Raw genomic sequence first — 924,447 nt, 5'->3', positions numbered from 1 at the left:
ATATTTTCTCAAAGGGAATTACTTATGTAGCTAGCTACGGATTCTACAACGCTTAATGTAGAGTCTTTAAGACTATCCCCTAACCGAGTTTTTTGATAGCCGTTTTTATAAGCTGGGTTTGGCCAAAAGCCCTACCGTTCTGGGTTTCCACCAAAGTATCCCGTACCGCAGTAACAATTATTCGCTGCGGGCAGTATAATGTTCATTTTGTTCATTATCGGCTTATCGCTGCGCGTGGGGCAAATAGGCTAAGCCGGATTTGGGCTAGTCAAGATGCGGCGACTCACAGCATCCTTTTGGCAAGGATGAATCGCATACCGACAACTGCACACGAAATTCTAAGAGTCAAATATCAACCGTCAGTCATTCTTGCGCTGCGCTTCATTTCGCTGAGAAACTCCACCGCTATTCGACTCGGCAGCGTCACGCACTAAGTCACGTTACCGAAGGCACGGTTCGATCTCGACAACGGAATAATAAGGACCTAGGAGACGGAATTTTCGAGGAGGGGTTGCCCAAGAAGAAAAAATAATTACTGCCCCGCGATACCATCCATCATGGCGGCCAACGGTGACAAGTTCGGCAACGACATCGAGTCTGACTCCGACTCGGGCAATGAGTCTCCTGTCGATCTCCACGAGTCAGATAACGAGGCCGCTGAGAAGCCCCTCAAGTCCTCGTTGAGAAAGGCGCCGGCTGCCCCAGTCGTGCGACCGTTTCTCCCGCCCCAAACAGAGCCCAAAGATCTCGACGTCAAGAGCTTGACACCTTTGACACCCGAGATTATTGCCCGGCAAGCAACCATCAACATTGGCACCATCGGTCATGTCGCCCACGGAAAGTCGACAGTCGTGAAGGCTATCTCTGGCGTGCAGACTGTCAGATTCAAGAACGAGCTGATCCGCAACATCACAATCAAGCTTGGATATGCCAACGCCAAGATCTACAAGTGCGACAGCCCAGCTTGCCCGCGGCCAACATGCTATCGGAGCTACAAGAGCGATAAGGAAGTCGATCCTCCCTGTGAGCGGGAAGGCTGCGAGGGAACCTACCGGTTGCTACGCCATGTCTCGTAAGGCTCTCCATCCCCTCCCCTCTCAACATCCCCCCAAGCCCTAGGTTCAACCTCAGGGCAACTGACCGAGGGAAAGTTAGGGGAGGAATCGCAATTAAGGATGACATAGCTAACCGGCAGCAGATTTGTGGATTGCCCTGGTCACGATATTCTCATGAGCACCATGTTGTCAGGAGCTGCGGTCATGGACGCCGCCTTACTTCTTATTGCCGGAAATGAATCTTGCCCCCAGCCCCAAACCTCGGAACATTTGGCTGCTATCGAGATTATGAAGTTGGACAAGATCATCATCCTCCAAAACAAGGTCGATCTCATGCGAGAGGAGGCCGCCAAGCAGCACTACGAGTCTATCTTGAAGTTTATCCGGGGCACGGTAGCCGGCAAGTCGCCCATCATCCCCATATCCGCGCAGCTCAAGTTCAATATCGATGCTATCAATGACGCTATTGTCAACACTATCCCCATCCCGCCCCGAGATTTCTCCCAGGACCCACACATGATCGTTATCCGGTCTTTTGATGTGAACAAGCCCGGTGCAGAAATTGAGGAGCTCAAGGGCGGTGTTGCCGGCGGCAGTATCCTCCACGGACTTCTCAAGCTCGGTGACGAAATCGAGATCCGCCCCGGTATTGTGACGCGCGACGACAAGGGCGACCTTAAGTGCACCCCTATCTTCAGCAGAATCGTCACGCTCAACTCTGAAGCAAATGATCTCAAGTATGCCGTTCCCGGCGGCCTGATTGGTGTGGGCACTCGCATCGATCCGACTCTATGCAGAGCCGATCGTCTTGTTGGCTTTGTGCTCGGCCTCAAGGGACGTCTGCCCGAGATTTACAGCGAGATTGAGGTCAATTTCTACCTCTTGCGCCGCCTCCTCGGTGTCCGGACGGCCGACGGTAAGCAGGCTAAGGTCAGCAAACTTGCTGTCAACGAAGTCATCATGGTGAACATTGGATCGACGTCGACTGGTGCTAAGATCTCTGCCATCAAGAAGGATGCTGCAAAGTTGATCTTGACAAGTCCCGCCTGCACAAACATTGGCGAAAAGGTTGCTCTGAGTAGACGTATCGAGAAGCATTGGCGTTTGATCGGCTGGGCTACGATAGCAGCGTGAGTTTCCACCAGTTTCGGCTCATACTTTGCACAAATAGCGATCATTATTTACTGACATGATGAAAAATAGTGGTGTCACATTGGAGCCGAGTAGCTCTTAAACGAACGCGGGGATGATGAGGCATGAAGAAGTTTGCTGCTAGCACGGACTGGTGTGTAACCAATGAAAGAATGGTTCCTGTCTCTGGAAACCTGATTTTTTTTCTCAATGGAAACATGACATAGGCGGGTTAACAAGGCAACAAATCATGGGATTGTTTGGGACGGACAATTGAGAACACTTCTCTTCAATGTCAATTTCTCCCACAGGATGATGGTAGACCAAAAATTCAGGGTTGTTAGATATTTCTAGCGTTTTAAGCATGCCACTGCCCGCTGTCCCTTCAGCAGCAGTAGCAAACAGACGTGCGCGGTGTCTGTGTATGCCTGCCAGTCTACTTTCTTACTTTCCGCGCGTGCTTGACTAGGTTTTCTATAACGCCCTCAAACGCCTCCTTGTCACCAATTTTCTCGTCTGTCCGCTTCTGCCAGTACTCTAGTACTTCCTTCGCCGTCACTTCCAGAGCCTGCAGTCTCGCCAAGTGCTCGTGCAGCTCCTTCTCTGTCATGCCGTGTAGTGCAGCGTCTGTCGTTGTGCACAACTGTCGTGCCGTCATGAGGTCAAAAGTAGGGTCCGGCGAGGGTAGGCCTCTCCTTTTGCCCAAAGACGACGATGGCCCGGCAGGGGACCCAGTGGCGCTGCGAACACCCCCGGCACCACCGGCACCGCTGGGCTTGAGGTTCCCCTGAGAGTTGACCGACGTGGTGGACGCGTTGGTGTTGCGTACGCGCGACAGGGAGCGCGAGTCGGTCGACGCGCGGCGCAGGGATCCGGACGACGAGACGCGGTGCAGCGACGGCAGGACCAGCTTCTTCTGCTTGGAGGCGGGCAGAATCTCGTCCAGGTCCACGGGCACTCCCAAGGACACCAGGAACAACCGCCTGATCCGCGATCTTATCCAGTCGGGAGGCTGTAGCGGTGGAGGGGCAACCAACTGTGACCACAGCGACGCGCTACGGGGCGTCAAGAAGATGGGGTTTTCCTTGCTGGAGAGGGATGGTAGCAACTTCGGTGCGCCGTCACTTGATGGGAAGAGAGCCTCTAGGTAAGGTTCTGTGGCGGCGAATATCTCGCCCGCATCGAGGTCTTCAAAGTCGAGTATCGGCTAGAGGTAAGAAACGTGGTTAGAGAGACGGTACAACTTACGTCTGGTTTACAGGGGCTTTGTAAAAACTATCGGGTAGGTTTTAACCTACAAGGGGCATGAAAGAGGAGGGCGCCCGTGGAGGTGGCAGAGAAGTCGAAGGGATTTGATCTGGCGCCGCAACTGGAGCTGATGAATTTTCCGTATCGACATGCTGAAAGTCGTTGTCGAAGTCGTCGAAGTCGCCTTCTTCGTCTCCCTCTTCGAAATCATCGAAATCATCCCCAAAGCCGTCCTCTTCATCGTCATTATTATTATTACCACTGTAGTCAACGTTCTCACTGCCACTGCCGAAGCCAGATGCAGAATTGTGAGGCGCAAGAGAAGTTGGTGATAAAGGAAGCTTTTGGAGAGCAAGAGATGATTTCCTCTTCCTTACTGATCGAGGTGAGGCGGGAGGTTTTAAAGAAGGTGATATTGGAGTATCTACGCCAAAGAAAGAAAAGTCAATACAAGTATTGAAGCGACCTAGGCCCCAAGACCGAGAAGCGGGAAAATGGAACGGCAGAGAGAGGCTACGCATCCGTACCAGGAACAACCCCGTCATCTCCCACCCTCTCGCCGTCGGCCTTGAGGACCAAGTCCGGAGGCGGATCCGCCTTGTGCTTCTCCTCAACCTCGGGGTGTGTCACGGCATGCGTATCATCGGGCGTCTCCTCCACCACCGTTTTCGGAATGGGGTGGCCGCCGGGAGTCAGGGGCCGCGCCTCCTGGTTCTCCGACTCCTCGACTTTTGTGTCACTGCTGTCCGGGTCGGGGATGATGGCGATTTCGTCTGGCGCGGCATCTCCCTCCCTCAAACGATAGGCGCTGGTACCAGGGACTTCCCCGTACGCTGGCTTGTCGTCGACTTTCTCGACTCTTGTCCTTGGGATTGGCGACGTTGGAGAACCAGATTGCGACGACTGAGCATCAGAGAAGTGCTCCTCGGAATCAGAAGCTAGATTGCAAGATACACGATCAGTCTCGCAATCAGAACGCTTTTAAACGAGGCCAACGGGGGGGGGATCTAGCAAACCGGTACCTACCTAAGTCATGAGCGCCTGGATCCTCGGTCTCCCTCTTTGTAGGTGTAGGCGGTGACAGGCTATTTCGCCTCTCCGATAATGCTCTTTCTGACATTTCGATCTGTAATGGTGGGCTTTGATCAAGCCACAGAGAGCGACTGTGGGGAAGTTGGACAAGGCAGGACTGGAGCCTGTCTGCCTCGAATGATGTGGTTAGAGTCAGGCTGGTCCCGGAGCTTGGCGAGCTACGACGGGGACTGGGCAGTAGTAGAGGGCCGAAGCAGGGCAGATACAAGCCAGCAATTGCAGGCTGAGGTTAGGCCGACTTCAAACCAGTGCGGAGGGCGGCATGTGGCTCGTCAACCTTAATTTTATTGCCTGTGTCCGCAAAAGTAAAACAGGTTTATCTAACCAAACTAAGCGCATTATTTCCTGCAAAAGACGGGAATAAGCGATTATAAAGCCTCAAAAATCATTCCTTTTCCTTTGGAATTGTCAAGAGAATACTTGAGAAGCTATTGTTGATATCCTTCGCCCGTGGGTTACTTGCCTCATTTGGCTTAAATACAGTTAATTTAGTCACAATCCTAGTCTTGCTTTTCTGAGTCGCGTATGCTCAGACAACGGGACAACCTGATTACGTACAGAGCTAGTGGGTTCAAGCCACAGCTGAGAGCTTGCACGTCCGTGCGTCTTTACCTTTTCGTGCTGGATCCGCCACGCTGAGGGGTGAGGCTGACCTTCAGTATTCGTACTTGGCCCAAGCTTTTTCTTTCCAGGCGCGGTTTGGCGAAAGCCATTCACGGATCGCCTCGATTTTTCTAGTACGTAAACACAGGACTTCACCGTGCCAGAATCCAAAAAGAGAAAGGCAAAGAGAAGGTAGCCTTTCGATCGCATTCCCTCCAACCTAAACAAAACTCGCCTGATTGGAGAATTTGGACGACGCCCTTGACGATCAAGACCTTTGGAGTGCAAGCGACGTCAAATAGCAGTCGCGCGTCTATAAGCTCACTGCGCGCTCCGTGGACGTACCTTCCATTACGATCGGCTTGGAAACGGCGGCAGATGGCATGCTGCTATTAACCTCTCTGCCAGAACCCACATTGCGCCTCATTCCACGCTTCTAACCGTCATTCGCATCAATTTACGGCTTGCGGCAGGGTTACCCAACACCCATAAATACAAACATGTCTTTTTCATTCTCAGGCACCCCGGGCTCCAGCGCTGCTCCCGGCGCATCAAATACAACCACCTCGGCCCCAGGTACAGGCGGCCTTTTTGGCGGTGGAGGAGCAACTACCTCCGGGTCCCCATTCTCGTTTGGCCCCTCAGCGACGGGCGTTGCAGGCGCAAGCCAGCCGGGTGGTGGCGGTGGTCTGTTTGGCAACACAGCATCAACGGGCAACCAACAGCCTGGTGGTCTTTTCAGCAATACTGGAACAAGCACACCCACAACCTCAGGCCCGTCATTCGGCCAAGGCGGAGGAGGCATGTTTGGTAATCCCGCTCAGGGCAAATCTCTGTTTGGCAACACGTCGTCGACGCCGGCATCCGGAGCCGCTGCCCCAGCAACTTCAGCACCAAGTTTATTCGGAGCTACCCCGGCCGCCTTAACTCCTAGTACAACACAGTCAATGGGTGGGGCTGGGGCTTTGTTTGGATCTGGGACAAGCACCACCCAGTCGGCCGGTGGGCTTTTCGGCGGAAATTCTTTGTTTCCAGCCGGTGGCAACTCCTCCGCCCCGGGCTCCCAAGCAACCCCTGCAAAGCCAGTGTTTGGCGCCGGATTTGGGTCAACTACTCCAGCAGGCGCTCCTCCTGCCGATAACTCCAAGCCTGCCTCTAATACCTTTAGTTCAGCGTTGACCTTTGGTACGACACCTACAGCACCTGGCCAAAGCAGCGGCGGAGGAAATCTATTTGGTCAGTCCTCGACACCCGGAACCTCAACGGCCCCAGCACAGTCTACGGCCACTTCGAGCCTTTTTGGCAACAAACAAGCCCAGCCTCCTGCTTCCGGGACCACGCTTTCAATGTTCAGCAACCAGTCTGCGGCATCTTCAGCTGGGCCTAGCGCCCCTGGGAGCACAGCTTCCTCTGGCTCCAATCTCTTCAGCAACACAGCAGCAGCAGTAGCCCCAGCCGGTTCAACAATATCAGGTACCAAGTCTCTTTTCGCGAATACTGCTACGACCACAGCACCTGCAGCGGCATCAACGTCCACTCCCAGCTTGTTCGGACCTACTTCTGCCGCAGCACCTGCAGCGGCATCAACGTCCACTCCCAGCTTGTTCGGACCTACTTCTGCCGCAGCACCTGCAGCGGCATCAACGTCCACTCCCAACTTGTTCGCATCTACTCCTGCAGCAGCACCTGCTTCGACAAGTACAACTGCAGGCGTGTTCGGTCCAGCAACAACTTCCGCATCGTCAGCCACACCAGGCCAAACTTCAAATTTGTTCCAGCAGAAGCCAACGTCCACTTTAGCGCCGGCAGCTGCCACGACGACGACAGCCCCTGCGTCAAGTGGCGCTAGCCTTGGTACGTCTATCTTGAGCTCCGGCTTGAGGCCTGCCAGTACTACAACAGCCACCACCGCCCCAGCAGCCCAGGATGGCAAAAACGCTGCAGCAGCCGCTCTTACAGCCTCCACCATTGGTCCATCGTCTCAGCTAGCACGTCTCAAGAACAAGACCATGGATGAGATTATCACCCGCTGGGCAACTGATCTATCCAAATATCAAAAGGAGTTCAAGGACCAGGCGGCAAAGGTGGCCGATTGGGACCGCATGCTCGTGGAGAACGGCGAGAGGATTCAGAAACTCTATCTCAATACATATGAAGCTGAAAAGATCAGCCACGAGATTGAGCGCCAGCTTTCCAACGTCGAAAGCCAACAGGATGAACTCACCGCCTGGCTAGAACGCTACGAGCAGGACTTGACCGAGCTTTCCACGAAGCAAATGGGCTCGAATGAGCAGGTTTCCGGACCGGACCAGGAGCGCGAACGCACCTACAAGCTTGCTGAAAAGCTCACGGACCGGCTCGATGATATGGGCAAAGACCTGACCAAGATGATCAAGGAAATCAACGATATGTCCAGTACAGTGAGCAAAGGCAACAAGCCTGATGATGCAGTAAGTTTCTCCGGCCATATTCTATTTTGCCAAGTATTGCAATAGCTAATCCAATCTACGTTCCAGCTGGGCCAAATTGTCCGCGTTCTAAACGGACACCTTACCCAGCTTCAGTGGATTGACTCCAATGCCTCGGCTCTACAGATCAAGGTGGCCGCTGCTCAAAAGGCAAGCGGCAACATGGGCGCCAGTGTTGGTGGACGCGAGACAGACGCGGTAGAGGGCTTCTATCGATCGTATAGAGGCGGTGGTTACAAGTAAATTGGATGGCCAAAAACATGAACCATCTTCGAGAAGTTGGATTGCATAGAGCTATGGTGAGAGAGACAAAAATGCATGTATGTACTTGTACAAGTAATGTAGTTCCGCGAGAAGAGGGAGCAAAATGGGTAGTGACAAGTTTGAGGAAAAGGCCTTGAGTGTCTCCCCTTCACCCCCTTTTGTATCTCTGGTATGTAGCGAGTGGTAGATTCCTGCCTATTCACTCAAACAGCGTCTCCTCCGATTATAGATCCTTCCTATACATTATCTGTTCATACCGCACCAGTTGTGGTGTCGCTTTAGTTGTGGTGTGGCCGCTTTAGTTGTGTTCGCCGCCCTGGTTCTTCGTAATCTCGTCGCTATTTGGATTGAAATATATCTTGTTAGTATGTTTCCTCTCGCCATGCCATGTCTCCACTGCTTGCCCCGTTGTTGGAGACTTATGAGGAGCTATGACCATGGTAGATCAAAGAGGGCTCTCCTTACATGTGGTCAGACAACTGCTGGAGGTGGGCCTTTTGCTCCTCGAGCTTCTTCTTGAGCTGCATAAGCTTCTCCTTCTCACGCTGCTTGATGGCATAGTCCTCGTTGGCCTTCTCTCGCCGTTGGAAGGCGTCACTGTATCATGTTTAGTTATGTCAGTAACATGTCAGTAATGTGTTTCCTTTTTTTTTTTCTTTTTTTCCTCGTCCTAGCAGCGCTCCGGCTCTGGGTTGGCTCGGCTCAGCTGTCACCTCCTCCGCTCCCCCGCATTCCGGACGCTGCATGCTGCCCTTGCCAGCTAAGAAGGAAGAGAAAGAAACCTCGAGAAAGGCTGGAGAAGAACCAAAGGAGGAGGAGCGAGAATGACGCACCCTTGGCCGCCCAGCTTTGGGGGTGCCCCGGTATCACCCGCACCCATAGCGCGAGCCGTCGTCGCAAAGCCGGCCCGGCGCGTGCTCGAGAGAGCGACTGTGTTGAGAGCTCTGCGGAGCATCTTGAATGATGTGGTTATTGATTTGCTTAGAGAAGCGTTGAGGGGGTGGGGTGGGAAATGTGAATGGCGGTTGTTGATGCAATTGGGGTTATTTCAGATGGCCTGATCATGAGAGAGAGAGCTTTTGCTAAACGTCAAGCTTCCGTTGTTGCGGGACAAATCGAAAGCTCCGGCGTGACCCGCCCTGGAAGAAGGCAATCCCACACCCTACCCTGCAATACCAATTGCTGCAGTGAGCAGTTGAGGCCTGAGGCACAAACTGTCCAGGTGGTATATTACTCCTCAGGCTGCCGAGACGGGGTCTGTTCGCCTTACCCCGCTAAACAACTGGATGAAGTCGCCCTGGGGAAAAATAGCAGTAAGCCTTCCCTTGTTCCACCCCAGATATATCAACATGGAGAAAAGACATACGATTAGCACTTTCTAGGATAATCCTCACCAGTGAGCTGTTCCGTAAATGACACACAAGCAATACAAAAGGCTAGGAAAGCAAAGAAAAGATTCCTCAAATCTGCACATCCTAGTCCTTGTTTATTTACTTTCGTAAGAATTCCGTATCCCTGGCTACATAACAGTCATTGAAGTTTTGATTCTATAAACTGACCACTGTTCCGGGGCTGCGTACACTCGCGCTGCTATTGCTGTAATGCGCCCGGAATACAGACAGGTACAAGGCGTGCCGCTGCCTTGCAACTGTAGGGTCTCGCTTGGCCGCCATGGTTTGTCCCAGTTTACTCACGGAACATGCGGACTGTGAGCTGAATCTGTGAGAAGATATACTTCTGGATGGGTTGGTTATAGGAATAAGATAGAGATCCGAAAGAGACGCCCTTATCTCTCACAGGGCCCAATCCTGCCCTGACTTGATGTTTCAAGTGAGACAGTGTCAAGTTCCGCCTTGTGGTTTACTGGAAGAGAATCGACCAGTACAAAACATAAAGTTGAAAGCAGACCCAGTCAGACGCGGAAAGCTGTTGGACTGTTGCCGGCGTTTGTTCGCTGTCGGATTTGTCTCAGGCGAACGACAAACCCTTGTCTTGATCCTTTTTGTGTGGGTGTTCATGTGAGATACCTCAGTAGGTCAAATTATGTACCGCTCCAGTGGGCAGTACATGTACCTCCGGTACTCGAAGATACAATCCAAGCCCTGAATGTTTGTTGGCGTGGTACCTAGAAACTTACAAATGTAACGATCACAGTAAATATAATGGCCAGGAAAAGCCTTTTATAGGTATTTCTAGGATGAAGAAAGGCCTCCAAGGTTCTAAAATAGGGATTCTAATCGCTTTTACCTCTGTCAGTAGAAATTTCTTCAGGGTGAGCCGTAAGTTATTCTGGTCTTTCAAATCTTGGAGAGTCCCCCACTAACAAACATTCAGGGATTGGAGTGTAAATGCACCGGCCACTGCCGAGTACCTGAGTTGCTCAACGATCGATTTTTGAGGGAGCCGCATGGCTGAAACGTCGCTGGGCCGTGCAACTTGCCCTATGAATACTGGCAGATCGTTCACTATAACGGAGTACATGCCAAACTTGGCTGGTCTCAAGTACATACAGAAAAGCACCAAGCGGGGGCCTACGTGAAGAAGGTTGTCGTGATGCTTCCGGAGTATTTGAAAGAACCTGACAAATAATCCAGAAATAAGTAGAGAGGCAAATCAGTCTTTTGCGAAATAAAAAGGATCAAAAATGATGGACTGCTACCTTTTTCGTTTCTTAGTCGAGCTTTGGGAGAGTGACGTACTTTGTACAGCGCGTCACGTGCTTTTCATGTACCTTGGACGTAGGTCCTAAACAGGGAGTGCGGCCGTGCAGCCCAAATTTCGCTGCACCCACGTTAACGCACGGCATCCCGCCGCCCTGTGTTGTCGTTGCACTTTCCTTGCCTTGCTACCCCCTTCCCTCATTTCCAACTTTGCATCCAAACCTAAACCAGTGCTTCCTCCCCGTTTTCTCCCCTCCTTTCAGCATCGAGCCGAAAACAATCAAAAGTCAACACCCACCAAGTCCCAGACTACTACGACATTTCTTGAGAACAATATCTTGTTGTCGCCCCGCTTTGCACAGGTACCCCTAGAACAGGTGAGTCGACATTGTCTTCCCGCCCCGGCCAATACATCATATGCCCGCATCGTACCTCGCCCTCTGTCGTCATCGCCGATGCGACAACACACTGCCCTCGCCCGCCGGAGCTGCCCTCGCCATGGCCTCGTCGTCCAGGGTTGCCGGCTCAATTGCCTCGCAAGCCGAGCCAAATCCAACGTGTCTTGCCCGACGCGGCGCTGGAAGGCTGGACAGGGCTGCGCATACCCCACCGTGAGCGGGGAGCCTTCTTTGCTTGTCATGAAGTCAGCACGGCGCATTCGCCTCAGCATCACCAGTCCTCTGGGAGCAGTGATGCTTCACGCGCCGGCATCGGCTCCCTTGGTTTTTGAATCGCACACTCTGGTTTACCACCACGGCCGCCTCACCGACACTCCCCACACGGAGCCTCTTCCTGCCCAGCGCTAACTAGTGTCTCTTCAGATATCAATTCGAGCAAAATGGGTCACGAAGATGCCGTCTATTTGGCCAAGCTGGCCGAGCAGGCTGAGCGTTACGAGGGTAAGTTGATACTATTTCCCGGGTGTTCTTGTGTCTTCGAATTAAGCTGACTCCCTGTTTGCCCCTGCCCGCAGAGATGGTCGAGAACATGAAGATTGTCGCTTCTGAAGACCGTGACCTCACCGTTGAGGAGCGAAATCTCCTGTCTGTCGCCTACAAGAACGTCATTGGGGCTCGTCGTGCGTCGTGGAGAATCGTCACGTCGATTGAGCAGAAGGAGGAGTCCAAGGGCAACTCCACCCAGGTTGACCTCATCAAGTCCTACCGCGTCAAGATCGAGAGCGAGCTTGCCAAGATTTGCGAAGACATTCTCTCCGTCCTGGATAAGCACCTTATCCCCTCCGCTAAGACCGGCGAGTCCAAGGTCTTCTATCACAAGATGTTCGTTTTATTGCCAATATTTCTGTGTTCCCATGGTGTCTAACTCCGTATCTAGGAAGGGCGATTATCACCGCTACCTAGCCGAGTTTGCCGTTGGCGACAAACGCAAAGACTCGTCGGACAAGTCTCTTGAGGCCTACAAGGCGGCCACCGAGGTTGCGCAGACTGAACTCCCACCTACTCACCCTATCCGCCTCGGCCTTGCCCTCAATTTCTCCGTCTTCTACTATGAGATCTTGAATGCTCCCGACCAGGCTTGCCACCTCGCCAAGCAAGCGTTTGACGATGCCATTGCCGGTAAGTGAACAGTGCATATTGTTGACGTTTGGACCTCTTTCTAACTACTGTGGTTTCTAGAGCTTGACACATTGAGCGAGGAGAGCTACAAGGATTCGACCTTGATCATGCAGCTTCTGCGCGACAACTTGGTACGTATTAATTTTGGCCGTCCCGTAGAGAACCTTGGCTTACCACTTTCATCATAGACTCTTTGGACCTCGTCTGAGGGCGAGCCTGCCGCTACCGCCGCTCACCCGGAGGCAGCTGCTGAGGCCGAGCCGAAGGCGGAGGCGGATGCGCCTGCGGCAGAGGAGCCCAAGGCTGCTGAGTGAACTGGAGTATACATTTTCGAGGTATCGTCATCGTGATAACCCCTGGCTGATCTTGGCACCCTGGTGGGAATGGTGTTGTTGGAGCGCGGACTGGAGACCCCCCCGAGTATCTTTGCATGCTTTACGCAAATACACAGACTTAAGAATTGTAGGCGAATCTCACAACGGCTGAGGGGCTAGAGAGCAGAGCATATTTGGAGGGTTTCGTTTTCAGATTGCTTGCCTTTAGACTCTTGATGCACCGGAAGATCGTCTGGACAGTAAAATCCAAACCCCCTTTTCTCAAGTGACGAGTGTTTCTTAGTTGGCCCTGGTTCAGGTTCTGGCTGTTTTAGGTTGCGCGGATTGCTTTTAGACACAATTCACCCCCAATACCAGCCCAGTTCTTGGGGTCTGCTGTTAAATTCCATGAGCCGTGATCTCTGTTGTGACGACCTATCGATACATCGTCGTTCTATATAATTTTAAAGACGGGTATCATGTCGACAAACGCACGTGGTAGTAATTTTAGCGGGTGGCTAGACGTTATCTCGGCCCAGTGCCCAATAAATTGAACGGCGTTACATTGGCGATCACTCGTACGTGCTCTCACATGAAGTGTCACCACCGCCGTCAATATCAAGATCACCGCGAAACCTGTCTTGGTCATCATTGGCTGCCCTAATTCCTCTCAGTCCCACCATCGTCCCTGTCATCTTCATCTACAACAGCAAAGTGAACTCTCAGCCAGAGGCTGCAATCCGCGCAGCCAACCATCATTTCGCCCAAATCAACGGCCTCTTCCAGATCAGCCTCACCAAAGAGATAGCCACGCGCATTGCCACACCGGCACCCTCGGTACCACTCCTGCTCCCCGTCTCCGCGCTGGTCAGAGTCAAGATCGTCGAGGTCGACGTTCTCAATCCCTGTCTGGAAGTTGGGCTGGAATGCGGTGGTACCAGCGCCTGATGAAGACGGGGAGGTGGTTGATAGCAATCTCAGTGCTTGGTCGTACTCGGCCCGCTGTGGTGGGCTCGAGAGCACGGCGTACGCGGCTGAGATTTGGTCTACGCTGAAGACGGCTTGATGCTGTTGTAGATCGTGAGAGCGTTGGTTTATGAATGGTAATGCAAGTTGCTGCTGCTTCTTCTTTTTGTCAGGGTGGTGGCGGAGAAGCGCCCGCCGGTAGGCACGCTTGATAAAAGACCTGGCATCATCCCCATGTTCGGGGAGGGAGGCGGGGGAGATCCCGAGGACTTCATAGTATGAGGCGGAAGAGGGAGAAATGTGGGTTGACATGGCGTGGGTCTCCTTGGGATTATTGGAGACGAGAAATCCTTGGCAGGTGGTGATTGCTGGTGATGGTGAGGGACACTGAACATGTTTATGAAAAATAAGAACAAAAATCTTAGCACTCTCCCCAAGATTGATCACGTGCGTTTGAACAAGCGAAAAGAGAGCGCCGCTTGTGGAATGGACAAGATAGAAAAACATCAAAAGACTTCCCTGCGCCATGTCAGAGAAGACGCGAAAAGCGAATTGGAGGTCCGCACCGAGCAAGTAACCAAAGCTTCGTTAAGTCGAACTCAGTCAGGAAAGATATCAAGTGAACCAGCAAAGCTCGGTCAGCGCGAGCTTAGAGGAGAGCAGACAAGGAAAACAAGGCGGTTGTTAAGACCAGACAATACTCGAGTCCAAGAATATTCGACATTGATTGCAAGAGAGCTAAGGTATATACGGGAATCAAGACTTGTGGGAAATTATGTTGTACATTGGTAACCGTACAGTCTATACATGTAGTCGCTTTGGCGCGGCCAGCATTTTGCAGCCTCTGGCAGCTTATTTCGGCCACCTGGTCCAGTTCCGTTTCCCAACCTGCCAAGGTGAGTCGTGTATTAGTTTCCAGGTCAAGAAAATAGTGTGTAGGAGTTAAAGGAGGTTTGGGGGGGTGGCATGGCGTACCTTCTTCCATTCTCTGATGAGATCGGGCATGTCCAACATGGCCATTCTCCGCTTCTCCATCCTGTCGACCAACCCAGGTTAGCAAAGCCGTTGCAATTCGCAGAGTCTAGTAGGGGACGTACTTTGCGACGAGGTGCCTCTCGTGCTTGTGACCCTTTACCTTCTCGCCCACGCCTGTGCCCTTGACCCGCAACCCCAGCCCAACTCTCTTCCTTATCCTCTCCTCGGTGCCCTTGGTCGTGAAGGGTAGTAGCTCCTCAACGCCGTGTGTGCGCGCCAGTTTCACCAGCTCGGCCTGGCGCCGCAGCGAGTACTTCGGGTCGTGCCATCTCCCTGTCACGGGGTGCTTGGTTGAGAGGAACGGGTTGGGCGCCTCCTCTTGATAGGGCGTCTTGGCTAGCTCGGGCGCGGTGCCCTCGGGCAAGATGGTCGCAGCGGGATACCGCGCGAAGAAGGTACGAAGTCGCGGCGGAAGCGACAACGCCAGTTGGATGTGCTTCTTCGAAATAGACGCCATGGCGAGACTATTCGAATTGGGGTTGTCGTCTAGTTGCTCGTCGCTCCCCCCCGGACAGCCGTCTAAGAAAAAGGTTTCCCAGATATCAATTGGTCGGTTCGATGAAGTCTTAACAACCCTAACCCTCGGTTCCGTCTAAACGAGTACTGATGGAGAAACCCCACCAAAAAGTTGGCGTAGTGCATGCTAGTTGCTGCTCCACGCCAAACCAACCTCGAAGTTATCCACTGCTGCGAGCTCTTGTGCACAACGAAGTCTACACGTAGTCCACACCTCTAGCGCAGCCCAAGTTTTTTCGAGCGTCAAAAGACTTCAATATCGGCGACCTTAACAGCTTCGTAGCTGTCAAAATGAGCGACAAAATCACGACGAGACGCGAGCCTCCAGACCTGGCTGCGCTCCTGCGCAAGCGGAAGGCTGAAGAAGAGCTTGCTGCAAAGCCGCGTTTCATATCAAAGAAGGAGCGAGAGCGGCTGGAGGCAGAGAAACAAGCCAAGGAGGAGGAAGATCGCAAGCTCAAGGAAGAGTCGCGGCCAAGGGACAACCAGGCCAACGGCAACCAAACTGTAGATGGCATGCACAGATCCCGACAGCTTTCCCGACAAAGCATACCAACGGGGCCAAAAGCGATGCGCAACGGAGCGAATAACGAAGATGTGCTAAAATCCTCGAACGGCGGTGGGAACCGCCAAAACGGAAGACGCGGCCCAAGCAACAACGAAGACGATGAGCGCAAAAGCAAGATGGAGAGAAACGACGAGGCAGAACTTCGCGCTCGATATATGGGCCCAGTAGTGAACCAGTCCACATTCTCGGCAAAGAAGAAGCGGAGGAGAACAGCAGCAAACAAGTTCAACTTCGAGTGGGATGCCGACGACGATACGAGCCGACCGTTTGACCCCATTTACGCCGAGCGGGTCGAACCGCTTATCCGGCTCGGAGGCTACGAGATGACAGATGAGCTAGCCAGGCGGAAGGCCGATGCCATTCGGCGCGGCGACCCGGTGACGGGAGAGCAGCGCGCCAGAGAGTACATGGACCAGCACGAGCGGGCTAAGAAGCAAGGGGAGCGCAAGAACTTGGGCAAGCACTGGTCCGAAAAGAGTTTGGACGACATGAAGGAGCGCGATTGGCGCATCTTCAAGGAAAACTTTGGCATCTCTACTAAGGGCGGCTCTATCCCCAACCCCATGCGGAGCTGGGAAGAGTCCAAGATATCGCAACGTCTTCTCCGAGTTGTCGCCGATGTTGGCTACGAAGAGCCATCGCCTATTCAGAGGGCTGCTATCCCGATTGCTCTCCAGGCGCGAGACCTAATCGGTGTCGCCGTTACTGGTTCCGGAAAAACGGCCGCCTTTCTGTTGCCTCTGCTTGAATATATCACTGAACTGCCCGCCCTTTCCGAATACAACAAGAACGATGGGCCTTACGCCCTCATACTTGCCCCTACTCGAGAACTGGTGCAGCAGATCGAATCCGAGGCGCGAAAGTTTGCCACCCCTCTGGGGTTCACCGTTGTCAGCATCGTCGGTGGGCACTCGCTAGAAGAGCAGGCCTTTGCCCTGAGGAACGGAGCGGAGATTATCGTTGCGACACCTGGTCGTCTTGTGGATTGTCTTGAGCGTCGACTGCTTGTCTTTACCCAGTGCTGCTACGTTATTATGGATGAAGCAGATCGCATGATTGACCAGGGCTTTGAGGAGCCTCTCACCAAGATCCTCGACGCCCTTCCGGTAACCAACGAGAAGCCGGATACGGATGACGCAGAGAACCCACAACTTATGAGCCGGTACCTGGGTGGGAAGGATCGCTACCGGCAGACGATGATGTATACCGCCACTATGCCGCCTCTGGTAGAGAGAATTGCCAAGAAGTATCTGCGACGCCCGGCGATTGTTACCATCGGTAATGCGGGAGAGGCGGTGGATACCGTTGAGCAGCGGGTTGAGTTTGTCACGGGAGAAGACAAGCGGAAGAAGAGGCTCAACGAGATTCTCCACTCAGGCCAGTTCAAACCGCCCATCATTGTTTTTGTCAACATCAAGCGAAACTGCGACATGATTGCCCGCGACATCAAGGGCATGGGATTTTCGGCCGTCACCCTACACGGAAGCAAGACACAGGAGCAGCGTGAGGCGGCGCTGTTGTCGCTGCGAAACGGCCAGATTGACATCCTAGTCGCCACCGATCTCGCTGGACGTGGTATTGATGTTCCGGACGTGTCCCTGGTCGTGAATTTCAACATGGCCATGAGCATCGAGTCTTATACACATCGTATTGGACGTACAGGTCGTGCAGGCAAGAGCGGTGTTGCCATCACGTTCCTGGGCCCTGAAGACAATGACGTGCTGTACGACTTGCGGCAGATCATTTCGAAGTCTTCGATATCTAAGGTGCCAGAAGAGCTGCGCCGACACGAGGCTGCGCAGTCAAAACCACAGCGCGGGCAGAAGAAGCTTGAGGACAGCGGAGGTTTTGGCGGGAAAGGCGGAAACTGGCAATGAGCATGTACTTGTCATGATGTGCGTTGATATTAAATATGCTTTATGCTACTATGAATCAACCTGGAATATACCAAAATTTAGGCCTCAAGCCCAAGTCTTGATTCTTTGGGAATACTTGAGAGAGATGGATGTAATTCAGTGTTCAATTGTGAAACTTGGGTGTCCTCAAGAGCTTTTGTCGGTGGTAATTACGGATACCTTACCTACCTGTGGTATCCAGGATACCCCCGTGCCACAGCATATAAAGGGAACAAAGGATAAACAGTGTAATATACAGAAAGGGAGAATAGTAAAATCCTCATGCTGCCTTATTTGAACTTCAATACGTGACTTGGATTCTTCCCACCCTCCATCTCGAGAAGGCCCTCAAGGTGCACACATGCTGCAAGCTGAAGCGGCCTCTCCACTATACCCCACCAACGTTTCAATGCTGCAAGGATTGTAACGGCGCGAGAACAAGCCAAATTTTTCGTCAGAACGCCACCCAGCGAATACTGGGTCTCAACTCTCTTCATTCCAGACCGACATGATATCTCTCTCTGACTCTTCCTGCTTTTCTGACGAGGAGGGTGCTCCAGCCCGCGTGGTGTCAGGTCTTTGACCTCATGCGGGTTGCTGCTCTCGAGGGTTCCATGCTCGGGTCGGTTGACGACAAACAGGTTCCAAGAATTCAAGCTCGCCAGACTGCCCCGCTCCGCTCATCGGAAACCTCCCGTGGGCCCCCTCGAAGCGTATTGAGCGGTGGCCAAGATCGCGGAGCATGTGAGTGCTTGTATGTTTGGCGGCAATTAAACAAGCAAACAATTACATTCGCCTTTTCATCCCATCAACGTCGACACCAAATCAGCCTCGAAAGTGGTTTGCTTCTGGCTTTTGTTTTCGGGCGTTCCTCGCGCAGCATCACGAGTCGAGAGGCCAGCCACTAATCGCACTGTTACTTGCTCTCTCATTCGCCCAACTGGTTCGCGTTTCGATATTACCTGGACTTACCTACGACACTCGCGCGGGAGTTATTCGCAAATTGCCATTGTCTAGCTTGGCTTAGTCTTTTCAGAGCACAATCACAAACCGGGTGGGGGTCTTCTCAAAGCCTTCCTCTTCCCCATCCCTCTCACTTCGGTCGAGCCCAGCCATAATGGAGCCAGCCGCGCAGGCCCACCTTACCTCCAAGCCTGAAGTCCCCATCTCCGCGACTGCATCTTCACCAGTAACCATGGAACTCAAGCCGAGGAAGGCAGTGATGGAGGCTATAGAGGATATAGCATACGGCTCAGTAAGTTACTTGGCTCACTCGGCCTCTCTGTCGAGGAAGCTGCTCCTCCATGACAAGTCACAGTATACTACTAGTACTAATCTGTCTTAAAGGTCGCTGGCGTCGTGGGCAAATATATTGAATACCCGTTTGACACAGTCAAGGTCCGCCTACAGTCACAGCTAGATCACCTGCCGCTCCGGTATCGAGGGCCGTTGGACTGCTTCCGCCAGTCCATTCGAGCAGATGGCTTTCTCGGCCTCTATCGTGGTATAAGCGCCCCTCTCGTGGGGGCCGCACTGGAGACGAGCAGCTTGTTTTTTTTCGAGGGTATTGGACGGGAAACCATCTACATCTCGGGATTTGCCCCACGCGGCCAAGATCTTCCCTTGTCGGCCATGTGGCTTACGGGCGCCTTCGCTGGCGTCTTCACTTCGTTCATCCTGACGCCCATCGAACTAGTCAAGTGCAAGATTCAGGTCCCCGAGACGCAGTCTGGCGGTGTGGCTAAGGCATCCCTGAAGCCCCTCCAGGTCATCAAGGACGTCTTCCGCCACCAGGGCCTGCGCGGGTTCTGGCATGGACAGCTGGGGACTCTAATCAGAGAGGCTGGCGGGTGCGCCGCCTGGTTTGGCTCGAAGGAGACTGCAACCAAGCTGCTCCGCGATACGAACGAGAAGTCGGCGAGGTCAGAGGCGGAGCTCGAGCGAATGCGTGCAACACCGCTACCGCTTTGGCAACAGGCCGTTGCCGGTGCCTCGGCCGGCATGGCATGTAACTTCCTCTTTTTCCCTGCAGACACCATCAAGTCCCGGATGCAGACCACGCCAATCGGTGACCCCGCCCAGAACCGGTCGTTCGCAAAGGAGGGGGCGGCCCTGTGGAAGCAGGCTGGGTTGCGGGGCTTTTACAGAGGCTGCGGAGTTACGGTCCTGCGATCTGCCCCGAGTTCTGCCTTCATCTTCATGGTCTACGATGGACTCAAAAAGTACCTTCCGATGCAATAAGCAGACGTTTGGGGAAATATTGCTTCTGGGGTGTCTTTTTGTTTGGTAGTTTTCTTGCATCAGAGTTGGCGAAGAAAGCAAGCGTGCATGCATAGACAGGTGGGATAGCATATACGTCGATTCCATATATTGGGACGGCGCTCAGCATGGGATGGCGTTTTGGTTATTCGGAATTATTTGGCCACGTATGACTTGGCGGCGGGGATTTGAAGGGGCGGAGATAGTGTCGGTTACCCTTGCCGCAGTTTAAAAGAGCATACAAGCTGGATATGGAATGCACTTCCATTTTTCTATCTTTTTATACATAGAACCCGAGAGAACGTAGACACATACATACATAGCGTATAAGTATATACTAAAATGACGGCATGGAAGACTGCAATCTTCGCCAGCTTTTCGTGACATGGTGCATTGTTCATCCGGTTGCTGTTGATTCCTTTCATTGAGCCTTTTTGGTGTCATCGAGTGTCAAATCCCAATTGTTCAGATAGCCAGTTCCCGCAGAGAGGTAGGTAGCAAAGCCCAGCCAAGCAACGTATGGCACCAGAAGCCAGCCAGCAGTGCTATCGACGGAGGATCCCCAGAGGTAGGCAAGATAGCCGTTGATTCCTAGCAGCGCCAGCACGTCGATGGTGGCCTCCACGGGCCTCCTCAGTCCAAAGAAGAGCGGCATCCACGCCAGGTTCAGCTCCAGCTGGATGCTGTACAGCGTGGCGCCATGTCTGGCCGCTGCTATGGTGGCCTAGGTGAGGTGGGCTCTGTCAGTGGTCTTAAACGATTCCGACAGGGTGTGGGGGGTGGGGGATGGAAATCCCTTTCCCGTGTCAATGGAACTAGATGAAATGTTGGAATATATCCAAGGGAAAAACATACTGCAGAGTTGAGAGGCGATGTGCCGAAATGCACGGCACGATGGGCGGCGTATCCCATGAGCCCATACAAAATCGTCCACGCCGGGCCAAACACCCACGGGGGCGGCCGGAGCGGCGGCTGCTTCCACGAGAGATAGGCGCGCTCTGTGTCCTTGGCTATGACGGCGTTAATCTTTTTTTTATTCTTCTACATGTAAAGGCTGAAGGTGCAAGACTTACGCCGCATGCTGTACCCTACCAAAGTGCCCAGAGCAACAGGCAGCAGGACGGAGACGGGCAAGTTGTTGAAGACGGCATCGGGAAGCGTGAGCTTCGGGAGGTACGTCGTCATGGTCGAGGTGGTGAGTCCCTTGTTGATTACTCGGATATATCGCGGTCTTGGAGGGGGAAGCTGCGTTGAGAAGGGGATTAAGACGGCTGGGAATCAAATGTTGTCTGCACCAGAGTAAGGACGTGAAAAAGTGAAGTGCGCACAGCTTGGATGTGTAGGTAAGTAAGGTAGGGAGTGATGATGATGACGACATGCTCTCCTTCCAAGGCTCGGGCCGATGATCCCATGCAGGGACAGGTGTTTTTAGAAAGGCATGTTTCTTACCTCGCCGTTACAGGCTCAGCAGTTTCTGGGAACTGGTGTGATAAAACAAACAACATAGATGATATTGAGGCAACCTCTGAAGGCTCAAGTCTAAATCTTGAGTAGCTCTTCGGGAGTCATTCCCCAATCAATTCAGTGCTCAACACAAACAAGACAAATATTGTCCCAGGGCCATATCACGCAACCAAACAGGCTACTCTCCCGACTACCAAGGAGCCGGAGCACGATTTCATCCCAAGAACTCGATGCTCCGCGAGGCCCCCTCACTCCCAGATCGGGGCACTTGCAAGCCTCGGTTTCCGCCCGAAGCGGGGGATCAAACCCGCTGGCGAAGGTACGAAGAGCACCGCTCCGAACATCTCGACTCTGAATTATCGCCCCATCTTTCTAAAGAGAAAACTATCTAGTATTTCCGGTGACTCCACCGCATTGAATTTGAAAGCTGGACTCGGCGGCTGCCACGCCTTTTTCCCTGAATCAGACCATTGAACCAAGTACGTAAGTTCAGTCCAATTCCCGAATATTTGTTAGTGGGGACTTTCCGAGATCCAGATGGCTTCAATGCCGTACTGCTCGCCCTAAATGATTTTCGCCGAGGGCGGTGATAGCTACTGGAATGCCCTTGAGGTCCATCTTTGCCCTTCAAATACCTACCAAATACTTTCCATGACGGCCTATTTTGCTATAATACTGATTCTCCCCAAGTACCACACCAACAACCCATTCAGGGACTGGGCAGAGTGCGGAGGTGCACGCTCCCCACGTTAATCCTAAAACAGCAAGGCGTGGCACCGTGCAGAGTGGATCCCTTGCGTGCAGCGAAATCCCCACAGCTCCCTCCCGAGAACGTACGGTCCCAGCCACCTCCAAACCAAACGCAACAAAGCATCTCAGAGCTTCGGCATTCACGTGATTGAGAAAGGTGGCCCGACCCCCGAGAACGATTGAGAACTCGCATCCATCCATCTTGAACCTGGCGCAGCCGCGATTTCACGAGGTCAACCTCGACGCGCGCATGCTTGAGGAGTCGCACAGCTCGCACTCCATGTAATTGTTCGTTCAGTCTTTTCTTTCTCTTATTCTTCTTTTTTTTTCTTCAGAGGGGTTTCTTCTCTATCTTGTCTTGAGTACCTGCACCTTGTCCGTCACGGGATTACACTTGACCCAGCTGCTGGACGTTAGTCCCTACTTTCTTGTCATCGTCGTCAGTCGTCGTCCGACTCGCCATACTCCTCCACCTCGTCTTTGCCTCTGCCTCTCCATTAATTGTCGCTGTCAGCGCAGCCCCATCTTCATCTGCCTTTGTTGGCTTTGGTTCTCCCTCCCCAGTGCGCCCGGCGGCTTCATGCGCCCAGCTGTCTGTCCCGGTCGCCTCTGCCCCATTGTCGATATCAACCTGTCTCCTCTTATGCCCATCTTTGCTTCATCTCAGCCAGCCGCCAGAATTATCTTTCTAACCGCAATCATGTCGCCAAATAGTGGACACCATCTACAAGCAAGCATCCGTCCAATTTCCGGCATCACTTAACAAGCAGCAAACACGGCCCCGCGCCTGGGCGCAACCGGATTTCAGCAGTCTCATACCCATTCCGCCGCCGCCGTGCTGACGACACGCGCTGCTCTCGTCCCCCGTTGTCTTCGCGCAATCCCTCTTTTCCGATCCGCCACTACTAAAAAGGTCTCGGACTCAGCCGGCGCCATTTTTACGACCCGAGGTTAATGCTAACCACGGCACGCTATCAGTGCTTCAACTGTCATGGATTCATTCAATTATCGGGACGCGCCTGCCCGCTCGCCTGGCGACCGAGGCTGGAGTGCCCGCGACGATCCCAGGATCAAGGAGGAGAGAGGATCTGACAGTTTCTACCGTGGCGGTAGGTCTCCTGGTGCGTAATATACACCCTTCTCGAGTCCCTGCACCACTTTAGGGCCGCATGGGACGCTTGTGTTTTTGTATTGTCGATTCTCTTGTCGCCTGATGTTTCCTTCCTCTCCTGCCTACACGTGCTTACCTGTCTCTTTAGGTCCCGATCGTAGCCGCCGGCGGTCGCGCTCTCCGCTTGCTGTCGATAGGTATGAGCCGAGAGCGCGAGCCCGAGACGAATATGCCGGCACTCGGGATAGAGAAGACCGCCCTCGCCGCATTGGCTCACCGCCTGCCAATATCGATCGTTATGTGCCAGGCCAGGAAAGTGCACCTGCACAGCCTCTGACTAACCCCATCCCGGACCCAATCAGGCTTTCTTATCAGGTTGGATTCTCCTACTTCGGCGAGTGGTGGCGTGCCAATGAGAAAATCAAGGAGGAGAAGGAACGCCAGCGAACAGGCCGTCGCCGTGAGCCTGACCGTGTCCGCGGTCAGCGTGAGATTCTAGAGGAGCGGGACAAGGAAAAGGCTCGAATCCAAGCCGCGTACGATTCGTACAAGGAAGATCTCCAAGGAAAAATGGCCCAAACATTCGTTAAACAACACAAGGAGGAACAGTGGTTCAGAGAGCGCTATGTCCCTGAGATCAGGGATGGATTTAAAGCGAAGCTGAACGAATTTCGTCGTGGCGCCTACACTCAGTGGGAACAAGACCTGGAGTCGGGGACATTTGACGAGTTTTCCCTGGAAGGTATCCCGAAAAGCGAGAGCAACGGCGCTGGCGGCATTGTCGAAAAGGAGGAGGGCGAAGCGACTGCCGCAAACGAGGTTCTTGGAGTTGGCGACCTGGTTCCTACCAACAATGCCGACATCAGAGACGAGAATCTATTTCAACCAACCCTCCTCATCAAGACTATTGCGCCTTCCGTCAGCCGTCATAACTTGGAGGCCTTTTGCAAGGAGCATATTGGTGAGGAAGAGGGTGGCTTTAAGTGGCTGTCTCTCAGTGACCCGAACCCAAGCAAGCGATTTCACCGAATCGGCTGGATCATGCTGCATCCAGCTGCAGAGGCGCCTGCTACTGGAGGTCTAGAGAGTGTCACTGAGGAGCAGGAAGAAGGGTTTATCCCAACAACCCCTGCCCCCGTCTCAACTGCCGACAAGGCTCTTGAGGCAATAAATGGCAAGACTGTCAAGGATGAGCAACGAGGAGATTTCACTTGCCATGTGGGTGTTCACAACCCCCCAACAAATCCTAGAAAAAAGGCATTGTGGGATCTCTTCTCGGCGCCAGAGCGCATCCTAAAAGATCTCGATCTTGTCAAGCGCCTTGTCAACAAATTTGAAGAGGATTTTGGATCCGACTTCAACGCTACTCTTAAAATTGTTGAGCGCGTTGAAGATCTCAAAAACGCCGGACATCTGCAACCTGTTTTGTCGAGCCCAACCGTCAAGAAGCCCAAAAAGAACCTTGCAGTTGGTATGGATGAGGCTGTCGAGGACGGAGAAGAGCTTGCTGATATGGAAGTCGACGACGAAGAAGAGGAGGGTGCCGTTGACGATGAGGTTGACGATGAAGACCTCCTTGTCAAGAAGAAGGAACTGGATCTTATGATCGAGTATCTCCGGCGTGTCTTCAACTTCTGCTTTTTCTGCGTCTTTGAGAGCGACTCGATCCACGAGTTGACCCGCAAGTGCCCCGGCGGGCATCTCCGTCGGCCGCGGAGCACTCTGTCGTCGACGGCTAAAGCTGTTGCCCGAGCCAGCGCGCTTGGCGAACCTTTTCCATCCAAAAAGCGCAAAGAAGCTGAGGATCTCGAGGAGGGCGAGGCCCCTGAGGCGGACCGCAAGTTTCGCACTTCGTCCAAAACAGAGCAACAGCTTCAACGGGCGTATAACTGGGTCAAAACATTTGAGGACAAGATCATGCAAATTCTCGATCCTGAATTAGTTGACATTCGAAAACTCGGTGGAAAGCCGATCGAAGACGCGCTCAATGAAGAGTTTGTCAAGCACGTCAAGCAAGAAGATGAACATAAATGGCGGTGCAAAGTCCCAGACTGCACAAAGCTATTCAAGGAGGAACATTTCTGGAGAAAGCATGTGGAAAAACGCCATGCTGAGTGGCTAGACAAGCTTAAGGAAGAGGTAAGACAGCCGCCACAATGTTCGATGGTCTTCGATGCCGACTAACTTTGATACAGTTTGAGTTGGTCAATGCTTATATCATTGATCCTGCACACATTGCCCCGTCCCGCACCGACGCAAACTCGAACGGACACTTCCCCCCTACAAACGGGCAGACGCCAACAGGCACGCCGCGTGGCTTCAACCTCTCCAACTATGCCATAAACAACATGATTGGTTTTCCTAATTTTGCCGCAATGTCCATGTTCACACCAAACTTGCTGGGCGTCCCCCCTCTGGGAGCGGCCCCTGGTTGGCACGCCCCTGGTGGTGATGATCGTGGGGTCGGTCCCGTCCGCCGCGGCGGACCGATGGGAGGACCGGGAGGCCGTTTCCAGAACCGTACGGGTCCTTATGAACGCCGACCAAACCCGCGCTATGCGCCAGACATTGGTGTAGCTGGCGCAATGGGCGGACGAGGCCGACCGGGCCCAGCCAACCGATGGGGTGACGGTGCCGGCGGTGCTGCCATGGGACCACGCGAGGCAGTACAGGGGCGAACCATTAAAAGCTACGAAGATCTTGATCAGGTTTCAAGCGGTGGCGGTGGGGAGCTCAACTACTAGAATTCGTAGTTTGCTTCTCCAGTTTAGGAAAGCCCCGACTTGGTGAATGGCCCCCGAATGTCTTGCGGGTTGGAGTACTTTTCTGAGATGGGAATAGTTAAGGGGCGTGGCTCAGAATATTTCATGATCATGGTGCGGTGATAGGCGTTTAAGGCGTTGCATACACTCAGTTCGTCTTGCCTTTCTCCTTTTGCTGCTAAGGACCCTTGTGTTCAAGGGCCACGATGAGAGCAGGCGAGAGGGAGACGAGAGGAAGGCGAGGGTATCGCGAATTTGAAACGCAGAAGGAAATTGCCGCCGGACGCTCTGGTACACAGTTGCGGCGGGCTTGGTTTTCTTTTTATTTTTTTATTTTTTTTTTTCACTTTTTCTCATTTTGTTTTCTATGTAATTCTCTAGTCTCTGAGGGGGTTAACTTCTCAGGCTTTGAGTTAATTCGAGCATCCGTAGGTAGGTAGGTAGGTAGATTAGGAGGAGTGATTGCCGTCATGTATTATTACAAAAAATATATTCTAGAGAAAACTATTCTCATACCAAAGCATGTTTTAAAAAAAGAAGGAAAGATAAGGAAAAAGGAAAGAAACTCTGGAAAACCAATAGCACTCCCAACTGCGAATTTTCAAAAAGGGATGCGTCAGCCGCGAATCGAACGCGGGGCCCATCGAATCTGTATATAGATGGCAACGATGGATTTTACCACTAAACCACTGACGCTGCTTTGTTTTGGGTGCTATTGAGATGGGGAAGCTCTATCGTGGGCCTTGACTGGGATGTGGGAGGGAGGTTCTTTGTGACTTAGTCCAGCGCGAGGTTTGAAGTTTGGTTCATCAGCTAATACCCGCTTCGAAGGTGCTTTCGGCTGGCTCCTCACATGGCTGGCTGTAAAGTACACAAATGGTGATTAACGAGTTAGGCGCTTTGGTTAACGTAATTGCATAGCGAGCGCGCATGTATAGCGAGCGCGCACTTTTCCCACCCCAATTGAACTATCGCAAAACATCGTAAATTTCTCCACGATAAAACATGCCCGCCGTACGAAATGAAGCACAAATACAGCTTGCCCTTCAAGCTATGCAACGCGATAAGAATCTTCGCCTTGCAACTGCTGCAGCCCGATATTCCGTACCCCGAAGAACACTTGAGCGGCGTTCGAACGGAATCCTCCCTCGAGCAGAAATTATTGCCAATTCGCGGAATCTTGACCCCCTTGAAGAGCAGGTTATCATACGAAGGGCTCTCGACCTATACGAGCAAGGATTTTCGCCAGGATACGGTATAATAGAAGATATGGCCAATTTGCTACGCGCGACGCGTAACGCGTCACGCGTCGGACCACGCTGGGCTGCAAACTTCGTACGACGACAACCAGAGCTCAAGATGCGTTGGACGCGTCCGTACGACTACCAAAGAGCTAAATGCGAAGATCCAAAGATAATTGGCGCGTGGTTTGACCGTGTTCGTGATACAATTGCGAAATATGGGATTCTCGAGTCGGATATCTGGAACTTTGACGAGACTGGGTTTACGATGGGCCAGATCTCGTCAACACTTGTTGTTACCTCGTCCGACGGCCGTGCGAAGGTGAAGAAGATCCAGCCTAGTAATCGGGAATGGGCTACCGTGATTCAGGCCGTACGGTCGGGTGGTGATACTATCCCTCCGTATATAGTGGTTGCGGGCAAAGTCCACCTCGAGAGTTGGTATCGCGATAGCCCTTTCCCATCCGACTGGGTAGTGGATCTCTCAGAAACTGGTTGGACGAATAACCAGATTGGTCTTGATTGGATTAAACACTTTGACCAACACTCTTGCCGCCGTACGATAGGTGGAAAGCGACTCCTAATCCTTGATGGGCATGAGAGCCACCATTCGGCCGAATTTGAGGACTATTGCAAAGAAAATAACATCATTACGCTTTGTATGCCTCCGCACTCATCACATCTACTTCAGCCTCTTGATATCGGGTGTTTTAGTGTATTGAAGCGGTCGTACGGCAAGGAAATTGAGAAGTTGATGCGCAACCATATTCACCACATCACTAAGCCCGACTTCTTTCTCGCCTTCTTCAACGCATTCCACGCGACATTTAAACCCGAAAACGTACAAGGAGGTTTTCGAGGGGCAGGCCTTATTCCATTCGACCCAGAGAAGGTCATTTCCGGGCTAGATATCAAGCTTCGTACGCCAACACCTACTGGGCCCCCCGAGGCCTCGTACGATAGTTGGGTCTCTCAAACGCCACAAAATGCTACCGAAGCCTCTCTACAGTCAATACACATCAAGGATCGTATTGCTAGACATCAAGGCAGTTCACCCACCCCGATTATTGAGGCCCTTGATCAGATTGTAAAGGGTACGACGAAGGTTATGCACGGGATGGTGTTGAAGGCGCGCGTACGAGAGCTTGAGGAAGCAAATGCAGCATTGAGCAAATGCAGCATTGAGCAAACGCCGGAGAGCTAAAAAAAAAAAAAAAAAAAAAAAAGTCGTATCCGGGCAGGAGGACCATTAACTATGGAAGAAGCGAGTGATATTTTGGCCCAAAGGGATGCGCATGCATTGGTAGAGAAGGAAAAGCGATCGAGGGGTGGTCGTACGAGCAACGCAACAGGTTTACGACACTGTAGTAATTGCGGCAAAATAGGACACAACTCTCGTACATGCAAGGAGGACGCGAAAATGGATGAGTAATTAGATTCTGAGTAGTTTCTATTAATTTTTTTCCTTTGTGGTGTTGGTATTTCGTATAATAGTTCAATTGGGGTAGGAAAAGTGCGCGCTCGCTATACATGCGCGCTCGCTATATAATCACGTTACACATATTGTGATTTTGCTAGAATCCCAATGATTGGGATATGGCTTGGGTTACGTTAATCATGCAACCCTCGCTATCTACCTATTTATGGGAAAGTAGACCTGCTAGCGCGCTATCTGCCCCAATTATGGCACCCTATGTTGTAACTCCCTTCTCCTTAATTTATGACATTCTTTACCTGCTCAAGGCAATATCATCAATACGCAGAATCATCTTGACAGTCTCGGCTGCCAGCTCAATAGCGCTGGTGCTGACAAGCAGCGGCTGTAGCACATTCTCCTTGACAATATTCGAGTTGACACCGCCGCTCTTGATGCTGACGCCGGCATTCTTCTCACCGAGCTCGTGGCGATAACGCAGGTCCGTCACGACCTTGATGCTGTTAAGCCCGGCGTTCTCGGCCAGCGTGGTCGGGATCACCTCCATGGCATCAGCAAAGGCCTTCCAGCAAATGGCCTCGGTGCCGCTGAGGGCGCGCGACTGCTTGCTGATCTGGGCGGCAATCTCAATCTCGGCAGCGCCACCGCCGGCAATGAGGGCCTTCTTCTTCACTAGGCACCGCACCACACACAGGGCATCGTGTAGCGACCGCTCGGCCTCGTCAAGAATCAGATTGTTGGCGCCGCGCACCACCACCGACACAGTCTTGCCGGCCGACTTGGTGCCCAGGACCTTGACCATGCGACTGCCGGAGCTGTGCACCTCCTCCACTAGGTCCGCCGATCCCAGCTTATCCTCGGTAAAGCTGTCGATGTCGGCGATGGGCTTACACCCGGTTGACTTGCAGATGAACTCGACCTCGTCGCGCTCAATGTCCTTGACGGCCAAGATTCCCAGGCGCTGCAAAAAGTGCAGCGACAGGTCGTTGACAGCGTCGCGGAGGATCGACTTTTGGATCAAGATAACATTGCACTTGGCCTTTTTGATCTTCTTGACCATGTTCAACAGGTACATGCGCTCCTCCTTGACGATTCTGTCCATCTGGCGGTAGTCGTTTACCGAGATGGAGTTCTCCATGTCGGGCTTGGGGGGGCTCAGCTGGAACTGAATTAGGCCAATCCGGGCCTTTTCCATCCTCGCGGGCCCGCCGGCGCTCTTAATCACGGACTGTGTAAGAACAAGCCCGTCAACCAGCTCGCTGTCCTCTATTGTGCCGCCGACCTTCTTGATGATACGAATGTTCTTGAGGTCAACGTTGGTGGCCGTCTTCATGTCTATAGTCTTGGTTACGGCGTTGACAGCCATTGGGCCCAGGAGGTTCGAGTATTGGGAGACAATCTTGGACGAGAGGGACGTGTTGGCAGCCTGCAGGAGGGCGGCGGTATCTGTGAGCGAGATGGGGTGCGACATATGGTGTAGAACCTCGACCGCGGCGGCTGCTGCCCTCTGGAAGGCCTCTGAGATCACCGAGGGATGGATGCCCTTGGACAATAACCTGTCAGCGGCGCCTAGAAGGCTGCCGCAGATGACTACAACTGAGGTTGTACCATCACCAGCCTCAACGTCCTGGGCGTTGGAGAGTTGAACCAGCATCTTGGCGGTAGGGTGCAACACCGACATGCTCTTGAGCATGGTGCTACCGTCGTTGGTAATTATGGTCTCGCCTCTGCCACTCCTAATCATCTTGTCCATACCCCTGGGGCCTAGCGATGTCCTGATGGCATCGGCAACGGCTGTAAGGTGGGGTAGGGTGCCAAGTCGTCAGTACATATCACAATAGAGTAGCGCAACGAAAATGGTAAGACAGTGCAGCGCATACCTCTAGCAGCGACGATGTTTGCAGACCGTACGGCCAACGGCTTCTCCTTGTCCTGTTGTTTGAGCGGTTAGCGAGAGAGCTCCTTGCGACGAGAGTGCACCGTACCGCACCGTATGGAACCAAACTTACACGGAACGTCGCATTTCCTCCTGCGCTGGCGGCTGCTGTCGCCATATTTTAAATCTTTAGGTAGTCAAATGCCAGGCAAAGTGATCAAGAGCAGGGCGTGTCGAGTGGTCGCGACGGCTGGGTCCTGAGGGTTGTGCTGTTGTGTTGACCGCTGTAGGCAGCTCCTTTGATATCTACGCGTGCGTATTAATTATGTACTCATCAAGGCGGGACCGAATTTTTTGTCGGCCAGAGTTCTTCCCCCCCGTTAGAGCTACCAAAGTAGCACCGGCTAGCCGCTTTGGGCTAGTCGGCTTTCAGCCTCGCAGCAAAGCTTTGGCCTGGTCTGGCGCGCTTCAAGGCAGGCAGCATGGATTACGGAACAGCTTCCTCTACATTCGGCCCCCCATCCATACCGTTGCTCCGCTTAACCACTCTACTCAACCACCTCTCTTACATCCACCCAACCGCGCCCAAACAATCCGACACATTAGCACAGCAGCTCAATCATATTTACCTTGCTGCCGATTGTGCAGCGAACTCGGTTGGTGCCGGATTAGCGACTCACCGATTTCCGCCTGTTGTCATCATGGTACGTCCTGTGTGCCCTTTCCATCGAAATCCAGGTCGCCGTCTGGCGCACGCTGTCTGCCGTCTTCTACATCCACTGACAGGTCTTTTTTAGCCTTCCGCTACGGGAAAAAACTGGGAGAAGTACAAGAAGGAATTCGCCGACGACGAAATCGAGGAGAAGAAGATCACCCCTCTCTCAGATGAGTTCGTCACTTCTCCGGCCCAACCACGCTCTGCCTGCCCGCCATATAGCTAACGTTGAGAAGGGATATTCAAGTACTCAAGACGTATGGGGCTGCGCCATATGGAGCAGCTATCAAGAAACTAGAGCAGCAAATAAAGGAGAAGCAGCAGAGTGTGGATGAGAAGATTGGAGTCAAGGTACGAGGCTGCTTGATCCGCGACCGGTCTCCCTGCAGTAGCAAACACCAACAGGATATCTAGTATGGTCAACTAACACGCCATTCTACTACTCTAGGAATCAGACACTGGCCTCGCGCCCCCTCACCTTTGGGATATGGCCGCCGATCGCCAGAGAATGTCAGACGAGCAGCCGCTTCAAGTAGCTCGCTGCACCAAGATTATCGCCGACGAGAAGGACGAATCGAATAGCAAATACGTCATCAATGTTAAGCAAATTGCCAAGTTTGTGGTGCAGCTTGGAGAACGCGTCAGTCCTACAGACATCGAGGAAGGGATGCGTGTCGGCGTCGACCGCAACAGGTATCAGATCCTCTTACCGTTGCCGCCTAAAATCGACGCTAGTGTCACCATGATGACAGTCGAGGAGAAGCCCGATGTCACATACGGCGACGTTGGCGGTTGCAAAGAGCAGGTTGAGAAGCTGCGTGAGGTAGTTGAGATGCCGCTGCTGTCACCCGAGCGGTTCGGCGCACTGGGCATCGACCCTCCCAAGGGTGCGCTCTTGTACGGCCCCCCCGGTACTGGCAAGACCCTTTGCGCACGAGCTGTGGCCAACCGGACCGATGCGACTTTCATCCGTGTCATTGGCAGCGAGCTGGTGCAAAAGTACGTGGGGGAGGGCGCCAGGATGGTTCGTGAACTCTTCGAGATGGCCCGGACAAAGAAAGCTTGCATCATCTTCTTTGACGAGATCGACGCGGTTGGCGGTGCACGATTTGACGATGGCGCCGGAGGTGATAATGAGGTGCAGAGAACCATGTTGGAACTCATCACACAGTTGGACGGCTTCGATGCTCGAGGAAACATCAAGGTGATGTTCGCCACTAACCGACCGTCTACTTTGGATCCTGCCCTGATGCGACCTGGCCGTATCGACCGAAAGATCGAGTTCTCCCTTCCCGACCTTGAGGGCCGCGCCAACATTTTGAGGATCCACGCCAAGAGTATGTCTGTTGAACGGGACATCCGGTGGGAGCTCATCTCACGGTTGTGCCCGAATGCCACTGGCGCCGAGCTGCGCAGTGTGTGCACTGAGGCGGGCATGTTTGCCATCCGCGCCAGGAGGAAGGTGGCCACAGAGAAAGACTTTCTAAGCGCCGTCGATAAGGTCATCAAGGGCAACTTGAAATTTAACTCGACTGCCGCGTATGCACAATACAATTAGACTTGTGTGAGAGCGGTGTTTAGCGTTCGTCACGGAGGAGAGTTGGTTTCTGTAGCAGAATGTATGATAGATATAAATGCTTGTCTGCTAGCCGCCGGTTCGTTAGAACCCACAGCCGGCCACATCATATGAGCCTAGCTTTGATATTCATGTTCCCGTATCACCTCGCAGCTAAAGTAAGTCTCCTTTGTCTGATTTATCTGTAAGACCTTCTATTGTACACGTGACAACGCCCGACTACAATGAGTTCTTCGGTAGTCTGTATTCCAATGTTTACTATATAATACAAGGGTGTAGATATCACGAAGTCAAATGGGGCCACCGCCAATCTATCCAACATCGACACAATGGGATTTTCTTAAATCCTACATACTGTTGGGCCGATAGCCAGTACTGGGGGTGATATCTACTGATGCAAAGCTGCAAGATGTGACTGAATGTGTACATGTGTGTTTTGTGTTATGCCTCGATGAGAAATACTTATGCAAGTACATTCTGATCAGTGGGTCGACCATCTTGGCCCCTCTCCAACGCATCGGGTTGCCCAATGTCCGCAGAGTCATTCCATAAGTGTTTCGCTGTTGTAATCTCGCTCTCGGTAACAACTGCTGTTTGTAGAATTCCAGGCAGGCGGGAGCTGTGCCATTCTTTCTTTTTCTTTTTCTTCTTTGCCGCTGTCGTCGTATCGACGCATATGTGTAGCCCATGCTGGTTCAATCATTATCATTGATCGTCGATCCATATCTCGGCGAGATCGATCCATTGTTCTGTCCAGAGTGTGATTTTTTTGGGGCGAGGTAATAGGGCCCAGGTAAGCTGGTGATTCGAGCGAGCGCTTGGTTTATGCTGGCGAGTATCCCGCAGTTTGCTGTGTTCCCCTTCCCATCTCGCTGCCTTCGGGCGTCCAAAGATCCATCTAGAAACCCGCTTGACGTTCCCTCCTGGTAGTCGGCCATATCCAAGGGTAGTGATAGTAGCCTGGTTGGTTGGTTGGTTGATGTGGCTGCGATATGAGGGCGGCTTCAACCTTCAATAAATGGCAGACATCCCAGGCAAACAACATCCCCGTCCTCTCCTCTCTCTACACAGCATCGGCTGCAGACCATCTGGCGATGGCCGCCCCACCAACCCTCTGGCTCTTGTTGCCTACGAGGTGTTGAGTTGTCTGACGAGAGCTCCTGTGATATATAAGGGCGGTGGTGGCCGTGGTGCACTTCTCTGCCGCTATTGCCCCTCCCCATGTCTACTGCACATTCGAAGTCGGCGTCCGGCATCATAAACGATTCCGTAGGGGTTTCCGATATGGTCTCCCCCCCCAGCATACCTTCCGCTAAGGGATGTGGTGGGCTCCATCCCGAGCACTCCCGAATACACACATAGCACGTCCGTTGACCGCAGCCTTGGCAGTCAGCAAACGAGTCGAGGTCCAGTTTCTTGCTAGGTTTCCGGAAACAGATGTGGCAGCGGCCCATCAGGTTCGTGGAGCTGGTACGGCTCAAAACAGTTGCCTCTGACCGAGTGGTCTCGTCCGGAAGGTCCTCCTGCAAAGTCGATGCAGTTCCTGCTGCTGTTGGAGGCGACGGCTTCCTCGGGTCGTGTCTCTCATCCGCGGGTGATGGGGTAGATGTTGACCTCGCTGCTTCCTCTTCTCTATCGCTGATCGTGCGCTGTTTCTTAGAGGAGGGGATTGGTATTATCTTTCGCACAAAAGGCGAGTGTTGAGCAAGAATGGCGCCGCCATGTTCAGAGGCCTTATCAGCAAGAACGCCGCGAGGACTGCGGATGCTGCTGTTGTAATAACTGCTATGGCTATCGTTGCAAGCTGAGGTTGGGCGGGAGCTACAGGCTAGTAATTCCGCAGCGAATGTCGTCGGTTTTGGTAGAAAGCTGGGATGTAATGGGCGCTGGACGATGTTGTTGTTGCTGCTGCTGTTGTCATGGTTATCGCGGTCGGCGTCTTCTCGCCTCCGTTTCTTCGACGACTGTACAGTTGGTGCTTCTTGGGCCACCGACGGCATGGCTCCCGTAAATATAACGCAATGCAAAAAGGATGGGGAATGGTGGGAGTAAAGGACAATTAAATTGCAGTTTCACGGATGCAAGACAGAATCCGGTCAGATTCCCATGGTGAAAGGAAGAGAGGAGTCGAGGTTGCTGTAGGTGCAGCATCAAAGTGGAGACAGGCTGCCTAGCTTGCCAGGGCCATTGGATTGTGAATGGATGCTTACATTGCGGTACGTGTGCCAAGTCCGAGCCGCGTAAAGTGCAGATGAAAATGAACTACCTTACTGCGGACGGAGTAATAAAAGCGGCGTAAAGGGGCCCAGCTAGCGATTGGGTGCATTGGCATCACGTGGCCAGGCTAGACACGAAGAAAGGCGCCCCACTTTCCCAACCCCAGACGCTTCCTACTTTGAACTTTCTCCTCACCCTCCGTGTCAACCCGCCTCGTAGGAGCCTCAACGCCTCGAGCATTCCAACTGCGAATCCCCCCACCTTTTTGACGATTATCCATCGAGAGCCAGTGCTGAACGTACCCGATATCGACATCGAGATATGAGTCGCGCCAACAAACTTGGCCCGGAGGTAAATCGGTACGTTGCCTGCACCTGTCATTCCGACTCCACCTTTTCCGGCCCCGGTCTTCCCTCCCACGCGACCTTCCAGCTGCCCCCCCAAGGGTACACATCTTCAAAGTATCTTGGCTAACCACTCTGCGATTGACAACAGAGCTTTGTTCGTCAAGAATCTAAGGTAAGACTGTTCTAAATATTGACCCCTCGGCCGCGCGTGTTGCCATCTAGACCCAACTTCTGACACGCCCACAGCTACAACGTCACTCCCGAGGAGTTGTTCGACCTGTTCGGCAAGTACGGACCTATCCGGTATGTTGCCTCATGACATCCGCCCATTTTGCGCTTTCAACTTTCCCTCTTCTTCATGCTAACCCCCCAACTAGTCAAGTTCGACAGGGTATCGCGAACAACACCAAGGGCACAGCCTTCGTCGTCTATGAAGACGTGATGGATGCGAAGTCGGCGTGCGACAAGTTGAATGGTTACAACTTTCAGAACCGTTATCTTGTCGGTATGTTTACCCCTTTCGCTTCTTCAGCCGACCTGAGGCTGACCACTGACCACCCTAATGCAGTACTCTATCACCAGCCAGACAAGATGGCCAAGTCAAAAGAGGACCTCGAGGCCCGCAAGGAGAATCTCGAACGCATCAAGAGACAGCACGGTATCGATTGACAGTTAGACGGGCCTGCGGACAGCTTTCAGAATCGATCTCGACAGTCTGGAGGCCCGTCTTATCCGACTTCTCTCTCCTCTAAGGTAGAGGCGGCGCCGGCCAAAGCGCCGAAACCGATCCTTAAGAGGGTCAGGCCAGATACCGGCGTGCACGTACGAAGCTCCCTCCCTCACTTCGTGCGGAAGCTGCTTCCTACAGTGCCAGAGTGCGCTTGATGAATTCATTGCTACCTAGCGCCCCCGGGTGTTCACCAACGGCTGGATTGACGCACACGGGGCTAGCGGGTTTGGTTCTAGCTGAACCTGCCTCTCCACTCACGAAACTACCACATTTTACTCGTTCTCTCTGGGGTTATTTGACTTCCCTCCGGTCGGAATAGGAGGGATGGGTTTGCCGATGCGATGGTCTTTTTACTTTTTTTTTCTGGGCGTGAGCTGGACGGTGGGCGCAAATATGGCAATTCAATGCTTCCTTTATATGTTGCCGATTGGCATCGTGGGTGGGTTGAGAGCGATGAGAGTTTGCTATAGCAACACACCATGGGAGAATTGCAGCGACGATTTGCAAACTGTGATGCTGAGGTCTTTTTAATCGACATGTTACTACTAAACTGCTCACCATTCTAGTTTTGATGTCCGTCCCCGTCCGTCCCGGTTCTTTCGCAGGATGCCGAATTGTGGACACGTATTATTGCAGCAATCGCTTGGCAAGGCGAGATGGTTGCCAGATACAATACCCATGCACATCCCCTCATCCCCTAAAGTGCTAGATATTAAGGCCCTGGTGTCTCTAAACATTCAATTTGGCAACCTTGAATTGTGCCTCTCGTTTTGTGGCACAGAGGACCCCATACTCCCAGGTTGGCAAAATTCGTCGAAACGTCCGTCGGGCGGCAACTGTCTTTGGTCCCTTTGCCCGGCGGCCATCCAGAAGCCCTCCCGTTCCGTATGTGCAGTACAGTATATATGAAGTACGGGTAGACCAAAAGGTTAAGCGCAGGCTCTAGAACCACACTGGTGATCTGTCCGTCCTTGCCTGGCTTGCGGCAGTCGAAGCCACTTCAGGGCGGGGCGAGAGGTGGGACTCCTCGGTGGAGCACTTAAGCCTTCCATGCATGCAGGGCCAACGGTCGCCAACCAATAGGGCTCATTAACATTCCAGGCTGAAGTCTGCCGCAGCCTGCAGGCAATGATGAATGACTTCGTTGCATCGCCTCTGCACCTACCTCCCCCTTCCTGCCAGAGCCTCTAGCTCTCAGCAGGTAGCAGATGAGGCTCCCCCGACACCACATTCTAGACAAAGCTGCCACGGTTGCCTCGTTTTATCCTCTTTTGTCTTATTTGTCTTCTGATTCTTTCCTTGCCAACGTTCGTCTTTGCATTCAATCACAGCCGGCACCAGGTGCAGGCATCTGCACTTAGGCGCTTCCGGTTTATTATACCCGACGTCATTACTTTGGCTTGCTCGCTCGAACCCCCAACCAATTCAAGCCAAGTTTCGACCAACTGAAACCAGGAGCCAAAAACCCACCTCGGTTTCTCGACGTACCCCGTGACATCGATACCTATCGCCTACTCGATCAGGGCTACCATATCTTTGGCTTTTTTACTGAGCCGACTGTAAATGTTGTCGCCGCCCAATATCGCCCCGCCTGTTCTCGCCCTCGCCTTCGCCAGAGATGTCGCAGTCGCTTCGTTCGTGCCGGTAGTTACAACTCTACCATCCCACCGCCGCCCGCCTTTCATCGTAGGCGTTGATAGTCCAGTATATGACGCCGCGCCCGTTGCCGACGCTGTTGTAGTCACCATGGAGGCGCCGTCCCCAACATCGCTCCCCGCCGACCCAGTCTCGCCTGCCGAGAACTCTACCGAGTGTCGCCTGCTGGGATCTTTCGCCATTCTCGTACAGCTGGCTCTGGGCGGTCTCGCGCTCCTAGCCCTCGTATACAAGCGCTGGAAGGAGCGCCCCCAGCGGCCTGTCAAGATCTGGTTCTTCGATGTCTCGAAGCAGGTCTTTGGCAGCGTGCTTGTGCACATGGCCAATGTGTTCATGTCGCTACTTACAAGCGGCCGCTTCAGCATCAAAGTCAGTCCTGCGACAGTTGGTCAGGCGACGAGGAGGGCCGTCATGGTGTTGGCACGGAGGGGCGGCGAATATGTACCCAACCCGTGCTCCTTCTATCTCCTCAACTTGGCTATCGACGTAGGTGTTCCCACTCCACGTGTCTCTCTTCCAACCCCTCTTCCCCAGAAATTGTCACACGTGTGTGTATGACGATAGAATTGTCTTGTCTAACACGAAGCCCGGTGCAGACTACTCTCGGTATTCCTATCCTGATCATTATCGTGCGCGTAACAACTCGCCTCGTGTCATTCACTCCCCTGGGAAAGCCCGCGGAGTCCATCCAGAGTGGCAACTATGGCAACCCGCCAAATGCTTGGTGGTGGCTCAAGCAGAGCGTCATCTACTTCTGCGGACTAATGGGCATGAAGTTTTGCGTTCTAGTCCTCTTCATGACGCTGCCGTGGATTTCACACATTGGCGACTGGGCACTTGGCTGGACCGAGGGTAACGAAAGACTTCAGATTGTCTTCGTCATGATGTTGTTCCCCCTCATCATGAATGCCATGCAGTACTACATTATAGACTCGTACATCAAGAAGCAGGAGAGTCTGGACGACGTCGACGAGCTGGACGAGGGAGACGTTACAGAACCAGTCATATACGACGAGATTTCTGTGTCGGGGAGCGACGGGAGCGACGACAGCGAAGACGAGGATGCCAAAGGCAGACGCGTTCGTATGGATAGGCGCGATACGCCTAAGGATCTTGAATACGATCCGTCCATCGACGGCGAGTCTCAGACGGTGATGGGGAGCAGCTCGAGCCGTACCTCCGACAGACGTGCGTTGCTGCCCAAGGAGCTGATACCTCCTGAGTAGCCGGCGAGGCTTTCTTTGGCACGGGATAATGTCGACTAGGTGTCTTTGCTTATCAGCATTTTGCTTTGGGGTTTGGTTTGGGAAGGACAAGTATATCATTGTCTGGCGCACTACATTCGGTTGTGTCTTGTTTTTTTTTCCTTTGTCTTTTCTCCCTTTTTACTCGTGGACATATCAGGGTTGGATTCCCTAGGAACCTGCGTACATGGCTGTATCAGTTCCGGTGTTGGGGTTACTTCGGGGACAGCGATTTCTGAAAAGTGTCCATATAGACGTTTGGGCGCCTCTCCGCCCTCGTACCGCAACGGTGCGGTCTCGATCTTCCTTTCGTCGTGCCAGTAAAAAAATAAAATGAAAAACCAGGCACGCATTACCAAGCGTAAAGGCTGGAGTTGTCTGTGTTTGATCAAGTCTGTGTCGTCCTCTTGTGTTTTATTATCGATTTTCACAGCCCCATGCTAAATTTCATGTTCTATCAAGTACCCTAGGATGCTAGATTTCCTCTGTTCTGGTAATCACAAATGCCTTTGGGACTGAGCATGATATATGTCTGCTCGTTTGGTTGATTTGGCACGAGTCCATGCCCTGTATAACTTCTTACCCCTTGCCTTTTACGTAGGTAGGTATTGCCAGATCATCTGATAAGTGGTTCTTTTAGCTGGCATTAGATAGGTAAGAAGATCTCTGTCGTATCCTATGGCGCCAACTTTGCATGATGATGGGCTGTGGATTTCACATATTCGTTTCTTTAAAACAAGGGGCAGTTGTATACCTAGGGTTAGGAGAATTCTGATGGAGTAGAGGGTTAAGCAAAAGGAAATTAAAAACGAAAAGAGTTAAGGGGGAAAGGGGTAAAAGGAAGCGAGACAACTCAATTTATGGTTTAAAGGCTAGGTATAGCACGATAGCTACTATTCTTCTTTGCAACAGTATCAATATTCGAATTGAATAAAAAATGCCGGTTAAGCATACTAGATCAAGAGAAAGAGGAGACTAGCATATATTGGACACGGACATCCATCACAACTAGATGAACCAAACGATGACGGAGCGAATGACGAAGAGATTAGCGTTGAGTATAGAGCGAAGGCATCTTGGGAAGAACGTGCAAATGAAGCGAATTAAACCACGTATACTACATACATTACAATTATCCACTGCCAGTTCTCCGCAAAAAGGCCTATGAGCATGCCATCTTCAAGAACACACAGAAAAAGAAGAAAGAAAAAGCGTGGAAACCCGATAAAATAGCGCGAAACGCAGTGAGTGGTAGAGTCATGGGCAAGCAAGGCGAACCACCCAAAATTCAACAACTGGCCAGGGCTCTTGAGAGCCAGCAGCTACCAACGCCGCCCGCATCAGGTCAAAAAAACTGGCGACATTTAATGCAAGATCAGCAAACCAAGCAAGCAAAGCAGAAATATTAGTCCAAGTCGAAATGTTCCACTGCTTGTCCCCAAAGTGGGAGTTCATCTTCCGAGGATGGCGCTCGAACGACAGCACTGATGATATGAATGTGCAGTCCCCCAACCTCGGAGACGTCTAAGATCTTGCCGCTGATGGAAAGAAGGCGCCTCTGGAGGTTAAGGGTAAGATATGGCTCCACATCATAAGGCTCGAGGCTCGAGAGCTCGCCGCGGACCACTTTGTCGACCAAGCATGTAGTCAGAGGGACCGTCCCTGATACCTCGAGCTGGCCCAATGGCATGCCATTGGTTTGGTCTGCCGCAAATACCCCCATTGTTCCGATGTGGCTTGGTGCCATTGCCCATTCTTGAGGGTCATCTGGCACGCTCCCAAGAAAGAAGTGGACGGAAAAGGGGCCCGCGGAAGATTGTTTCTTGACACGGATGTTGGCAATCCACTCGCGGTATTTGTCTCGAACAAATACAACCCCGTTATAGCCTTTCAGGGTATTGGCCTCTGGATTTTCTAAACGGCTCGTACGTCTTTTCTTGGATGTGACCTGTCCCTCGTCTAATTCGCCTTGCTTTGTTACATGTTGACGGCGCTCACGTTGTCTGCCCCTGGCCCTCATTTCTTTGATGAACAGATTAGCTGGGCTCGATGTTCCATAGAGTCGATTGATCGCTTTTCTGATCTGAGACCGAGTATTTCTGCTTGTGTTTGGCCCCGATGTCGAGCTCCCGGCCAGTTCTGCATACGTGTATCCAAACTGAGTATGGTCACGGACCGTATCCGATGTCCAGAAAGTGCCGTCAGTACTGGCGTAGAATGGGGTCAAAGCCGTCCTCGAGTCTTGAACTTGCCCTTTCGATGTCGTATACGACGGTAAAGCCGCCGCTGTTGGAACGACCCAGGTTCCGGGATACAAAGCCTGCCATATGGAGAAGATGCGGTCGACCATAGTGTGATGCAAGAAGAAGATGGGGTCAAAGGCGGAGTATGGGATATATGACATATGCCCGCCCTGGACATTGGGTTGCCCGAGCCCACCACCTCCCGCAAGATTATGCACTGTATCGTGCAGAGACTCGATAGAGTCGTAAGATGCGTTGCTTGTCAGCGGTATCCAGGCGTTGTTACTTATCAGGCTATAGTTGGCATAGTTTGAGAATAAGATGTAGAGGCGTTGGCTGAGTGAAGCCACGTTCTGGTCGAAATTAAGTGCCACCAATGAGTTATTGGACTGTGCCTCCGTGCTGTTATCGGTTGGACTCCTCAGAGTTACAGTCCAGTAGTCCCACTGCATATTTCATTATGTCAGTTGATATTATACGCCCGGAATGGAAATCACTCACTGGGTCCTGTATGAATGCAGTTGAGTTCAGCGGCTTGAATGAATAACTGAACAAGGGGTTTGCGATTCGCTGGATCCCGCTCGGGCCGTTGACGTCAACATATGGGCTTCCCCCGACGCTCTGAGGGAGCACGCTCTGTCCAGACGATGGGTTGGCCGCCCAGTCCCAGTACGGAATCCGGAACCTGAGGGAAGCTTGTTGGTACCTGTTCCTGGCCTCCCCTTCCGGCCACCACGTCGCAAGCGATTGTATTAGACTGTACATGACTTGCTACTCACGAAATCAGCTCAACCCAGAAAGAAACTTGCTGGCTCATAAAGGCAACCTAGGTACCCTAGGTAGCAAGAAAATGTGGTTATATCGTACCTCATAGAGAACGAGATAAGGCCGATGCCATGTCGGGAACAGGATAGACGAATGGGTGCAATAACCCGAAGCCTCGTTCCCGGGAGTAGGTCCCACACCGCCCCAGGTCTTGTGTGGTATTCCGTGAATTCCTGGGGGGTAGTCAGCAACGGGACATGTCTCCGGGTCAAGGGAAACACTGAAGGTGCTGGGGATGAGGGAGACTGTTCCCTGGGTGACGCCAACCTGTTATGCCGTACCACGAAGTGGGTGAGGACTGGTCGGTAAACTGCAGCAGGCTGAGGCCCAGGATATAGAGCGTCCACAAGTCTTGGTCCTGCTCCATTTCTCGCACCTCCTGTCTGAATCGAAGATCTCCCTCGCCGCCTCCCCTCACCACCAGAGGCTGGGTAACATCGCGTTTGACTCGGGCGCCGACATCGAATCCGTAGTTGTAGGCTGTGTACTGGCCCAGGACCAAGGGAACCAAAGGGAGCCAGGTGAGCAGAGCGAGTGAAATAAGCGCCATTCCCATTGGCTCTGGTCCAGGTGCTGGATAGTGTCCCGACGAGATGTGTGACGGAAGTAACGCGGACGACGATGGCCAAGGCGCTCCCAGAGAAACCTGACAGTGTGACGCGAGCTCGATGGGAGTGGAATCGCGAAGACTAGATGTAACAGGACCGTGAGAGGGGAGAAAGAAGGTAACAAGAAAAGATTGGGAAACGTCGGGCCAAGGAGAGTAGTCGAGCGTAGTTGGGGGAGGACCAGAATAGAGAGACTGAGGAACCCAAAAAGGATGGGAATACTAGAAGAACCCGTACCGTAGCGGGCTAGAGGAAGGACTTCCAAGAGGATGAGCTTAACGGGGAAATTAAGTTGGTAAAACGCCCAGGGCAAGACCTGAGAAGTCTGTAGACTAGGCGCCTACCTATCAGGCTCTTGGGGAAGGAACGAAGGTGGCACGTATGCCTGCCCACTGATGATAAGTAAGGTACCTACCAAGTACAGATCGCACCTTCCACGGCGAGAAGCCACATTCAAGTTGCTTGTAAACTGACACCCGTCTTCAGAAGACGCGTCTGTGACGTTTGCTGCTTCGTCCAGGATAGGCGCCTACATCACTAGAGGACAGAGTTGGGCGCCGTGCTGGATGAGATGAATGTTGCCGGCTCGACGGCCGGAGGACGGCAAACTGCATGATATACTAGGGGCCCACAGCAGTTTGCCGTCGGTACCGCACCGTAGTGTTTGTGTGTTGCGTTTCCTCTGGATCTGTGCATTGATCAATCATTCATTTCCCCCGTGCTCCGCCAGTTCGGGCCTCCTCGTGAACGCGAGTATGAGCCCGGGCCCAAGGTACTACTGATATCTATCTGGGACGTCAGGGCTTGGCTTGGTGCCGGTCTGAGACATTTCAAGGCGAGACTCACATAACAATGAACAGCTGAATGAGTTACATTGGTATTTATCCTACAGTACAAACCACTTTTTAGATCAGAACATTTACCAACCTCTATCACGCCGTGGCCACCCAATTTTAGAGCGGCTTGAACATTGTTGGCTTCAGGGGGCCTCTCCGGGTGATGTCCTTCTTGTCCACCTTGTACTTCATTTTCACACCCATCGCCGCAAGCTCTACGTCAAGGAACTTCAACGCTCCTGGCACAACTACCAAGGTGGTGTTCTCGCCCCCTATCCACTGGACACCTTGCCCATCTTCCCAAATCTCTCCATCCGTCTTCATGAGATCTAAGCCCTCAATATCGTCAAGACGTTTGGCGCAATTTCGGCACCGGACAGTGCTGACAGCCTTCTTCTTCCCGATAAACGGAGACACCGTCGGTTGTACTGACAGGAAAGACCCGCAAGTCCGGCAGATCCAGGACTTGGTGTAGTCGGAGCAGTTCAGCAATCGATCTTGGAGGAGGAACGCGGTTCCGTGTGCGATCAGAGCATCCCGCTCCATTTCTCCCACGCGAACACCGCCACCCTTCTTTCGGCCCTTGATAGGTTGACCAGTTGTCGGGACAACGGGCCCCGTAGTTCGAACCTGGTATTTATCGTTTACCATGTGTCGGAGTCTCTGGTAGTATACTACACCGATGTAAATGTCTACGGCGAACTCCTCGCCCGTGATGCCCGAGTACATGGGCTCGTTGCCGTGGTAGTTGTAGCCCGCCTCCTTCAGCTGCTGGCCGAAGTAGTCGGCAGCTGTGTGGTTCTCGTCAAATTTAAATGGCGTAGAGTCCTGAGCGAGGCCGTGCAAAGCACCGGCTTTTCCAGCTAGTGACTCGACGAACATGCCGATCGTCATTCGAGATGGGAAAGCGTGGGGATTGATGATGACATCCGGCTGCATACCAGACTCGGAGAATGGCATATCAATGGCAGGCCATTTCTGAGAGCACACTCCCTTCTGGCCGTGGCGAGATGAGAACTTATCGCCGATGACGGGAGCCCGCGGAATTCGCAGCTTGATAGAGACGGTCTGGAGGGGTTCATTGCCAGTCTCGCTGCCAATCACTCGGACCTCCTCAACAAACGCATCTTCCGCGTCCTTATATCTCTCGTAGTGGGTTACGCCATCCCGGTTGATTAGCTGCCCATTGTAGTCGGCCGATACTGTGTGCCACGCGCAAAGGACATCGCCCTCTGTCACCAGGCGTCCCACGTGTGGCAGTCCATCAGAGTCAAGCATTTCCAGCGTAGACGCCTTAATCGCACTATTAGGAGCAAATCCAAATAATTTGGCGACCGTCTTGGCGCTGCGCATCCTTGAATCATCCTTAAGGCTCATCTTTTTGGTCTTGTAGACGGTGCCATGGCCGAACCCACGCTCATGTGCCGACTTGTTGATAATCATGGCGTCGTCCATATCGTAGCCCGTATATGAAATAACGGCGACAACGGCGTTGGTGCCGTTGGGAAAGTTGTCGAAGCCATATGTGTTATGCAGCGGTGTTCGAACAATCGGAGTCTGGCCTGTCTGGATACGATACAGCTTATTGTCCGTCCGGTGCCGGAGCGCTGTCGCTGGTGTTCCCATGGTTTGCTTACCCATCTGACATTGATACATGTTACGGGGAGATTGGTTGAAGTCGGAAAAGGGCGTCATATTTGCCAATATGGATAGCATGTTGGTGGGATCGAACTCCACGTGGGTGGACTTGCTAGGGACGATCTCGTTTTCCACGCAGGCGATTGACATATACGGCTGCTCGTGTGGACCCACGAAGTCTTCCTTGCCCAGCGCCAGATACTTGACGGGTCGCACCATTCTCGCCGGTGTTGAGGACATGTAAATGCCAGGATAGGTTCCGCCCTTGGAAAGGGGCACAAACCCAATCTCCAGCTGCTGTGGTATCCCATGGCGGCCATCTGTCTTCCAATACCGAAGGGTGTCCGCCATCATTTGGGACCTCTGCGGGCTACACCAGCCGACAATCTTTCCATCGAGCATTACAACGACGCTTTCGCTGGTCGCCGCCGACGAAAAGTCGACCGCTCCAAGCTCGAAGGCGATCCGAGGAATCGCGGAGACGTCTACCGCATCAGTCATAATCTTGCATTTGTGCGCCAAATGACTCAATAGGCCACAAGGAGAACCATCAGGGGTGTGCACGGGGCAAAGAAAACCCCATGATTCGGGCAGAAGCTTCCGAACTGTTGTTGTCTTTAGCTGGGCAAAGAAACTTCCTCGGTGGATCATGCGGAAATGGCTGATGAAGCGCAAAAAGTTCAACTTCTCGGCCACAACAGTGAAGCCCGACGTTTGCTGCAGATCCAGACCAGAAGGGCTCTGTAGATTTCCCGTTGACATGAAATATTCAAGGGCGTTGCCGAGATTTTCGTTTGTTTTGCGGAAGATTGCAATAGGGAAGTCCTTGGTAAAAGTAGCTGATGTGAAGGAGACTATAGGGTTCCTCCTCAGGTAATCGCGCAAGGAGAGTCGGAGTGAAACGGTTAGGAGCTCTTCTAGTCTCTCTTTGAGAATCATACCGTAGAGAAAGCCGCCAAGCAGAATCTCTTGATTCTGCACAGCATCCGGGTTGTCCACGGTACAATCTCCGGCAACCAGAGCATACAGCTTGCGGCACATGAAGAGCAGCATCTTGAACTTGTCGGTATCCTGCTGGTCGGTGACATCGACACAGCCGAGGTGGACAAGAACGACCTTTCGCAGGAACTCTGTTCCGACTTCATAGTCGGACATGCTGTCTGGCACACCAAGCACAACCCGGAATTTTTCACCCAGGTAGGCCCGGGTTTGTACCTTGGAGTAGAGGCGGTAAGTCTTGTAGGTGCGAAGGAGGAGCTCTACCCGGTCGGTTAGGAAGGTATTTTCGGCCCCCTTGGACCCGGGGGATCCCACCAAGCCTTCAAAGATAGCGCGATCGTTTGTTTCCACAAGCGCCTTGAGGATCATCATGACTGGCACGAGATACTCGTTCTTCCTCCACGAGAACCTGAATGTCACGTTCCCGTCGTCGAGGTAGTGGAGTACATTTGTCTGTGACGTCTCATCTGGTCGTACCGATCGTACTATAATGCCGTATGGGGTGTATGCCGGACCTCGATTCGTGAAACTCGGGCGGATGATTGCCAACGGGAAGTTCCGGCGATTAACCAACAACATCCGAACGATCTTTTCGATACCATTGACAATAAAATACCCCCCTAGCTCATCCGACTCTTCTTTCCTCTCAACGAGAAGTGCGGGCGGATTGTTTTCGAGGTGGCATTTGTTGGACTGGAGATCAAAACCTTAGACATGTTCTAGACAGCACAGACGTGGGCACGCAAACCTTGATCATGATTGGCATCTGTCCAATCTCTCGCACAATCTCGTGAGGCTCACCCCCGTTGATCCGGTACTCGAGAACCGCAGTGAGTTTGCCACGGTACGACACATGGCGCTCTCTGCACTCGGCGGGGAAGATCTCCCGCCTTTTGGCAGACTTGTTGGAGGGCGGTACCTGGGCCCGCTGGAGGATGACACTCTTGTACCGGACCGTCAGCTTGTTCTTACCATCAGGCGCTGCCCGTTCGTCGCCATCCAGGAAAGTTTTCGTGCCGATCTCGGCAATGCCATGGTCGATGAGACCCGGCTTCCCATCGCTTCGGAAGAGAGCGTTGAACGACTCGATGTGGGGATTGACCGCCTCCTGCAAAGCTGGGTATGCCGATCGGTCGTTTGGCGGGTGGCGGAAGAGGTTCTCTCGGCGAACCACGTTGAATTCGTGATCCCACGACGTATTAGTACGCTCGATTGCCATTTTTTCAGGATCGCAGAATGCTAAGTTCGCGATCAGCTTTTTGCGGCGCCGGGGCGCAAATCGCGAGAGGGAGTCGCTCGGTCGAAATGGATTTTAATTTTGGCGGGCGCCCTCCTTCTCGTAGCGGGGGGGGGAGCTTCAATGACCATCCGCCGGTGGAGGTTTTAAGCTATGCGGTCGGTGAGGAAATTGGCTCCAAGAAACGATATTCTTTTTTTCATGCCTGGCTTGTCTTGGAGTCTCAAATCGCCTTGATACCTTGAAAATTTTTGCTGCTTGAGCTTCCCGTCGCCTTTTTTTTTTTCTTTGGCTGCTCTTATCACTTATCGGGGTCTTTTGACTGGGCAGCGGGTGGTAAGGCGGTTGCGTCAAGGAAGGTGGGGTTTAGAGTTTAGGCTTGCATTCACCAAGATGAACATGCTTCTTATTCTGCAGTCCAATCCCTGAATGTTTATTGGCGGGTGACTTTCCAAGTGTGATGGTGTTTGATCTGGGTTGAACAGCTTCGATCGATCAATACCATTGGCCGCATAAAGATCGTCACGCCCACTGGAGGTATGTGTACTAGCATCATGGCACATACTAATACATAGTACATGGATTGTGCTTGCCTTTGCTCATCACTTTAATGCTACTAGTAAAAAGGCGTCACTTTACAATTGTGCATTACAGTTGGTCACAGATACTAGTACTCGACGGTACAGTACCAAGGCTGATCCTCCACCATGTTGCACTGCAGGAGTATCCCGGCCCCAACGGTTTGGTTGGCTGTTCTCGTATGAGATGAAGTCAGCGGCCTAATGGCTAGAGGACGGAACTGTTTCTCGGGGTGGTGAGGTCGGGAGAAACAAGGCCGGCTGCGTCTCGTTGGCAACTCGACGGCCTCAGAACCGGGTGCACCCAGTGGATGCTGTGTTTCCACAAAGGCATGAGTCTCCTTTAGACGGGGCCCACTTTCAGGCGGGTTTGGATGCTAGGAACCTGGATGCCCGTCCTGCACCTCCATTTGACTAGGTGTATGTACCTAGGGCAATCGGCGCCCTTCTTTTCCTAACAGCCCCCCAAGGCAGGCAGGCCAGTTGCGGCGGCCGAGTGCTCGTTTTGGGTGTGCTCGTTGCTGTCCAGTAAAATCACTCGTCAAAAACGACAGCTAAACCCCCAAAGCGGCCACTGACAACGGCCGACCCAATGAGGTTGAGTAAAGCTACCCCGAAAAACGACACATGCAATGGACGGTCATAGTTGAAGCCCAACCTGCCGAGTCCCAGCTTTGGCAGCCTGTCGTCTGCGTGTCCTGCCTATTATGTACCTTAGGTATCTACATGGTACATTCCCTACCTTGGCATATGTGAGCTTGTTGCTCGGCCCGGCGAACTTCCTCACGATACAGACCGTATATATGTCTGTCTTTGTATGCACAGTATTCCGTACCTCTGGGAGGTTCCACAGGCAAGACAAGCCACCGCCGCATCATCTCCACTACCTTACCTAGGCTTTTAGTTCCGTTCAATGCCTAGGACGTACCTACCGTACCTACCCTTAAGGTACCTTAGTTACAAATAAGAAAAAGCCGGCTCGCCCCTCGTGCGCCTTTGATTTGATTATCGCCATATTCACTGAGGGCTCTTCGATGCTGTGTCGCTCCCAGATTACCCCCGCTGACCGTTTCCAGTCCACCCTTCTACCGCCATTGGCTTCTCTCGGCGTGGGGAACCCTTGGAAGGCTGATCGCCCAATCGTTTTCTGGGCTAGCGACCAAGCTTGCGACCCCGCTGCTGGTGCCTCTACAACCTACGAACAGCTCTTGGTTTCCGAGCAGCTCTGGCCCGGCGGGATCAACGTCAACGAAGCGTTTGTGGTCGGTTGACGAGATAAATAGGTAAGTTCCATACATCCAGTCAACCAAGCAGCGCAGGCAGTGCGGGCTGTGTGAGTGACGGCCCGGGATTGAGAAGCAGCGAGCAGCGCCGCGCGCGCGACGAGGACAGCTGGGAAGCTCTTCATATCGATCCAGACTTTGCTTGCCCCCTACCTACCTACTACCCATCTAGGCAAATCGGCCTACCTGGCAGGCCGGCGGCCGGGCGGGCTGAAACATCCCATCGTGGGAAACAACGGGCACCTTGGACACGATCACCGCTGCAAAAGACGTCGAGACCGTCTTGAGCAGTGGCACAAAAGCGGCGGTCCCTGCAGCATCGCAGCATCCCACCAGCGGCAACTTCGCGCATTACACCTAACCTGCCTGCCTTACCTACTACCTACCTGCCTTGCCTTACCTACCTACCATAGGCATCTAAGCTGCTTTCATCTGCGCTCCCCAAAGCCACCATCTGCGCTCCGGGTCTGCCATCTTCCATCTGCTACCCACCTTAGGGTATTGGATGCACAGTACCTACCAACCCAAGGTAAGGACGGTATCTGCCATCCGCCCTCCCACCACCGCACCCGCCTTGCCTTGCCTTTATGCGCTACGCAATACGACGTCGCCCGACAGTGACGACTGCGGTCTGTTCCCTGCCTTTCCCCTGCCTTTCCGTCGTCTATCTCCTCTCCCGCGCAACTGCATCCGCAGCCGTTGCCGCCGCTTTTCCTCAACCCCAGCTGGAAAGCTCCAGGGCTCCAGGCTGCCGCTGCCGCTGCCGCTGCCGCTGCCCCCAGGGCTCCGCACTGACTTTTTTGCCAACCCACCAGTCGAGAGACGTCGAGCCTTTGCCCCGGCCCTTGCTCGCCCGCTGGACTTGAACCGTCGATTCCGCTCCACGATCACATCACAGATGATCGTCTTGTCTTGTCGACATCCAACAGCCCGCCGTCCTCTGCTCGCCGTCCAGTTGCTCCACCCCCCCGGGCTCGCAAACGAATGAGAACCCTGGTCCTAACCGCTGTCTTGTGTTCAAAATCGTCGCTTTCACAAAGGCACGGGCCACACACACTGACTTATTACTTGCACAGCAGCTAGATTGTGTTCCCTTTTGGTGGCATCTTGCTCTTGGTGGGCCTGGTCGCTCACCCACGCTGCCCCGCGTCTGCTCTCACCGATCACCAAAAGATTTGACTCTGATTTTTCTGTCTACTCGCTCGCGAAATTGCAGACAGCCTTCGGCTTTGCGTCATACGAGACATTTTATTCCTAATTTTGTGCCGGGACCCAAGAGCCTGAGCGCAAAATATTTAAACTCTTCGACCAAGACCACCTCGATCTCCCCTTCACTGCTTGACTGCGTGTCCGTTTCTCCATCCTGCCTATTTGTGTTCCTTTTCGCCAAACCTCCCTCACAAGGGCTTTGTTGCGCGACTTTCCCTTCCGCCAGTCGCGCTGACGAGCGCTCTCCCACCGCGCTCTCCCTCACCTCTGCCTCCCACCACCCCCGCCGTCCAACGGCCCACTTCGCAAAAATGGCAGGGCTGTTCAGGAAAGTGTACGACTGGCTGCTGAGGACTTTCTGGTGAGTAGACAGCCGTAAGTCCCGATGTTCATCGGACTGCGAGCGAGCGGGGCGACCCGGCTTGCATCCCCATTGAACGGCGCCTAGGCCGGAAGCTAATGTGCCCATGCAGGGCCACGGAAATGGACGTGACGATGATCGGGCTTCAAAACGCGGGCAAAACGTCCCTTCTTCGGGTGCTCTCGGTGAGTCAAGAGAGAGGAGTACCGAAAAAAAAAGGTGTGGTGTGCCCTGGGGGAACATTTCGCTGACCAAGTCACTCGTTCGCTAGGGCGCAGAGTTCACGATCGAGTAAGCTCCGACCCCCATCCTTCCCACCCCTTTTTTTGGCCCCTTCATTCATGCCGCTGTGCTGAGCGTGGGCAATTTGGACACCTTCCCCATTCTCTTTCCCGGCTGACCCTTTTTTCTCCTCTTCCTGTCGCAGCTCTATACCGACAGTGGGCTTTAACATGAAGCGAGTGCAACGAGGGCATGTGACACTCAAGTGCTGGGACTTGGGTGGCCAACCCCGCTTCCGCCCAATGTGGGAGAGATATTGCCGTGGTGTCAACGCCATCGTCTTTATCGTCGACATTGCCGATATGGATCTCCTTCCCATGGCCCGGGAAGAGCTCCATGCACTGATGTGCAACCCAACGCTTGAAGGCATCCCTCTTCTGGTGCTCGGAAATAAGTCGGACCTTCCCGATAAGCTCAGTGTTGACGAGTTGATTGATGCGATGGATCTGAAGAACATTGCACACCGGGAGGTGTCATGCTATGGTATATCGGCGAAGGAGGAGACAAACCTGGATGCCGTTATCCAATGGCTGATGAAATTCGCTCACAAGTGAAGGGCCCGTTGCCAAGAAGTTTGCTGCCCCCATGGTTTTGCGTATACCCCAACTAGAGAGCGGGTCTCGGTTGGCTCTCTCCCCGTCCCACGACGATTGCCCGGATTGACTTGAAGACATTGCGATCTGGGTGGATTGGTCTGCCCCCTTCATATTTCCGTGTTCCTCCTGTGTTGCTATTATTGCTGTTATCGGTGGTGTTGGGGGTGATGGCGGCTGCCATAATCCGATGGGGAAAAAAGACATTCGACTCTCGGCCGGCGACGACCATATTTAATTTTTCCAGCGCAGAGGATAAGGGCTGGGGATTCTGCGACGCTGTCAGATTTCTGGAACTCACGTTTTTCTTTTGTTTAAGCCCAATCTGAGGCTTCTCAGCATATCACGATATCCGTTTTTTTTTGCCGCAGCGACCTTGCGCAAAGTATTTGGGACAAATACTTGGCCTCCTGTGGATGGGTAAAGGGGCCTTATTGTTAGGTCGGATTTCATTTGCGAGATCATAACGGCACTGGCCAACCGCCCACTGCACTACACCTTCGGAAGGCATGTCCTTGAGAAATGGGGCTTGGAAATAGCGTTTTGATGGGAGGAGCATTGAAGTTTTTTTTTTTTTTTTTTTTTTTTGAATAACTTGTATGTTGACGAAATTGCGACAGAAAGAGAGCGAGACATCAGCTTAATCTCGTCATAGCATAGTGCAGCTGACGAAGCCTTGTGAAAATGAAGAGACAGCGGGTCTAGCCCGACCGTGGCCGCGTTAGATCGTGACAGAAGCAGAAATGGGAGAGAGAAATGGTCTGCTAAAAGAACAAACGGCGGGCCATCGACCCGGGGCGGGGGATGGTGTAGCAGCGACCTCCGCCCGTTAGTGAAGCTCCTTAGGCTCGGGCATGATGACACTACCAAAGGCTGACGAGACCATTCGTAGTAGTCAAAGAAAGCGTCATGTGGGATTCGGCTTGGTTATTTTTTGAAGCGTAACCGCCAAACGTGAGGAGGATGAAAACATGCCGATTTCGATTCTCGACTTCAGGGGAAGAAAAATGTAAGTGGGCAGATTGATGGCGCAAAAGAAAATGGCAGGTGAGATCCTGCATCTCTACTTTTTCGAAAAAAGAGAGAGAGAGGAGAGAGAGGACGCCATGTTTTCGAGAAAAGGGCGAAACAATCGATACTTCAACTACACACAGACCATTTTTTTTCATCATTGACGTGTGAGGGCCTGATTGGCTAGGCGGGTTTCGAAAAAAAAAAGATTCCCTCATCAAAAAAAATTGGAATTCAAGAAACAGAAAAATCTAGCCAGCAGAAGCACAGCAAACGGGCGGAACACAATGCTACAGTTGCCGCCGCCGCTACCGCCGCGTCTCTTGTTCCCTCTCCCTCTTTGTCGCGTTTTCTAGGATAAACTTGGAACACCACTCGGCGGCCTGCCTTCCAATCAATGGCGGGCTTGTTGGTGTTGAGATTGAGCCTACTGTTTCGGGCGTGTCGAGATTTTTCGGTCACTGACGTGTTCGCGCATGCGTTAGTCCCGCTCTCGAAGTCTCCAAAGAGGGGGTGAGGGTGGGCGGACGCGCGCAGACGCGGGTAAGTTTAGCGGGAAAGCGGGAGGTCCCTCGAATGTTTGGACAGGGATTGGCGAGTACAGCCAGTAGCAGCCTCAGGTGGTAACCTGAGTGAGTTACTTGACGCGAGATGCAACTGATGCAGGCAGGATGCCACAAGATTCCGGGTCTGGCAATGCGTACAATATAGCTCGTGCTCGTTTAGTTCACTGCCTCCCATAAGCCCATTGCATTCGATTCTCTTATTCCGTACTGTATTCGTATACTCATCTCCGTCCGCATATCAGACGTGCTGCCAAGGGGGCTCATACGCGTACATGCTCATGAAGCTGCCACAACTTTTCGTGCAACAAACCGTGTTAGTGAGTTGGTTGTGACGGACAGCCACGCCGGGCTGGCCACTCCATGAGCATTGTTTGACAGAAATTCTTAAGAATGAGAACATTAGAAAGGACCGTGAGTCTTGGTATACTTCGCAGGTAGTACCGTGGACACGGGGCGAGCGACTGTAAGTAAATAGAGTAAAATCAAGGATCTCCTTCAGCTAGACGCTAACAACACATTCTATTCACAATCACCGGAGTAAATTCCAAAGTTGGTCAGTGAAGCTCTGGCGTTCAGAGCTATGTTTCTTTCTCTTATGCCCTTAAACTTGGGTTGTAAGACATGCATTCAGGCCATGGGCTTGAAGTCTGGCTGTTACGTCGTTGGTGTCTTTGCTATTCCAGCAACCCTATCCCCGTTCTGTTGATTGGTAAGTGAGAATGCCAGCGACAATCATACAAAGGTCAAGGTTGGCTCTTGGGAGCCGACTATTGAACCCCCGATTAAGCGACTTCCTTGTTCCTGCTCGAACGCAACCGCGAAAGTGTTGGTGAGCTCCGGCTTCGGTCTTGGATATAGTCTTTAGATGCTTTTAATATCACCACGCCTGCAGAATTAGTATAAGACGTGGACGACGATGTGACACATTCGCTATCACACTAAGCGTGATCAGTCCCAGAGCAGCGGCCTAGTTGGAGAGAAGTTCACAGCCTGTTTCAGTCGTAGCAGGGCACGGGAATAAATATTGGCATGCCAACACCGCCTATTAGTTAGCACCCAAGTATCCGGGCCACTGCATCTCTTCCATATAGGCTTACTTCAATACCGTAGAAAGCAGGAAGCCATGGGCGCGCGAAAATACGCAAGTCATGTTTCGGTAGAAGAAGCCAATGAACCTTTCTAGGACTGACATCGGTGTCACATTGCGGGTGTCTCAAAAAACAGAGGCGAACTGGACTAAGAGGATATTAGGCGCCAGGGCTGAGTAAGTCGCACGAATGAATTGTAAACTCATTACAGCCGTCGGGAAATCCGATCCTCCCTCGTCGCGAGACTTTTGTCGCTTCACAGATGATGCGCCATAACCACAAATCCGCGGGGAGTTTCGTTTGGGACCAAATAAACTCGAGTCTTATTCCTATCTCGACCAGAGAGCCAACTAGCACCTGAACGGGGCATCGTCGGGGGCTGGTATCGATTTGTCTTAGACCAATGCAATGCCGAACGCCATCCGTGTCCACGCAAGCCCTCCACTCCCAAGCGTGTCCATAAACCGATCAACGATAAGACTTCTGGAATCTGGAACGGGCACCCTTTCCGCCAAACTTCTTGGGCTCGCAGCGCCGGGGATCGGCAACTAGCAAGCTGCGGTCGAACTGAATAAGGGCGGTCTTAAGGAGGTTCTTGGAGTGCTCATCGACGTATTTGGCGTAGTAGGCAATCTAAACAGTAACTCGAGTGTCAGTGTCTCAATTTCTGGGAAAGCGCAACGGGTGCAGTTCGGCCACTAACGATCGCCTTGGATATCTGTTTTGAATATTACAAGTTAGCGTTTGCTCTATGCGAACCTGGGGGCTGTAGATTTTTTGTGCGCGCGTTTGGGAAACATACCGCTTGGCGCACCGCATAGATCTGCGAGACGTGGCCACCACCGGTCACTCTAACGCGAATATCGACATTCGTGAACTTGTCGACTCCGAGGAGGAGGACGGGCTCGTAGAGCTTCGCCCGGAGGATCTCAGTGCCGAAAAGCTTGAGAGGGACACCGTTGACCTTGATCAGGCCATGGCCCTGCACAGCGCGGGCGACCGCTGGAAAAACGTTAGATTCCTTTCCTGCTTCTTTTGAGGACAACGATAGTATTTACCCGTGGCATTCTTCTTCTTGCCAAAAACTTGCACTGCTTGGGTCGCCATTTTGACTTGATGGCAAGAGACCTTCCTGATTGTTAGTTCCAGCTGGAATTTTTGAGCTTCAAAATTTGTGTGTGGAGGGGAAACTTGACGGGGCTAGCGCCGTCACGTGGAACTTGGTCGCTGGGCACGGATCATAAAGCCACACTTAAAGCTATTCTGGCCTGAGGCGCCATGCTTCAGAGTTGTGGGTCGGCATTCCCCAATCTCAGAATGAAATGAATTTGCGTATTGCGTAGTAAGCAGCTTTGATCCAGTCACCCTCCACTCACTGCGCGATACCCCACCTGCCTGTCGTTGCCTGTTTCCCAAGTCGTCACTGGCGTGGAGCCACTCTACAACTTCACGTTATACTTAAATCCGTATGCCATACATGCCAAATGAAAAACACCAGACGGGCATGCGTTTAGCAACAACACACAAATATGACCTGTTTGGAATAACGATGACTCAGTACAACAGGTTAGCAGGTTCCAGGTTGTAAGAGACCAAGCTCTCATGAGAAACGGACTACGCTTCACAAGCTGTCGTTGGCCCGTTGCCAAGCTGCTTCTTGGCTGGTATATGTGTAGGGAGTGCGTATAAGGGTGCCAATCCACGAAGTATGTGCGTATTGTTGGTCTCGAAACTGCGCCCTGGTATGAAAAGAGCGTATCGGTGTGGGGAGTGCGTCTCTTTCACAGGAAACAATGCAGATGTGGCTGAGTGAAGAAGCAAAGTGCGTCCGAATTCCAGATTCCAAATATCAATTCCAGATTGGAATCCCCATTGCCTTCTCAGCCGCCACAGTAGAGCCACTACCAGGTAACCTTTTTGAGAGAAAAATGCGTGACCATCTGCTTATTTGAGGCTGAGGCAGGCTCGGCATGTGGTTCTGTGTAGACGATGGAACATCTAAATGCTCTGCCAAATCTTGGGAGCCCTTGGCGGGCGCCCTCTTAACCTAATTGAGGACCGGGGCCGTAGCAGCGGCTTAAAGATGACTGCTAAGCCACGATGGACCACGTTATCGACTATCAGGTGCCTATTACGGTATACGGACAGTGCCAATGCCCGCTATAGTCAAATTTCCCACAGTGCCAGTGCCACCCAATTCGCCCACGGAATCATCACTTCCCGCCCGAGCCTGCCTGGGTGCCGCGTCTCCGTGTTAACTAAGAAACCTATGCCCCCACCAGTGCTGAAACCTTAAGAAGGACGTCACCCAGACTGCTTGCTTTGTCGCCGGGTCTTCTCATCATCATCATCAGCCATTTCCGCCATCCTCCTAACCACTATTTTTCGACCTCGCTCATCAATACGCATTTCGTCAAATCGCATACCTCATTGTCTCCCGTCACAGATGGCGCCCACTGAACAGCTGGCCAGTTTGGCCGCCCGATACTACACCAAGTGAGTTAGTTTAGCCAACGATTGCGCAGACGTAGATTCTGACTCTTATCTCTCTTTAGTTGCGGATACGGCTACTCTTCCGATAGCGATGGTAGATGCTACCGTGATTCGGCGTGGTTTTGGTGGGGTAGATGGGTCTTCGCGGGCATCGCGATAGTCCTGGTCTTTGCTGTTCTTCTGCTCGTTGGGTACGTCTCACTATAGTACCATCTCCAGCTTCTTTTGGGCATATTGTGCTAACTCCGCACAGCCGTAGAAACTCGCGCCGACGCCGCCAGCAAGGCCTGCAGCCTTTGCCTGGAACTGCATGGATGGCTGGCCCAGCTCCTCCCTATTATCCTCCGCCGCCACAATACACGGCCCAGCCGCCCGCCGGTGCACAAACACCCGTGGGCTCCCAGGGAACTGGCCACAAGTTCAACCAGAACGATGGATACTACGCAAACCAGGAGGGTGTGCAGTTACAGGAACCATCGAACACTTACCAGCGAGGCGGCGACTACGTCTATGCGCCTCCCGAGGGACCGCCACCCGTTGCCGGCAATGGTTCCTATTCGCCGCCCGCCGGCCCACCGCCGGGGAAAAATAACTAGGTGTGGAAAGGGGGTTGAGATGACGAGGCGTTCTTTCAAGTCAAGTTGCGGTTGGTAGGGCGTTCATGGGTCTCACAAATTTGGATCTGCTTAATGGGGTTGGATGCGGTCTTTGCTAGGGTCTGTGAATAGAGGCGGATATCTCTCTCTTTGTAATGGCCGCCGGCCATGGTTTATTGTTGAGGACATAAAATTGCGTACCTAATTCCGTTCCCAGATCACACGGGGGTATTCTACGGTAGGCTGTTGAGTTTGCATGTGCAGAGCGAGAGCCTAAGGGCATAAGTGTCCACCTCTGAAGGTACTCGAAAATAGTTCAAATTATGGCTCGATTGACGTCGCCTCAAAGTTTTGCCAGACCCGCATATGTGCAGTACTGTAGGCATCATCCATACCCAATATATATGCCGAAACGGGCCCTGCATCAGTATGGAATCGCGATGGAAGCTACCAGTCATCCAAGTCATCTGGCCCCGATAAGTCTTTACCATCTTGCCACCATCGATCTCACCGGTTTTGGGGGTATGACACTCAGGTACGCACTTGATCACGGCATTTCGTGTTTCATCTATACCAGGTTGATAAGGTACGTGGAACATGGAAGTCTAGGTTACTAACACAGTTACACTTGCCGCGGAGCAGGCAAGTGACCAATCACTTAGCTCGTGCTTTCCTTTGTGCCACATGCTGCAAAACTGCTGTCGATTCCTCGTATCAAGGAAGTTAGGATTCGGAATCTTACGAGAGCACGGCGGCGGAGAGAAAATATGCCGCATATTCGAAACGAACGGAGTAACTAGGTAACAAAATGAAGACACATTGTGATTCTGCATTGGATGTGTCAGCAAACACTTGCGACTTCAGCCACTCTGGCACTTCGGCGACGACACCCAAAAAAACTCAAAACAGCAAGCAAAGCTCTGAAACTAAACTCCGGACAATCCGCTTCAAGACACAGGTCATCTTCCATGCTGCCACGGCGTTCCTTTCCCAACAAGTCAAATATAGCTACAGACTCGAGCAAATACGAACCGGGCTCTGGAGTCTGGACCCTATCATGTTTCGCATGCATTATCACACCCAATGGCTCTGGAGTCGTCATAACCAATCCCAACACACCACGCCCCAAACTTTTTGCAAGAAAACGTGTCTACCCATAATTAACCGAACCGCTGATACCCAACTCAGCATGATACAACAAAAAAAAGGTACCCGGCCAGATTTTATGAACCGAAAACGCCACCTGCCATCATTTCTCATCACGTCGTCATCCTCCTTGACTTAAGACTTATGTGTTTGTTACTTTCGTGCTGAAACTTTCTCGCTCCCCAGGCCTTTTTTCTCCCTCTTGATGAGGAGGTCGGCGAGAAGCTCCTCTGTAGGCGAGACCTGCGTGTCTGTTCCAACAAGAGTTAGCCATCCTGTTTCCGCGAACAATAATGACCTCGGTTGACCAGCCACTCACAAAAGTCAGAGCGAGTTCTCCAGGCTTCCGTGAAGATTGCATGCAGGTCTCTGTCGTTTCCAAATACCTCTTGGCCTGCGTCTCTGATAGCCTTGAGCGTTTTGGCCGAACGAAAAATCTCTGAATATATGACGACGACACTGTCAAAGAGCTGGTTCGTTGTGTCTCGGAAGATTTCTCTCTTATGGGCCGTGGAGTTGTGAGTTGTTTCTTGGCAAGTCAGCAGCTGTCTACCCCAACCAGAGACGGAGAAGTGAACTGACCGTCAGACCCTAGTGTTTGTTGCCGAGGCGACATTGAGCCCAGCGACTCCCGGTAGATCAAGATGATCTGCCATAGTGACACCCACATGGCAACCTGGAGTACGGAACTGAGAGAAGTGTCCTCCTTTCCAGATTCGGTCGAAGACAAGTACCCGTCGATATCACCGAGGATGTGGCGCTCGAGCGACGACATGGCTTGTTCAGCGTGCCGGCGAAGATGATTCTGGATAGATTGGAAGCCCATGCTGGTTGGTTTTCCGTTCCCGTTGTCGAGGACTTGTCGAATAACGAAGGGCCCCGAGCTCCAGATCTTCCACATCTGCATCATGTGCAGCAGGTTAAGCATCAGCCTCTTCAAGATCTTGTGTTTCTTATGCTCCAGGAAGTTCCCGGCAGCCTTGTCTAGGGTATTATTGCGCTCATAGCCCTGGAGAAGCCCCTCGACGCAAGCCTGGAAGTCTTTCTCGGACTCTGTGAGTACTTGGCTCGCTGCCCAGGCGTACATCTTTTCTTCAGAAAGCCCTTCGATCGGCAATATCACTACAGAAACTGGGTCGCCGCCACCATAATGCGTTTTGAAAGCTCTGGCGTCGACTTCCAGCTCGCACTTCCCGGGCTTGCTGGGGAAGGAGACGAGGAGCTTGATTGGGACTCGGCTTTCGATAAACTGCTCCAGCGACGGCCTGAAGCATTGGCTTTCCCAATTCCAGCGATCTTGACAAATACGAGTCAGGTAATGCATGGCCAATATTCATTGATGGGGAAACAAACTTTGCGCTGTCCCAAGGGTCTGGCTTAACGTCTTTCGGATGCATATCTTGTGAGCCAATGGGCCGCCAAGCTTCTCACACATATTAATGCACTTGACGCAAACAGCGTCATCGTCGCACTAGAGAAAAGTCAGCATCTTCATGACTAGGACGGCGACGGAACGGGGTTTTACTGACAGCCACCCGACCAATTCTGCAATGGAAGCATGCCCCTTTATCCCGCACCTTCTTCGTCTGCTCGGGCTTCTTTACGGTACGGCCCCGGGTACTAGGAGGCGGAGATGGCGAGTCTTGGATGTGGCTGATGGGAGACGGCGCAAACTGCCCGGTGTTTGGTGTGGGTGGTGGTGATGGGCCTTGGGTCTCGCCAGATGGCATGATGAAAATATGGATCTCCTGTTCGCGCGGCAGCTGGGCGTCGGAGACCTTTGGCCAAACAATGGGGAGTTCTGGTGCCTGAGGCGCGACATCAGTCATCACGCAGTCATCATCGTTGTCATTGTCACGTAACGCGGTGACGGAGGATCCGGTGGTTAAAGCCGGGGGGCTGGCCTGGGAATCTCCATCCATGAGTGAGGACTGTGTGACTACGTCTTCCATGTCCCTCTCATACCGAGGCCAGTCAAAGAATTCGTCGGCACAGTCCTCGGGGCCCGCAGAGAGGTTGGGAGTTCCCTTACCATTGCCGGTGGCGCTGAAGGATGGAGGGAGGGGCCCGAAATCTGCACTGCCGTTGGAAAGGGTAATGCGGCCAGTTCCTTTTTCCATGGTTGGTTCGCACTTCTCTCGAAAGCCTCGGATGGGGCGCCCGGCGGATATCTGGTATAATACGGGATGAGACAGGACAGCAACAGCAGCAGCAGCAGGGAGTCCACTTCGAACAAGACAGGCAGGCACAACAAGGCGACCAGGAAGGCAGGCGACAGGAGCAGCAAGTCGGAAGCACTATGGTGCAGAAGGCGTTACGGGGGGGAGAAGTGAAGATCGGGGCGGCTAGATGTGGGTTTCATGGCCATTTTTCTGTGCCTTGCCGGTACCCATGGTGAGCCTCACTCCCTTCCTCTTACACCCTCAATGAGGTATCATGGAGGCTTGGCCGTTGGCCTGTGTAACCTTGCCATTTTCGGTCAGACCAGCCCGCTTGATTGGTCAATGGGATTTCGGTGAGACAGGGGGGGTCCAATTGACAACTGGGCCGAGGGTGGAGACGCCAACCGCAGCAAGACCTCATTTTTGATCCGGGGCGCCACCAACTTCCCGTGAATCAAAAAAATTGCGCAAAGTTCAAGACGGCAGTAGAACGCTGTCGGTATCCTCTTGACACCTTTTACTCGACCAGGAATCGTTTTGATCGCCCGAATTTCGTCAATCGCCTGCGACGACGAGCTAGACGAAATGTCAATTGTGGAGACTGCATTCTCCCCCTGACTGATTGGCTTAAAGTCTGAGACCCCAAGTGCAATGGAAGTGTGTGCAGATCACATACAAAAGCGGCAGAAATACAGATGTAGGGAAAAGAGGGCCGGCATCCAGCAACGGCGGTACACAGACAGCCCCTTTTTGCGCTGTCTTGGACAAATAAGGCGCCAACCTGTCTTGTTCGCGAGCTTCTCAACCCAACCTAGAAGATTAGTTGCAGCAACCAACCCACGACATGCATTCGGTCCAACTAAGGGAAAGCCGACGAGCAGACCGGTCTCCGGCCACCTTCCGGGGCAATGGAGACGAGTAAGCCGAGCTCACCGGGTAGGAAAAATACGTTGTCCACCTCAATCACTGTACAATATAGCCTCTCTTCTTCATCCTACTACATTTGGGCAGAAGGCAAGTGAAGTGGGACTATCCACCTTACATCCTAGCCAGGTAAGTAAGGTACGTATTCACTTCCGGATGCGTCAGGAATGCGTGTCCTGGTTATTGCATACATATATGCATGTATGCATGCAACCCGACACCCGACCCGACAGGCCTCGCTGAGGACGGCCACGCCTGGAGGTTCTGGCCTTGGGGACTGCCTTGGCTCTGTTGTCAGGCCATTTCCTCGCTGTCTGTTTCGGCGGCGCCCTTGAGCAACCAACAACGCTACGACCGTCAAGGTGCGCAGATGCGCGCGCGCAAAGTTGCGGATTACGCCAACATAGTCCCTGCGGTACCTTTTATCGAGGCAAGAATGTCGAACATTGGGCTTCGCACGCCAAAACACCCTTGTTTGGTATCTCCTCGCTGTTAGCTAGGTAAGGCACTTTGGCTCTACATCCACAGCATAGAGCTGGGTGGCTAGGGCAAAAGTGTGCGCGCCGTCTGTGCTCGTGCGCGCGCGCAATATCACATCGGACCGTCCGTCCCCCAACGCGCAACATGCCCGCCCCTTCCGACCTTCACCCCATTCCGCTAGACGGATACACGTATGTAAGAATGTATGCCTGACTGATAGATATCTTGCCATGTAGCAGTTCTTTAGTGTCCGCAACACAGCAAACCAAGGTACGTAATCTTTGGGCGGTGTGGCAATGCTATGCCTGTAGCTTGTTTTTGTCGAGGCCTAGCTGGGTACGGAGGATAAGAAGTAAGGTAACTTACCTGGAGGTCTTTGAGTATATGCATGGCCAACGCGTCAAACTGGATTTTTCACAGAAACAATAAAGGAAAAAAATAAAATCAAATTACCCATGTATCTAAGGACCGGAATCTGCTCCTGGTTTCCATTGTGAGGATGCAGTCTCTGTGGCACACATTACAATTAATTGACAACGAGAATTGCGACGTAGATACTGAATACAGAATGGAAAGTTTGCCCAATTTCCATATCCCTCTTCTGCCCTCTAATGCGCTCAGCGATTTAGGTACTTACAAGAGTGATTTGATGTTTCGTCTGGTTTATCACATCACGTCACATCACATACATGATATGAGTGCAGGGAGGTGTATTCATAGGGGTCTCTTCACCAGCCCCGCACTAAATATTTCGTAATGTTTGGTGAATACCTAGGCAGTGAACCCCATAGAGCATTTGTAAATTCCCTTCCTGTTTGCTGTTACATGTGTGGACATCGCAGTTTTCCATTTCTCATCATCCAACCAACCGACGGATATGAAATTCAATGGCCACATCTCTCTGGGTACCCAACACAACAGACACATTTTCATATTCCGTAGTTTGCGTTATAATCCCTGTAGCACTTATACAGGTGGGGGTTTCCCCCCTATTTTCCCGGATCTTGCCCCTCCCTTCCAAAGTGGAGCTCCACCTAGTTTTCCCCAGCCAGCGTGACGAAAATACAAACGTGAAAATACAAATAACAAGTAAACCTATCCCTAATATCATGCAATGGCCGCCAGCTCGCCCGCTATGCATGCAGACGCACACAAATTCGCGACCCGGGAACAGATAATTCTAGAAAAAAGACTGAAGATTAACGCGCGCGAACAAACCAAGCCACCGACACAGCTCGCCAATGACACCTAAATACAAGACACGTATATAGTCCTATATCCGAGTGCTAAGTGGCATACAGAGTCTTGGGCAGATACATGGCTGACATGTCCATGCCTTGGCCGACGGCCGCATGCCAAAAAAATAGCCCGGTTCAATCGAACAAAGGGTATTCTCTATCTTCAGACAGAAGAGGAAATGGAAAATATCATCTCATGCAACATCAATGTCTGCCGGGCAAGGCAGGCAGGGCCGCTAAAAGAACGACTTCTTCTTCTTGTCTTTGCCACTATCCATGCCCCTGAGAATATCCTCGAAGGTGCTGCCGCCGACGGAGCCGGTGCTGGTATGTGTCAAGCCTTGGTGGCTGTCCCTGTGCGGCCCAGCTTGTTCGTTGAACGTCGCCGGTCGGATACTGAGGTCCAGTGCCGAGTTGCTACCCTGCTGGCCCTGTTGATACAAGGGCCCGGCTGAGTCTCCTCGGCCGTGGGTGCCATCATCAAAGGAAGACCCATCCGAGAACGGGCCGGGCAGGGGTTCAAGCCCAATAGCAATACTCGAGCGATAGGCATGGCCAGCACGAATACCCGACGGCGAAGCATTGCGGGAGGCGCGGAGGCGAGGCGAGCCCGCGGCCGAGCCCGGTGCACTTGGGGGCCCGCCCGCAACCGGGTTCGATACTGGGTCCATGTCCTGGAATACGGGCCGTGGGGGTTCAAGAGGTGACGCGCCACTAGCCTGTGGCGGCGGCATTACCCCCCCACCAGAGTCACCCCAAGCCTTAGCAGCCAGCCAACAATGACTCCGCATATAGACACCTTCGGCGCTGAACAAAATGACGTCTGTCGAGAGCTCGACAATGCCCTGGTCCGTCTTGTACCACATCTTGCGAACCTCGCCCGCGTCTTCCACCCAGGGCGGGTTGCCCTGGGGTGCCTCACACAAGAAGTACTCAACACCCTCGGTCCAGTTAAGGCCGGGTGCGTCAACGACAAGCATGGGCAGCGACTGGATGACGACGTAAAGGAACAACCAGTAGCCAATGCGTTGGTCTGCGAGGTCATGAGCATGAGCGCTCTTTGCCTCTTTGAGCTCAAACTCTTTGAACGCGTTGAGGAAAGGTATGCGCAGGGAGTCGGTGTCAATATTGCGGGATTTGATAAGAAGCAGCAGGAGCTCGTTATACTTGAGAGACTTGTCGAACTTGGCCTGTGTCTTGCCAGAGAGGTCATTGTAGTTCTCGTGGATGGTTTTCATGGACGGAATTTTGGGCACATCGAACGGAATCGGAGGTAGGACTGGGGGTGAAGAATGGTCGAACTCGCTCAATATCTTACGCAGCGCAGAGATATTTGGGTCGACGGCATTTGCCTGTGTGTCCTCGAACACCTTGTCGATGGCGCGCGGTGTTACCGACTCCCTGTCGACTAGCAGGTCGTATAGAGCGGCCAGATCCGAGTACAACATCTTGAGGCACTGCCGGTTGAGCCCAGGCTGGGAGAAATGGTTCTTCTTGCTCCTCGCCTTTGGAGGCCAGTTGCCAAACAAGTCCTTGTAGTAGCCGAGGACGAAGCTTCTCATTTTGACAAACGAGTTTCGCCACTCCTTGAACTTGACGTTCTTGTATTCGTCTGTCGAGGTCGAACTCGCGATGCCGGCAAAAAGCGACGGAAACTCGAACGACTCGAGCCGAATATCAATGTTGGCCTGGCGGTTGACGAGATTCAGGTGGGCGCGCTCCAGGCGGTTTCGCGTGCTGACGCTGATGCTGTTGAATAGCGGTGACCTCAGTTCAAGAAGAGAGTCATACTTGCCCACGGCGTGAGCGAAGGCCTCGTTATAGAGAGTCCATGATTTCATATGCTCGCTCATGACGAGGGCCTCTAGGGTTTTTTCACGGCTGTGTCGGACATCAGCTGTGCCGAATTGATCCAGAAAAATGTCGAATGTGGCATCAACCGAGTCGCCAAATGAAGAGCCGTTGTAATTACTGAAGCCATACTTCCGGAGGAGGCCGGATATGTGGGAAAACGCGGTGAATATAGTCGGGTTGGCGCCGGTTCCGACCAAGGGTTGGTTCGTCAGGAAGGCAAAGAGGTTCCGTGCTGCAACCAGACTATCGAGGTCCTGCTTTTCGAGGGGCAGATATATATCGCCTTCTCCGGGCCTTCTCGTCGAGATTGGCTGCGAGTGTGTGCGCCTCGCAGCGTCGTCAACCCCGAGGTAGGTGTTCCCACTCGAGTTGGCCGCTATTGTTCCTGACTCTAGAATCTCGTTCAGGACTTTAGATGAGTTAAAGACTTGGTCTTGAACCTTGAATGACGGTCCTCGGCTGCTTCCTTTGGGATTCAGGTATATATAAACATTGCCGGCCTCATTCCACAACTCGGGGATCTGCAAAATATTAGTTTATTTCGAATAAGGCCAAATGAAAGCAATGGTGCATATGTGCGCACCTTTTCTCCATTCATCAAAGCGGCGACGTTGTAGTCGGACAGGGTGTCGGGGGACATGATCCAGGCCCTCATCCCCTTATCCTTTCCCAGGTCGGCTGAATTCGACCTCGACCGGCCGCCGGTCAGCCAGCCCTTCCTCGACTTGCGTTTGTCGCCATCGCCGGAGTTGTTCGACTGGGATCTCAGATCGACTGGTCCCGAGACGACACGGAGTGCCTCTGCCGAGGTATTGTGATCTGTCGGAGGCTGGGCGGAGCTGCTGCGACCGCGGGGGGCGGGAGTGGGCGAGGGATGGCGGGGTTGTAGACGGTGCGGGTGAGGGGCGGTGTTGTTCGGCGCCGGAGCTCCGGAGAAACTTCTCGCTCTATCCCGAGCCATTCCCTCCGAAGGCGCCGGGGCTTGAATCGCGGTAATGGCCGGCGGCATGAGGGGTAATGGCGTCTTTTGCGTCTTCTTCAACATTGTCGGGGGCATGGACGTGGCTTTGGAAGGTATTGGAGGAGCCGGTTCGACAGGCGCAGGAGGTGCGGCGTTTATACCGCCGCCTGGGGCAGAAGCAGCGCTGGCAGGGTCGCCGTCAGCTGGGCGAGGATAGGCGTTTGGGTTTGCGACGGGCTTCCGTTGGGTAAGCCGGGCAGGATTTGGAGGGTGCAATGGATCTGTTGAATGGGTGAGCAAGGGGAGAAACGAAGTGAGCACTCCGAACCGAGACCTCCTCCGCTCGGCCTTGGCATCTTTCTCGTCCACTGCTGGCACCGCTGGAACTGGGGAGGGCTCCCCCGTGTCTCCCCAGCTGCTGCAGCTACCTGCCTCGACGCTGCCGAAGCTCGATACCGAGCTAGGAGTGTCTGGGCCCACTGCCACTGCCTTTGGCGCCCCAGCCCCCTTCTGCCCGTTATCTTTCTTCTCGGTCTCCCAGTAGAATGAAGGAGGTCGTAACGTGAAGAGTCTCATGCCAGGCCTTGAAGAAGACTTACTCGACGCCATGTCGGGCAGCAAGCAAGCAGGCAGCAGAGCAGTGGTGCAGGACAACTTCAGCGAGAGAGAAGAGAGGGCACGCCGAAGTTGAAATGAACCGAGCCTCCACTGATATTTGCACTGCCTGCACCCCGACTTCTTTGACCAAACCCAAACTAACCTCCACTCCCGGTCACTTCTCGAATAATCCTTAACGGATCCGGCGGGGACCAGAGTGGGGAGGGACGCCTGTCGTGGAACGCGTGGCCCTGACTGATCGAAACTGGGTGGAGAGCGCCAGTCGGGTGGGCTCCTTGAACTTGGAGCAACCTCGGGCAGTGGGCACTGCTAGCAATAGAGTTTTGGCTATTGACGCGGCGAGATACATACGAAGTTCAGAAGTTGAGATCTGCTTGCTTACGACCCACGACACCATCGGGTTCTCGCAGGAAATAAAAGGTGGCAGAAAGTTCCTCGACGCACGTTGGTAAAAACCACAGAGAAATCCGGGGTTCATGCAGAATGATGACGGGACATGTGTTCAAGAAGGTGCACCGGGAAAAGTTTGCTGATCCGGTACGGAGTAAAACTATGTAGGGTCGCCAAAATGTCGGGTACCCTAGTCTATACCTTGCCTGAAGGGGTATCAATGCAGAAGGGCCAACAATAACTGGTACTGTACGGTCTATACGTGTATGTATAGCAACTAATCATCCGAATTCCGACAGGCCCCTTCCAAAGGTCGCTCTTGAGCCCAAGTGGCGGGGCCCAACCCAACTGTTGCTACTGTGATCTACCTGGTTCCCTGTTCGAGGCCCAATTGACCGGGAATGGGTCCAATGGATGGATTCCCAGTCGCGCTAGCCACGGCTCCTTCTGCGCGGCCGAGGAAGCTGGCGGTGCCCTCAAGGCCAGAGCAGGTGAGTTTGCTGCCAATCGCCTCTCTTGCGCGGACTTTGATCTGCATGACACGCTTGGGCTCCCCGACATGGGATGCTCAATGAGGGAAGATAAACCACTGCATGTATAATAACTAGACCCGAATTTCTACATACCGCCATGCCTTCATACAATTGGAATGTTTGCTTTGGGTTTTTCTAATTCGAATTTGGTTTCGCCCTCTACAACCAACCCCTCACAAAACTGTCGGGTGAATCAAGGAAAGGAAAAAGCGGAAGCCAAGACCTTCAACAAATAACGTCATAGCCAGTATAACCCCTGCATGACTTTCTTAGCGGCTGCTCCAAAGACTTCTAAATCCACCTCGCCCCCCGTTCTTTCCTTAGCCTCTCCGCTCGCATTCGCGTTCAAGGCATAGGTAATCGTTAGTAAAAAAACAACCGAGCTCGGTCTTTGAAACTTTGCCGCACTACTTAGTAATACCGAATGTTACCTTCAAGTCATACGCTCCCGCAAGTCGAGGTGTCTTGCAGTCTCGCAAATGCACGTGCTTACCTAATTGGCCATCCCATCCCAAGCCCGCCGAGAAGATCTTTGCATGGAGGCGTTTTTCCCTTTTCCATGTTTCCCCACACTAATTCCATACTTCAACGGCCAGCCTCCGAGTCGTTTCATCATTCAGCCCTGTCTCGCGCGACGAGCACGTCAAGCGCAATCCGACGGAAATATCTCAACTCCATGCTATGATGCTCGGCCTCACCGAGTCTCTTCACTATTTGGTTTGTCGCCCCGGGTGCGTATAGCCGCCGCCGTGGCAAACAGGTGCCGTGTTGAACGAGGCTCAACGAGCTGAGTGGCCAAAACCAAAGGCCGGATTTATTTCAACGTACATCCCCGGGAGGACGGACAATGCCACACTTGGTGGCCCGTTAGGCGGCCCAGTGCCAGTGGCCCGGAGCCGCAGCAAACAGAAACCCGCGGGTTTGCATCCCGCGTGCGTGCCAACTCATTTCAAAAGGATTCCTCGCAACTGCCATACTGGTGGTAATGTTCTTATTATTACTGCGTGCATGCACCAGCTGGGTGGGAAAAAGGAACGCACGTGCAGCCATCTGTGTTGTACATACCTACCTAGGTACATACCCAGAGCGATGTTGTGTTTTTTCGCATGTCTCTACGTCCATACAACACTTTAATCCACCTTCAAGTGTCAATCCGGGGTACAGTAAAGTGGAGAGTCTACGCCGCTTCCTGCATTGCACATACGCCTGCCTAGGTAGAACGGGTAACCCGTCCGCAGGAAGAGCAATCTTGTCCCAACTTCCTAAGTAGGGGTAGCCCGGAGCCTCGGACTGAGCAAGACCAAAAAAAAAAAAGAATACAACACTTTGCCTGCCTCTTCAAACAGGCAGGTACGGGTCACTTGCTATAGATCACTTGCTCTGGTACATTTCTGCTCAGTCAATACCTTAGTATCCGTAAACTGGGCGGTGACGTGTCTCGCAGAGAGCTCGGACGGAGCAACACAGGCACATCCTACGACCCATCCCGGCGCGTGGCTCAGAGAGCGAGTTGGTTGTGTCAAGTTGCTGTGATGTGAACCAACGCAAGCCGGCCGTGTGCGCACACACGCCTGTTACGAGTCTCGGTGCCGACTTCCCGACGGCCCCACTTTGCGAAGTCTAGGTCTCTTTGCAGGCCGACTAGGCAACAAGAGAGTCAGCAAAAAGAGGCAGACATCTAGAGCGGCGGCAAGGATGAGTAAATTGGTTGGATTCTTTTCACAGCCTTGTCGTAATGACCCAGGCGCTTCTCCTCTTAGGCCGAGTCGTAAACAGCATGTAAACCAAGCTACCTACAGTAGCACACAGCCGAGGATCAAAACAAACGGCAGCAGAGTAATTAATTACATCTGTAAATCCTCCTGAGACGACGTTCCCGTGAGCCTAGGTGTAACTAGGTCTAAATAGATAAACATGTGGTAATGTTTTTAGTGAAACAGCCAGAACCCATGTACGCCGCACCTGCGTCCAAGTCCCGCTGAGACATGCAAGCCAGCAAGTGCTCCATCTCTCGCAACCCAAGACTGAAACCACCGAGAGACGGGACGAGACGGAAAGAGAACAAGCGAATAATGAAAACAATATGTGGACATGTCTTTAAAAACGCGCTGTACATATCTTTTAAAATGACACCCACAACATCTAGATACTGCAGAAGAAGTAAAAAACCTAAAGCCAAAAAAAGAGACGTTAAAGAGGCCGGCATGATACGCTCCTGGCACTAAACTGATACTCCGCACCCCAAAAGAGAGAAAAAAAGAAAACATATGGATATCACACAACATCATGCGAGAAACAGAAAAAGTCCTTGGGCCAAATTTCATCCACGTCGCGTCAACTAACGTGTAAAAACAACAGTCCAAGCCAAGCCAAGGCCTTCAAAATTAAGCCATAATGAGAGGCGAAAACCATCTATATGAGTGTAAAACAAATGCGCCCTCTTATCTGCCCTTTTTTCTATGCGAGCACTTCATTGTGCCCTGCCCCAGCTGCTGTTTTGCTGTTGCCGTTGGGAAGGGGGCTGGTACGGCTGGTAACCTTGGTAGCTTGACGCGGCGGCACCCTGCGGTTGCAATTGGATCGGGCTGGGCTGGCGGTATCCGCCGGCGTTTGCGTTTGCTGCCGGACCCGGGGTTGGACGGGAATAAGCCGTTGGGTCGAAATCAAAGCTACCGGTTTCGTTGGCCGGCATCTCATGGGCGTACTGTTGGGGCTGCAGTTGTTGCTGGCGCTGAGAGGAGGTAGAAGACGGCGCTTGGAGCGGGCGGGTCGAGTCGGACGAATACTGTCGCCCAGTCGCTGGGCGGGAGTCGTAGCTGTTATACGCATCGTCCAGGGCCGAGTAGTCAGCCTGGTGATAGTTTGACTGTGAATGGTAGTCTCCCTGAGCACCATAGTCGGCCCGCGCGGCGGGGGGTGGCTGGATAAGGTCCTGAGGGTATGGGGTGCTCTGCTGAGCATCATACGGGGATTGCGGAGACCGACGAGCCGCCCCGACCCCGTAGCCTTGACTTCCTTGAGATTGAGACCCGTAATTGTCGTACGGCTCTTGTCGGGTGTCGTAGCTGCCTTGCCGAGCCGGCGGGCCATAGCCCCGGCCCTGCCCATAGACTCCGTTGTTGTAACCGGCGTCGTTGTAGGCACGCGGTGACCTCCTTCCAGGGCCCATGACCGCCGCTCCGGCCACTCCATATCCTTGGTCTACGGGAATCGAGGCTTGGCTGTAGGCCGCTCCAGGTTGCTGGTACCCGTCCATGTGCCCAGTATGCTGGGAATACGCATCGACCTCAACCGGCGCTGGAGGGAAGTATCCATTGGAGCCCGGGATACCGGTCGGCGGCCCGTACGGGCTTCGTACGACGGGAGAGGGAGCAGGACTCGAAGGCCCTGCTATCGCTCCAGCAGCGGCGGTTCCTGCGAGTGCTGCGTTCTGGACACTGGCCTCGGGTTTCTTTAGTGTGTCCATTTCGACAGCATCTTCTTCGAGAAGAACCTTTTTGCTCCCTGCGCCTTCCCAACTGGGCATTTCGGGTAACGCATCCTCGTTGACGGGCGCCGCGGTCTTCTTGCTGACATCGAACTCGGCATATTGCGGCGGCTCTGGTACTGCCGCAGCCCGCGCTGGCGGTGGGATCGCTGCGGCTCGAGCAAAGCCCGGGTCCATGGGCGGCTGGGATTTGTATTGGTTGTTGGGAGGGACGTACGGCTCGTCGAGGTACTTTGCGCGACTGCCCTTTGGAGGATCACAGCATCCGCAGCAGTTGCCGCAGCACTTCAGACACTGGCAACATTCGCAGCAACACGAGAGGCCGCAGCAGAGGCACCGAGCTACGCACCAAATGATGGAAATGAGGAATAATCCGCCGACTATGATAACCGCGATGACGGGCCACCTAAGACTCCTGTAAGCATCCGCGTAGAGCAAACTGTTATCGCAAAGAGAGAAGAGGCGTCATTTCGCCAACGTACTTGCAGTAAGTTGCCTTCATGCAATTATCCCAGCTGGAAAAAGCCGTCTTGACATCGTTGACCTGGCCCTGTATGTCTCTTTTTTGTATTGCCGGTCGCAGACTCGCCACCAGTAATTGCACAAACCCCTCCCTCAAGCTCCTCTCCATAGCCACATTGACGGCGGGCATCTTGCCGAGCAGGACGGGCTACCGTCGTTTACGGCGTCGAGGCGGACCAGTGCGGAAGTATCGGGAAACACAGACTCGGCCACGCGGCCAATGGCTAGCGACTAGCTCGCACTGGTGTCAAACGGGGTCGGCCACGAATGACTAAAAATGTTGGAACGGCGGCAGAAGCAGCAACAGCGAATACTACAGCTCCATGTTTGGGAGGTGTATTGTCGCGCGTGTTATGATCGGCCAGGGCGATAAACCGGGAGGGAAATGCGCTCGCTGTACGGATAGACCAGGCTAAAACAAGGGCGTCTCTTCGTTGTTGGGGAAGGGTGGCTCTGGCCAGGGAGAACCAGGTAATGGCGGAGTAGGATCACCAAGGGCGCGATCGGCAATAGGTCGAGTAAATATTCTTTAACAAGGCAAGCCCCCTAAATTTCAAAGAACATGAACAGCTGAATGTAATGTGGGCTGAAGGCTGGGTCGTCAAATTGGTTGATAGTCACCAAAAAAAGGAGTGGGCGGGGAAAAAAGAGGCGCTATGGCTCAAAGAATGGGAGGGGTGGCTTAAGCGTAGGTAGCGATTGATGAAAGAGAGGATTCCTGGAAAAGGCGCCCAGGTGAGTGTGACAAAAGCAAGACTGAACAAACACGATTGGTGTCAGGAAAAGAGAGGAACGAATCCCAATCGTCAACCGCCAAGGAACGTCTCACACCCAAGTTCGTATGAAACTGGGCGCAGCTTTTCGCTGTAGAAGGGGGGGGGAGGAAGGACCTAGGAGAAAGGCTTCCCTCCCAAATTCATCATCGGACGGAGAACTCCAAGCCAAGCCCAGGGCATCCGACGGGAGGCTAACAATGCCTGCACTGACCTGCTCACTCCTCGTTCGTGCTTGCGGGCGCTAGCCCCCAATCTGCAAGGCACACAACGGCGGCCCTAGTGGGTCCTCCGCCATGGTTAACTGGTGGTATCGCATGAAGCGGTACTCCGTAATTGTAAATTACCACTTTACAACGTGCAAGGACAGCGGTTTGGAGTGGAAAAGTCGCACTCGCACCAGGCTGACAATAAACAATGAACAAGAAAACATGGTATTTTGTTTCAAAGTTTTTGAGCTCTCCATCGAAGACACACATGATCCACCCTATGTCCACCCTATGGATGAAAGTTCCTGTCCTACCGCTCTGTCAAAATTCCAAATATATTTAAAAGAGAGGCTAGGGTAAGCCGCCGCTGGCTGGCAGGCTGATCGATGGGGGAAACCCGCCGTAGTTTACGGAGTATTCCGAGCCACTATACTGGACGGAGGACAGACGGGATTCAGCTTCTCGCAATTTCCTTCGATTGGCTGCCCAGGCCTTGGCTCACAAAGCACCGACATTGGTGGGTGGCCCCATTTCTCTTTCTCTTTCGCTTTCGCTTTCGCCTAGAACTGTGGGGGCTCAGGCTCCCCGGGCGGCATTCACTTTCGGCTTCGCTTCAGGTCTCTGAGGTGCTGACGATACCGGGCTTTCCGAGCCGCCGGGACCACACGCCCCAACGGTTCCTTACCAGTCTTCGGATCTGCTCCGGTCTAATCACGGAATTGACCTCGGCCCCAAATAGGTACCATCACCACGGCGGTAACCTAACCCTAACATACAGTGTAAATTACCGTCGGAGGACAGAGCGGTGCCCATGCAGGGGCTAGGTAAGGCAGGTTGGACAATTGACCGCCGAGGGGCACAGAACGCCTTGAAGCTGTGCCACAGACTTGAGACGATACATGGCGCCTCCACTTGTGCTACCGCTCTTGGTTCGGTCTTCAAAACTCATTCCCGTCGATCGAAATCGGAGGGAGCACTTGCATGACTGCCATGGGGAGCGTTGCTGTTTGCCTCGTAGATACTATGTCTTGGGAAACAGTCCGCGTTGCAGACAGCTCCTTCAAGATTTTTTTCTTTCACACATCACAAACGGGCCTAAACCAAAGGTTCACGAATCTCATATCATGGATCCTAAAACATATTTCAGCCATCCGTGATATCCCCTGCGTGGACGAGCCGAACATACCACTGTGATTGTATACCTAGATATCAGTCCCCTCTGAGAGGAGTTCGTGCTTGATTCAAGTCGCCACTGTTCTGCTAAGATCTTCCGCTTTTCAACCCAGCTGGCTGACAGTGACAACGACCTTTATATCCGCCCTATTTTTGGCCACGTTCTTGAAGAGGTCCACCAGATCCTGGGGATCGAGCCCCCTTGCCGCCGTCTTGCTGATGGAAATGTCCAGCAGGATCTTTAGCTTCTTGCCGCTCTCGCTGGTGCATCGGAACCTGTAGACCAAGGCCATGCATTAGTGCTGATGGGTGCATTAGGGTTTAGAGTTTAGACAGTCAGAAAGAGACAGAAAGGGAGAGAGAAAGTCTCACCTGATGCTGTTGTCAATGGCCTGCCTGCTCTTCGGCCATGCCGGGACCACCCTCGCAAGCGCCGCCGTCGCGGCGCCTAGATAGTCGGCCCACAGCAGCGCGTCCGGGTCCGCAGCGCCGACCAGTGCCCGTAGGCCGCGGTACAGGTCCCTGTCTATGGGGCTCACGCCCGCGCCCCATCGCGCGCACAGGGTCAGCCCGAGGATGGCGCGGGCAACGTGCGTCAGCCCGGGACAGCCGGGGTTGCCGGCGACGGCGTCGTGCAGCGCGGCCGACGCGTTGGCGTCGGCATCCTCGCCGGCGCGCGCCCAGGCCTGCCGGATGTAGATGGGGCCGAAGTGCAAGCTGAAGGCGCTTGCCGACGTGAGCGGATTCAAAGCTCCGGCGGTAGTAGGCGGAAAGGCAGACAGTAGGGTGTCGAGTATGTCGGCAGGCAATGCAGCGGTGGCTAGCGGCGGCATCGGGGTTGAATAAGGCGGAGCATCGACCAGGTCCAAAGGGTTGCTCTCCCTTACCTCGCGCGGCAGCATCGTGGCGAGCGCGCCCTCGCGGTTCCCGCCGGCGCAAAAGGTCACGGACCGGATGCGCGGGACAGCCGCGATGAGGGCCTTGACGACGGCTACGATGGCGGGGAACTGCGTGCGGCGCCGCTTGGACATGCCGAATATCTTGCCGTCGAACTCGGCGTTGACCTTAAGCAGGTGGTTGGCCCTGCCGAACTCGTCGCCCGACACGACATACGACCCGATGGCCGGGATCGGGTACGGCTGGACGCTGCTGTTGTGCATTAGCATGCTGCCGTAGCCGCGGAAGCCGCCGCCGCAGAGATAGATGTCGATGCCCGGCCCGTCGCGCTCGCGGGCCTCGGCGACGGTGGCGGCCAGGGTTGGGAACTGGGCGCGCAGCGTCTCGAATGCCTCGCCCATGCCGCTGTGCAGTTTCTGCGTCTCGGCGGCTTGGACGTCGGCACCGGCGTCTTGCAGCACTCTGATCAGCCGCGCGGCGCCAAACGGCAGACTCTCGCCAGCCAGGGCTGCGGCGATCTCGTAGCCGCCCTCCGTGCTCTCCTCTTTGTCTCCTTCGTGGCCGCCGCGAGCCTTGGCGGCATACGTGTCCATGTACGTCATCTGGACACTGCCGCCCCCGAGGTCAAGGAAGAGCCCCTTCACGTCGACGAACCCCGACCTGGCTCCCACGGACCCAAAGAGCGTCTCGACTTGCGGCGCTAGCACGTAGACGACCAGGTCCGGGACTTCAGCGTTGATGGCCGTGAGCATAGCCACGGCGTTCTGGGCCCGGCGCATGGCCTCGGTGGCGAAGACGGTCACCTGGCTGGGAGGGACGCCATAGTCGTCGACGGCGATGGCTCTGAAACGGGCCAGAGTCTGCGCGACCAGCTTGATGGTTTCTGGCGGGAAGACCATGGGGGCGGTACCGCCCTGCTGGTTGGGCGACGTCGGCGGCTTGTTCAGGGCGTCGAACAGTGAGATGGCGGCCCGCTCGCGGTATATACACGGGAGCAGCCGAGCCCGCGGCGGCGAGAGATCCGATATAGAGAAGCGGATACCATTGCTTTTGGGTGGAATAAGGACGGTGTTAGAGACCAGGCACGATTTACAGATCTAGATGGCCGATATCATGCATGGATAGCCCGACTCGGAAAATAGGGGCAAAACTTCAAAGGGGGTAAAACTCACCTGCCCATGTCAACCAGGGCGAAGAGATGGTTCGCGCTGTTTAGGTCCCAGCGAGGCATTTTGTGCTGAAAGTTATCGAGCGTGATGATGTCAATAAAGGAACTCATTTTCGGCTAGAGATAAGTAATTAAGCCGGCTAAAACTATGAGGATGAGGATGGACTTGTGGTGGTAAGACCAACAGAAAGACATGCGGATGGCGCTCTGAGATATGGAATCTAGACTCGTCCAAGTTTGCCGCAAACTTGCCTGTGGTGCTAACTGGCGGCGCGTGACCCTCTGCTAGCCGACCGTCCGATAGCGGCCACAGAGCGACTTGAGGACCGAGATGGATAAAAAAGAGCAACGCATTGGGTGCGTAACAATTCGAGGCAAGGAAACTTAACCTAACACCCCTAGGTGGGACGACGGCAATCGAATATCGCGAATGCAGAAAATGATTAGGGAGGCAGACTGGGTTTCGTCGTCCCAGCCTCTTCTCGGCGAAACCAGCTACTGGTCTTACTATGGAGGCAGATACCTCCCTGCTCTATCCATAATGCCTATCTCGCAATTAAGTGGTTGCTCTTTTGCTAATGGTGCCTCGAAGGACTTCGGGTAGGTAGTCAATTAACTATATTCCGACTAGGTATGGCTTGCTCCCTCCTGGCTGTGCGCCTCGAAGCATGTGGATGATCACACTACACACAACAGCCCAATTAATACCACCCGAGAAAAACATGGTCAGGACTCAGGGCCATATTGTCTGCATAAAAACAGAGCCTCTCTCCGAGCGACCGAATATGGTAGAAAGGCGATCGTGGTATTGAACTCGGGCACTGCTGACGGGAAAAGCCGAGCTGTTGTTGGGTGCACCGCCGGAGATGGCTCTCCGCCTCAGCGCGAGGTTCCAAGCATATCCCGATTCCGAGGGCCCCGCCATGAGCCCGGCCCGGAGCATGATCTCGTAGTCCACCAGGGCGCGCTGGTCCCAGCTGAGCCTGTCGAGGAGGGCGAGGTCGTCGCCGTGGAGGATGTCCTTCTTCAGGACGACCGTCACGTTGAAGTCCCTGGCCCTCGCCACGAAGGCCGTCGTCTGCTCCTCGGTCGCGCCCGTCGCTAGAAACACAACCCGCACCCGCGAGTTCACGATGAAGTCTAGGAGGTAGGCCGCCTGGCTCTCGTAGTCGGGAACCAGGCTGTCGACGTCCGTTTCCGTCCGTAAGTGCGCGCCGACAAATGTGCTCTCCTTGATCCCTTTCCTGGGGTCGAGGTTGAAACCAAAGCCCTTGCTCAGGTTGTACAGGGCTGCGGCAGCCAGCCGCCTGGCGTCCTCGTGAGCGCGCAGGAGACGGCCGAAGCTCCCAGCAAACGCAGGGCCGTCGTAGGCCGTCTGGAAGGCCCACTTGGTGACGGCCAGGTTGAACCGGATAGGGTACACCCGGTTGTCCGTCGGCGCGACCTCGTCTATGTATTTCTTGATCTGCTGGCCCAGACTTGGCATGTCGTCGATGACGCTGCCGTTGGCGAGGGATGCGTGTATGTCGTACAGGCTGATGGGGTGTCCCTTCATGACCTGGGGAACATTGTACAGGTCATCCATGGACCTATACACCTTCATCTGTGGGCAACATGCTGCTAGCGTCTGGTTGAGGTGCTCAAACTTAAACAGGTAGTCGATAGGGTGCCCTCTCTGTGGACCGCCAACATTCGGCATCAGCACCGCAATGTCCTTTTCGTCGCGCTTGACGATGCGCGGCACGACGAGTTCGGCTACAATTGATCGGAAGGAAGAAAACAAATACTATTAGCGCCTCCTTTCTTGTGGAAGCAGCTGTCTGGCCAGGGACATATTGAACAAGCAGACAGGCCGGGACCGGGGCCGGGGCCGGAGCCGGAGCCGGGGGCCGAACTCACCTCCCATTTCCATGGCAAAGCGTATGCAGGTTAAATGCGCGTTCCTGACCTGGCCGATGCCTCCGGGCGTCGGATCGCAGGACAGAATCAGGCCCGGGGTCCATTGCTTGCTTGCGCACAGGGCCGAGATGGCGCGGCCGTCGAAGTCGCCGTCGATCTCTTGGGCGAGGAAGTCGGAGACGAAGAGATGCTTCCCGTCCTTGAAGGTGCGGACAAGGCCATTGTACGTCGACTCGTACGAGACAAACGAGCCGAGACACCACACGACAATCAGCAGCAGCGCCGCGAATTTGACGAGCCTCAAGACGCCCGAAGAGCCCAGCATGGCGAACAGGTGCTGTCAGGTATGCATTGGGGAAAAGGTAGAGAAAACCCGCTAGAGCAAGAGGGCTCTTGATGTCGGGGGCTACCTAGGGGGGAGGGACGGGAAAGGGGAGGGAGAGACAAAGCCGCATCGTAAAGTTTGGCAAGGTGGCCGGCGCACCCAATCAGGTTTGGGTAGTTTGGGAATCCCCGAGCATGAGCTGAGCTGCTGGGCTGAAGCCACGGCGTGATGAGAAATTGTGCCTCATCAGCTGTGGACGGCATTCCGACTTTGACTGCACCTCTTGCCCTCCCTACGTCTCTCCCTGACTGGAATAGCGCGAGACAATTGTCTGCTCACATTGATGGATGACATGCTCAATTCCAGAGAGCCACCCCCAAGGCACTTAGCTCGTCGGAATTTGATGGCACCCCGCCGACGGGGCTCTCCTACTAATACGGGATGTACGGGATGCTACCCCTCGGGGTGGATGTCAGGAACCTCGCTTACTTGTGGATACGGATAACTGAGACAGCAACTGAGATATCCGTATAAGTTCCATCATCATTAGTTCGGCCGAGTTCGCATCATAGAAGTATGAAGTTATAATAGAAGGCAGTGCGGATGACACTGTACTTACAAACATTGAAAGGTACAGTGGTGCGGTCTGGCCTCCAGGGCGGTTCTGTGGCGGCGCCGTTGCAAACCCGCCCGCTAAAAAAAGAAGCTTTGCAAAAGTGCCGGGACCTAAACCTGGGGCTGTACGGATAATGCTCCGTAGGTACGGTTCGTGCAACAAACCGTGTGAGTGAGTTGGCTGTGACGGACAGAACAAACCGATCTAGGATGCCGCTTGCTCAAAAGTAAATCAGTTTTCTACCCCCGAGTATTCTAGCTTTCCATATTGTTACGTATACCCGCCTCTTCTAGACTAGCCTTCATTCACCCTCGGCCGTGCATTACGTCGAGAACGCGATTAGGGGGACTACGAGCCCATATAATATATACGGTATATACGTAGGTTTGTTTAAGCTGGCTTCCGGTGGTGGACGACAAGAGCAACAACGGCCGCCGATCGCTGGACGATCGCTGCTTCACCTGATGGGGTCCTCCAATTAACATTTGAAGTTCGCCGTCAGGCCGAGCGAGACATCTCAAAGGTGTGGGTGCGCAAAGCTGAACAGCTGCGCACGCGACAGAGCTCAAGTATCCGTTCCTCGGGTTTCTGTAGCCAGGGCATTGCCAACCCCCGCCTCTCCAAGAGTTCAAACGGGCCCACAACTCGGTGCTTCCGGAGGATTTGCCCACCAAGTTGCTTCGAGAAGATGCAACACGGCAGCCCAGCCCAATTTATACCTGGTTGACCGAAGAACATGCTGTCGGGTTGGATCTCCAGTATGGTAGGTATGTATGTACATTACCTGGAGCCGTGAAAGCGCACAGACGGCTGTGTCCAGTGCTGCCGGGACCTTCAATTGCGGCAGTTCGGAGTAGTATCCGTTAGGTATAGATTCGAACCTGGTGTGGTGACCATATGTAACGGACAGATTGGGGTTGGGATGCAGGCGTGAAGGGGTGAACCGACCCGTTGGCGCACTGCTATTTTATGTCACTCCATTGCCTTTCTTGTCATCGAGCGCAGGTATCCGTACGTCAAGGCCAACTTCAGCAAGAGTTGGACCGCGTAAACGAAACTTAAGGCAATATCTTGGAGCTTGACTGTCATTTCCGTCATCCAAAGTATGACGGCCTGAGTCCCTGCGTCACATTATTATGCGTTCTCAAAAAGGTATGACTTACTATGTAAGTACGGAAGACTGCCGTGATACGAAATACTTCCAAGTTGTCAGTTAAGGCAGGGGTGGTTGAAAAGCGAATGAAAATGGGCCATGATAAGGGACCCACTTTAACTCGTCCGCCTAGCGCGTTTTTCCACGACGCGAAAAAACACGTCCTCGCTCGCTAATCTAGAGCTCCCGAAAAGTGACTTCACAAAGGGGACTCGTCTTCGGAATTACAGCCCGCCAGATACTGCTCCTCGTCCAACTCTCTCTTGCTGACGAGCACCACGCAAGGCTCTTGATATCGCCGGCTACAGAGCAAGAACCGGATCAAATACTTCTTGGAGGAAAATATCTCAACATCCATCCACCTGCGGGGTCCTGTCTTCGGCTCGCTCTGGAGTGGGGTCTGTCAATCAAGTTCCATTTACAAAGCCCCTCGCCGTTAGGTCGCCTGCAGCTCTGCAGCTGCACCTCACTCACAGATCGCCAAAATTGACGGACTACCAGCCTCTCGATTTTCCTCGCCTCAATACACGTCGACAAGCGACAGCCATTCATTCACAGGCGCACGGGCATACGTTCTTTCTTCCATTCTTGCGCAACGCGTGCTTCGAGCAGCCAGCAGCAAAAAGGGCATTTGCAAATCGCAAGCTGCCTGTCTTACCCATTTGCGCCGCTAGCCCCGCCTGCCGCCGTCGACTAAGCTTTCCATTTGGCAGCTCGCAAGCTACCCGCCACCACCTCCCGAATTTTCTATTTTCGCGGGGTCCATTTGGCCGCCAGAAACGACCCTTTGCTGCCCAGGGCGCCCAGGACGATCTAGGTACGCGTTTACGGAGTAGCGTCTGGTTGTCTGCAAGCCTGCATTCGAGCACCGTTGCGCACGTCTCTTGTCGACACCTCAGAGGTTCGAGAGGGAAGCAACGGCAAGGGGGCCCCTCCTTGCTCCCCCTTCGTCTGGCACCTCTTAGGCTCCTTGGAACGCGCCCGCTACTTGGACGGACCAACCCGAGCCTAGTCAGTCGCGCTCCTGGTCAGTTCTCGACGCGTTGCTGCCAATCGCCAGTGCCCGCCAGTAGTCGTCGGCAAGGCTTCTAGGCCGCTAGCATTGCTGCTTGCTCTCTCCGGGCTCCACGAATCCTCGAGATCCTGCAGCAGTTCTCCATCCCCGCAATTGCCCGTCAAAAAAGTACCTACCCTGGTAAAGAGGGCACCGCGCGACAACTCCACAGCGACTATATCAAGACTTGTTTGTGCCTGTGTGGTGTGCGTGTCTGTGTGAACGAGACCCTGGAATTCAACAAAATCCAAAATCGTGCAGGTCGTCGACCAGACTCGGGTCCCCTGCTCGCGTCGTCTCCACCCTGGTCGAAGAAGCTTGAGGTCGTTTCTGTGGCTTCTCGTCACTGGCTACTCCGTGCAGCTTGCGGTGGGGGTTTGCGTTTGTGAGCCACTGCAACTCGGGCCAAGACCCCCAGCAAATCCATCGCTTGCGCTCGCTCGACCACCGCTGTCCCATCTCCACTCGGCTTGCTCTCCCAGGCCATCACCCACATTGTCTTTTACAGCTCCTAGCCCTTCGCCCCTTACATATTTCCATCGCCCCGTCGAGATAATTCTTTTATTCTTTTCCCTCGCCGCCTTTGCTTCCTGCGCAGTCACTCCTTTGCGACCCAGTTATCGGCCGGTCGCCCTTGGCGCAGGGTTCCGGGTGCCTCACGAACAATATAATTCATCACGTTGCGGCTTGGTTATATACAGCTTCACATCACACTCTCAACGCCTACGCTTTCCCCTTGAACACCCACCTAAACAACCTCGGTTCTCTTTTCTGGTGTAGACACCCAGCCACGTTTTGTTATCGCCCCCTTTTTGTCGACTCCAACTCGATTGAGCAGCAGGAGCAGCAGTGGGCGTCGCGGATCTCAGCCACCCAGCTCTTGTGCTATCTTTGTTTTTATCTCGACTCTATCCCGTTGGCCATCCGACTTTGATAGGTAGTCGATACCAGCAGCACTCCGCCGGACTCGCTTAAGGGACGTTACGACCGCCACGTCGAAAAAGCTATAACAAGCTTTAGCTTCCCATCAGGCGGTTGACACGGCATCGCCTACTCGGCTATAACAGCTGCCTAAGTTGGCGCCGCTGCCAGTCCACCTGTCGCGATCCCAACCCTAAGCGGCCCTCCAGCTCGGAAGAGACGAGGGCCTCGCTGGATCTGTCGAGTTTTTATCTGATCCGCCATCCCTTCATTCGCCCTCGTTTCCCCCATGAAGTCACTCCATTCCAGTCCATAGACAAAATGAACCAGCATTCCGGTTCTGCGACCCTCCCGCGGGGTTTCCGGTATTCTGCCTATGATGCGCCGAAGACACCAGAACCCTTTCCTCAACATGACGGGGCTCTGCTTCCGTCGCCCCCAAGACCGCGCTTGAAGCTGAAGCGACGTGTTGTTTCCCATTTCGCGCCGTCGCATCAATTTCTAGCCTCTGTGGCTGCCGCCGATGTCGCGATACCGAGTATCGAGGCGCCAGAGGCGGATTCCCAGGACCTCGACATGATCAGTATTGATGCGTTTCCAGAGCAGCGCTATGACGGAGATGGGGACCTGGTTCTCCTTCGACCCCGCGGAAGGACGTACTCCCCGCCTAAGACCCCGGCACCTGGCTTTGTCCCCTCGTTGTCTCCAAGGCGGTATCCCAACTGGACAATCGACTCGGCAATCAGCAGCGTGGAGTCAACCCCCGAATACGAGTCAAGCAGGCCCTCAACCTCGAGGTCTACACAAACCAGCGGATCCCTGTTTAGCCGCTTCTCGCATGCATCTGACGACGAGCGTTGCGTGAGCTCCGGAGGGGATAGAAAGGATAGCGACCTTCTCGCGCCCGGCTTGGATGAATTTCTCGATCTGTCTAGCACGAAAGGCAAGTCGAGGAAAGCGCCGTGGACCAAAGCTATGAGCGACCATTTGTGGGCGACGTTTCTCCTCTATCTTCAGGACCCCAAGGTCACTCCCTTCCGCATGGGAAAGAGCTGCATTCCACCTCATGGTGTTTGTCTTCGCGTTGCGCGGGAGTCAAAACGAAGCTGGAAGGGCACCAAGGCCTTAGCAAAGGCAGCCAACCCTGGAGAAGGCAAGAAGAGCGGGAGCAGCACCCCGACTGCCGAGAGCTCAGGAGTCTTTATGCAATGGCCGCATACTTGCGCGGCAACTAGAGCCCATCTACGCGAGCTGTGCAAGCTTAAAGCTGCTTCCGGCGCCAAGAACCATCGCTTCATGTCCCGGAGCCCGACTCCTTTCAGTCAAGCCGCTGCCCGCCACTGGAATCGACGATCAACTCCGGGGCGTGCGCCATCCGCTTTCACAACACAAGACATGTCCATGTCGCTTGCTCTCAGTACGTCAGACAGCATGCAGCCGAATGGTCCTCTGGCCCAGCTCACTAGCTCAATCACGGAACCCGCGGATCAGGGCATTTCACCCTTTCCCACGACCTTAGCTCCCGGTATTTTTGATGGCGAGCCTTCGTTTGCTGAGAGGCGACGTTTAGGCTCACCATTCGGAGCGAGGAGTTATGGACCCAGCTCTTCAGGGTCTCTTGCTGCAGCACTCGGATTAAGCACCCCTATGCCGCGCCGACTAACGCATACTGTTGGGCCTCGCCGCACCCTCCAGTCGCCTGTCCGTCTCAGCCGCCCGGGTACACAAAAGCGCCGAAACACGCAAAGTAGCGAGCCTCGCAAGAGACCTACTATTGGCGCTGATTTGTGGTGTGATCCTAATGTCCGCGCCCGTGCTCCATTCGAGGTTGCCCCTGCTCCGGAATTTCGGTCCACAGGCTCGAACCAGCACGACGACCTCTTTATACCAAGGACAGCGGCGGAGCCTCTATTGGCGTCTTTAGCAACCGTGGTAGACGCTAGGTTACAGGCCGCAGCGCCGGGTTTGGCTCCTCCCCGGCTTGGCTCGCCCTTTTCAGCCTCGGTCTCAACTTCGAGCTTCAGCTTTCCGAACCGGCTTCATCGAATGCATCAAGCCGGCAGCGTCGATCTGGGGATGCTCGGTCGACCATTTGCAACAGTTCAGCAGACTACAGGGCCAAGCGCACCCCAGACGCGTCCCAGCCTGGCTGGTCGTCTAGCTTACATCGACCAACGCCTCAAGGAGCTCCGCAACCGCGAGGCCCGTCCCCGCTCTGAGTCCCCCTTGTAACAACACTATTCAGCATCAGCATCTTAATTTGGTTATTTTCGAGTGGTGCCTATTTCCCCTATTTCTCTTCTGCTATACATAATTCTAGCATTTTATGCTTGCTTTCACCTTTGTTTTCCTTTATTTCCTCCTTATTCTAGCATTTGGAGTTTTGGGACCTTCACGACCTCACGTGGATCAAGCGTGACGGAAGGCATGAGCTTGATCTTGATGAAAGTAGCAAGGAAATACCCCGCTGATGGACTGAACATAGAGAGTTTGATTGCTGTTCATATCTCGGTGGGCAGGGGTTAATTTTGTCATCGCTTTTGAGGCTGCTTTGTAGGAGATTTTGTCAGTTTCTCTTGGACCTCAGGTTTCGCATAGTACGGCCGGATTCTTAACGAAAAGTTTTACGATGATACGACGGGACGGACTGGATCGGCTTGGATCGATTGACTATTTTGGTCATCGAAGTCGTGGCCCCCGATAAGCAACGTACAGATTGGCTTTTGGGCTCTGGATAGATTGGAGGTTGTTGGCCACTTAAGACAAAGGCCCGCACTTATATTTGATGACAATCATGATGGTGGATGCTACGACGCATCTGGGGATATGGGGTAGTTAATATAACTTTAAATTTAGATGGGACGAAAACCATAATGTTCTGTCTTTGCTTTTCTTCCATTGCTCTGGTTTTCTTGCCTTGGGTAAGAGGATTACGGATATTTCACGCGAATCTAAGATAACCCTGATTATTCTGTCGGTATCCGTATACAGAACACAACCAAAAGCTACGCAAGGTAAGGTACTTAGTATGCACCCTTGGGAACCTAAAGCATGTGCAATTGGCAAGGCACACAAGCATTAGACAGTTGCTAGTGGCTTGCGGCATCTTACCGCTCGACCGTTGAAATCCCCAGATTTCCAGAGAAGCACGGGAGCCTGGAGGTGCGGGAGTGGGGCCGAAGCGGGGGTCGATGGGGCACAACGGAGCGCTGCTGCACAGTGTAGTCATTAGACTGGCGAAGATCTCCACTCAACGACCTGCGTTTTTGTTTGTAGACTTTTGACTTCCCAAACCCCTCCGGACCCGCCGCCCTTCTTCTCGTCTACCTTACCAATGCTGTCGCCATGTTGATAGTTTCTTGGGGGAGGAGGCGAGCGTACGCGCCACACGCGACCCTTGGGCCGCTGGTGGTGCTGGTGCTCTGCTGTCTCTTGTTCAGTAACCCCGTGGCTGCTTCAGCCGGCGACCACCTTCCCAAGTTCCGCCAGTGCGTCGAGGTTCGTTCCTGTGCTGTGCTACCCACAAAAGACGCTAGCCTGTCCGTCTGGTGTTGATGACAGGTACGGGAAGTGAACACAATCTCTGACGTTTTGCTCCTGGGTCTCGCCGCCGCAGATATGTGAACGCGAGAACTGCGGTCCCGATGCCGAGCACCACACTCCCATCCGTATGTTTACAACTCCTCTCTTCCCAGCCGATCGCACAACGAACGTTTTAGCGCTCAGAGTTAACGTCGCTTTTAACCCGCAGCCCTCCTCCACCGACTGCTCTTCTGGACCTGCCCGGCCGAATGCGACTACACATGCCAGCACATCGTGACGGCGCGGCGCCAGGCCGCCGACCCGCCGCTGCCCGTGGTACAGTTCCACGGCAAGTGGCCCTTCCACCGATGGCTGGGCATGCAGGAGCCGTTCAGCGTCATCTTCTCGGCGGGCAACTTTGCCGCGCACTACAACGGGCTGCACAGCAAGGTGCTCGCGAAAATCCCCGCGACGTACCCGATGCGGCGCTTCTACGTGGCGCTCGCCTGGATCGGCATGGTGACGTGGTTTTTTAGCATGGTTTTTCACACGCGCGACTTTGCCGTCACGGAGCAGCTCGACTACTTCGCCGCCGGAGCCTCGGTGCTCTACGGTCTGTACTACGCGCCTGTGCGCCTTTTCCACCTCGACCGTCCGGCGCAACGGCCGGTGCTACGTGTCTGGACGGCCCTCTGCACTGGTCTCTATCTCGCCCACGTCGCCTACTTGCGCCTCTGGAGGTGGGACTACACGTACAACATGGCGGCCAACGTGGCCTGCGGCGTCATACAAAACGCACTGTGGAGCTGGTTTAGCTACAATCGCTACCGCCGGAACCACCTAGCCTGGGCCACCTGGCCCGGCATCGTCGTCGCCTGGATCCTCATTGCTATGAGCCTCGAGCTGCTCGACTTTCCACCCCTCTGGGGAGCCATCGACGCCCACAGTCTGTGGCATCTGGGTACTATCGCGCCGACGGTGCTGTGGTATAAGTGCGTCCCCCGATTGTTTACCTCTCAGTTCAGAGGCGGCATGAGAACGTCTTCATGCTTTACGACAGGATTTAGCTGACACTATTCGCACTTGTAGCTTTCTAGTCAGGGATGCACATGATGAATTATCTAGCGCTGAAAGACTCAAGGACTGAAGGCATAAATAGATTTTATGATTAGTTGAGCAGATTTCACTCTGCTCTATTCTACGCTCTATTCTCATGCCGACGTTTACTTTGTTGTCTGATCATCATGTATACGAGTGGCGAGGCTCTAATTATACGGTTCCTTGAATGCAGTGAGTCACTCTTTAGAAACCACCCGCTGTTGAGAAGGTTGCAGAAAGGGCTTTGGGGAATGGTACTGTTCTACGCTTGTCTTATATATGGTATTACCACTTCTAATTAAACGCCATTTTGGACAGTCTCATTGTTAACACGAAAATATCCAATGTGTTACTGTGACCCCAGAACCTCTTCCCTCAGTATACCAAAAAGGCGAATATCAAACGGCTTGCCGTTCTTGAACCCGGCCTTACGTCGGCTGCCCTCGAGCACATAGCCCGCTTTCGTGAGCACGCGCGCGCTAGCGTCGTTGTCCCCGAACACGCATGCCTCTATCCGCTGCACCGGCCCTCCAGCAGCAGCAGGGTCCACGACGTGCTCGAACGCCCACCGGGTAAACGCAGCCAGCGCCTCGGTAGCGATGCCCCGGCCCCAGACGTCCCGCCCGAGCCAGTAGCCCACCTCGAGCGTGCGGCTCTCGACGTCCGCCAGCCGCTTAAGGCCGATGCCTCCACACACTATCGTCGTCCCGGCGTGATCCGGAGGCGTGCAGATGGCAAAGTTCAGCAGCGGGTCCTCAGCCGAAGTGATCCTGATCTACCGCTCCGCGTTCGCTAGCTTGTACGGCGCTAGGCACGCGTTGCGCATCTGCCGCGCGATCGCCGGGTCGTCAGCTGCTGCTTGCAGCGCGGCCGCGTCCGACGCGGCGAACGGCCGGATCACGCAGCGCGAGAGTGTCAGGATTGGATGTCCGGGCTGCTGCGGGGCGGGGTTTGCCATGATGTAGGCTTTTATTCCTTGGTTTTTTTCTTGTCCTGCGTGTATTTAGACGAGGACTGTTATGTGCTACAATTCTTTTTCCTATCCGAGTAGTAAGTGGGTGGGTAGATGGGGGCTGCTGTCTGCGTCAGAGCAAAGATATGAAAGTTTTCTTGCCTAATATATAGAGCTGGCCATCTACGGTGAATAATTGATTGAGTAACTCACAGCGCACTCGAGTATTTTCGGATGGAAAGGCCTCCCCGTTGAGGTGTGACAGGCACAGCGGGGTAAACCAATGAAGTGGTTTGGGAAGCCCTTTTACCAGAAATATGAAATGCAATATTTCATGTCAAGAATTAGGGAGAAGACCGTTGTAGAAGAGAGCGTAACCCTCCACTGTTGAATTATCGCCATGCACTGTAGGTACATAGGCGCCAAGGCGTTACAGCTCACCGGCTATGAAAATACCACTTTTTACAGCCACATTCGCTGGCTGCACCGCTCTAAACGCTGGCAACGTAATTGTACCGTAATTGCACCTCGCCGCCATCGCCAACGTCAACACACTTCCGAATGCGATAATTGAAGCTCAGGGCCGTAGAATTGCTTAAATCGTTCAAATCTATAATAAAAATCGAAGCTGGCTTCGTTGACTTCGCTTACATAATATGGCTGGGGATGTAATAAAAAACTACGGCCTATCACAACTACTTATAACTACTAATCCATGCCTTCTAATGCCCGGGCACTCGGTCGCGGAAGCCTTCCACTTCGTATAGGCCTTAAAACACGACCTTCAGCTACTGTAGAGGTTATATGGCCACATTAGAGGCTGTAGGGCCACGTGAAGCTCGTGATGTTGTGCCGCCCCGGCTAACAGGCTGCGTGACTTGGTGTTGAGCACTGCTTATTGCCCCGCTAGCCCGGCTACCCGCGCCTCGGGTGCTTATTGCCCGGCCACCCCGGGGAGTGCTTGTTACCCGATTGATTGACGGCGCCGATGATGTTTTTTAGTAGTTGTGGAAGGTCGGTTAAAGTGGAAAGGTAAGGTTCGGTTGCGTTGTGGTAAAAAGTGGTAAATCACTACACGGCAGAATCTTGGATGTACTGGAGAGCGGGGTGGGTGGCCAGGGCTAGGGTTATATATAGTGAATCACAGTTCATAGCGACGATTTAACACTGGAGGGTTACGTTCTCAAAAAGAAAAGGAATTACATGTGAAGAGAGGTCTTGGAGTCATGAAATAATTGAGCAGCTCTGTATGGCTTGTCAGAAATTCTTCTCCTGGGGTAGTTTTTCGTACATATATATAACGGTTTCATTTAGCTGAAGTTGCTCAGTCTAGCTTGTGAACCTGCTGCCATGTGCTAAGAGGCTCTGTCGGGATTTCCCCAAGTTCGCTCGGGATACGAAATTCCAGACATTCAATGGAATAAGGCTGAAGTTGAGACCTTGGTGTGGGTCAGTAGAAGCATATGGTCAGTGCACCAAGCCAGTAGCTCCGGAGGACCAATCGCAGGGGCGTATAGCGGACATTTTTCGCCAACAGTGCATTGTGAGATCTGCGTGGGTCGTGTTAGGTGGCCTTAACTTTTTGAAGCTGATGCATCCGTGTCGAAGGTTCAAGCTGTCGTGGGCCGGCACTGAGGTTCGTTGAAAGTGGCACACCTTGCTTTTTGATCAATTGATGCCGCTCATTACACAATTCTAACCCTAGTTGCAATTGCACACCAGAATCCCCCGCCGCATATTTTGCACCACACAACAAAGGGTGATCCGCCCCTTGCTTAACGGGGCCCCGCGGCGTGGAACCGTGACAACCGAACCAACCCTCGGAATCCAGCGTTCCTGGGCTGCGACAGCAAGATGCCTCCAAAATCGAGATTCACGAGGCTCGACGCCTTTACGAAAACCGTCGAAGACGCGAGAGTCCGAACCACCTCTGGCGGCGTCGTCACCATAGTCTCGCTGATTGTGGTCTTGTTCCTTTCCTGGGGAGAATGGGCCGACTACAGGAGGGTGGTCATACATCCAGAGTTGATCGTGGACAAAGGAAGAGGTACGCGCGCGTGCAAGCTCGATGCGCTTCTCGAAGCTGACAACGCGACTTGCGACAGGCGAGAGAATGGAGATCCACCTCAACATTAGCTTTCCTCGAGTCCCCTGTGAGCTGCTCACCCTGGATGTCATGGACGTCTCCGGAGAGCAGCAGCATGGAGTCCAACACGGCGTCAAGAAGACTAGGCTGCGGCCCCAAAGCGAAGGGGGCGGTGTCATTGAGTCGAAAGACCTGAGTCTGTACGTTGGAAATACAAAGCAAGTCCTTGTTGGAAGATCTTGTCAGACTAACGTACAGTGCAGACATGCCGCCGACGAGGCAGCGGCTCATCTCGACCCAACGTATTGCGGACCCTGCTACGGAGCGATAGCACCGTCTCATGCGGCCAAGGCCGGGTGCTGCAATACTTGTGAAGAGGTCAGGGAGGCATATGCTCAGGCGTCGTGGGCCTTCGGTAAGGGCGAGGGCGTCGAGCAGTGCGAGCGCGAGCACTACGCTGAGCGGCTGGACGAGCAGAGGCAGGAGGGCTGCCGCATCGAAGGCGGCCTGCGCGTGAACAAAGTCATCGGAAACTTCCACATCGCCCCGGGCAGGAGCTTCAGCAACGGCAACATGCACGTGCACGACCTGAAGAACTACCGCGAGACCACCACACAGCATTCATTTACCCACGAAATCCACAGTCTGCGCTTCGGCCCGCAGCTTCCTGCAGACTTTGGGAAGAAGCTGGGAAACAAGAACATGCCTTGGACGGACCACCACTCGAACCCGCTCGACGGCATGAAGCAGGAAACGGACGCCGCCGAGTTCAACTTTATGTACTTTATCAAGATCGTGCCGACTTCGTATCTCCCTCTCGGATGGGAAAAGAAGTACTCGGCTTACCGAGAGAACCACGCCGCCGAACTCGGCGAATTCGGCCAGTCGCCAGACGGGACTCTTGAAACGCACCAATATTCCGTCACAAGCCATAAGCGAAGCCTTTTAGGCGGCGACGACGCTGCCGAGGGTCACCAGGAGCGCGAGCACGCCCATGGCGGCATTCCGGGCGTTTTCTTCTCCTATGTAAGTGAAAACTACATCGCTCGCAGACTAGATTTCTGCACTCTTTGTTCGCATAAGTACCGAGTTAACCTTGAAACCTTAGGATATCTCACCCATGAAAGTCGTTAACCGAGAAGAGCGGCCCAAGTCATTCTTGGGCTTTGTGGCCGGCCTCTGCGCCATTGTCGGCGGCACCCTGACCGTAGCTGCGGCGGTCGATCGTGGGTTGTTTGAGGGAACCACTCGTTTGAAGAAAATGAGGTCGAAGGATCTCTAAAATATATCTCGCTGTACCATATACGCTCGCTTATTTTTTTGGTCTCCTTTCTTCGTATTTTTGTGGTTTGGTTGCTCAGGCTGGCGGTCTTGGGCGCCTTTGCCTAAGTTAAACGTAGATGCATCGGCAGAGGAGTTACGGCTTATTTAGGAAACGAGGAAAAACAGGGTGTGATACCTTCAACTCTGACTTGGTTCTCTCTCTCAGCTTGCTGATTCGCGTGTGTATAGCGTTGTAGATATAAAGGCTATATATGCTATGCCCGCTACCAAGTGCTGCAGCTTGTGGCGCCGTGGTGAAGATGCAGCCCAATTTGGACTCCTTCATTTCCCAGAATACCTATTCCGTAAATTGGCACACAACGAAAATAACAATAATAAAAACAACTAGGCGCGACTCCATGAACATGTGGCTGCGGTTATTGCACATGTACGTAATAAAAACTACGGAGCATATACCTAAGGTAGGTAAGGTTTTCACGTTTAGCGATATGCGTGCACTAGCTTAGGAACGGAAGGTGCTTGGGAGTCGCATGCCTACCTAGATACCTTACATAGTATGTAACTGAGAGTTGGAAAACGGGGTGTTAAAGCCGAAGTCATAAGGTTTTATATACCACAACAGTCATTAACGATGGCCATTACGTACCTACTTGATAGATGTAAGTGGATGGAGTGTCTTGGATGTTGTCCGTTTCTTCTTTCAAGCTTTCTCACGGACGGAGGCGGTCCGCGACATGATCCTTTGGGTTGGGGCATTGGTTCGAGCGCAGCAGCAGGACCCTTTGAAAAGAGATTGACCTGCAAAGCACGGTAGCACATGCAGGTCCCCCATGATCCACCCGCAACAGCCCAACTATCGTGGAGAACCCCTGCTGGGGCCGGCTGCTTGTCTTGTTCCAAAATTGCGCAACATCCGCTTGGGCTGTGGAGAGGCTACTCATTGGTCTAGCGTCGAACACAATTCGAGAGGCGCCAGCTTGCACGACATGACCTGAACGCGACGTAATTGCCCGAACTGTTCACGTGTGCCCTGAGAGAGAGACAAGGCGTTTACCGGGCTGCTGAAAAAGTTAGAGTGGGTGACGCATCTGGATGATCAAGAGGCGATCCGCTATCATCATTGGTCAAATTCTGATTGAAATAATTTCTAAAAAGAAAAAAAGGCTGAGCTCTGTGTGAGGCGAAAAAGGCGCCGAGTCACCTCAGCTAGGTAGGTAATGAAACGACATGTCCGCTGACAACCTCTAGCAAAACATGCCGATGGAAGGCTTCCCCTCTCTCTTTTGCTGAAACCGTACGTAACAGACACAGTAGCATGCGGATGAAGCCGATTCTTAATCCTGGAAAAGCCGGATTCCAGCCGAAGGAGCCTCTCCCACGGTCTTTGCCAGGCTTCATCTTTTTCGGATACAAGACCTCGTATCTACTGCCTAAAAGGACAGCTGATAATTCTTGGCCTACGTGCAGGCGGCAATGTTTTGAGGCACGGGAGTGTCCAGCTTAGCCTTGGTTTGCATCCTGAGCTCGAAAACCTCGACGAGTTGGTGGTAAGCCGGGGGCACGCGTGTGGCACGGAGGCGGCGATGAGTAAGGCCAGGCTTCCGATTACAAGGAATGGGAGGCACCTTGGCTGCCGCAGTCAGGCCCAGGCTGCGGCGCATCCGCCTAGTCAGACGTGTTTGTAAGTACCGCTCCTCGTTAGTGAATAGTTGTTGTTAATGAGGTTGCAATTGCTTCTCGGCTTCATAACAAGGTCTCATTAGGTATAGCCCTAATGAGCAGAACACCATCTCAGGTAGGTATTAAGGTAGGTTAGGCGTCAATTGATACCGACTGATTTGAAAGTTGATAACATGCTCCGTTTTTGCTGGACAGATCGGGGCTTTTGGGTTCATGGTTCTAGGTCATAGGTCAGAAAGCATTTGAATCCTGATGGAAGACGGAGTTTACCTACTTCATGTTGGTGGGTTGTTGGCGAGTTGGTCGCGGCAAGGAAGCCAAGCGATGGATTGGCTGCGGCGGGATGGACCTGGGGGGCCCGGGCGGGCCCTTTTCGACGATCCATCCACGAGATGGGAGAGTTCTGGAAAAGGGGAAAAGGCGAGCGGGTGCCCCTGGCTTCTTGGGCCTGGGCCTGCAGGGAAACCGCAGCACCGTTTACGCCGTCCGTCTGCGCACAGACCAGCCTGGACACCCCTTAGCGTAATTCGTCTTTGGGAGCTCCACAGTGGACCGTTCTCTTTGGGCGCTGGCAATTCAAGAGACCCACTGGTTGGCAAAACCGTCGCCCGATGTGCCTGCACTCACCCCTGTTGCAGAGACCCCAAGGCCCGCTTGATGACGGGCACTCCCCTGTTTCCCCCCTTCCTCGGCCAAACGCGCGACGCTTCCCCAGTTTCTTAATCCGTTTTCTTGTGTTTTGTGAAGGTGGCATGGCCATTCTAGCTCGCCTGGCATTAATTCAACCCGACTCTCGTTGGCCTTCATTTCTCAAATCATATTCCCAAGACGCCAATTCGCTCGTCCGATTACCCATTCGCTGTGCGCCGTCCATGTGTCCAGACTGGAGTGGCTTGCTTGCTGTCGTGCACTTGCCTCCCAACACAAAAAAACTGGCTCTGTGCCCCCGACGTTGATGCGCGGCGCTTCTTCGCGGCAAAACCTGCTTTGACGTTGAAACAGACAACCCTCGCCTACGACGCCTTAGCAAAATCGCCAGAGTTTCGAGCGGAATCAGGATATCGATCACCGTGGGCAATTTATCCGCGCCTTTCAGTCCTCGATCCTGGCGCGGGCGGCATTCCTTCACGCTCGATCACGCATGCTTTCTTCGTCGCACTCCACCATTCTTTCTCGCTCGACTCCCGTCCTGTCTGTCATCGTTTGACTTGACCTCATACTTTATGCGCTCCCGATAAGCTCGACTCGCATCCCGGCTGTTGTAGTCGCCCTACCGCCGTTGCCATTTTCGCCTCGCTGATCGCGCTGTACCCTCAACGCGAAGGTTCGCCGCCGACCCTCGCATTCCACGGAGCGAAGATTTTGTCGCCCCGACTCGAAATCCACCAGCGTTCGACATCGCATCACCAACTATAGCGCATGGGAAGTCTGAGGTAGCGTTCGGGAGCATATCCGTCACAATGTTGACTCCACGGCCGGATTATATCGACCTCAGGTCAAAATCACAAGCGTCTGTCTCGCGCCCGCTCAAATCGCCCCGTCTCCATATTGCTGGGGAGGCGCCCCCAGAATTATCACCACTGGATGCCTTCGCGATGCAAAGCCGGCTGCTGGCCATGCAGTTAAAAGAGAGTGAAAAGCAGGGTCGACGAATGAGCCGGCTACCGCCGTTGACGACCGAAAGCCCGTTGATTATGCAGGGCCGATCCGACTACTTTCGCTCCATGTCACACGATTCCGGTTCTGATGACGGCGATCAAGGAAACGAGGTAATGGGCCTCGGATTCAGGACTGAGGTGGACGACGATGCTGCGCAGCGGCCTGTCTCGGTACACCCACAGATGAGCCATATCCTGCCCGCGCCAGATGATTCGATTCCTCTGCCAGAGCGTGCGACTGCGGAAATATCAAGATGGGAGCAGTTGAACGATATCAACGAACACCAGACCTTTCTTGGAATTGGAGCACGCAGGGAGCTGTCTCCTACCCCCATAGACCGCAATCAACTCCCTGAGAGACAATCAGAATCGAGATCAGCAATTTATGACAGCGTCACGCAGCAATCGCCAACATCAAGCTACCTTACCTGCAACTCACCCGAGAAGATCGCCAAGAAATCCTCGTTCGAGTCAGGGGGGCTTGTTCCTCCGCGTCCTTTATTCTCCAAGCGGTCATCGAGCATCATGTCATCCCCACTTGAATCAACAGACGAGGACGGCGTCAGCTCCCTGAGCACCTCTGTTCACTCACAAGGCACTCGCAAGTTTTCATCTAGCAGTGGCAGCGTTCTTTCCCCTGGGTTTGCCCCGTCTCGACGGTCACCGTCTGTTAGCTCCGATGCTTCGGGGCTTCCTCGCCCATCCTTCAACTTCTCCAGGCCCTTGAGCAGAGCTGGCACGCCGAGTTTTGACTCGCCCGCCCGGCAAGCATCATCAGACAGCCAGGCTTCATTTATTCTTGCAGACGACACCGCTGGAACCCCTGTCAGCATGAATGGGGAAGGGTTTCCCGACTCGAACGTTGACAATGGGGTAACACCTGCCCCATCGTATATCTATTCGAAATTCTCTCTTCCTCGTGGCAAGGTTCTTCAGAGACTATCAGCCATGCTGCTTGAGAGCCAACCAACGCCAGCGAAGTTTTCCTGGGAACAACCCGCTGTTGCACTACCGAGCAACGTCAGGGCGTATCCGGTGGCTGGGCAGCCTCCTCCTTCCCCGCCAACTAGGCCATCTAGTGCTGCAGGAAGCCGTCTGTTTGAAGAGCACCTCCCACGTCCATCGCTAGAGGGCAGTAAGCTTAGCGTCGAAATAGCCAGGCGCCTCGAGCAGCCTTCCCCCGACCCAAGCCGTCCGTCCACAGACAATGCTCGTCCCTCCGAAGACATGGCAAGGGGACGGCCGCTGACCTCCCCTCTGCATGACTCTCCACGAGGGAAAACGCCCATGTCAACCACGGCTAGCGACTCTGCCAGCACTATTAAAGCTGCCCGTTCACAATATTCATACACACCGACGATGACAGACTTGTCGGGAGAAGAACACGTGAGCAAAGCTGTCGAACTACACGAAAAGGGTTCTCTCCAAGAGTCGACTTGGCATCTGCGCCACGCGGCGAGGCAAGGTAATCCTACAGGTATGCTTCTATACGCTCTCGCCTGTCGCCACGGGTGGGGAATGCGTGCAAACCAAAAAGAGGGCGTAGAGTGGCTTCGGAAAGCTGCCGAGTCTGCCAGCTTGGAAATTGCGGATGAGGAAGGCCTGGCCAAGGAAGGGAACGCACTTGATGTGGTCGAGCGTAAGACGCGAAAAGCTCAGTTTGCTTTGAGTATTTACGAACTGGGTGTAAGCCACATGAACGGCTGGGGCATCGAGCAGGACAAGGCTCTTGCTTTGCGGTGCTTCGAGATTGCCGGATGTGAGTCTGATACCCCTCTGCTCTCTACTCTCGACATTTTGCTGATAAACTATCTAGCGTGGGGTGACGTCGATGCTTTGGCCGAGGCAGGCTTCTGCTATGCTAAGGGGATCGGCTGCAAGAAAAATCTCATGAAAAGCGCCAAGTTCTACCGCGAGGCAGAGGCAAAGGGCATGAGCATGGTTGGCAACAGCTGGTGAGTTTTCTTGCTGCCTTTATTATTGATTTATAAGCTTACAATCTTTCAGGATTCACAAGCCGAAGTATAATGAAGACACGACCGACTCTTCCAAGCCCCGATCGAAATCGAGGTCGAGAAAAGGGTTCTTCAGCAGGAAGACGCATACATGAGAGCACGCCACACGCTCACTTTTGCTCTCCCTTCGGTGCTCTCAATACTTGACGATAATGACAAGCCATTAAAGCGATCTCATCATACCCATCCATTTTCTCGGAGTTTTTCTATTTTTATTTTTAGGATCCGTTTTGCTTATGCGTAGCATACGGCGCCTTCTTTCGTCCGAGATTCAAGAGATCACGATCTTCGTTATTCTTCTATCTGTTTTTTCTCTTTTGTTCATCTTGGGTTAGATCTTACCCTTATTTCTCCCTTTCCGCTTTGGTCTCGGGCTTAAAAAACTGCTGGCCTATTCTACATATCAGCTTTTCACAGGCTAAGAAAGGAGGGCAACATTTTTATCACATCTAATTCTATGTATTCTGGAGATTTGAGGAGCCCCCGGGGTGGGTTACCTATGCTGTACAGAGAGACGTGTATAAGGGAGCGCGTCGTCACCTTTTTGCTAGGGTTTAAATGTTCGATCTGTATATATTGAGATATGGATGGGCCTTTTGATCAGGAGGCCCAGGATCACAAATACAGGAATTACAGAGCCAGATAGAAGTAAATTATTGCCCCTGGTGGCCATGAAAATTGGCCCGAAGTTCTCAGGCGCAATCCAACAACTATGGTCGAAGTATGCTAGATGGTGCTTTTAGAAAGCTGTCAAGACATCGGTGGAGATTGTACGAAAATGCGGCGTGTGACAAAAGAGACGAGGCACGGGAGTCGAGTCTTCAGGCTATCAGCCCGTTTCTTCGTGATTTGACATATTGTACAAGAGCGCCGTCTAACTCGCCTGAAGTCTGCGCGGCCAGGTACTAAGCCCTCTTCACTGGTCGGGAGAGTGGTACTACCTAGTTATCCTAAGCATCTACCTCCATCTTGTCTCCGGTCTCCTCCACCGCAAGCTCGTGCACGCTAACAAAGTTGCCGAGATCTTCTTTCCGAATAATCTTCTCGTTCAAGACGGCTGTGGTGCCCCGCTTGAAGATGTAGCTCTTGAGCTTCGGGACACGCTCGTTGGGCTTGATGTAGTTGCGCTTGAGCGTCGTCTTCTTATCGGTGATGATCGCCACGTCGACGTTGCTGCCTGAGCCCAAGTCATTGAAGATACCCGACTGAATGGCCTCGCTGCACAGGGCCACGGCTTCATCCTGGGTGAGCTGGGGCTTCCACTGTGTCTCGAAGACGGACATGGCGGCCAGCGAACCCGAGCCCATGGTCACGTAGGGCAGCTTGTCCGTGGACCCGTGGGCGTGCACCGTGAACAGGTGCGTTCCCGTGGGGTCGACGCCCGCCACCACCAGGTAGGCTCCAATGTGGCCTTGGTACCGGAACAGGTGCTGCTTCAGCATCGTCATGCATGTCACGACGCGCGGCTTGCGGCCCGTCGACAGCGAGTGCAGCTCCAGCTGCGAGCTGATCAGCGCCGTCGTGAACTCGGTGTCGGCCGCCGTGCCCGCTCCCGCGCACCAGATGTTGGGCGAGATGTAATGCAGCTTCTCGCAGTTCTTGTCCGCCACGATGGGCCCCGATGTCGCTCGCGTGTCGGCCGCGATCTGTCACCAGTGGTCAGCAACGCGCACGAAGCTTTGGGAGACGGGCTAGGGACCCGTCGGTCCCAGTAAGAGGACAGAGAGAGACTCACGACTACACCACCCTCGAATATGCACCCCACAATGGTTGTTCCTGTGCTCGTCGCCTTGGGCAGGGGAACGCCCCGGGCGTGTAGCGCGGCATTGCGGTTGTAGTTTGAGAAGTCAAAGCCCGGCATTGTTGCGCCTGTCTATCGTTTCCCGAGCGGGCGCCCGATAGAATCGATGAAATGGCTTCTGGGACTTGCTGTAATTGGTTTATTCCTGGCTGCGATGGATGTCGCCTTTGCTGGTGAAATGTGTCTGCGTCGTCGGTTTCGTCGCCGTTGGTTCTTCTGATCTGGATAGCTTAGCTGATGACGAGGCTAAAAGCTGCCTTCTGGGGCTCTCACAGCGCAAACGAGGCTCAGGCAGCCAGTCCCGCTGAGCTGGCTTGGCTGCGGTTGGACGCGCTTACAAGGCCCCAGCGCCCGGCTGTCACTAAAAAAGATGGCCCAAGCTCTCTAGCACGTGATGTGGTAAGGCCGAAGCTGCCACCACTTTGTTACTGTGTGCAGGGGGGTGTGGCTGGCTTGGGTTGGCATGGCAGGCACGTCCTCAGGTACGGCGGGCAAAAAAATTGGGGATCGCGTCTGCTGCCTGTAGCTTTGACTTGACTCTTGAAGAGTCGACTCTTTCTTTCTGCAATTCTTTGAAAAAGCGGCCTAACACGCAACATCTCTACGGCTTCTGAGTCTAGCAATTAATTGCACCCACTAACACTTATACTGTTGCACTTCATTTTGCTTGCCGGACGTGGCCTCCCGCGACCGGTCTGTTTAGGCTTTGCGCTTCCCAAAGCTTAATTCGCAGCTCCCCAAGCACGCGCGCGCGAGCATCCACAAATGCTGAGAAGCAATCTGTGAACCTCGAGTCCTCTGTCCAAAGGCGGCTATATTGCAACGGTCATGGCCTTCAGCTTTGGAAACAATGCCGCGGCGGGCGGGGCCGCCGGAGGGACAGGAGGACTGACGCAGGGCAGCGATCTGGAAGTGATCGTGACCGAGGTGAGTCCTGCTTCTTGGATGCCACTTTTTTGCTTCGATTTCCTGCGCCACAAGTACTAACTGCTAATTGCTAGGGTCTCGGCTTTCTCGCACTCGCTAGTGATGCAAAGGTCCAACTGACCTCGCGATGGTCTCCCCCCCCAGCCCCAACCGCATCTCTCCTGAGCATTTCCCCCCGCAAAGGCCTAGTCGCCGCTGCGGGGCCCGATGCTGTTCACATTGCAACTACGGATTCCGTACGGAAGGCATTCGAAGCTGAACGGAGCGGCGATAGTGAAGTGCGGCCGTTTAATCCTGAGGCTAAGGTGCCCCTCCCCTTCCGCATTTCGCAGCTTGCCTTCACGGCCGACGAGCAGTTCCTCCTCTTGTCTGCCGAGAGTGGCGGCGGTCTTGCGGCATACGATGTCCAGACCCTCGTCCAGGGCGGTACGCAGTCAGCCTTTGAGCTGAATACCAATGGCGAGTCAATCCGGGCTCTTGTGCCCAACCCTATGCCTGAGCTGGCTAGCTTTTGCGCTATCGTCACCAACAATGGCAACCTATTCATGGCCAACCTCGCCGAGTGCAAACTCAATGCCGGACCCAACGGGCCGACGTTACGCTCGCAGGTTAGCTGCGCGGCATGGAGCACCAAAGGCAAGCAACTGGTTGCTGGTATGGCGGATGGCACTATTTATCAGATGACACCGGATGGCACGGAAAAGGGGCACATTCCGAAGCCTCCAAGTCTCGGTGATTATCACGGTAAGTTTTGATGAGTTATTCGTGTATTTTATGACCCCTGAAACTGACATATTCTCTAGTATCCTCCGTGACGTGGTTGGAGAACAACGTGTTTCTTGTTATTCACAACCCAACGAATGGACAAGATCCATCGGTATATCATATAATCACTCGACAAGCACCACCTGGAGGCACCCTGACTTTCACCTTTCAGAAACTTACAGATCCCGTGGAACCTTTTGGATCTGACAAGGTTCCGCATCATTCTGTCCTCAGACTCAAGGACTTTCCACCCAACCTCCAGGATCTCCTCCTGGTTTCATCTACTGCTACAGAGACTATAGGCATTTTGTCACGGTCTAAAACTCCACTGTCTAGTGGTAAGCCAGCCGAGGCAATCACAAATGTCTTTACAACGACGGAGCTGGCAGACGATTCAAGACGTGCTCAGCTGCCAATGAGCGAGGATTTGGCCGAGACCTTCCCAGTTGGAACCGCGCTTGACTTATCTGGAAAGGATAAGGTGTACAAGCCCATTCCAACTGACGAGATGGAGCAATCGCCAGGGCCGCTCCCAGGGTTGTGGATTTTGAATAACGAAGGTGTCTTGGCAGTGTGGTGGACTGTCTACAATGAGTCGGTTCGGTCAGGCACGACTTACCCTGGGCTTGTTGCCGCAGATGCCGGCGTATCAGCTCAGCCTGCAACTGTCAAGAGTTCTCTCCCCTCAGCTTTTGCATCCCATGCCAGTGCGCCCGCGTTTGGCGCCCCTTCCAGCGCCGCCCCTGCTTTTGGCACACCCTCCAGCGCCGCCCCTGCTTTTGGCACACCTTCCAGCGCCGCCCCTGCTTTTGGCGACGCATCAGCTATCGGAGCCAATTCATCTCCTTGGTCGACAGGCCCAGTGGCATCTGTAACCCCCTCCTTCGGATCAAGCACCTTTGGGAGCGCGCCCGCAGCGGCAGCACCTGCTTTTGGAGCCCCTAGCTTTGGGACTAAACCGGCTGGGCCAGCTTTTGGCCAGTCTTCAACGATAGGAATGGGGCTAGGCACCAAAGTATCACCTTGGGCGACAGGATCTCCCTCTACCGCAACCCCGGCATTTGGCCAATCTGGCTTTTCTAGCGCCGAGGGAACTCCCAAGGTATTTGGCAGTGCCGCTGCTGCTACGCCAACTTCTGGAGGTTTTGCTGGCTTTGCTACCAAGAGCGGATTCGGGGGCCTGACAGGCAGTCCAAGTGGCCCTAGCCTCTTCGGGTCCAAGCCCTCCGGGGCTTTTGCTTCGACCACGCCAGAAGTGTCGATGGATTCTGATACGGCGTTCCCCCCTTCGCGAGCGAAAGAAAACTCCTCTAACTTTGGATCCTCGCCTTTTGTGCTTGGTACTACATTTAAAGCCGATCCCAAGGCCTCTGACGATAATGAGAAGCCGAAGCCAGGCGCAGGCAGTTCGTTGTTTGGAAGCAACTTTGGCTTATCACTGACCGATGCGGCCAAACAGCCTGTTGTCTCTGAGGTAAAGGTTGAAGATATGGATAGCACTGCCCAGACCCCGGCCCCTAACCAGGAAAAGGAAAAGGCCAAGACCTTGTTCGGTCTCGAATCCACGACACCGACAACCACACCGGCTCCCCCGAAGTTTACTGCTTTCCAGCCCACCTCGGGGCCTTCGACCGGATCGAGCATATTCGGACAGAAACCTTCAACCTCCTCTAGGACTTCTAACATATTCGGGACATCAAAGTTGGCGGCAGCAGAGGGATCGAAGCCCAGCCCCGTCTCGTCAATCTTTGGAACTCCAAAACCAGCTTCAGCTACTCCAATTTCATCATTGTTTGGAACCCCAAAAATCAAGAAGGACGAAGATAAAGAGAACTTAGCAGATATTCCGGAGGCCCCTCTCCCACCCGATGCCACTAGTAAGGCAGTTTTCCACCTCAGTGATTCTTCATCGTATTCAGGATCATCATACTCACCAAAAGCAGCCTCACAAAAGTCGATAAAAGCCGGAGACGCTCCACTACCGCCGGATTTTCTAGGGAAGCCCGTGCCCACCAATACAAAAGAAGCCTCGCCATCGCAAAAGCCCGTACCTAAAGAAGCACCATTGCCGCCCGATTTCATTCCTGACAAGTCAGATTCTATATTAAATCCATTTATTGAAGATGACGCACCATTGCCACCCGATTTCGTCGTCAAGCCGGCATCTCTGCCTCTCCCAGAAGCCCCGGCTGTTCCTAGTAGCCCCGAGCAAGACGAACTTTCTGAGGAAGGGGAGCTTTCAGAGGACGATCAAGAAGATAACGAAGAAGTGGAAGACGGTACAGATGCTGCTAGTGAGGGCAGCGGTATTGATGTTGCTAAGGATCTTAGTCCAACCGCTGGGTTTGGCAACCGTACTCCAGGGTTTACGCCACAAAGCTCATTTGGAGGAATGGGGGGAAGCACCTTTTCAACCATCTCGCGCTCAGAAGCTGAGCAGCCTCGAACGTTGTTTGGCGAAATCAGCAGAAATGCCCCCCCCTTGTTTGCGCAGCCAGTACCCCAAAGCCCTCGATCGCCCAGCCCAGTGCGTGGAGCATCGCGAGCCAGTGTGCTAAGAACCAACGAAACACCCCGCTCTGTCAGTGCTCCGGGAATGGCATCACAGATTTTAGGTCGGAGGCCGCCAACTTCACAGGGGAATCTTGCTTTCAGCACTACAGCGCGATCCTCCCCCCCTATCGACCCAAATGTGCAAGCGCAACGTAAACACGCAGCCAAAAAGGAAGCAGAAGTGCAAGTGCTTGTTGATCCAGAGGATGATGGCATCCAACAGATTCTACGTTCCGAAGTACATCCAACTCTTAATATGAACGAGTTTCTCGCTGTCGACACAAAACTCGAGATAATCGATGCATCTACGAATGGTAGAGAGGTTCCGGTTGCCTGCGAAACCTTGTGGAGAGACATCAACCGCATGGTTGATAGAGTGGGCCTCAACTCAAGGTCTCTGCAATCCTTTGTACTCGGTCACACGACCAAGTTCAAGGAAAGCAGCCGCGATAAAGAAGACCTCGAGAATCCCGATGACTGGGTTCTTGTGGAGGTAGAAGGCCTAAGCATTGTGGAAAACGAATTGGCGAAAGAGCTGCAAGAAGGCCGCCTCAGGGATGTCGAAGAGACAGGGGCTTCGATCCAGGATCTGACACGCGACCTTGCAAAGCTTCGCGTAAAGGAGGAAGACATGCGCAAGGTAATCATGTCGCACATCGATCCTGAACAACTCGCAGCGGCGAGATCTCTTCCACTCAGTGCAGAGCAAGCGACGCAGCAAAACGAACTACGAAGAACCTATGCGACGTTCTCCAAGCTCTTGGCCGAAACCGAAGAGGCCCTGACGATGCTCAAAGCCAAGATCTCGTCGGCAGGCGGAGCATCAGGCAAAGCCCAAGTACCCACTGTTGAAGCGATCATACGTACCATCAACAAGATGACGGGCATGGCAGAGAAGCGTAGTGGCGACATTGATATTCTCGAGAACCAGATGCGTCGACTGCGCCTGGGTTCTATGGGACTCAACGATAGTCCTGGACCTCGCAGCCGAGAAGATTCGCCGTATAAGACACCGCAGAAGAGGTCGATTCTCTCTCCAGAACGCATGCGCGACTCCATGACATCATCTATCGCGTCGTACGGCATGCGAGGAACCCCACCCCGCAAGAAGATGAGCATGTATAGCGAGGAGGAGAAGCAAGCTGTACGTCAGAAGTCGGCCAAGAGACAGGGCACTCTCGAGCGACTGCGCTCGAGTCTGGAACGTTCTGGCCCAAATATTTCTCGTCTTAAAGATGATGACTAAATTGCATCAAGAATTTGGGGAGGGAAGGCAGGTTAGCCCTTGGGGGGTGTTATGAAACGACCATACACGTCGTTAATGGGTTAGTTGGCTGTCGGGAGCCCAATATTGGTTACAAACAGGATGTATACTCTGGCAAATGGCTTTTTTCATAATCAGAAGGAACCGAAACCTACGAGCCAAGAAACACGTATGAAGCCTTGGATTAGGTTGTAAGGAAATAAAGGGATTAGCATCGCCTCGGTCGTTTAGGTAGTCTCAGAGATAGTTTACTCTTAGCACAACTCTGCCCTCCCCAACGAGGGTATCTGCTATTATTATCATACGATGCCTTAGGGATAAGGACCTTGGGGTTCCCCTTGGCCGTCCAGTATTAAGACGGACTAGAGTTAATAACCCACGTCTAGATGGTTGTTGTCCTGGCAGGTTTTAAGCTCTGTCTACCTCCTTTCCGTAGTTAGGTACCTTACCTTACACTTTATTGGTGTTTCATCATCTTACTACTTTGGCCAACAAGAGATATTTATCCTGTCAGGGGTTAGCCGCCCCCAAGCAGTTAATTCCATAGACGCCGGGTGATGAAGTGATTTGAAGCTCTACCAGCGGCAAAGATAAGTATCTTCTGTTCGTCCAATATAGATACATAACTTATATAAAATTTGCGTCGTCCGCAGCATGGTCGACAGTACCTAAGGACTCAGGCCCGTGGCAATATTGACCCCGTCGTTCGCTGTTATCCCCCTTGACCGCCCCCCCCCCCACCAACACACCCTTTTCACGATAATCTGAAAGCGAGCAATTACTCCACAGTATTTGGATACAAAGTGTTCTTGTTTTTTGTTGTAAAAAATGGCATTCAAGCAGCTCTCTCGTCGCCACACGCCAGAAGGGATGAAAGCACCCACCGAAACAACCCGTGCTGTGTGCTACCCAAAAAAAAAGCAAGATAGGAAAGGAGAAAAAGGGGACTCATTAAGGAGCGTTACTTCTGTGCTGATTTGATCAATCCTTCCATTCGTCTCCGTTCCGGATCCCGGTGGGCGCACCGAGAGGGTCGGTATGTTTTGATGCTTGGGGCAGGGGCGCGTCATCCTCATCCTCGTCGAGGGCCATGGCGAGCTCGTCGGGGTCGCGCATCCTAGCGTCGGGATCGACAACGCCTTCGGTGACACCGTGCTCCTCGTCGTCGTCTAGCGATGGTTCGTGCTCGAGGAGGCCTTCGTCGGCGCTGACCGAGATGCCGCGCGAGCCCCACTTGGGTCTCACATTCCGACTGTTATTGGTGGTAGAAGAGGGGTGATGGTTGAAGGCGCCGCCAGCGGGGCCTCTCTCCTCGTCGTCGTCGTCGCCGTCTATTTCGCGGGCAATGTGCTTGTTGCCGAAGATGCGGCCAAGCAGCCAGCCGCGGCGCATGTCGTCGGCGTCGACAACCCCGCCGTTGCGCAGCTTGACGCGCTGGCGCGTCCAGTATACCCAGGCAAAATCGGCGTAAAAGGCCGTCTGGATGATGCCGAAGATGACAGAGATTGGCTCGGGCTGCCGGCCGTTGATGTCGAACGCGCGAACGATCCAGCTAATCAGATACAGGCCGCGATACGATCCCAAGAACACAATGTAGAGGGACGTGATGACTGTCGGCACTGTCGTCTGGCGCAGCAGCAGGAGCTGCGGTAGCACGGCAAACGCTTCGAGGATTTGCGAGAAGACCCAGAGCCACTTGAGTTCGAGACAAGTCAGCGCGCAATCATTGTAAGAGGTGGGGTGGGAGATTTAGCCGGCCAAAACAGAGAAGGTTAGTGAGCGGTGGGATATCAGTTACCTCTTTGAAGCTCTGCGCGTTGGAGAATATCAACATGGCGAAGGGCGACAGTATGAGACAACCGGCGAGTATGCCGGCACTCAGCTTCCAGGCCACCTCACGCTCCCGTGTGCGGGGGTAGACGAAGCGCATGATTCCCAAGGTGTAAAAGGACGAGAGGATGTAGAAGACCTTGAAGAAGTGGTTCCATTTCGACGTCTGGAGGCCCTGGAACAAGTCGACATAGCGCGTGAGGAAGACCAGGGTGTAGAAGACCTGCATTATGAGGGATACACCTGCGGGCAAGAGCAACAAGGTCAGTCAGCCTTTAGGTCTAGGGTGCGGCAAAGGTGAGTGGCAGAAATTCCAGGGTGACGTGTGCATCCGTACCTTCAGCGCTCCTATTTCGGTGGATGGAATATATCAGGATACATTTCGCCGTGATGTGCGAAAGATCCGCAAGCTCCCTGAATATCTGTACGTTGGACATAGCCGTTAGCCAGCTGCGCTATTCAATTTTGCTCTGCTGCCATGTCCTCAGAGGGCCACCCGATGCTTTGTTTGTTTCCTCGCCCAAGAAAGACTTGCATTCATCTTGTGCTATGCGGGTTTCGAGTTGTTTGCACCCTAGCTGTTTGACGTAGTCGTTGGAGACAGGCAGTTATCGAGGAAATCCGAGCCTGGGTAGGGGGTTGCCGGCGCGGAGGGCTCGGTGATCTATTGCATCACTTGGGTCGAACGGTTATCGGTCGGGTGGGATTGCCGGCTTGCGTGGCCTGCTTGGCTTGACGAGCGCGACAAAGCTCTGGGGCGCCGAGAAGTTGAAGTTGGGGAGAAAACAGTACGGAAAATTAGCGCTCAGAGGCAGTTTAGCCAGCGACGAAGCTGGACGTTGCTGGAGAAGCTTGGGCGTTGAACCATGGGTGCCGCTCGGGAAATGGTGACGATGAGGGCGTGGAGACAATGACCAGGCAGCTTATTCACTGTTGGTAGACATGTTGAGCCAGAAGCTCTCCCGAGGCACCCCCACACCTGTCTCAGCCTCATCAGCTGCAAGGATCCGGTTGTCCAGCTGCCTTTCAGCCGGCAGATAAGGGTTAGGGTTGGCATTCTTGGATGAAAAGGGGTCGCTCTCTTAGCTTCGGACCAAAGTCAACAACATGTGCCACACAAAGGCCTCCTCGACAATCCCTTCGAATGAAATCCTTTCAATCCCAACTCACTTCTTTTCCTTATCTATTTCGTCATTTAATGGCGTGTTTTTTTTGTTTCGTTTGTTACCTTAAGAGATTGTGGCCTTAGTTTGTCCTTTCTTTGCGTGTTGCCCCTGGAGATTTAGGATGTGTAGACACCATCAAGTCCGGCCGGCTCTTTCTCAACGCACTCATCCCATAGCCAAAATATAACGACTGCGAAATCTGTAAAGCCGAAGAGAGCTGGCTTCCAACACGTCGTATCTATTACTTATTCGCTGGAACTCAGCATGTCCGCGATATTACACTCGACCAAACCAGGAGCCTGAGCTTCTGCGACCAGATGGAAAGGCAAAGCTGGGCCCATTTACTTACTAGTTACCATGTACAGTAGATAGTTACATGTATCAAAATAGAAATAGATGCGGTCCGGTTTGTGTCAAAGGTTGGTCTCGGGGGTTTAGCGTCGACACACAGCGTCCAACTCACCCGCTCGACTAATACAGCCTTCTCATGTTCCTGAGTAGCTCACTTTTCTCTCACTTTTTACTCGCCTCACTTGTTGTTCGCTTTGCTTCTACTCTTTCCTCGCTGCTATCTCTTACCCCGCCAAGAACAAACTGGGAGTCCCGTATAATTTTGAGATAGATCTGTGAGGGCCGGGTGCCTTACCTTTCACTCTTCTGCTCCCACACCACACCTACCTGCTAAAACCTCCAGCACACAACTTTGCAAGGGTTCAAAACGGCACCAGCTCATCACACAGGCCAGCCTGGAAAAGAGGGTCGCCTTGACCGGAACATCATCTCACCCCTCAACTCCAGCTGTCCTTCCCCAAACACTGCATCGAGCGCGCGATCGGTCGCTAGTCGGCATTTGCACACTTGCTCTTTGCCACTCTCGTGTTTTCCTACTCAAATTTTTGTAGAGGAAGTCCTCCTTCCCAAGCCGCAATCAAGGCAGCATCGAGTATTGAGAGCTCGACGCGGTAGTCGAGAAACAGCCCCCGTGTATTCTCTTTGCCCAAAGTAAAGATGTATTGCACCTCGTCATCCAGCCCGGTTCCCCAAATTTTACACGTCGGAGCGCCTGCTAATAACAATTACCCCGCGCAAGTGCAAATCTTGCACGAAAATATTGGGAGAAAGGAGCCATGTGTCGAGTCGACCAGTCTATCTGTGTCGTGTGCGACTACCAGGCTCGATACCGCTTCCGTGCCTGCAACACCTGGGCACGCACCCAGTTTGACCGCCACCCCAGTAACGATAAGTTCGCCCCTCAGGAGCGTTATGATGTCGATCGCGAGTTCAAGCCGGGAACTTGCTTCAACTGCGAATGGTTCGTGCGGTACAACGTCAACAAGCCGTATGTCTGCGACCACTGCATCTACGAGGCGAGCGTGATCCGCCACGCTCGCAACGTTAAGGCGTACAGCGATCTCCTGCTCCACATTGCGGGCAGACGCGAGGAGCGCCGACTGAACCGGGAGTGGTACAAGCACGAGTCCATCCGGTCAGCCATCACCAAGGCCTTGCTAGAAGAAGACGGCGACCTCCAGCTCGAGCTCGTGAACAACATCCCCCAGGACATCATCGAGGCCGCTGAGCAGAACAACCAGGCGGGCTCCCCGGCGCTCGAATTCCTGGGAAAGTATCTCGCGCACTTCTGGGAGACCGAGGACGCCGGCTTCTTCGAGATGCGGGCCGCGGACACCGACATCTCGTGGGTCACGGTGCGGCAGCCGCAGTGCCCGCTGTGCAGCGACATGCGCCCGGACATCATCGGCCACCGGCCCGAGTTCAAGTTCGAGCCTAACGCGGCGGCCTGGCGCCTCTTGCAGCAGGACCGCAAGCGCGCGTCCGAGTGCGAGATGTCGTGCCGAGTGCACCTCGGAACCTTCCCTGAGCCCTGCGCCCGCTGCGCCGAACGCGAGCAGCTGCTCCGCTACGAGATCGAGGACGAGATTAAGCGTACGACTAGCTTTGGTTGGATCCCTAAGCTCTTCGATTGGATCAAGAAGCGGTCGCGCAACTCGTATCTCGAGGATACCGCCGCCAACGGCCCCTGGAAGCGCGGCTCGATGGTCCCGCCGGCGACGGCGGACGATGCGCTGCTGCTGAGTCCCATTGCACGCAACAATGCCGTGGTCGAGGCCCACAATATGATGGCGGAAAAGTGGAAGCAGGAAACCAGTTCCTTCTGGAGAGATACCGCCGTCCAGTCGAGATCCGTCCAGCTGATTAGGGCAAGCGAAGACAACGACGTTGAGATGGCTAGCAGTGGCGGCGGCGGCGGCGGCGTCGCCTACAGTATCATTAGCGCCAGCGCTTATAGCGACGACACGAGTATCCGTAGCGGCGGTAGGTATAGTGTCACCAGTGGCAGCGTTAGCTACAGTGTCGCCAGTGGCAGTGCCAATGACACTATTGCCCACTATCGTCGACGACGGTAGCGGAAAACCATGGTGGCGGTTGCGTGGTGGACACGGAGTTTGGTTATGGGATTGTTTCGGTCTCGGCAGCATTGGTATCGGTAACTGTGTTGGCGTTTTTCTGTCTCCTTTTCGGGGATGGGGGAGGAAAGGCGTTTGGAAGGCGTTTAGGCATCAAGCGAGGCTGTTCAGCTCACACCACTTGGGAACCTAATGTCGAGCCCCAGCTCCTCTTGTTGGATCACGGGCGCTCTGCATTTGTACGTGTGTATGTACTGGATAGTTAACTGTTCAGCTAATCTTTCTCGGCAAGCAAATCAGGAGCAGTGAGGACAATAATGCAAAAAAATTAATAAGTGACATCAGGGGTTTCTTGTTGCGATGGAACGCATTCACGGCCTTGGTTAATCTGGCATGGGTTTATTTGCCAGGAGTTCCAACGTGCTTGAGATGATATAATCCAATCCCTAAATATTTGTTAGCGGCGGACTTTCCAACATTTGAAAGACCTAAATAACTTACAGCTCGCCCTGAAGTTTTTTGCGCAAGAGCTTGTAGAACCCCTTTTATAGAATCTCAGAGGCCTTCTTACTCCTAGAAATACCTATATATATTCAAAGCTTCCACTAGCCGGCGCGTTTGCTCTTTATTCTTCTTAAAGAATCTACCTATATGCTACACTTATAAATAGTTCGGGATTGAACCAAGGTACATACTCTTCTAAGGCTGCCCCTTCAATTGTAGTCAAGGCCGAGGGGAACGCTGTGAATCTTTACCTATTCCCCAAGGCTGCTACGTAAGCCTTCTATATCCGTAGGTATCAGAAAAGCATGATGTGCTAAAAATGTGGGTGCGAGACGACAAACAGACCGGGACTCGAGAAGTACATAAGGTAGTCCATGCTATGTGTGGTGGACGGACACAATTGCTGGTTTCGGTGGATGCTGACGCGGCAGGTAGCAGTGACGTGGCTTGAACAAGCTTGAATAAACCTGGTTACCGGGCGCCTCCTAGTAATTCCTAGGCTAGGACTCTTCATCCACTAGCAGACGTGAGTTTTATCGTCCGTGTTAGGGAATGGGGAACCATAATCCAAAGGTCAGGAAAATCCGCAAAAGGGGTTCGGGCCTTGGCATTCACTTTGTTTAGGTTGAACTACGGATACTACCTCCCCCCTCATTCCGTGGTCATATGGTCACAAAAAGAAAAATCAAGCTTTCTTTTGCCCGTTGCGTTTCCCCGCCGCACAGGGATGCATGCATGCGTTTCAGGGAAGGTGCAACGGCTTGCTTATCACACCTCCCTTAGCGTTGTGCTCGACACGCGGCCGAGCAGGGGACCGTGAATGTGCCGAATGCAACCCGTTGTCCATGTATGTAGCATCATCGCAACCAACCCTACAAACTCACCTGAGAACAAGATAAACGTCGGACTCCGTTCCTTCGCTTTTTTGTAGTATGATGCTTCTCTCCCCGGACTCATGCGGACGCCCAGGGCCGACGGGCGGGCGGGATTGGGAGACTGAGAGAAACCCCCAAATCCGAGACATCGAATCCTGGGCTGGGAGTGCGAAGTGCGACTTCCTAGGTATATCGCTACTAGAACCAAGGCAGACGCTCTTTCCTTTCAGGCTCTTAGCCCTCTTTCTTTCCTCTCCTGGCTGTCTAGTTTCTAACGTCCGTAACCCTCGCTCAATTTGAACTGGTTTGCATGCCGTTCACACCCCGCCGCGGCAGGGTCACCTAATTCCTGCTTCTTTCATCAATCCTAACCAGGATAATTGATGTCGATTCTGGCCAAACCCCACCAAACCATCTATCCCTAGCTCTCATCTACCCATCCATCTGTCTCTGGTCACGCCAAGCCTGTTGACTCGGGCAATGATCTCGACCTCTGTTACCCTCGTCGATAAGTTCTGTATTTCTGAAGCCTTGCCTGCGCAATTTGCCTATTTCTTGTTGTGCCATCTGCCTTCCTGAACTCTCCAACCCTCCCACCCCGGTCTTCTCGGGTGACTGGCTCTGCTGAAAATGCATATTTGCCATCTTTTGCTTTCTGCTGTCGTCTTTTCGGCAGTCGCGGCGACGACACCAGTACAGAAGCGAGATGCCGACTTCTTATCGGTACGGACAAAGAATACCAAGGATATGAGTGGGCGGGGAGGGGACCCGCCCGAGAAATACTTTCGTATGTGAGCACTTGTACAGACTGTCAATCACTGTCCATATCCTGTTTGCAGCGTTTGGTTTGATGTTCTTGAGCTTGAGCTGATAACGGACGAGCAGATGAGTCGATGTAAGAGACAATGCTCCAGTGGAAAACAAAAGGCTGATTTGGCACAGCTTCCACCCACACTACGATGGCCGGTATTGTTCAAGTTGCCCAGGTGTATTCTGCTAATACGTTTTCTGATACTGCCCTGCAGTTTTGCCGAGAGCACACTCAACTACACGGAACAGAAAAAGGCCTTGAGGGGCCTGGTACAGGCATTTCTCGTCACATTCAATGACCTAAGTATTGAGACGTGGCTCATGCACGGCACTCTTCTCGGATGGTGGTGGAATAAGCAGGTAAGAGTAATTGCTCTCCCATACATACGAACTACCTGGATTAACTCATATCCTTCAAGATACTTCCGTGGGATTCCGACATTGACGTCCAGGTTTCTGAGACAAGCATGTTCTTCCTGGCAGCGTACTACAACATGTCTGTATTCTACCATCGTATGCCGGGGAAGCCAAAAGGACGGGAATATCTGCTGGAGGTGAACCCCCACTATCAGAACCGGGGGCAAACCGACAAACTGAATGTCATCGATGCGAGATGGATCGACATGGAGAGCGGGCTTTTCATTGATATCACAACTGTCCGATACAATATGACTCATCCTGCCGGGGAAGGAATGATGAGTTGCAAGGACGGTCACGAATTCAGGGTAACAAAGATACCTCTCCTAAGATAGAGCAGCAGAAACTAACATATTCTAGGATACCTATTTGTTCCCGTTACGAAGCGCGTTGTTTGAGGGCGTTCGCACAAAAATCCCATACCGCTACCGCGAACTCCTGGTCGGGGAATACGGGGAAAAGGCGTTATCACTAACCGAGTTTAAGAAGTAAGACTAATCTAGAACTCAAAGGGGATGGGTTTCAAAGATACTAACACGCTTCGTAGCCACCGGTTTGACGACGACCAGATGGAATGGATCCCAGTGACAGAGGAGATGAAATCTCGGGCGGATCTCTAGATTATGTAAGAGCACAAGGGAGGGGATCGCGTGAATGTGGGAGACAGAAAAGTTCACAAGATGGTGTCTCAAAATACGGCAAACATGGAAGCAGCTGGTGTGAGCAAAGAAAATACCAAGATTTGGACGAAGGATGGGCGGGTGACCTCGAATTGAGATAGCTTTGTTTTCAAGATCACCCTGGAAGCAGTTGTCAGAAATATGTTGTTAAAGCAACATTGAGTGATGAATTTAAGAAACAGTCAAGCAAGCCAGTTATCTAGTGCACTACACATAAATAAATACCAAACCTGGAAGTAACCCAAGTTACGTAGGTGGACGTTTCAATACTTGGCATCTGAGCCTCATCGGCATCCGTTTCAAACCATAGTCTTGGCAGCGCCATGAACCCCGCTAGTGTTTGCCAAGCTCGCCATTCTGGGGAGGGACCCTGCACTAACCCATAATCCCCCCGCTAGTCCTCCCGGTCGCCCAAAGTCGCGTCTCGTTACATTCGCAGTCGCGTTCCTCAAAATAACCCCGCCGTCATCCTAGGCCAGGCGACATTTGGACAACCTTGGAAGACAATGTAGCGGCCTCACGTGCGAATCGACATTTCTAGGCTGAGGGGGCAACCAGAAACAGCCATGGCTACCAGTATGTTTCTAACGCGCTGTACCTTTTCAATTGATTTGATCGCAAACTGACAACGAGACATCGCAACTCAGGTCGACAGGAGCGCATGCAAGAGCGCATGCGCGGCGCTGGGTAAGCCGTTTGATTTTGCTTTGTTATTACTTCCCCCAATCGAGCATGTCCTAACATTGTGGAAGACGTCACCAGGTCGAAGACGTGTCGTTCAATTTTGTCATCCCAGTTGCCCCAGTGGCATTACCTGGAGAGCACCAGCCGACCCCCGAAGTCGATGCCCAAGAAATAGCCCCAGCAGCTCTCGGGCCATCGCCCACGCCCGCGCCTAATCTAACCCTGGCTTCTTTATCGCGGCCGATTTCTAATACGTCGGCCAAGAGAAAGCATCTAGCCCGGAATGCGGCGCGTTCGAGCCCGCCGTTGCCGGCGGCTGCAGCAGTCAGCCGGCGTCCATCATCGCCAGCTCATGTGTCACAGCCAGAAATCTATGACATCCCTGATGCCAGCAGCCCCGAGGAGGCACCAGTTCAGGTCAATGGACGCCTCAGGAAAAGATCATCACCGGCCCAGCGGCAGGTGGCGCCTGCTGAGCATGGTCAGCAGCAGGTAATCGAACAGGACCACGGGGACCCAACGGCTGTGGGGGCTGTTAGTCCAGCGCAGCCGCCGGTGTTATCGTCCTCGTCCTCACGGCAATTGTCTAGGCGCGTGGCCCGTACCGCCTCACCAGTTGCGACTGGCGAAATTCTGGCCGAGGAGGTGACCGAGAGCCCTGTAAGCGCACCGGGGAGCGGGCGTCGGCGGCGTGTACGCATTAGCGAGGGCGCGTTTGTCGTAGGGTCAAGTACACTGCTCCAACGGGTTCTTGAAGATCTTAACGAGACTACAACAACTAATGTGGGCGATGTACCGTCGTCTTCGCCGCTGGAGCGCATGGCGGCCGCGAGAAAGAGCCTTGGACAGCGGCGCTCTGTACCTTCCAGGGCAACAGTGACAGGGCCGCCCGAACCAGAAGCATTAGTACTATCGCCCGCAGCCACCCGTCGGGAAAGAGGGCGGCCATCTGGAAGCAGTCTCGCAAATCCCGGTGACGACGGCGTTGAAGGCAGTGCTCGAATATCATCACCCGATATGGGACCTCCCAGCGAGACTGATATATCTACCGACGTGGCCAATGACGAGGTAGAGAATGAAGGTGAGGATGAGGATGAGGATGAGGATGGGGCAGCGGAAGAGATCAGCGACAGAGAAGCCGCTCGGAAGTTGGGGAGAACCCGTACGAGACGGAGTCTGCGCGCTCCTTCGCCCGACCTGGGATCTCAGCCTATCGAGCAGCACGAGGAAGAGGAGCAAGAAGAAGAAACCATTGCCCCCAAGCGACGTCGGAGGAAGGAGCCAGAGATCGAGGGCGAACCAGTTGCCAAACGCCGCCAGAGGAATAGCACACAAGCAAGTCAACAATCTAAACCGCGGAGGGCTAAGCCCGTGCCTACGCCCATGCCTGAACCTGTGCCGACGTCCCGCCCCATGCCCAAATCCAAGGTTGGACCGATAAAACAGGCAAAAGGGCGGAAGGAGGGAAATCATTCCAACGGCGCCGACGGACAAGAAGAATCTCGAACGGATGCTGAGCCTGTTCCTGTCACTGTAACTGTCCAGCGCTTCACTAGGAAGGGAGCGGCACATTTCGGTGGCGACGAGGACGAGACCGACACAGAGTTTCTCAACGCCGAGATACCGTTCGCGAACCGCGCGGGCGTGAACGCCGTCGATGTCCTGTCCAAACTGTGCGAAGAACTTATCGAGAACTTCCTGGGCAAACTGCAGGAGCGGGCCTGGGAGGCCGGGAATCTAGCCGCCAAGAGAGAGCAGAAGACCATGCACCGCACGCTTGAGGCCTTTCAGGAGGAGCTGAGAACTCGGCTTCTTGAGCATGTGAGTTCTCTTGATACATTCTAAACTTGCCGCTCTTCATTCAGTTATCTCAGGAGAAGAACTAACAGGACGAACCCAGACAATCGCACTGGACACACTGCACGCCCTGCGGAAGCGGGTGCGCGTGACCCAAAAAGAGAGGCTCTCTCTGCGCGAGGAAATCTTGCGCATCCGCGCCGAGCGCGAACAGGTCGCTCTGCGAATGGACGCCATCCGCATCAAGCACGAAGCGGAGAGCAAGGAGGCTTTGGTAAGCCATCTCCTTTTCATGTTTCCTATTACCATTTTCAGCCCTCGCCGAAACCCAAACAACCCGGCCCCTGTCAAAACTTCCCCTACTACCTACCTTACATCTGAGACGGCAGGTTCGGCTGCTGACTACTGGTGTTGATTCTAGCGGCACATCTTCCTCTCCTCGGCCATGCACGACATCGACCTGGCAGTGGAAAAGGGCCACGCGGCCCCGGAGCTGTCGGCGGCGGAGCGGAAGCAGGTAGACCTGGCCAACCTCGAGCTGCTCATCAGCAGGGTGTCGGACCAGGCGTGTGCTGCGAGCGACGGGGGAGGGGCTTTGAAGCAGATCAAGGAGTTCAATGCCTTTTTAGAGCGGGCGGCCACTGCTTTGGAGAGCAGATGAGAAGATGAGATGTCCTGACGAAGCATCGAACGAATGTAAATGACACACACCAGTTGAAGTGGAGGTGCGGAATACGTCGAAACACCAGTATGGCTGCCGTATGGATAATTGGTTAGGAGCCTCGGTTTGGGCGTGCTGATGGTGATTAACAAGTTTGTTATATATTTGTATACAGTAATGAATATATAAGTGGAGGAAGTAAATAAGTCCCCCTCAACGGATAATAAGTATTCTATTTCGGCCCGATCCAGTTCCGGAGCTTGTCGCCGATCGACTCGCCCCCGCTGTCCTTTCTGGCTTCCCTCTCCTTGGCCTGCTCCTGCCACAGAGCCTGCACCTGCGACGCCATCTCGGCCTTGGCCCTGTGCTCGGCCCGCAGCGCCGCCTCTTCAGCCGCCCGGTCATGGTCGGGCAGCTTCTCTAGCTTGGCTCTCCATGCAGCCAGAGTGGCCGCATTGGGCTCCTCCCCGGCGTCGGCGGCCGCGCCACCACCTGCGCCGGCCGCCTCCCTGACGGCAGATGCCGTGCCGGACGCAGCTGCGGCACCTGCAGCCCGCGCCGTCTGCGCGGCTGGCGACCTATCGAGCAGCGGCGGGAATTTGGGCACGGGCAGCCCCTCCGCCTTGGCCTTCTCGATGGCCGTCTCCTGCTCCAGCATCCGCTGGTACAGCGCGTCGGCGTGCATCTGGATGTCCTCGTCGACCTCGCGCGGGCGGTCATATGTGGACAGATAGCCGAGGGCCTTGAGGAGTCTCTATATATATTTTCTTTCATCAGTAAATGAAGATGAGGAGGCAAGGTCGGGACTGGAAGAGAAGAACGTACAGACTGCACCATGTAGCACCGCTCAAAGCGCTGCACCTCGGTGTGACACATGGTCATCTTCTGCGCCCAGTCGCCGTTCTTCATGCAGTCGCTCCACGCCAGCTGCTCGTCGGAGCAGTTCTCCAGCGCCGCCCCGCCGATCGCCAGCTTGCGTTCCTTGAACCCTTCCAGCACATCCATCAGCTTCTCGTGGTCGCTCTTGGTCGACGCCTCCACCGAACTCTGCGACTGGTACGTCTTCCACAGGTCCGCGTACCGCCCGTCCTGGAACTGGCTCTCGCGCGGCACCGCTGGAACATCGCTGGCGGCTTCTGGCTGTTGGGGGTTTTGCGCCGACGCTGGTGTTAGGGGCGCCTTTTGTTTCTGCTGCTGCTGCTGCTGCTGCTGTAGTTGTGTTTGTTGCTCACCGGCGCTCGCAGGTGTGTATTTAATGGGCGATTCCTTCTTGAGGAACTCGCGGAGCTTGGGGTCGAGCTTCCGGAGAGGGTCGTTCTCGCTGTTGTCGCCTCCCCTTCCTCCCGCTCCGAACCACCCGTCGAGCCACCCCATAGCTGCTTTCCTGCTTGCCCGCGCCGGCGAAAAAACCCCCCCCCCAATTCAAGGCAGCCGAATTCTGCAATATCGAGGTATGGTATTGTCGCGCTGGATCACCTAGTAGTTGCACTGTATATATAGCATTACCGTCGTCACCGCCAATGGGTCAAGACGAAGCAAGCTCCGTTCTCCATTATCTCAGCTTAGAGCTCCTTCACAATTTGGGCGGAAAGTGGCGGCAGAAAACACCCCAGCAAGCAACCCAAACCCTTTCTACCCCATGGTTAGGGTTTCAGAACAACAAACGCCCCTTTTTGATTCATAACCTGAACTCCTCAACGCCGCCAAGAATACATCAACCTCCAGCAAAAATCGAACAATCTCTTTTAAATACCGTAGTCAGCCTCCCAAGTCATTTAAAAGAAATATACACAAGATTTTGGCTCTACAATAACTATCATGCATGTAAAGCCTCCGTCATGGACAACCACAAAGTAAGTATACATACCTAGGGAGAGGCATTTGTTGCCGTCGCCCGAAACCCTCTACGTTTCGGATCCGCGGAGCGACACAGCCCCCCGGATCTTGCGAGGCCGTCCGCACACCAAGTTTTCCACCTAATCAAACGACGCCTCTCTTTCCAATTTTTGCAAACCCTAACAAAGCCAGAGCCCGTCTGCCGTTGTAGTGTGATTCTACGGATACTCACTTGTTCTATCGTTGCCGCCCATCAAGCCACTGATCTGCTACAGCATGACTAACAAAACAACGAGGAAAAAACAGCTGACATCCATATGTTCTGTACTTTTATTTTGGTTATAGTCGATACACTAGTATATACAGTAAGAAAAAGGTTTGCATACAACGCCAGTGTGCTTCTAATATCAAGTCGGCGTAGGGGGCCCGCAACAGAAAACGCCAGCCTCTTGGTATAATTATAAGCATCCTCCCATATCCAATCGTTCTCCGACAAGATGTCCCACCCGCGAATTGCTCAGCCCGGATCATGTGTCCACAAGGCTGCCTCGCCCGGAGGCAAGTCTCGATGAACCGGGGGCGGTGTTAAAGGACCAAAATCACAAAACTGACCCTAACTTCATAATCGGGGTTTCAGACCTCGTTTTAGTGACGCCATCACGGATGGCAAGAATAGAACAGAAAGCCGGCAACCAACGCCCACGGTATTTGCTGTCTCCTCACAACAGCATCATGGCAAAGACACCGGCGGCGCCTACGACAACGGCCATCATTGAGCCCATTGTTCGTTCGGCCCCGGCGGTGGGCAAGATGGCGGTAGTAGAGTTTAGAGAATTCAGTTGCGAGGCTCCTGTTGGGACGGACACAGCTGTTATGACAGTAGAAGTCAAGCCATTTGCGATGGTTGTGACAGTCGTGAGGCTGAGAGACGAGGAGACTGCCACTGGGACCGCACCAAAAGAGTCTAGGCCGTCTGTCGGGAGAGCGGCAGGAGCCGTCGTGATGGAATCAGGCAGCCCGGTCGGGACGGCAATAGTGCCCGGAAGGGTTTGCAGCGATTCAAGCGACACAGTCGTCTCCGAGCCCAAGCCCGGCAGGGGTCTAAGAGTCCCCTCAGAGGCGCCTGATTCGGTGGCTGCCAAAGTCGCCGCTGTCTGCACTCCTCCGAGAGGGACGAGGGGAGTGAGAGGCGAGGCTGCTGCCACTGCCGACGTCTGCGCTCCTGGGAGAGGGACGAGTGCCGCCGCTGCTGCTGTTGTCTGTACTGCAGCTACGGCAACCGAGGCGGTCGCAGCAATTGGAGTGAATGAGCCAACTACACCCGCAGCAGCTCGTGTCGCCGCTGCAATTGGAGTAAGAGGCGCAGCTGCAGCCACGCTGGCCGACGTATCAGCAGCGGCAATAGGAGTAAACGACGCAACAACGGCTGCAGCCGCGGATGTTGCAGCAGCAATTGGTGTGAGAGACCCGGCCACGGCTACAGCAGACGTGGCAGCAACAATGGGCGTAAACCCAGCAACAACAGCAGATGAGCTAGCAACCACGGCGGCAGACGGCGGGCTTGCGGCGGCGGCAGGCGGTGGATTGACAACAGCAGCAGGCTGAAATGGAAGTTAGCACTATTCGGATTGCCAGCCAGACTAGGAAAAACAACATACCGCCGAAGCAAGACCCGGAAGAGGTCTCAAAGACTGCGGCGCTGCTGTGTTGAGGCCTGGTAAGGGTCTCAGGGACTGCTGTGCTGCAGCTGGGGCTGCAACTGCAGGTTTCACCACCGCTGGGCTAACAACCGTGGCAGCTGGTGCTGCTACTGCCGCTGCTGGTGGCGTTGCCGCCGCTGGTGGTGCTGCTGCTGCTGCTGGCGGCGCTGCCACTGCGTTCGCCGTGCCGGCCGAGGCAAGCCCGGGAAGTGGCCTCAGCGGGCCGGCGGCCACGTTGGTCTGCAAGCCAGGCAGAGGTCTCAGTCCCGTCGCCTGTCCTGCAGCATTTGCGTTCACCACGTTGGGGACAGTCTGCACGGCAAACGTTCCATTTTCCGCGCTGGCACCTGCACCGTTCCGGTTGTTCTGAGGGACGGCGCCGGCATCCTGAGCGGCGGCCGCCAGGAGAGCAGCAACAAAGGTACTCGTTGAAAGGCGCATCTTGACCGTCGAGAGCTGCACTGTCGAGTCTAGCTAGGCTGTGATATCGAAGGGATCGGCTGGCCAGGCCAAAGCTGGCGTGTTTGCTGAAAGGAGTGTCGAGAAACGAAACTGTGCTGACTTGCAGTTACGAAAGGAACGGCGAAGATAATACTAGAGATTACAAAAAAAAATAGAAAAAAGGAGAGAAACAGCAAGACAAAAGAGGCCTGCTCCTGGAGAGTAATAACACGGACGAGAGAGGCGGGAGGGCGTGTAGGAGAGAGGGAAGAGAAGAATCGAGAAAGAAACGGGTAAAGAGGAATGGATATGGGATCTCTCACGACATGGCCAGTCCCCACAGGAGATTTGCGACACTGTGAGTCTGAGGCATCACATCACTGCTGTACGATTCTGAGTGGGATGGGGGTATCGCCTGACACTGGCCAGCGATGCCATGTATGTACCGGTGCCTACTGCAGACGCCGGGACGAGACATGTCAGGGGGGCTTGGGCTTGGGTTTGGCTTGGTTGGGAGACAGATTTGCCGCCAGCCAAGCACTTTTGTCGGGCCCGTCTTGGTGATGGGCAGTAGAGCGCTCGGCACATAGTGTGTGGGCGACATGAGGATGATCGACGCGGTGGTGCGAGCACGCATCAACACCCTGAAGCAGTCGCATTCATCCGTCCATGTTCCGGCTTGGGAGAAGCGGGAGCGCAGGTCCAAGCTGAGGCTCTGACACGAGAGCCCTGCAGCGATGAAACCCACCCGTCCACAGCGCGGGTGTTAGTGACGGCCGCCTAGCTGCGCTGTGTTGCCTAACCGAACGGCGAATGCTATGCGCGATCCGGGAGAATCCCATCTGGGAAGCAAGTGTCTTGGCACGCCTATCGAAACAGCATCTTGTTCTCGTTCAAAAGTCTACAGTTCGCCTACGCCTACCTCGCGGTAGGCAAATTCAAGATTGAGGAAAGATGGGAATTGGAGAACTGAAGGTGGTGATTTGGGGTCGCAGTGCAGCCACAGGACACAGACCACATTGGTGCCCCCTGGCTGCGCTAAGTCTTTCCTCGACGTCTATTCCTAAAAGCTAGACGTTCCGCTCTCTCCTCAATCAATGACTATCTTTGAGCCTTTGGTATTGAGGAAAGGACGATGTGAAACTGCCCTCTAGCGGAAATTTTGCTGTTGTTATGGCAATTTTAGAATGCACGCCATTTCGGACGTTAGCGGCAAGGGTGATTGAGGGTGTGTACAGGGCTTACTGCACTTGAACCTCATTGTTCAAAATCGGCTTCGAATTGAGAATTATCTCCGATATTAGCGATCCCTACTTCAACGCAAGATGATACCCAGCCGAGAAAAAGACAAGAAAAGAAGCCGGGGCTGAGTTTTTAAGAGCTGCATCCATGAGTGCCAAGTCTTGTCTTAGACAACATACGGCGGCAACCAACCTCACGGGCCCCTCATTCCATCCTTCCTTCCAGAGCATGAACAAATCTAGATTATTAAACATTCTGTAGTAGTATTCACTTTCAAGCATTTCGATTTCGTCTCTTTTTTCAACAAATGGCAACAAAAAAAACGATCGCGGATATCAACTGTCGTATATACCTATATGAGATAAGAAAACCAAAAGAGTCCATCCTCCTGAAAAGCAAGAGCCCGTTACAAACATGCAGATGCCGAGAACGTAGGAAATAAAACCCAAAACCCACAGGGCGGGCGAGTAGCTAGCCCTTTCCCTCTGAGTCTTGCAGATGCGGGGCGTGGAAAACGAAAAGAGATCATGCTGGGAGAACGGGGTGCACCTAGTGACACGGAGTAGTAACGCTTGCTGAAATCGTATAAACTCCCCCCTCTCGGATTGTTCTTTCGTTGCAATCTTCTTTTCGCGATGCAGGTAGAGTCGATCGATCGACCGCAACCAGCTTCGTCGTAAAAGCTCCTGGAAGCAAAAAGGTAGTAAGCACCATCTTCGTTTCGTTCCCCGCCTCGCAATACATGTAGGTTTATCAATCAAAATGTTTAAAAGAGAAGAATAAGAGAGAGAAACAAGAAACCTGCAAATGCAATAATAGCAAAAAAACAAAAAGCCATCGTCCCTCGTCAGAGGAAAAATATGTACGAAGAAAAAAGGCCCCCCTGAGCACAGCCCTGGGTTTGTGGGTGAATGTAAAAAAGCAGAAACAAACCAAACTACGCCGTCTCCCATCTTCAGGAACTATGCATAGTCGCCCACAGTGGCTCAAGCGCCCGGCATGCCGGCGCGGATGTTGTCGTACTGGCTGGCCGGGTAGACGAGCAAGTTCGGCGAGGGGTCAAGGGCGGCCATCTGCTGGGCGAGGGTGGCGACGAGGCTGCTAGCGCCCGACTTGTCGCCGCTGGCCTCCCAGAAGACGGCGCCGCCGAGGCCGCGCTTGACGAGGTATTGGGCTTTCGTCACGGCGCTGGTGACCGTGTCGTACGTGATGAGCTCCTTGTTGCCCTGGTCGTAGCTGTAGCTGGCCTTGGCTACGTCGTCGAACATCTCTTGCGCGCCTGCGCGCGGTAGGTCGCGGTACAGCCAGACGCCCGACTGGATCGAACCCGCGCCGATGCCGTTGTACGGCTGGCCGAGCCCGGGCGTCGCCTCGAACGATCGCCCATACAGCGGGAGTCCCATCACAATCTTATTCGCCGGGATGCCGCGCACTAGGTAGTCGCGGACCGCCTGTTCCGTGCTGAACTTTGTGCTCTGCGGGTTGTTGCCATTGGCGAAGATGTTGGACTGGTGGCCCGACGTCAAATCCCACGAGCCCGCGTAGTCGTACGCCATCAGATGCCACGCGTCTATCCACGGGTCCATGCCCGGCAGGTCCATGATGTTATAGTGCTGCGCCCCTGCGGGCGCCGCGATGGTGATCAGGAAGTGATAGCCCGGAGCGTGTTGCGCCGCGTAGCCGTCGAGCGCTTGTCGGCACGTCTGAAGGAGCAAGACAAAGTTCTGTGCCTCGGCCGCATTTGCCGGGTACTCCCAGTCAATATCCATGCCGTCGAGCCCCCAGTCTAGACTCAGTGTCAGCAATTATAGCTTCAAGACTGCACTTTCCCACCATAGAGGGAAAATGGGAATCTTGGCAACGGGTTGGGCTGACCTTGAATCAACTTGACTGTCGACGAGCAGAAACGCTGCCGCCCGGACTCGGTGGCCGCAACCGGAGGAAACTTGGGCGAGTACGTCCACCCGCCAATGGAGAGCAGGACCTTCATGTTCCGGTTCTTCTTCTTAAGGATATATAGCTGCTTGACGCACCCGTACGCGTTGTTGCCCTGGTCGTTCCACGAGTCGGTGGGGTAGTGCTTCTGCAGATCTGCATACGAGTCCGAGGTTTTCCTGGCCGGTTGTTAGTCTAGAACATGCCATCAATCGATCCGCTTATCCAGACTTACACCTCGCCATCTGAGGCAATGTCTGCAAAAGCATATAGAACGTGGGTGATCTGCGAAGCGGGAAGCTGCTGGGGCTGATAATTCGCGCCGTAAATACCCCTGATTTGCAGAAGTCAGTATTTGAGGAACTAGAGGAGTCCAACAGATCTGCAGGAAAGCGCACCAGTTGGTGAAATAGAGTGCATTGCGATAGGATGACGGTGGTGCAGCATCAGCTGTAGCATTAAAAGCCGCTTCAGCGGGAGCCGCAGACTGTGGAGAGAGCGAGGGCTGAGCCTTTCCGGCGGCATCTGGCTGGTTGGAAGGAGCGTTCGCGACAGGGGCGGGGGCTTGGCTTGGATGAGAGGCCTGGCTGGCCATCGAGAAGGCGCCTAGGGACGCGGCCGGATAGTGCTGCTCGCTGGCCGCCGTCGGAGGAGCCGCCGGACTCCCTGTTTTCTCCTGGAAGCCAGAGCCGGCCGGGCCCGGAGCCTGCGTTGCCCAGATGGTCTTGGTAGCCGTTACCGTGACGGCCGCCGCGCATTGGATTTCCACGTCATCTTCGGGGCTGAGCTTGATGAGCTTCGGAGCGGCCGACACGGACGCCCCCAGCAGTAAAGGACAGACGAGAAGGAATATAGACGACAGCATCGTGGCTTGTACGACGGAGCTAGTTAGAGTTAGGGGCGTGGTAAGGACCGAACCTGGAGTAGAAGGACACGAAGGAGCAAGCGTCTAGCTAGAAGGACTTATAGGAGCTCTCTCTCTCGTCACGACTTGCCCCGCTAAGACGCCAGCGTAAAGAATGTGAATAGAGGCTCTTTTTTTGGCGGCGGGCCCAGCTCACCGACCTCAGACACTATCGCAGAGCTCTTGGAATGAGAGGCTGACTTGACGCCACGGGTAGCATGGCAAGTAGGGGCGGGCCCCTCTAAAATACCGAGACAGGCGGGTGCCATGGTTTCTTCCAGACTTGTTCAGGCGTTGGAGAGGCAGAGGAATGGAGTCAATATCGCGAAAGCCCCAGCCATCTTTAGCCTGAGCGGCGCAAGGCACTGGCCTCGGCCCGGAGCAGCGAAGCAGAGAAGAGGGCACGATCGTTAGGTAGAGAGAAGCGCGTGGAGTAAGGGAGGATCTCGACGATCTGTCCTTGCAAGACCGAGAAAGCGCTCGCGAAGGACACGGAATACCGAGGGGTGTAGACGGGGGAGCCGTATAGCAGCCTCGTGATATAGACGGGAGAGGCACGGGAGAAGAGCGCGGGTGAAGTCGATTACACTCAAGCTAGCATCCGGATATGCGAGCAACAATATCAGCATGCAAGGACAAACGATTCCGCCTTGTGCCTGCATCTCCGCGATAAAGTCGGCATTTATTCTGCGCCCACAAGTTAGGTCAGGTTAGAGCAGGCCAGGGCAGCGAGACTCGTAAACTCGGGTCAGGAAGCCGCCCCCTTTCCCCCGAGATGATTGCATCCAGGCCCCGGGGCAGGTCAGGGCAGGGATGCGGACATGGAATCCGGTTTAGAAGACCCGAGAAACCCCAAATCAATGCCGCCCTGAGCTGACTGACTCTAGAGAACGCGAGGTAGGTAGAGAAGAAGCCGATGCCCTGTTTCTGATCGCCATCGTGGTGTTCGGCAGATTTGCATACGAGTGTCATGCGCCAAGGCGTGGAACCCAGGAGCCTGGCGGGAATGCTGAGGTGGAATTTGAGCGACGGATCAACGGCCATTGCCATAAGTTGCCCGCGTTCCAAGCTGAGGCGCGCCCTGTCCACGAATGACTTGAGCGCCAGTCCAGGCTGTCGGGAGCAAGTTACAGTGGTTGCATATGTTAGCGCGTCCGCTAAGGCCCGTTGACTGCAATGGAACGCTGCCAAGTATGTACTGGCCACCTCATATACCATAGCCAAGGTACTCCGTGCTCAAGCACGCACCACCTTAGTCTCTTGAACAACCCTAATTGTCCCATACCAACAGGTAGAAGAAAATCGACTTGCTCCAAATATCTGTATTATTCAAGTAAAAAAAGTGCGTAGGTATTCATAGTGAAAAAAATTGACAAAAATAAAGATTTACGTTAGGCGCGTACCTAATCAACTCGTCCCCCTTCTATTATTGTAAGGCCCCTTTCTTGTAAACGCACCACATACTTTCATATCCCGAACAACAAACAAGTCGTGGGTTTCCTTGTTGGGGTGTACGTAGGTATAACCAACATAATAATAGTCTATGGTGGTTTGGCTTGGCCAACAATGTATAAAGTTGGCGCTCTTAAGAACATGTTGCCTCCCGGTAGGCGACCAACCCAGGAGATTCGTGCGTCCAAAAATTGTCGGACATGACTTTCTGTTTTGGCTGCTCTCCCAGATCTCACGGCTAGATGTTTTTGAATATCCAGAGAGGGAGAGGACATAGTGACAACCGCGCCGTTTCTAGCACATCGTATTCCGAGTCGGATCCCACATCGCAGGCCGCGCAACCGCAGCCTGCCAAACCCCCAAATTGTCATCAGCCCACCCTCTGCCTCTCCCTCTGCTTCTTCAGCTCGTTGTAGTCAGGCAGATACCAGCATACGACGGCGAAGAGCACAGCCATGAGGGTCATGAGCACCCAGATGGCATAGCCCCATAGCCACTGGGTACGGGCACCGATGGCGAAGAGGGTGGTGAAGAGGGCCGGGCAAAAAGCGCGCACGCCGCTGACCACGGACAGGGCGAGGGCGTTGAGCGTGCCGAGGACGACGGGGCTGGGTGACACGTCGTTGAGGGCTAGCTGCACCCCCGTAAAAGCCATACTTACCCCAGCACCAATTATCAAGACTAAAGGGGCGACGGCCCAGAATGTGGCGGTGCCCGCAGGGTTTGCGCTGCGCAGGAGCATGCTGCAGAAGGGCATGGCGGCGAACTCGACGGGCCAGGCGATGGCGCACGCTAGTATCACGCGGTTGGTTCCGAAGCGGTGCTGCAGCGGTGGAAAGATGAGCACCAGCCATATGGCCTGGGCTAGGCCCGTGAGTGCCAGGAAGAGGGAGATCTGCAGGTACGAGAAGCCGAAGCCGCCGAGGTTTGTAGGCGTGAACCAGAACAAGGGCACGACAGCCGTGTACGAGAATCCGAGAAGCATGACATGACCATAGGCGAAGATCACAATGGGCACGCCGGGCGACTTGAGCACCTCCCATGTCGAGAGCCTGGGGGGTTTGACAATGGCGGATTCGCCGGCGCCGGCGCTTCCCGGAAGGGGGTCCCTAACCAGGGTCTCGTCGACGAAGAGGACCGTGACGACGACGGCGCTCAGACCGAGGACGGCGACCACTAGGGTCGGGAGAACATAAGGGTAGTCGACCAAAAACTGGACGTTTACAAAGAGGGAGGGATACTGCTCGACGGGATTGGCGAGCAGGCCGCCGATTAGGGGCCCGACGAGGATGCCCAAGTTGCCGGCGAAGGCGAACCAGCTGAAGGCGCGGGCCTGGGTCTTGGAGGTGCTGTGCTCGGAGATCATGGCGCGGATGGTGACAATGGTGCCGGCGAAGACGCCGGCCAGGCAGCGGAACAGAATCATCTGCCAGATGGTCTTGGCCAGGCCGAACAGGGCCGTGGCAAAGGTGACGCCGACGAGGGAGGAGACGAGGACGGGCTTGCGGCCAAAGCGATCTGCGGCCTTACCCCACCAAATCATGACGACCATCTGGGTCAAGGAGAACAGCGACTCGATGAGGCCGCTGTAGAAGCCGACGTCGGCGTAGGCTAGGTTTCCGTTCTCCTTGCACATCTGGGGCATATAGGGGAAGATGCAGAAGAAGGCCACGGGCTCAACCCAGCGTGCGTAGCACAGCACGATGATCTGCCGTACCGGCAGCGGCTTGTCGTCGTCGCCGTCGCCGGTATGGCTGCCGTGGCTGTTGCCGGGCTGCTGCTCGTTGAGCGTGACCTCGGAGATACCGGGATCCGTGATGGACAAGTCATGGTCATCTCCCGCGGCCAGGAGCGGGGTGGTCTCGTACGCATGACCGCCATCGGCCGGCTGGGTTGACCGTGTCATTCTGGTGCAGGGTCTGGCTTTGTTGATGGTGTTCCCTTGAATACTATCGTGGTTGCGAAGTTGGTTGACTTGCTGACATTTGGTTTTGTTTCCCCCCCCCCATCGACAGTCAGTGACCACTCGTTAGGTGTTTGATATAGGAACTGAAGATGCAACCGAGTCTTGATGCCCAGTAAAAGGCGGCTAGACGGTGAATTGATTAATTCGTCATTCTACTCCATATATCGATGCGATTTCAATGGGGTTGGTTGCAAGACTATCCCCGAGGTGGGAATTCAGAAAAGCTCAGGGAAAGAGAGGGAGGGAAAAAAGAAGAGTCTTCGGGGCGCCTTTTGTCTTGTTTCTCTATCCGTGCTCTCGTTACATAGAAGAAGACTGCCGATCACCAAGCGACCTTCAAGGATGGCGAGAAAGCGAGAAAGCACGCTTCAGAGGCAGTAGAGTTGCATCTCGTTCCTTCCCAGTCCAAATAAGGCAGGCCCTAAATTTATTTCACCAACTTCTTGACCCTGGTCGCGTCTTTGTTAGGGAGTCGCCAGTCACAGCAGCATCGTTTTCTTCACCAGATTGCCCTCTTGGGTCGGAAACCCAAGTCGCACGGCGCCACTGATTGGCCGGATCGCGACCAAGATCTCATTCTCAACTTCACAGCGACATCATACTCCGTCCTCCTCCGTAGATCGGGACGGAATGCTGAATCCCGGCCGATACCTACTGTCAGCATTAGCGGCAGCCGCTGGTCAGTGTTGTGCGGCGTTAGCCGGAGTTTAGACTGGGGGGATAACGCGGCTGCCAAGGTTTCCCAAACCAAAAGTTTGCCTCCCACCCCCCCCTAAAAGGCTCAAACATCGTCGAGTTCCGCTTAGAGTGCTAGCGATGCAGTCTCACAGCTTATCACATTCCTACATGGAAGGGCTTTCTGTGTAAGCTAAGCTTGGGCTACGGGGCGTTTTATCTGAATCCCACATGTATTACCTCATCCGGACCGTTTTTCATGGACAAGCCGGTGTTGTTCGCTTTTTATTTCCGACATTTCCATGTGCGTGGTTGTGGGGATGTATGAAGTAGATCTTGACCAACCTACTAGGAGCAAAGCAGGCGCATAAGGACACCAGAGAAGCGACAGCAAATGTTTTGAAACCTTCAAATATATATATATAAAAATGATATTCGGTCGCCCGTCTACTACCACACTAGAACTCCATGAACTCAAAGCCAAAGACCAAAATGGGTTAGATATATAACTCGCTGGTAAAAAAAAAAAAGAAAGTAAAGCAAAACACGTAAAAGTCGTAAAATCAGAACACAAACGTCCAATCATCAGACATAGCCGCCCCTTGTGTATCGCCAAAGGAGACTCGCTCCCTTCAACGCAGGGACTGGCATCTTCTTTTGTTGCGACGACCCTCTCGGGGCCTCTCGGGCTCCTCCGCCTGCTCCTCCTCCTCCCGTCCCAACGTCGCGGTAGCCGTAGTAGTCCCCGGGGCAGGCGCTGCTTGCGTCCCAGCCTTTCTGGCCGCCGCCACGCGGGCCCGCGGGCTCTGCTTCTTCGCCACCCCCCACGTTCATCTCCAGCGACATGTTGATGGCGCGCTGGAAGCGTTTGCGGAACCTGCGCCAGTCGTCGTTGGTGGGCCACGGGTCGCACCACTCGCTCTCCTCTTCCGGGACGTCGTTCAGGTCCCAGTCGTCCTTGTCCTCGTCAATGTCTAGCGGGTAGTACAGCAGCTCGTTGAGGTGCGGGCGCCGCGGCGTGTGGTTGATGTTGGCCTCGATGTCGAACTTGAACCGGTACGCCTGGTGCACAAGCTGCGGCCGCGGCGCCGGCGGAGAAATCGATGGCGCTCCCCCGCCAGACAGGGTACTGCTGCCGTTAACCGTCGGAGGGAACCCAGTCGGTCGAAGCGGGGGCGCCAGAGATGACAGAGGTGATAATATCGCCCTCGCCTGCAAGCCGCCGTTGCCGCTACCCGGGTAAGAAACTCCTAGACTAGTGCCGTGCTGAGGGCCGAGGCTCGGCGGCACGGAGACCGAGATGGAAGGCGGCAGGGGGTTCCTCGGGATGGGGGTCATTGTGCCGGGAAAGCGGAAGTCGAACTCGAACTGAAACTCTTGGTGCACAATAAAGACGAGCATCTTCAGCTTGGGAAATTTGGCCAGGCTGGACAGCAGCTTTGCCATGTTCGTCTTGGAAACCTTCCAGCTCAGCACGGGGTGGCAGATGCCCGTGTAGATTCCGTACGACGTGCCGAGCGCGAGACGGTTAATGTTGTCCCGCATCAGGGGTATCTGGCTCATGAAGTGGAGGGTGCGGTGAAGGCGCTTGACGAGAAGGTAGGGCTCGAGCAGCAGGATGTCCCGGGACAGATCGACATATTTAGTCGTTGCGCCCAATGTCAACGGCTTGTAGTTGTGGAGGACAAAGTACCGGCTCTCGCGGCACACAGCCGCCAGCGCCGGCGGAGGCTCCGGGTGTACATTGGCAAACATCAGACCCTGCTGAGCCGGCGTCTTTTGCTTCGCATTGGGGGCATCGAGGACCTCGTATACGCGCGCTTCCGGCAGCGAGTATTCCCAGATCATGTTCCGGATCTCAGCCGGAAGCCGCTGGAAGTTGCTGAACCGGTCCGGCGTTGCTGCCGCGGGGCAGCACCGGTGGAAGTGGTGGTCATAATGCATTGCGGTTGTGCTTTGAGACGATGTCTTGACCGATTTCGAGCTTCCTGTTCCAGTGAGGTTCGTAGACGAGAGATATAACAACTCGGACGCCGTTGCGGCGGTGGCCGGTCTCGCCACACTGACCGGCTTCTCTCCTCGTGTAATTGCGTTGAGCTGCATGGGATATACCCGGTCCAGCCTCTCGGTGCCGAGAGCCACGTCAAAGGACCTCCACACCGATAATTTGAGCCGCCCTCTTGACGACTAGCCACTGGAAATAGTTGGGCGTGGTATAAGACGGCGAGCAGCCGGGTTGAATAACGCCCAACCTATTATTACAAGTCGTTTGCTGGGTTGAACACGTCTCCTGGGTGTTGGTTGGCCTCTTGTTGGGGCGCAAGTATGGTGAAAAGGAGGCTAAGAGGCAGTGTCCTGCAGACGGGTTGGTTTAAGAGCCGGAGGTTGGGATAATAAGTCGGCCGCGCACCAGTTCGGGTTGGCAGGCGGCGTTGGGATTATAAGAGGCTGAGCACAATAATATAGGTGAAGAAATTACAAGTCGCAGCACGGGGGTCCAATATCACGTCATCTGCTCTCGCAGGTAGGTCAAGTGGACAGGAAGGAAGAGGAAGTTGGAAAGAAAATCGAAAGTGCGAGAGGTCAGGGCAGGATCAAGGTTTTGGGGCTGTCTGTGGCTTCAGCTCCCGCTCCCATGACTTAACGAGGCACGCGGGAGGGCGAACCAGAGCTTAAGCTTGGGCTAATCAAGAGAAGCTAAGCTTAGCAAAGAGCACAAGCACCAAACAAGGAGCATGTCGGGAACCGTCGGAAACGAGTTTAGGGGGGTGTGAGAGACCAAAACTCTAAAACCTGCCATGCGTGCTACTACTGCTTGACATGGGAGGCGTATCCTTGACAGGAGGAGCAGAGAGATGAGATGAAAAAGGCCAAACCTTCCGCAAGAGGCAATCTCTCGCACAGGACTGGTCGGCACAGCAGCAGGGTCAGAGCGGGAAGTAGGGAAATAGGAGACGCGGTTCATCCAGCAACGGCCAATTGTTGGACAATGGCGGGCTTGGTCATGTTCATGTCAGAACGCTTCGTCACTCGGGCATGGCCGGCAGCCGTGGACGCAGGAGTGGCTTGAAGAGGCAGCTACTGGCTAGCAGGCCGGGAAGCCAAACCAACGTCAAGGCCGTTCAGTCAGTGTCAGTGTCAGTGTCATGGAGTGTCAGTCGGCTAGTCAGTCAGCGAATTTGCGAGGGCCAGGACCGCCGTCAGCTGCGGCCCCGATTTCTTGGGAGCGGGATGAGTGGGACCGGGGGTCCTTCGGCAGCGTAGCAGCGGAAGCGTCAGTCAGGGAGACGACCGTGAAGCGTGAAGCGTGCACCACTGGCGGCAGGGCAGGGCAGGGGACATGGCAGTGAGGTCAGCGGAAGGGAGTGGTGGGCTACGCAGTACAGGCGGATGGTACGTGGCCAGGGAAGGGAAGGGGATGAGCTATTCTTAGCATATAGAGCCCACGCTTTATTCCTGCAGTCTTCCAATTCATTAGTTTCCAGGCTTACCGATCTTGGGAACCCACGGTAACGTGCCGTCGAAACAGAGTTGCAGTTGTTGTGCGCCGGCTTTGGTGATCGAGGGGAGCCCATGGGGGACGGGCATGGCATGGGGCAAAGCATGGGACAGGCATGGACTAGCGGTAGGGGGCTGGCCCGGATGGGTCATGGCCGATTGACGAGCTAGCGGGAGCGCGGGGAGAGCCTGTTTTGGGGTTGGGAGCTGCTTGAGCCGAGCACGAGATGCACGGAAGTCAGCCCCGCGGGCGGCGTCATTGTGGTTGTCTTCCATTTGTGGGTGGTGATGGCGGCGGCGGTAATGGGTGTGGTGTCTAGGGGTATGGTATTGACTACGCATGCACATCCGTAGGGGGGAAGGTACTCTATGGATACCTGCCCGAGGTCTATCTGTACAAGTCAAGCTAGTTTAAGCAGTGTAGGTGCAAGTACCTTGAATAGGGGGGGCAGAAGTTAAGTTGGTACAGACATGGTCCTGCAAGACCCAACCGGAAGAATAATGGAAGAGGTGAGAGGCTGGGCTGGGCTGGAACTGAACAAAGAGTGTGGGTGTGTATCCGTATCTGCATGTGCGTGTTTTCAATGCGTGCAGGCGATCTGTTCCATGGTCCAGAGGGTGTGGAGGCGAGGCGAGGCGAGGCTAGGCGGGCAGGGCAGGGCGAGATAGACCTGGGGAAACTCTGAGAGAAGCACGTCTGCAAAGCCAAGACCTAGCTTGAGCTGGTATTCACCCACTGCTGATCCAGTAATCAGAACCGTTTTCTCCTCGGTCGAGAGTCTATCTGGTCGAGGACGCTTGGACGCGACAGAAACGTGGGATAATGGAGACTGTTCCCCGTGCACGTAGGAGATCGCACACTGCCACTACCTCAATATAGATACAAGGTAGTACAGAACTACGGCGCGAGGGGAATTGTGAGACTCTACAAACCCCAGAAGCTGCAACACGCACGCGGCGCCGGGGGTCAGCGGGCAGCGGGCAAACCCTCGTTTTCCGCAGAGACGAAACCAAACAGCGGTGGATCGCTCTGATCGTTATTTTTGTTTTGATCGTTTCGGCTTGCGAGCCGACGACGACACGAAGACATGAACGACACCAACGACTAGCGGACAGACCGCCGATGATGCGAGGCGATGCGATGCTGAACGGCGCGAGACGCAACCCAAGTGTTTCCTCTCCTGTCCTGGACGAAACCCTGTTTATTAACTAGGCACGCTCTGGCTCCCCCGCCAAGGGCTCAACAACGCGGGAGAGCGCCCAGAGCGTCCGGGCGGTTGGCCTCTTCTCGGCAGAGGCAGTGGCTTAGCTCTCGCCCAAGACAGACTGAGAGAGGTTCCGTATCGAATGAATAAAGTACTCGCACAAAAGCCACTGCAGCGAGCAAGCAGCACCTCAGTCGACGTGGCTTGGGGATTTGTGCCCCAAAAGGGGGCGTAGGGGCGGCCTACCAGCCCTGCTCAAGCGAGGGTTGCGTGACATATATTGAAATGGGCTCCTTTTTAATCAATCTGGTCGCGCGCCGCATCCGTTTCTGCGTCTCTGTGTGGCCGGCGTGATCAAATACATGCGCCGCCAGGAAGAAGTCCGCGAATCGAATGCGGAAGGCACTCCGATGGAGGGGGTCCCATCCAAGACGGAGACTCCAGAGACTAGACACCAGGAGACACTAAAGCTCCGGTAAAAGAGAAAGAGTGGGGGAGGCTGGAAATCCCGTCGTGAATAACACGGAACTTGCCCTGCCTGACAAACCCGCAACAAGCCCCCGTAACATGCAAGAGAGAGCAAATAAGCTAGCTAGCCAGCGGCCGAGGTAATTCCACCAGGTGGGCAAGGTTGGATTCTACTGACAATAGAAGACGAAAAATGGCGGGGCCGGCGCAGCGCAATTCTTCCGGAATGCTAGCTTGGCCGCTAGAGCTTCGGAAGCGGTTTGATTGGAGAATCCACAAGCACTGGAGAAAATGCAGCGAGACGAAAGAAAGAAAAGAGAAAATTTTCCATGACTAAGCCAGCCCCACCCATTTTCCATTCCCATATCAAGGCGCCCAAAATTTTGCTCTCGCTTTTTTTCTTCTCTTTTTTTTTCCTCGTGCGGCTGCCATGACTCTAAAAACATTACCCGTGTTGCTTGGGTTCTTATCTCTCCCTTCGGGGGGGATCTCCATGAACTTTTTTGCGTCAGTCGTGGCCCAGAGGAATCAATTGCAGGCCGGCCTCCATTTCTACCAGTCAGTCCACCGAGAATCAACCCTACAGGGCTCGGTGGTGGTTGGAGGCTGGACATAACCCCCCATATCATACCCATAATTATCATATCCCTTCGGTTACTATTGTTGGCTCGTCGTTTTCATGCCAACGTGTGTTACGGCTAAAGTTGATGAGCTGGGGTTTGAGGCTCTTTAGACCCTTTCGAGGTTACCGGGGATCGACTGAGTGGGCATAGGTTGGTGATGATGTGGTTATTCTCGACGGGAGTGTTTTACCTGGCGTCGCTGCCGCATAACGTTCAAACAATCTCGCCTATCAATGCCAGCCTCCACTTCTTCGCCAAACCAGGAAGATAGACAGCTTTTCGTTTCGTGTCAGGATTAAATGTCCGGGGGCGTTTAATCTCCGCGAATTCCCGCGGGAGAGGTTGGAACACGACCTCCTTTTTCATGGGAGGCGGCGTACAATCTACCTGGATCTCAATACCCGACAACGCACGTTGGATATTAGGGGGGCTCGTAATCAAGTCTGATGCGCAACCATTCAGCCCTCACCTCCCAAAATAGGTGAAAGAATGTTTCCAGTCCAATGACTGCCTATGATTGGAAGCCCGACTGTCAGCTGGCATTGTTAATCAAGCCTCGCACACCACACGCGTCCTTCCAGCCTCGCCCACGCCCGTCTAGGACCCTAATAACCCGTTTCATCTATCCCTCAATGCTTGCTAGATGACCACAGTGTTCGCCGCCCTCGCCTCCTATCATGAGCCCTGTCGCAGAGGCGTAGGTAACTTGGTAGCTCCCTACTCACCAGGCTCATCCCCAATCTTCTCCAATTTACCCATTTCTCGCTTCTCGCCAGCCTCTCCGATTAGTCGAACCCGGTCCAGCCTCACCTTTTCACTGCCATTTTCAGCATCCACCACAAACAGCACCAAGCTGGTGATGTTCTGGAACTTGACGTATCGCAGGCCAACGTTTGCAGTGCCTTCGGCGTTCCAGTCCTTCTCCGATAGCTCAATAACCTGGGTAGCGGACATGTCTTCGGCCTCATCAAACCCGAGATTGTGGGGCTTGTTGCTGAATAGCTTGATTGTTCGCGGCCTAGTGGGCGCATCTTCATCGTCGTTGTCGCTGGGCGGTATAGATGTGATCTAGACACCATGTGTTAGGGGGCGTATACTGTATTCGAGATGCTCTCTCCATTATAGATGATATGAGACCCGTACCTGGAGAGTGTGTAGCTTCACCATGGACTGGAACGGCAGAAAGAGCATCAACTGCTCGTCCGTGTCGCTTTCAACCCAATCCTTGGACGTGCCCTTGCCGCCGATAAGCGCGCTGGGCTTTGTGCCGTCGAACAGCACCCGCACGCCGCCCGTCGTTGTGTCCACGTTGAGGAGCTCGCATCTCTGTAGCTCGATCTGGTCCGTGATGTCGCCGTAGCCGCGGGGAAGGTCTGCGCCTCGCCATTTACCACCGCCGTCAACGCCGCTGCCGCTGCCGCTGCCGCTCGCCTCGGCGTCGGTGCCCATGTTTTCAATCTCATCGCTCAGCTTCTTGACGATGGCCTGGAGATTGAGGGGGTTCGCCCCCTGGACCTTGTCAACCGTCTTGCCATTGCGGAAGACGATGAAGGTCGGGAGACTTGTGATGGCATAAGCTTGGGCAACTTCCTTCTGTGCCTCCGTGTCGACCTTGACAAACGTCACAAGGTCCGGGCGCGAGAGGGCGGCCGAGAGTTGTTCGTAAATGGGAGCGACCTGGTGGCAAGGCCCGCACCAGTCGGCGTAGACTACGTTGGTGAAGGAAAATTAGTAAGCACCACAAAGACACACGGAACGCAAGAGGTCATCGGCAAACGGCAGCAACGGCGGCACGGGCTGAGAATGAAGCAGCCAAGGCCTCGCCCGGCATAGACGGTGGCCGGCGTGAGCAGGCGTAAAAGAAACCTAGGACAAGCGGCCGGTGCTCCCTGTGCTAGGAGACCGACCGCAACTTCTTGCATCATGGTGGGGTAATGACAGCGACGGAGAACCTTTGGGGGGCGCGCAGAAGCACTTACAGTCTGCCACTACAATCTTGGAAGACTGCAGGAGCTCACTGAACTGGGCAGGTGACGATATATGGACTGTTTTCGACATCGTGACGGGTCCGGGTGGGTCGAGTCTGTGGTGGTGGTTCCAAATAGGTGAACGAGAAAGAGCCTAGGCACGCACCGCGATGACAACAGGCTTAAAGCGTCGCGCTGGGCGAGCCTCAACGCACCCCAACCCTAACCCTTGTAGCGGCCACCTAGCGTGGGTCCTTGCCATTTCAGGAATTCGGACTGAAAGAACTTTAGCGTCTTGGAAACCCCAGGGTTAGGTATCTTACCTTCCCCTTAGAACTCTAACCCATAGGTACCTTACCTTTTGTTTACCGTTTTTGGTCTACCCACGGGAGCCGTGGCCTAGGCTATCTCGAAATATGTATGTTATGGAAGAGGGGGACGGCAGTTGTTTGGAGAGTGGTCATAAGCGAATTCCGTGCGGCCAGACATTTGATGCGCTTTATATGCCCTGCGCCAAAATTTTGATCTCATACGGTGGTAGTAAAGACTCGTACGTCGGCCGGTATGACTCTATCTTGCTGTTCAATTGTGGAAGATTTGGGCTTGACTCTACTTAGGCTCAGTGTCTTCCTTCCTCGGCCCAGGTCTGCACACGCGAGATTCCATGAGCTACATCCTAAGATAAAGAAGCAAGCACATCTTATAGAGGCCAATTCCGCATCCAGTGACACTATTTCCATGAGAGATGGTTGTTTTAGCATTACCAGCCACTCTCTAGAGTTGCCTAGTTGACGAGTTGCCCTGGTCCTTCAAGTCTGACTGGCTTTGCCGAACTGCGCAACATTTTACCGACTCGGAAATTCTGGAAACTCGGAAGGGGCCTCTATCGCCAAACGAACCACCCTCTCCATTAGCGTCGAATAGTTTCTAGGTTGCCTAGGACTGTCCAAGCAGACGTGTTCCCGGAGGAAGTTAAGCACTAGGGGACACAGCAGCTCCTATCATTTCGCTTGCCCGCAGATGTCCTGTGTGTTTATTATCCTGTTACAGCTACTCCATTATAGACTAAAGTTGCTTGCTGCCCACCGCGGCCGTTAGAGGGCAACATGTATCTTTGTAGGCTTTGAATACCATCTTGACAGTTGGTAGTACTATTTCCAGAAACAATACGCTATTTTCCTGTAACCGTTGTGGCATCCTTCCCACCAAACAAGCAGATTCCTGAAAATGCCGCATAAATACAGTTGCGCCGGCCGCTAATGACCATTCCCAATACTCAATACAAAACTATACCGTACTTTTTATTGGAATATAAGCGGTGAGCGTGATATCCTGACAGCGTGACGCAAAACCCCCCCGGGATAACAGATTTGGTCTCACCTCCGCTGATGTCGACACCTCGTGGTTCTCAATGTTAATGAGCCGAGATTATTTGCTTAGAAACAATCCATCTTGACAGGCGTCACGGGATATGCAACTCCTTGGTCAGGGTCAACATGGAGAAGACCCCCCACTTCTTCGCGAGGCCCCAAACTCGGCGTTTCAACCACAATCCTTTGCCGTGCTATGGTTCACGTATGTAGGCGACGTGGCCACAAACCTGGGGTGCTGTCGTCAGGCCGTTCGCTCCGTTGTCAGCTAACATAATCAGAGAGAAGGTTTTCTTGATATGGTACATAACCGTATAAAACATCTCCCTCTGTTGGCCGGGTGGGGCAACGATTTGCGAAGACGAGATTGGTTGAAGGACAAGGTTATCTGCCGTCCAAACTGGCGCCGGACTTTGGATCGGACCTCGGGGAACGAAGAGGTGAAGCATTTTGATGGACGGGAAGAGACTCCAGAGGCGAATTGCGGCATTTCGTCTTGGGTATTCGCCCATATACTGCAAGTCCACGGCGACATTCTGAATCATTGATCGTTTGTCCCGTGACAAGGATAGCTGTTGCAAGCCCATCTGCGCATCTCTGCGCCGAGTAATGTACGGGAAGTGTTGTTGTTGCGGGGTTGGCGGGGTGCGATCGACGTGGAGATAGAAGATGTCTTCTCTAGGGTTGACCCAGAAGGGGATTCTAGCCGTGTCGAAGCACATGGATTTACCTTTCGTGTATATCTCGCGGGAGAGTCTGCAGACATGGGCGAGGACCTTCTGGTTCGGGTCCATGAAAATCAGGCCGTCATCATCGGCCTCGACGAAGAAGACCTGATGACCAGAAGCGACCTCGAAGATCATTGATTGAATCTCAAAGGGCAGCCTGGCAAGACTGGGCCTGGCGTGGTCATGCTGCAAGGTGCCCAGTGCCCGCTCATCAGAGTCGGTTGTGATTGTCGGAAGGGAGTCAGGGTCAGGTCGGGGACCTGGTCTGGAACTGTCCAACATCAGAGCCCTGATGAAATATCAGCAACATGCCGGCGAACGGATCTGTGAGATGATAATTCAATGTACCTTGGGCACAGGGCAGCTGGGAAGGGAACAGGGAATGTTTCAGAAGGAGGCAAGGTATAGATAGGTATTATAGGCCGCAGTGCATGTAGCAGATGGGGAATTGCATAGGCTGTATGGTCGTGGAATGAATCAATCCAACTGGGCAGCGCATTTTATTGCCTGGAACCGGAAAGAACGTAAGAAGAAAGCATCAGACCCATTTGGGACAAACAGGAATTGAAGGGAGAGGCCGGCGGAGCAAGACTTCTTTCCTGAGTCGGCTCAGCTGACAGAATAAGGAGCGAGTATGTCAAATGAATCCAGGGCTTGGTCGGTACTCTCATGTCCAGAAATACGGGATTGACTGACAGCCTGATGACTCCGAGGTTGTCAACTCAGTCAGTTCTTGTCAATGTCAATGTCGAGCCAGTGGTATTTCATTGCCCCACAGACTGTTACACGGGCGCTGCCGGCTTAGGCTTATCGATAAACTCTGAGCCCTAGAGCACTCCAGCAGCTTTGGGTAAGGTGACCTAGGTAGCGTCTGGCAGACGAAGCTGGGATACAGCGGACAAAGCTCATATGTATGTACCAGGCTTAAGGCGATAGCGCCTAACGTTCTCGCATTCACCGATAAACAAATGAGCTGACCCAGGAACACGTTACACGTGAACTTGGGATTGCCGTAAATTAAGACAGACCAAAATAGCTGTTTGTAGTGCACGGTAAGTCCACAAACGACATTAAAGTGTGCTACTACCGATCCGTTAAACAAGATTTGCCAATAGGGGATTGATCTTGGGCCAAGGGGGTGGGGGAAGGGTCCAGGTCCTTCTTTCCCGATGGTACGGTACGGTTGCAGGGTGGAGAAATTATGGCACGGACCATGGGTTAATGCTTGGCTTCCAACTCAATATCCACTTTCCCCATACGTCATCGGGAGTCGACATCCCCGCTGCTGCGCTACTCTCCCGACTCCCAGGATGCACCGTCGAGACAGCCTACGGGTTTGACAAAGTTGGCAGCAGGCTGAACTCGAGTCAGGCTCCGGTTTTTTTATACAGTCCTACTTACTACCTGGGTAGATAATACCCAGACCCCTCCCTATTCCTGTTGACCAGAATCGCAAGGAAGACAAGATCTTCATTCAACGTCCCTCTTCCCTCTTCTAGTGTTGACAACAAGGAACCTTGGCGCTGTCGAGTCGCTATTGTTACCCGACACATTACCCACAACCTCAGCAATAACAGCAGCACACATTCGTCTGATATATTGCCTACCCTACCAGTAAGTGCCCATCTACGCTTAGCTACTAGCTTCGCGGTCGCACTCCTTGCCGATCAAATACTCACACCCGCGCAGTGTACCACCAAGACACGTACCGGAACCATAAGAAGAGGCTCTACCTCGAACCTCCGGCGCACGGGATTTCTGAAGTTCGGACGAGAATCACCACCATTGTCCCAGCCCCGCCCCCGCCTCCACCCGTCGTGATCGAGAAGCCGGAGCCCCCACCGCCCCCACCCGTGGTAGTCCTGCCGCCGCCACCGCCGCCCAAGCCCGTCGAGGAACCCGACTTTATCGACGTGATCGCCGTCGACATAGACCCCTCGGAGAAGAAGAAGAAAAAGAAGAAGCACCGGAGCCGCAGCCACAGCCACAGCCGCTACAGCCGCGACGTCATCATCGAGCGCGAAGTGCTTGTACCTATGCCCGTGCGCGTGCCCGTCCCCGTCCCTGTCCGTCAGGAGCTCGAGACCTACCGCTACGTCGAAGGCCCCCGCCCCCAGCCAAGGCGCTGGAGGAGCCCGAGCCCGAGCCCGAGCCCGCCCCGCAGGCGCAGCCCCTCGCCGCCGCTGCGCCGCCGCCCGAGCAGCGTCGATCGCGAGAGAATCAACATCACCATCGAGGACCGCCATTGCGACAGGGAGTACGACTATTACCGGAGATGAGTCATGTGTAATGCAGTACCACGTCGACTCGTTCAGGGGTATTCACCTGGGAGTTATGATTTGATAGGTGGCTTATGTTTAATCCTTCTTTTTTCTTTTTCTTTTGTGTTCAGTTAGGTATATTATGAAATTTTAGTTATCAGGCTATATATCGGACTTTAGAAATCTGCAGGGTGTAGGTGTTTAGGAAGGCAATGCGAGGATCAGACCAGCGTATGCTTGTTTGTTTATCTATTGTCTTTTAGTTTTATGTCATGCTGAGTAACTATTTACAGCAATTTACTTAATACATGATCAACGTTCTCTCAGCAACCGGTTCTGTACAGCATCAGCTGGGACTTTAGATGTCTGCTTGGTCAGGAGGCCCCCTGGTTATGTGAATTCACAATGGTTAAAAGTGTCAGTTCAATATTTGCTGTGGATCATGACGAAATCATGTCGACTTCAAAACTAGCATATGGATGGCCGGCTCTCTCCACCACTTCAGATACTGGCAATTCTATGCTTGAAATGGGATATGGTGGACAAAACAACGTTCCCGTACATCGGCCATCATACTCACTTTCGGAATTGCGCGTAGGGATCTAGACAGTCTAAAATCCAGACTTCACTATCTGTCGTCGTCTCCCCGTGTACCTGGCCTTTGGTTTTCAGTGAGCGCGGGTTGAGGTCTACAATATCACCTGCTTGCGAGACGATGGCGGTTCTCATATGTAGGTACACGGTCCTGTCCACCTGCCGGTATTTCACAGACGGAGAGAAGGAGAAATACTGCCTCAACCCGAGAACCATACCAGATTCGTGTCTGTGTTAGTTCACGGTTATCATAATTAGGTTGGCGACTTGTCAACAATAGAACTCCATTAAAGATGCGGGGCCACTGCTAATTCGCTTTTCCATTGCGTGATCCATAGTGACGAGCGGATTTCAGTTACTGTGGGCCTGTCAGGTAGCTTCACGAGTAGGGGATGGCTCGGAGTATCTAGAGAGGATGCCAAGAAAGTATCTCAATGCTGATCTCGAGCAGTGTCCGGTTCAGTTGCTTCATTTGCCTCACCCTTGATCGCGGGATTATAGTGGCCATCCGGAGAATGTCCTATCCTCTGTTTAGTCTACCATGAAGGACCCCTGGACTTGAAATCTTGGGATTAAATAAATTCACCTCGGAGACACTCGCGAAAAAGAATATCGCACGACGGCACTTCTCTAGTTTTCATTTTCACTTTGCTATTTTGGGAGGATGTCCGTAGGTAAACTGGTTGTCGATATAGCAAGATATATTCTGGGTTGGTGTGACGGCCGGGTGTGGGCAACAAAGCTCAGGCTCACGAATGCCTTCCAGCTCTAGATTTCTAGTATCAGACAGCGATAGCGGCCTCTGCCTCGTATTCACCAACAAACGACTTGTGCGGATTTTAAAAAGCAACTGGCTCTGTTTATGCCAAAGCCCCTCCCACCTTTCCCCAAAAGAAAACGAGAGGCAAGGGAGTTGCAAGCCCATGACTAAATGTGTATTTCCAGTTGGTCATGATATGGTAGCTGCTGGTCTGTTCGGTAACATATGTTTAAAAGCAATGTCACCTGCATGATGTGTTTGCTAGGTCTCTTCACAGTTTTAAACATCGCCATCAAAGAACTTGACAAGTTCTGTGAGAGTCTCGAAGCCTTCTGGGAAGGACATTTTGACTAGGAATACCAACACTCTACTTTTGGGCAATATATAGTTGTTGCTTAAGCTGCCGACTCTATCTCTGCCCAGGTATGTATTGGATCCAGCGACACCTCATGTTTGAATTCAAGGTTCTTTGCAAAAACACGAGTCAGGTTAGCAAGCGGCAGGCAGTTTTAGTAGTGTGTAGCAGGCAACCTAAAAACATTCACTGTACGAAGACAGTCAATATTATCCAGTACATTCCCCCCGGACCCCTTTCACCATACAGAATGAGAGAGAAGACGACGGACTCCATTCAGGGGGACAAAGAAGGACTCCATACTCGTGGTTTTTGGTCTTCTAAGAGTCTCCTTCCTGGAAACACAGCTACAATCAAGTGCACGATGCTGAATAAAACGCGTGCTATTTTCAAATTTTTTTAGAAAAAAACTTCGTTATGGCCCATCTATAACTCGTGATCCTATCATTGCGCTGGCCACGCTTCTGCCAGCGTCGGTCTCGGGGCCGGCCCCACCAGATCTATAATGGCGAAGGTCAGGCCGCGGGACGGACTTGCGCGGGCCCGCATGTTGGCACCCGAGCGACCTCGACAATCTCGACAACGATGTGATACCTATAATACGTCTCCTACAGACTGGTCGACTAATTCACCCCTTCTACGTCAAACTATTTATTTTCCTGTAATAATCAGTCTCCCCGGGAATTTTGTAAACAACCGTGACAGCTGTGCTCGCGCAGAAAAAAAGGGGCACTGCGATCTAGGCGGCAAAGGAACGAAACGGAACACTTGGTCATCACGAATCCACGTGATGTATTGCACAATACATAGCCAAGAGGAAGGGAACAAACTGAACAAGAGTTGTTGATCACCAAAAGGACCGTCGTCGCACCGGCCATGGGATGGTCTAGGCCCCGGGATCCTGAAACCCGGCCTGAGACTTGGCATTGGTCGCCACCATCGGCCAGTGTTTCAGGCCTCCCAACCCACGGGGGGTAGACTCCGAACACGGTGATAGAAACGAAGTCATTGCTGGATGGGGAGGAATTGCAAATTCTCGGTCTGCACTTGCTGTTGATTGAGACGTGCATTGCATGTGTCCCATGTTGTTGTTGTTGTTGTTTGGGGGAGGGGTGCGGGGTTGGTTCATGACAAAGTCTGGGGTAACAGAGTCTAGAACTCTCTGCTCAACGAAGAATCAGGTCATCCGTCCCATCTGCAGGAGAAATCTCGCATTCTCACCAGGATATGAAGCAGTCAAGCCTGTTTGAGAAGGTTTAAGGCCAGGGTCGTGTTGGGTGAATAAGCCTGAAAGGAATCGACTCCCTGACCAGGAAAGCGAGGCCTGAATGTGACAGATGACAGCCAAAGAAGAATAGTGACGTCTAGAATCGGACTCTGCTACGTTTTGCCCGAGAAAGCATGAGTCCTTGGGGCGGGAGTTATCGCTGTGCCTCGCAAGCATCGCATGGCAAACATGACGGCATGCACGGCGAGGGCTGTGATAACCAAGGCTAGGGGCAACAGATCTCATTCTGTCAGATCGATTGCGGGGAACACACTTCTTGCCAGCATTGGCAAGCCAAGGGACTCTGCAGAAAGGATCGCCGCCCGGACAGCCCCCGTTCCTTGCCTCATGTGTCAAGAGCGCCAACTCATGCCTAAGATAGTGACAGGTCGGGAGCGAGACTCTCGAATATGCTGAACGGGCAAGTCCGGGCCGCCGACTAGGAACACTTTGAATGCAGGGCGCTGCGTTGGCTGGTTTCTTGTCCCCAGCTTGCCTTCTGCTCGTCCAGCTTTGGTTACTTGGTGTCCCTGGATTTCGAGTCTTGACAACAACCGACAAAGGACAGTTGTTTCAGGTACCGTACCTTTGTTGCCGAGAGAGACGAGAAAGGGAGTAGCAATTCTCCGTGCATACTCCGTTATACCCGAATACTCCATGGTGGCATTGCAGCTATCCGTCCGTGCCTTGCCACTGCTTTCGCGATCAACTCATATCGGGAGAGGTAGGAAGGGAAGGGCCCAGGCGTCTTCGGAGGCGAAGCGGTTGCTTACGCCCCGGTGTAGCATGGACGGGTGTGGTGTTGAGATGCGACTGTCCAGAGATTCTGGGACCCTTGTCCCCGAGCGCAAGCCGATCATAGACATGCTGTCCGTGTTCGTGTGTCAAAACGGGCAGGTAGGTATGTACCGAAAAAGGCACTCCTTTCATTAACTTGTGTGTTTCCCGAGGAATTACCTACCTCGTTCCAACCTCCCGTCCCTAGCGGAGGTTGAGAAAAGTTTAGACGACGGCGGGGCTGAAATGGCCGTGCAACCAATTTAGAACAAACCGCTGATCAGAGCGGGTCAAGAGGCTGGAACACACCCGTGGGCCTGATCTTCAGCACTCTCCAGCACCCCGTATGGGCGACAGTCAGCCAACCTGGGAAGAAATTCATGGGCGTGGCGTTCCAGAAGACTCGGCCGAGGGTGAGAATACTTGTAAAAAGCAACATCAGCAACACCAGCAACACCAGCCGTGGCCTTGAAACATGATGACATTTCGTATCCTGAAAATCACGACGCCCTCTGTCTCCAGGGTTTTGGCCCGAGGAAGCGAGCTTCGTTTCTTGCACCTGCCTCTTTCCCGTCGCTTTGTCATGTCATTGGGAATCCGTTTCTAGACGGAAGAATGTATTCAAGTTCGGTCAATTGAAGGTTGGCCGCCTGGAGCGAATGAGTAGAGGAGCCTCCTTCCTCGCTTCCATTAGGCTTGGGCCTGCCGGCAAACGCACGGGCCCTGGTTCCTACCAAGTGGCGTGCTTCAATTGTTTTCAGGGTCTCAAGGCCCCACGTTCTCGCCAACAACCTAAAAAGTCTCAACTCACCTAACAACCTAACATAAGCAATGTTTCGGATGATGTAACCGAGGGCGTCTCTCTAGACAAGAACGGGGCGTGCGTACTGCTATCGAGATGCACCACACCTGTCAGCGCAGTTGAATATCCGATCGTGATTGCTTCTCAGCGAGGTAGCCAGTCACAGCCTTCCACGAACATGGAAGACGGGCAGCCCAGAGAAGGGCCTCGCCAACCTGACGGGAGTCCTGAACGCTGGATGGCTGGATGGCTGGATGGCTGGATGGGACCAAGCCCGCTGTTGACCCAGAGGACGGCCCGCGGCGGCGGAATGTTTCTTGCACTAATTTTCAAGTCAGGGGCGAGCTAATAGCGACCAGAACACCAATGGGCGGCTTCCAAGACCCTTCCATCGTCCAACCCCACGCGAGGAAATTCAGGAAACCGACCAAGAAGCGGCACATGGGCCACCATCAAACCATCAAACCATCAAACCATCAATCACATTGGACACACTTTTCACATCTCAAGGAAAAAGTGGAGCATTCCATCTCAATGACTTGCATACAACTGTCGACTCGTGAACGGGAGCGTGCCTGCCCACTCATCTGGCTTGGGACCTACTTTGGAGATATCTTACGTAGCCAATTCGACTCTGCCACATCACGAAGCGAAGCCCGACGTAACCCCATCCTTCTGTTCCTCCCACGTTGGGCGCTGCTTGTCCCAAGCCAATCCCCGACGAGGAAACGAGCATCTTGAATCTTTCGTCTCGGCCTGCTGGCTGGTGGTCTCATTCAAAGGGGGGCACAATCTGCGAGGGGATAGGATGGGAATGCCGAGGTCAAACCAAGGTGAGCCTGCCAAACCCATCACACCGCCCATTTACTGTATTACTACGGTACATTCAGTACGTACATACATACATACCGTACCATCAAAAGTTAGGCCTGCTGCCCTGTTATTAGCTTGTCCCAAAGCCCGAGCAGGTGGTTGTCCATAGCTTCTCTGATTGGCCGGCTGTGCACGGAGGCTCAAGAAGGGCCAGCCGTGGGTTGATGAAATGTGAATGAAGGGCCTGAAGGGATAACAACACATCAAGCCTTCCCGAGTCAAAGGGCAGAAAAGAAATAGGTGGTTGGAGCGTCTTGCTGGTCTGACTTGATTCCCCTTTACCCCTTTCGTTGTGGCCGTCATTTTATAATCTGTGGCCCAGCACGCTCGCATTCTCGTATTGCTTGCTGTCATTCTGGCTGACGGTGTGCTTCAAGACAAACTCTGACACTAACAGTACCTGGCAACCGCTTTTGTAGTTGAAAATAAGGCTTGTAAGGGTGTGAGACAGGAGCTTACGAAACAAGGCAGTTACATCAGCCAGCGTATCACGAAATTTGCGACTCAAGAAGTCTGTTACTCAGAGGCAAAGCGCCGCCAGGGCATGTCCGAAATGTGTCTTTGACCACTGGACAGTTTCTCGTAAGCGCGTGGCGGCAGAGAGGGGCCCTTTAATGTCAGCAGACAGCCCGAGCTGGTTCAACATACCCAAGAAACAACACAATCGAGCCCGAGCGAGTTGTTGTGCGGAAAGACAGCTTAGAAGAAGCCACATTTACTTGCCGAGTCGACAGGAACTGAACCACTCAGAACTTCCCAGCCGCCGTGGCTTGCCTGCCCCCCATACACCCCCTGCCTCTGGCTTGCACGGGCACAGGACCCCCCAGATTGTGGCTTATTTTTGTCTGACCCGAGAGATGCAAACTTTGGCTCTCTAGGGCGCCACAGAGCATTCAAGGGGCGCGAGCTGCATTGGGTCCTTCCAGATCAGTCTGCATGCGTCTGCTTGTGTCCGCCTGCAAGCACGAGGCCTTTCCTGCCATGCATTGAGTATTCGAGTAATAAGGAGTCTTGCAGACAACAGGATCATTACAGACTTCAGATGCTGATATTACGGAGAACGGATTAATGTTGGACTTTGGCACGTTGCCGACCTCCTCCGTTCAGCCCACTGTAAACGGCAATAAGGTCACTTTGCCTCTTACCTATCTGGTCGATAATCCCCGGTTCCTGTATGTTCCTTGCAGAAGTCAAAAACCTCCTGCATGATACATCACCGCTAGAGGTAGTGCCGTTGTGGGGGGCTAGCGGCGCGCGCTTGAGGGGCAAAGATAAAAAAGAGGCATGGGCATCCGAACCCCGAGCTGTTCTTTGACTGCTCGATCGAGGCGGTAGTCCTGTAGACAGATAAGAGCCAGGTCGTTGATTTGGAAGAGAAGGAGAGACATAAGCAATACCCGTTAGAAACGCCGTCCGTTAATTATCAATAAAACAGTTGGTTGACCAACATGAAAGAGATCGTCAAACATGAGATGGCGAACTACAAGGCCCACTGATGGGGCACTGACCTGACGGCAGGCACATGTGGCGCCGGCCAGAACTGCAACCCTGGTCCCTGAATTATCACACGTTGGGGCACAAGACAGGACAAGGGGGCATGGGCCTGCCCAGGAGTCGACCGTGAGGTTGTTCCGCGCTAACTGCCAGCATCTGGGACATTCAAGGAACTAAGCCGACAAGAATGAACACGGGCAAACGACCACAATGACGACCCAGAGAGTCAGAAGGAAACGACCGACTTGGGTAGCCATATCGAGTCCCGCTCGGGAAAGTGAGCAAGGGGCCGGATGGACCGGGAATTCTGCTCATCATTCATTTACGCTGAGCCCGTCCCGCATGTCGGAGCTGTCACCAACAGCCAGCGAGCGGGCCCACTGATGGACGGGATGGTGGTGATGGTGTACATGCTGGACGCTGACCCCTTTACCAACGATCTGCGAATTCATCAAAGAGAAAAAAGAGACACGTTATCAAGGCAAAGGCATCGCAAGGCCCCACCAACACCAACGCCTAAGAACCTAAACTTGGTCTTTGTTTTTTGAAAGCCCAAAGATGACCCAACACAAGCCGTTCGGCCTGGCGTCACTCGTCGTTGGCCCGGTTTCGAGTATCGAAGGGCAAAAGTCGCGGCCCGGCTAAGTGTGCGAGCAAAGGAACCCGCGAGGGCAGTGTTTCAGAGTCTCGACGTTTTATCTCGGGTGGAAAGTGATGGGCGTAGTTAGTGAGGGATCCCCAAAATTGCCGCCTCCCTGTAAATTCGATTTATTTCAAAGGCGCAGAAAGGCCAGAGTCGAAAGAGCAGAAGACAAGAAAAAAGCGTTCCCGCGCGAAAGAGATAAGGGACGCCAGTGCAGCCTAGCTCCCTCCGTTTTCTTGCTTTGACGAACCGAGCCCTGGCCCCCTGGCGGTACCCCAGATGCGGATGCATGCATGCTCCTCCACAGATGGAGACGAGATAATTTACTGTGCGCTACAAGATACTCAAAATTGTTATGGTGCTCTATAATTCATGTCTAGAAAAAGCAGGTAGCCATCTTTCTGCACAGCTATATACAGAGGTCAAAGAGATAGCCCGGTGGTTTGCCGGAGATTAAAAATGTCTGGCCGTGATCTTATCAAACAGCCTAGGGCAATGGACAAACAGTAAATAATAGAAGCGCTAAGGGAAAGGTATGCAACGACCTAACTCACTCTGGATCGGGGCTTTACGCTAGGGAGAGGGGAAGTGGCTTGAAGCACACCCGAAGGCACGGCGGTATTTGGAAGGCGCTATCCATGTGGATGAGAGGCAGAGCCATGAGCTGCAGCTGCCCTATTTTCTTTTTTATATTCTAATTCCCGTTCGACAACAGTTTCCAAAATTGAACATCCATTTTGCACGTCCTTGTGCCTCTTCATTAGCGCCGGCTTAGGGCGTCTGGACGGTTGGCAATCTCGGCCCGTCTCGGTTTTCAGATCTCGCGTACGGTGACGGACGGGAAAGCTGGGTCACATCACGACTCGCTGCAGCTGGAGACAGAGCCGGTGGGTTTGCCGGTCTCAGAGACAGCAGGGCAATCCACAGCCGCAGTTACAGGCGGCCCACTGCCCACTGCCTGTGCCTTTGCCCAGTCTGCGCATCCACACCCGCCCAGGCGGGATCTCGGCGGGAACCCTGCGGCACCGACATCGCGACGAGGAGAGCAGCAATAGACGAACGTTTGATAACAGATGTAGCTCCCGTCCTGTCTCTAGCTACCTCTACCCCGACTTACTGCGACTGTGTCACCCTGCGCACAACACGCTTTCTGCAGTCCTACCTACCTAGTAGGTTGCCCTGCTGGGTAACGTTAGGCCGCTCTGGCAGAGGCAGACAGACAGAGAGACGAGAGAGAGACGAGAGAGAGAGAAAGAGCGGGCGAAAGAGACTGACTGACAAGCCCGAGTTAATAATATATGCGACGTCAATCAGGGTCACCCAGGCAGCTCGAAACCTCGGCGAGCTGTCCTGCGTTAAGCTCTGACCCCCCCAGACTCTCGCACACCAATTGGCCCAGGCCCAGGACCCAGCCTGCCGCATAGTGGACCATGTCGCAGCTTGCGCTCCAGAGCGACCAAGGCCTGCTGACCCAACTTCACCACGGGCAGCGTCTTGCGCACTCAAGTCCGACTGCTATGGACTCATACCAGGACAGTCCTACTATCGGGAGGACGCAGGTTCTCTCCCTAAGCCGCCCCCAAGGCTACACAACCAATAGCTCGTTGCCAACAGCCTCTTCATCCACGGGAAGCTCCAGGTACGACTGCTCCGTCTGCCCCCCCGTCCCCCCGTCCCCTCGTCCGTCATTGCCCGCTTGGTCCCCACTTTCTTTGTTCTTGACCGTGACTTGCCCTGTCTCTTCTGCCTCTCTCTCGCCTAACTCCTGGGGCTCGGCTTGGGCGTCGTTGGGATACGCTGTTTCTTGCCTCTTTCGATCGAGTTCTGTCTGCTGCGTCAGGCACGCTGCGTCTTGGCCATCCATAGGCTTGGACAGACTCTACGTTGGGAACCAAGACTCTCGCGCTGCCCTGCGCTGCCCGCGCTAGAATAAGCACTGCAAATCGGCTTGTCGCCAGCGCCTGCTTGGTTATTCGACTCTGCTGTGCGACTTGTGCCAGGCACCTCGCTGCAGTGTCTACAAATACTGATCTAATCCCTTCGCCTGTCACAGGTCCATGCGGAATCCCGCGCCGAGCTCGTCATATACAAGTGACAGCACCGCCTCACCTCCGACGAGTCCCGGCACAACGCGATCCGTCTTCCCCTCTCCCCCGCAAGACTCTCGCACAACCGCTGCTGCCGTTCCTCGAATAGTCACTACTTCGGCCTCCGAGGAGCATCCTTCGCAACCATCTGGGAAGACCTACTACAACAGTGACTCCTCGGGTGCCGCTACACCTGAGCAAAGAAGCCCTGGGTGCGTTGCCGTGATGGAAGCCCTTCGCCCTGCCCTACCCCCACGGCGGCGGGGGTTGTTGCCGCAGACAGGTGTTGAACACCGTGCTGACCATCTTCGTGCCAGACCGGTTCCGTCTCCCCTCTCTCAGAGGTTCCCGAATGAGGCTCGCAGCGTCTCCGACTCAGTGGTAGCTCCAAGGTCTCTAGGAGGGTTCTCGGTAGGCCAGTCCTCGATCATGGCTGGCCCGTCAAGCGTTCGAGCAGATCTCGGCAAGGGTGCACCGAGGAATTCGTCCATGGACTCGGCCATATCAGCCATATCCTCAAGGTCGAATCCTAACAAGGCATCCCAAGAGAACGGCCCGGGCACGACGGACATTGCACATCTAATAAAGACAGCCGGCAGCGCCGAGGCGGTCATCCAATATTTGCTAAAGGAGAAGCAGTCGCAGTCGCAGCAAAACGCACAGCTATGGCGGTTGGTCGACAAGCAGAGGGCCATGATTTTGGGCCTCAATAAGGACCTCGAAAGGGCCTTGAAGGACAAGGAGAAATACAGGAAGAAACTGAAGGAGGTGATGAGCGACGTTGAGGTGCCACCCGTCCCGCCAGTGCCAGTACCAAGAGCAAACGGAGCAATCAATAATGGCCCTGGCGCGGCTAGTTCACTACCAAAGGAACAAGTTGTGGAAGTTCCAGCGTCGCCAGGGCTGGACCTGGACAGCCAGAAACAGTCGCCAGTCGACGTGGAAATGGCCCCATATCCAATAACGCCTCCAGCAGACCAACCGACCTCCAATAGCAACAATAGCGACTCGTTTGCTGCCGTTGGGGAGCTCCTGGATCCTTCTCACTCGATGCCAAAGGCGAGCGAGCACGCTTTCGATCAATTCGACCCAGATCAGCAAGAACGGGAGGCTGAGGCCGTCCAGAAGAGGGATGACGAGGCCAAAGACCTCCACCATGTCAATGTTGCCCTCCCGCCCTCTCGCGCCGCACCTCGCGAGCCGCCAAAGATGCCTCCCCCACGACTGCCTGCAGCCCCCCTAGAGCGATCGCCCAAGCTCGATGAGGGAATCGCCCATTTCCCTCCACCTCCAGCGCCGCCACCGCGAAAGCCGCCTCCGGCACCTTTGCACCTGAAAAATGTTCAACAGAGTCCCACCATACCGCTTGACGAAGACCTGGATTCTGACACCGACTACGACGATATTCTCGAAGTTGATGAGATTGGTCGCGACGATAGAAGGGGTCGCAGGAGAACAAGAGAGGAGGACGAGCGAGAGCGCGAAATTGTGGTTCAAAAAGAGGCAGAAATACGCAGCCTATCGAAAAAGAGCAAGAGCAGTAGTCGGAAGGGCATACCGAAGGAGGATGTGCAGCCAACGATTAATGATCCGATACCAGCCAGCCCTCGGCTGGTTAAGACAACAATGTCCCTCCCGCACCGAGAACACGTTTCGTCGCTCGCGGGAGTCTTGAGCGGCGCTCCACAAGATCGATCCATCGGCATGGGATTGCTGAGTCCAGGCCTCCCATCCAGCCCGAGGCCGATGAACCTGAAGTCGCCTGTGTCCTCTCCGCCTCTCTCGCCTCTCGGCATGGCAAATTTTCCGGGCGCACCCCTGTCTCCAAGACCGCCACGGGGTCCTATTCCCCTTCCTCCTAACACTCCTCTTCAAACACCTTATCTAGCGCCGGATGCTGCTCCCTTGTCATTGAAGTCCCCTAAGCCTCTGAATATTGTCAAGAAGGGACAGGAGAGTGCTAGCCCGTCGAGCCCGGTAAAGAGCTCTCCCGACCTTCGGGCAGACAGGAGGAGGATATACAAGGGTCTTGTGACGGAGGAATATCCGGATCTCTTGCTTCCTCCGAATGCTCTCCCGTCCATTGACATCAAGGTTGCATCGTCTCGTATGAAACCGTCGCGAGCCAGTTTAATATCCTTAACGCAGCTGGAAGAGGATCCCGTATTCACCCTGGCTATCTTCTCAAGAGCCGACGGCGGAGAGTTGTGGCGTGTCGAGAAAGATTCGCCGTCGTTGGCTAAACTCGACCAAAGGCTGAAGCAGTGCCCGGCTTTCACCGCGAAAACTCCGGACCGATCCCTTTTCAGCGGACACGCACCCGCAAAACTCGATGCTCGCCGCGTCGCGCTCAACTATTATCTGGATGAGCTGCTCAACACGCCGTTGGATACTGCAACAGCTCTCGACCTCTGCAGATATTTGTCCACGAATACGCTGCCACCCAATGCTGACGAAACTGGGGGTTCCACTGCTGATATCCCAGAAGAATCGGCTCAAAAAACTGGACCGGGTGGGCGACCCTTCCGTACCGGCTACCTAACGAAGCGTGGAAAGAATTTTGGGGGTTGGAAAGCAAGGTTTTTTGTCCTTGACGGCCCCCAGCTGAAGTACTACGAGACTCCTGGTGGCGCTCATTTGGGAACTATAAAGTTGCCAAAAGCACAGATTGGCAAGCAGTCTCAGCACAACAACGATGGCTCCCCAGCACGTGGCTCTGGGCCGGACGAAACTGATAACCAGTATCGCCACGCCTTTTTGATTCTGGAGCCGAAGAAAAAAGACCCGAACAGTCTGACCAAGCATGTCTTATGCGCCGAAAGCGATAGGGAGCGCGACCAATGGGTTGACACTCTGCTGCGCTGGATTGACTATAGGGACCCGGAAGAAGAGGAGCGCTACAGGAAGGAGCAGACGCATGATCGCAATGGGTCCGCTGCGTCCGAGAGAGTTAACGGCGCAAATTTGAAGAAACAACCGGGCCAGGGCAAGCAGCAGCCAGTTGGCGGCGAAGAAAACCTGATTAGTGTCAACTACGAAGCCACGAGGCAGGGCGACATTCCTCAGGGCGCGCCGCCAAAGGGGAGGCAGCAGAATCACGACACACTCCAGGGGCACACGATGTCGTCTCAGCCGATATATACTATCTCGGCTCCTCGCGACCCCCAGGTCATTACCAACTCGGAACCCGCTGGAAGTAAACTGGGAATGGCTCTTTCGCCGCCGAACCAGGAAGAGAAGAAGGCGAGAAAACGCAGCTTCTTCGGTTTTGGCCCCAAGACGAGATCGCCGAGCGACGGCCAGGACTCGCTTTACGGGGATAATAACTCTAGTATGAATGGGCAAACTAGCATGTATGGCGGTCCTGTTCGGCAGGTATTCGGAGCAACTCTCGCTGAGGCGGTTCGATACAACTCTCCGGTAGACGTGAGGGTGCCACTGCCTGCCGTGGTCTACCGGTGCATTCAGTTCCTGGACGCCAAGAACGCCTTTTACGAGGAAGGCATTTTTCGTCTGAGCGGATCAAACTTGGTCATCAAGCAGCTTAAGGAGCGCTTTAACGTCGAGGGCGATATCAACCTGCTTACAGATGAGCAGTACCACGATATTCACGCTGTCGCTTCCCTGCTCAAAGCCTACTTCCGGGAGCTGCCCACGACTATTCTGACTAGCGATCTGCGTATGGAGTTTATCGCGGTCACGGAGATGTCAAACCAAAAGGAGAAACTCGCAGCGCTTTCCCAACTCGTGCAGCGGCTTCCGCAAGCCAACGCCACCATCTTGAAGTATCTGATTGCGTTTTTGATCAAGATAATCAGCCACTCGGATGTGAACAAGATGACGGTGCGCAACGTTGGCATTGTTTTCTCGCCGACTCTTAATATCCCCGCCCCCGTCTTTGCTTTGTTCCTCCAGAATTTCCAAGCTGTCTGGAACGTTGATCCAGCCGAGTACGAGCCGCCAATCTTGGATGCGGATGGAAACGAACGGTCGTCGATGTCAACAGATCGACCATCGTTTCAGCAAGAAAGGCGCCCCTCCGACGGGCGTCCGTCCACCTCGCACAGCGATTCGCCTCACAGACAGCGTATGATGGAGGCGGTCCTTGAGGGACATTCGAACCGAAACACGCCAACCCCACCGCCGATATTGAGCATGCAACAGGTTGCGCAAATGAACGCAGCAACATTGCAGTCGAGGAGCTCGCCGACTCCTCCACCACAACGTCCCACCTACGAACCGCAATATGCCGGCCAGCAGAGACCGGCATATGAGACGAGCTTTGTGCAACCGAGCCATGATAGCTCGCACCTTCAGGCCCCCACAGGGGCCAACAGCACTGGGCTTTCGCCCGCTCCCTATGACCAGCCATACAAGAGCCGCCGTGAAAGCTCCATGTTTATGGGCAACCTCTCACACCAAGGTTCCAAAAGCCGCCTGAGAGAGGAGAGCCAATTCTAATTCGTTTTGCGTTTCTGCTTCATCAGAGGTGGATGGGGGTCCGAAATTGGTCGGAGTTTTTGCCTTCTTGGAGTTTGGCCCAAGGCTTGCTCGTTTCAATCTGTTCCTTTCTGCAAAAGATACCATTTCATCCTTGAAATCTTTTCCATATTTTTTTGTTCTTTCTCTTTTTGTATTCCTTTGGTTTGGTGTGCGGCCCATATTTTCTTAGTCTATCTCTCTCATAGCTCCATGATCCGTACACGACTTGACTTGACCGAGGGTGGGGAAGATGGGGCCACGCTCTGATATAATCACGGCTATTTACCAGGGGCCCACGGTAACATGAAGACGCTCTGCGACTGACGTCTGGCGTCGAATCTCGGCGTCACATCATGGGACTCGGGTGTGCTTGTAATGATGATTGGCTTGGGATTTAGCGCTGCGAAGGAGATACCAAGGTTGGATAGGGGGCTCCTGTGGTATAATCTGTAAAATTAGGAGTGTGGCATGGCGTTTTGTTCTATTCAAGGACCTCGACAGAACTTCACCCATATGCCTATTTCCCGTACAAGCCGATTTTGGCATGTGAATCTTTTATCATAAAAATAAATACTTTTATTGAATTTGAGTTGGGGTACATGCCTTTCGTCCTCACCTCGATAAACTTCCGTATCGAGATGGTGGGCCACTGCGAACTGCGTATCTGTAATCCCGTATGTGTGCGTACCAAGCGTGTATAAAGGTGGGCCTAGTAGATGTGCACAGGCCATGTCGGAGGTTGCACTCCGTCTCTTGGCGAGCCTTTGTTCGTGGCTGCTTATCAGACCGCAGGGCCAAGGGACGACAGGCACACAGAATATGAGATGGCGGCAATTGAAGGACAGGTGGGCTGGTTTGATTATTCTGTAGCAATCACCCCATCACGTCTTCACGGCGCTCGGAAGTCTCGGGTGCGTAACCCCGACTTCGTTTTGCGTGCTCTGGCCTAAGGAAGTTTATCGGCGAGTCGGGTGTACCAAGCCCGTTATCAACAGACGGCGTCCGTCGTCAGAAAAATGGCCGCTGCTATGGACTCGGCGTCGCTAGATCCACGACTCCGCGACGGCCCACTCACTGGAGAAGCTGCAGTCACAAAATCGAGAGGAACCCCGACGACGATCGTGACAGCGTCAGCCCCTGGAGCTAGACCCGGAGCTGGACCCGGAACTGGGTCGGGAGGAGGAGGAGGAGCAGCACGAGGAGGACATCGAGCATCGCAAACAATAGACGCACAAGCACAGGTACAAGCACAGAGCCAAGGCCAGGCACAAGCCCAGATACATGCACGCACGCACTCGCACTCGCACTCACACGCACACGCACACCCGCATGCGCACACACTCGGGCACGCCGACGGACAAGGTCCTGGATCAGCGTCGTCGTCCCTCTTCCCCCAGACCCCCAACGCCTCGACGTCAACGCCGCCGACCGCCGATGATTACCACTCTCCCTCGCCCGGCGCCGATGGCACGCCCGGAGACCCGAAGGGCGATGCCAAGAAACCACGCTCCTGCGAGAGCTGCCGCGGTCTGAAGGTGCGCTGCGAGCCAGACCCCGCCAACCTCGACGGGCCCTGCAAACGCTGCGCCAAAGCCAACCGCGCCTGTGTCGTCACCCAGCCCACACGCAAGCGACAGAAGAAGACGGATAGCCGTGTTGCCGAGCTGGAGAAGAAGATCGATGCCCTTACGGCCAGCTTGCAGGCCACAAGAGGCGGCACCGCCAACAGCATTCAGGCAACACCCCCCCAGCCTACTCCCGCCGGTTCGGGAAGTGTTGTGCCGGCCAGCGGGAGCGTATCGCGTACCGGCTCTAGAGTAGGCGCTACATTGCTAGGCAGGGACGAGAGCGTTCCCGCTTCCGGCGCGTCCCGCGGCACTGGGTTTCATTCCCCGTCAACTGTAACGGTAAGAGAATGGCCGTCTCAACCCCGGGAGCAGTCCTCGTCTTCGCACCAGTTGTCGGCGCCCTCGCGGCCGCCAGCTACTGCTGCTCCGCCGGCCGTGGCAGGTCAGAAGAGGAAGCTGGCCGACACCAGGGATGTGGCGGCCGCCGAGAGTGCGCGGGAAGCCCCGCCAGCTACGCCACAGCCACGCCCTGAGGAGGTCCCAGACATTATCGACCAGGGCATCATCACTCTGGCAGAGGCGGGTGAGTTTTTGGAGCGGTATACCGATCGCATGTCTCCACACATGCCAGGGATTGTCTTCCCGGCAGGCACAACTGTCGACGATCTAAGGGCAGCGCGGCCGGTCCTGTTTCTTGCCATCATGACGGCCGCCTCCAACGAGAGGCCAAACCTGCAGCGAGTTCTCACCAAGCAGCTTATGCAAGTGCTCGCCGACAAGATAGTCGTTGTAGGGGAGAAGAGACTCGAGCTTGTCCAGGCGCTTCAAGTGTCGGTGATATGGTACTGGCCGCCAGAACGATTCGAGGAGCTCAAGTTCTACCAGCTCGTACACATGGCTGCCGTCATGGCCATGGACATTGGTCTCGGCCGGAAGAAGCAGGCCAAGGCCGGGTTTCGCAAGCACATTCTTCAGAGCTGGCGAGATCATCCGTTCCGCAAACTAACCCCTCCCGATCCCACCACCATCGAGGCGAGGCGGGCCTGGCTGACTTGCTTCTTCTTGTCCGCGAGCACGTCCATGGCACTGCACCGTCCAAATCTCATCCGCTGGTCTCCTTTCATGACCGAGTGTGTGGATGTCCTCGAGTCCTCCCCTTTAGCGGCGCCAACAGACAAATACCTGTGCCAGTTGGTGTGGACCCACAGGCTTGCCGAGGAGGTCGGGATACACTTTTCCATGGACGATCCCATGACAACGCCCAATATTGCCGACTCGAGGACGCAGTACGCACTGAGGGGCTTCGAACGTGAGCTGGATAAGTTCCGCACCTCGACACCCCAGGAGCTACGACAACGTAAGTGGAGAGATTCCCGTGATATGATGCTCGGCGCAGTGTAGATTTGACTAACCGTCAACAGCTTCGCTCAAACTTTCGTTCCATGTGGTGAGCCTGTATATGCATGAGCTGGCCACTCAGAATGAATTTGGCGATGAAGGCAAAATGATTCCAACCAACGAAAACCAAGATGCCCTCGACATCCCTCTGACGCCCGCCCACATCAGCGCCCTCTCGGCGTGTCTCACCGCCATTGACGGCATCTTCGAGATATTTTTGTCGCTCGAGGTCGAAGCCATACGCTGTTTGCCCATCTTCTACCTTGTGCGCGTCGCGTATGCCACAGTAGTCCTGATCAAGATATACTTTGCCGCTTCGTCCCCCAAGAGCGAGCTCGGAAAGGTTATTGACAAGGACAACATGAAGGTGGAGCAGCATCTTGACAACTTGCGCGAGAAGTTCCGTGCGGCGGCAACCGACGAGAAGAGCCGCCCTGCTTCCAAGTTTCTCATTGTCCTCGTCATGCTCCGTTCCTGGTTCCAATCGCAGAAGCAAAGCCAGAACCAGAATCCGGGCGCGCCGCTGACTGGGCCTCCACCCTGTTTGAAAGAGACGGGACAGCGGTACGCCGACTCTGCTGTCTCGGCATCGTACACTTCACGCAGAAGCAGCACAGATAGGGAGGGACCCCAGCAACCTGACTACTCGACGACGGCCAACACGCCGCTGCAGCTGCTGTCCGAGGTCGCGACCGGCCAGAACTCAGCTAACGTTAATGCTGCTGCTGCTGCCAACTCGATGCTGCGGCCCAATGGCACCAACGTCTTGGATATGCTCTCTTCGGTACCCAACACAACTGGTGCCGGTGGCACCAGCGGTAACTCGTCGGCTTCGTGGTACGGCAACGCCCGGCCGCCGCCATACATGCCATACGGCTCCACGCCAGCCTCGGACAGCACTGCGGGAGATACGTCAGGTGGTGGTGGAGGCGCCGGCGGTAACTCGGGCACAAACGTGTTCAACGGCCAGTTCCCGGCGCCGTGGCTAAACAACGCCTTCTCGGCAGATTTTGACTACTCGATGCTCGGCGACGGCTTCGCCCACGCCATGGACCTCACCCTCGGCGGCTTTGGCGACGGCAGCAGTGCTATGGAGGAGAGCGTCCTCTACGTCATGCAGGAGCCGCCGTGGTTCATGCCGCCGGCTGCCGCCAGCAGCGCTGCTGCTGGGACTGGCGTGAATGGCTCGGTCGGGAACGTGATTGCTAGCGGGTTTGACTTTTGAAGAGGATTATGTGCGATGATTGTCCAAAAAATGCGATGGGGAATTAGCGCTGCTTGTTGTTGGGGATCTAATTTTGGACATTATACCTTCTCTAGGGTTTGATCTTTTCTTTGGAGTTACCGGGGGGAAAGCGCTTTTTTTTTCTGCCGAGGAATCACGGTACTCTATATTTTAGGTTTCCGGTTTTAAACATTTGCTTTATTTCTGTCTCGAAAGATCTTTGTCGTCGTCGATTTTTACGACACTGGGGCGATATTTCGGGAAAACAATAGGGGTGTTTATCTTGGGTGTAGTCTGGTAGGTATTCTCTATAATGTCTACTTTTCTTCGCTGCTTTTCTCTTGGGCGCTTTGTCTCTCGCTGTTGAGGCATTTTCTCGTCTCCGGGTTGAGTTGGAATGGGGGCTAATATTAGGGTGGGAGGTTTTCTTTTCCTCTTCCAAGCCCTTACTTTCAGTTAGGCGGCACATGGAATGGAATGGTATGGGTAGTTAGGGGACAAAGAGGATATGGGTTACAGTGTACATCTACGTCTCTACTCTCTCCCTGTCTTATATTTCTAGGAGTGAGGGCAATTATGGTGTGGATATAAAAAACGGAGGAAAGGAGACGGTGAAGTGGTCGTTAAGCAAGATGTTATATAAAACCCTACTCAAATTCTAGCATTGCTACTACTGTTATCATAGAGCTGAAACTATACACATGCATGACATATCGTTGCTGAGCGATGTGACCCTTTTCAAGGAAAATCAAGGAAATTAGTTTGGTAGGGAGGGGAAAGGGGGTTGGTTCTTTTCTGTAATGCTCTCTCTCCTAGCCTCCCCACATCCATCGCCCACCCTTCACTTACCGTCCCCTTTTCCTCAAGACCAGCATCCCAGAAAGAGAGAGAGACTGCAACCGAAACTCGAGACAAAAACCAAAGCGGCAGGGTTCTCGCACAGCTTCTTTGTCCGCCAGGCGGGTGGGTGTATTCAAACCCACGCAGCGGACCCAGCAGCTTGGGAGCGACACCTTCTCTAGCTAGGCTAGGTAGCTAGCTACCCTTTCCCGTGTCTCTTCTCAGCTCTCTCAATAGGGTAGGTAAGGTAGGTAATTACCTAGGGAGGTAGTTGCCGAAGTTAATCCTAGGCTTTGTGCTCTCTTTTATGCTCTCTCTCCCACCTCCCCCTCACTGCCAAGCGGGAGGAGGAGGAGCTTCGGCCGTTGCCTTTTTCCATTTTCTCCCTTTCCCCCTTCCCCCTTCCCCCTCCTTCCTCGCGCTTCCACAAAAGGGGATGAACGAGACGAGACGGAAGGAGATGGACTAGGGGCGTGAGAGAGCGACAGAGAGAGATAAGGCGTCATTGGAGGGGGAGGGAGGGGTTTGACGGAGGCGGAGAGATGGGCAAAGCGTTAGCATGAGAGCATAAGCAGAAGCCTGAGCACAAACAGTTCAAGTTAGGACGGAAAGCCTACTTGACAGACAGTCTACCTAGGGAAGGTAAGTAAGTAGGTACCGAACTCTCTACCAGGGCTTCTTCTTGAGAATACACACATAAGATTTAACTACTCTGACACGGTACGTGTGCACACAACTGCTATGAACCTACAAATCCACAAAACAATGAACAGCCTCTCACTGAATTCTCTCTTTCCCTTCTACATCGTCAAAACAGTAAATCCCCAGCCATCGTCATCCTGTCCATGTCGAGCAGAGCTGCAAGCAACGTGGGACAAGCCGCGAGTCCATTCTATCAGGCCAGCCGACCTACGTCAGTAAATAAGCTGGTGGTTCTTCGTCTGGCCAATGGCTGGGTGGGTGGTCTGAAGATCGCACGTCACGCAAGGGATCTCCTAATGGAACTGGAGCACAATGAAGTCAGTCAGGTGTCACGGGGCGGCTAATTTAATACTCTGGCCACTGTCGACACTCGCCTCTTACCGTCTCTCCCTTTATGGAGAGATCAGACGATTGATTGACATTGTCCAAGACGGATCGGAGACGAAAATGATTGGCTTCACAACTGAGCTCTCGGGTCCATGGCGGCCATATAAGTCCTTAGGTTTACTGTTTCCGATTGAGACAGCTAGTGTAGGAACGGTCTTTGAAGCCTATCTGTGCGGCTTGTGACCTTCTCCAATCTGAATGCGCCCCCCAAAGCTGATAATCATACACTTTGTCCATAACTCGTAGTCATATGCCGTGGGTTGAATCGATCATTGCCCACTGCAGTCTTCTGCCACAGCTATCACCGCAGCCGTAGCCATAACCACTCCGCCCGGCCGCTTGCCTGATATGCCGCCGGCCGCCCACCGGCGTTCCTATAACTCCCAGTGCTTGCTTGTTTTGTTTGCCCAGACGCCCATGGAACAGCCCGTTTTTCAAGGCCTCCGGTTCAGTTGCAAAGACAAAATAAAACACTGCCCAACCGAAATTTCGGGAGAGAAAACACGTGAAAGAAGACATAAAACGCCACCTGAAGCTCCATAGTAGCTTGATTCGGTAAAGCGAAGCCCGGACCCAATCCAGGCCGAGCAAGGCCCAAACAATAAACTAGACAATCGTATAATATATGCTTAATCAGACGGAACAGGCGGGGTGGGGCAGCCGTTGATCGACCATGAGATTCCCCGAGTGTCAGTGTCAACGCCCATGCGTCGATGTTGACTTTCTCAGTCCATGTAGAAATCACCCTTCAGGATGCGCTCCTGGAAGTGGTCTGGCTTTTGAGGCGTGCGCGATTTTGGCGCCTGAGCCGGGGGCACAGGCATGTCGGAAACGGATCTTGCTCGGTCATGACGGGGACCCGTCGTCGAAGGAGGTCCGCCGCCGCCGACGCCGTTACCGCGGGGCGGGGATGCGCTCAGACCCGAGGAAAAGAAGGGAACACGAGAGCCTGCAACAGTGCTCTCGGCACGGGACCTAAGCTGATCGGACCAGTTGAAGCCTTGGTCTGATCGAGCGGGAGGGGACATGTCAGAAGCTGGTCTGAAATGGGTTGCACTGCTTGCCTGAGATGTCCTGCTACCCCACGTGTAGTTCCCGGAGCCTAGCGCCGAGGCCAGCGGTGGGGTAGGGGGGCTACCGCGTGCAGCGCTACTTCTCCGGACGGGCAGGGAAGGCCTACCATTGCCAGGGCTGGTGCCTCCACGCACCCCACGCACGGCTTGGTTGGCGCCGAAGCTCATGCGGCGGGTGAAGGGAGTAGTGGGAGCGGTGCGGGCAACGTCGTCGTCCTCGACGGCGTTCTCGTCAATCGAGTCCGAGTTGGTTGACAGACTGGCGCGGCGCATGAGAGAGGCCGTGGTGGTGGGAGAGGTGCCCGACAGGCCCAGCGTCGTGATGGAGAGTCTCCGGCGCTGGTCGCCCAGGGTGGCAGATGTCAGAGGGGTGGGAAACGAGGTGGCCTGGGCTTGCGAGATGGAATTGCTTCTGAAGAGGTTGGTGAAGGCGGCAGAAGTGACCGAGCCTCGTCTCTGTTGGCGCGCCATGTCGTTGGAGTTGTGCGAGTTGTCGGAAGACATGGTAGCGGGAGGGATCGAAATGACTGAAAGGCGGTCGTGCTTCTTATATCAAGGGGACGGGGCCGAAGCCTGGGAGAAGGATAGCTCCGAAGACGGACCGCTTTACGTGTGGGCTGTGCAAGTGTTCCCTGTCGATAGGGGCCGAGTGGCTTCGGGAGAATAGCGGTGCAGGGCGGGAGAAGAACGGCGTCGTATGTTTTGTAGATGGGAATGGTTCGAGTCGTGGACGCCGGGCGGGTTGGATGCGGTGCAAGTGAAACGCTCTTTAAAGACACTGGACGGGCAGCGCAGGCTATACCTAGCGCTGCGTGTGATTTGTGTTGCGTGCGCCGGCCGAGTGGGGGTGGGAGGGGAGGCTTGAGCGACGAGGGGGTGCAACTCAGGGATTAGATGGCTCGAGATTGCCTTTTCTTTGTAGCGGCGGTTTGGAGCACGCAAGGTGATCGGCAGCGCCTCGTTCGATGGCAGGTCCGACGGCAGGTCCGACGGCTCCTTTTTGCCAGACGAGTCGAGCTTCAACTTGCCAGGTACAAGGCCGTTTGTGGTGTTTGCTCCTTCCCTTTGTCGTTTTGGCTTCCTAGTCGGCTCTAGTAGTGCTGGGGGTAATCCTGGCTCTGAATGCGGGGGTTACACGTGCAATGACTCAATGGGACGTCGCAGAGATGATACGTAGGGGACTGAAAAGAAAAAAAAAAGAGACAAGATGGAAAAGACAGACGGCAAGGAGCATCTTATGGAAGATGCCCAGACTTTAGGCCTCAGGCACGAGGCCCAGCAGTCAATCTCCCCAGTCGCCGCCCATTCCGGTCACAGCTGGACGCGGCGGTGATCTGCTTGCTCCAACAGCGCCGCGCAAAATGCCACTATCAGCATCCTTGGAACCCCGGTCGGCCGCCCTTATTGGCTACCATGCGGCAGAGCGGGGCACCCATCTTTATTCCGGCCAATGGCACGTGCAGAATGTGCCTTGTGAGTCTGGGGGGAGGGCCATCACCACCTAGGGGCACAATCAGCACACTAGGGAATTTAGGGCGAAGCCAAGCTCTTCCATTTCGACGTCACGGACCCACAGCAAGGCCCACCGAATGGAGTGATTTGCGGGGTAAACGCATCGAGTGCCGTTTTCCCCTTAGCTCGCAGGAAGTGACATCTCACCCTCATCCGTCCATCTTGGGTTTCTCGGACTTCCCTTCTAAGGAGCAAAGAGAAGATGGAGCGCAAATTGGGCAGAAACGCAGGGTCTTGTGCCATCGCACATGGTTTCGCCACTGGAGCTCACCATCAGACGGCCCACACCGGGATGTTATTGTGTCCATGTTGAATGTTAATTATATTGCACTGCACGTTCGCTGCAGCTCACATACTACGTACGTGCTGCGAGCGCTCGGTCGGTGCTTAACCAGATTAGGCACCACTGCTAAAATAGTGTCCTAAGGGCCTTCTTTCTATACTTCGTACTTTCATATCATTCTTACTCTCTCTGCACTCAGTACATACCAGGTAGTTGTCTTGCGGATCGCCCCAATGGGTTTGATCCGAGTGAGGCGGTCGCTGTTGAACCACCTAACCTTCTCTATATTTTGGGTCTTTTACTATTTAAGAATGATCTTCCAACAATGAGAAATTGGAAAATTCCCCTCTCAACTTTGGGTAATGATCCTGTCGGTAGATGCGAAACATTGACAGAACAAGCCAAGGATATACCTGTGTAAGTGCGGTCTATCTCGGGCGCGAAGATCTTGTACCACCATGGACCCCTCCTCGGCCGCGTTTCGAGAGGCTTCTTCGAGATGAAAGGGCAGGAAGGCAGACAGACAGACAGACCCGTGGCGTGTATACTAGACTCTGTGTGTTGTTTGCGCCCAGCCACTCACCGGTGCGGGAGCGATGCGAGCCTGCTGCAGGCGCTGACTGGGCGTCTGGCTCGATGCAAATGCATCGTTCTGCGTCAGCCCATCCAGCCTGTATGTCCTTCCATGCAGCATCTGTCCGTTTGAGAAAGGAAGCCGGATAGAGATGGGACTGGCTGGCTTGCCAACCTTCGCTTCAGAGGCTCGCGTCGTCGACACGGAGACTTGCTCCGCTGCCGCGGTCTTGGCTTTGCTTGGTCGACCGCGTGAAGGAGGGCACGGCGTAATAGGAGGGCCTACATCACTGATGCTTGCTTGCCCTTTTATCTCCAACCGAGTGACGGGCTGGTATGTGGTCTTGGACGAAGTACCCTTTGGCTCCTAGTAGTAGGTAGGTGTCTATCTGATCCTCCCACAGGTGACTTTGTCGTCGTGCAGTAGCCTGCCAAGCCTGCATGTGGCGCGCAGCCAAAGCAAACCAATTCCTGGCCGGAGAGAGATGGAGGAACAAACATCAAGACAGCACCACTACTAGCAGCAATGGGGGCTTGGTGTAGAAGCAACTTCTCAACACCCATCCTGGGGACAACACCGACATGATGTGGGAGCTACGCAGCACACTACTGCAGCTTAGGCGACAACTAGCTAATGCGTGGCCGGCAACATATTGGGGTGGCAGATCTGGTGCCCCTCTTATGTATGTATGCACCATGTTCCAAGGCTCCGCAGCCCACTCGGGACATCTAAACTGTACAGATTGGCGAGCGAGCCTATCTGTCGTATGTACATATCAGCAACGGCCTCCACCTGTGGCATCCGCTTCTTAGCCAAGCGCAGCTTTTTGGAATTTCTAGCCCTCCCTCCATGCAGTCGTCTTCGCCAAGCCTGGGCGCGGCGACGGGAGTCGGGGGAAAACCCTTGCGACTCCCAAGCATAGATAGGCCCGAGGGCTTTCACCTAACTCGGTCTCGATGCCTGTTGCTGCTCGCTCGGTTGGTGTGACGATAGACTCTTTTTTGCAGGCTGGACCTCATCGGACGGACCCCGAAAAAGCAAAACCCGACACCCGACACCCGACACCCAACACCCGACACGGGACTCGGGACCGCGGCATAGGGATAGGGCTGCCCGGGCGGCCACGGCCACCCTTGTCACACTGGACATGCCCTGTTGGCTCTGATGGCGATGGCCCAACCACATTACCACACCCGCCTCACTCGTGATCTGGAATCTTCCCCCAAGCCCAGCAAACACCAGGCGTTATCCCATGTGTCTCGTCGCAGCACAATTCCACAACTTTGGGAACATCCGTGGCTGGTCCGACCAAAACCCCGCGAGTTGGCTCTCTGCCCGCCCACATTAGCATTGGGGGAGCACAGGCACGAAACCCGAGGGACCATGCATGTCACGGCTAACTCTCTTTTCCTTTTCGGCCCAAAGTGCCTACGCCCTCATTATGGCCATTCATGTATTTGCTGAACGGCGGCTGCTATCCCAGGCAAAGGGGGCAAAGACCCACGCGCCGCTGATGTCGTCTGTCTACAACACTATAAAAGCCGATAAACTCACACAGACATCGGCCCAATTCCCCGCAAGTGTAGCGTCCATTGGGCGAGCACATGCAATTTAATATGTAAATGCTGGTGGTTGCTGGCGGGCTGCCACACCAGACTTGGCACGTTAGGTAGGTAGGTACTTACAGGTGAGTTTGAACCTTCTTTTTCTGCTCGAGCGGCTTTTGGGTCCCTCTGCGTCTGAAACCTAGGCGAGGGGTCCTTTGTGGAACCGAAGTTGTGGTTCCATCCATATTAATTCAGTTGAAGCTACCGAACCTTATTCCCGTCAACTACTTGCGGGTAGAGTTATTAGAGTTCTTGATTTCCAAGCGAGCCCCAAGTCCAACAACCTACCCAAGCGTCCCCGCAAGGGGCGTCCATGTCGATGAATTGTGGTGGGGGGGTCCTTCACGAAAAAGCAAGCGCTGCAGCGGTCCGTCTCCATCCCAAGCATGTCGTCAGAAATGAAAAGTACCTACCTTAGGTGTCTGCGTGGGCCGCCGGTTTTGACTCTTGACGGCTCGTTGCATTGTGCCGGCCGGCGAAAAGCAAACGTTATCCCAAGACCTGGGTGTCATCGGCTTCGGTTTCGTCGTTCGCTCGCTCGCTGTCTGTCTGTCTGTCTGTCTGTCTGTCTGTCCGTCCGTCCGTCTGTCTGTCTGTCCACATTCATCGGTCGCAGTTGCAAAGTGGTTGGCCACGCGTCATCCAACTCGCTCACCTAGGTTTGGCTCTCTCTTTCTCTCTCTGCGCTCTTGACATGTGTCAAGGCTGCATCCATAGAGCAGTTCTGTATGCAAGCGAGATGGGCAACAGGTCTGGAGTGGCAGCCCGGTTCATACTTTGTGCACATGCGGTACGCCGAATGCCGAGATCCGGCGAGGTGCAGGCTGCTCCACAGCCAGTCGACTTGGCCGCGTCGGTGGCGGTCTCTGCCTCTGCCCAGCAACGTTGGGCAGCCGACCCCGCTCCGGGACTTGGCGCTCCGTCAGCCCGGTACCAAGGCAGTGTGATTGATTGATCTCTTACCCATAGGCCGGGGCCGTTGGGTCACAGGGTCTTGGCGTTCGAACGCCGGGCACGTAGTTGTCTCGCAGCGTCGGTGGGAATAGACACGTGGAGGCCGAGCACAAAACGTGGGCGACCTGTTTCGGGATGTCTGGGAACCTAGTTAACAAGGTCCCCTTGCTACAGGAAGTTTCACTGGACCATGAAAAATAGGCGGAATATGCAATAGATCATCGATGTAAACTCTCGCGTTTGTCCTTAAAAAAAGGTTGCCATGAAATCTGTTGCTCATTAATATACTGTACCGGGCAACCATCTCGAGACAGAAGAGAGAGGTCAAGATAATCCCTTATCTCTCTCGACCCGTGACAGCTGCGAGACTAGGCAGATAGATACAACCAGGGCGCCATGAATCGACCGGTGAGCAACTCGTCTACTATATGAACTACCGCGATGATGCTTGCAATGCCACCTCCCATCCGTATTTCCGGACCCGAAGAGGTATGCGATGCCAAGAAAAGAAAAAAAAAAGATCCTCCACTGCAATAAGAAAACACCAAATAAACAACGATCAACAATCAAGCTGGCGTGGCGTCTCACAGTTCGCCAGGCCGGGGTATCTCTTTCTAGGGGTATATCTATCATGCATTTTTATGAAATTCACGAAATCCGTGAAATGAAAATCCGTGAAAATGTGTGTTCCGTTCCCAACTTCCGACGATAATGATGCATCAACATCAACCAGCCCCGTTGAATTCCATCTCTCATAGGAGAGATGTGCCTGCCTCTTTACGCTAGACCAGAAAAGCCGAGAGAGAGAGAGAAAAAAAAAAGCCAATAGCCAAAACGCCGTCCGGGTTTTTCTGTACAGAGAAAAAAAGGAAATGACTCTGAGAGGGTGTGCGTGGAGACAAAAGAGAATACCAACCATAGAGAGGAATAACAAAAGAAAGAAAACAATAAAGCATTCGCCGCTCTCTTACTAGGTATTCAACAACGGGGTCGGGGCACATTCATAACCCTCAATGCTGGTTCTGTTTTGCTTTATTTTTTGTGTCGTTTTGCAATTCGGTATGATTTACTAATGGTCTTGCCGAAGTTGAAGCCAAAGCCAAAATCGTAGCCGTAGCCGAAACCGAAGCCGTAGCCGAACAACAAGCCGAAATTGTGGTCCCGGCAATGATGTTTCTCCTGGCTAGGCGAGCAAGGTTGGTCGGGTATGAATAAGGTTGGTGTGAGGTGAGGTAGCGCGAAGTAAGCTGTTCGTAGCTACCTAGGTAAGGTGGGAGAAACAGAGTTGGGCAGTTTCCTCGAGAGCTATGACACATTGCCGAATGATATTCTCAGGATATTCAGCTCCATATATGCATGTATGGATGTACGGCGCCCCTCTGGCCTCTTAAAGAAACCGGGGGCTGAGGTGGGTAAGCGGGATGTCGGGCGCAGCGTTGTTGCTGCCGCTGCTGCCGCGAGGAATCGCAATGCCGGTGACGGTGGCCGAGGAGGCAGGGGAAGCGGGCGAAACGGAACCGGCCGTGGCGCGAGGCGAAGAAGAATTCCGGCGATGAGTGAGAGGAGCAGGAGCAGGAGCGGTGTTTTCCTTTCCCTGGGGCGGGCAGCCCCGGGGAGCCACCTCGAAAAGGTCGCGCGGGTCCTCCCAGGCTGGTCCTCCCGAGGCGGCGCGGCCCTGTTCCTGGAGGTCGAGGCGCAGCGCCCTCTCCTCTGCCGTCTCGCCCGGGTGGGCCAGCACGTCTAGCAGACCCAAGGCGCCGAAGCGGATGTTGTCGGCCTTGAGCTTGTCGTACAGGGAGGGGAACCAGCGGGTCGTGAAGGTGAAGTAGAAGCCGTGGTTGCGCACCAGCCACATAAGAGACACGTCGACGAGGCGCGCCATGGCCGAGCGGAGGGGTTGCATGAGGGCGCCGTCGCCCTGGTCGTACATCGTGATCAGGGCGACCTCGAGCGGCTGGTACAGGCGCGACAGGTCGAAGTCGACGTGGCCCGGCAGGAACTGGGCGAGCACCATGGTGGCGCCGTCGATGGCGGCCACGGCGTGGTTAATCATGCTGGGGCAGCCGACCGACACGCCGCAGATGTAGTGGAACACGTTGACCCGCAGCACCTCGCCGTCGTGCGGGTAGTACGGGTCGAGGACGACGCGCTCCCACCGCTTGGTGTACATGAACTGGAGCGCCGTGGCGATCTCCAGCGCCCACGACGTGTAAGGGCAGTTGTAGATGACGTATCCCCCGTGCTGAGCAACAAGGTGGTGTGAGTATGCAGTTTCTTCTGAGCAACAACGGGGGTTATGAAGGTGGTGCATTCTCACGCTGTCCTTGGGCGGGATGGCCTCGGCGAGCCACATCGACTCGCGGCTGACAATGTCGTGGTGGACTCTCCAGCTCAGGCCGCCACAGACGATCAAGAGATCCCACTCGTACTGTGTGTCCCAGAGCCTGTGGTTGGGAGACGAAGGTGTCAGTCTGCCATGCTCGTTTGGAAAGGAAAGAAAACGAAAAAAAGAAAGAAAAGAAAGAAAAGGAAGAAATAAACTTACTGGATTTCACCCTGGTCATGGGCGGCAATCACTTCGCTGGTACGAGCCGCTCTCTCCTCCATTTTGCGGATTCTGTCTTCTTCCATGCGGAGGGCTTCTTCAATGATAGAGTCGATAAAGTCTAAAGACGGAGGTGGGCGGTCGTTGGAAGAGTAACGGCGAGAGTGGTAGTCCTTTGGACTGGCGGGCGTGCTGTCTTTAAGTAGAGACAGCAGGTTACCTTTGTCGGCTTCTCCATGTGGAGCTTGTGCCGTTGCCTTGGATGAAGCAACATCAAACTTTTCTTGGCCGGTTGAGAAACTCTCATGCTCGCCTTCGGTAACCTTACGGGGCTGCTTTTCAGCAGCGCCAGCGGCAGACGCCAGCAGCGCAGCCTGTGGCAGAGCCACGGTTGGCGACGCCGTCTTGGTTATGCTGCCACGGCCGTTGCGAACCTTGTCGGCGCCCACGGTAAGCTTCTCAACGGCAAGATTATCAACGGAAAGCCTCTCAACGGCCTCAACGGCTAGGCGCGTCTCCATCGTGGCTTTTGGAGAGTTTGGCACGCCCTTGCCCTTCAAGGCTTCCGCATACGACAGTTGTGCCTTTTTCGCCCTCTTCTTTGCCTTTTTGGGTCTGGGCGGAGACGGCTGCTGCAAGGAGCCGGATGTGACTTCGGCAACTGTGTCCGGGACTGGACCTGTTGCGGGTTTTGGCTTCGGAGCTTCAACAGGCTTGGTGCTGGTCTTCTTCTCCTCGGCTTTTCGCTTGGTGGGGGTGGGCTTGAACCCTCTCACGGCATCCGCGTATGAAGTTATTCGCAGCGGTGCGGGAGTCTTTGGCGGGTCCATGACCGGTTGGCTGTATGCAAGTCGGGTCAGTAAAAATACAAGCAGATGCAGGCGGGTAGCCGGTGGGATTAAGGTAACGGTACCTCAACTCGCGGAATGGGTATTACCAAGTGACGTGTTGTGTGAAGAGGAAGAACGTGGAGGATGGGGGGAAAATATGGCGGGTGCTTGTTAGGGCAGTGGTCGCGCGTTCTGTGCAGAGGGTATGCGAAAGGCTGACCAGCGGGCTACTTACCTGGAAGTAAGCAGAGCACGGCGATGTGTTGCCAAAGTAAACTTGAGGCGCGTCTCGTGTTTGGTTTGTTGAAGGGACTTCAGCTTTGAGTCGCGTCTTTGGCGACCTGGAAGTCCTTCCTTCTCGGAAACGGTTCTGCTGCATCAAGGTCGTTCAAATGCCGAGTACTGTTCATTTGTCTTTCTCACAAGTATCTGACGTGGAATCTGAAGAAATTGTGAAAAGTTTTTGAGTTTGATCTCAGGTTGATATCACACTATGAAATATTCAATGAGCTGGATCTCGGCTCTAGCACTCATCTCGCCCTCACAATGAGCTAAGGTGTTGGTTGTGAAGATATATGCTGGTGCTGTAGTAACGAGTTGAACAGACTAAAGATGGCCCCTATTCGGAGACCTCACGGCAAGGGGACGGACCTGCGGACCGCGGATCGACTCTTGGCGAGGTATTCATGGTTAAAAAAGAAGTAAATTAGGAAGGCATGACGGAAGGCACAACTAGTGTCGGGGCGAGGGTAGAGGTAAGGCTGGCATGTCAATTCCTCTACCTTCATTCTACAGTTCCTTGACTATAGAATCAACTTTGCAGCTTGATACAAAAGCAGACAGGTACATTTTCTTCGATTGTTCCATGTACGGCAATCAATATTCCATATCGAAAGTTTGAAAAGCGAACAGTACACCACACAGAACTGGTAGACTTCAGCTCAGGGCATACATGAATTTTGGACCATCTGGTGACAATCACTATCGAATCGAAACGGTACGAGAAATGTAGGTGTCAATTGCCGCCTACTAAGTCTGTTAGTTTCGGTCACATCTTTATGATACAGGGCTGGTCCGCAAATGGATGATTTGTGCAAAGAGACCTGAGAACCAAGGCGAAATTCAACCCCGAAAGAACATCTTTGGCGACCTCTCGCTCAAGCGAATGATTGCGGCTCCCAAACTTACTGTTAACATTTGTTGAGTGAGTTACACGGCTGGAGCTCGCTGACCGTAGAAAGCCGTAGGAAGAGGAAGAATAAGGGGGTATCAAAAGCCTCGAGGGGCTCGCATGCATGATTTTCTACGATTTTATCATGAAAATCTGGTAAATATTAGCCCAAGGTCTCGTGGCCGAAAGCCAAGTAGCTGGCAAAGCAAGGATCTCACCTCTTTAAGTGCGGCCGGGTCGGCAAACGCCATTCTCTTTTGGGCAATGAACCTCTGCCTCGACAAATAGCGAACCGAGGTAGACACTGCCGTTGAGGAACCGCTCTCAGCCGGCGTCGAGACACCGCTGTCAAGAGGGGTAGGGGCAGGAGAGTCCCCAGCTTTATCAGCTTTCCTCCGCTTCCTTTCCCGTGATATGCTGTCTCCCGCCTCGGATGCTGACCGAGAGACCGCTTTCTCCAGTCGCCTCTTCGCCCTCTTCTCTTTTCGGTCTTTCTTGTCCTTCTTCCTTTGCTTTTTCTCTTGGCGCTTCTTGCTCTCCGAGGTAGACAAGTCAGAATCTCCCAGAAGGACTGAAGAAGCCGATACCGCGTCTTTCTGCTGCTTCCTACTGGCTGTCGACGGAGCGTCGTCGACGTCGACGTCTGTCTTCGACCTCTTCGACCTCTTCTCTTTTATCTTCACCTGAGGAGTTTGGCTGTCCGTATCTGCCTCGGTTTCTGTTTTTTGCCGCTTTAACTTCTTCTCCTTGTTGCTCGCCTTTTTCTCCGCGACTGCGTTCTCGCTATCGCTGCCCGGCTCGGCCTTTCTTTTCTTGGACTTCTTTTTAGAAGGCTCAGATTCCTCAGAGGACTCTTCCACCGGCGGTTCCGTTAATATCTCTTCATCCGATTTGATAGAGGCGTCCGGGGCGTCTTTAGGCAAATCCTTGGCGTCTTCGAGCACGTCCTTGTGCTCGTTGCCAACGAGAAAGCCGCCCCGTACGAAGCGAATCGTACCGATCTTCTTCTGCAGGTAGAGACTGAGCTTCATGTCGTCGCGCGCCTTCTGCTCCGACTCCAAGACGTCTTCGGCCTTGCCGTTGAGCCGCCCGAGCAGGTGCTGGAAAGCATCTAGGCCGGTGCACTGGTCGCCGTTGTTCTGCTTCGCGCCAAGGCCGAGGTTGTCGTCCTTGAGCACGACGCGGATGTGCCCCGAATTGGCCTCGGTGTGCCACTCGGCGTGCGCCGCATCCTTGGCCCCGAGGTACTGGCCGGGCTCCCACCCGTGAGCTCTCAGCAACTTCTGGCCAAATGACTCCGTGTTGCGGGACCATTTGGTGTTGTTCGGATCAAGCCCGAGCTTCCGCTTGCTGTAGTCGCAGTGTCAGCAATCAGTAAGAATATGCGAAATACGATGCACTCACTTCTTAGCAGCGGCGAGCCCCATGTTTGATCGCGAAGTTGCTCAACAAGGTGAGCTCTTAATGATCAGAAATCGAGCCTTCCACGGTTGTTTTCAGCGTCCACTTGCGCCGAACCTTTAATTTTTTTTTAGCGGGGCAGCCCAGCCATGTTTGTTCTGCCAACTCACACCGCTGTTGCTGCCCCACATGCTCAAGCTTTGCAAGGATGAACTTGCAGGGGTGGCCCTGTCTGTCTGCACCTTCCCGCTTTCAGGGGTTCTGTGCCTGCCAGGAGGGAGCTTTCGTTCCTGTAAGTCGAGACGAGGAGGACTGCAAGTTGAGTTTATATTGTATTTACCAACCTCACCTCCCTCAGACTTTACTCTCAAAATTCCTACTACCCAACAGCTGATTATACTTCAAGCTACAATTGTACTATTCCACGTGCGTTGCAGTGTTATATCTTGAATGGCGCCCGCGGCGAACTCAACCAAGCCGCGGAGGGCTCGTGGATCCGCCACCGCCCACCACAACTCGGATTCAGACGAATATGAAAGAAACCTCCAGGTAGCCACTGCTGCCCGGACACGCATTTTCAAGGCACGTAGCTTAACCGTAAAGTTCAACTGACATGTTCAGCCTCTTATCGCGGACTTTTTTCTTCACAGCAATTCCAAGAGGAAAGAGACAATGACGACTAACAATCTCGTCGCAGGCAAGAGCGGAACGGGACGAGAAGCGTGAAGCTTTGGCTGCAGCTCACCTGGCTTGCCTCGGTGCTCTCCAGGAGCGCATGCAGAAGTCGATCACCAAGTACTGGGATCTGCAGTAAGTATTCCACCGCGCATCATTTCCGCCCATTTCATCCATCAGTCCGGACACACAGGCATCTTCATTCCCATGTCTCGCAATTGGCGGCTGACTCACCGCAAAACCAGCTCGTTGATCCAGATCAGACGAGTCGTGAGGCTCAAGCAAGCCGTGGACGCGCGCGACGAGAAGCTCAACCAGATCGCGGCCAGGCTGGCCGACTTCCAGCGGGTCGTGCTGAACCACGGCGTGCAGCTGCAGGCGCTGTACGAGGGCCGCCGCGAGGACGTGGCCGCGCTGCTGCTGCTGCCCGAGCCCGGCACGAAGCCGAGTGCTGACATTATCAAAACCGAGAAAGAAGCCAACTCCCTGCCGCGTGGGAACCTGAAGCGCCAGCGCGGCCTCCCTCAAGATCGCGAGCCCCGCAACCGTCTGCGCGTCGACTAGGCTCTCGTCAACCGGATCTGCTCCGACAAGGCGGTTGGCAAGGAGAATCCTACGGCTTGAGTGTGTCCTCTGGGGCGTAGCTTTCCTATTGTCTGATGAGCTATGAAATTGATTATGTCTGCGGAACGATACCCATATAGGCGCCTTGCTTTTCGCTGACCACTGTAGACTAGGACTGTAGACTAGGGTGGGCTAGTGTGAAGGAGTCCACGGCACAAATTGTACAGTAGGTTGTTGATATGTCGTTGAGATGGTAACCACCAGGAGTGCAGCTCCATGTCTGTCAAAGGAACCCGGGTAGGTAGAGTGAGAGAGGATTGTTGTTGCAATTCTAATTAAAAAGAAACCGGATCTAGCAGACCCCCGACCCCGTCTTCCGTAGAGTGAACGCCGCCCTCCATGGTATGTATAATTATACACGTCGTGTGTGTGTTGGTTTTCCCCAGTGATGTGTGGTTTTACATCGTCCCCCACGGCCCGGAAGTTCGGACCCCGCGCACGAAGAGGAGACCTTCCACGCCCCCTTCTGCCCCTCCAGGGCCTCTCAGACCTTGAAGCCAAACCCGGCCATGCAAGTCCGGTACAGATCCACCGTCGACTGGCAGTCTTTCTGGGCGTCGGACGCGTTCGAGAAGAGCATGCACTCGTCGCGCTTGGCCTTCTCGTCTTTGCACACGCAACAGGGCTGTGTGTTTCGCATCATCCCGACAGCGGGTGGTCCTGGTCAGCCACTGTCGCCTGCAAAATTTTTTTCTCTTTTCTCTCTGATCTCCTTCCTTCTTTCAGTTTGTCAAGTGGGGTTCTGGATAGTCGATCCTCTGCGCACCTTGGGTTTGGAAGCTGCTGCTGCGTCAACGCTCGGCGAAGTCTGCGCGGGCGCGCGGGAGCTCGCTGTTAGGGAAGCTATTTCCGTTGCGGCGCGCAAGGCCCATGTTAGTCAATTTGCTTGTGGAGGGGCAATCGGCGAGGAATGCGTGAGCTTTTGGATAATGAGTTTGTCTTACACATTGGTGCGGCTTGGGACGTCATTGCGACCTCTGTCTCCTTGTGTGTCTGGTATGCGCAAAATAGAAAAGGGTTGAAGATCGGATGTTCGGGTTTTCGCGATTTGCCTTTTCATGGGAACTTCTACCTTCCAGAAGAGCAAGTTGATTTGTCAATGCGACAGGTAAGCTTCCATGTCACTTCGGGAGCTTGTGCAGCGCCAAGACAGATGGCGTCAGCGGTCTCCGGGTCACCTGATACCTCTGAACTCGCACAGGCACTGAGCACTCTAGATCAACACAACTATTGATGAAAGCCGAGCCAAACAACGCTAGACACTGGTATCATGAACCGCTTATTTACAAACAAGAAAACATATGCTCCTTCCGTCTCTAATCAATTTTCTGTTCATATTTTTCTCCACATATTTTTTGGCATTTTTCGCCGGAGCTTCTCCTCGTCGGTTCCGTGTGAGACGGTGATGGGCTTCTTTTTGGTGCATGGCACCTAGTGCAGTTAATAAAGCAGGCTACGGAGTATTTTTTCCCAATTTCTAGGCGACAAGCCACCCCTCCAACCTTCAGGTAAACCCAATCAAATCCCCCGCTATGAGCAGCTGGTACCTGTCAATCCCCCCCTCAGCCTGACCAGCACGCCCGCGGCGAGCATCTTGACTTGCTCCTCCTCTCCGGCGCCGTCGCCGGCATCGCCGCCCCTGACCCCAGTGAACACGCCGGCGACCCACTCCTGCGTCTCGACGACCTCGCTGCCGAGCTCCTGGCAGACGTCGCGCATGCGGTTCTCGTTGACGTCGAGTAGCGCGAGCAGGCCGAACAGCACGGCGTGTGTGAGGGCGAGGTCGCCGACGGCGTGGGCGCGGACGCTCGTGCTCAGCAGCAGGCGCCACAGCTCGGCCGTCATCTGCGGCAGCGCGAGCGTGCTGGGGCCGGCCGCGTGCAGCAGCAGCGCGAGCGTCTTGAGGTAGAGCGCGAGCAAGTACGGGTGGAAGACGATGCCGCGGGTCCGCGACGACGGCGCGTGCAGCGCGGCCTGGAAGCGCGCCGCCAGCGGCGAGAAGAAGGACGTCGAGATGAGCTGGGCCGTGGTGTTGGGGATGGCGCGGACACGGGGCCGGGTGCGCGACTTGATTTTGATTTTAGGGTTCTTGTCGCTGCTGTTCTCTAGCTGTGACGTGAATGTGGACAGTTTGAGCACGTCCGGGCCGGTGGCCGCGTCGGCGGCGGTTGCGGCCATCGGTGCCAGAAATTGTGAGATAAGCGATTTCGCGACCTTCTCTACGGCGTTGGCCGGAAGAGGCTTTAGAGTGGATGAGCTAGATGGACTTGTGTAGCTATTTGATGGCCCCCCGCTGATGAAGAGCCTCTCGACTCGTTCGGGCAGTGTCTTGGATGGGAAGGATACTGCGGCAGTGTACTCGGACGCCTCGAAGCCCGCCAGCTCGCGGGCGCCCAGGCCCAGGACAGCAAGAATCGAGGCCCTCTGGGATATGGAGTAGTCGCCATCGAAGAACGTCTTTGAGAACCACTGTCCCATGAGCTCAGGCCGAGCAACGACTAGGGCCATCATCCCCTGAACCCTGAGACCGTCAAAGTTGTCGATCTCAAACTTGTCCTGTAATCCCACTAGCAACGATGCAAGTTCTTCGGCGTGCTCTGCAACCTCGGTTCCGAAGTTTGCCTTGCGCCGGATCAGTGTCGGGGCTGTCATCAGAGCCAACTTTTGGTGGTCGTAACTCTCCGTATCTCGGAAATATGAGATCAGATTCCTGATGTAGACGGGTGCTTTTGGTTTGTCACGTCTAACCAATGTTGCGTCATCGTCTGAGTCTTCGGCGTCCGAGTCTGGTTTTGCATATGCAACGACGTCTTCGTCCATCTCCTCGTCACCGAGCTCTTCGATGATAAAACCTTGCTGTGGAGGCTTTGCCGCCGCCCTTGGAGTTGCTGTGGTTGTAGTTTTAGTTGTAGGTTTTTTTTGGATACTTTTTTTGGGGACCACGGATGTCTCTTGCGTCACAAGCAGAGGATCCATATTGCCGATCTGGTCCGAGATATTGACAAGCTCTTTGTACCATTTACCTTCAGCTTGACCAGTCTCCTCCACATGGAAATCAAGCCTCTTATCGCCCTTGTCCACAAGACCAGATATAGCTTCGCCAACCACCATGCCCAGAAACCGAGCTCTTTGGTGAGATGTTGCTAGCCTGTTGGAGATGGCGTTCAGCCATACACCGGATCGCACCATGATAGCGAGCTTGATGGGCGACTTTCTGTGAACGTAGCCGGCGCTTAAGAGCAGTACTTGTACGTGAGCTGGTGAGGCCGTTAGTTATTGACCCCCTGAGAACTTCGTTGGCACTGACCTTCTTGCTGAAGTATCGGGGAGTGCTTGATATACAGCTGGTCCCCAAACTGGTTGATGCTTTTCTCTAACACATCCACGATACTATCTTTGTCCTGAGAAATAACTGCCAGGACAGCACGGCGGATAGCGATGCCCTCACCGAGGCCGGCCCCGGAAGAGCTTGTTAGCCACTCTACCAGGTGGCTTCTCCCGTTACTGTCCGGGGCTACGATTGAACTGAGGGCTCCAGTCACAGCAGATATCACTGCTGCACTATTATCTGATTCACAGCGTCCTAGGCGGTTCGCGTACGAGTTAGAGAAGACCTTGAGGACCGAGGACATGACCTTGCGCTGCTCCATCTGTGGTAAGTCTGCCAGTAAAAGACCGAACCGGCCATGGTTGACTCCTTTTGTCAGAAGCAAGTTTGACAAGACATATTTGACAAGCACATCTACTTCTTGTCAGCTATATAATTTCAGAAAAAAGGGACTCAGTTCTTACCGAAGTGACCTAGCCGCAGCGCTTTGGCAAACAGGTCTGAACAGAATTTTGACTCATCTTGGCTCGGTCCAGATTGTTGCCATGCCACGATGTTTTGGCCTAGCCACTTTGTGTATTTTACCGCATCCGCAGGCCAAACATCATCATCGCCCGAGCCTTGAACTTTGGCCGTGTCGACAAAAGTTGTAGCTTCAGCGGTAAGGCCGACGATTCGCCCACCACCGAATATTGAGAGCAACTCCTGCGACAGCGGCCTGGCTCTCGCGCGAGGGTCTAAGCCCGATGTTGTAGCCTGCCAGATCTCGCGCACACGGTTGTCGCCCTGGAGGACATGGCAGAGAAGGCTGAGGAGGATGCCCAGGTTCACCGAGAGGTCGGGCCGCTTCGCCTTGCTGCCAACTTCGGACTTGGCTTCCTGTGTCAGAGCCCTGAGACGGACGAGAATGGCATTAATGCCGGTGATGCTACGGAGACAGGCCAGCAACAGCTCTGTGCCAGAGCCTCGGCTTCCATTGAAATCTTGTTGCAACAGAGTCCAGTAGTTGGGCACGATCTCAGACACCAGTACCTGGACTAGTTGGGCGCTCAGGGGGCCAGGCATCTTGATGCCGAAGAGGGCTGGATCCTGGGGCGGGCCGTGGGCTAAGAAGCGCAGAGTTGAGATGAGCGACTCGTAGTCGGGCTCATTCCGAAGAGTCTCGAGGGCATCTTCAGGCGAGTTAGGTGGGTGTTTATGGGATTTTGGTTTGGGCTTCGTCTCACTCTCATGCTGATGGCGAGAGCTCGATTCCTGTAGCACCTGAAGCCCAGTCCCTTTGACCTTTTCGTTTGTGTGAAGCGTGGCCACAGGAGTTAATAGGCCGTCCATGCTGTGGATTGAATTCAGATTGGCCAAGAGAGGAATTCGTAACACCCCACGCTAGAAGCCTCATATCAGTCAAAGTTCATTTCATGGAGGTTTAAGCGAAGCGAAAGGCCAATGGAACATTGCACCGCGGGCATTCGATTCCCACCTTGATCCAACTAAGCTTGTAACGATGCAGAGTTTGGGAGCCGATAAAGCGGTATAATTAGGTATATCGCAATACGGTTCACAGGGTGTAAACCACACTTTGCGGCTCTTTGACTTGAAGACGCGGGTTTTCGAATGGAAGTTGGGAGCTGCCTGCCTTCCCGGTTGCTCACTCCTCTTTAGGTTGTCCAAGACTCAAGACGCAACGGGATGACTAAACACAAGCCTGATATTATCATCACAAGAGGTCATCTGAAAGGTAAAATTCCGAAATAATTACTATTATTTGACTTCCTTGCTCCGTGGTCTGATTGTTCCCAGGTGCCTTGTGAGACGTATGAACACCTCAGTGCAGTATCCGTATTTTGTAGGTAGTGCAACGAGACACAGAACCCTTGTCATTGACATGTTCATTTTGGTCCGTTACAGCACCTACAGTATCTCCACTACGGGTTAGTCCCCAGCCCTGCGGTTCGGGCTAGTGACATTTAGCCTAACCGGGATGGCGGGGTAGGCGTTTCGACACGGCGTGTGCGGCGGGGTGCGCACCGCCAGGCATCGGGATGGAAGCTGGGGAACCAACACCCAAACCTTGAATCCGCAAGGCCGCCAGTGAACATTTCAACATCTCCCCGAGCTTTCCGAGACTCCAACTTTACCTTCACTGCATCGCTACCTAGTTCTGTCCGAAGGCTTGTAGACGCAAGGAAGCCGCCCAGGCCGTCGAGGAATCATGGCTTCGGCGGATGTCTATCTAGCCTCGGAGCCGGCGAGATGGTTCGTTACGCTACGCAACTTCTAACTGTGTATGCCAGAACACAAGGCTGACGCGGACTGGTTTGGCAGGAAGTACCTCGACAATGTTCGGACACGCTCCGGTCCCCATACAAATCCCGATATTTTCGATGGCAAGTTGGTAGCCGAGGCTATGGAGAACATGAAGGTCTTGTGAGTCTGCGCCGCAGCTGTCGCCGCCGGGATCTGGAACGAGGCTAACGACGTTGCACACAGAGTAATGTCAGTTTGCGTGCGACGCCCCCAGGTGAAGCGGATCTGTTCTGACGGACACGGCATGTAGTGGTGCTGGAGGTCTAGGTTGTGAGATCCTGAAGAACCTCGCTCTATCCGGCTTCAAGAACATTCACGTCATCGATATGGGTGAGCTGCAATGGAGTTTCTCCAACCACTAGTGTTGGTGGCTGACGGGGCAACCGGCAGACACGATCGATATCTCCAACCTGAATCGGCAATTCCTCTTCCGGCAAGCGGACGTCGGGAGTTTCAAGGCCGAGGTGGCGGCCCGGTTCGTCCAGAGACGAGTAAAGGGGGTCAAGATCACGCCGCACAACTGCAAGATTCAGGACTTTGATGAGGACTTCTACATGCAGTTCCAGCTCCTTGTTTGCGGGCTCGACAGCATCGAGGCGCGTCGTTGGATCAACGCCACTCTCGTCAATATGGTGGACGAGGATGCCGAGGATAGCTACAAGCCGCTGATAGATGGCGGCACCGAAGGTACGGGAAACGCCTGCCCCTGGCGTTCCCTATTCCTAAACGAAAACAAGAACCCGGACTAACAGGCGGAAAACAGGGTTTAAGGGACAGGCGAGGGTGATTATTCCCACCGTGACCTCGTGCATCGAGTGCCAACTCGACATGCACGCGCCGCGGGCGGCCGTGCCGCTCTGTACCCTTGCGAGCATACCGAGGCAGCCAGAGCACTGCATCGAGTGGGCTCATGTCATCGCGTGGGACAAGGAGAAGCCGTTCCCGAGCCTGGATAAGGACGACCCGGAGCACATTACCTGGCTGTACCAAAAGGCGCTGATCCGGGCGCACGAGTTCAAGATCCCGGGCATCACGTACGCGCTGACGCAGGGGGTCGTGAAGAACATCATCCCGGCCATCGCGGCGACTAACTCGGTTATCGCCGCGGCGTGCTGCAATGAGGCACTCAAGATCGCGGCCAACTGCGCGCCCTGCCTAGGCTTCCCTGACGAGAACAACTACATGATGTACTCTGGTAACGACAGCATCTACACGTACACATTCCGCCACGAGAAGAAGGACGACTGCCCCGTGTGCGGCAACCTGGCGCGCGAGTTGATCGTCGATCTAGACTGGACGCTGCGCGAGCTCGTCGAGTCGTTCGCCGTGCGGCCCGAGTCCCAACTCAAGAAGCCCTCGATCCGCTCCGACCACAAGACGCTCTACATGCAGTCACCGGCCAGCCTGGAAGCGAAGTCGCGCCCCAACCTGGACAAGACGCTGGCGGAGCTCGGCCTGTCCAGCGGCGACGAGATCGGCGTGACGGACCCGGCGTTTGCGACGGTCTCGTTCAAGTACAAACTTAAGTTACAGAAGTAAACCCGTAATAAACACGGACCGACTGGTATTTACGAGCGAAGGCAGCACATTCTCAACAGACTTGATTTTCCTTCTAGATAGGCAAGAAAAAAGATTCCCTTTCCTTCTTCCATTTTTCTGCAGCATTTTGCAAGGCGCTATAGGGAGAAATTGCAGAAAATAAGGGCTAGGCAGAGACTAGTAGGTAGGATAGACTTTCATATAGCTTAGGGGTGTTTGCTTCACCAAGGTGCTCACTAGGTAGATGCGGCAACGAGGAGGAGAGCTTATAAGAAATCAAGAACTCCTAGAGAGATACGTATGAATGGTACGCATGTCTTTTTTACCAGCCAAATCCCGTGTTCGGTCAGAACCCCCCAAGACAAGAGCGGTTCATATCCATATAGAATGAACCAAAAAAGAAAAGAAAAAAAACAACAAAAAAAAGAAAGCCGTGGCCAACCATTCTTCAGCACTACCGTGACGCCATCCCGATGTCTTTTTTTCTAGATGCAAACAGGCAGAGAAAGGGTATTCGGAAGATCCACGCTTCGCTCCCCCTTCTTCGGCCCCCCAATTTAACCCCCCCTCCCTCTATCTTACCATGTTGATAACTTGCTTCTCAAACGCCTTGCACTTCGCCTTTAAGTGAGCGACCGACTCGAGGAAGATGGCGTCGCTTTCCCACTGGCCCGTGCTCTCGACCGAGAAGATGAAGTGGTCTATCTTCCGGCCTAGCTTCACCTTTTTGTTGAATTCGTCATGGCGCAGGCACTCGCGGCTCACGGTGTCCTTCATAGGGTCCTCGACCACGGCCTTGAGCTCGCCCTCGTGGCCCTCGTAGCCGCTGCCTTGCTTGGCCGCCTCCTGGCGCGTCACCTTGCGGAGCCTGATGACACCCTTCGGGAAGCACTTGGCAAACTTCTCGGCGTCAGCTCCCAGGATCGGCTCCACAATCTTGATGGTCGGCAGCAGGCGGTACGAGGCGGTGGCGACGGGCGAGAACTTTGCGTGGTCAGACCCGACCCCCTTGTACATGTGCATCGACAGGTCGATCTCCTGCTCGGGGCGCATCTTGGCGATCAGGATGTCTGGGTTCACGGGGACGATGGCGTCGGCGCCAGAAAAGTAGCGCGCCTGGCGGCCGACGGGCACGAACTCGATGTCGCGCGCGTACACGTGGGCGTGGTGGTACAGCTTGCGGGGGTCGCGCTCGCCCTCGGCGGCGTCCTCGTTGTGCGTGCACTTGACCTGCAGCCGCAGCAGCACCGTGTTGTAATCAAAGTGATCGCCACTGACACCCAGGTTGTCCGTGGCCGTGTTGGGCTTCTTCTTGTACCACTTAAGGAACGAGTGCAGGCCCTCGCGGCCGCCCTTGAAGGGGATCAGGCCCAGGCGGTGCGACAGCACCTCGTCCTGGATCACCGACGTGTTGTTCTCGATGAAGACGGTCTCAATGGCCAGCGTGGGGATGTCGGCGATCATGATGCGCCGGAAGGCGTTGGCCACGGCCGCGTGAATGCCGATCAGAGAGAAGGACGCCTCCAGGGGGCCGTTCTTGTGGAACTGAACGCGGAAGCCATCGCGGAATTTGTCAATGTTCCACGAGTTGTCCTCGCCCGGGTAGTGGCGGGGGAAGTCGGTCGCCTGGACATTGGATATGTACTCGGCCTGGATGCCGACAGTCTGGAGGCTAAGGGTCAGTCAAACTCGTCTTTCGTCTTGGCTTGATGAGGACGGCCGAAGGGCGCTGTTCTTTTGATACGGCAAGAGGGGGTGGGGGCACTCACATTCCGCCTTTCCAACTCCTCCTCACTTGGTATTACTACACGGCGTCGAGACATGATTACAGCCTCTTATTTGGCGGGGTTGGGTCTTAGTGTCATAAGTTGAAATAGTTTCCGTTGAGAGCTCTTTGGCAGTCCCGCAGCCACGACCGAGCGGCAGAATATTTTCCTTGGAGGGGGAAACTTTTTGACCGCCTTCAAAGATGGCGTTTCTATTGGCCATTGTCATTGCCGGAGCCTAACGGGTGACAGCCACCATCAGAAGGTTCAGGGGTCACAAGCTTATCGTAATTCAGGTGCCTTGCAGTACGCCATCAGCGCTTCTAGACCAACGGAGATCTGTTCCGCACCGAGTATGCTACAGATATTGAGGAATGGGTTGGAAGCCAAAAGTACCATATCGCTTGCCTAAACTTGAACAAGTATTTTATGTTCCATGTAAATGATATACCATCCATCTTTTCATCTATCGAGTATGTACTCAGATACCTTCGATTTATTAAAGAAAAGTACTCCGTTTTGGGTAAGCTTTTCGGTTATTAATTGCACCGCACTAGCTTGAAGGGGACATATGACTTGAGAATATTCGTCCAATGAAACGAGCGCCATTTTACCTTATTCTCTGGGCGGCGGATAAACACCGGCTAGCAAAAAGCAAGCGAAGCACACTGGGGGAAGCTCGGACAGTGGGCACAGCTGGTGCTATCATTGACGACTTCGATAATTGGAGACTCTTCAAGCTCAGTGCGAGCCATTGACGCCAGAGAAAGAGGCCGCACCCCGGGACAACGCATCTCGCCGCCCGCCCCGTCTCGCCTCGCCTCTATTCTCTGCCGCATAGACACCAATGGCGTCACTGTACAGGCTCGCTGGCCGGAGCGCCAAGCGGCTCTGTGTGCGGGCCCCTAGCCCTCCGACCGCCGCAAGCACTGTTTTCTTTTCCATCGCCGCTCGCGCCTTCTCTGCCTCGGCCCTCCGACGATATGCTGAGCCCGCTGCCCATGAGCGCACGCGCCTGGTTCCCACCGATGAGAGCTTCCAACCCTCGCAGGATCCCTACGGCATCCCCGTGGACGGTCCCCCCCCGCCTCCGCCAGTCCACGATGAGGAGAACTCGGTGGTCAACCGCAAGGTCCGCCACTATACCGTCAACTTCGGCCCCCAGCATCCCGCCGCTCACGGTGTGCTGCGGCTCATCCTCGAGCTCAATGGCGAGGAGATCATCCGCGCCGATCCCCACATCGGCCTGCTGCACCGCGGCACCGAGAAGCTGTGCGAGTACAAGACGTACCTGCAGGCCCTGCCCTACTTCGACCGCCTCGACTACGTCTCCATGATGACCAACGAGCAGTGCTTCTCTCTCGCCGTCGAGAAGCTACTCAACATTGATATCCCCGAGCGCGCAAAGTGGATCCGCACGTTATTCGGCGAGATCACTCGCGTCTTGAACCATCTCATGTCGGTCCTCTCACACGCCATGGACGTCGGCGCTCTCACGCCCTTCCTGTGGGGCTTCGAGGAACGAGAGAAGTTGATGGTGAGTTTCTGTTACTTTGCATTGCATGTGGATGGCGGAAAGGGTCACAAGACTTGGCACAACGTATGGAGAGAAAAGGATAACTCTACGGAAATATTTCCCTAGTTTCTTTCACTACGAAAAGACGCCATTTCCGGGAAATAGAAACCAGAAGGGCTAATTCGCGCGTGAAGGAATTCTACGAGCGAGTCTCTGGTGCCCGTCTCCACGCCGCCTACGTACGTCCCGGAGGTGTCCACCAAGATATTCCAGTCGGCCTCCTCGACGACATCTACCAGTGGGCCACGCAGTTCGGCGACCGGATCGACGAGACGGAGGAAATGCTCACAGACAACCGTATCTGGATTCACCGCCTCCAGAATGTCGGAACTCTCTCGGCAGCTGATGCGCTGAACCTAGGCTTCACAGGCGTCATGCTTCGTGGATCCGGCGTCCCTTGGGACATCCGCAAGAGCAGCCCATACGACGCCTACGACCAGGTCGAGTTCGACGTGCCCGTCGGTGTCAATGGCGATTGCTACGACCGATACCTCTGCCGTATGGAGGAGTTCCGCCAGTCCCTGCGCATCATTCACCAATGTCTGAACAAGATGCCCGCCGGTCCCGTCCGGGTCGAGGACTACAAAGTCTCGCCGCCGCCCCGCGCCGCCATGAAGGAGAACATGGAGGCCCTCATCCACCACTTCCTCCTCTACACCAAGGGCTACGCCGTGCCCCCAGGTGACACGTATTCGGTCATTGAGGCGCCCAAGGGAGAGATGGGTGTCTATGTCGTTAGTGACGGTAGCGAGAGGCCGTACCGCGTCCACATCAGAGCACCGGGCTTTGCCCATCTGGGTGGCTTTGACCATGTTTGCAAGGGCCATCTTTTGGCTGATGCCGTGGCTGTTATCGGCACGATGGACTTGGTGTTTGGTAAGTTTTTTACCGTATTTTCATCCCTGTTCCCTAAGCAAGACCCCCGTCCAGAGGATCTTGATAGAGCTGACTTTTTGGATCCAGGCGAGGTTGATCGGTAATTTTGAAATCAAGACAAGAAAAAAGTGGATGTGGCTTTGTTTTTCGTTGACGTTGTAAAAAGCAAGTTAGGGAATTTAGAAATCTCCCCAAAGCGCAATGAATAGAAAGAGGAGAGATATTGGCCGCAACCAGTTTTGGTGGGAAGTATGGTGGGTGTGTGAACGGGGTGAATCATGGAGCGAATGCCGCTCTGTCTTTCTTTCTTTTTGTTGTGCTGGCTGTCGTGTTCCCGCCCTTTTTAAGGCGCTGGAGCAACAATCAGGCGTGTGTGTGTGAAATGTATCATAAGGCCAGACGAGGGCGCGGGGGGTCTGGCTACTTTAGATATACAGAAAGATCATCAGCAAGTAGCCCGGAAAGAGAGAGAGAGAGAGAGAGAGAGAGAGAGAGAGAGAGAGAGAGAGAGAGAGAGAGAGAGAGAGATAGAAAGGGAGCTGGGCGGTGGCCCCCTTCCCCCCTGCCCCCTCGTCGCATATGTACGTACGTTCGTGTATGGAATGTATATATCCATCCCCCTTTTTCGCATATATTCGCGTATGAAATTTCAAGAATAAGGCTATGCGATGCTATCCTATGTTAGGCGATGTGAAGCAATGTGAAGCAGTGTAGTGCAGTGTAATGAAGCATAGTGCAGAGCGATGTCGATCGTGGTAGTTTGTGACGTTTTGCTTGCTGGTGAGCGAGCGGAATTTAAGGTGCGATATTCGCTGTCCTTCGTTCTATCTACTTCGGTGTTAGCTTTTGTGTAATCTTTCATGTGTAGAATTATGCCTCTTGGTTCGCACGACGTCATGGGAGAGGATCGAACTCACCACGGACTGGTTATGAGAATTGGGTGTTGATTGGTTTTGGTAGGTAGGTAAGGTAGGTATGTTGGTAGCGAGTGAGTGGGCGAGTGAGACGGGTGCCGTTCCTTTATCCTCTCCTTAGTATCTGTCAAGACTGACAGACAAGAGTCCCCCTCTACATGTCAAACGACCGTCGTCGGCGAGGCGTCGCCCGCCCCAGCCGGCAGCCCTCCCAGTCCGGCATGTGCGACCGCCCCTCGGGGCCCGCGCCGACCGGCATCCCGCAGATGGGATACACGGTGCCTGGCGCTGACGTTGCCGCTGCCCCCGGCGCCGGCGACTGCGCTAGCATGAGTCGCTGCATGGTTGTGCCCACGGCGAACGGCCCCGGCCCATAGGTCAGCCAGGGCGCGCCGGGCACCGACTGGGATTGCGAGTTCCATGACAGGGAATTGAGGACAGCGGAAGGAGAAAGTGGGGCTGGAAGACCAGTGCCAGCTTGTTCCGCTGTTGTTGGGTCGCCAGGGTTTGCCTCAGAGGCTGGTTGCTGCTGCAGTGGGTGCTGCTGATTCTGGCCGCTTGTTATACCTAGTCCTGGCTGGCTTGCCATCTCCGGTTGCAAAGTCTGTGTTGTTGTCACCTGTGACTGCTGCAAGCACGCAGTATATTCCGCCACGGCACGCAGCGAGGCGGCAGCTGCAAGCGGAATAGGCGAGACTTCCTCGGCCAGTGGTCCAGTTTCTGCCGGGGTCGTGGAAGAAAGGGGCGGGTGGTGCGTGGCCGAGACAGCAAAAAAGGGGCCGAATATGTCCCCAATCTGCGCGACGCGCTGGGCGATGTCGTCACGGTCAATGCACAGGTTCTTGGGCTGTTCCATGTTGCGGCAGCCGCGCAGCAGCTCGCGCTCTTGCGTCGTCATGTCGGCCTCGTCGACGGCCGGGCGGAAGTGGCGAAAGTCGGCTGGACACTGGCACCGGCCTGTCCGGTGAAGCTCTCGATGGTCGCTCACCCATTCTGCCGCGTAGAGACCCGGCAGCCGGATTGTGACTCGCGTCTTTGTTTTCGCGGACTTCTTGTTGTTGTTGTTGTTGTTGTTGTTGTCGTCATCGCTGGCGACCACGTTCTCTGTGAATAGAGCCGGGACTGCGGTGGGTGCCGCTCTCTTGCCTCTTGATTCCCAACTGCGCCCGCTGGTTCTGTTGCTGTTATTGTCACCACCGGCGCTGGAGCCAGCGGGATTCTTGTTGCTCGAGGCGGTTCCCTCCTCTCTAGGCTCACCGCTCTGTCCCGTGTTGGTGGCTGAGCTCCCCCCGATCACCCGTGGCTGGTACAGTAGGCCCGGGAATATTACGTCACAACCGCAAGCTCCTCGCTCGTGAAGCCAGCGATGTTCCCATTCTTGTATCAGTACCCATCTAGAATGCAAAATCCTCTCGCATGCTGCGCACATGGTCATGGCATGATACTGTCTTCCTAGTTGGTTTGTGCAGACAGGAAAGTTGTGACCAGCTGTGGTAATGGGGCAGGGCCGGAGCACACCGAGCGACCGGTGGCCGCACTGGTATGAAATGTACTCCTCGAAACACATCGTTCCTTCCTGTTTTGCAGTGCCTATCTCAGTGTCTCTCCTTGGTAAATTGGTCTTGTCCAGTCGTTGAGATCTCATAAGTATTGTCTTGGTGGTAGAGGGCAGGCGCGAGAGTATCGGACAAGCAAGGTACTTGCAGTACAGCCAGCGAGTTCTTGCGAGTCTGAAAGACGTACGAACTGTGACTCAGAACGATACCCGATGAGGAATCTAGCGTGATATGCAAAGTAAGTTTGGCGCTGTGGTAGTAGGTAGGTGAGCATTCACAGATGATGAGGTGAATGGATTGTTATGGAAAAAGTTGGTTGAGAAAGAGCCTGTACAACTGGCCCAGGAACGATCTACGTGCGCGATATTTGGGAACCACACCACGAAGATGTACCGGAATAAGGAAGTGAGACGGATTAAAAGAAGTAAGGAGGAAATGTTGTAGTGGGTGGTCTGAGTTGGCCCCCTCGCCAAAAGATGGCCTGAGAAAGAGATGTCACCAGGACGTGGACGTACGAGTGATTCCGACTGATGTCAAGCTTGCAGTAGACGATGTTCTATCGAAACTTCTCGGCTGCGTTGTGACATTTACTCGCGACGGAGATTTGCAGTGTTGAGGAAGGACAAGGAACATGTGGGAAGTGTTGAGAAGCGTCGATGGTGGTGATATGGTGATATGGGTTCAGATCAAATCTTGACTAGCAAACAATGCATTTTACCACGAATGTCCTACGGTGTGGTTGTATAACTAAGCCGGATAGTTCATTGTATTGACTCGGTAGTAGGATGGCCATAGTATACGAAATGGAAATATATATTGTTGTGGCCTGTCGGTCGAGACCAAGCGAGTATCAAGACACGTACCGAGTATTCCTACATTTGTACAAGCACATTTGGCATCTATGGTACCACTGAAGGTGCCATGAACGCAGAAAGAAAAACCAAATATGGCATTAGAAGACCTTGGTGCCATGCCCAGCAGCCTGGTTCATGAGGAACGTCTTCAGGGGTCCGAAGGAGTTCATGGCGTTCAAGCCAAAAGACCTCAGGGACACCAAGGGGCCACTCTCTACCGAGTATAGCTTATGGAGCTTGTCGCAAACACCCATCAGCACATGGTTCGCCAAGTATCGCTCCGAGACATACGGCTCCAATGACATGCGAACGCCAATGTCCTGGCCGTGGCTGACTGCGTATTCAATGGTGCTGGCAAGGCTCTGGACATCGCCTTGCCCTTGGTTCAGCCCTTGGCCTGCTAGTGGATGGATTGTATGGGCAGCATCGCCGACCAGCGCGACGCGTTCACCGACATATGTATCGGCATGGCGCATCTTTAGAGGGAATGAGGCAATCGTGCCTTCCTGTACGACGGCGACAGTCTGGGGCACTGCCCGAGAATTAAATGGGGTATGTTCTAGCCTCCACGAGTATTCTAGATCCTGGCCTGAGCTCTGGCTATGCATGAATGCCAGATCTGTGGGGCCGAGGCGGAATGCAGCGTTTACCATGGCAATGAAATCTCGAGGTGACAGGCTCTTGAGGAGAGAGGCGTTTGCGGGCGTCGTGGACCAGACGAGGGTGGAGAGGTTCCCCGGGAGAGGAAGAATGGCAACGGGTCCGGTTGGGAGAAACCTCTGGTACGCGACCTTGGTCTGGTCTCCGCCCCAGCCTTCCCCTTCCAGCTGCAACGAAGCGACCACGCCGTGGCGGCCGTAATCCCATCCTCGAGCCTCGATGCCAGCAAACGAACGCACAGGACTGTTTGCTCCGTCTGCACCCACGAGGAGCCGGGCAGAGAGTTGATTGCCTCCAGTAAGGTGAACAACAGGCCACTCGCGCAGGTCAAGCTCCTCGGTCTCTTCGCCGAATGATATGTCCTCGACCTTGGCATTGTCGAATACCGAGACGCCTCCCAGCTCGTCCAAACGCCTTAGCAGGCCGGATGTCAGGTTCAGATTCTCCACCATGTATGCAATTGTGGTTCCGGCAGGTGGGGGCGTGCCAGAAGCCCAGTCAAACTCGATTCGGGCGCCGGTAACGCCGTCCCAAACCTGCATCTCCTGATATGGCTGCACCCTGCTTCGCTCGAGGTGGCCCCAGGCGCCAATCTTGTCGAGAAACAGGGCAGACGAGGGAGTCAAGGAGCTGCATCGGTTCGAGAATCGATCCAGTGGTAGCTTCCACGAGCGGAGCTTGGAGAGGTCCTGCGCCTCAACGAGGGCGGTTCGGAGGTGGGCCGTGGCAGGATTTGCACCTTTACAACTCGACCATCAACATTTGCAGTAGCTAACGCCAACCCAGGACACACTCACGTAGAGCTGTAAGAAGACTCAGGCCAGCTGGGCCGCCGCCAACACACACAACGTCGTATATGTCAGGCCCAGGAGGGGCGCTTGAGTAGCTGCGTCGCAGTCGCAGTCGCGGTTGCAGCTGCAATTGCTTTTGAGATCGACGAGTGCAGCTTCGGCACACAAAGGCCGCAGCCCGCCTTTTTACCACCACATCCATCGCGTAGACAGGCTCTCAGGCTTCGAGCGCGTCGTCTTCTCGTGCTCTCTAGTGCTTTTTGTACTGATGGGGTCCGCGAAGGACTTGGCCGGGATGTGTTCAAGTTTGTATGTAATTGTTGAACTTGACTGTCGAAAGGTTCGGGGAAGCTTTTAGGTGGCCCAAGCTCCGGTATACCTGTACTGTACGATATCCGTACTCCGTAACCGTAACCCGTGTACCTCCATGATTACAACGGATAACTAAGGTAGGTCGGAGTTACACGACCAAATTCTTTATACCTCTAGATACATTTCTACGTAAGGACTATGGACATAAGGGGGGAATTTTGATGCAATAATGCGTCCCGAACACGGGGGTGCGGCGAAGATGCTGCGGACTGCCCGGTATAGTCAACCCCGGCTTTGTTCCAGTTGTCATCCCCCTTATCTGTACCAGGGGCACTTACCGAGTACCGAATGTGCCAGTTTGAAGCACCTCCTGGCCCGCGCCGCTCAAGCACAGCTTAGGTTCTTTGGCGGGTTGATCCAATCCTAAATCCCGTCTCAATCTCTCTTTATTACCGTAGACTAGTAGGTGTTTCGATTCACATTCAAGCCCAAGCTCCTACGAGATAAGTAGGGGTGTCTACCGTGTCCTTTGACCGTGTCGTGACACTTTAAGTGTGTCAACCCTCCCAGGCTCACTCCCGACTAACTTATATCTTTCAATGCCTCTTTTTATTTCCAATTCTACCGAGACTTCTTAAACCACACTGTAATCCGTAAACCTCCAATATTACTTACGCCCAATTTACCAAGAAACAACAAGCAGTACCTAAAGCACTCAAAGCAAGACAGTTCGCGATGCCTTGTCAGTTCTAACCGCTGCCGTCTAAACTGCACCCATGCTAATGCTCTGGATCGCAGTCTTTTCCGGTTCGGCGACGCTCACGCACAGGTCCAAGGTCCCGGCCAAAGCCACGCGGGAGCAGAGCATCGCAATGCTGCACGACCACAACTTCTACTTGCACTGCAACCCCCACATGTCCAAGATTGAGACTCTAACCACAGCCGTACCGGAGCCTGCGGTTCCAGATGGCCTCAAGAGCCAGGTGGTCAAAGAGACGGCAGTGTACCAGGTCACGGACATCTTCCAGGCTCTCCCCAACGGCTTATGGGACAGCAACGTCGTCAGCACGTACGAGTTTACAAACATCGCGAACGGTGTCTTTGCGCGAATCAAGAGCCCGTTGTCGGTAGCCCTGGATTCCCTGTGGGAGATCAAGGGCGAGGCCGGCGAGCTGGAGATCGTCGAAACCTGCACCATCACTTGCCCGAGGCTCCTCGTCGGGTTCGTCAAGACCGAGTGCGAGGGAAATTGGCCCAACATACATGGGAAGATGATCGAGAGGCTTGAGAGGGAAGTTCAAACCTAATTTCATGTTGCCACATGGAGTAAAGGGGCAGAAAGGAATGGCAATCTTTGCTAGACCATAGGTATTCATAGACTGGAGGTTACCTCGTCTTGCGGAGAGGGAGATATAACGAACTGACGAGTGATGGATTTATTGGAGAATGTCATATTCCGTACTACATTTTTGTCCGACCCCTCTTGACGAACCAACATTGAAGCTATTCGCAGCTGAAAGTCGTTGCCGGCTCTGGTTTGCCGCGAATTGCCCCACCTGAAGGGCTGCAAGCCTGCATCAGATCTCGTCCAAAGTGCAGTGGACCCCAACGGTGCGGTTGACTCCGTGCCGCTGGGACGTGAAAAAATCGTCATCTCATTGGCTGGATGCCCTACAATTCCGAACTTTAGCGCGGTTTTGGATGTCTCCGTTTCCGCGTGGCGCCCGTCTCCCACAGTCACACCAGGGCGAGGCCCCCCTGGTTCAGGCGCTGACAGTACCGGGCGGCTTCCATCCTCAAGCGGCCAGCGTCGTCACTTGCTCGGTCCGCAACGTCTTCTACCACAACGGCCGCGATCTGGCACATTCGCACTAATCGCTTCGGATCTTCGCTTCAGCTGCAACAGGCGTTGCATTGTTTTTCCCCCCCCCCCTCTCGTTCTTTTTGCCATCTATTCAATTGCAGGCTTTGATTCTTTTGTATCGGCGCTTCACGTATTGGGCGTGTTTAGACAACAGCCCAGGCAGGGATACACCGTACCTCCCGCACGAAGCATCTCGCACAGGCCTAGGCGGCTACCTTTACCTGGATGCCCAGCAACCTTCATTTCTCAACTGCCGGCTCGCTTTGAGAAAGGACACAATCTGAACACCCTGGCTAGAGTGTAATTTTTTTTTTAAGTAAGCTACACTATTATTTGCTTTTCGATACCCAGCGCCTCATTTTTCACCTTCGGCGGCCTAACATTCGTGAGACCCTCCTTCGTAATCCGCCCAGGCTCCTAGCATCACCCCGCCCAAACTTCCCAAAGTCAGGCGTGTGTGAAAGAGATCAAGGGCTTACTTAGATATAGTATCGGATACGCTCTGCTCTCATATCGGAGCGACCCACCTCCTGTGAGTGATGAGTGATGCAAGACCCATCTGTCCATCGGCCAAGTCGGCGGTTCTCGGCAAGATATACGGGTTGCAGGATTCTATTCTATTTATTTTCATACCTGTCTTATATCAAGGATGCCCTCTTTTTTTTTGAACTGCCTTTCACTATAGTGAAAGCCCTAATCACCATGGACATCTTGAACTTACTGAACATAACAGACCTTTCTTGGCTCTGGAGACGCTTTACAGGGGGCATTTCAAGATTGTTGCACAGATCTGGAATACATTCACCTAGTAGTGCCCTTCATACTTGCTAGACTACGCAAGGAAGGGCTAGTTTTACTTCTTCGCAGCCGGACTGCACGTTTTGGGATTCTTGCAGCAGTCTCGCCTCCACACAAACAGCTGCTCGAGAGATCTCCCTCCCTCAATCATCCATAAAAGCCAGCTCGCGGGCTTTTGATCTCTGGGGAGTCTTCTCAAGACCATCCAGTCACAATGGCGACCCTCCAGGTCCGGAATCCGGACCTCACCAGGACGAAGTTGAAGGCGATGGAAGATGCAAGAAAAATGCAGGCCCTGGTCCAGGACGAATGCAAGAAGGCTGAGAAGGACGCTCCTCCATACTTATTGCAGGAGCTGATTGGAAAAGGGAGCTTTGGTCGCGTTTACAAGGCAACTGACCTAGGCTCAAAGTCGGTCGTGGCGGTCAAGATCATCGACATTGAAGAGAGTGACACACTCAACCCCAAGCTGGCGGACACGTACAGCGAGTTTATGAAGGAGATAACCGCCCTCAAGTTGCTCAGCGACAGCGGCGCAAAGAATATCAATCACATCCTCGGCGTCCTCCCGGTCGGGCAGGCCATGTGGATGGTCACCGAATACTGCGCAGGAGGAAGTGTGGCTACCCTCATGAAGCCGACAGCACCGGGTGGCCTACAGGAGAAATGGATCATCCCAATTCTGCGAGAGGTTGCAGAGGCCATATTCTGGGTGCACAAGGAAGGCATCATCCACCGCGACATCAAGTGCGCCAACGTGCTTGTGACCGAGTCAGGGGGGGTGCAGCTCTGCGACTTTGGCGTCGCAGGTGTCATCGAGACTAAACTCGACAAACGTTCAACCTTCATCGGGACGCCTCACTGGATGGCGCCGGAGCTCTTCGACTCGGTGCCGTCGTACAGCACACCGGTTGACATCTGGGCGCTTGGGTCTCTTGTCTACGAGGTCGCCTCAGGTCTTCCTCCCAACGTCATGTCGGGGTTTAATATCCCCCAGCTTGGCAACTATATCAAGAGCCATGCGCCCCGCCTAGAGGGAGACTCGTACTCGCCAGAAATTAAGGATCTCGTGGCCTTCTGTCTGGTCGAGGACCCAGCGAAGCGGCCGACAATCGAGCAAGTACAGCGCCATCCCTACATCTTCAACACGAGCGCTAAATACCCGACGTCGATGCTTGCCAATCTTGTTAAGGGCTACCGATTGTGGGAAGCACAGGGCGGAATCCGAAAGTCCCTATTTGCTCCCGTTGGTGCTCAGGGCCCTTCCGACTACTCGTCCACTGCCATGGCAAATGACGAGTGGAACTTCAGTTCAACAGTTGATTTCGACCGGGTGGTGATGAATACCGACGCACAGGCCGTCTATGATGTCTATGGATCAAACGTCGACTTTGACTTTGCGGAGCAACTCCCTCGACCAGCGAAGCCAAAGTCAAGGCGGCGGCAACCCCCTCAACTGCAGGCCGTAAAGGCTCCTCTTGAGAAGCTCTTTGACCCTAATACAATTTCCAACTACGATGAAAACTCGCGCGCATACTACGGCAAACCAGCAGCCCCGCCAACCTCTGATCTTCCATTGAGGGACGATTCCCTCCACTCCACCCTCCGAGAGTCGCTGATCGACCTGGACGCGTCTCTCCATGGCAGTGGCAAACTTTCTCAGTTCGTCGACATGGACACCATCAAGGCGGGCTTGCGAGCTCCGAACGACTCGGCGTCGGAAGAGGTTATTGATTTCAACAAGCCGCCGTTGAGCGACCCGGCGGACCATAACATCAACCGCCGCACCCAGGACTGGAAATTCCCAGCCATGGCCCCTCCCGCTTCAGCCAACCCTGAGATGTCGCGCTTCCCGTTTCACGAGGAGCGCCCTAGCATAACCCCTAGCTCAGCTGGCCGACCTGCTCTGATTCACCACCCTACCGATCCCCTCGGCTTTCACTCACAGGGTTATGACCTTATGCCGCCTAAGCCTCGGGATAATCGCGTTTCTGTAGGCAGCTTGATCGACCTTGACGAGGGTCTGCCGATGCCAGAGCTCACCCGGCCATCCACAGCGAACTCGGATGCGGCCTCGGTCAGCGGGTCGGATATTGGAGGAGCGAACCCCTTTGACCTTGAGCGTCATGCGTCGTTCTACCAACCCATGCAATCAACAGGCGGCCGTGAACCATCTATCTACATCTCGGACGATAGCGACTTTGCTCGCCTGGTCAAGGCGTCAGAGGAGCGACCCGTGATGCCCGACTTCCCAGCCGTCGATAGCAGCCGGTCGCATGAACGTGCAGATAGCTATGACGACAGATACACAGCAAGCGAGTACCTTGACACGGAATACATGACCATGGGCGGACGCCGGTCCCGTTCGCAACCCCGGACGCAGCAACCGGGGCTGCAGCAGCAACAGGATGTGCAGCAGCGGCAGCGGCCACGGCAGTCGCCCCCTAGAGGCGGCATGGATGGCATCGGGCTGCCAGCCCTTCCAGAGCCCCCTTCAGCGAGGGTGATGGAGGGGATGGCAAGTCGTGAGGAAGTGCGTGACGATTTCATGCGCCTCCTCTCCAGCTTTTCCGATCACCTCAACTTTGTGAGCAAACACGTAGCTTCGCTCTCGGTGGTGCAGCAGACAGGCCGGCGAGAAAGCGACCCGCCACCCCCTTATTCGTCTCGGTAGGGGATATACAGCCGGCTTACGACTTAGAGGGGGGAGACGATGATGACACGGTAATGAGTAACTATTATGCATGGTGTTTGTTCTCGGGGGTACTTTTATACAGTTTCCATCGGTTTATGGTTGGCCGGGGAGCCGTTGGCGTTTTAGGGGCGGGAACAGCGGGAAAGGTGGGGCAGGGACTTGGAGGATATCATGGACAGCGATAAGTGCCAAGCAGCATACTGCTTTGATAGATTACTAGGTTTGTAGGTACTTATACCTTTGTTTATCTGTCTAATTTTGATGTTAAAGTTGTTTTGTTCGAGGTTCCCTTTCCCATGAAGATGGCAGCAAAAAAAAACATATGACAAACTATTGCAAGTTTGGGCTTGCTTTATGCTACATTTGCGTTGTGTGCCTACTAACGACAGCAGTTGGCGGACCTCGATTAAATTTCTGTCGATGACTCAACTCAGCCCCTTCCAGACGGACTGCCAACAGATTTGAATGAGACACCTGGACACACACACACACCTGGAACTTTGATCGAGCTGATTTATATTTTATTTTGCATGATTGGGATGAGCAACCAAGGCCGTTGCTTTTTTTGCTGAAGTTCCCCTGCACTTTTCGTCAACTAATTCGTGCCCAGTGTGGCGGGTCTCGCCAAAGTATTTCGGGTTGCGACTTTGGCTGCAATTGACCTCGCCCATAAGCGCTGCCTGAGTGCAAGCAGCTACATGGCGTCTCCTGGACGTGCGGCAGCAGCCATGAAGACAAGAATCATCAAAGTCCAGCGGCGGCAGGACGACGACGAAGCGTTCGGCCGCTGGGCTCCCACTGGCGCTGCTAGTCCGTCTTCATATGCCGGCGATGGCGCCGCTGGCAGCAATACCAAAAATCTGAAGAAGAGAAGGCACCTCGATCGCTGGGAGGTGTCCTATACGTCTCTGGACCAGGATCAGGACAAGGCAGCAGCAGCAGCAGAGGATGGCGGGGCACTGCTGGCGCCGCTGATCGAGGCCGGCGTAAACCTGCGCACCAGCGACGTGCCCGTCGCCTTCCCGACCGAGACCGTGTACGGGCTCGGCGCCGACGCCACGCGCAGCACCGCCGTCAGGGGCATCTACGCGGCCAAAGGCCGGCCCAGCGACAACCCGCTGATCGTGCACGTGTGCGACCTAAACATGCTGCGGAGATATCTAGAACCTGCTTCTACTACTACTCCTGAACAACAAGAAGAAGAAAAAGAAGAAACTATCCCGGCCATCTACCTGCCACTGATCGAGCGCTTCTGGCCCGGCCCGCTGACGATCCTGCTCCCGAACCCGCAGCCGTCGCAGCTAGCGGCCGAGGTAACAGCAGGACTAGCAACGTTTGGGTGCCGGATGCCAGCGTCGGCGCTGGCGCGCACGCTAATCCAGCTCGCAGGAGCACCGCTGGCGGCACCGAGCGCCAACGCCAGCACGCGGCCGAGCCCGACAGCGGCGGCGCACGTGCGCGACGACCTGGCCGGGCGCATCGAGCTGATCCTCGACGGCGGGCCGTGCGCCATCGGCGTCGAGAGCACCGTCGTCGACGGCCTGTGCAACCCGCCCGCGGTCCTGCGGCCGGGAGGCGTCAGCATTGATGCCCTGCGCGCCTGCCCCGGCTGGCACCGCGTCGAGAAGGCCTACAAGGACCACGCCGAGATGGGCGCCGGGAACGGGAACGCCGACAGTGGCAAGGGGACAGCTACTGCTGCTGCCGCACAGACGGCCCCGCGCGCCCCCGGCATGAAGTACAAGCACTACAGTCCCAAGGCGCGGGTGGTGCTGTACGAAGCCGCGGCGGGCGGCCCAGGAGCCGGAGCCGCTGTCCCAAGCGCGGAGGACCTGGAGCGGGCGCTCAGGAGGCCAGACGAGGCCGGGGAGAGGCAGCGGACTATCGCGGTGATCAGGACTAGGCACTGGCCTGTCGCGGCGGGGCTGCCGATCGGCGCAGCACTACAACAGACCAACGGCAGCGGCGACGAGGACAGAGAGGGGACTGTTCTTGCCGTGAGTGAGGGCACACTACTAGGCAGCGGCGCGGACAACACGGAGGTACTGGCGAGGCTGCTGGACGTTGATCTGGGCGGGGACGTGCGAGGGGTGGCCCACGGGCTATTTGCCGCGCTGAGGGAGCTGGACCGGCGCGAGGCAGATGTCATCTTTGTCGAGGGGGTGAGTGACGGCGAGGATATCGCGGCCGCTGTCATGAACCGGCTCCGCAAGGCAGCCTCGGACATTAGACCTGTTAGATAAGACAGACGTTTATAGACCGGACGACGCTCTCAAGAGCTGGGTTGTCAAGAGACAAGATAAAAAGAGTTTCTTGCTTTTTTCTTGCTACCAGCCAACTAACCCGACGCGTTTTAAGACATATTTAAAGACAGATGTCGGTCATCTTTCCACGTAAAACCCAGCCATCGAGACATCTCCACAGCTACAAAACCACGAACCAACACGCTACAAGCCTTGCCGCAGCCAGTCGGTCAGCTTCGCCCTGCCTAGCTGGGCGAGGTTGTTGACGCCCTGCTCGCTAAAGGGGTCGATGCGGCTGAGGTTGACGTCCTGCGACGGCGCCTTGCTGCACCGTTGGACCACAATGGTCGGGTCCGTCTCTAGCGGGATGCCCTCGTCAACAATCTCGTCGATGGCGAGCGAGACCAGGTCGTAGTTTTCGATTGTTGTTCGCTTGTCGACGGATTGCCTGCCAGGTTGGGTAGGCTAGAGTTAGCTATTATCGTTTCTCGGCCCTTCTTTTGTTTCAATGGTTCTCTCCTCTCTGGACGGCACTCACTTGAAGAGGAGGTGCAAGCTGTCCCGCAGCGCCAGCAAGACGTTGTAGAGCATGATCTCGTTGTCGTCGACGCTGCCGACCACGTACAGGGCCACGTCGGACTCGCACTTGTAGAGCACGACGCGGTTGTCGTACAGGAGGATGTCGCCCTGCTGCTTGGCCGTCTTGGCCAGCAGGCCCTTCTCGAACCGCACCTGCGACGCCTTGTCGGGGTATGGGTTCTGCGAGCTGGTCACCGTCGGCGCTATCACGTTTTCCTCTGTCAGCTTGTGTGTATATAACCCCGGCGCGGAGGGACTAGATGCAACAACAACGAGATGGCCGTACCAGCTCCGGCGGGCCCCGGCGCGGCGTGATGCGGCGGCGTGTAGTACTTGGCGAATATCCGCGACCCATCGTCACTAGATAGGATAACTAGAGAGCGGCAGGTTAGTGAGATGAGATGACCTAGACCCAAGTGCGTTGTGGTGCAGTGCAGTGCAGTGTAGTTGCGGTGCGGTATAGGGTGGGCGTATGGGCACCGATGGTGGCTTGCGACGGGGCGGGAAGGGGAGCAAAGTGTACCAATAGCGTTGATGCTATACAGCGACATTCCCGGCGACATCTTGGCTGATATTTTCACGACTCTTCTGGAATTGGCTGGACAGTGGGCGCGATCGGTCGGGGCCGGGCTCTTGTTTCGAGGGTCGCCGGGAAATGCGTATCGGCGGTATTGTCGACAGCGCTGGATGCTGGTATGAAGCGGTCGCTCGCTGCGATGTGGCAGTTGAACCTCTGCCCCACTCAAGGTTTAAGTGCGCCAAGGGACGTACCTCGGGGCACCAGGGGCGGGTGGGTCCATGCGCTAGAGTGTTACCCCTGTCGACGCGGTCGTGTAAAGTGGTTTTGGACCGGGCACGCGAAACGACGCGTCTCCCTCCTTTTCTCTCATTTCAAGCCACTCTCGCCCGCTCGCTCGCCCAAGCGCCGACCGAAAGAGTCTTTCCGAGCCATCCCCATCCACCATCCCCAACTCGCAACTTTTCTCGTGCTGCTATCCTGCTGCCGCCACCCTTGAACAATTGCGAGAAAGGTGTTGTGCAGCACAGCGCAAAAATACAATAAATCCACAAGAAGATGTCTTCGCCGTCAAAACGCCTTTCGCGCGGCTCGCGCAGCTCACGCAACTCGCAGCCCCGAAGCAGCCCCGCTCCAGCTGGTCCATCGGGTTCGGATCCGGCAGAGGGGTTGAATGCGACTCCCCGCCAGACCCGCGGTTCGGCGCTGGCTTCGAGTCCGCTATTCTTCCAGTCGTCGCCCGCCAACAATCCAAATGCAGTCTCGTCTCCTCTCCGCCAGATGAGCAACTCGCAGAGCACCGCGTCTCGCCTCAACAACGCCCCCAGCTCTCCCTTGCGCCAGCAGACAGACACGCAGAGCACTGGCGACCGCACTCCTCGCGCGAGTGGCACTGGCTTCCTTGGAGGTGAGCTTTGCCACCTATCACTTAGCCTCCTCAAAACTGACATGTGCAAATAGAATCCTCCCCGATCCGCTACGAGGCCAGCTCCAGCCCCGGGCGCAATCTTACCCAGCAGTCAGACCTGCGAAGCGAGAGCAGTGCCCTGTTCGTGGGCTCAGAGAGGTCGGCCACTGCCCGGTCGCGGCGAGGAGATATCAACCCAGATGTTCACCGCACCCCCCAGGTCCCGCGCCGCATCATTCTCGACGACTCAGGCCGCGTAATCCGTGATGGCTCCACCCTTGGGTCGGATGCTGCCTCTTTCACAAATAACAACCCCAATACATCCGAGGCCAATGCCCTCAGCGGCTCCAGTCAGGGACTGATCTGGGGTACTACCATCTCTATTGATGATTCGTTTGTCGCCTTTAAGGACTTCCTTAAGAACTTCACCAAGAAGTACCGCCTGTGGGCGGATGGCGCAACCGAGCACGAGACGGACGGCATGCCCGAGGCCAGCTCCAAGCCCTACTGGGAGACGCTGGAGAACATGTTGCTGCTTGGCACAAACAAGCTCTACCTTGATCTTCGCGACCTGAAAGCCTATCCGCGGACCCTGAAGCTCTGGCACCAGGTACAGTCGTATCCAAGCGAAATCGTGCCTGTCATGGATCAGTGCGTTCACGACTGCATGATCGAGCTTGCGCGCTCTGAGATGGCCACCCAGAGGGCTTCGCAGAGCACTTCGGGGCCCGCTCCACACGCCTCGCAGAGCTCGGAGCCTACCTTCCCTAGTTCGGATCGGCCAGAAGAACCGTCTACCCCGCGTCCTTCGCAAGGGCCGCAACAACCGACCCTCGAGGACCAGGTCACGGAGATGGCCTACGTTGTCCGGCCATGGGGGCTCAATGCTAATACAAATCTCCGTGATCTGAACCCGTCTGGTATGTTTTCTTGCGTTCTTTTCAAGGTGTGCCTCTAAACCATGGACTAACAAACGCGGTTAGATATGGACAAGCTTGTTTGCATTAAAGGACTCGTCATCAGAACCACGCCTGTCATTCCCGACATGAAGGATGCCTTCTTCAAGTGCAGCGTTTGCGGCCACTCCGTCACCGTCAGCCTCGATAGAGGAAAGATCCGCGAGCCTACAGAGTGCCCCCGGATTCGCTGCAAGTCCAAGAACTCTATGCAGATTATCCACAATCGATGCATGTTCGAAGACAAGCAGATCATCAAGCTGCAGGAAACTCCCGATGCCGTTCCTCCAGGACAGACTCCGCACTCGGTGTCTGTCTGTGTTTACAACGAGCTCGTTGACTTCTGCAAAGCCGGTGACCGCGTCGAGCTGACAGGCATCTTCAAGGTCACACCTGTCCGTGTCAACCCGCGCCAGAGAACGGTCAAGAGTGTGCACAAGACATACATCGATGTCGTCCACGTTCAAAAGGTTGACAAAAAGCGGGTGGGCGCTGACACGTCGACCCTCGACCTCGCAGAGGAAGAGGAGGCCCATGTCAACGGTCAGAGCCTGGACGAAGTTAAGAAGGTCACACCCGAGGAAGAGGAGAAGGTCAGGGCAACCGCCGCTCGTCCGGACATCTATGAACTTCTTTCACGCTCCCTGGCCCCCTCGATCTACGAGATGGAAGACGTGAAGAAGGGAATCTTGCTTCAGCTCTTCGGAGGCACGAACAAGACCTTTGAAAAGGGCGCAAGCCCCAGATATCGTGGCGATATCAACGTTCTCCTCTGCGGCGATCCATCTACCGCCAAGTCACAGATCCTGTCGTACGTGCACAGGATCGCCCCTCGCGGTGTTTATACTAGTGGAAAGGGATCCTCGGCGGTTGGTCTCACCGCCTACGTGACCCGAGACCCAGAATCGCGACAGCTCGTCCTCGAGTCTGGTGCGCTTGTGCTGTCAGATGGAGGCGTCTGCTGCATCGACGAGTTCGACAAGATGAACGAGTCGACACGCTCAGTGTTGCACGAAGTCATGGAACAACAGACAGTGTCGGTGGCCAAGGCGGGCATCATTACGACCCTCAATGCCCGGTCTAGTATTCTCGCATCTGCCAATCCCATTGGTAGTCGCTATAACCCGGATGTGTCTGTCCCCCAGAATATCGACCTGCCGCCCACGCTGCTGTCCCGTTTCGACTTAGTCTACCTAATCCTCGACCGCGTCGACGAGAAGACGGATCAACGCATGGCCCGCCATTTGCTGTCGATGTACCTCGAGGACAAGCCCGAGTCGGCGCATTCGGATGACGATGTTCTGGTAAGTCTCTGCAGTAACTCAACTTGTCATGTGACGTATCTCATACTAACATGAAACCTAGCCGGTCGAGTTCCTGACGTCGTACATCTCGTACGCGCGAGCCAAGGTCCACCCAAAGATCTCGCCAGAGGCAGGGCGGGAGCTGGTCGACGCGTACGTGGAAATGCGCAAACTGGGCCAGGACGTGCGGGCGGCCGAGAAGCGCATCACGGCCACGACGCGACAGCTCGAGAGCATGATCCGGCTGTCCGAGGCGCACGCCAAAATGCGGCTCGCCGAGACGGTGACGCGCGACGACGTCAAGGAGGCGGTGCGCCTTATCAAGGTCGCGCTCAAGACGGCCGCCACCGACTCACAGGGCCGCATCGACATGAGCCTCTTGACCGAGGGCACCAGCTCGGCCGAGCGCCAGCGCCGCGCCGATATGAAGACGGCCGTGCTAGTCCTGCTCGACGAACTTACGGCCGGCGGCCAGACGGTCCGCTTCAGCGACGTTGCCCGCAAGCTCAGCGAGTCGGCTGGCGTTCCAGTCGAGAACTCCGAGTTCGCTGACGTTATGCGCACCCTTGAGATGGAGGGCTCCGTCATGATAACTGGAGAAGGCGCGCGGAAGAGCGTTAGGAGAGTTACGGCCAGTGTTTAAATGCTTGTGTTTTGCGCGCATGTGCTATGCGTGCCGACGAAGAAGAGATGGCAAAGTCACGAGTGGATGGATGTAGACATGATTTTCAACCTGTGTGTGGTACCGGCCAATAGTTTTTCTTTCCCCTTGTCTGTTTGTTTACACGATGGGAGTTTTGTTCGTTTTGCATCTCTCTCTCTCTCTCTCGTAATTGTATTTCCCATGTTTCGTAGAGGGCAGGGCAAGCCACGGTCGGCTGTGCTTGGTAAATAGGTACTTGAACTGGGTTTTCTCCTGTATTTTCCGTGTCCCTATTCCTGCGAGTGGAAAACAACACGGCCTTGCTACAAAGTACACAAACTCGCAACCGCAAGAGAGGGGGACAAGTCAGGCAGCGAGCACCAGGCCACCCGAGGTATAATGATTGTCAGAAAATAACAATAACGAAATACCGTAAAGCGAAATAGGGAAGATGGGGAAAATATAACGCAGTTTGCGTGAGCCAAAGCGAAATGCAGAGAATGGCAAACAAGGTCAAAAAGCTAACGGTATCAGAAACCTAATCCCAACAAAAATAAAAGAAACCCCTTTCTTCCCATCTGTCCCCCTTCCATCTCCATGGCTTTAAACTCCCACTTCAGCCGGGGTAGGCGCCATCCCCTGAATAGCTGCCCCCTTGGCATTATGAGCAGCAGCAGTCCCTCCCGCGCCATTTCTCTCTAGAGTACTGCTGCGCGTGCGCGTCTCGACAACAGTCTGCGCCGGTGAAGACGGAGCCGTGCTTTCTCCCTGAGGATTTTTGTTAGTCCCGCCGGCAATCTGGTCCTGTTGGTCGCGAGGGAACGATGCCAGGGCGCTCTCGAGGCGCCAGTCGCGCAGGTCGTCCTCGGCGTCGTTGAGGATCTGGCGGGCCTGGGCGGCGTCGGCGAACGGCGCGCGCGCGTCGCCCGGCACCACGGGCGTGTCGTCGAGCAGCTGCAACAGGCGCAGCCCGTGCCGCGCCAGGATAGTCTGCTTCTCGGCGCGCTCGATGGTGGCGAGGAACTCGGCTTGGTAGGCTTCCTTGAGCTTCTGGCGGGTCTTTTATTTGTGTTAGTCGTGGTTTCTTGTTACGAAGGGGTCAAAGAGACAAAGACATACGATATTCGTCAGTTGGGCCTCGGCCACCAGGTTCTCGGCCTCGGCGCGCACGAGCTCCTGCTCGAGCACGACGAGCTTGGCCGTCTCGGGCTCTTTTGCCTTGAGGCGGGCGATCTCGTCGGCGATCTTGGCCTTGCCGTCGCGGCTCGGCTGCACGCTCTTCTCCGTGTTGCGGATGGCCTTGAGGACGCCGCGCGACTCGTCGAGGGCGTGGGCGTAGTTGTCCTCCTGCTCACCCAGCTCCGACAGGATGACGCCGACCTTGTCGCTGACGTCGCTGATGGAGTCGTCGCCCGTCTGTTCGCCCCACTCGGACAGCTGCGTCGCGATCAACACACGCTCCTTGCCCGCCGCCTCGTGCGCCCCGATCAGGCTGTTCTCCGACTTGATCAGCCGCGCCAGCCGCCGCGACAGCTCCGGCTGGTGGTGGTTCCGTAGCGACAGCGACGCCAGGCTGAACCCACGCCGCCCGCTGCTGCCTGTCGTTGACCCCGAGCCCAGCGTCGACGTGCCGCCAGTGCCGCCAGTGCCGCGGTGCGACCGGATGGATAGCGATCGATTCCTGGGAGAGGGAGGGGATGGTTAGCTCACGCACGTGCTAATGTCGGCTTAGTGCGCTCGGAGAAACAGAGAGGAAGCGGCATGAAGGGTCCCAAGGCTTGCGGTGGTTCTGGCTATTACCACTGAGTAAAGGTAGAAAACCTCCCGTCGCCACTCTTGCGAGACATGATGAAAGGGGCAAAGCGGAAATATCCAGCAAACACTGATGCTGTGGAGGTGTGGTCTGCGTCGACCATATGTTTATACGGGAGCACGAACTTACATGGTGTTTGTTTCCTTCTTGGTTGCGCCAACCTCGAATATCGAGAGGTTAGGAGCGTCCGGGATGTTGGGATGTTGGGAATAGGGGCAAGTACGTGCTCGATTCCTTGGCTCTTTCCGGGGATTGATATCCGCAGATTTTGGGGCAAGGCTATATTAACGCAGTTTAAAATGAAGTGACAGGCACTGTACTCAAGAATGTAGGCGAGGTAGGATAAAGATTCCGAGGAGACGGTAGGTATGTTAGTACTAAGTAGATGGGTAATATGATACGGCTTTGCAGGTGATTCCTAGTTAACCGCCTGTCCAGGTGACGATACTCGGTAGTCTATTCTCAAACTAGGGTGCAAGCATCTCCGTAACACTAGCTAGCGGGAGTCTTGGACCTAACGCATTGGTCGATAAGCAGTTGGGACGCGGGTTGGGACGAGAGTCAGTCGGTCGCTGCTGCTACTAGCTTCCACCCGTACAAGTAAAGTCGGCGAATGGCACTACGAGTGGAAAGCCATTAACGCATTATGCATGTCGAGTCGACACTGTTGGGTCTAAGCAGAGCGTTCCCGACGTCACCGAGGCCCAGGCCGTTTTTGATTTACTTATTTGCTGTAGCGTCCATATAGTTTCTGTCTTGCAATGTACGACGCCGCGCTGGCTGGCTCGCTGTCTTGAGCGCCTGCCATATGAAAGGATATTCCCAAATATCTGCGATCTTCTTAGGTTCCCTTGTCCCGCAACATGAGACATTTTACTGAAAGTACCTCGAATTACCGAAAAGATCCAATCCCTGCGGTCCCGGGCTGCCCTTTCCCCCAAGACAGAGAAACCGAAACCGATATTGTCGTCATAGGCTGACACCAAGTTGCGAGGCACATGTGACGTCATACCCCACCACCCGCAAAGAAGAGACCCTGGATCATCCACTCACCCCACCTCCTCGCTTTGTCTTGGCGATCTTCACACCGCCCAGATGCCGTCCGTTCCAACCCAGAAGCTATCTGATTATTCTGGTAATGGAAATCCAGTGGGATATTTCCAGTGTAACACGCGACCAGTCTAGAGAAGATTTGGCAGTAGCTAAATAAATAAGAAAGATTCTCCCCAAACGTCCCAATCTCGAATTGCAAAACAACAAAATGCTGTGTAACTGTCACTGTATTACTACGTACTACTTTACCTACTATCGTAACATGCCCAACAAGTAAGGTACGGTAGATAGGTAACTTTGTGATTAACTATGAGAATTATACATTATCCCGTCCGCATCCCTCCGCCCTCTCCGTTTTGCCCAGCCCTCGCAAGCGAGCCCATTCACTAGCAGATAGGTATATAATAACATCTACGTCCCCACTGTCCATATATAATTCCCATACATCTCTGGTATAGTGATAACAAGAACAACAGCAACAAGACATGCACCCCGGCTACTTAATACTAATATTCTAGGCAAAGTGCTTCTTGCTCGTCCGCTCGTAGACGACGGGCCCGGTGGCCCTGTAGCTGGTGACGCTGGCGCGCGGGCTGGCCGCTATCTGGTGCACGACGCGGTGGCTCTGGTAGCTAGAGCGAGGCGGCGAGAGCGAGTGTGAGTGCAAGTATGAGTGGTACGACGACGATGAGTGGCGGTGGTTGTGATTGTGGTGCGGTTGGTGCTGGTGGCGTCGCACGGGGATGATTTCTTCGTGGTAGTAGTACTTCTCGCCGCCCTTGGCCTTGCTGGAGCTTCCAAAACACATGTTCGGCAACTGACTGACTGGCTGGCTGGCTGCAGGGTTTCGTCGGGTATCACGGTATGTTTTGTATTCCACTCTGGCGGCGCTGTAAGAAACCGTCTCTGAAGGTATGAGCTGAAGTATGGCTTCGTCTTTGGTTGCTGTACTGGTTGACAGTAAACAGCGGGAGCTGGCGAGGTATGAAATATATTGGCTGTCACACGATAGTCCTTGGGAATCGGTAGAAGGGGTTCAAAAATGGGAAGAGCAGGTAGAAGATGGAGCTGAAAAAGCAAAACCATTTGCCCATCACGCTCATATATACCAGGACAGCCAAGCTCGCACACCGTCGACTCTTCTCTAGAGTACCACCTTCTCGAGCCAGCATCGCCGATTCACGTTTTCGATTTCGTTGGACCCCTGAAAGGAACCCCGAAGACCCTGAAATTCGGCATATTCCTTGCTATGCAAGCATGTTGGGAGCCGGTGGAGGTGGGCCATCTATAACAGCCGCCGTTATTGACTCTATCATCTGCGACCTTTGAAGTTGGCACCCCTGACGACGGCGGCAAGCAGGAAACATCCCGGTAGGCCGATGACGACTGCCAGCAAGCCTGACAAAGTTATTCAATTTTGAAAAAGCCCGTAGGTGTGCGCAGTTAGCATGGAACGCGCTTGCGAAGGTGCAGTTGTGAAGAATACGAGGATCTACACGCAAATCAGCCGATGATCACGAAAACTCGAGCCGGGAATGGCACTGCATCAATAACTTCCGCATCATCTTGAAAGCCCCTGTAGCGGGGTTGTGTTCGGGGTGTCCGAGTGCCGTGTCTACCCCATGGAATCACTCCTAGATATACGCGCGAGTATCATTCGAAAGCCAGCATCTCCATTTGCTTTTGCAGATTCCCTCGGGAGCGATGATGATACAAAGATACATTTCAAGATAAAAAGTAGATATAGATCCTGTCCCAACCCTTTTTACAATCGCATTTTCTCGCTTCTCTACCTCGCTCAAGTTATTTGGAAGAAAATCGGAAATCGAGCGAACCCAAAATGTAAGTGGTTACAAACAGCGCGACTGCGCTGCCGAAAATGATCAAGGGCTTGCGCAAGCTGGCCAAGAGAGGAACCTCGTAGGATACGACCAACTCCCGCTCCCGGAAGTCGTCAACCAGATTGCGCGCCTTGATCACAAGAGCCGTCCGGCCAATCGTGTCTAGAAAAGTCTTGTGGGTCACTACATCGGCGTCCGTGATCGACGAAACCGGAATGGTTGTAGAATATTTCACGTTCCTATGCAGTATTTATCAGCACAATTTCGACACATGGGAGAAGAGGATTTCGGGGTAAACGTACTCGGCGCCTTCAGGCAAGATTACCCGAACCTCGACCTGCTCGTACTCGACTCCCTCGGGTTGCTTCGGGCCTTCAAGGAAGGGGACGTTCAAGATGTACGCATTGCCAGAGTGTGTCCGAAGGAAGTTCTTCGCATCCGAATTCCAGCCAATGGTAAATGGGTACTTCCAGCCGCCAAAAAGAGGATACCGGGGCTTGATCTCGAGCAGAGCCTCCCTCTTGTTGCTGCGGAATCGCGACGTGGAAACGTTGCCAATCACGTCCGTGTAGTAAGGATCGGCGCTTCCAATGCGAAGCGGGAACTTGATCTCCTTGAGCGCATGCGTAGCGGGCTGGTAGTATTGCGATTGCGCCCACTTCACACGGTTGAAGAGGGAAGATAGGTTCGCTCCGCGATGGAATATGGTGTAGCGCTCCTCAAACGCAACGTTCCCACCCCAGTGGCTGACTTCGACGTCACGCTCAAGGCGGGCGACGTGGGTCACGGGCTTGTTGAACTCGAACCGAACCTGGACGGGCTCGAGAGCGCCGGCCGGCTTCTCGTCAAAGGGGCCATAGGTAAGCTTCGATCCCTGCTTCTGCGGGAACTCCTTGACCTCTCCGCTGCCGGGTAGCTTGGTGAAGTCGGGGACGGTAGCTGACGGGAACTTGACTTCGGTCTTCTGCTTCGACGTGGTGTATGCCGACGGGCAGTAGGCGGAGAAGGAATACGAGAGGAACTGCGTATCCTCTTGTTTGATAGACGCGGGCAGAGGGTTGTAAGCCTTCAAAAAATGGAAGGTGATGCCGATGGTTTGCTGAGCACTGGGTTTCAGGGGAGTGGGAAGCCGGATACGAAGATACTGGAGGTCACTGTCGCGTGTTAGTCGGGGGACGATATTGAACGTCATTCGCTCAGGCGCGTCCTATCCATTTCCCCTTCGCCAACATACCTCTTCGAGTCAACTACGACAACCTCGGCACCAAACGGACCAACGCTGGCATCCTTGCGATCCTTAACCTCGACACCACCTAGCCGCGATATCTGGTCGGCCGTGAAAGGTTGGAAGTAGTCTTGTTGCGGCGCCTTGTCGATGTTTTCTATTACTACGTTGATGTTCTCCTTGACATAGTTCTTCTCGAGGGATATAACGTGGACAAGATTGGCGTTCTTGAATACCTGGGGCGGCGTGAATGTCGAGGGGAGGTCGGTGTGCGAGCTGCTCGCTGCTGAGCTCGTCGAAGCGAATGTCACGAAGGAGAGGACGGCCGAGAAGACCGCCGACGTCTTCATCTTGGAAACAAGGTGACGGACGAGCTCATGAACCGTCCGTGTCCAATTGCAATTGCAAGTCAGAAAATCGAGGGATGGACGACGAGTGGAGCTGGATTTCGGCCGTCAAGCATCCTCGTCAAGCATCACCGTGGCCTCTAGTACAATTGGGTGTCTCCAGAAAGCTTACGTTGCTGTTAGACCCCTGTCAGCCCGTCGTGCGCTGATAGCTCGGAGTAATCCGCTGCCGATGTTCCGAGACAGGGGCCCGTTCCACAGTTACACAAACCCCCAAGACCCCGCCACTTGCTTTTGCTTGACGCGGGTTGACCTTTTCCCCGCCTACCACACCAAGGAATCCATCTCTCTCACTGAAGGTTTTGCCTAGAACAGATGTTTGTCAATCAGACAATGTGAGATATACACTATTCCAAAAAGACAATCAGCGGACTATTGAGGCTTCCAACACGCTCACAGGATGATATCCTGCTAGGTCTTTCAGACGTCTCAGTGAGCGTTCCAGGGGCCCATTAAACTCATATTGCTTCTCCAATTCGCGCTAGATGAAATCATTCACCCTAATGTACCAATGGGAGCTTAGGCTTTAGGAGACTCGGGTAAACCTGGCGGTGATATCTTCTATCTGTTTGGAGGACTATTCTGTACCTGGAACTCCTTCCCGAGTCGCTTGACAGTGACGTAACCTCGGAGTGAGCTCTTGGAGTTATGGTGGGGAATTGCTGCAAGCTTCTTTGCTGCCCGTAGATAGGAAGAGGCGGTCACCTGTAGCCCCGAGACAGGTCAACCAAATTGCTTTACCTTGGTAGGTGCTTAAAGGTGGTAGACACCATAGCTTCAGCTAAGATTTATAGGGGAGATGAGGTAAGAAGCGTCGCGCAACTCAACAAGGGTGGGACCTTCTTGGCTAGATTAAAGCGCTCAAATTTGGGAGGTGTGGGCTGCCTAGATGATGCTCCCTCAATATCGATGTCTTGTTCTAAAGACAATCGGTATGAAATATTTCACATACTGTAGACATACTCCAACAACCTAGCATCTGACACTCGGCTGTCTAGGTAGGTAACGGCGGATAGCAGACGGGTAGCTAATATTCGTCTCAATTCCTAGAGGCACACAACGTTCGGAATAGAGTGAGGCATATCCTGCGATTACGTAGTCTTATATCCAAAAAATAAAATCGAGAGATGGAAGCAGCAAAGTTCTTACACGATCTAGTGACTAATGGGCCGAGACATGAATAGGTGCCTACCTTACCTTAGGTGGGGAGGACACTACCGCCCAGCACTCCGCACTGCCCGGGGTTAAATACTACGTACTAAGCAGGCGCGGTGTTTTGCTCAGCACCCACGCCGTTCCGTGGGATGTGTAGCACAACTTACCTTGCTTGCTCTCCCGACCAACCCCATCATACCCGTCCGCTCTGAATGCCGGCTTTGCACTTAAATGCCAACTTGAAGCCCTTGGCACCGACGTCTTAAGCTTCTATTGCCAGATTCTGTCCGCAAACAGTGCTTCGGTCCGTCGACGAAATCGCTAAAAAGGAAGTTGTAAAGGCTGTCTCAAAAGGACATAGATAAAAAGACCAGTCTCGGTCTCTGGGCAAGGCGACTCGACGGTTGCAATTGCTCGCCATGGTTGGTCTAGGACCTAAGAAGCCCCCGTCCAGGAAGGGCACACATGGTACGTATGTTATGTTTTCTCGCCCCCGTTTTACGCACATGGACAGCCGATCGCTCGGGTGTTGCCTCTCAACTGCCTCGGACTTTCAAGGCTTTCCAATTTCAGATGGCGGTAGGGCGCCAGCAATGCATCATTCAAGTTTGGAGAAAGACAGACAGCGCCTGCCCTCTGATCTGCCGTTTAGGTGGATCGTCCTTGGCCAACCGACCGAGTGGTCCTTCCTATCGGATACTACATAGTATCTCTCTTGCCCGCCCCGGTCCTGCTGTCTGTCGCCAGTTACGGATGTGTCGCGTGACCATCCCATCACAGTATGGAAGGTGAGAGCACGACACTGCACTTGACTTCCATCTACCCGTGCGACTGAATTGCCTGCCTCTGGTTGCCATGCAGCTCGCAGGTATAATATCGAGCTCTAAAGTGGTATCCCACTCGCAACTCGCACCTACACCTACACCTACACCTAATTACACCCGCACTCCTTAGGTTGCTGTCTATCCTACCTCCATCACCTACAAACCTACAGACCTGCTACCCTACTCATCCATTTCGTTTCGCTTTTTTCTTCGTCTTGTATTCTACTGTAACAATTTCCCATACATGCTTTACTATCCCCTGAGCTGTCCTTAGACTGTTCGTAAAACCTAAATCTTGCACCATGGCATCGGCACTGGGAAAGCTGCGCACGTTGTTCTATGCGGAACCACACCCGCACCCACCGCCTCTCACAAAGAGCCGCGCCTTTCACCACCACCACCAAGGCGACCAGTCAAGCCGAGAGGGCAAGGCGTCTTCGCTACAATTTTCAACCCGTACTGACATGCCTGGTAGGATCGTTTGCCGACGTTCCCCAGGATCTCCTCAAGGAGATCCAGGAGCTCGAGTGCCTGTTCACTATTGATACGGCCAAGCTGAAGCAGATTACCAACCGTTTCCAAGCCGAGCTTGATAAAGGTTAGCACCGTTCGAGGATTGGTATTCGGACGGGAACCTCTGACTAACATGACATAGGCCTAAGCGTCGAGGGAGGAAGCATAGTGAGCCAACCTGCCTCGCCGCAGACCCCTCCGCCGTGTGCTGACCTCGATAGCCTATGAACCCAACATGGGTCATGTCGTTTCCGACTGGCTACGAGACGGGCACGTATCTGGCTCTGGACATGGGAGGCACTAACTTGCGTGTCTGCCAAATCACCCTGACGGAGCAAAAGTCCGAGTTTGATATCATTCAGTCAAAGTACCGAATGCCCGAGGAGCTCAAGACTGGCGAGGCTGACGAGCTCTGGGAGTACATCGCGGATTGTCTCATGCAGTTCCTTGAGACCCACCACGGTGACACGTCAAAACTGGAAAAGCTGCCTCTTGGCTTCACCTTCTCGTACCCTGCCACGCAAAACTACGTCGACGCGGGAATCCTGCAGCGATGGACCAAGGGCTTCGACATTGCCGGCGTCGAGGGCCACAACGTTGTGCCCATGTTCGAAGCTGCCCTCGCGGCGAGGGTGAGATGCCGCGCCTTGTGGCCCCAAGACGCTAGTGCTGAGACGTGTTCCAGGGTGTTCCTATCAAGCTAGCTGCCTTGATCAACGACACGACTGGCACCCTAATTGCCTCTGCCTACACCGACACCAAGATGAAGATTGGATGCATCTTTGGTACAGGATGCAATGCTGCTTATATGGAGGACTGCGGGTCGATCCCCAAGCTTGCTCACCTCAACCTCCCACCCGATACGCCCATGGCAATCAACTGCGAGTGGGGCGCGTTCGACAACGAGCACCAAGTCCTACCACGGACTCCCTACGACATCACTATCGACAAGGACTCTCCTCGCCCGGGACAGCAAGCGTTTGAGAAGATGATCGCCGGTCTATATCTCGGCGAAATCTTCCGCCTGGTCATGGTCGACTTGCATGACAACCACGAAACGCACATCTTTGCTAACCAGGATATTTCCAAGCTCCGGAAGGCGTATTCGCTGGACTCGTCTTTCTTATCTGCCATTGAAGAGTGGGTCAAGCCGTACCCGAGGAGGATGCGTGTAGGTTGCTAACAGCTCTGCCGCAGGGATCCGTACGAGAATCTGTCGGAGACTTTTGAGCTCTTCCAGAACAAGCTTGATATCACCCCGAGCCTCCCGGAGCTCGAGCTCATTCGGCGCACGGCTGAGCTCATTGGAACTCGTGCCGCTCGTCTCTCGGCCTGTGGCGTTGCCGCCATTAGCAGGAAGAAGAGCTATAACACTTGCCATGTGGGCGCCGACGGTTCGGTATTCAACAAATACCCGAACTTCAAGGCTCGCGGGGCGCTGGCCCTCCGCGAAATTCTTGATTGGCCGGAAAAGAATGACCCCAAAGAAGACGACCCAATTGAGATCTTAGCTGCTGAGGATGGCAGTGGCGTTGGTGCTGCTCTTATTGCCGCGCTGACGCTGCAGCGGGTAAAGAACGGCAACATGCACGGCATCTTGCATCCTGAGAATTACCAGTGATTGGAACCCGGATATACTTGTTGGGCTTGATCGGATTGTTCTTTGGCCCTCAATGACTCTTCAGGTGCTCCATGAGGGCTTGCTAGTTTTCACTGTTTTGACCGGATGGCAGTAGTGATGAGGAGATTTGAATGAGCGTGACAAGATAGAGCTGATCAGATGTGGACCTTTATCCTAGGCAGGAGCTGTTTTGGAGACGGAAAATTATTTCTTAGAACGCTCATGTCTTTTGCGTCTTTATCGATGTGATTGCCCCCTTGTGCTAAAAGCTGGAAGTATGGGACAGTCAAACCAAGCCAGGTGAGAAGGAACGGGAAGGAAGGCTTGAAGCAGAAATGCAAAAGTAACGGGCTGGCTCTTTGATTTAAAGGCAATTTGGATATCATCTTCTCCCAGCATCATCATCCTCCGCCACTCACCCTTCATCGTCATAATACAGGCTCCTCCTGCGCCGCTTCTGCGGCAGTCTGCCTCCTCAGCTCCTCCTCGGCACAGGCCAGCGCCGCCTTGAACGTATCCAGCAGCTCCTCCTCGCTCTCGAGCCCGACGCTCACGCGCACCTGCTCCGGCCGCAGCCCGTACGCCACGTGGTAGGCAAACGACGGGTCCGGGTCCCCGCCGCCGCCCCAGATGGCGTCGTTGAACGGGAACGCCAGCGTGTGGTGTGCGCCTAGGTGCGGTCCGTGGTAGACGGCCAGGTTATCGTAGAAGGCGCGCGCGCAGGCTTTGTTGACGAAGTCGATGCTAAAGAGGCAGCCGAAGCCGGGCTCGAACGGCTCGAATTCATTGTTGCCGGTGCCAGTGGTGGCTAAGGTTGTTGTGGTTGTTGCAGGCCGCATCAGCGACGTGTAGTTGGCCGCCGTGTCGGTAAAGGGCGGGTACAGCACGGCTGTTACTGGTGATGGTGTTGGCTCTGTTAGGCATGTCGCGAGGAACCGTGTTAGTAGTAGCGCGTTGCCGTTTAGTATTGTGCTGCGTGCCAAATAGTCGTCGCTGCACTGCAGCAGATGCGCCGCGTCGCCAGAGAAGTACTCGTTGTGGAAGGTTTTGGTTAGTGTGTCTTGTACTGCTCTGTAGTGTGCCGATGCTGGGTTGAGCACGATGGAGCCGCCCATGACCTGGTTTTGTTTTGTCCCAAAGGAGGTGAGTGGTGGTTAGTGGGAGGGAGGGTTGGAGTTATGTGTTCAAGTTGGGTGGGGAGGGGGATAGGGGATAGGGAAGGGGGTCTTACATTTGCGTAACCGCTGAACGACTTGGTCAGGGACGTAACCACGACGTCGGCCACGGGGAGAACATCGATGTTGCAAAACGAGCCGACCGTTTCGTCGACCACCACCGCGAAGCCATACTTGTCAGCCTGTAGAGGCGAACACGTTGATTAGCACAACATATCACACCGTTTTTTCCCCAGCGCCCCTTTTCTTCAAGGTGGTTCGAAAAGGGGTAGAAAACTTACTAGCTCACGCAGCCGCCAGAGATCGACGCTGACCAGGATAGGATTGCTCGGGAACTCTGCAAACACGTAGCTGACGGCGCGCCCGGCGGCCGCCTCGGCCTCGAGGTACGCCTCCAGCTGCTCCATGACGCGGCCCTCGGCGTCGCAGCGCCCAAAGTGCTTGAAGCCGGCCGGCTCCTCGCTGAACAGCTGCCACGTCGAATGGAACACGGCGCCCAGGGCGACGACGGGCCCGCGCCGCGCCGCCAGCGCGGCTCCGTGCAGGCGGTAGATGGCCGCCATCCCCGTAGGGCATAGGTAGACGTCGCCAGACGAGACGGCCGCCACCGCCACAGTCTTCTTCACAGGGGCGCGCTTCAGCAGCGCCATAATGCGCTGCCGCAGCTTCTCGTGCCCTTCGCCTTCCTCGGGCAGGTAGGTCGGCGGGGGCAGGGCGCCGTTTCTTACTAACGACGGCATGTCTCCGTCCCCCGACGACGCCTCAAATGGAAGCACGGCCAGCGTGTCGATGTGCGCGAGCAGCATCTCGGCCAGCCGTGAGCTCACGCCCACGCCGGGATTCTGCCAGATGCCGATGATGCCGGGCGCCTTGGCAGCCGGGAATACCACAAGGTACAGCCGCACGTCGGCGATGTCGACGACGCGGAACAGCAGCTCGCCCTGCAGCAGCTTGGTGTGGTCGTCCTTGCGGTGGCGCGAGGCGGCGTAGGCGGCCGCCACGGCGAACGCGTCCGGGCTCACGAACGGGAGGCAGCTGTAGGTTGGGCCTTGTTCACCTGCGGGAAGTGCTGGGAGGGCCAGCCGGGAGAGGATTGCGGCTGCCAGCTATGTGTCGGGAGGGCATATTTGTTTAGTTGGGAGATCCGTGATGGAGCAGAGACTAACAGTAACGCTCAGGTTCAATCAGGGCTCATGGAAGAAGTACTAACCTGTCTGACCTTGTTAAAGGGGCCGAACCGCGGGTACATGGACTTGAGAGCCGCAAAGATAGTTTTGTCGCCCTTGCGAAAGGCACAGGCCGTCTCCCAGCCCGGGAGGTGGACCGTGACGGTATGGAGGCCCTCGGGCGGCATGGACTGGCCCAGCCCGGCTGCTATCACCTTGACGGGCATGTCTGCGTGGTACGTGGTATATCCCTAGGAAGGTAGACAGCTATGTATCTGTGTCCTTGTGCTGGCTTTGGGGCCTGAGTCCTGTACGACCGACTTTACAACGCTCTCCAAGTTCAGAGCATGCAATACCTGGCAACCTAATACGTTGTGTTAGAATAACAAAACAGAGTTGCCGAAACAATTATGACTAGGTAGGCAAGGTACAATATATACTTACCTATTCTTCCCTTAGCTCTCGAGAGATATTAGCAGACACAAACAGAAGCAATACCCCCAGGACACAAGAGCCGTAAGACAAGGATGACGATTTTTTTGGAAAAAAAAAAAAAAAAAAGAGAAAAGAAGAGAAGAAATCGGCCCAGCCGGCTGACACAAATCACAAGAACGCCCTCCTTATAAGGAAGCCGTGGGCGAACGAGAGCACAGTCCGACCTTGCCTCACCTCGTTTACTCCTACGCCCTTATTGACCTTGTACGCCGCAATCTGACCCGCGAATGTCCTGTTATCGTTGCTGGGCTCGTACTACTCGGAGTTTGCATGCCAAAAAAAAAACGAGGGGTCGGGGGACGGGGGCTAGTTTGTCTTAAAGTCGGACAAAGAAAAAAAACGCTTGAGTTGAGGGGTTGTTTTCGGTGGGACACGGGACGAATACTAAAAAATGTCGCCATCCCCACCCGGGGGCCGGCCTGTCTTGGCTTAGCCACCACGTACAGTACAGTATGTATGTACATGTACAATACATACAGACCTTACTTGCCTACATCTAGACAAAGTTTTTGCCTCAGCCCTCCTAGCGCGCACCCTCGCTTCTTGACATGACCTCGCTGCAGTGAGTGGCGGGAGACGACCAAGAAAAAGCCTTAGCTGACGGGATTAACTGAACTGAAAAATTGGCTGTCCTAAACAGTGATCAAGAAAATGAAATATCCAAATAATATTGGTATCGGCGTGGCGCTGCTGCATTAATGCTGTCTCAAGCTAACTACGTAATACCTAATGTAAAAAGAATATAAAATATCCCATCTGTGTTGGGCGGCTTCCCGCCCACCCATACTCGCAAGTGCAAACTTATATGCAAATATACCTAGATATATACAGCTCCAGCAGTGTCCAAAAAGAAAAGAGAGAACGAGCGTCAGTAGATGCTCAGCAAAGAGAGCGAGGCAATTTGTGGTACATTTCCCCCCAAAACGTTGGCGTTACTCGTACAAGGACTGCCACCACTACCAAAACTCGCGACTCCTGCCTTCAAAGGCAAAGTTGAGCGCCACTGCAACCAGCATGCTACCGCAGAGCATGCTGGGACCCCACTTGTCGTAGTATCGAGCTGCCCTGCGTGTGCGGATGGCCTGGCTCCTGTAAAGGTAGATGCCCAGCGCGTAGCACAGAGATATGATGGCCACGAGCGTAAACGCACTGGCTGCCACGAAAGAAGCCCGGTTCCCTCTCGCATTGCCAAAATTCAACAGCGTCACCGCCACGGTGCCGATATAGATCGAGTATTCAAGCTACAGCGAGTAAAAAGGTCCGGTTAGTTTCCAGTTGCTATATGTGATACCAATACCACAAGAAAGAGGGAAAATAAATTACCCAGCTGAGAAATGTCCTCTCAGCTGCAAAGTAGACCTTTGGCTCTACCCGCACCGGGACATAAATCTTCTTTCCCTTGGGCGCCTTGAACCTCTTCGCCTGGATCTCGCCGGCGCCGAGGAGGGCCTCAAGCCTCGCGTTGCGAGGCACCTCGGTCGCCCGAGGACGCGGCACGAGGGCCTTGAGAATGGTCCACGAGCCTGAAGCGACAGCGTTTGCCGTGGTCGAGGCGAGCGTCCGGTAGTATATCCACCCACCAACCCTCCTTGCCTCCTCCAGCCGGTCTTCATCATCTTCGTCATCGGAATCGTATAGATATGTGATGTCTCCAGCCGTTCGCTCCGCCGTCTGTTCCTCCAGATCTGCAGCCAGTGTATGGCGGTGCCGCCCATTCCCAAGGGCTCCATGTGCAGTAGCTTGCGCACTCGTCTCTCCATTGCGACGCGGCGGGGTAGAATTCTCTTCATCTGAATCGTCTTCCTCGTCGTCGTCGTCTGATGTGGTCGCCGTCGCCGAGTGTCCCGGCCTCTGGATACCAAAATCGTGGGTTACCGGCTTGCGAATGTCGACATCCATTTGCGGCATCCAGTAGGGAATCAGATGGATGCGGTCCGGGAACATGGAGGCAACGCCGTGGATGAACTTTGAGAACTTGGGGACAGCCTCGACTAGGTGACTCGAAATCAACTGCCGGACCCACTCTGGCGGCTCCTGGCCAAGCTGAGTCTGAAGCTTGACCTCTAGAACGGCGTAGGGGAACCTAACGATATCTCCGGGAGGAAGTTGCGAGAATGGCCAGTCGACGCCGATGTCCATGCGCCTCCAGTTGTACCCCGATCTCGTGACACCGTCCAAGTTGTCCTCACGGACCATGGTGAGTTCGGTATCCAGCGAGATTCGGACACGTGCATCGGCGGGGAGCTGGAACGCCGTGCGGTGATAAAAGGAGCGGCAGACGGGCTTGTAGCCTTTCTTGAGGACCGACCATTGGACCTCGGCCGCTAGTCTCTCATCTTCGGCAATGGCCTTCTCCGATTTCTTGCCCTCTTTCCGCGCCTTTTCAAAGATGGCGGCTGGTAGGAGTTCGCCGCGCAGGTACGAGTTCACGTTCTTCTCCTTTAGTGAGAACCGAGCCTTCACCGACTTCTCCCCTGTCCAGTCCTCGCGATGTGTCTTGCGCTCGACGAAGATGGTCTCGCTCTGCATTCCACCGTACCACCGTAACCGAATGGCCTCGGCACCTTCTGTCTTTTTTAGCCGCCCTTGGTATAGGTCCCACGTCTCGGGATTGTCGTAGTAAATGGACGTGATGGCCGTATCCTGCGCCTCAAACTCCTTGCTCGCATTGAAGACTAACACAGGCAAATGCTTGAGAATGATGAGCTTGAGCTCCGTCACATTGTCTGGATGCACCCAGTATTTCGTTGTATGTCGGACAAAGCTAGCTTGGCTGCCCCCGGCAGCGCTGTCGCCTTTGACCGGATTTCCTCTCGTTCGAACCAGATCGTAGAGCTTGGACAGCTTCACGACGGAGGCGTCGTAGTTTTCCTTGTAGAACGGCTTCGCTTTCAGGCGCGTGTCGAAGACGGGTTTCAGGTGCCAGTCCGTCATCTTGTCGTGCTTCTTGATGATCTTGAAGAAGCCTGTGTAGTTGAGCTGCACAAACTTCGCAAGGTCGTGCACGTCGGCAATGATGTCGCTCAGGTCCTCCTCGAGCAGCATAAACTCCTCCTCGCTGGGGCCTTGATCGCCTAGGCCTCGCTCGTTGAGGCGATTGACGACTTCGCGGACCTCGCGCTCGCTGACGGCGATCCTCCTCGAAATTTCCATGGCCTTGACTTGCTGCTTAGTGTGCACCTTATCCAGCTCACCCTCGAGCTTGCTGACGAAGCGGCTCTCGTCGTCCTCTGTCCATTCTCGCCGCGATAGCCTGCTCGATCTCGTGCTGTCTTCGGCAGGCGCGGACACAGACCCGCTGGGCCGCTTGATGTCGGCCTTAAGCCCGTCATAGTCAATGTAGTACCATTGGTATTCGCGGATGACGCTCGAGCGCAGCTGCTCGCCAAATTTCATGACGATGAGGCCGGGCCTAATCTTTCTATTGGGACGTGGATTGCGGGTAGACTGCCAGGTTCTTTTTCGCGTCTTGAGGTCTTCGACAATTAGCATAGGATTCGGGTTCCAAGCAGCATAAAAATTCGCGGCGCCGTGGCAAAGCTAAGCGGAGACAGAGCCGGGAATGCCCAGTGTCGCATCTAAGCTCTTTCGCCGATCGTGCGATTCCACCCCACTCGCGCTGGCCGTCAAGAACGGCGCTAGAGAGGCGGCTGCGTGTTGTTCTTCCTGCCAAGGTCGCTGCGGCAGATATTTATCAAAAAGCAAGCAATGCGAGGGGAGGAAGGGGAGAAATAAAAACCAAAAGATATAAACTAACAGGCTTGCGCAGCACGGAACAGCAAATGCGGTCAAAGATGCAACTAACCAACGAGCTAAGCAAGCTAGAGAAACCGATGAAAGCGTTGGGCGCCGCTGGTATTTATTGCGTCGGTCTGCCGTCACCCCGTCAGCGAAACAGCTGAGGCAGAAACGTGCTGAAAGCTGATGATGCCATTGGCGAATCACAGCGGCCAGGGTGCTGCACATCATATTGCTTGAAGCTCTGGGGTGGGGTTAGATTTCTGATAGCTCACTCCAGAAACAAGCTAGCGGGTAACCGTCCGATAAAAGAGTTCGACCTCGGAAACAGAATGATGCCAGTACAGTATAGCTGTAAGTTAGGCTTTGGTAGGCTTCCGTCTTATATGTTTTTATTTTAGTGCAGTGTCTAGGCTGATATTTAGAGGACAACAAGTTGTACAAGTATAGCAGTGTTCTCCTGCAAATGACTCCGGAGGATTTGAAGGTTCCAGGCGGACCAGCTGCCCGCCTCCCACGTGCGCCCTGTCCAACCACCTAGAAGCTAAAAACGTGCACAGTACCACCCGCAGGGAAGCCTGGGATGGAAACAAATTGCCGCTGTGAACACTCTGCACTGCAATACGACGCACTGTGGGTTACCTTACCTTACCGGGTTCAGAGCTCAGAGTGGACCGAGGGCAGCAGGTACGGATGCTTCTTTGTGTATCCGTCCTCAATCTTATCTTATCGGGGGATAAAGGTGAGGGGCAGCCCACAAAAAAGTTCGTGGGGCAAGTCCAAGTACCTCGGAGTAAGTAATAAGAGGGGAAGCGGCCATCGAATTAATTCATTATAATATTTGGGAGCAAGAATAAAACAAGTAAATCCAAATACGAATCCGGGAAAAAGCTTCAAAGACATGGCCGACCAAGACTCGATATCCACTCGCATCTCGCCCGATTGCCTACCCGAGACACAACGAGTCCTGACAGCAGCCTGGTCGCACGATATCGAGGCCATCAAGAAATTCCTCGACGTCCCAGGCAAGGCCAGCTGTCAGGACCCCCAAACCGGCGAGACGCCCTTGCACGCGGCCATTCGATCTTGCGGGGCCCCTTCCGAGGACGACACGCCCGAGGACCTCGAGGCTGCTAAGAAAACCGTCTACGAGCTTCTGCTATGGGGCGGCATCTGGAACGATCTCGATGACCACAACGAGACGCCCGGCTGCGTCGCGCGCCGTCTCGGCCGCACAGAATTGTACATTCTTTGCGTCGAGGCTGGCGTGAGGGCAGAGATGCTGTTTGGGTTGCTAGACGGGTACGAGGAGCTCTCGAGTGGCGACGCTGAGGACGACGACAATGACGAGGGCATGGGAGATGCGAATGGCCAAGTGGAAGATGGCGACGAGGCACCCGAGCTCGTTGACGTGGACGGCCAGGAGACAGATGGGGCCCCGGAAGTGGCGGAAACGCCTACCTTCCAAAGGCTTGCTCTTGAGTCGCAGCAGGACGTCAAGAGTGAGGAGTACCTGCGGTCCAAGTTGACATACTCGGACGGCAAGCTGGTAGACGATGCGGGCAACGGTGTAATGATGGCCTGGGAGTCCGACATCATGCGCCAGAGCGTCGATGCGCTCCTCCCTGGCAAGGAGCCGGGCAAGAGGATACTGAACATAGGGTTCGGTATGGGCATTATTGATACCATGTTTGCCGAGACAAAGCCCGCGCGCCATCATATTATCGAGGCGCACCCAGAGGTCTTGGAACATATTTCGGCCCCAGACTCAAAATTTGGATCGTCGTGGGAAGCAAGTGCCCAAGAGCCGGGCGCTTTCAAGGTTCACAAGGGCAAGTGGCAAGAAATTTGCCAGCAGCTCCTAGAAGAGGACCAAGTATACGACGTCATCTACTTCGATACCTTTGGTGAAGACTACGCGCAGCTGCGACTGTTTTTCACTGATTTTATACCCGGTCTGTTGGATTCCCAGGGGTGCTTTGGTTTCTTTAACGGCCTTGGCGGGGATCGCAAGATCTGCTACGACGTCTACACTAAAGTCGCTGAGATGCACTTGTTGGATGCCGGCCTCGATGTCGATTGGAAAGTGATAGAAGTCAACATGGAGGAGCTGGCTGAGGCCGGCAAAGGCGAATGGGAGGGAGTCAAGAGGAGGTATTGGACATTAGACGGCAAGTTAATTGGCTCTGTTCACCATTTGCTCTCACTAACAGCCTCGCAGAATATCGCCTCCCGACTTGCACGTTCTTGGGATGAGAGCTCGGCAAAAGCGGATCTCCGGATCGACGATAACCAGTATTTGTTTTGCAGAGCCGTAGCCCAGTTGTGATGGTAGTAACAGGCTTTCAAACTACCCGAGTTATAGGCTACTTACTGTAGGCCTCACACACGAAGCTTGCAGGAAAGGCGTCTTTGTCCCCAGCCCAACAAATAGGAGCACTCTGCACTCCCGGCCAGCTGCAGGTCGCAAACACGACCCTCCCCACTATATTCGTGAGCCATACAACAAAAAAGTGCCGACTCGGTGGGGATTATATGGGACACCATATGCCCTCGCACCAGCACCTAGAGAACAATGATTTCTTCAACTGTATCTACCGTGGTTCAACGGCCTAGAAATGTCAGCAGAACCGCAACCCAATATCCTCCTAGACTTTGCCGAGAATGTTGCTCTCTTGTCTCTTCTTAAACAGCTGCGAAGCCCTCCCAAAGTCAACAAGCCTGCATCTGCAATAGCAAGGCTAGATTCACGCCGGACTCTATCGTTCGCCCGCGAGTCTAGCTTAGCGGGGGTACTTGCATTGATCTCTGGGATCTCCAACAACCCGGATCATGTTGTAGCAACTTGTATTGAAGAGCGCCCAGATGGGGGAGGAATGCGAGTACTTCTCGCCGTCAACAAGAGATCACCAATGTCCGGGGATGATGTGCTAGCTCGAATCAAGAATGGCCTTGAAACTATATTCGGTTTACTTTCTCGGGTCAATAGTGGTGAGTTCGTGAACAAGATAACTCGGTTGACGTTGAACTTATTGTGCTCTCTATAGAGGACAATGCTACCCTCGAAGGCGAGGTGCTCAACGCCATATTCGACATGTGCCACGAACGTATCTTGTACCGTATTGGATCACGAAGAGGCAGGAACTCGTTCTCTGGAAAATCGAAAGCCTACCTGGGCGATACGTTGAAGACCATTCGTGTTGCTGTCCAGAAACGGCGGGCCGATATACCCAGGGATCAATTCGCTCTATTTGTGTGCCACACCAAAGACCTCGAAAACAAGCTAGACAAGCTTGAAGTCTGTCACGAGAAGGATGTGATCTCCAGCCTCAAGGGCGTGGCTATAACAGCCTATCGACTCTCTAGCGCCGTTAACTGCTCGACAATCACGGCAGATATCACATCTATGGGGATAAACCCAAATCTCAAAATGTCATTTCTCAATCGGCTGGAAAGACTTGCCAATTACCGGGAGAGCTCTCTGTATCTATTAAAAACGGCTAGGAAGCCGGGCCTATTTCAACACACAGAGGTCATAGCTGTTTCTCTTGATGCTCAATATTTCGGCCCCGACCTGGTATTCCCCTCGGAGCGAAACCTTTCCAGCTCAATCTCTCGCTGCCTCACAAGCACGGGGGCCAAGTTTACTGCGGAGAGCGTCTTCGAACGACTTCAATCGAACGAGGCAACTAACGATTCCTCTTTTGTCGCGACTCTCAACAAGACCATAGAGAAGCCAAAGATTCACGCCGAGGTGCAAATAGCCGCTTATTATGAGCTCTATCCAGTCGCCAACAGACCCCGGGTTATTTGCTCTAGCAAAGACGCGTGCTATCTGTGCAATCTCTTCATCAAACACCAAGGGGTATTCCATATTTCGAAGTCCCACGGCAAACTGTACCCAATGTGGTGTCTCCCCGTTATCAGCTCAACCAGTTCACTCTATTCGCAACTCAATGCCTCCATGGAAATCCTGATAATGCACGCCATAAGAAATGTGATGAATGGTGTCAGGCCTGGGCCGAAGTTTCCGACCAACGAAAGCACAGCCGTTCTCTTCTCAAACTCCATGTCGACCCTGGCAAGTTTTGTCCAACCAGAAGATAATCCTTCTAGGAGGGTGATTACGGAGATGGTTGAAAAGATTGTCGTTGAGCCGATTACTGTAGGAGACGAGCAAGGCCAGGCTGGAGGGAACGAGAAGTTGGAAGAGAAGGAACAGAACGCGGGGGAAGTCGAAGAACTCCCGGCGGATGTAGAGCCCGTCCCCAACGGAGCTGGAAAGGCTGTATCTAGGCCACTGAGCACTGAAAATCTTCGTCAGGGCTATAATGAACTTGCTGAAGGGCCTCGTGAGCTGCGAGATTCCTTCGATGACAGTGCTGCTGTTCCCCACGAGCCCGGCAACAGGAGCACTGAGCCGGTAACACGAGAACCAACCCTTGAGCCACTAACCGACATCCCTGTGACTCCTGATTCTGCAGAGACGGAGGACACGCCACTTGACGACATTTCCAGATCGCAGACCTCATTCACAGGTGACAGCCCTGTCCCCACAATATCCCAAGACGAGAAAATCGAGCCACTGCCACAACCAGCTGCGACCGCATCCCCCGGTTTGAGTCTAAGACCTCGCCGTGAGCTAAGCCGCGATCGGCTTCTCGACGACATCCCGGAAGAGCCGCCGGCGTCGTCATCGCCGACCGACTCAGCCTCTGAGCAGGAGCAACAGGAGCCACATCTGCCTAAGCAAGAGCAAGAGCAAGAGCAAGAGCAACGTCAAGAGCAACGTCAAGAGCAGCCCGCGAGCAATTCACGTGGCGCCCGAATACTCGCACAAGGTCAACCCATAACGCTTCATCTAGACAGCAGCAGCCGACACGTGCCTCTGCCGTGGTTTTCCACGGGCACCTTGGATATATATCCGGACATGGAAATGAGACCGGCCGAGCTGAGGCTGCACTGGCTGCCGGACGAGCAGGCCCGGTCTCGCGACGTCGAGAGTCACCCCAGCTTTATCCGAACGCAGTCGCTCAAGACATCTACAGACACTGACAGCGGGAGCGGCAGTGGGAGAAGCGGCGGCCTGTATTACCTATCAAATGACATGGACGTGGTCGCGATCGAGTGTATATTCTCGGGTGCAGGAACGGAGAGGGACTAGAAGACGCTGTGATGTGGTTCGGTTACAATGGATGTCGACTTATTGTTAGTAGGGCGGTGGGAATAAGGTCATGGAGTGACTGGAATGATATATATACATTACTGAGGAAGTGTGTGCTTACCGGGCGGCAATGAATAAAAAGGATTGGGAGAGTCGACTGAGAAACGAATCGGGACCGTCGATTAGTAAAGGAATCAGGTCAGTCGATTACCATTAGGAGAGTTGAATACTATCGGGATAGTCGATTGCTATCGGGATAGTCGATTGCTATCGGGAGAGTCGATTACTATCAGGGCAGTCGATTGCTATCGGGAGAGTCGATTACTATCAGGGCAGTTGATTACTATCGGGAGAGTCGATTACTATCAGGGCAGTCGATTACTATTAGGGCAGTCGATTACTATCGGGAAGTCGATTGATATCCAATACTAGTTAGCATTTCTTTCGTCCGTCCGAACTTGACTCCTACATTAGACACGCTTAGCAGACAAACTCAATGATTTGATATGAATTAATTCTAGACTTGAATATATATAAATATACACATTGATAGGTACCGGACACAGAACCGCCAGTGTGTCGACACATCTCCCGAAGCGGGTGGCGGCAAGGCAATTGTTGTATTGTTGTGTTGCTCACATCAAGCTGCTCCGCCCGCCGACCTCCATGCTTCCCTGACCGTCCCTCATCTCGCCGCTGCGCCCGACGACGAACTCGCGGTAGATCTTCTCCAGGCGGCGCCGCTCGTCGACGCTGATGCTGGCACGCGTGTCCCCGAGCGCATTGATCAGGTGCTTCCAGCCGAGCACGACCTCGCTGCTGCCGGCGGCGGCGCCCTTCTCGTCGCCCGCAGCGCCTGATAGGCCCAGGGCGTTGCTGGAGACGGTCCCGGCCTTGGTGAGCTGCTTGGCGCGCTTACGGGCGAGCTTCATACTTTCGAGTTTTGCCGAGATGGCGGCCTGCTCAGCGAGCTCAGATGACCTACTCCAGGGGGTGGCAGCATCTGTGGCGCCGCCATCCGGAGTGGTGCTGTCGGAGCCGTATCGAAACTGCACAAAGTTGCGGACTGGCGCTGCAGCGGTCTTTTTGACGGCACTGCGACGGCTGTGGCTGCCCCCGCTGCCACCGCCAGCAGCGAGTGAGCTGGGTTGCTCGCGGTCATTCAAGACGTCGTGAATCGCTTCGAGCTGCGCATTCGAGACGAGCGCTTGGAGATCTGCACCCGTGAAGCCTTCGGTACGGCGGCCGAGCTCGAGCAGGTCGTCCTCCGAGTTCCAGACGTTGTCTTCAACTTTGACCTTCTGGGCAAGTGCCTTGATGATGTCGAGACGGTCCTCGAGATTCGGGAAGTCACACAACAGTGACTTGTCGAGACGGCCTGGCCGTAGGAGTGCCGGGTCTATTAAATCGGGGCGCGAGGTGGCCGCGAGCACATAGACGCCTGACAGTCCTTCGGCGCCGTCCATCTGAGTGAGAAGCTGGTTGACAACTCTGTCCGTGACACCAGTAGAGTCGTGACCACGCTTTGGCGCGATGGAGTCAAACTCGTCGAAGAACAGCACACAGGGCCTTGCCGCCTGGGCTCGCTCAAAGAGATCTCGGACGCTCTTCTCGGACGCACCGATGTACTTGTTCAAGATCTCAGGCCCTTTGACGCTGATGAAGTTGAGACCGCACTCGCCCGCTACGGCACTGGCCAGCAGTGTCTTGCCGCAGCCGGGGTAGCCATAGAGCAAGAGGCCAGACCGCAAGCGAAGCGGGCACTGGGCGAAGATAGGAGCGTACTTGGTTGGGTACTGTAGTGTTTCGAGCAGGATCCGTCGCGTCTCTTGCAGTCCACCAATAGAGGCAAACGTAGTAGTCGAACTCTGGAGTGTGACATTCCGCAAGGACGCCGGAGTAAACCCCTTGAGAGCCTTGTCAAAATCCGTCCGGCTGAGACGGATTGTGGGGGCATCAAAAGTTGTCGATTCCCCGACGCTCCGGCTCAGCGCTTCATTCCGAGCTCGGGCGATGAGAAGAATCAGATCGCCAGGCATGTAACCATCGATTTGGCCGGCAATGTCAAGAAAGTCGAGGTCAGAGTCGAGGATGAACCCGCTCGGTCTCTCCAAAGCGTTTCTTTGCCTCGGTTGGATCTCGCCGTCCATCCAGCCGTCTTCCTCATCGCCGGCAGCGCTTCCATCTCTAGTGGTTGGGCGACTGGCATGCTCGTAGTCATCGACGAACCCATCTTCTTGAAAAGCGACCGAGCCCTGAGCGGCAAGAGCTTCTAATATGCGCCTCCTTGTCTCCTTATCTGGGGCTAATAGGTCGACAATCTCGCGGACGACGTGGCCGCCCACGAGAACATTGTGCAACGAATCCTTCCCTTGACAGGTGGCCAGCAAGACCACATTGCTGTCTCGGCCGCAATATTGCCTGACGATGGAACATATCGCCTCACTGATCTGCCGACTCCGTCCATTCTCGTTGCCAACCTGCAGCTCGGTCTCAGCTGGACAAAGCCGGTCAATGTCGTCGAGAATGACCACAGCCTTGCCATCAAGTCTGGCACCCCAACTGGCGGCCATAAAAAGACGAGTGAGTGTTTCCTTGACAGTAGATATCTTGCTCTCGTCGTTGACAAGTTTTGTGCAAGAGAAGTATGTTGTGTGGAATAGTTGTCCTGATCGCAGGCTACGAGCAACTGACTGTGCCACGGACGTCTTGCCCGAGCCTTGGCCGCCAGTCAACAGGACAGACGACATGTGAGAGAGATGGGATCGAAGCTTCTCGAGGAGTGTGTCAATGCCGACGAGTAAGGAGGAAGGCGCATCGCCAGCCGATTCGGCATCGACGTCGGATAGCCACGATGGCTTGGGGATTGCGGGCTGAACCGCAATGGGAAGCTTCCATTCGGAGCCCAGGATCCAGCTGAGAGGCTTCTTTGTAGAGCCCTGAGACGGCGCAGAAGACGGTTCGAATCTTACGATGCCTCCTTCCCAGCTCCGTGGGAGTTTCAAGCCATCGTGCAACCCAAGAACCTGTCCGTCGGTAAGGGGTCCTGCCAGAAAATCGACGCCGTATATGTGCTTGACCTGGTTCGCAGCCTCCTCCCGCTCGGCCTTGGACTGCCCACCGAATTTGAGGCCTGACGATGTAACAGCCTTTGGCGACTGGAAGGGGTATATTTTCAACTTTTGAACTGTCTCATGTACCAGACCGTCTTTATCCGGGACGCTCTTCCGGGATAGCTGGGTCGGAGCAGGCTCAACCTTGACAACTCCGCCCACCATGCCTAGACATCCGAGAGCAGCGCACAACGATGACGAGAGCGCGGTTGTCTGGCCATCCGGGGGCTCATCCCAAGCTCGGAGACGTGAGACGACTTTAACGGCTGCTTTTGCGGCAGCCTCTCTGTCTTGCGCTGGGTGTTGGGGGTCAATAGCTGCGGGTTGAAGACCGGCGGGCCGTACGACCGTGACAGACACCCACCTCACTCCCTTCAAGTCCTTGGCGGAGAGTAGATCACGGTCAAGCCATATGCTGACATCCTCAGTCGGCTGTTGCTCGTCGAACCAGTCCTGGCAGTGTTTGCGATCAATGCCGCGGAAGAAGAAGACGGGTTTCTTCTCCTCCCGGGCGCTCTTCCTCCGGACGGTGCTTGCGGAGCTCCTGCCGCTCTTCCTCGAGGCGCCGCCCACGCTCTTATTGTCCTTATTGCTCCGCAGCTTGGGACGAGTCTTTGGCGCGACAATAACCTCGGCGTCGGGGGCAATCTTGGCGAAGACAGCATCGGCGGGCAACGGGGGGTCGAGCGACAGGACCTTGACGTTGGCAGTCGAGGTCGGCGACAGGTGCAGCGTGAGCGAGTGAGCACCGGCAACAACTCCGCCTGGAGCGTAGGCGGGGTTGGGCACAGCGCGGATCTGGAACAGCAGGTTGTCTTCTAAGAAAGTGCCGTGCAGCTCAATCATCTCCCAGTCCTCGGGCGTCAGGGGCTCGATGTTGACAGTGTGCGCCAATGGCGGGTCCAGGTGTATGATTGCCATGACCCTCTGACCGTCCTGCAGGCCGACGGTGGCGGCGAGCGTAGCGTCTAGCTCGACGAGGGGCACTTCCTGGTCGCGCGCCGAAGCGCCGCGGCCCCCATTGATGCCATCTCTGCTGACGATGGGGGTGATTCGCCTCTTGCTGGGCATGCCCGTCCACCCCACGTAGATGGACTTCGGGGCCGACGGGGAGGCGGCGGCGCCAGCAGCTGCTGGAAGGGCGGGCGCGCGGTAGCTGAGCTCGACGATGACATTCTGGGCGGGCTAGAAGGGAAGCTCTTGTCAGTCCAGTTCATTGGCACACATCGCAGCAAGCGCTGGTAGGACGGCAGAAAGGCACGGCTTCGGTAGCACGGCAGCTCACTTACAGTGTTGACATTGGCGAGCAGCGAGGCCAGGGATGCGGGCAGGTTCACAAGGCAGTTCTGCAGATGAACCAGCGACACCTCGGCGGCAGTCGACTGGGACGTCTTTCTCGGCGCCATTGTCGCCTTGGATCCAATGTTCGTCCCCGGTTGGACACTTCTGTGTATCAATCGATCACACTACCACTCACTAGCAGCAGCGTGCGGGGGAAAATAAGGTTAAAAGATCTCTGTGCTATTTGTACATGGAGCATCTCGAGAAGTCTGAATTACGGTACAATCATCTCGAGTAGTAGGGAGCTTGGCTGGTCTGCTGGGTCTGCTGGGTCTGCTGGATCTGCTGGATCTGCTGGGGAGCTTCGTTTCTGTCGGTCATTTTAGAGCATGTGCCGAGGTACGGTACGGATGCATGCCGTTTGCGCTTCGCCGGCTTTCTTGGCGCCGTCACACTGCCAGCTGGCACCGGATGGTCGAATTTTGGCACTGCGAGCTCCAAGCTCGGACCCTTTTTCGTTAAGTGGATACAGGGACTGAAAGTGCCCCTGGCATGCGGGACGACGCGAAAAAGTCGCGTTCAGCGTGTTAGATCGCGTTCCCCCGCTGCACCCCCCAGCCTCCAGCTTCCAAGCGCCCTAGCCGTCATCAGCAGTCCTGAGCGTCGTCGCATCCTGCAAGCAATTTGATTTCGCAACACCCCTCACTTTTGATCCGTATCCGCACCACCGAACCCGCCCACCAACGATCGATCAATTGCACTACGGTCAACATGGCGCTTTTACAATACCGAGCGCCTGTCGATTACGCCGCGCACCAGGGTAAGCGACGCGCCCATTTTCTTTGAGGTTCTCGTCGCTAATCAAATCTCTGAATAACTAGTTGCCTTTGAGCAATTCCTGACGGGGTTCAAGACCTCCCCAGAGCAGACCATCACACATGCTCTTGGTAATATCAACATTGACGAGGATGATCTCAGCGATGAGTATGACTTTATGGACGAGGACGACGATGCTCAGCAACGCCGTCTCCGGGACAAGGCGCGGAAACGAGCGCCCCAGCACAAATACAAGGAGATGCTCCAGCAGCTTGCCGATAGGAAACTTGACCAAGTCGTAATTGACTTGGACGACCTGCAGTCGGTGCGTTGCCAGTCGCGCCCGCCCCTTGGCCCCAGACCCATCACTTGCTAACGGACCGCATGCAGTTCGAGGAAGACGCCGACGAGGGCCTCAAGCTTGTCGAGTCGGTCGAAAAGAACACAAAGCACTACGTCGAAGTCCTGTCCAGGGCCATCGATAAGCTCATGCCTCAGCCGAGCGTCGACATCACATTCAAAGACGACGTACTCGATGTCTTGATGGCGAACAGGCAGCAGCGCAACCGCGACTTGGAAGAGGTGGCCGATCGCCTTATGGACCCCACCGTCATCAACGAGCAGTACCCGGTCATGCTCACGCGCCGCTATACCCTCGTCTTCAAGTCAAGGACGTCGACACCCCGGAATCCGGTCAAGGCACTCTCTGTCCGCCAGGTTCGTGGCGACCACATTGGCCATCTCATCACCATCCGCGGCATCGCCACCAGAGTCTTCGACGTCAAGCCCGTCGTCCAAGTCAGCGCTTACACCTGCGACCGCTGCGGATGCGAAATCTTCCAGCCCGTCACCGATAAGCAGTACGGGCCTCTTACCTTGTGCCCGTCCCAGGACTGCAAGGACAACCAGGCAAGGGGCCAGCTCTACCCATCCTCAAGGGCATCCAAGTTCCTGCCCTTCCAGGAGGTCAAGATCCAGGAACTTGCCGAGCAAGTCCCCATCGGCCAGATTCCGAGGACATTGACAGTCCTGTGCTACGGTAGCCTTGTCAGGCAAATCAACCCCGGCGATGTGGTCGATATTGGCGGCATTTTCCTCCCTACCCCTTACACCGGGTTCAAGGCTATGCGCGCTGGTCTTCTAACTGATACCTACCTCGAGGCGCACCACGTCCTCCAGCACAAGAAGGCGTATGAAGAGATGGAAATCGATCCCCTCATCATGCGGAGGATCTCGCAGTTCACCCGGTCGGGCAACCAGTACGAGTATCTCGCAAAGTCGATCGCACCAGAAATTTTCGGCCATCTCGATGTCAAGAAGGCGCTCCTCCTTCTCCTGGTCGGCGGTGTTACCAAGGAGGTTGGCGATGGCATGAGAATCCGTGGTGACATCAATATCTGCTTGATGGGTGATCCTGGTGTGGCTAAGTCGCAGCTGCTCAAGTACATCTCCAAGGTTGCTCCCCGCGGCGTCTACACGACGGGCCGGGGAAGCAGTGGCGTCGGTCTGACAGCCGCTGTGATGCGGGACCCCGTCACGGACGAGATGGTTCTTGAGGGTGGCGCGCTCGTTCTCGCAGACAACGGCGTTTGCTGCATCGATGAATTCGACAAGATGGACGACAACGACCGCACAGCCATTCACGAAGTCATGGAGCAGCAGACCATTAGCATCTCCAAGGCTGGCATCAGCACAACACTGAACGCGCGGACCTCCATTCTGGCCGCCGCCAATCCCATCTATGGCCGCTACAACACGCGCTTGTCTGCCGTCGAGAACATCAACTTGCCTGCGGCCCTGCTGTCCCGTTTTGACGTCATGTTCCTCCTGCTGGACACGCCTACGCGCGAGACTGACGCTCAGCTTGCGAAGCACGTCGCCTACGTCCACATGCATAGCAAGCATCCAGACCTGGGTACGGCCGATGGCGTTGTCTTCAGCCCGCAGGAAGTGCGTGCCTACGTCGCGCAAGCACGCACCTTCCGTCCCGTCGTGCCCACTGCCGTGTCCGAGTACATGGTCAAGACGTACGTGCGGCTGCGCAGCCAGCAAAAGCGCAACGAAAAGATCAAATCGCAGAACTTTGGCCACACGACACCGCGTACACTCCTTGGCGTTGTACGTCTAGCGCAGGCCCTCGCACGCCTGCGGTTCAGCAACACCGTCACGCAGGACGACGTCGACGAGGCCCTTCGCCTCATAGAGTCGAGCAAAGACAGCCTTGCCGCCGAGAGCAGCGGCAACTCGAGCCGCCGCGCCCTCAACGCCAGCAGCAAGATCTACAACCTTGTCAAGAGCCTCGCCGACTCGGGCGCCTGCAGGGCGGAGGACGATGTTGAGGAGGACGAGGAAGATCAGTTTGGCATCGAGCTCAACCTCCGCAAAGTCAAGGAGCGCGTCATTGCCAAGGGTTTTACAGAGAACCAGTGGCTGACGGCCCTGGAAGAGTATACCGAGCTTGACGTAAGCTATTTTCTTTCTCTCTTTTGGGTCTCTTGGGAATGCTTAAACCAGGATAATGAAATGGTGGCTGACTTGATTACCCGCACAGGTTTGGCAAACTGCCGGTAATGGCACGCGCCTCGTCTTTATCACATCCAACAACGCGGAAAGAGATGGTAGCCCGGAACTCTAAATAATGCGCTGTATATGTTATGATTTTGTCTGTGAGGGCTTAGAGGATGGCTCCCTTTTCGATAAATATGGTCGGTCTTGTTATCCGCTTTCTGCAGGTCCAATGTACTTTTCTCCTTTTTTGGTCTTTTATTTCCGGGCTTGTTATATTGGCGTTCTTTATGATAGGTAAGTTTGGAAGGGTGTGTTTCTATTTTTATTGCTTGGAGGTGCCGAGTTAATTAACTATTTGAACACTATTCATGATTGTTGTCGCGCTTTACGATCTTGAATGCAATATATATACCTACCTAATTAGCGTGCCTCGTCAGCCCTTACCGAACACAATTACCCCCCCCCCCCCCCCCCCCCCCCCAACTTTTGTATAGGTGATAGCTATGAAATTATTAGGGAAGTAACTAAAATTGGCTTGGACACACCGGATGGGCAGTATTATGAGTGCCTGGAGCTTATTAGATTCGAAGACTAAAATTACCTTTCGCGAGACGAGTGCTTGTACTCCCAAAGCCGGGACCGCTAAAGATTACTAAGGTAAGCACTTGATAGCCATCGCTACTCTTACCAAAGCTTCGCCGCTTTTCAATTCACCAGCAACATAATTAACTTTATATATTAGTCTATATATCATCATGACATGGCCGTGTGAGGCCAAATAATGACACTGATGACTGTGTCAGAGATGAAGCCAACAAGTTTTCAATTGAAAGTTTGCTCGGTTCTTATCAAAGTATTCCGTACTTTGAGCGAGCAATTCAAAATATCTTATCATGTGAGGCTTCGCGAGCCACAATAACATACTTGTAGTTTCTTGATGATGCCCCTTTGCGGGATGTTCTAGTGTGTAAGACAGTCACAGATGGGGGAGTTGTGAAAGACCACCCCAGTTTATCTGCAGTCCATCACAGGACAAAGTTGTCTGAAGACGTATCCAAAAGGTTGCAACAGTTCACTGCAGTTCGACTCGCGGGTCAGTAAATTATTTGAATCTGCATAACTACTGCTTAACTGACCTAACCACACCGGACTAAATAAGTAAATACCATTCTCTCTGTGGCTACTGTACGACTAATTATCAAGCCGCAGCCGACGGCTCAATATCACTCAACGCACTGCTCACCAAAGCCCATACCATTACCGCAGCAGCCTTCTCAAGGAGCCTGAGGAGCAGCCCGGGGCGGCGGGAGGTTGGTGAGCGTGACCACCTTGGCCAGATCATCTATCCACGCGGCCTTGGCCGCAACGGCTCCGCGGCGCGCGGTGCTCTTGACGAGGCCCTCGACAACGGTCTGCGCCAGCAGCGCCGTGACGCTCCAGTCCTTGAGCGCGGCGACAGCCTGGGCGGCGTCGGGGTTCGGGGCGCCGACGCCAGCGAACACGGCCGGCATCTCGGCCGGGTCGGCCACCGCCTTCTCGCCCGTCTCGACGTCGTACGGCGCGCGGTTGTACACTAGCCACACGGCGTGGCTGGTGCCGGCCACGTCGACCACCACGCCGTAGTTGGTCTCCTCGTACGGAGTGTCCGCGGTCGGGTTTAGCGCGCGCGTCTTGAGCACGCCCAACGCGTACGCGAACCGCGGCAGCGCTAGTGTGCCGCCCGTCGCAGACGTCTGCACTAGGTCGTACACGTACGGGTGCACGCTGACCTTGCTTCCCGGCGGCGGCGCCGTGGTAGCCGTGATGCTTTCTCCGGCGACGCTCAGGACGGGCCGCGTGGTCACGACGACGTATTCGCGGTCCGCCGTCTTGAAGAGCGGGATGGGCTCGCCGCCGTCGATGGCGTCGGCCAGCGTGACAACGGCGGCGAAGTCGGCGAAGTTGGTCGCCTTGAGCTTGGTCAACGCGTCGGCGGCCGAGCACGGCGACCGCCGGGCTGGGGTGTTGGTGTCGAGCCACTTAATGAAGCCGTCGACGTCGGTGGTCTTACCCTTGACGACGGAGGCGAGGTCGGTGGGGAATTTACCTGTATGATTGGTATTAGCATCGCATCCGTGGAGGGAGCTCAGGGGTGGGGTGGCCACCAACTTACCAGTGCGGAAGGCATCTTTGAGGGCGGTTTGCGCGGCCTTGAAGCTTGCTTCTCCGGTGGTCGACATGGCTTCTGTGGGAAGAGAAGACAACCGTGGATGTTGAAAGTGTCTGAGGTTGAAGGTGTCTGGGGTTGAAGGTGTCTGAGGTTGAAGGTGTCTGAGGTTGAAGGTGTCTGAAGTTGAAGGGGTCTGGAATGATGTCTTGTGTCGTGTCGGCGGGTCAGAGCCTCTTTTGTACCCAAGAGTTAGGGATTGTGGTAGTTGGGGTGTTATTAGTTAGCTCGGGTCGGTGGCGGCTCGTCGATGGCCACGTAATGAGATTGGGAACGGAGGGGTAGTCTCACGGTCCCACCTCCTGTCCAACTGTGCAACTTGCACAGTACAGTACAGCACAATCGGGTAGATTGTTGAGTTGGCCTTCGAAGGCATTGCTCTCATGTCATTGTCTGGTGGCTAGCTGAACTTCTGAAGGCGAACCTGGACTAAACGTGCGTCGTGGTACCTTGGCGGGCGGCATTGGCCGGCATGCGGCATTGTCGCCGAATCAGGGCAGAATCCGGGCGGGGCCCCGACTCACGTCAGCCCGTACTGCAGCTACCCGCTTCCGGAAAGCTTCAGCCCTCCTTAGCTTCGCGCCTTCTAAGGCTGGCCTGCACGCCAACGCCATATACAGGCATCAGGGGTCGTATCTCAGCTTCAAGAGTAAGACTCAAGCTCCTTTTCCATCCTGACTTGCATTTTCCCCGCAAATTCAGTCAGCCACTTTCAACCGAGCAGCGTTTGCTGCCATCAACGCCATGCCGAATGCATCTCGTATTCACATCTACCATTCAAAGGTTCACTTCAATCATACAATCTAGACGTCCATGTTTGGATAATGACTGCTTTAGACCGCAAACCCAGCCAGCCACATGGAATCTAGTAACGACACCTATACAGCTTTTTCAAAACCAGCTGCCAATGTGACCTGAATTCGCATAAGCTGCTTCTGCTTTCGGACCAAACCATGGCCATCACGGCAAGCACTGCGAGTCATATCTCAGCTGAAGAAGACAACCCTGTTGCGGCCAGGAACTTTCTGTTTCCCAGTTAGCCCATCTCTCTCGGATCATGGATGAAAGATAAGGCATCTTAAGATATATTTATTTACACACGAAGTTCCCCCTCGTGCTCTCTGATTATCTTGGACACTGCACACCATACCATCATCAGTCAATCAACTTTGCCTAACTCTGCTTCATCTGCTATTGGCCTCTATCCATTATTCTTGTCTAACATAATCATCATTATCATCATGGTTGTATTCAACGAAGCCGCTCGACTCTACGGGGCCTTGCCCTCGAGGCACCGTCTCGAAGTTGACGCCGCGAACCAACTCCACGACCTTGCGAATGGCAACCATGTTCCCTGGGGTGACACTTGGGACTGCGCCAAAGACGCAGCCTTGAACCTGCGTCGCCTCTACTTGGACCTTTCCAACGAGCTCAATGCCCGCTGGCCCAATGCTCACCTGATGCCACCCGCCATTACGGCAGATGCCCGGGATCTTGTCAAGCTCGGCTACTGGGCTTTGTACTCGGTCCTTGGACCCTTGATCAACGCGCGCCAGGCAGTGCGCGGTGGATATCCTCCCATCCAGGCCGACACCGACTTTGAGAACGACCTCATGAACATCCTGGCGCGTGTTTGGGCAAGCCACGCCCATCTCGAGGGCGTCACCGTCGTCCAGCTGCTCAGCGGCGCCAACGCCAGCATGAATGCCATTGTCAACGAGATTACCCTTTGGGGCAATGTGGGCCAAATGCTGGCCCCCAATATCTCTATCCTGGGCTTCGTGGAACTTCTCGCTCGTGTCATTGCCCAGCAATCCAACGACTTGGGTATGTTAGCTTGATCGTACCTATTGCATAATTAAGGTAATTAGCTAACTGACGTCGATTCAGCAACACTACGAACCCGTCTCAACGCCACGAGCACGCGAGGACCGCCGAACCTGCAATATTTCCATCGGGCCACCCCACAGTGTCTCTTCGTCTGCGCCGGCCAGAACAACGGCGGCCGCACCATCGTGGTCACGTCCACCGTCGACAACTGGCAGGGCTACGGGAGGGTCAACGACGAGATGCAGAACTTCCGACAAACCGTCCGCCCCACCAGCGCTCCCGTTGCCGGGCCGGCCGCGTTCCCCGTGAATGTCCGGTCGCAGGGCATCCGACACGAGTTCGACCTCGTGCATAACAACGCAAACGCCCCGGGAACCAACGCGGATGCAATCCGCCTGGGCGTCATCACGGCGTGGCAGCTGGTGGCAGCCAACTTCACCAACCACGCCAACGAGCAGTGCCTGCCGCTCAGAGTCCCGAGCTTCTCGGTCAAGCCGCGCTGCCTCCGCTGCCAGGGCCTGTTCCGCTACAACATCGCCCACAACAACCAGCTGCAGAACGAGGAGACTGCGTTCCGCGCAAGAAAGGGCCAGGCGCTCAACACCATGTGCTTCCGTAACTTCGGCTGCGCTGAGACCATTGGCCATTTCTACTGTGCTGCCGCTGCTGCCGCTGCCAACCACTAGAACTATGTTGAACGAGAATGGGCGTGACGAGTCTTATGGAGCTTAGGATGGGGTGATGGGGAGCGGGCAGGAAGTTTCGGGGTTGAAGAAGCGCCTGAGTTGAGGTGTGTGTTACAGGATCTCTTGGTGACATGGACTGCGAGTACATGAACTTAGTGCTTGTGCAATGAAAATTCACTGTCCGGGCAAGCAAGTTCATTACCTACTATTAGGTCGTTTTTATAATCTTCATGGGTAGGTAATTACGTGTTGAGGTCGGTGTGAATGCCACACGTGACACGTTCCCGTCTTACTAGCGTAACCGATGTTTGCCGAATAATTAGGGTCTTTGCCGTATAATAAGTGGTCAATGCAAGAGGTTGTGTCAACTGGGCTGAACTCAGTCCAGGAATGAATTGGATCTAATTAGGTAGATAAGCCACGGTCACCGAGCTCTAGGAGTCGTACTCGGTGTGCTGGGATATCATTATTCTTATCGGGGATCTGGATGTTCTGGAGTTTTGATTTTTACGCCTCCTGTTTCTGGTTTCTCTGCTAATTTAATAAATATTCCGCTAGACGGAAGATGCGCTGGGCGCTAGAGTGTAAGGGTAAGGGTGGCTTGCTTGAAATGTCGAATAGCTAATCAAAGCTTTGTGTGTGCTATTAGATCTAAGATAAGGCCTTAACTAGCTCTCATCTCAATTGACTAGGCGATATTCAATCACCTCCGTTGATCTGCTCGTGCCCCGCCAAATCCGGAGCTTAATTAGCATTTTCATATATTATCCGCCATTTCTCAGAAGTTGATGTCAGTGGTGAATAATACCGGCTGCTCTTGAATGATAACTGCCTCATCTGCCTTTCAGCCTACGCAATGGAATTGATTGATCCTACCTTCACCTTACTATAAGTCAGGTGGGGGACTTTTGGAACACCCCTGCCTATGGAACAGCCCCTGAATCGGACCCCGCACAACACCACAAACTTCAATTGCCAACAACTTTGTCAATTAATTAGCTACAATGATGAAGTCTTCAGTATCGGATTCTCCTGATTCTTCTCTTTCAGAATAACCAAGGTCCTCTCTGCCAGCCTCTCTCTGTGAGGCACGAACCTCCTCAATTCCAGCGAACTGCGTATTAGGGTCGACTTGGACCTTCCTTCTCTTTCGGCCTCTTGTGCGTTCTAGGCTTTTTTCTGCAGCCTCCAATTGATGCGCCGTATTGGCTAGTTGGAAAACCACGTAATCGAAGGCTTTTGCGGCCTTGCGTATGAAAAGTCGGTCGTTGGCAGTTCGTTTCTGGCCGGCTAGAAAAACCTGCCCCTGAATACGGAAATCCTTCGGCTTTTTAGGGGTAAACCATATAGGCGGGCCCTCCGAATTCTTATTTAGAATGGGGTTATGGACCTCTTGAAGGTCTATAGAAACCGTAGAGGTCAGTTGACCAACGTCGCCGTTAGAATTCTTAATAACAAGGCCGTTGCTTAGGGGCTTCCTGAGGCTGACCGGCCAGAGGCCTGTAGCTTTCCAGCCGGCTTTGATATTAGATTCAGTCATTCCATAGACCCTGGCTTGCCGGTAGCATTCTAGGAAGGCCCTCTTTTCAGCAACAGTGCCTTCGTCGAAGCCGGAAACAACCTCGTTATGCTTGGCTCTGTACCGGGCTTTTAGAGGGCCGAAAACCGATAAATCCAGGGGCTGGAGAACGTGGGAGGTGTGGGCTGGTAGAAATAACAATTGTACGTTATTAGAAAAGGCTAGCCACATGAATTCTTTGGTGGTATGACTACCGTGGCCATCTAAAATAAGGAGGCGCTTCTCCGAGGGGGTAGCTGGCCGAGTCTCTGGAAGAAAGATATTGCGGAGCCATGCGACGGCAGTATCATCGTCAGACCAGCCGTTTTCAGTGGGTTTCCACTTCCAGCCCTTAAATGGCTGTAAATCGCGTGGATACCATTGTTGTTGAAGGCTTCCACCTTTGAAAATGACGACTGGGTTCAAATACCGGCCGTCAGCGGAAATACATTCGATAATCGAGGTCCAAATTCGGTCTCCTTTCTTCTTTTTCTGGAATTTCTTTCTTTCCTTAGATCCAACAACTAGGCCGTTATCTCCAATGCCAGAAGCAATGCCAGTTTCATCCATATTATACCTATGCTTGGCTGGAATAGCCTCCACGCCTGGAGGCTTCAAATAGTCAAACCAAGGCCGGATAACGGCCTCACAGGCTCGATCAGCACCAGCGTAGCTACTAAGTCAAGTATATCAAGCAAGTAACAAGTAACAAGTCAAGTAAGCAAGTCAAGTTTGAGGGCCCGAATACTTGTTCCACTTGATAAGTAACAAGTATTTGAGGCTGTTCAGACCCCGGAAAAATAAGTTAATCCGGTTCCGTTGGTGGTTTGGTTGACCCTGGCTCGTGTCCACAGCCCCGGCCACCAACCTTGACAACAACCCTATTTAGGGTTAGTGTCGGCGCGCATGGCAGTTACTGTAGGAAAACAAGCCCGCAAGCCCACGCGTCTTGACTGTGGATCCGATGCATGCTGCCGTGCGATCCAGAGCATCAACCGGCCGACCAAGCTACTCGACGCCCTCCTCCCCGAGCCCCCGATATAATCCTCGACAATGCCCTCAACCCAAGACCGTTCCCGACGCTCAACATCTTCGGCTTTTAGTGCCCTCTCCGGCCGACGTAAAAGCCTCGCTACACAAGTCGAAGAAGCCCTCGCGAGTGCCTCCCCAAACGATGACGATGTTAAGGATCTCTACAAGATTTCCTGGGACAACCGCCGATTTGTCCTTGAATCTTTAATCTACAAAAAGACATCGCGAGGTCGAAGGAGCTGGATTAAACATCATGGATGGTTTCTGGTCGAGCTAGGCCCACGAGATACCCCCAAGCCAGCCGTTGTCTGGGCATGCAGCCGTTGCGATGCATTCAGAAAGGGTCGGTTCTTCCTGGTCTAAGCCACCACATCAGTCACCGACCATTTGGTGAAGATTCATAATCTCGAGCCGAGTCAGGATGACCAGGAAGAACCGGCTTCGGTCATGGATCTTCAGGTTGCTGCTGCCAGCAAACGGAAGGCATCTGATCCAATCCCTGCCGCCAGGATCAACAAGATACGCCAACTGGCGGTTGGTTTCATGGTCAACGCCGATCTTCCTTTTACCATCTTTACCGACCCGTTCTTCCAAGCGATACTGGCAAATCTGAATGCTCCTGTAGCTGCAGATGTGCCGTGGAGCAAGGGCACGATGGTCCACGACCTCAAGGACATCTTTGGCCTCAAGAAGGGCATCATCACGAAAGAGATCCGGGCTGCTAGATCCTCCATCAACTTCAGTTTTGACCTCTGGACCTCTCCAAACAACCTAGCATTCATTGCCATCTTCGTTCACTTTCTGAACCTCCAGCATCAACGCTGCCATCGGCTGGTTGCGTTCAGGCATCACTCTGGCCGGCACAGCGGCAAGGCTCTTGCCATGACCATCGAGGAGGTTATACGGGACTGGGGCTTTCAAGAGCAAATTGGGATGGCAATCTGTGACAATGCATCAAATAACGATGCTTGTTTGCAAGCCCTCTATCCGAAGCTCTTGGGCCCACGATCTGAGAATGCCATCAAGGCCCGAAGGATGCGATGCTGGGGACATATCTTGAATCTGACAGCCAATGCTTTCTTATTCGGGACTGAGGCTGATGCCTTTGAGCTGCAGTCGGAAAGGTTCCATCTGCTGGGGCAACAAGAGGAAGATTTACAACATTGGCGACGCAAGGGCCCTGTTGGCAAGCTTCACAATATCGTGAAATTTATCCGGGCATCGCCACAACGCATAGAGGCATTCAGCAAGATACTGAATGGTCGTCCGGCTGAGGAGAGTGATCTTGACGATCTGGAGATCTTCACATCGCCGGAGGCCTCATCCAAGGACCTGAAGCTCGTCCAGAACAACGCCACACGTTGGAATTCGACCCATCTAATGATCCGACGGGCTTGGAGACTCCATGGGCAGATCCAGGCCTATCTAACAGCAGTCGACATCCATCCAGAGGCTCACGGAAATGCGAGGCTTTCAGCAGAGGATCGATTGACCCCTGACGATTGGCGTTTGCTCGGGGAGCTTCAGCAAGTGCTTGAGCCGATCCATTGCTTCACATTACAGGCCGAGGGTAACAACGGAGCCCTCTGGATGGTATTGATGCAAATGGAATGGCTCCTGGATCATTTCGAAATGCTGAAGACTCGGTATGACACAGTCACTGCCGAGATAGTACGGGATTCAGCCGATGCCGGTCACAATATCCCTCTTGACCCAGCTCTGTTCCCAGCTGCCGATTCTCTTGAGCCGAGATATGCCCAACGGCATCGCGATCGGTTAAACCGACGCCGCACCAGGGCTGCTGTTGCTGCCGAAACCGCTGCTGCTGCCGTCCCAACAAGCCGATTCGACGAACATGCTTTGCCCGGGCATGTGAGGGATGACTACATTACCCTCTCTGACCAAGATGCTCGGGTCATGGGCGTTAATCACCAAGCTTACATGCGCATCTCCATCAACAGCGCATGGGTCAAGCTCAACGAGTACTATACGGTTATCGGAGAGTCACCTCTTTTTGCAGCAGCTGTGATATTGAACCCTAGATACGGGCTCAAGTGGCTGCAACGAAAATGGACCCTTGCTGAGCAGCTATTGTGGTTGAGTGATGCCACGGAAGGGCTCACATCGTTCTTGGATCGCGACTATCCAGGCCACGGACACGATGATTTCCGGGCTTCTCCCATGAGGGCATCACAGCGGCATCAGCAACCAAATTCAGATCTGTATCGGGACTGGGCAGATGCAGATGATGATCCCTGTACAGAAACAGCAAACGAGCTTGGGCAGTATCTTGAGATACAGCCTGACAAGAACATCAAGGATCCAATAGATTGGTGGGTGGCTAGGAAACAGAGCTTTCCACGGCTTAGCCGGTTGGCCTTGGATCTTCTAGCTATGCCAGCCATGGCAGATCACTGCGAGCGGCAGTTCAGTCAAGCCAAATTGTCAGTATCTACACAGCGGTGCCGTCTCCAGCCTCAAACGCTTGAGATATTGCAGCTGCTACGAAATTGGGTCAAGCAGGGTGGCATCACGCTAGGAGGCGTTGAATTAGGGAAATCGTGAATTGAGCAGATCTGGGCTTGTTTGGGGAATGAGGGATTGAGGGGCTAGATTGAGGTTGTGTAGGTTTTGATGTAGGGCCAGTATAGCATTTTGCGGGTTTTTGTAGTGTATGGGTAAAAATGAGGCTGTTCACAACACCAAAAAATTGCGTCGTGATAATTTTTGGGTGGGGTGCCAAGCCTCAGCCACCGATGCCAAGCACTTGATAACCACTTGCAAGTAAGTCAAGTATGGGATGGGTCCTATCAAGCAAGTCAAGTATGGCCCTTCACTTGACTTGCTTGACTTATTAGCTTCGCTGATCAGCACGGTTTGCATGGATTCTCCGAGGCCTAATTGTAGAAATAGATGGATTTCTAGCCAAAAACCGGCTAGTCCAGCGTTTTCCGAGGGTCTCGTTATCTTCGAGCATTCTTCTAGCTAGTTTCCGAATTTGGGCGTGGGTTGGAGGGTGACCGAGCGACCCTTGGAATAGAATCCATTCGGTTAAGCGTTCTTCCATAGCCGGAGAAAGCTTTTGATTAAGAATTTGGGCCTTGGAGGCTGGCTCGGAACCACGAACCCGATTAAAGAGAGTAGTAGGGGGGATGCCGTGATTTTCAGCAGAGCTACGGAGTAAGCCGGTTTCTGCATATTCTGCCAGCGCATTCTGCAAATCCAACTGAGTATATCGCTTCATCTTTCATTTCTCAATTGAATGGAGAAAAGAAGATAAGTATTGAAGCAGAATTGGTCGAGTTGCAAGCGATTGAAATAGGTGAGTTGGGTGGCGAGCGGCAAGTCCTTGATGACAAACCTTGTTCCAAATCCAGGGGTGTTCCATAAGCAGACCACCTGACTTATCTATATGGAGGGAAGGAGTATAATTAGGTACGAACTGCCAAATATGTTCTAGTGGTGGTTTGGTTTTATTTGCGAAGTATTACAGGGGTTAAAGTTTCATGCTCAGTCTTACTTACGGGCTCATGATTTCTCCTCTCGCATGAAACTCTATTCTGAGGGCTGTATAATTGAATGTGGCATGACTAGGCCATCACTTGACTGCTCAGACGGTTTGACGGTCTGAGCACCTGTCGACCCTCCCAAAAGGAATTGTGTTTTGAATTCACTCAAGTTTCTGTTACTCACTCTTTGGGCAATGTCGTCTGGAATTGGCCCACTTTTCATGGAATTGGACAGGCCCTGGTCGACATGCTTCTGAGCTTCCTTCATTCTTTGTTATTTCCTTCATTCTTGACTCGGAATGTCTTCATTTCATTCGGAATGCCCTCTTTCGGGCTGATTACAACGCCTCCCTTGCCTTCTCTCCACGAGTATAAGGAAGCGTTCTTTTCTGTACTTTTAGACCCATTCAGCAGACAATTCAATGCGCTGTCAACTTCGATCGCGTGCAACAGGCAACTATTCGATAAAAAGCCCGGAATATCGCCTGGCTTTAGTAGTGGCTATAGCCTGTAGCAAAGACTCAAATATCCCTACATCTATCCTATGGCAAGTGACTGCTGGGTCTCGACTAATTATTAACCTTGCTGCAAGTAACCAATCTCGAAGTGGCAGCCATTGGCAAACAAGACAAGAAACAAATGGTTTACCTTTTGGTCCGGGTCCGATATGGAAGTGCATAAATACAGGGTTATATGGTGTCTCTACGCGCACCTCTATCTACTCTCATATAATACAGCAAAACAACTGCTACAGTCATGACAACACGTCGACGCCCTCGAAATTTTTTAGAACCGCATTGTCAGGAGCGACGCGCGCTCCATCTCGCCGACAACGCCGCTGCCGCCTAGGGCCCACTTCTCGGTGACGCTCTTCTCGTCGACTGTTATCCTCAAGACGCCGCTGGCGGCCCAGTACTCCATCAGGGCGCGGGCCTCGAGCTTGCTCAGGCCCTGCAGTTTGATGACCTGCACATTGCGCAGCACGGCCTCGACGCGCTCGTCGTAGCCCTTGAGGTAGGGTTGGGGCTGAGGCACATCCTTGCCACCGCCGAGCTGCTCGGCCTCGCGCTGGGCCAGCGCGAGCTCCATGCTAGGGTTGCGGGGCGCGTTGTTCCGGTTCGTGGCCGCAATCACGGCGCCGCCATTGGGTAGCGACGTGGCCCCGCTGAGATGGTCGGTGAAGAGGCGCACAAGCGCAAGGTCGTGCGAGTGGATCGGGTTAAAAGCCGGCGTGCGGTAGTCCGAGATCCTCATGATGTGGGTGAGGCCGTCGAGCGAGAGAAGCATAGGCGGCCGCCCGTGGCCCTGGGCCGTCATCTCCTGCCACATGGCCTGAAACACAGCCCAGGCGCCCTCGGCTTCCTTGGCGCTGTTGGCCAACTGCATCAGCGGCGACTTGATGGGTATGTTCTGCGGCAGGCCCGCGTGCGAGAACACAGTCGTCAGCTTCAACAGGAGCTTCTCGTTGCTCTTCTTGATGGCCTGAATCAGCTTGAGCACGTAGTTTTGCTGCATATACTGTATGGGCTCCGTGTCGAGAATGGGAGCATATTCGGTGCACGCCGTGGTCAGTTCCTGGGCTGTGAAGACAGTTAGCCTTCATCAATTTGTGGGACAAGGCAAAAAGGCTGACCGTCGGGAATGTTAACGACAAGCCAATCGTTGAGATGGGCCTGGGTTATGGCTTGGAGGAGCATCAAGCTCTTCCCCGTCACGCGGTCACCTGTCAGAACCAGCCGTAGAGTTTTGTTGGTCTTGGCCGCGGCGTGCATGCGGGTGATCAAGTCCACCGTCTCGGTACGTATGAGTATCGACGGTTTCCTGAACATGCTCCAGCACTGTGTCGTCTTGAAGGCCTCGTCGGCACGCAGCTGGTCGACCACGTCGTCGGGGAGAGACAAGACTTTGCACACGTTGCTCGGGTCCAGCATGCTCTCGGCGCCCAGGTCTGTCAGACCCGGCACGGGTAGGGCATTGGTATTGCTGAGCAAGATGCGCTTGCGGAAAGCCTTGCGCTCACCCGGGAGCGGGGATTTGACACGAGCGCCACTGTCGTTCTTCTTCTTCTTTTTGATTGTAAACAGCTTGCCCTGCCGGATGCTGGGAGGAGCATTCCTCTCCGCCGCCTTGGTTCCTGGCTTTGGCTTTTGATTGGCGCCGCGGTTCGCTGTTGTCGAGAAGCTTGCCGCTGCCGCCGCGGCGAGAGGCATGCCCTGCCTTAGCCGTGCTGTTGCCGCTGCTGATGCCTTCGCCGTAGCGGCCGTGGCTCCTGCTCGTCCGACCACCGAGGGCCGCAAGAGGCAGCACCTCAGGCAATTGGACGCCGACATGGCGATTTCTGCTTCTTCCTGTCAGCTGTTGGTTGGCCTTACCGCATGGCCGTTCGGTTGTCGGTTGCGTTGCGGTTCGGGTGGGCTGCCAATTGCCGTCGGCCTGTTGATAGTTCGTCTTCGTGATCAATTTCCGGTTGCAAAATCAGAACGCGAAAGCTCCCCTTGGCCCTTGCTGTGTCTAGCATAGCGCCCCTGCACGTGCACGGACCATGAAAATCTGCATAAAGCCGTTCATAACTCTTTGCACTGCCTGAAAAGCTAATCAGCGCCATCCCTCCCGCTTCGAATCTGCCCATGGCCACCGCCTAAATTTTGGTGGAAAGAGGCTGGTTTGCATTGATTGGCATTGGCATCGAGATCAGGATCCTGTCTTGACTTAGATTCCTTTTCATTATTCGCAAAAAGTCTTCCTCTCCAACTCGATTCCTCACCTAACACAAACAATTACAGCAATCAAAATGTCTACACCCGCCGGAACAACCGCCGCCGCGTCGGCTAAGACGCCCAAGCTCCCGCTAACGGTCGACAAGCCGACGCCGTACTACTTCGACCTGGGCCTGCTGCTGGCTAACGACCCGAACCCGCTGGCGCTGGACCGGGCCAACATGGAGGACAGCCTCGCAGCAGTAGCGCGGGACGGGGCGCAGGTGCTGATCAACCAGCTGCTGACAGCATGCCCCATCTCGGCGACGTCGGATGGGGTGCTGCTGTCGCTGCCGCCGCCGTCGACGGCGCTGCCGCGCGAGAAACCGGTGCCGGCGGCCAAGGCCGAGACCAAGTGGGCGGCGTTCGCCAAGCGCCGGGGCATTGCGCCCAAGTCGCGCGAGCAGCGGCGCAACCTGCAGTTCGACCAGGAGACGGGCGAGTGGGGCCGTAAGTGGGGTTACAAGGGCGCCAACAAGGCCGGCCAGGACGACGCCATCATCGAGGTCAAGTTCAACTCCAAGAAGGAGGCCGAGCGGCCCGAGGGCACTACCGTGCGCGGCGACAAGCGCCGCGAGATCCGCGAGCGCGTCAAGCGCAACGACCGCCGCATGCGCAAGAACCAGCGGAACACGGAAGGGAGGAAGTGAGGAGGACGACGACAACGGCGATGATGATGAGAGTGAGGCGCAAGCCTATCCATGCGTCAAGGCAGAGGATGATAGCCTTGGTTACGACATGGCGATGGCAGCAGCTGTGGAGGCATGGATGGTTTTATTTACCTGCACAGCAACCGTCGTTTCTCCATCTCTATCAAAGGTCGGGATGGCGACTTCAGGGCATCATTGCATTACGGTGTTTTCCGGGTTTGGGATTTCCTCGTGGTTGGCGTTATGGGATAAAACGAGGGACAGGCAAATTAGAAAAGTTTGCGGGACTCGCAAGTAATGCTCATCGAATATTCGTTTGTGCTCTTGAACCCGCCCATGTTTCCCGTTCTTTCAAGCATTCTTCCATCTCGAGACCGAGCACAGATTTCAGCCAGTCGACCCTTTAAATAGACTGATTCGAGTATGTGAGGGACTGAATGAATCTGTTTTGCCGCCGGGATTTCCATCTCATTATCGTCCTGCTTCCAAAGCGTCTATATCGTACAAACGTATGGAAATCCTCTCCATTCATGCTTTTATGCTCCATAGCCCAAGCATACCTTAGATGCTGTCCGTGTGATGGTCCAGATCACGAGTACTTGGTAATCAGCCACCCCCTGGGCTCTTTCCAGAGTTGCTGATTACTGCTGCTCACTCCTTCCGATCTCAAATCTTATGAAGAAAAAAAATTCACCGGCCAACTCAAAACCCAGCAAGAATGACTAGCTACCCAAGCGGACATCCAGTTTTTCGTCACCAAAGCAAGGGCGCCCAATACCAGGGAATGGCCAAGGAGGCCAAAAAAGAAAAATCAGGCATCCGCATCCGTCCTCAAGGACAAGCTCCAATATCAGTAAGCTAGGGGTATTCCAAATGAAAAAGCAGCTGCGTGTTAAACTCGAAGACGAGAGGAGATATGTGATAAAATGAAGGGAAAATTAATGAACAAAAGCGCGGCACACCCTCCCCATCGTATATTGGAGCTGACGGCGAAACCAATCGGTAGGAATTGAACGGTGAGAGAGCATTGGGGGTGTCGGGGTTCTATCGGCAAGCACGAATGGGGATCGTCAACAGCGTTAGGTCGTCAGGACAGTGATGCCTCCATGTACATACGACGCGCGCCTCGGTATTATTTTAAAATATAAGAAAGACCCTAAAGTGGGAAAGCGATAACGGGGTTGTCTGCCCCGTTAGAAGCCCAACGGGGATAGCGGTTTAATCGGCGAAAGGGGGCGCATCTCCCCAGACCTCCTCGGGGGTGTTGTTTCCCGATCGCTATTGATGGTGAGATTTGTCGACATCGTCGAGCTTGTCTCGGTGCTTTCCGTCTCTGGCACGGGCTTCTTTCTCAGCCTCCCCTTCTGCTCATTTGCACCGCGGTTTGAACTTTTGCTACTATCGGAGGACGAAACATTGCGTTCCTCATGTGTCTCCTTCTCTCTTGGTGTACTCGAGTTGCCGTTGCTGTTGGTCCTGTGCGCCTCGTCCACGGTCCTGGGTGGCGGTTGGTCGAAGCGCGCATATTCCTCCTCGATGAATTTCGCCTCATTTTTGCACCCTTTCCAGCAGTCCCGCCAATCGCATACAAGAAACTTGAAGCAAAAGGCGTCAATTTTCATGCACGGCTGGAAACATATGCAGAGGTTCCGAAAGTCCATCTTGTTTTTGTCCGAATGTGCAAGCAGTAGGCTCAGATGGCATGTGATGGCAAATAAAAGGTAGTAGTTGAAAGGCGACAGGTTCGAAAGTTCGTCGATAAGCATCTGCGGGACCGTCTCGGCGCCGGCGCATTCTCTGGCTATCCTGTCCTGGGCTTCTTTGGGAAACAGTTCATCGGGCAATTCACGCAGCCAAGCCTTGAGCATGGAGCCGATAATGTTTATGTCGTAGAGGCTTGGCTGGTTGAAAAGATCTACATCTAGCTCTGTAGTGGTTGTCAGTATCGCAGCCAAGTAGCAGGGTAAAGCGTGCCGGCATACCTTCATCAAACTTGCGCTGCCACTTCTTGATCTGTGGACCGCTCCCGGGGATCCGATATAATCCCTCGACTTCACTCCCTTTGTAGTTGAGATAATCGATAGCTCGCCAAGGGAAAGCCGGCATCCAGAATTCCGTCTTGTCTCGTGACTCCTCTAATCTCTTCGATATGCGAGTTAGGCGCGTTTGTTGGACGAGCGGAAGGTTGATAACCTTGAGCACGTAGTCTCTATCTTCGTCTGTTCCCGGGTCGCGGAATAGTTGGGGGTCGTTCCTCTGCCCTCCGCCAAAGAACCCTTTGCTGAGGCCAGCTGCCATACTATTCTTCAGGCCGCTGAAGAAGGCCGACCCGGTGTTCTCTTTATATGACGAAGACTGCATCCTATTGTAGCTTTCTTGTTCCCTCCCTCGACCAACCGAGATGTCTCTGGGGCCAGTCCGCTCGGCGGAGTGGTTTCGGACGGCCGACGACATCATTTCACGGAACGATCGGTCGTGTGAGTGGACTGGTGCAGTTCTCAATGGCGCCGGAGGATGGGCGTTCTCGGGTTCTGCGTGTCTGGTCGGGGCGGGAGCAGGGTCGTTGGGGCTCGGGCTGTCCCTGCTCTCCCTGTCCTTGTCTTTTATTGACCTGTTGCGACTCAAAAGCGTAAACGGCTTGGGCTTGTTCTTCTTGGGATGGCCGACGCCGTCGTAGTCGGCTGAAGAGGCCAGCGACAGATCCGACTTGGAAGGCAGCGTCTGGAATGGCTTGTGAGCCAAATGGTCTTGAGACGAAGAGTCTGCATGCGTTACAGGCAAGAGGTGTTAGCGGGAGACCCATGAAACCAACTCCAACAGCGCAAGGCAAGCACGCATGGCCTCTTTGGGCGGCCGGAGAGGCGGGTAGTGGGGGTGCCTGTTCTACGTACCTGAAAGCTTGGTACTTTGTTTGGAGAGGGCTGGTTGGCCGGAATCCCTCGACATAGTTTCAGAGCGCGAATCCAATGACTGCTGCGTGTTGACCCGATCTAACGATTTGGTCGGTTGTTTTCCAAAGTTAAAGAGAAAGCCCGACTTTGTCGATGCTCTGTCGTCGTCCTGGCCGTAGATCCTCCGGCTATCACTATTGTATGGGTAAGCTGGCGAGTGCCCTTGAGGGCTGAATTGCGGCTGTTGCAGCGGCGAGGTCAGGGGCGGAGGATAGTGTGAGGAACGGTCGCGAGGATGGTTATCCTGCTGCTGCTGCTGCTGCTGCTGCTGCTGGATCTGGATCTGAGGCTGTTGCTGTTGCGGCGGCGGCGGCTGCTGCAAAACGTCGGCAACCTGCAGGACCTGGGTTCTGCTGGCGCTTTCAGACTTTTTCTGGCCGAACCGAAAGGGCGAGCGTGGGGATCGGGGCGACGCTGTGTCTAGCCGCGCAGACTTAGAGACAGTTTCACTAACACGAGGCTCCTCGCCGTGGCGCATAGAGTCGCCCAGCGCCAGCGGCTGTGGGACAGGTTTACGACCCATCTCCGGGGCGGCTGCCAGTGCCAGGTGGTGGCCAAGCGCAGAGCCTGCTATGGCGGCCCTGGGGTATAACAAGCGGCGTCCTGATTCGCGCTTTGCCGCACAGCTGTCTCGTGCGCAGCAAGGAACAGAATCACAGTGTCGGGGCTTACAGTGCAAATGGAAATAGGCAGATTGCGGTCTGTGACAAATGAGCGACGGCACCAGAGGGGCACCGAGGGGAGATGAGAGCCGAGCCAGGCCAGGGAACCAGCTCCGCAGGGGGCAGGCAGAGATGGAAGCAGAGCAGGGATGGGGGTTGCAAGGAAAGGCGCCGCTGACCACGTTCACGCTAGACAGCCAGACAGACTCCGCTGCTGTGGTTGCGCGCCGCAGCGCACGCTCGCTCTGTTCTGTTGCGACTGCGATTCGATTGCGAGCTCACTCACAGCTTCGGCTTCGAGCCGTCCCTGTTTCGAGCGCTGTAATTTGGATTTCGGAACTCCGGTTTTCAGGGGCAGATCGTCCGGGAGGCGACCAACTGACAGTGGACGGCAACCCAGACCTAGACGGTGCGCTGGAAGGCAGGAAGAGGGCGCCTTGGCGACCCGTTTGGATTCTCGTTCCTGCAGGTTTTGAAGTCGAGGTATGTATTATTCCGACCGTGTCCGGCCTTGGAGAACTTTGATGCACGATGGAGCCTTCGGTCCCCGATATCCGCTTCTCACTTCTTTGACCTGAATGTGGATGGATGGGGCTGTGTGCGTGAGCGCGCGCGTTCAAGGTGCCCCAGTTGGAAATCCCTGCGGCCCTGTTCCCAGGATCTGCTAGCAGTCCAGCGGCCCAGCGGCTTAAGTTTTGACTGCGAGGTTCCTAAAGTTCCAGAAGGGTTTTTCTGAAACGAGGTCTGAAGACATTGCATGCGTGCAGGAGGAATGTGTCATCTAGGAGTGCGTCCGCTTTGTCTTTGTGTAAGGTGGTAGACGCCGGGACAATTAAGCACCCAAGCAGCGGGGAGGAGGGGGGGATGCGCATATGTGAGGTGAGGTGGGCGGGGGTGACGCTTTTGCGGTTCGGAACTCTTGCGTTTGGCTCAACCAAGGGGCGTGAATGCCACGCCGACCTACGATTGGGTGGGCTGCTGTTAGCAATTGCCCTGTAGCGTAGTGGCGACTCTGGGTGGTATTTTGGTATAAATTTGAGGATGGATTGTGATGTGGGTTGCGACACAATGAGACGCTGCCTGCCCTCGAACAGCCCACCAAAAACACTTCCGGTAGCCATCCAAACAAAGCTCGACAACCAGCACCAGCAAGCGGCCGATCATTCCGCGCTTCGTGGTTGATGCAGCATCCTACCGTCTTTGCTCACCCACCTGGAATGAGGACCACCACAGACGAGCCCCGTGGTCGTCGAGTAGGAGCGGGGCAATGCTCAGAATCCGAGCGACCCCTTTGCTTATAATCAGCATTATTTAGAGTTGTCAACCTCCACATTGTGAGGGAGGCCGCCGTGCCACCTCCGCAAACCTGTCGTAAATTCATGTCATCCGAGCTTACGAAACAGTGAAACTACGGAAGACTCGTATCGGAGTGTTTTTTTTCTCTTTCGTGTAGTCTCACCACCCTCCAGCAACCGAGGCGCCCCGTGCAAGTCGGCCAAGTCGAAAGTTCCAGCGGCTACATGCAGGGCGGAGGAGACCCGGCAGGACTTAATCTCCAAAAATTCAATTCGGTTTGAAGATAAGCTATTGTAGACTAAGGTAACTAAGCAAACTTCCAGCAGGACTAGTCTAATTCTTTGACTCTAGAAGCAGTCCCGCAAATGTCACCGGCGCCGGCCCTGCTCGCTCAGTGAGCCGGCTGATGGAGGGAACGCCACGCTAAGCCACAATAGGCATAGCCCAGGAACACAACCTACTTTACTCTGAAACTCGGCACTGTGTCTTGGCCAGACTCTGGCCCTCCAAGTTGAAGTCATGGGATGCTTATCATAACGATGGGACCTATGTGGTACCGGGAGCGCCACCGAGGAGTCAAGCACGCCTAGGCCCGTCAGGTAGGTCGTGTGTGCATCGAAGGTTTCTCTGGAGAGACCATACCCATTACAAGTTAACTTGCACGTGTAACGCGACGTCCAGTTCTGGGAGAAGTTCAAGATAGGTTCCAAAGTTCTCCCCTGCTCAGAGGGCTGCTCTCCCTGGGTCGATCTTCCCAGGGCAAAGCATGCGATTTACTGACACCTGTTTCAACATGAAGGGGCGTCGAAAGGCATCGTACCCTTGATTTTGCTCTTTCTCTCATAGCCGAGCAATGGATGTCAGCCAATAGCGGTCGAATTCAACTCAGATAGCGCCAGGCTCTTAAGGATTTGAGGCTGTCTCCTCTCGCTTGCATGCATAGCGGTACGACAGGAATCAAAACGAACGGCACGCGAGAGACCTGAGGCGCAAATTATAAGGTAATCAATGAAGCGAATTACCTGGGCTTTGTTTTCGAGCTGAGTGTTCCTGACCTCGCGAGTTCGGAATGGATGCCTGATGTAGCATCAAAAGTTGGTTGAGTGCAAGAGTGGTAACAGAGCGCTAAATCGAGGGGTAGCGCCGTCATTATTGAGCTTGAGAATGTTTACGGCGTCGATGGCTGGATACAGCAGGTGCTAGCAAATTACCCTACATACAGTGAATTACTTACTGGGGCGTATAGTCATGATTCCATTCCTCAGTAATGAATACAACCTGGGAGGTATATGGTGTTATTATCCATAGGGTCGCTGGCATGAAGCCGCAGTGGATTGCAACTCGTTGGCACTTGGCAGGCAGATGCTCCTGGTTCGACCTCGCTAAACCCGCACCCAGCCGAAGACCCGAGCTTTTCGGGCGGCTGCCTTGAATGATTACGTAAAGCAGCCATTCAACGTCTCCCCAAATTCAACGTCATCTCCACCAATCCTCGGGGGAGACCAATGCCCGACCTGAGCCTGGACTTGACCACTGGCGCGAACATGGCTGAAACATTTTCAACCCTTCCCGAGGAGCTCCAGCTCGCCACTTCAGCCCACGTCAAGTACATCCAGAGCCTGGACACGCGCAAGAACCAATATGAATATTGGCTGACGGAACACCTGCGGCTCAACGGCCTCTACTGGGGCCTCACGGCTCTCCACTTGTTGGGCCATCCGGAAGCCCTACCCCGCGCCGAGACCATCGACTTTGTGCTTTCGTGCCAGCACGAGTGCGGTGGCTTTGGCGCTGCTCCTGGCCACGATGCGCACATGCTGTCCACCGTCAGTGCGGTGCAGATTCTTGCCCTGATCGATGCCTTTGACGAGCTCGAGACGCGCGGCCGAGGCAAGGCGCAGGTTGGAACATGTGCGTCTTCAACATGCTGGTCCGGGCGAAAGACGTATATTCTCTCGACACTGACTGCTCGACTAGACATTTCCAATCTCCAGAACCGCCAGACTGGAACGTTCGCCGGCGACGAGTGGGGGGAGGAAGACACGCGCTTTCTTTACGGCGCATTCAACGCGCTGTCCCTGCTCGGACTCCTCCATCTTGTCGAGGTGGACAAGGCAGTTGACCACATCGTGGCCTGTGCTAACTTTGACGGCGGATACGGTGTCATGCCCGGGGCCGAATCCCACGCAGGCCAGATCTTTACCTGCGTTGCTGCCCTGACCATCGCCGGTAGAAAAGATCTTGTGGATGTGGAGCGGTCGGGTAGATGGCTGAGCGAGAGACAGGTCGTCGGGGGTGGTCTAAACGGTCGGCCAGAGAAGAAGGAGGACGTATGCTACAGCTGGTGGGTTCTCAGCAGCCTGGAGATGATTGGCAAGACGCACTGGATCGACAGAGACCAGCTCATAGCATTTATCCTGGGCTGCCAAGACACTGAGCGAGGCGGCATTTCGGATAGGCCGGGCGACACGGTCGATGTCTGGCATACCGTGTTCGGTCTCGCGGGACTGAGTTTGCTGGAGTACCCTGGCCTGCAGCCTGTCGACGAAGTCTACTGCTTGCCCAAGTCAACCATCGAGCGGGTACTCCGTCGATGAGAAATATACTTCCCTTTCTTTGGGCGACGAAGAACAATGCAGCTTCTCTATGATTCGGGATTCAGACCTTGGGCCTCTTGCAATCTAATAACCTCCCAATTTTGCTCCCATCTTGGGTAGGATACAAGACAAGAGAAATCAACCCATCGCCACCCTTCCGTAGTTGCTTTGCTTGATAAATGCAGACCAACAGGAAATGGTATGGGCATTTTGTTATTCTCCCATCTTACTAGGTGCACACCACCTTTTCTCCCAGTCGGATTCACAGTTTACACTTGGACATCTACTTGGTCGTGTGTTAGTACCATTTTATTATGCAGACGCAAGAAATAATATCGCCAGTCACTCCAAATTTTAGATCTGTAATTAGAGCATTGTTCTTTTTGCTATTTTCCTTGCCTTATTTTTGCCCAACTTGAGCACACTGAACGGGTGTCTCTCGTTTCCTAAAATCTGTCCCTGTTCGAGTTTGTTTTTGGGTCGACCCATTTTTTGGTTAACATGAATGACCACTGGTAGTGCAGTCAAACTTCCGCCTGTGGATCGTGGGTAGAATTTGGCGTATCATCCAAGGTTTTTGGCATCCAAATCTAATTACCTAAGTAATTACTAGTCTATGGACATCGAGTGCAGAGGCCGTATAATGAGCAATCCTGCAGTTTTGATATACCATGTCTGAGATGAAGGCAAGGCGCCCGTCTTTCCCAAATTCCTTGGGTTCCTCCATCATGTGTCGGCGAATTATGGCCCCTTCGAAGCCACGCAAGCTTCCATACATAGACAGAAAGTAGTACGCCCAGGGCCGTTGGATTTTCTTATGATATTTAATGCATGGCGTGGGCATTATTTCATTTGTGTGCAATGCTCTACCGGGTGGCCGTCGTCGATGGCGATTCCAATCTCAACTTCGTAATCAAACTGCTTCTTAATTGATAGTAATCACTACTGGTACTGCGTCCACCTACTATAATCAGCTCATGGGATCAACTACCGGGGAAGTTGCTTGGCTGGCAATGACTCCGTTCGGCACACGGGATTTTTGTATCGAGTCTTATCTAGGATTTCCCCGTACCGATTTGTTTTCATTTTCCTTTGATGGGAGCTCGCAGGTTCCCTTGAAACACCCCACTAGTTACTGAAGTTTTTTGAAATCGGCATCTATCCTCGATAGCCCATCAGATAATGATATCTTTGGATTCTGCGCTTGGAGAAATTCGAGGCTTCATGTTTGGGATGTCTATCTCGGACGCTCGACTGCCGCCATCTTTTTTTATCATGAGAGGTCTGCCGCGAGTACAGAATCTTCAATGTGGTGACTAGTCGCTCATCGATGGCCAATAAATGAATGAATAAATATAATCTCAATATTTTGCTGCTCTTCATGGCGTATCTTCGATCAACTCAGATTACCCTCACCTGCTGATTGAATTTTCGAGGTATTACCGCTACCTACATATCTTGGCCGCTCGCTCCTGCCGTTTTTATTGCATCGCCCTAGGAGTACGCACGTCATTTTCAGGCGCCAGGTCCTGCCTCAACCATCACTCCGAACCACAAATGGCAGGAACGGTGCACCTCCAAGCAAATTGAATTGGTAACCACGCCATCCGCCTGTCCCTCCCATTTCTTCTCACTTTTTTAAGTTTCCCGAAAATCTGTCTTCCATTCATCCATCCATTCGTCCCTGCTTCCACATTTGTACGATTTTCCCATGCCAATCAATCCACCTCTTTCTGTGTTTCCCTGCCGAGTTGCGATTTGAAAAAAAAAACACTCCCTGTGGTTCCCCGGGACCCTTGCCTCGGTGGACAGTCCCGATCCTCTTCTCGTTACTGTCTACCCACCTACCCTGGTTGATTCCTCTACCAAGCTGTTTTCCTACGTCGTTAGACAGAGCAAGAACCTCAACCCGCTACTACCGCATTCACATTGGAGGTTTCCCCAGTACCCCATCAGCCGCAATCTCATTCCTGGAGCCTTGGTCTCGCCTACCTCATGACAGGTTGAAGCGCGTTTTCGAGGCCGCCGGCCAGCTACCAGGGTCGACTCGGCTTTCCACGGATTGATTGATCCTGCAGTTCAACCGGCCAAATTTCTACACTTCTTCGACCTGTGAGTTTCCTCCTGGGCGGGTCTGACGCAAACACTTGTGTTTACTGGCAATTCCATCCCTCATACTGACACCCACCTGCTAGACAATGGCCGCCATTGCACCAATGGACCTGGTTATGAAGGCCGGCCCTGCTTCCATTCCGCTAAAATGCACACTTTGCCCTAAGAAACCAAACTTTTCAGACCTTTCGCATCTTCTCACCCACATCTCCTCAAAGAGCCATCTGTCTCACCGCTTCAAGATAGAACTCAGAGCACAGTCGGAGAGAGATGCGCGAGAAGCAATTCGGAAGTATGAGGAGTGGTATGCGGGCCATGGAATCATGAACCTTCTCGCAGAGCGCATGACCGCAAAGGAGCAAAAGAAACCCTCCAAAAGAGGGCGGCCCTCAAACGCCAATGTGAGTCGCCTCTGATTGTTTACAGCTTACATTCGACTTTGGAAGATCTGAGAACTGAGAGGAAACTGAAATTTAGATCAAGGCTCGGATCACCACAAGCCGCGAAGAATCTGTCAAGAGGGAGCCTAGAGAGTACACTGAGCCTGCACCTATCCAAGTGTCAGCTCAATGGCCTATTTCTACTCTGCACGGATCTGCTCCACAACCTTCACGCCAGTTTCCCGGCACCCGCCAAGGATATTTCGATAGCGCAGGCTTCCAGACCCCGGTGATGAAGCGCTCTCAACCCGAATACTCCACCCCGAACACCCCCGACAACACGTTGGCCGTGATGAGAGCAAAATACAGGCGGTGGCCTTCTGAAACTGAGACAGAGACAACAGCAAGCGTGCTGCCTTCTGACGAGCAAGATGACAATGGTGATTTTGGAGACGAGGAAAATGATTCCAGCAAGTTGAAGGGAATCAGATACCCTGGTATGGGCCTCTTCGATTCCGCCAGCGATTTGCAGAAGAGGAAGCGAAATCAACGAAAGGACGAGTCTGTTCTGAAGAAGATGGAGCAGTCATCGTCCGGCATTGAGCCGACTGAGTTCGTCTGGACAGAGGGAGGTGTATTCCAACGAACTCGCGACATCTATGCCAGTCCCTCGATTGAGGGGAGCCCGGTTTGTCGAGCCCTGCACATGCTTTCCAAAGACTTTACATAACATTAGCTCTAACCTCTTCGTTTGAACAGGAGCGGAATTTAGGCGGGACCGACAATCACAAGAAAAAAAGAACCCGTCGCACGGCCACATCGGCGGCCGTCGCAACCAGGCCACGCCAGACACGAGCATCGGCCAGAATCGCCCAAAGCAAGGCGACCTCCATGAACAAGAGCGCCCTCCGCGAGGACTCGCCACTTGGTCAAGACGAGCACGAAAACAGCCAGATCTCCAGCCATAGCCATGGGTCCGTCGAGAGTTTTGACGTGTTCCGCGACCCCCCGCAACCGAGCCCCAGCATGCCACGGTTTGGACGCCAGGCACTTGACTTTTCTAACCCCCAAGCAGATCGCACTGAGAGTCCTGTGGAGCAAGCAGGGTTAGTTTCCCCCTAACGCCCGCTTCGAATGCAGATAATTATCTGATCACCTGTCTCCAGTTTCGATCTCCGTCGACGCCCAGCTCTACAGTCCCTGAGCTCTAACATGTCGCTTGTCTCGCCAGCGTCGAAACCCGCGAAGGCGCTTACATTCTTTCCAGCTAGAGACAATGGGCCTCCTTCATTTCCGGCTCAACCTCATGTATCAAGCAATCCGTACTTCCAACACCAGCATAGTATGGGTGGCGGGACCTTCAACCCCCTTTGTGTTCAGTCGAGGAACGGATACTTCCATCCGTACTACCAGGGTTACGGGGCTGATCCCAAGCCACCCAACGCCGGATTTCAGCCTGTCAACACGCTGAATCAGAATCTGGGCAGCATGGCCTTCAACTCCTTTACCACGCCATACTCGTCCGATTCCCCCCATGAACGCGGTCATGACTTTGACATGTAATTTTGGTTCGAACTCTCCCGTGCCATGAGCATCTCGTTCTATGGTGCCCCTTAGTTGCGACGGACAGTAATCCATTGGCTTGAACAACATCAACTTATGGAGTGTCTTAAAATCCCCCGGGACACCTATTGTTCACTTGATTATTCCGCGTCAAGTTCAACAAAATATAACGCTCTTAGCGGCACTCAACTAGGAAAGGGCGGGGGCCTGCGAAAAACATTTGAGTCACGCTCTCGCCGTCCTGCCCGTTGTTGAGATTGGCGACATATCGGTATCGGTGGTCTTGCATGAGAATAAAGTTCACTTTGATTTAGCTCACTCAATTTGCCCAGCTGCATCCCTTTGGTGGATATTTGATTGTCTCATGGCAAGCGGGAATGGGCGTGTTTCTCACGAAAAGTCTCTGAAGGGCACACTGGCTGGGTCACGGAAGAGCGGGAAGCATGTCTGCAATCATGGGCTACAACCTGCGCGACTGTATGATCTTCTTTAGTTTTTCACCTTCCCTGATCTTCTAAATATCCCATGGTGTTATGGGTCACAGGGGAGACAAGCGTCACGGCATCTTAATTTAGACGACGATAATAGCTCGCTATAGAGATGAACGAAATAGTTTTTCATTTCACATTTTACCTGAGGACATGGCAGGTAACGACTGATTCATGCTACTAAATGCGCATTGAGTGACAACGCTTGAAGCATCATGGAGTCTCTCATCACGATTAACAATGCGGTTGACAATCGAGTGACGAAGCGCACTTGTAAGAGCACGAAGAGATAAGACAGAAGAGCACGTAATTGAGATAGGCTTCAAATCGGAAAAAAAAATCTTTCATCAGAACCAATTACTTTCCACGAATCAGACAATTAATTAACCTAAAACTAACACCCCTTCCTTTTTGCCTTTCAGCCGCCCAAATCTAACCTAAAACTACAAGTAACACAAAAACAGACAGACAGCAGACAGTCAGGCATATCTAAACCAATACTCTCTTTTTGTATAGCGGCAAGCACAGGATTCTGCCGTCAGGTACACAACACGATGTGCTACTCATTCATTGTTTAGAGTTGCTCCAAGCTCGAGATCAGATGGTCGAGCTGGTCAGGCCCATCACGCAGCACGTCTTCGAGCAGCTTGGCCGCGCCGCGCAGGCGGCGGGCTCTCATCTCGTCCTCGAGCTGGCACGACTTGAGCGCGGCGACGGCCAGGACCTTGCGCGGGATGCGGGCGAGGCGCGCCACATTCAGCCCGTAGGAGCGGTGGGCGACGCCCTCGGCGACTTCATAGAGGAAGGTGATTTCGTCGTCGTCATTATCGTCGCCGCTGTCCATATCCCCTGTCTTGCTGTCGGCGATGGGCTTCTTGGTATTCTTCTCGTCGGCACTGCCACGGCGCTGCGCCGTGAAGCTCATGTGGACGCACTTAATACGGCCGTCGCCGAGGCCATCGGCCACGCGGGCGAGGTTCTGGTAGTGCGTGATGAAGAGGGTCAGGCACTTGGTCTCGCGGACTACGTGCTCGAGCACGGCGTGGGCGATGGCGGCGCCGTCGTGGGTACTCGTGCCGCGGCCGAGCTCGTCGAGGACGACGAGGGAGCGTGGCGTCGCGGAGCGCAAGATGGCGGCTGTCTCAGACACCTCGACCATGAAGGTGCTCTCGCCGGCGAACAGGTTGTCGCGCGCGCCCATACGGGTGTGAATGGCGTCGGCGAGCGTTAGCGTCATGGCGGCTGCGGGCACGAAGGAGCCGACCTGGGCGAGAAGCACGAGCAGCGCAACGGCGCGGACGTAGCTCGACTTGCCGCCCATGTTGGGTCCCGTGATGAGGTGCGCGAGCGGTGCAGGCGCCGTGAGCGATGTCGTGAACGGAATGTAGCCATTGGGCAGGGTGTGCTCGGCAATCGGGTGGCGGCCCTGGGCGATTGTGATGGTCGGCGGCGCTGAGTCTGGAAGGAAGGTGGGCTTGCTGTAGCCTGGCAACGCGGCAACCTGGGCAAATGAGAGCAGGCAGTCGAGTGTGGCGAGCGAAGCAATAGCGTCACGGAAGGGTTGGTATTCGGCCGCGATGGACTGGAGCAAGTCCTTGAACGCGGCATCACAGGCAGCGGCAAGGGCCTCCCGGTGCTGGTCGCGCTCGCTGATCCAGCTCATGACTTGCGGCGTGTGGAAGCGCGACACCTTTTTGGTGCCGCTAATTTTGGCCCACGAGGCAGGGACGCGCTTGAGATCGGAATTTAAGACTTCGATCAAGTACTCGATGCCAGCGACCGTAACATAAGTGATTGGCGTCTTCCTCGACAGCTTTGCGGCCGCGTCTTTGAGGTGAGCATCGAGGTCCTGTTCAACAGCTGCGATGCCGAGCTTGTGGTTTGTGATGTCGTCAGTCTCTTCTTCGTCCCTGAAGAATGTGTACTTGTCGTCCTTCTTCGCGGCTTCAGGATTGATTTTGTCGAGGTATGACGTTAGAATATCACCGATTGCAGGAAGCGAGCAGATTGCCTCGCTAATCAGCGGCGACCTAAAGCCCGTATCTGCTGGGGACTTGACCCGGGCAAATTCCATAGAAACCTTCTGTAATGTCTTGAGTGTCGACAGAAGCTCGGGCCGAGTGCACTTCCCGTAATATATGCGGATGAGACTGCGCTCGAGATCCGCTTTGATTGACTTGAGCATACCAATCAGCTTATCCACCTTGGAGGTGGACTGGCTCTCAAGAAGCTCTTCGACGGCGGCCACGCGCTCTTCAACTCGTTTCTGGTCAAGCAAGGGCCGGCCAATCCATTTCCTCAGCTGTCTCTGGCCAAAGCGGGTTTGAGTTTTGTCGAGCGCCCACAGGAGGCTCCCCTTTTCCGAGTGGTCGGTTGCGTTTCTGTACACTTCGAGGCTTTCTAGCGTTGTCCCGTTGATCAACATGTGCTGCCGCGTGCTGAAGGACTGGAAATACTTTGTAAGGTCAAAAATATGTTCTAGGCCGTACTCGGTCAGGTGCTTGATCATGGCTGATAGACATATCGTGACAGCCTCTGGCAGTTTCAGAACCTTGTCTAGGAGGGCAGCCGTGCGTTCATCATTGTTCTTCATCTTGCCGGCGTAGAATTGCGTGACATGCGAGGACGCCTCTGTCGCCATAGTTTTGCTCTTGGGAATGCGTTCCACGCGGCTCCTGTCACCAAAGACATTGGTTCTACTGCCGGAGAGGTGCTGCACGAGCTTGTCGGTGGCCTTGGTGAGCTCGCCGACAATGAGAAACTCGCATGGGGAGATGTGGAGCAGCCGTGTCTCAATGTCACGCCTCATGAAACCGTCTTCAAAGTTATCGTAAATGATGTCGCCCGTTGCAGGCTGCACAGCAACGATTCCGACGTCAACCTTCTCATCAGTTCCCGAACCTTTAGCGGGCGACTCGGTGAGACAGAGCAAATAGCCCCCCGATGGAGCCCCTGTATTCTCGCTAGTCTGATCAAGCTCGCCGGTCTCATCAACATAGGTGCCCTTGGTGTAAACGCTCGTGAGCTTTCGAACAAAAGGAGCATTGCGGTTGTCTCCAGCCTTCTTTAGGGCTGCCGTCTCGATCTGCCGGACGACGCCAACTTTATGACCAGCGGCGACAAGACGCTTTGCATGGACGGACAAACGATGGACAGGTATGCTTGCAGAAGCAAAGCGATCAATGTGAGCTTCGGAAGGATCTTCTGCGGGGTTAGCCAAGATACTGATATATATGCTTTGGGGTGCAGATCAAAGAGGCCAGCTAGTCCCACTCACGTTCGTCATATCTAAACTTGCCGGGGATGCACATTATGCTCAATTCCTTTGCGGCTATGCGAGCATCTTCGCCAAAGAACCTGAATTTGTAGCCGACTTCGACAATCAAGAGCGTGTCCATGTGCTTCCTCTTGATCTCGAGGAACTGCATCTCCATTGGCGTCAGCTTGCCCGTCTTGGCCCCCTTTTTCTTGGTTTTGGACGGCGGTGCCGGTTCTTCCTCGTCGGCATCGTCGTCAGCTTCGCCGTCTTCGCCCTGCACGGCAGCCGTGTCGGCATCGGCTTGGAAGTTGCGCCTCCTGATCATGGCCATGCTGTCGGGGTGGCCGAGCTTCTTGACGAACTTCTTGTGCAGTGCCTCTTTCTCGCGTCGTGTCGCCGCATTTTGATCACCGTCTTCATCACTCTCGTGCCTGACTCCGCTTGAGCGAGCGGTAGCCGCAGCGGCAGCATCGTAGATATATCGCTCCGTTCTGCCGCTCGGGTTTGGGAGCTCGGCGGTGGAGGCGCAAGCGGTTGTAGACGCCTTGGCTGCTGGCTTCGAGGGCGTGTCGTCTCCAGCCCTGATGACGCCAGCTGCAGACCCCGCCTTGGTACGCTTCTTGGCACGATCAGGAGTCTCGTTTCCTTTATCGGTATTCTCTTGAAGGGGCCGTTTTCGGCTAGATTCTGGCACGGGCGACGTTTTGGCAGCGGGAACTAGATCGGAGTCCTGGGGTTTGGGGCGGGCCGGGGAGCTCTGCAGCCTCTGGGTGAGGCCATTGACGGTTTTGGGTGTGAAAAAGCTGGTGAGAGAAGCCTGTCTCTTCTCTGGAGGTTTGGAGGAGCCCGCCATGTCGAGAGTCGATGGAATTGGTTGTAATATCGGGGTTTGGTGATGTCACAACGCGTGCCGCCGGCCCCATTAACGCGCTTGGATCCAGCAAAGATTGGGAGACGCGGAGTCCCAGCGGTTGGTGCCCAGTAGCGAAGTGCGAACTCACCTGATCAGGGGGCCCGTGCTTTCGACTTCACGCCCGTCATTGGTTCCAGGCTGTCTTGGTAGAACCATCCACAGACTGAAACTGAAGTGTACCTACGGTTAGCTGTACAACTTTACACACTCACAACCCCTTAGTAACTCCCAACGACTCGGAAGTAGTCCCAACTGATCCTTTCTGTACTACATCACGGCCATCTCCATTGATCTCTGTCAAAACATTTTTGAAGATTTCCGCAGCTCAAAGTAGCGAGCCATTCGTGCCTAGTGCATAAGGAAGTTCCTAGATGCCGAGGTCACATCGCAGTGCTCCGTAGCTACTCGGAGATTCCATCGAGAGATGGACGCAACCATGTCCCAAGAGGAGCGAAGAAACCCCCCTGATTGCCCGAGGCAATGCACGGCGGTGTTCCTGGGCCGCATTGATTAAGTTGATAATCGCCTGGAGCGCCTTCGACCCCGTTCAGGTTCCCGGGACAGTTGGAGGGTCGCCTATAATATCGGCGATCTAGGAACTTAACGGATGCTATCTCGCTTTTCTACCTTTATATTTCAGCTTCTCCCTCGGGGATAATAGCGGGTGGAACATAGCTAAGGTATATTATGTACATTCGCACTTTAGGTCCAAACTTCTTGCCATTCACGGAATGGGTGTAAGTGAGTCTCTGTGGCTGGGTGTGACATGCTATACTTACCAATGCACGCCGATCTTTCGATGCTTTATTCCTTGCACAAAGCACCACCCAGAGTTGCCATGCCGTTGCCCTTTGGTCTATTGGTACCAGAAGGCCCCGCGCTGCGCTTGCCGCCGGGGACGGAGGGTTTCTTTTTTTTCTTTTTCTTTTTGAGTTTTCGAGACCTCAATATTGTTGCAGCAAGCCAACCTTGCCACCGTCCCATGTACTGATGGCACCACGGATACGGCGCCGGCCTTGTGCCCCGAGCCGGGCCCTTCAGGCTAAAGTCATTGGCCAAGACGGGTAATACGGGGCTCTAACATGGCTTTTCCACTTGACATCAATCTAGAACTACAGTACGTGGTACCTCAGCTTGCTACGCGGCCTTCTATTTTCCGCAAGCGCCGCCGCCGTGACCTAGGTCGTGGCGCCATACCGTACCAAGGCCGAGGACCGAAGGCAAGTCATGGGTTTGGCCCCGGGTTTGCGGGAGCGTTCCTCCTTTGGAATTGGACCACCCCCGATCAATTCCATGCCCAAACACCATCCCATCCAATCACCAACCGACTGCAGCACATAGAGTACCTGCCTACAGTACCTACAGTACCTACAGTACCTACATATATCCCTGCACGCACCTTCCATTGTTGAAGATGTGGCATGTCATGTATTGTACCACTCTATCGTGGGATGCTCTTTCCCTTAAGGTGTGGGCTGCTGCGGGGCTGTTGCCGTAGATCACACCTGCTCCAAATCTCTTGCTCCAGACTCTGTCTCCGCGGACCTCATCATGATAACCTGGAAGGTACCAAGGCACCTTTGTTGCTAATAACTTGAAGCCTTTGCCTGGTTCCACGGCTTTGGCAGCTTGACACTCGGCACACTAGAAGCTTCTTTGTGTGTGCCAGGCTGGACGATCAATGATTCCAAGCTGTCGGCGCCCAGTCCATGCACTGTACTTGGCAAATACATATGAGCAAAACGAAACAAGACGCGTCTGAGCCGTAGTTTCGGTCTGCGTCTTTTCTTTACGCGGTGCGGCGAGCTTGGGTCCCAATATTGGCTCTACATGGCATAATAATGCGACTGCTGTGCATTCATCTTCATCTAGCTGGCACGGCACAATCAATCCCATGGACCCAGCAAGCGACAGACCACAGAAGACCACACCCACGTCGGAGAACCCATTAGGGAGCCACCCCAAGCTGGCTATATTGCCTAATTGAGGCGGGCACCACCTTTCCCTTCGCAAGGCCTCCGAGACTACAGCCGTCAGTGGCGACCCTGAGCATGTATTGCTAGGCACGCACGCAAGAGAGGCAAGTGAGGACAGGTGTGGACTGACTGGTCGAACTGGTCATGGAGGCAGACAATCGACTCCCATCATGTCCGGATACGGCCAAGACTCGTGAGCATGCGCGCCACCAAACATGGCAGCCATGCAATAGAAGCGCGCCTATGCAAGATCTGCTCGTCGGACCGCTTCTGCCGGCGCCACACGATTGGCACAATGTGGCGGTACAGCACGGGGGACCGTCATCGGATGGAATAGACGCACTCCCAGTGCGTCTGATCGCCCCTATCCTCCCAAACGCCAACTGCATGGGACCTGGTCCAGCTTGATAGCCGCCAGTCTCTCGCGTTTGTCCTCTGTCTACTGTCTACTGTCTACTGTCTGCTGTCTGCTGTCTGCTGTCTGCTGTCTGCTGTCTGCTGTCTGCTGTCTGCTGTCTGCTGTCTGCTGTTCATGTTCATGTTCATGTTAGTTCCTTCATTCTCTGCCCAGCTACAGCAGCAGCAAGGAAGTGCTTCCATGACATGATATTAGCCTCATTAACAAGCCATCTGCGTCTTACCAGCCCGGCGAGACTGGCGGGATCTAGCGGGAGCTCAGATTGACAATCTGCTGCCGCGCCAAGCTGTTGCAACTTGTGCCTCTCTGCTCCCGGCGTGGGTCCAATGTCCTATTTACAGCATAATTGGACGCTCACCGTGGAATCATGGACTGGAACCGGGACTGCACCGGTTGGCTAAGCTTCTATGCAGCGAACTAGCCCACACGGCCTCCATTGAGCTTGCAACTCTCTCCATAGCTCCCGGCGCATCTCTTCGGTCCGCTTGTCCGTCGAGGTCCCTTTCCGTACCTTTGTAGACCTTACCAAGTGTGGGACGTTCTCTTCTGTGTCTTTAAAACCCCATTAAACCTCTCGAGCTGGACTCACCTTCTTAGTCGCCCTCCTTTCCCTTCCCCCATCAGCCTCTTCTTTCCCGGGTCCAAGGAGACGGGTCGGACCACTCAGGAGCCACCCAACAAGTGCAGCCGCTCTTCTTTGCCCAACCACCACACCCAGCCTGACCGGCAAACAGTCAACATGGGAATTCTCGACAAGAAGCCTCAGGCCGAGGCGTACGAAGCTGCCACGGCCGAGGCGCCTCAGTTTGAGCATGTTGAGTGGAGGAAAGACCCTGGCCTCCGCAAGCTGTACTTCTATTGTGTTATTCTCTGCGTCGCCTCTGCCACCACCGGATACGATGGGTAAGTGGCTGGTCAAGCTTGTAATTGCTTCTATTGTCGGGGCTCTGCTAACCCGCCTCTTCTCTTTCTTTCCCTCGTGACAGCATGTTCTTCAACAGTGTGCAGAACTTTGAAGTGTGGAAAGACTTCTTCGGACATCCAGAGGGATCGACGCTGGGTCTCCTCGGTGCCCTTTACCAGATTGGTAGCTTGGTTTCTATCCCGTTGGTGTAAGTGCCAAATTGAATCTGACAGAGACATGTCTCGAGGCTCACGCGTGACTGCTATAGTCCACTCTTCACCGACAACGTTGGCCGCAAGATCCCCATCGCCATTGGCTGCGTTATCATGATTATCGGCTCGATCCTACAAGGAAGTTGCCAGAACATTGGCAGTACGTTTACATTGGTATTGCGGCCTGTGTGCTCAGAGGTCCTGGTTGGCTGATGATTCTTTGTTCGCAGCGTTTATGGGTGGCCGTGTCCTTCTAGGCTTCGGAAACAGTCTGGCTCAGATTGCGTCTCCCATGCTTCTTACCGAACTGTGCCACCCCCAGCACCGTGGACGTCTCACCACGGTCTACAACTGCCTGTGGAATGTCGGCGCCCTGTGTAAGTTGTTCTTGACTCCCATAGCATAGGAACAGCGGATGGTGTGACAGTTTGTGGCTAACGAGGAACAGTGGTTGCTTGGATCTCGTTTGGTACCGCCTATACCAAGAACGAGTGGTCGTGGCGTATTCCGGCTCTGCTGCAGGCCCTTCCCTCGGTGATCCAGCTCGTCTTCATCTACTGGGTACCCGAGTCACCCAGATACCTAATGGCCAAGGACAAGCACGACAAGGCGTTGGAGATCCTCGCCAAGTACCACGCCAACGGGAACAAAAACCACCCCACTGTGCTTTTTGAGTACCGCGAGATCAAGGAAACGATCCGTTTGGAAATGGAAGTCAAGACAAACAGCAGCTACGCCGACTTCTTCCGGACCAAAGGCAACCGTTACCGCTTCGTGGTCCTCTTGTCTCTCGGCATCTTCAGCCAGTGGTCTGGCAATGCCATCATCTCCAACTATTCCAATCTGCTGTACACGACGGCCGGAGTCACGGACGAGACGGCCAAGCTTGGTCTCTCTGCTGGTCAGACCGGGCTATCCCTCATTGTCTCGCTCACCATGGCTCTGCTGGTTGACAAGGTCGGGCGTCGGCCCATGTTCCTCGCCGCCACGGGTGGCATGTTCGTGACATTCGTGCTTTGGACGCTGACTTCGGGCCTGCACGACGAGTACAACTCGCCCGGCGCCGGCCAGGCCATGATCTTCTTCATCTGGGTTTTCCAAATCTGCTACTCGCTCGCGTGGTCCGGTCTTCTTGTCGGCTATGCCATCGAGATCTTGCCGTACAAGCTGCGCGCTAAGGGTCTCATGATTATGAACGTCTCGGTGCAGTCGGCGCTCACGCTGAACACGTACGCAAACCCGCTCGCGTTCCAGTACTTTGATGGACACAGCTGGAAGTTCTACCTCATCTATACGGTGAGTATTTCATCCTCAAATCGTGTGACGTTACGCATGGTTGCTGAATTTTATCTCTACAGTGCTGGATCTTCCTCGAACTCGTCTTTGTCTACTTCATGTACGTCGAGACAAAGGGCCCTACGCTCGAAGAGCTTGCCAAAGTCATCGACGGCGACGAGGCCGAGGTTGCCCACGTGGATATCCACCAGGTCGAGAAGGAGGCGCAGATCAACGAGGAGAGGGTTGCCTAGGCCAAGGCCAACAAACAACCCGCGTGTTTTCCTGTCAAGCAGGCTCGTGTTCTGTGCTACTCTCATTTCGCGTGCAGTGTCTGTTAGACCAGGCTGGCAGTTGGATTTTAGTTTTTGCTAGGCGAGGCGACCAGTCCGGTGTTTGTTTGGGACAGCTAGTATGGAGGGCTAGCAACAGCCGCCCAAGTTTCTAGCGTACCCGGCCGCCGGGAACTGGTGAATGGACCTCCATCCCGTGCCCGCGGGTCTCGAACCTCGCTCCACTCCCGCGGGAGAGGTATATTTGCCTCGGTAAACGTTATGAAGATGAAAACTTGGCTGCTGCGGAACTTGCTAAGCGGGACGCATATAGCACTCGCGCTATGGACTATTATAATATATCTAATAATTAAAAGAAATAAATACCCCTGGAAATTCTCATAGCTTGGGATCCCGTTACGTCTTGCTTGTGTTAACGTCGCTAAGCTTAAATTTAGCCAGAGTAGTGGTGTGGTGTGTTGATATATGTTTCCCGTCTACTCGCTTCCACGTTCATCCAAAGTCCTGGGCCAGTGTACCGTCGTCTTCTAACCGAGTTTATTCTTCTTCTCTCCCCTCGTTACCGTTGCCGGCTGCCGGCGCGCACACCGGCCGGACGCCCCCACCCCTAAACTGCACACACATGCCACCTACTAGATACGCATCCCGCCGCATGGGCTGATTCATTACGTCTTATCTTGTCTTGCTTAACTCGGTGATTGACGCGTTTAGGTATGGCGCGTCCCAAGATATCTAGACCTAGCAGACGGTGACAATAGAGACTAGCGAGAGAATGCACACTTACATGCGTGTGTAGTCTGTGGTGTGCACGGCAATATCGAAAAAAAAACGCACCTACTTAGGTACCTGAGCTATTGGCCTTGCTCAAGTGGCGAATCCAGCTTCGGTCTTGTTCTGCGAGGATGGGCAGATCATAACTACCTACATATACGTACATATATTAAAGTGTTCTGGACTGAGTCCGCTATAACGCTCTCTGGGTGGATCTTAGGTAGTTCGGCCGCGGTCTAAGTATACTGGAATATTGTAGTACATATGAGCAGATCTCTGAACGCAGCGGCTCAACTGGGTGTCATGCACAGGTTTGGTGGAACTGTGTACGAGGAAACAACTCGCTGTTTGACATTTGGTTGGCCAAACTTTGGGTTTGAAGAGACTATTCATGAAGATATTGTAGTAGAGACTGTCTAGCCAATGTAAGGCTGACAGAGAGGTAGAAAACACCACATAACGCTTATACTGGCTTCAACTGAGAACCGAGGAGTCTTAGTCTTGGGACAGGAAATAAGGAGGAAAGGAAGATTATCTACCACAACTACCGCAAAGCTGCATGCAAGTCAATCGAGACGACCTTGGCAGGCAGGTACCACAAGCACCAGCCATGCCACGAACTCTTGGCACATACCTGCTCCCGCCCCCTTCGTCCCACTCATGTATGTACAGTCTATATCGGCCTGTCTCTCGGCTGTTGTTCCGAGGAAACATAAAACCCCCGAACAGGAAGAGATGAATGAGACTGTTTTACGGGAGAAGAGGGGAATAGAGAAAAAAGTCCTCAAAGCGAGACTCTCATGCCCCCCTCCTACATACAGAAGCAGATACACAACCCACAAATACAAACAATCACATGTTTTGGACATGCACAGGTAGACAGGTGCTTAAGCATATACAATCCCACATCTAACCCACCCGAAACGGACAGGCAGGCGGGCGGGCGGGCGGCACAACGGAGAGAAAAGGACTCACGCGCGGCCTGCCACCTTAGTTTCTCTTGGCTGCCTTTGCTTGCTCTTGGCACACCGCGCCGCGCCGCGCCGTGGTTTCTACGGTACGGTACAGCACGAGTGGATTCCGGTTTAGGGGGGGAAAGCCCGTCCACGGGCCGACTTCATATCACATCATGTCATGTCATGTCATGCCGTCCGCACGGTACAGGAAGTTACGGCACGGCAGCGCTGGCGATCGATCGATGGGTAGGAAAGGAAGAATATCATACAGTATATCGACATCAGGAAGTCCTCCGTACATCGGAGAGAGCTTTGCACCGGGCAAGCCGCATGCATACTTGTGAGAGCAACGACCCCCTTTTTCTCGCCACATATACTGAAATCGCAGAGAGGAGAAGAGCATATGAAAGAAAAGAGCGAGTGAAAAGCATGCCCGACTACGGTGTCGTTAGACTTCGTAACCGCTAGAGAAGGCTTCTCGTCTTCTCGCCCGCGGCACGTTGCCGCGGTCTACCCGGGGTTATAAAAACACATTTACCTAAAGCTACACCTGGAGCCCTAGAAATCCTTTTCGTGAGCGTTTCTCTCGTCGGCAGTGCTGCCTGCTTCGAAGTCGAACCGACTCGCGGCATTCGGTTCGGTCTCCGAGAAAGAAAACTAGCGTCGTGTCATTTGGGGGCTGCCTCGTAAACTCTCTCTCCCTGTGCTCTAGATACGGAATCTCGCTATGTATTAACGCCGGGACTGTCTCTAAGCATCACAGCGACCTTGGCAGGGGTTGCGTGAGCTACAACAGCCGCGGAACATGTAAATACATACAGCACAGGATGCCTCGAGGAGGTGTGGTGACGAGGCCGTCGCGGATGTTATGATGAATAAACCAAACTCCTATTTTATAGAGCGAATGCCGAGAGCTGATTAGGACTTGGCCTCCGACGTAGGTTGTTTGGTGGGCGGGCGGGACGGCGCGGCATCCTTCGCGCCCTCGGCTTGCAGCATTGGCGTTCGACACGGCGTTAGGGTCCGGGATTAAGACCACCTAGTGCCACACGGCATCCCCATGGCTGGGCTGCCATCCCTGTGAACTCCGGGCTTCTGGCCGCGAATAGCTTCATCGAGGTCTTAATGAGTTAATCTTGTCCAGACTAGGGGGGGGGTCTTTATGGGAGGTAGATAAAAAGGAAGCGCTTGGTTCCTGAACAGGTGACGATACTGGACACGAGTTTGAAGTAGGTGCTTCCCCTGTTGTTTGTCTCTACTGAAGGAAAAAGGGAAAAAAAGGAAAAAAAAAGGAAAAAGGGAAACGCGCATACTGGCACAAAATGGCAGCCTCATCGTACAGTGTCCAGCAGTACCTGCTCGACAGGGCCAACATCCACGACATCGTCACCAAACTCGTGCGTAGACACACACACACATACACCCTCTCTCGAGTACAGCAACAGCTAACCAACCCCCTTTAGTTCGTTCTCCTCTAGGGCTTCTACTAAGACCTCTAGAACTTCGCCAGGCTCGCTAGCGAAGTGTACGCGGCCGAGGCGCTGATCGACTGCACGTCGGTGCTGGGCGGCGAGCCCGAGACGGTGTCGACGGCGGAGTGGATCGCCGCCGTGCTTGCGCTGACGTTTGACGCGTACGCGTCGACGCAATATCTGCAGACGTGAGTTTTATTGTCTTTTCAGTCCTTTACCTAGGAACCTCTTTGCTGATAGGTCCCCCTCCCCCCTTCCCCCTTTTTTTTTACAGGGCCCTGCTCATCAACCTCGCGAAGCCCGGTCCGGGGCGCCCGGCACCGCGATTATTGACGGCCAGGCGGTTGGGACGCTGGTGACAAAAGCCAGCGACGCGTCGCCATCGTCAATCACGAAGAATGCCGTGAGTATCATCTGTCACCTGCCCAAGACACCCGGGTCCCTTTTCCATAATACCCCCTGGTTCCCCCTTTGTCTCCCCCACCCACCACCCCCTTTTCCATCATGTTTCCCTCTCCCCCTTTTCCATCTCTGCGCACACTCTCACACACACTCACTCACTCGCTCTGATTTGCCACCGAAACAGGGGCTCCTCCAAGTCAAACTCGGCCGCGACGTGGGGCTCGAGGAGAAGGGCGACAACCCCTGGCGCATCACCAAGGTCAAGCTCGTCAAGAGGTGGGGACAGACCGAGCTGCACGCCAATTAAGGACTCGGACGAGAACAGGACATCTGGTAGGGCTATTCTTTATTTACGTGGAATAGTCGCCAGTAGATCGCGTATATTCACGTCATCATGTCGGTCAGTCGGTGCGCTATATACATACGCCTTGCATGGAGAAAGCCACAAAAGAAGCCAGTTATCACCTCTATACATACCAAGTATGAGCAAATGTGAAGGGTGATACGTTGTTGTGAGAGACGCATGATGTAAAACAAAACAATAGATAAAACACTTGGTAGGGGTCCTTGTGTAAAGGAAACAAGATCGTGAAAAGGAGCCATTCACCCGTTCCATTTTGCCCGATATACTAGCAATGATGCAACCCCTTACCAGCCACGACACCCAGGACTTTCCAGACACTGTATTAAAAAACAGTCACATTCTTCTCTCCTACTTAAATGACGACTGTCCTTCTTCCTCCCCAGCTGTGCCTCCCGATCTCCCGCTCACCCGTAGACTCTCCTCGAGTGCGCGCTTGAAATCTTCATCGTCGTCTTCTCCGCTCTCCACTTCCTGGACAGCGTCAACGCCCTTACCCTTTCCGTGGTCCTTATCTCTCGACTTCAGCTTGTACTCTTCTTCCGCAAGACTTTGCCGCTTCACGTAGTCGAGCACGGTCCGCTCTTCGTCTAGCTGGCGAGCGCGCAGCGCGTGCTCCTTTTCTGACTCTTCTAGGGCACGGCGCAATTGCTCGGTTTCGTCGTCGCCGCTGTTCTCGTGGCTACCTCTAATAGAGGGGGTAGAGATTTGTGCAGGCGATGCCAGTTTTGACGCATCCATGGCCTTTCGCAACTCTATATCCTCTCCATCTCCATGTCCTTCTACCCCCTTTCCGTTCCCTTCACTGAAAGACTCTGTATGGCGGCCATGCTGCTGTTGCTGCAAGAGGCTCTGGCGCACCGCTTCTTCCACTAGGGCCTGATATTCCTCGTCCGAAATACCATCGACTGCCAGTTCTTGATCATATGCTGGCAGAGCCCCCTTCTCAGAAGGGAATATCCCCTCGCCTGGAGTGCTCGTTTGCTCTGCCATGTGACGCATTTCATTGACACTGGCGCGGATGGCAGCCTCAATCTGCGCATCTTCGTCCTGGTCTCCGCAGGACGTCTGCTGCACCGAGGCACGGATGGCGTGCTCAAACTCTTCGTCTTCTTCAGGAGTGTGGCTGGTATTTCCAGTAGCGTTGGCTGCCGCGGCCGTTGTGGGACCAAACGGCTGGTCCGTCACTGACGCTTCTGTCCCGCCCTGAAACCTCTTAAAAGAGTCTTTATGGGCTTGTAGCTTCTTCCAACCATCAAATGACGAAAGACGGGGAGGGTTTATGGTGCTGCTTGCGCCACCTTCCTGCCGCTGCTTGGCGGCTGCGTTTTCTTTTTGCTTGAGCTGCTCAAGGCCATGAAGGTCGTCCTTGTGTGTCTGCCACCGAAGGATTATGTCTCTCTGTTCCTCAGCAGTGGAGGCCACGAGGCTGTCCTTACCCTGCAGCACGCGGGAAGTGATAATGTAGTTGGCATTACTCTTGATGAACATGCTGCGGACCTCGGCGTGGACGCCCTGCATGGTGTAGGCGGGGATTGACCAGACGGCTGCCGCGGGCTTGAATACCAATCCACCGATACCCTTTCCAAAGCCCTTGAGGAAGCCCCTAGCGCCGTCTTTCTCTGCACCCTTGAGCGGCTGGGTCACAAGCCCAGACACGCCATCGAAGAAGCCGAGCCCGAATTCTTTGCCAGCAACCTTGAGCCCGCTCGCAAAGTCTGTGACTTTTTCTGTCGGGCGGATCGTCTCATCGCCGTATAACCGGGGCGCGTTGCGAAAGCCACGAGCCAGGCCCATGCATAGATTCATTGGCATCTTCATGCTCGTGTCGACTATGCGGCCGACGCCTTTTCCTGCATCAATGGCGCTGTCCATATTGAAAGGTTTTGCAGATGGGCTTGGGGTAGATTGGGGGCCGGGGCGATTATTTTGGTTACCGGACGAACTTCGAGCCGCGTTTCTGAAAGGGTTGTTAGATGATGTCGACGTCTGACTAGCGGCCGTCGATGAACGAGACAGATCTTCTGAGGAAAGTGAGGATTGCCCTTTTTTTGCTCCAGGGGCTGTCACCGACAGCTCATCTCCGGTTAGTGCCACTCCCTCACCCGCTTTACCAAGAGGCGTAACGACTTCTAGAGCGCCTGCCTTGGCCTTGTCCTTTTTCCCGTCAGAGCCTTTGAATATCTCGCGGGGGAAATCCGTCACAGCCATGGTTAACGAACCGAGGTCACCCACTAGAGCCGATGTGACAGCTGAGATGGGATCCCAAGGTTGGTCTTCCGTGTTGTGTTCCTTGGAGCGGTACCTAATACGTTCGTTAACATCGAGTCTCGAACTCTGCCAACAGGACCTGGAACTTGACTCACAGCTTTAGGTCTGAGTATTTCAGATATCCCTTCTTTACTAGCACCTCGCCCGCTAATGTGCTTAGCTTGAGCTGCGTTCTCCTCACCCGCCAAGCGGCGGCGCGGCTGGGAGCCAGGGTGCACCTCAAGTTATCTGTGTCCAGAAACTCGTGGAAGCTCTTGCCACCTACGTCGGCGCCCTTTTCCTCGCAGATTTTGGCGCCCAGCTCGCGAGCTAGCGCTTGTGTCTCTGGTTTTAAAGCCTCCGAGATGGCGGCGGCCAGGTTCTCAGCCGTCAGTTTCTTGTATGGAATAGGGTCTGGACCAGCACCGGCCTTTGCTATCATGGAGCCCCAAAACGGCTGGTCTCCAAAGAAGGGCACCACAACCGTGGGCTTTCCCATCTTAATTCCTGCAGCGCTTGTTCCAGCACCACCGTGGTGAACAACAGCCGAGACATGCTGAAAGAGCCAATCGTGAGGACAGTTACCAAGCATGAACACGCCTTCGGGCATGCCGACTGCATCGGTACCTAGCCCGCCCCAGCCCTTGGACACCAACGCTCTTACGCCCGTCTTAGCAACGGCGCCAAATATGGTCCGGGTGAGAGTATTGGGGTCGTCTACGACGATTGACCCAAATCCGATGTAGACAGGAGGCGGCCCTGCCGCGAGAAACATGGCGAGATCTGGCTCTGGTATGTATGAGGATGCTAGGTTGAGAAAGTAAAAGCCTGAAATGGTAATCTCTGAGGCCCAGTCCGCCGGCTTCGGTATCAGAGCAGGAGACCAGCAGTACGTCGTTGGTACCCGCAACCGATTCAGCAGTCCCGGCGCCCAGATCATCGACAGGGGGTCGAGGCCGAGAACGCGAGATCTGAAGCGATTTATCACGTCCCCGAGGCCTTGCCAAGTCATCATATCTACGAGGGTGTAAGAGAGGTAGTTAGCCATAATAGTGTCCGTATTCGTAGATTCGATGTTAGCGAGGGGGTGTGGAAACGATCTTGTAGGTGACCAAGGCATCCTAGAAAATCGTGTCAGCCTAGTCCAAGACCGATGGTTTGTTTACCCCGGAGAAATAAACTTGGGCTCTGGGGCGAGAGAAAAGAACATACGTAAAGGTCATATGCAAAGGAATACCCAGCTTCTCAGCGACGTGAATATGGGCGAAGCTCGGAGGGTTAGCTATGATAGCGTCTGCCACAAAGGGCTTATCGCACGGGTTTCCCGGCAGGATGTAGCGGTCGTCGACGGGCTCGTTCGAGCGATGCTGTGGCGGCGGGGGTCCCAAGCCGTTGCCAGCTTCGATACAGGAGCGCCAGCAGCCCATGAGGATCTGCTCAATGCCTTCGCGGCGCTTCTTGATCTCACCACCCTTGAAGGCATCAATCCCCGGCATCAGGCCGGGGTTCTTGACCATGAAGGCCATGAGCTCGGCCGGGTCTCCGCCGATGCTGAAGAACTCGAGCCCGTTCTCCTCGACAAACTTCTGGAAGGTCGGGTGCGTGGCCAGGCGGACGCGGTGGCCATATGTGTCGCGCAGGACCTGGCCTAGTGCCACGAACGGCTGTACGTCGCCGCGGGAGCCAACGATCTGGATGACAACATTAAGGGGAGGCGGGGGCACTTGGCCTGGCTCCCCGCCGAGACTGGCGGGTATATACGGAGGCGGTAGAGGCCCCGACGGGAGCGACGGTGCCGTCTGCAAGTCCAGCACCTGTTTCCGCAGGGCGGGCGCAAGCAGCTCCGACAGGCGGCGGTTCTTTTGGTTGATGTTGATATTAACACGGCCATCGTCTTTGGAGAAGATTGCACGTTTCACCGATCAGCAAACGTCCATGAGCAGAACGGGCAGTCCTGCCAGGCCAGACCAGGCCAAGCCACCTCTGCCCCAAACAAACAAGAAGGGATTCATTTTAGCCCACCCGTAACAGCAGCGCCGGCCTCAAAGCCAGCCTGAGAGAGCTGGATCTGGTCGAAATGGTCGCCGTACGGCGGGGGCGGCTCGTCTTGATCGGCCATGGGCGTTAGTGTTGTTGTTTGAGAGGGACCTCCCTTCCCCATATATGTTCCTGAGCTAGCCATGGCGGTATGCAGTCTCAAGTTTGTGAATGCAAAGGGCGAAAGCAGATGCGGTAGCCGCAAAAGCAGCAAGCCGTGTCTTGTGAGGGAGCCCTCGAAGCGTTGTGGAGCAGGTACTGTACTGTACCAGGTTTGCAAGGAAGATCAGGCTTGAGCTGGGAAGGAGCTTTCCCCTCTTTCTACACGCGCTCTCAATTGCTAGAGAGGACGGGAAGATATTTGAAGGCAGTATGTAGGAAGGTGCGTGGTGGGGAGCACCGTAGTTGCAGGCAGGCGCAGTCAACGAACGACAGGAGTGACGTCGACACCGAATGGAGGGGTCAACTGAAGCTTCACTCCGTTACACAACAAATGCCCCGAATTCTTGAAACAATTCAACAAATATTCGGATCGGATTTGAGTGCGAGAAAAGAATAGGAGAAAAGATGCGAACTATTTACAGGACACCAAATCATAGGTTGGCTCTCTATATATCATGACAGTCGAGTCGAGGCGACGATGGATACTGGGATGTTGTCTCCACCATCAGAGTTTCTCTTGGCGACCCCACGAGCGATGACGCAGCATGGAGGCGCGGTCCTCCCCCTAGATTAATGCCAACATTATTTTCATGCAGGCCCATCAGCTACTGTACCCCCGTTCACACACAAGCAGCCCGAACTTGTTCGCTTCGGGTCGTGCCGAATAGCGTTAGAGGTCTAGTATATAAAATCCGTGAGAAGCTCGAGGCTAATTGGCACCCAAAGGCAACACCCGTTACCGATCGTATGACAACCTACCAAAAGTTCCCTTAATCCTCTCCCATTACCAACCCCAAAGCAAAAAGGTATAACAACAATGAACAAAATGCACGGTATTTTAGGGAAGAAAGCGTTGCGCTCATCACACGTCGCGTCTTATCAGTCATCCAACCACCCACTCATCACTTCTTCTCGACCGGTCCACTGCCGCCCGTCGTGGGCAAGCCCAAGAAGATCTTGAAGTAGTCCTGCGGCGGTTTGTCAGTCGCCCTTCAGCCAACAACACCAGAATGCCAAGCAATCGGAAAAGAAAACCCACATAAATCATCCACTGCATGCCCGTCAAGGAACCAATCATGACGATACGGACTGGCAGCCCGTTCCAGAGGCCCCGGAAGCCAATCTCGCTGTATATCCTCGAGAGGACAGCGCCAAAGGCCTCGCCGGCCTTGCGGTTCGCGTTGAGCTTGCTGACCATGACGTCGGCGGGGTGCGACACGATGGCGCAGAGGATGCCGGCCATGTAGCCGCCGGCGAACGAGACGCCCGTCTGCGCCGCCTTGCTGTAGTCGTTCTTGCTTCCCGGGAGCCGCGCGTAGATCATCTCAACGATGGTCTCAAACGACGCAAACTTCATCATGGTGTACGGGATCTGCCGCGCCCACAGCGGGTAGAGGCCCTTGTACAGGCCCGCCAGCCCTTCCTTGGCCGTGATCTGGCTGATGCCGTCCATAGTGCCCTTGTACGGCGACGGGATCGCGCCCTGCATGCGCACCTTGACCGCCTCGAACGGGCAGAGCGCGAGATCGGCGAGGAACTCGGCCGACGCCGACGCCCCGAGGTACAGCGCCGTCCGGTGCTTGTGCGCCGCCTCGGGCCCAGCCAGGTCCGCGTACGTCTTCTTGAAGTATTCATACCATCCGTACTTGAATGCGCCCTGGAATGAATAGCCAACAAAGGTCGGCCCCCAGCCAGTGAAGATGCCCCGGACACCCTCGGTCCGGTAGATGTGGCCCCAGGCCTGGAAGTTGCCCGAATAGAGCTTCGAGTCGATCTGGCGCCGGGTCTTGACGAGATCCAGCGGTGTCATTGACGTGTGTGTTGGGCCCTGGGGCCAGTCAGTTTTTGCTTCAAGGGTTGCTCGCTCAGGACAAGATACTTACACAGGCCAACAGGCCACCCAGTGTGCAGGCAGCATAGTACTTTCCCGAATAGAGCTCGATATTTCCAGTCTTGGACTGCGCTTTTTGGCTGGCCAGCTCGAACTCCTTGGCGGCTTCGGCACTGAGCTTCTTAGCCTTGCCCTTAGTGTCGTCAACGACCGAGTAAGCGAGGTAGAGATCCGGGCGAGCTTGGCGCGGCGTTGGCCAATTGGTCTTGGGATTGCTCGTTTGCGGCCGGCCCAGCGAGTACGGACTAACAAAGCCCTGCTGCATGGCGCATAATGTTGGGTAGAGGGCCGACATGGTCGATGTGAGTGCCTGGAAATACGGCTCAGCAAAGGAATCTACACAGAAGCTATGTGAGTGAGAGCTCGCATTTGACAGTCTCTCTTATCCCAGCCCGGAAGGGTGGACAGCAGTAGCGGGGACCGCCCGAAGAAAAAATAGAGAAGAAAAAAGCCGTCGAATGACGTCGTTTGAATGAGTTGAGACTTAGTCTGAAGCCATAGCTTCATCGCGGCCCGCCTGCAACTCGCGAACTAAGGTAGGTGGACCCATTACAGCAGGCAAGCTTACCTTGTTTTTGGATTATATCTCTTTTCTATTAGGTTGTCACTTGTCAAATGTCAATTGACAATGGGAGGATATTTGCTTTCTTGTTGATACAATGTCAGAGCAGTGAATACGAAAAAGGTCAGGAAACGGAGGTATGGATTAGGTGGGATGTAGAATGAGGGAAGGGATCCCGAGCCTAGATAACTGCTGCCAAGGGAAACCCGAAAGGCCGAACAACCACTCGTCGTGCCTTAGTAAGGGCAAGGTCGCACGTTCAGCAACAACTGCATGCGCATATGTAACGCAGGTGGTGCGCCAGGTTTGGCCAGTCAGAGGATTTGGACGGGTCTGTACGAGTAGGTTTGCATGGAACTTGGAACCGACAGCCCCGGGAGACGTGGACCGGTGACGTCGGTTGGGGGGTCTCACAACGGCGTCTCTCTCTACCTTACCTGTCCGTAAAGATCGGCCTTTTCGCTCGCGTGCTCACAGGCAGCTTGTAGCTTTTTTGACAGCACAGAGTAGTAGCGCCTCGTAGACTTGCCCAGAGCTCTTTTGCTATTCAAGATCTTCCCAACTGATTCTGCGGCAGAAGGTATTCTCTAGTTCTTGAACCGAGTTGGTTCTGCGGGGATAGCAACATCCCGTTTGTTTCCTAGATTGCATGCAAGTGTTTCAGTGGAGACAACTCTACCCACCGCCCCTGTTACCTTAACCCCCACCTAACGACACGGCACCATGTGATTGGCCGTAGCCGGGTGAGCTCAGCAGGTTCTGTAATTGAGGTGAGGCGTGGTCAAGCCAACACCGAAGTAAATAACCTCAACTGCTTCCGGCAGCGACCAAACCATATCACCAACGGGAATCACCAAGAGCCCACGTCCAAAGATGGCAGACATAATGGCGCAGCCACCAGCACAGCTCCAGAACGGCGTACCACCGTCAGGGCAGCCATTCGTATCGAAATGGGCGTCGAGATATCGCGGGGTATGTTAAAAACCGCCGATCACCGGAAATAATGACTATCATTATCAGCTCCTCCAGCCAGCCTCGCACCACTATTCCGTTTAACCAGCCTAACTAACCCCATTTTTCTCCCAACCAGGCCACGGTAGAAGACCTCGACCCGCCGCCGGCGCTTTCGCTGACGCCGTCGGACTCGGTGTCGGTAGCGCTCATGTCGGCGTTTGAGCGCGACTACACACACCTCACCGTCGTCGACGGCGCGACGCGGGCACTGCTGGGGTACATTGCGATCCCGCAGCTGCAGGCGCAGCTCGAGGCGGGGCGGGTGCGGCCCGACGACGAGGTCGGGACGGCCATGCTGCGGTTCCGCCGCACGCGCGCCAACAAGTACCGCGTCATCACCATGGACACGCCGCTCGAGGAGCTCGAAGCCTTCTTCGCCGGCACCGCCACCGACGGCCAGCGGCAGGACTTTGCCGTCATCACTGACGACCGCCGCCGCTTCGTCCTCGGCGTTGCCACCGCCGCCGACCTCGAGGAGTTTGTCAAGCGTCGCCCTGCTTAGGGCCCGTGCCTATCTGGCTCTCTCTGCCCCAGGTGGAAATTCCAGACTCTCTATATTCTTGGTTGGTTGTTATGGACGCTAGGGGCGGGGTGCGTGAAGGGGCATGCTATTTTTGCGTATTATTCTTTATTATTTTGCGGTTTATGGTTTGTGGTGGGGGCTTTTCTAAATTTCACGGCTCCAGCGTATATCCTCATAACTCGGCGTTCAATATCTACTTTTGGGGGTTTTCCTCCCATGTTTCTGTTCTTTATTCCCCTCGACAGGCGGGTTGCGGTTTATCAAATTGGTTCAAGAGGGGGCATTCAACATGAAAAAAGGAGAGATACCATTGCACGGGACACTTCTAGGTCGGAATATTCAAGATGGTGGTGTCTCAAGACCTAAAGGGGTGTTCAAGAGAGCCGCGAAAGACACAGGTATGCCTAGATAGGTACCTAACAAATTAACAATAATTCGCGCAAGAAAATGCTGATCTGGATATATCCATGCAAATGCAACACACCGTGGCAACATCCGAGTTACGACTAATACATTCGTTCTCCTGTATGAGCTTGAAACGCCCTAAAATGGCTCGCTCACAGCCCCAATCCCAATTCCTCGCCAACCCTCACCCATTATGCGGGATCTACTCAAAGTAGTCGTAGACGAGCTTGAGCTCGGCGCGCTCGGTGCCCTTGGCAACAACAATGTTGCGGGCGTATTTCCGGACGCCCTCGACGAGCTTAAAACCCCAAATCTGGGTGGCGGTCCAGCCGTTGTCGACACTCTCGACGTGGCTGAGCACGTGCGACTCACCGCCGGGGCCCGTCTTCTCCTCATCACCCTCGAGCCAGCCCTCGGCGAGGAAGGCGTCGTCGATGTTGGGTAAGGCGATCCACTTGGACTGCCCGCGCACGGTGCCGAACAGCCAGTCCGTATGCTCGCGGAACGTGAAGTCGAGGCACCGCTTTTCCGTCGAGCCCTTGAGCCCCGCCGTGCCCGTCTGCTCGATCTCGATGTGCGTCACCGCGGCCTCGGTCGGCTCCGCTGGCGGCGACGGAGGGCCTGTGTACTGGTTCACCGATAGCGTGATGGTCGACGCCGCCACTATCTTGCGCGTCACCCACCCGATGTTTTGCAGAATGAGGCCCGGCTCGACAGAGGTAGACTCGGACTTGTTCTATTTTGGATTTAATGCTTGTCAGTTTTGAGTTTTTCTCTCTTTTTGAGGGGTTGAGTTGTTGTCTCTCTTAGAGTTGTGTCTGTGTCCGTGAAAAAAAGGACAAGAGCCATAATTCCGAGTCGCTTTGAACACAAGCATATACAGAAAACACCAACGTAATGTCCCGGCCCAGCCTCCGCCAGCAAAAAAACAACTAAAAAAAGTGCTCACCATGACCCATTTGCCGTTGAAGTCGCCAATCGTCTTGGACAGTGGGGCAGCCATGGCGGGCAACGAGCTAGAGGTGGCTTTTTTAGCGGGGTAAATTAAGGTAACGGCGTGGGTGGCGGGACGAAGGAGCGAGCCGTCGAGCAGTTTAGTTTGGTTGCTCTGTAAGGTTCAGGTTACAGTTGTTTTTGTTTGAAGGGAAATGAGTATGTACAAAAGTTTATTTTGCGGATGTTGAAAAGAGAATGCTAATGGGAAAGGGGGACGCAGGTCCTTCTTTATGTGCACATACCCCCCTCTCCCCTCCCCAAAGACAGATAGGTTGCATCCCAGTAAATGCGATGAGTGTTGCACCTCAATCCGACGCGCAGTGGCGCGCAGGCAGGGCAGGGCAAGCATGGTAGGCTGTGTGGGCGTATGGGCGGGCTGTCACTGTCACAAGAAGGGGGTGCTCGCGGTGCGTACCGAGGCAACTTCTGGCGGATCCAATTGCCTTACCTTGCTCTACCTTGGCGAGTAAAAGCAAGCCCGGTCGGTAGTCTTGGTACCGGAGTCTTGGGACCCGTATAGCTCCTCCAGTTGGGTAACGAGCGAAACCAGGATGGCGTCGAGTCCCGCCCGTTTGTATGCAGATCTAGTCTCCGAACCGGGGAAAGCTTCCTCTTCGGTTTCCCCCACACTCTCTCTTCAAACTTGGCCATCTATCACTATACCTTTGCGTCCAATACCTGCCTTGAATTTTCCAGCATGATGACTATAAAAATGGTAGACAATTAACTAAATCCTTCAATATGGCAATCGGCACGAATGCCGGCTCTATCGTGTAGCTAAAGCAAGTGGCCTGTCGGTTGCGTGATGATAGCTCCTTGAGCTGGCTTAACCTGGCCTGGAATCTAGTTCCGCGAGACAAGACGTGAATGTCGTCAATCCAACCCCACAACCTGGAAATTGCTGACAGGTACGAAGAACTCGCTGGATAAGGGGCCAGGTGATCGATGCGGGGTTCCATTCAACATTGGAAAGGCGCGTGCAAACGGCTGTTGCTCCGAGGCTTCGGCTTCCACGTGTAAGACGCCAGTTCCAGACTTTATACCAGGTTGAGCGGGTTCCCCAAACAAAACCCGCCACCTGATCTTTGCAAAGATCCCTTGGCAAACCCTTCAAGATCCGCCTGGCAAAGGGGTTGTTTCGTTTATTTGCTTCATAAATTCCCGGCTTGATATCCGTACACACATTACTGCCATCTGCGACCGACCTCTATGCTATGAAACCCGTGAACGCTAAAGCAGCATCTCAAAGCGGATATCCTAATTGTACAATACTTTCTCTTGTTTTCTCCTCCTTTCTCTCCCCTAAGGTGCTAAGGGTTCCGGGGTCAGCCTTCACCTTGACAAGGCTATTTGTCATTGGGTTCCGTACGTCTCTTTTCTCCGATTTTTGGCCGTAGCGGGTCAGCCATGTTCTAGGCCTGAGTTTCATGGCCACCAGTTCATCTTCCTGTAGCTTTCGATGACATCTTCAACCAGTTCTTTCGAGATCTTGGGTTTCTCATACTTGAAACCCACCACCTTCTCCAGCCTTGATCCATCCATGCTGAGATCTGTGTCCTTGAGCAGCTCCTTCTCCATGAACGGCGTCAGGGGCCCTGGTCTTGTGATGCCGGCCTCTGACAAAAGATCCGCCCACGGTCCTAGCAATTCGTCATTGACGTCATCCACGACGCTCTCCAGGTTCAGCTTCGCGAACACGCTGATCAGCTGACCTTGGAAACTGGTCTCGATGCCAAACACCTGGCCGATAATGTCGGCCATGGTTCCCTGGGTCGTTACACCCTTGTCAACGACGTTGAACGTCGGTACCTTGCCCATGGCCTTGTCGTCCCAGTTTGACTTCCCGGCCGTGTACCAGTCCGTAATGGCCCACAGCGCGCGTGTGACATCGTGGATGTGGACCGTGTTCGTACGGAGATCCTTGGTCCATAACCATTTCATTTCTGAATCGATCGCCTTGTACACCCTGGCCATGCAGAGCGCAGTGGCAACCCATTGTGATGCATACGGCCCGTAAACGTGTGCCAGCCGGACGATGACAAGATTCAGCCTAGAACGTGGAAACCCGCATGGGTCAGGATGTTAGATAACCACCTTCTTCGTCTTCTCTCTCGTTTCTACCCCCCAAACTCCTCAAAGCAGACTCTCATTTAGGCTTGGGTCTTGGTTCCACTTACCCCTCGATCTTAGCCAGCTCCTCTTCGGCTTGCAGCTTGAACACGCCAATCTTGCTCCAGGGCTTCAGTTTGTCCTGCTCTTTGCTCGGCGACGAGTCTGCCTTGTAGACCATGCCCGTGCTCAGCTCGACAAAGCACTTGACGCCACGCTTCGCCGCCTCCTTGCCTATGGACAAGGACAGGCCGAGGGAGCGCAGCCGGTAGACCTCATCTTCTTGCGAGTAGCGCGTCTCGCCGCCGCAGTTGAAGACGTAGTCCCACTGCTTGCCGTCGGGTCGGTCGAATATCCGTGCAAGGGCCTCTATGCGCGGGAAGATGCGTTAGCCAAGAGATGACAAGTCGGCACCGCAACTTCAACCTCTGGCGCGGAAGCCAGTCTGCCTCCCAGTGTCATGGAGCCAGCCAAGGTGGCTGGGAAGGACTCAGATGCCAAGGAAAAGGGGAAGGGAGGGGCTTGCGTACGTTCTCTGCTAGCATCCGCCTGCACGAACTTGTTTCCCGCACATGCTTCGTCGAACTCGGGCGCCAGCCATGCAAGCTGCGGCAGGGCCTTGTCAACGATGCGCACGTCGGACGCAAGACCGTTTTGATGGATGTGAAGCGCCAGGAACCGACCGATGTACCCGAGACCGCCGATGATCAACACCGACGGTTTCTCTGCCATGGTCCCTGTCTGTTTTAGATTTTTGGTCCTGGGTTTTGTTCTGCAAAGTGCGTGGTTCAGAACCTAAGCTTGTGTCTCTGCGAATGGAAACCTAAAGAGCTCGAGGGATGGGCAACGAAGGGCGGGGGCGCGGGGTTGAACGCTGGGCGACTGGGTTTAGCGCCAGGAGGTGGAGGAAGTGGGATGGGAATCCAAGAATAATAAATTTCCCAGGGTGTCCAGAGGATAGATATATTTGCAAGACGAAGGCAAGAAGAGCGGGCGTCCGGAACTCTTCAATGGGCAGGTAAGACACACCTAGATAGGTACGTAGGTCGGCCGTCAATATTATAATTAAGGTAGAGTAGAGCTTGCGGCGCAACAGTGTTGGGGATGCCGCGAGGTGTGGTCAAGACGTCGAACGGGCAAACAGGGGGTTCCTGGACGGTCAGGCACAACCACTGACTAAAGCTGTCCCACTGAGCTGAAGAAGGGTAACCTGTGGAGCCAAGGTATGTACCTTAGGGTAGGGGGGTATTACCCAGATCCGAACCGACCACAGAACCTGGAACCTGGCCACAAAAACCAGAGCTTGTGCAGCACGTTTGAAACAAGATTTCAACTCAATGTGGGTTGCTGGGCCCAGAACGGCGGTCTGGTCTAGTGGTTCCCGTCCCCACGCTTCACCTGCCAAGGGCGACAAACCGACAGATACGTGTATGTGGTGAGGAAGCGATAGGCCGAGATGCTGTAGGGCATGTAAGACCAAGATGACCTAGATGTCAGGTAACGCTGCCCTGAGCAGGGGACACCTAAGGTCCTAGGGCAGGAAGAAGGAGCGGAAACGATTCGACCAAACCACCTATAGGGCATAGAGCATGCAGGCCGGGGCGGGTGTAAGTGGAGTTTCTATGTGAGTCCCGTCAGAATCATGATAATCATAATACTTTGGATTATAGGTGTGGCGGGCAGGGAAGGTGGTGAATCTAGCTCGGGCTGTCCATCCCATGCCCGGGTCGAGAGGGTGTGTTTTATTCCCATACCACCTATCGTCTTCTGAGCTGAGGTACGGATATGGATGTATATTTACAGTACCAGCACTTTGAGGCAAGGGAGTCCGATCCCATGTCTGGAGTGAGGTCGGGCAGATACCAGTGGAGGGCAGCGAGGTGGGAAGGAAAAAGAGGCTGCTCGGCCTGATCTTCAGCTGCAGCAGCAGCCAACCTCCTCCGCATGTTGACACCAAGAAGGTTGAAGGCTCTCCACAAATCCAGTTCACATGTTCGGCGTGGTCGTGGCGCCCGGGCAGTTCCCTGTCTTTCCTCTCGGCCGCACGGCGGCTGATGCACTCCATGCTCTGCCTCGCCTCCACCTCCCCCCCCTCTGCAGTGCATTTCCTTCGTGGATCCTGAAGGGACGGTGCTGCAGAGCCTGAGGTATACTGGCCACTGGACGGGCACAAGTGGAGCAAGTGCTCAGACTTACGGAGTAGCGCTGTCAAAAGCCGCAGGGGCCACCCCTCTCATCCGCTCCTCCCCAATGTGGTAGACGAAGGGCGTCCATATCGGACAGTCAACTCACACTGAAGGCAAGAGGGCAGGAGGACAGGGTCGAGGTGCCTCCACTGCCAGGTTGACGGCGCACAAAAAACACTCTGCCTTATGTCATTGAGGGCGGACAGCATTGCCGATGAGGCCACGGCGTACCAAACAGCCCAGCCCGAAACACTCACCAATGTCTCAACCAAAGTTGCACAGCCGGACGTCAAGACCTTTTTGCCCCGCCTGCCCTGCCTGACGAAATGGTCCCAAGTCCCAAGGAGCCGAATTCGTTTGTGATGTGATGAGTGTGGTGCGTGCGACGGGACCCGCAGCCCAGCGTTCCTGAAGGGGCATGCATGCACGGAATATGTACCTTCAATGTACGTACGTGCAGGTGCTGCACCTGCATGTTTGGTATTCGGCGTTTGCACGGATATGATATGCCTATGGATACGTCTTGACACAAGGCGATCTAAAGGAAGGGATGGGAGGGAAATGCACATGTACGGATACCTATTCTTGGACGGGTCCTTGGCCCTGTTCCAGAATAACCCAACATTTCTCCCCAGGGCCAAGGCCCAGGCGCCGGGCCGTCATCCACGATTTGCAACCTACATACCTAGCCCAGGGGGCAGGCCGCGGGTTGGCTGTGAAATTTAGGTATGTACCTTATGATGTACGAGGATGGAATCATGCTCGGTTCACTCCCGCATTCCAGCTTCGTACACTACAGGAGCTTGGTATGGATTAAGGCAGCTGATGCCCCGTGGAGCCGTGGGCAAGCCAGCCAGCCGCCCGTGAGCCGCTTCCCGCTTGTGCCTTGTCCGTCCGGGGGGCGGTTCCTTCCCCCCCTTCCCAAACCCAACCCGCCATTTACATGGACCCATTTGGGTTGGGTGGATGGGACGAGTCGCCACAGAACTTCTGGAAGAATTCCTCAGGCTTGTGTGCGGCGCGTCACAGCTGAACTCGGACGAGAAATTTGGTTGGGTCGGCGGCCCACGTCCATCATTATCCATACACCCATATCCGGAGGAGGAGGAGGCGCTTTCAGCCCTTTCGGATTCCAGGTCGGGATCTCATGAAGCTGATGACACCTTCTCCCAATATCTCTTGCCAAGCAAGGTATCATTAATTCCTTCTCCAACTCCCACAAAATTCCGCCCCTCTCGGTGGGGTGAGTTTCGCGGCAACCTGACCTAACCTGACGCCGTCGTCCTGGGACTGGGACTGGAATGCATGTCTCACGGCGGCTGGTTGGTTCCATTGGGCATTGAACACCCTTGGAGCATTGGGATCGACCATCTCAGCTCTTGGTCGAGGTCAGTGGGCACTGGCAACAGATCGATCGCGAGCGATCCCCCATGAACAAGACTATCCCCAAAAGGAAACTAACGACTCGAGTCGCCGAACAGAGGGTTGCCGAGCCCGAATACCGCGCAGTTGGCAACGGATGGACGGAGCATGTTGGGCCCAGACCCCCCCTCGTCAGTGCGCAACACGCAGAGATCCCGTCCCCGTTTACCGTCAACGACGAAATAAGACGGGCTTCGACGACTAAACAGGGCAAAATAAACGAATAAAAAGAAACCATGGCCCTCGGAGCACGCACACCATGAATACGCACTCAAAAGGACGGACGGAGATGATCACTGCATGCTGCATTATCCCCGATCGACATGCCGGACAGACCATTATCATGAGATATCACACCTGGTTTGTCCGGCATCTACTCTCCAGGGGTCAGGGCCTGATATTATTGCAAGCCCCCCATTTCGTTTTCCAGCCCGCATACCGGCTTCCGGGTGGGAGGGAGCTTTCTCACGATGGCCCGGGGACGCCACCGCTGCCGCCACCGCGAGGATGCTAGCGTGACTCGGCAGATGGACGGGACACGACACGATGGTGTCACGATCTGCGGGGTTTATTTTTATGATTCCATGAACCTCGCCGTCATTTATTATCGGCCCCTTAGTCCGCAGCCTCACTTGGAGAAAAAAAGCAATATCGCCGGATCTACGCACCCAAATAGGCATAGGGAAAGACAGGAGAAAGAAAAAAAGAAAAAAAAAAAAACACTCGAGATCATGGAAACCGCCCCCCGGTCCCCTTTACTCTACGTCACGGAGTACGTCGGCATTTTGTACTTGAGAAACAGCTCGGACCGCCCGCCACGCCACCGATCACCACTGACGCCGACAGATTTCGGGACTGCCCGAATGTCCCCACTGTGCATCAACTTCAAACAAACATTATTGTTTCTACCACGTCAAATCTGTCGAATACGGAGAAAACCAACTGTAGGTTGTATACAGCTAGTGACACGAACTCAGAATCGCAAGCCCCGGCTGGCTGGCTCCCCGTGAGAGCTCCACCATGCGATGCGGTCCAAACAAACAAACAATCAATGAGCAGCTGCAGTTTCAGCTGCAGCCTCGGTGGGATAGTAGCCAAGGTAGGCAAGTCCTGCCCTGTCCTAGTCAGTTTACGTGAGAGCCCAGCCAGACGTCAACAACCACCACCACTGCATCCGCATGTCCATGTAGTGCAAGGTAGTGAGCGAGTGCATGTATGTACATTCACCAGAAGCGGGTTTAGAAACGCCAAGGCGGGCGGGCTACAGCTAGGTACATATCACCTGGCACCGTAAACACACCACTAGCCCGCCCGTCGTTGTGTTATATTCCGGATGTTCCGTGTGTGCCTGGGTGGGTGGGTAGGTACGGTAGGTACCTGTAGGTAGGGAGGGAGTGATTCGTGCCAGAGTTACCCAAGATCGAGCCGGCGAAAAAAAGAAAACGTGGCAGGTGGGTCATGCCGAGTTTGTTTGCCTCGAAACGGCAAATTCATTCATCATACGCGTGGTGGTTGCTGTAGCTGTTGCGTTGTGGTGGCTTCACTGCATACCTACCTATGTGGGATATATGTGCTCGCGCGGCGTGGAGAAAGTCGCGCTGCCGCCACAGTCCGGCTCCCCGTAAATACGTAAGTACATACATTCCGCTGCTACACAGCTTGGAAAGACGTAAAGTTAACTTGACTCGCATGTCCTCCGAATAGGTGCAGCCAACCCAGCTCTTGATGTTGTTCACAAGGGGGTGATGGCAGACAAGCGAGCTGGCCGAGGAAGTTGACGCACAAGACGCACCCACACAGACAGTCAGACAGACAGACAGTCAGTCCGGGGTTGGAGCATCAGTATCCAGTCATTGTGCCACCCAGGAGATCAAATATATAAAAACACATTTAATACAAAAATAAATTCGCCGATTTTGGGGATACAATTACGCGAAGCGTCTAAGAGGCGGCGGCGGCGGCGAGGAAGGGCGCGGGGATGGGGCGGGGGGGGGGGGGGGGGCAGGCCACGGGCAGGCCGGTGGGTGATACATACTTGCTAGATGCAGGTCATTTTTTTTTGGGGGGGGGGGGGGGGGTAGCTACAGGTTCTGTGGATGGATGGATGGAGGGATATATTACGGGACGTATGGTCCGTGAACCGCGGTCCTAGGATTCCCATGTACCCGTTCGAGTGCCGTCTTTGGTGAGTGAAACCTGCCTGCATCGGCATTGCTGGTTGGCTGGCTGGCTGGCTGGCTGGCTAGCTTGCGTGAGGCGGGATGAGATGAGATGCTGCCCTCGTCGGCGCTGAACAGCTTGATACCCCTTTTCCTTCGGTAAGGAGCAGGCTTACCTCCCCATGTGCATACGAGCTTGACAATCATGAGAGGATTTCAAGATTCGCCTCATCCCTTGTGGTTGATCATCTAGCGGATTAGCCAAAAAGGGACGAGAAGAGAGATAGTGGCACCATCGTCAGGCCGCCTCCAGCTTCTCCGTGTCACCACTTGCTATATCACGTACGCATCCGAGACAGAAACAAGATGCTGTGTCCCTATCGCTGGGCCTCGGAGACCCACGTCATAGTCTTCATTACCTGGATAGAGAAAACCAAAGCCAAAGGCTGGGGGTGGCTTGAAGTGGGAAAGACAACGCAAGTCTTACGAGGAAAAAATATCGCTAATCAACAATATAACTCCCGAGTCCAACAAAAACAACCGAAATCATAAAGGTAAAACATCACAAGATGCTCTTGGCCAGCCGCTCTGCCTCCTTTTTCGCCTCTGGGGCCCCGCCTCAAATGGCAAGTATCTTTCAACATAGAGAGACGAATAATAACAAAAACAGCGACGACGACGACGACGACGGGGATCTCATCTCCGCATGCTGCCAATGATTTCGCGCTGCGCCTCCCTGTCGCGCTGGCCGTCGCTGAGGCTGCCGATGCTGCGCAGGTCACCGACGACGTCCTTGGCCTTGCCAAAGTAGACCTCCTGCAGCAGGTTGCGCATCTTGAGCTCCATGTCCTCGACGAGGCGGCCAATGTTGGCAATGTGGTTCTCGTCGCTGTCGACGGGCAGGTCCTGCTCGACCTGGCGCGTCATGTTGCCGCTGAGGTCGACGTCGCCTAGCGTGGCGCCCTTGGTCGCCAAGCTCAGGATCACCGTCGACGTCAGCCGGTAGTTGGACGTGCGCCCGCGCTCGCTGGCCTCGAACACGTGTATCGAGTCCCACACGCCCTGGCTGCTGCCGCCGCTGCCGCTCTGGGGCGAGGCTGTGATTTTGTTAGGAAAACGTCAAGCGGGAAACTGTGGCACCGGGGAATGCGAGCCATGTAGGCAGGGGGGGAAATAGCAGGGATGGGACCGAAGGAAAGGGGACGAAGGAAAGGGGACGAATGAAAGGGGCCGCATCGTACACTTCTTGAGCAGCACTACCCCGGCGAAGCCGTCGTCGAGGTTCCAAAAGTAGACAGACGACACGCCGCCCTCGTAGTACAGGTCGCGGTAGACGTCAAAGGCCTCGTTGGCCTTGACCTCCATTTTGCGGACGCGCTCACCGGGGACGGCACCCTCGCCGGCGCCCTCGTTGCTGCCGCCCGACCCGACACCGCCGGCGCCGCCCTCATCGGCCAGCGGCGGGTCGAACTGGTTGCTCCAGGGCGAGCGGTAGCTGTCGCCGTCGCGGTTGTAGTCGCACAGCAGGTAGTCGCGCCCCGTCTGCTTGCACCGCCGCACCGTCAGCGGCTGGTCGACCGACGACAGCAGGTCCTCGGTCAGGTCCGGCGCTAGAGAGATGAGGTTGTTGAGATGCTCGGCCGTGTGCTTGGGGTTGAGCCGCCGGAGGAGGTCCCTGGCGGCGGCATCATGGTTAGCAATGGAAATGAAGCTGCCTCGGTCGACAAGGGGCGGAAGACAGGGCAGAGTCGCAAGTCCAAAACTTACAGCGCCGAATCAAAGGGGTCGGCAGCCATTTTTGTGCGTGTTTACTTTGTATTGTGTGTTCGTCGACGGTGGCTGCCCAGCTGTTTCTTGACCAGAAGAGATGTGAAGTCGCCGTCGGCCCGTGGGGTTCCAGAGCTCTGGAAATGTGTCGCACCTTAATGCCCGACTGGACAGTTGTAACGAGCTGGGCGGGGTCCTTACGGCACATTTGGCGGGGTAACGGTTGACTTTCCAGGGGCTTGTGTGAAGTTGGGTATCCCGTCCAGGGCATCCCTTTTTCGTCGCTTATTAGCCCAGGCCGCTAAGGTGTTCTCCCTGGCGCCATTTCCAGATCAACCTAGCCTCGTCTAGGCCGGTCGGTAATTTATCAAGGTTCCCAAGGAACAACCTCAACGGCTCGGAGCAATTCTGAGGTCCCATTTCGGGGGACTTGGTGGGTTTGGCATTGGGTTGACACAACAGTCCCCAAGGTAGGTACAGCAATTGCAACAGAGATCCAAGACTCTCATCAGAGGCTAAAAACAGAGCACGATGAAGCTCATTGGTGAGTGAGAGCATCCATCCCAAGCAACTCCAACATCACACGATCAAATAGCCGGCCTTGGTAGCAGAGTAACTAACAGCCACACAGACGTTGCCCTCTCGCTTGTGGTGCCGGGGCTGGTTCTGGTGCATCTCGCCGTGGCCCCCTTCACCAAGGTCGAGGAGTCGTTCAACATCCAAGCCGCCCACGATGTCATGGTCTACGGGACGCCCACGGCCGATGTCTACCAGCGGCTCTCGGGCACCTATGACCACTTCACCTTCCCGGGTGCCGTCCCGCGGACCTTCATCGGCCCCGTGCTGCTGGCCGGCATCGCCCAGCCCGTCGTCGCCCTCGTCGGCTTCGACCACGCCCAGTTTGTCGTCCGCGCCATCCTCGGCCTCTTCAATGCCGCCTGCCTGCTCGTCTTTGCCCAGAGCCTCAGACGCGCGTATAGTGACGCTGCGGCGAGGTGGTACTTGCTGCTCCAGGCGAGCCAGTTCCACGTCATGTATTACGCCTCCAGGACACTGCCCAACATGTTCGCCTTTGGCCTGAGTGAGTCTACCATATCGCTTGCTACCTAAGGCACTCTAAACACGAAACAAAACGCTGCTAACTAACCACGCAACCCCCAAACAGCAACCCTGGCCTTCTCCTTCCTGCTGCCCCAGCCCGGCAGGAGAAAGTCTATCCTACCGCGCCAAAGACTAGCCATCACCATGTTCGTCTTCGCCGCAGTCATGTTCCGGTCTGAAGTCGCCCTGCTGCTCGGCACCAGCGTGCTCTACCTGCTCTTGGTGCCCGAGACGTCCGTCGAGCTGATCATGCTGCCCTTTGCCGTGGCCTTTGCCATGGCCCTCTTCATCTCGGTGCCCGTCGACAGCTACTTCTGGCAGACGCCCGTGTGGCCCGAGCTTTGGGGCTTCTACTACAACGCCATCCTGGGCTCCTCGTCCGCCTGGGGCGTCTCGCCGTGGCACTACTACTTCACGTCTGCCCTGCCACGCCTGCTCGTCAACCCGCTGGCCTGGGCTGTGCTCCTCCCGCTCGCCCTCGGCCACCCCGCCGTCGGGACCGCCGCTCGCCGCCTCGCCGTGCCCTCCCTGCTCTTCGTCGCCATCTACTCTCTCCAGCCTCACAAGGAGGCCCGCTTCATCTTCTACGTCGTGCCCCCGCTGACAGCCGCCGCCGCCCTCGGCGCCAATCTCGTCTTCAACCGCCGCGCCAAGACCGTCGGTGCCAGCCTCTTGGCTCTCGCGCTCGTCGCCTCCGTGGCTCTATCGTTTGTCGCGAGCACTGCCATGCTGTTAATTTCCTCCCTCAACTACCCCGGCGGCGAGGCCCTCGCCTTTCTCCGCCACGTCGTGGAGCTCGAGGGAGCCGGGGCCCCCGCCGTAGTGTCGGCCCACGCCGACGTGCTTGCCTGCATGACGGGCGTCACCCTGTTCGGCTCCGCGACCGGCTCCGCCATGCCCGACGCCGGCGCCGGCGGCTCCACGGCCCCTGCTGGTCAAAGCAGCGCAAACATAGTCGGCGGGCGAGCCGGCGCCGTCACCCTCACGCTGGACAAGACGGAAGACGCCGCGGTGCTCGCGCAGGACGATTTTTGGCGGCGCTTCGACTACGTGCTGGTGGAGGACCCGGCCAAGGTCAATGGTGGCGACTGGGAGGCGATTGGCGTCGTGCAGGGGTACGGCGGAGTCGAGTTCGTCGGCGGCGTCGACGCGAAATCGGAAACCGCGGCATCTCCAGGCAGCAGCAGCAGCAGCAAAGGTCCCGCCGCCGTCGGCACAGGAGCCACTGTGGCGCAGTGGAAGCGGCGCGTCACGGCGCTGACCGGCGGCCGCTGGCTCGGCCCCCGCATGGTGCCCAGGATCTACATCCTCAGGAGGCTTAAAGATGCGAGACGGTCGCGAAGGATTGTCGACGCGTGATGTGATGACTAACATGCAGTGTGATGTAGGTGGAGGTGTAGGTCTTGTTTTTTGTTGTTTTGTTTAGAAAAGTCATGGAGAGAAAAAAGCCTGACATAGCGGGTTGGTGTACTGTACTTATTTCAGGGACTAGTCGGAGTTATTACTTTAGTAATCTAGCGTGTATTATTCCAAGAGACATTCAGTGAATTTGTTCTTTTGAACCCATTACTGATCTACTGGTTCCTTACTTTCTTCCCGTCACCTGGTTTTTGTTTTGCGCAAAGTAACAACAAGGTAGGAACTAATAGTAATATACCAATGTCGGGACTATCCGAGAGAAAAATCACGAAAGCTTTGCAACGAGGGGGGTGAGAAGTGGAGAAGACAGATGGAAAAAAACAAAAAGTTAAAGCCGTTTTTAGAGATAATACAACAGACGGCAAGTTTCAAGACGAAAAGGATATTTGAGATAATTCAACAGACGACAAGTTTTAAAATGAAAAAAAAGATAATACCAGTCACTCATCCACTCACCCATATTTCATCCGGGTTTTCTTTCGTTTTTTTCGAGTACTCCTATATCCTTGCTGGTTGACTGGACTTATCTGACTTGACTTTACTGGCTAACTGCCTACCCACCTGCTTTACATAAAACCCACGGCTCCAAAACAACAAACTTTAAAGAGAAAGCCCAAAAATAATCCTCCGCCGCATGCGTCCATCAGTGAACCAGAGCCAGAGTTAGATTTATGGGGGTGGGGAGGTTGCGACCGAGTCTTGGAAAACCTCTCTTTCATTGATCCATCATCTCTGTTGGAAAAAAAACAGCTTGGCCGTCAAGTGACGAGTGACAAGTGACGAGAGAGAAGAGAACAAAAGGGGGTGGGATTGGTGGATACCTAGAGAGACACTTAAGATTTTGTTTCGTATCGAGATAAAAACCAGAACCAAGTAAAAACAACAGCAACAAGAACAACAAGAGCTAGCAACGATAACAAAACAAAGGGAGAGGGAGAGCAGAAAAACAATAATAAAAAACCCCCATCGAGATAAAGCTCAAATAGAAAAAAAGGATATCAACCATACGTCGATGTCCTTCCACCCGCCCGCTCGTCAACCACCCTCTAAAATAAACCGAGGGCCGCGTTCAACCTTCATTCCTTACATTGAACAGGTGGGGTAGGGGATCCTTGTTGCTGCTCCTTCGGTTCCTCCTCTGTTTTCATCCCGTCCATGATGATAGTGTTGATGACGATAATAGTAATGTTCCCACCCACTTCCGAACATAGAGACGTCCGCATTAACCCCTTTCAATCCCGATAAATCCAGATCACACCGTCCAAACCGCCACGACACTATCCCTAGATGGGATTAAAGACAACTCAGTCGTAAGGTGCCCGGCTCGACCATCTTACACCTACAAACCAGCTGGGCTCTTTGTTTGCTCCACGCCTTGATAAACAAAAGAAACTTCTTTAGTCTCCTTGTCTATTGAAGCGCCGAGGAGCAATTTGCACCCTTTAGAGCGATTTCGACCCATGGAACCACATTCTAACCTACCCAGTCTTCAGTTGACCTGGGAGCGGCACACTAGACATCTGACAGGCTCGGTCCATATTTTTTCGCCTCCGACGATGCCCTCGCGGAGATCCTTGAACTCTAGAAGGGGAGGACCAGCATCCACTGTCTTGAGCGCGACTTCAAAGAGTCCCTCCCAAGGCTTGGAGCTATCACCGTTTGCTTCCGATGCCCTCTTCCGTGGCCTGCCAGGCTTCTTGTTGCCAACTATTGGCAGCAGCTTGCTAGACATTTTGATGGGCGTGTCTTGGTCATCCTTCTCGCTTGTTGCCCGCGCTCCTGCAGATGCTGCCGCGAGCGAGTCCTCTCGCGCTGCTGCCGCATCTTCATCCTCCGACTGCTTGACATCGACGTTGTCGTTTCCGACGTGGACCGCATCAGAGCCGTCATGGGCCTTGACGTCGATCGAGTGCTGCGCCGAAACACCTGCGCCCGTCTCCGTTGGGCTAAGAGGTCGCTTCGCTTCATCTCCGTCCTTCTCGTCCTTTACTGATTCGGGGGGTAGGTGGGGCTTGTCGGTGCCAAGTCGTTGATATGTGTCTCTGAGTGCCTGTTCCTTAATACAATCCTCATGCATCCACTTCTTGCACAACTCTGAGGTACAGCCGACTAGGAGCTTATCAGGGTGCGCTGGTGTGTTGCAGCTGCAAACAAGCTCGACCGTCTGAAGGTGGGGTATTAGTACGGGGAATTTTGAACTTGGGTCTATCGACTGCCGGAACGCGTACCGAGAGTTCATAAGTCCGGACGTCGAAGGCCTGGCGCCAGTAGAGCGCATTCTGGATTTCATCATCATTCTCCTCATACCACTGCTTGACCACGGCCGGCGACGTGACGCTGACCACGTTGATGATATCCACTGGGAAGTGTTAGATTAGATGGCCCAGCAGCTAATATGCAGGGCCGGATGGCACGATGTACGCGATGCTGCTTACTGTGATTGGAGGCAATCAGCTCGTTTATGCCATGGTAAGGCTGACGACCTGAGACGGACTTTTTGACGTCGTGGGTTCCCTGGGGGAGCTCGTCCGGCCAGTACATCCAATAGACGCGGGCGTATACGTGGTGCTCGTCGCTTGCGCGGATCTCGAGGATGCGCGCAACCCAGTCGTCGTCGGACTTCTTCCGGGGATGAATAGGCTCGTGGGACGACTTCTGCCGCTCGATGCTCGAGTCGTTTGCGACGTAGATAAAGCCCTCGCTGAAATATTTGACGCCGTTGACTGTGTGAGGGAATTGGTCAGCATTGGCAATGGTGGCCATGGATCCGCTGAGCGCGCGACGGATCGAGACACGCGTGACAGCAGCAATACTTACGAACGAAGCTGTTGTATCTTGTCATGTCTGTCCACTTCTTGGCGGGCTCGACCTGGTAGTGAAGATCCATAGTTTCATAAGTCTTCAGCTTGCCCGACGGCGAGAACGGCGACATCTGCAGATTGATGCGCTGGCTCGTATCGTCATCGTCGCCGGCACCCTCGAAGCGCCGGCGCTTCGCCTTTTTCTTCTGCTCCTTGTCTTTAGGATCAACAAGTTTGATGACGAAAGGACACTCGGCCCGGTTGTCTTCGGTCTCGGCCCTAGGCCTCTTGCGCGCGGACGCCATGGCGGGATGCGAAAGGGCGCGACGGGGAGGTTGGGTTGATAGATGCGGTGGCGTCAGGATGACAGGGGGGGATAAGAGCAAAGCAAGAGACGGCGTTTGGCACAAGTCGGCGTTGGATTGGGGGGTTGATAGTAGCGATGGGCAGTTAGAGAGGGCCGATGTGGGGCCGTAAGGGGTGATTGTTGGCGCGAATAGGTTGTCGGAGATGATGATGGGAATGTGTGAGCTCGGGGGGGCTTGATGGAGTCGAGGGCGAGATGGCGAGAAAACGGGATTCGGCAGCGGATGCGGATGCGGTGGCTGGGAGGGAGACCACCTCTGAGGGGATGGGGATGGATGCGAGGGAGAAAGATGCGCGACCGGTTCGATCGGCGACTCAGTCGCCAGCTAGGCGTGCAACGGATGATGGTGGCTTACTAGTGAATGCCCCGAGCCGTTATTGCTCAGATGAGCGATGCTCGGGTCGCCAATGGACGATGCGAGGGGATGCTGTCGCAAAGAAGTTGACAGCGTTCGAAATTTCGGAAATCGCGTCCGCCACCGAGCTACCAGAAAAAAACATGGCTCCAGCCACGTGATTTCTTCAGCACACACACAGCCCAGGGCTGTTTATGTAGGTAAGCTCGGGGGGCGGCCAAGGATGGGGAGAGGGGACGGGGGGGTGCGTGAGGAGAAATGCGGTCTGGTGTGGCTGGTAATCTGCCGATTTCGTACGAGTCGGAGAGAGAGCGAGAGGCAACAAGTGGGCCCAATTCCTTCTGCGCCCCTCCCCCCCCCCAAGGATTCGCCCATCTCTGTCAGTGTCCAGTCTGGAGCCACGGACCGTACCTGGTTCCTGATGACACTTTTTTGGACTGGCCTGAGGCTATTATTAGCCATTAACTCGACCTGAAGCCGACGGTGGCTCTACTTTGCGTACAGAATACCTAGGTACTGAAATGGGTTTAATGGATTTACAAAGACCCTTAAAAGAGGTTAAACTTGAAGTCACTCGGCCAACTCGCAACTCAGAACTTTGAAACTATCCGTGCTTTGAAGTTTTAAATTGCCTTCTGTGAATTCACAATTGCCTTTTGGGCAACAACACGGATTGAATTGCCGGTATTATGCGAGGGTTAAGGTAATGGACCGCCAGAGGCACTTCAACTCGAAAAGAGGCACTGTGCCACTTCCATGTTGGTATACTCACCGAGTGTTGGTTGCAAACAACTACGGGTTATTCCCGGCGCGGATTCTGGTAACACAGGAACTCGGCCGAGTTGAGGACAAGTCGACGAAGGTGGTAGGAACACATCCACAACAAAGACTCATGTTAGACACTTCCATGATGTTAAAATCGGATGGAAACAAACTACCTAGATCCAAACACCATCGCTATGAGCAAAAATAAAGAAGTAATCGACCAACTCCATTGTTAAGCCAGTTACAAACCAAGTAATTCCAGGCGGTCGCTTACGTATGCTACCGCCTACGACGATCATCACCATCATCGTCTTCCTCGTCGTCGTCATAGGCGGCGGCGGCCGCAAGGATACCCGGGCTGTCGCTCTCGCTGTCTCGTCGCGCCGCCTCAACAATAGGCGATGCGCCGCCTTGGCTGAGCTTGAAGCCTTCGATGATCTCGGCCAGTTTCTCGCCCTCTCTCTTGCCGCGATCCACGTCGATGAACCAGATGAACGATGCTGGGAGCCCCACGAGCGCTGCCAGAAACCAAAAGGCGGGCCGGATTTCGCCCGACGCGTCGATGATGGCGCCGACAATGGCCGGTCCGAAGACGCTTGAGCCCTTGTCCGTGATAGCATAGAGAGCGTAGAAGGCCGCTTCCGATCCCGGTGGGATCAGTTCGCCGTAGAGGGACCGGCAGTACCCACTAAGTCCGCCGAGGACAAACCCATAGACGCCGGCCAACGGATACATCTCCCAAGGCTGCTGAAGTCCCATTACACCCCAGTTTCGAACAAACGGGAGGTAGCCCATCAGGCCGTATAATGGTATAATTTCGAAGAGGGCAATGCAGGCAAGAATGGTTTGGTGGGCCTTGAGCTTGAATTTCCGCGAGATAAAAGACCAAGAGAAGGCGCCGACAATGCCCATCATCGTAGCTATCACGTTGATCAGGCCCAGTGCCCAAGTTTCCATATGGAGCTGGGTCTTGGCAAAGAGTATGGCAGTTGACGAAGTCGTTGCAATGGCGTCTGACAGCAGAAACCAGCCACCAAGGAAGAGCACAATGTCTACAAGCCGCCGTGCCAGCTGTATGGTGCGGAAAAGCGACTTCCATGCGAAGATAGTATATGATATCCAAGCACGAAACCCAGTGTGGCTTGACGACGAAGGTAACGGCGGGCCAGGCCGGGGCCGGAGCCACATGGCTGCTGGTACGGTGAAAATAGCCCACCAGGCGCCGATAGTGAAGAGAACTACCCGCTGAGACCAGGTTGAGTTCTTCATCTGGATGAGGATAAAGACGGCAACACATTGCACAAACAGACCAGCAATGTATCCAATGCCGATTCCCTTGGCGGATATCTGCGTCGACAGATTCAGCTCGATGGACGTCAGGTCTTCGTGGCTGCGGACCCGGGAGATGCGGTGCCGCCTTCGGCGCGTGATAGCGCTTGGAAGCAATGCTGCTGTCGAGTCTGCCATGCCGCTTTCTGTATCTGCGTCGAGAAGGGTCGAGTCCTCCAGGAGTTGAGACTCGTTGCCTGCCGCGGCGAGGTCAGGGGTCGGGGCATTGGCCGAGTTCCGCACCGACGAGTGATTCCGTACGAGGAGCGGTAAGAATGAGTTGAGGAGCACAAAAGAAGCGCCAAACGACGTGTTCGAGATGATGGCCAGCAGCGCACCGAGGAGGTATATTCGCTCGGACACGAAGATATACAACATAACAGAGAAGCTTCCGATCCAGGCGAAGGCAAGCAGTAGCTTCTTTCGGTAGTTTCCGTGGTCGGCCGCACAGCTTATGCTAACGACAAGAAGCGCTTGTAGCAGGACGCTTATGCTAAACGTGTACATAGCAAAGCTTGCCGTATTGATCTCCAAGCCGAGTACGTAGATGACACACTGCCCATCGTCGTCTGCATCCTTGTCCGTGCTCGAGCCGCAGGGCGATACGTGGTCGGAGAGAAGGACACCATTCTCCCTAGCAAGACTCTCGAGGAGTATTGGGATGAAAGACCCTGTCGGTTTGTTAGTTATAGGTGCAAAGGCTCGAAATGCTTATGGCCGCAACGATGCCACAGAAGAGGTGCCGAGATAGGAAACAGAAGTCTTGGAAACGTACCGATACCTGCAGCAGCAAAACCAGTTAGTTAAAGTACTGCAGCAGTAAAACGAGACGGTGATGTAAACCGATAAAGCACATGGATGTACTGACCACAGATAACATAGACTTCGGCAGCGAATGCATATGCGTACCAGCCAGCAAGCTCTTTGGAGCTGGTGGGGCGCGTGTCTTCACCAGGATAGCGGGCCAACGGCGGAGAAGCTCCATTTCCGTTGATCGGGCGGCTGTTGCTGCTACTACTGCTTCTGTGGCGGCTGCTGCTTCTGCTTCTGCTCCGTCTGGGACTCATCCTGCCAGAAATTCCGGCCGAGGCCGATGCCGTGTCTGATCGTTCGTCGTCGGCCTCAAAGGAAGAGGAGTGAGATCGGAACGAATGCTTGGACGCGTGCGACAACCGGGATAATTGACGCGGAGCCAGTGGTGGCGGACGAGCATCTGGCGGGCGAGCATCTGGCGGGTTCCGGGGCGCCATGGCAATTCTTCCCACGCCAACGGGGGACCTCAGCACTAACCCGAAGCCAGTGGTGAAAGTGGGAAAGGTGGGCACCGGGGCAGGCTGCACTGCGGCAAAGCACCCACTAAGATCGAGCCGTTCCTAGCAGCAATGGAAAAAGCAAATCCTGATCCAGTCGGATGTCAAGCAGCCCAGCTTTATTCCGTATCCCTCCTGGTGGCGCTGAATCGCGGGTATCGCCCATAAAACGCAGCTGGCGTGCGGCCACTTGAAAAGGAAAGGGCGATCAGTTGAAGCGTTGACCCTGGGCCGCTGTTTTGACAGTTTGGATTCGAGGTTGGACAAAGTAGGGGTCCTTAGTGTACACTTGTAGTAGACAGCACCTTTGCATGTACTGTAATTGCATGCAGGCGGGAAGCCAGCCTGTGGCCGAATAATACGGATAGACTCGACGTGGTAGCAGTGGAAGCGGTAGCAGCTCGATGAGGAGTGTCTTCGTAGAGAGGAGGGTGATGGCGAGGCTGGTCGGGATAAACCAAGAGGACCGCGAAATGGCATCTGGATGAACCGAACTCAACGTCGGGTCGATTACCTACCACTAAGTCAAGGCCATCTCCAGCAATGCCGTCCTCTTCTAGGCCACAGGACACAGGTCCGGTGTTCGCCGGCCTCTTGTGTAAGATGGTTGGTTGACGCAGAAGCGAGGATACAGGAAGCCTTGGAAACGCCGACCTTTATCAGACTTCGCATACCTACCTCCTTACCTTGCCAACGCTAGGCATGTATGCAGCTACGTTGGGGTACGGGTTGGAAGCGGGCAACCCCTACCGGGTGAATACCTGGGTTGCCTTGGAGGAATCTGGGGAGCATGAAAGAAGTGGGTGGTCCGCAAACACCTCCATCCGGTGGGCAGGCGAGAGAGAGAGAAAGGGGCCTGAGGGGGGTGCGGAAGTGGGAGTGGAGGGGATTCTCAAGTTCTCGCCATAAAGAGCTATCTTGTCAGGCCAAGCTCTGCGTCTCGAGAGAAGAAGACAAATCTGCTTTCTTGAACCATTTGAGAGCTGTCTTCCCCTTTCAGCTCCTGCGAGCGAACACGTATGGATTGGCTGTGCGTGGATTATGTCTAATTCTCCGAGCCATCAACAGAGAGTCAGCTCATGAGTTGCTGCGGAGTTGCATGGATGGAAGCCATCGGCGCGTGGGACGCTTGGATCTGCACTGCAGGTGGTCAGGCGGCTGAGCCAGCTTCTGGCCGCATAAAACTCGACCCCCTTTTCGCATATATACCCAATGAAAACCAAGCTCAGCGCACGGCATCTCAAGAGTTGACCTTAGCTCTTCACCTTCCCATAGTGTACGTTTCCGACTCCCATCATTGAAAGTCTTGGTGAGGGATCGAAAGAGCTGGGCCCCGATGGCTGCCAAGCCGGCCACCTTCCAGTGGGTTAAGGAGGGGTCGTGCATTCCGCAACGAGGATGGTGCAATCGGGGGCGGGCCTTGGAGATCAGCGGCCCTGTCACATCGCGGAACTGGGGTGTTCCTGGCTCCCCAAACCCATTGCAAGCTGAGAAACCGGGGACGACCATTCTCAAAGCATCTGCCAATGAGAGTATGCGAGTCGGCTGTGACTTGAAGAACGGCAGACCCGCGGCTCAGGTGAAATCGAGTCCAGACAAGCCCCGAATCAGGCAAAAGCCCAATCCAAGCGCTGTGGGTCTAGGACTCCATTCGGTAGCACCTTCCTCTGGCTACAAGTCTCCCTGTTATCCGTATTGTCGTGGTGAAAGTAATCCAATCCCTGGATGTTTGTTAGAGGGCACTTTCAAGATTTGCAAGGTCTTAATAACTTACGGCTCGCCCTAAAGGTCTTTCGCTTGGGAGGTAAAAGCTATTAGAATCCCTATTTCAGAATCTTGGAGGCTTTTCTCTATCTTAGAAATACCTATGAAAGCCTTTTCCTAGCCGTTATATTTACTGTGATCTTCACTACTTGTAAGTATCTACGTAGGTACTACGCTAACAAACATTCAGGGATTAGAGTCCCTGAGTGTTTGTTTGCGGGGGACTTTCCAAGATTTGAAAGGCCCCAATAACTTACGGCCCACCCTAAAGGTTTTTCGCCGAGGTAGGTAAAAAAACCATCGAAGCCCATTCTAGAGGCCTATCTCTTCTCCAAAAATACGTATGTTAAAAATCCATTAGCGCGAACCGTAAGGAAGTAAGGCCTCTTCAATCTTGGAAAGTCCCCCGCGAACAGACATTCAAGGATTGGATTGTATGCACAGATTGGCTTCGTGTCAACGAGAGAGACGGGATCAGACCCGGTATGAAAGCCAAGGTTCCTTGAAAATGAGAAAAGAAATGGATGTGATGCAAGTATAAGAAAGAGGCAGGAGGCAAACATCTCCAGACGTTTATCCCTAGCACTTGGATTGCGCACAAGCTAGGCAAGGATTGAGCTGTCTTCACAAACAGCCATGACCTCCCTCTGAATTATATATAGCAGCGATCCCGAGACTGCAAAAGAAAAGCCGCAATGGCGTGGTATCGATGGAGAAGCAAAAATGAAAAAGCAAAGCAACATTCTCCTCCCATTTCCCGACGTGTTTTTTTGTTGAGAACCACCGACTGGGTTAGCTGAACTAAGCCCGTAACTATCAACCGAGGTAACTACGGAGGGGGCGCGCTTCGATGCTTCTATTTCTTGAAGATGGATCCTAGAAGCTTGTACTTGAGCTTGTCGGCCAGGCCGACAGGCGCCACGGCCACAGCCTCTCCATCCACAACCGTTGCTCCGTCCTTGATGGACTCTCGGGGCGTAGCTAGGCGCTCGTTACCCGCACCACCGCGGCCGGTGTGATGGTCCACATTGTCTGAGCTGGCCCGGACCGCAGATTCGGGAACGATGTCTTTGTCGAGCCGAGACGTCGTCGTGGCGCCGGCATCGCCAATGTTGGCAGCACCTGTGTGTCCAGCAAGTCAGAAAAAAATGGTCTCCTTCTTTCTAGCTCTCCCTCTTTCACGCCTGCTTCACGATTGGCATGTTTGCACGGCCACGGGCGACCTTTAAATCCTCGAGCTAGCGATTTCCTTATCGGCGCTCGGGCCTTGGCGTGCAAGGTGGAGACATGTGTATCCCTCTCGTTTGTAGCGATAAGGCGGCTAGCAATGACTCCAGCTTTGGACTTCAAAGTGCAGCTGCCAAGAAAGCACAAAGGCCAAAGACTTCCGGCCTCTGGCGAGTTCTCGAGGCGACCACGGCGGTAAATGCTCTTGGGAGTTATGGGAGAGAGTGCGCCATACCTCCGCGACCAGTGCTGAAAGCTCCGTCCCCGTGACTGCCCACTTCGCCAGCACGAACGACCTCTCCATCAACATAGGGCGTGTCGTCAGGGCGAATGTTACCAGCGCCGCCTCGGCCGTGCGAGACATCGGGGCCTTCGGTGGCGGTGGCGGTGGCGGTGACGGTGGCCATTGCTGAGATTTGCTATGACGGACTGGTATAGGACTTTGATGACGTGGTTATAGAGGGCTGAAGGGCTGCGTAGTAAATGAGAAGCAAATGTTGAATGGAAGATTGAAGAAGGGGGCTGCGGCAGTGGGTTATGGTCTTATAAACAGCCCCTCCCCACAGGCACACCAGTCAGGCAGATAGGCGCACTATTGGCAGGCTCAAGTCATGTCATGAGACGCCATTTTCGCCCTTTGGGCTTGGGAGCCAGCCTGATGCCCATTGCCCAGAATGCGGGAGATAACGCAGGCCGTGCCAAGACTTAAGGGCTGGGACGGAAGCAAGTCGGTTTGCTGGGGGATTTGCGAAGAGTATGCTGTTCCGTTCGCAAACGGGATAGGCACAAGTAATTTGGTGGACACACACCTAGGTTGCTGGGCGCTGCCCGCTTTGAGCTGGAGCCTGTGACGTCTTTGTGAGATTGCGCGATATCGCAATGAGCCTTGCACGCACTAAATGAGGCACAAACCCCCACGCTACACGCTTTCAGAAGTTGAGCAGTGGCTGGGTATTCACGGCGTTCACTGTGGCTCGGAGCTCTCTCGCTGTTTGTGCCCTGGACTGCCCATGCCCAGGCCGCTTCGAAGCTTTCAGTGCCCGTGATCCGCCTAATAGGTAATACAACTCACAGTGAGCACTTTCGGCAAATTTTTCATGTCATTTGTTGTTAGACTTTTCTAAACAAGGAACGAGTCCTCTCTCCGAAGATCGGCGAGCAACAAAACCCTACCTACCTCACTTTTATTATATCGTATTCTTGAGAGAAATTTTGCGCCAGGTCTGTCATGGCATCCAGCTTCGTACTTTCATACGAAAGTCACCTGGAAGAAAACTGACCAATGTCTGCGGTTCGAGATTCCATCAATAACGGGGCTATTGAATTCTGTTTTAAGTAACATCTAGCCTAACCTGACCGTTTAGCAGCCTACCCGAGGGGCTTGACGATGACATTCCTGCTTCGATAACGCTTGCAAGTGAGTTTGCTTGTTTATGCGATTATGCGCTTAGAAGCGTCGAGAGCGCTAAAATCGGCCTCACTGTGCGCCGCATGCCTGCCTGTGGAGAAAGCCGTCCAGACTCAAGAGCCACTCAGCTCAGTCCAAACGCGCCCAACAACACGAAACAGCATTACGTATCGGTTTTCTGCAGGGGTGCGCTGACCACGCAAATACTTGATATGGGCTGCCGCATCTCCGGACGGTGGTTGAGGACGCGGACGCGGGAAGCTAATGCGCGAGCCTGAACAAGCAAATTTCAACCATTCCGCTATTCCGCTTTGGAATCGAGTGTGGCAAGGCAGGCGGGGGTGCGCTTCAGCTCGGGTGCGGTTCTGAGCAACGGCCTCTGCTTTGGTACTTCAACTTGGTCTTCAAGAGAAGATTTATTTGCTTCGGGAGCCAGGCAGCGAAAAGCTTTATAGTCCCAGAGTTCTACGATAGAAGAACCAAGAGATCTTTCAACACCTTACTGTCTTTCCATATTTCATTCCTTTGCTCTGAAGCTGCGCGACTCAAACGAGGGGACTTACACTGATAAGATAAGAGCTCGCGTTATTGAGGGGGTGGATATTATTGGCCGAAAGTTTGATGGTCTGATCTTACTCCACATCGAATTAATGCTCAACAGGGGATCACAAAGAGTTCGGCCAAGCATCTCTTCAGTTCGAAATCGGCTCCAATGTTAGAGCCGAACGAATGCGTATCATAGAGATTACCTACCACAAGCCAGAAGCTTCGGAATACTAATCTGCCAGAAGCTTCGGAATACTAATCTGCCAGTCTCTATATTTTATTGACATTGTGTTGGTATAATGCTATGCTATGTATGCTATGGAGCACATTCCGGGAATTATATGCCCAAAAATGACCAAAATGGAACCTGACTCAACTCAATTAAGACCGACCCAGGACATGAAAGAAAAAAGCAACAGCCAAGCCCGGCGATGCTCAACACTCGACAAACCATCTCTCGTCGGACAGGCCGTTTTGCTTTTCCAGCTCCTCCGTCGCCCGCGGGTTCTCGTAATCGTACTCGCCCAGGTCCAAGTCAAGCTCGCTTCCTTTGCCGAGGAGAGCCTCTCCACCAGTCTCCCTCTCGACCACCTCCATCTCGGCCAGCAGCCGCTCGCGCTCGGCAACGACGAGGTCGTACCACTTGCGCTCGGCCATGTGCCTGCGGATGAGCTCCGTCTCGCGGGCCGCCAGCTTCTCGGCCTGCCGCTCGCTCGCCGCGTCCATGAGCTCCTCGCGCACCGCCAGCTCGTCCTCGGCCACGTACCGGAACCGCTCCAGCTCGTCCGACTTCCATCTGCGCCACGCGTCCATGCGCCCGTCGTTCTTGCGCATGTAGTCTCGCATCGCCTGCTCCAGCCGCACGTGCCCGCCGACCTTGTCTGCCCAGAATGTCCGCAGTGCTGCTGCGTACTCTTGCTCGAGCTGCTTCTCCCAAGCCGCACGCACGCGGTAGTCTTTCTCCCACTCGAGCTCGCGGCTCCGGATATCGGCCGCCGCCGCCGCCCGCAGCTCCGCCCGCTCGGCCTCGTGCTTCTGTGTTTGCGCGGCGCGCTCCTCGGCCGCGCCCGCAGTGCACGCTACTAGCTCGCTGTCCTGGGCCGAGAACAGCGAGATGCGCTGGAAGAGCTCAAGCTCGGCCAGGCTGATGCGCAGCCCTTTGTACTTAGGCTCGAGCGCCGCCAGCCTAACCTCCTCGCGGTGCAGGCGCTCCGCTTCCTCGGCGGCTCTAGCCTCGGCGGCCTTGCGGCGCTCCTCGCGCTCGAGGTTCGCGATCAGCTCCAGCGCCTTAGCCAGCCACGCGTCTTCGGCCGCCTGTGCCTCCTCGCGCACCTGCCTCCGCTGCGCTGCGCGCTGCTTGATCTCGTTCAACATGGCGATGTTGCAGGCACATGTACACCAGGCTGCACCGCAGACGTAGCAAAACTCTGCTCCGCACCTGCACGTCATGTGCTGGCAGGCTTCGCGGTGCTCGACTAGCACGCTGCATCGTATGCAGCGCCTCCACCCCTCCTCTTCCGCCAGCTGGTCCGTAAGTAGCCGGTCGCGGTCCTGCGGGCATGCCTCGGCCGTGTCGTGAGGCGCGCCCCGGCATAGTAGGCACATGGTGTGTCCCTTGGAGCACCGCGCCGTTTTGCGGGCCTGGTCGACTTTGCGCACCCACTCTCCGCAGTCCGGCTCGCTGCAGTAGATGCGGTTCTCTACCGGCACCTTGTACTCCTCGTCTTTGTCCTTGTATTGCTGCAGGAGCTCGTCACCGACATGCCGTGCGATGGTCCGGAAGGGTATTGGGTTCAGGCAGCACTTTGGCGGCCACTGCGCCTCGCTCGTGAGCGTGACCTCGATGAGCCGCTCAAAGCACTCGGCGCAGTAGTAGTGACATACCGTTTTGACTCCGTCCTTGGGGGTGATGTCCTCGAGGCACGACACGCACTCTACTGTCTCGGCTGCTGCGGCCGCTTCCGCCTCTGCCGTCGTAGACTTGATGTTGTTGTAGATGAGCTGCGTGATGGGCCCGGGACCAGCGAAAGTTGCTGCCGCTGCCGCCACCACCGGCACTGCTGCAGGGGAATAGCCCTTCGACCACCCCAGACGAACGGCGCGGGCCTGTGACTGCCGCTCGTGGTAGAGGTCGTAATATGCCTGTTTCGCTACTGCTTTCGCGCCCGTCGTGCTACTCTCCCCCCTCGTCTCGCCGCCCTTGTCGATTCCGAATATCCGCCGGAACCCGAAGCGGTGCCGCTTGGCGGGCCGGCCTGCCTCTTCGTCCCTCTGATGCTGCCGTATTGTCGTAGACGCACTGGCTTCTCCATTTATCTCAATGCGGGGTATGCTGTCGCTGCTGTTTTTGCTATGCTGGATGACTTGGTCGTCGGGGTATTCTGCCCGGCCTTTGCCCTTCCCCTGCTGTGCTGCGGCTTCTTCCTCGGCCCGCCGGGCGGCCTCTGCTTCTTCGGCGGCGGCGGCAGCAGCAGCCGCCGCTTCGTCCGCCCGCTGCTTCTCGGCCTCGACCTGTTGCTGGATGTTTTCTATCGATGACTGCACCACTAGAATGATGGCCTCTTCGGCTTCCTCGGGCAGCCTGGTCAGAGCCTCTGGCGGCGCGTACCGCGACAGGTCCAGCTCTTCTGGTTCGTCTCTCTCCTCGTCCTCCTCGTCCTCCTTTTCCTCTTCCTCTACTTCGCCTTGCTCGTCCCCGTCGACCCCCTTCAGTTTCTCACCCTCCAACTCATCTTTCCACTCAGCCTCTGCTTCCGAGTCTAGCCTAGAGAACTGGGCTTCAGCCGTCTCTTGGATCTCAGCTTCGAGGTCGCCTAGCTGTGCTTCGTACACCAACACCGATGCCACCTTTGCTGCTCTGAACATCGCCCGCCGCGGTCGTTGCCTGCCCCAGCAACTTGCAGTGTTGCTATAGCCGTGGTTATTTTGCTGTGAATGTGGATTTTTTTTTTCCTTTTTAGAAACCCCCTCACGGCTCTTGGGGTTGCTTAGTCCCACGGGACAAGGCTAAGCTTAGTAGTCTTGTCTCACAGACAAGGTGAGGCGAGTAGGTTGATGGTGATAAATGTGAAAGCCAGGACAGAATTCTGATTGGCCGACTCCGTCCTGTTGTGTACTGTCGTCTTTAATTCCCTCTGTGTTTTTGATCGCATGCAGGAGATAAAAGGCAGTTGTGGCGCGACTTGGTGTTGTTTCGCAACTTGAACACTTCGGCGTCCTGTGTAGTCGACGTTCTGCGTAATCGACACAGCGAGAATAAGTGGGGGTGTGGGAATAGTAAGAAAACAAGATAAAACAAGAAGCAAGATTGAAGAGTGAAGCAATAAACCCGAGTCTCTAACAGTATTATCCCCTGTCTGAAGAGGCGTTTATTTTCCAGTTTCACGTGCTAGAGTTTCTGAATGATTGGGCAGGAGAGAGGCGAAACCGTCAGTCGAGAATGCCAGCGGCGGAGTTGAGAGTGAAGCCTCAATGTTAGGCTCTCTTCCTTTTTTTCTTTTTTTTTGTTGGGGGGGGGGGGAGGGAATTGGTGGTCTTCTCTCTCACTGGCTCTCGCTCGCGCGCTGCGGGAGTGAAGGAGGTCCTATCAGATTTTGTTTGCCAACAAGCCAGCCATTCGTTCGTACCTAGCGATGTACACTACGGGATTCAATAGACTGGGAGACACACGTTCTGCCTCTTCTCAGCCGCCGACTCTGCCTGGATGCGTTACCGAGGAGGCGGTGTTTTGGCCCTCCATGCCCCCTCTAGGTTCCTTTTAGGAAGCTCTCCTCTGCTGGCGGCGGCCCCATAGCTCGGTCGAGAAATCAAACCACCCACAGCCTTGCCTTGTACATGTATGAGAAACTAGGAACCGATTCTTTCAGAGACAGTAGGCCATGGTTGCCGACGATAAACGAATTGCGGGGTTGGTTTGCCCAATCATGAGATTCGTGCTCGACGTTTTATTGATGTATTTTTCAGTCAATTGAGTTGAGACAGTCGACAACCTTTACCACCCCTCTTCATCGCTACGGAACACAGCAACATATTTCTTCCGAGGGCATAGCTCAAGATCCCGATGGGGACAACAGCAGCCTACCTTATTTGCTTACTAGGCCGACTCATTTCCCGTAGACACTTTCATCTTATCCAGTTCAACTTGGCCACGATGGCAAGGTAGGCCGGGCTGTGAGGCCGATGGAAATGACCCAAACGGGTGCGGAGCCTAGGGAGGTGGAAGCCTTGGTGGCAGTGCTAACGGAACGGGCTTCAGAAGCGGTGGTGTGGGGTAGGTTGTTCCGCCAGCTTGTTGTCACCTGGGGCGGGACGGGCGTTGTGATAGCGCCTCTTTCTGGGAATAGGGGCTGAGCATCTCATCTAGGTATTCTCAACCCCGAGAACCGTAGGTCGGGTTAGGCCAAAAGTTTATTGACCCAAGGTATCCATCCGTAATAAGGCGTTGGGATCGTTGTCGACAAGCTCCATTCCATCCCCGCGACCGAAATCCGATTGCCGCAACATGGGTAAGGTAGGTAAGGTAAGCTTAGGGAACACACGTTGCCGGTCCGGCACCAGTATCGCCGCTCGGTGACCTATTCCGTGTTTATTGCAACTTCGATCTTACGAGCCGTCGGTGTAATTGTTGTCAAGCAGCTCAGCAGCAAGCGCTGGCCCGCTGTTCATGAGATAAGTACGGAGTACCTATGGCAACCCTGGATGCCGGCTGAAAGCTAGCATTGGTGCGATAAGCCACGGTAAATCGGTTGCTGTGAATTGTGCGTCACGATAGACTAGCAAAAGGGAAAGTGTAAATAGTAAATACTCAGTTGAGATGCGAAGTGAGGCGTGCCGTCGATTAACATGTCCACGGAAACGTGTCTCTTGGTAGGTATTTGGGTAACGGTGGAGTATTACGGAGTTCGGAGTGCTCAAAACTTTACGCCTACTGGCCCAAGTGGGAACGTTAACCCCTGTATCCGTAATGTGCTCTTGAACGTCACGTCGTCGTTCAACCCATCATTTTCACCCGCGTCATGCTTCCCAGCCAACTGCATGTGGACAGAAAAATGAACCAAGGTCAAAGAAGCGAGGCAAAAAAGATAAGACAGGTCAAAGTAGCATAGAGCCGGCCAGTCATTCGTCCATCCACAAGCAGATTGCCCGCAATGCGTCTGTCGGGGCTGCAGAAGGAGGTCGTCGGTCTCTACCGTCGATGTCTCCGCGAGTGCAGGAAGAAGCCCCTTGCCACAAGACCGCATTTTCAGGAGTTTGCTCGGTAGGGACCCTCTGCGATGCTTTGCTATTTTTACCTACCCTGCCCTAGTTCTGTTCTCACCGACGGCCTAGTCACGAGTTCGACAAGAACGTCAAGATCGACAAAAGAGACTTCGCAGCTATCGAGTTCTTCCTGCGTAAAGGCCGCCGCCAGCTGGACATGTACGCCTCCCCTGGCGTCAAGGATATCAAGTAAAGCAAGCTGCAGGTGGTCTACCACCTTCCCAAGGTACCGTACTCTGGATCCAGAGGTGCCAAATATCTCTTAACTTTTATCGTTCTCGATAGTATAGGAGCCACTAGAGTCTGAAGTGGTTATGAACACGGACTTCACATGCCGTAGTGGCCTGAGTAGCGCCTTTTGAATCCAAAACCTGGGCGATGGCGATGGGATGGCGGTGGAGAAAGGGGCTGGGACCGGGTCATGGCGATTATGTAGGATGAGGATGGCTCCTACCCTTTCCTGTCCAGTTGCCCTCCCAGGCGCATGCAGCGGGAGAACTTCCTGCCTCCGACTGTCTGCTCAGCTGCACCCTACCACCCAGCCTTAATTTCTAGACCTACCTTACCCTAGGTCTAGTATGTCCATCTATTTACTACCGTGCCGCTTTACCCCCTCCATATTCGCAGCCATAGCATCGGAACCTACCAGGTTTTGGGCTCGACCTTTTTTTTTTGGAATTATCCAACTTGATTTTTTGGGATAAAATGGACGATGCCTGCATTCAACTTAGCTTAGAAGACAAGTCCGCACCGTCGGCCCAAACCCAGAATCTTGCCTCCAGCTCCAACAAATCCTGCCAGACAAGCACAAGTCGTCGCCGGTCTAGATGCTGCCAGCCCCGCCGGCTCGAGCCTGCCGCATCGCGCCGCCGAGGACGTTTTGTTCAAGCCCCTTAGCGAGTCTTTACAAAAGCTGCGTCGTGCTCAGCGTGCCTTCTTGCGACGGAAGCGTCGGAGCAAGGTCCGCGTTTCCTTTAGCCATTCAACTTGCAGCCGAAACTCGGGCCCCAAGCACGCAGCCGAGAAGAGAGCCTCGCGCCAGCTGGCCCCGAAAGCTACCGCCGCCCCACAGACACATGTGGAAACATGGAGCGAGGCTGGTGTTAGGGAGAGCATTAAGCCCCGGAAAGACAACGGGCCTTATCCCCTATTTAGTCGGTGCGATGCGAATTCCTCCCAAGAGAATGGCCGCTGTTTTGGCAGCCCTTCCAGGCCACATCGAGCACCACCCAAGGTAGCCTTTGAGGAGGTCGCCCGCAACTCCGTGATGCAAGTTGCGCAGGTCCGTCCGTACTGGGGCACTCTCCCAAGCTCTCCGGTCAAGTCCCCGCCGACACAGGGAGCTAGGGATACACAGGAGAGACCCGAAGAGAGCCAAAACATACCCGCGAGACAGCAGAGCATCAAAAGACGGCCCGAGCCAATTGTCCCCGGAAGTGCTCGTTACTTAGTCTTTCCCAGACCGCCCTCCGTGGATAGCCAACTCATGCCGGCAGGCCTTGTGCATTCCGAGTCGGCTAGGAGGAGTCTGTCCCAACAAAGACGACTGTCGTCTCTCGTTCCCTCCGAAGCCAAGCCCATAGCTCATGAGCCGAGTACAGCTGAGCAGGAACGTTGTAGCTCGCCCCTTGTCCCAACGTCTGGAGAAGACCCGCCCCATCAGACCGGAGTAACCCCTTGCCCCAGCGCTCCAGGGCTGCGGACAACGACGCTCAGTAAATTTACTCGGGAGCTTGAGGAATTCGCAAAGAGCGCTGGTGTAAGCGGCAAGCTTCCTAACCCCACCCCGCCAGTCGCGGAAGCGCATGCCTCAGTGCGTACAGTCCAGGAGTTGCTGCCCTACCGGCAGCAGTTCCAGGAAGCCGGACTGGCCGTCACATCAACTGACCAGCGACCACCGAAAGCTGGTGGGTTTGGGTCGCATAGCGGTGCGTCTGGGGACGAGCGTCTCAGATTTGACGGGAGCGCATCTGCTACTAAGGGGTTATCCGCGAGCAGCAACGAATCCAGTAACGAGACTGTAATTCATCATCGCCAAAACGGACCCATGTCCTTGGTCCTGACTGGACAGCTACGCCAGGATAAACTTGGGCAGAAATCAGACAAGCAGTGTGACGAGAAAGATCTGCCACCAAAGGCTTTGGAACAAAAATTGCAGTCTTTTGTAGCTCCTGAAGAACCAGAGAGCAGTGCTGCAGCTGAAAAAAGGGGCGCCAAGCCTCGCCCTTCTGCAATGCTCTTGGTAAACAAGCCACTACCCGATAAACCCAGCCCGTCCACGCCCGTGGGCTCCAAGAAATCCCCTACTGGATATCCACGCCCATCCCAGATCTCGCAAGGCCTGGGGTTGCGTGAAGGACAGATCAAGAATGCCCAAAAGTCTTTGAAGCAAGTCGTGAGGACTGCGAGCCCGCCTGAGATTGCAGCACCAACTGTTTCGACGTCAGCGCAGACTCAGCAAATGTTTCAACAGGACATAATTGACAAGTCTCTTCCGTCGCTTCCACTATCGCGTGTTCCGTTGCAACTGCATCACTTGGTAGCCCCCTCCGGCAAGACAGGCTGGGCACCTAGCGTCCGGGAGTTGCCTACAACAATTGTTGAAGAAAAAGAACCATCTCCAGAGAAACAGATGACGCCGATACGCCGACCTCTGCCTTCTGGAAATAAACATAGTCTTAACAAGGAAACACAACATAAAGAAAATAGGAGTAATTGGATCACTGCCAACGGCTCGAAGCTGAGTTTCGGCAGCAAACCAGAACTACCAGAAACGTGGAAGCATGCCATTAGCACGCCATCATCGTTTGAAAAGGCTCTCGATGACGTCGTCCGCAAATTGGAAGCCATGGAGGAGAAGAAGCCTTCGGCTGAGTCTGAGAAAGTGCATCGACGCAGCAAGAGGACGTCGTCCAAGCCCCCTTCTCCGTCTCAGAGGCTGCAGCGTGCTGCCGCCATGCGGCGACAGCGTCTGGCGGAAAACACATCTCAGAATATTTTCGAGCCAGGCGACAAGAAGAAGCCCCCAGCCGTCGCCTCGACACCCGTAGTACCGCCCCGGAGACCATCGGCAAGGTTGGTGGTGCTGGAGTCGAGTAGCCAGAGAACGTCGTCAAAGTTCACAAGCGGAGAAGGGAGTATGGCTCCTGCCCAAGACGACAGAGACATTGCCGACAAGGACATTCTTAAGGGCTTGAAGATCATCTGCGCTGCATCAGCAGATCCGGACCTCGATAACTGGATCCGCTGTAAGACGGGTCTGCGGCTGCGTCGGTTCCTGGCCGATCTCAAGACATTCGACACGCTGAGTGAAGAGGGCAAATCTGCGGTAGATGAGCAGCGGGCGAGGCGGCGGCGTGCAGAGCGGCGACGTCTGCAGGCCGAGAGGGGCGCTGCCCGTGAGGTGGTGGCGCAGAGGTCTATGAGGATCCAGGCACCGCCGCCGCCAGGGCCGGCTGGCTAGCTGGAAAATTCGCTGAACTGGTGGAATACATCATTGTTTATAAACGGCGAGGACGAGAGCAGACCCGATACGCAAGTAGATAGTTGAGACAATCATTATACGGGGTACAACCGCATGATGTCCCAATGTGCAGCGCCCTGACCTGAACTGGCGATATCCCGCATATGCGAAATGACTAGTATCGTATGAGTCCAGGCTGGCCTTTTTGTCTGTTGGTATGTCTGTAACCCGATAGCGTATATCTCCCTGCCGCGGAACTTCTGGCTAGGAATCCCAAACGGTTCGAGTGAAAGGGGAGGAAGCCCCACAAACAAACATCACAGACTGTCCCGAGCGTTCTCTCATGATGACCTCACACTGCCGTTGAGTAAAAGCTAATTTTTCCAGAGCGCCATCCCCCGCATCCCCCGACAGCTTGCTGCGGCTGTCTCATAAATACGGTGTTCAAAATAGCGATTATACGTCAGACAATGGGAAAGTTCTCCATATCCACATCTAGATCAGAGAAAGAGACAGCACGAAAATGGACAATCGTGATGCCAAACCGCCCATCCTCGTCATCGGGGGCACCGGCACCGTCGGTAGTCGTCTTGTGCAGCACCTCTCGAGCCGGTGCTACCCGGTGATCGCGGCGTCTCGGAGCCGCAGCCAGACCGACGGCCACGACCACGGCATCGTCTTCGACTGGCACGACCATAGCACGTGGTCCAACCCGTTCAGAGCCGCCGCCGGGCCCCTCCGCGCCGTTTACATAGTAGCGTCGCCCGTCGTGGACTCGGCCCCCATCATGATGGAGTTCATCGACTTTGCGCGCGACAAAGGCGTCCGTCGCTTCGTGCTGCAGAGCTCGTCGGCGACCGAGTCGGGCGGCCCGGCCGTGGGCAAGGTGCATGCGTACCTCCGCGAGCTTGGCCAGCGAGGCGAGGTTGACTGGGCTGTGTTACGGCCGACCTGGTTCCAGCGTGGGCCTCCCTCACCAAATCTAGTTCTACTATTGCCGCCCTCCTCTTCCTTTTTTTTCTCGTTTTGCTTACCATAGCGATCTGATATCACGCGCAGAAAACTTTGGGGAGCAGCCGTTCTACATAAAATCTATCAAGGACGAGAGCAGGCTGTACTCGGCCACGAGTGACGCAAAGATCCCGTGGGTGTCTGCCGACGATATTGCGGCTGTTGCGGCAAAGTGTCTGACGAGCCCGGATCCGCCCAACACAGAATACCTGGTGCTCGGGCCCGAGCTGCTGTCCTACAGCGATGTGAGTGTTTCTTATCCCATATGGGAATCGAGACGGAGTCCCTGTACTTCTCTAACCGTCTGCGCTTATCTAGATCGCCGACATCCTGACTAAGGTGCTCGGGAGGAAGATCGTGCACGTGGACCTGTCGCGGCGGGATCTCGAGAAGCGCCACCAGTCCTTCGGCATGCCCGAGGAGTCGTTCAAGATGATGGGCGCGCTACAGACGTCCATCAAGTTTGGGTCTGAGAACCGCACCAACGACGCCATCCTGACCCTCACCGGCGCGGCCCCCAAGATGTTTGCCGAGTACGCCGAGTCGGCCAAGGCCATCTGGGAACCGGGCGATCCTAGGAAACACATTGACGTCTACGCCTAGAACTGGAGGGCGGCAGCAGCAACCATTTCAGACCAATATTTCAGAACATGCCACGGTTTACCGAGCTGTACGCAAAGATGTGAATACCGAAGGCAGCAACTTGCAAGGAGAAGAATGAAATGGAAGCACGAGCATTGGCGGGAGCATGCGGACTGGCGGATGTGGGAGACTGCTTTGGACAGGAAACTAACTGAACTGGAGATGGGGAGATGGACTAAAAATTAACAAGAATGGGAGAAGTGGCGGAGAAATCCCCATGTGCCTTGAAAAGTTAAGACTCGGCATCGTACGACACCCCTTTTGCCTCGCTGCCCTGACCGCAGAGTTTGTGAAGTCTGGATGGAATCCGTTGATAGATGGATGCATCTGTTATCTAGGCAGTACCTAGCTGAAGAGGTGACGGCGCGACGTAGAAAAAGAAAAGCTCTAATTTCTTGGGCGTGCCACGTATAATCACCACATCTTCAAAATCTCACTATTAATCGTGCCCATCCCTAACTACACTCCAATCCCCGAGCGTTTATTGGCGTGGTACTTGGGAAGGAAAAGTTAAATAACAAATAAACCAGTTAGTGAAGGTCTTTAATAGGTATTTCTAGAGAAGAGATAGGCCTCTAGGATTCTGAAATGGGGGTTCAAGTAACTATTACCTCCCTCAGCGAAAAGCCTTTACGGTGAGTCGTAAGATACCAAGGCCATTCGGATCTTGGAAAGGACTAGGCACGCCAACAAAAATTCAGGGATTAGACCGTAGTAGAATAGAAGGGAGCGGTGATTGGTATCGCGTAGTTCCTTCCCGACATGGTGGTGGTGGGAACGGAAACCCCTTATGACATCATCAGCCTGGCGGGGATTGGTTCCCGATGCCTTGCTGGCTTGCTGGCCTGTCAATGAGGCACGCCCACGTACGAACGTGAAAATATGGAAGTGAAATCCCGGTTGGTGCTGTACTCCTGCAGCTTTTCTGGTCAATAAGGTACAGTGCCTGCCCTAGATGGTGGCTGCCTCGTCTTGAATCTACTAGTAGCTTCTCGGGGCGTTTGCTTCTTGCTGCATCTAAGAAGGCAGTCGCGACAAACAGTAAAACGACTTTTCGGCATGACTGAGCTTGGCGCTGCTTCCCACTCATTTGGCCATCTGCTGGCTTTTTTCTTTTTTTCTTTTTTCTCCCTCTTTTTTAATACTTTTTGATGCTCCCGCGCGTCTCATTCCCATAAGGAGCGGATATTTAGGGCGTCGCCAGCTTCACGGTGTTGTCTTTTCTTTCCAGACCGACTCACAGCGTCGTACTGTCTGCATTTACAGTTGGACTGTGTATTGATGTTATCAATCCCCATTTTTGTTGGCTTCTCGGGCCTTTGCCTCTTTGCAAGATGCATACTAAAATCGAGCTGGGCCTGGAACCGGAGCCGGAGCCGGAGACCAAACCCGCCCGGCCTCCGCCAGCTCCGCGCCCACGCAAGACATTACGAGAACGTTTTCTTCACTCCTTGCCCCCTTACACGGGTCCTTACCCTGTGGGATACATGGAGGTAGAGCTGCCGGCACGGGAGCCGCGGCCATTCTCCCACATCAAGCGAAACGACGAATACGCCCTCAAGCTTGATACTGTTCTCTTCTCAGTCTTCTATCCCTGCGAACTCGGGCTGTTCCCCCAGGAGAATAAAAGCGGGAATCGGACCCGGAGGTGGACGGGAAACGAGCAGCCGCGGGTTCTATGGCTTCCCAAGCCAAGAGGTTCGACTTGTCGAGGATATGCCAAATTCTTCAGCATTCCCCATCTCCCCGTCCAGACCTACATCGCCCTCACTACTATGTTTACGAAGCTGCCCGCGTACCACAATGCAAACCTTTCGGCCCGTTGGCCCACTGCTGCGGGAGGAGGTTCGAGCAAGTCGACTCTGGATCACGACGCAGCGCAAAAGACGGGCGAAAATGATCGTAATGTGAAGCCAAAATTTTCCGTCATCATATTCAGTCACGGCCTTGGCGGCTCGAGGACACTTTGTAGCTCTGTATGTGGAGAACTGGCAAGCTTCGGATTAATCGTCGTCGCCATGGAGCACCGTGACGGGAGCGGCGCAAGGACGTACGTCAACAAAACCGGCCGTTCTCCCGACTTGGAAGACCAAGACCTGGACCGGACAACGGCCCGCGAGCCAAGAACCGGCAAGATAAAATTGCCAAGACGACGACAAAAGACATCGGAAATCAAACCAAACTACATGGTCGATTACCTCTTCCCCAAGGACAATGCCTTCGACACGTATCCACACAATGATCGCGGAATCGACACGGAACTTCGTGCGGCCCAGATCGAAATGAGAATCGCCGAGACTGAGGAAGCATATTACGCGCTCGGGCTGATCAATAGCGGGAGGGGGGACCAGCTGGATGCTCAAAATCTCCGAAAAAAGGGCAACGTCGGCTCCAGCTCCAAGGGCCTTGCGGGAATCGATTGGCGTGAATGGACAGGGAGACTGTACCTGGAAAACGTGACAATGATGGGCCATTCGTTTGGAGGAGCCACCACGATCCAGGCGCTCAGGCTTGAGAAACTCACGTGGATCTCTCAGGGGATTCTGCTCGACCCTTGGGGGCTCGGCGCCCCAGATAGTACGGACAGATCCCGGATCCGGAAGCCGATATTGTCCGTCGGAAGCGAAGCCTTCATGTTCTGGAAGGAAAACTTTGATTGCGTCGCGCAAATATGCCGTGAGGCTCGGGATGCGGGAGCATTGAGCTGGATGACGACGATCCGTGGATCTACTCACCTGTCCATGACGGATTTTGCGGTCCTTTATCCAAAGTGGATGTCGCTTCTCATCAAGACAATTGTGAATCCTAAGCGCGCCAACCATCTCACAACCCGTTCGGCACTTGAATTCCTCAAAATCACGCTGCCGCTGCAACAGACCAGGTTCAGGCTCCCTGAGTTGTGGGCCGAAAAGCGACTACTGAAAATCCCAAGCTCCGAAACCAAGGTTCTGTTTGATCACCAACCTGACGACAAGTGGACGGCTGTCCGGCTAAAAATCCCCAACGAGTTTTCTTTGCGGCTCAGGTGGTACTGGAGGTGGAGAGGCAAAGACGCTGATGTTCCGAAAGACGCAGCGGGCAAACCTCTGAGAGGTCTCTTGAACTGGGGTGCAGGAAAGGAGATGTGGGTGCACTTGAGCCCAGACCAGGCTGACGTGGAGCGGTATATTGAAGAGAACGGATAGAGCTGTGGGCTGTCAGGGGCCATGGCCATCATGGGAACGGTACCTGGATTCCCCGGCGATCATGATCTGCCGGTGTCCAGTGAGAGAGGTCCCCGGTCCAGGGTCTGCGGCAACGGGGCGGTCGGCGCCGAGCTTTCTGACCACATCGGACCCAGGAGGGCTCAACGTGCCCCTGATGTCGTATTCCGACTGGGCGTGTTGTCAGCAAAGTCGTACAGACGAGCGAGCAGGTGGAGAGGGGAAAATGAGGCGCACCACTAAGCACGCCATAGATGCTTGGCCGGCACACCATGGAGATGCTTGGCTGGGTGTACCCCACACAATGTAAACAAGTAAGGCCAACTCCAAGAGGCCGGCGAGGGACAGCATGGCAAAACAGGCAGTAAAGTTGCCGATTGCCGGTGTACCGCAGAGATTAAGTTGCGCATATAAGCCATAAATAGCATCAGATTTTATTTCCCCACGGGGCCGACGCATGCAGAGGGGCCAATGACGGCCGAGAAAGATTGCCTCATGCTCAGACGAGCGGCTGGGGCAGGCAAGAAACGGCCAACCGAGCACAGTCTCCGGGGCGGGAAGAGAGTGTGTCGCAGAGAGGAACGCGTAATGGCCAATCTATCAGTATTTTCCTTGCAGCGGGCGGGCTCGCCATTCCGGGGGCCAGGACACCGGTCATGGCGGGGAATTTACCCTCGCTTGCTGGGAAAAGACGGTGGATATTATCATCGGCCTGCTTCAACCAGGAAAGCCAAGCGAGGGCGCGCCGTCCCCAAGCCGGCGGCAGAAGCGAGTTCGAAGCCTCCTGTGGCATTGGGCACGGCACAACCACGCAACACTACTCCTCTGTAGCGTAGTCTGATGTGATGTAGTTGGTTGGTGGGAGACTTGGCTTCCCAACTATGGGCAATGAGCCTCAACCCCAAGACTCTTGGGGTTGAACCAGCAGCGCCTTGCCCAGGGGTATGGAGTATGATTCGCATAGTCAAGAGAAGATAAGCTCAGCCAAGCCCACCATGAGGCACTTTGGGCCTCGGCGAGGCAACGTCGATATTCCGGGGTATCGTCGGGGCTTCTTTGCCCCTTTTCTCTCCTTCGTCGCCACCTTTTTGTTTTGGGTCTTCACTCGCATGTCGTGCGCAGTGTTGCTCGGGAAACGTACCCAAGACCTTTTTAATCTAGCTTTAGTTATGTCGTGCCTCAGTATGTAGCCGGCCTTGGTGGTTGGTGGAGTAATGCATGTATGTTCACTGAAATAAAAACCGCTGGCTCATGTCCACGCGTCGTCCCATCTAGGTTTTGAAAACATCCGCTTTTTCATAAGGTTAGGTAGTTTGTCTCAATGCGGAGGAGCTAGGAGCTGCAAGGCGCGCAGTCGTTCAAGCTAAGGCAGGGCAGGGCAGGGGAAGACGACATGTACATACTCACTAACGACATACATACAATACCTGGCTGAACTTATCCACAGCAAACCTCTATCTCGCATGGTAGTCTTGTTCTTCCGCGGTCGCACGCGGGGCGCATGCTATCTAGAAGGACGCAAGATGAAGGGTCTAGCCTCTCCGCTCTGCAAGTGAGGTGCATCTCTCAATCTCGTGCAACTGCAAGGAAGTTGTCAGGAACCAGACTTTTCTGAGCCGCCATATTAGTCTGGAGTCTCGTTGCCAATGGGCCACAAATTGCAATGGAGCCAGGACGACGACAGCAGCGAGGAGGACGGCGACGACGACAGATGAGGACAAATGACGACAAGACGACGGTGCAACCGCGGACGGACGCCCGTGTCCAAGAGGGAAAACGGGCCCGGCGGCTTTGCTCTTCCTAATTTGCGAATAAGTGGACAACGGTGCAATGGAAAAAAACCCGTCAAGCACGACGCACGAAAAATATCGGCTGGCGAGAGTCTGGAAGCCCTTTTGGTGTTTCTTTGATATTGCTAGGGTGTGGCTGCAGAGGGCCAGGCCGTCGATGCCCGGGATTAGGCCCTCCTCTGATGCTACCAGAACGAATGCGACGGCGCCCTTGCCCTAGATCTTCTAGAAATGGGTTTCCACATACCCATCGACGTCGTGACCCTTGGATCGGAGGCGCTGCCCCCCGGTGCTGATGCATGGAGATGGAAGTAAAAGGGGAAGTGTAAACCTGGAAGAGAGAGTTGAGAAGGAAGGGCGCCCACTGCATCTTCTGTGATGCCCGGGCTGCTCCTGCCCCCGGACAGCCCCTGGGGCAACACTAGTCGCCCTGCCCTCCCTCTTGCGCGACCTAACGGGGATTTACAGGCCCCTAACCCAGATCCCACCACTCTAGAACTGCCCCAGACTAAACCTATTCGGTAGGCCAATTGGATGTAAACTGCCAGGACGGGAAGGCGTTACCTGACTGACAACCGAAGCTCGTTACTCGCTTTCAATTCTCACTTTTCACACCTTTTCTTTTCGCCGAGATGCTATCCGTGTTTTCTCTCCCGGAACTTGGGGAGGCGAGATCCCGCCCGCGGCTCTTCCCAACCCATGTTTATTTCTTACCCCTTCAAGTCCCCTTCAAGTCCCCTTCAAGTCCCCTTCAAGTCTGTCTCCAGGTCTTGCCAGTAGACATTACAGACCCGCTGTGCTGTTACAATGCTCGCAACAGGCCGTCTTGTGACACCCAACTCCCGCCGAGGCGATCAAAAGACGAAACCGGACAAAAGCGAACCAGCAGAAAGCATCCAGATAGCTTGACAGCCACCGGGATAGCACAGCCAAGGGAACAAGCAGACGCGGTCCACGAGAGTGAGACGCTGCTGCAGGTCCCCGTGTCCGTCCATCCGAAAAATGACCGTTCGGCGTTCAGAACTATGGCGGTGTGAAGCTAAACAATGTCCGCCACGGCCTTCTCTCCTGCGTGATGTTCAAGTGAGCAGAGAGAGAAAGTGTGTGGGTGTGTGTGCGCGCGCGTGGGTGTGATTCGTGCCGTGGGTGTTCTTGGCTGAATCAATCTTTCTCCGCGAGTCCCTCATCACTCTATTCCTTTCCCCCAGAGTCCGGGGTCATCCAACCAAAGCCAGGTTGCGTGTACTGTGCACTGTTATGGCAATCGTAACGATAGCTGAGAACTGACAGGTTGATCAAAGGCAAACTGCAGACATGTCCGCCATGTTAGAACAAAATGGTGTGCTCCAAGCTTGCCTGCAACTTGGTACATACAGCACGCCGTCGACAGGGTGCGGATACGGGGCGGCGATGCAAGCAGGTGCGATTAATTGCGTCGACCCGAACCTCACCTCATCTCATCTCATCTCGTCGTCTGATTCAGCCCACCTACCTCTGCCTGCCCGCGGGTAGTTTAATGTAATAGCCGTTCCCTCTGGATGCCCACCTTGCATGGGCCAAGGGCCAAAGGCTGGCGTGCGACGGGCAAGTGCGCCGTCGCCACCGGGTGAAGAGAGACTGGAGGAGACAAGGCACTTTACCCGTCGCCCCAGACATCTTGCATTCACCCAGCAGCTGCGGCTGCGCGCGCCGGATTTTTTCATTGGGAAACAATTCCTCTCTACTTTGGAAAGGTCACGGCCGTGACCTTAATGTCCCCACTAGCCCGTACAGGATTCTTGCGTGCCCAGCGACCAACAGACTGACTTGCCTGTCTTGATTACGTCGTGCCGACGACGGAAGCACGGCCAGCTTCCAGTCGTCAACCCGCGAGCGAACATATCTAGTAAAGAAAGCACTTCTTCTTGCTTGGAGACGTGTTCGCATACCTACATAGGCGGCCGAGCCTCGCTCCTCTTGTCCCGGCAAACTCATTTGTCGACGGCTTCTTTGTGCAAGTCTGCCCTTGCTCCTCCCCCGTCCCTCCCGTCGCCGTCGCCCTCGCCGTCGCCATGGATATCCTCTTTACCCCCCGTGGCCTTGGGGCTCGGCCTTCGTCAGCTATGGGCGATATTGAAAGGAGGACCGCTAGCTTTCAGCGCATGCTAGAGCTGGAAAAAACGCAAAAGGTACTGTACCGGCATGCCCGTGACACCTTTGCCCCTTTTTTTTCTGCGCTTCCTGCCCTGTCCCCTGTCTTTGGCTGCGTGATGTCTTACAACGCACCATGTCTAACGTTGCCTCACCCTCACCCCCCAACAGACGGAGCGATTGCAAAGCACCAGAACTTCTCCCCCGGCATCCCCCCCGCCGCCTGAGCTCCAGGACCATCCCTCTCTTCAGCTTCGTCGTGCCGATCTGTCCCAGCAGCAAAACAACCTAATGCTCAAGGCGGTACGTCGCAGCATCGTCCTCCCTGCGCTCTCCATCACCATCCCACAACTAGCGGGTCACGGTAGGGAAGATCTGCCGGAGGGGTCCGAGACCGAGACGGAAAGGGGGAGTGAAAGGGACGGCGAAGTCGAAACACCAACAGCCGTTGAGCCCTTGCATAAGCAAGTCAAGTTCCTCGCGCCTGACGACGAAGACGACGACATGTCAGATCAATCTTCAATATGCCAGTCGCCAAGCTGGGAGGGCTACGGGCAGAGGAAGAAAGAAAAGAAGAAAGAGGCGGAGCGACGGAGAAAAGAGAAGGAGCAAGCAGACAAAGAGGCCAAGGTAGCGAAGAAACGGTTTTCTTCGAGACTGAGCAAGTCGCCGCCGCCGTCGACAATTAGTCGCAATGCTGGTGTTGGGGCCTTGTCGAATGCGGAACGTTCAATGTCGGATCCGTTGCTAATCAGCCACAATTTGCTGCTGGGAAGCCAAGTCCATCCCCGACCGCCCCAAGACGTCGTGAGGGCCGCTTCAGCCGATGATTTGCAGCAAACATGGCGCCACAGGCCCGGCGTAGCTGAGGTGCTATCTGACTCTGAGACTAACTCCCGGCGCTCAAATGGTAACCCCAAGACAGCTTGGGGGACTCGAGAAACTCGAGAGGATCAACACTCCCCTACCATCCCTAAACATTTGTTGCCCGGTGATGATGGTGCAAATTCGCAAAGGACACTACGCGAGTCTTACTATACTAGTGTTGGGCCCGCTGGCGACCAAGTGGCCCCAACAGCAACGACAAAGCCGGAGCCTCGGTCTCCACGGGAGGCATTTCCGCCTTCTGCTTCGAGGACCCCTTTGCTGCGGCACATGTCAATTTCTGGTCACAGCCGGAGCAACAGCCTTCTGCAAGGCGCGAGCAGGATTTTCAGAGGACGTGATGGGAAGAGCCATGGAGACGCAGAGTCATCCTCGACCTCGAGCCACTCGCAAGATTCACAACAGGTCAGTCGTGATGGTGCGGACAGAGGCCGCAAGAAGGAGGATAGTTATGTTCGTCGTCAAAGAGAGCAAAGCAGGGAGCGTGCTATAGCTGGACTTGCAGACGACTATTTGATTGGCAACATCAGCACCCACTCTTCGTCAACCAGAAGCAGCTCTCGCCATACCCAGCATACGAGAAGATCCTCCTTGACCCAAGACGCAAAGGCGGTGGCAATGAAGCTCGCAGGCTTCAGGTCAACGCCGGCAAAGGAAGAGCTCGTCGGAACCAATGGCTCCGGCGGCCAGAACGATTATTTTAACTTTATGGAGCGGTCATATTCATCTTCTAATTCCCGCCTTGAGGACCACCTTGGAACTTTGGCGACTACGCCCGGCAGTCCTCAGCAAGATACCCGCCACGTCGTTGTCGAAGACCGGGTCTCCTCCTACGAGGCAGAGTTTCCCCAGGGTGGCTTCCCAGTACAGGAACGACCTGCAACCTCTCATAGCTCTGTCAGCTCCAAGGGACCTTCAATCGCCAGGTCAATCCCCGGCAACCATGGCAAGAAGGGCCGGAGTCTTAAAGATGCGGCGAGGGCGGCTCTAAACATGTCCAAAGGGGCGCTGCCTGCAGCAAACGCTTCTCGGCAGTCCGGATCCGTTCCCCCCTATCCCACACTCCGAACTCGCATGCAGTCTCAGCCCAATGTTTCTACCGTGAGCGATATACCTCTGGCTTCACAAGAACCTGGCTCAATCGCCGCGCCCGCACTTCCCCCCAAGGCGGCGAGAGTTTTAGGAGAGTACAATGCCGAGACGATGCGGAGTAGCTCGATACTACCACCGTCTTCCAACATGGTTAAGTCCACAGAGGTAGACGCCCAAACCGGAAGCCGCATATCTGAGGGCTCATCTTCGTCATCTGCTTACGAGGATGGATCCCCTCTTCCGTCACCAGTAACAACCCCAGATACTTCAAGGCCACAGTCGGCGAGAGGCATCCCCTTGGCAACGGACGATGCTTCAAAGGGCAATACTGTATCTATAACGGCACAGGATGACGAGAGAACACTTCGCCAGTCTTACGAGGCTTCCGAAGGCTCTGATATGTCAATCACACCTCGTCTCCTCGACAACTCAGGGTCGCGGGAGAGCATGGAGATGGCAGACGAAGATCGCTGGAGCAGGACTGCTCTACCGCTTGAAATTGACTGCGACGATGCACAGTCGTTCACGACTTCGGTCACCCATATTGACAGGGCTGAATATGCCAACACAGAACTCTCAGAGGCACCAGCGGTGTCGCAGCAAAGAGCATCGAAGACGGAACGATCAGAAACAACGGAAAAGGAAGATACCCACGCTGAATTTTGGCGCGCCACCGCAAGGCTCGTAAAGTCCTTGTCTAATCCTGACTTCCGCGGCGGATATTCCGTAGGAAATTTCACGCGTTCCGGGGGTTTACCTCCCATCGAGCACCCTATCTCGATCCCCCCACGTTCAAAGAAGCGGGAACAAGCTGCTGCTGATCGATTGAAGCGGTTTGTGAGCGAGCAGCGTCAGGAGTCAAAAGAGAGGTCCGAGGCACAGTACGAAAATCGGCGAGATTCGATGAAAAAGCCAAATGAGTTGCTGGGGCAAGAGGTGGAGGCGAGAAACACGGATGAGCGGCAGCAGACTAGCGTAGTAGAGGTTTCACAGAATATTAACCCGGGCCATCTGGCAGAAGATGCAGGAGGCGGGGAGGAGAAACGGGAGAAGCCCAAAAAGGGACATCAAAAGGAGAGGAGGACAGAGGCTCCAGAAAAGGCCCCAGAGCAAGAGCCGACCAAAGACGGAAAGGAGGGCCAACTGGCTGAGCCTCATCGGACCCTTGCCGAACTCCTCCCTCCGGCCTCGCTAACCCGCGCGTCGACGTCTATCTCAGCAGTCTCGAATAGCTCTACCCTCTTGTCTGCCAAGTTTATGCCGCCAGTCGGTGGGTTCGTTCCATCTACAGGATCTGCCAGCAATCCAAGTTTTGTGGACTTCCAGGAGCCTGCCAGGATCACAACAAGTTCAATTTTTGGCGCACCGTCTGCCCTCCAGAATGCCGTTCCGTATTCGGCAGTCCCTACGGCCGCCTCGAGGCCCCCGCTCCAGTCTCGGACTCAGTCAGTTCCAGCAGCACCTTTGGCAACGGTCTCGACAATATCACCGCCGACTGGTTCCTCAGCAATCCGGCCTGTGGTAGCCACTCCCGTTTCAATCCTCAAACAACCCACCCGCTCAACATCGGACCCGACCGCGCCACCCTCAGCTGCTCGGCCCCACGTTCTCTCGGCGCTCCCCAAGCACATGCAGTTACAGGCAGGCATCTCGCCACTTGCTCGGCCGCCCCCGGCTACGACTGCCGATCGGACCATTGGCAAAATGTTTGTTGAGTGCTGCAGCTGCAAGTTCTACCACGACATGCCGTCTAAACTCTACGAGTGCATGGCCAAGCCGGACAAGGTAGTCAAGGACCGTGCTCTAGGTATTTCCGGGGCCATCACTACCATGGTCAAGTGCCCGTGGTGCCAGCACAATATGAGCACGAGCTGCTGCGCGGGATATATGGCAGTGGTGGTTTTGAAAGAGAGGCTACATTGAGGACGGCTGGCGAACTGAGAGGGGGCATTTACACTGGGCAGTTCCGCCTGGACCAAAGAAGAAACTTTATTTTCCTTTGTCGAGCAGAGGTTCGGTGTCTTCGTTTGGCTTTCACTCTCATTTTGGCGGATTTCACAATTTCGGTGTGGCAGGTCCGCGTGCCGTTTACTTTCCTTTTCGTATCAAGGGGGAGCAATGTCTCATCAAAGGTAACACGCACACGCGCACGCATATTTGCATGTTCTCTTCAGTGCGTTTTCTTGGCTAGAATATCTAACCTGCAAATAACCGGCATTTATTTTGTGTCTGTCGTTTTCTTCTTGTTTCCTATTTATTTCCTTTGTGGCAGCATAAAAATGGGGAACCGGGCCTGGAAAAGTTTAATATTCTTTCTTCCCTCTTCATTTCCTATCTTCTACCGTTCTCCCGAACCTACTGAGAGACTATTTCTCTGTGCCGTGTACCATTATACTACAGCACATCATCATTTTGCTGTTTACAAGCGAACCTGGCGGCTCACGAGAGAGGGGGAGTGGAGATGTTGTAGAGACCCGAGACAGACAGGGAGACAAACGGACTGACGGATAGCAATAGGTCAGCACGAGTGCGAACTACCAACCATGCAGACTTCTTTCCCAAACCAGAAAAAATAAGAAAGCCGAAGCCGAAGGAGAGAGAGTCATTGCAACTAGGTACGGAATAGCTAGAGAGGATCTAATACACATACAACAACATGACCACATGCATCATACATTGACTAAGTCGCTGAGAGCGTTTCCATCTCTCCGGGAAAATGGTAACAAATATCCCTCTCAGGCCGGGCAGCCTCGTCACGCCAAGGACGCAGCAACTACCGCCAAGGGTTCTATATGAAATGCTGCGCTCGGTTGCTCGGAAGTCGGCAAGCTTCTCCCAAGGACGGCCGGCTAGCCGCCCTTCCCCCCTCTTCTTCGTTTCTCTCTATTCCGCATCGCACCACGCATCGCAGCGCAGTGCATCACATCGGCGAGCGAGCTGCAAGGCACCCCCTTGCCTGTCTGCCCGCTTGCCCGAGAAGAGAGACTGGGAAAATAAATCACACTTTTTTGTCTTGGGGAAAATAAAAGAATAATAAGAATAATAAATTACCCGCTTCTTCGAGAACACCCTCCCGTCCCGTCCCCTCCCTTGCATCTGCCCCCTTCTCTTTTATGTACTGTATTGCGTGAATATATAGGGCTTACGTCGTCACAATTGCGGGGGAGCCGTGTCTCTCGAATATCGGCTTACCTTACGGACGGATATTGCTATTCAGGAGAACACGCGGGCTGCATATGACTAGAAAGTTGGGTGCGTTATGTATGTACAAGCTCTGCAGTGAAGCAGGCAGCATGGCTAATTTGCTGTCTCCTATTGCGTGTTATAGTACCTACCGAAGGTATCCATGGACCTCAACTACCGAGTATGGTGTTGGTTCTAGAAGATGGTGGATTTAAGCCAAGACCAAAGGAAGGAAGAAGAGCCGTCCCCCCCCCAGGATTTGGTTATTCGATGAGGGGAGGAGGGAGGGAGGGATTATTCCAGGGTGGTATACAGACAGAGTCTTGATTGAGAATGAAATTGACAATAAGATGGGCACATATTGGGTTTGGGTATAATTACTGTACATGCAAAAAGATAGCTGTGTGCGCAGGTTGGACAGAGAGAAAGAAATGTATAAATGAGCCGCCGGCAGTTGGGACAAGGGATAATGAATCAATCAGTGATAGCTTTCTCGTCATACTTTATTTGTTGGCTTGTCAGTCAGTCAAACCTGCACCCCCATTACCGAGGTCACCTCATTGACTCAGTTCACTACTAGTGTATGAATATGACCTTTCTCCGTGCCCCTGCCCTTTTACTTCCTGGCGCCGTGATTGCCGCCATGTACATACATACATACAGACCTAGGTATATACAAAGCATCTGTACTGCCCTGGTTTACCATGCCGTCTCGACATGCACTGCAAAGCGTAAAGAGGAAGCGGGGTTATGTGAGTGGTGTGTATTGTTTTTGACTTGGTGCGGATGGGGGTACCTGTTCCAGCAAAATTGGAAATAGGTGTATGTAGGTTAATGTATGTATCATTTTGGATTCAATGTTTAGGCCCCAGTTTGCAGCGTACAGAATACCTACACCGTGGTGTAGCCTGCGGAACTTGAATAAGTGGGGCGGAGCTGAGTGCAGGTATCAGGCTAGGCTTTAGAGTTGCTATCACGTGACCGTGCACGTTCTGCCGCTAGTGGCTTGATGGACGCAGGACTGGAAATGCGCCCTCGAAAGGTGGAGAGAGAGCTTACAGTACCTACTAGCAAGTCTAACGTGGTCGTGACTTCCATTTTGAAGTCCAACTCTGCAGACTGCGGTCGTAAGTATTGGGGCGGGTTCTTTTCTTTTTTTGGCCCCAATCGTATCCTCAATCATTTGCTGTGTTTTTTTGTATTTGTGGCGTGTCGACAAACCGAAAGCCGCCGCGCTGGCGCGAATCTGGTCGGTTGAGTTTCGCCTCACGCTTTCTCCATTTACCACCGACGGGACCTTTGGATCTTTCGCTCTCCTCCACCGACCTCAGCGTCACCCAGCTGCCCTTTCTCTTCCGACCGCGCCCCACCGAATCGATCTCGATCTCGCTATTTTACAGCGCCTGTCGACCGCCTTCCGCGAACAGGAGCAGTCGACGACTATCGACTCATCGACCATCGAACCGACCGACGGCGTTGACGCTTCTGTTGCGACGCTTTTCAACGCGCCGCGCCACTTGCCATGAGCCAGTGAAGCTCCATCGACCTGTCGGAGCCTCGCCAGGTCGAGCCGAGCCGAACCGCCTCTCTCTCCCCCTTTGCTCGCGACTTAACCCACCACCCTCGTTTCGCGGCTTCTCAAATTCACCCTTGCGCCTGCGCGCTGACATCCTCCGACACGTCGAGCCTCCAAAAATGCCCTCCGCTGCCGACGCCCAGGCTGCTCTGGAGTCGGCGCCCGCGCCCGAGCTGCCGGCAGGATGCGAGCCTTATATTGTCTTTAGGCAAGAAGTCGAGCTTGAGGTCGACTTCCGGAACCGCAGCGTCAGCGGCGTCTCTACGATTCATCTGTTCCTTCCAGATAAAGAGCTCGAGGAGATCTCGTTTGACGCGCGACAATGCGACATCGATCTGGACAAGGTGACGGTGGATGGGAGGAAAGTGAAGGCATCTTTCTCCGATCCCTATGATCTCATGGGGATTCCGCAACACTGGCAACTTGGTGTTCACCAAAATCATGTCATGATGAATCGCATGCGGCCGCTAAGGCCCCACAAGCGACCCGAGGTGCCCATTCTCCAGAAGGAAGACTTGATATGCAGCATCCCTGCCGACAGGTCACTGAAGGTAGCTCTACGGCCCGATGACCTCATTGAGGACGAGGCTCGGCGTATGGTAAAGATCAAGTCCATCAAGGGCAACAAGAATGGAGCAGCCGACAACTCGGAGCCCGACGGCGACAAGAACGGGGTCAAGATTTGCATACCATTCCGCTCCAAGCACATTCGGGACGGGCTGCACTTTGTGGGCGTTAGCGAGGGGGACACAAGGTACCCGCACGTGTACACGCGCCATTCTCTCGAGCCTGGAACGGCATCCTGCATATTCCCTTGCGTCGACGATCCGGGATCCAGGAACCCCTGGAAGATTTCCATAAAGTGCCCCAGGACCCTCGGTGACGTCTTCAACCAGCCTCTCGCCACACAGCCCGCGGCGGCGCCTCTTTCTTTGAACGAGAGCCGGAAGAGGAAGGCCGGAGATGCCTATCCGTCTTCACCACCCCGTCCTTCGCTTGAAGAAGAGGACAAGCTTAGAGAGATGACGGTCGTCTGCTCCGGCAATCTCGCCGGCGAACAGATAGACCCGCAAAACGACAGAAAGAAGATTATGACCTTTGAATGCCAACCTGCGGCCGCCCAGCACATCGGCTTTGCCGTGGGTCCCTTTGAGCATGTTGATCTCTGGGCCGACTGCCGGACGGAGGAAGCGGACGAGAGACTTGGGGCCAATGCGGCTAAAATCCATGCGTACTGTCTTCCGGGCCGTGACGAGGAGGTTCGGTACACCTGCGCCCCCATCGTGGCCGCCGCCGATTCGTTCGCGCCCGAGTTCGGAAAGTACCCCTTTGAAAGCTACAAGGTGTGCTTTGTGGAAGACATGGTCTCAGACACGGCGGCAGCTGCGTCATTGTCGCTTTGCAGCACTAGGCTGCTCTATCCCGATGACATAATCGATCACGAAATCGAGGTCACGAGAAACCTTGTCCACGCCTTGGCCAGCCAGTACTTTGGCGTCCATATCGTGCCAAATCAGCGGTCTGATACCTGGCTCATCGTTGGAATCCAGTGGTTCATGACAGATCTCTTCATGAAGAGTCTGTGCGGCAACAACTGGTACAGGTTCCACCTGAAGACCATGGCGGACAAGCTTATTGCGGCTGATGTCAACCGGCCTTCGCTCCACGACCTTGGCCAGTATCTTCACATTGGGGAGTTTGAACTGGACTTTATGGCACTCAAGGCGCCGTTGGTGCTTTACATCCTCGACCAGCGGCTATCCAAAATTCCCGGCTCGACGGGCGTCCTTCGCATCATATCCAGCATCGTCTCCTCATCCAACATCTCCAACTTCGACTTCAAGAAGACTTGCCTCTCTGTCGAAGCCTTCCGCCAGTCCTGTGAGAAGAAGAGCCAGTACAACCCAGATGAGCTCTGGGACCAGTGGGTGTTTGGCGCTGGCTGTCCGAAACTTATGGTGAAGCAGAGATTCAACAAGAAGAATCTCAATGTCGACATCACCATAACCCAAGCTCAAGAGTCAAACGAGCCGAAACCCCTCACCAGGGACGAGTTTTGGAGAGAGCTGCAGGAGAAGATTCACGACGTCCGACCAGGAGAGACCCCCAAGCTCTTCACAGGCCCCTTCACTATCAGGATTCATGAAGCAGACGGTACACCTTATGAGCATTACCTCTCTATCACTGAACGAGATAGAAACGGGACCACTCTGTCGATTGCGTACAATACGAAGTACAAACGACTAAAGCGGACCAAGAAGGCTCAAGCTGCTGCCGTCAACACCACGGACAAGCATGATGTGCAAGAGGACGACGTCATCTACTTCAACATGCTGGGCGACGTGTTGACATCGGACAAGGACGTTCAGAACTGGGGCCTCCAAGACTGGGCGGACGGGGTCCAGACGCAAATGGACCAGGAATCCTACGAGTGGATTCGGTTCGACTGCAACTTTGAGTGGATTTGTGAGACAATGACCGACATGCCCGGCTACATGTACCTGGCTCAGTTGCAACAAGATCGGGATGTGGTGGCTCACCAAGATGCGTTGCTGTTTTTTAAGAGAGGCAAGCGACATGGAGTGGCCGCGACCATCGAGACAAGGGCTGTCTACGACCGACGGTATTATCATGGCATCCGCACCATGGCCGTCGACGATCTCACCAAGCAAGCCGACCCCGACCTCAACTATATCGGGCTTGCACAGCTCATTTTAGTCTTCCGGCATTTTTTCTGCGATAAGATCGTCGGAAAAGCCGGGAGTGTTAGCTTCCCTCCCTCGCCCAACGACTTCCGCGACAAGGCGCAATATGCGGTTCAATCTGCGATCCCTGGCGCAATCGCGCGGACTAAAGAGAAGGGCCGATGCTCCAAGGACGGGCGTAGCTTTCTCTTGGATCTGCTCCTCTTCAACGATAACTCGCAGAATGCCTTCTCGGACCAGTTCTATATTGCCAAGCTTCTCGACGCTCTCACGACGTCTCTTATCCCAGAGAAGATGGTAACGGAGGGGAACCTGCTCGCCAATCTTAACATGGATGACGAGGATGATGTTGAATTCAAAAGTTTCATCGAGAATACGATTGAGGAGATCGACAAGTATCGTCGCATGGACGAGTGGACCTCTACCCACCAGAACATTTGGACAACGACAGCCCTGAACTGCAAAATGAGGCTGATGAAGGCTCGCGTCATTCCTACCGCGCCTATTGAATTCGTGCAGTATCTGCAGGATGACAACATCGACCTAGTTCGTCTCAAGGCTTTTGAGTGCCTGGTCGAGCTGGGGATGCTTGCCAAGGCGCCCATCTTAAGGTTGCTTCTTTCTTGTCTGGGCACCGACACGTCCCCATTCGTTCGGGACCGCCTATTCAAGATATTCTGCAAAGGGGTTGCCGATATAGCTTTTGGCGAGGCCAAAATCGCCCCCGAACCCCAGAAGGAGGTCGAAGATGACGAGAGCGGGCTAATCATCGAACGAGATGAGGGCGAGGCTCAGCAGAAACAGCTTGGTGCTGACAGGAGAGACGACATCACTCAGGCCCTTCGTGCGCTCAAGCACGAACTCGGTAACGACGAGCTGGCAAGGATTCCAGAGCTGACCATTGCCATGTGGCGGGCCGTGGAGTCCTCGACCATTGGCGTCAGGGAGAAGTGCCAGCTTCTGGATCTCTGCTCGGCCATGTTTGAACCCGAGGATTCCCTCCTCATCACTCTGAAATACCCCAAGTACTGGAAGTGTGCACGGGAGCCCATCGTTCACAAGCCGGCAGTGGTTGGCGTCGCCGAGCCACGGCCAAACAAGAAGCGCCTGCTGGTTCGCTTCACGCCACAGTACCGCACGGAGCCGCGGGTCAAGGCGGTCATAGGGCTACCTCCTCCCGAGTTGCCGGCACCTGAGATCAAGCCGCCTGAGCCAAAGAAGATTAAGTTGAGCACCAAACTCTCTTTCAGCGGTTCTTCAGCCGGTGGCCCGCCTACCCCGTCTCTTCTCGGGCGGAAGGATTCAATCTCGGTCACGATGCCACGGCCTGGCGCATCTGATGTATCTGGCCTCGCAGCTGTGGCAATCCCCAAGTCATCGTTGGATTCTATCGCTGTGCAGCCGGTGACGCGACTATCGACACCTCTGGCCATGTCGCCACCTCCAATCCCCGGCCCTTCTAGCGGCTTTTCCAGAGACCTTTCCAGCGGCCCGCCTAGTCAGTCGCTGAACCCGCCCGTAAATGGCCCCGCAAAGCCGGTAGAAAAACGGCCGAAGCCACCCAAGCGAAAGAGCGAGGACAGCGAGAACATCCATCGGCCGAAGAAGATTATCAAGACGGAAAACGGTCTGGCACACATCCGACCAAGAAAAATCGTCACTCTTCGGTTTTCGTCGTGGGACAAGCTTCCCCGCAAGATTCGCGACAACATGGCGCAGGAGCGCCGGGGTCCAACGGGATCGGGGACCATTGTGGCGACCCCTACGGCTAGGCGCCTTGCAGCGCCTAACCGCTCAGCTTCGCCTAGTGTTTTGGGATCTCCAATCTTGGGGTCGTTTGCCTCAAACTCTCGGCCCACATCGGGACCCAAGGAGAAATCTTCGTCTAGCAAACAACGCAAGCCGTTGCCCTCGTCCGCGCCTCACTTATCTTCCCCGGCACAGGGAGCAACCTCGAATGCTGCGACCTCGAACGGGACCTCTACCCCTGCACCTGCCGCAGCCACACCAGCCCCTCCGAAGAAGTCCATTATCAAGCTTAAGCTGATAGCGCCCTCACGAGCCTCGCCCTCTTAGTAGTAAGGAGGGTCACTCTTTGTGAGGGATTAGGCTTCAGAGGGTGTGGTGGGTACGGCTGTTACCAGCGAGTTGGCAGGAAGTCTGTAGACTAGTTCTATCTATATCCCTAGGTAGGACTACGAACACATATACTCGCCATCGCTACGTGGAGCTAGGATGCGTATTTAGTGTTCACCTGGAGGGGTGATGTCCACTGTGTGTTTCATCATTTTTTCGTTTTTTTCTTCGGTCTCCGGTCTGGTATTCCCCCGGGGTTCCAAAATCTTCGTAAAACATGCGGGCCGAGGTCCAGGCAGCAAGCAACACAAGAGGACGGACGGACGGACCGGAAAAGTCTGGGCGGGCGAGCGGGCGGGCGAGCGGGTTTCAATGCATTATACCGTATGGTCTACGTATCATTTTTGTTTTGTTATATCCAGCATGGCGTTTAGGGTCTCTTTTTTTCAAAAAGAAAAATTATTCTTTTATATATATATTAAGCCTTTTCAACCATCAGCTTGTGTGTTTTTTCCTCTTTCTGTATTCTTGTATGATTAGCTGCGTTTAGAATTTGGATCCGGTCAGCCGGTCAGCCGGTTGGTGGTGGCTCGGGACGTCGAGGATAAGGAGGTGGTGGTGGTGATGGCGCCTGGCTCACATACAGATTGTGCTTTTTTCCTTCCCCCACCACTCTGGCTTTTTCTTTGGGGGGTTTTTTGGTATTCATTCGGGATTGTGGAAAACGGACAAAGGGGAAAGTCAACAAAACATACGGAGTACATGCGTGCATACATGCCTATTGAGTGTTGATAGGAAGCGAAGAGACAACCCCCTAGCGCGTTCAAGTCGGGGGGGGGGGGGGATGGATGTGTATTAATCAATTACGGATACAGTAGTCAGGTAGCTGTTCTCGTTCTCGAGGAATTTTCCGGTAACCGCCACCAGGGTTCTCCCTCGCCTCAGGTTCATGTGATTCGTTTGTGGTATCTTCTTACATTATTATTTTATTTATCTCATTGAGGGGGGGGAGGGGGGGGGGGGGGCCGTAATAGGAATCAACAAGACTCATGTCTCTCTGTGTATCCTCCCCGTGATCCTGTAGTCAATCATTCATTCATCTGTCTATGAGATATCAAGACCACACCAGCCCCGAGATCAAGGAGGTATACGTAGAGCCGCCCCTCAGCTGGCCGTTCACGCTCCATATTCAACCCAGAACCGACAGCTAAACGGAAAGGAAGATAGACTAGGCTAGATGTATGTGCTTCGGTAGTCCCCATTATGTGCAAACAGATAACGGTCCAGGTCCCTATGGCAGTGGTAGCCTGCAAAAGCAATGCAATCGCAGAGATGTGTCGTTACCGACGCGTAGCCAAGGTATACACTTACTCACTCTCCTGCAAAGAGAGAAAGACATATATATGGACACATGCCATGACCTGCCCAGCCTAGGCCTGCGGTGGACGGCGCCGCGGCGCCGCGAGGCCGATGCGCTCGTCGCGAGAGCGCTGCTGGGTGGTGCGGGCCTCGGGCGTCACGGCGGGCAGGTTGCGCGCGGCGGCGGACGCGTTGTTGAGCACGCGCGCCGAAGACGCTGTGCCCAAGCCGGCCGCCGCTCCTCCTCCTCCTCCCGCGCCTGCACCTGGTGCTGCTCGGCGGAACCGCTGCTGGCCCTGCTGCTGCAGCTGCTCGCGGGCGTCTTGCTCGTCGACGCGCCGCTGCTGCGCGGCCGTCAGCGGGATGTTCTGTGCGTGCCGCGCCGCGTCGCGCGCCAGGGGCGTCGTATGCTGCTGCTGCTGCTGCTGCGCCGTCTGGATCTGCCCCATGGGCGTCACGATGCGGTTGCGCGCGGTGGCAGGCGCTGGTGCTGCTGTGGTGCGTGTGGGCGCGGCAGGAGTCGTCCGGTGGTGGTTGGACCGCGACGGCCCTGAAGATGCGGCTGCTGCTGCTGTGGAATGCGCTGGCGGAATCCCCTCGTCGACGTCCATGCCGTCGCCGTCGTCCTCTTCAGACTGGTCTTCCTCCTCCTCCTCTTCTTCTTCTTCCTCCTCTTCTTTTTCTTCCTCCTCTTCGTCAGAGTCCGAGGCCCCGTACAGCCCGGCTTCGGGCGGAGAGCTCGCGGCGCCTTCGCCTCCCGCTCCCGCAGCAGCCTGGGCAGCAAGGTAGTAGGCGGACGCGTCCATGTCGTCCGAGGAGGAGACGGTGGCAGCGGGGTGGTTGTGCTCGAGGACGCGGCGGCGCTGGATGCTGCCGAATGCGCTGCTTCCGGCGGGAGTATTGAGGGCGGCGGCGCGGGACTGGGCCATGGCCTCACGACGCGCGCGCGCTTGGGCAGACTGCAGCGTGGCGAGATTGCGCATTCGGTCCCTCTCGGCGGCGCGGTCTTCGTAGTCGGCGATGTCCTCGGCCGTGATGGAGAGGACGGTAAGCGGTTGGCGCAGCATGCTGGGCTGCTGCTTCACTGTCCCGCCTCGTGGATGTGATAGGGAGGAGGGGTTGTTATTTTTTCAGGTCGAGCGAAACAATTCTTGTCTGTTGGTGTGTTGATATGCCCGAGGAAGTGTAAAACAAAGTGTGGTGTTTTTGCGACATTGTTTACCTTACCTCGCCGTCACAGGGAATAATTATGCGCGCGCTGTGGTGGTTGTGTGGGGTAGATCTACAGAGCGAATAGCCCCTCCATTCCGATGTATTTCTTTCTGCCTTGTAATGCTGTCATTGGGGGCGCCCAAGCACCTTCCGATTGCTTATCGGACGCGTTGCGTTCCTTATCTGCGCGAACCTACCATGTAAGTCTCGCGTAAAGTGCCCTCTCTCTCCTTTTTGCTTCCCTTTACCTAATCTTGGCCCCTATTTCTCTCCCCTTGTTGTCGTTCTCGGTTCATGCCTCGAGTGCAAGCAACGAGACGTCCGGATATCGGAGGTCTGCATTGTCTTCAAGGAACGACATCCATCGCGTAAGGAACTTACTGCCTCTGCAAATCAAGACCCAAGCGGGCACAAGTCAGACAAGTCCAGAAACAAGATATGCTACTTATTCACAGGGCGAGGGAAGAAGAAAAGAAAGAAAAAAAAACACTTACTTCTTGACCGTCTCCGAGTCGCCAATGACGGTCAAAGAGCGTTTCGGCCGCGTCATTGCAACTGCTCTTAATTAACCACGCTGCTCTCTCGTGACTCAACCATCATGGATAATGGGGGCCAAGGTTAATATCAAGACGAGTACCAGGAACGGAACTCACCGTTCAAGCGCCGCTTCTCACCCAGGAACCCGACCTCGCCCTCGGGGTTGCTGCGGACGAGGCTGACGATGACGGCCTCCTTCTCACGGCCCTGGAAGCCATCGACACTTCCTAGCTCAATGCCAGGAAACGCATCCTTAAGCGGGGCGAGGATCGCAAGCTACAGTATTTTGTTGTCAGCCTCAAAGTCAATGCTAGCCCATTTGAACACCACAATATGTGCAATGATTGAACGTGATCAGACATGTGTAATAACAGTATACGTTACGCACCTGAGCATTGTAGGGCGTCACCACGGCGATGTCTTCGGGCCGGACGCCCGACTCGACAAGTCTCCGCACGTGCTGCCGCACCAGCGCCGCCTCCATCTCGTTGCTCTTGCTGTCGCCGATGAGGCGGCTCTTGCTCGTCTTCTTGGCTGCGCCTGCCGCGCTGGCTGTCTCGTCGTCGTCCTCGTTCTTCTCGGGAAAGTCGCCGCCCTGCGTGTCGATGAAGATGAGCGGCTCCGTGGTGTCATCGTTGGGTTCGACCGGGTATGTGAGGTCCCGGAGCAGCCGCGCCTTGACTGCCTCGGCCGCCACGAGCTTGGACTCGTAGAGCTCGTCCGACGGGAACTGCATGATCTTCTCGTGCATCCGGTACTGTGTTGTGAGCATCCTCTTGATGGACGGCCCGTGCAGCGCCAGCAACCGGTCGAACAGCGTCGTCTCTAGAGACACTCGCCCCGCTCCTCCTGCTGCTGCCTCCTTTTGTTTTGCCGCATCTCCCTCCCCTTTTGCGTCGTCTGCCGTGGAGCTGTTGGAAGACTTCTTCTTTGAGGCAGACGACGAAGAGGAGCTGTTGAGCGACTTGATGGTCGGCGGTAGCTGCAGGTGGTCGCCCGCGCAGACGGCCTTCTTCGCCGACAGCAGCGGCACCCAGCACTGCGCCTCGAGCGCCTGTGAGGCCTCGTCGATGATGACAACATCGAACTCCTCGCCGCGCAGCTGGAACCCGCCCGAGCCGTGGCACGTCGCCAGCACCACCTTGCTAGCGGCCACCAGGCTGCTGACGCACCGCCGCTCGCGCTCGCGGTACTCCTTGCGCAATATCTTCAGCTCGGCGTATATGGCGCGGCGCTCCTTGCTGTTCCGCGCCTTGCGCAGCGACGCCTGCTTGGTGTCCATGTCGGCCCGCACGTCCTTGACGATGGCGCCCGCCTCGGACGTCCGCGTCAGCACGTCGAGCGAGTGGTTGAGCACCGACGGGAGCAACCGCGCCGGATGGCCCAGCCGGACCATGGGCACCTGGTGTGGCGCGAGCCGCTCCACGATGTTGTCGACTGAGATGTTGGAGGGCCCGCACACGAGGACGCGCAGGTTTTGCTTGACCAGCTGCAGGATCAGCTCGATCAAGGTGTGCGTCTTGCCCGTCTGCCCGTTGTTAGTCACTGGGAGATTTAAGTCTCGACATATACCTTTGAGCAACGTGTAGACAGAAACAAAAGATAGGCAGACTAAAAAGGGTAGAGACAAAAGGGGGGACTTGCCCCAGGGGGTCCGTGGATCAGGGCAATCTCCCTAGAAGCCAGCGCGAAGCGGATGGCGTCCTTTTGGGAGTCGTTGAGCGTGGGGTCGAACCAGTCGACAGCGCCGGCGTCAGCTTCCGCCGCGACCGGCGTCGGTATCGTCTGCCCAAACAGCACGCGGATGAAGATGGAGTGCTCGGCCTCGCTCATCTTCTGCAGCTTCTGCATGGTGCCGTTCATTCTGGTGCGGCGGCACGTAGACCCTGAATCAGCTTTCTCCCATCTCCGTCTTGTCCCATTTCTCCCCGTGTGCCATGGTCGTGACCGAGACCGTGACATGCCAGCAAGAAAATCCCTACAAAAACAACACAGCCCCCCCCCCCCCTTTTCCGCATAGCTTCACCGCCTCACCCGTAGCATATCCAAGCAGGAAACAAAAAAATAGACAGACTGACCTCTTGTACGTGACATCGTCGGCCAGCTTGACAAGCCACACGCGGCCGGCCCCAACCCCAGCAGCCAGACCGCCACTCTCACCACCACCACCATCCTCACCCTCATCATCCAGCGCAACAGCAATAAACCTACGCGCCACACGCGTCACGACCCCGCGTGCGCCCTTGCGCTCAAGCTCACGCACCTCGCGCTTCTTGGCACTGCCCGCTGGCTGCTCCGCGACAACGAGAATATCACCTGTGCGAATCCCATGCTCTGGCAGCTCCGCCACCCCTGACCTAGAAGTCGCAGCGTCGGGCTCGAGCTCGAGCAGCGTCTTGCCGCCAAAGCCAGTGCGCGTGCCAGCGACGACGAGGTTCGTGACGGCCAGGCCGGCGCGCTGTAGCGCGGCGGGGCTGTGGCCGGCCACGAGCGCCGCCGTCTCGGCCAGCTCGGCTTCGAGTTCCGCGAGGAGGAGGGTTTGCTGCGCGGCTGCGAATGAGGGGACGTCGACGGGCGCCATCACTCTTCCTGTTTTTTTTTTTTTTTTTTTTTTTTTGGGGGGGGGGGGGGGGGGTCCTTTTGATGAATGGAGATCAGTGCCAGATCAAGCGAGTGATGGAAACCGTGGTTATTGACCTACGGCGTGGTGGTTTGGTTTGGGGCACAGTGTTGTGTTGTGTTGTGTTGAATGAAGCGGCCGGTTTGGCGAAGATGACGAACGGACGGGCAAAGTTTTGAAAGGTGTGCACGCCGCAGCAGGTTTGAAATCATGAGAGTGCCAGTTGTGAATTGAACGACATTGAAGAACCCCCGAAACAACATGTTAAAGGTTAATTCATAATTTTCTTCATGTTGCTCTGTCTACCTATTCTCCCTATCTTCTTTGACTTCATGTTCTTATTTCCCCTTTCGTTGTATTTCACGCTCTATTTCCTCGACCTCTATTTGCCTCATGTGTGCTCTGCACGCCACTTCATCTTCCCGACAACAACCGCGTAAATGCAGCACAAGGCCTCGCAAAACCGCACAGAATGCAAGAGGCACGCTTATTCAGTGAAATGGAACGAGTTTGGTGTTATGTCTTGTCAAGAGGTGCAATAGCTACATGCACGGGGTATCTGAAGCTAACTCACGGCACGAACAGACAAGCAGTTAATCTAATTTTCAAGCCCGGCATCCAAACCATCCACAGCCATTCGTTCACTGGCTCTGCACCAGGAGAACAACAGCCAAGGACGCTACCGTGACCGCAAATGCTATAAAGGACACAAACATGATGGCGCCGCGGCTGGCAGGGAACTTCCCCTTGATGACCCAGTGCTGGGCCGTGAGGTAGCGCTGGTAGCCCAGGAACAGGATCAGGATGCTGACTCCCAGGAACGTGGCCCCCAGCGGCTTACCCAGCTGCCGCAGTGTGTCGGCGTGCTTGCCATCCCCAGCTAGTGACGTGTTAAGCCGGAAGAGCTGCGTAATAGCAATGCCGATGGACGCAAAAGCCAGCGACGTGCGCAGCCATGCTAGAAATGTCCGCTCTGCAGCCGTCAAAGTTAGCATAACCTCAGGGCTTCCGTCCCATACCAATCCAAGAGAGACTTCTTCCGCCTGCTCACCTAGGGCCAAATGGTCGCGAGCCACACTCCCCTTGTTCTCAAGCTCGATGCTCTGGAAATACCGTAATCGTTTCCTCCAAGCCGACTCCTTGTTCTCGCCGTCCGACCTTGTTGTGCCGTCGTCCACATCGTGGCCGTCTAGGTCGTCTGGACGCTGCCGCCGGCGTGGGGAGTGCGCGTGGGCTGACGAAGTCCTGCTCTGAGCGGATCCAACCGTCCTCCTCCGCGGCGACAGGCTCGTGTGCGTTGTGGTCTGGTAGTTGAGCGTGCGATGGCGTTCGGGCTGTCTCGTCACAACGTCACCATGGCCACCGGCGTGGTCGTCGTCATTGATGGCTCCTTCTTCGGCAATAGCGGCCGCGCCACCCCGCGGTGAGCTGGAGAGCGAGTATATTCCCCCCCGCGGCGAGCCGGCGAGCAACGGCTGCTGTGCCCGCGGACTACTGCTACCCGACTGTTGACCATCAGCTCGCTCGCGGGCGCCCTGTTCGTCGCAACCACATGTTAGCTGGCCATCTAGCCAAGACGGGGTCGGAACCCCCAGATACGTAAGGTATAGCCCGGTGGAGTTGGACCGGCGCCGTGGGGTCGCCGAGCAGTTGGCCTCTCGACGCGGGGATTGGGGCGCAGGGACATGGCATGGAAAGGCAAGGCGGTACGAACAATCATGCGGTCAAATAGGTCATTCGCCGAGGGGCCGAAGATGGAATCAGCAACACGGGCCATTGTTTCTGTTTCTAGAGGTTCCAAATTCGAGAGATTCGATTGCGGCGGAGCAGAATCGGCGCCGCGATAACACGGCAGGCAAAAGGGCCAAAATGATGGGTGGGGCGTCCCAAGCAATTGTGATCTCCGATTCTGGAGCCGCTGGGCCATCTACCGATGTCCGACCCTGGATGCGTGCCCATACCGGCCGATGAAACGTTGAATAGCAAACCCACTGACCTCGAGAATGTCATTGATTCGTTCCTGGGCCGATCTCCGCCGTACCAGCTGCAGCGTCAAGGAGCCCCGTCGCTCTTGGAGATATGGCTGTGGCTGAAGGCTCGGCTCGGTTGCGGTGGTAGGAGGTGGTGCATCTGGCGGCGTCGACATGTGAGTTTCAATCGCCTCTGAGGGCGCGCCGTTTTCGGCCATCGGCGGCCACCTCTCTTTAAATAAGATTTGCAAGGCAATGCAGCGGCGGGAGATGTTCTAGGGGATGGCGTCAAAGAGAGTTCAGATTGCAACCCCTCTACGCGATGCCGAGGTGCGCAAGGAATGCAACCTAAGCATATTGTTTGGGGAAGTAAGGGTTCTTGCAGATGCTTTTGCCGCTCGGATTCGAGAATTAAGAAGCCCGCTGGTTCCAGACTCGTTTTCTCCCAATCGGACAACCTGTTCACGTCATCTTGCATTTCAAGAGGAAAGCTCAGCCTTTGTGTGCGGACGTGCATGGGTCCTTGGCGCCATTCATTGGTCAATGGCGCCATGCAGGTGAGAGATGGGTTAGGGTTGCAGCTTGTGTTCTGTTGAGTTTAAACTCGGAGTTTTCTTGCCTTTTGCACCCAATCAAATATCGTCGTCGCCGTCATTGTCGTCTTTGTCGTCGATAAATGACGCCCAGGACTGAATTATGTACACACTAATGATTATAATAGGCCGTCCGGGTCCTCCTTGACTCGGTCTATGCCTATTCTCGCAGCCCCCGAAACATCGACTGCCATCCACGTGCCCGTCTCGTGTATGCCCTACGTGGTGATGTTCCGGAACGGCACCGTCGAGAGCATGATGGGCAAGAACTTGGACAGCACCGCCGCCAGCGCGATGGCGCCCGACATCCCCTGTCTGCCTGCGATGGACCGCGCAAGCCCCGAGAAGGCCGTCGTCGCCGGCGCGAACAGCATACCTCTACTCGAGAGACGTGAGCGGCTGTACGGCGTGAACGTGGACGTCCCTGGTAGGTTGTAGTAACAATTAATAAGTGACTAGGGTGAGATCGAGAGAGACAGGGAGACCTTCCGGAGAAAGTAGTATTCCCAAAAGGTGCTGATAAGCACCCCCAGCGCCGTGAAAAGCAGGCGGACGCCGTATCGAGCGGTGTGCTTTCGTAGTAGAGGATGAGAATCAACAGGCCCGACACAAACAGCAAGAAGAGCAGCCGGATGTCCCCTTCCCGAGCCTCGGGGGACATGTCCACAAAGCGCCGCCACCACGCTCCCTGTTGCCGCTTGGCTCTCAACGGCGGCGTTGGCCTGCCAGAGGAGCTGCCAGAGTCTCGTGTCCCGCTCCGACGGCCTTCGAGCATGACAATTCCGTAGTTGTCGCCGCCGCCGCCGCTCCCCGGGTGGCCGGAGTAATACCGCAGGGCAAACCGCGTGTTGTTAAACTTGTCGACGAGCTCCCTGTCGGATATCTGGCTCGAGCCGTCCCCCGAGGGTGTCGGGATCGACAGCAGCGCCTCCCTGAGCCTGGTGTTGCCGTGTATCGGCAAGATGGTCGCTAGCGCCGCCACGCTCTAGGGGTTGTGCAGAATCTGCACCAGGATCGACAGGACTATGGCCAGCAGCACTGGCACGACCGACGCCAGCACTAGTCGCCCTCGCTCATGGCGCGGAACGCCCCCTGCAGCTCGGGGGGGGATGGGGCCATGCTGTGGCGGCCGAGGTCGTGGCGGTTGGGCTGGTTCGGAATCGGTTGGTCGTGCAGGTTTTCTTTGGACCGATGTGGTTGTGATGTTGCTGAAAGCAGTGCGGGAGGAGTCTGGCATGTCAGCTGCCGTCGGCTGACTTCCTCCTGAAACTACATTCCGAGTAGTTGAGGTAGAAGAGTGGAAGGACAGGCCCTCTATTGTCTCCGACAGGTCGTCTGTGCTTTGGGTGCCGCCGCATGGTGATGGCCAACCGTCGAGCTCGATGTCCCCGTCGCTGTGGTGTTGGCGAACCCGTGCCGGCTTTAACGACTCTCGCGAGCCGAGAAAGGCTGCCTTTGGAAGAGTTGCGTCCATACTGGCCAGACCAGCACATCATAGAACTTAGCATGACGCAAGGGAAGAGAAGAAAAGAAAATAGAATGATAAATATTTTCTCTATATATAAGAGAGCATCCCCGCATCTCTACCTGGCCTTTCCCGGCTCACTCATTCCATGGAACACCACTCACCGGTTTGGAATCTGTTATCGGTATTCATATTAATTAAATCCAGGCTCTAGGCCATAATAGAGACAAGCACTCGACGTTAGTTCCGCCAGCGGCTAAATCCCAGCTTTGCGGCACAGCACAGGCTGGCAAGGCTGAACAATAGGTTGACCAGAGACGTGAGCCATGTTACAGGATGCGGGTTGCGGGTTTCCGTCGGCACCTCTATTAGAACACTAGGTAGTAGAGCCATGCGCCTTTGCTTGTCTGGTCGGTCCCAGAGGGAGAGTTGTAGTCGCAAGACAACAAAGACCCCTGAGTGGCCCGTGAATTTGCCCGCTATCTCCGGCGCGACGCTAAGTCCAGCCGGATATGCTGGAGTCGAGCAAAGAAGCGCACTTCGAAGGGCGCTCGTCGGGGCTACTAGATTGGCCACCTGGCTATGGTGCAAGCACTTCAAACTGTGGTTCTGCTACAAATCGCTGGATGCTTTGGAGGGAAAATCCGAGCCTCAGATGCTGCCAAGCCCTGAAGAGCGACGCCAACCGTCATTCAGGGGTTGGGTCGCATAGCTGTAGCTGTTAGTAAGCTCGACAGAACGGCACCGCCATGGAGTCATGCAAGTCGGTCCTCAACCACTCGGCCGTAACCTTAATGCCGTTGGTGGCTTTCCAGGCCCCCCTCGTTTTGATCGTGAAATATTCAGCAAAGGACTGGTAAATACCTTGTAACCCTCGTCTAAGTTGATACTGAAAGAAGTCATAAACGGGGTAATTTACCGGGTTTCGCAAGTAGTACGGTAGGTATACTAGGTAGATATTTATCGTGGAAGGGCGTAGACAGCAAGAGGCCGTGCCTGGGCACTGCCTTGTACACACACCTACGTGCCGTTCCCAGGAGAATCTGCGATTAACGACCTTGTGTTTGTTAGCTCTGCATCGCGTCAAGCAGTCATATTTCCGAGTGCCGAACTGATGTCCGAAAGACGGGTCTTGTCGAGAGTAAACGCCATTTCCGTCATGTATATATCAGGGGAGCCTCAGATCGAACCGTGGCAGCTGAGTTAGTCCTGTCAACACCACACATACTCGGTCAACAACATCTAGCCACATCTCCCTCGCCGACATTCACATTCTCGCAGCCAATATCACCTGTCCAAACCTGATCGCACCGACACCATGGGCCTCACTATCCACGGCAAGACGGTCGGCAACATTGGCCTGGGCATGATGAGTAACGCCCCCTCCCGCTTTCCCCGTCAGGGACCTATCGCGCCACGATAATAGGCTAACCGCTTGGATAGATCTGACCCTGCGGCCGACTAGAATCCCCGATGAGCAAATCTTCGCCACGATCAAAGCTGCTCTCGAGACCGGCAGCAACTACCTGAACGCGTCCGAATTCTACGGAGCTCCGGACCACAACTCGTTGACCGTGCTCAACAAGTACTTTGACAAGTACCCCGAGGACGAAGGCAAGTTCGTCATCAACGCTAAGGGCTGCCTGCCCAATTTCGCGCCCGACAACTCGCCCGCGAGCGTCAAGACGAGCATCGGGAACTCGGTCCGGCTCATCGGCGGCAAGGGCCGGATCGACCAGTTCGAGCCGGCCCGCAACGATGCCGCCGTCGACGTCGAGGTAGCGCTCAAGGCCATCGGCGAGCACGTCGAGACCGGCGACATCAAGGGCATCACGCTGAGCGAGGTCAACGCCGAGACGATTCGCCGCGCGGCAAAGATTGCCAATATCGAAGCCGTTGAGGTCGAGCTGTCGCTCTGGGAGCTGGCGCCGCTCGAGAACGGCGTGGCCAAGGTCTGCGCCGAGCTCGGCATCCCGCTTCTCGCATACTGTAAGACACCATGACACTGGCCAAAGACATGTCAACTCTAGCTAACCTACCATTTCGTGTCACACCACAGCGCCGCTCGGCCACGGCGTACTGACGGGCAAGGTCAACAAACCCTCTGACATTCCCGAGGGCGACTTCCGGCGGACGATCCCGCGGTTCCAGGGCGAGCACTTCAAGGCCAACATCCGGCTGGTGCGGGAGGTCGAGAAGCTGGCAGCGAAGAAGGGCACCACGCCGGCGCAGATCGCCATCAACTGGCTGCTGGCGCTCGCGCGCAGGCCCGGCATGCCGACCGTCGTGCCCATCCCCGGCGCGTCGTCGCCCGCGCAGGTCCGCGAGAACACGGTCGAGATCGACCTGACCGACGCCGACATGGTCGAGATCGACCTGATCCTCGAGGCCCTCCCCGTCGCCGGCGACCCCTACGGCGCCCACCAGATGGGCTTTCTCTCGCGCTGAGCCGGCCGAGTACTTTGCAGCGCGCTCGCTTTTTTGTAGTCTGAAATCTTGACAGGTCTTTGACTTTTAGTTGATGGGAGGTTACGGTGGCTTTGTATGCAGCAACCACACTCACACATGAAACCCCTTGACAATGGTTAGGATAAAAGATAGTTGGTGCAAATAAACAATACTCGCTGACACATGTTTTGTCGTCCATTGAATGCCTCAACTTTTATATAATCAAACTGCATCGAATCGGGCAGTTGTGTTACCGAGTAGGCGTATTCCTCTCACTTGAGTGGGGAAGAAACGCTAAAGCACTCCCGGTTTTAGGTAATAGGGTTAATTAACGGCGAATCCGTAGGTAGTCACAAGCCTAGACCCTAGCTGGGTAAGGCCAGCTCGGCGCTACATAGCTCTGTCGCCATTGATGATAACGCGGCCCGCTAATTAAGGTAGGGTGGTGCGCCCCACCCGTGTTTCCGTTCTTGGGGTCTTTGGGTCGGGCCCCTCGCCATCCATCACCACTTGCTCGGGCAGCCCACTTACCTATGTAATTGCTCGATAGGTCCCTATACAGAAAACCAGGCAAACAAGAGGCAGCAACAGCAACTTCCCTTCTCCAACGAACAAGCGAAAGAGAGAGACCTAGCCTTCCGACCATCCCGGCCCGACCCCTCTCTACACACGCGCCGCCGCCGCCGCCGCCGACGCACGTTCGCGCCGTGGGATAAAGAAAAGAAAAAGCCCGAGAAAGCTTTTGCGCATGTCTCTTTTCGTCGCGCAAACACTGCCCCGACGAAACACGACGAAGCGCCGTCTTCACCACCCCAGTTCCGCCGCGCAGAGAACCCGACCTGCTTCTGCTTCATCCCCAAACTCGCCCGAAATGGCAGACCAGTGGGTTGACTGGAACAAGACCACCCGGTCCAAGGACTACCGGGGCTCTGCGTCGTTTGCGACGTTTCTGATCATTGGACGTACGCAATCTTCCTCCCCTCTCCCCCCCGCTTCCTCTTAACCTCCCACCCCGCCTCCTTTCTCCCCTCACAACACCCCATCAATCAAAACAAAGACAAAACAAAGAATTGTCCAAAAAGTGAAAAGACGTAAGTAAAAATAACCCCTTCAACACTAACAAAACAAAAACAGCCGTCTGCTTCTTCCTCGGGATCCTGTTCGCCTCCTTCCCCTACGACTTCCCGCTGCTCTGGACCTCGGACCCCGTGCCCGCCGCCTACCTCGACCAGCTCGAGACGCACCTACGGTTCATGCACCAGTCGCCCCCTCTCATCGCGCGGCTGCTCAACATCATCGTGTCGGCCGGTTTTCTAGGGTTCTTCATCAAGCTGTTCAAGCCGTCCGAGGCGAACGTGCTGTTCGACGGCGCGTCGCTCGTGCTGTACGTGATCGGCGCCGGCGTGTACATTGCCAACATCGTCAAGGGAATGCGCACGGTGAGCGCGGGCGCGTGGGACGACGAGGGCAACAGCGGGATTCCCTTTGACGGCCCGCTGACGGGCGAGATTATCCTCGGCCGCGAGGACAGCCTCAAGGTGCTCAGCGCCAGCAACACCATCTTGGCGCTTGTTCTCGTCGGCGTCCTGGTCCTGCAGGTCGGCCAGTGGTATGCCGAGCGCAAGGAGGCCGACGACATTAAGAAGAACGCTGCCGCCGACGCTGCTGCCGCTGCTGTCGCTGGCAGTGCTGGGGGCGACGCCGGGCAAGGGAAGAAAAGGCAGTAGACGGAGGCATGGAAATCGGAAAAGAAAACCCAACCCAACCAAAAAAAAAGTGCCTAGGTTAAGGGTACAATTTCTTTTTTTTTCTTCTTTTTTTTTATTTTTTTTTACAGATATACCTACCTGGTATATGTATTGGAGAAACAAACGATTAATGCCCAATTAAGAGAAAGAAATGTATCTATCTAGTTCTCTTATGTTTTTGCGTGTGCACAAGGTTACGTTTACGTATGGGCATAAAATGCATTAATGTCCCTTGGAGGACGGACGGGTGTACTTTCTCCCATTTTAAAAGATTTACGGAATACAAATTCCACATCTCTCGCGAGCAACACTGTGAACAAGAACATTGTTTTAATTACGGAATCTGCAAAAAAAAAAAGTAAAATAAAAATAGTTACAAGAGAAAGTGTCCTTTCCTATTCCCCCGCCCCCAGAAAGCAAAGGGTACGGAAGTAGGATGGTAATGCAATAAAGAATTAGAGGGGTGTGACCGACTACGGTCTCAACCCCGGGTCCCCCCCTTTTTTTACCTTTCTTCCCCTTTCATATGTATTCATTCCTTCTAGCTTCGAGGTTGGTCAACAGCAGTCGGTCCCCCCGACGACCCGCTGCCCCGTGGAAACAGACATGATAGAAATACCGATGGCGGCGCATAGAGAGCGAGCAAATAAAAGCAAGCAGCCGGCCGGCCGACTGCCGTTTACCCATGACATGAAGAGAGGGAGGAAAAAAAACGAGTAGAAAGCCGACCAAAAGAAAAAACTCCTCGCTGAACATATGTAGCCACGGTATCTCTCTATGAGGGGTATGCAAAATATAAAAACGCTCCAGACCCGTGGGGGAAAAAGAAAGATGGAGAAAGGTGGTGCCGGGGCGGCCTCAGACCAGACTTAGATGATGCTAGGTCCTGTGACTAGGTCCTCAACCCCCCGGGTTGCTAGGTTTTTTCCGTATTGGGCTGACTACTTGGCTGGGGCTGACTACTCGGCTGGCTGGACTGGTTGCTTGGCTGGCTGATCGGCTGGCTGCTTGAGTGTAGCCGCTGTCAGGGCGGTACGGCACGAAGCCCTGGCCCTGCGCAACAGCGCCTAAGCCGGCGCCCTCCATCATCTGGGTAAATGTTGTCAGGTGGCTGTAGCGCCGCCGGTCTGGTCCCTCAGGCGAACCCTCGGGTGTTATCGTGCTTGGGTCGGCAAACACGTTGATGCTCACGGAGCTCGGTTCACGGTATGGTCGTGGGGTTTCGGGCATTAGCGCGTCGTCCTCGTTTGCCACGAACGGGGACCGGGCACCACCGCCGGACTGGGGCGGGGGCGTAGCGATCCCGACTGCTATGCTACTATGGCGCGCGGCGTTAGGGGGCTTCATCACCGCTCCGCCCGTGCTTGTCGAGTCTATTGAGTTGCGAAGAAGGTCTCCTGTAACGGACCCTTCTTGATCATCGGGAATGCGCGGAGGCGGATACCGGCCAAAGTCGGTTCGCAGTGTCGTGCCTTCGGGCGCGATCGGGTTGCTGATGAAGTTTCCAAAGGACGAGGTTGACCGGGACAGCTTAAGCCTATCCAACTGCTCCGCCGGCTTCTTCCCGCGCCTGAGGAGAACGCAAGTAATAAGGACGCCGATAATAGCGGCCATGGTAGCTCCTGCCGACGCCCCTACTATGACGCCGATGGGGGGTCCCTTGTTAGCCTCGGCGACCTCGGTGGCTGTTGGGACCGTGGTCTCTGACACCCTGGAAGCACTGGCACTGGTGGACGTGCTGCTCTCGACACTCGTCGTGTTGTTGGCGCCAATGGGACTGCTCGTGATGAAGCTGGTAGTGGCACTTGTGGTTGCGCTTGTAGTTGCGCTTGTAGTTGCGCTTGTGGTTGCGCTTGTGGTTATGGCGGTGCCTGTCGTTGACGTTGTTGCCAGTGTTTGGAAAGGAGCGGCGTTTTGGTTTGCATTCATCTGACACTCGGCACCATTGGGGGTACATGAGTAGCCAAAGGGGCAGCAGGTGTTGCTACCGCAAGTCTGCAGAGTGCCTCGCAGAGCGGTTGTCTTAACCACGGCATCTGGGTGCTTCTCGCCATCTTGCTGGTTGATATCACAAGCGATGGGCAATATCCTCGCGCAGTTGGCACCCGCAGGGCAGCATAGCAGAGTCGTGGCGCCCGCGAGGGTAATGCAGGCCTGGTTGTTTGGACAGCAAAAGTAGCTTGGAAAATTAGACTGTTTGCATTGGGAGAAATTTGCCGCGCAAGTAGTCTGGCGCTCGAACAGATTGTTTGCTGATGGGAGCGCCGAGGCGGACGCGCAGATGGCAACCAAGGAAGCTACGCGCAACGATGACCAGAGACCGGGCATCCTCAAAACACGCCTCTCGCCCCGAGGGCCGTCGGTTCGGGAGACTCTTCACTGGCAAGTCTGGCGCTGAAAGGAGCAGGGAGGTCCGGGTCTTAGTCGGCGGCGATGTTGAGGACGGGATTGCTCGTCCGCGCTAACAACGACTTTGTTGCGCGCAACGAGTCAACGGCGGATGCCATACAAGAACGAGGTGAGGCACGAACAAAGGACGAGCTTGTTCGTGCGTGCGTGGCGGTAGAGAGGTGAGGTAGGTAAAGGCCGGGGCGGAGGGGAAAAGGGAAAAGATCCATTAGGTCCGCCGCCATGGGAGGGGGGGAAAGGGAAAGAAATCTCGCGGTTAGGTATATGGGGCCGGGTCCGGCACTGGCCGGCGCATCGTGTTAAGATTGGGATGACATGACATAGATGACGACGATGGGAGGGCACCCATTGTCAGGAAACAAAAAGTGGTAGGGCCCAAGGAGCCGGTCGAACGAAGCCGTCTTGTCCAACCGACTCCCACGTCCAACTGGCTACCAAGTGGATAGCGACGACCATGTGGGCGGCGGCACCAGGCGATGCAACGGGCAGAACAAATCTATGGTGGCCCAGGGGCTGCGGACCGCATGCGGAAAAGAGTCCATGACGGAGCCAGAGCTGTTTGAACTTTGAGGCAGGGGACTCACTGGGCGCGGAGGCTTGCCATCATTGCCATCCATGGCTTTGCATTGCGATGACTCGATGCATACTTTGTGCAAGAAACGCGCTTGGGGGCCAGTAACTCGGATGACTCTGGGCTCTGGACGGACGGACTCTGGAGGTTCTCACCTCACCTCTCAGGCAGCTTCGCCAGCCGAAGGCCTGGGCACCTACGAGACCGCGCATTGAGGCAGTGTCCGGTTTGAGAGTGTTTTGCGTTGGGTAAACGACAGGTCGCCCGAAGCGCCGACGACCCAGCACCGACCGGGCCACGTCCGGCAACCACGACTGGCAGGCGATTTGGAGGGTTCAGGTTCTTTTGCTGTCTATGGTGGCAGCGGCTGGCTAGGAAGGCACGACACCCTTCGTTGGAGAAGAGCCGCGCTTGGCCGCGGCCGCGCCCCTGATTGGCCAACGGCGCCCCTGGCTTCTATTTTAAACCTCCTAATCGATCACTCGAACAGGCCTAAGTCACTGTGAGGTGTGGCGGCTGCTGGGCTGCTGTCGCTGGCCTGACAGGCAAAAGCCCACGACTACTTGCCTTCTAAGCCACACCAAAGCCAGGGTTGCCCGCATTGAACTTCTTCGCGTTTTGTAATTCCCGGGGAGAATTCGTCCCGTGATCCTCCTCAACCGGGCGTCGCGCTTCGGGAGAGGCCTCATATGATCGCTGCCCTATGATCACTGCCCTATGATCGCTGACCTGTGATCGCCAGTCGATCGCCCGTCCAGGCCTTTGGGGGGGCCCTCCGGGAGACCGCAAATCTCGCCGGATTTATGCAGCCAGCGCAGTCTTCGAGGTGCAAGATCCTTTCTATATACGTATGATTTGTTTCATGGGGCTCATTTCGGGCCACCTCTGCCTTTTCTTGACCTGTCCATTTGAAGCCAGCGAGGGGCTTTGACTTCGCGACGTGTTTGAGCCGAACCCCCCAAAAAATGTCTTTCAGCTTTCTCCTTCCTACGCCGATCAGCACAGCCGATCACGGAACTCGCTCCTTTCAGAACAAACAGCGAGTTAAAGATGGGTTAGAAACGCAACGCAACCCCCGAGCAGAGAAACTAATGAGACCGGGCCAACAAACAAACAATCAGCCCGGTCGGCCAGGCCCCACCTGCCCATCCCATCAGGGCCCGATCTGTCCCCCTTTTTGGGGGGGCAGCTGTGTTTCGCATCGCTTCCCCCACCCGGCCCGAAACAACAAGCCCTCCACATCGGGTCTCAGCCGCTGCTGCTTCGCCGTGCATCCCTGCTTCTCACCATCCATATGTTCATTTCGTCTTATTTTTTTTTTTTAAAAAAAAAAATCCCCCTCCTTCTATATAACTACCTAGGACCTGTCTCTCTTTCTCTGTGGTCTGCGGTCTGCGGAGTATTTGCCGTAGACATAATCACGTAATTATCTAGGCTCCTCCACGGCGTCATCTCCACTCCTTGTCTTACACAGAAGCAAGCAAACAAGCCGGATTCAAGGGCCCGCCCGCCCGAACCAAAAATCCGCCGGGCTTATTACTCCGTGTTAGTAAACGGGCACCCCCAACCCTGAGGCGACCAGTCCGAAACACCCCAAAAAGAGGGCACCTAGACATGCGAGACTGAAAAAGAGGTGTGTCATGTCACCGTCCAAACTTGCAGCATTGCTCCGTGAGGTCCTCTGGAAGAATGACATATGGCCGACAACTCACCATTGCAGGGGTAAAAAAGTCCAAGGCCGGGATTTAATTATTTACGTATATATTATCGCTAGATTTCAAATCCCAAATGACAGTTCGTGCGTGACATGTCTTGACGTGATGACAAAAAGAAAACTAGAATATGGGCTCTGTGCCCCCAACGGCTGAGACTTTTTGCATGAACACGCAAATGAATTATGCAAGCCCTTCTCGCCGAGGAAAGCTTTCGTTCCTCGGTCCCGTGTCTGCGCCGCTCGTTTTTTCCTGGGGGCATTTTCCAACTGTCTCACAAGCAAGCAAGTCAATCAAGCACAAGGGACGGCTCTTTTTGTTATTATTCAATGTTTTTGATTTGAATTTGTTTGGGAACCTTCAGGGTATAATCTGCTACCTAATTTTCCCCCAAATCTCTCCATGGTCGTTTTATCGACTCCCAGTAGTTGAGCGCATCATATTTTGATAGCGCCCCGAGCTCGCGTTTCCAATTCAACGCGGCCACAATTTGTGACAATAAAAAGAGAAAAAAGTCATAATCCCGTGGTATCCCGTTCAAGCGCCATCCAAAATCCCCTAAAAAGAGCAATGCTTCTTCCAAACTCCTTTTTCCATGCAGGCTGTGTATATATACGATGATGAGAGGAGATAAAATTAGTAAGGAAAAGAAGATGAAAGGAAATGTGAGGGAGGATGTGTCTTTGCAGCTCCAGTCCGAGCTGCAAAGGGCTCCGTCCCTCTAGTGTTTGTCCGTCGCATCCAGTACTATCCAGGGAAAACAAGACGTCTTCCGATGCCTCGCGGCCAAATTCTAAAGCCGAGCTCAACTCTTGAAAAAATGTGTTGCTGAGTGGTGAAAGTAGATTAAAAGCTAGGAAGGAGGCCATTCCTGCCACACATCACGCAGACGAATGCCTCTTCAAGGACCAGCTGAAGAAAGATCATTTTCAGGGTTGTCGAATGAGAAAAAGTCGCGCTCTAGATGAGCAAATAGTCCCAACCCTTCATCTGCATGACATCCCGCCAGTGGATGTATTGTTGTGGAGCCTCCGAAGTCGCGCTGATGGGCGACGTTGCTTGCTGGTCGGCCTGGAGCCAAACCTCGTGTAGCAGGCTGGATGCGCGGCCGAAGCTGCCGAGGCTGGCCAGTTCGCCGAGCTGGGCGACCCGATCCTCGAAGAAGGCGCGGAACGACGAGCCAGCGATGCTGACCGAGCCGCCCACCAGATACACCCAGGAAAGCGACCGGTCGAAACCAGTCGGGCCCGAGGGGATCTGTTGGAGCACTGTTGTGAGCTTCTCGACCAAGCCGACGCAGCTGGCTTGGGTCGGGTAGAAGCCAGGCACCAAGCTGCACAGGTAGATGCGCGCAGCGAGGCGGAAGGCTGCCGTCATGTTCTTGCTGAGTTGCTTGGGGCTGAGGGAGCCGTTGGAATTGAATGGCAGGATCGGCGTGCCCTCGCCGAGTTCCGTGAGCCCGATCTGGTCTCCCAGAACGTGGACGTGCTGGCAGAGAGTGATGTCATCCATGCCATCCTTCTTCAGGGCCTCGAGGCAGGCAATCTCCGAGATCAGGTACATGACGCGATCCTCGCAGCCCATCAGCTCGCGCAATCCAAGCGATGGGTTGGTCGGCGAAAGATGCTTCTCGCGGTAGGTGTGCGCAAAAGTCGGCGCCCGGCCTTGCATTGTCGCTCCGAGGATGTCGATCCATGCGGTGAGAGTCATGTTGAAGGGCGCCTGAGCCAGCGGCTCATTGGGGTCCGAGACAATTCGGGGAAGATCCAGCTTCTGAACAAGCGAGATGGCTGCTTGGAAGTGCTGGTGCCACGGGATGTCGGGAAGCGAGTCGTCAAAGCGGCCTACGCAGCTCTGGAAGAAGATCAAGCCAAGCGCGGCCTCGAGAATCTGCTGGTGGTTCTCGTCCCGGTTGAGCGCATCGCAAAGCGATGAGATCGTCGCATACCGATGGCGCATGATGTCGCTGTCAATCTCCTCGCCCTGGAGGCCCATGGCAGACTTGATGTGCTGGGCAGCGATGCTCAGGCAGCAGTGCAGGTAACCCTTGTTGTTCTGCAGAGCTGGGAGGATGAGATCCGAGCTGACTGATCCGTGCTGGTTCGATTCGAGAATCGGGAAGATCGTCGGGAGCACGAATTGAATGAAGTGATCGAGGAGTCGCTGGTCACCATCGTCGAGTTCGATTGCCACTTGCCTCTGGCTCATTGTCGGGCCGTGAGAGAAGTCGAAGAAGTTCACGTTGAGAGTCTCCTCCGTCAGCGACTCCCTCCGCTCCGAGTACACCTGTTCTGTCCATTCACCTTCCAGAGGGAACGACGGAAGGATAGTTCCCGGAGGCGGAGGGGTGTGGAAAGTGCTGAAGGTCGAAGTGGTCGACTCTCTCAGGGTTGGAATGTCGTTGACAAACATCTGCCTCTCAGTCTTGACATCAATCTCATAAGGCGAGAAGGGAGAGAACATGAAGTCAGTAGGCATCTGCGGCGTTGTGAAAGGTGTGAACTCGTGTGCGCTCTGGGGGCTATTGAAGCTGAAGGCGAAGTGCGAGTCGATTGAGGCCGATCGCGTGCGGTCAAGCGGGTCCGAGAATGTTGCCGAAGTTGGCAGCGAATGCGAAAGGCCCGGGGGAGAGTTGACCGATGTTTGGATCGAATGCGACGACTTCTCCGACAGCTTCTTGCGCTTGATGATCATCTTGATGTCGTCCTTGTGCTTTCTCCGCGCATCGTTGTTGCTCCACCACATTGGTCGCTTATACTCGCACACGAGGCCGAGGTGCTTGCAAGCGGTGCACATGGGAGAGCCCTCATCACACTTCTTCCGCCTCAGTCTGCAGGTGTAGCAACCTTTATGGCTGTTAGCTTCCTCCGGGGAGCCGAAGGTGAGTCGGGAAGGGGGGACAAACCTGTTCTTGAGCGGCGGTGCATCTGACTCTTCTGCTTTGGGGTGGGGTTGGTGCCGGCCTTGGAGGCCGACTTGGTCTTTGTTGCAGTTGCTGAAGCCATGTTGACTGATGATGCTTTCATGAAGTCTCCTTGGTGGTTGGGGGACAGTGTTGACATTTGTACCTGCGTGGACTTGGAAGCACCAGGGGGGTGGGGTGGGGTGAATTGGGGTTGAGGTGGCCGGGGGGAGGGGGGGTGTGAGCCTTGGCTGGGCCGTGCAAAAGCGGTAGTGGGAGACGGCCGGGGCCCTCGCTCCTTGTCAGGTCCAGAAGCTCAGGGGGTTGCTTGGAGAGCGGCGATCACGACGAATTCAAATCGTCGAGGGAAATATTAGATTATTGTACTGTTGCTGTCGTGAATGATTGACTGGATCCGAGCAAGTCCGGCTTGCGTGACTGGAATCTGGAAGGTGGATAGGCTTGATATGAGATTGAGTTTGGTTGGGCGGCGTGAGAGGAAGTAATTAAAGAGAGAGGAGGAGTTTTGTTGACTGGACTGGACTGGACTGGAGACTGGACTGGACGACGACACCTGGAATATCGAATCCCTTGGTTCTTTGGTTTGGTCGAGGAATCGAAACGGCCAGAGAGAAGAGAAGTGGGCAAATTCTTATATCCTGGCCGACTTGGGGGGCCAGCACTCAGAAGCTCGCAAATTTGCCCGTGTTCTATTTTTGAACATTGTGGGCAAAATGACCGCTTTCCTTTTTTTGTCCCCCTTGGCAGTCTACCTTGCATCGTCTGCACCCTTCGAGATGCTGGCTGCGTGTGCTCACACTTCTACTAAGAGGGGACAGGGGTGCAGGGACTGCGCTTATTGGTGCACGCCCAAGTGACGGCTGTTCGGGAGGTCTCACTCCTCGGAAGTGGGAGAGGCCAAGGACGGACCCCACCTGCAAAGACGTAGCTCTGAGAGGTGCGAGGTAGCATTTGGGGTCCGGAAGCGGGAGGTCGTGGATGGTACCCTCTCTACGTCGGCCGACACACACGGAAAAGGTAGCTGCAGGGGAGGGGAGCTGTCCAGCGACTAAACAGGCAGCTCATGCATGTCGACGGCGACCTTGACCGGCTGTTCATTGGAACGGGGGAGACCCTGTCTGCAGCGGCCTGCAGCATGGAGAACTCGAGAAGCCAACAATTGATATGCCTAACCTACTCTGGATAACCTGGCCGTCAGCTATTGCGAGCGAACATGCCTTCGGACTGGTGATCGACAGACAGCTTTGGTCTGAGTCTGATGGAACTCCGGCAAGAGGCGGATACCGTCCCTAATCACCGCAGTCCGATCTTATCGAGCCGAGGGGTCTTCACACGATACCGCTCCATTGTACGCTGCTTGCAGGATTCTCTTCTTTGGGTCTCGGCGAGACGGAGAGACATTGTACTAGACTAGCTTTCAAGAGTCCGCCAGAGAAGATAATGCGGCCCAAGGGACCGAGGGCAAAGTGTTGAGGCCGAGCTGTTGGGTTCTTGACCAATAGGCCCGAGTTTCTCCCTACACCCTCTTTCGCAGACCTCCCCTGCAAGCTTGCCTCGCAGACATGGAAATGGTGCATATGCAAACATCCCTTTCGCATTCACCCAAGGGCAATAGCAGCTATCCGCCCGCGAAGACGCAGACCCGTCAGGCAAAGAAGGATTGCTCGGGAGCGGGGCATGACGCCCATTTGCATTCCTCGCGTTCTGTGTATGCGTGCAGATGGAGACTAGATGACAAAAACCTGTGCATAGAGTGCAATTAGTTGCTTACTATGTGGCATTTCATCCATCCGGAATCACGCAGACAAGCCTGCTGGGGCGCTGAAAACATCGCCTGGCTCGATCCGAGGTGCTCTGGGCCGTGAGAATCTTGTAATATGCCATCAGACGAGACGTAAAGCAGCCGAAAGTTCCATCCCAAAGTGTGCAAAGTTGGGACGCCCCAGGCCTGGCTCTGGTCTGGTGGTCTGGCCTGGTTTGGCCTGTAGTGGCCACGGGATGTGCGTACATGGGTGTCCAGTTTGTATTGTCAAATCTGAACAGCTCGCAAATCAGCGGGCTGGTTGCCGTGGTCGAGCTCGGGATTGGCCGCCTCAAAGGTCATAACGAGCCAGTCACCGTCATGGTCCTCGCTGGCTGGCCGCTGCTGCTAATACTGCTGCTGCTTGACTTGGGCTGGTCGGGTCTGTTGGAAGCACATCCGCACGCTGCAGATGGGAAGTGTTCATTGGCAATGGAAGTGGGGACGGTTGGTGGACGAAAGTGAATGGAAAGTATTCGCTCGTGCCCGCGTGTTACCGTTGCTACTTTGCTTCTCAAAATTTCCGCGCATTTTCAGGCGGGTGTTGCGGGGTTTCTGTGCGAACGAAGAGGTAGAGACGTAGCGTGGCAGCAGCCGAGGGGACACGGAGGGGTGGGTGTGCGAGCTGGTGGTCTTGGTCAATATCGCAGAAAAAAGGCTGGTTCGTGTCGTTGATTCGACAAAGTGCGGTCGGCAGTGTGACGACTTATCGCTCGTGCATATCACCTCACGGCCCGCATGGCGGCAATCAGTTCAGATTGGCCCACGCATCAAGATCGGACAAGGAACATGGCAGGGATAAAAGACTAGTGGACTGAGCTTTGGCCAGTTATGCGGGACAGAGCAGGGGGATGTTGGGGTGGGTTGTCTTCGGTCGCGGGGATCCTTGTCGTAATGGAGCCAGGCCCCCCTTAGCGTACCCTCAGTAAGGCGACGCCAGCCTTCCACTTGCAGCCTTGTTCACAACAAGCAAGGGCGAATATTGCCCAAATTCTTTCCCACTTACACAGTTTACACGGGATTCATTGCTGGTAGGTACCTCGTATCAGGGCAAGGTGAAGAAAGCATTGGATGTCCCTTCGATTTCTTTACTCGGTACAGAATAAACCCTTCGACCACAGGAGCTCACATCATGAACGCGACGTCACTTAGGACCCAAATCTAACGACTTTTTCACGACGGTTATTAGTCCTGTCGTTTACTCCACGATCCAGGTTAGGTCGCTGAGAGTGTGGGTTGGGCTGTCAATGATCGCCAGCATTTGATATGCAGGCCCACAAACGGCTGGGTGGTCCGAAAACCGCCTCCTGAATGCATGTGGGAGAGTCGGTGGTCCAGCCCGGGACTTCACTGAATGTGGATCGGCTGACATGGCCGTGCCCAAATCTCGCGAATAGATGGCGAGCGATCCTCTCTGCTGGTGATCATATGAGGGAGAAGATAATGGGCAAATTTAGGCGCCTCTCTTCCGCTTTAGGACAAAATTAGCCCACTTTGCCCATCAGTCACCGCGATCCTCCGCTGATATGACCGATATTTGCCCGTATTACATTCGTGGGCTAATTTAAGATCCCTGTCACCCGCTCCCTATCGCCCGCTGGATGACATGTTAACACCGCTCCTATTTTTATTTTGCCCAGCTGCACGACTTAACCCAGCAGTCACAATTTACCCAATATCACATTAGCCTACTCGCAGTCCCACCTGCTGGCTGGTCCACGGCTTTGCAAGCAAAGTGGGCTAATTTTGTCCTTTTCGGAAGTTGATCCACACTTAGCTTCCATTATTGCTGACAGGAGCGAACTTAAACTGAGCCGTCCGGCCCCACACTTGAGTGAGGGAGAAATGTTAATTCTCCGACTATTTTGCCTCAGTCCATCGAGAGGCACAGACAACTAAGTGCGATCTGTGCTTTTTTCGGACGGGTCAAAATCACTATCGATTTCCAAGCTTCCTTCCATTTCGCTGGCACGAAAACCGAGAAACTTGACTCCCGAGGGACCTTGGAAACGCACAGCAAAGAGTCGCGAATTCCGACCATCTCCACGTTATATCCCACCGCCGAACATCTTTTGACAACGTTGCGAAAGCCAAGAGGCTTTAAAACACTACACAGTACAGTTTTCGTGGCTTCTCGGTGGCATCCGTGGACGGACTGTCGCTGGGGAGGCATTGAAGCATCGCAGGTCCGCGCCCCCAACGTGCAAAGCCATGGAGTGATTGTGACAAATTCACTCGAGGCAATATGGTGTTTTATTTTTCAAATTCGCCGCGCCTGCCGTGCGGCACCTTGGGTGGTGGCATCATGCTTTCCATGCTCAGCTTCATTAATTTTGCCCAACAAGACAGCCTCACAAATTTGGAACCCGGAATGGACAATCTCTCCGACTTTTGATGGCTGAAAAGGGCTCCATGGGCCATGGGGGGGCACCTTTCTCTGGCCCGCCTGAGATGGGGGTGTGGGTGTGAGCCTAGAAACAACGTTGCTTCTTTGGCTATCTAATCTCGTGGCGTTCAATGCTTTGCGCGGCGGCTTTCCCCAGAGGCACGACGGCTCTGAACCGAGCCAGGGCTGTGCCTCCCGCGAGGAGCCCACGCCAAATCGCCTGCTTTGCCCTGGCCATGCAGATCTTCATGACAACCCCAGCTTCCGCCTGGCTAGCTGTGCCCTTGACTCTGCAACCACGGCCCGCAAGCTAAACGCCTCGCGATGACCGCCGCCCTAACCCCGACCACAGACAAGCCGTGCCCAAACGGGCCTCCCCAAATCCGGGCCACAGTCATGTGTGCACCAGCCAAATTGTCTAGAGCTGAACGGAGTATTCCGTATCGACGAGCTGACAGATGACTAACTGACTGACCTGCTTCTAGCCCTTAGATATCCATGTCAGGGATAACTAGCCAGGCAAAAACACGCGACAAATTATGTCCCGCCATCTATGTTTTTTGGAAGTGAGCTCTCAGCTATGCAACACAAACCCCTCACTTGGTGGCCTGCCTTGACACTCCGCGTCCTCTGGTACGCAGGACTGGGACAGTATCTTAAGCCGTGCTGGGAACACAATAACGTTGGATCCGTACTCGGACCATCTGAAGATCCAAGCCCACAGCCCCGACCCGCAAAAATACGAAGCAATGCATGCCGTCGCTCATCAAATCGCAAAAGCCACCGTGACAATGACAGATTAGCATTGCGGAGATCCCCAGGGGCCCTGCCAGCCCAGTCACTAGATCAAATCAATTGATGCTGTGATAACGACAGGATTGGGGAATAAGAAACGAGAAACAACAGGGCCTCAGTAAAATCCCCATGGATGATGGCGCAATTGGTGCATCGACGCAACCGAGGCATAAATTGCCTGCACTTACGGCGCGCGTCCTCGGCAGAGAAAACAAGCTCATTCGAGTCCCTCAACACCAGGGGTGCACCGACAGTGCAACCCTCTAGAAAAAGTCGCCTCTCATGGCCAACCATTCACGCTCTCAGGACCGTCACCAAGAAATATTGTTGTTGATGGCCGGCCATCCACACCAACCTCTGCTCGCATCGGCCATCTGTCATGTGAGCTGGAGAAAGCTCAACGGCGACTTGGTATTCGTTCAGCGCAGTACAGTGTAGTGGCCGGTTTATTGCGGATGCGGAGCGAGAGACCGATGTTCGGAGGCTATCGTCGGCCCAGCGCCAGTCAATCACAAGAGAGAAGGGACGCTTGACGGTCCGAACAATTAATGACCAGGAATCCCGCCTCTTCTCCCTCCGAATCATGCTGCTTCAACTGCTGCATCTCGGTGCCTGGCTATCTCGACCCGCCTCAACTCTTCCGCTGTGCCGTGGAACAGAGCATTGTACGAAGTACGTATCCTGGTTCTGGCCCCGCTACTTTAAGTGTCACGCAAAGACATGCAGCTTTGGACGACTCGGGGAAAGGATTGTCCAGGGACATAACGTGGAATGGAAGCTCCAGGGAATACTGTGGTCTGCCGCGAATCCTGAAGGCGAGCATTGCTATCCAAGGCGGAATGGTTCGTTTTCCATGTGCCGTCGTCACGTTTGTACGATGGGAGCCAAGCACAAACGAGACATGGCGGAATATGGAAGACGGTACCAGCCATCTCGGGATCGGATACCTCTATTGTCATCTCAATAACCTGCAACTTCACATGGGCTGTAGGAGGTGCACAAGAAGTCGGTGTGTTTGTTGTCACACAGCAACACCCCGCCCAGATCCCAAGATGGCGGTGATGACTTCATTGCTCAAGAACAATTTCAAGACTCCAAACCCAAAGTCCCCAGACCTGCAGTGCAGCGCAGGGGAGGGAGAGGCATCGATATGAACGAGATCGACCCTCCAATCGAGGACGGCTCGCCGATGTTAGGCATGCAGCTAGCAGATCTTTGGACAAGGATAGAGTCATATAAAACTCTTCAAGTCGCCTTGAGGGATTTCGTCTTGTGCTAGGGAACGTGAGATGTGGGATCTCTAACCTAGAGAGTCCCAGCTCCGTTGTAGAATGGTGCACTACCAACTGCCAGGGCTTAGTCTCAAGCTCCAAATCTAGTAGGCATCTCACATTGGGTTTGGACGCGCAGTCTTCGACGTTAGTTTTCTTTCAGTGTTTGCGGTGAGCCCGCTTGTGATACCTTAACCACCTGATCTTTTTCTTGTCGATATTCTGGATACGGATCGGGTATTTTTTCCCCGGCAGAACTTCACCGCTGTGATGTCAAACCATCCGGACCTGGCCGGGACATATTTGGCAGGGATCGGAAGCCGGATATCCATTAATGGCGAGGTGCTCACCGCGCATTGAGCATGTGCCCAACGCCTATCGCAAGCGAGCGATTCGGGCCCGAATGTGCCGGAAGAGAAAGCTCAGAGGACGGAAGCTGAAATCTTGTTCTATTGAACGCTTCCTAGCTGAGAAATCCCCCCCGCTTTCGCCATCCGGGCCTTGGTTTGGGCCGCGTACACGGAAGAGCACTTGAGCATGGCTTGGGAAAGCTCTGGGTCATGTGCCCTCGTGGAAGTCACGTTCTCGAATGCGTCTCTCCTGGTGATTGGGTACATGTACGTGCCTCCCAATGGGGCGGGGTAAACAACTTTGCCCCCGACCCCTGAAGCATCCCTCTTTTCAGATAAGGCGAAAAGGCCAGGCAAACCTGCTTCCAAAAGCTGAAAAAATAAAGCGACAGCCGCCCCACCCCACATGACAGCTCTGTTGAAGGAACTTTTAACGTTTATGATCTCCGCTCTCCACTCCTTCCTTGTACATAAACCGGACCGTTCCACGGTGGACTAGCACGGGAAGCCTAACGGTGCTAGTGTAGTGTGCGTGCGTGCGTGCGTGCGTGCGTGGTGTGGTGGCATGAGGAGTAGCTGCTGATCACATATCGCCTAAATCCGCCTGCAATTGGCTGTCACTGAGCTAGGTTTTGATGTGATTCAACACAAGAGAAAAAAAGGAGGCAAGGGGGAAAGAGTAAAAAACGGCCAAGCCGGTATGAGACTTTGTCCAATTTCTATCCGGATGTGCGACTCTTTAGTGGGAAGGGAACATCCGGTGTCACACCGAGCTAACCCCTGCCCAGATCGGGTTCTCGATGCTGTGTGTGCTGGGCTCTTGTGAGAGCTTCGAGCGTTGCTCATGTAAAACAAGGCCAAAGTATAGAGACTATTACAATGCGAAACCATGAAGTTGTATTCAATCCCAAGTTATACGACTCACGCCCAAGACGGGAAAAAATACATGGCAGTTATGAGTCCGTTGGCCTGTATTTTAAGGTTCTTGGCAAGGTTAGGTTCCTTCAGAAGAACTCCAAGTCACCAGGTAAATCGGAGTTGCGAGAATATTAGACAATGCCTATTCAGAACACGTATAAAGCACAGAGGCATAGTAATATGGCTAGAGGTGACCTTATTGGTCCCGCTTGTGACGTTACACTGAGTCCCTTGACAGATGTTTGAGAGACTGCAATTGTCATGATGTGTTCGAAATCCCAACTGGGTTCTCTTTTGATCGAGATGTATCCTCTCTTTTAATTTGGTAAATCGTGAATTAGCAGTATCTCTACTATAATCTCTGACAACTTCCACTCAGTCTTCAATGTTGATAGGTAGGAGAATAAATTTAATGCTCGAGATTTTAGTGTGAGAATGTAAATTATCGTATTTGCTAATTTGCCAAAGACTTATACCCAACACCTTCATAAAAAGAACAGTTAGAGAGAAACATCTCTCCGTCTTCCAATGAGGGACATACCTAATTACGCAGTAACGGAGACGAAATGTCCCAACAGCGAACAACTATCTAGAGTCGAACGCGAAGTCTCAGGTGGCTCCCTATAGTAACCAGGTTCAGAGCCAAATGTTAAGCTAAAAGAACAACAAAGCAGTGCAAATACACCTTGTATGTTGAACCTGCTCCTCAATAGAGTCAACGAACAGATAAATAAAAGACAAGCGCAAACATGACTTGCTATACTCTAATGTTCGAGTTCAATTACAAGAAATAAAACATGTCCAATTTCCGAGATTAGTTAAGAGATAACCGGGCGATTTATACATGATCGGCAATTGCTTCAGCTCTCGACTCAAGCTTGTCTATGTCCTTCTAGAGAATCTCTACGATGCCCATGTTGCTTTGGGTTACGCATGGTAAAGTTCTACTAACTCTAAGTAGAACATGAAGCAGAAGAAAGACCGGCAACCTGAAGTCAAGTAATGGAGGCACCAGAGCTGTCTCTGGAGCTCTTCCCTCAACAGAATAACATGATGCTGTTAATTGAAGGCACCAAAGGGGCCCTAGGCTTCGTGGAACGAATGACTACTATATCAAGCTGCATTTTCCACGGCTTGAAAGCAACGATCATCCTTGAGACACCGCAACAAGGCGGGATGCTCTCGCGATTAGCGGTCTGCAAAAAACGTAGGCTCGCGGTCTATCGGGCACAGGCCTGTGACTCAGGCAGGAAAAAGATATTGTACACATGTATGCTGCTCTGGCCAGCGAGCAGGGGCCTCAGCCGAGACAAGCGATGGAGGTGGCAAGAAGCTCCAGCGAGTGAAACAAATAGAATTAGCACACTGTACAATACGTCGTATGCACGAGATTAGATGTATGTATCCCCCCCCCCAAAAAAAACACGACGAGCACGGCTGTCACAGAGGATCCGGTCTCACCGCCCGCGGACTCGAAGCGCCGGCAGCAATACAGGCAACGAAGTGATTCGAGATAGCGGTTGGAAACGTCGAGGATGGCCTTAGGAGTTGTGATATGTCTTCTTTTTCCCCCCCTTTGCTTCAAAGTTGACTCGAGTCTGGGCGGCTGGCGGCACACGGCAGCTCGGTACAACTATGACAGTCCCATGTACCACCTCAGCGCGGCACTCGTTTGCGGTGCTCGACGCCACGCAAGCTGCAAGATAGACGATTGACGCCGCTGCAGGCGTCGAGGCTCCATTGGGTACATACCTACCTCAAGCACCTCATGGAAGAACAAGAACGGAACAAGCTGAGAAGGCAGGTAAACTTTGCAAGGCTCTCGGCTCCCTCCGACGCTTCAACATTGAACATTGAAAAGAGCTTCCAATGGGGGCCGTGGTGTCGTGGGTGGCTAGACTACGGTAATCGGTATTGCCCTAGCTCGCCCTAGGCCTCTCCATCTGTGGCCGCCCGACGACTTGCAGGTCTCTTCATGCACTAGATGACGTTGGATGGCAAAAAGAGCGAAATGGCGCGAGCGAGGTCGGCTTGGTCGGGAAGCAGGGCCGCTGGGGTGCTTCTGGACTTTGGCCTTTGCAGCTGCACCCGCTGCAGACTCGAGGCGGAGAGAGACGAGGGAGAGGGGAGCTCGACTCTAGAATTGGAACCTAGGATCCCTGCCCTGAGGTGGGGATCTGCTGGCTCCATCTTTCCCTTCCCGCCGGCACAGTGGGGCTCGTGGAGGGATCGAATCAGGAATAGCGCCGGGGCCGCGGGCGCTTAGGACGAATAAACCGAATGGCGCCAATGGTGCAATTCGCCAATCAGCGGCCAGCCACGCACCATAAAATGGCCAGAACTGCGTGAGCACGACAGATGTCGGGCCAATGGCAGGTGCAGACGACCCTCTATCTCACCGTCTCGGCGGCATGCTGGTTGCAAGTCCAGACCGGAGCACCAATGTGCAGTGCAGCAGCAGTGTGGCCATCCCGCTTCTGCCCAACCAGCCCTCGCTCTTTTCTTCGCGGGGTGCTGTGAGCTTCTTGGAGCTGGTGTGCCGGTGCTGCTGGTGAGTTGACAGGCATGTTAGCACGCACCATGGACACACCACCGCCTCTGTCTGGCCCTTTTTGCACTGCTCCCACCCCCTACCAAACCAACTACCGATACGCACCAACAACTGCTATTATTATACCGAAAAGGACGTCTAACGATGCGATGGAGGCCACGCTACTGTGTCTTCGGTGCTATCGGGGGCCGATGGCGCTCCCCAGTAGGTGTTCTGTGCCTCTACTAGATTCGAGCAGAAGAGTGGCGTGGAACGGCCCAACGGTCCCCCCTCCCCCCTTTCTCGCCCATCTCACTGCAGACGTGCTATGTATGTGCCATGCAGAGCAACTCCCGGCCTAACTACCTTACCTAGGTGCTCGCTCTTCCATGCCCTTGCCCGCACCCCAATATCACCATAATTGACCCTCAACCCCACGGTGACACCTCACAGGGGACCCCACCGAGTTGATCCCACTTTATCCTCCTCTCAACGGCTGCTGCTTGTGCTGTCCTTGTCCTGCTTGTGCTTTCTGCTGCTCCTCCTGTCCAGATCATCACACTGCGGGTTTCTCTTCACTGTCACTCACCAATTTGCAACGGCCAAGCGCTTGCGCATGTTCTAGCTCGGTGCTGTGATTCCGGACGTCCCACAGCTTACCTACTTGCTCTTACATACCTCTATTCCCCCCTCCCTGGTACATAACCTTCTGTAGGCGCCCGCCCGGTGTTGCACTAGTTCTCTCTTCCTTTTCCCCTGGTTTGGCTTTGCTCTCTAGCAGTCAGTCGGTCAGTCAGTCACATCAAGTTGCGGGCATGCGAAGCGGGTCTCGCCTGTCTGCAATTCCTACCGGTGGCAGCGCCTTTATCGGGTCCGTTTCGGTTTCGTCTTAAGAGCTGGGTCTCTCTCCGTGGCGGCATAGTCGACTTGTGCCGAACGCCATTGCCGAGTCACCCCGTCTTCGGTGGCACGGATTTTGATATTGCGGGAAAAACACCAGATTCAAAAATGGTAGGCCCAAGAAACCCAGTGCTAGTCGTCCGTCACGAGAAAAAGGAATGGTTCTAATATGGATAACAGGAGGCCGTACAATATTCCTCACGCGAGCGGTGGTCGCAGTCGGAGATGTGCGAAAAGTCAAGGGCGCGCGAGACTTACTTCTCGGCCCGCACTTCAAAGAGACCGAACTCGGTGCACACCGAGTTCATGGAGTCGGACTGGGAGCAAGAGGACGAGGAAGAGGTCTACAGCGAGATTGAAGACCTGGACCCCGTCGACGATGGCGAGATCTCGCCCCGCATCAGCATAGGCTCAGTACGCTTCCCTCCCGTCTTCTTAGACTCTTAACAAGCCGCCGCCATTTATTTGGGTTGCTAACTAGTGCGCGCAGTCCGGCCAACCAAGCATAACAACACTCTCGTCATATGACGAAATCCAAACCCCAAGGTCCTTGCACCAGCGTGCGCCGTTCCCGTTTGAGCCATTCGAGCTCGAGTCGAAGCAAGTAGAGGGGCCGCGAGGGCCTCACCTGTTTAGAAGCTCCATGTCGTCGGCGCACTCAATTGAGTTCCAGCATGCGCTGTCGCTTTCGCCGCTCACTCCAAAAGAGCCTCGGCATCTGGACAGCCAGCTACATCATTCTGTTCACCTCACTCCTCTTCCGCAGAGAAAGAAGCGTGACACAGGGCCGTTTCGATACACGGATGAGGAACTTGACACGACGACGCTGGCCAGCTGGACTCCGGAAATGGTGGCCCAGTGGATGCTCAATGCCAACATTGAGATTATTGCCACCGACCGGTTTGTGGAGAATGACATCAACGGGGCCATCCTGATTACGCTCAAGTTCGAAGACCTGAAGGAGCTTGGCATCAGCTCTTTTGGCGTGCGAACCAAGGTCTGGGAGGAGATCCATGCCATGAGGAACATCAGAAAGCCGGACCCTGAGCCCGAGACGCCAATCGAGGATGAGCCTGATAGGGAGGTCAGACGGGAGCTGCGGAGGCAGGATAGCTCGGCTGACAGGCCGAAACGGCGGCCGAGCAAAGCGCCGCGCCCAAAGATCAACGACATCATCTCGCCCCTCGAGTCAGTATCCATTGTGGGAATTGAGCAGATGATGCCCAAACCCCATCACTGCTCAAAGGGCGAGAACTGCGCCAAATGGAAGCGAAACCAGCGCATGATCGAGGCCTTCAAACAGGACCACCCCTTTGTCAACATCGAGAGCGGTCTTATCATGGTTGCTGGAGACCCCGGGAACCCGGAGACGGCTGAGGCGATCAACACGACGGATGATTTTTTCCGTCCCGTTTCAGACGCCATCCCGTCTGTAGTGGCATCGTCTGATGTTATGGGTCCAGGCAGCCTGCCGCCTCTTCAGTATCTCCAGGAAGCAACGCTTCGGAGCATACAGTCAAGAGATCCCCAGGACAACGTGCGACAATTCCTGAACTTCCAACACCAAGACTGCAACTCGGCCGATGTCCCTCCCACACCACCATTCGAGATCTTCCCTCATGGACCCCAGAACGTCGGGGCTGCCCAAGAGCAACAGGCTCCAGGGCCTCAAGCTCGCCTCCGAGCTCTTCCCAAGCTCGCCATACCCTCCCAAGCGCCAGCTTTGGGCACGCAAGAGTCGAACCTGCCATCTGCACAGTCAAGGTCGGCCCATCCAATGTCGGCCCAGCCGATGTCTGCTCATCCATACTCAGCCCGTCCCGGATCTGCTCTGATCCCTTCTTTCCGCGAGATGAGCCCGACGACCTCGGAAGAGGCAACCCCTACGGCGCCCTACCGTTTTGGAACTCCGTTTTCCGAAATGGATGTGCCCGTAACAATGACATCGATTCCTATCATCTCCCGAGACATCTCGCAGTCGGTGCCGCCCGACATGAACTACCGCCACAACCCTGCCCCTGTCCGCTCTATGTCGAGGGCCACCACCCGCCGGCCCTCGTTCCCGGTTCTGCCCGCTCTTGATGAGAACTCCATTGTTACCCCCATCACATACAAGCCGTCGAGATCGTTTTCTGTACGGGCCGCCGCCGCCCAGCGGCCGCTACAAGCGCCGCCACGCGTACAATATCCCTGGAGCCAGTCAGATCGTACCATATTTGAGCGCGCGATTCCTCCCATGCCTGGGTCGGCAGCTAATGGCAGGTCAAACCTCAACGGTGGGCGTCTGTCACCCGGTGCCGCACCCAAGGAGGACATGACTGGTGGTGCCGCGCTATCTTACCAAGGTCTCATGAAGAAGCGCAAGACGAAGATGCTGCGTCACGAGTGGCACGAACACTACTTCACGCTGCGCGGCACCCGCCTAGCTGTGCACAAGGACGCCGCGACGGCCACCAACAAGACACTGGAGTACATTGACATTGACGACTACGCCATCGCCTGCAGCAACATGGCAAGCTCCAAGCTCAATGCGGCCTTCAAGGCCATGCACATCCGCCGCGGGAGTGGCGATGGCGCTTCCAAGGAAGACGTGGCCGCCTTCAGTTTTCAGCTCATCCCCCAGGACGCAAAGGGCGGCGCGCGCTTGCGCAAACGTGAGAGCGCCCTTCCGAGCATCTTGGGTGGTGGCAGTAGCAGCGCCAACGCCTCGTCAACCAGCTTGCCTGGACCCGAGGGCGCAGCAAACGGCACTGGCAAGACGCACCACTTCGCCGTCAAGAACCGCGATGAGCGCATTGACTGGATGCGCGAGCTCATGCTCGCCAAGGCTCTGAAGCAGAAGGGTGAAGGCTTTGAGGTCAGCGTGAACGGAAACATGATCTGAACGTGTGCGCTGTCTCACATCATCATCCTATTTTAAACTTGAATATAATACATCGCATCTATTTATCCCTTTGTTGTCATTTTCCTTTCCTTCGATGATACCTTGGGCACCAATTGTCCTCCTTTTTCTTCCCTCTCACTCCTCCTCACTTTACCCCCACTCTTCCCGCGGCGATATCAATCAAGCCTGGCATTGGCGGTGGCGTCTTTTTGTTTCTTTTCTTGGCGAGGTTGGTATCAGGGTGTGATACGACTTGGTGAATTTTTTTTTTGGAATTTACCTCTTTTTTCCTTTTTGGGGGACTATGGGACTGGCTGTTAGATGCAAGACAAGGTCGAGACATATGGCAACGTATATTACATTCCTTCCTCAGGATGCTTCGCAAGATGGCAGGCGCCTGGTATACTTGGTTTGGCGGTTCAGTACGGTTATTAAGTAGAGAAGCCCGTTATTGGGGAGGGTGGCGGCTGGCTAAGGTAGTTTTACTCTATAATGAATAAGTACATTGAACTATAGTGGGTTGTGTTCGCTCAGTGTCCTTGTCTCGTTATGTGTGATGTGGTTGATATCTACGTGGGTCGTGGTTGAGATTTACGTGAGTCATAGGGCGAGTTGGAGTTGGCCAAGTTCATCACTTCTCATCGGTTCTTCTAGATCTGCGGAATATGTTGAGTCACAGCCAGCGTCCCTCGAGGCGTATTGTGTAGCTGCATATTTGTATCTGATTAATCTTCATAGCGGCTCCATATCGCCTCATAGGTCCAAGATTACACTGCTGTTTGTTGACACTGAGACGATACTGTCTCATCTCAAATTAATGTCACAAGCCAATCACCTTACAACCAAGCCGTAGCACATTTACCTAGACTGAGGAGAACGATGATATTCAACTTTCCTTCGGCACCTTGTCAAAGTATTCCTATGCCATTTCAAACCTGAATGTCTTTCGAGTTTCTCATGTTCAACAGAGTGGATAGCTCGGCGCGGAATGAAAACGAAAACCACGCTGATTAATTACCTTGGATAACATCTGCTTTCTCGTATTCTTCTCTTTGGATGATTAATAGGAGTTGCCATGAGCGAGCTCATTGCCCTGCCTTGCGTAAGGTAGGTAGGTGGTTAGATTCATTTCTGCCCGGTGATGGCATCTCGTTATAATTAGTTGAACTATTAGACGGCGAGATCACTCACAACTATTTGTCTTGGGTGGTATTTTTTTGTGGCTTCTTCAGTTCTCGTCTTTCTGGTCTTCTCATCTTGAATCTTCTTTGATCCCAATAGTGCGCGGATTGTATGCCCGGTCGACATCTCATATAAGTTGGGTAACTGCTATTCTCACAGTCCTACAGTTAGGACGCACGAACCCAGCTCGTTGCCACTAAATCTCATCGTATCCCCATTCTACATTAGCTTTAAGTTATAAAGCTATTGCGAATTAGAAGAACTGCTCGGTTTTTCTTGCTTAAACTAGTTATGGCTCATGTGGGATGGAACTACAGAGATAGGACGAGATGAATAACGAAAGAAATATCCTAGCAATGATGACTTTCCTAGCCCCTTTCAGAGATGATTAATGCCCTGTGTCATAGAGTTTCATTGTAGACTCTACCTGGGTAACAGGGTCGAGCAGAGAAGGCGCGCCTCTACTAACAGCCTGGAGACCCTCTCAGACAAAGAGTGAACTGAAGGCCAAGTAAGGCAACCACTTGGGCGGAGGAGTGAATTGTTTCAATTATTTTTTGCTCGAGTATGCTATACACATAAGTACCTTTTTTACATGGTATCCACCTCCTCTAGACCTCGCAATGTAGCATTTCTTGCTCCATTCTATCCTACAACTCCAAGATTTTGCCGGGGCAGACTCTAGCGAAACAACCCGAGTCAAGACTCTAAATCTCAACCTTGACTACACGCCCTTCATGCCTAGCCTTGAGATGTCGGCCACGTCCTCTACCTTTTGCCAGTCGATCTTGTTCCACCAACGCTCGTAAAAGGCTAGCTTGCCCTTGTCGGGCGAGCCGTTACCGCCGAAGCCGTAGTCTGGCAGCCACACGTGTTCCCACGTGTTCAAGCAGAGGATGGGGATCACGTTGATGCCGCCCGGGGATAACATGACCTTCTTCGAGGCCTCTGACGCCCGGTTGCCAATACCAAATGCAGTGTTTTGCAGGAACTTGCGCCCCGCGAGGAGACCCTGCTCTGACTGGCCCACGGCCGTGTTCATGTCCATGTCCTGGCGGCGCCAGTGGGCATTGGGGTAGGGCGAGCCGGCCAGGTAGGTTGTGAGCACCTGGAAGGCGGTGGGCATGCCCTGGAGCGGGACCTTGACGAGCCAGACGAAGCCCGGGCCGAACATGGCATCGGCCGTGTATATCATCTCGCGCCTGAGCGTCTCGATGGACATGAAGGTCTTCTCGAGGTTCGTCTTCAGGAGTTCGCTCATTTCGGTGGGCTCGGGCGACAGCTGCTTGAAGAAGAAGTGGTTGTTGTGGGCCATGCTGGCATGGTTGAAGACGACGGCGTTTTCGGGCTCGCGCGACGACTCCATCACGACAGACTTTATGTCTTGGTTTGCCCAGTTCGTCTCTGGAGAACTTGTCAGCCAGCCCAATCGTTTCCGTCTGTGGTTCGACGGGGCGAGAGAAGCAATCAAGACGTACCGCTGGTGGCCTGGTTCAGCTTCTCGAGAATGACAGTCTGGTACTCTGTCCACGCGATCTTCATAGCGGCGGGGGAGAGGAGGCCCGGGAGGCCTGGGAGGTGGTTGTAGTCGAGCTTGGGTACCCTGTGCATCGACCTCCGAAACGTCAGGGACAGAGACGCCGTCGACAGCACCGGCGCCTGGCCGAGCTGCGGTATCCGCGGTATTCTTAACCTGGGGCGTATCATCTTGTCCGGCCGGCGAAGGATGTGGGAGAGCGAGTCTCTGTTGCGTCGTTCAATGCGTCGGTCAAGCAATGCGACGCGCGACCTCAACTTTTTTTACGAGGCTAAAGCCGAAAGCTTTAGGAGGAAGATTCGAGCCTAACAATCGAGGCAGCAAAACACGCTCCCAATAACTTCATAGCTAAAGATCTCCGTACCTATGACCCTAACCCTGGTTATCCAAGCAGGCCCTTACCTTCACTTCCAGATTGCTGCTGTTCTAACTTCTGGGTGCCCGTAGCTAGGAAGTGAAGCTGAATTTCAAAGAGAAACTTGTTTGGTGAGTACTTTGACAGCACTGGCTTCCGCCTTTCTTTGACATTTTTGTTTTATTTTCTGAAGTGTAAGAGAGCAGTTTGGTTTGTTGGCAATTTGTCTGTGCCGTTTACGACTTACGTCAATTCGGACTTGGTAGGTACAGAAGGTAAGGTACAGTAGTGACAAGCGCGCAGCCAAGCAAAGGCGAAGCTCCAACTTCCAACCCATACTACTTGCCCTTAAACCACGCAAGAGCTTCTGCGTCGAGTCTCGAGCACACTGAGCGCGCGCGCCCAACTAGGTTGAGCTTTTGCATCATGTCGCTCGACCCGCCGACATACCTCGCATCGCTGCAAAGCAACATCCGCCAACGGCCCATCCCGTGGGACGGTGCAGTGCGCGCGGGAACCCTGACCGAGGACCAACTCGCCCGCATCCGCGCCGTCGACAAGGTCAAGAAGGACGCCCGCAAACAGACGGTCGAGGCCGACCTCGATGGCTACCGCCTTCTGTTCGTCGGCGGTCCGGGCACCAAGAGCGTGCTCGAGCTGGCTGCCAAGCACCAGAACGTGGTGCAGTATATCCTCGTCCTCCTGACGGACCTGCTCGACAGTACGTCCACGGCGCCTTCCTGATTCCATCACCCCCTTCGGTTCTGCCTGCCCGCCATTCTTCGCTGTCTTGCGGTCTGCTGACATCTGTGCGCTCTCCCGTTGCAGCCATCCCCGCCCTCTCCAAAGCGCTCCTCAAATCTGGCGACCCCTATCGGCACTTCCTGCCTCTTCTCGCCCACTCCTCAAACACCGACGACCCAATCCCGCTTTTAACCTCGACTGTCCTCGTTAGCCTCATGGCCGGCTCTAGAGACGAGTCTGCCGCCACGGTGGACAAGGCGCAGCCCCTAGTCTTCAGCTACCTCGCCTCCCTGACCAAGAACTCGGATGCCGGACTACAGGATATCGGCGTGCAAGAATACTCGGCCTTGCTCTACGCTCGCTCAACCCGGAAGCAGTTCTGGAGTCAAAGAAGTGAGACTGTTGCCCCCCTGATCGACATCCTGCGAGCCGCCGCTGGCGTTCGGGAGAACGATGCCTCGGCCAGTTTGTGGAGCGGCACCATGAGCAACGCCAGGAGCGGCTTCGAGGGCTCGCTGGGCGGCGGCGTGGGGCTCCAGCTGCTCTACCATGTGCTGCTAGTCATGTGGCAGCTCAGCTTCGAGGCTGCCGACGTAGGCGACGAGCTGAATAGGTACGTCACCCCCTCGGGTTTGCATATGCAGCCACGGTCCGCAGTAAGGAGTGCTAAGACGTTGCAGTGAATACGATATTGTCCTGCTCTACACACAGCTCCTCCGGCTTTCGCCTAAGGAAAAGACTACGCGCCTCCTCATCTCAACGCTGTACAACCTCCTGGTAGCCAATCAGAACACACTCCTCCCCACAGCAGTGCTCGCCCGCCTTCCCTCGCTCCTCCAGAACATAGGCGGCAGGCAACTCGCCGATCCTGACCTGCAAGAAGACCTGGCCAAGCTGCGCGAGCTTCTCGAAGAGTACACCAAGACCAAGACGACGTTTGACGAATACGTGGGCGAGGTGAACTCGGGTCACCTGCGGTGGTCGCCTCCCCACCGCAACGCATTGTTCTGGGCCGAGAACGCCCGCAAGATCCTTGACCACGACAACGGCGACCTTGTGCGCAAGCTGGCGCAAATCATGGACAAGCCGTGGGACAACGACAAGGCGGTGCTGGCGATTGCGTGCAACGACATTGGCTGCCTCGTACGCGAAGTGCCCGAGAGGAGGACCCAGCTGGAGAAGATTGGGCTCAAGAAGAGGGTCATGGAGCTCATGGGCGAGGGCGACGAGAACGTGCGATGGGAGAGTCTTCGGGCGCTTGGCGGCTGGCTGCAGTATAGCTTTGATAAGTGAATGCTGCCCGGGCAGTAAGTCAGGTAGCTTTGGCGGCTAGGAAGCGTGGTGTTTGTTAAGCTTTGGGTCCCCTTACCGGAGAATGTTTTCATGTTTGCGAAGCTTGGGTTTTTGAAGGCTCGTGCGGCCGGCTGTAGTCATAGCTTGGAGAGAAGGGAAAGGCTTTTTAGATTGGCTTAATGGTTCCCGTCGATGCACACTTTCGGTGGGTGCTGGGTAGTATACAAGCATAAATGTCCTTTATTTTTGTTGGCCTGGTAGGCACTGCTTACATATGATATGAGCCTTGAACGGTTTCCTCCAGCGGCTTGCATCTATGTTCTTGCTGTTCTATGTATTGTATCGCGGAGAGAAAGTCACAAAGATACCTGCATACCTCCAGCTTCCCCCACGTATGCTCTCTTATCTTGTCCTTATCGGGGCTTCCCCCGCCATTATGTACCAAGTCCCCCCGTTGACATCACATCCATCATCGCCCAAAGCATCATCCTTGGAAATCAACCACAAGCTGCTATCGCCTGCTGCTGAAGGTCGTCTGTCTTACCCGCTTGATTCTCTTTGGGAACCGGCTGCGGCACCGGACCAATTGGCCATCTCGTGTTATAAACAAGGACAAAGAACGGAAAGAGGCGCTGTAGCGGCAATGGTTCAGCGAGTGAGTTACAGTACCATACCTTACGTTGCTTTAAGCCTACGAACATACCAGCTTCATTCCTAGCTCGGCTTTTTGAAGCGTGCTTGGCTGACCATCTGTCCGGCTTGCTTCCTCTGCTCATAAAGGTGTATTTTCTTGCCCATGGCGGCAGGGTTCAAGGTTCGCTGTCCGCCTCTCTTAATTGTATACACCGTCAATGTCAATGTCAAGGCTGGTGTTGGTGTTTTGCTGCAATTCAATTTCGGCTTGTCCCCGTTCGGCTAATAATCCATGGTGTTGACTTGCACTAACAGGGGTTGGTTTCCGGTACGTATATCTTGAGAAGTCTACGCATGGTTGCTTACTGAAAAGCCCCCCTTTCCACCCGCTTGCAACTTATCCTCGTAATGTGGTAACCCCGAAGCGAAGCCCGGGTTGAAAGTACTTGGGAAATATCTTCTTCGGTTTGGGCGTACATACATACATATATATGACTCGCCGTGGCCAGTCACATCTATGTTTACACATAGTTACCCTCCCGCAATACTTACTCGTTCTCTCAAATGGCTTGCGCTGACACGATGCCCTCCGCTCAACAGATACTTCACCAGAAAGCGAGCCATGGAGTACGACCTCACCGGCTGGGTGCGCAACACTGATAACAACAAGGTATTGTACATTACATACAAAAACCATAACCTAACTTTTCACTCTGAATCTATCCCCACTGCATACCCCTAGGTCCCCATCTTGGGCAGACAAATTTGCGTAGCCTAGGCAACAATATAGGACAGGACAGGACCATCGCTGACCGTATGGGTAAAAAAACACCCCGAGCTTACAGGTCGAGGGCGAGGCCCAGGGCACAGAGGAAGCCATCAGCAACTTCCTCAAGAACGTCGACAACGGGCCCAACCATGCTCACGTCGTGAGGCTGGACAGAGAGGAGCGCGACGTGGTCGAGGACGAGGCGGGTTTCGAGGTGCGCCGCTGAGTGCGAGCTAGATACAGTGCCGATGGTGGTTAAGCTGTTGGGCTCAGAGCAAGGCTGCCATTCTTTTTTTTCTTGTTTTTGGAAGGGAGTGGTCGCCCTGTGGTGAAAGGGGGGCGTTGCTAAAAGCAATGAATGCCACTCCTCCCGCTGTGTGGGGTACGTAGAGTGAGAGTGACTCGCGACGACTTGCAGAATCAGACAAAAGAGAAAGACGAAAAAACATATGCATAAACAATGCTGCCCGGTAAAGGCTCGGAACGGCTGGTACAAAAGAAAGCGAACCACAGGTCATGTTGTCGGTGGTTTGACCCCTTTTATTCCCCTATCTTGTGAGTCAACACCACGGGCACCTAAGACGAATGTACAGGACGCCAACACACGACGTAGACAACCCCGACAGATACTAAGCAAGCAAGCACATCCAGACCTGTAGTAGATTATTCGAGAATACCTGATTCAATCGCCAAACAACAGAGTAGAAAACAAAAGGTTAGCTGTTTGTGTAGATATGTGACATGTAAGTATGTATGTAAGTGAGAAGCACGCTAGCCAATGCAACTAGCCCCCCTCTCCACTAGTCTACCTCGGGAAGGTACTTTACCCCCTCCGTTTCCCTCATCTAACCAAGAGAAGAAAAATAAAACAAAACTCTCCATATCCGATGACTTGAAACCATGATCCTAAAAAAATAAAAGAATAAAAATAAAACTTGCCTCCCAATCATCAAAAAGGGGAGAAGGGAAATGGACAACTCAGTTAGCACTAAATACAAAAAAAACAACATTAAACCCCTTCCACCTTGAACGACTAAGACGGTTATTAATACATTTTCCCTTTTATCCATGTTGGCATTTTTGGGGTTTCCTACAAAACAGTTGCAGGAGAAAAACAAAGGGGAGGGGAATGACGGCAATCTATCAGCACCCCTACGCAAAGCCTTAAACGTCCCAAGGTAGATAGGCAGGTAGGTAGTTGAGCTGCATCGTCGTGCTCTAGCGTGATTAAAATACCTACAGGCACAATACGACACGACACGACACGCCATTCCATGCAATTAAAAACATCCAACCCCCTTTCCTCCCCCAAAAAGCAGCGCCCCCCCACCCCCGTTGTCGTCCGACTTCATTCCTTCAAGCAAACGTCATGGAGATTTCCTTTTCCTTGCCAAAGTCCTCGTCCTCATCTGCCCAGGGGTCCGCAAGCGTGATGTTTGGCACCGTCTGGGCCGACTTGATCTCGGGTCTTGCCGTTCCAGCCGCGGACTTGGACGTCGAGAACTGGCGGTTGTGGCCGTAGCCGCGGAGGGCAGCCGACGTGGAAAACGACGACTTGGCGTCGTCGTCTGGCAGCGTGTAGAGCGGGGCCGGCACCGCGGACGGCACCGACGACGACGACGCCTTGTCGTGGCCGCTGTCGTCGAATGCCGTGTCGAACGTCATCTGCACTTCTTCGTCGTGGGTGTAGTCGCCGTGCAGCGCCATGCCGTTGTTGCTGCTGCCGGCGCTCCCGAACCCGCTGCCGAACTGGTGGTAGTAGTCGCTGCCGGGCTTGGCAGCGGGGAACGTGGGCGTGCGCTCCAGGGATAGACGCTGCTCGTTTGCGAGGCGGCTGCTCGACGGCTGGCGTTCATGGTGAGGTTGTGGTTTATATTCCGTCGACGACCGGAGCGGCGGCACGACTTCGGCGCTCCTCGTCTCTCGTATACTGCTCCTAGGCGACCGCGTCGGTGGCGGTGGGCCGGGTTTAGGAGACAGGTCGAGCTTCATGGGGGGGAGGGTACTCTTGATCTCCCTAACCTGGAGCATCTCCTCTCCTAGATTCCCGTCCTTTTCATGCTCCTGCTGCTCCTTTGCGAGCTCGGCGCGAATGGCGTCCACGTCAAACAGCACGCCATGGTTGGGCCCCTCTAGGTCCTCGGTCTTGGCGTTGGCGTTGGCGTTGGCGCCGGACTTATTGGACTCTTCGTATAGCTCCCACTCATGCTTCTGCAATGCCTTCTTCTTCCTCCAGAAGCTGAATGAGGTCTTGCCCCTCTTTCCCTCTTTCTCTAGCTCCTTCCTCGCCTCTTCAATTTCGTTGATCAACTCGCGCTGCCTCTCTTTGTGGTCTTCTGGATCTGGCTCTATCTCGCTAAACTCATCGCTCTCCACCAGCCAGCCGCTCTCGCGTAGAAGTCGAGGCATTGCTGTCCGGTAGTCCATGTGGCCCACTACAAACTCTGAAACGTCCATATTCTCGAGGTCGGGAATGTCGTCAATTGCAGCGAGGCCGGCAACACGTCTGATGCCGCCGTTGGTGAGGCGGAAAAGATAGCCCAAGATCCAGTCGTTGCGGTTGTACCCGTTAACAAAGCGTCCAGACACCACGGTGCGCGCGCGAATGTATTCGTCATGCTTGACAACCATGGGGCTACCAAATAGAAATACGTTTTGTACCAGACCGTACGCGCCCTTCTTGGCAAGCTCTTGGAGACAAGAGAAGATGACGCGGCTGCCGAGGGAGTAGCCAACGAGAGTAATTGGACGCGTGCCCAAGTTGCGGTCAATGATCGAGTCCGCCAGAATGAGACCCGCCATGGTGGCGCGATCTAGGGAGACTGCCCACGGGTTGTCGATCAGGTAAGAAAGCTTGGTGAGCACCACAGGCAGTTGGAGCGCAGCCATGAGAGAGACAAGGACGGTGCTACCAAGGAGCTGCTGGAGTCCCTGTGTGAGAGCCTGTAACGGAGCTGGTTAGCCACGCAACCCGAATTCGCACGGTACAAAATTCTGGCAATAGCCTACCTCTGTTGCAAGGATGTTGATGGTATCACCCATGCTGGTCAACATCTCGGGCTCCCACAGAACAGAGTATATGTCGCCCATGACGGGGTCGACCGTGCTGAACGGCAACCGGACGTCATCGATCTTGCCTGTCATCCACCCGGACACAGTGACAATCAGATTTACCCGCTTATTGTTATGCAGCGGCCGGTATTCGAACGTTTTAACTGCGCCGGTCCTCCGGCCGGCTGCCCTGCCGCCGATAATGCCGCCCGACGCTGCGGCTCCGGATGTGATGACGGCAGCGCCCCCCGCGCCTGCGAGAAACCCGGTCGTGCCGGTGACTCCGATAGTGGTGAAACCTGCGGCCAGGCCAGCGCCGATCACGGGAGCGAGCAGGCCCGCCGACAAGCCAATGACCAGACCGCCGCCGACGGTAGCGAGGCCCATCATCACGTAGCGCCTCTTGAGAGCCAGCTTGCGGCGCGCCTCCATGTGCTCATCCTCGTTCCAGTTTTCCTTTTCAGCGTTTTGCTGTATCTCCAGCGCGTCTGTAACCTTCTTCTCGAACCTGCAGATATCGATCCACGGTATTTCAAGGTCCTTGCTCACCCTCTCGAGCAGCACTCTGGACCTTGCGTCGTAGACGGAATCGGCGATAAGCACGAGAAACAAGTCGCAGAGCACGGTCCACCGCAGATCAATATCGATCTTCTGGGTGGTGGGCATCTGCGACGGCGTCCTGACGGGCTCGGTTAGCTCCGAGTCGGGGTTGGCCGAGTAGGGCGGAGGCGGCTCGGCAGCCTGCTCTGCCTCGGGGGTTACTATTGAGGCCGGCCGTGGGGACGAATGGCCCGACAACGAGGGCGACTTCTTGTCCTGGTCCGCAGCCATGGGGTTCTTCACACGGGCGTTTGCCATCAGCAGGGATGTCAGGTCTGCGGGCAAGACCCCGTGGGAGCTGAGCTGCTCGATCATGATCTGCTCGGCTGGGCTGATATCCATGTGGGTATACAGCCGGATCATCATCTTCTGGCTCCACATCTTCATGCTCTCGGCAGCTATGGCCAGCTGCTTCTTGGTTCTGCTAGAGTGTTTCAGGGTCTCGGCCTCCGTTAGCATGGCGGACAGCTCCAGGCGCGTCAGGCCCACGTAGGCAATCCTCTGGCCCTCGGTAAGGAGGTCCTTAGTGGCTTGCAGCTGGCTCACAGCGTCACGCTGGCTCTCTTCGTCCTCTGCGGCTATGCTAGTCGTACCTCCCTGGTCTTTGAAGAGGTACTGCGTGTTCTCGTCCATGCTAGTGGCAGACTCGGCGTCGTCATCCAGCAGAACCCTCGTGTACCCCTTGCCAGCCCCGCCCAGCCCGGCATAGCCGTACGTTTCGTCCTTGACCTCGGACTCGTCGTACTCTTTGGCGATCAGCTTATTGTCATCGTTATACAGGTCGAACGGCGCGTAGGCGGGCATGGTCTGCCATTCGTCACCATCCTTGCTTTCGCCGTCTTCGGGCTTGTGTGTGGTGAGTTGCTGGTGCGAGAACTCGGAAATGCCCATACCCAAGCCCACGCCGCTGGGCGCGCCGCCGGTGCTTAAATCGCTCCTGTTGCGGCTGCGGCCCGATGGCCCCGTCTGATCTTTCTTGGACTCGGAAATGGCCTGGTCCGGCTGGTTTGCAGGCTTTTCCTCTACCGGCTTCTCGGTGCTTGACGCCGGAGCCGATAGTTCGGTCCCGTGCTTGGTCTGTGGTTTGGTGTCTTCGGACTCGGCGCCTGGGGGCTGCTCATTGTCCTGTGACGGCTCGACTGGGGGTTTTGTTGTAGGTGTCGCTATGTTTGTGCTCGTGCTGGCTTTTCTTGCCTGGGGCATGGGCGTCCGAGGCCCGTTGAGATCCTCGACGCTCTCGCTCCGAGACACGGCATCGCTAAAGTGTTCGTCGCTGCCTGATTCGGTGCCGTCGCCATTTTCGGGCACGACGTCCTTTGCCTTGCTCTTATCCTTTTCCTTGTCTTCGGCAGTTTTCAACGCTTGACTGCTACCATGAGACGTTGTATGCGCATCGACAGCAGCATCTTGGGTTGCCTCTGTCTCAACAGGGGCCTTTGGGCTTGTTGGGCTTTTCGGTCTTTTCTGGGTGGGTTTTTCTTTCGTCTTCCCCTTTGACCGTTCCGCGTGGTTGTATTTCCTCACGGGTAGGCCGAAGTCGTCGAGTTCGGGGAGCTCGGGAGGCTCGACTGCCATGTTGCTGGCGGCCGGTGCAGTGCTGGCGGCCGGTGCAGTGTCTAGTGTTGGGTTTTCTGGCATGTTCGGAATGGGCGGGTCGCCATATTTGGTAGCAGAAGGCGGCGGCGGAGGCGCAGCTGCAGTCGCAGTCGCAGATGCTGGTTCTGGTTCTGGTTCTGGTGCTGGCGCTGGCGCTGGCGCTGCAGGTGCAGCAGGAGCTGTCGTGGACGTGCCCCCAGCGTCAGCATCAACGTCAACGTCAGCAGCGCCGCTTCCCCTGTCGCTACCGCTACCACCGCTACCAGCCGAGCTCGCGTCGGGTCCCGGCATGGCTGAGGTGCTAGATCACCCGGAATCCTAGGAACCTAACGCGGGAAGAGTTTGGATCGCAAAATGTGAGCAAAACGCTAGTGCAGTGCAGGCACAGGCGCACGCGCAAACGCAGACCGACCCGGCGCTCGTCACGTCACGGCCAGCCGCCCAACTCGTCTGAATGCGGTTATTACGGTTTGTGCGCGGGACGATCAGGGGTCGCCCAAAAGGTGTTTCAAAGAACGGGATTCGACTTGAATAAGAGCCCCCTAATATGGATACCCCCTAAAGGTCACCTCATCAAAAGGATGCATTCCCTACGACCTGACAGGGATCACAGCGGCCAAGCCACGGTCTACTACGTATACTTGCGCATGCATGGACAGGCAGCAAATCAGTAGTAAATACACCACTCTGTGATGCACTATGTGCTAATAAAGGCACCGACTCGGGCAGTGAGCTTTTCATGAACGAACTAGATTAGGGCAGGCGGGTGGCCCAGTGTTTCGTGACAGAATCGTGTTGTAGGTACCGAAAGTTCCTGGGCTACGTGATGAGTCCGAGGGATTGTGGCACAGTCGCTAACTCCTTAGCGTCAATCTAGAAGGAAGCACGGGCGCCAGCGCTAAACTTGCCTCAACAGTCTACATTAGAGTCAAGGTAGGACATTTAACTGACTCCGAGCCTCTCAGAATATGGAAGCTAACGCCCTGTGCCGCTGTGAAGCCGCACGCAGTCCGAGTCTTTGGTACGGCAAATGCGAAAAATTCTAGGTAGACATGCAAGGTCAACAACAAATAGCCCACCGGCTTAGAAGAGCGATGTGTTTCTTGGCAACAGCCACTGGCATGGCAAACCGCCACGATATGCAGGCTATCAGGACTTCAGATGGTGGCGCTGGCATTGTATAGGTTGCATTTCAGCGTGTCTTGACTTGCAAGACATTACGACTCAAATCTCCTAAACTTGTGAATTTGGCACTCCAGTGAGTTACCCTTCAGCCGCAGCCACAGCCGCAGCCACCGCCACCGCCGCTTCAACCGCCTTGTCTCCCGACTCGTCGTCGCCGGCGTTTTCTGCAGTCTTGGCTTTCTTCCGCCGCCTTCGCTTGGCCCTTGTCTCGGTCGACGGCTCGGCCTCGCCCTCAGGCCCCGCGGCTAGTTTTCTCGTCTTTTGATCGCCTGCCGCTCTCTCTTCCGTTTTGGCTTTCTTTACCGATAAGGGGTTGGGTCCCTTGGCATAACTTCGCTTTTTCTTCTTCGGCTTCGGCTCATCCTTGGAAGCGTCTTTCTCTTTGCCGTCCCCGTCCTCGCTCCCAGAACTGCCGCTCTCGTCGCTGCAATCTCCATCCTCCTCTCTCCTCCTCTTCTGAGGCCGTCTGATGATGCCCTCAGCGAACCTACAGTGGTGTATTAGCACCCCCAAAACCGGGTTATGTCTAGTTTCACCAAAAAATGACTTACTTAACACGCTCTTCGCGCTCTCTGACCTTGACTGACTCAGAAGACATGGGCTCAAGGATCTGCAACTCCAGATTAGCCCATCTACTCAGCCTTTGCAAGTAGACACAGAGATACAGGGAAACATACCAAAACACTCCGACGCACATACATCAGCGGCGTCGGCGCCACGGATCGTAATCTCGCTCTCTGATGTGAGAAGATCAGCACTAGTTTATTACGCTTCAAGAGAAGGGAGCAGGGCAAAATAAGGGGACATACCAGTTCCTCGTCCAGGGTAGCCACGATGTAGCGGAACTTGTTCTGGCCGTTGCCCTTGGGGTCGACGACAGACATTACGCATTCCTGCTCGGGCAGAGCGTCCTCGTCCATGAGGTGGCCACACCGGCGCCTCTCAAATGTCTTTGCCCTCTCGATTGCGCCGACGACAGCCGGGTCCCTGTTGGGGCCCCTGTTGCGGTCGTAGAGCGCCCGCTTGAACAAGAAGGCGTGTTAGCATAAATACTCACAAGGACATTTAGGATAGAATATGACATACAATACAGCATTGTGTGATCATGGGCTTCAGATTTTTGGTCGACAACGTCTTCTCAAACAAGCTGATGAGGTCGACCTTGACTGTGTCGAGGAGGATGTCGCTGGTGAGCAGCAGCTGGTACGGCTGGCGGAACCCGAGGTGCTCATACGCGCGCATGAGCTTCTTGTACTGCTTGACGCGCTTGCCCATGGCGGATAGATCTAGTGCCCGTCCGGGCCGGGGGAAGGGGTGGCGGGTGAGTGCGACGTCGATGAAAAAGGCAGTTGAGTTGGTGAGAAAAGGGGAACGGCTTCACCAAGCAAATCCGTTAACTTAAGAGGCGATGGGAAACCCTCAATTTGCAGCTAGAGCCGCAGCTAGAGAGAGAGTTCCAGAGCAAGAAAGAACTGAATACTTGGGTAGCCAGCTCAGCAGTCGAGCGTCTGTCTGGTCGAATACCAGGCCACCAATGTGTTTGGCGCCCGTGCTCAGCGAAAAAAATTCCAGGCGAGGTTAGGTAATGTCAAACGATGCCCCACCTTCAGCGACCAGCAAGCCCTCAGCCGTAGGCTAAGCGTTTGCCTGGTTTTTGATCCGGAGTCTTCAGCCGCAGCCCCGCCAAAAAAACTCTCGACCCGCTTGTCACATGCAGGGTCACTGGCTCCTGCAGAGCTTAGCCCTTACCCACGACTAGGGCTACCCCTCATTCCGGCCGCCTTCGAACCGGCACGGACGGCCTAGAGCGTATCTGACATGTGAAGCCATACGTGCTTTTATGCACACACCTTGGTATCATGATCATATCTGCATCTATTGTGTACCCCCATAGACTAAACCATACCGCCCAATAACACCCCATGAAAAAGAAGATGAAAAATGGAAATGAAAAGCGGCAACTGCTTCGTCCCTAAACTAACCCGCCTGCCTCCCGTATTTTCCCCCATTTCCAAGAACGAGTCGTTCGGAGGAAAGAACAGATTAAAGGGCATCAAATCCCGCTCCAATAAACCTGCGACTCACCAGCCAATCTCCATTCCAGAGAGTAGTAGCCAAACTCATGAAAAATACACGTTAGTAGTACCATAGACTTGAAACCCCTTCGTTGTGTTAGTGCACATGAATATCGTATGCTACACACCTAGACATCGGCCAGGACTCAACCAGGCCGGTCCTTCAATGGTCATTCTTCCTGCATAGCGCAGCGACAACACTAATGTCGTCCAGCTTCCCTAAAAGTGCAACATGTCAGTAATGGGGGGAAAACCTCGGCAACGCGGGAGATGTGTAGAGAGCAAGATGGAGAGGGAGGTCAACGCACCACCCTCGCTCGCCAGGCCCTCTTCGATACCGCGCTCCATAAACGGGCTCTCGGCGAAGGGGTCCAAGGCAATGACTTTGGCGGCCTCCATCAGCTCCTCAGCCACGTATTGCATGGCGTTTTCGTCGACGCCACCGCGGCCCTTGACCTGTCCGGTCTGCCACTGCTCTAAGCTCTCGCTGACCTTGTCAACGATCTCGTGGGACCATAGGTTGTCGATGACGCCGTCCGACATGGCCAGCACAATGTCGCCCTCGCGGATCGGCACCTCGTCTAAGACAGCCGTCTTCAACGGCGTGTCCGGACTGTTGGTGCCTAGCTGCCGCGGGCAGTCGAACCAGTGCCACTGTTCCGTCGACTTGAAAACGAGCTCGCGAGTCGACGGGCGGACCACCATGACTTGGGAGTCGCCCAGGTTGGTTACGTACAGCAGTGGCTCGACCACCTCGCCGTCGCTGCTGCCAACACCATCGTCAATCCTATAGTTGCTAGTAGTACTTTGCTGCTGTTGCTCCTTGCCAGGCACTTCAGCTTGAATACCACGTCGCTGGCGGTAGTGCAGCTGCGCGCCGGCCACGGTCGTCGTGCCGAGCCAGTCGTTGGGGGCGCTAGTTGCCTCGATCGTCTGGTCGTACGCGCGCTGCAGGTAACCGACCGGGTCCGGTTGATACGTGTCGTACTGGCGCGCCGCGTCCTCGAAGATGACCGTGACCCAGAAATGCAGGATAAGTCGCGACCATAAGCTGTTGACGCCACATGCGGCGTCGCGTTAGAAAACCAATAGACAAGGCAAAAACTGTAGAGGGAAAGGCAGCAGAATAGAGCCTACCCAGCATGCCCCCTCGGCCGTGTGCTCCACGCGCCGACGCCGTCGTTGGCGCAGATAAAGTAGTCGCTCGCAAAGACGGCGTCGTCCCCGTTGGTGAAGCCCTGGATCAGCTTGCCGTCCACGTAGGCAGCGCGGCGGTCGCGGCTGCGGTTGTGGGTGCTGAGGGGGTCGCTGAAGGAGCCCGACGGCGGCGAGAGGAAGGGCGGCGGGAACGGGCGCGGGGTGCGCTTGGCGAAAAGGCCGATGCCCGTGTCGAAGCGGAATGGGAGCTTGGGGAAGACCGACGGGTCAAATGCGCCGCTGCTGCCGTCGCCACTAGTGCTGCTGTTGTCGTTCTCGTCGGTTGGCGGCGACGAAGACGACGAAGACGCCCTGTTTTGGCTGTCACGTGTTGTCGGAGGGGCAGGAGAGGACGATCGGCGGGATTTCAAACCGTTGGTGACATGCCGCGATGGTGGGAACTGGAGTGGGAGGGGGATGTGGAAGTGGTGCGGCAATGAGGATTGACGGAGCCATGGCCCTGCTGTTGCTGCTTGTCGTCGCAAGACCGACGACGACCGCGATCTTGGGTCGAGTGTTGAGGCTAGCAATCCTGGAGGTAGTCTCCTCATCCCAAAGCGGCGCACACGCGCGGATTTGTGAGTTGAGGGATGCTAGCAGACGGCATTCGAAGAGAAAGTCAGCGTAGTTGGAGTAGTTGGAGTAGAGTAGATAAGTTGAAGCTGCTAGGCTCCAAGTACTGTTGATACCAAGGTTGGTCTTCCAAGGTTGCAGGGTTCCCTCGGCACGACGCGTATGTGTATGTATAAAAGTGTACGGGTTGTATGCACCTAATTGAGGTGGCTCCGATGAACCCACTCTCTGGCCTCCGCAGCAGCGCTAGGCTGGTCTGGTATTCCGCAGACCTGGTCTTCGTCCTCCTTCTCCGTACCTTACGCAGTCTAGTGAAACAAACGCGCGACAAGCCCGTCAAATACTTTTACTCTTTAAACCGAGAAAGCGGTGTTCTGGCCGAATTCGGGTGGCGTATGGTGCCATTTTCGGCGATTCTATACTAAGCGTACATACAAGTCCCTTATAAGCACCGTGTGGGTACCTGTATTATAGCAGCCTTAGCGCTCAGCATATATCTAACCGATATATGGCCAAGAAGGGATCTCAACCGCGCAAGCGGTTGACAAAAGAAGGCGAACACATTACTTCGCAGTACTTCTCTTCAGGCCAAATCTATATACAAATATAGGTACCGTCATATACTGCAACCTTACCACCCAGTCATAAGACCCTCGCCCTCTAACACATCTTGTATCCACCTTACCATGGAATCCACGTACCCATTGATTTTCGCTTGGCTTAGTCGCCTCCATCTTTCAACCGCCAGGTCCATGACATTCGCTCTAATTCGAAGATTGGCACGGATATACTACTTCACAGCCCTCTAACAATTCTCAATTGGCGATAAATCCGAGGAGCTAGGCGTATTAAAATAGTGCTTAAGTCCATGGGCTTGTGTTACGGATCCCTAAGGAAATACACGGTAGTGGGGCACGCCCAGTTTGGGACCAGCCAATCAGGAGTGGCCCAGGGTCCCGACAGTGTTGAGTACGGGACGCCGGGACAGAGGGGAATAGCTGATTGATCTCCTTTACATAGATATATACAACGACCTTAGCCGCGGTTCTAGATAGCTCTTGCTTGATTCTTCAAGCAAGCAATACACATTCACTGCGCTCATACGCTTTGAGTGGCATACCGATTTGACTGTATTACCCGTGCGATAGGAGCTTGCCCTTTGTTCTATCTTTATAATTACCAACCCCCAGCAATCTGTGGAGCCCCTGCTCCCTTACAGACAGACGACCCTAACAGTCGAGTAGTTTGTAATAACTTGCTTCTACTCCTCGACGATATTCTTACGCCGGAATTTCCGCCTCCATGCTCTGAATCGCTATCTTCTTCCAATACGAAGGTATTACTACGGAGAAGCTAAAGACTAATAACTTTTTCTAGAATTTCGTCGCGATAGATCTATAGACTTATCTTTCTACTGTTGTTTGTTAGAACTTCGTAGAAATATATTTCGGGCTTAAAATTCTATCTAACAGCCGCCCAAACGTAGTATCTTCGGATTTCGGTCCCTTTCGGTGGCTCCTTAGAATGATGAATATAATCTGGGTAATGTCGCTCGCTTGGTTTCCGAATATGGACTTTCCCTTCGGAAAAAAAACTCTAAAATGGCATTCGTCTAACTAGCGAAAATCATGCCAATCTTCCGGGCGAGGGCGTAACAGGAGGGCAATCTTGGCTTGTTCAAGGCGATACATTTCCGGTATCCTTAAGTCCCCATGATGCTCTGGAGAAGGAATCTGGGTTTACTGAAGGTCGATCAGTATTTATTTTGGCACTTCTGACGAAGGAGAGATGGATTATATACTACATAGCAGGTTTGAAAACCGGAGCTGGCTATCCTGGATGATGAAGACAATACGGCTGACAACTAAGGAAGATGTACAGAAACGTGTGGAAACAACAGGCTTTGTTATTCTCTCCACATGGGGAGAAACTCTGGCCGTCAGTCACAAATCTCACCTGGTTATTTTACAATCTGAAAAGGGGTTTCCTTTATAGACCTGAGGGTGTCTCATAGGAGTAGGGTTAGGGTTAGACTTTACTGGGGACTTCGAGCTCGGTCAGGAGAAAGTATGGACGTTTTTGTCTTGAAACCACTTGTCAAAATGGGAAGTACCTGAGAGATATGCTAGTCTAGTTATTTCAGTTGGTAATAGGCAACATCTTCGTGTGGTTTCTCTTTTTTCTTTAAAAAATAAAGAGTAAGTGTGCAAAGCGCGCGTGAATCTAGCGCACCGCGGATGTATCGTGAACGTCAGCGATATAACTAGTCTAGTTTTGCAGTACGAGGTGCCGACAGCGAGCTTAGTAGATGATTTGTTTGGCAGGCTGAAGGGCGCCACCAAAGGGTATGCTACGCTGGATTATGAGGGTGCTGGGTGGCGCGAGAGCGGCGCGAGCGAGCGTTGCGCTTGTAGCGTGCGATGAGAAGGCATCCTGTGTTGAATAGTTTCAGGCGATGAGAAGATAGCTGACGACGAGGAAAATAGATAGGAAGAAGGACGGAGACCTTCCCCTTCCTGCATGCAGGGGGGGCGGCCACGGCGCTGCGCTGGCCATAGGAGGAAACGGCGGCCCAGTCTGCGGCGTCTACTGCGTCCGCGCCCACGCCCACGGCGATAAGTAAGAGAGCAAGAGATGGAGCCGCCAACAAGCGGCAAAACAAAACGGTTTATGGAAGGGCGATCAGGTGGCATTAAGTGAAGGCGGTGAGAGCAGACGGACTAGGTGTAATTGGTCATGAGCGATGCTTCGGACCATTTTGCAAGCACTGGCATCTACATGCCAGTGCATAAACACTAGGAAGAGCCTCCGCATTATCCAACGCCAGTGAAGGAAGGCACGGCTTCTCGGGAACCTCTGCATACCTCGAAAACTACTATATTGCCCATTTCAAAGCGGACCTTTTCTGGGAGTTCGGTGTCCAAAGTAACACAGGGCTGGGGTATCCTCCGTAAAGGCCATGACGGGAGGCGTCTCGAGGTCGAAATACGGGGGCGGAAGCCTCTTATCTCGGCTGAAGAGCTGCACAAGATGGAGAAAATCACCTGGCAATACGGCTTTCAAAACCTGGCAGGATCTTACCATTGAGGTCGGAATTCATACCTCCGCCCGGACGATTCAACGAGCGATGGGGCTGTGAGTCGATCTCAAGGTCCTTCCATACTGGCATGGTAGCGTGAGAACACGGAGAGTCCGGATCAGGCACTTGGGATCTTAGTTTTGTTTCCAAGAGACTTCAATATTAACAACAATAAACAGTAAACCCCTTCTTCTCGCGCTCACACCTCCACTTTCCGGTTCTCCGAGATCCCAGAAACTAGCTACTACATCTGGTGCTTTCCCTATAAAGGCCGCAAAGTGACAGAAAATAGGGGCTGTTATTCCAAGTACTTTTCCTTCATTCCAGCATTCCATTTCGGCATCCACAGCCTAGGACTGCATCGAAAAACTGGGTAGGTAGGTAGCTTTCAAGGGTTTCTAATGTACTCAAAAACAAGCAATAAAGAGTGCGAACCGACTCGAGCCCCAACCAAAGAAGATAAGAGTGCCTTCAGTTACCACCAATAGGCTACAGAGTCACAGCGCAGGATGACCTAGAAATCAACACCGCGGTTTGGAGAAGAAACCTACATGGTCTATGTTCCAGGACTAGTTCGTAAAAATACCCCCGTTTCTACGATTGAAGATATGAAAAGAAGAGTGCTAGATGCTAAGCTCATCACAGCCAACTTGGACCCCCTTCTTCCTTATCTAGTACGGGAGATACCAGAGACAGCTCGGGGACTTAACAAGAATGGGATATATACTTAAGCTCCCCCACCCCCAAAAAAAATTAAAAAAATAACGCGCACTGCAAACCAACCACACCACCATTTCAACTATCCACAACTCTACCAAATTGCGCCCAAAATAGCTAAAACCAATTGCAATTTAATGCCCTGTCATTGCTCCTTCTAATTCTATGCAGTCTTTAAAGATTTGAGGTATCTGGTCGATCCAGGCGTTGATTGTTTGTTGTTTGAGGTTTTTCCAACCTTCTTCGGCCAGCTCTTTAGTAATATTATCCTCCCAACAAGGCCTTTTCTTGACATACTCCTCCGGCGCCTGCCACGCCTTCTCTATCAGTGAAAAATTAGGTGACTGACTACAATTAAAGAAGCTTATTAACCCGGCCTTTGTTTTCCACTCTTTGACGATGTTGGCCTTTCCTGTGCCATGCTTAGAGTTATTATCTTCCTCAAGCACAAAGGAATGCCCTGCTCGAAGCCACGAGCCAACAACAGGTTCCAGAATGGTATCTCGGTATACCTTCATTGTCATCTTCCCATTCGTATTGGTAGGAACATCATACCAAACTAATGGGCTCTTGAAATCGTAGCCAACCGCTCCCCAACAATGAAGCCTCTTTTGATCCTGTTCGGCTGGCTCCTCCTTTTCAAGTAAACAATCTGGGCAACAACGTTCCCAAGGACGACGTATAACATGAACCTTTCCTTGAGATCCCCAACCAAAGTGCGTTTCGTCAGAGAATCTAATGTGGTACCAGTCTTTTGGATCGGGGTACCGTTCGAGCATTGTGCGGGCGTAATTCAGCCTTCTTTCTTTGAGTCGGGGTGATGTGTACTTTTTCTCGCAAGCAATACACATCCGAAGATTCAAATCCTTGACGGCCTGCCTGACTGTCTCTCCACAAATGTCGATATCGAGACCTGCTGCGGCAGGGAGAGCTGCCCAAGAGATGGTAAGTCCGTCAAAGCCGTTGTTGTCGATAAAGCTCTCAATCGTAGCCAAATGCTCGGCAGAAAGCTTCTTTTTCCGGCCCCGGGTATCTGGATAGGTAGAATAAAAGGTCCGAGCATCGTGTTCTCCGGGCTCCCTTAGATATTTCCACCCAGCGGATTTGCCAATGCGGTGAAAGCGAAAGACGTCCATATGGCTGTATTTGATGCCTTTTCGGTCGAGAAAATCGCAGTCGCCTTGAACTCTGGCCTCCTTTGGCGTCATGGTATGTGGAGGAGCCATCGCGCCGTTGTAAAGCTTCAATTTGCAATAGAATTCGAGCTAGAATGGCGATGCAAAGTTAGAATGTGTGGTGTTGAGATACTAGGAAATGGGGGTTTATTTTGGTGTGGGTGGGGCAGATTAGGATTGCAGTGCGCGTTATTTTTTTTTGGGGGGGTGGGGGGGGGGGGGAGCTAAGGTAGGTACCAAGCATTGGGGGTCTAGACAACGAACCCCTCAAAAAAACAAAAACACCGAAAGTTATCTATCGCCGCCAAGCTGTTGGGAAGAAATGCCATATACCGTACTAGCACCGTTTCGAAAGAAGTGACAAGTACGGAATACCGAATAGAGCAACACCACACCAGAGTACGGTAAACTGTCAAGACACAGCTTGACTATCGCATGATAAGCGTCATTCACGAACTTTGCAAACCCCCAGGCAAACCCGGTAGCGAGCAGGAACGCATAGATACATAGGTAGGGACAAAAATGCTCACCTTCTAAAACTAGAAAGCACAATTTCGCCGCCCAAAGTGCTGCAACCCATTGTGATAAAAATATCAGCTTTCGCGCTATGCAAGACAATCCTCGAGGAGGAAAACAATGGAGAACCCATACAAAGATCAAAGGTCGCGCCCGATCCAGCCAATGATTTTCCATGCAAAAAGAATAAGACGAGAAGTGAAAAACAAAACAGACAGAAAAATCCAACGTAATGGTCACGTTCCCCACTCTCGTCCACCACTGAATCTCTCTATCCAGCCAATAGTCCAAAACAAAAGTTTCCATGCCGTTCATCCGTGCTCATTTATGCTCATTTATCGCCTCATCTACCCCGTATTTATGTCCTAAACTCATCCCATGACCGACATCGCATCGGCTTGACCTCCCGGAGTAAGCCACTTACTATCCACGCTTGTGTTCAGCTCAAACTTCTTCGTCAAGTCCCTGACCCTGATCTTCTTCTAGAAAGCCTGGCCTTGGAATTGCACACGACCTGGCGTCCCTGGCGTCCCTGGCGTCCCTGGTCTCCCGGTGGGTGTGAACTGCCCCTGTGGTGGAGGTTGAAATCCTACCGCCTGCGGCTGCCCATTCATGTTCATACTCGGCGAACCCATAATCGGTGGAGATGCCAATGGCGGGGGCCGGGATTGCTGCACATAGGGCTTGCTCCATCCTCCAGCTTGTGCGACTGGAGGGGTATTGCTGTATGGCCCTTGCGGACTCATCATCTGCGGGCGCTGCTGTGGAGAGCCATAACCGGGTCCTGGCTGAAAAGCCGGCCGCGCTGGGCTCATGCCGCCGTTCATCATCACAGAGCCCGGACCCGTGGCATGTGGGCTCATACTGCTCATCGCGTATACCGAAGGAGCTCCGCCGCTCATCATGCCCATAGGTATCGGCATCTGCGGGCCGGCATAGCCTTGCTGCGCAACATATTGGGCTTGCTGGGCATATGCTACCTGCGCGGCTCGCTGCGCTTGTTGGTTTTGCTCCCGTTGCCTCTGGTCAATAGCCTGCGCCACTGCTTGGCCGCCAATACCTTGCCTCATCTGGGCTTTCTCGCGCTCCCTGGCTTCAATCGCACCAACAAGACCTGCTTGCGGTTGTCCGGGACCCTTGTTCCCGCTGAAAGCAATCAGCGGGCTTCCCGTGACGCGCGCAACATGCTCTTGTTCACGAGCAGACAAATAAGACGATGCTTCCCCGCTAGACAGAGCAGCCATTGTACCTTGGCTGCTGGGACGCCCAGACTGGAGTAGGTCGGCAGAGTTGTGTCGAGAATGCGACTGACTTCCAGGTCGTTTTGGAGGCGAGCTCGGAGTTCCGGACCTGAAGTCGGTCAATGTGTTGGCCGACGGGGTGCGCTGATGTGAAAACAAGGGAGCTGTGGCAGCGGCTGCGCGTTGCTGCACAAATTGTTCAGGTGAAACAACGTTATCGGTCGATGCCGAGCCGATGGTGGCGCCAGGCTGCCATGGGACAGTGCGACGGATGGTATCATCCGACTCCTGGCGATAATGGGAATATGCAGGTCCAGGTCCGGGAGACTTCCGCCCTGGCGATAAAACGCCGGGCTGCTGTGACTGAGCAACGTTAGCAGTGGCATTTGTTAGGCCAGGAACCTTGTTCGCGGGTATATTTGCGGCACCATAGTTAATGGTACGTCCGAAATTGATGTCTGGAATATTGTAGTCGGATTTGGAGTCATCCGATGGCCCGGAATCGTCTCCCACCGTCTTCAAGACGCCAGCGCGGGGGCGGTCCACAGATTCTTGGGTGTCGGTAGACCGACGTGTGCTTGCGTAGTCAGGACTCGCCGTAGAAGAAGCGTCGTCGTAATTGCTGCTGGCCGCGCTTCTCTCACTGTTTTGACGAGTAGGGTGGCGGGGTGGGATTGGTGGTAAAGCAGCGTTCTCAGACGGGCGAAACCGAGCCTGTTCGTTGCCAGCAAAACCCTGCTGCGGAAAGCCCCCGATGCCGCTGACAGGCTGTGGAAAGATCGGGGACACTGGGTTGTCTGTGGGGCGTTGCAAACTTGTCGTTCTCTGAGGAAGGGGCTTTCTGTGGACGGGCGAGACCGGCCCCTGCATATGAGGCGGCGGGCGCGCCATGCCTTGGTTAGGGGGAGGTGTGCGGCGAGGACCGGGTGGTCCTCTCTGCTGATACGGGGAATAACCGTCCGGCGGGCCTGGAGGGGGTGGAGGGCCCATACGTGGATCCCTCGGCTGTCCCGGGGGGAAACCACGACCATAAGGAGGCGGTCCACGAGGGCTCATCATCGGTGGGGTGCCACGGCCAACAGGGAGGCCGGAATGAGGGCCTGGGCGGAATGAAGGAGAAGGACCACCGCTTGGACCTGATGGATGGCCTACAAGCGGGGAGTTGGACCGTTGTTGGGCGGGCATCATATGCGGCGGAGGAAGGACCGGTGAGTTGAGGGGGGGGAACGTGTTGGTCGGCGGCGTCAGAGCTTCACGAGATCCATTGAAATTAGCATTCATTCCAACGGGGTCGGCGCTGGCTTGTGGCTGTACCGCTGGACCGCGCGGGTCTGATTGCTCTGGTGGTGATGACGCCAGACCTTGACGCGGCGTGTCAGGACTGACGTTCGTTCCTTCGAGGCTGGCGTTCGTTTGCGACTCTGCTGCTGGATTGCGGGGGTCCATTGGACCTGCGCCATCTTCAGGCTCGTCTGAGAACATGTCCGAGGTCAGGCCGCCAGCTTTGGCCAGTTGAGACAATGTTGTGCTCGACAGGCGACTGTTTGCTCTGCGCATCTCAGGAGAGTGGTATGGCTTCTGCTGCGGTTGGGCCCCTGCGCTGTGCGCAAATGCAGGGGGCGGATTGACAGGTTCTGGCGTTTGCATGCGCTGCACCTCAAGGTTATCGACAACTGCCATGCATCGTACCGGCCTCTCATCTTCGGAGCTGACCCGCTCAGGCGTCGATGCCAAGTCGCTGGCAAATGTCTTGGCACGGTCGGAGCCCCGCGGTGCGGACGGCTGGGCTTCTGGAGGGCCTTCCAAGCCGTGGGAGATCAATACTTCGGCAAGCTGGCTGTCAGAGATGTTGCGCGAGTGGCGAGAGTGACCCTCCATTGTAGACAGTTCTCGGCTGGGGTCGGGAGGGGCCGAATCGGTTCGGGGACCTGGCTTGGACAAAGACAAGGACCGGGAGGATCTGACAGAGCCGCCGTCCTCTGCAAAGCCAACACGCGGCTTTCCAACCGCCGAAGCTGGGGTCCCAAAGCTCAGCCGTTTGCTATTGCGGCTTGCGCTCCGGCTCTGACTCCGTGATCCCTCCTCCATCGCTGTCATGCGGCGCCCTGTCAACTCTTTCAGTTTTTTTCTCCACTCTTGCTCTGACCATGATGCGCTCCCCTCGGTCAAAATCAAACCGCTCACGTCCAAAAGCTCAAGATAACCATATCTCTTGTGCTTTGGCATGCCGAACATCAAGGAGCGAGGGTCAAGGACGCTGGCAACTAGACGGCCGGGGCGGCCATACAGACCAAACGTATCCCAGGTAGGGAACATAAACCGAAGGAGCATCTCAAATCCAGACACCATTGGATGAGTCTCCGGCATAATAAACACGAAGCCCTCCGTAGCCGAAGGTGGGTCCGAGTGTATCGTAATGCTGCCTTCGATTTTCAGCAGCGTCGAGCTATCAATGAGGGCCTTCGACTGCGGGTAAATGGCATATGCCGAGTACGAGTCGGTGATGGACGCGATCGGACGCGAGTGCTTCTTCTTCTTTTCGGCATCTTTCCTCGTGTCGTAGAATTTGATTTGGCCCTTTAATATAGGGGCGTGAGAGCGGTCATAAGGTGACCGCTTCTTGAAGTCCTTCTGGGCCTTCTGATACTCTTTCTCGCTTGGGGGCTCGATGACACACCAGCATCTTCTCCAGGGCACACCGGCTCCGAACCTTACGCGGACCCATTCCTGGACCGGGATTCTGGCGCGCTCCATGATGACATTGATGCTATTGAGGGTTTTGCCCTTTCCTGCAATCAGAGCGCCTGTGTATGCTTCCTGAAGTGTCAGGTGCTCGAACATAGCCAGTCGTATTCCCGCTGTCCACTGTATTAACGAGTGGTGCGAGTTAAAATGGAGCAGGTACCGATTACGCCCAGCCGTGCTGATACTGAGGATATGCTGCAGAGGCTGCTCATCGTTTGTCCGCGTCGGAAGCGATTCAATCTGCGGCCAGGTTAGAAGATCACAGGTGCATCGACAAGGGGAGATGCTGATGTTACCATTTTAATCGATGCATCTGTAAGGTTGATAAACTTGGGCAGCACTTCTCCGTCTTCTCCAGCGGCGTCCAGCTCAGCGGCGTCCCAAAGGGAGAGAACGGTGCCGACTAGCTGCGCGAAGCACTCGGTCCATGTTCGATCCGGGTTCGGCTTCCCCTCTACACACAGAACGGTCGCGTTAGCAAGCCAAAGGGTAAGACAAACGGCGCAGAGATAGCGGGGCGGCGTACTGATATCTTGGTCGTCCAACTTCAGGAAATAACCTTCCTGGTACAGCTTGTTGGTATGGCTGTTTAGGAAGGTGAAGATTGGTTGCAGCTCTGGCAGAGTGTCCTCGTTGACGTCCATCATGTGCGGCTGGTACGTTTGCACCATCGACAAGGGGCGCGAATTGCTTCTTTGCCTGCCCGTAGGACTGCTCGACACGGGCGAGTTGCTTATTGAGGGCGGCCTAGCGGCATGCTCGGCTTCTGTGGGCGATGCGGAAGTTGGGGTGGCCGACAATGGCTGGCGCAAGTCGGCGAGTTGAGGCGGCGTGGTAGTTTGCGAGGCGGGCTGGAGATCGGGTTGCGGCGGCTTGGACCGAGAGTTGGTGGAGGGAACAGGTTGGTCGTTCGTGGGCGATGATGTGGGTGTCGGGGACCTCGAGCCTCGCTGGGGTGCCGAGAACTGGGATATAAACGAACGGACTAGTTGTAATGACGCGACACCAATCAGCATAATATTAATTGGAAACACCAGATTGCAGAGCTGGCCAAGAGTTTTGGGTCGTTATTGGCGCGGGGAGGGGCCAACGGGCGAAAATCGGCCAGGGCGGCGTGATCATCCTGGGAGGCAAGCCCGGGCCTGGGCCGGCCTATGGAGGGGAAGAACCCAACATCCATAGGACCTAACATCGATAATAAACTGGAAGGGCTCGCGGGGTGCCCAGGTACGGGGCTGGCTTGCCCGACTTCGAGAACATAACCAACCTAACCTAGGACCCGGAAGGCGCGGGAGGAGGTCGCCTGTGGGATGGACGTAATGCGCTGTTGCGACTGTGCGCTCCGCTGAACAAGACGAAATTTGGGGTGCACACATACCTCGATTCCGAGCCATTTTGCCGCTTGCACTGCTGCTGAGTGCTCCTGAACAACAAAACACAAGGTCCGGTTTCCAAGAAATTACCAAGTGATGAAGGACAAGCGTTCCTACGTCAACACGCAACCTGGAACTGGGGAAGGGGTCTAATAAGGTAAGACACAATGCCCCTGGCAGGTCAGCAGTGGCTGGACGGGAACCTGATTTTGGTACAAATTAATGGTCCACGCTTATTTTTCAAGTCATAACTTCTTGTTTGTCGGTGCAGGCTCCATTGATGAAAAAGGCCGTCTTAGTTAGGCAGTCGGCCAGGTGGAGGCCGCTACGGTTGGACAAAGGAGGTGCTCCCGTCGTCAAGGCGGAATGGAACGTTGGGGTTCTATAAGGTCCAGGTGCAGGGCGGCGGGGTGCCCAGGTTTTGACGAGAGCTGAAATGGTTCCGAAAGTAATCCGAACAGCTGCCTTACAACTCTAACCGAGTTCCTTCGCCTGCATCGATGGCACTGAGGTGATTAAATCGCATGGACGTCCGTTCCGACGGAACTACAATACTGGTGAGATTTCTCAGGTTGGCAATAGTACCTAACAAGGTCAGGTAGGCAGGGTGTTTGACGGGGGAACCTAGAACGAGGTTGAGAATCGCTGCACCGCAGGACCGGCTTGGCCGAGGCTGCAAAACTCGAGTTTCCCTGACGAGCGAGAAAAGATAGCGCCTGCCCACTTGGCGTACTGGCGACCTGGCGATGGATCGATCACGTTGACATTTGCTAGCTCTCGGAGCTTAGGTCGTGACTCGAATTCTTAGCAACTGGTGCAGCGCATGTCCGATTTCCGTCTGGGGGGCTCGTGTGATTCCAGATGGTTCCCGGCAGTGTTGCCCTCCTGGTTTTTGGGATTCCTGTCAGGTTCGACTTTTCTTCCACCTCGGTGATATTTACTAGGAGGCCAGGCCGTCCTGGCTTCCGTTTCTGGTTGCTGGGTCGCCTCAGCGAACGCACCGAAACCACTGTGGGTCTGGAGGGCCTAGAACTAGAGCCTGGGGGTCGGTGTCCAATCGGCTGCTTGGTGGTGTCCGGAGTGGAAGGCTGGCAGCGGGATGAATTGCAAGAACAAGACTAAAGTCTAAATTCAGGTCGAGGTCGGGAGGAGAGGAAGAAGACTCAGACTTCCAATGTACAAAGTGCCCAGAGGAATGAGCAACATAAAACTACGCCGCAGGCAGTCCAAGTGAAAGAGAGGCGTTGACTCGTGTTTAACACTTCTTGAGGTCTCAGGCCGGGATATGATTTGACCCGAGCTCTCCGAGTCGTCAAGAAGCCAAGCTCCGGAGAGATCGGAAGGACAAGCGCTGGCAGGGCAGCCTTCCTTGTTCGGGGAAGGATTACATACAGTACGTGCTGTATTGCATGTATATACAGTACTATGGACGGAAGTTTCGCACATTGATAGGTAAGGTATTTGCATTGTATGTACACCAGTCGAGGTATGAAGGCACCTCATTCTAGGTTCGTTGCGGTTTCTTAGGTAGCGTGGTTTCCGCCTGCGAGCGCCATGCGGCTTTTCTTTGATTTCAAAAGGCGTCGACGTGGCTTTTGATCGTTCGAATAGGAAGTCCTCGTTAAGACAGCATGCAGTACGCGCGTTAGGTTAGTACTGTGATAGGTTGGTAAAAGGGTCTGCTATGTAACGAGCAGGCATCTATGTCTCTACGATCCTGTCCCTGGATGTTTGCTAGCGGGGGACTTTCTCAGGTCTGAATACTTTACACCTAAACCTCAATTGTTCTTCGCCGAGGGAGGTAATAGGTATAAGAATCCCCATTTTAGAACCTAGAGGCATATCTATTCTCTAAAAAAAATACCTATGAAAGGTCTTTTGTAGCCGGGTTATTTGCGATAATCTTTTCCTTCTTGCCAAGTACTACGCAAGCAAACATTTAGGGATTGGAGAGTATGGACGAGATCAGCAAGATCATCAAGCAGCTTACCATCCGCCCCCCTGGCCAGAGATGCAGCCGTGGCGGCTTGACACCCACAAGACATCATCGTTGTTTGCATGCCACCCATGGATGGATTCAATTCCGTCCTATCAGCAGTGCACGCAGTCAAGCGCTTTCAGTAGCAGGCGCAGTCGGTTTCGGAGGCCGCAAGTGGAGGGCCGCAACAAAGCAAGGAGAACCTACCTGAAAGAGGAGGCCATCAACGAAGAACTGGGGAGGGCGGGAGGCTAGCCCTGCCACACAGCTTCGTCATTGCGCTGAACTAGTGATTGGCCAGGAAGGATTACAGCTCCCTGTACTCGGATGGCGGAACACGGAATCTGCACCTGGAGTTCGCCAATCGCCCAAAAAGCCGCCGCCGCCAACCAACAGGAATTTCAACACCCGCCTTAAATCGGGGCTGGAATGCTGGAAACCGTGCTTTATCCAGCACCACAGACACGGCAGCACTTGCCAGAACATGAAACCTCGAGAAAACAGGGCTTGCTTACGGGTGCTAGACACCGAAATCATGAGCAGGCCGCTAAGCACCAAAGTGTCTACGCAGTACGTGGTCAAGAGGCGATACGAGCTCTGGTCCGTCTCAAGAGACCATGAGACAAGGGCTTTCTTTGCGGCGGCTGGGACTTCCACAAATTTACTGTCTTCGAGGCGGTTACAGTATAACGTGATACGGATACTCCATAGGTACCCGTTCGTATCCGGGTGAACAGCTCCAAAATTAAGTTACCTTACGCGTCCTCTCTTGGCCTTATTGCTGCGCCCATCTTGGATGATACTCAGATATGTAAGCACCCAGTTGCCAAAGCCGAAAAATTATAAGACAGCTCGCTACAGAGCCCAAGGTACATGGTAGCATCCACCCGGCTGGGGAGGCCAAGCTAGGAATACTTGTTTCTCTTGTGCTCGTACGATTAAGGGCATGCCGGATCAGGGCAGGGGTGGAATGCAGAAGTTCATTGACTTCGGGAGAGTTGATAAGTACCTACCTATGAACGGGAATGCGGCGTGCAACTTCACATTGGGTCAAGCAAGAAAAGTCTTGGCGATCTCTGCTAGTTTTAGTTCTGGAGTCAAGTCGGAGCTTGGCTTCCATTGCGTTACGTCATCGCCTGTCAAGCAAGCAGCGCCAGTGATGGAAATCCTGTCTGCAGCAGAGAACCACAGCGCACCGCACCGGCGCAAGACAGGTACATATATGACACTAGTGGCTACGGGAACTCCGTTTTGGAATACCGCTTGTGGAGATGCACTTCTTTTCTTCCTTATTCAAGCGTGACTAGCATTCTGGCTCACATGGCTCGCCGGCGAGACAGCTAGACGGCGTTTCTACTTGTGGGCGGTCGGGCAATGACTTTGTTTTGTCCCATGACACACATTTGACTAGGTCCATACTCGGTCGGTCTACACGTGTGGACGTAAATTACCTTCCCGTACCCACGTTTCCCAAGGTAAGTATAAAAATGTGATAGAAACACATTTTCCTTTCTAGAAAGAGCATGTCCCTAGTCCTTGATGTACGGCCGTACCAAGGCATTCCCCAGCAGCCCTATACCGACCCACAAACACTTGTGGCCACACATTCAGCTCTGATGTGCAGGAGTGCCTGTTGAACCCGCCTAGCAGGCGCAGCGACGGACGTCATCCCTGGGCTGAGGACGACAGAGTGAGAGACGGGAAAGAGACAGTTCTTTTCCTTGGAGATGGTTAGACTCAAGAGCTCGGCTTTCCTCGTTCGGAACAACATCAACATTTGCTGCAGATGATGTTTGCCTGTGATTGGGGTACGAAATTCTCAGTGTATTTTCCCACTAGGCAGGTTCATCTATCTACTTGGGCACTAAACTGTACGTACGACCAGACCTGCCTCCGAGGGCCTACCAGGTTCAATACTGCTAAGGCATCCATGGATCGATCATTCGTCAATCCACATCCGAGAATGTATTGTGTATTTCTTCAGTGGGCAAATACCTATGAAATAGAGAATCTGATGTAACGGGGCGTGAGAGCCTACCAATGCAAAGTACCTTTGCACATGCCTCCAAAAGGACTATCACCAATAAATCCCGAACCAGTACTGAATAGGGAGTACGGAACACACGTGTTAGTAGGTGTGAGGGCTGAGGAAAGTAACGTAACTGAATAATCCGTCAGATGAAAAGAGCCCACGCCAGCAGCAAGAGTTCCTGAATCCCGGCGCGAGTTTGTTGTCTTCGGTTTCTTGAGTCGCCTTAAGCCTATCTGCATTTTCGGAATTCTCAGCTAGCATCTCCCACTGCCACGCCTATCCGCGCAGACAGAAAAAAGACACTATCAAGCGGGCTCGCTCAATACCGGCCAGAATAACCACCCTCATCACCAATCCTCCCCCCACTATTTTTTTCTTTTTCCTCTCAAACTCCTGGTTTTGGGGGAAGCCCATGTTTGAAGTAACCAACGACGTGTCTTGTCACAGCAATCGTTCCGTCATCACTCGCCGAAGCCTGTCCCAAAATGGAAAAGCTCTTCTTCGTCTCGGGTCTCCCTACACACAGCTTGAAGAAGGAGAAGCAGGTCGCGCGAATACAGCCTGGGGCTTGCAGCGAGTCTTCAACGTCGCGGATACCCATACATACCTTCCTCGGATATGGAAACCATGAAACAGAGCTGGTCGAACCGGGATTGAGCAAGTGTGGGAAGGCTGGGGGTGGGGAGCGCGGCGTCAGGTGCAACCATCCAAGTCCCCAGCCCCTAGGCAGGTAGACCCGTCAGCCTGGGACTCACGACCCTGAGGAATGATTAGCGCCAGTGGGAATAACAGCCGAACCGAGGGAAGAGCAGCCACTCAAGCCTGCCAGTATCCATTTGTCAGGGCTCCAGAACAACGGCACTCCTCGTGGCGCGTCCCTGCGGCCCCAGCGCGTGCTTAGTACCTGCCGGCCTCGCAATTTTGGGCGACTCGGTCGAGTCTCTATGTGATGCCCCTCTACAGCATCAAAGTCTCAAGTGCACTCCTCGCACTTGCGCTTTGCACCTACCGCTCCTGAACGCTGCCTACGGGTATGAGTATTTCGCACGCGACGAAAGGGGCTGCGGGACTGAAATTCTTTCATCTGAAAGTTGGGCGTGCATTGGATTTTTCGCCTTCGCCTTGCATGGGTCAACGCGCTTGAGACGGTCGTCGACCGTTGCCGGGAAGGCTTCCGTTTCGCTGTTCGCGGACCACTATAGCAGCCGCCCCCTCCACCTCACTCAACAGGGCAGCACTTTCCGATCGACTCCGCCTCGCTTCACCTCCTGTTGTTTCTCTACAACGACGAAAAAGGAGACAACTGCATCGCTGGCAATCCGCTCCATTTTGCCCCCGCTCTCATGAAAATCGGCCACCGCCGCCGCTTTGCCCACGCTTGTTCCCCACCACGCCACGCCGCCGCCATTCACGGTGGCCGAGCTTGAACAATTGACTACATTCGTCGCTTTGGAGGTCCACTTCCGGGGCCTAGAGGCGCAAGCCCACCCCTTCAATCCTCCCAATGGATTCATACGACGATTCCCAGCCTACACAGGGTATGCCCGTTTCTTTGCTTCAGGTCTGGCCGAATTTCTAGCGGAGCCTCAAATCGCTGACCTTGTTGTGCTGCAGCGACGCAGAACGTGCTAGACCCCCGACGATTAGGCGAGCAAAATTCCGGATTCTCGGACGAGGAAATATCCGATATAATCTGCCTTCTCGTGCCTTACTCGACGGCTGCAAGGCGCGAAGTGAAAAAGAACGCTGTCGGGAACTCGCCTCATATAATAGGACGGAACGACGCTGCTCAGATCGACGTGAATTACGAGCTCGAAGACGACGCCAGCAACTTCAGCCTCGCGCCCCAGGATGTTGGGGAGTACCATATTGCGCTGAGGTTTTCGTCCCAAGTCAAGAGCCCCTTGCAGGGCTTCACATTCGGACGAAATCCGGGTCGTTGCGATATCTGCTTGACAGATGACCCCTTACGTCGACTAAGCAACATCCACTTCCGGATATACTTTAATGAATTTTCCGTCTTGATGTTGGAGGACCAGTCTACGAATGGAACCATAGTCGACGATAATCTCCTCAAGGCGAAGACGGCCATTTCCCACGAAGCGAAGCGTACACTTGTCAGCGGCTCCAAGATCAAAGTCCTCATGCACGACAGCAGCAACGACCTCGTGTTCCTTGTACGAGTCCCACTCCTCGAGGGCAAGGTCCGCGAGGACTACAAGCGAAATCTTCAAAACTATATGAACCGACGAGCGTCCCTGGTGCGTGATGTGAACGCTACTATCGTTCCAGGCCCCGGGGGACACGTAAGTTCCCAAACCGCAGGACAAGCCAAGGCGCGGATTTTTGCTGACGGATTGAGCAGGTCGACATCTTCAGGCCTCTTCCGCAGAGGGGCGCGGCAACGCCGTGGGCCGAAGGTGTCAACCACCAAGTTAACATTAAAGCGACGCCAGGCCCCAGCCACTTGGATGGGCTCCAAAAAGCGTGGGCTGGGTCTGACAAGTACAATCGTGTAGGTGAGATCGGCAAGGGCGCTTTTGCTACCGTATACAAGGTCACATCAAAGTTCAATGGGAACCCGTACGCAGCCAAGGAGCTCGACAAGCGCAATTTCATGAAAAACGGCGTCCTTGACCAGAAGGTTGAAAACGAGATGAAAATCATGCAGAAAGTTGAGCATGTAAGCCACCATACCCTTCTTAACGTCGGTCTTTTTAGTCATCTTACTCACATACTCCGTAGCCACACATTGTGAAATACGTTGAGCACCTCGACTGGGACGATAGGCTCTTCATCATAATTATGGAGTTCATCGCAGGAGGAGATCTGGGAAAGCTGATATCCGATAACGGGCCGCTATCCGAGATCGAAACCCAGTCCATGGCTAAGCAGCTGCTCGATTCTCTCGACTACCTGCATAAAATGAATATTACTCATCGTGATGTAAAGCCAGACAATATTCTTGTCAGCTCTCGATACCCCTTGGTCGTCAAGCTCACCGATTTCGGGCTATCAAAAATGATTGATAACGAGGAGACGTTCCTGAGGACGTTTTGCGGTACCCTGCTCTATTGCGCTCCCGAGGTGTACTCCGAGTTTGCCGATTACGATGAATATGGCCATCGGCAACCCCGGAACCGACATCATCGCCCGCCTGTGCGTCAAAGGTATGACCAGGCTGTTGACATCTGGTCTTTGGGCGGCGTCCTCTTTTATGTTCTGACCAAGAAGCCGCCTTTTCCGGCTAAAAATGGCGCCGGCCACTCGGAGCTCCTTCACCAAATCATGACCAAGCCTCTGGATGTGTCGCCTCTCATCCAGGCCAATGTCTCTGCTGATGGCATCGACTTTTTGTCTCGGATGCTTGACCGGAGACCGGAGACGCGAGCTACAGTAGAGTCTCTCCAAGCCCATCGCTGGGTTGGCGGTTCTGGCGCTGGTCCTCAGCTCAATGCCTCGCAGTCATACGATGAGATTTCTGACGAGGAACTACATATTGAGGCCTCCCAGTTGAGCTTAGCGGAAAGGCAAGACGATGGCCACGGTGTCGGGCTTGCTCCGGGCAGCGACGACGAAATTGTTGACGACGATGAAACTGTCAATGACGAGAACCAATTCAGCGGCTACGAGTCTGAAAAGGAAAACTATACCTTTGGGCCCGGGAACCAGCCGCAGCGGCTTTTTGGCGAAGTCAATGTCTCAGCCCTTGGAAGCTCGGGTGTGATTCCCGTCGATCGATTAAACCTCCCGCTCCCGATGACGAGTTTTGCCTCGACTGAGATACTGGGTAGCCAGCTTGAGATACGTGACAGCTTTGAGTCGGAGGACAGCTCGACGCCTCGGCAGAAATCTCAGACCTCACAGCCGCACCCAGGAAATCCACGAGCATCGATATCTTTAGGCGAAAGCAGGTCGGTTAACGCACTGAACAACATGACGTTTGATGTGGCGTCGCAGAGCTTGGGCGGGACCGAGTCGATTCTCGAGCATCTCAATATGAAATCTCGTGGAGGCTCACTTCTCCGCTCCCATACTAGTGATATGAATACGAGCAAGCGGAAGCCGTCCTTCGACGCTACGGACGAGGCTGAAGCGCTTACGTTGCGAGACCGGCGTGTTCTCAAGAGGCTTCGGTCTGAGGGCTCAGTCGATGTTGTTTCTAGCAACACCGCCGACGAGAGTGACTATGAGCTGCTTGCCTTGGTCCCTCCGGTTGCTCGGGCTCTGTCTGGCCGCCAGATCGACAGCCCTGTTCACAAATCCACGTACTGGTTAGCAGCAGACAAGAGTACATGGCATCTGATGTACCCAGAAATGACGCAGCTCCAGCTCGACGCGTTCAAAGCAGCGGCGGTAAGCCGGGGTGAAGAGTTTGGACCTGGAAAGAGTCCCTTCTGGGACTTGGCAGTGAAGTACTTCCCAGCGACCCACTGTGAGGGTGTCACGAGCGGAGGCCGAGCGTCAGGTGATGGTGGCACGGTACCGTCCACCGCCAGTGGCGAATTGGCGTCGCAAGACATTCCCGACACACAAGACCAAGGAGCATGTTTTGCGATGCCGTTACAGCCAGATACTCGGGGGAAGCCTGCCGTCGCCTGTCTGCAATCTTCTTCAGCATCGGCTGTTGCCGACATATCTATCTTGATCACCGAGTCAATGGTTTCGTGGGGCAGGGCATCCGACAATGTTCAACCATACCCACTCAAGAACGAGGCCAAAGTACCCAAGTATGCTTTCAAGATTTTGCTTTGGAGGCCGGACTACGAACCATCAAAGAATATCCGCCCCTGGAATCACAACCGCGACACAAGTGAGGAGCCGTTTCACTTCTACATATCAACAAAGGCAACCAAGGGCATCTACGTCAATGGGGTGCATTTGCCCTCGGATAACTGCAAATACGCGGCTGGGCCTTGTACCTACTGGTTCCGGCTTCACGACCAAGACCGGGTAGTTGTTTGGCAAACCATCGACGCATCGTATAGGACAGAGCTCACTTTCCGGTGTGATTGGGGAGCGAGTGCGGATAGGCGGCCCTCGCAAGGCGATTCATCCAGACCGATCCTGGTCCCACAAGCCATTGCCAAGAAGCTCGACGAAATGTGCATAAGGGCGGAGAAGAAGATACGTAACCGGACCGAGCACGATCTCAAGTTAGACGAAGCCAACCATGATGTTGATGAGCGGGAGCTCAATATCGAGCGCGAGAGGGAGCGTTCGAGCATTTTTGAACGGATGAGGCAGGAGGCGTGCCGAGCTCTGGTCTCGAAGACTCGAAGAAATAGTCCAGCCGGCGGTCCAAGCGACCAGTCAACTACCCATGACGCCTGGACGTCATATTTGACTGGTGGTCGCACTGTGGCAACCTTCCGACACGCCTCTCCGAGCACCATCGATTTGTTGAGGGGCGCCAGACGAGGCTGACCCAGTATCTTATTGATCATCTATCGTACCTGGATCTATAGTCCCAGCCCCTTTTCTTTTCGATTTTCGTCGTATTGTGTCTCCTGAGAAGTTTCAATCTGGTATCCTTTTTGTTTCTTGATGTGTTCTGTCTCTACCGGTGAGGTTGCGTCTAATACAACACACCCTAGCGACGAATAAGAGCCTCTGGTTGGCTGTCCTTTGATGTTTCACGGATTTATCTTTTGATGTTTGGCTTTGGTCTCTCCTCGTCCCTTTTTAATTTTCCTACCTCGGGTGTAATGGCGTGGTTTAATGCGCAACGGAGGAAGTGAAACAATATATCCCTATTCATTGGCTTGGGGTTTATGGCGTTTGCGGTACAGCTCTGGGGTTGGTTTTGGCCTTGAATATCTGAACAATATAAAGCAGAAGTCAAAAGAGAAACGGGGTTCTGGTGATTTCCCTTGGACGGGACGAATCATCCACGGGGAGGGGAAGAAAGATCACAAACCACCCCCTTTACGATTCTCTGCTAGGAGGTTGATCGGGCTGCCTGCCGGATAGGCGACATATATAACATGGGAGCTCGGCTGGGTCGTAAATAATCAAGTGTCAGACTCTACTAGACAAACAATATTAAAAACCTATATATCGTATACCGTTTGAAGATTGGTGGTCGCCTACCTAGGTATAATATTCATTTAGACGAATAGGAGGTTGCTCTCTGTCATAATGTACTACCGCGAATGGAGAGTCCAACACAATATTTCATTGGCAAAGAATAATTTATACCAGACAGCCAAGATATTAGTTTTCTTGTTTCCGACTGAAAAGGACCTAAAAACTCAGAAGTGGTAATTCCATGCTCTCGTATTTTCACAACTATTAATCCTGCCTCAAAGTCTCAGCGTCTGTTGTTCCAATACCTTGACTCCAAATATATTATTTATTTTTCTACATGACTCGTATACCTCACCGTGCGACACTTTACATCTCGTCCCTCGCCTTGATACCCACCTACCTGGCCCACTGAGTCATTTCTCCCGTCACCTTACCTCACCGTACCCTACCTTCTATGGTTCTATGACTCACTGACTCTCAACGTCGTCGAGACAAACGCCACAATCAAAGAAGGTAGAACCTAGAAGTTCCACAAAAGAAATTCCCTTATTGTATCCTTTGGCTTTATCTACCCGCTTTCGTCTTCTCCAGGCAAGCAACCTTGTTTGTGAGAACAGCACAATCACAGCTGCGTGGCGCAGCGGAAGCGCGCCGGGCTCATAACCCGGAGGTCACTCGATCGAAACGAGTCGCTGCTAATTATTAATTTCTTTTTTTAATCATCTACCATTCCTTTTTATTTCTTCGTGTTATTCCAACTATAACTGTCCTCTGGTTTCATTTCCTTCAAGCATCCCTCCCCTTCTGTACTTCAACTTCTCGAGGCTTGTAAATATCTGGCTCTGCTGTGCCTTTATCCGTATAGGGAAAAACATTTACAGTCTAACTGGTTTCTTCAAAAAAGGCCCAGATGTGAAGTTTCCTTGTTGCTTCCCAATAACCGAAAAACAACAAATCGAGGACAGTGCCACTTCAGAGCCAATAAATTAGAACCCACGCTATTTTTTGTATACAGACCCAACCCAGCATAGATTTCCCATCAACTCACTGTACGAAGAAATAACAGGCAAAGCTCTCTAACTCTTTTTACAGAATCCCTCTTCCCTCTAATCCACCCGGAGGACTCTAGGACCTCGCTTCTTGGTGGCCTTCTTCTTCTTGATGCCCCGATCAAATGCCGATGCTGAAGCGTGGTCACGGCCAACATTGTCAAGGTCCTTGACCTTGTAGATTCTAATAATCCAGTTCTCGCTTGTAAAGGCCTCGTCCAGTACATCAAGGGTCGGGCCAACCTCGGGTAAACGAGCTCCACGGACGCGGTCCTGAGCCTGTCCAGGAGGGAAGAGGGTGTTGTAGTTGTAGTACGACATCTTGTACCTGGGAAAGGGTCAGCATACCAAATAGCTGGATAGCTGCAGACAAATAGCACTGGCACTTACATCAAGCTGTTCTTCATGGTATCTGAGGCCTCGTCGTCGACGCGGTACTCGCCACGAGGGGTGAAGAAAGCGCGCTCGCTGACCTCTTCGGGCCAAATGCCCTCGGCAATACGGACCATCCAGAGGAACTTGTTGATGTCGTCACCAGAGTAACCGAGCAGGCCTCCGAATACGACGAGCACATAATCAACCTCGTGCTGGCGCATGATTGGGTAGCTGACCTCTTCCCTCGAGCTCATGGCCTTGCCAACAGTGGCGATGTGCGTGTTATTCCATGTGTTGTTGTCAACCAGCGTCGGGCGATCAGCCATGCCACCGATCTGGTATCCGTAATCCCACCAGGACATGATCTTGGCATCATCGCGCGTGTTCTGGCGCAGCCACTGGTACGCTTCACGGTAATCATCAATGATGTGCTGGCTGCCGTCGGCCAATCTGCTCGCCAAAACGACCGATGGCGACGAATATGCGTTGGAGGTCACCCATGTGCAGTGCAAGACGAACAGCAACAGATAGATAGTCATGGCGCCGACGACGGCACCCTTGGAGAAAATCGAGTAGACACCAACGAAAGGCTTGCTCGTCGACTTGAGACCGCCCTTAGGTGCCTTCTTCACCGCCGCATCAGTAGCCTCGTCAGACAGACGGTCCTCAGGCTTTGGCGACTTGGCACTGAGGTAAGTATCGAGGACGTTGGAGACGGCGATGGCAGCCGCGACACAAACAACCGGGGTGAGCGTCAGCATCAAACGGACCATGACACCAGCAAAGTAGCTGCCGAAAAGGGCGTATACGACAATGAAGACATGCTCATCGGCAAGCTGCTGGAAGCAGAGGTAGACGCCCGCAGGAAGAAGCCAAATGAGCATGTTGAGGTCAAAGAAGAAGGCCGGCCACGCTGTCGGCTGATGTTCTGACACCGAAGCAATGATGGGGATGTGAATCTTGGCATAGCTGGTATCCCAGAGCGAGTAAAAGCGACCGCCCCAGGGAGCAATGATACCAGCGCTGGTAGCAACAACTAGAGCGGCGAGACCTATGCCAAAAGTTCCTCCGGCAAACAGCCATAAGAAGGTCTGATACTGACCCTTGGGGATGGCCGACCGGACGTAGTTAAGGAATGCAAGCAGCTGCAAGAAGCCAAAAATGCCTGCGCAGAGTTAGCAGACCGTTACTCTAGGTACAGCATCAAAGGTGGTCAGGACGCACCCAGTGCAGGCATATGCTCGCTAGTCTTGACGGGCAGGAAACCAACGAAGGGAATCTGCATGCTGGCCAATGTCCCGAGAGCGTACCAGGTGGTGTATGCGACGTAGAGCCTGGTGCTGTAGCGGCCCATGCATATGAGAACGAAGGCGTGGAGCGGGAGGAGGCAGGTGATGAAAGCATAGCCACCCCAAGAGGCGACCATGTAGCCATAGAACAGGGCACAGAGAGCGCCCCACAGCATGGAGCCCTGCTTCAGCGCCTTGATCCAGAGATAGAAGGTAAATACAAGCAAGAAAATGGCGATGGCTTCGTTGTCGTAGCTGCCAGCAACTGAACGAGAAATGTAGCCAGGCGCGATGCCCATGAAGACGGCGGCAAGGAGGCCGGCCGACGACGACGGGGTCATTTCATTGGTAAGGAGATAGGCGGCGAAGGCGGTAAGGCCCGAGAAGGCCGGCGCGAGAAGGACACAGATATTTCGGATGTCGACGGGGATAGTCAGGGTGCGTAGGGCGTGGTAGATGATACCACTTGTCACCATGAGGCCGGGGTAGAGTGTTCCTCCCGTAACTCGGCCGAGGGGATGCCATGTTCGGTCGTCAAACCAGTCCCAGAAATTGTAGAAGCCATTCGCCACGAGGTACTTGGTCGCTCGGAAGTTGAACCACGGATCGACTGCTTGGGGTCAGCATGTGTCCTCTTTATGGAAGGCGCCGAACAATGGGGATAGTTAACGGGAACTGCTGACATTCATGGATAATACTCTCGAAACCTGACAAAACAACGCGTTAGCAAGTTATACTCCATATAATGGCAGGCGCAAACATATCAAATTGCCTGCAGAGGCACGGCGCCGCGATAAGTTCCAAGGCGCGAAAGCCGTTGCGAGCGAGTGAAGGGACAGCGAGTTGACTTACGAATCACAGAAAACAGCCGGCTCGCAATTGCGGCGCCAGCGATGAGAAAGAGAATGACAACTCGCAGCGTAGTGCGAGTGCTCTCCCCCTTGCCTACGTTGGCAAGAGTTTGAAGCGAATCGACCGACATTGTGGCCGTTATTGTGTATCGTGTTGCCTCTGGCCTGTCGAAGATGGAGGCGACGACAAGTTCGTCGCTGGCGCTTTTGGAGAGGACAGCTTGGAGCTTCCGCATCGCAGTCTAGCCCTGTCTTGGCGTCCGTTGATTGGGGGACGGCAGGTGTGTTCCTAGCGCAGCCTGAAATCCCTGCTGAGCCTGAACCATCGCCCCACTCAACGTGAAAGTGTTATCCTGTGAGTGAACCTAAAGTTGGGTGCTGTAGACGAAGATCATCACTCAAACGATACAAGCCTAACGAGGAAGCGACATGTCAGTGAACAGGTGTACGGTTGCTTATCGCGAGCTAACTAGCTCTATTACTTACTATATGGCCGTTGGACGTCAATCTGAGAAGATATACACAGCATCTATTCGGAACTCTGAGTAGGAATGAGATTGGGGGTTGGCCCCGTCTGTACTTTGGAGACATTAAGTAACATGTGCTTTATTTCTCGCAGTCTTGATGCGTAGAAAAACCTGACCATGGTAAAGATTTGGCTATGATAACTGAGACGAACTACCGCGTTGGTACCTCTTCAATGCACCTGTTGGTGCCAGTCAGATCTGCTTGAAACAAAGACAACATAGTAGACAACGGTTCTCATCAGCGGTCACGTAGGTAACTCTGTATTGGATAACTGCCCAAACGAGTTGGCCTCGTGTAGAAAGGAAATCCCAAACCTAACAAGTTTGATGTCAGTCAGAACCGCGGTTCTGTGAACTTTCCCGATCCAAATATTATCAAGGGGACTCCGTTTTGTTGTTCAGTTCGCACATCTCATTCGGCAGCGATATAGCTACCTAACCAGACTGAGATTTCATTTGGCCTCGTGGATAACACCCCAAACCCGAAAGCAAGATTCCCTGGGATGATGCAATGTATTGAGAGTGCGAAATCTTTTAATAACCGCGCCGCCGGTCCCCGAGATAACATTCATTCCTTAACTTCACCACCCATTACGCCTTTATGCAGCCTGCGCAGTCCGTTAGCGCTGCTTGGGTCTCAAGTCGCCAGAGCGAACGGTGTAGACCGGCCCATTTCCAATGGATCCGAGTGTCCCTCATACCTTGACGGCGAATTTGCGCTGAGGGAAGTGGGTTTCGCGCTTCTTGGTCTTGAGTAACTGCCTCGAGGCATCCTCCTTCGACAGGCGGCGACGGATGGCGCGGGTCTGCTTGGATCTGAGGTCGAGAGGAAGGTACTTCTTGTTCTTGTAGAACAGGCGGAGCTGCGCCCGTTGCTTCGCGTTGATGACAGTGAGGACGCGGGCAATCGACTTCCGGAGATCGTGGCTGTAAAGATGTGTGTCAATTACTATGTCCCTTCCCAAACCAGCCTGTCTCCAAGTTTATCGTGGCTCGGCCGGGAACGATTCGACGTACATCTTGGTGAGCTTGGTGCCCGAGGACACGATCTTCTGGATGCGGAGCTGGCCCAGCTCAGTCTTCAGCACACCGAGCTGCTTGACGAGATCCTCCTTGTTCTTGGTCCATAATTGGGCCGCCTTAACCTTGCTGGAAGACTGTGACATGATGGTAAGCAGTGCATCATTAAATTTTGGAGTGCAGTTGTGATCGGATTGGCGTTGGCGGGGGGCCAGGAAAACATGACCAAATAAAACCGGCATGACTGGAAGAGTAAAAAGGGCGGCATTTCACTTACCATCGTGAAGTATGTGTCGTTGAGTCGAGTGGCGATGGGAAACGACTACTGACTGCGACGAGTGTTACTATCGAGAAAGTAACGACGTGCTTGCTGTACTGCCAGCACAGTCCAGCAAATTTCTGAGAGGTGTGGATGCTCAAAATCGCCGAGCAGGGCGGAAAACCCTACCAGTCCAACTGGGCCTGTGCGCCACTTTCTGCCTGAGGCCCCAACACCCCCAAAATCCAAAAGCGGCTAGCTTGGGGTTTGGTTCTTTTGCACTTGCGCACAACTGGGGCTGCCCACCACATTTCAAAATCTGAGCAGCAGCAGTCAGGAAGTTGACGACCGACCACGATTTTGCACTAACCTCACCACACAGCCAACGATCTCAAGATGTCGTCCACGGCTCCCACGACAAAGACCTTTGGCAAGTCGAGCCGGACGGTTCCTCACCACTCCGAGAAGGCCCAGAAGTGGTACCCTGCCGAGGATGAGTCCAAGCCGCGCCAGGTATGTGGATGCAACTCTCCTCTGAAGCTGCCATTCGCGTCTCTGCGAGTCTTGCACAATTGGGGGGCGGAATTGGTGGAAGCTGAGGATGATCGATCGCCGTCGGCGGGGCGGTCGATGCGAGTTGCTCCGGAGTGCAAGGCAAAGCGAGGCCCAAGCATTGACGCGAGAGCATCATTTTGGGCGGGACTCGACGAGACTGCAAGCGGCAATTTGCAGAAGACGGCGGACACTCCATGTGGCTATTCCCAGTGCTAACAGTCGTCTCCAGATCCGCAAGGCTATCCGCTCGTGGTCTCCTCGTGGCTCGCTCCAGCCCGGCACTGTCCTGATCCTGCTCGCCGGTCGCTTCCGCGGCAAGCGCGTCGTTCTCCTCAAGAGCCTGGACCAGGGCGTTCTCCTCGTCACTGGCCCCTTCAAGATCAACGGCGTACCCCTTCGTCGCGTCAACTCGAGATACGTCATCGCCACATCACTCAAGATCGACCTGTCGGGCCTTGACTCGGAGACGATCACCAAGGTTTCGCAGCCGAAGTACTTCACCGCCGAGAAGGCCAAGGACAAGGCCGGCGAGGAGGCTTTCTTCAAGCAGGGAGAGAAGCCCCAGGTACGAGCGCCTGAGCTGGGTGAAATGCAAGACCAAGGGACTGACAATGATGTACAGAAGAAGCAGATCGCTAGCAGCCGGGTCGCGGACCAGAAGGCCATTGACAAGGCTCTGTTGGCCAACATCAAGAAGGTCGAGCTGCTCCCAAGCTACCTCGCCTCTACTTTCAGCCTCCGCAAGGGCGACAAGCCCCATGAGATGGTGTGGTAAATTTGGCTGTCGAGGTTGGGGGTGTGTGACGGGGGGTTTCGGTTTTACGGTATGGCTTGGCCAATTGCATTTGGACGTTTGACGGTTTCTCGGTCCATTACGGCGTCTGTAATCAGGGTTTACAGTCAACAAGATTATAAAATCGGGCTTTAGGCTTTGCAAAGGACGAGAGAGAGACCTGAACGACAACCGGAATAGACCAAACGGGATGCCCCGAGAGTGGACGTGGAGCGTGTGAAAGGCACTGGGCTCGTGGGAATGCAGCTAGACGCGGTTTCCCGATCGCAGTAGCTAGGCAAGCCCACGTCGGAGTGTGACATGAACAAAAAGTCCAATGACATGCTCAGTCGATACCCAATAGCCGGCTACATTGCTGAGAACTCTGCAAAACTTGTGTAAAATTGCAAAGCCTCTATCTAAGTTAGCTTCAAGGACAGTGAAATTGTGCACCCTGATGTCCCTTGCAGCCGAACCCGTCTACTGGGAGCCGACCAGCTGGCAGCCGGCTCCACATTTTAGAAGGGTTGGACAAGGATCTAAGTCCCGTCGCCTTTGTCCCGTGTCTGCACTGGGCTGGACCTAGACTGGACTATTGCCGCAACGTCAAAGAAACGCATCCTATTGACGAACTCGGTCTTCTTCGAGAACGGGAAAAAGAGTCTAACAAATGACTAAAACGTATCTACTGCGAATATAATTCGATCGTTCTATTTCCTTTTTGAATGCGGGTTGGCTAGAGCTACGACTGTTGCGGGTCAACGTAGCAGAATACCCAACCAGCTACCTGACTGACTGGTGGTGGGTTGAAGACGAGCGGGCCAGCTATCGCTGTTAGCCTTACCGGCCTGGACTGCTGGCTGTGGCGCTTCTTACGACGACGAAGCCACAACCTCAACCCAACTAAGTTCACAACCCAAACCATTCCCGACCCATTGCACCAAGGGTATTCGAATGCTGCCCGCTGGCCGGCTATCCGCCTTGATTTCCTCACTTCCACACGACCGGACATGGCGACAACGACGGCCCAGGGCTGGGCTCAGCTGCGCCAGCAAGCCCGGTCCCTCGAGACACAGGTACATTGACCGCCCCGAGATGCCGCAAGGGAAAGACACACCCGGCACGGAGATGGAAAGCGATGGCATGCGCAAGCGCAGAAGCCGTCTGCCCAGGACTGGCGTGCTAACACCGGCTGCTACAGACAGAGACACTCTTCCACACATACTCGCAGTTCTCGACGCAACCCAACATCCCACCCAAGCCGACAGAAGAGGAGCGGGCAACAGAAGCCAAGTTACAAGAGCTTCTAGAAAAGGTAAACCGCACACGAGCTAGAATCCTGTACTGGAAAGCTATTTGAGACCACTCAGCTAACCCGTGCCCCCGACGCACCCGGAACGTAGCGCGAGAGCGTCATCGCACAGCTGGGGCGGCTGCTAGACTCGGAGGCTGCGCTGACGTCGTCGGCGCTGAAGCAGAGCAACCTGTCGCTGCTGCGCGACAAGCTGGCGGACCACCGGCGGGACCTGGGGCGGCTGCGGAGCGGGCTGGGCGAGGCGCGCAACCGGGCGAACCTGCTGGGCAGCGTGCGGGACGACATCTCGGCGTACCGGGCGGCGAACCCCGAGGCGGCCGAGGCCGACTACATGCTGGAGGAGCGGGGGCGGCTGGACCGCAGCCACGACATGGCCGACAGCGTGCTGAGCCAGGCGTACGCGGTGCACGACAACTTTGCGCTGCAGCGCGAGAGCCTCGCCAGCATCAACCGCCGCATCACGCTGGCCGCTAGCCACGTGCCCGGCATCAACACCCTCATCGGCCGCATCTCGGCTAAGAAGCGCCGAGACGGTATCATCATGGGCTCCTTTATCGCCTTTTGCTTCCTCATGTTCTGGTACTTTCTCTGATTTGATCTGCCGTCCACGTCACCTACCCCCCCAAGAAAATATTTCGTAATAATGCACGCACAAAAAACAACTCTGAAAGGAGGGAGAGGATAATAAAACCAGCCGAGTAGACAAGGCTACCTGACCATAATAGAAGCCAGGAGGAGCCTCACAAGCGGAAAAAAGGGAGTGCGAGGAAAGAACGACAAAGGACAAGAGAACTGCCGGGGAGGAGAGAGAAGAGAGGAGAGAGGGCCCTGTAAAAGAAAACCGTTGTATATTTTGTCTTTCTCTTTTCTTCACGCTTTGCCGGGATAATAGCAGCATCGAATAGCGGAAACGGCGTTCATCAGTGTCTCGCGGGATTCTGCCTGTTTTTTCTTGGATTCATGTGGAGAAGGGGATACACATTGATGTCTTTATCGAAACCTCATCACATCACGAAAGTACCCTAGAGGCGCAAGGCGTGTTTGATGTTCCCATCTGGGGTTCATTTGCCTAGGTAGTTAACTACTTTGGGCACTTTGGATATTGACGAGATGTTATGTACTTGTACTTAAATACATTGCAAGAACGAGATTATTATTCTAGTGTACCTTTCTCTAATACTCATGATTCAACGACCAAGATACTCGCGTGGTAAAGCCAACGCCATGATGATAATCGGAGTGGATGATAGATATGGTGTATTCTATGGACAGGAACTAGGGGTATCGCGCCACTCACATTAATACACACAAGGTAGGTAGGTATACACACATTTGTACACGGCAACAACAAGGAAACGGCCGTCCATGAAAGCCTTAGGCGGCCCCCGCAACCCCCCTCTTCGCAGCAACAGCGGCGGCGGCGGCAGCGACCACGGGTTTGCGTACATAGTTGGCGCCGATGCCCTCTTTGGCCATCTCGTCGAGCAGCCTGTAGAGGCTCTTGACGAGGCCCTCGCGCTCGCCGGGCTCGGCGTTACCGCTACCGGCCCAGCGGATGCGGCACTCGTGGTCGACGAGGTACGTGTAGCCAACCTTGCTGTTGAGGACGCCGATGGACTCGCGGATCTCGTTGGAGATGCCGCGGCTGACGAGGAAGTAGCGGCCCCAGTCCTCGGGGGCTGTCTTGCGGCGCATCGACCCCATGAACAGGCGCACTAGCCAGGCCTTGAAGACGTCCTCCTCGACGTTGACGCGCACTAGCTGGGCGCGGCCGCCGGCAGAGGCCAGCGCGGCGTGCAGTGCCGGGTTCGCCTCGGGCGACGTGAAGGTGCGCGCCTGGTTCTCGGCCCAGAGGCTGCTGAAGACCGTCACGACCGAGGCGCGGCCCTCGAGCACGGGCGTGGTGTTAGCCGCGTCCGCCCCGGGTGCTTTGGAGAGCGTCCGCCCGTGCAGGTTGGGAAAGTACAGCGACAGGTCGGCCTTGAACGGCCGCGGCGGCGCCAGGAACGTCTTGCCCTTGTGGAACTGCATGTTGCTCCAGTCGCGGAAGTACGGCCGTGCCAGCTTAGATTTACTATACCACGATAGGATAGAATCAGCAACTACAAACCGGGTCAAGAGGGAGAGGAAGAAAGAGTTCCCCTAGGAGGGAGGTGGGATCGCGTCTTACAGCTGTTCTCGCTTGGCGAGGTGCTTCTTGTAGTCAACAAAGTCGTCGCGGCGCTGCTTCAGACTGCGGGGGTCGATGCCCGTGTTCTCGCCGGCGCTCGGGGTCGAGGGCATGCCGATGGGGCGCGTCAAGGCCGTCGGCGTGAACTCCTTGACGGAAGGGCCATAGGCGCGGGGCGCAAATGCGAGCGGCCCGGTATCCTTGGGGGCATCTTCAGCAGCCTGGCTTGCCACCTTTGCTGCTGGTGTGGCGGCAGGCGACGAGGCCGTGTTTGGTGGAGCGGCGACTGGCGCAGCTGCTGGTCGCGGCTTTGGTGTTTTGTCGGCGAGCCGGCGATACGATACTGAAAAGGACCGCGATTGGCACAAGAGGCAGGTCGCTGTTCTGCTCGGGACTGTCCGGAGGATCATGGCGAGACTGTTTCTGTAGATATGGATCAGGTAGCTATCCCATGTACTGTACTACCTTATGTACGTACGTGCTGTCGCGCCTTTGAAGCTGGGCTCAATTCGTCTCAAACTCGAGCCCCAAGAAGTTTCGATGCGAAAATAGCGTTTACCCCATCGGTCAAATCCCCACAGTCCCACCAGCCGCCGCACGGGACCCCTGTCAGACTGATCTGGGTCAGGGGTTGCGTTCTCGTCGGCAAGCTGCCAGTCCAGTCGGCTATTCGCGGGGACCTTGTTCTTCCCAACGTCATCCAGAAACAGCCTCCCTTAAGCCGCGGGCAGCCAGCGGCGCCGCGCACCGCCGCCCATTCCCATGCCAGAGGACCAGGGAAGATGATCTTTCAACTCGAGTCACTTCTTAGGAATCAGGTCACCTGAGCTTGGCGATGTGAATTTGCTGGAGTCCTGGAGTCGGCCATTGATTCTTTCTACCACAAAGTCTAGTTGTTTATATACTGCAGCATGTTTTGGCACCAGAGTGCGCGCGCGGTGCGCCATCAGCATCAGCAATGGCACCTCCACGGCGCTGTCCTGGCCCGGCGACTCGTTGCACCAACAACAACACGCCGCCCGTCCCCGGCCGCCAGGGCATTCCATGCGGCGAGAATCCTTATGGCTGTGAAACCAGTCCTGCTTGCCGACATTGGAGAAGGCATGCTTCTTTCCATGTTTCCACTTTCCATGTTCCCGCGTCTCCACGCCTAATTCGCGCCACATTGGGCGTGCGACGAGGCACTGCCGTGGGCATCAAGCTAATAATTTTGGCTTCGGATGCTTAGGAATCGTCGAGTGCGAGATTATACAATGGTTCGTCGAGCCTGGGGCCCGCGTCGACGAATTTTCTCCGCTCTGCGAAGTGCAGAGCGACAAAGCCTCGGTCGAGATCACTAGTCGCTTCGCCGGCATCGTGAAGAAGCTGCACTACGACGCTGGCGAGATGGCCAAGGTCGGCAAGCCGTTCGTCGATATAGACATCGAGGGCGGTGATGCGGAAAAGGACGCCCTGGAAGCCCTAACGCCGCCCGAACCTGGTCCGCCGACTAAGTCGTCCAGCCCCGGTGCCACTTCCGTACCGGCGCCGACGACATCTGCCCCTGAATTCAGGCCGGCAGCCCAAGGGAGTGCGCACCCAGGCGGCGCATCACAGGCCCTGGCTAGGCAAAGAGGAAAGCACGCCACGCTCGCAACCCCGGCGGTCAGGCACCTCACGCAGGAGCTGGGAGTGGAACTAGCGCAGATAGACGGGACGGGCAGGGACGGGAGGGTGTTGAAAGAGGACATCTACAAGTTTGTAGAGCAGAGAGGCTCGGTAGCCACACCGGCGGCGCCGCTAGAGGCGACTCCTAGAACAGCCAGCCCCGCGAGCCCGTTCTTGTCACCCGACGTATCGGCCGTGGGACCACAGAAAGAGACGCCTCTCGTCATGACGAGGACGCGGGAGATGATGTTCAAGACCATGACGCGCTCTCTTAGTATACCGCACTTCCTCTACGCTGACGAAGTCGATTTCACCTCGCTCGTCGAACTACGGCAGCGCCTCAACCGGGTCCTTGCCAAGTCCGGCGTGGACGACAGCCACGTTAGCAAGCTTTCTTACCTCCCTTTCATCGTCAAAGCCGTCTCGATGGCGCTATACAAATACCCCATCCTCAACGCGCGGGTCGATGTCGACGGGCCGAACGCGAATGGAAGTGGGAAGCCGATGCTCGTTCTGCGCAGCCAGCACAACATCGGAGTAGCAATGGACACGCCGTCGGGGCTGCTGGTCCCCGTCATCAAGAACGTCGGGAGTCTGAACGTCCTGGGAATAGCAGCGGAGCTCGGCCGGCTCCAGTCGCTCGCGGCGGCCGGGAAGCTCTCGCCGCAGGACATGGCGGGCGGCACCATAACCGTCAGCAACATCGGCAGCATCGGCGGCACGTACCTGTCGCCCGTGGTCGTGGAGCGCGAGGTGGCCATCCTGGGCATCGGGCGCATGCGCACCGTGCCGGCCTTCTCGTCGGCGCTGGGCGACGAGGACAGGGTCGTGCGGCGCCAGGTCTGCAACTTCAGCTGGAGCGCCGACCACCGCGTGGTCGACGGCGCGACCATGGCGAGAGCGGCCGACGTGGTGCGCAGCATCGTCGAAGAGCCCGACGTCATGGTTATGCACTTGCGCTAGAACGGGGTTGCGTTCCCGCTTTTGCTTCCGTTCCGTCATTTTACATATCGCCTCGGGGCCAAACAATAAACCTACCTTAGGTAGGTGGTCTGCTCGTAAAATGGGAGTATCTGGGTGACGCCATATCTCACTAGACTTGTTTAGGTATTTAGAGAGAGGAGAGGAAATCTAAATGGTGACGTCCCTCACTTTTCATGCCCGTCTTAGCTTTTACAGTGTTCCGTGATTACCACTTAAAGTAACTAGCCAAGTTGAGCGGTATTTTTCTTCTTCTTTTCTTTATCAGACATTTATGATTGGGCCTCTCTCTTTCTGTGAAGTCTGCGTTTTCCTCGGCGATGTGTTATGCATGTATGTGATGGTGGAGGTAATAGCTTCCGGCCTCCCGCAGCTAACCTCGATCTCCTAATAGACTTGAGATGGCCATCAATTGCCGAGCCTCCTAGGGATGGGATGGGTTTTGGGGCGTGGGGAGGACGGCGGGAGACTTTTTCTTTCGCCATTCCTTCCTTCCTTGCCTGGGCCGCGGACGTGCAGCAAGCAGGGCGGACGGAGCAAAGTCACCCGCCTAGTCTCGAGCCTCCGAGGTTTTGACGGCATATATACCTAAGGTATGTACTTGTACTACGTATCGGTCAAGCTAAGCGAGCGATGGATACATGTACATACATACATACATACATACATGCGAAACCCCTGTCAAGGCATCCAGGTGCGCGGGAAACGTGTCAGTGCCAGCAGCCGCTCGTTGGGGGAACGCCAAGCATCTGTGTGTCCGTCTTGCAGAACTCGTCCATGCATGGTGCGTGGCGCCCGGCCTGCTACCCTCGAGGCGAATGAACGGAGAAGCCAAAGGCAAGTAGGTAGGCAAGTGTCTGAAAAATCTCTACGACGATTACTCGACCCCCCGCCCCCCTATTGTTCCTCGGCAGGTGCTCGGCGTCGGAGTTGCCCATGGGAGAGGTATGGACTAGTGGCTTTGAAAGTGTGTGCCTGCTTGTCCCATTTGTGGAATTTCTTTCTTGGTTTGTTCGCCTCGGCCGTCCTGTCCCGCATGTCAATGATGCTTCCCATCCTTGGCCGCGGCCTATATCTGGCGATCGCTGAAAGCGTGTACTACCGGATGTTATGGATGGATCGGGAACAAGTTTGCCGAACTAAAGTCCTTATTTACCTCAATGATAGGTACCTCATCACAAACAGTGCAGGCAGTCAAAGCCTGGCGAGCTACATTTGACCGGCGCCGTCGTTCAAGTTGTCCTCACTTCATGAGATAAGATGGCTTTGAGGCGGGAGCGGTCCTTTCACTGTCCTGCTAAAAGTAAGAGATCTGTTGAATGATGCTCAGATTCTGTTACACAAAAAGATGGATACTGGGAAGATTACATAGCACTACCTGTGATTCTGCAAAATAGATTCGGCAGGACAGGAGCGGGGGTAACCTGGTGCCAGCGATCAACACAAAACATTGGTAATATGTAGTACCTGTCATCATAACTGGCCTGAGCTGGGCGAATCTTTTCGCTGGCTTGGTCTTATATGGTGGTTGAGCAAGTCCTAGAGGCGGGCCAGTGCTATCGAGTTGGTTACATTCCTAGACGACAACAACGGTTCGGAATGCGTTGTTACGATACTCAGCCAGTGGTGTAACAGAGGAAGCTATTCTTGGGATTCCAGCCGCCCTACGGGGATCGAGAGCGGCAGTGTCATGGCCGCGGTCCGTCCCGTGCTCTTTGTTATCAGCCCTACGACGGTGGGTTTGGGTTATCCGTAAATCCCGTTTTATCGAAGGCGGTCAAAAGGGAAGCGAAGCTTGGCGGTGCGGGTTTCGCCGTAATAGTTACTAGGCAGTGTCGAGACGATTGAAAAGAATATGCATCAGGTAAGGGTGTTCTCTCATTACGTATTGTGATTGAATGGCGGAAATAAAGAAACTCGTGAAAAGGCGAGGCTCGGCAGGACAAGATAATCGAGTTGCATGGTCGGGCGCTGATAGAAAAAGAAAAGGAACGACAGACTTGGCAGACGATCGGCGGAGATTGGAGGATAAGAAGCAGCCCAGGGCCCAAGGCGACCGAGGGTCTCGCTCCGAGTCAAAAAGAACACAGGCTCGCTCCTTCCCAGTAGAGAAACTGCGATCAGCTTGAAAACTCCAAGGTGGCGCCGGGCTCTTTCAGTTCTTTCTCTTTCCCTCATCACACCATCCATTTCATCACTGGTCTTTGCTCACTGTGAACGCGACTTTCTTCCCTGTTGTGGGAAGTGGAAGACGTCTCTCATCGCCACCTCACCGCCCTGAATATCTATGCACAGCCCAGTGCCATGCCATGCCATTTTTTAACGCCCACGGCTAGGACACGGAGCTACCCATGTAGCCCGGCCTGCCTCGATGCAAGTGCAAGTGCAAGCAAGAGATTATAACCCAAAGCTATCATCAGCGTCTCCAATTTTTCCCCCATCCATTGCCCATTACCCACATAGTGCGCCCAAAGAGAAGAATCGAAACTTCGAAGAAAGAAGAGATAGGGGGAACAAAACATGGAAGCCAAGACAAGAGCTGAAAGTCCCTGCCAAGTGTCAAGGGATTGACAGTTGTGTTGTACTCTGTATGCCGATGCGATCCGGTGGTGGGGGCGCACAAGGCGAGCCGCCCCTCCGGAATATTAGCGCCATGCCGGTTGTGTGGGTTTCGTCCAAGTCAACGGTTTTCTCTGCCCCCCTTTATTTATATGCACGTCATTTTTGGGCACTGGCCCCCTGGACCTGGTCCATGGTCTTCAAGACATTGTCGAGTGCTTCGGCCATGACAACGTCGGCTGGGCGGCTCACGTCAACCCTGATTACGTCGACCTCGGCCTTGGTGGGCGGTTCTAATATGTCGAACTGGCTGTGTACCATGTTCGCGCCCATATAGTGGTTCTGGCGGGCAAGGACCCGCTGGAGGAGGACCTCTTCCGAGGCGTCGAGGTAGATGAAATGCAAGTGGAGGTTGGGTGTGAAATATGGTGCAACCCGTATGACATCGCGGTATTTGCGCTTCAGCGCGGAGCACGTCAACACCACGCCGTCGTGGCCCTGTTCAAGCTCGTGAATCGACGCCTCGCGAAGGGCTGTGAGCCAGTCCCACCGGTCGGCATCGGTCAGTGGGATGCCAGCGCTCATCTTGTCGATGTTCGCTTGTGGGTGGTACTAAGAGTTTATGAGTATTGGATCCCCCTCCCCACCACCGACTAAGGTGGTCACCAACACAGCCGAGACTGAAACGCACCTCATCGCCCTCGATATAAGGTATATGGAGGCAGGTAGCAAGATACTTTGCTACTGTACTTTTACCACACCCAGCAGGTCCCGTCACCAACCAGATGTGGTGTTGCTTTGCCAGCGAGGCATTGGTGGACGAGGCGGCACCGTTTGTGAGACTCCCGTTGGAAAGGGCCGGCGCCGGCAGTCGCACGGTTTTCGGCGTGGACGCCATGTTTTGGCGAGTGGCGGACATGATTGTTGATGCAGCGGAGCTCTGACCGTTCACCGAGACAGGAGAATCATACGATAGCATGGTCAAGGGAAAGCAGTTCTGGAGGCCTCGTTGGCGCGGTGCGGTTAGGCGGTGGGTTCAGGGGCGGTAGTACAGTGAGAGACGCAAGCGTGACGCTATTGCATATTGATCCCGTGGTAATGTGACGGGGTGTTGTGTGGTTGTTCCTGGAGGAGTGGTGGCAGGGTGGTGGGTGTGATGGCGAAGTTAAAAAAGCCAACTGCGAATAGAGGCAGGCACTACTTGGCTCAACGATACGACGATTCATTCACAGCGACGACGAAATGCCATGAGCCTAGGGCGAAGAAGAAGGGAACCCGGAAACCAGCACTGCCAATCTCATCCAAACAAAAACAGAAGGGTGTGTCAGAAAAGGAGTGTGGCCGATGGCGGTGCGGTGGGTGTTATATAGCTGAGCATAGCAACAGGTCATACCTGCAGCGATGACCTGAAAAAACCTGCCCGGAAGGCCCAAATGACAGGCTGGGGTCTGCCTGGGGGAGCTAGAAAGCAGGCGGGTTTCCAGTGATGGAGATCCGCTGAGTGACGGGCACATCAGGTTCCAGGTTGGGGGGCGAGCGGGCAACCTTACGGATCAGATCGAACAAGAGTTTGCTAGCGGGGCCCCAAACCGTGCTGAAGAGACTGAATACTGTACGGTCTCTACGACGGGGGGGCTTGTACCTGTAAGATGGAAGGTACTGCGGTACCTGAGCCCTCGAGACCGCTGGGCCGGCGTGGGCTTGCAACTGAAAGAAAACTTGGCGCCCAAAAAGTTCACTAATGGAATCATCCTATTGGCGGACCGACCTGGAGAGAGCCGTCATGGGCCCAGAGCCATGACAGGGCCAACCCCACCGAAGCAGGGAGGGTGTGTCGGGAACGTGTAGCGACAAGTATGGGCGAAGTATCCCCCATGAAGGCGAAGTACCCGCGAACCTCGTCCCACTGGGATTCTCGGGGGAGGCTTTTTCCTGGAGAAAGCGCGGGATGAATGTGTTTTTGTGGGGAAGGGTGCGGTGTGGCTGACTCGCAGCGCGGGAAGGCTGTTGGGACTCCCGAGGGCGAAAGTTGGCTGACGATTTGCCATCACAGCAATTGCCAGTTCCGTTGTCCATTTGCGAGGAAGTGAACCAGAACAGAGCGCAAGCTCGCAAATTTGATGCACCACCAGTGGCAGTCCTCGGTAGTCAGCTGCCCCTTCACCGTGGTAAGCTGAATTGAAGTTTCAGGCCCTTCACGTAACCCAAGGGCCAGGATCGAAACCTAAAAGTTAAAAGAAAACATGTATGAAAAATGCTCGGCACTGTGCCTTGTGGCGGGGCTCTCCCGGTGCTCTGGGAGCTCAAGCTCGGGGCAATGCCAAAATGGACACGAACACCACCACCTGGATCGGACAGAAAGCAAACCTCTCGAGTCCCTATGTCCTACGCGCGTACTTCGTACCTTGACTCGGTATACATGTCGCTGAAGATTGAAGATTGAAGATTGAAGATTGAAAATGGCCTCAGAGATACACGGAGTGCATTGTTAATACCACTCTATGTGCAGGACCAAATAATCAACACATGGAATCGTACGGCGAATGCCACCCACGACGAGCAACATTTTTATAGCCCGGGCGAGACCGATCGCCTGGGGGCGCTTACCGGCCAGCACGACGCAGGGCAGGCAGAGCAAAATACAGCTTACTGCAGGTATTGCATCCTTTTCTTCGCTGTGCAGCCGTGCAGACCGGAAAGGAGGTAAGGGCTTCATCATCAGTCAGGAACTTCTTCTGGCGCCGATACCTTACTATAGTGAACTCGGACGCGCTAGCAGGCCCGAAGGACGATTGCCGTTGATCGTGTCAATGCGAACCTATGAGCCTGGAGGTGGCACTGACGCATCACCACGCAACAGATCCCACAGTACATGGTGACAGCCCGCGGTCTCCGGTGCGCACGTTAAGCTGAAATGGGTTGCGCGAAAAATTTCATCTGGAAGAAATTGCGGCTTTCTAGTTCTGGGGCTTAGAGGCAAGGAAAGTGGGACAGCGGCAAAAGAGGGCGGGAGCGAGCGCGCGCCAGCGCAGGTGTAAGTCGAGAAGTCTAGAGTGACCGACGAGGTACTCGCCCAAGTACTCGGCCGGCCCTGGGGCCAAACCGCTTGAGCTTCGGCGATGGCGTGGGGGCCGCTCTTCCGGCCTGAGCGAGTTGGGGGGTGAAGCTGGCCGAGGGGGCGCCGGCCGAAGGCCAGGGGGTGTACGTGGAAGCATCCCGGAAGACCCAGAAGAACTACCTTACTATGTACCTTGATTTCCTACCTTGTTAACCAGAAGAGGAGAAATAGCGACACCTGGAAGCTATACTAGTACTGTTTCTATCCCGAGTAATTCAAGCTATATTCGTACCTTCAGGTTGTAATTAATTGAAAACGGGAGGAACGACCTGAGATGGAGCGTCGCCCGTGTGCTCCCTCCGCAACATCTCTTTGCCTACGAGACATCGCCTACTGTGTAGGGGTATGTAGGTGCATGCTGTAAAGACACACAGCACAGTGCCAGTGCCTACCTTGGCCGTCTACGATGCCCTGAACAGTCTATCGAGGGGTCACTGGAGATGACCTTGATGAGATCGATGTGTCTAGGTATCGCCCAAAATGGAAAGGGGGAGGGGGGTCTTGGACTCTGTAACGAGTCAATTACAGTGGACGTTATACCGCAATACACACCAGGATTTACACCTTTGCCGCTGCCCGCACGAACCAATTACATCCACACACCTTACCTTAGGTTCCCTTCTACCTTCTACCTTCCACCTCAGATTCTTCTGTTCCATCGGGCAACGTCTGGGACGAGGAGGCATGGTGCCATGAAGCTGCAAGGCGGAATACCGACACATTAGAGTAAGTAACCTCGCATAACAGCACCTCAACGGGCTCAACTATACTGCCGGGCTGTCTTGGCGGTTGGCTCAAACAACCATGAACCACAATTGGAAAGTGAGGTGTCGCTAGACTTCAGCGGGCTGGAAGAGACTTCCAGGTTCAGCACGAGGCTCGACCGCCCGCGCCAAAGCCCAAGCCCATCCATCTGCACCCACCGCATCGCATGGGGCAGGCATCTTTTCTCACACCTCACTTCCCACCTGGCCTCGTGACGTGCCCAAGTTTTCGCCGCGCCTCTGCTAGCTTCCCGTCTTCGCTCCAGCTCCACTGTCCGCTGCCGCCAGAGCCCAGCGAAATTGAACACAGTGGGACTGCCCCGGGGGTCATATCCGTGCGGCCCAGTCTCCAGGAGCCGCCAGGGGAGCCAGGCACGTCCCGAATCTCAGTCATGGAAACATCGCGTCAACAAGCTGGAGCTCTTCCCCTCTGTCTGCCACCCGAACTGAGGAGGGGTTGGCGGCTTGTGCCCCCCAAACCCCAAATAACTACCGTCTGGTTCATCCTTTGGGGGGCTTTTGACCGTGTCCACTTTCCGAGTATGCTGGCTCCATCCTGCAATGCAAGGGCGTGCATCCGCCGAGTGGGTTTCGCGACATTGTTCCAATGCTCCCTAACTACCTAGGGGGGGTCCGACTACCACCCCACACCTAGACCTGAGCGACGGGTCGTGGGAATAGCTTCGACTCGCTCGCACTAGGGGGTTTGGGGGAGTTCTGCACTCCCTGCTCCGGTCACTGGTACCTCTCCGCCCGCGACATGAAGTTGTCAGACACGTCTCTGGCTTCACCGCTCAATGGTGGCTTCGCAAAACCTGGGAAATAGCGGCTGCCGACCCTATCGTGGACCACTTACGTCCTTCTCCGCGTTGTTAAGAGGGGAGCGAAACGAATTAGGCGCACCTTTTCTGCATGTCGTCCAATGCGTCTTTGACATACGTACAGTACTGTACCACGACAACCTAGGAGCATCGGGGAACAGCAGCCACACGCTGAGGAGACGCCACAGCAGTGACCACTGACCTGAAGACACCCAGGGCAGGCAACGGGAAGAAAGGCACAGCCAATGGCCCCGATCAATGGCCGCTCGCCCTGGTATCCGTACCCGTCACGGGGAGTCAAACTCGGCCGACCTCGAGGCGGGCAAGAGTGAGGAAGAGACGGTGTTTCAGACTTATGCCTTCTTACTACTTCCTGGCCGCAAGAGGTGGTCGGATCGGCTGGGGCATCAGCGCAGCCAGGGTTCCTGGCAATGAACTGTTCACTTTCCTTTCCCTATCACAGCTCGCCAGAGGTGCATGGCGTAGGCTGGTCTTGCAGATTCAATTCCGGAGCATTGGCCATGCAGGAGCTCAGACGCAATCACCAGCTCTACAAATACTCAGTACGTACCTTATAGTATAGTACATGAGTCCTCAGGTCTCTTCAGTCTTCACACCTACCCGGCCAGGTTACGCAAAGGGTAAACCCGCTTTGGCCTGGGGATAGCGTCATGTACAGAATAATGGACCGCACCAAGCCAAGTACCTATGTCGGTCTTGGGTCTGCACGGTATGAAGCTACCTACTCAGTACCTTTCGTGCCTACCTAGCCACACAACTCTATCAGTCGGCAACGGGCCAATCCCCAGAGGCATTAGCGAGCTCATGTAACCATCCCGCGATCCGAAAAGGCCCAGAAACCTTTACTTACCTTTTGACCTTATTGTGGATCGAGGCGAAGCTCACCGGGGTGGGCATTTATCCTCTTCGCCTGAACTAGCGGTGGCGGGGCTACCTTACTGTATTGAACCTCGAATGCATTCAAGAACGGATACGGACCACGAAATGGAATCTACCCAGGACAATTACGAGATCTGGACATGCCCAACCGGGTGGGCATCTCGATGTCGGGATGGATCCCTTACACACCACGGACCCTTTCCCTCGCCTGTCAGCTTATTAGCTGGCAAAGCTTGAGAGCTAGAATTCCTAGGTTCTCCCCCTTTTCCCACCTCGGTGACACCAACTTCTAGTTCTACAGACAGGCATATACCAAAGGTATGTATAGTGCAGTACGAATACCTACATACCCGTAAAAAGCAGCAACAAGCACCTAATGTAGGGGCATTGCGGGAGATGACGTCTCACCGAGCCTGATGGATCCAGACGCGCAGGTGACCTCCCTCGGCACGGAACAGAGCGAGACTGATGAAAGACAGGACCACGACTTTTCGTTGCAAACTGCCTAAAGACAAACAGGGTGTGACTGGATTTTCCGTGTTCCAAACCAGGAGAGGTACTAGTACTAACACTACATTCTTTCCATCCATTGCATACAGTACCTTGACTGCCTTGTACTTGGCTTTTCTATTTTTGCCGGCGCCTCTCACTCGCCTATTCGATTCGTCCTCAACAACGGACCTAGCTCCAACATGGAAGCTCGTCATCCTTTCATTAACAGACCTGGGCCTTGGACGTGGCTGCGATGTCGGTTCAAGCTACAGCATTGCGAAAGCTGGCATCGGAAATCGCCCCCTCTCCTGCCGACGTGCTGATGGATGATCCACACATCTATGCCATATCTATCGCCTGTATGTGCGGATACCAAGGACCTAATTAACAGCCCGCCGCAACGAAGGCGCATGGAAGCCTTTCCGGGTACCCCATTGACGACGTAGATACCGTAGACAACCCGCATTGGTGTTTCAGTACGAGCTTAGAAAGCTTCATATTCGCGGCCTTTAATCGCCGACATCGCAGCCCGCACGATGAATCCATTGGCTCGTCGTCGTCCTTATCGTGTGGCACTGTCGCTGATATCCGGACGGTCTCTAGTGAACAAGACGCCTTGTGCCAACATGTCAACTCCAAGTATACACGGGACGTCTCTTCCTAGTATCGTTTGTTTGCTTGCATGTCCCCTTGCCGTTTGTCTTTCCTTCCAACGTTGCAGTCCAGCCGCTATTTTACTCTGACTTCCATGTTCCTTAGATCCCTAGGTTACGGATACGGCGTGTACTGACCTAAAGCCCAAGGTATTCGCCATGCCCCGCTCTAAGCTGCTTCCTGTTTTGGGTAGGTGCTGCCCCTCTCTGCCCGGACAACGGAGTCTCCTCCTGAACTGCCCCTCCTCAGCGCTCGTGATCCCTGTCAGCAGGGCAGCGGGGGGGTTGCTTGAGCGGGCGAATCACCAAACTAGCGCCCTCGCCCGAAATCTATCCCGTGGGGGAAAAGGAGATCGATCTCGAGATCGGTCGAGGAGCATCGAGGTCGTGAAACAGCCATTGTCATCTACTCCCCATCTCTCACTGCCGGGCCGGACCAGGCTATGTCTGTGTCCCAGAGACGCGATGTAGTGCAACGAGAGCTGAGGTAGAAAGGATTTCTGTCTATGTTTCGGAGCACTATTGTCGTTCGTCCTCTCTCTTTCAGGATGATGAGGGGGTGTGGCTCAGCTGCTGAACCGTGGCTGAAAGGTTTCCCCGCCTCCGCCTTCTTTGACGGGTCTTGGCAACACGTGGAGAGGTGTGTTTCGAAGGTGCATCGGCCATTTTGATTTGCTGGATTTGCTCGGCGGTTTTTTTTTTTTTTGACTTTTTGGGTGCGCAGGAGAACCACTGCTGCGTGTATACCTGAGGTAGCTAAAGCTGAGGGAGGGGTTCATTCTGAATGATGTTTAGTTTGGGTTCAATGCGTGTTCCCTTTCCCCTCAGATATCGCAGCAGCCTGCGATTGCCCTTGACCTGTTTAGCGAGACAGCAAGCTGCACCTCCGACGCAGCAGCAGCACCACTACCAATACCAATATTCACAGATACGGATCCCGAAGCAGCAGCGATTGCAGTTTAGCTCCTCGTGCTGTCAGCTCGCTACCATGAACGCCCAGGAGCTCAAGCAGTACCTGGCTGATGCCCCGCCTGCCGTCGTTAGACTCGAGATCGCGAAGCACTTCGAGGCCCTGACAGACAAACAGAAGCGCTATGCCCACTTCATCAGCCAGTAAGCCGTCCCGTGTGATACTAGACTCCGTACTTTGGCCGCCGTGCTGCCGTGCTTGTTGCCCCTCCAAGTACACGCCTAGGGTAGATACCTACCCAGGTAGGTAGGTAGATAGCTAGGTAGGTAGGTATACACGAACACCATAGTAAACTCGTTGTCCCTACCGTCACGTCACATAGCTGCCTTGCCTATGCTTCCTCTCATAATGTCTATCTGAACTCGCTGACCGGTACCCCCAGGGCTTCGTTTGCCGGTAATCGGATCGTGCTTCGCCAAGTCTCGCCCGAGTCGGAGCATGTCTACGACTTTATCATTGCTCTCCACAAGGCCTCGGCCGGGAACTGGAAGGCTCTCGCCGAAAAGGCTGGTGTTGCCCAAGATGGTCTCGTAGCCTTCCTTCAGTATGCCGCACAGTTTCTGGGCAACAGCGGCAACTACAAGAGCTTTGGCGACTCCAAGTTCATCCCTCGGTGCCCCGAGTCTGTCTTCGCCGCCCTCGCCTCGACTTCGCCCGACGCCGAGAAACACTACACAGCCACCAAGGGCGCCATATTCTCCTCCGACAAGCCTGGCCTCCTTCACCTAGGCTTCCCTGACGACGGCCACCTGACCACGTACTATCCCGACTGCCCCGACATCACCAAAGACGAGATCGAAGCCGTCTCTAAGTGGATGCAGGCGAAGGGCCTGCTTCCCGAAAACACCAGGCTTCGCAAGACCCAGGGACGCGTCTACGAGCTGCTGATCGCGTCCGGGAAAACCAATATCCCCAGCGAAGGGGGCGATATTGGGGGCGAGACCGAGTACCAGGTCAGCGAGGGCCCGCTTGACGGTAAGACCATCAAGTTGGTATACGGCGACCACGCGCCTGAAATGGAAGCCATTGCCGGGTTCATCAAAAAGGCGGCCGACAACGCCGAGAACGAAACGCAGGAGAAGATGCATCTTGCATACGCCAAGTCTTTTGATGACGGCTCTCTTTTAGCCTTTAAGGACAGCCAGCGGTTCTGGATCCGCGACCAAGGCCCCATGGTCGAGTGCAACATTGGCTTTATTGAGACGTACCGCGACCCAGCAGGGGTCCGTGGCGAGTGGGAGGGCTTTGCTGCAGGTGGGTCAGAACCTCCCGGCGCATGAAGCTCGTCCGTCTGGTCTCGGAAGAAGAGCCCCCTGCTGACTTTCTTCACGTAACAGTCGTTAACCGTAGGTTCCCTCGCTCTCGCCAGAGCTGGCCAGGGCCGACAGACCAGCTCACAGTTATTTCTACGTAGTCGAGAGGACAAGGGCCTTTGGCGAACTCGTCCGGTCGGCACCGGCTCTGATCCCCCTGCTGCCGTGGTCCAACGAGTTTGAGAAGGACAAGTTCCTCTCTCCTGATTTCACCTCGCTTGAGGTGCTTACATTCTGCGGTACGCCCATTGCTTCTTGGCGGTCTCCCCTTTTAATACGCCGGGTTGTGATCTGACTTGATTTGACAGGCTCGGGCATTCCTGCCGGTATCAACATGTATGTCTGACGGTGAAATTCTCGTCACTTGATTTGATGCTGACTTTGTTACACTAGTCCGAACTACGATGACATTAGACAGCAAGAAGGGTTCAAGAACGTGAGCTTAGGTGTGTTGTCTATTTTTCTACCGCGGAGTCATGCAGAACCCCTCTCTGACGATCTGGGGAACAGGAAATGTCCTGAGCGCCAAAGCGCCCGACGAGAAGATTCCATTCATTCTCGATAGCGACCTAGAGCTGTATCAAAAGTACCGCGATGCGGCCTTTGAGGTCCAGGTTGGGCTTCATGAGCTTACAGGTATGGCGATCGCGACACTCTAGGTATACCAGCAACACTGACTTTCTCTACAGGCCATGGATGCGGCAAGCTTCTCCAAGAGACGTCGCCCGAGGTGTACAACTTTGATCACGAGAACCCCCCTATCAGTCCCATCAGCAACAAGCCCGTGACAACCTGGTACAAGCCCGGCCAGACATGGGGCTCGGTATTTGGTGGAATGGCTGGCGCATACGAGGTTCGCGCTTCTCGCCGATTCTCTTGGGATGTTGACTAACAGCGTGCTAGGAATGCCGTGCTGAGCTGGTGGCCATGTTTTTGAGGTATGCCTTTGAACTCCATCCGACATTTTCCATCGGATTCGAGTCTAACATTTGCACAGCTGCGAATTTGCTGCCCTGAAGATCTTTGGCTTTGGTGATGGCTCCGTAGACATTGATGGCGAGGCCGGCGACGTTCTCTACTCGTCATATCTCAGCATGGCAAGAGCTGGTCTTGTATCCATCGAATTTTGGGACCCTAGGTCTCAAAAATGGGGACAACCTCACTGTCAAGCTCGGTTTGCCATTCTCAAGGTATGATATTTGCTGCTCTGGGAACTTGGACCTACTAACAGTCTATAGGCTTTCCTAGAGGCAGATGACGGGTTCTGCAGGTTGGAGTACGAGAAGGAGGATCTGTCAGACCTGACTATTCATCTCGACCGGTCCAAGATCCTGACCAGTGGCAGAAAAGGTACGTTTTATGTAATAAAGAAACAACCTATCCAACATTACTGACGCTGCGACTATAGCTGTGGGAGACATGCTGCAGAAGATCCACATTTACAAATCGACGGCCGATGTCGAAGCGGGGACCAAATACTTTAGCGACATGTCCAATGTCGGCCTGGAGTACTGGGGTACAAAAGTCCGCGATGTTGTGCTCCAGAACAAGCAGCCACGAAAGGTGTTTGTGCAGGCTAACACGTATCTCGACGAGGCTACTGGCAAGGTCTCGATCAAGCAGTACGAGCCTACTATCGAGGGCGTCGTCCAGAGCTGGGCCGAGAGAGGGCTGTGACTATCCAACGGCGGCTCCGCCAGCGGAGGGCATCGGGTTGTTCTCCGCTCTGCCTTGTGACGAGGCAAAGAGGGTACCCAGACCGCGGTGATGGCTTGTGAGCTCCTTGCATGCCTAGGCAAACTAAAACAAAATTTACCTCCGAGCATCTTGATAGGTGTAGGCGTGATGTATTCGCAGTGTGATTGTGTATTTGTTAGGCCCCCAATGGCTTCAGTCGCCCTTTTATTATTTTTGAGTGCGGGGTTTGGTTGCTCTCCCATACACCAATTGCTTTGCGCATTTCCCCCGGCGCCAATTTCTGAGGGAATCAGCTAGGCACTGGCTACGGCACACACTATTTCCGAATGTGAGTACCGGTTCACTTAGTCAATAGCATCGAAACGTTGGTGTGTAAACAATTATGGAAGAACCCCTTTTAGCGGCCGCGGCTTGTTTGCGGGCAAGCACACCACCAACTGCTGAGGTGCAAAAAGCACGACACTTAAAAACGGCGATCTTGTTCAGAGGGAATCTGCTGCCCCATCTCCATCCCCAAGCTGACGAGCGTGACTCTCATACAAAATGGCAGGAAAGGCAATCGTTGATATATTTATCACTATCTTGCTGGACCAGCTAACTTTGGTAGGTATTCAAGTGTGGGGATGGGATGCTTTGGTATCTTTGCGTCTTCTCTCATACTCTTTCTCTCTATCTCTCCCCATCGTTCTAGATCAAGCAGCCGCTAGGCAGAGACCGAAGCGGGAGCCGGAGCCGGGTCTGCCGTTGGCAGCGGCAGCGGCAGCGGCGGAAGCTCTGGCTCGGGTGCTGCTGACTGAGACGATGCCGTAGCCGGCGGCTCCGACGTCGCTGCCTCTCCATTCTTCTTCGCCGCGCGCTCCTGGGCGATCCACACGAGGAACTTGAACACGTCCTTGGCGATCTGCCCCGGCACGGCCTTGGCTTGCATCCATTTTGGGAGCACACCCCGTGCGTCCGAGGCCGTCGCCATTATCCTGGTAGGTTTGGTTTTATGTTAGGTTCGTTCGTTGGTGTGTGTGTGTGTGTGTGTGTGGTGTTGGGGGACCGGGGGAAAGGCGGGCCTGAGGAATCGTACAGACGCGGGAACAGAGAGGACATACCATTCAATCTCGCCAGTGGCCGGCAGCTTCCGGATCCGCTCGACGCTCACGTACGCGGCCACCACGGAGCCCTTGGTCCCGCCGCCGTCGTCGGCAGCCGATTCAAGGAAGTCGTCGACGGTGATGCTCACGACCAGGAACTCGGGCTTCTCGCGGTGGCTGACGGCGGCCGCGTCGTCTGTCGCCGCATCCTTGTCCATGGCGGCGCACGTCATCTGCAGCACCGGAAAGGTACGGTCCTTGAGGACTGGCCGCCCGATGCGGTGGCGCATCTCGGCCATGCTCAGCGTGAAGTGCCCCCACGTCTCGCCGGCTTCCTCGGCCTCCTGTTGTGCGGTTAGTATGTTGGGGATACAAGTCTTATAGGGGTTTTCAAGGGTAACAGATCAATGCAGACAAGTAGAGAAGAGGACGGGGATTGATGCCCCCTAAACACAAGCCTTGGGTAGTACCATGCTCAGGCATCACGGGTATAAAGGGGGCGTAAACAAACACTCGTGGAGCCACAGCACAAAAGAAGGCTGGCAAAACAAAAAAGACTCACAACGCTCCCGCAGTCCCACACGGCCGCCTGCCGCGCTCCCACCACGCTTGGTGTGAAGGCATCCTCGGTCTCGACGTGGCGGTCCTTGAAGCAGTCTCGGAACTCGTGCCAGCTGGCGGTTCCCTTGGCGGCGGCATCCTGGTGGAGGGATCGGCGGCAGCTCCTAAGCAGGTCCAATGCAGCATGAGTACAGTACGAAACCGCTGTTCTGTCTTGTAGTTTGTGAAAGGCGAGAATGAAGAAGGGAAAAAACAAAACGAAACAGAGAAATGCCAAGTCCGCCCCTCGCCACCCCCTATTTCGTTTTCACTGCCAAGTCCCATTTCTCCCTCCCTCCCAGCCAGTTTACCGACCTACCAACAAACAGACAGACAGCAGACAGACAGACATGCAAGGGGGAAAAAGGAGTCAAAACATACCAAACCTCAGCCGCCTCGACTTTCTTCCCGGCCTGGCCACTCCGCGCAGCAATGCGCTCGAGCTCAGCAACATCAACCCTACGCTCAAACAGAGCGACGGGCGCGGCGCAGTCGGCTGCAGAAAACGTCTTGGCGCTGCTGCCTTTGGGCTTCCACCACCTGCTGTCAGTAGAGTTCTTAGGCGCGACGGTATCGATGAACGGGACAGCCTCCTGCAGGATCGAGATTAGTAGTGGCGCTACGCCGTCGGGCGTCTCGCCGGCTGCTGGTAGCTGGCTCGCGCGCAGCCCCCAGAGTCGGACTAGAGGGCCGAGGGTCGGGTCGTCGCCTGCCGGTTGTGGTGTTGATGATGGCGATGCCATCGCTTTGGTTGACGTGTATCTGAGCCTGGTGGTTCAAAGCTTTCTGTTTGTCTTCTTATTTTTCTTTCAGCTGTGGACGTGTATGTAAGCGTGAGCGTGAGCGGCGTTGTTAGTTAATGTGTAGATATATGCAATGTGCGCCGGATGCGGACTAAACCCGCTGAAACGGCCTGTCGTCGTGAGGGGGCCGAACGTGAAAAGCCCAAAAGCTACAATAATGATAATAATGATAAAGTCAATGAAAAGAAGAAAAAGAACTGCGTGTGTATTTCTGTGTTTTTGATTCGGCTGTCTGATGCGCGAGCGAGCGAGTGCAACACGCGTCCGTTCCAGTTACGTAGGTAAGGTAGTTGGCTTACCTACGAATACCGGTTCGGATATCTCGGGAGTTGGCGATTGACTGACGACCAGTCTTGTCTCACCGGTTCCGCGCCGGCAGCGGACACGTCCTGTGGTGTGGTGTGTGGCGTGCAGTTGGGTGTACAGTTCCCTATTCCAAAGTAAGATTGACGACGTGTAAAAGGACTTCTTCTCTCCCTAGGAATATCCGCAGCTAGAACAAACGCACTTAAAATCTTGTGATTCGGGGGAGGCGGGGTGCGATGGCTGGAAAGGGGAAACAAGCCGAAAGTCAAAAAGGACCAAACTAAACAGCCCACTCGCAAGAGTTGTGGCAGCAAAACGTGAAAGCAGAGGAAGTAGCAAGGTGGGTGGAAAAGGGGATCGAGGATATATAATAAATCCCATCCACCGATCAAGAAACGGCGAGCACGGTATGTACATACATAGCCGACAATATGTAAACGCATGAATGAAACATAAGGTATATAAATACGCAACCCCATTGTTTCTTTTCAGTTACCCCATCAAAAGGGACCCTGCTGGAAATTCGGCCACGGCGTCCGGCAGAGCTTGGACTGGACGACTGGATTTCGTTTCACAGGTGCCTCATCCATGCGTTGCGTCTCAACGCTTCCAAATCTTCCACACAGCTACTGTGGAGAGTCGTGAGAGCGTTGCTGCCTTGGCGAGGATTGCTAAGTAGAAAGGAACATTGCATGTATAGATTTAGTCCGGGGCTAATAGATCCATGAAAACAACACCGGCTTAGCAGTATACGCCTGCAGAGTTTCGTTACACAGCTAGACTTTTGGTTCTTCATAGGGTGTTTCTGGCCCCTTCTCCAAAATCCCGTACCTGGTAAACTACCGTATTCCCTAAACAGAACCCATGTCTCAGACCTGGTCGACCTTTCGCCATTTGCGCCGTTGCCATGATGCCCCCAAACCTGCCCAGTTATGCTCCCGCTTAGTCTTAAATCGTTGTTGCTACTTCGAACTCGAGGTACCGGACTTCTAGTCTCATGCCATTGATACCCATCTTTTTGAGCCCCTGGTCAACCATTTCTTCCCCGTCACCATTGGTGACATTGGATCAAAGGGCTTAAGTCCAAAAACGGACGAGCTCAGCACTGCAGCTGGTCATCAAAGACAGCCTCGAGCTTGGCGCTCAGCAGGTCTATTTTCTTGCTGTTGCCTTCCCGCTTGTGTGTCTTCATATGGCGGCGAAGCTGGTCCTGGCGGTGAAAATTGCGGTCACAGCCAGAGAACTCGCAGGTGAACCGGCCCTTGACCTCATGGGTGCGTTTGTGTTTTGACAGGTTAGACGACTCGCTGAAACTTTTGCCACATATAGGACATTTTAGTGGCTTGTCGCCCGTGTGAACACGCTGATGCATTGCTGCGCAAGAGACAGCTCGTTAGCATAATACCCATAACAAACCCTGCCTCCGCCACGGAATGTGCCTTGCAAGTAACGTGGTCTACCGGACTTGAACTTACTGAGAGCACTGGGATATCTGAACGCCTTGTGGCAAATCTCACACTCCAGTGGCTTCTGGTTGGTGTGAATAAACATGTGCTGGTTCAGAGCCTGCTTTGCTGAGAAGCCTTTGTGACACGTTGGGCAGACATGAGGTTTGTCTAGATAAAGTAAGCGAATGTCACTCTAAAGCGTAAGGGCTATGTCTCAACGTACGGCCAATATGGGTTTGCATATGTCGCTCGATCTTGCTTCTCTGGGGGAAGCCTGTGGCGTCGGGACCGCTGCGTGGACAGTCATCCCAGCCGCAGCGGAACCCTTCGGACCCCTTTTTTGCATACTTGATGTGATCGTTGGCCGTGTGGGTGAAGAGGTCGCCAGGATCCTCGAATACTTGGCCACAGATTTCAGAGCTGCTTTCCTCTCGCCAGAGACACCTGTGTTCATCGTCTGGGCCCGCTATGAAGGGCGTGGCCTCTGACGAAACAACCGAGTGGCTCCGGGACTGGGATTGCTTCATGTCCGAGATATCCATATTGTTGGAGAGCGGGGTGAAAGGCGAGGGCGTACTTGTCGAGGCTCCAGAGTCGGTGGTATCCAAAGGGGTAATAGGCGACGAAGACATGGCCTCGTTGGATGGCAAAACAACTTGACCATGTAGTGTGTTGGCCAACTCGGGTGCATTGGAAGTGAAAAAAGGCCTATGGCGGGCGTTGAAGTGGGCAAGAAAGGCTTCGGGGTCGGGTATCTCGGCTCCGCACACGGGGTGATCCTGATTCAGCTGCAGGTCCGAGCCGACTGAGCCATACTGGTCAAACGGGGACGGGTTGTCGTACACCATTGGCACGTGGCAGTTGGAATAGTTGCGGGGGTCGTCCAGTGGGCAGGGCCGCGTGCAGTTGGACTGAGTCTTGGCGGGATGGGCTACCAAGATATGGCTTGTGATATTACCCCCTGAATTGTTGCTGGGTAGCCAGCTGGAATCGAGCATGAAGTGGTTCTGGGAGGAGCCGTGGAGGCCAAATCCTAGTCCGTCCATGACTACAGGATACATGGAGGTTTAAGCAAGGCGGACACGCGGCACTAACATATGCGAGCCGGACTGGGACTTACCAGATGGTGGCAGGCCAAAGTTGTGGTGTTGCTGTTCTGGAGCGTGGTTGATGGAGATGAGAGCGGCTGCCCCGTCGACGATCTCTGCTGGCACATTGGCGGGAATTCCAGGGCAGCTCTGGTCTGTACAGGCATCCTCTTTGTTGGCACAGGCAATATTGGTACACTTGCCTGTCATGGTGCACTGGCTGTCGCAACAGCTCAAGTCGCCCATGGATTGGCAGTCATCGTCGCTCCCTTGAAAGGGGCGCTGCTGGAGCTGCTGGCCGAACCACGGCTGGTAGGGGTTCGGCTGGGAGGCAGCTATGCCGGGGCGGAAGGACATTGAGAAATCCTCAAGATCTAGGGGGTAGTGGTTGTAGAAAGGCGGTTGGAGATTCCGGGCGGGTGTAACATGGCCGGACCACCTCGGAAGCAGTGCAGCAGCAGCAGCGGCGGCGGCGGCGGCGGCAGTAGTGGGAGCGCCCCGGTGGTTGAAATAGTTTGAGCCGTTGTAGAGACCGACGCCCATGCATTGATCCACACACAGGTCGTCGTGGGACCCGTAGGTGGCGCCGTTGGGCATGCGTGCAATATCGCCGTCAGCCGATTGGTAGAAACCTAGGGACAGGTGGGCGCTGCTGCTCTGGGAATGCCTGTGGAAGGCATCGCCGTCCCCATTCCCATTCGTGGTCCCATTCCCATGCCAATTTCTGTTTCCATTTCCATTTCCATTTCCATTTCCATTTCCATTTCCATTTCCATTGCCATTGCCATTGCCCTCGCCATTTCCGTGGAGGCGGCTGGGGTGGCCGAAGGAGCCGTTCATCGCGATGTAATGCCGTAGTTCGGTCGGGCCTCAGAGGCTAGATTCGGTGATAGATTCGGTGATGGATTCGGGTGTCTCCCTTTGGCGAAGCGAGGACGGGAGGTGAGGCGAGGTGAGGCCAAACGGCGGCTCCAACAATCCTTTCCAATCAGGACAGCGACCCGGCGGCCAAGAAGCAAGCATACAGCACCGCACCACACCGGTCCTGGTCTCTGCCGATGGCTGCACTAGTGACAGTAATAGCGAGAGCGAGAGCGACTGCGACAGTCCCACGACGGGCGCACTGGGCGAGAGGCGGCTCAGTTCGGAGCATCCGCGTTGTTTAATTGAGGGAGGGACAAGCTATTATCTGCTGACGCTGGGGTCCTGCAAGTACTTGGCTGAGGACCTTGATGGCCTGGCCACTAACAGGCCTGGGAGGTACAGTGCTGTGCAGCGCGGCAGCGGCAGCGGCAGCGGCAGCAGGCAGCTGGGCGCATGTGCCAAGTTGCCCGCCCTGACAAATAAAACAGAGACAAAAAAAGGGCTCAATTGCAATGAACTACCTTATGTATTATTACACCGCTTCATCTGCACTGCATCTTGAGCCTGAGACGCCATCCTTCGGTCTGATTATATCCATCTCCTCGACCGTTTATTTTTGACCGATTCCCGCCCAAGCGTGAGGTCCTTGACATGGATTGGAAGTCAAGGCTCAACAAGCCAATGGCCTGTCACCGACGTGCGGTGGGGTAATTGGATTTGGGTCCGAGGAGCTTGGGCTCGGACCAACTCGATCGGGAATAGAGATGGGGAACAACCAACTGACAGAAGTTGTGGCTGAAACCCTTTAGCACTTGACGCCTTTGGCCGGCATTTTGAGTGATTGGCTGTGATGGGATGGATATTCAACTATCTAGGCACTAAACTTATACTAAATAATGTTTGAAATGCGTTTGTTACATTCCGAGGCCACCTATCTGTTGTGTCTTCGAAATAGGCCATGTACCTACCTGACAATACAATACGACGATTATCCAAACAGGGCAGCACGCTGTGTGTCAATACAAAAAGGCCACTTCAACCACGGGTTTGGGTCATGAAGTGCATCGGGCCCGGGGCGTGGGGTCGATACTACGAAATACCGTTGAACGAACCTCCCATCCAAAGAACCCCGCGCGTTTGGGCATGGCATGGCATGGCGGAGATACCACGCCACCCACCTAAGGGACCTTAGCTGCTAGCCAGCTTGTTCTACGCCTACTAGTAGGACGCTACTAGTAGAATACGTATGTACAGTACCTTATACATACATGCCGAGGAGGGCAGACGCGCACACAGAGAGGCTCGGCAAGCAGGCATCAGCCACCATCCCACAGTTCTTAACGACCGACCGGCGACCGGGAACTGAAATATATCCTCCATCTTTCATTCTCATCTCTTAGATTGATGGACTACTTTTGAGACGGAAATTTCTACTTACATTTTACATGTCAGGAACAAACAACTTCCCCCTTCCCCTCCTGACTGTCACAGCCTTAGTTGGTTTCGATCACTTGCTTCTTGCCAGGAACTAGGACCTATTCCATCCAGCCTCTCTGTTTCCGTCCCGCCTTGGCACACTTGACTCCAGCTAGACTGGCAACTGAGCCTTTTAGTCTCGACTTTGACCCTTGTGCCTTGTCCTCCCTCTTGTGACTTCAGAGCGGCACACACATTATTTCCCCGTTAATTCTTTCTCGTCACGCCCTGTCCGTTCGCCAACAAAACAACGACTAGAAACAAAAACCCAGCAACACCCGCCAACTCTGACAGATAATGGGAAACATATGCGGCAAGCAGAAAGCCGACCCGTTCGCGCAGCCGGGGCGCCGCCTCGACTCGGCGCCGGCCCAGAACACGTCTGCCGCTGTGCCGGCCTCGGTGACGGTGGGCTCGCCGGGGTCACCGAGCAGCCCCGGGCCCGTGTCGCCGTACCGCACACAGTCGTCGCCGACCAAGGTGGGCGGGCCACCGCGGACGCTTGGAGGCGGCGGTGCCAGCGCCGGCGGGGCGAGCCCGAGCGCCAGCGGTTCGGCCGCGCCTGACAGTCCTAGCGACGCGCGGAGGAAAGCCGCTGCCGCTGCCGAGGTAATTATGACAAACAAAAACTATAACTCTTTACCTATTCCACATGCACATGCATACGCAAAGAAGAGGAAAAAGAAATATGCTAACACCATCCGACCAGGCACGCGCAGCCCTCGAAGCGCAAAAGAAGAAAGGCACCGGCAAGATCAACAAGGCGTCGTCGCAGAGGCGCGACACGCTTACGGAGCAGCAGTTCAGGGAGGTGGACGAGAACGACCGCAACCTGCGGTACGACTAAGTCTACACTACCAACACTAACCTAAACGGCAATTCGTTTCCCAACGGGCCCCAGCTAGTCGGCCAGCCAGCGCAGCGCAGCGCAACGCAGCGAGCCCGACTACGTAGTTACAGCGGGTAGTTAGTCGGCAATTGTCTTGTCGGGAGAGAGCTGTTTCCCATCCATCCATCTTTTTTAATGATCTCGAAACGAAAACTTCCGTGGCGACGGGGCAGGCTTTCTTTCTCCTTCACACTTACATGCGCACACACGCGCAAACCCCTTAATCAATCGGCTGTGAAGATATCGAGGCGGCAAGGCGGCCTTTATCTTAGAGTGAGTGGCATCGGAGCGAGTTAAGGGAAAAGGCGGGGGTTTGGTCAAAGAAGAGCCTATAGTGAAAAGGGACATCTAGAAATGGCAGGTGAACGAGAAGGAGGAAGGGAAAGGCGAGACGAAGCACAACCACGATATGGAGCAACGTCCTTGTTGATATTGCCGCTCCATAAACTGCATGATCAACGATTCATGATTTATGATTCATGAACCAAACGTACACCTCACCTACCTCGACACACTGCCATTAATCTTGTTGCAGACCTCGTCCTTGGCGCTTGCCCGAGATGAAGGTTCGTCACTTTTACGACTTTTATTATTTAGAGACGGCTTACTGCACGTCTTCATCAGTACTCATGGATAAAAGACGCCGCCCTTCTGCCTGCTAGTGCAGGTCTAGTGTACAATGCGTCAGTCAGCAATCCAAAGTTTGAAACGAGCGAATACCTAAAGACAAAACTAACGCCAGACCAACACACTTGCGCCAATCCTCAGTAGAGATATAACTAGCTTCTTGAGTATACCGGTCGCTAGGTAACCAGGTCCCTGAAATGAAATGCCGGTAAAAATGAAGGCCCGCTCAATGGCTATTATGTGATCGTATATCTGCCGCTGGCTGGTGCGCGGTTCTCGGCGTCGGCAGCAGCGATGGTGCCTTCCTTGAGGAGTCGCGTGAGTTCCGCTAATGCGTTGCTGACCACGAGTTCCGTGTCTCCTTCGATGAGGATGTACAGCTTAGCCTCGCCACCAGGAGGCGGCTCCTTTCCAGGAGGATAGAAAGTGCCCTTGGTCGTAATCGAAGTACCGGTGGCTTCGAGAATCTTGGCCACGTTGGTGCGGTTAGTGACAGCCCAGCGAGCCTTCTGGGGGAAATCATTGATCTCGAGCGTCGCATGGAAGGCGCCGGCATCGGGACCTTTATTGTCGATCGGCTGGCCGGGGCGCAGCTGGCCGGCACGGGCAAGACGAGCGTTGATCTCGCTGATGGCCGACGCTGCCTTATCCAGGGCACCACCCTTGGCTACACTCGGGGCAGCGGCGCCGATCTTGGCAGTCGAGATCTTGATACCCGAGCTTTTGATAACTGGGCCCTTGGCGGGATCGGCATCAGCAGAGGATGTCGCCTTGGCCTCGGCTTCTTGTTTGGCCGCATCACGTGAGATAATGGCCGAAGCGGCCGACAGGGCGGCCGTCGTAGCCTTCTCCTTCTTCTTGTCCTCTTCCGCTTCGTCTTCCTTAAAGTCGTCCTCTTCGCCCTCTGCCTTGTGCGATTTGCGCTCGCGCAAGCGTGCAGCTTCTCGCTCCTTGTCGAGTCTCTCCAAGCCCTTGCCGCCAAAACCGCTGGCATCCTTGGCATTTCCGGACTTCACCTTCTCCCTCCAAGCCTTGCGCATTTCGTTGAGCCGCTCGGGAACAGGCTGGCCACTTTGTTCAAGCGCTTTGGCAATGCCGGGGGCGCAGTTCTCCTGATCCTCCGTTATGAAGGTGATTGCCGTGCCCATGTTTCCGGCACGCCCGGTGCGCCCGGCACGATGCACATAATCTTCAAGATGGTTAGGAGCGTCGTAGTTGATAACTAGTTTTAGTTGCCTGACGTCGAGGCCTCGAGCTGCAACTGACGTCGCAATTAGGATGGGGCAGACGCCTTTTTTGAAGTCCGAAATGGTCGAGTTCCGGTCTTCCTGGTCCTTTCCACCGTGGAGGGACATGCATCCATAGCCTCGCCGCAAAAGCTCGCGAAGAACGTCGTCGGCCTTCTCTTGCCTCTCGACAAAGACCAGCGAGCGTACGTCATCATCATTGGCGTACAGTTCGCCAAGAAGCTCAAGGAGGCGGACAAATTTGTCTTTTTCGTCCACAATCTCAACAGACTGCGTAATCTCAGGCGCTACGACACTGCGGCCGCCCACGGTAACTTCCACAGCGTCGTGAAGAACCTTTTTGGTCAAGGCATCAATGATCCTTGGCATCGTAGCCGAAAACAGAATTGTTTGGCGACCAGGCCGAACGCTGTTGCAGATCTTCATGACCTGAGGCTCAAAGCCCATGTCGAACATACGGTCCGCCTCGTCGAGAACAAGGTAAGAGACGCGCTTGAGGTTGGTGACGCGGCCCGCATTAGCTGCGAGGAGATCAATCAATCGCCCAGGAGTGGCCACGATGATTTCGGCGCCTCGCTTGAGCTCGGCAATTTGGTCTTTGATGGCATTACCACCATAAGCAGCAATCGCGCGAAGCTTCAACGCCTTCATAAACGGCTGCAGATCCGAGTGGATCTGGGTGCAAAGTTCTCGGGTGGGCGCCATTATCAGAGCAATGGGGCCATCATCGTTAGCTAACGGGTCTTGGTCCTTGATATGACGGAGCATAGGAAGGGCAAACGCCATCGTCTTGCCAGATCCAGTCTTTGCAACACCGATTACATCGCGACCTGACATGATGACAGGCAAGGCCTGCATCTGAATCGGCGTCGGCCTTTCGAAGCCGAGTCCCTCGATGGTATCCAGGATTGGTTGCGTAAGGCCGCATTGGGACCATTTCTGGACAGGCTTGGGGATATCCTTGCCCGAGACTTTGATGCCGTCCAACTCGAGTCTGAGCTCCGATGCCTCCTCTTCGGTCATCTGGGCCAGCTCGTAAGGCTCAACCCAGAAATTCTTTCGTATGGGGTTGAGGTTTATCTTGGAGTAGTCATGAAGGGGTATGTCCCGCTTCTTCTTTTTAGCCGCCAAGGCAAGAATGGAGGATGCGTCGGCGACTTCGCCCTTGTAGGTGAAATCTTCGTCGTCGCTGAAGTAGGCCTCGGGTGTAGGAACCTGTTTCTGGCCCGCTCGCTTGAGTGACTTGGAATTGAGGCCACCAACAGGCCCTGGCTGCTCTAGACCGGCCATGAAGGCATCAAGCGGGTCTACCTCTCCGTCGACGTCCATTTTGTCATCCTCTACGATATCTTCCTCTTCTATGTGCTTTTCTCCGTCCACATCCATCGCCATGCTGTCCTTTTGAATTTGCTCCTCCCGTCGCTCGTGGAGGATGCGGTAAGCTTCTGCTGCATCGGCTTCGTTCTGAGCCAGCAGAACGTCAAGGTCCTCATCCGCGTCTTCTTCGACACCGGTATACGGGGTGTCGTCGGTATTCTCCAGGGCAAAGTTAGGAAGCTTGACGAGTTTGCGCTTGATAATCTGCTCGTCGTTCATGTCAAGCTTGCGCTTGGCCGGCTTCTGGGTTTCAGCAGTCGTCTTCTGGAACCCGAAAGTACTAATCGCTCTATTTGCTGGAAGCAGCCCAGCGGGCTTCTCCGGGCCACGATAACCACTTCTAATGCCGACGGTAGTCGCCCCGGCCGTAACAAATTTCACATCGCCCAACTTTGCTGGGGGCGGAGATCGAGCGGCTTTGTGCCTAGCGAGTGCCTTGGGGTCAAACTTCCCGACGTAAGGAGCCGAGGTTGCTGGAGCTGGCGACACTGCAGCCGGGCTCGAGGGGGCGGGTGACGGCTTAGCGGAGGGACTAGTTGTGCCGGTGGCTCTCTGGTCCATCTCAGCTAGAAGCCGCCGGGTGGCTCCAGGAGTAACATCAGCCTCTTTGGCTTCCTTCAGAGCATGCTTTTCCTTCATGGCCTGCAGCTTGCGAAGCCGCTCGGCCTTTTTATCCGCCTCTGACTGAGGTTGGGTCGGTGTGGACTTAGCTGGCTGTGGGGGCTGGAGAGTGTCAGCGAGATTCTTATATGACTAATGCATGGTGACTTGGGCGTGGAGCCTCGATAGAAGGCTTGAGCTGCAGGGATTCGACATACCTCTAGATCTTTTGGAGTTGCGGCATCCGGTTTCCGCTGGGCACGCAGGCGGCCATCGTCGCCACGGCGGGAGCCTGAATCAGCCGTACCCTCACGACGACTGGGAGGGCGCTCGCGGGAATCATCTCGCCTGCTCCGGTAGTCTCTACCGTCTCGGTCTCGGCTTCGGTCTCTCCGTCGATCGGTGGAGCGAGCTCTGTCCTGAACCCTGTCGCGTGATCGAGACCGACGACGGTCGCGATTGTTGCCTACATCCCGGCGTGGGCCACGGTAGTAATCATCGTCTCGACGGTCTGTGGAGCGATCTCTTCGGCGATATGAGTCGTGATCTCGGCCACCGCCGCCACGGCCACGGTCGCGGTCCCGTTGGTCACGATAGCGACGCTGCGGGGTAGAAATAATGTTAACAGACGGCACCAAGGGTGTGCGAGGATATGGATTGCTGCCATTACTTACGTCTACCGGGCTGCGAGAGCGCCGTCTGTAGTCGCGAGGAGGAGGGGGTCCATCGCGGCGGTCGCGATCGCGACGCTCGTCATCTTTCCGTTTTCGCGCAGTGTGACTTCCTGCAGGAGATGGTGAGCGCGAGTCCTTGAGCCGAGCCATACTGCGTATGGTGACGGTGGCTCGGAAATGTGACTGGTGATGAGAGTACTTTCTGCGAGATTCCAGGTTTTGTCACTAGTTTGGTTAGCGGGCCAGTTTTATCTCTCTCATGCTGTCGCGATCGTTTCGTTGAGAAAAGGCAGAACGCGATGTAAAAGTTTGACGAAGAGAAGGCAGGCCAAGGCGTGAGTGTGACTGCTGGTTCTGGGGCGACAAAGTGGGCCCAGGTGGTAGCAGTGTGGGTACGATGTGATTTTCGGTAGTTGCACTGTGCAGCAATGTCCTAGGTTTTACGGAGTAGCCACCTAAGCCACACCACACAGTAAGAATTGATATCAACCAATGGCGAGCCATTTTCTAAACTACCTACTAATAAACGGGCTCGATCGTCTTCACACTGCCAGTCCGGAATGCATATTGCAAGGTACCTTAGGTACCGGGCCACCTACGGATAGATACCTGAAGATCTCAAGCAGTGCAGGCGACGATCGTACTACACGGCGGTGTACACTAGGAGCCGCAGGACCGGATCTTTCCCAAGCTCCAATGACTGGGCAGTTGACTGTCTGATCAGGTTGGCAGTCGCAAAAGTTAGGTGGGCACCTAAGGTACCTTAGGTAAGTAGGCCTATTAGCTTTCCTTGGAACCGTTTGAAGTAACCGACTTGTATAAAAGGTAAATCCAGGCCGATATCATCTCGGCGTCTCCTTAACCCGTGTAAGGATTCGTTACCAAGAACGAAGAGTAGGCTGTAAGCTTTCCAGGGCTAAGATACCTATGGCTGCCATCTCCACCTTTCGCATTTTCGAGTCGGCGATAGGCATCCTTCAGGTAGACCCGGAAAATGGACTCTAGCGGCGTAAAACATAAGGTAGACACAATTCTCAGCCACGACGGCGACGTGGTACAGCCATGATGAATGTACCCTTTTCCGTACGGATACTTCAGCGGTGATCTCAGAAATGCTACTACAGTACGGTGTACCTCTCGCAAATTCGCCTGTGCGCACTGGCTGGCTGGCAGAAAGGTTGGTGGTGCAGCTCAGCTCAGGAAAAAAAAACAGGGGTGGTTGGAGTTGGAGGTCTGAAGCAGGAGCTTGGGCGCATGTCTATGCATAATAAATAATAACACCCCCGGTAATCTCCTCACACATTTCAACCTCGCATCGACCCCGGAAGACCAAAAAAGAAGCACTAGAAGCAGGAGAAGCAGCGCTCAGCAGCAATAGCCTCTCAATTCAAACATCAACATCCCGACGATCCCGCTGAGCCGGAGCCGGAGCCGCCATGTTGACTGCAATCGGGCTCGCGGCCGTCCGGCACCTTCGCGCCAACGTTGGCTCGTCGCTCCACAGGAGCGCAAATGGCGTCGTCACCTCGCGGGCTGCCCTCCGATCCTTCGCCTCGACTGCCCTCCGCTTCGAACCTGTCAAAGCACCCGTGCAACCGAAGGCTGCCGCTCCTGCTGCTGGAAAAACGAAGGCGGCCTCGCCAGCGACCGGGGAGAAGACAGCTGGAGCAAAGGCGACAAAGGTTACGCCAGTGACGCGCAAAAAGCGGGTGCCGACAGACGCGCAGAAAAAGAGACTCGCGGAGAAGAAGGTGAAGGAGAAGGCTAACCTAGAGGCGAAGAGACAGAAACTCGCAGAGAGAAAGGCGAAGGAGAAGGCGAGACTAGAGGCGAAGAAGCAGAGACTCGCAGAGACAAAGGCGAAGGTGAAAGCAAAGCTAGAGGCACAGAAAAAGCTTCTCGCGGAGAAGAAGCTGAAGCCGCCTGCAAAGCGTGAGCTGGTCGCAAAGTCGCTCGTGAAAGTCGAACCAAAACCTCGCATCGTCAGTCCATGGACAGTGTACATTGCCCAGCAAACAAAGGGAGATACATCGGAGCATGTACTTGGCCGGGCGGCTGAACTGGCCCCCAAGTACAAAGCCTTGCCGGCAGCGGATCGGAAAGTGAGTCTTCAGTTGATTTTCTGCGTTGGGTGAAAAAGAACACCCCAGGCCCCCCCCCGGCAATACCGCTGCCTCCCCTCTTACTAATCGTCCATATTTTTCCTGCCCCAGGCTCTTGAAGATGAAGCGGGACAGACCAGAGTTGCTTCCGTGGCCAATTACAAGGCCTGGGTCGAGTCGCACACCATCGGCGAGATCAAAGAAGCCAACGCCGCCCGCAGGAAACTGAACAAACTATATAAAAACTCGGACGATGAAACGGACGCCATCAGTCTCATCCATGACACCCGTGTTCCCAAACGGCCCAAGAACGCCTATCTTCTCTTCACACAATCGCGCAGGGAGGAATTACTCGGCCAGGGGGTCTCTGGGACAGATGCTGTTGCTCAACTGGCTCGCGACTGGAACGCACTAAACCAGTCGGGACGGCAGGTATGTTTATATTCATCGTTGCTTCAAGAATCAGAATCCCCCCCTTGGGGACGGCTTTCCCTCGCTCCAAGGTCTTGACAGCCGTCAAACTGACTTATGTGTTTCCATTAGCCCTACGATGCTCTAGCCAAACTCGATTTGGAGAGGTACCACGTAGAGATGAAAGCTCTCGGGCTCAGGGTTAGAGAAACCTCGCCTTGAAACGTTGGTGGACTTGCCCGCGGTTGACTGTTACGCCATCGGGCGTGAAATTTTGTAACATTGCTTAACCGAGTCTCACGACATCTGTCTTATTTGTCTCCCCTTCCCTTCCTAGGGGAGGGAGGTTCGGCGGTCCTGCTGCTTACAGTTGGACACACGGCTCTCCGGAACGGTATTTGTACTGTACAAAACTCGTGTACTTCCAAGCTGGTTGTGTTTTTCAGTGGTTTTCTTTTTTTTTTGGCCGTGTCGCAGTCTTTGTCCGTTCCGCCCTTCCCGCCCGCCCGAAGTTTTGTACCTACATGGAACAGTTTCCTCTCGAGTGTGTAACTATATTCCCTCCCTGTGCCGGGTTGATTGGGTTTCGCGATTACGTGTGTCTGTCCGGCGTCCCAAGATATCACTGTTCTGTCCTGTACCGCAAGGAAGCCTAAGCTCCCTCGCATGTTGAGCATGCGGCTAGTTCCTTCATTTATCGGTTCTACTGCGGTGTACTCCTAAGAGGCACTAAGGGACTTTTAAGGATGAGGGGGTTTTCTTAGATAGAAATTATGAAGACTCAGACTCGCAGTACCGAATGAGGAACCATACTTCTCCGAATTGTGACTGTTGCTCTGTCTGCTTGGGTCAGTGTTGAACTCAATCAAAGCAATCGTGATTGTGATGACTACATAACTAATCCGACGTCGTTATGAGAACGGAAGAACTCGAGAGAGTTCCCAACTACCGCCTTGGTCTCGAGGTTTTGCAGCGCTGAGGACAGATGATATTGATTGTAATCTCCATTAATCCATTTATAATCAAGAGTGATGGGTAAGGATGGCCCATTATTATTTAGTCAAGGAGACTCACGCGGCATGGGCATCTCACACAAGGGAGTGGGCAACATTGTTATTTTGGTTATTTTGTAATATCTGCGTCATGTTTTCGCCCAACCCAACCAGGCCCCCTCCCCTCCCCAAATTCCCGGCTCACGATGCTATGGATAAAGGGGATCAAAAAAGACCTGTGCCTCCCTTTCCCGATCGCTTGCATCATGCCATGCTGAGACTACGCGCCATGGCATGCTCAATACACCAGAAACGCCTATAAAAAACCCCCCGAGTTGATGACGATGAAAAAGGAAGAGGAAGAAGACCTGCAAAGGGCCTTGATAAAAGGGGCGAGTTCCGTAAATCAAGAACCCCTCCCCAATAGTTAACGCTCTGCCTGGGCCCGAGCACCCATCACAATGACAGGCTTGCCGTCTGCGGCGATCCATTTTGCCCCCGTGTAGACGATCTTGCGCTGACTCATGATGTATAGCAGCAAATACATGTGGCCGGCTACGCAGCCCCAGCAGTACAGCCGAATCCAGGAAAAGGCGGGATCGCGTCGACATACGGCGCCCCACCCGGCACAGCCCTCGCCCAAGTAGTTGATCATGAATTTCCATGAGGCGTGCTTCAGGGAGAGATCCCATGTAGTGCAGTCAAGCAGCCAGTAGCCCCTCTCGAAAGGGCGCAGGTCCCGGGTCTGCGATGCTGGCTTGAACCGCCTCTCAAGGTTCAGATCGCGCGCCATCTTGGCGAGTATCTCGGTCACCATGTTTGCCGGGTCCAGTTCTTTGATTGAGGCGGGCGGGGCCGGAGATATGATCTCGAGGCCTAACTTGTCTAGGCTTTCCTGCGTGGTTGCCACCCTCTGCTGCCGCTGCCGCTGTTGCCGTTGCTGCAGCTGCGCCGATGTCTTTGCCCGCGGGCCAATGTCGCTGGAGCTGCGGGCCAGGGGCTTACCGGAGTCCGGGTCAGGCGACGAGCGTCGAAGGCGTTTGGACGGAGGCGGCTCTGATCTAGCTCGAGATGATGACTGACACTCACCAGTTTGTGTGTCGTGTTGTTGGGACGGGTATGAAGACTCGATACGAGTTTCATCGACGCGGGACGTGGGTGTGGGCGCGGCAGGAAGACGGCGTTTGATATCGGTAATAATGGGAGACAGTGGAATAATGGCGAAACGGCGTTCTTCGTCAGTGTTTGGTACACAACTATCGCCTGCAGTTGACGGCAGCGATGATGATATCGGAGGTGTTTGTGCCAGCCTTTGTTGCGAGGTTGGGGATGTAGGTAACTCCTCAGTAGTATCTGTAGCTCCTTTTCGTGGTATGTCTTGGCCCCTCGTTGTCACGAGCGATGACATAATAATAGTTGGTGGCAAGCATTTCGGCTGATTGTTGTTATCATCCTGGCTTGTGGGATGATGCTGGCTTACGGGATAGCGCTGGCTAGCAGGAAAGGCGGCGCTGGAGGGCTGGGAGGTTTCCGGGCCATCGCTACCAAGGGACCATGAAGCAAGCGGGTGCTGCTGTGCCTGCGCGAGCAGAGAGTGGTCGGACTGGGTACTGTTGAGCCTATGAAGAAAGTGCTCGAGAATCCTCGTTGGCGAGCAGTACTGAGAAATTGCCAGATTGTTCTCGGGGAGGGAATCGGGCACGACACTCGGGGGAGTGTGCCACGATGGCTCTATTTGGGAGGATTTGGTATCCATATTTCCATTTCCAGGCAGCCGTCGTAGGGTTGGTGAGGAGATATTGTCCAACACGCTCCGGAATGACAACTGCGGTGAGTCCATCACCGCCGGCCCTGTCGCCGTGAGTGCAGACACATCGTTGTTTTGGGTCGAGGGCACCTCGTTGTTGCCGGCGCCGACCCTGGTTGACAAGCCGGAGCCGAGAAAAATCGATGTCCGAGCTCTGGGCTGAAAGTTCAAGTATGCGCCAGCCAACACTCGGTATCGCGCATCATCAGCAGCTCTTGCTGGCGCGGCGATGTGAACTAGAATCTCTGTCTCGGGCCTTCTAGTACTCATTACCCCTAGCAATGCGCCAGTCCGCCAGTCCCAAGCTAGAGCCAGGGCCAGAGCCAGGGCCAGGGCCAGCCAGGGCCAGCCAGGGCCATTTGAAGATGAGGGAAATGAAAAAGAAGCAGAAGAACGTTCCTTCCGCTTCTAGCTCAACGGATTAAGTGTTCTCGGGATAAGATATGTAAGTTAGAGATGCTGTAGTGAAAGATCCCGAGAACTCAAAACATAAAAATGTAGAGTGCGCTGGCGCAATGCGTAGGAAAGAAATCACAATCCAACATGAAGAGTAGTGGGAATCAACGAAGATGCCCGTAAGCGGCAGTTACGCATAGGCCAAGCTATGGTGCCTACCGTCCGTCCCGTGATCGACTCAAAGCCAGGACCTGAGGTATAAAGGGTAAGGTAGCCACGTTCCTTGGGCGACAGCCGACGGAGACGCGGTTTGCGATGCGACAGGCGATCGTTGAAGAATCGCGGGGACCAAATAAGGCTCCCCCACTAAAACAGTCACATTGTTCCAAAAGTCGGCCGCTGCCCGACCCCCCGCAACGGCTGGGGCCATGGGGGACCTCGACAGGGTGCGAAAAATAATTAAATTGCCTGCATCTCCGTACACCGATGGATTTTTTGCTCTACAGACCCCGGTCCCGGTTAAACTCGCGTATCCTCCCAATGGAGGTGAGTGAGCTGAAGCTACAGAGAACGGACCTGACGACTCATGAGTGACATCGCAAACCTGAGCTGAGCACAACCAGTCCTCAACATTATCCACACTGTTGATAGCAATTGACGTCCCAATCGCAACTAAACCAGACTCGCTCAGCCTTGCAAGCACAAACAGACCCACGATCCCGACAATGAGCTCCGAAAAGAAACCGAATCTCGGGTCCGTGGCCGTGATTGGCGGGTGCGGGTTCCTGGGCCACCACGTCGTCCGCCTGCTGCTGCGCGACTACACGTGCTCCGTGTCCGTTGTTGACCTGCGCTGCACGCGCAACCGGCGGCCAGACTCGGACGGCGTGACGTACTTCGAGGCCGACATCACCGACGCCGCTAAGCTCGTATCGATTTTCGACAAGGCCCGCCCAAAGGTGGTCATCCACACCGCATCGCCCGCCGCACAGTCCAACGACAAGGTCTCGCACGCCCTGTTCAAGAAGGTCAACGTCGACGGCACTGCCGCCGTCATCGAGGCGTGTCGCAAGACAGGCGTCACGGCCCTGGTCTACACAAGTTCTGCCAGCATCCTGAGCGACAACAAGAGCGATCTGATCAATGCCGACGAGCGATGGCCCGTTGTTCGCGGTGAAGACCAGAGCGAGTACTACTCAGAGACTAAGGTAAGAAACGAAGGATCTACCGCGCCCAGCCTTGGCCCGGGAAGCGAAGCGAAAACCCAACTAACCACTGTTCTTTTTGCATCTGTAGGCTGCCGCCGAAGAGCTCGTCCTGGCCGCTAATCGGTCGCCCGAGTCGCCCAGGCTACTGACCTGCTCCATCCGGCCCTCGGGGATCATGGGCGAGGGGGACACCATGACGTTGTACCACCTCCTCAACATCTACAAGCAGGGGCGGACGAACGTGCAGGTAGGCGGCAATGACAATATGTTCGACTTCACCTACGTCGAGAACGTAGCGCACGGGCACCTGCTTGCTGCGCGCGCCCTCCTGGCCACGGCCGCGAGCAGCACGGTGCCGCTGGACCACGAGCGCGTCGATGGCGAGGCGTTCCTGATCACCAACGACACGCCTGTCTACTTCTGGGACTTTTGCCGTGCCGTCTGGGCCGCCGCCGGCTCGCTCCTCGGCACTGACCACGTCTGGGTCCTCCCGCGCGGCGTCGGCATGGCGCTGGGCTACATGAGCGAGGTCTTCTTTTCTATCATCCGCAAGCCGCCCACCTTCAGCCGCCAGCGCATCGTCTACAGCTGCATGACACGCTACTACGACATAACCAAGGCCAAGAAGCGGTTGGGATACCGTCCGTTGGTGAGCTTGGACGACGGTATAAAACGTTCCGTCAAGTGGACGTTGGAAATGCAGGCGAAGGAGGCAAAGGAGAAGAAGTGAGGGCGCGGTGTGCAACTGGCGGGTTTTTTCTGGTACTGTGGCGCCGAATTCGGGGCGTTTACGTTTCAATCACCGGTTTTCTTTTGCAAAAAAAAAAAGATTTATTCCTCATGCCAGCAGCCGGGCCTTGATACCTATTAAGTCTAGATGCAAACGAACACGTTGGGCTTGTACTTTACCTTTTGACATAATAATAATGAGGGCCGGGAAGTTTGTTCATGGGCAGGGAGTACGTATATCTATGGCGGAGCAGGTCCATCTTCAATTTCCGACTCTCGATTTCTTCTCCCTGGGCTGTATGTATGTATCACTTCGCGAAGAGGAGAGTAGGTAGGTAGGTAAATCCTTTTGTATTCGATCTCTCTCTCTCAAAGTCCGGTCCCTACCCGGCTGCTATCCAACTTATTCCTTTTTTCCCTTCCCATCCCTTCCCATCCCGTCTTCTCCCCTGCCTTCTACCTTTCTTAGCATGCTGTACTCAACGAGCCTCACCCACTACGACCACGACCATCACCATCACCATCACCAACACCATCACGAACAAGTCATCATTAAAGAACATAAGTCCCTCCCGAAAAAAAGATAAATATAGAACCAAATTGATATCCGGTATTTTGTTATCGAGGAAAAAGAAAAAAAAAGAAAAAAGTGAGATACAATACGCAAACCGTTTCATGAGAAGAGAAACTCACAAACGTAAGGCAAAAGCCACAGGACAGGTAACTCCACAGCAAGCCAACAAAAGAAGAAGAAAATAGCTCTTCTTCCCACTTTCCGGTTATCTCCTCATCCCTCCCCTATTCCTCGCTTCCGACCCCTTGGTCCCCCCATCGGTCATCCCCCTTTTTGCTTCCTCCAAGCATGGTGAGACAATACCAATTCAGCCCACCAACCCAGAGAGGGCGAGGAAAGGCTCGGATTCATAGCATTCCATCCTCCTCCTTTTCTCGTCCTAATTTCCTTTCCTTTCTCACACTATCGACACCACCCATTCATTCCTCGACAAAAAAAGGGGAGCTAGTAACCAACGGGGATAAACAAGTCCAATAAAGCGAGAGGAGCGGAGAAAGTCGGCCGTAGCGTACGAAGAGAAGGGGGGGGAAAGGTGATAGGTTCAGAGCCTCCTCTTATGGAAAAGAAAAGAAAAATAATAGAGCGCTCAAAAAGAAACAATAATAAAAAGGAGACAACGCCGTTTGCCATTTCATGCTTGCATTATACCCTCCACGCCCAAAACCAGGCTCCCCAGAATATTCCCATGGTGAGTTGCGGTAGGAAGAGACCCGGGAGTGGAAGTTATGAATTCAGTCAGTCGGATAGACGAAACAGAGCCCAAACTTCAAAAGAAACCTTCATCGCCATGGGTGAGTGACCGGGGAAACAGAAAAAAAGGAAGAAACAAAAATCAAGATAGTGTGACCCAGCACGTAAGGGGTATCTCCATGAACTTCCAAAAAGCACAATGGGCTAGATGCTTCCAGTCGTCAGCCCGCCACTATTCTGCCTGCCCCACGCTCCCGAGTTACGCCATTCTTTGCGGGGTTGGTTGTTGTTCCGCTCGCCGTTCTCCGGTGTCCCGGTCCGTTCGAACTGGCCATAGGGGGAGTGGTGTGGCGGGGGTGCTCCGCCGCTGCCGTCGTACGGACCTCCTCGCCTCGACTGCGGTGGCGTCCCCTGCGGAGTGTTGGAATAAGGGGCTGGTGGTTGATCCTGGACTGGTCGGACGCTGCTCTCCTGCTGCCATGCCGACGGGTCTGTTTCTACCCTTCTAGGCATCGGCCGGCTCATGTTATCATGGCGCCCCGAGCCCTCGGTAACCTCGACAAATTGTCGCGGACCCCGGCCGTTTGCGGCGCGGTCAGAAAATATTTTCATGATCTCCTTTGTTGTTATGTCCTCCGCTTTGGTATTATTTGACACAACGTTGGGGTCGTTCAAAACATCGGCCAAATCATCAGGGACCTGTAGGGTAGATGTAAGTAAAACGTAGCACTTTGGGTCGGAACACGACCTAAAAACCTACAATGCACATCTCCTGGATGTTGGTAATGAGTATGTCCACGGCCTCGATGGCATACATTGGGTCGCTGTCGAGGCTTGACATCTTTACCCGATCATAGAGAACGTTGGGGGCGATTACGGTGGCAAGATTCCTGATGTCCATCTTGGACCCCACCTCCTCATCAACCTGGTGGAACGAGCCAGCCCACTTTAGAAACACGAACAGAATCTCCAGGCAATCGCGGTGTGTCTTGGGAAGAAGACAACATGCCAGGTGAAGACAATGACGCTGCTTTTCCTCGTCCTGTATCTTCGCCGCCGATAGCCAAAGCCGATAGAGTTTATGCGTCAACAGCGGGTCGGGTAGTTCCCGGAGGTATCGCTTCAGGAGGGCAGCCACCTGGAGGACATGGATGCCGCTGAGGTCCACATTGCCCTCCTTGTCGATCTTTTCGCAAAGCTCGCCAAGCTTCCTGATGTTACCGTTTTTGCGGAAGACACCTTCGACAGAGAGATCCATCTGCCTCATAGTCGCCACAATGTCGTCGACAATAGCGGGGATTCGAAGGGTGCCGGGGCCCACACCGTCCGTAGACTCGGCTCCATCTCTCTCGACAATAACATCCAAGGGCACCCCGAAGACGCCCTTCTTTTTGACGGCTTTCTTCGTATCAGCCTTGAAGGCTTTGCCGATGTTTTTCCAGAAGGTTTGTGGTTTCTTGGTCTCGATCAAGGCAAGCAAGTCTTCCAGTGAGAAATCTGCCTCAACCATAGGATGCATGGTAAGGACGGCAAGGTGCCTAACGATGAAATATTCAAGGCCCGACAGCTCCGAGAAGTATTTCCGGCGCTGCGGCGATGGCTCTCTCGCGCCTCGTGGGTCTAGGCCGCGGCTGTCTGAGTAACTCCGCTGGTGGCCGAAGCTCGCGCCTCCGGCTCCAAAAGCGGGCTCGGTTGCTGGAGACCGGAATAGTTCTTGCCGGGCCGGCGGGTATGGCCTCTGCTGCTCTCTCGCTTGCTCGGCAGCAACGATTCGGGGTATGTCATCTAGGGTCAACGCCTCTTGGTGACGGAGCATCATATCCCCGGCGCCCTCGTCGCCAGAACCCCGCTCCTCCACAATCTGGAAGCCTCTGCTGACGCCTCCGTCCTCAGCACCGGGACCAGCGCCTGCAGAACCTGGCCTAGCGCTGCTGCTCTCAGGCCCATCCATAATCCGAGAAGTCCGGGCTTTCCTAAAGCTCGACGAAAGGTGCTTATCCATGCGGGTGCTCTTCAACCGGCGCACATCATTGAGAGCGCTCTCATAGGACGACTCCCGGTGGTGCTGCGGATACTCACCACCATATGACTTGGATCGACGGTCCCCTACAGGTTGGCCGTCAACAGAGTTGTAGCCGTTAGAACTCGGGTCGTCGTCGTTGGAGGGGATGGAGCCATTGCTGCGAAGTATCTCCAAAAGCCTCGCTAGCGCTACTTGTAGCAGGTAAATGTATTGCTGCAGCTTGGAAACCCGCTCAAATGGTGGCAGACTCCCAGAGGCGTGAGACTCGCACTCGTTGCAAAATATCTTGGAATCGTAGAGGTTTAGGCGCGCATCTTGGAGATTCCGCCCGAGTTCCTTGCTGCAGCGGGAGCAATTTGTGCAAACTACATGCCACCGTTTGTCGCCATTCTTGACGCATTCGTCCTCGATGGGTTTCAGACACAACGCGCAATGATCAGAGTCGTTGGCCGAGAGCCGCGACATGCCACTTGACAACTGTAGGGTTGTGGTTGAGTTATCCTCGGTCTTCAGGGCCTCGAGATCGCTGAGGTCCTCCAGAAATTGGTAGAGGCCCTCGGGTGTCTGACGCTCTTTCTCTATACGCAGAGCACCCTGGAGGCAAATGCGGATGAGGAGCTTAAGGTAGTGGGCGAGGCCGGTGACTAGAGTCAGCAGCTCTTGAGTGACGCCAATCTTACCCCCGCTGGGGTCCTGGGCTTTTGATAGCAGCGAAAAAAAAGCCACAATCTTCTTGCAAAGAAGCTTAGCTTCGCGGCCATAAGACAGGCCTGGATTGTGTTAGCACAAGCTACAATCCTCATCAAGTTCATAGGGCTCGCCCCCAAAAGGTTATTCTCACCTCTCATATCCAGCCGGGTGATGGTTGAATCGAGTCTGTCAGCCGACTGGAACAGGATATCAACATGCCAGATGAATTTCTTAGCAACCATGACACCGTCGACATAAGCCCCATTGCTCACATGCAGGAGCATGTCTGATATACAGGCAGCCGAAGACTCTTCAAACGTGGAGAGCACGCTCCAGATGCGGTACACCTTCTCTTCCATGCGCTCCTCTTCCTCCCGGACATGGTCGCGCCCGGCATGGTCGTCCTTAACCGGGTCGAGCGAGTCAGGCGGGGGATTGAGCCGCACATTCCAGAATTTGTGAATCATGTAGCATTCTGGATGCCAGTGTTGATTTTGACCATTGCGGAATATCTCGACAAACTGCTTGAGAATGGAAGTCCGGCAACCGCTGCATCGCTGAGCAAACTGGGTCGAGTAGTGATAGTGGCAATACACCTGGCCTTCATGCTCGTAGTAGCTGTCCTGGGCTCCAAAAATTGTCGGGCATAGAGAACATGTGAAGTGGTCGACGTGGTATTTACGGTCGAGGGCCGTGATGTAAGACCCGCGAAGCGCTCCGCCGCACTGGTGGCACAGCAAGCCGAGCCGGCGAAAGTAGTCGGTCTCGCAGAGCGGGTACTGGCCTCCGCCGTTCTCGTCGTCCGCTGGGAAGAATTTGGAGGCTACGATTTGCCCACAGTCCTGATCAGAGGGTCAGCATGTGTGCCACAAGGCCCGGGGGGGTACAGTGACTTTTGCGAGTCGGTAAACTTACGCGGCACTTGAAGCAATCCAAGTGGAAGGTTCCGTCCAGCGCGCGCACAAACTGGCCCGTCAACGGCTCTCCGCATTTCTTGCACGTCCGTACCTGACCGCTAGCTGTTCTAGAGCCGCGGATCCTTGGCCGGTTCTGTTCGCCGCTACGTCTCGACTCTGGATCCGTATCCCCGGCACTGAGGGCGGGGGAGGCGGGCGGGCCCCTTCCAGGCTGGCCGCCGCCGTGCGCTACATTATGGCGGGATGATGTTGGAGTAAGGTTGTTATGATCGTGGTCGTAGTGAAATGACGATGCATCGCCGCCTTGCTGGTTGCCGCGCCCCCAGTCGCCGCCCGGGTCGCCGCCGTAGTCGGACCCTGGCCCTGCCATGGTGGGGACTGTTGTTTTGATCCCTAGCGACCAATCTCTATTCATGGACCGCAATCATGGAATCTCTCTGGTCGACGTTGCGCCTCGGGTCGCAGATGAGACAAGTCGTTGCTGGCGCGCGAGTCGAGGGCGGGGATGCTGTGCGAAGGAGCGGGAGCGAGAGCGAGGTCTCGACATCAAGTGGTCGAAGCACAATAAAGGAAAGGACGAGAGATTGGAAGGAAACTAAACCCCGAAACGGTCGCGGTAGCGGGGAGAAGTAGTGCCCGAGGTCGTGGCCGTGATCGTTGGGTAAATGAGGGAAGATTTATTGTACTGTATTGAGGACGGCGACAGTAACGAAAACAATTGTCGTGGTGTGGTGGATGGGGCCGATGGACAATGACGGGAGATGGGGGCGGGCGGTCGGTCGGTATTCTCGAGTCGACCCTCTGCAGCCGACCACTTCAGCCGGGGTTCGTGCGGGACAGCTGACGAGCGGCGGGCAAGTACAGTCGCGCGAAACCGAAAGTGTAGCGTTCCGGCGACTTGGTCGGGCTAGTCTAGACGGTGGGCTGGATTGACGGGCAAGAACCGGAGGTCACTCAGGACGAAGGTTTTAGTGAAGGTTGGGTGTGCTTAATGGGGTGGGCGGCTGTCCAAGTCTGATATGGTTGACAGCGCTGAAGCGATCGGCAAGCCCGCGCCATTAGCGGAGACGGTAATTTCCAGCTTTCTGGCGTCCAAGTTGGGCCTGGCACGCCAGTGAGCCTAAGGACCTGCTAGTGTTACCGTCTTGGTGTAAATACCAAACAGTGGCGCGCCGGTTCGACCTACGTTGCCCAAACCAGGGAAAGGCGCAGGCTGGTATTGTACGATAAGTGGAAACACTAATAAATCAGAGCAATGTGCAGCAGGACCGGTCGGCGTGCAGTGGGATTGGATATCGACAGGAATGTCGGGCAATCTGAGGTCGGGAGCGAAGCATTCAAACAACAACTAAGGTTAGGTATATACTACTGCACAATACACAATACATTCCCTTCGATACCTTCCATACCTGTTTCACCTTAAGTTACCAACATCCCTTCAGACTCTATGGATAATCATATCTGGAGGTCCTATTATCTCTGTATGATCGGGTACGGATATGTATCTTGCCTGAGTAGAGCATTCAAGGCCTACCGAAGAGACGCGGGCTAGGAGCTGGGAATGGATGAATCAATAATCATGCAGCGAGCCCCGAGAATGCCAAAGGGGTCTCCATCGTTCCGACGCCAAGTTTTCCTTCTGCAACTTGCCTGCCCGCTTCTTCCATTGGGTATCAATGGGATACACGAGCACTTGTTTAGTTGCTAGTTCGGTTCTAGCGACGGTGTCCCGGCCCAAATACGAGAACTTGACAATCTCGAAGCTAGAAGAGCAACTTTTGGATAGATTAGGGAAAGGAAGTTATTATCAAAAAGGTTTCCCCCAGCACCTACATGTTCCATGTTTCAGGGCAACCTATCGATATTTCGTGGAGATACTCCGTACAACCTGCGGAAATGCGGTATCGCGCTAACAATTAGGTTATAAAGCAGCCCAGGGCTGGAGTGTAGATGCAGCGACGTGATGCACAATGATTTCAGCCCTTCCACCTCGCCGTTCTTCAGTCCAAAAGCTGAACGAAACTGCATGCTCGAGTCTCGAAAGTCCCCTACTTGGGTAAGGTACGGATACCTGGTATTCGTAGTTCCTTCCTTGAAGGGATGGTATATCACTTTGGGCCCTGCTTCCCTCGCTTCTGATATCGTTGGTAATTGATTCTCAGTTTGTTTGGATTTCGTCACTCATTCTGACACACTCATACACTACTGACCAAGGTTGATGGGAGCATCAAGCTGCAGGTGGGATGGGCCCCCAGCATGCAGTCTTGTCCTCCCGCCTAGCCTTAATCAAGACGTGAAACACAGCCTCTCTCTGACCGCTTATAGGTCTTACTGTGCACTTCATTTGCTAACAGTACATGCGGCCTAGATTTTGCGTGCTATGAGATGGAAGAGGTTGCGATCTCACGCAGAACCTCAAAAGGGTGTGTCAGAATCACTGCCTTACTTAAGGGGCACATTCACAGAGTGTGCCTCAAACGAAAAAGGTGTATACATGTACCTTACATACGGATACAGTGCAGCACCTTCCCACCGGCCTACTTTCCCTCCCTGGATTCGTTCAGTTACGACTTCCAGGTATCCGTAATCAGGGTCCAAAACCATATCCAGTGTGTACATCAAGACACCCAACAGCTGTTTGTCTTCTGTAATGACCTAACAACAACATAAACATACTCAGAACATCTCGACGGGTCTTATTTTAGCTACAAACTCTGAGCACATGTGCGCACCAAATTCACTTCCGAGTCGCAAATGCAACCTAACATGCCTTACCTTACATACATACACACAAATGACTGCAGACAAGATCAAACTCGAAACTCATTATTCAGCCCATCCATCCCAACGGCCCACCTCACAATTCAGCCTTGATTCGTCCAATCACCTCTACCTACCTTACCTCCATGCCTTTCGCCAACTTTAAAACCGCCAGACCCGGCAGCCGTCCGTAGTTTATGCCGGCTGAGCCAAGTTTTGTCCGCTTTCAGCTCGTAAAACACGCCGACAGGCCCCCACCCATCACAAAAGCCCTTCTCAGCTCGCTGCCTGAGAGGCAGGCATGGTATGGGTATGGTAACATCGGGGAGCAACTATCGTGCCTTGACGAGCTTCTTCAGCCTCTTCTCAATCAGCTCTCTGCCCTTGAAGGTCTGCCAGGCCTCGTGGGGCGCCTCGTCTACAATGTCCCAGTCTTCCAGGTTTGAAGTGAGGTGGGTGAGATCTCGTTGCTGTTCCAGGGGGTGAGGGCGTTTATAGTCAGCATATCTCTGGATCATGGGGCGACATTTGTACACACCTTGGCCTCCCACTCGCTGTCCCTGCGGATCTGCTGGCCCGAGCTGATGACTACGACAGGCGTCTTCTGGTTCTGGATCGTGCGGCTCGCCGTTACGTCGCGCTTGGTAAAGGAGTCGGCGACCAGGCTCTCCTGGAGCTTGGCGAAGATGGAGCTGCCCGACTGGTACGCCGCCCGGCCCCACGTCCGGTCCGCCGCGCTGCGGCCCCTGAACACGGCCCCCGTGAGCCGGTCTAGCCCGACGGGCGAGATGACGCCGCGTAGCCACAACAGGAAGCCGCGACCCGGCGCGCCCACGCGTCCAAGCAGGTCCTCGTGCAGCGGGTCGATCATCAGGATGCCGCGCACCTCCTCGCCATGCCGTGAGCTGAAGACGCGCGAGTACAGCGACCCAATCCCGGCGCTGGCGAGCACCCAACTAGACGAAGCCGCTGCCGTTAGCACAACAAACTAAGAGCTCAGAACCCGAGGGGAGATACTCACGGTCCCGTCTCTCCAGCACGTGACAGCGCCTCTCCGAGAGCGTCGGAAGCCATGCTGGCCGACAGCGGCGACGGAGCCGTGTCGCTCCATGCCACACCGGGGCGGTCGGCAAAGCAGTACCTACCGATGGAGCCGTTCTTGAGAGCGTTGTCGGCCAACTGCCATAAGGTGTGCTCGACGGGGTCCTCGCCACCCTCGAGGAGCACCGTCGTGACGCGGCGGCCCTCGGTGTCTGTCTGGTTACCGTGGCAGTACAGGTGGATTTGATACTTGTCCCCGTCGACCCAGTACCGCTCACCAGGCGGCGCCAGGCGGGCGTCGAGAGCCCGCATCGCTAGGTTGGCCGTCATCAGCAGCACCACGGCGGCGACGGCCGTCAGCACGACGCTCGACAGCAGCACCTCGACCCACTCCAGCAGCGTGCGCCGCGTCTCGGGCCGGCCCGTGAGCCGTTCTTCTTCTTCCGTCTTGCCCCACTAGGTTTGGTCCTGTGAGTAACAAGCACAACGGTGATGTATAATATGCCGAGGTTAAGGAGAACGGAGAAGGAAAACATACCTGAACGACGCGGTCAGCCCCGACGACCCAGACGGTCACCAGGGTGGCCCAGACGGCGCTCGCCACGCCGATCCACAGCTCCTCGTGCCTCATCTTCTCGACGGCCGCGATGATGATGGTGCCGACGAGCAGCAGCCCGGCCGCGACGATGCTCAGCAGCCGCGACGACTTGCTGGGCACCGCGAAGAAGAGCAGCGTCACCAGCAGCGTCAGCAGCGAGATGGTGGCGTAGCTGAAGGCGAACCACGGCGACCCGCGCGCGTGCAGGCCAGGCGGCGTGATAAAGGCTGACACGAACATCAGCACCCACCTATTCGGGGTCTGTCAGCTTCTCTCCTCTGCTCAAGTAACTCAAGCGCATTTATGTATTCGTGTTTGTGTGTGCGAGAGAGAGAGAGAGAGAGAGAGAGAGAAAGAGAGAGAGAGAAAGTGACAAGCCTGGGCGTCGCCAGTCTGCATCTCCAAACTCTTCTTCTTCACAACTTAACCACCACGGAACAGGCCCGGGTAGGTGAGTGAAAATTACATACCAGACAAAGGTGATGCACGTAAGTACCACGGTGGCGTACCGCACCAAACGGACAGTCCACAGGTTGTAGGGCGACACGGCGGGGTCGTCGGGCGACAGGTACGGCGTGCTGTCGACGCGGTTCGGGAGCAGCCGCGTATGCTCGTCCGGGTAGTGCTCCGCGGACGACGGTGGCGAGTCCGGGTTCCGGCCGGCGGGCGCCTCGTCCCGCTGGGACCCGAGGTGCTTGTTCATTGCTTGCCCCTTTTTTGTCTCTTGGCCTTTGTGTGTGAGATGATGAAGTTGGTGGGTGGCAAGCTAAGGTAACGTCGGATTGTCTGCCCTTTTGTGTGGATATTATTCTACTATTCAGTCTGCTGAGGATGGAGATGGCGGTGTTGGTGGAGAGAACTGTGAGACCTTTGCCCCGCGGTGTGGTGTGATGTGATGTAAGCGGGGGTAGAGATATGGAAGATGTAGTGCGGGTAGTCAAGGTAGTTAGGAGTGCATGCAGCTTGCCCGGCTGCCTGGATAGACCTGGGAAGGCCAAGATGGGATGCCTGTATGTAGGTAGGCTATCTTCAGACCTGTTTTATCCCGGGGTGTGTTTAGGTGCTATAGGTAAGGTAGAAAGGTCAAAAGTTGCTGATGGATATTTCATCGAATCCTCTGCGGAAACCAGGCACCTCACTTTCTATTTCCCGTCCTTTTCCTCCAGCGCACACATGCACATAATCTCGGGCAGTATACTCGATATCTACACAGTGTCGTACCTATACAAAATCGTGTAGGTACGCCCAAAATAATTGCACTACAATAGTAGCACGACAGGCGACATATTTTCTAAACAGAAACAGGCCCCGACTTACACTACGCCCCCCAACAAACCCATCGACGACGTCATGGCCCCTCCTATTCGAGATCGCGTGCCGGCCCCCCTATTGGCTGCTGGGCCGTAAGTTAGCCCAGACACTGCAGCAACCCGCCGCTAGCAAGGGCGCGCTAACCAAGCACATCACATGGCTGGGCTCGGCCTCCCTACCAACAATGGGACCAGCGTCAAGGTAAAATAACCAAAAAAAAGGGAAGAAAAAAGGGAGAGAGAGAAACAAAATAGTTTTGCCTGATATGCTAGGTATTGGGGTGTTCTAGTTGACTTCGTCCGCTCGAACTGGATAATAAGAGACAGTAAAATCCACAGTGGGCGTGTTTTGTTTAGATACTTGGGTATCTGCCCTCGGAACGCCTCGCACTTCAGAAACTTTAATTTTACGCCCTAGGCTAGGCTAGCATTGGAAGCACCATATTTCTTAACCCTCCTGCTTCCTTCCTCGTTGACTTTCATTTTTTGTTATTTTTTTTCCTTTTTTTCCTTATGTCATTCAGTTATCCCCAGAATAAGATCGAAGCAGTACCACCTATTGGAATAGCGGCATTCGTGAATGTACTTCAGGTGAAGGGAGGGCGTGAGCCACGTGCATACTCACGTGCCCGCTTGACGGGCCACGTGGTCGTACGGGCCTCGCGCACACATCCCCAAAAACGGAGTCGCACGACCATTCCCTTTCTAGTATAGATAACACAGAACAGAACCAATCCATACCCACCCATTGTAGTACTACTACACTCCTTCCTAGGCAAGCCATCAGTGGTATGACCTCAATACCACGAACACCACCAGCTCTTTTGAATCACGATTCAACCAGAACCCCCTCTCCACAACGAGTTACATCACACGACCGGCCCCCTAAACCACATCGCCTTCCCGGTCAGTGTCCCCAGCCATCAAACGGCAGGTCGTATCCGGCGACAGAGACCGAGTCCTGCCCGCCAGGGAGCGAGCAGAAGTCCGAGGAAGACTGAGACGACGCCAGAGACGGCTGGGGGCCTCGATTGCCACTGCTAGAGTGGCTCTGCTTGCGCCGCTCGGTGGCCCTCTTCCTGGCAATGTCCTCGGGGCTCGGGCCCGAGGTTAGCCTGGCGGCGTCAGCCGGGATTTCGCCCATAGGCGCGCGGAGCTTGGCGTTGGCCTCGCCATCCTTCACCTTGACCCCGGCCTTCTTGTACTCCCTCTTTTTGTGCTGTTTCAGTGCCTGCGCCGAAGGCTCGCTTGTCGTCAGCCAGTCGGCCAACTTGTGGATCTTGCTCAGCAGCCGAGGCTTGTTGTTGCTGTTGTTGTTGTTGCTGCTGCTGCTGCCGCCTTTTCCTTGCGACGTGGTGCTGGATTGGCTGGTGCTCTGGTATTTCAGGTCTCCGCCCGCCCACGATGGCTCGTAGTGGGATCTGTCTTGAGAGCTGGTCCCGGACACCGTCTGTCTGAGAGGGATATTCATGTTGTTGGACATCTCTAGGCTGGACACCGACAGGTATATGTCTAGTTCCGTAATGTTCTGCCTTAGAGTGCAGCTCTTGAGGTGAGTGCTACTGAGTAGCAGGATGGGATGAGCGCTGGCTTTAGCCCGTACGCAAAGGACGTTTATAATCTCATGGGCTGAGACGCACGATTCTCCGAGTGAACAGCTTCTAGTCCCGAGAGGAACTGCCTGGCTCTTCTTTATCCGAATCCTCGCGGGTGTGTGGCTCAGATATGAGACAGCCGGAAAGGGGTCAAGAACTCTGGTGTCACGGAGCCCAGCTTACGACACTGACAAGACCCGATCCGTGGGACAGGGCCGGGCTACTGGTTCCAGTCTAGAGAGTCAAGCACGCGTGCTTTCCGTCGCGGATAAGTATCAAGCCCGCCCCGAGTGGATGGCTGGGCGGCGAGAGAGGTTTCACAGAGGGAAACACCAGCTCTTCTCCCGCTTGGCTTCAGTAGGCGCTTTCCGACTGACAAGATCCGTCGCTGACGAGGCCCCTTCCCCCGAGCTCCTAATCGTACGAGGGACAACAGACACGGAAGTGAATGTCACGCAACACGAAAAGTCCGAGGCGTGGTTTCTGAAACCCTCCGATATGGGGCGTCAGCCTTGTCCATAGGCTGGTTAGGTGAATCAGGATAGATGGGGAAGTCTTACGGCCGATTCTTACTCCACGATGATATCGCACTAGACTGCCGGGTGGAAAGACGGGGTGGAGATAGGTCTTAGCTAGTCTAGCGTAGGCACGTGGCGCATGAGTTTGACGGCGTGGTGTGTTCCCGGAAGTCGGGCCCTGAGATGGCCGGAGGTTGTAGAGTTTGCGTGCTTAAGTCAGAAAGAACAAAAGGAAAAAACTCGGTGGTTCCCGATGCCATTCGGATCAAGACTTGCACAGTTCATAGCTCGATGCCTGGCCGAGAATGAGAGTGGTATTGTCCGGAACCTTCAAATCCTCCTTGAGGGGTATCAAGTTTAGAATCTCACAGGCCTTGCGGGATATAAGGCATCGATAGGAGCAAGGGGACGGGCCACTTTCAATAGGGGTTGATGTAGTTAGTTGGAGGTTTTGAAGAAATCAGGAATGGTTCGAGGGAAGAGAAACTGAAAACATGGTTCTGGCCATTTTCTGTTCTCCGGGTAGGCTGCTCGCCTTATGGAGCAGTGTCGATGAAGGGGACCGTCGACAATACGCCAATTCCTGAATAGTCTTGCCTTGCGCAAGGGCATGTTGAATCCCGTCCTCTTACTGGATGACATGCGGCCCGTGGGAAGGGCCCTGGTGCACAGGTGCCAGCTTGTCTTGGCACACATGGCGAACTCGTGCAGTAGTTTGACTTGCGCAGCCACTCATACCATTGCCATGTGCCTACCCGTCCCCAGTAGAGACCACCCACAGTGAGCCTTAGAGTATATCCATCCAAAATGAGTACTGGTAATTGATGTGGGCCGTCTCACAAGCAGCGAGGGGTTATAACGAAGCAGATGAGTACCGTTTTCAGTTGACTCAGGTTACACATCTTTCAAATTTCTACCCAGGTGTTGCCAAGGAGGATGCTGCCCCCAATGCAAAATCTCAAGCATTCTTCTCCGTGCGAGCTGAACTGTCTTTTAGAAAGCGACCCTACATATAACGGCGAGACTATAACAAATTAGCAGGGTGGGCTAGAGCCATGCATGGAACCAGTCAGTTGTCATTTCCATCCAATCCCGGAGGAGGGTATAAAGCCCGTTCATTTCTACGCTGAGGCTCTGGCCTACCTAGGCTCCCTATTATTACGCGTGCGTTTTTTAGACTCAAACACCCGCACCGGGAGAGAGAGTGGTCCAGGCGAACGATGGCGGCAACACCTTAGTAGTACCTATCTAATGTCTGCAGGGACGAAACAAAAAGGCCTAGAACGTTCTGCCTGTGATTAGGTCAAGCCAGGTACCTTAGGCACAGGAAGGTGCCGCCGACAGGTTTGTACTGTGCACCAGAACTGGTAGTGTAATGCAGCAAGCTGCCTTAGTGTCTTCGTATCAACGCCCAAACTGACCTGTCGACCCGCACCGGGCGAAGCAATCCCATGCAAGACCCACTTAAATCTGCAAGCTCCCCCACTATTTGCTGGGTTGACCCTCTAAAGAGTTGCCTGGAGGTGCCTCTCCCTCCACTGACGGATGCCTTGTGACTTCGGATGCGATCCAGTGCCGCTTTCTGAAGTTTAACAGAAAACCTCTGTGACTTAACAACCGCGCGTCGTGGAGCCCCTCGCCCGCCGAGTTCGGGCTCGAGTTTGCTCTTATCAGAGAAGAAGTCGGGTTCGCCGCCCGCACGCCCTGGACAGGACCTCGTTAGCTTGGTCGCGACTATGCCTGGTCTTACTATCGCTACCGGGATCCCCGCTGGAGCTGCCGCCGGAGCTGCCGCCGCCACGCAACACAGCACGAGCTCTGACCTCCACCAGAAGAGCCCTCGAGATCCGTCGCCGTCGCGACCGCCTGTCAGCCCTATCACGCCGACGCTAGCGCCAGCGCAGTTGCCGGCCACTGCCGCTACCAGTACTTCGTCTGGCTGTCCAAAGACCGACGGGGCTTCAAACTCGTCGCCGTCGAAGCCGCCAGACCCTCGCGATTTCGCGCTAGGCCGCCCTGCATTTGCGCACTCGCAGCCTGACCAGGTCGGCATCCTACCGCCGCCTGTCGTCCCTATAGCCTTCGACGACAACCCGGACGTGCTGGCCCTCAAGAGCGCCATCTCCATCCTGCAGCTGCAGCGCGCGCGCGCAACTGCCGACATGCAGACTCTCAGTCGGGCCAAGGCAGCCGCACTGGCGGACCCCGGCGCGTTCGTCGCCGACTTGGTTTTGGGGCGGGTGGGCATGGAGGGCGATCCGCTGATGTTCTCGGGGGCGCGCGGGGGTGCCGGCCACGGCCAGGGTTACAATCGCTATAGTGGCAGGGCCGAGGATGGCATGGTCGACCATGACTCCTCTTCCTCTTCGTCCGATGACGACGAGGATGACGACACGGACGGGGACGAGCAAGAGGAAGACGAGGAAGCACAACACATAAAAACCGAAACAGCGTCTAGCCCCGATATCAGATTTCCGGCAGCCCAGGAGAACGCCGAGGACGGGAATGCAGACGGCAACGTCGCCATGGCCGGGACCAGCGCCGCCGGCACGGAATCACAGGCGACACCAAGTAGTGCTGACAAAATAAAGAAAAAGAAAAACAAGAAGCGGCGTAAAGCCGAAAAAGATGTCGCCGCCGCGGCAGCGGCCTGGCGCAAGCTTCCCAAGCCACAGAACGTCGTGCGCTGCCCGCCCGTCAACTGGGCACAGTACGCTGTAGTAGGCGAGTCGCTAGACAAGCTGCACGCCGAGCAGGTAGCGGCGCCGTCGCTGGGGGCACCGGCGGTGCTGGGGCCGGGGGGCGCGTACGAGTTCAAGGCTGGTGCTCAGAAAGCGCCTGCGAACGAACCGCCTCCGCGGCGTCTCGTGGGAATTGCCGCGCCGTACACGCCGGGGAGGGACAAGCTGGAGAAGAAAGCGAAGGGGGGCAAGCGCTGAACACGATTTACACGCCTTTCCTCTCCTCTCCTCTCCTCTCCTCTCTCACCAACACACACCCAAACAAGTTGGCCCCGTCTGGGACGAGGCCATCCCAGCCTCCTTTTTCTCGAGAAGCGTCTGGGAACATTATGAAATCATGATTCCCTAACACACAACGTTACGAAGACACAACCGGTGCATAGCCTGGAGTTTTTATTAATTTGTTCATTTGAGCGATATTCGTGTTTTCTTTTTCGCAGGAGCTCAGTCTTGGGATCGCTAAATAAAAAACATGGAAATTATTCAACCAGAAGCTGGACGAGGTGCACACCTACCTTGACTAACTGTCTAGCTAGTTTTACACACATATGATGGAGGGACGTCCTCAAACTCTCTGTGTTGGGTTTGTAGTTTTAGCTTCAGTGGAATATATCCTTGGGGTTGAACCTCGTTTCTATTTGATGCTCATAGCTGTAGCGGCTAGCAGAGCCTTTCGGCATTGGCATGTTGAAGATGCTCCAGGTCCTAGGCGGTTCGAGTAGGTCTCGGGACATTTTCGTGACTCGCCCTTCGTTTGGCTAATTTACAATGAGTAGTAAACAGATTGCCAGCGTATTATGGGACTCGCCTCCAACGACAGACTGCATGAGGTATCAGTAGTACAAAACTTCGGTTCAGACTCCACATATGGCACAAAATCATACCATGGTATCTAGTCAAGTGTGCCTAAGTCCTAAAAGGCAATGAAAAACAAGCAAACGCCAATTTGGCACCCAGTAATCGAGGATCTGGATGCTAGAATTATCGTGATACGCACGCCTAGAAACCTCAAACTCCAGCCCCATCCGAGGTAATATCCTTCGCCCTTGTGTGCGATACCCACCCCGTCACCGAACCCAAAGACATGTCCGAACGCCGAACCGCTTCGTCGAGGAGAAACTCACAAGTGGAAAATGAGGCACTGTTGAGCCGCTGCCATGCATAAAGAAACAATGTAATGGAAACAGAGACGACACCATGTCAGGGGCGGCTTCAAAGATCCCTGGAGATATTGTTAGCAAGAAATGTGAAGGCCGCCATCGCTAGGTATTTTCATGTGTGATCTTACTCCATCGACTGCTGAACTGACCGACGCAGACGCCGATTGTACATTCTGCGATCATCGGGGGACCCCCAAAATAGCTTGAATGCCTCGAGGTGAACAAGCGTTCTTGGGTCGTACGGGGGCTGCTCCTCTTCCAGTGCCTCAATGACAGCCTCAATGTGAGTTTTGGCATCCTCCCGCCGGTTCGTGGCTGGGAAGTAGCACGGGGTACCATCAAGGGAAATGCGATGGTGAAACATGCGAGTCTCGAATTTGATCCGAGGCTGCTCCTCTGGAAAGCGAGGGCTGAAGCTGAATTTCACTCTGAACAAGCCTCCGTCGAGATTCGTCATGGGTTTTCCAAAATACGTCAGCAGCCAGACAAAGGGGTTGTTGTCCAACAGCTCGAGGTTGTGTGGAGTATCGGATCTCTTGAACGACTCGACGACTTGCTCGTATTGTCTCGTGAGGTTCACGGATACCGTGGTGTCGTTGGCCTTTGCCTCCAGGCCCTGCGTAGCCCAACTCTCGGTTTCAGCATCGAGGGCCTTTTTGATGTTGCGAAGCCGTCTCTCGAGTTCGGTGTAGTTGAACTTGCCCTCCATCGTGTTGCTTGAGCCCTCGAATGGCATTCTAACAAACGGCTGTCCATCCTTAACTTCCTCCTTTCCCTTCTGAACTGTAGCCAAATATGAGTCGTAATACCACAAAAATCTGCGCTTGCACAGATCCTTGAATGGCTCAAAAGGAACAGTCGATTCATCTTCCAAGACATCCATATCGAGATCATAGTTGTCTTTGGCGGTTATCGGTGTTGTGACTTGACCGTCAACTCCGATTCCGAGGTATTCCTCTAATCGCTGGATGACGGAGACCCGCAAGGTCTCGTGACGAATCTAGGCCAAAGTTAGCCCGCGACCATCAGACCAGTGACATGCCTATTAAACCTTTTGCACGTATTCTTTCTGATTCTTCTTGTCCGACGGCTCATTAGCATCCTCGAATCCGGGCTCGTTTTCGTACGGGTTCGACGACATCAGGCTCTGTATCGAAAGCAGAATCGACTCGAGGCCCTGCGCGGCCGACCACTCTTCACCCCTCTCCCCACGCCAAGTGCTAGGGGGATGTTAGTCTTATAAACGCCATACAACATCGTCGAAGTTGAGGGAGGCTTACCCGAGGATGGACCTAGAGCTTAATTAGCAGGTCCACGATTATTAGCGGGGACAAGCCGTATAGGACATACAAGCAAACACGGCCATTGGCATATATGTTGGGGTTAAATCGGCAACGGCCCCCGTTCGTGGTGGTGGCAGTGACTTGAGGCGACTTGCGCGGGTACTCTAGTTACAGAACTTGGTAAGTAAAGCGGCTCGCCGCAATCCGTACACTCTTGACGGCACGCACCTTTGCCGAACTTGAAGGCAAACTACAGGTTTGTTAGCCAAGACTGTACACGAGGTAGAAGTTAAGCTTATCATTACCTCAAAGAAGCCGAACTCGTATGGTGTCTCGTGTGGCCCGATGATTAGCGCCTTAACGTTGCGGACATCGATGTCGCGACAAGCAACAGCGAGAGCTACCAGCATCGTCAGCAAGAGAGCGCCGCAAGACGCTATACTTCACCGGAGAATCTAGAATACTGAACAACGTACACAGATCCGAGTTTTTCTGGAGCTCGCTCAACTCCTGGTGTCGGGGACGAGGTCGGTCGTGGTCAGCCTTGCAACCCCACCGCAGCCTTGGGAGGGGAAGCGACATACTTTGGTGATTCGGAAGACGGATTGATCCATGGCTGCGCTCACCGAGAAGCCTGGCTTTGCAGCTTCATAGAACAAATGGAAGCGCCGGGAAATGGTTCCACGAAGTGAATGCTGGTTCTGACTTCGGGGAGGTAGAGTCGAGGCTTTGGAGAGGTTACCGCCCAACGTTGGAGAGCTTTCAACCTGGAGGCCCGTTCCAATGCGGGAGGAGCAGGGGGGAGGGGTGGGGAGGGGAGGGGTGGGGAGGGGAGGGGAGCCTGCCTTGTGATTTAAGGGCCACGGCAGCCTGGGTTTGGACTAAATGGGGCTGACTTAGGTGACTTTCGACTCACTGGCGGTACCTCGGTTTAGGTACCTCAGGCAGCAGAGTCAACCAAAACGAACCTCAACCTACGCCGCAACAGCCACAGCGTCGGGTTTTCAAGCCTAGTTAGCCAGTTTCTTTGGCCCGGAACGGTCGAAGCAGTTAAGATACCTTACCTACCAAATACTCCAATCCTATAATGCCTTTTGGTAAGTTCTACCTTGGGTACTTGGCCTCTCTGTCTCTTTCAAGACCTAAGGTACCTACCCGAGTAAGAACTGGCGATGACGACAAGATACTGCAGGCTCTAGCAAAGGGACAACAGGAAGTCTTCTTTGGCCAGTGCAGGCAGCAGCTGAGATAGGTATTTCTTTTTTGGGACCCTTGGACAGGCCAGCTTGGATGTATCGGATAGCAACACCGCACGTACCGGCACACGACATCACTTGGAACATTGGAACAAGGACGTGTGCGTGCTGGCCATCGACATATAAAACGAGCGGAGTTGACTGACGAGTTGCATAAGCTAGGGTACCTGGGACGGTAAGAACTTGAACATTCAAGTTGGGCAGCTGGTTTTGCTAATCATGATAACCTCGGTACAATCCATCACAGCCCAAACCGGAGGGACGGAAAAGACGATAAAAAGGCCTACCGGCATCGATTTGCAGGCCATAGCGGAAGACCCAAGCTCTTGGGATTCTCTGCTGAGCATTAGTCTAGGTTGCACCTCGGAGTGACAAGATACCCATCTACCGGATGGATCTCGCCTCTTGCACAGCCCTGTGTGTTGCTTGAAAAACATGTTGCCACATCTGGTAGTAAATGACATAGTGATAAATTCCTTTTCTCGATATTACCACTTCTACGTATCAGCGGGGGGATTTTGCTTGCTCTTATTGACAGATTCGTACGTACCAGGCAGTACCGATGTACATCCTCTATACTGTAGGTGCCTCAATTCGGGAAAAGGTGTCCGGGTGGGGCGCGTGCTGAGGGCAGGGATTCGACGCGATCTCAGCGCGGTTTGCTGCCTCGACGCGTAAAGTGCATGCTTGCTGGAATCTCTAAACCACCAAACAGCCATCCGAAACACAAATTCGAGAACATTGCGGCTGCCGGACGTGGAAAGAAATCGCCCTAGTATTTCGTAAAGCATTTTGCCGCCATGGCAAGCTTTTTTGATCTCAAGGCCCGGAAGGCCGCCGCGGCGAATGGCGCATCATCGGGCAACACCGAGAAGCAGACAAGCGAAAATCCCAGAGCTCAGCCGTGGGTTGAGAAATAGTACGAGAATAATTCAGATTCTGTGCAGGATACAAACATCTACCGGCGAATAGAAAGAAGCTAATGGACTACCTGCCAGCCGTCCGAAAACCCTGAGCGATGTGACTGCCCAAGACCACACCATCACCGTCCTGCAACGGACACTCCAGGCATCAAATGTTGGTGGCATACGCTCTCCCCTTCCCTCCCCCACCCAGTAGTCCTGGCGATGATAGCGGCGGCTAATAGCCTGGATTTTCCACGCAGCTCCCGCATATGCTCTTCTACGGCCCCCCAGGCACCGGCAAGACGTCGACGATCCTAGCCTTGGCCAAGGAGCTGTACGGGCCCGAGCTGATTAAGTCGCGGGTGCTGGAGCTCAACGCGTCCGACGAACGCGGCATCTCGATTGTGCGGGAGAAGGTCAAGGACTTTGCGCGCATGCAGCTCACGAACCCGCCGGCGGGCTACAAGTCGCAGTACCCGTGCCCGCCGTTCAAGATCATCATCCTCGACGAGGCCGACAGCATGACGCAGGACGCGCAGAGCGCGCTGCGCCGCACCATGGAGACGTACAGCAAGATCACGCGCTTCTGCCTCATCTGCAACTACGTCACGCGCATCATCGACCCCCTGGCCAGCCGCTGCAGCAAGTTCCGCTTCAAGAGCCTCGACCAGGGCAACGCCCGCCGCCGCCTCGAGGAGATTGCGGCGCTCGAGGGCGTGCCGCTCGAGGACGGCGCCGTCGACGCTCTCATCCGCTCTAGCGACGGCGACCTGCGAAAGGCCATCACATACCTGCAGAGCGCCGCGAGGTTAGTGGGCGCGTCGACTGCGACAGCCGAGGCAGCAGCGTCTGCGGAGGACGGAGGGGACGGGATGGACGTGGACAAGAAGCCGGTGACGGTCAAGATCGTCGAAGACATTGCCGGTGTCATCCCCGACAACATGATTGACAGGCTGGTCAAGGCGATGCGGCCGCGGGCTGCGGGGGACACGTACCAGGCGGTTGCAAAGGTGGTGGAGGAGATGGTGGCAGACGGCTGGAGCGCGGGACAGACCATGACGCAGCTCTACCAGGCCGTCGTCTACGACGAGATGATCCCGGACACGCAGAAGAACAAGATCGTCATGGTGTTTTCCGAGATGGACAAGAGGCTGGTAGACGGCGCCGACGAGCACCTTTCAATACTTGACCTCGCGTTACGCATCTCCGGGATCATGGCTGGGAAGTAGCAGAATGGCAATCAATGGCGAATGAAAAGGGGTAATGGGTACAATGGGATTTTGGTGGAAATTTTAAATCGTTCACCAAGGGAACAGATGGGCTGGCTACATTATCCAGAGCACGTATCGGCAGATAATTGACGGTGCGTTCAGGCGAGGGGAAAGAGGCCTGGCAAGCTCTTTAGATTTCATTTTGTACCATTAGCGCCTCGTTACGGCGGATCACCGTCAGATCGCAGAAGCCCCAGAGTCCCATCCAATGTATCCCACACGTCCCCAGACGAGCGGCGCTTAGCTGCCGCTACCGCCGTCGCCGTCGCTTCCTTTCGGCTGACATGCTTTCTCGACGCCCCGGCCGACATTCCAGATGGCCGGCTCTCAGCGAGCCAGATGTCATCCTCAGCAGCGACGGCGTCCTCGCTCTCTTGGCCAGTTTGCCTGACCGGGTGCCGTCCTAGCAGCTGGTCGATCTCGCCAATGGTGTGTATCGAGTCCTCGAGCGCGAGCTGGCCCTCCTCGATCTTCTCGGCCACGGCCTCGAGCGTCGCGATCTTGGCGGACTCGGCCGCGAACACCCACGGCTTGACGCTGCCGGACAGGCTGAGCGCCTGCGAGGCGGCGGCAGCGGCAGCGCCCAGGGCGTCGCCGAATGTCTGCTTGCGGCGGGGCGCGCCCACGCCGCCCACGCTCGCGCCGGGAAGCGGATGACTGGGGATCAGCTGGCTTTCCTCGGCTAGCCGATCGAGCGCCTGGCAACTCTCCACGAGCTGTCGGGCGACGGTGGAGTTGAGGTGTGATTTCTGCGCGATGAGCCCCTTTTGCTCTTGGGCAACCGAGACTAGTTGCTCGAGGTACGGAGAAAGCAGGTGTGCGTAGGGAGGCGGCGTGGACGTGGAAGCTGCTGCCGGCGCTGTGCTTGGTTCGGCCCGGGGCTTGATGACCGGTCTGGGCTGCTGGCTGACGAGTTGGAGGAGGGCCTTCCGAGCTCCCAGGTATTGCGAGTACTTCTGCTGGATGATGGCGAGATTCTCTTCGATGCTGGCGGCGGCGTCTGCGCCGTCTCCAGATGCCTTGAAGGGTTCAGCGAAATCGTCAGTGGCGTCTCCGTCTTCACCCGCGCCGTCACCCGCCTTCCCGAGCTCGGCTTCTATCCAGTTGATGAGATGAGCCCGGGTCGTGTTTAGCGCCCCGAACTTTGCGCTTGTGCTGATGTTCTCGGGCCTCACTGTAGACCGCGACTTGACTTGGTCCAGGAGCTGCTCCTCGCGCTTCAGGAGCAGCTTTGCCCGAAGGACGTGCTTCTCTAGTTGGTCAGCCAGATCCTTCAAGCGCGAGCTGGTGGCTGTTTTGTCAAGCGTCAGCGCGCTTAGGAGCTCCTTTGGCACGTCTGGAAGAGGCCGGCAGTTGCTGAATATTTGCTCAGGGGCCAGGTAGTCGGCCGATGCCACAGGCTTTTGCCGTATCAGATTCAAGTGCTTCTCGATAGCCTGCAGCTTCTCTTGCTTTTTCTGGAGGCCGATAGTGGCCAAATGGTCGTGCAGGCGGTCAGATTTTTGTTGTTGTTGTTGTTGCTGTTCCACGGCCGTGGAGGCTTCTGCCTGGGGACGGCTGATTTCTAGGCAGCATGCCTTATGCTCACTGCGAGCTTTGATGTTGGCCGACAATGCTTCGAGATACTCTCTCCGAAGCCCCCGAACGGTCGGCGAGGACTTGGGTTTGCTCGCGTCGACGAGAGCCAGAGGCGAAGTTGCCGATCCATTCTCAAGACAGGAATCTAGCTGCAGAGCCAAGATTCGTCGGATCTGAGCCACCTCTTCCCGTGGCCGGATATAGGGATGCAGCACCTTCTGGATGCGTTGCAGGACTTCTTCAGGCGAACTCATTGTGATGAACGCCGTTTGCTGAACCGTACGGCGTCGACGGACAGACTTTGTTTACATGAATGAAAGTCCGGTGACGCGTGTAATGCACAGCTAACAGACGAGTTCGAAATTATTCTGTGCTTTGCCAGTTCCATGGACTGAGGGGCCTCATTCTCCTTTGACCAGCAAGTTTATCATAGCTAAATAGAAAGAAAGGAAGGCTGTCTCTTCTCTTTTAGTCTCGCGGGGTTTTAGGACTGGAGAAGCGGTCGATACCGACAAGCTGTTTGCCAATGACCTAGGGCAGTGGAGTGAGGTACCAGCTGGTAAATGGAGGCCTGAGGTCGAGTTTAGCTCCCTGGGCCTTACAGCCAATCAAAAGCTGTCGCGCAAGTCCGGAGGCTGCTCAAAAAATTCCGGCTGCCACTTGGACCTGCCAAGAAAGTGGACGACTTCACTGCAGCGCCCACCTCGCGATTGCCAGTTAATATCATCAAAACCCCATCTTCCAGTCACTTTTCTCCCACACTGCGCATAGGTCTTTCGATGCGTGGGTTGACTCATCTTCAGTCTGCCAGAGAGACAATAGTTTGGTTCGGGGCGGGGTCAGGCTAATTATTGCCACAGACCGAGCGCAGGCAGCCGTCGCGATACACTCTTTCCTTCCATTTCTCTTCACCAATAAAACCCAGAGCCGTGGTATTTCACCGTTGCTCCCTCTCAACTGCCCATCTTCGCGTCCTCGTTTTCCTCCACAACAACCGCCAACATGACGGACCACCATCGCGATGTCTCGCAGTACAAATACTCGGCTATGTCTAACCTGGTCCTCCAGGCCGACCGTCGGTTTGTCACAAGACGAACTGACGAGGCCACGGGGGACCCGGAGTCGCTGGCTGGCCGCCTGTCAATCAAGGATATGGGATCGCGCGTAGCCCGCGACTCGGCCCCAAAACCAAAAAAGTCTAGCACTATGCCGGATGTGGAGCGAGGCAGCATGCGGGAAGGTGCTAATATTCTACAGCACATCAAGGGCAAAGGCGACTCTGCCTCGCGTGGCGGCGGCATCCTGTCCGGCGCCGAAGCTACGATCGAAGGCTTACGGTATCGGCCACGGACGCAGCCTACACGCGACGCGTTCAATTTGATCTTGACCATCGTGGCTGAACACCTCGGCGACGTTTCCCACGAGATCGTCCGCAGTGCTGCCGACGCGGCTCTCGAGTACCTCAAAGATGACGACCTCAAAGACTTCGACAAGAAGAAGGAGATTGATGACATACTTGGCGAGTTAACGAGCCCCAAGCAGTTCAACGAGCTGGTGAATCTCGGCAAGAAAATTACGGATTACGACATGCAAGATGAAGAAGAAGAGACGGGAGACGCCGACCAGGATGGCGAGGACGAGATCGATGGCCGCCAGGGTGTCGCTGTAAATTTTGAGAATGACGAAGACGACGACGGCATGGTTGGTGTTGTTCGTGAGGAGTCTTCAGAGGACGAGGACGAGGCAGACCAGGAAGATCGTGACGACGAAGCTGCCGAGGTCGGCGAAGCAGGCCAGGATCGGGACGAAGAGGAAGCGGGTTTGGCGGACGAAGAGGACATGGTCATCGATTCGGCCCCTGACGCAAAGCAAGGCAACCTTCAGGAGAACACCATTCCCTCCCGTGACATCGATGCATACTGGCTGCAGCGTCAAATAGGCAAGGTCTATCCCGATGCCCACACTCAACACGACAAGACATTGTCAGCGCTACAAATACTGTCTGGGGAGCCAGACGAGCCAGGCGGTGAGGGAAGACAGCTTCGGGAGGTTGAAAACGATCTGATGGAGCTCTTCGACTACGAGCACCACAAGATTGTGCAAAAGCTCACCGAGAACCGCGAGAAAGTCGTCTGGCTTACGCGGCTGGCCAACGCCGACACCGAGGAAGCGCGTGAAGCCATCGAGCACCAGATGGCTTCGGAAGGCCTACGCTGGATCCTGGATGAACTTCATGGGAAGACCAGGGATGACGCGAAAAAGCCCAGGATCGAGATCAAGGTGGACATCGACTCGGCTGCATTTAAGGGCGAGCCCCAGAAACCAGAGCGCCCCGACGGGCATCTTGTCGGCGGCCTCCAACCGCGCAAGCTCATTAACTTGGAGAATATGATCTTCGACCAGGGCAATCACCTGATGACGAACCCAAGGATAACCCTTCCCAAGGACTCAACTAAGCGGACCTTTAAGGGATACGAGGAGTATCACGTCCCGCCTCCAAAGAAACGGAACGACCCAAGTGATGTCAACATTCCCATCTCGGAAATGCCTGAATGGTCTCGGATACCCTTCAGCTCGGCGAAATCCCTAAACAAAATTCAGTCAAAGTGCTATCCTACAGCCTTCGAGGATGACGGCAATATGCTCGTCTGCGCGCCAACAGGCAGTGGCAAGACCAATGTTGCCATGCTTACCATCTTACGAGAGATTGGGAAGAACAGGAATGCAAAGGGGGAGATCGACCTAGATGCGTTCAAGATTGTCTACATCGCCCCTCTCAAGGCTCTTGTCCAAGAACAGGTTGGCAACTTTGGGAAACGCCTGGAGCCGTTCGGCATCAAAGTCTCGGAATTGACGGGTGACCGTCAACTTACCAAACAACAAATATCCGAGACCCAGATCATCGTCACGACACCTGAGAAGTGGGACGTCATTACCAGAAAGGCGACAGACATCTCGTACACCAACCTGGTTCGTCTCATCATCATTGATGAAATTCACTTGCTTCATGACGACCGTGGGCCGGTCCTTGAAAGCATCGTCGCCAGGACAATCCGCCGAACTGAACAGACTGGCGAGCCGGTCCGTATCGTCGGTCTCTCTGCGACCTTGCCCAACTATCGGGATGTGGCTAGTTTTCTCCGAGTTGATACCGCCAAGGGCCTCTTCCACTTTGACGGCTCATTCCGCCCTTGTCCGTTACGCCAGGAGTTTATCGGTGTGACCGACAAGAAGGCCATCAAGCAGCTCAAGATGATGAATGACATTACGTATAATAAGGTCATTGAGCACGTCGGAACCAATCGCAACCAGATGCTTATCTTCGTCCACTCTCGAAAGGAGACGGCAAAGACGGCAAAGTACGTCCGTGACAAGGCTCTTGAGATGGACACAATTAGTCAGATTCTCAAGCATGATGCCGGTACTCGCGAAGTGCTGAGCGAGGCTGCTAACGCCGTCAACAATACGGACCTTAAGGATATTCTGCCATATGGTTTCGGTATCCATCACGCCGGTATGAGCCGAGCTGACCGTACCGACGTTGAGGATCTTTTTGCGAGCGGCCATATTCAAGTCCTCGTGTGCACGGCCACCCTCGCCTGGGGTGTCAACCTTCCCGCTCACACGGTCATCATCAAAGGCACGCAAGTCTACTCGCCAGAGAAGGGCAGCTGGGTTGAGCTGAGCCCCCAGGATGTGCTGCAAATGCTTGGTCGCGCCGGTCGGCCACAGTTTGATACCTACGGTGAAGGTATTATCATCACAACTCAGGCAGAGGTCTCTTACTATCTCTCCCTGCTCAACCAGCAGCTCCCAATTGAAAGTCAGTTTGCAAGCAAATTGATTGACAACCTCAATGCTGAGATTGTGCTTGGTAATGTCAGGGGCCGCGATGAAGGTGTTGAGTGGCTCGGCTATACCTACCTCTTCGTCCGAATGCTCCGTTCTCCCGGACTCTACAGCGTGGGGACAGAATACGAGGACGACGAGGCTCTGGAGCAGAAACGGGTCGACCTGATACATTCGGCGGCAACTGTCCTGAAAAAATCGAACCTAATCAAATACGACGAGAAGACCGGCAAGCTCCAGTCCACTGAGCTTGGGCGTGTCGCGTCACACTACTACATCACGCACGGGTCCATGGACACGTACAACAAGCTCATTCAGCCGTCTATCAACGACGTTGAGCTATTCCGCATTTTCTCCCAGAGCGCCGAGTTCAAGTACATTCCTGTCCGTCAAGAGGAGAAGCTCGAGCTTGCAAAGCTGCTCGCCAAGGTGCCAATTCCAGTCAAGGAAAGCATAGAGGAGCCAACTGCCAAGATCAACGTCCTTCTCCAAGCCTACATCTCGCGCCTGCGGCTGGACGGTCTTGCCCTTATGGCAGACATGGTTTACGTCACACAGTCGGCTGGACGTATTCTTCGCGCCATCTTTGAGATCACCATGAAGAAAGGGTGGGCTTCTGTTGCCAAGCTGGCGCTCAATCTGTGCAAGATGGCCGAAAAGCGCATGTGGCCAACCATGTCGCCTCTCAGGCAATTTCCCAGCTGCCCTCTCGAGATCGTGAGGAAGGCGGAGAGGATAGAGGTGCCTTTTAGCAGCTACCTCGACCTAGACCCTCCTCGCATGGGCGAGATGCTTGGCATGCCGAAAGCTGGCAAGACGGTGTGCTCACTTGTGGCCAAGTTCCCCCGTGTCGAGGTCCAAGCCCACGTACAGCCCATGACTAGATCAATGCTCCGTGCTGAGTTGACAATCACCCCAAACTTTGAGTGGGACGACGAAATCCACGGACTGGCGGAAACCTTTTGGATAGTTGTTGAAGATTGCGACGGCGAAGACATCCTCTTCCACGACCAGTTCATCCTGCGCAAGGACTACGCAGGATCCGATGCCAACGAACATGCTGTGGAGTTTACGGTCCCGATTACAGAGCCAATGCCCCCTAACTACTTCATCTCGGTCATATCCGACCGTTGGATGCATTCAGAGACTCGCCTCGCCGTCTCTTTCAACAAATTAATTCTGCCAGAGAGGTTCCAGCCGCACACGGAATTGCTTGACCTGCAGCCCCTTCCCGTCGCTGCCCTAAAGGCCAAGGACTTTGCAGCACTTTACCCGGGTTGGCAACAATTCAACAAGATCCAAACCCAGTCGTTCAACTCACTCTACAACACCGATAGCAATGTCCTCGTGGCCGCATCGACTGGGAGCGGAAAGACAGTCTGCGCCGAGTTCGCTTTGCTTCGTCATTGGGCAAAGCCAGATTCTGGCCGAGCGGTGTATATCGCTCCGTTCCAGGAGCTGGTGGACATTCAATTTCAGGACTGGCAGAAACGGCTAGCTAACCTCCGTGGAGGCAAGGACATCGTCAAGTTGACTGGTGAAACCACCAGCGATCTCAAGCTTCTTGAACAGGGCGATCTCATTTTGGCCACGCCGACTCAATGGGATGTCTTGTCGCGCCAATGGAAGAGGAGAAAGAACGTCCAAACTGTAGAGCTCTTTATCGGGGATGAGCTGCACATGCTTGGTGGTCAGATGGGGTACATCTACGAAATTATCGTGTCGCGCATGCATTACATCCGCACACAAACGGAGCAGCCGATGCGGATTGTCGGTCTGAGTGTGTCGCTCGCAAACGCCCGTGATGTAGGCGAGTGGATTGACGCCAAAAAGCACCACATTTACAACTTCAGCCCCCATGTTCGGCCAGTGCCATTGGAATTGCACATTCAATCATACACGATTCCACACTTCCCATCCTTGATGCTGGCGATGGCAAAGCCGACATACCTTGCTGTCACGCAGATGTCGTCGGACCAGCCCGCCCTCATCTTTGTGCCCAGCCGGAAACAGACCAGAGCCACGGCTAGGGATATTCTGACTGCCTGTCTAGCCGATGACGACGAGGACCGCTTCTTGCATGTCGAGATCGACCAAATCCAGAAACTCCTAGAGCGCGTCCAAGAAGAAGCTCTTGCCGAAGCCCTCGCACATGGTGTTGGCTACTACCATGAAGCTCTCAGCCAAAGCGACAAGCGGATTGTGAAGCATCTCTACAACAATGGCGCGATCCAAGTGCTCATTGCCTCCCGCGATGTCTGTTGGGAGCTTGATGTGACGGCGCACCTGGTGATTGTGATGGGTACACAGTACTTCGAGGGCAGAGAACATCGCTACGTCGACTACCCGCTCAGCGATGTTCTCCAGATGTTTGGGAAGGCTGCAAAACCCTCGAAGGACGGACGCGGCCGTGGAGTGCTCATGCTTCCGGCTGTAAAGAGGGAATACTACAAGAAGTTCCTCAATGAGGCTCTCCCGGTCGAGTCGCATCTGCACAGTTTCCTTCACGACGCGTTTGTGACGGAAATCAGCACTAAAATGATTGAATCGGGCGAGGATGCAATCAACTGGGTCACGTTCACGTACTTTTACCGACGGCTACTCGTCAACCCGAGCTACTACAGCTTGACCGATCCCACGCACGTGGGTCTCAGCCAGTACCTGTCGGACATGGTCGAGACGACTCTGAAAGATCTCACCGAGTCCAAGATCATCGACTTCGACGACGAGGACGGGACTGTCGCGCCTCAGAATGCTGCCATGATTGCAGCATACTACAACATCTCGTACATCACGATGCAGACTTTCCTGCTGTCTCTGACAAAGAAGACCAAGCTGAAGGGAATCCTGGAGATTGTGATGTCCTCCACCGAATTCGAGTCGATACAAATCAGACGACACGAGGAGGTCATTCTACGACGGATATACGACAGCATTCCTGTCAAGATGGCCGAGCCCGTCTTTGACTCGCCGCATTTCAAAGCATTTGTTCTGCTCCAGGCGCATTTCTCGCGCATGAATTTGCCCATCGACCTTGCCAAGGACCAAGAGGTCATTCTGACCAAAGTTTTGAGTCTCCTGAGCGCAACAGTTGATATCCTGTCATCGGACGGCTATTTGAATGCCATGAACGCCATGGAGATGTCGCAGATGGTGGTACAGGCCATGTGGGATCGGGACAGTCCATTGAAACAGATCCCCAACTTTACGCCCGAGGTTGTGAAGGTCGCCGAAAGGTTCGGCATCAAAGACGTGTTTGATTTCATGGAGAAGATGAACCCGGAGGAGAATCCAGACTACGGAAAGCTCGTAAAGGCGCTGGGCCTCTCGCAAGCTCAGCTCTCCCAGGCTGCCAATTTCACGAACAACAAGTATCCAGATATCTCGCTGGAATTTGAAGTCGAGGACGAGGAGAACCTCCGGTCTAGCGAGCCGTCGTATCTCAAGATCAAAATCGAACGAGAAGTGGACGAAGACGAAGAGTTTGATGCCACGGTCCATGCGCCATTCTACCCTGGAAAGAAGACGGAGAACTGGTGGCTGGTGGTTGGCGAAGAGAGCACCAAAACGCTGCTCGCGATCAAGCGAGTGACAGTCGGGCGAAGCCTCGAGCTCAGATTGGAGTTCACCGTTCCCACGCCTGGCGACCACAACCTGAAGCTATTCCTGATGAGCGATAGCTACGTCGGCGTTGACCAGGAGCCGACCTTCTCGGTGAAGTTGGCGGAGGGAATGGATGTCGACGACGAAGATGATGACGAGGACGAGGACGACGAGTGATATCCTAGTTACCGGAGGCGGCGAGGTGCTCGGTCTCCTGCTAATTATGCTTCGGAAATTGTACGATATTTGATCAACTGCTAACAATTTTTATCTTTTCTTTTGAACTACGCCAGAGTTCACATGTTAACTGGATTTGGATAGGCACTCAAAATTGATGTTTTTGTGCTCGAGTTATTATCGTGACTCTCCAACGACCACGTCGCCCTATCCGACGTCGCTGGGTGATCCTCAGGCTGAAGTCGGGAGTTGAGTGGGGTTGTTTCTCGGCTTGTTGTGATCAGGCTCAAGGGGGCGGATGGAGGGCTCAGCTGGGCACGCGGTCCCGCTCCAGAAGCAACGGCAACACCTGGCAAAGGCGGTATGGACCCGGCGAGCTACGGCGAGCCTGGCGATGGAGGAGTGCGACGGGGTTGTGGTTGTTGTTTTCATGAGCTGAGCTGGTTGCGCGGGCTGTGTGAGGGCGCGCTTGGGCACCTGGACCTAGATGCCCGGGGCTCGACGTGTATAGGGTATAAGCACAGGCGGGCATGTAGGCCTGTACCTAGACTTTAGTGTAGATAGACGTGTGGGCGGCCGACGTTGGCGTCGTGGATCTGACGCAGGCCTTAGGCGGGCCAGGGAGGGTACATACAGGTACTGTGCCTTAGCTGTGAGCTTGGGAGTCTGTCTCGGTCTCTCACATGGCCTGCCTAGCCGCCCCCCCTCCCCAGAACCAGAACCAGGGCAGCTCAGGACTAGGAGAGAGCTCCTACGCCGGGCGCTCGGACCACGCTTCTCGGTGCATTGCACCCAAATAATTTCTCTTTTTCGCGAATGCTCTGAAAACTTCCATTAAAGCCAACCTTGATTGTCTGGCGGCTGTGCATTGTAACCCGTATACCATCCGCGCAACTCATCGTGCTTCATCGCAACAAAAAGCCGGTCACGCGCACCCTGGGTTTTAGTCCTCCCTACACGCGAAGAACGCGTTAAGTTCTGCTTTCTGCAGCAACAACATCATCAAGCGCGCGCAACTCGAGACACACCTTCTTTTTCCTTGCCTTCGGTTGACAACTCCACACGACAAACCGCCACACCGGCTCTCACTCGACCTTCCCTATCGACATGTCTAGCGACGCCAGCCCAAAGGCGCCTGCCGCCGACGCCGCGTCAAAGGACGTCTCGCCTGCTGCTGCCGAGTCTAGCGATCAAGCCACTGCCCCCGTTGCGTCAAAGGTGGCCGACGCTGAGGCCGCGCCCGCGCCCGCGCCTGCCAAGGCTCCCGCGTCAGACGAATCTGAGAAAGCCGTTAAAGGTACTTTTCCTCTGTCCGCCGCATTACATGCATATAGATCGCGTTCTCGATACAATTAGCTAACCGTCGCATTCGCGAAAACCCAGCCGCCGACAAAACTGCCGAAAACCCTGTCGACAAGCCCAACGTCGAAATGGCAGACGACGCCGCGCCGGCTGCGGTCGAAACAGAGTCAGGTTCCGCCGAGCAAGATGCTGCCACCGCTCCTGCGGACGCGTCGGCTGCGACTCCGACGCCCAGCAAGAAGAGGGTAGCCCCGCGCAGATCAGTAGGAAGCTCTGAGTCAAAGGGCAAAAAGCTCAACAAGAAGGCTTCCAAGGCCAGGATCACGCACCTGGACGCGCAGCCGGGCGACCACTTCTTCGTGAAGCTCAAGGGGTTCCCCCAATGGCCTGTCATCATCTGCGATGAAGACATGCTGCCCTTCTCCCTCCTCAAGTCTCGACCAGTCACCGCCAAACGCCCCGACGGTACCTACCGCGAGGATGTCGCCGACGGTGGCAAAAAGGCCGCCGACCGCACATTCCCGGTCATGTATCTCCATACCAACGAATTGTAGGTTTTGGATCTACGATTTCTCTCCTGCCCTGCCGAGGGCATGTTGTTGCCACCATGCCCCCTATATTGTCCAAAGGCTAATCTTGTTTGCACTCAGTGGCTGGGTCCCGAACACGGACCTAATTGACCTAGATCCTGCGACCGTCAAGGACATGAAGACTGATCTCAAGAGGAAAGATCTGCAGGCTGCGCACGAATTGGCATCGCAAAACAACGGCCTAACCTTCTACAAGGACCTGCTGCACCAGTATCAAGAGGAGTTGCTCCAGCAAGAAGAGGCAGAAGAAAAGGCCAAGGCCGCGAAAGCCGCCACACCTAACAAAAAGAAAATCAAGGTCGTTTCTTCTGCCGACGACGAGGATATCGAGATGCCTGATGCAGCCGATGAGGAGACTACCCCGGTCAAGGAGAAGAAGACCAAGAAGCGCAAGGCTGAAGAAATCGTCGAGGTGAATAACAGGAGCCTCGTGCAGCCAGTATAGCCCTTGTCAGCTAACCTGTTCTGAACAGACACCACAGCGCACCGACTCTGTGAAGAAGCCCAAGATAAAGTTGACGACGAGCTCGACACCAAAGGCGCCCAACGGAACAGCTTCTGCATCAAAGCAAGCTAAGAGCGCAAGCGAGAAGAAGCCTGCAAAGTCCAAGGCCGCTAAGCCCAAGGAAGCTGAAGAGAAGAAGGTGGAGAAGGAAGTGGTGACGCCGAAGGAGCCCGAGGTGTCCCCTGAAGAGAAGCACGCGCGGAAAGAGGTAAGAGGCCAGAACTCTCTACCAGGGGCTGAACACGAAGCAGCTGCTAATCTAGTCCCCTTACAGAAAGAAGTTCTGTTCCTCCGTCACAAGCTGCAAAAGGGCCTCCTTACGCGGGATCAAGAGCCCAAGGAAGAGGAGATGGAGATCATGTCAGAATACGTGCTCAAGCTGGAGGGATTGCCGGACCTTGAAGTTAGCATCATTAAGGCCACAAAGATAAACAAGGTGCTGAAGGCGATCCTGAAGCTAGACAACATCCCGAAGGAGGAAGAATTCAAGTTCAAGCCGCGCTCGCAGGCGCTCTTGGACAAGTGGAACAAGCTCCTCGCTGCTGACGGCGCGCCAAGCGCACCTGCTGCGTCCGAGGGGACCAATGGAGTCAACGGCACATCTAAGGAAACCAAGACCAACGGCGTCAAGGCTTCCGAACCTGAAAAGACTAAGGAGGATTCAGCTCCTGCGGCGAAGAGCGACGAGAAACCGGCTGGCAAGCCTGCTGCCGAAGATGTATGACAACCACTCCCCTCACACCATGTATATGGTGTCCCATGATTGAGAACCAAGCAACTAACCCTGAATCTAGACTAAGGCCCCAGCAGCAGTTGAGGCGTCGGCTTAGCTGCCTCGATCAAGTCGCCCGCGGCACTATTTACTTGCCTGTGGAGGGATAAAATGAGGTCTTTTGACCCAGCAGAATTACAGCTGCTCATGACTTGAATGCGGGTTTGGCCGATTTGCTCGGCTCAAGCAACGAGAGGGGGCGTCACTCGCCCACCACGTCCCAGCCCGGCTCGAATGTCCTGATTCGCAGCAGCAGCAGCACATGGAGGCAATACCTCTGGGCGTGGTTCCCAGACACACAAGATCGTCTTTTTTTCCTATATTTCTGTAAAACTAGGCGGTTTTTCTTTGCTCTTGCTTGCACATGACCATTTTTTTTCTCGGAGGTGTCTGGTAGGCGGGTAAAGGGGGGAGGTGTTCTGGTTCGAAATACAGGCAATTATTCTATTTTTTTAACCCCCAGCTTTCCCTCTTTTACAAACCTCTCCCCGGTTTCCTCTTTTTCCTTGTTTAGTGTCTTTCTCTCGCTTTTGAGCACAGCCTTGGATGTTAGGAAAAGAAAGGCGAGCGAGGAAGGAAAATGGGGACCACGTGTATAAAGAGAGGGTGGCTGGGCTGTGCCAGCTCCGTGGACTCTTTAGCCAGTCTGTCTTGTTGGGGGAGAGGGGCTTGGTAGGGCAGCAAGGGGGGCATGAAGCCCGCCATCTTTCCTTAGCTGTCGCCGGGGAACCGGTTAGGTTCCCTTCTGCTCTCCGCCTACTAGCCAGTCAGATGTTTTTTTTTCCTAGCAAGAACGGTGACGGCGGAGCAGGTTTGGGAGAGAGAGAGACAGAGAGAGGGCAAGGGCAGATCTCTTTTTTTCGATTTCACGATTTTCCTTTTTTTTCCATCTTTTTTTCCCTTTTCTTTTTATCTTTCTATCTTTCTTTAGTTACTGACTTCGGTCAAACCTCAAACGAACAAAGCAAAGCAAAGCGAGCAGGCGGGCGGGCGGGTGGGCAAATTCGAACGATGAAGCAGGAGGGAGAGGGCAAGGAAAAATTATTGAAATTGATGTGATGTTGCTTTGTAGACCGGGGGGAGATAGCGCGAAATGCAGGCAATTTTTTGAGACGTTTTTAAGTCGTCGTTGGTCAGCGAAATGGAGTGCCTTATTTTTTTCTCTTTTCTTTACTTAGTTCTTCTCTTTTTCTGCTCGTTTGCGTCTGGTTCTTCATTCCATGGCTATGGCTATGGCTATGGATATGGACATGGCTATGGATATGGACATGGCTACGTAAGTACTACATATGGGTTGCTTCCTTTGAAAATGAATGAGGGGTTGTTTGCCTTGGCTATTGCTATAAGCCCGGACAGAGGACAGAGCCAGACAGACAAGCACGCAGACGGACAGATCTTTAAAAGAAATATAAATATCCATCTATCTTCTACTTTGTCTTCGTGCCTATATGCACGTAAGCGACTAATCGCTGCTGTAATCTAAGATGGTGGGAAGAACATGGCAAGTGGAAGTGAGAAAGTGACGGAGCAATGTGGAAGGGATTACGCATAACAGGAGGTACCTACCTACATGACTTGGGGCAGAGCCATCCTGGTCTCTCCCTGGTCTAGCAAGCAAAATAAAATAATGGGACTCATTGTCAATTTTATAGGAGTATAGGTCAAGGTTAAATTGCTATCAACATTTATCTAGATTTGTTCCTTCTACTCTCCTCATTCGTATTGTCTATTTCATTGCATTGTCTGTTTGTTGCGTCCCTAGGTCCGGTTTCGTTACGGTGTGAAAGGGACCAAACAAGCTTTGTGGCGCGCTGTGGCTGGGCACTAACAAGACGAACGCTGGGACCACGACAAACGCGTGGACGCGCCACTTTCTTCAACGACCGCGACGACGTTGCGCGACGACGACGCTTGCATGCCATATCAGGACTGCTATCGAACAGCAAACGACTAATTATGGCGGAATTAGAAGATAACACGGTATTCCAACAGGACGACCACCGGGTAATTAGCTCCATGCCGTTGCATTCCCCCATAAAAATGAGATGTGCTTTTTTAAGAAATGAAATGAAGAGAGAGAGAGAGATGATGTGTTAATATCATGACCAGGCCGCCTACATCTTCAGCGCGCCGTCTTCCGAGGACCAGCACCACCACGATGCATCTTCTTCTGCTGCTCGCCCGACGAAACGAAGGAGGGTCTCGTCCAAGAAAGACGGCTCCAAATCCCGGCAGCAGACAGCCGCAGCAGCTGAGGAAACCGCTGCCACCAGGTCGGCCTTCACGCCGCTCTTCAACAGCGAGAGCCCCGAAGCCGTGCGTCTCCGCGCCGAGTCGTTTGAGACGGCTTGGCCCGTTCTCGATGCCCGCATCCAAGTTCGTTGTGTTTTTTTTTGTTTTTTTTTCTCGTCTCGTTTTCTTTGCTTGGAAGGAAACTCTGGTATACAAAGAAAGCACTGGCTAGTACTGATACTACCGAACCGTTGCAGCATGTCCTGAGGGAAGCCAACCGCAACACCCTCGACGAGGTCACTTCGTTTATACGCAATGCCGAGGCCGAAACGTACGTGATTCCCCTCCTGTCCTTTTCTCGTCATTCTTTTCGTTGCTGCATGGAGGTGGGCTTGGGCTGTGGCTGACATCTCACAGCACCCAAATCCCCGCCGGCATCATCATTACAGGCCCCAACATTGCCTCGCAGGACCTGCTGTTTGAGCAGCTCGCCGACACGCTCTGCAAGGCTACGCAGGCCAGATTCGTGCGCCTACGCTCAGCCGAGGCCCCGAACCTCAAGGCTGCCCTGAAGAAGATCATCAAGGACGCCAGGGCCAGCGGCCGTGATGATGACGATGACACTGACGATGACGACGAGACTGGGCTCTCTGTGTGTAAAAATGTATGCTCCCCTATTTGCTCTTGTCTTGTTTTCTTCTTCTTTTCGGCTTGGATGCCGAGTAGCTGACACGTGGCATTGCCCAGGGCCGAAAATACCTTAACTACGACCTTGAAACCCTCCACGTCGCTCTCGACGTGAACGAATCGCCGCGCGTCATTGTGGCTTTTCAGGACAGTGAGGCATTTGATAGCGGACTCTTGACCGACCTAATTGCTCTTTTCCAGTATGTTGCTCGTGTTTCTGCGCAATTATCTGCCTACCTGCTTTATTTGTCTAATGCTTTCGTCACTCAGCTCTTGGCATGACCGCATACGCTTCTCTGTGCTGTTTGGCATTGCCACCTCGGTGCAGCTGTTCCAGGCGAGGTTGCTCAAGTCCACGGCCCGCTATCTCTACGGTGCCCAGTTTGACGTGGTCCAAGCCGGCTCTGTGCTGGAAAGCGTCTTCAAGAGCGCCGTGGCTGGGAGCCAGGCTCTGGTACGCCTAGGGCCGTCATTGCTGCGGAACCTTGTCGAGCGCCAGCAAGACCAGGTTGCCGGGATTCAGGTCTTTATCAGTTCCTTGAAGGTAAGTGCCGCCGCCATCGCTTCGTCTGTGCACGTGCTAACAGCCTCTAGTATGCGTATATGTGTCACTTCTATGCGAACCCCTTGAGCATGTTCCTTACTGCGGACGGCCACGTTGATCGTCAGCTACTGCAGTCTGAGCATATTCAGGCGGTCCGGACTCTTGGGTCCTTTAAGGCCCATGTCGAGGCAGCTGTCGAAGCACGGCAGTTGAACCACGCCCAGTCGTTACTTAACGACGACAGCTATCTTGTTGACCAGATCCTGAAGCAAGGGCAACGGAGGCAAGACCATGTAATGCGTCTCCTCCGTTCCCTGCATCTTATTACCGCCATGGGCATTCTTTCCACCCCCTTTACCGACCTTTATATATCAGCACTCGCTGAGGGTATTAGTTTATCCTCGGACATGTTTGCCGTCGTGGACCCCATCAAGCGACTGGGCCCGGATGGGATCATATCATTGATTCGCCGCCTCGTGAGCGCTATAGAGGCCGGCAGCCCGGAACTCGACTTACCGGGGTGGGAGTCTAAAGCTGACGAGTTGATAGCGTCTCTGGGCGAGATTCGCAACGAGGTAGAGTCGCTGGTAGAGCGTACAAAGGATAATCGTAACCCCTTGAAAAGCAAATACGGTGCCCATAGCAAGGTCCTGCGGACAACCGTCGTGGCTCAGAAGGTCCAGCTCAGCCGAGATACGGCAACGCTGACGGACGAGGACAACGCCTTCACCAAGGCGATTAACAGCCTCATGGATATTTTGTCCCAGCACATCCATTGCGACCCCGCCGAGAGCCTCTTCCTCCACGAGGCGTGGCTCTATGACTCTAAGTCGCCCTACCGGGACGTCTTTATTCCTCGACTAGCAACAACGTTTGGGAGAGCGCTGACTCGGCCGCATGACTATCTTGGATGCGCCTGTTGCGGCAACGCGGGTGGCGCAGTCGCGTCTACGCTGCCTACCACGGCTATCTTGTATCACCTATACCTAGAAGCAGGTGCGCTCATCAATGTGGCGGATCTGTGGTCGGCGTACTACGCATCGGTTGGCGATGAATCCGAACTAGGGCTTGACGAACGGACAGCCCTCGTGCACTTTTACGAGGGGTTGGCCGAGCTCAGGATGATGGGTTTTGTTCGCCAGAGCAAGAAGAAAGCTGATCACGTTGCCAAGTTGAAATGGCTGTAGCCGGGAGCGGGGGCGGGAGACTCGATTGTCTTTGGCATTTGGATGAATGCATTGTTATCGCCCTTGTTCACACTCGGAATCGGGGCTCCCGTTGGAATGTCGCCGCCCAGACAATGTCTTAGATTGTCAGACAAAGGGAAAACGGAACAAGAGACGGATGTTTCGACTCGTCGCCCAAGATAGTAGCACGAAGACAAAGAACAGGATGATCCGCTAATATACCACAAGCCGCCGTCAAAGAATATGGCTTCCCTTTTGTGAGCTGTCGTTACCCTCAAATACGCCCGCTCTTTCCCTCTCTATAGAATCGCCTTTCCCGAATCTTGCTCTCCGAGAAACCCAAGCATTGATTGTTGTCCGAAGACAACTAGAAGACTATCGCCGGAACTACTATTTTCTCTGCCTTGCTGCTGGCAGCCCACTTTCTACAAACAGCGACCGAAACCTGAGTATCACCTCTTTTTTCCCCCTCAACTTCTTCTAATTTCTTCATCCTTCTTCTTTCCCTACAGTCGAGTCATAATACTCCTTGGTTCATAATAGTCGCGACGAACCGCTCTATTTAAGACTTTCCTTTATCTTTGCTGTCTCTTACTCTCTTGTCTGTCGCTTGCTAAGACCAAGAACCACCACACGCCTGCCTTCTTGCCGTCCTCCTATACACCTCCCTACCAAGGTGCCCCCGACTGCAAGGTTTTAGACGGGCCCGTACGGCCTTCTTTATTTTTACAGAGTCAACTACGCCGACACTTGCAAAGAAGAACCCATAGACTTCGAGTTCTAGAGAGAGACCACATAAAAATGGAGATCCCCGACCACCCCCAGAAAAACAACAACGGCAACAACAACTCCTCAAAGGGGGCTGCCTTCGGCTCGCGCCGCTCAGCCAAGAACCCAGCCTTCGAGACCAAGCTGCAGCAGATGGCACTCCCACTCGCACCGCTTGTACAGATGACGACGGGCGCCGTGCACCCGGCGTTCCCGCCAACGCTGCTGTCCTTCTGGCTGCTGACCGACGACCAGCTGGACGCCCTGGCCAGCTTCTACCACCAGCGCACACCCTGCCAGTGGACCGCCCACTACCCGTGCCCCGTCACCTGGCCGCAGGGCTTGTCGCTCGAGGAGAAGCGCCGCAAGCTCGGCAAGTTCATCGGCCTGCGCGGCTGCGACACGCCGCTTCTCCAACAGACGCTGCCGGTTGGCAGCGGTAGCAACAAGCGGAAGCGCGCGGGGCCCAAGACGGAGGAGGAAATTGAGGACGAGGCACGCCGCGCTAGGGGCGCGAGCGACGACGAGATGTTCAGGAGGAAGATGTGGTAGGAGAAACAGGCAAAGGCAAAAGGCAAAGTGTTGGGCCATTTACTAATATTTTTTGTTGTTTGGTTTGCTTTGCTTGGTTGCATCATCATTTTCTGGCATATCATGGCACGCATAGCATGGCATTGCGTTGCATTGCGTCTTTTTTGGGGGGGCTGCATATATACATGCATTCTTTCACTCATTAGTCGTCGTAATAATGAATACAGAAGTATTGTCGACATTGATCTGACTCTTTCTTTAACCAGGGCCGTACCAGTCTCTCTTGCTTACCTACCTCCTGTCTACCGCGGTGATCTGGCACGTTATCAAAGTTGCGCAATAAGAAATTATATATTCACGACCTGTTGAAGCCACCCAGCGTGGAACCAGAGCAAACAAGATCTTTTTTTCATTGCCTGTGCCAACCTGTAACGCCAATAGTAATGCAGCCAACAACAACCCCCAGGAACCCCGACTCTCGTCACTATGTACTATACAGAACTAAAGAGAGGCAAGGAAGGAGAGAGAAAACGCAACTCGCCCCCGGGCACGTCTATTTCCGGCCCTTCTTCTTCTTGGACCCGCCGCCGCTCACAGGCGTCGCCGAGGGCGTGTTGGTGTCGACCAGCACGGGCTCGTCTTCACTACCGACTTTGCCCTGCGTCTTCTCCGACTCGTCCTCGAGCTTCTTCAGGGACTCGGTCTTGATGGTGGACCGCCGCTTCTCCCACCACTCCTTCTCGCGCTCCGTCTGCGCCTGGATCTCGTCGAGCCGCTGCTTGAGCACCGTGTTGGCGGCGATCTCGTTGGCTGACTGGAAGATGATTTGGCCCCAGTTCGGCGCGAGCGCATTGGCCTGTCAAGATCGCTGGGTAAGCCACTTGCTTTGCAAAATTCCGCTGCGGCTCATCCCGCAGCACTCCACGAACATACCTCCATAACCACATCCCGTAACTCTTCCTCCATCTCCTTCTCGGCGCGCTGGAACCGCTGCCACAGGTCGTCGCCGACGCTGCCCCGCTGCAGGAGCGAGCTGCAGGCGGCCTTGGCAGTGCGGATCTGGATAATGCGGTGGATGTCCTCGACGGCGCGCCGCAGCAGCGCCGCACGTATGACGCTCTCGGGGACCTTGGGCGTCTTGGCCGCCGCCGCCTTCTCGGACCCGTTGGCCTCGGGCTCCATGTGCAGGAGCGACAGGTAGATGTTGCGCTGGAGATGGGGGCCGAACCACGGCGCCAGGTTCGCGCTTTGCGCTGTGAGGAACAGAGTCAGCAAACACATCTCCCCAAGACCAGAGAGAGAGAGAGAGAAGGAAAGAAAGAAAGCAACATACTGGCTTTCCTCTTCCGGTAGATGGTGGAAAATGTCATGAATGTCCCGCTCAGCACCACCAGGTACGCAAAGGGCACAATCAGGCCCCACCAGTCGATGTCGACCATCTTCGCGAAGTCTTTGCTGGCAGCACGGTAGGATGCGATGGGGGTGACAGTCGCGGACGGAACCTGGTAATTAGAAGAGAGGAGGGAAAAAGAAGAGGGAGACAACAACCAAAAAGGTGGCTCTTCGGAAACACAAACTCTTAGCCAGTCACTAAGTAGGGTTTGTATTAACGGACGTGGTGTGTGTTCTGCTGTGGCTAGCTCGTTCGTTGCGTTGCTCCCAAGTGTCCGAATTCACCCCGAAAGAACAGCTTGACATCAAAATTCTAGGTGACCTTTCGTTTGATCTGGCTGGCCCGCCGCTTGCAGGGGTGGCTTGCCTTTACGTTGCCGGGGCTATTCAGGTTCAGGCACGCGGGCGGCTGGCAAGCGGGCACCATCTCACTGTGGCCAGGTTTCATTCCAGTATGGGTTATGTAAGCCACCCATACAGGTACGTACCCTGTCCGGAGCGAGTTTCTCCGGACTTTGGCGTTGGAGGTAACGCGGGGCAGAGCTGCTAGAACCACGCCACCACCCTGCCAATAGGCACGACTTTATGACGACAGCCAGCTTGCCAGCCTAACCCAGCCTACCAAAGCTTCAACAAGTGGGGTGAAGGTTGCAACTGCCAAACCAAACTCCAACTCCAACCACCAAGTTCCCGAGATAACGTTTCTCTGCCAAACCTCACTTCTTCTCATCATAAGATCTTTGTGCATCAGCCCGTTGCGTAAAGTTCGCGTTTCTTCTTCTGCTTGCAAGCATCACAAGCGAGAACAACTTGACACACGATCGAAGTTCAGTCCAGCTGTCACCATGCTTCTAAGGCTTCGTGCGCCGGATGGCATGTTCCGCCTGACGGTGGAGAAGGACAACACATTCGACGATCTTGGCCGCAAAGTATGACTGCTTCCATATTTCCGACCCCATTTCTAAGCTCGACCCAAGTAAGGCCCAAGTTAACAAGCTCCTGCACAGCTCCTCCCGCAGCTCCCGAAAACAGTAAATCCCAAGACCATAACCCTCTCAAACCACCCAAGTGGCGGCGACGCGAAGAAGATCGAGGAAATTGCCAAATTCAAAATCGGCCAGATAGGATTAAGGTAAGCCAGTGGTCTGTGATTCAGCCCGTCCCGTTTGGTAGCCCCCGCTCCGCCTTGCATGAACGGAGCTAACTGCCGAGCGCAACAGCCACGGTGACCTGATATTTATTAGCTATCAACACCAGGATGCTGAATCTAACGGCCACGCAAACGGCCACGCTCCGAAGTCAGCAGCGTTGTCGTCAACCAACCGCCTCAACGGGAAGCCGATCCTCCCGACAGAACACTTCCCCATCGACCCTCTGCCGGTGTCGTCCACTGCAGAAAAGATCAAAAACCCTTGGGAGACGGTTAGGCAGTCTGCTCTGGACGACCGGTTGGACAAAAAAGATGGCAAGATTCCGCGAAAGTTCGACGTAAAGATGTGTCGCCACGGGCCCAAGGGCATGTGCGATTACTGCATGCCTCTGGATCCCTTCAACGCCAAGTACCTCGACGAGAAGAAGATTAAATACATGTCTGTGCACTCATATCTGCGCAAGGTCAACTCGGCGACGAACAAGCCGGAGCTCGGCAGCTCCTTCATACCTCCGCTCGTCGAACCCTACTATCGGGTGAAGCGCGACTGCCCGGCGGGGCATCCCCAGTGGCCTGAAGGCATTTGCACAAAGTGCCAGCCCAGCGCCATTACGCTGCAACCTCAAACTTTCAGGACTGTGGACCATGTCGAGTTTGCGTCGCCGCAAATTATTGATAACTTCCTTGACGCGTGGCGGAGGACTGGAGCGCAGCGTTTTGGGTTTCTTTATGGCAAGTACGTCGAGTACGACGTAGTGCCCCTCGGCATCAAGGCCGTGGTGGAGGCAATCTACGAGCCTCCGCAGGTTGACGAGGCTGACGGCATATCGCTCAACCCTTGGGAAAATGAACAGGATATCAACCAGGTAGCCCAGCTCTGCGGCCTTGAGCAAGTGGGAATCATCTGGACCGACCTCCTGGACTCTGGCGAGGGAGACGGAACCGCCATCTGCAAACGGCACGCGGACTCACACTTTCTTGCATCTCAGGAGATCTACTTCGCCGCGCGCCTCCAGGCTCAGCACCCGAAAGTCACGAAATGGAGCGATACTGGCAGGTTTGGATCCAACTTTGTCACCTGCGTCATATCTGGCAACGAGAAGGGCGAGATCTCAATATCAGCCTATCAAATGTCGAACGATGCAGTAGAAATGGTCCGGGCGGACATAATCGAGCCATCAGCCGACCCCACCGTGATGCTCGTTCGCGAGGAAGAGGAAGACGACGGCTCGGTGAGCAGAACGCGGTATATACCAGAGGTGTTTTACCGCAAGATCAACGAATACGGGGCCAACGTGCAGGAAAACGCGAAGCCGGATTTCCCAGTCGAATATCTCTTTGTCACACTCACACACGGCTTTCCCGAAGCACCGAAGCCAATCTTCATAAATGATAGCTTCCCGATTGAGAACAGGGAGAGTCTAGGGGAAGCACAGGAGCTTTCTGCAGTCGCTAAGGCGCTTAAGGTGAACCAAAAGGACGACCGTCTAGACGTTTCTAGCTTTCATCTTTTATCCTTCATCCACCAAATGGGTGTCTTGTCAAAGGTAAGAAAGGACCACCTCATATTAAAACCCAGCTTGTTATCCTGAACATGACGCTGACCTGGAATCTCTTTGCTTTAGGAGGAAGAAGCGCTACTTTGCCGGGTGGCCACACAACACGACTTGGCCGAGTTTTTCCAACTGCGGTCGACCACAGGATGGCAAACACTGCACGCCATCCTTCAATCCACTGGTGAGAGAATTCCTAAGCGCTCCAGATCTAATGACAGCGGAGGACGTAAACTAGAGTCTTTAGCTTCGTCCTCTCGTAAAACCGCTGCAGCTGCTACTTCGGCGGCTGCGGCGGCCCTGTCTCCCTCTGGATCCTCTTTCAGATACGACGACGAGGAACCCCTTGCTAAGCGCTTTGCGGCTGTCAGGCTGAACGAGGACCGCCATGCATTATTAAGAAAGGCACCGCCGGGAACAGGTCCACCAGGTGATACGCCGAGGAAGTAGGTACAGGGTCTGGAAGGGGGCAGGGACAGGGGCAAGCCCCCTTCAGAATCGATGCCCCTTCTGAAGGCAGGCCGTTGGATCTTACACACATTGAATGGGCTCACGGGCACAATGGGAAGGGGGTACTTGACTGGCTGTAAATACAGACGTGGCCAGTGTCGCCAAGGCGATGAGGGAACATGACGCGGTGGGGTTGAGGAGAATGAATAGTAGGCGGCGTCCATATTTCAGTGAACAGCGTCTCGTACCAGCACAAGGGGTTATTTTATATATAAATAGACCACAGACGGAGATTGGCGGGGCAATTGGCAGCGGCTTGTTTTCGCTTTTTGCTTTCGGAAAATGCACAGCACGACTAGTAGCAGAATGGGAGACAAAAATGAAAATTTACACCGACAGTGTCTGAACTGTATGTAAATTGTGGCCACGGACGTAACACTTTGTCACGTTTTCACTCTCGTTATTTATTTGATAAATAGCCTGGGTTACGTTCCTACAAAGTGAATCAAATTCTATACTTATCTTCGGCGCTATGGGGTAAGAAGATAGGTACCCTAGCTGTTTCGACAATAGCGACCTTCGGTGGAGCTGTACGTCAGTCGTCGGTAATGATCTCATATCAGCGAGCAATTTTTAAAACAGCTGCTTTGCCTATAAATAGTGTGTGCCTACGACTTTCTAACTTAAGAATTACAAACCGTTCTTGATCACTATTTTTATAGTAGATGCACCGCGGAAGGTTTCTATCTCAACCAGAGCCGCGCGCCATTTCAGAGGCATTCTTTCCGTCAGGGATTCTTTTCGGGAAAACCATCAAATCGTTTTCTTCCTCTTCAGGCATTAGAATCAGTCCTTACACCGCAAGTTCGCATCACCACCTCGCGCCCGACCGAGACGGCTCCGGAGAGGTATCAGCAGTTTGAACACCACCACTGGAAGGTACATCATCAGAAAGAGCCGGAGACATCAGAGAGACGGTGGCAAAGACTAGAAGGTAGTCCCTTCATCTCTAGTACTGTCTGTGGCTGGTCCCGTCCGCTGCTGTGAACATTTGGCTGGGGGCCTGCCCGGGATGTGGTAACCGTGGTGCAACTTCACGTATAGCTCATCGCCTGGGAAGCATAGCAGCAGTGGAGAGTTAGACTTCTAGAAATAATAAACCAAAGCCTTAAGAGCTCTAATTAACGCCTTTTTTATTTCCAGTTCAAGTATCGCAATTTCGTAATAGAGGTCAAATTTTATATCGTCATTTCGTAATAAGCAGATCGTCAGAAACGATAGTTCCTCGAGAATACTTTTCAACGTCTTTTTATTTATAGACTATGAAAAGACAAGGCCCGGAAAATTTTTGAACGCCTTTTTATTTATGGAATATCCGTCGTTATTTCATGAAGAGGGAAAATTCACGAGGCAGATTGGTGATATCATATTTACAATGGCTTGCCACCAATAAACTCGGACCACCGACGGACCTCGGCGGGGATGCCCTCTGGGCGAGGCAGCTTCTCGCTCATGCACTGGGCAAAAAGCACAGCGGTCTGCGTAAAGGAATATCGGGTTAGTCTCGATGCGCACATGACACAATGATGGTATTTAGAGGGAGGAAGCAAAACTCACCTGCGGCTCCATGAATAATGGGACACCAAAGTCCACCGCGTTACGGCGCATGACGTAGTCAACGTCCATGACCGTCTTACCGCGAGCTTTGGCAAGATTGAACACTCCGCGGATGTCGTACTTCTTGAACACCTCACGGAGGGCACGCTTGTCTTCCTTGGGGAACTCGATAACCTCAATATTAACCTTGCCCTTGGTCGTCGATTCGAGGAACTGCTTGACCTCCTTGTCGGCAGCATACAGCTTGTAGCCAAGCGGGGACAGATAGTCGACCACCTTAGTCAACCAGTTCTTGTTCAGCTGACCGCCGAACAAGAGACCCTCGCCGGGCTCGGGCGTGCGGAAGTTCATGGCCGACTGCACCGAGGTCCAGTAAGCCTCGACCAAGTCTTTACCGAAGCAGGCCATTTCGCCCGTCGATGCCATCTCGACGCCGAGGAAGGGATCAGCACCGGGTAGACGGGTCCACGAGAACTGCGGTACCTTGGTGGCGACATAATCCCGCTTTACCGCCATAAAATCGGTCGGCTCGGGAACATTCTTGCCCACAAGCGCCTTGGTGGCAACATCAATGAAGTTGACGCCAAGCACCTTGCTCACGAAGGGGAACGAACGCGAGGCGCGGAGATTGCACTCGATGACCTTGAGTGCCGGGAGACCGCCCTCGGGATCGTCGGCCTTGATGATCTGCATGTTGAAAGGTCCGGTAATTCTCCAGGCCTTGGCAACCTTCTGGGCAATCTCCTTCACTCGTTCCATCGTCGTCTCGTCCAGGTTCACAGGGGGGAGGACCAGGGTAGCATCGCCGGAATGAACACCAGCCTGCTCAACGTGCTCGCTGACGGCGTGGAGAATTAGCTTACCGTCAGAGGCAACACCGTCCACGTCGATCTCTTGCGCGCCTTCGATGAACTTGCTGATAACCACGGGATGGTCGGGCGAGACATTGCTGGCGGCTTCCAGCTTGTCCTTCAGGTCGTCCTTGCTGTGTATGACGGTCATGGCAGCCCCGGAGAGAACATAACTGGGACGGACGAGAACAGGATACCCCACATCGTCGGCAAACTTCTCAGCAGCCCGGACGGACGTTAGCTCCTTCCACGCCGGTTGGTCGACTCCGATGCTGTCGAGAATCTCCGAGAACTTTTGCCTATCCTCGGCCTTGTCGATGTCACGGGGATCGGTCCCTAGAACCCTGGCACCGCCAGTCTCCTGGAGTCGCAGGGCTATGTTCTGAGGCAGCTGGCCTCCAACAGAAACCACCACACCTCCGGCATTCTCGAGTTCGTAAATATCCATCACTCGCTCGTAACTTAACTCTTCGAAATAGAGTCTGTCGGCAGTGTCGAAATCGGTGGAATAAGTCTCGGGATTATACGATTGGGGTGTTAGCTGAGTGTTTAAGGCCCAGGAAAGATAGTTGAAGGGGTAGGATAGAAAGTTGAAGGGGTAGGATAGAAAGTTGAAGGGGTAGGATAGAAAGTTGAAGGGGTAGGATAGAAAGTTGAAGGGGTAGGATAGAAAGTTGAAGGCCCAGGATAGAGATTTGAAGGTCTGTTGACAGAAACTTCAAGGCCTGGTGATAGAGAGTTCAAGGCCTGTTGGCAGAAACTCCAAGGCCTTTGACAGAAAGTTCAAGGCTTATTGTCGTTGTCCATGTACTTACGTTGATCATAATTGTCCTCTCGCCCATTTCCTTCAAGGCCAGTGTAGCGCTGACAGCACACCAATCGAACTCGACGGAACTGCCAATGCGATATACACCGCTCCCAAGAATGACAGTCCCCTTCTCCTCGAATGTGACATCATGGGTGGAGGCGTTATAGGTCGTGTAGAGGTAGTTGGTGTCGGCGGGAAACTCGGCAGCCAGCGTGTCGATCCTCTTGACCCACGGCCTGATGCCAAACTCGCGTCTGAGGGCACGAACCTCATCCTCGGTACCGCCAACAGTCGCGCCAATCTGCTTATCAGAGAAGCCCATCTTCTTGGCCTTGAAGACATGCTCCTTTTTGAGACCCTTCAGACTCCCAACCTGCTGAAGCTCTCGAGTGCAGTTAACAATGTTCTCTAGCTTATAGAGAAACCACTTGTCAATCTTGGTGAGCTCATGCACTCGGTCAACGGTGTAATTCTCGTGGAGCATGGCCTGGCCGACTGCCAACCACCGGCGATCAGTTGGGTTCTGGAGCTCAAAGTCGATATCTTCAAACTTGGCGCCCTGGAAGCCGACAAAGTTGGGATCCACCTGTCTAATGGCCTTTTGGAAAGACTCCTCAAAGGTGCGGCCAATAGCCATGACCTCTCCTACAGACTTCATGGCACTCCCAATGTCCCGCTTCACATGCTGGAACTTGGCCAAATCCCACTTGGGGATTTTTGTGACGATATAATCGAGCGACGGCTCGAAGTTGGCCGTGGTCGTCTTGGTGACGGCGTTCGGAAGTTCGGGCAAGCTATGGCCCAGGCCAATCTTGGCAGCTGTGTAAGCTAGAGGGTAGCCAGTGGCCTTGGAAGCCAGGGCCGACGACCGGGAGAGCCGGGCGTTGACCTCGATAACCCTATAGTCTAAACCATCGGGCTGCAGGGCGTACTGAACATTGCACTCGCCTACGACGCCCAAGTGGCGGACAATCTTGATAGCGGCAGTCCGGAGCATATGATACTCCTCGTCGCTCAGGGTTTGACTTGGCGCAACGACAATCGAGTCGCCGGTGTGGATACCCAAGGGGTCGAAATTCTCCATGTTGCACACCGTGATGCAGTTGTTATCTGCGTCACGGACGACCTCGTACTCAACCTCCTTCCAGCCCTTGAGAGACTTCTCAACCAGAATCTGCGGGGAGAGGGTGAGCGAGCGGGCGGCCATGTTTCTAAGCTCTTCCTCGTTGTTCGCGAATCCGGAACCGAGACCGCCTAGCGCATAAGCGGCTCGGACGATGATGGGATAGCCAATCTGGGTGGCCGCCTCGAGGGCCTCGTCGACCGTGTTGACGGCAACCGACTTTGCGATGGGAATGTTGATCTCCTCAAGCGCCTTGGCGAACAAGTCTCTGTCCTCGCTGAGCTCCAGCGTCCTCACGCTTGTGCCGAGGACCTTGACGCCGTACTTTTCGAACAGCCCCAGTGCCTGCATCTGGACACCGAGATTGAGGGCCGTCTGGCCACCGAAGGATAGGAAGATGCCATCAGGCTTCTCGCGCTGAATCACATACTCGACGTACTCGACGGTGACCGGCAGGTAGTAGATCTCGTCAGCGAGGACGTGGTTGGTCTGGATGGTGGCGATATTGGGGTTGATGAGGACGGAAGCTACGCCAGCTTCTTTGAGGGCCTTAAGTGCTTGTGAGCCTATGCGCAGTGAATTGATGTCAGTCGTTATACTTTCTCTTTCCGCCTTTAATTTGACTTGTATGGCTCATAACGTCTCTGCTGTCCCACACGGGGGAAAGCCGAGCTTGGTGACGGTGGACGGGACATACCAGAGTAGTCGAACTCTCCAGCCTGACCAATGGCAAGGCCACCACTACCAATGACAAGGACCTTCTTGACATCGACATGCTCTCTCGGCTTTATGACTCCGCTCTCGAGGTAGGCCTTGGGGTTGGGAGCGGACTGTGCGGCGACCGAGCTTGCGCATGCGGTCGAGGCAGAGAGCAGGCGCTTCTGCACGAGGCGCACGACCTTCGGCGGCGCCTGCTGGGTACGGAAAAGGCTGTTCTGCGCAGCAGAGGTGAAGGTCTTTAGCTGGGGCGTTGAGACAGCAACGCGGCGACCATGGCGGAGAAGGGCGGGGGCTCGGCCGGCCTTTTGCACGGTTGACAGCATTGTCTAAGTCGTCGTCGCGAACAGAAAGTGCAGAAAAAAGAAAGGCAAGTCGCGAAACCCGCTAAGAGTCTCTCGAGCAGCTCTCTGATTGTCCTTCGGTCTTGCCAATTGGGCAGTGCCTCAGGTCGCCAGTCCTTTCGTTTGGTCTTTTTGGCGGTGGGGAGCAGAATAAAAGCAGCAAGTCTTCGAGTCGGTCAGGAAAGAAGACCCAATACAAAAGACCGGCCTCTGTGGGGAGCGATAAGAGATAAGCTCTTGGAGGGTGACTCTTTTCCTGCTCCCGTTCTGGTGAAAATTTTTGATCCACCGCGTGCCCGCTCTGCACTTCCGACAGCGGAAGACCGAAGCATTGATTGTCTATAGTCGTACACTATACAATTGCAATCCCTGAAAGATTGTTAGTGAGAGACTTTCTAAATGCGAAAGGCGTAACTGCTTTGCAAGTTGTCTTCCAGGTTTATCTCTAGGCAGGTGGTAGCTATTAGAGCAACAAATGTATAATCGCGAAGGCAGGTACGAATACGGATAACCCTACACCAAATGCACTGGCATGGAAGCCTTGCAACGTCTTTTCTGGCCTAATTATTCGATAAACCCTACCGGTTTCTGTCTAAGTACCGTGCTAACAGTCATCTGGGGATCGGATTGTATGCACAGCAGTACCAAGAGAACGGCGCAGATGGTGAAATATCATCGCCATCTTAGCTTTTCCATCCACAACCGCTGTACCAGCCATTGGATTTTTGCAGACGCCGAAGAGCAACACAGTGCCTGTAAACCCTCTACCACTGCCAGTTTGTTTATTCACAGCTTCTTGCAAGGACACAGCTGCCCCCAACAGTCCAATATGAAATATCACGCGATATTCTCGTCGCTTTTAGTCTACCATACCGGCCGAGGTACCTTGATATCGGGACTTGGATGGAGGCGGTGGCAAACGATGTTCCCGCGATCTGCAACTCTTGCCAGCTACCCCGCCATGCCCCTCGAAACCTGACATGAAAAAAGTTTATATTCCGGGGCGTTTATTGGCCAATGCCAACGCCGTGTGCCTCGTGCGGGCAATGTTTTCGTCCTGCCATCGTGACCCCTCACGACCTTCAGTCGCACCCAGACAGACGTTGGTTGAACCGGTGCAGAGGCCTTCCCTGTCATGATAGAATATCGAGACTAGTTGAAATGTCATCATTTGATGATTAACTCGAACTAAACGGGCATACTTATGCGATAGATAAAACTCACATATATACTTAATGTACAGTACCTAGTCCCTTTGAGCTATTCCCGCCTTCACAACGTTGCCTACCGCTGCGACGTCGTCTACTGCCGCTGAATATCCCGCGACATCTTGGGTTATAAATGACTCCATTCTTGCTGCCAGCTAGTATCATATAGGCTGCAGGGGCAAGCTCCAAGTCGTCTGTGGTAATAGAATGGCGCAATCTCGTAATGTCGAGCGAGCAAGGTGTCCGTCCGATCAAGATAAACAGGAGAGCAGTGTTCACGAATTTTGAACTAAAACTTTCTAAGCACCCCTATGACTTGTTTCCTTCATGCTCATCTTCCAGTCCTGCTCCTGAAGGCTTCCAGAAAGAACTAGGATGCAAGATTAAATCTTATGCAGTCCCAATATCCTCAAGAAATATTACAGCGTGGAGGGATATAGATACCATTTTATGGGGGTGAACATTCATTCCCAGCCTTACTCCGTTGAAGTGTTACATTTTCAGGACTTGCCAAGACGCTCACAGTAATATTTTGATATTTCTTTCTTTCTTCAGATTCAAGGAGACATTAGACACGGTGCCCGAGAACAACAAGTATCCTTTAATTCTTCTTGTTTTTCTATACCATAGCACTCATGAAGTACAGACATGACGTCGTCGACGAGGTATCAACTAGCGCATAGGGGCTCCCCACTTAACTCTTATCTAACCGCACCGCTGGGTTTCTTTGAATGAAGTTCAGGTCCACCTTGTGACCAAGAAGCTCGCGAATATTCGAGATGCCGTACTTGATCATAGTTGGTCTCTCTAGAGAAAGTCCCCAGCCAAAGACGTTCATGCCCTTTGGCAGCCCCATCGACTCGAGCATTTCTGGACGGAACATACCACTGTTGCCAATCTCAACCAGCTTGTCAAGACCCTGGTGGTAGCTGAAGATCTCCATACTCGGCTCGGTATAAGGATTATACGCAGGCTTGTAGCGGAGGTCTGTAATGCCCATCTTACCAAAGAAGATATCCATGAACTCCATCAGGCCTCCCAGAGTCAGATTGTAGTCCGCAATGACGCCTTCGACTTGATGAAACTCAGCCAGATGGGTCGCGTCGACCGTCTCATTACGGAAGACACGATCGATCGAGAAGTACCGCGCCGGTGGTGGGAGGCCATCGAGCCCCTTCTTCGCGGCAAGCTTATGCAACATTGCTGTGGAAATCGACGTGGTGTGAGTGCGGAGAACCAGGCGAAGCGACTCGTCGGGGGACCAGGGGTACCGGTACCCGATCGATCCGAACTTTCCGTTCTCGTGTACCTGCCGCACATTCTCCCAGTATTGCTCGTAGTCCTGTTTGTCGTTAGGAGAGATTGGGCCAGGCTTCCCTGCTGTCTTGGGGTCTGAAATATAGAAAGTGTCTTGGAGATCGCGGGCCGGGTGTTGCTGGGGTACGAAGAGAGCATCGAAGTTCCAGAAACCTGATTCAACGAATTTGTTGGTCGGCATCTCCTCGAAGCCCATCTCGAAGAAGATCTGCCTGAACTCGGCTCTGACCTTGTTCAGGGGGTGCAGAGCGCCTGCATTCTGGTCGGCACCCAGCGCCTTGAAGTTGTATGGCTTGAACGTCGCCGTCTTCCATGCACCGGAAACCAGCATGTCTGCAGTCAGGTCTGTCTCTTCCTTTGCGATCTCGAGGGCAAACTTGGGCCCTTTGTGGATCCTGAAGCTAATGACCTTCTGCATCTTGACAAGCTTGCGCTTCTTCAACTCGGCCAACACTTTCACGTCGGGATAAGTCCGCGTTGTCTTTATAGTTTGCACCTGCTCCCGAGTCACGTCTTTTATAGCGTCCGCCTGCAATGCCGTGCCCCGTCAGTTTGGACGAACTTAGACACCTCATGATTGAGAATACGAACCGTAGTCTTGAATTTGCCCTCCTTCGTCCTGGAGATCCACTTCTCTTTGAAGGCCTTGCTCTGGCCGAGCTTTGCGATAGACTTGTCGCCGATGGCCTTCTCAATCTCCTGCACCGTCAAGCCGTCCATGGCCTGTCGCAGCGCCTCAAAGACGCGCGCTTCGTGGCTGCCATTGGCGGCAATCTGCTCGCCTTCTGGTTCAAGTGTGTATTCTTCCCTCTCCAGCGTGTCATATTTGGTCATCTCCCGGGAAGCGAGGCGGTCGAGGGCAGCCTTGATCTCGGTGAAGGTCGACTTGGGGAAGGTCTTGGCGGACAGAATCGGGGACGACTCGGACAAAGCTGCCAAGATCTCGAGGGCAAGATCCCTCGGGACACCATCGGTAGCGGCCATGGCGGCGAGACACTTGGTGTGAATGTGTTTAGTGGTGTTGTTGCTGGGGCGGACGGTGCAAAGTCAAATTCGTTGGGGTCGTCTTTAATGGTCGCAGCTGTCACCTTCTGAGTCACTGCCAGGCCACTGGTTGGATCTGTCCCGCACCCAAAAATCTCCCCCGCCAAACGTTCGAGGTTGCTCAACTGCAGGGGTCTGTGCCCCACGTTGAATTCGATGTATCGGCGACAACTTTTCCCGGCCTCCGCTTGCCGTAGAACCCGGTCCGATAAGGATTTTCCTGGACCCCGATAAGTCTTTTTGCATCCCTGAGCGTCAGTCAGGGGAGCTTGATGAGCCAAGCACGCGCCGTCCCATCATGAGGTGGGTAGGCCTTTCCTGCAAAGCATCGTCGACTGCACCACGCAGCCCCGGTTTTCTTCTCCTGTGACCCAGTTCATGCTGGGCTCGCATCTTGGCCTGCCCGATGAAAAGATTTACTAGCCGCTAACGCGCCACTCCGATCTGTACATAGAACAACCGGCTATGTGAGACAACAAACGCCCTCCCATTTCGAACCGCCTTTTGATGCGCCCACACCCCCCTTGATCCGAATTGCGGCGAGCTATGAACAATGACTCGGCCCCGGGCTCGAGCTCCGCGGCCCGCGAGCCCCTACAACCCGGCGACGGCTGGCAACAGAATAGCGGCGAGGACGGAGGCCGGGGGGAGCCGTCAGCGGAGAGCGGCGAGGGTCGGTCCTCTGCGCTGCCTTCCTTCGAGCCAACGCGGAAGCAGAAACGGCGAGAGGGACTATCTAAGAAGCTGCAGTTCATAACCCTTTTGCAAAAGAGCTTGGACACGGTCGTCTTTTCCTACCTCTGTATATTGTATTACATGGAGTTAGTCCTGCCCTGGATTTTCTCCTCAGGAGGAGCTTCAACAAGTAACTTACTGACCTTTCTAGGTGCTCCTTTCCGCGTCTTCTCCTGCGCCTCATCCCGCACTACATTCTCCTGACACCCAAAGAGGCGGTGGTCTCGCTGCCGGCTAAGCGGCCGCACGTCTTCGGCATATTTGTGCCAAACATTCTATGCATGCTCTTCCACGCCATGCTATCGCTGCCACGTGCCAGCGAGTCGGCGCGCGGATACCTGAACGGGGGCATTATTATTGACTTTATCGGGCAGAAGCCAGCGACATCGAAACTAGGCCTTTTGCTCTTTGACATAGTGATCCTCGCCGTGCAGTGCCTAATGCTGGCGGTCCATCACGACCGGGAGAGACTACGAAAGGTTCTCGACCCTTCATTACCGACCGCCCGTGCCAGTCTGGCAGAGGCGTCTTCGCCGACCCCCCCGGATCCGACCCAGGACCTCGACGCGGAAGAGCGTGGGATAATAAGAGACGAAGCGAATATTGGAGAAGACTCCGGCGGAATCGAGCTGCAAAGCATAGCTTCGAGAGCGAATAGCGCTCAACAGGATGACGTTAGGGATCCAGAGGACTCCGGACGAATGGGGCCCACCTACTACTCGTCTGCCACAAGCATTGATCTGGTAGATATCATGAGATCGGGCAGCGCAATCCTGGGCAATTTTCATATTGTTCACGCAATTAGAACTATCGGGAACGACTACCAGGCTGCGGCAGCTTACTCGCTTCAGTCTTTGGGTTATAATGCAACCCTTGCCGCCCTAGCCGCCGAAAGAAGAGCTAGGGTACAGCAGCAACAACAATAGATATTGATTGCAATGGTAGTTCACCAGCGGGTTAAACAAATGCCAAAGTATCCCACGTTTCTCTTCGTTCACGAAGTATTAGATTCGTCACGCTACTTTGCGCCCAACATTGCCCACTCCTGTGCCCTTCACCGAAACTATTACATCACCAGTGTCATCGTCGTCGATATCGCGTACTCCCCAACTGCTTGCGCCGAATGTCTTGAGGTCTCTTGCAAGGGCTATTGTCTCGTCTCTACCCACAACGTTCCGTCCAAGCCTCAGCCGGCCTACATCCTCGGACCCCATCGCCATTAGTGTCAGTACCGTGGATGATGCGGTAGAGGTTACGCAACCGCCTTGTGAGATAAGCTCGAGCAGCTGGTAAGCACACCGTGCGCCGACGTCCTCGGGCACCACGCCTCCCTCAGGGGGCGCCACCTCGTCGGCTGCGTACAGCACGCCCTGGGCGCTCGACTCGGCGACCAGACTGAGCCCGAAGCCAATGCCGAGCTTCCTCTTCTTGCCCGGGGCGTTCTTGTCGGTGGCGACGAGCGGGGACGGGTCGTACTGGGCGGCGACATGTATGTCAGACACGAGGGCGTTGAGCACGGCGCGCGCAGCGTGGATCATGCGGTTGTTGTGGCTGGCAGACACGCCGGTGCAGTAGGCGACGCCGCGGATGCGCCGTATGCGGCCCGGGCGGCGGTTGACGTGAAGCGTCTTGGGCAGGCGCACCTGGCTGGCAAAGCGCAGCTCGACAACGCCACCACCACCACGGCCACCAGGCCCTGCGCAGGAGCGCGCCAGCACGCGCAGCTCGATGCGCGTGGGTGGGATCCCGAACAGGGCGTACAACGGCAGCACGGCGGTTCGGAAAGTGTCGACCGACACGTCCCCAGTGACGTGGGTCGCGGCGGTGATGACGCCCGGCCCGGAGAACCGCACGTTGACGTGAGCCTTGGAGAAGGGGGCTAGGAGGGCCAGCGGCATCAGGAAGTAGGTGACGCCGCGGTTGCAGTTGGCGGGCAGCGAGTGCTCGACTATGTCACCGACGGAGGCACCGGCGCCGGCTACGGTGCCGGTGATTAGGCCCGGCTGGTAGACGACGGTGGTACCACTGTACGACACGTCGATGGCGCTGCCGTTGGTGACGGCCTCAATCAGGCGCAGCAGCGAGATTTCGTGTGGGGCCAGCCCCGGATGCGTCGCCGACGTACTGCGGATCTTGGAGATGTGCACCGGCCGACCCGACAGCGTCGACAGCACCAGCCGCTGCGCAAAATGCCGGTGGCCTGTGAAGCGTAGGAATTCGGGCTTCTGCTCCGCCATAGCTGCGGTTTGGTGTGGTGTGTATGGCCGTTCGCTTCTGGCTGTGATATGTTGCGGTGGGGAAATTCGTCGCATAACCACTTGCCGACCAAAAGTCAAAGTAAATTTTAAGGGTCCCGCCGATTCTGCCGGGCGGTGTAGCTCTTTAGTTTCTTATCGGCAAGGAAGGCGCGCTGATAAGCGGCTTAGTAGCAAAAAAATTACAGCGGAACAGGGGGGTTCGTCTGTGAGTCTGGGGGCTTGAGAGTGGTCTCCATGTCCAGCATCGTCTTGCATCAGACTGAGGACCAATATTTGCTCAATTTTCTTTGGCCTTTCCTTCGCTAGCGCTTTCTTTTTACATATACGGCGACGGCAGTAGCCTTGCGCCCTCTACCTCTCCCCCTCCCTGATGCCTCCCCGAACCTTTTCGTTGGACCTGAGCCGCAGCAGCTACGTCTGCAAGTCTTGCCTCACAAATCTGCGCATCTCAAATCAGCCAAAGTGGCTGGCAAGACACGGCTCAAGCGTCGCCCAGAAGGCGCAACAACCCCAATATCCTACCGGACAGAAAAGGCCCAAGCCGAAGGCTACAACTGAGACCATCTCGCTCGAAGACCTCCAGAAAGCCTTCACACAGCTGAAGACAGAAGCCCGGGAGCAGGAGCAGGCGCAGGCGCCGCCCATCAAGACCGACGACGATATATCCCCAATCGCGAGGCCAACTCAACCACTCTCTGTGCGCTATTACAACGAGATACAGCCAGGCACTTACAAGCGCATGCCCGACAAGGATGGCTTTACCACCTCGGCCAAGCTCGACACCAAGATCGAGGCAGCCATCAACGAGCTCGAGCAGCAAATGGCGAGCACGGTCGAGATGCTCCAGCAGATGGAGGAAGGTGGAATGCAGGATAAAGCCGACGACCTGAGGAAACAATTTAAAAAAACGCTCCGCGACCAGTACAAGGGCAAGACCGGCCCCGAGGCCGAAGAGCATCGGTGGCTCCGTATACTTGGCTTCAGCGGGGCCCGCCATCGAGCCGTAGCCAACCTGAACCGGTTCCTGGCCCGCGAAAACGTTGTCAAGGGCGGCGTTCCCAAGCCGAAGGATCTGTTGGAGTGCTGGAAGTCCTACTCGGCCGCCCGCAAGTCTCTCTCGACAGCCTGGGAGAATGTGCCTCGCGGTGTTTGGGATTTCCTGTGGACGACCCTGTCGTGGGAGGAAGGAGTCGACAACCCCAACCGGATGTCGCACATCTACGTCCTGGCTAAGGACATGAGTGCTGCCGGCGTGGTGTTGAGGGATTCCCAGCAGCTGCTGGCCATCGAGGCCATGTTTATCGAGGGGTGGCAGGCTGAGGCCATCGAGGCCTGGAAGAAGGCTGTTACCCTGGGATCGAAGCCCGAAACCTTCAAGGAGTACTGGGAGCTAGGCGTCCGCATGTGCTGCATCTATGGAGACACGGAACGCGCCCAGAGAGCCGCCGATATGCTCCTGAACTCGGCACATGACATGGACCCCAGGATCATCATCCCCATCGTCCGCGCTTTGGCGGCCAAGGAACCGACGCGTGAGCAGGCGTGGACCTTGTTCCGGGATATGCGGGATCTCCTCGGAACGAGCATGACGGTCGAGGACTACGACATTGTGATTGGCTCGTTTCTGGCGTGCAACTGTGTCGAATTTGCCTTGCAGGCCTTTGTCGACATGATGTTCGCCGGCGCTATTGATGTCCGTGGCAAGACCAGGCTTCCCACGGCAGTTGGCAATCATTTCTTCCTTGGGAAGTGGTTGAAACGGCTCATAGGGGCCGGTCAACTGGATGAGGCTTATCAGGTGGCAGTATTCCTCCAAACAAAGGGGGTGGTCGCCTCGCCCATTCAACTCAACGGTCTAATTGGGGCTTGGATAAGGTCAGGGTCTGCCGAAGACCTAGACAAGGCGGAAAGACTAGCTTGGGACATGATTCACACACGCCTGGAATATGTTTACCTGCGTCACCGGGCGGCATCGATGGACCAGCCCACCCGGTTCTATGCCCCATACGTTCCGCCCACGATTGGTGGAGATGGCAGCGGGTTCAAGTGCAAAGCGAGAGCCACTGCCGAGACCATATCTCTACTAGCTGAGAACTACTGCTCCCGGGGGCTTCACGATCGCCTGAAGGAGCTGTGGGAGGGTTCCCAGCGCGCCGAGATCACGACAACTGCCTTCTTCATGAACCAGCTGATCCGGTCGCACAGCCACAACATGAAAGCGGACGATGCTGTAGCGTTGTACCGATCCATGACTAAGGAACAGAACATCAGACCGGATGGACACACATTCCTCACCCTGTTCAGCACCCTCTCTGTCAATCGACTTATCCAACGTGACGAAGTTCTCTCGGCCAGGGACGTGGTCAGCGGAAGGCAGTTCTTTAGCGACATGGTTGAGGCAGACTGGGTGTTTGATTCGCCCGAGCTCTTTGGCATCCTGCCGAGGACGATCCTGTTCTCGATGCTCAAAGCACACGACTATACCGGCATGCTTGTTGCGGCGCGAGCGATGAAGGAGATATTTGCCTACACGCCGCCGGAACCGCTTCTCATCGAGCTGGCCACGGGCTCGACGATGTTGAAGGCGCCGACGAAGCGGAACTTGGAGCGCCTCATGAGCGGCACTATGACCGTCGAGGGACTGATGAAGCACCACAGAGCGGCAGTAGCACCCGGCCAGCGGCTCGACCCGGACAACATGACTGTGGACCAGAGGGCTGCCGAGCTGCATGCCGTGCTCGAGCAGCTCATCCTGCTCAAGGCCGGCTTGCAGGACGTGGACCCGAACGCCAACCTCCGGCCGGCGCTCGAGGCTGCGGCGCGCGACATGGGCGTGTACGATATCGTGATTGCCCCGGACCCGAAGAAGATTTCCAAGCACAGGAAGCTGGACAAGAAGGCTCTTCAAGAGATGTAGCGAGGCAACTGCCATGTAATATTGTATGATATACTCTAACTCTTTTTTGTATATAATCAACCTCTCGTTTCTTGCCTGCTGTTCAAGCAAACACTACTTCCCGCCCGCTGTCTCGTTTCCGCCGCACGTCTTGCTGAATGTAGAATGTAGTGTTGAGCAACCATTCGACTCAATCCGGCGTCAGGGGGTAGCAGTTGGATGGACAAATGCCCATGTCGAGCGCGAAGCCGTCAGGAATGCTGCTGAGTGCTTCTATCCAGTGCCCCTCCTGACTAGCATGGGGAAGGCAGCAATCAGGCATTGCACTGGAGGAGACAGCAGTTGTGGTACACAGCAGTCAGTCCAGTGCAGTTGGAGGAATTGGCATCAGGGGTAAGCAGCTCGATGGATTATGGATTGCGTGCTATACAGGCAGGTTAAGCGCCAGCCAGCCAGCCAGTGCCAGACTTCTGCGTCAGTCTAGTGAATCTTCGAGCAGCAGGGGGAGAAGCCCATGTAAACGAATCAGTAAATAAACAAGAAGATAGAAGGAGTACGTAGTAGGATGTAGGCTTGTTGTGCAGAGGACGGGGGAGTGTGTGCTATACATAGCAGCAGCCATGACGTCGGCCGTTGAAGAAAATTTGCTTGTGTGTGTGTGTGTGTGTGTGTGAAAAACATCGGTACATTTTTGGGTTTATATATAGCGATGCCGTGGCCAGCCATACCCCGGGAATGGGAATGGGGAGGATGGAGGATGAAGAGGCACAGGACCCGAGTGCCGATAGTCTGGATCCGCGACTGCATATCGGGCATTTTGTTTTGGGCGGCGGCGCTTGGAGAGCCCCACCCCTGGCATGTGAATTATTGATTTTTTGAGCCTCTTCGTTGCATCAGACTCGGCGCTTGTTTTTTTCTTGTCTTTGCTGGGTTTGTGGTTTTGAAGGAGGGAGGGACAATGTATCTTTGCAACTTTGGTACTTGTGCATTTGAGAGCTGTTTGTTTTCGTCTGTGTCGCTGTGTCACTCACTATATCACTCTGTATCACTCACTGTAGGTAGGTGGCTTCAGGGTTGTGTGAGTGCTTGGTTTGGAAGGAAGGTGAGTTACGGATACTCGGTGAGTCTCGACCGTTTTGGGGGATTGTTTGTTTGGCTTGTTTTGTAAAACGGTGGTTTTCTAGTTGAATGGAGTGGTGCTTAACTGAAGGGATTGATCAAGCTTCAACTGCTCAAGGTGAGTACACCCAGAAAGTGAGGTGACTGCTGTTTTTGAAAGATCGAGGCGGAATGAAATCTAGGCACCAACCGAGTCACCCCTCCAAATTAAGGTTTCAACAACACCTCAACCTTACCTGACGTGCCGTGCACCTTGCCTGCCTCAATCACTTCCGTCTTCCCGTAAGACCTCGCACGCTCGTAAAGAGCGATAATTAAATAAGACGAGGCTCGCTCATTCGCACATATTATCTGTTTTCTCGGCCAAGGCAGGAGGTAGGTGCCGTACCTTGGGCTGTCGGCTTTGTGTCGCGAATCCATCTCTCACCCTCCTTTCGTCTCTCGTAACACAAGAAGGAACACAGGAGGGCAGTCGGAAGCCAGGCCATATCTCATTCCAAATGTGCTCATCCGCCAGAAATGGCGGCCGGCCGGCTCCCCCGGCAGCAGTGTCGCCGGAAGATAACGGCGAGGACGATTACATGACCATGACCTTCGGCGACACTCCCGCACTCGCCCAGCCCGAGACGTCGCTGCAGCGGCGCGAGAGATTGCGGCGCGAGGCCGAGAAGCGCAGCCGCCCCAAGTCCAAGGCGGAACTAGCCACCGAGGAAGAGGCCCGCCGCGAGGCCGCCCTGTCGCGCTCGCTGCTGGAGCCCCTGCACGACGGCAGCTTGCGGAAGAGCAAGGGCCTTGCCATGATGGCCAAGATGGGCTTCAAGGCAGGCAGCGCCCTGGGCAAGCAGGTCAGCCCAGATGCTGCCGACACCACCGGCGGCGGCCTAAGCGGCAGCACCGCCATCGTCGAGCCCATCCGCGTCGTCATCAAAGGCGGCCGCGAGGGCATCGGCCTCGAGAACAAGCGCAAGCGCCAGCTCCGCGAGGCTGCCGAGGCTGCCGAGGCCGCCGGTGAGGGCCCCGAGGCAAAGCGCCCCAAAGTCATCGACCCTGCCGAATATCGTGCCGCGCGGAGCCGCGAGATCGAGGAAGCACGCCTCGGCAGGCTTGTCTACGCTGCGCAGAAGGTCGCCGAGAGCATGGACGAAGATAGTTGGGGTAAGGAGCAAGACGGTAATCTCACGGCAACATCAACAAAGACGACAGCCGAATCTACAGCAGGACGTGGTCCCGATGATATGTCTGGAACTGATGACGAAGCAGCAACAACAGCCATAGCGGCACCTACGAGCAAGGAGCAGAACAGGAGTAAGAAATGGACGCGGGCGAACGTGGGCCGCACCGTTTCATCGCGCCCACTGAACTCCATCCCCGTCGTCTGGCGGGGCCTGGTCAAGGGACGAGAGCAGGCCGAGCAGACCCGCCGGGTGCGGCACGACCTCGAGCAGAGCAGTTTGTCGCGTCTCCCGACGTACGACGACGCCGACGAAGACGAGGACGACCGTCGCGCGCTGGGCAAGGCGCAGACGGCCTACGTCGCGGCCGAAGACCTCGACGACGAAGACCCAGAGCTGGACGAGTTCAACGCGCTGCCCCCCGACGAGAGACTGCGCCGCCTCGTCGAGTACCTGCGTCACGAGCACTACTACTGCTTCTGGTGCAAGTTCAAGTACCCCGACGCCCAGATGGAGGATTGTCCTGGCCTGACCGAAGAGGACCACTAGCAAGCTGCCACTCGATGAGGAGTGCTTGGGAGACAATGGTCCATGTATTGTAGTTGCGTGTATAAAAGCGCGTCGACCGACCCACTGGTCCAGCTCGGTAGCAGGATGGCGGTCACGTCGGCGTATAGAGCTTCATATCGATGGCCCTACAGTGGGTTGTAAAAGTCAGGGGTATATACCCATTCAGTCTGGCCTCGCCAAGTCAGTTCCCGTGAACCAGTTGTCCACCACAAGTATGGATACTCTCAAAGTAAACGATGTCAGGCACCGACGCTCTGTCTCGAGTGTCATGGCGCTCTTTGACTCGTAAATATTGAGTTGATCCTTTTCTTGGGTTAAGAGATAGATACAAAAGAGCCTCTGGGTCCTCTCGTGCCATTCTATCCTCTTACAATAGTAGGTCATTTGCCCCTGGTTTACTCTTTCTCTTTCTCTTCCTCTTCCTCTTCGTAGCTTCCAACACAGTTATTGTCACGAGCAGCAAAGGTACTGATGAGGTTGCTAACCGTGTAGCGAGGTTCTACTAGAGTCCCTTGGCCAACCCAAATACTGGCGTTGGTTAATCAAACCGTTACACACTAGAGGGTCATGAGAATCAAGTTCGAGGAAAGGAATTATGGTTTCAACAAAGGCTGAAGAGACGCATATGGAATGGACCGAAAGTTGAATCACGCTTGGTCCGTCTAACTGAACTCCCTAAAACGCAACTCCGATGGAGATATGAAGCATTCTTGGTGTTCGTTTTAGTATGTGCGTGGTGATAGGTATGAGCCATTTCTCCTTTTTGATAGATCTAACTGTAGAAGTTCCTCCTTGAGCAGACGAAATACAACATGAAGCATTCTTAATGTTTTAACTACAACCGCCAATGCCAGCATCACTGTCCGCAGCGCTGAGGTCTTCTTCCTTTTTATTTCCACGATAACCAATCAACTATGGAGTAACTAGGTACACTTGTTGACTTGGTTGCCTGTAAATAGGCCACCTAGCAACAGCCACCTGTTGGCACAACGACAACAAGAAAAGATCTGACTGATCAACCAAGCATGGGGAGAGAAAGATCTGCAACCAAACCCCCTTTCAGTTCCGGACACCGAACCACAACCGTGTCTCAAAGTGTCGAAAACTCACCGAACCGTGAGCCGCGAGCCTCAAAACCTCGTCCACACATAGACGCCTCACTCGGCAGTCACTAGACACATGCGTCCGCGTCAAAGCCGGCAAGAAAAGGCGATGAAACACGGTCAACACACACCAAGATGACACTCACCGCTGCTTCTGCGCGACACAGTGTGCCTCTATTCTCTCCGTGCTCTGAAGTGACTTGTCCCCCCTCCTCGAGTTGACAGCTGTCTACTGAGCCCCATGGGGGAGCGCTCTCAGACTAGAAGCAGCCTCGCCACAGCTCTCTAGATGGGGGCGGGTTACGTGCTTATGGAAGAGACAGCAAGGCGTCGAAGTGGATGTCTGCATCGACATCGGCATCGGCATCGGCATCGGCATCGGCATCGGCACATGTATCGAGGGGGGAAGAGAAAAGAGGCGCAGATCAGATACAATCGTGAAGCCGGCGCCGACGTACATAGAGGGCAAATAGCCCGACAGACGCAAAACAGCACCGCGGCCCCTTTTTAGTCATGGCTCCCTACACCGGCCGGCACCCACTCACATGAGACACGGCCACCGACGGAGGCAAACACTGAGTGGGAGATAGATTCTTTGCCCCGTTTTGGTCGAAGGAGCTAACAATAGTTATCAGCAGAGCAAAGTAAGACGAGACAAGGCAAGACACCTACCTACTTACCTACTTTGCCTCCGCAATGGTCAGAATGTCAGACGGCATGTTGCGCTGAAAGGCGAGCTTGTAAGTATGCATCGTGCGCTTACTCACCTCTTCGTGGCTCCATTCTGTCTTGTTTTCTGGATACTGTGCCACGGTAAGATTTCTTCTCTCAGCCCTAGGGTAGCCAGCCTTGGGTCCGGAAGCTGTCGTTGCCTACAGCTTCTGGTATCAGCACCGGTGCCAAAAAGAAATAGTAAACCACAACTCTTGGTTCTATCTGGCCCCATCTATGTTTCGCCTTTTACCCTCCCCATCACCTTTGGGCGCCATCAGGGGCAGGCTGAGAATTAATTAGGGGGTCGAAGCCGACATCAACAGCGACATGACACGACAGACATCAAGGACAAAAAAAGTCTTTGGCCCCCATACCATACATTCTGCGAGAAGATAATCGAGGCTTTCCAATAAGCAGAGCCGATTGTCGACCTCGGAACCGAAAGACCTGGACAATCGTCATGACGACTGACGCCCAGCCGGCACAGCACTCAGGTGCAGCGTGAACCTATGAAGATGGGCGAAGGGGCGCGGTAAGCCCACGGCACATGCTACGCTGTCTGTCTCTCTCTCTGACAAACGCACCCACACAAGGCCAATCGCCAAAGGGTTGACAGAGAAAAGCCCGGGAGAAGACAAATCACTAACAGAAAAAAAAGGCAAACTCTCCGAGACCGAGCGGCACGGCTACCGGCCGCGCAACCTGTTTGTCTGTTTCTCTCTCTCTCTCTCTCTCTCTCACACACTCTCAGCCCAACCCCAACAGCCCTCCACCTCCTTCCTGCCTGTATTGTACCACGTGCGACATGTTGGGAGGCGGCGGCGTGTTGAACCCCCCCTCCCGAAAAAGCGAAAGATGGGGATTGGGAAAAAAACCAAGTCCGCGATGCATTCGCACGCGCCCTTTGTCTTTGTGTAAGGGAAAAAACCGACAGAAAAGGAAGCGGCGAGGTATAATCTTATTTCCCCGCCAAGCCGCCCGCTGTCCAGCAAAGTAACCCCCCTCTTCTCTCTGGGACGCCGAACCAGCCAGCCACGATCACAGGTGAAAGAAGAAATAAAATAAATCAAGAAAAAAAAGACGCCACAAATTAAAATCCCAATGGGATTTGTATGCGCCGCGGGTCACACTGTCACGATAAAAAATTCACTCGATTTACGTGGCTCACCCGCTCTGAGCATCAGTCTGAACCGCGCGTGGAGTTGCCACTTTGCGCCGCCGCCGCTGCTGCGGCGTCTCCTCCCGCTCCTCGCAGGTTGACAGGGCAAGCAAGTAGGCGCCGGGCGCCGGAGTCCCGGCAGTTGACACCCGTCAGTCAGTCTTTTTTACGTTGCAACGACATATGCCGGGGCACCGAAGAGACAGAAAAAGAAAAAAGGGCCGTACAACTAAGTGGTCTGTCTTGATTTGACTTTGCCTTTGACTTTTACCTTGACTTGAATGGAAAAATATTGCCGGGCCACTTACCGGACTTGGGCTGGCGAACAGGCCTCCTCGACCCGCAGGTCTGGGGCGGGCAAAGACTCTCTGAAAGGATTACGGCTCTTTGGTGGGCAGCGGGGGAGAGGGCCGAGCGCCATGCAGGACCCCGACCCCGTCGGCGACGTGAGGCATATAGCGGACGAGAACACATTCCACTATAACCTTAGGCAAGACGACTACTGCACAGGCAGTTCTTTTGGGTGTGTGTGCTGCAGGCCCGAGAGCCTCTCGGACCTGCTAACATACATACATACTGCGCAGGATGGTGGGCCTGCAGATACCTAACTGCTGGACTGCGCGACAACATACATACAATAGTACTACCCACAGGTTGGCTTTTCTCTGAACGAGATATGGGAAGCCGACGATGGGCCCTCCGCCGGCGAACTGCAACGCCCGGGCCCTCACTCACGGCCCACCTACCTACCCTACCTACGTACCCCCTCTTTGCCGGTCTTGTCTGTCCATCATGTAGGTACCTGTGTCCACATCCAGTACATACCTTACACGTTGCGCGAGCCTCGGGATGGAGCCATCGCCGAGATCTGACAACCGAAAGACAGACAGTCAGTCTGCCTTTTGGACGTCAGCACGATTTGCGGGGTAACAGTATCCGTACAGACCTAAGACACCGGAACAAGTGAGAAAAGAAGAACAAGCGAATGCGAGGAAGGAAGGAAGGAATCTCCACCCCACCTCCTCCTCCTTCTCCTCCTCTGTGTCCCTTCACATGCCCGCCATTGCGGCAAAGCAACCAGAGATGCGGGCAGGGCAGGGCAGGGCAGGATAGGGAAGCTCGTCCAAGCGTAGGGGACAGACAAAACAAGCTCCTCTCTACGACGGCACAGCACAGCACAGCACCGGCGAGGCAGGTAGGCAGACGGACAGGTAGGTAAGCAGGCGAGAAAACGGGCCAAAACGGAGTCCATACCTACCTACCTAGTGCGTAGCTTCCTTTGTTTGGTAGTTAGTAGACGGGAGGTGCCTAGTAGCCAGCTATCCCATGCCGCATGTGTAAGTAAGGTAGGTAAGGCAGGTAGGTTGCCTACACATGGACATAGGCATGATTACAGCGAGCGCACGCACGTCGTTGCCTGAAAAGGCTGGATACCTAGTAATAATATAGCCGGCGAGTAGAAAGAGAACGGAAACACCGAGAAATAGGTAGGTAATCGAGGGCCAAAACAGGCGAGAGAGAAAACCGGCCGCGGGAAAGCAGGCAGACAGGGAAAGCCAACCTGACTCTGCCCCGGCTGCAGATCGTTGTCCGCACCGTACAGCTGGGCCCGAGGCTTGGGCCGGCCGGAGAAGTCGGCGACGGAGGGTGGGTGGGTGGTCAAGATTGGCCCGCGCTTCAACGGTTACCACGTATCACTCTGCCATCCCCTGGTGGCTTGCATCGCGCCCATGTATCAACTGTGGCTGTTGCTTGACGGACGAGACATGGACAGAACCAGCCAAAAGACTTCCCTGGCTGGCTGGCTGGCTGGCTGGGGCCCAGCATGTTCTTGTCGACCATGGCGCAGAGAGCAGCGGTGATGGTGGTAATTAAATCTCTTTTGTGCGTTTTGCGGCGCGGACGGAAACAACACGCGCACACACAAAAGCGTGCGTGCGTGCGTGCGTGCGTTTGTGTGCGTGTGTGTGCGTGTGTGTGAATGTATGTGTGTGTATGTGTGTGACTGCCAAAGTCATTGGCCGGTCCTCCATGGTCAGGAGTCCGGTTGACCTTGCCGTGCAGCGAAGATAGTAGACACGCAAGAGGAGGGCAAGGGCGCAGCCACAAGGGAGAGAGAGAGACGTCTCTCTGTCTCCCCAGAAGCCATAGGTACGTATAGACACGAAACCCACCGCCGGCTGGTGACGACCACATAACCTATGTGTGGTGCGGGACTAGCCGCGAGCCTCCTACACAGGCCGGTAGGAAAGAAGAATGAAAAACCTCAGCAGGCGCGGAAAGGCTGATGAGGCTGCCGGCCCCTGATACTCATCAGTGTGCCTGTGGCGCCACAGCGTTGGGACGAAAACGACATGATGAGAGTCGAAAACCACCTCCTTCAGGCTTGGCAGACGTTCGAATATGTCGGCACCGCAGGACGCATGCGTTCAGGAAATGTAATATATTCCATCCCATCCCATCCTCTGCAGTGGGCGTGGACTGTGCGAGTCTGCAGCATTGTCAGTCATATCAGGAAATTTCCTCATGTTGCCAGTAGTAGAGACAGAGATAGAGATAGAGATACTGATACAGAGTGAGGGCTGATGAGATGAGAGGTTTCCTCGGAGACATCCCGCGATGCTAACTTCACCTTGCTGTTGTCTTCCCCCCTCCCCCCCCACGCATGCACTGCATTTCACTGCGACGAGACAAATTGGATCAAAGAGGAAAGGCTAGGGAAGGAAGAAAGAGATTCTAGCGCGAAGCCAGATCCAATCCAAAACCTCCTCAGTTTAGCCCGGCAGCAGGAACATCACACACATCAATAGTACACCTGCAAGGGGCAATGGTCTGGTCCGGCTTGTCTGACGCAGTCTAGCCCCCACCAAACCTGCCGACTTATCACCTCCAGCAGCAAGCACGCCCTCTTCGAGTGCGCTGATGAGACTGGTGGTGATGGTGGAAGCACGTTGACGGGACTTACATATGTAAGGTTGCAAGTAGCGTATTCCTACCTGCTGCAAAGTGCAACAGCATTCCGGCAGAGTTAAAAAAAACCATTTGGTCTCTTTTCTTTCTCCTGCATGCTGTGGGCTGGCCGGGTTTACAAGATGACTGCAGTTGTCATCTCGGAGGAGCGCAGCGGGATCTGAATGCGTCTGACTCTGAACGGAAAGAGCGAGCTAGTCTAGCCTCTTCTTTCCGAGCTGACGAGAAAAAAAAGAAGGAACGAAAGAAAGTAAAAAGAAAAAGTAAGAAAAAGTAGGGACGTGCCCCGGCGTTATCGCCGCCAACGAAGAAGAAAGCGTGAATACTTCTTATTGGGTACCTTCTTATTATTGGAAGCCGTATCGTTTGTCGAAGTTTGTTGGCATGCAACTAACGTCGGTCGGCTGCGGCCTTATACTGGTAATTGCTGTCTCAGAGCTTGGGACTGTTCTATTGACACGGAACGAGCAAGAAAGGAGAGGCAAAAAGAGAGTACGCAGTAGTGTTTCGTTTGCCGCAGGCCACAGAACTACTCATCTCTCAGAACGCCAAGAGCTACAAGTTTTTGGGGGTTTGAAGTGTAAAAACGCTTCCGATAATGATATCATGCATATCGATTCTTGTTTGACCCGTCACCCCCACGTGAACCGGCTGAGCCGTTTCTTTTCCCATACCATACTCACTGGAGAGTGCAAGGACAGAAGAAAAGACTTGGCGGACCGTTGGGTGTGTGTTGGAACGTCTTTCGCGGGACGAACGGTAACATTCCAGAAGGTCCGCAAGAACACTGCAACCCTCCCGTCATCCCCCTCCCCAATGGTTAGATAGACTGACACTGGCATTGGCATTGGCATTGGCAAAGGCTATCGTCGTCGTCTTATCTCAACCTACTGTTAGACCTACTGTAGACCCCGAGCGAGACCCCACAAACACGGCCGGCCGGCTGGCTGGCTATCCTGGCAGCCATGCCATGCCATGCCATATGGACTGCTGTTAACTCGAGATGGCGTGCCCCCCCCCCGCCGCCCGCCCCATCCGGAAGCCTACCAACCGACAAAAGTTGGGGTGGTCTTCTCACCACCCCCCAACCTAGAGCCTAGGCAGATAGCGATTTCTCTCTCCGTCGTCGCCTCCGATCGCGGGGATGCCGACACGGCCCATCATCGTTCGGTGTCGCTCTTGGTTGCTCGCTCCATCCTTGGGGTAACTCTCGATTCTGACAAACTAGTGTGCGAATAGTGCATTGACTACCTACCTTGGGGCTTGGCGAGCTTGCGATTAGATTGCCTAGTGTCGTTCGTTGGCCCGATTCGGGTTTGCTCCGGCTGGCCTGCCTCATGTACACTGATCCTGATGCGTACTACGTATGAGATGGAGCTAGGGAGAGCATGCAAACTGAAGGCCGTAGCCTCTGGACCGTGAGGTCCCCCCGACTCCCCAAGACTTGCCCAGTATTTACGTAGTGTCCCTAGGGGAATTTGGCACTCGACATGTTGGAGAGTTGTTGCCCCACGCGCGAGCGTGCTGCTTCCACGTCCCCTGGGTAGACGGCCATGGGGCGGCAGCTGCCGCTTAGGTTGCTCGCCGCCGCCGCGTCGCAGGTGATGGAGGTGACGGCCGTCCATCGCCTGCCCACGCCGCGCGGGAGGCGGATTAGCTGCCGAAACTCTGTTGACTATCTATCAGTCTGGCCCTTTGTTGGCCAATGTGTTCATGAACCGACCCTGGGCTCGCTGCTGGGAGGGGGCGGGGAGTCACAAGGTCCTTGGGGGAGGGAATGCCAAGATGCTACTAGCGGAGAGGAAACAAGTTGATGGTTCAGGAACGGAAGCGGAAAATTGGCGAGAGGCAAGTCGAACCTGCATGCAGCAGCATCCATTCCATCTCAAAAGGCAAGAAGAAAAGAAAAAAAAAAACCGGGTCTTCTGCTTCTGCACCAACTACAATCCAATCCCTGAATGTTTGTTGGCGTTCCAAATGAACCGGCTAGGAAAGGTCTTTGATAGGTTTTCCTAGAGAAGGAATAGACCTCTAGGATTCCAAAATAGGAATTCAAACAGCTACACCTCCCCCAGCGAAAAACCTTTACGGCGAGTCGTAAGACGCTAAGGCCATTTGGATCTTGGAAAGTACCACGCCAACGAACATTCAGGGATTGGATTGTATGAAACCTTCCAGAAGGCCATCGGCATGGGCCGCGGAAACCGCCCATTGGTGCACCCAAGAACTGGAACTGAAAAGGGGCCCTGCCTGCGCCATCGCCATCGCCAAACCGTCCAGTCTCTTGGGAACGAAGCGAAGCGAAGTGCTGCAGGCAACCTCCTGCAACGCAACCCTCAATGTGCTGATTTCCATTGCTCTGCTGCTGCTGCTGCTCGCAATATGTGTTTTCTGCAACACTCTCTGCCCAAAACGAAACTGAGGGAAACCACCCCGGCACCCGCCCCAAAACGAACAAAAAAAAGAAAGGAAGCGACCAGTCGCAGAAACAGAAAATGCGGAGCAGTTAGCTAACTGACAAGAGCACATGCAGCAGCGGCTTGAGTACTGGACTGGCGATTTTGCTCTGGCAGGGTTGCTTGATACAGAGTATCAGAGAGAGAGAGTGAGAGTGCTCGCCAAGTTGCCCAACACGGCTGTTCCTGCCTGCTGCTCTCCGTCGTCGATCACGAACCTCGGGCCATCCGGCGGTCCTTGTTTCTATGACCTTCAGACAGGCCGGGAGTGCCTTGCCTGAGTCCGGGACGGATTGCACGATTGAATCAACCCAAACTTCGGATCCTACCTAGGCAAGTCAGGCAGTCCCAGTGTTACGTAGCAAACCTGCCGAGAGTTGCCTGTTGCGTTGCGCGACGGCCAGACAGCTGGTTCAACGAAGAGAAAGAGACTCTCCAAGAGGCCCGGATGCGAATCCGTGGGGGGCCACTCATCAACATATGGTACAGTACGGTACCACTGTATATAGTGCGCCTTGTCCAATCTGGGCTTGTCCACCGTCCCGTCGCTGTCGGTCAAGCCACAAAGGCCCGAATGTTTGACATGTTGCCCCAAGAAAATGGGGAACCGAACAGAGAAGAAGACACGCCGGGACCTCGGCCAAAACCCCAGCGACCCAAGAATGGGAATCGAGTGGTCGGGAATTGACCGTGGGGTGGCCAAAAACGAGAGGGCGTGCCGGTTACGGATAAATAGGCGGGCGATGGAACGGGGGTTGTTCCTGACTCCTCGTAACTTAATTAACCCTGGAGTGGCCGGCGGCCAAGCATAAAACCACCCCAAACCTGTCTAGCCCCGTCCCGTAAATCCGGGGCAGCACACTGACACGGCTGATTTTCCTGACCGAGGGCCCATCCTCCGAGGGCCCTGCCCGGTTTATCAGGACGGCTACCTATCCGCGGCCCGCCTGGCTAACGGTCCGTCTAACTGAACTAGGGTTGGCCGTGTGGTGTGCACTTGTACTAGAGACAGGGTCGTGGAGAAGCGGAAAATTTCCCTTGTCGAAACCTGGGCTTACCAGGTTATTAGCGAAGATCAGACCGCCAACTCCATTGAAGGAGAAAACAAGCCCCGCATCCCTAGCGGGATCTGCCAAACCGTGACCAGTCGAGATGGTGCAAATCCTGGGCAAATATTCCGTATGGGCAAAAGCAAAAGAGGAGTCTCAAACTCCGCTCGTTACACATCGATACCCATCAAGTGGACAGCAATGAGGAGATCGACTTTTGTAGCCCACTTGTCGAATATTGTGGCTTTATTCACCGCCCGGGATGGCTGTTCCCTAGCGGCTGATCAAGGCTTCCTGTGATCTCATTCCCGCCCTCCGACGTCCAGGGCCGCCCGTGAGAGATTGCCATAACGTTTTGCTAGCTTGTCGATATCTCACGCTCTTGACCGCGTGGCAACAACAACACAACGTGCTGACCCCGGGCCGGATGGCTGGCGGTCGGGATGTGGTGGCTTCTATTGGTACGCACATGCTTCTTTTGGGATTAAAAACGTTCTAGCGAGCCAGTGTCCAGTTGGCCACTGTCCATTTCACCCCAATTGAGTCTTCAGAGTCTACACTAGAACTAGCCGGACCCAAGTCCGGGTGGCGAAAGATAGCGACACCACCCCACCGATTCGGTTCTGTCAAGGGTTTCAGAGCAGGGAAGGAGGAAAAGCACTCACGATACCCTGTCTGCGTTCGAGAAAGAGACCCACAGCGTCGTGACAACCATCGTAAATTCTGGAGGCGTTTTCTCCGCTTCCGCGGCCTGACGGAGCCCTGTCCACACTAGTACGTGTAGCGCAGCCCACATCTGCGAAGGCAGTGACCACAGTGCATTTGCTGCCGACCTCATTGGCCAAGCAAGTGATAGTTACATTTTTTGCCCACGAAACAGGGTGCCGGTTAAGTGCCTCGTCCCCAAGAAGATGGCGGGTTGTCAGACCCACGGTGCGCAAATAACGTCCACTGAGTCGGAGAGGTGACGAGGTTGGTATGAGTTTCCTCAGGTTCGCAAAGATATGAGCAAGAAGGCGGGCAGGTTCCTTGTAATATACGGAGTACGAAGGACTTTAGGTGTGCTTTTTCGTCTCAACCTCGACTCTCCGATGGCGGCGGTGATAGTTTCTCAGTACTAGGTAATGTGATGAGGCTCACGGAGATTTTCAGCAGAGGCCAGAACAGGCAAAGGATTTGACGTACCTGCATGGTGCATCTGGCCGACTGCAGTAGTCTCCAGGTCCAGTGGAAACGGGCATGCAAGGTACCAGAAACCGACATTCACCGCAAGCTGAGAGGGGCAATGTACTCGGGCTGGTCGGGTACATTCATACCGACAAGCACTGCAGCTGCAGCTTTTGGCCGCACTGTCTGGAGACAATGCGCGAGACCCGAATGGGACAAATCACAAGGGTGGGACCAATTCCAGCAGTCTGGCTCTCTGCGTAGCTGCTTTTCAACTCTCTTGTGTTCTACTGGTGCTCAGTTGCCTCATCGGGGAATGAAGGCCGGCCACTCGATGCATGCATCCTCCTGAGGGTGCAGTTTTTGTGAGTGAAAACGTAACCGAGCTTCATGCAACGCGAGTCTTGCCTCGTGTTTGACGGCAGCGGAGGAACAACGACAGTCGAAGAAGATACTAGAGCACTGTATACGTTCGGGACGGTAATAGGATACGCGGAATTCCAGGGGAGAAAATAGCAAGCCACTCGGGACCTGAGCCCGGCGTATCAGCAGTGCCATCTCGGAAGACTTTCTGGGCGGAAGGATGGGGATTGGGGGTGCGAGCAAGCAATCAGTGATCGCAATGACACCTTGCAAAGACACAGCCATAAATAAGTCGCACTAACCCTGGTGAATAATTTTATGCACGGCCGACCACCGCTGGCGAGATGCTGTTGGTACCGGTGCCAAGGCCTCGCCTGTTCTTGGTTGCACGTGCACTCCGGTGCAAGTGGAATCTGAACTTTTGGAGGGGGGGTTCTGATTCCATGGAGACGATTTCAGTTCGATGGAATCATCAATGGATGTGGCCCACCGTTCTGTGACTGGATAGGAAAAGATGAAACGAAGGTGTGAAAGTTAAACCCCACCGATTCCTCCGACTGAACTGGCTCCTCTGGAACGCTCTATACCTCCCGAGCCGGCCGCCGGCGTTTTTGCGGTCCTGTCGCGGAAGTCCAAGTGCCCGTCCAGAGAGGATTTCTCTGTCATGCCGCGGATGAGAGAAGGAGGTGTGGGTAGTTGACGATACAAGACCGTCGAATTTCAGTTGACCTGGCTGCTACCTGATGCAGGCACCTGCCCGAGTCTTTCCAAAGGAATTACCTTGGCTACTAAGAAGTGCTCATGAAGAAGGTGCCTGGTGGATAGGTAACCTACCTTAGGTAGGTGCGATGGATGCAGGCGGTGGATGGTGTCCGGTATCAGGGAAGGAAAGTCCCGCGTCTCGGGCGCTCTGAAGGCATCGCCATAGTCCCGGAAGGTGCGAGGCGATAACAGAGCATCAATTGTAGTGCTGCTTGCAGTACGAACCTGCCGTAAGTGGTAGGAACCTTCGGAACGGGCTGTGTTGCAAAGGTCCCACCCACCACCGACCACCTAAGGTACCTTACTTCCTACGGAATACCTCCACAAACCTATGCTCTTGAAGCCCCCGATTGATTGCATTCTGTTCTCGAGGTGTATATTGAACAGATGGGCGTTGCTATGTTCGATTGTTTCGGAGCAAGTGTGCAGTGGCTGCAATGAATGTCGCAGTCTCAAACACATTCTCCGCACCTCACCGGCGGCCGCATATCTACACCGCCGACGATAAGGTAGCCGGGAATTGCTGCTAACAAGTTCCAGGTTGAAGTTAACGAATACAACCCCGCACACTCACCAACGAGAGGCCCTCGGCTCATCAGCTCTTCAGCCGGGAATAGTGCTGTCCAACGTCTTCCCTGTCCCCAACGTCATCAAGCTGAAGGAATTGCCCAATTAGACTGGCTAAATGTTTCTCTTGGGCCGTTGCCCTTTGTGTGGCAATAGCATTGGCCCCGGACGTTCCGCTAACATGCAGGCCTTGCCAAGGTGGAAGCTGAGGACAAAAGAGAAGAAAGGTGTTTTTGTGACGACACTGAGCTAACTAACGTTCTGGAGGTGTTGCGGCGCTCCAGTGGCCCAAAGCGCGCGGGCGGCCTTGGGCTCACCATCACTGTCACCATATCTGCGCGGCGGCGCCTCGTTACTGGTACATACGCTGACAGTGACAGGGTTCTTTAAGTGGTTGCAGCTTGGAGGGGTTCTCTGACTGGCTTATCCGACTGGCCGGCATTTTTCCCACCGATCTCACCAGAATGCCGCTTTCAGTCGGACAGGCAGCGCGAGCGGTAGGTAGGCTCTCTCTGTTTGGCTAGGTTTCGTCGCCATCGACTGCCGTGAGCTGCCTTTCGGGTGTTTCATGTTTCTCTGATCAATTGCTGAGCAGCTGCATTGCCCGCAAAAGAGGGGCTTCCGTCCGTGTTCTTCACTGCCGGGCCCTCCCGTTGGCTGTTGACCACCCGCGGGCAGAAATATTTGGTTGGCGCCTCTGGGAATAGGAACCTGCATCATCACATTCGCTGAGGGCGACACGCGGTCACGGCTGACCTGCGGGGCCACGACTCGCACCCGCCCTCTCGAGGCAGACTGAGCTGTTCATGGGTGTTCGGCTCTTTTTGTTTTTGTGGACAAAAAAAATGTTCGGCCGAGACGAAAACACTAAGGTAGGTAAGAAATCTGATTCTTCCTGACAGCCGGTAATCATTGTAGTGGCTGTCCGCGAAAGGGGCAGTCGCAACTGTATAGTTTGCTTCTTGCCAATCTAGAAGGTGCATTCATCTCTGCGCGATGCTTAGTACTATATATCATCATCTCACGACGGCGATGAGATGGCCCGAGCGGTGTAGTGACTGACATCGACCTCAAGATCAATCGCATCGGTATCTAAGGTATGTAATGTACCGAGACTGGGCAGGTACACGATCCACTGTACCTGCTTTCTCTGTGCTGCAATCAAACCGAGCCTTCTAATATCAGGCACCGCGAGAAATGTAGTGGAGGGGTGCACGACATCTATTGCCAACGGAGCACACAAGAGTGCCGCATGCTCTGCTGCACTCCTGCTGCACTCTGTGCGAGGCGCCTTTCAATCGCATAATATCGAGAGCGGATTCGCGGTTGAGGGCGGCTCGCGCCACACGAGAAAAAGCGTAACATTTTGAGCGCCAATCTATCCCGAAGAAATCCAGAGCGTCCCCCCTCACAACGATTTGCACCTCGGAGCAACCAAAGCGGGAAATTCTGGGATGATTGAATGATGGATCGGACCTGAGTACGTATCGTATTCCTGGGATTTTCATCTGACACCTCAAGACTTAGCTTATCGATACCTACGGTAATAATAGCACGTATAGTGAGACTTTCGATTCCTGGTTTCCGCCTCTCCGCCTCTCTCGGTAAGGCATGAAGGGACAATGGGCGGACTATCCCGGGCTTCGAATTCAATGCGATAGCGCGGCCGCTGGCGGTCATGATTCGCCGCGTGTTTCGCTCGCCCTCCCACTGCACTGCCAACCGGCTCGTTTTGCAGTCGGACTTGTTTCGGCGCAGAGAACAGAGAGCACAGAGCATGAAGGATGACGAGGCAGCACATTTGCATCCCGCGTCTCGCTACCTGATGATCGATGGTGATGGCCCGCACCCGTAGGCGTCTGCCTGCAAGTCGGCTTTTTTTTTATTTTATTTTATCTACACCACTCCTATAACATGTGTGCCGTTTTTTGGAGCATTTTTTGGTGGCCTTTTTTTGTGGTTGCCAGCGGCCCAGGCCACCTCAGAGTTCTTCTGGACGGCGGTTGCAGGCGGTATCTAGGTTGGGCCACCCGGCGGTCCACATAGCATCACGGGGGGGACGAGGGTCGGGCGCGACGCCGTTTTCTCGCCATGCCGCTCCCATCTGTCGCCGCTGTACTGAGTACCTTAGGTAGGTCTACGTACTGTATGTACTAGTAGGGACGTTGAGGTGGCCTCTCGGATTGCGAGTTCGTACCTTGCATCGAGGCCATCAACAAACTGCGGTTGCTACTGGCTGGCCTTGGGCGGGCCTAGGCGTGCGACCTGGCAGTGTGCAGCGAATGGCGGTGCCTGGCTTGCCGTCGGCCATCGCGCTTGACGGCGACACATCTGACGGAGGCCTTTTGTGCACGACTTGTGGAGGGTTGGCCGTCAAGGCCACGGGCCTATCAGCAGCGCCGAGCGCGCAATGGCCGGCTTTATGCATGCGCTTGACCTCTCCTGTTGGTTGGCCGTGTGGGCGTGTGCAAGTCCACTCCGAGGGCACTTGCTTGTGCGTGCCACCCACCCTGTTGCCTCATCGGGCTTGGGCTGGCTGCAAAACTATCTCTGCACACGGATTACGAACCACTTGTACGTACGGGCGACACGCGAACCCGACTGGCGATGGAGCCAGTGGGCAACCCAGAGGTTCCATGCCTGTGCTGTGGACAGACCAGAGCAGACCAGACTGACCTGACCTGGGCGGGCGAGGCGAGTATCGCCGACGCTCGTATCCACACGGCTTTTCTTTTCTCGCTGCGCTGATCCAGCCTCGGCAGCATCGCATCCAGACCGTCAGTCAGTCGGAAGGCTCTGCACTATTCCGTAGTAGGTTACGAGACCTCCTGTACCACTACGCTACGGCAGATCAGGCTGATCGATGCGCCGGACTGACGGGCGTCCTCTCTGCTGTTCGCCCACCCAGGGCAGTCAGTCAGTGGTCTGTCTGCGAGCGGGCAGGGCAAGGCAAGGCAGGACAGTGGATGACGGAAAGAGCGATGGCCTTCTGCAACCACAGGCCAGGCAGGCCAGGCAGGCCGACCGACCCAGGGCATCCCGCATTTTGACGGGGCTGGACTGGACGACTAAAGCCTGCCTCTCAGTCTGCTCGACCTCGGTGCTGGGTCAAAACGCTGCAGCGCAGCGAACCACGACTCAGCACCGGCGCAGGGTCGTCTGGCGTGTGCAGCAGGCACCACAGCCCATCTGCTAGTGCCTTGTTGACGGCGGGCCGGACTGACTGGACTTGGTCACTGGAGACCCTGGGAGGAGGAGGGGCCATCTTGCCTTGGGTCTCGAAGGAGGTACCCCCCGTTCTACGGTACCTCCGGGTAGCGCAGGTACCTCGCTCCATGTCCCTCGTCCAGACCAGACCAGTCCGGATTTAGAATTCGCAGGCACACATGCAGCACCACACACCCACCACACTGCGCCATCCTCCGTCCAGAGTCTTCCACCCCATCTGATGTTTCCGCCCACTTGCCCCAGACATGCAGACAGGGGAGGCTTGTCCTGCCGGGCTGGCCTGTGGGTAGGTTCCTGGTCTATCCTCCCCTGGGCCCTTGTCAATTCAAGCGAAGCGCATGTGGGTGGGGAGGGCCCCAGGGTGGCCCATACCAAGCGCGCCCACTCGAGCCACCGCCTATCGGTGCCTCTTATCCAGCCCAGCAACTTCTTGATCTTGCCCATTGATCTTGGGTGGGTTTACATATGGCCCAGGGCTCCCCTTCTTGACCTTCTTTTCCCTCCCACATCGGCAGATCTGTCGACCTGGACTACGTGATCTCTTTCTTCTTCTTTTGCATATCGGTTCTTGTTTCTTTCGGGACTTGAGGCTTTGGAATTCATTCCTTCCCATTCTTTTGCAACCAACAACTTCTGTCTCGATCCGGCTGAGTCCTTATCGACCATCCCACTCACAAGTCTTGTCTACTCCTCCTCTCATGCTGCCGTAGCGAGAAGAACAGCCAAGACGACCTTGACCGACTTCATGTACAGCAACGGACCTCGAGACTTATAACACCCCCCGGCTAGTCCATGATCTATAGTAGATCGTGACTGCCAGTCATTCCTTACCATCGGAACCGAACCACGCCATCATTAGGCCACTGCCGAGAACACCCTACGACGTTCACACAGAACAAGTCTGTATAACTACGACAATTATATACGAACAACCTTAATTCTTAAACGACTGGGAGAGAACCCCGACACCCGAATATCCTACCTGGTAGGTAGCAGCAGCCAAGCAGCATTCGAAGATCTCGTCGGCTGATAGAGGCAGTAGCAGAAACTGCATCACCGCAAGGATGATGGAAGGCATGATGGCGCCCCAGGCGATAGCTCCGTCTTACTTCTTTTACAACCCCGAGCCGCATCACGATAGCCGGCAACAAGGTCACTTCATTGCGCACCAGCACCCCCACTCGCACCCGGCTCTCAGGCAACACATGACGGTCTTCCCGGTCGTGCCCACGGTGCCGTCAACGCCCATGTACTCGCGGCCTAGCTCGTCGTGCTCGCAACCTCAGGCGCAGGCGCAGTTGCACGCCAAAGTCTTCACCAGCATGCCCTCGACGCTCACTCCGGCGGCATCGCCGCAACCAACCTCGCACCGACCGACGATTGTGCTGGACACTGAGTTGAGTGAGACCGACGGGCACTACTATCCGTCGACGCCTCCGCTCTCGTCTTCAGGGAGCGCCATGAGCAGCCCTGGCAGCTGCGACATGCTCCAGACCCCGCTGAATCCCATGTTCTCGGGGCTGGATGGCATCGAGGGCAAGGAATTGCGCGACGTCGAATGCAAGATCGAGAGCTTCCCTGGTCTGGACTGGTCTAGCTGCGCCTCGCCCCCCATGACGCCTAGTAAGTTCTCGGCCCTTTGCCTATTTGATTCCCTTTGTTTCATAGTAGAAGCCGGGATTGGAGTTGCTGCCTGGCGTGCAGTGTGTCTTTTTTGTTGCTTATAGAAAGAAATTGTGTGTGGTGGTGGTGGTTGTGGCGTGGTGCCAGAGCGTTTTCGTGTGGTCCCTGCCATTTTGGCGGTTGCGGGGGGCTTTTGGCTACGCGTTTTGTACAACCCCCCCTAAAAAAATTGGGGGCTGGACTGACCCGATTTCCTTTTCATAGTGTACCTTCAATCCCAGACACCAGTACCTCAGCTCGTGTCGCTTCACCACAACACGGGCGACGGCTCTTCGACAGCGTCTTGCCCGTCGCTTTCCCCTTCACCTTCGCCCTATGCACCGTCTGTATCTTCTGAGGATTTCGATTTCTGTGACCCCCGCCATCTGACTGTCGGGACCGTCAACTCGACGCTCGCCCCCGAGTTTTCGGCCCTCCCTACCCTGTGTGCAGGCGACGACGAGGACCACAAGTTCATGCTCAGGACCGAGGCGTCTGTGAAGTCTACCACCCCTACATCCCTTCCCGCTACGTCCTTTGAGTTCAACCCCGAGCTTCCCCACAGCCTTCCCTCGTTTGACGACCTCTCTGACATCGAGTCTGAGGACGACTTCGTAAACGGCCTTGTCAATCTTGGCGAGACGGCTGCGCCAATCCAGACTACCCGATCGCGCGCTAGCTCCGACGCCCTATCCCTCGGCAACTCGAGCTACGTCGGTGACGAAGACCTCGAGGATTTCGAAGACTGCGACAGCTTTGACGCCGACCGCCTGCACAGCCCTGCCACCTCGTGCGACGAAGACCCCGACGAGCACCAAGATAAGCGTCAAAGGAAGGCCCGGCAGCATTCTCACGAGCCCACAATGAACTCAGCTTCTGATTCCCAGTCCGGGAACAATCATCATCAGATGCCCTCCGGCGGCCAGGACAACAATGGGTCCGAGACTAAGCACTCGTCCGAGTCTAACTCGGCCTCGGGCGATGTCGGCGCCAACAACATGTCTGCGCCAACCAACCGCCGTGGACGTAAGCAGTCCTTGACCGAAGATCCATCCAAGACATTTGTTTGCGAGCTGTGCAACCGTCGTTTTCGCCGCCAGGAGCACCTCAAGCGCCACTACCGCTCTCTTCATACTCAGGACAAGCCGTTCGAGTGCAACGAGTGTGGTAAGAAGTTTTCCCGCTCCGACAATCTCTCTCAGCATGCCCGTACCCACGGCTCGGGCGCCATCGTCATGAACTTGATTGACGACCCCGATGCCATGGTCGGTGTTGGCGGCCTCCACCCTGGGTTCACTCATCACCCCATGATGGGTGGTCCCTCTATGGGCGGTGAGGACTTCCAGGCTCTCGGCCGGGTTCTATTCCAAGTTGCCGCCGAGATTCCCGGCAGCGCCAGTGAGCTCTCGTCTGACGAGGGAAGCGAGCTTGGCAAGAAGAAGAGGAAGCGGGCCGAGTAAACTTGTTTTACTGGCCTTGCCAATCCACATACAACCTTTTCACTTCTTCCCACACTCTTCACAATGGCGATGGCTCTCGCACTGGAACGTGCCGTCGCCATTGATGCCCGACACGATATGATGATGATCTCACCCGCTGTTGTTTACGCGGGTCGGCCATTTGGGACACCATACAGGGGAAACCACTCGGCGAAGCTATGGCGAACCGGGGAAAACTTTGCTTACGCATGGCGCAGCTTGCTTGTACGGGGGTTTTGGCAATTAAAAAGCGATGGGATTTTCGTTTGGGCATCTTGCAATCTGCCTTGTTTGTACTATCAACTTTTCATTAACGTTGGTTGAGTGGATTGTTCTTTTTTCTCGTTTTTGCGTTTGCCAAGGCAGCTTCATGACCCGGCACATGGTTCTTTCTACATTGTCACAATGAAGCAACGCTCGGTATACGCAGGGCAGGTTCGGGTTTTATGAGGTACCGCCACATGACGGAAAGGACCATGATTCACTGGGCCGGGAGGACGGCAGTTGGGGCACCTTTTTCTTCCTTTCAACCGTTTTCCGCAAACCTTGTTTGTGGCTTCTTCAGGGGAGGGGCCCTGGGGCCGACTGAAGCAGTTCTCCAGGGCCCTGGCGGGGTGGTTTGTATGTCTATATCCTGTTCGATTCTGCGTGTGGATGTTTTTCGCTTCTTGTCTCTGTTTTTCTACTTCGATTCTCAGCTGTCGTTTCGGCCAACCATTTACCATCACACTTTGCGGGATTGCTATCGGGATATCCATGGAGCAGGGAGTTGGTTCCGTGCTGGTCACAAATCAGCGGGAGTGCGGTTCCCTCGCGCAACGGCTCTTGCGTGTCGGAATAGCCTCATGTACATCTATCTAGCTTAGCATCCTCGACTACCTCCTTTCGACGACCAATGAACAACCAACCGTTCTACCCGCCGATAGCAGAAGCAAGATTGCGTGTCTCTTGTATATGGGTGCCGTTTGCCGTGTGCCTCGTCAGTTTTTGTTGACTGTGCTTTGCAGAACTTGCCGTGTCTCACTCTTGGCGGTTCTCGTGTCTATCGGATGTATTCCGAAAATATTCTGAGCGATAGCCTCTGGCAGCTACGGTAGACACAGGGTACTAATTTGCTCACTTTCTACGGGACGGGACCTTGGTCTAGACGCCCCAGACTGTTTAAATCCAGCGCTAGGCGCGGTTGGTTGCAGAATGGGCTTTCTGGCAGAACGTCACTCAAAGTTCCTGCAGACTGACAGGTTGCGGACCATGGAACTTACGGATACCTCATACGAAGTACGGGACAATACTCCAACAGCCCAACGAATCAGGCGACGGCAACCATGGAAAGAAAAAGAGGGTTCATTTCGATCGACCATCATATTATAACGGACACTGGACACACCTTGATGGATATGGGAAGAGTGACAAGATGAGCCGGTAATTTAGAACTGGAGCACTGCAGAGTGCAGAAGGGCGTAAGGCTTTCCGGTTCCCCAGTGTAGCTCGTTTTCTGTGGCTAAGGTTGTGGTGCGAGCGTCACTGTCCAGCGCGGTCGGGCGTGTGGAGTGGAGTGTGGGGGCAAATCACTGGCTGGGGTAGGTTAGGCAGGTGGGTCTCCTAGCAGGATAGAACCCTTGCGATGACCAGGCTGCTGTTGACGAGTTGACAATCCCGCCTTTCCTTTTCAACCTACCCGGGTCAACCGCGGATCTCTTTCCATCACATCAATCACACTTGTTGACACCTTCTCGCCTCAGCACCATAGGCATACGAGGTTTTCTTTTTTCTTTTTTCTTTTTTTTCTCTTTTTGCTTGAATTTTTTGACATGTCTCGAGCGGTGCACTTACCTTGCTCTTCTTGACTTGTCACTTTGGAGGGAATCATCAATATTAGTCTCCACCCCGAGTGGACTGTTTGTACTGTGCAAATGGTAGAAGGCGTGCCTAACCAGAAACGGGCGGGCGAAGCCATTCTCAAGTCAAGTCTCAACTTCAAGTTCGTTCCCAAGCCGAGCATCAATCACACCAAACACTCGGCTCCGCTCGCCGAGCTACCGAGCGCACGAGCTAGTGTTGCTACAGTACACCACTCGCTAGCGAGCGGATATTGAAAACAGACGGTGCAAGAGAGACAAGAACAGAAAAGGAAATAAAAGAAGAAATTCTCATCGAACCACAAGTGCCGGCTTGCATGAGGCACCATTCGGTTTCCGGAACCCATCTTATCTCTTGTGTGTGGAATCCCGGGCAGCTCAAGAACAAGAACGGCAAATCCAACCCGGCCGGAATTTGTGACAGCTGAGGCCGTGACAAGTTGAGTCTAGGTGACTGGTCAATGACTCGCCGAAATATTGACAGGCCTTCTTTTTCGCCTGACTGGCCGACTGCCGTTGCTGCCGAAACCAGCTTGCCAAATTCGCAAGCGGACAAGTTTGCAGCCGTTTTGAGAGTTGATTTATTTTATCACACGCTTGACCGGGGCTTGGGACGGCTTTCACTTGACCGCTGTTCTGCGTCCTAAAGGGAACAGACAAAAAAAAGCAATATTCGTATCCTGCCAGGGCCCGGAGACGAGCCGGGGCTCTTGGACCCTCCCCCGGCCTGCCCCCAGGCCCATCATACACGGACGACTGCGAAAGAAGTCTGATCCTCCTCCGCAGTGTCTTGCCCAAAAATGACTGATCCTGCTGCTGTCCACGCCCATGCCCAGGCTCAGGCCCAGGCCCAGGCCCAGACCCAGACCCAGGCGCCGTCGAGCCACCAAGGCCTGAACGTGATTGCGCTGATCTCGGGCGGAAAGGACAGCCTTTTCTCTCTCCTCCACTGCCGTGCAAATGGCCACCATGTCGTGGCTCTGGCTAACCTGCATCCGGCAATGCCGCTGTCGCTCAACCCCCCAGCAATCTCATCTTCGCTCCCGGCCGCCGCTATTACGATTGCCCCAGTGGGTAGCGCCGCTGTCTCGGCCCCATCTCCAGCCCCAGCTCGGGCTCGGGCTCAGGCTCAGGCTCAAGCTCTCGCGGGAAATGTCGCAATCCCAGGTAGCCGCCTGGCTCCCGCGAGCTCAGACTTGGGTCTGGAACAGTGCCCGGGCCAGGCTCAGGCTCCTGCCCTCGGCCTCCACGGGCGCCATCAGACCAGCCGAGCTGAAGCCGAGAACGAGGGCCCTGCTCCCGCCCCCCCCAGTCCATCCGGTGGAGCCCTTGGAAATGAGGCCCTGGGCGGCGCCGACGACGCTGACCAGGAGCAAGACCTCAACAGCTTCATGTACCAGACAGTGGGCCACCAGGTCATCCCCCTCTATGCCGAGGCCACCGGGATCCCGCTGTATCGCCGGGCCATTGCGGGTGGCGCCGCCCAGCACGGCAAGGACTACTCGTACCGCGGGCACGGACGGACCACCGAGCCGGGGTCCACGCGGGCTCCCTGTCCAACTGGGGAAACGGGTACGGGAGGTGCGGGTGGCGTCGATGAGACTGACGAGCCCGATGAGACAGAGTCGATGATCCCGCTTCTCCGTGCCATCAAGGCCGCGCACCCAGAAGCTAATGCCATCTGCGCCGGAGCCATAATGAGCACCTACCAGCGCACGCGTATCGAGTCGGTGGCCACGTGGCTGGGGCTAGTGCCCCTGGCATACCTGTGGAAGTTCCCCGTCCTCCCAGCCCCGGAGTCGTCAGACCCTGCCAATGTGGCCGATGCCCAGCTCCTCGTCGACATGGCTGCCGTGGGCCTCGAGGCCCGCTTGGTCAAGGTCGCTAGTGGCGGCCTCGACGACTCGTTCCTCTGGACCAACGTCGCAAGCGCCCCGGGCAGAGACAAGATTTCCCGCGCAATGCGGCGCTTTGGGACCGCCGAGAAGGGCGCCGTCATCGGCGAGGGCGGCGAGTTCGAGACTCTTGTGCTCGACGGGCCGCCCAGCCTGTTCCGCAAGCGCATCGTGGTTGACGAAGCAAACCGGCATCTTGTCAGGGAGGGCGGCGGAAGCGCCTGGCTGAAGCTCACCAGCGCCAAGTTAGAGGACAAGGAGACAGTGGCTTCCCAAGGCGAGAGGGAAAACAAGGTCAGAATTCCTGACCTGCTCGACGCTAGGTTTGCTAGCGTGTTAGACACTCTGTCGGCCACGAAAGGGGCTGTGAAAGTCGAGGTGGGCCCCTTGATAGGAGTTTACGAGACAGAGGATGTGGTGTCTAGCTTGGCAGAGTCCCAAGGTCGTGACGCCGAGAAGTTGCAGCAATGGTGCTTCGTTGGCGGTGCTGCCACGTCTCTCGGTTCTGTCGAGGCCGAGACGAGGTCACTGGTTGAGCAGATTCGGAACCGCCTGCGGCTAGCTGCCCTGTCTCCGTCTGCCATCGTCAGCGCGACCCTCCTGCTCCGCCGTATGGCCGACTTCCCTGTCGTGAATGCTGTCTATGGCCAGCTGTTTGATGCCCCGAACCCCCCTTCTAGAGTCACAGTGTCATGTGGCAGCCTGCTCTCTCCAAACACCAACATTGCCGTGTACCTGGCCGTGCATAGCGGCCTTGAGCCTGGCCAAAAACAGGGCTTGCATGTGCAATCTCGCTCGTATTGGGCACCCGCCAACATAGGCCCCTATAGCCAGGCAGTCTCTATTCCATTGGCGAGCCTCGCGGCCGATATGGCACCGGGCGCGGAGGGCCCGAGGCTGGTCAGCATTGCGGGGCAGATCCCGCTGGTGCCAGCGACCATGGCCCTGCCGGATGGTGCCGGCGGCGATGACGAAGCGTTGAGACTCCAAGTGGCTCTCTCGCTCCAACATCTCTGGCGCATCGGCCTCGACACGGGCGTCCAGTGGTGGACCAGCGCCATGGCCTACTTCCCCAGCGGCGCGTCGAGCTATCCAGGGCTAACGATGGCCCTAAAGGTGGAACTGGCTGCAAAGGCGTGGGACGCGGCGCACCTCTGGTCTGCCGATCGCGAAGGAGAAGACGGAGATGAAGATGAAGGCGAAGACGCCGGCCCGGATCTGTGGGATCAGAGATTCGACCCGCGCTACATTTCGCTCGCGGGCGAGCCGGGCGCTCTGCCGCTGGCGACTCTGCCAGACTGGTCTGCGGTTGGCTTGTCCGCCGGTTCTGCGGCCAAGAGCAAGACCAGGGCCGCCTCGGCCCCCCCGCTCTTCGTGGCAGAAGTGACCGAGCTCCCCCGCGCCGCTGACGTCGAGTGGCACGCCCACATGGGCGTCGCCGGCGCCTCGGCCGCGAGCATTGTCGTTGCTCGTAGCAGCAGCCCGGTGCTGGTTCCTGGTACGAACAGTCCCCAGCGGGCTGCGCTGTGCGTGTGGCGGACTCTTGTCCGCTCCCCTGAGGATGATAGCAAGGACAGAGACGACGACGGCAGCGGCAGCGGCAGCAGCAGCAGCATCACGCTCATCCAGACAGTCGTAGCTGAAACGCTTGCGTCGTCGACTGCCGCATCAACAGCTCCAGGGCAGGCAGATGGGCCTTCCTGCGCGTTTGCCAACCATGACCGCATTGCTAGCCTGTCGCCTTCACGGATGGGAGGCGGAACCGGCGCCGGTGGTTCTCCCTCGCTGCTCGTCAGGTATGTGGACGTCGAGCGGTATCCGGCGGCGTTTGGGTCTGCCGGGCCCGTCGTTTCCTGTGCCTCGCTGTGGGCGGCGGACGGCGAGAGGCTAGCTTCCGTGGGCGTGTACCAGGAGGTGTTTTAACGGGATACCGGTAGGCAGGTAGAATCACATGTGGTTTATAGAAGTAAGAAGAGAGGCGATGATGTCTTTAACCCCTTTCACCTCGATTACCTGGACTTGACTGGAAACACAACGCTTGCTTGCTTCCTTACTTAAGTATCTTCTCAGGGGTATCTCTCTCCTCCCAGTACAAACACATACGCAGGTACGGTACTGTACCTAGATTCGTAAAATAAAACGCCGCATTTGGCGGGCATGGCATACAAACCGCCAAATCTGTCATCATATCCATCCATGTTCACGCCCGCCAGCTCATAATTCATCAGAACGACAATTCCCATCCACAACAAGACGCCGCCACTCAATCCACCACACCATATCACCTCTTCTTCTTCTGCTCCAGCGTATCCCCGAGCCTGAGCCAAAACGCACACCGGTCCAGCTCGTCCGTAGGAACAACCTCCATGCTCGCCCGCCCGCCAGTCTCGAGCAGCAGCCTGCTCCGCGTTTCACCATCACCACCAGAGGTAGTCCAGGGCCCCCACGCGGGACTCCCCGGCAGGCGGTGCGGCGACGGGTCGAGCGCGCGCACGAAACTGAGCCAGTACGCCATCAGCAGCGGCACGACCGCGGCGTTGTACGTGCGGTAGCTGGCGCGCGCGGCGCCGGGGGGGCCGATGTTGTCCGGACCGAACACGGCCGCCGCCTCGAAGATGTGCGGCACGCCGAGCCCAGCGGCCACGTTCTCGTCGTCGAGCACGTCGTAGCGGTACGAGAACAGCAGTCCCGGAGTTGTGGTTATAGTATGGTGGAGGAGCGTGTCCAGCACGTTGACGCTGGGGCAGACGAACGTCGCCTCGCCGTACGCGCGGCTGGCCGTCGGGAACCACGGGCGGTGCCGCGGCAGGGCGGGTAGCTGCTGCGGCGGGTAGCGCGCGAGCACGGCCGCCGTGTCGTTGGGTGTGAGCCGCGGGTAGTTGTTGGCGAGGAAGCGCGCCACGTCCGCCGGGCTGCTGGCGTCGGTGGCGAACACGGTGCCCTCGTCTGTCGTCGTGCCTGAGAGGAATGGTATGCCGCGCACGAAGCGGCCCGCACGGAAGAGTCGGTACGGCAGGTCGTAGAGGAACGAGCCGTCGATGCACGGCGTGAAGTAGAATAGCGGTGATGGCGGCTCGGAGCGCCCTGGGAACGGCTGTGCGTGGTTCGCGGCTTGTAGCACGGCTGCGTCTTGGCCACGGAGGCAGGATATTTGCTCTGTGGTGGTGCTGCAGCCTGTCTGGTCGGCCACGCGGTCGAACTGGTATTCTAGTTCTGCTACGAACGGCTGCGCGGGGAAGAAGAGCGACTCGGCCATGGCGCCGACGAACAGCCCGTCATTGCGCCCGCCGTAGGCCACCATGTGCAGCGCCACCGAGCCAGCTCCTGCCGAGGCGCCGTGGATCACGACGTGGTCGGGGTCACCGCCAAACTGTGTCCTGTCAGAGAACGGGATCCGACTGCTTGCGGATATAAGAGAGACACGGCAGGCTTACCGAGGCGATATGGGTCTTGACCCACGTCATCAGCATGCGCTGGTCGAGCAGGCCGGTGTTGAGGTCGCCGTCGGCCCGCACGCGCTCGCTGGCCAGGAACCCCCACAGGCCGACGCGGTAGTTGAAGTTGACAAAGACGATGCTGTGGCCCGACTTCTCGACCACCTCGGCGCCATTCCAGTTGGCATTAGTGAGCGAGACGTAGCCTAGGAGTGCCCAAAACTCTCAGCTAGGGTAGATGGATACCCAAGGGAGTACAGACTCGACTTACCACCGCCGGGGATAAAGACCCAGACTGGAAGCTTGGAGTGCCGGCCGGCGTCGGTCGGCGCCCAGACATTGGCAAACAGGCAGTCCTCGTCGTGGCCGGGGTCGGGGTAGGCCGTGCCGATGCCGAGACAGACGGGTTGGAACTGCTTAGCCTGCTGCAGCTGCTGCGTCCTCGGGGGCTCGGCCGGCGCTCGCCATCTGAGTTGGCCGAGGGGCGGGGCGGCATAGCGCAAGCCCAGGAAGGCGTTGACGCCATTGGGCAGGCGCAGGCCCTCGTAGGCCGAGTAGTTGAGGTCGACGACGGGGCCGATGCGGTTGATAGGCGGCGGCGGGAGGGGGGCCGGGGGCTGCTGGTTTTCCGAGCAACAGGCTGCTATCAGCACGGCAAGACAGGAGAGGGGGGAGGACAGAAACAACAGGGAGACGTGAAAGGCGAACGAAAACAAGCCTCGCGGCTTGATCCGCGCCATGGCCTCACACGGCACAGCCTCGGGCACACGGGCACCAGTTTTATCACGATACAGAGGACACGGCCGACTGGCAGTAGACGAGACGGGGAGGCAGGCAAGTCGGCCGGCATCAGGAGGGGTGGATCCAAGAACAAAGTTTAGGGCTGCGCCTGAGCCGAGAGAAAGAAGGGGGCAGGAAAGGGTAGAGGGAAGAGAGCATGTCGGGGGGTACGGTAACTAGCACCCACCTTTTGGTTCCGGTGACGCAGCACGAGGAGCCAAACAGTGACGAGGGCGGCCAGGATGGTAGCGTAATGTTTGGGCAACCACGTCTTCCTTTCCGGGCGGGCGGGCGTCGGCGTCTGCACATGCAGCCGCCCGGGGGCCTTGCCGGGGAAATCGAGCACGATCACGGTGTCGGTCTGGGCCTCGGGGGGCGTGTCTCTGGCCACGGGCCCGTCGTCATGTGTCGGGCCGTCGGGTGCCGTTGGAGCAGCCGCCATCTTGGGCTCTTCTCTTTCACTACCGACTATCCGTACCTACAGTACAGGCAAGGTCAAGAAAGCACATGCAAGCATGCACGCCCGACAGACACCTTACCCTGCCGCACCATATGGCACGGAGGACTGGCGGGGCTGTGGCACGGCGGTCAGCCCATTTCCACTGCATCTATCCAGAGAGAGGAGACCGTATGTAGGATACATGTATGATAGGGTACAGGTCATCCATTGCCTTGTCCTGCCGGGCAGTGGCAAACGCGACCTCGGCCCCGCGAAGGGCGTGACTGGGGGGAAGTTGAAATAAGGTACGCCGTCCAAGTGCTGCCACTTATGGGATGGGAATAGGGGTGAGATATTCCGTATTGGTATCGAGGTAGAACAAAACATCGTCTCGCAATCAATGGCAAGGAAATGTTGAAGGTAGAAAGTGGAGAGGAGAGGAGAATGCAACTGACCTCGCTGGCTGTTTTTGCTTTGGCGAGCAAGAAAGATAACCCAGGTAGGAAGGTGCTGAGGTGAGCTAGCTAGCTTGCTTGCTTGCTTGATGAAGCCGACCGCCAATTACACCTCCCGTCCCTTTCCTAAGCAAATGCCTCACCCCAATCCCCAAAGACGGTAATGTATTTCAATGTACGCAAAGAACAAACAGCTCTCTCCCTTGACTTGAATGTCGAATGTCAAAGCCAAGTCAGAGCAGTAGAAAAGCGACAAGCCACCGGAAGAAGCAAACACCACCGCTGGCTTGCTTATGACATTAGGGAGACGAGGCAAGACAAGAAAAGGAAACATCACGCGACCGTTTCAGACGCCGCAACCCATTCCCAATCTATCCATCCATCCATCCATCCATCCCACCGTCTCGGTTTTCTTTCCAAAGTGGCTGGCGGGCCTCCCGTCCCGTCCCATTACACAAGCACCAGCACGAGCACACAAACACACAAGCACAAACACACAAGCACAAACACACAAGCACAAACCCGCCGTCCACCCATCCATCCATCCATCACAATCAGTCAAAGAGCGGCCATCGGGATACTATTGATACATATCATAGCCACAGAGCACATGCACCGCCCAATTGAACAAGTATAATGAGACTCACTACCAGTAGTAGTAGTAGTAGTAGTAGTAGTAGTAGTAGTAGTAGTAGTAGTAGTAGTAGTAAGCCCACTGGTTCCAAAAAAGAAGACGGTTAAACCCCCTCCCCGCAACAAAAAGTCAAGATCTATATCGCTGCCTTATATATATCCCTACCAATAAACTCCTTTTCAACCCTTTCTCTGAGACAGGCCAGGCCAGCAGAGAAGAACACAGTAGACAGAAAGACAGACAGGAGCTAGTATAGTCTCGGCATTGAAACCGACCACCACCCTCCCCTCCCCCGTGTCCGACCCGCTGATACCGTCCATACGCTGCACAAGTGACTCTATACCGACACACAGAAACCCTCCCCTTAGTCCCGTAGAGAATAACCCTCCAAAAAGACACTGCCTCCCTTTTCACCCAACCAATAAATAGATAAAAAAGCCAACAGCATGACAATGCCAAGAAAGGAATTCCCATAAAAACACGCCTCACTTGAAAATGGTCATCTCCTCCTGCCGGCCCCGGGCAAACACGTCCTTGTAGGCGTGCCACATCTTCTCGAGCTCCGTCACGTACAGCTCGTGCAGCCTGTCGATCTCGGCCGGGTCGACGCTATTGGCGTCGGCAGCCTGGGCGACCATGATGGGGGCGCCCACGACGACGTTGAGCGGGCGGCGGTACGGCATCAGGCCGACGTCGTAGTTGAAGATGCCGCGGCCGTGCAGGAACGGTAGCGTGAACTTGAGCGTGCGCAGCACGAACATCTGCAGCCGGTGCAGCTTGGGGTGCGACTTTGGGCTGACCTGGTCGTACAGGTCGTTCTCGCCGAACGCGAGCACCGGCACCAGGTCCGCCCCCGTGCGGATCGCCATCTTGACGAAGCCCTTGCGCTCCGCCAGCACCAGCCGCAGCGTGCCCGGCTGCGCCTCGAGCGACTCGCGCGCCCCGCCCACCACGATAGTTACCGCCCGCCCCATGCCCTCGTTGTTGGCCCCCCCGCGCGTCAGGATGTTGGTGATGGACTCCTTGGACACGGACTGGATCCCCAGGTTGAGGATGTAGTCGCGGTACAGCGGGATCCGGAAGTTGGAGTCGAGCGTCAGCAGGCTGTTGGTGATGCCCGGGAACTTGTCCGCGAACCCGAGCGCCTCCGTCGCGAACGCCGCGAACGCCCCGTGCGAGATGATGCCGTGCGGGTGGTACCCGAAGATGTACTTGCGCGTCGCCGGCAGCTCGTGCGTCTTGTGCAGCTTCGCCGGGTAGTAGTCCCCAAAGAAGCGCCACACCGGCAGCCGCCGGAACCGCTCCGACCGCGACCGCAGCCGCCCGTCCGTCGCCGCCTTGGACGTGAGCATGCGCACTAGGTACGGGATCAGGAGCGGCCAGATGAGCGGGATGGCACAGAGGAAAAAGAAAATTGATACCGTCAGGGCGATGCTGAGCGAGTGGATTAGCACCGCTAGCGTCTGCAGCCGCCGTCTGTACGGTATGTTCCAGGGCGCAAACCTAATCCCCCGGGCAGTGTATGCGTTGGCTCGTTCCCGCTCCCGCCTCTCGCAGTCGTTGAGCGCACTATCAAAGGGCAGCGGCGGATAGTCATCATGCTTCGGAGTCTTGGGCTCTTTCCCGCCATGCCCATCCGTATCTGCCTTAGCCTCCTTCGCGTGGCTTTTCGACAACGTTTTGCCATTAACCTTGGGCTTGTCGCCGCTGTCGCTTTGCTTCTCTTTGTGACCATTGACGCCGACATCCTGGGCTCTGTCAATCTTGGGCGTCTCACCTCCTTCGTTGTTTTCTTGCTTCTCTGTCGCCATCGAACTCTTTTTTTCCGTGTCTGGCGCTGTGGTCTTGTTGGGCTGAGTAGAGGGAGGGGGTGGCTGCTCAGAGCTTGTGGGCTCAGGTTTAACCGTCTTGGGGGTAGACGCTGCCGTCTTCTCTGGTGTCGCTTTAGTCTTGGGTTCCGGCCCACTGTCCTTCAAGCCGCCATTGACTTTCTTCGACGGCGTAGATCGAGCGGCAACAGGCGACTTTGGGGTATCTTTGGTAGTCTTGCGACCTGCCGTTAGCGACCTGCGGCTGCTTCCAGGGGAACTCTGTCTCCGGCCAGGGACGCATCACTCACCGGCGTGCCGTCAGCTCCCTGTTCCGATCCGGCGCTGTCTGGGGCGGCAGGCCGGTCCCGGTCTGTGGCGCTCGTGGATGCCCGGCCGGCCCCGTTGGCGTCGTGTGAGACTGCATTCCCGTCAATGATCCGCAGTACCGAAGCTTGGCCGCGCTGTGCTTTCTGGGCCGACTTCTTCGCCTGGCCCTTCTTGCCTCCGCCTTTCTTCTTGGACGAAGAGGCTGCCGGGGTGGCAGAGCGGCCTACGTTCTCTTGATCCGTGTTCTCCATCTCGACTGGGGGCGCAGGTACGAATAGTGTAACGGAGAGGGAGGGAGTAGCAAAGCGAAGTCACGGTGGCAGCTCACCTAATAGGGGCCCCTCCATGGCAGCAAAGATGGTAATATTTAGCGCGACGCCGTCGGACTGGAATGGGCGGAGTGGGTGCTTCTCCAGGCCGTCAAAGTCAAAATCAAGGGATGTTTCGACGGCGCGCACTAGTTACCTAGCAAGTCTAATACGCTCGATGCACGGCGGCGCTCTGGCTCTGCTTCGCGGTTCCTGAAGACAAGGTTCGGCCGGCTGGCGCTGGCATCATCTTCTCTGCCAGTTCCTGTATGTGCCGCCACCAGCGAAGGCAAGTATGGCTCGGTGGAGTGCGCGGGCGGACGGCAGTATCGCCAAGGTAGTGCAGTTGCAGTGCGGTGTGTGTGGATGGCGAGCGGCGCAAGGTTTCTATGGTGCCGCTGGCAGCCGAGCTTTCCTCTAGCGACTGTTGGTTGCTTGTGATGACGTTGCGGCGGGGTCGGCTCCCTATCAGAGGCCAATCAAGCACCAATACAGAATACTCCTGAATGTCAAGAACCTACACTGTTCTTCAGAAATAGACGACAACAGGGGAGAAGCTTATTTAGATAAATATCTCCTTCATATAACAACATTTCAATATTGCCAAACCAGTCTCTTCCTACCCTCGGACAAGGAACCTACGATGTGGACGTTTTGCAGCTAAGTGTTTTTTTGTGAAGAGTCTGGCAGTTGAAAATCGAATCGGCAGCGACCCTTGGTCAGTTCTGCAAAGACAAGCGGATAGCGTGGCGTCCATGTACTGGTCCAGGTACTCTATCGTATCCATCTTCACATGTCTGTCTGTGCGATGCAGCATTCGGGTCAGGGCCGACGCGGCAGCATGCACCGCCCATATTGCACCTCCCGTCGCAGTGGATATCTCATTACGGGACCTAGAAAGGAATACGGCAGGGACTTATATGTATTGTACATACATGATACGATGCGGAAGCGCTTTCCATCCATGTCTGCGGCATTGGCTGCCCTCGGTGATAGCAAACATGAATTCAGCTCCGTGTTCACTATCAGGTAGGTAAATATTCGTATCTAGATATAGACACGGGTTTTAGGATGCTTTGGCTGCCCGTTAGACCTCTCTCTTGTCCCTTGTCCCAGGCGCAGTGCCCTTGCCCGAATTGCAAACGATAGGTAGTTAAGAAAAACACCCCGAAGCCTGTCTAGTTTGCTCCAACGAGACAGTTTAATCCGACCTGATATCAGATGAAAAATATGCTTGGTATATTATGGTATAGTACACAGCAACCCGTCTTGCAAGAGAGACAACAGAGGTGCGCTCCCAACCGCACCCACGCCACGCCACCCGCCCACCCACCACACACATGCACCAAGACTCTCGTCCTCGCACTTTTTCTAGGTCGTTGTCAAACCCGCGGTTGAAACCGCCGAGAGCGCCATGGAGGTGGCACGGCGTTGCCTGCCAACATCGAAGAGGCAACACTAGTCCATCCCTAGCCTTCTCTCTCTCGCCCCTATGCGTACATGAAAAGGGAACCGGCATCAACATCGCGCAAAACAAACAAGGGGAAAAAAGATAGATGTAACAATACCCTCCATCGACCAAGACAGAAAGAGAGGGATAAAAAAACTGCAAAGATAATTCGGGAAATAAGACATTGAAGGAAACCCGACCTAATCCAGCCTAGCCCCCCCGCCCCCCCCCCCCCCCCCCTCCCCCGCCGAGGTATTACCCATGACAAAGAAAGAAAGGGGGGAAGATGGATAAGGAGGCGAAACAGAAACCACCGCACATTTCCTTGTCTCTCTCTCTATCCCTCCCCCCCTTTATTTTAAACTTCCACAACACAGACGTTTGAAGCCGTGTTTGCCCTGAAACCAGCGCTAAGCAGACCCTGTGCTTTCTGTTCTTCGCGTGAATGGACCGACAAGAGTGTTTCTTTTAAAAATATGTTTCTCTTGCCTTCTGCTTGAATACCTCAATTCAGTCCAGCCTCTTTGCCCTGTCTTCTCTGTATTCGTTGGACACACGAGGCCGGACAAAGTGAATGAGGCGATACAAGCTCCAGAAGCGCCTCCCTCAACAGATGAGGATGTCGACATAGTTGTGTGCAGTGAGCTTTTGTAAGTCGAACATCATCTCATCGTTTCAGCCATACCTCGTCCGACTTTCATGTACCGTGGTCTCCGTATCCCTACTGCTGAGCCACAGACTCGTCGCGAGGCCCGGCAGATTGCTGTTGCATCGCCGTAACTTGTTCCGTGAGGGAGGCGATGAGCTGTTCGTGCACGCTGATTTTGTCCATCAACGCAGCCTTACTGCTGACTATTGACTCCAGTTGCCGGACTCTTTCTTCTAGTTGCTGGAAATATATCCATATGTTATCATCGGCGGTCGAAAAGAGATTGCCGCCGTTCTCAGCAGCACCGGCACCGTTACTGCCCTGGGCTGTGGCTCCGCTCGAGGTACGACCGCGGCCACGGCCAGGCGTTTGCTGCTGCTGCTGCTGCTGCTGCTGCTGCTGTTGTTGTTGTTGTTGTTGTTGCTGCTGCTGCTGCTGCTGCTGCTGCTTCCCGGCAGTCGACGCAGCGACTGCGTTGCCTTTAGGTGGGGTTCGGTCAGCAGGGGGGTATTGGGAGAGCCAGGCCTGCCTGGCGGCTGGTGACATACCATGCGTGGGTAGAGATAGGCTCGCACGATGGCGGGCGAGTGCAGCAGCATCGCGGCTGGCGTGGCTTACTGGTGCTCCGGAGGGGCTCAGCGGCTTGGGGCTCTCTGTCATGCCGCTCTGCGAAAACATGGACGAGCTGCCCGCACTCAGGGGCATTGAAGAGATGCTGGTGTTGGGTGTGTGGCTGTTTGGCAGGCTTGGGGATGTCGTCGTGCTTGCCGACCCGCGATCGACGTTTGGTGGAAACAAACCGCCCGCAGGTCGTTGCCCGGCGGGAGGATACGTATTTGAATGATTGTTATAGCCGTCGGGGCCTTGTCCTGGGACGTGTTGGGCTTTGATACTCGGCATACTTAAACGTCGCGTCTCTTCCTCATTCATGTCGCCACTGGCGCCTCCGTCGTAAAGAACGCCTGACATGGCAGAGTCGTCGGCGCCGGCGCTACCGGGGCCGTCATAGTCGTCGTCACCACCAAAGCTGCCCATGCTCGGTCTCCTGCCGGCACACCCGCCCGCGCCCTTGCTATGCCTGGCCAGAGCGTCGCCACGGGCAAATTTCCGGTCGCATTTAGGACAAATGTGCGGTTTCTCGCCCGTGTGCAGCTTACTATGGCGCTTGAGGTCGTGGAGGCGGCGGAATCGCAGCTGACAAGTCTGGCATACATAGGGCTTCTCGTGGCTGTGCGTGAGCAGGTGGCTCTTGAGATTGTGATGGCGCGTAAACTCGGTGTCACAGTACGGGCACTTATGTTTCTTAGACATAGATGAAGGCGACCGAGGTGTGAGGTCTGGGTTCTGCGAGCTCGACATGGGCAGGCTCATTCCGCGCGGGGGGGTGTCTGGCGCCTGCATTGATGAGCCGGGCGGCAGGATACCGGGGTATGATAAAGAAGACACGGCCTTGTCCTCCATCTGTGCTTCGGGCTGCGGCGCGTACATGCGCCCGTCGTCGCGGGCATCGAGGTCCATGGGCCCAGGGCTGTGCACCACCTGGCCACCGCTCTCGGCGAGACTCGCGCCGCTCGTGCCACTCTCGGGACTGGCCTCTTGTGTATCAGCAGCAGCAGAGGTAGCAGTGTTATTTTGTGGGATGGTAACGGCGCTGAGGGCTCTGGCGGCGGCAATGGCAGCAGCCTCGACAGAGGAAGAAATGTGGGAGGCAGGCGCTGCCGCGGGGGCGTCTTCGGGACGGCTCATGGCGGCAACGCTGGACATCAGCTCGGACAGTGCGTGCTGGGATGGGTTGTCGCTGGCACCCGGAGGGCCTGCTCGCTGTTCTTCCTCGCGTCGGCGCCTGATGTCCTCGAGAGCGGCTGCGCCGGTCAAGGGTGCCGGCGTGTGCGACTGGCGGGTGAAGTCGGCGAGGCGGGCGAACTTTGAAGGCGACAGATCGCCGCCAGCGGCAGCGTCGTCGTCCAGAGCTAAAGAAGACTCTTCGCGCGACCTTTTCTTGTGCGCCACGAATGTCTGTGTCTGTGAGGCCGTCTCGGAGGCCGTGTGGGAAGGCTGCGAGGGCAGCGCGAGTCCGGCGGGCGTCGCGCGCGGAGGAGCTCTCGAGGCCATAGGCCCGTCACCAGTGAGCGTTTGCTGCTCTCTTAAAACAGTCTATTACGCGCACCCGATCACCTCACCGTCGGTCGCGACGCATCGCCAGCGGGCGGGATGGAGATGCTGTTGATGTTAGGAGGCGTCAAAAGCGTGTGGCTGGAGATCGTGGCGAGAGCTTGGAGAGTGACCAGGCAGGCAGGCCAGCCAGGTGGGCGGGCGGATAGGTAGGTATGCCAACGCAGAGGCCGCGGGGCGCAGAAAACAAAAACAGTGGAAACCAGGTTCTAAAAAGAAGTAAAGCGCCTTACGCAATTTTATTGCAGTTTATCCGGGAACGCGGCCAGCTGTCTTTCTGAAGAGAATAAGTTTTTCGTCTAATTGCTGACCCTGTATTCATGCGTGCAGGAGGGTGAGCTGCTCTCACGGCTGGAAATCTGGTGTGGCCTCGAAGAGAGAGAGAAAGAGGCTCACGCAGGCAAGGGTGTGGAAGACGGGGAGGCTGTGACTGGGGGGAGGATCCTTGCCACTGCTAGTGGCGGGCGCGCTGTTCAAGAGGGAAATGGGCTGTGCGTGGGCTGGCTCGCAGCTGCCAGATCGCCGACGACGGTTGAACAAAGCCCGACAGCCAGTAAAAAGCGGCGGTGACTTTTGGCCTCTCACGGGTCCCCACTGTCCTCCAGCCTCTCTTGTCCTGCATCCGCCCCTCTCCAGCACCCAAGTAGCGAAAGACCCAAGCCACTCGGCCTGTGAAAGGCTGACTCTAGTTTGACCCACGCACACTCCATCATCAACCACTCTCGAGATTCCGCCGCAACTTAACCCTCGGTTCAAGTTGTGACGCGATTGATTCGGACAGCAATGCTTGGAAATAAAACAAGCCCGTGTGCGTATCAAACCGCCATCCAATCCGATTTCATCGCAGCCATGTCGCTGGACTTCGCCTTGTACAGGATGAGCTGAACGTGGGTTGGGTGCTTTTTTGTTCTTCGATTTCAGAGGAGAGCTCTCTGTTCGGGTTAGCCTCGTTTGCTTGGTCCGCGCATCTGCGACTTCGCTCCGCAATCACTGTTCGAGCTGGCTTACGATACATTGTGTGAGGCGCAGATGCACAATCATTCAATGCGCCGCCGGACCATTTTCTGACCCTTCTTCGATACACGTACTTCATACACTTACACTTGCGATGGCAACCTGCGCCATCAGCTTGGATTGCTCAATCTGCCGACAAACTGCGCTGTTTCTTCTGCATCGTTTCCTGCCTGGCCTTGCTTGTAAGTAGTATATTTCAAGGAAATCATAAATTGAACCAAACAGCCCGTGTTCAGGCTCAAATATCTGGCATGCTGGTGGTCGGCGTGTAAGGCGTGTCCACCTGCTGAAGAAGCAAGCGCGCGGCCCGGACAATGACGAGCTTGGGCGACCAGGGGAAATTCCCTAAACGGCTTTATTAAAGTGGCTGTGCCCGGCTTCATCCTCTCTGGCACTCTGTGTACTTGGTACTCGTGGACACTTATGGATTAGCTGCTGTTATCAACCACTGGCTACTATCAGAATCTAGCGGGGAACCTTGCCTTCTTCAGCCCGCCCACGTCAGCTTTAGACCATGGGATGGTAGGCTGAAGAAGTCTGTTATTAACGGATGTCTGTTTTTAACGGATGTCTTCGTTCCTCGACAGTCGACGGCACAACACGACCTCGGGAAGTGGCGCTTTGCTTCAGCCGCACCACACTTGCAGCTAATAAGAGGAACAGGTGAGGACTGAACAGCGTCATGCCAAGAGCCCTGATGATCGTCGAGAACGAATAACGACCCCTTACAACAGTCCATTCTCTTGAGGTTTTCAGTACGGAACTTTCGTAAGATACGAAAGGCCTCCCATGTCTCATTCTTTGCGGTTTATCCCACCGGTTTTTCGGGAGGCGGTAGCTCTTGCTGCCTCTCGTATAAAACCCCAGAGGCCTCTCTCTCTCCTCGAAATGCCTGGAAGGCTTTTGGCCGATTTCATTGCCGTGGTCTTTATTCTCTCCAGATACCGCGCCAATGACGATCTAAGTATGGACTGTACGTATAAGATGTTCAGAGTACCGGTAGCCAGAGGTGCGCTTCAGCCCAAAGACGCCTTCAGCCCATGAGCAGCTTAGGTACGTAAGTGCCTGCTTGAGCTTGGAGAGCCTCTCTCATGCGCTAAACCTCGCATAATGAAGATCTTCGTCGTCCGAAGCATTGAGACGGACCGCCGAAGACCCATGTGCCGGGACAGCTGGCTTACGGAATAACATGCGTCACTGAAAATGCATGGACCTGGTTTTCCTACTAGTTATTCCACTGGTATTGCTCACGCCCGTTGGACTGCTGCACATCCGAGCGTTGGAACCCCTGTGGAAATCATTACTTGTCATGATGGCGCTCAGTCCTCTCGAGTCTCCTCTCCACTCACACATACCGGGCCATCCGATTCGCTCCAACGGTTTGTACCTCTCCCAAATCTGAACATGAGACAAGCAAACGGTTTCTTTAGCTCGTGAAATGTGATGGACCGGTCGCCTGTTCCCCGTAACTTTCCCAATTGGACCATAGCCAAAGTTAGAGGGTTACACTTTACACACGAATTGGAAAACGGGGTTTCCTATAACAAAATGACTTCCCATAACTCTGTTTGATGGTCAAACTTTTGTGACGCTTCGTGATTCTGATGGCCTAAGATCATGTTTTCTTTTTATTACACAAGCTTAATCCAGGTTAACCGTGGCAGTGCTGTGACCAGGACAGTCTTGTACAATCTCTTGTCCAAATATTACAGAACAACCAATAATTATGTTGAGGCTTGACATGTTTAAACCTAGAAGAGAGGCCAACAAGAAGCATTTGACTCCAAAAATTTGACAAAATAACCAAAGCTAACAGGTGCTAATAGGTAGGTAGGTAACGAACGCAACTTTCTCGAAAGCCAAAGGTTGAATTGGATCATTGTAATGGAGAAAAAAGCTCCAGCAACTAATATCAGTCGAAAATACCACAGTGACGGAGGCCACAGAGAGAAGTTAAAGTTAGTGTGTTTTTCTTCCGTATTAGTTGTAAAGCTGTTTCTATCCACTATCATGGCCTCAGCCTTTGACTCTGAGGTATGATTCAGCAGATAGAATCGGACCCGGAAGAGGGGAGGTCAAGCTGAAACCCCTAATTTCGACGTTAGAGATACCAGTGGCATTGAACAACTTACCGTGGAATGGTGGTGGCATACTTACCTATGGCGGTGGTACTCTATGGCTTCGTAGAATTTCCGAAGTTGCCCTGCCTTTCACCGATTTGAAGAAGACGGCAGGAGCTTGTTAGATATCTTACCCCGTCAGGTCATATACCGAGATTGTCTGTTTGCCTTCAGTTCTGCAAGAGGGTGTGTTGTTGCCACAAGCAGGCGATGTCTTATTTCATGCTGAGCTATATTTTGTTTTGTCTGCTCAAGGAGTGACTTCTATAGGTAGATTTGTCACAAAAATGAAATGGCCTATACCCGTCACCACGCACACACTGAAGGTGAACACAAATGAGAATTTGCCGCAGTGCAACAAAAGTCAAACAATTGAACAGCAACGACAGAGTCGGTTTGCTCAACTGTGTTTCCATTGTCCAGATACACGCAGGACCACAATGGCAAACAGAGAAAGACGAAGTTGGCGCAGATTTAAGGCCATGTCCAGGGCCAGATCGAGTACCAATGGTTCCGGTAACTTGGACTTATCTTCTCTAGCTATACTGTAGTCTCAAAATTCACCATCGACAAACTAGAAGTCGATTATTATGGCTTACAAAACGTAACTCGAGAGCAAGGCAAGAAGCGACTGTTACAGCAAGGCGAGGTCTATGGAACAAGTGGAAAAGGTAGCTGGATGACTAGAAGTATCATGCAGCAACACACAGTCATGTTAGGATCTAATCTGTGGTTGGCTCTGAGGGTCATGGTATGTGACGCTCCTGGGAGGTAAATACTGGGGATTTGTGTTCAGGGGCAACTTTTGTCAGAAACAGCTTGCTTTGGGGCTCGTCCAAGTAAACAGCATCGAGCAAAAGACATGCTGGGGCCTCTCTTAATACCACAGCCGCCCCTAGTCACACTGTATTGTGTTACTTAAACTATCGTCCTTCTAAACCCGCTCGAGTTACTGAGCGTTCTAGAGTGGCCGAGGAATTGCGCGGTCCGCTGAGGTTCAAACCCAGCTGGGGCCTGAGGCAGTTGCTGAATTATGCAATTCTCAAGCTATAACTATTTTCTTCGATGCGTGACCCTTCCCAGCCTGAACCCTGAAGGACGCCGACAAGGCATTCCTAGAAGCCGACGGTGTTGTACAGTATCGAACTATAGATGTCGATCCACCGAAAATCTGTCGATCGGACCCGCATGGCACAACAGAGTTTTCTCCGTACCCAACACCAATCGCTTGGCGATATTCCTCAGCCTGCACAGGCGCGAGGCTTTGCACCACGTCGGACCGAGCCATGTGGCACTCGGGCAGCGCTGCACTTGGCGAGAACTCGACGAACATGGCCAGCTGCCGTCGGCCGGCAGTGGAGGACACAACGCACAGTACTGGCTGAGAGCAGGCCTGCCGAGCATGGAGTTTGCCACACAAGGACGGCTTTCAAGCAGGCCGAGCTACGTACGACTATCGAGCCAACACGGCACCGCTTGCCGTAGCCTGCCATCCTACGTCAGGAAAAAAGCGGCGAAGGCCATATATTGTCCTGCGCGGGCCCCTGCAGATCTGTTGGGCGAGTCTTACTTGCCGTGACGCGTGGAGAACAGGTCTACACAAGAACTCAATGGTATTGCTACACGAAGCCAGCGAATTAGTTCTTATTCCTTTGTTCCAGGGCTTTCGGTCAAGGCTGTGGGGCATACAGCATACCCAAGGTACCTTAGCCGCTTGAGTCAAGAAATAGGAGGGTTGTTGCCATGTCTAGACACCGTAAGCGGTGTCGCCGACAAAGTGGCATATGTTCCCTTAAGGCCCAACCTCGACTAGTCCCATGCTGCGGACATTTGCTAGTGGTTTGAGCTATTACTGCTGAGCGGAGGCTCTGTGCTGGTAACGAAACATGATATGGTCTCAAGGTAGGCAAGGTAATTAGGAGACCGACTCTTTTCGTCACTGTCCTAAGTGCTGGTGGTGCTTCCAGGAATACAGGCCGAGATGGATGTTGATCGATAGCAAGCAGGCGTGTACCTACCCTGTAACCATGGTATCCTCCTAGGTATGGTATCTTCTCACTGCCAAATAGATAATAAACACCGCTAGCAGGTAAGGCACGGTAGCTAGGCGAATAACAATTACCGGCGAGATATCTTGCGTTCAGACGTCTTGACAAGGCCTGCCCAAGCAGCACCTATCCAAACACTGTAGTAATACCGTGTCTTGTGTTTTATGGAGGGAATATATAGGGATGGAACTTAAGCAGAACGCTGAAAAAAACAGGCGTGATATTCGGCCTCATCTTGGATCAATTGGCCATCATCTATCCAAGATCTGAGCCACACCATAGGGCCAGCGCTTCGCCGAGCTCTACAGCTCATTGGTCTGGTGCCATGGCGGCGTGTTGCAAATCTCCCGTCGCACACTTCAGGCAGAATGCTGTTGTTTCGTTTTCCAGAGTCTCAGCATCTGCACAGAAGCATTCCAAGCGAAGGCGGAGAGGAAGTGGGTAGTGAGAGCAGATCGACAGACGGGCGGGCCACGACCGAAGTCAAGAGAAATGTTTACGCATGCATCACGCAGGAACAAACCCATGTGCCGGAGATGATCCTTGAGCTAGCAGTGACTTGTCGGAGGGGGCCACGCCATCAATTGGAGACACCGCTGAGCGCGTCGTCATAGTAAGCTCCATGTTCCCAACGCTCCTGCGCCGCCAGAACGTCACGCCGCTGTCCGTTTACCGTTCAACGTTCGCCAGATGGCTAGCTACTCGGGCAAAAAAAGGGCCGGACCCAAGAGTTGTTTTAACGTTAAAACCTTCTGTGCGCTCGACGCCTTCGGCTCGAGGATTTCTGCTTCGCCACAGGAAGAACACTACCAAATCCAAAGGGGGCGCGTGCGAGATACATAGATAGGCTCGCAAATACCAAGCAGCGATCAAAGCTCGAGAAACAGAAACTGTCTCGCAGTGGGCTAGTCTACAAACGGTTTAGTCAGGTACCGACCTCAGATTGCAGGATGGAAAGAGGCAAGAATCTTTTGTACGCGCACTTTCTCTTCGTCACGGAGCGGGGTGTAATTACGGGAATATCCCCAAGCGCTGTCGAGCGAACCATTGCAACCACCACGGTCCAATCCAATGGTACCCAGGACTACACAGGACTACACAGGACTCTGAGTCTGGGGAAGCAAGAGGAGTGCCAAGCCCTTATGAAGTACTGGTAGAATTGTTGTAGCTTGTCCAATGTCTTCAATTTCGTCGTCATTTCCAACTGAGCATTCATTGTAGTTGGTGACAGACGATCACAGTGCCAGAGCTCACTTGCTACGCAATTTGGGTGGCGCATGTATTCGTGCTCCGTGGGATACAGGCAACCGATGAAACTTGCCAGCAGCAGATTGGCAGCCAAGCCTAGGCGCTGGGCGCCCAGGACGCTGAAGAGTCCAGCCCGTGGATCATTCGTATCGTGAGTCTTGTTGCTAAGGTTTTGCCATAGGACTCCTCAATACCGGAACTTCGGTGTCAAGAGCTCACTGAGTCGCTTAATTACCATCGCAACTCAAACACTCTCAAGTGTGAGACAGTCGATGTGCGTTCAGTAATGTGGCGATAGGTGAGTGCGCACGATTGTGACGAGACGAGTCGTTTCCTTTCTCAAAGGGGACGCGCTTCAGTACCGTGGCGTGCTCACCCCTGTCAGCGATGGACGAGCGACAGCGGTACCTGCAGGAGCAGTGGCGCCTTCCCACAATTTGCAGGTTTTTAACCCCTTCCCGCGCTGAGTGTAATCTCGCCAAGAAAGGGGATCCCACCTTGGCCCAGACTCCACGGCCCCTTGGGCTGGCTGTGGGCTAGCACCGCTTGGGCTGGGGCTCATTTCGATTACTTTCCTCCGGATTTGTTTTGTCGCGCCGCCGCTGCCTCTGGCCCGACACTCGTTCGTCAACGCAAACCTCTCAACCTCTGGGAGACTTGCGACACCTTCAGTTCATCAATCATTTTGAACTGTTGACCGCTCGTTTTCCATCTCTTGCCGGCTCACTCCTTTGCAACGGCATTTCCATCCAACAGAGAGTCGCTGGCTCTCTACCACATTCCTTTGGAACAGAACACGGCGAACAACAGTCCTTATCTCGACCGACCACACTCACCAGACCCGAAAGCGATCAGTCCTGGAACCCACCTATTTTCATCCATCAAGAGGTCAGTTCCCACTCGAACCTCTGCACCGCCTTGGCATGTAGAGAGCTGCTTGCTTGACTGCGTGCACCTTTTTGAGATTGAAGCTTTCGCCCCGAGGCTTCGCTAGCTCCCGTGCGGGATTTACTCTTGTCGATTTACCGTGCGTAGAGACTGACAGATATCTGCTAACTAGTTAACGATCATCGTCGTCGATACCATACGCAACTGTATTACTCCCCATCGTCTCGAGGCCGTCCGCATCCCGCATAGAATCAACTCGAGTGTACGCTGCTGTCAAGAAAAATGAAGGGAATTGTCCGTACAGCTGTGGCGGCAGTCGTTGCCGTTGCTACCGTCGCTCAAGCGCACGGTCACGGCCACCGTCATCGTCATGTCAAGCATGGCGTTTCGGGCGTTGAGAAACGTGATGGAACTGTAGTAGTGACAGAAGTTGTGCCGGCTGTGGAAACCAAGTACGTCCTGGAGGGACAAGAGGTCGATGCTGAGGAGGCGAAGAAGGGCATCGAGGATGGCTTCTATCTTGTCATGGGCACGTCGACGCCTTCTTTCAGTGCTCCCCCCCCGGCCGTGTCGACTGTGTCGGCCAGCACCGCCAAGGGAGCTCAGTTCTTCGAGCAAAAGACCAGCTCCTCGACGAGCGCTGAGCCCACCACGTCGTCTGCACCGCCGACACCACCAACCACCTCATCATCATCAGCTGCTGCAACCCCGAGCCCCGCTGCTCCCCCCGCCGGCATTGATGTGGATTTCCCGAGCGGCGAACTTAGCTGTGATTTCGAGTCTGTAGCCGCGTATGGTGCCATCCCGGTCGACTGGGAAGGAACAGACGGGTGGACAACACTTGCCCAGTTTGGCGACCTGATCCCTGGCGTCAAGGTGAACAACATCCATTCGCCCACCTCGGGCGGATGCGGGGAGAAGACGCTGTGCTCGTACGCATGCCCCCCGGGCTACCAGAAGTCGCAATGGCCCGAGACCTCGCAAGGCGTTACTGGCCAGTCCGTCGGTGGTGTTTGGTGCAACGAAAAGGGGAAGCTGGAGTTGACCAGGCCCGAACACCCGAAGATTTGCGAGCCGGGCGCTGGCGGCGTATATGTCCAAAATAAGTTGTCTGGTGTTTCGTGTGTTTGCCGCACCGACTACCCTGGCAACGAGGGAATGGCGATTCCCCTCGTCACTCAGCCCGGTGGAAAGTATCCCCTTACGAACCCTAATTCGTTGACGTACTATCAATGGGACGGCAAGTACACAACAGCTCAGTACTATGTCAACAACCTGAACGTCGCGGTTGAGCAAGCCTGCACATGGACAAGCTCGCAGTTCCCCACAAGTGCTGGAAATTGGGCGCCCACCAATATTGGTGTCGGCCAAAATGCCGAAGGGATCACATTTATCTCGCTATTCCCGAACAAGCCGACTACCACGGCCCTTCTCGACTTCAACATTGAGATAACTGGTGATATTTCGGGCAAGTGCGCTTTGAAGGGCGGGCAGTACTATGGCGAGAATGGGGTCATGCCTGATGGTTGCACGGTATGTTAGACCTTCGATTTTGGTAACAGATGCAGTGGCTAACAGACGCAATAGGTCGGTCTCCAGTCGGGCAAGACAGCCATCATTGTCTTTAGCGATGCGTAAAGCGTAAGCTGGAGAAAGGATGCGCTCGAAGGGCTTTTTGAAGTGACGTTTTTGGAGTGCCCGCTGTCTCGTCAGAATCTCTCAATTCCTGTGGCAGTAGGAGAGATGAAATTTGAATCGTATTTTAATGTTGAATGTGCATAGCTGCTATTTTGCTTGGGGAGAGGGGGGTACTGGTGCTTTATCCGCCCTTCAAGCGGCTCGGACCCAGTAGGGTGCGAGGGTGGCCGCTTTTGACTTCGCATTAGGTTGCTCGCTCCAAAGCTTCGGCGGCCCAGTCCGAGGAAGGACTTTGAGCTGGCGGCACAGTCTCGTCTGCATCTTTTTGTTGGTTATCAACTCTGGAGGGGATTTCACTTTTTTATATATACATATCTTCATTTCCCTTTCTGTGTGTGACAATGATCGCAAGCCGGCTGGTAATCCCCAGGTCCCTATTCACTGTTTCGTAAGGTTCTGTTTTTGAGGTATGTATGTACTCTGCCCTGATCGCTGCATATCTGGCCTTCGAGAAGAGAACCTTTGCCGAGCGGTTGTTTAGCCGGGGCAATTGTGTCAGAGTTTGATTCTCGAAATGCGTATTCATTTAACAAGACGACGGAATCAGACAGTAGCCTCTTACTACGTATGTGTACAGCCCATAAAAACATCATCAGTGCAGCGGTGTTTCCATCTTAGTTCTGGGCGCGCTGCTACGGCGTAGGTAGCGGGACGTAAAGTTTGCCCGGTTAGCATCCTTAAAAAGGTGCTGTTTCTGTGGCGTTGATCTAATTGCTCGCCTACAGTATCCTGTAGATAGGTACTATATCTCTTAGTAAAGGTTTATAATACGCTCCTTTCAGGCACGCTTCAAGTTCTTTTGGATACTTGTTTAGGGGTTCCGACGGACACTGGAAGGGAGATGTGGCGCATTACAGCCCGGCAAGGCTCAGCCACCTCTTGAGTGCAGCAGATAGGTAGTAGCCAGCCTGCTGCCTATTGGCGGGCTGGTGCGTCAGCATTGCGCAGCGCCGATTCAAGGAGACGAAGAAGACAACTTACGGCTTATTATCTTATTATCTATCTTGCAAGTCAAGTCAGCCATCATCGATTGACGTGCCATTTTCCTGTTTCCGACTTCGATTCACGCTTTCTTGGACCCCATCGAACATCCCTACAGTTGAGAAGATCATTACGGTACGAATACACCAAGAAAAGAGGCGCCAACGACAAACGTTGCAGCTTGCCTTAGCCTTGCGCATTAACGAGCATCGACAACCGTCGTACCAGCCGAAACAACACACCCACCAGGAGGCCTGCTTCGACACGACCTCGTCCCGAACACCCTTCTCCAATCTCTCACGAACGCTTCTTAATGACGGCTAGGTTGCCGTCCCGCCAACCATGAGGTTAAGGGGTGCTATCCAGGCGGCGGCCTTGCTTGCCATTGCCCTTGTCGCGACGCCCCTCGCGGCCAAGAAAGACCGTCCCACGTTCGAGGTGAGGGCCTTCGACAGCCAGCCACGGAACCTCAACTATCTGCCCGGCTCCAATGTCGTGCTGTTCCGCGATTCCAGGGCCAAGAACATCTATATATCGATAAATGCCGGCGGGACCTGGAAGCGCGTCGATGCTGTCCCCGACGGCGAGGCCCGGAAGCTCTACACACACCCATACGACCCGGCCCGCGCTTACATTATCACCGATGGCAACGTGCACTGGCGCACCCACGACCGTGGCAAAACATGGACAAAGTTCAATTCATTGGCGTACTTTCCGCTGTGGCCCTCTGCCGACCTCCTGCAGTTCCATGCTTCCGACCCCGATCGTATCATCTTCAACGGCGAGATCTGCAACGGCTTCGACTGCTTCGATGCCTCATCCTACACCACAGATGACTTCAAGACGACAGCCAAGCCCCTGCGCCCGGATACCTCGGGCTGTTGGTGGGCTAAGTCGTCGGACCTGTTCTCTACGGGCGATGCCGACCTCGACCGCGACCGCATCCTGTGCATCGCGCGTGATCCATTTGCCCACTACACAGACCAACGACTAGTCGTGTCCGACGACTTCTTCAAGAGCGACAGCCGCACCAAAGAAACTCAAGAGTTCGAGCCTAACCTGGACATGGACAAAGCGGTTCGCGGCATCGTCAACGTCGCCGCCATCAAAAAGTACCTGCTGGTGGCCACGGCATCAAAGAACACGGACGAAATGGCCCTCTTCGTCTCGGACGACACCAAGAAATGGCACCGCGCCATGTTCCCTGCCCCTTACGATAGCCACGATCACAGGCTTCTCCAGGAGGCATACACGGTGCTCGAGAGCACCAACTACAGCCTGCAGATCGATGTCATGACCACTCCCCCGCCAAACTCGATGGGCGTTATCTTTACCAGTAATTCAAACGGAACTTTCTTCACCGAAAACGTCGAGCACACCAACCGCAACCACATGGGTAATGTCGACTTTGAGAAGATAGCCGACATCCAGGGCATCTTCATGGTCAACAAGGTTGACAATTGGAAAAATGTCGAGAAACAGGCGAGCCTTGGGAAAAAGGTCATCTCCGAGATAACGTTTGATGATGGCAGGACCTTTGAGTCTGTCAAAGACGACAAGGGCAAACGAATCCATCTCCACTCGTACACGGAACTTGAAAACGTGGGCCGCGTCTTCTCCAGCCCGGCACCTGGCTTGGTCATGGGCGTCGGAAACACGGGTGAATATCTGAAAGACTACTGGAAAGATGGCAGGCTCTACGTTTCCGACGATGCCGGCAAGACCTGGATCGAAGCCAGGGACAAGCCGCACAAATATGAGTTCGGCGATCAAGGGTCTATTTTAGTTGCTGTGCAGGACTCGGAGGAAACTGCCACTGTCGGCGAAATTAGCTACTCCCTCGACCATGGCGTCATCTGGGAGCACGAGCCTTTGCCGAATGACATGAAGATTCTTCCATACATTCTCACAACCACCCAAGACTCGTCCAGCCTCAAGTTCCTACTCATTGGCGAGTCCCCTGACTCGCGTTGGCAGGTTATCTCCATCGACTTTGATGGTCTCCACGAGGCTACCTGCAAGGAGGATGACTTGGAAGAGTGGCATGCGAGGGTTGATGATGATGGGAAACCGACCTGTCTCATGGGCCATACACAAAGCTTCCGTCGGCGCAAGAAGAAGGCCGAGTGCTTCCTAAAGCAAGAGTTCAAACACGCCTTTATGGAGATGAAGAACTGCGACTGCACTGAACTGGACTATGAATGTGACTACAACTTTGTGAGGGACGAAGACGGGAAATGCACCCCCAGGGGTCCCATAGTCGCCCCAGACGGAGCTTGCCCCTCAGACAAACCGGACGCCACCTTTAAGGGCACCTCGGGATACCGGAAGATACCCGGGAACACGTGCAATCCCACAAAGGATACGGACGAGAAATTCAAGGAGGTGGAGAGGAAGTGCTCCGACGCGATCGGTGCGCCGTCTACCCCTCCGGCTACCGATAAAGTTACACAGCACGAAGAAAAGTTCGAGGGATGGATTTTCTTCGAGAAGCACTACATCGATCAAGGCGAAACTAGCCAGAATAAGAAAGAGACTGTGATTATGCGGCCAAGGAGCGAGACTAAACCGGGACCGGTTTATGTTTCCCAAGACCATGGCAAATCATGGGAAAAGCCCAAATCACTCGACGGCGAAAACATCTGGAGAATTGTGCCTCATCCATACTACAAGGACATGGTGTTTTTCTTGACAAAGACGAAGAAATCCCTTTATACCGCCAACGGAGGAGCCACCTTTCACGAGTTCAATGTGCCAGTTGTGCCAGACGACCAGTCGCGTCAACCTCAACTTTCTTTTCACCCAGACCACAAAGATTGGTTGATATGGATGGGAAAAGAGTGCGACAAAGATGAATGTTATCGAGCTGCATATATCTCCGACGATCGTGGACACGAATGGAAGCTGGTTGCTGAGTATGTCAGACGCTGCGAATTCACAGGGTCAAGTTCCTACCGATACAAGGGCCGCGACCCCAAGCAGATCATCTGCCAGAAACTCGAGAAGGAAGTGGTGAAAGCCAAGGACAACCCGTGGATTCTCGTGACCAGCACCTGGAGAGAGGAAGAAGAAACGGTTGCCACGAACATCAAGGATTTTGCGACGACGGCCGAATTCATCGTCGTGGCCAGAGAGGAGCCGGGCAAGGGTACGATGCAGGCCCTCGCCAGTCTGAACGGAAAAGACTTTGCAGAGGCCCGTTTCCCCCTGGGATTTGACGTGCCCCACCAACACGCATATACGGTCCTGGATAGCTCAACCCACGCTGTCAATCTGTTCGTCGCAACCGAGACCGCCGAAGGTCGCAGGCTTGGTACCATCCTCAAGAGCAATTCCAACGGAACGTCATATGTGCTGAGCATAAAGAATGTCAACTGCAACGACTATTACTATGTCGATTTTGAAAAGATGCAAGGGCTGGAAGGCGTTTCGGTGGTGAACGTGGTGGTAAACCCGGACGAGAAGAGCGCCTCCAAGAAGCTGCAAACCAAGATCACACACAATGATGGATCCCAGTGGTCGTTTCTGCCTCCTCCCAAGGACGACGAGTTTGGCAGCTTCTCGTGCGAGTCTAACGAGGGTGACGAGAAATGTGCACTGCACCTCCACGGGTATTCAGATCGCACGTCTCGCAGCCAAGCCTTCTCATCCGAGGGTGCTGTGGGGATCATGTTTGCATGGGGAACCGTTGGCGATTTTTTGGGCTCCAGCAAAGACATGGACACCTTCCTGACCGTGGACGCCGGCATATCGTGGAAGCGAGTGAAGAAAGGACGGTGGCTCTGGGCTTTGGGCGACCACGGCTCCGTCATTGTCCTAGCAGCGGCTAACAAGCCGATTGACACGGTCTACTTTTCGTTGGACCAGGGTGCTACTTGGCAACCACATAAATTTACGGATAAAAAGATCGCGACCCACGACGTCACGACTCTGCGGACTGGCAACTCGCGCAACTTCCTCCTATGGGGCAGTGAAGGCGACAAGCTTGTTGCTCTGAATCTGAACTTTGAAGGCTTTACCGACCGAGTCTGCAAGCATGACCAAGACGACGACGGCAAGTCTGACTATAACCTCTGGTGGCCTGAGCACCCCAACACAAAGAATGGGTGCTTGTTTGGTCACAAATCCATCTATCTCCGCAAGAAGCCCGGGAGGAAGTGCTTCAACGACTTCACGTTGCAGCAGCTCTATGCCAACGAGACCTGCAAGTGCGTCAGAGAGGACTATGAATGGTTGGTTAACCCTGTTTTATCTCCGCTTATCATTGCGTCATCCGCTTTTATGATATCTTGAGAATAAATTCCTGATCTGACAACCATGGGCTTACAGCGACTACAACTATGAACTCCACCCCTCTGGTCAATGCAAACTTGTCGATGGACTCACGCCCCAAGACCCCCAGATCTGGTGCAGCGAGCACCCGGACGAGATCGAGTATCACGAGCCGACGGGCTTCCGGAGGATCCCGCTGACGACTTGCACGGCGGGCGACAAGGCTTTGGACACGTGGTCACCGTCACACGCGTGCAAGAACCACGAAGACGAGTTCGAGCGCAAGCACGCGACGTCGGGCCTGGTGATTTTCCTGGCCGTTATCATCCCCGTCGGTATCGCGGCGGCGGCCGGCTGGTATGTTTGGCGCAACTGGAGCGGCAATTTTGGCCAGATTCGTCTCGGCGAGCACGGCGCGGCTGCCTTCGACTCTGACAAGCCTTGGGTCCGCTACCCCGTCATCGCCATCAGCGCCGTCGTTGCCGTTATCGCCGCCCTGCCGATTGTCGCCGCCAGCGTCTGGCGCGCACTTCACGCCGGCGCCGAGAAGGCCGGCTTGGCCAAGCCCGGTCGCGGCACCTGGTCGCGCCTCGGTGGAGGCGGCGGCACCCGCACGTTTACCACGCGGGATAGCTTCGCTAGGGGCCAAGGGGACTACGACATTGTGGACGAGGACGAGGGCGAACTGCTTGGAGAGGATAGTGATGAGGAGGTATGATCTTATGGATTATGACTTCTTTCGTTTGCCTTATTTTTTCTTGGTTTTTTCTTTTTTCTTTTTCGGTTTGGGTGCGCACATGCGCGCGTTTGTGTGGAAGGAGATTTAGTTGGATCCTTTTTGTAAAAAAAAAAAAAAAAAAAAAAAGCCACAGGCGGGATGAAAGGGAGCAAAATATAATTATCCACACAATACAGTTACAAGCGAAACCGGGAGGGAACTCTTTCTTGTTTGGCGAATTATATAGGCCTTGGATTCTTTCTTTTGTGCATATGAGAAGGTGAAGGAAGGAATCAAGGCGGCGCGATAAACTTGTGTTATTCTTGTTATTATCGTTGATGGGGAGAGAGAGAGAGAGAGAGAGCTTTGAGTTGTCCCGACTTTGTCGCGTTATGTACTATGAGTACGAAGTACCTACATTGCGATTGCTGCGTTGCTGCTTGGCTTTCAACCTGGTACATACGTTTTACTGCACAGCTTCATGCATGGCGTTGCTTACAAAAGGCAATAAAAGACGGAAACTGTACTGGTTGGGTTTTTCTGTGTCAGTTGCTTGCTTTTTGGCTTCCGCTCGTTGACTGTGAGTTTACAAAAGCTAGAGTATTCGTGCATTACAATCATGGCCTATTTCTTGGTGGAGGCCAGACTGTCTCTATCGGCAATGGAAGGAAAAAGAATTTTGTTTATATGTTACATCTAGATACCATACCTGTTGTATCACTACACAAATAGTAAACCGGCATAGATGCTACCTATCCTTTGGTGCTGAAGAGCATTGGTGTAGAAAGTTAGTCACCTTCCACCCAATTGACATTATTTGATGTGGAGTGGTGTGGTGCCAAGAGACGGATGACGAGCATGGGCTAGCACAACCCCCAAATCCAAATGCCAGTGCCAGCTCCAGCAGCGCAGCGAGCAGGCGGGCTTGTTTCAGCATCACCTCCAATTTCCGGCTCACAGCAAAGCTTCGCGAGTACCATTTTTGTGGGCTGCAGACAAGAGCGCATCCGAGCTTAGACGCCGCACGAACAGCTAGCAGATTGCGACAGAGCTCGATTGCCTCGCGTCGACCCATCGCAGAGCTCGGGAATGGACGTCACATTGTCGTAAGCCGCCCACCTCGAGACTCGACTGATTGTACGCCAGAACAGCACAGAGTCGCCTCTGGTTTGCGCTCGCAAGCCCAAAGCTCTCTCACAATGCTCCCACCACAGCTGTCGGCCCTGCTCCTCCTTGCGCTGCCGTCGGCTGTGCGCGCCGTCTTCAAAGATGAGGTCGGCCACATAGACTACCACTACGAGCTCCTCGGCGTCCCCCAACAAGAGACCACCTTCTTCCACAGGCCCCGACGCGACGAAAAGGCCAGCCTCCTCTATACCCTCAGTGATGTCGGCGTCCTCGGCGCCGTCAATCCCAGCAGTGGCGCCGTACTGTGGCGGCAGCTGCTCAATGGCACCATTACCGAGGGCGGCGGCTTTGCGCGCGCCGGCGAGGGCGAGGGCTGGGTCGCCAGTGCGCTCGGCCAGTCGGTCCACGCCTGGGACGCCATCACCGGGAGGAACAGGTTCTGGACCGACTTTGGCGGCGAGGTCAAGGACTTGGAGGTCATGGAGATGACCGAGAACGAGCGCAAGGACGTCCTGGCCCTGTTCGACGAGGACGGCAGGTCCACCGTGCTGCGGAGGCTCAACGCAAACGACGGCAGCGTCGTGTGGGAGTTTGGAGAGACCTCCAAGGACATCCCCCTGCAGGTTAGCAACAACGTAGGCAAGGTGTTTGTCATCAGCTTGCGGGGCACCCCGGACGCGTACAACCTCAAGGTCACCGTTCTCGATACCCTAACGGGCAAGCGCTTGGACGAGCTCGTCATCGGCACCAAGGGCGATGTCCATAGCAAGGACGATGTCATGTTTGTCGGCGCCAACTCGGCAGCCCCCATCGTCGCCTGGACCGACGCCTCGCACCGCCAGTTGCACGTCAACGTCCTGGGGACTAAGAACCGCCAGGACTTTGCCCTGGCTGACGGCACCGTGTCTGTCGAGATTCACGCGCCCCATCTGGTCCAGTCTCAGCCCCACTTTTTGGTCCACAGCAAGACTGCCACTGGGAATCGCGCCGCTGTCTACCATGTTGATCTCAAGACCAACGTCATAACCAAGGCATACGAGCTCCCCCTGTTGCCCGGGCCCGGCGCGTTCTCGACGAGCTCGAGCGGCGCGAATGTCTACTTTACGCGCGTCACAGGGCGCGAGCTCATCCTGTTCTCGTCAGCCTCGCACGGCGTCCTTAGACGCTGGACTCTGGAGACCAAAGACTCCAAGGCCAGTGCCGTTCATGCTGTCTCCGAGGTCGTCAAGAAGGCTGGCACTGAAGGCGGTTTTGCGATTAGGTCGGCAACCATTACAACCAATGATGATTGGGTCTTGATTCGCAATGGCGCTCTAGCCTGGACCCGTCCTGAAGGAATGACGGGGGCCGTGGCTGCAACATTTACAGAGATCCCTGAAAATGAGGAGCTCGCCAAGTCCCTCGAGCAGGAGGCGCACAGCAACCCCCTAGCGGCTTACATCCATCGAGTCAAGCGCCACATCGCCGACCTGGAGTATCTCCTTGCCTACCTCAACAGCATCCCCACGCGGCTCATAAGCAGTGTCCTTGGCACTGACGTCCCCTCGGCCGACGGCAAGCTAGCTCGGGACAGCTTCGGCTTTCACAAGCTTGCAATCCTCGCCACGAGGCGCGGGATGCTGTATGGGCTTGATATTGGCAACAGCGGCAGAATTATCTGGAGTGAGAGGGCCTTTGAGATTTCCAAGGGCGCGAAATGGAACGTTACAGGAATCCAAGTCCAAGAAGATGCCGGCCGCATTGTCGTTCTCGGCTCAAACAGCGACCACGTGGTCCTGAAAACTGAGACTGGCGAGATCATCGATTCAAAACCACCTGGCCCCGAGCTCGCTGCGCAGAGCGCGGCTCTCGTCGAGACGTCTTCAGGCCCACGGCTTATCACAGTGGGATTAGACGGCACCGTCCGAGATCTTCCATCTAACGAGACCCCCAAGCAGACTATCGTCACGCGGGGTCTTGGGGGGGAGATAAAGGGTGTTGTGTTTGTGGCCAACGGAACAAGCGCGTATGGGTCTACTGCCTGGGAGTTCTCGCTGCCCAGTGGCAAGCGCGCTGTTAGCGTCGCGACACGTCCATCTCACGATGTTGTTGCCTCGATTGGCCGCGTTTTGGGCGACCGCACCGTTCGTTATAAGTACCTCAACCCCAACACTGTTGTGGTCGCTGCGGCGGATGACAGCGCCTCGACCCTGACTGTGTATCTACTCGACACTGTTTCGGGCCAGATCCTGTTCTCATCAAAGCACGAGGGAGTCGACACCGGGAAGCACATTGAGTGCGCCTTGGCCGAGAACTGGCTGGTGTGTTCCTTCTTCGGCCAATACACCTTCAAGGACGGCTCGGCGCAGTCCTACAAGGGGTATCAGGTTGTGGTGTCTGATCTCTACGAGAGCGACGAGGCGAACGACCGCGGCCCGCTGGGCGACGCGGCCTACTCGTCGTCGCTGGGGCCTATCGACACACCCACTGGCGTTGTTCTCCCGTCTGCCGTCTCCCAGTCGTTCATCCTCGGCGGCCCCATCTCGGCGCTGCAGGTCACGCAGACCAGGCAGGGAATCAGCTCGCGCCAGGTCCTGGCCTACCTGCCCGAGACACACGGCATCATCGGCATCCCTCGCATGATCCTCGAGCCCCGCCGGCCCGTCGGCCGCGATCCCACCCCCGCCGAGGCCGAGGAGGGCCTGATCAGGTACACACCCGTCATCGAGTTCGACCCCAAAATCGTCATCTCGCACGAGCGCGACGTGCTGGGCGTCCAGAACATCATCACGTCGCCCGCCACCGTCGAGAGCACCAGCCTGGTGCTAGCCTACGGGCTAGATGTGTTTGGCACGCGCGTCGCGCCCAGCTTCCTCTTTGACATTCTTGGCAACGGCTTCAACAAGGGCTCGCTGATCGGAACCGTCCTCGCCATCACGGCCGGCGTCACCGTCTTGGGGCCAATGGTAAGTGACCTAACCTAACATCTAGACATTGATATGTTGAGAGAGATTTGTTTGGCTAACGAGTTTTGTCTTCTGCAGGTCCGGAAAAAGCAAATCAATATGAGGTGGAAGGCGCCAATGTAATCGATTATTTTTATATCATTATTAAAAGAAAGTCATTTCTACGATATGGAGGTCTCTAAGCAGTTGCAGAGGGAACACGGAGAAGAAGAAGGGGTTTTTGTATAGAACGGCGTGGGTGGTTTTGTAGGTATGGGAAGGGTTTGCCTGGGAATAAGAGATCCTAGGAAGACAATTTTGTTTTTTTTCTTGCTTGCCTCTTGCTAGTTGTGAATATGAAATGAATTTTGCGAATACTAATTACTATCCTATGTTTGAGGGATGTGTGCTGTGTCGTCGTGATTGCTTATAAAGTATGTTGTATGGGGTATGTCTATCTACGGGACAGGCGTGAGTCGACTGGGTTGACTTGATATTGGACGGCTTCGGTTTGAGGGTAACTCAGAGTAGTAGGTAGGTATGTTGTTATATGATGGCATGATCGTGATCTTGGTGATTTTCGTGCTCGGGTGAGGGGCTGGGGGATCTAATTACCCCTTGAGATGGATGGGTGGGTAGGTGTCTTCCTTGGAAAGCGTCTGATATCCGGACCTAGCGGGCTATGTTTTCTCTTTGCCTCTGCCTCTTTGTCTTTCTAGTTCTCTGCTCTCACACCCCCGCCTGTTTCCCTATCTTATCTATTGTTATTGTTCTCTTCATATTCTTGTCCGTGGCTGCTCTGGACTGTTACGTGCTGTGATCTTGTCGTCGGGGGACTATGCCTGGCGTAAGTGAGATTCTCCTAGTGTGTGTATGGTCATGGGCTTCTGCCATTTCACTGGTTTAATATATTTCACACTGTGGAAGTACCTCCTGAACGGAGATAAGTAATAAATAAATGAACATGCACGGTGTGAGGTGAGAATAGGAATCCTGGGCTTGGCCGCGTTGCAACGACTTCCATGACATTGCTAGACTATGTATGTAATACGGCGGCACTGTACTGAAAGTCAAGAGATGTTCTTCTTCTTTTGAGAACAATCCTGCACCTGGTTCGATGTTAATACCCTCGACTTACTGCATCCATTGTGTCTAATCTCAGTCCCATTGTAACAACCCTTCACAAATTGGAAGCGACCGTCTCCAGAATCCAAAGAGTTATGTCGAGGCTGCGGAAGAAACGAGTAATCTCAACACTGAAATCTGCGTAAATTCCGCGTAGACAGCAAACTCTGGTTCGCCCAGAACCAGAACAGAAAACTGTCAGACGTGGGAAACAAGGCAAGGTGTGTGTTGCGCGTGTGTATATACAAAGTGACACGAACTAAACCAACATGCCTAATTTTCTTCTTCATTCGTCCCCATTTCTTACCGTTCACCGACCACCGTGATAAAAGCACCATGTATCTCTACTTGTGATCTACTTTTGCCCGAAAATGGAAGGAAAGGGAGGAAAGGAAGGAAGGTAGAGAAAAGACGCAAGTAGCCCCACGCACCACGGTCGTGGTATGATACACACTCCTGGGGCAATAGTTTCTCTAGTTCTGGGGCAAGAAAAAAAAGACTTAGCGACGTACGAGGAGGATGAAAACACGCCACAATTCCCTTTTGCCTTTCCACAAGAAGAGAGAAATCTCTTCGCGGGAATATGGCCTTCGCAAGCAAAGGCAGCTGGGACAGGCAGGCAGGTGGCTAACCAGCCGGTCCGTCTAGTGAGACACACGGGGAGGTATTTCTTTCTTCGTTTCCCCATCACGACGTAATGGTGATGGAAGGATGACGGTCTTGGAAATCCTGATGGTGGGGACGCGCGGAGAAAAGAAGAAAACCGAGTTCTGGGGCTTTATCTGTTGACCCATTTTCTCGCGGGTTTTTATCGTCTTCGGACGACGAAATGGGCTCGATACATGATCAGGGGGGCACGAAAAAAAACGAGAAGATAGGTCACCAAGTGAAACAGACACAGGGATGATTACACTACAGAAGAAGAAAAAAAAAGGTAAAGGCCCTTTGTATCTAGACGGGGGCGTGTGACAAGATAGATCGCATCGCCAATCGGGTCTCACTTACTGGGTGTTGGCCGGAGAAGGCTCTCTTGGTAAATTGGTGAGACCTGACACGGGGCCACATGGCGTCCCGAGAATTTCGGCCCCGTCGTGCCATGGTTTCCTGGAATGAGGGTGTGATTGCTCCCTCCTGCCGTGCCAACTCTGTGTACCTACTCTGGCATCCGACCTTGCGTATTATTACCTATGCGTGGGTCGAATGTGGCGCGCGCACGCGCAACATATCATATCACACCAATTGTAGGTGTGACGATGTGAGGCGACTCGTAGACCACCAACCTTGGAGATAACATTGCACGACAAAAAAGTCAGCCCATTCCGAGAGAGAATGGCCTGAGAATAGTAGATACCCAAAGCCTCATGGGAGGGCATCGTCACAGCTGTATTACCGCCCCTCTGGTTGAGTTGTCATCACTACTCTTTTCGGCTGGCCGGAGGGCGGGGCGTCATGGCACACACAGATCGACTCGCCCAGGCACATATAAATAGCTCGCTCTATCTGACCTGGGGTGGGGTGGGAGAGAAGGCGGAGCGTTATACTCGCACACACAACCGACATTGATCGTTGGGGGGGGGATGGCATGATAGAAAACCGGGAAGGTAATCGTACACGTTCTAGACGGCGGAACTGCTCCCGGGCGAATTTGCAGCCTTTCCCTTCCCTTTCCACAATTTTCTTTTGCCTTGAGCAAGAACGACAGTGAACTAATCAAGAAACGAGGCGACGAAACGAATACTACACAGTGTAGCGTCATGGTTGTCGTGCAAAGATGTACATGGATACATGGCATCCATTACCTTATTCGAGGCGAGACTTTCGGTGCCTCTTTCCTTTTGCGCCTTCGTATCCCAGAAATATCTCCCACCACCCACCAGTCAACAGCCCTCGATTTTAATTGTTATACTTCGCTAAATAAAAAGCCAGGCAGCCAGGTAACGATCGGTTCCCCTAATCGATCGTGAGGCATGCCTGCGACCACTAGCCTGCAGGCTGCGAACGCAGGCTGCGTTGTTTCTGTTCGAGATCTGTTCGCCGGGCGTTGACACAGCAGAGTTTTTTGGTCCCCTCGGGGCCATGTTTTGTGTAGCACAAGCTTTTTTATTTCCACCTCCTCGGGGTCGGAGGCCGAAGCAGCAGCAGCAGCAGCAGCAGCAGCAGCAGGCTGGCTAGCCGGTGATCCGGACATAGAAGGGATGCGAGCTGCTGCTAGGCTACATATCTTTACATCTACAAGCATGAAAAAGGCGACCAATTACTTGCTTCTGCGTGTTTACACCGCATGCACACGGGCAAGCTGCTGTGGCACGGGGCGGACGAGAAAAGAAACGGGCACGCCTTCGTCACTTCTCAGACGACAGCAGAGCCAACTCGGTAAACTGAGCCGACGCATCACAGCATCGGCGGACGCCCGGGGAGTTATTCTCAGATTAAGGGGCTACTGGCATCGGGGTAAGGGGGTTTGGTTGACTAGGAGACGCTAGCGCTTGTTGACTTTGGCAATAAGACCTTCGAGCATTCATGCCTCCTCCTTTGCTACCACTGCCGAGTTGTTCTAGAAAAAGCCCCCATGCAGCCGAGTTAGACTGCTTGGAGTATGAACAGCGGGAGATGTGTTTGTTCGGGGAGGTCTCCCGGCGAATACCGGGCGCAGCGCGTCGAGCGTCTTGTTGCGTGTTGCTGGCTGGGTGACGGGTCCGGGAGGCCTCCCTTTTGTTTACAAATACTAGGAGGCCATGTGCGTACGCCATCACTTGGGCTGAGGTCTAGAGTAGATGGCATATCGGAATTGTACCCGCACCTTCACTACACGACTTGGCCTGAGCTGCATTGCATGATGGCATGCACTCGAGGTTGAGAGAGGGAGGGTCTCGTCATCGCGGTCGTCTCAGACCCTGACCGGCTGAGAAAAAAAAATAACTAGGAAATAACCTTAAGACAGGATAAAATGCGGTCGTTGGCGTGGGCCGTTGCTGCCGGGCGTAGATCTTGCCCCTGCCTTTGGACTGGAGGTGGGCTGTGGTGGTTGGTAGTGGGTTGTCGTCGTCATCAACCAGAGCTGAGGGTTGGAGGGGTCCCGAACGAGCCGGGCCACCAAACAAGACGATGCATTACCGCGTCTCCACTATTTATTTTAATCCATACCGTGACCCACTAGGGAGATCGCCGCCCCCAACCCTAAAGTTCCGAATGAACAACCCTGGGCAACATCGTTCCTCCCCCACACCCGCAACCCCGCATCTTGAAACCGCCACAAGCGTTGTCATGTCCTTGAACTTTCCACTTCTTTTGAGGACCAACAAACAAGACGAGGTCTGCGCAGGCGGCCTGCCTGTTAATTGATTTCGCGGCGCTGCCTGTATACTTGTTTATTATGATTTGCTTATCATCTGCTCTGACGGGAATCCATTGCGCATAGCTGCCCATTGCATACCCGTCTAGCAAAGCTAGGGTAAGTAGTACGCGTGCCCGTGCTCGGATGGGTCGCCTCGGCCGCGGCCGCGGCCGCCATAAACGGCCTTCCGGGCTTCCTTCCCGCTCTCACATCCTTCGCTCACCGGGATCCCGTGTTTGGCATTACGGATGCAGACGCAGACGCAGACGAGGCAAGGTAGGCATGTAGGTACGGAGTGAACGGGGTCGGTGACAGTGCAGTCAGTTCGTACTGTGCTCTCTGTACCCCAGACAGACCTGCACCGCTACGCTCCCTTCCATGGGATGAATCTCACGCAACCTATCCGTGCCCTACCCGGAACACCGCCCCCTCCCTCCTGTCCACCCACTCGCCGCCTTCAACCACAGCCATAGAAGCAAAGCCGGCTGCAACGGAATTTAAACGGGAAACGGACTGACCGACGGCGGAAGCACCGCCGCCTTGTTCTGCCCCCTTGGCTTGGTTTCATGGAACAGGGAAATCGACAGCGCCGGCAGCCATCAAACCCTCGATCGGACCGTCGGTCAGCCGCTTGCTCGGCTGAGAGGGGGCTGCTCGCCAGAACCCTAGATTGGCGTGCGCCCTATGGTTGTTTGGGGAAGCCGCTATTCCGAAACGGAAGGAGGGCTGGACGAGCTGATGCGATTGGTTTTTGGGGGCGTCCAGCTCTGGCCGCCAGGCTGCCACAGGGTTCGGTTTGCCTAGGCCCTGTGGGCTGCTCGGTGACTCGACAAGGCAGCTGCCCACACTTTCAGGGGCAACGGCGCCATCTCTCCCACGCGTCACCAACGACCTACCTAAAACTACAACGACGCCCGCCCCCTTCCACCGAAGAAATGCCCATTGGACAACTCTAAGTCATGCGACAATAGGAATAACAAACAAAATAGAGCTGTCTGATTTGCGCAGGAACGAAAATGCGAAAAAGAGATAAATTAACACGCCTCTGCAAGCTAGGTCCTAGGTCAGGTAGGCTAGGCCGACACACACACTCTCTCTCACTCTCTCATGCAGGCAGCAGGCAGCAGGGCTTGTTAACACGCGCCCACGTCTTGCGCAACCGCTAGCTCGTTACAGCCGTAAAACGGGACAATACGTTCCTTAGCAGGTAAACAGTACGCGGGAACAGCTGAAGGAGCGTGCCCAGAAAATGAATGAACTGCCTCACGCCCAGCTCAGCTCAGCTCAGCTTACACCTATGTGCATCTCGTCCCATTCATTCGATGGACTGCATGCTGCATGTAATTACTAGTGGGATCCAATCCGCGGGAGCGTCTGCTGCAAAGCAGTCCGGAGATATAATACGGGCTACTCCGTAAGGACACCTTGCCTTGCCTGGCAGTGAGTAGAAGTATAGAGTAATAAGATGACGGCTGAGAAATCGCTAAAAGGCAAATAAACACGTGAGTGAGACAGACAGACAGCCGAGCCGGCCCAGTCAGAACCCACACACCGAAAGAAGAGGACAATGGGGTGTGTGCCATTGCCCCTGAGCAAAGACATGTGACGCTCTTGGTATGCATGACACCCTAATATACACACATCTGATCGACATTCTCGAGGGTTGACACCTACCTCCTCGACAATGACACCGAGGAGAGAAACACGCAACGGCGAGGAAGGAAGTAAGAGCTAAAAGAAGGCGACCAAGACATGACATAACAAGACATAAAAAAAGCTAAGAGAAACCATTTTTGGCTGCACCTGCTGACGGGAGGGAGTACTGACTCCCCAACGTATTCTGTCCCTAAGCCACGCGACACAGCCAGCCATGACTGACTGGCCGGGGATTATCCACGGAGGGAGGGATGGGGGTTGTTTCTGACGACGCATACGCTTCGGTTGTATTCAGGGGCGGGAACTTTGTAAATAATCTCTCTCGAGTGTTCTCACCTTTTAATCCAGGCAGGCAGGCAGGCAGGCACCGTCTCCATCTGCTCTATAGACAGCTGAGGTCTGCCTATCTTGCCGACTAGGTAGTCTCTACCTGCTCTATGGCCGGTTGGGTGGGTGTGGTCTTTCTGCTGTCTCGGCGAGCGCCGGACACGCGAGCATCATCCCTGGAATGACTTAATCCTTACTAGACCGCAGAACAGCAGTTTCACACATCAACTAGAAGCTGCTTACACGTGCTACGGCTTGTGAGAGGGCCTAGAGATTTCACTACTTCGAGGTCGCAGAGTTGGTGATGCCGAGACAAAGTGGAATGCATGAGGGAGCTGAGAGATGGGGAAAGCCAATGTGTCTCTATATCCACCTCTTAAAGACAAGAAATCCGCCAGCTAAATTTGGGCATTTGGCTTAGAAATACAAGCCGATTCTCGCAGAATCGGCGTACTTGAGCTGCTCGAGGCTGAAATAAAGAGAAGGAAAAAGAAGACGCGGCCAGAACCCCCAGGTGGCATGTCATGCCGTGCGAGGCAATCCCATCCCCGTTGCCGGATTCGGGGCTCCGGGGGAAGACCGGAAAGGAGGCTCGTTTGACTACACCTAACCCTTGGGTAGCCCAAGGCATACTGCCGTCTGTCATGCATACATACTATGTTCCACAAAAAGAAAAAGAGGCTTTTCGGACGTTGGACGGTGACGTGCTTTTTCTTCTTTTGACCGACCCGTATGTAGACTCTCCAGCCCCCTATTCCAGCAGTTCTGAGAGCGTTTTTAAAAGGCGTTTCTCTGTGAAAGTCAAAACGAGAGAGGCAAGGCTGTCGTCTCCTTGGGATTACGCCCATTGCAGAGTTCCAGACCTACGAACAAGCCCGAGACGGAGGCCCAAGCGGTATGCCCAAGACGCAAGGCCTCCGCAGTTCTGAAGGGCAGGGCAACGCCATCTGTCTCGGTTGCCTTTCCCCGCCCAGGCAAAGACAAAGCACCACCCCAGAAGATGCACGGGAGCAGGAGTTACTTACTGTGCAAAAACTTACGCCCACTCGGCAGTAGGGCCTTACATTCCCGACGGCAAGAACCGCCTATGTGCGAGGCGGGCACTTCGGAGCCCGCAGTTGCCCCAATCAAGACGTTGCTGGAGAGTGAGCAGCCGAATTTGGAGGCGTCAAGGTTAGCTGTTGGTTCCACGTCAGACGAGACGGCCGCCTCGTGTGTCGGGCACCGCGACGCCTTGGGCCGGGGAAGCGACTGACAGCCGTATCTGGAAGATCGGTGTGCATCTCTGCTGCTACCCGAGGCGCGGGATTCTGCGCAACAGACCAAGGGCCTGCGGAGTGGGACGGCTCACAATTCTCCGCTCTTGAGAGCCTTGCCTACGCAGAACCGCAAACGGGTTAGACAGACTCATTCAAGCAGGCAAGTGGGCTTGAGGTGGACGGCAGTGATAATAGGGCACCGCTGCATATGCGGATGCAAGTTTCATTCCTCTTTCCCCCTACCGTGTGTTGTGCAGGTCGGGTCTTGAAGCCCCAAGAGGGGAAAAGAGCAACGGGAGCAACAGAGGAGATGCGATCTTCTTCTCGGGCTGCCCCTTTTGTCGTGTTATCACTTGATATATCGACTGGGCCTTCTCTGCATGCCATGTTCCCCAATAACATGTCTTATATCCTGCCGTGAAATGTCCAGAATGAACGGAAGAGATACCTTATGTCTTGCCCGAGTATCCGGGTTCCGATTGCGGGGCTTCAGCAAGACACGGCCTTACCGAGTTCGGTATCCGGAGAGCACGTCGCAGAGTCTGAGGCCGATGTAGGAACTTGGTAGGGCTACAAGGAGCGGTGAGCCTTCATGCGGGAGCTACTCTGCTTCTCCACACCTTGGCGAGTGCCACAGGGATTAGGAGCCATTTGCACCTAGCGGACGTGTTAGTTTGTTGCTTGGGACTAGAGTAACGAACAGGAAGGGCATGTGTTGCTGGTGTCAATTGTCCCATGCCCGGCCTGTGTGATGCATGTACGTCGTTCACCGAGCGGCCCGTCTCGTCGTCCCCGGCTGTGCTAGCGCATTGAAGTTAGGACAGTCCATGCTCCGTAGATTGTCAAGCAGGTTAGCCCTGGCCCGTGTGCAAAAGCTTGAATGAAGAAAGGGCCAAAAAGAGGCAGGACAAGAACATAGAAGAAGAAATATCATGACAAGTCTATTGGAAAACTAGCAAGGGAGGTTCGAAGCTAGATAAGAAACGACTTGTTTCGCTGGATACACCGAATACCCCTATAGTAGTAGTAAGACAGTGCAATGGCGCAGCCTCGTTTTAGGAGCAGGTGAGAGTAACTAATAAGGGATGGTGGGGAGAGGGGGCACAAAATCCCTCCTGGCTGGTTTCTAAGGCATCAACAAGAAAATAGCGCCTGGATTCTATAACTTGCTCAATCGCCGAGCAAGAGAAATGAAATGAAAAGTGTCGCCTTGGAGCATCAAGTCTCCTCACCTCCAAGAATGAGTAACCTCTCGATGTGATAGATGCAAAGTTGGCTTGTGCATGCTGCACACACCAGTCTGGCAAGGGTTCACCGAGTCTCCACGCTGCCGCCAGGTCAGTGCGCGACATCTGTTGAGGCATCAAACATCGCTTGTCCGTATGCAGGAGGGTGGGCGGTGGCGGCAAGCTCAAGCGCTGCGAATCGAGAAACTGCATTGCACAACGACCAAGGCGCCAAATGCCAGAAGCTTGTTGGTGAGAGCCGTTCCGCGTAGCTGGAGCCGAGGAAATCCAACCCAGTACCACCGCCCCGGTACGGCCCCGTAAGAGCCGCCTATACTGACAGCCAACACCAAGCCACCATACGCTTGATGCCTCGCATTTCAGAAGTCAGGCGATTGGTTGCTGTCGTTGGATGGGCCAAACAAGCTGCTATTTAGCCCCTTTTGTTGTCCAAGCTGCGTGCCATGGCCTCTGTTTAGGAGACAATGTATGTGTTGCGTGAGGCGCTGGGAAACCATTGCCATGTCACGATGCAGCTGTCCTGTGTAGTTTGGCTCGTATCCAATCCGGAATCGCGTTCCTCTCGAGGCTGGGGATCATGGAAGGAACACCCCGGTATGAGTATATCGACAGGGCATCCTGTCGTCGGTTACTTCCCAGGAGCAAGACGCCTCTCTCCAATATTTGATGCCACATTTCTCTGCTGTACCGGTTGCAGAAATTGCTTCATGGATAGACGGAGGAGGGGGTGTCAGCTGCACACACCAAGGGTATTCCTCTAGGCTCGTGATGGAAAATAGTGGCTACCTAGTGGTGGCGACGGGGTCGACCTTCCGTCTGATAGGCGTGCTGCTCAGTGACGAGACCAATCTGGTGAAGAGATTCGCCAGAGAAGAGTCACACCTGCAGATTTGGACTCAAGATATGGCATGGCCCGGGCCACACCATCTCCAGGGCCGTTGCCAGCCATCAGGCCCCTAACTCTCCAGCCTTTGTGATCTCAAGATGCCAGCTGCCAGCCATAGGTAGCCGACACGGAAACCCGATGCCCAAGTGCGGTGATTGACAACATGAGACCGACGCCTAAAGTTGCACATTAGGTACCTTTGCTTCCACAATGTGTGAAACGCCCGAGTCAAACGCCACGGCTACAGATGCTGGCCGTGATAGTCCTGGAGAGACGGCAAGAACTGTGTCCCTTGTCCTGTCTGAACGACGCCTGCTTCCCGCCGTCGCCCCCGTCCTCCATTGCCACTCGCTGCTCCTCACATTCGCCCACAGCGTCCGCCTTGTCGTGTCTGTACCACGAGGCACAAAGAACGCAGCACTCGGAGAAGACAAATGTCGGTGAGACGGTCTAACTTGTCGCAGTTTCGATCTTGAGAAGCCGTGATACCTAGAGTCATCAAAGACCTAGAAGAAGGCCTAGAAGTCCCAGCAGAACCCACTGTGACCCAAGGCCGCAATATGACAACTCATTTCCAGCCCGGAGGGTAGGCTGGAGGGAAGCAACCTGCCACACGCTCGTCCTACTCGCTGGTGGCTCTCGGGTGGACCGTCGCCTATCGCCCATCGCCTTGTGCGAATCAGATGCCTCGGAGAGCATTTGCCAGGGCCGCTACACCATAGCGAGCCAAGTTAATTGTTTCTTTTCCTCGCCAAAATCTCGGCAGCGGTTGTAGACGACGCCTTTCGACGGTGAATGGAGGGAATGCGAGAACAAGGAAGACGGAGGCAATGTTCCAAGACATTTGGCCCGCAGGGCAGGGTGACCCAGTCCCAAGAGGCATAGCTTGACTCTTTATTCTGCGCGAGGAGAGCTGAAACAAGTTGAGAGCAGTTAGTGTACGTAGAGCGCATCTCGTGATGACAACCGAGAGCCCATGGGCCACGCCAGCTCGCCTCGTCCCGTCCTGGCAGATGATGGTCGCCCGAGGTTGTTGGTTGGCAGACGGTAAAGCACTAGCCCCACTGTGGTTCGTCACAAAATTCCTAGCTCGCGCCACTCACTCGCCACCACTCGGGTCGCCATTTGCCATTGGCTAAGCCACACGCCCACGGGATGTCGTTTATTTGCTGCATCGGATGCCTCCTGTTGATATGGCGACGACAGCGGGAGACGTTGACGGAAGATGGAAGATGTAGTTCAAGGCCCAAGTGCAAGCAACACCTAGCAGACTCATCTAGAATGCTGACCCATACCCGTGTTGTCTTGAAGTCCGATTTGTTTTGTTTTTTTTGTGCACTTACACTCGAGGAACGTGGCGTTCTGCTGGCCAATTTCCAATTCCCCATTTGGGATTCGTATTCGAGGATGAGGTATGTCGGCTGGCTGGCCATGTCAAAAACTGCCACCGCGACCGCGACCACGACCACGACCACGACCACGACCATTGCCGCCACCGCTGGCACTATTGTTGTTGAAGCGGCTTGTTTTTGTTGTGGTCTTTCAAGAGGGACACATCAGAAGCATGGTGTAAGGTAGGTTGGCCGGAAAATGTCGGCCATTGGGGCGGTTGAGCTGTCCAGGCAGATAGACCACTTAGACGCGCCCAGGCTCAGCTCAGCGATAATAGCCCCGGCTCCCGCTGCGAGGTTGGTGTTAAGTAAGGCCTGCCAATAAGTGAAGTGAAGCGGCGGCGAAAAAGAAGGCGAAGGACACGTGAGACAGAGAACTGGGCAGTTCGCGTGGCAGGGCGACACATTGAGGGCCATCCATATTCTACCCGTCTGTTCCGAGTAACAAGAAGAAACTGGAAATATGGATTGGATGCCAAACAAAAATTCAAGGCTAAGGTAAGGTAATGTAAGGCCGGCAGTAGGCAAGGCAAGCACCAATGAGACAGGGCAATTTCTAACTAGTACCCGCAACATTCGGACCCCAAAATTTCCAGATGGGAGGCCTTATTAGTACCACATATTGGGGGTTCCCGCTTTTCGCTGCGCTGCCCAAAGAGGCGGCCCAGAACCTGCCTTGTGTTGGTAGGGCACGTGGAAAACGGCTCTCCCTCCGTCGGCAAGCCGCGCCGCCAAGGCATGGGCTCTTGCCTTCCGAAGCATGATTGCTGAAAGGCTCCCGTCTCGTGCGACAGCCGGGAGGTCTAATCCGCTAAGAGAGACGAGCCTAGCTTGGACATAAAAGTGCCTGCCTATACCCACGGCAACGCTTCGCGCACACCGGGAGGCTCCCAGCCCGCATGCGTCAGCTGCAATCGGCGGAGCAAACAACACAATTAAAGTGAGCCTCCCCTGCCATACAGGCGAGAATGTTGTGCTGTCGCGGCAAGGCAGAGAGAGCCCCTTGGGGAAAGCACTGTTCAACATATACCTTGGTAGCCTGGGGAGAAGCACTTCTGAGCCAAAGCCTCGTATGAATTCACGTCTCCAGCCTCAAGTGTTGTAATTGTAGGAAGAGGACAACGCAGACAATGCGTCATGGGGGCCTCGCATGTTGGGGAGGATGCAGAGCCTCACTCTCATTCAATGGAGGCTCTTTGGAGAGTTCGTCCGCAAATGCGAACCATTGAAGGCAACCAAGCAGGGGGCCTGAGGGCACATTAACGCCCCACCGCAAATACATCATCAGGGTGTTGTACACAGTGATGCGCACTGTTTCGATACATCAAGCCCCTGCACGAAGTACATGCTTTACAATGCTAGCCGTTTTTAGAGACACCTCACGTAGGCAAGGCACCCACCAACCTATGTGTTCCGCGCACCATTTCAGACCTACAAGACCATCCCAACGTGCCCATCCGTCGAGATCTATCGGGCTTGGGTTCTCAAACGAGCCGCATTCCTTTTATCACTTCGCTGCTTTATGCTCGCTGGCTGGCTTGCGCGCTTGGTTCTGCCGCTGGTCGAATTGCCGTCGCTGCGTCGCGGACCCCGCATTTTATTTCTAGGCTCCCGGAAAAAATCCCTCGCGACAGATTCTCAGAAGACGTTTTGGATGATGCGAGCTGCGTGTTCCTGACCTCTCCATCATCCTTCTCGGAACAGAGACCCACCGGCCGCCCGCTCTTTCAGAACCCGAAAGCCAAGAAATGGACATCGATAAGTCCTGGAACAACTGGCTTCGGCGAGCATCCCGGCCGTCTGCTCGCCTCCAAAAGGCTGTCTGTCCTCTGTGCAACCTAGAGCTGCAACCAGCCGCTGAGCTGGCAGTCTTCGAGAAGCATGTCGCAACCGACCACGTGCAATTACTCCAAGAAAAGGCCTCGGACGAGGATAAAGCCGCTTGGATCCAATCTCTGTGGAAGGCTGCACAGCTAGCAGGCGAAATGTGAGCTCGTTCTCGCACGCGGCTCTTCTCTTTTTGGATTTTCAAACCTTGTCGCTAATTTGGAATGCTAATTGTAGCACATCCGGAAATGTGAGTCTAGAGGCCGGTCCGAGAACCGTGAGGGCGGCGCTGGCTCGTGAGGGCGGCCAGGTGTCTTCCGCCCGGCCGCTGCAGCGGAGGCAGGTGGCAGATCCACCCCCAGGAGCTGGAGCTGCGCCAGCCACCGAGACACGCGTATCGCATCAGGAGCCTGATGCAGACTCTGCGAAACGAAGCCCGGCTTCAAGCCTCAAGAGGGAGGGGTCTAGGAGCCGCTCTCCCCCAAGACGGCCAAAGGCAAGGCCCACGTCGACCCCCAAGGCGGACGATGGTTTTGCAGACTTCAAGAGAGGACCTCCGCCCAAGGGCAGGCTGTGGTCCCCCGACGATGACGCACAAACAACCCGGCCCCCGTCCTACGACAAGTCAAATGTGGCCACTAACCACCGCCTCCGCGTTTCTTCTATCCCCGGCCCTCGGTCTCAGCGCTCGACTCACCAATCTCAGGCCTCGAGTCTCCGAACTCCGGCTAACGTCGAAGAGGACTCGACCGAGCTCATAAAACAGCCAGAGACAAGACCCATTTCGCAAGAGCAGCTGGTTGCCGAAGTCAAGGGAATCTACGCAGGCCTCGTTTTGGTCGAGAGCAAATGCATCGAGGTTGACGCTCAGAATGCTAAGCATGATCCTTCCACTAAGCTCAACAACGAGCAATGGCAGGCTTTAATAGCGCTTCACCGGACTCTGCTTCACGAGCATCACGACTTTTTCCTCGCCTCGCAGCATCCATCAGCCAGTCCGGCGTTGAGGAGACTGGCAAGCAAGTACGCCATGCCAGCCCGGATGTGGAGACATGGCATTCATAGCTTTCTCGAGCTTTTGAGACACCGACTTCCAGCTAGCCTGGAACATATGCTGAGTTTCATTTACTTGGCGTATTCCATGATGGCTCTGCTATACGAAACGGTCCCGGCCTTTGAAGATACGTGGATTGAATGCCTGGGAGATTTGGGTAGGTACCGCATGGCGATCGAGGATGAAGATATCCGAGACCGCGAAGTTTGGACCTCGGTGAGTAGGCACTGGTACTCCAAGGCCTCGGATAAGGCCCCGACAACGGGACGGCTCTACCACCATCTCGCCATTCTCGCTCGCCCGAATGCGCTGCAGCAGCTGTACTACTACACCAAATCCCTGTGTGTGGCCGTGCCCTTCTCGTCGGCACGCGAAAGCATCATGACTCTGTTCGACCCCATCATGGCGCCAAATTCAACCCAGCAGTCGAGACTGGGGCCAACTGATCTTGCTTTCGTAAAGACTCATGGTATCATGTTCAGCGGGAAGATGCCAGAAAAACTCGAGTCTTCCATGGACGAGTTCTTGAGTTCCCTGGACAGCACGATTGCCCGGTCGACACGTTCATGGCTTGAGCCTGCGTAAGTAACAGTCTCCTGGCTCGTATCTCCTCGTAGATTCTGACCTTGTGCTAGATACCATATTGGGATTTCAAACTGTGCTGCTATCCTCGGATACGGAAGTGACAGAAACCCCATGTTCAGCGCCATCAAGCAAATCCGTTCTAGCGAGTCACACGACCAGCACATGCTGGGAGGTTGGGCAGAAGATTCTGCACCGCAAGAGCTCGCAGCTTCTCTTAAACTCGCCAACGGGACCCACGACGTTGTGCTGCGGAGATTCGGTGACCCAAACATCCTGCCGTATCTTCACGTTATACTTGTCTTCGTTCACTATTTGACATTTGCCCCAGCTGCCATATCATATTTGGCCCCCGGTTTTCCGTGGAAGCTGACAGCTCATATGCTCAACACGCTCCTTGATTCATACCAAACTTACTCTCGCATCGAAGGGGAGACTTTCCCCCAAGCCGAGAATGCGTCCAAACGGCCACTGCCCGAGGATTACGCCATGCGGGGTCTTCTCTGGGGAGACAAGTACTTCCCCGATGAGTGGTTCTCGTCGCAGGAGAGGATCGATGACGATGAGAAGTATTTCGAGGTCCCCTCTATGAGCGAGGACAGAAAGGAACGTGCTTTGTATCTGGGCTGTCGGATTGCCGCACAGGGCGGTAAGTGGCTCAGGTACAACTCGGAAACCCATCAATTCAGTGTCAGTCCGCAGTACGACATTGAACTGGATGCTATCCCCTTCACACCTGCTGGAAGCGCCGACAGTGTGGATTACGGCGAGCTTCCCGATGCTTCAGGAACCGCTTGAGCTTGGTGCCAAACTTTGAGCGGTCATGGTTTCAGAAACATCGAGTCGCGGTCATTGTGCACTTCTGCACACAGCGAGCACAGGGCCGCGGCGATGGCGGGAGAGATGAACCAAACCTAACCCCCCCCCCCAGCTGCTGAGGATGGCCCTGTCAGAGTATGGAAGGTGCAAGAGGAGTTTTCGGGCGACATTTCAGTCTGCCGCGGGACGGAGCTCCTCCACCATTTAACGAGTGCACTTAACCTCGCACTTAACGTCGGAGGCTGTCAGCTGTGTGGACCTTCACCGCGAAGAGAAACTGTGCGCGACGAGGCTTGTCTTTTTTCGCAACAGCAATTTTTGGACGCAAGGCTGCCACTAACCCGACATATTCAAGACCAGGTAGCTGAAATATCCTGACAATAAAGTTGATCGGGGCTCACAGCTACAGTGGTTGGATCTGGGTCCACAGAGGAAGAGGATGACGGTGGGAAGGTTTTGAGACAGAGATTGGTAAGGTGCCTGGGGAAGCATTTGGGAGGGGGCGATGTTGGGAGGGGACGAGGTCGGGAAGTGAGGGGGCGAGGAGAACACCAAAAGCAAACCGCACTGTTGAGCGATGCTTTCTTTTGGCTAGGCGAAGCACGGGCTTCGGTTACCTCAACGAATACCTAATACTCCCAGCGTCTGTTATTTTCTTCATTTTCTCTGGCTATGGTGGTTGCATCGACGGCAGGGATGTAATTATACTTATTAGAGATTGTTTGACTAGCTAATGACTTGACGACAAAAAAAAAATCAAAGCCAGATGAAACCACCTCAAAGATTCAATTCGATGTCCTTTGTTACAGAAGGAATATCAAGGTCAGATGAAGCAACCTCAAAGGTTTAGTCCAGTGTTCCCCCTAAGTGGCAAGCAGGAACCATAACCTGGCCTTGATTAGTTGAAGCTTTTTGGGTGTTTTCTGAGTCATCTCGGTCGATGCAAATAATTATAGCCGATCTGAGAAGTCTTCTGGAGTTTATGGTCCTACTTTGGCGGCATTCTCTATCGTACTCCGGATTTACTCCCTACGAACCACCTTTTATTAGTGTGCCGAGCTTATTCGTCGACAAAAGGGTAGGCGACGAAGTTGGGCGCGCCTGGGTCAGGCAGCCGCCCCGACCAGGCCTGGTGCGCGACCCATATTGATTTGGGGCTTTGATCTGAGTGACATATTTTGTTATACTTTGAACGAAGAGAGGTCCACGGTCAATAGATTTAAAGTCCAATTTTAGGAGGTTAAAAGATTTTTACCTTAAAAATCTATTGCTCACTCCCTTAATCCGTAGAGATCCCTTTCCTTTCGCGGGAGATCAATTGGTGTTACGATTGACCCACCGTGGCCTCCAGGAAAGACCAGGCTTCCACTATATTACATACCCTTTCGATCGCTAGATTCTACCAACTAGGCCGACTATGCTGGGACACAGTACGCTAATAATCAAGTCTGACTGGTTGATCCAAACATCAAGGTCATCGCCGGGTTCCGGCCAGTTCGAGTAGACGGCACCACAAGTCCACCGGCTTCTGAGTTCTGACACCAGGACCACAAAGTCCACCACATCACGGCCTTTAATCAATCAGGCCGACCACATTGGTCACCCGTAGACCTAGCCAAAACAACCACCATGCCGTCATCCTGTCTACCTGACGAAGACCACCAAGGCCGACCGAGCTAGAAACCCACCATCAGCCGTTGGATCGATGAACTGAATACCAAGACAATTCAGCTCAATGACCGAAAAAATGAGCTAGATCAACGACAAAAGGACCTCAATCAGCAAGCTAAAACGCTTCAGGACTGGGAAACCCACCTGTCGGCCTAATCAGATGCCCTCAGACTTCGGTTGGCCTAGTCAATCCAGTTGTCCACTGTCCGAAAGCCGTTACTTTCCCTCGCTCAGATCCAGACAGTTGTGTCAATCCAGCCTATCGACGGCGATGTCCTTCTGACAGGCTAGCCCAGTCCGGCCGACCGGCCAACTGGCCAAACAGCAGACCGCCGGACCTGCAAGAAATGCTACACCACACTGCCGTCCCGGAATGCCCTCTTCCTGCATATATACTCAAATATATGCCAATCACCAGACAGCCCGAATAGCGGCCCTGCCCTGACGACCGCCCGGATCGTCGACAACTGCCATATCACATCGCCACCAGGCCACAAGGACATGGCAGCTTCATTGCGTTGTAGGCATGTGGGAAGTAGTCCGAACAGACCCTCGAAAACTAACAGTTTTTCTGACAACCGTACAATTGCTGCTACTTTGGCCTCAAAGACGAAAATGTGCTCAAAGGCATTTTCTCGTCAGTTCTCGACTGGCCTGCCCTTAACGGTCACCGACAGCCATGTCAGTCCAACCAGTTTGTAGCTCCCTGCAAGACAGTCTCGAGAACACTCACTCGGCAAAAGTTTCTCAGGCAACAGACAGTCTTCCAGACAGTCTGTCAATGAGAGGCAGTTGATTGCCCCGACAGCCGCAACAACCGCCCTGTCAGGGACCACTTCAGCCAGCCCACTGACTGCCAACCCACCCAGGCCTTCTTCGGCCTGCATCTGCCGAGCTTGTGGAGCAGCCTTCGGTTCAAGGAACCGGTTGTTCCGGCATCTGCATGATCGCGGTCACGGTCGCTGGACTGCCCTGAGTAGTCCGAACAGGCCCGCCCGCCTCGACCAGCCAGCCAGTCCTGTCAATTTGCTTAGTCGACCGCAGTCACCTGAACCTGTCAAGGCCAGTCAGTTACACGGCCTGGTCCAACAGCTGGTTGTCTTTCTGCCTTGGGCCTGGGGAAAAGCACCATGCAACGGGAAGTAAGGCCCACGGGATGGGACATCATCGTCATGGGATGGCACTGTGCTTCGCCATTGTCCAATCGGGGAATAAGAAACAGAGCATGGCATGAATTACGCCACGTGGAATTTGGGGTCATCTACTTGTTATCACCAGATGGGTAGGTTTGTTCGCTCGTACGTTGCGATACCACGGCGCCGGTGCTAGCAAACCGTTGTCTAAGAGCAGAATAATAATTCCTTTGCTCGGACCGCTTCTATGCGGGGGGGACCTAAAACGAAAAGAAGGATACATATGCGTTCTCAACTCGAATGAAACCTTTGAGAGTGGAGGCGATAACACGAGACCAACCGTCTCACTTATGTCATGTACGCGATGATTATTATGTGAAGGTTTCTCATTGTAATTTTTTTTTGAAAATCCAACACCCCCACGGCACATTAAAACTGTCAGCCTAGTGCGAGAATATCCCAGCCGCCTTGTCTTGATTGGGCCAGAACTCCAATCGGAAATCGCTCAAACGGGCGGGAAAGAATGAGCTGGCTGGCCAGTGCTCTTCGTCGTGCCCGCTGGGCAGCAATGGAAATGAGGAAATGCGGTGTGTCGTTGAAATGACAAAAGTGGGATAAGAAGGTTTTGTCGCGACACCCAATAGACTACTAGAAGGCGCGACGGGATGAAACAAGGCAGAATTCCACACAATGAGCTGATGAGTCCCAGGCCGTGCGGAAAACGTTTGGTAAGGGAAAATTCTCGAGTCTCTTGACAAGATCGCGACTCCTTGCCCCACAACGCGGTGAATGCCATCTACATCTTCCAGGTCGGGAAGGAGCGGCCGTGAGATGCCTTCTTCGCATCGTCCCGAATGGCAGGCACCGCCCCGACCACCCTTGTCTCGTCCCCGGACTGGCCGCCGCACCTACCATGGCTGCAGTTGCGCAACGCAATGCGCCGGGTGAGCTTCCCATGTTAACTTCCCAGAGCTGTGACCGACCCGGGCAGGGCGACAAATCAGAGCGATCGCGCTGAAAAGATCGGCCGAAGAACGTTCAGCCCCCCCCCCCCCATCATGACACCTTCCATCTCGTCAAAGCTTTTGGCTCCCTCAACCCTCACCACTCACCAGGCTTCGAGCCCCCCACTCCAACAGCCCGAGGTTGCTGCGCCGAAGCCTCTACTCGGAGTCTTTTTTTCTCTTCAGGGGAGGGGGGGGCGGTAAGCCGCGCCGCGCTGCCGGGCGCAGGTACCGACTACAGTATGCCTGGGCTGGGCTTGTCGAGAATTTTAAAGTTTTGTTAGTGACGACAGGCAGCCTACCTCCCCAGCCCCCGCGCCACACCGCCGCCTGAAATCGAGATTTGGGGCCCGGGCGAGCGCGCCTCGTCCTCTTTTTTTCTGGCCGCAGTGCCGGATCTGATGGATCTGATGCAAAGGAACAGAACCTTCAAATTTAAAACGTGCTGCGCCTGGCCGCCTTCTGTGGCGTCGCGCCTGGGGGCCCTAGGCGTAGTTCCGCCCCGCCGCCCCCCCTTCCCTCTTCCGTGGGTGAGGTGGTCCGTCCTCCACGATTTTTTTTGGTTCATGACCTTCCTTCCCCCTTGCTGCCTTTTCAATCTTATCTTGTTTTTCGGTGTGGATGAAGCGATGGATGGAGTCACGAGCCTTGAATTCGGTGCAACACGTCCTTTTTATGTCCGGTGTGTGTCTAGCGTCGTTTCGTTTCGGCCTAAGGTGGGTTGTCCTCCCTCCTGTTTTGAACCTCCTCCCGGGTGGCACATGCTTACTCCGTCGGTTTGACATGTTCTCACGAACCATGATGACACATTGACTGGGGTACATACCAGGCACTTATCTACATGTGCATACCTAGGTAAGTTATCTGAGAGTTGGCTTATCTTGCCTCTCTCTCTCAGCTTTGGATACTCGTATATCTTCTCGCATTGAAATCCCGATTCAGTTTCATTATGGTTTTATTGCAGGCTAAGCTGCATACTCCGTAGCTTCTGTGCTAATTAGCTAGCTACAGTGCGGGGCGCTACGGAATATCCCTGGATCAAATAGTGTGCCTGCCCTAGCCAACGTAACTGGGACCGGGGTTCTCCGTTTCGCCCCGGTTTGGTATTAACTGAGCCCGCTCCGTGCCGGGAGCGGTTAGGCTAGAAAAGCAGCTGAACTGTACGCAGCAGGGGGAGCTCGGCCCGCTTGCACGGTATTGCGTATAAGAGCAAACTTCCCCGACACCCGCTGCTGCCTTTCGAAGGTGGCTCCGGAAGCATAAACGTTTCGAGAAGAGAAAGGCAAGGTCATCTCCAGCAGTCAGACGCCGGCCATGAATCATGGGCCACAATAGGCTTTTTCCTTCGAGCTGCCGAGGCAGCAGTGCCAGAAATGGGGGGGCTCGTGACAGCCTCGTCTCATCACTCATCTTGGATCCTCAGCCTGGCTCCATCCCATCGACCCGCAAATGAGTTATCGAGAAAAGGCAACCGCAGATGCAATCCGTCCTGTATGTACCTTCTTGTATCTTTGCAGGTTCCAGCCCCCAAACTCGCAGTGCTTAATTAGTGTGTACCAACTGTCTGTTCAGCCGCGCACTGTGCCTCCGACAGGTGTGTGCACATTACTCGAAACTTCGGGTCACGGTGGATTTCCCGGCTGTGGATATATAGTAACAACCTGCCGCAAGGCAAGAGGACAAGGACACAAGGAAATGAAGGTAAAGAAAGAGTCAGCCCTAAACCAGGGTCAACACCCCGTCTTCACGATGCAGACGGATGTGCCGTATCACCAAGGCGCCGCACAGGGATACTCGCGCGTATCTTTATGCTCTTTGGACCGCGCAAATGACGGCCGTGTTCGGTGAAGGGCGCGGTACAACGTGACACACCGTAACTTACGTCATATCGGCCATGTTGTGCGCGCGCAAACCAGTGGGCAAAAGCTAACCCGCACAGGATGAAATCGAAATTCGATTCGAGGTGGGCGGGTGGGGCGCGGCTGCCTAGAAATCGCATAACCCTGTCTGCCATGCATTACGGCTCGGCCATGACTCTCGCACCGTTCGTTCGGCCAGGCCAAAGCTCCTCAGGCGCAAGAAAGACGAAAGCTGCACTGTCCGTATTGTACTCGGTAAAAGGGGGAGATGAAACTGGCGTCTATTTGGGGGCTGTTTTCCATCCCACAAACCTACTTTGCACCTCACTACCAAATAAATAGGTGCTTTGCATTTATTTATGGCAAAGGCCCAGTCAAGATCCTGCAAGGCAGACGAACAGGCAATATATCGAGGGAGAACAGCTCTTTTCCTTGGCCGTCGTCCTGCCGTTCCATCTGCCAAATGCAGAGAGAGGTGGAACCGTGAGACGGACGGGAATGACCCCGCACGACGCGCGCACACACAAGCGCACACAATCGCGGGGCACGCACGAGGCTCTATCAACCAACCTACATACTCTATCCATAGATAGCAACAAGCCCCGAGAGCCTGATCGCCAACCTCGTCCTTTCTACTAGTTACCGAATATACCCCATCAAGATGACAACGCGCGTCGGTCCGGGGTTTATTGTATGCATGTAGCGATTTTATGTGAGAAAATGGACTGAAGAGTTCTTTCGCACCGGAAGGGGGCGAGAGAAGTAAAAAAAGGCGACCAGAAATCCAGGCTTCCCTCGCGCCTCGTACTGTAGTGGTGTGGTGTGGTGTGGTGTGGTAAAGTGCACCCATCATAAGATTTTCGCCGGTTCGTCCCTCCACGAACGAACGGTTCTCAACCCACCGAACCGAACCGGACCCCATTCATTTTGCGGCTCTGCCTTTGCACGACGCCCGGTCTAGGAGGCAGGCCAGAGGCAGGCAAAAAAAGAACATGAGACGCAATCGATGCATCCGTGACAGACTATTATTATTCTATAAGAAACCCCGGTCACGTCACACAATGCTTTTGACACACCGAGTCTTCACACATTCACTCTCACCGCCGATCTGTCCGTCATTCCGGCCATCGATGTCCTTTCCTGGCCGGGTGGGGGCGAAAATGGTTTAGTCCTCATTTAGCCAAAACCGTCCGGCCCGGACCCCCCTTATGCATGTATGACAGGACACGGGAGCACGTTTCGGGACTGAAATCTCGCATGGTCTTTCGTGCAGGAATAGGAACTCGCACGTTGTGTCTTACGGATTACCATTATCAATGTTATTACTCATCGAGATCACGAATAGTAATTGCAATATGTAAACCATTTATTATCCGTACTCATAAGACTTTTTGCTGTACCGCGGCAAATGCTTCATTGTGCTCATTTTGATAGTGTGTGCGTGGCGATGGGTATAACCATAGGCAAACTATTTCACTTTAGTGACAAATAGATCTAGGTCTAACTGTGGAAGTCGCTCCTTGAGTAGGTAGACGAGATGAAACATTATTAATTCGCTAGGTACTCATAGAAATTCACTACGTTTGAACTCTGGTTTAATCAATCCGGGGCTTGAATCACTTGGACAGAATCAGCTCAGGAACTCCGTCACCAGGGACTCGTCTTCTGTGTTTCTGCCACTTATCCACGCTCGTTGATGATTAAATACGAGACTGAGAATACTGGATAGGTTAATCAGATATTCATCCGGGCTCTTGCCCCCGATGCGTGCTTTTTACAAGCATGTCTCCGTTCCGTCTCCTGCATCTTACTGGTAGTTTAATGAATGGCACCCGTAAATCTTAAGGACATGGCAGACTGCACCAGGCAGCCGCTCCCTTTCAAGAAATCTGCGTCAAGCAGTGTGAAAATAAGTCGGCATTTGCTGCGCCCGGCAGCCGTTGCATGGTCGAAATGTAAGGTAGGCACCCACTAGCCAGCGGTGGTGTTAATTACTTGTTTCAGATCCCGTTTGGCCACCCAGGCCTCGAGCGTGTCGTAGTAGGCCGACACGGGGCTGTCCAGCTGCACGTCTTCGTGTTTCACCCAGGGGACGCTGTTCTTGAACACGTCTGACGAGTGGAGGTCGAACATGTCGTGCCCTTCCTCGACATCACCGAGCTTCTGAGTGATGATGTCGAAGACGGTGAAGGCGGCGTACTTGACGTCGCTGAGTTGTGGGAGGTACTTGAATTCGCCAAAGCGGTTGCTTTTGGAGCCGAGCTTGGAGCCCAGGTCGAAGTCAAAGATTTTGGTCTGATCTGTGGTCGAGTTGATTAGCAGGTTCTGGGGCATCATGTCGCCGTGGACGATCCCCGAGTTTAGGTTGAGGTAGTCGATGGTCTAATTGGACTGGAGTTAGTGACGGAAGGGAGAGGAGGGGGGGGGATGACGCATATTAAGTAGTTGCTGCAAGTGGGCGTGCTTGAAATGACTTCGCGCGGCTGTGCCACCTGACGTGGACTGTACCCGGTTAGTTGTAAGGTCTGTCTGCTTCCCCAGCCGCCGGATCTCGGTGAATTCGGAGCGGTGGATCCTCCTCTTGCTGCTGGGGGCTGGGTGCTCCTGGGTGCTGGGGAGAGGTCCGATACACGGGGGTATAAGGGGATCACGGTCGAGTTTTTTGCCAAAATGTCGGTAGAGCGGGCCTCCACTGTGCCGGCTCTAACCTAGACAACATCCTTTGCGGTGCTGTCGAACACGTCTAGTGGATGATCCTCGCACTACTAGTCATCATGGGGAGCTAAAGTGGACCTGGTAACAGTGCACCGCATGTCCCAGTCCAGGTAAATACGGTAATGGTGATTTTGGGAGTCGTAGTTATCAAAGATGTAGGCGAAGCGGTCTTCGGCCTCGTAGTTTTCGAAGAAGCTCTCCATGGCTATGTTGGGCACCAATTGCAATAGTTGTGATAGTAGGACATAGCTTGGCTGGTATATCAAGGTGGTTGGTGAAAACTGGAAAAAGTAGAAGACAAGGTTTATAATAATTGTCATTCTAGGCAATTGTTTGCGAACAGAAATGTGTTGGATCCTTGGAAGTCCATGTCAAACGTAATTAGCTGGGCCCAGCAAAGTTTCAGACTTGATTTTCTGCCACCCTGGCACCCAAAGGTGAAGGTGAGCGTGGCAGGAGACATGACCTTGTTGGGGAACCAGGGGAAGCTAGTGGCGAGAGAGCCAAAAATACATAAAGTGCCTTATTGTCCGCCATGTTTACCGCTTCGTCTTGTCACCGCCGCAGTGAACAGCGTCTTCGGCCTTCCAAATCGCCAGTCTCAACTTGTTCACCCAGGCAACCAACAACTGAACAGTATCATGTGTTCACAGCACAGGTCGAAACATAGTCTCCGACCAGGCCAATAATAATCAACTAATGTAATCTAAATCTGTGCCTTGTCGGTTGGTGTCGTGTGTACCATTGTTTCGCAACATCAATTAGCCTGACCACTTCGCCATCTACCTATTCTGAATAACTACCTAGCCAGCCCCTTTCGCGCCTTTATCCTTGTTTGACACTTAATTGTTTATATACCCGAACCTCTCAAGGTCTCTTATTTACTCTTAAGAAGCCATGTCTAAGCTAAACGCAGTCAAGACCGCTTTCTAGACCTGTATGTCAAAAAACTTCAGTGCTGTCAAAACCGCTCTGGCCCAGAACCCACCAAACTCCCGTACACCATTGTTGGTTAGCCGTCAAATGTTTACAACTGCATTGCCTACGCAGTGAATATCACCGACCGACTGATGTTGGGCCACTGCTGGAAGGAGCTCGCCCAGAAATGTAAAACGTCTCCTCATCCCTCTCAATCTTACAGAGATTGGTAACATCGACTCATTAAAGATGCCAACCTAGGCTACTATGCTCTCACGTCCGAGCAGCTGCTGGCAGCGCCTCTCCAGAACGACGACATAGAGGTATAGAGTTCCGAACCCCACCCCCCTTCTCACACCTCCCACATAATTATCCAGCGACCTCAAGGTTGGGCGGGACGCCTTGGCTAAAACAAAAGCTTTGCAGGTCTATGCCAAAAAAGGCAGCTCACCCCTGCACGTCCACAAGGTGTAGGACATTTAACACAACCAGGCTAGGTCCAAAGTAGGACACGACTATGTCATCCAGCACGACCGACACCTCTTTGAGAGCACCAAGACTGTCAATGGGAAAACGCGCCGTTACGGCACCATTGTGACCGTGTGCCGCTTCGACGCTGAGAAGGAGAAAGCATACGACGATCAAGGTAATTAAGTCAAACATCTTCCCCTCTCCCATTGATTAAAAAAAGCATATTTTAACCCTCCCCCAAAAAAACAGAGCACCACATCACCAGCTCGGGACACCCCGCCAGGCGCAAGGATGCCGTGTTCATCTGGTCAGGCGAGCCGATCCCCGAGAGCAAGGCCCGGACGACCATGTCGGGCAGGATTAGCAAGAGTATGCCAGAGAAGAAGCCGACGAAGGCGAAGCCGACTAAGGCTGCCAAAGAGTAGGCTACTCCTAGCCACGGTGCTAGGGCTACAGCGGCTTCGACGCCGCCGAAGCCGAAAGACTATAATTACCGACACAAAAAGAAAAGAGGGAAAAGGCTTATATGCCGGCCATGAACATACATGTACAACCGGCAGTCTCTAGTAGACAATAGCGTCGGGAAAGGGGGGGCTGGAATAAGTGAGTGCTGATTCTTCTGCGGCGGGTGGCAGATGTATATAACCCAAAGGGAGAGAGGATTGCAGGCTGGTAACTCCCCCATCCCCTACCTACTCTCGCTTTGAATCTCTTCTGGGAGTCTGCTCTGCTGGGCAGAGGACTCTGGCTGGGGGCTGCTGGCCCGACTACTTAGTTACACATCAGACTACACATTAGTCTGAAATAGTAGTAGCAACAGTCCTCGCTGGACGAAATAGATACCTACCTACCTAGATAGCTAGCACAGAGGCTGCTAATTATCTCATGCGACAACTTACTACTGTTTTACATGGTCATGTCTAATATATTCTTAATTTTCGTGATGGTGCTCTATTTTTATTCACGTGTTTAATGATATCATGCGCCTGCTACTGAGAAAATGCCACTCCCTCCAAGGTCCAGACTCCATAGCCTGAGGGAAACCGAGTTTTTTTTTCTTCAAATAATTTCTATAATACATGATCGGTATATAGTAGCTGTCTCAACTCACCAAAGCTCCAAGCTTCTACGTTTTTGGAGTTACATATTGTATATGAGATAGAATGAATCAACGGAAGCCGTAGTTAATAATTAAGAGAATGTGAAGGAGAACACCTATAATATTATTCACCGGGCCAATAATGAATTACGATTCGACTGCGACTAGTACGTACGTCTATATAGATAAGTAGTTAGTTACCTAGTTTCAATAAGCACCAAAAGCTACCGTAACTAAGTACGCGATTCCAAATCTGTGAAACGTCATCATTCTAAAACCAATATAGCGGTTTCACGTAATATTTGACAGAGCCGCCGACTATGCGGCGGAGAGAGATAAGCTGACGATAGATGATACACACATACGTGCCTCATATATCTCACGAACTTAAAATGCCCCAACTATTATCTATCTATCATAAGCACGGGAGGTTACAGTTGTGTTACTGCGTGTTTGTAGTACAAACCTTGTGCTGCATTTCACGCCCCTCCTTATTAGCCAGAGTGTATCAAAGTGCCAAAAGTGGAATAGCACTTGTAAATTAACTTAACGTTAACTAAATTCATTTTATATAGGCATGTATTTATATCTCTCCATAATCCGACTAAAATAATATATTCATAGTTTTAGAAACTCTAGAATGCATTCTCATCTACCTATCTTATTTATATCACGCGCGGGTTGTCGAAAAGTGAGGTGCCGTGCTTAATTAGATAATCCACCATCCGCTCACAACTGAGTTACGAACACGAAATAAAACGCTATGAGAGGTTTGTATCGTACGAATACAGCGCTGGGCACTGTACTTGCTCAGTACAATTAAGGTTGGGGGGCCCTCGCTTCGGGCCGCCTTTCGCTAACCGTACTGTACAAACTGCACTAAAAAGTGGCACATGGATTTCGGCTAACCTAAACAAACACTAAGCTTACTTTACAAGGGACTAGCGCCCCTTCTGGCCAACCAAACAAACCACCCCCGGCCCCCCGGTTTGAACCTCCCCGCCCCAACCTTTCTCTTTTCTTTTTTCTTTCTACCCTCCTGAGCGCTTTACAAGTTCCCGAGATCCCCGCGATTTGCAATCGAGTGAGTTTAGTGGCTCGCTGCTTCGCGTTCATGCTGCCCAGCGAGCAGTTCCTCGCCGTACTTTTCGCTTGCTTCTCATCCACCAGCAGATAGTGCCAACATCCCTCTAATAACTTCCCAATTCTTCCGTTCTGTGTTGCAGACCACGGCTTGCGATGCGGCCCAGCTAGGGACCTGCCTAAGCCCCGTAAGGCGCGTATTACAGCCGGCAATCTAGGTAGTGTAATGTCGTCACTTCCGGCGCCCTCCCCGCGAGGGGTCAATGATGTGCAACAAGGTACGGAGGACTCGGGTGCTCAGTGTCGTGCGGGCGGATCACCGACCCCTGATTGACATCAGACCAGATGGTATCCTGCCTGTCAACTGATCTCTGCCCTGGAATGTAACACATATATCCTCAACAAAAAAAAAGTATTCTTATGACAGTCCTTCCCCATCCACTTGCTCCAGTATCAAAAGCCATGCCATGCATCCGCAGGTTTGCCCCACATCACACATTAAGAAAGGCTCACGAGGGAAATGACCTCCGCCACCTGCATTATTTCGTCACCTGCATGAGAGAAACAATATATGAGAATCTGGAAGGACCGCTCAAACAGACAAACCCGAAATGTGATAAGTTCGACAACTCAAAAGAAACCGAAGAAGGAAAACAAAATAAGCTGTCTAATTTGTGCATGAGGCGGCCCGGGGTGAAGTCCTGGGTGGGGGTCAGCTGGGCAGGGGACGAAGCAGACCCCAGTTGGCGACAGCGCCATCCGCGACAGGGGCTTTCGGGCATGCTACTACTCGGCCGACCCCTAGACAAAGCCTCCCCTTACTACGGTGGCTCTACTTGAGTATTTGCTCTTCCGACTTCGACTTGCTCTTGGAGAGAGCGGATCCCATCGGAGATGCTAGTACAACAGCACAGTGAGGGTCATTGACCTGAAGTGGAGAGAACGGTGGCTGAGATAATCGTTCGGGCTCGGATAAAGACTCTAGGTAGTTAAGTTAACGCAAAGCCCTAGCTTGACCGCAATACTGCCGGCTCGCTATCCCTTCCGTTGGATGGATGGCCTATACAATACTTTCTTTGTTCAGAGACGGTCCGGGGGGGGGGGGGGGTAGTAAAGATAAACCTAATGGCGCGAGTTACCGGTGCGATAAATCCCTGCACGGTCATGGGTTCATGTGATTATACGGTAGGTAGTGCACTTGCCCCTCGGCCAAGTGGCCAGTTGGGATTCCCGTCTTGGTACCTACCTGATATTAGAGAGATAAGAGGGGTATGTGCCTAGGCATAGAGGATGGCTGGTTACATCGATTACTCTCTCGTTCTCGACTACTAAGCTCGTCAGTGCGGCATTATACGAGGTGAGCGGGAACTTTGGGGTCGTAGTGCTCGAGGTCTAGGGTAAGAGGTTACGGGGAAGAAAGCCGCGAGAGACAAACATGTCGACGCATTGGAAAATGGAAAGGAGTTCAAGTGGAGCCGGGGAGCCGGGCTGGAGTGACACGAACCCAGGTAATACTTCCTGCCATATAAGGCCAAATAAGACGCTTGCACTACAGGAAAGAGCAGTCAAATGGAGCGGAAAGCAAACCTCAATCCGCCCCAGCCCTGACGGTTGGTGATGGTTAGACGATTCCTCGGTGGCCCGGAAGTGAGGGAATGATGGAATGTGATGTCCGATCCACGCATGGGTATTGGTCGAATCTCGAAATTGCTGGAGCTCCATTCAACTAGAAAGAAGCTTTTGGCAAGAGTTGACCAGTTGACACGTTGAGAAACTGCGCTTCTCGCGCTTCGCACCGCAGGGTGATCCACTCACATGGTCAGCTGGTCAACAAACACTGCCGATACCCCCTAAATTCCCGGCCATGGTAGAACAGACCACGGCCTTGGTTGCCCTACGGTGCAGAGGAAGCTGCATGGCAGATATGTCGCGGATAGTAACGGTGATCGGGCATCGAGGATAAGACGATCCAACTGGGGCCGTATCCGTACATCTCGCCAGGCATGCTATTAACTGGAGACACCGAGATCAGTCTAAGGTTGGTGGACTCTCGCATTTGCGCGTGTGCTGCGTTTCTCCACCCGACAAGTAGTTGCCGGCTTCGAAGTCGCCTTTCTGAGGGGGCCACCCCGCCCTATGTCAATGTTTAATCCTAGAGCCCACACCCTGGTTCAACTTCTTCTCATGCTCGAACTATCCCAGTTCAGATCACCCGCTAGCCTCGTAGACTGGCCAGAAGAGACGGGTTCACAAGTGCGTGATCCGAGCTTGAAAGTCCACCAAGGCAATGAGTATAACAGACGGTAGACGCGGCACAACCAGCCTGAGCTGACTGGCTCCATGTGAGAGAAACCCACTGGCCTGGGATAACTGTCGCCTAGAAGGCGCTAGCTACAGAGAATCCGGAGCATCAATTTGGAGTGGTGTTTTCTCTTCAGGCATCAACTGAATGGACCCCAGCTGCTGGTGTGCCTTCAAGTTTTGTCGGCTGCAACTCCGCGTAGAGTTGACATTCTGAAGTCTTCCTCCAGCTGGAGTTCAAGCCGGCTCCTGGTCGATCCGAAATGCGCTATGACGGATCGGTGATGGCCCTGAAACAACGTTTGCCAAGGCACATGCCGCTGCCATCACACCAGGGAGGCCTTGTTCAATAATCGCCCCCCCTCTGGTCTAGGCCGCATTTTCCCGTCGTTCTACACCACCCTAAAGTGAGAATATCAGACCGAAACATTTCTCCGTTGTAGAAATGGAGACAGCTTATACCATAGTATCGAAGGTAGCCGAAGCCATTAGAAAGATTAATATAATGTTTCGAGGGATAATTGGCGAATGTCGAGCGGTGATTGCGGGTTATGCGGGTTTTGAAGCGAGGTTATGACTGTGCTGCGTGATAGCTTCGTTGGGCATAGTTTCGGTAATCCACCTTATTGCAAACGAAAAGTGCGCGCTGTCTGCCGACGGGCGGTGAGAGTTTCTTAGAAGCCTCATCGTTTGTTAGAACAGCATTGGTTCAAATTATCAACCGTTCGCAGTCCAGCGTGCCCATAGCGTGCGAGAATTCCATTGGGAGAGGACGGAAAGTGAGGCAAAACACTCCCATGTCGATGGGCCTATCACCAGCAGAGACCTGGCAATCCAACAGGTAAAGCATCGGTTCTACTTTTTGGAATCAACTTGACCAGACCACCCGCAGGTCGCCATCTCCTTCGTGGATGAGGCGTGGTTTGAAGGTTGGCACACCTCGGTCCCGGGCCTCATACCCAGTCCCGCGACGTGTTAGGATGCGCATTTATTCTGCTGTTCCTAGAGACTCAACCGTTCGACGTTCGAGTTGTATCGTGTCGTATGAGTTGCTGGCCTAGCTGGGCCTTGGGCGTTAGGACACGAATACCCCGCACTGTCGTGACCCAAACCCCCTCACATTCAGGGGTCGGCCGCTGGAGTTGCAGTACTGGTGGCCTCTCCAAAGGCCTGCTTGTGACACCAACACACATTCAACAACCAGACTTGCTATATCTTGCAGTAGACAAGACAACACTTCCATGGGCATGTCGCACAGCATCCGAAGGCCAGGGCTATCGTCAAACTGTCCAATCAAGGATGTACAGCACATGGATAGGGAGAGCCTAGGCTCGTGAAGTATTTCGACCTTTTGGAAACTTCGCTGCGAAGACCATTTATGACCAACGAGATGCCGTTCTGGTAGATGCAGCTGGTTTCGCCTAGGAAAAAAAAGCTGTCCTGTGGGAGACCGCTGAATTCTCCCAATGAGCCAGCCCTTCAATTTTGACCACATTCCCCCAGAGTGCCCGAGAGACTGATATGTTTTGTGCACGGTAGCACCCAGGAAGCTTGCCATCGGCACCCGAAGCGGAAATTATGCGGCCCCGAGGAGATGTGACAGGCCTGGACAGCGTGCATGTGCGTCACATCACGAGTTTCGCACGATCTTCGTAGTCAAAGATTAGGCAAATACAGGGAGGATTGACATCTGCGTGATGAAAGACAGACCCAGGGAGTCTTTAAACCACGCCCATGTGTCTTTAGTTGTAGATTTGATGGGTGCCTAATGCGGGGCAGATCTTGTGATTTTCCCTGGGGTTAGCGGTGGGAAAGTGCTTTCGAGTTCGACCTGTTCGACAAGCCTTGCTCTCAGAGGAACAAGTATCCGTGTAGTACGGCGTAGCATGAATTTATGGCGTGTATACGTTGGTGATGACAGTATAGAGGCTGTTTTCCTGTTTGACTAGCAAGCAGCATGTATTCCAGGACATCCGAAGGAAGGCTTCCTAAAGCGTGGCGATCTCAAAGGCGGCAACAGGCTGAGAGGCGTTAAGTTGTACATAACCCCATAGGCACTGGCTGCCGCTTGGTCTGTGTTCTGGGTACGGTCTAAAGCCTCTGGAGTTCTGGATCGATCTGATGCCGTTTGTGCCTTGGCCATGCAACGATCTTCCAGCCACCAACCCCCCCGGAATTTTGGTGGCAGCCTTGTTCATCAGCCAAGGGAGCGGGCGCCGAAACTTTACAGCCCCGCATGCCCTCACTTTGAACGGCAAGTAGCCACGAGGTACCGCAACTGATCAAATACTCTAGCGGCATAGTTGGCACCTGAGTCTTGTTCTTTTTTCATCTCGCAGTAGCATGTTTTTGTCTAACAGGGTTGAGGTTGCAATGTGCCAGCTTTGCCAGGATTGATGCCACAACCAGCGGTCGAGCAGAGGTTCCAGGGAAAGTTCTGTTGCACAAACATTTAGGCCGCGTAATATCGACAACGGCTAGGGCTTCTCGCAAGTAGCTTTGCGACATGTCCTGTTTTGGCACGCCGACGGTAGCTGATACCTAGCCTGGCAACAGAAATCGGTCATGTAATGACCGCAAATATCCTGGCAAGGGCCACAGACGACATCTCTCAGAAGGGGCGCTGATTGTTCGTAATGCTATCGTCGTGGACAGCCCAAGGTGGGTCTGTGAGACGGTGGTGCACTGCATCATGTGTGTTGAGCACTCGTTAGTCAATGCACCAGTTTGAGCCAAGTCTTCTGTCCAGCCAAGAAGACCACATCACCATCCGGAAAGTCGGTTGATGAGAAAATCGTTCGGGAGGTGGTGATGAAAAATGCAGGTCTCGAATATAACTGCGACAGAATAATAAAAAACGCCTCCTGCATAATGCCCACAGTTCTTTTTTCTTTGCTGTGCCTCATGCCATATGCAGGGCTGCCACATGGCGTCCAAAGGAGGGCGATGGGTCGATTAACGAGCGGGCTCGTTTCCTGTCCTATTGCTTTTATCCTCCGCTTTCTGTCATTTTTTTCAGTCCCCTGCTCAGCCGTAGAGACCAGGGGATTGTTGCGCTATGTGCTGCAAGACCATCGATAGTTCCTGGCCTTTTGGGGAAGGAACTCCTTTTCTCGTTCTTTTTCTCGGGAGGAAATCCGAGGGCGTTCTTAGGTCTTGAGAATTTGGCCCCCTCGCCGTTGAGTCCCGGCCTCGAGTGGAGGGGCCCTAGACTGCCGCAAATGCAGGGCAGAGGTGTCATACCACGATCAGATTTCCCCTGGTCAGCCTGCTCGGCTTGGTCAGACGGTGACTAAGGCGAATTTGGAAATGCCGTTATCTTGGACTACCTGTGATTTCTGTCAGTCTTAACTTACTGAGAACTTTTTGCCTGGCTAAACAATGTATTACCATCGTATCCAAAGGAGTTCAGTAAAGAAATGCCTGCACCGGACAAACTTGACGCGGATTCAGCATGGGGTGGAAGCGCGAAAGGCCACATACTCGGCTCATACCCCAACAAACTTGCCCGAACCAACCATGTCTACTGGACAACAGAAGCCGATACTAGTCGATATCGCGGAACGCATCAAGTGTCCAATCCAGGCCCCAGTCCATAGTTGGTCAAGGCTTTTCCTTCGCGCCAGCACCGTATCCTTGCGCGTCTTCTCGCCCCATTCTTGGGACCTAACAATCGCTGCTGGCCTGAGTTCCCCGACATCTGCGGGCCGCTTCGCATTGGAACACTGGTCGAGTACTGGCGCCAAAAATTCAGGGCTGACCGTCCGTATCTGCAGTTGAAGGATAAGCGGTCAATCATACCGCAATCCACTTTTCTCTCGACGATTTGTACGTACCCTACCAAGACTTATCAGCACCCCTTTTCATCATAAAGGGTACGCGTCCCCGCGGGACTCGACGCTTCTTGTTGCAGTGTTGTAGAAATCTTTGCTGTTGTTCAAAGACACTGACTGGTTCTTCCTAGATAGTCGTTCGTCGTCGAGCCCTCAACCCGAGCCCTCGACCATTGCCCTTGAAACAGCCCTGACGATTCCAGAACGACGGCCAGTACTTTGGCATCGATTGTCCAATATGGCATCATCTCTAAGGGGCCCATCACCACCGCTGGATGGCGCACAGGCAAACAAGGACCGTGTGAGCGGGAATCCTGACAAGTCGCCAATTCCTGCCCAAGCCACAGGTGGCGGCAATCCCATTCTTCACGATACCGTCACCGGCTTCCCATTGATGCCCGAGATGGATCGAGTCCCAGGCATTCCTAGTCAAGCTGAGGGTGTTGTGCCGAAGGTGGAGGATGCCAATAGCATGGAGAATGGAGACAACCGAGCATTGATCCCGGCCGTCGACTCTCGTGAAAACTCCATCCAATGGGCTCGTTCCGAAGTGTTAGTTACCCTGCTTGAGGAAATTCGAGTGAAGGAGACTGATTAGACCCATAGCGACTCCAGTCTTTCTCGCTCCCCATCTAGCGAGCAACTCCGCCATGAAGAAACCAAGAAATGGGTTCACGACCCTAGCGGACCAGGCTTTCTCTATGGGCGTGGGGATGCTGTAGCACTACCCTCCCGTAGCGCGAAAAATGTGTCGGACATGGAGTCTTTTGGAGTGGGAGCTCCTCCGACAGTCTCTCCGGTTCGATACCCGGGCCATATTGTGGTCGATGACAAGGGCTCGTCGCCCTGAACCAAACGGTACGAGGCAAAAGCAACACTGCAGGAAGGGTCCGATAGCAAGTTGTCAACTTCGAATTGAGGTATCCTGTATGGAAGAAAAAAGTGGTACAAGTTAAAGGGGGAACTAGGCCAAGGTGTTGAGCAGTCTGGGACATACCGGCATTGGAGCCAAAGATGTCTTCACTTCGTGATCTTAGTTGGCATTGCGTTTCGTGTCTTGTGTCCCTCTATCGGATTTAGGAGATATGCGGAGAAGCAGTTCAAGCCACGGACAGGTAATCCCCCTGACGCAGCTCAAGAAGAGTATGTAACAACGTCACGCCAACGATATTTCCTGCTGCGTTGAGCAGCAAGACTAGTGCCGTGTTGTCATTCCGGGGAAGGGGGGTTTAAAAGGTTCGATTTCCGATCAAAATGTGTTGAGCCAAGACGAGTTCAGGAATGTAAAGTGCAGACATCTAATGGTGTGTTCCAAAGCCGTTGGGGACTAGTACTGTTAGCATAAAATGGAAATGCACACGTCATGTGTGACAAACATACCTTGAAGTGTTTCTTTAGCCGCACGCTTATTCTATCACGTCAGGCTTTTCGACTGAGGTGCAAACCCCAAATTTGGCAGGTCCAGGGGGTGCATTGAGTAAGCGTTCGTTGGTGCGTAAAGGAGAAAAATTCCGAGGAGGGTTGGACGACTCAATACGCCCACACATATATCAGTCTGTTGCTTGGCTGTAAGACAACCAACTACTTTCGACGTCAAGTAGCAACATTAAGAGGGATACACCAAATTCTGCAATCCTAGCAACCATAACCGATGTGCAGTACTGCCACAACCCGATCGGGTTGTACCACAGGCGGGTTGTGCCACAGGTAGGTTGTACCACATCTGTAGCTGCCTCATCCCGACAGGATGGATTATCAAAAACTCGAAAGCAGAGGCAGGCAATAAGACACCTTCTCACAAGCCACTGCTCTTTTTGCTGCTGTGTGCCGGCGTGCCCAATAGAAATATTTTCTGGCTGATGAGCACAACCCATAATGAGACTCTCCCGAAGAGTGAATCTTTTGCTGACTGGAATTTCGACGCTGTAGCGGTCTGAAGTTGGCGGCTGCCAATTCACTCGCACCTTCAATTCGGCCCCAATGGCGGAAAAGGTCAAATCTTTTTAGAAGCATTTGAAGTGGTTGACCACAGCTCAGGGAAGGATGGCTTGGGAATATTCTGCCGAATTTGAATGAGAAAACTCATGTGACACACAAAAAAAAGCAGGTGTTCGAGGCAACTTGGGTTGAGTTTTTGTGGCCGATATTGGGAAAGGGCTAGTGAAAATGCCTCACTACTGCTTGAAGGAGACACTGGGGGAACACCAGACAACACCCCCCAACCCACGAAAGCAAAAACAACTCTTGTCAGCGTCAATCCTTGGAAGTTTCTGGCTTTTTGGGTTTGTAACAAAGTGTTTCGAGTCCGCGGCCCGAATGGATCGGCCTCCGCAGAGGGGACTTTGACTTTTCCAGGTCCTTCGGGCCACTTGTTCGTTTCCTCATGTAGGATACTAGCATTTGAAGAAGTCGAGAACAGATATAAAGAAAAGGAAACGCCACGAGACGCGTCAGATCTGGATCATGTAGTGGGATGTGAAAGATTGGAAGTCAATCTGAAAGCGTCGAGGACATGAGTCAAGAAGAACTTGTCTCGGGTCCAAGGTCCCCAGGGGAAACTGTCTGAGCCTCACGTATCGTAGTGGTTTGATGCGAAATGGCTCGCCGCTGAATGTTGAGTGGCCAAGACCGGACACTACTGCTGCTTCATGCCTCGGTTATATAATGGGCCCATTGGTCGGTTATCATTCGGATAAATACTACCAACCCCGTGGACGGAGAGATAATAGTCAAGAGGAGAAAACGAGACAGGGATAAGTAGATAAAAAAAGACAAATGCGATCGTGTACGCATTTGGAAAAGCTCTGTTTAGGCAATGGCCATAGGAGACATTGGCGTCCCAACATCGACGGAGTGGCACTGAGCGTTCGTGGGGCGGTTTGCCTGCTAACGGCTCCAATAGTCAGCAAGGTCTTGCGGCTCTGCTAAAGTTGCCCCCCCCGAAAGACGATGGTCGCCATATTCAAGACCGATTGAAGAGCCACGGCTTCTCCAAGGTCGGACCATTTAGCATGGCGATAGAATGTCGCGGTGAACGGTGCCGCGGTAAATTAGGGATTGAATGGCATGGTGTTGAACTCCATCCGCTTCCTGCAAGCGTTTCTCTTTATCTTGATGGTGGACCTGGACTGATCTCGGTATTGTCCCAAAGATGGAAAAAGAGAGAAGTCGGTCGTCGATTATCGATTGTCGGGGTACTCCCTATTTCGGGCCGGTGCGGTATGCAACAAAAAGTGGCTGACCCTCCCCGAAGATTGGGGGGATCTGTGTGGTCTTATTCACTGTGGCTCAAACCCAAGGCGATCCAGCTTGTAGCGGTAGTTGGTTGTGAAACAGTCTCGGCATCTATCGCGGCACATTGCACGTTCGGGAGAGGAGGATTCGACAAGTCTGCCTGACAGACCGACAAGCTCAACATTAGCGTTCATGCTATGAATTGCCTACTTTTCCGCAAAGTTCCCGGGATCTGCTTACCACGTCTTGGAAGACCAACATGCGAGTGGGCCATTTTGGTCTCTCGAGTGGTTCCGGAGAAGTGGTTTGGGGAATTCCGCGCGACCATGTGTCGAGACTTGCCAGATGGGCGAGAGGAAACGTAGAACAACTGGGAGTGACCAAGACAGGGAAGATTAGAGATTGGGAACAGAAGAGAAAAGCGCATGTTCGACAACCCCAAAGCCAAAATGGCTTAGCTTCTATTGTATGGGTATGGACTGTGGGGCAGGTATGGGGTGAGAGTGAGGGACAGTGGGTTTGCGAGGAAAGGGCGACCACCAACAGTCCATTGAAGGTTTTCAAACCTGCCAGCTGGAATGGAGATGACCAATTTCCGAAACTCGCGGAAAGAGCGATCAAAGTCGCGACTTGTGCAGTGCGTCGGTCCATGGGATGGGGTTTCTCCAGTCCAGTCGCGGTCTGGCTCAGCGGAAACGAAATCGGGCCAGCGCTTCCTTGTCAGCTGCTGTGAATCTTAAACCCCCAGCACGTCACAGGGGTGTGTTTGTCGGAGACTGGAGGTTGTTCGAGAAGAATATCCATAGAACATAGAAGTTTTCGGCAATGGTCTTCTTGGGCAGTCTCCATGCAGTCACGCCCAATTGGCACCTTAGCTGAGGTATGGTCGACGGCCAATCACCAGAACTGCAGTTTCTTGGGACGGTAAGCTCACTCCATCCACCCATCCCTTGAAGCTTAACCTCCAAGACGCGGGGTTTTGCCTCTCGACCAAGTCTGGATTCAATCAATGTCCACGACGGCTTCAGTGGCGGCCTCTCGAAGCGACTTGACCAATCCATACTTTTGGATTGGCTAGTTCGGTCCTTCTCAGGTTACATATTGCCACATTATTCCGAGCGAGAGCGGCTGCTGCCCCTTTTCGCTAACCAAATGGCGCAAAGGTTTCCGTTTGGTGTCTAAGCGAAAGAGGCCCCATCCCGGCTCCTTCCACAGCTGCCAATTTATCGTCCCTCTTGTTGGTTATAGTGTGCTCGGCCCCAACAAGAGAAAGAGGAAGGATTTCCGCGACGGGGTTCTCCAACAACGACTGTTAGCCCATTGGCAGCAGCTGATCAGATGCTCGAGCGTACCCGGCACGCGCGGCCGCGTCCTCTTGGCCAATCCGCTGGTTTGGTGGAGAGAAAGTTTGTCCACCAATGTCTCATTGCGGTAACCCGCGTTTCCGAACGAGCAGATGACTGGCTGCTCAGGGACCGAGAAGAGTGACTTCCACTCTTCAACCTAGCTCCGGGCGCGGTACTCTCCTGTTCCGGTCCGTCAGCTGGCATGGGTCAGGCAGGCCGCTGTGGGAGCTCTCCCAAACCTCGGCGTCCTCCGACAAATTACTTGGAGGCTGAGCCATCCGAGCACCACTCTGATCAAGGGCCCTCTCCGTGACCGAGTCTACCACGTATCCAGTTTCATCAACGACACAAGACTGTGTGCGTCATAGGTCGGTCCCAGGGTCGGCTCCTCTGTACTGTGCACAGTACATGGTAGTATTCGATGCTCATTGAGGCAGTCACCCTTTTGTCCCTTTTGTTTGAACGAGGTCCCAGGGGTCATCCCTGGGAAGCTCAACAACCTAGCTCGGGCAACTTTGCCTTGAGCCTAGGCGCCTGAGGTATCATCAGGCTTGGTCCATGCCCGCATCGACAGTCTGGGACGCTAGAACGACACCCTCTGACCACTAGCAGTTCGACCACTAGGCAATTCCAATTGCTCCATGCCCGGACGGGGGCCGTGGGATCGCGGCCAGCCTAGGCGAGCCCCAGAAAGCACCACCCCACAGCGGCTCGGCCCGCTAGTGAAGCACTTTCTGGCGGGTTTGATCGCTGGAGCTTAAATGAACCGCTGGCCATGTCGAGGCTCCAAGATTGCGACCGTGGCCAGGGCATTGTCTCTGGCACGAGCTCTGTCTCTCTGATCAAATATAGAGTAAATATGTTCCCAGCCATATGCGCATCTCTGTTTTCTCTCTCTTGCCAGTTGAAAATGTCCCCTTGAGTATTTGTTGATTATTTGAGGCTCAATCTTTCAGATTTAAGGCGTGAAAGAAGCAGGCAGGCTGGGACAAGAGCGTCGCAAACAGAGGGGGAGGGGGGAGGGGGCAAGCAGAACTTAACCCATTTCGATATTATACTTCTTCTCTTGTTTCCGCGTCTTGGTTCTATGACCTCTTATCTCGATAGATAGTTTGTCGTCGCTTGGCCTTTTCTTTGGCTTATTTCTGTTTCATTATTTTAGTCCTGCACATACAGCGATATGAGCGTCGACCGATAAGTATAGCTGTGGCTCGAACATTGGCTTGGGTCAAAAAGGCGGCAGTGGCCAGCATGCCATCTTTTGATATTGCGTCGATACCAGTTGAGCCATATTGGTCAAATATTAAAGTGTCTTAAGACAAATTGGGAAATTTTCTGTCCTCGAAATAAAGGCGCTGCAATTGACACACCGTCAACTTGATATAGGACGCCGTTGACGATGTTGACGATGGTGTGCCTAGCCATGACTCTTCTAAACCCTAACCCGTTCTTGTCAGCCACAGAAATATATGAAAGAAGGGAAATTTAGGCCAAATCCTTCATTCAATTTTATGAGACAAAGAAGAAAGAGAAACAGAGCAGAAAATAGGTTACCGTTGATATATTATTAGTCTCCTCGCCTATGCATTTAGTAAGTTTTGAAGGTACGGCAGCTGAGTAAAGTGTTTTATACAAGCAATAAACTGCCCGAGTATGTACGGAGTATCCGTCCCTCGGACAAAAGTTGGCCGAGACATGTGCGACCCAAATTAGGCTTTAATAGTCATTTGGCCCTGATGCGGCTCTGCTAGGCATCTCCCCTTGTCCAACCACGATCCCAGCTCTCACCGAAATTTCAAGATGGCTTGGCCGAAAAGTAGCAAACTAGGTAAGCAACCGGAACTGAATGGGGGTGGCTGAAAGGGGCGTCAATAAGCACCGTTCTTAAGATCATCGCGATATTGATGATGTGCAGAGAAGAACGCGGGGAACGCTGGAAGAGGCGCCCCGACACCCGCCGTCCATCCACCTTCCAGGCTCGAGCCTTGTCTTGTTGCTCAGTTCCTCCTGCCTATTGATGCGTGCGCAATCATGACTTGCCGCAGGTCCCATCCATTGGCTCCCGGCGCAGCGATTTAGAGGTTGCAATTGGCAGAATCTCTACGCGCACAACCAGGTGAGTCCCTGTCAGCAAGGATAACTTTGCGGCCGAGCCAGAACTTCCACTTGAGCCGCACGAAGGGGATACAGTAAGGTGGTCACCTAGCCCCCCAAAAACCCGCCATGTCTGTTTTTGTCTCGTAGGAAGACAGTCTCGTGGCCAGCAGCTTTGTGATTCATTCTTATCTTTTTGCAGTGCAGCGGCCCTTGGTCTCGTTCGATTCGCTGGACATCATGCAACCCGGCTGGTAATTATGCACGAGTTCATTTTTGTCGCCAGACGAGACGCCTGGAAAGCAGCCACGGCGGGGATTGACGTTGGGGTCGCCATCGTACAGTAGCTGCCTACCTACAATCTACCAGGAGTCTTGAATGGGGCAGCGTGTCAGGGCGATCATAAGCAGGTGAGCCGGTCTAAATGAACAAAGGTTTGCGATTCAGGGGTAAAGTGGATTGTGCATCCATCTGCGGAGTTGGAGTGTCTCATCCGAGGACGAAGCGCTGGGTTGCTGGTCGGCTTTCCAGAATTGAAGGTGAATCTCCAGACAAGGGGGGAAGCAAATCACCTACCTCCTACCCAGGTAACAGATAAGAGAATGCAGTAGCAGCCTAGAGTACTTAGTAGCTAGCTTTTGACGAAGTTGTTGTGCGTGTCTCGGCCGATGCGTGTGCCTCACTCGCATCGTGTCTCGCTCGGTTTATTTGGCTGGTCTCCTGCAGAAGAGGACAAATTGGGCTAAAACAGAACCGCCTCTGCACTTGCGGGATCCACGAACAGATTGGGGCGACTGGACACCAAGACGTTTGCGAGGCAATTACTGTATTATTGGACCTGGGGGTACCTTAACCATCCCCAGAGGGTTCTTATTACATAGCTCGGATATGCACTTACGACGCGAGATGGACAAAGGGCTCGAGGGGTTGGGGCGTTGAAGGCCGTCGTCTTTCCACCATGCCATTGAAAGGAAAATGTAGCTAAGGTAGGAGGAACATAAGCCGGGGTGGAAGACGCGTTGGATGCGGCAGCAACTTCCAGCTTCACGGGTCAATTTGGCCGAGTAACTTGGTATGTGCCTTCCCATCGTGCCTTCCTCCCATGGCTGCTGGCGGTGTACTTCAGTTCGTCCCTCCCCCAGAGTTGCAGAACTTCCACATGCATCAACTCCAACCCCACAAAAAGTGAAGTGGTCTCCCTCCCTTCTTCTCTCCCCAACACGTTAGCAATTGCCGGCTGCTTGCTTGTCCAAGAACAGCCACTTTCCGTCTGTCCTAGAGGCGCCCCCTCATGCCCCCATGGCTTCAACCCGAAAGCGAAATGGTTGTGTCTCTCCCTTTCATGGCTCTCTGAGCAAGCCAATAGGTACCGTAGGTGCCAGGTAAGATATTGCACCTAAACGTTATTCACGAAAACACAGCTCGCCGACGGTCTAGGTCTCACTGTAGGCCGCTGCTCCAAAGTATTCAGGCTGCATGATAGGCTTTCATCGCGATGTCGAACATGAGCGGGTAATGTAGGTAGGTAAGAGATTCTGCATTTGCAGGCGGTGGTAAAGATCATTCTTCAGTTTTGGAATGCCTGGTGTGCATCTACCCGTCTACCCGCATGCGTAGGTGGTAGGCTGCGACGCTCGTCGCCTCTCGAAACATACCCACGGGTGGTCACACCACTGAGGATGTGAGAATCCGCGCCGCGAGGAAGCACCTACTCACCAGGCATTTCAATATTTCTCCAAGGAGTCCTGGCGGGAAGACAGCTTATTTCAACGCCCCGAATTAAATCCTCATCATCAGAGCTTCTTCGTCTGTTCTGTCTTCGTGCTTGCTCCCCAATTCGCAGTCTCTCAAGCCCCTTTTTCGCAATGCCGGAGAGCTCAACGTTCGAACTACCCTCATGCTTGGAGCTGTCCGCCTACCGAATCTCTGCACTGATTGGCGTGTCCGATACATGTCGGTCGCCGCCTTTTTGCGAACCAACAATATGGGTCGCAATTTCGCCGTCTCGAGCTTAGTACTGAGTCCTAGATATTGCACCGCCTCGTGTTTCTCTCGAGTATAACCCCACAGCGACTCCCGGGGAGCTGCTTGACGGACCAGAGCAGAACACATGGCAGCGCTCCCGGAACTGTGACGCAAAAGACAAGAAGCCCTAGTCCAATACCCAATCAACTTGACCAGGCTGTCGATCGAGCTTCGGTAGTTTAGTTGCCTTGAACATAGCGCCGGCTCAGCACATCTGGACTTCTTTACCGCCGTTGTGCTCCATCCAGTAGACAGGAAGCCGTCGTTGGATTGCTTCTTTCGCTTTGCCCTGCGTCTGAGATACGCCGCGTCTGTCCCTTCGTTGCCCAGTCGGTGAAAGACGAATTCCCATTTAACGCAGAGCGCTCTCATCCGACCTGCCCCTGCAGACCAAGCACGCACCTCTCTTTATTCTCTTGACCGACGGCCTGACAACAACCCAGCAAGAAATGTTCGGCAGGATCGAGCCTCGTGGCCATTCGCGGCGTCACCGTCACCACTCCAATATCTCCGCTGGGCCCGCTTTAGACGGGTTCCGAGACAGCTTCAGTGATCTTTCACTAGTATCGACGACAGCTTCTTCGGTTACCCGGGGCTCCATTGAACACACTTCGCTCACTGATATCACTGGCTTCTCCGATACTTCGGAGAGACATAGCCACTCCTTACCACTTCGCCAGTGCTGTCCTGTTACTAACCAGTGGTCGCCGCCGAATCCTGTGTCGGTTCGGCAGCAACAAGCATCCCTCGCAGCCCTCGCCGCCGCCGGTCTAGAGCCTGGAAAACTGCCACTTGACAGCTATGACTTCATGTTATCCACTAGCCCTCCATCGGCGAGTATCCAGGACAATTGCTCCGGGTCGGACTCGAAGGCTTCGATGCTAGTTTGTGTTCCGAACTCAACCACTTCGTAAGTGCTCGCTATCACCCCTCAGTCTAACCCAATTCTGCTGGGTGCCGCTGACACTTTATCAAGTTCCAGGCAATCGACCATAGATGAGACATTAACTACCCAGCAACATGTCGAAGACATATCAAGTCCCGTCGATAGAGATGCCGCGTTGTTGAAGAAGGACAAGAAAAAGAGAGGCCCCCGTGAAGCTCGGCAATCTGTGGTGCCTCGAGGCAAAACCAAGAGAAAGGACTCGATCCAATATAACGTGAAGGAAGAGGGGACCTACATGGCCATTGGTCAACATCCCATCTATCCGGCCGTCACCCGGACAGATCCATATTTCCCCAGCGTTTCCGAACAACGACTGACCCACCCGTACCCGACCTCTTTAGACGAGGATGATCTCTATGACCAGCATGCCCCTCCATCGCAAGAATATGGGGTTGGCCAGTACATGGAGGTGGAATATCAAGCGTCAGATGCGTTTCACGTCGCCGAGGAGGGGTATCACATACTTGGAGGCCATTATGCCGAAGAGGCCCATTCGGTCTTGGAGGATGGCGGCAATCATCAGAGTCCCGATGACTGGGATATGTGTGAAGTTTGACGGAGATAACAGCTCCTTTGTTGTCAAAGTCCCCTTCTTGACGCTGTTGAACGGGATGGCAAATAGATACGCAAACGTCTCCGATTTACCGATTGGAAAATTTTGCCCAGCTTTTGCCACTCAGCCACCATGAGTCGACGAAAGTTTATCGACGTCCTCACACACCAACTTCGGCAAACGTCAGCTGAGGTTGATCAGGCGGTGACAACTTCGCGCTTACTCATTGGTTCCTCGCATTTTCTTTCTTTTTTTTCTTTCTTCCCTTGCCACTTAGCTTGGGAAACGTTGTTCTATCAGTGTCTTTCCCAACAAAGTTAGCTAGTTAGCTGCGTTATTTCTGCAACTTGCGATCCCACTGGAACGGTTGGCGAGAGACAACATTCTTTTCTTTTCTAGGTCTCGCTGTCTAGCGCCCCGATTGCAGTGAAAAAGACCCCACGAGCTGTGTTGTCTGGAATTGGCTTATCTGGTGGCTTAACGATGGACTATAACAATTTCATTTTCTCCGGCACTCGGCTTGGGGGGCCGGGAGTCTAATTGTATCTGAACAAACAGGTCCCCTTCCCCCCTCAACGAATTCACGATCTCGATTTCGATATTTGACTAAAATGGTTCGCCTCCTACCTACCTAGTTATCCCTGCAGATCGAGAACCAGCACTGCCTTCCACTAGGTAATGAATGTCATGCAGAATCCCGTGAAGGCAATTCCGGCTCTCTTGGCGATCCAAAATTTAACTCTTTTCTATCACGATCATCCAAATATTTGTGCAGCTCGCCCCTGACCCCTAAGCCTCAACCGTCGTTGCGGTGCATTTGCAGACCACGGATCGACATCGGGACACGTCCAGGCTGGCCTCGGCCAGACGGGCCAACAAGTTAAATCTCGATGCACAAGTGAAACTCGCCACAGATGCCCGAGCTGGTAATGTAGCATGCGGAAGAATGCAACAGTGAAACCTTTGATAGGACTGAGTCCTGCTTCATGCCCCACAGCCCCAGACCGTGGTGGGCGCCGCAGACCCGGTTCGCACCGCAGACCAGGTTACTGGTGCGCCTGGATACTGCAGCTGCAAACGCCCAAATTCGGTTCAGATTCAAGGATTATTAGGCGTCTGTTCAACGGCAGCTCGAGGCCTTCCAGCCACTCTCCTCTCATTGTCAGTATTGCAAGCTCCTGCTTAATATTTTCGAGCCTACAGATAAGGGTGAATTATGTGCATTTTCGTTGGGAGACAATCGTGCGAACTCAGCGTAAGCACGAAAACCGCACTTACATACTGATGACGGTTTGTTGACGGAGTGACGAGGAGTCCCCGTTGGCCGCAAACAAGGCAAGGGATTCGTATTTCGTCTTGGCCTCCGAGGCACTACATGGCTCTTTCCGCGCACAGGAATCTTCTTGTGCGCTTTATTTTCCGACAGCGACTGGACCGGTTAGCATCATTTTGTCGAGTATTCGAGACTGCCCGAACTTCGATATCGGTGTTGTGACCAATTTGTTGGGCAGTCTGTAGTCATCCAGACTGCCCCGTTGCCCGCCAAGGCAAGCTTTACGCACTGGGTCAATTCGGGACTCGTCTCACTAGACATCCCCAGGGTGAAGTCGGGCAGATATTCCACAAACTTTGGTGGTACCTCGCGGTCGATGTGGTTGGAATGTCTCGAGGAAGCCAAAGCTGATCACCACAGCCGCCTCTCAACATGGAGTCATTCCCCTTGGCGATATCGGCATGATTACATGAGTCGCTGAGCCGGCCGGAAAATTGAGACTTTCTTGACCGCTCACTGTATTGGAACTACCGCGGTCTGCGAAGCGGGTGGAAGCAATGCATCGAACCCGGAGAGGAGCACGGGCCGTTTATTCCGGGTAGATGGCCGGCTTCGAAAAAGGCAACCAACGGACCCAACGTCATCTGAACTGGAAGGCAACAAATTAGGTTCTTAGTGCTAAATCCCAGTTCCATGGTGCCGCTACCCGCCCTAGCCGGGAGCTCAAGCATATGCCAGCGCCGTTTGAAGACATGGGTCTCCGGATGGACGAACCGAGTGGACCATTCCTACCCGCCTTACGAAGGACAACGGTACCTGTCGAACCCTGACTTGACGGATGGCGCATTCCACGGGCAACGAGCACGAAGGTCGTCCCCGGGTCCGTGTGCTAATCTGCTGTCCTAACATCCAGTTTCGAGTTTCATCCGCAGGGCGCCATTAGGCAGAACGGTTTCTACCGTGAACGCATCACACCTTATTCGAGTCTTCGCATCTAAGAAAACACGCCACTTCAGTTTAACACACGCCTGACCAAGCCAGACGGCCGATAAGTTTAAATTGATGTTTTGCCCTGGATGTTGTGCTTCCATGGCCTTCTTGTCGGACAGGAGTTCAGTTCCGGAGGGAAAATTCCGCCCAGGAAATTCTTTTCTCTGGCCATTGAACACCTCGCGTCGACGACCAAGAATGAGGCTGCTCAATACGGAGGGATCTTGCAGCAGTAGGGAAGATCGAGCCTCAATAAAATATCAGGTAAGTTTGAGACATAGTGCGACACTTCGTGGCAGGTTGGAAGGCAACTGACGCCTGCCTTGTCGCTGTTTTTAGAACTGCACGTCCTCTCGAGTATCTCGAAGTAGTCGACAGGTCTTTTACACAGTAGGACTTGCAAAACACAGCGGGGTTGCATCACGATCAGCACCCACCTGCAACATGCAACGCCAGGAAACTTGACACTCCACTGAAAGGACTCCGCCGAAAGGCAACCAAAGCCATGGCGTCTGCCGGATACTTGTTTCGAGAAAAAAGATTCCCGCCCAAGCATGCACGCGACGCCATCCTAGTTGGCAGCCTCATTCGGGACAGGTTTGCAGCCCGGCAATGTGACAAAGCCAGATTGGACTTGGACTGAAATTGCACCTACATTACGTAGCAGCAGAGTTTGTTCGCGCCAGATATTGCTAGTATTTGCCGCTTCAGATATGCCAGAGCCGCCCTCTCCGCCCTCTCGACCAGTTGGGCAGACAAAACGACACATTGGGGGCAAGAGAAGGCACAACATTTAGGCATTAATCGAGACACCATGCGCCCCGAGATAAGTTAGGCAGATAAGGAGGAAGGCTGGCTGGCACCAAGCAGGGAACACGCGCAAGGCTCTGACGGGAGCATCACGACAGATAGAAAACACCCCAACATATGGAAAAGGGTTAATATAGGACCTCCCTACTGGCCAATCACAGCGCTCGCGGGTCGACAGCCCCGGCCCGCAGCGGCATACAGCACGTTTCCTCATGTCCAACAAATGGGAGGGCAAGCCATTACGGGAGTAATCATTAGCTAGGGAGTCGTGATTTCGGGTAAGCGCCTTGACCGCGCCCACGCCCGTTAACCGACGCGCTGAATCCCGGCTCAGAGCCTTGTCTTGGCCTGCTTTGCCTGTCGCGGCATCCATGGATGGAGATATGGATGTACATACACAGTGTCCGGTCCAGCCTGATGGCTGGGGGTCTAGAACAAGGACGAGAATATGAGAAAAGGGGGCTTGGGGGGTTGGCCGGATAAGATACATAGAACGAGGAGAGAAAAAAGGTGGGAAAAAAAAGGCAAAACTCCCCAGTTATTAGGAGACAGGAGCCTTTTCCGGATCTGCACATTGCAGTCTAGATTCTGTCAATGTCTCAAGAAGGCGCACGTGGGATTCCAAGCCAAGCTGAGCCAAGTCAGAAAAGGCAACGCGCCGGTACATGTCCCTCTCTCCTGCCCTGCTTTACCTGTTCATTTCCCTACTACGGAGTAGGGGATTGACTGCCGGATGCATACTGTGTGTACCTTGGACGCCTGAGCCATGGCGGAAATTATGGACCTAATTATTGCGCTCGGAGGCTGGGAGGTACATGCTTGCCGATTGCTAATCGGCTGCTGGTCGAGATCGAGGTTTGAGATCGCAACCCAACCAGATAATCCAAGAGTGAGTATGCCGTCGGCAGAGTATGGTGCCTTGGATACCTATCTTGCCGTGACCACACGGCACAGTTCTGCTGTTCCTGACTGGGCGAGACACGCAGATCGCAAACTGCCCGGGCATCTACCTACCTAGTGAGAAGAGCCTTGCTTGTAATGTGCACTTTTTCAGCTTCTAGCCCAAAGACGAAAAGAAAATATGACGAGAAGCTACATGCCGAGTGGCGACATTAGCGGCCTTTCCTTGCTAGTGGTCTTATCTCCTTGCACAGTGTGCGATACTTCAGGGGGGCGTCTCATTTGTTGTTGCTCACCTCTTCACTGAGAAAGTGTCTGTGTGGCTGTCTTGTCTCGGAAACTGCCCGATGCTTTTCTTGTTCTGCCTCAGCATAAGTCTGGTCTGCTCAGTTCGGTGAGAGGAACTAGAGTTAATATAACTCTAGGACTGAATATCCAGAATGGAGATTAGACATGTTCTTGGACACTCTGCTGTGAAGGACTTGATGGGCCGTTTCATGATTCGATAAGTGATGAGAGAAAATGTAGCTAGAGTTGAAGTAGTATCTTGTGTCGACAACAGATTTATGTACTTCGGACATGTGTGTGAGAGAATGTGGTAATGACAGGACTCTTTAAAGTCCGGCTGGCAAGAGGAATCGTCTTACCCACGCCCTCAAAAGGGAATTGTTTGTCTCTCAAACGGGATTCGGTTTTTCGTAATCTCAGACACCCATTTGAGTTGCTCGTTTAGTTGCAATGAACTAATCTGACTCACCCATTCTCTGTCTTACGTAGAGACGAACACAATTCTAGTTGCAAGGAGTCTGGGGCGAGGCTATAGACACTGCCTCAGGCACAGCTTATGTATGCTCACTCAAGATATTCGTTATTTAACTCTCTGAGCCCCGTTGGAGAGTTCTGAAACTTTTCAAGGCTACTGAGTGAGTGCAAACCCGTCCTAACCATTCGGTTCTGCGGGAGAGCAATGGAGTCACGGCGACTAGCAAAGAGCCAGAGAGAAATATAACCAATACAAGAGTCTACGGAACAACTCGGCATTGAACTATTAAGAGAGGCGCCAAGTGAAGAAAGTCAGACATAAAATTGAGAGGGATTTATTTGCTTTTTCTCTCCAGTTCTTGGGAAATCACAAGATCCCCCAGAGTCCGTTGGCGTGAATATCCAAAGTATCTACTAGACCAACGCCCTATCATGGCCGGCTCCCGACACCCTGTTCCCCCTTTCCATTTCAAGCTTTCACGCCCCCGGTTCATCAAACCTCTAGCTCACTCGACTATTCGCGTCTCACAGTTCTTCTCAATCTTCTCCAGTCAATCTTCACCCACTACGGCTGTGCGGCAGCGACGTGACCTGTGAATCTGCGCTGCGCTCCTCCTTGCATTCGGAACAGGGGGCTGGGCTGATGCGCCAGTAGAAGTGCCGGTCGTAGCGGAAATCGAAGCGGAGGACATCGTTCCTCGACCACTTGGATCTGTCGACGCAACTGTGTGCCTAGAAGCAGCGGTTTACCCGGTACACGGCGAGGGCCGATGCGTAGCCGAGGTGTGAAAAGATCCTTTGCAATAGCTCGCTGTGAAGAACATGCATGATCGTGTCTTTTGGGGTCTTTTCCCCGTCGGTGTGCGGGTGGTCGATGGCTTTGATAGTGTCACATGTGATATGGAAGGCTCAGTTATCTCCGTTTTGGGTTATGTAAGTACATATTAGTCGTGGAGCGTTGAGAAAGGAGGAGTTATGGATTGTAAATTTATGCATAAATCGGCAAACGGAACTGATGATTGACAGCCAGACACATATATTTTTGTGAATCATTCACGCAACCGCCACCAGCTAACACCCTTGACTCATCCCACAAGCCAACTGTCTTTCGTGGCAGGGGTTTGTCTATTTCGAGACACGATACCAGCAAGTTCAAAGTCTGATAATAGAAGAATGAGACGAATGTCAGCCTACCCTGCGACAGGTGGTGTATATCCACTGCAACCGGACACTGAACGCAATGAGGCTGTTTGTTTTCTCAGTTATCGAGGCAACAAGCCGTTAACCCCCCCTGAGAGGGTAATTCTCAGATGGCAACATAAATAGCACATAAGTCAACAGATGTGACACTGCCAAACTCCTCTGGGGGTCTGACAATCTGAAGATACAAAGACGGAAGTCAGTTCCGCAACACGCTTTGCGGTTCATGCAGAGTGCGCCGCCTGACCGGAATCCCAGAGGTAATATGCCAGGAAAGGCATCGAGAGCGCCGTGAAGGCGCGCTTTAATATCTTTCAGTCCCAGTCAGCACAGCGGAACGGGTGCGCAACAGTCGCCCGACTCACCGAGTGGCTGAGATCAAACTCGCCTGGTTCGGGCTCGGCGCGGGCGAGCTTTTGTTCAGGTACGCTGCCGCCGCTCACTGCATGGCGCGCGGCAGCTTCCTGAACGTGCCGCTGATGATGCCGTTGTTTGAGCTTCCTCTCCGTGTGTTTCCGCCGCTCGGCTTCGAGCCGGCACACGGCGCGTTCAATGTGGAGGCTGCCTGGGGCGCGCGGCTGTTGTTGTTTATGATGATGCTGCTGCTGCAGGCCTAGGATGAAACCGTGGAGTGGCGAGAGGTGGTGGGCTCTTCTCGGACTCGACGCTGCGGGAAAGGAGATGACAATGCCGATGTCGTCCCCTCTGGATGATGTCGGTGTTGATGGGGGCTCAGAGTGCGGCCTCTTTGGCCACCATTTTATTGCCTGGCGCCGCATTCTGGGCATGCGGCCAGCTAGCCTGGCTGTGTGATGAAGGAGTGACGGACGGTTGGAGATGAAGGCTGGAGGAGTGCGATGTCAAGTTAGGGTTTCCAGGTTATCTTGCAGTGGTGCTAGTCTGACAGAAAAACTTTACGGGCCCCTATTATCGGCATTATGCTTTTCTGGGCCATAACCAAACCCGTTGACCTTATCACGTCATCAGCTTTCGTGATGTACGACTCGTAGAAGTTTCTTCTCTTTTCCCTTCTCGAGAAAAAGAATGGAGCCTCTATAACCTGAAGCTGACGTTGGCCATTGAGCTGGGAAGTTGAGCTAATATGTTTGTGAGGAAGTTGGTGCTGCTTGTACGACCAACAGCACGAGACAAGACTGACTGTTGTTCTCAGTACCCCCTGATAAAGGGGCTAATCTTTCCAGGGGGTGATTCTCGAGCAAGGCCCTACGCGTAAATATGCCGTGTCAATTTCCGGCACGTAAATTCCCGCATGTTTTGACCAAACCTCAAAAATATACTCTATTTGAGCGAGGTTTGTACTGTGTAGGTATTAATCAGACTACCGAGAATCAGGTGCCGATGAAACGCCGAAACATTTCTGATGTTGCAACAGGCAAGCATCTATCTCAGGGAGTCGCCTCTAACAGCCACTCGGGATTGGACTGTATAGACGGAATCCCCAGATGTCCGGCTCTCGTTTCCGGTTCTCCCAGCAAGGATCAAGTTCGTTACCGAAGGAGCCGAGGATGTTGCACTCCCAAACATATGCCGCTGTGCCTTCAGAGCCAGCCACGCACGACATTCCGGCTTCCCGTACATGTACGAATGCAATGCCGGTACCGCGCAGACATGGTATCTCGCTTGTTGAGGCCACCGCTGATTCCACGGCGTCGAGTTTTCTGCATCGCCTTGCGTAACTCCACTTCTGGATAACCTAATATTTCTGCTCTGTAGTAGACAGCTTCGCTTGGGCAAGGAAGGTAAACACTTGAACAAAACCATTTCACACCGAGTGTGCATGTTGCAGCATCACCAAGACCCTTCTCAATCGGGCAAAACTGGCAGACCAGAGACCACGCCCAATATCTGGCTGTCGTAGTTCTAGGCTCCAGTCAAGGGAAGTTCAGTCCTGAACACATGCCGACGCCCTGCTGTGTAGGAAATGCAGCAGCTGTGGTGCGCTGTAACAGGACAGGGGCGAGCGGCGTCGTTTGTGCCCCATTTTCAGGTTGTACCAAACCAACTCGAGGAGAAACAACGGACGCCCTCCTGCTCCGAGGCAGAATATTCACACGTTTGCTGAGGCGAACTTCAATGAGACTCATAGGAGCCTACGAGATAATGCATCATTGGAAAATGCATTGACTTTGGCAAAAATGGCGACTCTGATCTTTATTCTTTTGAATCACAAAAGCTTGGAGCCGGGCCAGAGCTCAGAGAAACCCCCTGGCGACCCTCCTGCTTGGCGCAGCTTGGCAAACCATGCAAATCGCTGTTTCATGTGCGGCCCCACTTGCCGTCCAATCAGTATGCAAGGCTGATCGTTAAAAAGAATTGCCACATTCGACTCAAATTGACAAACGGCTGCCAGGCTTGGCAACGTCCGGGAGGTTGATTGCGCGCACTGCAGAGAGTATCATCGGCAACGTCGCTCCGAGCTGGGGACTGAAAGAGAAATGCGGACGCATCAGCATGGCGTGGCGTTCTGCGCGAACGGCAACGGTGCGGTCCCTGAAATCCGAGCCGCAGCCTCTTTCGCACCCCACTTGCGACTTACATGGAGAGGTCCGTCCGTAGAGCTCGTGGCATGAAGCATTAATGGAGCAAGGTAGCTCTGGATCGCCGCACGCACTCGTCGTTCGTGGTGGCACTGCAAGGCTTTCAAGAAGGAGTGGCCCTTGGAGACGGCGTACACAATGCAGAGGGAGGCAGATTAGGTATTGTACGGGCGGTACCTGAGCTGTCGGACGAGCTGTACGGCTGCCGTGGCTCATCGGGCTGTCCGAATTTGTTCCAAGTTCTCAGCCTCTAGGTTGAGCGCGCCCTGGTTTAAAGACCCGTGGCCATCTGTCATCAGCGTGATTCGTGCCCTTAAAAAGAACCTATACGCACAACACTCGATGCCAGCCACCAACAGCGTACTGCCCATTCTTCAACCGAGTTGGAAGTTGCCCGAACGGAATCCTCGACGAATCCGAACACACCCCCCGACTGGAGTGGCCCGAGTCAGGGCGCCCCACTCGACCAGACCTCACCAGTGGAGGGCGACGCGGATACCAACGTCATCACGGAGGTACGGTACAGACGGGATCAATGCTTGTATCTCCCCTCTTGGAGACATGCAATTCTACCACAGGCAATTGCCATAGACAGGATAATAAGACCGCCTAGCTGGACGGACGGGCGAGAGGGCCGCCCGTCCTGTGCTTTCCGTCCCGACTCCTTCAACTTGGGTTCTGGCAGTTCCAACTGTCCCAATTGCAACCAACGAGCCCCCGCCATCCAAAGACCCAAAGCCAAAGCCCCCCAAAGCCAAAGCCACAAACCCCACATTCGTCAACAAGGGCCGCCAGGTTTGGCCTGACAGGTCTAGGCCCAGTTCGTCGCAAGATTTGGCCCAGAGGCCACACTGGTGTCTGTCGACGGGCTATCGCGCTACCTTTGCCCTGGACCTGCCCAAGGTGGCAGCTGCCTGCGCCTGCGCACCTGGGCGCTCGCATTTCGCAGCATCCATCGTTTGAAACTCGCCAAATCCCGATCTAGTATCGAATTTCCCAGATCCTCCCAGTGCATCCTGGTTGTCCCATCTCTTGGCGCAGATCGTCGTCACTGGCCGAGAGCTCCCGTCAGGGCCGCCGTTTGAGGGTCCTCTGCAGAAACCACAGTAGCCCCTGTTGCACAATCTTCGGCGCCCACCCTGCATCCATCCTTTGTGCCAGCCTACCGCTGTTCTCGCTTGCGTGGTTTCATTTAGTCTTCGTTCAGGTAAATTCCTACTTTTAATCTTTTCCACGACACCCTCTTTTCGCATCCTGTTCTAAACCTCGCTGTTCCCAACCTATGTTTTGTTTCATGCCTTTTTGACCAGGTGCGTTCTTTGCGCTCATGTCAGAAAGCCAATTACAAGGGTTGCGTGGGTCCCTTTAAAGCAGCGCTGGCGACTCCAGCTGCTTGCCTCGCGACCGCGCCCGCATTCCTCGGCTCGGCTGCCCAGCAAGGTCAGACACTGACGGACGGCGCTGCGCTGTGATCACAGACACTAGCAGTTCTCGAAGATGCTCACGTTCCGCCGCGCCTTCGTGGCGGCGGCCCTGCTCCTCACCATCTTCTACCTCAGCACGACGCGATCGACGCCGCCCATGGCAACTCCTCCAGTGCAGCTGCCCCAGACTTTCCCCAAAACTCAACCGCCGCCCGACTCGTCGAGGCAAGCATCGACGACAGCCGTATCGTCGGACCAGAAGGCTTCCAGTGCCAGCCCAATCCGCCACGGCTCGCCCGGCGTCGAGAGGCCATCGCGATCGGGCCAGCACACGATGCAAGACATGTCGAAGCTGAGCCTGTACGACAAGCTCGCGTACCAGTTCCCCTACGACGTCGAGACCAAGTTCCCCGCCTACATCTGGCAGACGTGGAAGTGGACACCGGCGCACGGCGAGTTCCAGTTCCGCGAGCAGGAGGCGTCGTGGACGGAGCAGCACCCGGGGTTCATACACGAGGTCATCACGGACCAGGTAGCCGTGAACCTACTCCGGCTGCTGTACGCATCGGTGCCCGAGGTCCTAGAGGCGTACGAGGCGCTGCCCCTGCCCGTGCTCAAGGCCGATTTCTTCCGCTACCTCATCCTGCTGGCAAGAGGGGGCATCTACTCGGACATTGACACGTACGCGCTGCAGAGCGCGCTCGAGTGGATTCCCAAGTCGGTGCCGCGGAGCGCCGTCGGCCTGGTGATTGGCATCGAGGCGGACCCGGACCGGCCGGACTGGAAGGACTGGTACAGCCGCAGGATCCAGTTCTGCCAGTGGACGATCCAGAGCAAGCCCGGGCACCCGGTGCTGCGGGAGATCGTGTCGCGGATCACGGACCAGACGCTCAAGCGCAAGCGGGCCGGGTCCCTGCGGGGGGTGGTCGACAAGAACGTGATTGAGTTCACGGGGCCTGCGCTGTGGACGGATATTATATTTGAGTATTTCAACGACAACCGGTACTTCGACATGAAGCACTCGGCCGGCCCCATCGACTTCCAGAATTTCACGGGCATGGACATGGCCAAGCGCGTGGGGGATGTCATTGTGCTCCCGATCACGAGCTTCTCGCCCGGCGTGCAGCAGATGGGCGCCAAAGAGTATGACGATCCCATGGCGTTTGTCAAGCACGACTTCGAGGGTAAGGCATCTTTCTTGCGTGGTATTCTTCGCTGAACCCCGTGCTAACATCAGCACCTAATGTCACAGGCACCTGGAAGCCCGAGAGCGAACGCCACATTGGTGCCTGAAGACCGGCTCTTCCCGCATTCATTCCAAATCTGTCTGACGACTTTTTTCTTCCTCTTGTCTTCTTTGGTAACATATTGTTTAATTTTCCTACAAGAGCTTCTATGTGCATGGCTTGGCGTTTTGGGTGCATGCCCCCAAATGGGGTTTCCACGATGGGGCAGGTCATAGAGGAGTGTGTGTATAATACCAACAAAAGATGCCTGGCGAGAGAGACCACGGCCACGGGGTGGTACTACTGCTATTCGATTGGGGCTCTGTACATAACAACCGTGAAGAAAAAAACAAGGATCCAACATGATCAATTGAGATACGGGCCTTGCTTGTGGCGGGCCACGAAGTCTGTTTGTCCCACGACTCGGTGCGTGTGACGGGCGGCCGCAGGGCACTGGGGGCAGGGACCTCAACAAACTGGCGGCGCGGACAAATATTTGTTGGTTGTGTTGTGTTGTGCCTCGGGCCCGGAAAACGGGTCGCGGGCAGGACTGAGGTGCGTTGGTGATGGGACGATTTTAGTGTGTTTGAGAGAGACGGCTCCTGGGGCTGGGTACATGCATGTACGTACGTATTTCTACCGGAATCAGTCGAGACGTGAGCAAATGGTTGAATGATTGTTTGTTTTCTTTGCATTCGACCGATCACGCACAAACGCTGCAATTCTACCAAACACTTATAGTAATGTGGGCCCCCTAAACATTTTAACATCTGCGCAAGCCGCAAGCCGCAAGCCGCGGCCGGAACCGCACCGGAATCGCACCGGAGTCCGACGAATCCCAACGGCCCGCGCCTCCTGGCTAGCTACTCACCAACTCACTGAATACTCGCCTCCCACTCCCGCCGCCACGCGCCGCAGCGCGACACATACGCGGCAACATCGACGGCGTCGGGCGTCCACGTGCTTGCGAGCGCTGGCGTTTCGGCCGGCCACACGTACGCCACGGCGCGCTGCTGGCCCTGCCCGTCGGCGAGTGCAACGGCCGCGACGTCGTACGCGCCGTCCTCGAACGCGTCGAGTACCAACCACTCGCGTGCTGTGAGGTCGTGGTATACCCGTCCGGGAGCGCTGGCGCTGGCGTCGCGGACGAGGCCGGGGTAGCTTTTCGAGGATGAGTGGTTTGCGGGAATGGGAATGGGAATGGGAATGGGAATGGGAATGGGAATGGGAATGGGAATGGGAAGTATAACAAGAACTCACGGAAGGCCAGGCAGCCCCGCGGCGCGCCAGCCGGGGGCCGCCGTCGGCTGCGACGGCGGGACGCGGTCCAGCAGTGTTTTCATGACTGCGTCCATGGTCAGCGTCCCGTATGCGAATAGGCCGAGTCTTTTTGGTTTGTTGTTCGGGCCGCCGCCGTCATCGGCGGTGCACGGGCACGCCGGGCTTGCCGGGCCAGCGCCGCTGATGTTATCCTGCTGCGGGGGCGGGTCCTCTTTGCTCGAGGCCGATGACCCCGCATGCGTGTTGTTATTGGGGCTGCTGCTGCTGCTGCAGGCGCACCAGCCCCAGCTCGCAGCGCGGGACAGGCGTTCGCTTGGGGCAGACTGCATGGGAGCCGGAAAGTATTGTGCTGGAGAAGTGGAGAGTGGAGAGTGGAAAGGAATTGATTGATTAATTAGTTGCCGTGCAAAAAATCCGAGACGCTAATAAGCCAACTGGCGAGAGTCGAGCGCTCCTTCCATCGCCTGCTGCCCTGGCGGGCCTGATAAAACGGCGGCCAAAAGAAAGGGGCAAGGCTCACTGAGTATGAAAAAGAAACCAACAACAGCTTCCCCAAATCCACCCCCAACTGGGCTGACGCTAAAACACTTCTGGGGGTTGCCCCTGTGTGCCGCCAAGGAATATGGGGAAACGCCGACGGCCTTGGCTGGCTGACTCTACTCTAGTGTAGGAAATGTCCATCATGCGCCTACCCCGCATTCTTTCGCATCTGGATGACGATGCATGCCCCTCCCAGGGCAGGGCAGCGGTTGGGGTCGGGTGCATCGTCCCATCCCTGATTTGGAATGGAAGCTGATGAGTGTCTGCATGTCCAGGTAGGACAACACTAGACTAGACGCCTTGGACAAGTCGAACCCCGCGCACGCACGAGAATTGGGGAGGGGAGATGGAGAGACTCCAGACTCGTCCTCCGTCCTGACGACCCACTCCTTCGTAACTAGTATTCCTGGTTCATTGTCTTGCGTCAACCTGGGTACAGACTTCTTTGTTTGCGCGTGCAGCGATGCTGACGGAGCTCATCCCAAACTACGTCTCCGGCATCTAATAGGCCCCGTCTCGGTTGGGTAGTTGAGAGTCGGGGAATACGAGACGAGTGTCGCCATGCTCCAGCCACGGCTGCCTGGACTTGCCGTCTCTCGGCGCGGCTGGCCCCGGCTTGTGCGGCCGGCGAGAGCCCATCTCGGGATATATCGGACTCGGGGCCGCGCCGGGCCGAGCCGACAGTGCTTGAGGGGCGTCGCCGGGCTGGCACCGAGCATTAGCTACGGTCCTAACGAACCGCCGCTCCTCCCTCACACCATCCCCGAACACTTTGCCTCGGTCGTCTCCCGGTTCGGGGACCGGCCGGCCGTGATAAGCCGCTCGCCGACCACGACCCGGGATGCCGCCCCCGACGAGGGAATCCCCGATGCCGCCTGGCCAGCCGCTCGGGAGACCGTCTTGACGTACGAGGCTCTGGATCTCGTGTCCAACTCGCTGGCCCATTCGCTGCGCTCCCTCGGCGTTAAGAAGGGCGACCGCGTCGCCGTCGGGTTAGGAAACTGCTCCGAGTTCGCCGCGCTCACCTATGCCGTCTTCAAGCTAGGCGCCATCCTGGTCCCCCTAAACCCCGGCTTCAACGCCAACCAGGTCACCGCCGCGCTCACCCACCTGCAGGCCCGCGTCCTCATCATCGGCACCGTCACCGACCTCGCCTACAAGCCGTGCCGCGGCCGGAGCAACCTGCCGCTCCTGCAAGCAATGGTCCCGGACCTCGACGCGTCGTCGCGCAAGGTCCACGCGCCCCACGTCCCCTCGCTCGAGACCGTCATCGTGCTCGACAACAGCGCGAGCCACCCTCTCGTGTCGTTCCCCTCGTCCGCCCGCTCCCTGACGCCCTTTTCGTCACTCCTCGAAGGCGGTAGCCTGGTTCCGCGGCGCTCGGCCCACTCAGCCCGCGCTGTGACGCCCGACTCGCCGCTGCTGGCCGCCGACACGGTCAACATCCAGTTCACGTCTGGTACCACGTCGCAGCCCAAGGCCACCATGCTCTCGCACACCAACATCCTCAACAACGGCGCCCTCATCGCCCACCGCATGGGCCTCGCCCCGGCCGACAGCATCGTCTGCCCCCCGCCGCTGTTCCACTGCTTCGGCTCCGTGCTCGGCTACATGGCCACCGCCACCACCGGCGCCGCCCTCCTGTTCCCGAGCCCGGCCTTCGACCCGCTCGCGAGCCTCAAAATGGCCGCGCACCACCGCGCCACCGGCCTCTACGGCGTCGCCACCATGTTCGTCGCCATACTCGAGATCCTCTCCTCGCCACCCAAAGACGTCTCCCCCGCGAGCGTCCGCGCGCTGCCAACGCACCTGCGCAAGGGCATCGCCGCGGGCAGCTCGGTCCCGGAATCGCTCATGCGCCGGCTGTACGCGTCGCTGGGGCTCGCCGATCTGGTCATCTGCTACGGCATGACCGAGACGGCGCCCGTCAGCTGCATGACGACGCCCGCGGACCCGTTCGACCGTCGCACTGGCTCCGTCGGCCGCGCCATGCCGCACACGGCTGTCAAGGTCGTCGACCCGACCGACCGCACCCGCGTCCTCCCGCGCGGCGACCGCGGCGAGCTCGCCGCTGCGGGGTATCTCGTCATGCAGGGCTACTGGGGCGACGAGGCGCGCACGCGCGACGTCCGCGTGGCTGACCCCGAGACCGGGACTGTCTGGCTGTACTCGGGCGACGAGGCGCGCATGGATGAGGACGGCTACGTCGAGATTACCGGGCGGATCAAGGACCTCGTGATTCGCGCCGGCGAAAACATCCACCCGCTCGAGATCGAGAACGTGCTGTTCCAGCACCCGCTCGTCGCCGAGGCGAGCGTGGTCGCGGTGCCTGATGAGAGGTATGGTGAGGCGGTGGGTGCGTTTGTGGCCGTGCATAGGGGTGTTGCTGTCAGGGATGGGGAGGGGGTGGGAGAGGAAAAGGGGAAGGGGAAGGTTCTGACGAGGAACATGGTCAGGGACTGGGTGCGCGATCGCCTCTCGGCGCACCTTGTGCCGAAGCATGTGTTTTGGTGCGATGAGTTCCCCAAGACGGCCAGTGGCAAGATTCAGAAGTTTAAGCTGAGGGATAGGGCGAGGGAGCTGGTGGCTGAGGCTGCTGCGGCTGGTAGGGGGGAGGGGGAGGGGAGGTGAACGTAGCAGGGCTATAATCCGACGAAGGCTGGCAGCCGCTTGGTCTACGCTCAAGAGATCCTCGTCTGTGGGTGCGTAGATATATGCGCACTGCGGCAGGGAACCAGGGAATATCGGGCCATGTGCATACCTAGGTAGGTAACTACCTCTGAAAATGTGATGTGTCGGTTCCGGCCTCTGCTGCGGCTTGCCAACACTAACAGCTTCTTTTCACGTCTGAATTTTCTGTGTGCAGTATGTCGTTTGCCATGCAAGGTACCTACCTAAGGTGACTAAGGTAGCTAGCTACGTAGGCAGGCAGGCAGGAGTGTAGTGTGCGAGTCCAGGAATGAGAGGTTATTTCACTGTGAAGATCGAGCATTCCCCCAGTCTCGTCGAGACTGGACAGGCGGCGCGTAAGGATTTTGATTATGCATATGGAGGAATGTTCCTTTCGGCCCTTTTTGTGACTATTGTCTACACAGGGGGTGGGGGGAGAGAGAGCGTGAGGCTGGTTGTTTCAACGTCCGTAGATGGACATATCCTGTATCCAGTTCAAGGTTTACATAGTAGACTCTTAATTTAGTTGTTTAGTGTCTAGAGGCTGAAGTCATCTCTAATGTTTCCCCCTCTACTCCTCGCGTAGTTCTTTGGGGGTGTAAAAATACGGAAAAGAAACCAATGAGTTGTTGATATGGTTTGAAGAGTTGGTTCTGTAGCGAAGGCACAATGGTTGCTGTGTGTTTGGGTCCGTGTGCTGTTTAATCCCTTATTGGGAAAAGGAGCACGCGTAAATACAGAGGTCACCCTTTTGCGGGAAAGTCGACGTGCCCATTTTTAGACAGAGAACATAGATCTGCACTGTGAGTAGTAGACAGAGCCGTGACTCCAAGATGGCTCCCAATCTTGTGCAACTAGGCGAGCTGGCCAGATGAGGAGAATATAAACTGCAAGTACCTCGTTGGAACTTTACTGCGATGCCACTCGTCGGGCTCGAGTAGACAGTCCAGACTTTGTGCACTTCTCATCGAAAGATACCGGCTGGAGCAAGCCATCACCATATGATCTCTCCTGCTACGGATCCATTTATCCTTCCTTCCTTTCGTTACTGGTCTTCCGGAAAGCTGCGCGTCAAGGGGAGGCTAGGCCGACACAAAAAGGGGAAGACCCAGACCGCATACCAGCCTCCCCAAACTTCGGCTCAGACCTACAGGAGAGACTTTCTCTGCCAGATCGCCTCGCGCGCTTTCGGACTTGGCACATATGTCCTCAACTAACTCCGTATCGTGTCAGTAAGGGGCTGCTCGCCAGCGCCGGGGGTACGTCAACTGTCTTGCCTTTCCAGGCGTGTTGCTCTAGAGAGGGGAAATAAAGGGGCACCGAGCAAGACAGTTTTACGCACGTCCTATGACCAACCGCCGAGCAGGACTTGGGCCAAGATGGACAGACGACGAGATATAAATACAAGCACGCCATCTCCCCCGTCCATGTCACGCTCTTCACCCGCTCAGCAAACCACTCTTTCATTCAACACCAAGACGACCAAGAAACGCACACACTCCCTCAACCAAACATACAACCCCCAAAGCCCAAAATGAAGCCCCTGACCATCATCCTCGCCTTCGCCGCCACAGCTCTGGCCGACGGTGCCGCCATGGCCAACGCCAACGCAATCGCGACGTCCAACGCGGCCGACGCCGCGACTGCCGAAACAGCCGTGGCAGCCCTCGACGACGCGGCCGGCCAGCTGCACAAGTACAAAGGCTGCAAGCCGGCGACGTACGCGTGCGCCAAGGACCCCAAGACGGGCCGGCCGGGCTGGCAGGTGTGTGATGTTAGTCACACGTGGGTGGTGAGTATTCTTTTCTTTTTCTTTCCCTTGGCGGTGATGAGACGCATACACACACACACACACACATGGACAGAGACGACGCGCTAACGTTTTTGTCTATCAAAGTTCGCTGGCGACTGCCCACCCAAGAGCTACTGCAAGTTCAACTACCAGAACGGGAGCCCGTACTGCCTTCCGTGGTAAGGCGGCGGCGGCAGTAATTATAGTTATTGCGGATGGATGGGGGTGTGACAAACTGGGCAGATGTCGTGTGGCCTCGCGGTTTACCAATGTAGTGTTACTGATGTGGCCGAAGGGGCTCGCTTGGTGTCACTATGAGCCAGTTATCCCAAAGCAAGGCACGAGAATCATGCCACTCATTAGAACAAGTCTACTTATTTACATTGAGCCCCTTTTTTTCATTACCATGCACGTCAGTGCCGGCCTACGCCTCGGGCCAGTTGCCATTAAAGACGACGCACGACCCGTTGGCGCCGGCGGCGATGTCGGCGTCGGTCAGGAAGAGGCAGTACTTTGCGACAGCAGCCACAGGGACGGCGGCCTGGCTGGGCACGAAGGGGGTCTGCGAGGCCTGGACGCGCTGGAACATGTCCATGTGCAGGGTCTGGGAGAAGGCGTCGCGGATGTTGGTGCCCTCCATGGCGCCTAGCAGCAGGGCGACGGCGTAGATGCCCTTGGGGCCGTAGTAGCCAGCCGTATTCTTGGTCAGCGCCATGACGCCGGCCTTGGACACGGTGTAGGCGGCGCCCGACGTGAAGCCGCGGAAGCTGGCGTTGGAGCCGATGTTGACGATGACGCCGCCGACGGGCGATTGTCTCTAGAACTAGCCGACGGCTGCTTTAGATGTGAGGTAGGGCCCGTTGAGGTTGATGTTGAGCACTTGGAACCTCGCCTTGGAGCAGTCGCCCACGGGCGCAAAGTCGTCCATGATGGCCGCGTTGTTCACCAGCACGTCGACGCGGCCGAACTTGGCCACGGCGGCAGCGACAAGGGCCACGACGGCGGCCTCGTCGGTGACGTCGGTCTGCGTGACGAGGACCTTGCCAGGGTATGACGCGGACTACTCGGCGTCGACGGCGGCGATGCGCTGGGCGTGGACATCGCAGATGACGACGTTGGCTCCGGCGGCAAGAAAGGCGCCGGCAATGGCCTTGCCGAGGCCGCCGGCCGCGCCGGTGATGATGGCTGTCTTGCCCTGGGCCGATGCCATTGTGGAGGGAGTATCCGTGCTGGGGTGGGTGGGTTGCTATGCGACTTTGTTGACTTGGGTGTCTGGGAATAGGGGTAATCATGTCAAGCCCCAAGGCGCCTAGAAAGTCGAGGCATCCCCTTTATATACCAGCTCTGGACATGTTGGCCTCCTGCAACAGTCAGAACGGAGCCTAGGCCGAGCGCGGTGGAGATGCAGTATGTGAAGAGGGATTTTGCTGGTTGCTGACTTCAGACTGCGTATCGCCGCTCCAGTCCATGCCGTCCTATCTCATCTATGCCCGCACAGTAGTGTACAATATGTACGTGCAGTACAATGCATGTATCAACATGTGCGGGGTACTTTATTACCTGCGAGAGAGGACAGATGTCCAAGTTCATACCAATCCCCGCTGCCTACCTGATAACCCGGTAATAAAAATCGACATCTTTTACAGATAGCTATGATGCTCTGTTATAAGATGAAGACCAAATCGCGGTGGTTTGGCTTCCTCGGGCCAAAGTTTTCTTCAGACGGAAGCACACCTGGAAGAAGGAAGGGTCGGAGATCACCTGGTTCTAGTGACAGACAGTTGTTAAAGTTTTCGTGGACGAGAATTCAAGGAATGTTTGCCATGTTTGCGCAAACATGCTGGCGTCGTCACTCCACTCGTAGTCGAGTTCGCACCGCATGCGAAAGAGCAGAACGTCTGCCGATTTTGGTTCCACATAGCGAGAAATTGCGTCGAGTATCCGTCGATACATGCACCTTAGGTAAGCAGGTCAAGGCCCCCACTGAGGGGCTGCGGCAGGCCTTGAACCTAGCGCACGGGAGCTAACTCGATTGGCTTCCGCCTCCCTGGGTGCCCCTGGGAATGACGCCAGGGCATTGGAGACCCGTTTGGTTGTGGCCCGAAACTCCAGCATTTTTTTCTTCCATTCGATGCGCCCGTGGCCACCAACCGACCCAAGTACGAATATAGATCACCATCCCATCCATCCTACCTTGCAATGCGTCGCACGAAATTTCAACAGCCCATCTGAAACGCAACACAACACGGGCCGCAATGGCTTCCTTCACCTCGAGCCCTAAGCTGCAGCTCGCCGCCACTGCCGTCGTGTCCGCCGCTGTCGCTGCTGGTGCCCTCCTCACCTACCAACGTCTGCAGCACGACGAGCGCCTCTATCGCCTCAAGCGCTCTATACCCGAACCCAAAGCCAACGATAGCCTCATACAGCCGGTATGACGTGTACCACCCCCGGACTCTCCGTCTCCTCACAGTCTCCGTGGTGACCCGCTGACAGCCCCCCAGGTCACCAGCACCGGCCCCCTCCCCCGACCCGACAAGGAGGATGAACACAACCAGCTCCTGGCCCAGCGCGCCCAGAGCGGCGACTTCGACGATGAACTTATCCTCGAGCAGCTAGCTAGGAACCGCGTCTTCCTCGGCCGGGACGGCCTCGACAAGCTGCGCGGCGCCTTCGTCGTCGTCGTCGGCTGCGGCGGCGTCGGCTCCCACGCCACTGCCGCTCTCGCCCGCTCCGGCGTCTCGCGCATCCGCCTCGTCGACTTTGACCAGGTCACCCTCAGCTCCCTCAACCGCCACGCCGTCGCCACCCTCGCCGACGTCGGCCTCTCTAAGGTCCAGTGCCTGCAGCGCCGCCTCATGGCCGTCACCCCCTGGGTGCGCTTCGACATGCGCCTGCAGAAGTTCGACGGCCGGAGCGCCCCCTCTCTGCTGGCCGGCTGGGAGGGCAGCGACTCCCAGAAGCCAGACTTTGTCATCGACGCCATCGACAACATCGACTCCAAGGTCGAGCTGCTCAAGTACTGCTGGGACCACGGCCTGCCCGTCATCTCGTCCATGGGCGCCGGCACCAAGAGCGACCCCACGCGCATCATGGTCGGCGACATCGGCACCAGCACCGACGACGGCCTCTCGCGCGCCACTCGCCGCTGCCTCAAGCTGCTAGGCGTCACCAGCGGCATCCCCGTCGTCTACTCGACCGAGAAGATGGGCGACGGCAAGGCCGCCCTAGTCCCGCTCCCCGACGACGAGTTCGAGAAGGGCTCCGTCGGCGACCTGGGGCCCCTGCCCGACTTTCGCGTGCGCATCCTGCCCGTGCTGGGCACCATGCCCGCCGTTTTCGGATACACGGTCGCGAACCACGTCATCTTGAAGATCACCGGTATGCAGCCACCACAGACTTGCATCGGCTAGTAACTGACTATTCTCTCTAGGCTACCCGCTCGACTACGTCCCCGGCAAGGCGCGGAGCAAGATGTACGACGGCATCCTAGCCTTTGTGCAGAGCGTCGAGGAGAGCCTCGTGCGCGAGCACTACGGCCGAGCCTCAAACCTGTCGGTCGGGCTCAAGGTGCCGCTCACGCACGGCGACATCGCCTTCCTCGTCGAGGAGGTGTACCGCGGCCGGAGCGTCCTCACGGGCATCCCCACCAAGCTCGTTCTGGTGCGGTGGCAGAAGCCGCCGCGCGGCAGCACGCTGGTCCGGATCGCCGCCGGCACCAACGACACGGAGCAGAGGTCGTCCGACGTCAGGCTGCGCGACCTCGTCGTCATGACCAAGGACGAGGCCGCGCGCCACCAGAAGGAGGTGCTGCAGGGCGACAAGGTTCCAGGGGAGCTCTACGACGCCGCCGTTGTTGCTAAGGTCGAGGCGAGGCAGAAGGAAGTCGAGGCGTACGAGCATTACAGGTGATGCACGGGCACGACTCGGTGGCACACACCACTAAGACTTGGGCAAGCCATTTCGGAGCATCAAAAGTCTTGACTATATCATGCCAGGTTCGCTCGATGGCTTGCCCAACGTGTACGAAAGAAATAGAGCGACTATATGATGCGCATCTACATGAAAGATCCTACCACTTTCGGCGCCATCTTGAGAGGGATACTATGGGGGATTTAGATGTTGCCTGTACGATTACATATACCCCCTCTTTTAAAAGGTGTGTGCACGGTGGTGGGTATAAACCACTTCACTTTGGCGATAGATCTAGATCTAACCCATGGAAGCCGCTCCTAGAGTAGACGGAAGACAACATACCCCTCCTGATTAGCCACACACACATACACACACATACACACACAAACACACAAACACACAAATATATTAAAAAGATCACATGCATGAATGAGCGCATGATATCAGGGAAAACTGTGAGAGAATGCTGGGAGTCGTCAAAGCTATTCTCATCGAGTCAATCCATAGCTGCCCTGCCCTGCCCTGCCCTAATTTCTTCCGCTACAGAAAAAGAAGAAAAGAAAAACGAGGCTAGCTGCTATCTACCGCTTTTCATGTGTTCGCTTGCTTACTTGCTTCTTACATCCATGTTGTCCGTTCAAGCTGATCACTATTGTCTAAACAATGAAAGAAAAGAGAAGTGGTAAGCCCATTCGTGAGTCCGGCAGAGGTAGACAGACAGACAGACCCTCTAGGTTCGGGACAAGGGATAAACAGCCATCCTATACACGAATGCATAATCGCCCATCCCCCCATTCCGCACCGAACCCGGATGAAGAAAGAAATCAAAGAACCATCCACACATCTCCCCCCCGGTATGATGACCTTACTTGGACCTGCCGTCCTTTTCGGCCCGCTGCAGACGCATGGCGACGCCCCCGCACACGCGGCCGTCGTTGAACCACTTGGCCGCTGGCAGCATCTCGGCCGCCACCCAGCGCGCCGTCGTCGTATGCGTGCTGCCCTCGCCAAACGGCTTGTGTGTCTTCTTGTCGCGGCGGAGGCGCGGCTGTTGCTTCATGTCCTTGTCGCCAATCGCGAGGTCCTCCATGGCAGCCTCCAGTTTCTCCTCGCCGCGATCGCCCTTTTCATCGTCGTGGTCACTGTCATTGCCATCACGGCTGTTATCCTCGTCATGGGAACCGTCATAGCCGTCGTCCTCAGCACTGCCGCCGCTGCTGCCGCCGCGCGGAAACGACGTCAGCCCCTCGGCCAGCGCCTGGAACACGACTAGCTGGTCCTGCAGGAACTCGTCCACGGCACCGCCCTCCATGACCTCGTCGTACAGACTCTTAGTCACCTTGCGCGAGACGTCGGCGCTGACTGCCGCGGGGCCATTACTACCGCCCCCTGACCTAGACTTGTTACCTCCTTTAGCTGCAGCAGCAGCTCCACCCTTTTTTTTGCTGCTGGTTCTGCTACCGCTTCCCTTGGACACCGACGGCTTGGGCATCGATGTCAGAATGTCGCGGCCCCACCGCAGTGTCGCCGACCGCGCCACCAGTAGTACGTAGACACGCGCGTCGGCGCCGCTGTCCTCGACCAGCTTGAAGTGGATGTCATCAACATCAACCTCGGGGAACAGCTCGCCCAGGTCGGCCACCAGCGCCGCGGCCAGCGGTTCGTGCATGTCGGCCGGCACCACCATGGACACGTCGATAGCCGTGATGTCGTGCTCCTCGGAGGCTAGTGTCAGACGATGGCAGCCACTACCATTCCGCCTAGAGGTATTGTTCTTCTTCTTGCCGCCCGTGTCGCGCGGCCGTAGCGTCTCGCCGCACCGCAGCGGGTGGATGCGCAGCGCGATGCTGCCCCGTGACGGTTTTCCTGCCGACCACCCGCGCGCGAGCAGCCGCCGCTCGACGCGCCAGCTGCTGCTGCTGCTGCTGCCACCGCCGAAGGCGCTCTCGAGCGCCGGCAGCAGGACTTGGTCCAGGTACTCGAACGACGGTGACCACGACACGTTGGTGCCGCCCGAGATCTCGAGGTTAATGGGGGTGTACGGCTCGCCGGGCGCGCGAGTGGCAACAACAGCTCCAGCTCGAGAAACAGCAGCAGCAGGGGTGGTGTTATCTTCGCCTGCTGCTCCTACTTTCTCTTCAGTGGCAGCCGCAGCCGCACCCGTCAAGAAATCGTCGTTTATAGAGGCGATGCTGATGACGGGCTGCTCGCCGTCGAGGTCCCTTTTCGTCGGGGACGTGCCGTTGCCGCCGGCGAACAGCAGGAACGGGAACACGGCCTGAAAGATGAGCAGCGTGCTCGCGGCGGCCGAGTCGGCGCGGATCTTGAACGAGCGCCCCGCCAGCTCCGACGGCTTGCGCCGCGGCCGGAACTCGAGCGTGTGGCTCCCTACTGCTAGCCCACTCACCTCGGCGTCTGTTGCCTGCGCGAGCCATTCGATGGACGACACGTGCTGTGATTTGAGGCCTGGTGGGGTGCGGAAAGGTCGGGTTAGCTTTCTGGACTTCTTTTTGGACTACATTGCTTTCTGGATGAGGGGGAGGGGCTAGGACAAACGGTGGAGGGGAGGCGATATTTTGGATTAGGTACATTGGTGTAGGTAGGTAGGCGGGCAGGCATGCAGGGAACATGGCAAAGTGCGAGGGTTAGAATGAGCAGTCGAAAAGGAAAAGATAAGAAGAAAAAAAATACCTCCGCCGCGGGGCCCTTCCCGGTTGCCCCGGACGTTCGTGATGCGAATGGGCAAGGTCGCGACAGCAGCGAGCGAGCAGGCGATTCGCACTAGTTGCCCGCCGCCTTCGCCGGTGCGCCCATCGATCTCGATGGGTTTGACTTTTGGCTCCTTCATGATTTTGACTCTCGCTCTTTTTTTGTTGGAGTTCTTAATTTCAGGTCTGCGGAAATGATCTTTTTGGGGGTTTTTTCCTGCGTTTGCAAGAGTGTGCCCTTTTCGGGGGCGCGAATTATGTCGAGGACCTTGATGGCTGTATGCGTGGCAAAAGACGATGAGTGGCTAAGGTGAGGAAGGATGTTGACGCAGACAGGGTCGCGAGGAAGAGTGTGCAAACGGATCGATGAATTAGTTTGGTGCTTAGGTTGGCTTATCTGGTGCACGGTGTTGTAAATCCAGTTTAATTATGTTGCCCCTTTCAGCTTACCCTACTTTCACAGTCAGTAGTACTGTTCACGTTCACCTGAGGTCGGGTTCAGATGACTGGCCGTTGAGGAGTCATTCGGCCAAGTTGAGGTGAAAAGCCCCAATAGGCCAAGGCGCTGGATCAGACAACAGGCGCGCGCCCAGATGAGGCTAGAAGGTGCCAGTAGGATTGGTAGGTTTTGGTCAGTTTCCCTTCTGAAAGAACCTGAGAAAAGAGAAATGCAGTTTAGGCGGCTCCTTCCGTGGGTGGACACCCTGCCCCGTGGAAGTACGACTGAAGCCCATCTTCCAACAAAGGCAATTGCTTGCAGTGACTGGGCACTTGTGCAGCGGCCCGCCTGTCGTGCACCTCTACCATGCAGGGGTCTCAGATCTAAGGCACAGCAAACCAAACTGCTGGCGGAGTATCCGTAGCTAAATAAATAAATGATCACGTCTGACCTGTTCTTCAAATGAGCGATGAAGAACCAAGGACAATACCTCAAGAAATGAACTGATTCCGCCAGCCATGATTTTCGAGCAATAGAATCTCGCGGTGCTCTTGCTTTCCCCACTCCAATCCATCATGATATTTCAAGATACCAACCTCCTCCTAGTACTTCTATCCTTCGAGCGTTCGATGAGGCACCAATTTTCTCGGCCTGGCAGCCGGCACATATGATACATCCAAGCCGCTCTAGTAAGCAACACGAAAGGCCAACACCCACCCTAATGCCCAATAAAAACGCACACTTCCGGGTCGGATACCGTGGAAAGTAGAAGAGGCGAGAAGCAGGACAAACCCATCACCAGATATTTTGACGGCTTGCGTGTTGTGTTTTCTTTTCTTTAGAAAAGAAGAAAAAAAAGGACAGAGTAAAGAGAAGAAACGCACACTTCCGACCCGGAGATCAAATAGAGAGTAACAAGAGAAGATTTCATCAGCGTAATAGTTTTCGCGAAACAAGATTGGGAGGGAAAGGCGTCATGATAGTGATAGTGGGAGCACTTTTGGAGAGCACCATTCCAAACCGGAGAGCTAGAAATGGAGAAGAAAAATTAAAAATTTCAGATCACAGGTTGTCATGGATCTAGCCAACACAAACAAGTCGCGGCAGCACGACTTACCGACGGCCTTTCTAAGACGTAGATAAAGTAGAAAGGAAAGCATAAGCATAGACTCGAGAAAGAGGGGGCAGGTGGGCAAGTTCCCGACCAAGAGGCATCGCCAGTCGGCCTGTAAACGCCAATACAAAGACCTCACAGCCACGCAGGCATTGGGAACGGAACCCCAGGGGGGCAAGTGCACTCTACCCCGTTTATGAATCGGCATGTGTTCTTCACCTTTGAGGGATCTTCGGCGGATTCGACACTGCAGAGGCAAAGATACGACGTCAGCAGGGACTCGGTTCACGGCATTCTTACCACTAGCCCTCAGTTTAGTGGCTGAGGCTCTAGGCTGCTGCGTTCGTTGTCACTCACATGTCCTTGGCCTTGTGCTTTAAAAACTTGTCAATTGCCGCGTTATTGCAAAAGGAGTGCTGAAATACCTTCTCCATGAGGGCATGCCTCTCCTCGACCAGACACTTCTCGCTGGCAATCAGACCAGCCCTCTCCTCTACTAGACTGTCTTCTAGCGCCGCGGTCTGGAGTTCGAGACTAGTCTTTTGCCATCTCCTGGCCCTGGCCGACCGATCTGGAGCCGGGGGAGTGCGGGAAGCAGTAGCGGGTGCAACGGCTGAGAGAATAGCCGGAGGGGCAGCTGGAGTCTGGGGGACATACAAAGCCGAAGCAGGCGGGCGAGGATTTGGTGGTGTAGCTTGGGAAATGCAGAGAGCCGAAGCAGCTATAGCCTGGGCAGACGGAGTCTGAGGAACTTGAGTTGGAAAAACGGGGAAAGCGGAAGCAGCTGGCAGAACAGCCGCGGAAGCAGTCGAGGGTGAGCAAATATCCCTGAGCTTAGGACCAGCTTGCGGTGGAGGCTGAGCATGCCGAAAATTCGGAGAGCTGTACGACGGGAAGCGACTTGGCGGCCCAGGAGGAGCCCAGTCGCACGGAGCATGATATGGAATCGGAGCGGGATATGTAGCTGGCGAGCCCGGCATGAAGATGAATGCTTGAGCGGGGAGAGCGGCGGAATAAAAGCCGAAGCCAGCTGACCCGTGAAACTGGGCCCCGTATACAGGAGGCTGGACCGAATGGGGGGCTCGAGGGTTGTCCCCGGCGTCCGGGTAGTAGATGCCAGGGAAGAAAGGGCCGCAGGACCCCACCTCTTGGCTTACGAGCCTGTTTTTTCCGACCAGGCCACCGGGACTGCCGCCGGCACCAGATATAGCGAGAGAATAATGCCGACCAGCATTGGGAGAGTATTGACCAAGGTTGGTGTGCGTTGAGGAGTCCATCTTAACTTGAGAAGTGTTCCTTGCTGGGGTGTGTTGTTTGAGATTTGGCGTCTCTTGGAAAGATGCGTTGCCTTGGGAGCAGTGTTGCCCTGACAGGCGTTGTTTGCGCGGGAGGATCGGAGAAGCGGCCTTGCTCGCCAAGTGGTTGATGCTTGGGGAGCGGCTGAGGTAACCTAGGAAACAGCTGGTCAACCTAATCTAGAAACTCCCGCCTGTTGCAGACAAAACCTGAACGTAAAAAACATGGCGATCAAGCTCAGACGGGTGGAACAATGCCCCTTTATGGTGGTCGGGACGACTATGATCTCGCCGTTTGTCTGCCCGAGAGCAGGTCGGTGGGTTTAGGCATCTGTTGAATGTCTCGAGGATAATGGAACTCCACCGATTCGCAGCTCATTGGACCCCCCAGAGTTCGGCCCTAGACGTTTTCACTCAAGCCCGCATCAAAAGAAAACGATATCTGGCCGACCAGCAGCAATGATTGGACAGACGGACGCGACTCGACCCCATTGGCAGGTAGACGGCTCTGCAAGCCCCTTTCTCAGCGCCCCTCTTGGGTGGTCTTTTGAGTTGTCCACAAGACTTATGCTTGCGCCATCTTAGGTTTATTTGGCCCGAGATGCGAGTGCCTAATGGGCATGTGTGCCTGGAGTTGTCAGCAGCTCGTCTTGCTTTGAGGACACCAAGTGCTTGCCGTGATAAGGTGGTCTTTTCGCTATCCTTGGTACATACAGGTAGGTACGTACCATATAACCTATGTTTGGTCTGGAATCTCTAGATACACTAACTCCACATTCGACCCAACGTCAACCCCCATTCCCCAGTTCCAGATCCGGTGGTATAGTGTAAAGTACACTGAGTATCTCCCGGGATCTAGGTAGCTGGATCCCGGGGTCCTGGGGTTCTAGTGTCAGGGTCCAGCCCTCGAGGCACCCAACGCATCCCCGCCCTCTGACGGAAAGGAGGGAGCTAGCCGTGGCACGCATAACTAGTGGGCCAACCTTGCATCCCCACGACGACGTTGACATTTTCCCACCAAAAGGGGAGAAAAAGCTCGCGCCCAACGGGATACTCGTCGTTTGTCTATGCAGGAAATGAGAGCGCAATATCTCTGCGCATACCCGGACGCCCGCAGTCACACTAGCAGTGCTTGTGACAAGCCGCTTAAGGGATAGCGGTGGCAACCTGCGTGTGCCCATGGGTTTCTATGGCCGGGAGCTAGTGTTTTCTGCAGGAAGTCCTCGACGGCTTGCTAGCAACGAAGCCACAATACGGGTTCTGGATTCCTAGACAAGGCCACCTGCGGCGCTGCAACCTATTGTCTAGGTTGGTGTACCTAGTTGTTTCTAGTTCTGGCCGATATCTCGTCGGGGTGGAGGGAAGTAAAAAAGACTCGGTTGGGCACCGGCTCGACCCTGGGCACCGAAGGTAAGGCAATTCCCAACAACATGTATGTAGGTAGGTACATGTATGTACCTGTACGGCAGATATTGGGCCTAGCCAGGTCTCTTGGAACAATCACTGAACCAAGGCAGGCCGAGAGAGAAGAAGATTGGTTGGAGAAGAGCGACCCCAGAGTCCATCCAGCCCAATGGAAGTGCCCCATCTCTGCGCATATCATTTCACATCGATGCCTGTCTATCTTCAGCTTCAAGGGATGACAGAAAGAAATTACTTGGACTTCTGAACAACGATTTTCTTGACAAGAAACGGCCGAATAGTTAGGTATCTGTAGGGGTAATGTTGGCAAGGTAAGGAGATGAGGTTGGCATGGCCCACCACTTAACCGATGGTGTGCGGGCAATTCAGGAAGATCTTGGAAGGCAAGTACAGTACCCTATCTGTCAATATTTGCTCCTTCCTCTGACATGGAATAGGTTATAGGTGGGACATCCGGACACCACCTGATCATTGCACCCACTGTTCGGGGAAGGAATGCCCCAACTGTCTCGCTGCATGGATGGATGGATGGATGGATGATCGCACCTTCCCCATATACTAAGAAATTCCTTAAAGTTCAACTAGATCTTCCATCCTCTCGCTGATTTCGACTGAGTAGACGAGATTGAAGGTACGGTGCTGGAGAGGACAGGATGCTGTTGCCACCGCGGCCAGGTCCAGAGACCGAGCTACCACCTTCTCTTGCTCCTCTTCTATGGTGTCGGCAGGGGCCAGTTCTGTGTCTGCAAGACGAGGATAGCGACCGAGTCGGTACTCGACGACATGAGCTAGCGTCGAGTGCATCCTCGCCGCCTGCGATATTCGCTCGACACGCTGGTCAGCTGGCCGCATCAGTTCTGTCGAATCGTCCGATTTTCTGCCCGGGGAAGTCAGTCAGGCAGCCACACTGGCAGACGACGTCGCAGCACTCAACCTACCTCGCAGACCTAGTCTCGGCGTCGATAGACCATGTTTTCAACGCGCCGCTGGTTGTGCCGCTTTCGGTCTCCTCGACGACCAAGTCCTCGACACCGCATGCATGTGGTAGAGGCACAAGTACATCCAACCCCATGCTCCCGGGCTGTCTCCATGCCTCCCCGCCATTCGGCGTAGCAGAATTCATCGCTGACTCCTTGTCCTGCAGTACCATCTCTAGCCGCCCCCCGGCCGTCGCGTCTCCAAGATCCCTCGAGACATGGCCACCCCTTCTGTCGCCTCTACCTGAGACCAGGGCCCCACGGTTGTCGTTCAGGTGTTGGGGAGCAGTCCGCCTGTAAAATGGACATCCAGGGCCCCACTCCTCTGTCACACGGTCGTCAAAAAGCCGTGCAGTCTCTGCATGATCACCAGCAGTATCAATACCCGGGCTTGGACTGAGGGAATGTTTCGATAGCCCATCGCCGCCAACCTCGGCCGACTCCTCACCGGTTCCTGGACTGTGTGTGACCAAATGACCCATTGCAGTGCAATAGGAGTCATCAGAGTTCAAGTGTCAAAGATACGAAGAAGAGAACCGGATCAGCGTCGAGACGCGAAAATATCTCTGCTCGAGAAGCCTAGGGGTTCTTCCGGCGACAAGATGAAGAGAAGGACCTCCAGCCAGATTCCAAGCTCGTTAAAGGATGAGTGGCACCACAGGACATCGAAGACGTCTCTGCCTTGGCCGAGAAAATTTTCTCAAACACTAGATGGACGTCCCGATCAGTTAGGGCGAGGCTCTCTTCCAGCGAGAGGGGGTGCGTAGATAGAACGGAACGTGGACCAACCAGAAAGGGGTTCCAGGCACGACACCGTGACTGCGGTCGCCAGCTCCATAAGCCCTTGCGAGGTACCCAGGACCCAGGTCTCACCTCAATCTTGATGTAGACACTCTCGAGGTTTGGTGTCTAGGGAACTCTTACCAGGCTCCCCATGGGCAAGCGGTCGACTTCGCATCGCTTGACGACAACTCCATATCTTAGCCGCCAAAGCTTCGACATCCCATTCTCCCCACCTCCAAGATGGCCCCTGCGTAGCACACTATAACACGGTAGGGCTGTCAAGGGGCCTGGAGGGTAGGGGGAGCTCTGAGTCTCGCTAGGAGTCCTGCTAGGGGGAAGGGGGGAGTGGTCATAGTTGGAGCCAAGAACCTGCTTAGACCAATCGCGTCTCCTGTCCACCTGTCAATTCCGGCAACTCCTCACCGCTCGACGTCGGGATACTCGATCGGGAAGCTCGAAAGGTCGAAAGCAAATAGCCGCGGCGATTGGAGAACGACAGAGCAGAGGCAGGTTAAATGTGCCTCAGACTCCAGAAACAAGAGAGAGGATGTGTCCGGACTGGACATGAAGTGAGCTCCCCGGACACAATATAGCACCCGGTTTCTTGTTGGATTTTCCCCCAGACTGTGGCACGGCAGCAGCCACAGTACGGATCTGTACAGGAAGGCATCTGGTTTGCAGCACATTCGATCGAGCTCTACGCCGTAGCCGGCAGTCTTGCGGCATGGGTTCGAGGGCTGCCGCAAGACCAGCTCTCAGAGGCGCCAGCCAACTGTTGCTTTGCGGACAGAATCTTGAATGGTCACACAATTCGCAGAGGTCCCTCTCATCTTGGTCGACCTAAACGAATTCTATCTGTACCACAAGAGACTGGAGGCGAGACGGGAGCTTATGTTGATGCACACTACCCCAACCCTTTCTCGCCATATCAACCTCCATGGGTGCGATCGCAGCTGACTGGTGACAAAGAAGACGACACACGAGCTTTCTGAAAAGGTTGCTCCCTGCGAAGTTCAGCTGACCCAACCTCTTCGCCCCTCCTTCAGGCCTGTAGAATATTGCCAAATAACGCCACATCGCGGTAACTGCTTCGAAGAGGAATTATGGTGACAATCAGACTCGACAAACCGCAGTCTTCATTTCAACAAAAACTGCATTGGCAATTACAGCGATGCATCTTTGCTACTCCCCGTGATCGCATGTCTTGGTCATCTTTCAGCTAGCAATGAGTTCAACTTGCAGTCATTATCTCCGGACGAGAAGGTGACGCAAACTGCAGAAGCTGAAGTCAGGTTTACCATGAATTTCTTGGCGTTTTTGGCTGCGTCTAATATTGAAATAAACTCCAAGCACATGCATGGCTTGCAGGAGAAGGTTGCAACGAAAAAGAGACAACACCGTTTTGGGATTGATCGCCTCCGGCATGATACATATCCTTGAACAGAGGGTGTCTTTTGTCAAATGCCGCTGTCAGCGAGAACAAGATATCTAGGTCTGTCATTGCATGGCCTGCTTCAATTGTGTGGCTAAGAAATTGGACTTGGTAACGAATTAGGATTGAAACTAAGGTCATAAAGCATAGAGAATACGAAAGCCCCATAACTCCGAGAAACACACAACCAAAAAGATCAAAGTGTAGGGAGGAAGAGAAGAAGACCAAGCAACTGCTGAGCAGAAATATTGCAAGCTAGAACTTGGGCGTCAGTCATTGCCCATTGCGCGACTTATGACCTGGATCGCACATACGGATAGTCCCAATCGCCACGACACAACAAACATCCGAGTCCTGGAACCACAAATCTTGTACGAACGCTGGAATCTTTGGGACCCTTGCGACTATCAAGCCCTTACTTATCCCCTTGAATCACGGGAGGCTGACGATCTGTGGAACAGGTTGGACGGATACGGATATTCTTCGGTGGTGCCTGGCCAAGCGCGTCGGGGTCTTGACCTCGCTACGGCTGGAGCGTTATGATGTACCGAGCCCCTTCTATCGTCTCGGGGGCGGTGAGGAAGAGTGATGGAGCTACGCTCTCGTTCCTCATCCCAGACTCCTCGAGGGCTCTGCCTGGCAATGCTGCTGGCCGAGGCTCGGCTTACTAGGATCTCAAAAGCCGGCTGCGCGGTGGTTATGAAGCTGGTGTCGTCGTTGTCTTCGTCGTCGTCTTCGCTGCTTCATCAAAACCCCCCGAGGATCAGCGCCTCCGTCGAGTGACAGATGAGGGGCTGAGACATTCGAAAGACAGACCATTGGGGAAGATAAAAGAAAGAAAGAAAGAAATAAATAAATAAATAAAGAGGGACCTGAATGAACCTGTGCATGCGATATATAAGGTACATACCTGGGCACGTTCATGTACAGGGATCCCGAGACACTAGAGTCGGTGTCAGGGGATTGGTGGTTGGCGGAATTGCCCGCGTGTTCTGTTCGGCAGCTGCCATTCACAAGAGCTCTCGCGGGCTGTCGACTGGCCCTTCGGGCACTGGAGCCGTGAGCTGGCGGCTCGTCCTGGACGCTGTTGTTGCCGCTGCTGTTACTGCTACTGATGTTGCTGATGCTGGCATCGTAGTGCGGCAATGGCTCAGTCTCTGCCAGTGGTGCCCTGAGAGCCACTGAAAAGTCAACAACTAGCTGGTACTCGTTCTCGGGCGGGTCCAGGGTCGAGAAGGGCGACGACTGGAGATCGACTATCTGCGGGTACGGAGCCCCACCTTCGTCTACATCCCAAGGCACAGAGAAGAACACTTCGCCGGAATTGGCGCCGAAGATGTCGTGGTCGCTGATATGGTTAGTGCTGGTATTCTGGGTATTTATGGGGTCCATCGGAGAGCGGGGGCTGTGGGGTGCTTGAGAAGCAACGACCGGGAGACTATTGTGACTAAAAGGGGTTGAAGGGTAAGAGGAGGTCTTTGAAACAGATTTTTTGTTTTGTTTTGGTTAAGAGAAACCAGGGGAACAGGCGGGGGTGAGGGAACCCGAGGTTTCTTGGACGCCAACGACGCTCGGCTAGAAGACGCTCCCTCCCGTTTCTTATATACACAACACACGACGACGAACACAGACACATACGCAAACACACTAGTGTCGCCATTCCACGACAGCAAGGCAACAGATCTAGCCCTCGACCCCTCCTTTCTCCCGTCACTACGCGCGCCTCTCGCTCACCGAAGATTTCCGATGTGCGCGTAACATGTGTACGATTGACTAGGAAGATGGTCGTGTCGTAGCATGGCGTGTCGCAAGAATAGGAGGAGGGGGTAATAGGGGGAGAGGGATGCTCGAGATCTGTTGTCGTGTGCCGTCCCGTGTCGGGTTTTGATGTGCTATATCCGAAGCTCGTTCCGGCTCTCTCCACTTTCGCCCTCCCACTGGCAACAAGGATAGCCTATCTTCAGAGTCGATGGGCCAACGCTGGCAGCGAGCATCACGGGTCCGCTAGCAGGGTCTTGGACACGGAGTCGCGCATCTCCCCCTCGCTTCCCCCCATTTCCCCCTGGCCCGTAACCCAAAAGGGAGAGACTTGCTACGTGTGCATGTGCGATGCATTGCCTCCTCTTGAGAGATTCCCGGCCCTCTTGCGGTGCGGGGCGGAACGGAGCGTTCTGGAGAGCGATACAAGAGCAAGGCAGCTAGCCGCTCAACTCCTCGGGCCCAGTATCGTCTTGTCGAGAACGGGTCGAGGCTTTTCCGTACGACGGACGACTAGAGGTTGCATCGCCGCTTTCTTTCCTCTGTCTACATTGTTTGCTGCGGGCGGTCTCCCTTGCAGGCTTTGTTGATGTTTGCTTCTTGTATGCCCCATGCTGTGCCGGCAAAGATTCTCTGTGTGTGCTGATATTTTGTGAGTATCTATCTGTCTGCGCATCGGTGGCTTGTAGAGCTGGAAAAGGGGAGGACTAGTTCTCGTTGGAACATCAAGTCAAGTGTACTGCGCCTACCTTGCCTTGATTCTGACATATACAGCCAGTACGCAGTCTCACGCTCTCGTTGTTTTTACTCGGTTCCGCAGACAAGACATCACGCGGGGTGCGCTTCCCTGCCGGAATCAGATACATGGTAGATGGTACAGCTGGAGCAGGTAGGTACCGGCTACCTTACCTGCTTAGTTCCGTGCATACAGTACATCATACCACCGCGCGAGGCGGGTTCCAGGCAGCGCGGCTTCTCTGTCCCTACTTGTGAGTTGCTTCGTGATGTTCCGGAACCTTTGCACATCTGGAAGCCTCCACCGCCAGAGTCCCCGGGGCCGTAGGAATGGTACAAAGGATGTGGAAACCTGGGTGTTTTACTGACGGAGCCTACCAGGTAAGTCGTCCAAATGGTTTTCCACGGCCATACTCTGCCCCTCTCACCCACCCTTCACAATAGAGGCCTCTTGTGAGCATGGTTGTTACAATTGAGGCACATCGGCGAGAAAAAGACATGTTCTTGCACGAGAGAGCAATATGCCAAATTGATCAGATGGGATTTTCCTGCCGCTACGATTTGTACCTATATCAAAGCCGCCAAAGAAATCAGAGACGGCGGAAATACAGCATCCTGCGTTTTTACAAATCATGTTTACAGATTTCAATAGCCACATTCTCATTACTACACAAACAGTCGCTTCAGTGTAATGTGCTAGCTGAGGTGAGAGTTTTGGCTGCTCGATAACCGCTGTGGCGCCTGCATAGGTCCGAACGTGGAAAGGCAGGCCTGCGGTGGAACCACCCCCAAAGAAAAGAAAAAAGGTCACCGATTTCCAGATTGTGCACGCTGTGGAGGGGAGCAAGGTCAGTCAATAGACCTAGAGGGGGGCGGTTGGGAGGCAGCTAGACCGACACATCCCCCCTTCTGTCTTTTGTCCCTTATCAGAGCAAGAGACGCTCGCTGGGGAGGACGCATCCACCAGCGGCAACTCGTCCCACCGCTAGGCAAGCACGCGCCCCTTTCTCTCCTCTCACTCACTCAGAATCTCTCGCTTCTTTTAGGCTATCCGTGTTTTCAGACTATACCTTTGGTAAAGCGATCCAAAAACGGAGCAGCTTGCTGCTGGTGCTGCTGCTGCCAGCCGAGTCTGTCCCCAGTAACTGTGCAACCAGCGCCATGGGTGTCTGCAGGATATTGCAGTAAAGAAACAAGAGGAAAAGTGAAATGTTTGCTTTTGTTTCTCCTTCGGCATGGAATAAACTAACTTGTCTGTCGGAGGTCCCCGAAGGGTGCTAGTAGTAGGAACAAGTAAGAAAAGTAACATCAAGGCCTTGAGGCTCTACCGTCCCCCATTCATCTCGTTGCACATCAGGTCCATAGTCCAAATACATCCTTCATACGTACTCAAAGCCATCCACTGTACTGGGCAAAAACAAAAAACAGGCAGACCAGATCAGAAGAGAGACAGAAAGTGGGGGCGTGGAAAGGGATAGCCGATTCCCGGGACAATAGCTGAGAGGTTGGAAATGTACCTAACTTACTTATGCAGCAAGTATAAATTCACAAAGAAGAGAACGGAGCAAAAACTACAACTCCACACAAGAAAGAGACAGGGGAGAAATGTGGGGAGAGCTACGGAGCAGCAAATATGCCCTGCCAACAGCGAGGCTATGCTCTACCACACACAGAAGGGGGCCAAATCTAGTAGTATACAGTACAGTACAGTATAAGACGTACATACGGCACGTACCACTGCGCTAGTTCAGTCCAGAGCAACAGTACCGGCGCTGCCGCTGCTGCTACCCGTAGTCTAGCCCTCTTGGGCGTTTGTAGTTCTATTTTGTATGGTGGTGGTAGCCGTCTGGCTCTAGCAGAAAGCAGGCAGGCAGAGGTCCAAGACGAAATTGGGCAGATGTACATATACACACAAACATACATCTATAAACAGCAGCCAGAATATACATTCAGACGGAAGGTAGTTGGCATTGCCGCACGGGCAGCGCGACGCACCGCCGGGACGAAATAGGGGCGTGTGCGGGGAGAGGAGAGGAATGTAGGGGTCAAGCCCACCTAGCAAGCAAAACGGCTATGGGAAAAAAAGAAAAAAAAAGGAAAAGGACTAAAAAGGCTAAAAATGAGAAAAAGAAGCCTTGTGATTTCACGATGGGTGGTGGTGGGAGGGGGTACCGCGCCGGCCACATGTCGTCTCGTCGCACAAAAGGTGAATAACTGAGCCCACCTATGCAGGTTTGAGTGAACGAGGCAGAGATAGAGATGGGGAGAGAGCTAGCTACCGCGCCGGAAAGCAAGGAGCTACATCCGCCGTGTGTGTCAGGACGGACGACAAAAGTCAAAGTCGTAGGCAGATACACCAATGCTCCCCCGAGAGGAGAAAGACATTGACAGAAGCCGTGTTATCATTATCAGATTAGGTGTCAAGATGTCAAGTCAAGGGGCACTGGGCCAACACAGGCCACAGAGTCGCTGCTACACCAAGAGCCTGGACAAAATCACTAGGTATTCTTGGAGAGAAATAAACTGGGCATGTCCCCACGGGGTAGATAACAATGTATTTCTGTATATCTGTATGTGCATGTAGTAGGTAGAGCACAGCACAGCACAGCACAGACCAGAGCCACAACCGCCAAAACTGGTACAAGACAGAATTAGCAGAGGTAAACTAGGCACGTAGCTAGGCAGGCAAGCAAGCCACTTCAGAAACTGCGCAACATGCAGCATACTTAGCATAACCGCCCCCAAGCAGCCACCGCGGACCACCGTTCCATGCCCCGCCAGCCACAGCCACCTCTCCGTCGCGGACTACATCATCCACACACACTCGCCATCGACTCCACCAGAAGGGTATGGCGCTGGTGGCGGTGGTTTTGCCGTTAATTTATCTCCGAGGATGGCCTTCAGCGTCTCCTTAGCAGCTTTCCGGTGCTCCTGGATCGACAGCTTGGAGTCAGTCGTGTGCTCTTCCCTCCTGCGCCTCTCCAGCTGCAGGGCCCTCACGAACTCGAGCGTGCGGTCGTCTTCTCGAGTGCGCCAGTTCAGCGCGGTTATGGCCGCCTCGAAAAGGCTGGAGCCCCCCCCCTCCTCGCTCCCCTCTCGGCAGTCGGTGCTGGTCATGGACGGGAGAGCTACTTGGGCTGGTTTGTCAGCACTCCACGGGAAGACTGGAACGGGCGCGCACACCTTTGATGAACTGTGTCAGACACCAGTACTGCTAGAAGCAGCAGCAAAGGTACCCTCGTGCTGTTGAACTGAGGTGGCGAAGATAGTAATCTCCAAACTATCGCATCGCGGGTCGGGATTGGGATCGTTGAGGATCGCATTTTTATATATTCAGCGCTCACAACGGCTCTCGCAAACACGAACGAGATTGATGCCCAACCTGGCCCGCCGAGACAGCTAGATATCAGCCTGTCACGATGCCGCATCCTGCAACGGGGGGTTCCGGCAGCCAACTTGCCTCAGCCAGCTCGGAAGCCTCACCAACTTTTCACCAGTGCAGGGCTGAGACAAAGTAGTCAGTTAGTCCAGACGCCAAAGAGGACAGAACAACCCAAAAACTGCATTTATCGCCAATCTAAAGAAGCCATGCCATCATCTCTGGTTGGGATGCGGCAGCGAGTGTGAGAGAAAAAGAATAAAGGACCGAAAGCAGCACCGACATGCGCTTGGCCCTTGCTGTCACTCGGATCATGGAGGCGCCAATGCACAGCATCGCGCGCAGCATCACAACCATCACAACCCTCGTCCGGATTGGTCTAAAAGACAAGCTGAAGCATGCTGGCGAGCTTGGCGACATTCACGTGAGAAGCGAGCATAGCCGGGTTCCGAAGCACGAAGGGCAGTGGAGGGGGTCTAGCAGCTCAAGGAAAAGAGCGAGTCTGTGTTGATGCCCTGCGCTGCGGTATGTCAAACAGCTCAAGCAAGCAACGCATGCAGACGCGAGGCACGTGAAGTTCGGACTGGCTGGGAGAGTGGGTATGGGGACGGTGGGGGTGGTGATGGCTAACGGTTTTATCGTTCAAGCTGCAGTTTATGTGCCAGGGATCCATTCCTAGGGCTGCGCAAGTTCCGCGCCATGTGGCTGCAGTCTCGGCCTAAACACGAACACGGTTGAAGAGTTGGGCACCTAGTGGCTGGCTAGAGGCCTCCTCACCGGGCAGCAAGCTGCAGCAAGCTGGTCGAGGCTCAATGTGATGTTGACTGGACGTGAAGTCCAGAGTGCCCGAGATGAGTAGCAAGGCAGAAAAACGGAGAAGAAAGGCTCCAGGTTGACCTCACAGACTCGCAACACGGCAGGTAAATCGTTAGATGCTGATATAATTACAGGCACTAATCGGTTAGTAGACATTAGTAGACATGAGATTCATCCGAACGCCCGGGGCAGTCATTAGACAGCAACAGAAATAATCTAGCCACTCTCTCGCACCCACCCAAGCCGGGGGCGAGACCGGGGCTGCGTAATGGCAGCCTTGTTAACTCGACACCTCAGAGCCTTCCTCCTTGTCCAAGTTAATCTTGAGAGAGAAGTCAACGTGTTGTACGCCTTGGTGAATTGAACTTGTTGACAAGATGTCGACGTCTGAAGGGCTGTGGTCAGCAGTAGAAACTAGCGCGGAGATTCGGTCGAGCTCAAACATACCGTTGCAAACATACAGCTCGGCGTTGTCCTCGGTCAGGCCGCCCGAGACCTCGAGCAGGAAGTACTTCTTACCGCTCCATCTCTCCTTTAGGTTTTTAGCCGCCACCTTGACGCCGGGGCCGGTGAAGTTGTCCAGCATGACGATGTCGGCGCCGGCAGCGATGGCCTCGTCGGCCTCCTCCTCGCTCTGGACCTCGACTTCGACCTTGAGACTGAAGCCGCCAGCTGCCTTGGCGGCCTTGACCGCCTGCGTAATGCTTCCGCGGCTCCAGACATGGTTGTCCTTGAGCATTGTCATTGTGCTCAGGTCCATGCGGTGCGTGTCGGCGCCGCCGATCAGCATGCCGTACTTTTCAACGAGGCGGAATCCGGGGGTCGTCTTGCGGGTGCCGGCGAGAATGCCCTTGTAGCCGGCACTCCGCAGGTTGACGATTAGGCGGCGGCTCTTGGTGGCGATGCCGGAGCAGCGGGCGAGGATGTTGAGGGCGACGCGCTCGCCCTCGAGCAGCCCGCGGGCGGGGCCAGTGACCGTGGCCAGAGCCGTCTTGCCGCCGTGCGTCTCAATGTGGGAGCCCTCGCCGGCGTGCCACTCGACGGTGCAGCCGCACTGGGTGAAGACCTCGGTGAAGAAGGGGATGCCGGCCAGGATGCCCGGAGACTTGCCCCACAGCGTAGCCGTGCGCGCGTGGTTACCGACGACAAATCCGCCCACGTCAAACGACGGGGTGTCCTCGGCGAGCCATGCCGTGATCTGCGTCTTCCACGACACGGGCAGGATGTGCTCCAGCGAGCCGTGATCAAGCACGTTCTCAATCATGGCCGGTCACTAAAGAAGTATGGTGCCAAGCGAAGACGCCGACTACGTCGTCGTTTGGGGTGCGGTCTTTTCTTGTCTTTCGGGTCCAGTGGCACCTCCTGAGCGGAAGTTTGGTTTCTGTTAAAAAGAAATGACAAGGCTTCAGGTTCCAATTCTTCCCCGCAAGTCCGATTTCTGGGGAGACGGTGCCGGCAGGGGAGTGGGGGGGTCGTCGTGATGAGTGGAGATCATCAGATGGAGATGGATAGAGACGGGAGTGAGGGGGAGATTTGCCGCTCGCTGGCCTGGAACTGTATTTAGGTACCCGTAGCTCCTTGCCGCTGCCGCGTTGGAAAAGCTCCACAAATCCGAACGGGCGCGGAAAGCGACTTGCTCGTCTTAGGTTATGTCGCTCTCACCAGACACCAGAAATGGAAGGCGAAACACTTGGTGGCCGCTTCGACCCCGCTGATTCGGCATCGCGCCTCCCCCAGTTTGGGCCGTTGGTTGCCGCTTCCAATTGCGCCACACAGTGGAATGACTCTCCCTCCAGCTTCAACGGCGCAACTTGGCGCTGACTCCTTCACTCTTTCCTCGCAATGACAGTGCACATCAAATGCGTGCATACAGTGCACTTTGCAGCGTGCAATGATAGGATTTTAGAGGTTCGATGAAGCACACAATCAGAGACAAGAGAAGCAGGGTTCAACAACTGGCTGTAGAGTCTTTGTTACACCACACTTAACCCCAACCCCCATCCATCATCAAGTAACTCATCCAAGCCCAATTCTCTGACCCTATTTGACGACGTGGAAACCGTAATGAGCCGCATAACGACACCATTGGATGCCAGCTCTGGGTCGCTTTGCCGAAAGACTCTCTCTGCGCAATATGACCCTGCATTCGTCAATCGGCTCGAACCTACGTCTTATGGGTCATGGGCCGAGTGGATGACGACGACGACGAGGATGGTGATCCTGACATAGCTCAGCCAGCACCAGTTCAAGGCCTCGGTTGGAGTCAAACAGTCTCTTCGAGAGCCCGCTCAATGGCAATGGTTTGTTTGCTGGCTGCGTTGACATCACCGATGTGGCCGGCATCGCCATTTTGTGGAATTGGTAGACTTGTGGTCTGTGGGACTCAGGCGGCTGCCGTTGGCGACCTCCAGCCAGTCCCTAAGAGTAGCCCTAGCTTTTGCCTGACCTAGCCTAGTCATGAAGGCAACAAGCGTATCTGCCTGATGAAGTCCAAAACCTGCGGAAAAAGCATACTTCCTTTCCTATCCCGGAATTCCTTGGACCGGCAAGCGGCTGCCTGCGTATCCCGTGACTCACCAATTCCCTCCCTGCCTACCTACTTGAGTTCCCTTTGATATTTGATATCAGCAAACAAAAAGCTGCTCCTTTCAACTCACCTCAAGTCAGCAGTCGGAACAGTCTCCCTTCACCAAACCGAGATGGCTCCCAGAAAGAACACGGTGGCAAATGCGCCGCCAGATACCATGATAGCCGAGACACCTGCTATCCCAAAGGCAACTTCGCTCGGTGCAGCTAAAAGGCCCCACGACAACACCCCAGATGGCCCCGGAAACAGAAACAAGCGCTTGAAGCTTGCCCAGTCCAGCGACTCACCGGGCGGTCTTCCCAACAACACTCTCAATCCCTCTCCACCTCTTTCTCCCCCTGGGCCGCCCACCCTCACCCAGAGGCCCAAGGTACCACTGAATATCTACGTCTGTGGAGGAAACAGTGGTGGCGAGCTTGGCCTTGGCCCTGCGGTCAAATCGGGGAACATCCGCCGGCCGCGCTTGAACCCATATCTGTCCGGTACTGTTGGCGTTGTCCATGTCTCTACCGGAGGCATGCACGGCGCTGCCCTCACGCTGGACAACAGGATTCTGACATGGGGCGTGAACGACTCCGGCGCACTCGGACGCAACGTGTCGTGGGATGCAGAGGCCGACAACATGGTTGATGCCAGCGACGGCGATAGTGACGACGACGACGACGACGACGACGGAGCTGCCCTAAACCCCAGGGAATCGACACCGACAGAAGTCGATATGAGCGCCGTTGCTCCAGGCGTCGTCTTCACTCATCTGGCCACCACCGATAACGCAACCTTTGTCCTCAGCAACACTGGCCTCCTGTATGGCTGGGGAACATTTCGAGTAACATCTCCCCTGTCTCCTTTAGTCCCGTATCGAGATAACTAACATTGCTGTAGTCTAATGGGGGCGACCTGGCCTTCTCCCCAAATGTTGAGATCCAATGGCGACCCGCTCTCATCCCAGCACTCAAGGACGTCGTCAAGGTATGCGGCGGCGCCAACCATGTTGTCGCTCTGACACTTGACGGCTCCGTGTATACATGGGGCAAGGGCACCGAAAGTCAGCTCGGGCGGCGCTTCTCGCCGCGCATTGTGAACTGGGCCAAAGAGGGCCTTTTACCCCGCCGAGTTGCCGGCCTGAAGCGCATTGTCGACATCGGAACCGGTGCCAACCATTCGTTCGCCGTGGGCCATACCGGCGGCGTATCCAGCTGGGGTCTCAACAACGCCGGCCAGACCGGAGCGCCCCACAACTTAGGAGAGTACGGGGGCGCCGTACCCATCCCGACCCCCCTCAAAGGTCTCGGGGTTTTTGGAAAGATCACCCAGATCACCGGCGGCAGTTTCCATAGCCTCGCCGTCACCCACGACAGCACATGCCTTGCCTGGGGCAGGGTCTACTCATTTGCCACTGGGATGAAGCTCGACTCCCTGCCAGAGAAGTCTGTGGTTTGCGACTCCCGCGGCCGACCTAGTATTCTCGAGCACCCGACCGCGGTGGGAGGAGTTTGGGCGTCGTTCGTAGCCGCCGCGAGCGAACATAGCGTTGCCGTCACGCCATTGCGCCAGGTCTACACGTGGGGGCTCAACATCGACGGCCAGATTGGTCAGAGGGGTGACGAGGTCAAGACTGCGACGTTGCTCAACCACTCCTCAATACATGCGAAGAAGATTGTGTGGGCCGGCGCGGGCGGCCAGTACAGCATGTTTGCCGAAAACCAGGCTGTCACAGCCGTGAGCCCCCCCCAGCAGCAGAACGATGATAAGGACGACGGACTGGAGGATGACTTGGTTAACAGTCTCTCTGCAAGCGTCAAGCGCTTGTTGTGAGCTTAGAAAGAGGAGGCTAGACTGAGAATAGAAAAGACGGATGCCCTTTTTCTTTGCTTTTCTCTTCTTTTTGAAGTCCTCGCCTGGTCTACTACAGAGCCAACTGAGGCGCTAACACGTCTGTTCCCAAGGGCGAGATACGGAGGGGCAGATTGCTGCCGCCGATGCGCGCCCCGGGCTCTCCACATCATCTGCTCTCTTGCGGGATAGCGAAGGTAACACGCATTCTCCTCTCCGTTCCCCTCACTTTTACAAAGACAGGAACAAAGAAATGCCACACTACCAGCAGCTAGCCACCTCGCGCGCAGCACAGCCATCCAAGGGGCATCATCAGCCGCTCTTTTGTTTTTATGTTTGACGGATCCGGAGATCCGTGGGCTCCCACGACCTGCTGTGCCTTCTCAAATTAACAATCCGACCCTGAGCGTTCAGCTAGACACTTATGCGCTCGCCCACGCAGCGCCACTCAAGATACCAGACAGACTCGCCTTGTTTGTTTCTTTGCCTTTCAGAATTCGGGCAGGTAAGTGTAATTTGCTATCTTAGTGTTTGTCAACGACAACCGAGGAGACCACACGCATACATACCACACCGCAAAGCCTCTTGATCCTGCATGTGCAAATGATCCAGCGAGCATCGAGGCACTGCCGGCATTCTGGTCGGCCAATATGGAAGTCATAGGCTATGAAGAAAGAAAAGAAAAGAACAGAAAAAAGAGGAGTCATCAGGGAGACTGTAGCCACCTAAAATAGACAAGTAAAATGAGAAGAAAAAAACGCGCAGCGAAAATATCACCGAGAAATCATCACATGACACGAATGGTTGTCACCTTTCATGTCACTCAACGGCAAGTCTAATGGCAATTCATGATAGTTGTGGCGACTATGCAACCTCCATTTAGACGTAGTATACGACGATACAAGATACAGAATAAAAGAATAAAAATAAAAATGATCCCCCACGCCATCTCCGTTTGTCTTATGTGTGCCCCAGTCTTCCCCCGTCTGTGCCTATGCATGAGTGGTTGAGCTGTATTTTTTCTTTCTTTTTCTTTTCTTTTCTTTTCTTTCTTTTCTTTTCTTTCTTTTCTTTTCTTTCTTCTCGTAGCTGTAAGAGAAACAAGCTTCAGCAGCAACAAGGAGAAAGAAGTACCAAGAATGCACATCAACAGCCAACATAAAAGAAGAAATCAAGAAATAAAATAATGATATTGGCTTCTCCCGACCTCCTAATCATACTCCTACCCGGACTAACCCCGACAACACCTTCCATACTCTCGCCCACCGCGCCCCCCTTCCCCCCCTTCCCGCCCAAACTGGACGGACAAAAAGAGCCGAGAGGACGAATGAGTAATGATGGGAAGACAAAAAAATGGTTCAACCCCCAAAGGAACACCGCTGCTATGAAAACAAGTAACCGGGTAGCCAAACCATGTGATGAGAGAAGAAACAAAAAGAGAGCAAGCCAGAATAGATAATGTGAAGAGAAAGGAAAAGAAAAAAGATAACAGTACAAAGATGCTTCCCCTCCATGAAAGAATTTCCACATTTCGAGGTTCACCTGCCACAGACACAATCCGAATTCCTGTGCCCCTTTTTCGAGACATCCACCATTCCATTTCATATTCTTTTCTATTGCCATATCCATTCCCCTTGCCTGGGCCAGCTTCAACTACATAGGGATGATAGACGAAGCTGGAGCGCAAATGACGGAGGATATGGGAGAGAAAGAAGGGATGAAATGAAATGGCAGTCCCCCAAAAAGGCACAAGATCCGAGAGATGAGAAAAGAAACAATAGAAATGAAATGAAGAAAAACAAAAAGAGGTATCCAAAAAGAAAAAGCAAAGAGCAAAAAAGGGCAGGATCATAAAATGGTGAGAGGGGGTTAGTTTTCCACTGAGCAAATGCTGAAACCATGACCATTTCCCAAAACAATAAAAACCTAATGTTGGAGAAAAGCCAAAGAAATGGAAGAGAATCTTGATGCGAGCCCCCCGTTTTGTAGGAAAAAAGTAGGTCCCCTTGTATCAGAATCCTCCCAATGTTTGTTTCCCCCAATTTCTTTTGCTGGTAAACCCTTTGATGTTGTTGTGCATGTTGTTGTGTCCATGATGATAATGCATTGATGAGCGTGCGCGCGCACGTTGTGTGCTGTCCCCATTGCGATGATGATGATCCCGAATTTTCTCTTTCGCTGCTTAAGAAAAAACCGAACATTTGTCCCCAATATGAAAAAAAAAATAAAAAAAAAGTTAAAAACGAGCCCGTTTTCCTCTCTTTTTGCTCGTTCCATGCCGCTGGGGAAAACCTAGCATAAAAGACTTTGTCGTACAAGGTACAAGATGTTTCCGTCGGGTCTTGGAAACAAGACCCAGCTCTCTTTTGTTGCGCTGCCCGTTTTTCCATCCCGCCCGGGTGTGTGCGATTGCACATGGTCAACCCGCCAGAACTCCTACGGATCCAACCTGATCCGTGTCGAACCCATGCTCTGCTCCACTGGTATGATAATGAACCGAACACGACGCCGTTGGCTGCCCAAATTCATCGCGCCCCCTATCCCCGCCTGGACCCCGCGCCGTGCTTGTTGTCATGATGTATTGTTAAACAAAGGTCGAAAGCCGCGAGACCATCGGCAAGAGAAGAACCCAGAAGCCAAAACCTACTCCGATATTGCCTCTTCGGTTGAAAAAGCAGTTCTAAGACCCCCTAGCCCATCCCCCACGGAATAGGACAGGGAAACCGGAGTAAAAATCCCAAAGAAAATAAGCCACACTGAAAGAAGTAAAAAAGGGGGGAATCGTTTAGTGTCATGAACGACAAATCCTGCCTGCTCGCAAACCATGCGCTGAAAATTGCAGGAAAACGTAAATCGAAAATGGCACCATTGATGCTGGAGATGCCTGTTGAACTAAAACAATTCCGCAAAACCCATGCTGTGTGTCTGATGTCCAAGAGGTTCGAATAAGTTGAAGCAAATAAGGCAAGATTATGGGGAATCTTACCAAAAAAAACTGGAACGGAAGAGCGAGAAAAGAAAAGGGAAAAAAAAGACAAAGAACCGGAAAATGTCAAGCTAGATCACGCCGTAGTAGACGAAATCGGATCAAGAATGGCGTTATCGGAGACGGGATTGGACACAGACCGTCAAAGTCTCTGCTGCTGGCAGCGATCTGAGGGCTCAGTCGTTTCCTGGACTCTCCCAAGAAAGTCATCTTCCCATCATGTTTGGATGGTAGCCAGAGGGAACGCCCGTCACCATGACGGTGTGGGCATTGTAGACAGGATTCCACGGGTTGTTTGACGGAGTCGGAAAGGCGGGGGACGCGTAGGGGTTATTTCTTCCCGCTACCATATTGGGCGACGGTGAGTATGCTGACCGCGTCATGCCTAGTCCAGGAGGTGCAGACAGCCCAGGTGGAGGGCCATTGGCCGTAGTAAACCCGTTAACCGGTCCGGAGTGCATCCCATTCAAGGAAGACACGGAGCCGACAGCGCTTTGGCCGGGTGCTTGGCCCGAACGCACGCCGAGCGGATTCTTGGAGAAACTCAAGCGAATGCCGCCCTTGATACTGTTGTGAAGGGGCTGCCCGTAGAGCTCGTTTAGAGCCTTTGTGGCGAATGAAATGTCCTCGAATTCCACGAAACACATGGGACCGTTCTGCTTGGTCCTGAAACACAGCCTCTTGTATCCGCGCTGCTTCGAAAACATGGCCTTCAATTCCTCTTCCGACGTATCGATCGGGAGATTACCGACGTACAAAGTATTGCAAGGCGGGTTCTGATCAGCTGGGTTGGCAGGCGGGAACGGTCTGTACGGCTGCGACGGTTGGCCAAATCCCATGCCTGGACCAGCACCACCCATGACAGTTGGCGACATGGTGCTGGAATGTCCAGGCTGGGTCGTCATCAAAGACTGGCCGTAATGGGTCATCTGGCTAGGTCCAGTGGAGGGATTGGTGTTTAGCGATAGTGTTGCCATGCGAGAGATGGGGATGTGAGGCGCCGTCTGTCGCCGTTGGAGTCCGTTCTCAGCGAAACCAACGGGGTCCTTCAGCAACTCTCCCGTGTCGTCGTCGTCAACAGAGTCATTGTTGATCAGGGATTTGCCCGAAATTCGAGTACGGTCGGTAAGATGGTTCCCGATGGGAGACTGGGGCGAAAACATGTTCGAGTACGGCTCGGAGCTCGTCAAGTCTGCCGAAGTATAGACATTGGTCAAGGGGGGTGAGATTCTGTCCATGGACTGGAAGGGGCCGTTAAAGCGCGTGGCCTGCCTCGAAGGGTTTGTGGAAGAGGCTGATGAGGAGTTCGTCGATGCGCCCGTGGGCACAGCCGTGTCAATCGTGTATCTCTTGGTCGGAGCGGTTGGGCTCGAGCCCCGAATTTCGACAATCATTTCGGCATCATTCGAGTGATTCGACTTGCCGTCGAGCATGTTCTTGGCCTCTTGCGCGCCGGCCAATGTATGGAACTTGAGAATGGCAGATCGGAAGCCCGGGTCCTCCGACTGCTCGATAGGCAGGATCTCGACGCCAGCCAGGTCCTTGGAGAAGACCAGCATTAAGCGCAACGTCTCGTCGGCCGTGTTGAGAGGGAGTTTGCGAATCAGGGCCGACGTCAGGGCAGCGGGTGTCGTGGAAAACGGGGTGCCCAGGGGCTGGGTCGCATCGCGGTCAAAGGAATTGGCCGACGCGAGCAAGAGCGAGTATGCCGCCTGCGAGGTTGCCGGCATGCGGAACGACTGCACGGGGGCCATGAAGGCGGGCGCAGTCATCTTGGCCGTCGCGCTCGTCGCCGGGAAAGGGCTGGCGCGGCTCGAGGGTAACGGAGCAAAGCCGTTGGCCAACGCGCCAGATAATGCGCCAGCTGGGTTGTGATCCCCGTTCATGCCTCGCGGTGCATGCGGCGTCGCCCTGTAATGAAGACGGCGCGGGGCGACGATCGCGCTGATTGAGAGAATGGAACGGGCGGGTTCGTGGAGCTGTCGCGGCGTCGCAGTCGCAGTCGCAATCGTAGTCGCAGTCGCAGTCGCAGGGCAGCCCGTGTGGCGAGCGGCCAGTCGGTCGTCGAGCGGGCGGCTGTGGTGGAGTGCTTTATCAGGCGGGCAGGGACGAGGGGGCACGCGAGTCGTGAAATTCGCAGCGCTGGTGGTGCTGCTGCTGTGGTGTGCTGCTGTCAGCCGCGGGCAGCTTCGCTTGGCCGGGACGCTACAGAATATCCACACAGAGTTTCCGTGATGACGACGTAGCGGGTGGAGGAATGCAGCGCAGGCAGGTACGGGTCACAGAAGCACGACAAGATTATGACTGGGGAAAAAAAAGTTGGGGGGTTGGAGAACGAGTTGGGTGTGGGATGGGGGTGGGCTTTGTGGTGCAGGACAGCCGTGGCAGTGGGAGGGCGAGCTGTCGCAAGCGGGATTTGGGACTCGGGCTTTTTTGGAGAGCGAGCGAGGAGACGGCCCAGGGCAGCGCACCTTCCAGGTTCCTCAATGGATGGGAAGCTTTCCAGGTACCCCAAAGGTTATCGGGCAAGTACCGTTGGGCCTAGTTCTAGCGAGGCACAAGCCTGCCTGCAGCACGCACAGCATGTACTGTTCCTCTTGGACCGACCTAGTGCATGTAGCGTCACGGTATGTACCGTTCGAGGATAGAGCTTGCGCCCCGGCCCAAATACCGCGACGGTGCAGACTACGACTGCAGCAGTGCAGATAGCCCTGATAAACAGGCAGCCCCTGGTAATATCCCGTCGCGTGGGCTCCAATTGGCATTAGCACGGGCGATTGCCGATAGGAAACCAACAAAACCGGCCGGCATCCCAGGTCGGTGAGGTCGGCTCGCCAAGGCTTGCTGTCCTGTGCGCACCCTACCGCGTAGGGGACGCGATACTAGTTAGCCCAGGGGTGGATTTGACAGGGCTGACAAGCAACAAACTGACAATTGACGACTAACAGCCCAACCTAGGTAACCGACAACGACCGACGGCGGCGAGTCGTGGCAATTGCAAACGTCGCGGCCGCGGGAAGAGACTCTAAGTGAGATTGAAAGTCTTGGAAGCGCCGGCACAGGCCTGAGCCGTTTAGGTGGCAGCCTTCGACCTCAATTTTCAACGGAGCGAGATGGTGTGAGGTGGTTGTGGTACCTTCAGCAGGTAGTGGCAGGTAGTAGGTGGTCTGTGTCTGTGGGGAGTGTGGAGAGGCCTAGGTCTCATTCGCCCAGGCGGGCATGCAAACGTCGACAATTGCTACGAACGCAGCAGTCGCAACCCTCGAGCAGCCGATTGAAGAAGCAACCGATTGTGCCGGGCAGTTTGGAAAGAGGTGATGGTTTTCGGAGGAAGATGCCAAAAGCCGAGTCCTCCTAATGTATTATTATACACTTACGAAACGGGCACAGGAAACTTTGTCGAGGTGATGCCCATACATAAGGTACATACCATGCACCGTGTTTAATGGATCAATGAAGAATGACTGGGTTGCACGCCAGGCACAAACCCCATTATCGCGGCCAAAACCACTAACAAGGTTTCGGCCGTTCGCCTGAGGGAGGCATTTGGCTTTTTTTATTATTCCCATAAGCGGCCCAAACAGCAGACGGAGTTGCGCGTGATCATTGACATTGAGGCCGAGCCGGAGCCCGGGGTTGAACTTGCTGAGATGGTTGCTCCCCTTTCACGTAGTGCACCTTCACTACACGACAAACTCCGCTAATTGGACAAACTCCATGGGAAGCAAACGTGGTGACAGGGGCTCGACGTGGAGAGACTGGAAGTAACCCGCATCTAACCAAGACTTGAGGTGGTGAACATCCAACGTGCGTACAAAAGGTACGTACAACCAACTAACTCATAGTATCTGTACATCACGTACTGTACATACCAAATGTGAGTTGGCGGCAGCATCTATGCTTGCCTGCGTTGAGGTGATTGCCAAAGTTTGGACGAGGCGTGGCAGACGAATCTTGCGCAGCTTTGAACCATCACGGTCGCTTTCTTGCTCCTTCGACATTGTTCGGCAACTAGAGGGGTGTCTCGCCAACAAGAAAAGAAAAAAAAGAAAAAAAGCCTCCATGACATGCCAATGGATTCCCGGTCAAAGGTGTGAGTGGGCTGGCTGCCCATGACCAGCTAAACCTCAGACGGACAGAGGCAGGGCCTAAGAATAGTGAACGCTGGTCCTAGGCAGGACCACCACCACCACTTGTGAGAAGGATGGTGGTGGGAGGGTACTCTATCTGTTCGGGGCACATCTCTGTCTCTCTATCTCAAGCTCAAGGGGGCGCGGCCTGCAAACCAGGCCAGTCAGGCTCGACCTCAGTCTTAAGTGCCACTCTTTGCCCTCCACAGCGCCTCTTAGCTGCTCTTCTCTCGTACATACATGTACTAATCCGGCCGGATCCTTTGCAGTGCATCTTCTATCTTTGCTGAGACGAAGCCTGTTCACCTGGAAGGTCTATGGTGAGCCTGGGTAAGCCCAACACGTCGACACATGTGCCCAGGTGAACGAAGGTCTGTCTAATGGCCCGCCTCTCCACACTCAATCCGCTGGGGCAGCCCACACAGGATCCAAACCTAAAAAAATGCACTTGACCTCGGGCGCTAGGTAGTTTTAAGGGAATAAATACATACCTACATTACTTATTGGCTCAGAGAGGAGAGCCCTGCGGGGTTTTGGTATGGACCAGGGCCAAGAGATCGGTCTTCGTGCAGCGTAGTGCACCGGCAGCTAAAAGATAATGCGGGCGTGTTTGACCGCTGGTGTTTCCAGCGTATATCCTATCATGTCTTTGCCCACTAACAGCTGCCAATAAAGTCATCAAAGCCGTTTAGTTAGAAGTGAGACACAGGGAGGCGGCGTTGGAACGACATCCATAAGGTATCGTACGGGTAGGTACCATATGCACATTCAAGCCGACTGACTGCCCGCCAAGGCTAGCCCGTTTTCTTATCTTCGGCTCTGCTTAGCCCGTAGGAAGGTTGGGGAATCGCCAAGCTTCTATGAGGGGCTAGATTTTCTTCGTTGCGGCAGAAATGGAAACAAAACTCAAAGGGACCCAACGACTACCAGAAGGCGCAACTGTGCCTCTTTAGGGTCTCGTCTGTGAGTCTCTGGGAGGGATGGAGGGGACGGGAGCTGGCATCTGTCGATCAATGTCAAAGGCTGGCCGAAAGCGTCAGTCCATGCTCTCTCCGGCACATGCCCAGACGTCTCAAGCGCCCACCAAGACCAGAATTCTTGGCAACAACGATGATATTGGTCTCCCGGAATCTCTCCCGAGCCGCGTTTGTCTCGGTCCAAGGGTGCAGGTGCCTTGTGGCCAGAGGGGAATAAGGGCGGTTTTCTGATGCGCTTCGCCATATTTTTTTGTTCATCCGCCTCTTTCCGCACCCCCTCCAATAAGGAGTGGGATCGTGGCGTTTTTCTTGCGGCCTCACTGGCTGGGGTCGAGTTGGGGAGGCGTCGTGCTTCCCGCATCTGCCCACTTCGGTGTTTGAAGGCCACGGCGGCACATGAGAGTTTTTGGGAAAAACGCGCTCAAATGCTCAGGCATCTCTACCTACAGCGAGAAGCAACGTCTGCCGAAATACGTCCCTCGAGGTGTCACCCTGTAGTGCGGGACGAGAAGATGGTGGGTTCGATGAAGCTCGGATATGAAGACCGGTGAGCATCTTGCTGAGGGGCTAAGAAAAAGGAGGGGGGTAGTTCCATGGCTAGGTTGATTAGTGTAGCTGCGGGCTGATATGGAGCTGTTACCTGCCCTCTCAGAGACGATGAGGGGGGATCCCGGACTTGCTTCCGGTGGAATACTAAGGTAAGGTAGTTATCTGGCCTACACCACTTTTTCTTTTCTGTTGGTTTCTGTGACCCGAGTTGCAGGACGCATACATACGTGAAGGTAGAAAACTGATGGCGGCTTTACGCTTCGATCTTGACAGCTCCAATAGTGCCGATCAGGTATTTCAGAGAAGAGGACGGAATGCACTAGAAAATTTACGGACGGCTGTGAAATGCAAGCAAGTGACCCCCAAATATGTTTTAGTTCCACATCGAGTCCCGCCAGCATGGGAATGGGGCTGGAGGCGAGGGCCGCGGCTGGGGGCACTCTCGGTTGCGTGGGGTGGTTTAAGGTGTTGCTGATGGTGCGTTTGCCTGGAGGGTGATGCCAAGACGGCGAAGGGCTGATCGTCGTCTCGGGATTAAGAGCGGAGTCTAGGTTGGAGAAGCTGCGGGAGGTATTCATAGTAGCTCTAAGAAGAGACAATAGAAACGAATTGCTCAAGACCTGACTTGCTCCTCCAAAAGAAAGTCGCAGCCGTCCAAACCAGGGCAGTCGACAGCCGGAAAAGGTTGAGGCCGAGGTGGCACGACAATGGAACCCAAGATATTGCACTTTCTAGGGATGGGCGGCAGGATGACCTTGGGGGGTCCAAGCAGGGGTGAGCGAGGTGGATTGAGGTGAAGGTGGAGGGGCAGAGCCAAGCAACCAAGCAATCAGTGTCCTGCCCACACGGGACTGAAGCAGGCTCGAGCACTTGGTCGTGGGTCAAAAGTTTTTGAACTTTTTTGGAGGGCAGGTACCTCGGGCACAGACGGACGGTCTAGGCCGTTTTCAGGGGGCAAGGGTCAGGGCAGGGTTTCTCGGGCGGGTCCACCTCATCCCCAAGGAACCCCACTGGAAGTTTGACTTGGGATGTCTCCACTGGGTCTCCGGGCCTCTGGGGCGGCTGGCCCAAGTGTTTTCCTCCGATGGCACAAGCGCAAAGCATTCTTCCTATTGTATTCCGAAGTGGGCCGAGAAGTCGAGCCATCAATTCCTATCTGCATTTTACGTAGTACCTCGGGGAGCGCCTACCGATCTATCTGCGCTGGCTTCTCCAATCACCAGCAACCATCCGCCGTCGTGTCGAATGTATGTCGAATGGGCGTCGTCCTCGACCACTCCAGAATCCAGATGTCCTCTTGGTGCGCAGCTGCAACTACAGGCTTCTCTGTCCAGGTGACTGCTGCCCGGCTTCCCAGGTGCCCCAATCAAGTCGAGCCCACTATCAATAGCAACGGCGGGCTCCCTTAGGTATCCATGCCCTTTGGCCTCAGGGGCTTCTCGACGTAACGTGCTGAGGGGCGAAGGATTTCCATTTGAGCCTAACTGTCTCTAACTATTAACGCTTTCGAAGCTGTGGAAATATTCCAGGCTCTCCAGCCCGGAGCTAGGACAGTGCCGCACGTTAGTTACTGTATGGCGCTGACATCCATGGTCCGTGGCATTCCCACAGATGCGTGGATTGGCCGGGGTTGCAGCAGCGCTTTGCTAACTTGGATCAACGATGATGCAATTCGCAACGTCGAGCAGCGGGCCGGATGGATTCCGCTCTCATTTACCGCCCTTCGCTTCGGAATCAAGCAAGCAATTCGAGCATCACGCCTTCCGGACAACAAGTGCCTACACGTAGCTATGTGCCTGTTGTTTCTGCGGGGCATATCGCTCGGCTTTGGATTGCCAGACCGCCCTCATTTGAGGGTTTGATGGACATGACTGCCGTAAAGCGTCTCATGCTACGGACACGGCTGCCAGATTTTGAGGCAGGAATTGCAAGCCGATCTGATCGGGTATATTGATATGACGCGTCAATCAGCGAAGTCTGCCTGCCTGTCATCCCCAATGGCCCTCGCGTGCTGGCTGGCACTCGGTTCATTCAAGAATTGGATACTCCACTAATGAGCTCCGAACCTGAGCTTGAGCTCACGTTTTTGCTCCGTCGCGTCACCACCCTCTGTCCAAAGTGAGTCGAATGGAGGGTCGCATCTAACGATCAACAAGGTATGGAACACTTCTGAAAGAGCACTGCTTGATTGGGCCACCGGATGAGGTGTGGGTACCTTTTGGATCCGTCGAGGTGCTCTTCAGCTGCATGACAAGCGTTTGAGACTCACACCTTTTGTGAGGGGTCGTTAACTTTCCGGATGCAGTGCCCTGAAACCAAGCCGGAGAAGGCTTCTTGGGCTTGACGGCAAGCTCTGATTGGCCCAGTTGAGGTTCAGGGGGGTGTGAAAGTGCAGATGTGGTCTGTATGGATAATAGTCCTGGAAAGACCAAACACACGTTCCTCAAAAGGCGATCGGCTCTTGAAAATCACCTGGCGAGCCCAACCAATCAATGTCAAACTTCGAGAATCGGACTCGCAAGGCCCTTGCCGGCCACCGTCAGTACATCATGTAGGTACGGCACTACATCACTCCCTTCATTGCCCGATCTTTGCTCGCCCAAACCCACTTTACGAATGAAATCTCCTTCGCTGACGTGACTGGGGAGACGGAGCTGGGGGTGGTGGATTATTCCGTACGAAACACTACTACACAACGATCAGTCTATCACACTACACTAGAACCAAAGTTACCGTTTCGGCCTGCATCCCCAGTGATCTTCCGTGTTGTATGTGGGGGGGGGGGCGCTTCGCCGCCAACCGCCGCTTGTCACCCTCTCCTCCCCGGCACAGAAGCCCGTTGGTTGAGGGAGCCCAGCTGCAGCTTCGAGCAGTTATACATCTACCACCTTTCCTATGCTACGCTTGCAGGGAGACACTGCAAATAGGAATGTACCGTGTCCGACGGGGACGCCTCCACGTCTTGTCACCCTCCAGGCGCAGCACTCCATAGTGCGCTCACTCTAGGTATGTCACTTACTCTATGTCTGCCGGCCAAACATGAGCTTTTCCACGAGTGTGAGCCAAAGTCAGAAGAGAAGCACCAATATTATCCGATAGCACGATGCTTCCGTGCATCTGATCAGCATATCCACGCGAAACAACACGGGCAGGCCCAGGAAGAGCGAACGAGGAGCCAAGCTGCAGAAAACAGTAATCATTCCGGATACTAGGTTGGTACCTTGTGTACCGAGAATTTCAATACACTTCGGGGCTGGCAGCAAGAATCCCAGCCGTTTCTAACCAGAAGCGCCACTTACATGATCCCAGATCTCGTCAAATCTAGATCTCGACAAGCTGCGCCGTTGCCTCCCTGTCCGCCTCGCACTTTCCTATTACAATGGCGGGGTTGAGCTTTGTGCTCCCTGCATTTATTATCTTCCGACATACAAACGACGCATTTGAGGTGGCTGACTGAGGCTCGCATGTCGATACTCTGTGGATATGCATGCCCGGCAACAGCTAATAATCTGTGACAGTACTGCACAAGACTCCATCTAGTTGTCTTGGTCTAAGCCGGGCTGCCGTGAGTTCCGTCGCATATCTCAGCCTGCGAGACGAGAACGGCCTTTTTGAAGACAACAGCGCAATGATTCATGGAGTACGAAACTCTCGTACGGGAAACCTCTTAACACGCATGGCCGAGGACTTGCCCACCTGGCCTGTCGTCGACCCCCGAGCGCAGCTAGGTCCGTACTCTCCCCACTTATCGCAGGCGACAGCAGTCACAACCATTTTGTGACAGGCGCGTTATTTTTTCCTCTGGTGGTCTCCGGCTGTTCCCAGCCTGCATAGCCGTTTGACTCGACACCCCGGATGAAAAGAGGGAGCAATGCCACACCCACGAATAGGCATGGCCAAACCGGCTCCAGTGGCAGCACCGCAGTTGCGAAGAGTGTGCGTCCAAAGGGGTGGTCGTCCTGTTTCCTCTTTGGGTTCCGGCAGCCCTACCGGAAGGCTGGAGCAACCCAACAAGTGATCCGTAATGCGCCAAGCGCTAAACGGTAAGGGCGGGATCCAAAGCGCCAGATAATTATGGCGGGTTTTCTGGCCGCACGTTGTTTTCGTCCGATTGAAGTGCCCCGGATTTTCTTTTGCCCTGAAGAATTCGCCCTTTTCGATTCTTCTTTCTTCAAAGACATCAAAGGAATTGTGGAAGATCGCAAGATCTCCCTCAGACTTCGAGTTCAGAAGTGACTTGCCGGGTACATCTTCCTTCAAGACTCGACACGGACTGTTGACAAGAAACAGAAGAAAAGCCCACGATGTTGGAGCCGGACGCCAGACCCCGCTCACAGAAGATCCCTGTCTGATGGGCAAGGGAGGCGGGGATTCATTCGTTTGGGGCCCGCTCAATTCCTCGACTGCACTGGCTTGCTCCATGCTAAACGCAGCCCGACAGGCAGGTCGAATCCGCTAGGCCAGCACGACAAGCTTCTGCTAATCCCGCCATCTGGCCCCCGAGAGGCCCCGAGAGGCGGTCGGATTCCAAGCACGTTATCGACGGCCACAAGCCCCTCGGCCCCTCGAGCCCCTCAAGCACGTAACATCCCTGTACCCACGAATCGGCCACTTTGGTCGTCCCCAATCATTTGGCTATCTTTGCCCAACGAGTGATCCCAGCTGCTTTGACTGGCTTGATGACCTGCGTGAGTCTCGAATCACATGTCTCCGTGCGGCTCAATTCTGCAGTTTTTTTTTTTTTTATCTACCTACATACCCCGGGCGCACAGGGCGCTCCCTGCCGTCTCACTCAACAGTAACAACTCTCTCGACACGCAGGACAGAAACTTTGGGCGGGTCGGGATAACCAACAAACTCTCTGCATTCACATGTGTTCTCGTCTGGCTGGCTGAGAGAGAAAGTGAAGTGTGAGTCGAGTCGAGTGAGAGAATCGACTTCGCTGGCTATGTATATGCCTGTCTTATTCCCCCTCGTCACATCACATCACATGTTGTTAGTTCGGGTTGTCTGTCTCAGGAAAGAAAGCCCGATCCCTCTCCTCCCGAAGCCCAACCCCTCCCTTGATTTGATTGCGACCCTTCGTTGCTCCCATCGTCCCGTCCGTTAGCCCATAAACCCGCTTGCTGCGAGGAGAGTTGCGGTGAAGAAAGGTGAGAGAAGAAAAACCGGGGAAGTGGGGGGACGAGGGCGGGGTTGATGTGGGAGATAAGCCCCCAGCGTGAAAAGCAGAAAGAAAGAGAAAGAAAGAAAAAAGGTAAGAAAAGACGTAGAGGATGATTAAAAGTCCCAAGTCGCTGACCTGGCCCGACTAAACTGCCTTACCTTACATATTTTACACATACCATACCCATCCTGCTGCCAATTTGGGTTTTTGTTGGGATTTGGAATCCGGCAGCTCCCCCCATACCCAACATCCATCCAATCCCAACCGAGCGATGCCGCCCTTGCTTGTTTTTTCCCCTCTCGTACTCTCCTATCTCCGAATATCCCGTCTCATCTGTATGTATTAGTACTAAAGGGGGAAGAAAAGAGTCTGACAACCAAAAGGACCTTACCAGAGCCTTTGGCGGGTTTCTTTCATCTAATTACTCCAGAAGCAACTCATGACGATGGCTTATGCCCATTACCAACGTACATACCAAATACCAAAAGTGAAGACAATTAATTACCTACGTAGGTAAGTAGTTGCCGCGGCATAGCAAAAAAGTCAAAACAATTGAACAGCACCGGTAGAGCCATGCCGAGAGACTTACGAGCCTTACTGCCAACCGCCATGCAAAGATCATGTTTTCGCTCAGGGGTCTTTGGTAGTCTGAAGCCGAGGCCGGTTCTCCACTTATGTCTATACTGAGTATTGCCGATATCAGTTTCGTTCACCACCGAATCAAGTATCCTGGCGTCAACATCAAGGGTTGGGTTGTGAAAGTTGCTTTCCGGTAAAACTACTCCTGGCCAAAATCACATGGTGAATAACAACAGGCAAGTATGTGCCCTAGGTATGAAGACGGGATGGTGAAAATCACAACGCCCGTAAGTGACACGTAAAAGAGTCAGAGAGTGAGTGAGTGAGTGGACTGATAGATGATCCTCCTTTTTAATATTACACAAGAGAGCCGTTCCCGATATATATCCCAGTCATGAAACTCGCGTTATGATCAACCAACCTCGTTTTCAAGCCACGCCGTAGCGTCTAGCAAACCCCACACTCCACACACCATTCAAGAGACAGAACAATAGACTCTCCTCCCCTTACCCACGGGTCTAACTATGTGTCCAAACACACACACGGGCGGGTCCAGGTGCTCGCCTGCAAAACCTCAAGTCATACTAGTATCAACCTCAGAATGGCACGCCGGAAAAGGTGGCCATAATATCGTCGTTCTCGGGTGCCTGTGCCCAACCAAGTGTCATGGTCGTCCAGAGATCGTTGTTGTACGGTGTCGCTGTTGGCGACGGCCGGCGCTCGCAGCCTGTCTGGGGATAATCCGACTCCGGCTCTCCGCTCTGGCCTTGACTTTGCCCTTGCCCTTGACCTTGCCCTTGACCTTGACCTTGACCTTGCCCTTGAACTTGACCTTGCCATCCCGGGGCAGCACCGTCGGGCGTAGCCGTAATCTTCTCTGCGGCAGTGAGCCGCGTCAGCCACGTGTCGTCCCAAAATTGCGGGTAGTTCGTCTCGAGGCTACCGTCAAACATGGGACAGCCTCCCACGGTAGAGTCGACCTGCATGTTCGACGAGGCGAAGCCGGGATGCGCGGCGGCGAACGCAGCCTGCTGCTCCGCTGTCAGAGACGCCGGTTCCGTTGGTGGACGCTCGACTCTAGCGACGCGATTGTGGTACTTTGTCCTCACCACGTCGAGTACTACCCTGCTGGCAGCTAGGGCGTCCATCTGGGGAGCTTTGCTCTTGCCGGCCTCCTCGCTATCGACTTTCTTTCCGGCCTTGGTGTTTCCATCTTGCACAGCGATCCCAATTCGGCAGAACCGGTCAATGTATTCACCAAAGCGTAACTGGCGACGCGCTTCAGCATCATCCCAATCCGGACTGCACAATTCTGTCAGATTCTGGGTTCGTTATAGTTGCGGTAAACCCGGGGATCAAGGATCTTCCTCAACAAACTCCCAAATAGTAGTCGCACTCGACGCGGCGGCTAGGCTTCGGAGGCATCTGCTGATGATCCCAGTTTGAGAATTGGAAACTAAAATGAGTACATACCAAACTGGCAACGGGAATGACAACCGAAACCCGAAAATGATAGTCAGTATGTAGATACACCAGTGTATCCCCGTGCATGAGCTTAGCTCTGCGGGTGAGAGGCCTAATATATAGTCCCATATGGAAATCAGGGCTGGGATGATGGACACAAGTCGGTGTGGCTCTGTGTGGAACGTGACCGACACGGTCTTTTGCGCTTTCGGGCTTCCTGTCATGAGTAGGCCGGCGCCTGCGAGAAAGATGCGGGCAAAGCTAAATGCGACGCGGATGGATACTGGCTCCCCCGTCAGTAGGAGTTTTCGGACGAAGCATCGAGCAAGATGATGATCACGAATTGCGTCTTACTCGTGGACGCCACTTCAGGCGACATCTTTGCCTCCCACTCGGCCAACTGTGATTCCATTCCCTTCATCATGAGCTCGATCTGCTGGTCGCTCTGGGTGCGTCCTTTCTTGATACTTCGCAGCTCGTTCGTCTCTTCGACGATCCGCAGCAAACGCGCTTGCCACGCAAGGTTGACATCACCTCTTCCATTGCCATGCGCTTCGATGATATCGCAGCATTTGGCAGTGTAGTTTGTGTAGCCCATCGTGCGGGTTCGGGCCCAACATGAAGAAAAGCTAGAAAAAAAGCAAAAACAGGTTAGGCCACAAACAGGCAAGGCACGGGAAACAGTGAGAGAAATATGACAGACTTGGGCTCTGCAAATAAACCGACGAGAGAGCATGCATACCTGGATGCCAGGTAGTAACTTGCCAGGTACGTCCTGATCTCGCTGAGTCGTTCAGAACTGGGTGCTACACCGACTTTATCAGTGCCAGGGTCTTGGTCAAGCTCCAGGTCGGTGACAATGTCAACAATCATGCGAATATATTGGAAAGCCTGCTTGTTCTTCGGTCTGAGGTGGAAAGGATACCTGCAAGGTGGCCGGTGAGCACGCATACGTGATAGACAATGGACCGGCAACCCAGGAGGTAAATTTGATGTGATAACAGATGTGCAAAGCATAGAGTAAGAAGGCGCCTCCGCTCTGGCAAAAATAGGCTAACAATAATTACGTTTGTGTCTTGCAGCAAACAAGAACAGTAACGGACATATTTGCCAAGCAAATAGTAAGTAGAATGGTCAAAAAAGGAGACGGGGGGTGCTTACCACGCAACGTAAACATTCAAGCCTTGAAGCAGCTCAATGCTCCTATCGCCACCGGCAACGAACTTGAGGCCCAAAATCTTCCGGAATTCTTCGTCGTATAAGCTGTGGCCGTCTGCACATGCGGTTGTGGTCAGCTTTCAGGTTAGAGAGAGGGGGGGGAAAAAAGCGAGCAGGACGCATTTCCGGCACCAAATACATACGAATAGTCCGACTACTGCTTGCTGCAGACAAGACAGAAAGGAGGAGAAACGGGCGATCCTTAGCAAATCCCGCTACCGTCGCGTCCGTAGAGATGAGGACGCAAGGAAAGTTATCGAGCATGACATCGCGAAACATAGCCAGCAGGCCCGCGGCGGAGTCGAGGTTGAACTGCGGCTGGAGGCCGAGGCTGGCGAGGGTGCGCATTTTGGCACCACCGCTGCCGCCGCCGCCGCCACTACCACTACCGCTTCCTCCGTCTCCCGTCGTCCTCGACGAGGACGGGATGAAGGAGTTCGGGGGCGTCGACAAGGCAGATGCACCCAGGGGCAATGACGAGGCGTGGGAAGCAACCGAGCCGCCGGACCCGCTTAGTCGAGCCTCGGTATTCGTTTCAAAGTCGTGATACTGGCCCTGCGGGTAATAATCGGTGTGGTCATCTTGAAACAGCGACTCGGGCACGAGGCGCTCGATGAAGCCCTCGTGGTTGAGGCGGAGCTCCTCCATATTGATAGCCACCTCGACGTCCTCGGGCATGTGGACGTCGATGGTGAAGGTTTTGGAAGGGCCTGGCAGTGGAGGCATGTGGGGCCTCTGCTGCTGCTGCTCCTGTGATAGCAGCTGCTGCTGTTGGGAGGAAGAGGAGTTGGTTCTTTTGCGTGTTAGTCAAGGGCATGAAGTTACACAAGATGTGTGGGGGATGGAAAGGGCGTGCAATCGCCACAGCCGTGGCCATGATAGCAAGATACCTAGGTAGGTACCAACCAGTATAGATGCGCGATGGGATACTTACCGCCGTGGCTGTCTAGGCCGCCGGGTGCGGGGGCCCGTCTTGAAGATGCACTCTCGCTTGGAGTCGAGGCATCTAGAAGGCGAGCCAAGAGAAGGCGAGGTGCCAGTCAGTAAGTAGACCTCAACCATTAGAAGATGACGTTCCAAGTTAGGAAAGAAACAAAAGAAAAGGGGGGACGATGGGGCGTGGGTGGGATGGGGGCTGAATCTCCACGCTCGATCCGTGGGCTGCAAATGGAACCCAGAGACGCAGATAGAAAGCCATTGGACCTAGACGAATGTGCATACATACCGCTTGCAAATGCCCAGCTGATGGACGCTGCCTTGACACTTGACCTTGGCCGCCCTGCATGCTTCGCAGGCGTTGGTGACGCGGGGCCGCGAGACAGCCTGCTGATGATGCTCGCCGCCGTCATTGGGAAGACCCTCGTCCATGACTTCCATCGCTACTAGCACTGCACTGTGCGTGTTGTATGTACTGTACTGACTGAAGGTCGGCGGGTAGACGGCCCACCCACTGAAGAAGGCAAGCGCAAGCCCTAGTGGGCCAGCAGTGCTACGGCTTGGGGTTTGTGCATATGACGTTTACTGGCGCGATGCGGGTATGTGCCACGATGGCTGGGCAGGCTGCCTGGTAAATCCCCCCGTCGCTTTTCGGCCAATTCGAAGAGAGGACAAGCGAGAAGATAACAAGGCGCGATGAGAGAGAAACGAAAGAATTGAGCAGTCGGTCCCGAGCTGTTGGGATGGAAATTACCTCAAGGGTGGAGTCGAGCTGAGAGGCGGTGCCCTGTGTGAAGGGGCCGGTCCAGAAGTTGAGGCAGGCGCGATACGGGAGTCCAACTAGTAGGTATCAATCAACTGTTCACAGGATTACAAATCTGGCTACGTAGTGGCAGCCTGGTGAAGTACGTAATCCGTACTATGGAGAAATGGAAAACACGTAACACCCGAAAGGTGGTAGAGCCTCGAACACTTGGGTTCAGTGAAGTTGACAAAGCGGGCCCGACATTGTGGAGTTGTGGAGAAGGGGTGCGCGCTAACGGTCTTGGCTCCGAGGCCGAACGGAGCTAAGGGAGAATTGGAGGGTAAGGTGATATTACCCTTGCCGACACCCTCGGCCTTTTAAGTCTGAGCGGCTTCGAGTTAATGCATTAGCATTAGGCGTCCAACAACATGTCGGACACACTCAAAAGATGATAGTAAAAAAACAAATAAAAATAACATAAAAAAGGTAAACATAATAAGGCAACGAATATTATAAGGTAATGACTACTTAGCATTTATGTGATATGTCTAATACTAGCAAAAAAAAAACCACCCCCTTCCAAACCCTCCAGTGTATGCATAGCCTTTTTGTTGCAGAAAATAACAAAGCTGCTTGTTATACAAAGCTGGGCATTAAACATGCGCGCGTACGTACGTCTTCTTAGTCCCTCACAAGTCCAAGGTAAGCTGCCAAATCATAGTCCCATCTACTGTCATCCTGCTCGTAATTAATGCTTTGTAGAGTCAAGAGGCCGGGCGTATTCATGTCCACAGCGAAGTGGAAGACAAAGATTTTTTTTAAAAAAAAATCAAGCAAGCAAGCAAGATAGAAAAGGGAAAAAGGAAAAAGGAAAAAAAGGCAAAACGAAATAGCAATAGTCCGTCAAGCGAGAGATAGATATGTTTAGTCGTTTGCAGACAGAAACACCCCCTCCCAGACGGCTTCGTTGTACGAAACCACCGAACTGTCCATGCCCATATCGCTATGAGTCTGAGGGCAGGCAACCCGGCGGTCTCCCGCTTGCTGTGATCCTACACAGCCCTGAGCTGTCGTTTCCGAAATATCATTCATGGCGTATCTGCATTTGGGGACGAGGCACGGGGCACATGCTCCGTCCTCTGCTGTTCGTTTGTTTTGTGATCAAATCGTGTTTGTGTGTACGTGCGAGACGCATCTAACAACTGGTAGATTCCTCGGAGCAACGCACAGCCTCGCAGAGTGCCCGCATCATGAACGGGTCGAGAATCTCGGGCTCCCTCGCGCGAAGGAGCATGCACTCGACCGTTCCCGACTCGGCCGTCGTCAGCTTCAGGGTCGTGACGAGAAGGGTGATGCACCGTCCAAGCCCAGCCTGTATGTCGCGCATCGTCTTCATTTCAGTGCCGCCATTGCTGCCCGAATCCCGGCCAGCGCCGCTCGAGTTGCTAGAACTTCGTTCCCACTCTCGGAGGCTAGGTCGCCGACTCTTGCTTCGTCTGAGGTACAGATTCACCAGGTTCGGGTGCTCCATCGATCTCGCCTCATCCTGCGTCTGCAGCCCCAGCACGCTTGCAGCCTTCATTGGAATGCGAGCGCCGTCTTCCAGAGAATACCCGGAAAGCCCGTGACTTGAGCGCGGAGCAGGCCCGGGAACCGGGATAGGGGGGAGTGGGCAAAGCGTACTCATGTAGTTGTAGGCCACGAGGTGTGCGTACAGGGCGTCGCAGAGGTAGTCTGAGCCCGCCGGGAATATGTTTTTTATCGACGTCCAGTTGGGTGTGACAGGAACTTGAGCACCCACGGGAAAGCTAGGCCCTGCCGGGTTGGCCTGAAACTCGAAACTATGCCTAGGGCGCCGGTGTTGTATGAGCTTGGAAAAGTTCCAGCGCTTCGGCGACTTTGGGCTAGAACCCGAGAAAGAGAACATGGACACTCCGTCGTCGCCGCCCGAGTGGGGCCTCGATCTTACTCCGTGCTTGAGCTTTTTGGAGTAGGTCCGGATCGTCTCGATCGATAGGCTGGACGAGAGGAGCATCGTCTCTGGGAAGCAGCTTATCGAAATGCGGAGAGTATCGATCACTTCGGGAGGCAACGGAATCCTGGGGAGAGACATGCTTTGGAATGCCCGAGAAGGCCGGAAGCCAGCAGTTGTTCTGTGTTGCGCGTTGATCCAGGGGCCGACCCTGGCGGTTGGTGGCTTTCGGTGGATATCGGGCGTTTCGACAGACGAATCCATATATGACGGCTCACCAAGGTCGACAATACTATCAACACTGTTTCCTATCGTGTTCGCTTGAGATGGATGTCGCGGGTAGAACGGCGGAGAAGGCGCGTCGCGGCTGGGATGATCTGGGAAGCAAGACGTTGGGGAGAAGCTTGCGTTATGTCTGTCATGAGTCTGTGCTGATGGCGGAAAGGCGAAAGAGGGTGACCTTGAGTAGAGCGTACTACCGTCGTGCACAAAGTCATCTTCGGCTGCCTTCACAGACATACCATCGCCCATCATGTCGCGATTGCAAACGGCTGATGGAGTCGATGCGACGCGGCGATGTTCCCTCTTCAGCGACGACCTTCGCTTCGGAACGACAATGTGCGGCTGTATCTCGACTATGCGCGGCCCTTCCATATGCACCCGCCCCGAGGCGGTCCGCGGCCGTTCACTGGTGCTTGCGCCATTGAACGGAAAGCGCACGAGGGTAGTAGTCGTCGCAGTGTCAGTCTTGAAGTTAGCCTCAGCAGTCTCCATTGTCGTGTCCATGGCGTTAACTCCGTCGAACCCTAGGGCCGACTTTGGGCGGGGGGTGAATGAAACCGAGTCTGAGCTCCCACCGTTTTCTGTATCGGCGGGAGCGTCGGGGTCGAAGTCGAACCAAGTTTGGCTAGGATCGCGGTCCATTTTTGATGAGGATGCCAGAGCAGGCGAGACGGGTTTGCGAGAGACCAGGGAAGAACAGCGACCGGACACAAACGTGGCCGCTGTAGTGATGGACGGCCATCGAGTTCGGATGGAGGGTGGCTCCATCCCCATTGATGAATCAGTGGCCGAGTTGGGGCGTTCGGGTCCGAAGTCGAATTGCCCATTATGACTATGGCGCGCCGCATCAACAGATGAAGTTAGGTCACCGACCGCAGCTAAAAGATGGGATGAATGCCCCCCCACCGGCCCCTGGTGGCACGATGTCGGGGTTCGAGAAACAGCTCGCCCCTCCAAAGAGTAGTAGCCGCCAGTGTGGGAAATAGGGAGACGCTGGGGTGGACAGCCTGCTGTCATGGACTTTGAACGGAAAACAGCCTCGGACACTTGGAGATCTCTCGCCAGCAGCTCCGGCAAGTTGCAGTCGGCCACGGGCTCTTCAACGCCCAACATGTCGCTTCCGGCCGGCGGGTTATTAGGCGGCGAGTCGGGCATAGCTGACGCTGACGCAGCGGACGAGAGCAAGGTTAAGGGGAAGAGAGCCGTCATGCTGGAGACGGATCGTCGCGGGGCGGATCCTTGTGAAGATCTCTTGAGATCCAAGCCCCTGTCAGGGCCAATCTTGAACGAGGGGTAGAAAGCAGGACTCGCAGGACTGGGTGTAACAGGGGAGCCGGGTTCTGGCATCAACGCCGGGTCATGCCTATGGAGCAGTCTGTGGTGTCTTGCGGTAGGTCGAGTGTCGCACGCCGACGACCGACTGCTCATACCGCAGTCCGGAGCCCTGGGAACAAGGGGGTCGAGACGGAAGATACAAGGACGGCGTCGACTCTCACCAGGGCGGCAGACTAGCAGTACTCGTGGGCATGGCTGGGTGCTGCTGCTGCTGCGGTTGCAGTGGGAAAAGGCCTATGCCGTGATACCAGGTGCGTGCTGTCAATGCTGTCGAGAGACTGGACTGGTCGCCACACGGGATAGACAAGACATTGCGTGGAAAGCCTGGGGGGAGGGAGTAGTACGCCCTTGGCTCCTCCCAGGACCAAGACAGCGAAAGGCGAGCGAAGCAAACATATGGACTTAGACCGAGACACCGACACAGAAATGGAAGACATCGAACGTGAATGTGGACACTAGCTCTCTCTCTATACCGTGCCAACACCGTTGAGGCGGCACCGTCGTCGTACAGCACAGCCAATAAGCTAAGCTAAGGTAGGTAGTTTGCGGCCGAAGTATTGTACCTATTTGCTAGTCGTTCGAGCGCACACGGCACCCATTCTCTAGGTAGATAGCTATCCTAACCGGCGCGGGAGAGGAGCTTTCGGGTACAGGTACGAGTGTATGTACATACATGATGATGATAAGATAGGTAGGTAGCTTTGGTGCACCTCGGCCTGGCGTTCCCGACGACACGCCCAAATCGACCAAGACCGAAATCAACACCAAGGTGGTTCTAGCCTGGGTGCCTAGTATACGTCTAGATGCAGGGGGGCTGGGCCGACTGCAGTGGCAAAGGCTATTCGACGGTCCTTGGTGGCCTTGTGGGCCGAGCGAGCTTATGACAGGCCGGGCTACAGGTGCAGCGGCAAATGTCAGGAGGATGGACGAGGACGAGGACGAGGACAATAATGGGGAAGAAAACGAAAAACAAAACAAGGGGATGGGACGCTAGGCGCAGGGTTCTATTGGGGTTTCTCCCTTGGCTGGTATTGTATGCGGGTACTATTGTTCGCTCGCCGCCGGGCTGTGATTTGATTGATGGCAAATGGATGTCGGCCAGCGCTGGCTGTCTCGTGCAGAAGCAATAAGACTGATAAAAGAGCTGGTTGCACTGTACGGTACATACAGTCCGGTGCGTATAAACAATGCAAGGCATGAGATGTATCCGAACGTCGCTGAGAAATGCAGCAGCCCGCAGGTTCCCTCCCCTCGTTCCAGCTTTCCACCTCAGTTGCAGCGTGCCAAGCCCGACGACTCCTGGCCCGAGCCTCGAGTGGCAGCTGGAGGTCAGTGGAGGTCGGGTGGAGGGGATCTAGTGGGGATTGCGAACGCCAGAAGAAAACTATCGCACCTCCTCTCTCGTCTTCCTTCTCGCCGCAGAAGCAGCTGATGGCCGGAGGGGTAATGATCATCACTCGGCCGGCAAGTAAACAAAAAGTTCAGATACGCCCGGTGCAGTGGGAGGAAGGCAGCTCAGAGGGGGAGGCGCTTGCCGTCCAATGGATGGTCCAACAATGTTGCAATGTGGTGTGCGGTAGACTTCCATGTCGTTTGGGCGAGTGCACGTCACCACTGCCCTGGCTGGCACTGACTGGCACGCACCTCAGTCTTATTAGGCAGGGCCCATCGTCCCTTCCCGCCTGTCCCGCCTGCACGAGGTTGTTCTTTCCTGGTCCGTCGGGTTCAACCTAAAGCAAGCGGGCGACGGAAATCTAGCTCGCCGTTGAGGTACTATGGGGTGTCATTCTTGCGGGGGGCCCAAAACCCAGCCAAAACTGGCCAGGCTCATTCAAACCCCACCCACAACCACCGCGCCACTAAGACGCCTTATGGAGCAGGAAAGTGGAGCAGCCCAGGTGCGGGATGCAGGGGACCAATGTCTTTTTTTGTGGCGTCCAGTGAGTTTTGCAGTGCTTCCGCGCTTGGGTCCCAATTGCTGCTGCACCTGGTAAAAATTTCATCTACATCATTCCATCCACTGACCGGCCGCCATATTCACTACTTGCACTTGGATTTCCCTTCGGATCCCGAGCAGTAAAGTAGATCGACAGGCAGATCGGGCACAAACCGCAATCCGGGCCCCTCCTCTCCCGTTTCCCCAAACGGAATATTCCCCGCCCGCAGGAGAATTTCTCGAGCCAGTGTCAGGTTAGGTCCATTGCCTTCACTTGACACGTATAACAACACACAGCCGCAGACGCAGCAGCAGACGCAATCAGTCTGTCACTGTCACCGTCGTACACAATCAAATCAAAGCGACCGGCCACTAGTGGCACCGTCTGGCCTTGCACATCGGCCGCAAACTACAGCAGTCGTATTCCTTGGTTTAATATCGGGCCTAGCGGCTTCCCGTCATAGATCTTCCTTCAGACAGATTTCAGGCAACCGGGGGCGTAGCTGTGGTTTCTGCTCGCTTTTGGTTGCCACTGTCGCTCAACTGACTGGCCCCTGACTTGGATTGTGTGTCTACGCCATCTGCTGCAAGTTGCGTAGGGGTCTAGAACGACACTCACTTGAGAAGAATGCTGTCCGAAGGATTTGTCTCGGCCATATATGGCGCCCCACTGAGCTCTAATACGGCCATGGCAAAGGACGTCGGCATCTACTGCCACGTGCTTCGTCCAACCCACAGCATCAAGTCCACCTTCAAGAAGAGCTCTGTGCCAGTAAACTGTCTCGCCGTCAGTGAGACGCACGTCTTTGCCGCCCAGCATGAAAAGGCATATGTGCACGTCTATTCCAGAACTCGCGGCAACCAGGAAGCCTTCGTCGCTTTCCCTGAAAGGATACGATGCCTGACGCTCGCTGGAGATGTCCTCGTTATGGGCACAGCCGAGGGCCGGCTCTTGTTGTGGGAGGTGAGACTTCAATGCTGTTATGTTGCTTTCTCTTTTGGTGCTGACCTTTCCGCAGACATGTACGGGCCGGCTAGTGTCGACTCCTCCGCGCCACGTCCAAGCAGTATCCTGCGTGGTCGCGACGCCCTATCACGTTCTCACGGGATCTGATGATTCCAGCATTCACGTGTGGTCACTCCCCCAGCTGCTTGAGCTCGACCCGGCTGCCGAGCACGAGCCCGAGCGGAGTCTTTCCAACCACAGAGCAGCCATTACGGCTCTCGCGGCCAACCCAAGTGTTAGCCTCGACACAAATTTCTGCGTGTCGGCGAGCAAGGACAAGTCGTGCATCATCTGGAACTACCAGACCGGCGACGTTCTGCGGACCTTGATCTTTCCCAGCTTTCCTCTCTGCTTCTCCCTCGACCCATGCTCGAGGGCTATCTGCGTTGGCTGTGAAGACGGGTCGCTTTACCTGGCCGAGATCTTTGCCGAGAAACCTCTCCTTGGGCCTCAATCTGAGGATGCCTCGACCGTCGTCCAGATCACGTCAGCGTTCGGTGCCACACAGCCTGATGTTGGGCCGGCGTCTTGCATGAGCCTCAACTATGACGGAACAATGCTCATCACCGGGCATCCAAAAGGCCACATACTGAAATGGGATGTTGCCGACAACAAGACGCCTGTCGAGCTGACGAACGTCAACGCCGCCGTCACTAATATCGTCATGGTGTCGCCTCTCCCAGCAGGAAAGACGACCAAGACGTTCACAGTTACCAAGCCTTCCCAGGCGGAGCGGACATACACTTTCACCGCCCAGTTCAATTCGTATTTGCCGTCGCAGACAAGGTTCGACACGCTATTGAACTCGCCCGGGTTTCCGCAGGATGCTCTCCAGAGTGCGATGGCCGCGTTTCAGCAGCCTGCACCGGCTGCTGCCGGTGAAGAAGAGTTGCGTAAGCAAAACGAAGAGCTGTGGGAAATCATCAAGGAGCAGAAGGAGCTCCAAAAGCAAACACTCCAGCGCTATGTAGAGGCGAAAGCCGCCCGTCCATGATCCGAACCTCGACTTGGATCTGGGAAACGGCCAATTCACTGTACATATTCGCAATTTTACTGCAGAGGGCCGGCGCTTGGATAGTGCCTTGAGCCCACGATACGCTATACAATGTTTGGCGTTGGACCAGGGGCTTTTGTTCGTACATATACCTCGGATATCAGTTGAGCGGATAGCCGCGATACTTTTAGACCGTGTCCGACTGACGCCGACGAATGAAGGAGTCTCATTTCGAAGACTACTCCCCCCTAGGGCTCAGCAACCCCATTTCAGAAAGATGCTGCGTAAGAGAACGAATTTCTGAACCATCTTCGTCTTCTATGCCGGCTGCTAAATGCGCAAGGCAATGGGACCTCTGCATTACGAGCCTTGGTTTGACTCCAAGGGGGAAATACGATCACCCGCGAACTAGGGGCTATCGAAGACATTTTTCCTCCATGTCGCAACCAAGAGGCCGCGATCATAGTGAAAAAAAAAGTTCTAGCTTTCTTTGAAGAGCGTGTCATCCTTAGTGCAGGGGCCATGCTAATCTTCTCTGTATTGATTCGTTGACCATATTTGCCCGCAGGCAAGGAAAGAAAAGAGGAAAGGAAAAGGGCGAAAGAAGGTGAGCGAAGAGGTCTTATGTACCTAGGGAACCGGAGTTGAGGGCTGAGTTCAGTGGCCAGGCAGCATCTGCCGGCTAAGTTGTGGTGACTCAACTCGACGCCAAGGAAAAGGAGACACCGCCAACCGCCCCCAACTTCAGACTGGTGATGAAGAGGTTGTCACTTGACAAATTAGAGGTTATGTAGCTTTCCCATTCCTGGAGCACGGGTATTTTCAATGCCTACCCACCCAAAAGCTGTCTCCACCAACGACGGGAGTGCAAAAGCAAAAAAGGGGAGACGTTAAAAAAACGCGAGTCACAGCCAGCACAGACTCTTCCTCGCCAAGCACAACACACACAAAAAGAAATGCTTCGACTCACGCGCGGCTCGAGTGTGCAATCTTCTGAGGACTGTACCGAAATCAGATGCCTTACAATTTGGCCAGCGGGCCCCTGGGTGGTGATTGTCGAAGACTTTGGTCGGCTATCCACCTTGTGAACTCACCCACCACCCAACCAAACCTTGCAGCACAACAAGATACAGCTAATACAAGTACGCAAGGTAAAAATTCTAATTTACACGACAACCTGCCCCTTTTCTGCCGAGTCGTCTGACCCGCTGTACCCGCTTTGTCCGGCAGCCGTGCCAACAACAGCAGCCTTTCCTGGGAACTCCATTTCCTTCTCCTTCTCCTTCTCCTTCTCCTTCTCGCTCCCACCAGTAGTAGTAGCAGCCTTCTTAGCCGCGGCCGTGCTCTCGGGTGCCATGACGCGGCCGTTGACCTGCAGTGCCTTTGCATTGGCATTGCTAAGGGCCAGCAGCGCGGCGTTGGCGAGCAGCAGGGCCATGGTGACGATGGAGCCGGCCTGGGACTCGTTGCCCGAGAAGGCAGCCACCATGTACACGATCAGCTTGGCTGTGGCCTCGAGGTAGCCCTCGGCGTGCGTCTTGGACCGCAGCCATGCGTCGGCTGTGATGGCCTGCAGGTCGGCCGGCAGGCCGCGCAGCCGGATGTTCGATGATGGTGATGGTGATGATAGGCCTGCGCGTCGGTTTCTGGGCGTGGTCCCGCCGCCAAGCGAGATGCGGTACTCGGTGACGCGGTCCGGAGGAGCGTCTGGCGCTGCTGCGGTGGTGTTGTTGTTACTGCTCGGCGGTGGTATGGGCGGCGCTGGCTGCTTGGCGCGCTGCTTGATCACCCAGATGTTGAGGAAGCGCGAGACCATGTATGCCAGAAGGGACGCAAGCGCCCACCCTAGAGATTTGTCAACATTGCGCAGAATGAGTTAGTAGGTTGTTCACCGGTTTGGGTTCTTGTTTCTTCACGTGGGAGGTCTACAGCGTATCACAAAAGCCTTGTGCTAGCCCCTGAAACTGCATTAGGAGGACACACCAGACCGAATGAAACGCACGCTTAAACGTACAGTCTTGCAGTAGAATTACCAGCACGAGCGCGGCAATGGTCAGCAGCGGGCTGCACAGGTACAGGAGGTGCGAGACCCAGCCCAGGTCGGGCAGGTCCGTCCTGATGCCCAGGTCCGCGTGCATGCCGCTCTGGGACCGGCGCAGCCAGAAGCGCGTGCGGCCCATGGGCAAACACCCAACGTCGAGCGTGACCGTCTGGCCCGGGCGGGCAATCTTTTGTATGTAGACGGCCGTGGCGGCGTTGTTGATGCGGAACGTGATGGGGTGCCCCCCGTCGCTGTTGCTGTTGCTGTCGTCGTCGCCGCCATCTTCGACGGCGTCGATGAACGCAGCATCAAACGGCCACCGGCCAAGCTCGTCGGCCGCCTGCTGGTAGTGCAGCCCCGGGACGAGAATCAGGCTGTCCAGCCAGCTCGCGCCGCCCGAGATGACAGTCCGCTGCGCGACGGTGCTGAGGTCGGCGAGCGCGAGGAGGCCGCTGGCTGAGAGAGACAAGCCGGGGATGGGCACTTTTTTCCAGTCTGGGAAATGCGCCATTGGTAGCGGATTGGATCCAGAGCCTGCGATGGTCTCTTTTGGCGTCGTGACTGTGCTGGGCGGCGGTGCGGCAGCAAGGGCACGCGAGGCTGTGGCGGCCCCCAAGTTGTCGATTATGACTCGATCCTGTTCACTAACACGCCAAGAGTATATAAGACGCGCACAACAGACTGCCGTCCTGCTTCTCGAAATTGGCAAGTTCAAGTCAAATGGTTATATACAAGGCGAAACAAATCTGTATGACGCGAAACGAGCAGAGACTAGTGCAGATCATGAAGGTGAGTCGAGGTTCAATTAAGGTGTTTGGCAGCGATCTTCGTCACATTGCCAATGCAAATCCCGAATCCCAAAATCCCACGGGGGTGGTGGTGGCGGCGGCGGCTGAGGGAGCAGGGGCATAGTGTCGTCCAAGCAACAACCACCCTCAAGGCGGGCAAGGCATCCAATAACAGGCCATCGTGAATCCCATCTTAGCCAGGCAGATCGGTAAATCACTTTTTGGTCACGCATGCCTCGAATGTCCGACAATGACACTCTATCAGGCTGTGAATGATCGGTCAGATAGATTGGGCCGAGACAGGACCACCACGATGCCCGAATGGATGCAGCATCCACTACAGTGGCTTCAGTGCCCAGGGCAACCTGGTGGTGCGCGCCGACCTGTCACACACCTGGACTGTTATCTGGCGCTGCTTATCTGCCAAGGCTGGTGCTATGTACATAGTACCTAGCAATCCACAAACGGCAGGCGGTATGGGTTTCTGCCTATCGGGTTTCTTATCGCGTCAACCTTCTCGGATATTTCTCGCGTCGGCAGTCAATCGAATGCACACCAGCGGCCATCAGGGTGTTCTCGCCACATCCCACACCCCCGCTGGCCACAACTCCCAACCCAGCCCAAAATGGCAGGGAAGGAAGGCGAGTGGAATCAGGTCGGCCGGAAGCATGGCCGCCTGCGTCACATAGCCAAGGCCTCAAAGTCAAAGCCGGCCGCGGGAGGGGCCGACGCCGCGAGCCCGAGTCCAGTAACCTTGGCATTGGAACCGGGATTGGACCTCGGGGGGCTCCGGCCAAATCCAAACCCCGAGCTCACCGTCAGCGACATCCACCGCCACCACGAGGCAGCCACCCAGGACTGGAACTCGTCCGAGTGCTGGAAGTCCCTGCAGGCCATCCTCCTGGAGGCCACGGCAGCCCAGGGCCGCCCAATCGTCACCAAGGCCGTCTTCCTCGGCCCAGGGCCCTACGACCCGAGTAACGGGAGTTTCGCTGCCCGGCGGACCGCCCACATGCAGACGGCCGCCTTCCGATCCATCGTCCGCACCATAGGTAGGTGCTTCCTGCCAGCCAAGTGCCAACCAAATACGGACTAGGCAGTGTAAGTCTCAAAAATGAGCCACTGACGTGTGTGTGTTCCCCGCCAGACTCCCGAAACGGCAACGGCCGGGCGGCGGCTATCAGGTGCGTGGTGCAGGAGCCGTGCTTCACGCCGACGGACAAGGAGTTCTGCGCGGCGGTCGGGCTCGAGGTGGCCGAGAGCCCCGCCGCCTTCGCGCTCGTCGACGAGGCCACGCTGGTCTTTGGCATCCACATGGAGCTACCGACGTACCACCAGGCCCTCCGTGGTTGCCTGCCCGCCATCTTCATCGGCGCCGGCCTCGGCGAGTGGCAGACGGTCAAGGACTTCGACCCGGCGAGCGGCCCGCTCCTGGCCCCCATCGCCGAGATGGATGCGGCCTTTGACAAGTTCGCCTTTCCCGACTTGAATTACATGTTCTCGAGCACCGCTGTGTACTGGCGACGGGGCGCCGGTGGCGATGGCGCAGAGTCTACCTCCACGGACGTGTGAGTTTCCGTGGAGAGCCGGTCTATGGCTACGGAGATTTATTACAGCGCAGCCGAGAGGCTTCGGCTCTTCTCATTCGGCTTTTCTTGTTGCTATCCCTTTTCACACACGGCAGCACAGTTTTCCTCCGGTTCATCAGATCATCTATCCATAGTGATACCTAGCTTCTTTGAGAAGAAAAATAAGTGTGAGAGGTGAGCAAAAGATGATTAAATGAAGGTTTCTTGTCCCCCTGTAATTTCAAATCAACTCCGAGTTGAAGGAACCGCCTTCTCGAAGCAAGGTAATTAATTCAAACGAGTCCAGGCTCTTGGTGTGTAAGCTGTGAGGGTCCACAATCACAACACATCTCGCCGTCGCAGTGAGGACGATGCACCCGTCCGCCATTTCAGTGGCACTCGGCGGGAGACTCCTTTAATAGTTGTCACTTATTATCCGGAAGATCCGGGAAAATAAACCCTGTGCTCAGTGTTGCTTACAACGTTACGAGAAGACACGCCTGCCAGGGTGCATGGGTGAAGTGGACTTTATTTGATTTGATTTGATTCTTAAAAGCACTGCTTATACGAGACACCAAGGATCAAACAGGCCATTCGGCCAATTGCCTCGTATCTTTACCCACTAATTACGTTCCTGGTTTTGGCGGGCCAAGGTTATGTGAAACCATGGCTCAGTTGGTCAGGAAAGACTGAAAATTGAGAATGCGGATGAAGGGAGAGAGATGGAGATGAACATGGAAACGAGATATCACTTCTCAGAGTCAGAGCCAAGTGCTACAGTGAAAGTCTCCGAGTCCAATTTCGCACACCTTTACACAACAACCCCAGTCTTATCGGGCAGAGAGTGAACTCGGGGTGAACGACCTCGATCCAAAAGTTACGGCGGCTATGTTTGAGATGTACATATTATGTTCAGAGGGGTTGACTACCTGTTTTGCTAGTCAAAGACTTCAAGCTTGTGAGACCATCTAAGTAAGTGTCATGCAGCGTGAGATTGAGAAGACAGGAGGTAACCGAGAGTTCAATTCTCACCGAGAGCGAGTAATACTGATCAGCACTCAGGTCCAGCAATCCCGGATGTTGTTGATATGTTGGTTGGGCCCTGAGCAAGGACTCGTCGACGAGATGGGGGCCCTGTCGACCCGGTGCTACCCATCTCCAGCGGCACGCCAGGCTATATGATATTACCAGGCCAGAGTCACATGAGCCCCAGCTGGGCGCTGAGCCACACCCCCCCACACACAATGTATGTGCGCGCGCGTTCCTGAGCTAGGCAAAACAAGAAGGATCCAACACAGGATAATGATTGGAGACGGGCCTAGAGGGATTGCGGCATGACGTGCACGTCTGTGGCACATGTTCGCAGCAGCAGCGCCGGCAGTCGTGCGAACCTCCGGTGATGGACGATGGCAGGACCAGCCGACTAGGTAAGGTAACCTAGGTTTGCAACCCCGAGATGCGGTGCCCACCTCACCTCACCTCGTCTGCGCCGTGGAACAAGCCATCCAACGTGAGAACGCGTCTTTCCGTGTCTATCCGCGCTTGTTGTAATCGTATCCGCAAGGTACCTCACCTAGGTACTCACGGCCAGCGTATCGTAAAAAGGCACCCGGCAAGAGAGCAGTGTTTGCCATCAGAGGAAGCGCTGCGGAAGGAACGAGGATCTGGCAAAAATGGAGCGCCAGTCCATGTCAAACGCGGCGGCGGTGGTGACGGCGGCACCGTGCAGAGCGGAGTTGGTACAGGCGGCGTGGTTGTGCTTCTCGAACTGAACGATGCGGGGGCAGACGACGGACGCGAAGGAAAGGCTTCTCTTAGTCTTAGCTTACACTAGACTTGGAGGGAACTCTCAGTTGCCGACAATCCACGCCGCAACACGCCGCTGCGACGCCGCCGAGAGCTGACCAACGGAGGATCTCGGTGGGATCTCTCATGTCTGACACAGCCGGGCCGTTCGACGGTCAGGATGGGCGGGTTAGTTGGTTGCGATTTTGTCCGTCTTTCCTTTTTTCCATTTCCTTGATTCGCGAACGAGATAACGACATCATCAAGCTTCAAGCTTGGACGTTGGGGAAACCACTGCCAACATGACGGGAAGGTAGGTGGGTATCAAAGAGCCCGAGAGCCCGAGCCCGAGAGCCCCACGTGAGCACCACTTTGGCCCCGCCCGCTGGGGACGCTGCTCATTCAACGTCGTATCGTGCTCCAAAAGGGGGGGCCAAAGCGCGCAACGACGCGGATCGCGGTGGTGGTGCAAGCGGCGGTGTTGTGACTCTGGGCGGGCAATTTGACGAGATTACGGCGACCGGGGTTGGCGATTCGTTCTGGAAAGGCGCAAGAGGCGGGCAGGAGCGGGCAGTCCTTAGCGGCGCATTTTGCTGCCAGGGTTGCGAGGGTTGGATATGAGGCTTCGCCAACGCCACACCCAGTCTCCCTGGCTCCCAGGCAGGAACTGGCGACTGGGGGCCTTCACGAGTCTCGATCAGGAAGTCGTATTCGCCGAGACTGCCATCTTTCCGACTACAGAATCTACTATGTAGTGTACAAAGTAGGAAGACGAACCAGCAGGGGTTGTTCAATATTGATTATTGACACCTCCACTCCTCGCTTGTCCCCTCTCTCTCGTTGCCTCTTTCTTCTATTCTCCCTTTTCCCACCCAGTGCAATGCGCTCCGGCGCAATCGACTGACAGCTTCTCCTCGCGACAACACTCGGCTTCTTAGCAATTGGAGCTTGGCTATTGAATCAACGCTTTGACACGAACGAGTGGGACGGACGGCACGCACCTGACGGGGATTCCCTAGAGAACCAGACCGGCCGAGAGATGGGCCAGCTCTATTAGCCGAACCGCATTGCTGAGAGAGCCGCCCGACAGCTCAGTCCGATGGGCGACCCTCCGCAAACCAATCCACTGGCTGTGGGTGGTCCGCACCAGCGCGTCCGCTTCGCCGAGCAAGCCCCCGACGCCAACGCCGATGCCGACTCCGGACTCGCCATCTACAGCCCAGCAGCCGCGAACCCGCACAGAAAACTCGGCGATGCTGAAGCTGTGCCCGAGGTATATTGGGCAGACGACCGCGACAATGATACAATTGACACCAACAACGTCGCAAACAACGATGCAAACCTAGCGCAGTACACCTTTTACCGCGAGGGCACTCCGACGCCACCTGAATTCGACGGCAGAGAGAAGGAGCCGCTGGGCCATGGCGCGGCCGCAGGAGTGGGCGCTGGAGTTGCCGGCGTCCGCGATGCCGAAGGAGACAATGGGCGCAGTTACCCAATCTTTGGCAATGCTGTCCACGACAGCAATTGGAGCTCGGCTGGCAGCGACGGAAGCTCTTCACGGTTGAGCAAGAAGATGCTTTGGATGCTGGCTGCACTGGCTGCCCTCCTCCTGATTGGCATAGCCGTGGGAGTCGGCGTCGGCGTTGGACTCTCGAAAAAGCGCGCCAACGACGAGTCTTTGGCCATGTCAAGGTCCGTCCAAACCTGAGTATGCGCATGTGCGCTTGTAATTGTGCCTCTTGTTTTCGCTGCTGACACGCGCCTGCTAGTTTCTCGCCTTCCCCAACGACAATACGCCCCGGCTCTGCATTGACAGCAGCAACCCCGGATCCTTCTTCATCTACCTCCACAACAACAGAAACCACCGAAACCACAAGCTCCAAAAGCTCCACTTCATCTCTTTCCCAGATGCAAGCAACATCGACGGCCGTCCCGGCAACCTCGAAACCAGCTATTGTCTCGGATTGCCCTGCCGCGAATAACACCATATATCAGGTCCCGGGCTCGACTAAGTCGTTCTTGCGCCTCTGTGGCGTCGACTATAGCGGCTCGGGCGCGACAGATATTCTCAACGTTACCACAACAAATATGGCCCAGTGCATGGATCGGTGTGCAACGCTGGACAAATGCACAGGCTGCGGATGGGGGTTCATCGCCGGAGACGTCGGCGATGCGCATCGTTGCTGGATGAAGACGGCCTTGAAGACCGGGCACGAGGCGACGACGGACTGGTGTTTTGCCATATTACGGTGACATGCTTTCCTGCCACCAACCATGCCATCCACGCTCGCTCGATTTCTTACGCCTCCACATGATAGAAAACAACACTAGATACCCCGGCCTATATAGGTACACGATCCATGATCTCACTGATACATATTACTCGCATATAATACATAGTTAATTGCCATTCTTAAAACCATGTCCCGACTACTTTAGGCCGTAGCGTATTCATCTTCCCGCGGACTTCAGGGGTCGCTAATACGAATGCTTGTTCAGGTCTCTATCCCAAAGAGCTGCAGCATAAATCCCATGTCTTCGTGCATCAGCTTGTCCCAGTTCTCGTCTTGGAGCATCTCCTCGACGCTGTCTCCCGCTCGCTCCAAATACCACGCTCCGGCCGCCACCATCTCAGCCACCAACGACTCGCTGGGCCCGTTGCTGATGTCCCATTGGAGGTCGACAGCCTGGTTGACCGTCTCTCTACCAAATAAGATCAGCGCCGACCGGAAGATGGCCATGGCACCGTCCTCGGCGACAGCGAGGCACCCGCTCTGGCCCTCTCCTGCTCGCCTTTCGAGTACTGCCGCCGCCACCCTGCCAACGACAGCCGAGCGCGCCGCGTACGTCCGGCACAGCTGCCGCACAAACGCCACGACCGCTTCGCGCAGCTGCCGCACGCCGCTGCCGTCGCCCGCCCACCGCGACCGCAGCGATACCAACAACGCGAACAGCGACGCCAGGAACTGCGCCATGTCCCCGTTCACGCCCCGCCCCCCGTCGCCCCCCACAGCAAATTCCCAGTCGATCGCCGCCACTATCACCGGCACAGCAGCAGCAGAATCGGCAGCCGGGTTTGTTGTTAGTGGCCGCGACACGAGCACCGACCCCGGGTGGAAGTCGCCCATGGCCAGGCACGCCTCGCCGGCGTACGGCTGTGTCCGAACCGCGTCGTTGTGTACTCGCTCGAATAGTCGTGATGCTGTCGTCGGAGAGAGCCCGCCCTGCTCCTGCAGCCGCGCTAGCACAGGTGCTACCGCTGCGCTGTACACAATCGCTGCTGCGTCGGCTGCTGCTGCTGCGGCTGTCTCCGCCGTGCCATCTCCACCGCCGGATTTACCCCGTGACGATGATAACGACGACAACACGGCACCGAGGCTCGCGGGGCTGTGCACGGCAGCCATGAACGCGCCCAGCCGCCGGCCCATCTCGGCGCAGAACTCCGCGCCCTCGGCGAACACGCTACCACTACTACTATTAGTCCGCGAGAAGAAAAACACATCCCACAACGTCGCCAGCTGCGCGCCGAGGTCTTCCATCGCCAGCACCCAGCGCGCCGTGTCGTGCGCCACGAGCCGCGGGACTGTGACGCCTTCTCCCCCTCTTGCGTTGAGTACCGCCAGCGGGCCGTCGGGGCTGAAGAGCCTCAGCGTCGTGGCTTCGACTGTCTTTTGTTCTTTGTCGCGCTCGTTGTGTTAGCAAGGGGTTCATGGGCTATGGTTTGTAGTCTGGGTGACCAAGGGTAATGTCTCCTTCCTGGTTGATCGCCAGCATGAGGTATTATTGTATTGGTATTGAAGTATTATAGCCGGAGAGGGGAACACACAACACACACGACCTTTAACAGAACCGTATCGACTTTGTGACAGACAACGCCGATTAATCAGATAGAGAGGCAATATGCAATGAGGTAATTACTTGCCTGCCTGCCCTGCGAGAAGGGCGCCGACGCGCCGACGGCCGCAATGAACGGCGGCGCATATTTCATGACGAGACTTGCTGGCGGCTGCTGCTGCTCCCCATCCTCGAGCGAGGCATTATTGCTACTGCTGCTCGGCTCGCAAAGACGCGCGCGCGCCGTGATGTTCACCAGCCCGCCGCTCAGCGGCTCCGTCTCGTACCGGCTGCCGGGGTACTGAGATGATAGGAATGTCGCAAACTGTCCGGGGCCAGGATTGGTGGTGGCTGGTAGTTTGGGTTCGGATGCGGCCGATGGCAGTGGTGATGATGCTGTTGCCGCTGTTTGAGGTGGCTGCATCGGTCGCTGCATTTCAAAATGCCCAAACGAGGTCCTCTTTGCCATTTCAACGTGGAGTGAAATGTCTCAATAGTTCCGTGATTATTCTTTGATTTTCCAGGCGCTTGTCGGCGCTTCAGATGAGGGAGGGGGTTAGTCATGAGAAAGTTCAACCTATCGTTGGACGTGTTTGAATCATTGATCGGTCATGGCATGTCTCTGAGAGGAGCAGACGTCGGTCGGCTGCGCAGCATGCAACCAATCGGGCTCCCCGACGAGCTCACGTTGAGCTAGAGCACTACCAGTGGTACCTTGGACGCGTCAAGTCATCAGTCATCATGGCTGCGTGAAGAAAGGAGGGCCTAAATTCGAAGCGGATAACACGGCGAGTGTCTAATTACTATTCACAGTTGGAGGCTTCAATTTGGGAATGTGGCCGAAATAGTTTCTGCTCGTTGATTTAAGTAATTAGGATTCTTTGGCCCATGCCAGTCTATCTTAGTGTTGCACGAAAACTCTTCGGTTGGCCATTAAATAGTCGTTCAATTGTTGTTATGGCTCGGTTATACTAAGGTAGTTTGGGTTCCCTTCATGTATTATCAAGCATGTTGTATTCAAGTGTACTAATAAGCAACGATTGACTCCCGGTAATTCCCCTTCTCAGATGATCGTGCACTTCGAAGCTTCCAAGTTCCCCGTTACTAGTACATTTGTGAGTCGAGGTACTGGAACAACAAGATGAAGCCAGTCTCTGAAACCAAGTAGATAAAGTGTGATGGTTCTTAGGTGTTCTTGCTTTCCATAACTTTCTACTTGGGGTGAAGTCTTTCGCTGGAAATAACATGATAGTTATTAAGGAATTCAAGTAGAACTTGACTGAGATAGAAATCATTCCCGAACTAGTGCTAACTGATGTTGGAGATTAGCCAAAAGTTATAAATTATAATGCACCGCACTTCCAAGTTCATTTTTGCCGAGTCGATATCAGACACCTCGGGATATTATGGCTAGGTCTTAATTGATTCGTGCAAGGGCTCTAGTCGGGACATGGTACTTCTTTCTCGTCATTATTGCATGGATATAACGTGTGTGATAAGCGAGATGAACAGACAAGCGAGTTGAACACTTTTGACGCGACGCGCCTCCTCTCTACAAAACACCAAATTCCTCAACAAACTCAAATGTCTCTTCCTTCATACGAAGCTAGGGTGAATTTGGCCCTCAGGGCTATTCAAAACGACCCAAAACTCAGTATTCGAGCTGCAGCAACAACATATCAAGTCACGGTAAATACTATACGCAACCGACGCGACGGCAAACCTGCACGACGTGATACTCCAGCCAATTCGCGTAAGCTTACGGATTTGGAAGAGAAAACGATTGTTCAGTACATCATTGAGCTATGTGCGCGCGCATTTCATCCCCGGCTTTCGTACGTAGAAGATATGGCCAATCGATTGCTACGCGAACGCGACGCGCCCTCTGTCGGTACACGCTGGGCTCACAACTTCGTCAAGCGCCAGCCAGAACTTCGGACGCGTTTTACGCGTAAATACGACTACCAGAGGGCCAAATGCGAAGATCCAAAAGTTATTCGCGAGTGGTTTGCGCTTGTGCACAACACGAAGGCCAAGTACGGTATCCTTGACGAAGATTTGTACAATTTCGACGAGACCGGCTTTATGATGGGCATTATCATCCCCGCTATGGTAGTTACTACCTCTGATGGCCGTGGTAGGGCTAAGCAAGCCCAGCCTGGTAATCGAGAGTGGGCTACAGTCATCCAAGGAGTGAATGCTCTAGGCTGGACTATCCCACCATTCATTATCTTAGCTGGGCAATATCACCTTGCTAACTGGTATCAAGAGTGCAACCTTCCGGGTACCTGGCGTATCGCAACAACCGACAATGGCTGGACTACTAATGAGAAAGGCATGGATTGGATTCGGCACTTCGATTTCCACACAGCATCTCGTACGAAGGGAATATACCGACTGTTAATTCTCGACGGCCACGATAGCCACCACTCCGAAGAATTCGAGACTTACTGCCGGGAGCACAACATCATCACACTCTGTATGCCTCCGCACTCTTCACACCTACTTCAGCCATTGGATGTTGGTTGCTTTGGGCCGTTGAAGAAGGCGTACGGCTGTCAGATTGAGCAGCTGATGCGGATGAACATCACACATATTAGCAAGCTGGAGTTTCTTTGTGGGTTTAGAGAGGCGTTTTTTGCTTCGGTTACGGAAAGGAATATCCAGGGGGGGTTTGCTGGAGCCGGCCTTGTGCCGTACGATCCAGAGAGGGTGATATCCAAGCTGGATGTGCGTATTCGGACTCCAACACCCCCAGCTACAAGCCCAACTACATCGCTACCTTGGGTCTCCCAAACGCCACAAAACCCGAGAGAGGCTGCCTCACAGTCAGCGTTCATCAAAACTCGAATTTCCAACCATCAGGGCAGCTCTCCAACACCAATGCTGACTGCTGTGGATCGATTAGCTAAAGGTACGATGGCTATGATGCACGAGGTGGCTCTTTTGCGTACAGAGGTCTCAGCACTTCGGAAGGCCAATGAGGGGCTTAGTAAGCGACGGAGAGCCAAGAAAACACGTGTTCGGCTTGGAAGATCACTTACTGTACAAGAGGCACAGGATCTACTGGATCAGAAGGCTGTGGGTGGGCAGTTGGTCCAGGAAACACGACAAAATGGTGGTGGTGCAGGGGGGTCTCGTACGAAGATTCGATGCTGTGGCGTATGCGGCAAGCCTGGCCATAATGCACGTACGTGCAAGGAGGCTGCAGAATCGTCTGATTCATCTGTTTCCGATTCAGTTATTGTTATTTCCTAGTGTTGTGGTTGTGTAATTGAGGGTAGTTGTGGTGAGGTTGTGGAAATTGTTCAACTCGCTTGTCTGTTCATCTCGCTTATCACACACGTTATGGCTATTATTGTGCTATGATTTGCAACATATACTTCGCTCATTTGGCTGTTTTAGTTTAGATACCTCTCAACCAAGCTCTTATGCTCCCAACTAGGTTCTCCAGACACTTGAATTATCTTAATCCTTATAGCTCATGAACGAGCCTCGTACGAGAACGGCCGTACCAGGTGCTAGGAATGCCTAGGCGTCCTAATCCGAGCTCATGCATATATTATTACCATCGATATACCCCCTTTGAAAGCTCATTTTTGTGGGGAATATTAGAATGGACCGAGTATGTTCTGGGTTCGCTGGAAACACGAGTGCATGAGATATTTACCTTTCCAACGACCAAAGCTACCTCGTATCCTCCGTGTTTGATGTGTCTTACACGAAAATTGAAAGCGAACCGTATACTTTGAATATTCGTACGAAGGACGCTAGTAAGCCCCCGTATTAGTCCATGATTCTAACCCAACGACCGCATCACTAAGATCTGACTCCTTAACCAGCTTTCTCCGCCTCGTTACTTGCCGCGCTCTGACTGCTCGATCAAGTCTGGTTTGCTACCAGGACGCCCGCTAAGTTGTTTCAACTGCACCGAAGCCGTGAAGACGCCGTGGCTCGCTGCGCCAGAGTCTGGGCTCGACCATTCAGCACCCCCACGGGCACCTTCAGCTCCCCCAGATGACACGGCAGACAAAACTCGGGCTCGAATCACGTCAGCGCGCCGGCCGTCCCATGACGGGACTACCTCGGTGAGCTCCCTGCCCTGCTCCCCCATTGAGAATGCGGCACCAACAGCAGCGGCATTTCGAGGAGCACCAGAAGCGTTCGGACCGACCATGGCATGGAGGAAGGCACTACCTTGGCCACGTCCTCGTGCCCCTGGGTGGCGATTCAAGACTGACAGGGGAACGAGTCATAGTCGCGAGAAAGCCGCAGGTTGGCAGACTCGCGACGCCGCGGCAGGGCGCAGCCCGCTGATTTGGAAATGCAGACGCCAATGGCAACGAGGGGAAAGCCTGGCAGTTATGTAGGATGGACGGGAGCATTGGATTTAGCGATGAATTGATGCAGACCGGGAGTGGAGCAGCAGGCTTTTGCGCATCACGTCAACGGGAGAATTGAAATTGATTGAATGCACGCCAACGGTAGTTAAGGTTGGCGGGCCATAGTATTCAAAGCAGCGGAGGGTGCAATGCACCCGCCTTGCTAGACATCAGACGGACGGGACGGGATAATTAGGAAGGGACTACCTGTAGGTAGAGTTGGAGGAAGGCACATTCGTGACTACCTCATGCCGCAATACCCGCTACCCACTGCTTCTCTCGCCCCCCGTCTTCATCTCGCCCCCCGTCTTCATCTCGACCCCCGTCTTCATCTCGTCCCCCGTCTTCATCTCGCCCCCCGTCTTCATCTCGCCCCCCGTCTTCATCTCGCCCGCCCGTAACTTGTGTATTAGCACCTCCAGGTCCTTCGACGGTGGCTTGCGCGGCCCCCACGATGGGAACCCACGGGACAGCCAATCGCTAATATCGTTCGCTGGCCATATTGGATCCACATTTTCGCACTTCTTTCTCCTGTTTCTTGGGTGGCACAGCGGAAGAGCGGAACTCGCATTGTGCGACTTGCCGGCCCTGGGCTGGCTGTCCGAATGAGCTGCCCTTGGCCGTGAGGTGACTAGCCGTCACCAGCCACAATGACGGGCATGCGGCACGCTACTAGCGCAGTGCAGTGCAGAGCAGTGCAAAGCAGTGCAAAGCAGTGCAGTGCAGTGCAGTGCAGTGCAGTGCAGTGTAGTCGACTGCAGAACCAAATGCTTAGCACCAGGCCTTGCCGCGATAGGCTCTACGGTGTTATTATGTTAATCTCACCGCTACTGCGCGCAGTGCAGCAGCTTGTTCGTCATTGTTCAGCCGTGGCTGCAGACCCGGCCCGGTTCGTGTCTTGAAAGCTGCATCGGTCGACTTCCCACCTGGGCAGTTGACGTCTTGCCACCGAGCACACGAAAGAGCCACGAAAACACTCGAAGAATCTCGCATAAGTGGGCTCGATTCGGTCAAAGGGGTGGGCTTTGGTCTTGTCGCCTTATCGGTGGCCTATGGGGACTGCCGGCGTCGCCGCCTCCAGGTGTCACCCAGACCCTCCAGTTCAATTGAACATGCCTTCTACTTTTATCATCTGCCAGACCACCTGCCAGCCAGCGTAAAACGCACCAAAACTAATGCCCCCGGACTAATTGGCCGCTCAGGGAAGGTATTTGACAGACTTTTGAAACCAATCTCCACTTTGGGCCGGAAAATTCCGAAACTGGTCGGATACTAAAGACATTGTCATCCTTTTCATTCTTGCCCTATTCTTAGCTAATGCATCTTTCTCTCTCTGCTTAGCGCCTGGCTTAGCCGTGTTTTCTCTTGCTGGGCCTCTCGGCTCGCCTGCGTGTCCAGTCAGTATGGTTCTAGGGATTGATTGTTTTCGTGGCTGACCTGCGCTGTCTTCGGTCACGTCGCACCGTATCCGTAGCACAGTTTGGCCCGGATGGGAGCCAAGCTCGTTTGTATGCAGACAAGAAACTAGGCGCTGGGAGCGAACCGGCTACCATGGTGAACAATCCTGCTAGTGTTCCCAAAGCCGCGGTTGCAGAGTCACCCTGGCTACCCACCCCGTCCATGCACACGCATCGGTCTACGATCGCCACACTGCATGCTTACATTCTCGGCATGGATTAATGCAGCATTGCCCCGTAAGGCTGAACGTAGCAAGTACGACATAATCCTAGAAGGAGCAAGTCCGTGTTCGTGTTTCAAGACAGTATCCATAAGCCTCTCCTTTTTCTCCTCCGTCATTCCGTTGGATCTGGACGTGTCACCACAACATGATGGACGCTACCCAGCAAACACGGCGGCGGCTTGCCTACTTGAGATTTATAATATCTCCGTTATAAATATTCCTATCAGAGGGCCCCTTTACCATCAGGCTCTCCTTGCCCGCATATCTACCCCCACACAGCCATCCATCCTCGCCCGCTCACTCAATGCTACTAACAGGCGTTAAAATCATGTCGTCCGCAAATACCCCCGCTGGCACTTATACCCCGCGTGGCTTCCCGCTAAGCGCACAGAAGACACGGCAAGTCTGGACACAAGAAGAAGACCGGCTGCTTTCTAGTGCCGTCGCAAAGGGTGAGTATAACCTGCTGCCCCGCCTTTGTCTCACCCATCGGTATCTCATTGCTGGTGTCCGCCGATCCACTAATCTTGTGCTCAGAGGCGCCCAAACATGGCTCCATCAGCTGGCACCGAGTCGCCGCCTACCTCCCTGGGCGCAACAACAAAGACTGCCGCAAGCGATGGCATTACAGTATTGCCAACACCATTCGGAAGGGCACGTGGACGCGGGAGGAGGACCAAAAGTTGAGAGAGGCCGTTGAGGTGCACGGCGCACGGTGGAGCAAGATAGCCGAGGCCGTTGGGACGCGAAATGGGGATCAGTGCTGGAAGCGCTGGTACGACTGCCTCGACCCCCGCATCGACAAAAGCCCCTGGACACCAGAAGAGGTAACTTTATATTTTCCCCCATAGCAAGCATCGCTAACTCGTCTATAGGATGCCAGGCTGCTGGAGCAGGTGGCCGAGTGTGGACGGAACTGGACCGAGATTGTCAACAAGCACTTTGCTAATCGGACTTCGCTCTCGGCCAAAAACAGATTCAGCATCTTGCAGCGGAGGAGACAAGACCGAAGCACCCTATCCCCCTCGCCTTCGCTATCGTCCACTGCCAACACGACGGGGTCGTTCTCGCCGGCTGCTACGGGGCCAGCGATAACCACAAGGCTCCTTTCCTCGCACATGACGGATTCAGACCCAGCAAACATGTTTGACCGCCTTATGATAATGGGCAGCTTTAATGACGTCGACCTTGGGGAGCAACCACAGACGTCGCTGGCCGACAGTTGCTCCTGGTACTGTGCAGACGGGGCCTTTTCGATCAGCAAACGCTCGACGCCGGAACTCGCGGCTGGGACGACAACCATGATGATTCCCGACAATGCGCACAACTACCAGTGGGCCAGTAACCCCGCCTCCGCGTGGGGTTCTCCCAGCTTCAGAGCACACGACGGCTTCGGGACCGACGGCAGCAACCCAGTCGCCCTTACAGCCATGAACAGCCCGCCATACAACCCCGGTTTGATGGCTCTGGAAACCTCGGGGGCTCCCAGCTATAGCATCTCGTCCGATTGCTACTCAAGCCATGGTCGTTACGATGCGCGGGGCCCCCTCTCGTCCATGTACGACGGCAGCTTGCTGGGCCCCCAGACTAGTTACACGTCGTGGTGATGCGAGCGGCAGGAACTCGGCTTTTCCTTCTTGTCTTTTCGTTCTGCTCCAGAGTTTCAATTTGAATTCTATAAACTTTAAAAAGGAAAGTTAAATGGCTACAATGGTTGAGGGTAGAGTTTGGATTTCTTTTCCTGTGGAAGTCGAATTGCGAGGCTGGACCTCGTACGGACACTCCCTTAGTGCGAGTCAGGTTGGGGCATGCATTTTCAGCTGGTGGGATCTAAATGGTCTCCTTTGCTTTGGTCATTCCATCTCTCTTGGGCGTTCTTTTTGTCCCGACCTCCTCGGGCGTCGGCGCATTGATTGGAGTAGTTCCTATCCTAGGACAAGGCTGGGTCTAGACCTACAGACAGATTTCTGTTGCATTCCGTGATTGAGATATCTATTCCCTCTCCCCGCTTGGGGCTATTCAGCGCTGTTATGGATGCAGGGTTAAATATCGGAATTCGGACACTCCGTTGTTCTCTATTGAAAACTGTGAGTGGAACAAGTCCTTTCGCTGAGATTCAGAGTAGAATAGTTAAACGGTCACGACTTTGTGGCGCATTTCGGACGCCATCGCTCGTGTCTTTGCGAGGTCGTGTTCGGATGCCATGGGCTCACGGCGTGGGTAGGTAGTGACGTGAGTTAGGCGCCTAAAGTCAGATAATTTTCGCGGAGGAGGCGGGTACTGATGGGATTGGGATCCGAGTGGTGAGGCCCGATCCTTTTTTTCTGTGAAACTAGTACAATAGTACCGTGGGTACCTAGTAGGTAGTGCCGTGGCCTCTGCGGTGAGCCGGGCATCGTATTGTAATGCAAAAAAAGAACATTTTCCTGTAGGTTCAATACGTGATGAGTGAGCTTACTAAGCTTACCTACTTCCATTGTATTCAGCGACAGTTTATCTAGGATTATTGCCCGCCCGCGATGTCAGCAAGATTTTAGAAGAACTCGGACCGGTGCCTATACGCTGCCCTGCAGGTCGCGTCAGATTTCACTGGAGCACGCGAGTTTAAATCACTATGCACAGTGCCTAGGATAGCAAGGCACTGGCTCCCACTCTCCTTCCTGGTGGCTCCGTTTGACACACCCCTCACCGCCAATCTATTTATCCATCTTGTAAAACTCCTCATCATCCTCATCTTCATCATCATCCCTCCTCCTCCTCCTCCTCCTCCTCCTCCTCCTCCTCCTCCTCCTCCTCCTCCTCCTCCTCCTCCTCCTCCTCCTCCTCCTCCTCCTCCTCCTCTTCCTCCTCGTCTTCCTCTGCCTCTCCCCCCCGATCCATCATCTCCCCCACACCAGTCTCGGCACTGTACACGCCGCGGACAAACAGGATGCAGTTGTCGATGTACCGGCCAATAGCTGCGTGGAAGTAGAACGCCGCCGTGAGGGGCGGCAGCGAGTGCAGCGAGTGCAGGCTGCCGCTCCGCAGCAGCGGCAGCGGGACGCCGCGGCGCATCCACGCGCTGAAGGGGTATTTCGCGGCGTCGTGCACCGCCGCACCGGCCGGGATGATAACTGTCACCGGCAGGGAACAGAGTCGGAGCGGGTCAGCATGTGTTGGTGGTTTTGTTGCGCAAAGGCAGGGATGGTATGGTTCGTAATTACCGTTTTCGAGAACAAAGTAGGGTGGGCCCTGCCAGACTCTGACTTGTACTGTGGAAGCCATTGTGTCACTTTGTGTGTGTGTGTGTGTGGGTGTGTGTGGTGTGTGCTATTCCTCGCAGGCGTGTTCGCTTGGCTGAGATGTGATATTCCATTTTCCTCTTGACTACCAAAGCGAGGTAACTAACAGGCGGCGTGATATTTTGTGAGTGGTGAGACTTGTGTAGTCTTAAATGTGTGAAGTGATGCTTTCTTTTCAAGTTAGAGCTCAGGAGAGGTAAGAGATTCGGAGACAAAAAAAGGAGTGGAGGAGGGAAATATATAGGCAGCGGGAACTGAGCAGAAGCTAGAAGCTACTCCACGAGAATCGTATCAATTGTGCAAGATTCCAGGTTGTAGATAGCTATATGAACAGTCTAGTATTTTTGCGTTCAATAGATGACTTTGCGGCTATTCATCTAGGCGGAAACTTTCCAGATTATCACGTCCGGAGCCCGCTGCTACTTGTATTGTTCTCGCCGCAAGATAATAGACATGAGATGATTCACCACGTACTTTTATATTATGCTTGCCCAACACATGGAATGTTGACAGCGCAGCACATAGCAGCGATTGCTACAATTAGGTTTGAAATAGCCTTTTACGATTTTACCAAAGCCGGTTGCTCAACGGGATCCCTATTCAATGTCCCGCGGAAAGTCGGGGAAGTCCCATTCGCAGCTTCGTCTTGCAGTCCTATCCTATTGTCTCCACAGCTGTTATCCAACCAACCCTGGAAATAAAGGTACGTAGGTAGGCAGATAGTAAGTAAGGCAGGTAAAGTGCTACTGATTACCAAGAAATTTCAAAAGACGGCAATCCCGCCCTGTCACTTTTGAGTAGGCTCTGATCAGAATTTGATACGCAAGTCATGCCTGCGCGCAGTCGATACCGGCTACTGTCGCAAGCGGCAAAGGGCTATTTCGGATTGGAATAATATATATTCTTTCCTTTCCCGAAACTCATGGTTTTGCGTCATCATCTATATATGTGTCTTTCGTGAGAATTATCTCAGCTACCTGAGCTAGCTCATCCTGCTCTTTGAGCTTGGCGGCAGTCTCACAACGACCTTTCCAACCGAGCAACATTCAGAGCGCAGATATGCCAGGGGTCGGTAATCTTTGCGGTGCAAGCCAAAGAATAATCAGTGCCCCGTAACAACACCATCGAGACGACGAAGAATATAAGATTCCGAAATATAAATACCCCGGTGCCATCGTCGACTGGGCGGAAGATGGCCCCAGAATCTTGACCAAGGGCGCCGGCACAAACGTGTTCATCGTCGTCAGCGTTCATCTTCAAGACGTATACCCAGCGCCCAAGTACCTACGTGGTGCGGAGCCGGGTCGTCGTCCCGCTGGGGCGACGAACGTGAGGCGCAGCTGCCCCGGATTATCTCAGCCGACGCGATCATGCCAAGATGCGGTGAAAAACGCGCTCATCCGTCGTTGTTGAAATCCCACAAAATCGGCACATGTCGTTTCGTGGTCGTTGATTTGCCCCCCCCCCTAGTTCGTGCATTTATCACAAGAAATTCGCACAATAATTTGGCACCGCATATTGGAGAACGGGGATGGACCCGAACGTAGGTGCCTTACAACCATATACGGTAGTCCATGTGGTCGCTAATTAGGAATTATATCGAATAATTAGATAGTGGGAGCGTGATTAGCGTACAATCAAACATATGCCGTTTCTTCCTCAATAATCCCTGACACTCTGCCAGAGGGCGGACGTGTCTAATTATTGCACTCTCCCAAGTGAACTAACTAGGCACTAGGCCAGGACTAAATAGACTTGTGATCTACCTAAACTGGCCTGGCTAACCACCTATAGCTGTGACGAATACTGTGGAGTAGACTCTTCAGAGGGTAGAAAGAGCAAGAGCAACACCCTTATTCTCTCTGGCCATGTCGATCATCTGTGGGCACTACTATGGTAGAATTGTAGTGCAAACATTCGGTGGCGAGATGGAACAATAGTTGTCCGTGCCGCTTTCAAGCTGTACGCGAGTTCTTTTCTTCACATTTGATTGTCTTGAAACATCCGACTCTTCCAGAGCACAATTCAACGTCTCAATTGGCGTTTAAATCAATGACCCTGATGCCTATGTACCTGCCACTAAACGTGGCGAGTTTCGCAGAGCATGGAGTCTACCTGAGCAATTCTGGGAATTCGCACGGCCGCTCATAAGTCCAGCATGTAATAGAAATCAGTTGGTGCTGGACCGGCCACCCTGGCCCCTGTCTGGACCCTGGGCGAGCCCTTGGCTCTGTCCGCCGCTGGCGTTCATGCCCTCGAGACCAGCGCCCTTCTCGACCTTGGGCACCGGGGCTGTCTTGTCTGCTCGGCTGTCTCGAGTCGACTTTGGGGGCGCTTTGTCAGTCAACTTCTTTCCACGACAATTCTGGTGGCATAAGTCAGACTTACTGGCTCCTCGCCGGCACCGTGGATGATGTTGTGGCCGGATTCGATGGAGTTGTCGGATGATCCGTCTCCGTTGCGAGGCGTCTTTGTTCCATGTGCTGATGACTTGATGATGAGAGGGGGTTGTTTTTTGGCGTGTTTTCTCACGGCGAATGTTTTGAGGGTGTCGTGTCGATGTTAGAACTTTTTGTGCGACAGGTGGTTTACGGAAGACCAAGAGGAGAGGAGAGCCCAATATTTGTATTCGGCACTTGAGCTATTCTGATCGATCGATCATGACGCAATTAGGTTCCTGTCGTCTTATTCAACCCTCGTCATGTGACGTCTGTGATGTCAACTGTGGGGCCGGGGGACACTCCTGGAACATTCGGCTCTCGGCATGGAAGGGTCCGCCTTTTAGCGGCCTAGGGGAAGGAGGCACGGATCTATTCCAGCTTGGCAGCCCTGAAGCGTGCCTTGTAGCCTGCCGCCCCTAATTTCCCCTCACAGTGGGGCCTTACAGTGCAGCCCTCCAACAACCTAATCCCGAACGCCCACGAGATGCGCACTCGGAGAGGCTCAGCCTCGGGATGGTGAGAGGCCTCTTGACACGAATTTGTCTATTTATTATCATGCCAATCACCCTGGCGGCGCTGTACCAGAGCAGATCAGCCATCGTCCGCCGCTGGCCCACGTGCATCCCGCAGGCTTCTGTCCTTAGCTGGTGCCCCCGCGGTCTCGCCATACAACGCGTAGGCTCTAGAACTGCTGCCATGTCGACCTTCCACCACCCGGACTTTGATGTCCCCGTCACGCTCCCCGACCGACTCTCGCAAGAGCAAGTCCTAAACTTTTACCCTTTTGCCGTATGTCAAATGTCTCAGCACAAGTGCCTGCCTATATGGTGGATACGGCTGTACACGCAGCAGCCCGAGATGTGCCATATAGCAGTAACCAAGTAACTTCTATGTGCCTCGAGCTAATGACAGAGCCCACAGTCGTGGATCTCGACGCTCAAGAACTCGCTGGCCCTGCAGACAAACACCCCTTCGCACCCGTTCCACTCGGACCCGTACTTTCTCCGCTCTGTCACGGTGCAAGCGTTTGACCTGTTCGGGCAGCGCGTCGGCTTCCTGAAGCTGACGTCGGACGTCTCCAACGGCGCGGGCGAGAAGCTGTCGGGCGCCGTGTTCTTGCGCGGGCCCAGCGTGGCCATGCTGGTGGTCCTGGTGCCCGACGACGCGCCCGCCGGCTCCGACGAGCGCTACGTGCTCCTCACCGTTCAGCCGCGCGTGGCCGCCGGCAGTCTCGGCTTCGTCGAGATCCCCGCCGGCATGGTGGACGAGGCCGGCAGCTTTGCCGGCACCGCCGCGAAAGAGATGTACGAGGAGCTCGGGCTCGAGATCGCCGCCTCCGAGCTGACGAACCTCAGCGAGCTGGCAGCGCTGCCGTCTGACGATGGGGCGGGGGCGGCCGAGACCAAGACGCAGGATGGCAACCTCCCCCGCGCTGTGTACCCGTCGCCCGGCGCTTGTGATGAGTACATTCCCATCTTCCTGCACCAGCGTCGCGTGCCGAGGGAGCAGCTGAGCGAGTGGACGGGCCGCCTGACGGGCCTGCGTGACGAGGGCGAGAAGATCACTCTCAAGCTTGTCAAGATGCAGAGTCTGTGGAGGGAATGCGCCAGAGATGCAAAGAGTCTTTCTGCGTTGGCCCTGTGGGAAGGCTTGCACAGAGAAGGAAAGGTCTAGTATTCTTCTACGCCCTCTAACCGGCTTGGACGTCTACCCGTTGTTTTGTTTCCACCTCTATCCCGTTACTGTCTTTCTATACTCCTCTAGGATGGTGTTTTTCTCACTCCTCGGACGGTCTAGAGTTTAAACTTTTTGGCTATTTCGATGCCCTCGGCGATGTTCGCTATGCGCGCGTCTATGGCGTACCCCAGATTATCCATCTTGATGCACGTCTCCCAGAGGTCGGCTAGCCGGACGTGGAACACCTCGATGAACTCGTTCTCTTCGAGCTCGGGCTTTGGGTTCTGGTTCGCAGGCAGCCTCATGTCGACACCCACGTGGACCATCTTCAGATTGGTGTTGCAGAAGCCGGGGTCTGAGGCGGCAAGGGCGCGCAGGATAATAAAGTGTCAGAAATAACGCAAACCAGACGACGCACATACGGGGGAAAAAAAAAGCAAGGATATGGCGAAGCTTGCCGTTCCACATGATGGGCGACGTCTCGAGGATGTGTCCCACGTAGCCCGTTTCCTCCTTCAGCTCCCGGATGGCCGCCTCCTCGGCCGTCTCGCCCTCGTCGACCAGCCCGGCCGGCATTTCGATGACGACCCTGTCAATCGGCGGGCGGTACTGCTTTTGCAGCACGATTTCGGGCCCTGCATCGTCAACACGGTTGGCGTGGGTTTTATGGGTTTGTCCAGAGGACCAACGGGAAATTGCTATACCCGACTCCTTTTCTAGTATCGCAACAATGCCTACGCCGTCGATTTCACTGCCCAGGGGCCTCGTTCGTCGTTCAGCGTACTCCCATGTCCGCGTGGTGCCCGTGGGGTCTTTGTATGTTGTTCTGGCTGGCTGTCAGATGTCGCCCGGTTGGATATCCCGGGGGAAGGGTTTGGGATGGATTTACTTGACCAGAGCTGTCCACACCGCCTCGCTTTCGAGCTGTTCGCCAGGGTTGGTTATGCTGCCTTATTTATTTCTTCTTTTTATGCGGCTCACTCGAGGCTTGGGCCGTGAGAGGGCGGGACAGACTTACGAGGGGCTCGGTCGAGAGAACCTTTGATACGCCTTGGGTCATCTCTTGTCAGGTTTAATATTTGCCTCTTAAAAAGATGGCAGAGTAAAAATGCGCATATCACCTGAAACATGGCCGATAATGCTCAACTTTTACATATCCATGGATACCTTTCCACGGCACCGCTGTGAGGGGCCCACTTTTCCGTGCTTTCACAGCGGTGAGAGCCCGCGCGCTCGCCGCTCGCCAGCGCATCGTGCTCCCCTGGGTTGCTGTGCGATGAGCTGGCCGTTTGTGAGTGGAAGCGCTGGAGGAGGCGTTTGCCCGGGTTTGGTTGCTCCATTCTTTTATTTGACGGGAACAGCATCCAATGCCCCTTTTCCTTCATTTCACACGGATTATCTCTTCCTGTCCCGGGCCTGCGCTGTTGGTATCTTTGCGAGGGTTCTGTCTCTCCCAACAACTCTCCTGCGAGAGGCTAACTGTTTTCCTCACCAGGAATACGGATTTCACCCATATATGGAGCCCCTAAATATTCTAGAATAATCCACAGATGCCTGCTAAATGCAATTAGCGTGCTATCTTCTCATTATGGACTATCTAGATACCCTACCCAAGCCAGCATTGGACAATATCCAGGAATAAGCCAGCCCAATTTCCCTCTCACCAGATGGTTGGGCGAGTAACGTGCGTGCGTGCGTGCGTGCGTGCGTGCGTGCGACAGACCACCACAATCTCAAACTCCGGGCTGGTCGCACTGTTCGCTGGTACGCTGGGGACGCAACCACCTGGAGAGCGGGAATGCAGGAACTCTATGTACGCGCAGCAGGACGCGCATCCCGTGCACGTGTGCAGTACAGACACAAGAATGCAACCTGTACATACACCCACCATAGCACTGGGGAGTCTGGATTCCAACTGCAATTCTATAGTTCGGACACGTTTGTCACGTAGCTCGTCATGTTGGTCTCGTCATGCCCTGCCGAAGTCGGGACGGTGATTGAGAGCCGCCACAGGAGGTGCCAAGGTGGAGAGTATACAAATTTACAGAATACAGTGGGGAGTCTTCAAAAAGCAAGATTAGGTGGTGACGCCGCTTCCGAGCCGAAAAGCTTGGCGCCGAGTGCGGGAACGGAGGCGACCTAGGTGATAGCGGCAGGCGGGCCGCGTGTTCGGAAAGACGCAACGCACGCGCAAATCCTCTAGAATTCCCTACATCCAAGAAAAGGGATTCAGAGAAGGCCCGTCGTTGATTTAAGCCCTGGAAGGATCGCGACCTGACACTTGAAACACGGACCGCCAACCGCCGCCCGCCCGCCTCCCTGTGCCGTGCCCTGCCCTGCCCTGAGCCGCAATCCCTCTTCCCTACTCGGACTCCTGCCAGGCTGCCAGGCTGCCAGTTGGGGTCCCTTCCTTACCAGTCCACGGATATCCATCTACAAATACGTCCCAGGTTTTGTTCACAATCCATTGCGGCTGCGCTGGTTAGGTTGGTCCGCCGGGCGTGCACTTCGTTTCCCAATCACTGTATAGGCGTGGAAATGGTACATACAGACACTACGCGCATAGCATAAGCATTGCAGCATTCGCCCAGCAAACAACCCCTGTCTTTGTCTCTTTGTGTCATCCGCAGTAAGGTCTTGTCTGCTGGGTTCGAGTTGCGCGTCAGCTCACGGCAACCCTGTTTCGGGAGCATTTCTCACGGATACGCAACCAACGAAACCGATTGGCGCCGAGTCGAGCGATAGAAACGTCACCACCCACAGGCTACCCCAGCCGGCGGCAGCTATGACGCGCCGCGACGGCCCCGGCGCCGAGACGGTCGAGTCGCGGGCGGGCAAGTCGGAGCGGACCCCGCTGCTGATAACCACAACAAGCATGCCGGCCGACTCGGACTACGAGTCGTACCCGTCGTCTTCATCGGCCGCGGAAGTATCGGGGGGGAGCAATGACCTGGACGGCGGCCCCGTCGATGTCGATGTCGCCGCCGCCGCCATCGACTCAGAGAGGGCGCGGCTCCGGACCCGCGTCACCATCTTGAGCTTCTCCATCATATTCCTCCTCGGCACCGTCATGGGCCTGGCCATGCCTCCGCTGACAGCCATGATGGAGGCCATCATCTGCCGCGCCATGCACCCCGAGGTCGATGCCCCGCCGCCGCCCGACTACGACCCCCGCACCGGCCCATGGGCAGCCTGGGACCCAGCCGTCCTGCACGACGAGCCCATCTGCAAGAGCGCTGACGTGCAGGGCTACCTGGCCATGCTGCGCGGCTGGGTCGGCACCCTCGACTCCATGGCCAGTCTGCTCACCATCGTCCCGTTCGGCGTCCTGTCGGATCGCTGGGGCCGCCGGCCCGTGATAGTCATCGCCTCGACGGGGCTCACGATAAACCTGGCCTTTGTCTGCGTCGTCTGTAAGTGCTCACCTCTGCGGATTGTTCTGGCGTGGAGAAGACTGGTTCGCTGACGTTGATGCAGTGCTTGCCGCGAACAGCATCCCGATCTGGGCGATTTTGATGTCGTCGGCGTGTCTCCTGTAGGTTTCACCTTTGCCGCCCTCTTCTCGAGCCGGAGCTTGTGCTGACATATAGTCTCAAACACGCAGGATCGGCGGCGGCGCTCCAACCGTCCAGGCAATGCTTTTCACGTTCCTGGCCGACGTCGTGCCGCTGGCGGAGCGGTCCACCGTCTTCTTCCAGATGGGCGCCGTCTTCCTCTGCTCGCAGATGACCTCGGGCCCGCTGGCAAGCGTCCTGATGGCCAGGAACCTGTGGCTTTCGATCGGCAGCGGCTTGGCATTGCTGACTGTGGCCAACATCGCTGTCCTCTTCTACCCCGAGACCCTGCAGCTCCGCAAGCAAACCGGCGTGGACCGGCCTGCGAAGAGAAGCAGGGCAGACAGCAGCGGCAGCACAGGGGCCAGTGGTGATCTCGATGACCGCCCCTTCAGCGTGCTGGCGCTCTGGCAGCGAGCGCGCGACAGCGTCCCCGAGGTGCGCGACTTCCTCGTCCACAACAAGGGTGTCGTCATCCTGCTGCTGCCGGCCATCTTCGACTACATGGGCGGCTTCGTGGTGCAGGACCTGCTTTTGCAGTACGCCGCGAAGAGATACGACTGGAGCTGGAGCAAGGCGACCATGCTGCTGTCGATCCGCAGCGCGAGCAGCCTGGCCACGCTCGTGGTGCTGCTGCCGGCGGCGAGCTGGTTCTGTCTGCACCGGCTAGCCATGGCGGGCGTGGCCAAGGACCTCTGGCTAGCGCGCATCTCGGTGGCGTGCCAGGCGTCGGGATGTCTTGTTATTGGCCTCGCCTCCAGCGGCCATATGCTGCTGCCGGCGCTCGTCTGGGTCGCGCTCGGCAGCGGCGCCGACTCGCTCGTGCGCTCTCTGCTCAATGCCCTCGTCGAGCAGCACCACGTCGGCATCCTCAACACCCTCATCGCCTTCCTCGAGATGGTCGGCATGATGGTCATCAGCCCCCTCATGGCCAAGTGCCTCAGCGTCGGCGTGCACCTCGGCGGCGCCTGGGTAGGTTTGCCCTTTTTTGTTGCTGCTGCGTTTTACTGCATCACCGCCACCGTCCTCTACGCTTTCCGGCTGTCGCGGCGATCGTCGTCGTCACAGGATCTGCCATGCTGAGGGGGGAGCACGCTTTTGGTAGGATGTTACTTAGCATGACAATATGCTCTGCCGTCTCATGTTTTGGTCTTTTCGCTACTCGATTCTTGGACATACTTGTATTTCTTTCATATAGACCAAGAGAGTGTCAATGTGTGTATTCAGTACCCATCACGGTTGCATTTAGAAGGGGAGGTATTTCCGGTGTACGGATTTTGGCAGAATGAGAGGAATGTACGAAGTACGCTGCAAAGTGAGACATGGACGCTAAACTAAGTGGCAGTGTATTCAAATAAAGCAACGCGGACAGGATGCATACTCACGGGGTAGACAGAGGGGTCGAGGCTCGCGATGTCCAGTGGTGCATGGCCATGGCATGGCATGGCCGACAGGCATGCAGCTGAACTGCCGCCAAGCCTGCGCAGCCATGCAATGGATGTCACTTAGGGCTGAAGGGGGGCGGGCAGTAATTATAAAGTTTGCTCTTCTCTGTTCCAAGCTCCAATCTCCTCAAACAGGATGCGTGGGCGCTGTTTCTTATCGTGGCGGCATCCGTAGTGACCGAGACTTAATCGACATCGACCAGAGGGTCAACCACAGCCGGCTTCACGATGCGGATAAACTCAAGGACGACCCTCTACATGGCCGGCGATTCAACGCAAAGGAAGTTTAAGAGGAATGACGATTGGGAACTCGTCCAGAACTCGATAGGAGAAATCTGCAGAGTCATGTCACACCCCGCCAACCAACCTTTGCCGTCCAGCAGTTCTGGCCATTCAGGTGTCAAGGAGGGGAAATTTGATGGCACGCTTGGCTTGACCGGGCTCTGCGTGCCCCGACGCAGACTATCGATTTTTCTTGGGAAGGCGACGAAAACACGTGTGGCGTTCAAGTCAAACAAACGGATGGCGCGGGTCTTGGTGCAAACCTTCCATTCCTGGTTCGACGCGAACGACATGTCAAAATTTGCCGTTACGCTTAACTGCCAGACGGGTTTTCGACGATGACAGCACCGTTCTGTTACACCCGACCAGCTCTTTCCTTCTTCGGCCACTGCCATGCACCTGCCTGCACCTGCCTGCACCTGCAGCCGCCGGCGGGTCGCTTGACATGGATGACATCCTCACCCCTGCCCACTTTTTGATCGAAGTGTCACGGTGCAGAATGCAGTCTGTCCGCGAGCCTTACCCCTGACGCTTGCCCTTTTCGGCGTCCTGCAGGTCTCATTCAATTCCATCACCAGAACCCTAGGAGCTAAGGTAGCTGCTTCCCAACCCCGAAGAAATCGCGTCCTTTCAGTAAGTCCTGAAGGTCAGACCTGCCATATTTGGTCGCCCTCAGTACGGGTCATTTGCGCACAGAACTTGGGCAACATTCTACACGTGTGCTAGTAATGTCCCAGAAGTGGACATGACATGGCCGCGTTCTGACGATCGATGGGAATGTGTGGGGGGAGGGGAGATCCCAGCTTCCGCTCCTGACCCCAGCTCGAGATCCATGAACGAACCGAGAATCACTTGGGACACAGACCAGGCCAGGCGAGCGCTAGCGCCCAGACAGGCAAGAAGGAAATCTCCACTGGCGCGTAGGTAGATATTCTCAAAATGTGCCCTCGTCGCGCACTCCTCTTTTCTTTCTCTCTTGTTGGTTTCTGGTCTCGCACATTTCGCGTTTTGCTGTCTGTCATTTACGCCTCCAGCTTCTGGCTCTGGCTCGTTGGCGCTTGCAAAGTCGCCTGTCCTTTCTCTTCAACCCTCGCTCCTTAACCCTCACTCCTTGCCCTTTGGACTGTTGTTGCGACCGCTCTTCAGTCACTCTCTTAGTGTCGATCATTGTCCCGTTGTGGATTCTCCTGCGACAGATCAACAGTTCAACATTACCTGTGCTCCACATTGGGCCCCCTTTTTGTTGCTTTTCTATTTCTCAATTCTAGCGGAATCGCAGTTCACACAGTTCTTTTCCGTGCTCGACCAATTGCGCCTACCTTATCTACCTTCCTACTTGTGCTCCTCAGACATCGCCTGCCCATCTGTCGCCATGGCCTGCTCGTAGCGGCCGTCTCGAGTGAAAAGGGACTGGCGTCCGCGCTGGGCGGCGACGGTCGTGTTCTAATGTTGGTCTTCCCGACAATGTCTAGCTCCTAGTCCTATCCGGGCACGGCGGACCGCTCCATCTAACCCTCTCATAGTAATGTCTTGTTTATAATTAACCATAATTCTACGCCGCCAATATGGTGTCCTTCTTTGGTATCAAGTTTGGAGACAAGAAGAAGTGAGTGACTATCGAGGACTGGTACGATAAGAACGCCCTGAACGAATTGTTAATTGTGCCTAGGAAACCCGATGCGAAGGCGGTCATTCCCCGAGGAAAACAGCCGCAACAATGGACAAAGGTCGACCAGAACTTGCTAGGTGAGGGCCAGTACTTCGGGCACAACGTCAACAACAGGGGCGTCCTGAACGGCAGCATTCGTTCCGTCTCACGAACAGGCACGCCCAGTCCGAATCCCTATGCCCACATGGCTGCAGCGAGCATGTACGACCTCACCAAAGGCGCCCACGGGCGCAATGGCAGCTTTTCCAGCGCCATCAACCTCAAGCCCCATGCTTCCGATGCGAACCTGCGCGTTAAATTTAACGCCAACAATGGCTCCTCTCACAGTCTTGCCGCCCCCATGTCCGGCTATGGATCGCGGCCAGCGGCAGGACCGCGTCCCAGCACTTCAAGTGGCCCAACCAAGGCATGGGTGAACCCACTCGACATTCACTTCATGAAGGCCGCGCCGAGCGGCACGCCAGCGCCAAAGTCGCCTCTTGCTCCTCGCGAGACCGACAAGACAATACCCACATCTCAAGGTGCAGATGCAGCCGACAAGAAGGAACAGAAGGAAAACGAAGCCGGGGAGGAAGACGCAGAGCTAGAACAACTGAAGAAGACGGCACGGCTGGGGCTGGAGCGGTTGGTGAGGCAGCAGTCTAATGAGATGACACAAGCGAGCAACTCCACGCCACAACCTAGGGAGCCGTCGATGGAGCAATCTAGGGGGCCAGCGAGAAAACAATCCGACGAGCAATTCCGGGATCAAACCAAGGAGCAGGGTTATTCCCAACAGGCGTCAGCAAACAACTTGCCTGCCGTGCTGGGGCCTGCGTTTAGGGGAAACACCGACCAACGGCCTGGCAGTCGCAACGGGCCACCAACAAACGGACCCGACGGCGTAAACGGTCAAGCACCCAGGCCGGCGCCATCTCTCCTCGTCCATGGCCCTCCTCGGCACGGCCCACCTACGCAAAGCCTTCCCCACCTCCCAAACCAAGCCGCCCAAAAGAGTCTTCACCAAGGAACGCCACAGGGTCTTCCCCCGGGGTTTCCTCCTGGCCCTCCCGGTTCCTCTAAGGAGGCCCCTCGTGGGCAGGGTCCTCGTCTGGCTGGGCCGACACCAAGTGAAATGGGGCCGGGTGGTCTTAGCCTTTACAGACCGATCACTCACATTCAACCTCAGACTGCCGGGCCCGCCAATCCACACGGTTCAGGGCTTCAGAACAATCGCCCCTACAGCCCCAAGCCCCAAGCCCCCCCTGCTGCTCGTGCTCCCGGCTTGGTCGAGCAAGGATTGCAAAAATCGGCCTCGACTGGCTCCGGCCCTGGCCCCAATACCAACGGATATGGCTCCCTAGTATTGAGCCGGGGCCCTGGCTCGCAGACCCTCGGCGTCAGTATGCTGAACGAGCCCAGCCCGGAAACTAGCCCGATGCTTTACTCGTCCTCATTCAAACCCGGCTCTAGACCCTCGTTCGACGATATGCCGATTGAGCAATTTGCAAGACCCATCATCCGGGATGTCCAAGCCAAGCGCGACACTCTGACATCGTATTCACCACGGAGGCTTTCAATGAAGATTGAGAAGCTGGAGAAGTCGCTCCTCACCGCGCAGCAAACCAGCCACCTGAAAACCTTCAGCACCAGTAGCAGCCAATACACGGATGATCTGGTTAGTGACGATGATGAGGACGACGACGACCCCATTCTCACCCAGCCAGAGCCCTTACACCTCTCTCCGCCTCTTGCAATTGCAGAATTTTCCCGGCCCAAAAGTCCAATCCGCGTCGGCTTGCCCTTGCGCGGGCCTGGTCCCCGTCGCCCTACGCTAGACGAATACGGCGTGTCCAGCAACCTTGTAGCTACGGCACCGGCAGTTGTCACGACTCCGTCAGCGGCATCCGGAGCTGTGCGCCATGGAGCCGCTCCGGGGCTGACTATTGAAAACAGTGGCAATAACGGTTCTCATCCCGGGCTCTCTGATAACAATAGCAATATCATGGACCGCCTTGGCGCCAGTTCCCCGCCATCTCGCGCGACTACGCCTCAACTCCACCATCACAACAAGAACTGGACCCGAGACCCGAGCCCTGCGCCGGTCCTGCATCTCAATACTACTAGCCCTACTACCCGCAATGCGTTATCCCCTGCGGTCCCAAGTCCTATCGAAAGCGCCGCTTTCGACTTCAACTTTGACTTTGGCCCCAACGCGGCCCCTCCCACGCCCGACTCGACCACCTGGCCGCTTGGCTCCACATCGCTCTCGTCCTCTCCAGACCCAGCTGCCACCCCTACCTTTTCCTCACTAGAGTCGGCACGACCCCCCCGGCTTGACCGCTCCCATGTTCCCCCACCTCTTCATTTAAAGTTCCCCGCGCCCGGCAACGGGAGTGGCGGTAATAGTGGGTTCCGACGCGACGCCGGGCCGTGGACGCCGCCGCTTGCGCGCTCCGACTCGGGAATCGGACACGACAACGCGAGGCCGTCAACGGCGATGGGCGGGTCCACCTTCTCCAGCAATTCTGGCAAGAATGATGCTCCTGCGGCAGCAGCCGGGCAGGCAGATGCAGACCAGGCTATGGCCGAGGCGCTGGGCATTGGTGTCGCGCGCGGTCTGAGCGTGCGCAACCCGCCCCAAAAACAACGGAAGGCGACTTATATGCCGCCCTTGTCTCCCCTACCGGCAGAGGTAGCCGGACCAGCACCCGTAGGGGTGGATGCTTTCGGGACGGGATTTATTTAGCCGGCAAAAGTCAAGCCGAATGATCTAGATCTTGGCTTTGGGGTTGGGCGGAATGGGAGACTTTGGGGCGTACATTATCTCTGCGGGTGGTCGGAGGGGGTTGTTTTTTGGATTTGTTTTCTGGCTGGTTGTATGAACCTAATGTGATCTACGGCATAGCTTCTTGCACTTTTTTGGCTTTTCCTTCTATATTTCGTTTGGGAATTCGTCTTAACTGCGAATAATTGTTCTACTATATAGCTCGCTCGCTTTGGATTTGTTTTAGTTCTTCGAGAGCGAGTCTTTGTCCTCGATCCCTAAGGATGCTAGAGTTTTATATACCCTCTTCTTTTTCTCTTCTATTTTCTCTATTTTGTTCAAGGTGCTTTTACGTTTCTAGATTTGCGTTTGCTTCTGTATTGATTCCAGTTTATGTAGTCATGCTAATGTTTTACTTATGCCAAGTTGATCTATACAAAGTGAATGAGAAGCTGGTAGGTGACTGACTGGTGAGCATGTATGCATGTCTTGGCGGGTCTTGTAACTAACAAAATGAAAAGTAATTAGGCGTTATGTTCATAGCAAACCTAGACAGATATATAACTAGCTTGGAGGAGCGAAGCAACCCGTGCACTGCCAATGTCCATTTCTCGCAAGGGCATTTCTTAAAATCTTGGATGTCTCTGAAAGCAGGTACATGTACTTCGTATGCTGCGCTGGGTGTTAGCCACATTGCCACATAGCCACGCTTGCTCAGAGCATTGGATGTATGTATGGATATACTAGGCAACCGGTACATGCCTTACCTGTCATGTCTGATAGCGCAGCGACAACGTACAACATTCACTATTTTACAATATAAAGAGCAAGGCCTTGATAAGCGTCTCCCGACTTGATATTTCTTTGTTGTTACGCCAAGCTCGGAATGTACGTATGTATATGTGTACATGAAATACTCCTTCCTCACGCACAACAAAAGACCCCTCGGGGGAGAATTACTACCGAAGAAAATCCCCCACGGCGCCGCCGACATTCTTGACGTCTAGCAGGAACGTGTCGTGACCGAACATGCTCTGCTCCTCGCTCAGCTCAAAGTGTGAGACATTATCGTTGCCCGCCAGCCGCAGCGCCGCCGCCACCTCGCGCTGCTGCCACGCCGGGAACAGGATGTCGCTCGCCACGCCCATCACTAGCGTCGGGTGGCTCTGCAGCGCCGCCAGTCCCGCGACTAGGTCCGCGGGCGGTTGCGGGTGCTGCTGAGTTGTGGCGGGGTTGTTGTTTTCGCTCGCTACCTCGTCGCCGGGCGAGTTGCTGCTGGACGAGGGGTCGGGCTGCTCCTCGTACGGCGTGTCAGGAAGGGTCAGGCCGCAGGTGGCGGCGTCGGTGGTCTCGTCGTCGGCGCCGTCCTGCAGCGAGCGCAGGCGGTCGGCGCGGCGAGCGGCGGTGGTGCGCTGGCTGTCGGCGCCGAGGTCGAACAGGTCCATGGCCTTGCTGACGTAGAGCAGGCTGTTCGGGTCGTAGGTCAGGCAGAACTTCTCGCCGGCGTGGTCGAGGTAGGTCTCGATGAGGAAGTCGGGGCACAGGGCGGGGGGCTTGCTGGGGTCGGCGCGGCGGCGGCCGAAGCGCAGCTCCCACTCGGGGCCGGAGCGGTACGTGACGGTGGCGATCTCGCGGGCCAGCTTCATGCCGGCGTGGGGCGGCACGCGGCTGTAGTAGAAGCCGCGGGCCCAGTTGGGGTCCATCATGAGCACCTGGCGCTGCGTGTGGCGCATGGCGATGCTGTAGGGGTGGCTGCGGGCGCAGCCGCTGATGGACACGATGCGGCCGACGCGGTCGGGGAACAGCACGCCAGCGGCTAGCGACTGCATGCCGCCCATGCTAGAGCCGACGCTGGCGTGCAGCTTGGCGATGCCCAGGTGGTCGAGCAGGCGGAACTGGGCGCGGACCATGTCGTGCATGGTCAGGATGGGGAAGCGGGTGGCGTAGCGGTTGCCGTCAGCGGGGTCGATGCTGCTGGGACCGGTGGAGCCGTAGCAGCCGCCGAGGACGTTTGTGCAGATGACGTGGAAGCGGTCCGTGTCGAGGGCCAGGCCGGGGCCGATGAACTTCTCCCACCAGCCGGGCTGGGGGTTCTCGGGGGTAGAGTGGGCGTGGGACGAGGCCGACAGGCCTGTGTGGAGCAGCACGGCGTTGGAGCGGTCGGCGTTGAGGCGGCCCCACGACTCGTAGGCGATGTCGAACTCGCGCAGGCGGCCGCCCCAGTCGAGCAGCAGCGGCTCGGCGCAGTGGAACGTCTGGGTGGCGCCGGCCGTGTACGACGGCTCGGGCCCGCTGGCGTCGGACCGCGTCTGCTTCCGCAGCGTGGCCGACCGCGTCTCCAGGGCGTCGAGGCAGGGGAAGGCCATGGCCGGGTTGGATGCCTCGCCGCCTCGCCGCGCCGGCTGCGCGCTGAAAGGCCGCTGCTGTCTGTGCACTTGCACTTGCGGCGCTGTCTGTGTGGTGGTTAAAGGCCTCGCCCTCGTCGCAGAAGAAGAAGCAGCAGTCTTAGCCACGGCCCGGATCAAAGGCCGTGCCCGTGGCCGTGCTGCGGCGGCATTGGCATTGAAATTACTGCACGACGGGCCCGCCCGGCCGGTGACGGCGGCTGAAGCATCTTGAAGACGGGATGCGATGCGGACCTGCGGCTTCATTTTGGGACTTTGGTTGCGCTACTTTGCGTCGAGACTGAGATTGAAGCAGCAATTGCGCCAGGATCCAACGGCTTTCCTGCCTTGGTGTAACCTGGAAATTTTAACCCCTCAGACAACGCGTTGCAGAGAACTTTGTTTCCAGTCTACGCCGAAGGGGAACCTAACCGCAGGGGGCGGTCATTGCCGAGAGCGGAGCAGTTGCCGGCGCTGGATGAGTGCGGTGCGGTGCTTCTGTTCAAGCGTTGCACAACAGCTCCATTCGTCATTTCACGTGCTTGTTCTAGGATCGATCTGCAAGTGTACTGTACTACACAGTAGTACTAGTACTAGTGGCGCACCCTAGGGCGTCTTTGTAAGCGCACCCCTGCGGACCCCGGATTCAACCCTTAGCCGCGGGGGTGGGGTGATGTCACCCGCTCAAGGCACCTTATTGCCAGGGCGTAGACTCAGCTGTGTGGCACAGCTGCCAGACGCCTTGTCATTGCTGACGTCGCCTTTGGTTTGGGGGCGACGTCAACTAACACCCGCTGCCATACCACCTCAGCTACACACTCCTCGCTGCCTTACCCAGAACACAAACACAGACTACTGCAAATCACCAAAAGAACGACCACCGAGAGCACCTCACCAGCTGTCCCCGATTTAACTACAAGCGACAAGTTACAGCCTCGATACCACAATTGCAGCTTGCCTTGGCAGCAAGCAATCCACCTACCAGTACTCTTTTCGCGCCCAATCGCCCAGCCTGGATACCGGCGCAATGGCGAACTTGCACGGGAACATTCCCAGTGTGCCGCTGAGCTACCAGGCAAGCTACCAAGTAAACCTGCCCTTTCGCCCTCATCATATCGTAAATGCCCCAACTGCAGTGGAGCCTGCTGGGGAACCTGCCGAAGAGCCTGCCGGAGAGCCTGCCGGAGACCCCCCAGAAGAATTCCTATTTCCCGGAGCATTCCCCAGAGAAGCCGACGGCGAGCCCGGCGGGCAGACGTGCGGTTTCGACCACTCCTCCCTGGAACGCGAGAATGCTGCTTCGGACGGCACTTCCGACGAGTCCTACGAGCCCACCCTTCTCGACGTCATCGTCGTCAAGGCCATGTTGCGCAAGGCCATGCGTCTACCCGCCGAGGTTGTCGACGCCATTGCCGACCACGCCGAGTATTGGCCCTATACTTCGACTAGCGTCTCGTACAACACCCTGATGGGGGACATGTTGGTCGTCAGGGGCGGCAACGGCCGGCAGGAGAACACATTCCTGGTATGTAGCAATCAAAAATCTACTCCTTTTCCTCGTAATACCAGTCCTGACACTCAAACCTTTTTACTAGCTCCGTACCGTGCCTGTCGGATTCCCGAAATGGCCGCGAACTCACCAGCGCCAACAGGAGCTGAACTCTCCCCCGCCCCCGCGACCCGTGGGAAAGGAGTACTCGATAGAGCACATCCAGCAGCTGATTGGCACCCCAGAGACAATGCTGGCGCAGCCGTGCCGCAAGATCGTCTTCACAATCCGCAGTCGCGACCAGGGCTGGGGCGGCACCCGGGCTGATCATGGCACGTATCGCGGCTCTTGGACGTGGTTCGAGGCCGGACTCGAGCGGTGGTGCGAGCACGACGGTGAAACCCGAGACGCCAAGGACGACCACGACGACAATGACGAAAGTGAAGGCGGCGGGATCAGCAACCAGCGCGAGTTGGAAACAAACCCCTGGTCGTCAGAACCACAGCAGCCCGAACCCAACAAAGAGTTGTCACGGCAGCTGGACGGCTTCGGTACCGTCTACCCCAAGGTTGTGCGTAGTCCGGCCACCGACGCGTACGCCTTCGAGCACCCCGTGCTACCAGTCGAGGAGCTCAAGGTGCAGTGCAACGTGACATCCGTCAAGGAGGTAAAGGAGCACCGCGTCGCGTGGAGATACACAGACGACTGCGACCCGAGCGAAGACCCCGAGGCCCTAGGGCGTGGCCGGGGCACCAACGACGGTGAGTTCGTGCGCAACCTCAAGCTCGGGGATGTCGTGACGCTGTGGGCCAAGGCGCGGTTTCCCGGGTGGGCGAACCACATCGAGAGCGTCCGCGTGGATGTCTATTGGGCCATTTGAGGGCGCCTGTACGGACGGGTCTTTAGGAGTCCGTGCTGCAGGTGTTCATGATCGGGGTTTCGATTGCTATGAGCGAGAGCCTCGGCACGGATTTGTATCGAAGCGATGCCTCCTTTTACTAGCCTCTTATTAGCATACTGGAACCGATGCGCAGTCAATAACATAACCCCCATGGTCTTCCTACTTGTGCTTAGTGCCACTATATGTTGTGTTTGGTTACGCAACCACGGCACAGGAACGACATGCGCGCGGTGAATTTATGAGTTATTTTCGTTCTTGTGTTGTTGATGGGTTTGTTTACTTTTGCCCCTGGGGTATACTACCACAGAATCCAGATCACGATATATTCCAGAAATAGCACAAGGCTATCAATTCTACCCGCCATACGAGACTAAGGAAGAAGTAGACCAGAACCGCAGCGGTAGCATAAGAAATAAACCATCTGCAATAGCACGGTACCTAGGTAGGTAATGGGAACTCGAAGCTTGGAACCGTTTCCCACTCCTTTGTATCCAAACCGTGGAATCTAGACCTCGAAAGTCCATAGATCCGTAGTTGCGGGAAACGCCACATCAATAAGCTCGAAAAGGAAAAAAAGTAAAAGAGCGTCTTGTCCTCCTTCTTTGTCCTCATAGAGAAGCAAAGTCTGCCCCGCCGCCATTAGCTGCAGCAGAACCCATATCTTATCTCCAGTGAGGGAGGGGTCTAGCCTCTAGCCTCTAGCCCGCCGTCAAAGGGGGCTCAGGCTGAGAAAGACGAGAAGCCGGCCAGGCCCATGGTCGATGACGCACGTGACGTCTGGCCTGTCAAAGAAAGCACCATCAGCCTCCCTTTCCTCCCCACTTGTATAAACAAACAGGCGGCACCGCCGTCTGCTGCCTTTGCTCGCCCCCGCATGATTCCTTACTAAGAGCCAACGAACGGGCGTTGGTCCTCGAGGACGGGATGCGGATCGGACTCGGATGGTATGTGGTGGCGGGCTTCGGTGCCGAGGAGTAGACAAAGAAAATGGACGGGGAAGACGTTCTCCACCTTCCCTTTCCCATGCCGCGAGAGTTGAGTGCGCACTGTTCAAACCCAACAGCTGCAGAGGGAGGTGGATCCATGTGATAATTCTGTACCGCACACCGCTAGGCTGGAGTAGGCTGTTGGTGGTGGTGGTGGCCGCGGGAAGAGCCGTGCCGGTCTGGCCAACCCTCACTACCTTGGCTATTTATGACATAAGCTCTTTTTTCTTTCATGCGTGGTACAGAAGAGCGGAAGTGTTGCTGTTGGAAGGAAGTGGGTGGACAGGGTCGACTCTTTCCCCCGTTCAGAGCTGCAGGACAAGGCCGTTTGCGGTTCCGCTTACCCCCAGAAGGGCCAAAGCGGAATTAACATGGGGGTTCTTAGCCTAGCCTGCATGTTGAGGGAGCTTGGGGTGATGCTAATGCATGTTTTGACGCAGCTGCAGGCGGGGAAGCACCGCTAGATGTATGCAAGGCGCAGGATGAGCATGGCTTTGATGACAGTCGTAAAAGGGGAAGGAGAAGTGAAGACGTAGAAAACAAGTAAAATAAAATAACGAGAACATCTTAAACTCCGTACTGTGCTAGATATAGACAGTATTAATTTTATTTTTATCTCGGATTTTAGGTATTTATTTATGTGCAATCCCAACCGCACCGAACCCAACGCCTATCACGAACGCCTTTGCCCAAGCCAGCACCAAAAAAACAAGACCGAAAAACAACCCGCACCTAGCCCCGGTCTAAAAACACCAAGCTGAGAGAGAACTGTGGTATCGATCCGAAGAAGTTGGAAAGGGGAGGGAGGAAGAGAGGAAAGGAGTTGAAGATATTGAAGAATTCTGCCCCCCCCCCCCCCCCCCCCCTCCCCCCCCTCCCCTCCAACACCAAAAGACTTCTCGAGTCCACTCTCAGCCCATGCCCGTGAAGAATCCCCCTTCGACAACCCGGTTATATGATGTATGTGCGTATATAACCCCATCCACACCCACTCACTAACCCACCCACTCGCTCGCTCGCTCGCGATCGAAACGCCCCCATGGTCTCCAAGAAACAACAACCCAACCTAGCTCTATAGCAAAGCCCAAAACAACAGAACAGCAAGCCATGAAGTCGCGCCATTTTTATGTGTGTGTATGGTCTCACCGCGCCAACCAACCAGCCAGCCAACTAGCCAACCAGCAAGCAAACCGTTCATGATCATCATCAGAAGAAGAAAAGGCCAAAGAGAAAATAAAACAAAAACCGGTTTCCATGTTGATGATATCATTCAGGCTGAGCAATAATATCAAGAACCAACAAAACCAGAACCAGAACCAGAACCAGGCAGGCAGGCAAGGCAAGCAGAGGCGGCTGGCTATGCTTCTCTTTTTTTCTCTTCTTAGAAAAAAACCTCCTCCAAAAAATATAAGGGATAAAAAAAGACAGGCAGACCACAAGAGACCAGTTACTTATGCAGTTTCTAATAATCATCTTTTGCTGCTGCTGCTGCCCTGCCCTGCCCTACCCTGTCCGCCTGCTGCCTGCCTGCCATATAAAAAGATCGCTCCTCTGTAATGCGCGCGGAAATGCAATTGTGAGTGTGTGTGTGTGTGCTAGGCCAAACGATGCCAATCAGAGAGAAAGAAGAGAAAAAAGGCGAGGTGATAAAAAAAAGAATTTGGAACAATAACAAAAAGAGCCGCCGCACAAGAATCCCTCCCATATCACTTCCGTGTATACTTTTCTCACAACCTCCCACTCTAGCCTTTTTATTCTGGGGCCAACTTCGTTCCAAAATTTTCCTTTTGGGAACCTGGGCGGAAACAAAACGGGGCGGTAAAAAAAACCCCCCTTGCCGTTTTGGGAAGCGATGCTCTCGAAATCCGTAAATCCAGCCGCTCATTGCTCTGCCCATACACAACATGCGCTAGCAGTGTGTTGCTGCACCACATTCCGACCAGCAACATCAAGCCAACACTAAAAAAGCCGGAGATGCTGACAGGGGAAAAAAACCTTTCCACGAGGTAAACCCGCTAAACACCGACTATGCTGTAACATCGCTCATAGGCCGCCGCTTCTTCCTTTTCTTCTTCTTTAGGGTATGGGCGTATTTTTCGTCTCCGAGGTTTTCCTTTTGAGGACCACCGTTCCCGTCTATAAACCAACAATAAGCATAACAATGACAAGAAACCCGATTGAAAATGTCTTTCTCCATGCCCAAGCACGTCGACCCGCTGTCTATGCCGAAATTTCATCTCGCAGAAGAAAAAAAGAAGCCTCGCCGCAAAGCCAAAGCATATATCCGTATGCCTCGTATCTCTGGGCATCTTCTCTTTCATCTTCTCGCCAACTTCCACACGCAGACTGCGAGGGTGAGGGTGAATCGTCACTTCCCAAACCCCGGGGCAAAGTCTCTGCGCCACTAGATAGCGACCATGCTATGCTGCTGCGCTCCGAGTGCGAGATCCTGAACAAACTGTCCAATATAGGGCCTTATCTTTCGGTCTGGGAGGACCTGATCGTGGACGATTATCCAAGAAAGCCATGTCTTGTTCGGTTCCAAGTCTGGGGTTTTCTTCGAAATTAGAGCAGAAATTGGGCGCGGCCTCGAGCAGGCCACCTGGTGACAGACAACAGCTACCAGCTCCACTCTCAACCACCCTTGCGGTCGGAATCGTTCCTTGGCAACTGCTCGCCCTGGGTAAATCCATTGACAGTATTCTTCGGATCAGCTGTGCCCTTCTTGCGTGGCTTCGATTTTTGCCAGGGCCCAAATGCCTCGCTCTGGCTCTTGACACCACGCGTGTGCCCGTTTTCTTTTGCCGCGCCATTGACCCTCGGGTCCACGACAGGAGAGCGGCTCGCACCGTCGTTTTTGGCCGAGGGGCCGGTGGGTGGCGTCTTCGACAACACAAGCTTTTGGGTAACCTTTGAGGCCTCCACCTTGGGCTCCCTCGACTGCCTGCCCAGAGACGGTGATACAATGGGCGGCGCGTCAAATCTTCGTACGGCGGTTGGCGACGGGGTGCGGTGCTCGTACACAGGCGAAAGGTGCTGCAGCTCTTGAGCAACCGTGAACTCGCCCGTAGCCAGGTCCAACGGCGCAATGCCACTCTGCTGTTGGCGCGAGATGACCCGCGATCTGCCACCTGTCGGAGGTGAAAACCCAACTATCCCGTTACTTTCGCCACCCACCACCTGGTAAGGGACTCCCGATTGCAGGGCGGTACCCATCATCAAGCGCTGGTTGATCGATGCATCAGGCGCAACATGGGCCGTTGTGGGAGTACGACTGCCCGATGAACCATTCACTATTACCGGCCGGTCTGGAAATGATGGGGGGCTAGGCTCCAAACTCCCCGCCGGGTGAACACCACGTTGATCCACCCATGAACCACTGATACCCAACCCCTGGCTGATGTGCAGCGGGTTGTCAAAGTTTCCGTCGTCTGACGCTGTGCGCTCCGAACTTGGCGTTTGGCGGCTAGAGCTCGAGGCTGAGCCTGAGTTCGGCGCCGTACCATTGACCACAACCGGGCCGCGACTCGCCATCAGCTTGCTGTTTATCTGCTGGAAGGGGGCCGAAGTGAGCGGAGCCGAGCTTGTCCCGACCGAGAAGGCTCTAGCATGTCCCAGGGGGGAAGGCGACCTGGACGTCCGCTTCATTCTCCGGTCGAGGATCGATTGCGGAAGCTGGTCCTGTGACAACCTACGGCGTCCCGATACACCCTGGCCCAGATCACCAAACGACGGTATGGGAGGGCTAGGGAAGATGCCACTCTTCTGAGGGGGGCTTGATGTTTCATTGACATAATAGCCAATGTAACGAGGGCCGTCATCCTCTGGCGGCGAGTCCGTCACCGCCTTGGCCGGTGCATCGTCAAAGTCTACATCGGCAGCCTCATCCGCCATAAAACTTGGAATGGGAACACCGTTGACCTGCCGCTGCTGCGATGCCGACTGTCCATTCTGAGCCCGGCTTGGTGCAGGGTTTCCAGGTATGACCTGAGACCCGACCATTGACGTTCTCGACGCTGGCTGGGATTGCGACCTAAGGGCACCGCTACCGGCCCCGGCGCCTGCATCCGTCGTTGCCGCAGTTCGGTGAAGGCTTCTTCTGAAATCTGGCAACCCGTTTGCCGCCGCAGTGGCCGTCGTAGGCGAGGATGGATACGTGGTGAAGCTAGGGTGGAAGTACGCCGGGTGCTGAATTGGAAATCCAAAGCCGTAGATCAGCTCCGGCCGAATAGGAGCTGTCAAAGGCGGATTGTCGAAAGAATTTGTCCGGGACCTATCCGTGGCTTGCGTCGACCCGCCTTGCATCCGCTGAGCGTGCGCGAGCACTTGCTGCTGGTTGATCTGCTGGGCCTGCGTGTACAGTTGGAATCGCAGGTTGGTTTCGTGCGCAGCCAAGGCGTTGAGCGACGAAGCAAGTAACTCCTGAGGTACCCCCATCGGAGGGTGCGGGGCCTGGTACCACAAGATTTCTTGCCCGCCCATGGTTGTGGGCATCCCTTGCGGCGGGAATGTCCCGTTTGTGTCGTAAGCAGCTACGCTTGAAGACGCACGGCGACTGGAGTTCCCATTCCGGCTGAACTGCCGGTTCGCACGGTACCCACCCCGACCACCACGGCCCCCATTCTGCTGAGACGAGCTCCTAACAAGTATCGGCCTGGGCGCCTGTGCGGCGGGCTTATGATATACCCGTTCTTCTTCTTTAGGGAACACGTATTCCTCACAGCATTCTGCGAGCTTGCCTTCAGAAATCAGACTAAAGGCCCTCCGCAACTCCAAATGAAGCCCCCGAAAGGACGTGTCGTCTGCCGTATTGCCGAGGTTCCGCACCGTATTGAACGGCTCCTCGATGCAGAGCACGTTATTGGAATGGAGATGCCATTTTTTCTCTGTTTTGGTGATTGTTTTCCCAAGTCGTATCGAGAGCGCATGGTTGCTGTAGTCAAACTCGTGTGCGTAGAATCGAAAAAAGTGGAATAAAAGACTGGCCAAGGTTTCCTTGTTCTTTGATCCGAAACCGCGCAGTTTTTCCAAGTCGTCGGCAAACTCGCTCCGTGTCCCGTCAGGCCTCGGGAGCTTCAGCTGGTGCTTCTGGTGAAGTGCTGGGAGCACAGGAGGGTCCCGTAGCTGAAGAAAGGCAATGATCATGCAGATCCACGTATAGGAACTCAAGGTCCCACCAAATGCTACAACAGTGAGAAGAGGCTTCTAGGCGTGACAGTTTACGACAACTTACCTGCGTCATTGACAATCCTCTTACGCGTCCAGTATTTGATAATCATGGCCAGAGGTCGCACTCGCTCGTCAGTTTCGACATACGTACGGACCATCCGTGTGTTCTCTAGCGCCAACGTGTTGTTGACGTTCATGTCGCAAGCCAAGTTGAGCTCTGGGTCCCAAATCTTGACAATGGGCACCTTTGCCGAAGAAACACAGACGACCTTTTCCATACCATCTGATATCGGTTAGTCTCGCGGATTGAAGAGATGGGGCTGAAATGTCATACGCCTATCCAGCAGATCTGCGATCAAGCACACGTTTTCCAACTCTCGCCACGGGGTTGTGATACAGATATCAACTATTTCTCGTCAGTTTTGAAGCCCAGAACACCATGGACCGAGAAAACGAACCATCAGAATCATCAGAACACAGGAGATTGCCAGACGACCCGAATAGGTGTACTCGAATGTCGTGCCCCGGCCATTCCTGATTGAATAGCTTCTCCAGCTTCGCGACCAGGTTGCGCCGATTAATTTCAACTTCATTAGTTGGTAATAACCTGTGGTAGAGTTGTCGCAAGTCTTTCTCGAGCCTTTTCTCGTCGTCCTCGGCTAACGTGCTCCTGATGAGACTCGGGTCGACCTTCTCCAACTTGTCCGTTCCTAAGTTGTAAGGCATCCGGCGACGCGAGTAGGGGATGGCAGTCTCGAACCGGCAGCTTCCCAGCCGAGGAGGAAGCGGACGCAGTGAGGGAACATTGCCGTTCGTCTCCGAGTAGGCCGAGCGAGGCGAGTGGTTCTGTGTGGCGCCTGGCGATTGTTCTCGTGACTCAAATGAGTACTTGCGGGCATGTTGATGGGGTGTGGATGGTACCGAGCTCGAGTGGATCGCGGGGAAATGGGAGGCATGGCTAGGAGCTGGCAGCGGTCGCGCTGGCAGCCCGTTGCTGGTGGGCTGCTCCGATTGTTGCCTTTTCCCCGACATTTTTGTGGGCTGTTCCTTCCCCGATGTTATGTGCGCGCGTTCGGCGATCTCCGTGGTCTTCGCTGTTCTATTCCCATGACAACTTTGCACACCCTGCTTTGCGTGGTTGTCCTTGCTCGACACCTTAGAGGAAGCCCTGGCCCGTGTCGTGGGCTGGGGATGCGACGTAAGCACCGGAGGGGGCGCTTGTGTTTGCAGTCCGCCACCGCCTCCGCCTCGACTAGCTGAGATAAGTTTGTTGTATTGAAGGAGCTTGTCCTGGTAGAGCGAGGACTGGTGGGGGTACAAGATGGGTAGGAAATCCAGATGGGCTGGGAAATAACCCGGCGATGTCTCGGGTGACGTGGGCGACTGTACTCTAGGAGAAGTAGAGGCAGATGCGGCATGCGACCACGGGTTGGTCTGGTAAAGATGTGAGGGTTCGGCCGTCGCGGGCAGGTCTTCCATTAAGATGAGCGCCACCGTGTGGCTCCCGTTTTTTAAGGTCCGTATCGCAGATCTAAATGTTTGGCAAGACCTTGCAACTCAGCAAGCCAGCCAGCAGGGAATTTGGGACCGAAGCCGCCTCTTTCTTCAAACCCGGGAACGTAACTGGCCGGTAGTTTGTGCACGTTCCACCCAGAAAGCAGTTGTATATTCACAGGAGATTTGACAAAACGTGACGCGAATGCCCTAGTCCTAGACCTTGGTGCTCGCAGTGACTGCCTTTCGGCGATGTCGACTCTGCTCTGTACCGGAAGGGTCGGGGCGCTTTGGGGTCCTTTGTCAACTTCGAATCGAGGCGCAACCAGGGGCCGGTTATCGGTATGTGGGTATCTTCGAACCCTTCTTAGATGGTCCCAAAGGGCGCGAGGATGTAGCGACAAAGACTGTGCCACATGTGTTGCACCTTTCGTGGGGAATGTCCAACCTGTGTATCAAGCCTAAATTTTTCCTGGTGCTCGAACGGTAAACGAAATGCCAATTATTTTCGGGTCGGGGATCGGCTTTGACCACTGCACGGATATTTCGGAGGGTTGGCGTCGGCGTCGCTGTGTGGGGTTCCAGTCGGGCAGGATCGACTTGAGGGCAAAACAACCGAGTGCGATCGATGCTTGGGGCAGCGAGGCGAAGGGCGAGCAGCGTCGAGTGCCAACGGCTCCGGGCGTCGGTTGACGTTGCCGAAGTGCCAGAAATCCAGATGTCGAACGCCCCGGGGGGAGGAGATTGGTCGCGGGTCGAGAAGGGTGAACGAGACGTGAGCGAGATGTGAGCCGACCGTGAGGGAGCAGGACCGACCGAACTGCGATCACCCACGAGCAATGCCGCACAACTCCGTCAACATGGGGGGGGGAACGCGCGTGGCTACGAGGGCCTGGACATTCGCGAAGGCGTCGAACAAAAAAAGTCAAGGGGTAAAAAATACAGCCGAATCAAGACGTGACAATACTGCAGAAACGATCGATCGGGACGCGTGACGATTTTCCTGACGGGCGAGATGCCAGCTGCCCAGGGAGAGGAAGAGGGGAGGAAGTGCAGAGGAAATATGTCGGGCGGAAGAGAAATTGATGTTAGGCCGGCGTCAGAGTGGACGATAGAACAACAGCGCGAGGTGGAGGGTCGCCGACAAGGAAAGCAAAGACGAAGAAGCGTGAGGTAGAGCGGAAGTCGGTCAAATTGGCATTCAAAGATGCGGACCTGGTCGCCCTACAGCGACACACTGGCGCTCCAAGCAGGCGCTCTTGCGGCCAAGTGCACCCACCCTCGCTCGCTAACAAAAAGGAGTGCCAATATTAATAACCCTGGACCTCAGGCTAGCCAGCCCACCACAGAGCACACCTCAGCCAGTCAGACGTGAGGTTGCACAGTACGGATTACGCTGCGAGAGCCGGGGCCTAACGAAGCCACAACTGCCCTAGCCTGGGATTCCTCATCAAAGCAGGCAGCAGAGTGTCTATACTACAATATCAAGTGTGTAACAGGAGGCTTCCATTGTCAATACCATGCACCTAGGCTCGGAGTGCATCGCCGACACTTTGAATTTTTTTTCTCCTTCAGACGATGCTCGCAGTGCGCTGGGGGCGCGGGCGTAGTACAGGCGCTCGTTAACTTTGCACAACCTAGATTCCATCGGATTTAAGGGCGCGACTGAAGTCCCGTCAATCTGGTGGCCCTCGTGCGCTTTGTCCCGCGTCTGCCTGCCCAATGCCCAATGGCTCCTCGTCGACTTGCTGAATAGCTGCATCTCATGCAACACGATGAGGTGGGCCAGGCGCTTTGGCTTGCAAGAGCAGCGGGCAAGATGGCCGAAAGAAGATAGTAATGGGCCGTTCATTCACACCTCGCCAACAGCCAGAGAGAGCAAGTGGCTTCTTTGGCGGTGCCTGTTCCTTCTGCCGGCTCCCGAGCTCTCTGGCACCGTTTGCCGTTGGTGAAAGCACTGTGCCCTTCTTTGCTCGTCTCCTGCCGCCTCACCGGGCTGTCCTCACCACTGGAGGCACGATTCGGTCGACAATACCTCCGCACTTCGCCTCCAGCACTGGGCAGGCGGCGGCCACTGCGCTGACACCAACTCGGCACTGTACTTTACGTACCTTACCTGAGTTTGAAGCTACAGAGGGACCAAAGGAACCTTCAAACGCAACCAAAAAGTACACCACGAACATTCAAATCGACATTTCACAATGTATTTTCTCTTCCCGAGCTCCCTTTTCCCCATTCGACGCTCACCTCGAATCGGCAACCCCCTGAGGTCTTCACCCGACAGTTGGTAGACCCCTGGGACAGTGCCGCACGCCGGCGAGAGGCCAGGTAAGTTGGGTCTGCAAATACCCCAGGTTCCCACCCCTCTGGGATTCTCGGCGAAGGAAGGGCCACGCTCTCCCACCCATGAAATACGGCGGACAGGCAAACTCCCCTCTTGCTCTGCTTGCTTGTAGCAGCCCCCCGTGCATAAAGTCCTATTGCTCCGGCAATCCGGTCCTTTCTTAAGCTGCCCAGGCGGCCGGTCCAATCAAGCCGCAAGGTCTGGCCGGCGGTAGGGCTGAGCCATGCAATCTGGATACGTATGCCCTCGCAGAAGCCGCAACATCAGCCTCGCGGCCCACGCCGAGTCTCTGGTAGACCCTGATTTAGACAGCTGTTTGTCTCCCCTCGGCTTGAAGAAGACCTATAAACAGAAGTTGTGGCTTATCTCCAAGTGCTTGACGGTGCAGAACTCTGAATATCCGGACGCTTTAGCGTCGTGCATCAACGCACTGCATCAAGACCCCAAAGTCCTCCATCTGACGTCGTCGACTCGGCAACGGGTCTGTAGATCAGATGGCAAAACCTTCCGTCATTCAAGGTCTCAGAAATGGGCATGTCATCTTATTCAGGACAAGCAACGAGGCGTTATTGCTGCTGCTCACGCCCTTCTCGGTCACAAATTTCCCAGCGTTGTGCCTTTGCGAGGCCTTTTGCTTCGCTTCAGAGTGGCTTAATTAAAAGCGTCAAAGGTACTCAGAAAACCGTCAAAAGACGGAGCAATCTTTTCAGGAATCTTGTCTGGAATCCTGTGAGGAACTGACATCCAAAGTTATTGCCTTTCTAGCTGTCGTCCGTTTCGAGGCAAGCTTGTTGGCCGCTAAGCGACCCGAAAGGGATTTGGCTTTGGGGCGGCGTTCGTCATTGACTGGGGAGGGCCAAGGGGGGGTTCCGCCAGTCTCGGGACCCTTTCCGCCTCTAGCCCGTCTTAGCATCCCCGGCGCTTTGGAAACGAAACCTGGTTAGGCCATCAACAGCGTTGACGAAGTGGATGATGAGATTTGGGAAGCGCCGAAAAGTGCGCGCAGTTCTGTTCCAATTCTCGTTTCCAACCGTTTTGGATGCGACGCTAATCGCAGACTATGCCAGGTGTTCGACGCAGGTTCGCGGCGCGTCATTGCTACTTGGCTGGGTCCCGCTCTACATAGTAGTAAGTAGTCACTCTGTGTAATGTTTGTACCCCACAACCTCTTTTCGAACCCTCCGCACGACGGCCGTGGCTTTTCCTTTCACTCGACTGCCTTACCTTCCATGAGATTTGGCCAGTGCAGTCAAAATCCAGATTGCAGAGTCATCAGAACTCGGGTTATCCAATTAGCCTGCTGCGGTGGCAGCGCCGTTCCCGCTGCTGCGGCAGGGCCTTCCGGGGTATGCACGCAAACCTACCTTGACTCTTTGGACGCGGGCGGGACGGCGACAGGCTTTCATCCAGATGCCACCTATAATATGTCGCACGCAAACCAATCGGCCGTGTGTCTATTATTGTACCACATAGTACCAGCGGCAGTCGTTTCTGGCCCGCTTCCCCTTGTTACGGCAGCACGACCCCTCGCGCGCCGTGGTTACGCTCGACGTGAGGCAGCTACCTAAATTCCATGGTAGGTACGGATACGTACAGTACGCGATTGATGCACCAGCAGTCTTCGCAGATCTTCTTCGGCTCCCCATCCCTAATCCAGAATTTGGAGGTGCTACTGAGTCCACAGTCGCTACAGCTTGACCTTGCAACGGAGACACGCGCAACCCAAAGGGAAAGGTCCCTTGGATGCTCCTCAGAGGTTCCCCCACAGAGCAGTAGGGTTTGTTATCAGAAGCGAGCTGGGGTCGTTTACGTCGGCTCGTCTCTCCGCAAATTGGGGAGAATCGGCAAGTCGTTTCTCCCCGCCGTCCTAAATATACATGCTGCCAACTTTATGGCAACGTACTTGGATTACGGCTTCTAGAAGCCGCTTCTCTCGAGCGACAGGGGTCGGGTGTTCAGGTGACAATTATGCCGACATTGCAAAGCTGCAAACGCTCGTCGGCCACAACGATGGAGGGTCCCAATTGCCTCGATCAAACTGCCTGACAGCTCACTGCCAAGGTTTATTAACTCGTCGGCCGTTGGCTTTGATCTCCCCAGGGGCAAGCTCTCTGCACGTGGCAGGCGGGATGGGGGTGCTACGTACCGAGTCCAACATCAGGTCGTTTTCGGGGGGCTTCAAACCATGGCTGTCTCAGAGTCAGCCAGGACTCTTACACTACACTCTCCTCCGCGTGGTCATTTTGGCCGTTGTTTCATGGTCTGCCCGACTCTGCAAGGGCTCATGGGACGTGTTTCCAATCTCCAATGGCTCGCAATTGCAATATCACCGTTGTCGCGCGCGACCAGTGCTCGACGACTTTAAGTTTCCTTTCTTTGTCATCGCCTTCTCTGCACCACCGCTCCAGTGAACAACAGCCCGAAATTCTCCAGCGCATCACATCACGGTGAGCAAGTGAGATTGTAGGTGAAAGGTCTGCAAGGGCACAAACAATCAAGCAGCCAGCCTCAACATCAGCCGGCGCTAAGGACGCCCGCCGCACGGCAAAGCAACAGAACACCATGTTCTCCAAACTCGCCACCAAAGTGGCCATGAAGAAGGCAGGCATCTCAAGCGACTCGTTCAACTTCTCGTGGCCAGACCTGAATGCCGGTGCAAAGTCTGTGTTTGGAGATGTCAGGAATTCGGTCAGCGGCGGCGACAACGACAAGAGTGCCTGGCCGTCGTGGATGAGCGCGAGAGCCCTCCCTCTGACCGCGCAGGCCTGGCTTACTCCCCCGCCTCCCCCAATCCCCGTCGCCGACCCGCCCAAGGTCGGTGAGCTGACGCCGCTAGATCGCGATCGCCAGCTCACCTTTGGCGGCGGCAACAAGGTTTTGGTGGTCTTTCTGCGGTGTGTCGGATGCGCCTGTACGTGCCGCCCTCCCTTGTTAGTTTGCCTTAGACCAAACCAACTGACCGTGCCGCACAGTTGCCCGCCAGACATTCCTCAACCTGCGAGCCCTCGCGGATCGCTACCCGCAACTGACGTGCATCGCCGTCTCGCACTCGTCTTCTGAGGCCACCAGGCAGTGGCTGTCCCTCCTTGGCGGCGCCCGCAGCGTGCGCATCGTCATCGACGAGGACCGCGCCATCTACGCCGCTTGGGGGCTTGGGACTGGGAGCTTCTGGTACGTCATGAACCCCTCCAGCCAGGTCGCCGGGTTCAAGGAGAAGGGCTGGCTGGGCGCTGCCGTGGCAGGTGACCTCCAGCGCACCGGCTCCCAGCCGCAGCCGCAGCTGCAGCGCCGGCCTTCATCCGGCCCGGCGGGCGCCAACATGCAGTCGGATCCAGCCGCCGCCACTGCCGAGGGCCCTGCAACCACCATCGGCAACAAGTGGCAGCAGGCAGGCGCCTGGGCTGTCGATGGGCGGGGAAAGATCGTCTGGGGCGGGAAAGCGCTGCGAGCTGACGACGTCATGAATTTGGACGCGGGCATTATGGCGCTGGGGCTCCTCTAGTGTCGTTGGTTGGTCTTTTACTGGCGTTTAACGGGGATGCTACAGGTCTGTTGGCGCTCTGTCGTTCTCATTTGGGTCTATTTTCCTCACGTGTTCAGATGGCACACCGCACGTGGCAGTTGTACAGTATGGCATATTCTCGAGGATGCAGGCAGGAGCCCGCCGGCGTTGAGCGAAAGGCGCATTTCGGTTTCTACATTTCAGCTTCTTCCAATGCTGCCCGGTCAGCATTCTGTACCTATTCCCGACACCGAGATTCCATGAATTACGTAGCTACCTTATTTGATCCAGGCCCGGCAGTCAGAGCTAATGCAGACACAGCGGGGGGTGGCGGAGCGAGACACCTTAGTAATATTCATCGTAAAGGAAAGCAAGCGCCGCCGGGCCACGGCCGCCTGTTGGCGTTTGGGCGTGCGTTGGTGCCGCCGACCCAGTGCTCGGTTTTTCTCACTTCTGAACCCTCAGCGCCTCTCCAAAAGACCGGTCTTAGCCTCGTCTTATGTATCCTGCGCCCTTCCCATAGGCCAACAACGGAAAGTTGAAACCGTGGGGGGGGGGGGGGGGGGGGGAGATGATGGCGCCAACCGGCAGGCTTCCGCCCCGCCGCAACCCGGCATTAGACCGCTCTCACATGCCGACTCCCCAGACGCCGATTCAATGGATGCAAGCCCGCTGACCGCAAGGCGCCGGGTGTTGGTGGGTGAATGAATGGGAGCTAACTAGCTGCCAACGATAAGCGCGACTGAATGGCGCGCGGAGAACCAGATAAAGATTTGTCCAAATTAACTTAAAAACTAAAAATAGAAGGGGTTATTCTGTTAGGGAATAACAGACAGTCTGATTTCCGCCGGAGAAGCGAATTTCTTAAGGTTGTTTGTTGGCAACCCATTTCGCGCCAATCTTGCCGTCGGCAGTGCAACGTCGGTGATGGCGGGGCCACAGCACACCACTTCACCAAAAGAGACGATACAAACACCCAAAACGAGAAGAAAAAATATACATTGTATGACTCTTCTCACCGCACTGCATTGCATTGCAGTCGTTCGGTGACAAGTCAAGTCAGTAGTTGCCTGCATCGATCGCAATGCAGACCAGAAAGACAGCCAGTCCTGGCAATAAATAAAACTGCGGTGCCTAAGACGGGCTGTGTTGAAGGGACCAAAAAATCATTTTCGGTCTTCGGTGTACCATACATAGCATTTCCGGCCCCGTGAAAAGCCCACCCGCCGAGGCTTACACTGCAACACGCCCGGCCGTATGTAGGTAACCACTCCGGCTTTTGCCTATGTAACCAAAATTTTGGTAGAGGGGCAGGAAGCAATGGCGCCTGTTTACCTACTGACATTAGGTAACCGCAGATACAAACCGCAAGTTTTCAATTTCGGTCAGGGTCCATGGTTGCGAGGAAACGAAAAAGTCCTCGATACCTGCAGCTAATGCTTTGGGTGTTTGGTGTTTTGTTTGTATGTGTGTATGCTCGTACAGTACGTACGTATCACTAAAGCTCAAATACTGTCACGTTGTGCGGGGAACGGCCGCGCAAAAACAAAACAAACCCAAGAAAAAGGGGCTTCTTCTCCAAAAAGGGGAAACGGAAACCCCTCCCCCCTTACCCTCATTTCTGTCTTACCCGCCGCATGGTGCGACTGTAAATTGTCACATAGCACTGTGTCCCACATGTGGAATGTGCGAGTTTACAAATTGCGTCGAGTTTAGGGAGTTACTAAATGTCTACGGAGGAAAGGAAGATTCTTGTGCAACTTCCACAAACTTTGCGTCCAGCAGCAGTAAATCGTTCTTCGATAGTAAATAAACCGCACCGAAGAAACGACAAAAACTTTGTAAATTCCAAGAGAGTCTCGCATAGTTTATGTGTAGATAGCGACAGGCTAGTAGCGCTTTGGCCAGCCAAAGACTACACTGAAAGATGACAGAAACAGTAAAGACCTCTTCTCCCATCTGATCCTTATCCGCCCGCCTGCGGAGACTAAGATCACTACTGGCCACATCTTGATGGTTTCTTATGTCCAAATTTTGGTCCAGGCCGTCCATATTTCTGCCCGTCATCGAAACTGGCAAGCCACTTCGCCTCGTCCTTGTTGTTCGTTGTCGGAAAGCTAGGCCTTCTCGGCCAGTAATCTGTCTTCCGGCCAGTCTAGAACTAGTGCTGTCTACCGTGTTCGGCGCACAGGTGTTGACCGTTCTCGGTCAGTAGCGTCTAGTAGGGGCTTGAGACGAGGTTTCTAGTCCAACACGAAAGAATTCCAAGGCTCCTGGTGGGCGCCTGTGCAAAGAGCGATCTCCGTTTCCCCCTAAACTAGAAGAGCCCACTGAACTGGCCCCTGAACTGGAAGAGCTCACTAAACTGGACCCTGAACTGGAAGAGCGCCCCGAAGAGGCGTGGCGATCGATTGGCAGGGAGGGATCAGGACCATGCAAGGCGTTGTTTAAGTCCGATCGCGCTTGATTTGTGGCTGATTCAAAATTTAACTCTTCCAAGTGACTTTCTTTCTACAGCGCCATGAGCACTTCGCCTCCATAATACGGCCCTTCGTAACTAAAGAGGCGTGTTGCCTCTTTACCTATTTGAGGATTATAACCCTTTCGGCCACTTCGCATCTCATTGGCGGGGTTTACTATATATTGGTACGCGCGTTCGAATTTTGTGGAGTCGTTCCCATTAAACGGATTCCATGGCCCCTTTCTGCTCCAGGAAACCCTCCCGGAAAAATGGGTTGACTTGAATAAGATGTGGGCTTGGGCGTAGGAAGACCCTCTGATATAAATTCCTTACGCTCTTGTCGTCGAACCACGGGATTGTCGTATTCCCTCGAGTTGATACTTGAAACGTCGTCATCCCTCCGCCATATACCGGTCCCGCGGCTCTTCTCGAGGGTCTCGTGACGCCTGCGTTCCTTCTCCGCCGCCTCCGCCCTCTTTTCTTCTGCCACTTCCAAGTCTGGCCAATCCCTGAGTTCTTTGTCGCCCCTTAAGAATTCGGTAAATTCGGCATCCTGGAACTTCCTATTCTTCTCTCGTAAATTATCCAAAGTAGTTTCGCTTACTTTAGACCCGGATGCATCCCATATTTCGGATTCAGAAAGAGCAGACAGCTGGCACAACAGGAACATGGAATCCGCTCATCGGGCCTGAAGGACGTGACACCTCCCGGTTTCATTGCCAGCATGTGTCCGTGAACTGCCTTGCCGACAAGGAAGCAACAGCAAGTGATAATTTCCGGGTGCTAAGTAGTCCGTTCAACTAGCCAGGCCAGGCACCCAACCGGGCCTTGGGAAGCTAACTCCGCGGGTCCCTTTTCACATTGTTCATATTGAAGCTCACCGCCATTAGGCATATACGCCATTTCACTTGAATTAAAATACACTACCTACTTGCCTGGCATTGTAGAATGCCGCCCTGTCTGACTTTGTTGGTTTACGAACATGGTGACTTTATCAGCCTTCACCCGCGAGACAACCAGAGGGCAGGCTCTGGATGCGAATGCCCGATCCCTGAACTCACAAACGCGCTATACCGGCCCAGACATGAGACGATGGCCCCTATAATCGGCTCCCCTCTGCTGTGCGTTGTCACTATTTGCCAGGGCCACATAGGTAGACCGCAACTCTTAGGTTAGAATTTGAGACGACCGACCACCTGCCCAGTCCGGCCAAATCGGGCTTGTTCGATTCCTGAACCCTAAAGGTCCCTCGCAATAATATCGCCGCCGTCTGCTCTGCGCCGACCCTCGGCCCTGAAAATTCCAACAGAGCCGTCATTTTGGGACCGGATTGCAGTGCCCAAATTCTAGCGGGATCTTTGGAGGCTTTACCTGCTGCTCTGGTTACATTGTGTTTCCTACCCAAGCCGGTTAATCACCCTAGGTTTCTATCTCCCTCCTCTATCTCCCTCTCTCCCTCTTGCTCTCTCTCGTACACACACCCTACGGCGGTGTACTCATAGACGAGGCCATGGCTTGGCAGAGACAAGGCTAGGGCAGGGGAGAGAGGAGACCCATAAACCCAGGAAACCGACGCCCAATACCAAAGAGGCCTGAAGATGGCCTTGTTATATATCGTGGTACACCTCCCGACGTCAAACCCACCACAAGTAGTCTGTTAGCTAGACCAGCCTTGCCCGCCCGACTGCCCACCTAGCCGGTCTGTGTAGCTTAGCCGAAGGTGACTTTTATTAGCGCCCTAACTCCAGCCCGGAAAAAAAATGGGTTTCAACAAGTTGGAGGGACTTCTGCATTGAAGGTAAATAGTACGTTCTGCACCTCAGTCTCGATACCGGCCATAACCAACAGCCCGCGGGGTGAATTGTCTTGAATTGTGCGACAGGAGGCCGGCCGGGCTGGTCGCTGTAGCCGTGGATAGCCGTGGACAAACTCGAATTCATCCCAACTCGGTCATTCAAGCTTTTTTTTTTTTTTGCGCGCCATCCGAGGCCGGCGGAAGCGCCACAGCCCAACCGGCCCCGGCTCCGGAACTCGGCCAAGAGCCCCAGTGTCGTGGATTGTTCCCACCTTAAATGAGGTCCAGCACCTTTCTGCACCCGGAGATTCTTGGATTGGATATTTCCTTCGGTTTTTTTTTTTTTTTTTTTTGGCACCAAACGAGGTAGAACCAGCTCTTTTCGATCCGCCTGTGTTTGCATTTCGTCAGATCTGTGCCGTTTGTTTTTGTCTTTTTTGTCTTTTAGGGGTTTAGGTTCTGTCATGAAGAAAAAGTCCGCGGAATACATCGGACGGACACCCAAGTTCCGCGTAACCCCCGCCCGCCCGAGGGGCCGGCTAAGAGTTGTCGTAGGGTCCGCGTACCTTCGGTTTCAAGACAGAAGGGTTCGCGCCGGCCCACGGTGAAATTGTCCCGAATCGTCTGAAGTCGTCCGAAGCCGGACGCCGCGACCAAAGTCCGGGCCCCCAAGTCGGCGGATAAATAAATCATCCCGAGTCGGAATCCATCCAGCCAGAAGCGCGGTGATATATAAGGTATGGATTGACCCACTGTACGGATACATACCTTCTGCGCCGAGCATCATCTTGGGCTCGGAGCAAATGGGCTTGTTTTAGGATGAACTTAGTACTACCTATAATTGTTGAACAGGATGGCTATGTACGTTCTCTAAACTAGGTTGGGACATCGTTGCTTACCAGCCCCTTTAACCGTCCAGCAGCTAAATTCCCATATAGGTAGTTCCCACTCCTCAACACCTTCACCAACGGCCGTCACCGCCGCTAGTTATCAGGCGCGATGCCTTTCGTTTTCTGCTTCCGATTCCGCGTCGGCCAGGTACCATGATGTGTCGCCCGGAGCCTCACCCGCAGCCCCTCTGGCTCTACCAGGCGGCGGCGGCGGCGGCGGCGGCGGAAGCAGAAACCGAGGATAGCGGGCCGTGGCAATACTTGTGACGCCGTCACTCGCCCGTGCAGTGCTGCTGCCAGGCATCACCAACGCGCGTTGATTGTCGGTGTCCTTGGGCTTACCGGTCTTGTTGGAAGCGGAGCTGGGCGGTTCCGTATCTTTGGCCTTGTAGATCAGTGTTTGCCGTTGTCTCTGAGGATTCGTCCCTATATGTTTTATCTTTAATCGGCCTTGGCTCCCGAGGCAGCGGGTTGGTATTCCGCATGGGGAGACGCGGAAGCTCCTCACTGCTAAATATGGGTTTACTTCTTATATATTCATCTACGGTCTTGCGCTATTGTTGATGTACCGATGGGTGAAGGTAGAGAGCGGACGAGGCACGCCACTAGTACCTGCTGTTGTATCAAGTATCTGTGCTGTATCGAGTAGTAGAATGGGTGAGGGAGTTGAGGATAGTGCTGGGGCTCTAGGTTCGCAGTTTGACCACGGAGAAAATGAAGAGAAATTTGACACGGAAAGTAGCGAAGAAGGAGATATTTGCCAGCTGATGTGGCCGTTCTGTTCTTTTGTTCCTTGAGTATTTATATTGATGGGCGAGCCATAGTACTTACCTTGGCGGCATCAGCAGTTGAAACCAACAAAGAGCAGTTTGGTGCCGAGTGAAACAGGGCCGGGAAGTCTGTAGCTGCATGAGGAGGTGTATTGACTAGATTCCTTTTCAGGCATTTCCTGTCCTTCATCCGAGGCTATGCTCGAGATCAGCCGGCTGGCCGGCCGGCCAGCCGAAGAAACGGCCGCTATTTATGTACGAATCAGGGTAAAAATGGGGCTAGCCGCGCCGCCCGGGGTCCCACCCCGCCATACCGGCCCGGCCCGGCGGCGCGGAGCCATGGGATTGTGGGGGGCGCCAACCTAGGCTAGATTTAGTATTCAGTCCCGTCAGCACGATGACGATCCTGCTGTTTCAAGACGCAACAATAAGAGTCAAATGCTCTCTGCTCTTCCATTTCAACACGTTTTGGTGGTCTATTTCACCTCGTTCATCAAATGTAGTTGGCACCAAATTTAATTCTCTCTCTCCCCAGACTTAAATGCATGAGTGACAGGCCGAGTGCCAAATCAGAAAACAGAATAATCAAGCACTTCACTTTGGGTCACTTCATTTAGCATGATATGGTAGCATGGCAAAAGCGAACAAAGATACGGTACCAGGGTACCTAGGCAGGCAACGCGATTTCATCCTTTTTGGGTTTGTTTCTCTATCAAAGAGAAAGACGACTCAACCTGATGTCTGTAATGACAGGCGGCCCCGGCTAGTAGGGCAATCAATAAAAGGACAAGTTGGATGGATCCCCGAGAGAGATTAAACTCCGCCTGCTCAACTCTCTCCCTCTCTCCCTCCCCCTCCCTCTTTTCCTTTTTCCCTCTTTCCCTTTCTCCCTCTTAAAAACCACACGCGCGCATGCCGCTTATTTTTTTGCTATCCTTGTAGGCCCTAGCTCAATTTTAAAAAGCATTACCTACCTCTTGCGTACTTCGCTTTCGGCCTCTAAAATCGGCTCTGGGGGCGCAGAACCCTTTTTCGCAGCCCTTAGTCTCGCAGCCCTTAGTCTCTCAGCCCTTAGCTTTGGTATGTTAATGCCGGTTTCCTCTAGGAACTTGTTTATGTGCTTTAAACGACGTGGGTCAACGCCGTTTATATCTTTGTACTCGTGAATTACCTGCATCACGTCTGGGTCGACCTTCGGAAGGTTCGAGGCGAGCTCCCGGACGGTGTTACTATTCCTCGAGGGAGCACGGTAGGGGCCAGAACCGACCTCCTCGACGTCGATGAATGATTTCCGGCGGGTTTGGCCTGTGTCTTCTCCCGGGGCGATCTCGGGGTGCGGGGCGACTTCTTAGTACTGCCTGAAGCCTCGCGCCCTGCATGGTCGAAGTGTTTGCTGCATTTTTTGTGGTCCTGGATTTGAGAGCCGGGGGCGTAAACGTAGTGGGCTGTTGGGGTGAGGACCCGTAATCCACCGGCCGGCCACCGCTCGCTTGTCTGTTGGGGGCAAGGCTAGGGCCTGGGTCTTGCCGGACTTGTCTTGAAGAAGGACGTCTTTCCGATGGACCTGCCTCTCCATGTTGGTTGAGGGTGAGATTCTGGAGCCTCTGTGCGGCATCGACCTCATCATCTCGTCTTTGAAGATTTTTCGCTACTTCGGACTGCCTCAATCTCATTCTTGCCTCTTCTGCTTCCCTCATATCGGCCGCGGGCTTCCTCACTTTCTCCCATATGAACTGGCCATCTGCCATGTGTACTCGAAGGCGCGCTGGTCCCACCATCCACAGTGGGCTTAGGTCTGCCATCTTTGACATTTTGACAGCGAGCCAGTGCCCGTGGCCGTTATGCCAAGTTATCAATAGGGAATGAAGAGAGAGAAAGACGGTAGGTTCGGGGATTAGTATAACTATTAGGAAAATGAGAGCAAAGAACTTGGCGTATGCAATAATAAGGTGCTCCAGCTATATACCTACCAAACTCCAGAGGCCAACCAGGTTTCAAGCAACGATATAAAAACAAGCCCCACAAACGGCCTGTCTCAGGTCCGGGCGGAGTTGTCGACATCTAACAACCCTCGTTCTGGACTGCCCGCGAGCAGCCGAAGCAGCCAGGTCTTGCAAGCCGCGGCCTATCCCCCACACGCCCAGATAGCCGACGAGTACTGTACCACACAGGCAAGTAAACGAACAGCCTTTTGCACCATTCCGGGGATTCGGACGTACAGTGTATATGCTACTGTTCTGGTGGTGTGCTCGAAGCCCTGTGCCAAGGGCTGTGCCACGGCCTGTGCCGCGGCTTGTACAAAGTGCTAATATGCGATGGCGAGGCGGTCCAGGCTCAGTTTTGAGACAGGCCGGTTTGTGCTTCCGTCTGAACTATCCTAAAGACGGCGGGAGGGCCGCGGTGGCATTGGACACAACTTGACTGCCAAGTATATCTATTTACCGTTTTCTTTCTTTTTGGAACAGGTTACCTCTACAATTTGCCGAGAGAATTTCGTATGACGGCGACCCTTTTACACATCAATCGATTCTTATTTACGTCAAGTAATTAATGGTGAGTCTTCTTTTCCATTTGTGAGATACCCGGCATCGTGTGTTTGCGGTTCACGCAACGGCCCTTGCAGTGGTTTTGTGTTGCGGTACGGAGGCCCAGGCCAAAAGAAAGGGGCTACCCGGCCAGTGCGTATATCTTCTCAGATCTTCCCGCACACAGTGGCTGGCCCCCTTATCCGACCCACTTTGTTTACCAAAGCCCGTTGTCCGTAAGACCTACAGCGAATAACTCCGCGATAAGCCTCTCCTAAGCCGAAAAGAAGAAGTGCTTCTCCCTTTAGCACTGGGCAAAGCGGGATTCTAGTGGTTGGGCGTGCGCCGATGGAGGGTCAAAAGCGACAGCCATAACACACCTACTGTAATATTCCAAACGTGTCCCGAGTTTTAGGCATCGCCAGCCCATGGTGCTCCGAGAGAGCGGCGCTAGTAATATTTCTATACACTACTATTTATTCGTTCCCGGGTTATTTTACCGTTTGCCGTTCGCCGTGTCTCGAGTACTTGCTGTTGTATTAATTTTGAGTGGGGGAGTTGAGGGTGGAATTAGGAGTCGAATTAGTGAGAAGCGGACGAAAAATTTAATACGGAGAGTAGCAGGAAGGAAGGGAGTATTTATTACCGTAGAGACCTCTCAGTCAAGAGACCGGAGGTACTATTCTAAGACCTGCGGAGCTATGAGTAATTGCAGCATACTTGTTTCGCCTTGTCTAAAAATGGGCCGTTGAGGCTGCTGCTGCAACTGGGAGCACACGGGAGTAGTAGTTATTGTATGTACAACAGCCGGTTAGTGGATAAACGGTCTAGTTTTGGTCTATTTTGGTCAGAGGGCAGATAGCCATCCGGCGAGGCTGAGATAGCCTGGCTATGGTTGGCTTTTGTTCAGGCCATACTCTCAAGGGCTCTTGAGAGCCTGGGTGTGAATGGAACCCACAGTGCTTGGTTTGACCTTGGGGCCGAGACGAAACAGGTTGGTTGAGTTCGGCTCGGATAGTATAATTTTAAACCTTGGAAAGACTTGCAACTGTAGATTAAACGAGCTGTCAGCCATTCGAGAAGACCGTTCACTACCTGATTCATCTTTCGCGACTGGATTTTTACTCGCTGACGAGACATCTAGATCTGTGCGTGTCGGCCCGAGATCGTGGGTGTTCGACATCGAGCACCGTTCTGGATACTCCATACACGACGATGTCTTTATCAAGTCCCTGACAAATGTGTTGCAACACCCTGTCTTGGAAAGGGGGGTTGGAGATGGATGGCCTCACCAGAGTTGAGACATGTAAATAGTAGTTCTGTTAGCCGACTAAGCGTAGTACCGACCACTGCCCTCTGGTCCCCGGAGTCTGCAGCACCAGTGAGAGAAAGGGGGACGTACGGAGTCCCAGAGCAAGTCAATAGACTCAAGTACTTGCGCCAAGTATCCAGCGGAGGGCAGCCTCCAATCAGCGCAGGGGTTGAGAAAAGAGGATAAAATTAGGGGGGTAAAAATAAGTGCATAGTGCCTCTCTCTCTCTCTCGTCTCCGCCCTTGTGCCTATACCAAAAAGATCCCACCCGCCGCCGCCACGTTGTACTACCTACCTACCTCTGTGAAAGCCTAAAACATGAAAAGAAACGTCAAGATCCCCACCAAACACGCCCGCAGAAATAAAAGAGAACAAAACTACCTAACCTGTTCCATTGAACACCAAAATCGTTTCTTCTGTACTCCTGCCTGCCCCGACCATTCGCCTTTTCGGAACAAAATGCGTGCTCGCCAACACCATGACCAACAAAAGTGACAAGCCTTGCAGTTAGCTTCTGACAATCAGCAACCACCAGAACCTGACACTCGCTCTCTCGCCCTGGAGCGGACCGAAATCCTCTGCCCAGAAATGGCCGCCCGCCCAAGCCCACCGGATGACGCGAATCCGTGGAAACAACCCAAGACACATGACCTTTGAAACACCCCAAATGCAAAAAAAAAACAAAACCCAAAAAGCCTAGAGGGCGCTCTCCCTTTCAGTTTTTCCGTGCCCAAAGCACAGCCAAGCAAAGACTTCAAATGCGCCCCGACTTCCCAAGCATGCATGCTCATTCCCGGAAACAAACTAAAAACAAGTTTGCTCTCGAAAACACTTGCGCCGTCGACCATGTTAGCTATTCCTGTCAAATGCCCAGCAAAACCCTCCGAATCCAAGTCCGCAGAGGCTACCGCCTGCAACGGTAGTGCAAAACGCCTATGCTGCGCTCAAATCATCGCGCCGAGCCTGATGTGGACACATTAGCCCCAGACGCTCGCCTGGACGCCGAGGCCAGATTTGCCACCCCAGCCGGTGGGCCGAGGGCCCCAGCCGGAAAGACCCATATTGGGGCCGTCCGTCGCAGCCGACGGGTTCGACGGAGCGGCGCCGCCCTCTTCGTTACCCAGAGGCGTGTAGCCCTGGCTCAGGGGCGAGGGCAGAGGCGTGGTGGACCGCTTGCTCAGAGCGGGATTCGGCGGCGCACTGGACACGGAGGGCCGTGTGCCAATGGGAGCGACCGAGCCCTGGCCGGGCTTGGTGCCCGGGGCACTCTGACGCGGGGGAGACCCGCCCGGCGACGAGGCGCTGGTGCGGCTCGACTGGTGCGCGACGGGGATGTCAAAAGCGCCCTTGCTGCCAGACGGGTTCGATTGAGGGCTCGAGTTGCTGTTAGCACGAGAGCGCTCATTCTGCCCCGCAGACTGAGAACCCTGGGCGGCCTCGACTGGGGTTTGGGGAGAGGCTTCGGAGTGGGCCGCATATTCGTAGGAGCCACGCAGGGCGGCCGGCCCGTTCGGCGGGCCACCAGCCGGGGCCTGCCGTGGAGCTCCGGTCTCGTCGACGTAGCCACCAGTCTTGGAAAACGAGCCCTCGCCGTATAATGCGCTCTGCTGCTGGGAAATGAGCTTGCGGCGGTCTTCCTCGGATATGTTACCAGGGCTCAAAGACCGGTCCGACTTTGGGTTGCTGTACGGCGTCGCCAGTTCAGCTAGGACGGCTGCAACATCGTGCAAATGTTAGCCCATATTTCTCTCCATGGCAGTCAGGCAACCAAGTATAAGGAGATGAGGACCGAGACAAGCAACAAGCCACAATTCGCTCGATATGTCGATCTGCCTATCTGTACAAAGGATGTCCTCCAAGAAAACACAGGACTGTGGCGTCGAACCGCACTTGTGGTGCAACTAATATGGAACAGGAGTAATTGTGACCCCTGGGGGCTCTGCATGCTTCTTTTTATGATTTTTTTCTTTGCTTGTTTCTCGTTTGCCTGTGGTAGGATGACTGATGCTATACAGAAGAGGGCGGCCTACTTCGATTATATTGCTGCTCTTGATGGTAATTCCGAAGCTCTCGCTCCCGCTGGGCCGCCATTCTCCTCTTGGCCTGCATCATCTGCTCCGCCTCGTTGGAGCCGCGCGAGGACTGGTGGCGCTGAGCGGCATAGAAGTTCTGGAGGTTCGACGACGGGTGAGGGCCGCGGGCGTCACCAAAGTCGGTCGCGGAATGGGGGCGAGGGCCAGGGCCGCCTACCATGCGCCCGTCTATAGCTCGAGGTTAGCGACTTAGTCGAGCTCGTCAGCGACGGCCCTGCCAGTCCCAGTCACGCTTACCGAAGTCTGGGTACTTCCTGGCGGGGCCGGGCTTGGGCAGCGACTCACGTCGGCCTCCAGATCCTCCTCCAAACATTTTGCCGCTCTTGAAGAGGTTGTCAATGGCCCGGTCGACCTCTGCAGAGCACATTAGTCAGCAAGTGCTCGCTGGGTATCGGCATACCCGGGTCGGCAGCGCCATCCGGTCTCGAGGCCCGCCATCGGATAAGGGACGGGAAAGGAATTCATCCTAGCGCCCTGTCGGCGCGTTGGCAGCTAGCTGCGAGTAGACATGATTACATACCCTCGAGCTGGTGGCCAAAAGCTGCCGACTCTTCACGGGGGATGGCAGAATTGGCACCTGAAGGAGACGTGACGGTTAGCTGCGGGAGGCATTTGGGTTGCGGCAACGGGAAAGGAGAGCTGGGGGGGACAGGACGGGATGGGGGTTACAAACCAGAGCGAGCCGGAGGGGGTGTCTGATGCTCCCAGCCGGTCTGGCCAGCAGGGGACCACTGCGGAGGCTCGTAGTATGTCGCCATGGTGTCACGGGTAGCGTGTGGAGACCGGAATGCCGCAGCGACGAGTATGTCGGCGGCGTGCTGGATGGGAAAAGGCTCGTGGCGGGTTCCGGCTCGAAGGTGGCTCTACTGCGCAGTCTGGGTCAGCATCCGTGAACGCACGCGTTTTCGGTGCGAGAAGATGGCGTGACGTGCGTCAGGGACGATTCACTCCTAGGTTTAGGGAAGAGGAAATGCACCGGGCTGTGCTGTGCTGTGCTGGCCGACTGGGCCGAGTGCAAAGCTTTCTAGAAGCTGGGAGCTGGAAGGAGCTGTGGGTAGGCGGGTGAGGCGCGAAACGAGGTTTTGGCGCGGTGGCGCACCAGCGGGCAGAGAAAAAAAAATATTTCCCTGGCACTGTCTGACTGCCCGACTTTGCGCGCGCGGTCCCTTCTCCGCCAAAAAAAAGTCTCCACTCCACTCGTGCACGCTCAAACTCAACTGACTTACCTAGGAAAGTCAAGCCTGGCCCTTCTGACAAACTCGAAGGAGTTCAATCCAGTCTACGTCGGCGTGGATTGGCAGGAGCGCACGAGACGAGCAATTCGGCAACAGGGACGAGAGTGAAGAAAATGAAGGAGATGGTCCCAGACGCACTTTTGACGCGCATGCGTTTTTAGTCGCAGGTAGGGGGCGGAGGGTTGCGTCCAAGGAAAGGACCGGGGAGATGGTCACTCTTAGGTCCGACGAAAAGGACGGGGATGGGTTGATCTGCCTGACGTGGTGGTGCCTCTTACGGAAAGGGTGCGATGCCCCTTTTGGGTTCGTGGGATGCGGGAGCGGCAGCGGGCGACCACTGCACAGGCCCTGCAACAGGACCAAGGCCAAAAGCACCCTAAGCAATGGAACAATGGAATTGTGACCCGATTCAAGGCGGGTTGCTAATAGAAATAGATGTATGGAATAACAGGCAGAGTCATGTCGTTCTCGAGTCGCAGTGGCCTACAGGAGAATGTCCTCTCGCGGTATGCCTTTCCATCGATGCATCCAATGCACCCCCCTCGAAGGGGGTGAGAAAGGGACTGGTAACGGGCACGGAGATGTCCAACCAGCGAGGCCAAGGACACCTATAGTCGTAGGTAAATTTGAGGCCATGTAGCAGTAAGGGCATCCACGGCCGGATGGCTTTCATCATCACATTTTTGTGTCCTGGACTTCTGGTGACAGCCAGTCACGGGCGCTTATCGCTTGCGGCGAGACGGGCAAAACCCGGGGACTTTCGTCTACTACTCGCATTTCACCATTCCATACTATCATGACCAAAACTAAATTAATAAAACACAAAGGGGGCCTACCCACGGATCATGTGCAAATCGCCGTGTATCGCCTGGGTGGGGGAGCGTGGAGATGCTGTCGATGGCGTCGGCCGTGTCTCCAAAGCTCCCCACCGGGGTCTTGACTGGGCTGGGCTGAGGAGGGAGGGCATTTATTTGCCTCCAGCATCTCCACGCATCGTCCCAGCGACGGATATGACGGACAGGTAAACTTGTTAGCCAGCATCAGGAATATGAGCCGGGACCGCTCGGGTCAGAGATCTGCCGGCACGGTCCCTCGTGATGACAGGTGCGTCGGGGCTACGGCGCGAATTCATCAGGCGTGGTATCAGGGCAGCCAATGCACATTCTCAGTGCAGCGCTCGCGTCTGTCGTTGCGCGGACCGGGTCCAGGGGATGGCGGCCGTACGGGCTACCATTTACCGACGAGTTATCGCCAGCCTATTACGGAGTAAAATTGCAATGGAAAACATGGCAAGCCTGGAGCGCATCGTTAGGTTACGCAACAGCTTCCTCCCATCTGCCATCGACGGATATTCCTTGAAGAAACCTAGGCCGAAGTGGGCCGATGCCTTGCAGAGTGGGTACATGGTACCTTGCGAGCTTGCATTCGTTAGTAGTGATTGGAAATGGAAGGCGGCACCGCAAATAGGGGAAGAGAGATGAGCACCCCGACTTGTGATTGGCATTCTCAAGATTTTTGTCTGTGTACCAAGTGGTCGCATTTAAAGTGAGAGAGGCTAAGAAGGAAGAGAAATAAAAAGCAACTCAAGCCGGAAACGCCTTCGTATTTAGGAATACCGGTTGTCCTGTTGAATCTTACCATGACAACCTGAAGGTAGGAGCTACCCAAGTTTTAACTTGGAAGTTGACATACCTTACAAAGCGGAAGAAACTCGAGCTCAAGCTGGTCCTGATTATCTGCGTTAACCAAAACAATGAACGAGCAGGACAAGTATCTTGGTGGTTCCCTAAACAAAATATCAACTTCTAGATATGTCGTCTGTCTTGCGTTTGATAGCCAACAAGGAAATATAAAAGTCGCAACTCGAGAAACTTTGGATTATTTAGTGAAGTCTAATCGAGCAAATTCCCGCGGCAGCCCCATTGTCGATGGCGAGATGACCTTCTCCACTCTCTCACGCTAGGGTCTCTCTCCTTGTCCACCTTTTTTGCTGCACGCTCTCTCATTAGTGTATTGTACGTATGTACGGTACCCGTATCCGTACAGTTAAGGTCTGTAGTGTGGGGTGATCCCCAAACAGGTCGTGTTTCTGTGAGCACGGGCGTCAAGAGCAGCAAGCTCAAGTCAAATAGGGGTATTGGCGGGCGAGCTGGGAAGCTGCGCTAAAATTATGTCATTACCTTTGGTACTTGGCCTGGCATCGACTTTGAGGCGAGAAACAACCTTACGCAGTAGACCTAGCGGGTTGGACTAGTGCCCTGTTGCTTCTGGTGCTAGTTCATGCGTCACTGCGACCGCGTCGCCTCACATCACGTCGACCCAGCTCCGGAGCATCGGTGCCGATTTACGACCAGCGCCGAAACAAGAGATCCGGCAGTCATGAATCGGACCCGCTTGCTTGATCTCAGCTCCGTGTGGGCAGATGATACGAGCTCCGTGCCGTTGTGTCTTGTTTCACCTCACCTGAGCGTTGCTCTTGAAAAGCTTCTATTGGAGATGGTGCGGCCGTACCTTAAGCTTCGCAGTGCTCTATTATCCACCCTCGCTATTTAGCCTTCCACTTCAGACCTCACAAGGCGTCTGGTAGCTATCGGGGAATGGCAGCAGGCTCTCCGAGTTTGTTGTAGATCTCTGCCGCTCAGCCCGTCCGTGTCTCCGTCTGGAGCACTTTGGAGTGTTGTCGTCGAGTTGCAAGCGAGCTCGGCTTATCAATTACCCATAGATTCCGAAATCGCCAGGCAGGTAGGTCAAGACCCTGTCGCGACTCCGAGCCGCTTGAAACCCCGCTGGAACAATTCCGCTAAACGCCCAGGGTCACAAACACCCTCGACCGGGAAACCTATCCTTGCGTTACTGGCGGTTCAAGGCGCTCGTTCGTCTGAAGTTTAGAGATGCGGACGCTTCCGAAGACTAAGGCCAATTTGCGCCGCAGTTATGCCATCAATATCTTGATCGACGGTTGACCTTGCAGACTAGCACCTCCAGGCGAGCATCGCTAGCCACGGCTGAATCGTTCATGCTGAATAGGATTTTGTTTCTGATGTTACAAGGAAGGCTCTCTCGGTGCCTAATTGAAAGCACGATTTTCCCGGCAGGCGCTCCTAGGCGGCGTTAAAAGTGACTTCCCAAGTCGAGGGTTACGGTGAACCCTAAAGCCGAAATTCCAGAAGGCCGACCGACCGGTACCACCTTCTAAAGCTGCAATACGGAATAAGCTTCGACTTCTTCACTGGCGTAACACCATTTCGAATCCCAAGTCATTTTGTCACATTTGTGGCCAGCCCGTACAGTACGACGCTCACGGGACGCCCAACCTGGATAGCAGACACCAGACACCGTACACCAGACATACCGATTCATGTTATTAGTGTCGCAAGCCAGCGCACTCTGTGAGACTGGCCTTGTTTCATTGTGCTCGCTGCAGCGCTAGAGTCGCTCGACGCAAGTACGGTAGCCACCACCAGGACGGCGTGGGTAACAGCCATGTTTGTTAAATTGGCTACGCGCGCGAGCCTCCGTCTATGGTGGTGGTGTGCCCCGGGCTTCTTGTACTTCCTCTCAACCCGCCGAATCACAATGCTGGGCGTCAGCCGGCATCCACGGCTGCCTCGGGACTCGATTGCAATTGCAAGTCTTCGGCACTCACCGCAGTTGTGGGTCGTTCACCAATTATGTCATGATTCCTTTCTCCCGAATCCAACAATAAGTTGTTGAACATATACCGCCACATATCATGACTGACGGTTCCTTGAATCGCCAGTACGGAGCGCTCCTTCCCATGCATTATATTGTAAGGACAAACACGCATACATGCAAAGTCCCGTCCCTTTGTTCCTCTTCCGCTTTGATGGTTCTGTTCTAGACGAATTCGGGTGCTGGCGAACTTGTGGCTGTCTGGCTGTCTGCTGGCTTTCATCACACAAGTCCCGGGTCCATGCACGTTGCATGCCTGCTGCAGTCTCTGCATCTGACAATCTAGAACCACAGACGAGCGATTGCGTCGGACTGCAGCAATCCTCACAAATAGTTCCATTTTATCGTCCACTCATGGGCCGGCTCGCTCGACAGCAAGTTGCCGTACTCGATGCCCCTCTCGTTCGCCCTGCACGATACACGGCGAACGGGCAACGGTGATGATAGATCGCCGTACAGAGCGTGTACTGTACAAGTACATTTACTTGCTTGTTCGCCCACCCCCCACGCAGAAGATGTTGTCGACCTCGAGGCTTCACCCCGCCTTCTAGAAGGCCAAGGCCACGGGCTGGCGGTGCGGGGGCGGGGCGGGGGTGGCATAGGCTAATCCGTATTATTGCTCACTGAATCTCGGTGCCATCCAGAGAAGTATGCGAATGGAAGATGTCTCGGTCTCGGCTACCAACTAGGGAAGCCTGCATGGTTCTGGCACAATTCTTTTCCCGGAGCTGGCCAATGGCCGTCTGGCGCGGGTGCGGCGGTGCCAAAATAGTGTCTGCCCGCCCCGGAGCAAACCACCTGGGTATCTGCACTACCTGGGCATCTGCTGAGGACCTGTCACAACCCCAAGAGAGGTGAAAATGGAAAATATAATGAAAAGGGGTCAAGGTCGGGAGAGAAAAAAGAAGAGGAAAATAAAAAGAATAGAAAAAGAAAAAGAAAAAGAAGAGAAAAAGCATGGGAAAAGTCGGCATTGTAGCAGCTTCTCCACAAGGCTCTGCGAAGCTTGAAAGCCAGGCTGCTGAACATGCAGCCCACCGTTTCTTCATTGCTGGTTTCCCCACTCGCCCTTCCCATCAAGCCGGTTTTTTCACACTACATCTTGGTCAAGTTTGCTCCAAATCCCGCGAGCACCCACCACCTCCGGGGACGGCGGCGGTCGACTTTTCTCCTAGAAGATCCCTCCTGGTTGGTCCCCGAGGTCAAAGTCCCTCCGCCATGACCAACGGCTAGTTCCTTTTGGGGGTTGGTTGCCGTGAGTCAGTCTCGATCTGTCGTGATACCGTGTTCTTTTGGGCTGAGCATGCACGAGACTTGTCACTTAGGGGAAGGAGAGAGGGAGGAAATCTAGGGTCGCACCAAACGCTGCGCCTTGTGTCACTCACCTTAGCGAGCCGATGCATGCGTATTACAGCAGACTGTTTGGTATGTACGAATACAACACGGGAACGCATGCGTATACGCTAGGCATCATGTCAGCTTCGTACCCTCTCAGCCTCTTCTCCCAGCTTGTATCGGGACAGAATGTGATGGGAACGGCCAGTGCCAGTATACTCGCTGCTCGGTTTGTTTCTTAGGACCGACAAAGCAGAGGCCGGGCCGGATGGGTGCATTGTGCGCATGTGGTGCTTACAAGAATAGTCTTGGCTCACGGATCGGCCCGCTTCTCAGCCCCCTGCCTCCCTGGGGTAGCCCCTTTTCTTTGTCTACCCTGTCGCCCCTTGTTGTCAACACGGCGAGACATATTGGCTTTGTGCCCGGGTCCTGGAAATCATCCGCAAGCACAATCGCGGCCAGGCTCTCTGGAGTGTGGGCATCTTTATCCTCTTGTTATTCAACCGCTGGTGGGAAAGGAGAAACATGGCCATTAAACAGTAACAGAAAAATAATATGCTTCCAATTCAAGTCACGAAACTTTTACCACAAAGACTTCTATTGTGCGCCCCATACCCATACCCATACCCATACCCAGCCTAGAGCCTTTAAATCTAGAGAACATTTCTATGCCACATGGCGATCTAGCTCAATGCCCTGCTGTCGCATCTGACATCAAGTAGTTGTGTCATAACAAAGAATGGAAATTCCCACCGCCACGCAGACCGGTTCGAGTCTGAGTTTATTTTCTGTCTCTTATTCCGGCTAGTTATCTTTGCCCTATTCGTTATGTCCGAGCGTCTAGCCTGGCCGAGAAGACCAGTAGTGTAGATACCAATATTTATTCCCGTCGTAGTTACACTTCGAGAGGCCAAATAAGCCAGTACCAGTTGGTCCCTCTCATTAGGCATCCCACAACTAGGTAGCCTCAATTCGCTGGTTCACACAAACCCAACTCGAATCACATATAACCATACTTTACGACTCTTGTCTACCAATTATCGCCAGACACGCTGAACATTATCTTTGGTAACTGTCTCAAGGGTTGCGGAATGATCACTCACCTCTTGTCATAGACACACAACCAAATGTAGAAAATTGGCTAGTATCTTTTATCAAATCCGTAGCTCCTTGCCACCCTACGATATATGAAATACGTGGATATGTATCCAACCTCTCACAGAGAAATAGGGGTAGACAATCCAGGGAATTAAATACCGAGTCTTCGTTCCGAAAGATGCTTACGACAAGAGAAGAGAGAAGAGAGGACAAAGAAAGGGCATTACAAAAGATGGAGTCGCGTATCACTCTGATATCTATCCCCCCATATATCTGCTGCCAATTTGCTCTCCTTATCCCCCAACAACCGTAGAACAAAATACCTGCTGACAGCTCCAGCCAGCCAGGTGGTACGTGCTGCCGCTACACCAGCAGACAAAACACGCGCCTGCTGCCTGGCACTCTAGACAAAAGCAGCTATATGGGCGCAACTCACACGGCACGAGGCCAGTCCAGTTCAGACACCCTACTCTTAACGATACTAGGACGGTTTGCCTGATTCAGGCATGTAAACTAAGATCGGTGCGAAGTAAAGACTGTTGTATTATATGGGTTGATAGCTATTATTCCGTATATAGCAAGCAAGCAAAAGATGCCATACCATACTATGCTATACTAAGCCAAGCTCCCACCGCCGCCCCTTTTCACCTCTGTCCACAACTTGGTAAATAATCTCTATACAAGAGACAGCAGCGCAGTGCGATGAAACTCCCACCGCAGCCATCACCACACCACGAAAGAAAAGAAGATTTGTCCCGCCAGTCCACAAAGCAGGGGATATAAATAAATGTTCCCTACCCTCCACCTGTTATAGCATCCTCAGCACAGCAACACAAGGAAAGCCAACACTTCCCAGGCCGCACCGCAAACTCAAGCCTGCCCCTGCGCCTGGCCGGCCAGTTTCTGCTTCCGGGCCACGTTCAGCGCCTTGAGCTTGGCGGTGCCGAAGCCGGCGACGCCATCGGCCTGGCTATCGCCGAGCCAGGGCTTCTTGGAGTCACCTAGGACGCTTCCCGCTAGGAAGTAGACGACGAGGCCGACGACGATGAGCACAAAAGCGATGGGGTAGAGGAAGTGGACCGTGTACCCGAAGACGCCGGTGCCGATGATGACGCCCCAGAAGTTGGCCGTCAACAGGCTGATATCAAAAAAGGCGGCGCTGCCCATACGCAGCATCAGCGGGGCGAGCGAGTAGAAGATGAACAAGGCGAGCGTGTAGCCCACCAGGTACCCGCCGACGTCGGGGGTCCAGACGGCGGTCTGGAACGACTCCCTGTCGAAAATGGCGGCCTGCACGCCGTTGATGAGCACGCCGAAGACGCCGAGGAACGACAGCACCTCGTACATGGGCCGCTTGCTTACGAACCACTCTTCGAAGACGTTGCTGACGCCGTAAAGCGACGCGCCCAGCAGGCCGAACAGGTCGCCCTTGAGCATATTGGCGCCGGGCCCGCCGTTGACGCCCGTCATGTGGTCCGAGGCCAGCAGCAGGCCCATGCCGCCGCAGCAGATGACGATGCCGGCGTACTGCGCCAGCTTATAGCGCACGCGTAGCAGCGCCAGCGAGATGGCCACCACGCACACGATGCTCCAGAAGTTGAGCAGCTGCGCCGACAGGATGTTGGTGTAGCGGTATGCCAGCACGGTGAAGTAGTTGCCCTCGACGTCGATGAAGCTGAGGATGAAGTACTTCCAGCCGTCGCGCCACACGACGGCGAGGTACTTTTGCGGGCCGTGCCAGTACAACGACAGCGGCACGTAGACCAGCGACAGCAGCACGTAGTTGAAGAGGGTCTGGAAGGCCGGGATGTTGGTGCCCAGGTTGGCCAGGAAGGTGGTGAAGGTGTTGGTGCCCGTGATGCACAGCGACAGCACCTGGCCGATGGCGATCAGCACCCAGAAGTCCACCGTCAGCAGGTACGAGTACCAGTGCACGTTCTTGGCCTCGAGCCGGCTTAGCCCGGCCTGCACGGCTTCGGACTCGGAGACCCCGTCGTCGCTGCCGACGTTGACCTCGGCCAGCTCGGGCGGGGTGGCTGTTCCGTAGTCGTCATGCGCCTTGGAGAAGACGGTCTCGGCAGCAGGAGCAGCCATTTCTTGGTCTGGCAGACGCTGGATAGCCGCCACTGGCAATATCTGATATACCGTGCGCGTGCCGGACCCGAACGAACCGGGTGAGCTGCTGGCTTGAGTCGACTACTAGTTTCCTTGGCCCAAACTAGCAACAATGGATCACGGATGATGTACGTGAAATTATGTATCCCTTGGATATAGGGTATATGAAGATGCAAAATATCTCTGGTGTAAGTCTTTCTTACGTCCCCGAGCAAGCGCAAAGACTCAAAGTCGCCTGCCGTTACGTTACTGCTGTTCAGCTCGGCACATTGACCTCAGTGCCGAGAAGTTGAGAAGGGTACTGGGAGCTCAGTCTCGAGTCGAACATGTGCGGATTGGGTGGTTTGGAGGGTCCGGAGAGGAATGGCGCCCGTCTCGAGCTGCCTGTAGATTGGAGATGCAACAAGATCGGTATCGATTTCCTAGGAATTGAGGACCAAAAGGGGGTGAAAGATGAGGGAGGGGCAGAGGAAAAGCCGCGGCGGGGTTCCAGACAAATCAGTCTGGGTTATGTAGGCCGACGGGAAGACGGACGATACACGGGGCTAGTGGCAAGACCGAAGAGCAGCTCGTCTCATGCAGCTGTCGTGAGTGCTTTGTTTCCGTTCAAGAAGAGTTTTTTTCTGCAGCTTGTTTGCCCCAATCCAATCCCAGCACGAGACGTTGAAGGCTGCTGCACTACGCTGCACAAGGGACCCCTCCAATTGTCAATACGGGGCGTACTTATTAGTGGGGCCGGGTCGTGCTGCGGGGTCATAAGGCGGTTTACCTTTCGCTTGCGGGCACCTAACCTACCAAAGATCAACGGGCTCTCTTCCGCAACCTTATGGTCTAAAAACATCAATCACGAGCCGTCATGGCAGATCCAGCTGGCTTGCGCAATTGACAGGAAGGGGCTTTATGTATTGGGTTGGGAAATATCTCTTGTTGGTACAGCTTTTCGTACAATCCCGTCCTCCTTCGTTTTGCTGGTTGCCGCGCCCGATCCCTCAGTCCGACAGTCCCTCCATAAAACCCATCAGGCCGGCCTCGGCATCCTCCTCGGTGGGGATGTACTTGCGCAGGACGTGGTCGACGTAGCTTGGGGGCACGCCTTCGTAGAGCGCATCGTCGATGCCACTGTTCAGGCGGTGCACGTACTCGTCCTTGGGGCGGTGGTTTTCCGACGTTCTCTTAGAGTCGATATAGACTAGCATGTCCCGGGAGGTGGTGAGCGTCTCGGCGGTCGTCTGATTGGCGGCCGAAAACTCGACCGGGATCATGCGCTTGCGGTAGGCGTGGGGCACGCCCTCGTTCTTGTCGAGGCGGGCCTCGTCGGCCGGCACGAGCTGGTACACGAGACCCCACACTTCGTCCGTTTCGACACCCGTCTCCTTGATGTTGGCGTAGCCGCGCCTGTTGATGAACCTGGGTTCGAGAATTGTCGGTCAGCTTTAGACTTGAGTAGGAATGGGGTCAAGACTTACCACCGATAACCCCGCAGCCGTCCTACGCCGACGAATGGCGAGGCAGGGCAGCGAAGGGCCATCTGCTCCCGCCAGAGATTGCTGCCATAGCCAAAGTACGCCTTTCCTGCGACTGGCACGGTCATGCTCTCTCTTTTTCTTGTCTCGTCGGCGCTCAGTGATCTGATGAGTGGTGCAGAGAGGAAGTCTTGCAAGTCTGTCGGGTCGATTCTATTTATCTGTCGGTGCTTGGAGTGCGCAGCCACGGCCACAGTACTGGCCGCCTTTTCAGCGTACTGCCTCACAACTTGGCGCGGACTATGCAAACTGTGGGTGTCTTCCCCTGTGATCGCCTCCGAAACTTGCTTCTGAGCGGCCATCGTAACTTCCTCTATTCCTGTGTTACAAAGAGAGCCAGCACGGGACATAAACCCTAACCCTGGACGCCCCTTTTTTGCCCCCGCCGCTCAACACCTGCCCCCTTCTGTTGCTCATGTCGGTTTCATCTGCAAGATCGGTTGTCAATCTTTGGGTTTTTTTCCTGCTCGCACGGCTGGATATGGCCTACCCAGTTTGGCTGCCTTGCCGGCTTCTCTTTTTCTTTGCTCTGGCTTACCGTTTTACGCTTTTCTGGAGAACGGACCAACTTTCCAATGCCCCAACCAATTTCAGACACGGGATACTGATTGCGCCGCCCTGGCCGGACATAGCCCGCCAATCGCCGACAAGACGCTGAATCGCCGAAAACAGGATCTTTCCATCGTCCAGTTGCTTTGCAACATTTCGCAAAAATATTGGCTTTTATTTACTAACCGGGTCTTTTTCAGGCAGTACTTAGAATCAGTATGTTACGGTGATGCACGGCTTTGGTGGATGCTGAATGGGCCCGGAGATACAAGAGCCTCAGCGTTGGTTTACATGTGTAACCATGTATTACCTGAAGTAACATCATAGAGTCGGTTGACGAGGCAAGTCTGTTGTACTTCAACAGTGGACGCCAGCTTCCGAGGTGTTATTGGTAACGGGCTCGGGGTCTCAATAAATCAACAGATCCGGTCTTTTTTCTTTCCCTGGAATTTACATGGGAAATCCAGGAGCCCGGTATCGCTGACATCAACGACTTTGAAGTCAAAGCAGCATCGTTACTAAGTGAATGCCGAATGACGTCTGCCATACATAAAGATAAGCTGCGAGAGAGGATTTGGGTATTGCAATAGTAGGGTAGGCATCAAACTGGTGAGCGGAGATTAGTAACATGCGCGCAGATGGAGGGTGGACTGAGGTGTTGCTTTGCTTAGCATCGGATTTACGGTCTGCTTATATCCATCGCTTCACATTCCACCGAAACATGTCAACGACTGTGGTGTAAGAGAGGCAGCGAGACAAGTATAAAGACGATTCCTCGTCGCTGGCAGTTGAAGATGAACAAACCCAACCCGCCAAGCACATCCAGCCAGCAACATACTCACTGCAAAGTCCCCAAACGAGATCAAAACAAATACCCCCTTTTCACCTCCGGCAAACATGGCACCAAGCACCTACCGCAAACTCCAGGACAGGCACATCCTCTTCATCGGCGGCTCAGGGGGAATCGGCGCGGCAGTAGCCGAGGCCTCGCTCGAGGCCGGCGCGCACGCGACCATCACGTCCTCGTCCCAGGCCAGAGTCGACGGCGTGGTCGCCTCGCTGGCCGCGGCATACCTAGGCAGCTCTGTGCGCGGGGCCGTCGGGGACCTATCGAACTCGGTGACGATCGAAGACGTGCTCGAGTCGATCTTCCAGGCAGCCAAGGCGGCGCAGGGCGGCCGGCTCATCGACCACGTGGTGTTCACAGCGGCGGACGCGCTGACGCTAGGGCCGCTAGACACAACGACGCCGGCCGCAATCGCCGCGGCCGCGCACATGCGGCTCGTGGCGCCCGTGGCGGTGGCCAAGGTGGCGGCGCGCCACCTGGCGCGCTCGCACCGGTCGAGCATCGTCATCACCACGGGCAGCGCGGCCGAGCGCCCGGCCAAGGGCTGGAGCGTCGTGGCCTACTTCGCCAGTGGGGTGGCGTCGCTCGCCAGGGCCCTGGCCGTCGACCTGGCGCCCATCCGGGTCAATGCGGTCCAGCCTGGCCCCGTCGACACGGCCCTGTGGGGCGCCCACCGCGACGCAGTCGTCGCCCAGCAGGAGGCCAAGGTGTTGACCGGCAGGGTCGCAAAGGTCGAGGACGTCGCCGAGGCTTACCTCTGGCTGCTGAAGGACGAGAATGCTACGGGGTCGGTCGCGGCGACCGACGGCGGAGAACTGCTCGTCTAGAGTCGGGCAGCGGGATTGGAAGGGGAAAGGGGAAAGGGGCAGATAATTGTGTACTGTAGTCAAGATTTTCTCTTAGCAACTAATTAAATCACCTGTAGAGTTACTTGTTGCTCTTCGGCCCTGCGCATATGCGAGTCGCACCGTTGATCGCCGGCCACAAATTCCGTGCCTACTGTCGGAGGCCACTGCCGGAGGGCGATCGCAGCCCCGGGTATCTGATGTTGGTTGATGTGCAGGTAAAAATAGGATGTCAATTGATCTTGTCAACGCCACGCTCTTCTCTGCGCGTCTTACTAAAAGGCGCAATTCGACTTGCAAGGGCTCCAGGGTTGGTTGGGGGTTGGATGCAGGTCGTCAGCTACGTAATACGCAGGTACGTAACTAACCACCTCAAATACTGAAAATACAATACACATTTTGTATTTCCATCACCAAATTCCGGGTTTTGAAGGAGTGTTGCTGAGCGACGTGACAGCAGAAGTCGTCTGAGTTGTATTTATGTATTGAAAGTTCTGTAAATAATCGGTCGCATACGAATTACATAACAGCGTTGCGTTGCGTTTTACTCGTAGCGTTGGAACGGCACAGGCAGTCCATCCCATTCATCCTCGGGCTTCCAGGGCATTCGACGTCAACTCAAGGGCGCGACAACGCCAAGCTACTGTCTCCTTTATTAACCAACAAGTTGTACCCTTTCTCTGTGTGAAACTGCCATCTTGCGATAGAGTACCTGCTTGTGTTTTATTTTATTGATATTTTACGAGACCCCAACACGCAATTCACAAAATGGTGAGCAAGTCACTTTACAAGATCAATTGCTCCACCCATGCAATGAGAATGTCGGCTGACACGGGATTCAGGGAATCACTGCCGCGAGGACCTTCCTCGCGTTCCACCACAATGCCAAGCTGTACAAGCTGCAGACTGTCGTGACGGCCGTCAAGCCCTTCGCGGCGCTCGAGGAGGCCAACCGGCTCTTGTTCAAGCAGGGCACCGACGAGGACTTTGCCGTTGTCACCGAGCAGACCATCTTCCACCCGCAGGGCGGCGGCCAGCCGTCCGACGAGGGCACCATCTCCTCTCCCCCCAGTAGCGCAGGCGAGGAAGCCACACCATCAATCTTCCGCGTGAGCGCTGCGCGCACGGACGCCGTGCACGACGGGCAGGTGCTGCATTTCGGGCGCTTCGACGCGGGACCCAGCGGAGGACCACCGCAAGCGTTTGCGGCGGGTACGGCGGTGGAGCAGGCCATCGACGTCGAGAAACGAGTGTACTACTCGCGGCTGCACACGGCGGGCCACGTGCTGGGGGCGGCGGTGCGGCACCTGCTGGAGGGCGAGGTGGCGGGGTTCGACGAGCTCAAGGCGAGTCACTTCCCGGACTCGGCGTCGTGCGAGTTCAAGGGCCTGGTCGACGGCAAGTGGAAGGAGCCCATTCAGCGGCGGCTCGACGAGTACGTCGCGCGCGCGATGCCCGTCGAGATCGAGTTCTGGGACGACGCCGACTTTATTAAGAACGGCCTTGAGCGCCTGATTCCCGACAAGAGCCTCGCCGCGCCGGGCGAGAAGTTCCGCGTCGTCCGCATTGTCGGTGCCGAGACCTACCCTTGCGGAGGCACCCATGTCGACACTACCGACCTGTGCGGTGAGGCCACGGTCAAGAAGATCTCGAGGAGCAAGGGGATATCGAGGGTTTCGTACGCGGTGGCGTTATAGCGACGGTTGTGCTGTGGATGTGGGTGACCCGCCCGCTGGGTAAATAGAAATAGACGTGTTTGGGGGTTTTCCTCGGCGCGGATGAGAAGAAGCAAGGAAACATAGTGAAATAAGATGGAACAACAACAAAAAAAGAGGTACAAAAAGATTTGACACCTTTCACATACAGAGGCGGAAAGGTGCAAGAGAAAACGGATCGCCGATGCCCACACTCAGACTTGAACTGAGGACCTCATCATGAAACAGTGTTGAAAGTCTCTACTAGTAATAGCTCTACCCCTGGGCCATGCGGGCTTGTGAATTGATGACTAATCTCACACCCATTTTTCTTTTATTCGCACTGGCTCGATTGACTGTTGACTATCATGGAAAACATTTTGCTTCAATTGGCTTACTTGGCTTAATTGGCTTTGTAGTGATGCTCGCTGATTTGCTCTCGTGGTTCGATTTTAGTTGAGTAAGCAGAGTCGTACTGAAGTGAGTTGAGTTCCCGTCCCGGAAAAAGTGCTAGCTCAGGAAGGGCACTTGCACCGACTTCTACGCACCTGCCTATAGGGGCTGGTCCGTGACTCACTTTCTTGGTAGCATTAAATGCTAACTCCGATGCAACTGCCCCGTGGTTACTTTAGCCTAGGAGCAGTGATAGTAAGCCCGAAGTGTGGTGAACTCGAGCCGTCTGCAGAAAACGGCGATCGCTTTCTCCAATCTCACACATGCAAGTCTCGCTGTTGTGACTCACATGAGTAAACGAAAGGTATTGAAGCTCCCATAAGAACCGCCTTCTGTGAAAGTTCCGGAGAACATTAGAACCAAATACCAGTATTTCGTTCCGATCATCAACACACTTTTCCCCTTTTTTAAATGTGTATCGAAGGTGTGACTCAGGGACAACACCACAAACGAACTCATCACAAATCCTTGAACAACACACATCTAATAGTGCAAGGAGAAGGATAAAATAAAATAAAAACATAAAACAGAACCATGCCATCCCCCACAGACACCCAGGCCCCCGTCCCTGCCCCCGTCCTTGCCCCCGTCCCTGTCCTCCCCCTCTCCGCCGCATCCAAAATCGCCTCGTACGCGATCCAGCCGGCGTCCGGCGCAAGCCAACTGAGCCAGCGCATCGAGCTCAGCCAAGCCACGCACCGCATCCGTTTGGTTAACGCCTGGGGCAGCAGCAGCAGCACCACACTTGGGCCCGGCACGCGCGTCCTTGAACTCGGGTGCGGGCAGGGCACATGCACGCAGGCACTGGCGGAAGCCGTAGGGCCCGGCGGACACGTCGACGCGGCGGACCCGGCGCCGCCGGACTACGGGCGGCCGTTCACGCTCGCGCAGGCGCAGGCGCACCTGTCGGCGGGGCCGGTCGGCGGGCGCATCGCGTGGCACCGGGCGGATCCGGTATCTTTTCTCAGTGACACGGAGAAGACGTGGGACGTGGCGGTGCTGGCGCACTGCGTGTGGTACTTCCGCGACGGGGGGGAAGCGGAGCTGGGGCGCATCCTGTCGGCGCTCAGGGGGCGCGTCGCGCGCGTGCTCGTCGCCGAGTACGCGCTCCGGGCCACGGAGCCAGCGGCGGCCGCGCACGTGCTGGCGGCGCTGGCGCGCGCGACGCTCGAGGCGCACCGCGGCGACAGCACGGAGAATATTCAGTCCGTGGTGAGCCCGGCGGGGATCAAGGCGGTCGCGGCGGGCGCCGGGTGGACGGTTGAGAGTGAAAGTGTGGTTGTGCCGGACGCGGCGCTGTCGGATGGGTTCTGGGAGACGGCGACAGTGACGGCGCAGGACTTTGTCGACGAGGTGGAGGAGGCGGTTGGTGATGAAAGGGTGAAGAGTTTGCTGAGGTCGGCAAGGGATGCCACGGTTGCTGCGGCGGAGGCGAATGGTGGCGTTAAGAAGGTCAGGACGATGGACGTTTGGGTTGCTTCCCTGACTTGTTGAGGACTCAATAGTGTCGCTGTTTCAAGTTTGAGTTGTGCAATGTCGATTATTGAGAAGTGATAATACGCCTTTCTATTCTTTACTTTAGTCGGGCATTTCTTTTCTTTTCTTTTCTTTGGAAGACAGCAGTGTTGAAGTAAACTGTCGGTCAATGAACATGCTGCAGACGAAGCGTCTTGAAGTCTCCCCAAGATTAATGCAACTCAAGATACCATGCAACGGTAAAGTGGTAAATGGGTATTGTGTTCTATTGAAAATATGCATAAATCCGTCCGAAATCCTCAAGGCTACAAGGCCGTAGCTAGGCCTATCCCAAGCATACACCCCTTACGCGGCGAAGCCAGACCATACCGGGCCACCCGGGCAGGTATAGGTTGTAGCTTTGCTCGAGTAGATATCGATCTGTCATGAATTAGCCTCGGCACTGATAATAGATAGTATTCGGAACTCACGGTGATGCCGGGGTCGCTCTGCGGAGCGTAGCCGGGAATGGAGAAGAGAAAGTCGGTCGGCGGCGCCGCTGTTCCGCTGCCGGTCACGACGAGCTGAGCACACTCGGCGTAGAACTGGGGCGTGTTGGCCTGGTGGAGAGCGAGCAGCTCGTGCCGTATGAGGTAGTTGCCCGGGGCTAGGCTCTTGGGGACGACGGACGACCACTCGAGGTTCTTGACAACTATGGCCGTGCCCCAGTCGTTGGAGTCAAGAGCAGTGCCAAACAGGCCCATCTGGTCGATCTTGAACCACCCCTTGCCGTCGCCGTCGCACGAGGCAAAGTCGGCCGCGCACTTGAACATCCACACCATGACGGGCCCTTGCTGGTGCGTCCACTGCTTATACACGGCGGTGACATTCTCGCCCGCGGCAACACTGGCGCTAAGCTGCGCCGTCGTGCCGCCGTTGCACCGCATCTTGGCGTCGGTGACGGTCAGGGTAGGATTGTAGTCGGGCCATGGGAACTGAATAGTCTTGGGGCTGGCTGCGGGAGCGAACCCATCGTAACCTGGGTAGATAGTACTGCCAATGGTGTAGCTGGTGACAGCGCCGTGTCCTGATACAGCCGAGGCCAGGGAAAGCACCAAGGCGAGGGCCTTGAACGACATGTCTACTTAGTGTCTGATGCGAAGAGAAGTACGAGTTGAAGGTAGTAATCGGGTGTTGTATGACAGGTTGTGTCAGACTTGAGCGGTGACTTTAGCGAGGAAGAGAGCAGCTGGGAAGATGATGAAGGAAGCAAGATAGCAGACTCATCTTTGACCTCTCTTTATATACATCTCGTCGGAGCCCGGAGGCCCCTTTCCTGGATGGGCGGGCATCTAGAACCAGACGCATATCTCTTCGGCGCTTTCCACGGGTCATGCGCCACAGAGCCATGTCTAGGCTCTCGAACCTGCCTACGGCATCAATAGCAATATAGCGGCATGATGTTGACTCCATGTCACCATATCGGCCGTCGTATGCCTTGGAGGATGACGACGCTGTGGCGCCGCCGTATAGTGAGCGGAATGGAGATAAACCGGCAAAGGCCACGGCCTGATCGGGCAAGAACAGGCATATACCGCACGGCAGGGCCCGGAGGTGTACCTACGCAGACAATTCAAGGAGAGCTTAGTATCAATTTCCAGGTAAAAGCGTGGGAAGGCTACTAGCAGATAAACGGCAAAACATGCGTCGAGTCTCCATGCGAGGGGAGCTGGGAAAGCGGTACAAGACTAATGCACGCGCTGATCTCGGGAACACTCACCTGGGCATGCCCCAAGGCTAGATAGATGCTAGGAGCACAGCAGCGTGGGGTCCGGGCATAATCTGGGAACTAGGTAGACCAGGCAGTGATTGGGTACCAAGCGGGACGATCGGCACCCGTACGTCTCGTGTAGAGTGCCCAATGACAATGGGGCTGCAATGGAGACGGCAAAGCCCCGCCATAAAGTGCTTTGTCCGTGGAAGGCCGACGGCAGGCAGGCAGTAGACTGGGAAGGCAACCCGGCAAGAAGCGGGAAACGGAGACGGGAGACGGGGTGCGAAAGAATAATAACGAAAGAGGGGGAATCTGGACAGGCAAAGGCGAGGAAGGCATGGCATGGTATTGCATTGTGCTGTATAGAGAGATTGACACTTAGGTAAGCATATCGGATCCTCCACTGCGCCCCGAAGGCTATTGGGACCTACCTAAGGTGAGGTAGGTTGGCGCGGCACAGTACAGTAGGTAGACATGCTCGTTTTCCAACGGCATGAAGGAGGCGGAAAACGCGGCCGAAATTGAGTAGAGTGCTGAATTGGACATGGTGGCCGGGGTCCGTTGGTGCCCAAACGGTGGGCCCCACAGCCCGCAGTCCGTTGACCCACGCCACCCGCTGCAAAGCTAGAGCTTGGCAGGCTTGGCAGGGGAGGAGGCTCTTACAACGTCACTTCGTCTTGTCCAGATCCAGATTACTTATACTGGCGCCAGCAATGGGCCCAAGCCGCCGCTCCAGTAAACAACATTGTGGACAACGTTAGGGATTGACCCGTCTTGCTCGTTTGTAACGGGTCCATTGACTTGTTTCAAGATTCCATTCGTTGTAGTCCAAATGTATGGTGCTGCACGTCGGTGGACGGGGGAAATTCGAGGTTCGTGAATGACTGTATCCTCAACGTTTCAGATATTGCCGCTGACGATTGGATGGCTGCCAGACGATAGAGACATTCTTGTCGATGATTTGCTGCTTCTTCATGATCTCGTCCACAGGTCTCCTGTCCTTGCCGCTCGTCTCTACTTATACCGCCCGTGCCTCATCCAAATGTCCCTCGATAGTGGACGAGTGCCCTGTCGAGCAAAGATGGCACTGGCGGGTCTTGAAGATAGGTTTAATGGTAGGGGTTGGTGAAGGCGAGGGCTGCTCAACCTTCCTCGTACGTGTCCTCCCCCAGCTTCGTGGCCGCTGGCCGTTTGAGGCAGCTTTTGTGCATCGCAGTCACACAGACGCACAACTCGATTGAGTGGGCTGTTGGCTCGGCGTGTCGCCAGCTTCACGAGAGACAAGGTGGTTCACATGTGTTATTTGAAGGGAGTGGTTGAGACGGTGAAAGGGAGGCTAAGCGGCCTCCTCGCCGTCTGTCATTACCTAGCGAATGGGGTCAACTTGGGCGTGCGACTATGTGCAACTCGGAGCGGTGACACAGCGACTTTTCGGGCTCGGACCTGCAGCCAAACTCCCAAATTTCCTCGTAGATTCCAATTGTGGCCCTGGAGAATAATAGCAGTGGTTATCTCTTCATCACAGGTTGAACGGTAACTGAATCGTTCCTCAATACAATACGCTGCTGGGCATTCCAGCTCGGACCCACCAAGCTACCGACCGCTCCTTCCATCTCAAGACAGTAGCCAGCCATTTAACTGAACTTCCACAATCTGAACCCCTCATTTCCTGCCTCGTGATTTTGGGGAGGTTAGGAACCGTGGCCTGGCGTCATTTGCAACCAATTTCGCCTTTTTCCTCTCGCTAGCCCCGAGGTATCTGGTGGCAGTGAGACAGCTTCCTCTGCAGCACCCCAGACAGTCGAGGGTTCCTTCAAGGCATCCCTCGCCTTGAAATTGACGGTAAGTCGATCTTTTCACCTTGAATCGCAGCTTCTGGTCGGCAAATACCCCCACATCCGAACCTCGAGACCCTCCTACCTCCTTCCAAAGCCACTACATCTCACTCCCTAAACCCCACCTCCCCGTACGTACGCACCTGCCTCATCGCATCCCAACCACCATCGCTTGTGAGCAGAAATTGAAGTAAGAGATCGTCATAGTCGGACTAACGACAAAGCTCTAGTCTTGCTGTTTACAGCATAAACTAGCAAAATGTCGTTTTCGCTGTCTTCATCGAGACCGTCGTCTCCGCCCGAGATGTCCGAGCAGCAACCTCAACCTCAGCAAGCTCTTTCGTTCCCCCGCAGCCTCCAACCTGGAGCTGGAGAGTCGAGCCAGTCTGGTCAGCCGTACAAAGCGTTCGGCCAGCAGTACCAGTACGCTGAGACGTGGTCGAACCCGCTCCCAGAGATTGCCTTCGGCGGTGGTGGCCATGGCGGCGAGACCAGCCAGGGACCTGTCGCAGCTTCACAGGCTGACGGCGGAGCGGATTCGGAGGTAGAGCACGCGGAGCGACGGGGTGTGAACGAGGCATCGGCCTTGCCCCCCGACCTGGCGAGAACCAGCTATTCCGGCTCCCTCTTCCGCGGAACCGAGGTAACTTGGGTCCCGCCTACCCCAGACCCGTGGTACAAGAGAGTCCCCAAGATGTATTGGCTCTACGGTGCTATCATCACCGTGGGAACTATTGGCGTTATTCTCGCGATTCTCGGAGGCATGGGCATGCTGAGCGCACAAAAGTCGGTTACCTCTATCTCAGAATGACTCCAGCTCTACTATGGCGGCCTGGGCGACGCCTGCAGTGCTAACGTCCACAAGTTCGGCTGCCGTACCTCCCGCTAGCACCACAACGGCGAGCGGAACGTCAACGTCGTCATCTGCTGCTCCATCGTCGACAACGACTAGAGCAGCTCCCACGGTATGTGGACCCCAAACCTTTCCCTACCCCCTTTTCTATACATATATTAGCTTCCAGACTTGTCTCGGACCACTATATCTCAAACTAACTAATCTCTATATCCTTTCCGGACAGGGAGTCCCGCAGTCGTGCACCAACACGTCGTCCTTCATCGACAACATCCGGTTCATCAGCGGCGACTACCAAAACTACAACACCAGTTTCGGCAAGGCGGACTCGGCCGAGGGCTGCTGCAGCCTCTGCTACGCCGGCACGCAGGGCTGCGTCGGCTGGCTCTACGAAGACAAGAATCCGTTTACGCCCTGCTCCCTAGCCATTATTAGCGGCAGCGAGCCGGGCCCAGACGCCAAGTGCCCTCACGGGTACGCCGCGCAGACGATATTCTCTTCAAATGGAATGGGAGACCCCGGCGTGGCTGGGATGGGGCCGTGCAGCAAGAGCCAGCAGGTCAATGAGAGAGCCTGAAGGAAGTTGTGAAGGAAATGCCGCGGCGTGTGTGGATTACATCACTGGGAGCCGGATTGTGTCGTGTTTACCTCAGTAGACCCCGGGAATGCTTCTTCGAGATCTACTCAAGGCGGATATATTATTCGCTGGGATATTTTCCACAATAGCCGGGATTTCTAACGACGTGAGAGGTTCGAGCATCTGCTAGTGCCTCGCATTCAGTGAAGGGGACGAACATTTGGGACAAGGTTACGGGATTTTGAGGCAGCACAGAGAATATCAGAACCAAGCTGCTAGATATTCTCAGGGATGAAGGATTAAGCTCGTTGAGCTGGTAAGCAATTGGGCAAAAATACTGCACCGGCGATTTTGCAACCATCACGGCGTATGATATACGTACATTACAATCACAATCACCGAGCTGGGAATGGGTTGTTTTGTTGGGGTATGTTTTGTGTATGTAAAAGCCAAAAACACATCGTAAAAGTACACGCGACTTGCAAGAAAAGCCTCTCTATAAGACCCGATTACCAACCTGCTCTCCAAACCGTGTCAGTACACGAATGCAACACAATGGTGAAGGCCAAGGATAGAGTAAAGCAATGTCCATTCTCCGGCTCGCCATCCAGCACGCCCTAATGAACCCATCCATCTGGCCTCCCGCTGACCGCTTCTCCCAACCCAGAACTATCTTCATCTTAAAGACGGAGAAGCTTCGCGGCGTACTTCTCAATCACGTCCTCAGACGGGAAGCTCATCTCCTCGAGCTTGGCAGCGTACGGGGTCGGCACGTCGGCACCAGTGACACGCTGGGCCGGGGCATCCAAGTAGTCAAACGCATACTCCATGGTCAGGGCGAGGATCTCGGCACCCACGCCAAAGGCCGGGAAGCCCGACTCGACGACCATCAGGCGGTGCGTCTTCTTGACGGACTTGACGATGCTCTCAATATCGATCGGCTTGACGCTGCGCAGGTTGATGACCTCGGCGTCGACGCCGTACTTCTTCTTAAGGCTCTCGGCGACCGTCAGGGCCTGGCCGACGCAGCGCGACAAGCTTACGATCGTCAGGTCCTTGCCAGCGCGCTCAATCTTGGCCTTGCCGAAGGGGATCACGAAGTCGTCCTTCTGCGCCGCCTCCGACATGGGGAACGACTGGCCGTACATGAGCTCGTTCTCGAGGAACACGACGGGGTTGGGGTCGCGGATGGCCGCCTTCAGCAGGCCCTTGGCGTCCTCGGCCGACCAGGGGGAGACGACCTTGAGGCCAGGGATGCTGCCGTACCACGCCGAATAGTCCTGCGAGTGCTGCGCGCCGACACCGGACGCGAAGCCGTTGGGGCCACGGAACGTGATGTTGCATGGCTGGATACCGCCAGACATGTACAGCGTCTTAGCGGCGGAGTTGACGATCTGATCGATCGCCTGCATGGCGAAGTTGAACGTCATGAACTCGCACTGTTGCACCACCACATTAGCTTCCGTTATGCTCTTCCTCTGCTCGTGCTTATTCCTAGAGTTCCGCGCGAAGGCGCCTTCGGCAGGCGGAAACCTTGTTGGATAGCCGCCGATATGTCGATAGGCGAGGACAGTAGCTGACAGATACCTAGCGTGGTCACAAATGGAGTACTCACCACCGGATGCAAGCCGCTCAACGCAGCGCCAACAGCCAAGCCGCAGAAGCCGCTCTCGGTGATGGGAGTGTCGATGACTCTCCTTTCGCCGAAGCGGTCTAGCAGGCCCTTTGTAACCTTGTATGCGCCGTTGTACTGAGCCACCTCTTCGCCCAAGATGAACACCTTGTCGTTCGCCTCGAGCTCCTCAGCGAGCGCCTCGTTCAGGGCGTCACGGACAGTGTATTCCTTAACCCCGGAGGCATCGGCATAGGTTCGTTTTTGTAGTGGCGAGACGGCTGCTGACCGGGCGAGGAAGGGCGATAACGTCGCGGGTCTGGTGGCCTGGACTCGTGCAGATGCGGCAGCCAGCCGGGTGGCCGGTCGGAGATAGCGGGACATGGCTTTGAAGGCGGCGTGTAAAGCTTCGAAGGAAGACAAAAGGTGAAAGAATTGAAGCCCTCAACGATCCGACTTGCCCGGTGTCAACTTCGGCGACGACGGGAGGATAGGAGCACCGAGTTCTGAGTTGCTCAATTGATTTGCCGGCTTGCGAGGCGGGGCAATGGCAATCAAATGAGGTCGGCGGGTGGGAGAAATGTGGTGATGCTCGGGGTTGAAAGATGTCAGCGCAAGAGGGAATTTTTTTTCTCCAACCAAGGGAAGCTCCGAATCTAGCCAGCATTTTCGGACCTGGGAACGTTGAACCCCAACAGCAAGTCGACGCTAGCGCGTGTGCGGATTAGCCAGCCGTAATCTGGTCCGTGCATCGGCTGAATCCATCTTAAGGCTTGAATCTTGAACTTCCGAACTCACTTGACAGGCCTCTAAGCTGCTGTCCACGAGCGGTCCTCTCATGGCGTTTGCAAAACATGTCAATTTGCAACTTCTCCATAAGTATGAGGTACTTTATTCAGGGATGTTCTTTAAGAATCGAGCAACTCATACTCGACTCGACCGGTGCCTCCGATACATCTAAGGTAATAAAAGTTTGTATGTACATGTACAAGAAAGCTAAGCAACGCGTCAGCTGTCAGAACCTAATTGACAGCTCCATCGGCCAGCAAGTATTAAAAGGCTTCCTAACTCCCGTTCCCACGCAGAGAGCTTCCGTCATCCGCATTATGCCCCCATTTCGTTACCCCAAAAACGCGCAAGGAAACACGCAACTATAATAATCCAATGCAGGTTGGTACCTAGTTGGCCGGCTTGCGACCGACCATCAGGTACATGGGTGTGAAAAGGTTCTTCTTCGCGCCAGCAACAAGACCATCGGCGCCCTTCGCGAGCGAATCGGCAGTCTTCTTGGTTCCCTTGGGCGCCAGGCCAACAATCTCTAGGAGACCGGTGAACAAATGCACGGCACGGCGGGCCACATGTGTCATCCGGAAGACGGTAATGAAGTCCATGTAGGTCTGCATGTAACCAAGCTCGCCGGCAATCGGCCAGTACCAGGGAAGAGTGTCGGGGCGCTGCGCCAGGTCCTCGTGGTGGACGAGCTCGAACCCGACTGTCTTCATAGCATCAATCGCTTCCGAAATCGGCACCATGTTCGAGATCCCGTTGCCCTCTTCGATCGCGAGACGAATGTCACGGTGCTCCAGGTTGTTGTTGTCATAATCGTCAGTCATGAGCCACTCGTAAACGCCAAACACGCCGCCGGGCTTCAGGACGCGGAAGATCTCGCCGTACACGCCCTCAAGCTTCGGCGCATGGACGGTAGCCTCAATGGCATAGACGGCATCGAATGTGTTGTCGGCGAATGACATTTGCTAGTGCCGTTAGCAAATGGACTGGAAGGTGTCTTCCTGGGCAATGGTCGCACATACCATGAAATCGCCCTTGACAAACTTGAGCTGACCCGAAAGACCCTCCTTGACAGCATAGTGTGTGGCGCGCTGAATTTGGTAGTCGTTGTTGTTGAGGCCGGTGATGTGCGCGTCGGTGAACTTGGCAATCTCTCTTGCCGGCCCACCAACACCGCAGCCAACATCGAGCACCTTCATGCCCGGCTTGATGCCAATGTTCATGGCGAGGAAATGCTCATGGCGAGCGATAGCCTGGTAGAAGCCCTCGCCAACCGAGAACCGGCAGAAGTGGAAGCATTGACCCCAGCCATACTCGTAGAAATCCGTTGCGAGGTTGTAGTAACTGCGCAAAGAGACTGGTTAGTATTGGCGCAGTAACAAGTGTCAGGAATAATGTGAGGACTGGAACGGGTCGGGCTTACTGCTTTGTCAAAGTCGCATACTCCGCTGTGCGAGCCTGATGCCATCATCCGAGTCAGCTTACACGGTACGCAGCCAGAAAGGGTTAGAGCGGTGATCACGGAAAACGCACCTCGCGGTCGGCGTCCGTCTCGTTCTCTGCCGTCTTGCGGTCGAAATGCTTGAAGTACTCGTCCACGGCGAGCTTCTGGGCCTCTTGGTCCTTGCCACGCATGGCAGCGAAACCGCCAGTGGCCTTAGCAGTTGTGCCATGCAGCGCCTTTGCGAATTCGGCGTCGCGCTGGTGATCCTCCTTCTGGAGGGCGATGTTAGCTTTGACACCCATGATTGCAGACTGCCGGCGATAGGCAAGAAAAAAGAGGGAAAAGACGTTGTATTTTAAAATGCGATACTGGAAACCGATTAAGTCCACAGGATAATGTGTTACTTTAAGTACTGGCGGGGATAGCTGGGGAAAAAAGTTTCCTGGACCCCTTTTAAGGACTGCAGCTTCTTCACAGCGGCCTGCCAGGGTGCAGTCAACCGACATGAGCCTACACTAGCGAATGCCATGGGTCAATTGCTGGAGGTGGCATGTGCTTCTCGGCCCCACCCTGCATTGGCAAGTGGCATTGGCTAGACTGTGGATGCAGTTCCCGCCAATTTCCCTCTGTCCAGTATTGGATGCAAGCGTGTTGCACGATTTGTTGACCGGTATCGCAGTCCCAACCAGAACGACAATACACAATACATACGTCTACCGAGATATTGCATGCGTTCAGGTTCAAGATTGTTATTGAGTGAATTGACAGGAATTAAGTATCGTCTTTTATTTTACCTATTGCATCTTTTTTTCCTGCGCCGTAACGAAACCCGGGCCCGAGATCTTGAATCCATCCAGATCCGTATCCGTACGCGGCAACACCCGAAAACGCGGGTCAGGAACGCTCGATCCGAATACGAATAAGAGCGCCACGCGGATAAGAAAGGCAAAGCCACAGGTGGTGATTACGAAAGGCTGATAAGATTTATCAGCCACACTATCTTCTCCACACCACCCCGGCAACTTTTTACCACCTCAGTCAAGGCGAGCACTACGCACTCACCCCACTACAAGTTCTACATCCAAACCGCCCGTCGCATTTTCAAGCACCTCGAGTTCGTTTCCGTATCGCATCTCTCCCAAAGCGACAACACACCGTATTCGCAATATGCCGCCCCAGATCAAGCAGGACCTTAACCGGTCTGGCTGGGAGTCAACCGACTTCCCGTCAATCTGCGAGTCCTGCCTGCCCCAGAATCTCTACGTCAAAATGCTCAAGGAGGACTACGGCGCTGAGTGTAAGCTTTGCACGCGCCCCTTCACAGTCTTCAGCTGGGCCGCGGACCGCGCACACGGCCGCAAAAAGCGCACCAACATCTGTCTTACATGTGCGCGACTCAAAAATGCCTGCCAGTGCTGCATTATGGATCTCCAGTTTGGCCTGCCCATCGTCATCCGAGACAAGGCCCTCGAGCTCATCGCCCCCGGACCCCAGAGCGAAATCAACCGCGAGTACTTTGCGCAGAATAACGAGCGCGCCATTGAGGAAGGGAGGGCCGGCATTGAAGAATATGAGAAATCAGACGAGAAGGCGCGCGAATTGCTGCGTCGCTTAGCGCAAAGCAAGCCGTACTTCAGAAAGGGAAGGGAGGTGGACGACGAAGGGAACACGGTCTCTGCTGGCTCATCCGGGCCATCCGGGAATGGAGGTGCGAGAGGTGGAAATCCGGCCGTCGGCGCGGGTGTTGGCGGACCAGGCCCTATTCGCACCCGCGATTCACGAGCTGCAGCTGCACTTGGCGCAAGACCGAGAGGCGGGCGAAAAGGACCGATAATCCCAAATGCTCCTCCTGGACCCAAGGACTGGATACCGCCATCCGACACAAGCATCATGTCACTTTTTGTGACGGGTATCGAGGACGATCTTCCCGAGCACAAGATCCGCGATTTCTTCAAGCCCTTTGGCAAGATCAAGTCGTTGGTTGTGTCGCACATGACGCACACCGCATTTGTCAACTACGAAACTCGGCAGGCCGCCGAGGCCGCGGCCGGAGAACTCAAGGGGCGTACTGTAATCGCCGGTTGCCCTTTGCGCATCAGGTGGGGCGTACCCAAGGCAGTCGGAACTATGGACAAAGAGGAGCGCACCGCAATGCTCCGCGACGGCCGGTCTGCTTTCTCGGATGCAAGACGGAAGGGTGGACAGGGTGGGCAAAGAGATATCACGGATGGAAATGCGCAAGGAGGGCAAGCGGCTGCCCAGGCAGACGAGCTATCCAGTCTTGATTTGGCTCCACCTCCTGGAGCAGACGATGTACAATACGCCAGCCTCGCTGGTAACTAAACGAAAGGAAAAACATATCCGGCGTCTGTCTATTTGGCAAGGTGTTAGGGGCATTATGGTTTCATGACATTTGGGTAGGGAGTCTATGTACATCGTGCTCTTCTAGCATTACACGAGCTGGTGTTTGGTTACATCGAGGGATATCACATGTACTATATATACTACAAGGCAGCTTTGCGCTACCATATGACTGCGTCCTGCAATTAATACTCTTTGCAGTCAAGTCTTGTCCCCGTCTCCTCATCGTGTCCTGCTACCTATCCGAACACTTCTTCCCGTCTATTGTAACCGTTTTTCCGTCGATCTTGATGGTGTCGTTGTCGCCCCGCTCGGTATCCTTATGTATACGAAGTTCTGTTGCAAGAAGTCAGCGTCTCTGCGCATATCTAGCTAATTGAAACAGCATTCATCATATCAAAGGCAAGGTTAGCACATACTATACCTATCTCCGTCCTTCTTCCCCTGAACGACGTTGTGTCGCAAGGCGCTGGCTATCTCCTCAGCCTGCTGGACTCTTGCCTTGACATCTGGGCTGTCAATTCCCGCAGTCTCTCGGAAACTGTCGCGTATTTGCTGCCGTGCGGCACTCAGCACGCGGGTATCGCCTAGAAAGCGATATCTGTGAGCAAGAAGTCGCAAACGAGGGATGCCCTAAGAAGCAGACGAAGGTACCTTCAAACGCGACTCTAGCAGCGCGCATCAGATGTCTATATGCTTGCAGCGCCATTTTAAAGACAGACAAGGCCTGGTCAAGCCGATGCAAAACGTGGCGAGTGCGGTCTGGGGGTTTGGAGTCGAACTTGAGGCTATCTTCTGGTTGTCACAAAAGCTCCAGCACGCCTGCGCAATGGCTGCGGGCCGAAATCCCCAGAAATCGTACCCTCGATTTGATTGGCCAACAAGGGCTAGCTGTGGAGACTGCAGGGGTTGAAAAATTCCCAACGGCCCAAGAAAAGCCCCTCCACCACAAACCAACATTGACTCCGAACTTTACACTCTGTACTCTCACCGGCATTCCAAAATTAACCCATCGAGACAGCAAAATGGCCGCCACTCTGGTCTCACTACCGGCTCTACCTGAGAGATGGGCTGCCGAGAAGGACTTCAAGTCTGTTGGCAAGCTCACCAAGGACAGCGCGACACAGCGGACAATTGAGCCTGTTGGCCCTCACTTCCTTGCCCACGCCCGCCGCGCCCGCCATAAGCGCACCTTTTCCGAAGACGACCGGATACAGGCCCAGGAGCGCGCCAAGAAGGTCGAGGAGGACAATGACAGCGAGATCAGCGAGCCCGAGGACCCTATGATGCTCCAGCGTGAGGCCAAGGACTGGAAGGTTTGTTGTCCCAACGCACACAGGCTGCCGGCCGCGCCGCTAACCAAGCCAATCTAGGGCCAAGATCACTACAAGGTGCTCGGCCTCTCCAAGTACCGCTACAAGGCCACCGAGGACCAGATCAAGCGTGCCCATCGCAAGAAGGTGCTCAAGCATCACCCTGACAAGAAGGCCGCCGCCGGTCGCACCGAGGACGACAACTTCTTCAAGTGCATTCAGAAGGCGACCGAGGTCTTGCTCGACCCCGTCAAGCGCCGCCAGTTCGACTCGGTCGACTCGGAGGCTGATGTCGAGCCGCCTACCAAGAAGCAGCTGGTCAAGGGCAACTTCTACAAGCTGTGGGGCAGCGTCTTCAAGGCCGAGGCTCGCTTCAGCAAGACAAAACCTGTGCCGCTATTTGGCGATAACAAGTCGACCAAGGAGGAGGTTGAGAACTTCTACAACTTCTTTTACAACTTTGACAGCTGGCGGTCGTTCGAGTACCTTGACGAGGACGTGCCAGACGACAATGAGAACCGCGACCAGAAGCGCCACATGGAGCGCAAGAATACCAATGCGCGCAAGAAGAAGAAGGCCGAGGATAACGCCCGCCTGCGCAAGCTGCTCGACGACTGCTCGGCTGCCGATGAGCGTATCAAGCGCTTCAGACAAGAGGCCAACGCGGCCAAGAACAAGAAGCGCCTAGAGAAGGAGGCTGCCGAGAAGAAGGCGGCCGAGGATGCGGCTGCCAAGAAGGAGGCCGATGAGAAGGCTGCCAAGGAGGCGGAGGAGAAGGCCAAGGTTGACCGCGAGGCCAACAAGAAGGCCAAGGAGGCTGCCAAGAACGCCGTCAAGAAGAACAAGCGTGTTCTCCGTGGGTCTGTCAAGGATGCCAACTACTTTGTGACTGGAGATGCGCCCGCCTCCACCATCGAGGCAGTGCTGGGAGACATTGACCTTGTCCAGGCCAAGATCGATCCCGATGAGATCGCCGCTCTCTCCGCCAAGCTTACTGGATTGAAGGTTGCCGATGAGATTAAGGGTGTGTGGACGGATGAGGTCAAGAGACTTGTCGGAGCTGGCAAGCTCAAAGGTGACGAGATCAAGGCTCTCAAGTCATAATATGCTCGTTATGGGTATGTGTATTAGAGGGCTCTTGGTGGTAATGACTGCAGTTAAACAAGCAAGAATTCATGTTAATATACGTCACTGGAGATGGATAGCCGATAGACAATTGCGCCACAGCCTTCACTTTTATGGAATGCGAGACTCTCACTCGAGATATCAGATTTATTTGTCCCGGGTTTGTCTAACTTAACTCGTCCAAACTGCCAACAATTCCTAGTGATATCTGGCGTTCAATGCCACCAACAGTTGGACTGATTCCCATTCTCCGTCTTCATTTGCTGGGTTGTCGTTTCTGACAGCGTCAGCAGTCCTTGGCAAAGTGGGTCATCTCCCGGCAGCCCATACTCCAACAGTACCGGTCTGATCATCACATCATGCCAAAGCGGCCAGCCAATCCCTTGTATGTAAGGACATGACTGGCGTCGACGACCTCCAATCCTTCATGGCCCCGAACTAGGTCAACGACCTTTTGCTCGACAATCTGTAATGCTCCCTAAACTAGAGCTATCCTCAAATGGCGAGAGACAGCTGCATTTTTCATACAGCAATATACCCAAAACTCTGATTCGCCAAAACAGGTTATCCCAACGGCTGCAAGTGTACAGGCCGTATAGCATCTCACAGCTCTGCCAGTCGTCGTCGTTGCTTCGCCGTCCAAAAGGTGGCCTCCTCGTCCTCGCCGTCGAGCCGCACGGTAACCTTGTCGTCGCCATCGCCGTCGCCGTCGCCGTCGCCGCCGATCAGCATGCAAACCTCGCCCACAGGCTCCGCCAGCTCGAACCCGAGCCGCGCGTAGAAGCCCCGCGCGTTTTCGGCTGTCGACACCACTAGCGGCACGCCCGACAAGTCCGCTACCGACCCGGCGACGCCCACTAGCAGGCTGCCTGCTCCACGGCCTTGGTACTGCGGGTCGGTTGCGAGGAGTTTGAGCGTCCATGCCCGGTTCAGGTGCTGCTAGTTGAACAACTCTGCGAGCGCGGTCTTCTCTTCTTGCAAGAGTAGGTCGAGCCGGTCTGTGCGGGTAGCGCGCGCGAGCATCGGGTCGGCGGGCAGAGATGCTGCTGTGGGTTTGGTGGTTGCTGTGGTGGTTTTGGGTGTGAGCTAGGTTAGCTTGCTTGAGGCTTTGCATGGGGTTTTCTAAGATAAGGGGGGGGGGGGGGGGGGGGGGGTTTCAAGAGGTGGTGTGCGGCGAGGGAAAGGAGGTGGATAGGAAGCAGTCTGAGTGAAAGCACGCACTTGGAAACAGCTGGTCAAAATAGACGCTGGCGTCCTCCGGGACGATCCTTGACGGCAGACACAGCTGCAGGGCGTGGGGTCGACTTACGAGGGGCACCTCGAACGGTTTCAAGTGTCGTCTCGCGCGGGTCCGTCTTCTGCACACTGGGATACGTCTCCCGCTGGTCAGCTGCAGCTGGCAGAAGTCGACGACCTTGCCCAAGTCGGCCGGGGCCGCGCCGGCCGCGACCTCGGCGACCATGGCGATGGAGCACGCGTCGTGCAACAGCCCGTGGACCGTCCGCCGCATCGTCTCCCGGTGCGCGACGGGATACTGCGCTCGGTATGGCGCCACGTACGCGACGATCTCGTCGTCTTGGAACGCCGCGGCGAAGACCTCTAGTAGGCGCTCGACGTCGCCCGTTTGGGCCGCGCGCACTGAGAACTGCATCGTACGGTGGAAGGGGGTAGGTATTTCCGGATGTTTTGGTTCGCAAGTTTTTTGGGGTGGAATGGGGATGATGGGAGAGGTTTTGTTAGAATGAAATGGTAATCAATCACTAGTGAATATTGAGAAAGAAAAAAGTGAAAGAATAAGACGCGTTGTTTGTGGTTGGCTTTGATGCGTTCTCATTACGTGTTACGCGGTAATTGTTCGAAGCCCATACAACTAGAGTAGAAATTCTAGGCGACCACACGTAGCTAGATACACAGGGGCATGGCTTTGAAAACGGCTGGGTGCAAGTCGTTCGTTACGAGCAGATGACCGGCCCAGCAGCCAGCCACGTCTAGCGGCGTTGCACGGGGAAACGATGGCTAGCCCTGAGCTATCCATGTAGCTGGTAAATATTTGGGATGAGGGTCTGTTTTGTTGTCTCTCGCTATTCTTTTTCTTTCGAGGGCTTAGACTGGATGTTAATTCTAGGAATTTAGATGAGAGAAAGCCTACTAAAGAGCCAAAAAAAAAAAAGATATCATCTTGAGGCGGAATCTAGATTAGTCATCGTTGTCATGATGATTGATTCAAGGTTGCCAGAGATGTTTGTAAATGATACAAGCCTGCTCATGTGGGTCTCGGAGGAATTTTGGAAGGGTAATTTGGCCAAGATTTGGTCCTTTGTAAGGTTGTAGGGGCCAGACGATAAGTTAGGTGGGGGGGTAAGCGAACACTACTGATTTAGAACATTCTGTATAAGCAGGAGTCCCAACTAACCCTCCAACAAAAGAAAGGGTGATCTTTTTATTTACAAAACTTCAATACAATCTTTGATATCCTCTGAATCATCCGCTTCTTCCGCATCTTCTAAAACCTCTGCTGCACGCCCTACAGCTCTCTGGGCCTCACGAATAGTCTGAATATTCGCAAAGGTGGTATTTGGATCTTCTTCAACCTTCTTCTTCTTTCTGGCTCTTATTGATTCGAGAGTGTGTTCTAGACCTTCAATCTTTCGCTTCCTAATAGCCAGTTCAAAGGCCTGTTCATCCAAAGCCTTACCAATCTTTCTGAGGAAGAGCTTATCCGCTGGCATTGCTTTGATGATGCGTGCGAACTTCTTTGCCTGCTCAACGTAATCACGTGCCTTTCTAGGAGTCCTCCACTGCACCCGATCGTCTCCATAATCCTCCAGAATTGGCATACGGAGTGTGCGAACCTCTGGGGTAACTATAGTAGTTCTTAAGGGGCGTGAAGTATTAGAATTCTTGAGGAGGAGTGGGCTTCTTAGCGGTTTGTTGACATTCAAGGGCCAAAGGCCTGATGCCTTCCATCCTGACTTAGCATTACTCTTAGTAATTGCCTCTGTGCGTGAAATCTGGTAGCATTCCAGAAACGCACGTTTTCCGGCTACAGAAGAGTCGTCAAAGGCGTTAGCAAGAAGGTCCTCAAGCCGTCTGCGATAAAGTCGTTTTAGGGGGCCAAATATGGCCAAATCTAGGGGTTGGAGGACATGGGAAGTATGGGGAGGCAGATAAATAATGTGAATATTGTTTGTGAATGCCTCCCACATATAATCGGCAGTTGTGTGGCTGCCATGGCCATCAATAATAAGGAGTCGTTTCTCAGAGGAGTTTGCTGGCTTGGTGAGAGGAATGAACACATTTTTTAACCATTTGAGGCTTGTCTCATCGGTAGTCCATCCTTTCTCAGTTGCTGTAAAGAACCAATCCTGAAATGGCTTCATATCCAAAGGAAACCATTGTTGTTGAACGCTTTTCCCCTTAAAAATGACCAAAGGAGGAAGGCAACGGCCAGCTGCTGAGATGCATTCGACAAAAGTGGTCCAAGTGCGGGTTCCAGGCTGTTTTTTTTGAAGCGCCTTAAAGGCACGGCTTCCAATGACAAGGCCGTTGGTTCCTCTGCCTTCCATAATACCAGATTCGTCCTTGTTCCAGCGATTCTCTGGCTTAATCGCCTTGATAGCTGGTGTTTGGAAATGGTTGAACCAAGGTCAAATTGTTGACTCTGTAGCGCAGTTGACGCGGACCGAATCGACTCTCTTGGCCCTCTGAGTCTTCAAAATTCGATTGCGGTTAAGAAAGGCACGGCACCACCCCTTTCCAAGTGGTAAGGAGTCCCCCCTTTCAGCTAGAATACGGCGTGCAAGCTCCCTGATCTGTGCATGTGTAGGGGGCAATCCTAAATCTTGTTGAAGAAGAATCCATTCGACTAAACGATCCTCTTGGGTCTGTGTAAGCCTTTGCTCATCTTGATGAGCAACATTTCGAGGAAGGGAGCCATGTAGACGGCCATAAAGGGTGGAGGGTGGAACGTTCCATTTTCGCGCGACTTTGCGTAATCGATGTGTTCTGACGGCTTCCTCGCAAGCCTTGCGGAGGTCTTCTTCTGTATATGAAACCATTGTCAAGAGAAGAATAAAACGAATTGAAGATGAAGAGAATTGGAAAAGAATTGGTTGAGTTATGGGCTTTTTATATAAGAGGGTTGGTTGTGTTCCTCGCTTATCTAGAATGTTCTGGATCAGTGGCGTTCGCTTACTCCCCCACCTAACTTACAGGACAAACTCAGAGGCTACTAAATCGCAAGACTAGCAACTACAAAGACCAGACTAACATCCCAAATGGCACAGGTAATAAATGAGGGCCTTCCACACGAGCATGCTTTGTGGGAACGAAATCAGGAAAAGAATCGACTTAATATGTTCTACTTTTAGAGGCCTAGGCAATTCAGTGTTTTGCTTCTTGCGTTGATGCTGACAGCTGACCATGTAAGGTCTTTGCTCGCACAAACATGTAGATGGATGCTGCCTACATCTAGGCTTCAGTCTCTCCGACACGCTCCGTTCGCACATCCATCCGTCCATGCAGACAGACATCATACCAATGGTGATTTTTCTCTCAGAACACATCTGCCCTCACATACACACACCCTCTCTCACTCATAGACGTAGCAAAACGGCCCGTCAACAGTACTGACCAAATCCCGGATCTTCCAGACCTTATCACCAACAACATCAAGATCAATAGGATCATCGAGGGTCTGCAGCTTGCCAAAACCCATCATGGACGTGCCACCCGAGATGACGAGCTGGCGTGTCGAGAAGTTCTGCGTCTGCCAGATGGACCACGTGCGGTCGATCATGCCGTGGTGGACCCAGAAGGCCGGGTCGTTGGGGCTGGTGTAAAAGTCGCCGCCCGGGTCGCCCGCGATGGTGAAGTGGCCGGCGTTGTGCACGCCCATGCCGCTGCCGGGCCCCACCGCCTGCATCGCCGTCTGGAACGTGCCGACGTCCTTGCTCGACGTGATGAGCGACACAATGTCCTGCGTCCGCGCGTACCGCGACGTCAGGTAGTTGGAGATGTCCCGCCGCAGGCACCGCGGGTTGTCCCCGAACCCGTCCGCCCGCGGGTTTGCTGGTGGCGCCGGGTCGATGGCCGGCGATACGGGACCGAGTCGGACCGTTACGCTATAAGTTGGGACAGGTAAGCAAGAGTCGGAGATGAGGTACATTTGGGGGTGGAGGGTTAAAGGGGAAGGACGTGTCATGTGAGGCTTCAAGGACCTGGGAGGGCTAACTTCTTGAACGGCCCCGTCTCAATGCATCCGCCTCCGTTCCCGGCCGGCGCGAACCCCGATGCCCGGTGGTTGGTCTTCTTGCCGTTGCCGCTGAAGCTCGTGTCGGTGCCGTCAAAGATGGGCGATTTCTCTGGGTCTTGCGCCCAGCGCCCCCAGTCCCAGTACTAACCAATCACGGCACATGTCAATTCATAAATCAAGGATGACGAGAGAGAAAATAGACATCCCAATTGGGGTGTGGAAGCACTGACAGGCTGCACTCCGGTATAGCCGCACTCCGTCTTCAGGACTCTGTGGAAGGACCAGAGGTAGAATCGGTGCCATGAAAGAAAGTTTCCCTATTTCGAGGTTTGTTTAGCGGATAGTTCGGTCTGTTATCGGCGCGGTTGTATTCGATAATAATAAACGCGGATGTAGTTCACCAACCGTGTTGTGGATGGACAGCGTCTGGTTCATGTGGACGGCGACAAAGTCGTCGTACCGGGTCTTGGCCCCGGGGTATTTCTTCTGGTCGAGTTTGGACGGCTTCGACATGATGCAGAGCATGGCGGCGATGTACGACTTCTTGTCCGCCGTGGTGAAGTTGCCCCTTGTGGTGCGATGGCGGCCTCAGCTTGAGTTTCTGGGCTCAAACAGGGTTGAGATTGATAAAAGAAACACTCACCACTCCCTGCGGACCTCGAGCTTGTCCTTGGTGCACGTCTTGGACTTGGCCAGCTGCGTATTGAGGTTCGCCCTCCCCTTAGTCTCGAGATCGTTGACCGCATCTCCACACACGAGGCCTATCAGCAGTAGCCAGGGCACTGCGAGCAGCGCAAAGGCAGACAGGCGGGCCATGATAGTTCTCCGGATGACGCGGCGCGGCTTCAAGCTTGGGTTGAGAACTGGCGCTGGCGTAACTGGGCCCCCGACGAGAGTAATAAAGGCGGATGAGGGTTCATTATTATAACCCCCAGCTCTATACTAGCGTCTGTGCCACCTGTGGGTTGAGCCAGCCCCGTATTACATGGCCTTTCGGCATTCAGGCTCTCACAAATAATCGCTCCTCTTAAGGGTGCGCTAAGGGGCGTGTAAACAAGGTTCGCTAAGCTTGGGTGCAACTGTGCTCGGTTGGCGTCCGGGTCCCGGCAAATACCCGCCAGCGTGATTTCATGCGGGCTGATGGCTCGGCAAGGGCGAGGCGAGGGCCAGGGGGGGATCTTTAGCGGTGTCTGTACATGTATGTTAGAATAAAAATAGTCACTCGGAGGGCGGATGCTGTTCGGTAAATGGCGGCCGGGCCCTGCATCAAAGTTTTGAAACGCATCTCGTGAGGTGAGCAGAGGGCAAACGCAATCCCAGCTCGCCGGGAGACGAGGCCGCAAAGCTGCCGACTGGTCCGGAAGGTTTTTTTCTTCATCTATTTCATCACCTGGCAAATCTGGGGTAAATCCCGGGGTAAAGGTAGGCCCCGCATAATGGGCCTGCTATTACTCTGTATCACCACAACCTCACTGGCTCACCAGGGAGAGCCTTGCTCCATACGTCAAATGAATTCCGAGCCTTGGCTACCCTGTTTTCTTCTTTCTTCTTATCAGACCGCTGGCATTCATCTGCCCTCGGCTAGACGTGGCCGAGATGGAACTTGCCACCTCGCCGGGCCCCTCTGTTTTTGTCCACGCGGTCACATTTCCCTATATTTCCTTGATTTTAGTTTCTTGGCAACAATGAAATACTATCACCAGTGTTTGAATTTGCCCGTGGAGTGTGCGGCATTTCAAGTTCGTCGTATAATTAGCAGCCAACATGGTAGAGATGGGAGTTTGATCTGTTCGCTAAAACCCCGCGGCAGGATGGCTAACAAGTCAGGCGCTAGACAGGTAGATCGACCAGGAAGATGTAGACATCGGCGGCGGTGCCGATGGAATGGGTGTTTGGATTCGTGGCACGGAATCGAAATTGCAGGACAGGTTCGGAAGACTGCCGAACATGACCTCGACGTGCAACATAGGGGACCAATGACGACACAGTTGCAAATGAAATTGTAATGGTATTACGTGATGGATAATACTGCGGGATTGCTTCCGAGGTAGCGGGAGCTTGTTCGGGCGTGTATCGTCCTCCTGGTCAGTGGTGAATGCTTGTCGGGAACTTGGGGACGCACTGCCACCAACGCAGACGTCAGGCAGTCGCATTTCCCAAGCGAGGAAAATAACACCAATAGATAGGTACTCTCAAGTGTAGATCGCGTAACCTATTCTCATATTTCCGTGCTACCCGCCTTGCAACGAGCAAATCAGCCGCTCTCTGAAGGCGTGCTCAGGACGCCATGGCTCAACCTCGTGAAGCGATGGCACCTTCCGCAACGGCCAACCAAGAGCACCCTTGGTTTACGGCAGCTCCAGCCGGCTCATAGATAGAAGACTGTCAGTTTGACATCAAATAATAAGTATGACATACTCGCGTGTAAGCTCTGACTCTTCTGACTACCATGGGGCCTGGGTCTCTGGGTCTGTCGAGTACCAAATCAAACCACGGCAATGACCAACTCGCCGTGTAGCCTTTGGCAAGCTCCCGCCCAGGATATGTGCGAACAGCAGTGCTTTGACCATATCAACCCGATTTCTTCTTTTCAAAAACGGGATCTTTACAACGACCAGTTCTCGCAGATGCCAGACTTGATGCATAGACAGAGAGCTAAGAGGGTGTTGACATATAGAGCAGAGGACAACCGAAAAACCGCAACCTTCACAATGGACGGTCTCGTCGTAGTGCATCCAGCTTCTCGGCAGCAACATGGGGCCGAAATAGCTATTTGATCCGGCCATAGAAGCCAAAGAGCTACTTTGTCAATATCCTTGCGGCTTAGAACAGACTGTGATAGAGCCAGATCAGCAGTTGCGACAGTTTTTGATGGAGCGACTGTAATTTTACTCATGTGTCGCCTGGAATTGACCCACTTTTCAAGGAGTTGAACCCCATTTTCAGGCCCTGGTTAGCATGCTACGCCAACTCCCTTCATTCTTCATTTTTCCTTCATTCTTGGCCCCCGGAATGCCCTCATTTCATTCCGAACGGCGGATTACAACGCTTTCCTTGCCCTCTGTTAAAGGGTATAAGGAAGCGCTCATTTCTGTACCTTGAGACCTGATTTAGCAGACAATTCAATGCGCTGTCAGCTTCCATCACATGCAACATCATGCCAGGCCTTCAACCTTGTAATTAGGCGAATTAGATCAACAGTAGTACATTGTCCGAGGTTCTAGGGCGTGAATAAGCCCCAGCTAGAGACACGCCAAACCAGACAGACAAAGACTAGCCCGGAGCTGCGCCTAGGCCTACGCCCTATGGGCCCCTCCGCTGTCGTCAGCAGATCCCGCATGTCATCGAGACCCACTCAGCCCTGTTCTCGTCTGTACGGGCGAGACTAGTTTCCACTGTAACCAGAAGCGTCACCAGTCTGCTGGGGTCGCCTTGATGGCGATGTGTGGTTGAAGGAACCACTCAAGCCAAAACCTGGGGAGCATGGGCAGACATTTTCTGGCGTCTTGGCTCTGGAGTCTGGGCGGCTGGTGCCGTTCCTCTCTAGCGCGCTTTGTCAAAGCATTTTGGCACGACTTCCACGGAAGCTCCAATGGCTTAGCCGAGGGCCTAAGACGAAGGAACCAAGCCGTAAGATTGGAGCCGGTAGCGAAATCCTCCCAAAACTCGGCCTTGACGGCACAAGGGCGTGTCCGCAACCGGAGCCGGCCTGTGATTGCCTGGCTGCGAACGTAGCTGTACTCCGTACTTTACCTAGCTAATTAACGTCCTCCATTTGTAACACCAGTGAATCCAAGCCGTGGGCCTGTCGCGATGTGCACCGGGTTCATGGCGGACGTGTAGCAACATGCAGCTAGCTGCGATCCGCCGCAAATCATGACTTGGATCGGTCCGACCGCCGACCGACCGACCGTCATGGCGCACGAGCGAGGTGGCATTGAACCACAATGGCGGGCTGGGCTGGGCTCAGTTGGTCGGGCTGATGCGCGAGAGCTAGGTGTCTGTTCGCTGTCGTCTGTCAGCCCCTTTGGGCTCTTTGAGATTTGAGATTTTAAGCACCAGAGGGAAAACGTCTGAGCGGTGTCCCGGGGAACCAGGCCGCCTCAAACGGCGCCCCGGTTTTGTGTTTGGGTCTCGTAATTGATGCGCAGCTGGGCGGCGAACGGACGAGCTGTTTTCCTCTTTGCGGGCTAGGGTTGGTGCCTGTGGAGGTGCTGCCATCACCTAAAGAGGGACTCGCCCGCTAGCTTCACTTCAGCTGCAACGCCAAAACACTAGACCTGGCTCCAGCGGAGCTTGGATCGACCACCACAAGCCCCAATTGCCAATCTCTCTCGACTCGGCCTGGCGGGCTCGCTCGTCAGTCGCGCAAATATTGCATTTGGCCCCAATGTTGAGGCTGGAGGGGGTCCGTGTTTACTTCATTAACTTGCTTGCGCGCCACTGCCAGCAGAGTCTTTCGAGTTTGACGTTGACTGGCTTTTTTCCTTCCCATGACCATGAACGAGGCACCGAGGAAGCCGTCTTCTCTTGTGCTGCTATCGGAACTCGAGCCGTGAGAAATGACCACAACCGGGAGGCGGTCAGTTCCACCCTTGCTCGTCTTCTCCGCACCACCACCGCATCGCTCCGTCTTCGCACGCCCTCTCGGAGGAGGACCATGACGCTCGAGTATATCGACTCCTCGGCAAACCCTAACGGGGTTGTCATCAACGTAGTCGTGTGGATATTGCTCGTCTTTGCCGGCATCTTCATCGGGCTCAGGTGCTACTGCAAAGTCTCACGCCGCCGCAGGCTGTGGTGGGATGACTATCTTCTCGCCCTCTCGTGGGTAATTGTGCTTCTTGCGCCGTCCCTCGTGCTGTCAATAGCAGCCCAGCTGACCGGGACAAGATCTTCCTCGCCGCGAGCTGCGCGGCGTCCTCGGCCAATACTCGCCTCGGCTTCGGCCTCCACATATACGACGTGCCGCTCTCTAATCTCATCACGATAGGCATCGTAAGCAACGTGTCGGGTTTTACCTCGGTCCTGTCGATCGACCTGAGCAAGACGTCGTTCGGCATCACCCTGTTTAGGCTCACAGATGGCTGGCTCCGCTGGCTCATCTTGGCCATTATTATCGTCCTGAATATCACCCAGCTCACGAGCGTCTTGTTCTTTTGGGCATCGTGTGACCCGCCCGCCAAAATATGGAACCCCCAACTCCCTGGAACATGTTGGCCTCCAAAGCTGAGCGTTGTCATCGGCAACGTTGCTGGAGGTTGGTAACACCGTTCTCTCTCTATATCTCTCTCTGTCTCTCTCTCTCTGTCTCTCTCTCTCTCTCTCTCTCTCTCTCTCTCTCTCTCTTCTGTTTTTTCTCTTTTGGTTTTGTTCTTGGATGACCACCACCAGGGTCACTAATCAACACACGTGCCCGCAGCTCTGTCCGCGCTGTTCGACGTCATGCTCGCCCTCATCCCATGGAAGATCCTCTTTCGGTTTCGCATGTACGGCAGAGAAAAGGTTGGCGTGGCGGTATCAATGAGCATGGGAGTCTTGTGAGTAGCCGACGAGGCATCTGTACTGGGTTTATGAGCACACGCATACTAATCACCGCCCGTTCCTCCAGTGCCGGGATCGCCTGCATCGTCAAGCTGACGACGCTCCCTTTGCTTGAGAAAGGCGACTTCACCTGTAAGTGCCTCTCCGAAGTTATTTGTGACTTGTTTGAATTGTCTCAAGTCAACAATCGCTAACTCCTCGTCTCAGACTACGGGAAGCCGCTTGTGCTGTGGGGCTTCACCGAAGCATCGCTGACCATTGTGGCGGCGTCGATCCCGTTCCTGCGCTCGCTTTGGCCAACTCCCGCCAGAACACAGGAACTGCCAAGTCTCGAGGTGCCCACTGCCAATAGGCATTCCGAAACAGCCAATGCAGCCCACGGTGGCCGCCGTAAGGGCATCTGGAGCGAAGCCAGCACCACCGCTCCGGTACACTTGGAGGACAGCACTGGTCGAGGGGAATCAGCCTACGAGACGTACTTACCGCAGGGCAGCAGGAATGGCGCAATGGGCGGGTATGAACTAGAATCAGTTGAGCGGACGAGAGAGTCGCGCGAAGTAGGGGGAGGGTCCCGTTGAAAACCGACAGGACTGTTTTGTATTTCCGTCCGTCTGCTTTTCGGGGTGGTTTTGCGGTTGAGGCTCGGTTCACGCCTCGCCTTCATGGAGTTTGGGACATGCGGGGACTGGAGTTTCGAAAACGGCCCGGAGTAATTAATTGAATTGAGTGGTTTGGCGGGAATGTCAATTGGTGATAGATTCAAAGGCCAGATATTAGCATGTTAATTCCAAACTATTTGTTTGAACAAAAGAAGTAATCACTCGTCAGGATTGGTCTTACCCCTCTAGTCACGATGCTTTCGTAGCCCTGACAAGTAAGTGCTTTGTCGCCCACTTTTGAGCCACTTTTGAGCCACATTGTCAAACCACATACCTGCATATCCCTCCAAACACTGCATATCCCTTCATTTGTGACTTTCAGCCCTGATCCATTTTTCCGGGCTCCCGGACTTCCGAATGCCCTCTTTTTTCTCCCCTGCTACGGCTGAGTCCCTTACGTAGTACGACTTAACAGACTGTTGAACCAGGTTTCCTTTGTCCTTTTCTTGAAAGCATAAAAGGCCTTCTTTCCTGTATTATTAGATTGGATTTAGACAGACAATTCAAGACCCTTCAAGCCACTGTCAACTCTGATCACGGGCCAGATGCTTCCATGCCTCAGTCAATCGGAAGGTCTCGACAAATATTTTATATATCGTTTACTCTTTGAGCGACTTCCATAGTTAGATCTACCACCAGGCCCCCACTAAAACATATCGACAAATAACTAAAATGACATTAACGCACTTTTCTTTTTGGCTCAGGCGTCGTTGTTTAGCAAGGAGGTCAGGGATAGTAGCTCGTATGGCCTTTATGAATGCCGCCACTTCGCGATTGTGGTGCCTCTCAATTGAGTTGTGGGCCGGACAACACTGAAATAGGCCATGGCGGGGCCCTCGACAACTATCGAGTAAGGCTTCCCTTTGGTGACCCCTTTGGGAAACCAGGCAAAGACGGAAGAAGAGCATTTCCACTTCAGATCTGCCAGCGAACTTGTAATGTACGGTGCGCTCCCCTTCTCTATTCGGATCAATGCACCGCCTCACAACCCCTTCATGGGTCTTGATTCGGAAGCTCGTGGTCCCGGACTCTGACGTTGGCCAAGAGAAATATTCTGCAAGATCGGAGCCATATAATACAACACAAAGTCTTGTGTTGGAATAGCGAAATTCGTGACCGTACTCTTGGTGTAAGAGGCAGATGACGTAAGTCACGTGCTAGCTCACGTGCCTAAGTGGGCGCACAGGGCTTGCGCACATATCTACCAAAACCAACCAAGAGCGCGCATACCTGAGTTCTACTAGTGCAGAGCAATGAACAGGAATCACTTTACCCCAACAACAGTAGTACTACTACGACCTATCCCGGACCCAGCCCTTAGTGGTATGACCTGAATACCACGAACACTGATCAGTGAGTGGTAACACTCACAGATAAGCAACGTGAAGAGACGAGATCGTACAATCGGCGCGGCTCGCACTGAACTTTCGAGGGAGGTGCGATTCGTGCGCGAGAATCTCTCGTGCTATTACCTAGAGGACGCCTATCTTTGAGCTTTCGAGGGAGCAGAGAAGCGTCTACTAGAGGAGCAAAAGAACCGACCGTGCTAAACGTGAGGCTCTACGATCGCCGGAAATTGAGAAAGCGACCGTAGGCATCACGGCTGAGTGCGCTAGAGCCTGGAGCTGCACGCCTAAGTGCATTAACCCCGCTGAACAACCCGGCCGCACAAACAAAGCGGCAACACAACAAACCTACCGCATTACCTACGCGGTAAACCACATCAATCCATCCACCAACCACGTCACACAATTACCACCCCGGCAACTACCCCCAAGATGGCGTCAACATCGTCGCCGCACAACCCAGGCGAAGGCCTGGAGGATACGTGGGAAGCAAGTGGTATGCCAGAGAGCGTTGGAAACAGAACGTCGACTTCAGTTACTGGAATACCACTCCGGACCTCACACAACCGGTCGAAGAAAAGGAAGCCACCACGTATTTCGCTCACGCGATGATGGAGTACATTTGGATCGATTTTGACCCCAGCGGATTGCACGATTCATTTCGCGAGGATTTCCAAGGCTAGACCCCAGCCCATTTCGATCTAGTCAATCGCACGTTCAAGAAGCGATTGCTTCGGTTCTTCGAGGTGAAGAAGATCAAGACTATCGACAGCTCGACGTCGTTAAAGTTCTTTAATTTATTGAACCAAGACGTACAAGAGGAGCCAATGGAGGTACCAATAATAAACCTCCCCATCCGCGGACCGCGCGACCCCCGGAACCAACAGGATATACCAGAGCGGTCAGTCGAGGAAGGAGGTTCATACCGTGCGAGAGGCGAGGGACAAGGTTCCCGTCATCCGTACGAGAAATACCCAGACGAAGAACAAGGTCCCCGTCAATCGCCATTCGACCTCCAACCCCAAGGATACCGACATCCGTCACCCGCACCATTTCCACAGACAGAAGGGAACCAGAGAGGTCTTTCGCAAACCCCATACGTCCAGTACCAGGGCGTCCCACCAAAGCGCCCAATCTATAACGGGTATGCAGATCCTAGGAAAGTATCAGCGTTCATGAAGGCGTGGAAGCCATCGCGCAATTATACAGGAAAGCCGTACGATATCCTAGCAGACAAGACGAAGAACTTCATTTCGATCTGCAAGAGGTTTGAGATTACCGAGGACATGTATTATGCTATCTTCCCAGAGATTCTTTCCGATCGTGCGCAGGATTTTTACGTCAACTATATCGGACCTGAGAAAAGGTGGGACGAGATGTACCACCTTCTCGACACTCATTTCAATATGAACCTCAACCACGCTGAGTACTACTCAGACTGGACGACTCTTACCTTCGCACGAGTGCGCGAAGAAAACCCGGATATCCCAGCAAAGGAAGTCCTTGAGAAGTTATTGGACAAGTTGCAGATCGTGCAACTAGCGCTAGGAAAGGAGTATCAGAGCGAGATTTTACTCCATACTACCGTCACACGAGAGTGTGAAGGCGTTCTAGAGCTGGAGTCAGCTCTAACGGAACAGAGAACGACGTGCGAAGCTCTATTTTACAATCTCAGGGCCTCAGTCAAGATAGCAGAGAACCGGAAGCAAGCTCGACATTACATTACCGAGCAACCGCACGACCAACACTTTGTCGATCGGCGATACCATAACAATCGCACTAACTATAAGCCACAGTTCTCATGACGTCCATACCCCAGGCAGAATTCATCACACCGACCCCGACCAAAGTACAATCGGGATCGTACGGATAAGAAGTGTTTCGTTTGCAAGAAACTAGGCTGTTGGTCTACTAACCACCCAAAAGACAAGAGGGACAAAGCTCGCAAACAATACCTATAGGCGTACGAGACCCTGGGTAAGGGTATGGATGAGCTGGAGACATTCCTCTTCGAGTTCGAGGGAACGCCGCAGGAGTACGAGAGCGAGTAAGTTCTCTCTGGAGATGAGGAAGACGTGAGGATCGCGCAATTCCTCCAAGAACGAGCATATATCCATCGTACGTTCAGGGAGAACGTATACGACGAACCACAAAAGGAACCGGCAGAACAGTTCACCCTCCAGAACCAATATACGGCAACGTACCAGGGCGAACTATGGGATACCGGAACCGAACAGGTATCTACCGTAGGCAAATGCCAAATTGAGGCATACCTGAGAGAGAACCCTCGTACGCAGGTCTCTTGGGTCCCAGGTACGGCAGAGATCCGATTTGGAGGAGGGAACGTCCAGACATCAATCGGTACGATCCTAATGGAGAACCAAATCGGCAAGGCTACCTACCATATCTTGGATACGCCGACTCCGTTTCTCTTCAGCTTGCACGACGTAGATCGGCTCAAGGCCTATTTTAATAACGTCGACAACGTTATCGTGCGTGAGGACGGTACAAGTATCCCCGTCGTCCGTAAATGGGGACATCCATTCTTCAACACCAGTCGTGCGGAATCGGGAGTTTTCCTTACGGAACCCGAACTAAGGAGATTGCACCGAAGATTCGGGCATCTACGTACCGAGAGGCTATATAAGCTTCTGAAGAAGGTAGGACATGAGGACGTACGAGAAGAAATCCTGGAAGAAATCCAGAAAGTCTGTCACCATTGTCAAACGCACGATCCAGCCCCGCAGAGGTTCAAGTTCACGATACGCGACGACTGCAACTTCAACTATGAGATCGTCATCGATATCGTACAACTCAAGGGCAAGCGAACCCTCCATGTGATTGACGTCGCCACATCTTTCCAGGCGGCTACCTTCGTACGCTCGATGTCCGCACAAGACACCTGGAATACAGTTTGTCGATGCTGGATATACGTCTATAAAGGACCCACAGATGTGATCTCGCACGATCCAGGCACCAACTTCGCGTCTGAGGGATTCAGAAATCATGCGAGGATTATGGGAATATCGTGCAAGGAGATGCCCATTGAGGCGCACTGGGCCATCGGCAAGATCGAGAGGGCGCATCGCCCATTAGAGCGAGCGTACGACACACTCCAGCAGGAGATTGGCCATCGTACGGACGATGAGACCATTCTCCAAATGGTAATCAAGGCCCTGAACGATACGGCAGGACCTGACGGGCTCGTACCTACGCTCCTGGTATTTAGAGCGTACCCACGGATCAACCAAGACTCGCCACCATCGCCTGAAATCACAGAGAGAGCGCAAGCCGTGCGGAAAGCTATGAAGATGCTGACAGAGATCCGCGCGGAAGTAAATATCAATCGTGCGCTTCATACGAGGAACGGACCAGCAACTGAGAAGACACTCGCACTACCCCTGAGGAGTGAAGGTTCCCCGTTAGCCGGCCGTGTGTGCCATGCCAAGGCCCAAGACTGAGATGAGTTTACAACCTATTCAATCCCTGAATGTTTGTTAGCGGACGACGTTATACAGTATAGAAGGTTTGAAAGGCCTCAATACCTTATAGCTCGCCCAAAAGCTTTTTCGCCGAGGGAGGGAATAGCTATTAGAATCCCTATTCTAGAATCCTAAAGGCCTACCTATTCTCTAAAAATGCCTTTTAAAGCCCTTTTCTGCCAGTTTATTTGCGATAATCTTCTCCTCCTTCTCAAGTACCACGCCAGCAGGCATTCAGGGATTGGAGTGCATGGCCAATCCGGGGGCTGATTGAAATTCAAAGAATCAGAATGGCCGACCAGCAACGGGACAATGAATAGAGCTAATAATAAGCTGGAAGTTGAAGGCTTGGAGCCCAGGCTTTGAACATGAATTTGCGGGGAACCAAGGCGCCAGCAAGGCAGGAACCAGATGACGGGAATTGGGAACACCAACGTGGTTCCCGAATAAGCTCGATGGCCGATCCCAATTCAGCTATTGCAGGTTCTGCAGTGATTGTCGGGGCACGTTTCTGCAGCATCACAGTCGCCATCACGGCCCAGATGTCGTGATCGCAAGGGCCCCGAGCCACAATATGCAGCTCGACGGTCGTGTGCGCCCCGTTTCGCGCATCCCATCAAGCCCCACGATCACGACATGGGACACCTCGAGGACCGAACGTGGTGATCGGCTTTGTATCTTTCCGCTTTGCAAGCTGCTTAAAGGGCAAGCTCCAAGTTAAAGAGGGGAATGCTTGTTGCTGATCGCATTTTCCGATTCGGGACCACACCCCGCCAACAGTTATGCCCTGTCGTGGCAGTCGTGGGGGGGAACGTCGATCGCCGATTGGCGCGACCTTTTGAGCTGCAAGCCATTCCCAATGCGCCCTGAATAGCTTCACACCTTGAACGTGCCCGACAACGTGCTGCCCTCCGCATTTGTGTCATTGCATCTATCCGACCACCAACTTCTCCTCCCCTGAACCCTGATACAACCCCTCTTTCCTCCCCTCCCTCCCTCCCCCCCAAAGCCATCGCCACGGTAGCATTATTGGTCGCCTTAATCCCCGGGAGCCCGCGGGACCAAATAACGACATAATTTCTCCCGCTCACATAGGCAGAATGGACTAGCGTTTGTCGAGGATCCAGTGACGAAATCCGTTCCGTGCATCAATGTGCCCAATGAGACGGAATCAATGCCTCTCACTCACAACAACATGGACGCGTATATAATCCGCCTCCATCCTGCTCCTTTTCTCTAGCCCGAAGTTCTAGGAAAGGTGCTGAGACAGTCTCTTGCCCGCCGAGCCGGTTTACCCACACCCAGGTATAGCACCTACTGTCTCTCGGCAGATCCCGAGCCGCTCCCGCCCCAGCCTCCGCATCCATCCCCTCCTCAGCAGCGGCTCTTCGTACCCCCCTGGGGTCTGTCTACATGAAGGCCTCGCTCCAGCTGTCGGCCGCCATCTTGGCCCAGGTGCTCTTTGCCAATGCTCTGTCCGTGGTAGACAAGCGGGCAGGAGGCCCTCAGTTTGCCAATGGTGAACCGGTTGATGGAAATGGCAAAGGAGCCCCCATCCTTGGTAAGTCGCGTACCGCTGATCAGCTCGTCGAAACGGACCGCTGACAGCACCAAGGTGGCACCAACAAGCAGATTGATCTGCAGAACCCAGACAATCTGGGGCAGCAGTCGACTGACAATGGCGTGGTATGTAACCTCCCAAAGTCCTGGCCGGCTTGTGCTTGGAAGTATTCTTCCTAACACTTCTTCTAGGTCCCGAACCTGAAATGGAGCTTCTCAGACTCCAAGACCAGGCTTCTCAGGGGCGGGTGGGTGCGAGAGCAAGTGATCACAGACTTGCCCCAGAGCCACGACATCGCCGCTGCGCAGCAGCATCTTATTAAGGGCGCTATCCGGGAGCTGCACTGGCACCGTGTTGTACGTCTTACCTCCGTTTTGAGATGGGTTTGTTCTCGTTTTGCTTTCTCTTGCTGACACCTGACAGGCGGAATGGGGATTCGTGTACAACGGGTCCGTCCTCATCTCGGCCGTCGACGAGGACGGCAGGTACACGGTCGAAAAACTCGGGTACGGGGACATATGGTACTTTCCGAAAGGCGTCGCGCACACGGTGCAGGGTCTTGACGACGAGAACGAGTTTCTCCTAGTCTTCGATAATGCAAATTTTGACGCTGTTGGGTAAGCCACTTTCTGATTTCACACAAGGCCAGAAATGGCAGGCCGGCCAATGTCATTTCGCGCTGTTCTGAATACTGTGCGAAGTGGGTTCAAATGCCCCATTTTTTCGACTATGGCTTCATTCTCACCACCAACACCATATCCAAAGTCTCACATCGCTAGCTTTCCGTCTCGATTTCCTGCTCAAGCTTCATTCTAACTGGTTACAGGACGACCTTCAATATAATTGACTGGCTTGACGAAGGTTCCCCCGTTTCTTTATCCTTTGATTTTCCTCCTTTTCTCGACCGAGAGAAAGGGGCAGCCCTTTATAAGAGCCCAGCCAAGCAGTCATGAGACTAACATTCCCACAGCATACTCCGAAAGATATCCTTGCAAAGAACTTCGGCCTAAACGTGTCGGTCTTTAATGACTTGCCTCCGACGAACCCGTACATCTTCAACGGCACCGTCAGCACCAAGAACGTGACCGGAGGAGGTGGTGAGCTCACAGGCAACTCGTCATATGTTTACCGGACCTTCAGCCACCCGTCCGAGTCAGTCCCTGGCAATGGCGGCGAGTTCTACAAGATCGATTCCACCAATTTCCCCGTCAGCAAAACCATTGCGGCCACTTTTGTCAGGCTCAAGCCAAATGGGCTGAGAGAGATGCACTGGCACCCGAATGTGAGTATTCTGTTGATGAGATAACAATTCGTTCAGCCTTCTGACAGAATTAAATTACCAGGCTGAAGAGTGGCTCTATTTCCACCAGGGCCACGGGAGGGCCACCGTGTTTATCGGCAGCACCAACGCTCGCACCTTTGACTTCAGTGCCGGAGACACAGCTGCGTTCCCGGACAACAGCGGGTGAGTGATCGAGCGCCGTACCCTGCCAGAGCCTTTTCAGACTGTTCACCCAAAGTTCTCATTGGAAAAGGAGTCTAATAAATCCCCGCTCTCAAGACACTACATCGAAAACACTTCAGACACCGAGGACCTCGTGTGGATAGAGATCTACAAGAGCGACCGTGTTGCCGATATACCCCTCACGCAATGGCTGGCTCTCAGCCCTGCCGACATAATAGCTCAGACTTTGAAGATCCCTCTCAGCGTCGCCGAGGGCCTGAAGAAGGAAAAGCAAGTGTTGATCCAGTAGGAGGTCTACTAGTCTATCTTTTCCTGGAGAGACTAGTTGCTCTGCTGCGGGTTTTTACCAATGGGGTGGATTCATGTGCTGTCCTGGGAAGATGAGTTGGGCAAGAATGAAAGTTGATGGTCACCGGCTTCAATCTCCATCGGCTCACTTGTAGATACAGGCGTGTCACTTAATAATGAGGCGACTTGAAAGTCCTTGAACTTAATATGCGTAACTATAATAATATCCGCCTTACTCACTTGAACCCGTTCAATCAGTCCAATCTCTGAATGTCTCTCGGTAGGGGACTTTCCAAGATCTGAAAGGCCTTAATACCTTACGGCTTGCCCCAAGGGGTGTTCGCCGAGAAAAATGAAAGTCACTAGAATCACTATTCTAGAATCTTAGAGGCCTATCGTTTCTCAAAACTACCTGTTAGTCATTAGAGGCTTTACCTGGCCGGTTTATTTACTGTTGAGTTATAGGTCAGGCCTAAATACATGCCATATTTTCTTATCCCGTCTATAAGCATAGGAATTGTTCATGTGTTTGATTCAGCCAATAATCTCTGTTGAGTTGAAAATGAATGGGCGATAGCCAGCCACTCTTGCGAACATCTAGTGGGCTATCTAGACTAGTGTCGGGTGTCATGTTTTAATGCTCTAGCCCCCCTTGAGGTCAAACGGCGAAAGATGCTGACTGGGTGGATACTAAGGCTTCCGATTACATTTCTTATCACTTGCATGAGACTGAAGAGCATATAATCCTCATCGTGCAAGTATTGCGAATTAATGAATTTATGAAAGTGAGGTTGCAAATTGCCCAATGAGACGGAATCGATGTCTCACATAATCGACATTGTGAAAGGAGGCCGAAAGGCTCCTAGGCAAGAGCGAAAATTCTTACATTTACTTTTAAAGTACATAACTCTGGAATTAAAACGTACAATAAATTAATCACAGTCTCTGTGAATTTAAAACGTTCGAACCCGGCGCGTCGACCGGAGCGTGGCCTGCATGTATGTATGATGTGAGCTAAAACAACCTAGTTCTAGATAAAATGCCTAGTTCTTGGCGACAACGGTGTTTGCTCCAAAAAACTCTAAAGTCAACCCAGACGGTGAATAACAGACGGTGAATAACATGTATGCACCTAATATTATCGCAAGTCGAGCGAACGAGCCTGAAAACGGGGACATTGCGGCGGATAACCTTGAAGGGTGGGGCTTGTCACAGGCCAATCACACCAATCCAAGGGCATGGCAGGTCTGGGCCGGGCTATCGGGTGCGTCCCTAGAGCCTGGACATCAAAAGGGCCATCGGTGGCGAGGCCAGGGTCAGCTTTCCAGGCCGGCGCCAATGCGGGGGACGTGACACGCGCTGCCTGACGAGGTCGGCGGAGGGGCCGATGTGGGAAGGAGGGAGGCAAGACGCAAACCTTAGGGCTAGGTCGTCGGATGCGGTCGAGACCTGAGTTGCGAAGCAAACTCCGTTGGGAACCCGTATGCACATCCCACTCCGACGGATTCACACGTAGCACCAGCCAGCTGCGAGATTACCTGCCGCCGTACTTCGTACCTTGGTTTAGTAGGGCCAACAAGAAGGCCATCTCTGGCAGCTCGTTGGCGTTAGCGGGGTCCGAAATGGAGCCCGGCAAATGTATAAGAGTGAGAGACGACGATAGTGCCAGCGCGTGTCGTTAGACTTTTGCGCACAGCCCGGCCTGTCGAGCTAACACGTAAAAGTTACATTCACAAAGTCCACGGGAACATCCCACGCACGCACCTGAGGAGTCCGATGTGGCCCGTACGTGATTGCACTGCCCCGGCCTGGACTCAGCTACTTACTTTACCCGATAACTTCCTCAGCTGGGGTTGGGGAGGGCCCCGCAGGGGGGTTCGTTGATTGTGATGATGCTGATCAAGATACGGCTCTGAAGAGTAGCTTGCCTGGACAGGAAGGTAGGCGAGGCACCTTATGTATCCAGATATATGGACCGAAGGATCCTTTCTATTGGGTTCAAAGTGAGGTAACTTGGAAGACTGCCGAGATGACCCGAAACTCCCTACCGCAGGTGTAAAACCTAAGGTAAGGTAAGGTGCGCCGCTCCGGTCGGGCAGCTCGGGATAAATTTCCAGGTTCCTGTGCGAACCCATACTGCGCCGAATCCTTATTGTTACTAACCACTGAATCAACCAAGAGCCCCTGGCCGCCGCATAGTCACCAAGCTGATTACTGAGGCAAGGTACTGGGAGGCAAGGGTAAGGTATTCGGGGGCTCGTCGAGAAGAAGACTTAAACCTTGCTGCCTTGGAACGCTTTCAGCGCTTTCCCCACTGGTCCGTGTCAGAGCGGGTTGGGCAGCACGGCCCACGGAATTGGACCGGCTCCACATCATCATCACAGGCGCAACCGATCTATCCTCGAGCCTGCTTTCTCCGATTGCATAGTTGTGCCCAATATCATCACCTTCTCTCATCCGAATGCCGTAGCCGACCGCCGTCTTTACCTATGTCGCGCCAACCATTACTCATACGTCTCTCCTGCGAGATCAAACCGTCAGCGTAGAGCGAAGCGCCCATCGCCATTCTTCAACCCTTCGCGTCCCCTGCCGCCTTCAGGTTTTCGCGCCCAGCAACATAACTGTCTGCAGTAGGCAACCAGAACACTGCCAGGGCACGTCTTTCTCCGACGCAACGTATGACGTCCTGGTCGCGACTCGGCCAAAACAGGACTCGCATCTCGTCACTATCGTAAGCCAGCCGCTTCGTGAGTAACAGGACGCTGTCTGTTTGAGGCCCGCATCTCAGCACCCAGCAGCTGCTGCCCCTCCATCTCCGCACGCCCGCTTGCCCTGGTTTGCAGCCCGCGACCCAAACAGGCCTTTCGCCATCTTCCCCGTCAATCAGACCAATACAGCGCCGGCAGACCTGACAGAGCTGACAGCTGGGCTCCGAGATAGAAATTTGTCGCATACCTGCGCCTGCGGTCTATCTGTTTCTCCAGGTCAGTATGCCTTTGAATGAATCTGATCTTGAACCAGTGGCCGGTGTGCGATCGGTGCGCTGCCCCGGGATTTCCTGAGCTGGTGCAGATTGGCGTCGGCCATCCGCCACTGGATCGCGCGTCGCCCAGCGGCCAGAAGCGAGAGAGAGACCAGTCAGAATGCGCAATTTCTGGCAACTCAGCGTCCTCTTTGCGACGCAGGCCACCTGGGTTTCCCCCTTGCCCGCGGCCCGCTTGCCCAGTGTCGAATCAGTGTCCTGCATGCTGTTCCCTGTCATGACCCAATGTCCTGGGCATCAAAAGCTAACAAAACCGTCGTCAAGGCAGAGCGTGAGATTTGCTCAACTACCCACTGGCCACTATCGCATCTTTCTGCCCCTCCACGCCCGCATTCTCACCATCTTCGGCTTCGATACGGGGACTCGAGCCGTGCTTTTCATCCGCCGACCCACCTTGTCTGTATCCTATCGATTTTGACATCGGCAGAATGAACGGGTCGCAACAAAACGACGCTGCGGCCAAGGCCGCGGCGCAAAAACAATTTGGACAGGCGGCGATGGCCTCAAATGGCAACATTAAGAAAAGGAAGAAGGACGGTTTAAAGCCCATCATCACGACGGAGGGTCCCGGGTACGTGCATCGCGCTTCCTGTCATGCTGCATGGTTCGATGGACCAACAGCGAACTCGTGTTTCCGGTTCCACCTCCTCAAGCCATTTGTAGCTTGTCAAGCTAGGTTGGAGGATCTGGTTCTATGCCGCTTTACCAAACACAATCGCGCGCCTTGTCGGGGCAGCAGAGGTGGCGGGGTGCCGCAGGCGGGTCCTGGACGTGGAGGGGGAAATGCAGCAGCGTCCAAGCGCGCACGCTGCGGCATCACATCACAGCGGTAGCGGGTGGTGCGTGGTGCGCTGGGCAGCGATTCCGAGCGCAGCGGTGTTTTTGGTTGTGGCTCAAGTGAGCTGCAGCGGTCTACCATGTCGCACCAGGCACCCCCCGCCGACTGCCTATACCGCCTTCCAGCTCCTCCCGCAAGAATATTCGTCCCCATCCCTCAATTGCGTTCAATCCCGCCCTGTCATCTCCATGAATCGCGTTGCGCCACTTCTTCAAGATGAAGACAATGTTGAAATCAAGGTTCTCCGCTTTTCCTTCTTCGCATCCGGACCGTTTGAGGTGTTTGCTGAAAGTTCGGCACCGTGCGCGGAGATGATGCCGATTAACCCCGCCACCTGCTGTCCATTGCGGCGCATCTTGAACACATCCTCGCAATATTCCAACAAACTATCGCCATGCGGATAGATCTTTAGCTTACTCGTATTTTACAGGGTTGCACACTTGGCTTCAGCGATGGCGCAGTCGCCTGCCTCGTCGTCGTCCCCCGAAGACGCTGCTGAAAACACGGCCGATGAAGAAGATTCGGAAGACTACTGCAAGGGAGGATACCACCCAGTGACGATTGGCGAGAAATTCAAGGACGGGAAATACACAGTGATTCGGAAGCTAGGCTGGGGCCATTTCTCGACAGTCTGGCTATCAAGAGACAACATCACCAGCAAGCATGTGGCGCTCAAGGTTGTGCGATCGGCGGCACACTACACAGAAACCGCCATCGACGAAATCAAGCTCCTTAATAAGATTGTACAAGCGAACCCAGACCACCCCGGCCGCAAGCATGTGGTAAGCCTGCTCGACTCCTTCGAACACAAAGGCCCGAACGGCACGCACGTCTGCATGGTCTTCGAGGTGCTGGGCGAGAATCTCTTGGGCCTGATCAAGAAGTGGAACCACCGCGGCATTCCTATAGCCCTCGTCAAGCAAATCACAAAACAGGTTCTCTTGGGCCTCGATTACCTCCACCGGGAATGCGGCATCATACACACAGACTTAAAACCCGAGAACGTGCTGATCGAGATTGGCGATGTCGAGCAAATCGTCAAGCGGGTGGTTAAGAGTGAGCCCAGTGAGAAGGAGAACAATAGGAATGGCCGCCGGAGGCGTAGGACCCTCATAACTGGCAGTCAGCCGCTGCCTTCGCCACTGAACGCCAGCTTCAACCCGGCGTCACTCTTCCCATCAACGAACTCGAGTCTCAGCCACATGCTGCATGAAGGTAAGGGCACATATTCTCTCTGCTCTCTCCGCCTAAAGGCGGCGCAAGCTAACCATACCCCCCAGGCTCCACTCCTACAGGTGACAACTCACCGAGGCTGGACAGTGTAAACGAAGCGGAGACGGAGCGAGAAGAGACAGCAGACATCCTAACGGAGGAAGTCTCCGGGATTTCTTTGGATAAGACCGGCACCCCTCCGCTGGGTTCAGCACAAGGCGAGAAGCGAAAGGCGGATGATATGCAAGGCTTTGACATTATTAGTGTCAAGATTGCAGATCTGGGGAACGCGTGCTGGGTCAATCACCACTTTACGAACGACATCCAGACGCGTCAGTACCGGTCCCCTGAAGTAATTCTCGGCGCCAAGTGGGGTGCTAGCACAGATGTCTGGAGTATGGCTGCCATGGTATGCACCCCTATCCCTTATCTTGGGTCTTGCTGGTGGCTGTGACAATGCACTCACTCGTTTATGAACTGATATGAACCAGGTCTTTGAACTCATCACCGGCGACTATCTCTTTGACCCACAATCCGGAACTAAGTATGGAAAGGATGATGATCACATAGCGCAGATCATCGAGCTTCTGGGACCGTTCCCAAAGTCACTATGCCTGTCAGGCAAATGGTCCCAAGAGATCTTCAACCGGAAAGGAGAGCTTCGCAATATTCATAGGCTACGGCATTGGGCTCTCCCGGACGTGTTGAAGGAGAAGTATCACTTCAAAGAAGAAGAGGCCAGACGCGTGGCCGACTTTCTCACCCCGATGCTAGAGCTCATACCAGAGAAGCGAGCAAATGCAGGCGGGATGGCAGCACATGCATGGCTCGAAGACACGCCTGGAATGAAGGGGGTGAAGATTGATAGAGTCGAGGTTGGAAGTCGCGGGGAAGGCATAGATGGCTGGGCAAGCGAGGTGAGGAAACGATAAGCGGCTCACTGGGTCTGGCATATGTCCTCGACTTTTGCGGTTCAACGAGTCTGTTACACGCTACGGAGATCAGCAAGGAGTCGAAATCACCAGAATATCAAGACCCATTGATGCCAGCAACCTCCTGCACCCTTGCATTCTTGCCGATTCTTCCAGGCTCAAGGCGCTTCCAGAAACAAATCATTGAACCTCGGTTCTCAGCGACATCTCTCCATGTTGCAAATGTCAGAGTATCTGAACTCGTCTGTCGATTCTCATGTCGGATTACCACGTACATACGTATCTGCCGCTTTCCGCAACTCGATCTCACGTTCAAGAGGTGGAAAGCCCCGGCTACCAATGAAATGAACACCACATCTGTCGGCCTATTCCCTGCATGCTCGACCATGCCTGGCTGGAGCTTCGACCCGCCATTTCCTCTTTCTCTCGGATTTGCGTTTAGAACCTGAAAGGCGAAGTAAATGGAAGAGAAAGTGAGAGTTCGTGTCAAGGTTTTCTTTAATAGCGGAAATCTATATCCCTTGTGTTGCATACGTGCCTGCTTGCCATGTCCCTGCCCTTCTGTCGAGTGCTTGACCCCCTGGTTCTGTCATATATGAACAGTAGTGCGGATCGAGTGAGATAACATGCCAATCTCAGGTTCAGTAGCCCTTTTTCTCTTCTACTAGGTTTATCTAACTAATTGTAATCCCTCGGACTGCTGTCAGCGCAGCTGGGAACGTCTAATATTACTTCTGTCCAGATGTAAATACGGACGGACGGGTGAGTAACTACATGGAATATCGTTGCACTATACGGGATGAGTATGTAAGAAGTTGGCTAAGATGTTGTCTGTGCTATCTACTAATAATCACGTACTACTCGGTACGTACATACATAGCCAAGATAAGTATACTATCTTTCCCCGTCTCACGCGCTCCGATCTATGTATTTATGGGCTTCGCTAAATATTTCCCATTCGGGCGGTGAGAAAAAAATGGAATGGCCCAGCTAAGAAGCGGTGAGAGTTAACCATGTGTGTTTGTTCCTCCTGTTGGTTCTGCTCGTCCTCACTCAACACGCGAAAAGGACACGGGATTCAGATCAAGTGACTTTCATGGAGGATTCGTATTTTTGGCACTAGACGCTTGTGGCTCATCAAATATCTAGTCATCAAATCCCCCAGTCTAGGCGTCCCGTCCCTGCATTTTGGTACCTCTTTAACCCCCTATTCTCCCGTTACTGACAAGACTGGTCTGCCATCGTTAAAACGAGCTCCAGCCTGTCGGGGGTTGGAACAAAATGGTGGCAATGGGAGTCTATAGGGCTGTAACTATCCATGGGCAGAAGCCGGCCGCAGCACGGATCATCCGCGCCCGTTGCCGTGGCTAGAATATTTATCTCCATCAGAGCGGACAAGGCCGCCAGTCCAATCTGTGATGGCACCAACCACACCCAGCCCAATCTCACCGTCGCCTGCAATATCGAAAAGCACAGCAGGCTATCCTCGAGAGACGAGAAAGAAATCATCCCAAAAACATAATACATACCAGGTGACGCCGCACAGAGTTGTTTCCGCTCCTAACGAGCAGATGTTTTCAGCGTCTTCCCTTCTTCTGGGTCATCTTCCGGAAAGCCTCCAGGCCACCAGACCCAATAGGCCGATGGTTAGGCCCCCGAACACCATCGAATGTGCTCCGTGGCGCAACAGTATAACTGGCGGGGAGGCCAGAAGGTCGAGCACGGTTAGAATTGAGCGGCTCGGGGGCGAGAAGCCGCTCCCGTTCAAGCTCGTAGGCCGTCTTTTCAGCTGGACGCTGGGTGAGCGTCATCTGTGAGCCGCCGACGGCGGCCTCTTGTCGCTGAGCAAGCTTGGCGGCGCTGTGATTATACAGTTAACAAGAAAACCCAAACAAAAAGGTCATCGCAGTAGGCCACATACTTGAAGTCAAAGTCTCGGGTCTCTACATGACGCTTCTTGTAATCGTCGGTCCGCTTGAGGATAGGACGACTCCATTCGCCCAACAATCGTTCCGCGATACGCTTGATGCCAACCTCGGGTCGCTTGCTGCGAGTGTAGAAGAGCACCACCTTGCCGATGCCGCTGCTCAGCAACGAGTCTTTGCCGACGGGAAGTTTCGCAAGGGCCGTAAAGATGTCCCGCTGAATATTATATGCTGGCAGACTGCCGTCGTTGAGAGGCTCCAGGAAATACTTGAGAGACTGCAGGAAGTTCGTCTCGGGGTCGAGAACAGAGTCTTGGATCGCGGTCCGGTTGAGAAGCGCGGTGACTTGTGGGAGAAGCTTGAGTTTGTGCACTGCAGGCTGACCCTGCTCGCGCGCCTCGTTATCTGCCACGCACGCCTTCTCCATCGCAACCTTGAGCGTCGCGATTTGGTCATCGATTTGATCTTCGAGATCCTATAGCGTTCTCAGTTAGACATGGAAATGGTCAAGGTTAAGAGTGGGGAGGGGTCGGCGAGCCACATACGATGTCATCCTTCTTTCTTCTCCGCTTGGTCGGATTTCTGACGGCGGCATCCATGGCGCGATCTAATGCACGCCGTCTACGCTCCTCGGGCGTGAGGGACTCGTCATCCTCCTTCGCCTGTGCCGGGGCTTCTTTCCTGGCAGAAGTGCGCCGCTCGCCTTCGGTGCGCGCCTTGCGGGGCCTACGCTCACCCTCGTCGTCATCTGCTGCATCGACTTCATCGTTGGGACGTGACCGCTTCTTTGGCCTCCGGCCTTCCTTTGGCTTCTTTGCCGTCTCGACGTCCGTCCGCTTTCTCTTTGCCGCTTTCAGGGTCTTTGCCACATTTTCATCAATGTCGACAGGCTGGGCTTCCAAGTCGAGGTCGTAATTGTCAAACTGCTCCTCGTCAATTTCCGACAGCAGATCCGAGTCCTTGTCTGAGTCGTTGCCATCTCCATCTTGATGAGCACCGGTTGCGTCTTCGTCGTGTTCGCGCGCCCGCTGGGCGGAATCGTCGCCTGGGGAATCGATGTCAGGCATGGTTTTGTGAGGTTCAGAATGCAGGTTCCAAGGAGCGACTTAGAAAAGAGAAATCGGTAGCTTTATGGAAGTCGCTTTAAAGTTGACCAGCAAAGAGAAAACCAATACAGGTTTATGAAGTCGACAGGGCGGGCGGAACTGGCAAAGATTCGTTTAGGTGCTGAACTTTGTTCTTTAAAGTCTGATTGATTCCTGACCACGCGCATCCCAAAGGCGCCTGGCCGCGTCGGGTCCGTGCGTAACAAATCCTTGGACTATGATTAGCCGGGGATCTACCGCCGTGCGCAAGGGGGGAGTGCAAAGAAGCTCTCCATGCCGACACGCTCAGGTGGGGGCGATTTACTAGCTAGAAAACTTGCCGGCGCCGTTGTTTACGCTGCAGCGGTTGCCACCGACGACCTTGCCGTGCCTTGCGCTTCGATCATCCCAAGAGCACAACCCCAGAGCTTCGCTATCCACAACTCTGTCCGTGACAATTGTGACACCTGCATCTACTCATATATTTGGAGATGGATCGTCGAACATTTGAAGGCCCAATGGACTGGGAATACCAGCACGCGCCTCCGGTTGATGCCTCAAGTCCTTTCGCAAAAATTACCCAAAGGCCACCGATGCGTAAGTTCTTGTCGTCATTCCGTTTCGTGGCCTTGAATTTTTGGCCTCGACCTCTCTTATTTTCGACTTTGGAGAGCTCCATGGCCCCTGCGCGCCTTAAAATCAATCGACCATGCCACCGGCTGACCGAGAGCTGTTTCTCATAGCCTCTTTTGAGTCGCCCTCGCGATTTGGCCGAGAAAATCCTAACATGTTCGCTGCGCCCGCTGCTCCCAGAAGCTCCCCATTCAAGCAACAGGGCCAGCCACGACCTCCTCACGCATCATTCTTCAAGCCTCAGCTGCAGAACAGACCGTCGGCTCCGCAGTTTCGGAATCCCGCCTTCACAACACCACAGAAGCGCTTGGACGAGCTCGTCTTCTCCGAGTACTCTGGCGCCGAGTCAAGCCCCGCCATGACTGATGCATCGGAGGCGCCGCCAGACACGCCCGACATTGACCGAGACGAAGATTTTGGGAAAATGACTATCACACCGCATTCTGCCGGCAAGGGACTCTTTAGCAAGAGCATGCAGCGGAGTCGCACGCCAGGGAGAGGCGAAATTGTCCGAGGGAACAGAGACAAGGTCAGGAAGCGCAAGCGCCTGCAAGGTGACAGAGACGTTGGCACCGGGCGAGCTCGATTGGCCCACGCTTCCGACGACTCAGACAGCGACTGGGAAGAGGGATCAAACTCAGGAGCACGCAAGTATGGAAAGGGCAAGGGATCCGGGCGTGGCTGGTTTAGTGGATTCCTTGCCGCGGTCAGCGACCACCCCAGCGCTCCAGCAATCTTGTCCAAGTGGCTTCAGCTTGGCGTTAATGTCGTCCTTCTCAGCCTCATTCTCTTTGGCATTCTCGCCATCCTGTCACAGGTGCGGTCCGACCTGTCGCATGCGAGCGAAAAGGCGCGAGCCGCTATTGCCAGTGAAATGGCGCTGTGCGCCGACCACTACGTCAAGAACAACTGCTCTCCAAAGAATGGCCGCCCCCCGGCCCTCGATGGTCCCTGCAATGAATGGGAGTCTTGTATGAACCAAGATGCGATGGCCGTTATGAAGGTTCAGATTTCTGCCAGGAACATCGCCGAGATCATGAACGAGTTTGTGGGAGTCATCACTATCAAGACTTGGGTGAGTGCCAATTCTCCGATAATTGCCCCCCCTTTGCCCCTTATTGCGGCGGCTAACCTTCCAACCAACAGGGCTTCATCTTGTCTCTCTTCCTGGTCACCGTGGTTGCCAGCAACGTGGGCTTCGGGTTTCTTCGCGAGTCGACGCTGGCCAACGCCCACGCGCATGCCATGAGGCCAGCGGAGCCTCTCCATTCGCAGCCAGCTGGACTTCCAATGCTTGGGTCTCAGATGCATGACCCTCACCAGGCCTACATCTGGGCCCCTATCAGTGAGACCCCTCGCCACGTCCGGCGCAACCTATTCGTCGACGACGGGACCGACACGGAGAACTCTCCAGAAGTGAAATCCATTATGCCGCCGCAGACACCATCGGGCAGGCGAAGCCCAAGCAAAGGCGAGAGAGGACGGAGTCCCTCTAAGGGGTCCAAGACCAGCAGGGGCTACTAGGTCGCCTGCGGGCCGCGCTGCGGATGCCAAGTTTTGAGCCGGTGTGGAGATTGGGTTGAGCCCAGGACTTCTCATTGGAAATATTACGATTGTAAATACGATAGGGATCCCTGGTGTGCTGAAATGCACATATTCGGTTTTTCTTTTAGTTGGGCCTACTTGTCGGATGGAGATGGATTTATGCATGTGTGCAGGCGGTAGACAACATTGTTATCAGTGTAGAAGGCACGATCTCTTGTTAATCACACCCGCCCCTTATTAACGCTCTAGTTTAGAGTACCAGGGTCTCTATGTGCGATCTCGAGCTGTGAATGGTACAACGACGCCATCATGGGGGCCGCTGTGGAGAGACGGTCTTCACGGTCGTTTCTCTACGAATGAGGCTCAGTGTAGAGCCACCGGTCTTCTTCTAGACCTGGTTCTAGAAGCCAGGTTGGTTGTCAATGACAGAGCGAGCTGAGCTTTCATAGCCTCGACGCATTGCTGGACAAGCTGTGGCAAGGCAAGTGTCAATAGAAGGAGAACAAGACGTTGTTAATACCGACTAGAATAGTGCAACACGAAAACGGCAGCCATGTTTTGGCCATGTGGTCCGGGGCTGAAGCGCCCCGAAATCGGGTTCTGTCCGTGTCAGTTGGCAGGGGAGCTTGGATCGGAAAGCCTTTCACATTTCCATCCGTATTCTCTGTTTGTCATCCAAGACACAAATGGCCCTAGTGCACGCAGGGCAGCTTAAGCCCCTACATATATCGCACATAATGCCTGAGAACTCGTCGTCACTGTGAGACTTGCGCATCGCAAGGACCACGAATGGCATGATTTCAGCTTTGTTTGACGGTCTGCTCGCGTTGTGATTCCCATGTTGACGATCCAGATCTTTCGAGGCGTCCCGCTTTTTCAGCGTGGCAAGGGAGAGGGGAAAGCGGGGGTGGCAGGGCAGAGGCAGAGAGGACCTCAACGCCTGCTCTGTGGGTGGGTGGGTGGCGAATTTGGGGCCAAGGTGTGGCTGGTTGGTCGGGCCCGATGAGCCAATGGCACCATCATTTTGACTTGCAGCCTCATCTTGTGCCGTCCCGACACTCTCACTGGTTGCGCCAAAAGAATAACGGTTGGGGGCTTGTTCCCGGATCCCATCTTCAAGGGTGCCCTTTTGTGCGGCTACAACTCGTCCCGAGAATGGTACTGCCACGCTCATCATTTCCTACCGACTCGGACTCTTGGTACTCTTTCTACGGATATGTGTGCAGAACCTAACCTACGAGACTACACTCCCATCGGTTCCCCTAGAAAGGTTAACTTGGTTGTAGGAAGTATTCCCTACGGATAATCCGTACATTCACGAAGTCTTGGATACCTTGCACGTGTAAGATCAGATGTGTACAGATGTTCTCGTTTGTACGATTTATACGCCAATTCTCGGGGAGCTTAGTTTGGATGGAAGGGACCACCCGTGGTGCCGTCCTGGCGTGGACCTCGATAGCCGCTGAGGATGCTAGTCCCAAAGCTACACTAGCCACACAAGGAAGGAATGTAGAAGCTCTCTCCTGAGCTTCTGCATGGGCGTGTTGTATTAGCTTACCAACCGTGGCCTACGGATCGTGGCTGATGGACCGGGCTCTGCCCACTTCCTGCTGCGCTGTCCAACTCTTGTCGAGGGTTGTCTTTGTTTGGAGCATCAAAATTCGGAAGTATTGAGTTTAGTTGCCTCAAAGGATACCTTTTCTGGACTAACGTTGACAGCGGATTGTGGGTTTAATCATGGATGATGCCTGGAGGACTCGGTGAGGATAGATACGCTGTTCCTGGGGTCCTTAAGGTATCAGTAAGGTGCGTACGTTATGTGCAGGTACGTACATAAACTAATGCAACTGCACACCATCGCGAGCAGAACAGTAAATGGTGAACTCGATGTTTAATTTTCTTGAGCCTCCTTCCTCCTCTCTGTTAGATATAATATTAATACCGGAGTTGTACTAACGCTGATTGCGTGGTTCTAATCTCTGCACTCATGCAGCAGCATCCCGCCAAGCGACTCGCGGCCTTGGCCTCGCTTGTGCGGGCAGCTGCCACTAGGGTGGTTTCCATTTATATCTAGAACGACCTAGGCTGGTTGATCGCGACTGCCATAGCTTTGATAACGGATCACCACGATACCTACCCAGCGTCCTCGTCCCAGGGCGCCGTGTTCCCATTTGCTCTCGTCCCTCCCTCCCTCGTCTCTCCTCCTCGGGAAGCTTGAGCTGTCAATGTTCGCTGTCCACGGTCTCGTGCAATACAATATTTAAGGTCCTGCCCCGCAACACACCCAGGCATGGGCTTCCCATGCCCAAATTCTCATCGGCATAATAAATCCCCTTGCATGCCCACTTATGCCATCAACCCGCGCCTTTAGAACTGCACATCAGTCCGAGAGCCCTAGACCGGGCTAGTTTCGCGCCTGCTAGTTTCGCGCCTGCGTGACCTACGCTCCTAATCGTCTCCGAGAATGGTAGTACACGTCAAGCTTGTCCTCCGACTCCGACTCTCTCTGCCGACTGCGCCTGAGGAGAGAGGCACTGGCTCTGGTCCCTGTAATGGATGCCTTGGACGACGCCATGGACGAAGACAAGCCAGGCGACAGACCCCCTCCCCCCGCGCCTCAGCGAAAGCCACCGCCGGCTACCGGCAAGCATCCTGCGGCGTCGGCCTTGAGCCCGTCTGCACTCTCGCCGACTGCCGACCCGGGTTCTTCGACCGGCAGTGCCCAGGGCGCGTCGAAACGGAGAAGGGGCTTGGGAGTTGTCACGCAGAACGCTTGCACGGAATGTCGCAAAAAACGCGCGAAGGTCAGACAGAATTGCTTTTTGTTTTGTTCGCCCTTCCTTCCTTGATTAGTCTTTCTCCGCCCCCAACTGCCTGTCGCGCGTGACCCTCCAAAAAAGAGATTGAAAGGGAAAATATGTGCTAAATATTCTTTCTTGCGACACAGTGCGATGGGCAGACACCATGCGCTCGGTGCAGGGGTCAAAAGGACGTCGAGTGTGTATACGAAATACCCGTCCGCCAGTCCAAAGAAACCCTTCGGCACGAGATCGACCAACTCCGCCGCCAGCAACGCAGCAGCGAGCAAGTCCTGTCTGCCCTCGCCCGTCCTGACCCCCGGGAGGAGGTTTTAACGCGCCTACGCAATGGGCAGACGGTCGAGGTTATATCAGAATGGCTTCGGGCGGATCTGGCTTCCGGAACCGGCTCCCATCCGCCCGGCCATGGGGGCGGTGCGCCTACAATTGCTAGATTTACAAGCGCCGGAGCCCGCGGCACCAGCAGCTATCCCGTGATAGCTCCAGGGATAAGCAAAGCCATGAGCCCAGTTTCTAGCCAGCACCCACACAGCAGCATGAGGCTTGAGGCGGAGCAGCAGAGCCCGTGGGGTGGACACTTCTCTTCCCACAGTACGACTCGTAGCGATTCGCAAGCCGAGACCATGAACTGGAGCTCGGAGACTGTTAGAGGCCTGCCGCAATCGATGGTGGGGTCGTGGCTCGAGAGCCAAGGCCAAGGCAGCACATCTGATCCTTTGAGTTTCCGTGGTCTAGATCAACTCCTCGCTCCTGATTTGCCTGAGATGCGAGTACCTCCTGGGACGTGGACAACGATCACGGCGGATGCTGGGCTTGTTAAGCACCTGCTGACTCTCTACTTTTGCTGGGAGTATCCCACCTTTGCTTCGTTGAGTAAGGAGCACTTTCTCCGCGACTTCATGGAAGGTCGGGCTCGCTTTTGCTCGTCCATCCTTGTCAACGCTCTCTTGGCCTTGGGATGCCGCTTTTCCAGTCGACCGAGTACTCGAGCCAACCCAGACGACCCCCACACCTCGGGAGACCACTTCTTCAAAGAATCGCAACGGCTCTTTTACCAAGAAGAAAACCACCACTCATTAACCACAATTCAGGCCCTAGGGATAATGTCCATCAGGGAAGCGAGCTGCGGCCGAGATTCGGAGAGCTGGTACTACGCAGGCCAGAGCATTCGGCTGGCCATTGAAATGGGATTGCATCGTCTGCAAGACGATGGAAGGGACGACGACGAAAGTGCCGTCCAGGCTGCTACCTTTTGGGGCGCGTTTGCCCTAGACCAGTACGCAGCATTGGCCCTTTCCACCTCTGTCCGCCCCACGTTTACCCATATTGGACCCTAACATGCAAGCAGCGCGTGGTCCCTGGCAACAGGCTCACTTCCTCAATGCTCTTGTTTTCCTCGCCTACCGCCGAAGCCCGCTATCATTGATGACATTGAAGCGTCGCTGTGGATCCCATATACAGACGACGGTAAAGGAATCACGATCCCCGGCCCGGCTCTGGAGGGAAAACTAAACCGCTCACCAGGGGCTCCCCTCCAGCGCTCGTGCGAGCAGCCTTCGAATGTTCGTTCCGTATACACGTGCTTTTGCGAGCTCAGCGAGCTCGTTCACCAATCATTATACATACTCCATTCTCCCGGCAGACCGTTGACAAGCAGAGACTTGCTTAATATCTACACCCAGTACCTGAATTGGTATGGCCAGATACCAGAGGTATTGCGATTGGGACACAACTTTACCCCTGCTGTCTTGTTTGCTCAGTAAGTTCCTTGCCTGGCGGCCATGGCTGGCGCATTTTGGCACCGCGAGATAGTCTGACGCTTAGTGTTTAGCATGTATTATCACTTTGCCATTCTTCTTCTGTTTCGGCCTCTCATAAAACTACGGATCATTGGATCGAGCATATCTCCGCGCGATGTATGCTCCCAGGCGGCTGATGCCATCTCGGGACTTTTGCGGTCATACTCGCAGCTTTACACGTTGCGGTGCACTCCGTCTTTCGTCCCGTACTTTGTACTTACGTCTTCGATCATGCATCTTGCCATCGGGGCGACTGTTGGCGAAGTCTCGGCTCCAACTGCAGGAGGCGGCGAATCCACGCAAGGCGGGCAGACGCCACAATCATCTCATTCAGCTCCTGCGAGGGTGCCGAGAATAGGACCTCGTGTTGCCGAAGCAATCAGCCGCGGCATCGCAGATTTGACTGAGATGGCACCCTGCCACCATTTTGCAGAGCAAGCTCTCAACATTCTCCGCTTTTTGGTGAAGAAGTGGAACATCGACGTCGACATACACACAACCAATGATCAAGAGTTACCGCCTATACAGCCCCCAGACTATGCACAAGCCACGCGGCCCGTGACAAGCAGCCTCAACTTCTTTGCGCCAAACGTCATGGAAGCAGACTTTAACTGCACCTGGGGCGAGGGTTCTCCGGCAGCGCCGGGTGCCGCAACAAGCCCGAGGCCAAGCACTGCTCACGAAATGGCCAACGCATCAGAAAACCCATTGTTCTGGCCCTTCCCGATGCAGGGGCGCCCCATACTGCCGACTGGACAAGAGTTGGAAGAGGCAGGTTTCGAGCTGCTTTAGTGAGGCGTCGGTAAATTGCAGCAGACCACCAAGGCTAGGGCGCAGCTAGCCTTGTGGCAACTTCTCAGACGCCGGGTTTTTTCTCGGGGCTGCCCGGGTACTCTGTGTAGACAACAAAGACAAAAGGGCCCACATGCCTAGCAAGGCCATGGCGGCGGGATACAGCGCTCGGCACACACGACATCTAATGAGGGAGGGTAATGGCACCAAAAGCCAGGGGTTTGGTGTTGAGTTGCCGCTTTTGTACGACATTTCAGATTTGTGAGCCGGTGCATGGTAGGGGAGCAAGATAGCCGGCTGTTTAGTTCGATTCGATACCCATGCCGTATTCTTGGTCTGGGAAGTAAAAATAATGGCATCCCATCCGTCTTTTGTAACATGCGGCGAAGTCAGGGATTTGGGGCCTCTGGAGCTATATGCGGAACTCGGGGAAGTCTGTGATCGGTACCAAACATTGTTCACCAACCAACTACCCTAGCAGGACCTCCCGAGCGGCCCGCGAGACAATATTCTCGGCAAGTTGACTGGGAGGTTGTGGTTATTCCTCTCCGTCTCTCCACTGGAGCCGGCTACTTGCATCCTTGTAATCGAGGTTCAAGCTCAGGAACGGAGAAGAGCCATTTCTGTTCTGCCAGTGACAGTTTGTGGCGGCGATGGCCCACCAGCAGTTTGCCGTGAAGGGGAAAGGGCAGGACGGTAAAATGTTGTCGTCATATGAGCACTCCGGAAGAGGCTCGCGAAGAGAGCGGGAGACAACGCAACCCACCTCCCCCCCAGAGCCGGGGCGCATCGACTTGCAGGCTTGAAACGCAGCTAGTGCAGCCATCGCCTCCCGAATGAGCGCAGCGGATACCGGATTCAGCTGTTGCTCTCTGGTGGCCGGCGGAATTCTGGAATGATTCTGATGGTCCATTGCCTCTCCCCTGCCTGTCTTGGCTCATCTGAAGACAAGATGGGCAGGGCCACCAACGGGGCCCTGCAAATCCCCTCCCCACCGTTCCCGAGGACAAACAATGGGCCAACAGCAAGGCCCATCCTCAGAGGGCATTGGCGGGTTGTGATTGGCCGCCACTATGCAGGCTTGGTGTTTCGAAACGCTCAACCAGCAGCAGGCGTCTTGCGGTGTTGCTCCTTGCTGCTCCCTGTTGCTCCTGGAAGTGTTTCAGGTGGCACAGCACCCCCCAATTAAAGGCCTGTTCTCCGAAAAACCCTCCCGCAAGTCTGCCCTACGATCTGCCGCACCCTGTCATCGCTGTGCGGCCCAATTGCCAGCAGTGGGTGGATGGATGGTCTGTCTCCATCGCCGCCGGGGTGTCCTCGTTGATTGACGTGTTGCTGCTGCTGCGCTGCTGCTGCGCTGCTGCTGCTGCTGCCGCTGGACCGTATCCGTACCGTGGACGGAGATCGTGGGCATCTGGCCCAGCGCTGGCCATCTTTCAGTTCTTCCTCCTTCCTCCCCGCGCGACCTTGGACCTTCTCCGCGTTCTCTTTTGGTCGCTCCCGGTTTCTCGGTGCCTCCAACCCACACCCCCTGCTGCTGCTCGTTGTTTCTGGGGTTGGTTTTGCTTTTGATTCTGGAGCTGGCGCTGTTGCTTTTGGTGGTGGCACACACACACGGCGGACCGTGGCCTCGTATTATATCCTCGAGTTGGTCCCGCTCCCGCGCAAAGGGCACGCACACGGCCACCACACACCCACCACCTGGACCCAGAACTAACTCAGGTCAGCGCCCGCTGCTGTCTGGACCACCCACTTCCTATTGGTAACTCTTTCGCCATGGCCTGAGCCGAAAGGCCTTTTTCATGTTTTCTGTTTGCCATCGCGTCGATATACACTCGCACATATATATACTTGCGCGTCCTCCAGACTGAAGGCCGGCCGAGTTCAGCCTCCGGCCGCTCCCTCATGGATCCGTTCCGCAACCCTCCACCCGACAGCCTAGCCGCGGCCCGGCTTCATGTGCAGGCCCTCACCGACTGCGGTCTCCCACGAGAGGCTCTGCTGCGAGCCCTTCTCGAGAACTATGGCCCCAGCGAAGGTAGGCTTTGGTGATGCGGGCGCCGTTTTTTAATCTCTCAAGCAACACGCAGCTGACTTGTTTCAGCTGACGCCCCGATGAGCATGGAGATGGACGCGGGGCATCAAAACCAACCGCAACAAGATCAGCAGCAGCAGCAGCAGCAACTGCAGCAACTGCAACAAAATCCTCTGTTAGAAAAGATGGCCGGCGCCACCTACAATACTCGGCTATCCGTGTCAACGACGAGCTCCCGGTCATCAGGAAGGGCGAGTGTCCTCTCCACAGCAGCGTCAGTGAGCTCAGTTTCGACACAGGCAACCCAAGAAATGCCGCCGCCTCTAACTTTACAGACGCCCACGTCGGCGCCCGCCCCCGCGCTGACGCCGGCGCCCGTTGCCGCGAAGAGCAACAATCGAGGAACGTCCAAACCCCAGGGCGCCTACTGGTGCACCTTTTGCGATGTCGCCTTCCAGCGCAAGTTCGACTGGAAGCGCCACGAGGAAGAATTCCACGAGCGGTACAAGCGGTATCCGTGCCCGAATTGCAACCGTATCTTCTGGGGCGCCAATTCCTTTAACCAGCACCACAAGAACGCCCACGGCTGCACAACATGTCCACACGCCGATGCGGTGGTCAGGTATACGCATCGCAAGCAGGCATGGGCCTGCGGCTTCTGCGGCGGGTTTCTCAGCTCGCGGGATCGTTATTTCGATCACGTCGCCCGTCACTACGAGGACGGCTGCAACAAGCAGCACTGGAACCACTCCCTCGTCGTCTACGGGTTGTTGCACCAGCCCATCATTAACCACGCGTGGAAGGAGCTGGATGCCGCTCTGTACGGTCACCTGCCGCGCGGCCAACAACCAATGCTCGAGTGGAATATAGAATTGACGGGGCATGCCCAGGGGTTTCTGGAAGGAGAGAGCCCGGGGAAGCTGCAAGACCTCCTCGAGTTCTTCAACGAGACGCGCGACGATCCGCGATTCCTCGCCCGCCTGGCTCACGACCAAGCCGTGATTCTCTTAAGACATGAGATGCCCTCACCGGTCGCATCTACACCTGCCCCTCGGCCCATCTCAGAGCCCCCAAAGCCGAGGCCAAAGCCATCCATGGCGTCATCAACGAAACATTTGTCAACGCCCCAGCACGGTAGTAGCATAACCCGGAAATACGATGGCCATCCGATACTGAAGAGGCAGCGCAGCATAGCACCTGCTCCATCCAACTTCTCGAGGCCCCACGTCTTGCCGGGGACTTCTCACCAGCTCGACCAGAGCACGCTCATGTCGCCGTTCCCGCAGACTATCTTGGAGGCCCCGGAAGGGGATTTCTTTGACATGGCCGCTGCTCAGATGCAGCAAGCGCAGCATCTCACTGGCGTCCACGCACGTTTGCAAGCCCAAAACCACCAACAGCAACAGCAACATCATCCACATCCGCAGCAGCACCAACAACCATCACATCAACGACACCACAACCCAAACCACTTGACCACCATCCCAAACCTACACAATAGTATATTTGAGGACTGGAGCAGCATAGCGGCGACGGTCGTGGACGAATCAGCCTTTTCCATGAGCGAGGGGTGGGAAACAGATCTCGGGAGTCCCCACCCCAGGCCGGGTGGCTGATCCTCTTTTTTTCTTCTTTTTTTCCCCCATCTTCTTGTTCTTTTTCTTTTCCGTATTCAATGGCAAAATAGGCGACAGGCGTTTCAGTGTGTGCGGTGAGCGGGTGTTAGAGGAGCATTCGCACCCAGGGTTGCAAGCCATTGGCGGCTGCTCTCTTGTTTCCATCGTCATCTTGGCCATCCTTCGAATCCATCCGTCCATCTACCAATCGAAGTCATCATTTTCCTCCAATCAAGTCTTTTGCTTTTCCTTTTGCTTTTCCTTTTGCTTTGCACTTGGGGTTGAGATGATGAATGGGTTCCATCTCTTATTCGCTGGTTTGTCTCTTTCTTTCTCTTTTTTCTCTTGGTATGCCTTTTTTTTTCTCTTTTCTTTTCTCTTTTCTCTTCTTTCTTTTCGTTTGGGTCCTTCTCCGCATCAATCCCACCTACGCTGGCTTGATCGCGTGGTCGGGCCTACTCAATATTTATACCAATTTTTTCTTTTCTTTTCTTCTATTCTCGTTTTTTTCTTCTTTCCTTCTAATGACAGCCATGGTAATGTGTGTATCTAGATCTGGGCAGACGGGTGGCGGCGTAGGCATGTGCGGGGAGTGTGGGAGTGTTACCACGGCAAGCATTGCGGCATCCTGGCTAGCGGGCAGCGGGCGGCGGGCGGTTGGGGGAGGGGGGGGGGGCTTGATTGACAGATACCGCGCGGGGTAATGCGACATAAAAGTTCGAACTAGGAAGAGGGTGGTAAGCAACCAAGGGCGAAGGGGATCCCCCCCAACCCTTACAGACTGGCACATGTAGGGCATTGGGGTGCTCCAAAAAGAGGATAGCAATGATATCCAGCAGGTGTCCATCCTATCTATCTTGACTTGGAAAGCCGCACAGTGCGGTCCGGTGTTCTTTGTTCTGGGGTGATGCCGATGCCGATGCCGATGCCGATGAGCGACGGGGCGGCCGGACGACGTCGACGAGGTCACGGCCACGGCCAAGCCCGAGAGGCCGAATTACAACTGATGTCACCCTAAAAAAAAAATAAAGGCCCGAACCTGAGCCTCAATAGCCAACGCTTCAGATTGATTGCCCGATCGTTTCGCTCTTTCAGCACACACGCACAAGCACAAGCACGACATCAGACGCGGTGTAGTGACGTGCTGTGCATTGCTGTGCCGCGCAGTTAAGCGCTTAGGCGTTTCGTCGCGCCTCGCGGAGGACGGAACCTGAAACCTGCATGTTTATTTTTTTAGGTGCTTACCTTACCTGTGTTTTTTCCCCTGCCCTGCCCTGGGGCTCCTTCCCCAGCCTAGTAGCGCCTGCCCTGCCCTGCCCTGCCCTGCCCTGCCCTGCTGCCCTGCCCTGCTGCCCTGCTTTCTTCTTTCAGTGGCCGTTGCCCTGCGCTCGGCCTTGCACCCCCTGAACGGTTATTGTTGCTGCTGCTGCTGCTGCTGCTGCTGCTGCTGGGGTGTAGGGAGCCCCCACTGCCCTGAACCGCGCTCAGCCTCGGCGGTGGGAAACGGTGAGCTTCAGGGGCAACGCAAGGCAACGCAACCCGATCTGAGCAATAGCTATACATAGCCTCGCCACTCGTCACCCGTGTGTGTTTCCTGCTATTCTAGGCTGGTCTACGCGTGCGCGCGTGCGATTGGGCCCGGGCTCAGCCGGCGACGTCCGCTGCACCTGAGACGACCTGACTCTCCCCAGTCACCTGTCAGCCTTACCTCCTACCGTAATTACGGTGGTAGTCTAGGGGATGGGATTGGGGGGCGTGTTACAGGTGAGGTGGTGAGAGTAGTTAGATGAGCAGGCTACTGGGTTGTATTACTTGGTGTACGTAGATATTAGCTGAAAAACACGGTGCTACTTGCCTACTAGTCGATGCTAAGGGTGAGTTTGTCTCTAGCGAGGCGTGTGTGGTTTTAATCTTAAAAGGAAGGAAATGGGCCGTGATCGGTTTCTGGGCAGGTGGTTTTACACTCATCGTTCCCTCCGGTTCAGACTTCTGCCTTCTCGACTCCTCGTTCGCTCACAGAGACTGCCTTGGTTGTCTCATACATTTAGACGGAGACTCTCGATCAGCTTGTGATACTCTCTAGTCCTGAATTCGTCGGGAGGTCCGGGCTGACGTCAAATTGCGTTCCTCGGGCCGCTCATGTACGTACGTCAGCAACCTGTGACTCACGCGTCAAACCCGTTCAAGTGCTGATCAAGGACATCACGGCCGGCAGAAGACGAAATAAAATTCATCATATATTCCCAGTCCTCAAGGAATCATGACAAACGCCGGGAAAAGCACCAAGTCCATCTCCGCCGGAACAGGAGGATCTGGATACCAATACCAATACCAACCCGGAGCCGAGAATCCAGCAGAGCACTACTCATCGATGGACCGATGGATTGGCGAGTCCGCGCGCGACGAGCCATGGAGTCCCGTCCACCCGCGCGGCTACCCCTACAGTCCAGCAAGCAAGGGCGGCCATGGGAAGAAGGGGAAGGGCGGGACCGACGCCGACAAGTCTAAGAGCAAGAGCAAGTAAGACGAAGGAAGACGACGCCGAGGCGGGATGGCCGAGATTCTTATTGTCTGGTAGTTTGTCGGTTGTGGGTGCACAGCACGGCCGACGATGTAATTGTTTTTGGCATTGTAAGATAGTTAATATGAGGAGGCAGTTGGCAGGCAGTGCCGGCTACTGCTTAGGGAGGTTTGATTCTCGTTGGGCGAGGTCTGTAACTTTGTACTTTGTTTTGTTTTCTATATCTGTGTGTTTACTGTACAACAAGCCAATGAGAAGATTCTTGAGTCTCGCAGATGGCTGAGACTACAACGGAAGTCTTGAGGATCCGGCTTTTTTCATCTCTTCATTTTTTAATCAGCGATCGTCAGCGTGAAATTAAGAAAGTCATGCCGACCACGAGTCTCGGTCATGTTGTTCGTTGGACATCGGGGTTGTTGCTGCTGTCGATAGTGCCGTCATATCTGGCGTTTCATAGGGGCTAGCAATCGGGTGCAGGATTTATCAACCATCACTGGATGATATATTCCCTTCCTTTTCTAATGGTAGGTTGTCAGTTCATTGGTCTATATAGCTATATATCTTGTCGATATCCATGGTGGGCACACAAGCTTCTTGCCTCTCTCTTTCTTTCTAACTGCACTCAGACTCGAATGCCATCTGAATTTCCATCTTTCGGGACAAGGCAGAAGATTCTTGTGACCGGCGCCAATGGCGGACTTGCATGCGGTATCGTGCTCAGCGTCATCCTAACGCCAGACAAAAACCCATCACCGGCCTCGGCCTCCACTCCGCTCTCAATAAGACAACTGCTCCTCCAAATTTTATTATATTCTCTCCCTTGGTTCATCATGGCTACCTGGCGGCAGGGAAGCTAGCTCCGTTCATAACCATGTGCCATCGCGCAGGATCTCACCGATTTGAACCCTCGTCATAAACGCCAGGCTCAACGATCATTATCGAACATCCAAATTTTATCAAGAAGACCACCCGAGCATTAGTTTTGAATCTACCCTCTTTTCTGCTAGCTATTGGTCATGCTGCTGCTTAATTAGAGCATAATCCGCGAGTGCGGTTGCAACATCGTGGCCGGATCATCCCATCGATATTGAAGCCCCGGGTGACATTGAGCAGAAACCCAGCGACGACAAGCCCAATGTGGATGACCAAAAGCTGACCGTTTCTTGTCCGTTGTACAAACATTCAGTGTAGAGCAACCCCATCCACAACCTCTCGGCGGGTGCTACTGAGGGAAATCAAGATGCCAGTCAGCAACAACAGCATTGATACTGTAGCCACGGGCACCAGGAGCAGGATTCAAGAAGACCTTATCCTGAAAATACGGGGTCTGGCGCCACACTACTGCCAAGACATAGGCCACCTCTTCTGTCGGTAGCTGAGCTACAACTTCGTCTCCGCGCCAACCGGATTTCCAGAATCACCCAAGTCGTTGTCATCGACCCGGGCTCCATGGGCACGCCATCTCTTCACCAGCCAATTATTTCTAGTTCACGCGCGCGCTCTTATTCGCCGCCATCGTGCTTGCGCTCGCTGGGCCCGGTAATAGCCCTACTCGGCGGCCCCAGCCGGCCCGTCTTCTGCACCATCGCCAGCCTGTCGGCCGACCTCGTGGCCGCCACTTACAGAGCCTGGTCTCGCCCGAGGGACCAGTATTGAACCGGATGGGGTTAAGGGACCTGGGCACCGATCACGGTCTGGAGTGCCAACTCGTTAACCGTGGTTAGTAACTAGGTACGCCTGTGAACAGTCAAAAGCAATTTTCTGGTTGTCACGTTTCAGGTTCTTGTTCATATTGGCTTATTTCTTCTCGACTCGGCTGAGGTAACATTTGCCATGGTAATTAGCTGAAAGGTGGCTGGAGGTAATGTCATAGCCTTATTTACGGACTCTATAAGAACGGAAACCATAATAATATGAAGAAAGACCTTTGCCCCTAATTACGTCGCGAAACTTGCCGCATAATTACACCGGACAACATCTAAACGCCTCGACGAAGTAGCGTAGCTGGAGAATGGCGAGTAGTCACCCGGATCATGATACCAACCTAGGCTTAACTGTTATCCCGATGACCTGAGTGGGTGGCTAAGGGGGGCCTTCCCTTGTGTCGTCGTTGACACTGACTTGGACGGGTGCATTCCGCCCGCTGAAAAGGACTCAAGAACTAAAGTCATGGTAGGACACACACCGAGTTGAGAGGCAGCGAGTGATACTAAGCTTCCCGAAGCCCAAAGGTAATGTTGGAATAACATACTGGAATGACGCGCTGATCCAAGGAATGCGGCTCCGCATTCCTGGCCACAGCAACGTCTGTGGAGGAGCGGGCCTGACAGATGCATATATATTGGCCTACGCCCACCTGTTCAGATAGATAAAAAGACAGAAAGACAAAAACGAATCCATCACTTGAACCACCACCTTACGGCGCGCAGCGCGCCATGCTGTTTCTAGTACCGGTACCCTGGTGATTCCTACAGGTAATTAACTCCTTGAACTTCTAAAGTGTCGTAAGCTACCGCTGCATCAGCATACAAACTAGACGCCTGTGGCCTGGAGATCTAGGCAACAATCCTTGTATTGAGTATGAGATGTGTTGGCTGTAGGCCAGCTATCCCCTAGCACATGAAGTGGCTTGAGGGAAATTTGATCAATATCTTCCTACCTAGTTAGGAAGTCGAACGCAACGCCGAAATCTCTGCGCGCCTCAGGACTCCGGAGCAATCCGAGGGGAGGACTGATTTGTTTGCTCATCAGCAAACCGAGGCCATCCTCCATACGCCACCCGCTGCTCTCACTGAACAGCCTGTGTATTTCAGTTGGAGAGAAGATGCCGAACTGGAGAGACCACGATCAGCTGCGATTGCGTGACTTGTGCGGAGCCCAAGACATGCGGTGATGTAGAAGCGGAGGTCCAGCTCGGAGTGTGCATGGCTCATGGCCTAGACCAAGGGGCCGCAATGGTCGAGGTCTTGGTGGATGATGTAATTTGATTGCGGGTGTCTCTGATAGCCGGCCACTCGACGAGGGCCAACTGTCCAAGGCCATGCCAGGCTTTGTTTAGGCAGGGAACTGCCGCCCACTCCCGTTGGTAAATCGCAGGCGCCGTTATTCACCGTTCTTCTCTTGTCTTCCTTCGCGAAACAACAAGCGAAATGGAAGAAAAAGGATGAGGATGGGAGGGAGAGCGACAAGAAGGGCAGCTACGGCCTCAACTCAAACCCCCCTCCCTACCCCAGGGACCCCAATCACTCCTCCCGCAGCCCCAACAAGTTCCAAACGGGACCGCTAATTATCATTCAGCTTTCCCAGGGGCCTGAGACGTGCGATTGCAAGGCATCGGTGACTGCTTGCGGGGTCTAAGCGGACAGCTCAACGGAGTAATTACATGGGGCCATGCCGCCATTCATTGATACGGTAATAGGCGATACTGAAGTGGCGCGATATACCTAATTACGCATCAGAAGGCGTTTGGGATTAAGAAGGGGGAAGGGGATGACGATGATAGTAGCGGCGGTAGCAACCATGAAGGGAGTCGATATCTATGGGCTGTTGGGACTAGGATGGCCGACAAGGCAGTCATCAAATACATTTCTAGTCTTCAATATTATGATTCTAGATGCATGCCAGCCAGAGGCCGAGGTTGGTTCGACGAGCTGCGTGTCGTGTCGTGTCACGGACTGCCGCTAATCCAATCCCGGCCTTCATCTTTCTTCTTCCTTTCTTCCTTCTTTCCTTCCCCGTCTCCATGACTCTGTCTGCCGGAGCATACGCCTCGGCTGGGGGAATCCCGATGCTTGTTTTCTGTCAATACCCCAGTCACAATACGGGGCCCATGCTGTGCTGCGGCGCATGGGCTCGCGACGCTAATGCAAGCCTCAATCATTTATCGCCGCATATATCGAAACTAGAACCTAGATTGTAACTGATCACCAAAAAAAGCAAAAGGCAAAAAATAATTGGGGTTGTTGGTCGTTGAGCTTTTGTGACTTGTCGACAGTCGTCGCACGTCTCCGCGATTCGTAGCGCACTGCGAGGTCTTTGTGTCCGCTTTCCATGGCCTCTGTCTGCACGACATTATTGGCCAAGACGAAGCTAGCGAGCTATCCGAGTGGCGTTCAACGCCAAGATTAAAAAAGAATGAAGGAAAATCAAATTCGACGTCGTGCCTGTGTGTTCGCGCCTCTATATACGGGATAGAATAGCCGAGGCATAATTATTCATTAATACTTGCTTATTCCATGCCAGCAGAGGCTGTCAACGGCTGCTCTGGGTTAGGTACAGTCCAGTCCAGTACGGAGAAAGCCGTGTGAGTGATGTGTGTGTGAGTTCAGAGTGTATGTCACGCTGTGGTACAAGAAACGAAGAGGGGATGAACGAGGCGGGAGCCCTTGGCCCCGAATACTGACTGGTACGGGTACGTGGATATAGTGGTCCCGAGCAAACAAATGAGAAACAAACGATTATCGACTCGACTGGCCACCCCTTAGCCTTGGCCGGGACGTTCTGGATCACCAGAGGCAAAAACTGCAGATTTTCAGCAGCGACAGGCCCCCAAAGTCTAGGTAGGATCTACCCGGGCGCGATAAGAATCAAGAAGCTTGATAGCAGCGTCTGAAGCGGCGCGTACTGTTCGGATAGATACGAAGTACGCCCAGGCAAAACGCCAGGTTGGTCGGGTCGGCGGGGGGCAGGGGCAGGGGCAGGGGCCAGGCCTCCAGGGTTCTAGAAGGCGGTCGGATGGATGGATGCGACTGGCTGCCCGTTCAATAAACTCTGTGGAAGGAAGGGAACGTGTGATGTGACTGGCTCGATCTAGCTCTGCTCCCTGATAAAGTGAAAAAAAAAAAGGGGGGGGGGGGGGGGGGGGGGGGGGGCAGGGTTAACTATGAGTTTGTTGGTGGCGGAAAAGCGAATCAAAAGCACCAACGAGGCATAGCTACCTGTAAATGAAGCTAATTAGAGCAAAAAGGCGAACACATCATCACCTGCACACTTAGACGTCAATTGAAATCCGCCTGCATCATGTTGTTGGTTTCTAGTCAATTTTTTCAACTGTTTCTCGTTCCGCATTTGATTTTTCTTCTCCATCATGTGGATATCGTAATAAATAGTTAGGTACATAGTCTGTCCAAGTAATTCGAGAACAGGCAAGGCAGGGGCGTGAAGGACCCTCAAAAAAGACAAGGAAAGGGCGTTTTGCGTTTGTTTTGAAAATAGATATAGGCAGAAAAAAGGTGAATGATTACATATCCTTATAGCTAAGAGTCGCCTTCCTGTTTTAGTTTTGTGTCTATTGATGAGAAAAGTAGGAAATGGTTCTTTTGTTCACAGGCGCCGCGATTGCTCGACGGTTTGTACACACCATCATGTCAAGAGACGGAGAAAATTGACATGTGGAAGGAGGGGCGCCTGATGTTAACGAGCGTGGCTGCAAGAAAACGCCGAGGGATTTGTCGTCCGCTTGCAAATCGAACACAGCTTCCGAGACTTCTTCTATCCCTAGACCTAGTCTAGACCGGTCACATTTAGATGTAGACGTAGCAGAAGGGGCCGGACACGGTGCTCAGGACGTCCTTGATCTGGCGGTTGGGGCCGCCCGAGAAGCCCAGGTCAATGAAGTCGGTGAGCGTGGTGTTGGGGCTCGCGGGCGAGTTCATGAAGGTGTTTGTGCCAGAGATGGCAGACGAGGTGAACTGGCGGGTGATGGGCGACAGAGACTGCCACATCCACCAGGTGCGGTCGATCATGCCGTGCAGCAGGTAGAAGGCCGGGTCACCGGGCGAGGTGAAGACGTCACGGCCCGGGTCGCCGCCAAGCGAGTAGTGGCCGCCGCCGTGGATGCCAATGTTGCCGGATCCGGGGATGCCCTGCATCTGCATCTGGAACGCCTCGACAGTCTTGGGGTTCAGGATGTTGGACAGGATAGCAGTGGCGTTGGCGTACTTCTGGTTGATCTTGGTGGTCAGATCGCGCTTGAGGCAGCGGGGGTTATAGGCGAGGGCGCCGGCCGGGTTGCCAGCCGAGGTGCCGCCGGGGAGGTCAAGGGCGACGGGGCCCAGGTTGACCGACATGTCCTTGAAGGGGCCCGAAGTCACACAGCCACCGCCAGTGCCGGCGGGCAGGTAGACGGGGGGGAGGCCGGTGGAGGCGCCGAGCACAATGTCGGGCTGGTTGTCAATCTTGGCGCCGTTGCCCGACATGGAGGTGGCGCTGCCATCAAAGATGGGCGACGACTCGAGGCCAGTCACGGCAGTCTTGGCCCAGTCCCAGTACTGTGAGGGGAGGGAGTCGTGTCAGCACGGGGTTTGTCAACAACGGGGGACGAGTCTGCTTACCGGCTGGGTGCCCTTGTAGCCGCACTCTTGCTGCAAGGCCTGCTCGTAGATCCAGACATAGTATCTGTGCCACGACAGGAAGTTGCCCGTGTAGTGGATCTCGAGGGTCTGGTTGATATGGGTGGCGACGAAGTCGTCAAAGCGCGTCTTCGCACCGGGCGCCAGCTGGGCGGGCGTCTTGGCCGGCTTGGACTGGAGGCACTTGACGGCGTTGATGTAGGAGGTCCTCTCGGCCTTGCTCAGCGCGCCCCATTCTCTCCGGATCTTGAGGTTCAACAGAGTGCATGGGGGGTCGCTACGCTTATCGACAGACGTATCACCGCGCTTCTTGCGGGCGGCCTCATCCTCGCTGACTCCTTCCTGGGCCTTCTGCAGGGCCTCGGCGGCCAGCGTCTGGAGCTGTTCCAAGTCGACGGCGGGGTCCGAGGTAACGACGAGGCTAGAACCATCCTCCTGGTCTTGGGGCACCGGCGAGCCAAGGACGGCCGAGGCGGCCTGGAGCGCGAGCACGGCCAAGCACGTAGCACGCATCTTGGCTTAGTATTGAGAGTCGAGAGGGACTCGGTCGACTGCAGGCTAGTGTGCTTATTAGATAGTGAGCCACGAGGGTGCAGGCAAGACACGTGGAAAACAAGGAAGAGGAAGGATGAGCTGCATCAAAAGACGTGAAGAGGACCGCGCTGTAGCACTACTAAATATGAGAAATCCATATGGAGTGTACAGAGACCCCGTCGTGCCCGCCAGCGGCGAATAAGATGACGGCCCATAGTCGACCGGGGGGGCTCGCCGCAGTGGCCAACCAGGCCTCACATCTTCACTCATGTTGTTAGTGTTGGCTACCCAGCCCAACGGGTCTGCTGTCTGTCTAAGGTAGGTTCAAGATAGGTTAGGTAGGTTAGGTAGGTCTGGGTCTAGTCGCTCTCGACTTGGTGGCGCTACCAAGGTAATTGCCTGGGCCTAGTCACTACACACATTCATTGCCTAGGGTGAGAATGAGACCAGAATCCGCACGTCCGCATTGATAAGGGCATCCCGACCAGGTCCAGAGAAGATGAGGTGAATTTCATGTCCGTCAACAATGCACCATCGCAGCACTGAGCAATGCAGGCGGCGGACGACAAACGGGGCCTGGCATCGTTTATAACACGCTAATACGCTGTAGTAGTAGCACTCGACGGGGCCGGACTCCGGCGAGGTAGGCGAGGTAGGCAAGGTAGGCAAGGTAGCAAGGAAGCTGGTCCCTCGTTCACCTTGGCAGGCATCGCATTGCACAAGCTGACCGTCGCCGAGGGGTTCGCCTCCCCTCTCTAGTCTCTGGGGTGGGGCCCACCAACATTCCCTGCTACTCTTGGCGTGTCTCCATAGTTCACACTGTCGCAGAGTCAATCACACCTTATCATTTCCGAGGCTCCAAGGAGTGAGGGAGTAGCAAAGCTACTGTACCTACCTAGAACGAACCTTAGGCAAGGTGCAAGGTGCAGTAAAGGTACGGAGTATGGAGGCAGGCGTGGAAACGAAAGGGAAGAGGGGGCGAAACTCTACGCCGTCTGAAGTCGGCACTGGGGCTAGCCGACAAGTGATGCAACACAATTCTCCGAAGGAAAATAAAAAGGAAACAACGCCTCAGAAAACCCACCTCGCTTATTATCCAAGGAAAGCACGTCTGGTTTAACGCGCAGTTTCAGTCCCCACCTCCGCACCCGCCTCCACATTCCGTTCCTCTTTCTTTTCTTTTTCCTTCATACACTACAACAACACGTGTAGAGGGGTTCTGCAATGACAGGACAGCGTATCCGGACTAGGCAGCGCGCGTATAAGCGATCGAGCCCCCTTTCGCCTTCTTTTCTTTTTCGCATTCTCGATGCATCAAGGAAGCGAACCCTGGCGAGACTCGAGGAGCATTTGCCACGGTGCACAATCCCACCAGGAAATATTGAGTTGCTGCAGCGTGTCCAAGCAAGTCACAGGGAATGTAAGACAGCTGCTGGCTGCGCAGTGACCAGAGGCAGTGAGTGGGCTAGATGTCATGGAACTCCCACTCTCTCGTGGAGCCGGGTCCATTCAACCGTTCTTTCCCGCTGCCTCTAAGGCCCTAACGGGCAAGACGATCACGTACTCAGTAAAACTGTCAGGACATACAGTACAGTGCAGGTCGATACGCGTGTTGACGCTGGCCCAAGCTGCCTGTGGTATATGTGGTGTCTTTGGTGGGGGAAGACGTTTCGCGCATCGGTTCCTCGCATGGAATTCCCTGGCTGGGTGGCGTTCGTTAATCCATCCTCCGGCACCTCCCGCGGAACCAATCACGGCACAGTTCAGGGGTATCCAGGTGTGTGTGGCGCCTCTTGGACAGGACGAGACTAGAGCGGGCTGCCTTTGGGGCTGCCCTTTTAGTCCTTGTCCGCGGCTCGGCTTTATCATCCGGTCTTGGTGACGAGAGAGACCGACTCAAGTCTCGAGCGAGGGGACTGCTGACTGACACAGAGCCAGAGGCTAAAGTAAAGCAAGCGCGAGCTAGGCCTTTATCACACACGCTACCGGTTTTCAAAAAAAAAAAAAAAAAAAAAAAAAAAGAAAAAGAATGATAACGCAGCCTATAGTGCACACCACCCCCTGCCCCCCCTTTCCTCGGCCACCAGGGCGGCGCCGCATTGACAAACATCAGGCTAACCGGGTTACCGTGAGCCCCGCGAGGTGCCGTCCTGATTGAGGAGGTGAGATAACCTGGTTACGGGGCCCGCCCCGTCCGCAGTGAGCTTGGTCCCCTCGACAGAACAGGGCAGGGCTCCGGTGGATGTGGAAGCAGCCAGGGAACAGCCAGGAACTAGACGCCGTTGACGTGCTTCGCTGCCACGACAAAGTCGTACAGCGCCCGGGGAAGCATTGGAACGAGGCCTGCCAAGCCACCAGTACGCTCTCTAGCAGCAACGTCGAGCTGCAGAACCGAGCCGAAAACTGTGCGCTTCGCTCCCGTGGGGAGTTCCGCCCTTCCTTTCTCTGCTGTCGAATTGTGAGCAATGGAGCCCAGGTAGCACATACGACTGTGCAAAACCAAAAGCATTCAGAAGCGGAAACGTCCCGTGGCGTTTCCAACGTCCCGTGGCGTTTCCAACGTCCCCTTGGCAGCGGGCTCTCGTCTCCTGGTCCATGTGCAGTATCTATCTTAAATTCTTTCTGTCGAGATCGTCCTCCTTGCTTTCCTTCAACGGGGTTGCTATATCTAGGTTCCACCGCCCTCCCCTCGTCCTCGCCGACCCCCAGGAGGAGCACTGCTTGTGACAAGTGATCAACCTCGCCAACCTCAAGATTCCCCAGATTCACACACGCCGATCATGGCCGACTCGGGCGCCGTCATGGCCCTGCCATCAAACCCGGACGAGGACGCTGGCCCCAAGATCATTGGAGTTACAGTCTTTATCACCTCGCTGGCCCTGCTCACCTACTCGACTCGCATGTATGTGCGGTTGTTCATGGTTCGCAACCTTGGCTGGGATGTATGTCTACCCCCCCTATTCCATACCTGGGGTCTGATCCCCCGGGTTTTTGCGAACGGCGTGCCACGCATCGGTAGGGCACTTGCTGATCAGGAAACCAAAACAGGACTACATCATGAGCCTGGCAGTGGCCTTGGTCGTCACGGGCCAAGGATTCATCATTGCATCAGTCAAGTACGGCGCTGGCCGCCACATGGGCGACATCCCGATGGAGGATATCCCCAAGGGCGTCAAGCTCAACTTCATCACGCAGCCCATCTACCTCTGGGCCATCTGTATTGTCAAACTCGCCGTTGGAGCCACACTGCTGCGCATTGCGAGCACCACCTTCTACAAGCGCCTAATCGTGGGAATCATGGCTTTCATGACCTTTTACACGACCGGCTGCTTCTTTGTGAGTGCCATCCTGACCGTCGCCCGTCGCCCCCCTACCTTTGGAATGACACCACCCTCCTGACTAGTGCCTCTTTTGTATCACACAGACCGTCGTCCTCCAATGCACCGACATCCGCGTGCTCTGGGACACAAGCATCCAGGCGACGTGCTGGGGCCAGAAGACGCTGCAGGGTCTCTCGTACACCAACGTGGCGCTCAACATCCTGACGGATCTGTGCTTCGCCGTCTTCATCCCGATTCCCATGCTGTGGAACCTAAACGTGAACACGCGGACGCGCCTCTCGCTGATGGGGGCGCTGGGCCTGGGCTTCTTCGCGTGCGCGGCCGCCTTTGTCAAGATCAGCTCGCTGGTCAACTACGGCAAGCTGGGCGACTGGCTGTGGGACTCGCGCGACATCACCATCTGGACGACGATCGAATGCAACGCGGCCATTGTGGCGGGCAGTCTACCGGCGCTGCGGCCGATATTCAAGAGCATCCTGGGAACCAGCCTCGGCTACGGGCCCAGCACGGGCGGTCAGAAGGGCGGCAGCGGTATGGGCTACTTCCGCGGCGGCACCCACGGCGACCACCACGAGCTCAAGAGCGCCACGCGCGGCGGCAAGATGGGCGGCATCCACGACGAGACAAGCAGCGAGCGCGCCTTCAACGCCGCCACTGCCTTCGAGATGGGTGGCACGGACCGCCACCACAACAAGACCTCGGCAAACACGACCGTCTTCGCCGACCCCGACGCCCTCTCCAGCGACGAAAGCCTGCCCCGCCAGCACCCTATCGACCACGCCAACAACGGCCGCAAGGGCATCACCAAGACCACGACGACGACGGTCGACTACGCCGTTACCAAGTAGGAAGGGGAGGCGAGCGAGCTAGCGCGTTTGCCTCTGTTTCTTACTTTCTTTTTTCCTTCTGCTTTGTTGTTCATTCTACTATTGTACATTTACGCACTATACCATTGTGGCTACACGCCACATCACGCCAAACCACGCGCGGGGCCGGCCGGGTAGGGAAGGGCATAAAAAGTCCCTTTTCCAATTCCCAGTCACAGAAGCAGATTTTTTTCTAGCAAGTTTTGTTTTTATGATACCAAAAAGCCAGAATGAACCTGATTGAAAATGATTGAAAATGATGAAAATGAAAATAAAAAACTATTTTGAACACACAGACCTAACCCATGACGGATGCTTGAATGCTCTCTTTCTCACGCAAGACTCGCAATTCAGTGTCATGGTGTGTGACTCCCAACTTCTTTCCCTCTCGAGATCTACATAGTCCTATTAGCTTATTTATTTTTATTCTGTCGGTACTTTTTCCCACTCTAGCTTCATTCCCGAATCTAAATACCTGAGCTCGGGTGCCTGATAAAAAAAATACAAGTCAAGTGCCGTTCTTTTCCTGCGTCTTTTCGTCTCCATGTGCGTCGCATTCCTCCACTCCCCCTTTCCACTTTCTCCCCTCGCCTAGCTGCTTTATACTAACCACCATATTAGCCTAGACTCGCATATGGAGAACAAACTAGTAGACTAGACTCGGAGGCAGGCACGTGCATGGAAACTTCTCCCCCTCCGGCTCAGGTGTAACGGCGCTGGTGCGGTGGATACAGACTCCAAAACTGCAACCCTGCCGCCCCTCCCAGAGTCTGGAACTAGTTCCAGGAACGGGGCCACGCAGAAATATATCACCATGCATGCATGAAAGGGGTTCACGACTTGAGTTATCAGTAATATTTTCTTTCTTTTTCTTAGGCTGTGCTGCCACCCTAATTCTATTGATTAGGTGCAGGTTGCAACCGACACCCACACTACTAAGCCTAGTTAATCAACATATCCCATTTAGTAATGGGGCATACGTGTCATACCATGACGGTATGACTAATAGAATAGACTACCCCAGGAACCAAAATTGCATTGGTAGGTAGGACTCCACCCGTTGTGGGGGCAGTACCCCGGACTAAGAAAGAGGGTCGAGAAGGAGAGGAAAAAAAAAAAAGGGGGGGGGGGGGTTGCATTCGGGTACGGACGGACGAACGCCCCAGTCTGTGCGACTGGGGGTGGTGGCAATAAACGGCGGCAGTTGTGCGGCGTTTTGGCTTTTTTTCCCTTCGTCTGACATCTCCTTTTCGGGGCGCAGGCGTAGATCACCAAGAGGTCGCGAAAGAGACGTTGATTACCTTAGCTACCTTAGTTTCGGGTAGGAACTGAAGATATCCGAGGGAGCGGGCGGCTCGACCTTGGGCACTCTGATTTTGTAAAAACAATGCATTGCATGCAAGCTGTCAGTCTAGCTCTGGCTCCATCTGTGCATGTCATCTCACGAACTCGTTTTCTCTCTTTTTGGCTTTAGAGGGTGGAACCCCCTTTTCCCCACTCGATAATGGGGAAACCGTTTTACGAGAATGGATCCGTGAGGAGCCGCATCCTCGTCGGCACTCGGGTGGACAAGGACGGGGGACCCAAGATCGCGGCGGATCAACCCGTTTGCTGATGCGAACATTGGTCTCTTCCGAAATTTAAACAAAAGGCCTCGGTTGTTTTATGTTTAGACCCTCTTGTTGTCTCGGTCTCCGGGTCTCAACGTCTAGCGATCGCCCTTGGCCCCTCATGCTTTCCCCTGCCACACCCGATGTTCTTTCGCGTCTTTCGCCCTTGCCGGCGTCGTGTTGCGTATTTTCAGAGACAGAAAGGCCTTCAATTCTCGATTCCGACAAAGATCGGCCATCTTGGGGATCGCCACGGCGTGCTTCCAACTTGATTGTGATTTAAACGCCCCAATATCCGCTCCCCCGCTGTATAAGCTATGGTGTAGACGCTGCCCGCGGCTTTTGCACCTGTCGTGCAGAAACCTTGGAAGCGAAAAGGCTCGAGCTCTAAATCTTAACCGTCGTGAGGCTGCTGTTTGATGATCTAGTAACAGCAGCGGTACGAGGACCGATGGAGAAAGGGCCAACGGCGGAAGGCGTCAAGAACGAAGGGCCAGTGCAAAGTAATTAAGGGGCCTAGTAATTGTGAAAACAAACAAGTCATCGGTCGCTATAGCGGCTTATACCTCGCATAACTTGCATACCTTAGCTTTGCCTTCCAAATTCCTGAAATTCCGAGCTTGATTGTGCTTGAGCCGTGGACCTGTTTTTCAAGTGAATTTGGAGTTTCAGGCCACTCCTCGGGAACATTGCCTCCATTTGACTTCGACTCTGTTCTATCTACCCAGATAAGGTATCTATAAGACATGCCAAAACCAATTCAACCGAGAATCTGAACTCAAAGCTGAGTGACCCGGAATGTTGAAGCCCATTGTCAAACCTTGCTTGCCTACAAATTCCTTCTTCTCCCGTCATACCGGGATTTAACTGCAATTTTCCAGTCCTCCTGCAATATTGGAGTCTGCCCATCGTTCAAAAGTCCTGCCAATCTCGAGCTTTTCCAACCTCGCAAAATGGTCGGCGAAACTATCGGCGAGGCAGCGGACATCCCCACAGACCACGACCACGATGAGTCAGACTGGCTCTTAGGCTACGACTCAGACTCAGGGCCTAGCGAGGATGGCGACAGCACGCAGTCCGACAGCAGCAGCAGCGACTCGCAGCGCACGCTGATACCTTCCTCGACCGTGAGCAGCAACCAGACGTCAAGGGCACGCCGACGTAGGGGCCGACATTACCAAGCCTATCCCGCCACATACGGCGCCCGTCACGTGACGGGCCGTGGCCGAGGAGGAGGACCACACAGCTTGATCAAGCGCTGCCTTGCCGCCGCCGCCCTAGTAGCGCTGAGCGTTTTGCTTTCTGTCGGCATTGCCTGCTGGCTACTGTTCCAGCCCCCCGACCGCTGCGACTGCCCGCTGCCGCCTGCGACGCCGACAACGCCCGACAGCCAACAGAGAACCGTCACCTGACTCTCCTCGGGAAGGGCGAGAACGGGGAGAGGAGGTTGATCATGTCAGAGACGGTGCTGAGGATCGGGTACGATTGTACATAGTCACTACATCACCGTGATAGCGAGGGCGATAATGAGGTAATTTGTTAGTTTTGGAGGTGTCCGTTCCCATAGAATACCTTGGTTAAGTAGCTACCTAAATTTAATGAGCTAAGTGTACCTTGGTTGTCTAGGCACTCTAGAACTACCTGGGGCCTCCATGGCTGCCTAACAACACACTGGCCCGACGATTTGTGCTCGTGACTTGCGAGAAAGGGTTCCACCCATAATTGGTAAAGGTCTAGGTGGAAATCTTAGATGATAACTACGGAGGTCCCAAATCTCCGAGGTAGCAGCTAGAAGAGTCTCAATGTATTGCTGGGCCGCTGGCCAAGTCTCATCCTCGCTCGAGACAGATAGATGAAACTTGATTACGCTTCTAAGTAGCTACCTAGATATAGATGTATATCGAACTGGAGCTTTATACTCAACGGTCTAGTAGCTATTGACTAATCACTAGGCACGGCTGGCGGATTGTAAACAGGATAGCGAAGAATCAAGAATCAACCAATTAATTACAACATGACGCTATCAAAGCGTTCTGATCAATTCTACCAGAGCCAGTTACTTTGGTACACGGAATGATAGTCTTGATATTATATCCTCCCCAAATAGCAAATTAGAACAACCAACATAATCCATCTAGTTAATAGCTTTTAGTCAGACAGTGACAGTCATCGAATTATAACTCATCTGCAATGTAGCAAGCCCTCCAGAGACGTCGCCGAATCAATCTGGTTACTTCCAAAACACCGATATAATTAGTCTTTGAATGCCCACCCATCCCGCGCTGTCTAGAGGCGAGCTAGATAGGCTAGTAAGATCACCGAATCACTAGTCACACTTGAAGACAAACGTCGAAGACGTCGACCTGTCCTTGTCTTTGCCCTTGCCAGAACCGAGGCGCACTACGACTAGCGGGACAAGCGGGATTCCTCTGAACAGCTCAGGACCAAAGACGAACAACGCACCGTTTGTCTTTGGGCCCCCCAAAGTCCCAGAACTCCCTGCCGCAGAGCAGATGCCGAAACAAGGCTCGAGGCCCGCCTACAAATTCGCCATCCCAGCATCCCCCGCCTTCGCTGAGCCGCAGGGCTCCCCCGGTCTAGCCGACGCGCTGGGTCGAGCACTAAGCTTCCCGAGAGGACTGGCGAGAACGACAAGAAGCTTCAAGACGTCTTCGACAAGATGGGAACTCTGAAGTTCGGGGCCGGCGAGACGGAGAAGAATCTCCAGGATCTGCACTAGAAAATGGGCGACCTGCAGTTTGGGACGAATCCGAGAGAGGCGGCGAGCAAGCTGTCGACGACGACGACGAAATTACTGCTGCTAGCTACGCAGACGGGCTTCTTTGACTTTGCTAAAAGCGGGGACAAGGGTAAAATAGCCTATTATGCTTGATTTCAGTCCATCTGCGGCGCGATCGAGCCTTGCTCAGAAGCTGCGCCCAGACTTTGGCAAGCCTCTCAGCAGCCACGTCGTCGTCGTTATCGCGGCAAAAAACACTCGCAGCTTATCCGTTCTAGATACAGTTCCTGGATGATGGCTTCTTTGTCGTCTTTGGGGGGCGAAGGGCTGAGACGAGGCAGCATGGCCAAGATGGCATCTCGCTCGGGTTGGCTCAGACTGCGGCGGCATCGGCGGCCTGATTGCGTCTTTCCCAGACACGACCATCCCTAAGCCTCTGGATTGTAGAGCGCGAGGCTCAAGGCAGGACACCAATGGGCCATGTCCTCAGACTCGGACGCGTCGGACGCGTCGACCAGGGCATGGGGCGCGACGCCGTGCCCATCCTTGGCGTTGATGACGCTATGGCTTTGGACTGAGCAGCCTGAACTCCTGACATGGTGAATTGAACAGTGGTTGCTAGCTATCGCTAGAGAGGGGTCGGCCGCATCTGTGAGTATCTTGTGAGGTGGTCGGATATTGAGTTTGCATTCCGAGCTAAGTTTTCTGCATCCCGGCAAGCCACAGACCACACCTTGTCAGCATGGCTCAAATGGTGCGTCAGCCGTGGCCTAAAACAAGGTATATAGAAGCTTGTTTAGACTTTCGGTATTAGGTTTACCTGGTCCCGGCGTAGGTATCTTCTATGTTCAATCGGAGTGGGGGGCGCTTAGGCCCAAGTAAGGTACTGGTTGTCAGCGACGACATGTTCGAATTCTTGAGAGATCTTTGACAGTTCACTAGTGTGTGTCTAGGCCCATGCCTATTCCAAGTTCATATTAGCGCCAAACGGCTTTGGAAGAAGCCAATGTCTCGTACCAACATAGTAGTTCTAGACCTAATGGGTTCTGTGCTGATTATTAGCTCTGTCGTTGTTCCAAACTATGTAGTTAATTCCTCCGAACTAACCTAGGCCGTTACCAAGGTGCGTATGTCGCCCACTTTTGAGCCACTTTTGAGCCACATTGTCAAGTCACATCCTGCATATCCCTTCATTCGTGACTTTCAGCCCTGATCCCTTTTTCCGGGCTCCCGGACTTCCGAATGCCCTCTTTTTTCTCCCTTGCTACGGTTGAGTCCCTTACGTAGTACGACTGAACAGACTGTTGAACCAGGTTTCCTTTGTCCTTTTCTTGGAAGCATAAAAGGCCTTCTTTCCTGTATTATTAGATTGGATTTAGACAGACAATTCAAGACCCTTCAAGCCACTGTCAACTTTGATCACGGGCCAGAGCGTATTTACGCGCTGTGATGTTTTGTTTGAATCTCGACTGTTAACTAGCAGGTTGGTTGCAGTTGCTTGGAGATTCTCGTTGTTTCCCGTCGCAATTCTCACGCGTAAGGGCCTGTTTGATAGCATCTGTTTGTATCCGTAACTCGAGATGAGGCTCAAATGTCGTGCATGGCGATGCTCGGCAGAGACCTTGTCTCTCTGGTGAGGTGCTGGGATCCTGTGGAACACCAACCTCGCGCGGTCAGCCATTGCAGCTTGGCAGGCCAGCTGGGAGCCACGCTTCGGTCTGCGGCCTATTGCAGCGGGCTGGGCCTCGCAGCAGTGGGGTGGGGGAGATTAGAACGACAGGCCCTTGGACAGGTGCAGTTTAGCGTCTGTCCCACTTGGACTCTGGCGCCGATCTGGCCGAGATAACGGGGCAACGGGGCTACGGCTGTGGAATCACTGAAATGAGCACAAAAGCAATCTGGTGTGGTCTGGCCTGTGCCCACCGTCGTTGTGCCTCGAGGAGCAGCTGCACCTCTGGGGACGCGCGTTTGGGAGTGAGTGCATTGCCTTATTCGGAGCTGGAATCGGAACCGGAACCAGACACGCGCCCGACAGTTTGACGCGTGACAGTGCCGTGGCGTCTCTCTCAGGCTGTACTGGACGGTTGCTCTTTCCAAGCCGTTAGCCGCGATCAAACACGAGGGGGACCAAACAGGGGACGCATGCAGCAGCGCACGCACGCACGCACGCGCGGGGTGATAAGCTGTAGATTGCACCACACACGACGACGACGCGACCAGCACCGGCACGTCTCTTTCTTGTCTGAAGAGAGGGGATAGGTAATTAGTCATCGACGACGAACAGGGTGACAAGGAAGACTGCGACGGTGACGGTGACGGCGACGGTGACGGCGACGGCGACGGCGACGGCGACCGTGACGGGGCCGACAAAACCAACACTGACTCCCTCCTGGTTGATACTGTTACCAGACTTGGCAAACAAGAAAAACTAGTCATGGCATCGCGCATCTTTACGCTCCCGCTATGGGCGCCATCCGCTCAGACTGAGGCCGAGGCCGGGGCCGGGCAGAGTCAAGCCGAGCAGATTGGTGTTGAGCAGCCGTTGTTGAGCAGCGAGACCCGGGTCGACGCAGCAGGCCAACCTGGAGCGTGGTTTGGCAAGGGCGGCAAACTCTTTGTAGAGAAGCGAAAAACTCCCATCAGTCCTAACTCATCGGGTTCGGAGGAGGGACCCACAGCAGCTGCCGGTACTGGCACTGGCACTAGTTGGCCATCGGCGTCTCAGAGTCAACCTCTTCTCAGAACCGAGAGACGGAACCAAATCTTTTCCTCACGAGCCCTCAACCTCGCACATCGCTGGTTTCGCTCTGCACCCCCCGCATACATCACATCACAAACACACTCAACAAACTCCCTCGTCGCCGCAGATAGGATGCCGAGCCCGTCGAGTCGACTTCGCGTCGACTCAGACGTCGAGCCGCGAGCCGGCTTTTGGAGCGCCCTACTCCTCGTCGTGCTGGCCAAGTTTGCGGCCTTGACCGTGAGTCTTTTCTTTCCTTTTTTCCTTTCTTTTTTTGATTTTCTTGTCTCTTTAGCCGAGCCGTGGTCTTCCTTCCTACCTACGTATTCTATCTCTCTTCCTACCTACCCCCTACCCATATACCCACATATTTGGGTATATGAACCAATAGAAACGGGCCACTCGCTAACCAAGTTGCCTTTGCGATGAATTTCTAGGACGTTTTTCTCTCCGGGCTTGTAAGCATTTTCATATCCACGGAACCCTCTGTAGAGTCTGCAACGGGTTTGATTTCTCTCGAATGATAGCGCTAACCTCTACTCGCCAGTTCGTGCCCTTGATCCCCTCCATCGTCGCGCAGCGTGGTGGGGTTACCGTCGACCAAGGTATGTCGGACGCCAAACTCGTGGGCTTTTCGTTGGAGGTAATACGTGCGGCGCGCGATGCTAACTGTCTTTGCCTTGGTGCTGTCCAGTCCAGATGTGGACTTCGGTGCTCATCTCCGCATATGGCGGAGCTTTCGTGGCCGTATCTCGTGAGTGTCCCTCGGCCCTCCCTCTCCTGCTCTGAGGCCAGGACTTGAGCTGACGTTTGAATTCTCTTCCCCTGCAATAGCTCTGATGCCTTTCTTGGCTCGCAAGGGTCTGTCTCTTTGGGCCGTGCTCGTCGCCGGTCTCGTCTGTGCGGGCGCCTCGCTCGCCCTCCTCCAACTCTCGTCCGTCTTGTCGCTTCTGGTTCTGGCTCGGATCCTCCAGGGTCTGGCGGGCGCCTCCATTGCCGGTGCCTGCTCGGCCTTGATATCGACGGCCATAGACCTCAACGGCGGCGCCAGCGTTTTGTCGTGGGTGACCCCCGCGCTCATCCAGAGCGCGGCTATGGCCGTCGCCCCAGCTGTCTCGGGCGTGCTGCACGATTATGCGGGCGGAGAGACGGCTGTTTTCCGCTGCGCTTACGTCGTCATCGCCGTCAACGTTGTGCTCGGCCTGCTCGTCTTTGTCTTTGCCCGTGTCCCTGCCGCAAACCGGGCGAACGGTCGTCGCAGAGACGACGGGCCTGCGGCGCATGAGAGCCGTGCCCAGAACTACGGGACCGTCAGGCTTAGAGGAGGCGGCGATATGTTGATGAGCGGGAACTCATCGAGGTCCAGCTCTCCTGGTCTGCTGTCGGTGAGCTCGAGGCGGAGCAGCGTTAGCTCCATCCACCGCGACTCGCCGCAGCCGTCGCCTCCCGGTCTGCGCATCACCACGGCCGTCTACGGATACCTGGTCGTCGCTTTCCTCGGCACTGCTCTTCAGAGCGTGTTGCCCATCTTTGTCGACAAGCGCTTCAACTGGAGCACGTCGGCCGCCGGGATGATGTTTGTCTGGCTGTCTGGTCCTGCCGTGCTCGTCGGGCCCCTCGCTGGCGCCCTCAGCTCCCGCGTGACAATGACGGCTCGCTACCTCGCTGCCGCCGGCTTCCTCGCTTGCGCCCCAGCCCTCATGTACCTGGGCCGCCTCCCCAGTGGAGACTCGCCCGCCATCCAGCTCGCATTCCTCGCCACTCTGGCCGGTATCTCTGTGGCCCTTGGGCTGTGCGGCGACCCCCTTGCCAGAGAGATCAGGCGCGTGCGAGCCCGGGCCACGCGGCCATTCTCGGCCATCGACGACGACACCAGCGCGGGCACACACGCCTCGAACCTGCCGAACCTGGCCCACGCTTGGGGCAGCTTGACCGGTCCTCTCGTCGCCGGCGCCCTCGCTTCGGTTTGCGGCTGGAAGACTATGACCAAGTCGCTGGGCATCGTCAGCGCCCTATCTGGGCTCTTGACCCTCTTGTTCTTGCAAGGCTGGATTGGAAGCTCGTTCGGGGCGGCCCAGAACGGAAGTCACGCCTATGACTCAGACGAAGAGTCGTCGCCTCTCCTGCATGACTCTGCGCATGATGAACCCGAGCAGTTTACCTTCCCTCGAGGGCGGCCCGGCGGGTTTTTCGATACGGTCGGCAGCAGCGTCAACTCTAACAGCCCATACAACACCCGCGCTCTTAGCAAGTCAGACGATTCGAGCGACGCTGCGAGAGAACAGGGCACGTCACAATACCGAGCGCACCGCCGGCAGTTCAGCGTAGACACGTTTGTGGACCCGTCGCCGTCTTCGTCGAGTAAGGCGGCGTCGTCCTCGGTGTCGTCGGACGAGCTTTTCCGGGCCCGCTTCCAAGCGGCCATCGACCTGCCCGTGGGCGCCGTGCTGCGGCCGCGCAACGCCGAGGAGCGCTTCGTTATGAGGGAAGCGCCCCACGCGCCAGCGACGGACCCGCGCCTAGCCGCTGGCCGCCGATACGTCCTCGACATGGAGCAGCCGTCGGCCGACGGCGGCAAGGAGATGGTCAAGCGCCACGTCATCGTCTTCGAGGAGGGCCAGGTCCCGCCCGGCATGCTCCAGCGCCGCGAGCACCACACCGTCTCGGTCAACCGCCGCGCTAGCGGCGGAGACGACAACGACGAGGCTGCTATCTTGGCTGGCAAAGACGACCACACCATGCGCGTGGCCGAAGAGACGGGTGCTACCGCCGAGCAGGCCGCGTTCCGCGACGATTCCGCGGCCCGCTACGTTGTTGTTCTCTTGGAGAAGGGCGACGACGACGCGCTGGCCTCGAGCGAGGAGTCCCGCTAATCAAGGGACAGGGGAGAGAAAAAGGGCGGTGTTTTGGTCTGGAAGCGGTTTGGATCACGGGCCCAAGCCTCCGGTACACGCCCTCACTCCGACGATGAACACTCTAACATACTCATCTTCCAGTTCTGCAGTCATCAGTCGGGCAAGTCAAGAAGGTGGAGTTGAGCTGTCGTAATTATGAGTCCACGAGAGCTGGTCGAGCTAGCCGGGCCGCGTCAACTCCGGCCACATCCAGTTTCAGCTTCTCTCTCCGGGACAGTAAGGAGGAACCCCTAAGCTCCTTCTGGATAGTGGGTTTGACCCGAAAAAGTAGCTATACCTCCAGGACATCGCATGGAAGCTCTAGTGGACCCCGGTATCGGGGCGGCTCTGGGAGGAAGTTCACTGTCCAAGTTCAGTTCCTTTCGCAATGATGTGTACTTTGTGCTTTAATTTATAGCCTTCGTGTCTGAAGATATTTAAGACAAAAGCGCAGTCACATTTGGCTTAGTTCTGGTTCCATTGTCCGCCTTTGTTTGGCCTAATTGTACAACACATTACACAATAGCTACAGTAGGCCATTTTTCTGCTGTTTCGCTGTGTGTGAGACTAGTATCATCGAGGTTCTGGACGACCCGCAACGCCCATCTGCGTGACCCGAATAAACAACTGGAATAGGAGCGCACTGCCAACATCGAGGCTGTTCTGATCAACATGCCTGGAACGGTTCAGAACCCCCCTTGCAACACTGACGGGCGACTTCTATCTGATATTTTCAACCGCATTCAGCGCTTTCAATCAGATTCTGATTCTGTCATATAATTAAAAGTGTAATAATAGTGTCTATTCTGACCGTAGGTAGGCCACAGGTTGCATTGAAATCTACACCCCTGAAGCTTCTTGCACCTCCAACTCTACCACTGCAGTGACACAAATAACCTCACGGCTATAATAGCTACGGATGCGGCCAAGCTAGGGGCTCATGGCGACCGGGGAACTTAGGGCGGTCCTGGTATCCTAGATAGGCAGGGGTTCTTATTTAATAATGTTACGACTTCATTGGTAGATGGATACCTTGGGTATCAACTAGAAGGAAGTTACGGAGGCATGGCCTTGTCCTAGGAAACCTAACTTTCGTCATAACAGGTAGATCTTTACTAGGCTTATCCCAGGCACCGGCATACTACTACAGACGGTGGCTACGGCCCGACTAATAGAAGGGCCTAGAAAGTAATTAGCTCATTTGAAATGATAACAGCAACTGCATTAGGCCAGGCTACTAAAGCTGCACATATATGTCACCTGCTATCACACAATCAAAAAACACAGCTGCACCATATGCACTCCATTTTGTTACACGTTGAGTGGATCCCCAACCCTGCTATCTACCTCCAGGGGCTCGGTAATGCCGCATCCTGCATGCTCTGTTTCGTTTACCTCCAATTATCTGGCCCCGGAAGTTTCCCGAATGCGGGTATTGGGAAGTCGCTACGGTTTGTTAACTTTGACAATGGACAATAGTACAGAAAATTTCCGGAAAAATTGGAGGAGGAGAAACGGATAGAAAGAACGCTCCCGGGTTAGCACTTGCCTCTCACTGGCGCCCATCAGCTTCTTGCTGAGTTCAAATACGGCGTCCTTGCCTGTAACTTCCTCCTTTGCGCTAGTCTGTGAACCTTTAGTAGCGGCAGGACTGGTATCGTTGTTGTGCGGGCCGCCCTCCGTCTCACTGGCCGCCACTGTGATGGCCATCTTGGCCGCAAACTCGTCCTCGAGGCTCTTGGCGCGCTCGAGGTAGTACTCGTGGCGCTCTCGGATTAGCTCCTGGGTGCAGGCCCGTCTTTCCTTCCTGAACACCTTTATCTTGTGCGCCCAGTTCTCCATCTTGTCGAGCAAGAACGCCTTCTTGAGTCTGAGCCTGAGCTGGCGTGTCGTGGCTGCCTTGTCTAGAGTTTTTGTGCCAGCTTCGTTGCTAGCTCCGCGGCCGCCCACGCGCGCCGCCACCGAGTCTCGAAAATTAGCGTAGTTACAACGATGCTCGAGACGCTTCGCCTCGGCCCAGCTGACCCACGACACTTGCAGCTGCTTGCGGCGCTCGACGTAGTCTCTCTGTACGAAATCGTCGTAGTCCTGCGAATCCAATAGACGAGTGTTAGTGCTTCTAGCAGGCCCTATGTAGAGGACGCGTCTGTTGGATAGGATAGGCACACTGACCGGGGGGGCTGGCTGCGGGATAGAGGCGGCTACTATTTCTCGCCCGTCGAGCCAGTTCATAGTGCCCAAGGGCCTGTTGCCGCTGGACTGAGGGCCTGGAGGTTCGAGGAAGTCGTATGGTGTGTGGTTTTGTAGGGACTCATTCTGGGTCGTAGCCTGGATCAAGGGGTCGCCGGCGAGAAGCAGCTCCTGCTGCACCTCAACTTCCATTTTGAATTTGATGGTATCGCCGATTAAGGCATGCGTAGCCCAACGGAGCATGGAATGAAGGCGGCTCGGGTGCTGACTGCTGGTCTGGGTGGTGTGGTGATTTTGTGCCTGGGGATTTAGACAACCGGCGGGCTTGTCCTCGAGGCCCAGCTCGTTCAAGGCAAGCGCACTGCCTGACACTGTGCTATCCCGGTAGCTTGTTCGCGCGGCCAGAAGGCTTTGACCTAGGTCCAAGTCCAGTCAATGGACGCGAGCGGGGCAGCTCGCCGTTGAATTCGGATGAAGACACCGACACCGACAAGGGAAGTGACGCGCTTGAGTGCGCAGAGGCATTGACACCTCGGGCCAATGAACAACATTCTCGGGTAGCGCAGAACCTTATGGCGTTCTATGTTGGATGTTGAATTTACCTAATTGCAATTTAAGTCTACTGTGGCGTCGACACTCCGGTGTTTTTTTTTTCCCAGCGGGTTTGCTACCGTTTGAAGTCCTTGACGTGTATTATACGGAATGAGCTTTTCGGACCAGGAATGAAATAGCATGGGGTTACACATAAGCTGTCCAGTTACAAATAAAGAGGCGGGATCAGATGCTGTTGACTGAGAAGTTAAGACGGTCAAGTATTCTGTTGGAATGACAAGGCCATTCGTACGGTAGTCACTGCAGTAACTAGAACGAAAGGTAGGGTGTCGTGTGTTGATTGTACTATTCTCTCTCAATTACTCTACTGTCAAGGATCGCGAACCACGGGGACATGGAGGGGCTGATTTCCAGTGCCCCGCCAACACGTGGGAAATCACGTGTTAGGCGGGTGTGGCCCGTGTGCTGACGTAGTTGCCCCACTATTACACCTGCTGGGTAAATCACAGCTCCTGGTTGATCGGTAATTCCTACATATTCCCTAATTATGATCAAGTCTAAATTTATAGCAGGCATCTTAGGTACCTAGTTTCGTTGAGCAAGATTCGCCGGGCTCGCCTCTTCTTTTTTTGATCACCTTATTTGTGACGGCGTTTAGCAACACCCACTACCGCTGCACCACACCTTCCAAAAGGATGCCAGAATTACAAGCCGTCAGGCTGCAATTCTACAGTGGGTTATAGTATGGTCACGCACCCGTAGGGCTTCAGCGCCTACCGCCGTGCCGTGACATTATTCTTAAAACCTCCTAAATTAGGCTCGATTTGCCCGTGGTGTCAACAGCTTTGCTCAGATACCAGGCTCATTACTATTTTTAACTAGGGTTAGGGATCGTGGAGGGCCAGTCGTGCGGTCTGGCCGCTGGCTGGTTGAGGCCGGAGCGGTGGCGCTTTAACTGGCATATGACATCATGCGTCCAACCGAACAGGTGACAGGTGAATCATTCGCCTCCAAATCGCCACCGCAAACACCTGACAGCCAGCCGCAGGCTACCTCATTCACTATATTTGTTCTGCCGAATCCAGGGCTAGGGCACGGCATTTCGACACATCGGTTGTGCAGCTCTTTACCCTATCACCAACGCTATTCCCCAACAATCCCTGCTACCGATTCTTTGAAATTGGTTTCAGAACAAAACAAGTCGACCCAGATAATCTCGACAGTTGCCGCTCAGGGTTCAATTTCGACATCAATACTCACGTCATCACCATGGGACACAGCTTCAACCGGGCCCACACAGCCACAAACATCGAGCCGCCGCCGCAGTGGCAGGACATCACAACTCACAAATACTGCAAGCGCGTCGACCTCGGTCGCCTCGGCAAGCCCAACAAGGCTCAAAAGTGTGATGAATGTCTCGCTGTCAAGGCCGCATCATCGAAGGCGAACCAGCGCGACGCGGCAGCCCGTCGCCAGGAGAAGCTCTCGTGGGGTTTGGAGGGTAACGGCGTCGAATGACGACCTGCAACATATCAAGCCGGAGAGAGGGATGAGTCAAGCGTCTTGACAATCATATGAGTTCATGTCGCTTTGCGTCGGCGCCGGCGGTGGTCCCCAGCAACGACAAGCCGCGCGCCGTTGGATCAACGCCTAGCGCCGTGTTCGACACCGGAAACTAAAATAGCAAGGAAAATGGCTATCAGCGAGGTGCCTTGCCGAGATAAAGCGTGAGAGGCAATGCTGAGCTTGAGCTCTGGTCCAACTCGATTGGCTTGCCGCAACTCGAAGCCACACGCACAACCATGGCCACCAGATATAGAGCCGCGATGGTCGGTCTGGCTATACCCTGCAACAAGCCAAGTTGGGATAGTCCTAGAAACACTAGAGTACATGCTGCTTTCTCCTGAGAGGAGATCGTCATTGAACCTCACCGCCTCAAAGCCTCAAAGTGCGCCTGTGCTTCATTTCTCTTCGACTTCGTCCAGCATCCCAGTCTCTTAACTGCCTTTGACCTCGTAACAGTGAAACGCCTTCATTGCTGGTCCATAAAGGTTCAAACCTAAAATTCCCCGACAACCGCAAATGTAAATCTTTCAGGGACGCCGTTTAGTAATAATCATCATCCGAGTCGTCATCCGAGTCGTAATCAGAGTCAGAGTCATAGTCAGAGCCCGAGTCGTCAGTGTCGTCGTCAGTGTCGTATTCGTGATAATCAACATGGTAGTCAGTATACTTGCGACTGTCCCAAGAGTTGATGAAGCTCCTGCCATCTGGTTTAGCTAACCAATCTCTTTGATCAGGGTCACTGGAAGGGACGAGCTGCTTGGCAATTACCATTCAATGTGGAACTGGCCGTGCGGCGCGTCGTTCGTTATGGCGTTCCAGGCGGCAATCGACAGATCGACGTGGTTTGAGTCGCAAGACTCGCACGTGTCCTCGACCGTCACGATGATCGAGTTTCCCTCGCCGTCCACTCCGTAATCGCTACCGACGTGCCTGACCTCGATCTGCCGACCACATTGCGGCCCCTTGTACTCGTGGTTCATCTAGCCAGCCATGTTAGCAAAAGCCCTGTTGTTTGTAGCGAACCACAGCGTGGACAGTGGTAAAGAAGGAACAGAGGAAAGTGATCAAATACCCAGGCATTGCCGAGCGCGGCGACGAAGTCGCTATCCGAATTCCAGTGTCCGCACGACCCGGCATTGCCGTCCTGCTCGTACACGGTGCTCTTGCCCCAATAGCTAAGGGAGGTGAGAACCGGAACACGAGAGTCTGCATCCTTCGCCACCCAGGTCACAGACGACAGACAGGGGCGGGCGACTCACTGCTGGTCGCGCTTGACGATGGCACGCTGCTTGCCGAGGGTCTGGTTTCGAACACCGCTCGCCGGCTCCGTGAATATGGAGAAGAAGAAGGCGGCCGAGAAAAGACTCAGGCTCCTGGCAAACATCTTGCCGTGCTGACGTGCTTCAGGCCGGGACCGGGCTGATCGACAGGAGAACAAGGGGCCAAATGATTCCGAGCGGCACAGAGATGGAAAGACACAGCCAAACGAAGTTGGAGATTGCACATGGGAAACTGAAATGGTGCGGCGAATTGTCGTATATTATCCCCGGATGTCGCTCGGGTGCTTCCCCTCTTCGGCCTCCAGAGTCCGCAACTCCCACGGGACAATGGCGGAAGGGTGACTGGTCTACGGGGCAATGAGAGTTTCGACGAGCAAGACTTTGCCGAGCTCCCGGTGGACGACTTGAGAGTTCAAGCCACCCGCACGCCATCGTGGGCGCCCACCTCAAGGCAACCCAAGGACACGTCAAAACCCACTCATGAGTGTGTGCAGGTTAATTCCGAGCATACGATAATGTTCATGGACAGTGCTGACATATCCAGTTCCTATTGCTCGGGAAGCAGCTGGGGCTACCCTTCATCTGGAAACCATAGCCTCACAAGCCAACTGCCTGCATATCCCCCCCCACCGCGCATAGCAGACCTCTGACCTCGCTGTGACGGTATGTGACGTCAAGCAGTGTCGGGGATGACATGCGCATTGCGACAGGGCTGCGCAATGGATTTTCCCTTGCCACAGGGAGCACCGGGAACGTATATAGACAGAATAGTACCGATAGAAGCGAAACGGGAAGCTGTTCAAACAGTCCGCTTCCATCACTTTGTCCGCCACATCAAGCAAGCAGACAACAGACACCCAAAGACAAGAACCGCAAGAAGAACAAGAAAACTCAAACCAACATCCAGCCACGAAAAGCATTCCAAGTTCCCAGGTCTACCAAACTTAACCAAAAATGTCCGACAAACAAACCCAAGACGCGCAATCGGGCATCACAGGCGTGGGCAAATCCGTAACATCGACGCTGGGCAACACGCTGGGCGGCGTGGCGGGCACGGCAGGGAGCACGATCGGGGCTGCTGGACACGGGGTGGGCGAGACGGTGAGCAGTGCGACGGGGACTTCGGCGGGCGAGCCGGTCGGCGAGGCCGTGGCGAGCGTCGGGTCTGGGGTCGAACAGAGCGGCCGGGGCGTTGCGAAGGGCGTCAAGGATGCTGGGGATCTCAGCAAGATGACGAAGATGCCGGGCGAGGACGAGTGATTGCCTACCTAGCGAGGGGGTGGATAAATGGCTAACGTGGCGTCATGGTTTTGGTCCGAGGCTCGTGAGAGTGTCTGTCTGTCTGTTTTGCATGTTTGTCTGTACAAGTCGTCATTCTGGCAAACAGAGTTCGGCAGGTGCATGTGACAATAACACTGGCTCGGCAACGTCGTGGGCGGAAGGCAAGCCCACCACAGCTGATCCCGAGTGTCTAGGAGACATCCAAAGTCCATGACATTTACATCTATCTACAATAGCCGTGCAATGTGAGATACGGAGTATGTTGTCTTCGACTTTTTTCTCTCTTGTAGCTTCCCTAATGAGTTTCTTCGTGCACGTATCATTGACTTCGTCAAACTTCAGAGCCAACCCCCGAAACGAAAGAACCGAAAAAACGCCATGCCATGCAATGCCCTGCCACGCCCTTGCCATGCTTTATAGATGCCCGTGCCGCACATGATAGACCCAAAGGAAAAAGATCAAAAAGTCTATCCGCATCACCATCCAAATTTCTCCACGGCCACGCGCACCGGCAGTCCGGCGCCTGACGCATCCGCGCATACGTTGCGCACCGTCCTGTTGAGCCCGTCGGGGCCCGAGGCTACGACGCCGACCTCGCGTCCGTCGGCCGCCGCGTTGTCGATCCAGCTGGTCACGCAGCCGGCGACATCTGGGCGCCCTGCCTCGCCGCTCGGCTCGGGAACCACGAGGTCGAGGCCGCGCTCGACGAGCTCGTCGAGCTGCTGCTGCGGGATCCAGCTCCGATGTGAGCGCGCGTTTGTCACCCAGAGGAGGTGCACGCGCTGTTGCTTGCTCTTCCCCGCCGCGCCCCCCCTCCTTGTCCTTGTCTTGCCATCGCCGTACCTATCAAGGTCGTCGTCGGTCTGTGCCGTGTCTCTGGCTTCGTCGTCGTCGTGCAGCAGGGCCCAGACCAGGGGGAAGGTAACGGCGATGCCGCTCCCGCCGGCCACGAGGATCGCGCAGTGGGAGGCACGCAACATGGCGAGCGCGTGATACGAGCCGTAGGGGCCGTCGAGTTTGACGTCGACGCGGGTGTGGGTTTGCGCGTAGCGGAGCAAGTCGGCGGTGAATCCGTCGTGTGCGCGGACGAGCAAGCACAGCCAGGCATGTGGTGACTCGGTCTCGGTCTCGCTGGCGGCAGATTGGACACCGGGAGCCGCGGACGCGATGGTGAAAGGGTGTGCCTGCAGAGCGTGCGAGCGCCCGAGCACAGGAACCGAGAGGAAAACGTGGTCTGTCGGCCGCCAGCCGTTGACGATAGATGACTGGCGGAAGAGCGGAGACTGCCACCATCGTGACGACCTGGCCGAGCCTTCGAAGCCGGAAAGCGGGGGAATATCCCAGTTCGCCGAAACGAGAAACGTTTCGCCGTCCTCAAAGATGTTCAGGTCCGCCGTCATGCCAACACGCTTCAGGCCAAACCGCCAGACGAGGCGGTCGACGAGGAAGATGACCAGCGACAGAGCGACGTAGGGGCGGCTGGTGTAGAAGTGGAACCATAGGAACACCAGGGCAGCCACCTGCAGGACGATGTGGGAAGCCAGGAACAGCTCGTACCAGCGCTGGCGGAAAGTGGCCAGCGAGGTGAAGAAGATCAGCTCGTACGAGGAGAAGGCGCCGATGCCTAACAGGATGAGCGGGTGCGTGAAGTACTCGCGCGGAGTCTTGGTCGCCTTGAGCCAGTCGGCCTCGAGGAAGAAGAACCACACGAGCATGCCGACGAAGTGCACCAGAGCCTCGAAGCACAAGAGCTCGCCGACGCGGCGGTGGAAGATGTTCAGGGCTTCGTACGAGAAGCCCGTCAGCCAGCGCAGCGGCTGGTTCTTGGCGGCAAGCAGGTACAAAAGCGGCAGGTTGACGATGAAGACGAACCCAGCCCTGTCGGCAAAAATGAAGAAGAAATCCCACCGCAAGGGCAGCAGGAAGAAGTGGAAGAAAACAACCAAGGCAACCCAGGCGGCAACAAAGACTGATGTTCCGTTAGACGGCAGCGTCTTGTTGACAACGGGTAACGGTGGCGGCTGGCGGGCGAGCCAGGACGAAACCGTCCGCGCGGCGGCACCCGCCCGAGGCCAGGTTAGGCGCCTGGTGCCCGAGGCGGTCTGGTTGTGGGTCAAAAGAGGCAGCCTCTCGAGGTCGACAATCGAGTTCTCGTCCTCTTTGGCAGCCCCGGTGGGCGTCGCCATGCCTCGGACTGAACTGCTTGCCGACAAGGATGAGGAGGATGGCGACGGAGATGCGTCCCCGTCAGCTGTCCTAGCTGCTGTCGACCCGGCCGAGCAAAGGGCCGTGTTTCTGCTCGTATCCAAAAGCCGTGACCGCCACTTCCGGGCGTCGCTTCTGGTTTCTCGCCAGTGGAGAACGGCAAAAACAAGTATCACAGCCAGCACAGCAATGTTGTACGACGCAGCAACGGCGCGAGACTGGTAGATAGCCTCGGTCAGCCGGCGCAGGTACTCAACATTCTCGGGGTCGTCAAGCGGATCGCCGCCGCCCTCTTCTTTCCAAACCGAGAATGGCGTTGTGCTGCTAAGAGCAATTGCAGAAGGCAGGCGCGAGCAGAGGGCCCAAGCAAAGGACGGCAGCGACCCTGGGCCTGCAGCAGCGCTCTGCGGCAGCCACGGGCATCTCTGCGTCGGGTCCATCGATCAACCTTTACTAGATGCTGCCCGGAGCGCTGCGGGGGAGAGGGGAGACGGGAGAGGGGAGAGGAAGACGGAGGTGGCCAACGGGAAGCGGGATGGCGCAATAAGGGTCGAACTTGAGGAGCAGGATCTTATCTGATTATCTGATTAATCTGATAAGGCGGCCGAGCGCGGAGCCTTGAGCCCCCAGCGCCTTGGCAGCGCCTTGGCGTGGGAATGTTCTCCACCGGCAGCTAGCACCCAAGCCAACTGAGCTGTCAACCCCCTAGAAAGCCCCTGAAGCTTGGGCTGTGACTGGATGGAAGGCCGCCCGATAGAAGGGGCTATCAACGACGGCACTGGATACACCTTGATTCCAAGTCCAGTGCTCCTCCATGCACATACAATACCTCACCCAGGATCAAATAACCAACAACGTCTTTCGTTGGTATTGCTCCGTAACCCTGGCATCGCTCGGTCGAGTCTCGGATATCGAGGTGCAGGAGAAAGTAGCACTCGTAGTCCCCGAGCCATGATCCTTGTCGCCTTTACAGAGGCGGTCTAACACTGTACTCCGGACATACACACGAGGCACACACGGCTGGCTGGCTCTCCCTCCCCTGTACACACACCAACTCAAACCTCACAGAACCAACCTCTATACTAACCGCGCCCGACTGCACGCAAACGAGCAACAACTAAGGCAGCCGGCTCTTACCCTGCCTCGTCGCCTGCCCGACCTCAGACTGCGTCGTGTCGTCCGCATAGCGCCTGTACGCCTCGACATACTGGTCCTCGCTGCTCCACGTATCGACTACGCTCTGCCGGCTGACAGCAGCATCAAACCAGCGGCGCCAACGCGCCCACGTCGCGTCGTCGCCGGGCGTACCAGCCGCCGACGGAATTCCCGTGCCGCCGGTCTTGTAGTAGTCGATCAGCCACAGCCGCTTGGCCCACGGCGCGAGCATCACGTCGACTAGACCAAACCGCGCGCCCAGGAACCACGGGCCTCCCCCGTCCTCGTCGCCATGTTCCAGCATCTCGTCCGCGAACGCCCGCAGGTGTCCGTGCAGCCCGCGCCGCCCCTCGTCGAGGCTGTACGGCTTGTCCCCCGTGTGCTGCAGCAGGCGGTAGAAGGCCGGCACGACGCGCGAGCAAATGTGGTCGATCCACAGGCGGCAGCGCGCGCGCTCGTAGACGTCGTTTTCGGGGAGCAGGCGCGGGCCGTGGGGGCCCGGGTCGGCGAACGCCTCGTCCAGGTAGTCGCACACGACGGTGCTCTCGTAGAGCGGCTTAGGCTGCTTGTTCTTGTTGTTGTTGGCGTCGGCGTCGGCAGGCGGCACCTCGAGCGTCGGCACCAGTCCGCGCGGGTTGAGCGCGAGGAACTCGGGCGCCTTGTGGTACGGGTTGATCTCGACGTATTGGTGCGGGATGCGCTTCTCGGCCAGCACGATCCACGCCCGCTGCACGAACGGGCAGAACCACCCGCCGTACAGCTTCAGCGGGTGTTCTGCGCTGTGCGCGGCCGCGAGCGCGGCTGCGGCGCCCGATGTATTGCCCGGGAGCGTGGTGTCAACTGTCGCCATTGTGTGTGCGCCTGTGTCCGTGCCGGTTGTGTGCGATTCGGATCTCGGACGCTGCCTAGTGGCGTGTGTCTGCAGAGCAGTCACCAGTTGCAGTTTCTTTTGCTGACCTCGAGTTGCTTATTGTCCTCGCCCGACGTTGCTTTCCGGTTGTACCAATCTTGGAGGATGGAATGTATGACGTGATGTCCAAGTCGGCGGCGCACCTGAAGATGGAGTGGTCCAAGGTGGGGAAATGCTGCAAAGTCCGCCTGTTTGCAACCTACGGTACCTGCCCAACTTTAGTGTCAAAGATCTTCAGTGTACATACATGTACCTGCGGCGAAACGGTAAAACCACGGCAGCTACAGCGCGTGATACCATCTATCTAGCTGCACATCGCGAGATGGAAACACCCTGGACACTCATCTGGCGAGTCCCGATCTGATCTAGGTATTTGGTGTCAACAGCTATATACGGTCCTGGAGTCTAACACGCGCAGCTGATTTGAAACTAAATGAGTTCTACTCTTTACCGGTTCCAACCGCCATCTACACAGTATAAGTTACACGCCGTATTCCTTTCCTAGACGATACCAGTCACCGGTGCTTAGTCCTGTTGACGTATCCACCGTGTCGCGGTTCTTAAGGTAGGACGGCAGCGGTGGTGGAAGCTGCGGAACCAACGACTCGGGCCTCCGCGGCAACGTCCCGGGCGTGGGAGGCATGGAAGGAACTCGCGATTGAACCCGCGGAGTCATGAGACCGTCAAGCCATCTTGAAATCGGCTTCTGGCGCTTTCGCTCTGGTGGCGCAGGCCGACCTGCCAGCATGGCGTACGCCTTCTCGTCCATGAACCCCGGCTTCTCAACGGCGTTGACCCGCGACTCCATATCATTCTGTCCCCCTTCGGCCTGGTAGGCTGCGCGCATCAAATTGTCCATGATATCCGTGTTCGTTTTGCTTACACGCCCGAACTTTGGCGGAGGGAGAAATGGAAGAGGAGGAGCTACTGCTCGTGGTGGAGCCATGGTTGTGCGGCCTGAAGAGCTGCTTGAAGAGTCCCATAACCCCCAAGCCCATGTTGACGACGATTTCCGTTTTGCGTCACCACCCCCGCCGCCGCCGCCGCCGCCGCCGACCCCAGATCTTGATAGGAATGGAGGCAAAGGGTAACCCTGCTTGGCTCGACGGCGCCTCTTCCTGACGAATAGAGCAACTGCTACGAGCACGCCAATGCCGGCTGTTCAAGGTCAGTATTGTAGCCGCTATCTTGTCATGTAAGAATAGGTACATACCCAAAACTCCGAATACTATACTGATGGCAGCGCTTGAACTCGAGGTGCCCTCGGCGGAGTGGTCGATAACCCCTTGTTGTTCCCCTTGGCTAGTTTCGAGAAAGTCAGGGGATGCAATGGCTGTTGTTGTCGCCGGGGTCGACACGGCAAGGGTCGATGTCTGAGTCGGTGACTCGCCCGGTTTTGCCCTAGCCTGCGGCACTGAAGTTGTGATGTCGACAGCAACTGCTGTGCTCGTTCTGGAAGTTACGACGCTCGATAATGTCGTCTCTTGCGACGAGCTGGACGAAACAGTTGGTACCGGAAATACGATCACGGTTACCTTGGATGACGAGGTGGACAAAGTCGATGCCGTCGTGGAAGTAGACAGAGGCAATGTGGCCTCGACGGGCGAGTCCACAGGCGCCAGTACAGGCTGATCCGGAGTTGGTAGAGGTGGTAATGAGGAAGAAGAAGAAGAAGCCGACGTCGTAGAGATAGTTTGCGGCGGTAGAGGTGGCAACGATGGCGCTGCAATGGCCGAGGTTGAGATTGTTGAGATTGCCGCGAGCGGAGGCGCAACAGCAGCGGGAGGCGGCGAAACTACAGCCTCATCCCCAGAGTCCTCGTCACCAGAATCAGACTCAACACCGCCGTCGATTCCAGAGTCCGAGTCCGACTCCACCGCCAGAAATGTAGTTGCCGGAAGCGTTACGGGTACCAAGGTCGCCTGGGCAGCAGAACGGACAGTCCCAAGTCCAGACAAGGCTCTCAATGTGCTGCTCGGCCGGGCCTGGCCGGCGACAGTGGCGGGGAGGCGAGCGGGAGCGGGGGCCTCGTCGTCAGACGAAGCTGAATTGTCGTCGTCACTGCGAGAATCAATCCATCTCCGCCGACCCTTAAACAAATTGTGGTTCCGCCGGCGGACTGTTGGAGCAGTTGATCTCATATTGGCGTTAGACCCCATCGTTTGTATTCCCGCCGTCGTGGTGTCAAAGTCCCCCTTTCTGCCTTTGTCCACATTCGGCCAGCGATGCGTAGAGCGACGAAAGCGGCAAAACAAAAGAGAGAAGACGGAATTGTATGTAATAAAAGGGTAACAAATAAGACACAACGAGAAGTAGATGCCGAAGTGGCAGACCGGCTGCTATCTTCCAGGCCTTTGGGGGGGGAGAGGAAGAAGAGAAGGAGGTAAGAGGAGCCAGGACGCGGTCACCGAGAAGCGATGCCAAGGGGCATGTCAAGTAATAAACGCCGTGGGCATGACTCTGTGCGGCAGCACGAGACCGAGACCCTGCACTCTGCAACGGAGCTTACCAATGGTGACAGCAAGCTGGGGACAAACTCTGGCGCTCGCGGTGGAGCCTCTCTATAGATGCCATCCCCACAGAGAGAGCCTTCGGACAGCGGGAGGCGTCTCAGTCGGTGGCATTTTGAGACGGATCGTAACCGCCAAGATAGAGTGCTTGCTGCCGCCAAGGCCCGGCGCCCGTCGCCAAGTTTCTGCGCACAACGGCTTGTCGAGGTTGTCGAGAGGCAAATGCGAGGCAAAGCCCATTGTTTTTGTCAGGCCGCCGGCAAGCATGGCCAGTGCAAACGCAGTAGCCAATGCGCTTGCGGTGTGCCGCCGAGCAAACCTTGCAGACCCATGGGGATCAAGCAGCGATCTCCAGATTCCTCCTGAAGTTGTGGAGAAAACATGGGAAATCCGAGACGCCGAGGGCACCAGCGTTTTTCTTGGCTTGCTGCCAAGCCTGACGTCGGCGACAGTGCGCGACAGTGCACACTGCAAACTGCAAACTACGAGCAAGGGAGGAAGGACCGAGAACCACACTGTGTGATTTACTCCTTTTTCCCCCTCCAAGGCCGGCCGTACGTAATTCTCAATTCCGGCTGGAAGAGCACACGACCAATTGCCGCCTTCGAGTCAAAGTTCTAAATGCATACTCAGTAGGTATACATTGAACATGTCAACCCACGTTGCTATTTCCAGAGCATAGACAATTCGATCGTTGGTGATCCGATCTCCGGATTCGACTCGGCAGTCTCTTGGACTCTTAGTCCTCATCACGTGTATTAACCACAGTCTACGTCGCTTCCGCATCTGAAGTTTCTCCTAGTAAAATACGGGGCAAAAATGGAAGGCATTCATCACCTTCGTCCCTTCACTATTTTCTCTATCGCAGGTCGACCCGGTGCCGAGCAAATAAAACCGAACCCGGGCAAGTGGACGCGGGCAGGAATGCGGGCAGGCAGGGTAGTGTGAGTGGGCCCAAATGCCGAGCCGTCTCACCAAGCCGCTAGCCCCTACCCCCTTACCTTCATCCTTGACGCCTTAGGCCGCGATGCTACAGAAGCCGCCGTGCTGTCGGGTGTGGCGTCTTCGAGGTTGCACGACAGGTCAGGGACGGCATGGCATTCGGATCACGCGGCACTGATAACTGCCCGAGCAGGGCCAGGAATTAGAGCAAAACAGATAAGCTACTACCTAACCTATCAGTCCAAACTTGGACACGGCACTGCCTCCAAAAGAAACCTTACACTCTGTAATTACATGTCTAGCGGCTTCGACTCGCTGACTTTTTTAGCCTTTCTCATGCTTCGACCAGGTCTCACACGGACAAGCGCCCTCCACGTCGCATCTTAGCTGCCATCGCCGCTTCACCTCTCCCTCCTTCCTGCCCCTAGTCCTGGTGATCTGGGAAACCTGGTCGCTCATCGTCTTCAACCCTTCTTGACGTGCATGTGGAGGCAGCCACCTTTTACACTTCGCCTCAACCTTCCCAACTTTGCTCACAATCATGTAATTAGTGCTCTCATACCAAACGGATACAACCCCCTTTTTTACCTGGTTTTCTGTGTTGGGCTCCCAGCGCCGTAGTCCAAGGTGAACAGCCCGGCTATTCGGCGCCTCTCAAACATGTCGGCCCGCTTGGGTCATCATCGTGAGCTCTCCACCCGAGCGTGTATGGACTTGGCTGCAGAGTTCGCGTGGAGTTCTGTGGTGAAAAGCTGGAACGAGGGACCATCTCAGGAGAACCACGTAGTGACATCGATATGCTTGGCATACAAACCCTTTTTCGTCCAATGCTTGACTCACATCTCGTTAATAGACCATCTTCGGCCATAATTCAGTGAATGGCTATGCTCTTTACCACCATCCGCCACTGTTACTGGTTTCCTCCTTCCCTTCTTTTCTCCACCGCAGCCGGCAGATCAGCGATCGTCGGCTCTTTGTATCTTTACTTCAACTCTACCAATCTTCCAGCCCATCACAGAACATACTGCTCCCCACCGATCACCCACAATGCCGCAGCACTCTCACTTAGCTCGCCGCTCCTGGTGGTCCCGGCGCATGCCTGGCTCCTCGGCGACGCTCAACACCAGCCTTCTGCTTCTCGCCGCGCTGACCTCGCCGTCGGCCGCCCAGACCACGACGGCCTTCACCGACCAGGAGACGGGCATCCAGTTCCAGCGCTTCTTCGGCGCCAAGAGCGGCTTCGGCTTCGGCGTCGCGCTGCCCACGGCCCCGTCGACATCCTTTATCGGGCAGCTGACCTTCCCACTGGCGCGGGGCGCCGGCTGGGGCGGCTTCTCGCTGACGGGCGACATGGAGGGCCCGCTGCTGATGGCGGCGTGGCCCGACGGCGCCGGCGGCATCGTGTCGTCGTTCCGCCAGGCCGCCAACGAGGACGACAACCCGCCCGAGGTCTCGGGCGGCTTCGCCGTGCGGCCCATCGCCGCCGCCACCTCGGTCAACGCCACCTTCCTGTCCTACACCTTCCTGTGCGAGGGCTGCCTCGACGCCAGCCTCGGGCTGTCCGCCGCGCAAACCGCCGGTGCTGCTGTAGAGATGGGCTGGGCCCTCGGCAGCCGCGCCGTGGGCAACCAGGCCTCGACCGCCGCCGTCCTGAACTTCCACAACGTCGGCTTCGGCGACTTCAAGGCCAACCTAGCTGCCGCCCGCAGCGCAGAGTTTGACACCTGGGCCGCCCTCGCCGGTGACGCGCTCGCCCCTGGCGCCGGTGCCCAGCCTTTCTCTGGCGGTGGCGGTGGCGGTGGGGATGGAGGCTTTGACAGCGGCGATGAGGACGACGGCGGCAATGATAGCGGCGACGATAGCGACGACGATGACTGATGGGTTAAGCGGTTAGGTTTGCTTGCGGGTGAGTGCCTGAAAATCAAGGTTCCGAGCGAGATTTTGGTTTTTTTCCTTTTCATAGTGGTGTCTCGAGTATGAAAAGCGTTTCTTTTTTCTTTGTCACGGGTTTCAGCGCGGGTACCTAGGTAGACAGCGCAAGGCATCCCAGCCAGCTGGCGGGTTAGTCTTGATTGTCGTCCGTCTCCTTCTAGTTATTAGGATTCTGTAGGAGCTGGATATCTGTCTTGCATTTTCCTTTGCGCTTGCCTTGCAGCCTCTTTAGATTTCTCATCTGTGAATAGCAGTTATCACTCGCGCTTGTATATAAGGGTTTCTTGTACAAATCCACACTCTTTGGCAAAGCGTATCTTGCTAGAAATGGCAACTGTGAACTGATTGAATTGATTTATTTGTTCCATTCCGAGAGAATCTGGCTATCACAAATGAATGGTTATGACCTCAGAAGCCTCAAAAGGTCGGCCCGCAAGTCGGTAATGTGTCTCAAGCACCAGATAGTCTGAGAGATATCGCGGTGCCAAGCTGCGAGGGTCTAGTGGTTTCCTTTCGGGAGTGTGGTGGGGCCCTCACTTGCAAGTGTAATCTGGCCCCTTTACGTCTTTCTAGTGAAGTCAAACTGTCAGTCCACACTACACCCGTGTCACCTTTTCGGCCTCTACACATCTTTTATGTCAAACACGTCTGTCGTGGGAGCTGTGTTATTCTTCTCTGAGCATCACCGCCGGCAACGAGCAGCAATTTTGTTTCTCTCATTTTTATCGGGTTCCATCTCTTATCCGGTTACCATTGCTTGTTCTATGCAATTCCAGTTGTCAAGGTAATTAAGACGGGAGAACTAAGGCTCAGACGGATGTGAGTTGCGGTCTTGTTTTCAGGATCTCAGATCCTCTTGGGCAAAACGCAATCTAGTTCTAGAACAGCGTGAAGGCGGCTATATACAAGTGCGCGGAAAGCAAATAAAATGTACAAAAACACCCCTGGGGGGTTACATTCCGTTCCGATTTTCTTCACGCGGACATGCAACTAACCTAGACTAGCGAAGCCACGCGTCTGCAGTCCTGGCGCTGGCCTTCTGTTGCTACTTGCTTGGCTGCGAGGCCTCAAGCACTTCCCAGAGAAGCATCTATTTTCCTCCAGCCGCCTTAGAAGCTGCGCCAGAAGATACCAGAATCAGATCCAAGAGCTGTTGAAGCCGGCTCGCATTATTGCTAATCGTAGCACCGCCAGCGGTCGCACCGCCAGTCGCGGCGGTCGGGAGGAAGATGGCCCACTCGCCGACCATGTTGTCCACAGTGAGCGTCAGCTCGTTCTCGTCGTCCTCAAACTCCAGCTCGCCCACGCCAGCGCCGACGACAAAGCTTTTGGTCTCGGCGCAGAGGCGACCGATCTGGCCCTTGCTGATATCGACAGTGCCTAAGAGTGGAAGAAACTGATTAGCATTGATCCCAAGGGTGGTGCCACTCGTGTTGTTGCCGTCGGGGGCTGGGACTTACTGGCGGCATTGCGAATGTAGTCAACCTTTGACAGGGTCAGGCCGGCGGGAGTCCCTGATAGCTCAACCTTGTACGACACGGGCTCCGCAAAGGTGAAGCCGGCGGGCGCGTTGCCGGGGGTTGTGTTCTCGGTGACTCTCAGAACGCGAGCATCTGGGTTCTTGAACTCAATTTCGAGCTGGCCGATAACCTGCAGTTATGGAAATAGTGTGTCAGCGATCATAAACTTCGGTCCGACACCAATACCCCTTGATTGGGTGGGCAGAGTAGGGTGATTAGGTTAGACGTACACCAGGGGGGTATATAACGTCGGTCTGGATGTCACCGCCAGTTAGGTTGATGGCGGCGCCAAACTGGCCGCTCTGGTCGACCTTGTTCGGGTCCTTCTCTTCTTCTTCCTTGGCAGCGCCTCCTGCAACTGCTGTCGCGGTTGCCACGGCAGCAGCCGTCGTTGCCGCCACAGTAGTAACAGCAGTGGCTTTGGCGCCCTTCGGAGAGGGACGGGCAAGGACAGAGAGTGCCTGCACGGCGAGAACAAGGCTGGGGGAGATCTTCATCTTGAGTAACGGGGGTTGGTTTGTCTAAACGAAAGTCGCTGAGACGGGACGGACGCTTTGGCTGGAGATGAGTGAGAGGATGTCAAGGCAGGATTAGAAAACAGAAAATAGTGCCACGACCAGCGAGCGAGCGGAAGGCAGAGAAAGGATGGATAATGAAGCGAAGAAAGAAAGACTCGTCTCAGACGGTGCAAAGTATACAGTAGCGAAGAAGATGATGAAGAGGATGGTTTCTTGTTTTTGTTTTGGAGACAAGATCCTCCAGCCTTATATACAACACAAGACATTGCCTCTAACGCCCCCCCCCCCCCCCCCCCCCCCCCCACCCTTTGCATCTCGAAACCTGGCCAAGAGCAACCAGTGATGGACAGTCGCTCTCAGACGACATCCACAATAGCCAAGGCTGGAAGGGAGACATGGGAGGGCAACCAGGGGAGCCTCCAACCCGCCAAGGCTGAAAAATGCTGCGTGGGCAAGGTTATTGAGTATCAAGAGGCACCGACGTGGATGGTCTGGCAGCTGTAGTCAAGTAAGTCTAGTGTATCCTACCTAGCAGGCAGGCTGGTAGCTTGCACGGAGGACCAAGTTGTCTTGAAAGGGTATTAGAGTGACCCCGAGCGCGGCAATGGTGAGCCCTGCTGGAAGATTTGCACCAATCCACAAGATTGCCGCATTCCCGGAGATCTCTCCCATATCTAAAAACCCACAGTGTTTGCGCGCCAGGCAAGAGAGGCAAGAATATCCGAAACGCGAGGGGGATGCGGAGCCAAGGGAGACGACCAGATTTCCACTATTACTACATTACCTAAGGGAATAGGGTAGCATTTGCCTAGCGCTAAAATAAATCTTAAACTACAAAAACCCCATATCCAATTCCCAATTCATCTGATACAGCTGCCAAGAGGATTGGCATTTCTCGGCGCATGATTCTAGTGTGCCGACATCCCGAATCCCAGACCGTGCCTGACGCGCCGAGCAAAAGACAGAAGAAAGAGACGGTCAAAAACCGACAGCGACCTAGGCACGCGTGCAGTTTCCTAGCCTAGATTGACAAAATCTGGGCACGTTTCTTCTTTCCCCTCCAAAGACATGTCCCATTCGCTCGCGACCTAAAGTAGTCTACCTAGTACCTAGGCCGCCCCGTCGAGGCCTACATACACTTAACTCGAGCTGCTACACCTTGGCTTCTTGGCTGACAGGACAAGAGACGCGCTTGCGGGGTGCATTACTGTAAACGAGCCCAAGTTGGTCGCCACTCGCCAGCACAGTGGTGCGCGCTGACTCGACACTAGGCGCTGACTCGGGGCCTTCCACGGACTGCGTGTTATATGACCCCAAAATCGACAATCCCTTTTCCGAAACCGGCCAGGCTCACCACGTGACCCCTCGCCACTTTTGCTCAGCCCAAATCAGCCCCGGCTCAGCTTCGGCTAATAGCTGCTCAACTGTCCCTCAGCACAGCTTCCAAAAAGCTCAAGTTCTTACCGGAGCCCAAAAACGGTCCTCGTCCACGAGCACGGTATAGAACTAAGCCACCTAAATATTCGGAAATTCAAAGGCATTTGCTTTTCTCAGCACCTAAGATCCGATCAGGACATGACTAAAACGCATGGAGAAGTCAAGCAGATGCGTGTTGGAGCTCAAAGACGAAAAGAGGTAATAAATCAGGACAAGAACCTGAAACTCTAGTAATACAGAAAGAGGGCGGAGTCACTACATATTCACCATCGAATACAATTACCCACTCCGAGGTAACTGCTAAGCCACGACTCGTCTCCCCCAAGGCGCTCTAATAGCCATACACCACACGGTTCCAGAGACCGACGAGTCCCCCAGTGGCATGATCGCGGCTTCGAATAGCTCCACAAGAATCGCCGCCGGGCGCGGAAGTCTTGGTTGCCGCCGGGCCCCTGTCGGAACCGTCGTAGTCTTGGTCGTCTTTGTCGTCGGACTAGCCGCGGTCTTGGTCGTCGTAATCGGGGTAGTCTTGGTCGTGCTCGCCGTCTTGCTCGCCGCGCTAACCGTCGTCTTCGCCACACTCAACAACGTAGTCCTACTGCTCGAACTCGGCGCAACCTGATCAAACACGCCCAATGAATGCACCACATGCCTCGGGTCCCCATCCCTCCACGCAAACAGTCTCGACGGCGGGTCAATCTTTGGCACACTCGCACCACCAAAACCCGAACCGGCACATGCGGGCTTCATATCCGGCAACCCAGGCGCGTCAAAGAGCGGGTTACACCCAGGCAGCGCAGCCACGGGCCTCTGGATGCTCACCTCCTCGAGCAGGATCCCGACAGTCGGGTCCGCATTGCACGCATTTCATCGCCGCCTCGTCAGCCAGCGGGACCATGATGTCACACCGCGACTCGTCGTTGTACCACGGCAGGATCCCCGCGGCTCGCTGGCACTGCGGGTCGTCGAGCGCGCGCAGCATCGTGGCCACCCCCGTCGGCGTCCAGCCCATGAAGAAATCCCCGTGCACGCCCGCGCCCAGCTTACTGCCTGACGAGAGGGCGATGTCCTCGTGGCGGTAGCTGCCGGCGTAGAATTCCTGTTCGAGAGCGATCTGGGGCACCTGCTTGGGGTGCGAGGCTGGGCATCTCCAGCCGTGCCTGGTCGCGTAGGACATGCAGCTGACCTAAGCAGCCCAAGGTGGTGCAATGCCCCGCTTCGGCACCCTATGATTTTCAGCAAACTTCTGCACCCATCTCTGCCTCATGGCTACCAACATATGTCTGTAGTGATCCTTACGAGAGCACTCAATAGATCACCTCAGACATGTCGGCACCGCAACCATCTTTCTCAACGACTGCGCCGGAAATTGTTCTGCCGAGCCCGTGGTGTGCAGATCCTGTCGCCGCCCAGCAGCAGGCTGTTGCATCTAGGCTTGGGAGGCATGCAGTCTCTTCCGAAGGCCATAACTCTAATCCCTGTCCAAGTTGCCTTTGGAACGGACACCCGGCAGAACTGTTTCCATGGGGCGGAGGTGACGTGTTCCGGCTTCGTTCCGGCACACGGCAGGAACAGGAGAACTGCATCAGATGTCGAATCATTCGGCTTGCGGTAGAGGCTCTAGGCGTGGAGCTAGGCCAGAGAGTTATAATTTTCCCTGATGAAGATGGCTGCAGCATCCAACTTGAGCAACCGTCAGAATACGGAGATGTGATCAACTTGGACATTTTCATAGCCGATGACAAGGGAAGCGCGCCAGAGTGGATACCCCAAGGCGTGAGGACACCACCAGATGACACCTCATCATCCCGATCCCTGGAGTGGTCCAAAAATGAGATTGAGATGTGTTGTCAATCCCACATCAACTGCGGCCCTCCGTCAAAGTTATTCACCCCAACACGGTTGATCGATGTGCGGCCACAGAATGCAGCTGGCGATGTCGTGCTCCGGGATGGATCATCCGTGCCTCAGGGGTCACGGTATTGTGCTCTGAGCTACTGTTGGGGGAAGCTCAAGCCTGCGTGTCTTACCACTAATTCTACACTGCCCGACAGGCAAGCCGGAATACCATGGTCAAGCTTGCCGCAAACATTTCAGGACGCAGTCAAATGGTCACGATCAATGGGCATAGACTATCTCTGGATTGATAGCGTGTGCATCATCCAAGGGGACAAAACTGACTGGCATCGGGAGTCCGGCCGCATGTCCAAAGTCTACGGCAACTCATATGTAACCGTAGTGGCCGCCTGTGGTGCAGACCCCAGCGCAGGACTCTACTCTGTACAGCACAACCGCCCTACTGCCACGCGCATTGCCAACCTACGCCATGAAAGCTCGGACAAAGCTTGGCCATTGTATGTGCGAAGAGCGCATGATAACTATTACAACTGGGAGAATGAGGACCTCCAGAGGACATTCCCGCTGCTTCGGCGCGCCTGGTGCTTTCAAGAGCGGCTCATTTCTCCGAGAACCCTATTCTTCGCGCCGGGGGAAATGGTCTTTCAGTGTTTTGACCGAGTATCCTGTGAATGCGGAAGGGATGATGCGTCGCGGGAAGATACCACATCGAATATCAAACACAAGCATGTTCTTCCTCGCTTGAAACGAGGCATTGCCGCCATGAGCTCAACTCCTTCTAATATGTGGTGGGGGCTAATTGACGTCTATTCCAGCCTGGACATCACGGTACTGAGTGACCGACTACCAGCACTTGCCGGAATTGCGGAGTACATTCACCAGTTCAGACCTGGCGAACAATACCTGGCAGGCCTCTGGTCTGACACCCTTGTCGGAGACTTACTTTGGGTTTTTCGTTCTATCAACGATTCTCCGTCCCAGGCCGAGGTAATAAAAACGATCCCAAGCTGGTCTTGGGCGAGTGGATCGCAAGCTCGAATCGTGAACGGAAATCTCGGAGACTTTACGGCCCTTGTCCAAGTACGAGAGGCAAAGTGTCAATATGCGAGCAATAACCCGTATGGCATAATTACCAGCAGCCGCTTAGTCCTCCAGGGGCGTTTATGGACATTCTTGTTTGCGCTAGAGAGGCGGGCCGGCTCAGCATGGTTTTTCAGTTCACGGTCAGTCTTCCGATTGAAGAACCAACGTCTTTACCTCGATAGGGAGGTACCGGAGCACCGCTGGTATCTTTTATCACGCTTCTACCTTCTTGAAATGGGGTGGGAAATGCACGGAGAAAAACACATGACTTCGTACTTGGTTCTGAATTCTACATCTAACGCTCCAAACACATTTATCCGAATAGGTATATTCGTTGCGTTAACAGAGTCTCTAACTGGGAAGAAATGGGACAATCTAGGAATAGATACTGTTTGTGCGATCGAATAATAAGGCTTTAGCAAGATCTAATCTAGAGTTTTAAATAGTTAGCATCTTAACTTGTAGTTTCGGCTTGGTTAGAGCACAGTCTACGGCTCAGTAGAGCCTATCACAAGCATCATTCCGCGCGCGTTATCATCCTCTAGACCTAAAATAAAGTACCCTACACTAACTAATCGTCCTTGTTCCTTGTAGTCACTACTCAAGGTTTGAGCACACCCTCTAGTAATCACAGGCACAGTTGTCCCGTCGTAATAGTCGAACCTCGACTATATTACCTCGTCATGAGAAATGTTGCCATCCGTTACCTCGCACACGTATGTCACCACTTCATTATCATCTTCGTCACAATATTCCATGAGCCTGGGGTACCCGAGGTCCAGCCTAGACAGAGCAATCTCTCTCTCCAGTCCGTTGAGTGTAAGATACCCGGTCAGGTTCTCGAGAAAACTCGGATCAGATTTCGTCGTCATAGCCCGGCGTCTCGGACGCTTCATGATATTCGAAGGCTTAGAATGTACCATTATAAAGGATAAAAGCTCGCATCCGTCAAGTTATTAAGTGTGAAGGCAGGCATATACGAGAGTCAATGCTGCAAGTAAAGAATGGCTGTATTCGTAAATAACTAAGCTAAGGAAAGGAAAAGGAAAAGAAGAAGCCTGCGGTTCCTGCAGGCTGTGGTTTTGTGGTTCAGTGGGCAATTGGGCTAGTCCTAATTGGGAAGAGAGGGTGGAGCCTGCAGCCAGGTCTGGGAACAGTGGGGCTGTAGTGTGGGTCCTGCAGCCAGTGCATGGTTGCGGTACCACGGGCCATAGTTCGGCCGTGCCGTAACAATAAAGGATTAGCTGACAATTAGAAGAGTAGTTGTACACCAAAGACCGACGTATACCACGATGGACGCGTCTTGGAGCAGGGAATGCCTGTAGGAAAGAGATACACCGAAATACCCACTGAAGCCATAGGACACCAGAAACTTCCCGAACGCTTCGAGATGGATGGGAGATGGAGGAAATTGTTCTTCGATGACGGGTAGAGAGTTATAGAGACTGTTAAGGGATATGAGTAGAGGACAGTATGGTGCTTTAGTGTAGAGTGGTTAGCGACGTGATTTAGATAATATGTTGACGAATAGGACGATATTCGGCTGGAGCAGCTAAAGGGAAGTCGAGGGGAGGGGTTCGGATGTTATAAATTCGTGTGAGTGTCGCAACATTATGCCCAAGTCTCCATTGACCAACCGCAGTATGTGGGCTACGCACCAGGGTGGCAGACTGACAAGTTTACCAATTGCATAACTGCCGTGGCAAACCAGAAACAAGAGGTCAGGCCATTACTTTATCTTCTATAGGGCCGCCTCGGTCTGGCATTGGCTACTGCGCCCACATGACGCATGGGCTAGACAACAGACCCCAGCCCCCTAGTCAAGGTTAAACCTAGCCCTAGTACCAAGGATGGAATAACACATAAAGTGACGAATTACGGCCCGAGGGGGAAAAAGACGACGCGGGGGAAAATGCCAAAGTCACCAAACTGTCAAGCTATACTGTTGTTATAAGAACAGGCTCTGAGGGTAGGGGGGGGGGGGGGGCGCACTCGAGATCAACTTGGTTAACTGTGTCATGGCCGACCGGCGCAGTAGCCAGCCGGCCAGCCAGCAGGCCCGGCAGGTGACAGCGGCGGATAGCGAGCAGGGACCGGGGGACATTCTCACGAGCATGGCGGGGCCCGTCTCACGATACTGGGTACCAATCTCAGCTCCCTTTCTCTCAGTACTTCGATTCTTTCCCGGGTCTTCCTGGCCTGCCCCTCTCCTTCCAGCTCAACCTCCTGGCCTACGTCTCTGCTGGCACCATTCTGATCTGTCTCAAAGTATGCTTCCCAACGGCCTGGTGCTGAGTCCTGAATCTACAGCAAAGCTAGGCCAGGGTATGTTTGCTTAGCGACAGGAATTTTGTCCGAAAATGGTTGGGTTGGGGATTCTGGTGACTGAGCCGTTATCGCCTCACTCTTCGGGCCGTAGTAGACAGAGCTGTGCAGCATACCGGTGCTGTAGAGCTTATTGTTCCCGAGGCTATTGTGGCTTGGGTCGTACGTGTTCTCGCAGCCGCTTCTTTGACGCTGGCCCTCTGACATGTACCTGCTGGGATAAACTCGATGAGGCAGTAAGGGGTGAGTGGTCTGGTAAAATGGAGGAAGGAATACACCGCCATTTCAGCGGCACCGCATGACTGTTGAGGATGAGAACGTGCCCCACTGCCACACACCTTCGTACGGACGCATGCAGCAGTGCCTTGGACGAGGCCCGAATGAACAGCCACCGTCTGACAAGCCAGCAGTTCGGGGTCGGTACCGCTAGCATCCAATCGTCTCGGTGTCCGGATACCGCTTGACTTAAGATCAGATCAGAGCACGTCCCCTTCTCGGGTACGGAGTTCGTCGAGTGCCCTTGTGGCTTCGACTAGGATGTATTGTGGGGATTGGCAGTTTGGGTTTCGCATCGGCTTGATGGTTGCTTGGTTGTCGGTCAAGATAGTACACTTGCCGGGGATAATGCCTGTTATTGCGAGTGTGACGGAAACTGTTAAAGGAGAGCTGCCCCACCTAGCCTCGCTAATGGGGTGTGTGGTTCGTCTAGCGTTGGCGATGCAGCTCCATCAGAAAGGCTCGCTGTCTCATTTTGAGAACGAAATGCGGCAGAGAGTATAGATTACTATCCAGCTCCTCAACCTTGAAATTACAATGAGAGCCGGCACGTTGCATCTCTACCACGAGAATAAAATCGACACCCCCTTAAATCTAGATGATACTAGCTTCATACGCTCTAAGCATGGTTAGACTCTACCTTTACAGTCAGAGATACAGAGTAAGCTTACAAACAGCACCTTTCAAATTAAGCTAGCCGGCCTCCTTCCGCTCATATAAATAGTAGTTAATGCAATAAATTCCCCTACCCGGGCTTCCGGCGAACGCAAGGCCAAAACCTGGGACTCGTAGCTACGCCGAAAGCTCCGGGATACAGAACGATCATTGTCGCTCCCACCCTCGGGGAACAGGGTTTCGTCTAAAGCCGAAACGCAAATAAATTTCCTAAGAGTACTAGTACATCGGACTTTAATAGCACTATATTTCGGGTTCCAGGGTTCGACTCGGTCGATAATTTAAAGCTCCCTAGCGTTGCTATGATCATATAACTTATAGTACGCAACGCTTCAAGCTACAGATTCCGAGTCCTTAGGAGACAAAGTAGGCCGTCTTCTTCATCTAGCAAACTAGCGGAGTAGCCGAGCTTTCCTATCGCATAGCTAGGTGTTAAACTGCGTGCTCCTGGCAGGCCTGAACGCAGCACCTACATAGGAGTACTACAGTCGGCTCAGGTGCTGTAGTTAGGTACAGCGGAAGTGGGCGGGGCAGGGTAAGTCCAGTGGGTGGCCGAGTGCAGGGGCACAGGTCCTGTAAGGGAGTCCTGTGGGCAGAGTGTAGGGAACTATACCCTGTAGTCTGAGTACAACAGTGAGAACTGAGGGAAGCACACTAACTAGCCTAGGCCTACAGGACTCTGCTGTGGGCCTTGCACCAAGACTGCAGGAAACTCTGCCCTGCAGTCAACCTCACCAAGACAGTGGGAACCGTGCCCTGTAGTTGAGGGTTTCAGGGCCAACTGTGGGCTCTGTGAGAGACAAAGAGGAACTGAGTTATAATAGTTCTATGATACAAAGGAGTGGTGACTGGCTTGTGCTTGCTGGCTTGCTTGCACGTCAGATGCTTGCTTAAGAGAAAGGAAATCTAGTTACAGGAAAGGATAGGTCTTATATAGACCTACAGGACGCATTCTAGTAGATTCCACAGATCCATGACGACGTCAGTAAGCCCAATATTCTACATTGTTCTATGGGTCCTACACTGCGTGTGTCTGGACCTGTTGTAGGTTCGAGAAGGTGCTGTGGGGGTAAGTAAACAATCTGGGTACAGTGCCCCCCACCAGCACTCAGGGGTTCAGGGGGTCTGTCACCACTGGCAACAGTGACCCCGATTCTTCAGTGGGCGCCTGGGTACTTCGTGCCCGGCCAGGGGAGCCAATGTAGGGCACTCAGTGTAGCCACATTTAACAAATTCATTTTAGGTAAACTAAGTAATCGCTTACTCCGGTAGCAAAAAGAGATAGGGTCGCCGGGTGAAGGGGTGATAAGTTAGGTGGGGGAGTAAGCGAACGCCACTGATCCAGAACATTCTAGATAAGCGAGGAACACAACCAACCCTCTTATATAAAAAGCCCATAACTCAACCAATTCTTTTCCAATTCTCTTCATCTTCAATTCGTTTTATTCTTCTCTTGACAATGGTTTCATATACAGAAGAAGACCTCCGCAAGGCTTGCGAGGAAGCCGTCAGAACACATCGATTACGCAAAGTCGCGCGAAAATGGAACGTTCCACCCTCCACCCTTTATGGCCGTCTACATGGCTCCCTACCTCGAAATGTTGCTCATCAAGATGAGCAAAGGCTTACACAGACCCAAGAGGATCGTTTAGTCGAATGGATTCTTCTTCAACAAGATTTAGGATTGCCCCCTACACATGCACAGATCAGGGAGCTTGCACGCCGTATTCTAGCTGAAAGGGGGGACTCCTTACCACTTGGAAAGGGGTGGTGCCGTGCCTTTCTTAACCGCAATCGAATTTTGAAGACTCAGAGGGCCAAGAGAGTCGATTCGGTCCGCGTCAACTGCGCTACAGAGTCAACAATTTGACCTTGGTTCAACCATTTCCAAACACCAGCTATCAAGGCGATTAAGCCAGAGAATCGCTGGAACAAGGACGAATCTGGTATTATGGAAGGCAGAGGAACCAACGGCCTTGTCATTGGAAGCCGTGCCTTTAAGGCGCTTCAAAAAAAACAGCCTGGAACCCGCACTTGGACCACTTTTGTCGAATGCATCTCAGCAGCTGGCCGTTGCCTTCCTCCTTTGGTCATTTTTAAGGGGAAAAGCGTTCAACAACAATGGTTTCCTTTGGATATGAAGCCATTTCAGGATTGGTTCTTTACAGCAACTGAGAAAGGATGGACTACCGATGAGACAAGCCTCAAATGGTTAAAAAATGTGTTCATTCCTCTCACCAAGCCAGCAAACTCCTCTGAGAAACGACTCCTTATTATTGATGGCCATGGCAGCCACACAACTGCCGATTATATGTGGGAGGCATTCACAAACAATATTCACATTATTTATCTGCCTCCCCATACTTCCCATGTCCTCCAACCCCTAGATTTGGCCATATTTGGCCCCCTAAAACGACTTTATCGCAGACGGCTTGAGGACCTTCTTGCTAACGCCTTTGACGACTCTTCTGTAGCCGGAAAACGTGCGTTTCTGGAATGCTACCAGATTTCACGCACAGAGGCAATTACTAAGAGTAATGCTAAGTCAGGATGGAAGGCATCAGGCCTTTGGCCCTTGAATGTCAACAAATCGCTAAGAAGCCCACTCCTCCTCAAGAATTCTAATACTTCACGCCCCTTAAGAACTACTATAGTTACCCCAGAGGTTCGCACACTCCGTATGCCAATCCTGGAGGATTATGGAGACGATCGGGTGCAGTGGAGGACTCCTAGAAAGGCACGTGATTACGTTGAGCAAGCAAAGAAGTTCGCACGCATCATCAAAGCAATGCCAGCGGATAAGCTCTTCCTCAGAAAGATTGGTAAGGCTTTGGATGAACAGGCCTTTGAACTGGCTATTAGGAAGCGAAAGATTGAAGGTCTAGAACACACTCTCGAATCAATAAGAGCCAGAAAGAAGAAGAAGGTTGAAGAAGATCCAAATACCACCTTTGCGAATATTCAGACTATTCGTGAGGCCCAGAGAGCTGTAGGGCGTGCAGCAGAGGTTTTAGAAGATGCGGAAGAAGCGGATGATTCAGAGGATATCAAAGATTGTATTGAAGTTTTGTAAATAAAAAGATCACCCTTTCTTTTGTTGGAGGGTTAGTTGGGACTCCTGCTTATACAGAATGTTCTAAATCAGTAGTGTTCGCTTACCCCCCCACCTAACTTAGTGTCCTAAAACTAGGTTCAGAATGCCACTTTCAAACCGAGGCAAGTATAACCGGGGTAGCCCCAAAAGTAACCTCTTGCTTAGCCTAGCTCAGCCAAGCTCAGCTTAAGGCGGCAACTGCTCAGCTCCAAAGGAGGAAGTGGAAACTTTCCTTGTCGTTTTTGGGGTCATTTAAACGCTGTTTCTTCTTTTCCAGGGAGAAAACATGTGCCGCGGTTTAGGCTGCCGCTTTAAGACACCCTGAATTTCTGCAACATCCAGTAATCACAGGGATTAGAACAGGGATTTACACAGAGATTATTACTATATTATCGTAATCCTGCTGTAATAATCTACTTCAGTCGCAGCACCTTTGTATTATCCCCGCCTAGTCTTCCGAGGCTGCACCCTGCTGCGGTATAACCTGGCGCAAAGCTGTCCTAAGCTCCATGTCGAGAGCTGGCTCCAGGTGTACCTTGTTTTTAGGGGCGGTTTCCTCTGATGACTTCCGTAGTGGTATGATATCAGGGGCAGTCTCCTCTGACGACTCCTGTCTTCTGTTTCTTCCCCATTCTCTCCAGTCCATGTCGTCCATATCAATATCGCTGTCCCCAGATGACTCTGTAAAGCTGTCTTCATTTTTTGGGCTGCCTTGTCCGGACTTCTTCCTCGGATTTAGCGGGCTTGCCGTTTTTGATCCTCCACCGCCGTATGCGTTCCGAGGCTCTATCCCAGTACAAGACATTGTCTTGTGCTCTATCTTGCCATCTGCATCTCTAGAGACTCGGATGGCGTGACGACGTTGGCCTGCGATGACGAAGAGCTTGGCCCAGAAAAGGATAGCCCAAGCGAAACGGGCAAAGAGGTAAGCGCGAGACTGATTATTGAGGGACCCGACGAGGGTGATATGTGATTGAGCCCATAATTCCGCTGCAGACTCTGAAATGATATGCGTGACGTACTGAAGGCAGGGCTGAAGGGAAGAATCGATGGTAACAATCTTTGGAATAATAACAAACCACTAAGCGTTAAACGAGTGGTGTATATCCTTCCTAAGAGGAAGGATATTGCCTTGGTTGTTGATATCACCCGTCCCATACTGTTGCATTTCATTCTCCATATACCAACGTTCTTCCTCTTTTGGCACAAGATGGGCTTCATCGACGGCGTAACCAGCGTTGGTAATACCGCAGTCTATAGTGGTGACAGAGCCGGCGTGAACAGAAGGCCACTAATCGGGGATGCGGCCGTGGGGGAACTCCTAATCTTGGAAACTAGGGACGATAGGATAAAGCACTAAAAGGTCAGCGAAAGCGGCTCAAAGGGAGGAGAGAGTTTTTACCAGAGCCGTCAACGATGAAATAGTACGCCTCGTCTATCAAGATGCCATCAAGTGGTACCTGGACTTGCTGTTGACCCGCCTTATCGAGAGAGAAATAGCTATTAGCGAAGGCTTTCCCAGCGATAATCTGGCACGCCAGTACGGCTGTTCTATGATGCACGCCGTAGGTAGAAATCGATGCTGTACTATCAACGCGAGGGAGAGTTAGGAGCAGGTCTTGACAGTTATAACCGGGATGGCGAAAGCGGATATGTTCTGGAGCGGGCAATCCGAGAGCCGGCTTAGGGGGCCGCCGCCGGGCCTGGAGCGGGGCTGTTGTGGCCATCTTGGAAGCGCTGATACCGGTTCCGGGGGTTTGCTGATGGGATTGCGAGGATGTGCGAGCGCGGTTGATTGGTGTTGTGGATCCATAGTCCGGGCGCCGCTATTGCACGTGAAGCAATTAGAAACCGGCAGCCCCAACCACGGCACATGCATTCCAGAATAAACCCCTTGGTATCCAACCCCAATCTACCGGTGAATGCGGGGCGTTTCTGCTCGTCATCAACTGCAGAAACTGGAGTGCCTGCATTCGCATCTTTTGGGATGAATCTAACCAACCTAAGCCCAGCCTCCCTGCAGTCCTGGAGTGGGCATTGTTTGACTTTTCTTTAATGCCAAAGACGGAAGGACTAGACGAGACAACAGCTTGACCGGGATGAAGTTTTGTTCCATCAGAAGCATGCGATGCTGTTCGAATATTCAATCTCGGGTACGAGTTTGGTGCTATCTTACCTTTCTCTATTGCGTGATTACCCACCTGCAATCAGTTGATGTATTTACCTACCTTTGCAGATAGATAAACAGGAAGTCAGGTAGGAAGTGGAAAGTGAGCATTAGGCAAAGATCGGTCTTTCAAGATGGGTTGTAGAAAGAATTCCCCGTAGGCAGGCTGCGAAAGTTCTTACTGGTAGTAGTACCCTGTTCATCTAATTAGAGATTCCTTTCGGCCGCTAATCAACTGCTTCATGGGCCCCGGAGCCTAACCAAGCAAAATCCGTGTGAAAAAGACGGTACGATACCGTTCTGCCTGGCCCTTGTGAGCCTGAAGAGTTTAGTGCCTAGGTAGGTACCTAGCTACTGCTATTCCTGACGCTGACGCATCATCTTGGCAAATCCCTCCTTGTCCTCAAACGGCTCGTTATAGAGCATGTCGTGTATTTGGTTGAACGTGTCTTGGTCCCTCCAAAAAGACCGGATCAAGTCGTCCCTCCTCTCCTTGGCGCCGGGGGACTTGTCAGTCACGACTCGCAACTTGCCCTGCTCCCGCGATCTCTCGACAATCATGGCGGTCGGGCCCTGTCGGACCGCTGCGAGATTGTGGAAGATGGTTTCCAGCTCTGCTCTATCAAGCGATTTGGCCGACTGCTCGTCGCACGACGGCAGGAGCTGCGACAGATGCCAGGCATCCACACTGAAGGGGTTTGAGTCCAATTAGCAAGAGATCATTTCAGCAGGATATTGGTATGGGAGTCTTGGACTCACAGGCCTTGGTTGGCACCTTGTCCTACGTGTGGACTGCGCATAGGTAGGTATCTGTCAGCCAAAGCGACGAGTCTTTGTGTGGGCAATGGAGATAATTACGTTGTCGGATGTGCCGCGTCGCCGACCACAATGCCTCTACCATAGTACCACTGCTCGACCGGCAGCTCGGGGCGGTCGTAGAGCCCGATCGACATCATCTTGGTCGTTTTCGACACCATTTCCCGGACCGGTTTAGCCCAGCCCTCCAGTTTTTCCAGAGTCAAGTCGATTTCCTTTTGGAGGTCTTCAGCCAACACGGTGCTCCACGACTCCTTGACCGGGGTTTTCTCAAAGTAGTTGAGGCCCCACACGCTCATTCCGTCTTCTAGCGTGTGGCTAATGACGGTTGTCGTTGCGCCGTAGTAGATTCTGATAGCTGGCGTGTCGAAGGCTGCCGGCGTTGGCGTCTGCCCACCCCGAACGACAATGCCCGTGAACATGGGCTCTTGTACCTCGACGCCCCTTTTTTGGAGGAGTATCTCGCGGGTGCGCGACCTGAGCCCGTCGGTTCCGACAATGAAGTCGGCATGCAGCTCGCGGCCGTCTTCGGCTCGAGCCACTATGCCGTCGCCAACCTCGTCCCATGAAGCAAGCCTCCATCCGGTATGGACGGGGATACCACTCTGACGGCACTTGTCAATGAGCAGCGTCTGAAGCCGCGTTCGCGTGACGCCAATGACGGGCCATCCATACCGGTCGATAAAACCTGCCAGGAGCGAAGAGGCCGGGCCGCCGAGAAACTCGCCCGTGTTTGTATAATCGTCCCATGCCAATGTAGGCGGCGAGCTTGGGGGTCCGTTCACCACGTCTAACGCGAGACCAGCACGGTTGAGCACTTTCATGCTATTCATAGGAGTGACATGTTAGACAGTAATTGAACCACAACATGGAAAGCGGCACCGGGGCATAACTCACCCGTTCGGATGTATCGACAGAGCGATTCCTACATTTCCCATGTCTCGAACTTTCTCAACCACAACAGGAAAGTATCCCTTCTGTTTGAGCAGGAGAGCAAGCGTAGGTCCGGCAATGCCGGCGCCCACGATGACGACTCTAGCCGGCTTGACTGTAGGTGTATCCATGTTCAGTTTTTCAATCCCGAAGGCGCGAGGAAGGTGAATGGTTTAAAATTCGGAGGCTGTAACAAGATTCGAGAATCGAACGTGTGCCTTGGATGAAGAGCGTGCTAGAAATCGAGGGCGACAAACCTCAGCTTATAATACTTTCAGCTCCTGCTACAGCATTGCATCAAATCGGACTTGGTCACTTGTCCGACTCCTAGCCGGGGGGACTTGGGTCCGAACCAAGTGCGACCGTGATCTCTAAGCACGGGATGAAATGATCACTTCTAAAGAATCAGCGTCGAGCGGAATCAAATAGATCCCGCCACGATGACGGTAATAATTAGTATCCTAAAGACGATTTCCGGGGCTAAAATAGATCCGCTCGGATAATAGCCGCAATGACTTTTCCAGCAGACGAAGGACACATGCCGCTGGGGAGAAACGTGGGGTTGCGTTGGCAATGGGGGAGGTTGTAGTATTTAACGTCTGATCAGAACGAAGCTAGATAACACACAAAGCAGTCAAGAATGAGGCTATTTAGGATGTGTATTGTTGATTTGCAACCTAGTAAAGAAACCCCGAGTAAGCACTAGACTAATGCTCGGCCAAACCTACATACGGCCCCAGAAAGAATCCATAGCCTTCTTGAGTCTGGCAGAATGACATCAAAATCTGGACGAATAATTTCGAGGATTCGATCCAGCATACGGTATGGGATGATTGGACCCGTCATCCGCACGCCAGAGTGAATGCCCCTGCATGCACAGCTGTGCTAGACCGGATGCCTGCACACCGACGTAAATCCTTGTGTTTGGTCATTAACAGTATTGCCGATTTGGACGCTCATTGATGCAGGGACCCGAATTTGTGAGGGGGTCTTCGACTCAACTCACCCAATACTAGGAATGAGCCATGCAGCCCATCGATGGTTAACTTGCGGCTCAAATAACACCAAATCACCTGAAAATTGGAGAGAGAATTGGGATTGGATATCGACCCATGTGAGCACATGCCTTTCCCCGATCAAGCGTTTAGTTTCGGGTCCCTTGCAGGCAAGCAACAGCGGCTTTGGAGGACTGCCGCCGATGGTTGTCTACAAGTCGCCGCCAGGGGCCGCCGCAACTTCAGTGCCCCACCATTGGCCCCGCCTCCAGTACAATCTCTGCATCCAATCGATAAGGCAACCACCCACTCCGAATTTGGCCCAGTCACACCGGGCAGCAAGAGCCGAACGGAAAGCTGCTTTGATTGCCACGCCACGAACCAACACCAGCAAATCTCGTATCCATCAATATTCACACTGCAACCTCACAGGGTTAGCGTTTCTTCATTTTGACACCCTCCCATAATTTTCTCATTCTTGAGCGGAACCAAATCATTCTGCACACTCACATTTCAACCGCGGACCTGTCAATTACCTCTATAACCTCTCCTACCTTTTTGCCTGCATCGCTCCTCACTCGTCATCTCACATCTCATCTCACCCTCGCCCGCCGCCCACAGCCCGCCACTGACGTAGAAATCCAGCCAAGATAGGGCAACGCAATCGGTCCAGGAACGGGCCTGGCGCCAAGGGGGAGCAGTTGGTCGACTACGACGATTACGACGATTACGACGCCGGCGACGACGACGACGTCTGCGTTCAGCCCAGGCGACCCAAGAAACCAAAGTCAAAGAGGGGCAAAAAGCCAAAAAGGCGCAACATGGGTCAGGACAACTCCGTTATCAGTGATGACACGCCTGCCGTCACGCTGGCCGAGCGCAGCCTGGCCGCCGTCGCCGATCACATCAAATCCGGCAAGGCCCGCCGCATTGTTGTCATGACGGGCGCCGGTATCTCTACGGCTGCGGGAAGTAAGTACACCTAATTGGGCATCAATCGCCCCTCTTTTCTCTCGTGGGCTTTGTCCTCCTTGGACTGCTTGTTGATCCGCCAACAGTCCCTGATTTCCGGTCGCCCGAGACGGGCCTGTACGCCAACCTCGCGGCTCTCAATCTGCCCGAGCCCGAGGCCGTGTTTGACCTAGACTTCTTCAAAAAGAACCCCAAGCCCTTCTACGTGCTGGCCAAGGACCTGTATCCGGGAACTTTCCACCCCACCGTCTCGCACGTCTTCATCAGCCTGCTCGCGTCCAAGGGGCTTCTGGCGCAGCTCTTCACGCAGAACATCGACTGCCTCGAGCGCACCGCCGGCATCCCCGGCGAGCTCATCGTCGAGGCCCACGGCAGCTTCGCCAGCCAGCGTTGCATCGACTGCAAGACTCCATTCCCTGACGACAAGATGCGCGAGCACGTGGCCCGCGCCGAGGTGCCGCGCTGCATCCGCAGCGAGGCTAACGGCGACGGCCGCTGCGACGGCCTGGTCAAGCCCGACATTGTGTTTTTCCACGAGGCCCTGCCCTCGCTCTTTTACGAGCGCAGGAACCTGGCCGAGACGGCCGACTTGGCCCTGGTCCTAGGCACGAGCCTCTCGGTCCACCCTTTTGCCGGGCTGCCCGACATGGTGCCCGAGCCCGTGCCGCGGGTGCTGTTCAACATGGAGCGCGTGGGCTCTCTGGGCACCCATGCCGACGACGTGTTAGTTCTGGGCGACTGCGACACCGGCGTGCGGAAGCTGGCCGACGCGCTGGGTTGGCGCGACGAACTGGAAGCCAAGTGGCGTGAACTGGTGGGAGAGGAGGAAGCCGAGCGGCAGTTGCAGGGTATGACGAAACGTGTACAAAATGAGGTGGCCCAACTGGCTAGCCAAGTTGACCAGGTACTGCACTTGGAGGACAAGGACGATGATGCTGATGATGAGGTGAACAGTGGTATCCGAGACCCAGGACAAAGCAACGAGGAAGGCCCAGGAACTGGGCGAGAAGGAAATTTCCAGGCAACTGAAGGAGCTGGATCAGCTCGAGTTGGAGATGAAGAGAGTCCATTCGAGGAGCATAATATTCGAGGCGAGGCGAGGCGCATGGTCAGTAATGGACTTGGCTTAGAAGCGGACACAGCAGGACCTGGCGGAGATGGCTGGGCAAAGCCTGGCAGCGAAAGCCAGAGACAGACAAATGGCCCATGATCAACAGAACTCCCTGAAGTCTCCGCAGGAGCCAGTCCAAATTGGGCTCGGCATGACCTTTACGGGGACTGGTAGATGATGTCTGATACGTTTGTGGATAGGTGAAGCGACTTTTGTGGCTTTGGGGAAGCGTTTCGAAAGCTAAGCCCCCGAGCCGGGAGTAACGGGAGAGATCCGAGCGCAAAGCTGGGTACAGGACTTGGGGGCGATTTGCCACAGGCTAGAATCACGGGCGGTGTTGGATTTCACCTAGCAATTAACGGGATATTCAGCGCTTCGATAGGTTTATCCCAACTAGGGAGGGTGTAATAAATGCATTACTTATCTATTCTACTTTTGAACTATTATCAAAGGTGAATGGAACACGTAAATCTTAAATACCTAATTAGCTCCCTTAGCATTAATCAGCAATGTTTGAAGGATTGTGTTTGGCTTCCTATATTACCCAGGCCTAGAATAGAATTTGTGGTGTTTCATCAATTGTGTTCATTTTAGTGTGTGCATGGTGATGGCTATAAGCCATTTCACTTTGGTGATAGAACTAGATCTAACTATGGAAGTCACTCCTAGAGTAGATGAAAGGAAACATACCTTACTTGAAGTCCTCATAAAGAATATGGGCTTCCCGGTTGGCATCACCCTGGGACGCGATGAGCAAAGTCATTTTTACGGGATGACTGTTAACTAATGCGGCTAAAGACGTTTGGCCTGCCGGCGTTATTTGCTTGTTGCATTTGATTTTTACATAGATATAGCTTAGCATCACAGAGTGTTTCTCTACAAACCATTTACCGAACATCGAGATCAGTAACTACAATTACACTTTGAGATTGGTGGGTTTGGGAGCGACAAAGACCTGAGTAACAAAAGCCGCCAGAGTCTAGGTTTCAAAGGCATTTTAATTTTGACTTGTAATTTAGGTGACTGTTCTGGATTATATTGATTGTTTTTATCCATGGTTCTTCGTGTCATGGTCGGGATTCGAATATCCTGAACTTCTGAAGTCTCTTCCCACAACAATAGGAACCAGGGTTAATTTAACAATAGGACCACACTGCAGTGAGATACGGGCACGTCCAATATAAACTGATGCCAGACTGAGGCTGTTCAAGCCCCGCTCTCACCTTAGATTGACTATTAGAAAGTTAGGAACCGACCTGGCTGTTATCCTCGCTATCCTGCCAGACTGTGGGAAAAGTTAACACAATAAATTGGCTCCGACCGCCTCGTCACCCAACTGACCCAATTCACTTACCAAAAAACACACCCAAAAACAAACTTACATCGCGATGGCACAGATCGCGATGGCGCAGATCGCTCTGCCCACAACTGCTGGCTTTGGCTGCACCTCGGCCAAATATGCCGACGCCGTCGCCTCGTACCCCTTTTCTTCTACTCCTAGAAACTCAATTACATTTACCAAACGTCCCGTTACGCCTTCTTGGTCGACGTCTTCACTGATCACCGAGAGATTTCACTCGCCAAAGGCCGCCACCAAGACTGATGTCGCGGCGCCGCCCGCGTCTCTTCGAGACCATATTGACGGGAACCCGGCCAACGACGGATATGTTGACGCATTTGAGTCCGATTCCGACGACGAAGCCGCCGCTCCTGCAGTACCAGTCAAGCACAAAATGTTTCTAAGGCATCTGGTGACGCCGAGCGTTCCGGCTCCGCCGCAATCCTCGCCGCTGACAGTCGGCTTCGCCTTGAGGGCAACCTCGAAGAACACGGCGACTACCGACGCTGCTGCGAAGCCAGCCGATCAAAAGCCAGCGGACCAGAAGCCAGCCGCTCCAAAGCCAGTTGGTCGCAAGCCATCAACAAGCAGAACACCAAGGCGAAGAAGCCCTCGGTCGAGGTTGTCAATATTGACATGGACAAGAAGACGACTCATCGGATCAATCCGGAGCAGAAGCGACCAAAGCAGTCGAAGCCGGCGACAGAGGAGATGTTCGATGATGAAGTCTTGTCCGAGGGCAGAACTTTTATGGACGTCCAGCGCTTCTTCAAGCGCGGAAACAACATCGACTATCTCGAGAAGGACACCCCATGGGAATGCTGTGGTTGTTTGGCTCAGAACTCCCGGTTCGAGTTCCTGTGCTCAGGCTGCCACACGCACTCCAAGTGCTCCGGCTGCGAGCGGATCGAGGACCGCAACCTCTTCACCGACAGTTACGCGTTCGACCGCAAATTTATTGTGAAGCGTGCACCCGGAAGCATTCTCCTCAAGTGGCATCTCCCAGATCTTTGAGTCTCCGTTGCTAGTTTTTTAGACGAGATGGAGTGAGAGTGTAGTTTGGAAGAAGAATAAAAGAGCGGCAAGGAGTTCGGAAGCGTAATATATCATGATCGGCGCCGTGGAGAATATTCATGAAGTAGATTGGCTTTCTCTGCAGCATAATTAAGCAGGCATGTAGCAATTAGGTAATGTAGCTAGCTGCCTATCGAATAGAGTGGTATTCCGTAATACAAGTGATGACACCAACATACTAGACCCTAGGTGATACGACAAAGATGAGCAAAGCAAAGATAACAATGAAATATGATTTGGTACCCATTAAAAATTAAAAAAAAAAAAAAAAAAAGCTGCTTAGTACCAAATGACCTAGCTATGCCATAGAACCGGCCAGGTCTGATCCTTTTATTCCCTCAGCCCCTCTATCTCTCTGAAAAGAAACATCCCTTATCTAGAACGTTTCAGCAACCGCAGGGGTCTAGACTACATGGCTGAAAATGGAGAAAAAAGATTGCCTGGCACGCGAATCGAACGGACAAGCTCCTCGTTTCTTCCCCATGCGTCTATTATCGAGTTACATTCTCACCGTCTCCGAGGTACATGGTCTCCTCTTTTCAAGCCTTTGGGTAGCAGGCTGAGGAAAAGAAATTTCAGCGTGTTTCAAAGTTAAAAGCCAGAACCCTTCGGGTAGACCGGCCGACGAAGCCAGATTTGGATTAAGAAACTCACGATGGGTCTGCCGCGCCTGTGGGGCGGGTGCTGCCATTGAGGATATGGGTCTCGACAGAGTCATCTTTGGGTTTACTGTTGCCGTGACCTCTTCCTAGAAAGCAAGACGCAAGGCAGCTGGCTAGCTTGATAGGTAGCTTAGACTCGAACTAATTTAATCTGGGCTAGAGGATCGACACACTTGATGCTCCTTCCCGTTGACGCCCGTCCAATTCTGGGCTGGTCTTTTTCCGTCTCCCAGCGGAGTTCCGAGTGCAGTTGATCTCATTTGTCATGTTTTAGAGAAGTACAAACCTCCCGGCATCATGTCCCAAAATATGACCTTCAAGTCAGCACCACGTGGAAAGTTTAACTTCCAATGGAGTTAAAAAGAAAAACAGATAAAAACCATGAGGTCTTGTCCCAATCATACCTATGGTAACACTACAGAGTGCGGCAGTACATCGATCGGCTATAGCTTTGAGCTGGATCATGGTAGTTAGTTGTTACTGACAAGTGCTCTTCCTTTGCTTGATAGACAAGGAGCCGGGGTAGGGGCAGAGGTCAGATATTGCAAACAGCAAAATAGCACACCCAGGGAAGAACAAAGGGAAATAAAACAGAAAGACACAAAAAAAAGATTTGCGCGGGTTAAGTGGTCAACTTCTTCCGGGGGGGAGGGTTCACTTACTTTGTTGTCAATATTCTCTGATTTTACCTCCACCCTCGCCGTCAAGGCAACCCAAACTCCAACGCCTCCGTCCAACGCCTCGATCCCCCAACGCCTCCGTCCAACGCCGCCGACCAACCCAAACGCCTATTGCCCATACCCGATGCCTTAAACGCCTAAACGCCCGATGAACCTTTTTTGTTTACACTCCACGTGTTCGCATTCTGAGATTTACGGTTCACTATGGGCCGAGTTTCGCGTGCGCCGGCTTGGAGACTGGAGTCATTCGCAAAGCTTCCAATCCAGTTCAGGTACCGAGCCTGTAACTTCGTTAGCACTCTGAGCCGAGGCCTCGCGTTGGCCTCTTGGCCATTTGACCACTCGACCGCTGCTGTTATTGTTAAAAGGACGTGTCCGGTTTTGACTTATAACCCCTCCTCAAACGTTACACCCCAGCAGCCCCACAAAAGGGGCCCCAGCCCAGGGCCAGCAAGGCAGCAACGTCGGAAAAATCACTTTACCCAGGACTAGAGTAGAGTGCATTTACTGGAAAGAAACGAACGAAAATGAAACACGAAGCAATACGAGAAGACACGAGGAGATTCCTGTGAGATCCGAATACCAAGCTACCGAGTACGTATGCTACAGTCGCCATGTAAAGAGGCTGCACAACCCCACCGCTTTCTCAACAACAACAACCCCCCTCAGTGCAAATGCATCACCTGTCGCTGCATGCTGTCATGCCACACTCGTCCGCTTCCAAAACAACAAATCTCGCCCGTGGAAAGCATTTTTTGGATCCGATCCAACCATCAAGTCGTTTTTTCGTTCTCGAACCATTTCGGCCTGATCCCGGTCCTCGCTCCTAGCCGCCCCATGAAGTATCCACCGGTCCGACGTCAAAACGCAGTATTTCCAGGGTTCAACATAATTTACGACGAAAAGAAGAGAACGCCCAATCCCGCACCAAGCCTCCCCTAATGATGACCGACCAGTGCCAACTCCCGAATGAGGAAAAAAGGCTCAAGAAATAAACAAATAAATAAAGCAAAAACCAAAGCCTGCAATGTGCAATTGTGCATGATACAAATATCGAAACGAGGGACGAGCTTTGTAAATGGCCTGGCTTCCGCCGAGACACGAACAGAATCAAAATGTATAATGAGTACAAAGGGAACAAATTGGGAAAATGGGTGAAGGTGTTGGGCCATGGTAAAATGATCGGAGAGGCTTAGTCTCGTTATCATCGTGGATATCGGAAGGCCTGGTAACTTCCCAGCTAGGTTTGGCCCAGCCGTGGAATACCGATAACCCAGCGTCGGATGTCAGCTTAAGACTGACTTAACGTTCTAATCTTGGTTGATGCTGCCAGCCGTTCAGGTAAGCCATTAGTCCCATCCCGATGAGCACGACTCCAATCATGGATGCGTAAGGGAGCGTCTGTATCAACGCCGGATCTTGTGGAGGGACTGCCAGGGCTCGCACAGCCGGGGTGATAGTGTTCGCACGCGAAAGCGTAGGCACTTCCACCAAGTCATCCGCGGATCCATCAATCTGTCCCTTCGCTTCCGGTATAGCGCCGTTCACCACCGGGGCCTGCTCCTCGACGCCCCCATCTTGAGTTGGTAATGGTGATGAAGGTGACCGCGATTTCCTCTCGGCCGCCTGCTTCTCCTTTTCATCGCGTTGGCGAATTTGTATCACCATCTCGGCAAGGGTTTTGCGGTCTTGGTCCCGCTCGACTTCAGCCTTCTCTGCACGCTGCCGGAAGGCGTCCACTTGATCCCTCAGCCCCATCATCTCTGAAGCCATCGAGTCTATACGGGCTTGGAAGACGGCTGCCAACGCCTCGATCTTGTCTGGCTGAGGTGGGAGACCTTCCTCGGAATTCCCTAGAGAGACGACTGGCTCGGGTGTCGGGGGCCGTTCTGCTGGAGGATCGAAGGCTCTTTCCAATTCCGCGTGGCCATTAGCAAGAGGGGCCCCGGCTGAACCATTCATCTTGACATGGCTGCTCTCCTCCATTTTCTGCACCATCTCCTCCGCGTGTTGTCGAGCTTCACGCTCCTCGATCAGCTTCTCTTCAAGATCCCGCACGCGAGCCGAGTGGTCATCCAGTTCCTTCTTGGCCTTATTGAGCTCCTCGGTCAGCTGGAGGATCTGGCTGAGGTTGTTGTCAGGGCGGATGGGCGAAGTATTCGACGGATGTGACTTTGGACGCTCCGTAATGCCTCGCTTTAGCGATGGGATGTCCGATGATATGGGTCGTGCAACATCCGGCTTCTCTGGAAGAGGCTGGGATGGAGGCGGGGCGGGAGGCTCCGAGAATCGTGTCTTGCCCCCGTCTGACCGGAATGATACATTGCCGTTCGTCATGTGTGTCTTTGGAGGCTCGGGGGCTTCGGGTTTATCTTGGTTCTTGACGTCTTCTTTCGACAGGAGCGCATTGATGAACTGGCTAGTTCGAGCTAGGTCTTGGGTTTGCAACCTTGCGTTTCGCATCTCATTCTAGGCAATGGTTAGAATACACGTGAAAATCGGACGCAAAATATTATTTGAGAACTTACATGGAGCTTTTTTACTATATGTTCCGTGGTTATTGGATTCAGCCAGAACTGGCGTTGCTGTGCCATGCTGTTATTATTGGCTGGCCCTGCCCCATTACCAGGGACGACGCGGCTATTGCTGGCCATAGAGGCCTGGCTACCAGCCCGTCCTCTGAAGGGCAAACCATTGAGAGGCAGCATCATCGTGCTGCTTGAAGGATCAAGGTCTCCCAAATTCATGTCAATCAGATTATTTGTCGGAGTAATATATCCGGCGTGTTCGACCTTCGCTGCAACTTTGTGGTGCACCACGGTCTTCTGGTCCTCGCTCACAATGTCGATGCCAAGTTCGAGGTGATCTTGGGTCTGGAGCTCGTGTGGTTCTGACTCTCGGTTCTCCGGGGATAACCGGGTCCCGTTGACGAACGTTCCGTTTGAGGATTTGACATCACGAATCCAAATCTTCCCGTTAGAATCCGCCCATACTTCAGCGTGTTGCCTTGACAGCACTTTACTGTCAAAGAACCCGTTCAGTGGTGTCGGCACGGTCTTTGCGTTTGTTTGCCGGCCGATCCGGAGTGTATCGGGGAGGAATGGAACCGAGATAGTCTTGCGGTCGAAGGAGCCATTCAGAGACAGAAGAGAAAGCACCGGCTGGCGTCCCGAGGCCATGCTCTCGGCGCCGGGCCTGGGCATCCCATTTTGGGGTAATATCTGATTCTGTGGGGTTAAAATGGACTGGGGCGGGTGCAAGGCCGACGCGCCATTCATCCCGTTACTCATCGGGGGCCTTGCCGGAGTCGCCCTCGAAAAGTCCGAAGATGCTTCTGGTTTCCCATTCAACCACGGACCCTTCGTCTGCGGCCTCTTTCGCGAGGCCGTATTCGGCCAACCAGTCTGGTCTCCGGCGACAGGCATGGAGTTGCCGTTGGGCTGGGCATTCGAGGTCACGGTGGACGTTGACGAGTTTGACGACGTCGATGACACCGAAGACGAAGAGTTGGTTCGTTGGAGGGTTTTCCGAGACATGAACATGTTTATTCCTCTGACGTCGTCCGAGTTGGATGCGTTCGACATTTGTCCGCCATTAGTCCATCCCGGCCGGTTGAAATTGGCGAAGCTAGGAAGACTCGCAACAGCCGTCATGAGGAAAACGTGATGACCGGTGGGCGAGGCAAGGGGGCGGCCCTGGTGGATAACGATGCTGAGGGAGCAGGCTGGCACGGGCGTGCTTCCCGTCGGCTTCGCATACACGGTTCGTTTATAGCATACGTAGGATCTCGAACGCGATTGATGTTGTAATAAATTCGTCGCTTTGGAAGGCCGTGGTGTCGCAACTGGATGTTGTGGAGATGACCATTAGCCCTGACGTCTGTCGCGAGGCACGTCGCAGACGCTCGGCAATTGTGCAACCAAACCCACGAGCATGCGCCGGAGGGGATGCAATGATGGAGAAATATGCAACTGCAAAGGAGTTAAAAAAAAATGCGGCTCACATACGTTGTATTGAAGGGGTGTTCTGGGCGAGTGCTGTCGTGACCAAGTATGCTCGGAATTGCGACGATTGTCGAGGATTGTCAAGATTTTGAGGCGAGGTTTCTCCTTACCGCACTTGGAGGAAAGCGCTTACTAGCGAGCTAGCAGGCCAAAGGGTGATCAGAGCGCACGAGCCACTGGGTCAACTCTCTGCGCGCTAGTCTCTTATTCGCGGGACGATTCCCAAAATGTGTGACGAATGACCCCAGCACCAACGCGGTCTATAGAAGGGCCATTTAGCCTTGGTCGCGAACACACCCTATGCGCTGCAAACAACTATTTCTGTGCTTGGATCGGTGATTTTGGCCCAAGATCCGCCTTCAAAAGCGAATCACGTGAGCAAGTGGCAACTCGTCTGCTTCATGGGAAGAGGGGACGGGGCTTGGGAGGAGGGGCTTCTAGGCGGCCAAGCAATGGGGTCCAAGCGCCCGCATCACTCCAAATTTATTGATTACACGCCCTACAAAATATAACCCAAGCACGATAGAAAGCTCGGCAGCCCTGCCGCGCTCAACTGGAGGCACATGTCGCTATTGATGGATATTAAAATGTATAATTTTCAAGAAGTAACTGGAATAGCACTTGCGCTTTAAGAATGATTTCATACGCTGGAGGCTTTTATGTACGGTCTGAAATGTCGAGGCCAATATCAGTATTTGGCATCTTTTGGAATCCGAGGGGGGAGCAAATGACCTGACCCGCGCTTTCCTTCGGCAAGCCTGCAAGGTGATGGAAGGATGGTGCCCTCCAAATATTGCTGCCTAAGGCCAGAGAGCGGATTGAAGCCGTCCGTGCGCGCTGCCCCACTAAAACCGCGGCAGTATTTCGAACTCGATCGCATTTCTTCCCAAGTTGGCGGATCTGTTAAGCTGTTGCAATCGCGCGCCGAGAATCTTCGAAAATGCCTCCTCCTCCAAGCCATGGCGCCCCCGGGCAGTCGAATGTAGACAAGCGTACGTGACCACTGTGCTCTCCGGCTGCGAGGCTAGAGTAGAAACGCGGCGACACTCAGCTAACAAACAGGCAATAGTCAAGATGGGTGCAATGATGGGTGGCAGTACGTATCATACATGCCATGTGTCTTGGGCAAAGCCGTCAGATTTAATGACTGACTCGTCCGTCGCATAGCTGTTGGCGTGATTATCGGCTTCATTTTCGGTACGACGACCCTTCCGGTGGCGGACAATTTGCAGCACCATTGAGACAGTCGAAGCAAACGAGACTGACGCCGTGTTAGGAACCGTCAACATCTTTAGGTACGGAGCTGGGCCAAACGGTATCATGAGGACGCTTGGGCAATACATGTTGGGATCCGGGGCAACATTTGGGTAGGTCTTGGGCGTCGTGGTTCTTCCCCAGGGGAGCGAGCGCTCCCTCGATTGACACGTCCACCACAGATTCTTCATGTCGATCGGCAGCGTGATTCGGTCAGATTCGTCACCCATTATCCAGGAAGCCTACATACGTGCCCAGAGACGGCCAATGATCATGGCGTCGCACGCATTTCGCCCCTCCTCGACGCCTCGACGCACTTCCGATCATTGAATGTGCATCACCGTGGCCGCAGCCGGATGACGGAGGGCGCCTCTCGCTCTCGTGCTCACCATCCCCCGCTGGTGATATCAGAGAGCAATGTAGTTAATTAATGTACATATAGTTTCACTCCTGGGCTGGTATGGCTCTGGTGCTATAAAGGAAAAACGAAGTCTGCCCTGCTTCTATCTTCACGACGGGTTACTGCAGTACGTACTCGGTACAGAGAGAACATCCGAAGGGAGATGAACATGCACTCGCTCACTGTCTGGGGGAAAAGGAAAGACATTGAGGCAGCCGCTCAAGCCAAGTTACGTACTATGTTCCAGTGCCGCTGCAGTACAACTGGCTCCTGGCGTTAACAAAGACCCGAGGTACCGCGCTGCGTTTTCCTCGGCCATTACCGGGGACCTTTCTGATTTACCAATGGCGAAGGCGAAATGGTCTTTTTGTTGAACGACTTTTTGACAGGTGTTCTGTACGAGTATGGCTGCTTGAGTTCCAGGGGTTGCATACGAATAACAGGACTCTCGCACTAATTAAGTGGTAGTGGTAGAGCTTGAGATGGCAGCTCCGAAGGCGGCTATCCAAAACCGGAAAGTCCGCGTTACACAGCTCTCGGGCTATTTGAAGGCTGCATGGTTAATCACCGAGACAAGCAGGAGGCGGCTGCAAGGCCGATCTCCATCTCAACAACCGTCCATCCCTGAGGAAACAGCCAACCAAAAAAGCATTGCCCGCTGGTGTCCTTGATATGACAACAGACTGGCACTTTTATCTTCCGCTTTGTTCTCCCGCTTGGCCACCGCCTCTTCCGAGATCTCTTGGGGCTGAATTCTAGCGCAGCGGAACGAAAACCGAAGCCAGTCGACTCGGCATTGCGTGCGAGAGGCGTTTGGCGCCCCGTGGTAATCTTGAACTCGCTGACCCGACAGGGCTCCAGCCGCGAGTCCACCAAGGCCGTGTGGAACTCCTTTTCAGCAACTCCCACCAAGTATATCCGTACCTTTAGGGATGTAACAGACGCAAACATCAGGGACGCGGGGCTTCGAATAAGCCATCCTGTATGTATCCATGCGCTGAGCCACACCAAAGACGTTCTTTCTTTTCATTTTCCCGGATACATAGTAGAAGCCTAGATGAGCGGTTGAGGGCCATGCAGGCTCCCGTTCAAGCCAAAGGCACACACAACTGGAAAGGAATAGCTGCTCTCCTGTATGAACATGGACATGGATACGACAAGGCGGCACAACTCTAATTCCACCACACCTACTCTGTTGACTGGGAGAGTAGGTTCGGGAAGCTAACCGAGCAAGCTACCAAGCCGCCGGGTCTCCGAAGGGGTGGCGTCAGCCTTCCGGCGTCGGCTGCCAAGCCGACTCCTGACCAGTCTGCCTCCAAAGATGGGTTATTAGCTCTAGCAGCGGTTTTCTGGCCTCCATACCCTATGCACGCACTATTTCGTTCACAGTAATAATAGCAAGTCGCACCCTTGGCTGCAGCACACGTCCATTCAGCTACAGTCTAGCCAGCTTTCATCGGGATGCCACAGTGGTCCCCACGCCCGGCTGTTACCCAAGTCGGGAGCCGAGTAAAGCCTTGGGCCCGCATGCTCAGCTCTCGGGGCTTTGGTCGAATATGCTACTTTTGAGCCTCGACATGCACAATGGCGATCACCGCAGCGGTCAGACCTCCAGGCCGTTGCTGGCGGCAGCTCAGTGATCCACCTTTGCGTCTCTCTTCTCCCCTCTGGGCTTTTATTGCCCAGCAGTCATTGGCCAAAGGGTCTTCGATGTAAGCTCCCTGACTCTGATGCCCCCTGCCCTTGGCGGCTACCCCCGTATCAACACCACCTCCACGCCAAGCCTGCTGTGCTTCGGGTGGTCGAGCACAGGCAGCAAAATTGCCATACTCGGTCGAGCAAGTCTCAACCCCTCTGTAAGATGAACGACGAGGACAGGGACTGTCCGGCGAGGGAGATAGGGGTAGGGACTCGGAGAGGGCAGCATCCGCTCAGCACTCATGTTTCTTTCTCATTTGCGTCGTGGCTCCTTGTTCCTACTCCGGTCCCTCCTTGTGGCGGCAAAGCCCCTGCGTCGCCATCTGTTGTCCATGTCTAGGAGACGACGGTCTGGGTTCCCGTGGAGAATCCCTCTTCAGGACCTTTTAATACGTCTGGTGTCCCACTCCCCCGAGTCGAGTCTTCAACCAGCTCAGACATGCTTGATCTTCAGGAGCAGAAGCCTAGGCTCTTTTCTCCAGTCATTCGTTTCTAGCCATTTTCTCTTCTCTGTCCTATTTTACAAGCCCACCACGTTCCTTGATACCTTTCCTTTGTCGACATGGGTCTCCTGAACGACCTCGTCGCCGAAGCTGCCTCCGTACTCTCCAGCGTCACCGAGACACTCGGTCAGCAGAAAACCAATGGGTACGTCGGTGCCGTGGCGAAAGCGCAACCGAGATGCAGTTTTGACGCCAGCTTAGGGCTTCACTTCTAGGAACTTTGGTGTTCCCATTCCTCCCCTTCTTCTTGACCAACAACCCACTGCCAAGCGGCTTTCCGTGGGGCGGGTTGAACGACTGGAACAGCAATCCCTATGTCGAATACCCGAGAACCGGAGTCATTAGGAGTTACGACTTCACCGTCAGCCGTGGATTCATCGCCCCCGATGGCTACCAACGGCCCGTTTTGCTCGTCAATGGAGCCTACCCCGGCCCTCTGATCGAGGCGAACTGGGGAGACAAGATTGTCGTGACTGTTCACAATAACATTACGGGCCCGGAAGAGGGCACTGCGATCCACTGGCACGGGTTTCTGCAACAAGGGACGCCTTGGGAGGATGGAGCCCCGGGGATTTCCCAGTGTCCCATTGCTCCGCGCAAAAGTTTCACGTACGAGTTCACGGCTAGCTTGTTCGGCTCTACGTGGTACCATGGCCACTACTCGGCCCAGTATTCGAGCGGCGTCGTCGGGCCTATCGTCATCCACGGGCCGACGCGTGCAAAATACGATGTTGACATTGGACCCATCATGCTGAGCGGTATTCCTTCCCGTGCCCCGAGAGATGGCCAAGAGATGGTCAACAGCTGACGCATGAGGCAGACTGGTATCACAAAGACTACTTGGCCCTTATCAAGCAGATGCTCTCTCCTAACGCAGATCCACGTGTCTTCTCGGACAACAATCTCATCAATGGGAAAATGAACTTTGACTGCTCAACCGTCGCTGCCGGAGACTGGACTCCGTGCATCAGCAACGCCGGCATTTCCAAGTTCAACTTTCGGACGGGGAAGACGCACCGCCTCCGCCTAATCAACTCGGGCGCCGACGGTGTCCAGCGCTTCTCCATCGACGAACACGTGTTGACCGTCATTGCTGAAGACCTTACGCCTGTGCAGCCGTACAACACGACGGTCGTCACGCTTGGTGTAGGCCAGCGGACCGACGTGCTCGTGACGGCCAATGCCGGGAACCCCATGTCGGGGTTCTGGATGCGGTCAAACCTCACGTCGTGCACGCCCGCGCGCCAGCCCCATGCCGTAGCAGCCGTGTACTACGACCACGCCGACACGTCCAAGGCGCCGACCAGCAAGGCCTGGAACGTCTCCGACCCGGGCACCTGCGCCAACGACGATCTCAGCGTCACCCAACCGCTGTATCCCATGCCGCTGCCCAATCCCACCTTCACACAGACCATGGCCATTGACACGTTCAAGAACGCCTCCAATATCACGCTCTGGCGGTTCAACGGTGTGTCGATGCGGGCCGACTTCAACGAGCCGCCCCTGCTGCTCGCCAACCAGGGCCGCTTCGACTTCCCGCCCGAGCGCAACGTGCTCAACTTGTACGCCAACTCGTCGATCCGCATCATCGTCAAGAATAACTCCCCAGCTGCGTGAGTTTTTCCTGGTGCTGACCAGCGCAGCCCCAGTTGCGCCTATTAGACTCATTACTGACTCTTTTCGTTGTCGTTGCCCCTTGCCAGGCACCCTATTCATCTTCACGGCCACAACTTTTACATCCTGCACCAAGGCCCCGGCGAGTGGGACGGCACCATTGTCCGCCCCTCGAACCCGCAGCGCCGTGACGTACAGCAGGTACGCGCGTTTGGCCATCTGGTGATACAGTTTGACGCGAACCCGGGTATATTTTCTTCTGTTCTCCATTATCCCCTCCTCTCCCCCTCGTAGTATAGCCTTTCTTCTTTCCTCCTTCTCTTTTCCCCGAAACCGCTCGCTAACGAACCGACTTTGTGGCAGGAGTCTGGGCGTTTCACTGCCACATTGCCTGGCACGCGTCGGGCGGGTTCCTGTCGTCGCTGATAGTGCAGCCGAGCAAAGTCCAGCAGATGCGCGTCCCCGAGACGGTGCGGCAGACGTGCAGAGACTGGTCGCTGTGGACGTCCCAGAATGTGGTGGACCAAATTGATAGCGGTACATAGCCGCCACTTGTCATATGGATGACATCCTCTCGGGGGAAGGGGGCCGGGGGGGGGGGGGGGATTGAAGTGTTGGCCGAGCTAATTTCAGTCGACGGTGTTTCAAATTTGTATCCCAAACCTTGTATCGATTAGCATTTACATTCCCGAGTTGTCTGTATTCATAAATATCTGGTTCAATATCTAGAATCGTGACCAAAGTCTGCGGGTTGATTAGGTACATTTGTTCTACACAACGCAAAGGTTGAAATGGAGGGATTGCATCAGCCCGTCTTCGGCACCTTTCTCTCGAGTTGATCGTCCGTTTCTGCCTCGCATGAGTTATATTATATGCTCGAGCAAACAAAGCCCAGCGTAAGTAGGTAGGTAGATACTGTGCGTAGGCTCTTTAGTCGAGCTGCCTGTCCTGTCCTCTCCAGGAAGCAGTAATCGAATCTGTCGGGAGTATGTCCATTGGCGCTTATTAGCTGCACCGAGGCCAAGGAAATTGTACGGTGCGGAACCAAAGACCAAGGCCAAAAGGTTCGACTTCTACAAAGCGAGGTTCCAATTTAGAAAGGAGAGTAGGTACGTTTTGAATTTGATTTGGTTAAGAGGCCGATCCGGAAGGGGCAGGGGAGGCATCCAGCCAATCAGCTGTTGGCTGCTGGCTGAAATCAGCAAGGCCCCGTTAGTCTGGGCCGTATTCACCGCGCCAACTTGGCAGCGACGCAGCGTCCACAACACGCAGCGTCCACAACACCCATTCCTCGCCTTGGCATTTAATCCATCAACCCGCACCCATTGCCCACCCACCACTGACCAGGATCATCCCTCTATCGTTCTTCTATCGGCCTCGAGACCTCATTACGGCCAGAGAGGCCTTTCGCCTGCTTCCACTTCCTCCGTGGGTAACCCATCTCCTTCCTCCCCCTTCCCACAGGGCCCAGGCATCTGCTTCTGTTGGAACAACGCGCTAGTCAGCCACAGATGTGGCGGTGGAGGCGCAAGCAGCCACAGGTGGCGGTGGAGGCGCAGGGGCGCAGGGCCACCGAACCTAAATAAGTGGCCTACGGCCACTTCCACCTTCCTTAGACACACATAGACACCAACGAAATCCAACACTTGAACCACCAGTATACGGCGCGCAGCGCGCCCTGTTGATTCCAGTACCGGTACCTAGTGATTCCAACACTTATATAGAATCCTCGGCCCTGCGCCTCCACCGCCACCTATGTGGCTGACTAGCGCGTTATTCCAACATTCCAACATTAACAGTGATTCTAGTGTTCTATTAGTCCAAAAAAAGGTAGATTAAGTAAAAGAGGTAGTTTATTCGTACTAGTCCAGGCTACGTCGGCCAGCCAAAAAAAAAACTCCTATAAGGTCCGCTGCCTTCCAGCTCGCTTCCCATCTCTACCTATCCAACTTCCAACCTCTCCAACTTCCAACCTCTCCAACTTCCAACCTCTCCAACTTCCAACCTCTCCAACTTCCAACCTCTCTCCGCCTTTCAACTTTTCAGCCACACCAGAATGGCGGCCCGGCTGATGTCTCGCCCTGGTTCTTAGGACCTTTCGGTTTTATTCGACCTTCCGGGTAAGTGTCTATGCATCATTTGGAGTCATCAAGTTCTTCGCGCGTTCTTACCTCATTCTCCTCTTCCCTTGTACGGAATTGCACCCTTGCCTTTGGCAGATCACGTTGTTCTCGTCGCCGACGATCTTTACTTTCTCACGTAACACGTTGGATCATCACCGAGGCCACCTTCCCTTTCCCTTCACACAAGCTGGGTTGTGGCAGATATGAAATCAGATTCAAAGTCTGAGTTGCTTAACCCAGACTCTTTGAACTTCCATCGTCCGTGTCTTCTTCATCGCGTCGCCCACGCACTTACTCGACCGCGTTTCCCACGGTTTTAGAGGGGAGCATGAGGTCTGGAGCTTTCGATACCTCGGAATGGCCCAGAGACTAGAGGAGTGAGGGCAGATTTACAAACCTGCTGTGTGCAAGGCCTGCGCCGGTTGCTTTGTTATCAACGCGGCATTTTACCACCTCCTGCGCTCTGCGCGAGAGCAATTCTTCTTCTCCTCTACAGGCACATCAGCTACTTCATGCAAGCAAGGAGATATTCTCAAGAGGCCGACGGCGACACCCGCGGCTGGGGATTTGGCGGCTACGACGATTACTAGTCGCTCGAAGCCATCCATTCTTCTCTGGTCGGGTGCGTGCACAATCGAGCCAGCGGCTCTTCTTTCAGCGGCCATTGCGATCGACCAAGCATCCACAAGTTCCGCCTCTTGTCGCTCGGCGCATCTTGGGAGGAGGAATATGGAAGACGCCAGGGGAGGCCGAGGGTCAGTGTAATAGTCAAACAGGCTACAGCACTCTTTATAATGTACTCCTTATCTAACCACTTGACAACAAAAGTGGCCCGCTTCTATACTTCTCAACATCTCCAACAAGCACAGTTTCACGATAACGACGGTCTGCTCGGAAGTTCAACAGGGACACGAAAAACAATTTGCCGGGCAGTTCCATCCTCGGTCACCACGTTATGCTCTTGAAATGAATTACGTAGCAGAACCAACCAGTTCAGGGGTAGGCCAGGAAGAGGCGGACAGGTGGTGGAAAGAACGGACAAGGAAATGCCTCCGACATGATGAGCAGGATTGATGATGCGGTGAAGAGCAATTATTAATTCAAACGCAATAACGCTTATTTTCCGGCACAAGATCCCACGAGCCTAGTCACACAGGCGCCATCCTTCGAGCGTAATCAACTGCCTTAACTTTAGGGATTTTCTAACGCGTCTAATTATGTTTTTATCGCGCAGTATATACCTGTTGGAATTTATCAAGCAGAAGGGCCTCGAAGGTTCTAGATAGAGACTTCGCCACCCACTTCGCCACCACAATAGTAGTATAAGAAGGGGCTTTCTGGCACTGCCAGAAAGCTAGAGAGAAGAACACACATCTACAATCCATCACTTGAACCACCAGCTTTCGGCGTACAGTTACGCCCTGTTGATTCCAGTACCGGTACCCTGGTGAATCCAACAATACCCTTATAGCTTTGCACCGTTGTAAAGATCGATTCTTTTGCCCTGGAAAGGAGTATGACAGCTTTTTACCATGGCTTATCTTCCTATTTTCTATGGCGATACACGACACATTTCAACAATAAACAAAGTTTGATACTCACCAAGTTTGCTAATTGCATAGTAGATTATATTTTGATTAGGTGGTATGATCTTTTCCGCTGGTGGGATGAACACGAAAGCAGGTACTTGACGTAAACTTTGAGCAGCACTCAGCTAAAAGGTCCACAGCTAGAATTATTGCTGCTCAGCATCATGTTGTTTCCCCCTTCAGCTAGGTAATTACCTTCTTAGTGGACAAGTTTGAGGAACAAGAACCGTACCCCTCACCCACATACTTGCTTACCACAACAGAGTAAATAGATCATGCCACTTACAACCTAGATTCAAGCACAGTGAAAACCGCTCGATTTCGAGTAAATACTTACTAATGCCCTCGTCTGTTGAAAATCCATCTCGGCACACTGTTCCTCTGTCTACTCGGCCTTCACAACTTCAAATGTAGGTACCAATAATAAAATAACCACAGTCCATTATTCAGGTAAGGGGTGCCGGGCTATTATCTCATAGCTTTTAGAGAAAAGTTGAACAAAGCCCAAGCTCCTTATCAGTAAGATCCTGACTTGGCGCTATCATTATGAGGCGGAATAGGTAGGTAGACAATGGAGCCCCCGGTCTCGCCCGATCGGGCTTGATATGCACCTAATAGACTTTGTAGAGGTAAATTTGGGACATATTCTGACTGTAATTGGAAACCGAAAATATGGCACACTCTGGACCTAATCGCAGAGGCCTGTTTAAGTACGTCGAATCAGTATAATTATTTTCACGAATGCTATATGACCCACAATAGGCATGTTGGTTCGCAATGTATTAACCACTGCCTGGGTCAGCTAATTATGACAAGACACAAACTACCGTTATATCGACACAGCTGCGTCACTGATAGATGACGGGAGATCTAGTAGTAACGGATCCACATCCAAATCCAAGCCTTTGAAGCCCCCGTCCTCCACAGTCCAGGAACAACCTGGTTCGGGGGTATATAGAGCCTCGCATGCGCGGCCAACGACGAGCAGTCCCGGCGGCCGGCTTCCCTCCTGCTCGACAGCATCGGCGACGTGCCGGAGCGTGGTGCGGATTATGCGCTGGTCCGGGCAGCTGGCCCTCTCGACGACAGCACATGGCGTGTGGAGAGGCCAAAGCTTCCTCCGGTGGCAATCTCCTAACCTCTTGGGTGGGCTAACTGGAACGTCTCGGACTTCGTTGTTTTGCTCTTGCCCTGCTGTTTCGTGGATCTTTTCTCTCCCGTCCGCGATATACTCTCGCTGCTGCTGTAGCTCGTCCGATCCGTCTTCTTCCGCGATGTAGCTCGTCAATTCACTCACTAGGCCGACGATGCGGTGCAGCGCCATTAGGAACACGACGGTTCGGGACTCGACATACTCGGGCGGCGCGGGGGGGTTCCCCTTTTTGCCCGTGCCGGTGCAAATCAGCATCTGGTCCGACACATCGCGCTGTGTGACAGGGATGCCGGCAAACAGGGGCGCGCTCAAGCTGCTCGTGATGCCCGGAAGCACGGTGACGCGCTCGCCCAGCCCGTGGCTCCGGAAGAAAGTGACTTCCTCCCCACCGCGGCCGTATACAAAGGGATCGCCCTGCTTCAAGCGCAGCACCGTCTTGCCAGCCCGCACGCCGTCTAGCGCCTGCTCGAGTAGCTCTTCCTGTGCGCGGTCAGCGTTTCCCGGAAACTTTCGCGCGATGGACACGGGAGTCCGCCGGGGGATCAAGTCCAGGACACCCGAGGGGACGAGCTTGTCAGCCAGGACAAGATCTGCCGCTTGAATCGCCTTATATGTTGCCTGTGTAAGAAGGTCCGGGTGGCCGGGCCCACTCCCTGCGAGGATGATGCGACCCGTAGTAGGAACAGTGATGCTAACTGGCTCATGACTGAGAGTACCATTATGCAAAGCTGAACTATCGGTCGTCTGGTACGAGTTGAGAATAGCTTCGACGTCGCCGTCTGTGACAGCCGCCAGTCGCTTCAAGGGCCAATACTCACACACTTGCGCTAGCCAGCGCATGCGGCGTGTTTTGGCCGCATCAGCGTCTGCGTCTGTGACAAGCTTGTTGAAGGACGCAGTCTGGTCGACCGAGTCGTCAACACCTTCGTTTTCGACGCCGTCCCCCTGGTCGTCACTTCCCTGGGCACCGCGGGCCACCTGTCGCCGGGCACCACGGTCCTCATCGACAACCCGCCTCCGCATCTCCCCCAACCGAGCGCATGCGCTTCCCAGCCCGGCCGGCAGAGCCGCAGCTACTTCCCTCCGGATGCGGCTGGCTAGCTTGCAGCCGCGGCCGTTGGTCGTGACACCAATCTGCAGCGGGCCGTCGACATGGGAGCTCAGCAGGCTGAAGGAGCACAGGGCTGGAGCATCTACGACATTTACCGGGATGCGGTGTTGCTTGCACACGTCCGAGACACCCTGGGCCAGTGCGTCACGAGGGCTCGTCACGAAGACGGCATCGACAATGCCGCCGGTTTCCGAACGGCCCAGGGTGAACAAATCTTCATCCTTGAACGGCCGGTCCAGGTGTGTCAAGGAACCCGTGGCGACGTGCGCCGATACTGCATAGTGCAGCTCGGTTGCGCTGGCGGGTGCGATGAGAATCGGCTTGGCGCCGGCGGCGAGTGAGTTAGCTGCCCGCGAGGCGGCAAGAGGGCTGGATCCTATGATCAGGTGGATATGGCCCCGGCAGTCGAGAGCCGTAAGAAGCGAGGTATGATACGTTGTTGGTGGTGCCATTGTCTGTTATCTCCGCCTTCGCGCAAGATGAGCGGCGCTTGGTCTTGGTTCGTTCCCTTTCCCCCTCCTCCTTCTCCTTGTCGTCGTCGGCGGGGTTCTGGATATAGCAAAAAGAACGCAACCTCGAAGAGCCTCGAAGAAGAACAACGGCCAATCTCTGGACTTGATGCAGACCTTTAAAATATGTAAGTAATGTGAAGCGAACGAGATAAAATAGATGCGCCGCGCAATCAAGGCTAGGTGATGAGTGACTAACAAGAAGGGGGCTTTAGACAACAGACAAAAAAAACTCTAAAAAATTAAGGGAAATTACCTCAAGCCCGTCTACTCTCGCCAAGTCATATGCAAAGCTCAAAATGTCGGACTTCCGGGCAATGTGCTAAATTTTGTTGTTCTGTCGTTCTTTGATGGCCGTGGGTTGTACTAGGTATCAGGTGGTGAGAGAGGAACCTAAAAGGGGTCCAGGGCATTCCGCATTTGACAATCGCTGTAGCCAGTCAGCGACGGCCGTTTAGGCTTACACGGCTCCTGCCGAAAAAAAACTTGCCCTTAGCGGCCGCTGACGCCATCGACCCGGCGACTGGAACGGCATTTAAATGGCTTATCGTGCCTATCGTCCCGCACATCCCCGCCGCGATAAACGATCGCCTCCGCGGGCAGCGGAGATCCTTGAGTCAATGAATGGAAAGAGGGCGCCGACCGGAGCAGTCGCCGGAAATGCTTAAATATACCTGCCCTGCCCACCTTGTAGGTACATGTTATTGACTGACACCTATGGCTTTTGGCATGCAAGGCCTGCCAGGATTTTTTACTCAAGTGGATGCACATATTTACTCACTACAAAGGAGAGGGCAGAACCTGTCGTCACGCAAGATCCTCTCAAGCTCGCCGGAATGAAAAGCCAAAAGAAGATATTTAATACAGCAAGTTCTCGAAAAAATAATGAATTAAAACTATCCTAATACTCCCAACTCAGGAGGAAAAAGAAACCGGCAGTATTAGTGCCGCTTGTGCTGGATAGCCCCTGAAAAAGGAAGACCACCAGTCATTGAACAACATAAGTCGTTGTTGCTTCATTGTTTCGCCGACCCCCCATCTGTTCATCTGGCTAGCCGGCCTTAAAACACGACATTCATCTGAATAGGGGATCTTGGGACGTTGAGGCGCTAGACACACCATGTCGACGGGCTTCACCCCAACGTCCCATTAACGACCGCCAGTGTTTAATCCATTGCGGTTTCCGGCGCTACTACCGCAATGGATCGTCAGTGCGAGAATCAACCACAACAATCTCCCTAGCCGTATGTCTCGAACTCGAAATCAATATATGTACAGTGCAATATAGTCTCGCCCATCGGAGACTCGATTAGAGACTCGACTAGAGACCCGGAGCTTGGTGTTTGGGGTCGATAGCCAATGGAGAGAAGAATTCCTCCGGAGGGTAGCCAGAGGTAATAAAATCGCGTAGGATAGGTTTATGCCACAATACGCTCAACGCCTGGAGTAAGTGTGGTATGATAGCTAGTGTGTCGTGAAAGAGTTCTGTTCCGTGTCTTGTGCGTCTCTGATTCAATATCGGGGCCAAGGTCTGCCTGGGCCGGAAGATGCCACCGATAAGTCGTCGGCGTACCAAAGTACGCATAGCCAGCCTACATGACAGCGCACTTGGAGTCTTCCCGATCCTTCTTGACCGATAAGGCGACCCGTGCGGCCTCCGTGAAGGCTTCGTTAACTCCCCTATTGCGCATGGCCGAACACTCGAGATACCGCAGGGCGTGGATTCGGCGTGCCACCTCCAGGCCCTGGTCGTAGTTGATCATCGGCTTCTTCTCTCGTGGCCCGCCGGCCTCGTTGTTGCCGTCATCTTCCTCGTCTGTCGCCTCGCGCAGGTCGCACTTCAAGGCCACCAAAACAAGCTTAACACCGGGGCAGTTGTCGGCAATCTCGCCCACCCATTTGCTCTCGACGTTTTCGAGCGAGTCTTTACTGTCGACTGAATAACAGAGCATGATAAGATCCGTATCGTCTAGCGATGTTATCAGAAAGCTGTCATTTTGCGACCGGTTCGCCGTGGAAAGTGGAATGCCGGGGCAACAGTACCATATGAGAGGCTCCGTAACCTATCAAACTCTTCCTGGCCAGCTGTGTCCCATAGCGATAGTTCGATGTGAACATTGTCCACAAAGATATCTGCACGCCCGCCATGTCAGTCCCACCATCTCCAATCCCCCCCCCCGTCAAGGTACGCGGTATGGACAATTGCCTAGGGGAGGTGTTACGCACCGTGGACGTAGTTCTCGAATACGGTGGGTTCGTAGACTGTCGGAAAGTACCTGCGTTTGATGAGCTTACAGCTTCATGCTGGCAATGGGAGACGCGGCATAGGCTTACCCTCTAGTGAAGACGTTGAGCAGCGACGTCTTTCCGCATGCACCGTCGCCCCTGTGTGCGAAGAACGCGGTCAGCCTGTTTATCCTTCTCCATTTCACGACTGGCTGATCGCGCTGTTGCGCCCCATTTCGAGTCCCGAAGGTTGAGAGCGGGCGAACTTACAGCAAGACAAGCTTGCGCTGCACAGTTTTCGAGCCGCCGATTCCACAAGGCATTGTGTGAGGCGGGCAGGGGTTCGGGAGAAAGCGATTGTATAGAGTGTTCTGGTTGCACGAAAGCAAGTGGCGGTCGAGAAAAGCGGTTTATTTCCTTTTGTTCTTCGTTCAGGTGCTCGCGCGTTTAGTTGTGCGGCAAAAAGGCAACGAGCGACGGGAAGGTTTGTGGTTGATCTGGCCTGACGCCAACTTTCTCCGGAGGCGCGACCGAGGGTTGCGAGTAAAACAAGGGAGTAAGAACAGGGCATATGGCAATATACCGTTTCGGACCAAGTTGGCAGACGCTTGCAAAATGTCGACGTAGCTCAGACCAAAAGAAAGTAGAAAAGGCGTTTGTAGTATCCAAAAAAAAAAAACACGAAATGCAATGAGCGAAAGTGAACAGCAGTCGAATAAGGCGTCCAACCAGAATGGAACGAAATTGAGGCCGAAGTCAGTGAAATTGGCAGCACCCCAGTGAGCGCATCGACTAGGATTCACGGGCAAGCATTTTGACTGGGCCACCCCGCCCACCAGCCCAAGCGCCGTGCCGCACCTCGAGGCCCTCGGGGAACGCCTGAGCAAGCCAAGTTCTTAGGCCCAGTTAGATCCCTCGCTAGCGTCCACAGTGGGTGGGGGAATTGATCCACTCAGCTCAAGCCACGGTGTGGACTTTCAACTCGGAGGGCCACCTCACAGGAGACAGGTCTGATATCAAGCATATTCGATCCTCAGTAAATGTGAGATAGCAATAACCTAGTCTGTGATCTATACAATGCTTGAAAGAGCATGCAAATGACAGGCTAGCTCACAGGAGCTACGAGCAAGAGCCTGAACGCGCCCGTTTTACTCCAGTTCCCATTTTCGTGTCGCTATATTTGGCCAAAGTCGTGGAACCTGGGGTACGTCACCTCGTGCGGCAGGCCAGGCCTGGAACTGCTGCAGTGACACACGGCTGCGGATGCAAGAGGTGGCTTTCCAGGCGGTCAAATCCACGGTGCAAGCATGATCTGACATGCAAACCACTCCCCATTGACAGAAGTTGAAATTTAGACACTACCTCAGTCCAGCGCAATAAGCTCTCGGCAAAGACTACCTATACCTTTCACGGGTCCTTCTACGGGCCGAATATCACATCACCACGACCTCGCCCTACCATAGATTAAACAGTCATTTTTACACTATGCCAAACAAGAACTACGGCTGTCTCATCTACAAGTAAGTTGACAGCAAGCGAACCCAAGCCACCAACCTGCCGTCTTGAAGTATCCAAGGCAGATCTGGTTCACTCTAGGAAACTCGCCGCTTAATTCTCCACGTTTCAAACTCTGAATCGAGGCATCAAGACATCTGCCCTGAAATGCGAGTTGCAGCAAGAAATGACAGGTGCAAGCTTTTCTTGTCTTGAAAGCGCGCGACAACTCTCTCGGCACAATTGGCTGGCTAGATTTAGTAGAAAGCGAGAGTTTCGGCTGTTGGTTCCAGCCATCTCCGCCCCATTGTTAACATTGGCAATCGCGATGGCGAAGGCGTATTGGGAAGCAGGTGGATATGAGCCGACCAAGAGGAGTGCAAGCAATATCACGTTCATTCGGCTTCCATCAGTTATGTATAGTGGGTTTTTAACGAACCCCTGTCAAGAATCGGCATCAGAAACGGATGGTGATCTACTCTGGGGAAACCAGTTTACCGATACCTAGGTACGCTCCAAGGTAGCAGCATGCCTGGTCTCCGAGAGACTGCTGGTTTTCACAGTGCCGCGACTGTGTAGTGCACTAGAACCAGACTTAACAAGTATGTGGTTCTAGGCACACTGCAGCACGAGATCTCTTGGATTATATATCAAAGACACAAAGCACAAGGCGCCTTTGTATTATTTGGTGTGCAAAGGGGAGCTGTCGGAATGCTAAAACAATATACAAATTGTGTCTATAAACAGAAGGCATCGATGCCGTTGATTGGGTATCACAAAACTCGTCGCTCCGAATTCACACGGAGCAAGCATATCTTTTTCGTATCCGTAGTTGGCAGCACAACCAAATCCCTACCGGCTTCCTTTACTATCGAGCCCCAGTCAAGCGACTAGCTACTTTCATATCGGCAGCTCTGCTGTGAAGACTGGTCGTAAACCCTGCATCGCCTCCGAACGTCTTGTTGCGCTGGCGAGCCCTGTCGTCTGCCTCTTGCGCGGCCCGCTCGGACTCCTCAATAGCCGCGAGCCGGCGTTGGCGGTCTTTGTCTAGGTCTGTAGCCGCCTCCTGCATGGCGGCGAGTTTACGGGCCCGCTCCTCCTCAGCCCGGTCTCCGTCGGCCGTGTGGTTACTAGATGCTCGGCCGTTAGTCCTTGGCCGGCTATCCCTCTCGTCCGCTTTGAGAGATCTGAAAGTCCCTCGGTTCTGGCGGCCACCTCGATCACCGTTTCGGTCACCATTCCGGTCGTCACCTCGACTCTCGAGGCGCTTCAGTGGTTCACCGCGCTCTGTGGACCGAGTTCTTCGCGACGCAGGGGCTGGAGAGCGTGAATTTTCCCTTGACCGACTGTCTTGAGATCGCCTCGCACGGCTGCCGCCCAGCCTGCCTCGTCTGTCTCGCCCACCACGCCCATTCCTTGACTCAGATCTAGGTCGCCGCCGCTCTGGTGAATCCCTTCTTCGTCGCCTCCGATCCTCGTCTGCGTCATGTCTCCGAGGGCTCCTTGACCTGTCCCTCGAGTCGGACCTACGCCGACGTGAATACCGTTCCTCATCCCGGTCCTCGTCACGGTCCCGATGAGATCGATGATGGTGGCGATGCTTATGGCGTTTCTCTTCTCTTGGCTTCTCCTTTTGTTGGGGATCATCGATACCCAAAGAACTAAGCAACTGTCTTCTTTTAATGGGATCGTTCATCATGGCCTCGTATGCTTGCTGCTCCTGTCTCTTGATTGCCAGCAATGGATCTTCTCTGATCTTGGCAGCTATGTCCCGCGGGTTGCCAATAGCCGGCGTTGCGACAATGCTGTCTTGGCTCGGCTGCTTCTGAAGCTTTTTGGTCTCGTTGTCCTGGAGGAGTTTGTCGATCCGCCGTTTTCCCAGAAGGTAAGCCTCCTTCTCAGCTCCATCTCCAGCCTGCCCATCGGTAGAGCCAGCGTACATCCACTCCACCCTGTCTATCTTGCGCTTGCCACCCGATGCTTCGAGAGCGTTCTGAATCTCCTCCTTCCGGCGCTCCTCCTCGATTTCCTGAAGACGAAGCTGTAGCTTTTTGCGCTCCGCAATCGCTTCAGCCTCGGCCTTTTGAGTTGCAGCGACATTCCCCGACCGTAGGGGATGCCAACTCTTTTTCATATTCAGATCGCCGGAACCCATCTTAGCGGTATTTGCGCTGCGGCGATTCTAGAGCGGGTAGTGTAATCTTCCAGTAATAATCTCAGAAAGACAAACACAGAGGGTTGATACCTGATAGTTGGCGCAAAATAATGAATCGACAAGAAGACGAGCGAATTTGTCGATCGGCGAGGGCGACTTTGCGTGTGGTGGGAACGAAGCAGTTGGTTTTCGTTGTGATGTGGAACGAAGTGGTGACGATGAGCAGCGCCACAAATTTTTTGGTGGCAGGTACGGCAGGGAAGGTAGGTAGCTCGTGATTGCAGGCCGCAATAGCCAAAGACTGCCAGCCAATGAACAAGCCTCTACCCCACACCAAGATTTCCCCCACCTTCGCACACGGCTTCAGCCTTACCTCACTGCAAGTCCTCCACAATGGCACGACAACGCGGTCAAGGCACACTCTCTTCCTAGACTACTACACCACCATCGCGCGTCACTAGTTGAACCTACCGAAATCGATATCTTGTGCCAGAGAACACCTGCGAAAAATGTCGGACGACGATTTTATGCAAGCCTCGGACGAGGAGTACGACTTCGAATACGAAGACGAGGAGGACGATGATACCGGCGATGTCGACATTGAAAACAAGTACTACAACGCGAAGCAGACCAAGGCCACAGATTCAGAGGAGGCCGTCGGACAGTTCCTCGCTATACCAGCGTTGGAGCAAGAAAAGGGAGAATGGGGGTTCAAGAGTCTCAAACAAGCCATCAAGCTCCAGTTCAAGCTCCAGCACTTTCAGCAGGTCAGTGACCCTCTTTGTTGCCTGCGATACAGGGCGCAAGACTTTGCTGACAAGTTTTCCAGACTATTGAGAACTACAAGGAGCTCCTTACTTACGTCAAGTCGGCTGTCACGAGAAACTACTCTGAAAAGTCGATTGACAACATGCTCAACTTCATCGAGAAAGGCTCCGACAGCCCCGCAGCGGTCGAGTGTATCGAACAGTTCTACTCGCTCACCCTTCAATGTTTCCAGAGCACCAACAACGAACGCTTATGGCTCAAGACAAACATTAAGCTCGCCAAGCTTCTTCTCGACCGCAAGGACTACCAGGCAGTGAGCCGGAAGCTTAAGGAGTTACACCGCGCTTGCCAAAAAGAGGATGGGAGCGACGACCCTAGCAAGGGAACATACTCGCTCGAGATCTACGCTTTGGAGATTCAGATGTATTCGGAAACGCGGAACAACAATCAGCTGAAGGTGTTGTACCAGCGAGCCCTTAAAGTGCGCTCAGCGGTACCGCACCCCAAAATCCAGGGAATCATCCGCGAGTGCGGTGGCAAAATGCACATGAGCGAGGAGAACTGGAAAAATGCACAGAGCGACTTCTTTGAGTCATTCCGCAACTATGACGAAGCCGGTGATTTGCGACGTATCCAGGTGCTCAAGTATCTTCTTCTGACCACCATGCTAATGAAGTCCGACATCAACCCTTTCGACAGCCAAGAAACCAAACCTTACAAGAGCGACCCCCGCATCGCCGCCATGACGGACCTAGTGGATGCCTATCAGCGAGATGATATCTACAAGTACGAGGACGTGCTCCACACAAACAAAGACCTGTTAGCGGACCCCTTCATCGCCGAGAACATAGACGAGGTCACGCGCAACATGCGAACCAAGGCCGTCTTGAAGCTCATCGCACCCTACACTCGCATGCGCCTGAGCTGGGTCGCCAAAAGCCTGAGAATTGGCGAGGCCGAGGTCCAGGACATTCTCAGCTACCTGATTGTGGACGGCCGGGTGCAAGGCCGCATCGACGAGCACAACAGCACCCTGGAGATTGAGTCTTTGGCAGATGCGAGACGCGTAAAGACAATTCAAGGCCTGGCCGACTCAGTTGGTGAGCTCTTTGCATCGGTATTCAAGGATGCCGACGGATTCCGCCACGCGGTTGTCGACACCTCTTTTGCCGAACTTGGGGGTGAAGTTAGTTCGTTTCCGGACAGTCTTCGAGGGACTAGTCTGAGGTCCGCGGGAAGACAACGCCGTGGAAACCTGAAAAGCGGGTTCGTCAATATGGCGATGCACTAAGCATGTGAATATGGGGGGTCGTCAGCAGTTCAACTCGAGCTAGGAAGGTCGAGGAACCCGCCTCCCTTGGACACCGCATTGGTTTGCAGCCTCTCTCTGACGTGTAACGATATCGAGGGTTGGGCAGCATGGCGCGGCTGGTCCATTGATGGTGACATGACTAGAAGGAGAGATACCACGATGAGAACACATCCGACTCTAGATTAATGACTGCGAATCTTTATTATTACTGCTGCGGTCCCGCTTCCGGGCTTCTCTTGTGCAAGTGACTGCCAAGACTTTGGAGGATGATGTAAGATGAATTATCTTCTAACTTCTTGAAGCTCTACACTTACAAGTTGTCGGTAATGTTCCAGATCCAAACTGATATTTGGAGACCCCGTTACCGTCGAATGGCCTGAAAGTCCGACGATGAGGACCGATGTACACCCGCATCCCCGCTTCTTCTTGCTACATTGAACTTTGGCTCTTCTCGTTCCCGAGCGTACCTTCGCCTCTAAGTGGCTGCTCATACAAATATTGTTATGGTTAATCTTGATATACAACAGTAAGCAATCAGTCTACATATAGACTATGCCACATCTGACTCAGGCAATCGTCCCTCCTTCCCCCCTCGGCGCTAGCTGACCATATATTCTAGAGCATGATCGAGATCCTATCATAGTATATAATAATTCGGATGCAGTGCGCGTGTCTGACAGGCATCGTACCAAGTGTCCCCATCCGGAGCCTCTTCCTTACCAAAGAACCCCCGTCTCAACTCAGTCCTCTGAGAGTTGTTGGCTAGTCTTGCTTTCGAGTATGGCATCAATTGTGATTTGTTCTGTGAAGCATGTCATGCCGTGACGCCATGACGCCGTGATGAAACGATCATAAACAATGTGAGCACTTCAGTCTTGACATAGTCAATGCATCCAAATACTACTGTTGTTTTTTGATTCATACCACGTGAGTTGTGGTGTGAGTGGTATTCAGATATGTCTCTGATGATCTTTTGACTGGGAAGGATGAGGGATTGGTCAGGTGGAAGGAGTTACAGTAGGTTTCCGAGAACTACAACTATACGGATCCGTATTATTATCAGGAGTTGAGTTGTGATAGAGTTCGTCTATCGCTTTTCATTGCAGCCGCCGAGATGCCTATTTCTCTTTAGACTGCAAGCAACTGTCAGCTGCGCATAACTGCGGAGGACGGACAGGTGACATGAATAGAAAACGAGCCAGATTCGGATGAGTAGCTCCAGACGAGTACCCATCTCGAAGACTCTGCTCGGCCGCTTGTCGATTTGTCACTTCGGTCGAAAATAAGGCCAATCGCACGGCAAACCCCAAACCGTATACTCCGATTCTAGCTCGTGATTTCCAGTCTTGCATCCATCTGTACGACTTATCTATACCCTTGTATATATCATATATCACAGGGGTGTTCTTCAATATGGGTAGGTTGTGACGACCACTAGTCGGCAACAAGAAAGAATAACAGAAATATTCCCCAAATCAGTTGCGAGCGATTATGGCTAGGAGCCTGCTTGGTTCGGATGTTTCGTGCAGTCCCGTAAGATGTCACCATAATGGAATACAGCTGAAAGATGCAGCAGCGCATGCAAGAATGATGCAGGAAAGAAGCGGTAGGCATAACTCACAAACGCAATGGCTATCATCTAACACGAGAAGACACCTCCCGAGACAACAACTAGGTTGGTACATTCGGGTTTGTAGCATGCCATCGTACCCGGTGAAGTACTAGTTTGGATACAAGTTCGCCAGGCCCGGCGGACAGGTCTTTCCATGTCGAATGAACTAGAAGGCCGGGGCCTAGGTTTCATTTGACCTGGGGATCTTTCGTGGCTAGAGCGCCAACGACATGCACTTTCAACTCCAACGCAGCAAGATAACAACAGCCAGAGCCAGAAATATCGTTAGCAGTTGACAGAAACCCGCCGATAGCGGTACAAATAATAGCAGGTTACAGATCTAATTAGACCTAATTGGAAGGGTTCACAACGGGCAGAGATGCGCTCATGTTGCTCCACACAGACACATAATCGTAGACTCACTCAACTTCACCCAGCACTCACGCATAGATTTCCGTAGAAAAAGTGTAAGGCACAGTATATATGTACTGTACACAAGGGCATGCGTATGTACCGCACAGGCATACCTATACAGGGCACGGAAACCACCGGTGCAGGGACGGCAGCTTGCCGGCCACCTCCCAGGGTTGGGCCGAGCATTAGCTAATGAATTGCGGTTTAAATGATGTGGGTGTCGAGGTTTATTGATATATCCCTCGGCCGCTCCTCACCGACAGAGGGGCGACTCCAGGACCTCCCATGTAGACAGGAGGAAAGCGTCTCTATGCCAGAAGGTGGAGGTATCTGTTGTGGGCAAATCGCAGGCGGGCGCCGCGGAGTCTTTGGGAACTCGTCCGGTCGGGATGCGTGCGGGAACTTCCTTGCAGTGCAATAGCTGCAGTTGCGCGGGGGCTACTGCTGGCTTGTTATTGCGTTGCACAAGGCCGCAGTTGGAAAGGCCCCATTGCCAGGTCAAGGTCAGAGCAGGCAAATATGGATGGCTGGATGGCCGGGATTAGGCCGTGCTCAAAGGACGCTCAAGGGATATTTTCAAGGACGGCTTGACTTGACGAATGCGCCCACAAGCCGAACAAGTCGCAGCGGACTTGTTTCGATGCGGCCGGGGATGGCGAGAAAAGGTGGCCGATGCGCGAAATGACAGGGCATGCTGCGTGCCAGGTCTACTGCGTAATTATCGGCATGTGCTGGCCGCAATGGCTGCAACGTCGATCTGTTGAGAGTTGACCACGGATTAATTTGTCCTCTCTGCAGCCAGCCGTTCGACACGCTCAACCAATTGCCCGTGTGGGTTCGTGCGGCCGCCATCTTGGGAGTGGGGGGGAGGGGGAAAGGAGGACTCTCTGGCAGACAGAGCCTCGATGCTGAGCTGAGGTTCTGCGAGGCAGTCCCCCCGGACCCGGAGCCGAGCCTCAGGTCCCATTGCAAGCCGTCGAAGCTGAGGATCTGGATGTGTCCCGCGGCAGGCCCATCGGCGCGTCCAGAGGGCAAGACAAGGGCAAGGAAGGACGGGGCAGGAACAGGGACAGGGCTCCCTAGGGACGGGATGGAAGCAATCGGCCGCGATCCAGGCATCGCCGGGCGGGGAGACGGCATGGAATGTGAATGTGCCCCCCAAGAGCGATAAACAACCAGCAGTGCCGTCTCTCTACCGATTAGATGCACGGCAGATGATGCAATGGGAGTCCCGCCGAAAGGGGGGGTGTTTACGAGAAGACGGGAAGCCACAGAGTCTTCGGGATGTAGACCGGCTGCTGCACCATGTTTTGCACTTGCAGCAAGACCGGTGACGGCGGGCTGGATGCTGGCGGGCGGGCAAGCAACCATTCTCCCTCCACTCACCGTCTGAGGTGGACACCTGGGTGGGTCCTTACCTACCTATGGTAATGAAAGGGCGCATGGAAGGCGGCCGGCGCCCAAATCGGCGTATCACTCGGTATTCACTGCACACGATACCGAGTTCTTCTACTGAGATTAAATGCCCCAAAAACACAACTTCAGACGCACGTCAAATAGATGGAAATGGAGCATCAAGCTATGTAGGCTGAAGAGCTAGAGATGGCGCTATGACTCTCACACATTACCTCCCACCTAGTACCTTTTACCTAACCTATTTACATACAGCCGTACACCTGGTTGTAGGTTTATAGCTAACCCAGGTAGGTATGTAATGTTCAGCCTTGGCAATCTGTCCATACTAGCAGCCTATCACCGAACGGAGTGGGTAACTTGAATGCGTACTAGGGAATCTACATAACACCAAACAGAGGAATTACTAGGCCGCACTGCACCTTACATGTATCCGTACTTGAGCTGGAAGTTAAAAAGGCTTGTTAGAATGGTACCTTGGCTTTTCACCTATACCTACGTTAAATACATTGCCCACACAGTACGGATGCTCCCGTCTGTATGTACGAAATACACACATGAAAGCTTTGGAAGTTCAGTCGGTTGACTGGCCCACCGAGCCTGAGTTCCAGGATCTAGCCTTGGTCAATTTTTGGCCTGCAAAAGTGGTCACCCCAGTCTTCCGTTCTCCATTCCCGTCTCCGTTCATCCCGCTAGTCTTAGAATTCTTACGCGGCAAGGAATAGAAGCTATTGGATTCCATTTATGATAGCCAACAGCCCGAGACAGACAATAGGAAGATACCTGCCTACAGTAGCTGCTTCGCTCAGAGTTTGCTGGTGGGAACATGGTCAGCACTTCAGTGAATCCGTGTATCCTCCGGGCCTGCCTTACTTCCTCTCTCCAACTTTTCCGCCCAGCAGCCGAAATTCTGGCCGTCTTTCCTTTTTCCATTTCCAACACAGGATCGACACTAGCTCGGAGATGCAGCCATGCCCTTGGTAACCCTTGTAAGATGGGCTCTCGATAACACGTCCCATCATCCATGTCTCACCCACCTCCTCTGCCTGCTAGAAACTAGAGCTCGAGCTCTCCCCGCGATGCCATGCCATGGATACTGCCGCCCCACAACAGTCGTCCCCCTCCCTACCTTCATTCATGATTATATCCCCCCCTCCCTTAATGATCCCCGATTTCTCCGTTCAATCCACACCACTCGCGCGTCTTTATGGGGCGTCTTCTGGGGTGCAGTTCAATCACTACTCTGCGCTGCATGTCCCTTGACCGGTTGGTTCTTCGCTGGCCGTGGCTCGCGGAACTGGCAGCCACCACGAACCCCGCCCCACCTCGTCGCTCGATCGCAAATCGGATCGAATCACCGAAGGGGCATCCACCTCGCTCAACGAATTCCATACTACCTACGTAGTAGCTGGCGCACCTTCGCTTGTCCCCGACACCACCCACACAAAGTGCCCCGCTCAAAGGTAGACGTGGTCTAGTCGCCCTTGGGTTATGTTCATTGGCTGTGGCCGATCTTAGCGGTTTGATATACACAAGGAGAGTGCCGCTTATACTCCTGGGCTAGCTCGCGCTCGCCGACCAACAGTTGAAGAGACAATAAATTTCGCCAGTCCAAGTACGAGCGTAAAGTCTCGGTTCAGGTACCTCCCTCCTACCCATTGACGACCTATCCGGGCGATACGGAGTACTGCTTTCGACCGCCTATTGGTTCTTGAATGATGGACAGTGGAAGCAGCATAGCACACTGTAACACGTTGGCAGCAACATGCCGGCGCACATATACATACTGTACTCGTACAAACCTCATCCTGGCACTTACCCTTCGCAAGGAGACTGATTACAAGATCAACAGTAGAGCAAACGAGAGCACCAGGGTGAGATCTGGGGGGCGGCAAGCTGCTGCATCGAGGATCGTCTACTGTTGGGCTGTATGATTTCGAACTAACCAAGCCAACCTATCTATCCTGTCCTTGAGCTCCTCCCACGCGGCTTGTAAGACTTCAGCGTCACTTGGTATCAGGCCGTCGCCAGCCAGAAATGTTATCCTTAGCCGTGGCCAGGGGTAACGGTATCTCAACTAGCTGTTGCAATGCCCCGCTCAGTCCTGGTGGGGTATTCATGTGCCATGGTGACTCTATGTACTCCGTTCTCTAGAAAGCGGATTACATATAATGACCCCGTGCAAGCTAAGCTTGGTCAAGGTAGCATCCCTTAAACCTAATACACCGTAGACTTAGTCTCTCCACAGGTAGGTTTCGGACAAGTCGAGGGGGTACGCATAGGTTGGTACCTACGGACACCTTAAAAAACAAAATGTCATATTCTAGTGAGCTACCTGTTGTTGTAGCAGTCACAACCAAGTCACACCGCCCGTGGGCGCCCGCGCCGGCAAGCCGGGGGGGTTACGTCTAAGGTTTCTTTGGCCGTAGGTATGTATACTCCGATCCCTGTTTAATTGTTCCCGCGGTACTGCCAAGCCTTCGGATTTCTCTGTTATATTTTATCAACAACGCAACGATAGAATCTAGTAGAAAAATCGGGTTCGAAAAGATTACTGTAAGAGTTAGAATATTTTACCTCCTTCTCGGTATAATATTGGCTTTACTCGTCATTTCGTTGTGGCTTTCTTTACTCCGGTATATTCTAGTATGTGGACCGCCAGCCACTTGCTCCACAGACTGGGTGCGCACGTTCTATTTATATTCCCCCTTAAGACATCGCACGAGAGATTGGTGCCTAGGTTATCACCATGCCGCCGAAACGAAAGGCTGCCGATTACGCGCCTCTGCCGATCGAGACAAAGTTCGTCGACAATCGCGCCATCGACTAGGTGCCTCATCTGCTTGAAGCTTTGCCCGGTGCCGGACCCTTAACGTCCACCCATCTGCCCTCACATGAATACACTTCGGCGCGAGATGATGCGAGCCCTGATTGGAGCTCGCAGCCGTCAGGATCACGCCTTCCAACGACGGATGAAGAGCTGAAGCGGCAGTTCGCCGCCTTTCTTCAAGGCGAAATTGTGGCTCGTACCAGCAACAGCAATAACAAGGGCGGCCGCAAAACCACAGCGCATGCTGAAGAAGTGAAGGCTCTGTTCGCAATACAGGCTGTGGTGCTCGATCCGTCCTCGAGGTTGGCTCAAATACGTCTGGGTAATATTATGGAGTCTGAGGCGCTCGACGAGTTCTTCTAGGGTCAATTGGAGGTGTTGATTACACTGGTCCAAAAGATTATGGGCATCTGGATCAACCAGCCTAACGAGACCTTGGTTGGGATGCTCGAGGAAGAGGGAAGGGAGCAGACATCGGCCAAAGGCAAAGGCAAAGGGGAATACCACAGCAAAGAGGGTAAAAAAGCTTAGCGGATGGTACCACCTTGGTACCAGAACTGCTGCTCCTTAACCGGTTTCGAGGGAGTCGACGCCGCACATATTGTCGATGTCCAAGCCACTATATTCATGCGCACGCCTGTTAGCTTTTGGAGAGTACTTCGGATGTTCTGGCCTTTGGAAGTCATCCAAAAGCTCGACATCGCCGGCCATGAGCAACGAAACATTCTCCCATTGCAGCCTAGCGCCCATCGACTTTGGGACCAGCACAAATTTGCCCCCCGTCCTATTCAGCACCCAACAAACCCAGACCATAGGATGTACCTCCAAGTCGTCTGGTTCAAGGAACGCCATACCGAGATATGTCTTACTAGTGGCGGCCAGGGTCATAGCAAGGAGACTAACTTGGTAGATCGTAAGCGGACGATGCAGGACTCGATTGGGGCTGGCGCTAGATATGTCGTACACGGCGATATCTATGAGTTAAGCACGTCTGACCCGGAGAAACGCCCGCTGCCAGACATCCGCTTCTTCCAGATGCGATATGCCATGCAGTAGATATTTTGCCGGTATAAAAGCCGCCGGAGCCCTTCAAGCTATCTTTGGCGGCGACCCCCCCGACGATGACACACCAGGTTCGGCTTGAGATGAGGTATTTTTGCCTAGCGACTGGAACGACATGCTCCGAGACGCTCTCGAGCTCGGCATCTTGACCGAGAGGACAGAAGCGATTTGGAGAAAATCCCTTCTCGAGATGGCGTACCATGAAGCTTTACGGAAAGTTCGGGTGAATAAGGTATTGCTGGGCGACAGCGATTCCGATTTGGAGACCGAAGGAGAGGAGGCCGAAGGAGAGGAGGCCGAGGATGACTAGAAGCCATCCTCCAACACCATACTCCCAGCGCTGCGTACAGATAGTGTTCAGGTCAGCCAACCTACCAAGACGGGCAGCGGCGGGATTGGTAGTCTCAAGGAGGGGGAGAAGGAGGAACGTCTGCTAATGGAGCAGAGCAAGCATGACGATGGCCACGAGGAGCAGAAGGGGATACCGGAGGGAAGAGAGAAGGGAAAGCAGAAGATAAGTATCAGTACGGACAAGGACAAGGGCACTGACCATGGCGAGGGGGAGACGCTTACGCTCACGCGCAAGCTCTCCAAGCTGAGCCTTAAGAGAAGCTACCGCAGGCTCAAGGAGGTGCCGGGCAAGTTCAAGCGGTCTCGAGTTGCGTCGTTATTCCACAAACCGAAGGAAGAGGAGCGCGTCGGAGAACAGGAGTAGTAGGAGGTATTCATAGTTATCTAGTCTATGAGCCACACATTTCTTTCATCGTGCTCGTCGTCCTTGTTAAATCACGGCCTCGCTTTTCGGTTCCTTGTCCTTCGGTACCACCATCGTGGAGACCCTCCCCGTCTGTGCCGCGGGAATAATTAAATAGTGGAGGGGTTAAACTGTACTAGGTGTCAGCCTTGCTTGAGCCAAGCTCTAAGAAAAGGCTACTTTGAAGACGGCGTGGCTCTCCTCTCTCTATTGCCGCTAGGCAACATCAACCTTAAGTTCCATTGCCCACCATCAAGAGGTCTTACAGAAAAGCCGATAACATGTGCGACTGCCCAGTGAGAGAACTAGCGTGTGCCGCAATGTGACGGCGTTGTGTTACTCGCCCAACTGTCCAACTGCCGGCCGAGCTTTGTTCCTGGTTTGCGCGTGCGTATCGTGCGAGCGCATGGAGGAGCAGAAGGCTACCTAGCCACTGTACCACCAGATGGCCACGCTCCACCCCTTTTCCCCGTTGCCCCTAAAAGCATAGAGTCCTCGCTTTTGGCAGTCAAAAGAAACGCCACGATCGACCAGATTGGACTAGACTCGCACCTGAGACACAGGACGGCCGATCAAGAACCGGCAATTCGATCTGCAATTATTTGATAATTCCGGGTTTATCTCGACACCCCGATCTCGTTGATATTAGCATCTTGTCGATATTGGAACCACTGTGCCTCGATCGTGTGTGCCCCTCATCAATTAGTTGGTCGGGTACGTGGCCAGACTACCGCGTTAGCTCGGGTGCTATAGGCAAGTGGTAATTAACTCGACAGTACCCTATCCCACGGAAAGTTGGGGCCGGAGGTGCATTTGGCCAGACCCCAGGCGAAGCTTCCCACGGGAGGGTGGCGCTAAGGCTTATATCGTAAGCACACTATTTTATCGAGCCGAGTCGCCAATTGCGAGGGGGGGTTATATCGGGTGACGGACGTCATGGGCTGATGGCTTCCATGGTTGGTTGTGTGAATCGAGTAAAATATGCTGCCGAAGTATCCGTATACTAAACTAGGTATTCCGTATGGTATATTCATTATCCAATGCCCATTCAGACATTGAAAGGTGCAGTCTGTACTCTGAGGTGCGCCCACGACTTTCCTAGGCGGCGATATATAAACGGGCAACTGTGGCTGCTCCTAAACGTCTTTTCGCTATGGCGACCTACCTTGACGTTCTTCTGGTTAACTGTACAGTACCTCCGTATCATATCAGCAGATGGCGCTGTTTGGGTCGGCAGGGCGTCCTATCATGGGAGCAAGGTGCCGGCGATGCAGGTGCATCCTCTCTTTTGCTTCTCCAGGCATACCTACCTCAGGTAATTTGCCCATTAGTTCACTCCCCGCCTATCGAGACACCTCCCCTGCCACTCCCCCAGGAATGTGGTTCTGGGGTGTGGAGTGGGGCAAACGAGGCGCACCCAGGGGTGAGGGAGGAGGGGGTAAGCTAGCTCGGTGCCAAGAACCACAACCTTAGCTCCTTCTCCCAAGTGCAGGCCCGGACCTCTTGTTGTTGGCAGGGCTGCAAGGACGTAATCCGTACATACACAGACACACATTTGCACGGATGATTCGCAAGCGAATCCTTTCCGAACCCGTGCAGAAACGGACAATTAAAGCTCACCAGCAACGCTTCGTTTATATGGAGATACTGAGCACTGGGATGAGCATTGAGGTAGCGGGACTGAGCTCGGTAGCTTCGGGGATGGCAGAAGGGACGGTGGCCGATAACTCGTCAGGCCGTGTAACGACGAATTGGCGCGCGCCCTGTTCTCTTGCGCCCAGAGCTCGCAGTGTCACGCAGCAGCATGCCAGGGCCAGCGCGTTGCCATCTAAGGTCGAAGGAGGGAAGAGGATGGGCGGGAAATGGGCTCCAAAGGAACGGCGTTCAACAGTCAGGAGGCCAAAAAAAATTAAAAATTAAAAGTGACAAAACAAGCAACGATGGTGCTGGTGCGCTGCAAGGCTAGAACAGCTCATCACGCCTGGGTCTGGGTCTTGGGTCTTGGGTCTTGGGTCTGGGTGAGAGAGCTCAGACAGCGGACCCTTGTCTCAAGAATTCGTCAACGGCAGACCGGGAGCCCCCGGCAAGCCCCTATGGCGGCTTCTCATCCCAGACATGGGGCGGCTGCGGGCCAATGCGCTAGGTTCAGGGATCATGATTATTGTTGCTGCAGGCTTGTGTCTTTCTCAGATAAAAAAAACCCAGAAAAAAATAGAAAAAAAGATGCTCATCTGTTACACAGAGGGGGCCTGTGAGGGCCAGTGACTAACGCAACTTGGCAACTCCTGTGAGAGGTGTGAGACTGCAGAAGAGCTGCAGCGTAGGAACATGCTACAGTAGGCGGCCAGCAGCCAGTGGCCAGCGCAGCGACATTGTGCTAGCTCCCATGGTAGCTGCAGCCACCACAAGAAAGAGCAACAGCACCTCCAGCCCAGGCTGCCTAGGACCCTAGGTATGGAGTAATTATGTGCAAGTGCTTCGCTCCATATGCCCATATGCCCCATGCCCACCCTGCCCTTCTGCTCTGCTTGTCCGGATGAGATACTACCTATATAGCCAGCAATAAGACGGGAATTCTCTAAACAGTTAATCAAAGTGGCAACAGAAGCAAAGCAGTCCGCGAGCCTACATCCAATACCATACACTCCCTTACCTACCTTACCTTCCATTACCATAGGTTCCTAGGTAGGTTTCCGTACGTATTCAAGTAGACGGCAGCTGCGTTCCACACTGGATTCGTCTCCACTTCCCATTCAGGGCGTGGCTACTGGGGGGCTTGTTTCCCCTCTCCCTCATCGTCGCTTTTATTACTACCTTGGTGGCCATCCCAAATCTTTGGCTCGGCCCTCTGTTCTTCTCTCAGTCTACTCGTCGTCTTCCCTCGCTCCAGGCTGCTGCAGTTTGTGTGCCCCTTGGTTGACGTAGCTGTTCTTGGCTGTGTGCGCCATCCGCCGCGTTTCTGTTGTGAATTCGGTCGTTTTTATTTATTATAATTTTTCTTTGGTCTTTAATCTCAGGATCTGTTCCCTGTTTTTCTCCATCTGTGTCGCCGAGGCCTGGGTCGCTGGTCGGTAAGGTACATACATAACATTGTTCCCGTACCTGACGGGGGCATTGGTTCGCGACGGGCGCAGGCTACCCGGTGGAAAACACGCCCACTCGGCCTCTGCAGCAAACAGAAGATAAAAAAGAAGTGTCTGCCTCCGTCCCGTCGACTTTACCCCAGTGTTCGAGTTTGCGCTGGCAGCTGCTTCTGCTGCTGTTGGTCCTGTCATTTCATGCCGAGACTATACAGCAACTGTTATCTGGGTATCCCAAACGGCAACCCAAGCTGTCGCTCACCTTCCAGTCCCAGTTCCATCCAGTTCAAATTTCAGTAAAGTTTCAGTCCCAATCTCAATTCCAGTTCCAGTTCCAGTTCACGCCCGCAACACACGCACCCACATGCCCCGGGGCTTTTCAGAGTACAGGCGCGGGCACAGGCACAGGCAACCGGCCATAGAGTTCAGGTTGGGAGACGCTACGACTGGCTCTTCCCCATTTTGACGCATTCAAGTACCAACCCACATATTCCAACTTCGGCATGTTCCAGCCTGGGCCGACGGCGTATGTCCACGTCTCTAACGGCTACGGGTCCGTCCATGGCCTTCCCGAGTACACGTTCGAGGAGACGCCATTAGGCTTGAGCAGCGGCGGCGGGGTGTTTGGCGGAAGTCCTGGAACGTCAGACGCAGGCAGTGCCCTGATTTATACGTCCCCTATCTTCAGCGCCAGCAACATGGGCGTCGGCCCCGCATCTGGCACCTTCCACTTCCACGCCAACTCCAACTCGACGTCGCCTGCTTCCAACTCTGCGTCGCCCATCACCAACCACCAACCCTCTCCCGCACCGCATTTTTCCATGGTCAAGATGGAGGTCAACTCGGACGACTTAGCTGCCCAGGAGGCGGCCGCGCGGGAATATCAACCGCAGCTCAATGTAAGAATTCATCTGCACACTTTGTGCTCCAGTTTCCTACCTGGGCGCGCGCGTCTTGCTATGGCGCGGCCCCTCGCACTGTGTCTTGTCTCTCTTTGCTCACCAACCCACCTCTAGGGACCGCTTATTGGCAACAAGATGCCCAGCACGGCAATCACGGAGGAATATGCAAAGGCCGATCCGATTTACGTGCAGAAGACAATGGTGGGCAGCATTCTTCTTCTCGGCATCTTTTTCTTCTTTTCTGCTTCCATGACAACTCTTTGTGTTCTGCTCCCCGGTTTCCCTCCGTTGGTTCTCAAAATCTTTCCACCTTTCTCCCCGTCTTCATATCTGCCATATTGCATCACCATCTTTCACGACGCCGCTACCCCGTGCTAACAATACCGCAGGCTCTGCCTCAAACATACTCACACTACCGTCCTGTCCAAGGCGACGGCAATTGCGGTTGGCGGGGTGAGTAGCTACTTCGAGATAGGTAATCCAATGACCCTGCTGACGGCCGCGTAAACAGCAATTGGCTTCGGCTACTTCGAGACTTTGATCAAAAGTGGCAATAAAGCGCTGATCGAGTCTGAGAAACAGCGCCTCGAGACTCTCAACGACTTCATCGAGACTGTGGGTGGCTTGTCGGCCCTTGTATTCCAAGACATGGCCGACGAGACAATCGAGCTCCTGCAGAGGATTGCAGGAGCCATTGGCAATCGGGAAAAGGCCATGGCAGAGCTAACCGAGGCTTTCAACAACGGTGACATCTCAAACTCCATCATGTACCATTTCCGGCTCCTGGCGAGCTCCTGGCTCAAGGGCAACCGCGAAGCCTTTGCGGCTTTCATCACCTCGGACATGGGCATTGACGGATATTGCCAGGCTGTCATTGAGCGCCACAACGTCGAAATCGAGCACCTCGGCATTATGCTGTTGGTCAATGTTCTCCTGAAGCCCGCTGGCTTTGTGTTGGAGATTGCCTATCTTGACCGAAGCGTGGCGAGCGAGGTTAACACGTACCGCTTTCCCGATGAAGCCAACGACCAGCACCCTTCGGCCCTTGGGCCAATCATTCATCTACTCTACCGGCCCGACCACTACGATATCCTTTATGCCGTCGATATGGACCGCCAGGTTCACCGTGTGACGGGGTTCTCGCAAAGCTACGAGATTGCCAACACCCCCGCTGCCCTCCATGCTTTTACGGCTGTAGACTTGCAGCCACTTTCGATGATACCAGGGTTCAGCCAGCCTCCCCCGGGACTTGCCCCCATCATGGACACCACTACTAGCTCGCCCTTGGCAGCCTTCACTCCAAGCCCAGCGTCTTCATGGATGCCATCGCCCTTGCCGTTTGCTGAACCACTTCCCGGTATTGCCCCTACGACACCCCAGCAGGACCATCCGGTACGGTTCAACAAATACTGTCAACTGCCCGAGTACGTGGCAAACGGGGTGTGGAGGGAGCCGACATTCCTTACGACAACATTTAAAAACAGCCACTTCAACGTGGCACACTATAACAATCCCAACTTTCAACCAGAGGAGTACAAGCCAGAAGCAGACGAATACGATCTGCCGCAGCGACCCAGCTGCAGAAAGAGGGGAAGCTTGTAGGGTTGCTCCTGTAGGCAAGCTCTATAAAGACGCCAGGAGAGGACACGGAAACAGCTTAACGAAGAAGACGATATATCCGATAATAATTCAGCGCTTGGAAATCATCCGTGCAGCATGGATGGATGAAACGTGATAATGATCACGAATCAATGACCCAGCTAATTTTTGCTGCTTCTTTCTTTCGCTCTTCCGCTCAAAAATAACAGCAACCAATCAGGGCGTGTTTTCTGGTACCTCGGGCATCTCTAATCTCACCACGCCATTCCCAGAGGGAGTCACATCAGGTTCGGGTAGCTTCATCAGTGGGACAGAGAAACATTTGGGCTAAATATTGGTTGACAACTTCGAGCAGCAACAAACGACCAGGAACCAGACTGGAAACCACCTCAACCGTCTTATTCTAGGGGCGAGCAAAATGGGGATGGCGCTCTACCCGGGAATTGCATGGAAGCCCAAAAAGGGCAGGCGATGGTGAAAGGATATGGAATGATCTTCCTTTTCCACCTCCGTTGTGGTCTAAAATTCCCTCTGTTTTCTTTTTCATTTTTCCTCGCGATAAATTGGGAAGGTGTGGTTCAGAAAAGGGGAAAATGGTGTCGTCTTGTTCCATTTCCTTGCCTTGGTTGGTAGAGGAGGGGCTGGGACTATTGACTTGCATCCGAGATCGGTCTAAAACGGCTGTGGTTACAGTCGACTACCTACTAATGCCTACCTTGAGGTTTCTTGACAAAGAATACTAAAAGAAGAGAATAATGAAACTGGATTTCTTGCCAGGAGCAACCAGATATTATGACAACCCCTTTCGTGTTTGGATTCACTGCGTCTAGCTCAACAATAGCACAACCGCAGCTGACACTTCATCCATTATCCGGCTTGTTTCTGTTCTCTAAGTCTTTTCATGTAATACTCTATTAGAATTGTCCCATGCTTTTATTGCCTTTTTTCTTCGGTTAGTCGCCTATTCTTTCCCCCTCATTCTGAAAAAAAGGTCATTCTCGAGCATCAGAACGCTCAGGCCTTGATGCATCACCTTTAACTTGGCGGCAAGGCGCCGTGTTTCTTGGCTTGCAGTTTTTGCCGAGCTGCGCAAGAGAAGGAATACACACGACGCAAGTTACAATATACCGGTAGGACATGACATGGCAGGACAGGACATGACACGAGAGAGATGAGCAAGAAAGAGGGTGCGTGCTAGAGCAAGAAATATTAGTGGTGCGAGATAAGGCGGTTGTTTCGTCTTTGCCTTTTGGGAGCCGCAAGCGGGATCGGAGGATGGCTCGGAGCTCGTATGATATTAACGCAAGCCAAGTCATCATGCTTTTGATGTCGGGGGCCAAAATGGAATATCAGAGAGATGGAGAGAAAAGGTAAAAGGGAAAACAAAAAGAATTGTGTAACAAAATGAAGAGGTTGTCATGAAAGTACAAATGATAGGGAGCGTCAATTAGAGTACTGACACGATACACAACCACCCCTCTACGGCATGAGCAATCGGTCATCAAGACAAGGAGTCGAGGCCGATGCTGCGGTAGCAATCGAAATGCATGATGGGCAGTGGCCAGGTAGGTACGTAGGTAGTATAGCACCGGAATGTTTTACGACTCGTTGAATTCCGGCATGCAGAAGCGGTCTATTAATGGGCGTTCCGTTTGCATCGCAATATGACGAGGACAAGGTTCGACCGATCTCATACTTCGTAGGGGGCTTTTTCGAACATCAATCACGCTCCTCCATCATACCCCGAGCACCCTCCTCATCTCCGTCACGAACTGCTGCTCTTCAACACTCGCGTCATGGCGGATGAGGTCCGCCAGCAGGTCCATCACCTCAGGCTGGCCAACAACGTCAACCCCGTCAACCTCTATCCGACGGGCGAGCTCCTCGGCCCAGGCAGTAGCAGTCACCGCTTCTTGCGGGAGAGGATCCCTTTCTGCGTCTGGCTGGGCGCCGATGCCACCCGCTTGGCCGTCGGTTTGTCGGTCCGATGACCGGCCTACAAGACCGACCGAAACAGTAGTAGTAGCAGCAGCCAACTCGGCTGCGACACTTGTCACAGCCTTGCCCTCGAGCCCGCACGCGATGATGCGTGCCCAGGGATTGAGCTTCTCAGAGGTCACGTCAGAGCCAGGGGTAGCAACGTTGATGGCGGTACCCAGAGCGCTGACGTGCCGGCGCAGATGCACACCGAGCGCGGCGATCTTAGCAGGCTCCCTCATCTCCCCCCCCTCGGCGGCGGCAGCGGTGGCGCCACGGCCCCCATGGTTGACGCTCGTCGGCTGGGAGGAGGGGTGGAAGCGGCTGAACGGCCGAACCCATACGCCCGGGTCAGCCGTGGTAAAGGCAGCTAGACCAAACAGGGACCCCAGGGTGGCAATAGTAGTATCCTCGAGCAGGCGCGAGTAGCAACGGACGGTGAACTGCTTGTGGTGCAAGGATCGGAGATCCAGTACTGGCCACAAAACCACCTGACCGGGGCCGTGGTACGTAGTCAGCCCACCGCGGGGGGAGCTGACGATGGACACGGGTAGACAAGGCGTCGATGTGGTGGTGGCGGCGGCGGCGGCGGTCAATAGCTTGGGCGATGATGCGACATGCAAGGGCGCTTGCAGCCGTGCGACCTCGTCCTCGCTGAGGGGAGCGGTCTGGCGACGGCCCAGGGTGTAGGTGGGCAACGGCGTGAAAGAAATCAAGGTCGGCGGCGATGGGGGCCGGCCACGAAGAACGCTTGTGGCTCTGGCGTTGGCACTGGCGCCAGGGCTAGTGCTGGTGCTGGTGCTGGCATCCGACATCGCGTCCTTAAAGTCCAGCAACTGGCGGCGCGCATGCTCCTGGACGCGCGAGGCCAGGCTATAGGGCGGATAGAGGAACGGCGCACGATAGGGTAGGTGCAGGTGCCGGAGACCCATTTTCTTCCTCGCTGGGGGCTGGTGGAAGGGGGCTCGGGGGGCTGGGCGAAATCCAAACTCTCGATGCGCCTCATTCAGCCGACACTCATGGCATCTTTTCGACGCCTGTGGCAGGCTGCGAGTCTGTCTGAGTGTCTGCGAGTCAAGGATAACGTGTTAGTTACGTAAAGAGAACGATGCCCACTCCTGGTAATCCGTAGTAGCTTGAACCTCGCCGAATCCTCCAGGGCGAGGCATTCACCACTCACCAGCAAGTAAGGTACCCAATGTCAGAGCTAAGAATGAAGTCGAAAATGGCCGGATCAGGGACGATGGAGACGAAATGCAAATAGCTGAGGTGCTCCATCTGTTGAGTTGGAACTTGGGAGCCCAGCAAAAGCACTGTGCAGCCTCTGGGCGGGCAGGCCCCACCTGAACTGTCAATTTTGCGCGAGGTGGAGCGGCAGCCACCTCCTCGGCAGGTATTCACTATTCAGAGCACTCCGTCCATGCCCGTATGTGTGCACTGACAGTACTGTACATTCCGTATGGATACATGTCCAATTCAAGGAACCTCTCCAACAACAGTTAATCCCGAAATCGGGGTGATTCCAAACTTTGCAAAGGGGCCGAACGACCCTGCCACGTTCTAGACCTACAGCGGCATAAGCCGCCAAGTCCGCGGTTTGCGGTGGGTTCAGGAACCTCGGCCTGACCTCAAGTGCTGATTCTCAGGTGTGGCCTAATCCGAATCTGTGCGTGTGTGCGCTGTCTGTCTTGCTCCGGTCTGCTTCTAGACCCAGACAACCCATAACAGCCCGAGCCTATGATCCTGAAGAAATATCCGACCCTCGTGCAGAGACTGGCTGGATGGTTGGCAGCTCTCTCAGATTGCTCGGCCCAGACTTAAAGGCGGCATTCTCCCGTCTTGGAAATGACTTTCATCTTGACTAACATGAACTCGATATATCTACACTTACAGAGTATCACGGCAAGTGACGGCATTGCAATGTGCCTGTTTGATGAAAGTCGTCACCAGCTTCCGTGAACCTTTCCCATGTAATAGAACTTGAAGTGGTTTTGTAGAGTCCGCAGTAGGGTTTGTTACTACCAATATGCACACGTGTCGGTGATGCGCAGTGTAGTACGAGAGGCTACATACAGAAACACGACTCCAAGGCGTGTCCAACTCAAGCTTGAGGAGCAGAAGTCCTACTTACCTATCTCCAAAAGGCGAAGACAGGAGCTAATTTACGGTGTCTATTCGCTTCAGTTTGACAGACCATGCACGCACGCGCATCTCGCGGAAACTTCAACAGTCTAGCAAAGCCAACTTGTCTCCACCCCTCGTCTCTCTACCGTGGCTATCTATCTCGCGCTTTTCTGTGCTGTCAGTAGAGATCGAGTTTGCTGCCTACCCTGCTCCAGGACCAGAGTACGGATAGGAGGGATCTGTCAAGCGGAAAACAGGTACGCATCGTACCAGAGTTGGGAAGGAGCTTGAGCAGTTGCGTTAAGGTAAGAGCGACGCCAGGCAAAGACATACTGGTGGCAGCACCACGTCCACTTCCCGCTAGGTCTCAGAAAGACGCATGTTGTCAATTTTTTTTTTTTTAAAAAAAAAAGAGCACGTCACAAGCCAAAGTGAACTGAACTGAAGCTTCCCGATTTGTCTGTTTTCCTTGGCCACCCGCGGCAAATGACTGTTATTCCCTCCCATACTATGTGAGGCATTACAACTTTGAACTAGCTTCATGCCTGTCTAGGAAGGTAGCCCTCCTCCAGCCTGCCTCAAGTTTTTACACCCAGCGCAGCACACGCAAAGGATGCTCTGCGAGATTTGGCGCAACACATCACTATATGACCTTCTCGTTCCTTCCCCCCTCTACGTGGTCGCCTTCACCATATCCGTAACGTGAACCTAGAGAGTCCACCCATACATAATCGTCTCCTTCCCGGTGTCATACTCTTCCGAAAAGTATAAACCCCCCCTGGATGTCTTTTCTAGACTCTCATTTTCTTCCACTAATAGTAAACCACCAGCATCTGCATTCTCGTTCAGGAAACAACTTGAATTGGCTGTTCTGCAATGGCCGTGGCCCTATCGTTGCTTGCCAAAGACGATGCAATGTCACAGATGCGTGCATGTACGCAGATTTTAACAAGCCCAACACAGCTCATGTTTGCCAGTCTGGCTCCAAGCACACCAAGATAACACCACGTAGCGAAGTTGAAGTTTTAGTCAATATATTTGCGTGACTCAAGGTGTCAAATGCCCCGATCAATCGTGCGCATGTCTACCTCTCTAGCTCAGGAAACTCGACGCATGCATAGCTTGATTTAGCGTGCTCTAATTCTAAACGCATGGGTATCGGAGTATTGTCAAAGCAAAGAAGTCTAAGAAGAATTACTACTTTCGAGTCTACTGGCACGTACGGAAGACGCCCGCAGCGCGGAAAGATAGAGATAACAACAGGAGGCCTGGCTGCTGCGGATTTCCAAGAGCTTGCTCAGTCCGCTGACCCGCAAAATGGAATTAATGGGTTTAAGACTGAGTAGAGGCACGGCAACTCGAATATGCTAACAGACAGACGCTCGCTCAACCTCCTAGCGTGCACGGCAGCCTGCACAACCAACATGAGATCCACCGTCTCAGTTGCTCGAGTTGCGTTCGGAGCTACCTTGTCTCTCATATTCAGCACGCGAGATTTACACGGGAAATGGTGTCTACTTGTTACTAAAAAATAGAGCCGATACCTAAGTGATATGCTGGCTGAGAATTGGCCCAGGTTCAACAAGTTGAGATATATGCCAGAAATCGACAATTTCCCATAGAAATGGAAATATCAACTACTTAGTTTCCCACTACACGAAGTGTGGCCCATGGGGGCGCCTGGCCAGTGGTTGGAACGAAAGCAAACAACCAATATCATTCCTCATCGGGGACTTTGCTTACAGTGCTATGAGAAGAGAGACCAGCAGCAGATTCAGTCGCCAGCGTGGATATGAGAAGACAAGCAGAGACCAATACCCAAAGTCTCCATGCATATTACACCACAACGTCCAACTGTCTTTGTAACTAATATGCTTCCAGGATACTTAGATTGCCTTGTATGCATTCGCAGAGAGAAATAATCCCTTTGCAACAGTCTGCCAAGAAATGATGTGCTGGCAGCTAATATGGCAACATCCTCTCTTGCTTCAAGATAGACCATCCAGGAGCCCAGGTTGATACCAAGAGGTCTAGACGTATGCATGACCCGAGCTCGTGCTCGAGCTTGCAAGCAGCCGAAGTCAGCGGCGCCAGTTGGCTATAATAGAGGCTCGATACAACGCTGTCAGACCAGACCTTGGTTGTTGGGTATTCGCCAACTGCAAACGAACCTCTCAGGGCTCTGCTCGGAGTTTTCTGCCCCATGTGCTTCAGAACGGGAAAGTCTGGCCTAATAATGCATTCGGCCTGGAAGCCAAAATAGGATCTACTGGGTTTTTCCAAAGATATTAATGCCAAGAAAATGCATGCAGTTATTTGACTAGCACGGCCCGAAGAAACCGATATGGAAAAAGGGCCAATGGGGATAAGACTCCGTATGACCCCTACGAACCCGAGCAGCAACACCACCGCTGGCAATTTACGCCGCAGAGAAGCATGCGTTACTGCAGCCAAGCTGCTGACGATGATGACATGGCAGTCAGCAGCAGCAGCAGCAGACAGCAGCAGCAGCAGCAGCACAGCGGCAGCACAGCAGCTCGACAACGTAGAAAATGCCCCTCGCAACTACGGAGCACGGCGCAGCACTTTACTGCATCTATACTTGAAAAACATGACTACTCAGAAAGATCTCCTAGCCCTTTTCTTGAAGAAGTAGGTGTTGAGAAGCTCGTGACTCTTCCCCCCTGCCCCTTTGACCCCTATAAT

General features: G+C 54.5%; 283 protein-coding genes and 3 non-coding genes across 286 annotated transcripts; 136 read left to right on the top strand and 150 right to left on the bottom strand.

Moving 5' to 3' along the window:
* Positions 1–557: 557 nt before the first annotated feature.
* Positions 558–2,289, top strand: B0T26DRAFT_635046 (P-loop containing nucleoside triphosphate hydrolase protein; the record flags this gene model as incomplete). Its single annotated transcript, XM_060436685.1, has 3 exons — positions 558–1,072; positions 1,199–2,185; positions 2,259–2,289. 3 exons carry the CDS (start codon positions 558–560, stop codon positions 2,287–2,289), a joined length of 1,533 nt encoding a protein of 510 aa, XP_060302906.1.
* Positions 2,290–2,622: 333 nt separating this feature from the next.
* Positions 2,623–4,554, bottom strand: B0T26DRAFT_630941 (uncharacterized protein; the record flags this gene model as incomplete). The annotated part of the gene is made up of 4 exons (XM_060436295.1): positions 2,623–3,393; positions 3,485–3,858; positions 3,962–4,372; positions 4,461–4,554. 4 exons carry the CDS (start codon positions 4,552–4,554, stop codon positions 2,623–2,625), a joined length of 1,650 nt encoding a protein of 549 aa, XP_060302905.1.
* Positions 4,555–7,138: 2,584 nt separating this feature from the next.
* Positions 7,139–7,840, top strand: B0T26DRAFT_745984 (Nsp1-like C-terminal region-domain-containing protein; the record flags this gene model as incomplete). The annotated part of the gene is made up of 2 exons (XM_060444639.1): positions 7,139–7,579; positions 7,646–7,840. The coding sequence occupies 2 exons, from the start codon at positions 7,139–7,141 to the stop codon at positions 7,838–7,840; spliced, it is 636 nt and encodes a 211-aa protein (XP_060302904.1).
* A 319-nt stretch (positions 7,841–8,159) lies between these two features.
* B0T26DRAFT_745983 (mitochondrial ATPase inhibitor, IATP-domain-containing protein) lies at positions 8,160–8,816 on the bottom strand (the record flags this gene model as incomplete). Its single annotated transcript, XM_060444638.1, has 3 exons — positions 8,160–8,199; positions 8,327–8,458; positions 8,695–8,816. 3 exons carry the CDS (start codon positions 8,814–8,816, stop codon positions 8,160–8,162), a joined length of 294 nt encoding a protein of 97 aa, XP_060302903.1.
* A 2,432-nt stretch (positions 8,817–11,248) lies between these two features.
* Positions 11,249–12,679, top strand: B0T26DRAFT_48959 (14-3-3 domain-containing protein). The gene is made up of 4 exons (XM_060435319.1): positions 11,249–11,420; positions 11,495–11,801; positions 11,857–12,098; positions 12,159–12,679. The coding sequence occupies exons 1-4, from the start codon at positions 11,360–11,362 to the stop codon at positions 12,284–12,286; spliced, it is 738 nt and encodes a 245-aa protein (XP_060302902.1). The 5' UTR covers positions 11,249–11,359; the 3' UTR covers positions 12,287–12,679.
* A 426-nt stretch (positions 12,680–13,105) lies between these two features.
* On the bottom strand, positions 13,106–13,660 carry B0T26DRAFT_598510 (CSL zinc finger protein; the record flags this gene model as incomplete). The annotated part of the gene is made up of 1 exon (XM_060435670.1): positions 13,106–13,660. A coding segment is annotated over one exon (555 nt), but the record flags the coding sequence as incomplete, so codon positions are not given.
* Positions 13,661–14,230: 570 nt separating this feature from the next.
* Positions 14,231–14,870, bottom strand: B0T26DRAFT_631703 (uncharacterized protein; the record flags this gene model as incomplete). Its single annotated transcript, XM_060436380.1, has 3 exons — positions 14,231–14,266; positions 14,354–14,414; positions 14,476–14,870. 3 exons carry the CDS (start codon positions 14,868–14,870, stop codon positions 14,231–14,233), a joined length of 492 nt encoding a protein of 163 aa, XP_060302900.1.
* A 208-nt stretch (positions 14,871–15,078) lies between these two features.
* Positions 15,079–17,692, top strand: B0T26DRAFT_686808 (Pre-mRNA-splicing ATP-dependent RNA helicase prp-28). Its single transcript, XM_060440917.1, has one exon. The coding sequence runs from the start codon at positions 15,221–15,223 to the stop codon at positions 17,372–17,374; it is 2,154 nt and encodes a 717-aa protein (XP_060302899.1). The 5' UTR covers positions 15,079–15,220; the 3' UTR covers positions 17,375–17,692.
* An 895-nt stretch (positions 17,693–18,587) lies between these two features.
* On the top strand, positions 18,588–19,633 carry B0T26DRAFT_635724 (mitochondrial carrier domain-containing protein; the record flags this gene model as incomplete). Its single annotated transcript, XM_060436752.1, has 2 exons — positions 18,588–18,647; positions 18,740–19,633. 2 exons carry the CDS (start codon positions 18,588–18,590, stop codon positions 19,631–19,633), a joined length of 954 nt encoding a protein of 317 aa, XP_060302898.1.
* Positions 19,634–20,072: 439 nt separating this feature from the next.
* Positions 20,073–20,836, bottom strand: B0T26DRAFT_634255 (TspO/MBR-related protein; the record flags this gene model as incomplete). Its single annotated transcript, XM_060436610.1, has 3 exons — positions 20,073–20,375; positions 20,507–20,661; positions 20,725–20,836. 3 exons carry the CDS (start codon positions 20,834–20,836, stop codon positions 20,073–20,075), a joined length of 570 nt encoding a protein of 189 aa, XP_060302897.1.
* Positions 20,837–23,078: 2,242 nt separating this feature from the next.
* Positions 23,079–25,720, top strand: B0T26DRAFT_632796 (uncharacterized protein; the record flags this gene model as incomplete). Its single annotated transcript, XM_060436478.1, has 2 exons — positions 23,079–25,115; positions 25,172–25,720. The coding sequence occupies 2 exons, from the start codon at positions 23,079–23,081 to the stop codon at positions 25,718–25,720; spliced, it is 2,586 nt and encodes an 861-aa protein (XP_060302896.1).
* Positions 25,721–26,350: 630 nt separating this feature from the next.
* Positions 26,351–26,434, bottom strand: B0T26DRAFT_t9. The gene has a single exon. It is a non-coding gene; the product is annotated as a tRNA-Gly (tRNA).
* Positions 26,435–28,424: 1,990 nt separating this feature from the next.
* On the bottom strand, positions 28,425–30,622 carry B0T26DRAFT_686781 (chaperonin Cpn60/TCP-1 family). The gene is made up of 3 exons (XM_060440916.1): positions 30,424–30,622; positions 30,295–30,346; positions 28,425–30,208 (listed from the first exon to the last, which is right to left on the bottom strand). The coding sequence occupies exons 1-3, from the start codon at positions 30,466–30,468 to the stop codon at positions 28,710–28,712; spliced, it is 1,596 nt and encodes a 531-aa protein (XP_060302895.1). The 5' UTR covers positions 30,469–30,622; the 3' UTR covers positions 28,425–28,709.
* A 165-nt stretch (positions 30,623–30,787) lies between these two features.
* On the top strand, positions 30,788–32,713 carry B0T26DRAFT_686778 (P-loop containing nucleoside triphosphate hydrolase protein). The gene is made up of 4 exons (XM_060440915.1): positions 30,788–30,994; positions 31,088–31,179; positions 31,242–31,356; positions 31,454–32,713. The coding sequence occupies exons 1-4, from the start codon at positions 30,992–30,994 to the stop codon at positions 32,561–32,563; spliced, it is 1,320 nt and encodes a 439-aa protein (XP_060302894.1). The 5' UTR covers positions 30,788–30,991; the 3' UTR covers positions 32,564–32,713.
* Positions 32,714–33,585: 872 nt separating this feature from the next.
* On the bottom strand, positions 33,586–34,581 carry B0T26DRAFT_635598 (uncharacterized protein; the record flags this gene model as incomplete). The annotated part of the gene is made up of 2 exons (XM_060436740.1): positions 33,586–34,314; positions 34,474–34,581. The coding sequence occupies 2 exons, from the start codon at positions 34,579–34,581 to the stop codon at positions 33,586–33,588; spliced, it is 837 nt and encodes a 278-aa protein (XP_060302893.1).
* Positions 34,582–35,119: 538 nt separating this feature from the next.
* Positions 35,120–35,814, top strand: B0T26DRAFT_670353 (uncharacterized protein; the record flags this gene model as incomplete). The annotated part of the gene is made up of 5 exons (XM_060439169.1): positions 35,120–35,157; positions 35,294–35,317; positions 35,392–35,448; positions 35,523–35,650; positions 35,714–35,814. The coding sequence occupies 5 exons, from the start codon at positions 35,120–35,122 to the stop codon at positions 35,812–35,814; spliced, it is 348 nt and encodes a 115-aa protein (XP_060302892.1).
* Positions 35,815–37,336: 1,522 nt separating this feature from the next.
* B0T26DRAFT_48262 (vacuolar membrane protein-domain-containing protein) lies at positions 37,337–38,812 on the top strand. The gene is made up of 3 exons (XM_060435285.1): positions 37,337–37,561; positions 37,617–38,017; positions 38,128–38,812. The coding sequence occupies exons 2-3, from the start codon at positions 37,622–37,624 to the stop codon at positions 38,755–38,757; spliced, it is 1,026 nt and encodes a 341-aa protein (XP_060302891.1). The 5' UTR covers positions 37,337–37,561; positions 37,617–37,621; the 3' UTR covers positions 38,758–38,812.
* Positions 38,813–39,864: 1,052 nt separating this feature from the next.
* On the bottom strand, positions 39,865–42,990 carry B0T26DRAFT_843836 (uncharacterized protein). The gene is made up of 6 exons (XM_060447579.1): positions 42,867–42,990; positions 42,111–42,532; positions 41,886–42,016; positions 41,520–41,789; positions 40,705–41,464; positions 39,865–40,635 (listed from the first exon to the last, which is right to left on the bottom strand). Exons 1-6 carry the CDS (start codon positions 42,902–42,904, stop codon positions 40,181–40,183), a joined length of 2,076 nt encoding a protein of 691 aa, XP_060302890.1. The 5' UTR covers positions 42,905–42,990; the 3' UTR covers positions 39,865–40,180.
* Positions 42,991–43,404: 414 nt separating this feature from the next.
* B0T26DRAFT_631939 (RNA polymerase-like protein) lies at positions 43,405–47,143 on the bottom strand (the record flags this gene model as incomplete). The annotated part of the gene is made up of 2 exons (XM_060436400.1): positions 43,405–46,617; positions 46,673–47,143. The coding sequence occupies 2 exons, from the start codon at positions 47,141–47,143 to the stop codon at positions 43,405–43,407; spliced, it is 3,684 nt and encodes a 1,227-aa protein (XP_060302889.1).
* A 1,130-nt stretch (positions 47,144–48,273) lies between these two features.
* Positions 48,274–49,503, bottom strand: B0T26DRAFT_670349 (uncharacterized protein; the record flags this gene model as incomplete). The annotated part of the gene is made up of 6 exons (XM_060439168.1): positions 48,274–48,441; positions 48,482–48,576; positions 48,672–48,676; positions 48,807–48,934; positions 49,209–49,333; positions 49,431–49,503. 6 exons carry the CDS (start codon positions 49,501–49,503, stop codon positions 48,274–48,276), a joined length of 594 nt encoding a protein of 197 aa, XP_060302888.1.
* A 1,039-nt stretch (positions 49,504–50,542) lies between these two features.
* B0T26DRAFT_736795 (P-loop containing nucleoside triphosphate hydrolase protein) lies at positions 50,543–51,428 on the top strand (the record flags this gene model as incomplete). The annotated part of the gene is made up of 4 exons (XM_060443369.1): positions 50,543–50,592; positions 50,705–50,777; positions 50,864–50,883; positions 51,020–51,428. The coding sequence occupies 4 exons, from the start codon at positions 50,543–50,545 to the stop codon at positions 51,426–51,428; spliced, it is 552 nt and encodes a 183-aa protein (XP_060302887.1).
* A 3,172-nt stretch (positions 51,429–54,600) lies between these two features.
* On the bottom strand, positions 54,601–55,239 carry B0T26DRAFT_635643 (ribosomal protein S5 domain 2-type protein; the record flags this gene model as incomplete). Its single annotated transcript, XM_060436745.1, has 3 exons — positions 54,601–54,765; positions 54,935–55,134; positions 55,191–55,239. The coding sequence occupies 3 exons, from the start codon at positions 55,237–55,239 to the stop codon at positions 54,601–54,603; spliced, it is 414 nt and encodes a 137-aa protein (XP_060302886.1).
* Positions 55,240–56,361: 1,122 nt separating this feature from the next.
* On the top strand, positions 56,362–57,570 carry B0T26DRAFT_797933 (chitin synthesis regulation, resistance to congo red-domain-containing protein). Its single transcript, XM_060446936.1, has 3 exons — positions 56,362–56,628; positions 56,688–56,816; positions 56,879–57,570. Exons 1-3 carry the CDS (start codon positions 56,579–56,581, stop codon positions 57,219–57,221), a joined length of 522 nt encoding a protein of 173 aa, XP_060302885.1. The 5' UTR covers positions 56,362–56,578; the 3' UTR covers positions 57,222–57,570.
* A 1,335-nt stretch (positions 57,571–58,905) lies between these two features.
* Positions 58,906–60,487, bottom strand: B0T26DRAFT_632329 (uncharacterized protein; the record flags this gene model as incomplete). The annotated part of the gene is made up of 3 exons (XM_060436434.1): positions 58,906–59,663; positions 59,872–59,987; positions 60,042–60,487. 3 exons carry the CDS (start codon positions 60,485–60,487, stop codon positions 58,906–58,908), a joined length of 1,320 nt encoding a protein of 439 aa, XP_060302884.1.
* A 3,439-nt stretch (positions 60,488–63,926) lies between these two features.
* Positions 63,927–66,070, bottom strand: B0T26DRAFT_631974 (uncharacterized protein; the record flags this gene model as incomplete). The annotated part of the gene is made up of 2 exons (XM_060436404.1): positions 63,927–65,546; positions 65,609–66,070. Coding segments are annotated over 2 exons (2,082 nt in total), but the record flags the coding sequence as incomplete, so codon positions are not given.
* A 1,961-nt stretch (positions 66,071–68,031) lies between these two features.
* Positions 68,032–68,898, top strand: B0T26DRAFT_686721 (uncharacterized protein; the record flags this gene model as incomplete). Its single annotated transcript, XM_060440914.1, has 1 exon — positions 68,032–68,898. A coding segment is annotated over exon 1 (281 nt), but the record flags the coding sequence as incomplete, so codon positions are not given.
* Positions 68,899–69,865: 967 nt separating this feature from the next.
* Positions 69,866–72,021, bottom strand: B0T26DRAFT_47633 (uncharacterized protein). Its single transcript, XM_060435238.1, has 2 exons — positions 71,497–72,021; positions 69,866–71,420 (listed from the first exon to the last, which is right to left on the bottom strand). The coding sequence occupies exons 1-2, from the start codon at positions 71,664–71,666 to the stop codon at positions 69,998–70,000; spliced, it is 1,593 nt and encodes a 530-aa protein (XP_060302881.1). The 5' UTR covers positions 71,667–72,021; the 3' UTR covers positions 69,866–69,997.
* A 1,547-nt stretch (positions 72,022–73,568) lies between these two features.
* B0T26DRAFT_47591 (Ppx/GppA phosphatase family-domain-containing protein) lies at positions 73,569–76,178 on the bottom strand. Its single transcript, XM_060435237.1, has 3 exons — positions 75,761–76,178; positions 74,064–75,635; positions 73,569–73,967 (listed from the first exon to the last, which is right to left on the bottom strand). The coding sequence occupies exons 1-3, from the start codon at positions 75,865–75,867 to the stop codon at positions 73,796–73,798; spliced, it is 1,851 nt and encodes a 616-aa protein (XP_060302880.1). The 5' UTR covers positions 75,868–76,178; the 3' UTR covers positions 73,569–73,795.
* A 311-nt stretch (positions 76,179–76,489) lies between these two features.
* B0T26DRAFT_633050 (uncharacterized protein) lies at positions 76,490–77,980 on the bottom strand (the record flags this gene model as incomplete). The annotated part of the gene is made up of 2 exons (XM_060436506.1): positions 76,490–77,511; positions 77,656–77,980. The coding sequence occupies 2 exons, from the start codon at positions 77,978–77,980 to the stop codon at positions 76,490–76,492; spliced, it is 1,347 nt and encodes a 448-aa protein (XP_060302879.1).
* A 4,065-nt stretch (positions 77,981–82,045) lies between these two features.
* B0T26DRAFT_736787 (uncharacterized protein) lies at positions 82,046–83,956 on the top strand (the record flags this gene model as incomplete). Its single annotated transcript, XM_060443367.1, has 1 exon — positions 82,046–83,956. The coding sequence occupies one exon, from the start codon at positions 82,046–82,048 to the stop codon at positions 83,954–83,956; it is 1,911 nt and encodes a 636-aa protein (XP_060302878.1).
* A 1,113-nt stretch (positions 83,957–85,069) lies between these two features.
* Positions 85,070–86,317, top strand: B0T26DRAFT_633743 (Per1-like-domain-containing protein; the record flags this gene model as incomplete). Its single annotated transcript, XM_060436564.1, has 3 exons — positions 85,070–85,222; positions 85,341–85,392; positions 85,476–86,317. 3 exons carry the CDS (start codon positions 85,070–85,072, stop codon positions 86,315–86,317), a joined length of 1,047 nt encoding a protein of 348 aa, XP_060302877.1.
* A 376-nt stretch (positions 86,318–86,693) lies between these two features.
* On the bottom strand, positions 86,694–87,302 carry B0T26DRAFT_745964 (acyl-CoA N-acyltransferase; the record flags this gene model as incomplete). The annotated part of the gene is made up of 2 exons (XM_060444637.1): positions 86,694–87,114; positions 87,148–87,302. 2 exons carry the CDS (start codon positions 87,300–87,302, stop codon positions 86,694–86,696), a joined length of 576 nt encoding a protein of 191 aa, XP_060302876.1.
* Positions 87,303–89,150: 1,848 nt separating this feature from the next.
* On the top strand, positions 89,151–90,664 carry B0T26DRAFT_634324 (endoplasmic reticulum vesicle transporter-domain-containing protein; the record flags this gene model as incomplete). The annotated part of the gene is made up of 4 exons (XM_060436620.1): positions 89,151–89,343; positions 89,402–89,582; positions 89,646–90,408; positions 90,491–90,664. 4 exons carry the CDS (start codon positions 89,151–89,153, stop codon positions 90,662–90,664), a joined length of 1,311 nt encoding a protein of 436 aa, XP_060302875.1.
* Positions 90,665–93,806: 3,142 nt separating this feature from the next.
* B0T26DRAFT_736784 (uncharacterized protein) lies at positions 93,807–96,114 on the top strand (the record flags this gene model as incomplete). Its single annotated transcript, XM_060443366.1, has 3 exons — positions 93,807–95,763; positions 95,821–95,959; positions 96,012–96,114. The coding sequence occupies 3 exons, from the start codon at positions 93,807–93,809 to the stop codon at positions 96,112–96,114; spliced, it is 2,199 nt and encodes a 732-aa protein (XP_060302874.1).
* An 855-nt stretch (positions 96,115–96,969) lies between these two features.
* B0T26DRAFT_736783 (nucleophile aminohydrolase) lies at positions 96,970–97,880 on the bottom strand (the record flags this gene model as incomplete). Its single annotated transcript, XM_060443365.1, has 2 exons — positions 96,970–97,665; positions 97,755–97,880. The coding sequence occupies 2 exons, from the start codon at positions 97,878–97,880 to the stop codon at positions 96,970–96,972; spliced, it is 822 nt and encodes a 273-aa protein (XP_060302873.1).
* Positions 97,881–98,346: 466 nt separating this feature from the next.
* B0T26DRAFT_843804 (uncharacterized protein) lies at positions 98,347–103,745 on the top strand. The gene is made up of 3 exons (XM_060447578.1): positions 98,347–98,747; positions 98,822–99,491; positions 99,551–103,745. The coding sequence occupies exons 1-3, from the start codon at positions 98,649–98,651 to the stop codon at positions 103,309–103,311; spliced, it is 4,530 nt and encodes a 1,509-aa protein (XP_060302872.1). The 5' UTR covers positions 98,347–98,648; the 3' UTR covers positions 103,312–103,745.
* A 565-nt stretch (positions 103,746–104,310) lies between these two features.
* B0T26DRAFT_633150 (ER lumen protein retaining receptor) lies at positions 104,311–105,596 on the bottom strand (the record flags this gene model as incomplete). Its single annotated transcript, XM_060436512.1, has 3 exons — positions 104,311–105,024; positions 105,128–105,402; positions 105,497–105,596. The coding sequence occupies 3 exons, from the start codon at positions 105,594–105,596 to the stop codon at positions 104,311–104,313; spliced, it is 1,089 nt and encodes a 362-aa protein (XP_060302871.1).
* Positions 105,597–107,452: 1,856 nt separating this feature from the next.
* Positions 107,453–109,060, top strand: B0T26DRAFT_670331 (uncharacterized protein; the record flags this gene model as incomplete). Its single annotated transcript, XM_060439167.1, has 3 exons — positions 107,453–108,659; positions 108,958–108,990; positions 109,044–109,060. 3 exons carry the CDS (start codon positions 107,453–107,455, stop codon positions 109,058–109,060), a joined length of 1,257 nt encoding a protein of 418 aa, XP_060302870.1.
* Positions 109,061–110,894: 1,834 nt separating this feature from the next.
* On the top strand, positions 110,895–112,339 carry B0T26DRAFT_686668 (LicD family-domain-containing protein). Its single transcript, XM_060440913.1, has 4 exons — positions 110,895–111,300; positions 111,360–111,665; positions 111,718–111,845; positions 111,905–112,339. Exons 1-4 carry the CDS (start codon positions 111,016–111,018, stop codon positions 111,975–111,977), a joined length of 792 nt encoding a protein of 263 aa, XP_060302869.1. The 5' UTR covers positions 110,895–111,015; the 3' UTR covers positions 111,978–112,339.
* Positions 112,340–112,467: 128 nt separating this feature from the next.
* On the top strand, positions 112,468–115,384 carry B0T26DRAFT_686667 (uncharacterized protein). The gene is made up of 5 exons (XM_060440912.1): positions 112,468–112,613; positions 112,685–112,724; positions 112,790–114,542; positions 114,622–114,792; positions 114,940–115,384. Exons 1-5 carry the CDS (start codon positions 112,604–112,606, stop codon positions 115,177–115,179), a joined length of 2,214 nt encoding a protein of 737 aa, XP_060302868.1. The 5' UTR covers positions 112,468–112,603; the 3' UTR covers positions 115,180–115,384.
* On the bottom strand, positions 115,385–116,751 carry B0T26DRAFT_686665 (uncharacterized protein). The gene is made up of 2 exons (XM_060440911.1): positions 116,005–116,751; positions 115,385–115,933 (listed from the first exon to the last, which is right to left on the bottom strand). The coding sequence occupies exons 1-2, from the start codon at positions 116,551–116,553 to the stop codon at positions 115,412–115,414; spliced, it is 1,071 nt and encodes a 356-aa protein (XP_060302867.1). The 5' UTR covers positions 116,554–116,751; the 3' UTR covers positions 115,385–115,411.
* A 983-nt stretch (positions 116,752–117,734) lies between these two features.
* Positions 117,735–119,156, bottom strand: B0T26DRAFT_670327 (uncharacterized protein; the record flags this gene model as incomplete). Its single annotated transcript, XM_060439166.1, has 2 exons — positions 117,735–118,616; positions 118,674–119,156. The coding sequence occupies 2 exons, from the start codon at positions 119,154–119,156 to the stop codon at positions 117,735–117,737; spliced, it is 1,365 nt and encodes a 454-aa protein (XP_060302866.1).
* A 2,107-nt stretch (positions 119,157–121,263) lies between these two features.
* Positions 121,264–123,570, bottom strand: B0T26DRAFT_47045 (glycoside hydrolase family 18 protein). Its single transcript, XM_060435216.1, has 4 exons — positions 122,732–123,570; positions 122,569–122,667; positions 122,274–122,512; positions 121,264–122,184 (listed from the first exon to the last, which is right to left on the bottom strand). Exons 1-4 carry the CDS (start codon positions 123,196–123,198, stop codon positions 121,385–121,387), a joined length of 1,605 nt encoding a protein of 534 aa, XP_060302865.1. The 5' UTR covers positions 123,199–123,570; the 3' UTR covers positions 121,264–121,384.
* Positions 123,571–125,059: 1,489 nt separating this feature from the next.
* B0T26DRAFT_736775 (major facilitator superfamily domain-containing protein) lies at positions 125,060–126,595 on the bottom strand (the record flags this gene model as incomplete). Its single annotated transcript, XM_060443364.1, has 1 exon — positions 125,060–126,595. The coding sequence occupies one exon, from the start codon at positions 126,593–126,595 to the stop codon at positions 125,060–125,062; it is 1,536 nt and encodes a 511-aa protein (XP_060302864.1).
* Positions 126,596–128,179: 1,584 nt separating this feature from the next.
* Positions 128,180–129,220, bottom strand: B0T26DRAFT_613226 (uncharacterized protein; the record flags this gene model as incomplete). The annotated part of the gene is made up of 2 exons (XM_060435930.1): positions 128,180–128,404; positions 128,474–129,220. Coding segments are annotated over 2 exons (972 nt in total), but the record flags the coding sequence as incomplete, so codon positions are not given.
* Positions 129,221–133,841: 4,621 nt separating this feature from the next.
* B0T26DRAFT_632754 (PITH domain-containing protein) lies at positions 133,842–135,182 on the bottom strand (the record flags this gene model as incomplete). The annotated part of the gene is made up of 3 exons (XM_060436474.1): positions 133,842–134,192; positions 134,268–134,833; positions 135,104–135,182. The coding sequence occupies 3 exons, from the start codon at positions 135,180–135,182 to the stop codon at positions 133,842–133,844; spliced, it is 996 nt and encodes a 331-aa protein (XP_060302862.1).
* A 1,309-nt stretch (positions 135,183–136,491) lies between these two features.
* On the bottom strand, positions 136,492–137,828 carry B0T26DRAFT_46941 (uncharacterized protein). The gene is made up of 2 exons (XM_060435201.1): positions 137,734–137,828; positions 136,492–137,478 (listed from the first exon to the last, which is right to left on the bottom strand). The coding sequence occupies exon 2, from the start codon at positions 137,469–137,471 to the stop codon at positions 136,656–136,658; it is 816 nt and encodes a 271-aa protein (XP_060302861.1). The 5' UTR covers positions 137,472–137,478; positions 137,734–137,828; the 3' UTR covers positions 136,492–136,655.
* Positions 137,829–138,569: 741 nt separating this feature from the next.
* Positions 138,570–139,807, top strand: B0T26DRAFT_46917 (uncharacterized protein). Its single transcript, XM_060435200.1, has 2 exons — positions 138,570–138,803; positions 138,879–139,807. Coding segments are annotated over exons 1-2 (591 nt in total). The 5' UTR covers positions 138,570–138,802; the 3' UTR covers positions 139,469–139,807.
* Positions 139,808–141,506: 1,699 nt separating this feature from the next.
* Positions 141,507–142,776, bottom strand: B0T26DRAFT_46891 (uncharacterized protein). Its single transcript, XM_060435199.1, has 2 exons — positions 142,381–142,776; positions 141,507–142,321 (listed from the first exon to the last, which is right to left on the bottom strand). Exons 1-2 carry the CDS (start codon positions 142,670–142,672, stop codon positions 141,828–141,830), a joined length of 786 nt encoding a protein of 261 aa, XP_060302859.1. The 5' UTR covers positions 142,673–142,776; the 3' UTR covers positions 141,507–141,827.
* A 4,914-nt stretch (positions 142,777–147,690) lies between these two features.
* Positions 147,691–148,474, bottom strand: B0T26DRAFT_686643 (uncharacterized protein). Its single transcript, XM_060440910.1, has one exon. It carries the CDS (start codon positions 148,435–148,437, stop codon positions 148,174–148,176), a length of 264 nt encoding a protein of 87 aa, XP_060302858.1. The 5' UTR covers positions 148,438–148,474; the 3' UTR covers positions 147,691–148,173.
* A 598-nt stretch (positions 148,475–149,072) lies between these two features.
* Positions 149,073–157,775, top strand: B0T26DRAFT_736788 (uncharacterized protein; the record flags this gene model as incomplete). The annotated part of the gene is made up of 12 exons (XM_060443368.1): positions 149,073–149,314; positions 149,420–149,987; positions 150,024–151,486; positions 151,520–151,728; positions 151,765–152,534; positions 152,571–152,887; positions 152,921–153,100; positions 153,134–153,486; positions 154,947–155,491; positions 155,525–156,513; positions 156,605–157,114; positions 157,163–157,775. The coding sequence occupies 12 exons, from the start codon at positions 149,073–149,075 to the stop codon at positions 157,773–157,775; spliced, it is 6,759 nt and encodes a 2,252-aa protein (XP_060302857.1).
* Positions 157,776–160,429: 2,654 nt separating this feature from the next.
* B0T26DRAFT_632663 (uncharacterized protein) lies at positions 160,430–161,281 on the bottom strand (the record flags this gene model as incomplete). The annotated part of the gene is made up of 1 exon (XM_060436464.1): positions 160,430–161,281. The coding sequence occupies one exon, from the start codon at positions 161,279–161,281 to the stop codon at positions 160,430–160,432; it is 852 nt and encodes a 283-aa protein (XP_060302856.1).
* Positions 161,282–163,374: 2,093 nt separating this feature from the next.
* Positions 163,375–163,805, bottom strand: B0T26DRAFT_46738 (uncharacterized protein). The gene has a single exon (XM_060435187.1). The coding sequence runs from the start codon at positions 163,707–163,709 to the stop codon at positions 163,455–163,457; it is 255 nt and encodes an 84-aa protein (XP_060302855.1). The 5' UTR covers positions 163,710–163,805; the 3' UTR covers positions 163,375–163,454.
* A 380-nt stretch (positions 163,806–164,185) lies between these two features.
* On the top strand, positions 164,186–164,970 carry B0T26DRAFT_686631 (uncharacterized protein). The gene has a single exon (XM_060440909.1). It carries the CDS (start codon positions 164,311–164,313, stop codon positions 164,608–164,610), a length of 300 nt encoding a protein of 99 aa, XP_060302854.1. The 5' UTR covers positions 164,186–164,310; the 3' UTR covers positions 164,611–164,970.
* A 1,890-nt stretch (positions 164,971–166,860) lies between these two features.
* B0T26DRAFT_46780 (uncharacterized protein) lies at positions 166,861–169,510 on the bottom strand. Its single transcript, XM_060435192.1, has 4 exons — positions 169,318–169,510; positions 168,253–169,092; positions 168,025–168,151; positions 166,861–167,949 (listed from the first exon to the last, which is right to left on the bottom strand). The coding sequence occupies exons 2-4, from the start codon at positions 169,080–169,082 to the stop codon at positions 167,095–167,097; spliced, it is 1,812 nt and encodes a 603-aa protein (XP_060302853.1). The 5' UTR covers positions 169,083–169,092; positions 169,318–169,510; the 3' UTR covers positions 166,861–167,094.
* Positions 169,511–170,385: 875 nt separating this feature from the next.
* Positions 170,386–171,680, bottom strand: B0T26DRAFT_736769 (uncharacterized protein; the record flags this gene model as incomplete). Its single annotated transcript, XM_060443363.1, has 3 exons — positions 170,386–170,406; positions 170,472–171,603; positions 171,658–171,680. The coding sequence occupies 3 exons, from the start codon at positions 171,678–171,680 to the stop codon at positions 170,386–170,388; spliced, it is 1,176 nt and encodes a 391-aa protein (XP_060302852.1).
* A 424-nt stretch (positions 171,681–172,104) lies between these two features.
* Positions 172,105–172,893, top strand: B0T26DRAFT_635552 (uncharacterized protein; the record flags this gene model as incomplete). The annotated part of the gene is made up of 3 exons (XM_060436734.1): positions 172,105–172,240; positions 172,359–172,464; positions 172,575–172,893. 3 exons carry the CDS (start codon positions 172,105–172,107, stop codon positions 172,891–172,893), a joined length of 561 nt encoding a protein of 186 aa, XP_060302851.1.
* A 544-nt stretch (positions 172,894–173,437) lies between these two features.
* On the bottom strand, positions 173,438–173,806 carry B0T26DRAFT_635535 (cytochrome C oxidase copper chaperone-domain-containing protein; the record flags this gene model as incomplete). Its single annotated transcript, XM_060436731.1, has 2 exons — positions 173,438–173,578; positions 173,720–173,806. Coding segments are annotated over 2 exons (228 nt in total), but the record flags the coding sequence as incomplete, so codon positions are not given.
* Positions 173,807–174,466: 660 nt separating this feature from the next.
* On the bottom strand, positions 174,467–177,856 carry B0T26DRAFT_760609 (telomere length regulation protein-domain-containing protein). The gene is made up of 4 exons (XM_060446386.1): positions 177,759–177,856; positions 176,746–177,664; positions 176,261–176,698; positions 174,467–176,210 (listed from the first exon to the last, which is right to left on the bottom strand). The coding sequence occupies exons 2-4, from the start codon at positions 177,611–177,613 to the stop codon at positions 174,484–174,486; spliced, it is 3,033 nt and encodes a 1,010-aa protein (XP_060302849.1). The 5' UTR covers positions 177,614–177,664; positions 177,759–177,856; the 3' UTR covers positions 174,467–174,483.
* A 634-nt stretch (positions 177,857–178,490) lies between these two features.
* Positions 178,491–180,124, top strand: B0T26DRAFT_745944 (uncharacterized protein; the record flags this gene model as incomplete). Its single annotated transcript, XM_060444636.1, has 6 exons — positions 178,491–178,534; positions 178,604–178,705; positions 178,769–178,774; positions 178,836–178,915; positions 178,976–179,272; positions 179,349–180,124. The coding sequence occupies 6 exons, from the start codon at positions 178,491–178,493 to the stop codon at positions 180,122–180,124; spliced, it is 1,305 nt and encodes a 434-aa protein (XP_060302848.1).
* A 548-nt stretch (positions 180,125–180,672) lies between these two features.
* B0T26DRAFT_843760 (DNA-directed RNA polymerase) lies at positions 180,673–182,053 on the bottom strand. Its single transcript, XM_060447577.1, has 2 exons — positions 181,894–182,053; positions 180,673–181,789 (listed from the first exon to the last, which is right to left on the bottom strand). The coding sequence occupies exons 1-2, from the start codon at positions 181,945–181,947 to the stop codon at positions 180,698–180,700; spliced, it is 1,146 nt and encodes a 381-aa protein (XP_060302847.1). The 5' UTR covers positions 181,948–182,053; the 3' UTR covers positions 180,673–180,697.
* Positions 182,054–182,538: 485 nt separating this feature from the next.
* Positions 182,539–184,845, top strand: B0T26DRAFT_686610 (NADH-ubiquinone oxidoreductase 49 kDa subunit mitochondrial precursor). The gene is made up of 3 exons (XM_060440908.1): positions 182,539–183,427; positions 183,601–184,342; positions 184,430–184,845. Exons 1-3 carry the CDS (start codon positions 182,738–182,740, stop codon positions 184,444–184,446), a joined length of 1,449 nt encoding a protein of 482 aa, XP_060302846.1. The 5' UTR covers positions 182,539–182,737; the 3' UTR covers positions 184,447–184,845.
* Positions 184,846–185,056: 211 nt separating this feature from the next.
* B0T26DRAFT_46575 (uncharacterized protein) lies at positions 185,057–187,006 on the bottom strand. Its single transcript, XM_060435181.1, has 2 exons — positions 185,260–187,006; positions 185,057–185,170 (listed from the first exon to the last, which is right to left on the bottom strand). Exon 1 carries the CDS (start codon positions 186,899–186,901, stop codon positions 185,411–185,413), a length of 1,491 nt encoding a protein of 496 aa, XP_060302845.1. The 5' UTR covers positions 186,902–187,006; the 3' UTR covers positions 185,057–185,170; positions 185,260–185,410.
* Positions 187,007–187,327: 321 nt separating this feature from the next.
* Positions 187,328–189,449, bottom strand: B0T26DRAFT_686605 (uncharacterized protein). Its single transcript, XM_060440907.1, has 2 exons — positions 189,124–189,449; positions 187,328–189,065 (listed from the first exon to the last, which is right to left on the bottom strand). Exons 1-2 carry the CDS (start codon positions 189,317–189,319, stop codon positions 187,765–187,767), a joined length of 1,497 nt encoding a protein of 498 aa, XP_060302844.1. The 5' UTR covers positions 189,320–189,449; the 3' UTR covers positions 187,328–187,764.
* A 715-nt stretch (positions 189,450–190,164) lies between these two features.
* Positions 190,165–190,736, top strand: B0T26DRAFT_745940 (uncharacterized protein; the record flags this gene model as incomplete). The annotated part of the gene is made up of 2 exons (XM_060444635.1): positions 190,165–190,171; positions 190,228–190,736. The coding sequence occupies 2 exons, from the start codon at positions 190,165–190,167 to the stop codon at positions 190,734–190,736; spliced, it is 516 nt and encodes a 171-aa protein (XP_060302843.1).
* Positions 190,737–191,534: 798 nt separating this feature from the next.
* Positions 191,535–192,215, top strand: B0T26DRAFT_46479 (uncharacterized protein). Its single transcript, XM_060435174.1, has 2 exons — positions 191,535–191,609; positions 191,783–192,215. Exon 2 carries the CDS (start codon positions 191,840–191,842, stop codon positions 192,122–192,124), a length of 285 nt encoding a protein of 94 aa, XP_060302842.1. The 5' UTR covers positions 191,535–191,609; positions 191,783–191,839; the 3' UTR covers positions 192,125–192,215.
* A 90-nt stretch (positions 192,216–192,305) lies between these two features.
* Positions 192,306–194,765, top strand: B0T26DRAFT_745939 (kinase-like domain-containing protein; the record flags this gene model as incomplete). The annotated part of the gene is made up of 1 exon (XM_060444634.1): positions 192,306–194,765. One exon carries the CDS (start codon positions 192,306–192,308, stop codon positions 194,763–194,765), a length of 2,460 nt encoding a protein of 819 aa, XP_060302841.1.
* Positions 194,766–195,745: 980 nt separating this feature from the next.
* B0T26DRAFT_612455 (telomere recombination-domain-containing protein) lies at positions 195,746–197,017 on the top strand (the record flags this gene model as incomplete). The annotated part of the gene is made up of 1 exon (XM_060435921.1): positions 195,746–197,017. A coding segment is annotated over one exon (1,272 nt), but the record flags the coding sequence as incomplete, so codon positions are not given.
* A 216-nt stretch (positions 197,018–197,233) lies between these two features.
* Positions 197,234–198,171, bottom strand: B0T26DRAFT_745937 (Longin-like domain-containing protein; the record flags this gene model as incomplete). The annotated part of the gene is made up of 4 exons (XM_060444633.1): positions 197,234–197,477; positions 197,568–197,811; positions 197,895–197,981; positions 198,132–198,171. The coding sequence occupies 4 exons, from the start codon at positions 198,169–198,171 to the stop codon at positions 197,234–197,236; spliced, it is 615 nt and encodes a 204-aa protein (XP_060302839.1).
* Positions 198,172–198,683: 512 nt separating this feature from the next.
* On the top strand, positions 198,684–201,935 carry B0T26DRAFT_635445 (MCM2/3/5 family-domain-containing protein; the record flags this gene model as incomplete). The annotated part of the gene is made up of 4 exons (XM_060436723.1): positions 198,684–199,032; positions 199,086–199,952; positions 200,016–201,292; positions 201,354–201,935. 4 exons carry the CDS (start codon positions 198,684–198,686, stop codon positions 201,933–201,935), a joined length of 3,075 nt encoding a protein of 1,024 aa, XP_060302838.1.
* An 837-nt stretch (positions 201,936–202,772) lies between these two features.
* B0T26DRAFT_596726 (Eisosome component PIL1/LSP1) lies at positions 202,773–203,633 on the bottom strand (the record flags this gene model as incomplete). Its single annotated transcript, XM_060435625.1, has 2 exons — positions 202,773–202,994; positions 203,055–203,633. Coding segments are annotated over 2 exons (801 nt in total), but the record flags the coding sequence as incomplete, so codon positions are not given.
* A 2,683-nt stretch (positions 203,634–206,316) lies between these two features.
* Positions 206,317–208,389, bottom strand: B0T26DRAFT_46301 (Ribophorin I). The gene is made up of 3 exons (XM_060435160.1): positions 207,877–208,389; positions 206,945–207,796; positions 206,317–206,881 (listed from the first exon to the last, which is right to left on the bottom strand). The coding sequence occupies exons 1-3, from the start codon at positions 208,215–208,217 to the stop codon at positions 206,605–206,607; spliced, it is 1,470 nt and encodes a 489-aa protein (XP_060302836.1). The 5' UTR covers positions 208,218–208,389; the 3' UTR covers positions 206,317–206,604.
* Positions 208,390–210,592: 2,203 nt separating this feature from the next.
* On the top strand, positions 210,593–212,387 carry B0T26DRAFT_633836 (hexokinase-domain-containing protein; the record flags this gene model as incomplete). The annotated part of the gene is made up of 5 exons (XM_060436572.1): positions 210,593–210,851; positions 210,909–210,934; positions 210,988–211,398; positions 211,452–211,906; positions 211,964–212,387. The coding sequence occupies 5 exons, from the start codon at positions 210,593–210,595 to the stop codon at positions 212,385–212,387; spliced, it is 1,575 nt and encodes a 524-aa protein (XP_060302835.1).
* A 94-nt stretch (positions 212,388–212,481) lies between these two features.
* Positions 212,482–215,292, bottom strand: B0T26DRAFT_46225 (pyridoxal phosphate-dependent transferase). Its single transcript, XM_060435157.1, has 5 exons — positions 215,173–215,292; positions 214,773–215,092; positions 213,844–214,668; positions 213,619–213,744; positions 212,482–213,505 (listed from the first exon to the last, which is right to left on the bottom strand). Exons 2-5 carry the CDS (start codon positions 214,953–214,955, stop codon positions 212,816–212,818), a joined length of 1,824 nt encoding a protein of 607 aa, XP_060302834.1. The 5' UTR covers positions 214,956–215,092; positions 215,173–215,292; the 3' UTR covers positions 212,482–212,815.
* An 887-nt stretch (positions 215,293–216,179) lies between these two features.
* B0T26DRAFT_634796 (VTC domain-containing protein) lies at positions 216,180–218,715 on the bottom strand (the record flags this gene model as incomplete). The annotated part of the gene is made up of 2 exons (XM_060436663.1): positions 216,180–216,464; positions 216,547–218,715. 2 exons carry the CDS (start codon positions 218,713–218,715, stop codon positions 216,180–216,182), a joined length of 2,454 nt encoding a protein of 817 aa, XP_060302833.1.
* Positions 218,716–219,862: 1,147 nt separating this feature from the next.
* Positions 219,863–221,217, top strand: B0T26DRAFT_630843 (S-adenosyl-L-methionine-dependent methyltransferase; the record flags this gene model as incomplete). The annotated part of the gene is made up of 2 exons (XM_060436285.1): positions 219,863–221,136; positions 221,175–221,217. 2 exons carry the CDS (start codon positions 219,863–219,865, stop codon positions 221,215–221,217), a joined length of 1,317 nt encoding a protein of 438 aa, XP_060302832.1.
* A 181-nt stretch (positions 221,218–221,398) lies between these two features.
* On the top strand, positions 221,399–224,443 carry B0T26DRAFT_46153 (uncharacterized protein). Its single transcript, XM_060435153.1, has 2 exons — positions 221,399–221,952; positions 222,009–224,443. Exons 1-2 carry the CDS (start codon positions 221,580–221,582, stop codon positions 224,123–224,125), a joined length of 2,490 nt encoding a protein of 829 aa, XP_060302831.1. The 5' UTR covers positions 221,399–221,579; the 3' UTR covers positions 224,126–224,443.
* Positions 224,444–224,760: 317 nt separating this feature from the next.
* On the bottom strand, positions 224,761–228,644 carry B0T26DRAFT_635852 (P-loop containing nucleoside triphosphate hydrolase protein; the record flags this gene model as incomplete). The annotated part of the gene is made up of 2 exons (XM_060436770.1): positions 224,761–228,423; positions 228,528–228,644. 2 exons carry the CDS (start codon positions 228,642–228,644, stop codon positions 224,761–224,763), a joined length of 3,780 nt encoding a protein of 1,259 aa, XP_060302830.1.
* A 441-nt stretch (positions 228,645–229,085) lies between these two features.
* On the top strand, positions 229,086–232,261 carry B0T26DRAFT_46133 (DNA replication licensing factor MCM7). The gene is made up of 4 exons (XM_060435151.1): positions 229,086–229,339; positions 229,401–229,660; positions 229,726–231,798; positions 231,887–232,261. The coding sequence occupies exons 1-4, from the start codon at positions 229,291–229,293 to the stop codon at positions 231,968–231,970; spliced, it is 2,466 nt and encodes an 821-aa protein (XP_060302829.1). The 5' UTR covers positions 229,086–229,290; the 3' UTR covers positions 231,971–232,261.
* Positions 232,262–232,641: 380 nt separating this feature from the next.
* On the bottom strand, positions 232,642–234,149 carry B0T26DRAFT_686534 (uncharacterized protein). Its single transcript, XM_060440906.1, has 3 exons — positions 233,996–234,149; positions 232,980–233,929; positions 232,642–232,918 (listed from the first exon to the last, which is right to left on the bottom strand). The coding sequence occupies exons 1-2, from the start codon at positions 234,060–234,062 to the stop codon at positions 233,118–233,120; spliced, it is 879 nt and encodes a 292-aa protein (XP_060302828.1). The 5' UTR covers positions 234,063–234,149; the 3' UTR covers positions 232,642–232,918; positions 232,980–233,117.
* A 1,141-nt stretch (positions 234,150–235,290) lies between these two features.
* B0T26DRAFT_745925 (uncharacterized protein) lies at positions 235,291–236,565 on the top strand (the record flags this gene model as incomplete). Its single annotated transcript, XM_060444632.1, has 2 exons — positions 235,291–235,876; positions 235,940–236,565. The coding sequence occupies 2 exons, from the start codon at positions 235,291–235,293 to the stop codon at positions 236,563–236,565; spliced, it is 1,212 nt and encodes a 403-aa protein (XP_060302827.1).
* A 6,480-nt stretch (positions 236,566–243,045) lies between these two features.
* B0T26DRAFT_686515 (mitochondrial ribosomal death-associated protein 3-domain-containing protein) lies at positions 243,046–245,123 on the bottom strand. The gene is made up of 2 exons (XM_060440905.1): positions 244,298–245,123; positions 243,046–244,244 (listed from the first exon to the last, which is right to left on the bottom strand). The coding sequence occupies exons 1-2, from the start codon at positions 244,992–244,994 to the stop codon at positions 243,451–243,453; spliced, it is 1,491 nt and encodes a 496-aa protein (XP_060302826.1). The 5' UTR covers positions 244,995–245,123; the 3' UTR covers positions 243,046–243,450.
* Positions 245,124–245,479: 356 nt separating this feature from the next.
* Positions 245,480–246,070, top strand: B0T26DRAFT_619243 (ribosomal biogenesis regulatory protein; the record flags this gene model as incomplete). Its single annotated transcript, XM_060436041.1, has 1 exon — positions 245,480–246,070. A coding segment is annotated over one exon (591 nt), but the record flags the coding sequence as incomplete, so codon positions are not given.
* Positions 246,071–247,263: 1,193 nt separating this feature from the next.
* B0T26DRAFT_745921 (uncharacterized protein) lies at positions 247,264–249,544 on the bottom strand (the record flags this gene model as incomplete). Its single annotated transcript, XM_060444631.1, has 3 exons — positions 247,264–247,997; positions 248,053–248,832; positions 248,962–249,544. The coding sequence occupies 3 exons, from the start codon at positions 249,542–249,544 to the stop codon at positions 247,264–247,266; spliced, it is 2,097 nt and encodes a 698-aa protein (XP_060302824.1).
* Positions 249,545–252,523: 2,979 nt separating this feature from the next.
* Positions 252,524–253,576, top strand: B0T26DRAFT_736748 (terpenoid cyclases/protein prenyltransferase alpha-alpha toroid; the record flags this gene model as incomplete). Its single annotated transcript, XM_060443362.1, has 2 exons — positions 252,524–252,890; positions 252,957–253,576. The coding sequence occupies 2 exons, from the start codon at positions 252,524–252,526 to the stop codon at positions 253,574–253,576; spliced, it is 987 nt and encodes a 328-aa protein (XP_060302823.1).
* A 2,198-nt stretch (positions 253,577–255,774) lies between these two features.
* Positions 255,775–257,631, top strand: B0T26DRAFT_736747 (uncharacterized protein; the record flags this gene model as incomplete). The annotated part of the gene is made up of 5 exons (XM_060443361.1): positions 255,775–256,089; positions 256,172–256,246; positions 256,307–256,756; positions 256,828–257,102; positions 257,235–257,631. 5 exons carry the CDS (start codon positions 255,775–255,777, stop codon positions 257,629–257,631), a joined length of 1,512 nt encoding a protein of 503 aa, XP_060302822.1.
* Positions 257,632–258,693: 1,062 nt separating this feature from the next.
* Positions 258,694–262,309, bottom strand: B0T26DRAFT_867117 (muts domain V-domain-containing protein; the record flags this gene model as incomplete). The annotated part of the gene is made up of 2 exons (XM_060447833.1): positions 261,397–262,309; positions 258,694–261,323 (listed from the first exon to the last, which is right to left on the bottom strand). Exons 1-2 carry the CDS (start codon positions 262,229–262,231, stop codon positions 258,694–258,696), a joined length of 3,465 nt encoding a protein of 1,154 aa, XP_060302821.1. The 5' UTR covers positions 262,232–262,309.
* A 3,115-nt stretch (positions 262,310–265,424) lies between these two features.
* B0T26DRAFT_670286 (general substrate transporter) lies at positions 265,425–267,330 on the top strand (the record flags this gene model as incomplete). Its single annotated transcript, XM_060439165.1, has 6 exons — positions 265,425–265,588; positions 265,672–265,797; positions 265,858–265,961; positions 266,032–266,178; positions 266,250–267,097; positions 267,160–267,330. 6 exons carry the CDS (start codon positions 265,425–265,427, stop codon positions 267,328–267,330), a joined length of 1,560 nt encoding a protein of 519 aa, XP_060302820.1.
* Positions 267,331–270,418: 3,088 nt separating this feature from the next.
* Positions 270,419–271,277, top strand: B0T26DRAFT_745917 (uncharacterized protein; the record flags this gene model as incomplete). Its single annotated transcript, XM_060444630.1, has 4 exons — positions 270,419–270,493; positions 270,596–270,756; positions 270,938–270,971; positions 271,155–271,277. 4 exons carry the CDS (start codon positions 270,419–270,421, stop codon positions 271,275–271,277), a joined length of 393 nt encoding a protein of 130 aa, XP_060302819.1.
* Positions 271,278–271,682: 405 nt separating this feature from the next.
* On the bottom strand, positions 271,683–275,742 carry B0T26DRAFT_635829 (uncharacterized protein; the record flags this gene model as incomplete). The annotated part of the gene is made up of 4 exons (XM_060436763.1): positions 271,683–273,636; positions 273,698–274,702; positions 274,794–275,475; positions 275,604–275,742. 4 exons carry the CDS (start codon positions 275,740–275,742, stop codon positions 271,683–271,685), a joined length of 3,780 nt encoding a protein of 1,259 aa, XP_060302818.1.
* A 940-nt stretch (positions 275,743–276,682) lies between these two features.
* On the bottom strand, positions 276,683–277,966 carry B0T26DRAFT_631958 (mitochondrial carrier domain-containing protein; the record flags this gene model as incomplete). The annotated part of the gene is made up of 3 exons (XM_060436403.1): positions 276,683–276,748; positions 276,820–277,608; positions 277,664–277,966. 3 exons carry the CDS (start codon positions 277,964–277,966, stop codon positions 276,683–276,685), a joined length of 1,158 nt encoding a protein of 385 aa, XP_060302817.1.
* A 1,140-nt stretch (positions 277,967–279,106) lies between these two features.
* On the top strand, positions 279,107–279,749 carry B0T26DRAFT_635132 (uncharacterized protein; the record flags this gene model as incomplete). The annotated part of the gene is made up of 2 exons (XM_060436693.1): positions 279,107–279,205; positions 279,324–279,749. 2 exons carry the CDS (start codon positions 279,107–279,109, stop codon positions 279,747–279,749), a joined length of 525 nt encoding a protein of 174 aa, XP_060302816.1.
* Positions 279,750–280,377: 628 nt separating this feature from the next.
* B0T26DRAFT_632739 (uncharacterized protein) lies at positions 280,378–281,178 on the bottom strand (the record flags this gene model as incomplete). The annotated part of the gene is made up of 2 exons (XM_060436473.1): positions 280,378–280,911; positions 281,125–281,178. 2 exons carry the CDS (start codon positions 281,176–281,178, stop codon positions 280,378–280,380), a joined length of 588 nt encoding a protein of 195 aa, XP_060302815.1.
* A 1,418-nt stretch (positions 281,179–282,596) lies between these two features.
* B0T26DRAFT_745912 (uncharacterized protein) lies at positions 282,597–284,012 on the bottom strand (the record flags this gene model as incomplete). Its single annotated transcript, XM_060444629.1, has 3 exons — positions 282,597–283,221; positions 283,349–283,649; positions 283,811–284,012. The coding sequence occupies 3 exons, from the start codon at positions 284,010–284,012 to the stop codon at positions 282,597–282,599; spliced, it is 1,128 nt and encodes a 375-aa protein (XP_060302814.1).
* A 5,731-nt stretch (positions 284,013–289,743) lies between these two features.
* Positions 289,744–290,843, bottom strand: B0T26DRAFT_670280 (F-actin capping protein; the record flags this gene model as incomplete). The annotated part of the gene is made up of 3 exons (XM_060439164.1): positions 289,744–290,144; positions 290,289–290,722; positions 290,815–290,843. The coding sequence occupies 3 exons, from the start codon at positions 290,841–290,843 to the stop codon at positions 289,744–289,746; spliced, it is 864 nt and encodes a 287-aa protein (XP_060302813.1).
* A 502-nt stretch (positions 290,844–291,345) lies between these two features.
* B0T26DRAFT_670279 (alpha-1,6-mannosyltransferase subunit) lies at positions 291,346–293,274 on the top strand (the record flags this gene model as incomplete). The annotated part of the gene is made up of 3 exons (XM_060439163.1): positions 291,346–291,358; positions 291,446–291,895; positions 291,980–293,274. The coding sequence occupies 3 exons, from the start codon at positions 291,346–291,348 to the stop codon at positions 293,272–293,274; spliced, it is 1,758 nt and encodes a 585-aa protein (XP_060302812.1).
* Positions 293,275–294,823: 1,549 nt separating this feature from the next.
* B0T26DRAFT_631645 (uncharacterized protein) lies at positions 294,824–296,440 on the bottom strand (the record flags this gene model as incomplete). Its single annotated transcript, XM_060436375.1, has 4 exons — positions 294,824–295,498; positions 295,563–295,693; positions 295,770–296,057; positions 296,152–296,440. The coding sequence occupies 4 exons, from the start codon at positions 296,438–296,440 to the stop codon at positions 294,824–294,826; spliced, it is 1,383 nt and encodes a 460-aa protein (XP_060302811.1).
* Positions 296,441–297,901: 1,461 nt separating this feature from the next.
* Positions 297,902–300,201, bottom strand: B0T26DRAFT_670277 (vacuole effluxer Atg22 like-domain-containing protein; the record flags this gene model as incomplete). The annotated part of the gene is made up of 3 exons (XM_060439162.1): positions 297,902–299,622; positions 299,727–299,732; positions 299,820–300,201. 3 exons carry the CDS (start codon positions 300,199–300,201, stop codon positions 297,902–297,904), a joined length of 2,109 nt encoding a protein of 702 aa, XP_060302810.1.
* A 2,680-nt stretch (positions 300,202–302,881) lies between these two features.
* B0T26DRAFT_631093 (uncharacterized protein) lies at positions 302,882–303,659 on the bottom strand (the record flags this gene model as incomplete). Its single annotated transcript, XM_060436317.1, has 2 exons — positions 302,882–303,147; positions 303,488–303,659. The coding sequence occupies 2 exons, from the start codon at positions 303,657–303,659 to the stop codon at positions 302,882–302,884; spliced, it is 438 nt and encodes a 145-aa protein (XP_060302809.1).
* A 2,087-nt stretch (positions 303,660–305,746) lies between these two features.
* B0T26DRAFT_595436 (uncharacterized protein) lies at positions 305,747–307,831 on the bottom strand (the record flags this gene model as incomplete). The annotated part of the gene is made up of 2 exons (XM_060435596.1): positions 305,747–307,138; positions 307,571–307,831. Coding segments are annotated over 2 exons (1,653 nt in total), but the record flags the coding sequence as incomplete, so codon positions are not given.
* A 2,522-nt stretch (positions 307,832–310,353) lies between these two features.
* B0T26DRAFT_634634 (complex 1 protein-domain-containing protein) lies at positions 310,354–310,658 on the top strand (the record flags this gene model as incomplete). Its single annotated transcript, XM_060436650.1, has 2 exons — positions 310,354–310,463; positions 310,535–310,658. 2 exons carry the CDS (start codon positions 310,354–310,356, stop codon positions 310,656–310,658), a joined length of 234 nt encoding a protein of 77 aa, XP_060302807.1.
* Positions 310,659–313,313: 2,655 nt separating this feature from the next.
* Positions 313,314–313,928, top strand: B0T26DRAFT_745905 (uncharacterized protein; the record flags this gene model as incomplete). Its single annotated transcript, XM_060444628.1, has 1 exon — positions 313,314–313,928. The coding sequence occupies one exon, from the start codon at positions 313,314–313,316 to the stop codon at positions 313,926–313,928; it is 615 nt and encodes a 204-aa protein (XP_060302806.1).
* A 523-nt stretch (positions 313,929–314,451) lies between these two features.
* Positions 314,452–315,542, top strand: B0T26DRAFT_670273 (uncharacterized protein; the record flags this gene model as incomplete). Its single annotated transcript, XM_060439161.1, has 3 exons — positions 314,452–314,890; positions 314,988–315,184; positions 315,258–315,542. The coding sequence occupies 3 exons, from the start codon at positions 314,452–314,454 to the stop codon at positions 315,540–315,542; spliced, it is 921 nt and encodes a 306-aa protein (XP_060302805.1).
* Positions 315,543–316,915: 1,373 nt separating this feature from the next.
* On the top strand, positions 316,916–318,766 carry B0T26DRAFT_631299 (platelet-activating factor acetylhydrolase; the record flags this gene model as incomplete). The annotated part of the gene is made up of 1 exon (XM_060436333.1): positions 316,916–318,766. One exon carries the CDS (start codon positions 316,916–316,918, stop codon positions 318,764–318,766), a length of 1,851 nt encoding a protein of 616 aa, XP_060302804.1.
* Positions 318,767–322,625: 3,859 nt separating this feature from the next.
* B0T26DRAFT_670271 (uncharacterized protein) lies at positions 322,626–326,604 on the top strand (the record flags this gene model as incomplete). The annotated part of the gene is made up of 2 exons (XM_060439160.1): positions 322,626–322,742; positions 322,876–326,604. 2 exons carry the CDS (start codon positions 322,626–322,628, stop codon positions 326,602–326,604), a joined length of 3,846 nt encoding a protein of 1,281 aa, XP_060302803.1.
* Positions 326,605–328,319: 1,715 nt separating this feature from the next.
* Positions 328,320–328,765, top strand: B0T26DRAFT_44996 (uncharacterized protein). The gene has a single exon (XM_060435098.1). The coding sequence runs from the start codon at positions 328,448–328,450 to the stop codon at positions 328,682–328,684; it is 237 nt and encodes a 78-aa protein (XP_060302802.1). The 5' UTR covers positions 328,320–328,447; the 3' UTR covers positions 328,685–328,765.
* A 794-nt stretch (positions 328,766–329,559) lies between these two features.
* On the top strand, positions 329,560–334,221 carry B0T26DRAFT_633688 (uncharacterized protein; the record flags this gene model as incomplete). Its single annotated transcript, XM_060436561.1, has 2 exons — positions 329,560–333,578; positions 333,633–334,221. The coding sequence occupies 2 exons, from the start codon at positions 329,560–329,562 to the stop codon at positions 334,219–334,221; spliced, it is 4,608 nt and encodes a 1,535-aa protein (XP_060302801.1).
* A 1,015-nt stretch (positions 334,222–335,236) lies between these two features.
* B0T26DRAFT_867099 (uncharacterized protein) lies at positions 335,237–336,850 on the bottom strand. The gene has a single exon (XM_060447832.1). The coding sequence runs from the start codon at positions 336,645–336,647 to the stop codon at positions 335,652–335,654; it is 996 nt and encodes a 331-aa protein (XP_060302800.1). The 5' UTR covers positions 336,648–336,850; the 3' UTR covers positions 335,237–335,651.
* Positions 336,851–339,946, bottom strand: B0T26DRAFT_686428 (P-loop containing nucleoside triphosphate hydrolase protein). Its single transcript, XM_060440904.1, has 6 exons — positions 339,408–339,946; positions 338,974–339,193; positions 337,718–338,857; positions 337,446–337,605; positions 337,287–337,347; positions 336,851–337,178 (listed from the first exon to the last, which is right to left on the bottom strand). Exons 1-6 carry the CDS (start codon positions 339,908–339,910, stop codon positions 337,085–337,087), a joined length of 2,178 nt encoding a protein of 725 aa, XP_060302799.1. The 5' UTR covers positions 339,911–339,946; the 3' UTR covers positions 336,851–337,084.
* A 235-nt stretch (positions 339,947–340,181) lies between these two features.
* Positions 340,182–342,374, bottom strand: B0T26DRAFT_686419 (uncharacterized protein). Its single transcript, XM_060440903.1, has 3 exons — positions 341,946–342,374; positions 341,001–341,484; positions 340,182–340,922 (listed from the first exon to the last, which is right to left on the bottom strand). Exons 1-3 carry the CDS (start codon positions 342,135–342,137, stop codon positions 340,591–340,593), a joined length of 1,008 nt encoding a protein of 335 aa, XP_060302798.1. The 5' UTR covers positions 342,138–342,374; the 3' UTR covers positions 340,182–340,590.
* Positions 342,375–342,730: 356 nt separating this feature from the next.
* B0T26DRAFT_670267 (uncharacterized protein) lies at positions 342,731–343,986 on the bottom strand (the record flags this gene model as incomplete). Its single annotated transcript, XM_060439159.1, has 3 exons — positions 342,731–342,936; positions 342,990–343,497; positions 343,786–343,986. The coding sequence occupies 3 exons, from the start codon at positions 343,984–343,986 to the stop codon at positions 342,731–342,733; spliced, it is 915 nt and encodes a 304-aa protein (XP_060302797.1).
* A 1,309-nt stretch (positions 343,987–345,295) lies between these two features.
* B0T26DRAFT_635780 (NADP-dependent oxidoreductase domain-containing protein) lies at positions 345,296–346,425 on the top strand (the record flags this gene model as incomplete). The annotated part of the gene is made up of 3 exons (XM_060436757.1): positions 345,296–345,350; positions 345,421–345,966; positions 346,037–346,425. The coding sequence occupies 3 exons, from the start codon at positions 345,296–345,298 to the stop codon at positions 346,423–346,425; spliced, it is 990 nt and encodes a 329-aa protein (XP_060302796.1).
* Positions 346,426–346,910: 485 nt separating this feature from the next.
* Positions 346,911–348,482, top strand: B0T26DRAFT_686408 (ER membrane protein SH3-domain-containing protein). The gene is made up of 2 exons (XM_060440902.1): positions 346,911–347,387; positions 347,560–348,482. Exons 1-2 carry the CDS (start codon positions 347,174–347,176, stop codon positions 348,150–348,152), a joined length of 807 nt encoding a protein of 268 aa, XP_060302795.1. The 5' UTR covers positions 346,911–347,173; the 3' UTR covers positions 348,153–348,482.
* A 687-nt stretch (positions 348,483–349,169) lies between these two features.
* Positions 349,170–350,501, bottom strand: B0T26DRAFT_620565 (uncharacterized protein; the record flags this gene model as incomplete). The annotated part of the gene is made up of 2 exons (XM_060436070.1): positions 349,170–349,832; positions 349,923–350,501. Coding segments are annotated over 2 exons (1,242 nt in total), but the record flags the coding sequence as incomplete, so codon positions are not given.
* A 1,148-nt stretch (positions 350,502–351,649) lies between these two features.
* B0T26DRAFT_686406 (uncharacterized protein) lies at positions 351,650–352,522 on the top strand. Its single transcript, XM_060440901.1, has one exon. The coding sequence runs from the start codon at positions 352,119–352,121 to the stop codon at positions 352,476–352,478; it is 360 nt and encodes a 119-aa protein (XP_060302793.1). The 5' UTR covers positions 351,650–352,118; the 3' UTR covers positions 352,479–352,522.
* Positions 352,523–353,825: 1,303 nt separating this feature from the next.
* Positions 353,826–355,870, bottom strand: B0T26DRAFT_736725 (fungal-specific transcription factor domain-containing protein; the record flags this gene model as incomplete). Its single annotated transcript, XM_060443360.1, has 2 exons — positions 353,826–355,711; positions 355,771–355,870. 2 exons carry the CDS (start codon positions 355,868–355,870, stop codon positions 353,826–353,828), a joined length of 1,986 nt encoding a protein of 661 aa, XP_060302792.1.
* Positions 355,871–357,130: 1,260 nt separating this feature from the next.
* B0T26DRAFT_686404 (uncharacterized protein) lies at positions 357,131–357,779 on the top strand. Its single transcript, XM_060440900.1, has one exon. The coding sequence runs from the start codon at positions 357,351–357,353 to the stop codon at positions 357,549–357,551; it is 201 nt and encodes a 66-aa protein (XP_060302791.1). The 5' UTR covers positions 357,131–357,350; the 3' UTR covers positions 357,552–357,779.
* An 8,745-nt stretch (positions 357,780–366,524) lies between these two features.
* On the top strand, positions 366,525–369,696 carry B0T26DRAFT_44733 (uncharacterized protein). Its single transcript, XM_060435083.1, has 3 exons — positions 366,525–366,850; positions 366,920–367,153; positions 367,230–369,696. Exons 1-3 carry the CDS (start codon positions 366,848–366,850, stop codon positions 369,621–369,623), a joined length of 2,631 nt encoding a protein of 876 aa, XP_060302790.1. The 5' UTR covers positions 366,525–366,847; the 3' UTR covers positions 369,624–369,696.
* Positions 369,697–371,083: 1,387 nt separating this feature from the next.
* On the bottom strand, positions 371,084–372,646 carry B0T26DRAFT_686392 (Manganese/iron superoxide dismutase). Its single transcript, XM_060440899.1, has 2 exons — positions 372,284–372,646; positions 371,084–372,209 (listed from the first exon to the last, which is right to left on the bottom strand). Exons 1-2 carry the CDS (start codon positions 372,510–372,512, stop codon positions 371,530–371,532), a joined length of 909 nt encoding a protein of 302 aa, XP_060302789.1. The 5' UTR covers positions 372,513–372,646; the 3' UTR covers positions 371,084–371,529.
* A 91-nt stretch (positions 372,647–372,737) lies between these two features.
* B0T26DRAFT_843637 (armadillo-type protein) lies at positions 372,738–375,130 on the top strand. Its single transcript, XM_060447576.1, has 3 exons — positions 372,738–373,418; positions 373,526–374,054; positions 374,122–375,130. Exons 1-3 carry the CDS (start codon positions 373,124–373,126, stop codon positions 374,732–374,734), a joined length of 1,437 nt encoding a protein of 478 aa, XP_060302788.1. The 5' UTR covers positions 372,738–373,123; the 3' UTR covers positions 374,735–375,130.
* Positions 375,131–375,511: 381 nt separating this feature from the next.
* B0T26DRAFT_630831 (acylphosphatase) lies at positions 375,512–376,362 on the top strand (the record flags this gene model as incomplete). The annotated part of the gene is made up of 3 exons (XM_060436283.1): positions 375,512–375,555; positions 375,968–376,037; positions 376,213–376,362. Coding segments are annotated over 3 exons (264 nt in total), but the record flags the coding sequence as incomplete, so codon positions are not given.
* A 1,094-nt stretch (positions 376,363–377,456) lies between these two features.
* B0T26DRAFT_843632 (uncharacterized protein) lies at positions 377,457–381,493 on the bottom strand. Its single transcript, XM_060447575.1, has 2 exons — positions 379,146–381,493; positions 377,457–379,079 (listed from the first exon to the last, which is right to left on the bottom strand). Exons 1-2 carry the CDS (start codon positions 381,423–381,425, stop codon positions 377,493–377,495), a joined length of 3,867 nt encoding a protein of 1,288 aa, XP_060302786.1. The 5' UTR covers positions 381,426–381,493; the 3' UTR covers positions 377,457–377,492.
* A 1,622-nt stretch (positions 381,494–383,115) lies between these two features.
* B0T26DRAFT_760525 (Fcf1-domain-containing protein) lies at positions 383,116–384,153 on the bottom strand (the record flags this gene model as incomplete). The annotated part of the gene is made up of 4 exons (XM_060446385.1): positions 383,655–384,153; positions 383,378–383,590; positions 383,246–383,305; positions 383,116–383,178 (listed from the first exon to the last, which is right to left on the bottom strand). Exons 1-4 carry the CDS (start codon positions 383,841–383,843, stop codon positions 383,116–383,118), a joined length of 525 nt encoding a protein of 174 aa, XP_060302785.1. The 5' UTR covers positions 383,844–384,153.
* Positions 384,154–384,815: 662 nt separating this feature from the next.
* Positions 384,816–386,079, bottom strand: B0T26DRAFT_619506 (phosphatase 2C-like domain-containing protein; the record flags this gene model as incomplete). Its single annotated transcript, XM_060436045.1, has 3 exons — positions 384,816–384,862; positions 384,952–385,694; positions 385,781–386,079. Coding segments are annotated over 3 exons (1,089 nt in total), but the record flags the coding sequence as incomplete, so codon positions are not given.
* A 5,521-nt stretch (positions 386,080–391,600) lies between these two features.
* On the bottom strand, positions 391,601–392,299 carry B0T26DRAFT_44291 (uncharacterized protein). The gene has a single exon (XM_060435056.1). The coding sequence runs from the start codon at positions 392,213–392,215 to the stop codon at positions 391,676–391,678; it is 540 nt and encodes a 179-aa protein (XP_060302783.1). The 5' UTR covers positions 392,216–392,299; the 3' UTR covers positions 391,601–391,675.
* An 83-nt stretch (positions 392,300–392,382) lies between these two features.
* On the bottom strand, positions 392,383–396,557 carry B0T26DRAFT_632117 (uncharacterized protein; the record flags this gene model as incomplete). The annotated part of the gene is made up of 5 exons (XM_060436419.1): positions 392,383–394,109; positions 394,269–394,481; positions 394,593–396,126; positions 396,183–396,340; positions 396,413–396,557. 5 exons carry the CDS (start codon positions 396,555–396,557, stop codon positions 392,383–392,385), a joined length of 3,777 nt encoding a protein of 1,258 aa, XP_060302782.1.
* A 6,216-nt stretch (positions 396,558–402,773) lies between these two features.
* On the top strand, positions 402,774–406,696 carry B0T26DRAFT_745884 (uncharacterized protein; the record flags this gene model as incomplete). Its single annotated transcript, XM_060444627.1, has 4 exons — positions 402,774–402,807; positions 402,884–403,575; positions 403,635–403,952; positions 404,015–406,696. 4 exons carry the CDS (start codon positions 402,774–402,776, stop codon positions 406,694–406,696), a joined length of 3,726 nt encoding a protein of 1,241 aa, XP_060302781.1.
* Positions 406,697–407,923: 1,227 nt separating this feature from the next.
* On the bottom strand, positions 407,924–411,120 carry B0T26DRAFT_686347 (glycosyltransferase family 66 protein). Its single transcript, XM_060440898.1, has 5 exons — positions 410,865–411,120; positions 410,696–410,719; positions 409,948–410,622; positions 408,739–409,888; positions 407,924–408,676 (listed from the first exon to the last, which is right to left on the bottom strand). The coding sequence occupies exons 1-5, from the start codon at positions 411,097–411,099 to the stop codon at positions 408,406–408,408; spliced, it is 2,355 nt and encodes a 784-aa protein (XP_060302780.1). The 5' UTR covers positions 411,100–411,120; the 3' UTR covers positions 407,924–408,405.
* On the top strand, positions 407,926–407,997 carry B0T26DRAFT_t31. Its single transcript has one exon. It is a non-coding gene; the product is annotated as a tRNA-Met (tRNA).
* Positions 411,121–411,989: 869 nt separating the features above from the next.
* On the bottom strand, positions 411,990–412,556 carry B0T26DRAFT_745882 (ribosomal L29 protein-domain-containing protein; the record flags this gene model as incomplete). Its single annotated transcript, XM_060444626.1, has 3 exons — positions 411,990–411,998; positions 412,092–412,317; positions 412,408–412,556. The coding sequence occupies 3 exons, from the start codon at positions 412,554–412,556 to the stop codon at positions 411,990–411,992; spliced, it is 384 nt and encodes a 127-aa protein (XP_060302779.1).
* Positions 412,557–412,955: 399 nt separating this feature from the next.
* Positions 412,956–414,449, top strand: B0T26DRAFT_686339 (ribosomal protein L6e-domain-containing protein). Its single transcript, XM_060440897.1, has 3 exons — positions 412,956–413,182; positions 413,454–413,789; positions 413,847–414,449. Exons 1-3 carry the CDS (start codon positions 413,066–413,068, stop codon positions 413,997–413,999), a joined length of 606 nt encoding a protein of 201 aa, XP_060302778.1. The 5' UTR covers positions 412,956–413,065; the 3' UTR covers positions 414,000–414,449.
* A 557-nt stretch (positions 414,450–415,006) lies between these two features.
* On the top strand, positions 415,007–415,903 carry B0T26DRAFT_632507 (uncharacterized protein; the record flags this gene model as incomplete). Its single annotated transcript, XM_060436450.1, has 3 exons — positions 415,007–415,072; positions 415,198–415,311; positions 415,400–415,903. The coding sequence occupies 3 exons, from the start codon at positions 415,007–415,009 to the stop codon at positions 415,901–415,903; spliced, it is 684 nt and encodes a 227-aa protein (XP_060302777.1).
* A 381-nt stretch (positions 415,904–416,284) lies between these two features.
* Positions 416,285–418,117, bottom strand: B0T26DRAFT_43594 (ATP10 protein-domain-containing protein). Its single transcript, XM_060435014.1, has 2 exons — positions 417,482–418,117; positions 416,285–417,385 (listed from the first exon to the last, which is right to left on the bottom strand). Exons 1-2 carry the CDS (start codon positions 417,889–417,891, stop codon positions 416,686–416,688), a joined length of 1,110 nt encoding a protein of 369 aa, XP_060302776.1. The 5' UTR covers positions 417,892–418,117; the 3' UTR covers positions 416,285–416,685.
* Positions 418,118–418,160: 43 nt separating this feature from the next.
* On the top strand, positions 418,161–420,548 carry B0T26DRAFT_43448 (2-oxoacid dehydrogenases acyltransferase-domain-containing protein). The gene is made up of 4 exons (XM_060434996.1): positions 418,161–418,582; positions 418,710–420,171; positions 420,236–420,266; positions 420,504–420,548. The coding sequence occupies exons 1-2, from the start codon at positions 418,393–418,395 to the stop codon at positions 420,089–420,091; spliced, it is 1,572 nt and encodes a 523-aa protein (XP_060302775.1). The 5' UTR covers positions 418,161–418,392; the 3' UTR covers positions 420,092–420,171; positions 420,236–420,266; positions 420,504–420,548.
* Positions 420,549–420,709: 161 nt separating this feature from the next.
* Positions 420,710–421,406, top strand: B0T26DRAFT_686333 (uncharacterized protein; the record flags this gene model as incomplete). Its single annotated transcript, XM_060440896.1, has 2 exons — positions 420,710–421,207; positions 421,266–421,406. Coding segments are annotated over exons 1-2 (529 nt in total), but the record flags the coding sequence as incomplete, so codon positions are not given.
* Positions 421,407–422,827: 1,421 nt separating this feature from the next.
* B0T26DRAFT_634782 (P-loop containing nucleoside triphosphate hydrolase protein) lies at positions 422,828–423,647 on the bottom strand (the record flags this gene model as incomplete). The annotated part of the gene is made up of 2 exons (XM_060436661.1): positions 422,828–423,280; positions 423,360–423,647. 2 exons carry the CDS (start codon positions 423,645–423,647, stop codon positions 422,828–422,830), a joined length of 741 nt encoding a protein of 246 aa, XP_060302773.1.
* Positions 423,648–430,404: 6,757 nt separating this feature from the next.
* Positions 430,405–433,376, top strand: B0T26DRAFT_745876 (putative dipeptidylpeptidase III; the record flags this gene model as incomplete). The annotated part of the gene is made up of 12 exons (XM_060444625.1): positions 430,405–430,529; positions 430,769–431,640; positions 431,724–431,732; positions 431,801–431,938; positions 432,008–432,035; positions 432,093–432,145; positions 432,210–432,335; positions 432,389–432,552; positions 432,603–432,637; positions 432,697–432,889; positions 432,938–433,049; positions 433,108–433,376. 12 exons carry the CDS (start codon positions 430,405–430,407, stop codon positions 433,374–433,376), a joined length of 2,124 nt encoding a protein of 707 aa, XP_060302772.1.
* Positions 433,377–433,721: 345 nt separating this feature from the next.
* On the bottom strand, positions 433,722–435,822 carry B0T26DRAFT_760467 (uncharacterized protein; the record flags this gene model as incomplete). Its single annotated transcript, XM_060446384.1, has 4 exons — positions 433,722–434,371; positions 434,498–434,823; positions 435,042–435,204; positions 435,461–435,822. 4 exons carry the CDS (start codon positions 435,820–435,822, stop codon positions 434,101–434,103), a joined length of 1,122 nt encoding a protein of 373 aa, XP_060302771.1. The 3' UTR covers positions 433,722–434,100.
* Positions 435,823–436,853: 1,031 nt separating this feature from the next.
* On the bottom strand, positions 436,854–439,475 carry B0T26DRAFT_686276 (uncharacterized protein). The gene is made up of 4 exons (XM_060440895.1): positions 438,757–439,475; positions 437,860–438,684; positions 437,664–437,804; positions 436,854–437,562 (listed from the first exon to the last, which is right to left on the bottom strand). The coding sequence occupies exons 1-4, from the start codon at positions 439,319–439,321 to the stop codon at positions 437,288–437,290; spliced, it is 1,806 nt and encodes a 601-aa protein (XP_060302770.1). The 5' UTR covers positions 439,322–439,475; the 3' UTR covers positions 436,854–437,287.
* Positions 439,476–441,070: 1,595 nt separating this feature from the next.
* B0T26DRAFT_42941 (uncharacterized protein) lies at positions 441,071–442,008 on the top strand. Its single transcript, XM_060434954.1, has one exon. The coding sequence runs from the start codon at positions 441,362–441,364 to the stop codon at positions 441,929–441,931; it is 570 nt and encodes a 189-aa protein (XP_060302769.1). The 5' UTR covers positions 441,071–441,361; the 3' UTR covers positions 441,932–442,008.
* Positions 442,009–442,816: 808 nt separating this feature from the next.
* On the bottom strand, positions 442,817–446,628 carry B0T26DRAFT_633668 (uncharacterized protein; the record flags this gene model as incomplete). The annotated part of the gene is made up of 3 exons (XM_060436558.1): positions 442,817–445,918; positions 446,023–446,406; positions 446,479–446,628. The coding sequence occupies 3 exons, from the start codon at positions 446,626–446,628 to the stop codon at positions 442,817–442,819; spliced, it is 3,636 nt and encodes a 1,211-aa protein (XP_060302768.1).
* A 1,286-nt stretch (positions 446,629–447,914) lies between these two features.
* On the top strand, positions 447,915–449,213 carry B0T26DRAFT_670242 (uncharacterized protein; the record flags this gene model as incomplete). Its single annotated transcript, XM_060439158.1, has 3 exons — positions 447,915–448,580; positions 448,692–449,012; positions 449,124–449,213. The coding sequence occupies 3 exons, from the start codon at positions 447,915–447,917 to the stop codon at positions 449,211–449,213; spliced, it is 1,077 nt and encodes a 358-aa protein (XP_060302767.1).
* An 869-nt stretch (positions 449,214–450,082) lies between these two features.
* Positions 450,083–452,509, bottom strand: B0T26DRAFT_686264 (uncharacterized protein). The gene has a single exon (XM_060440894.1). The coding sequence runs from the start codon at positions 452,058–452,060 to the stop codon at positions 450,411–450,413; it is 1,650 nt and encodes a 549-aa protein (XP_060302766.1). The 5' UTR covers positions 452,061–452,509; the 3' UTR covers positions 450,083–450,410.
* Positions 452,510–452,911: 402 nt separating this feature from the next.
* On the top strand, positions 452,912–454,124 carry B0T26DRAFT_635840 (C-3 sterol dehydrogenase/C-4-like protein; the record flags this gene model as incomplete). The annotated part of the gene is made up of 2 exons (XM_060436767.1): positions 452,912–453,394; positions 453,483–454,124. 2 exons carry the CDS (start codon positions 452,912–452,914, stop codon positions 454,122–454,124), a joined length of 1,125 nt encoding a protein of 374 aa, XP_060302765.1.
* Positions 454,125–455,591: 1,467 nt separating this feature from the next.
* On the bottom strand, positions 455,592–459,387 carry B0T26DRAFT_736701 (uncharacterized protein; the record flags this gene model as incomplete). Its single annotated transcript, XM_060443359.1, has 4 exons — positions 455,592–456,086; positions 456,148–458,180; positions 458,252–458,942; positions 459,016–459,387. 4 exons carry the CDS (start codon positions 459,385–459,387, stop codon positions 455,592–455,594), a joined length of 3,591 nt encoding a protein of 1,196 aa, XP_060302764.1.
* Positions 459,388–462,109: 2,722 nt separating this feature from the next.
* B0T26DRAFT_635107 (uncharacterized protein) lies at positions 462,110–464,119 on the bottom strand (the record flags this gene model as incomplete). Its single annotated transcript, XM_060436691.1, has 5 exons — positions 462,110–462,247; positions 462,316–462,733; positions 462,799–463,274; positions 463,357–463,666; positions 463,887–464,119. The coding sequence occupies 5 exons, from the start codon at positions 464,117–464,119 to the stop codon at positions 462,110–462,112; spliced, it is 1,575 nt and encodes a 524-aa protein (XP_060302763.1).
* Positions 464,120–465,717: 1,598 nt separating this feature from the next.
* On the bottom strand, positions 465,718–466,023 carry B0T26DRAFT_597361 (uncharacterized protein; the record flags this gene model as incomplete). The annotated part of the gene is made up of 1 exon (XM_060435644.1): positions 465,718–466,023. A coding segment is annotated over one exon (306 nt), but the record flags the coding sequence as incomplete, so codon positions are not given.
* A 2,663-nt stretch (positions 466,024–468,686) lies between these two features.
* On the top strand, positions 468,687–469,763 carry B0T26DRAFT_600304 (uncharacterized protein; the record flags this gene model as incomplete). The annotated part of the gene is made up of 3 exons (XM_060435720.1): positions 468,687–468,780; positions 468,829–469,079; positions 469,326–469,763. Coding segments are annotated over 3 exons (783 nt in total), but the record flags the coding sequence as incomplete, so codon positions are not given.
* A 1,029-nt stretch (positions 469,764–470,792) lies between these two features.
* On the bottom strand, positions 470,793–472,637 carry B0T26DRAFT_745864 (small conjugating protein ligase-like protein; the record flags this gene model as incomplete). The annotated part of the gene is made up of 9 exons (XM_060444624.1): positions 470,793–470,802; positions 470,869–471,740; positions 471,792–471,960; positions 472,021–472,032; positions 472,091–472,187; positions 472,252–472,273; positions 472,329–472,423; positions 472,500–472,533; positions 472,608–472,637. The coding sequence occupies 9 exons, from the start codon at positions 472,635–472,637 to the stop codon at positions 470,793–470,795; spliced, it is 1,341 nt and encodes a 446-aa protein (XP_060302760.1).
* A 1,442-nt stretch (positions 472,638–474,079) lies between these two features.
* On the top strand, positions 474,080–475,413 carry B0T26DRAFT_635881 (P-loop containing nucleoside triphosphate hydrolase protein; the record flags this gene model as incomplete). Its single annotated transcript, XM_060436771.1, has 4 exons — positions 474,080–474,198; positions 474,278–474,356; positions 474,445–474,996; positions 475,042–475,413. The coding sequence occupies 4 exons, from the start codon at positions 474,080–474,082 to the stop codon at positions 475,411–475,413; spliced, it is 1,122 nt and encodes a 373-aa protein (XP_060302759.1).
* Positions 475,414–475,616: 203 nt separating this feature from the next.
* B0T26DRAFT_736696 (uncharacterized protein) lies at positions 475,617–477,287 on the bottom strand (the record flags this gene model as incomplete). The annotated part of the gene is made up of 1 exon (XM_060443358.1): positions 475,617–477,287. The coding sequence occupies one exon, from the start codon at positions 477,285–477,287 to the stop codon at positions 475,617–475,619; it is 1,671 nt and encodes a 556-aa protein (XP_060302758.1).
* Positions 477,288–477,933: 646 nt separating this feature from the next.
* B0T26DRAFT_42202 (Sec63 Brl domain-containing protein) lies at positions 477,934–484,820 on the top strand. The gene is made up of 2 exons (XM_060434913.1): positions 477,934–484,722; positions 484,807–484,820. Exon 1 carries the CDS (start codon positions 478,036–478,038, stop codon positions 484,660–484,662), a length of 6,627 nt encoding a protein of 2,208 aa, XP_060302757.1. The 5' UTR covers positions 477,934–478,035; the 3' UTR covers positions 484,663–484,722; positions 484,807–484,820.
* Positions 484,821–485,483: 663 nt separating this feature from the next.
* B0T26DRAFT_686158 (uncharacterized protein) lies at positions 485,484–488,217 on the top strand. The gene is made up of 6 exons (XM_060440893.1): positions 485,484–485,959; positions 486,046–486,514; positions 486,615–486,966; positions 487,028–487,267; positions 487,334–487,777; positions 487,854–488,217. Exons 1-6 carry the CDS (start codon positions 485,770–485,772, stop codon positions 487,887–487,889), a joined length of 1,731 nt encoding a protein of 576 aa, XP_060302756.1. The 5' UTR covers positions 485,484–485,769; the 3' UTR covers positions 487,890–488,217.
* On the top strand, positions 488,217–488,818 carry B0T26DRAFT_686155 (uncharacterized protein; the record flags this gene model as incomplete). Its single annotated transcript, XM_060440892.1, has 1 exon — positions 488,217–488,818. A coding segment is annotated over exon 1 (392 nt), but the record flags the coding sequence as incomplete, so codon positions are not given.
* Positions 488,819–488,837: 19 nt separating this feature from the next.
* B0T26DRAFT_686154 (uncharacterized protein) lies at positions 488,838–489,412 on the top strand (the record flags this gene model as incomplete). The annotated part of the gene is made up of 1 exon (XM_060440891.1): positions 488,838–489,412. A coding segment is annotated over exon 1 (337 nt), but the record flags the coding sequence as incomplete, so codon positions are not given.
* A 143-nt stretch (positions 489,413–489,555) lies between these two features.
* B0T26DRAFT_42033 (origin recognition complex subunit 3 N-terminus-domain-containing protein) lies at positions 489,556–492,882 on the top strand. Its single transcript, XM_060434907.1, has 7 exons — positions 489,556–489,835; positions 489,941–490,207; positions 490,321–490,394; positions 490,481–490,727; positions 490,811–490,950; positions 491,021–491,294; positions 491,345–492,882. Exons 1-7 carry the CDS (start codon positions 489,788–489,790, stop codon positions 492,479–492,481), a joined length of 2,187 nt encoding a protein of 728 aa, XP_060302753.1. The 5' UTR covers positions 489,556–489,787; the 3' UTR covers positions 492,482–492,882.
* A 433-nt stretch (positions 492,883–493,315) lies between these two features.
* B0T26DRAFT_615667 (uncharacterized protein) lies at positions 493,316–493,795 on the top strand (the record flags this gene model as incomplete). Its single annotated transcript, XM_060435979.1, has 1 exon — positions 493,316–493,795. A coding segment is annotated over one exon (480 nt), but the record flags the coding sequence as incomplete, so codon positions are not given.
* A 538-nt stretch (positions 493,796–494,333) lies between these two features.
* Positions 494,334–495,567, bottom strand: B0T26DRAFT_867060 (Sec62/63 complex, subunit Sec66; the record flags this gene model as incomplete). Its single annotated transcript, XM_060447831.1, has 3 exons — positions 495,114–495,567; positions 494,714–495,033; positions 494,334–494,636 (listed from the first exon to the last, which is right to left on the bottom strand). The coding sequence occupies exons 1-3, from the start codon at positions 495,217–495,219 to the stop codon at positions 494,334–494,336; spliced, it is 729 nt and encodes a 242-aa protein (XP_060302751.1). The 5' UTR covers positions 495,220–495,567.
* A 450-nt stretch (positions 495,568–496,017) lies between these two features.
* B0T26DRAFT_634480 (nuclear protein localization protein 4) lies at positions 496,018–498,325 on the top strand (the record flags this gene model as incomplete). The annotated part of the gene is made up of 5 exons (XM_060436637.1): positions 496,018–496,101; positions 496,180–496,304; positions 496,393–497,869; positions 497,948–498,104; positions 498,150–498,325. The coding sequence occupies 5 exons, from the start codon at positions 496,018–496,020 to the stop codon at positions 498,323–498,325; spliced, it is 2,019 nt and encodes a 672-aa protein (XP_060302750.1).
* A 1,430-nt stretch (positions 498,326–499,755) lies between these two features.
* Positions 499,756–503,767, bottom strand: B0T26DRAFT_670226 (uncharacterized protein; the record flags this gene model as incomplete). The annotated part of the gene is made up of 4 exons (XM_060439157.1): positions 499,756–499,863; positions 499,943–501,334; positions 501,609–503,290; positions 503,422–503,767. The coding sequence occupies 4 exons, from the start codon at positions 503,765–503,767 to the stop codon at positions 499,756–499,758; spliced, it is 3,528 nt and encodes a 1,175-aa protein (XP_060302749.1).
* A 1,920-nt stretch (positions 503,768–505,687) lies between these two features.
* B0T26DRAFT_633848 (tRNA synthetase class II core domain-containing protein) lies at positions 505,688–507,294 on the bottom strand (the record flags this gene model as incomplete). The annotated part of the gene is made up of 2 exons (XM_060436573.1): positions 505,688–506,839; positions 506,902–507,294. 2 exons carry the CDS (start codon positions 507,292–507,294, stop codon positions 505,688–505,690), a joined length of 1,545 nt encoding a protein of 514 aa, XP_060302748.1.
* Positions 507,295–507,900: 606 nt separating this feature from the next.
* Positions 507,901–509,015, top strand: B0T26DRAFT_745854 (uncharacterized protein; the record flags this gene model as incomplete). Its single annotated transcript, XM_060444623.1, has 2 exons — positions 507,901–508,175; positions 508,241–509,015. The coding sequence occupies 2 exons, from the start codon at positions 507,901–507,903 to the stop codon at positions 509,013–509,015; spliced, it is 1,050 nt and encodes a 349-aa protein (XP_060302747.1).
* An 87-nt stretch (positions 509,016–509,102) lies between these two features.
* On the bottom strand, positions 509,103–510,326 carry B0T26DRAFT_745853 (RNA 3'-terminal phosphate cyclase/enolpyruvate transferase; the record flags this gene model as incomplete). The annotated part of the gene is made up of 1 exon (XM_060444622.1): positions 509,103–510,326. The coding sequence occupies one exon, from the start codon at positions 510,324–510,326 to the stop codon at positions 509,103–509,105; it is 1,224 nt and encodes a 407-aa protein (XP_060302746.1).
* A 391-nt stretch (positions 510,327–510,717) lies between these two features.
* Positions 510,718–513,264, top strand: B0T26DRAFT_670222 (uncharacterized protein; the record flags this gene model as incomplete). Its single annotated transcript, XM_060439156.1, has 1 exon — positions 510,718–513,264. One exon carries the CDS (start codon positions 510,718–510,720, stop codon positions 513,262–513,264), a length of 2,547 nt encoding a protein of 848 aa, XP_060302745.1.
* Positions 513,265–514,862: 1,598 nt separating this feature from the next.
* B0T26DRAFT_634188 (uncharacterized protein) lies at positions 514,863–516,083 on the top strand (the record flags this gene model as incomplete). Its single annotated transcript, XM_060436601.1, has 2 exons — positions 514,863–515,599; positions 515,666–516,083. The coding sequence occupies 2 exons, from the start codon at positions 514,863–514,865 to the stop codon at positions 516,081–516,083; spliced, it is 1,155 nt and encodes a 384-aa protein (XP_060302744.1).
* A 16,313-nt stretch (positions 516,084–532,396) lies between these two features.
* On the top strand, positions 532,397–534,967 carry B0T26DRAFT_40209 (uncharacterized protein). Its single transcript, XM_060434819.1, has 2 exons — positions 532,397–533,265; positions 533,530–534,967. The coding sequence occupies exons 1-2, from the start codon at positions 532,707–532,709 to the stop codon at positions 534,762–534,764; spliced, it is 1,794 nt and encodes a 597-aa protein (XP_060302743.1). The 5' UTR covers positions 532,397–532,706; the 3' UTR covers positions 534,765–534,967.
* Positions 534,968–535,735: 768 nt separating this feature from the next.
* Positions 535,736–536,443, top strand: B0T26DRAFT_686115 (uncharacterized protein; the record flags this gene model as incomplete). Its single annotated transcript, XM_060440890.1, has 2 exons — positions 535,736–535,824; positions 535,903–536,443. Coding segments are annotated over 2 exons (340 nt in total), but the record flags the coding sequence as incomplete, so codon positions are not given.
* Positions 536,444–537,441: 998 nt separating this feature from the next.
* On the top strand, positions 537,442–540,459 carry B0T26DRAFT_736683 (uncharacterized protein; the record flags this gene model as incomplete). The annotated part of the gene is made up of 3 exons (XM_060443357.1): positions 537,442–537,459; positions 537,508–537,650; positions 537,954–540,459. The coding sequence occupies 3 exons, from the start codon at positions 537,442–537,444 to the stop codon at positions 540,457–540,459; spliced, it is 2,667 nt and encodes an 888-aa protein (XP_060302741.1).
* A 358-nt stretch (positions 540,460–540,817) lies between these two features.
* On the bottom strand, positions 540,818–542,710 carry B0T26DRAFT_635138 (Alpha/Beta hydrolase protein; the record flags this gene model as incomplete). Its single annotated transcript, XM_060436695.1, has 3 exons — positions 540,818–541,906; positions 541,971–542,176; positions 542,242–542,710. The coding sequence occupies 3 exons, from the start codon at positions 542,708–542,710 to the stop codon at positions 540,818–540,820; spliced, it is 1,764 nt and encodes a 587-aa protein (XP_060302740.1).
* Positions 542,711–544,763: 2,053 nt separating this feature from the next.
* Positions 544,764–546,089, bottom strand: B0T26DRAFT_631119 (diacylglycerol acyltransferase-domain-containing protein; the record flags this gene model as incomplete). Its single annotated transcript, XM_060436319.1, has 1 exon — positions 544,764–546,089. The coding sequence occupies one exon, from the start codon at positions 546,087–546,089 to the stop codon at positions 544,764–544,766; it is 1,326 nt and encodes a 441-aa protein (XP_060302739.1).
* A 2,806-nt stretch (positions 546,090–548,895) lies between these two features.
* B0T26DRAFT_670216 (uncharacterized protein) lies at positions 548,896–550,935 on the bottom strand (the record flags this gene model as incomplete). Its single annotated transcript, XM_060439155.1, has 2 exons — positions 548,896–549,302; positions 549,372–550,935. 2 exons carry the CDS (start codon positions 550,933–550,935, stop codon positions 548,896–548,898), a joined length of 1,971 nt encoding a protein of 656 aa, XP_060302738.1.
* A 202-nt stretch (positions 550,936–551,137) lies between these two features.
* On the bottom strand, positions 551,138–552,320 carry B0T26DRAFT_40033 (uncharacterized protein). Its single transcript, XM_060434812.1, has 2 exons — positions 552,004–552,320; positions 551,138–551,927 (listed from the first exon to the last, which is right to left on the bottom strand). The coding sequence occupies exons 1-2, from the start codon at positions 552,086–552,088 to the stop codon at positions 551,341–551,343; spliced, it is 672 nt and encodes a 223-aa protein (XP_060302737.1). The 5' UTR covers positions 552,089–552,320; the 3' UTR covers positions 551,138–551,340.
* A 6,275-nt stretch (positions 552,321–558,595) lies between these two features.
* Positions 558,596–559,951, top strand: B0T26DRAFT_630944 (uncharacterized protein; the record flags this gene model as incomplete). The annotated part of the gene is made up of 2 exons (XM_060436297.1): positions 558,596–559,846; positions 559,901–559,951. The coding sequence occupies 2 exons, from the start codon at positions 558,596–558,598 to the stop codon at positions 559,949–559,951; spliced, it is 1,302 nt and encodes a 433-aa protein (XP_060302736.1).
* Positions 559,952–560,959: 1,008 nt separating this feature from the next.
* B0T26DRAFT_686072 (uncharacterized protein) lies at positions 560,960–566,129 on the top strand. Its single transcript, XM_060440889.1, has 2 exons — positions 560,960–565,224; positions 565,322–566,129. The coding sequence occupies exons 1-2, from the start codon at positions 561,335–561,337 to the stop codon at positions 565,980–565,982; spliced, it is 4,551 nt and encodes a 1,516-aa protein (XP_060302735.1). The 5' UTR covers positions 560,960–561,334; the 3' UTR covers positions 565,983–566,129.
* A 1,052-nt stretch (positions 566,130–567,181) lies between these two features.
* Positions 567,182–570,178, top strand: B0T26DRAFT_670213 (uncharacterized protein; the record flags this gene model as incomplete). Its single annotated transcript, XM_060439154.1, has 2 exons — positions 567,182–570,055; positions 570,134–570,178. 2 exons carry the CDS (start codon positions 567,182–567,184, stop codon positions 570,176–570,178), a joined length of 2,919 nt encoding a protein of 972 aa, XP_060302734.1.
* Positions 570,179–580,096: 9,918 nt separating this feature from the next.
* Positions 580,097–581,355, bottom strand: B0T26DRAFT_670212 (uncharacterized protein; the record flags this gene model as incomplete). The annotated part of the gene is made up of 6 exons (XM_060439153.1): positions 580,097–580,259; positions 580,410–580,579; positions 580,735–580,781; positions 580,811–580,932; positions 580,972–581,003; positions 581,212–581,355. 6 exons carry the CDS (start codon positions 581,353–581,355, stop codon positions 580,097–580,099), a joined length of 678 nt encoding a protein of 225 aa, XP_060302733.1.
* Positions 581,356–581,740: 385 nt separating this feature from the next.
* On the bottom strand, positions 581,741–582,424 carry B0T26DRAFT_39682 (uncharacterized protein). The gene has a single exon (XM_060434788.1). The coding sequence runs from the start codon at positions 582,283–582,285 to the stop codon at positions 581,869–581,871; it is 417 nt and encodes a 138-aa protein (XP_060302732.1). The 5' UTR covers positions 582,286–582,424; the 3' UTR covers positions 581,741–581,868.
* Positions 582,425–583,007: 583 nt separating this feature from the next.
* On the top strand, positions 583,008–585,520 carry B0T26DRAFT_745840 (uncharacterized protein; the record flags this gene model as incomplete). Its single annotated transcript, XM_060444621.1, has 3 exons — positions 583,008–583,246; positions 583,324–584,721; positions 584,776–585,520. The coding sequence occupies 3 exons, from the start codon at positions 583,008–583,010 to the stop codon at positions 585,518–585,520; spliced, it is 2,382 nt and encodes a 793-aa protein (XP_060302731.1).
* Positions 585,521–591,091: 5,571 nt separating this feature from the next.
* B0T26DRAFT_39623 (uncharacterized protein) lies at positions 591,092–592,275 on the bottom strand. Its single transcript, XM_060434784.1, has one exon. It carries the CDS (start codon positions 592,128–592,130, stop codon positions 591,336–591,338), a length of 795 nt encoding a protein of 264 aa, XP_060302730.1. The 5' UTR covers positions 592,131–592,275; the 3' UTR covers positions 591,092–591,335.
* Positions 592,276–593,179: 904 nt separating this feature from the next.
* B0T26DRAFT_867042 (uncharacterized protein) lies at positions 593,180–594,126 on the bottom strand (the record flags this gene model as incomplete). The annotated part of the gene is made up of 3 exons (XM_060447830.1): positions 593,180–593,590; positions 593,717–593,819; positions 594,002–594,126. 3 exons carry the CDS (start codon positions 594,124–594,126, stop codon positions 593,180–593,182), a joined length of 639 nt encoding a protein of 212 aa, XP_060302729.1.
* A 694-nt stretch (positions 594,127–594,820) lies between these two features.
* B0T26DRAFT_670209 (uncharacterized protein) lies at positions 594,821–595,737 on the top strand (the record flags this gene model as incomplete). Its single annotated transcript, XM_060439152.1, has 5 exons — positions 594,821–594,838; positions 594,940–595,030; positions 595,103–595,164; positions 595,334–595,487; positions 595,562–595,737. The coding sequence occupies 5 exons, from the start codon at positions 594,821–594,823 to the stop codon at positions 595,735–595,737; spliced, it is 501 nt and encodes a 166-aa protein (XP_060302728.1).
* Positions 595,738–598,587: 2,850 nt separating this feature from the next.
* Positions 598,588–599,511, bottom strand: B0T26DRAFT_686033 (uncharacterized protein). The gene has a single exon (XM_060440888.1). It carries the CDS (start codon positions 599,214–599,216, stop codon positions 598,887–598,889), a length of 330 nt encoding a protein of 109 aa, XP_060302727.1. The 5' UTR covers positions 599,217–599,511; the 3' UTR covers positions 598,588–598,886.
* A 3,623-nt stretch (positions 599,512–603,134) lies between these two features.
* B0T26DRAFT_39392 (uncharacterized protein) lies at positions 603,135–603,765 on the top strand. The gene is made up of 2 exons (XM_060434772.1): positions 603,135–603,670; positions 603,760–603,765. The coding sequence occupies exon 1, from the start codon at positions 603,177–603,179 to the stop codon at positions 603,573–603,575; it is 399 nt and encodes a 132-aa protein (XP_060302726.1). The 5' UTR covers positions 603,135–603,176; the 3' UTR covers positions 603,576–603,670; positions 603,760–603,765.
* Positions 603,766–603,866: 101 nt separating this feature from the next.
* On the top strand, positions 603,867–604,478 carry B0T26DRAFT_745837 (uncharacterized protein; the record flags this gene model as incomplete). The annotated part of the gene is made up of 2 exons (XM_060444620.1): positions 603,867–604,180; positions 604,235–604,478. 2 exons carry the CDS (start codon positions 603,867–603,869, stop codon positions 604,476–604,478), a joined length of 558 nt encoding a protein of 185 aa, XP_060302725.1.
* Positions 604,479–612,288: 7,810 nt separating this feature from the next.
* B0T26DRAFT_760399 (uncharacterized protein) lies at positions 612,289–613,829 on the top strand (the record flags this gene model as incomplete). The annotated part of the gene is made up of 3 exons (XM_060446383.1): positions 612,289–612,890; positions 613,008–613,237; positions 613,304–613,829. Exons 1-3 carry the CDS (start codon positions 612,777–612,779, stop codon positions 613,827–613,829), a joined length of 870 nt encoding a protein of 289 aa, XP_060302724.1. The 5' UTR covers positions 612,289–612,776.
* Positions 613,830–614,311: 482 nt separating this feature from the next.
* B0T26DRAFT_797808 (uncharacterized protein) lies at positions 614,312–616,596 on the bottom strand (the record flags this gene model as incomplete). Its single annotated transcript, XM_060446935.1, has 9 exons — positions 614,312–614,897; positions 615,109–615,236; positions 615,389–615,490; positions 615,617–615,748; positions 615,916–616,001; positions 616,075–616,093; positions 616,126–616,337; positions 616,406–616,485; positions 616,527–616,596. The coding sequence occupies 9 exons, from the start codon at positions 616,594–616,596 to the stop codon at positions 614,707–614,709; spliced, it is 1,020 nt and encodes a 339-aa protein (XP_060302723.1). The 3' UTR covers positions 614,312–614,706.
* A 3,389-nt stretch (positions 616,597–619,985) lies between these two features.
* B0T26DRAFT_670205 (uncharacterized protein) lies at positions 619,986–620,540 on the bottom strand (the record flags this gene model as incomplete). Its single annotated transcript, XM_060439151.1, has 2 exons — positions 619,986–620,072; positions 620,127–620,540. 2 exons carry the CDS (start codon positions 620,538–620,540, stop codon positions 619,986–619,988), a joined length of 501 nt encoding a protein of 166 aa, XP_060302722.1.
* Positions 620,541–623,694: 3,154 nt separating this feature from the next.
* On the top strand, positions 623,695–625,118 carry B0T26DRAFT_39067 (nucleotide-diphospho-sugar transferase). The gene is made up of 2 exons (XM_060434761.1): positions 623,695–624,927; positions 624,996–625,118. Exons 1-2 carry the CDS (start codon positions 623,817–623,819, stop codon positions 625,034–625,036), a joined length of 1,152 nt encoding a protein of 383 aa, XP_060302721.1. The 5' UTR covers positions 623,695–623,816; the 3' UTR covers positions 625,037–625,118.
* A 735-nt stretch (positions 625,119–625,853) lies between these two features.
* On the bottom strand, positions 625,854–626,363 carry B0T26DRAFT_604615 (uncharacterized protein; the record flags this gene model as incomplete). The annotated part of the gene is made up of 2 exons (XM_060435800.1): positions 625,854–626,130; positions 626,230–626,363. Coding segments are annotated over 2 exons (411 nt in total), but the record flags the coding sequence as incomplete, so codon positions are not given.
* A 988-nt stretch (positions 626,364–627,351) lies between these two features.
* Positions 627,352–629,555, top strand: B0T26DRAFT_736673 (uncharacterized protein; the record flags this gene model as incomplete). Its single annotated transcript, XM_060443356.1, has 3 exons — positions 627,352–627,408; positions 627,475–629,395; positions 629,521–629,555. 3 exons carry the CDS (start codon positions 627,352–627,354, stop codon positions 629,553–629,555), a joined length of 2,013 nt encoding a protein of 670 aa, XP_060302719.1.
* Positions 629,556–630,994: 1,439 nt separating this feature from the next.
* B0T26DRAFT_745831 (uncharacterized protein) lies at positions 630,995–631,435 on the top strand (the record flags this gene model as incomplete). Its single annotated transcript, XM_060444619.1, has 2 exons — positions 630,995–631,225; positions 631,358–631,435. The coding sequence occupies 2 exons, from the start codon at positions 630,995–630,997 to the stop codon at positions 631,433–631,435; spliced, it is 309 nt and encodes a 102-aa protein (XP_060302718.1).
* A 241-nt stretch (positions 631,436–631,676) lies between these two features.
* B0T26DRAFT_736672 (uncharacterized protein) lies at positions 631,677–632,462 on the bottom strand (the record flags this gene model as incomplete). The annotated part of the gene is made up of 3 exons (XM_060443355.1): positions 631,677–632,019; positions 632,077–632,291; positions 632,328–632,462. The coding sequence occupies 3 exons, from the start codon at positions 632,460–632,462 to the stop codon at positions 631,677–631,679; spliced, it is 693 nt and encodes a 230-aa protein (XP_060302717.1).
* A 1,045-nt stretch (positions 632,463–633,507) lies between these two features.
* B0T26DRAFT_634524 (uncharacterized protein) lies at positions 633,508–635,161 on the top strand (the record flags this gene model as incomplete). Its single annotated transcript, XM_060436642.1, has 3 exons — positions 633,508–633,681; positions 633,754–634,630; positions 634,683–635,161. The coding sequence occupies 3 exons, from the start codon at positions 633,508–633,510 to the stop codon at positions 635,159–635,161; spliced, it is 1,530 nt and encodes a 509-aa protein (XP_060302716.1).
* An 868-nt stretch (positions 635,162–636,029) lies between these two features.
* On the bottom strand, positions 636,030–638,012 carry B0T26DRAFT_634677 (RNA 3'-terminal phosphate cyclase/enolpyruvate transferase; the record flags this gene model as incomplete). The annotated part of the gene is made up of 6 exons (XM_060436654.1): positions 636,030–636,272; positions 636,323–636,324; positions 636,371–636,526; positions 636,599–637,208; positions 637,365–637,630; positions 637,856–638,012. The coding sequence occupies 6 exons, from the start codon at positions 638,010–638,012 to the stop codon at positions 636,030–636,032; spliced, it is 1,434 nt and encodes a 477-aa protein (XP_060302715.1).
* A 1,135-nt stretch (positions 638,013–639,147) lies between these two features.
* B0T26DRAFT_38942 (uncharacterized protein) lies at positions 639,148–641,072 on the bottom strand. Its single transcript, XM_060434753.1, has 3 exons — positions 639,851–641,072; positions 639,783–639,787; positions 639,148–639,672 (listed from the first exon to the last, which is right to left on the bottom strand). Exons 1-3 carry the CDS (start codon positions 640,700–640,702, stop codon positions 639,561–639,563), a joined length of 969 nt encoding a protein of 322 aa, XP_060302714.1. The 5' UTR covers positions 640,703–641,072; the 3' UTR covers positions 639,148–639,560.
* A 1,340-nt stretch (positions 641,073–642,412) lies between these two features.
* On the bottom strand, positions 642,413–643,857 carry B0T26DRAFT_797799 (uncharacterized protein). The gene is made up of 2 exons (XM_060446934.1): positions 643,081–643,857; positions 642,413–643,019 (listed from the first exon to the last, which is right to left on the bottom strand). The coding sequence occupies exons 1-2, from the start codon at positions 643,599–643,601 to the stop codon at positions 642,713–642,715; spliced, it is 828 nt and encodes a 275-aa protein (XP_060302713.1). The 5' UTR covers positions 643,602–643,857; the 3' UTR covers positions 642,413–642,712.
* Positions 643,858–645,130: 1,273 nt separating this feature from the next.
* Positions 645,131–645,801, bottom strand: B0T26DRAFT_38797 (uncharacterized protein). The gene is made up of 2 exons (XM_060434747.1): positions 645,649–645,801; positions 645,131–645,589 (listed from the first exon to the last, which is right to left on the bottom strand). Exons 1-2 carry the CDS (start codon positions 645,679–645,681, stop codon positions 645,230–645,232), a joined length of 393 nt encoding a protein of 130 aa, XP_060302712.1. The 5' UTR covers positions 645,682–645,801; the 3' UTR covers positions 645,131–645,229.
* Positions 645,802–646,097: 296 nt separating this feature from the next.
* On the bottom strand, positions 646,098–646,726 carry B0T26DRAFT_670196 (uncharacterized protein; the record flags this gene model as incomplete). The annotated part of the gene is made up of 2 exons (XM_060439150.1): positions 646,098–646,128; positions 646,245–646,726. 2 exons carry the CDS (start codon positions 646,724–646,726, stop codon positions 646,098–646,100), a joined length of 513 nt encoding a protein of 170 aa, XP_060302711.1.
* A 3,923-nt stretch (positions 646,727–650,649) lies between these two features.
* B0T26DRAFT_797797 (uncharacterized protein) lies at positions 650,650–651,206 on the bottom strand. The gene is made up of 2 exons (XM_060446933.1): positions 651,011–651,206; positions 650,650–650,964 (listed from the first exon to the last, which is right to left on the bottom strand). The coding sequence occupies exons 1-2, from the start codon at positions 651,148–651,150 to the stop codon at positions 650,778–650,780; spliced, it is 327 nt and encodes a 108-aa protein (XP_060302710.1). The 5' UTR covers positions 651,151–651,206; the 3' UTR covers positions 650,650–650,777.
* A 1,096-nt stretch (positions 651,207–652,302) lies between these two features.
* B0T26DRAFT_736669 (Quinolinate phosphoribosyl transferase) lies at positions 652,303–653,286 on the bottom strand (the record flags this gene model as incomplete). The annotated part of the gene is made up of 2 exons (XM_060443354.1): positions 652,303–652,409; positions 652,470–653,286. The coding sequence occupies 2 exons, from the start codon at positions 653,284–653,286 to the stop codon at positions 652,303–652,305; spliced, it is 924 nt and encodes a 307-aa protein (XP_060302709.1).
* A 1,480-nt stretch (positions 653,287–654,766) lies between these two features.
* B0T26DRAFT_630840 (regulator of chromosome condensation 1/beta-lactamase-inhibitor protein II) lies at positions 654,767–656,424 on the top strand (the record flags this gene model as incomplete). The annotated part of the gene is made up of 2 exons (XM_060436284.1): positions 654,767–655,435; positions 655,492–656,424. The coding sequence occupies 2 exons, from the start codon at positions 654,767–654,769 to the stop codon at positions 656,422–656,424; spliced, it is 1,602 nt and encodes a 533-aa protein (XP_060302708.1).
* A 1,416-nt stretch (positions 656,425–657,840) lies between these two features.
* Positions 657,841–659,136, bottom strand: B0T26DRAFT_38525 (uncharacterized protein). The gene has a single exon (XM_060434726.1). The coding sequence runs from the start codon at positions 658,857–658,859 to the stop codon at positions 658,092–658,094; it is 768 nt and encodes a 255-aa protein (XP_060302707.1). The 5' UTR covers positions 658,860–659,136; the 3' UTR covers positions 657,841–658,091.
* A 481-nt stretch (positions 659,137–659,617) lies between these two features.
* Positions 659,618–661,521, bottom strand: B0T26DRAFT_38431 (uncharacterized protein). Its single transcript, XM_060434715.1, has one exon. The coding sequence runs from the start codon at positions 661,312–661,314 to the stop codon at positions 659,635–659,637; it is 1,680 nt and encodes a 559-aa protein (XP_060302706.1). The 5' UTR covers positions 661,315–661,521; the 3' UTR covers positions 659,618–659,634.
* Positions 661,522–667,134: 5,613 nt separating this feature from the next.
* Positions 667,135–668,976, bottom strand: B0T26DRAFT_797793 (uncharacterized protein; the record flags this gene model as incomplete). Its single annotated transcript, XM_060446932.1, has 7 exons — positions 668,742–668,976; positions 668,514–668,585; positions 668,384–668,455; positions 668,104–668,264; positions 667,694–667,738; positions 667,354–667,437; positions 667,135–667,225 (listed from the first exon to the last, which is right to left on the bottom strand). The coding sequence occupies exons 1-7, from the start codon at positions 668,856–668,858 to the stop codon at positions 667,135–667,137; spliced, it is 642 nt and encodes a 213-aa protein (XP_060302705.1). The 5' UTR covers positions 668,859–668,976.
* A 2,266-nt stretch (positions 668,977–671,242) lies between these two features.
* On the bottom strand, positions 671,243–674,889 carry B0T26DRAFT_670190 (uncharacterized protein; the record flags this gene model as incomplete). Its single annotated transcript, XM_060439149.1, has 11 exons — positions 671,243–671,277; positions 671,371–671,394; positions 671,524–671,702; positions 671,734–672,132; positions 672,304–672,577; positions 672,649–672,923; positions 673,037–673,219; positions 673,456–673,567; positions 673,656–674,305; positions 674,447–674,518; positions 674,738–674,889. The coding sequence occupies 11 exons, from the start codon at positions 674,887–674,889 to the stop codon at positions 671,243–671,245; spliced, it is 2,355 nt and encodes a 784-aa protein (XP_060302704.1).
* Positions 674,890–676,388: 1,499 nt separating this feature from the next.
* B0T26DRAFT_670189 (uncharacterized protein) lies at positions 676,389–678,975 on the bottom strand (the record flags this gene model as incomplete). The annotated part of the gene is made up of 3 exons (XM_060439148.1): positions 676,389–677,542; positions 677,687–678,891; positions 678,944–678,975. 3 exons carry the CDS (start codon positions 678,973–678,975, stop codon positions 676,389–676,391), a joined length of 2,391 nt encoding a protein of 796 aa, XP_060302703.1.
* B0T26DRAFT_797791 (uncharacterized protein) lies at positions 678,944–680,718 on the bottom strand. Its single transcript, XM_060446931.1, has 2 exons — positions 679,951–680,718; positions 678,944–679,675 (listed from the first exon to the last, which is right to left on the bottom strand). The coding sequence occupies exons 1-2, from the start codon at positions 680,234–680,236 to the stop codon at positions 679,353–679,355; spliced, it is 609 nt and encodes a 202-aa protein (XP_060302702.1). The 5' UTR covers positions 680,237–680,718; the 3' UTR covers positions 678,944–679,352.
* A 628-nt stretch (positions 680,719–681,346) lies between these two features.
* On the top strand, positions 681,347–682,718 carry B0T26DRAFT_736664 (WD40-repeat-containing domain protein; the record flags this gene model as incomplete). Its single annotated transcript, XM_060443352.1, has 2 exons — positions 681,347–681,682; positions 681,738–682,718. 2 exons carry the CDS (start codon positions 681,347–681,349, stop codon positions 682,716–682,718), a joined length of 1,317 nt encoding a protein of 438 aa, XP_060302701.1.
* Positions 682,719–684,063: 1,345 nt separating this feature from the next.
* B0T26DRAFT_620202 (uncharacterized protein) lies at positions 684,064–685,270 on the bottom strand (the record flags this gene model as incomplete). Its single annotated transcript, XM_060436062.1, has 2 exons — positions 684,064–684,563; positions 684,733–685,270. Coding segments are annotated over 2 exons (1,038 nt in total), but the record flags the coding sequence as incomplete, so codon positions are not given.
* A 902-nt stretch (positions 685,271–686,172) lies between these two features.
* On the top strand, positions 686,173–687,119 carry B0T26DRAFT_633521 (uncharacterized protein; the record flags this gene model as incomplete). Its single annotated transcript, XM_060436546.1, has 3 exons — positions 686,173–686,249; positions 686,292–686,599; positions 686,695–687,119. The coding sequence occupies 3 exons, from the start codon at positions 686,173–686,175 to the stop codon at positions 687,117–687,119; spliced, it is 810 nt and encodes a 269-aa protein (XP_060302699.1).
* Positions 687,120–690,164: 3,045 nt separating this feature from the next.
* B0T26DRAFT_818327 (uncharacterized protein) lies at positions 690,165–691,359 on the top strand. Its single transcript, XM_060447391.1, has 3 exons — positions 690,165–690,359; positions 690,470–690,629; positions 690,855–691,359. Exons 2-3 carry the CDS (start codon positions 690,614–690,616, stop codon positions 691,154–691,156), a joined length of 318 nt encoding a protein of 105 aa, XP_060302698.1. The 5' UTR covers positions 690,165–690,359; positions 690,470–690,613; the 3' UTR covers positions 691,157–691,359.
* Positions 691,360–691,812, bottom strand: B0T26DRAFT_685837 (uncharacterized protein). The gene has a single exon (XM_060440887.1). The coding sequence runs from the start codon at positions 691,642–691,644 to the stop codon at positions 691,399–691,401; it is 246 nt and encodes an 81-aa protein (XP_060302697.1). The 5' UTR covers positions 691,645–691,812; the 3' UTR covers positions 691,360–691,398.
* Positions 691,813–692,694: 882 nt separating this feature from the next.
* On the bottom strand, positions 692,695–693,499 carry B0T26DRAFT_37959 (uncharacterized protein). The gene has a single exon (XM_060434698.1). The coding sequence runs from the start codon at positions 693,204–693,206 to the stop codon at positions 692,787–692,789; it is 420 nt and encodes a 139-aa protein (XP_060302696.1). The 5' UTR covers positions 693,207–693,499; the 3' UTR covers positions 692,695–692,786.
* Positions 693,500–698,923: 5,424 nt separating this feature from the next.
* B0T26DRAFT_37839 (uncharacterized protein) lies at positions 698,924–700,619 on the top strand. The gene is made up of 3 exons (XM_060434694.1): positions 698,924–699,252; positions 699,338–699,627; positions 699,676–700,619. The coding sequence occupies exons 1-3, from the start codon at positions 699,105–699,107 to the stop codon at positions 700,405–700,407; spliced, it is 1,170 nt and encodes a 389-aa protein (XP_060302695.1). The 5' UTR covers positions 698,924–699,104; the 3' UTR covers positions 700,408–700,619.
* A 923-nt stretch (positions 700,620–701,542) lies between these two features.
* Positions 701,543–702,064, bottom strand: B0T26DRAFT_745814 (uncharacterized protein; the record flags this gene model as incomplete). Its single annotated transcript, XM_060444618.1, has 2 exons — positions 701,543–701,913; positions 702,004–702,064. 2 exons carry the CDS (start codon positions 702,062–702,064, stop codon positions 701,543–701,545), a joined length of 432 nt encoding a protein of 143 aa, XP_060302694.1.
* Positions 702,065–704,272: 2,208 nt separating this feature from the next.
* On the bottom strand, positions 704,273–704,547 carry B0T26DRAFT_613579 (uncharacterized protein; the record flags this gene model as incomplete). Its single annotated transcript, XM_060435938.1, has 2 exons — positions 704,273–704,404; positions 704,470–704,547. Coding segments are annotated over 2 exons (210 nt in total), but the record flags the coding sequence as incomplete, so codon positions are not given.
* A 671-nt stretch (positions 704,548–705,218) lies between these two features.
* B0T26DRAFT_634233 (uncharacterized protein) lies at positions 705,219–706,196 on the top strand (the record flags this gene model as incomplete). Its single annotated transcript, XM_060436609.1, has 2 exons — positions 705,219–705,311; positions 705,444–706,196. The coding sequence occupies 2 exons, from the start codon at positions 705,219–705,221 to the stop codon at positions 706,194–706,196; spliced, it is 846 nt and encodes a 281-aa protein (XP_060302692.1).
* A 59-nt stretch (positions 706,197–706,255) lies between these two features.
* B0T26DRAFT_37786 (NUDIX hydrolase domain-like protein) lies at positions 706,256–707,536 on the bottom strand. The gene is made up of 5 exons (XM_060434693.1): positions 707,218–707,536; positions 707,089–707,123; positions 706,904–707,025; positions 706,658–706,834; positions 706,256–706,554 (listed from the first exon to the last, which is right to left on the bottom strand). The coding sequence occupies exons 1-5, from the start codon at positions 707,257–707,259 to the stop codon at positions 706,316–706,318; spliced, it is 615 nt and encodes a 204-aa protein (XP_060302691.1). The 5' UTR covers positions 707,260–707,536; the 3' UTR covers positions 706,256–706,315.
* Positions 707,537–709,194: 1,658 nt separating this feature from the next.
* B0T26DRAFT_601195 (major facilitator superfamily domain-containing protein) lies at positions 709,195–710,812 on the top strand (the record flags this gene model as incomplete). The annotated part of the gene is made up of 3 exons (XM_060435739.1): positions 709,195–709,612; positions 709,677–709,734; positions 709,804–710,812. Coding segments are annotated over 3 exons (1,485 nt in total), but the record flags the coding sequence as incomplete, so codon positions are not given.
* Positions 710,813–712,839: 2,027 nt separating this feature from the next.
* On the top strand, positions 712,840–716,028 carry B0T26DRAFT_37597 (uncharacterized protein). Its single transcript, XM_060434687.1, has 3 exons — positions 712,840–712,928; positions 713,004–713,086; positions 713,150–716,028. The coding sequence occupies exons 2-3, from the start codon at positions 713,046–713,048 to the stop codon at positions 715,875–715,877; spliced, it is 2,769 nt and encodes a 922-aa protein (XP_060302689.1). The 5' UTR covers positions 712,840–712,928; positions 713,004–713,045; the 3' UTR covers positions 715,878–716,028.
* Positions 716,029–716,854: 826 nt separating this feature from the next.
* Positions 716,855–718,546, bottom strand: B0T26DRAFT_736657 (homoserine O-acetyltransferase; the record flags this gene model as incomplete). Its single annotated transcript, XM_060443351.1, has 2 exons — positions 716,855–718,399; positions 718,496–718,546. 2 exons carry the CDS (start codon positions 718,544–718,546, stop codon positions 716,855–716,857), a joined length of 1,596 nt encoding a protein of 531 aa, XP_060302688.1.
* Positions 718,547–719,306: 760 nt separating this feature from the next.
* B0T26DRAFT_745807 (uncharacterized protein) lies at positions 719,307–720,648 on the top strand (the record flags this gene model as incomplete). Its single annotated transcript, XM_060444617.1, has 2 exons — positions 719,307–719,804; positions 719,875–720,648. The coding sequence occupies 2 exons, from the start codon at positions 719,307–719,309 to the stop codon at positions 720,646–720,648; spliced, it is 1,272 nt and encodes a 423-aa protein (XP_060302687.1).
* A 3,641-nt stretch (positions 720,649–724,289) lies between these two features.
* On the bottom strand, positions 724,290–728,303 carry B0T26DRAFT_634466 (uncharacterized protein; the record flags this gene model as incomplete). Its single annotated transcript, XM_060436635.1, has 4 exons — positions 724,290–726,838; positions 726,889–727,107; positions 727,159–727,230; positions 727,283–728,303. 4 exons carry the CDS (start codon positions 728,301–728,303, stop codon positions 724,290–724,292), a joined length of 3,861 nt encoding a protein of 1,286 aa, XP_060302686.1.
* A 4,921-nt stretch (positions 728,304–733,224) lies between these two features.
* On the top strand, positions 733,225–734,164 carry B0T26DRAFT_632328 (uncharacterized protein; the record flags this gene model as incomplete). The annotated part of the gene is made up of 2 exons (XM_060436433.1): positions 733,225–733,573; positions 733,635–734,164. 2 exons carry the CDS (start codon positions 733,225–733,227, stop codon positions 734,162–734,164), a joined length of 879 nt encoding a protein of 292 aa, XP_060302685.1.
* A 2,511-nt stretch (positions 734,165–736,675) lies between these two features.
* On the bottom strand, positions 736,676–737,528 carry B0T26DRAFT_670173 (uncharacterized protein; the record flags this gene model as incomplete). The annotated part of the gene is made up of 4 exons (XM_060439147.1): positions 736,676–736,746; positions 736,959–737,188; positions 737,230–737,362; positions 737,507–737,528. The coding sequence occupies 4 exons, from the start codon at positions 737,526–737,528 to the stop codon at positions 736,676–736,678; spliced, it is 456 nt and encodes a 151-aa protein (XP_060302684.1).
* A 3,728-nt stretch (positions 737,529–741,256) lies between these two features.
* Positions 741,257–741,656, bottom strand: B0T26DRAFT_745804 (uncharacterized protein; the record flags this gene model as incomplete). The annotated part of the gene is made up of 2 exons (XM_060444616.1): positions 741,257–741,453; positions 741,542–741,656. 2 exons carry the CDS (start codon positions 741,654–741,656, stop codon positions 741,257–741,259), a joined length of 312 nt encoding a protein of 103 aa, XP_060302683.1.
* A 3,238-nt stretch (positions 741,657–744,894) lies between these two features.
* Positions 744,895–746,768, bottom strand: B0T26DRAFT_745803 (uncharacterized protein; the record flags this gene model as incomplete). Its single annotated transcript, XM_060444615.1, has 5 exons — positions 744,895–745,631; positions 745,948–746,178; positions 746,248–746,364; positions 746,531–746,587; positions 746,684–746,768. The coding sequence occupies 5 exons, from the start codon at positions 746,766–746,768 to the stop codon at positions 744,895–744,897; spliced, it is 1,227 nt and encodes a 408-aa protein (XP_060302682.1).
* Positions 746,769–751,418: 4,650 nt separating this feature from the next.
* B0T26DRAFT_36957 (uncharacterized protein) lies at positions 751,419–752,264 on the bottom strand. Its single transcript, XM_060434659.1, has one exon. It carries the CDS (start codon positions 751,985–751,987, stop codon positions 751,559–751,561), a length of 429 nt encoding a protein of 142 aa, XP_060302681.1. The 5' UTR covers positions 751,988–752,264; the 3' UTR covers positions 751,419–751,558.
* A 1,977-nt stretch (positions 752,265–754,241) lies between these two features.
* Positions 754,242–755,468, bottom strand: B0T26DRAFT_634008 (uncharacterized protein; the record flags this gene model as incomplete). Its single annotated transcript, XM_060436591.1, has 1 exon — positions 754,242–755,468. A coding segment is annotated over one exon (1,227 nt), but the record flags the coding sequence as incomplete, so codon positions are not given.
* Positions 755,469–756,136: 668 nt separating this feature from the next.
* Positions 756,137–757,476, bottom strand: B0T26DRAFT_685773 (uncharacterized protein). The gene is made up of 2 exons (XM_060440886.1): positions 756,953–757,476; positions 756,137–756,893 (listed from the first exon to the last, which is right to left on the bottom strand). The coding sequence occupies exons 1-2, from the start codon at positions 757,357–757,359 to the stop codon at positions 756,476–756,478; spliced, it is 825 nt and encodes a 274-aa protein (XP_060302679.1). The 5' UTR covers positions 757,360–757,476; the 3' UTR covers positions 756,137–756,475.
* A 979-nt stretch (positions 757,477–758,455) lies between these two features.
* B0T26DRAFT_632235 (uncharacterized protein) lies at positions 758,456–759,232 on the top strand (the record flags this gene model as incomplete). Its single annotated transcript, XM_060436426.1, has 1 exon — positions 758,456–759,232. One exon carries the CDS (start codon positions 758,456–758,458, stop codon positions 759,230–759,232), a length of 777 nt encoding a protein of 258 aa, XP_060302678.1.
* A 619-nt stretch (positions 759,233–759,851) lies between these two features.
* B0T26DRAFT_843436 (Threonyl/alanyl tRNA synthetase) lies at positions 759,852–761,280 on the top strand. Its single transcript, XM_060447574.1, has 2 exons — positions 759,852–760,021; positions 760,093–761,280. Exons 1-2 carry the CDS (start codon positions 760,019–760,021, stop codon positions 760,945–760,947), a joined length of 858 nt encoding a protein of 285 aa, XP_060302677.1. The 5' UTR covers positions 759,852–760,018; the 3' UTR covers positions 760,948–761,280.
* On the bottom strand, positions 761,151–761,241 carry B0T26DRAFT_t8. Its single transcript has one exon. It is a non-coding gene; the product is annotated as a tRNA-Thr (tRNA).
* A 312-nt stretch (positions 761,281–761,592) lies between the features above and the next one.
* On the top strand, positions 761,593–763,366 carry B0T26DRAFT_685768 (uncharacterized protein). Its single transcript, XM_060440885.1, has one exon. The coding sequence runs from the start codon at positions 761,932–761,934 to the stop codon at positions 762,889–762,891; it is 960 nt and encodes a 319-aa protein (XP_060302676.1). The 5' UTR covers positions 761,593–761,931; the 3' UTR covers positions 762,892–763,366.
* Positions 763,055–764,304, bottom strand: B0T26DRAFT_36840 (glycoside hydrolase family 61 protein). Its single transcript, XM_060434656.1, has 3 exons — positions 764,140–764,304; positions 763,344–764,060; positions 763,055–763,293 (listed from the first exon to the last, which is right to left on the bottom strand). Exons 2-3 carry the CDS (start codon positions 763,989–763,991, stop codon positions 763,219–763,221), a joined length of 723 nt encoding a protein of 240 aa, XP_060302675.1. The 5' UTR covers positions 763,992–764,060; positions 764,140–764,304; the 3' UTR covers positions 763,055–763,218.
* Positions 764,305–766,765: 2,461 nt separating this feature from the next.
* On the top strand, positions 766,766–767,891 carry B0T26DRAFT_736665 (uncharacterized protein; the record flags this gene model as incomplete). Its single annotated transcript, XM_060443353.1, has 3 exons — positions 766,766–767,247; positions 767,279–767,426; positions 767,541–767,891. The coding sequence occupies 3 exons, from the start codon at positions 766,766–766,768 to the stop codon at positions 767,889–767,891; spliced, it is 981 nt and encodes a 326-aa protein (XP_060302674.1).
* Positions 767,892–768,571: 680 nt separating this feature from the next.
* B0T26DRAFT_670161 (pyruvate dehydrogenase E1 component beta subunit) lies at positions 768,572–769,887 on the bottom strand (the record flags this gene model as incomplete). Its single annotated transcript, XM_060439146.1, has 2 exons — positions 768,572–769,330; positions 769,507–769,887. 2 exons carry the CDS (start codon positions 769,885–769,887, stop codon positions 768,572–768,574), a joined length of 1,140 nt encoding a protein of 379 aa, XP_060302673.1.
* A 486-nt stretch (positions 769,888–770,373) lies between these two features.
* B0T26DRAFT_685748 (S-adenosyl-L-methionine-dependent methyltransferase) lies at positions 770,374–772,240 on the bottom strand. The gene is made up of 4 exons (XM_060440884.1): positions 771,826–772,240; positions 771,716–771,750; positions 771,315–771,636; positions 770,374–771,257 (listed from the first exon to the last, which is right to left on the bottom strand). The coding sequence occupies exons 1-4, from the start codon at positions 772,036–772,038 to the stop codon at positions 770,682–770,684; spliced, it is 1,146 nt and encodes a 381-aa protein (XP_060302672.1). The 5' UTR covers positions 772,039–772,240; the 3' UTR covers positions 770,374–770,681.
* Positions 772,241–772,903: 663 nt separating this feature from the next.
* B0T26DRAFT_745794 (Pre-mRNA-splicing factor slt-11) lies at positions 772,904–774,079 on the top strand (the record flags this gene model as incomplete). Its single annotated transcript, XM_060444614.1, has 1 exon — positions 772,904–774,079. The coding sequence occupies one exon, from the start codon at positions 772,904–772,906 to the stop codon at positions 774,077–774,079; it is 1,176 nt and encodes a 391-aa protein (XP_060302671.1).
* Positions 774,080–774,332: 253 nt separating this feature from the next.
* On the bottom strand, positions 774,333–774,806 carry B0T26DRAFT_632999 (mitochondrial zinc maintenance protein 1, mitochondrial; the record flags this gene model as incomplete). The annotated part of the gene is made up of 3 exons (XM_060436496.1): positions 774,333–774,433; positions 774,517–774,684; positions 774,752–774,806. 3 exons carry the CDS (start codon positions 774,804–774,806, stop codon positions 774,333–774,335), a joined length of 324 nt encoding a protein of 107 aa, XP_060302670.1.
* A 316-nt stretch (positions 774,807–775,122) lies between these two features.
* Positions 775,123–776,514, top strand: B0T26DRAFT_745793 (DnaJ domain-containing protein; the record flags this gene model as incomplete). The annotated part of the gene is made up of 2 exons (XM_060444613.1): positions 775,123–775,413; positions 775,471–776,514. The coding sequence occupies 2 exons, from the start codon at positions 775,123–775,125 to the stop codon at positions 776,512–776,514; spliced, it is 1,335 nt and encodes a 444-aa protein (XP_060302669.1).
* Positions 776,515–776,663: 149 nt separating this feature from the next.
* On the bottom strand, positions 776,664–778,652 carry B0T26DRAFT_867001 (uncharacterized protein). The gene is made up of 2 exons (XM_060447829.1): positions 777,845–778,652; positions 776,664–777,474 (listed from the first exon to the last, which is right to left on the bottom strand). Exons 1-2 carry the CDS (start codon positions 778,184–778,186, stop codon positions 777,139–777,141), a joined length of 678 nt encoding a protein of 225 aa, XP_060302668.1. The 5' UTR covers positions 778,187–778,652; the 3' UTR covers positions 776,664–777,138.
* A 2,171-nt stretch (positions 778,653–780,823) lies between these two features.
* Positions 780,824–782,933, bottom strand: B0T26DRAFT_843414 (uncharacterized protein). The gene is made up of 5 exons (XM_060447573.1): positions 782,433–782,933; positions 782,195–782,357; positions 782,020–782,106; positions 781,769–781,932; positions 780,824–781,658 (listed from the first exon to the last, which is right to left on the bottom strand). Exons 1-5 carry the CDS (start codon positions 782,603–782,605, stop codon positions 781,127–781,129), a joined length of 1,119 nt encoding a protein of 372 aa, XP_060302667.1. The 5' UTR covers positions 782,606–782,933; the 3' UTR covers positions 780,824–781,126.
* Positions 782,934–784,812: 1,879 nt separating this feature from the next.
* On the top strand, positions 784,813–786,006 carry B0T26DRAFT_685728 (uncharacterized protein). The gene has a single exon (XM_060440883.1). The coding sequence runs from the start codon at positions 785,273–785,275 to the stop codon at positions 785,522–785,524; it is 252 nt and encodes an 83-aa protein (XP_060302666.1). The 5' UTR covers positions 784,813–785,272; the 3' UTR covers positions 785,525–786,006.
* On the top strand, positions 786,007–788,146 carry B0T26DRAFT_685727 (uncharacterized protein). The gene is made up of 5 exons (XM_060440882.1): positions 786,007–786,620; positions 786,683–787,049; positions 787,212–787,329; positions 787,401–787,465; positions 787,541–788,146. The coding sequence occupies exons 1-5, from the start codon at positions 786,180–786,182 to the stop codon at positions 787,909–787,911; spliced, it is 1,362 nt and encodes a 453-aa protein (XP_060302665.1). The 5' UTR covers positions 786,007–786,179; the 3' UTR covers positions 787,912–788,146.
* Positions 788,147–794,033: 5,887 nt separating this feature from the next.
* On the top strand, positions 794,034–796,171 carry B0T26DRAFT_36568 (RmlC-like cupin domain-containing protein). Its single transcript, XM_060434633.1, has 8 exons — positions 794,034–794,381; positions 794,436–794,506; positions 794,573–794,737; positions 794,805–794,998; positions 795,208–795,250; positions 795,352–795,663; positions 795,725–795,846; positions 795,943–796,171. Exons 1-8 carry the CDS (start codon positions 794,234–794,236, stop codon positions 796,133–796,135), a joined length of 1,248 nt encoding a protein of 415 aa, XP_060302664.1. The 5' UTR covers positions 794,034–794,233; the 3' UTR covers positions 796,136–796,171.
* A 4,296-nt stretch (positions 796,172–800,467) lies between these two features.
* Positions 800,468–802,159, top strand: B0T26DRAFT_633885 (kinase-like domain-containing protein; the record flags this gene model as incomplete). The annotated part of the gene is made up of 3 exons (XM_060436578.1): positions 800,468–801,230; positions 801,296–801,636; positions 801,719–802,159. 3 exons carry the CDS (start codon positions 800,468–800,470, stop codon positions 802,157–802,159), a joined length of 1,545 nt encoding a protein of 514 aa, XP_060302663.1.
* A 1,577-nt stretch (positions 802,160–803,736) lies between these two features.
* B0T26DRAFT_635485 (uncharacterized protein) lies at positions 803,737–805,151 on the bottom strand (the record flags this gene model as incomplete). Its single annotated transcript, XM_060436729.1, has 3 exons — positions 803,737–804,019; positions 804,081–804,559; positions 804,630–805,151. The coding sequence occupies 3 exons, from the start codon at positions 805,149–805,151 to the stop codon at positions 803,737–803,739; spliced, it is 1,284 nt and encodes a 427-aa protein (XP_060302662.1).
* A 509-nt stretch (positions 805,152–805,660) lies between these two features.
* On the top strand, positions 805,661–807,326 carry B0T26DRAFT_633106 (Di-sulfide bridge nucleocytoplasmic transport domain-containing protein; the record flags this gene model as incomplete). The annotated part of the gene is made up of 3 exons (XM_060436508.1): positions 805,661–805,766; positions 805,913–806,877; positions 806,949–807,326. The coding sequence occupies 3 exons, from the start codon at positions 805,661–805,663 to the stop codon at positions 807,324–807,326; spliced, it is 1,449 nt and encodes a 482-aa protein (XP_060302661.1).
* Positions 807,327–809,769: 2,443 nt separating this feature from the next.
* Positions 809,770–812,780, top strand: B0T26DRAFT_36317 (fungal-specific transcription factor domain-containing protein). Its single transcript, XM_060434611.1, has 5 exons — positions 809,770–810,151; positions 810,295–811,442; positions 811,515–811,633; positions 811,691–811,925; positions 811,998–812,780. Exons 1-5 carry the CDS (start codon positions 809,900–809,902, stop codon positions 812,755–812,757), a joined length of 2,514 nt encoding a protein of 837 aa, XP_060302660.1. The 5' UTR covers positions 809,770–809,899; the 3' UTR covers positions 812,758–812,780.
* A 1,882-nt stretch (positions 812,781–814,662) lies between these two features.
* Positions 814,663–816,408, top strand: B0T26DRAFT_736635 (uncharacterized protein; the record flags this gene model as incomplete). The annotated part of the gene is made up of 3 exons (XM_060443350.1): positions 814,663–814,795; positions 814,862–816,156; positions 816,193–816,408. 3 exons carry the CDS (start codon positions 814,663–814,665, stop codon positions 816,406–816,408), a joined length of 1,644 nt encoding a protein of 547 aa, XP_060302659.1.
* Positions 816,409–818,668: 2,260 nt separating this feature from the next.
* B0T26DRAFT_745784 (uncharacterized protein) lies at positions 818,669–820,585 on the top strand (the record flags this gene model as incomplete). The annotated part of the gene is made up of 2 exons (XM_060444612.1): positions 818,669–818,928; positions 820,285–820,585. The coding sequence occupies 2 exons, from the start codon at positions 818,669–818,671 to the stop codon at positions 820,583–820,585; spliced, it is 561 nt and encodes a 186-aa protein (XP_060302658.1).
* A 3,866-nt stretch (positions 820,586–824,451) lies between these two features.
* Positions 824,452–825,792, bottom strand: B0T26DRAFT_631881 (uncharacterized protein; the record flags this gene model as incomplete). The annotated part of the gene is made up of 2 exons (XM_060436393.1): positions 824,452–825,198; positions 825,262–825,792. 2 exons carry the CDS (start codon positions 825,790–825,792, stop codon positions 824,452–824,454), a joined length of 1,278 nt encoding a protein of 425 aa, XP_060302657.1.
* A 2,801-nt stretch (positions 825,793–828,593) lies between these two features.
* Positions 828,594–830,232, top strand: B0T26DRAFT_760240 (uncharacterized protein; the record flags this gene model as incomplete). The annotated part of the gene is made up of 3 exons (XM_060446382.1): positions 828,594–828,755; positions 828,862–829,149; positions 829,238–830,232. The coding sequence occupies 3 exons, from the start codon at positions 828,594–828,596 to the stop codon at positions 830,000–830,002; spliced, it is 1,215 nt and encodes a 404-aa protein (XP_060302656.1). The 3' UTR covers positions 830,003–830,232.
* Positions 830,233–832,583: 2,351 nt separating this feature from the next.
* B0T26DRAFT_745781 (uncharacterized protein) lies at positions 832,584–833,042 on the top strand (the record flags this gene model as incomplete). The annotated part of the gene is made up of 1 exon (XM_060444611.1): positions 832,584–833,042. One exon carries the CDS (start codon positions 832,584–832,586, stop codon positions 833,040–833,042), a length of 459 nt encoding a protein of 152 aa, XP_060302655.1.
* A 4,588-nt stretch (positions 833,043–837,630) lies between these two features.
* Positions 837,631–839,983, top strand: B0T26DRAFT_736632 (major facilitator superfamily domain-containing protein; the record flags this gene model as incomplete). Its single annotated transcript, XM_060443349.1, has 3 exons — positions 837,631–837,715; positions 837,805–837,864; positions 837,945–839,983. The coding sequence occupies 3 exons, from the start codon at positions 837,631–837,633 to the stop codon at positions 839,981–839,983; spliced, it is 2,184 nt and encodes a 727-aa protein (XP_060302654.1).
* A 1,248-nt stretch (positions 839,984–841,231) lies between these two features.
* B0T26DRAFT_36254 (uncharacterized protein) lies at positions 841,232–842,616 on the bottom strand. The gene is made up of 2 exons (XM_060434609.1): positions 842,177–842,616; positions 841,232–842,092 (listed from the first exon to the last, which is right to left on the bottom strand). The coding sequence occupies exons 1-2, from the start codon at positions 842,435–842,437 to the stop codon at positions 841,451–841,453; spliced, it is 903 nt and encodes a 300-aa protein (XP_060302653.1). The 5' UTR covers positions 842,438–842,616; the 3' UTR covers positions 841,232–841,450.
* Positions 842,617–844,015: 1,399 nt separating this feature from the next.
* B0T26DRAFT_634081 (uncharacterized protein) lies at positions 844,016–844,264 on the top strand (the record flags this gene model as incomplete). Its single annotated transcript, XM_060436595.1, has 1 exon — positions 844,016–844,264. The coding sequence occupies one exon, from the start codon at positions 844,016–844,018 to the stop codon at positions 844,262–844,264; it is 249 nt and encodes an 82-aa protein (XP_060302652.1).
* Positions 844,265–845,076: 812 nt separating this feature from the next.
* B0T26DRAFT_631030 (RlpA-like double-psi beta-barrel-protein domain-containing protein-containing protein) lies at positions 845,077–845,486 on the bottom strand (the record flags this gene model as incomplete). The annotated part of the gene is made up of 2 exons (XM_060436309.1): positions 845,077–845,292; positions 845,385–845,486. Coding segments are annotated over 2 exons (318 nt in total), but the record flags the coding sequence as incomplete, so codon positions are not given.
* Positions 845,487–846,546: 1,060 nt separating this feature from the next.
* On the top strand, positions 846,547–846,852 carry B0T26DRAFT_745776 (uncharacterized protein; the record flags this gene model as incomplete). The annotated part of the gene is made up of 1 exon (XM_060444610.1): positions 846,547–846,852. One exon carries the CDS (start codon positions 846,547–846,549, stop codon positions 846,850–846,852), a length of 306 nt encoding a protein of 101 aa, XP_060302650.1.
* Positions 846,853–847,107: 255 nt separating this feature from the next.
* Positions 847,108–849,627, bottom strand: B0T26DRAFT_685674 (ferric reductase like transmembrane component-domain-containing protein). The gene has a single exon (XM_060440881.1). The coding sequence runs from the start codon at positions 849,516–849,518 to the stop codon at positions 847,350–847,352; it is 2,169 nt and encodes a 722-aa protein (XP_060302649.1). The 5' UTR covers positions 849,519–849,627; the 3' UTR covers positions 847,108–847,349.
* A 501-nt stretch (positions 849,628–850,128) lies between these two features.
* Positions 850,129–851,199, bottom strand: B0T26DRAFT_36113 (glutathione S-transferase). The gene has a single exon (XM_060434605.1). The coding sequence runs from the start codon at positions 851,081–851,083 to the stop codon at positions 850,196–850,198; it is 888 nt and encodes a 295-aa protein (XP_060302648.1). The 5' UTR covers positions 851,084–851,199; the 3' UTR covers positions 850,129–850,195.
* Positions 851,200–851,565: 366 nt separating this feature from the next.
* On the bottom strand, positions 851,566–853,506 carry B0T26DRAFT_36111 (uncharacterized protein). Its single transcript, XM_060434604.1, has 2 exons — positions 852,357–853,506; positions 851,566–852,301 (listed from the first exon to the last, which is right to left on the bottom strand). Exons 1-2 carry the CDS (start codon positions 853,300–853,302, stop codon positions 851,625–851,627), a joined length of 1,623 nt encoding a protein of 540 aa, XP_060302647.1. The 5' UTR covers positions 853,303–853,506; the 3' UTR covers positions 851,566–851,624.
* A 2,226-nt stretch (positions 853,507–855,732) lies between these two features.
* On the top strand, positions 855,733–856,335 carry B0T26DRAFT_620902 (uncharacterized protein; the record flags this gene model as incomplete). The annotated part of the gene is made up of 1 exon (XM_060436073.1): positions 855,733–856,335. A coding segment is annotated over one exon (603 nt), but the record flags the coding sequence as incomplete, so codon positions are not given.
* A 1,282-nt stretch (positions 856,336–857,617) lies between these two features.
* B0T26DRAFT_760224 (uncharacterized protein) lies at positions 857,618–858,648 on the bottom strand (the record flags this gene model as incomplete). The annotated part of the gene is made up of 3 exons (XM_060446381.1): positions 858,278–858,648; positions 857,988–858,177; positions 857,618–857,907 (listed from the first exon to the last, which is right to left on the bottom strand). Exons 1-3 carry the CDS (start codon positions 858,542–858,544, stop codon positions 857,618–857,620), a joined length of 747 nt encoding a protein of 248 aa, XP_060302645.1. The 5' UTR covers positions 858,545–858,648.
* Positions 858,649–860,122: 1,474 nt separating this feature from the next.
* On the bottom strand, positions 860,123–861,179 carry B0T26DRAFT_670138 (uncharacterized protein; the record flags this gene model as incomplete). The annotated part of the gene is made up of 3 exons (XM_060439145.1): positions 860,123–860,221; positions 860,354–860,819; positions 860,911–861,179. The coding sequence occupies 3 exons, from the start codon at positions 861,177–861,179 to the stop codon at positions 860,123–860,125; spliced, it is 834 nt and encodes a 277-aa protein (XP_060302644.1).
* A 629-nt stretch (positions 861,180–861,808) lies between these two features.
* On the top strand, positions 861,809–862,807 carry B0T26DRAFT_612121 (heterokaryon incompatibility protein-domain-containing protein; the record flags this gene model as incomplete). Its single annotated transcript, XM_060435913.1, has 2 exons — positions 861,809–862,356; positions 862,414–862,807. Coding segments are annotated over 2 exons (942 nt in total), but the record flags the coding sequence as incomplete, so codon positions are not given.
* Positions 862,808–864,960: 2,153 nt separating this feature from the next.
* B0T26DRAFT_745769 (uncharacterized protein) lies at positions 864,961–865,237 on the top strand (the record flags this gene model as incomplete). Its single annotated transcript, XM_060444609.1, has 2 exons — positions 864,961–865,083; positions 865,160–865,237. The coding sequence occupies 2 exons, from the start codon at positions 864,961–864,963 to the stop codon at positions 865,235–865,237; spliced, it is 201 nt and encodes a 66-aa protein (XP_060302642.1).
* A 569-nt stretch (positions 865,238–865,806) lies between these two features.
* B0T26DRAFT_685666 (uncharacterized protein) lies at positions 865,807–866,062 on the top strand. The gene has a single exon (XM_060440880.1). It carries the CDS (start codon positions 865,847–865,849, stop codon positions 866,045–866,047), a length of 201 nt encoding a protein of 66 aa, XP_060302641.1. The 5' UTR covers positions 865,807–865,846; the 3' UTR covers positions 866,048–866,062.
* A 3,698-nt stretch (positions 866,063–869,760) lies between these two features.
* B0T26DRAFT_736627 (uncharacterized protein) lies at positions 869,761–871,039 on the bottom strand (the record flags this gene model as incomplete). Its single annotated transcript, XM_060443348.1, has 4 exons — positions 869,761–870,393; positions 870,520–870,603; positions 870,655–870,668; positions 870,715–871,039. 4 exons carry the CDS (start codon positions 871,037–871,039, stop codon positions 869,761–869,763), a joined length of 1,056 nt encoding a protein of 351 aa, XP_060302640.1.
* Positions 871,040–871,569: 530 nt separating this feature from the next.
* On the bottom strand, positions 871,570–873,623 carry B0T26DRAFT_685653 (uncharacterized protein). Its single transcript, XM_060440879.1, has 4 exons — positions 873,193–873,623; positions 872,338–873,120; positions 872,239–872,271; positions 871,570–872,167 (listed from the first exon to the last, which is right to left on the bottom strand). The coding sequence occupies exons 1-4, from the start codon at positions 873,357–873,359 to the stop codon at positions 871,837–871,839; spliced, it is 1,314 nt and encodes a 437-aa protein (XP_060302639.1). The 5' UTR covers positions 873,360–873,623; the 3' UTR covers positions 871,570–871,836.
* Positions 873,624–875,044: 1,421 nt separating this feature from the next.
* B0T26DRAFT_635799 (DHS-like NAD/FAD-binding domain-containing protein) lies at positions 875,045–876,405 on the top strand (the record flags this gene model as incomplete). Its single annotated transcript, XM_060436759.1, has 2 exons — positions 875,045–875,195; positions 875,282–876,405. 2 exons carry the CDS (start codon positions 875,045–875,047, stop codon positions 876,403–876,405), a joined length of 1,275 nt encoding a protein of 424 aa, XP_060302638.1.
* A 1,289-nt stretch (positions 876,406–877,694) lies between these two features.
* B0T26DRAFT_670135 (uncharacterized protein) lies at positions 877,695–878,659 on the top strand (the record flags this gene model as incomplete). The annotated part of the gene is made up of 2 exons (XM_060439144.1): positions 877,695–878,021; positions 878,051–878,659. 2 exons carry the CDS (start codon positions 877,695–877,697, stop codon positions 878,657–878,659), a joined length of 936 nt encoding a protein of 311 aa, XP_060302637.1.
* A 1,101-nt stretch (positions 878,660–879,760) lies between these two features.
* B0T26DRAFT_685646 (uncharacterized protein) lies at positions 879,761–880,466 on the top strand. The gene is made up of 2 exons (XM_060440878.1): positions 879,761–879,837; positions 880,044–880,466. Exons 1-2 carry the CDS (start codon positions 879,788–879,790, stop codon positions 880,192–880,194), a joined length of 201 nt encoding a protein of 66 aa, XP_060302636.1. The 5' UTR covers positions 879,761–879,787; the 3' UTR covers positions 880,195–880,466.
* A 154-nt stretch (positions 880,467–880,620) lies between these two features.
* B0T26DRAFT_685645 (uncharacterized protein) lies at positions 880,621–881,158 on the bottom strand. The gene is made up of 2 exons (XM_060440877.1): positions 881,059–881,158; positions 880,621–881,023 (listed from the first exon to the last, which is right to left on the bottom strand). The coding sequence occupies exons 1-2, from the start codon at positions 881,102–881,104 to the stop codon at positions 880,761–880,763; spliced, it is 309 nt and encodes a 102-aa protein (XP_060302635.1). The 5' UTR covers positions 881,105–881,158; the 3' UTR covers positions 880,621–880,760.
* A 205-nt stretch (positions 881,159–881,363) lies between these two features.
* On the bottom strand, positions 881,364–883,603 carry B0T26DRAFT_632171 (uncharacterized protein; the record flags this gene model as incomplete). The annotated part of the gene is made up of 2 exons (XM_060436424.1): positions 881,364–882,530; positions 882,590–883,603. The coding sequence occupies 2 exons, from the start codon at positions 883,601–883,603 to the stop codon at positions 881,364–881,366; spliced, it is 2,181 nt and encodes a 726-aa protein (XP_060302634.1).
* Positions 883,604–884,910: 1,307 nt separating this feature from the next.
* On the top strand, positions 884,911–885,966 carry B0T26DRAFT_35799 (reactive mitochondrial oxygen species modulator 1-domain-containing protein). The gene is made up of 5 exons (XM_060434588.1): positions 884,911–885,057; positions 885,135–885,161; positions 885,233–885,262; positions 885,342–885,432; positions 885,502–885,966. The coding sequence occupies exons 1-5, from the start codon at positions 885,006–885,008 to the stop codon at positions 885,647–885,649; spliced, it is 348 nt and encodes a 115-aa protein (XP_060302633.1). The 5' UTR covers positions 884,911–885,005; the 3' UTR covers positions 885,650–885,966.
* A 1,902-nt stretch (positions 885,967–887,868) lies between these two features.
* B0T26DRAFT_35946 (multicopper oxidase-domain-containing protein) lies at positions 887,869–890,112 on the top strand. The gene is made up of 5 exons (XM_060434595.1): positions 887,869–888,065; positions 888,122–888,678; positions 888,741–889,533; positions 889,624–889,781; positions 889,898–890,112. The coding sequence occupies exons 1-5, from the start codon at positions 887,980–887,982 to the stop codon at positions 890,077–890,079; spliced, it is 1,776 nt and encodes a 591-aa protein (XP_060302632.1). The 5' UTR covers positions 887,869–887,979; the 3' UTR covers positions 890,080–890,112.
* A 3,182-nt stretch (positions 890,113–893,294) lies between these two features.
* On the bottom strand, positions 893,295–895,962 carry B0T26DRAFT_736622 (tetrapyrrole methylase; the record flags this gene model as incomplete). Its single annotated transcript, XM_060443347.1, has 3 exons — positions 893,295–893,354; positions 894,136–894,364; positions 894,479–895,962. 3 exons carry the CDS (start codon positions 895,960–895,962, stop codon positions 893,295–893,297), a joined length of 1,773 nt encoding a protein of 590 aa, XP_060302631.1.
* A 1,649-nt stretch (positions 895,963–897,611) lies between these two features.
* On the bottom strand, positions 897,612–898,568 carry B0T26DRAFT_745761 (putative RHO3 protein; the record flags this gene model as incomplete). The annotated part of the gene is made up of 5 exons (XM_060444608.1): positions 897,612–897,988; positions 898,063–898,152; positions 898,246–898,295; positions 898,354–898,404; positions 898,516–898,568. 5 exons carry the CDS (start codon positions 898,566–898,568, stop codon positions 897,612–897,614), a joined length of 621 nt encoding a protein of 206 aa, XP_060302630.1.
* Positions 898,569–900,389: 1,821 nt separating this feature from the next.
* Positions 900,390–902,194, bottom strand: B0T26DRAFT_685610 (Pre-mRNA splicing factor-domain-containing protein). The gene has a single exon (XM_060440876.1). It carries the CDS (start codon positions 901,892–901,894, stop codon positions 900,608–900,610), a length of 1,287 nt encoding a protein of 428 aa, XP_060302629.1. The 5' UTR covers positions 901,895–902,194; the 3' UTR covers positions 900,390–900,607.
* Positions 902,195–902,204: 10 nt separating this feature from the next.
* Positions 902,205–904,285, top strand: B0T26DRAFT_685609 (putative COP9 signalosome protein). Its single transcript, XM_060440875.1, has 2 exons — positions 902,205–902,661; positions 902,724–904,285. Exons 1-2 carry the CDS (start codon positions 902,404–902,406, stop codon positions 903,951–903,953), a joined length of 1,488 nt encoding a protein of 495 aa, XP_060302628.1. The 5' UTR covers positions 902,205–902,403; the 3' UTR covers positions 903,954–904,285.
* A 3,976-nt stretch (positions 904,286–908,261) lies between these two features.
* On the top strand, positions 908,262–909,010 carry B0T26DRAFT_35537 (uncharacterized protein). Its single transcript, XM_060434577.1, has one exon. The coding sequence runs from the start codon at positions 908,385–908,387 to the stop codon at positions 908,889–908,891; it is 507 nt and encodes a 168-aa protein (XP_060302627.1). The 5' UTR covers positions 908,262–908,384; the 3' UTR covers positions 908,892–909,010.
* A 1,842-nt stretch (positions 909,011–910,852) lies between these two features.
* B0T26DRAFT_685605 (uncharacterized protein) lies at positions 910,853–911,299 on the top strand. Its single transcript, XM_060440874.1, has 2 exons — positions 910,853–911,101; positions 911,161–911,299. The coding sequence occupies exons 1-2, from the start codon at positions 910,871–910,873 to the stop codon at positions 911,194–911,196; spliced, it is 267 nt and encodes an 88-aa protein (XP_060302626.1). The 5' UTR covers positions 910,853–910,870; the 3' UTR covers positions 911,197–911,299.
* Positions 911,300–915,488: 4,189 nt separating this feature from the next.
* Positions 915,489–917,843, top strand: B0T26DRAFT_35419 (peptidase C65 Otubain-domain-containing protein). Its single transcript, XM_060434572.1, has 4 exons — positions 915,489–916,038; positions 916,156–916,242; positions 916,431–916,494; positions 916,553–917,843. Exons 1-4 carry the CDS (start codon positions 915,643–915,645, stop codon positions 917,641–917,643), a joined length of 1,638 nt encoding a protein of 545 aa, XP_060302625.1. The 5' UTR covers positions 915,489–915,642; the 3' UTR covers positions 917,644–917,843.
* A 1,533-nt stretch (positions 917,844–919,376) lies between these two features.
* B0T26DRAFT_631152 (uncharacterized protein) lies at positions 919,377–920,549 on the bottom strand (the record flags this gene model as incomplete). Its single annotated transcript, XM_060436325.1, has 4 exons — positions 919,377–919,583; positions 919,656–919,854; positions 919,948–920,367; positions 920,431–920,549. 4 exons carry the CDS (start codon positions 920,547–920,549, stop codon positions 919,377–919,379), a joined length of 945 nt encoding a protein of 314 aa, XP_060302624.1.
* Positions 920,550–924,447: the final 3,898 nt, after the last annotated feature.

The sequence above is a fragment of the Lasiosphaeria miniovina genome (genome assembly GCF_030549165.1).
Source record: "Lasiosphaeria miniovina strain SMH2392-1A chromosome Unknown B0T26scaffold_1, whole genome shotgun sequence".
Taxonomy (NCBI): domain Eukaryota; kingdom Fungi; phylum Ascomycota; class Sordariomycetes; order Sordariales; family Lasiosphaeriaceae; genus Lasiosphaeria; species Lasiosphaeria miniovina.
The sequence above is the reverse complement of the archived record's forward strand: the minus strand, read 5'-3'. Positions and strand labels throughout refer to the sequence as shown.

What these genes read in the sequence shown, in the direction of transcription:
- B0T26DRAFT_37597 (XM_060434687.1), top strand. Translation starts at nt 713,046, where the DNA reads ATGGTGTCCTTCTTTGGTATCAAGTTTGGAGACAAGAAGAA. An exon ending in AAGTTTGGAGACAAGAAGAA is followed by an intron (nt 713,087 to 713,149) that starts GTGAGTGACTAT and finishes AATTGTGCCTAG; the next exon opens with GAAACCCGATGCGAAGGCGG.
- B0T26DRAFT_42033 (XM_060434907.1), top strand. Translation starts at nt 489,788, where the DNA reads ATGGCGGAATTAGAAGATAACACGGTATTCCAACAGGACGACCACCGG. An exon ending in TCCAACAGGACGACCACCGG is followed by an intron (nt 489,836 to 489,940) that starts GTAATTAGCTCC and finishes TATCATGACCAG; the next exon opens with GCCGCCTACATCTTCAGCGC. An exon ending in GACCTAATTGCTCTTTTCCA is followed by an intron (nt 490,951 to 491,020) that starts GTATGTTGCTCG and finishes TTCGTCACTCAG; the next exon opens with CTCTTGGCATGACCGCATAC.
- B0T26DRAFT_46301 (XM_060435160.1), bottom strand. Translation starts at nt 208,217, where the DNA reads ATGAAGACGTCGGCGGTCTTCTCGGCCGTCCTCTCCTTCGTGACATTC. An exon ending in GTCGTAGTTGACTCGAAGAG is followed by an intron (nt 207,797 to 207,876) that starts GTATGTTGGCGA and finishes AACACGCGACAG; the next exon opens with TGACCTCCAGTATCTTCGTA. An exon ending in ATCTTGCCTGAAGGCGCCGA is followed by an intron (nt 206,882 to 206,944) that starts GTACGTTTACCC and finishes AATACTGCATAG; the next exon opens with GAACGTGAAATATTCTACAA.
- B0T26DRAFT_686534 (XM_060440906.1), bottom strand. Translation starts at nt 234,062, where the DNA reads ATGTCGACCACCGGAGAAGCAAGCTTCAAGGCCGCGCAAACCGCCCTC. An exon ending in CAAAGATGCCTTCCGCACTG is followed by an intron (nt 233,930 to 233,995) that starts GTAAGTTGGTGG and finishes CCAATCATACAG; the next exon opens with GTAAATTCCCCACCGACCTC.
- B0T26DRAFT_686610 (XM_060440908.1), top strand. Translation starts at nt 182,738, where the DNA reads ATGGCGTCACTGTACAGGCTCGCTGGCCGGAGCGCCAAGCGGCTCTGT. An exon ending in AGGAACGAGAGAAGTTGATG is followed by an intron (nt 183,428 to 183,600) that starts GTGAGTTTCTGT and finishes TCGCGCGTGAAG; the next exon opens with GAATTCTACGAGCGAGTCTC.
- B0T26DRAFT_44733 (XM_060435083.1), top strand. An exon ending in CCCGCATCAGCATAGGCTCA is followed by an intron (nt 367,154 to 367,229) that starts GTACGCTTCCCT and finishes TAGTGCGCGCAG; the next exon opens with TCCGGCCAACCAAGCATAAC.
- B0T26DRAFT_686339 (XM_060440897.1), top strand. Translation starts at nt 413,066, where the DNA reads ATGTCGTCCACGGCTCCCACGACAAAGACCTTTGGCAAGTCGAGCCGG. An exon ending in ATGAGTCCAAGCCGCGCCAG is followed by an intron (nt 413,183 to 413,453) that starts GTATGTGGATGC and finishes AGTCGTCTCCAG; the next exon opens with ATCCGCAAGGCTATCCGCTC. An exon ending in AGCAGGGAGAGAAGCCCCAG is followed by an intron (nt 413,790 to 413,846) that starts GTACGAGCGCCT and finishes AATGATGTACAG; the next exon opens with AAGAAGCAGATCGCTAGCAG.
- B0T26DRAFT_43594 (XM_060435014.1), bottom strand. Translation starts at nt 417,891, where the DNA reads ATGATCCTCCGGACAGTCCCGAGCAGAACAGCGACCTGCCTCTTGTGC. An exon ending in CTCGCCAAGCGAGAACAGCT is followed by an intron (nt 417,386 to 417,481) that starts GTAAGACGCGAT and finishes ATCGTGGTATAG; the next exon opens with TAAATCTAAGCTGGCACGGC.
- B0T26DRAFT_36111 (XM_060434604.1), bottom strand. Translation starts at nt 853,302, where the DNA reads ATGGGGTCTAACGCCAATATGAGATCAACTGCTCCAACAGTCCGCCGG. An exon ending in TATAGTATTCGGAGTTTTGG is followed by an intron (nt 852,302 to 852,356) that starts GTATGTACCTAT and finishes GACCTTGAACAG; the next exon opens with CCGGCATTGGCGTGCTCGTA.
- B0T26DRAFT_44291 (XM_060435056.1), bottom strand. Translation starts at nt 392,215, where the DNA reads ATGAACGGCATGGAAACTTTTGTTTTGGACTATTGGCTGGATAGAGAG.
- B0T26DRAFT_843836 (XM_060447579.1), bottom strand. Translation starts at nt 42,904, where the DNA reads ATGTGGCTTCTCGCCGTGGAAGGTGCGATCTGTACTTG. An exon ending in GAAGGTGCGATCTGTACTTG is followed by an intron (nt 42,533 to 42,866) that starts GTAGGTACCTTA and finishes TGTTACATCTAG; the next exon opens with TCTTCGCGATTCCACTCCCA. An exon ending in TTCGTGGTACGGCATAACAG is followed by an intron (nt 42,017 to 42,110) that starts GTTGGCGTCACC and finishes ACTACCCCCCAG; the next exon opens with GAATTCACGGAATACCACAC.
- B0T26DRAFT_40033 (XM_060434812.1), bottom strand. Translation starts at nt 552,088, where the DNA reads ATGAAGTACGTGTATCGAAGAAGGGTCAGAAAATGGTCCGGCGGCGCA. An exon ending in TGCGCCTCACACAATGTATC is followed by an intron (nt 551,928 to 552,003) that starts GTAAGCCAGCTC and finishes TAACCCGAACAG; the next exon opens with AGAGCTCTCCTCTGAAATCG.
- B0T26DRAFT_686605 (XM_060440907.1), bottom strand. Translation starts at nt 189,319, where the DNA reads ATGGATGTGGTGGTAAAAAGGCGGGCTGCGGCCTTTGTGTGCCGAAGC. An exon ending in GAGTCTTCTTACAGCTCTAC is followed by an intron (nt 189,066 to 189,123) that starts GTGAGTGTGTCC and finishes CGAGTTGTAAAG; the next exon opens with GTGCAAATCCTGCCACGGCC.
- B0T26DRAFT_39682 (XM_060434788.1), bottom strand. Translation starts at nt 582,285, where the DNA reads ATGTTGAACAGTGCTTTCCCCAAGGGGCTCTCTCTGCCTTGCCGCGAC.
- B0T26DRAFT_40209 (XM_060434819.1), top strand. Translation starts at nt 532,707, where the DNA reads ATGATGGAAGGCATGATGGCGCCCCAGGCGATAGCTCCGTCTTACTTC. An exon ending in CTCGCCCCCCATGACGCCTA is followed by an intron (nt 533,266 to 533,529) that starts GTAAGTTCTCGG and finishes TCCTTTTCATAG; the next exon opens with TGTACCTTCAATCCCAGACA.
- B0T26DRAFT_36957 (XM_060434659.1), bottom strand. Translation starts at nt 751,987, where the DNA reads ATGAAGAAACGGTGGGCTGCATGTTCAGCAGCCTGGCTTTCAAGCTTC.
- B0T26DRAFT_685674 (XM_060440881.1), bottom strand. Translation starts at nt 849,518, where the DNA reads ATGGACCCGACGCAGAGATGCCCGTGGCTGCCGCAGAGCGCTGCTGCA.
- B0T26DRAFT_685609 (XM_060440875.1), top strand. Translation starts at nt 902,404, where the DNA reads ATGTCGGACGACGATTTTATGCAAGCCTCGGACGAGGAGTACGACTTC. An exon ending in AGCTCCAGCACTTTCAGCAG is followed by an intron (nt 902,662 to 902,723) that starts GTCAGTGACCCT and finishes CAAGTTTTCCAG; the next exon opens with ACTATTGAGAACTACAAGGA.
- B0T26DRAFT_46738 (XM_060435187.1), bottom strand. Translation starts at nt 163,709, where the DNA reads ATGGGTGTTGAGAAGTTGCTTCTACACCAAGCCCCCATTGCTGCTAGT.
- B0T26DRAFT_35537 (XM_060434577.1), top strand. Translation starts at nt 908,385, where the DNA reads ATGCCCTTGGTAACCCTTGTAAGATGGGCTCTCGATAACACGTCCCAT.
- B0T26DRAFT_39067 (XM_060434761.1), top strand. Translation starts at nt 623,817, where the DNA reads ATGCTCACGTTCCGCCGCGCCTTCGTGGCGGCGGCCCTGCTCCTCACC. An exon ending in TGTCAAGCACGACTTCGAGG is followed by an intron (nt 624,928 to 624,995) that starts GTAAGGCATCTT and finishes CTAATGTCACAG; the next exon opens with GCACCTGGAAGCCCGAGAGC.
- B0T26DRAFT_686419 (XM_060440903.1), bottom strand. Translation starts at nt 342,137, where the DNA reads ATGGCCGAAAACGGCGCGCCCTCAGAGGCGATTGAAACTCACATGTCG. An exon ending in GAATCAATGACATTCTCGAG is followed by an intron (nt 341,485 to 341,945) that starts GTCAGTGGGTTT and finishes TGCGACGAACAG; the next exon opens with GGCGCCCGCGAGCGAGCTGA. An exon ending in TCGCGACCATTTGGCCCTAG is followed by an intron (nt 340,923 to 341,000) that starts GTGAGCAGGCGG and finishes TGACGGCTGCAG; the next exon opens with AGCGGACATTTCTAGCATGG.
- B0T26DRAFT_46153 (XM_060435153.1), top strand. Translation starts at nt 221,580, where the DNA reads ATGTCAGCAGAACCGCAACCCAATATCCTCCTAGACTTTGCCGAGAAT. An exon ending in ACTTTCTCGGGTCAATAGTG is followed by an intron (nt 221,953 to 222,008) that starts GTGAGTTCGTGA and finishes TGCTCTCTATAG; the next exon opens with AGGACAATGCTACCCTCGAA.
- B0T26DRAFT_46941 (XM_060435201.1), bottom strand. Translation starts at nt 137,471, where the DNA reads ATGTTGGACAGTTCCAGACCAGGTCCCCGACCTGACCCTGACTCCCTT.
- B0T26DRAFT_37959 (XM_060434698.1), bottom strand. Translation starts at nt 693,206, where the DNA reads ATGGCAAAGAGGACCTCGTTTGGGCATTTTGAAATGCAGCGACCGATG.
- B0T26DRAFT_46891 (XM_060435199.1), bottom strand. Translation starts at nt 142,672, where the DNA reads ATGAGATCTGTTGCCCCTAGCCTTGGTTATCACAGCCCTCGCCGTGCA. An exon ending in CTTGACTGCTTCATATCCTG is followed by an intron (nt 142,322 to 142,380) that starts GTGAGAATGCGA and finishes TTCGTTGAGCAG; the next exon opens with AGAGTTCTAGACTCTGTTAC.
- B0T26DRAFT_760609 (XM_060446386.1), bottom strand. Translation starts at nt 177,613, where the DNA reads ATGGACGGCCTATTAACTCCTGTGGCCACGCTTCACACAAACGAAAAG. An exon ending in GCTGCGGCTAGGTCACTTCG is followed by an intron (nt 176,699 to 176,745) that starts GTAAGAACTGAG and finishes GCTGACAAGAAG; the next exon opens with TAGATGTGCTTGTCAAATAT. An exon ending in CCCGATACTTCAGCAAGAAG is followed by an intron (nt 176,211 to 176,260) that starts GTCAGTGCCAAC and finishes CGGCCTCACCAG; the next exon opens with CTCACGTACAAGTACTGCTC.
- B0T26DRAFT_686404 (XM_060440900.1), top strand. Translation starts at nt 357,351, where the DNA reads ATGGAAATGGTGCATATGCAAACATCCCTTTCGCATTCACCCAAGGGC.
- B0T26DRAFT_42941 (XM_060434954.1), top strand. Translation starts at nt 441,362, where the DNA reads ATGGGAAACATATGCGGCAAGCAGAAAGCCGACCCGTTCGCGCAGCCG.
- B0T26DRAFT_686347 (XM_060440898.1), bottom strand. Translation starts at nt 411,099, where the DNA reads ATGCGGAAGCTCCAAGCTGTCCTCTCCAAAAGCGCCAGCGACGAACTT. An exon ending in CGAGCATATGCCTGCACTGG is followed by an intron (nt 409,889 to 409,947) that starts GTGCGTCCTGAC and finishes AACTCTGCGCAG; the next exon opens with GCATTTTTGGCTTCTTGCAG. An exon ending in ACCATGAAGAACAGCTTGAT is followed by an intron (nt 408,677 to 408,738) that starts GTAAGTGCCAGT and finishes ACCCTTTCCCAG; the next exon opens with GTACAAGATGTCGTACTACA.
- B0T26DRAFT_48959 (XM_060435319.1), top strand. Translation starts at nt 11,360, where the DNA reads ATGGGTCACGAAGATGCCGTCTATTTGGCCAAGCTGGCCGAGCAGGCT. An exon ending in AAGGTCTTCTATCACAAGAT is followed by an intron (nt 11,802 to 11,856) that starts GTTCGTTTTATT and finishes CTCCGTATCTAG; the next exon opens with GAAGGGCGATTATCACCGCT. An exon ending in GTTTGACGATGCCATTGCCG is followed by an intron (nt 12,099 to 12,158) that starts GTAAGTGAACAG and finishes TGTGGTTTCTAG; the next exon opens with AGCTTGACACATTGAGCGAG.
- B0T26DRAFT_38431 (XM_060434715.1), bottom strand. Translation starts at nt 661,314, where the DNA reads ATGAACGGGGATCACAACCCAGCTGGCGCATTATCTGGCGCGTTGGCC.
- B0T26DRAFT_685727 (XM_060440882.1), top strand. Translation starts at nt 786,180, where the DNA reads ATGTTGAGGCTGGAGGGGGTCCGTGTTTACTTCATTAACTTGCTTGCG. An exon ending in CATCGGCAACGTTGCTGGAG is followed by an intron (nt 787,050 to 787,211) that starts GTTGGTAACACC and finishes ACGTGCCCGCAG; the next exon opens with CTCTGTCCGCGCTGTTCGAC. An exon ending in TCAATGAGCATGGGAGTCTT is followed by an intron (nt 787,330 to 787,400) that starts GTGAGTAGCCGA and finishes CCGTTCCTCCAG; the next exon opens with TGCCGGGATCGCCTGCATCG.
- B0T26DRAFT_843414 (XM_060447573.1), bottom strand. Translation starts at nt 782,605, where the DNA reads ATGGCCCGCCTGTCTGCCTTTGCGCTGCTCGCAGTGCCCTGGCTACTG. An exon ending in GCTATACCGGAGTGCAGCCT is followed by an intron (nt 781,933 to 782,019) that starts GTCAGTGCTTCC and finishes GTGATTGGTTAG; the next exon opens with TACTGGGACTGGGGGCGCTG. An exon ending in GAGACGGGGCCGTTCAAGAA is followed by an intron (nt 781,659 to 781,768) that starts GTTAGCCCTCCC and finishes CCCAACTTATAG; the next exon opens with CGTAACGGTCCGACTCGGTC.
- B0T26DRAFT_685728 (XM_060440883.1), top strand. Translation starts at nt 785,273, where the DNA reads ATGGGCAGACATTTTCTGGCGTCTTGGCTCTGGAGTCTGGGCGGCTGG.
- B0T26DRAFT_47045 (XM_060435216.1), bottom strand. Translation starts at nt 123,198, where the DNA reads ATGCTGTCGTCTATATTCCTTCTCGTCTGTCCTTTACTGCTGGGGGCG. An exon ending in GCACTCTATTTCACCAACTG is followed by an intron (nt 122,668 to 122,731) that starts GTGCGCTTTCCT and finishes TCTGCAAATCAG; the next exon opens with GGGTATTTACGGCGCGAATT. An exon ending in GACAGTCAAGTTGATTCAAG is followed by an intron (nt 122,185 to 122,273) that starts GTCAGCCCAACC and finishes CACTGAGTCTAG; the next exon opens with ACTGGGGGCTCGACGGCATG.
- B0T26DRAFT_843804 (XM_060447578.1), top strand. Translation starts at nt 98,649, where the DNA reads ATGGCCTTCAGCTTTGGAAACAATGCCGCGGCGGGCGGGGCCGCCGGA. An exon ending in TGGAAGTGATCGTGACCGAG is followed by an intron (nt 98,748 to 98,821) that starts GTGAGTCCTGCT and finishes GCTAATTGCTAG; the next exon opens with GGTCTCGGCTTTCTCGCACT. An exon ending in AAGTCTCGGTGATTATCACG is followed by an intron (nt 99,492 to 99,550) that starts GTAAGTTTTGAT and finishes CATATTCTCTAG; the next exon opens with TATCCTCCGTGACGTGGTTG.
- B0T26DRAFT_39392 (XM_060434772.1), top strand. Translation starts at nt 603,177, where the DNA reads ATGTATTACCATCGTATCCAAAGGAGTTCAGTAAAGAAATGCCTGCAC.
- B0T26DRAFT_43448 (XM_060434996.1), top strand. Translation starts at nt 418,393, where the DNA reads ATGTTTTGGCACCAGAGTGCGCGCGCGGTGCGCCATCAGCATCAGCAA. An exon ending in GCTTGCCGACATTGGAGAAG is followed by an intron (nt 418,583 to 418,709) that starts GCATGCTTCTTT and finishes TCGGATGCTTAG; the next exon opens with GAATCGTCGAGTGCGAGATT.
- B0T26DRAFT_797791 (XM_060446931.1), bottom strand. Translation starts at nt 680,236, where the DNA reads ATGATCATTACCCCTCCGGCCATCAGCTGCTTCTGCGGCGAGAAGGAA. An exon ending in TTGTTTATACGCACCGGACT is followed by an intron (nt 679,676 to 679,950) that starts GTATGTACCGTA and finishes CTGCACCTGTAG; the next exon opens with CCCGGCCTGTCATAAGCTCG.
- B0T26DRAFT_44996 (XM_060435098.1), top strand. Translation starts at nt 328,448, where the DNA reads ATGAATATGACCTTTCTCCGTGCCCCTGCCCTTTTACTTCCTGGCGCC.
- B0T26DRAFT_42202 (XM_060434913.1), top strand. Translation starts at nt 478,036, where the DNA reads ATGACGGACCACCATCGCGATGTCTCGCAGTACAAATACTCGGCTATG.
- B0T26DRAFT_685605 (XM_060440874.1), top strand. Translation starts at nt 910,871, where the DNA reads ATGCGCACGCCTGTTAGCTTTTGGAGAGTACTTCGGATGTTCTGGCCT. An exon ending in TCAAGGAACGCCATACCGAG is followed by an intron (nt 911,102 to 911,160) that starts ATATGTCTTACT and finishes GGTAGATCGTAA; the next exon opens with GCGGACGATGCAGGACTCGA.
- B0T26DRAFT_685645 (XM_060440877.1), bottom strand. Translation starts at nt 881,104, where the DNA reads ATGCACAATTGCACATTGCAGGCTTTGGTTTTTGCTTTATTTATTT. An exon ending in GGTTTTTGCTTTATTTATTT is followed by an intron (nt 881,024 to 881,058) that starts GTTTATTTCTTG and finishes CTCATTCGGGAG; the next exon opens with TTGGCACTGGTCGGTCATCA.
- B0T26DRAFT_685610 (XM_060440876.1), bottom strand. Translation starts at nt 901,894, where the DNA reads ATGGGTTCCGGCGATCTGAATATGAAAAAGAGTTGGCATCCCCTACGG.
- B0T26DRAFT_37786 (XM_060434693.1), bottom strand. Translation starts at nt 707,259, where the DNA reads ATGACCCAAGGCGTATCAAAGGTTCTCTCGACCGAGCCCCTC. An exon ending in GTGTGGACAGCTCTGGTCAA is followed by an intron (nt 707,026 to 707,088) that starts GTAAATCCATCC and finishes ACAGCCAGCCAG; the next exon opens with AACAACATACAAAGACCCCA. An exon ending in GTCGCCCATCATGTGGAACG is followed by an intron (nt 706,555 to 706,657) that starts GCAAGCTTCGCC and finishes TTGCCGCCTCAG; the next exon opens with ACCCCGGCTTCTGCAACACC.
- B0T26DRAFT_867001 (XM_060447829.1), bottom strand. Translation starts at nt 778,186, where the DNA reads ATGCAGTTCTCAGTGCGCGCGGCCCAAACGGGCGACGTCGAGCGCCTA. An exon ending in AACCGTTCGAGGTGCCCCTC is followed by an intron (nt 777,475 to 777,844) that starts GTAAGTCGACCC and finishes TTGTTCAACTAG; the next exon opens with CAGCACCTGAACCGGGCATG.
- B0T26DRAFT_35946 (XM_060434595.1), top strand. Translation starts at nt 887,980, where the DNA reads ATGGGTCTCCTGAACGACCTCGTCGCCGAAGCTGCCTCCGTACTCTCC. An exon ending in GGTCAGCAGAAAACCAATGG is followed by an intron (nt 888,066 to 888,121) that starts GTACGTCGGTGC and finishes ACGCCAGCTTAG; the next exon opens with GGCTTCACTTCTAGGAACTT. An exon ending in ACAGTTTGACGCGAACCCGG is followed by an intron (nt 889,782 to 889,897) that starts GTATATTTTCTT and finishes ACTTTGTGGCAG; the next exon opens with GAGTCTGGGCGTTTCACTGC.
- B0T26DRAFT_46133 (XM_060435151.1), top strand. Translation starts at nt 229,291, where the DNA reads ATGGCGCTTTTACAATACCGAGCGCCTGTCGATTACGCCGCGCACCAG. An exon ending in ACTTGGACGACCTGCAGTCG is followed by an intron (nt 229,661 to 229,725) that starts GTGCGTTGCCAG and finishes GACCGCATGCAG; the next exon opens with TTCGAGGAAGACGCCGACGA. An exon ending in AAGAGTATACCGAGCTTGAC is followed by an intron (nt 231,799 to 231,886) that starts GTAAGCTATTTT and finishes TTACCCGCACAG; the next exon opens with GTTTGGCAAACTGCCGGTAA.
- B0T26DRAFT_686408 (XM_060440902.1), top strand. Translation starts at nt 347,174, where the DNA reads ATGTCTCTTTTCGTCGCGCAAACACTGCCCCGACGAAACACGACGAAG. An exon ending in GACGTTTCTGATCATTGGAC is followed by an intron (nt 347,388 to 347,559) that starts GTACGCAATCTT and finishes AAACAAAAACAG; the next exon opens with CCGTCTGCTTCTTCCTCGGG.
- B0T26DRAFT_686643 (XM_060440910.1), bottom strand. Translation starts at nt 148,437, where the DNA reads ATGCGGCAGGCTGGGTCCTGGGCCTGGGCCAATTGGTGTGCGAGAGTC.
- B0T26DRAFT_46479 (XM_060435174.1), top strand. Translation starts at nt 191,840, where the DNA reads ATGCAAGACCCATCTGTCCATCGGCCAAGTCGGCGGTTCTCGGCAAGA.
- B0T26DRAFT_686264 (XM_060440894.1), bottom strand. Translation starts at nt 452,060, where the DNA reads ATGAGTACTAGAAGGCCCGAGACAGAGATTCTAGTTCACATCGCCGCG.
- B0T26DRAFT_686406 (XM_060440901.1), top strand. Translation starts at nt 352,119, where the DNA reads ATGTCTTTCAGCTTTCTCCTTCCTACGCCGATCAGCACAGCCGATCAC.
- B0T26DRAFT_37839 (XM_060434694.1), top strand. Translation starts at nt 699,105, where the DNA reads ATGCTACTAACAGGCGTTAAAATCATGTCGTCCGCAAATACCCCCGCT. An exon ending in TTCTAGTGCCGTCGCAAAGG is followed by an intron (nt 699,253 to 699,337) that starts GTGAGTATAACC and finishes TCTTGTGCTCAG; the next exon opens with AGGCGCCCAAACATGGCTCC. An exon ending in GCCCCTGGACACCAGAAGAG is followed by an intron (nt 699,628 to 699,675) that starts GTAACTTTATAT and finishes ACTCGTCTATAG; the next exon opens with GATGCCAGGCTGCTGGAGCA.
- B0T26DRAFT_47591 (XM_060435237.1), bottom strand. Translation starts at nt 75,867, where the DNA reads ATGAGTTCCTTTATTGACATCATCACGCTCGATAACTTTCAGCACAAA. An exon ending in GCCCTGGTTGACATGGGCAG is followed by an intron (nt 75,636 to 75,760) that starts GTGAGTTTTACC and finishes TCCACCCAAAAG; the next exon opens with CAATGGTATCCGCTTCTCTA. An exon ending in GCCATTGACAACAGCATCAG is followed by an intron (nt 73,968 to 74,063) that starts GTGAGACTTTCT and finishes CTTGGTCTACAG; the next exon opens with GTTCCGATGCACCAGCGAGA.
- B0T26DRAFT_686072 (XM_060440889.1), top strand. Translation starts at nt 561,335, where the DNA reads ATGAGGTTAAGGGGTGCTATCCAGGCGGCGGCCTTGCTTGCCATTGCC. An exon ending in GTCAGAGAGGACTATGAATG is followed by an intron (nt 565,225 to 565,321) that starts GTTGGTTAACCC and finishes ATGGGCTTACAG; the next exon opens with CGACTACAACTATGAACTCC.
- B0T26DRAFT_685837 (XM_060440887.1), bottom strand. Translation starts at nt 691,644, where the DNA reads ATGGCCATCTTCCGGTCGGCGCTGATCTTATTTGGTAGAGAGACGGTC.
- B0T26DRAFT_46225 (XM_060435157.1), bottom strand. Translation starts at nt 214,955, where the DNA reads ATGCCCGTCAAGGTGATAGCAGCCGGGCTGGGCCAGTCCATGCCGCCC. An exon ending in CCTTTAACAAGGTCAGACAG is followed by an intron (nt 214,669 to 214,772) that starts GTTAGTACTTCT and finishes CCCGACACATAG; the next exon opens with CTGGCAGCCGCAATCCTCTC. An exon ending in CGTTCAGCGGTTACGCAAAT is followed by an intron (nt 213,506 to 213,618) that starts GTAAGACCCCCT and finishes AAACAAAACCAG; the next exon opens with GTCATGGGCGGCTCCATCGT.
- B0T26DRAFT_686667 (XM_060440912.1), top strand. An exon ending in GAACTCGGCTTCTTGAGCAT is followed by an intron (nt 114,543 to 114,621) that starts GTGAGTTCTCTT and finishes GGACGAACCCAG; the next exon opens with ACAATCGCACTGGACACACT. An exon ending in CGGAGAGCAAGGAGGCTTTG is followed by an intron (nt 114,793 to 114,939) that starts GTAAGCCATCTC and finishes TGTTGATTCTAG; the next exon opens with CGGCACATCTTCCTCTCCTC.
- B0T26DRAFT_797933 (XM_060446936.1), top strand. Translation starts at nt 56,579, where the DNA reads ATGGCGCCCACTGAACAGCTGGCCAGTTTGGCCGCCCGATACTACACC. An exon ending in GCCGCCCGATACTACACCAA is followed by an intron (nt 56,629 to 56,687) that starts GTGAGTTAGTTT and finishes ATCTCTCTTTAG; the next exon opens with TTGCGGATACGGCTACTCTT. An exon ending in GCTGTTCTTCTGCTCGTTGG is followed by an intron (nt 56,817 to 56,878) that starts GTACGTCTCACT and finishes AACTCCGCACAG; the next exon opens with CCGTAGAAACTCGCGCCGAC.
- B0T26DRAFT_685768 (XM_060440885.1), top strand. Translation starts at nt 761,932, where the DNA reads ATGCCATCCCCCACAGACACCCAGGCCCCCGTCCCTGCCCCCGTCCTT.
- B0T26DRAFT_36113 (XM_060434605.1), bottom strand. Translation starts at nt 851,083, where the DNA reads ATGGCGACAGTTGACACCACGCTCCCGGGCAATACATCGGGCGCCGCA.
- B0T26DRAFT_843760 (XM_060447577.1), bottom strand. Translation starts at nt 181,947, where the DNA reads ATGTCTCGACGCCGTGTAGTAATACCAAGTGAGGAGGAGTTGGAAAGG. An exon ending in AGGAGTTGGAAAGGCGGAAT is followed by an intron (nt 181,790 to 181,893) that starts GTGAGTGCCCCC and finishes CTTAGCCTCCAG; the next exon opens with ACTGTCGGCATCCAGGCCGA.
- B0T26DRAFT_36840 (XM_060434656.1), bottom strand. Translation starts at nt 763,991, where the DNA reads ATGTCGTTCAAGGCCCTCGCCTTGGTGCTTTCCCTGGCCTCGGCTGTA. An exon ending in AGAGCGACCCCGGCATCACC is followed by an intron (nt 763,294 to 763,343) that starts GTGAGTTCCGAA and finishes AATTCATGACAG; the next exon opens with ATCGATATCTACTCGAGCAA.
- B0T26DRAFT_686668 (XM_060440913.1), top strand. Translation starts at nt 111,016, where the DNA reads ATGAGTCGATGTAAGAGACAATGCTCCAGTGGAAAACAAAAGGCTGAT. An exon ending in GATGGTGGTGGAATAAGCAG is followed by an intron (nt 111,301 to 111,359) that starts GTAAGAGTAATT and finishes ATATCCTTCAAG; the next exon opens with ATACTTCCGTGGGATTCCGA. An exon ending in AGGACGGTCACGAATTCAGG is followed by an intron (nt 111,666 to 111,717) that starts GTAACAAAGATA and finishes AACATATTCTAG; the next exon opens with GATACCTATTTGTTCCCGTT.
- B0T26DRAFT_686392 (XM_060440899.1), bottom strand. Translation starts at nt 372,512, where the DNA reads ATGATACGCCCCAGGTTAAGAATACCGCGGATACCGCAGCTCGGCCAG. An exon ending in GCTGAACCAGGCCACCAGCG is followed by an intron (nt 372,210 to 372,283) that starts GTACGTCTTGAT and finishes CAAGTTCTCCAG; the next exon opens with AGACGAACTGGGCAAACCAA.
- B0T26DRAFT_35419 (XM_060434572.1), top strand. Translation starts at nt 915,643, where the DNA reads ATGTTCCAGCCTGGGCCGACGGCGTATGTCCACGTCTCTAACGGCTAC. An exon ending in AATATCAACCGCAGCTCAAT is followed by an intron (nt 916,039 to 916,155) that starts GTAAGAATTCAT and finishes ACCCACCTCTAG; the next exon opens with GGACCGCTTATTGGCAACAA. An exon ending in TTTACGTGCAGAAGACAATG is followed by an intron (nt 916,243 to 916,430) that starts GTGGGCAGCATT and finishes ACAATACCGCAG; the next exon opens with GCTCTGCCTCAAACATACTC.
- B0T26DRAFT_35799 (XM_060434588.1), top strand. Translation starts at nt 885,006, where the DNA reads ATGCCTCCTCCTCCAAGCCATGGCGCCCCCGGGCAGTCGAATGTAGAC. An exon ending in GGGTGCAATGATGGGTGGCA is followed by an intron (nt 885,162 to 885,232) that starts GTACGTATCATA and finishes TCCGTCGCATAG; the next exon opens with CTGTTGGCGTGATTATCGGC. An exon ending in GGATCCGGGGCAACATTTGG is followed by an intron (nt 885,433 to 885,501) that starts GTAGGTCTTGGG and finishes CGTCCACCACAG; the next exon opens with ATTCTTCATGTCGATCGGCA.
- B0T26DRAFT_797799 (XM_060446934.1), bottom strand. Translation starts at nt 643,601, where the DNA reads ATGGGTCATTTGGTCACACACAGTCCAGGAACCGGTGAGGAGTCGGCC. An exon ending in GCCGAGACTAGGTCTGCGAG is followed by an intron (nt 643,020 to 643,080) that starts GTAGGTTGAGTG and finishes TTCCCCGGGCAG; the next exon opens with AAAATCGGACGATTCGACAG.
- B0T26DRAFT_48262 (XM_060435285.1), top strand. Translation starts at nt 37,622, where the DNA reads ATGGAGGCGCCGTCCCCAACATCGCTCCCCGCCGACCCAGTCTCGCCT. An exon ending in TCCTCAACTTGGCTATCGAC is followed by an intron (nt 38,018 to 38,127) that starts GTAGGTGTTCCC and finishes AGCCCGGTGCAG; the next exon opens with ACTACTCTCGGTATTCCTAT.
- B0T26DRAFT_686158 (XM_060440893.1), top strand. Translation starts at nt 485,770, where the DNA reads ATGTCTAGCGACGCCAGCCCAAAGGCGCCTGCCGCCGACGCCGCGTCA. An exon ending in AGAAGCACGCGCGGAAAGAG is followed by an intron (nt 487,268 to 487,333) that starts GTAAGAGGCCAG and finishes GTCCCCTTACAG; the next exon opens with AAAGAAGTTCTGTTCCTCCG. An exon ending in GCAAGCCTGCTGCCGAAGAT is followed by an intron (nt 487,778 to 487,853) that starts GTATGACAACCA and finishes CCCTGAATCTAG; the next exon opens with ACTAAGGCCCCAGCAGCAGT.
- B0T26DRAFT_843637 (XM_060447576.1), top strand. Translation starts at nt 373,124, where the DNA reads ATGTCGCTCGACCCGCCGACATACCTCGCATCGCTGCAAAGCAACATC. An exon ending in CCTGACGGACCTGCTCGACA is followed by an intron (nt 373,419 to 373,525) that starts GTACGTCCACGG and finishes CTCCCGTTGCAG; the next exon opens with CCATCCCCGCCCTCTCCAAA. An exon ending in GTAGGCGACGAGCTGAATAG is followed by an intron (nt 374,055 to 374,121) that starts GTACGTCACCCC and finishes AAGACGTTGCAG; the next exon opens with TGAATACGATATTGTCCTGC.
- B0T26DRAFT_36317 (XM_060434611.1), top strand. Translation starts at nt 809,900, where the DNA reads ATGGATGCCTTGGACGACGCCATGGACGAAGACAAGCCAGGCGACAGA. An exon ending in GTCGCAAAAAACGCGCGAAG is followed by an intron (nt 810,152 to 810,294) that starts GTCAGACAGAAT and finishes CTTGCGACACAG; the next exon opens with TGCGATGGGCAGACACCATG. An exon ending in GATCCCATATACAGACGACG is followed by an intron (nt 811,634 to 811,690) that starts GTAAAGGAATCA and finishes ACCGCTCACCAG; the next exon opens with GGGCTCCCCTCCAGCGCTCG.
- B0T26DRAFT_685748 (XM_060440884.1), bottom strand. Translation starts at nt 772,038, where the DNA reads ATGGGTGTCAAAGCTAACATCGCCCTCCAGAAGGAGGATCACCAGCGC. An exon ending in TATGCGACTTTGACAAAGCA is followed by an intron (nt 771,637 to 771,715) that starts GTAAGCCCGACC and finishes CTCTTTGCGCAG; the next exon opens with TTACTACAACCTCGCAACGG. An exon ending in TTGTCAAGGGCGATTTCATG is followed by an intron (nt 771,258 to 771,314) that starts GTATGTGCGACC and finishes TAACGGCACTAG; the next exon opens with CAAATGTCATTCGCCGACAA.
- B0T26DRAFT_38942 (XM_060434753.1), bottom strand. Translation starts at nt 640,702, where the DNA reads ATGGACTCCTCAACGCACACCAACCTTGGTCAATACTCTCCCAATGCT.
- B0T26DRAFT_47633 (XM_060435238.1), bottom strand. Translation starts at nt 71,666, where the DNA reads ATGCCCGCCGTCAATGTGGCTATGGAGAGGAGCTTGAGGGAGGGGTTT. An exon ending in ATGAAGGCAACTTACTGCAA is followed by an intron (nt 71,421 to 71,496) that starts GTACGTTGGCGA and finishes CAGGAGTCTTAG; the next exon opens with GTGGCCCGTCATCGCGGTTA.
- B0T26DRAFT_686515 (XM_060440905.1), bottom strand. Translation starts at nt 244,994, where the DNA reads ATGTCGGCGTCCAATTGCCTGAGGTGCTGCCTCTTGCGGCCCTCGGTG. An exon ending in TGTCGTTAACATTCCCGACG is followed by an intron (nt 244,245 to 244,297) that starts GTCAGCCTTTTT and finishes CTGTCTTCACAG; the next exon opens with CCCAGGAACTGACCACGGCG.
- B0T26DRAFT_685773 (XM_060440886.1), bottom strand. Translation starts at nt 757,359, where the DNA reads ATGTCCCGTGCTGGCTCTCTTTGTAACACAGGAATAGAGGAAGTTACG. An exon ending in CGGCTGCGGGGTTATCGGTG is followed by an intron (nt 756,894 to 756,952) that starts GTAAGTCTTGAC and finishes TCTCGAACCCAG; the next exon opens with GTTCATCAACAGGCGCGGCT.
- B0T26DRAFT_686781 (XM_060440916.1), bottom strand. Translation starts at nt 30,468, where the DNA reads ATGGCGACAGCAGCCGCCAGCGCAGGAGGAAATGCGACGTTCCGT. An exon ending in GAGGAAATGCGACGTTCCGT is followed by an intron (nt 30,347 to 30,423) that starts GTAAGTTTGGTT and finishes CTCAAACAACAG; the next exon opens with GACAAGGAGAAGCCGTTGGC. An exon ending in AAACATCGTCGCTGCTAGAG is followed by an intron (nt 30,209 to 30,294) that starts GTATGCGCTGCA and finishes CCCACCTTACAG; the next exon opens with CCGTTGCCGATGCCATCAGG.
- B0T26DRAFT_843632 (XM_060447575.1), bottom strand. Translation starts at nt 381,425, where the DNA reads ATGCCAGAAAACCCAACACTAGACACTGCACCGGCCGCCAGCACTGCA. An exon ending in TCAACATCCTTGCAACAGAG is followed by an intron (nt 379,080 to 379,145) that starts GTAGGCTATTGC and finishes GCTCCGTTACAG; the next exon opens with GCTCTCACACAGGGACTCCA.
- B0T26DRAFT_39623 (XM_060434784.1), bottom strand. Translation starts at nt 592,130, where the DNA reads ATGGGGTCCGGTTCGGTTCGGTGGGTTGAGAACCGTTCGTTCGTGGAG.
- B0T26DRAFT_38797 (XM_060434747.1), bottom strand. Translation starts at nt 645,681, where the DNA reads ATGTTTGTTGTGTCGTGGCGATTGGGACTATCC. An exon ending in CGTGGCGATTGGGACTATCC is followed by an intron (nt 645,590 to 645,648) that starts GTATGTGCGATC and finishes CCCAAGTTCTAG; the next exon opens with CTTGCAATATTTCTGCTCAG.
- B0T26DRAFT_36254 (XM_060434609.1), bottom strand. Translation starts at nt 842,437, where the DNA reads ATGCTCCGTTGGGCTACGCATGCCTTAATCGGCGATACCATCAAATTC. An exon ending in TCCCGCAGCCAGCCCCCCCG is followed by an intron (nt 842,093 to 842,176) that starts GTCAGTGTGCCT and finishes TTGGATTCGCAG; the next exon opens with GACTACGACGATTTCGTACA.
- B0T26DRAFT_36568 (XM_060434633.1), top strand. Translation starts at nt 794,234, where the DNA reads ATGAAGGCCTCGCTCCAGCTGTCGGCCGCCATCTTGGCCCAGGTGCTC. An exon ending in AGTCGACTGACAATGGCGTG is followed by an intron (nt 794,507 to 794,572) that starts GTATGTAACCTC and finishes CACTTCTTCTAG; the next exon opens with GTCCCGAACCTGAAATGGAG. An exon ending in GGCTTGACGAAGGTTCCCCC is followed by an intron (nt 795,251 to 795,351) that starts GTTTCTTTATCC and finishes ACATTCCCACAG; the next exon opens with CATACTCCGAAAGATATCCT.
- B0T26DRAFT_686631 (XM_060440909.1), top strand. Translation starts at nt 164,311, where the DNA reads ATGGCGATGGCCCAACCACATTACCACACCCGCCTCACTCGTGATCTG.
- B0T26DRAFT_867099 (XM_060447832.1), bottom strand. Translation starts at nt 336,647, where the DNA reads ATGCTGCGCCAACCGCTTACCGTCCTCTCCATCACGGCCGAGGACATC.
- B0T26DRAFT_685646 (XM_060440878.1), top strand. Translation starts at nt 879,788, where the DNA reads ATGGTAACACTACAGAGTGCGGCAGTACATCGATCGGCTATAGCTTTG. An exon ending in CGATCGGCTATAGCTTTGAG is followed by an intron (nt 879,838 to 880,043) that starts CTGGATCATGGT and finishes GGGTTCACTTAC; the next exon opens with TTTGTTGTCAATATTCTCTG.
- B0T26DRAFT_686033 (XM_060440888.1), bottom strand. Translation starts at nt 599,216, where the DNA reads ATGGAGCTCCAGCAATTTCGAGATTCGACCAATACCCATGCGTGGATC.
- B0T26DRAFT_686276 (XM_060440895.1), bottom strand. Translation starts at nt 439,321, where the DNA reads ATGCCCAACGGCGCCACCTACGGGTCCCACGACGACCTGTGTGTGGAT. An exon ending in TATGCAAACCCATATTGGCC is followed by an intron (nt 437,805 to 437,859) that starts GTACGTTGAGAC and finishes TACTTTATCTAG; the next exon opens with ACAAACCTCATGTCTGCCCA. An exon ending in CAGATATCCCAGTGCTCTCA is followed by an intron (nt 437,563 to 437,663) that starts GTAAGTTCAAGT and finishes TCTCTTGCGCAG; the next exon opens with CAATGCATCAGCGTGTTCAC.
- B0T26DRAFT_685666 (XM_060440880.1), top strand. Translation starts at nt 865,847, where the DNA reads ATGGTTGCTTGGTTGTCGGTCAAGATAGTACACTTGCCGGGGATAATG.
- B0T26DRAFT_686665 (XM_060440911.1), bottom strand. Translation starts at nt 116,553, where the DNA reads ATGGGGTGGCTCGACGGGTGGTTCGGAGCGGGAGGAAGGGGAGGCGAC. An exon ending in GGTGCTACATGGTGCAGTCT is followed by an intron (nt 115,934 to 116,004) that starts GTACGTTCTTCT and finishes AAATATATATAG; the next exon opens with AGACTCCTCAAGGCCCTCGG.
- B0T26DRAFT_686808 (XM_060440917.1), top strand. Translation starts at nt 15,221, where the DNA reads ATGAGCGACAAAATCACGACGAGACGCGAGCCTCCAGACCTGGCTGCG.
- B0T26DRAFT_797797 (XM_060446933.1), bottom strand. Translation starts at nt 651,150, where the DNA reads ATGCGATCCTCAACGATCCCAATCCCGACCCGCGATGCGATAGTTTGG. An exon ending in TCTGACACAGTTCATCAAAG is followed by an intron (nt 650,965 to 651,010) that starts GTGTGCGCGCCC and finishes CTGACAAACCAG; the next exon opens with CCCAAGTAGCTCTCCCGTCC.
- B0T26DRAFT_686778 (XM_060440915.1), top strand. An exon ending in ATCACCCCTCTCTCAGATGA is followed by an intron (nt 31,180 to 31,241) that starts GTTCGTCACTTC and finishes AACGTTGAGAAG; the next exon opens with GGATATTCAAGTACTCAAGA. An exon ending in ATGAGAAGATTGGAGTCAAG is followed by an intron (nt 31,357 to 31,453) that starts GTACGAGGCTGC and finishes CTACTACTCTAG; the next exon opens with GAATCAGACACTGGCCTCGC.
- B0T26DRAFT_686428 (XM_060440904.1), bottom strand. Translation starts at nt 339,910, where the DNA reads ATGGCGCCCGTCGACGTCCCCTCATTCGCAGCCGCGCAGCAAACCCTC. An exon ending in TGACGCCCTACAATGCTCAG is followed by an intron (nt 337,606 to 337,717) that starts GTGCGTAACGTA and finishes AAAATACTGTAG; the next exon opens with CTTGCGATCCTCGCCCCGCT. An exon ending in GACTCGGAGACGGTCAAGAA is followed by an intron (nt 337,179 to 337,286) that starts GTAAGTGTTTTT and finishes CTTGATTTGCAG; the next exon opens with AGGCAGTAAGTTCCTTACGC.
- B0T26DRAFT_46575 (XM_060435181.1), bottom strand. Translation starts at nt 186,901, where the DNA reads ATGAGATCTCAACGACTGGACAAGACCAATTTACCAAGGAGAGACACT.
- B0T26DRAFT_46780 (XM_060435192.1), bottom strand. Translation starts at nt 169,082, where the DNA reads ATGGACCCGCCAAAGACTCCCGCACCGCTGCGAATAACTTCATACGCG. An exon ending in CATGACCAGGGTGAAATCCA is followed by an intron (nt 168,152 to 168,252) that starts GTAAGTTTATTT and finishes TCCCAACCACAG; the next exon opens with GCTCTGGGACACACAGTACG. An exon ending in CCATCCCGCCCAAGGACAGC is followed by an intron (nt 167,950 to 168,024) that starts GTGAGAATGCAC and finishes CTTGTTGCTCAG; the next exon opens with CACGGGGGATACGTCATCTA.
- B0T26DRAFT_38525 (XM_060434726.1), bottom strand. Translation starts at nt 658,859, where the DNA reads ATGTGCAATCGCACACACCCGGGCGGGATGGAAAAACGGGCAGCGCAA.
- B0T26DRAFT_685653 (XM_060440879.1), bottom strand. Translation starts at nt 873,359, where the DNA reads ATGGATACACCTACAGTCAAGCCGGCTAGAGTCGTCATCGTGGGCGCC. An exon ending in CTGTCGATACATCCGAACGG is followed by an intron (nt 873,121 to 873,192) that starts GTGAGTTATGCC and finishes TCCTATGAATAG; the next exon opens with CATGAAAGTGCTCAACCGTG. An exon ending in CAAGGTGCCAACCAAGGCCT is followed by an intron (nt 872,168 to 872,238) that starts GTGAGTCCAAGA and finishes AAACCCCTTCAG; the next exon opens with TGTGGATGCCTGGCATCTGT.